Source organism: Microtus oregoni, unplaced genomic scaffold (assembly GCF_018167655.1).
Source record: "Microtus oregoni isolate MIOR12 unplaced genomic scaffold, Mior012 000048F_ref0000485, whole genome shotgun sequence".
Taxonomy (NCBI): Eukaryota; Metazoa; Chordata; class Mammalia; order Rodentia; family Cricetidae; genus Microtus; species Microtus oregoni.
In genome coordinates, this window is record NW_024543222.1 from 5,876,259 (window position 1) to 6,915,000 (window position 1,038,742).

The following is a 1,038,742-nucleotide window of genomic DNA, read 5'->3' on the forward strand; positions in this document are numbered from 1 at the left end:
CCTCCCCTTCCTTCCCCTCCCATCCTCTTCTCTTCTGAACTCCTTCTTCTTTCCTCCCTTTCTCTTTTTCCTACTCCCCCACCTCAACCCTTATGGCCCCTCCCTCTCCCATCTTTCTTCAGAATGAACTTCTTAAATACAGGATTCAAGGTCCTTTGCATCTGGTCAAGACATCTTTTTTGCCTCCTGCCCTCTTCTAGTGAACCAGCCTTTTGTATCAAGCCATTCTTCCTTTTCCCTCCTAGAAGAGTCCTACCCAAACAGTAGGGTGGGATGTTACCAGGGTTCCTACATCTAGTTCTTAGTGCCGCCATTGAGAACATGACTCAGGCCCACAGAGCCTCTTTAACCCCACTCAATATAGTCCTTCAAAGCCCAGCTTCAAAAATGGGGGTGGGGGTGGTAAAAGGAACATGTGGATGGGCCCTTGCAACCTTCTGCCCCTGGCTGAACAGATGAGCTCAGTTTGGCCCGTTTTCCCCTTCATCCACCTTCCTAAACAGCTTAAGGAGAGCACACTGCTCCTCCCTCCCCTCCTCTCCACAACCATCTGCTCAAGCTTCTTCACAGTGTCCTGGGGTCCTGTCCCATTTGCCTTCTTGGAAACACCCTATTACCCTTCAGCAATGATGTGCTAGAGATGGGCTCCGGCTAGCCCCAGGTCGCCTAGCAACCCTGACAGGCAGCCAGCCTGGCCAGTCACCTGTGGCCGCTGATATCCACCTGCCTCCAGAAGCTACAGGGAGTCACAAATCAAGTATTTCCCCCACCCCACCTCCGCTCTCCCCGCCACCAACATCTGACCTTCTTGGAGCCCCTAAAGAGGCAGCCCGATGACCACCGCTGCTCACCTCACCCTTTGCCCCCCACCTGAGCCCCATTCTGCAGCTTAATCTGTGACATTTAACATAAATAGTTTTCTATTCCCAGCTGACCTTTAATGGCTTTTTATCATCAACTGTGGTTCCTGGCAGTCGTACAAAAGCTGCTATCTGTTGCCTCCGTCCCTCCCGATAGAATACCCAAGGAGCCCCCCCTAGCCTTCTCCATGTGAAGCCGGGGGCCCCTGGAGATGTCTGTTGAGCCTGGAGCGCGCCACTCTCCACCAGGAAATATCGTTCTGTGTTTCAATTAGAATTAGTGGGGAAGCCGGTTATTAAGTGGTTAGTTATTAGGGTAATAGAGACGCTCCACAGTATCGGGGGCAGCTGCTCGCCTTCCGCTAATGGCCCCTTCCAGCCCTGAAGCCCTCCCTAATGCTCTAATGCAAATGTGCGGGATGGAAATGGGAGGGAGCAGATCAGAAGCCCCCTCCTGCCTCCTGCCCCCCTCCCAGACAGGTATCATCCCCAAGAAGTGAGGTGCTGAGGTCACTTTGGCCAGCCCAAATGCATATTCACCCTCCCAGAAGCAGAAGTGACTTTCCAGGCTGGTGGTCATGGCCCTGAAGCCCCTCTGAGCTTCTCTTGTTGCAAGTGGACTTTGTGGCCACTGGAGGCCTCCCTCAGGGGTCTAGGATATTCTTGTTGCCATGCTGAGGTGGAACCAAGAATCTTGCATATATGTTCAGCACACACCGTACCACTGAGCTGCAGCCAAACCCCAAGTCTGGGTTTTGGCAAAGGCTCTATAGATTCTGAAGGTGCAGAGAAGTGACCAAGGACTCCTAAGCTTGAGGGCAGTTAGATGACTCCAGATAAGTCACATGACCTCTGGGGAGTATTCCAGCCTCTCCTTGAAATCATAGGTTTGGCCTCATTCCCAACCACCGTTCTTCCCAAGGGCACCCAAAGTGCATGTCTTTCATTGTAGAAGCAAGTCAGAGAGACGTTCTATAGTCACGGTAGCAAAATCAGACGGAGCCTGTCAATGTCTGCTGTAGGGGTCCTGGCCCTCTGGTCCTGTTTCACTGACTCCACACATTCCTGTTTAACAGAGATGCTCTCAGAATCCCCTCCAGCCACGTTTTCCTTCTCCTCCCTGGCTAGGCTGAGTAGCAGCAACTCTGCAGATGGTTGTCTGTGCCCTTCCCGTGGCTTTCAACCTTGTGCGCCACATGACCCCAGACGTCACTAAACCCTTGGGCCCTGGCTTTCCTACATGATGATCACATCGTGGGGGTCAGTAGCCAATGCAAGGGAAGCACCTGCTTCATTAAAGCTTGCCACCAGGTGAAAATGAAAGAGAAATGGCAGCCCAAGGTGGCTGCCTTCTCTGAGCACACTGTGGAGTATTTGAGAAGGGAAAGAAAAAGAGACAGGGAGCCTGGAGATGCAGGAATGAGTGGGACCAGAGTGCAAAGGCTAGGAAGGGGGATGGATGGAGGGATGGAGAAAGAAGAAAAGAAACAGGGGGTGAAGAAGAGGAGGAGGGGAAGGGAGAGGAGGAGGGGAAGGGAGAGGAGGGGGAAAAATAAAAAAGGGAGGAGGGAAAAAGGAAGAGGAGGAGGAGAAGGGAGAGGAGAAGGGGAAGGAGAGGAGGAGGGGAAGGGAGAGGAGGGGGAAGAATAAGAAAGGGAGGAAGGAAAAAGGAAGAGGAGGAGGAGAAAAAGGAGGGGAGAAGAGGGAGCACCCTGGAGTTAGAGGAACACCGGTGGGAGGTGAGAGCCAGCACCAGGAGAAGGGCTTAATTTGTTTCCTTCTGCTCAGCTGTGCCTACAAAAAATCAAATGAACCTGAGGAGCCCAGACAAAGTAGCTGAGACCTGATGCTGACATGCACTTTGGACCAGGGAAAATTATCTTCCTAACCTCTACCTCGGTACCATAATCGCACTCTGGCTTTTGTGGGGAGGGGTTGCAGGAGAGCCCCTGGGTTTGATTCCTTTAATCTTTGACACCACCTATCACGAAGGAGTGTGTAATTAGGACGCACTCTACCTTCCCAGCAGCCCAAGTGTCTGGCAAGATGTGAGTCGCTGCGCCGCTGCTTCTAGAGCCGCAGCAGTGGACTGGCGGCATTCTTAATTGGTTGATAAACCTTTCTAGGAATCTGTCCACTTTCTCCAGGGATGAAGCTATGGCTGGGACTGTCCTTCACAGAAAGCATCAAGACGTATCCTCAGGGAACCTACCTCTCAGGGACCAGGAGTCATATTGTGGTGCTGTTCCAGGGGCACAGGGCTGGTGAGTTAACCCTAGTCTTCTAGTCATTGGTCTGAAAATGTCCACACATGTTCCTCAGAGCCACTCCATGTAACCGGATAAATCTAGTTGCTCACACATCTGAACCTCCATTCTAAGTCCACCTAACCTGCTATATTCAGCTGTGGGAGAGCTTGCTGCCACCCCAAGAACACCAAAGGGGACACACTTGCCAGGGCAGGGGAAGACTTGTATTTTCCATACTGGGTAGCCAGAAAGGGTTGTAGGAGTTCTGAGGATATATAAAAGCAGAAAGGACCTAGAGGTGATTAAAGGTCCCAAGGTACATCTTTACAGAAGGGAATCATGGAAACTGGATCACCTGGTTAGAGCCAGGGTCATGCTTACTGCTAATCCTACATTGCAGGTGTGTTTGCTGCTACCCAAAAGAGGGCCATTCCTCCTCTCCCTGGGACCCCAACCCCTCCTTCCATGTATAGGATCTTACCTCCAACCAGTACTGACCTGAATACCTGCAGAAATGGTTAGCAATGTTCCTCTCCTCTAGGCCACCCTACTCAACATGCACGTTAAAAGCCAACAAAGAGCCCTGTGTCTATTCATCCATCCCACAGTTCAAACATCAGACTTCATCTTTGAAGTATGGAGCCAGCCAGAGTAGTAGGATCTGAGTAAGAGACCCTGGCCCATGCTTAGATCCCAACAGCACCCCGCCAGGCTTGGGAGTCATGAGCAAGGCCAGGCTACCCTCTTCTGGAACTTCAGGATTCCGGAGGTCTACATAGCATTACGACAATCAGTTGAGTTCCACGTAAATCAGACCAGCTGCCAAATAAATCCCAGCTTCATCACGGTGCTGTGTGACCCGCTGGCCTGTGTGCCATTCCCCACCTTGCTCAGCTCTGTTTTCTTAAATTCCAAGTGGTAACCAAGGAAGTATCTGAGTTCTGTTCAGAATTGTGAGCATCAGAGGGGACAGTGAACGTCAGACGTTGGCACGGGGGGACAGTGAGTGCCAGAGCTTGGCACAGGGGACTAGCGTTCCTTCTCATCAAGGCCTTTGACTCTAGGCAGGATAAGTCTATCAATTTTTAGGACCTATGCTCCTCCATAGAATGATATCTTCCAGGTCTCCCTGGCCGCGATCATCCTCCAGGACGCCCAGTATAGCTATCCCAAGGACCACTTCATTGTTTAACAGTGGACCCAAAGAAGGAGGCTGTTGCTACAGCCTGAATGTGTGTGCACGCCCAGGGCATATGTTGGAGACTTTATTTCTTCTGTGGTGCTAGAGATGACACCCAGGGCCTTATGTACACTAGGCAAGCATTCCACCACATGGTTCCATTCCCTGCCCTCTTTCTACTTTTTATTTTGAGACAAGGTCTAAGTGAATTACCCAGGTAGGGGTTGAACTCACTTCATAGCCCAAGCAGGCCTTGAACTTGACTCCTGAGTAGCTGGAGTTACAGGCCTGTGCCACCAGGTCCAGAGTGACTTGGAAACAGTGTTGGGATATGGGTTCCGGTAAAAGGTGGTTTATTTATGAGATGTGTCCTAAAAGTGAAACCAGTCTAGTTAGGCAGGATGATAGGGACCAGAAATCCTAGAATTTGGGAGGATATGACAAGGGGACCAAGAGTTCAACATCCTCTTCAGCATGGACCTCAGGGAAGTCCAGACTGGCTTGTAATCTGCGAACCTGTCCTTGTTGGTTTTCTAGTGTTGTGATAAACACCATGACTGAACCGACTGGGGAGGCTCACATACTCCAATCAGTCTGTAGTTTAGTTTTGTCAACTTGATACAAACCTAGCCGTATGTGGGAAGAAGGACCCTCAGGTGAAGAACTGTTGCCATCAGATTGTCCTGCGGCCCCATCTGTAGTGCACTTTCTTGATGGATGTGTGATGGTCCCGGCCACTGTGAACAGTCACACCCCTGGGCAGGTGGTTCTCGGTTGTGTAAGAAAGCAAGCTAAACAAGCCGGTAAGCAGTGTTCCTCTATGGTTTCTGCTCTGCTCCGGCTTGAGTCCCTGCCCTGATTCCCCTCAGCAATGGCTTCCCTGTGTGTCAATTCTTTTTCTGTAGATGTGATAAGATTCCTTGACCAAAAGCAAACATGGGAGGAAGTTTATTCTGGCATACAGTTGCGGAGGGGTCAGAGTTCATCATGGCAGGGAGGCATGGCAGCCTGAGCAGGACCCTTAGACTTTGAGCTCACATCCTCAACCATAAGCACACAGTGTGTGCATGTGAGGGGGGAGGGGAAAACTGGAAGTAGGGCAAACCTATACAACTCTCAAAGCCCGCCCCCAGTGACATATTTCCTCTGGCAAGCTCACACCTCCTAAACCTCCTCAAACAGCATCACAAACTGGGAACCAATAATTCAAATACACAAGTCTATGGAGGTCATTTTTTTTTATTTAAGTCCCCATAGAGATGCCTCAAAAACAAAACAAAAAAATAGATTTAGCCTTCTTTCAAGCTCTCTCTTTCCTTCCTGTCTCCTGTGTCCTCTCCAATTCTGTCTTCCTCCCTGGGCTGAGATAGCCCAGAGGCCTTGACAGACTCCTTGCTCTCTTGCCCTTGAGTGTCCCAATAAATTTCTGAGCATTATAAATGACCCATCTCAGACATTCGGTTGTAGCCAGTAAAACAGACCAAGACCTTTGTATTTTGCTCTGGCCTATCCTAAGTTATGACTAGAGTGAATAATACCACCACTTCAAAGATTACCTCAGGATGACAGGCTGAGTCACCACTACCTGGAATCTTATGAGAGACTCAGAAACCCTTGGGATCCTTGGTCCAGCTCACCAAAACAGACCTGCGTTTTGGGTCAGGTATTCTAGGATTGCTGTAGGGTCTCCAAGAAGGCTACACAGGTCCTTGTCCTGACTGTATTGTTTCAGAGATGTAAATTATCATTAATTACCACCATAGAACCAATATGGCCAGTAATGTCACTTTTTGAAAAAGGAAAATCTGGGGCTTGTTGCCCTCACACTCGATTCTCAGGTTCTTCTTTCCCTCTCTCTCTTTTTAGGGGGGACTGGTTTGATACAGCTCTGGCTGTCCAGGAACTCATTTTGTAGACCAGTCTGGCCTTGAACTCACAGAGATCCACCTCTACCTACTGAGTGCTGGGGTTAAAGTCACGTGCCACCACTGCCTGGCTCTTAAGTCTTTTCTTAAGAGAGAATTACAATGATAATTCTTAATTTCTTAGGAAAATAATTCAGATCACTGTTCTGTTGCTGTAAAGAGGCATGCCATGACCAAGACAACTTATATAAAAGGAAATTTTTTAATTGGGGGATTGCTTATAGTTTCAGAGGATTAGCATATAAATGGAGACTGTGCTTTCATTTCTTGGTTAAAAAGCCCAGTCTTTGTTTACATTAGTCCGTTATCATTGATCATGACAGGGATCATGGTAGGGATTATGGCTGGGAGAATGACTGGGAGCATGGCAGTACTGGAGCAGTAGCTGAGAGCTACATCCTGATCTGCTGGTGGTGGCGGGGGTGGGGTAGGGTGGGGGGTGGAGATGATCTTAGCATGAGGGTTTGAAACCTGAAAGCCCACCCCCTAGTGACACACTTCCTCCAACAAGCCACACCCCCTAATCCTTCTCAAACGGTGCCACTCCCTGATGATTAAGCACTCAAATATATGAGCCTATGGGTCCATTCCTATTTAAACCACCACACAAAGTAACAACCATGCCCAGGTGACCCAAACAGTGCGTGTCTTCTGAAGAAGGGCACCAGTCAGACCCACCTTCCCCATAGGAGGAGGCAGTCAGTCAACTGATGCAGGAAATGCATGACTTGCTGTCCATTGCAGCCATATTACTGCTGGGTGTTTGTTTCTAGAAATGTCTTCTTCCACTGGTCTGAAAGATGACCACCTGAAACTCCCAACCAAGGTCCCTCTTCAATCTTTTACCCCATACAGAATAGCCTAGTCTTTAAAAAGAAATTACAGCATTAGTTTTTATATATGTGAAGGGGAGGATTGTTTCTGTTACACACGGAGGTCAAAGGACAACTCAATGGAGTCAGTTCAAATCTCTTTCTACCATATGGGCCCAGAGCTCAAACTTAGGTCACTGGGCTTGATGACAAGAAGTCTTACTAAGTCACTCTGAAATCTACATTAAGATAACATCTCTTATCATTTTCCTTTTGCTGTGGTAATTGGGATACTTGTTCTGGCACTTAAAACCTTGGCAACTCTTTAGGGTCATCATTAAAACCACCACATTGCCCATTCATATGGACATACTCTCCAGCCATCGTCTTTTCCCTGGTCAAAAGCAAATCCAGAGATCCTTGAGCAGGTGTGTTCACTGGGTATGACCAGAGTGCCCCTCTTCTGATGGGGGAGCTGAAAGACATTGGGTGGTCCATGGTGAGCAGTGCATACTATTTGGATAGAGAGTTAGATGAGGAGGTTTTCTGCAGCAGAGATGGGAACAGAGTGAAGTAACTGTAGTTTCTGAGACATGAGATTGAAGGAAGTACTCACTAGCAGGCTCATCCTGGGTCTGGTGAACTTCAGAACATGAGAACTACTTAAGCATCTAAATGTGCATGAGAGGAGTAAGGGGCAATCCCACACCTCTGCTCCCCACAGCACCCCACCATGTTGTGAGGAACACAGTCCCTTCCCTGCTTGTTCACGTTAGAGATGGTGCTGGGTAGAAGAAACAAGAAGTTGATGGGGAAGTTTTGTTAACCAATTATCTTCAAGAGGTGGTACTAATTTGTGGTGTGGCTTTCTGGGACCTGAAGAAAAATGGGCACACAGACCAGATGCTCTCTCTCTGTGGTTCCCATGCAGCACAGCTGAGCTTGGACTCTCAATCCTGTTTCATGAGTTTTTCCCTTATAATAAATAAAAACATAATTGCTTTATCTTTTAGCTAGCCTGATTACTTCCTGAATTGAGCTAGCTTCTACAATTGGTGCCCAACGTGGGGCTCAGGTCTCCAGCCGCCATAGCCAGCCACCGTCAGACTACATGCCATTCATTTGAGTATAGAATTCCCACACAGCAGTCCTGAGTAGCCATTGACCATGGTCCTTCATATTTTTTCATTAAACATCTCAGAGAACCTTGGCCACCCACGACTGTGCAGCTGGCTTCTGGGTCCAGTATGGGATGTGGGCTTCCCGCTTTCTTTCTCTCTTTGTGCTGGTGTGGCTGCAGACCAGTCATGGACTTCTGCTGAGCACACAGTCTGTGATTTACACTAAATAACTGTTTTTAATCTGAGCATATCTTTCAGCATTCAGTGCTAAAATCAGATTCAAACCAACCACATGGCTACAAGTGCACCACAACACCTACTGGCAGGTAACAGTTATAGCACCTACTCCAGCTCAAATTCAACCACAGGTAAGATTTATAATTTAAAATATAAAATATAAAGTTATAATTTAAAAGAGCAAGATGATGGACAATTTAACAATTCAGGAGTTCAATAGCCTTTTCACTTATACCATGTATGATGTTATGCAAGGTTTATATTATTTCCTTCCTACATCCCTGTATTTGACTACGGGGATTAGCTTAGTCCTTCATATTTTCTCCTTACAAACATGGTTTGATAATAGAGTCAAGAATGAAGTGCTATTAGAAATGATACAGTCTTTACAGACTTATAATGACCAACTAAAAGGGAAATTCAGCACTCTGGAGAAGGATACAACCAATTTGACAAGCAAAACCCAGTCAATGACAGAGGGTGCTGAGACATTGTCTGAGAGAATTCATACTGTTGAATGTATTAATTGGACTCTGCCAAAGGGTTATGATAAATTGATTGATAGAATGTCTGTCTCTCCAGGAAGGTAATATGCATGCTATAAAAATTATGTTCAAGGATAAGACACTATCTTTACTGGACAGACTTTACACCTTGGAATCCTCAATGAGGACATTAGAACAGCACACTGGACAGGAGATCCAGACTCTACAAAAGGCAGTGGTAAAAAGATTTTAAAAGATTGAGGAATTTGTAGAATTTGATGACCAGGGACAAAAGGTACAAGGACAAAATTTAGCCTCATCAGTACATAATAAACTCTGGGATAAGTTACCCAGAGTTATACCTGCTTTTCCAGTGATATCATAAGAAAGAGCATCTAGCACCAAATACCCTAAAGCAGTCAAAGAATATACATGGGAACCCATACATAAGACTGGTCAAAAGGAAATACATTCATCCTTCATTAGAAAAATGGTCAAAACGTGGGCTTCAAGCAACAAAGCAATGCCACAAAACTAGATTCAGTTATTCTCAGAGGTCCTAGAAAATGGACCTCAGTTGCTTTGAAAGTGTTACTAAAGAGAAGAAGCAAAAATTTTAGAGCAACAGAAAAAGCAAAAAGACTTGAGATTTCCCAAGATCAAATTCTGGGCAAGGGACTTTACTCTGATCCTCAGGATCAGGCTCTTTACAATGAATAGTACTGAAGCTTGGGTAGGAGAAGCAATTTCCAATGGTATGAGGAGACATCAAAATACCAAATGTTTTAATTGTGGTAGAATAGGACATCTGAGAAGGTATTGTAGACAAGGAATTCCTAGAAATAATGTCTCCCCTGGGAATGGCAAAAATAGGAGGACTCAGCCTTCATATATATGTAGGAGGTGTGGCAAAGGCTGACATTGGACTAATGAATGTAGGTCAACAATGTTAGACAAACAAAACTTAATACCATTTGGGAACTCAAGATGGGTCAAATGCATAGGGCCAGAAGGACAGAGAGGAAGTCCGAGGCTGTATATAGCTAATATTGCAGTGAATTTGTAGGGTAATCTATTGCAGTAATAGAATATCCAGATTAACATTCCTGCACCAGCCCTAAAAACTTATGTTTCTGGGGAAGATATTAGAAGGTATTATAGACAAAGGTAACCAGCCATTCAGGCTGCACAGAGAACAAAAAGCAATTGACAAACCTTCAGAGGTACTAATGGCCCTGCTTTAAAAATGATTAACTGAAAAATCAATTTGGGTTAAACAGTGGCCTCTAACAGAAGAAAAGCTACAGGCTTTAAAACAGCTGGTACAAGAGCAACTAGATGCTTACCATATTGAAGAATCTTCCAGCCCTTGGAATTCTCCTGTATTTTTTGTTAAAAAGAAATCTGAAAAATGGAGAATTGTGACAGATCTTAGAGCTATCAACAAGGTTATTCAATCTATGTGCCCTCTACAATCTGGAATTTCTCTGCCTTTTCTGTTACTAAAGTGATGGCCTCTCATAGTTAAGGATTTAAAGGATTGTTTCTTCATTACACCTTTATAAAAAAAGAATAGAAAAAAATTTGCCTTCACAGTGCCTACTTATAATAATTCTCAGTCTATTAGGAGATATCAATGGACTGTCCTCCCATAGGGAATGCTCAATAGCCCTACCCTGTGCCAATACTTTGTCAGCCAGCCAATGGAAATAATACATAAGCAATTTTCTAAGTCTATAATCTACCATTACATGGATGACATTTTGTTATCTGATTCAAATGCAGAAGCGCTACTATAAGACTGTTTTTTTTTTGGGGGGGGGGTGGGTACCAGCTGCTGAAATGGTGCACCTTCTCATGACGTTCTGGCCAGAACTCCAAATAAGAACTTTGGAAAAAATCCTATCAACTGCGTGGAAATTGTTTGCAACTATACTAGACAGTAATCTTGAAACTTAACCATCACTTTACTTTTGTAAGATCCCATAAAGAAAACATCACCCCCATGACAGTGGGAAGCAATTTTAGAGGACAACGTCTCCTCTCCCAAAAAAGTTTGTCCTCAGGGTTGGGAACACCATTTAGGGGTTGTTGATTATTACTTGTGTCAGGTAGAGGGTTGGGGTGGAAACTATGTAGGTTCAGAGATAAAAAAAAAGTGGGGAGGGATAATAATAGTGGGTAAGTGTTGCGGGAGGTCCTCCCACTCCTCCAGCCTATAGCCGCTGAGATACCAGCCCACTGGGGCGTGGTCTCTCTCCCTTTAAAAAAGCGGCCACTTCCCTCTCCTCTCTCTCTTCACTTCCTGCTCCACTGGTGACTAGACTCCCTTCCTGGCTGCATAGAGGGCTGTTGTCTGGGACGGCGATCTGTAAGTTTTTTCCCCTTTAAATAAATACCACCCTATTAATCATAATTCCAAACTGGTGTGGCATTGTTTGTGACTTACGCCTTCAGGTAAGAGAGTGAATACTTGTGAGCTACTATTTATGGATAATTTACATCAGTATAGTTTTTTTGTATATTGATACAAGTTCAAAATACATTTGTTATTTTTGATTACAAATTTTGCACACCTATGCAAAGTTATTCTGTCAGATTATATATATGCATGTTTCTACCTCTCTTTAGGGCATTTTGTATATTGATACAACTTTTAGGAAATATTTTCATATTGCATTAAATATTATTGTTACCTCTGATCAAGATACTTATACATTGTTTACATTTTGAGGTCATTGTCCTCATTTGCTGCATATTTGTTTACAGATTATTTAATATTCTGACATGAAGTCTTAGTCCTTAAGTTATACAGGTATTAAGTATTATAGGCCAATAGTTGTTTGTGTTTGTTATACATATAGTCAGATTAATTAGGTTCTTTAGATACATAGAGATTGTATTCTGCCTAGACAGATAATCTTCAACCACTTCAGAATCTATAGAACATGGCATTTAAATAACTTAGGATTCTGTTGACATGAGACATAATTGCTCCTCACAGCATCAATCTACTCCCTTGAGAATGTTGAGCACCCCAAAGTCACTCCACTCGGAGTTTGTTTTCTTCTTGGCACGACTGGCCTTTGGACAAGGAACTGCCCATGTCTCAATCACTGATAAAGTACATGGTATTTGGACTGGATAAGCAGGACACAAGGAAAAGGACTGCTAAACCTTGCCAAGACAGGGTAAGATTGTTGAAATAGGAGTGGCAGGCTGCGTCCCCGGCACCCGGCCGCCCCCACGGCTAGCTTTACTCGAAATAATTACACGGAAACTGTATTCTTTTAAACACCGCTTGGCCCATTTCTATCTAGCCTCTTCTAGGCTAGCTCTCGCACCTGGACTAGCCCATTTCTAATAATCTGCTGTAGCCAATGAGCTGGCTTACCAGGAATGATCTTAACCTGCGTCTGTCTGGAGTGTGAGAATCATGGCGACTCACTGACTCAGCTTCTTTCTCCCAGCCTTCTGTGATGTTTACTCCACCTACCTAAGGGTGGGCCTATCAAATGGGCCTAGCAGTTTCTTTATTGCTTAACCAATGAAATCAACAGATGACATATGACACTCCCACATCATAAGATGGTTGTGAAAAATTCCCTGCCTCTGAAAATGGTCTGTCAGTTACGCTAGGCCTTAGCCAAAGTTGGTTGCTTCAACGTTGCAAATGAGACTTTGGGTGATTGCCCAAGTAGCCAATTGTCTCTGTCATATACTGCTCACTTTGGAAGCTGCTTAATTGCACTTCCTGCCTACTCAAGTAGCATTATCTCCCTTCTCAGGCCTTCAATGGGGTTGAAGATTAGATAGTCGTAGTTACCATCCTCTTATGGTTTAGCCAAGCCTATTTCTGATGCAAGACTTAGACTCTTTGGAATAGAATGTCCATTAAAACATTTATCCTGTATTCCTTGCTTAATATTGTTTATGTTGTTTCTAATTTTATACTTGATATCTGCTCCTATTGTATATAGTTTTGTATTGGGTTTGGATCACTCTTGTTTAAACAAAAGGGGAGGTGATGGGGAAGCTTTGTTAACCAATTATCTTCAAGAGGTGGGACCAAGTTAAGGTGTGACTTTCTGGGACCCAGAGAAAAACGGGTGCATGGTCCAGGTGCTCTCTCTCTATGGTTCCCATGCAGCACAGCTGAGCTTGGACTTCTCATTCCTGTTTCGTGAGTTTTTCCCTTATAATAAATAAAAATATAATTGCTTTACCTTTTAGCTAGCCTGGTTATTTCCTGAATTGGGCTAACTTCTACAGGAGGTCACTATGAAACCCTCCCCAAGGTTAGCACATCCTGTTGGTGGTGGCAGACAGGTTATGCACTTATGTGAGGTTTGTCTAAGCATGGCATATGAGTTTATGAGAGTTTTTCCATGGGTCCAGGCTTAAGTTGGAGGCTGAGGTTAAGTCTTGCTTAGCATGGTACCCTCTGGGCATCTTCCATGGTGTCTCCTGCATCACCATACCTGGCCTAAAGTTCCAGGCAATTTTCCTAGCTTCCCTCCTTCCTGTCTCCCTCTTGCCTCTATTCAGAATTCCTGCATTCCAAAACACTCCCCCAGGACCCTCTCATGGGACCATTGCAACGCCCTTGGCATTCATTCATTGGCTGCTTGTGACCAAGGCTGAGCTCCCGGTTCAGATAATGAATAATCTGCCCCTGACTAAAAAGTCCAGCATGGGGTTCAGGACCAGGCTCCCCGTCCAGCCCTCCCTACTGTTCCTTGCCGCCAAACATCTTAGACCAGACTGCATGTATCAATATTCAGTGGTCCAGAAGAGGCTCAGGACCAATGGTGTGTAGTCTGGTCTCCTCTGACAAAGAAGAAAATTGAATGAACATTGACTCCCAGACTGGCAGGAAAGAGACCTATCTTTATTTATTTATTTATTTACTTACTTACTTAATGTATGTGGATGGATATCAGAGGTCAACCTTGCAGAATGTTCCCTAGGTGCACCTTTTCATAGCCCACATGCATGCCTGTTGGATCCCCTGGAATTGTGGTTAGGGATGGTTGGGAGCCACCATATGGGTGCCTAGAATCAAACCCACGTCCTTCAAAAGAGCAGCACCTGCCCTCATCTGAGCATCTCTCCAGCCGCACCACCTTGCTTTTGAGACAAGGTCTCTCACTGGCCTGAAATTCACTAAGTAGGCTAGCTGGCTGACTGGTGAACTCCAGGGGATCATCTTGTCTCATCCAGTTCTGGGATTACAAACGTTTGCCTCTTTCACCAGTGTTTTGTCTATCTGTCTGTCTGTTTGTCATGGGTTCCAGGGATCAAACTCAGGACCTCAAGATTTCAAGGCAAACACTTGCCTGTCTGAGCCATTTCCTTCTGCTTGCAATCTGATTCTTGAACCTGCCAAGAGCCTCCACACCGCCACCAACAGATGGCCAGACTCAGATGGATCAGAAGAGCCAGTGTGTGCTTGACTCCCAGGACTGCTAAACCAGCCAGCACCCTCTCCTGCCTTTAAAGCAGGGATCTCTGGCTTCAGTCACCAGTGCTTGATTGAACTGCCCACTCCTGGCCTTTTCCCAGGGGCTCTGTTTTCTAGACAGGACTGGGGAGCCAAGATGGCTTCCCTCTGTATTCCACACTCTGCCCCTGCTATCCTGCCCTGACTCATGAGACATGAGCCCCTCCCCATCCCTAAGCCTCCATTAGCATCCAGTTCTAACAGGCAGGTGCTTCCAGCATTGGCAAGGAGCCCCTCATCCAAAGCCCTTGGGATGCCCCAAATGATTGCTCTCCATCTGAGCTGGCACAGTTCGCTGGGACAAGTACCACCTGTAGGTTACTCAGACCCCAGCCAGTGGGTCCCTGAGCTGTTCAAGATGTTATTTGTCCTTCCTGCCAATAACAGTGGTGCCCATCCCAGAAAGGGCAGAGAGTCATCTGCCAGTTGTCCTCAGACCTGGTTCTTTAGTCTGCATGGATTTAGTCCTTGAATGTATTATTTGCTGACCTGAAATCTGTCGCTCAACCTCCCTGAATGTGGACACCCTCCTCTATTAGTCAGGGTTATGATTTGGATTTTAAATGACCCTCAAAATCTCTTGTGTTGGTGACTTGGTACTAGCCTATGGTGGGTTTTTTGTTGTTGTTGTTGTTTGTTTGTTTGTTTGAGTGGGAGTGGGGAAGAAGGGTGGCACAGGGGTGAGGGTGACAGCTATTGCTTGGATTATTGACTCGTCGCCTCTGGATCCTGGACAGAATTCGGTTCTGTAAGTCCTTGGAAGCACTAGCCAAGGAGTGTGGTTACATGACGACCCTATGTTTGGGAAACACCGAGGCGAGGCCAGCATTTCACAGCTGCAAAGCAAAGTGAAAAACCACTGTGCTGAAAGAGGCCCAGGGGACTCTCACTGCAAGACTCCGTCTAGCTGGGACACACTCGTGGGCTTTTGAGTCTCTGTGTGTTTTCTGTATTTACTTTCCACGGGACCCTTTCACTACAAAGCACGGGGTTTATGGTTGGACTTTCTGGAAACTTCTTCTCTGAGGACCATTCTTCACCAAGAGTTTTCGCTCTTTTTTTCTTTTTCTTTTCTTTTTTTTAAATTCTTCCTTCCGCCCCCTCCCAGAAGACTAGTTGAAAGGCAAAGCATCAGGAACCTAAAGCATGCTGGGTGGGGAAAGGGATGTGGGGTTCCCTGCACCCTTTGTCCTGACTCACAGGGCCCAGCCCAGACCATCTCGTTTATCAGACATGCTGCAGGGCTAGCTGTGCTCCGTGTTTTATGGCCCTATCATGTGTGAGATCTTGCCCATGAGGGGGAAGCTGTCAGTGCGAAACATAGATTTCAAGACAGACGTTCTGCTGCAAGATTATGAATAACCCCTCTGATCATTAGAGCCAGAGCATTTTTTAAAAATCCAATTTGTTTCTAGCTTCAAAACCCATTTCGTCTGCTTCCCGTCATCTGCGTTATGGAGGGAGGGCTGAAGGCTTCCAGAGTCTTGGCTCCTAGAGACGAAGTACCCTTAGAAACCATCCATGACCCTCCTCCGACACCCCTGTTTCCCCTGCGATAACCTGAGAACCATCGCTGGCAACCCAGTCCAGGCATTTCTATTGGAAGGTGTCTCTGTTACAAACTGACAGAGCAGGAGAGAGCCTGGACACTGGGTCAGTGTTCCCAAGACCTGAGCAAGACCAGGCCATGACTGAAGCCCAGGGAAGCATTGATGAGTATGTCCTTGCAGAAGGTACAGATTCTGACTGGCAAAGTCCAAAGCCAGGATGCAGCCAAGATTCAGAGAAAACAAAGGAACATGAAAAAAAAAATCACTCCGTTGCTACTTCTTCCCTCAACAGCCAGAGACACCAGCACTGGGGCTTGGAAGGTGGGGGTGATACCCCACACCCCCCCTTATGCATGCAGACTCCTCTCTTCTGCAGTAAAAGCTGACACACTGGAACACGTGCCTTCTTCCCCCCACATCAGCCCACCACAGGGACGTGAGCCGTTCATCTTCTTCTTGGCTCGGTTCGCAGCCTCCAGAATACTTGTGAGGGGCACCTTGCCCAGTTCTGAGCTCTGACGTGGCACCAGGGCCCTTCTGAGCACTTGGCACTCTCCCAGGTTGAATTTTGTCTGTTCATCTACCTTCAGAGACCAGACTGGACAGTGTCTTCTGGCTGGGCCAGGCCAGAGTGGACCATGTCTTCACTGCAGGCCGCAGGATGATGTTTCCAGGAGGCCTGGGATGCAGAGGTTCAGCCCATCTGTTTCATCTCTCACGAACCCTCCTCCCTCTCACGACCCTGAGCTGTGGGCTGCAAACAGTGCATGAGACAGCTCGTGCTCCATGCCCTGGACAAGGTCAATGTCCTGGAGAGAAGAGACAGGAGAAGCTATTTACAGAACCACCTGAGTTCAGGAACAGGGGCGTGGGCAGAAAGAATCCACAGCCCTGAGAAGATGACTTTGGACTCCCGGAGGCAGCTGGGGAGGGTCAAGAGGGAGGGTGACTTGAGCCAGGTCTGCAAGGACAGCTATCAAGTTCATCAGGCTTGCTTGTCTTGCAGAAAGTCATCTCTGAAGTCACGGTCCCCTGAGGTGATCAGCGTCTCCTGAGGTGACCCATTTGCTCTTCCACCCTCTTGAAAACATCTAAATTTCTGTCTCGCCTCAACTATAAACAGTGTGAACTCTTCGGCTCACCAGACCGTCCTGGTGCCTTGCTTAGGACATAGTGGGTACACAGAGCTGCAGACAAGATATTTGGGGCATAGAGGCACGGGGAAGGAGGGGTGGGGACAAGGCCCAGTGGAGGCCAGAGTAGAAAAGACCTTAACAAAGAGTGACAAGCATATACCAAGCCCCTGGTTCCCAGAATTCTCCAGAATCCCCTCCCCAGACACTGGGGTGGCCTTGCCAAGAGAGCAAGAGCTATGAGGTTTCCCTCCATAGCTCCCAGATGCATCCAAGGTTGCCATGGAAAAGGTTTCAGAGAGATCCTCGTCTCAGGCTACCTTCCCAGAAGGAGTGGAAAGACTTGCCCTTATCCCAAACCTCAACTTGGGCACCTTCGTGACCCAGCCCAGTGTCTCGGAAGCTTGACTGCCCCACTTCTGCCTGCTCTGAGCCTCAGTCCTTTTAGCTCGAATTTGTAAGTGGGCTTCAGCCCAAGCAAAAGATTCAGCGGGAATCCGGCCGGGTTCCCAGATGCTTAATTGGAGCTGGGCTCTTCATTACCCGCACACCTGTTCCCCAACACCATATGGTCCGAGGTAAATAGACTGTAATTGTTTATCCAGAGTCAATTCTTCCATGAGTGAGTGAGTGCCGGTGGGGGCCTGCAGCCTCCTCAGCCTCCTCTCGCCATTCCCAGCTCCAACCTCTCCAGGAAACTGAAGGACAAACCCCTCGCAAGGTTAAGATGCCTTGCATGCTGCCCCAGCAGAACACACTTCTGCATTGGGAGACTCATCTTGGACAACTCCCCCAGCTTCGAAGAAAGCCCCACCCAACTCTGCCAGCTGGCGGACACTTGGCAGCCAGGCTTCTCTGCCCTTGCCTGTGTGATTGAACAGGAAGGCACCTCTCTGGCCCTGGGCTCATTTTTTTTCTTCTTCTTCTTTTCCTATGGAAGCCAAAGGATGTCTGAGACGGACTGGAACAGTGCCGGCTCTCTGGCCCCCACCACAGCTCCACCACCGTTCTACAGCAGCCTGAGCAAAGTCTGTCAAGTCTCAGAGCCTAGGCCAAATGAAGACACGACCTCAGTGCCACACAGTCCCTAATAATAGAGGGGCTAGTGTCGTTAAGCTGGCCGCTCATGGAGGAAGACTGTGGACTGCTCATACTTGAAGGCTTAAGTTGGTGAATGCCCTTGGTCAAGGTCACCCAGGCAGGGGGAGAGAGATTCTCACCCAGTTCTTTGAACCCCAGAACCAGATCCCTCAATCCTGCTCCATTTATACTGTGGATAACACACCCAGCGAGCCTGGCCTGGTGCCTGTCATCCAAGAGGAAATCGATAAATGCCCGTTTTCGTGTCTCTGTCCTTCAGTGGACATATCCTGCCTTCCATCCTGGCTCCAGGACCTGGGCAGCATCCAGAAGCTCGGGCTTCAAAATGTCCCCCACAAGGTGAAGTATAAATAGGGCAGATCCTTGTCCCATCTTCACTTCCTCGGTCCCAACTCTTGGTCAGTCTTATACTACCAGGGAGAGGTGTCACTTCCTCCTCGGTCTGGCTGTCCCCAGATAGTCCTAGACTGTCATGTTACCAAGCGTGACACTCATGCCTAGGGGGAGGAGGGCTGCTGGAGCACCCATAATGGTCTCTGGCCTCCAATGTATGGCCTCCGGAGACATCAGATGAGTCCATCGTCAGGAAATGCAAGAGCCAGTTATGTCTGGGAAGATGGCTCAGTGGTAAGAGTGCTTATTATGAAATCAAGAAGACCCAAGTTCAAATCCTCAGAATTTATGTAAAAGGCAGGCAACTCCAGCATTTGTGGGGGTGGGGTGAAAACAGGTGGATCCCAGGAGCTTGCTGGTCAACCGGCCTGTAATCCGGAAGGACAAGGTTCCACTTCAGTGAGAGAGGCCCTGTCTCAAATCAGAGCAGAGAGAGAGATAAACTGCTAGCATCATACCTATGCTCACAAGTGTGAGCACTGATGTCACACATGCTGGAGGTGTGTGTGTGTACGCATGCGCGTGTGTGCACACGTGTGTATATGAGCACACACATGCAAACAAAGAAATAGCCAGAGCTCCTGTGTATTCTTGAGATCTGGCTGATAGTCAGTCCCAGGAGGCAGACTTCTCAGTACGGGGAAGAAAAGCAGAGCCACTTAGATGCTTGGACACTGCAGACACGTGGGGCCTTTCTCCAGGGACTCTGACAAGGCTTTTTCTAGTGGCTGTCCCCTTCCCTGCTCAGAATTCTTCACTCCAAGCCCCCGCCTCCCACCCTGGCTGCCCTGAGGATGAATGGCTTCCTGGGGCTTAAGAAAATGGATTCAATGTCCTCTTAATTTTCACTGAATCAGCCCTTAATATGATGAAGGGCTTCCCAGCCAATCCCCTCTGATGCCCCTCCTCCCTACCAGATTATAGAGTCTACCTGGGCCGGTCAGGTTACCATAAAGGTGAGTTCACATCCCCAGCCCAGGCATTCTGCCAGGCTGAGAAAGGAGGCCTAAGGTCACCTTCTGATCGCTGTCAACCCTCTGGATAGAGATACGTGCACCTGTAGAACCACCAAGACTGTTCCCTGTATCAAACATCCTGCCATCCTGGGAAAAGCATCGCCCCAAGGGGAGCTGAAGGGAGAGGCAGAGAAGACTCTGGAACCCTCAGGGTGATGACACATTCTCTCTCCAGGAGGTCTCCCGGGCCCCAGGGGCTGGAGGTCTCTAATTCCCACGGCTCCCTGATTATTCCGTGGAAGCCAGGAGCTGAGGTAGAGCAAGAATTCTGTCATCAAGGGGAAAAAAGAAATTTGTAAGAAAAAGGGGCGGGGGGAGCTTTTCCTAGCAAGTTTTCCGGGCGCCCAAGGGGACAACTTTGAAGGAGCCTGTGCCCTGAGCAGTCGCGGCTGCCTCCCACAACTTCAGGAATGGGAAGGAGTTTTAGAAGATATCTAAGCTGCTGTATAAATTGGCCCCTCTGGGGATGCACTTGGTTCTGCCTTAGTCCAGAGGCTTCAGGGCTATTTTCCACCCCAGGCATTGGGCAAGGGGTTTCAGGATTGGCTGATGGGAAAGGGGCGGGGCTTCCAGCCCTGGGCCTAGGATGAAAGCGGAGTGTGCTAGAATCAAGAACCCTCCCCCCCCCCCCCACACACACACACATCCTCCCTTTGACACTCCTGGAATGGGAGCCTCAGAGAAACTCATCACTGGATCTCAGGAAGCCCTCCAAAGGAAGTGTGTCCCTCAGCGGGAACCGTCAGTGGAGAAAGGGACGGGGAGGAAGATGCACACTTAGGAGTTCCTCTCCGTTTTGATAAAATTTGTAATAAAAGCAACTTCAGGGAAAAGGGGCTTCGTTGGGCTCATGGTTTGGAAGTATAGTTTACCATGAAGGGGAAGCCAGGGTGTCGGGAGCCTGGGGCAGCAGGTCACATTTCATCCACAGTCAGGAAGCAGAGAAGGACAGAGGGCTGAATAGGCAGCTTGCTTTCTCCTTTTCATCCTGTCCCAGAGTACAGCCACATGTAGGGAGGAACATCTTTCCACCTCAGCTATCCTAATCTAGAAACTCCTCACAGATATGCCCAGAGGTTTGTCTCCTAGGTCTATAGCCCCATCAGTTGACAATACTAACCATAAAAATACAGAGCCCCACTCTATGGCAGTCCCGGGTTGGGCATTTAATGAAACAGTTCAACCCTCTACCACTACCTTGCCATTTCACAGAAGAGGAGACTGAGGCTTGGACAGTCAGCATCATGTGCCCAAGGACATACGACCAGAAGGACCAGTGGCTTCAAATCCAGACCATGCCTCTCTTCAAATAGCCCTTTAGAGAGAGGGTCTAGGAAGGGCGGGGCTGCTGGTTAGAGTCCTCAGTTGCTCATGCACATGTTGGTATGGACTTTATGGGGTGGCTTTGGGCCTTGGGGTGAATGCGGGAGGCTGTCTGAGTTGGCAGAGACTAAAATCCCAGAGAAGGGCGGTTACCCAAGCTTCCTCCTCTGACCCGTCCCTCTGACCCATCTTCTGCTGTGCACAGCTCCTGGGGTCTCTCTGTGCTCCAAGCACCTACAGCTGTCCAACTGGGGCCTTCGCTCAGTTGTGGAGGAAGCCATGCTCCAAAGCAGAAGAAAAGCCTTAGGGATCAGACTGAAATTGAAGGGTGAGACTTACTGCTTTGAACTGGACTTGCATCTTGGGCAGAGGACACAAGGCCTTGGGCTTGATCCCCAGCACCACAGAAAAGCAAAAGACCTCTCCCCCCAGAAATGACTGCCCTCCACTCTGCCGGATGTGTTTCTCCCGAGCTAAGCCATCCCCTGTGTGTTCCCCGTTCCTCCTGCCCTTTAGTTTCTTTATCAGGAGGAAGAAGTCCATTTTCTCCTGGAGAGACAGAACTAATAACCAGATTACAGGAACTCCCAGACAGGGGCATCAAATATTACACAGAGGCTCCAGGTTCCTATCACTCCATCTGTAGTGTTCCGTGGCTGCCGCGATGGCCGCCCGGCCCTCTCATTGATGAAGTACATTATAAGTGCTAAGTAATAATAATACTGTAAAATGCCTCAGTGCTCAAGCACGAGCTCCGGGCTCCAGATAAAATGCCAGACAGATAGATTAGCAGGCAGAGGAAGTACTCAAGAGTGCCATCTCCCTGCAGCTCCCTGGGCCTAATAGATAGGACCAATCAACCCACTTCAATTACAGCTTGGGGACTAATAGCCAAGAGCTGATTAGATTCCCCGTGCCGGAACTGGTGTGACAGTGCTCTGTATGTTCTGGTGTCGGAAGAGCAGGTGAGCACCGAGAGGGTGGAGGTGCCCATGGGCTGGTGTGAGATTGCCTCACCATAACACGCTGTCCTATGGAGTTCTATTACTAGTGCAGGCTAGCCCAGAGCAGGCTGGTATCCTTTTTCACCCTCCTCACCTTTGCCTCTCTCCAAGCTGAGAGACTCTAGTTGGTTCTACAGGAAATCTCTCATCAGTAGAAAGTGGGGAGGATGTTGTAGGCTGAATGTATTCACTAATTCTCCCTCACCTCAAAGTTCATGTGTTGGAAATGCACCCCTCAAATTTATCCACATGCTTATAGTATTTGAGGGTCTGACTTTGGGCAGGGGTAAGGAGAATTCATGAGGGTGGTCCTGGTTTCCTTTCCTGTCACCATGATGAACTATCTCAACAAAATCAGCTTGGGAGAAAGGGTTTATTTTTAGCTCAGAGTTCTTGGCTACAACTCGTCATTGTGGGGATTGTCACTGTGACTGGAGATTGAGAGAACTGGCCACACTCTATGCACAGTCGAGAGCAGAGAGGCAGGCAAGCAGGCATGCTAGTCATTCAGTCCCGGGCTTAGCACAAGCAATGGCGTCCTGCTACATCCAGGGTGGGACTTCCCACCTCAGATAATCCAATGAAGAAAAACCCTCACAGGCATGCCCACAGGTCATGCTGATGAGTCTGAATTGAATTGATACTGCCTTCCCTGGTGATTCTGTTGTGTGTCAACCATCAGAACTAAGGGACATGGGGACGTCAGAGCACTAGGGGCTTTACAAGAGAAGGAAGAGGGACAGACAAGGTGGGATTCTCCAGATGCTGAGTAGATGCAAGGGCTGTGTTCCTGTGTTGGTTGTTGTTTTTAACTCTTTATTCTTTGGGTCTTTTCTCTCTGAAGGGCCACCACCCAACTCCCAAATAAATCACACAAGAAGTCTTATTCTTACTTATGAATGTCCAGTCTTACTTGGCTTATTTCTAGCCAGCTTTTCTTAACTTAAAATAGCCCATCTACCTTTTGCCTTAGGCCTTTGCCTTTTTTTATTTCTGTATATCTTTTCTTTCCTTCTTACTCCGTGGCTGGCAGTGTAGCTGGGTGCTGGCCCCTGATGTCCTCCTCTCCTCCTTTTCTTGCTCCTTGATTCCCTCTTCCCCGATTTTTCCTCCCTTTTATTCTCTCTGCCTGTCCTTTCTCCTGCCTTGCTACTGGCCATTCAGCTCTTTATTAAACCAATCAGATGTTTTAGACAGGCAAAGAAACACAGCCTCATGGTGTTAAACAAAAGCAACATAAAAGAATACAACATTCATTTAATGCCTCATTAAAACAAATGTTCCACAGCATGAACAAATGTAATATATCTTAAAATAACACCCCACAACACTCTTGGACTTCCCAGACTCCTGAGCTGCAAGCTGTAAGCCATTAAGCCATGTGAGCAACTTCTCCCCCTTTATCTCCTCTCCTCATCCTTCTTCTCTTTTTCATCCTTCCCTCCCTCCTCTTCTCCTTCCAGAACTCACTTTACAGCATTGGCTGGCTTTGAACTTGCAGCAATCCTCTTGCCTCTGCCTCTTGAGAATGAAGACTGTAGGCATAAGCTGCCATATCCCACTCACCCACTGCCACGGGTTTTCTTAGAGCTATAGAAAACAGGCTAAGACAAGACTGAAGATGGTCAAAAAGATACAGGCAACTGGGGGACAGCTGGGTGACAGAGATGACTGTGCCGTACCAGAGAGTCATCAGAACCAACTAAAGGTGGACTAGACTCACAGAGTGGGTAAGGCTGACCGCCCTCAGATGTCAAGAATGAAGGGAGGATGCTGGCCAGCAACATATGGGAGAGGGGCCCCATGGGTGTAGGCTCCAGTGAGGGGGACTCATGCTGAGCCAGGGGCAATACAGAGAGTCTGGTGGTGTGGGAGGTCCTTCTGTCTATGTGTTGCTTTTATTGATTAATGAATAAAGAAACTGCCTTGGCCTGTTGATAGGGCAGAATTTAGGTAGGCAGAGAAAACTGGACTGAATGCTGGGAGACGGAGGGCAGAGAGAGAGACGCCATGGAGCCACTGCCAGAGATAGACGTGCTGAAACTTTGCCTGTAAACCACTGCCACATGATGATACACAGGTTAATGGAGATGGGTTAAATTAATATGTAAGAGTTAGCCAATAAGAAGCTAGAGCTAATGGGCCAAGCAGTATTTTAATTAATACAGTTTCTGTGTGGTTATTTCGGGTCTAAGCTAGTCAGGCAGCCGGAAACCAACAAGCTGGCCCTCCTCCAACAGTCTGGCATTGGAGGGAGTGAACCCTGCTGAGGGAGGGCTGCCCACATAAACACCCCAGAGTTACATAGATATGTTATTCCCCACTTCATGTTCTGTTCTCCCCACGACAGGAAATGCCAGAGCCACTGATCCTGCAGATGTTGGGAGACAAGACTTTCCCAAGTGGGAATGAATGTGTCCTGTCAAGCTGGGAAGTTTTTTATACCAGGGCCTATTTGACCTCCTGCATGGTATGACACAAGGCACATAGTCTTGATAAGGAGAAAGGAGGGAGATGAAGAGAGGAAAAGGAGGAAGAGGCAGGGGGAGGAAAAGAAAGAGGAAGAGAGAAGGGAGGAGGAGGGAGAGGAGGAGGCAGTGTTGAAAAGCAATTTGCACGAAACTTGTATCCGAGAGCGAACACAAAAACGTTTGATTCTGTCATACGCCTTCAGAGAACAAAACAGTGTGAACGGTGCCGAACATGTGTTCCTTCAAAAATAAAAACAGAGAGAAGGAAAATCAGATGCAAGCCTCCCAAGAGCTAATTCTTAAACGCTCCCAGTTGGGTTTGCTGATCCTCGGGGACCATGTGGGAGGAAATGGGAGTGAGCTGGTAGACATCAACTCCCGGAAGCCTCTGGCCCAAGACTGTGGAAGGGAAGGCAGAGTCATTGCCGCTGCTGTGCATGAAAGAATCAAAGCCTATTGCACAAGGAAGCTGAGTACCTACATCCAAGTTCAAGCCAGGGAGGGTCCAGAGGAGGAGCAGATGGGAACTGGGACTGCCGAGGGGCCAGGAAGAGGAGGCTCCCGCGTGAAGATAGTTAGGCAATATGAACAACACGAGGAGAGGCCACTGGGAAGAAAGCCACTGTGGAAGAAGATAGGGGACAGTCTCACAATAGGAATTGCCATGAAGGGCAGGGAGCTGTGGTGTAGGAGAGAAGACCATAGAGAGGGGCCTTGCTCTGGAAGCCACATGATAGACATGGTGACAGGCTGCTTCTTGCTTGCTTATCCCAGAGAGCCTGAGAGTGAGGGCCAGGACCTCCTGGAGACAACAGTGTGGCTAACTGAGCCCGGGTCTGGACACTAATGAACCATGTGGTTTCTGATCAAGTCTATGTTCTTTCCTGGTCCTCCTTTGGGTTTCTATTTTAATAAATGGGGTGGGGGTGATGATGGGGGTTGGGGCAGCAGGCACTTCACAGTATTTGCCCAGTTCCCTCCTCTCTGACAGCCACTATGCTTTCAATGGCTACCTGGGCACCTGGCAGCAGACATGGCTCCGCCTACCTGCCAAAGGCTATAGGTCATCTGAGTGGCTTTTGTTTGCCATGGCTACTGTAGCAAGGTGCCCCAAGTTGGGGTGGCTCACAGCAGAAATGTTCTTCGTGGGTCTGGAGTGTACAAGTCCGAGCTCCGGATTGGTTTCTTCCGCAGTCTCTCCTCCCTGACAGTCAGTCACCTCCTCTCCGTGTCCTCATATCCCTCTGGAATTAATCTCTTTCTTGTTATGAATTAATCTCTTCTTGTCTTAAGGACACAGTCGTGTTGGATTAGGGCCCACCCTAGTGGCCTCAATTAAAATTAATTACCCCTTTAATGTCTGTGTCTCCAAACCCAGAAGCGCTTTACAGGACTGGGGGTTAGGACTCTAGCGTCTGAATCTGAGGGGGCGGAATTGAGTCTGTGACAGGACACAGAGAGTGGCACTCAGGGCCGGACGCTGTGTGGAAATGACAGGCCCCACTTCCCACTCTTAGTCCCTCCTTTAAGTTCCATGGAGTGGGGGTCTGGTCACCAAAGCAGAAAGTTGGCCACCTCTCACTGTGTACCTCCAGGCTGTATCTACTTCCCTCCCTCACTAACTTGGCTGGCTGTGTCTCACCCTATACCTCCTGCAGGCATAGGAGCCCTGGAAGAAGGGGCCAGGCTGTTCTCACAGCCCTTCCTTGTCTACCTTTTCTCCCGTCAGACTTCAGGACTCCTCGAGGGAGTCAAGGGACTTTGACTCATTTTGGGGACAGTACCCCACCTGGGTGCTCGGGTTCAGCAAGGAGCAGAGGAAGGAGAAGTGACCAGAAGAGACGGCCTGTTCCACAAAAGGGAAGAGGAAGCCACATGTAGCCTCATCTAGCCGTGTAGGGCTCTATGAGTCTCCAGCATTTCTAGGCCACAAATGAGGAAGGGATCCTCACATCCTCCATGGACAATAGAGATAGCGCAGAGTGTCTGGTAGCTTCTGCACGCCATACCAGTGAGGATGCAACCTGGAGGTTCTCTCTGGTAGAGTTGGGCTAGCTGGATCCCTTCCCATTGTCACATTGCTTGCTGTCACTACAGGTTTGGTCCTCAGGCCATGCATGTCAGCCTCAGCCCTGAAATCTCGAATCTAGGGTGTCAGGGGAGGTTGAATAGAGCCCTGGCACAAACTAGAAGTAAGCAATGAGCCCACCCACAGCCTGGAATCCAGGGTGATGGAATGTTTGGATACATAGTCACTCTCCAGAATTAGGGCAGAAAGGTAGTTTAATAAAAGAACTGGAATGTGCTCTTGGGGCCACATCTGAGGAGGTCCTGCCCTGAAAGAGCTGATCAGAGGCTCTAAGGGCCAGGCAGAGACTCTCAAGGCCATGCTGGTGGCTTGGTGTCCTTCTAGATGTGGGGAAAGGTGGTGTGAGCCTGGGGGTCTCCGCACCTGTATGGAGGAAGATGCTCTCCCCAGGAGGTCAGCTAAGGTCACCATGAATACTAATATAATAGCAAGGCAAGGGTGGACACTCAATTCAGCCCGCCCCAGCCAGTCTTTGATGCTCCTTTGGGAGTGACACCATACTGGGGTGACTGTACTTACTCACAACTGGAAGAAGCTAGAGTAGGAAACAGTCACTGGGTTGCTTTGGTGGGTCTCAGGTGGGTGAGCGAGCCATCAGAACAGTAAGGAGACAGAAGATAGACTCCCTGAGTTGGTGTGACCTTCTCCTTGGGGCTTAAGATTCTGTTTGCAAAACGGGGGCCACAGAACCCGTGTCTCTGAGAGAACTGAAGGGATCGGCATGTAAAACATCCAAGAGGACTTGGATAGGCGTGGTTCTGGGCGTGCCAAGCATTAGCATGCACAATTGGAAGCTTCTAGAAGATTAGACAAGAAAGAGTCTTGCTCTGAACATATGACAATAAAAAGGGAGATACTAGGTAATGTAGAAGGAAAATGGGAAGAAGACGGGGGGATAGTAACAGAAATGAATGCTATGTGCATACGTGGAAATGGCATAACAAAACACCTTACTTTCTATAATATAATTAACACATGCTATAGAAAAAAAGGGGGAAAAAAGGAGAAAATTCCTTTCAGTAGAACCTGAGACTTTAGCATCTGGGGGATGGGGGTGTGGGGGTCAAGGAGCATGAACCACCGGACAGGAGAGGAAGCAGGAGTGTACAGGCTGCCTTGGGGTGAGGTGGAGGGGTAGGGGCTGTGCAGAATGGGGTATAGAGAGATGAAGGATGCTCAGGTGCTAAGGAGCATGGGAAGCTGGCAAGTGGTATCCATGTCCTTTGCATTTTGTTAAACCAACATCACTTCTAGAGAACAGCTACTTAGAAAAGGTGAAGGGTCATTTTATTGCTCTTATCTGCCTGAATGGTGTTCCCCTGGGACCATAGACAACACCTTGGGAGTGTGCAGAGCTGATTCTTCTCTCAGGCTGCAAAAGTTACCCAGTCCTCAGCATCATAGGTTCCCATCCATCAGCAGAAGGTCAAAAAAAAAAAAAATGAGCCAGGCTCCCAGAGAACAAGTTCCCCAAAGGTGAAACACAGTATGTCAGAATTAAACTCGCAACACCCAGGACCGGTCCAGCCTCCCTCCAGGTGGCATCGCAGCCCTCGGCTACCTCCCTGGGTAATTTCCGGGGCATTTCAAACGGCAAAGACAATTGGATGTCAGAACTGGTCTGTGTCTGCAATCAGACCAGGGATTTTCACGGAATTCCCAATGCGAGAGCCTCCAGGCCCAAGGAAAATTTCCCCAGTGGCAGCGCTCCCTTCCCAACATGCCCCTCGCCTCCCCAGCCAGCCTCTGTTATTGGATCCAGCGTGATTGTCTCCCGGGCCCCTAATGGAATTTTATCAGGGATCTCTGTAACTGGATTGCTTATTTGCAGCCTGCGCTGCCAGCGGCTCCAGATAAAGAATGCGGAGTCTGCGCTGTGCGTCAGAAATCCAGCCCTGTCGCCATCCATCACTCTGTCAAACATCACTGCAGACAGCCTGCTTCAAGCCCCATCAGGCTGGGAATTTTCTGCCCAAGAATAACAAAAATGGCCCCAGCTGAAGGGGCCTCTGTCCCACCTTATGCCTTCCATACAGGTGGATGAATTTAGTTCCACCTCCTTCATGTCTCGCCTCCATTTCTTTAGAGTCTGGAGCAGCTCACCAGCCCTTCTGTAGGTCTCGAAGCCTCTAAACAACACTGTGGTTTTACAAAACCCTAAGCATGTAGAATACAGATGTGGAAATAAGGGTTCTTTGCATATAAAAAGCATGTGTGAAACGCGTCCATCAGCCTTCTCCCATTGATATTTACCCCCGCTGTGAATGGGAGGTAATGCTATTATTTTCTGATCAGCAGGTGGAGTTAGGTTCAGAAAGGTTAAATTACTTCTCCGGGTTTTTGTTTTGTTTTGTGTATTTGTGTGGAGGTACATTATGTGCAAACACGTTGTGCGTGTATGCATATGTGTGTGTGCACGTATATGTTCCATCACATGTGTGCACATAAGCATGCAGAGATTACAGGTCTATGTCAGCTACCTCTCTCAATCATTTGCCTCCTTGTTTTTTTCCCAAATAACTTTATTTCTTGTGTTTTAAATTTTATTTTTAGTATTAGTGTGTTTGCATTGAAATAAAATTACATCACTTACCCCTCACTTTCCCCCCTCCAGCCCCTCCCAACTGCCCCCTCTCGAACCCCTCCCATATCTCCCCTCCCTTAAACCCCTCCCACATCCCCCACTCTTAAATTGATAGCTTCTTTATTACTGTTGCATGAATGTGTGTGTGTGTGTCTGCAAAGACAAGACCAAAACAATGGCAATATCAATCAGCATGTTAACATGGAAGGGGGGAAACCTCATGTGGTTCCTTCCCTAGACAGAGAACCACAGACAGTTGCCAAAGAAAGAGAATGAGCCTTTCTTGGGAACGATCCCCCCTATTGGTAGTCCAGAGCAGAATGGTCAGTGCTGAAATCATATACAAACTGAAGACTTAGCAGGTTGTGTCTGTACACACACACACACACACATCCTGGCTCTCTTATTGAACTTGGAGCTCACTGATTCAGGTAGACTGACTGGCCAGTGAGGCCTGGGGAATCCTCTTGTCTCTTCTTTCCCAGGTCTGAGGTTACAGGCATGCCCCTGCACCTGGCTTTTTCCCTGGGTCCTGGGACTCTGAATTCAGGTTGTCACATTGTATGGCAGTTTACAGACGAAGTTGCCTCCCCGCCCCCTCCTCACCCCCCAGCCCGTTCTTTTTACTCCAGATTGCGAACTCTTTTTCCCTCAGGTTGCAGCTGTTCGTTCTTCCCCGGACTCTTCTCTCTTCAGCTTGGTCCTTTTTGGCTGTCTGTCATTCCCAACATGGAGTGTGAGACTGTTCAACTCTGTCACTGCCCTGGCTTGTCTGCAGAAGGACACTGATTGTCACCCCTTCTGCCCTCTTCCTCTCTGAATCACACTAGCCGTGATCAGTGAGTGTAGATCCCCAGGGGCCGCTGAACTGACACAGACCCATCTTTGGTCTGATCAGTTCAGGAGCCCAAGCCAGCGTAGGTCCCTTCTTTGTGATAATGAGCCCAGGAGCCCAGCACATCCATCAACCCCAGCCAAGAAGCAGAGATCTGAGACTCGACACGCCAGGACACAGCTGTCTGTCCTCACTCAACCATCTGAGAACACTCTGACTGTCTCCATGGTAATCCTTCAGATGTAGCGATGGGTAAGTGGGGGCCTGCTTGGCTTATTATAGTATAGTAAAAAAAAAAACTGTTTCCAAACCCAAAGATACTGTGGACCCCAAAATGGAGGAGGAGGAGGAGAAGAGTTGGGGGTGCCTCCCTGAAACCTTGGCTAATGAGAGCAGGGCAGGAGAGAAAGTGAGTAATAGATACATCTCCATCTTCAGCCATGGACCCCAGGAACGGAAGAGGATGCAGTAGACAGAACAGCTCCAGAAAGGGAAGTGTACCCCAGTCCAGAACCTGTGCATCTTGCTTTATGTGGATATATATATATATATCTCAAGTGTGGAGTCTTAGTTTCATTCCCATGCTGTGATAAAATATCCAGACAAAAAGCAATTTAGGGGGCAAACAGATTTATTTCATCTACCAAGTCCAGATAACAGTCCATTACTCCAGTGGGGAAGTCAAGGCAGGAGCTTCAGGCATTGAGTCACATCACAGCCACAGTCAAGGACAAAGAGAACCCAACCTATGCGTGCTCATTTCCTTGCTTCTGCTCAGCTCTAATTCTCTACTCTCATCCAGTATTCAGGGGCCCTGCCCAGGGAATGGTGCCGCACACACTGGGATGAGTTACTCTTCATCGATTAAATGAAGTCAGTTCCACAGAGGCAGGCCAAGAGGCCAAGCCAGCAGGGACAATCCTGCACTGATACTCCTTTCCAGGTGATTCTCGAATATATCAAGTTGAAAATTCAAGTCAACCATCACGTGGGGTTAAAACGAGAAGAGTCTCTTTGGTTCTCTGAGTGGAACCCAAATGAATTCAAGAGAGGGGCGCATAGAGAGGAAAGCTAACCCCAGACAGTAGAGAAGAATGCAGCAGCAAGGCCACACGCCAAGGAAAGCCAGTGGTTACCAGAACCCAGGCAAAGCTAAGAGCCCCAAGGGATTGAAACAGATACCCTAAGGAGGAGGAGGTGCGGAGACAGTGGACAAAGCCCTTCTCCTGGGACCAGCACTAAGGAGGATGGTAGGGAAGTAAGTGAGTGAAGGGGGTTCGTCTGGAGGACACCGAGGGAGATTTCCAGAGCTCAGCTGGAATACAGAGTGTGAGATAGATGAGGACAATCAGGTCATAGGAACAGAGCGGAACCCAGGGAGTCTTGTGACTTTGTAAGAAAAAAAAAAGACACCAAAGACACAGAGAGAGACCCAGGGAAGGATGACTTGTGGAAGCAGAAACAGGATGTCTTCTCTCATATTCAGATTGAAGATTTTCTTTCTTTTTTTAAGAGAAAAAGAGATGAAAGGAGAAGGAGACCAATGAGAGAAGAAAGGAGTAACAAGAGGGCATAATGGGCCATGTATGACTATGATCAAAGTCCATGATATTCACGTATGAAAATACCACAGTGAGTCCTATCATTTGTATAATGAATATACACTAATAGTCATCAAAGAGACAGGCAGAGGTTAGACTCACAGGGTAAAGGATGTCAATGACATCCAGAAGCTAGGAAGGAACAAGGACAATCTGCCTGTACCTCCCCAAGGGCTTATTACCCTGTAGAATCTTGATTTTGGGCTTGTAGCCTCAAAGCTATTAGAGAACACATTCTTGGTTTTAGCCACCAGCTTGTGGTACTTGACTTTGGTCATCCTAGAAGGCTGATCGATCTATTACGTTCTGTTGGGGATATGAAGGCCCCATGGGCTTCAGGTATCTATGAGATGTGCAACTAAGATCTCCACCAGGGATATGGCTAAAGAAACCTGCAGCCGGAGATGGAATGGGGGCTGGATGCTGTGGGAACTCCTTTAGCCAATAGCCTTTAAGATACTAGTCCACTTTGGGCATGGTCTCATGTACCATAAATGCAGCCATAAAGCATGTGCTGGCCCCTTGACTGCTTGATTTGAGGTTTTAGTTCCCAGCGCATGCAGAGGACTGCAGGTCACTACTCTTTTTATGAGTTTACCCCCTAATAAATAAACATTTGGTATACTTCATTCTGAACTAGTGTGGAACTCTTTTGTATGGCAACAGTTTGGTGCCCACATGGCCAGAGTCTATGCCATTGCCGGGCCATGTCCAGAAGGTTTGTGGCCTTCTCTCACCCCACACAGTTTAACTACCCCTCCACAGATGACTGTAGTGGAATGAATAGCCAAAGCTGAGCCACTTCTGGTTAAGAGTAGTACTCAAGAAATGCAGAGAGTTCAGGATTGACCCCCAAAGTAGTATCATGAATCTTGAAGAAACAAAAACAAAAATTTAAAAAAAAACTTCCCAAGGGAGATGACAATGAATGAATGAATGAATGAATGAGGAACCTAAAGAGAACAGTGCCCCATAATTTGTGGAAAGAAAATACAAGCTATTACCATTACTCCTGATGGCTCACTCCATCCTATTTCTGTAGACACCACTGACACTGAAGGCAGGACACAGAGAAATCAAGGAACAGAGCTGGAAGCTTCCTCTGTCTTGGATAGCATGCCCGGAGCCAGAAGTGCTACACAGTCAGCTGAGAAAAAGAATCCATCAGCCTTATCCACCCATGAACCCTGCATACTACAAGAGTTCCAACCTGCCAGGTAAAATATAGCCACAGACACAATAGTGGCACGGCTGTTTGTGGAATAACCAACCACTTTCTGCTTGGATTTGAAGCCACTCTACAGGAAGGAATGCTTGGCTAGGATTGTCAAAAGCCCATGGTTGGGGAGATCTTAAATCCTTGAGAGTAAACTACCACTGGTGTTTTGCTAAATGGGCATGGAGGAGAGCTACAAAATTCTGTCTTCTGGGTCTAACATGGCCATTGAAGTTACAGGAACAGGAGCTACCTACACAAGAGGCTGGGAGGAGAAGGCAATTAGCAGGCGTAGGAAGGAGACAAGAACAAGAGAGAGTAATGAAAGGATAACTATGATCCCAATACAATGTATCCATGTATGAAATTGTCCAAAATTTTTAAAAGAAAGAGGTTAAAATACAGCAAAGCACCTTGTGCCCCCTAGAAGAACCATTCTCTACCCTGGGATCTGAAATGCAAAGCTCAGATATAAACAAGCAAAGCTAACCAGCTCCCAAAGAGTTAATTCTCAGTATGCAACTAGGAAAATAAATAAATAACTCAAAATATCTCCAGGCATCACAGTGCACAATTAATTAACAAATGAATTGCACAGGCAAAAATTGTGTGGAGTTCAGAGGACAGAGAGAGCACCTAGGGCTTCAATTGTTAGGGATGGCTTTGCTAAGCAATAAGATTAGACCCGGGCTTCTAAGAAGGAGGGGTAGACACTGCATAGGGAAAGGTGTGGGCGGGAGATGGTCAGGTCTGCTCAGCAAGCACCTTTATCTGCTGAGCCATTTCGCCAGCCCCAAATAGAAGACTTTTTTTAAAACATGGAGATGATGAGCCTGAAACTGTATCTCAAAGCTACCCCACCAGCAGGGTGGATTAGGGAGCCTGGAGGGAAGGAGTGGGTAGGATCTTGGGAGACTTATGGCAATTAACTATTGCACAGAGTGGGGATGGACGGTATGCACACAGAGGTGCCAGCCACAGCAGTGAGCCAAAGGCCTGCTGATGGAGAAGTTTCTGGAGAGAGTGAGGTCTACAGTTGGAGGAGAGGGAAGTGTTGGCTGGTCTCTTCTAGCTGCTGGGAGCTCAGACCCTACCCCTGCCTCCTTAGCAGGGGCATCCCTGTCTGCTTTTGTTTTATCTCCTTCTATGTGTGTGAACGGTTACCTCCAGGGCTTACAACAGGGTTGGAGCCTGTGGTGGTTTGGATAAAATGTCTCCCATAGTCTTGGACATCTGAATACTTGATCCCCAGTTGGTGGTGCTGTTTGGGTAGATTTAAGAGGTGTGGCCTCGCCGGAGGAGGGCTGTCACTGGGGTCCAGTTTTGAAAAATCAAAAGCCCACATCATTCCCAGTTCTGTCTGCTTCCCGTTGGAGACGTGAGCCCTCTGCTGTTCCTACAGTCGCATCTTCCACCTGCCACGAGAGACTTGTCAGCCTCTGGAACCATAAGCCCAAATAAACCCTTCTAGAAGGTGCCTTGGTCATGGTGTTTCATCACAGCAAGAGATAAGGAATTACTACAAGACGCCACTCTTATGCTTAGCAGTCACTACCATAAGGGTCTAGGGTGCAGCTCTAAGCTCTCAGGGGCTTTGGGGAAAGGTAGCATGTTTATTACCCCCTGGAGGGCACCCTCAGGGGCTACCTTCTCTTGCAGCCTGCAGAGGTGCAGCTTCTCGACCTTTGTTACCTACAAAACCTTCTGCAGCCAATGCGCTGAAGAGAGAAGGAACTGAAGAGAATATTCATCCTCTTTTCGTCTCCCAAGCTCAGAGCTGGCTCTCGCCCACAGTTCAATTTCGCAATCTCTCCTCTGGTGCACTTTAATATTTATAGTTGCGTGGCTAGAATATGGAGTGTGAGAATTTTTCAGTCTCTTGAATAGAGGCTTTAGAGAGCTGTCACCCACCTGAGGCTCACTAATCTACAAGCACTGATCCCAGGGCCATTTCTGCCCCTACCTCCAATCCCAGAGCCCTCGGAGGCTGTCTGTCTATCTGGTCGTCTCCGGATCCCTGCCTTTATTAGCTAACTGCTCCTGTTTCAGTGATAAAACACCAGACAAAAGCAACTTAGGGAAGGGAGGGTTGTTTTGGCTCATAGCTTGAGGGTGCAGTCCATCACGACTGGGAGGAGTGGCAGCGAGGGGAACTCTAGCCATAGCAACAGGCATGTGTGACAGGCGGTCACACTGAGTCTGCAGTCAGGAAGCTGAGAGGGGTGAATCCTAGCACTCCGAATCTTTTCTCCTTTTCATTCACACAAGGACACCAGGTGCTGCCTGCTTTCAGAAGGGGTCTTCCCACCTCAAGTACCTCACAGACTCACTCAGAGATGTGTCTCCTCAGTTATCCTAAATCCTATCATGCGAGGCTTGAGAGATGGTTCCGTGATTAAGAGTATGGTATCCAGGAGCCTCCTCCTGTGCCTGTTGGACATCCAGCACGTAGCCTGTGTGAGCCCAGAGACTCAAGGGCTTCATTATACCATCTTTGTTCATTTACATTTGGTTTTACTGGCTACTCACAGGTGACCTAGGAATGTGGGGTGGAGTTTTACCCTCTAGCTGGTAGCAGAGGGTGGGTCAGTCTCTTAGTCTCTGAACCCTCGGAAGCTGCTCATCACAGCTGTGGGAAATGAGCCCTCCCCAGGGTGACTACAGGTAACAAGGACTTTTTACAAATGGCCTCATGGGAAGCAGGCCAAGGGGCTGATGAGGTGGCTCAAGGTGGAGTGCTGGCCGAGCAAGTGTGAGGACCCAAGCTTGATCTCCAGCACCCGTATGACAAGCCAGACATGATGATACACACTTGCAATCCTGTTACCGGGGAAGCGCAGGCAAGCAGATCCCTGGGACTCTCTGGCCAGCTGGCCTAGTTAAATCAGCAAGCCCTAGGCCAGTAAGAGACCCTGACTCTAAATAAATAAATAAATAAATAAATAAATAAATAAATAGTAGATAGCTCCCAAGGAATGACACCCAGGTTTGACTTCTGGTGCAATATATGCACCACTGCACACATGAACCCCTCTCATATTCGTGTGTATGTGTGTGTGTGTGTGTGTGTGTGTGTGTGTGTACGCACATTCACGCCATACTGTAAGCAATAAATCTAAAACACATCCGAGGGGCTACATTTATTCATTCATTCATTCATCCCTTTATCCCTTCATTTGTTTTTATATTCTGACTATAATTCTCCCCCTCCTCTTCTCCCAGTACTCCACCACTCCAGTCCACTCCTCCTCTGTTTTTTTGTCAGGAAAGGCCGGGCCTCCAGTGACTATCAGTCAGATGTGGCACGCCAAGCTGCAGTCAGACTCGGCACCACCTCTGTTCCATTGTTAGCTGAGGCAATCTGGTAGGAGGGAAGGGTCCCCAAAAGCAGGCAACAGAGTCAGAGACAGCCCCTGCTCCCACTGATGGAATCCCACAAGAAGACCAAGCTATGCAACTGTCACATGTATGCAGAGGGCCTAGGTCAGTCCCATGCTGGCTCCCTAGTTGTGGGTTCAGTCTCTGTGAGCCCCTATAAGCCCGGGTTAGTTGGTTCTGTGCCATTTCTTGGGGTGTCCTCTAGCGTCTACAATCCTTACATGGGGGCTCATTTCTAAGAAGAGTCCATATACTGCAGAAGGAGGCTTCTAGTACACACCCCTCCCTCTGCAGTGGGCACTAACATCTCCATTCTTCCCCCCAGCAGGCAAATAGCCACCTTCCTTCTCCTTGTCTCCGTTCCTCCCAATTGCCCACACCACTGTCTTCCAGATTATTCTCTCTAAATCCTTCTCAGGGAAGAGAATGGCCAAGCCCTGAGCCACGTCCTCTGGAGGTCTCAGCCCCAACTGCCTGGATGAAAGAAAGGCTCCAGGACTTAACCCAGGTCAGGCTTGGGCCATCAGCTCGGCTGCTTAATAACAAATCAGCTCGTGGCAGTCAGAATCCCACAGGATCCGGTGCCTGCTTCTATTCCTGGTTACAGGAGTGCTCAGAGAAGAGCCATGGAGCCTCCCGCTGGAAAACTGATTCACAGAAACATAAGTGTGTCCATGGAGCCCAGAAATTGCTGGTCCAGTCAGGGGAGAGAGACCCAAAGGCCAAGATAGCATTCTCAAAGATCTCTCTTGACACCACATTTGCAGCCTCCCAGCTGTATCCCACACACTGACCAGCACACCTGTATTTTAGGCTGCCTGGTAGGGGCTGTGTCTCCTCTTAGACAGGAGGGAACAGAGAAATGGTGTGACTGAGAATCTCCATAGCTGTCCTGGAGCCCAGCGCATAGGGCCTGGGCCCATAGGCTGCCTAGTTCACTGCTGTACACTCTGGGCATCCCGGCCTTACCTGCTTAACAGAGGTGCAGTGTTAGCTACTGCTCAAAAGAATGGACGAAGATCTCAGGATGGGTAGCATTAATGCTTCCATGATCGGTGGGCTTGAGGTGTGTGGGTGAGGTGCCTCTCTCAGGCAGCCCAGGGTGTTAGTGGACCCTCAACATACACGCCAGGTGCAGATGCACTTCCACTGATGTATCCAGTGCCCTCTTGAGTCTGGGATTGGCAGGTTGATGATCGTGGCTGCCCTCTACTGAGGGAGCAGTAAATCTCCCTCTAAATGTTCAGTGTTCACCTGTTGGCACACATACCCCACTGTTTGCCTGTCCACGCACGCGAACACACACACACACACTCACACACACACCTTCTCCTTTCCTTCCCCACAGGCATGCACTTGCCCATACAAGAATTACTGGCTCCTGCCTTACCCAGTTAGCTCCTGTACCTAGCAATGAGCAGTGGTTGTCCCTGGGGCTACCCAGAGCTCCTTCCCATTCTTGGAATTGGAGCTACATGGCCCTTCCCTTTATCCTGCACTCTGCGGGGCTGGAGGCAGCAATAGGTGGGTACAGGACTGGCTGGAAGACACCCAGGAGACACAATTCATGCTCAGGACATGACTTTCATTGGTTGAGAGAGAAAAATCTCTTCTCTGCAGGCCGGAGCCACAGGTCCATCTTTTCTCACTAACCCCAAAGAGCTGGACCCAGAGAGGACATAGGTAGACACAGAGGAACCAGCCCTGATAGCATTATTGACCCCCTCCAGATGCCAAGGGTAGACATTCTAATAATAAAAGAACCCTATAAGAGATGCCCCTTCCCTTTTGCTTAGCAAAAGTCACTTAGAGGTACATATTCTGTCATCCCTACCCAAGAGGATGGGTAAGCAGTCTTTCCCCCAGTTTTTCTGCTAGTTCTCCTGCTAACCCACATGACCTACCCTGCTACTCCTTGCTAGCCTGGACTCCATTCAGGAAATCACCCAGCAATGCCCCCAGGGGCCCAGATTTGCTATGGTTGTGTGAGTGCCAGAAAAGGAGGTTCCTGGGAGCTGCCCCAGGTCCTTCTGCCCTTCACTCAGTCAAAGATAGACAGGCAACCAGCCACCAGAAGCTGATGTGGCAGTTACCTTCATAGGAAGCAAGACCCATGTCCTCTGTATGTCTGCTCTTAGCCCAGCCTGTCCAGCAGCTTCTGCTGCGTTCCTGAGGCCCTCGAGAGCCCTTGCCGCAAAGCTGAGACTCATGGGCCCTAGGCACCCAGCGTGTTGCTTCTAACCACTGGCTGGGACCTTTATGAACACAGTCACCACAGTTCCCTTGTTCTGGGATGACAAAGGAATAGAGCCTGCTGCCTCCGGGTGACAAGAATCAGAACCACAGGCAGATCTAAAGCTGGACCAGGACCCGAGGCTACTCTTCGTCCCTGCAGCCTGAAAAATGAGTAACAGCATATAGTAGCCGAGGCTAGGCACAGGGGACATGACCATCATGTCAGCTTTCCTAGCCTCATCAGGGCTGAAATCATGCCTTCTGGAAGTTTCTCTAAGCCATCCAACTTTTTCTAAGCATGACCGATTCAGGGAGAGTCAGCATTAGGTTTTGAAAGGCAGAAGCCATCTTTCTAACACTTTAATATTTATTTGCCACCAGTGAACTGGAAACATCATTCTTAAATCTCCCCCCCCCCGTGTGTGTGTGTGTGTGTGTGTGTGTGTGTGTGTGTAGATACTTGTGTCAATGTGTGCACATACATGTAGCCGGCAGAGGAAAACCAATAGTGCCATTCTTCTGAAGCTACCCACTCACTTTAAGACAGGGGCTCCCCTGGGCCTGTGTCTCCTGGTTGGATTAAGCTGCCTGGCCAGTGTGCTCCAGGGATCCTACAGTCTCTAGTGCCACAGGTCTGGGGTCACAGGTGTGTTCCACCAGGCCCAGTTTTGTTAAAGTGCTAGAGGGCTGAACTCAGGCGGTCATGCTTGTGTGGTAAGCACTTCAGCAAGTGACCATCTTCCCAGCCTTTGAGAACTTTGGTCACCTCATACATAAGGCCTCTGGAGTCTTTGGAATTCTTATCTGTGAGATGGGGCCATATGGTGAGATGGGGGCATAAAACTCCCAAGGAATAGAAGTGGGTACCAGACAAAAAGCTAAGGTACAGCAAGGGACATGGTGGCTGATCCCAGTCTGATTATCAGGTATGGACTTCATCACCAAGGACTGCCATCTCCTTGACATACACAGGACCCTCTCTCTCTCTCTCTCTCTCTCTCTCTCTCTCTCTCTCTCTCTCTCACACACACACACACACACACACACACACTCACACACACTCACACACACACACACTCCACCTTCATGTCAGCACTTATTCCTGTTTTTTTTTTCCTAGAATAAGTTCTCACCTGAAGATGCATAAATAACCGGGCACTTCTTCCTGGCCCGGCACACTGGGGCTCCACCCTCTCCCTGCTGCCAACATTCGCAGGCCTGCCAAGCCGACTGGATTTTGGAAGGGAAATCGGTTGCAAATTGGGATTCAAATGCATTCCAAGTAGAAGTGATGCTTGCAATGTTGGCTGTGGGCAGAGCCTTGCCGTCACCTCCTCTGTGTGGAGTGAGGGCGAGGGTGTGGTGGAGGAGGCCTGGATGCTGGGTTTCTGTTCTTTGGAGTTATATTGCAGGATCTTAGGGGTGAGCGGCAGCTCTTGGTCCCTTCATCCCTGGCTGCTCCTAAGATGTTGTTCAAGGTCAACCTGATGCCTTTGGGCCTGTGTTCCCAAGGCCGGACACTGCAAATCCCTTCACTCCTAGGGTCTTAGGCTCCTGGCACCCAAGCTCCTAAAGTATAACCCTCTTGGCCCCGTGAGCCTGGCTCTGATTCTTTAAGACACATGCTCCTGGGGCCTGATACTCTTGCCCCAAACTTCCATATCTAACATGTTAGACCATGGTTTGTTCCAGGTCTGACACTCCTGGCTGCATGTTCTGAAGTCCGATGTTCCTGGGTTCTGATGCTTCTGGCCCTGTGGTCCTGGGGCCCAGTGCTGCTGACCTGGGCCTTATGTTCATGACCCTGTGTTCCCAGGGCCCTAATGACCCTGTACTCCTCGTTCTGATCCTCCTAGCCCCATGTTCCCAGCCTTGTGCTCCCAGGGCTTGACACTCCTGGGTTCCAGACTAACACTTTTGATGCAGTTCAAGTCTCAGCCCTATGGACGTTACCTGTTTTATGCTGGGAATCTTTTGCCTCCTTCTTTCAGACACTCACACAGGGTTGCAAGTCCAGCCTCAGCTGACAGTGTCCAGCTTCTATTCGTCAGCTGACTTGTTCTCTTGTACCCCTAGGGACATTGTTAGAATGAAAGTTGGGACATCCATCCCCTTCCTGGGAACCCGTGCTCCCACCAAGTCCCTCCCCGCAGGTTCTCTGATCTCAGAAGTGCCTTCCATGTATACCTAGATTCTGTCGCTGATCCTGAAGAAGATTCCTGTGTGGGGACATAAGAGAAGCAACAGCTGGAGGGAGTGTTCTCCGGGGCCTGTCACAACCTGGGGCTGAGCCTGCTGGACAGAGCAGTGCCTCCGCTCCCAACTTCTCTCTGCTGTCACCCTGAGCTGGGTCTACATGTAAAGAAAGGCAGGAGCCGGGACTATCAAAAGGCCCTGTCCTTACATGAGCAGGCAATCAGGAAGTTGGGCTTGATGGTGCACAATTGTAACCATGGTATTTATTCAGGAGGCTGAAGCAGGAGTATTGTGATTTGGAGGCCAACCTATAGTCTCACTCAGCGAACCAATCAAATAAACAAAACCCCAGGGACAAAACCAAACACAATTCGACATAAAAGCTGTGTCTGGTATCACAGTCGTAAAACTCCAGCCACACATGCAGGATGCAGGATGCTAAGGCTAGAGTTTCTCCAGTCCAGGACAGGTATGAGCTAGAGAGTCCAAGGTCCACCTGGGCAATGTATTGAGAACATCCCAGAAAGAAACCCTTAAATGGAACCTGGTGCTCTCGGGTCTCTCCTGAGGCCTGGGAACCAGGGGAGGCCTCTTTCACTGGCCCAGCCCCTGTGCCTTCATTGGCTGAGCCAATTGCCCATAGGTCTGCATTTCTCATTGAGCGACCCTGGGTAGAGCCAGAGGGACCCAGGGCTAAGGAAGCAACTGACCCAGTAGAGAGTAGGAAGGGGAAGATCTATTTTCACTTCCTGTCCCATGATGTTCCTCTCTTTTAATTTTTTCAGCCTCTGCCCCTCCCCTGCTCCCATTTTCATGTATGTGTGCGTGGTGTCCATGCGTGTATGCATGTTTTGATTGTTTTGTTTTGTTTGTGTACAAATGAATGGAGGCCCAAGTTGACCAATCCTTCCTCTACCTCATTCATCTATAGAGGAAGGGTCTCTCAATCAAGCCCAGAGCTCGATCATGTGGCTAGTCTTTCTAGCCAGGTTGCTAGAAGGAACCTTATCTCTGCCTTCCAGGGCTGCAATTATAGGCAGGCTGTCCCATTCTCCTGTCACATATGTGGCTTTCTGGGTATCCAAACTCTAGTCCTGGGCTGCACACGTGTGTGGTGTTTAACCACTGAGCCATCTCCCACGCCCCTCACCCCAACACTGAGGGTTTGCCGTGAGGCCAGAGGATTGACTATCGACAGCTGAGCTCCCAAAACACCGATTGTTCTCCTAGTGTCCCGTTGTGTGAGTCCACAGTGCCACTTCACAGTCTGCATGGACACTTCATGGAGAACTGAGAAGACACCTAGGCAGGAGGCAGCCTGGGGGATGCTCTCCAGCACAGGCCTATACACCCTTCCTGCCTCGGTCCAGATCCTGCATCCCAGCCAGGTCTGGGAAACAAGGAAAGACTGCTGTGTCTCGGGGATGTGCACCATATGGCTTCTGATTTGAGACCCTGCAATGTGTCAAGATCCTATCTCTTTGAACTAAGGCAGTGATCACCAGGCTGTTAGAAATCACTAGATGTTTCCCAGCCAGCCTTCCTCATAGGTCCAACGCGTTTACCCACATCAGTGAATCCGTTTAAGATGGGAGTCCCCGGGGAAGATGCATAAAGTCGTCCATTTTGGATTTTGGTGTTAGCAGCTGCCTGCTTGATTGTCGTGCTAAGAAAGGCTCTGAAGCTGTGTCTCAAGTCAACAACAGATAAACTACCTCCTCTCGGGGAGACAAGTTGCTGCGATCCGTTTGTCACTCCTGTCCCAGGAGGTAATCCCCGTCTCAAACTTTCTGTGAGGAGCCCCAGTCCGATGCTGTGTTGGGTGAAGATTCACAAATGATCCTGAGGACTGTGCAATGCCTGTAGTGCTCCAGCTGCAGTGCAGCCCTCCTTACACAGGGGGCATCTTGCTGGCAAGCCTGCTCCCAGGAGCTAATCTGCATGGGCAAGATGCCTTCTCAAATTAGCATGGCTCTTGGATAAACTGTCACCATCAGCCTGGTCCCAAACAGGGCTATGGCCCATCTAGTATGGATGCTGTGGCACCTGCCTGTTCCCATCCCCTCCTTCCTCCTTCCTAGAAGTCAGGGCCACAGGTGCACTGACTCCGCCTCCACCCTCAGAATCTCAGACCCAGCTTGCTAGCTAGCGGAGAAATTCCCCAGGAGACAGAGGCACTGATGCAAAGGGCTTCTGCTGTGACAGGTGTGTCCTTGAGGCCTTCGCAGCTTCTTCAATGCCAACCAGTCACTCCCAGCGGGAGCGTATGCTGTAGGGTCTCCAAGGCAGTCTTTGCGAGCAGGCTCATCTGTCACCCAGGAGAACAGACTCCCTTCCTGAGCCCCTGCAATGTCACGGAGCTCTGACTCGGTGACTTCTTACCTGCCCTCTCAGCTGCAAATGGCAGATCACACACCTGCACTCACCCTAGCCCTCTTTCAACTTAAGCTGCCCTTGAATTTAACCCTGAAAGTAGTCCCTACTATCGACCAGCCTTTGTACACTAAATGAGATGGGCAAAATGGAAGTAAGTTGGGGTCACCCCTTTCGCATCCATGAGGGATAGTTACCTGTACCCCTCACTGATACCAAAGTTCCCATGTGTTTGGGTCCCCTCTATAAATCAGTGTTTGTGTCTACACCGTGGGTTCCAGGCCAGCCAGGGCTACACAGTAAAACTATCTCAAAACAAACACAAAAAAAAAGCAAAGAAGCGATACAGTTTAACTGTGTAGCCCTGGCTGGCCTGGAACGCCCCTTGTAAACAGACTGGTCTCAACCTCACAGAGATCTTCCTGTCTTTGCCTCCTAAGTCCCGAGATTAAACAGATGAACTTCCATGAAGGCAGTTAATGTTGCCCACATGCCTATGGATGGAGGGTCATTCACTGGAGCACGGCAAACCTGCCTGTAGCCATAGCCACCATGAAAACTGACTGCCCTCACACAGTACCCATCGATTGCCAGGGGCTCCTCAGATAGGACTGGCTGGAGCCTCCTGGTCCCTCCAGTAACCATGCTGGTATGTTAACCAGCCTGATCTTCTGCAAATAATAACCACAGCTACCTCCTCTCATTCAATATATATATGCATGTTATTATAAAATAAACATTTATAATATTTTATTTTAAAATAAATGTATATTTATTATAAAATATACATTTATTTTATTATTTTTATTTATGTGTACATGAACGTACCTTGTGTGGGTCTGTGCATGTTCATGCAAGTGCCCACCAAGTCCAGAAGAGGGTATCAGATCTTCCGGAGCTGGAGTTACAGACAGCTGGAAGTTGTCTGACATGGGTGCTGGCAGCTGAACTCTAGTCCTGTGCAAGAGTAACACCTCCTATCTCTCCAATTCTCATATATTTCAATACCCAACCCAGTCTAAATGCTGTGTAATCTGTACTGGCCCACATCATTTAGGGAATAATGACAAACAAAAAAACTGTAATGTTTGGTGCAGATACAATTCTTTCACATCTTTCCCACCCAGAGTTTGTTGGATCTACAATATATAGAACAGGTGTGGGAGCCAAAGTTACATTTTCAAGTTTTAATTCTTATGACTAAGAGAGCTATGAAACAAAAATGCCTCTGACCGGCAAGCCCCTTGCCCAAGGGGGAACAGTTCCTGAAGCGCTGGAGGCTGTTGTTCGTGGGCGATAACAAGCCACGTGATTCTCATTATCCTAAACAAGTTTGTTTGACCCAGCTGCCCCACTCAGGGACGTGTCAGTCAACGGAACTTGTGTTTCCAAGGTCTGTTCACCACGGACAATAAGGTTAGGGTGAGCATCATGGGAGTGGGGACCAAGACAGCGAGCTAAGCTCCTGTGCCGTTAAAGGGAAGGGTGACTTCTAAAATTCCACAGGCTGAGTGGTGACTCCCGCCATTGCGGGTAGCAGATATAAGCATACTGGTGGAATTGAGATGCTAAAGAACTCCAACCCCACAAGTCCCATGTCACCAACAGTCACGACAAATGAATGGCCCATGTCCAAGTGGGTAACTGGCTGAGGTTAAGCCTGTAGCACTTGCCTTTGAACTCTGTTAGTATGCTCTTAAATGTTGTCAAAATTAGTCATTTAAATCTGCCCAGACATCTGGCTAAGGAAGGGAAGTTTAACCAGCTTAGATCCTGACAAAGAATGCTTTTGCTTGGAGTAATGGAGGGGACAGAGGAACAATTCCTCTGGGGGACTCTGTATTGTGTCTTACTCAAGGCAGGTCATATGTGCCCTTTCTGGGGTTGAAAGACATCCAGTCTGAGGAGGCAGAAAGTGGCTTGGGGAGGACAGACAGCTCAAGAAAAACAACACATCAGTCCATTGCCCATGTGGGACCCACAGGGGTTCCAGAGACCTGTTAGCAATTGTCCCTGGTTCTCCTAGCTGAGGGGAAGATACTGGACGACTGAGGGATGTGCCAAGTGAGTCCCCTCATGACAGACAAAGCTATGACATTTTCAAAGAAAGCCCTAGGGCAAAGAGATGAAGAAAATGGCATCTGGGAGGCAAGAAAAAAATCCTGGAACCTGCCAGCAACAGGATATAGCAGAGTTGGTGACATGATCTCTCCTCACCTCCCGTTAACTCCCTTCCTGCCATCTCCTTCTCTCAAAGGAGCCGAGAGACGAAGGTTGGTCTCAGGGGCCTCTGTGCCCTCCTGGGCTTTTCGCCTGCTGCAACCCGGACAGATAGAAGGCTCATTAGCTCCAGGGCAACCAAATGCTTCTAGAAACATCTTGGAAGTCCTGAGATCCATAACCAAAATGCAAGCACCCTAGGGCTGGAGACAATTAGATGTGATTACAAAGGGCCCACTGTCATGTCCTCCTCTCCCTGGCAGCAGATGCTCTTGTCATGTGTTTGAAGAAGTCCAGATGTGTTTGTGCAGGAAGCGGAGCCAGGGCCTCCCAAGAGCAGGGATGAAAGAGCAGCTGGGGGTACACAAAAGAGGCTGGGGGTACAAGCCAGGCCTGGGGCAGGAGACCTCACACACCACAGAGTGGGCTGGGCTGTTCCATCGAAGAAAGAGAGCAAAAAAGACATCAGCAAACCCACTACATGGGGTTCTCACGAGATAGGAGCCCAAGTGGGAGCAGGCATTGATGGCTGCTCCGTTGGAGACAAAGCCCAGAGCAAATGATGAACCCACAAAAGCCAGAGGAAATGAGACAGACCTGTGAGCCTAATAAATAGACAGCAAATGTATCACAGCCATGACTGAGGGGTGCAGAAGCAGGGGCACATAGCATTGCCAGGACAGAGGGCGAAGTGTACAAGGTGGAGGCAGAAGTGGGTTCCCCTGTATCATCTTCCCTCCACAAAGAACAGCTCTCAGGCTAAAATCGAGGTATTTCCTCCGACTCTGCCTCCCATACTCCCCGCACTGGAATGAATGCAGAGGGGAATTAGCTCCCGCTAGTCTCCATTACCACCTGCTCCCTGTGGCTATCATCTTTGTACATGTGTAAGATGAATCCACCTCCCTGCTCCGACTTCTCTCCCCACCCTTCTTGACGGGTGTTCCCTGAGCCTAGAGACTGGGTTCGCTTGACCTCCCATGCTTCCTCATGGCCTTGAACAGTGAGTGTTGAACTCATTCAGATCAAGGCTTCTCTGATCTCTGCGTTTTCACACCTATGGTTTTCCACTCCTAGGTATCACGCTGCTGTGGGTTTACCTTGACTCCCTGTGAATACCATTTTCTAACGTCCCCACAGATTCAATCTGAGCCTATGATAACAGAAGTAAATCTCAATGATAAGCCAAACAAGAGTAGGGGTGTGTCCACTTCACTGTCTTCACAGAACTCTCCTGGCGTCTAGACTAGGACAGAAGCTTTGGAGTCTCCCACAAGGTTGAAGTGAGTAACCAGCATTTCCACCTCATAGGCCAGGCTGTCTTCATGGTCCTTGACTATGTCTCTGAGTTGATGCTGACAGAAATTGTCTTAGTCTGAGGGCAGCAGCAGGACCTCATTATCTGTATCTGTTTCCCTATGTCTACCTGATGTTTCCAGGTCCATGTTCCCACCCACAGTCACTGTTGAATACCAGATGGCAGATGGGTAGGCGGAGGGTAGAAGGGTCAATCAATGGATGGGTAGATCAGTGGTGGATGGCTGTATAAAGGGGTGGGTGGATGAATGTGTGGGTAGATGAATGGACGGAAGGATGGATGAAAGTAGATATTGGATGAATGGATTGTGAAGAATGAGCGGATAGATGGAAAGGTTGATGAGTAGATGGTTGGATACACGAGGAAGAAAGTCAATGGATGAGGTGAAAGGTGGATGGGTGCTCAATAGATGGGTGAAACAGGGGGCAGATGAACAAATGAATGGGCATGTAGGTAAATGAATGGCGATAGGAGCAGATGGATGTATGTGTGAATTGTATGCATGCATGCATAAACGTGCAGGTGGATGGTTAGATGGATGATGGATGGATGGATGGATAATGGATGGATGGATGATGGATGGATGGATGAACATAGCGAATGAGTGGACTGATGATTGAATTGGTGGGTGTGGGGGGAATTGTTTACTTGGATGTAGAGGTAGATGGGTGAATGGATGGATAAGTGGATGAATGGATGCTTGGATGAGTGAGTGTATGCATAGATGGATGGGAAGGAGATGAAACAGGAGGGAAAACCCAAGCTAAAGATGGTTAAACCTTCCATCTGGATATGCAACCTCCTACAGAGCTTTAGCTCAGTAGGCAGGTGGGATCCAGTGAGCAGACACATCCCTGCCCAGGCACAAGGGCGAGGCAGACAAGTGTGCCTAGGTTGCCTACAGAGCATGCGGCAGTCTTGAGGCGCACACATAACTGAGAAGGCTGCAGCTCCTCAAAACCAGCAGGGGACAAGCGGGCCGGAGCCATTGAGAACGGCTTTCCAGACCATGGCAGGTCCAATCCACACTGAGCCCTAACTCTGCTCAATTGCTATCTGTGTTTATGGGCCCATAATCAAATGGAAACAGCAAGGTCCTCACGAGGCTCATCCGTCAACATCACGTGGTGGCTGGGCCTTTGTCGTGAGGCTGAGTTATAAATACCACGCTCAGCTCAAGCTCGGCTCCAACTCTGGGGATTCGTGGGTCATTTTTCACCCCAGCACTAATCTGAGGAACTGGTTCTTCAATCAGACACTGTGTCTAACAGGCTGGGATACTGATTGTCCCTTGTGGGATCAAGGAAGTGAGAGAGATCACAGAAGATGATTTCTGGAGCCACACTTACCTCTCCTACAGGCCAAGGGGCTTACAAGGAACCTGCACCCTGAACCCCACCTGGTAATTGTGATCCCAGGGACAGATACTTCCAGATACCCACCACAACCAGATGCAGCCGTGGGGCTGAGAGCCATAGGGACACTTTTTTTTTTTAAGGTTTAAAGGAAATCTGTGAAAAGAGAGGGAAATGCCTGGAATTCATCACCAAGAAGAAAACTCCTTAACGCTGTGTGTGTGTGTGTGTGTGTGTGTGTGTGTGTGTGTAGAAGCATACATTGTGTGTACACACGTGCATGCAGGTGCACATATACAGGTGTGTGTATGGTTGTGGAGGACTGAGGTCAACTTTGGGTGTGTCCTCCTCTGTCACTTTCCACCTTAGTTTTTGAGACAGGGTCTCTCCTTAAATCCAGAGCTAGCCCAGGCTAGAAAAGTGGGTTTCATGCTTGCAGTCTTCCCTTCCCTTTCCTCCCCTCCCTTCCCCTCCCCTCCCCTTCCCTCCCCCCTCCCCAGCCATCTCTAAATTCCTGGCCATTCTTCCACATCACTGTTTTTCCTACAGCATAGTTTTTCATTGTTGATGGCCATATTAATTTTCTTGGCCAGTTCCTCTTACTGAGCAGTTGGTTTGTTTCCATTTCTCTCACAGCATAAAAGATGCCGAACAGCGCACATTGCAGAATTCTTTGTACCAAATATGATCATTTCCCTGAGATACATTTGTGGGAGGAAGATTGTGCCAGGTCAAAGAACGTAGATATTTTTAGAAGCCTTTTTGGTATTTCCTGCACTGTCTCTTCTACTGTGTGTCATAATAACGAGCCACATACTTGGAGTGGGCAAATTTAACTGGGAACTACTCTAGAGTTACTAGAAAAGGAACTAACTGCTTATCCTTGTGTGGGTGGAGCAGTTCATCTCTGTGCCTGCTTGGGGTATTTTCAGAGTCGTGGTTTATTCGTTTGGGTAACTAGAGCAGATTGGAGACGTGGTTACGGCCTGGAGCAGTAAATTGTCTTAAGAAATGATCTCTGAGCCCCTAAACTCCTTCCAACTTGTTGATGCTTTAGAATTATGTCAAGGTAACATCAAACCTGCCCTTTGCTGCTCAAGAAGTTGACCTGAACATATGTAGTTAACTGGGTGGAGGTGGGTGGGAGCCATCATAGTCAAGGTGAAAGGAGGGAGGATGCTTAGGTGGAAAGAACAATAAGGAAGAGGCAAGCAGAAAAGCCAAGAAGAACAATTGGAGAAGGAAACATAGTAAGATCCCTAGGACCATAGAGAATACAAAGTCTGGGGCAGGAGAGATGGCTCCTCAGTAGAGAATGCTTACTGCTCCTGCCTCTGCAGCATCCACATCATGCAGCTCACAGCTGCTTGTCACTCCAGGTGATTCAATATTTTCCAGCCTCTGAGGACACCTGCACATGAGTGGTACATGTTGCACTCACACATGCATGCCTGTGTGTGTACAGAAGGACATGCACTTGTGTGGGTCAGAGGTCAACATCAGGTGTCCTTAAGACAGGGCCTCTCACTTAATCCAGACTCCATCAGTTTAACGAGGCTTTCTGGAAAGTGAGCCCCAGGATCCTGTCTCACCCTTCCCCAGCACTGGGGTTACAGGTGCATGCAATCATGATAGCACTTTTAAACATGAGTTCCAGGGGATTGAACTTGGGTCCTCATGCTTGTGTGGCAAGCACTGTACCCTCTGAGCCAGCTGGACTGAAAGCTGTTTTCCTATGGCCGAGCTGCACGTGTGGTGTGGAGTGACGGAGAAAACACACCCCTGGGCAGACCACAGCATAACAGGTAGGGGGCAGGGGCAGAAGAACTTTGATACCTTCTTGCTCACTGCCACGTCCAAACTCACAGAGATGGCCCCTGAGCCTCCTGTACTCAATCTCCTGACAAAGGATGCTCAGCAGAGCACCCCAGAGCAGAACCTGCCTCAGAGAACATCACCAAGAGGGATAAAGTTTTCTGTAAATACCCCAGCCTCCCTGATAGCATCTTTTCCTTCTTTGGCATTCATTTCTAAGGACACAGCTGCAACCACCTGATGCTTTTTGCCTTCTGGCAAGCAAAAAAGAAACAGAATCACCTATCCCGACACTCACCTTACTGCTTAGCGTCAAGAGAGTCAGTAAACATCCCTGATGTTTTCTCTGCAGAATGGATCAAAGACAGTACTTCTATTTCTTCTTGACATGGTCATAAACAAGCTCTAATAAATGCTGATAGCCCAGCACACCAATAGAAACGCACATCCGAGGCCCCGTTGGTGTTGTTTTCCACGTTTTCCTCACCTATAGATCCAGATGTCACTCCCAGGTGGGCTGATCCTGGTACCAAGGCCCTGGGTGGTCACTTTGAAAAAGTGCAGATCAACTAGGTGAGGTTAAACATTGGTGAGCTTCTGTGGTTTTAACTTAAATAAATAATCAGGGGTTTAGCTGCAAAATTGATCTTGATGGTGTTGTTTATAACACCTGGGAAACAGTTGCAACCTAGGTACTGAGCAGCACAGGAATAAATAAAATATCAAACACACACAGGGCAAATGACTACCAATATAAATTTCTGTCGGCCTGAAGGGTTTTGCATTTCTCTAATGATTCAGTGATAGCTGGCCATCTTGCTATGTACACTCTCTGTTTTCTTTTAGTGTGGTCCTCCATTTAGATAATAGTTACATCTTTACATTCAGTCACTATTTCTAATGTGTATATGCAAAAATGGTGTGTGCTGTATGCATGCATATATGTGCAGATATTAGGGAAGGATGCTGAACGCCCTGCTGTATTATGTCTTGAGACAGGGTCTCTCTCTGAACCCAAAGCTAGGCTGGTAGCTAGCCTCTGGGATCATTCTGTCTCCTCTCCCAGAAGTACTGGGGTTACAAACAAACCCACGTCCAGCTTTGTACACAGGTGCTGGGGATTTGAACTCGGATGCTGTTCCTCACACACTAAGTGCTCTTACCACTGAGCTATCTTCCCAACTCCTATATTTGGTTATTCCAGTTTTTTCTCATTAGTTGTCTGAATGCTTTGTAAGGCAATTAATTGGCTTCCAGTCTGTGATTGCTGCGGTGTACCCGCTTTCATTCCTTCCTGTCTTTATGTCCCCACTAAAGTTTGGATTTTCCTCGAGTAGACTAATCAGCCTTTTTCTAGACAGCTTCTGGATTCTGCTCCCCACTTTGCAAACTAGTTCTCATCTCCCATGTTATAAATATATTTACCCAGATTTCTCCCATAATTCTTGTTGCTTCATTTTTTAAATTCTTTTAGATCCTTGAACCATCTGGGCTATATTTTGGTAGGCGGAGTTAGGTGGGAATCCAGCTTTATTTTTTTTCCCCCAAAGTGTTAGTCAGATATCCCAAACCACTTATTGGATAATCCCCCCTTCAGACAAATCCTTTCGATAAATCCTTTTCGGGGGGGGGGGGGGGGGGTTCACAGCATCCTTTGAGCACCTGATGAAGGATGCAGATCTCCCTGGGTGGAGGAGGGGATGTACCTCCAGATCTCCCTAGGGAGGGGGTGCACGTCTTAAAGATACTAAATTTCACACATGGTCTTAACGAGCCCTTTGACCTCCCAAAGCCTTTTGTGGACTCAGAGGGCCATATCTTCTTTGCATAAAGTCTCTTCGTTTCATTCAGCAAAAACTGTGCGGATGCAGCAGGATACAGGTTTCAGCACAGATCAGTGAGCAGTCACATGAGAGAGGAGAAATTGCTAGAAGTAGTCTCCAAGCCACGGACTCCATGGATAACCGTTGGACCAGCAGAGAAGCCCAGGGATCCACTGTTCCTCATCCTTAGAGTCCAGAACATTCTAAACACCATCCTCCTGGTTCATGGAATCCAACGGTTGCTACAAAATCCCCAAAGATGGACCTTCCTTTCTCAAGTTTAGAAAGCTTATTGAACACTGAGGTGATGGGTGACATAGGGGCATGGCTTCTCATGACTCGTTTTCCCTGGATTTGACTCAGTCTCAGCCCGTTTCAGATTCAGTCTCTCCTCTGGGTCCTTCCTCCCCCTAAGCCTTTGGAATGTCTCCAATTCACTTTTCCGCAGGCATGAAGGTCTGTGTCACCCAAGCCCTCCCACATGTTCAAGGTGTACCTTATCTGTCTGTTCTGTCCCGTCTTGGTCATGCTGACATAAATACTGATCCCTGCCTGGATTGTAGTGGCCTCTCTGCTTATTCTATAAGAACTGGGTCCCACCTACTGACAGGGATCACAGGAGCAGGAAACCCATAGGCTGGATCTGTACCTCTCCTGGTTCAGAGGTGATACTTGCTTCCAGGTCAGACCCTTTGCTATACTGACTGACTGCAGCTTAGGCTGTTGGAGGACTGTGCCCCATGGAACTTTTGCCCAGGCTTCTATGCCCTTCTTTTCTCTCTGAACCAGGGACTTGTCTTGAGGCTTTCAGACAGTGTCTACCTAAGTTCAGTAGGAATGTGGTGTCCTGTTGCAGCTCTCTGTTTACCAACTCTTCCCTGGGCCCACTCTGCTCACAAACCTATATGATTTCAACAAATGTTAACTTCTACTAATCTCCAGTCACTGTGCTAGGCAGATGATGAAAAACCAGGTCCTTGCTCTTGAAGTAGCCCGTCCTCTGCTTCCTGAAAGTGGAGGGTGCTCACCCGAGGACCCTAGGCATGTTCCTCAGAGCCAGAGCCAGAATGTTCAAGAAGGCTGTGAACTCATTTAAACATCAATTCCTTGAGACTATTGGCATTGAGACATTCGATTCATGGAAACCGGTAGATGCCAAAAATCTTCTGGGGGACTCAGAAATGGTGCTCTCTGCCTTCTTTAACTTTCATTTTCACATTATTATATAGGAAAATAATCATGTCTACACGGCAGCCCTGACAGGAGGATGAAATGCCTTCACTCAGAACGCTCACAGCTGACACGTCCAGGACATGTCTGACTCCTTTTGTTTTCAATATAGTGATATTATTTTACAAATAAATAACCTTAACACAATGTGCTCAGAATAACTGTAGGATGGTAGAAGCAGAGATTTTTTTTTAAAAAAGTGGTTACTTTAGTATGAAGAGTGGATGATTGTCTAGGAAAACTCTGAAGGATGAGATGATATGACCAAGTAGATGTGAGTAGTGGTGACAGAATAAGTAGTGAAAACTTGGGGGGAAAAACAACAACAAACAATTAGAGAACAGCAGGATAATCAAGGAAACAACATACAATGAATTATTCTGTTTGCAAATGATCCGCTTCACTGGTAGAACAAGCCCCTTCATTGGCATGGTAAGTCAGACCCCACGGTAAGTCAGAGCGGTCTATAAAGCACAGCAGTAAGGAGGAACAGCAGAGGGCTTGGATGTAGCTCACTGGGTAGAGTGCTCGCCCAGCAGGGACCAAGCTCTGAGTTCAATACCCAGCACCATGGAAGCCAGGTATGGTGGTAAAGGATTGATTCCCACACTTGGGAGGTGAAGGCTGTTTTTTGGCAACAAGGTGAGTTCCATTCCAGGCTAGCCTGAGCTACAGGAGACCCTGTATTCACTCACACACACAAACACACACACACACAAACACACACACACACACACACACAAACACACACACACACACAAACACACACAAACACAAACACACATGCGCGGGCAGAGAGGGAGGGAGGGAGAGGGAGAGGGGGAGAGAGAGAGAGAGAACAGAATTAGAAGTCAAGAGCTCAGGGACTGCTCACCTGGCCCACAGAAAATGCTAAGTCATCCTTGGACTTTAAGCCTCTGGCAACTGAGAATTCTGAAATACAGTGTCAAGCACCATTGCCTGAGCCAGTAGGCCATCCCAGGATCCAGCAAATGCCTGGCTCCTCGTTGGTGTTTAGTAAGTTCTTGGTGGCTATCTTAGTTAGTGTTATGGGAGGTCCTCCCACTCCTCCAGCCTATCGCCGCTGAGATACCAGCCCATTGGGGCGTGGTCTCTCTCCCTTTAAAAAAGCGGCCACTTCCCTCTCTTCTCTCTCTTCACTTCCTGCTCCACCGGTGACTAGACTCACTTCCTGGTTGCGCAGAGGGCTGACAGTGATCTGTAAGTTTTTTCCCCTTTAAATAAATACCACCCTATTAATAATAATTCCAAACTGGTGTGGCATTGTTTATGACTTACGCCTTCAAGTTAGGGTTACTGTTGCTGTGAAGAGACACCATGACCATGGCCCCTCTTACAAGGAAAGCATTTAATTGGGGTGGCTCGCTTACAGTTTCAGAATGCTGGCTACATCTTGATTGGAAGGCAACAGGAAGTAGACTCAGTATCGCACTGAGCTAAGTTTGAGCAAACGAGAGTTTAAAGTCTGCCCCCACGATGACATATGTCCTCCAGCAAGGCCACACTTCCTAACAGTGGCACTCCCTTTGGGGGCCATTTTCTTTCAAATCGCCACAGCGATGAATCAACAGCAATGGGAAGGTTCAGACTATGAACACGGACCCTGAGTGTCAGGGTCACCTCCTTCCCTGGCTTCCTGCAGCTCAACTGCCTCACATCTTCCTGAAGAAGAACGGTGTCTCCCTGAGTGTCTTCAGAGGCGACAGGAAGGGTACAGGGCTGCTCACATACAAATGAATCCTAAAGATGCTTTTTACCTCTTTCCAATGGCAAGGTCCCCGTAATAAAGAATTTAATAACCCACTGTGCCTGAGCAGGAAGAAAACTCATTTGTTTAATAGGCGGCGGCTCGGCTTTGTCATGTTCATTTAGTTGTTAATGACACACGGTTGTGCCAATATTGATTTTAGCTTATAGGGACTCAAAAAATTTTACTGTCTAGATGGATCAAAGATGCAATCATTTTATCTCACCTTCCCTGAAGATCGGGGGCTCCAGACCTGGCCTGGGAGGGGGCTTTGCTAGAGGGCCAGGACCTTCCTGCTGGCTGCCAGTTTCGTGCTGCCCCAGCTTCATCTCTGGCCATCATCATCCAGGAGCCAGACTGTGACTTCAGCAGGCGTGAAGGGTTTCATCTCAGAGCAGGACTGTGTCAAAGAAACAGGGGTTCATTTCCAGGCCACTCTCTGCAACAGGTTATCTGTGCCTATGTGTGGTCACGTGTTTCTGCGCGCATGCGTACACATGCGTGCCCGCCCAGACCGCGAAAGAGGGTACCTCGGGAGATTCAGAGAGTAACTTCAAATGTCATTCGAACCCCTGGGCTGGACCATCTCTCTTTAACATGACTTACCATGCTGGGTTTTTTTGGGTGGGTGTTATTTTTGTTGTTGTTGTTGTTTTACCCAGGGACTGTATAAAAACAGTAAAACAGGGTTATGAGATGAGCTCAGATCTACCCCGTGTGCTCTGAACAGTTCATTTAAGCATAAATACATCCAACAGGCCCTTGATATTTGCAGGTTTGACATTTCTAATCTAGCCGCGTGCAGTTTCAATTATTCGAGACGAGCACGGAAGAGTGGACGGGAATAACAGTCAACATTTGCTCAGCGCCGACGATGTGCCTAGCGCACGGGGCCACAGCGATGGGCCGGAATTAGCTTGTCATCTTCGCATCACTACTTCAAAGTGGGCAGCTGGGTAGCTCCGTCTCCGTGTCAGATGTAACTTCTGCCTGGAGACAGAAACTAAGAGGTGAAAGGCACCTGGCCTTGACCCCTAGTGCGCCACTGTTCTCTGCGTTTCTCCGTTTGTCACTTTCTTCTGCGGCTGTGATAAACTATCCGACAGAAGCAAAATTAAGAGAGAAAGGGTTTCTTTAAGCTCACAGCTTGAGAATGCAATCTATCGCGACCGGGGAGGTGTGGAGGCAGGAGAGTGAGGCAACTGTTCACACATCGCATCTGTAGTCAAGAAGAGTGTTGTGTTCAGCTCACTCCTTTTTAGAAAGTCTGTTTAGTCATGTAGCCCAGGCTAGCCTTAAATGCACTATGCAGCCAAGGGTAACTTTGAACACCTGATCTTCCTGGCTCCACCTCCTGAGCTCTGGGATTGTATGCATCTCCCAACATGACCAGTTTATGCAGCTCTGTGGACAGAGCCTGGGCTTTACACAGACTAGGCAGACATTCTACCAGCTGCACTGTATTCCCAACGTGCGTTCTCGTTTTCATTCAGTCCTGGACTCTGACCCATGGGATGGTGCTTTTCACATTCGGGGTGGTCTTCCCTCCTCCAGCCTCTCTGGAGACATCCTCACAGACAAGGCCAGATCTGCCTTAGTGATTTAAAGTCCTATTGAGTGGTGACAACCAATATTAACCGTCACATGGGCCAGGAGATGTCTGAGCAAGTCATGAGGAATTGAGTTCCAGTCCTCAGCACCCATAGAAATGTCAGACATGGGGGGCCCTGTCTGTAAACCCAATACTGGGGAGGCAGAGACAGGAGGATCTCTGAAGCTCACTGAACAGCTATCCTAGCCAAACCAAAGAGATCCAGGTTTAGTGAGAGACCTGCCTCAAAACATAGAGTGCAGAATGATCCAGAAAAAGACTATGTTCATGCATGCACACACACACACACACACACACACACACGTGCACACACACACATACACACAGGCACACACGCGCACACACACACGCACACACACACACACGGATTGACTATAAAGGGCCTGGGATCTTACCTCACTCATTGCTGTTGTCTGAGGCCCAGGATGTGACCCCTACTTGGGGCACACAAACATCATACCTCCACCTAGGAGGGAGAGGCCTAACAAGAACATGACTCCCTCATCCAGGTCACACACCCAAATATTTATTTCCTTGCTGCAGTTGGATACAGCCAGACATCTCTCAGGAAGTCACCGTCCCTTTGCATGGCTTCTTTCTTTCCAACTCCTGTTTTAACATTGAACTAAGGCCAGCGTCGGAAGAAAGGAGATGGCTCTGTACACAGCCCATTACGATAATGAATCATATTAAATATAATTTCAAGTCATTGGCCTGCTTAGTCCATTTATGTAAGTTTTAGCACCCACTTCATTCATCTGATAGCAAAGTCATTGGAGATTGATTCTTAGATTCACAGAAACTTGAAAGGCCTTGTGAATCATCTCCAGTCCAATCCCCAAGAGGGGAAACGACCTACCCAAGGTTGCACAATTAACTCTGCACTTGTGGCTGTTTTTTTTTTTTTTTAAAAAGAGAGATTAGCGTTTGGACCCTCAGCAGAAAAGTGGACCCCACAAGAGCCTGGGTCCTTGTGGATAAGCAGGTTTCACCAACTTCATTTCAACCTTCGCTGCCATTTCCACGCTCAGTAACCACCCTGCCAGACTCCCAGATCCGCCTCCACCAGTCTGCTACGGCTGACTCTGCTGTTCTCCCTGAGAGCACCGCTCCTCCACATGGGCCTCTCTTCATTCTCCCTTCCTGCCACAGGACCTTTGCTCATGCCTGAATTCTCTTTGGATGACTGGCTGCTAAATGCCTACTCTTTCTCTCAGAGGTTAATGAACCAGGTTTTCCAAGTCAACCCTCCCAAAGGTCTATGTTGTCAGTCTCACGGCCCAGGTTCCTCACTGTTGGCATGAAGCTGACTAGAGATTTTAATATCTATCTATCCAATTGGATACCTTATTCTTTAATAGCATCATCCAGTCACATGACCCACGCTTGACAGTTTAAGACAGTCATCACCTTTCATTCATGAGTTCGAGGGTTGGGAATGTAGGAAAAACCCAACTGGGCAGCTGTCACTGGATTTCTTACATAGGCATGCTAAGATAGCAGCCGGGCCGTGGTCATCCTGTTGGGAAAAGTCCTTCCCTGGGAAGATGTAAACAGTATCAATCTATTCCTCATAGATCCCAACAACAAACCAGTTCCACCACGGTTTACTGTGGGGGACCAGTGAGATTATTAGGCTTGCTCAGAGCATGGGTGAGGAATTGCTGGCAGGAACGTGTGTATGATCCTTAAGGGGCCACATTGGAAGGTCTGGATGATGGATAGCTTCCCCAACATCTATAGATGGCTTCCCTTTCTAATCTTCCATCCTAGATTACCCAGAGCCAGGGACAATGGTTGGATGCCAGTGAGAGTCTGGCAATTTTCCTACCCCTTCTACTCAGAGGGAAGGTCAACAGTGCGCAGGCACCAATGAGATGGTCTCTTGCAAGCAAACTCAGCAATTATAATGTAGCTGTTTTGCTCGGGGGACCATGTTCTATAAACTACCCAATAGCTCAGTGGAGCTGGGCAATCAAGATGGTTCCCTTGGTGGTCTGCCAGCTCTATCAGGTGGGCTGTAAGTCATAACAATTGCACATGCCCCCCCCCAACACACACCAGGGACATCTCAGGGTACCTCAACTTCTCACCACACCTAAGGTGAGCTGCAATGGCTTTTTCTGATCAAGCCTTGGGGGTTGGGGTCACTGTGTCCCATTGCTTCTCCTATATCACACTAGTTATAATACAGTCTCATTGTCAGATAAGGCCAGCTGAGATTCTGAGGACACAGACCCCACCCCACCCTTTGATGTGGAGTGATAGAGCCATATTGCAAGGATGTATAAGAAGAGAGGAGGTGTCTTGGCCACTGTTTTAGTGTTGGGAAGAGACTCATGGCCAAGTTAACTCATAAAAGAACGAATTTATTTGGGAGCTTGCTTAGAGTTTTAATGGAGGGGGTCCACTATCATCATCATGGGGAGCAAAGTGACACACGGGCAGGCTGGCCCTGGAAAAGCAGGTCAGGGACAGGAGAGCTGGGCCTGGAGTGGGCTTTTGAAACTTCAAGGCCACCCCTAGTGACACACCTCCTCCAACAAGGACACACCTCCTAATCCTTTTTTTTCTAGTATGAGATCTCTTTTAACAAATAGTGCTATGAACTTTCCCCTTAGCAACCCTTTCATTTAGTATGGGTTGGTCGTATATTCATTTTTATTGAATTCTAGAAAGTCTCTAACTCCTTTCTATATTTTAAAGTATTTTCTTTTTTTTTAAATTTATTTATTGTGTATACAATATCCTGCCTGTATGTATGCCTGCAGGCCAGAAGAGGGCACCAGACCTCATTACAGATGGTTGTGAGCTACCATGTGATTGCTGGGAATTGAACTCAGGACCTTTGGAAGAGCAGGCAATGCTCTTAACCGCTGAGCCATCTCTCCAGCCCTCTATATTTCTATCTTGACACATATTTCCAATCCTTTCCAAACTGTCCATCAACCAGGGACTAAGCTTGTAAATACACTAGCCTATGAGGGCTATTTTGTTTCAGCAAAGAGACAAGTAACTAATATAACATGTTTAAAAGATGGCTGCCTTGGTGGTTTTTAGTTACTTGTCTCTTTGATGAAACAAAATAGCCAATTAAAACAACCTGAGGAAAGGCGGGTTTGTTTTGGTTCACAGTTTGAGGGGTACAGTCAACCATCATGGGAGAGTCATGCTGGCAGGAGCTGTAGCCAGCTGTTCACACTGACTCCACAGTCGGGAAACCATGAGAGGTAAATGGCCTAAGGAAGAGTGGGTTTGTTTTGGTTCGTAGTTTGAGGGGTACAGTTTACCATGCAGTCAGGAGCTGTAGACACGTGTTAACACGCTTGCCCAGAGCTCTGTCTCCTAAGTGACGCCAACTCTGGTCAAGTTGAGAATGAAGATTCACTATCACAGATGCTCTGGGCCATCTTTTCTTCTTCCACTGAATTCCTGGTACCCAGCACACAAATTAAATAGCTGTTGGATAATCAGATGGATAGATGGATAAATATACACAAATATATATAGATCCATGAGAGCAGGGAAGAAGGGAGGAAAGAGGAAGGAAGAGAAAAAGAGGAAAAGAATAAAAAGAGAAGAAGGGATGAAGGAAGACAAAGGGGAGGAAGAGAAGGAGAGGAAGCATGGAAGATGTACGGGAAGTACTCCGAAGGAAACGTATTCAGAAAGCTGGAGTAATTGAGTGTGAGCACTATGCAGTGCTAGCTGGCTTTGACATTTGACTTTCCATGTTCCCACCCTGATGTGGCCCTCCTGCAGTCACCCACCTGATGCCTTTGGGGACTCTGCCTTGTGGATGTGGACGCAAAGATGACCTCATCCCAGTATCAGGCAGAGAAAATTGTGCCAAGGAGAGCCAGCGGCTGAGAGACAGAGATGACACGGGAGCCAAGCGCACCCAGTGCATTTTGAAGCCCAGAAGAAATATAATTTAATTACCTCGGCCTCCTGATTTTGCGTCTGTCACAGCAGAGAGGTGACTCTGTTTTATGCTGTGTCACGCAGCCAGGGGCACTTGGGGCACAGACAGCGCCTGTGTCCCTAAAGCGAATGATTCAATAATGTGGACTTCTTTGATTTACTCCCCTTGGTGGGTGGCAGGTTAATAAAACTTCAATCAACTCGGTGAGGCGTCCTTCCCTGTGCTGGCGATGGGATTGTGCACGCATGTGTGTTCAGTACTGAGCGTTCTGTTCTCTCAGTTCTGCCTCACCCTCCCCACGGCTATGCACTGTGTGCCTGGTAGGGACAGATTCATGGGCACAGTCTGTCCCCCTGGGCTCGCCTGGCAGGCAGAGCATTTGGTAAAGCAGAAACTTGAGTGTTCTGGGAACCAGCCTGTCAGGGGGTCAGGAGTACCCAGCTCTTGCTTGGTCAGGTGCCTGAACACCTGTGCCCCTCACTATCAGCAGCGCCCCCCCCATCCGCAGTCCCTGAGGCCATCAGCCCTCTCAGCATACAAAAAGGCAATTGACAGAACACTCTATTGACAGACCCTCTTTGAATACAATTACCCAACAGGAACCATCCTGGATGAATTAGCCAGAGTGGAACAAGCTGTGCTCTGGTGGGACTCCCAACATCCAGGAACATTGCCCATCAATAACAAAGTGCCATTCTTTCAAAAGGTCTCAGAGTAGAGAGCAAGTATCTAAATCATATAGCCTCCTTCCCAGCACATGCCTTCCCTTCCCTAATATGTCCTATTGGTCTGGATCGCTGTGAGATGCTCAGTCTATGGTTTCATCCTTACTGCTTAGAAGGGGCCCAGCTGCATCCTCCACTTGGGCATGAAGATATCGAGAGGGAGAGAGGTACAATGGTCAGCTGCAGGTATCATTACTGATACGTGATAGAAAACCATCAAAACCCAGCTCCCACATCCAAAGCTGAGGCTTGACATGGTGGCCTCCAGCCAAATAAATTCCCACAACTGTCCTGGGGACACAGCTCAAAGTGTCCCCATCATATGCCCATCTTACTGTCAAATGGCTGGCGTGTCCCTGGCATGGTTGGATCAATTGCAAACCAATTGAAGTTCCTTTGTCTCTTGGATATGAGAGGCAGAGCCCCTCAGCCCACACTCAGCACCCCTGGAAGTCACCTTCTCAGGGGACAGGGGCTGCCTGGTGGCACAGAGGGCTGCTCTAGGGCTTTCTCAGAATCCCACACCTGGCCAACCACCATGGAAGGCAGTTCCTGACATCCCATCTTATAAAGGAACCAATGGAGGAATGAAGAGGGCAATAAAGCATCCTCAAGGCTGCTCAGTTAGAGTATAGATTTGACTCCATCCTTACAGTGCCTATAGTGTACCTCACTGCCCACAGGTCGCTCTGTTACCAGGCCTCCCGGTTCCCTCGGGCCTCTGTAGCCAAGCACTGCAGAGTGTGAGAGTGGACAACAGAATTCTATTTGTTAATGGAAGCATGTTTGCTAGCCATGTTGGAGGCTGGGCATCAGATAGCAGGAGTCCACAGGTTGGTTTTTCCTGAAGCCTCTCTTTTAGGCTGCAAATGGCCGTGATTTCCCTACAGCTTCTCCTTGACTTTCCTGTATGCCCACATGTCCCTCATCTCTGTTTGTGTCTTGATTCCCTTTTTTGGAAAGGACAGCAGCCATCCCAGGCATGGCAAATCATGTTGTCTGAAGTTTCTCTCCCTCCCAGTCCTACAGCTGTTAAGTCCCAAAGAATCACACAGAGTTCTACATTAAGTATAAAATGATTGGCCCATTAGCTCAGGCTTCTTATTAACTAATTCTTATAACTTGCAATAGCCCATAATTCTTGTCTGTGTTAGCCACGTGACTTGGTACCTTTTTTGTGGCAGGGTTACGACTGCAGACTGTTTCCTCTTCCCTGAATTCTCATTGCCCCGCCTCTACTTCCTGCCTGGCTACTGACCAATCAGCGTTTTATTAAAGTAATATTGACAGGGTACAGACCATTGTCCCACAGAAGGATCAAACCTATAAACCCAGCATTCAGGAGGCTGAGGCAGGACCATCACTGTGAGTTCAAAGTCAGCCTTGGCTACACAGGTCAGACCCTATCTCAAGATAAAATAACTTTGCACTTATCTCCATGGGGAGGCGCATGATTGACACCATAACCTTAAGAATGTCACTTTTCTCAGGACGTGGCCAGGAGAGGAGAGAGACACTGAAATAGCATGGAGCTCTTTTTTCATCCTAAAGCCTCAGTAGGTTTTCCTCTTCCTCTGTAGGAGAAGGAAAAGCAGGGAAAATAGATATGCCTCAAAAGCATTAGTGTGGGCAGGGGCATGCTTGAAATGGTACCAAGGTCAGTTGTCCTTGGTAGGGGCAAAGAGCCCCTGCTGGGAGGAACCCAGAAGGAAGAAGTTCTTAGTGCCAGGAGTTCTGTGGTACACTTGAGGGGGGCTCTATATCCAAGGTCAGCTCTAGAAACCCCAGTTCCTCCTAAGTTCCCATTTCAATGGAAGTCCACACTCCCTCCTGCCCTCCGGTCAATAACTCACTGAGTCTAGGGCTTAGTTCTTTCGCAGGCAGTCCACAGACAGAAGACAGGCTGTGGTCTTTATTTTGTCCTGTATTGCTAGGACAAAGTATCAATGTCTAGATTCTAGATTATATTATAATCTTTCCCTGTGGTAACTAGCCCTGTCCCTGAAAGAAGCCATGACCCATTCACAGTAGCAGAGTCAATGACATAGTCATCCCTTAAAGGTCCCCCTGGAAGTTTCCCACACCTCCACTTTGGGGGCCACGCTCTGGCATCCATCATCAGACTTCATGGTTTGTGCTGACGATGCTGGCAGGTGGAGGGAGCCTCAGGGAACTGAGTGGGCTCTGTCTCTCAGCTTCCAAGCAAGAGCATCATGCTCAGTAAATCAGTTATTCACAAAGAATGAACCTCGAACCTCTCATCAGAAAGAATTTGAGTTCAAAGACAGCAAGTTTGAGCCCCCTGTGCCTAAGCGGTTTGCTGTGAGGGGAGGGAAGAAAAACACCCTGAAAACCAAACAAAACAGCTTACAGATCTTAAACACTAACAAGGAGAGTAGTGTGTCACAAGCCCCGCTTCTCCCTGGGCCCTGTGGATGCTAGGACTCCCCTGGCAGCCCTACCCACTTTGATTCCAGAGGCTGTGGTGCACGGGATCAATGAGAGAAGAGCTGCATTTTCTGCACCCTGCATTAGAGGCAAAAATGCATGTGGAAATAGAGAAATCAATTCCCAACCTTGAAGCCTTCCTGGGAGACCATTCCTCTCTCCAGAAAGTGAAAATGAAGGGGAGCGTGGTGGTGCCCAGCCCTCAGCATGACTGACCTTGGCCTTGAGGCCAAGCTGATGGGTTTAGCAATCAAATCCTCTCACTCTTCAAATACCAGAGAGCCACAGAGGCTACAAGGCTGGGGCACTGGAGGTGGGGCTGGTATCATGTCCAAACCTATGAAGGATGGAATGTAGCTGTGGTTCTTGTATGTATGTATGTATGTATGTATGTATGTGTAACTTGTATGTTATCACCATGTGTGGCTTTCTTCACCCTGAAGTAGAGGCAAAATGCATGTGGAAATAGAGAAATCATGAGTTCATCATGAACCTGTGTGCGCATATGACTGTTCCTGTGTGTGATTGTGTGTGTGTGCAGTTATGGCCCTGTGTACTTATGCATGGACATATGCATGCATGTACAACTATGTGTGTGCACTCATGCACATATATGTTAATGCTTGTGCATTTGTACTCATGTATATGTCCATGTATGTACAATTGTGTGTGCTTAGGTACATGCATATATGTGACTGCATCTGCACACATTGGTAGTTGATGCTCTTATGTGTGTGAGATCATGCACTTATGTGTGCCCATGTATATGCGTGACCATTTACGTGTGGTTATGTGTGTTCATGAGAGTGAAGGTGATGTGTGTGTTCATAAACAGATATACATATATATGTGATTGTGTGTTCATGAGTGTACATGATTATTTGGTGGGGAGTAAACACATGGAACCATGTTATTGATTCCTGAGACTCCCAGCTCCTGCAGACAGGGAAGAGCAGGCCTGAGGGCCTAGTTACATAGTTACCCATGAGTGTCAGGGCCTATGGAATCTTGTCTTGAGACAAGCTCTCTGGTCATGGAGCCTGACAAAGGGATCCTTCTTCAAATATGGTAGGGAGGGAATAAACCTTGAGATACTTGTAAGGGGGTGTAAGAGGGTGGTTAGAGCAGGAGAATAATCAGACAAATACAGTTTCTGGGGAGTCTAGCCTCAGATTATCCCACAGGGACCTCTACTCTAGGGACAAGAGGCTCGGGCCATTCTACCATCTATCTATGGCTCATTCTCGAGGACAGAAGTGAGGAAGAACAACGCTCCAGATATCTTTTGTTGTATGTGCTTGTATGCTTGTATAGGTGTATATGCAGCTGTATGCATGCATATATATGTATATGTGTGTTTGCACGTGTGTGTACGTGTGCATGTGTGTGCGTGTGTGTATGTGTGTGTGCATTCTTCCTTCTATTGTCTTTCCCATGATGAAAAGCCAGGTAAAACACATACCCACCAGCAAGCTCAGTCCTCACCCAACTACCTTGTAACTGCTAGAGACTTGATCTGGCCCTAGCCCAAGCAAGGAGACACACACGTCAACATGGCACTGAGAGCTGCGCTGTACTCCTGGCCCTTTGTAGCTCCCTGTTTCGTAAAATACAAAAATAGGAGGCAAGCTCGAGACAGCTCCACTGCCTGGCTCAGAGGATCTCAGCCAAGATAGAGGAAGGAGGGGGAGGTGGAGCTCGCAATGGGAGAAAGAAGGAAAATCAGCCACTTAAGGTCAGAGCGGTGAGAATAACATGAAAATGCTGCCAAGCGAGTGGAAGCAAGCCGCCTTCGAGGTTGGAGATGTGACAACAGAGCTGTCGTTGCCTCAAGGCTGGTGTCACCATCCCAGAGACAGGGATGTTGCATGGGGGATGTGGAGGGGGGAGGCTGGGCTTCAGAACTCAGGTGGGGTTTGTCAAGGACCTCCCTCCCTTGAGGAACTGGCTACTGGCCCTGCTGGCCTCCTAACCACCAAGGTTGGAGGCCTAGGGCCTCTTCATTCAGCTCTTGAAGGCTGAGGGAGTAGAGTCCTGTTAGATGGCATAGGATGGGATGGCGTGGAAACGTATGCAAACGAGGCATCTGAGACCAGCGGTGCTTTATTTCTTTATTTAGTTGAAACAAAAGAACTATATGCTCATTGTAAACAAATCAGGAAATTACAGAAAGCAGCCAAGAAAAAAAAATCAAAACCCTTTGTTAGCCCCTCCACCCAGATTTAAAAAAAAAAAAGACCCAAACCCCATTACCAGTATCTTGGTGTATATTCTCCCAGACAATCTTCAGCTCATACATATATAGTTTCTTTTTCCCAAACCAAAATAAGTTCTTATTTTACATGCTGTTTTGCAACCTGCTCTTTTTTGCACTGGAAATGTATTATAAATGAGTGTCAGGCTCTCTCATACATCCGGTGGAATCCCCACTTTCAGAAACTCAGGCGGTACCCAGCTTTTCTAGTCAAGTTAGAAACACCATGCCCTAATTGAGGGGGCAAATGGGAGATCTCAAGGTGCAGGTGAGTCCTGCCCATTCGAGGGACCAGGTGTGTGACACGAATCCAGAGGGGTGGGGGTCAGGTGTGTGACACAGCTGCAGAGGGGTGGAGGAAGCTCAGACCACAGTGCTGTGAAGCCAAGTAGAGAGAATGGGTGTGCCACTCAGATAACCATCTACAGACCGGAGCAAGTGGTGTAGACACCTTGCTGCTGTCCTTGCCGAAGGCCATGGGGCCCTCTGGGAGTCCTTGCCAGCTGGAAGGGGGATTAGACAGTGTCCCAGGGTGAAGGAGAAAGGAATGCATCCCAGTAATTCCTCTCTTGCTTTAAGGACTTGGCAGCCTAGCATTAGTGCCCCATATCAGCTTTGCGAGGAAGGATGAAGAGAAGCCAAGATCAGCTGGAGCTGATAGAGAGACACTCGTCAAGGGCAATGAAGATGCTGGATGCAGTGTCAGAACTGAAATATTCCTTGCACACAGGGTGTTTAAATAAGAAACCTTAAGAGTTGCTCCGCTCACTTCAGCTGTCTTCTTCATTCCTAGCTGTGTGTACTCTTCCCGTATGCACCCTGCATTAATCCACGCCATCATTTGAAGCCTACCGTGATGGTACATCTTCACTGGCCACTTGGCTGGATTCGGAGTCACCTAGGAGACACACTATCGGGTCTATCTGTGGGGGTGTTTCCAAAGAGGTTTATTTGAGAAGGGAAGACCCACACTGAATGTAGGCAGCACCACCCCATGGGAAGGATTCCCAGTTTGAATACAAGGGGGATAAAGGAGATTGTGAGGGCCCCTTTTCTATGAGACTTGTAACATTCTGTGAACACAATGTTACAAGCTACCCTACATTCCTTTACCCATGCTTCATCACCATGGACAGTGTTCCTTCCAACTATGAGCCAAAATGAACCCTCTCTCCTTTAAGTTGTCCCTCATCAGATATTTTGCCACAGCAAAGAGAAGCACAGCACATATGTCTACTATATTCCCAGCACAGGTGGTGGTGTAGGTAGTAACTGCTTTATTCCTAGGAAGCCATCCTTCTGCAGATAGAGACTGCCGAGGGCCAGAGAAAGGTGTTAACTTTCTAGAGCCAACAGGACACATAAAGTATGAATTCGACTGCTTCAAGACCCGAGATAAAGGGTGGGAATGTTGCTCTGTTGTTAGAGCAGGCTTAGCATGTTGGGGGACCTGACATCTATTCTAAGCTCCATAGATACCGAGCAAGGTAGCGTGTGTCTAGGATCTCAGCATTGGGAAGGTGGAGGCAGGATCAGAAGTTCAATATTCTCCTTGGCTGGACAACTAGTTCAAGGCCGGCCTGGGCTTCATAAGACCCTGTTGTTGTTGTGTTGTTGTTGTTGTTTTAAAGACTCCAGAGAGTCTCCATGTGGTGAAATGACTTCAGGGGACAGGGTGCAGAAGGAGTGACTTGAAGACCCACATTGTAGAAAGAAAGGGACACAGGGCAAGCAATGCAAGGCTACTGGAGAAGCTGAGAAGGGCCTGTGCCCGGAGAGAACCTACAGAAGTGGAAGTTACAAAAAGATTCTCCAATGGCATGCGTGCAGAACACTATGGATGTCCAAGGAGGATGTTCCGGTCTCATTCTGCTGCAGGACAAACACCCATGACTAAAGAAGCTGAGGAGGGGAAAGGGTTTATTTCAACATACAAGTTATAGTCCATTGTGAGGTGACTTAGAGCAGGAGCTTGAAGTTATGCCTGTTTTTTTTTTTAACCACATGGTATTACCTCAGACTAACAAATTTATGTTACAGCCAAAGAAGCAGAGCAGGAGCAGGAAGGAGTGTTGCTCACTGACTTGCTCATATGTAGGCTCATGCGCAGCTAGCTTCCTTTGGATTTTTTCAGATTTATTGATGTATATTTTTTAAATTGCTTTTATTGAGCTATATATTTTTCTTCCCCTCCTCTCCCTTCTTCTCCCCTTTTTTTCTACCCTCTTCCATGATCTCCATACTCCCAATTTACTCAGGATATCTTGTCTTTTTCTACTTCCCATGTATATTAGATCCATGTATGTCTTTCAGGATTCTCTTTGTTGCCTAGGTTCTCTGGGATTGTGATTTGTAGGCTGGTTTTTCTTTGCTTTATGTCTAAAAGCCACTTATGAATGAGTAATATTGTATTTGTCTTTCTGGGTCTGGGTTACCTCACTCAATATGATGTTTTCTAGATCTATCCACTTTCCCACAAATTTCAAGATATCATTATTTTTTCTACTGTGTAGTACTCCACTGTGTAAATGTACCACATTTTCCTTATTCATTCTTCTGTTGAGGAGCATTGAGGTTGTTTCCAGGTTCTGGCTATGACAAACAATGCTGCTATGAGCATAGCTGAGCACATGTCCTTGTGGTATGATTGAGCAACTTTGGGTATATATCCAAAAGTGGTATTGCTGGGCCTTGAGGTAGGCTGTTTCCTAATTTTCTAAGAAATTGCCATACTGATATCCAAAGGGGCTGTACCAGTTTGCACTCCCACCAGCAATGCGGGAGTGTTCCTTTTACCTCACATCCTTTCCAGCATAACTTGTCATCAGTACTTTTTTGATTTGCATTTCTCTGATGGCTGAGGATGTTGAGCATTTACTTAATTGTCTTTTAGCCGTTTCATGTTGCAAGGAAGCTGCTTATTCGTCCCAGCCACCCAGAACCAAAATAACCACACAGAAACTGTATTAATTAAATCACTGTTTGGCCCATTAGCTCTAGCTTCTTATTGACTAACTCTTACATCTTAATTTAACCCATCTCCATTAATCTGTGCATCACCACAAGGCCTTGGCCTACCAGCAAAGTTTCAGCTAGTCTATCTCCAGCGGTGGATCCATGGATCCATGGATCTCTGCCTTCCTACTCCCAGTATTCAGCTTAGCTTTCCCTGCCTAGGTCCTTTCCCTGTAGGTCCAAGGCAGTTTCTTTATTCATTAATGGTAATCACAGCACGCAGAGGGGACTCCCACAACAGTTTTAAATTCCTCTGTTGAGAGTTCTCTGTTTAGGTCTGTACCCCATTTTTTTTACTGGATTATTTGTTCTTTTTGATGAGTTGTTTCTTAAGCTCTTTGTATATTTTGGAGATCAGCCCTCTGTCTGATGTGGGGTTGGTGAAGATCTTTTCCCATTCTGTAGGCTACCGTTTTGTCTTGTTGACCATGTCCTTTGCTTTACAGAAGCTTTTCAGTTTCAGGAGGTCCCATTTATTAATTGTTTCTTTCAGTGTCTTGGCTACTGGGGTTATATTTAGGAAATGGTCTCCTGTGTCAATGTGTTCAAGTGTATTTCCCACTTTCTCTTCTATAAGGTACAGTGTGGCTGGCTTTATGTTGAGGTTTGATCCATTTGGACTTGAGTTTTGTGCATGGCAATAGAAATGGATCTATTTTCATTCTTCTATATGTTGATATCCAGCTATGCCAGCACCATTTGTTGAATATGCTTTCTTTTTTCCATTTGATATATTTTGCTTCTTTGTCAAAAATCAGGCATTCGTAGCGTAGGTGTGTGGATTGATATACTGATTTATATTTTATGTGTATGATTGTTTGCCTGCTTGTACATGTGTGCATCACTTGTGTGCTTGGTGCCTGCAGAGGTCAGAAAAAGACATTGGATCCCCTGGAACTGGAGTTGTGGATGCTCATGACCCCATATGAGTACTGAGGTCCTCTGCAAGAGCAACAAGTGTTCTTAACCCCTGATCTTTCTCTCCGGTCCCCTCAGCTAGCTTCTTCTACAGCCCAGGATCACCTGCTCAGACAATGTCTCAATTAGCATACATGACAATTCCTCACAGGCATGCCAAAGGCCCCTGATCTGGGAAACCCCTCAGTTAAAACTCTCTTCTCAGGTAACATGAAGCTGTGTCAAGTTGACAATTAAAGCTATCAGTACAGGGGACCAGGCCAGGCTGTCCCATAGACCCTAAGGGCAGACAGGAGGAGTTAAAAAAAAAACTGTAAAGGCTATGCCCACTGCCTGCATGCTGGGAGAGGGGCACTCATGGCCTCGTGGAGAAAAGGCAGAACCGCCTGGTTCCTCTAAAGCCTGGCTCTTGGCTACCTGCTTCCTTCCAGCTCCTGATTTCGCCCCCTCTAATCACAGCTTAGTGCCCAAAGTGAAAGCCACTTTGGGCAGGATTTATTAAGCTTCTGCCTTCACTGCTAAGCTTCATTTGTTTTGTTCCACAACGCTGGTGGCTCTGGTACGGTATGGCGTTAATGGCCTATTTGGGGTTCACAGTCCTCCCGTGTCCTCACCAAGGCTGGAGGGGGCACACACAGTTTTTATTTGCCCATTTGGCTTGCTTTTTAATTACACCGAGGTGGGGTGGGATGGGAAGCCCCGGCTCTCGGCAGGGGGGTGGAGTGGGGAATCACTGCAGCCCTGTATTTTTCATTACCGTTAATATTTTCGCTAGCAGCGATCCCAGTAAATGAGAAACTGTAATCCAGAGGATTGGGGCTGTTAATTGAAAAATAATGCTGGGGAAAGATAGGGCAAGATAGATGGAACCGAGATGAAAAGGAAAGGCAGGCTCACCTCCTCCCACCGAGGTGAGGCTATTTTGTTCTCAAAGAGAGCTGGCCTGCACCCAGGGAGTCTGAAGGAATGCTGTGGATTTTATTATTAACATGAATAATATTGATGGATGTGGTAGTGTGTGCGTGTAACCCCAGTGCTGGACAGGCAGAGGTGGGTGGATTTCTGGGGCTCACTGACCATATCCTGTTTCAAATCACAAGGGGATGGCTCTTGAGGTCCGACCTCTGGCCTTCCTATGCGTGTGCACACACTAATATTAGTAATAATAGTATTGTTATGGAAAGCATGTTTGAAGTATTGGGGCTGGGATGGATGCCCCGAGGAGAGCCACAGACAGTCAGGAGGACTGAGATTCTTTGAAGTTAGCTCCTTCATCAACTACTCCTATCCCTAGGATGGAAAAAACTGGAGAAAAAAATGCTAATAGGAACTCCCGGAGCCAGATGGGAGCAGTGGCTCTCCAGCTCAGCCACTGCAGGGACAGAGCAAACTTGTAGACCTTCGCTGGAAAGCAGTTAAAAATAGGAACCAAAGCATCTTAAATGAACAGCCTCCCTTCAGCAGTTCCAAGTCTCAGAATGTATGTGTCCTAGTGACATGAGGGATGGAACCACACGTGACTGCTGTCAATAAGGATTTGGGGCCAAGGCCCCTGGCTTCTCTGTTGCTAGACAAGACTCTAGTAACGTGTCCAGTAGGACGGTCACTGGCCACATGGGGTCACATGAGCCGAAGGCAGTTCACTAAACCCAGCACCCTTTGTGATGCTGGAGCTCACTTGTCTGACATCCACATGAGATGTGAGGCTGCTATAGAGAAGAATGAAGTTGTGGACTTTGAGACATCAAGAAATTCCTTTTGAGGGTTGGAGAGGTGGATCAGCTGATAAAATGCTAGCCCTAAAAGCACAAGGATCTGAGTTTGGATTCCTAGCACTCATGCAAACAGTTGGGTGTAGTGGTATGGCCTGTGCCTGCAATCCCAGCACCAGGGAGACATGGACAGGCACATCCCTGGTGAGCCAGTCAGTGTAACTGAATGGGTGAACCCCAGGTTCAATGAGAGATCCTGCACAAAAAACCAGATGGAGAAAGACAGAGGAAGGCACCCAAGGTTGACCTCTGACCTCCACATGCATGTGGGCACATGTGCATGCACACATTCACACGCTCACACAATGCATACAGGTAACACACATTAAGTGAATCAATAAACAAAAGCTAGCAAGCAGATGCATCTTTACACTCATTGGGGTCATCTCCCTCCTAGCCTCTCAGTAGCCAGAGTGATGTATCGGGAACTATTAATGCTGGCTCAGTTGGGTGAAAGTGTTTACTGCATGAGCCTTCTGACCGGAGCTTGAGCTTCCAGAACCCACATAAAAAGTCAGACAGATAGCACACATCTGTAATCCCAGCACTCCTACAGTGAGGTGGGAGGCAAAGACAGGAGACTTGCTTGTGAGTTTTTCCATGAGCTAGCCTAGAATATGAAGAACAGTGGCAAAGACAGAGACCCTACCTCAAAACAAAGTTGGAAGTGAGAGCCACTTTCTGAAAGTTGTCCTCTGATATCCACATGCCCTCATGGGATAGATGCTTACACACACATACACACACACACATACAAACATACATACACACATGCATACATATACATATACATGCATACATACACACGTGCATACACATACATATACATGCATACATACACACATGCATACACATATATACATACTGTATATATACATGCATACAGACAGACATACACACATACATACAGACAGACATACACACATACACACACAGACAGACAGAAGACACACGTGCATACACACGCACAGATACACACCACATACACACACATACACACATGCATATACAAATATGCATACACATATAGGCACATGCATACATTCACACATACATACAAACACACACATGCATACACACATGCACATATGCACACCACATACACACACAAGCACACACACATGTACATGTATCTTTACACACACTTGCATCTATAAAACACACATACACACACACACACATTTTTAAAATTCCAAACTATAAAGGGAAAATATAAATGCTGTGCCATCATACCGAAACTGATTCGGGTCCTTCACAGTGCTCCCACAGTGAGAGTCAAACCCATGAGTCTTTTGGGCCTCACCTTAGGCCAATCTCTGTCTTATCAGATCTCAACAGCACTGACCTCCCCAGAGTACAGAATATTCAAACCCTTTCCAGCTTCAGCCCTTTGAGCAGATCACCCCCTCCACTTCTAAGACAGGGCTGCTGATCTAAAAACGGGCTTGAGAACAAAGTTGGTCAACCAGAATCTGCCAGGCCAGGGTCTCATGGACCCGACTGCCACCTCTTCTGTGCACTCCTAGCAACCGGGGGCCTCTGGGGTCTCTTGGTGGCCTTTCCCCACAGACAGAAAGTCAGGTAGAAGGTCAGTTTCTGGAGCTTGTAGAATAGTGTGTGGTGATGGGTGAGAGGCCAGAACCGTGTCCTGGTCTTTCACCTTACCACATGTGCCTCTGAGCTTCCTGCCTCATGGCAGACACCAGTGGGCAGGCTTGGACTTCATAGTCTCCTAACTATCACCATCACCATCCCAGACACCCCGGAGCCTCAGTGTGGACCCGGGGAACCCATATGAAAATCCATACATGCTAGCATACAGCTATAATCCCAGCACTCTTAGGGCAAGACAGGAAGCAGAGACAGGAAACGGCTGTGACAGCTCCTCTGTGCACCAGCCCCTTTGGTCCTCTGTTCTCTTCAGCTCCTCACCTGTCCCCCTGAGCTATCCTTGACTCCTCCCAGGCCCCACTCCTTCTGCAAAGGGTCACCTCCTCCTGTCCTCTTCCCTTTTCCACCTTCAGGCCCAGAAGTTTGGGTGGCCCAATAAATGCTCTTGACATGAAGGAGAGAAACAAGAAGCCTCATTTCTGCTTTAGGAACCTAAACGAGAGGTTGCCTGAGAAAAGCAGCGTGTTTACAGCTGGGTACCGAATGGAGTTAAGGCGTAGCTAATGATCTTAATGGGTATTGTTATTTTAAATTAACTAATTAATCTGATTTTAATGTGCTCTCACGATGCAGCCTCGTCACCATCACGATCATTACTTTATAGCTCTCTGAATCCAGCCTCGCATTACAGCCACTGAGCTCCCGTTCACCAGGTGCATTCCCCCCATTCACTATCTGAGCACATTTCCAGGTTTCATTAAAGGCATCCAGCGTGGACAGTCAGGAACGCTCATTGCCGCTGGCCTTGCCTGTTATTAATGCCATTATTCAAATTCCAGTGTCTGGAATGGCATCGAATAGCCAGCCCCTCCCTTGGAGATGAAATGAAGATGGGGGAGCAGATAATAAGACGAACTATACAGCTTCTATCCTAGCACCCGCTCATCATGATGCAGGATCTCTCCAGAGTCCCCTCGAGGCTGTTTCTTTCTTCCATCTCCATCCCTAACTTAGGGTCATCTTAAGCAATGTCCTGTCTTTCGCCCACTGTGGCTAAGGTTCAAATTCTCCACGAGGTCTCTCTTCTCTCTCATTTCTTCTCGCCCTGTTTGCTCATGGTTAGAGCGAGTATCCAGCCCCAGGACCATGGTCCCTTTGCCAGGTCTGCATTTGCTCATGGTTAGAGCGAGTATCCAGCCCCAGGACCATGGTCCCTTTGCCAGGTCTGCTCTTGCAGCCCAGCCACGCTCTTCTTCCAAACTCTTCCTCGGCTCTGGTCTCCAATCCTTTCTTCAACGTTCCTTCCATACCCTCTCTCTAAGCGGCTGCCCTGTGCTGAGCCCTGGGCATATTAAACACACCGTGTAGCCAACCCTGAGGGGAAGGCGCGGAGTAGATGGCTATTAAAGTATAAAGGGGAAGACAGACAAGTGCCAAGTGCTGTCACCGGTGGGCCCCAAGTGTGGAGAGAGCCTTGCGTGCTTTGGAGGGCTTCTGAGGGGCGGTCATGTTGATGCCCTCTTAAGGTAGGCTATCACATGAGTCCCCCCTGTCCTCAGCTTCACTGTCCTCCCTGCCACAGTGTCCTCTGCACCTTCTATGTGTACAAACCCTCACCAATTGAGTCAGCTCAGTTGTCACAAGCCCCCTGCTGCACCGTGAGATTCTTTTGTTAGGGATCTGAGCTTTAAAATTAAGTCCAATGTGATGGAAATCCTGGATGGCCTCACCCCAAATGTCCTCAGAGCTCACCCCTTCACCTCCCTCAGGTCGCTTTGCGCCCATCTACTCCCTGCTCCGGAGCATTCTATCCCCCTTCCTTCATAACAACAAATCAGACTCTTTTGAGTTTTCCTCACAAGTTCATATTTTCGGATAATATCGTATGTATTTTCATTTGTCTGTGGTATCTCCCTCTGCTACGACAAAACTCCACCGAGTGAAGATTCATGTCTACTTCCTTCAGTGTTGTAACTAATGGCCGCCACAGGGCGCAAGGCACACAGCAGGAGCCTAATCTGCGGCTGTTAATCTAACAGAATAAAGGACAGGAACACAGTCACGTTCTGTCTTTCCTGGAAGGTTTCATTGCCGCAGTCTCCTCCCTCGCTCCCAGCAACGTGACTATTACCGGAGAAAATCTGTCTGTCCCTGGAGGCCTTGGGGAAATGGAACTTGGATCTCACGGCTCCTGTAACCACGTCACTCAGAAGACCTAGCTATGCCGGCTAAGGAGCCAAAGGCTGCCTCCCCCTTGCTACTGGCCATGCTGGGGTTTCTGGCTCAGTTTGACTGGTGAGCCTCAGATCAGGCAGGGATATCTGCAGGCCCCGGGAACTACACATGCTGTCTACTTGCCGTAGATTCTGAGCAGAGATCCCTGAGGCCCCAGGAGAGGGCTGGGAATGGTCGCCTTAAGCCTGGTCCTCGTGACCTTGGCTTCTTGCTGAATGACCAGCGAGTCCTTTCCTGATCTCCTGCTCTTCAGAGCTGTCGCCCTTTCCTTTCTGGGACTCAGTAGGTGACTGGCACAGAGCGTTCTAACCATGGTCTCGCTCCAGGTGTGAGCTTTCCGTCCTGGAAGAGGACTCCCAGCCTATCCAATGTGCCAAGGGCTTGGGGGTTGTTTGTGGCTACTGCTATCCTCAATTTACAGAGGATAAAACACTGACTTCGGAAAGGTGAACAGTGTGCCAAGGTCACACAGTGAGATCTAAAGCGTCCTCCTCCGCTACAAAGAGTAAGCAAAGCTTACTCTCCCCTGGCCTCATACCCTCCCCCAGGGAACTGTTCCAAAGTCGGGACTCACCTGACCTCTCCTTCACCTGCCCCCACCCTGTTATCTGCCCTGGCTTCAGCACCACGGTTGCCTCCACCAGAGAGTCAGAGGTGGCCCTCGGGTGCTGAGTCCCATGAGGGCTTCTGAGGCTCAGCACACTCTTCGTTTCTCACACTCTGCTGAAGTTTTCTTCCAGCTTCCACCCCACTCTTCTCTTCTATTTCATCCTTTTCCTGCCTCCCTGAATTCCTAACAAAGGCCAGGCCCAACCTGGGCACGCTGCTGTGTGCTCAGCATGAATCAGGACTGCAGGGAAACTGAAGCCCAACCACTGCTAAGTGATAGAATGGGTAGGCTTCCCCTCCTCTCTCCCCCTCCCACCTCTTCTCCCTCCCCTCCCCTCGCCTCCTCCCTCCTCCCCCTCATCCTTGATACAGGGTTTCACGGGACCTAGGACAGCCTTAAACTCACTGTGTACAGAAGAATGACCTTGAACTTCTGGTCCTCCGGCCTCCACTCCTGAGTATTAGGATTTACAGAAAGGTGACACACACCCAGTGTGCTGTTTAGGTTCTTTGTCCTCTTGACACAAGTCAGAGTCATCTGAGAAGAGAGAGCCTAAATCTAACCTAAATGCCCCCTACAGATCAGCATGCAGTCAAGTCTATAGGGCATTTTCTAGATGAACAATTGATGTGGGAAGGCCCCACCCACTGTGAGAGGTAGTCATGGGAACAAGCCAGTAAGCAGCCTTCCTCCATGATATCCACTTCAGTTCCTGCCTTCGGTTTCCTGCTTGAGCTCTTGCCCTGACTTCCCTCAGGGATAGACCGCAACCTAGAAGTGTAAGCCAAACAAACCCTTTCCTCCCCAAGTTGCTTTTGATCATGGTCTTTTCCTCAGCAACAGAGAGCAAACCAGGGCACGTGGTACTTGTGGGGCTGGGAATTGAGCTCAGGGTTCCCTGCCAGGCTAGGCAAGCTCTCTTCCATGTGAACTGTAGCTCCAGTCTGGGTCTGTTGCTTCCTTGAGAGCCTCACAGTCACAGGTTCTTTGGCACGCCTGTCCTCGTCACACAGGGCCCAGGTGCCAGGGCACAGGCTCCATGCCTGGCTCCCCTGTAATGCAGCTGGACCACAAGCACCAGGGCCTGACACCTGGAGGAACCCTCTCCACAATGCTGCAAGGTTCAAGAGCCGGGGGTCGTGCACACGCTGCCAGTTCTTGAGCCTGTTGGTTTGATTGACACATGGCAGGCGACCTCCACTATCTCCATTCAAGCCTGTGCACTTGGCTGATTGTTGGCGACCTCAATATCCTTACTCAAGCAGCATTCCGAAAGTTTGATGTGCATGTGGACCTTAGAGAGATCTTGTTGACATCCGTATCCCACCCAGCAGGTCTGGGGTAGTCCTGAGGTCTCACATTCTAGAAAGCTCCAAGCTGATAGTGGTGGTGGGGGGGCATGAATGCCACTTTGGGCAGCGGGAACTTCAGGGTACCAACCTGTAAACAGAGCCAACTGTTACCCCAGAATTACAACAAAGAAGAGGTGACGAGGCCACAGCCTCTAACTCTATGCAGGGTGCCAAATACGGCCCGAGTCAGAGTCAATTACACATCCCTCGGCTATCTCCAGCTGCACGCCCTGCGCTGGCTGTGATGGATAAAATATGTTCATTTTCAAGTGCTCGCGAATCCATAGTAACTTCTCAGCTGACAGATGCCAGGCCTGTGGAGGCTGGAGGGAGGGGAACCTAAGGGGCTTCCTAGCCTGCTTTCTTCAAGACCTGGTGGGCAGGAAATAAGCATTGCAAAGGTGAGTACCTGGAGGGGGGACTGGTGGGAGGGAGACCCCCAGGGGACAGGCAACCTAGGGGACAGGGACCAGAGAGGCAGCTGGCAGAGCAGCTTCCTGGAGCAAGGTAACAGGCAGGGTAACACAGTGCTGAGACTCCAACACGCTCTCTGGGTTGGCATGGCAACAATCATGCATGTAAACAACTGACCCATACTTAATTGGCAAAAAGAAAACAAGGGGGGCCAGGGTGATAGCTCAGTCAGTCAAGCGCTTCTTTTGCAAGCATGGGGACCTGAGTTTGATCCCCTAGGGCCCACTTCTTTTTTAAGATGCATATAGGGGCGCACATTTACAATCTCAGTGCTGACAAGGGAGAGAGAAGCCGATGCCTGGGACTTGAGGCCAAGCAGCCCAGCCTGCTTAGGAAATTTCGGGTAGAGGACACCTGAAGAGCAGGGACCAGGATTGTACTCCGGCCTCCACACGCATACACATGAACACACCCACACACCCACACTCACACACACGTGCATGCGCACACACACACACACACACACACACACACACACACACACACACACACGGAATGGTTGGGATTCTTACTTCTTACTGGCTTCTTCCCTCTCTCATGGCCGAGGACCAAAAGCCTTCTCTGGTTGGGCATTAGTCCTGGATGTTTTGTTTTTCAACTCGACACAAACCTGGACATATCTAAGAAGAGGGAATCTTAATTGAGAAGATGCCTCTATAAGACTGAACTTAATGCAAGCCTGCGGGGCATTTTCTTGATTAATGATTGCCCAGCCCACTCTGGGTGGCGCCACCCTTGGGTAGGTGATTCTGGGTTATATAAGAAGGCAGGCTGATCAACCCATGAAGAACAAGCAAACAGTCTTCCACCATGGCCTCTGCTTTAGTTCCTGCCCTCAAGCTCCTACCTTGAATTCCTGCCCTGAATTCCTTTGGTGACAGAGTGTGACCTGAGAGTTGTAAGGAAATAAACCCCAAGTTGCTTCTGGTCATGGGATTTAGCAAAGCAATGGAAACCTAAGAGAGCAGTGGATGTCGATGGAGGCCTAGAGACCTCACCCTGCTCACTACCCCCACATTGTGTGGATGGAGCAAGTCCTACCCATGATGAATAAGGCCAGGAGAGACCCTCGCTGCAGTACAAGGACTCAGTAAACATCTCTGCAGAGACAGCAGCAGAAGTGACAGGACACCTTTGTAACATGAGGTCTGCTTGTTGGGGTTTCTGTCCCACCTGATCCCCCAGCCGTTTAGTCCCAGAGAAAATCACACAGAGAGTCTACATTAGGTTATAAACTGATTGGCCCATTAGCTCAGGCCTCGTATTAGCTCTTATAATGTATATTAATCCATTATCCTTATCTATGTTAGCCACATGGTTCACTGCCTTTTTTAGCAGGGCAGATCACATCCTGCTTCTTCCTGGTCTGGGCAGGACTGGGGGAAGAGCTTCCTTCTTCCCAGACTACTCCTGCTCTCATCGTCCCATCTTTACTTCCTGTCTGGTTTTCCTGCCTATAATTCCTGCCTGGCTACCAGCCAATCAGCGTTGATTTAAAATATGATTGACAGGATATAGAATTGTCCCGCACCACTCCTTTGTGCTGGTCTACACGTCACACCTTCCCTTCCCTGTGTAAACAAGGACACAGAGAAAACTGTTAGTAGCACCGCATTTTAAAGATGGAAAACTGAGACTTGAAAAGATGAAATGACCTTTTGAAGGTCACAGTAAGCAGCTGCAATGACCCATACATTAATAATTGATAGTAATCTTCATTGCCAACTTGATGGGGTTCAAAATCACCTAGGAAATATGTCTCAGGGTGAGCCGCTGAAGGTGTTTCCAGAGACATATAAGGAAAGGCCCACCCAGAACGTGGGCAGCACCATCCCGAAATCTGGGGTTCTGGGGTGAATAAAAGGGGAGGGGGAACACCACAGAGCACCAGCATTCGTCCCCGACTGGGGACGCGATGGGACCAGTCACCTCATGCTCCTGCCACGGTGCCCTTCCTCACAGACAGGGAGACAAGTAAGCCTTGAAGATGCTTTTGTCAAGTATTTTGTTACAGTGTTACAATGAGAAGAACAGTAACTAATATAGTGCCCTGTGCATTCACTCGTCTAGCTGTGTGACCTGCTGTGACCCACAAGATGCGCTACCATCAGTGCAATGCCAATCCAGGCCATGCTGAGGAAAGCCCACTGCTGCTGCGCTATTCCCTAGGGCTATGCTACTGTATGTGAAGCCCAGCTATTCTGAGAAACGGGCGGTTGATTGGGCGGGGGGGGGGGGGGGGGGGGGGGGGGGGGGGATCCCTCCTGCCAGAGATCACTGGCAAGGCTACCAGAAGAACCGCCTCATTGAGTCCACCCAGATGACAAAATCACTACCACTGGTGGTTCTTTAATGGTGAGTTTCTGTGCCCAACTCTACCCCCACAGTATGGGAACAGCTTCCCTTCCTCCTCTATACCTCCAGCCCCAGCTTCAGCTCTCTAACTCACTCATTGGCTGGGACAGGTTCTTCTCTCTAACTCATTGGTTGGGACAGGTTCCTCTCTCTAACTCATTGGCTGGGACAGGTTCCTCTCTCTAACTCACTCATTGGCTGGGACAGGTTCTTCTCCTAACTCATTGGTTGGGACAAGTTCCTCTCTCTAACTCATTGGCTGGGACAGGTTCCTCTCTCTAACTCACTCATTGGCTGGGACAGGTTCCTCTCTCTAACTCGTTGGCTGGGACAGGTTCCTCTCTCTAACAACTACTGGCTGGGGCAGGCTCCCGGAAGCTCTCACAGTCCCACCTCTTGCTCTCCAAGCCATTCTCACTGCATCTGACCTCATTGCCCCCACACTTCTTTCCATCTGGCCCCCCTGCTCTAGCAGGATGGATCCCCAGCTTACACCCCAGTCCCCTCTGCACACTTCCCGTGAGCATCAAACGCGCTCTACTCCTCCGTCCTTGGGAGCTTTCCCCCACTATATGGATTCCTCACAAAGATAATTTGCTGTGTTCTCTGCTTCACAAGACTGGTTTCTCCTCAGTTTTCAGAACTTGGGGTTCTTCCACAAAATCAGGAAGGTGAGGTGCATTTTACATTCAGTAAAATATTTTTATGTTGGGCCAGCAATGTGACTCGGTCGATAAAAGCACTTGTCACCAAGCTGATGTTCAGTCCCCAGGAGCAGACATTATAAATAGAGAGAACCAACTCCATCCAGCTAGTTGTCCACTGACAGCCACCTGAGAACTATGTCATGCAATTGCCACCTTCCCCACCAAACACAAACACACACACATAATGCACACACACACACATACATACACAATAAGAAGACAAACAAAAACATTTTTAAATGCCTGAATTTTAAGTGCATAGCTTGGTGAGTTTTGACAAATATTTCCATGGATACAACCATCATCCAGATGAAAACTCTTAGAATGTTTCCAGCAAGCATCACTTAGATGGAAATACACAGAGTCCCACAACAGCAGCTTCCTGGGTCCCCTTTCAGCCAGTGTTTCATCACTCGGCTGCCAGTGCTCTGTGTACATGACAAATACCCGACCACACACAAATATGTCCATGCCAAATGCTCAACATATGAACACATACATATACATGTATCACACCGACACACAGGACATATTCACCATTCTTGCACACAGCACACCATAGACATGAAATAAATTACATACTACATGATTTACACATGCAAACAGCCTCTTCACTTTATATTACACCTTATACACATTCCACATAGGCAAATGTATATATACACACACACACACACACACACACACACCACACTATAGGCATGTGACACAATACATACCACATACATATCATACAAGTATACAACCTACATGTATACATACAATACAACAGTACACATGTGCAGTATAGACAAACACATATACATACACTTTAAACATATTACACATATACATACTAGGTACATAGACACTTAAACACAACACGCATGCACACTCCCCATATGCACACAACATACACATACATATACATAGCACTTGGAGCAATCTTCACACACACATGCACATCACACACACAAGGCACACAGACCATAGACATACACCACATATACCCATACGCACACAACATACCCAAATACACAGTCCATGCACATGGCACATCTGCACACACACATGCACATCACACACACACACACATACACATGTACGCTCACTCCAATAACTCTGAATGGCAACATATATCTTTATTATATTTAAATACTCTCTAGAATTTTCTTCTCTTTTGAGTCATTTTCTCCTAGTTCATATAATAAAAATGCTAATCTTATCCACTAGATATTAACATGACCTGTTAATAGATTTCTATGCAAATGCAAAAAAGTTTGGGTTTTCTTGTAAGAGAAAAGACTCAGAAGGATTTTTTCGGGGAGAGGAGTCATGTGACCTAAACTGTAGTTATTTTTTTTTATTTAAAAATGTATCTTTAAACATTTTAATGGGAGACTATAAAGATGCCCTGTGCCCCTTCTTCCCATCATCCCTTTCTACTTGTTTCTCTGAAACAATTTAAAGCCAATCCTGAGCATCTTATCAGCTCACCCCAATGCATCCATACACATTACTAACAAATAACAACAGAATCATCTCCTAACCCAGCGGAAACAGCAGCGATTAGTCCCCACCTCTCACCTGGCTCCTCATCCATTTTTCTTGATTGTCTCAAAATGGGTTTTTTATACTTCGTTGATTCGAAGCAGGTTGGGAACAAGCTCCATACATCTCTCCCCTCCGGCTGCATTTCTCTATATTTCTCCTTCCGCCCCCTCTCCTCTCCCTCCTTCCTCCACCCTCAGATAGACAGGGTTAAGTTACACAGAATGAAATGAATGATCAGACGAATTTGGGCAATCAGAGACACCTAGGCAGCGATCTCTCAAATCAGCATCTAGAACATGGTCAGCTCCCAAAGTTCCACTCAGGTTCTCACTCCTAATCCGGTAACGTCCTCGCCACTGTTTCTGTCATAGATCTGCCCTGCCTGGGCGTGAAGTTGTAAAGAACGTTCCTGCCTGGGCTTGTTGGTTGTCGGGCTCGTGCCTGTTGTGTGTGTCTTTGTTGTTCCTTCCTTTCGTGGCTGAGTTGCATCCCATTGAGTGGAAGGCAGCTTGGTATCCATTCTCCGGTTGACAGACAGCTATTCGGCCCTAGCAAAAAAATTTTACAGGCCTTTTTTGTGGGTCTATGTTTTTAAGCACCTCAAACAACACCTCGTTATTTTTTCAAGACTAGCCCTTCTAGGTCTTACTATTTTCATGTACTTTAAGAGTAACTGACCAAATTTTTCTTAAGAAACCTGTGGGAGGCTGGAGAGATGGCTCCGTGGTTAAGAACATCAATTGCTCTTTCAGAGGACCTGAGTCCAGTTCCTAGCACCCACATGGTGGCTCACAACCGTCTGTAACTCAGGGATCTGACTCCTCTCTGGCCTTTCTGGCACTGCGCTCATGCAATAAAATAGCCCGGGAGGCCTCCACCTTACACAGAGAAGTCCAGGCAGCTAAGGAACGCTAAGAGTGGGAGAGAATCTTCCCCAAGGAAGAGTGCACCAATTAGTTACCCAAGGCCAAATGATCTGAAGACACATATACAAGTAACATATAGACTAGCAGGTTCTATTTAGGAATAAGCATGTATAGACATGTACGTATGTAACAACAATTAGTGAGAAAAAAGTAGATGAATTTGGAAAGAGCAAGGAGAGGTATATGGGAGGAATGGAATGAGAGAAAAGATGCCATTATAATCTCAAAAATAAAAATTTAAAAAGCAATAAATAAATCTTAAAAATAATTTCCTATGTTTATAATTATATCTTCTGGGTGTAAGAGTCGTTTTCTTCCTTTCCTATTTTTTCAGCTTTAATTCTGTATCTTCCCTTCTTTCCCCACACTGGTTCTGGGCATCAGCTGCCTAGAAGCAGCAAGAATCACTCTCCTTGCCTCCTTCCCAGTCATGTGGGGAAAAAGAATCTTAGTGTGTCACCCACAAGTATGATTTGACCTTTGATTTCTAACAGATGCCTTTTATCAAATTAAAAACCTCGTTATTTTCCTTTTAAAGTTGCCTTCAAATATTTCTCTCACAAGTAGGAGTTGTGTCTTATCAAATGCATTTCCTACATTTACTAAAAAGACTAAATATTTTTTCCTGCTTTGTCTTGTTACGTGGAACGTTGCCTCACGAAGCCAAAGCCAGAAGCTTTAACAGTACTGAAGATCAAACCCATGCCCACACACAAACTAAGTGTGACGCCCGCACACAGGCTGAGTGTGATGCCTGCACGCAAGCTGAGTGTGCCTGCTACCATTGATTTCCATCCCATTTGTTTACGAATGTTCAATTAGCTTTGTATTTGTTGGGCATCCCACTTATCAATGTGTTATCTTTATAATATTACTGGTCAGGGTAGGAGAGATGGCACAGCAGTTAAGAGCATTTGTTTATCCTACAGGGGACCCAAGTTTGGTCCCCAGCATCCACATGGTGGCTCATCTGTCACTCCATTTCTGGGGGATACGACGCCATATTCCCACCTCCACAGACCAGACGCACACATGCAAGGAAAATATTCATGCACATAAATTAATTAATTAGTTTAAACATCACTGGTGCCAGGTGTGATGGCACATGTTTTTAATTCCATCACTCAGGAGGCAGAAGCAGGCATATCTCTCTACAGGTTTGAGGCCAGCCTGATCTACATAGTGAGTTCAAAGCCAGCCATGGCTGTGTACTGGGACTATGCCTCAAAATACGAAGCTTGTGAAAGTCACCGGCTAATCATTTCCTTTACTAGAAATGTGTCAGATTTAGTCTTGGGAATATCCTGACCCCAAGAAATGAATGGGGAGTGTCTCCCTCGTTATATGCATCGTGAGTGGGATATTCTCTCTACCTTAAAATTTTGAGAAAATTCACTCGAAAGCTACTTAGAGCTACTCTTTCCTTTATGCTAAGAGTTATTTTTAAATTCAATTTTTAGAACCAATATATCAAATGCTATTTAGATTTCCCATTTTCATGTACTGAGTTGTGTTTTTGCAAGGAATCTTTCTATTTCATGCAAGCTGCTAAATTTATTGACACATAATTTCTTAGGCTGTTAATATACAATCAATCTCTTTCTGTCCATGAGATCTGTAGTGATGACATCTCCTCAGTTTCTAATGTTGGACATTCATTCTCTCTCTCTCTTTCTCTCTCTCCCTCCCTCCCTCCCTCTCCCACCCCCTCTGTTTAGTTCAGCATTATTAATTCTATTAACCTTTCCCAAGCTTTAATATTTTCCATTCTTCCAGTTTGAGTTTAATTTGCTTTTTTTTTTCTTGGTTCCTTCAAGTGAGTTTGAAGCCTTTCTTCTCTCTCTATTACAGGAATCTCCATCTGTAAATTTCCCCGAGAATATTGAATTAGCTTCATTGTGCAACCTTCGATATATTATAGCTTCATTTGCATCCGATTTAAATTGCTTTTTAATTACTTTCTTCGGCCAGTGGATTACTTGGAGGTGTGTTGCCTAATTTCCAAGTATTTGCAGGTTTTCTAGGATCTTGCTGTTATTGATGTATGATTTAATTATGCAATGCTTGGAGACGAAACTATGTTTCATTTTTCAGTCTTTGAGAACGTTTCCCCTTCACCTAGTACATGGTGAGTCTCAGTTTGTATTCGTGTGCCTTGAAAGGAAAATGCTCCCACTATTGCTGAGTGCATATGGTTTCCGAAGAATCAGCTGTGTCGGGCTGTTTAGTGGCATTATTCAAGTCCTATTTGTCCTTCACTGACATCTTGTCTTCTAGGAGGTGGTAGAATCTTTAATATGATTATGTTTGCCTATTTATGTCATTTTTCTTTGCATATTTTAGTTCTGCTGTCATGAGTTTTGACCTTAGTGCTGGGGGTAGTGGGGGAAAACGTTTATGCTCCTCATGAGGATCCCTTCTTGGTTATTAACCTCTGAGCACACTGTATTCCTCATGCTGTTGATTATATTGTTGTTTGTATCTCTTCCTACCTAGACCTTTACCATGACTTTATATTCAATTGTGCCAGCCTCCCCTTCCTGCCTCCTCCTCCTGCTCTTCCTCCTCCTCCTCCTTCTTTGTGTGTTTGAATATCAGTGTGTTTATGTGTGCATGGATAGTATGTGAGCATAGTGAGAATGTTCATGTGTTTCCACGTGCATGTCGCCTGTGCATGTGGAGGTCAGATGTCATTCCTCAGGTGCTTTTCTGGCTGGTTTTTATGTCAACAGGTTAGAGTCATTTTTGCTGTGTGTATTTTAACTAGGCAAAGATGTGCTACATTTGTTTATGCTGGGGAATATTAGTTCAACTGTATAAAGATATGTTACGTTTGTTTCTTCTGCCTCTGTTAACAATGTAAAGATGTGTTCCATTGGTCTATGCTGCATTTGTTTGATTATGAAAAGATGTGTTGCTGTTTTACCTTGCTTGCCTAAGGCACCTGATTGGTCTAACTGAATGGACTGTCTAGCTACACAGAGAAAGAACAGGCAAGGCTGGCAGGCAGAGTGAATAATTTGGAGGAGAAATCTAGGCTCAAGAAGAGAAGAAGAGATGAGAAGGAGGAGAAAAAGGGACATGCCTGGGCCCAGAAGTTAGGCAGCCGCTAGCCAGCCAACCACCCAGCCAGAGGCAGCAAGAAAGTAAGATATACAGAAAGCCCTGAGGCAAAACGTAAAGAGAAATAGTTAAAAATACGAGCTAAGGAAAAGCTGAGCATGCATAAGTAATGAGACTCTGTGTCATGATTTGGGAGCTGGTGGGTGCCCCCCCCCCAAAAAAAAGCGTGATACACATTTTAGAAAAGAGAACCTCACTTGAGAGTAATTCTCCCACCAAATTAGCCTGTGGGTGATCTTAATTGATGGTTGATAAGGGTGGGCCCAGTTTACTGGGAGAACTGGCACCTCTAAGCTGGTGGTCCGGGGTGCTACAAAAGGGCTGACTGAACAAGCCATGAGGAGAGAGCCAGTAAGCAGTATTCCTCCATGGCTTCTGCAACAGCTCGTGCCTCCAGATTCCTACCCTGACTTCCTGCCCTCACCTCTTCTCAGTGATAGACTATTACTGGGAAGAGTAAAATGAAATAAACCCTTTCCTCCCCCAAGGTTTTTGGCCATGGCGTTTAGCAAAGCAATAGAAAAGCTGACAAACGCAGGTGTCATCCCTCCTCCCCTAAGAGACAAGGTTTCTCACTGCCCTTGCAAACTCCTCTGGTAAGACAGGCTGCCTGGCCAATGAGTCCCAGGCATAGGCCAGTATTAAGCACACACCACATTGCCCAGCTCTTACACAAGGGCTCTGGGGATCGAACTCAGATCCCCAGGCTTGTAAGGTAAGCACTTCGCCAATTGAGCCATCTCCCCAATGCCAATCTTGCTTCTTATAAATGAGATATAGCTAGATATTAATGTGTCCATTCTGATAATCTCCATCTTTGAGAGTTGGGCTCTTTTGTACTTTAAAGTTCTTGGTCTAGAACCTAATTTTGGCATTTGTGTTTGTCCCAAGGCCTGTCACCATGTTATCACACCCCAACTTCCATTAGGGGTTGTTTTCCAGTGTTCTCTGTCTCTTCCACTGGTATTTTAGGTATGTCTCTTCGTGTCTGTGTGTGTTTGTGTTTACTCTGGGTATGAACACTTTCTACTTAATATAGTGGGTTTCAAACAATTTCATACCACTTTATAAATGACATAAAATTCTGGCTGCATAGTTTATGTCTACATAAAAAAATAAAGCACATTAAACATTGGTGCAATTTGTGCATTATCCGGTAATCTTCTGCAGACAATTTCAAATATATTCACTCTCATAAAATACAAATACATTTTTACTAACTTCAGATTGACACCTTTGGGGTCTATATGAGTTAGCTCTCTTGATTCTGAGACCACACACTGAGGAGAAATGACTTGGGCGAGTGAGGCTATTCATTTTGGCTCACGGTTCCAGAGAGTTCAATCCATGGTCATTTGGCTCCCTGTGCTCAGGCAGAACCCATGGGAGAAATGGGTACCTAGACAGAAAGCAGACACTGAGGCAAGGAGCCAGAGAGAGGGTACCACCAATAACCAATGACCCAACCTCAATGCTCCCTTACCCGCAGCTAAGCCCCACTTTCTCAAGTTTCTGCTAGCTCTCAAATGGCTCAGCTGTCTGGCAGAGACTGCTCAACATGATGTGCCTTGGGGGTGAGATATGGCTCTTCCCTTTCTCCTTCTCTCCCCCATCCCTCCCCTCCCTATCTCCTGGGTTTAGGGTCCTCTGGGAAGTTCTTTTTCTTTAGTTCACCAGTTCACCCACCCCCTGACTTTACCTTTTTTAGTTATCCCTTGGAACACGAACCACCTTGCATTGTATACAATATCCCTTCTAGCCTGTTGGGTTTTATTCATCTTTCTTGGGGGTCTGCTCTGCAGGAGAAAGGGGATCTTGGGATTTTGCTATCCGAAGCTGAGTTTTACAGTCAGTTTGAGAAGATACTTTCACTTAGATATAAGATATAAATGCTGAGATAAAAGACATACAAACCTGACATTTCTATTCGGAACCCCCTACAGAGATCGTGGCCTTGTCCCCTGATTTCTCTTTTTGTTGATGAGCAGCTCATTCTGACGGCAGTTTCCTTGGCTGTAGTGCGGGAAGTTGGTAGCTTGGGCGGTTTGCTCATTACGCTTATTTTTCAGCAGTTCGACTGCTCGTTGTCTAGGGATGGCTCTGTCTGTAATTACTGTGACGGGAGATTGTGGAAACTCTTGGACCTGTGAGCTAATGGGTTCGGTCAGTTTGGGAATATTCCTGTCTCATCCATTCAAGCATCTGTTTTCCTGCATTTCTCTGCTCTCATTTCGGGACTCTAATTACACATTGTCTTATGTCTTGTTTGTAGATACTGTCCCTCCAGGTGCCAATGGTCTGTCTCTTTGATGTTTTCTCTTTTCTGCTCTAAGCCAGATGATTTCTTTGAGCCCATCTCCGACTACCCTGTCCTCTTCTTCCACACTGTTGAGTCTGCTAGGAAGCTGACTGATGTGGGATTCCCCTCTGTATACTATGGATATGTTTTATTCCCATTGGTTAATAAAGTAGCTGCCTTGGCCTATAGTAGAGCAGAATATAGCTAGGATGGAAGAAATATAGAGAAAGTAGGCAGAGTCAGAGAGACACCATGTAGCTGCCAAAGCAGAACCTGGAACCCTACCGGTAGGCCACAGCCTTGTGGTGATACACAGATTAATAGAAACGGATTAATTTAAGATGTAAGATTTAGTTAATAATAAACCTGATCGAATAGACCAAACAGTGTTGTAGTTAATATAGTTTCTGTGTGGTTATTAGGGTCTGAGCGGACGGGAAACAAACAAGCAGTCTGCCTACAGCTGACTGAGTCGAATTTTGTATTTATTATGAAATATATTTCAGAATAACCATTTTTCTATTTTAGAGTTTTGATGCTAAAAATTCACCGTCTGAGGAATGGGAATGTAGTTCAGTTGATAGAATGCATGCCTAGCATGGAGGATGTTCTGGGTTCAACACTTAGCACCGTGTACACTGTCCATGGTGGCGGCACTTGAGCAGTAAAGACAGGAAGATCGAAGGCTCAAGGGCATCCTTGGCTGCGTGGCAAGTCTAAGGCTACCCAGGGATACGTGAGACCCTGCCTTTAAAAGAGAAAAATCGTAAGGTCAGCGAAACGGTTCGGTAAGCTAAAGGTGCTTACAGTTAAACTTGACAGCCTGATTTAGATCAATGGGGCCCATATGGACGGATGGCTCGGTTAGGATTTCTATAATTGCACTAAAACACCACAGCCAATAGCAACTTGGGAAGGAAAGGGTTTATTTCATCTCATATTTCCAGGTAACAGTCCATCACCTAGAAGAGGTGGAACGAGAATTCAATGAGGAACCTGGAGGTAGGAACTGAAGCAGAGGCCATGAGGAACCTAACTGGCTTGTGCCTCATGGCTTTCTCAGCCTACTTTTTTATACCACCCAGATCCATCTATCCATGGCCCACAGTAGGCTGGACCCACTCACATCAACCATTAATCAGGGAAATGTTCTACAGGCAATCCGCACGGCAGCATTTTCTCACTTCTTCCCAAATGGCCCTAGCTTGTGTCAAGTTGACACAAAAACTATCAGGCACAGGGACAGAATAGAGCTGACTCCAGAACATCCTTCATCCTCTGACCTCGACATGCGCACTCTGGCACACGCATGCACCCACACGCATGTGCACGCATGCACATGAATGAATGGATGTTTTTAATCACCCTCTCTTCTCTGCTCCTAATGCTGTTACCACTCATTCAGATAATAAATGTTGTCATTTAGAGATCTTGCTGGCTGTCGCAGCCTCTGGGTGAGCAGTGGGTCTGCTTCGGTGGCTCTCCCCGATCCTGATTAGAGGGCACCAATCCCTGCTCCATCAAGTGTTTCATAATTTTTAATTATATTGCAGGCATTGTGCATAAGAGAACGGTCAAGGCAAAAGTGCATAATTGCTCACTGGGGCGGGAGGCTGAGTCAGCTTAACCTGTGGCTGAGCTGAAGACTCTTGAGCCAGGCTGTGTCTTTATGGGCAGCCCGTTCACCAGAGACATCACATGCTTTGAGGGCTGAGCCAGGACTTCCTGTAGCCAGGCTTTGGAGTTGACTCCAGGAAGCTGTCTCTCTGAGTTAGCGCTGCACGCTGCAATTGGGGTCGTTAAAGGGAATTCTTTGGGTTTTGAGTTGTAACACTGGCTTTTTCCCTCAGTTGGAAACTCTCTGAAGCCTGCTTTACTGTACCTGCTCCCTTAGCCTGGCAGTGGTGGCGCACGCCTTCGATCCCAGCACTTAGGAGGCAGAGGTAGACAGATCTCTGTGAGCTTGAGGCCAGCTTGGTCTGCAGAGTGAGTTCCAGGACAGACACTAAAGTTACAGAGAAACCCTGTCTCAAAAAAACCAAAAGGGGGCAGGGGGAGATATAGCTCAGTCAGTAAAATGCTTGCCTTACAAGCATGGGGACCTGAGTTCGATTCCCAGAAACCACATGAAAACAAAGTGCAGTGTAGCAGTCCCGAGGTTGTCCTCCATCTCCAACACATGTGCATCTCCAAATTAATAGACCCATGTACATCTGAACATGCACACACAAGTGCGTACACATAATTGTTATAACAAAAGAAAGAGTACCTGCCCCTTCCTTGGTTTGCCTCTACCTTGAACAGGCTGCTGTTCTCGGTCCATCCAGGTATTTCTCAAGTAGCTCCATTTCCCCCTCAGTCACTGCCAGACCCAGGGAAAGAACCAGAAGAAGGGAGGGGGCTCTGCAGAGCATAATCTGTCTTGTGACTGTTATGTCTAATGTCCGTTGGTCACAGGTCTTTTCTTGGGACTATTAAAAGTCATTAGATTTGACTTTTTCCCTTTCAGGTTGTATTTATGTGTACATGTCTGTATATTCAATTAAGTGTGCTATATGTTCATGTATGTGTAGGCAAGAGCATATGAGTACACATACACACGTGTGTGTGTGTGTGTGTGTGTGTGTGTGTGTGTGTGTAAGCCAGAGCTTGGCATCAAGTATGTCTCCATCTTGTTCTTTTAGCCAGATTCTCTTCACCAAATCGAACTACCCTGGCCGGCCAGCAAGCCCCAGACGCCCCCCTGACCCTGCCTTCCAAGCACTGGGGTTACAAGCCTGCGGCCCCACATCTGGCTGTTTTACAAAGCTGCTGGGGATCCAAACTCAGGTCCTTCTATGTGTGTGGTGAGCACTTCACTGAGTCATCTCCTCAGCCCCAGCTGGATCGTTCTCATCCCCAAGCGTGGTGGATTTACCCCTTCTAAAGCTAGCCTTACCGTTGTGGGTTCCTCCCAGCCCAGGAACAGCCTGTGCATTTGTGTCCTTGACTCTGTTATAGATTTTTAAAAGATGTGGCCATGTCGTTTATCATGTTTTCATCTTTAGGATGGAAGGTAGAGGGACGGCTTCTTGTAACATTCTGCATCCTCACCCGGAGCAAAATTCCATCCCCACCAGAAGCAGATGGCCTAATAAATAATTATTAGGCCAGCGTACGTGGCTTCCTCAGGGATAGCTCTGGAGCTCCCTGTCTGTCTAGAAGATGCTCGCTCAGCCTCCACGACTTCCTTCTTAAAGTCTTTCCCAATTTCCCCAGTAGCCCTGGGCGGTTCTTTTCCTCGGTGCCTCTGTTCTTTGATCCTGCCTACATTAAAGTTATTTTTCTTACTGTACCATAATTGTTTGCATGTCTGTCTTCTGCACAGAACTTTGAGTTCCTCAAGGGCAGCAACCCTGTAGTTAATAAGTTATATACATATAAATATGTATGCACAGGAATGCACATGCCTATATACATACACGTGTGTGTGAGTGTGTGTGTGTTATACACAGAGATAAAATGGATAAATCCTTTAATGTACAGTCATTACAAAAACACATATTTCTATGCAACCAATACTCAAGTTTTCATCTTTTTAATTTTTATCATTTAAAATTTTATTTATGTATTCATTTGTACGTGTATAGGTGTTTTGTCTGCATTATGTATGAGCATCACATGCATACCTGGTACCCAAAAATGTCAAAAGAAGGCATTGAATCCAGTAGGACTGGAGTTACAGATGGCTGTGAGCTGCCATGTGGGTACTGGAAACTGAACCAAGGTCCTTTGAAAGAGCATCCAGTGCCCTTAACCAACAAGCCTTCTCTGCAGCTCCATCTTTTTTATTTTTTATTTATTTTTTTTTGTGTCCACATGTGTGCAAGCCTGAGGATCATGTGGATGCCAGAGGTCAACCTTAGATGTTCCTTGGGCACTCTCCACCTTACTTGTTGAGACAGGGTCTCTCACTGGTTGAGAGCTCAGCAATTCAGTGAGGCTAGCTAAGCGGCCCAGTGAGCCCCTAGAATCTGCCTGTCTCTGCCCCTCTAGCGCTGAGGTTACAAGTGTGCCATCATGCCTGGCATCTTTAAACATGACATCTAGGCATCAAACTTCGTGCCTTCGGAGGAAGTGCTTTACCAACTGAACCATCTCCCCAGCCCCTGGATTTTCGCCTTTTGTGGTTGGATCTGGTCCTTCGGCTGACAGCTGGTCAGCACAGAACCCCTGTCTGCGGAGGTAATGTAAATGACTGACTACACAGACCCTTGCTCTCTGTCCTGATGCTCCGCCAGGGCTGGTGTGGGCAGCACTGTCATGTTTTGCTTTCTGCGAGATGGGAAGGGCACTGTGTATGCTTATTTCCATATGCAAATTTTTGATTCTGCCTTAAGATTCTGAGCTTTGGGTGTTTGCTTTGGGGCATAGGTGATTGGCAGCTTGAGCCTGTGTCCAGAGATGGCACTCAGAGGAATATCTGGGAGCTAGCCCAGAGCTGGGCTGTGGTTGGTGGGAGACTATGCTGACTAAGAAAGTGCATTGCAGGGAAGGGGGAGCTGCCCCAGCAGCTCTCAACCTGTGTGCTGCGACCCCTTTGGGACGGTCAAATGACCCTTTCATGGGGGTCTCCAAAGACTATTGGAAAACACAGATGTTTGCATTATGATACTTAAAAGTAGTAAAATCACAGTTAAGAAGTAGTAACGAACAAACTTATGGTTGGGGGTCACCACAACATGAAGAGTTGTATTAAAGGGTCACAGCATTAGGAAGGTTGAGAACCATTTTGCTGGGGAGACAGGCTGAAATGCTCTTTCATCAGAGCTGCTGAGGGCATTGGTGGGAGCAAGGGAAGAGGAAAAAACATTCAGGGCAAAAAGCTGGGGTTATTGCAGTTTCAACAGGCTCGGCTTGGCCATCCGTCCTCAGCATGCCAGCTTAAAAAGAAACTCGGACTGAGGAGATAGCTCAGTTGGCAAAGTGCTTATCTTCCAAGTGTATTGGCCTGAGTGAGCAGGATTCTAAATCCCCATGTTAAAAACAAAAACAAAATAGAAAAGGCATGATGACATTGCTTCGAGTCCCACTGCACAGGAAGTGGAGACAGGTCCATTCCTGGGCTACGTACCAGCCAGTGAGTTCAGGAGAGTCAGGGTCAAAAGTAAAGAACGACACTCAAAGTTGAGCTCTGGATTCCACATGCATAAGCACAGGCATGTATATCACACACATCACACACATCACCTGCACACATGTAACCTGCACACACATGTAACCTGCACACACATATCACCTACACACACATGTAACCTGCACATACATATCATCACCTGCACACACATATCACCTACACACACGTAACCTGCACATACATATCATCACCTGCACACACATGTAACCTGCACACACATATAACCTGCACACACATATCATCACCTGCACACACATATCATCACCTGCACACACATGTAACCTGCACACACATATCATCACCTGCACACACATATCACCTACACACACACATGTAACCTGCACATACATATCATCACCTGCACACACATATCACCTACACACACATGTAACCTGCACATACATATCATCACCTGCACACACATATCACCTACACACACGTAACCTGCACATACATATCATCACCTGCACACACATGTAACCTGCACACACATATAACCTGCACACACATATCATCACCTGCACACACATATCATCACCTGCACACACATGTAACCTGTATACACATATCATCACCTGCACACACATATCATCACCTGCACACACATGTAACCTACACACATGTAACCTGCACATACATATCATCACCTGCACACACATGTAACCTACACACACGTAACCTGCACATACATATCATCACCTGCACACACATGTAACCTGCACACACATATCATCACCTGCACACACATGTAACCTACACACACGTAACCTACACATACATATCATCACTTGCACACACATGTAACCTACACACACGTAACCTGCACATACATATCATCATCTGCACACACATGTAACCTGCACACACATGTAACCTGCACACACATATCATCACCTGCACACACATATCATCAACTGCACACACATATCATCACCTGCACACACATATATCATCACCTGAACATACATATCACCTGCACACAGGAAGAGAGAGAGAGAGAGAGAGAGAGAGAGAGAGAGAGCAGTTATAAGCGGAGATGGATTTATTCAATTTATTCAAATTGGCCACATAGAGAAGAGGAACAGAAAAAGGGGTCCAGTGACTCCGAGATTTCATAAGATCAGGATGGTGATTTTAGCTTTAGATTTGGGCTGGGGCAAGGGGTAAGATGCTGGCATCTTTGGTTCAGTGTGGTGGTCTGAAGTTGCTGCAGGAGGTTATCTGGTTCCTGTGAGATGTTCCAGAATGCAGCACGGTCCTCATGGGTGATCATTGTTCTCTGGGGATGGCCTGTCCTGCCAGGTTTTGTACTGCCAAGAATCCAAGGCGACTGCGGGTTTAGGGCAATGATTATCTCTGTCTTCAGTTTTGAAGTGTGATAAGATAGATTCAGACACGCTGGGTGACTAGCACGCCAACTTTCCGAAGTAAACAAGTGACCCAAAGCTAAGGAGACAAACGCAGAAGGAAGGCAGAGCTGCTGGGCTTAGGCTGTGCTCTGTTTACCCTGTGAGCCAGCCCGGGGAGCCGATGCTTTTTTTGGCAAAAGAAAACAAATTTAAGTGTCTTTCTCAGGTAGGGATAATGAGCCCCTGCATTCATCAGCAGAGCTGATGACATCTGCTTGGAAGAAGAACCACAGGCCCTGCCAGGGATGCAGAGTCTTGGCCTCCTGGGACCTCCAGGCCAGGCCAAGCATACTGAAGCAGAGGCATCAGTGAGCCCACAGCTGAAAGCAGTCCACTGAGGATGGATAAATGTGTGATCTGAGAGCGAGAGTGAGACTTTGAAATCCACCCCGTGAACCTGGGGAAGGACGAAGACGCGGAGCACAGCATGCTGGGAAGGAGAGCCAAGGTCTGAGGGAAACATCTTAACGCAGTTCAGTGAAGTGAGTAGAAGTAGAACTGACCGGCCCGGGGTTATGTAGCATCTACTCAGAGTCGACCAAACCCAGACAGAATGGCCGCACCCCATGGGGTAGGTATGCTGGTCATCCCTCCCAGGTAAGGATGCTGCCGCTTAAAAGCAATAAAACCAAGATCCTGGGGAGATGGCTCGATAGGTGAAGAACTCGCTGTGTACGCATGGGAACCTGAGATCAGAACCCCAGCACCCACAGAAGGGCTAAGCATGAAAGCAGACAGCTACAACTCCAGCCTTAAGCAGATCTGAGACAGGAGGATGCAGTAACTCACGGGCAACACTCACGAGCCCTGGGTTCAGTGAGAGACCTTGTCTCCACAGGTAAAATGGAGAGTGATGGAACAGGACCCTCAGTGCTGATCTCTGGCCTCCTTACGTGTGTGTTTGCACACTCGCTCACACACCTGCACACATAAACAAGATTTGTTCCTAGGAGTGTCTGTGTCTAATGTCCACGTGCAAGCAACGTCCACAGCATCAGGCCCCTGATCTTCAACCCTGTAAGTCTTTGTTGGTTGGGGGAAGGGAGACGGAGGCAGATGCACGTGGGTGGGTGTTTCTAGCCCTTCCATGTAATGGATAGCAATTCTAAGAAAGTTCTCTTGGCAGGATTCAGGAGATGTTGGGAGTTTGTTTTCCCACTCCCTGCAGGAAAGTTAATCAATTTCAGAACCAGCCCCTTCCAAGCTGCGTTGACAACTGGGGAGAGGGATTGGTTTTTTAGCTGCTGGGTTTTCTGCCTAGGCCCCCTCCCACCTCCGTGGGGCCCCTTATTGACATTGAAATATCTTAACAAAAAGCAGCTATCGATGCCCAACCCCCCAGGTCAATACTGAGACTCATTGACCCAGACTGCAAATATGGAAGGCGGTGAGTCCAAGGTCACTATTTACCTGAAGGGATGAAGAATATATCTTGATAAGAACCAAAAAAAATCGAAATCAATATGCAAGCCGTGGTATGCATCGCTACATCCTGCCAGCCAGGAGGCTATTTTAGGCCTTTTCAGGGTTCTTCTGACTCAGAAGCAGAGGCCAGGACTAGAAAGGAAGTGAGAACAGAATCTGATCCTTCTCCGATTGCCCCAGCCAAGGAGACTGGCGAGCTATACCGCTGGCCTGGATCAGTTCTGTTCCCATGAACCTCAGTTTCTCCAGCCACTCTGAATGAGTCCTTTGGATGCAGTACATAACAGAATTTCTAACCACAGAAGCTGCAATGAGCCAGCAAAATGGTTACTTCTTATGGGCGAGGAAGATGGCTCAGTCAGTAAGGCAATTGCCGCACAAGCATGAGGAATGGGGTTTAATCCTAAAATTCAGGTAAAAAGCTGGTTACAGTGGTACAAGCTAGTCATGTCAGTGACGGTGATGGTAAGATGGAAGGCAGAGGCAAGTGACTCCCTGGGGCTCACTGGCCAGCTAGCCTCATCTACTTGGTGAAGTTCCAGGTCAATGAGAGACCCTGTCTCGAATAAAAAGTGGAAGGGGCCTGAGGAACGATACCGCGAGTTGTAATCTGATCTACGCATGCGCGTACGTCTAGGTCCCAAGGTTCGCTTCTTGGGGAAGGTTTAAGGGCAATTAACAATAGCTTCAGCTGCTGCAGAGACTTCAGGGTCCAAGACGGAGAAGGGAAAACGAAGGTCTGAGGCAGGCTACCTGAAGACCTGCCGGGGCCTCCCTGACATAAACATTTCAGACTTGAGTCGCTGTGCTGTGACATTTCTTCTGAAGGGCTATTTTTATTATAATTATTTGTTTAGGCTTAATTAACTTCTTTCCCAATTACAAAAGAAATCCACGTTCTCGGTAGAAAATGTCAAGCCAGTTCGTGCCGATCCTCTTAATCTGTCGAGCCTTCCGACTGTTTGATGAAGGGAGGAGAGCACAGGTCCTGAATTCAGAGAGACCTGAGTTCAAGCGACGAATCTGCAACTCAGCAGACTCGTGGCGCGCTGGCGAGGCAGGGGCTGCCTCTCTTGGCTGCCATTACAGATAAGAGAAACCTCCTTGGTGCAGTTGATATGGCAATTAAATAAGGATTTATGCAAAATACCCAGAAAAATGCTATAAAGTTGACAGATGTCTGACAAGTTGGATCATTAAGACACGCAGGGACACGTGCAGAGAAGCAGCATCGGGGACAGAAGTAGGAGAGTCGCTGCTGAAGCAAGGATGGCTTTAAAAATTACAAGATTTTATAGACAACTAAAGCCTCACAGATGTGAACAGCAGTATGAAATAGGTGATTTCTTAAGCAGAGCAAACAGCGTTTCAACATAACTAAAAGTAAATCTCAAACGTCCCGTCACAAGAAAAAGTCAGAAATTTGAAGTTAATTAGCTTTATTTAATCTTTCTCTTTGTATTAAAACAATCACCACATCACCTTGTACACTATACCCACATACAATTATACATTGTCAATATGTAATATGTCAAAAAAGAAACATAAAGGTAACTGATCCAAACGGATGTGTGGGGATCTTACAAGGTCCCCAGGAGTTAGGGGTCAGTGAGGAAGTAGGGGTCCAGGTGTCAGACCAAAGTGGTTTCATGCAGGAACTTGGTTACAGAGGTGATATCCGCTGGGGAGCCTAATATGGTTGCCTAGCAACAGTTGCTAAGAGGACAAGAGAGGAACCACGTCTAGTGGGGGTCAGTCCCACTGAAGCTGAACTCACAAGGCAAAAGTTGAGAGTGGTGTCAACTTGACATAACCCAAGAAAGGAGTTGGCATTGATCAACAGCTCAGGTTAGACTGTCAAGTAGATGCATCTGCGAGGAAGTATCTGGAGCGCTGATATAGGAGGGCCCCGCCCCTATGGGTGGCGCCGTTCCCTGGGTTTTGAGCTGTTAAGTGTGAGACTGTGAGGGAGCCAGCAAGCAGCTTCAAAATTCCTCCCTGATTTCCTTCCCGTCAGGAGGGACTGTGGCCTGTGAGCTGAAATAAACCCCTTTCTCCCCTAAGTTGCTTTTGGTCAGACTGTCTTATGACCGCAACAGAATTGAAGCTAGACGGTGATGGTAGTCGTAAAGTGGATACAGTTGCTATCAGAGATGCTACACAACAGGCAGGGAAGCCAGAGAAGACGTCTTTCTGCCTTTCCGTCCCTGCCTCTCATTGACTGAGGGACCCGGAAGCCAAAGAATGGGTTTGGTTTCCTATCGAGGATCAGACAGGGGTGGTCTTTAGCTTTCTGCCTTCTAGCTGCACAAGGACACGGCTTCCCTTGAAAGCAGGGAGCAGCCCTCACCAGACGCCAACACTGTCACATTGACTTTGGCCTTCTAACCCCCAGCAATGCAAGACGCAGACTTCTGTTGTCTATAAAATACCCGGTTTCGAGTGTTTTGTGATAACAACACAAGCAGGCTAAGACAGGTTTGACCTCTCTCCAGGCTTATGAGGTAAACCGCTGTCCATCACAGTGAGCCTTTTTCTTATACTGAACCCTCTCAATAATAAAAGATAGCTAGACTAAGGGGAAAGTTTCAACCTGGGTGAGTCTTCACGCCCATTTTAGCAAACCAGTCGGAAATGCTATGCTCACAGTTATTAAAAACCAATCGGACTAAAAATGGTTTTGATGAAAGTTTAAAAGCGCTCATTCCTACCATTTAGTGTAACCATGGGAGTATAAGCTAATACGATGAGGAAATAAGAAGCGTGCCGTATCAAGAAGAGGCGCCCATGAGCATGGGAGATGAATAGGAAGCTAAAGAATACAGGAGAGCCAACTGTCTCTCTGTTAGAACAGATAGAATCCAGTGGAACTTAAAGTCAATAGACAAAATCTGGTAGCTTTTTCTATTCACTGGATACACCAATTGGAAAATCAATAGGAAAATGTGTGGCCTCGCATGATGATGCAGAACCTATAAAATGCCCAGGCAAAATCTCTCTCTCTCTCTCTCTCTCTCTCTCTCTCTCTCTTTCTCTCTCTGAATATTTGGAGGTCAGAGGTCAACTTTAGGTGTTTTCCTTCCTACATACTTTACTTCTAAAAAATTATTTTATGTGTATAGGGGTTTTGCCTACATGCATATCTGGGCACATGTGCATACTTGGTGTCTATAGAAACCAGGCAGCAGGATGTCAGGTTCCCTGAAGTTGGAGTTATAGACAGTTGTAAGCTGCCATGTGGGTGATGGGAACTTGAATGATGGGAATTTAGGTAGTGGGAATTGAACCTGGGTCCTCTGGAAGAACAGCCAGGTGCTCTTAACCACTGAGCCATCTCTCCATCCCACATCACATCTTGCTGTTATTGAAACAGACTCTCTCACTGAACCTGGACCTCACCATTTTGGCTAGTCTAGTTGGCGAGCAAGCTCCTGGGATCTTCCTGTCTCCAACCCCAACACTGGGGTTGCAGACATATATTGCCATGCCTTGTTTTATATGGATGGTGTAGAACTGAACTCCAGTTCCTGTATTTACACAACATTTTAACCTCTGAGCCATCTCCCCAGCCCCATATATATAGTCAGGTCACAATTAAAATCCAGAAAAGAGATTTTTTTGTTCCCTCCTAATCCTAGCGGTAGATCCTAGGACCTCATATCTACAAGGCAAATGTTCTACTACCGAGCTAAGTCCACATTCCCTTTTCCCCCCTACTTCTCAATTTTGAGAAAAGGCCTCACTAAATTGCCCAGGCTGCCCTTGTACTCCCTCTATTTCCCAGGCAGGCTTTGAGCTTGGAATCCACCTGCCTCAGCCTCCCAGGTAGTTGAGATGACAGGTCTGCACCTCCAGGCTCTGCTTAGAGTTTTAAATAGCAAGTCATTTCTAAATCTCATATAGGGAGAAAATGCCTTTGAATGGCTGAAAATGTTCTTCAGTGTGTGTGTGTGTGTGTGTGTGTGTGTGTGTGTGTGTGTAGCTTTAAGGTTCGTTCCTTGCATTGTGTGGGTTCTAGGAATCGAACCCAGGTTGCCAGGCTAGATGGTTAGCACCTTTACTCACTGAGCCATCTCTCAATGGCTCCTGAGAGTGTTTTGAGGAGGAATTAGCCTGAATAGGGTTTCACCCAATAGGTAGGAAAGCACCCTCTCCAGGCATTTGTTACCTGAACTGTATTGATGCCAGAACAACCAAAGGGGTCCAGTGAGGTGAAGAGAGGCCAAATCAGATGCTTTTATATTCGACAATTTAGTTAAGGTTTGAGTGATGTCTCAGAAGAAGGTAGCCTGGGGAGTATACTGTACCCGCTTCTCCAAACAGCTCATCATACACATAAAGGAACTCTGAGAGCTGAGCATAAGCAAAAGTCCCCAAACCAGACAACCCAAATTCAGTCCCCCTTGGGACTCACTAGGTGGAAGCTGTCCTCTGACCCTGCCCATGGGCATTCTGCCAGGTGCATCCTCTCAGGCCCCCTGCCACACAAGCAAAATTAAAAAATGCAGAAATATTTTTATGATAGAGAAAGAAATTTAATGAAGTATCATAAAATCTAATTGCCATAAAGGCAAACAATGTGATCAAACAATTAAAACAATAACCACAGCCCAGGTGACAACGTGGGAAAAACATTTACGAGAGTTAAATGAGCAGGAACAATTTAGGAAAGCACTAGAAAACATTCGCGAGCTTGTTTGTTTCTTTTTAAGGCCCAAATGCTCATTTTTAAAATGAGAGAAAAGATACAAGTAATTAAAGGGAAAAATTATCAATAAGTAATTTTAAACTACTTCCTACTAACTGGTGGTAGAAAAAGGGAAATGAGACAATATTTATTTTTTTAATACTTGTTATGTAGCCAAGGCTGGCCTTGAAATGCTGGCTCTCCTGCCTCTACCTCTGAAGTGCTGGGATTACAGGCATGGGCATGTTTATGGGGTGCTTGGGCTTGAACCTGGGGCTCTGTGCATGCTAGCGGTCCCAGCATCACATTGTCAACTTGGCGTATCTGAGAGAAAGAACATCAGATTGGCCTAGGGGGCATTTTCTTGGTTGCCAATTGATGTCAGAAGGCTCAGCCCACAGTGAGTAGTGCATTCCCTATGGTCCTGAATGGTTTAAGAAAGCAGGCTAAGCAAGCCATGGAGAGCAAGCCAGTAAGCAGTGTTCCTCCACATCTCTGCATTAGTCCCTGCCTCCAAGCTCCTCTGTGCTTCCCTCTGTGATGGACCGTAAACCAGTAAGTGCACACAAGGTCTTCCCTAACAAGTTCCATTTGTTCACGGTATTTATCACAGCAACAGAGAAGCAAACTAGAAAATCAAGCAAGTGCTAAAAATAATACCCCATCAATATTGTTAAATACAAACTGTAGATTGTTGTGATCCTCCAACCCCTTTTCAGGGGATTCCTGATGTCCTAGGAGTGGGAACCTTTCCTATGGTCACTGAAGCATGGTGACTTAAGCCTTCATGGTGGAATCAGAGCTGGGCTTTCTCAGGATCTCCTTCCAGTCATCCGGACACCTTGGTAACAGACAGGCTGTATTAAATGCCTCCAACGTAGAGCACATAGTGTCCATTTTCTCATGGGAAACAATTGTGTAAGTTATTGCCTATCAGTATTATGAACTAAACACAATAAGCCTTTTTAAAAACAAGGTAGCTATGTATGGTCTTGGAAATATTTCCGAGACATCTTGTTAAATGAAACAAGTTGCGTATGTATAAGAGTACCCAATTACATTGTAAGGACATATTCCCATACATCTACATATTTGTGCACGGGCAGCTAACATTAGGAAGGACCTCCAAGGCACAGGAAGTTCCTGTTGTTTTGATAGAAACCTCCTGGCCTGTCTCAAAGCACTGAGTCTCCCAAGCACTTGGGTGCCTTAGGTTTTATATTTAATTGTGTGTGGGGCGGTGTACATGAGTCCAAGTGCTGTTGGAAACCAGAAGAAGGTATCCGATGCCTTGAAGCTGAAATTATAGGTGGTTATGGGTCACCTAATGTAGATGCTGGGAGACTAAAATTCAAATCGTCTGGAAGAGCTTATTGAACTATTTCTTATCCTCTGCAGAATGTGTGTCTAGGGCACCAATAACGCTTACACTTCTTACTTATTAGGTCCAATTAATATGATGTCATCCAGACACCCAGATGCCCCTGAGACAGAGAGTGGGAGAATTAACACAGCCCTGGAGCAAGACAGTGGATATATACTCACGCCAGTCCTGTTAATGCAAACTGTAGAATCCTCCCACTTGGACTGGAGAGATGGCTCCGTGGGTAAGAGCTACTGTGCAAGTGCATGGACCTAAGTTCAAATCCTCAGTATCTCCATTAACCCCAAGCATGACTGTTCAAGCCTGTAACCTCAGCACAGGGGGTACAGCCAGGCAAATCCCTGGAGCTCGCTGGCCAGGCAGCCTGGAAATCATGAGCTCCGGACACAGTGAAGTTCTGTCTCAAAAGAATAATAATGAGAATAATAAAGCGGGATAGTCAACATCTTTCTCTGGCTTCTGTGCATGTACCTAGTGCTCACATTCACATACATATAACCACACACACAAGGCCTTCATCTTAGGGGTCATTGAACAGATCACAATAGCTACATTGTACAGGTCAGGAGCTACATGTACACTTTATAACGGCTCACCCCGTTCCGTTAAAGACATTCCATTAATCCAGCGAGCACAGTTGGACCTGGAACTTGATTAAATGTGACACCAGTAATGATCCACCTCATTTTCATAAGGGCCAGACATTATGATTAAGAAGAAGGACTTCCACTGCTGCATCCTAGAGTGTTTGGGACATTCGTCTCTGCCATCCCTCCCACCATGAATGCAGGTTTTGGTTTTGCTGTCTTGGTCTGCTGGGGTGGGGTGGTTGTCAGTCTCAAGATGCCCACTGTCCTTTTCCTATCACAATAGCTTTGCTTGCTGTGCAGTCCTCAAAGCAGCAAACAGACTGAGAAGTAAAGATGAGTACTGTGCTGAGATGGGAATCCGTGCCGTATGGAAATGGCCCCCAATTGGCCCGGGAACTCAGTGGAGTCTCTGTGAAGACAGCCCTGACCTAAGATCTCTGTTCATCCCCTGACCTCTAGTCTAGGAGGGAAGCCACAGGAACACATTGAGCCAGCCTTCAGATACTGTATCAGTTGATTTTCCTGCATCAGTGATAAAACTCCCTGAGAAAATGACTTAAGGGCGAAAGGGTTTGCTGGGGTTCATATTCCCAGGATTCAGTCTGTCTTGGTGGGGAAGTGGAGGCAGCAGGATCTTGAGGCAGCTGGTTAGATTGTATCCACAGTTGGGAGGAGGGGAGCAAAGAATGCTGGTGCTTAGTTAACTTTCACCTTATGTAGTCCAGGCTCCTAGCCAAGGGAGTGGTGCCACTCACAGTGGACGGTGCTTCCTCTCTCAATTAACCTTATCAAGATGGTCGCTGCCACCACAGGCCTATGTCCCAGGTGATTCTGGGTCTCATCTAGTTTATCAATGTCAGCTATCATTAGTAATCTGGATTATTATTTGGCCTTAAAAATATCTGAACAGTCTCTTTCCTATCATATGGTTATCTGAGCCAGTGGGCTGTCTTCTGACAAGCGGGAGACGGAATACTTCTAAGGGTCCTGGGGTGTCAGGGGATCCTCCGCTGCTACTGATCACAACCACAGGGGTATCACATTAATAACCCTCAGGTCCTACTCTGTTCCCATTAGGGCTCCTACTTTAGTAGACAAGTTGTCAAGACTAAGAGTTTGAACTTCTCTGAAGTTCTGTATCTCTTCAAATTAGATTCTGAGTTTGGTTTTCATCATGTTTGGGTCTTTCAGCACTGGAAGATAAGGACTTTGTGTCTGAAGATATCTGTTCTGAGCTGATGATTAATTGTCTTGGGTCTGTCATTTTCTTCTTTTGATGCTCCAGGGGCCCTCAGAAATAGCCTCTTAATTTCATAGCCCTTGTGATGACTGTTTCCACTATATTGTTCATGTGCCAGAAATATTGCAAAAGCTGTTCCATCCCCTTGTGACTGAAAGCTGCCATAGAAACCATGTTGCTCCCATATGCCCAGAGCAATCAATCCCACCACCACTAGTGCTGGGGTTCTCATTGTCAGCGGGTCATCTAACTCCAGAGTCCCTTGGAGTCTGCTTCTCTGAAAGCTACTGCCTTAAAGCCTGGAACAGAATTTCCCAGCCCTTGGGCCCCAGGCTAGCCACAGTAGATTGCTTACATAGAACGGTAAAGCCCTTGGGGTTCTTCCTCAACCAAGTGAAACAGAGACTCGGGTGGGGGTGATGGATTCTGGTGTTGTGCGCTTTCAAAAGGTCTGTGAGTCATTGTGTACAGTCTAATGCTTGAGGATCAGTTGCTTTAAAAGAAGAGCCCGGGGTGGGAAGCCTCATGCGGTGACTGAAGAGGAAGCAGAAAGAGACGAACAAATCAAAACAACACAGAGAAAAACACTAAGTGTCTTAGTTACTCTTCCATTGCTGTGAAGAGACACCATGACCAAGACAACTTATAAAAGGAAGCATGTAATTGGGGGCTTCCTTGCCATTTCAGAGGTGAGTCTGTGGCCATCATAGCAGCAGGGAGGCGTGGGGCTGGAGCAGCAGCTGAGAGCTTACATCTTATCTGAAAATTGGAGGCAGAGAGAAAAAGAGAGACTGGGCCTGGCCTGATGTTTTGACACCTCAAAACCCATCCTCAATGTCACATCTCCCCTAACAAGGCCACACCTCCGAATCCTCCAGAACAGTCCCACCAGCTAAGGATGAAGCGTTCAAATATGGGGACCACCCTCATTCAGACCATCACACTAGGCAGAGCTGTGGATCCCATTGGAATTCTGTCCCAGTAAATCATCCCACAGTGTTGCCTAAGACATCCCTGCCAAGGAAAATGGAGGCAATTTTCCTGGCTGCTTCGTATGGCCAAGGGCCATTCTCTGAAGAGCAGTTGTGACCCATGACCTTGGAGGATGGGCACAGGCCTGTGGAAGGGGACTGAATGGACATCAATTCCAGGTACGTACAGCCTGTTAACTTTCTTCCTCGTGTAAAAACACCAAGAGGCGATGAGCGGTGTTCTAATTTCAATCTCCACTGATGTGGCAAAATACTCTGACCAAGAGAAACTTGGGGAGAAAGGAATTTAGCTGGCTCACAGGTCACAGGTCATCAGTGAGGGAAGTCAGGGCAGGAATTCAAGCAGGTACTCAGTGAAGGAACTGTGAGAGAATGCTGCTCGCTGGTTGGCTCAGTCTAATGCTTAGGTATCTTAGCCCTCCCAAGACCTCCTGATCCTACAATGGCGCTGTCCGTGGTAGGCTGGGCCCTCCTACGTCAATCACCAATCAAAGCCATCCCCCCATAGACACACCCACAGGCTACTCTGCTCTAAGCAAACCCTTCAATTGAGACTGCCTTCCCAGATGACCCTCAAGTGTGTCAAGCTGCAGTCAAAGCTAACTAGGACTGCAGGGAGGGGCGCGGGCATGTTGGATGCCTAGTCGAACAGGTGAGTTTTGAGCCCCAGCACCAAGTGGTCAAAGCCAAGTGGCTTTGAACTTGTCTTCTACCCATCATTTACAATATGAGCCGATACTGTTCTCCTAGGGTTGGGAATGTCAAGTTAGATGATGCATATAAAAGCGGACTGTAAACTTTAAACCGTACTGATGTTATACAGTTTACATTTCTGTTGAGTAGAAAATGAATACGTAATTTACCATTGGTGATGGGATTTATTTTACAGATGGAATTGCTGGGGCACAGGGCTGAGCACTTTTATCTTAACTAGATATTGCCAAATTGCCCTCTCCAACGATTACATCAATTCATGCTCGTACCAGCAGGAGCATATGAACGTTCCCATTGCCTTATGACCTGCCCAGTTTTTACTCATTTATTCTGGCCAGTCTAAATGAGTACATGGGGCAGGTGCTTTAGGAGACAGCCCGTCTAACTACGTGTTTTCCAATCTTGTAGTCAGAGATAAAATTGGAGATAAGTGGAATGTATCTCATTAAGGGAATGAATAAATAAACCCTGGTGTATTCAGAGAGCAGATTGCTGTGGAACGGCCAACAATGGCCAAGCTAATTGATAACATATTCACACACATGCATATAACAATATTGGGTGGAAAATGGAAATTGCAGGTTATGTACTATACTTGGCCATTTATTCCTTCTTTCTTTAGGATTAATTAAGAAAAATTTGGGCTTGTTTTTTCAGACTGATCTCAGTATGTAGCCTGGACTAGCTTTGAATTTGTGGTAATTCTCCTGCTCAGCCTCCTGATTGCTTGGATGACAGCCGCGTGCCACGGGCTCAGGAGGCAGCTAGATGGGCAGCGGTGCTGAGTGAGATCCCTAGAGCCCACAGCGATACCAGCCTGTGAGAGTCAGAGACAGGGACCCCTCAAGCTCTGGTCAGCCCAGTTCAAATGCTGAGCTCTGGGTCCGGTGAAAGACCCTCACTCAATGTGGAAGGTGAAACCTGGTCAAGGAAGACACCCAACCCCCACCTGAGCACTCACAGATGTTCACACACATCTCATACACTCACAAATGCTCACACACACATCTCGTACACACACACATGTACATGCATAAGCAAAAATGCTAACTAAATTTTAAAAAACATATATTATAATACCATTCCTATGGACACAAAGATTTGTAATAATTTTTAACTATACATTGAATATACCTCAAATTCATGAAACCGTTTTCTTATGGGGAAGATAAAGGCTGAGCCTGGAGAGGGAAACATGAGCGATTTTTCACCGTATCCCTGCATTTGTATTCTTTAATAAAAGAATAATCATAAAATATATATGCATGAGAATGCTTAATATTTGCTGATCTTGAGAAACATTTCCTCTGCAATTTTTTGTTTCATTTAAATTATTGCTTTAGTTGCCGAAGGCAGATTCCTTTAGAAGGGGACTGAGGGTGCAGGAGTCCCTTCCTTCCTGTCTGTCTCAGGTTAGGGGGTGCTGTGGGGTGCATACTCCAGTGAGCAGAGGATCCCCGATCATTTCCTTTGTGGAATGCAGGCCTCAAGGGGGAGACAGACCAGATGTGTGCTAAACAGACAGGACATGAAAGCAAGCAGGGATAAAGAAAACCGGGGAGATTACTTTTAAATCAAGGTGTTTCTGAAAAGTGGATTATAAAGTGAGACCTGAGGGTTAGCAGGATGGGGTCCTGAGCATGCCTGGGACCATGCAGAGCTGGTTCTTGGCCTTGGGAATAATGTGGGATAAACCCCCAGGCAGGAGCGGTTTCTTTGGGAATTTCACAGAACCGGAGGGATACACAGGGAGAGCCCAAGATTTAAGATTCAAGCATGAGATAATCCTGGAGTCCTGGTGGGCAGGAACAGACAGGGCCTGGCAGGCCCAGAAATATGTTTGTCTGGAATTTTATTTTATTATGATGAGTAATGGGATTTCTCATCACATCTTCTTCCTTTCTCTCTCTCTCTCTCTCTCCTCCTCCTCCTCCTCCCTCCCCTCTCTCTCCCTTTTTCTCTCTCTTTCTCTCTTTCCTTCTATCTCCCCTCCTTCCTTTCTTATTTTTTCTTTATTTTAATTTTATGAGTAATGAAACCCCCTTGCAATTTGTGTCGGAACTCTTTCATTATAAAAACTCTCTGATGCCTTCAGAAGCAGAGCCGCGCAGTATAAGCCTGCCAGCCTCGCTCCAACGTGGCCAGGCTCTGCCTTCCCTGCCCGGCTGGCGTCCTGTGGTGTGGACAGAAATCCAGCCTGTGGCATCATTTCACACATCAGTATTGCAGTGTGTGCCTCTGAAACAGACGGGCTCTTTCAGAGAGGAAGTGACCGAACTTGGAGTTTACATCTCATGAAATAGTAATTTCAGGACAACATCGGATACCAGGGTTTTATGCAGGAGAATCCATGATGTTATTTACCCTTAAACTATCCCCCTGGCTACTCAAGAGCAGAATGAACAGGAAATACAGAGGCAGATTGCAGAGGGCAGAGCAGAGGCCTATGAAAGACACAGAAGCTAGGCAGCGGTGGCCAGAGCCAAGGGTAGATGCCGGGTTGATTTTTTTAATATTTTAAATTTGCCCTTTGAAAATTTCATACATGTATACAAAGTATCCTGAGCATACCTTCTGCCCACCCTCCCCATTTCATTTTTGTTTTTTATTTTATTTTATTGAGCTATACATTTTTCTTTGCTCCCCTCCTGCCTCTCCCCTTCCCTTCAACCCTCTCCCATGGTCCCCATGCTCCTAATCTACTCAGGAGATCTTGCCTTTTTCTACTTCCCATGTAGATTAGATCTGTGTACGTTTCTCTTGGGCTCCTCATTGTTGTCTAGGTTCTCTGGGATCGCTATTTGTAGGCTGGCTTTCTTTGCTTTATGTCTAAAATCCACTTATGAGTGAGTACATGTGATAATTGTTTTTCTGTGTCTAGGTTACCTTACTCAATATGATGTTTTCTAGCTCCATCCATTTGCCTGCAAATTTCAAGATGTCGTTATTTTTTTCTGCAGTGTAGTACTCCATTGTGTAAATGTGCCACATTTGCCTTATCCATTCTTCAGCCAACCATTTCTAATCTCCCCCTTGAACCCTAATCCCCCTCCCAACTTCATGTCTTTTTTAATATTTTATTTATTGTTGTTGTTGTTTGTTTTTAAACCCACTGAGTCCAATCAGCACAGATCTCATGTACATGGATGTGAGGTCATCCACAAGGTCATGGTCATCCTCCACAAAGAAAAAGGATTCTTCCTCCTTCCCCCAACCCAGCCACCAGCAACCTGTAGCTCCTCAGTTAGATATGGGCTCCACTCTAGTTTCTCCTTCCTTCTTCCTTCCTTCCTTCCTTCCTTCCTTTCCTTCTTTCCTTCTTTCTTTCTTTCTTTCCTTTCCTCCTTCATTTCTTTTCTTCCTTCCTTTCTCCCTCCTTTCCTCCCCCCCTCTTAAACTCTTGTGTAGTGCCTGAGTGTTTAAATGCATACCAAGTGAGTGCAGTTGACCAAGGAGGACAGAATACTTTGGATCCCCTGGAGCTGGAGTTATAGGCAGTTTTGAGCCACCTGACTTCTACCATGAGTCCTGGGAACTGACCTGGGTTTTTCTGGAAGAGCAGTGGGAACTCTTAGCCACCAGAGCCATCTCTCCAGTCCCAGGTGTGATCTTGTTCGGGTCTTGCGCTGGTAACCACCGCTGCAGTGGGTTCACGTGTGCAACTACCATGACATGTTCAGAAGCCAGCATGCCACAGCTATCCTCTGCACCCTCTGGCTCTTGTAATCTTTCACCTGCTCTTCCTTGATGGTCCCTGAGCCTCGTTGAGAGATTGACAGAGACTTCCCATCTACAGCTGAGTAGTTCTCAGCTCTTTGAACATTTGTGAGTCTCTATTACTGGGTGCTATTAAGAGTACGGTGCACTGACATGGAAGTCCTGGGGAAGCAGCAATGGATGGGCAGAAAGGGAGGTGAAGAACTTAGGGGATCTCTGCCCTTCCTAGGAGCATGCTAGAGGGGCCAGGAAGAGAAGCCTACCTTCTTCCTTGGCCTCTGTCATCCTCTCTTCTTCCTTTTCCTCCCTTACACTGCTGTGTGCTTGGAGCGAGCCCTGGAAGGAGGGGGCCAAGGCTGCAGGCCAGAGAAGCAAAGGAAACACTCATGTTTCCAGAAAGGCTCTGTACTACATTCAGCCAGGGCATCTGTCCTGTATGAAGAGTGAATCCTGGCATCTCGTGTTTTCAAGCCCCCGACCACCTCCCCGACCCCAAGCTTCATTCCTGGAATCTCTGCACATCTATGAGAGTTGAACTGTGACTTTTCTGTATGTGAAGGCGATTGCTGTTACCAACCTGGGAGAAATACAGATGTGCCAGAGGATTTGCAAACTTGTTCAGAACCCTTGGGTAGACTAGAAAAAATGTCCCTTCTGGGCATATGCAGCACCTAAGCATGCAGCTTTGGTAGCTGGCTAGTGTCTCTCCAACAAGAAATGTTAAAGAAGAGGCTTATTTCTAGGGTGGCATGACCCCATCAGGCTGTTCCTGGGCAGCAGGAAAGAATCACAACTTTCCTTTGCAGGGGCCCAAAGCCTTGACCTTCCCTTGGTTACTTTTAATCTAGCCAGGGAGATGTGATAATCACATGTTGTGAATAACTAGATTATCATATACCCTGACCTCTGTGTGCACATGTGTGCATGCAGGTGTGTGTGTGTACATGTGCATGTGTGTGCATGTGTGCACATGCAGAGGAGCCAAGTGTATTCTGTGATGATAATTTAACAGTCTGAAAATGTCTCTCTGAAGTGCAGGCATGAGCTGAGTGTCAGGGGCAGGGTGGGTGAGGATGAGCATTGTGGATGAGGGCATCCCCATCCCTCCTCCAGTGGGATCAAATAACACCACAGTGACCTGAGAGTCAAGAGAAAAGAACCTTCTGGAAGGTCATGGTAGTCAGCCACAGCCAATACTGCTGGGGCACCTGAACGTAAAACAGAGTGCAAGTCTTTCGGGAAAGTTTTCTTTCTTTCTTTATTCTAGAGTGGTGAGTCAGATGCCCCATTTCCAGGGGTTTCGTAAAGAAACAGAGGGAGAGACTGCTTTTGCATAAATTTAAGGAATCTGGCAGGAAGAGAAAGTTGAGAAATAGGATGAGCACCTGGAGAGGCAGAGGGGTCAAATGAAGCCTTTTCAAGTCGGGAAATGCCTGCTTCTATTTAAAGATGTTATGAAAAGAGTCCATGAAGAATGGGAGGTTGTATGTACCCGAGAGGACCCACCACATAAAAGAGAAGGGACCCCTGGGAATAAGAAGGCTCCTCACCTCAGAGAAGGGCAATGCCCAATTTCTAGCTCCAGAGAGATGTGAGAAGGGATTCTGGGATGGATGTGGTGACGAGTGAGGGGTGGCCTTAGTCACTTTAAGCACATACGAGGTGCGGCTGAATCACTCCTGGGGATTCTGTTAAATTCTGCATCCAGATTCAGAACATTTAGGCTGAGGCCCAGTGTTACAATTGATCATAACATCTGGCTTCCAAGAGCCCCAGAAGATAGAAAAAGATAACATGAAGAGGAGAAAGCATCTTAGAGAAGAATGGAGCCTATATCCCCAGAGTGAAAGGGCTTACTAGCAGGATGGGTCAGGAGGAAAGGCCAACATAGAAATGAAACCTGTGATATTTTTTCCAGAGGTGATAACTAGAACATCTACAAAGTTGCAATGACTATAGACATTATAATAAATGTGGGACCTTTAGTATCAATGGTGTTCTTGAAACTGGGTCTTATATACCTAGCCAAACTATCACTCCAACAAGAAAATTTGGGGCTTTATATACCCAGCCAAACTATCACTCACTTCCTTGGGAGGATACTTTGACATAAAACACAATTTTGTTTACTTTGAGACAGAGTTCTGCTATGTACTCCAGGTTGAATTAAAACCTAAGAGCCATCTTCCTCTCTCACTGAATTCTGGGATCAGAGCCCCTGTGTCACCACCTCTAGCAAACCAAGACTCTTTGATGAAGAATCTTGGGATTCTATGTGTCTAGGCATCTTTCAATGACTCTCTTGATATCAGGGTAGTCTGTTATAGTGTAGATCACTTTCTCTAGAAGTCAAAAGTTGAGTGACACAGGGGGAAATGGGATGCATGGTGACCTAGGAATGGGAGTAAACACACACACACGTGCGCACACACACACACACATGCACATACACACGCACACAGTTGCACACACAATATCAAAAGTAAAAGCTTCCTGAATATGCAAAAAAAATTGACTCAAACCTAATCTGCTCATGTGTGTTGCATCACACAGCTTCACTGCAGCCTTGTTTCTGAACATATAACATGTATGTGCCCATGTTGTCTGTCCATGTAATGCCAACTAACAAGCCTGAAATGTCATGACTCAGGTCTGAGACTGTTGTATGTTATGAACTGTGGCATTTTTTTTTTGCTGTACACAGAATTTTCTGGCTATAATAATAGAAACAGAATGGTTCAATTATAGAAAACAAGGACTTTTAATATATTACTCTATCATTCCTCAGGATGTATCAAATTAGTATATCTTTGGATGGTATCCTGTTAGAATGTTTTGGGTTTAAAAATTGCTGTTTGAGCTGCTGACTTGAGTTTCATTTTGAAAAAGATTTTAAAGTGAATTTTGGCTTGGGATTAGGACAGAATTTCCAACAATTTCTGAAATGGCCCTAAACGTACTTCTAAAGTTTTGTATTACATATTTATGCAAAGCAGTGTTCTCAGCATTGATGACTACAAAAATCAAAATATTGATCAACTCCAAAAAACATTGAAGATGCTCTACATCCTGCGGTACCAAATATTCAGCAAAGACTTGATTCTTGATGCATAAATAAACAACCTCACCCATCTCGTTGGAATGCACTAGTGTATTGTAGCAAATAATTGCTTTAAAATAATTCCTTTGTAACTCGTTACTATAGAAAGTTTAATTTGTTTAGCTGTTTTATACACCTAGAGCTGCACAATTTTTCTTCAAGCATACAATGGTGGTGAGCTAAAGAAGTTTAAGAAGGCCAGTGTTAGATCACAAAGTGTGAATCCGGAGTCAACGGGCCTGGAGTATAGAAGGTGTTCCCACAAGCTGAGCTGATCTGTACCTGAGACAGAGATGTGTTCTCTACCTTACTTTCATATTTCATAGATTCCTGCTAAGTATGGTTTATTTTCAGCCAGATCGAAGTCAGGTTTGAGGAAGTTAGAGCAACAATGGTGAGCTGCCATCTTCAGATGTCTTGGGACAAGTAGCGAAAAGCTGGCCAGTACTTGTGTCAGCAAGACAATGGGAAAAGCACATCTGGGCAAGGTGTGCATTAACCCAATCCCGATTCAAAGGCCAGAAGGATGCATGGATGACCCAATCCAAAGGCCGGAAGGATGCATGGATGACCCAATCCAAAGGCCGGAAGGATGCATGGATGATCCAATCCAAAGGCCGGAAGGATGCATGGATGATCCAATCCAAAGGCCGGAAAGATGCACAGAAGACGCAATCCAAAGGCTGGAAGGATGCATGGAAGACCCAGTCCAAAGATCAGAAGGATGCATGCATAAGCTGTTTCTCTCTGCTTCTAGAGCAAGAATTAGCAAACATTTGCAAAGGACCAGATATTTAGTATCTGAATGTATTTGCAGTGAAAAAGACCTCTGTTGCACCTAGGTAACCCTCCTTAAATATAACATCTGGCTTTTGAGAGACCACAAGAAAATGAACAGAGAACACCAAGGACCAGAGGAAGTATCTTGGAGGAGAATAAAGCCCGACCCCACATGAAAGGGCTAAACTAATGGCAGACAATATACAAATGACTAGGTGTGTTGAGTTTCAATAAAACTTTATTTATAAACACACCAAGAGGGCCAGATTCAGGTCATAGCTGTAATTTGCCAACCCTTGCTCTACAGAGACTTCTGCTTTCACTATCTTGAGAACTGCCAGATCATTTGAAAATGTTAAGTAACCACTGAGAAATGAACTTTAATAAAAATGGCTAATGTTATTATGAGCTTATTTGATGTCAGACCTTTTATTATCTCCTTCAACCTTCCTAACCTTACAACACAGCTGCTTTGATCAGTCTTACTTCGTACGTGAAGAAATTAACACTTAGATCTCCCTCTGACACTGTGTCCAAGCCCATCTCCAGTCTTGTATTTTGCCTTCAGAAAAGAAAGCCTCCATTACCTCAAGTCCTGGTTCACACTAGTCTGGGAAATTAAGTGGAATCCTATTTTATGTGTGCTGACTTTTACAAATTCTGTAAAGTTTTACAAAGAGAAGAGTCCATTTCAGAGGGAAAGCGAGCATGCCTGCCTCGTTCAGAGCTGAACACGGGCGTGCATGTCTTGTGCATAGCTGTAGTAACATGGATTCCTCAACACTTCCACCCCTTGCTGTCTTCAGCTTGCAAAGCCTCGCTTCTTCAAAATGAAATTTATGCACGTGGCTGTACGTGCAACAGATAGTCATCAAACATTGGGTTAATTTTTAGAGATTAGTGAGTGTTTGCTGTGAATCTGAATATCGGAAAACACACATTTGAGGTGTAAATAGCTTAATTTGCAAGGTCAGAATAAGCAAAGACACTGTAATGGACTAGAGAGGCTGTCCATGCTGACTGCATGTGTTCTCTTGTTGTTTTAATTACTTTGAGCGTGTATCCAGCGTGGGGCTCCACGAGGGAAAAACCACTGCCTTCGAGGGGCTTGCCGTCCAGTGAGGGAAGATAGGCAGTAAAGAACTAAGCAAGTTAAAGTGATGGATTGTAGCCTAGCATATCAATTGGTGGGGGTGGAAAGCTACTATGTAAGAAAGCTGGTAATGGTGTCACACGCTTGTAATCCCAGCACTGGGGAGGTGGAGACTGGCAGAGGCAGACCACTGGGACTCACTGGGCAGCCAGCTTCATTCAACCTGCAAGGTCCCAGCGGGACCCTCTGACACAACATGGGTGGTGCCAGGGATGGCTGGTGCTGTCACTCATTAGCATCCAGAAGCACCTGGAAGATGGCATCTGAGCATGCCTATGAGAGATTGCCTTCATAATGTTAACTGATGGGAAGAGAAACATAACTAACCAGACTGGGGGGCACTGACCTGAAGCAGTCGCCATCCCTCTCTGTTTCCCAATTGTGGACATGATGGGACCAGCTGTTTCTGCCGTGTTGAAGTCCCCATTGTGACAGACTACCCTTGAACCGTAAACTAGAACAAATCCTCCTTTCTTAAGTGGCTTTGGCTGGAGTTATTTTATCCCAGCAGCAGTAAGAGCAACTGGGACATCACCTGTGGAGGAAGGTGACCTAAAGGTGCCATCTGCCTCCCCCATACACATACCTGCACACAAACATGTATCTGGCCTGGAGGTGGTGGCGCAAGCCTTTAATCCCAGCACTGGGGAAGCAGAGGCAGGCGGATCTCTGTGAGTTCGAGGTCAGCCTGGTCTACAAGAGCTAGTTCCAGGACAGGCTCCAAAGCTTCAGAGAAATGCTGTCTCGAAAAACCAAACCCAAAACAAAACAAAACAAAAAAAGTGTCTGAACACACAGAAGCACATGTATACATATAGATATGCATATGTATGCCCCCCCACACACATATAGATATCAGTAAAAGAGAAAATTGGAGTGGGGAGTATGTGTGTGTGTTGGTCACCTGTATGCACACTTGGGCTGGAAAGCCACAAGGGGACACAGAGGCCAGGTGCCCAAGCTGAACGCTTTGAATCTCTCTCTAGAGTGGGATTGCTCTTTCAGAGTGATTGGCAGCAAGGCCTCACTGGTCAGGTACCATTTAAAAGACGTTGCTGTGAAGGCGAAGGGGTGAGGCCCCTGGCCATTTGGAGGGCGGGCAGCGCAAGCATGGGGAGCAACAAGTGCAAAGTTCAGGGGCAGGCCTGCATGTAGCATGGCTGAAAGGGGTCAAGCTGGTCAGCTCTGTGCTTGGAACTTTGATCAAAGGCCCGCGCCCTTTGAGGTGTAAGAATCTACCTAGCTCTGGTAGCCCCGAAGGGCAGATCCACGGGTTCACTCTTGTTCTAAGCAGAGTAATAAAATCTCGCTCTAGTCAGAGTTTATCACGCCGAGTCTGAATGGTCCTCAATGATTCTAAATCTTCATCCAATTCAAAGATCAATGACCCAGCCCCCAGAGGCAGGTTTCTCTGTGGTTACATGCTCATGCACTTTATGGCAGACACATTAAAGACATTGTCGAAGAAAACGACTCCTAAGTCCGCTTTTGCAACTATCACTAAGTATGGCTTTGATCCCAGGCAGTTTCCTCTTCCTAGGCGCTTTCGAAGCACATTTAGAGCGCCCTCTCCCGTTCAGTGCTATCCAGCATCCTGCTGGGAGCCCACTCCAGACATGAGAACCTCTGGCTTCCCTTTGCAGGAACAGTCCAAGATACAAAAGATGCCTATCTTTTCTCACGCACACTCTTTCTGTCCCGGACTTGCCTACATTTTCCAGTTTCATTGTTTAAAAACCCTGTCTCCTGCAGTCTCGTAACCTCTATATTCTCTGGCTTGCATCTGGCTCCCAATCAACAAGCTTGGGGAACCTTCTCAGTCTCTCCAAGTCTCTGGCTCTCTTAACCTGGAGAATGGGTGGGCACTGGCAGGAAAGAGGAGAGATCTGCTGTAGTGCCTGCACTACGGGACGGTAGGCGAGCTGAGAAGTAAGCTAGAGACTTAAGAACACATGCACACACAGACAGACACAAGGACACAGGTCATCTTTGATACAAGAATGCCAAGAACGCCTACTTTATTGTGCTCAGGGGCAGCTTATATAGGGCTCTGGCCACACCCCAGTTCTCACGATCTTTTAGCTGGAGGCTGCTCAGAGCAGAGGAAAACAAGTTGTTTATAAGAAATTCAGGGTCTGGTGGTTTGCAGTCCCCAACAATCTGCCCCCAGCAGATCCATCCCAGGGCTCAGAAGCCAGGAGTCCAAGCTGTGTGGGTTTGGGCCTTGGCACAGACAGGCTATAGGTACTGGCAGCCTCAAAACCAGACAGGGGTGAGCATCACCCCTTCTTAGGCCCTTTTTTCCTAAGGGAAGGAAAGAAAATTTTAATGAGTAGTTGAGAGGGCCTGTGTGAGTTTGCACAAAATCCACAAACCAAAGTGGTTCCATGATAGTGGAAGGCCTTCAGGAGGTGGCTGGATTTAGGTGAAGTCGTGGGAGTCAGGAGCAGGAGATGATGGACCTGTTCCTTCCCTCCCTTTCTAACTCTTTCCTTCCCTTCCTTCTCAACCTCCCCCCCCCCCCTTTGTTCCTTCCTTTCTGTGGAAGCAGGGTCTCCTGTATACCAGACTAGTCTCAAACTTGTTATGCATCCAAGAATGACTTTGAACTCTTCATTCTCCTACCTCTGTCCTTTTCTGAGTACTGGAATACAGGAGTACCGCCATGTCCAGTGTATACGGTGCTGGAAACTGAACCCAGGATTTCATGCTTGCTTGGCAAGCATTCTACAACCAAGCTAAGATAAGGAAGAGTGGGGGTGATGGCTCACGCCTGTAATGCCAGCAATGGAGAGAGAGACAGTTCTGAAGTCAATTGGGGCTGCACAGCAAAACCCTGTCTCAGAAGAGAGGAGACCATGGGTTGTCCATGCCAAGAAGAGTCTCACTAGAAACCAAATCAGCTGGGACCTTGATCTTGAACTTCCTGGCCCCCAAAACTGTCAGAAATAAGTATCTGCTGCTAGAGCCACCCTGCCTGTTGACTCATCGTGGTTGCCAGGGTGGCCAAGACAGGGATCCAGAACCTTCTTTCTATAGGCTATTGATAAAAACATGCCTTCTTCCTTTCTCTACTTTCCAACAGACCAACATGGGAGAGACTACTACACATAATTCCCTAGAAGCCTTATTTTAGGGCTTGGGTGGGAAATGGCAACACCTCTGCCATGCACATGGTCCCCAGATGGTGGCGCTGTGGGAGAGGTTGTGAAACCTAGGCATCTGTAGTGTCTTGCTGGGGGTAGGGGTCAGGACAAGGGCAGGGGTGGGTTTGAAGGTGATATCCTAGGAGCTCTGTCTCTGCTTGCGAATCTACCAAGATGTGAGCAAGACATACCACAAGCTCCCATCGCCACAGAGGAAGTTCTCTCAGCCGCCATCCCATCTCTGCTGTGATGGATGGTTCTCCCTGATGCTATGAGCTAAAATAAGTCTCTCCCTTCTTAAGCGGCTCCTGGCAAGTGTTTTGTCACAGTGATGATAAAATTTACTAATATGCTTATATTTCAAGGCAAGCCGTTCTCTCCATTCCTTTGGGTGGGGAAACGATGCCTATCTGAAGGTCCCTGCTCTGATGGTGGTGGGGGCAGTCTGCCCAGCCCTATCTGCAGCACCCTGAGCTCTGATGGAGAGAGAACTATATACCTGGAAGGGGATGCTGAAACTTGTGTTGGGAAGGATACAGAGAATCTGTAATTTTGCTCTGAAAATCCATAGCTCGGGGACCACTTCAGCCGTGACTCTTCTCTGTTCTCCTTCATTTCTCTCCTGAATTGTGTGGTGTCCGGTTCTCTGGCTGACTGTTTCTGCTTTCTCCACTCCAGCTAAGCAACCACGGGAGCGGGTGTCACAGCTATGGGTGGAACCATGCGACCTGAGCAGCGTCCACCCAAGGTGACAGTGGAAGCTTCTGTCTGTGCCTCCAGAGTGTCCCCACTGGTTCCTGACACCACTCAGTGCTGGTGGAGCACACGTCCTGATCCTGTAATTGAACACTCTGTTCTAGCTCCGGTTACGCTAGAGACTGGAAGAGAAAAAAGAAATTACACAGTAACAACATCAAAAAGCTGACTCTGCCTGACCCATCTCGAGCTCTGTGCCTGTGGAAGGGGACAGGGGTTGGGTTTCGTGTCCAAGGCTCGTGTTAAAGAAGCAGCTGCCCCCACTTCCTGTCCCAGCTACCATCTTCCTCTTGGACACAGTGAAATGACCGTCCTCTTCTAGAAAGTCTCCCCGGCAAATAACACCCTCTCACTCACCATGTATGGTGGAGAGGTAGTCCTGTGGTCCATGGATGTTTTCCTAAGAGAAAGCACACGCATGGAGAGGCGCACGTGTGTACACTAGTGTGGAGGCCAGAGGCAGCTGCAGCTGTCAACCCTCGGGTGCTGGCCAGCTTTTTTTTTTTAAGATAAGCTCACCAGGGATCCACCTGTCTTCAACTCTCTAGCACATGAACGCCTCCTGCCTAGGCATTTTGTGAGGCAGGATTTTGGGGAGGATATTGAACTCAGGATTTCGTGTTTACAAGGCAAATGTTCTACCCACTGAGCAATCCTTCCTATCACCAGGGGCACTAAAAACGAGGGTATGAGCCTGGCAGTGGTGATGCACGCATTTCATCCCAGCATGCAGGAGGCAGAGGCAGGTGGATCTCTGAGTTTGAGAGCAGCTTGGTCTACAAGAGCCTAGTTCCAGGACAGGCTCTAAAGCTACAGCAAAACCCTGTCTCGAAAAACCCAAACCAACCAACCAACCAACCAAACAAACAAACAAAAACAACACCAAACAAAGAGGGCATGGAGTCTGCAAGTGACTTTCTCAGAAACAAGCTCCTGACAAAGGGACAGGTTTCCCACACCAAAACTGATAAGAAGAAAACTACATCTCTGAGTTTGCCTAGCCTGAGGCCCCCAAATGCCAGAAACCTCTCTATTCCGGATGGATGGAGGCAGATTGACTGAGAGCTTCAGGAGAGGACCTCTCCTTAACCACTCAGGCATGAAGACTGTCTACAAAGACCAAAGAACACCCTCCCTCTCCTCACCCTATCATGGGGATAAAGCTTCTAGGTTTGCGGGAAACACCTGGTTATACAAAAAGGCCCGCTCTTAGGAAAAGCACAAAAGCCATTTGGGGCCGGAGCACCAGTCAGCTCAGGCGTTTGCAGTTATGAGTCTGGGCTCTGGACACAAATGGAGGAATCCACCAAGGTTTCAGACATTGCTACCCACACGAACTCCAGCCCAAGGGCACAGACAGCCTGCCTCTCAGCTGCTCTCTTGCTGGTTTAGAGCGGTTGCTGCAAAACTGACTCTCAGGCCCCCTCTGTGAGCAAGCTGTGTAACAACACCCCGAAGCTCAGCTGTTCCTGATGGGCTGGGCAGGGCCTGAGCTCTCAACTGTGCAGTTCAGAGTCTGGGGGATGGGTGGACAGGATCTGTGCTTCTGCGCGATGGGAGGGGCCTGACCATGGGGGTGGCAGCTGCCACATCTAGGTTGCCTGGTCCCAAAGCTACTCTTCAAAACTCAGCCAGACAACAAGCAAGCCTTGGGCCTGGACTGAGCACAGCCAGCCAGGGAGAAAGAGGCAAACCTACTGTTTGAAGTGGACGAATGAAAAGCAGAAGAAAGGCAGGCTAGTTTTTCATCCGGTTGCACTAAATGCTCGCAGCTGTTCCAAGGCAGGTGAGGAGAGAACGGAAGAGCACAGTGCAGTGACGGTGTCCCTTCCACAGCAATGACAGGAGGCGCACTGGGACTGAAGAGGATAGGGCAGAGCCCTCAAAGTCAGCCAGATGCCTGAAGAGCAAAGGCCAAAAAAGGAAGACACGGGGGATGTAGTTCAGAAGAGGGGGCACCCGGCAGGAGGGATGAAGGGGAAAGCTGCAAAGGTGAAGGGTCTCCCTCCTTCCTTTTCCAGCCGAAACACCAACTTTGCCCGGCTGACTTCTTCCAGCAGGCTCAGTGCCAGGGACTACAGTCTTTTAGGGAATCCACGGAAATGTTTTAATTTCTTTTAAAATCAGGGGAAAAATTAAATGAACTTTTAAATGAAAGAAAATGTTTTAATATGTAGTAATATATTTGTTTTTATGCCAACACGGCCGAAAATATTACTTTTAATATTTTTAATGGAGGAAAGAGCCCACGGAGGTAGAGGCGCCTGTTGCCTGTTGAGTGCAACGGTTAAAGGGGTCTTAACAGCTTCCCACACTGGAAGGTACATTCTGCTCGGTTCCCTGGGCCACAAGGGAGGACCCCTCTGGCTCTCTCCATTGTGTCTCCGCTGCTAATGTCTCTTTAAAAGGGGAGCTCAGAAGGCCAAAGAAGAAACAAAGAGTGCACGAGTTTGGCATCAACTTCACTTTCTCAGCCTTCTGAGTCCCAGGCTTCTCCTTTATCTTGCTCTCCTCCCTGAGCCGTTCCAGACCTTTAGAATCTGACCTGGGAAAGAAAAACTGGAATCAACCAGCCCACCGACACACATCCTTCACACACACACACACACACACACACACACACACACACACACACACACACTTCCCAAACTTGTCCTCCCCTGTCAAGTCCAGAGCGGTGTTGGGGACCCAGGCCTATGGGAGGTCTGGATGAGTCCTTCGAGGGAGGAAAGGAGGGAGGGAGGGCTGAACCTGGAAGAAAAGGCCTGAGAGAGAGCGGCACACTCGCCGACCGCACTACTACTGCCCTCCGGTGGGTCCCGGAGACGCCAGGAACCAGCGGCCGCGCACAAGGATTGGGTTTCTGCGGGGCTCGCTCCCGGGCCTGGCTCCGAGCCGCCGCCGCCGCCCCCTCCCTCCGTGCAGGCTGCGCTCCAGTCGCGGCCACGGGGTAGCGCTCGGCCCCCCTCTCCGCGTCTCCGCCTCCGCCGCGCTCGTCCCCGGCTCCAGCTGCCCCCGCAGCTCCGGCTCGGTGCAGGCAGACTCTCAGGCTCGGCAGCAGAGCGGCTCTTAGGACGCTGAGCCCGGGCAGCCCAGGGCTCTGGGCTCCGTGAGCCAGCGGCTCCAGAGGTGGGCGAGCGGCAGGCGCGGCCGAGGCGGCGGAGCGGGCCGGCCGTGTAGACCCGGGGTCCCCGCGCTGGGCGAAAACGCCGGGCGGCCGAGGCGGCGCCGAAACCCCGGAACCTGGAGCTGCCGGCCGAGCTCTTCCCGTGCGGCTCGCGCGGAGCTCCAGTCGGTGCACGGCGGAGAGCAGGACCCGGTAGTCTCCTCCACCGGATCGCCCGCAAGAGGCTCCGCGCCCCAGGCGCTGGCTAGAACCCGGGCCGCCCAACCGGGTACCCGAGCCGGGCATTCATCTCTGCCCGCAGCTGGCGCAGACATGGGCGCACGGGGCTGCGCGTCGGGCCGCAGGTCCCGCAAAGTTTGCTAGCCGGAGGGGCGCAGAGCTGAGTGTGAGCTCGGTACCGAAGCCCCCGGGGGGATACCCTGAAGTCTCCTAATTGGGCGCGAGAACCGCGGAGCTGAGAAGGGTGCCTCGGCCCTGCCAGGTGCCGCCTGCAAAGTTAGAAGAGAAGAAAACTTCGGTTCCAGGGAGACTCGGACCGTTATGCTAACCGCACCCCCTGAAACCGGTGCCCCCTCTGAAAGACACCCGGCACCCGCGCCTGCAGCTGTGCTCTGCTTGCATCCAGTCCCGGGGGCCGGGCGCCTGGAACCACGGTGACTACGTCGACCCGGGAGAACCCAACCAGGGGGCGGGGAGTGGCGGGAGGCGGGCAACGTGGCCATCAGGAGGAAGTTTCCTGAAGTTGTCCTCTCATTTGAGAGCCTGGTCAGCAACCAGGCCGGATCGCAGGGGTCGCTCTGCCTGCGAGAAGTAGTCAGAGTCGGGTGCTAAAGGATATAGGAACCCCGAGTTTGAAAGGAGACTTGGTCTCTTTCTGCTCTCCCCACGCCTTGCGGAGCAGCCAGCGCAGAAAGAGGAAGAAGCATTTGGGGTCGCCGACGCGGCCCCTCCGGGCATAGCGTCCCGGACTCGGCCACACAGTCTCCCGGGACCAAGGCGCGGGGTACCGGGACCCCACAGGATTATAAAGCAAGTCGCGAAGAGGGTGCACCTTAGAGGACCCCTCTGCAGGATGACCAGCATGTGGAGGTTGCCGATCTGGACTCTACTGGTCCTGCATAGGATCCATTCGGCCCGAGCCCAAGGTACAGTATGGGCGACTCCACGTGGGACTGGGGAAGGGGTTGGGGTGGGCGGGAAAGGGGTACCCCCTAAGATGCCGCGCTTAACCCAGGCTGAACCATCTCCTGGGAGTCTCACTCAATGCTCTCCCCTTCTTCGACTTTTGGTGCTCTCTTTGGGGTGGGGCAGTGTCCCCTAGACTTCTGGCCTTTCTGGTTGGGGATGATGAGGTCGCCAGGGAGGTGGAGAAGCACCTAAGGTGCGGTAGGTGGGCCTTCGTGGGTGCCCTCTAGCTGGGATAGGAGGGGCGCATCATTTCATAACCTGGCTCCACTGAACTCCCTAGGTTCCGGGTCCTGCTTGGCGTCCTAAAGGAAGGGCAAGGCCGTGCCTGGCAAGCACTAGGTGCCCCGTGGGGAGAAGATGGGGCAGGCAGAAGGAAGACGCCATAGTGGGGCTCAGGGTGCCCGATTGGTTTCCCCTCAAGAACAGTCACTCTGCTTGGCCACGTACAGGAACCCGCGCCTGGCTGCCTCACCGGCCATTGGAGCTGGGTCGGGTTGGCGGCACAGGCCTGGAGCAGTGGGGATAACAGCAGATCTAACCCACCCTCCAGACACACCCAGCAGGCAGCCCCAGACTCTGGCTTCCACAGCTAGCTGGGTGTCGGACCACTGCTGCTTTGATCTGTAGCTGCCCAGAACAGCCAGCCAGACGGTGAAGGTCTAGTGGGTGTGGAGTAGGTGTGTTGAAAGGTGTGATGGGGTTGTTTCTCTCCACCTCCTGCAGCAGATGCTCAGCCGTCTCCCTGGTCCTCTGGAGGGTCCCGGTAGGTTAGGGCGGCTGCACTGGAGCTTTCTTGCCTTTGGGGTTCGAGGATCCAGGTGGTGGTGGTAGCGGTGACCGAGCGGCGCCTGCTGGGGGCAGAGGGAGAAGGAGTCTAGACTGAATCCCCAGACTCGCGGATTTGGCCTTAGATTTTTGTTGGTTTTCCGGGCTCACAGGAAAGTCAGAACTACCCAAGAACCAGGTCGGAGGGACTGGGTTGGAGGCGCCGCCCCCCCCCCTCCGCCCCCGCTCCTTCCCACACAGAGCCTTTCTCCACCTCTGGGGTCCCAGAACCTCGGAAAGAAGGAAGGAAGGGAATCCACTGTGTCCCAAGTCAACCAATCCTCAGAGCCAAGATCGGAGATAAAAATTATCGGTTGTCGCTCACAGGGTTTAGGGGAAGACTTTACACGGTAATTTAAGTAAAAGCACTTGGAAATTTTCTAATGAGCTCCATAAATGTAAGGCAATAAAAGTTATTATTTTTATAGTCACCGTAAAACCTTCCAGTAGGCAGGGATCTCGGAGGTCATCACATTCTAGTAGCCATTAAACAGATGGGGAAACTGAGGCCCACTGCAATGAACTGACTTGCCCAAGATAATACTGATATTTCGGGTGGGAGTCCTGAGCCCCTCTCACTGCTACCAGGACCCTCTGTAGCTGGCGCCTCTTGTCTGGAGTGAGATTTTGTGGAGCCTCAGGGCAGTGACCCTGACAGAATAGGAATGGGTTGTCTTCCTCTCTGTGTACTGGTGAGTTTGTTTTGAGGTGGCCATAGAAAGGTTTCCAAGGGGTAACAACTTGGTGGAACCTTCTTAGCCCCACTTCTATGCAGACTCCAATAGCTGTGTAACTCGACTTGGGAGGGGCAGGCAACTCACCAGCCCCCCCCCCCTTCCCCGTCCAGGACCAAGCCCCTATGGAGTCTCCAGAGCACTGTCTTTCAGAGCCTTTATGTCCCACCCACTTCCAGGATGCCAGTGTCTACTGAAGTTACCACCTCCCATCCCTGTGCTTCTCCTGGAAGAGCTCAGTCCTCCTGACGGGATAAGAGAAGCCCTTTCCTGACCGTTTCTCTGTCTCTCAAACTTCTGGTTGCTGTTTTCTCTTAATGGGGGACTCCCCAGGCCCCTTCTGCTCTGATTATGTTCTCTGGCTCTAAGGATGTTTGTCTTCCAGCACTGCTGACCACCTTCCATTTGTCTACCTGCAGAGAATTATGGGAAGACAGTCTCCGGACTCCACCTTGGAGACAATGTTGGGTTTGCTGTCTGAGGGTTGATGTTAGGGCATAGGGTCATGTTTTAAAATCTGCTTTGGGCCGTGTCATTAACCCTTTGAGGGTAGTTAAAACCACCAATACTACCTCTGAGTCCAAGGGGTCCATTCTGCAGAGGTGACACACATGGGCACCCAGCAGCTGCTCCTCCTGTGAGATAAGTGCCCAGCAGTCACTACTATGGATACTATGAAGGATTTTTTTCCTAGTTCTCTTTCCAGGGGCTGGGCTAAAGCTACATTCCCTGGTTGTACTGAAAAACTATCATTTGGCCATTTCTTCCCAAATCGATCTTACATGATCCCTGCTCTTTTCCCAGACAAAATGCAATGGTGGCACAGAAAGAGCATTTGCTCCCAAACTAGGAAGAAAGGGTTCATGGTCTGGTCAAGGCAGCTGCAGAGACATGGCTGCAAGACTCTTAGCCATGGGAACACTATCTCTCTCTTGGAAGACTTGGTATAGTTAGAGGGATTCCAAGGAGAGGCCCCGGCAAGTGATTCCCACGCAGGAGCTGCAAACTTCCTTCTGTGACCACCTTGGTGTTCCCTGGAGTGGTCCTCAATGCTCTGAGTTCCCAGGAGCTAGTCGCGTGTAGATTCCACCATTGCTCAGGGGCTGGGGTTGGAAGGCCCTGGTGAACTTAACAGCCTGAGTGCTTTAACGACTCTTCATATGCTCGTGGGCTTGACCTTTGCTAGAAAGCATCTCCGTGCCCAAGCAGCAGGGCAGGAGCTGCCGAACCAACCGGCCATTCTAGGAGGTTATTTTTCAAGAGAATTGCACCTGGTGGGTGGGTGGGGGACAAGAGGGCTCTGCAGCTGGGTGAACCAGACAGTGGGGAAACCCTGACAGAGGCCTGGAAATGCCAATCCAGAAGCTCCTGGACGGCCCCAAAGGGAGCAAGTTTAGTGCTGGGAGCTAATCACGATAAAAGCCAAACAGCACACGGGGGAATGGGATGAAAGTTTAATTACATGGTGTGGCTAAGCTGTAATTATTAATTACTGACAGCAAAAAATAACTTATTGATCAGGGCCTCTTGCTAATTACCAGGAGGCCCTGGTGTCATGCTTGCCTGGGGCTCAGCTGTCAAAAGCTCGACACGAGCCTGAGCCTGGGTGGGGAACGGTCCTGCTTCTCCCTGTCCCCTGCTCTTCTGCCCCTGTCTCTCTCACCCTGGGTACACCTTGACATCAGCTGGGGAGTCTGGAACATTGTTGGTACGGTGAGGTGAGTGATGGAGTTTGGTCCTTGCTAGTGCTGTCTGCAGAAGTTTCCATTTGTGGGGTGGGGTCACCTGGAACCCCAGAGCCAGAGGCCAAACCATGCAGGCAGCCTGCACCTGCTGAGGAAACTCTCATGCACGGTTTGGCAAATGCTTATCGACCATCTCTCCCCCGCGTTCTCTCCTGGAAGGCTGGAGTAGGGGGCCAGAAACCTCATTCCATCAGGGAAAGGGGGCTGGGAAGGAGGCCAAATCCTTTACAGCAGACCTGTGTTAAAGTCGGACCTCGGCTTTAAGATGGCGCGTTAAACTGCATATTGGAATATATTTGACCTTGATTCCTAGGACACAGTCAGCTGTAAGCTAAAGGAGAGGGAGAATGGGCTTGTTTCTTGTCCTAGGGGTTCAAAGAATACCTGGAGAGGATCTGAAGCTGCCCAGCTTTCATACTCTTGGCGATGGAGGGCTCACTACCTTATACCAGCTATATATATATTAGACATTGCCTCATGTTGAGAAAGAAATTGGCTTGTAAGTTGTTGGCTATTCTAGAATTTAATGGGTTCCCTGCTTGGCAGGAAGCCCTTTTCCTGACTCCTGGTCCCTTGGGGAGTAGGGGACCAGAGTTAGAATTGACACTGGGTCTCTGAGCAGCTGGGGGTTACCCACTTTAGCTCCCCCATCCTCAGAGCGGTGCTGCAAAGGCCCCTGGAGCTCCCTAAGTGGTAAGAATTAGTCATTGTAATTTGGGGCCTTGGGATGCCAATAGCAACAAATGGGCCAGCAGCGGAGCCGTCTACTGCTTGTAATGGAAAGGAAAACAAGCCAGTTGCCGAGACAGCCCTGGTTACGTACAACTTACCAGTCCCGGCTACCCATATGCTGGGGAGAGGCAGAGCCAGGGAGCCTTACTGGATGAAGGAGTATTAGGACTTCCCAAGACCCCACCCCAGACAGGAATGAGAAAACGGGGACTTCTCTGGGCACACTCGGGGAAGAAAGTGTGAACCAGGCTATGACTGAGGGGGAGCCTGGCAAAGCCCTCCTGACGCAGGGGAGTTCTGGGCTTGGGTCTGCCCCTTTCAGTGCCCACTTCGGTTGCCACGCAATACTGAACTGAACCTGCTTGCTCATGTCTGAGGTGAGGGGATGAAGTACAGCCTCTAGCTCCCTGTGGTGGTTTTGAGAGGTGAAGTAAGAGTATACAATTAACTTTGTAGGTACTCTCGATCAACCAAAGGCTTCGCATGTCTGGTCACATGGCTACAAGAACGGCTGAGTCCCTCCTCTGCTCCCTCCCCATATCATCTCCATGCATCCAGTTGTATGGAGCTGTGTAGACCCACATGTTCTTGGAGCTCTCTGTAAGCCGACCTCTAGCATTGGCATGACCACTTACTGACTTCTAGTTTCCTCAGGACCCATCTGATGCCCCTTCCCCATCTCTGAACACCTATACTGTGCTGTCTCAGAGCAGGCAGTGCTGTCTCTGCCCTTACTTCTGCACATCATTGGCCTCCCAGTGCCTTGATATGATCCTTAATCATTCATCTATCAATTTCTCTCTTGCATTCACTTCTGAGTTCCCAGTCTCAATGGCAGTGCCTGGTACACAGGGACTCAACAAATACATATGAATGAATGAATGAATGAATGATGCTCTTTCCACCTGGCCCTGCCTACTTTTCCAGCTTCCAGTTTTGTAGGGATGTGTGGCTTCTAATGTGTCTGTGATCTCCTTTGTCCTGTGGAAACCTCCTCATGCCAAGCAGCAGAACACTCCAGACTAAGAGCCTGACCCCAACAGTTGGAGCCTCTAATGATGGCACCACCATGCTGCCACTAAGGGAGGATCCTGCTCAGACATTCTGGCCTCCCAACCATTTTTGATTCTGGGTCTGCCAGAGATGCTAGCCTTGGGGCCGCTATTGAGTCCCTGCAAGCTGCCCTCTACCCTCATGGAGTACAGGAGCAGAGGGGAGGGGTGAAAAGTTTGGGGTGATGCCAACCTGTCCATAGACGTACTGTGTAATACACAGGATCTTGTAGAGGAGAGGAGCCAGGACACATCGTGCCAGCATCCAAAGACATCAGTCCCTCTTTTGACAGCCATTGGCCAGCTCTGACTATGGTCCCACCCAATATCAAGGGTGAAAAGTAGAGAAACTCAGCAAAGCTGACTGCCCAGGTAAGACATCTGACCGAGACATCAAACCATCATAATCTCGGGATTCTGTGATCCTAATGTGTGTCCCCTTGCCATCGCCCAGGCTGCCCCTTGGCATCTTCTACCATCTTCTCAGTGAGACTTTGCCCGATGGCCTGGGAGCTGCTCAGCTGTGCTGTTGGGAGACAGGATTAGTCTAAGGGAGGCAGCAGAGCTTAAAACAACTTTGGGTTTCCTTCTCTTCCTCCTCCTCTTCCTCATCTTCTTCCTCTTCTTCTTTCTCCTCATCCCCCTCCTCCCCTCTTCTCCTCCTCACCCCTCTCCTTTCCCTCTTCCTCTTGGTTTTGGCCTCCACCCCTGTTGTATTCTCACAAGACTTGAGTTTCATAGAATTCAGGATGCTGTCCCTCCTCCTTCTTGCCATCTCCTGCCTGGGGCATCCCAGAGCTGTTGGAGAGGCCTTCCTCAGGTCTCTTGAGATTCTGATGACTGGCTTGCCAGTGACCAAGCCCCACAGAAATCTCCCAAATGGAACAGGGTTCTGGATGGGGGAGGAATGAGGTAAGAAAGACAATTAAAGTTTAATGCCAACTAGGAAGCGATTAGTGGCCCAAAGGGGCCATGAAATTTTGATTTCGTGATCATCCAGGGAGAAGGAAATATTACTGGCGTGCTGCTCACACAGGGAACTGAGCTGCTGTGGTGGACATGGAGACTCTTGAGGGGCTGCTGGAACCAGGACCCTGGAAACCCCTCTGGGTAACCCTGGAGATGCAGATCAGGAAGGCCGTCAATATGTGATTTAGAATCCAGGTGACAGAAGGGATATGGCCCAGCGCCCGAATGCTTGGATTGACACTGCATAACATAAGCTCATGTTATGAGTTAAGCCAGATTCCCCATGTCTTTGTAAACTGTAGCCACCAATGCTGCATGAAACATCAGAGGCTCAGCCAGGGCAGCACAGATAGGCGGCCTCAATCATGGGTGGACCCCTGGGTTCCTACTTGCCATTTATTGCCTGGGTCACCTTGGATGATCAACAGAGACTGTAGGTGCCTCAATTTCTTTATTCATAAAGTGGGAATCACAGTTCTGTCTGCCTCATTGACTGTGACAGGATTAATGAGATCGGCTAAGCTCCTAGTACACTAGTCAGTATACAGTCAGCCCTAAATAAGTGTTGTTATGACATTATCCCTTCTTGGTAGAAGAGAAACAACATAAACTTTGGGCCTGGGAGTAAGCAGGTGCCCTGGCCTGAAAGACTTCTGTTTCTTCTGTCCTTTACAAGCTTCCAGTGGCATCTGAATTCTGCATGGGGTGTTTATTAGGTAAAGACACTCACTGTCTCTAGCTGCAAATGCAAACATGCTCCCCCCCCCCCCCCCCGAAAGCAGACAGTCAGTTGTCCTCAGCTGTGCAAACTTCAGGGTGCGTGTTTTTACTAGATCCTTTCATAAAATGTCAAGTTGATATGGGTAGCTCTTTAGTTCAACCTCTGAAGCAGGGTGACAAAAAAAAAAAAAGACGTTAATAACATTAGCATTCAATTCAGAAGCATACAGTAACCCGCCAAGACCTCTTGATCTGGGAGAAAGAGATGATGACACGTGCATGCCCTGGGTTTGATCCCCAGCACTGCTGGAAAACAGGCACACAGACAGACAGACAGACAGACAGACAGAAACACACACACACACACACACAGAAAGGGAGGGGGAGGGGAGAAAGAGAGAGAGAGATGAGGGAGAATGAGGGGAGGGAATGAGAGAGAGAATGAAAGATTATGAATGTAGGTCAGCTGCCTCCCAGGGCACTGCTTTTGATCTGGGCAAGATGGCACCCTCAGGCACTCCCCGCCACACTGCTTTGGACCCACAGTGTCCAGGGGATTTGCAAACAGTCTCCTGTGAGACTTTCCCCCAGATTTTCAGGCACAGGAGCTGGGCAAGGGGTGCCTCCTAAGCTGGCCTGCACTCTAAGGAAAGCCCAAGCTTCCCTCAGTTCTCCACGTGCCCACCCACAGGGTCTTAGCCATTGGTTCTGAGAGCAGAGACCCCAGGCTGGTGTCACCATCCACCACCACCTTCCCCGGGCCTGTATGCAGGCTCTAATCCAAGTTCAGGCTGCCCTCTCTGCCAAGGGACCTGTGAACACACATCTGTTCCGCTAACCCAGATCCCATTTGTCCCCCAAAGTCTCATGGGAAAGCATCATTGATTTTGTAGCACAGGCCTCAAAATTCCCACTCTCAAGACCCCCCCCCAGGCTCGGTGTCCCATCCCCTCAAGGTGCCCTCAAACTGGATTCCCATCATTTCTGGATGCCTGAAGGCTGGGAGCCCTGAGAGGACAGGGTCCTCTCTCCCTTCAGGATATCTACTGGCCGGATGATCTGCCCTCTCAGGATACCCAGGCATTGGTACCTCACCCTCTCTGGATGCCCACATACTGGGTGCCCTGTGCAATTGGGGCCCACAGACAAGATATCCCACCCCCTCTGGATGTCTGCAGACTGGTACCCCATCCCCTCAAAATGTTCATGGCCTGGATGCCTCATTCCTTTAGGATGCTCACGGGCAGGATGTCCCATCCTCTTTGGCCTTGTTGTTGCTGACTGATCTTGTAATGTGTGTGAGAGACTAATTTCTTTAATTACAAACTCCTTGAGTCTGGATAATAACGCTTCATCAACAACCATGGAGGTATTAGACATCAATTACTTTTCCCAATTAATAAACTTAACCCTTTAAAGAGCGAGCCGTGAGAGTTTATGAAGCCAGAGAGAAGAGAGCAAATTGATGATCCCAGAGGCCACCACTGGGATTCTCACTGGGTCCTTCTGGGTCGGGCTTTTTGACCCTTGTGGCTAAAGAGTCCACACTGGGAAGGTATAGAAGCATCAGTAGCTGTTCCTAAGTCACCCAAGATGGCTGTCATGGTGGAAAATGGTGGACACCACCTAGGTGGATCTGGCTGGATGACCCAAATCTACTGCCCATCCACATAACCTTTTCCTTTCTACTATTTTATTTTCCAAATAAATAGAAATTTGCATTCCACTCCATAGCATATCTGAATTCCATTTGCACACACAGAGACTATTTCAAAGCCAGATGATACTGGCTAAGATGTTTAGTGTACCTTCCCCATGGCTTCCTTGGACCTCTGAAGGTACATGGGGAGAAAAAATGAGATGATTTCTTAGGTCATGTCTTCCAGAAAATTCTAAGGTATCTGGCATATGTATTCCAACCCATTCTCATTTGAACATTTCTGTCACTCTCTAAAGCAATTGAGTCACACAGTTGGATGGGGGCCATGGCAGCCACCTGCCAGGATGGTTCATGATGATGACTTTGAGGGTAGCCAGTGTGAGGATTGTGCTGTTGGCAGGTGCCCTGCCATTGGGTGTTTCTGGTTCCTTGGCTTTGGCAGGTCAGCTCCAGGCCCCTGGGGGCTTGTCTCCTGGCCCCTCCTTTCTCATTTTGATCAAGACTGGACAAACCAATTAGCAGCGTTGTTACAGAAGCATTGAAGCCAAGCGGTGAGGAAGACTGCCATACTCTCCTTAGGGACAGAGACCTCTAGACATTTTGTGTTGTTTACTTTTTTGTTGCTATAATAAAAAAATGAATGAAACTTAAGGAAGGGGTTGTTTGGGCTCCCAGTTTGGGGTACAGACTGTGGCAGTAGAGACCTCATGGTGGCAAGAGCTCAGAGCAACTGGTTACATTCTGTCCATGGTCAGGAATTCTAGTGACTGATTCCTTTTCTCTTTGTTTGCTCCAAGGCTCCATGCCATGGAATGGTGCCCCCCAACACACACACACACATACACACACACACAAACACACACACACACACACACACACACACACACATTCAGAGTGGGTCTTCCCTCTCCACTTTCTAGAAACATCATCATGGGAATCTCAGAGGGGTAATTTCTAGATACATCCAAACCCAGGCAACTTGGTGATGAAAATGAAACTGGGTGTCTTCCCAGAGAACCGAGGTGACTGTTGACCTGGGAGCAGCTGACCTATGTGCACTGTCTCTTTCTTCTAAGTCAATTGACCTTGGCAAGTGACCAACTAAATCTTAACTTCAATGCTCGCAACATTAATATTTCTGGCCAACTTCCTTATTGGTCTAGGTGAAGGGCAAATGGCATGTCTGTGAACATTACTCATGTAAATTTGAGGTTTTATGAAAAGATCCAGTAAAAACAGTCACCCTAAGACCTGGGTAGCTGATAACAGTCCAATACGTAGCTTTCTCCATGGCATGCTTGAATTTATCTTCTAGAAAAGACCATTCCAGCAGGACATAGTCTCTCTCTGGCAGCTTTGGGCACTGAGCTCTGCCTGGACAGCCAGCACTAGCTAAGTGCTTTTAACGTGATTCTGTCATCTGTCTGCTCCTGGTGTGTGTGTGTGTGTGTGTGTGCGTGTATGTGTGTGCATGCATGTTTGTACGGGTGCATTGTGTGTGTGTGTGCATGTTCATATGGATGCGTTCACATATGTGTATATGTATGTTCCTATGGGTATATGTGTGCGTGTGCATATGCGTGTTTATATGGGTGTGTTTACATACATATGTGCACGTGTGTTCACATGGGTGTGCATCCGTGTGCACACACATTCATACGGATACAAGTGTATATGTATGTGCGCACATGTTTGTATGGTTGATATGTATGGGCGTGCACGTTCATATAGGCACACATTTATTTGCAAGCGTGTTAATGTGGGTGCATGTATAAATATGTGTGCGTGCATGTAGAAGCAAGACGACACCCGTAGGTGATGTTGCTCAGGAGCTGTCGATCTTGTTTTTTGAGATGGGGGTGTCACAGGCCTGGGCTCACCCATTCGGCTAGGCTGGCTGACCAGCGAGCCCAGGAGATCCACCTGTCTGCTTCCTCCACATTGGGATTTCAAGTGCGTGCCACTGTGCCCAGCTTTTTCATATGGGTTTCTAGGGATTTCACGCAGGTCCTCATACTGGCAAGACATGTACTTTTACTGACTGAGCTGTCTTCCCAGCCCAATCTCCTCCTGACTTCTCTAGACATTTTGTGCTTTGGGAGCCAGACTCCCAAAATGTCAGTCTAGCTTCCCAAGCGTCCCACCTGGCAGCCAGACTAAACAGCACCATTGTTTGTCCCTCGCTGCCCTGGCACAAGGTCTTGGAAGCCAGAAAGGAGCAAGACAATGCCCAGGGTTTGTGCCTACTGTCCATCATCCCTATGATCGCCTCTCTCTGGGCAGCATAGAGCGCTCCTCAGTACTATGACCCAGGACGTCGCTCTTCAGAGTCTTCTCCCCCTGCCTGGGTGTGGTTCCTACATCTGGGGGTTGGCAGATGGGCAGTCTCAGGCCAGGCTGCCAGGGAGGGCCGGGGGAGTTCCTCATTAGCTCTGCTCCAAGCTCATTATCAGTCCGCGCATCACTGGGTGAGAAATGGCTGTCGTCAGGACAGTAATAAATACACGCCTGTCAGGGTTGATGTGATTGGAGTAATGAAGAGAGAGAAGCCACTGAGAGAAGGATGCTGTGGGCTAGGGCTTCAGGTGGCATAGAACTCTGTCCACCACCCATCCCCCCACACCTAAGAAGCAGAGGACTGGTGCAGGGGAAGGGGGGAGCAGCAGAATGGAGGCACCGGCATAGAATGTCTTTCTCCTACAACTGTGTTAAATGGAGAGCCTAGAAAGTTCTGGAAGCTATCAGGCAAAAGGGACATGGTACAACACCAGGAAGAGAGCAACAGGGTGCCAAGGCCCTTACCCTCAGCCTTGGCCCGAGCAGAGGCAAACAGGACCAGTCTTTGGATAGTAGTACATTTGATGGCTCCTCATCCTCCCTCTCTAGCCCTGGTTCTAGAAGAGCCTGCGGGGAGGCGTGGGGGGAACACAAGGCCTATTATACACACCACCCGGCCTGCCACCTCGCCTGCAATGTTACAATGCATTGTGTCTCCAGGAACTTGGAATGCCCAGCCCTGAGTGTGGGGAGCAGGCTTCCAGATCAGCTTCTCTCCCTCTCTTCTATGGAAGAACCTGGGGGCACTTGGCCGAGTCCAGACAGGACCAGGCTGGCCCTCCAAGACTCCGATGGATAGGGATAGGGGAAGGAGCACAGACTTGTTGTGATGCCAGGCCCTGGGGCACCTGGAAGAAACTGGAACAGGCAGGATGGGGGGCGGGATGAAGCTGTGTCATTCTCTGCAGCCCCAGGAACCACCTGTCTGGTATGGAGTGAGGGTGGCCAGGAATGGCGGATCCCTCGGAGGGCTTATTCAGACCCCCAGGCCCTATCCCCAGAGCTTCGAAACCAGCAGGCCCAAGGTGAGGCCTAGAACTCTGCTTTTCTAACAAGTTCTCAGCTGACACTGGTGCTGGTCCAGGGACACACTCTGAGGATACCTAGTGTCAAAGTTTGACCAGAGCAGGGATGTCCTGGCTATGACTGGACCAGGTGTCCTCCATCTAGAGAGACTGTGTCTGCTTCTGCTGCAGGGCTGACCTTGCTAATGCCTGGACTCGAAAGCCTGTGGCCTTGGGCTCCAGTAGAGGTGCGGCTAGGCCTTCTCATTTCCTCAGCAAGTTCTTGCTCTTGATGTCTGTCAGTCAGCTTTCCATGGCTGTGATAAAATGCCTGAGCTAATTGGCTTAATAAAGGAAAAGGATTTACATAGGCTGCGGGGTTTGGAGGTTTAGTGTTTGGGCTCTTGGCCATGGTGCTTTTGGTCCAGGATAGATCAGAACAACCTAATGGTGGCGTGAGGCGGAAGAGGAGACTGCTTTCCATTTTGCCTGGGAAACGAGAAAGAGGAAGGGGCCAGTGGCCCAGTATCCCCAAGGACATACCCCAGTCACTTCACTTCCTTCCATTAGGCTCTCCTCATGCACACACACACACACACACACACACACACACACACACACACACTACTCATAAGCACACGGGTGTTTTGGAGGGAGTGCACACATGTGGAGATTAGAGAACCTCAACTGTCATTCCTTAGACACCTTGTTTTCGTTGATACATGGTCTCTCACTGGCCTGGAGTTTGCTAAATAGGTCAGGCTGGCCGGCCAGTGGGCCCCAAGAAAGCTGCTTGTCCTTCTCCCCTGGACTTGCAAGGCCATGCCACCACACCCAGCTTTTTTCAAGCGTGTCTTCTGGGATTTGAACCCAGGTCCTCATGTTAATGGCAAGCACTTCACTTAGCTACCTCCCTAGCCCTAGTCACTGTCCTATCTCAGTAACTCCACAGGCTGGTGAGCAAGCTTTAGCATGTGGGCTCTGGAGAACCTTCTCCAACCCAAGCCAATGTCTTCTGTCGAAATATACACGACAAGAACAGCCCATAGACCTCTGTCCTGGGAGGTCTGTGACTCTCCCGAGATGATGGGAAACGAAGGCTATTTGTTCTCCAAGTGTCCTCCAAATGCCTACAGGGTACAGGGTGCAGCATGTGGGCCCCAGTGAAGGCTCAGGCAGGTCCCTGGCATCAAGCTCGCCAGTGGCATTTGGGATGACATTAGAGGCACTCAGTGCAGGTAGAAACCTTGTGATTCTGGGGTGCATAGGGGTAGCCTGACAATGCTGCCCAGAAGTGTCATCAGAGGGAAGGGATGGGAAAGTGAGTCGTGGAGGGCGGGGGCATCCCCCAGTTCTCTGGAACATTGCTGGACTTTTTTTTTCGCTCTCTTCTGTTTTCAAGTGGGTACTGTGACCTGAGACCATGCACCTTGTGACCTTTCACTGCTAAGGTGACATTGTCCTTGATCTGAGGGGTCCCTCATTGCTTGCCGCCCTCCAGGCACCCTGATTCTATTTCTTAGAAACCACGCAGCTTTAAGATGGACGTGGCAAATGAAAGCCAGGCAAATCATCCCACTGTTGCATGAGGAGGGCCCGCTTGTTCGTCCCAGCCGCCCGGCTAGCTTAGCTCCTAAATAACCACACAGAAACTATATTAATTAAACCACTGCTTGGCTCATTAGGTCTAACTTCTTATTGGCTGACTCTTACGTATTGGTTTAATCCATGTCTACTAATCTGTATATCACCACAAGTTCGTGGCCTACCAGCAAAGTCTCAACACATCTATCTCCAGCGGCGCGCAGATCCATGGCGGTGTCTCTCTGACTCTGCCTTCTTCCTCCCAGAATTCAGTTCTGTCTTCTCTGCCTACCAAAGTTCTGCCCTATCAGCTAGGCCAAGGCAATTTCTTTATTCATTAACCAATGAAAGCAACACACAAACAGAAGGACCTCCTACACCATCCCACTATATATGCTTGATAAGCAAATGCGTATGGGGAGTTGCCGCTTTGGCCCCAGGTCCCTAGAGCCTCCCGCAAAGGGCAGTGGGTGCTCTCCAAGTGTAGCCGAATCGCCAAGACGAAGTTACAAAGGGCCTCCTCGGTTTCTAAAGGAGAGTGTGGAGCAGGAAGAGAAGTGGGGTTCTGGGTTTCCCCCTCTCTTTGCACTATCTGGTTTTCCGATTGCAAAGTCAGCCAGCCAGGCAGGACAAGGGTCCTCTGGTCGTTCTTCTTGACCCATCCTCTACGCAGGATGGACACATCAGCAGAAGTGGGAAGCCAGAAGACTGCAGGTCAGAGGGCCACTTCTTGTCCTAACAACCTTCTCCGGACTTTAGGAGCCCTGTGATTCTTTAGTGATGCTCCTGTCTCCTCCCAGACCTCCCTGGATCCTCCCTGCTGCTGCCCCAGGCACATGAAGCTCCAGAGCTGAGTCCAGGGGAACCTGCAGTTCTTTCAAATAGTTCGCTTTCGTAGTTTCCCAGAACTAAGGTGTAATAAAGAGGCCCCATAGACAGCCTTTGCCACCGTCCCAGGCATCCTTCCGAACGCCTTGTATGACTTCTATGCTGACAGTCTCTCCATGCGAGGAGATGTGGTAGCTCCAGATGGATCAAGAAATGGAGGCAGAGAGACCTAGCAACTTGCCCGATGTCACAAGCCTGTGAGCAGATAGATTAAAGAACCATCCCACGCATTAGGCTCCGAGTCTGTGTTCTCCACCGATGGGTAGCTCAGCAGGCCTGTTGCCTTTCCTGCCTCCCACCCACCTTTAAAGAGGCCCCATTCCCATGACCAACCTGTAACTTGGTCTAGCTTACGAATATGATTTACCCTAACTAAATTAGCCAAGCCTCTGGTTCCCTGTCTGTTAAATGTGGTTTAAAACAGATGAGTGAAACCCCTCTTACGCAGAGGCTGTGGGGGAGGAGTGTCTGGTTTAGCCCTGGAGCTGGCCTACCACCATGCCTGGCCTGTTTGGGTGGAGCTGGGATTTCTCTAGAAGCCACTGCTAGGACCTATTCACCCAACCTTTGTAGCCTGTGTCTATGCCCTTGTGCTGATCTCTCTTGCCCTTTCAATCTGGGGGTCTCCACATGTGTTCGCCAACACATATCATCCTGGAAGTCCATTTGTAAGGAAAGAGAGACACTGAAACATGCGATAGACAGGTGCCATTATTGCCAACGTGGTCATCATCCCTGGCCCATCTTTGATTCAGGGCCATGGGCTCTAAGGCACACTATGCCATTACATGCCCCTGAGAAAGGAAAGGGGGTGGGGGAGGTGCTGTGCAGTCTATAAAGTGCATTCTGCTCTACAGATGTAAAACAATGAAAAGGGAAGTGGCTTATCCAGAGGGTAAGGTGTGCTGGTGGCTCTCCTGTCTACACTGCTCATGCTCCCCAGCTTCCCTCTGAGTCCCTCATGTCCCCATGGTAGCCCATGGATTGGCCTTCACCACCCTGATGAACAGAGTGGGCCCGTCAGGTTGGTGCAGAAGATTCATTTCTCACTCATACAGCAGCTTTGCTGGGCTCCCATTGGAGCCCGTGCCCCCAGCCAGAGCTGAATTCTTGGCTGCAGCTGGGAAGGCAAACACAGAGACAGAGCTACCCAGTCAATCGCCCCTCAACAGAGCCAGGGAGGTGACTCATTTGCTTAAGTGCTGGCCATGTCCTGAGTTCCAGCCCCAGAACCCACATGCAAAGGCTGGGCGTGGCGGAGTGTGCTTGTAACCCCAGTGCCGGGGAGGCAGACACAAGAGGCTCCACTGAGGCCTGCAGGCCAGCCAACCTGGACCACTTGGTCAGTTCCAGACCAAGTGAGAGAGCCTGCCTCAAAAAACAAGGTGACTGGCCACTTAAGGAGCAATTCCTGAGGTTGTCCTTGGACTTCCACACTGATGTATGTGTGCATGTGTGTGTGCACACACTCAACATGCATGCGTACACACACACACACAAGCACACATATACAAGAGACCACCAGTGAGTTACACATTACCCCCTCTATTCCCAGTACAGAGATTCTAAACTCTTAGGGTCTAACCATTGACCAGGTGTCCTAGGCAAAACCTCCTACTCTTCCCTAGTGTTTAGACACCCCCTTCCCAGGTCCCTGTACTACTGCTTTCTAGAATGTCCTAGGCCGAGGAAGCCTCTCCCCACCCTGCCCTGCCACAAGCTCACATTCCTTCCTCAGCTGCGCCCAATGCCAGCACCTGTTTGCCGGGAATGAGGGCCCCAAGGAGTGAATGGCTGGCATGGTTCCTGATAGGGGTAAGGGAGCATCCCTCCCCCACAGCTGGGACTGCCAGGCCAAGACATAGCCCCTTGGCATGTCCTTTCCCCTTTGGCCAATTCCAAAAGGGAAATGAAGAGCCTGGTGGCTCCCGTCCACCAGGACCCTGGGGACAGGCTGGCCCAGCTGTGCCCATCCACCCTGCCCTTGGGGTTTGTTTTAGAGAGGTTTCCTTGGAGAGGCAGGGCCCTGGGACAGCTGCTCCCTTCCCGGTTTCCCACTCAGTCCCCCAGCCTTGACCACCTGGTTAGTCTGTCACTGCAGACCAACCTAGGGGACAAGGAACTCTCTGTCACTTTAGACCTCCTTGCCCCTCCCTGAAGAAGGCCCCCTGCCTTGCTTCTCCTGCCTCTCCGATGGTTTCTTTGGTTTCCTTGGAGCTCCAGGCCTCTGGGCTCTGGTTCTGTGGGTTCACGGGCCTGCAGCAGCCTTATCCACAGACTCCTCTTGACTGCCTCAGCGCTATACCGTCACCACAGCGTGACGGCCACTTTAGAGGACAGTCTGTCTGCTAACTCGCTGGCAAGGCAGGCCAGCTTCCTTGTCTGCAGGGCCCAGCATAAGATGAAAATGCAGCCTTTTGCTGGAAGATGGTTGTGAATTTTAAAATGGCGTCAGGGAGCATTAAACCAAAAGCCTGGAGGTGACCGCACAAGTCCCCTGCCCAGAAAGTCCTTCTTGTCTATGTAGTTGAAGGTGGTGGAGACCATGGAAATCTCTCTCCAGAGGGCCATTTTATACTCTGAAATTCTGGTTACCAAAGTGCCGGTTTTCTGTTACCCCCTTCCCTGAACCTGCTTCCTCTCCCTGGATAGTGAGGCAAGGGGCCCTCTCATCACAGACCCCAAGGCTAAGTCGAGGGATGGGCTGAAGAATAGTGAGCAAGCTTGGAAACCTCCCGGGTTCTCTCTAGTTTCATACAAGATGCCAGGGAATGAGAGCCAGGGGCTGAGACTCCAATGCCAGCATGCCTGGTCCTGTCCAGTGAATGATGCTTTTTCTGCTTCTGGCTCTTCACTTCACAGGAGGCCAGATACAAAAAGCCACAGGCTTCGCAGCCTTCACACGCACCAGCAGGAATCCCTGCCCCACTGCTTGCTTACTGTGAGACAGTCAGAGAGATGCTGCAGCTAACCCCACCTTGGGTACCTCTGCTCTGAAGAGACACAGGTACTCGGGTTAGCTGATTAGGACAGACCCTGGAGTCCATGACTAATAAGAGAAAAAGTTGACGTCAGCTCCTGGTTTCAGAAGTTTCTATCCATGATCCATGGAAACCCCCTGTTGTCTGGGGACCTGTGATGAGGTGATTAGACATGGCGGGGTAGGGGGAAGTGACAGACAAAACCACTCACTTCATGGTTCCATAATTCCCTCCAAAAATGTGCTTTAATGACCCAAAGACTTCCACTCTAGCCCGAGTTCAATCAGAAATAAACCAAAACACTATTGGAAGATTATAGACACTTCAATGTTTTGGTGCATGTAGTGGACACTCAGTAATACCCCGTCCTATAAACTGTGCTGCTATGATGTGGGTTATGCGGGCTGGACCTCCCCCAGGCGATGCTAGGTCCCTGAGCTCTGGCGGTTCCTATCCTGGAGTGACCGAGAGTATGTGCTGAGGCTGGCAGTAGAAGCTGTCAGAGGACAGGGCTGCCCCAGATGCAGAAACTGGGGGCCCCACCCCCTGATGAGCAGCAGCCACTTTGGATTCCCCAGGTGGCAGGTGTGCTTACCCAAGTCCGGGAAGCCCTGGAGCTGGCTGGCTCTGCTGTGGTTATTTTGGGAGCCTAGAGACCTCAAAGTTAAGTGGCCAGCTCCACATGCCTTCCCGGAATATGTGGAAAAGTTGCAATGCATGTCACAGGTAACACTCAGCCGTTTGGAAGCCCAGTTTTCTGTCTCGTGCCTCAGCTGGAGGGAGGGTAGGGTGGAGCGGGGCGGGGAGGCTTACCAGCTGGGCCTGCAGTTCTAGAGCCCAACTCTCCCAGAGGAAAACCTTCCCAGAGGCCTCAGATTTGTTAAGGATTGTTTGCAGGGCTGCTGGGAGGGGCTTCCTTGGTATAAGAAGGACTTGAGGAAGAATCACCCCTTAAATAAACAAACCCTCAAATTCTCTAGGGACCAACAAGGAGAGCGCTTGCAGGAGGCATCATTTATTTAAGGGCAACTCCCGATAGTGTGGTGCAGATCCATTAAACAGCCAGCCTGGGCCCACAGGCGGAGGAGGGGAAGCTGGAGAGGAAATTGAGTCTGAGGGCTTCAGGAGAGCTGGCCCTGAGGCAGTCAGGGGCCTAGAATCACTTGGTGGAGAACAGCCAGACCTGACTGCTCCCCCCTGCCCCACCTCCACCCCTGCAGAGAAGGGAAGGAAGAGGGAGGAACTGGCAAGGATGCTCCCAGTTGCTCTCCCTCCCCTTTTTCCTTTCGTTCTCTGAGAGCCTGAGCAGAAGGCCTCTTTTGCTACCTGCATGCTGAGCAGGCTTCAGTTTCAAAGCATTGAGAACCACCCAGCTCATGAGTAACGTAAGAAGCCCAAAGGCAGACTGTGTCAATGGCCTTCGGCAAGCCATTTAACCTCCCTGAACCTCAGTTTCCTTACCTGTACCTCACGAGGTAGCAGTCACTCTTGAGGTAACGATAAGGACTGAATTATTTTATAAAAGTTCCTGGGAGAGGTACTGGCTCATGGGTGGCATGACATAAATATGTATTAAATAAGTAAAACTAAGATGGGAAACGATATTCAAATAGGGAAGAGAAGGCACTCCACGGAGAAAGCAGGAAGATGAAACCTTTGAACTGGATACAGGAAGATCCATCGTTGTTAGGACCTAGAGGTGCAGGCTGATGTCTGAGCGCTTGGAGGTCACCGAAAGAGCAAAGGTCCTGAAGGCAGGACCATCAGTTTTAAAAAGGATGGATGATGTAGCAGGCTGGGTCCTGCAAGATGGGGCCAGGGAGTCAAGGCTCTTGAATCTCAGCCCAGGACTTTGGAGATGCAGCTCCACCAAGCTGGAACATAAAGCAGCCAAGCCCCACCGGTGCAGGCACGGGGCACCTAAGCATTGCTCTTGGACCTTCCTAGATCTGAAGGTTTCCATATGGTCCTTCTGGGTCCCTCGCCCAGTGGGAGGGTGCAAAAGCATGCAGGTAGGATGTGGGAGGTCAGATATACTTGGGCGGCAGCACTGCTAGCCTCCCTCCCACTAGAATACTAAACCACTGAGAGGGGGGACAGCAAGGAGAAGGAGGGGGAAAGATCGAGGACTTCCCCCCCACCCCGGGCTGAGCAAACAAAACTTGTCCCACACATAAAAAACAGTTCCAGTTTGTAGAGTCGAGAGGGTCAGCCTGCAGGTCAGGAAGGCGTCACCCCAGGAGGAGAGAGGGCTATATTGCTGCGGAATCTGCCTACACAGGCACACAGACACAGCGGGGTGTGGGGCGTAGGGGAGGATCCCATGTGTTGCTGATTCTCTGGCTTGCCAGAGATGAAAGAACTTTTTCCCCTTTAGCTGACCCCTCTGCTCCACAGGGAGAAAAGCACTTTAGCCAGTCGCCGAGCTGGAATGAGATTGGAAAAGCCGTCTGAAGTTGGGGAATGTGGAGGACAGCATTTCCTGTACAGCACAGGATGAAGGGGTGCGGGAAGCTGAATCAGAGGGATGCACGCATGGGTCCCTGTGTCCGCATCACACCCTCCTCTTTGTCCTACTGTTGGGACATCCAGGATATGCAGCTGAAGGACACAGACTCCCCTGTCCCCTTTTCAGATCTTAATCATAGGGTTTCAGAAGTTTGGCAATGATGTGTCTAGATACGGCTTTCCTTTGTCCTAATTGTGGTTCACCGAATCTGTATACATGTATTTATTGTGTGTGTCCATATATGATGTGTATGTACTTTTATTCATTATGTGTGCGTGCGCGAGCATGCAAACCTTTGGGAGTCTATTCTGTCCTTCCACCTTTACGTGGGTTTTGGGGATCAACTGGGTCATCAGGTGTGTGTAGTAACTACTGTGGCTCTAAGCTCTCTCACCCACCCCTTGAATCTTTATGTCTTTCACCAAATTCGGCAAATAGTCAAGTTATCTTCAAATATTTTGAGCTTTTCAAGACCTGTTGCTGTTGTCCAAAGTGGTGCTGTGGGTATGTGTTTGCACACAATTGAGTATCCAGTCTCAATTCCTTTAGATATATGTTTCTAAGAATGTGATTTCTGAATCCCATGATAGTTCTTTATGTTTTACTTGTGTATCTGTGTGTATGCACCACGTGAATGCAGTGCCCCCAAAAGCCAGAAGAGGGAGTCAGAGCACACAGAGCTAGAGTTGCAAGTGGTGGGAGCCACCAAATGTGGGTGCTGGGAAGTGAACTTGGGTCCTCTGGAAGAACAGTGCATGCTTTAACCACTGGTCCCAATTATTGAACTGTTTTACATCCTCCCTGGCAGTGTGTAAAGTTTCCATATCTCCTACCATTTTCAGTTTACTATAACTCTCCTGGTGGTGGTGACACTGTATCCCATAGTGGGTTTGAATTTTAATATTATTTCATGGACTTTAAAAAAGTCAATCTGTCCCCCTTTCCCCCCGCCCTCCGTTGTGCCTCTGCCCTTCTCCTGATGCTTCCTCTCTGCCCCTCCAAATGGTGTCCATTCCCCAAATGGTTTCCCTGGCACAGGAAAGGAGTGGATTTGTGTTTTCCTGATGAGCAATGATTTTCTCACTTCTCCCATGACTGTTAGTTGGACATTTGTGTGTCTTTTCTGGAGATATTTCTGTTCATTCTTTTTTTTTCATGTGTATGGATGTGTGATGTATGCATGTGTGCTTACAAGTGTGCGATGCATTGGTGTATGTGTTGTGTGTGTACGTGTGTATGTGTGTGTGTGTGTGTGTGTCTGTGTAGATGTGTGTCAGCCTGAGGTTGATGATGCTAGGAATCTTCCGCCATTGCTCTTTACACTTTACCTTTTGAGGCAAGGTCTCTCAACCAAATCTAGAGCTTGCCCACATGCCCAGTTTTTCTGGCCAGCTTGGTCTGGGCATCCCTTCTTCTAAGGCTAGAATTACGGGGAGCTGCTATGCCCATGTGGCATTTAAATGGATACTGACCATACGAGCTCCAGCCATCTTGCTTGCAGGGCAAGCACTTTAATTGCCGAGCCACCTCCCCAGCCCTTTCTATTTTTGGAATATGTAGGGTTTGTTGTTGAGGTTTAAATTCTTTATATATTCTAGATGCTAGATCCTTGTCAAGTATATGACTTATGAATATATTTTCTTCTGTGAAATCTTTCTGTTTTCTTGATAATGCTCTTTGAGAAACAAAAGTTTTTCATTTTGATCAAATACACCATCACTATTTTGCTGTTCATCTCTTTTCTTTTGTTTCGTTTTCCTATTGGCATCTTATCTAAGAATCCATTAATAAATCCAAGTTCAACAAGATTCAGCCTGGACTATGTAGTGAGTTCAAGGCCAGCCTGGGCAAATAGGGTAAGACTCTGCTTTAAGAATATATAAGATATATATTTTTTATCCTGTGTTTTTCCTATGAGTTTCATGGTTCCACTTCTCTAGTTTGGACGATTATCCATTTTGAGCTACTTTTGTATAGGGAGTGAGGTACGGTTCAACTTCTGTCTGTGTAGGTGTACATGTGTTCTTTATCACACGTGCGTCATTTCCAGTTACTCTAGCCCCATGTATTGGAGAGACCTTCTTTCCCATTTTTTGGCCACTGTCCGTCATCAGTTGCTGTCGTCATTGATGTTTGTGTCTGCTCAGTCCACTGTTGTCTCTGTCTTTCCCTCTGAGGATGCCACAACATTCTCCCTGCTACAGTTTTGTCCCATTGCAAATGTGGCCTCCTGGGCTATGCCAATGTTCAAGGCCTTCAAGTTCAAGGCCATAAAAACATTGTTCCAACTACTTCAGAGAACAAAATCCCTCCAGAAGACCCTGCCTACTCCATCTTGCATGTCTGTGCCTTGCTTTTTGGCATTTGGTCTGGAGTTTGTGGGATGGCATGGGTGTCACTCAGCCATGCAAAAGTAGGGCCTATCTGTCCCCTTCAGCCAACTATTGCTTCCATGGTTCATAGCAACAGTGGTGGTGTGGAGGAGGGCATGGAACTTCCCTGCCCCTGTGCCCTGAGTCCCCTGTGCTCTTGAGTAGTCAGTCAGTAGCCTGTAGATTGCCAAGGGGAATTTCGGTTCAGTTCACTGGTTTCTCAGCCCTGCCTCAGTCACATGGAGCCTTTCTGTAACTCCTTGCCGAATATTTGAGAGTCCTTGACTTTATAAAGGCAATTGCGTGGTTGCTCTGTGAATTTTGTCTGGTGTTCCCGGGTGGGTCTGTTTAGGCAATAGTGAATGAATCTGCAGATATGCTGATCTTTACCTGTTTCGTGGAGAGGGCACATTGGCATCAATGGATGTTTGTGCTCTAAGCCAGAAGCAACATTTGAAATGTGGCCGGGCCAAGGGAGGGATGCTAATCCAGTGGACATTCCTAAGTGTCAGAAGAGTGTTGTTTGCAGGCCAGTGAAAGGGCTTTGCTCCCAGAACTGCTCTTTTCCCTACTTACAGGTCAGGAGGTCTGTTTATTGGTTGCCAGTGTTAAGCCCCCAGGCTGTACCCTGCTGATCTCCTTCTGGTCCAGCCTCCAAGAGGCCTCCTGTGCTTGCCCACTGCCGGTATCTGCTACAAGAGCAGTTTGGCTGGCCCTACCCCCTCTGTTCTGCTTGGTTTTGAGGGGCCAGTGAGGCCTTGATGCATTCCCAACCAGGGCTGCTCACTGGTTAGGTTCTGTCAGGTTATACTAGATGCCCGATGCAGGGGAATGGAAGCGATGACTCCCGAGGGGTCCTGAGCTCCCTCTGGTCCTCATCCCTTTTCTTTAGGAGGTAGATCAAGAATTCTTTGGTTAATGGGCATAAAGTGCTTTGAAAACATAAACTGTTAAGTGGCACCGGGGACGGGCTTACTAATTATTTATGATTTCAGGAGAGCCAGTTAATTCACCGGGAGAGGGAGGAGCAGTGGAGGAGGGGTAGAAAGAGCATTTGGAAGGCTACAAATAGCACACACACCCCTATATCCCCATACCTGGATTTGTGTAACAGGGCACACTCTGCAGCCAGGGGAACAAGGTCCCGTAGGTCAGGTCTCCTGCAGATCACCAGGGCTTCAAGACCAGTCAGGTTCTCCCCTTGCCCCAGACTAAGACTATATTCAGCCCACCCAGAATAGAGAGATTGATCGGTACATCTCGGAACTCCCCAGAGGAATGAGGCTGGAGGGACAGCTTAGAGTGTAAAGTCAGTCTGCAGTTGGTAAAGCGCTCCCTGCACAAGCCTGAAGACTCCAGTTCGGTCCGCAGAACCTGCATAAAGATGCGGGTTGTGTTGTTGCACATGTGCAGTGTGAGTTCCAGGGCATTCAAGGACCCTGTTTCAAAAGTGGCTATACCAAAGAAATGGCCCCCGAAGCTGACCTCTGGTCTCCATATGTAAGAACACACACACACATATGCTCACGCCCGCCCACTTGCCTCTGCGGCAGCCCTTCGTCTCATCAAGGCCAGCCATCTCGCCCACAAGTGTGCTCCCAGCTATGGCCACTTGTGCCTCTGTTCATTCAGTAAATATTGCCAGCTGCCTCCCCCATGCCAGGCTGCCAGGCGTAGGCATGTGAAAATCCTTGCTCTCACTCCACATCCTCTCTTTATCAGCCGCTTCCTCGGGAGAATGGCTTTGCTGCCCACCCCCACCCTCTTTTCTCAGCTGCCCCACTGGGCCCTGAGTCCCGGAGTCCCATCTTCCCCTAGGTGTCTCATTGCAGTTCTGCAGAAAGCACCTACACAAAGCCCCTCTCCCAGGCCTCAGGCACTGCTCTAGGGCTGACCTGTAGTGCTAACTTCTCTGCTGTGTTTAGCTGCTTTGGGCTCTTCCTCCTATTGTTATTTAGAACATTCTTTGTTCCTAGCCTCAACAGCCAGGGTAAAAACTCAATTATTCTAGAAAATGGGCCTGTTACCAAGTCCTAATTCAGTGAGGAGAGCAAACCCAACCAAACTATACCACTACACCAGTCAAAGACCACACACTCAGGGTCTAAGGGTACGGTGACTGTCCAGAAGCCCTGGGGTCAGCCCACCTCTACCTCCTAGAGTAACTATGTGGATGGTCGGAGTCTGTGAATCTGCATAGCATTCTGGCCTGGTCCTGGGGAGCCTCTGGGACCCCTACTGGGGAGACTTGTAAGGTCTCCAGAGTTTGCTTAGCTTAGGAAAAGGAAGGAAGGCAAGGAAGCCTAGAGACCTGGGCAGCTAAGGACAGGCTGGGCAATACCTTAGGTCAGTTTGCTAAGCAGCATCCATGTGGCATTCTGGGTAAGAGGAGGTAGCAACTCCAGAAGTTGGGTGGTGTGTTCTCTCTGGCAGACCATCAAGCTTACGGTGAACAGGATGCAGACCACTGCTTCAGGATAGGGTCTGGGTTCCCATCATTTCCAGGGAGCAGAGACAATATGCCTGCTTCAGCTGAGATGTTCTCTAGGCACTGAGAAATGTTCTCTAACACACAGAACCCTGAACCCCCATTGTCTTATAGGAGTGTTTGGTTCTTACCAGTCCCTTGTAGGAGGGCAGTGGGCTGCACATAATAGGTTGTGATGCCAGGGACCCTGCATCTGGCCTCTGTTCTGCTGGGGGCTGGGATCTCAGATAACTTAGAGTCACCTCTCCTTATCTGTAAGGCACTCATTCCAGGGCCCTTGGAGAATAGCACCAAGCCCTGTGTGTACTATGTTCCCTATATTTCCACACCTATGATAGTTTAATTTATAACTGAAACTCAATAAGGCATTAGCAACAAAGGGAAGCCAGTAGAACAATGGTAGCATATTCTATATAAAAGTTATTTAAAACTTTTGAATTATTTCTGGAATCTTCCGTGTACTATTTTTGGACTGTGGAAAGTGTAGTCACAGGTAAAGGGGAAGGCGGGGTGTTCTCCATGAAGCCTGGAGTTCAGCAGTAGCAGCAACAGCATGGTGGGAAAACTGGAGATATCTAAGGCTGTCCCCAGCTGTATCTCCACCCAGACCCTTGAACAGAATCCCACGTCAGGAGGCAACAGCATTCACACCAAGCACACGCTTGTTGTGTTCTAGTACGGTTCACGGGGCTGGAAAATAAAATCAAAGCCAGCGATGATAATAGCGACAGAGTGCCAGCACTCAGGGAGCAGTTGTTTCACGCCAGGCGTGACTCGGGCAGCAACCGCGGAGTGGCCTTTATGGGACACCTGTGATAGCCTGTCTCAGTCCTGACCTCCAGCCCAGCCGAGGCTTGCAGTCCAGTGTGGGGGCAAACACGCCACACTAGGAAAATCCAGGACTGCTATCCTAGGGTTAAAGGCCAGCTCCAAGCTCTTTAGGAACCCCTGGACATGCATGTGGTCTCCTCTGGGTGCCTTGCTGGGCTCTACTATGAAGCCAAATAGCTAGGCACAGGCCTGCAGGGGAATGACAGGAATACTCCAGCAAAGGTGGGCAAGGCCCAAAGAAACACCACGCTTGGGAAAAACTCAAGACAGGAGCCTAAATCAGTGCAGGGATAGAAGCAGAGCAGGAGGCTGCTCTAGAGAGGGCAGAGTGGGCTGAAAGTTATCTCCTATGTCAGTGGCTCTCAACCGTTCTAATGCTGCAACCCTTAATATGATTCCTGATGTTGCGGTGACCCTGACCATAAAATTACTTTGTTACAACTTCATAACTGTAATCTTGCTACTGTTATGAATTGTAATATAACTATCTAATATGCAGAATATCTGATATGTGACCCTAAAGGGGTCTCAACCCACGGGTTGAGAACTGTTGTCTGTGTTTTATATACCAAGAGATAGGGCTAGAGGGTTTGCTCATCTTGTTCTCGGTCTCCTTTTCCTCTTCTACCTCCTCATCTTCCTCATCCTTCTCCTCTCCTTTTTAAGACAGGAGCTCATGTAGCCCAGGCTGCCCTCAAACTCACTGTGTAGTCCAGGTTGCCCTCAAACTCACTGTGTAGCCAAGGAGGACATTAAACTCCTGGTCTTCTGCCTCCACCTCTGGAGTACTGAGATTCTGGGCCTGTGCCACCATGCTCTACAAGGTGCTGGGGATTTGACCCAGGTCCTGGTCCATACTAGGGAGGCATTCTACCAACTGAGCTATACCCACAGCTCCTCTTCTTTCCTTCTTAACTTCTAGAACTCTGGCTGCACTGTGGAGGGTGTTTGCTTAAGTGCACAGATTCCTTCATGCTACAAGATACTCCTTACCTCTTGCCTTGCAGCAAGTCTCGGGACCTTAGTTAATTCCTTCCCCATCCCTCGCCCCTGCTCCTCCTCCCTTCCCTCCCCTCCTCCCTTCCTCCCAGGGGACTTGGCTGATGCATCCCAGGCCTGGCCTGCTGTAGCCTAAAATAGCAGAGAAGGTGGGGCAGCTGAGAGGGGGGAGATGCCACTGGCAGAGGGGCTGGCCAGCCGACAAAGGGGTCCAGGACAGTCTGATGGATGGATGAGCACGTGTGGGGGGAGGAACCACACAAAAGCTCCAATTTCAGAAACCGGCCTCCCCGCGCCTGCAAACAGCTGACAGCCATGGAAAGCAGATGAAATGGGATTAGAACAAGCTTTCCAAAGGCAGCACAGACGGCAGAACGTGACAATACCGTCCCCAGTCCGACCAGCTCCGTGGATGATTCTGCCAGCCTAAAACCATCTCTCCCCTGAGACCTGGTGCCAAGAACCTGGAGAGTGGGGGAGGGGAGGGACAGTACAGAGAGAAGCCACCATTGGTGTCTCCAGGGAGACCAGGCTTGGACCCACAGAGGGCCCTGCCTCCTGCAAAGATCACCTTGTCCATCTCCCTGCCCCCTGCCTGGTCCGGGGCTTATGGAGTCTTTACAGAGTGGTGCCATGGTTAACTGGCCTTCACTCAACTCTGCAGGGATCTGAGTAACAAATCCCCAGGGCCTGCTCCCCAGCATGCCAGGCAGCCCACCATTACACTGTAAGGTGGCATTACTTGGCCTACACTGTAGTCTTGGCGCGCAGCACTGAGCTGGTGCGTGAAGAAGCTGGCATGCTGCTGCTGTTATTACTACCATATCCTTGGCGTCATTGTTGGTTGTCAGCTGTGTGTATGGATCCCCTTCTCTGGCACACACTTCCATACCCGATAAGAGTCAGGCTGGAGAGAAGGGGCCTGAGCCAGGGGGATAGAGCCATCCTACTTGACCAAGTCATGATCTGCAGAAGACCCATTCTTGGCTTCCTCCATCCTCTATCCCGGCAGGGCCCCTAAGACAGTGAGGGATTCTGGGACCTTCTGAACTAGCTTGTAGCCCACATGCAGCCAGGTCACGGCTGGCCGCTGTGTATTTGTGTTTGCCTTCCCTCGCTTGAAGAGGCTGCGGCAGGGGTGAAAGGAATTGATGTTTATTTTGATAACGAGTTCTCAATGCGTTTGCAAACTAATAAAATCAACTCATTAGGCTGCATGTTTAATTCACAACTGTACTGTGGGGAGCCTTCCCTGGTGGCTGATGGGTAATGTGGGCTCCCTCCTGAGATGGGGGAGGTGTCTACGGTACTTAAACTCTCTGTGACCGGGCAGCTCGTGGGAGAGGAGGATCCTGTTCTTTCCTCCCACTCAGGTCCAGCCCTAGACCCAGTCGGAGGAGCCAAAGCCAGAAGACAGCTCCCTCTGTCCCTGGCCTCTGGTTGCATCTCCCAGGCTGTGGGCTACAGGGTCAGAAGGACAAAGTTGGTAAGGACCTGGGTCCTGAGGGGATGAATGTAGGTAGAGCAGATGGCCTTTTGAGAGATAAAGTTGAACAGGGAACATCTTATTGGAATCATGTGGCATGGGCACCCTGTGACTTTTTCCAGAGTCGCATCTTGGAGAAGAAGCATGACAGCCCAATGAAGGCAGGAGAGGGGGTCAGGCATCACTGGTGGGCTACTAAGCATAGGGACCATAGAAACTCAGTCCCATAATGACATGCAATAGATCTTAGACTCCATCCTCCTTGGTACATGTCCTCCTAACCAAGTGAGCAGAGATACTAACACTAAAGAGAGACCTCAGCAAGGACTGTGTTAGGGCTGCTCCCAGACACTGTCCCAGGCCTCTGGTTGTCCAGTAGGGACAGCTGTCGCAGGAAACAGCTCAAGCCTTGTAATTGGAACATGATCCAGAAGGCCTTGGGGAGTGTCCCGTGCCAGTCATGGTAGACCCTGCCCAGCTGTGTAGAGGATTCTGGCTCCACCATGGTCCTCTTAGGAAGTCTTGGGGCTCTGGGATGAACTGAGCCTTCCTATATTATGGTGTTTTTTTTTTCTCAGAGAGGGGGTTCCCTCAGGATGTCACAGCATAGGATGAGAGTGGATGTTGACCTAAATCCCCCATCTTTCCCTAAGAGAAAGCCAATCATTTATGTACCTCAAGGCGTATGAGTTTGGATAATTCAACCTCTCTGAAGTTTTGGAGGGCATCCTTTAAATAATGTCAGCACGGTCAGTGTCTGGCCGGGTTGTGTCTTAGAATTCCAGTAACATCCAGCATCGCTCCGCAGAGAAGACAGGACTGGGAACTGGTTTCACGTCCTTTGAAAAGTTGTGCCTTGTTTCTGACAGATCTTCCTGTTGGTGAAGTTGGAGCATGGGGACATGTTGTCACCTGGGCAGGCTCTGTTGCTTTCCATGCTCCTTTCTCTGCACGCTCACTGCTCGTGCACACTTGCCCCTTCTCCCGGCACAATAAATACCTACACATATACATGAGCACGTGTGCGCACACACACATGCATGTGCTCATATGCCACAGTCTCCTGGACACATAATGCCCCTTTCAGACACATGCCACTGTGCACAGACACAACCCAGTTGTACACTGGCCATGCACATGCCCAGCCTCCCCCTCAGCTGCTTTGGGGAAATAAGCAAATGCAGTCATTCTTCCAATCTTCAGCATCTTGACTGCACTGGAGCAACCCCGTGAGTCTGAGACCCAGAGGGTGACCCAGACACAAAGACTCATACATGCCATCCTTAAGACTTGCAACCGCTTGGGACGTGATGGGACAAAATTCAGAATGATGACAGAATGGCTTATTGAGTGGTCTCCCCTTTTCTTCAGTGTCTGGGATGGGGCAGGGAACTTCTGGATTAGAAGTGGGGGATCATATATGTGTCAGTGTGCCCCCAGTGGCTGGAAAGGCCCTCTGTCTTCTGGGGGGGCTTTGTCCTCAGGAACCTCTGGGTCCTTTCTTGGGCAATACATATACACCCTACACATACACCCTACACATACACCAGTAAGAATGCACGCCTCTTAGGATTTAACTGCAGGACGTTTTAAACCCTGCCTGTAGAGGCCTTGGGACAGAGGCTCAGGAGCAGCTAGGTTTTACAGTACCTTCCAGAGGCCTGGAGGAAGAAAATGGGTGTCCCCTTTTATCTTCTTGGGGCTGATAGGGTTAGTGGAATATGCAAGGACCCAGGGAACCCCCTATCTTTCTTGGTAGGTTTCCCTGGAGAGTGCTCACTGCAAGCTTTGCTGGATTGACCAGTCTCGTGGCTGCCTCTTGGTTGCTGCAGTGGGGACCACCCCTACCCAAGAGGTTCTGAAGACTTCCAGGAGAGTCTTACATAATACCCCAGTCTTGGTCCTAGCATTCCCCACTTCCTCCCCGTGCTTGGCTGCTTTGAGGTATGAAGCAGCCTGAGTAGGCTGTTACACACATTACCAAAGACATCTGTTGCCTCCATCCACATCACCCCTAGTGATGGAATTAAGATTTGTGGTTCTCGGGTCTTGGGATATTTCTAGTCTGCCACTCCCCCTGTCTCCTCTCCCCCTTCCCCACACGTCTTCACTTCTTCTATGACATACAGCCTCCATTAGAAAGATGCCATTCATATCTCCTGACCCTGACTCCCTCTTCCTTTCCTCGGTGGTCTCTTACCTCAGGCTTGGACTCCTGTACCCCACCAAGCTGCCCCGTGGTATTGGTGCTTAGCCCTTAACTGACTTCTCCTCACACATCCTACCCTTGCCTTGGCGCCTCCCTCACTGGCTTTTCTAGACGAGAAAACTCTGATGTTGATGTTGGGGCATCCTGTGACCCCACCTGGCTCTCTCCTCTTTCCATGCACACCTGCCCCTTGGTGATCTCACCCCATCTCCATGCCTATGACTTCTCCAGACATTCCTTCATCCCAGACTAGATTCTCAAACTCTGGACTTACTTATCCAACTTGCTGTGCACCAAGATGGCCATACCATCCCAGTCTTGCATATCCAAGCTTCCAGTGGTCTCCTGAGACAGTCTCTTCTTGGGCCTTCTCAGCTTTGCAGAGGGCAATGCCAAGGCATGCATGTCCAAAGCCAGGACTTTAAGGTACCCTTGGCTCATGCTTCACTGATGACCTACATGCAATCAAGGAATCATCTCGTAGACAAAGATGTGTCAATGACCCCATACATTTCAGCACCCTGCTCCACTGCTTCAGGGTCCTGGGCAGCAGTGTCTGATCCTGAGCAATGACCACATTCTGGACAGTGGCTTTTGTCAACCCTTTACAAAGAACCAAACATCCTCTCAGAGTGTGTCTTGCACTTTGTATACACCTTCTAAGTGAGTGGGTCTCAACCTCCCTAATGATACAACCCTTTAATACAGTTCCTCGTGTTGTGGTGACCCCTAACCAAAAGATTATTTTCATTATTACTTTATAACTGTGATTTTACTACTGTTATGAATCATAATTTAAATATCTGGTACATAGTATATCTGATATGCAACCCCTATGAAAGGGTAATTTGACACCCCCTTCCCCAGAGGTCGAGACCCACAGGTTGAGAACCACTGTTCTAAGTACACCATGTAGAAAGGGAGTTTGACCAGGCACCTTGACAGCAGAGAAACCTAACCAACCTCATCTCCTCGGTGGTTAAGGCTAATGTCACCTGTAATGAGTCACATAGACGTTTGTCCCCTTCTGGGAGGTGACATAAAGAACACCTATAGCTGTGGTCTTCCATCCCTCTCCCACACACACACTCAAAAAAAAAAAAAATCTCCAAACTAAGGCACATTATTCACTGTAGCTAACCTGTTATAACTCAAAATGACTAAGATTATCACAGACTATGCACGCATGAGGAATAGCCACCGTGTCGGGGAATCAGAGAGACACGAGGGTCCGGGGGTGGCGTGTTGGGGACATTTGGGGAAAACTGGGAACATCTGATGCACGTGGAGTGTAGTAGTTGGGATGTAACGGACTCTTGTTGGTGCCCTGGTTGTCACGTGTACGGCGATAGACAAGATGTTATCAAAGGAGACACTGGGTAATGGGGATGCAGGAAGCCTTCATTTTATCTTTACAGCTGCGGTACAGAGTCTAAAATTGTCCCCCTTTGAATGTGGGTTGTTTGGTTTGTGTATTTTTTTAAGACATGGTCTCGTGTAGCCCAGTCTGACCTCAAACTTTACTATATAGTGGAGAATGACCTTGGACTTCTGACCTCCTGTCTTTACTTCTGAAGCACTGGGATTACGAGTGTGTACCACCATGCCAGGCTTCTATGCAGTGCTGGGGATCGAACTTAGGGCTTCCTGTATGCTGGGCAACAGTCCACCAGCACAGCTACAATCCCAGCCCTACCAATGCTGCTCCAGAGTTACCAGATAGACACTAGAGAGTGTGTACCCTACTCAGCGCTCACAGTGGAAGCCCCAGGAGTGAGATCCGGGGCTTATGAGGGCTCTGAGCTGTGAACCACTGTTGCTTCTCTGAACCTCTAGCCACACGGCCTCGTTTAAGCCTTGCACGGCTATGCAGCTACACTGTAAAACCTTCCAGTCAGCTCGATGTACTACCTGGGATATTCTACCCAGGGAACTGCTGGGCTCTGAGTTGGAACATGTCCTTTAGGCTCAGGTCTAGCTACCTCCTCCATCGAACATAGCAGCCTGTGCCCAGCCCCTCTGCCTTTACCCGAGACCTTGATGTTTTTATTTTCTTTACAACATATATGACCCTCTCATACTTGACATCATTTGCCTGTTTATCTTGCATGTTGGTGATCCTCTTCACACACCCAAACCAACACCCAGACGTCATCTAAACCCCCAAGGGCAATGACCTCATTTTCAGTGGTCCACTGAAGGGTCCCTAATGCCCAGAGCAGTGCCCAGGACTTGCAAATATTGAACAAATGCAAATTGATTTTTTTGAATGAATAAATCAATAGGTGTGGACCTCACTATGAGGTGGGCCCAGGTAACTGTTAACATATGTTATAGTATGGATATAGAGTGTTCCCACAAAGACCTACATGTTAAAGGCGTGGTCACCGAACATGGCAACACTGGAAGGTTGGACTTTTAGGAAACAGGGACTAATCAGAAAAGGTTAGGTCATTAGATCCATATCCTGGAGGGGATGCTTGGACCTCAGCTCCTAACTCTTCTGTGCTTCCTGGATAGCACAGAGCGCCACCATGATGGAAGCAGCAGTGTCAAGCGACTGTCAACTGAAACTTCTGAAGCTATAAGGCAATGATAAACCTCTCCTCCTGCTCACAGTTTGCTGTTTCTGGTATTGTGACTGGAAAGTCCAGATTATGCAAGAAGGTATCTAGCACGGTTCTAGGGCGAGCTATGGAGTGAGCCAAGGTGACGAAAGACCAGTGTTCCTGTTTACCAGTCAAGCCTCTTGGGTCAGCGGACACCACCTCCCTGAGAGTGCATATGCACCACATGGACCCTGCCATATGACCATGCAGTGGTTGCGAGCGTGGACAGAGTGTACTGGAAAACCTGGTACTGAGTGAGCACCAGCAGAAGGGTAGCTATGGCTATCTTCTTACCTCTGCCACACACCCCTAGCCTTTTCTCACAGTTCTATCATCCCCAGGAAGCTCCCCTACCATTCCTTGGAAGAGAATTGTGAGCTACCCCGCCTCCAGCTGTCCTGCTCTCCTGGGGAGGGTGGGAGGTCACCCCAGATCTGTGGGCCGCTGCCACAGCCTCTGAGAACCACAGGCTTTCCTCAGAAGTCCATCCATGCTAGTTGAGGCATGAAACAAAGTAATAACAAGAAACAAGCTTGGCGTGCCACCCCCCGACGAGCGCCCCACAAATAAATAAGATGTTTGTGCTAGAAAAACCAACCCAGCCCCATCTGTGCTAATTGGATCTCATCATCCCTCCAAGAAGGCCACCTCATTTGGTTTTGTTTGGTTTGAGTAGCTTGTTTTCTTACTTTTCTTAAATCACAAGAAGGAAAAAGCCAAGTCCACAGTTTTCTGTGGTCTCACCAGGTTGGCAGGAAGTAGGGTTTTCAGCTTTGTCAGGCTTCGGGAATCTGAGGGGGGAACGTAGGGGTTGAGGGAAGAGACTGTGAGTATGACATCACCATGATGTACCGAGCATGTGTTGAAGTGCAGTGACATACAGGTGAACATGACCTGTTGGCTCGTGTGTGGAGTCAGTGGGGGGGGGGGGGACAGTGCATCTAGGCATATAGAGAGTTGAACACTAAGAAAGTCCTTCACGAGGTGATGTCAAGCCAACTCAGATAAGAGTGACAAATTATTAGTGATGGTTCTCCCCAGGAAACAAAAGATCCCTTCAGTGGGGTCTCTTTCCCCTCCAGCCTCCAGAGAGCCTTCCCCCCCCCCCCCGATATCTGCTACTATCTTCATTGGTCAGAGATGGGTCTTCATTGAGCCTGCACTCACCCAGCGCCCCCCACCCCCTGCCTGCTCATGTGCCCTCTTACCCGGGCCTTTAGCCCCTCTCTTTTCAAGGTCTCTACTCTCAGCATACAATCTTGCATCTGCCAGTCCCTTTCCCGTGCTGGTATCTTTCCTACATACCTCCTGAAAGTGCCATCACCCCTTACCCATACCTTTCTTTGGAGGCTTGGGCAAAGTGTTCTGTGATCCCTCCATTGGTAACTCCAGTGGATCCTTGAATGGATTCCCTGCTCTGTCCTCGGGTGCTTCTTCTCCTAGGCCCCCAGAACTCCTGTCCTCCAGTGTCCTTTTGCCAGCTAACTCTCCTCCTCTGCCTATTTTGAGAATCGCTTCTTCTCACAGTGGTCCAATGACTACAGGTGTTGCTGGTACCCTCCCCTCCACAGCCTCTATCACTTTCAACCTCGAATTTCTGATGAATCTCTGCGATGATCCCAGACCTAATGAGCATCTCCCAAAGTCTTCAGCACGCCAAAGTGATCCTCTCAGTTTCTACCTCTGTGTGCTTGTTATTTTTATTGAGAACCCTGCCTGTTACTTAGAACTGAGGTGAGCCCCTTGTGGTATCCCCATTTTTCCTGCACCCCTTGTGCCAAATCAGTCTCCTGGATTTAGAGATGTGTTGCTTGCTGTCCTCAGCTCCAGGACTCTGTGGGGGAGGAAAAGGAAGATGTGGTGAGGTCCCAGAGTCACTGCTTGTCGCTTTAAGCCCACAGCCTGTTGATCCTTTGGACTGTTGTATGCACTGGCAATGCTGTGTTACTGGCTGGAATTCCCTCAGGGCAGACTGAGGTGTCACAATGCCCAGCTCACTTCTTCCAGCCCCGTGTGCCATGCCTGGGGAGGGTTCTAAGGATGCCAGTGGTAGCCTTGGCTGCACACCCTCCGGAGATGACTTCTCCTTCTTTCCTGGAAGGGATGTGGCTGTTGCCTATGCAGGTCGGCTCCTCGGCTGGTCTGAATGGGCCTCTGTTCTGAGGACAGGCTTGTGGGGAGGCAGCTCAAGAAAGCGTGTGTATGTGAGCATGGGTTTCCACGACCCCCACCTGGAGACCGCTCCTGGCCTTGCCCTGAAAACACGCTGTGGCCAGGCAGGCTGACGTGTTGGCGCCTGTGTCCAAGAGCTGCCCAGCGGGCGTTGCCTCCATGTGGCAGACTCCAGGGGTGTGTGCTGCCCATTTGGCCCTGGGTTCTAAGACAAGCATTGTCCTCCTGCCAGATGGGCCTCTCTTCCCTCCACCTCCTCTGTGCCCTCTCTGAGGGGCTCCTGTGGAGAGGACACTCATGACTTCTGGCTTCTGCCCCTTTAGAAAGCAGCCTAGGCTAGAGGCGAGCATCAGAGAACAGGGGATGTGTCAGGACCTGTGTGGTAGAAGGAGACGCTCAATGCTGTGTAGTCTCTGGCAACTTCTTAATCTCCCTGAGCCTTGGTGTCCTCTGCTTTAACAATGGCACTGCCGCCCCTCCCCCGCCCCATTTCTTGTACTTTTAAGGAGAACATACGTTTGAAAAACCTCCAGCTCAGGATTTTGACACTCATGTGACCGCTGCCATGTTCCTAGGTTCAGCGTGGAGGGACCCATAATCGCTGTACCTGGGAAGCCAGTATCACCTGCGTGGCATCATAATTCCCACAGAGTGTTAGCTGTCTTTAGACTCATGAGTAGCTGTGATTTAGAGAGGAAGGTATCGTACCTAACATCATGTCAGTGTAATAGGTATGTGGGCATTTTAGACTCTTCTAGAAGGGATGTTGGTGCTTGGCATGAATCCATCTAAAGTTACACATCTCTGTCTGCCACATAGTAGTCTAGCCTGTGTCTAAAACCCTCAGACAGGGGGCTGCCATGGAAGGGCAAGCCACTGACAGTGGGAAGCAATGGTCCCCACTCCCAGGGCACACCCTGATTCCTACAGTCCCGTGGTCAGGTATGTGATGATTTGGGGGGCAGTCTGGAGCCTGTGTCTTCTGCACCCCAGAAGAGGTGTGACAGTGTCTGCAGACACTTTGGGTTGTCACATCTGGTGGAGGAGTGTTGAGGACGTCCCACATCCAGTGGGCAAAGGTCCTGCTAAGATCCTGTAGGGTGCAGGGTGGTCCCGCAGCAAACTGCGGTTTAAACTCCAGACCGTGTCGCCAGCAGCACTCGGGTGGAGAAACATTACTTTAAACTAACATCCTCCCCAAGGGCGTGCCAGCCCCAACACAGGGCTCCTTGTGTGAGTTTCTTACAGTTTTACGGATGAAAAGTAGGGGAAGAAGCTGTCCAACTCCTTGTCCACGTGACATCTAAAACACGAGCTTTGCACAGGAACGGGGTGAAGGCACGTATGTTTCTGCCATCCACGTACTCATGAATTAGCACCTACCAGGCCCCTGCCATCCTGTTCAATACTCGAGATTCCTACATTCTGTGAGATGAGAGCTCTTGGGGGCCTTGTGATGGGTGCCGTGTGGATCTGGGGAGACTGGGGAGGGATTGGACTCTCATCATCTGGGCCCAGCCTCCTTCCAGGCAGAGGGCTGTCTGCTGTGCAAGATTGCTGTCTTCTGTGGTCTCTGAGCCTCCACGAAATTCTTGGAAGGCAGAGGCTCTAAGTCCAGTCCCATAGCCATCAGTGCCCTGTGTTTGTAACGTGATATAAACCATTTTAAATTCTGGGCCTCAGTTTCCCAAACCTGCCCAATCTGCCGCCTCACCCAAGTGGTGTAAACCGAGTAGCTTGAGGCAGTGCTGAGGGCCAGAAGGCCAGAATAGATATGGACAGTGTGGGCTCCCTTGGGAGGTCAGCAGGGACTGTGTGTTGACATTGTGGCTGCGCTGTCAAAAGGCTTCTGATTCATATCTGTGTCTCTGTGCCACTGTCATCGCAGAAAGCCCACCCACTCCCCTATGACCTGGTTTTAATAGCCCCACTGTAAAGGAGAGGGACATCAGGGCCCAGAGAGGATAAGAAAGTTGACAGAGGCTTGCTACATGGCTTGTGAGTAGCTCCTTCTACCACACAGGCCCAGGTATACTGCTGTTCTCTAAGGATGCTCTACCTGGGCTGGTTCAAGCGATGGCCATATGTCCAAATGAGGTCGCATCCTGATATTCTGAGTTGACATAAATTTGGAAGAAACATTGTCCAACCCAGCACATGTACCCCAAGGGTACACTCATTTATACTCCTTTCATTAACAAAGACACAGAGGATAAAGGCCCTGGACTTCTCCCAAGTGAACTGTTGGGTCCGGGTCTCTGTATCTTGCTTCCTGCCCCACATTGGACCCAGCCTGGCTTGGGCAGAGACGGAATGTTAAGGGGAGAGCTGCCTGGATTAGTCAGTCTGAGCTGCTCCAAGGACAGAAGAAGGGTACCCAAGTGGGAGTGGAGATGGGACTGGCTGGGCATGGGGGATGGGGACCGTTTGTTTGCAGGACAATAAATGCCTCTTGATGGGTTGTGGTTTTCACAGGGCCTTGGTGCCAGATCGAGTTGTCTGCATTGATTGGATGGCTACAAAATCTGTCACAGAAAGGAGAGGAACTGACAGGGGAGCCTGATGGCCTGTCCCCAAACCATCCCCAGGCATCCCCAAAGGTGTCGGGAAGTTAGGTGCTGAGTGATCAGAGCTTGCAGGGGTGGCTGCTCTAGAGAGACCCTGGGTACCCTGAGCTAGGACAGCTCTGAGCCTGGACCCAGGGGCTTTTCCTCTCCTCAATTCTCTCCTCCCTCAGGATGGGCAGAGGCCAGCAGGACTATTGGGAGGAAATGTAATGAACAAATTAAAACCCTTGTTAGCAGCATGGATAGAGCTTTGGAAGATCAAGGGAGCAGGGACTTGGGAGAGAGCCACTAATTTAATGAAGAGGATGAATTCCAGATGTGGTCTCTGGCCAGCACACAGCTGCTGTCCTTGGGCACTTGGGGAGAACCCTGAAGCTACAGGACAGAGGGAAGGAGGCAGAAGGACAGGCTGCCAGGACTCAGGCCATAGGGTGAGCATCTCCTCCTTTTCCAGCACAATGGCCCAGTGTCAGAGAAACACAGGCATCACCCTATGCTGGTGACTGTTGCTGCAATAACCACAGCTTGAGGAAGTGCATGGTAACTGAGGTGGGCTCTAAATACAGGCTTGCCGCTAAGTGCGTCTGTATCCTAGTAACTTCACCATCCGCCACTGATGACCCGTGGGTGTGGAGGTTGTTGGTCTGTGTGCAGATGGGGTTGCCCACTTCCTGCACTGGAGGAACTCCTGGGAACAGCTCAGAAGCCCTCAACCCCCATGCTGGAGACCACAGGCTCAGCTTTCTGGAGGATGAGAGCAAACTAGTTTCTGGCAGAGTCTGAGGAGGAGCCAATCTGGCTCCATCCTAGGTCTAAGTAAGTAGAGGGTTAGCTGGGGGATGGGGAGGACACAGAGTTGAGCTGTGCAGAAGGGAGAGAGAAAAGGCAGATGTGGGTTCGTGCATATTGTTCTTCCTCCATCCATCTTCACCCTAGTCCTCTCTTCCTTCCTTTCTCCTCCTCTCTAAACCTTTATGCTAAACCTTACCACATGCAAATCACAGGGCAGACCCATTGTGTAGGAGGCAACAAAGCTAAACCTCCAGCCTTTGCCATCTAGAAGCTTCTGAGTCTTCTAGAAGTTTCCAGAAAATTAAGAAGAGGGGGTGGGCCCATCTAGGGGAAAGCTACACTTCCCACTTGCTCCCTAGCCAGAAAGTTCTGTTTTCATTTTCATAGACTAGGGACCTGTTTAAATTTTTACTTATGTGTTTCTGTGGCTTGGGAATAGCTCAAGGACAGCCACTTCTGTCACCATACACTTCTGTAGTCAGAGGACGCTTGTTTGTTTCCTGGCCACCCAGACCTGAAATAATTACACAGAAACTGTATTAATTGTAATACTGTTTGGTCAATGGCTTAAGCATATTTCTAGCTAGCTTTTACATTTTTAATTAACCCATTTTTATTAATCTATGTATCACCACCTGGTTGTGGCCTACTGGTAAGGTTCTGTCCACCAACCAGCATCTATCTCCTATGGCGGCTACATGGTTTCTCCCTGACTCTGCCTACTCCCTCTCTATAACTTTTCCAACCTGGCTTTATTCTATTAAGCTATTGGCTGAAAGCAGCTTGTTTGTTAACCAATGGCAATGAAACATATTTACAGCATACAGAGGGGAATCCCACATCACACTTCCTCAAACAGTGGTTGTTGCATCAATAATTCAATCTACTCACAGTTGGTAGAGTGCTTGCCTAGCCGGCCCAAAGTCCTATATTTGATGCTCAGAACCACATAAAACAATACAGCAGCATGTGTACCATAATTTCAGTGTTCAGAAGGTAGATGCATGCCGGGCGGTGGTGGCGCACGCCTTTAATCCCAGCACTCGGGAGGCAGAGGCAGGCGGATCTCTGTGAGTTCGAGGCCAGCCTGGTCTACAAGAGCTAGTTCCAGGACAGGAACCAAAAGCTACGGAGAAACCCTGTCTCGAAAATAAAAAAAAAAAAAGAAGGTAGATGCAAAAGGACCAGAAACTCAAGGTCATCCTGGGCTATATAGAAAATTCAAGGCCAGCTGGGACACATGAGACATTGTCTAAAAAAATTGTTTTTATGTTGACATGGTGGTACATGCCTTTATTTCCAGCACCCAGGAGGCAGAAACAGGCAGATTGCTATGAGTTCAAGGCTAGCCTGGTCTACCTAGTCAGTTCTAAGTCAGCTTTATATAAAGCTAGGAAAGAAGGGAAAGGGGAGGGGAATGAGAGGGAGAAGGGGGGGCTTAGTTGAAGGAGAAACAAATGGCTGGGGTCATCAGTACTCAGTCCATTCCCTGTGCTGTAGAGATAAAGGTGGAAGCCAGAGACATTCAAACCCCATCCAAGACCTCACTGTGCACTGCTATTTGAGGCCACAGACTTGAGGTCCCCTCACCTCTAGGCTCAGCACTCTGCCTGCCATGTGATGACCCAGATGAAGGATCTGACACCCTGGTGAGGCCATTTGAAGCCTCTACTCAGAGAAGAGGGCAGCCATCAGGGTTGCACCCAAGCCTCACACTTAACTGGCAGCTTCCTGTCCTGGAGGGTCATTTACTGACAGTGATGGGTTTCTAGTAATCCAGCTTCACAGGTGGTTTCTATAAAGAGCAGGGCCTTGTCCTTGGGGAGGGAGAACTGGGGGTGAGTCATGAAGGGGAGTAACAGGGAGAGACAGGCACTATCAGGGTTATGGATTTTATCGAGTCCTAACCAAGGCTGGAAAATAAACAATTAAAATTGGCTGGAGTACAGGGCTTCTAGGCCAGCTGGCTGTCAGGGAGGTGTGTGGAAGCAGAGAGGCCATGGTACCTGAGTAGCCTGACTGGGGGTCGGGGTGGGGGGCTCGGGGTTAGGGTCTTGGAAGCTCCCCATTCTCCATCCCCGTGGCTTCAGGATTAACCTTGGAATACATTTGGACGCCTCAGTATTGACAACCACCAAACGTGGCGGAGAGAGCTGACCCATGCTATGGGAGGGCAATCCTCATCCCTTCATCCAGGGTAGATGGGGTCGAAAGAAGTCCTTCCTTTGGGACACCTGTGTGTTCACTGGGTCACCAATTGTCTAGGTAATGCCTAAGTAGCAATCAGAACTCCATTGGAGCTCTGCCCCAGGATCTGTAGCTTTAGTGAGAAAATTTGCCCATTTATAGGTGCTGTAAAAAAAATTAATAATCATCATCATAATAATAATAATAATAATAATAATAAGTTAACTAAAGCCCCACAGAGCAGGAAGTCCCAGTTCTCAGAACTGTAGAGACAGGTGGAGGGAGGCTTGGAGAGGCCATCGCTGGAGTGCTGAGAGCTAAGACATGTTGGGAACATCATGGGTCCATTTAATTCTGTGCCTTTCATGCTCAGGGGTGACGATAGCAAGGGTTTTCTATAGCAGGTAGCTGTATTTCTATACTGTTTAGCAAAGCTGAGGTCACAGAAATTAAATTCTCCCCCCGTCAGAGGGTCCAGAGTGCCAGCTGACCTCCCATTGCAAATGCATCTCCTGCGTCCAGAATCCATACATTGAGATACACAGGGGCTGGGTTCTCCAGGCCTTGCATTCTTTCCAGTCACTAGATAGAGAGACTGAAGGCCTGCATAGGCACTGCCTCCACCTCATGGACCCTGTGAGATGCAACAGTCTAAATTATTTGAAAACAAGTCAAGAAGAAGGAATAATGTGTGCCGAGAATCCAGAAGAAAACTAGGAGAGCCTGGGAATGCGTTCACTTAGGACAAAAATGGACCCAGGTATGGTGCAGGGAAGATGAATCAAGGGCCATTGGGCTTGGCTTCCAGACATAATGCAGGGGACCTAGTAAGGAGAGGAGGTTGTCCCTGGGCCCCCAGGCTGTGCAGCCAGGGTTCCCAGGAAGAAAGGCCTCAGAGTCCTACATGTGCCTTTTCAGGCAGGTGATAGAGGGAGGCAAAGGTCTCCCTAAGGCAGTGGCTCTCAACCTTCCTAATGCTGTGACCCTGTAATACAGTTCCTCATGTTGTGGTGAGCCCCAATCATAAAATTATTTTCTTTGCTACTTCATAATTATAATTTTGCTACTGTTATGAATCACAATATAAATATCTGTGTCTTTTGATAGTCTTAGGTGACCCCTGTGAAGGGGGTCATTTGACCCCAAAGGAGTTGTGACCCACAGACTAAGAACTACTTTCCTAAGGTCAAAGTTGGCACCTCTCTGTCCCAACCAGCCTGATCTCCCTCCTTCCTTCCAATGCTTCAGTCTGTGCCGAGATGGTGATGGTGGGAAGGTCAGGAGGTTGGCACCAGTCACTCGATGCTGTGTATGTAACTCTGCCCCTTTCTGTCTCCCTCCTGAGAGTTAGGGAACATCAGAGACAGCTAGAACCTCTTTGAGAGAGGGTGCGTGGCCACAGGCTGCCAGGATATGGCATGGAAGTCGGGGTGGGAGGATATGCCACCAGCTGTCACTTCCTATTAAAGAGGAGAGGCCCGGGACTTTGCATAAACAACTACACACACATGAGCATATGGCTGAATGAGATATGTCATGGCATAACATGTGTCTGTGCTCAGCAAACCTTGAGAGATAAGGGAACTAAGCCCCCAGAGGTTGAGTGCTGTGACCTCTCCAAGGTGTCTAAGCCAGATGCACCAGGTCAGGCATCTTCCCCAGGGACAGGAGGAGGCATCCTCTGGCTGAGTGAGGAGGAGGCTCACGTAAGCTGACCTCTCACCGTATTGCCAGTCACACACCAGGTGCCTTCTGTCATGTATTCTGCCCAGGCTACCTGGTGGCCAAGTCCCAGAGACTCCGTGTGGCTTCTTACTACCTCATATCAGGTTTTCCTCTGTCAGTGAGAGACCAGCATGTCAGCGCAGGCAAGAGAAGAGGGGCTGCTTGGGATATACAGACTGAGAACCCTGTGACATGTTAGCATCCTCTAAGCCCTGGCCTCGGATTTCTACCATATCATAGGGCTTCCCCACCAGCCCACTTGGGCCATATTCATGATACCTCCAGCTGTTTGGTGACCCTCCCAGATGGCAGAGAGCCTGACAGGGGCCCCTGGAAGCACTGCAGCCCTTCCCTTCCCTTCTGGATACTCCTATGAATTCCAAAGGGGACAGACTCTTGCCAAGACTTCAGGGACAGAGACCAGCCCTCCTCAAGACAGCCTTCTGGCCCCTGTCATCTGGTTCTCCCTGCATCCCATCTTCCTGCCTGTCCCTGAGTTGTTGGAAGCAACTGGGACCAGGTGGCACTGGCCAGGGGCCCCAGGCCAATGTCACTGACTCCACACCTCATCTAGAGGTCACTTGTAGCACTAGAGTCCAGACAAAGAAATAACTTTCCTTTGTTGCCCCTCCAAGCTGCTCAAGGAATGTTCTTGCTATGCAGAGCTGAGGGACATAGAGGTAAGGGGTGAGAGCCTTAGAGATAAGAGCCAGGAGGGTAGAGACCAGAGGTGAGGCCACAGTGATGAGGACCACAGGAGTGTTTCTTACGAATGTCAGGAGCTACGGAAGTGAGGGCCACAAGGATGAAGACTATAGAGTCACAGAGATCATGGGCACCATGCTTAGAGCCACAGAGCCCAGTGCCATGGAGGTGAGGACCACAGAAGTCAAACCACAAGGACAGTTCTGAGAAAGTCCATGGGGTCAGTCTTTGTACAACACAGGCCTCCCTCCAACACTGTTCTGCCACATGCCAATATTGTGCTCGTGTGTCATATTGGCATACCCTCAGCTAGGATTTAGAGGGCAAGGAGGCCGTGCAACAAGTGGCGTTTGAACGCCATGACACTGCCTCCTGCCAGTCCTATGCTCCAACACCCATCTCTCTGCTCTTTCTTCCTGTTCCACCCGCAACATCTGTCGCACCTGTGGCCTGGCTTGCTCACAAGCACAGACATGTAGGTCCCAGGAACTCACCAGGCCCCTTGGCACAGCCTGCCTTTGCCCTGGGCTGCATCTCCAAATGCTTGTTCCCACCCTCCTCCCTCCCTGCGGCCATGTGGCTTGCAGCTTCTCTGCCTCTCACTCACACCGCCTCACACATAGGCCACTCACTCAGCAAACGCAACAGGAAGTCTCAGGCATCAGACATGGACCTGGGAACTGAGGGACAACAAGGGGCAAGAAGAGCAAGGTTGCTATGCTCAGCATACGACATGGACCTTCTTGTGGTCAGGAGAGCCAACAGAGGAGGAAAGTGAAATTTACACATGTTGGATGCTGATAAGACCCAGGGAGAGAAGGCTCTGTGTGTGTGCGCATGTGTGTATGTACATGTATGCACTTCATGTTTACATGTGTGAAGTGCTATATGCATAGGTTTAAATGTGTGTATTTACATGTCTATGCTTGTATGTATGTGGTATAGTGTATGCATGGGTTTGAATGTGTGTTTATATATAATTATATATATATATACATATATATATATATTACGGTCTTGTGGGTTTGAACTGTGTGTTTGCATATGTGTAGTATAGTGTTTGCATTGATTTAAATATATGTTTTGCATGTGTCGTCTGTGTGCATGGACTTGAACTTGTGTGCCTGTATATATATTTGCATGTTTACAGTGCTGTGTGTCCATGGTTTTGAACACGGGTGCTTATATGTGTGTTTGCAAGTGTGCATGTGTGTAGTATTTGTGTGTGCTCTTTCACTCACCTTGGGGTGTGCAGGAGCCTAGAAACAAAACACTGAACACTTCATGTTCTCTCCCTCCCTGCCCTGCATGGCAGCATGGTGGGTTTGCCTCTAGAGCAATGATTCTCAACCTTCCTGATACTACAACCCTTTAATACAATTCTCATGTTGTGGTGACCCCCCCCCCACCATAAAACTACTTTTGTTGCTACTTCGTAACTGTGATTTGGCTACTGTTACAAACTGTAATGTAAATACTTCTGGAGACAGAGATTTGTCAAAGGGGTCATGACCCACAGGTTCAGAACCACTCACTGCTCTACAGTCTTATAAAGAGGTATTAAGGGCATGGAGGGAGGGATGTTCTCTTGTCCATGGGAGCTTCCAGGACTACCAGATGTAGTCCAGTGATAAAGACCAGCACGCCAGCCTCATGTGGCTGTCACTATAGTGTGAGAGGGGTCCAGCGACCAGCCTACCCCCTTGTGTCCACATCTTTACCTTTGCTACTCACCCTGCCCAGAGTAACCGCGGAGGCAGCAAAGGTGGACAGTGCCCAGGAGTCCAGGAGGCCCTTGAGATGGATCGTAGCAAATGGATTTGGGTTGGCATCCCAGGCTTGCTTTATTACTGTGAGCTTTGGGGTATCTTCTTGGCCTCGCTTGTCCCTTCTGTTAAATGGGTCACTCCAGCCTCTGCTGTAAATGCCTCATGAGAAGCTAAGAAGCCAAGAAGGCATGACCGGCACATGCCCTTAGAGAAGGAAGGACATTGGGTATGATCTGCAAAGTCAAATGAGGGGCTGGGGTTCTTCAAGCTATACACTCTGATATATACCCCTCACCCTTCTCCCTAGGAGACAGAGCACAAGGCCAGACTCCTGCCCACTGCACGTGACCAGGTCCCTAGGTGTTTTAATAACTTCTCTTGCCACACCTCCTCGATGCCTAATCTAGTTAACACCCTGCTGATCCGATTACTCTGGTACTCAGTGTAAGAACCCCCAAATCTCATCATCAGGCAATGTGTGAGGGGCATGGATGGGGGGTGTTCCAGAGAAGGACTTCCATATTGATCATCACCTGCCTCTTCCCCTGGGTCCCCAGCTCTCCGGAGCTGAGCGTTCTGCCTCTGGGACCAAGTCCTGAGCCACCTTTCCAGTCCCCTGGACAGAAAGAAAGTAGGTGCTGTGTCCGCTACCCAGAATCCCAAGTACTCATCGCATGGCATCTGGGGGACCCTCTCTGACCTACCAGAGTTGTCCTGTGGGTAGAGCTTCATAAAGAACCAAGAGAACCAGGGTGTGGGGTGCTCCTGTGGGTGCCTGATCTGCCTGAACTTTCAGGGACACCTCTAAATCCAGTACTCCCCAATGGCACTGGATATAGGTCCATTTGGAAGGGACAGGACCAGGCAACTGAGTGCATAGCCCACCCAGCCTCCTAGAAGAAATGTAGCCGAATCCGGGCAGAAAAGGCAGGTGGGACCCTGGTGTGTGTTTAGGGGAGTACTCCTGACCTCCAGGTCTTTCCTGGTCTGCAGTAATCTCCCCTTATCCAGGGTTTCACTTTCCATCAGCCGAGGTCAACCACAGTCCAAAAATAATGAAATGGAAAATTCTAGATATAAACAACTTTCACTGTAAATAGCTTCTGGTGTAGTGTATTATTCCAGTTGCTTTTCTTCATCTCTCGTTATTGCAGGTAAGGGGGACGTCTACTGTAGATTGAATGTGTAGGTGGGATAGCTGAATTCATCTTTCTTCCTGCCTCTTCTTGGTACCCTGAGTAGTGCACAGTGGTCCCTCCCTGGGTGTTCATCCCTGCCCTCATTCCAGTGAGTAGGATGGGCTAGCTGCCTGGGTCCCAGTCTTGCTGCCTCCCCTCCCCTGTCCTCCCTCTTTCCCAGCTTGGCTTGAGATCTCAGTTCCTAGAATTCCCAGTTAGACTCCAGACAGCTATATTCCTGGAAGGTAGCTAATCAGGCTAGGAGCTGATGGGGACAGATGGCTGGAGGCCGGTGGGGGCATAGCAGGGAAGCCACCCTGAGCTCCATGAAGTTGCTCTGGCCACAGCCTCCACCACTGGCTCTCACTGGGTCTCCACCCCATTGTGACCATTCTTCTTATCCCATGAGCTCCCTTCTGGCACATTCCAGTTGCACCGGTTCAGAACAACCTCAGGGAACCAGTCTCCAATTCTATCATGACAGAGACCCAGGACCTCACTCATTGCTGGTGACACAGGTATCGACCTCTTAATTAGGCTTGGCTGAGGATGGCCACATGTGATTTCTTCAGGCTAGGGAGCTACCTTCCTCTGTGCTGTGTGAGTCGGGTGGGGAGGAGGTGACGATGATCCAGTTGTTGAGCTGAGGAGGTTGAGGAAACCAGCCTCTCCTCTCACACATACCAAACTAAGCTGGGCTGGCTGGTGCCACAGGAGAAGTGTCCCCGGAGAAGCTATGCCTGCTCTTGGCAGCCTGTAGCCTCTAACTGAGCCCACAGTGCACTCCCTAAGCCATGCCCATCTCCTCACTGCCTGCTTCTCACTAGCAAGGTTTCCTGATGGCCCCGTGGTAGCTATTCTCGGAGACTGCCCTTTCTGCCTTACTGGGGAGAGCTGGCGGGGACCTGGGTATCGTGGTGCCATCTAAACTTCTCTCCTGTGCCATGTCCTAGCCCAGGGTTGCTCAACCTTCCTAGTGCTGCAATCCTTTAATGCAGTTCCTCATGTCGTGGTGACCCCTCAACCATAAATCACTTTCGTTACCACTTCATAATTGTAATTTTGCCACTGTTATAAATCACAGTGTAAATGTCTGTGTTTCCTGATGGCTTGGGTGGCCCTGTGAAAGGGGTCGCGACCCACAGGTTGAGAACCACTGTTCTAGTGCCCTGTGTGACCTCCAAGTACATGGACTTTCAGATCAGTCAGGTGCCAGGCACATTTACATGGCCAGTAAACAAGGACTCGTCTTACTCTTTTAATTAAAAATAATGCATGAATATGGGCTCCTGTGAACTTGTGTGGAGGTCAGAGGTCAACCTCTGGTGTCAATCCTTACTTTTTACGTTATTCGAGACAGGCCTTATGTTCTAGGCTGCATGTGCCAAGCTAGCTGGCATGTAGGCTTCTGGAGATCTCCTGTCTCTGCCCGCCCCATCTTACTGTAGAGCCCTGGGTTATGGATATATGCTACCATGCCTGGGTTGATGTGGGATCTATAGATTTGAACTCAGGTCCTCATGCTTGGGGACTGGAGAGGTGGCTCAGCCATTAAGAGCACTGGCTGCTCTTCCAGAGGTCCTGGGTTCAATTCCCAGCAACCACATGGTAGCTCACAACCATCAGTAATGAGATCTGGTGCCCTCTTGAGGAAGAGACCTGGTCAGTGGTCCTCATCGACTTAGACCATGAAACCCAATATGGACAAGTTCAACAGAACCACCATATATGGACTGCCTGTGCATGCTTCAGCATTGCCAGGGCATGCATTTCATTCAATTCATTCTTTCTCATGCTTTGGCGATAAGTGCTTTACCTACCAAGCCATCTCCCCGGTCCAGAACCAATCAGTTAGCATAAGTGTTCCACAACATTGTGGATATATCCTACATCCCCCCCAAGTCCGATCTATACAAGTCCTAGCCCTCACAATCCAGGATCTAGAAGGAGGTTTCCCAGGGATCCTGGTTCACATATGACTAACCTACCAAGTCCCATATGGAACCTGAGACTAAAGGAGCTAGGACTTTCCTGCGGGGGGGGGGGGAGAATCAAGAAAGCAGACATGACACCCCCAAACTATTTCCGGATACTTGTAGGTATATCTGACCTCAGTGGGCTCACCCCATTCTCTGCAGCAAGAGCAATGTAAGCAAGCCCAGGGTGGATGGTCCTGATGAGGGACACCGTGATGGGTGGAGTCCTGAGATTTAGAGCTGTTAATCATCACTGCACTGTCAGAATGCCCCAGCATGATGGGCCAGGGTTTGAAGAAGCAGCCAAGAATCTGATAGAACAGTCAGTCAGTCACTCTATCTAGCAAATGGTGCTGGGTCTCTGTTCTTGTTCTCCATGATGGGCACAGCCGGCTCTGCACTGCTGACATGTATTCTGTAGGACCCTCAGGCTTTCCAGCATCATCCCCATGGGGCCGTCAAATGCCTGGGAAGGAGGGGCTGGCTGCCAGGTTGTCAATTCTCACATATTCCTGGTACTCAGCCGCATTCGCACATGCCCAGATTCCGGGAACAGCCTCACCCGACCCTCTGATCCAGGCTCTCCCTCGGCATCCTTCCTGCAGACAGCTGTCCAATTCATCTTGCTAAATGTCCTCCTTCATCGCACACCTTCCCCTGCTCAAAGGCCCCCACCACTCCCTGGTTCCGACGGAGCCAAGACTTTGATTGCCATCACCATTTAAACATCCGTATCCTCCTCTGTATCTGCATCCTTGCCAGAGGCCTGGTACCCCCGCCCCAGCTGGCCCTCTGACCATCGGAAAGAGGCCACTTTCAGAGCGGAGTGCACACATTTGCAGGTGCTTCTGACGACAGCTGCCTGCCTTCTCTTTAAGGCTGCCCCCTCTTCCAGCCCTTTGCAGTTCACCTGATTACGGCAAGGACAAAGGCATCATTAGGTGCTAATGGCACTTAGTGCTCCTAGCACCTGTTAATCCCCAGCCTTCTGCAGGCTGGCTGTTCAAAATCCAGCACACTGCCAGGAACGAGGACCTATTACTGCTCTGCCCGCTTGCCAGCTTGCCCACCTGCCTGCTCTTAGGCCCCACCTTGGGTCCCAGTCTCCAAGGACCAGGCCAGAGCTTCATGCCCCAGCACCGGCCAGCACCCTAGAAGCAGTGCAAACAGAGTGGATGCTGGGGACTGTCCATGTGTTTCTCCGTCTCTCTTTACCACTGCTGGGTGGCTGACAGCGGTGTCCCCATTTAGCAGACTAGAAAACTGAGGCTGGGGTGAGAGGAAGGCCTTAGCTAAGACTTATAGTACTATCAGGCAGTAGGGCAGGATAGAGAGCCACATCTGTCCAGCTTCAAGGTTACCCTCTTGGCTCCAGGCTCTTGTTTGTGTTTAACTGGCTTCCTTTCTTCAACTCTGTAAATCTGACCTATACCCCAGAGCCCAGATCCTCTGAGAGCCTGACTTGCTCTCTTTCTCCCATGGCCTCAAGCACCTGAAACGCTATTGGAAAAGACCACAAAAGACACTAGCTATTAGTGTGTGTGTCTCTCTGTGTGTGTGTGTGTGTCTGAGCAGTAACGTCTCTGGAGCTAAAGGGTCCAGTTCTTAAGCATCCTACAAGCATACCGTCACAGTGATGCAGCTGGGTTGAAGAGGAGAGTATACAGCAGGCACTGACTAGCAGACCGAGGGAGCAAGCAGTTGCAGCACCTTCCTTTACTAGATCATTGTATGCAAACCAAGCTTTTCCCCTTGGTCATACTATGTACAGCGTGAGGGGTTTGTCACCCACCCTAACTTCATTGTTCCACTCCACTGGGACACCTTAGCTTGAATTATCTGTCCCCTCCCCACCCCGCACCAAGTAGATCATTCACGGAGCCCACTTTAAGATGATTGTAGTAGAGCAGGAGGTGGGCTGACCGGTGTGCAGCACCCACCAATCAGAGAGCTCCCTGGGGCTTCCCTGTGTCTGGGTCCCAACCTGGAACCATGCTGTCCTAGCCTATGAGGACTCTGGAGGGCTCTGTGGTGTCCCACCCCACCCCTCCCCGCTCCAATGTGAGTTACTAGGTACCCCAGCCTCATCCCTGCTGGTCTCTGGTGCCATGGCATCCTGGGAGACAGTACTGTGGCACTGGATGCCAGTATGACCACTGAAATATCTCCAGACATTACCAAACATCCCCTGGGACCATAGTGACTGTGACCACTGATGAAAACCAGAACGTACCCCACAGCCTGGTCCTCAGCCTAAGGGCATATCAGCATCTCCTGGGAGACTCTTTAAAACCCACACTTCTGAACCCCAACCCAGAGGTCCTGACTCATGCTCAGAACCAACTTTCCTTAGGGGTCCCTGAGGACCCCACTTTGAGAACCACTGTACGGTATCCCGAGAACACTGTTGGGCCTCTGATGATGGTGAGTCAGATTCCAAGCTGAACTTCTGAATAGACTCAACTCCCTGGGAGTGTGCCAGATTACAGACTAACCCTAAGACTGACAAATGAGGAAGAACGGTAGACTCGGAGGATAAGGAGAAAACTGAGAAGGGAGGCAGCTGTACGTTTAGGAGGAGCCCATGCAGGGAAAGAGGGGAAGTCAGATCCAGAGAGGTCAGAGGAGTTGATGTTTGTGGAGGAGCTCGGAGTTAGACCGCTCAGAACCAGATGGAAAAAGCACACTGGCCAGAACCAGTGGAGCCAAGGACAGGACACTCTACCTGATCGGGGAGTCGTCAGCTCCAGAAGTGGCTGAGCATCTCATCTGTGAAGGACTAAATGAGTCCCAGTGCTGGGGAAAGCAGAGATGATAATGTGCAGAGACACCCCTGTCATCAAGCCTGGGGGATAGAGATAGATGAGTGCCCACAGCTGCTCAATAGAGTGGCGATGCCCAGCGACCCAGGAAGGCAGGCAAGCCACGAGTAGCCCTGGGGCAGTGACAGTGCAGTTCCTTGGCAGCACTTGGTGCAGTGGGGGCAGCAGCAGAAACTTGGCCCAGCTTTGCCCTGATACAAATGGCTCCAGCGTCCACCTCTGTCCCGCGGCTTGGGGATACACAGCCGGGCCAGGACTTAGTGGTAGACTCAAGCCAGCAGGCTCAAGGGGCCTATCCCAGTGACCCCAGACTCCACAACCCAGACACAGAATTTCAAAAGCGGGAATTTGAGTCAGAGACTATGCCAATGTGTGGCTGACTGGATCCCCCTGGGTGAGTCACTGAAGAGACAGTCTGTTCCCTCGCAGCTATAGGCTAGACATGGTCCTGGACCCATTAATTGGGACATTTTATGTCTCACTCTAAAGCTACAAGTGACATTGTCTAGCCGCCCGTATAGAAGAGGAAACCGAGGGTCAGAGTGACTGCGAGGAAGCAGCTGAGCGGAATTCTGTCCAGACCCGCCTCTGAAGACCATCTTAAATGTGGTTTTTCTACCTCTCAACACGGCGCTTGCGTTCCCTCCACATCCCCTCATAGAGATGTCATGAGACTCAGACAGGACAAATCTGAACATTACAGTCCTGAGATTGCAATCACAGCCACTGAACTCCTAAGCCTTTGGGTCTCGAGAGCCAGGTGTGCTCCTCTCCAGGCAGCAGGAGACACGCTTCGGCCAGCCAGGGAATCAAATTGGGGTGTCCCCCCAAACAGGTGCCCACCCCCCACCCCACCCTCCACACAGTGTACCGAAGCATCCAAAATTAAATTTCACGCCTGGCTGCACAGAGATACCAACTCAGCCCCGTGTGTTTACGGCTCGAGGAGGAGATAAGATTTGATTAAGAAGGCCGCTATTAATTTATGGAGTATGCTGGCGCGAAGGGAGAGGCTGCTTTTAATTAATAGCCAGAAGGAGTTTACGCTTTGGGTCTCAGCAAGGGGGAGAGGGCTGGGAGGCTCATGAGTGGATGGATGGATTCATCCACTCCCTCACCTTCTTTCTGAAGAGGATATAAATAAATAAAAGGCAATGGGGAGGGGAGAGGCAGTTCCAGCTTGGGAGACTGGCAGGTGGGCTGGAGAGCCAGCCAGCAGTCAGGAAGAAAACAGGGAAGTGGGAGGAGGAAAGGGAAGAGGGAGAGAAGAAAGGAGGAAGAGTTGGGAGGAAGAAGGAAGGGGGAGGAGGGGGAGGAGAGAGAAGAAGAAGGGAGGAAGGAGATCCAGACCGAATGGAAAACCCTTCAGCGGGAGGACCTTGCATTGACTTGCTCACAGCCCCAGGAGGCTACAAACATCCCCCAAAGGGATCCAATGTACGCTGTGTCTCCTTTCCCCAACATTGTTATTACCTTCCAAATGTAGTTCCAGCCACCTACTCCTCGTCCCCCAGGACCTTTGATGCCTTTGGAGCGTGCTTGAGTCTCCAAGATGAAGTGGCACAGTAGAAACTCAGAATCACAATGCTCATGAGGCGTTCTGATCATCTAGCTGGCTCACAGTCACGAGTACAATGTCAATGCTGCGTCAACAGTCTGTTGTTTAGGGACCCGGCATGGACGAAGTCAGTGTGTGTACTACAGACTGACTTTGGGAGGTAGTCTTTTCATCTGATGCTGGTTGCTGGTCATTGGTCACAGCGTGTGTGGGTACAAGGGCGGATTCTATACACTTCTAGTCTTAACCGTATTGTTGATAAGGAACTTGGGGCTCAGAGAAGCCTAGTGACTTAACAAAGTCAAAGGGTTGCTCAGCAGAGCAGCCTTCTCCATGACGCCCTCTACAGGCGCACAGGAGAACTTGGCTCATTCAGGCCCCTGTGCTATAGAGAACAGGGTGGTCAGTATGGTGGAGGGTGGAGGCCACCCCGGGGGTGGTGGGGGAGGGGAACGAAGCCTGTACCTCCAGTCTGGTGGGTGTGGGGAGCTCTGGCCTTTACATACCCATCACACCACACAGCTAGGGTACTCTTGCATATTTTGAGATCAGAAAGGAACTCTCATAGACTTTATTTGAATGATGCTCGGACTGTGGCACAGACTGGCAGTGCCGGCATTGACCAGTCACATCAAGAGTACCAGGGCAGGCTCGGGGACCAGCTGTCCAACAAATCTTCTTGGTGATTCCCGCCATCATTCTCTCGAGAAGCAGTTTCACTTTAGAGACCATGAAACAGAGGCCCCCAAGTGTCCCAAGAGCACAAAATGTGATGGCAGACATGCATAGGCACTAGCCTTGGACAGACTCCTAATCCTCATCCTGGTAGCTTCTGTGCCAATTAGCCCCAATAGTTGCTCGCCTGGCTCTAACAGAATACCTGACATGGGACAACTTGGTTGTTTTGGCTTGGGCTTGGTTTTGGCCCACAGTGTGCGAGCACAGTCCTCCATGGTGGGGGATGTGTGGTTACAGGTGCTCGGGGCAGCTGGTTACATTACAGGCTCAGAAAGATAAACCCTGGCACTCAGTTCACTTTCTCTTTTTTATTCAATGACCAGAGCCCGTGCGCTCAACACCATGGGACGGAACCACCCGTGGTTACGGTAGGTCCTCTCACCTCACTTAACCTAATACAGACATTCCTTGACAAACACACCCAGATGTCTCCTGGTGAGTCACGATGCTGTCCAGTTGATGGTCCCTATCAGCCAGTACAGCCCACAGCACCCCCAGCGGGATGCCGCGAAAAGGCTATCTGAACCAGACAGGGCTGGCTTCAGATCACAGCTTTGCTTTCAGTTGCATAGCTCTGTGAAAGTTTCTCAGCCCCTCTGAGCGTTCACTTCCCACATCTTAAATGGCGGAGCAGCAGCAGCAGCGAGCTGGCACCCCCGCATGCCAGGCAGGGTGGTGGTAAGAAACCAGCACTAGGCTACCACTCCACCACGCCTTTGGGACAGAACTGGGGTGGGTCCTGAGCAGAGCAAACTTTTCTCTGTCCTCTTCATCCTGTCTTTCATCTTCTCTTGGACACTGGTTTCTAATCAGCAGTGACCACAGCTGAGTGCTCATCAGCATCCATCACCGCCAGCAAATCGCCAGGTGTCAACCTCTGAGTCCCTGCTTCTAAATCACCCTGTGCTCTGTGATGGAGGATGGAGATCAGAGACCAAAGCCGGGGGTGTACTGGTGGGAAGGCAGGAAGGGACTTCCGCCAAATGGAGGGACCCTGCTTCAGTACACATTTGGGGAAACAGAGGCACAGAGGGGATGTGGTACCCAGGCTTCTGGCTGAGCTAGAAGTCTACCTAGGACCCTGCACAGGATCAAAGCTCCTTTTCCCAGGGTGTCTAGCATATAGCTATTGTTCTGTGGGTACCTGCTGGAACCAATTGCCCTTCAGAGCCCCATCCAAGCCTGAGGACAGGACAGTGTAGAGGTAGACATTGTCCTAACGTTTGAGGAAGATGCCCTCCCTGGGTACAGGGCATCTGGTCCAGGGACATACTAGCAGAGTCAGCCCACCCCACCCTATTCCTCTGGGACCAGCAGTCTCTTGGGGTAATATAGTACTGTGTATGGGCACCTCGCCAGGCCTACCCTGGATCTATGACTCCTACCCATACCCACACCTGGAACCTGCCGGCTGCCCACCCTATAGCTGGGATTGAGTGAGCCAGGTTCCCCATGGCCATTCTCAGGTGCCCAGATCTCCCAATAGCCATTTGTAGAGGTTTCCTGCTTTGGGCACCATGTCTCTTCTGCCTGCCATGCCAACGAAACTCTAGTCATCCTGCAGTGGCCAAATCCCTGCATCCCCAGTTCCCTTTAGCCCCCTCTACTAAGCAATCCAGGTGTCTTTCCTGGTTGCAGCCAGTCCTTAGAGATCCAGTCCACATGGCCATGAGGACCAAGCCTCACTGGCACATAGATGCCAAGCATGTTAATAGCACTTCCTGGCCTTTCTCCCCTCATCCATATGATGTCTCTTATGCCAAGACCCCTGGACCTGAAATGGGGAGTCACATACAGGTGATGAGGGAGCCAGCCATGCCCTGCCCCTTCCCAGGGGCATGTGTATATAGCAATCCCAGCAGCCTCAGTTTGTCAGCAGGGGTGATTTTAGAGAAGGCACAGGACACAGGTAGCCCATCTCTTCCTATCCTGATATCCAGCCTTCCTTTTTTTTTTTTTTTTTTTTTTTTTTGCCTTTCACAGTGGTTCTCAAGATCTGGGTCACGACCCCAAATACCATGGTAATTTAAGTATAACTGGCCCTATAATCTCATATGGAGTGACAGTCTTCAGAGGTGTGACCTTGTTGGAGTGAGTATGGCCTCGTTGGAGGAAGTATGTCATTGTGGGGGTGGGCTTGGAGGTTTCCTATGCTCAGAATACTGCCCTGTGTCTCAGTTGACTTCCTGTTGTCTGCAAGCCAAAATGTAGCCAGTACCACATCTGTCTACATGCTGCTATGCTCCCTGCCATTATGATAATGGACTGAACCTCTGAAACTGTGAGTCACCCCATTAAATGATGTGGGAGTGTCATATATCAATCTGTTGATTTCATTGGTTAAGTAATAAACAAACTGCTTGGGCTCATAGCTTAGAACATAGGTGGGTGGATTAAACAGAACAGAATGCTGGGAGGAAGAGGAAGTGAGGTAAGACGCCTCAGAGAGAGACGCCATGCTCCCGGCTCCTGGGTGGATGTGGGGATAGCTCTGCTCTCTGAGGCACATGCGATGAAGCTCCGACCCAGGATGGATGTAGAATCTTCCCAGTAAGAACCGTGCTCACTAAGACCGGTGCTCACAGATTATTAGAGATGGGTTGATCGGGATATCAGAATTAGCCAGTAAGGGCTAGAGCTAAAGGGCCAAGCAGTGTTTAAATGAATACAATTTGTGTGTTGTTATTTCGGGCATAAGCTAGCCAAGCAGGCGGCCGGGGTGCTGGGGACGCAGCCCCGCCACTCCAATTACTACAATTAAATGTTTTCTTTGTACTTAGCATAATTATGGCGTCTCTTCCTAGCAGTAGAAACTCTAAGACAATTATGACCCATAAAAGTAGCAAAATTAAGTTCTGAAGTAGCAACGAAAATCTTATGGTCGGGGGTCACCACAACATGAGGAACAGTATTAAAGGGTCCCAGCATTAGGAAGGTTGAGAACCACTGCTCTAGAGTGATGGAGACTGATCCTACCTTAGGAAAGGAAATGGGTTACCTGTACAGACCAGGGAGCTGCTTCCAAAGGAGAGCATCAACGCCCCTGTATATGGGACAGCCTGTGCCAGCTGCCCAAGATGCTCACTCAGAGCAGGGAAACTGGCCAGGGTCACCATTGCTACGTAGCATCTAAAAGCTGTGTGAACCAGGACCCAACCACAGTGTCCCCTCCTTCAGCCCATGGACATTTAGTAATTGACCCCTGATGAAGTCAGCAATGGGCAAGAAACTGCCCTGGTCTAGAGGGAGAGAAAGAAGTTAGCTTGACACTTTTTTTTTCAAGCTCCAGAGGAACTGACAGAATTCTGGATCTGTGATCTAGAATGGGAGGCAGGATTCAAGATTTTCCTGTAGGAGGTGCCAGTGAAGCCGACCCCTAAGGGATATATGAAGGAATAGGTAGTCAAGATCAAAAGATAATTGTCCAGACAACAGAGGCAGAATGTGTCAAAGTGTAGGGGGAGATGTGGGGAGCTCACCAGATTTGGGGGCCTGGAAGAAAGTCAGTAAGAAAGACTATCAGGCTCTAAGGGGCTATGCATGGGGTGTGGGAAAACCAATGAGACAGACATGAACCTCCTCGATCATACTTGGGCCCACAGTATGATAGTACAGTGGTGGAGAGAATGGAAACTTCTAGAACGCTTTCTAGATAGATAAATCTAGACTGTTTTTAAGGGGTAGAAGGCTGCCTCCCAGACAGGGGAGTATTTCTGTTCTGATCCACAGGCCAGCAGAGCAAGAGGAGACATAGAGGGTCAGTCAAGGGCACAGTCTGGCCTGGCAGAGAGGTGGCTGGGATAGGATTGGTTGGGGCCAGCAATGAATGGGGGTGGGGGGCAGGGCAGACCATTTCCCCAGAGCTTGTCCCTTGGATGTCACTCTTTTTGGCTAGCAGGCTGGCAGGCTTCTCCATTATTAATGGTGACACATAGTAAACATTTTGATAATTGTCACAGCCACAGGCTTTGCGAGTCAGCACCAGCTGTTACCAACATGAAGAAAAAGCGAATTGCTTGCGCCTGCCTGCGTACCAGGCTCCCCACTCTCTTTATTCCTTCCTGCCCCTCATCGGTCAAGTGCATTCTGCCTCGACCTGAAATGGGACACCTTAGGAGTACAGGAGAGGGACACTCCCTCCTTTCCTCACCCAGCCCCGGAGATGGGGCTCAGCCACGCTCTGTGCCTCCCTGAGTGATGGTGTAGGGTTTGCAATCCCCAGTAGGTTAGACTGCCCTCCCCAAATTATACTGTTCCCACCCTCTACCCAGCCCAGCGCCTCCACTGTCCCAAACAAGCTCTGTCCTGTGGAAAGGCCCCAGTAAAGGAGGAACAGGATGCAGGGGACCTTCTGGTAGGAGAAGAGGGGTTTCTTCTTCCAGCTGTCCGTGGACAACAGCCCCTTGCAAAGCTGACATTCTGGGAATGTACCTTCCCCAGAGTGGGCAGATGATGACAGGTGACTGGTCCATGAGGCTCCTGTGTATGAGTGGATGTCATCCTGGATGTGAAGACCTGGCCAAGTGATGGGACCACCAGTGACAGGGGGATATGTGTCAGTGTGCATATTAGAGCTAACCTGGGCAGCCTGTGGATCAGAACTAGAGCCCTGAGGCATAGATATGAATGTAAAGTCCCCCTCTTTGGGAAGTCACCAAGGAAAAGAGACTGGCCTCAGGAGCACTTCTCGGAAACAAGCTAAGGCTCAGTGTTTTCTTCTGGGGCCAACTCTGTGGCCTGCAGGGCTTGGCTCAGCGTGAGCGCATGAGGCATCAGAGACACGGAGTGGGTTCTCTTCCATCTCTCGTCCTCTACTGTGCACATCTGCTTCCTCCACAGAGCTTTGCTTACAGAGCCCGAGCTCAAAGGTAAAAGCATGGAGAATTCCTTAAGCCGAGTATGGGCCACGCATCCTCACACCTCTGAGGCTGTGCTGGGTCCCTGGGAGCCTCCGTATTGCAGAGAAGTGAGCTGTAGTTAGAAGCACTGTCCTTGTGAGGGAAGGGACAGGGCAGGGGACCAACTCAAGGTACAGGATAGAGCTGGGGGTCGTATGCACAGGGTGTGGCCAACTGTAATAGGAATTCGTTTTTGAATGAATACGGGAAGGAAGCAGGGATCTGTGGGAGAACCTGTTGCCGGACAGGATCAGGGAAGGCATCTGGATTCATTTTTCAGTCCTAAGAGGGATTTGTTTCTTGAGGTCCTGGAGGCGGCAAGGTCAAGAGCCGAGGGTAGCAGGATCAGTTTCCTCTGACCCTCTCCACAGCTTGCAGGGGGGCCACTTCCTCCCTGTGTCCTACAATGGTCGCCTCTCTGTGCCTGTCCAAATCTGCTGTCCCTTCCTCCACCTCCCATAATGGTAACAACCCCAAGGCTTTTTTATGGTGGGCACGCTCTCTGGCCCAGCTATGTCCCTAACCCCTGTTTTCCTGAGATGATGGATTGCTGTGTATGTGATCCAGGCCGGACTGAAACTCAAGGTCCTCTTGCCTCCGCCTCCAGAGCGCAGTGGTTACAGGGGCACATGACCAGACCCAGAGCAAATCTCTTCTTACAAAGACAACATAGTGAATTGGAGTCCCCTCTAGTGGCTTCTGCAAAGTGTCCGCCTCTCCCAACACTGCCACCTTCTCAGTCAGCAGGGACTAGACCCTCATGGGAATTCAGGAGCCACAGTTCATCCCATAGAAATGTCCCTGACGAAGTGCCCTTTGGACCAGAATTTAAATGAGGACTTTAAAGACAGTGACCTGAGGGAAAAGCTCTTCCAGAAAGATGAGCACTGCCCGAGAAGCCTCTGGGGTTAGCCTGGGGCAGGTGAGGGTAGTGAAGAAGATTCTAGAATATGGTACCCAGTAACTTGCAGAAGACGGTTGTGGTTGATGTGGGCCTTGATAAGAATTGTGGTCTCCGATCCGAGAGCATGAAGCTGATTTGAGACAATCGCTCATCTCCTTGACTGTGGCGAGAAGGATCTGAGGGGCTGCATGGGGTCAAGTGAGTGGCCCTTGAGAGGGCAGAGGGAGATGGCAGCAGCTGGACCAGCACCATGGCTTTGTGATGGGCAATGTATAAGAACACACAGAGGAAGAAGTAGAAGCATTGGTGGGGACATTGTGCGGTCTAGGGGTGTTGGGATGGCTCCTGGCCTTCTGCCTGGCCAGTGTAGAATGCCTGACTGAGAGAGAGCATAGTAGACAGGACCCCTGAGCAGGATGCCTGGGATGGGGACACTGGGTTAGGTACATAGTGACTCTTGAGTCTTGGAGATACATGGCAGAGATAAGTGAGAACATGGGGACTGGAGAATGTAGATTTCAGAGGGATCAATCATATGTAGGTCACTTTCTCATGCCCTTGGTTCTTCTGCATTTAGACCATTGTGAGGACACCACCCACCTGGAGAGTCCAGGATGCCCTATTTTATAGCCCAGTGATCCAGATCCTCCATTCTATCTTTGCCATGGAACCCGAAAGGGTGGGGACCATCTCCTTTCCACTAAACTCAGTTCTTGGGGTCCCTACCCTCTGCCTGTACCTCCTCAGTGATGCTCTCTGTGTTTGTAGAATAAATAAGATGTTGAACAATGGAATCCGCCCCCTGAAACTCCAGTACCAACAGACTTAAGCATCTTTGGGATTCCCTCAACAGAAGCCTTTATAGGCCCCTGGAAAGCCCTAATCCGCAGCTAGTGTTGCTTTGGGCATCACATCTCTCCTGCTCTCTTCTCTGCGTCCCTTGACTCCAGTTCCATCTCCCAGAGACCACTTTCAAAGCTCTTTAGAATTCCCACCTCCATTTCCTGTCCACATCTTATTGCAAGGGACATACGCCCTCTTGGAGGCAGTACAGGTAGGGCTGGGGTGGAACCCGGGGAAATGGTAACCCCATGTCATCAGAAGCCCTCCATTGCTGAGAAATCATGGTGCTTCCTTATCCACTTACTTGGTGTCCTTGGGGGTCGGTCAGGGTAATGAAGGTCAATTCTCAGAACTGCACAGAAGGCCTGGGTTCCAATGGGGCAATATAAGTGGCATGTTGGTTTGCCAGCCAACGTGGAGTGAGGTTGTTAAAGTGGAGGGTTTATAGGAATGACTGTAAAGATTTGCTGACAGGGGGACAAAGTCCACCAAGGCACAGAAGTCCTACTGCACTGTGGCCCATAAGGAGGAAAGGAGGAGGAGGAATGTTGGGTCCCAAGGAGCCTGAGCTGGCCAGGGTCTCAGAAGTTAAATGTTAACCCTCAAGTGTTAGAGCTGGCAGGAGCCCTGAAGAGAATGTCCATCCTCCTCTACCCAGAGGATGCAAGCAGCCAGCAAAGTTGGCGTAGCATCAGCACTGGATCCTGGGTCTCCGGACTCCTGGCATGATGACCTCACACTTGAAGCACAATTAATAAAAACTCAGAGACAGATACTGGGGTTCAACATGAAGACCAGAAAAGCAAAGCAGTCAGCCACTGGGTCTTATGATGCTGCCTCCAGGAATCTCAGAATGAGACTGAGACTGAACGCTGTCTCCTCCCATATTATAATCCTCTCTAGTTCTGGGATTAAGAGTATGCACCACTATCGCCTGGTTTCTATGGCAAACTAGTGTGGCTCCTGGGATAAAAGGTGTGTGTCATTGCTACCTCGTCTGTAAGGCTGGCCAATGAGGCTGTCTTACTCTCTGATCTTCAGGAAAGCTTTATTTATTGAAATACAAATGAAATGCCACTGCACACGCTAAAACATACAGGTGGCAGGGTGGAGAGAGTGCAATCAGTGATGTGCTTGCTGTGAAACCATGAGGACCCGAGTTCAGGTCCCCAAAACCCACATACACACTGAGCATGAGCAGTAGAGAGCCGGCACAAAGCAAGCACAAGGCTGATTTTGGAGGGGTTTTTGTTTGTTTATTCCATAATCCTTAGTAAAAACTATGAATATTTTGTACACTTACAGTATTTTTGCTTCTATATTATGGTTTTTGGTTTTGCATTTTTATAGGATTCCTGTGTATGCAAATGTGTTTGTCTCTGCGTATATGTTTCTTGTGCTTTTCCTTTGGCTCTTTGTATTTTTTCTGTTGGTTTGCTTGTTTTATCCTATTCGGGTTTGTTTGTTTTTATTTTATCCATTTTGGTTTAGAAGCCTGTTTGTTTTCTAATGAGAGAAAGCAAGAAAGGGATTTGGTGGATTTGCATGGGTGAGGGGGTGAGAAGGATCTAGGAGGAGCTGGGGAGGGGAAACCATAATCCAAATATATTGTATGAAATAATCTATTTTCAATAGAATGAAAAAGAGGAGGAGGAAGAAGAGGAAGTGGAGGAGGAAGAAAGTTTGAGCATGGAGGCTACACTTAGAATCCCCATGCTGGCGAGGCAGGGACAAATGGATTCCTAACGTGCTTGACAAGCTCAGCCAATGAAGTGGATGGCTCCTGAGCAACATCCAGAGTTCCCTGACCTCCTCGTATGCATGGGCACACATACAATTGTGCACACACACACACACACACACACACACACACACACAAGCTCACAAGTACACTGTTGCTAAGAGAAGCCAGGATTCTGCCATCTCTAGGTACCAGGGATGTTTCGGGGTTACTCAGGCCATGAGGGGTCACTGAGGGGTCACAGGTGCAGTGCCTGCTGCAGGCTGACACCTAGATGGTACAGGTGAAGTGGGCCTCACTGCTCCTCCAGCCCTATGTGTCTCCTAGTGTCTTCCTAGCTCCCCTGGACTGACCCAGTACTCCCTGGGCCTGCCCAGATCTCTATAGGTTTAATACTGGGGAGCTTCTCCCTTCTGTAGAATGTTCTCTTCATCCTTGGGGTATCCTTTCTGTCTTTGGGGTATTGCCCGCCCCATCCTCTGGAATCCTTCTTCAGCCTCTTGCCTTCCAGCATGTTCTGTGTTCACCTGTGTCTCCACCGCCCAGACTCTTCCTTTTTGACTGAGGAACTTAACAGCTGTTCTGTTTTCTTTAGTGAGAGCCTATTGGTCCTGTTTTGACCTTCAGTGAATCTTTCCCCTCCCATCTTGCCCATGCATCTTGCCCAGGTCCTTTCCCGGTACCCACACCTCATCACCAGGGTGCTCTTTGCTGTGTGTTTCTTTACTCCAGAGACCAGAGCTCACTCTCTGTGAGCCCCAGCCCCCAGACCTCATTCTTATTCTTCTCCTGGGCCTGACATGGCTGTGTTGCAGGCGTCTGGGTGCACGCTCTGTCTCCCACGCTAGGATCAGCTCCTCGAGTGCAGCAATGTCTATTCATCTTTAATTCCATAATTACAAAGACAACAATCCTATCGCGCCTGCCAAGTGCCAGGCACAGTCCTGAGTGCTTTAAACATATTCACTCGCTTAATCCTGACCCCGCCCCCGGAAGCAGATGTGCCGATGACCCTGGTCTACAGACACAGTAGAAACACACAGAGAGGTGACTTGGCATGGGTGGCAGGTTCTGTGGCCATCGAAACACAGAGCTTTAGCTCCAAATGGGTCTGCTCCTGTGTGCCTGGTTCAGAGACTTGGACAGATGCAGGGTCTGTGAGGGAGATACCTAGGGTTTCTTCTATTACAAGTACGGGTCCAGTTAGAGTTCAGTCAGGTGTGTGTGTGTGTGTGTGTGTGTGTGTGTGTGTGTGTGTGTGTGTGTGTCTGTCTGTGTCTATGTATGTGTCTATGTGTGGGAGCCAAAAGGCAACTTTAGATAATATTCCTCAAGACACTGTCCACCCTGTTTTGGGGGGACAAGATATCTCACTGACCTAGAGCTCCGAAAGTAGTACTGGTTGGTGACCCTCAGGGATCCATCTGTTGCTCCCTCCCTAGTGCCGGGATTACAGGGGTGCACCACCACGCCAGGCTTTTAGTTAAAAGCAGGTTCTGGGGATTGAACTCGGATTCTCATGCTTGCACGGCACGGCAAGCACCTTACCATCTGAGCTAGCTCCCCAGCTCTCAGGTCACGGTTTTGACCTCTGCAGCCTCCCTATCAGGTCAGGCAGGTGTCTCAGCCCAGCACAAGCACCAACAGCAAGTGGTAGAAGCAGGGTTGTCTGATTCTTGAGGGACACACACACACCCAGCCGATGCCCAAGGCTGTGTCCAGCTCAAGCTCTTACATGGAATCCAGTTTGTCACTGAAGGACTAGGTGAGGGCCAGCTGGCTTCCCCAGGGCTGTTCTGTGCTGAGCTACAGATGCGGACTCTTGGCTAGTGTTCCCCCCAATCCCAGAGGCCTCTGGGGTGTCCCCTAAGCTCCCCCTCAAGATCTGGACTTCTCATGACTTGGAACCCACCTGATTCATTTCTTCCTGAGCCGTACCAGTGTGAGCGCCTGATACCTGACTCAAGCCGTGATGACAGGAGGTATCCAGAGGCATGTGGGTGGAGAGGCAGGGGCCCGGTGCCAGCTTGGCATTAAATGTTTATTAAGTTGGAGCTAGATGGTTAGTTAGCACACCTACTACTTCAGGAGGGGGGTGGAGGGGATGCCGTGCCCCTGGGGGACTTTTGTCTCTTGAAAGACAGCTGTGCCTGACGGGGAGGGTGGAGCTGGATTACTTCAGGGATTACTACACACACACACACACACACACACACACACACACACACACACGTAATGATCACAGAGTTATTACTCCTGGGAGAAGCAGCTCATTAGTTGTGCGGTTCACAGCACTGAAGGCACAGATGAGAAAGGGGAGGGTAAGAAGGGGTGCATGCTACTGGGCGTGTATACATGTGTCATGTCATATGTGACCTGGTTTTCCAACTGATTTGCCTTCTCCACACTGACCAATGAGTCAATGAGTTTGACAACTGCTAGCTCTCTCATATCTCATTTAATAACTATTAAGCACCTTCTGTGTACCAGACACTGGTTTAGGGCCACGGGCTCAGGGGCGAAATGACATAGAGTCCTTACCTTCCTAGTGTTTCCACTGGAAGGATGAGCGATCTGAGAAACAGTGATCCATTCGAGTGTTCGATCTGTCTCCACCACTGCGTAAGCACGGGCTCATTACTGAGAAAAATAAATAGGTTAAAGAAAATAGCAACAAGCACGCGTGGTCCCTGTGCCTGCTGGCTAGTTTTATGTCATCTTGACACAAGCTAGAGCCACCTAAAAGGGAAGAACCTCAAGGGAGAAAATGTCTCCATAAGATCTGGCTGTAGGGCATTGTTTTAATTAGTGACTGATGGGAGGGGCCCTGCCCATTGTGAGCAGAGCCACGCATAGACTGCTGGCCCTGGGTTCTATAAGAGAGCAGGCTGAGAACGCTGTGAGGAGCAAGCAAGTAAGCAGCACCCCTTCATGGCCTCTGCATCAGTTCCTGCCTCCAGGTTCCTGTCCTGCTTGAGGTCCTGTCCTGACTTCTTTCAGTGTGAGCAGTGATGTGGAAGCGTAAGACAAGTAAACCCTTCCCTCTCAAGGTTGCTTTGGTCCTGGGGTGACATCACAGCAACTGTCACCCTAACTAGGACATTGCGCTAGGTTTTTTGTCAACTTGACACAAGCTCAGTCGTCTGGGAAGGGGGAACCTCTAGAATTGACCTGCAGGCAAGTCTGTGGGTGGTGCTACCCTTTGGCAGGTGGATCATAGATTGTATAATTTTATAAGCAGGCTGAATAAGCCACAGGGAGCAAGTCAGCAAGCTGTGTTCCTCCATGGTCTCTACCTCAGTTTGTGCCTCGAGGTTCCTTCCCTCCTTGAGTTCCTGCCTTGACATCCCTCGGTGATGACCTGTGACTGGGAAAGCCGATAAACCCTTTCCTCCCCGGGTTGCATGAGTTGTGGCGTTTATCACAGTACTTGAAAGCAAACTGGGGCAGTATCCTCTGAGTAGGATTCTGATAATACTGGGGGGAAATGGTCAGTATGCAACTAAGTACAAAACTACAATTTGATAATGTCATATATGCTAAGGAGGAAAAGAGCCAGGTGATTGGAGATGGACCTGGGACTATCAAGGCCTGGAGAGTGGTGGCACTGGCAGCTGAGAGGCGATTGGGTGTTCTGGGAGGTGTGGGTCACCTGGGCATATCTCCATTTCCCTGTGCTCAAAGATGTGCAGTTCCTGGTAGGTGGGAGCTATGACGGGGTAGGACAGCTTTGCACTCCATAGCATCCAACCCCGGTTGAATAAGAATCAGCGCACTCAGCTCTGACTTCCCTGCTGGAGCCCTGGGTTGCACAGCTGTGAATGTGTGGGAGACACCTGGATTGATTCCTGAAGTCTTGCATGCCTGAGGTCTAGGCCCCAGCAATGGCCATTATCCCCAGGGTTAATTGGGATGCCGCCACCAGTGGGGAAAGTGAAGTCTACGCAGGGACCCTCTGGGCCTTTCCTCCCTAGGGGTTCACAGTAGCCTACTCTCCTCCCTTCTGATTAGATGTCAGCCTGCCTTGGGAGTAGGGTTATCAAAGGGGCAGAGAGCGCTCTGGGCCACAGCAATGACAGACCCGTAGTCTGGGAGCTTCTCAAGGAGGGGAGTACCATCCATGAGACCCCATGGGACAACGAAGGCACATGAGGACAGGCTTTGGCCAGGTCCCAGCCACACTTACGTTTCCTGGAAGACTGTTCTGGTGGGCCTGGGAGACTGTGTTTCCAGTAAGAAGACAGAGTCAGGCTGGGCACACACCCCCTCACTCAGAGAAGGGAGCTCGGGGCTCCTCGGGAGTCCTAATGACTGCTGCAGAGAACTGTTTACAGCTAAGTGAGCTGTAATGGCTTTCTGCGGTCATTAGACACAGGCTGCCAGAGCCCTGCGGGGCTGCCTGGCCTGGCTCGCACACACTCCCCGAGGACCCCAATCAATGAACTCAGGATGGGGCTGGTGGACCTCAGCTCCCTGAGCACAGGTGACTACTGGGACCACACAACAGCTCATAGATGTCACTCTTGACCTTTGGCCATGCACTGGGTAGCAGGAGTCCCCTTCAAGGAGCAAGAACACTAAGGGCATGTGGGGTGAGTCACATTTCTGGAAGCCTGGCCCAACCTGGTAGGGAGACCACTTTGGGCTGAGTTGGATTATTTCCGTGAGGGCTGGGAAGAATCTAGGAGTCTGGAAAAGCAGATCTGGTTCCCCAGTGGCTCTGATGTTTAAAACAAGGTCTTACCTTGAACTCAGCTCTGGCCCAGGCAAGGTCATTCCTTTTCTGAGCTCCAGTCTTTCCATCTCTAGAACGGAGCTAAAATAACAGTCTAGGTAGCTGTGAGGATGCAGTGAGTGGTGGATTGTTTGTGCTTGATGTGTCCCAAGTGCTCAGGGAGGATAACTGCCTGGTCATTATCATCACACTGCCACAGCCACACCAAAATCCCCACCACCACCATTATCGCCATCATAAACAACATCACCATCACAACCATCATCACCACCATCACCGTCACTACCAAAATCATCACAACAATCACCATTATAATCAATATCGATATCACTATCACAACCACCACCACCAACATCACTGTTATCACCAAAATCATCATACCCATCACCATTATCAACACCACAATAAATATCAATACCACAACCACAACAATCAGCATCACCATCACCACTAACATCACCACCATCACAATTAATATCATTACAACCATTACTACCACCATCACTCCCATTATCACACCACAGTCAACATCACCAATATCACTATCACCACCAAAGTCATCACAGCCATCACCATCACAATCAACATCACCACCATCACAACCAGCATCATCACCATCACGACCATCATCACCAGCATCACTCACTCCCATTATCACCATTACAACCAACATCACCACTACCACCATCATAGTCAATGTCACCACCACAGTCATCACCACCACAACCATCATCACCACCATCACAACCATTATTGTCATCAACATTACTACCACAACTATTACTACAACAGTAACATTGACACTACCCCTATCAACATCACCACCACAAACACTATATCTGCCAGTGTTACCACCCTCATCACTACCAATATCGCCACCACCACCATATCCACCAGTGCTACCATTTCCACCGTCATCATCCCCACTACCATCCTTATCACTATCACCATGACCACCAGCAGCAGCACCATTATCATGCCGCCTATCCTTTCTCCTCCACCACTATTTAACCACTGCCGTGGGAGGTATGCTTCCTAGGTGTTCTTTTCTTCTTTTTCTTTTGTTTTTCCTCCAATCTAGTGAAAATCAGCAGAGCAAAACTCCCATTAATTTGTTCTGAGTCTGTTTATTAAGCATCTTGTCTGTGCTGGAATTTAGGGAACTTCTCCTAACGCCTAATCTATGGGTCACGTGATTTCTGAATTAGGTGTTGGGAATAGGGTGGAAATGGCCACATTCTGAAGCCAGGTCACTTGTTTTGTACTTCATTCTTTCCTGTTGTTGTTGTTGTTTTCACACACCGAGAACTGTATTGGACTGTATCCTGACCAATGTGAGTGACACATTGTGTCAGTGTGACATAAACTGAAGTCATTTGGGAAGAGATTTGCCTGGGCTACATGAGACCCTGTCCCCCAAAAAAAAAATCTGTTTTTACAGAGAGGAAAAGAAGCTCACCCTAGTGTGTTTGAAATGAGGTTGTATTGTTTGCCTTCCCCCCACCACTGCCACCAAAAGTCTACCTGGAATGGAACTTTCTAGAGTTTTGTTGCACCGTGGAGTCATCCACAAAACTTAAACTTCTAGGTATATAGAACAGTTACACAGTTAGAGAGACACAAAATCTTTTTTTTTTTTTCCTTCTGATGTTTCAAGACAGGGTCTATGTATTCCGGGATGTGTTAGAACTCATCTAAAACCAGGCTGGCCTCAGACTCACACAGATCCTCGTGCCTCTGCCTCCCAGGTGCCTGCAATTGAAGGTCCGTGCCCCCATACCCGGCTATAAGTGATTTTTAAATGTTATTAATTCCGTTAAGATGTTTGAGGTGTAATGTAATTTATAAAATCAGATCAGCCAATTCCTTGTGAGAAACAGCGAGCAGATAGCACCTTGATGGCTGGAAATTGCCCGTGACTGGTTTGGGTCTTCATCCTGGGAGACAGCACCTGCCCACGCCTGCTTCCAGCAGTGGGCAGATGGCCATGGGGAGGGGGTGGCAGCAGGGCCACACCTGAGCAGAGCCATGTGCCATCTGCCACCCCCCTCCTTCCTTCCTGAAACCATGAACTTCCCTGAAGTCTGAGTTGGCTGTCTAGCTGGGAACTCTAGCTTCCTCCGGGTTCTGCAGCCCTGGCTACCTCTGTCTCCTCATCTAAGACCAGAACATAAAGAGACTCACCTTGTAGACCCGCTCTCAGAAAAAACTAAAGGGACATACAGAATGGGGACTTGACATTTACGGGGCCTGTGGTACATTCTGCAGCGTATCTTAGTGGCCCTTGGCTCTTCACTTCTACTCCCTCTGCCAAGCTTAGCTTCTTTCTCTCCTACCTCCTTCCCGACGATCCCAACCTAGTGTCTAACCTCATCTCCCCTGTCCTCAACCCTCACCTAGTGACCCATACAGACACTCGGGACAGCTCCTATCCCCCTCCATGCCTGACACATTCTTTCCCTCTTATACAGTAGCGGTGTCCTTTTTGCTTCCTTTGAGACAGGGTCTCACTATGTTGCCCAGGATATCCTGGAACTTGTGATCCTCCTGCCTCAGATGAGACCACGGGCATGGTCTCAATAGCTAGGCTGTCGTGCCTAGCTCATGTTTCTTTGTCCTTTGAGCCTCATGAGCCCTTGGACTGCATGTGCCCGCTGGCTTCTCTCATTTTTGCCTGGGGAAGGAAAGATTTTCAGAGAACAGGAGCAAGGACAGAATTTGAGGAGGTACCCCCCAAAACTCAGCAGTCAAGTCAAGTAATATTTTAATGTACTTTTTGAAACTCCAGATGAACACAGACATCCCCACATGGACCACATATCAAAACGTTCCGTAGAAATAGCACTCCCTCCTCTACTTTCTGGATCCCCCTGCCCCATCTAAGCGCATCTCTGTCGAACACTTGGATGTCTCACTCCTGGTGTGACTTTTCATGTTAATTTGGGAGGGCCACATCGAGGAACCATTTGTCTCATATGTGCAGTTGGGGTATCTCGCTCTCTCCACCTCATTCCAAGCTCCTGAACAGAGGGTCCTCAAGTGCAGGGACTTCACTCAGGGGAAGCATCTTGGGGTTTCCACACTGATGAGAACCAGGGACCTCTGTTTTTTAGTGTTATTGTTGTTGTTTCCAGTCCAGCTTCGTGGCTATTGGACGTTCAGTCCGGTGTCACACGCAGAAAGAATGTAAGTTGTGATACATTGACCCCCACCTCAGGGTCCCCAAAGAACCTCTGTCCTTGGTACCTCAAGGATCCATGATGGCAGCTCCACAGTACCGCTTGAACAAGAAAGCCACATACCCTATGTTTTCTCAGTACTTCTCCCCAGCCACGCTATCCTTTGGACATCTCCTCCCACGGACCCTGTGGTGATGTCTGCTGTCCCCCACCCAGCCTTTTTTGGGTGTGTCTCCCCCACCTCCCACAGCCCTTCAGCTTCACCGTCCTCTGCATGAGACCTGACCACAGGGAGGGACACGTGGGGGAAGAAGGCCCTCAGGAGAGTGCCCAGCCCACTGACCCTGTCATTGTCTCCCCGGCCTGCCCACAGTTAGCCACCACAGCTCTCTTTCCAGTTCCAAAATAACTCTCCCAGCTCCTCCCTTGACCCCTCCTCAGCCACAACTAGCAATGCCAAGTTGTGGAGATGAGGAAAGAAGTTGCCAGGTTCCCCCCAAAACTTGGACAGAAGAGGTGGGAGCAAACAGGTTTCTCTCCTTCCTGAAGCTGTGGGCAGTGAGGGGAGTGGGCAGCCAAAGTTTGTGGGGGGACAAGGTTACATCCCATCCACTCCTCATCCTGACCTCTGCCCTGGCTCTCTGAGTCCTGGCTGCCTACGGCTAGGGGAATCCTATGAGTCTTTAAATCACATTGGGGGTGGGGTAGGAGCCCCCATGTGACCTCTCCGGCCTTCACATTAAGGCTGGAAGCAGGGATGTGGCCCCATGTTATCCTCCAGCAACATGCCAGGTTTCTGGATGCTGAGGTTCTGTTCTATGTGCCCAGTGTGTCGTGAACCAGTATCCGGACAGCTCTGGAACATTCTAGCTTCTGGCAGCAGCAGTGCTCAGCCCAGCCATGGCCATTCAGCTCTGTTCTGGCTTAATATATATTGATACCTTATTATATTTATACTTTATAACCCAGGTTATAGCCTTGATCACTTTTAATGACTCTGTCTACACTTTGTCCTGGTAGTTTTGGGTGGTGGGATTAGCAGTAACCCCTCAGACACTAAGCTTAAGTGCTTAGTGCACACAAAGCTGCTCTTAAACCTGGTCTTGTGTGCTCCTTCACAGAGGCTTCACAGGGCACAGAGAGGCGAGGTAAATCTCTTGGGGGCCCACGCGTACCTCCTGTGGTGAGACAGCTGAAAGCATCCCCCAGCCCTCCCTGACACCAACCCTGCAGACATGCACTGAGCCAAGCAATGGAAGGTGAAGGAGCCTTGCTGAGTAAGGGGCTCTGATCAGCTGCATCAGGGCTTCTGTCACTGACAGGACAAGGAGGCAGGAAGACACAAGGGGGAGAAACTGGCCTTTCCTGCTCCTTCCCTCCCAGGCAGCCTATTTGGCCCTTGCAAAGCTGGGAAAAGCCACTCTGTGGTGCAGTATATGGCAATGAAAGCAGGAATGGCTGAGGAGATGGCTCAGTTAGTAAACTCTTACCACACAAGCGTGAGGCGAGTTCGATCCCCAGCACACCGGAGTAGTTATGCAGACTTATGATCCCAGTGCCAGGAAGGCAGAGGCAGGATCCCTGTGCCTCACCGATAAAGGTGAGAGACTATCTCAGGTCACCCAAGGTTGACCACATCCACATGCGGGTGTGCACACTCACGCGCACATGTTCACATACACAGTGCAAGAGACGAGCCTGTGCCCGCACATGTTCACATACACAGTACAGGAGACGAGCCTGCGCCCCACTGGCTTCTCACTTGCTCAGCCTGGTGCTCTGTGTCCCTCTGTGTCCCTCCAGCCACTTCCTGACCCCCTGTCAGCAGAAAGTTGTCATTCCTAAGATGCCATGGAAAGAATGGGCCTGTGAGTTACCGCATTATTATGTAATAGCGGACCCCATCCATGGCATTGTGCTCTATTCTGCCACCTCTGTGCCGGTGGCATCCTCCCTGTCAGCTACTTGGTTAGCTACTCTGATTTCTGTCCCAATCGCAAGCTGTGTGAGAAAGCCACTACCTTACTGGGGAGCAAACCCAGGATCCAAGGAGCTTAATCAGTCTCCCACATCTGCCAGAGAGACCAAATCTGCGCTCCCTTACTGTTCTTTCTGGGAAGGGCCTGGATGTTGCCTGCACCTCAGGACAGGAGGGAGGAGAATTCCAGGGGTGGGAGGGCGAGAGATAGCAGCCTTTTGTTCCTGCTCTATCCCATCAAGAAGGCAGAGGCGGAGGCACCACTGCCTCGCTGAAGTGTTTGCCTGTCTTTGTGTTTTTGGCTTTTTCATTTTCTGAATGGAGACTCAGAGACAAAGCCCAGAGTAAGTGCTTTGTCTGCAGACCTGGTTCTGTCGCACGGGAGTACCTCCCAGTTCAAATGACCAGGATCCTGGGCTGTCAGAGCTCAAGTAAGGATGCCTGTGGGGGCAGGGGGCACTACCAACAGGTGCCCTCAGGGGTCCAGTGGAAAGGACTGAGGCCTAGTTCCAGGACCCTGAATCTTGTAGATTTGGCCACTCTGCTCTCTCCCTCCCCCTCCACTCCATCCTTTTATCCTTCCTTTTCTTTAAGCCCCTTTCTCTCTTTGCCTGAATAGGGTCACTGTCATTCACAGAGATTCTAGAAGGTTCTAAAGGAAATATGGCAGAACTCCACTCAGCTGATCACATTCACTAACTACTAGGTCCCCCACCCCCTTTGGCATCTGTGGTAACACTGCAAGCTGGAGGGCTTTGCTCCCTGCCAATCACCCAGCAGAATGTGGAGGTTCCCTGTTGGCAGCTGACCTGTACCCCTTCCCCTGTTTCACTCGTGAGCTTGCAGACAGATGCCGCTGAGTGGTCCTGTAGCTAGGTCTGCAGCCTGATGCTTGGGGTGGTCTGGATGCAGAGGGACAGTGCAGGAAGAACAAATCGCTAGAAAGGAAAAAGATGGGGACCTGGCAGGGAAGTCTACAAGGACGGCAGGAGCCGGGGGATGCTCACTACCATTCCTGCCATGATGTCCCGAGGTGCCTGTGCCTCTGTGATGTCTCCACAGTAGAGATCAGGGCAGATCCCGCAGAGGGCAGAAAGTCTGGACTCCTGGAGTTTAGAACTTTCCTCGGTGACTAGGGGACATGTTCATGGTGGGTCTGTGATGGGGAGGAGGGGATGACACTCAGGATCCCACGATTTCTGTGCTCCATGGAAAGAGCAGCTCCAGCCACAAGAGAAAGGAGGAGGAAAGAAGGAAGGAAACGAGGCAGAAAGGGAAAGAGGAAAAGAAGGGACATTCTTTCAAGGTACCGCAGCCCTTATAAAGCTCTGACTTAGACCTTGGTGGGGTGGCCTGGTCCAACACGGTCAACTGGTGTGGGGAGGGGGGGGGGATAAGCTTGTCATTCCAGGAGCTTCACCTGCTTAAACATACCTGTTAATGTGGAACATAGCACTAGTCCCATTTTACAGACAAGGACAAGTGAAGTGATTGGCATAGGTCACGCAACTAAGGTACTCTGTATCCACTAGAATACAGTGACACTCAAAGCTGGCTGCCCCGAGGTGCTGTACCCTCTAGCTGCTGGGGACTTGTGAGGGCGAACTTCACTGAGGGAGGGTTGGCTCTTAGGCTCAGCGACTAACCAGACACGTGCTCTAAGGCTGGGATGGATGGCTTGTGTTCTTTCAAGAGTTTAAAAAAAAATGTTTACAAGGCCTTTAGAAGGAGTTTCCACCATAACCATTACCCCCTTGTCCAGAAAGCCACACCTGGCTCTTCCACCCCACCCCGGGACTAGTCTGCCACTTCCTCACACGGTTAAAGGGAGCTGGCCGCTTCACTTGGTCCTTCACTTCAAACCCAGGGCTCTCTCAGGCCAGGCTTATTAGCTCCCAGCGTTGCTCATGGCATCTGAGGCTGGGGCTTTTCCATTCCGGAGATCTGTTTGGAAAGACTCTACTGTGTTCCTTGCTGATCACCTCCAGGTCGAGTGCATCCGTCGTCCCTATCAGGAGAGTGATGCCCACCCCGTGTCGTTTCCTCTGCAAGCCCGCATTGCCTTGCCAACTGTCTAGCAAGCCCAGATCCTCCTGGGCAGTGCCCCTGTGTCTCCTACAGCCCTGGGCGCACCCCTTTAGTCCAGGAGCCCATGGGGCCCCTCTGTGTGTCCACACCCCGCCCTCTGCAGGAACTGTCCACTGCCTGTGGCCAGCAGAAGGACTGAGCCCTCATCCTGCTCATCCCTCCATCTCAAGCCCTTTTCCTTTGGTGCGAAGCTCCGAGGCCTGAACCCTCCCCAGGTGTTTAGACTCTGCATCGTTTCAAGTCAGTGTTTGCATTTTATAAAAGGGAAGCCATCCTGCCTGTAGAATATTAAGTGGCTCGGGCAGCTTTGGGAGGCAGACTTGTGAATTCATCGACATCTGCCCGTGTGATCTCGGAGCCCCGCAGCCCCATGGTTGTCTCCTTACCTCAGCCCTTCCTTTCCTACCCATTTGAGCTCTGAGACCTTAGACAGAGAGGCTACCCAGCCGTGTTTGACCAGTGACTCAGAGAATGGCCTTTGAGGCCCAAAGCAGATGCCTGGCTGAGACCTCGGGTAAGCAAGTCCCTTTCCTTCACAGGTCTTGCTTGACACCCCTGGTAACGGGGTAAAGGACAAACTATAGAGTGTCCATGGCCTGCTCTTCTTTAGTGCCTGGTCCAAGCTGGCCCACCAGCCTCCTGCCTATGTAGCTCCCTTAGCAGGGTCTGAATCTTCTTGGGTATAGCAAGGCCAGTTCCTGACACTCTTCAGGACTAGGTCAAGACGCAGTTTTCTACAAGGACCCTGCTGGTTGATCACCTTAGATAGCACCTCCATTATTCCACTTCTCCCTGGCCCCTATAATTCCCTATGCTCTACTCCAGCTTTCTTGGAGACAGAACGACATGGACATCTTTTACAACACTCTGGCCAGACCTCCACAAAATACTCAGGGACTATTTGCAATTTTACGAGACATTAATCTTGGAATTTAACCATCGTTTACTTTCACAGGATCCCCTAGAATGTCGCCCCCATGACAGCCAGTTTAGCCTGGGATCACAGGAACCTATCTCAAATTTTTTTAAGAGACTTAGTTTATTTTTAAAATTGTGTGCGTGTGTGAGTGTGTGTGTATACATGAGTGCATGCGTGCATATGCACACACATGAGTTCTGTTCTTGTGGAAGCCAGAGGTGTTGGATTCCCTACCCCCAGGTTGAGGTACAGACAGTTGGGAGCTGTCTGACATGAGTACCGGGAGTCAAACCCAGGTCCTCTACAAGAGCAGTATGTGTTCTTCAGCACTGAGCCATCTCTCCAGCCCCTAAATTCTTCTCAGTAAACTGCAAGTTTGCTCCTAAATTGAAGACATAATAAGAGTGCTAAGGTCACCATGGGAACCCTTGTATTAAGTAAATGATGTACAGGGATAAAGCCTTGACTCTGGAAATGGTGGGCCAACATCAGCCTCCCTATGGGAGGTGCCATAGCTCTGGACACTGGCTGCTGGGGCCTATTCCATCCCTGCAGCTCTTGACTCTGGTAAGACCTAGAAAGAACACACACCCAGTCCTGGAGATTGGGTGCCTCAAATTCCACACCACTTCCATGCCTGGGGGAGCATGCATTCTCTTCATTCCCATTCCCCAAATCAGCCCTCAGTCCATCCATTCAGAGAAGCATTGTAAATCTGTAGAGCAGGAGACTCTTAATCTCAGGGTCGTGGGTTCGAGCCCCATGATGGGTACCAGTTGTAGCACACATAATAAAAATGCAGAGACGTATATTGGGAATCAAACTGAAAGATCAGAAAAGCAAAGCAGCCAACCACTAGAGAGTTCTTATCTCTACAAAATCTTCAGCCTGAAAGAGAGTTCCTGTCTCATCCCGCCTTATATATTCATCCCTAGTGCTGGGATTAAAGGCATGCACCACCACCGCCCAGCCTCTTTGGCTAACTAGTGTGGCTACTGGCATGAAAGGCGTGTGACATCACTGCCTAGCCTGTATAGCTGACTAGTGTGGCTAGCTTTGCACTCTGATCTTCAAGCAAGCCTTCTTTCTTAGATTGTAAACAAAAAAAATCACTACAGTGCCAAGTGCCAAAGGGCAGGGTTCAGTGTACGACACACTTAGGGCCTTGATAGTGCCGCTCTCAACAGCTCCCCTGAAAATGACTGTCCCTATCTCTGAGTGCCAGACAGGATGCTCTTGAGCTGAGGGGCTTGCCAGGCAAAGCATTAACATGCGGAGTCAATGAAACCAGAGCAAGACATGCCAGGTCAGTTCCAAAGAAACCCTGCCAGAGACATAGCCCACATCATGTCACAGTGGCTGACACCATGTGGATATCCGCTGTGGGCTCTGCAGTCAGCTGGGCCGAGTTCAAACCTTGCTCCCTGACAATCCTACCATTGAGCTCTAGCACAGACCACTTAAACCATAAGTCTGTTCCTTCTCGTCACTGACATCAGCTGTGGCCCAGTGGTAGAGCTCTTGCCTAGTATGTCTGAAGCTCTAGTTTGGATGCATGGCCCAGCAAGAGAAAGAGGAAAACAATACAAGCGTGGTCATGGCCATAGTGCCTACCTGGTTACTTGGATGCTAGGAAGTGAGGCCAGGTAGTGGGCATTGAACACCCAGTGCATGTGGCTCTTTATAATGAGCTGAAAACACAGAGAGTCTAAAACAGAGGGCCAGGAGCCCTTTGTGCCGCGGACTCTTGTTCCTCCACAGCAACAGGCTGGCCTCCTTGCATGGTATCTCTGCCCAGCTTTCTTCCCACCTCCAAATAATCCTTAGCTCTGGCTTTGGCTCAGATAAATAGGATGTCTGTCTGCCTGAGAGGATTTGCTCCCTGGGTGCAGATGATCCTGCATTGCTAGGCTCCTACCTCGTGCCCATGAACACAGAAAAGGAAGTAAGGAGGGATGGGGCCAGGAGAGATGGGGTGCGTCCAGGTATTCTCCAAGACCGGCCGTGGCCAAGGACAGACGTGCCCTCCAGATGAGCCCTCCCAGGCTGGGACGGCCACCATTCACCCATCCCCCCAGCTTGAGGATGTCCACCTCCATCACCCTACCCCTGCCACCCTACTTATGACACAGATGTCATGAGTCCTCACCAAGCTGCCTTACCATGAGGGAATTCTATCTCAAATATGTTGCACAAATGAATAATAAAAACAAAGGAAAATTACCCTCTTTATTGAAACTCATTTTATGAATAAAACAATTATTCTGGTAATTGAAAAAATGTGTCGTTAAATTAAATGCAGTGGTTCCTATTAAAATTTTAGTGCGTTTTTGCTGCTGCCGGCTAGAGGCTGGTAATTATAGTCAAGAGTTTTGCTTTCTCTTTATTGTTTTTTAATCTCTCTGTGCTGCGGATCTCCAACGATATTTTATGTCAAAGAGATTTAGAACTGTGCCCCAGAAGGGGGGTGAAGCTGGCCGGGGGAGGGGGAGGCTCGCAGGGAGACTACAGCGACATCTGCCTCCGACTTAGAACTTGCCTGTCATTCCAGATGTCCAACAGTTTTGGTTGGTCGCCTCACCCATCTGTCAGCCTATTAGCCAATCACAACGCTCGAAATGTAGTTCCCGCCCCTCTACTCTCCTCCGTGAGAGAAGCAACTGGAGTAAGGTGCCCAGGATGCCTGGGTCTCAGAACCTAGGTTTGGAAAGCCGCAAGGTGAAGTGGGTGGGACCTACTAGCGGAGGCTCCTCCTTCCTTAGGGGTGGGGCCACGGAGAAAGGGTACCTTGGGTTTGTAATCCTACTGAAGAGCAGACAAGTCCGTGCCCTTCCAACCACCTTATCCTTAACTGGCCTCTGTCAGTTAAGGTGGAGAAAGGAAGAAGAAAGCTGGCCCACTCCCTGAACACATTTCACAAGTAGAAGGCAAGATCCCCAAAGCGTCACAGCTTCTGCTCCCACACTGGCAGGAGCCTCGAGACTCGCAGGCTGACTTCGACCCGACCGCCATGACTGCCCTTGATGTGTTATATGTTTCTGGCTCGCTTCGCTCTGTTCTTTGTCTGGGAGATTAAGCTCCTGGTGGGCAAGGTCTCTGGCTGTGCAACGTGCCACTGGGAGCTTGATGGATGAAGCTGGGCTGGGAACATCCTGACATTTATCTCTAAGACACCAGGAGTTGATTGGGAGCCAGATGCCATTGTCCGGTGATGCCGGATGAGGCCTTGTGTACCAGACAGTAAGGAAAACAGAACGAGTCAGAGGCCGGCTGGTATGCCATCTTGCTCCCCTGTGCCCACCTGGACTATTGCTTCCTAGATCCTTTTCTCAGCCTTGCTATAGTTCATTTTGAATTGCACGGAGCTTTCTGCTCCGTGTCCTGAGCTCTGAAATTAGCTGGCTTCAGGCTGGGTTTGGCTAATGGGAAACCCTGGCAGGATACTGGATGTGGAGGAAGAAAGAAACTGGGGTATTTTTAACCCCCTCTATACTGGGCACTCCTGTACTGGCTATGTCTGGCTCCTGACTTTATCTCTCAGTGGGCAGGTGACTCATGCTGGTTTTAGAGCCTACTTCCTCCCTGACTTCAGCACCTTGGGGGAGATTGAGGCTTCCTGCATTGTTGACCTCTGGGTTACTATATTGCCCCGTTTGACTTAGACGCCCTCCCATCACCGACAGCCAATTCCTTAGAGCAAACTTCAGTGTTAGTACAACAGGTAGCTTCTGTTTTCCTCGCGGGACTCAGATGAGACACCCACCCTGGTAACACCCCAGGAAGGAGAAATGGCTAGCCATGGGCTTTGGGTACCCCGCTGAGGATGGGAGAGGTTGTAATCTCATAACCTCCCTCCTCCCTCTAGCTTCCTTTCTGGACGTCCTATCCCCCAGGTAAAGAGACTGTGTGCAGTAGCTGGTCTCCACACTGTCCTTGCCACCTCTCCAAACAAGTGGCTCTGGTGTTCAGCCCTTTCTGATTATTGTCAGATGCCAACCAATCCACCCTGGGACAGCCCCTCAGCTTACAGGGACAGTGATTTTCCCAGTAGGCCAAAGGGTGTGGTGTTTCCATTGACCTTAGGGACAAGTGGCTAGGAAGCCAGGGTCCCACTCACCTGTCACCCTCCTGCCTTTTACCCTACACTGTATCCTGGTGAGAACTCTAGCAACCTTAGCCCCAGAGCCACTTAGCTCACTCTGACCAGGAAATGCTCAGGGCCTCAGACCAAGGAAACACATGAAAGCCACAGAAGAGCCAAGCCACAGAAAGGTCTGGGTGCTGCAACCCGCTGTCAGCTACCTTGGGAGCCCCAGAAGCGAAGGTCTCAGTAGCATGGAGGCATGACACAGAGTTGCAGGCAGGTGACAGGCAAGATCTAGAATTCACCTGTCTCTCTCTGTCACCCTAGCAACATCCATTGTCTCAGTCTGAGATTTTGGTCCCAGGATCATGGTCCCTACCTGGCTTCTCCCTTCAGGCACCAAGCTGCAGCCAGCATGATCTTTGGATATAGAAATTAGTTACCCTTTGGTGTCTCCCTCCCTCCTTGGTCACCCCTTGAGCCACCCTTCTCACTACTTCCCCAGAATCTCTACTCATCCTGGTATACATGGTGTCCCCTCTACTCACCCTACATGGTGTCCCCTCTGCTCACCCTGACATACATGGTGTCCTTTCTACTCACCCTACATGGTGTCCCCTCTACTCACCCTACATGGTGTCCCCTCTACTCACCCTGGCATACATTGTGTCCCCTCTGCTCACCCTGACATACATGGTGTCCCCTCTACTCACCCTGGCATACATGGTGTCCCCTCTGCAAACAGATTTATTACATTTCTCTCCCACTAAGGCACGTGCTACTTCTGACTGGTGACTCCTGCATTCCTTCAGGCTGTGCCTAGGGCACACATTCCTCTAGAAAACTCTCCCTGACTCCTGCAGCCAAGATAAAAGAGTCCTCCTGCCCTCAACCCTCCGCCTATACACATCATATTGTGCTGGCTTATGTCTGGGGAGGCAGAAGCTGAATTCAGGTTTGTTGTGCCCGGCCTGTGCCAAAGACTCAGAGAATGGGTTTTTTTGGGGGGAGGGGGTAGATGGAGGAGGCATCAAATTGCTTGACTTAAAAAAAAATCGTGAACGAGGCGAAGAGAACCTGCAGAATCTAGCATAAGGAGGATGCCGTAGACAAATTTGACCAGTATGTGTAGCCCCAGCCAGACAACCTGCTCTGTGCCAGTCAAGGAGGGCTTCCTGAAAGGAGAGAGAGAGAGAGAGAGTCTCTTCCCACCCCTCTCTCTCCTGAATCCCCCTCTCTCGACACCCCTCACCCTTGCTTCTTTGCCAGCCCCAGAGAGTCTTCATGAAGGAAGCCTGCTGCTTGCTGCTCCTCTTAGCAGGAAAATCATCCCTTTATCAGCCAGCAACAGGGCCAGGGAGGGGGCTGCTGGTGTCTGGGCAAACAATGAGAAGACCAATGGCGTCATGGTGACAGGAGTCCTTGATGTGTCTTCTTAGGAGGCAGCCAGGGTCGTCATTGAAAGTCGGAGTGGCTGAGGAAGAGAGACCTGACAGCAGCCGCTGCTTCTGGTGAAGATGACATTTCTAGGGTGTCCGTGCTGGCAGCTGGAGCCAGAGAGGACCAGACTGGGCCTGCAGAAAGCTAGAGTCTCAGTTCCTGTCCCCTGTGGCCAGTGTCCACCTTGACCGGGCTGAAAACTTGGTGGGTGATCTGGTTTATTTCTGTTGCTGTGGTGAGAGACCCTGGCAAAGCCACTCAGGGAGACAGGGGCTTGTTAGGCTTAGAGTTCCAGGTCACGGTCCATTCTGTCGGGGAAGGAACTTGAAGTACTTAGTCATATCGCATCCAGCATAAAGAGAAGAGCGAGAAATGAACGCATGAGTGTTTGCTTCTGCTCAGAAGCCTAGGGAATGGTGCTGCCCACAGTGGACTGGGTCGTTCCACATAAGTTAATGTAGTAAAGACAATTCCCCCGCAGACACGTCCACTGATCCATCTGATCTAGACAATGCCTCATTAAGATTCTTTTTCCAAGTGATTCTAAGGTGCATCAAGCTGACAGTTAAAACTGACCATTGCAGTAGATAAGAGGGGAGAAGGCTCTCCCGGCCTTCCAGATAGTGTCCAATTTCTGGGCAGGGTCCAAGGTCACGGCTTCCCACAGAGCATCCCCGGGCTTCTCTGAGCTCTAAGCTCTTGGGACAGCAGAAAGGAAAGAGGTCCTTGGGTGAAATGCCATCCTTGCCCCCTTCTTGCTCTGTAGCGTTAGACATGACGTTCTCTCTACCTCAGTTTCCTCATTGTGTAAAGTGGAATAGTAATACAGCATATCAGAGATGTAAACAACATCTGCCCCATCTGAAGCAGAGAAAGGTCAAGGGGCTCCCTGCTTCTCCTTTCCCTCCACCTACTGAAGTAACACCTGCATGCCCATGTGCTCAGAGGCAATGCTGCCAGTGCCACTGCCTCCACCTCTGCACACAGAGGGTTACCCTTTGGAACATGTGTGGCCTGAGCCCCAAAGCCCGGCCACCTATCCGAGCCCTAAGGGAGGAGACACTGTGTAGACATTAGCAGTGTTGATTAGCATGTATGTGCACGTGAGAAGACAGGACCAAAACCCAACCAGGTCTCCTGAGGTGGACGATATAGCTCCAGCGCCAAGTCCCCAGCCATCCCATCAATGTGACACAGGAACCTGACTGCGAGTTCTGGTGCCATCAGGCTATATGGTCCCTGTACCTCTCAGAGCTGCCTACCTTCAGGTCCCTTGAATCAGTCACCAGCATTTGGGGGAAAAGAAACCATCCAGATTCTGAATATAAATTCGCCAGCAGACGACAAACCTGACTGTCAGACCAAAAGGGATATCTGGGTTATAGATACTTCCTTCCAAAGACTACTGGAGGCCTAGAGATGACATGGAAGGGCTCTGCTGAAGCCCCAGGCAGGCTTGAGAGGGAATAGGTAACCTCTCATTAGATGGAGACAGAGAGATGGCCTTGGCACTGACCAGGAGGTAAACCATCATTGCCTTGCTCTCTCTGCCTCACCTGCCTCAGGGGGCCACCTGACCTGCGGTTCCTACAGCTTTAAGCATGTCCCATGCCATGAAGTAGCAGCTGGCCCAGGTGCCATATCAGAGCAAAAGTGCCCATTAAGTCACCACTGGCTGCCAGGCCCACAGTGTCCCAGGAGCAGTGTTCAAAGATGTGTCAGCCTAATGAATTAATTGATTCTTTTCTGTACAGCTGCCTGAGGGTGTGTGTGTGTGGGGGGGGTAGTCCAGGGGCAGCTGAAACCCAGCCAGACGCCTGCCCAGCCCCCCTCCTTTCTTACAAATTCCCAGAGGCCGTTTTTCTACCCTCGACTCCCTCTTTGGAAGTGGGGTCTGAGTCTCTGATGGAGTCCACCTTGTCTCTAGGTTGTACCCCATATCCCATGTATCCCTGAACTCAGCCTGCCTGCTCTACCCAGTCCACTGAGGCAGAGAAGGAATGTGTCTAGTCCCCGTATACACCTCCCAGCTAGGCGTCCCTCCCCGTCTCTCCTAGTGGTACTGAGAAAGTCGTATCTTGAGATGGGAGGAACGGGGCTATCTGTAATCTGGGGAGCAGTGTTCAAGGGCCCTGTTTCTCCCAAACACAGGTCAAAGTCTTTCCCCAGGGTTTCCTGTGATAATAGACAGATGAACTGAGCCCAGAACCAGTCCCCACCTGAAAACCTTGAGATAGATTTGGGCTGCAGCAGGCCACCCCTCCACCCAGTCCCAGAGCAGCTGGTGGCTGGACCATAAAGCCTGGTGGGTCCGTCCATTAATCGGCTTTAATCAGATCGGGGGAACCATCTGGAAATGGCAGCACTGTCCCCAAGTGTGACACTCCTAATCAGGTTTCTGGGGCCTCAGGCAGTGGAATGGGGGGTGGGGCTCCTGTGTTTCTCTGGCCATCTCTAGCCTTTAGGCAGGACAGGGTTAGATTGGCGTCTGCTCTGTTCTGTCCTCTCCTCCCAGGCCCCTCTCAGGCACTTGTCCCTTATCTCTCACATCCTCCCATCTCCACATCGTCTCTCAGATAGTTCTGGCAAGTCTGCATTAAGTGATAGGAAGGGGTCTCCAGCCAACTGTCTGGGCCGAGCTGGGAGACAAGATGGGGTGGGTGAAGGGGAGACAACAGGCTAGTAGCTCGGGGAGGGAGATAGGATGAAGTGAATCGTGTGGGGTGAGCTCCCCTGATCTCATCTTGGGCCACAATAGCCGGGCAAAAGCCCAAGACCTGACAGGATGGTATGAACTTGACAGACCTTTCTCTGAGGAGACAGGAGGGAAGGAAGAGAAGTCTCGGGGGTCTGGGATCTGTGATTTTCCATGTGATGAAGGACAAAGGACCTGCTGTCCTGCAGCCCAGGTGATTGACAGGCCCTGGCGTGGAGATTGCAGAGCTGGCTCTAACCCTGCCTGCCGCCTGTACTCCATAGAGGTCTCATGGGAGCCATCTCTCCTCGTTGAGGCTCTGTTTTCTACCTGCGAAGTGAAGGGGTTAGCTTAAAAACTAGCTGAGGTAGGATGAAACATGCTGGCTAAAATGACAGACATGGTTATGAGATTGCTATCCCTATCTGTCGGTCTGTCTGTCATCTACCATCTGTCTGTCTATCATCTATCTGTGTGTCTATCATACCCATCTATCATCTACCTGTCTGTCTATCATCTACCTGTCTGTCCATATATCTTTCTATTATCTGTGTGTCTATAATACCTATCAAGTACCTATCTATCATCTACCTATCTGTATATCTATCTATCTATCTTCTTCTCTCCTTTCTTCCTTCCATCCACCCAACTAGCCAGCCAATAAACAAGGCACCTGCTACAGTCAGATCTGGATGCAGACTCTGATAATGGCCATGATCTAAGACCCAGACAAGTCTCACCCCCATACAGTGCAGAGTTTGGTGGGAGACAGATATAGGAATGGTAATAAATAAATAGCAAATTGTAAATAGGTAATAAAGAGGCACTGAAGAAGGGAACCTGGGAGAATACACATGACAGCCCAGCCAGCCCGCCAGCCTGCTGGGATCAAAGAAGGCTTTCTGGAGGAAGTGATGGGAGCTACAGCCTGGAGGCTGCGTACTAGGCACACTGGCCCCAACTGCTATGACATTTTCATGAGTCAAGTGGAAGCGGGGGCTCTTGGCAAGCACTGGTGGCCCTTAGTGTGTAACACCTTGTAGTGGCCTTTTGTCTCTAAGTGTCCTGACTCAGTGAACCGTCCTTCTGTCTCCACACTCACCTCCCTCCCCTCACATCCAAGACCATGCTGAAGAGTGGCTTCCTCTTGAGTACTTCCTTGTCCTCTGATGTCCCTGGGCTTCCAGTTTCTAATTTCTGTACTTCCTCCCCTGTTCTGGGCCATGCTTGCCAAGCAACTGCCTCTCCCCCTGTGTCCTGGGCTTCTCTCCTGCCTCCTGAGAGCGGCATTTTATTTATTTATTTATTTATTTAGACTTTTGTACCTAATTTTCTATTTGATATATTGTGTTCCTGATGAGAGCCGCTAACTCCAATAAGCTTCAGGCTCCTTGGGGTCCAAGGCTAGAGTAGAAGCATGCAGAGACCCAGGCTCTACAGTTCCTTCCAGCCTGGGTCCCCTCCATGGTGCCTACAGGGCCCCTCCATGGTAACGTCTCAGTTTTGCTTTTCAGGAGAGGGCTCTTCTCTTGGAGCCCCACAGCCTGTCCTATCAATCACCGCCTGTCCCCACAGTCCTGGCCTGGAGACCCCCTTCTCCTGAGGCTGTCCTCATCCTTCATTATTGTTGAGCTGCTTCTCAGCACCTTCACCAGGGCACGTGCCCAGGAGGAGATCAGGCCAGCTATCCAGGGAAGTACAGACATCCCTCCTCACACCACTGTAGATCGACTGTCCTGTCTGTGGATAGTAACCACTATTGCTGCCAGGCAGGCCTGGTCCAAGCTTCATTCACTGAGCCATGCTAGTTCGAGGAACTTGCATCCAAAGGCCTAGAAGTAGATCTTGCATGGCACAGGCCACATGCCTGTGGCATCCAGTTTACTTCCCTCCCCCATGATCCTGGGCACTTTAGATGTTTCCTGGGGCCCAGGATCCCTAAATACAGCTTTTCCATTGTGTGACACTCCACCCTATGCATTGTGTACCCCACAGATGTGGCTCTATTTCATCCTGTCCGAACACCTGCACTAAGGGAAGTGTGACGGTCACATTAACAGCAGACTGAGGCTCGGGGCAGAGGGGACTGTCCCAAGGGTCTGCAGCAAGCATAGGCCAAAACTAGCTTCCCAGGCTTCCTCTTACCAGGCCTCAGCCCAGGAACTAGGGCCTCACACTGGCTTTTATACTGCTTGCTGGGGAATGACTCCAACAACACACTGCTTTTTATTCAATGTCCTCTCCCTCTGGCCATGTGGCTCCTCCCCTTCTTTCTGCTGCTGCATGCCGGGTGAACTCATTTTCATATGAAACCAGACAAAGGCAGAACAAATTAGGAAGGTGAGAAAGCCCTAATAAATGCCGAGCCAGCAGGAGTTGGGGGAGCTCTGGCCTGGGAGCATCTGTGATGTGGACGACAGACGGGTGGCCCACCATGGTGTCCTCACCTGTGAAATGGGGACATCCCAGTCTCACCCTTAGAAATAGAAGGGAGGGGGCCAAGAGGGACAGGAGTGGGGCACTCAGCGGCTTGCCCCGTCACTGACTGACTGTCAGTCCTTCTGGCCTCTGACCTCTTTGTGTTAGCCTGGGGACCAGTGCCCATGTGTCCACTTGCCAGCAGGGAGAGCCAGGCCCTGGCACTGTCCCATCTTTAGAAGGACACTGAACACTTGGCATGCAGCCCAGTCCCCACACCACAGCCCACTCCCTTCAAACCCTGAGGACCCAACCCTTCCCCCTCATCAATGCCCCAGCTTGAGTAAGGAGGGGGTGCCCTCACAGTGAAGCTGGGCAGCAGCTGCAGGAGGCTCACAGGGCATCTGTCAGCAGCCATTTGGCGGTTGGCTAGACTGGGACCACATGGGTGGGGTGAGTGGAAGCAGAGGGGATGCCACAGGAAGGGCAACTGGGGAGGCTGAGCATGTGGTAGCAGCCGCAGCTTGGCATCCTCAATCCAGTCTATACTGGGGTAGATACTGGACCGCCTAGCTTGTCTCCTCATTCAGACCTATTTAAGGAGTAGACCAGAAGCCCAAGGAAACACAGGAAAGGACCTTGAATGGGGACCTAAGTCTGGGACTCTGTTACTAGCAGATGGGTATGGTGTTTTGAAAGAAATGTCCCTCCCAGGCTCAGACATTTTAACATTTGGTCCCCAGCTAATGGAGGCATTCTAGGGAGGTGCAGCCTTAATAGAGGAAGCGTGACACCAGGGTCCAGTGTTTGGAATTGATAGCCCTACTCACGTCCAGCCCATTTTCTGCTTCACACTTATGATTAAAGACGTGATCTTTCTACTTCTTACTTGTATGCCTCAGCCCCATTGTGATGGACTCTGATCCCCCTGCAGCCTTAAACCAAAACACACCCTTTCTGCCTTAAATTGCCACTGGTCGTGGTGGTTTTGCCACAGTAAGAGAAAAGGGACCAACACAAGGAGTGTCCTCAACTTTGACCTACCTAGCCAGCCTCAGTTTCCTCACTTCTCAGTTGGTTATCATAGCAAGAGTCATGCATCACCTCAGGTTCTGCTGAGAGCTTCACATAGGTGAGCCTTGATACTCCTGAATTTACAGTGCTGTCCTTGTTACAGCCAGAGAGATTGAATTCAGATACAAAGAAGGTGTGTGTGTGTGTGTGTGTGTGTGTGTGTGTGAGAGAGAGAGAGAGAGAGAGAGAGAGAGAGAGAGATCACTTCCTGCTGGTCTTTAAATTTAAAACCAAACAATCCAAAGCTGGAGAGATGGCTCAGTGGTTGGGAACACTCATTACTCTTGCAGATGACCTGGATTTAGTTCCCAGCATGTACATGGTCATGGTGACTCACAACCATCTGTAACTCTAGAAGGCCCTCTTCTGGTCTTCACAGGAACTGCACACATGTGGTACACATACATGCATGCAGGCAAACACACACATACACTCCAATAAATGAATGAATGTTTAAAAATTTAAACCCAACCTCAGTTGAGGACTGTTCCACCAAATATTTTGCTAGCACCCTAAAAACAAGGAACCCTGAGAAACAGAGTTAAGGTGTGGAGACTCATAATTGCCGAATGTGATATGCCACCCTGGGAGTGACCCTAGAGTAGATAATAGGAGAAAACTCCAAAGGCCGAACAGAATGTGTCCTGTCATTGATAAGAATGCACCAGCATCGGCTCACCCCCTTTAGCAAAGGTACCTGGTGATGTAAGACATTCCCAAAGAGGGAAGCTGCATATCCCATACATGGGAACTCTGACTGTTTTCACAACTTTTCTTACAATGAAAACTTAATCAAAATCTGTTCCTACTGCCAAGCATTGCCTTCCATCTGGGCGCACTGAAGTTGCTCTCTTCGATTTTCTGTCTTGTGTTTAACTGTTTGACACAGAAGTGGTCTGTCCCATTACAGAAATGACGTAAGGGAAAGATGTCTTGTTTGGGCTCATTGCTTCACAGGGCCTTAGTCCATCATGGTGAGGATGGCAGTGCTTGTGGCTGCAGGAGTGTGTGGCAGAGGCTCTCCACATCATTGTGGACCAGGCATCAGGGACCAGCAGTCATGCTACATTCTTCCAAAGTCCACTTGCAGTGTTCTACTTCTGCTAGTCAAACGCCAACCCTTGAAGGGTCCACAATCTACCAAAATAGCGCCACCATCTGGGGATCAGGCATTCAAAACATGAGCCTATGGGGGAGTGCTTTCACATCCTCCCTAAACCTTGCTTACATACCTACAAATAGAGTCTGTGGTCTCCACTTGATTCCCCAAGTATGTGGTATGGTCATCTAGAGTAAAGGAGGCAGGGAAAGTCAGGAGTCAGCAGCAGAGACCCTAACCTCACAACCCACTACTGGGTCTCAGAGTCGTTCATGGAGGAGTCTGTCTGTGCAAGCTGAACTACCCCTGAACCTCAGCTTTGTCAGGGGCAAATCAAGAAAGTAAACGTGGCAGGGCAGAGGCCCCCATCTGCTATAGATGTTCATTAAACAAAGGCCATGCTTACCTTTCTGTGTGTGTGGACGTGGAGCCATGTCCACAGAGCCCTGGTTCATCCCACAAGAAGGGTTCCTGAAAAGCTATGGCCAAGTTTTCAGAGGACCACTAGCAGCTCAGACCCAAAGCCAAAGGAATAGCCTAGAAGCGTCTTTTAGATCCCACTGTCGCCATGATTCAACTACTGGCATCTTCCCTGGTCTCCTTCCGTCTATCTTCCCTCTTTTGATGGGCAGTCCACTGACTTAGCTGCCCCGTGATTCTCATCTGTATGGCCACTTTGCTGTGGCATGCTCTGCTCTAGGCCGCAGAAAATGGTCCTGATGTAGAGAAAGCATACAGCCTTTACAATGTATGCACCGTGTAGAAGAGTCAATATTACTGATGGGAACAAAGGAAGTCTGGGAAGCAATGATAGGACCTGATCAAGTGTCTGTAGGGAACAGAATAAGAGCTGCTGGGGCTAAGTCACCCACGGAGGTACCCTGAGGAGGTGACACTTACCCTGAGTTAACAGAGCTGTCCAGGTGGAGGGGAGGCTACCTGTGTATCTCAGAACAGTAGTAGAAAGTGAACATTCAACCACACAGGCTTCCAGGCTGAGTCCCCTGAAAAGAAGGCCCCAACTTTTCTTGAGGGTTGATAGGGGCAGATTGAAATATGGTTTTTCTTTTTATTAAAATGAAATATAGATGAGCTAAACACATCTGCATTATCCATCTGCGTTTGTGCAGATCTGTGGCACTGAGTATATCATAGTCCGTGCAAGCATCACCCCCATCTGTCTGCAAACCATGCCACCATCCCAAACTGAAGCCGTCTACATTGAGCACCCACTTCTCACTCCTCTCCCCACTGTCCTCCCACCCCCATTTTGTTTGCTATCTCTGTGGATCTGACCACTCTGGGGACTGTGTGTTCGTGAAATGATAGAATATTTGCCCTTCTGTGATTGGCTTAGTTCACTTAGCTTCATGACCTCAAAGTTCAGAAACAGTGCAGCTAGTGTGAGCATTTTCTTTCTCTTCAAGGTTGGATAAGATTCCATTGTATGTGTATACCACATCTGTTTATCCATTCATCCCTCAGTGGACAGTTGGGTTGCTTCTACTATGAACAATGGTGTGCTAGTATCTCTTAGAGACCTTGCCTTTAATTCTTCTTGATCCATACCCAGCCATGAGATGACAGGACCGTATAGTACCAGAGAGGATGTTTAGAGTATAGCAATGAATTGGGTTTGTTTGCTTCACTCAAATGCCTACAGGTGTAGTGGTGGTACATGCCTGTAATCCCAGCATTTGGAAGGTGGAGATGGGAACTCTCAAGTTTGATGCCAACCTGGGCTATAAAACCAGACCCCGTCTTACACAAACAACCGAAATGCTCCCTGGTGGACCAGTGGTTAAAATTCCACGCTCCCAAACAGACAAATGAAAAGTTTAAAATGCCCACCTAATTGCTGAGGGACAACTGATAGGCAGTTTGCGGGGCAAGGGCTACAGATGGGAAATATGACCCAGGTGATAAGTGACATTGGGTTCAGGGAAGTGGCTGGATGCTGGACTATGCCTTGGTAGAAATGGCCATGGGACACGCTGACTAACTGTCTGTGGAGCTGACAGAGACAGGACCAAGGACGACTCCTGGGTTTGGAATTGAGCTGACCTGGGTCTGGATGGCAGCAAGCCCTCCTCCCTAAATGGCAAGCTGTGGACGCTTTACTGGAGAAACTGGGTCAGGGTGAAGTGTGCCCCGACCATATTATTAATTTCCCAGAGCTGCAGTAACAAAGTGCCACCAGCTGGGTGGCTTAAAACACCAGGAATTTATTGTCTCCCAGCACGCAAGGCCAGAAGTCTGAACTTGAGCCATCAGGGCCAGGCTCACTCCCTCTGAGTAGAGTATCTCCGTGCTGGCCCCCTTCAGCAGCAAGTGGTGCCATGCTGGGCTTTCTCTGGGCTACCAGCTGCAGTGCTCTGGTCTCAGGCTCTGAGGTCCCACATGGTCTTCTGTCAGCATTCCCTTTACCCTCTTGTTAGGACCTGACCATGCCAAACTAGGGTCTACCTCTATGCTACCAACTTGATGATATCTGCATACTCAGTATTTCCTAGTAAATGCATTGGATGCTAGAGGCGGTGGCTTGTGTATGCACACAGGTTATATGACATGTTAGGCCAGCACACATGACCCAAGTGAGAGGTGACAATGGGGGCTGGGGAAGTGAGTGGACTCTGGTATACCTCTTGGTAGATGTGACCACAAGACTTACCTAGGTCACAGGCCACCCCACCCCCAATGCCGTGATGTGACCCCTTGAGTCTCTGGGCTTCCCTGTAGCTGCAGGGTCCCAGCTTTGGTCTCTTTTCTCCCCTCCAGGACCCTTATCCATGTCTGCCCCCCTCTATCTGTACTTAGCAGAGCCCAGGTAACATGCATGTTTAACCCCCTGCCTTCTGTTGTCCTGACCGCTGCTCCCTCTCTCCCAGAAGCTGTCTCCCTTCAAGAACAAAACAGTAGTTTCTCACTTGCCTGCCCAGAGCTGTTTTACCTCTTGAAGGAGCCTGTACAATGAGTGATGGCCAAACAGATGTCAAGTGACAAGGAAGTGTCCCCAATGCATCTCCTTAGCTCCGCGGGGAACTCAGGAGACAGAGCAGGCATAACCTGAATCCTCTCCTGTTTGCAAATGGGGGCTCCAGAGGACTCAAGACATGGAAGCTGACCCTCCACCTGCCCTATCTCTTCCCGTCTCCTGAAATCACCTGTCCTGGCTTCTTGAGAATTCTCTATATCCAAGGTGTCAGCCCCAAATTACAAGAGCAATACATCAGAAACTAAGGAACCCACAGTTTTCAGCAGCACCAGGTTGATGGAGGAGGGGGCAATCAGAGACTGGGCTTCTAGTTCCATTCAGCTCCTAACCAGACCTCGCTCTAGAAGTGGGGAACCCCATAGCCAAGGTCCTCTTGAGGTGAAACTCTAGTATCCTGTGGGTGTCAAACAAATGTTGCTTCCCATTCTCTTCTACTAACTTGGCAGTGAGAAGCTTTTGAAGGAAGCAGATGTCCTTCTCTGGACTGCAGTGTGACTTGGGCTGGGTCAGCCCCAACTTAGCACTGTTTGCTAGGGGCCCAAAAGGCCTCTTGTGTCCATCTTTCTAAATGGTATCCATGCATATAAACTTGTTTGTGTACTTTCTGTTGAAAATGTACTTGAACTTGCTAAAACCAGCCCCACATAGTGAGCGTCTAGCAAAAGGCCCTCATGGATCCTCTCAGAAGATAGCAGAGACAAGGAGCAGGCTGAAAAGCACTAGGTAATAGTATCTATAGCACCGACCAAGGGACAGATAGGTCAATCTACTGACTTTCAGCTCTGTGACCTAAGGAAATTGCCCAGCCTTCTGTGCCTCAATTCTCCCACGTAGGGGGAAAAAGCACAATCATGACAATAGTCCAGACCTAAGTGTAAGTATTTCTTGAGCCCTTCCCGCCAGACCCAGACATCACAAGTCTCTGTCTGCTAGAAACTCGCTAGAAGACCCTAGGCTACGTCACTGTCCCTGCTCTACAGAATGGAGAGAAAGATGCTCGTTCTGAAAGGGTAGGTCTTGGGTATCACAAGGGCCCAGCCATCCAGGCCAAATGCATCAGGCTTCTGCCTGCTGCAGCCTCCACCCCCTCAGCCCCAGAAGAGCTCCTGAGCTCCTATCCACTGCAGGACCAGCCTCTCCTCCCTCCCATCCCACAGCTGCCTCTCCATTAGCAGACCCAGAGCCCCATGAAAGGAGCCCTGTGAGCCTGGTCGGGTCAATAGGTCTCACTTTGGGAGATAAAAGCATGGGGGTGGGGAACGATGTGGGAATGGAGATCGGGTGGGCAGGGACTGGGGCAGAGTCGGGAGAGTGAGAGAAATTGAGTTCCGAGAGGCCCCAAAAGCAAAATTGACAGATTGGAAATCTGCTTTGATGGCCTCTCCGTTTATCCCCCTCGTTAACAGACGTGTCCATTTGGCAGGGGTGAGGGCGGCAGGGCAGGAGGCTGGCCGGGTTTCAAGTTTGATTTCTCGGGGCTTACGATACATCTCTCTTTGCATAAAAAGGGATTAATATTTGTGCATAAGTATTATCTGAGCACCCAGGCATGAGCTTGCAGACACACACACACACACACACACACACACACACACACATACACACATACACGCACACACACACATCATTATCATGAGCTGCCAACTGGAACCAGCATAGTTGGAGACCCATCTTCACAGTCTCCAAAGCTCCACACCCCAGGTTTCACTCCTGCCTCCCCACAGCTGACTAGAGGAAGGCTTCTCTGGTCCCTTATGTAAACAAAGAACAGGGACCAAGATGTTGATCCCATTATGGGAGGATTAGTTACTCTGGAGGCCAGGAGATTAGACTATCAGCCAGGAGGGGGAGGGGGGACACTGGGGAGGGAGGGAGGGAGGGAGGGAGGGAGGGAGGGGGGCAGAAGTTGCTTACATCACCTTGCACCCTATTTAAAAGACGCCCCTTCTGGTCAACTGTGTCACTTCCCCCAGTTTGACTCTGATTATATGGCAGAGACTAGCTATATACCATTGACGTTTCTTTCTCTTCCTAGCAACTGGGTAAACGGTGTGAGGACCTCAGTCTACCTCAGAGAAGGACAGCAGCACATGCCTCTAACTTCCCTGGCGTCTGGGTCCTCCTCAGCTCAGCCTGCAGCTCTCCATATCCCCACTGCCTGTTTTAGATGGGTTCTTTCTTCCGGCTAGCAGTTCTGAAAGTTTGGTCCCTAGCCTAGGGACTGTACAGTCACCTAGCTGCTTGCTACAAATGATGGCTCCTGGAGATGGCATGTACTATGCAGTAGTGTTGTAGCACATTGTGTATGGAGACTGGTGCTTACCCAGGGGACAGAGCAAATGCAGCCCCGGCATGCTCTGGTCACAAACCCCACAGGGCAGGGCCTGAGGCTTATGAGAGCCATGTAAGCAGAATGCATAGAAATCACGGGAAATGAGCACAGTGCTAAGCCAGGCATAAGTAAGGAGGGGGGAATTAGAAAAGATCCTCAGTGTTTAACGTGTGTGTGTGTGTGTGTGTGTGTGTGTGTGTGTACATGTCATGGTGTCATGGAATGCTTGAGAAGGTCAGAGGGCAACTTTTGGGAATTGGCTCTCTCCTTCTTTTACATGATGTGATGGTTAGCTTGAATTGTCAACTGTACACAAGCTAGACCTACGTGGGAAAAGTCTCAGTAGGGACTGTCTACATTGACTTGTCCTGTGGGCGTGTCTCTAGGGGATTGTCTTAATAAGTTAGCTGATAAGGGAAGACCCAGTCTGCTGTGGGCAGCACTATTCCCTAGCCCGGGGGTTCAGACCGTGTAAGGGTGGGAAAGGCCAGATAAGAGCAAGCAATCAACCATGCATACATGCATTTCTCTCTACTCCGGTTAGCAGTGATGTGACCAGCTGTCTCCAGCCCCTGCCATTGTGAGTTCCCCAGACTGATAGACTTTCACCTGGGACTGTGGGCTAAAATAAGCCCTTCCTCCTCAGAGTTACTTATTGTCTGAGTGTTTTATCTCAGGAACAGAAATGAAACTTGGATACGGGGGTTCCAGGACTTGAACTTATGTCATTAGGCCCATGTGGCAAGCGCTTTTGCCTGCTGAGCTACCTTGCTGGCTCAGCTGTAACCTTTACAGAGTGTTTGTGCCACCAACTGTTGGCTCTCCTCCTGTCCCAAAGATGTGTCCACGAGGAGTAAGTACTTTAGTCCATGCTGCTGTGTGCCCAGGGGCTCAATTGGCCTGACCCTGGATGGGTCTGATTGGCCTCTACCAGCACAGTCATACGTCGAGGGATGTCTGCTCCCAAACCTTAGTTAGGTGACATACAGGTAGATGCGTTCTGAAGCCACTACCCACCGTGCACCTCTCTTCCCAATCTATGTCCCACTGACCGACTACAGGGTAGGCAAAAGCAGCCAGTCAGAGTCCTTCACCTTTCTCCTGGAGTGTCGGAGTCAGACATTAAGCAGGGTACTGTTGGCTTCGAGGACAGAGGAGGAAATGGCATGCTTTCTTAAGAGACCACCGGACTGCACAGTGCCCATCTCCCTTCACTCTGCAGACATATGGAACAGCAGACTGTAAAGCTATCCGCTCGTTGGCCCTGGTGGCTGCCATTATGGTTAGTGTTTCCGGCCTCACTTTCCAGAGGAGTACACAAGCTCAGAGAAACAATATAGCCGTTCCTAAGCCACACAGCCAGCAAGTGGCCTTGGAGAAACTCCAGTCACCGTGTGATGTGATTCCTATAACCCTACACTTGAGGAAGATGCCGGGGGGGGGAAGGGGGGGCGGATTGCACAAGACATGTGCACTGTGAGGGCAAGCCCAGATAGGGCCCTTGGGCTGAGATTACTATAGACCCTCTGGTCAGGACTGCAAGTGGAGTCTGTGCTGACTTCCATGACGTCACTACGAAAGAAGAAGGGCCAAGGCTCCACGCTTGCCCCTGCAATTGCAGGTTGTTCCAGAGCCTCCCTGGAGAAGCCTGGCTGCTCTGGGGACTGCAGTTCCCTTCTACCTGGCTTCCTTCCACCCTGGCTGGTGGCCACTGGTCTCAGAGCATCCCCGTAGGGAGCCCTAGGAGACTGGGGGAGTCCAAGGAGCCAGTCCCGCTGCCCAAAGCCTGAATAGAAAAGAACTTTGAGTAATAGCAGGCACTCTGCCGGAGAGGAGAGGAACGGAGCCTTCTCCCGGTCCAGGCTGTTGTTAAATGCATGGTATCAATCCACGAATCACAGAGATTTCTTCCCAGTCCAGTCACATGTCCTCACCCAAGCCAGGGCCACCCCTCTGACTTTTTAAGGCCACAGTCTGTAGCTTCTCCTCTTCTACCAATCTTTGCACCCCCCTCTTTTTTGTGATGCCATCTTTGGTCCTTCTCCACCTCCTCAGCCTTTCTTCCCACACCCCACTGGATCCCCACACCCTCCTCTCAATACCACTCCAAAAGCCCCCTTTAGCCCCACCCTCTTTGGGGAAGGCTCTTCCCTAGGATCCTGGACCAGAGGGCATTGTCTTCTTCCGAAAGGTGGGCAGTTCTGTGTCTCGCTGCCCATCAGCTCATGAATGCCACTCCCCTTCTCTCATGGACCGGTCTTCCCCCAGTCCGTTCCTTTAGACGTGCATTCGTTTATTTATTCTAGATTGTATTGAGTTTTCACTGCCTGTTCCGCAGTGTACTGTGCTGAGGAGCTGAATAAAAAGAGCCGGCAGCCCAGGCCTTCTGGAAGCTTATTGGGAGGAGGAGAGAGGCGGGGTGGGAGCAGCTGAATGGCGCCTTGGCTCCAAGCAGAGGTGCAGATGTTGCCCCCGCATCGCTGCGCTCTTCCTGCTGCCGTGTTGTGTTTGGGAAGTGATGAATTTCAGCACCAGCTAATTAGTCTCTAATTAGCAAGTGGAGTGTAAACAATCACAGCAGATGGGGGAGAAAAGGCATTAGCAATAATGACCCTTCTTCGGGGGCACCATCTCCAAGACGGGCACTTTCTTGACAGAGCCGGAGGGCAACTTCAGAAGGCCTGCCGGTGACAGGCTTGAAGGCCTGCTGGTGACAGGCTTGGCTGGGGTGCAGGGTCTTGGGGAAGGTACTGGTTGGTGCCCTCATGGCTTCCCCGGTTTGCCTGGGAGAGCAGGTCCCTTTCCTGAAAGAGTTACTATAGTCAGGAATATAGCCCGTGTTGCAGGCCAGAGCACCTATAAAAGCGAGGACTTTTTTCTTTTGCTTCAATTATTATTATTACATATTATACATACATATGAATATATACATCCGACTTCCTGAGTACATTTGGTGTTCTTGATATATATATATGTTTTCAGGGCTGAGCACTTGGTATTGGATAGCCAGTTAGGGGGCTCATTCTTGGGGAGGATTAATTTTCCCCCTTCTTAACTGTCATTAAATGCCTGCAGCTCTTCATCTAGGGTGGGACCGCATGAGACTTCCCCATCTATGCTGGCATATCATCTGATGTTATCATCGCTCAGGTCTTATTTAGTCTTATCAGCTGCCCTCTTGTTGAGATTTCATGGGTACAACTTTCCTGTCCTATATAGAAAATATAGTCTTTCAGCAGATATACTATAAGTGAATATGAGGACAGGCAGGAGCATTGGTCTAGACTTCAGAGAGCAGCATGGCCTCTGGGGGCCTTGGGGGTCTGTATCCAAGGACCTGTAGGGGTATGAGACCATTCCCCTACTGCTGGGGATATAAATCTATGTTAATGAACCTGCTAAGTGGTACGCTTGCCTGCTCTGGGATTGTCCCTCTAGGCTAGGCAACCTGTTCCTGAAGCCTGGCCAAGCCGCCATGCCAGTCAGCCCCAGGGGACTTGAGCATATCCTGGCTCCCAGCCTGCCTAAATCCTTGGCTGCAGGGCTAAGGATTCTGAGGAATTGGGTCAGAATGGGTTCCTGGCACCTCTCCACTAATATGTACCTAGTGAAAAGAATGCTGGTAAGATGTCCTTGATCTTCTGAGATAGACAATTGCTTTACCTGCATCCCACAGAGTCACCAGGCTTCCCCGGAGGACTGGATGAGAGCATTCAGCCTCCAGGGAGACAACCAGAGAGGACCAGAGGCAGCGCTTGAAGCTGAGAAGAGAGAAAGGATTTGATGCCCAGTCTCGCCCTTATTTATTATATGTCATCTAGGCACATTACTGGGCTAAGGATCACAGGAGAGTTGTCCAGTGTGTCCCCTGTGGCTGAAGAAGCCGTGTCTGGCTTCTCTGCCCAGCCCTTTCCTATGTCCCAGAATGGCAGCTATAGTGAGATAAGCCTTTCTGCCTCTCTGCAAAATGACAAAGCTCAGCCTCAGGCTGAATCTCTTGTGGGACAAGAAAGAGCTACCATCTAGTCCCTATCCCCATTTTCTGGAGAAGCGTCCCTTTCACAGCTGCTATTACAGGCCTAATTAACAGGCTTGTTTGTATCATCTGCCTGGCAGTCCGCGTTGGTAAGAAGGGCAATTTCCCTGTCTGGCAACGGTACCGTGGCCCTGGCAACTTGTTAGCTAAATTGGTTGCATCCGCCCTGGATCCTGAAGGAAGCCGGCAACTCTCTAAAGACGCTGCTCTCCTTTGCCATTGTCCTTGCCACCTGATTCGGGTCTGGGAGACAGCCAGCTGCCTGCATTTGCAGCCTCCAGTTTGCAGAAGGGATTGGACCATGCCCTTGGGTTGGAATATGGAGTAGCTACTCAGCAAGCTTCCAACGAGGGCTGATGAGTGGCAAGGACAAGGTGCGGTGGTTTGAATGAGAATGCCCCCACTGGCTCATATATTTGAATATGTGGTCCCTGTTGGTGGAACTGTTTGGGAAGGATTAGGAGGTGTGGCCCTTGTTGGAGGAGATGTGCCACTGGGACAGGCTTTGAGGAAGATTCATGCAATTCCCAGTATTTGTTCTTCTATCTGTCTGTCTGTCTGTCTATCTCTACTGCTTTGGGTTGTGGATCAAGATGCTCTCAGCTGTTCCTATGCTCTGCCATCATGGACTCCCACCTCCTGGAACCATAGGCCAAATTAAATGCTTTCTTTGGTGAGTTGCCTTGGTTCCATAGTTTTGTCACAGCAATGGAAAGTAACTAAGACACAAAGCAAGGCCCCCAAGTGTACAGATCACCTTGCTCAAGCCCCAACTGGGGTTCCTCAGTCTCAGACTGACACATTGAGCTGGGTCACTCCTTGTGATGGGCCTGTCCTGGGCAATGTGGTTTACTCTAGCTGCCAGCCTGCCTACCATACCACCTTGGCTGTGGGACCAGGGATTCTGAGGAACTGACTTGGAACCCAATTTCTGGAGCCTCCTTATCGACATATTCAAACGAAGGCAACACTGATAAGAAAACACCTTGATTATTATCATGTCCTGCCTCCTGCAGGGAGGACTAGAAGAAAGCAGTTAGCCTCCAGATCGACAATCAGAGAATGAGAGGATGAACCAAAGATGCCTCTTATTGCCAGGGCCGCCCCCTAAGGCAGTATTTCTCATTGAGAGTCAGGAAAAGCAGAAAATGGGTACATGAGGACACTGTTATAATGGAGCATGCAGAGGTGATCACAGGAGGTGAAAGATGACCTGATCCTTGTAGGGATCAATGTCAAGGTCAAGTAAGTGTGTGGGAGCTCAACATGCAAGAGCCTGAAAGGGCTGACAAGAGTGTAAGCCAAGGATAAGCCTACATGGTTTAAGGGGTGCATTTGGTTACTTTTTCTGTTACTTTAACAAAATATGCACATCAGAAACTTAAGGAAGGAAGGATATATTTGGGCTCACAGTTTGAGGGTCCAGTCCATCATGGTGGGAAAGGCATAGTGGCAGGAGTTTGAAGTGGCTGGCCACATGGCATCCACACTCAGGAAGCAGAGAGAGATGCATGCTGGTGCTCAGCTTACTTTTCCCCTTTTTATTCAGCCTACACCTCCAACCCACAGGGCAGCATTGCCCACTACTTAAAGTGAGTCTTCATTCTTCAGTTAATCTAATCTAGATAATCCCTTACAGGCCTGTCTCCAGGTGGCTCTAGATTCTGTCAAGTTGACAATATTAATTGTCATAATAGGAAACTACAAAATGTCAAAAATCTATTTAACTGGTATTTTCTAAACATCTGCCACATGTGTGGTTAAATAATAGAGAGGTCTGTGGATTCTTTGCTAAGATAGAGGATTTGACCTATAGACCATGGGGTCCTGTGCATATGCAAGAAATTTGAACATGAAACACATAGTTAGATATCCCTTTCATTTAAGTAGACCACCGAGCTAATAACAGGTGGTCAGAGGTCAGCGAGGGCCTGGAGGATGGATTCCAGAGCAGAGAAGAAAGAGGCAGGGCTGGGTGACTTGCCAGCTTCAGTAACACTTAGGGTGCAAACCCAACTGGACTAATTGCTTAGTTATTTTTCAAAAGTGTTTATTAGCTACTGCCTGTGGGTTCCATGCTGTGTTAAATACCATGGTTAGTGCAGTCATCGTAACATGGCAGCTGGGCTCACACACAGTCTAGTGGGTGAGTAGGTGGTGGAAGTGGCAAAGAAAAGACACAAAAGCTACCATTGTATCCAAATTGGGTAACTTGGCCCAAAGTGCCACTACCTGTAATAGAGAATTAGGGGAACCCTACAAGTTTACAGGACCTTGAGTGTTGTTTTGAATGTTTTTTATTTGTGAACATGATGACCACCAAAATATAATTAATTATTTGGGCAAGAAGTGATGATTGAAGATAAGGGAGGTCCATCCATTACACAGTGGCTGAGACCAGAAATGCTGATATTCTCGCCTAGGGAAAATGATGGTCCCAAGCAGAAAGCTGGAGCCTGTGATGTCTCAGAGGCTGTGGAAGAATAAAAGGCAAGGAGGCAGTCAGGGGCTTGGGTAGGACCAAGCTAGATGGTGGTGATGGAAACCCAGGTTTAGAGAGAACATGAAGGGGATAACTGTCAGCAAACTCATGGCTTGTGACAACCATGAAAAACAGACAGGGAGTTTAGATAGTGAGGATTCCCAGAAGTGTGATTGGTGATTCCTACCCAAAGTTACCACAAATGGTTCACTTCTTAAAGGAAATACTGTGCATCTTAGTCCATTTTCTGTTGCCTATAACACAATACCACAGACTGGGTAAATTATGAAGAAGAAAGGTTTATGCTGGCTCTCTCAGTTCTGGAGGTCCCAGGTCAAGGGGCTGTATCTCCTGATGGACTTCTTGCTGGCAGAGTCATGAGGTGCTTTGTGGTATCTCCTGGCAAGAGACAGCAGATAATGTAGATGTGATTTCTGCTTTCTCTCAGTCTCCCTATAAAGATAGCAGGATTGCATCATAGGGTCCTACTCTGATGACTTTATTCAGTCCTAATTACTTCCTTCAGATTAAACATTTAGACACTGTGGCCAAGTAAATCTCCACCTTTTAAGTTTCCACAATAGGAACTAGAACCAGAGTGAGTTTTAAGGGGAAAAACCATACTGAAGCCACATCATGCCCTGACATATGTTAAGATGATTATGGGAGGAATTTTTATCAAGATAGATGGGAACAAGCCCTGAGATGTATGAAAGGCAGGCATTTGGTGATGCTGTGTGACACAGTTGTTGTCATCTAACCAACAGTAGATGCACCATCCATAACCAGTCTTTGTCAAGGCTTTAAAAAGCTCCTACATGTGAGTGTAGGGATGTTGGTATCCCATGTATCTTAGGGAGAAGAATATCACAAATGAGACATCAAAAATGAAACATGGAGTCTAAATAAGCTTGCCCTTCTTTCTTCTTCAAGTTCAGTATATAGAAGGACAGGTTCATTCCCCCTGGACTCATGTCCATGTAGATATCACTCAACGCCTGGGCACTGCACAGGGAAAATGGGAGTGGTTCAGGAATAGAGAAGTATCTCTCCCCACACTTTATACCAACTGCATTAGCTTTTTTTGTGGCTGCCGTAACAAGTTACCACAAATCGTGTGGCTTAAATAAAAGAGATGTATCATCTGACAACTCTGGACTACAGATGTCTGAAATCAAGGAGCCTGAAATCTATGGAGGCTTCGGGGGAGAGCCTTCCTCAAGCCTCTCTTAGCTCCTAGTATCTGCTGTAGTCATTACTGTATAAACTTTAAATATGCCATTTTAACCTCTGTCTGTCTTCACATGCTTTTCTTCTTTGTGTGTCTCACTTTCTTCTCATGGTTTCCTTATAAGGGCCCTTGTCATTGTGTTAAAGGATCATTTTATTCCAATGTGACCCCATCTTAACTAAGTATACCAGCAAAGACTCTAGTTTTCAAGGAAGCCATATTCTGAGAGCTGGGTGAACAAGAGTTTTGATAAACACCATTCAGTTGGTTTCTTCAAGCCAGAAATCATGAAGACATGAGAGGCATGATCACCCATGTAGTATCCAAAACCAAAGACATGGATGCTCTTACTTAGGGACATGCCAAAACAGAAGACTGGAACCCTCAATATTCCAGAGGCCAAGAAGGCAGAACAAAGTAGGAAGATAGGAAAGGAAGAAAGAAAACTTACTGTGTTTATGAGCCATCTTCCATACCAGATTTCTTGACTGACTTGTTTACCATTACACACTTCTTTCTAATGCCACTAACCCATCTTCAGATGAGAACATCAAGACACAGAGAGATTCCGTCATTGCCCAAAGTCTCCCAGCTCACCATGCAATCCCTGTGCATCCAGCCTGGTGTTCCCTCCACTACATCTCAGCTTCCTACATCCTTACCACATATCATAGCCTAACTCCCTGGTGCCTACTCATAAGCACTTCTTGCTACAAGCAAAATTACCTCATCTCTCCTCAGAACCATCTTTCCTCTGGATAGGGAGATATTTTCCACATATGACTGAAAAGAAAGCTAAATCCCCCAAAGTGGGTATTTACAGGAGGTTCAGAATGGCCAGAATGATCTAAGAAGACTCAAGAGGGAAAGAGATGGAAAAAACATGCAAGCCCCATGAGAGCCAGCAAGAAAAGTGCTGGAAGTTGGATAGAGTGCAGAGATACAAAAGCAAGAGAGAATCCTAGGTAGTGCTGCTTCCCTGGTTCCTTCCACCTATGTTGGTACCATAGTTCAAAGGATAATGAACTCACTGATAGTACATATTATCTGTGTGCAGGAATAGCCAGAGGGATTTTTCCTTGCCCAAACACAGAAGATGTGACCTTCAAGAGATAAAGGCATTATGTGCACATGAGGCATGGAGAGATGCGTCTGTTGTCCCACCTGATAACCCTACTGTATAGAGAATGAACAGAGGAGTGGGAAAGCCATGGAGAAATGGGGGTGGGGTTGTAACTACCTTCTTGCAAGAACACAAGGCAAGCTGCCATCCTTGTTCACCTGGAGCTTGGCATGGAGGCAGGTGTCCTTGGGACAAAAGTCTAAGCCAAGGACTTTCTTGGCCAGATCTGAATGTGAGTCCTCCTCTGCCACTCACATCCACATGACCTTGGGCACATCCTCTCTGTCAATTCACTGCTGCCTCCCCATCTGTTAGAGGAGTGATAATGACCTAGAAAGATTGGCATGTGGATGTGTACATATATCAAGCACCCGGGACAACCCGGCATCTTGCAAATTGGTATTATGTAGTTGCTGTCTCACTGCACCTGCAGACTATGAATAGGGCTGATCTGGAATGGAGAAGGAACCCCATGGGACAGACCGGAGAGATGCCTAGAAGTTCCTAGCTCATCACTCTCCCTTTCTCTCTGGGGAATTTTGCAAGGTACACAGCTCCAGTTTACCCCTAGATAAGCTGATGGTTCCAGAGTCCCAGCCCTAGACATGCATCTGGAATTCCCACCAGGACATCTAATGGACCACAGTTATCCCCAACTGGACTCAGCACCTCTGCATGGCTCCATTCTTACCCTAGTGTGTTCCTGTTAGTACCCAGGACTCTCATTTCCAATTCTTCCCAGTCCTGCCTTACTGGAATCTTAACTATCTTCTGAAGATCCATATGACAAAGACTGGGTCCCCAACAAGACACTACTTGGCAGTGATAGTCATTGGGAACTTGTCCTTTAAAAAGTTCTATGAAACCACAGTCTCTTCCTTTTCCTTATTTACTCGCTGGCTGTGAGATGAGCAGTTTCTGCCCTGCCACATGGTGCACTATCCAAAGCCTCAAAGCAATGAGTCCATGGCCAAACACTTCCCAAATTGTGCCAAATGAGCCTTTCCTCTCATCAGTTGCTATCCTGGGTGATGGACAGCTGACTCGTGCATCTTCAGACAACCCTACCCTCTCCTTTGCTGCAGCTCCCAGGGCTGTTTGCTCCCCACTGCTTGCTACCTTCCTCCCCATCCCAGCTCCCCGCTACCACCAGACTCCAACCAAACTGCCTGCTCCGCTCTCCCCTTCATTCTCCCAAATAACAACAGAGAGAAAAGCAAACAACTCCTGAGGAAAACAGTGCCACCTGGAAGGTCATTATCTTTGTTCCTTCTCTATTGCTGTGATAAAACACCATGACCAGGGCGACTTATAAAAGAGCCAGTTTAATTGGGCTGACAGTTCCGTTCCAGAGGCTGAGAGCTTATGATGGTGAGGAGCAGATGTGGAAGCGAGTGGCTGGAGCAGTGACTGAGAGCCCACATCCTGATCCACAAACTGAGCAGAGATCACTAACTCAAAATCGCACCAGACCATTGATTCAAAGAAGACCTTCTAGAGACATACTTCCTCAGCAAGCCCACATCCCCAAAGACTACAGCTACTAACTGGGGATCAAGTGTTCAAACACACGAGCCTATGGGAGGTATTTCCACCCAAACCACCTCAGCCATCTCTGTCCTGGATCCTCACTCGTCTCTTAGTGTCCACCATGACATTTTTAGTTCACGTCTTACTGAACTACTGGGGGTGGGTGGCTATGTAACCTCAGTGGCTTCCTGTGGCCCTTGAGATAAAGCCAGTCTCTGGCTACAGCCTGCTAAGAAGGCTAGGGACAGAAACTTGTGCCTTTTTGGAACTTTGTTTTCTCTCCATTCACCACAGATCCAACTGTAGAACGTCTGATGGCTAGTTCTAATTGTCAACTTGGCACAAGCTATGTTCACCTGGGAAGAGTCTGCGGGCATGACTATGGGCAAGTGCCTTATTTACTAGGACAGACCCAGCCCACTGTGGGCATCACTGTCCCCCACATGGGGTCCTGAGCTGTGTAAATGTGGAGAAGCCACACTGAGCACAGAAAGCAGGCAAATGTGCACGCATGCACTCATTCTCTCTGCGCTGGACTGTGGAGGCGATGTGATTAACTGTTTCAAGTTCCTGCCATGACTTCCCTGCAGCGGTGGACTGTAATCTGAAATTATAAGATGAAATGAGCCCCCTTCTCCCCTAACTTGTTTCATGTCAGGGTATTTTATCACAGCAGTGGAAATGTAATGACTACGAGGCTCCTTCTGTCAGGTGCGACTGGGCCAGGCCGCCTTCTCTCCCATCCTCCAACATGCCTATGGGACCTTCCCTCTGTACTGGACACAACCAGCCAGTTCTCGTTACCTGGCTATGACTTGGAACAAAAATCTCACCTTTGGGGGCTCTCTGATATGCACCCCCATTACTCTGTCACCCCTGTCCCATGCTGTCATCTCCTTTCTTCACTCTTCCAGCCTCAATCCCGAGCCTGAGTATCCATAGACACAGCTCCATGAGCTCAGTGATTTCATCCTCCTATGCCACCCCCACCACTGTCCCCTAGAAGGACTGTCCTTCCACAGACTTCAGTTTAATCAACGAACCGATGACTCACGGCTGCCTTGTCTTTTTCCTTTTGTGGAGCTTCCCTGGCAGCCCTGCCAGTCCTCAGTGGCCCATGCTGCCTTATGTGCCCATCGCCCGATTTCTGTACCTTCCACAAGCGTGCTCAGTGATGCTTCGGGGACCTTAGTCATCTCTTGCCAAATGAATCCTATCTCTGCAGCCAGCTGGCTGCATGGCCTCCGGGCAGGGGTGGTACTCAGGTCCTGAGCTGAGCCGTACACACTAAGCATGGAAGGTCGATGGAATAAGTTGCAGTGCTGAGAGCTTTATGGTGAGAAGCCAAGGGTCCTCACTCCATCCTCATCCAAGGGCAGACGAGAGCACCTCAGTCTCTTCTGCCTGCTCCAGGTGGTGGTCTCCCTGGAAGAAGCTGGAGATGAAGGCCTTGGCTAGCATGAGGACCTGGGTGAGGAGCCACCCAAACCTTCTTCTGTGTATGCACGATGCTTTCTAAATTATTGTGGATTCTCCATTGCCCTTTGGGTGATTGCCAAGCTCCTTGATGCTACCTATAGACCCTTTATTCTCTGGAACATGACCCTACCCAAGCACCCATCTATCCATCCTTCCTTTACTAGCTTCCTTCCTTTATTCATTCATTCATTCATTCATTCATTCACTCACTCATTCATTCATTCATTCATTCACTCAAAACCAGGAACTGTCCAGGGGAAACACCTGCATCTTCTCTAAGGAAGGAGAGTCTGGTACTCACATGACATCCTTTCCCCAGGTGAATAAGCCAGCTTGATGAGACTAGATGACTTGACCTAGGTCATGTGGCATCCTCCTAGAGAAGCTAGGTGTTGGATTCAGCTCATCACACAAGGCCTGCTCTTCAAGTCAACAGGTCCTGGCTCTTACCCAGCTTATGCCCTCCCACCCATCCTGTCAAAACCCGTGAAGTTCCCAGAAGTCACTGTGTCTCTTACACTCCCTGACCTTTGTACAAGTTGGATCTTCTGCCTGGTACACCCCTCCCCTGCGCCCAGCCTTGAGACACCATCATCCCTTTAAAACATTGTCTGGGGACCCTTCTTACCCAACAGCCTTTGCAGTACACAAGTTCTGCCCCCTTGGCAGGCCTCGCCTGTCAAAGGCTTTGATCTCCAGTGTATTGTCTCTATGTCAAAGATTCCTCCACCACCTGTGTACCTGTGAGCTCTTGAGAGCCGGGGTTTGCTCCTCGCTGGCACATAGTAGGTGTTCAGAAAACGCATAGTGGGTGTTCAGAAAATACATGGCGGTGTTCAGAAAGCACATGGTGGGTGTTCAGAAAGTACATAGCGGGTTCAGAAAACACATAGTGGGTGTTCAGAAAGCGCATAGTGGGTGTTCAGAAAGCACATAGTGGGTATTCAGAAAACACACAGAGAATGAGCGGCATAGGCTGGGTGAGCAAACCTGTAGTGTCTGATTCTGTTATAGCTCAGGGCTAAGAGCATTTATATGGAATGAGTCAAGGGCACCAAAAAAATGGGGGCAAGGGTAGTTCATGAAGGCTTTGTGGGGAGGTGAGGATGAAGAAGCCAGAGAAGGAAGGGGATCTGCCGTGGAAACCCTGCCCAAGGCTGACTGAGGGAAGGGGGGGCCAAGGCAGCCTCTGTCCTGCAGTTTTCCTCCACCACTCTGATGCCGCTGATCCCATTATTTCTCTTCTGTCCTGCCTCCCATCTATCCTGTTGACAATCTCACATGGGGCTGTTTTGGACCACATGTTTTATCCCCTGTCACCAGCCACACGGCCCTATTATATTAATTTATTGTCCTTTCCAGTAACTTGTAGCCTTCCTGTAAACTCCCCTTTTCCCATGCTGGGTCAGCCACTGCCAAACCACAGCTCAACACTTCCCTCCTGCCCAAGGCTGGGGGACAGGCAAGATGCCAAGCTGAGGTTTGCCTCCAAGGACCCTATTGGTCTGTTCTCCATGAAGGCCCTTTCTCTATCCCCCTGTGTCAGTTCCCAACAGAGTTCTTTGGGCTCACAGAGCCAATAAGGAACCCTCTGCTGCCCCTGGCTTCTCACTTCCAACTCTTTCTTCCTTATTTCCTAGTGTCTAGGGAAGATTGGGTGCCGGACCAAAAGGTGAATGGAGCCTAGAAAGTAATCTGGTTGGCGGGTCATAGAGGACCTAAGGGACATGGGTGTCTTTACCGCTTGTCACAGCCATGTGACGCTTGGCCTCTGGTGGCAGCTAATCTCTCGCGAGCTATCCCAGGCCAGCCTTGACCTATAGAAACTATGGTAGCAAGTTGGAGCCTTTGTCTCTGCCTCTCTCAGTGCCATGGCTAGAGAAGGGCATACTTGGAGGTGACTTCATTGCTTGTCCGACACACTTTATGCCTTCTAGGGGTCAAACAGGGGCATGCAAGACAGACAGTCCTGCACGCAAGCTGTGAAGCCCTCACAGCCCCCTGAGAAACGTGGGTGACCACTCTTGTTCTCGGGTATCAGTTTTCTCATTTTAGAGTGGGACCATCAAACTTCCCGGGATGCAGGATTACACACAAACAGCACAGAGACCGTGCCCCGTCTCCAGGCCAGGCCAGCCACAAGAGAGAAGGGACAGCAAGCATGTGGCTGTCACATCACTCTCTGAATGAGAGTGTCCTGCAGGAAAAATAGTGGGGTACAAGGAACATCTTATTCAACTCCTGGGAACAACATATATCCCATCCAGTGCCCCTACTCCTCCACCCCCAGCTACAGGAATGAGCAGAGCCTCTAGTTCTGGGAAGGAGGAGAGGGCAGAGAGAAGGGTGAAAAGGCCATGGGGAGGGGGATCTAGTGGTCTCCTCCCCAGAGGCCCTGGCTTCCAGGGAATGAGTTGAAAATGGTCCGTGATGCAGTCATCTATCATGTTCGTGCTGCCTGCCAACCTGCCAATCCTGCCACCACGGGCTCTCTGCCACTCAGGACAAAGTCACTTACCATTAGCTGTGATCTGGTCCCCCTGCAGAGAAGCTGGCATGCTGTGGCTAGGGCACAGGGAGGGCAAGTCAAGGTCTGTGTTTACGGTGACCAGGGAGAATGGGAAGCCAGAAGCGGAGAGGCAGAGGCCTGGGAATCATTGTGCAACATTCTGGAAACAAGAGGATTCTGTGTAGCCATTCCTTCTTTCTGTATTTGCTGAACTTCTCCTCGGTGTGGGATTGGATACTGAAGGTACTAAAAGGGCCGAATGCTGGTGACATAACTTGGTCATAAAGTGCTTGCCCAGAATGTTCAAAAGGGGCTAGGCTATGTCTGCTAATGGGCTAGAGTTGGGAGCATTTAGACATTTAGAGGCATCATTCCGGGTTGCCCTCCAGTGGGTTTGTGAGTGAGCACACAGAGACTGTCTCCACTGGGGGGATGTCCAGAAAACCTTCTCATAAAAAAAGGACTCTGTGCAAAGCTGGCTGGTATTTGGGTGTGTTTGTGGGGGTGAATTAACTTTCTGGGGATCCCCTAAAGCACCCAAAGTTAGTGGCTTGAAACAACAAGCCCTTCTCATCTCCCTGTCCATCTTGACTCTCAGGGGGCAGAAATCAAGATGTCAACAGAGATATTTGCACATTCCCTTTAGGCTATTGGGGAACCTCTGTCCTCAACATTCCTGGTTCCTGGCACCAAGGCCACCCTCGGTATCATTTACCTGTGACTCTGCTTCTGTCCTCATGGGCCTCCCTGGGTATTTCTGTGGCTGTCACCCATATCAGAGAATGTCCCTCCCCAGGACCCTCATCTAAACCTAATGGTGTCTGCAGAGACACTTTCAAATACTATATACATTGCCCAGGGATGTAGCTCTCAATTCATAGAGCCCTGGGTTCCATTCCCAGCACCACAGAAACCAGATGTGGTGGTGCTTGCCTGCCATCCAGGAGGTGACAATAGGATCAGAAGTTCAAGGTCATCCTTAATTGCAGAACAAGTTCCAAGCCAACCTAAGACACATGAGACCCTGCCTCAAAAAACAATAACAAACAGGCCACCGTCACAGGTACCTGGTTAAGGGATCTGTGTATGTTTATGAGAGACACAATTCAACCCATAACAGGGATCTACAATGCAATTTTGGGAATCCACTCTTTCTCCCTATCAATCAGTAAAGACGGGGCTATTTGAGAGCCGGGGCTGGGATGGGGGAAGAATCTGAACTTAGAAAGGGGCAGTGAGAGTCTCCTGAGCCCTTGTGCACAATTTAGAGTTGGGGAAATGAGTCTGTCAAGTGACAAAGAATGACAGGATTAGGAAGCCAGCATTCAAGTTCTCCGTTAAACTCCTGTGCCTCAGTTTCTCCATCTGCCAGCTGAAGAGCTGTGGGCTAGATGAATACCGCAGCTGTCTCTCCCTGAAAAAGCTACAAGGGGGAGGCGGCCAAAGGATTCTACCTAACAGAGACCAAGCTGAGTCCCCAGCTGACCTGGCCTCCAGGCCAGGCTCCTCTGACTTCCAGCTAAGTCTCAAAAACTCCCTTCACCCCACCTTTAGGAGGGTCCAGGGACCCAGAGACAGAACTCCAACTCATTTCTGTGTAAGCCACTGCCCTGATGGAGCTGTTCATTGCAAAATGACCTATTTTGCCTGGTGGCTTTCTTCATCACTATGTCTCTCGTTTTCTTTGGCATCAGTTACAGGACTCAGGCTTCTGTGGGAAAAGACCCTGGGATGGGGCGGGGAGGGGAGGCACTTAAATCATCAGTATGTTAGCCTTTGTGGCAATGACTCTCAAGAAAAGCCAACAAAGGGGGTTGACATGATTCCACCATACACACACAGGCATGCACACACACACACACACACACACACGCACACAAGCATGTACGCACACCCCCCCCCCAAGATAAACTGGGAAGATTTGGGGAGCTTGGGCGCTAAATCAATGTCAGAGCTTCTGCCAGTGCAGCTGTCTTTCATGTCCCATCTGCCCCTGCGAAGCCCGGACTTCCTGCCCCCATTCCAAATGCTCTGGACCCCGAAGCTGATGAGAATCAGTAGGAACCCAGGCCCCTCTGGCACCCAGAGATCAGACTAGCACCTGGGATGGAGAAGGTGCTCCTGGCATAGGACAAGCCAGGGGTGGGCTGCTGCAGACTGAGCCCAGTGGCTGCCTACAGAAACAAGCTGTTGCAATTCTTAGGCATCCCCTCCTAAGGGCTGCCTGGGGCTGGGCATGGGGTCAGAGGGCCAAGAAGGTTAGGGTCTGGAGAGGTGGGGGAGGGCTGCATTTGTCAGCTGAGATTCCACACAGTACCAGAGCAGGCAATTCAGTGACATCACTGTCGTGTGCGGCCACCTGTTCTACTTCACCCCAAAACCTTCCCACCACCCCACCAGCAAACCTTGTACCTATCAAAAGCTACCAGATCCCTTTCCCTTCTCCCAACCACTGCACATCCACGTTTAGGGACCAGCCTGCCTTGGGTGTCTCGTGGAATTGAGATCATGCTACCTGGCCTCATTTCTACCCTAGTGATAGAAAGAGCAGAGAGTGGGGCTGAAGCTCCTGCAGGCTCTGCCTGAGCCCTGCCTCCGAGGAAGACTTTCCAGAGGCAGTGGGTCAATCTGCCCATCCACAGACCTCCCTCCATAGGGCTCTGTGTCCACAAACTAATGACCACTTTCCCCAGGTTTGGGCCTCTGCACAGCAGCCCATATGGTGATCTCGGGCAAATTATCCCATCCCTCTGGGCCTAGTAGTCTCTACTGATGAAGCCTCAACAGGCTGCCCAAGCTTCAGAGGAGGGAAATGGAGCTCCCGGTGGAGACAGGAAACCACTTTCTTTTTCAAGACTTATTTTTGCTATTTTAAATTAGGTGCATGGGGGCAGGAAAGGGTTACATGATTGCAGATGCCAAGGGCGGTCAGGAGTGTAGGATCCCCAGAGCTGGAGTTACAGGTGCTTTTGAGCTACCTGCTCTGAGTGCTGGATACCAAAGCCCTCTGCAAGCCCAGTATGTATTCTAAACCACTGAGCCATCTCTCAGCCCCAAAGGGAGCTACTGTGTCCCCTACACCTGTTCCAGCAAGGGCCTAAGACTTCCGGGCAGGGGTGGATGGCTTCACACCCAACTGCCAGGAAGGAGGACAGGAAGATGGGCCAATGGAGCACGTTCTTCATTGTGCCAGGGAGGGGCCGTATGCAGCTGTGCAGGCCTCTGTGGATAATCCAGCTTGTAAATTGCTTGGGGACTCTAACTGTGGAAAGGGCCATAGAGCCGCGTGTGTTATTATTTATGATAAAGCGCAGAGGTGCCTGCCAGGGACTGGAATGGGCTGAGCGCTGCGCACGGGATGGACGGCAAATTGAACTCCAATTTTCTGCTCCGCAGTCTTTGTTACACGCCACAAAGCGCCGGTACAGCGGGGTCACCAGCCTGATGAATGTGTGCTCTTCCTCGTAGGCGGGTTCCATCTCTCAGCCTCTGTGTAGGGAGGGTAGTCTAGCTCCTGAGTTGTTTTTTCCTCCTCCCCCAGCCCTGGTAGACGCCTTTCCTGAGATCAAATCCAGCCCTGACCCTAAGAGAGATCAGAGGCCTTGGCAAGTTCAAACCCAATACTGTCACTGGTGCTCACGTGACCTGTCTCTCTCTGCAAGAGCTTCAGATGAGAGAAATAAAGGGGTGGTTGATTGCAGGGCCCCACCAAGGCAGCTAGAAGGATTAAATGAGACAGGAGGAGCTCACTCACGTGGATTAGGCCCTTAGCCCATGCCTGCTTTCCTTTCCTTTGTAGGTTTAGCTGCCCGATGCTGAAACCAGGGAAGCAGAGGAGAAAGAAGCCAGGGAAATTGAGTGGATAACACTGACAGGATGGGGGAGAGGGGAAGGGAGGCTCAGCTGTCTTCCACCGGACTTTGGATATTGTTTCATGCTAGGGTTAAGTTTGTCACCTCCCCGAGTGCCCGTCCACCTGTCATTTGTGTCTTGGTGGGTGAGAATCCTGATTTCTGGTAAAGAAATACAGAGTTGTTCCTGGGAGTCATACCAGCCAGACTCAGAGAACCACGGGCCCGTTCTTTGCTGCACAGCCTCCTGTGTCCTGTGTCCTGAGGATGTGTCTAAGGATGCTCTCATCAGCCAGTGGGGTGGACTCCTGAGGTCTCTGGACTGTGGACTGTCCAAAGCATCTTTCTGATCTGTGGATGGCCAGTGTCTCTCTGTCATCACAGTCCCCCGACTCAGTGGGCGATCTGAGAACTGGTACCTTGTAGGGCAGCAAGCATCACCTGGGAGAGTGGCAGGGCTGGGGTGGGATCAAATCACAGAGACCCTGGATTTGGAGACAGCTAAGCCCCAATGCTGACCCTTGATTGATTTGTGAGGCTCCTGGGTCCCTCCTATAACTGGAGAATTGCCCCAAGCGTACCACCCCGCACCGAGGTCACCAAGGACAGTGTGTGGTCTGTGCAACACAATCGAGTTTCTCGAGAGGAATTCCTGGAGTTGGTGTAAATTTTTATTATCAGTGTTTTACGGCTCGAGTGACTCTGACTACTCCAGCATGATAATAGAACCGTTAGGCAGCAAACATCCTAATCAATGGATAAGTTTAATCTCTGAACCCTCTGGCTGAGGCGGGAGAAAGGGCTCCCTCCTCCTGTTAATTAGAAAATAAACCCACGGGGAATGAGAACCATTTTTTTTCCACGCCAGGCTGGGGCTGATCCGATGTTATTCACCTTCTCCGTCCAGGGCGGGGAGGCTCCACTACCATGCTGAGCAGAGGTGAAGGGTGACGGTGGCTTCCTTCTCGCTGATGCTTTATCCAAGCCACACGTGAGCCATAGCACCAGCCCCTCTCTGTAGCTGTGAGTGTCAGCCCAGTTCCAGGAGAGGAGACTGAGGAGCAGGGAGTTCATATCTACAGTCACGTGGCTAAGGAGTAGGAGGGCCCTCTGGAGCTGAGCCCAAGAGATCCCATTCCAGGATTCAGTAAAGTCAGGATGCACGCAGCTCCTCAGATCTTTCTGGGGCAGAGCTGGAGAGGCATGTGTAGTGATTCTCTTGATGGCCAATCACCAAGAGGAACATACCATGCCCAGGTCTACAAGTCACCTGGACATGTAGACATCCTGCATGCAGTCTAGTGCCTGGCTGTGGCTACAAGAAGGTTGGAGCCCCTCAATCTGCCTTCTAGCACATGACATGCTGTGTGAGGGTCACCCCCATATATCTCTTGATTCTTGTATTGCTGTGAGGGGCACACCCTCCACAATCTGGGCATACAGACGAGAGCTCAGGAAGAAAATTCAAGAGAACACTGCATTGGACTTCCTTGAGATGAATCTGAGACCCATGTTTTCCCAGGGAAGAAGGAGCAAAAGGGATTTCTGTGGGGTAGAATAGTATTGCAGAGGCCCTGGGGTAGGGTGCATGGTGTATCGGGAGCAGCTCTCTGAGGACTCTTGGCCTCTGCTCTGAGTGAGATGATGGGCACAAGATGCCATGAAGCATCCTGTGAGTTTCCTAGATTGGCCATAACACACTCCTACCAGCTGCATGACCTGAAACGTATCACCATTGTTCTATAGGACAGAGTCTGGAGTCTGTTGGCCCCTTCGACAGCTCTGGGAAGAGAGTCTTCCTCATTCCTGTTCCCCATGGCTTCCCCAGCAATGCCTGGTGCTCCGTGGCTTGTGTGTTCATCAATCTAGTGTCTTCCTGTCTCCACGTGGCCTTCCCCTTCCCAAGATTCTCAGCCCTTGCGTTAACTCTTCTCTTCTGGTTGTCAGACTTTGAGCCAGTGTGACAAATCCCTGAGGATTTGGGAGGAAAGATTCTTCTTGGCTCCTCACATCTGTGGTTTCAGTCCAAAGTCGACTGGCTCCCCTTGTAACAGACACAAAGCCAAACATCATGGCCGGCAGCCCATGGTAAATCTGAGCTGCCCCCCTCCCCCCATAGCAAACAGGAAGCAAAGCAGAGATGGGAAAAGTGGTGCCAGAGACAAGGTTTGTCTTTCAAAAGCGTGACCCCTAGTGACCAACTTCCTTCAACAGACCCAGTTTTTACAGTTCCGCTGCATCCTGGTAGCCTATTTAAATTCTGAGTCTATCAGTGCACCAACCCACTCAGGAAGAAGAGCCCTCATGATCCAATCACTTCCCCAAACCCTGCTCTGAATGTTTCTGCCTCCGGAACTAAGCCTTCAAGCATGTGCTTTTCGGTGGGACATTTCCTGTGCAAACCATAATCCCATAGCACCTTTTAATATGCACTGGCGACCGAACTAAGGCCTTGCACATCCTAGGCAACACTCCTTCCCTGGATTATATCCCTAGCCCATTTATTCATCCATTGAGACAGGATCTCACCAAACTGCCCAGGCAGGCTTTGAACTTTTTGTCCTCTTATCTGACCATTGGCATTTGAATGAGAAGTGTTCATAGGATCATATATTTTCAAATACACTTGGGATTTGAAATCAAAATCACTTGGTCCCCAGTTAGTGGCATTGTTTGGGGAGGTTATGGAGCCTTTAAGGGGTGGAGTCTTGCAGGAGGAAGTTCATCACTAGGAGCGGGCTGTGAGGGTTTATAGCTTCTCCCCACTTCCTGTTCTCCCTCTTTATCTCTGCTTCCTGTGCAGGGATGAAATTCAATCTCTCTGCTTCCTGCTTCTGCTGCCATGCTTTTCCTGCCGTGATGAGCTTTTGTCCTCTGGAAGAGAGACGCTAAAATAAGCCCTTAAATTGTCTTTGGTCATGGTAGTTTATCGGAAAAGCTGAAAACAAAGTAATGAATAGGCCTGTGTCTCCTGACCTGCATTACAACCTCTTTTAACAACATCCATCACATAGAGCTAGTTCTACTCATGTGTGGCTTCATCTTCTCCGATCCCATCAGCAATGATTCTGTTTCCAAGTAAATTCACATTCTGAAGTTCTTAGGAGGTTTTTTTTGTTGTTGTTTTTGTTGTTGTTGTTTTTTTTATTTTCGAGACAGGGTTTCTGCATAGCTTTTTGGTTCCTGTCCTGGAACTAGCTCTTGTAGACCAGGCTGGCCTCGAACTCACAGAGATCTGCCTGCCTCTGCCTCCTGAGTGCAGCCATTACCGCCCGGCTCTTAGGAGGGGTTTTTCAGGGGAGAGAGGAATGTCACTGTTCAATCCAGGACAGCCATCAATTAAGTCTTGTCCTGAAGATAACATTTTCATCGCCCATAGCTTTAGGGAATCCCAGAAGACCACAGTACTACCAGGTCTGATCATTCATTCACAAGATGCTCCCAGAGCATCGTGTGAGCCCCAGGGCCCTGTACCAGGCCCTGTACCTGCTGGGGCTGTAGACAAACGGGAGCTGTCAGCTCAGTCCTCGGGCATCCTCACTGAATGAGTATACTTCCCTGTGTCATCCTTTGACTGGCCGTCCAAGGGGTCCAGCCCGAGGGAGCCTGTTGGGTAATGGGGTCAGGCACATGCTCCCCTTTCCCTAACTGGATCCCTGCCACCCCAATTACAATTCCCCAGGGCTGTGTCGGGGCTAGGTTATGCTGACTGCCCTGGTAGCCAGGCCCCCCTAATCAGATTAGATGTGTATTCAAACAAATTGATGATCCGTTCCATTAGATGCTTTTGAACATGCTTTTCTGAGCGAGAAATTCATCCGTCCGCAGCTGTGGAGGCTGCGGTGGAACTGATTGCTGCACCCTCCCAGGCTCTCGGCGTCAGAAGGTCACTAGCTCCTGAAGGTCACTGGCAAGGATTAGATTAAGGAGGGCAAGAGCCTTCTTTCCTGGCTAATGAAGCACTTGGCATGCGGACAGCAACAGGCCAAGAAGGCCAGGCATCTGCCAGGAGACAGGGGAGGAGCATTGATTAGCGTCTCATTTATGGGCATGCATCAGGAGAGTGGGGGGCACAGGAGTTCAAGGCCCTGGCACAGGTGGACAAGAAGTGGGCAAGCAGGTGTGCCAGACATGAGCGTGGAAGCGAGGGAAACAGCTGGAAGTCTGGGTCTCTTGCAGGGAACACCTGCTGTTCTTCCTCTGCACTGTGTACCCCCAAAAACATTCTACTGGAAAACAGGGGCCAGGAGAGCCCTGGAAACCTCCTCTTGAGCTATGATAGCCTATTCCTGAGCCCCCTGCCCAGAGTTCAAGCTTAGTACTAATCTCTCTGCACCCCATATATCTGGGCTTCCATACTCAAAAGACCTGTAGATTCACAGACATTGTGGGGAAAGCACCATAAGAACTTATACAAACCTAGCTTGCCTCTAACCCAGACCTGAGCTAGCTTAAAACCATACCATTTGGAAGCTCGAGAAGGCCTGCCCTGAGCCTTAGCTCTCTTTCTGACCGGAAGCTCTCCTCGGGTACTCAACATCCAGGTTTCATGCATCCAGGCTTCCAAGCCAGACAGCCCTCCGGGAAGCTGTGGAGGTCAGGACAGAGGTGGCTGACCAGGGGATACAGGAGAGAAATTCCTGAGTCTCAAAACCATAGCGTTCTATGACCCAGGTCACTTGCTGGCTTGCCTGGGCTCTTATTAGGAGCCTGGAGGAAGAAGGAGTTGAGGGCATTCAGAGCTGGAAGGGAATTCATCTCTGTTTAGTGGCTTTTGAAACTTTCTCTGAAGGGCAGAGGAGGCCCTTTGGCTAATTAGGAGCCTGGCAGAGGATGCCTTCACCCCAGCTTCTCTTCTGCCTCTGGCCAGTATTCCCAGCAGGAATGGCTCCATGGGAGGTGCTAGTCCCCAGCCAGACTGAGAAGTGAAAGCCCCTAAAAGATGAGGCTGAGAGAGTCTGGCCATTCAGGAGAAAGATGGTACTATGTGGCAGAGGGACTGGCGGAAGAGGGCAGTTTAAGTTGAGATTAGCTTCTGTATGGAGCTATTCAGCTTTCAGCCTGGCTTCCACCCGTGACAATGAGGGTATTTAGTGGCAATGTCAAGAGGAAATGGCAGTCAGGGCCTCCTGACCTGACACGGGAAATTAGAAGGAAGCCAGCACTAAGACCCCTTGCTGGCCTCTGCAGTCAGCAGTTCATTCATGGGAGTCGGTCTCTCATGACCGGGGGGACGTCTCCCGCTGTGTGACACTCCTGGATCACACACAGGGCCTGTTCTTCCCCTGTCCTCAGTGCAGTTGCCCTGTAACCGTTCTCACTACCCACATACACTCCTGGGTGCTCGTGGATGCATACCCAAAGCGCTGGAGGTTGGAGCTCAGTTAAAGATTGCTTGCCTACCATGCACAAAGCCCATAAGCCCAGCACCACATACACCAGGCATGGTGATGCGTGCCTCCAACCCCAGCACTGTGGAGGTAGAGGCGGGAAGATTAGAAGTTCAAGGTCATCCTGGGCAACAAAACAAATCTGAGGCCAACTTGAGCTACACGAATCCCTGTCTATAAATAAACGAATACGGTTTTGACGATTTCTGTACGGGCAGTAGCAGATTCCGTCAATGACACAATGGTGGCTCTCAGTGGTTGTTCTGGGGTCCCCTGCCATGGAGGAGTCTCGTGCTGGAGATACAATCATTCTTTAGCTGGGTACCCTCTGCATCAGCACACAGGTGTCACAGCTCCGAGATGCTGCCATCCCACGTATGCAGAAGCGGAGACAGAGGGAGCTGCGTTTGGAGAGCTGGAGGAATGGGAAGGCTGTAATAGAACTGTCAGGTTGAGCTCCATAGAAGGCATACCAGGTCCCAGCCCCAGAGGGGTGTGTCCCCTGGACACTGCTCCCTGCACTCCACTTGAGTCCATTGGGTCTTACACTCTCACACCTTGGCAGAGGAGGGGGGGATGGGGTACCCTGTTGTGACTTACTTCACCTGCTTCAATCGGAGGTCAAACATCCTCACTCCGTCTGAACCATTTACACCCCTTACCCATTGCTACTCCTTGTTTAATCTAATGAATTTATGAAAACATTTTTTTTATGAGGCAGGGTCTCACTGTATAGCCTTGGCTGGGTTGAACTCACTCTGTAGACCATGCTGGCCTCGAACTCATAGAGATCCACCTGCCTCTGCTTCCAGAATGCTAGGCTTCAAGGCCTTGTAATACTGTACCCGGCTGAGAACATTTCTTTTCTTCAGGCAACTCAGATCTTTGTCTGTGATAAGTGTCGAGAATATCTTCCCCCAGTCTGTCATGTGTCGCTGCTTTTGATGTGTGGGTTTTCTCTTCCCTCTGAAGAATTTTCGTAGAGTTGAAGGCATCGTCTGTCTCCTGACCGTCTGGAGCTCTCGTGGTACTTAGAAAGTGCTTGGCAGCGTCTTAACTACCAGCATTGTGTATTTTTAAACTTTTGTGATTTCACCCCTCAAGTTCTTTTAGAATTTCATTTTCATGTTTAAAACATCAATTCCTTCAGCGTTTATTTTGAGGTAAAGTGTGAGGAAGATATTCAGTTCTATGTTTTATTCCCACATGGCTCTCTGGCTGCTCCAAAGCCCTGTGCTGAGTAATTGATCCTCCCCACCCCTCACCCCCACCTTGATTTGCAATTCTGCTTTCATTGTACATTAAAAGTTCTATTATAGATTTGGGTTCATTTCTAGGGTCCAAGATCATCCCTTCATCCCAATAGTCATAAAGACCACACTGTTTAAGTGATGGCTACTTTATCTTACACTTCAGCATCTGGGCTAGTCTTTCCCCACATAGTCCAGACTTTTAAAAAAAATGGTTTGGGGTTTGGATTTTGTTTTGCTTTGTTTTTGTTGCTGGATTGTTTGTTTCATTTTTGGCTTTCTAAAAGAAGATTTAAAAGTTTTTTAAATTATGTGTCTGTGTACTTGAAGGTGAGTGAAGGTACCCCAGGGCCTAGAAGCATCAGGTCCCCTCTGGAGCTGGAATAACAGACAATTATAAGCTGCCCAATGTGAATGACAGGGACCAAACTTGGGTTCTTTGCAAGCGCAGGACATGCTCTTAGCCTGCATACAAGTTGAGCCATATCTCCAGGCCCAGTTTTAATCCATTTGGGGGTTATTTTATATGAATTTTAGAATCACTTTGTCTCATTTTGTAAAAACTGGGGTAGAAGGGGGAGCAAGATGGATCAGTGGGTACCAGCTCTTGCTTTGCAAGCCTGGTGGATGAGCTTGATCCCTGAGCCCATGGTGGAGGAAGAGACCTGACTTCCACAAGTGGTCCTCTCACCTCCTCAGCGTGTGTACTAAAGCAATGGACACCTGTCCACACGCTCGTCATCATTGCTGTTATCAATTTAAATATTTTAATAAAGATAGGGGGGACAACATGCTTGTAATGTTGATTCTATTTACCCAGAATTCCCTGTGCAGTAACCCCTTCTTGCTGCAGGAGCCTCACCTGTCCATGGTGGACATATAGTTCCACAGGTTGAGCACAGCCTCATGGGAAAACAAAAGCAGAGGAGACCTAGCAGCCTCCGCTACCCGAGTACTAGTTTCTATGCATCACGGTGCGCCCATCCATGTATGTGACTGGTGGGAGCAATCAATGTCTTGTCTTAGGCATGTGCCGGCTTCTGGTCTGTGCTTATTACTTTATTTAATCTGAGCCCATTTAGTCTTTGCAGTATACTTGCCCCCAACTTACTGCTAAGAAAACTGAGGTGCAGAAAGTCAGTGACTTCCAAAGCCTACGGTCTCTCCATTCCTGTGAATTCATGAGCAAAAGGAGACAGATTTCCAGGTACAGATATGCGGGGTGGGGGCAGATGTGCCCAGACACTCATAGACGTGTCAGGTACACATGTGGGCATATGCATACTGGTGTGTGTACACACACATGCATATGCACACACAAGCACAAATCACACCCCCACAGTCATCCATCCTCCTGTGGACCACACCCCAGCTCCCAGCCAGCTCCTGCTTTCAGATGCCCTTGGGGCCTACTGGTATACTTCTACACTTCCTAATGTTTCCTTTGAATAGAGCCTCCCTCCCAGGGTCCCTGTACCCAGAGGGTAAGGAGCACTAGAGCAAGGGTGACCACAAAGCAGTGGCCTTGGGGGAGGCACTTCCGTCCCTCTGTGTCATCTCAGGAGGATAACATGAAAAGAAGGGATGGAGAGGATCAAGGCAGGGCCTGGTACTCAGCAGATGCTCAAACATGGGCTACCTCTTCTTCCCCCATGGCCATTATCTCCAGCAGCCTCTGAAATCAAACCATCCGAGCACGAGGCATTTGCCCAGGTTGTCCACTCCTGGGGCCTGAGCAGTGAGCTGGTAAATTCATTCAGAGCAAGTGACCCATGAGCGGGCCCACAGAGGCTAGATGACTAGGTGCAGAGCGTGTGTGTGTGTGTGTGTGTGTGTGTGTGTGTGTGTGTGTGCTCGCTTGCATGTGTTCAAACACACCCACCACCCTCCTCCTCCTCTCACAGTGCTGGCTCTGAGTCAGCCCACATCCAAGGAAGGGATTTAATCACGCGGGGCTGGGAATGTTATTGTTTTAAAACAAACGAGCAATGACAGTCTCAAACCGAGGGTTTTTAAAACCGCGATTCAAAGGGCTCTTGAAAGCCGCTGGAGAATATGAATGCGCCTTTGAAGTGAGAATGTGCCCATTTGTTAAGCCGAGAGCAGCACTGGCTGCCTCCTGAGGTGGCAAGTCGCTCTCCCTGGCAAACAGGTACCCACCGGCCTCTCTTTACCCAGCCAGCCAGAACCGCAAAGACGCAAGCACCTCAGAAAGGACTCAGCTTTGGGGATCCGAAAGAGGTGCCCTTTCAACTGCTCAGCCTGTTTCTGAGATCGGGTCTCATATAGCCCAGGCTGGCCTCCCTCACTAGCTAATATGTAGTCAAGGGGTGCCCTTGAACTGTTGATCCTCCTGCCTCCACCTCTTGAGTTCTGGGAGGAGAGGTGTGCATCACCATGCCTGGTGTGTACGATGCTGGAGGTCAAAGCCAGAGCCTCCTGCATGCCAGGTGAGCATGCTACTGATTGACCTGCATCCCCAGCCCCCTCAATTGCTCCTTAGGCAGAACAGTCACAGGACAGCTGTAAAGAGAGCCAAGGAGACGGTATGAAAAGGCCTTGGTAATGCTTGCTCTCCAAGCTACCCTTGGGCTTGCCCTCTGGGGCAGGAATTCTAGGAAGAGCTCCCCCCCCTTCAAACTGTATAATTTATGCACTCATAAGATGGAGTATATAAGTGGTGTACAAGGTTATAAGGTTTAGGGGTGCTACTTCAGAGCAGGATCACTTGACTGGTCCCCCAAGAGCCCATTGTAACTTTTACTGAAATCAAACCATCTGAGCACAAGGCATTTGCCCAGGTTGTCCACTCCTGGGGCCTGAACAGTGAGCTGGTAAAAAATCAGTCCTTGAGCCCAGGTTAGACCTGGAAACAAAAGGTGAACCTGACTGTGTGTGGCCCATTCTGGTAAGATCAGAGGATGAGGGGAGACCCAGGACCAGAGATCGTGGGGCCCAACCTGGTGTGCAGATGGGCCCAGCACAGCCCTGTCCAGCCCGACAGTCCATGCCCCTCCTCCTTTTCCTTTCCTTTGTTCCCTTCCTTAGTCCCAAAGCACACTGTCAAGTGTTTTAGGGGCTTTCCTGGTTCTAGGCTCTCAGAGGAGCATGAACTCTGACCTAGGCCAGCGCTGAGAATGTCAGTGCCCATCCCTGCCACAGACGTCCACATAGAACTAAATAACCCCACATGGAACATCTATCCCTAGAGGAAGGCCTAGGCCAGCACTGTGCCAATCTTTTTTTTTCTGTACCCCCTGTTTCTCCTTTATATCCACTCATGGCGAAGCTGAGACTCTGAAGAGCCAGTGCTTGCCCTCCGCCACGCAGCTGGCCAGCATGGGATGACTATAAGACAGTGGCCTGCAGATGCTGCAAGAGCTCTTGCCACTGGCCTGGAGGTCAGGACACCCACACTGCCCTGCTGGCGACTTCCTATGTGACTCTGATCTCTTGGAACCTGTCGGCAGCTTATAGGTTTAGCCTGGGAAGGTGGGATTGGACCCTGTATCTGCCACTGTGTGGTGTATGGAAAGTCCTAAATAGGCCTCTGGAGATGTTCTAGATGAGCTGTAGAGGTCGCTCTCTGTGGCACACTTCCTCAGGCTGTTGACGCCTGGACCAGGGCACACAAAAGCAGAGTATGCCTCTCACTTTGTACTCACCTACTCCTGTAAGCCCTGTCCCAGCTACCATGGTCAGGGAGGTAGCCCAGCTTCCTCAAAGGGGGTAGCTGGTCCTGTGTTCTGGATTGTTATTCTCTGCTGTGTGATCTTCAACAGGTTCTGAAGACCTGGCCTCATTGTGTCCTTTCTAAAACATACATCCTATCCCCCGGAGTCATGAGGTCACTGTGAGGCTCAAATGAGCATATGTAGAATCTTCTAAAATAACAGAACCTGTGGGGACTAGGGCTGCTGTTGATGCTCTTACCAGATGTTGACATCTTCCCACTACCTTAATCCGTTCCAAGTTCCAGAGGCTGGCGATGCAAAGATGGCCTGGGAACTCTCCTCCCCCACCTCCCTCTCCATCTCCCAACACCCTGGTCTAATCCCATCCCCCACCCTACCCCACTTCTGTCCTCTTCCCCATGGGGAAGAAGGCTCTCTTCCATCCTGAGTCATTTGCCTGAGCAGTCTGAGTCTGGGGAATGAAGCATGTCACTCCTTTGGAAGGAGCTTGGAGCTTTCATGCTCCATGTGGCTGAGCCGGGCCAGACAGGGGCAGTGACTCTGCAGGGAAGTACAGCAGCTACCTGGGCCTGGGAAGCCAGAATGGGGAGACTGAGGCTGCCTGGATAGAGGCCAGCAGTCCGGTGGCAGAGGGGCTAACTAAACAGACTCTATTTTTGAGGTGCTTTCCAGCTTCGGGGAGGGGCCCTTCTATCACTTGAACCTTGTGTCACCTCAGTTCCGTGTGTTTCTTTTCCCTTTGTGTGTGCATGTGTGTGTTGTCTCTGTACATGTATGTGTACAGGTTCACTCACCCACACATGTACATGGAGTCCAGAGGAGGACATTAAGTATGTTGATGTCACTCCCTGCCTTATCCTCTCCAGACAGGGTCTCTCATTAACTTGGAGCTACACTGGCTGGCATCCAACAAGCCCCAGGGATCCTTCTGCCTCTATCCCCACAACAGTGCTGGGGTTATAGGTGTATGTGCCAAAGCCTGGATGTTTATGTGGGCGCTGGAGATTGTAACTCGGGTCCCCATTCCTACACAACAGCTGAGCCATCTCCCAAGGACCACAGCTCTGGGTCTTCCTAGTCGAGCTTACCTTCCTTTGGCTGAAGCCCAGTGGGCATCCCTTTTCTTTCTTTCCTGGAGTTTTAAAACTCAGAAGCAAAGGATGAGAACTGGATAAGACTTCCAGAGGTGGCGGGGGCTGGGAAAACCAGAAGTGATGGGCGTTGGGGAGGGTGGAACAGAGGCAGAGGTCGGAAAGAGAGGAGAGTAAGCGGGCAAAGCTTTGCTTGATAGGTGAGGATGCTGAGCACCAAGCACCGGAATCACACTGGCCCGAGTTCAGATCCTTCTCAGCGTATGACCTTAGGCAGGTTACCCAGCTGCCCCTGCTCTGTCTGCCTTGAGTATCCAGTGGACCAACACGTGGTGTTGAGCAAGTGCTAACTGGTGGCTCTGTGCCCTGTTTCCCACAGATGACGTTCCGCCGTACTTCAAGACAGAGCCAGTGCGCACACAAGTGCATCTGGAGGGGAACCGGCTGGTGCTCACGTGCATGGCCGAGGGCAGCTGGCCGCTGGAGTTCAAGTGGCTGCACAACAACCGGGAGCTGACCAGGTTCTCGCTGGAGTACAGGCAAGTCTTCCCCTCCTGTCTGCCTGGGGCTAGCATCTCCCTATCCAGAGAAAGGAGGGTGGGAGACTTGGGTACATACACAGGTCACAGGCTCCCATGCAATACTCCCGAGAGGCTGGGACCGCCCTACTCTGGAGTTGACACCCTACTCTGGTGATGCCTACACTAGATGGCCGAGCGGTAGGCCTGGGTGTTGCCGATATGACACTGGATGGGGCAGAGATGGCGTTGAGGATGTAACTAGTGCCTTTCTCACCTCCTCTCCCCTGGAAAGAACCCCACCATGTCTAGAAAATTCTATTGAAGGAGGCTGGAGTCAATGGAATAGGACAAGCAGCAATGGGGGAGGCAGCAACACTGGAGACATGCCTTTGGGGGATCGGGTGGATGGGAGATGAAGGGGACCTGTCCTGAGCATTGGACTTCATGACTCCTCCCTTCCCTCACTCTGGCTGAATAGGGACAAGTAGGGAGTGAGAACACGGAGTTAGCACAGGTGAATTTTTGCCACCAGTAACATATCTGAGGGGCCCTCCCCCAGTGGAGCCTGGCCTCTGCTTACTTCCTGGCCCTGCAGAACAGGGATGCCCCGTGCTCCCTCCTCCCACGCTTATCTTCCCATCTCTGCCTTTTCTTATTGGATCCCAGCCCCTTGCCTGTGATTAATCCCCAAACCTGATGTGCATAATCGGTTTTGTTGGGGAAACAAGGTTGTCCTGCCCTGGGGACGCTGATACAAATCTGTCACCAGGGATGAAAATGCAAATAAGAGGGGGGTTGGCCACCGGAGCAGCTGCCCACCCTCTCCAGATAGTCAGCCTTTCCATTATGAAGCAAGAAGGCCAGAGTTTGGGGTGACTGTGACCCCACTCTGGCTCAGCTGGTGCAGGCTGACCATATCAGCCAACAAAGGAGAAGAGGCCACACCATCCCCTCTGGGGAGGTTGTGTGGAGAACACCAGGAAGTAAGAGACCATCTTCCTCTGCCAGCTATTATAGACCATGCATCTCCTACATGGAGGCCAGCAGGACTTCTCCAAGAAGCCTACATGATAGCTTTTATTTGGGTACCTGGAGCCATTTCTGACTACCACATGGCATCACCGGGAACAGTAGACAGTGTGTAAAAGGGTCCCTACATCCTCTTTGGTGGGAACTTAGTTGAATGGGGTACCAAGAGCTTTCTAGAAACATATTTTAAGTACAGGTTTAAAAGCAGCCTCCTGCTTGCCCTTGGCTAGGGAGCTGGAGAAGGACCCTGGGGGAAGAGGCTTTGTTCCCTAGTTGGATCCAAGCCCCTTGTGGTACCCTATAGTGCCAGGGTACAGGTGGGTGCCACTCAGCAGCAAAGCCCAGTTTGGATCAAGGATCAGCGGTATGTGTGTGCACATGTGTGTTCATGCATGCATGAGAGCAGACGTGCACATGAGTTCATATGTGCCTGGAGGCTGGAAGGAAACCTCAGTGGCTGTTCTTCCTTGGGTTCCATCCACTGTTCTCCTTGAGATAGATCTCACAGATCTGGAACTGACCAATTCAATGAGGCTGGGAGGCGAATGAGCCCTGGGGATCTTCCTGTCTCCATTTCCCCAGCACTAGAGTTACAAGCGCATGCCACAAGGCCAGGTTTGGAGGAAAAAGAAGTGAGCTCTGAGGGTCAGAGTCAGGTCCTCATGTTGGCACAGTGAGCATTTCACCAGCTAAGCTATTCCTTCAACACTGCAGCACTGCCAACCATCAGCTTCACTCACCGATGGAGTGGGCTACCTTTGGAAATGGTTCTTGGGCAGCATCTAGTGAGCCATCGGACCCAACTACGGCAGATGCTACCACCAGGCACAATTGCACAGTCAACAATCCCGGACTTCAAGAGCCTAAGGGCAGGAAAATATTGAGTCTAGGACCAACCTGAGCTACCTAGCAAGTTCCAGGCCAGCCTGGGAAAAGGATGTAAAGAATGAGATGAGACTCTGTCCCCAAAACACGCCCCCAATCAGCATCAGTTATGATGGTGATAACCATGATTCATGAAGAAAGGTCTCATAGAGGGTCGGCGTGGTGATGTATGTTATGGAGTAACACCACTGGATTCTGCCAACAAGCCTATGAATTTCACAGATACATAAGCTGGAGCTTAGACAGGTTCAAGGGCCCACCCAAGGTCAGCCGTGTAAGCTGAGCTTCAGCGATAAGCTACAGAGATTGGGGGACGGCTCAGTGGGTAAAAGCACTTACGAGCCTGGCCACCTGAGCTGGGTTTCCCAGGACTTATCTGAAAGGCCAGATGTGGTGGTGCACATCTGTAAGGCCAGCTCTCCTACAGTGAGGTGGGAGGCAAAGACAGGAGGTCAGGGACCAGTTTGCCTGGAGTATGTGGTAGAGCGGTAGAAAGCAGTAAGAGAGACCCCCCACTTCCAGGCAAGACAGAGGGGGAAAGCGACTCTCAAAAGTTGTCCTCTGGCTTCTACATGTGCTACGGCGTGCGCACATGCACGCACAGCGCGCACGTACAAACTTTTTCTTGTAAGATGAGCTGCGTGACTCCAGAGCTGAGAGTCTTTTCCATCCACCACCCTGCCTCTCAAGGAGAAAGGATCGCTGCAATTGTTTCCTTAATGTGTATCCTTAGCCATCTTTCTGCTAACTGTGCTCTGCAAATTCTAGAAAACAAAGCAGCGGGGAGAATGCAAATATCCCGGTTTATAGCTGTGCTGGGTGGAAGTCATCCAGGGGAAATAAATGAGCTTCCACTTGGGAAGCTCAGCCCATCGCTTTGCCGCTGCAGGAACGGCGGCTTTCATGGTATGGCGGCAATGAGATACTTGAATGGGAAGTGGTCGGATGGCCGGTTCATCAAAAACTAGCTGTGGCTGTGAGTTAGGGCCAGGCTCCTCCGTGTGACCTTTGCACTCTTCATGGTCAGTGTCCAGTGGCGTCTCCTGGCCTCATGCTGGTTCCCTGGTTCCATCTAGGGAAGACACTGCCAGCAAGCCAGACAGTTTATGGGTCTCCAGACATGTCCTGAATGTTTATTTTCTCTTGCCTCTTTGTCCAAACTCTCCCAGCCCTCCCTGGGCCCCATCCAAGTGACTTTCAGAAAGCCCAGTTTTGTATATCTCTGTGTGTGTGTGTGTCTGTCTGTCTATCTGTCTTTCTCTCACTTTTTCTCTTCCCTCCCTCTGTCCCTCCCTCCTTCATTCCCTCATTCCCTCCCTCCCACTCTCTCTGTCTCTCCATGTCTGTATGTATGTCTATCTGTCTCTTTCTTCCTCTCCCTCCCTCTCCCCTTCTCCCCTCCCTCCCTCCACACACACACACACACACACACACACACACACACACTCGCCTCTCCTCTGCCCTTTGTGACTATTACATCCCATGATCCTTTGCCTTCTGAACACTATGAACAGACCACAGGACTAAGGTAAGAACCTCCACAGCATTGATTATTCCAGGAACTGTGGATCTTTGAACCCAGAGCTTGGTAAATCCTAGCCCTCTTCCCTATAGACTATTTTGCTATCCCTACCTCTGGGTTCAGGCTTCATTCCCACACACTGAGTGACCTGGGGAGGCTGGGGGGGGGGGGCAGGTTATGACTACTCTGAATAGGACATCCCCAGAAACTTAACTTAGAAAGTTGCAGAAGAGGACCTGATCGGTCAAACTCAGATCATCTCCAACCCATTACAGTGGGCAGTAGAATGCTCCCTACACTTGTTGTGTGCACAGGCATTTCTTCATACTCCAGCCACAGGGTAGTAAGAGGAGGACAGACGACATTAGCAGAAGTGGGAGGAGAGGTGATGGGCAGATAGAAGCCTCTTGTTTCCACTACTTCCCACACTATGCCCAGTGGGGGCCTGGCCAGAGTAGGTGCTTTTGCTGATGTTTAGGTTTTCAATTTTGAAAATTGTCAAGTCTTAGGAAAACAGTAGGTATCATGCTGTGAACACCTGCACACATCTTACCATTTACCCATCACTCACATGTGACCTGCTTCTCTCTCCACATACATACGTACATATGCACATTGGTTTTGCTCAACTGTTTAAGGATTGGTTGTGGTTATAGCTTCCGTGTTAGGTAATGTTTCTTCAGGACAGGCTGTTCTACAGAACTGTGACATGGTGGAGACAGAACATGGATACAGTTCTGTCACCTTTAGTACATTCATATCTAGATCTCTCCATTTCTGCCATTCTCGAGCAGCCCCATCCCTAGCCCAGTGTCCTTCACGGCCATTCAGTTTATTTTTGTTACAGGATCTAGTCAAAGAGCATTGGCTCATTGTCCTGGTTCTTTCTCCCCCAGATCAACTGGCTTGGGTATATGTGAGACACCAGCCAGCTTTACTAAATTTCCCCCAGAGTGGATTTTTTCCAGCTTCATTGTCCTGTACACATTCTCATTTGAGCAGTGTGACATAGATGTGGCCTGGAGGCTTCATACTGGAGGCATCAGCCATTGGGTTGCCTGCATCATTTGGCTTACATGTATACATATATGTACACATTAATATGTGTGCTAGTTCTCATGCATGTGTGTGTATGTTACTGTAGTAGCTAGAGAATTTGAGGTTTTGTTACTCAGATGCCATCCATCTATTTTAGAGACAGGGTCTGCCATTGGTCTAAAAGCCCTAATTAGGCTAGCAAGTCCCAGTGGTCTTCCTAGATCTTCCTGATGCTGGGACTCCAAGCATGCACCGCCATGAATGGCTTTCTTACATGGGTTCTGAGGATTGGACTCAAGGTCTCATGCCTGCATGGTGTACATTCTATAGACCAAGCCACACCCCCAGCCCTGATCCAGTTTATCTCAGTAAGGCGATGTCTACTAGATTTCTTTTCTTATCAGGGAGTCAGGTCAGGGGTGCACTCAGCCAGCCTACCACAACGTCTTCAGGCCTTCCCTTCCACCTTCTTACCCTAATACGTATTGAGGATCACATGATGCAATATGGATGTGTGGTCACTGACATGTCACACCTCATTGATGACCTTCTGTGATGGGACCGCTATTCTTTCACAGACTCAGCGTGTAGGGAGTCTGTGTGTGTGTGTGTGTGTGTGTGTGTGTGTGTGTGTGTGCGTGCGCATGCGTGCACGCACACAACTTATACCAATGCAGTCCTATGCATCTAAGTACAATCATGCATTCCTTAATGTCCAGGATGTGTTCTGAGAAATTTGTCCTTGACAATCCTGTCATTATCAGCACATGAAAGGGTGAACTTACAGAAGCATCAATAGCAAAGTCAGCCGATTGACGTGGCCTTGTGTCTCAATCAGGAAACACAATGAACACTACCGCAGGCATAATAAGTCAATGCCATTTTACAATGCCTTGGTTTTACTAGCAGGTAGTGTGCACGTGAAAATAATGATAAAAAGTATCATGTAGTCAGTATATAACCCAGCCCTGTATCATCTAGCATGTTCCGTTCATAACTATGTGGCTAAAACTTTTGTGTGACCTGCAGTGCTGTTGGCTTGAGACACATCAGCACAGGCACAGACATGATGCATTCCATGCTGGGATGTCATGATGGCCACTGTGCTATAAAACCAGATCTTTTCAGCTCTATTATATGTTACAAGACGGCTATCATAGCTGTGGTCCATTGCTGACTTTATTATTGCTGTTATATGGTTAATCTGGTCTTGCTGGTGAGCAAATCCATGCCCATCTCTAGGGGCAGAAATTTTTGAGTTGGCAGTAGTGGGTTGGTGCCTCTACTGGTTCTATGATCTTGGGCAGCATTAGTCTCCCGTATTCCATTGTCTTCTCAGAGCAATGCACACTAACAGTTACCTTAGAGGGGTATTCACAGAGACTGTTCGTTCATTTCCTGGTTGCTCAGATCCAAAATAATTGCACAGAAACTATGTTAATTACAATACTGTTTGGCCAATAGCTTAGGCATATTTCTACTTAACTCTTCCATCTTAAATTAACCCATAATTCTTGTCTGTGTTAGCCACATGGCTTGGTACCTTTTATCAGCGAGGCATTCTCATCTTGCTTCCTCTGCATGGGTGACAACTATAGACTGAGCCTTTCCTCTTTCCAGCATTCTCCTGTTCTGGTCGCCCCACCTATACTTCCTGCCTGGCTACTGGCCAATCAGCATTTGATTAAACCAATACAAGTGACAAATCTTTACAGGGTACAAGACTGTTGCTCCACAGTAGAGAGGTCCATGAGATTCTACAAGTCAAACCCCATCTCCAGTGTAACATACATGTAATAAATGGTGCTGTAGGATTATATAGGTCATCTGTCCTCATATAGAACCATCAGACAACACTGATAACCAAGCAGACATACTCAGGATTCACAGGGACCTACCCCATCCTCTGACACCTGCTGCTCTGCACACCTGCTCCACTCTCACTGCCACGGTCCCGAGACCTTTTTAAAAGAACCTCCCCCCCCACCCCCCGGTGGCAAGTGAAGGGTTGGCTCCTTGTTGGTGACAGGCCTTTGTTCATTTTGAACCCACTCTTGGATTCAGATTCAGGAAATAGCATTCAGGTGGGAAGGCCACTCTAGGTTACAAAACAAATCTTAAGAATGGAATTACGTTTCCCACAGGAGTGTAGAACTGCCAGGGAGACCCTCCCAGAGGTTACAGCCCTACGACCCACCCTCCCCTCTAGCAGACGTCCAGTTTTACCGAGGGATGGCTTACTGGCAACATGCTGTGGAACCAGGAAGAGACGAGATACTCTCCTAGATTCAGATGGTCTAGTGTGTCTGAGAGTGCATCCCTTCAGTCCCGTGGGCATAGCTTTCCGTCATGGGCCCGTCTGTAGGGGTATCTGCACTCTGCAGGCTATGTACAATGATGGCAGTGTCATCAGGCAGGTTATTCTGTGTCATGATGGTGACATAGTTGCTGTCACACTTAAAGAAGAAGAAAATAATGTGATGAGCCTGATGTCCCACGTATACACACACAGAGTCCCACACATAGCTAACCGGACTTGCACGCATTCAGAGGAGAGCTACTGTCTAGTGACGCTGACAATGCCCATCAGAGACTTCACACTGGCCATCTCGTAGCAGCCCTGTGAGTTGAGTGTTATTACTCTTAGCCTCTCATTCTCCACACATGGAGCCTGGAACTCAGAAAGGGAAGGGTGGGTATGCAAAGAGCTAGTGCAGACTCAGGAAGTCTGAGGTACACAAGTGTGTTGTCTTTCTTGTACAGACCCTCACAGACTTTCTAAATAGACCTCTTCTGTCCCCTATCCCATCACTGGTTGCTGCCCTTCTGTCCCAATGGGGGAAAAAAGCTCAGGGCCAGGTGCCCAAGGCTGTTCCAGTGGGGAAGAGCCAGCATAGAGGAAAAGCCAAGAGAGCCAATTCTCTGGCCAACCCTACTGCCCAACTGCCATCCCTTGGGAGGGAACTATGGAATCTAGGAGCTCAGAGGTAGCCTGGGGAGGCGGGAGGAAGGAGAAAGCCCACGTGTGCCAGCCCGTGAGAGGCATAAGGCAGGGACATGTGCACACACAGACAGCATGGAGAGCCTTTGAACCTCTTCAGAGAAAAAGGTGGCAAGCTTGGCAGCCAGGCGACCCAACTGTGTCCCTCCCTCTCCACCAGCCCTATATCTAGCCTCCTCTTAGAAGTGAGAGTCACTGACAGAAGCACCAGCAGGGAAGAGAAGCCAGTGGCCTTCCCAGAAAGCACCTGGTCTCCCAGTGGGGTGGGTGGCTGCAACCAGTCAAACCTTTGTTGGTAACAACTCTAGGGCCTTGGCTGTCTCTGCCTTTCAGCTAGGAATTGCCAACAGCCCCTCCCCCCCAAGACCACACTGCAGCAGTATTTGGAGAGTCTTGGTAATTTTTTGAACCTCAGTCCTGTGTTCTTCCCCCTGTTCCATGTGGCCCCGGGGTGGGAGGGGTTGTCCTTTCCCAGAATAAGGCCACTTGCAAGTCCCAGCCTTTTGAGTATGGTCCCAGTCAGTCATGTAAATTTACAGTGTAGAAGATGAACGCTCCCGAGGACTCTCAGCCAGCGTTAACCCCAGACCCGCCCTGCTCTAAGCACCTCGTGTCTGTCTGTTAACTGTCATTAACAAACCCTCCAAACCAAAGGGCTGATTGATGGATGCCCAGCCCCGTCTGGAGACTCCTTTGGGTTCCTCTCTCCAGCCCCTCCCACTTCATCAGACAGTTGTTCTGAGCGGAGAGGGAAAGGAGGTGATAGTAGGAGCCTAGTTTGGGATAGACCCAAGAGTATGCAGCTCTTGGCTTGAGTAAGGAAGAGCTGAGAGGTATGAAGGGAGGTACTCCGAGCAGGAGGCGGTGATGTCACAGACCACGTGGGTCCATGCAGTCAGATATTGATGTGTGCCATACAGTGTGATGATGACAGATCCTTGCCCGGAAAGGACAAGATCAGAAGTAAATAATGATGCCAGTATTGACAGGGGGCAGACACCAAGAAAAACTACCAGAAGTTTCCATGAGGGATATGAGACCCAGAGGAGGAAGCAACAGGGACACACATGAAAGCCAGAGGGGCGGAAAGGTCAACTTAACACCCCTGCCTGCCTCTGCTCATGCCTCCTCCACACCTCTGCTCCCTGACAAGCCACGAGATCTAGCACAGCACCAAAGGTGGGCTTCCCAGGCCCTCCTCCCCATGCCCTCACCATCCACCTTAGAGCCCATGGTTTCTTCCAGCCCCCACTGCCAAGTCTATAAAATGGGAACAACTGAGAAGCTAGTAGCTACTTCCCAGGGTGGTCCTAGAGGTGAAGATATAGACACAGGTGAGCTCTGAACGCTGAATAGAAAAGAGGGTCTAAGAGCCACCAAGAAAATGACCCCGGCCCCTCTCACCTGACTCCTCTTGTGGGACAGGCAGCCCTGTCTCCTTTGTACTCGTGGTCTCTGTCATTCTGTCCCAGGAAACCGGAGCTCTTTCTTTCCATGAAACCAGCCCCTTTCTGCCTGCCCCACAGCCTCCTGACCATCACTTTGGGCATCTGAAAACTGAAGGCCAACGCGAGCCAGCTGAAGTGCAGGAATCCGTTATGATGGACGTAAATTGAATTTTAATAGAGATGTAGGTGACATGAAGCCAGTGTACTGGGGCAGAGGCAGGGCAGTAATTAGAAGTTAACGAATTTAGAAATGTTGTAATCCATAGGGAGAGCGGGGAGGTGGGCCAGGAGGAGGAAGAGGACCCAGCCTGGTGTCCTTCCCCTGGACCCAGAAACTGACTCCTTTCACTTTGGAGGAAGGCTATAGGGAATCTGTGTGCTGTCACAGGCCCACCTCCTGCCACAATAGCTTGAAGGCCCCTCAGGGCCCAGCCTCGTTCTATCTGGGAGAAAGGAGAACTAGAGCAGGCTTTTCCAACCTAGGTGCTCCCAGTTTTAAGGGAAAGGCAATTCTTTATTATAGAGGTATCCATGCATGGTAAGATACAGGTTACATCCCTAGTCTCTGCCCACTAGATTACAATTGCTGCCCTCTACGGATGTGACAGCAGAAACACAAAACAAAACAAAAAAGCCCCCAGCCACTGTGTATATGCACAGAGGAACATCACCCTGCCTTGGGGACCTGTGTCCAACAAGGCCCCGATGTCCCCAAGGTTCTCGCAGCTGAAGCCATTGCTTCCATTTCTGAAAGTCCCTAGATCAACACAACTGGAAAGGACAGAGACAAGGGCTACTCAGTGGATCCTCTTGGGGCCTTCTCTGGTCCCCTCTCCTTTACACGACAACCCAATAGGGTGTTTATCCTGTCTGGTTAGTTTTTGTCAACAGGCCCAGCTAGTCATTGGACGTCAATTGAGAAGATGCCTTCCTTAGACTGGCTTGTAGGTAATTCTGTAAGACTGTTTTTTTAATTAATGATTGATATGGTAGGGACCAGCCCATTGTGGGTGGTGCCATTCAAATGGTTCAGGGTTGTATAAGAAAACAAACGGAGCAAGCCACGGGGAGCAGTTAGCAGTGTTCTCCATGGCCTCTGCTTCAGTTCCTGCCTCCAGGTTCCTGCCCCCGGTTCCTGCTATGGCTTCCCTCAATGATTGACTGTAGACTGTAAGCCAAATAAACCCTTTCCTCCCCCAAGCTGCTTTTGGTCACGTTTTTTTAATCACAGTGATAGAAAGCCAGCTGGAACACAGTCACTCTAGTATCCTTTTTAAAAATTTATTTTAATCAAGATATAATTACATCATTTTCTCCCTTCCTTTTCCTCCCCGTCCTCCCTCCTTCTCAAATGGATAGCGTCGTTTCCTTTGATTATTATTGTTACATGTAGACATGCATACAGATATATAAATACAACCCGCCAATGCCATTAGGTTCTGTTGGCAGGTGTATGGTTTGAGGGCTGACCACTTAATATCAAATAATGAATTTCACCCCTGGAAAGTCGGTGTCTCCCTTTCTCAGCCATCTTTAGTTGCCTGTAATCCTATGTCTAGGAGTAGGGCCCTGTGGAATTTCTACCTCCCAAGTTAGTGTACCTGAACAATGGTATAACAGTGTTACCATGTCCTTTGATGATGCCCCAGCTCCTTGACCTCAGACAAGGAAGGCTGTCATTTACATACCTCTAAAATAAAGGCTCTGAGGGGCCCTAGAGCCTGGCCATGCCCATGCATCTGTGAGCTGGCCTCCAACCTCAGCCCTCGGATATAGAAAGAACCCTCTCTGGCCTCCTCCGGGCAGCCTTGTCAAATGCATTGGTGGGGACGGCCAGGACAGTGCTTTGAGAGGACATGGGCTGTGGCCGTGGATCTTGATTTCCTGTGACACCCTTGACCCATTCCCCAGAGATGTTCAGAAACGTCTCCTGGCACAGCCTGAACTCCAGCTTAATCCATTCGCCAGGGAGGATCCCTGTGTCCCTCTGTGCAGGTTCTGCCTAGACCAACCTGGGGTGCAGGCCTGGCTTCAGCGTCCTCTGTGAGTGGCAGGAAAAGCCAGAGGAGAGGCACATAGGAGAGAGAGGAGTGACAGGGACGGCCTCAAAGGGTCAGGGCTGCCAGTGGGTGGCAAGAGGCACAGCTGGCTCCTTGTGCCTCCGGTGGACGTTGCAATAATTATGTCAATTAAAACTAATAAGTTCAGAGTGTAAGTGGAAAGGCAGAAAAAAGCAGGCAAAGTCTCAAAAACCTTGCCTGGCTAGGTTTCCATGGCAACCTGTTTCCTCACCCTCTCCTTTAATAGGCTCTGATTTGAGAGGAAGTGGGGCCTTCATTCCCCCATTCCCAAAGAAACTGGGTTTAGATGGGGGTGTCACTCACTGCACCTGAGCCTAGGGAAGGGCTTGCTGAGGGTGAGGAAGGTGAACACCACGGACCTTGAGAGCATCCCACAGACCCAGAAGGCTTTGCCCAGCATCTAGGCCAAGCCATTGGTCTCCCAGTTGGTCTATCATGGCTGTGAACAGAAATGACTTCCTAGAGGCAGAGTGAGAACTGATGTAACTTGGAATTGAAACCCAGGTCACCCAAGGTGCCCCTTAGTCCACTCAAATCCCCCTGGGCGAGTGGACTGGGCACCATGCTGTCAGATAAAAGGATCTCAGGAGCTGGCTTGATTTGGTATCATCCCATAGAGTTGGGCTGGGAACCATGGTAGAGTTGACTGTGTTATGGGTAGAGGCTCTAATAGGGCGGTCACCATGCTGAAGGTCAGACCCCCGAATCAGAAGTTCCACTCTGCCCTTACTTCCCATGGATATGTGCTAAACTCCGTCAGGATCTCCATGTGTCCACAGGGACACAACTGGGGTCATCAATCAGAAAATGGTAGGTAGTGCAGGACATGTCCATGAATTTCTGGATTCCCTGTGAAGCTGGGGCCGGCAGAGAGGAGCTGTGGTCTTCAGGCGTTGTGGGTTCCACTCTGACTCTTGTTTGTCTGTCCATCCCAGCCTGACCCCAGCACTTCCCAGCCATTCCTGTTCTCACTTGTCATTCACAGGGTGGCATAGGAAGCCATGACAAATTTATGGATACAGAGACTTGGAGTATGTGCATGTGGGAAGCAGAGGCAGGAGGATTGCCACAATGCTCAGGCCATCCTGGGCTACACAGTAAGATCCTGTGTCTAAAACAAACAGTCTGAAAGAAGAGGAGAAAAGAAAGAAGAAAGGGAAAAGAGGGAGAAGCAGAGGAGAAGTGGGAGGGCAAGGAGGATGAGGGAAGAGAAGAAAGGGAGTGAGAAGAAGAGTCAGTAAGTCCCAGGCGAGCAGACTGATGTATGTCCAGGGTCACAGTGCAGACACAAAGCAGTCAGGCCAGGGACCATGAAATCATCTTGAATAATACACATGCCTCGCCACGTCCTCTCTTTTCTCCTATTTTGCCCTCCCTCTTTTCCAACAACCAGTGAATTTCCCATGGCCAGTCCCTGTAACCCTGGGGACCAGGGGCTGCACCTCCAGGTTCCCGATATTAGGAAGCAAGGAACATGTAAATGAAGGGCTGGCTGCTGCTGTATACACGAAAGACTCCCGAAAGCTTGTCTCTGATGAGCTGAGGCTATTTATTTCCACCACGAAGAAATTTAACATGCAAATTAAGACGGATTTGATCATCCATCACCCAAAATTGACATGCTCGAGTCTGGCCCAAATCCCTAGTAACCATCACACATGGATGGGCGTAGGGCGTGCTTTCAAGGTCTATAGGGAGGTAGAGAGAGGTGAGTTCCACCGAGGCCCATATGGTTCTGATCTGGGCCCTCTCAAGGCATGCAAATGAGGCGATCATTGCCTCTTCCCGAACAGCTGGGCTGGGAAGCACAGCTGTCCTGGGGGGGGTTCCCCCTCCCTTGCTTTAAGTCTCTCTGTGCCCCCTACCCTTGGCTCTCAGTCAGGACACAGGCATAGACCCAATCTCTCTCTTCTATGCTCCAGACTGTACAGATAGCTGACCAGGACAAATACCTAGAGAGCTGACCAAGCCCCTGCTTCACGGGCTGCCTTCTTACCTGCCCCCTCCTCACCCCTGTCATCCTTCAGAACCCAACCTCAGAAATTTCCCCTGGGATGTCTCTGTTGTCTTTACCCTGATTGTTGTTCCCCACCAAGGCCCACCCACCCTTCTGATGTCTGCCCTTGTGGCTTTAAACTTCAACCCCAGTCTCTTCCTACGGGTTTTTCACATCCCCAGGGCCACAGAGACCCTGAGAGTGGGCATGAGCAGCGGTGAGGGACACAGGAGAGTTTCATCAGGAACCATAGCCCCTGAGGCTGAGATATGGGTGGGTGTGCGGGCTCAGAATGAATAAGCATGCAGGTGGTTGTCCGGTTCTGAGCTCTAGAAGGCTGGGGGAGAGAGATCCTTGTGGGCCCCAGAAGACTAGAGAGAAAGATCCTTGTGAGCCCCAGAAGGCTGCTGGGAGAGGTCCTTTATCAGACTCAAATATAGGACCCAGGAAAGGCCATCCACTGAAAGAGCCTGGGCACGGGCCTAAGGGACAGCCATAGCCAAGCCAAGGCCCGCAGCCACTGTGCTATCTCCTTAGCCTTACACCCCTTGAGAATGGGATTGCTGCCTGTGAGAACGTGCTCACCTCAACCGTGAGCATGACTTCTAGCCAGGGACGTCCTGCTGCATCCAAAACCACCCCCAAAACTTGGTGACTTAAGCGAACTGCCGTCCGTCATTTCTCTGCCAGCCCCTCCTATCTTCTAGTAGTCTACTTGGGCTAATTCCTGGGGGAGCTCGAGGCTGGCCCCCTCATGTGGCCGTTCCTTCCTGACATGGAGGACCCTGAGTCAGATGCTCTGAGAGGCACAGGTAGAAGCTGCAGGCCTACTGAAACCTGTGCTGTCACTCTCGGGGAAGTGACAAGGCCAGCCCAGATTTGGGAGAAGGGAGATAGAGTCCACATGCTGGGGAAACCGCAGAAAAATACCAGGTTTGCACTCTTCAGTCTCTGAGCCTTCGCTCAGCTTTGGCCAGTGTCCAGTGGCTTCACAATCACCGTTTCCAGATGGTGGCTCCCAGGCAGGTCCCCTTGGGCCTAATTAACACAGTTCTGGTCTACTTCATCCAGAAGTTGCCTCCGAAGTCACCTGCAAGGGTGACTTTGGAGAGTGGAGAGAGAATGCGTTGGGCAGGTGGGCTGGAGGAACAGGGGTGGGGTGGGGAGCAGAGTGATGGGGCCGCCTCTAGATCCCTGGTCTGAGCAAATGTTCCAGGGGAAAGAGAAGAGTCCACTCAGGGAGCCAGGGCACAGTCGTCACCGACACGCACCTGATACCCATGCAGCACTAGCAAGGACTCTACCCCCAGGCTGCCTACAGGGCGGGGTTTCACCTGGCTGAGTGAGCCTCGGGCATGGATCAGGACCATAAGGAGGACAAATGGCTTTGTTCCTTCCTGCCAGGATAGATGAATGAGCCAGCTAGAACAGCAGCAGCAGCAACCTGTGCTGAGTCAGACAGCGTGTGTGGCGTGCCTTATGGCAGGCCCTGAGCACACTGTCTGCGCTGTCGCCCTTAATCCTCATGGCACCCCTTCAGGCAGGAGCTATGGTGTGTTCTGCCACCTGCCAGCTGCGAGGCCCTGAGGCGCACGCCTTCGCCTCTCTGCGCCTTGGCTTCTTCATCGTCTCCATCTGCCTAATGGAGATACAGTTCTAACGGAGGGCAATTCATAAGGCCAATAAGAAAGAGATAGGAAAGACTTGTTACTGTGGCCTGCCCTGGGGAAGAGCACTGTGGATAAAGTTTACGTAGATAGTTCAGTGATATAGATAGAGAGCCAAGACAATGGAGGAACTAAGCCATACCTTGTTGTGGGGACGGTAGGTCATTGTTGACCTTGAATCTGGTCTGCCTGAGTCAGGAAACTCAGTCTGCTCACACCCAGTACAGTGCCTGGGTTGCTGATGGTGGGCCCTGCAGGGTGCCAGGGAGGCTTCTTCCCAGTCTCCCCGCCCCTCTGCCGCCCACCTGCCTGGCAAGTTGTAGGGAGTCCATGAAGACCCTTGGCTCAGCCTCCAGGCTTATCAGCATTCATTCATCCCACAAACATCTGGCCTGGGGAAATCAAGAGCCCGGGGCAGCCCAAGGAGCAGGGCTGGGCTGGGCTGGGTAGGAAGCTCATGCCAGCTGGGCAGAGCCGGGCAGGGTTCAGTATATCCCAGCTGACCTGTGCCCACCCAGCCCCCACCTCAGTGGTCACTCGGTGTCACCATTGCACACTCATCCCTTCCTCGCGATGCTTAGAAGGGTCTGTGTACTACAGAGTCATTCGTGTCCACAGATACACAAATCCTCATTCTCTTAAGGTCCCAGGGACCCATCCCTTCTGTCTCCAGAGAAGTCTCCTCCGTGATCTTGGTCATGGATGGACCAGAGGTGTAGCTGGGGATCGGATCTAAACCATGACAGCAGGTGTTCATCTGATTGTAAGGATGATGGCATCACTGTGGTTGCTGCCATTGTTACTGTTGATATGCAGAGCCCCACACAGCATCTGGCCATGGAGCGTTCCAGGGAGGGGGAGAATGAGTCACAATGACGACGAGCTATACAGAAAAGCCTATTTCCTGGCTCCTGACTCACTTTCTGGGACCCAGCTAAGCTGTTGGCAGCCCGTTCTGCTATGATGTAACTTACACATTCGCAAATATCCCCATGCCACGCAAAGTCATGCAAAACTCTGCAAGGCCTGTGGGGGAGGGAGAGGGGACATGGCACTCAGAATCTTCCTTGGCGGCACACGGAAAAAGGAGGGTCTCTGATAAAGATGGCCGTGCGGCTTTGCAGGTGTTCACTGGCTAAGAAAAGCAGAATGCTACCGCCAGGGTGATGCTTTGTTGGAAGGGCTGGAAATGGGCTTTTGAAGTGGGCGTAGGAAGGAGTGCGGCTGGTGAGCTTTTTGTGGTGGTAGCAGAAGAACCATCTACAATCAAAAGGAATGTCGGAACTCAGGTGTGAGTGGTAACAACCTCAGGGAGCTGAGGACCCTGGAGTTTTGAGTATTCGGTGCATATGTGGTGATAGATTCAGGTTTCTGCACATGCCTGTCATTTCTTGTAGACAAAACCATGCATAGGACCTACATGGGTTGGGCCATCAGCATTCTGTGGTGGCCCCACCCCACCCTGAGGATCTATGGGCTATAATGGTTGCTGGGGGAGGAAGAGGCGTTTGCTTCAGTGATGTAGTCCATGCTCTGTAAACAGCTCCTCACACATTCTCATGAAAGCAACCGTATTGAAATTCACTGACACTCTGCACACGCACACACACACACACACACACACACACACACACCATGAAAGCAGCAGAAGGGGGATTTAGTTAGGAAGAGAAAGGGTATTTTCCATAACTGTGAGAGAATAATAGGAGGTGAATTATGATCAAAATACATTATATATCACTAATATATACACAGGCTAGAGATGGCTTGGGGATTAAGGGCACTCACTGCTCTTCCTAGGGCCTGAGTTCAAATCCCAGAGCCCATGTTGGGCGGCTCACAACCACCTGTAACTCCATCTCCAATGAATCTGACCCCTTCTTCCTGCATCTTCTCGCAGTTATGGTTACAACTCCTCGATGCAGGGAGAAAAATCTAGAAGCACAAGAAAGCCAGTCCCATCCCACCTGAGAGCTGAGAGAAAATAAACACTTGCATGCTTACGTGTTCACTCTATGGATTTCTCCACTCTACGTGGTTCAGGACCCCTACCTAGGGAATGGCGTCACCCACAGTGGGCTCCCACAACAATTAACTTAGTTAAGACTCTTCCTCATTGAGACTGTCTTCCCAGGTGATTCTAGGTTATGTCAAGTTGGTGATTAAAGTTATTTATCATCTATTTTATCATCTATAAAACCCATTATTATCTATAATTATTAATAATATATGCTAATAACTCTGAAAACCATGCATATGTATTTCTAAAATGCACAGGTGCTCATGGCATTCTTCAGTCTTTCTGCAGAATTAGACAGATGTGCATTCTCAGAGCAAGCCCTCCAGCTGACCTGTATTTATGTTTCTCATGAGGCAGCTGCCCTGATTTTGGCCTGACTTTGAGATGGAGTACGTAAGGTTTGATGAAGTTTAGTCCTTTGTCTGAGGTCATTCAAGGGTTGGCTGAGGTCATAGCATGGGCTCTTTAAGACTGGTGTTTTGGGACCCTATCAGAGTTGTTTCTCAGATGGGGAAAGTGAGGATGGATGACGCCACACCCTGCCCTTGCTAGCTCCAGGTGTTCCTCTGTTCTGAAGCCTCACTTCTGGCCTCACCTCAGCCTCTCCCTCCTCACAGTCTGGGGTGGCTAACATGACCTTATCTCGGCCTCCCCCTCCTCACAGACAGTCTGGGGTGGCTAACATGGCCTCACCTCGGCCTCCCCCTCCTCACAGACAGTCTGGGGTGGCTAACATGGCCTCACCTCGGCCTCCCCCTCCTCACAGACAGTCTGGGGTGTATAGCATGGCCTCACCTCAGCCTCCCCCTCCTCACAGTCTGGGGTGGCTAACATGGCCTCTCCTCAACCTCCCCCTCCTCACAGACAGTGTGGGGTGGCTAACATGGCCTCACCTCGGCCTCCCCCTCCTCACAGACAGTATGGGGTGGCTAACATGGCCTCGCCTCAGCCTTCCCCTCCTCACAGACAGACATGGGCTCTTTTGCCTCCCTTGGGAAGTGCAGACTGTACCACATTTTAAGTGGCCGAGCTGGAGGAAACCTTCCTCCTCTCAGTCAGTCCCACCTGAGCTTTGGAGATGTTTCCAGCGAAGCCATCATTCCTCATAGTCTCCAATGTCTTCCCTTCTGCCCTCACCCCTTCCCTCAGAATCCAAAACCACCATACAGAATTCTCTCCACTTCCTGGGCATGAGACCCCAGAACCCACCTCCTGTCCCCAGAGATGGCTCCCATCCCTTATTCCTTTCAACTTCTCCCTTCTGCCAGAGTTCAAACTTGTTCAAGGATCACGAGGCCCCTCTGTGGTCCTCATTCCACCCGTATGCCCTTTGTATTTTCTGTCCTCCTCCTTCTTCTCCTCAGCCCGTGTCGTGTCTAGTTATATGTCAACTTGACACAAGCTAGAGTCATTAGGAAATAGGGACTCTCAAGTGAGAAAATGCCTCCATAAGATTCGCCTGAAGGCAGGTGTGTAGGGCATTTTCTTAACTAGTGATCCATGTGGGAGAGCCCTGATTAGGTGAGTGATGCCACCCCTGGGCAGGTGACCCTGTGATGTATAAGAAAGCAGGCTGAGCATGCCATGGGGAACAAGCCAGTAAGCAGCACTCCTCCGTGGCCTCTGTATCAGTTCCTGCTACCAGGTTCATGCCCTGAGTTCCTGGCCTGGCTTCCCTCAGTGATAGACTTCTAAGCCATAAGACGGAATAAACCCTCTCTTCCCCAGGTTGCATTTGGTAATGGGGTTTTTATCACATCAACAGAAACCCTAAGACAGGCAGGACCCAGTATCCCACTTATTCAATCCCTTCTCTCCTCAACCTGCTGTGTGCCCTCCACAACTACCCCCACCACCAACAAGAGTTGTCAGCGATCTTGCGCCTAGTCAAAGACACCTGGCGATCACCCCCAATCTCCAACACCATCACATGGGGAGCCCCATCTCATCCCCCTTGTGCCAAAGACCAGATTGGCCTGCTGTTGACCTTGACTGCCTCATTACTCTACCCGCTGAGCGAGGGTTCTGTGACCATATTTCTCCACACCGGGCTAGGCAAACCCTTTCTGAGAAGGGATCTTGAGGGGTCTTTTCTGAGACTCTAGGAGACACAGCTGGGTACCACTACCCTCATCCACGGTGGCACAAGGGCAGTCATGGATGATGCAGATGGTGCCCGGGCTTGCTCGCAGGTACTGAGACTTGAATCTCATGCAATTTTCACCTCTCACAAAATTTGTCTTCTTTTGGTTTCGTTCCAAAATCTACCCATGTAAATACTATTCTTAGCACGCTATTGTAGATCTGAAGCACCGGTGGTTTGCCTTCCTGCTGTGTATCTGGCTTCACAGCCTCCCCCGATTCTTTCATCCTAAAGGAAAACCCAACTCCTTAGCCTGGCCCAGGAGAGCCTATGGGACTCACAAGACCATCAGCCAGGCCTCTTTCCTGTCCACCCTCGTCCTGGATCTGGCTCTCCAACATCCATTTGTCGTGCTTCCCCACTTCCCCATCCTTCCTCTCCTCCCCTTCCTTTCCCCTTTGACAACAGGCTCCTCCCCAAAACCTTTCCTTCAACTGCTCCCAGATCCCTGTTCCTCCCTCCATCTTGGGCTTTCCCACCACCCCACCCCTGAAGTCCACCCACCCTCAACTACAAGGCTAGACTAGAACCCCAGTCATTAGACCATGAGTATCTTCGGGGACCCCTTGTTATGGAATGAATTGTGTCCCTTCTCCCCCAAAATGTATGACAAACCTTCAGCCCCTGGCATCTCAGAATGAGGCTTCATTAGGAAGATCATTGCAAATGTAGTCAGCTCAGATGAGGTCACACTGGAGGTGACCAACACAATGACTTATTTACAAGAAGGCTCTAACAAAGGTACAGGAAGAAGTCATATGAAGACGTGGATAGCTTGGAGAGATGCAGCCACAGCCAAGGAATACATGGGAACCATGAGAGCAGAGACAGGCAAGGCAAGGTTGGGGGTTGGGGGGGGGGGGGCTTGAGTCCCAGCTACACCTTGACTTCAAACTCCTGGCCCTCAAGGCTGTAAACGAAGTTTCTATTGGGCTGAGCCCCCAGATTCCTGGCACTTTGTCATCAGAAGAAACCGACTGGCCCTTGGATTCAGTAGAGACCCATGTCCCTAAACCCTTGGCCACTCCATTTAGGACCCTTCTGCTATGGAGGGACAGGAGGACACGAAGGCCCAGATTGTACTACACTGAACAGGTCTAATCCAGACTGGGAGACAGTTTCCCTCAGCAAACTCTGGCGCTGGCCGAGGCCTGCAGGAGACAGGCCATGAGGCTGCCCCCAAGCCCTGCCTGTGTGGCCAGGCCTCCCTGAACCAGCCCTTGGCTCCTTGAGACCTGATTCCATGTGATCTCTTTATCAGTGTGCTGTAGTCTGGTTTCTTTCTGAGCTGCCTTGGAGTGAGAAGGATCATAATGAATCATACGCAGATGCCAGGTGCCCAGGACAAAAGAGCCCTCCTGGCCCTGGGGCGGGTAGCCAGATGGTGGGCTGTTTTCTGGGAAGAAAACTCCAAGCCACCAAAGCAGAGCGAGAAGCCACGCTCCCTCAGTTTGTGATTGTGTTTCCTTGTATTTGATGTTTTTTAGCATAATAACCACACTGCCCCCACTAAGCCTAGGTATTTCTAATTTCCCAATCCATATATATCTCTAAACTGAGAGATCTCTGGCTGAATTCCTTGCACCCCGGAAAAGTGCTGTACCCCACAGCCTTTTATTCTTTCCTGCTCTTGGTCGGATGTTTGACACCTCCTGGCTGAATGATCTAGGAAATGCCCAGCCCTCTCTGAGCGCAGGCCTCAGAATGAAAAGATGGCTAGCATCCACCTGTGGTTCACATGGGAGAGTAAACCAAATAACGACATCAAGTCGTAGGCTCAGAACCCGTTTCTACTCCCATTATGGGAGGAGGGTTTCTGGTTTAGCTCCAGACAGATGGTCCCACTACCATTGCTGAGTGGCTAGCCCATTCTCAGGCTGACCAACCCAGCTCTCCCTCAGTGACCCACACAGCTTTCACTCCCATTTCTCCAGCCAGCCAGTTGCAGGTTGAATGAAAAATGTCCTCCACAAACCAGGGGGTGGTGGCACATGCCTTTAATCCCAGCACTCGGGAGGCAGAGGCAGGCAGATCTCTGTGAGTTCGAGGCCAGCCTGGTCTACAAGAGCTAGTTCCAGGACCGGAACAAAAAAAAAAAAAAAAAAAAAAGCTACGGAGAAACCCTGTCTCGAAAATAAAAAAAAAAAAAAGAAAAAAGAAAAGAAATGTCCTCCACAGGCTCATGTCTTGAATACTTGATCACCAGTTGGTGGTCCTGTTTGGGAAAGTGCTGGAAACTTTAGTTGTCACTGAGGATGAGCCCTTGAAGATTACACTTGGTATCCAGCACCCAGGTTCCTTGCTCTCTGATTCCTGTCCCCACCCATGAGGTAAACAGTTTCCTCCTCCAGGATGCTCCACCCAAGTGTAGTAGACCTGGCAACCCTGGGCTGAACTCTCCTAAAAATTAAATCAAAGCAAACCTTCCCTTCTTGTCCCCTTGGGTATTTTTGTTACAATTCTCCTGAAGTAAGAATTACACAGGCCTCTCGGGGGTGGGGGTCTCAGGCTGATAGATAACAACTTAATGAAGTCTTTGTCCTTGTTCATTGAGATCAGTTAATTGGCCCAGAAGGTCATAGGGTTGATGGACATGCAGCCCAAGCCAGGGCTGTCACAGTGTTAGCGGCCCCAGCTCAATAACACTGCCAGCCCTCTCACTGAGGATCGATCATAGCAGCATGGACTGCCGCAAGGGAGGCTCAGGGTGGCCAGGAGGCCATGGCAAGCCTGGACAGCTGAAGACAATTCCTTTGCTTCTGAAGCAAATGCCCTCTGCAAGGGGTCATGTGAGCCCATGGGGTACATGGTCTGAACGTGGTCTTCAGGGACCAGAGGGACTCTGACTCCAGAGTGAGCTCCTACGCCACCTGCTTCTTAAGAATCTGCAGGAGTGGATGAGATGGCTCAGTGGGTACAGGTGCCTGCCACCAAGCCTGATGACCTAAGTTGGACACTGGGACCGACATGGGAGAGAACTGGGTTCCGGAAAGCTCTCCTCTAACCTCCCCACGCATGCCCACATACGTGCATATATGCAGTAAATAGACTAATCAATAAACTTGTTCATTAAAATGTAATTAAAATAATTTTCAGAGCAGCTGGACCCTCCTTATCTACTACTGCACACTGAAGCTGCGACCTACATCGTCCCTCCGGGGTCCCCAGAAAGAGTTTTCCTACCTGTATCTACCTCAGTCTGGAGAAGCCAGCTGTGGTAGTTCCCCTGACAGACACAACAGTTCATCATGTACTTAAGGGCTTGGATTCGAACTAGGACAAACCTCAGTGATCCACTTATTTTCACTGTATATATATTTCTGTGTACCATGTGCATGCAGCACCCACAGAGTACAGAAGAAAGCATCAGGCCCCCTGGGACTGGAATATAGGTGATTCTGAACAACCATGTGGGTGCTGGGAATCAAAGCTGGGTCCTCTGCAAGAGCAGCCAGTGCGCTTAACTGCTGAGCTGTCTCTCCAGCCCCCAGAAACTCTTTTATGGAGATACAAATCAACCAACATGCAGCGTGAATGGCACATTTATGAACTTTAGGGAGTAGAGCATGGGCAACCTTAGGGCATTCGTAGGCCTTCCCTACTGGTTGTTCCAATTCAGTCATCTAGAAATTAAATGTATGACAATCTAGGCAAGATGGAAGGATGACAGACATGGCCTCAGGGAATACATGGGTTACTTTTTTCCCCCATGCTCTGACAAAATGTCTCATAGACACAACTTGAGAAGGTCTCATTCTGACTCTCAGTTCAGGGCGTCCAGAGGGTGCAGTGTCTGGTGGCTCTGTCTACAGTTGCACAGTTTGTCATGACTTAGTGGAGCCGGAAGCAAAGCGTTCAGGCTAGAAATGGGGCAGGACTCTAAGCTCGTTAGTATAAGAAATGTCCTCCACAGGCTTATATCTGGACACTTGGTCACCAGGAGTGGTGCCTTTTGAGGAGGTTGTGGAACCTTTAGGAGGCAGAACCTTACTATAGAAAGTTTGATGCTCTGAACAAGCTTAGAGGTTATATAGCCAGGTCCTACTTCTAGTGCTCTGTTTTTCTCTGTCTCTGTGTGTGTCTCTGTGTGTGTGTGTGTGTGTGTTGCTTTGTCTTTCTCTGTCTCTGTGTATGTGTATCTCTCTGTGTGTCTCTGCCTGTATCTCTTTGTCTCTGTCTCTCTGTCTCTCTGTCTCTCTCTCTCTCTCTCTCTCTCTCTCTTTCTCTCTCTCCCCCCCAGCTCCCGTGTATGTGTCTGTAGTGTGTACATGTATGAAATGTGATCAGCCGGCTTCCTGCCCCCTGCTAGTATGCCTGCCTGTTCTTCCCCATCATGAACGACTCTATCAACTGGAACTATGAGCCAAAATAGCCTGTTTCTCCTTGAAGTTGCTTCCGTCAGGGTATTCTGTTACAGAAACAGAAAAGGAACTAATTCAGGCCCATCTTCCGTGTGTGCTTCCTCCTTACTAGACCCTACCTCCTAAAATGGCAAAAGCATGGCACTTGTGGTGGTGTGAGAGTAATTGGCCCCATAAACTCACTGGGAGTGGCACTTTTAGGGGGTGTGGCCTTGTTGGAGTAGGTGTGGCCTTTTGGAAGAAGTGTGTCACTGTGGGGGTGGACTTTGAGGTCTCCTATGCTCAAGATATGCCCAGGGTCTCAGACCACATCCTGTTGCCTACTGTTTAAGATGTAGGACTCTCAGCTCCTTCTCCAGCACCATGTCTGCCTGCATGCTGCCATGTCACGCCGTGATGATAATGGACTAAATCTCTGAAAATGTAAGCCACCCCAATTAAACGTTTTCCTTTATAAGAGTTGCCGTGGTCATGGTGTCTCTTGGCAGCAATAAAAACCCTAACTAAGACAGCCACCTGCTGGGACAGAGCATTCAAATACACGAGCCCGTGGGGGACATCTCCCATTCAAAACCATAGCAGGAAGACACATGCCCGTAGACAGGATGTTAAATTAAGTTGTGAAAAACACACCAGCTCTGGCAAAAGAAGACCCTGGAGGATGACAGGGAGATTCCAGAAAGGGCTCTGGAGGAGATACCTTGGCTGAAAATATAGAGGAGCCTTCCAGGATGAGATTTGGAGACGGAACCAGCTGCTTTTGCCCAAAGCTGCCAGACAGGAGTTTGCTCAAGCCTGAGAATGTGCTGTATGGGGCCTTGCACATCCTAGAGACAGGGCTGGGTCTTCCGTGGCCCTGAAGCTCAGCCCAGTTCCTGTTTGCTGCTGCCGCCACCCGTAATATAACTAAATGCTCGCTGCTGCCTGCATTTCTTTTCTTATCTGTATCACAAGAGAATATTCTCAGTATGCCCAAAGTCTCAGCCTCCCCAACATGCCTATGTGGACCAGCAAGGATATACGTAAACAGACCCGCTGCCTAGCCCGACATCAGCTTGTCCTCATGTCCTGAAGATGGTACGTTAGTTGAAGTTCAACCTATGCTGAGGTTCAACATAGAAACAGACTCAATAAGATATCCATGTGTATAATAGTATGCCATCCTATGTGTGAGATTTCAGATGAGGCTATGAAGACCAAGAAGTCTCACAGTCTGAAACTAGAGACCTAAGAAAAATATGTGTGTAAAACACATGCATATAAAGGCCTGGAAAATGGGGAGGCCACATTTCTAGGAGTCTAAGGGCTTGAGCACCAGGAACTCTAGTGTCTAAGACGAGGAGGAAGTGAACATCCTAGCTCAAGACAGATCCAGTCCCTCCTCTCTCCACCATTTGGTTCTGCTATAACAGCCCTCCAGGACTGGAAAATGCCTAGTCATATTGATGAGGGCAATCCCTTTTACTCAGTCCTCCAGTGCAAATATTGGTCTCTCCACCAAGTGCCTTCATGGACACCCAGAATCAATAGACCAGCTCGCTGTGTGGTGGTTAAGTTCAACTGTCTACCTGTCTGGATGTGAAATCACCCAGGAGACACACCTTTGGGCATGAGAACTTTTTTTGCAGAGGTTTCATTGAAGAGAGAACATTTACCCTGAATGTGGGTGGTACCATCTCATGGGTGTCCCTGACTGAATAAAAGAAAAGAAGCAGACTGAACACCCCATCCATCCCTCCGATTCCTGACTGAAAACAGTGTGACCAGCTGTCTCACTCTGCTGCCACACCATGCCTTCCCTGCCACGATGATGAACCATGTCCTCTCAAACCACGAGTCCTTCCTCTCTTAAGTGTTTTTCTCAAGGGTTTGGTCACAGCAATGAGAAAAGTGACTAACCCTGAGTGTCCCTTAGCCTGGTCAGGTTGACTCCTATAATCAACTTTCAGAGTCACAGGTTCCTCTCCATCTTGTCCACAGTGAACATCATCCCTGCATCTTCCAGGGCCCTAGGTGGCAGGGGGAGCCTCTTATGCTCATGTCTGCCCATATCTGAGAGCCACTTTGTCTCTTAATATCCAAATGTGTATCTAATACCCTCTTTAGCCTCCTAAAGATGCTGGCAGACCTCACTTCCCTGTCTGGGCCCTCTCTCTGGGCTCCTGTTCCTTTCCGTGGCTTCCTCATCCACAGGTGCTCCTGCCCCGGCCAGAGTGCAGCATCCTTCTTCCCCAGATGCCATTGAGTGTGTGTCAGACTCTTACCTGAGACGTGAAAGGGAATTACAATACGAGACAAAAGCTGCTTAAAATAGAAGAGTGGAAATCATTGCTCCCAAATTGTCCCACGGGTGCTCACCATGACGTCATCCTCAGACTTGCTGTGCTTCCTGTGCAGGGGAGTGAATCAATCTCTCTCTCTCTCTCTCTCTCTCTCTCTCTCTCTCTCTCTTTCTCTCTCTCTCTCTCTCTCCCTCCTTCCCTCCCTCCCACCCTCCTTCCTTTCCTTCCTTTTTCTCTATTCTTTCTCTTCCCTTTCCCTAACCCCCAACTCCATGAGCTAAGCTTTTAGTTGGGGTGACTTTATCATCCGCCACAAGGTGGCCCCAGCTGTCTCAAACCTTTCCATTCCTTGGTCTCCCCTTCCTTCATTAAAAGGCCCACCCCAGGAGGACAGTGAGATGACTCAGTGGATAAAGGTCTCTGTTGCCAAGCTGACTTCAATCCTGGGGACCCACATGGTAGATACATATATATACAAAATAAATGTAATTGGATATCTTTTAAAAGGCTCGGTGCTGGCTTCACACAAGCCATCCACACCTTCATTCCAAACCTTCCTTACATTACCATCTTCCGGATCCAGTTCTTAACCAGCTCAGAATGGCTCTCTCCTGCTGGGCACAGTGTCTCATGTCTGTAATCCCGGTACTCAGGGCAATGAATCTGGAGAATTACAGCGAGTTCTCAGTAAACCTGGGCTGCAGAAAGGGATCTGAGAGCTAAGTGTGGTGGTGGATGCCTTTCATCCAGCGCCCTGAGGACAAGACAGGCAGATTTCTGTGACAGCGAGGGCTACCAGGTGAGACGCTGTCTCAAAAAGGAAAAGCTGTCTAAATCAACACCCCGCTCCCCACCAGCATGCAGAGCTTCTCCATGTCCAAGAGAGCAGGCAAACTGCTCTTCAGAGTGAACCCCAGGAGTGAAGGGCTTCATGCACACCCATGCGGGTCTCATGTCCTCTGCATGCCAGACTGCGCTGACATATGGTGTGACCACGACAGGTTAATGACTGTCTCCGGCCCTGTTTTTCACCTATGAACAGAGGCTCCCATGAGCCGCGCTTCTCACGTTTGTTCAGGGTTGAAGGGAATTGGCTGTAAGTGTTGAGGCCTCGGGACACTGGTGTTTCTCACAGCCACGGCAGGGGTTGTCAGGTGTGAGCTGCACAGTGGCATGTTGTTACCACACAGCATGTGTCTATGGCTCCCTGTGAAGTGCAGAGCCCTCTTTCTTGAAGACTTTTTATGAAAGCCAACTCCAGAAGGCTGGAGGGATGGCTCCAGCAGCTGAGAGTATATATGTCTCCTCTAGAGGACCCAAATTCAAGTCTCAGAACCCACACCAGACAGCTCACAACCACCTGTAACGTCAGCTTCACCAGATCCAACACCCTCTTCTGACCTCTGCAGGTACCCATGCTCAAAGGCACAAACCCACACTCAAACCCACACACACACATAACTAAAAATAACAACAAAAACAACAAAACCGCTAAAACACAAAAGCCAACTCCATCTCTAGTTGGCCAGGTCCCATACTATCTTTGTCCCCTGTGTCATAAGCAAACTGAGAACATACATATTCGCCTCCATGCACACAAGCACATACCTGCAAACATACACGTACTCACACATGCATGCTACACACATGTACATGCACACATTGTGGTGCTGCTACCTGCTCCCTAAGACCCTATTAGGAGAGAATAGGAATGCTCGCTCCCTGACTCTAGTTGCTTGGTACTGACCATGAAAGCTGTGTTGGTCCCAGCTGTCTATCAGCAAGTAGCAGGCACAAGGTCCCTGCTGACCACCAGTGGACACAGTGACCCTCTGAATGAGATTTACACGAGGAAAAGTGGCCGTCATGAGAGCTGGGATGCATGAGTGTGTGTACGCCTGAGAGTTTGCAAGCTGCTGGGACCCCTGACCATATACATACACGCACAGTAGTGTGTACGAGTGGTGGTGCATGCTGTGGATATGCAGGAATGCACTCTGTGTGTGGCAAGTATGCTCCCTATATGTGCACGTGCGCATGCACCCTTCCTCCCCGTGAGCCTCTGGCATGCATCTCCAGGCGTCTGATTTATTAACCAGGACAATACAAGGAGAGTATGCCTATTATTTCTGCTGTCCGCATCAGCTCCTGACAGCTTCGTGGAATTGAAATATCTTATTTAATGTGGGTAAGAATCATTTTAAATATCAACCATGACACTCAAGGACTCCAACCAAAAAGGGCATTGTGTGTGTACCACCGAGCGCTGGCGACGACGCTGCACTTGTTAGGCGGTTATTCGCTCACTTCCTTGTCTCTTGTCTCTTTAAAAATCCAATTATCTGTCCTGGTCCCCCTCCCCCATAGCTAAGCCGCACACTCTTCCCCACCCCTTCTCTTCATCCAGGAAGCATAGGCTGAAAGGCGGGACCCTACTAAATTAAATCAGGGGCTCACTTTGACAAACATCAGGACAGGTGTGGATTCGTGGTATAACTTCCTTCCCTGCGCCCCTCTGCCCCCAGCTCCCTTGGGTCAGCTGACTTAGAGAATGGAAAGGTGCCTGCATCCAAAGGAGCCAGCAGATATAACAAAGTCCAAGGCAGAGCTGGGTGAGGCGGTGGGAAGGTGTCTAGGACACAGTCACCGAGGAGGGGCCTGGGTTTGCCTGGTTGTGAAGGAGAGGGGTTGACATTTGAATTTTGCTCACATTTGTGTAAAGAAGTTTCGAAGGCGTCTTGAAGAAGGCACTACGTGTGAGCTTCTCCATGTGTGGATTACAGGTCATCAGTGACAGGCAGCTGGGGTGCAGGGAGGGTGGGACGGCCTACCACACGTTTCCTATTTTAGTCTTTGAGTTCTGACTCGTGGGGAAAGTCCTGTAATTAAGTGAGCCTTTGAAGGGACCGGAGCTGGGTGAATTCAGATGTTCGGAGCCAGGAGCAGGCTCCTCCTCTTTGAGAATCAAAGGGAAATGTCTGGGCTAAAGGTTTCGAAGCCAAGCAAGGAAGTCTGAGTTCTGCTGGTGCTTAGCATGGGGGTCATAGATGTTCTCTTCTTGGTCCTCCCCTCTGAATTTCCCCCACAGCATCCTAGAACCTTCCACCCATGGTCCTTACATTTGCTCTCTCATTCAACAAGCCTTTGTGCAGCAGCTGCCCTATGCCTGGAGACGTTCACATCCAAGATGGCCACCGTCATGCCCACTCTACGGCTAGAGAGCCTGAGGAGCGAAAGCTTTGGTAGCTCATCCAAATGACCAGTCTTGAAAGTCTAGCCTGCACCTTCCCTGCAAGGGAGTCCCGGCACTTTTCCCCCTCACTGTGTTTCCTCTTGGTGTGACAGGGACAGTCAGCATCTGCTCACCCATGACAGTTCTTCCATGACCGCTCCTCATGGACCTGAACCAGGGCTGGCTCTTCCAGTTTTTTCCTGGCCAAGAGGCCACAGGCGAATGAAGTAGACAGAGCTGTGGTTCCAGGGTGTGTGCCCCCGCCGCCACAGCAGGGAACATAATGACAATAATGAATATAGTTACTGTCGTTCCTGGGGCTGCTTTTGGTGTGTGCTGAGTCTGAAACCAAGACACTGGCTAGCTGACTCCTCCCATCCCAAGCCGGCGACAAGAGCTGCATTCTGGTGCTATGTATAGGGCTCCCCTGGTAGAGAGGCCATGTGTAAAAGTATTGATTTAAATAATGGGACCTGCAAGCCTGAAATAGGTCTCCCAGGCTGGAGCAGTAGGGAGAGAAAGGCAGGGAGGCTACTGGTGCTGCTAGGCTAAGAAGCGTGCCTGCCCTCCATCACCAGAAATAGGAAGGCATGCCCCAAAAGTCATTGAACAGACGAACAGCCTGTGTCCTTCTTCGGGACCCCCAGGTGGGACCTGGGGCTGTCTGGCTGTAGGACATGGACATCCGTTTTACAGCGGAAATTGGGTTTCGTTAAAGTTAAAATTTCGCCACGCATCACTGACCTTGGCAAACAAACTCAACTTGAACGGGTCCCTGGTGCCTTTTTATAACGTGTACTTAGAGTCTGTGCACAAAGTGCACTTTTTAAGTCTCATCTTTAAAATTAAAACAATCTATGTATATAATTAAGATGATCCCAGTGACATAGAGAGATGTAAAATAAAAAAAAAATACACATGGCCCTCCCCCAACTTCAGTCTTGGGTTCGTCTCCCAAAAGAGAAATAACTCATTATGGATACAGGGTTTCAAAAATATTTGTGTGATTGTGAGTGCACACTTGTGTACATGTGCACACGTACAAATGAGTATTAGTATATACATTAAAAAAATAAGTATAGTGTTTCGATTTACCCAGATAATGTCCTAACGTGTTTTTTTTTTTTTTTTAACTTGAGGATAGGGAACGATCTCGATTGTTTTTATTGAGTCCATTTCCAACCATTAAGGATTTGATAACACTTCTCTAAACAGCAACAGCCAGGGATCCATTATATCCGTGTTTCTAACAAACAGTCAGTTCTGAGGTTGTTTAGCCCCGCTCCCAGCCTTGTCTTTGTGTTTTGATTCATGTAACTCTCCTGTCTCCCTGCTTTGGTTTCCCTTTCTCACCCTGAGTGTCTTGGAGACTTTTCTAGTTCATCCCACACAGGTGTTCTTCTCTCACTCGGAAACCACAGCGTCCTTTATTGATCTAATTCTGGTTTGATGGACAAGTCTGTTGCTTCCCGTTTCTCTTTGTTTCTCTCTGCTACCACAAGCAGTGCTACAGTAACATCCTTGTACACATTTTTTTTTTCTGTCACACTGTTGCAAGCGTAACTAAAGAGCCACCTCCAGGGAGCACAAGTTCTTGTCAAAGAATTTACATGTTCTAATTGCCATAGATTTTTGCCCCAAAGGATAGATCAATTCCCAGTACCACCAACAAACCACAAACAAGTCTTTTTCCCTCCCTTCCCCTCCCCCTCCCCTTTACCTTCCCTTCCTCCTTCCCCTTCCCTTCCCCTCGCCCTTCCATTCTTGTGTTTTGGAGTCTGACACACAAATAGGGTCTTGCTTTAATTTCCATTTCTTTTATTGCAACAGAGGCCAAGTGTCTCCTCACGAACGTCTCAGCTGTTTCTCTATTTCCTTCCCCTGGTGTTTTGTTTGTTTGTTTGTTAGCAATAACAGATGGCACTCTTTCGCTTCTCTTTGCCATCATTGTGTGGATATGTGTGGGCATGCACACCTGTGCTGCACACACGTGGTAGTCAGGAATCCTTTGCCTCCACCTTCACTCGGGTTCTGGAGATCAGACTCAGGCCCTCGGGTGTCACTGGCTTCTACCCGCTGAGCAGTCTCACTGGCCTCCAGGTCCCATTTCTAAAAGGAAATACTTTTTCCAGTCCACCTCTTCTCCCGCCATCCTCCTGGGTTACCCTGCCCCTTTCAAGACCCAAGCAATCTTCCCACAGCCTCTTGGCTCAGAAGAGTTGGGACAGCAAGCAAGGAGCAAGTACTTGGGACAGGATTGAGAATAATGACGGGTACTATTTACCAGAGCTTAGGCCCCTTGACCACAAGGGTCAAGACAGATGTGACCTGTGGCTGCTGGCATAGATAAGGGGCTACAGCAACAAGAAGGTTCTGAATGATACTGCAGGGTCCGAGAAACTCTACACATGCTCTGGCAGTGCCCAAGTGAATGTGGATCTCTTCGGGGTGTGGCCTCAGCCTTGAGCTACTTCACAGTCAGGCTCAGTGAGACCCAGACCCTGCCTCTTATTATGTGTGGAACTATAGGTCAGTGCCAAGGCGTGTCTGATCCTCGGAACTCTGAAATGGCTTGCTAAGTACCCTCCATAGTGTTAATGTGAGGACCAATGCCAGCAGGGACGGAGTGCAGCAGCTGTGCAGATAGCATGTTGATGTAGCGGTGTAGGGAGCCTCACATAAAATTTAAAGCATTGTGTAAGTTACTTTCATATTAAGGTTCTTTCTTATTATCTCAGAAATATTTTGAGGGGAGGGTGCGAGCCTTTTGTATTTATTTTTCTCTCTCTAGCACTTTACAATATTATTATTTCCTGTTTTACAACGATTTTCGCTAGATTCAGTTTGCCCTTTGGTTGATTGGCTTTAATGATCTTGACAAAGTTAAAAAGTTGATAGTCTTACGTAGATCCATATTTCTAAAGTGCCACTTGTCCATGATATCCAAGAGTCAGGGAATGGATGTATAAAATGAAGAAATCTATGAAAAGCATCTGGAACACAGATGGTGCCATCATGGGGATGGCGACAATGGTGATGGTGGCAGTGGAGAGGATGGTGACCATGGCGATGGGATGGAGATGATGGATGATGATAATGGTGGTGGGAGTGGTAATGATAGTGATGGTGTGGATAATGATGGTGATATCATGATGGTGATGGCGATGGTGATGGTAAGGACAGTGACCATGATGGTGATGGGGAGTTGGTAGTAATAGTGATGGGGTAATGTCTATGACCATGGTGATGGTAGTAGAGGTGTTGGCAGTGATAGTGGTGATGGTGGCAAAGGTGGTGGTAATGATACTGGTGATGATGGCAATGATTATGGTGGTGGTGATGACAGTCATAGAGATGGTTAAGGATGGTAATGAGAGTGGAGAAAATATTTAAGAAAATGGCGACAGTGATGATGGTCTCTGTGATGGTGATGGTGAAGGTAGTGATACGGTGATGGTGACAGTTATGATGAAGTAATGATGATCACGGTGGGGAGAAATGATGGTGATGATGACGGTGATGGGAGTAACCGTAGTGATGATGTGGTGGTGATGGGATGAGGGGTGATGGTGATCATGGTGGGGAGGATAGTGGTGACGATGACGGCTGTTATGGTGATGGTGAGCCCACCAGTGAGTGATGATGGTGGAGGTGATAATGATAACAGCAATGGTGATGGACAGTGGTGATGGTGGTGGAGGTGAGAGTGCAGATGTTGATGTGATGGTGATGCTCATGGTGATGGTGATAGTGGAGATGATGGTAGTGGTGGTGATTATGATGACGGTGACAGGGACAGCGCTGATGGTTATGGTGATGGTGGTAATGTAACAGTGGTGATGGTGATGGCAAGTATGATTATGGCAGTGACGATGCTGGTAGTGGTAGGAACACAGCTGATGGTGATGGTGGTGACGGTGATGATTGTGGTGAGGTGGTAATAATGGTAGTAGTGATGACAATGATGGTGGGTCCAGATCAAGACTCTTAGAACAGAAGCAGCAACTCCTAAGAATGAGCTACTCCATCCGAGTCTTGGCATACCCTGGAAATGGATGGCTTTGAATCTGTCCACCAAGGTATCTGGACAAACTCAAGGACCATGAGAACTAGGGAAAGATACCAATGATCCTAGTCCTCTTTCCTCTGACAACCTGCTGGACCATGGCCTAGCGACGCAAAAGGGAATCTCTCAGGGCCACCATCCTCATCACATTCACCAGTGTCTTCTGTTAAAATCCCCTCCACTGATCGCCTCATTCCTGCCTCCCTGGAAGGCAAGCTCACCATACACCTGCTCTCCTGCCACCTGCCCACCAGTGCCCACTCTCTGGTCCTTTGGGTGACAAGCGCCTGATGATCTGACTGAGGGCTTGGCTCTGAGTCAGGCGCGTGGACAAGAGCCAAGCCCTCTGGCTCTGGAGGCTCTGTCCCCAGCTCTACTGCACAGCCCTGTATGTAGCAGAAAAGAAGAGCTGATGGAGAACACTTGGGGAGACGTGTAAATTTCCCTGCCTCTGTCACCTGTCTCCTTTGATTAGTACTTACAACACAGCCCTGTGCCTGGCCTAAAACCAAATTTCCCTGTCTTCTCAGTGAGGCATAGGCAGGAGGGGACAAAAACCTCTTAACAGAGCAGCCCTGAGAAGTGTGGCCATGGGCAGGGAGGGTTGGCCATGGGCAGAGAAAAGAACTTTAAGCTGAATCCTGAGCAGATAAGCAAAGTCCTGTGGCCTATGGGAGGTACCATATCCTGTTGATGAGGACCTTGCTGGGATTACATGTCAAAGCCAAAGAGCTTCCTCTCATCTTTATTCAGAATAAGGTGCACGTGACCTTTGACCCTGAGCCCAACTTGACCTCTGCACCTCTAAAACTACCTTCCATACTTACTGACTGTCTCCTCTGTCCCCCAGGTACATGATCACCAGCCTGGACCGCACTCACGCTGGCTTCTACCGCTGCATCGTGCGTAACCGGATGGGGGCTCTGCTACAGCGGCAGACGGAGGTCCAAGTGGCCTGTGAGTATAGTGGGGACTTGGGCAATAACGGGGCCAACACTGTTGCCTTTCACCCCAAATCACCGGAGCTCTTGCTGCCACGGCCAGGCCCGTCCTTTCATTTTATGCCTGGTAGAACCGAGGCCCAGAGAGGTCATGGGCACTCTGCAAAGCTACACAGCTGATCGGTGACTTACATCATTTCTCTGTGCCAAGGCTGGAGAGCTCAGCGCTCCCTGGCACTTCGTTCCTGAAAAGCATGACCTTGAGTCTGCCACCCTCTAGCTCATTCAGCAGGAGCAACGGTTGCCTTGACTTGACTGTTCTCGGAATAACCCACCTAGGGCAACCAGAGCATAGGCTTCCCGTGATCTTCAGGAGGCCTAAGTGGGAGAGCAGTAACCCTGTGAGGGGGCAGGGAATGATGTACTGGGGCTCCCAGAAGTACCAAGGGGGCAGGGAGTAGAGTAAATCGGTCACACTCAACCTTTAGTGGTTGACTCCTCTTCGGTACCATCAAAGCCCAGAGAGGCTTCCTCTGGTAAGGGGGAGGGTAGTGTCAGACTCTCACTTCCCCAGGGGCCACCACAGAGCACTCAGCATCCCTTCCCCAGACCCGCTGCTTCCTGAAGGGCCTGCCACCTGCTGCAGCGGAGACCCATTGTGGGGTTCTTTTCAGCTGGCCAAGGCCACATGGGTGGTTACAGAAGTCTGGGAAATCTTCACGAGGGATGAAGCTCCCAAGAGAAGCCACCCTACCTCTGAGACAGTAACTGCAGAGTAAAAACCAGGAAGAGGCTGCTTTGGGGAGAGAAGTTGGGGATGGAAAGAGTAGAGAAAACCTCGCAGCATGTCAGAGAGTGTGTGTGATAATTAGGGGAAACGGTCATAGGGAACAGCGGAGGGCAGGCGGCCCATAAGCTGGCATCAAAGGCAACTGGGTTTAACCCTCAGAGCAAAGCCCTAATCGCAACGCTGGGTTTCAGGAAGCTGACAGCCCTGGCTGGAGGATGGGCATGGGGCATCTTCCTTTAGTGCCAGGCATGCCCACCTTTGTGACACTTTGACATGCTATTTGTCATTTACAAGATTCACTCTCAGAAACCATGCTTTCAAGTCACAAAAGAAACCGTACACACATCGCGTTTAAAGTACATTTCTGCTTCCGTGCTGGCCACATTCATAACCATAGGGCCCCTGGAGCCCGTGGACTATGAATTGGACACACTAGCTTCTCATCGTGTCCCAGAAACCTGCTGGGGAAGCCTCCGTATGTATGACCGTGTGCATGTGAGTATATGCACATGTTCAAATGTTCTCATAAAGGTTGGTCAATCTGCCTTTTGGTTCATGTGTGTAAAGAGAACGAACATGTCTGTGTGCACGTGTGTACACATACACATGTGTCTTGAATATGTGTAACTGTGTCAGTCTGCCTCTACATAGCAGCGCATGTGTTTGTGCAGGTGTGTGTTTATGCATTGTATGTATTTGTGTGTGCAGATGTGCACACAGGGGTATATATACATATATGTATATATGTATACATGTGTGTGTGTGTGTGTTATGTGTAAGCCTGCATCCGTAGAGATGTAAAGGTCTAGTTTGGCCTGTTCTTTCCTCTTGGGATTGCAGAAGAGAACATGCTCTCCCAACTTTCTCCATCAGTCTGTCTATCTGTCTGTCTATCTTCTTGAACAGGGATACCATTCTAAGAGTGCGTGGTACCTCCTGTTTCTCCCAATCCCTGGCTCATCCTCATCCTGCACCCACCTAGGGGTGGGAGGAGACTCTGGACCTGTGACTTCAAGCAGCTTGCTCCTCAGTCCCTTTTAAATGGATCCTTTTAAATAGGCCCCACCCCAACTCCCGCCCCTCTCTAGAGAGGCCTTGTGACTTGTGTTCTAATGAGAAATTAATAAGGGCAGCTGTCTAACAACTAATGATAATGGCAAGGTCGTTCTTAAAAAAGATTCTTTACATGTTTTTAATTACAGCAATTAAGGGGAGTCAATAAAACTTCTCCCCTGACCCGGCCCCCTCCCTGATCCCACTCAGCCTCTTCTTTTGTGTTTTAAAAGTCGCCATAAATTTCTGCCATTGAGTAAGTAGAATGAATGGCCACGAGATCGGAAAGGCTCTCCAGACTTGGGATTCCCACGAACCAGGCTTTCACCTCATTCGGAGCCTGTGGTTACCTCTCTGATCCTCTCACCTGGGTGATGCCCCTCCCTTGTCCCTCTACCTTGCTGACATGCTCAGAATGGTACTTGCCAAACCATCTTATTCCATCTCACAATGCCAAACTCAACCATACAGGACATGGCAAGGGCCTGCTTGTCCTGGGAGCCAGACCCACTTCCACTTCCCGTGTTAGCAGCGTCCGTCCAACCACTCATTCAAAACGGGATTCAGGGGGGCTCTGTAGTCACAGGATTGTTCTGCTTCTCCTGATTTCCCGTCTACAGCATGAAAGTGGGTGAAGGATAAGATAGCAGGGGCTGTGCAGACACTTGGGACGATGTGACAGGTTTGTCATGAGCGTCCATTGCTGAATATTTACATCAGTCATGAACGGCTGTAACTATCCAGATGAGTGGCATGTGCCTGGCATCCCCACTCTCAGGACGCTGGAAGAGAGGGATGTCAGTGGATTACAGGCCAACCTCAGAAACATGGCAATGACCTGCCTGGAGAAAAATAAAAAAAAAAATAAGGACTACAATTACTGTAGAATGTCCCACGGCATTCCCAGCACTCGTCCAAGTGGTGATGATATAGCAGGAAACACAATCAAGATCCCTCCCTCCAGGAAAGCTAAGCAGTCTGCAAATATAATGTAATGTAATATAATATAATATAATATAATATAATATAATATAATATAAATGAGACTCATGAATGAATGCAGTGTATTACAAGAAAAGTGGAGCCTGTTAGAGGAATAGGGGAGAGCGGCAGGGATCCTACTCCATGAAATAGTGGAGAATGGCCACTAAGCATCTGAAACCGAGCAATCTGGTAGAAAGGTGGGTGAGCCACATAGAAAGAAAGATCATCCCCAGCTAGGGAACAAGTGCAAAGGCCCTGTGGTATACTTGGAGGTCTGAGGGCGAGGTGGCTGGAACAGAGCGAGAGCAAGAGAGAGCATCAGAAAGTAGACTGGGAATATGGGAGCTTCAGGACAGACCGTGGGCATAGCACGCTGTGCTCAGAATGAGCTGAAGTCTTTGATGGTGGAGGCAGGGCTAAGGTGGGATCAGGTAGAGAGGGGGGTGTTATTTTCATGATAAATCCATAAAACCACAAGGAGATACTTGGCCGTGTGCACCCAACTGTCAAAACTCAGCATGCAACCAGACCATGTGTGAAAGGGATACACCTATGTAATTGGTAAATTGATGAGATTAGGGAAGTGGTGGGTGGCATAATTAGTCAAATTACCATGTATGCACCCTTCCAGGCAGCAATTGCATCTTTGGAATGGTGCTCTAGAGGGATCCCAGAGCCTGTGTGCTGGAAGGGCCCTGGGGAGGGGTGTGCTGTCCACAGCATCAGCACCATGTGACCTGTGTACTGGGAGGACCATAGGGGACTGTGCACAGCATCAGCACCATGTGACCTGTGTGTTGGGAGGACTATGGGGGGGGGGGGGCTTGCACAGCATCAGCACCATGTGACTTGTGTGTTGGGAGGACTATGGGGGGGGGGCTTGCACAGCATCAGCATCATGTGACCTGTGTGCTGGGAGGACCATAGGGGACTGTGCGCAGCATCAGCACCATGTGACTTGTGTGCTGGGAGGACTATGAGGGTCGGCTGTGCACAGCATCAGTACCATGTGACCTGTGTACTGGGAGGATTATGGGGGGGGGATGCTGTGCACAGCATAAGTACCATGTGACCTGTGTGCTGGAAGGGCCATGAGGGGCTGAGCACAGCATCAGCACCACATAACCCAGGGAATTCCAGGAAGCTATGAAGATGACTGATTTGAAAATCAGGATTTCAGAGTGGGGGAAATGCCACAAAAAAAAAAACATTATCCCCCCCCCCAAAAAAAAAATCACAAGAGACCACATACAAAGTAAGCCCAGAGGTGAATGTTTAAAAATAGGTTGAATTAGCCACAAAAAACCTGAGTAATCCCTGTCTGTGAGACCATATAGGTAGGTGGCCCAGCATTTTGGAGAGAGGTTAGCCCTGTAGAGGCCAGAATGGGATGGGGAGGCTGCCAGGGAAGGGGAACCGAGTACCCACGGCATCCTGACTTTTAACTGGGTGCTGCGTACAGACAGGGATGTTGATTTTTCCTTCAAATTCTACATATAATTATATTCATTTTTGTATGCATGATCCATCTGATGATTTAAAGATAAGTAGGTGCAAAAATGAAGTCTTCAGTGGAATTCTCTCGCACAGGCCCTTTAAGCTCTAACAAAGACATCAAGGTAAGTGGGTGCAAGGATGTCGTCTGTGGTAGAAGTCTTACCGCACAAGCCCTTTTAAGCGCTAACAATGACATCAAGAACTGAGCTCCCGGCCACACCCGCTGTGCCTCGGGCCTGCAGACCTCTGCTCTGGTGGGAGTGTGTCTAGAAGGCTGTATAGGTCCTGCAGGGCTTAACGTGGTGGGTGGGTAGATGGATTAGCAGCATTTCAGGGAGTTAGCAAAGGAAGTGAGGAAAGTTCCTTGGACTCAGCCTGTCCCCCGCCCTTCCTCAGTCCAGCTCCTGCACTGACAGGCTGACCTCCTCGGTAGCCTCCCCCTGCGCAGTTCAGTTCATCCCAGCGGTGTGCAGTGGGCTGAAAAGGGCGTGTGTATACAATGGATGCTGCCTGCTTGGGCCAGGGGCTCTCTGAGCAGATCTCGGAGCTCATGTGACATTAAAAAGAAGAGGATTCCCGGGGCCTGGGAGTCACGGTAAGGTAGGGACTCTGAAGTAGACGGGTGGAGGATGGGGTCTGTGCAGACTAGGGACCAAGGCTAACTAAGCCCATCTTTCCTCTACGCATCCCACTGTAAACGTATACATGCATGCCCACCTACAACCATCCACATACAGGTGAAAACATATCCAGCCATCTAGCCCATCACACACACACAAACCATCTACTCTACATATATACACCCCTCCATATATGTAATCATCCACGTATACATAAACCATATATAGCCACATGTAATCCTTCCAGCCATACATACAAATACAACATGTATACATAGAAACATAAACATGCCTAATTCAATAATCTAGCCCTCCATTCCTTTCTTCCTTTTCAGCTACCCATTCCCCCATCAATCCAGTCCTTTATCCATCTGCTCACCCATGTGGCTCTCTGTCTCTCTTTCTATGCAGTAACCACACACGGCTGACCTTTGACTTGCTGCCTGCACCCCTCCCTCTGCCCCACCTTATACCCTTTTTCCTTACATACCACATGCACACATATACACACATGTGCCTCCACACACACAGGTGCCACGTGTGCACACACACCTAGCTATACCTACCCCTTTTTTAGGCCTCACCTTGAAAGATGCCTCCCCCGCCTCCCAGCCTGAGGAAGGCTTTGTTAGCGCCTCTCAGAAAACTCTGTCCTCTCCTTCCCAGCAGTTGTCACAGATGCCACTAAACACTTTCTTATGCCCTTGACTGCCAGGTCAGATTGTAAACTCGGTAACCAGGTCTTTCCTTTCTTTAAGATTTTTTTTTTTCATTTTATGGGTATGTGTGTGTCCCTATGTGAATCTATGCATGCCACATGCACGCAGAAGCTCAGGGAGCCTAGAAGAGGGCGTAGGACCTCAGGAACTGGAATTACAGTGTAAGCTGTGCATGCTGGGAACCAAATCTGGGTCCTCTGCAAGAACAGCTCCAGGAGACCAGGTCTTTCCGCCTGACACACAGTAGGGCTCCATTAGGAGCTCTTGATTCTGGGAGAGCCCATTTGACACACAGTTGGGCTCGACCAGGAGCTCTTGATTCTGGGAAAGCCCATTTGACACACAGTAGGGCTCCATTAGGAGCTCTTAATTCTAGGAGAGCCCATTTGACACACAGTTGGGCTCCATTAGGAGCTCTTGGTTCTAAGCAGAGCTAGGACCTAGCCACCTGGTAGGCAATCGCTCGTGAATACAGTAGGCCCCAGATGTCCGTCCATGCTGATCACCTAGGAGGAAGTAGGAAAGAGCGTGGGTTTCCATGGAGAATGCAAACGGCAGCCGAGCAAGGAGGGTGTGCAGAGGGAGGCGACACCGTGCTAGACCCTAACTGCCTAATGTCGGACCGACCGCTTCATCTCCATGAACCTTCATTTCCTCGCAGTCCAAATGGAGCTAATAAAACAAGAGAGAGTGGGGAGAAAGAAACACTATTATCATGAAATTGCTTTAAATTGTTTAAATCTATCTTCTTAGTTCTGCAAAAAGTTTTTTTTAAATAGATGAAAATTATTATAAGAACTAAAATCCACCTGATTTATTGATGTGACTTTTTTATAGAGGGGACCAAATAATAGAAATTAATAAACAACTAAAAATGCATATTTATTAAAATCTAGCTTGTCATGTTATCAGAGGCTCAAATGAGATAATGCATGTATAGTCTGTCTGGAAGAAACCCAGAAGAGGGTAAATGCCGGGTTTTCATTCTATTTGGATGGTTTGGGATAATCTTTGTTGAGGAGGAAATGTTTACACTGAATCATGAAAAATGTACAGGATCCCAGTATTTTAATGCTGGGGATATTAGATATACTTATTTGACAGTTTTACATTCTCCCCGTTTCTACGGCCGCATAACAAATGAACCTAAGACAGTGTGGTGCAGAACAATGGCTTAAAACTCACACCATGAATCTGGAGTCTGGGGAGGGCACAGTGGGGCCAAGACACAGCCAGTCCTGCTTGGTGGCAACTGAGGTCTCCATAGTGGCCGCAAAGGCTGCAGTGAAATCACTCGTGTTCCTCTGGGCCTCTAGGGTTGATGGCGATTGCTGGGAAGCCCAGTTCTCCTCCACCGAGGTGTTCAGTGGAACTTCCTCACAGCACGGTGGCTGGATTCTTAAGGGCAAGCATCTCTCCAAGGAGAGCCAGGTAGATGCTGTCTCCTTTGAATGACTTCACCTTTGAGACCATGCAGCATCGCTTCCAGCGTGTTCTATTGATAGAATAGTCTTAAGCTCCCGAGACTCGAGGGGAGGGTATCTGTGGGAGAAGTGTGAGTCACACTGTAATAAGAGCATGTGGAAAGGGGGATAAATATTGATTCAGGCACCTTTGGGAAGATGCAATCTGGCATACACACATCATCTCATACAACCCTCGGTACCACTCACGAGGAAGCTACCCAGGCATTTCACTCTTATGGGAGAGGAAATCATCGTCCCCCAAGGTCGAAGGCCAAAGACTTAGAGCACATGGGGCTAGGAGTTGAACTTGACCCTTGAAGTCTCCGAAGTTACTATAATAATATAATATATAATAATATAATATATTCAGTGCCTGCCAAAGTTAAAACAAAGATCCGTCTATAACTGTTTTCTTTAGAAACCCTAAGTTCCGTGAAGCAGGATGCTAGAGAGCCAAGGTACCATGGCGAGCTATGGCTCATCCTAGTAGCATCTGGGCAGGTGCCTACAAAAAGCCTAGCTGTAGGAAGTAAGTTATATATGCCATTCAAGGTGTCAAGACGAGGCTTGGGCATTAAAGCAAGAAAGGCTGTTTGCCGTCTGGTTGTGGAGGACCTCGAATCTAGGTGAAGAGGATCTAGACTTTCCTGGGGCAAGGAGACCCCACAGGCTCTAAGTGGGGGGAAAAACAGCCTAGGACAGAGTACGGGGTTGGGAGATGATCTAGATCAGGACCAGTGGCTATACAAATGGGCTGACTTGTCGGGAGGGCCTTGGCTCATGAAATGGTACCCAAAGGAAGAACTGAGGACTTTGTGGGAAGTGGGGAAGAAACACCTGTGACTCCAAGAATTTGAGCTAAAGTGGTTGGGGCAAAGCAGCGGATAGAGGACAGTAAACGGCACAAAAAGTAGAGCTTGTTGAAGATGTAGCAAGGTCTCCCTGCCCTCCCACTCCTCACCCACAGCAGACTGTTAGGAATGGTGCTCGGAGCCCAGGGAGGAGCCGGAGACCTGGAAGTTGTTTGCAGAGAACTCACAGTCGAGGTTAGGTGAGCCAGCAAAAGACCTGGATGCCTAAGAGGGTCAAGTCTGGGGCTGGAGAAAATGAACACACGTGTGCTAGCAGCCTTACACTTTGGAGTGTTGCAGCATCTGCGAGCAATGGAGTCAGGAACTCAGAAACCCAAGTGTGTTCCACGGGGCCTCCCATGTCTTAGGGAAGTGGGGAGCACCCTAGCTAGTTTGCCCAGTCCCCAATAACTGCCTGTAATGGGGTAGAAGAGCCTGGCTGCCTTCAGCCAATGCAGCAGGTCTCAGGCTTGGCTCACTTTAGAAATACTAATGCCTGAACCCCGCCCACTGCAGCTCTCACCTCTGGAAAAACAAGAGGTCCTGAAGGGGACTCTGAGCCAGAGAACCAGGCTGATTGACGACTCAAAGAGGCCATGGTGTTAGGCTTCTGTCGCAGTAGGGCATGTGTTTTCATAGTTAAGAAGGGGACTCTGGATAAAGGAGAAACTAAGGCTCCATAAGTCATAGTCTGAACTCCCAGTGCATATAGGCCTGCGGGTCAGGCTAGCCCAGGTCTAGCCTGTCACAGTAATAGATTAGAAGGCGGAGTGGGGACTAACAGGGATATCCCCATCCACTCCACACCAAAAAATTGGGAAGCTCGGGGGAGGGGGAGCATTTAACTCCAGTGCCTCCAATACACAGCCAATCAGTGCTTGTCACAGGTGGGCATGGGTGCTCTTCACTGGGTGTCCTGAGAGTCTATGGCTTCTGATTAGGCAGGTCCAGGGGCTCTGAGACTCCACAGGATACCTGTGCTGTGGCTTCAGGCAGCACACTTGGAGTCTCAAGGATGCGCATCCATTGTCAAGGTCATAGAAGCCCAGTTGTTCTTTCGCAAAGCCCATTCATTCTAAGACAGTGCTGTGGAAGCCAGCCCTTCACCCCAGCCCAGCCCAGCAGGCAGACGTACAGGAGACCAGAAGACACCCTCCAGTGATTACTCTGTTCTGTTTGCTGCTGGCTCACAGAAGATCAGGGCTAGCAGCAATGCCTCAGCTTATCTGCCAAGGGCTGGGCGTGCTTTAAAAAGAGCGGATGGAGTGTTTATATTCAAGGGAGGTCTCACTCATTCCAACATGCCCACCCTTCCCTCTGCCTAAGGGCACAGAGGTCCCATCCCAAGACTCTACAACCTAATCCCCTGCTCTGCTGAAATAGCTTCACAGGGCAAGGAAGGGAGAAAATGCAACCTAATTCCAGAGTTCAGGGTCTGAGTTCAAATCCCAGCTCTGTTCCTTGCTGGCGATATGACCTTAGACAAGTTAATTTACTTAGCTGAGCCCCTCTGAGCAGGTTTTTCCATTGTAAAATGTAGGAAACAATAAGCCTCTCGTGGCTGTTGGATAAATTGAGTCAAGGATGCACGGGTACATATTACACAAAGCCTAAATATCAAAGCAGGACACCTCACACACAGACTGCTAGCAGAAGCGTCCAACACCATGCCCCGTGACAGACCTTATCATTTATGGATGTGTTGAACTGTATTCATAGCTGTCCCGGAATGCGGGCAGCCAGGCGAGGGCACAGGTTCGACACGCCTGGTGGGATGTGGGGCGCTCCAAGAGAAGTGGCTATTTCTTCATAGTCTTCCTCTTCACAGCGTTCTTCCTCTGCTGAGCACACCCTGAGAATGGATTGACCCCTGACCTCTGCACCTCCTCTCCCTACAGACATGGGGAGCTTTGAGGAAGGCGAGAAGCACCAGAGCGTATCCCACGGAGAAGCTGCCGTCATCCGAGCACCCCGCATCTCTAGTTTCCCCCGGCCACAGGTGACCTGGTTCCGTGATGGCCGCAAGATCCCGCCCAGCAGCCGCATGTGAGGTCCTACTCGGGATAGACTGGAGGGAAAGACCTGGGCGAGGAGGTCTGGGGCCAGATGAAGTCTCCAAATGCAAAGGAGGGACCTTCTTGTAGAAATGTCTCAGTAATTCTGTAACGCAGCCAGCTGGGCACTCCCCTGGACGGTGAGAGAAGTTCAGTTTATGAGGGACCAGGGTGTTACCTCCACACTCAACCGGAGGATAATTATGCTCCCAGAGGATCTAAGTCACCCAAACATGCCCATGCAAAGGCACTGTTGCCATAGTAACGTGCCCAGGACTCAGGCCATGGCAGGGGTGGGTGTGTGCAGGTGTTTATGCTTCTCGGGTGTGGCTGGGCTTGCTCAGTGTATTTTGACTGCAAAGAGATGGTGTGGCCAGAGAAGGCTGGAATAGACACACACACACACATCCCTTTCAGCATTCACAAAGGCCCTTCTGTCTTGCCCTGGCCTTGACTGGGGGTTTAGCAGTGAAGCCAACACCCTTCACCCCCCAAGCAGGCTTCACCTCCTGGGCTGCTCGCTGTCTGGAGCTAGCCCAGGCTTTCCTCGCTGCTCCACTCCAACTCTCCCTTCGTTAGAGAAAGACTACCTTCTCCCAACCTGCCCTGGCTAGCTACAACTTGCTACCTGTGCAGACTGCTGGGAGCTCTCCACAACCCCACCACCCTGGTCTGTAGCGAGTGGAGGAAGATGGGGTCGGGAGTGCCTTTGGGAAGCATCAAGTCCCACAATAGAAACACAATAATAGTATCATAGTAATATAGCAATTGCATAAGCTGCAGGCAGTGGAGTTAAGTTCTTGGGACTGTGCTAAACACCCACAAACATATGTTGTCGTCATCCGTGTTGCCCCCCACCCTGTCCCCCACTCCCCGCTGGTGTAGCCCCTGAAGAAGAAGGTGCTCTCTGTCTTGCTGTCTTTCCTATCCCAACTTTGTTGCCCAGTGCTCAACCCTCACAACAGCCCTCTGATGCGATTGATTTTATCCCGCAGCAACCATAAAGCAAAGCAGGCAAGGTCCAACTCTTTTTCCAGATCTTTCCTAGCTGCTGAGTCATGATAATCCTTGCCTTCTGTGAAACGTATGTGCAGACAAGCACACAGACACAAGTAAGTGACTGTGCATCATAGAGTTGGTCCTGATGGAGCAATTCTCAATCTGACCCCCGTGAGAACTTTGAAATGAGTCTATCCTTAGGTTCTTGCCTAAGGCACTCTGATTCAATTTAAACGGGATGCTCTTTGGCTGTTCAGAATTTTTTAAAGATTCCAGTTTGATTCAAATGTATAGCCAGAGTTGAAAACTATCCTCAGAGCCAGGCTTAGTGGTACCCGCCTTTGATCCCAACTCTTGAGAGGCAGAGACGGGTAGATCTCTGTGAGTTCAAGGCCCACTTAGTGCACATAGTAAGTTCCAGGACATCCAGAGCTGCATAATGAGACCCTATCTTGGAAAAAAAAAAAACAAGGGAGGAGGAAGAAAAGATCGCCAGTATGTATCAGCTATTTACAGCACGATGTTGCTGTGTAACAAAACATCTCATAAGGTCAATAACTGTTTACTGTGTTCTTCTTAGAAGTGTGTAGATTGGTGATCCAGCCTGAGCTAGGCTCAGTCCTTCTTATGGTTGGGCTCACTTGTCTGGGGTTGTCTGTTATTGACTGCCCTGGAATGGCCTTTTGCTAAATGGCAGGACACTTGGCCATGCTCCACATGCCTCATCCTCTAGCCTGTCAGCCCCAGTGAATTCTCTGGATATTTCAGACGAGAAAGGAGGAAGTCCACATATAACAAGCTTCTACTCACATACCATTGACAGAAACCACAACATGGCAGGACTCAGGCAGAAGGCTCTCTGTATCCACACCACTAGGCTCTGGGTCTCTTCCTGAACAGATGGCTATCAGACAGCATGAGGCATGGGTACCCAACAAGGTGAAGGATTGAGCACGCTTCAGGTGAACAGGTGGACAGCTGCCCTATGAGTCAAAGTGTACACACATACACACACACACATAGACACATAGACACACACACACACACACCACCCAGGCCTAAAACTCAGTAAAGCCAGTTGAATGGATCACCCATCATGCAGATATTGAGATCACATTATAGAAGGGAAATGTTCTACCTCAGAAATGCTGGGATATGTCAGTGAGTCCCAACCCCATCCTCACTCCCTTTTTGAGTGTATCAGTGAAGGCATCCTGCAGGCTAACCAATTGGCGATGGCTGCCTAGAACTCAGAGCTTAAACAATTCCGAGGCTCCATCCACACTCATGGGAAAGAACATCATGAGTTGATTAGTAATGTCTGCCCTGACCGTGAAAGGGGGCATGATGGCACTCACTCCATTTGCAGAGGGAGATAATGCCTTTACTCCAGGCTCTGTCTATGATCACCTTCCTAATACCATCCTTCATCCTTTTCTCATCCCCATCCTCCATCCTCATCTACTTCTCATGCCCAGCACTTTTGCCACCAGGACAGAACAGCCTTGGCCTGCGGAACTACATACGTGCACGCACACGAGTGCACACACACACACATACACTCCTGGTTATACATGACCACGCCTGCCCACTTTCATAAACACGCCCACCAAATTTGTGATGAAGCACTGGAGTGATTTTATTTTGGTAATTACAGCAAATTAATATTCATAGGTGAGTAGAAGGGCTCCCTGGAAGCAAGTCCCGTGTGTGTGTGTGTGTGTGTGTGTGTGTGTGTGTGTGTGTGCCAGTGCTCCATATCTGATAAATGCTATTAGCCGGCAGGCTATGCAGAGCATGAAAGGCTCACTATCTATAGAGTGTGCCTCTCAACCACCAAGCAGGGCTCGGCCCCGAGCCTGCTATTAAAAGGGGACACGATTCCTAGCAGAGACACACGCTGGGGCCTTTGGGCACACTGTAGGATGGCTTACTCTCTCCTTAATTAGATTACGGATCCAGCACTCTTGGAACTGAGAAAGGAGCTGCTGAATGAGAGCAGTGAATTAAAGGCAGAGCTAGGGCTAGGCCAGTCATGGCAAACTGAAGGAACAAGGGTAGAGAACCCAACCCCTGCCTGAGAGGTGAGCCTTGCTATTGGCACCCCACTCAGAGTTCCTCTCCCCAGCTTCTCCCAGTGTGGGCATGTCTGGGGTGCAGCAGTCTGGATGCTATGAGCATACTGGAAATGAGTACAGCATCCTTCCACAGTTACCTGAAAAGGGACCATCGGCATGCACAGGACTAGGGACCCCTCCTGAGAGAATCAAAGTGACATGTCAGAGAGCCTCTGCCTCCCATTCCACTCCATGTCCAGAACTTGAACCTATGCCCTGTGGCTCCCAGGCTCCACAGCTGCCAGGCTAGAGTGCTGGAGCAGGCAATGCCAGCCACAATAACCATTAGGCAATATTCCAGTGAGCTAAAACCGCAGAAGGTAAGGTTTTGCCCATCCAAATTCCAACTTGGAGCAATGGACAGGAAGGGTGACTTCACATAGTCACTTGAAACCAGAGTCACTAGAGAGCTGTCATCACCAAAACTGGTCTTCAAGGTTACCCTGCTCCAACAGAGGGGTATGGGACAGGAGTTCCCATTTTCCAAGAGTAGCTGTGTCCACACACCCCACCCTCCTCACCCCATTGAGAAGGATGCAGAGCTATGCTTTGATGCCCAGCAGCCACAGCCTCCTACGGGAGAAGCTGCTGATGGCCCTTCTACAGACAGGCTTTTACAGCGTCTTAGCCCACTGCCCACTTCTCCCTGTGCCAACCTGCAGATTGACTGAGTTAGAGAAGGGGACCATGTTTTGGCTCCAGGATCTAGAGGTCCAAGTTTGAGGGGCCTTGGCTGGTCATGACCTTGCTGGCAGAGTCAGGAGGTGGTACAAAGCATCATATACTAGAAACGTGTGTGTGTGTGTGTGTGTGTGTGTGTGTGTGTGTGTGTGTGTTCTGATCTCTCCCTCTTATGAAACCCCTGGCAATATCCACTTATATAGTTCTGCCCTAATGACCTCGGACCCCATCCTAATCAAGCCCTACAGTCCCACCCCCTAAATGCCAGGGTCAGGTAAAGTGCCTCCCCTCTTCCTGCCTCATAATGGGGATTAGATTTATTGAAACCCATCAAGCCTGGGGCAGACATTCAAACCCCACCCAGACCACAGCATTCAGTCTCCCACTGGACATCCAGGGTCAGACATGTTCCCTTGGGGACGTGCATCCTGGGCCTCTGAGCAGAAGTCCATGGTGCTCTCCCACAGCTGTGGCAACCAATTGTCCAGCAATCGTAAGAGGTCCGCTAGGAGCAAAGTGACTGCTGCCGGCTGAGAACCTCACGGGACACATATGGTATGTGTCCATCACACTGTCGTCTGCATATCATTAGCCTTGCTGAACTGCCGCTCCCATCATGCAGCGAACACCGTGCCACAGCTAGAAAGCTCCCTACGAGGACAAAAAGCGGCATGAATCCTATTCTAGGAAAACCTCAACCTGTTCCTAAAATCTTCCCTTCGCTCACGAGTAATGCCTCCCTCCAGTAATATGCTCACAAAACGAGCTAGCGGGACTCCCAGTGTCACGGGATGGAGGGGGACAAACAGAAAGAACGCTCAGACAGAACCAGCACAAAGTATAGCTAAACCTGAGAAGGGGAGTGTGGGGATGTGAAGAGGGGGAGCTTCCCAGGCAAGGAGGGAAGAGTTAAGTGTTAAGTGGGCTCCTTCTCCAGTATAGAACAAGTGGGTGACTAGACAATGGATCCCCTGGAGACTTCATGAGACCTGTCCCCATAATAGAATGACTCAGGGAACTGCATCTCCCTAAGTCCAGTGTCCTGAGAGTCCCTCCATCCTGAAGCCAGACTGTCCCAGGAGAGGGTTATGAGAGTGAGGACAGGCAACGGGCTACTCTGCTGCCAAGGACCAAGTGACAGAGACTCCCACGAGGCTGGGAGAAGTCTTCGCAGATATCCTCTTCCAACTCTGCAAGGGCAAGAAGACAGGGCCTAGCTAGCATCGGAGGAAATACATGATCCTCAGAGTCCAGGGACCCAAACCAGAGCTCAGCCCCACCACCCTGCACTGCCCAGACCCTTTCCACAACTCACAGCTCTCTACTCCATAATCCACATCTAAGGACCAGGGCTCTAGGTGAGACAAGGAGACCCTCAAATGGGAAGATGCTCACCACCCCAATCCCACGACTGGCATTTACTATGTTTGGGCATGGTGCTGGGAAAGCTGGATCTACATGATTCAAACACCCTAAAAGTTTCTCCACTCATCCTGAAGCCAGACCATGCGGGGTGAGGGCTGGGGGGGGGGGCGGCTGGGAAGACAGATCAGTTAGCAACGTGCTTACCTTGAAAGCCTGAGAACATACCAAGCACAGTATGGGGGCTCCCACTTGTCATCCTTGCACTGAGGGGTGGGGTGCAGAAGCAGGGAGATCCCAAGAGCTTCCTGCCCCTGCCCAGCCAGCCTAACCTACCTAATGAGTTCCAGGCCAGTAAAAATCCCTGTCTCGAAGTGGGTGGACAGCACCTGAGGAAGAACAACCAGTGTGGTCCTTTGATTGACACACACAGCGTATGCACAAGGACCCACATAAACATACATCCATACTCTTGTTTGCACACACACACAGAGAGAGAGAGAGAATTCTAGCCTGTCTATGATCCCATTCCTGTCACCTTGTTAGCTAAAGATAAAAAGAACTCTGCATGGGGAAAATAGGGCATCGCTAGGGTCCCTAAGCACTAGGGACCAGAGAGCTTGCCACCTTACTGCCCAGAACTCCCCTGATGGTGTGAGAACTCTCAGCCTGAAAAGCCCCCAAATGAGGAGCAAGGGCATGGGGGCAGCACTGCCAGGCTAGGAGAGAGCTGGGCCAGAGAGACATTAGTGAGGATGTTTATCTGAAAGCCTGTTTAAAACTCTGTAACATTCACCTAATGGGAAAATTTGAAGAGAATTCAACTGGATTTGTCCTTGTTAAACTAACATTAAGGATGTTTAACAGCTGTCTCGGGCACATCGCATTACAATCTGGAGACAGACTTGGCAAACTAATGGTTTGGTTTGTCATCGGGAGAATGGGTAAAAGAAGCTGGGCAGAGCTGGTATGGGCAGCCCTCCAGAACCACTTCATACCCATTTAAGGGGGTCCCCGGCTCCCTGTTTTCCTGCCTGATGATCTTGTGATGAGGACTGGGAATGAGAGCAAGAGGCTCATCACTGTGGACCAGCCCAGTTCGCAAGGAAAAGGGGAAACTGATCCCCAGGGAGGAGACTACAGGTGTATAGCCCTCGGAAGTCTGGTTCAGGCCAGCTATGGCCTTTGTGTCTGCTCAAATAGCTTTAGAAAGTGGCCAACCCCAGGGCTGGGGAAATAGCTTCATCCAGAGAGTGCTTGCCTTGTGAACACAAGGTCCTGAATTTGATCCCCAGAACCCAAGTGAAAAAGAAGTCTGATGTAGTGAGCCACAGTTGTAACCCCAGTGCTTACTGGGGAGACAGAGACAGGCTGACCCTGGGGTTCACTAGCCGGCTGGGTTAGCTGACTCACTGGGTTCTGGGCTAGTGATGAGCCCTGTATCAACCAACAAGGATGGACATCTGAACGACACCTGAGATTGACCTCCGGCCACACACACACACACACACACACACCACACACACACACCACACACCACACACACACACACACCACACACACACCACACACACACACACCACACACACACACACCACACACACACCACACACCACACACACACCACACACACACACCACATACACACACACCACACACACACACCACACACACACACACACCACACACACACACACACCACACACACACACCACACACACACACACCACACACACACACACCACACACACACACACACCACACACACATATACCACACACACACACACCACACACACACACACCACACACACACACACCACACACACACACCACACACACACGCCACACACACACGCCACACACACACGCCACACACACACGCCACACACACACACCACACACACATACACACACCACACACACACCACACACACACACACACCACACACACACCACACACACACCACACACACACACACACACACACACTCACCACACACACACACACACACCACACACACACACCACACACACACACACACACACACACTCATCCTGGATCTCACTTCTGAAGTCACTCTGGTCACTCGTCGCTCATTGTCAATCACTCATTCTCTCTGCAAACCGCCAACTTTTGGCAGAGGCGACCTCACAAAGCCGCCAAGGCTACGATATGGACAGGAACGTAATTCCTAGAGGATTGGAGAAAAGGGCCCAAACCTGACCCTGGGTAGGCCCTGAGAAAGCTGCAGCTTCAGGGAATAGAGGGACAGCTGGGGTGTCATGGTAGATTCTCTACAGACACTGTCAGTGGGGTGGGCTGGGGGGCCTCTTGGAGGCTGCCAGAGGAGTAAGTATAGTCAGACCACCTACCTCAGACCCCCCAGTCACAGCCCCCTGGCTCCAAGCCCTTTGGGCCCCTGTCCAAAGAATCTTTTGCCTCTCCTCAGAGCCATCACGCTGGAGAACACCCTGGTCATCCTGTCCACGGTGGCTCCCGATGCTGGCCGCTACTACGTGCAGGCAGTTAACGACAAGAACGGGGACAACAAGACGAGCCAGCCCATCACTCTCGCTGTGGAGAGTAAGTAAGCGCGGGACCGGGGACCATCACCGAGCAGAAACAAGGCGGGTCATTAAATCTCAGGAATGAGGCTCCAGGGGGCTGTTGGGAAGACAGAGTAGTAGGGGAAGCTGGGGCTGGAAGGGTGGAGCCATCTCCAGAAGAGGAGGAGCCACAGTCTGAGTGGAGGGACGTGGTGGTGGTGAGCCAAGCCAATGAAGGTCACGGGTAGGGGGAAGTGGAGTTCTGGAAAATGCTTCCGTGGCAGACACAGCTCCGGGAAAGGGTAGGTTTATTTTTACCGCTACCGTGTCCACTGGAGGCTAGGAGGAGGCAGAAGCAAGTGAGAGAGTGTGTGCTCACATGTGTGGGTGCCAGCCACCCCAGGCTCAGGTGCGGATGGGGAGAACACCCGGGGAGAGCGGAAGCTCATTTTAAAAGAAGTACACTAACTGTCTGCCCAGCTGGCACATAAAAGTGCTGTTTCCGCTCGGAGCCAGGCATTCCTCTCAGCAGGCTCGCCTCCAGATTTCCACCTCTGCCCCTCTTCAGATGCCTGACGTCCCTGGAGAGACAGGCACAGGAGCTCAGCCCAATATAACCTGCCCCAGTGTCCTCCAGTACAGAGACCCCCCCCCCACCAGACGAGACCAGAGCAGGGACGTCTCCCCTAATCTGGTTCTCTCTACCAGAGTGGCCTCACCCTCAGAACTTAACCTCAGGCTAGGCAAGGTGAGGTGAGGTGGATGGCCAAGGTCCCTCCTGGGCTGGGAATCACTAAAATGAAGTCAGGGTTGGGTTTGCACTTCCTGAAGCAGCTAAGCCCCACACCAGCTGGGGGAACCAGATGTTCACATACCTCCACATCTGTATGATTCCCACTCCCACAGCACATCTCATTTATCATCCTGCTGCGCCCATATGCACCCGACAGCGGCAAGTTGAGTGTCTCTGCCACCTCGTATCCTAGCTTCTGTCTGCCAGTGTCTAGAACATTCCCAGCCCCTGCTGTCTCCTCTCTGGGCTTTCTGAGCTCCGACGGGACTCTTTTCTGTACCAGTTGGTTCCTATCTCCAAGCCAGCTTCCCATCTGCCTGGGAAGAATATGAATTAGGGGGTGGAATATCCTCTCTGGATACTGACCAGTGAGGGTCATGGATGTCACCTCTGACCTTGACCTGAGCCAGGACTGTTTGTACAAGAACAAGGAATTTGTTGACAAGGAGGGATTGTTTTTCTAGCGATTTCTCAGTGGTAAGCTTACTCAGAGTCTCCTGGGAATCAGACATCTTTTTGAAGAATTAGTGTCAAAGTGGGTATATAGCTCCATTGGTTGAGTGTTTACCTACCACACACAGAGCCCTGGTCTCCCTCTCCCCACATAAAAACGGGTGTGGTGACAAATGCCTGTAGCCTCAGCATTTAGGAGGTCGAGGCAGGAACATCAGGAATTCAGGGCCATCCTTGGCTACATAGCAAGTATGGGATAGTCTGAGACACGAGACAAAGAGACAGGCTGGGAGTGGTGGTGCACGCCTTTGATCCCACCACTCTGGAGGCAGAGGCAGGTGGATCTTTCATTATGTAGACCAGGCCTTTCTTGTCTAATGAGATCCTGTCTCAGAGAGAGAGATGGAAGCAGGGGGGAGATACACACACTGAGAGACAAAGACATGGAGTGAGTTGTTCAAGTTAAATCCAGGCATCTTCTTGCGTGACTCAGTTTACCCCAGATGCATGGTCAGGGAGGCCTTCCGTTTCTCCTCCAGCATCTGACTCTTCCTCTTAAGAACTGAGGCAACCCATAGCGGTTCTTTCTGTTCTACCTCAAACCACCCCCACACCTTCCAAACAGCCCAAGTGAGGCCCAAGAGCCCCCCTCATCTGCCTCCACCCCAGTCCCACCCAGCCTCCAGTCTCCCTCATTCCCAAACCCCTCCATTTCTGCATCCTCAACTGAGATGAAAGCCGGATCCAGCACAAACTCGCCTGATTTCTAGCTAATTTCCCTCCCACGAGGGATTGCACTTCAAAACCCTGTGCTGCGCTGACACGGTCCCCCAGCCTGCCTGCCAGCCAATTTGTGAGAGCAATTGCCACCTCGCCCGCCCACCAGCGGCTCAAAGCCCCTGTTACCTGGCTTGAAGCCACACCCTCCTTCTTCTTCCCCCTCCCTTCCTTTACCCATCAGGCTCTGCTCCCTCCAGCTCAGCAGCTTCCTGCCAAAGCCTTCGGGGAGCCATGCTCACTGCTAACAGAGAAAAAAAGAACCAAGCTGGTGACCCCAGAAATTACACCTAGCGTCACAGTCCTGAAAGGTCACACCCATCTGATGAACACACCCGAGAGAGAGAGAAATCGATCAGACCTTCCTGTACTATTATATAGAAATATAATATAGAATTAAAAAGAATATAAATATGAGCCCCACATATCATTTTAATTTTTTCCAGTGACCCCATTTTTATTCATTTATATTATTTGTGCGTTTTATTTTTGGGTGTTGGCTTTTGTTGGTTTTTTTGGGAGGGGGAATGGAGGCAGAATTTCACATAGCCCTTGAACTCCCTGTGTAGTTGAGGTTGGCCTTGAACTCCCCATCTTCCTGCCTCTGCTTCTCGAGCACTGGGATTGCAGGCACACACCACCACATTGAGGCTTACCTCATTTTTCACAAAGTAAAAAGGAATAAGCAGAATTCATTTTATTAATGTGTTTTATTTAACCCGATGTATCCAAAATATCCTTTTAGCATGCCATCAAAATAGAATATATTAGCAGGATATTTTACATTGGTTTTTTTTTTGCATGCTAAGTCTGTGAAATCTCTGTGTGTCTTACACTTGAAGCGCATCTCAATTTGAATGCTAAATCTTCATCTGAAATACGTGATCTGTATTTAGATTCCATCAGATTTAGAGCCATAAAGGTATATAGTCTTACGCCAAAGTTCTTCCACTTCTACTTAAAAGTGCTCTAATAACTGGATTGGGGACTCTGTTTTTAATTAAATGTAAATTAGTTAAAATTAAATCTCATTAAATCAAAGGGACGCAAGCCACATTGCAGGAGCTTGGTGGGCATGCGTGGCTCGTGGACCATGCTAGATGGCCTGGACTTTGAGGCCTGGATGCTCTGAGGATGGAGAGCTATTGTTGGAAATGAGCAGGTGTCTGTGTCCATCAAGTCTTTTCAGGAAAGAGCTAATGGCCCTTTGATGCCCACTTGAAGCTCCTGGGGCCAAGTGAGTCACATGTTCCCTGAGCCTGGCTACTTCCACTATATGGTAATGTCTGAAGCAGTGCCGAGAGAAAGAGCACGGAGGGAACTGTCCCTGGTTGCCACTGTGACAGAAATAGTTTAAGGCTGCTGGATCCAACATGGCTTTCATGTGGCAAGCTCCATCCGTCCTTGCCCCTGGAACCCTTTAAATCAGGAGTTCTCAGAGAGATGTCCTCCCTGTTTGGGCTTGCCTAAGAGGTCATAGCTTGATTGCTGTGGTTCTAGCCACCACAGCATCCCAGGATTGCTGGAAATGTTATGATCCGCACACTCCAGAGCCATCTTGTTGAGTTTCCATCCCAGCCATGCTTGTGAGGCCCTAATCCTCCTCGAGATCAGCAGCCCCTCCCAGGTGCCAGGTCTTGCCTCCCCAACCCTGACTGGTGGCAGGAACCCCATAAGCATGAGCTGAGTTCCCATAGAACCCCAAAGTTAAAGCCTTGGCTTCTGCCCATTCCGCGTTGGGGTCTTGAGGGCTGTCTTTAAGCCTTTATCCAGAGCATGAGTTGAATGCAGCACACATTGAATGCGTTCTGGAGCCTGGGCTCTATGCCTCCTCACAAGAGGTCACAGGAGACCTGGCGGCCAGGCTCCCTGATTCAGTACAGTCTCCCAGCAGACAGCTCAGGACGACCAGGTATATCCTACAACGGTGAGTCGAGCCATACCTGGTGGCTTCTGGCATCACCTTCGTTATCCTCCACTGCTTCCTCAGGACTCAGGGCTCTGGGCACTCTGATGGGCTGCTGGCGTCCTCTTACGGCATCGTCGGTGGCAGATGGTTAAACTGCCATTATCCGTACTTTATATGACAGTTGTTGGAGGGCACACATGCCACAGCACCCACTCGGGACTCAGAGACAACCTGAAGGAGTCTCTTCTCTCCTTCAGACCTGGTATCATGTGCCTCTCACTGCTGGGTCGTGTAACCGGCTCCCATTATCCACATTTCCCAGGTGACAAAAGCTGAGGGGACAGACCAAAGAAATCATATCATCCACTTCCCAGTGGGTTTTCCTAATCCCTGACAGTCAGGCATGGGACCCACACTGGGTAGCGACAAAGCCTGGGCCCTGGGCTCCACTGTACTCTCATGCCGTCCATATCAGGAGGAAAACACAAGTCTCAGGCCACCGATGTCTCCCTCCCTGGCTCTGTCAGAGTCACCCTAGCTAGGCTACCTCTCTCTGCTTGTTCCCATCTTGGATGCCAGCCCCTATCACCTAGACACCCCATTCCCTCACCCCTGGCCTGGCCCTATCTCCTGAACTGTAGGGGCCTGCATCCCACACTCTGCAACTTTCATGGGTCCTTCCACACCGCCACTTCCTGTTTCAGGAAGTGAGAAAGCCCAGCGTCCGGGCTCAGCCTTCATCCCTCACTCCTGAATGCCATGAGTCGATGCCAAGACCACACCAGGAGGCCCCAAGCCTGGCAGCTCTGAACATCTCCAGACATCCAGACATCTCCTTCACCATCTCAAACAATGCCACAGAACCCAAGCACATCTCCCTTTGAAACCTAGTTTCTCCCTGGACTTTCTCACGGTTCTATAAAGGGTCCCATCACTAGGCTTCCCTCTCAACTATCATGACCCTTTTGCCCTCTTCCTCCACCACTAGACAATCACTGAGACCTGTTGGCTTTATTCCCTTGTCCCAGCTGGGCACATATATCTTCAGCCACCAAGCCCAACCCAACCCAGCATCCCCCAGTCGAATCTGGTTCACCCCCACAGCAGCAGGGATGGAAAATGGGCTTCCTAGCATGAGGCATCGCTCACCTTTTGTTTGCCCTGTGCTAAGAATGGTGCTGGGGAACACAGGTGGGTGTGGCTGGGTAATGTATGAGAATCCCTGAGCCCTTCCTCCATCAGGCCAAAAGGAGTGGTCTGGGGAGGGCCAGCAAGCCAAGATCATGAACTCTGCCTCCCCTGCTCCTTGTCTCTGAGTGCCACCACTGTGGTGTCTACACCCTTGAATACATAGTTCTGTTATAGAACACCCTTCTTTCTCCTCTCAAGACCCCCCAAGTCTAGGAACTTCTCTGAAGCCGTACACCCACCCCCATACACTTATCCCTTAAAGGCTGAGCATGGCTATCTCTCTATCAGTTGGGAACCCTTGAGGCTCTGTAACTCCCACCTCTCAGTATAAGCCCAAGGCCCAACACTCAGCTGTGGGGTGATGGGGGCAGCTCTTCCCAACGCGGGTAGGCTGTTGCCAGGAGGACTAACTTCACTGAGTGCCTACTTTGCGCACGCTTACTGGACCAGCTGAGCAGCTCCTTCCAGCCCTTGCCGTAGGCATCCTTAGGTCACTAACGTGCTGGTATTGGTGAGACTCCCAGCTTTCCTCTCCAGGAGGACAGATTCTACCACCTCTCTATGTGGGAATTCCCCATTCCTGATATCCACCAAGCAAGACATGTTGAGCGGGGACCTGAATTCACACCGCCCAGACAAGTGCTACCATTTTTTTTTCAGTACTAGAAATTGATCCCAGAACCCAGAGATACCTGAACTGTGCTCCCTAGTTCCTCTTAGTTTTTATTTTGAGACAGGGTCTTGCTGGGTTACACAGGTTGGCCTTGAATTCTCTGTCTTCTTGGTTCAGTCTTCATCCTCCTCACCCCCACCCTCCACCCCCACCAAGCAGCAATGATAATAAGCTTACATCACCTAGCCTAGCTCTAGTGATTATTTTAATTTTTTGGTTTTGGGGCTGTTGTTGTTGTTCAGACAGGGTCTCCTACAGCCCATACTTGACCTTGAACTCAGTAGTAGCTCAGGATAACCTTAAACTCCTGACCTTCCTACCTCATGCCTACTGGGATTACAATGTGCTGCCACACCTAGTCATGGTTTTGAGACAGGATCTCACCATATAGTAGCCCTGGCTAGCCTGAAACTCGCGCTGTAGACCAGGCTAGCCTCAAACTCACCGAGATCCACCTACCTCTGCCTCCCAGGCACTGGGAATAAAGGCTCAAGCCTCCATGCCCACTACTGTCCCCTAGCTCTGCTACTTCTCCCAGCTACCACATTGGAAACTGAACCCAGAGCCTCCTGCATGCTAGGCAACGACTCTATCCTCTGAGCTATATCCCAGGCCCCAATAAAATGACTTTTATTACCCCTTTGTCCTGAGAAAACTGAGTGAAATAGATCTCTGTCACTCCTCTCCTCTTCTCTTTTCTCTCTTCTCTCTCTCTCTCTCTCTCTCTCTCTCTCTCTCTCACACACACACACACACACACATACACACACAGAGAGAGAGAGAGAGAGAGAGAGAGAGAGAGAGAGAGAGAGAGAGAGAGAGAGACCGGGGACAGAGCAAGCCCCCTCCCTGTACCAAGGGTCCTCAGCAAGCACGATTCCCCTCCAGCCCCGTAGGCTGTCCTGGTGTCACGCTGGCAGGCCTCGTTATTTAATCTCTACCTCCCCGTAACTCGCCTTCCTCCAGGCTGTCTGTTTATCAGGCCAGCAGCACAAACTTGGACTCTAACAGTCTGTCTCCTCGGTGTGGCCCATTAATCTGGGCCATGGTACCTGCGCGCGGGCATGTAATAAACAACTTAGAGCACACGTTTATGGATTCAGCTATATCAGCAGCTTTCAATCCGATCGCACTTTATGGCACCTACATGAGGCTTTATATTGTTGCAATTACTCTGCTTTATATGCCGCCTCCTTGCCCCTTCATTTTACTTTATTTTTACATTTTATTCCTATTCTTCCTCGGCTGTTTCTAACAAGGCCGAGAGCTCAGCTCAGGAAACCTGCCTGGGGCTGGCCACGGTGGCTCACAGTGGCAACAAGGATAGGATGTGCCCCCCTCCTGGCCCACAGAGGATACCCCCACACCTACACCTGTACAAGCTGTCACAGCCGTCTCCCTCTAAAGAGTCCTGGAAGGGGGCCAACTAGATAGATTTGTCGCGCAAGAAAAAAAGTCCTCTCAGGGTGTATTTTAAGAGCTAGGAACAGGTGCAGAGTGGATGCCAAGGCTATAGGCAGTGCTGGGCCTGTGCTGACCCCCTAAAGAGGAGCCGGGCGCCTCTGGCAGGGCCCAGAGTACACAGAACGGCCATGACACCACCCTGTCCACACAGCAGGGGTGTTTCTTCGCCTTTGATTTCATAAGCTCTCTCGGGGAAGCTCTCATTCATTTCCGTCCTGTGTCCTGGAAGACCGACAGTGACATCGGCAGCTGTGGCAGTTCGTCAGTCACACAAGTGTGTTTGCACACCTCCCGACCAGCGTGTGCATGTCCCGTGCTGGAGACGTAGTGGCTGCCAGGACTAAGCATCAGCTCAGGGGCTGTGACAAAGCCATATGCTCAGCCTTAAGCTGTGATCATTCATACTGTCACGGGTCCGAAGTTAGAGACCAAGGTCGGGGAGGCACATGGCAGAGCTGGTAAGGACATGATTCCTGACAGGGACCTGTTGCCTGCTCATTCATTGTGTCCTCGTGTGGCTGAAGAAGAGAGGAAGGGAAAGAGGGAGGGAGAGAGAAACAGACTGAGAAGGGAGGAAGAGAGAGAGAGGAATGGTAACACAGCAGAGAAAGGTGACAGAGATAGAGAAGAAAGAGGCAAGAGATAAGAGATACTGAGAAGAGGGGGACGGGAAGGGAACAAGAGAGGCTGAAGGTACCAATCCCATGGTGGAGGTCACACCCTCCCAACCCTAGCCAATCTCATCAGCTCTACAGGCTCAGCTCCAAAGCTATCATGTCAGCAATAGAACCCCAACACATGAACCATCAGGAGACACAAGCCCACAGCCAGCACCACCTCAGCTCCCATGCCAACATCTGGACTGGTCCCATGTGGTCACCATAACAACATGCCACCACATGAAGAATTTTTAGCATAAGAACAGACTTTTTTGGTGGGTCTGGAGGTAAAATCGGAAGCCAAGGGGTCAGTAGGTCCCCATTCTCTCTCAGGGGGCTTTAGGGATCACCACAGCCTCCTCCGCTGCTTGCAGCTGGTGGCATCTGTGGCATTCCCTTCTTGGCTCCAGTCTCCACTTCCACCTTTACTTGGCTTCTCCCAAGTGGGTCTTGTATCTGGAGTCCCCAATTCCTGTGCAGAAGGATGCCGTTCCATTGGATGGAGAGCCCATCCCAATGCAATACCATGATCTCAGTTACACCTGCAAAGACCCTGTTTCCAAGTGAAGTCACATCCATAGCTGCCGAGTGGCCCTGAAGCAGGGGAGGAGACTAGTGGGAGAATCTCTTCCCTGAAGAGATGTAAATGCCTCCCGCTTCATTATAAGGTGTAAATGACATGCCAAAGTAGAATTACATCCAAGCCCCCCCGTCCGCCCAGGTGTACTAGTTGTTTTTCATTGCTCTGGTAAAACACTTTTGACTTCCGGTCTCAGAGGGAGAGTCCATGATGGCAGGGAGCCATGGCCGCAGGCAGCCAGGGCAAGGAGCCATGGCCGCAGGCAGCCGGGGCAAGAAGCTAAAAGAGCATCCATCACTCTTTCCGCTCAAACGTTAAGTAGAGCAAGCTCAAAGATGGGCAAGGGTGTAAACTCTCGTAGCCCACCCCCAGTGCATACTTCCTTCAGCAAAGTTCCCATAACCTCCCCAACAGTACCACCAACTGAGGGCCAAGAGTTCAAATGTGTGAGCGTGCGGAAGACGTTACTCATCCAAACCACAATACCAGGGTACCAATGAGTTTACCAGACTTACTTACAGAGCTTGGGAGAGGAGCTATGGAAAGGGGCTTGGAAACCCCAAAGCAGCCATATTGGAGTGTCTTCACCCCGCATGTTATTGGCTTCCCCCACAGCCATGTAGCTTCAAGCCCACAGAGTAAGCTCTACCACCACCCGAACTTGAAGCCTCCTGAAATTAGGGCTTAATTGCAGACAGATGGCTAAGAGGAGCAGCCAGAATCTCAGGTGAGAGTGCAGTCTCTCCCCACCCCTTCCTTCTCTGAGGGAATCTCAACCATCCACAGACAGGAGTCTAATGAACTCTTGCAAGCCCATGCTGCTGATCTGAGGAAGATGGCAGCCGCTTTGCTTGGAAGACTGTGTTCTCCACCCGGGAGGGACCGGACGCTGCTGTGTTGGGTGTAGAATGTGTGGGGTCTGGTACAGGGGTCAAGGATGAATGGCAAAGTAGGGTCAGTAAGGCGGAATTGGGCCAGGAGGAGTATTTTTGAGGGGAGTAGTGAGTGGAAGGGTGTGGCTGACTTGCAGGCCTCTGAGAGCAAAGGACTCCCCGCCCCCCAGAGCTCCCCTGACACTTAGACTCATGAGGAAAGGAAGAGGGCAGTCCCAAGTCTGCCCAGAGGTACAGCTATGGGACTTCCTGTATCGCCACCTACTCTGTGCTCTGAGGACCAAAGCCTCTGTGTAGCGCATGGGCAGGCAGAGACGGGCTCTCTGACTCCACCCTCCTAATACGTGACCTCTTCTCAGATGTCGGGGGACCTGCTGACCCCATCGCGCCAACCATCATCATCCCACCCAAGAACACTAGTGTTGTGGCCGGAACCTCGGAGGTGACCATGGAGTGTGTGGCAAATGCCAGGTGGGTGGCGCTTCTTTGGCTGAAGTGGAGCCAGGAGCGCAGTTGTCTTTGGGGAGGGTCTGGGAGCCCGGTCAGACGAAGACCCGTGAGAGCAGGAGGGATGGCAGGTGAACAATGTAGCTCCAGAGTGCCAGACACGCTCAACTGTGTTCCTTAGTCTTGGGTGTCCAAGGAAAAAGAGCCAGCCATGGGGAGTTGGTGGGAGATAGATTTTGCCCAGGCTGTGGAGCCAGAGGGTGGATCTCTGTGCTCCTAACACAGAGTGGTCCAGAGAGGGGAAGACGGTCCCTCAGAACCCTTATGTATGCGGGGTACATAGAAGTGGGTCGTGTATGGTAGATGACACACAAGGTGAGCCCAACATGGACTTTGTAAGGTATATTGTGTCTCACCAGTTCCCACAGAGGAGACTGTTAGATCGTCTCTGAGCTTCCTCCTAAGAGGACTGACTGTGTGATGAGAACTTTCCATGGGGCCTCTTTTCCCCCCAACATGACTTGGGTGCCAAGAGCCCTACAGCCCAGAAAGGGCAGGCACTCCACACACCATGTGGCCAAAAGCAGGGCTGAGCTGAAGCCAGTTCCCCTGGAAGCCCCAGCTTCCTGCTCCATGAGGGGCCTCAGTGTGCTCGTCTATGAGTGTGTCATGACACACAGGACACGCAGGGGGTGTCCTGACTGCAGCCTGTCCTGCCTGGGTACCCAGTGGAGGTCAAGTCATGTTGTGGCTGGAGAATTAGACTGACAGTCCCAGTCCCTCCAACTGAGGATTCCAGAGGATTTTTCTGGAAGATTCTGAGTGCCCCAAATAGCTAGCCCCACCCCACATGGGGAGTTCCATCCTTAGGAACCACTAGGAACTAGCAAACCAGGTCCCTGGAGTTTGGAGTACAGGGATCCATGGTGGTGGGAAGGGAGCTGAACTCTCCTTACCTCTCAAAGATAAGGGTGGGTTTGTCTGTCTGCCCTTGTGTCGGATCTCTCCTTATCATTTCCCCTCACCCTCCATGAATTTTAGGTCACATATTAAAAGAAGGGAAGGTGTGGGCCCTGGGAGAGCTGAGCTGTGGGACAGGCTCTTTCAGAGCTGTGTGTGCAGCTACCACTGTGTACCGGCCCTGTTGGGAGCATTGTCCGTGACTGACAGGCTCCCCTGTCACTCAGGGCTGCTACAGTTGCCCCCATCCTACAGATGGGAAAGCTGATCTTCAAGGCATTTTAGGAACTTGTCTTAAAGCTTCCTTCCACTAGGAAGTGACAAGGTGCTAGCCAGCTCCATCCTGCTCCTTACCATACTTGCCCTACTGCCCCCCATCGCCTTCCAGACACCCTTGTCTGAGGGCGGCTTTGCTTCCCTGGTCCCCTAGGCCTCTGATCAAGCTGCACATCGTCTGGAAGAAAGACGGGGCCCTGCTCTCCAACGGTATCAGTGATTACAACCGCAGGCTCACCATCACCAACCCCACTGTCAGCGACGCCGGCTACTACCAGTGCGAGGCCGTGCTGCGCAGTAGCAGTGTGGCCCCCGTCACCAGGGGAGCCTACCTCTCGGTGCTGGGTAAGTCAGGGAAAGTACTGGGGCTCATCTGCTGTGGGAGAAGGAAGGAGCAAGCAGAGACCACAGCAGGTGTGGCCAGCTGCCATCTCCACCGTGGCTAAATATAAAAGCAATAAGCCTCTAATCCTGTCTCCTGGTCCTTCCTTGGCAGAGCCCCCTCAGTTTGTCAAAGAGCCCGAGAGACACATCACAGCAGAGATGGAGAAGGTGGTGGACATCCCCTGTCGAGCCAAAGGTAACACAGAGGCAGGGGTGAGGGAACAAGGACCCCAGACCTCCAGCCTCTCCCACCCCTGTCAAGACATCTTTAAGCCCCACCTCCCTCTTCAGACCACATCCCTAAACAGTGACAGGCTGGCTAGGTGCTGGCACCCAGGAAACAAACAGCCAAATTACCGTAATCTCGGGCTGCAAATCAACCCACGTAACTCCAGGGTTACAAATGAGCCCAAATTACCGTAATTTCAGGACAGGTGACAGACCCAAATTGCCCATAATTTGAGAGTTGTAGACAATGCCGAATCACCATTTTGCCAGCATCCGCAGACCTCGTGTGTCTTACCTGAATGAGTGTCACCCACTCAGCCCATTTGAGGTGGGGGTTGCCTGGCTTGGTCCTCTCCCTGCTGGTCCTACTTAACCCGCAGTTTCCCATGCTCACTGTCCCCATCCTGACAGAGCCGAGCCTAAAGGCAGCTATAATCAGGGGATAGAGAGTAAAAGGGTACTGTTGCTTGGAGTGTCAGAGCTGAAGCATCCTAGCAGCCAGTGGCTGAGGCAGGAGAATTGCTGTGAGTTCCAGGCTGCCCAGAGAATAGAGAATCCTGAGCCAGGGAGTAGATATGGCCCAAGTAGCGTAGAGGGGTTTGCGGAGCTGCAGCTCTCCTGAGACCCTTGGGCAGAGGCAAAGACGAGGACCTGTGGGAACAGAGGAGTGGCAGGTGGACACTGCTGCCGCCTAATCTCAGCAGGGTCACTCACTCTTGGCCACCCAAGGGGAGTAAGCCAGGCTGCGTCCACAGATGAACCATGTAGCCAGATCCCTCCTGTTTTCCAGCGTACATATTTGCAAAGAGATGAAGAAACCAATAAACAAATAAAGATGCCTTATTTCATCTCATTCAAAATGCCACGAGCCGTGAGGTGCCCCCTTATTTTATGTGCCACTAAGAAAGAAAAAAGGCTGCCAATTAAATCATGACAAGCTGTCGATTGTAAGCCACACCCTGATCCCCCATCATGTTGCAATGAATAGCAGGGAATCGGTGTTGTCCAATGGATGAAGCACGGTGGTGATGAACTGCAGGGTGGGAGGGTGCAGGGGGTGGGTGCAGAGCTGTGGCTGCCCCTTGAGAGTGTAGAATGCCCCTGGGGAAGTCAAGTTTGAGCAGAGTCAGAGGGAGGGAGGATGAAGGGGACTTTGGGAGAACCAAGAGACATCCATGAGGAGAAAGAACCAGACCAAAGGATGAAGACATCCATCTTCCTCTGTGTGAAGACCAGAGATGGGACTTCTGGGCACCTGCCACAGGACAGAAGCCTCTCTGCCTGCTTCTCCACCTGGGCTCCATTGTCAGGGGTTTGGGAGTGGCATGGGGGTTAGCACAATATACAGAAGGCTGAGCTAAGCATTACAGTAAAAAATTAAAACCACACCTGCCATCCCTGCTCAAGAGGCTAAGGAGAGAGGGTTGACATGAGTCCAAGGCTAGCCTGGGCTATAGTGACTTCCAAGACAACCTGGGCTATCGAGCAGGACCTTGTCCAAAATACGTAAGAATAATAATAATGAAGATGTAGAAGTCAATGAATGCGAAGCCAGGGATGGAGAGTTTGCTCAGTTGGCAGTGTTTGCATAGCATGGGCAAAACCCTGCTTTAATCCCCAGCACTGTATAAACCAGGCGTGGTATCACACACCCTTTGTAATACTAGCTCTTGGGAGGTCAAGGCAGGAGGATCAGAAAGTCAAGGTCATCCTTGGCTACTTTGAGAGTTCATGGGAAGCCTGGGCTACATAAATCTCTGTCTCAAAAATAACAATAGGGCCTGAAGAGATGACTGGCAGTTAAGAGCCATTGTTGCTCTTGCAGGGGACCTAGGTTTGACTCCCAGCACCCATATACATGGTAATTCACAAGGACCCATAATTCCAGATGTCCTCTTCTGAACCCTATGTGCACCAGTTACATATATGATGTAATACATACAAGTAGGAAGAATACTCATACACATAAATACATATAATAATAGTAATAATTATTATTATTAATAGCTCAGAGGTTAAAAGTTCATACTACTTATGCCAAGGACCTGGGTTCAGTTCCCAGGATTCACATCAGGATTCTTACCACCTACATCTCCAGGTCTGGGTGGGATGGATGCCTCTGGCTACTTTGGGCACACACACACACATACACGCGCACAAGCGCAAGCACGCACATAATTTAAAATGCAAGACTTAATATAATGGAAGCAGATGGGATGCCTCTTTGGGTAAAGGTGCTTGCCAAAAAAAAAAAAAAAACCCTGACAATCTGGGTTCAATGCCTGGAACCTACATAAAGGAGAAAACTAACCTCACAAAGCTGTCCTCTGGCCTCCACATACGTGCAGTGGCACATGCTTGCCCTCTCCCCGTAATGGTACATAAACATTTAAACGACAATAATAATGAACCTCCCCTCTAAAAAAAAAATCGCCAGTGAAGCATTTCTGTGGAAGACTGATTCTAAGAAATTTTAATTTTCTGAAAAATCTCTTCTGTATGCCAAAAGTCTTGAGAGTTTTCCAAGAACAAACTCCCTAAAATCAATGTCTAGGAGAAGCTTCTAGAAAGCAAAGCGCCCTAGGACCTCCTGCAGACAAGGGGACATAGTGGCTGACGGTGGCCCTGGCCTCCTACAGGGGTGCCACCTCCCTCTATCACCTGGTACAAGGATGCTGCATTGGTGGAGGTGGAGAAGTTGGCCCGCTTCAAGCAGCGCAGCGATGGCAGCCTGCAGATCAGCGGCCTGCTGCCCGATGACACCGGCATGCTCCAGTGCTTCGCCCACAATGCCGCTGGAGAGGCGCAGACCTCCACCTACCTGGCCGTCACCAGTAAGTGCCCTCCCTGTGCTGCCCCTGAGCTGCCCCATGAGGCACAGTGTCCCTCCCCACTGCTGAGGAGTACGGTGGGTCGGGACCGCACTAGGAGAGGAGCCTATCCCTTGTGGCACCAGCTCATCGGGTCCTTTCAGCACCGCATTTTGCCAGAGGAAAGGGAACCCTGCTCCCTCGTGACCATCTTCAGAGGTCCTAGGATTCCTGATGCCCTTGGAGAAGAGCCAATCCCATTTGCTGTGTCAAGACACAGGAGTCCCCCAGGGTCCTGGAGCCCCAGCACGAAGGCAGCTCTCAACTTTGCATTCTTAGACAAGCTACTGCGTGTTCACTGGAGGTCAAGTCCTACTGACTTTGTCACTGAGGGTGTAAGCTGCCCCCTGGGCTCTCGGTTTCCCCTCAGTGGAGGCCTGAGGTTCCAGAAGGCAGAGCTATCCTGACAGGTGCATCTAGACCTCTCATAGGCCTCCCTGCAAAAGACCCTGTAACACCAAGGCCAGCGGATGGAGGAGAGGGCCCATCTTTTTGTGGGCTCGGAGCTTCTGGCCCCTGGTTAGGTCTCTTCCTAGGTTAATAGATCCTGCTGTCTTCCTCTACAGGCATTGCCCCTAATATCACCAGGGGCCCCCTTGACAGTACGGTGATTGACGGAATGTCGGTGGTCCTGGCGTGTGAGACCTCGGGGGCACCGCGACCTGCTATCACTTGGCAGAAAGGTAAATGGGACGGACATTCAGAGGGCATAGCCATGTGACGGTCGAGGACAGCACAAATCTCATTTCAGGAGCTAGGCAAATCGAGTTCCATGTGTATAATTGGGAAGGCTGTACAATGTACCACCCATCTTCACAAACCATGTTGCTCTGTGTTTTTCTGTCTCTCTCTCTCTCCAAGGCCAGACCCAAGACCTCTTACATCCCACTGCAAGAGGTCAGTCCTGACCTGGTGGTATCTTTATCCATCTGCCTGTCTATCAGTCTATCTCTTTATCTCTGTCTCTCTCGCGCACGTCTTCCCTGCACTGCCCCAGTGCACCCCCCCCCATTCGTCCCTCTCCTCCTCAGCTCCCCTGAAGGTGACTCTCCCCAGAAGCATTTTGCCAGAGGAAAGGGAACCCTGCTCCCTCGTGACCATCTTCAGAGGTCCTAGGATTCCTGATGCCCTTGGAGAAGAGCCAATCCCATTTGCTGTGTCAAGACACAGGAGTCCCCCAGGGTCCTGGAGCCCCAGCACGAAGGCAGCTCTCAACTTTGCATTCTTAGACAAGCAGGATATACCCATACCTTGTCCTGCCTTCTCTTCCCAGCCCAAATGCAGCTGCCTCCAGGCCATGGCTGGCCGATGCTAGCAGCAATAGCACACAGAGCGTGGCCTCCTCTGGTGAAGGGCAGACATGGTGGTGGGTGGAGAAGTGGCAAAAAGGGTGGCCCATAAGGGGTACCGCTACCCTGTGTCCCTGTCAGCCTGGGCCTGTCACCAAGCCCAAGCTCAGGCCTGTCTCCAACCCATTTAACATTTCCAGAGCTGGGTGGGTTCCTGAGACCTTCTAGGACTGAGCATCTAAGGCCAACATCAAGGCTGCCTCTGACACCCCGGCAATCACTTTGTCACCTCAGGGGAACGCATCTTAGCCAGCGGCTCTGTTCAGCTGCCTCGCTTCACCCTGCTGGAGTCTGGCAGCCTGCTCATTAGCCCAACCCACATCTCTGACGCCGGTACCTACACCTGTTTGGCCACCAACTCTCGGGGAGTCGACGAGGCCTCGGCAGACCTGATCGTATGGGGTGAGTGACTCTTCATAGTGGCGGGCTGCCAGCATCTGCACTTTCATATTGTGTTGCTGACACAGCCAAGGCTCTTCCTGTCACAGGGATGGTGACAAATTAACTTAGAAGCCAAGAACCAGGGGGTGATGGCTCTGCCAGCAAGGCCATGGGATGGGGAGGCTGTACCATGCTTGGCTGAGTCCAGAGATCTGTAAAAAGCTGTCTTGTATATTTTAGGGGCAGAAATCAACACAAGGCCAGAGTGTAAATATTTTTGACTCTGTGGGCCAGACGTTGTCCCTCTCAGCCCCTTTCCTGCCCTCGTGCTGCCAAGAAAGCAGCTGAGACATTAGTGGCATTGGTGGCATAGTGGTAAGGCCCATTCAGGTGAGCCACCTGGAGCTGATCAGCCTGGAGAGATGCCAAAAGACATCTCAAGCCTCTTCCACTTGGGGTGTACACCCCGACTATGGCCACCTGTCCAGGCTGAACCCTAGGCCCTGGGGTGAATAACTAGACCCTGCCTGTCACCAACAAGCTGCCCTAATGGTCCTGATGACTCTCAGCTTGCAGTTTCCCTTCCCTCCCCGGCACTCTGAGTCCCCAGCATGTTTGTGGTTTCTAAGAATCAGTGTCCCTGGGACATTTTGTCCTTTCCACTCTTCTGAGACTTTTATATGGTATCCACACCTGTCTACACATGAGATCATCGCACATCCTCTCCTAACATCTGGATGTACAGCCCCAGATCACCCCAGGAATGTCCCTCCTGTGCCAGCCCCACATCCCTGCCACCATGTCCCTGCTTGCCGCACTGTCTCTACCTTGTCTTACAGCCCGGACCCGCATCACCAAGCCCCCCCAGGACCAGAGTGTCATCAAGGGCACCCAGGCCTCCATGGTGTGCGGAGTGACCCACGATCCTAGAGTGACTATCAGGTACTCCAGGCAAAGTGGCGGGGGTTGCTGATGTTAGGATGACATCATGGGGAGCTGATCCCAGAACTGGGTATGCATGAGGCTGAGCGAGCATCTGGGGACCGCGCTGTGAGAGCTGTGTGGACAAAGTGGAAGGCAGAGAAACAGAACAAGGAGGAAGATTTGGGAGATGGCTCAGAGCTAAGAACACTTGCTGTGTAAGCATAAGGACCTGAGTTCAAATCCCAGCCCCCAAAAGTTGGATGCAGCTGCATACATATATCCAAAGCAGGATGTAGCTACATAGATGCTTACATAGATGCCCTGTAGAGAGGCAAAGGAGGACTGTTGGAGCTTGCTCAGCCTAGTGCCAGGTTCAGGACGAGACACCGTCTGAAGAGAGCTATAGACAGGACACCTAATATCCACCTATGGCCTCCACATACATGCATATACACCATGAACATATTACACAATATACTGAACACATGTGTGCATATGTGCACACACACTACACATACATGTGCATATGCACCATGCACATATTGTACACACACAGTACACATGCGTGCGTATGTGCACATACACTATATACATGTGCGTATACACCATGTATATATTGTATACATACACTATACACACGTGCATATACACCATGTACATATTGTACACATATACTACACACATGTACATATACACCATGTGTATACTGTACACATACACTACCCACACATATGCATATACACCATGAACATATTGTACACATACACAACACACACATGTGCATATACACCATGGACATATTGTACACAACACGCACATGTGCATATATATGTACACCATGTACATATTGTACCCATACACTATGCACACGTGTGCATATTTGCACATAACTACACATACATGTGCATATACACCATGTACATATTGTACACAACACACACATGTGCATATATATGTACACCATGCACATATTGTACACATACACTACACATGCATGTACATATACACCACACATGCATGTGCATATACACCATGCACATATTGTGTGCATACACTACACACATGTACATAGATAACATGTACATTTTGTGAACATATGTTGCACATACAAAGAAAAGGCACCACAAAGGAGGAGAAGGAAGGGAGGAAAGGAAAGAAAGGCATTTAGGATGAAGAGATGGAGGACTCCAACGTGCATGCTCCCTACTTTTCAGACCCCCAACGAACCTCTTGTGAACTAATTAGTTTAAGCACCTATTGTAAGGTCTTCATGTCTTATTTTAATAGTCATCATGGAGAGATCTGGTTAGGAAGACAAAGAGGGGGATGGAGAGATGGCTCAGCGGTTAAGAGCATTGGCTCTTCTTCCAGAAGACCTAGATTCAATTCCCAGCACCCACATGGCAGCCCACCACTGTCTGTAATTCTACCTGTTTGTAATACATGCAAAACATCAATATACATAAAAATTTTAAAAAGAATAATACAAAGAGATGAACATAAAGATAGGGCAGAAGGTGACCCCAGGGGATGACCATGAAAGAGGTCTTGTAAGGGAAAATCCCTGAACTGAAGTCACCCCTTCCCCACTATGGGGAAGCCAGGACCTTGACCTTAAGGTATGTAGTCCCTCAAGAGCTCAGTGTGGCTCTGGAAGCCAGTGTAGTGGCTGAGAAAGTCATCTGTGTACTGAAGTTTCCAAATACCCAAACTTGAGCAAGGACACCCGGTGTACCCCCAAACTGTAAGAAGACTGGCAGCTACAACCAGGAGGCTGTGTGGTGTCCCTTCATGCTCTCCTGGGAGCTCCAGAAGGCTGGGAATCGGAGTAACTGCCTCTTGAGAAGATCCCAGCATGTTGCTGTCCTGCTAATGAGCAGTAACACTATCACACAATTGGCATGGAGGCCAACGGGGTGAGCACTCCTGCCTCCCGCAGACAGGGCCTCTTAGCTACACAACTGTATCCTGGGGCGCCACCTGCTGGTCACTTGGAAGAGGACCGGAGCAGAGTCAGCCAGTCAGTACAGCGTTCTGAGGAAGCAGGATTGCAGGACAGCAGGCAAGGAATGACTCGTGAAGGGTTTGACGTGGACCTTTGGGGGCATTTTCACATGCCAGCACAGAACACAGACATAAGCCTGAAATCACGCAGAGCTGGTCGGGATGTAGGCAGATCAATTTCAGGATCCTTAGTCATGACTTATTCAGACTTTTCTCTAAAAGAAAAAGTTAATAAAGCAACTGTGAACCTGCCCTCAGGGAAAAGCCACATCCGTGCCGCTGGGACTCATGGTCTGGCATAACATGGTAGTGTCCTTTTCTACAGCCACTAGTTGAAAAACCTAAGTAACCACTGTTAACTCAGCAACTGTTTCCATTGCATGCGTGTGTGAATATTTGTGTGTGTGCATATGTGCCCTGTGTGTGTACACACGCATACGTGTGTGTTTGTGTGTGGATATATGTGTTTGTATACGCGAGTGCATAAGTGCCTCTGTGTGTGTGAATATGTGTGTGCATGTGAGTGTGTATGTGCCTTACGTGCACATGTGGGAGTGTGAACGTGTGTGCATGGGAGTGCATATGTGCCTTGTGTGCACACACATGTGTGTGTGTCTATGGGAGGAGTGCATATGTGCCTTGTGTGCACACACATGCGTGTGTGTGTGTCTATGGGAGGAGTGCATATGTGCCTCTGTGTGTGTGTGCGTGCATGTGCGCATGTACATGCGTGAGCATGCAGACCAGAGATAGACATCAGGTGCCTCTCTCTATCAGTCTCTAAGGGTTTCTCACTAAACCTGGAACTTACAGCTTGGCCAGATCAGCATGCCGGTGAGCCCCAGAGATCTCCATGCCCAGGCATTGAGATAACACACATGTATGGCCCTGCCCAGCTTTCTACATGGTGCTGAAGGGCCAAATTCGGGTCCTCATGCTTGCATAACAAGCAGCATATCCACCGAGCCATCTGCCCCAGTCCTTCCGTTGATATTTATGTATTAAAATGTCACTTATTTCTATTTCAGGAAGACAGTGCGTCTTATTACACTTCTGGGTGGTTCCTGATCTAATAGAACTTGGGGTACCCTTGCTTCTACAGACCCACTCTCTGGGTTTCCCAGCAACTTACAAATAGGAACCCCCTGGTGAAACTTTCCTAGAAGTCATTTGTAGCATGATTAATAAAAACCCAGAGACAGGGACTGGAGAGATGGCTCAGTGGTTAAGAGCACTGCCTGCTCTTCCAAAGGTCCTGAGTTCAGTTCCCAGCAACCACATGGTGGCTCACAACCATCTGTGATGACATCCGGTGCCCTTTTCTGGCATGCAGGCAGACACAATACTTTATACATAATAAATAAATAAATCTAAAAAAAAACCCCAGAGACAGAAATTGGGGTTCAACGTGAAGATCAGAAAAGCCAAATAGCCAGCCACTGGCTCTTACCTCTACCTCAGTTCGAAATGGCGATCCTGCCTCTGGGAATCTCAGAATGAGACTGTGTGTGAGAGCTGTCTCCTCCCATTTTATAATCCTATCTAGGGATGGGATTAAAGGTGTGCACCACTACCACCCAGTTTCTGTGGCAAACTAGTGTAGCTACAGGGATTAAAGGTGTGTGTCACCACTGCCTGGTCTGTAAGGCTGACCAGTGGGGCTGTTTTACTCTCTGATCTTCAGGTAAGCTTTATTTGTTAAAATACAAATGAAATATCACTACACACATCCCCACCTGAGGCTGAAGTAGCCATGCCACATAATCTTCTTATGAGGAGAGGAGAAAGAAGTGAGCTCTCGTCACCACCTCCTCCTCTGCAAATTGGTAGGATGGATACCTATTCGATCCAAAACACTGGCCCTTTGTCTCTACTCCCAGCCTGTGTCCCTCGGGTGGTGCAGGCCCCTGCTGTCCCCCGCAGCCTTGAGATAAATAGGTGGGGAGGGAAAAATCTCAACATTTTGAAAGCTCCCCAGTGATTCTGATATTTTTTCCCAAGAAACAGGGTATTCTAGCTACCAAGCACAATGGGGTTCCCTGAGCAGGCTAGAAAGGGGTAAACCGATCACACTGAAGCCTTGGATGCTCAAATCCCAAGTGATGTGTTGTCAAGACAAAGCTGGGCCCCAGGGATGAGGCCCAGACAGCTGCAAGCTGCCAGCATAGAATGTCTCTAAAGCCATTCTAGAAGAATCTATTTGGTATCTAGGTCCAGATCTAGACAGAACCTGATGGATACACTCAGAGACATTATTACTATTAATAAATATTTTTTATTTACTTTTACTATGTAATGAATCGATTACATTTTAGGAGGAGAATGCAGATCAACCAAAAAGGAAAAGGATGGAGAAAAACACCAGCTAACAGTTCCCCTTAATTAGACACCGTCGCTAATGATATTTGAGTTCCATTAAGGGAGCCAGACATTCTCTGTTCTCTAATCTTTTTTCCCTTAAGGACCTACTGTGCCCCGTGTGCCATGTCAATAAATATTTTTGCATCAACTCAATTACAGGATTGCTTGGAGTCCATTGTGTGGGTGAAATATAGTTTGCCAGTTCACACTGACTGCATTTTTTTTTATTATTTCTAAATTTTTGCTAATATGGAGAAATCTCATTATAAGCGTTCTGGTATCCAAATTGTTGGCACGTCTCTGATTTGCTCAGGATTGTCTATTGTGATCTAGAGCCGAAAGGGTCCCAGAAGGACCACTGGCCACATGATTTGACAGACAGTTATATAACTAGATTCGTCTGGAAATTGTCTACCCTCATGAGCTGAAGAGACTTGGAGGTTATTCATATTTTTACTTATTTTAACTTTGATTTGTGAAAAAATAATGCCAAGAGTGTGATTTGGGGTCAGAGGTGTGTGTGTGTGTGTGTGTGTGTGTGTGTATGTGTGTGTGTGTGTGTGTGTGTGTGTGTGTCTGTGTGTGTGTGTCTGTGTGTGTGTGTGTGTGTCTGTGTGTGTGTGTGTGTGTCTTTGAGATAAGTTCTTATCATATAGCCCAAGGGCTGAAACTTGTAGTCATTCCCCCGTTTCAGTGCTAAGATGACAGACATGAGCCACCATGCCTGGCTAAGTATAGGTTTTATTTAATTTTGTAAGAAACCATCCAAGCCAAGGTTGATGGTACACATCTTTAATCCCTGGACCCAGGAGGCAGAGGCAGACAGATCTCTGTGGGTTAGAGGCCCTCTTGGTCTACATAGTAAATTTAGGCCGTCCAGGGCTACATAGAGACCCTGTGAGAAGAGGCGGGGAGAAAACAAGCACCCAACCGTCTTCCAGATTGATGGTGCACGTCTTGGAGGAACGGAGTATTCCCCTGGCAGGCTCTGGGTGATTGATGCTGGCCATTCTTAGTTGTGGTGTGGCTCTTGTTCTTGTTGCTGTTCTGAGGTTTGTTTGTTTGTTTTTTTTTAATTATGCACATATGTGTCTGGGGATGGGGTATGTGCCTATAAGTGCAGTGCCCATGGAGTCCAGAAGAGGGCGTCAGAGCCTTTGGAGCTGGAGTTACAGGCAGTTGTGAGCTTCCTGACCTGGTGCTGGGAATGGAATTCCAGTCCTCTGTAACTGTATACACTCTCCACGACTGAGCCTTCAGTCCAGCCCATTGGCTGCTCTAATTTGCGTTTCTCCGTGGCCTAGGAGGAGAACATCTCATTTCTGCTTCCCTCTGTGTGTGTCTTCATCAGACAGGTGCCTGTCAAGGACTTCAGCCGGTTTTTAATCAGGCATTTGTTTTCTTATGGTTGAGTTTTAAGAAGTCTCTGTATATTTTGGATAACAGTGCCTTATCAGATATTTGTTGTGCAAATATTTTTCTCCCAGTCTGTGGCTTCTCTTTTCAGTCTCTTGGCAATATCTGTAGAAGAGCAGAAAATTTTAATTTTGACAAAGTCCATTTTATCAACCCTTTCTCCCAGGGATCAGGCATTTCATGTAGTATATGGAGTTAGTACCAAAGGCGAGACTGTGCAGATTTTACATTATCCCCTAGCAGCTGGGGGATCCTGCATCCTACATTTAGATTTGTGACCAATTTTGAATTAATTTTTTGTGACAGGTATGAGGCTTGTGACTACAGCTTTATCTGTTCTGTATGTGACATCCCGTGGTTCCAGCATCGTTTATGGAAAGGACATTTCCTTTTGTCTTATCCTCGTCTGTTGTTGGGAAGGAATTTGTACATTGTTTTATTGTGTGGACCTGTGGAAGGCAGAGGAGAACCTGGAGGAGGAGTCAGGTCTTTCTTCCCACCGTGTGGATGCTTGAGTCATCTGGTTGTCGGGAAGCATCTTTACCCTCCGAGCCATCTCACCAGCTCTGTTTTTTTTTTTTTAATTTTATTCATTTTTATTTTATGGGCACTTCTGTTTTGCCTGTGTGAAAGTAGAATTGGAACAGGAGTTAAAGACATTGTGAGCCACCATGTGGGCGCTGGGAATTGAACCCTGGTCCTCTGGACGAGCAGCCAGTGCTCTTAACCATTGAGCCATCTCTCTCCAGCCACCAGCTCTGTTTTTGTTTGGGTTTTATGTCATTGAGTCATTACAGAAACCAGATTTTATAGCACAGAGGTCAGTCAATAAACCATTTCTATAAAGGACCAGAAGTAACTGTTTTAGCTTTGAGAGCCACATTGTCTTTGTCACCACTAAGCAACTCCATCTGTAATATGTCCACAAACAGGTATGTCCATGTTGCGATAAAACTTCCTTATATGGGGCCTGGAGAAGTGGCTGAGCAGTTACTGCTCTTCCAGAGGACTTGAGTTTGATTCCCAGCATCTATATGGGAGACCACAATTATCTGTAACTCCAGTTCCAGGGAATCCAGTGTTCTTGTCTGTACTCCACAAGCACTAGGCACACACACACACACACACACACACACACACAGAGTGCACATATACATGCATGCAAGCATACACTCATATGCACAACATAAAAACAATAAATCTTTGTTTCATTTTTTAAAAATAAATATATAAGCATGTAATGGGCCATAGCTCACTGAGCCCACTATAGAATATCTACATTCTGGATTGGTACACATACTGTCCTATGCTGCTAACCTATCCTTCTAGCCCTTGTATTCCTAATTAGAATCAAGTACCTATTAATTAGATTGGCGTTTAGTAACAAATGCTTCCCAGGCAGGGACATATGCTCCCTGGAGCATCATGGCCTAAAGCAAAGAGTGTCTGCTTGCCATGAGTATCTCTTAAGCAGCAGTAACTCTCTGCAAATAGATCTGCTTTTAAGGAAAAGCCTGCTCACTCCGCGGACGCTAGCAAGGATCATTCTTTTCCGGGTAACGAGATGAATGGGAAGTGACTGCTATTGTCCATTTCTAAGCATATATTAAAAGCCTTTAAAATTAACCTGGCAGTTTCACTGATGATAATTTATCTTCAAAGAAGTGGAGTGCAGGTAAACATTTTTCAGCAAGGGTGTTCATCACATTATTAGCTACAGTAGAGGGAAAGGCGGTAACAGTATGTCCAACACTCGCGAGTCAGTGGTGTGACAAGGGGACTGTATGCGAACCTCCTGCCTCTGAGTGATTGTATTTTTTATGTATGGTATAGAAATAACACATGAAAAGAGCATATGATGCTTTGTTGAGAAAAGACAGTTTTAAAAACAGTATATATGAAAATGTGGAGTATGGATGGATGGATGGATGGATGGATGGATGGAAACTTAGATAGGCAAGTCGTAGGTAACTAGAGTGAATGGGTGGATTGATAACTAGAAATTATTGATATACATATTCTTCAAAGAATACATCATGGCTGACTCTTGCTGACCCTTTGCCATGTTTGGGACTCCCCTAAGTATTCCATATTGGCTCCACCAGCCCTACTACCTTAGGAAGTCAGAGGGTCCTACGTGTTACAGATGGCAAACTGGGTCACAGATGGTTAAATAAACCTACCCAAGATCACATCGCAAGCTGCTGGTGACAGGGACAGCCTTTGGCCAGAGCTTATAACTCCAGGAGAGAGCATTACTGCAGCCCCCCAGCAGAGCACAGAAGAATCTAGAAATAGAGATTTATGTTCCCATATTAATCGTAGGCTCCCAGTACTGGAAAACTTTTCTTTTCCATGGTCCTTCTTTTCCTCGTTTGTTTGGTTGGTTTTGACTTTTTTTTTTCTTGCCAGTAGTTAACACCTCTGTTGATTTTTCTATTTAAACTCAGGGTTAAAATACCGCAGGTATACCTTCACTGGTAGTCTTTCATTCTCTACCTCCAGGTAACCTTAGGACCTAAGGCTGACCCACTACTGTCCCCGGGTGACATCTTGCACCTTTGAGAACTATAGCCCACCCTCCCTGGAGGGCACTGCCCATCCCACCTCCGAGGAGCAGGTTCTTGGAGTATGTCCATGACGATGATAACGGCTGTGTTTTCTCCCTAACAGCTCTAGAGGAGCTACTTTATACTGTCACGCACCGGTGTGTATGTCATTTCTCAAGTCTCCCTTCGTTCCGACTGGCCACAGCTAAAGTGATTTTTTTTGGACACTAAGGTCAATTTGTCACAGTGATGCATCGATCTAACGATCCCCCTCATAGAACTAATTCCAAAATGTAGTCTCCCCGGAAACTTCGATTTCTTCTCCAGCTGCAATCTTTTAACATCTTCAGAGGAATTCCTTGGGCTGGCTCTATCCCAGCGGCTCTTTTGCAATGGCTTCTGGCCAAAAGTAGCAACATTTTGACCCAGGTCTGAACCCAAGGTGTAAATGACCGGTAACAGCCTGCTGCTTGAATGCTCCCGGACCTAGCACCTGACCCAGGAGCGCTAGACTTCCAGGCTTTTCCCCAGGAAACAGCCTCCTCCCAGGCCCTGCTCCCTGCCCACAAGCCCAGTCCTGGAGGCAGTCTATGTGAGGCCTGCAATGGCCTTCTGTCTCCCTTTGGCTGATTTTTTTCCAGAAGGAGGCTTGGGCATGGCTGACCCTAGAAACTTCCCTATCTCCTTTGGCTGATCCATCTGCCCTCCCACTCCATAGATACGTGTGGGAGAAGGATGGGGCCACCCTGGCTGTGGAGACCAACCCCCGGATCCGGCTGGACAGAAATGGCTCCCTACACATCTCGCAGACATGGTCAGGGGACATTGGCACATACACCTGCCGGGTACTCTCAGCTGGTGGCAATGACTCTCGAAATGCCCACCTGCGCGTCAGGTAAGGACAAGGGCGGGGGAAGGGGGGCACTGGGAATGGCAGCAGTGACATATTCGAAGCCATCCAGCTCCTTTTGGTCATGACAAGAAGTCATGTATGACTAGGCCCACCCAAGTTCCGTAAGGCACCTCCCGAGCATCCTGCTAGGTCTGTTCCTCAGCTCAGGGACACCCTGTGAGAAGCAGAAGTCTGCGGAGGCCTTTGACGGGGCTCTAGCTCCAGAAAGAAGAATCTGTAGGCACAAACGTCTACACACTCCAGATAGGTCACCAAGACATCAAAGGATGCTTCCACCCCCCAGTCCAGCCCAAATAAGTTTCTTGGACTTACTTGCAGGTGGATGGGTGACCCCAAGGCAGCTGTTTCACCAAAACGTCCCACTCCAGTATGGATGGTGACTTCGTAGTGGCACTGACGGAGTCCCCTCTTCAGTTAACCTTCTACCCTGTATTTACACTTCTGAGATCACATGCAGCTGGAACAGGATTATAGGCCTCCCTGGGGAGGGGAGGGCAAGAGGGATTGGTGGGAATCTCAGGTGAGGATCTGATGACCAAGCCTCCCCACCTTCCTCTATGAAGGCGCATCAACTGGCAATCTTTCCTTTTCTCATTTGAGGATTTCATGCTTGCATATGGTGCACTTTGATCAAATATATCCGCGGCCTTCCCCTCCAAGTCCTCCCCACACCCCACCACTTCTCCCTCTCCACTTCATGTACTTTGTTCTGAAACCCACTGAGTTCTCTTAGTGCTACCTGCATGGGCGTGGGGGTAGAACCATCTCCTGGAGTATGGGTAGCTTCTCTGGGATTGCACCCCTAAAGAAAAGGGATGGTTTCTCAGCCAGCAGCTGGCAGTTTCCAGTCAGATATTTAGCCATGGGTGGGACTCATGAGCCCTTCCCTGTTCTATGCTGCGATTTTGGCTGATTTGGTTCTGAGCATCCAGCCATAGCCACTGTCAGTCCCTGTGTGCAGTGTTCCTTTTATGCCCAGCAAATACTGTTTCTGTGTAGCGGTTCACTACCTCTGGTTCTTAGGGTCTTCCTACCCCTTCTTCCAAGATGATCCCTGAGCCCTGGTGGTGCGGGGAAGAGGGGTGTTGATATAAATGTGTCATTTATAGCTAAGCACTTCACAGTCTCTTCCTCTCTGTACGTTGACCCGCCATGGGTCCCTGTATTCGTCACCATTTACTGAAGGCAAAAAGCAGCTTCTCTGGTGAGGACCGGAAGATGCCCTTATCTAAAAGTATAGAGATAAAAACCAAGGAGGCAGTTAATTTCTTTATCTACTGAGGACAATGATGGTATTAGATTCTTCCCCTATGACCATAGGTTTTAGGCCCCTTTAGTGGTATCTGGCCTGAATTCCATCTTGGGAAGCAGGTCTTAAATCCAAGCAGAAAAAAAAGTGGCTGGTTACTCCCATGACATATGTGCCATTATTGTACCAATGAGTGTATCTTGTCAGGCTAGTTATTATTGTAGCTTGCAGGATTCACAACTGTATAAGACTATTGATTACTTTCCTCCCTCCCCAATAGTATATATTGAACCTTCCAGAAATATAAAAGCAAGCCAGTAGGGCTGAAGCTTCAGGTTGGTGCCAGCCTAATTTATCTATGTCCTCTGACACTAGTTACGGTGTCCTCAGCATCAAGCTCTGGAAGGTAACCAAAAGCAACAGCAAGAGCCTATCGTAATGGAGAGACAGTTATGGGATCCCACTGACCAACAGCTTAAAAAAAAGACACCCTATACATGGCACTGGACTTTTTTATTGGATCGCCTATAAAATTATAGGCTGGTATCTAGTAGAGCCATTGTGCCCCTATTAGAGAGTAGCTCCATTTGAACTCCTTTTGTTTTTTATTTAATTTTTAAGATGTGTTTCTTATGTACACAGTGTCCTGCCTGCACTCCAGAAGAGGGCATCAGATCCCATTATAGATGCTTGTGAGCCACCATGTGGTTGCTGGGAGTCAAACTCAGGACCTCGGGAAGGGCAGCCGGTGCTCTTAACCTCTGAGCCATTCCTCCAGCCCCTGAACTCCTCTTACATATGCATATATGTATACACATTTTAGGAAGCTTCTCTGGTAGTAGGTTTCCATACGGTAATCTTGTTGAGGGTCCTCTGTGGGTGATCACAGCTACTTAGCTGAGGATGGTATTGGCTGCTGGGCAGCACATGCCTATAATCTAAGGATTTGGAAGGTGGAGGGAGGAAGTCATCTTGTTCTACATAGCAGGTGGAAGACTAGTTTAGCATGAAGGGCAGCGTTATCTAGTACACAGATAACATAAGACTCGCTCAATCTACAGCATTGCTGTCACCCGAAGGCAGAGCTTAGTACTTGGGATGGGCCCTCCACACATCTCTCTCCTCCAGGCAGCTTCCCCACGCCCCTGAGCACCCCGTGGCAACACTCAGCGCTGTGGAGAGGCGTGCCATCAACCTGACCTGGGCCAAACCCTTCGATGGCAACAGCCCCTTGATGCGCTACATCCTGGAGATGTCGGAAAACAGTAAGGTCCCCACTGTCACCTTCCTGTATCTCTTTCAACCCAGGCCAAGGGGCACATGAGCTGGAAGATGGCCTGTGTGCATCAGCCACCCCATAATACTCTTCTGGGCCTCTGAGATCTTCCCCCTGGGCAACCATGGCTTCCTCACGTGTGAAAAGAACAATGATCTTACTTCCAGGATCACAAGTGATCCCCAAACAGTTGGCAGGTTATTACGACTTCCCAACAAGACTTGCACAGGGGAGCCTTGCATGGGAGTATAGCCTGTAACCCCAGCATTTGGGAGAATAAGGCAAGAGAATCATGAGTTCAAAGCCAACCTGGGCTTTGAAATGTAGGGGGAGGGGCTTATGTGGGACCTGGCCCAGCAGCAGCCTCAAAGACATCAGTTATTCTTCTTACAAATGCCCCACTGTGAACTTCGGTGTTAGCCAGTGCAATCTGAATGATATCCTTGGTGCAGCTCTTCCAGAGCTCATTGGTTCAAGGGGATGAGGCATCTCAATTCCCATGAACCCCTGCTTCTACTTCCTCCCATCTCCCTCCAACCCCTGGGTCACATGGGCTAGTGGAACCCAAAAAAGCTGACATGGTGACCTATACTGGACCAAGTTAGGGAGGCGCTCACTATCCTGACAACCCAAAGGAGAGGTCTGGGAATAAAAAGTAAAATCCATCACATCACTGGCTGGCGAGATGGCCCAACCAGTAAAAGCACCTGCTTCTGAGCTTGATGACCGGAGTTCAGTCCTTGGAAGCCATGTGGTGGGAGAGATCCAACTCACTCAAGTTGTCCTCTGACCTCCAAATAATGTCATGGCTCATGCATACCCATAGACACACACATATACACACAAAAGGAAATAAATTTGAAAATTAATATAATAAAAGGGGAGCATGTCTCATTGCCTACCTGCACAATGGCCCCCCTCTGCCCCAACCCTATGTGTCTGCAGATGCTCCATGGACCATTCTCCTTGCCAGTGTGGACCCAGAAGCTACCTCAGTGATGGTCAAGGGACTGGTTCCCGCTCGTTCTTACCAGTTCCGTCTCTGTGCTGTCAACGACGTGGGCAAAGGACAGTTCAGCAAGGACACAGAAAGGTGAGGGGCACACCTGTCCCCCTAAGTGAGACTCCACCTGCCTGCCACCAAACCCAGTGACACACTGGGGCAAGCCACAGGGTGGGTCTGGTTCAGTGTCTCTGCCTGCCCGAGGCCATCTTCCACTCTGTAGAATGGGGGAATGGTTATCTCTGACTTGTTTCCCAGGGAAGGCGTGAGGTGGCAGAGATGAGCAAATCCTGAGGTGCCTGATGTCTATATCTTGTCTGCATGCTAACGCATGTATGTGCGCACATGCATGCACACACACACAGAGGCACATATGCACTCCTCCCATATACACACACATTCACACACACACATTTACTATGTGCCAGTCTGGGTTTGGCCCCCGGGTGGCACACTGAACAAATGGTGGTTCAACCACTGGGAAGTCTCGCAGATGCAGCAGGGAACCTCGGAGCGCCAGGAGCCCCTCCCCACTTCTGCTGTGCCTGCAGCTGTGCTAGGTGCCAATTCGTACGAGTCACCACCGCAAAGGTTAAAACACCCTCACTTTAAAAGCTGGGAGCAGACAGGACTGTTCGAGAAGCTATCCATCAGAGAGCAGGGAAAAAAAAGAAAAAAGAAAAAAGGGAAAGACATCCATCAAAAATAATTAACTTTTGTTTTTAATGGACAAGTGTCAGTGGCGTGAAAAATAGGCTCGGGCAGAGCACTGAGTTCCCCGGCCATGCCGTAGACAGAAATGCAGTACTTAGTTTGAGAAGGCAGGCGGATGGGGGCTGGCAGACTGGGGACTGGGGCTCCTCCCCAGACATGGCCACACACCTGTCCTGGGACTCTGCTTACCCAGCAAGGGGGTCTAGGTGAGGCCCACCACCTGAGCCTGTGGGACGTAGCGGATCCCTTATTCCTAAAAAGCTCAAAAGCCTGTAACCCTACACTAAGGAGGCTGAAGGAGGAGAGTCACAAGTTCAAGGCCATCCTGGGCTGCAAAGCAAGACCCTGTCTCAAAAAAAAAAAAAATCCACAAAGAGACATTAACTGAGCTTCCCAAAAGCACACAGCAAGGGTTTCAGAATTATCCCCAGACAGTGTGTAGTGTGACTGGCCCCTTTGTCCTATCACATGCCTGTGTAGACGGGGTAGAGATAAGGGGGTAGAGATGGGGTAAAGGCCTAACCATACTTGCTGCGTTTTTTTTTTTTTTTTGGCTCCAGGGTTTCCCTCCCCGAAGAGCCCCCCACAGCCCCTCCACAGAACGTTATTGCCAGCGGCCGGACCAACCAGTCCATCATGATCCAGTGGCAACCGCCTCCTGAGAGCCACCAGAATGGGCTCCTCAAGGGTTACATCATCAGGTACAGGCCCGCCCTGGGGCCAGGAGGGCACCCTACCCCAAGGAGGATGGGAGGTGGGAGTGGATGAGAAGACGGTAAAACTCCATGGTGGATCCTTGCCGACTCACAAAGACCAGCTGATGAGAAATGCCCACGCTATGGCAGGAGGGGTTTGCACCAAAACGGTAGAAGAATGAACAGCAGAGTGGTAGCCTTGGAAACTAGCAGGAAGGGCTGAACAAGGGTAAAGTTTAATTCCTTCAAGGCTGCGTGAAAGACAACACTGCCATGGGGCAGGGCTGATGTGGGAGCAGACAGGGAGAAAGAGTTGACTATGCCCATACAGCTCATAACGGTCTGCTGCAGGCCTGACTTTAGAATAAGGTATGCCCAGCGCATGGACCACGTGTGGCAAGGCTAACTCTGAATGGGTCTCAGCATAAAATCAAAACTTATTTAAAACGTTATGAGATTTTTTTTTTTTGCAACTTCTGTCTGGACTTCATCTGCACAGTTCTCAACAGGAACTTTGTAGATGACGGTGGTGGCATCACAATAGCCAAAGGCTGAACACGTCAGCCAGATGGAACTCGAGTGGAAAAATTGACGGGGAAAGAATTGGCTGAAAGGAGAAAGTTATATCTCTGGTTCTTGCTGAACACAAAGGCTGATTCTGTGGACTTCTAAGCTTTGCATTTGGCTGAAAACTGTTTCACTAGGAACCTAAAAGAAAGCATAGGAGCCAACCAGAATAAAATACGCCTAAATTCAAATAGTTCAGTGAGTGGTGACGTCTGCCGCCAAGTCTAAGGATCTGAGTTCAATCCCCGGGATTGGAGAGAGAAAAACACTTCCTACTACAGATTGTCCTCTGACCTCCACAAGTGTGCTATGACACGGGCATGTCCCCCCAACACAAATAAAAATTTTTGAATAATTTTTGGAGGCTGAAGAGATAGCTCAGTGATTAAGTGTGCTTGCTGACTGCTCATCCAAAGGACCCAGGTTCAATTCCCAGCATCCTCATGGCAGCACACACCATCTGTAAGGATCTAATGCACTCTTTTGGTCTCCCTGGGCCCCAAACACAGACACGATGCACAGACAGACATGCATACATGCAAAAACATTTATATACATATTTTTTAATTTGATAATAGTTTTTTAATTACCTTGGGATTTGTAGTTACTAGAACTACCTATCTGTAGTCTGTAATGGGCTGGCTGCAAATTGCCTTCCCTGTGCCTCTTCCTTTCACATCAATATCCCTGGGTGCTGGAGGACCCCACAGTTAGAAAAAGCCATGTCTCTGGCTGTCCCAAGACCGGTTGCTTTTGCTATGGTTTGGGGCTGATCCTAAAGGTTCTCAGAGTGTGGTCCCTAACTCAACAAGGTCAGCACTATCTGAGCACTGGGCAGACTCTGATTGTCAAGTCTGTGCCCAAGACATTCTCACTGGGCAGCTAAGAGGATAGCCAAGCAGTCTGTGTTCTAATGAGTCTCTGGGTTGTACTATTTCATGCTAAGGCCTAAACATACCAGCTCTGGCGTTTTGGGATGCCTAAAAACACTTTGGAGGGCTCTGATTTTGCAACTGTTAGACCCCAAAATAGGTCTTGCTAGGACTAGTTCCCTGTCCATGCATAAAAACACTTTGGGGGGCTCTGATTTTGCAACTGTTAGACCCCAAAATAGGTCTTACTAGGACTAGTTCCCTGTCCATGCAGAGCACCCCACATTTCTTGCTGATATCCCCTCCTTTGCCATGGTTGCTTTGCAGTAGAAGGTAGATATGAGAAGGTCAGTAGCCTTGGGGGTTCTCAGTCCCTCTCAGCCAAGGAACTACTGTACCAGGCAAAGAAAGAGAATGAGCTAAACTTGAGGAGTGCTTTCCTGGCCATGATCCCCAAAAGCTGACACCCATGACACCTTCCCCAGAGACTCTCAGCCTCCCTGGCTGGCAATCTTATCCATGTCTCCCAAACCCAGCAAAAAGAATGTCCCAGGGGTAAGGGATGTTTGAGGCTCAGCTGATTCGAATCAACTAGCATGCATGAAATCCTGAATTTGATACCTAGCATCACATAGACTGGGTATGGTGTGCAAATCTGTAGCCTCAGCACTGGGGAGAGGGCAGGAGGGAGGAGAGGATTAGGAGTTCAAGGTTACCCTCAGCTGCATAGTTTGAGGCCAGGCGTCCTGGGCTACATGATTAAACACGCTCTCTAGACCTGTACTATCCAACAAGGTAGGGAGCAGTCAATTGTCGTGACTCAAAACAAAACTGCACCAAAGTCAAATCCATTCCTCATTGGCACCAAACCCATGTCACGTGGCCAACAGCCATGACCTCTAGTGGTGACCCTATTAGACAGCCCAGACTCAGCCTATTGATGGAGAGCTCCTGGAATCATAGGACGTTTTAGCAGACAGCACTGCTCTGGGCAGTTTGCTGCAGACAAGTCTGCAAGCTGACTCAACCCACTTTCCCCTCTTCCTTCAGATACTGCTTGGCTGGGCTACCTGTTGGGTACCAGTTTAAGAACATCACGGATGCTGATGTCAACAACCTGTTGCTGGAGGACCTCATCATCTGGACCAATTATGAGATCGAGGTGGCCGCCTACAACAGCGCCGGGCTGGGCGTCTACAGCAGCAAAGTCACCGAGTGGACACTGCAGGGAGGTGGGTGGGGAAAGGGGCCATGCAAGAGCAGGTGTGTCCCTTTTTCCAGGTCCCCTGGCCTGTCGGCCTGCATGCCTGCTAGGCCATCCATGTGTCCAGTCATGAATACCTCAGTCCAAGTTGTTGACTTCGCCTGGGCCTTGATCATGGTGCTTGATGTCATCTCCCCCACCCTGCCTGGATCCCACAGGGCAGATGGCAAAGAGGAAGAGAGTGGTTAGGAGTCATGTGGAAAGAGGCAGAGGCACCTTCTGTGATGCTTCACCTTTAACTGGATCATAAGACAGCTTGGGAGGTGACCCAGACAAATGTATTGAATTTGAATTAATCCGGGAAATAGGAGAGGAAGAGGAGCTTTGGTTTGGTCAAGCATTGTCTGTATCCTTTACCATCTGGACAAGATGGCCAGGCAGCCCCTTAACTACAACCAATCTCTTGATCTCCTATAGTTCCCACGGTGCCCCCAGGAAACGTGCATGCAGAAGCCACCAATTCCACGACCATCCGCTTCACCTGGAATGCCCCCAGTCCCCAATTCATCAATGGTATCAACCAGGGCTACAAGGTAGGTGAGGGTCTCTTTTATCCTTCAAATGGACTCTAGTGGACTCAAGGTAAAAGAAGGGAGAAGTGGGGGCTCCAGAGAAAATCAGTGGTTCACTGTGGGTTTCTAAAACCAGACTCCCACAGGTAGAGGTCAAAAATAAAAGCAGACCCCCATAAAGAGGCTGTCCTCAGTAAACTCCAGCCACAAACAAGGCCTGTACACCTGGACAGAGCCATAGTCCATTAGAACAATGCAGCCATTTCTCCTTACCACTATGGTGTGGCTCCCACATACCACCTGCCAGGCAAGTCTCTATGGGCTGTCCGTGACCCCATACACAGTGTGGGACAAAAGCGTGGGATTAGGACTCAGGCAGACATGGACTAAAAATCCCAGCTTGCCTCTTGCTGATTGATGTCTTGGATTTTGGTGTGAATGGCACGCCCGCTCCTTATATCCTCATGAGTGTCCGTGCCTCATTCTCTCTTCTTGCAAGAGTACCAGTCACTCTGGATTAGGGTCTGTCCCTGAGGGCCTCACTTAACTTCAAGCAGCCCTTTAAAAGTCCAAGTTCCAAACACAGCCACCCTCGGGGAGTCAGACTTAGAACTTTGACGTGTGAAGTCAGCACAGGCTCAATCCAGCCAGCAATAGAAGCGTCCGTGCTGTAGCTATTTCGATGCTAGTTGGTTTTCTGGCTGGTTTAAGTGCTGGGCATCCAGACTTCTCAGACATCCTGTCCTGCATCCCAGGCCTGGAATCCTCTTGTCCTCCTGCACGGAGGCCTGCTTTCCTCCGAGAGAACTGAGGACATACCACATAGCACAGGGCAAACTCCACATTTGAAAGAGGGGGCGCTTGCCCTCAGCACTCGGGGGCAGGTAGACAGATGCCACATGCTCATTTCCAGGGGTGAAAAAGAAACAAGCCAGGAATTTAAGGTGCTGAGAAGCCAGGGGAAAGGAGAGAAAACTACAGACTCTGGGTTTGAGCTGCGGCTCTCAGTGATTTCAAGGTGATAGCTGCCATATCCTCAAATCCCCTGCACCGAGGCTGCACGTGTGCCACAGCCAAGATCATCTGAAGGACAAATGCCTGAACCATTGTGACTGTGAGGTTAAGAAGCAGGAGAAGAAGGAACGGCAATTGTTTTGCAAAAAGAATGTTCTTCTTGTACTCGGAGCAACCTAGGGACCAGGGCTGGAACCAGTGGGCCACAACGCTCGCACTTACACAAAGGCAGAGAGCACGGGCCAAAAAGAGTCTTTCTGGGATAGGGGCTGCAGCCCAAGCTTACAGTTGCTGACTGGCCGGAAAAGGCTGCTAATTGGGACTCAGGGGAGGGAAGAGGTCTGCATGGCTATGGAGCACAGAGGCCGAGCTGGGAACAATTAAGCTTCTGACTGCCAAACCTAAGCAGAAGTTTTATTCTACGTGTGGGAGGGATGAGCTACCAACTTCCAAGGCAAAAAGCTCCCCAAGGGCTGGAAGGCCACCAAGTGGCCAGGACAACGAGGGCAATGGCCTGCGGTGACCCAGAACAAGAAGACAATGCAGAAGCCCCCAATCCTGATTGATCCCAGGTTCATCCCATCCCTGTGCTCAGGAACTGTGCGGTATAGGCCAGTGGCCACCAACTGACTGATACGTTGAGCTCAGGAGCTCATGGGATGGTAACAGGACATCATACTGATGGGGGCATACCCAATACCAGGCAACCAGCTACATACTTCATTCATTCTCTCATGCAAGACCCTGAAGATTTAAGCATTATGATCATCATCCCACTTCCCAGAGGAAGAAACTGAGTCATGGGGGAGAAGTCATTGTTCACAGGTTGTACATGGCTGAGAGAGCACAGCTTGAACCCACAGCCATGCTTTTTCTTACATTAAAAATATGGGGCTGGATCGGTGGCTTGGTAGTTAAGAGCAATCGCCATTTTTGCAGAGGACCAAGTTTCAGCTCCCAGCACCAATGTAGCATCTCACAGCTGCCTCTCAAATCCAGCTCCAAGGGATCTGATACCCTCTGGCCTCTGCAAGCACCTGCATCCTTGTGGTGCACATAAACTCATATGGGCACACACATACACACACATAGCATTATAAAACAAAACATGAATGCTGGGCTGTGGTGGCGCACGCCTTTAATCCCAGCACTAGAGAGCCAGAGGCAGGCGGATCTCTGTAAGACCAGGCCAGCCTGGTCTACAAGAGCTAGTTCCAGGACAGGCTCCAAAGCTATAGAGAAACCCTGTCTCGGGAAAAAAAAAAAAATGATAGGTAGACAGACAGCAGACTGATCAACGGAGGCTCAGGTAGCTGAGGCTCTGGCCTTAAATTCAGTATACAAACAAGGGTGACTTTGAACTTCTGATCCTCCTGCCCCCACTTCCAAGTCCTAGGATTACAGTATGTACCATCACATCTGGCTTATGAAGTGCTGGAGATTGAACCCAGAGCTTCCAGCATTCTAGGGAAGCACTCAACCAACTGAGCTACATCCTCAACTCTGTATCTAACTGTAAAATGATACCTACAACTTTATATTTTCAGAGTACAAGAGAATAGAAGTGAAGATCTTTTCTCTCTGCTTTTTCAGCCTTCAGAAATCTATGGGGTTGGGCTAGAGAGATGGCTCAGTGGTTAAGAGCATTGCCTGCTCTTCCAAAGGTCCTGAGTTCAATTCCTGGCAACCACATGGTGGCTCACAACCATCTGTAAAGAGGTCTGGTGCCCTATTCTGGCCTGCAGGCATACACACAGACAGAATATTGTATACATAATAAATAAATAAAATAAACATTTAAAAAAAAGAAATCTATGGGGTTGCCATGGTTGTCCCTTAGACATGCAATAAGATAGGTTCCCTCCTTTAAATTATTAGAATGTTTGAACATCTACAAGAGTTGGGGAAAGAGTCAAATGACCACCTAACACCCTTCTCCAGCTTCAATGTGACCAAATCACAGTCAGCTTTGTCCCTGTGCCTCTCAGATTCTCCTAGCCCGTCGACCAGTGGTCCTCTATGTCCCAATACTGCCATTTTTTAACACAGTTCCTCATGTTGTGGTGACCCCCAACCATAAAATTATGTCATTGCTACTTCATAACTGGAATGTTGCTACTGTTATGAATTGCAGTGTAAATATCTGATATGCAAGATAACTGATACATGATCCCTTTGGGGTCACAACCCACAGGTTGAGAACCACTGCCTTAGCCCGTCCAGGGAAACTTGCTGAAGTGAAACCCAGGCAGCTGGTGGCATCATCGCTAAATGTTCTTGGAGAGAAAGCTTCTATACAAGGTCTCTCTATTAAAAAATAAATTCACATTGACTATATTGCCATGCCCCAAAATGTCATCCATCCCATTGCTACAGCCTTTGGATTTCTATGATGATCTCTTAGCCAATTCTGCTGCTGGTTGGTTTTTATATCCCTGGATGGATATGAAGGCTACCCAGTTGCTGTTGGTTAAGGGTTTAAGTCTCCATTGATCTTAGAGTCTCCCCCTCTCTCTTCCTCCCTTCCTTCCTCTGTCTCTCTCTCTCTCTTTCTCTAGCTCTCTCTCTCCCCCCCCTCCTTCACTCTCTCCCACCAGATTTATTTGGCGAAGAAACTTAGTCATTCATCCAATGAATTTTCCACAGGCCTGGATTTTGCTGATTGCCTCCCTGTGGGGTCATTTAATACGTTCCTCTGAGTACCATGTCTGCAGTAAATTGGAATGTAGAACTACTGGCCAATTGGTTTTAAGTTTGTTTGATTACCCTTTTTTTTTTGCAGGGAGGTGGGGGTCCCCCAAATGGTGCTGTGTGTTGACATCAGAAGGTGCAAAGTTTGATTGTCTCTTTAATCGTGAACTTGGTGGCCACGGACAGCCCTTGTAGGGTTTATGATTTTAGTAGGAGTTATAAAATGAGGGTGAAGACAATACCGTCTTTTCTTCTTGATTAGCTGAGATGCCTCCAGGAAGGAGTGGGAGAAAGGGAGGGAAGGAAATCAAGAGAAAAAAAGGAAAGAAGATGATGGTTCCCTTAGTCAGTTTTCTATATTAGGAAAATATTAAAAACCCCATTCTTTTCCATGGCTTCTCAATTCTCAGTATTATAAAGTAGTTCCCCAGCATCTTCTAAGGCGACAGTTAAGTTTGGGTTAAAGGGGGTGTCTTTGGCTCCATTTTGCTTTTAGTGATGTTGTTATATACTTAAGAATTTTTAAACACATCTGCTATGCTCCAATCCACTGTGGTTATTATCCCTACTGTTGCCAAATGATCACTGGCTGCTTCAAGTTGGCTTCTGAGTCTTTCAGCATGGTCCCAGGAGTCTCTGATGGCTGCCTGACTGGCTGGGATGACAAGATACTTCAAGCTGTATAAATGTATATGAAATTTACATACAAAGGTTGCCAGGATTGGCAGTGAGAGCCTGTCATCCCATCCATGTGGGGAGGCTGAGGCAGAAAAGCCACAAGGTCCAGGACTGCCTGAGCTGTGAGTTCAAGGCTATCCTAGTCTGCTTTCTGTTGCTGTGCTAAAGACCATGACCAGAAAGCAAACTGGAGAAGAAAGGCTTTATTCGGCATACCATCACTGAGGGAAGCCAGAGCCGAACTTGGAAGCAGAAACTGAAGCAGAGGCCATGGAGGAATGCTGCTTACTGGCTTGCTCTCCGAGGCTTGCTCAGCCTGCTTTCTTATACAGCTAGGACCTCCTGCCCAGGGGTGGCACTGCCCACAGTGAGCTACTGGCCAGTCTGATGGAGGTGTTTTCTCAGTTGAGGTTCCTTTCCAGATGACTCAACTCCTGTCAAGTGCTAAGGGGAGGAAAAATAAACCCTACGATAAGGCAAAACTGACCAAGTCAGTGAGTCCCTGTCTCAAAATGAAAAGTGAAGAGAGAATTAGGACATAGCCTAGCATATATGAGTCCCTAGGTTCAATCCCCAGCCCAGGGGAAAATAAAAATGTCTTTGCTGTACCTGGGGGTCAGACATTTTCCCAAGGAACTCTAGATCCCTTGAGACAGAAATAATAGATACCGTGATGTGACTACTCGGAGTGTTTCTTGTTCCAAAGATAATATTGTTTCTAGACTCTGTTAGTTGACAGCAGGGAGATAATTTTAAATAAAGAGCACACTGATGGGGCTGGAGACGTGGCTCTGTTGGCAGTGCTTGCCTGGCATGCAGAAAGCCCTGGGTTCCATCTCACAACACCATGGAATTCAGGCAGGATAGCACCTGTAGCACTAACACTCACATTGTGGAGGTAGTAGGAGGATCGAAGGTTCAAGGTCACTCTCTGCCACATCGCAAGTTCAAGGACAACCTAGGCTGCATAAAATCTGGTCTCAAAAGGGGGGGGGAGGTATTGATAGTTTCCATTTAACATCAAGATTGCAAGTTTTCTCACAAGTCATTGGTCTTTTGTTTGCAACTTTTCTGTCCACAGTAAAAAGTCCAGTTCTTGCACAGATTGCTTGGAACCAGCTCCCTCATCCCGCAGACCCAATAGCTTCAGAACAGTGATGGGGGTGTGAAACTTCTGACCAACAGCTTCAAGTTCTTGGCATCTTTTGTAGTCTTTGGATATTACCCATGAGGGCCACACTTCACACAGCTCTGCTATGGTCTTTTTCAAAGAGTCTCCCTTGCTGTAGTTTTTTCCACAGCTCAATACCCTACCAGGTCCATCGGTTTCATGTGAGTTTTGATTTTAGGGATTGATTTTTTTAATTTAATTTCATCCTATAATCATGTACGATATTTACATGGCTGCAAAGTCAAATCCACAAAACAGTTTTTAAGAAAATCAGCCTTGGGCCGGGGACTCACTTGCCATACAAGCCCAATAACCTAAGTTTACAACGGAAGTGAGAAGCTGGACACAGTCACAACTCACGTCTGTAAGCTCAGCATACCCCTACTAGGGGAAGGGAGGCAGAGCAGAGGGGCCTCCAGCAGCTGGCAGACCAGCCAGCCTGGCACACGCAGAAGTATATAACAGGAGAGACTGTCTCAAGCAAACGAGAAGGCAAGGGAGGACCCCTGAGGCCGTCCTCTGAACTCCACGTGTGTGCTGTGGCGTGCTCAAGCCCACGCTCACGTTTGCACACATACACGTCATACACACTGAGAAAAGGAAGGCGGGAGGGAAGGCAGGCAGGTTGGTTGACTTGTTTGGCCCTGCTCTGTGAATTCATCAGTGGATTAACCCGCTGATTATATAAGAGCATTTATTAGTAAATCACCTTCCAATAATTGACCCCACCAGCCAGGAAAGAAACCTTCAACACATGAGCCTTTGGGCAGGAGGATGGGGTACTTTATATCCAAATCACAACGCCAAGAAATCTGGGGAACTTTGTGACCCTACAGTTCCATACCCCTGTAATATACGTATCTGACAAAGCTGTCTCGGGATGTCTTGGCCCTGCTGCCATTTTGGGTCTCAGGTGTGAAACTAGGGGAAAGTTAATATGGTCGGTCACAGAACCACACTTCCTTTGCCTCGTACTCATCCCCATGAGTCATTTTTTGTGGACAAGACCCAGAGATGCTATTTTAAGACATCTGTAAAGAAACTCTTGTTCCTTTATTTTGTTTAAAATGGTAGTGATTGTAATGAGCTTAAGCCCAATAAAATAATATTTACCCAAATTTTACACTTGCTGGGGAACACACCACACAATTAATTCCAACAGCATAATTAATTCAAATTTACATTAATTAAATTAAATTAAAACATTAAACTCATTTCTTCGTCTACTCCAAAGAAGTTGGGCAATTTAATTGCTATGAAACAAGATAACTAAAATAAAGAGGATATTTAACATACTTATTAAATGCCACTTAGTATTTCTGATTAGTATTTTTAGGGTCTAATTAGTGTCTAATTAACTTGCTATAGGCTATCTTTTCACAATACCAATTAAATTTCAAAACATCCTTTATAAACATCCGGCCCTGAAAAGGAGAAGATTAAGCATTGTTACGGGTGCGAGTTAATCAGGAGACATTGGCGTGGTATTGTTTTATATCTATAAATACCATGCTTATTAAAACTCCTCGAGTGTAGCTTTTCACCATTAATTGCTATTTAATCAACTTCAAATAAATGAGGAAATCTCTGGGACCAGCTGCCATTGTTGGAGACAGATGAAGGGCTCAGGAAACAAGAGCAGGAGGTAAGAGTGCAGGAGAAGAGGGGCGGGCGCGGGATGAGGGGGAGAAGAGGCAGGCTATCCAAGGATGGAAGGAAAATACACAGGGAGACGGGAGAGAACACAGTGGGGGTCCGGATGGGCTCCCTTGCCATCTCCTCACCTCTGGGTGAAATATGAGATTGACAGCCTGACCTGGAACAAGTGTAAGACAGTCGTGACTGACACAGCTGTGACATCGGACCTCGGGGAACCCCGTGGGAAACTAGCCAGTGGAAAAACGGGTGGCAACTGCAGATCCTCAGCTTCTCCCCCCCCCCCCGCTGTGTGATAGAGGGCAAGTGACTGGGCCCTTCTGAGCCTCAAGTTCCTTGTCTTTGCACTAAAGGGGTGGCTTTGTGGATGTGCGACCTGCATGGTCACCCAGGGCTCCAGGCTTAAGAGAGCTTCCCCTGGTCAAGTGGTCTGCCGTAGTCACTTGGGAGGAATTTCAGAACTAATGGGTCTCTGGCTCGGGTTCTGTGCCCAGTCTTCGGGTCACGGAAATGGTTCTGGTGAAATACCTCTCTTGTCGGATAACTTGGAGAATGGGTGGCAGGTCCCTAAGGGAAACAGCCAGTACCATCCATGTCTTGCTTGGAGTCAGGGACTAAGACACCCAGAGCATCAGAATGCACACAGGGTGACCTGTCTTACTTCTCTCTTTCCTGGGATGAGTGGCCCCAGGAACAGTGTCCATTGGCCTGACCTATGGGGAGGGAGCTTCACTTTTTCTAGAACATTCTTCTGGTTTCTCCTCAGCTGATTGCCTGGGAGCCAACCCAAGAAGAGGAGGTTACCATGGTGACTGCCAGGCCCAACTTTCAAGACAGCATCCATGTGGGCTTCGTGTCCGGTCTGAAAAAATTCACAGAGTACTTCACCTCGGTGCTGTGCTTCACCACGCCTGGAGATGGGCCCCGAAGCAGCCCCCAGCTGGTGCGCACCCATGAGGACGGTAGGTGTCATGGGCCTCGGCTCTGCCCACCCACCAACCCAGGCCCTTGGGAAGTCCCTGAGCATCCTGGAACACAGCAGCCATCTTGCCAAGGGTGGCCATGTTCTGACTCTAATGGGCACTGGTGGGTGGGGGACACTTTTGGGGACAGTGCCTGGGCCGGTGGGACACCTGAGCTTCAATGACATCCTGGACACCTCGCTGAAGGTCAGCTGGCAGGAGCCTGGGGAGAAGAACGGCATACTGACAGGTAGGCATGCTAATGCTCCTGAGACCAAGGGTGGGGCAGTTGGGAGCCGGGGTTATCAGCTGTCTGTCCCCTGCCTGCAGCCAGCTCCCATCCAGACCTCCTCACTGAGCCACACTCTCAATTCTGTTTGAGCACTTCTCGGGGCCCTTCCCCAACTCTGTAGGACCTCAGAGTTTAGAGGACCTTAAGGGTCTGTCACGATACATAACTCTCTGCCTGCAATCCCTGCCCCACAGGACATCCCACTGAGACTCCACCTGAATCCTTAGGCATAACACCAGCAGCTCCTAGCTCCTTTGGTCCCTCTGCTCCTGGAATGAACCAAACCACCAAGCTAGAGAAGGAATGAGAATTGGAACAAGGGTCAGGGACAATGCTCAGTCCCCACCCAACTCACGCTACCTCTGTGGACTCTCACCAGGGTACCGGATCTCCTGGGAAGAGTACAATAGAACCAATACCCGTGTGACCCACTACCTGCCCAACGTAACCCTAGAGTACAGAGTCACAGGCCTCACGGCACTCACCACCTACACTATTGAGGTGGCCGCTATGACCTCCAAGGGCCAGGGCCAGGTGTCGGCCTCCACCATCTCATCTGGTGTGCCTCCAGGTGAGTGTTCCCATCAGGATTCCTGTCTCTGCTCTGCAGAGCACTCGTTCTAGAGGGGGCTCTGTCTGTCTGGTTTGTTGGTTAGTTGGTTGGTTGATGTTTGGTTGGTTGGTGATTGATTGATTGGTGGTTGGTTGGTTGGTTGATTTGGTGGGTTGGTTGGTTGCTGATTGGTTGGTTGGTTTGTTGTTGGTTGGTTGGTTGGTGGTTAGTTGGTTGATTGGTAGGTTGGTTGGTTGCTGGTTGGTTGGTTAGTAGTTTGCTGGATTAATTGGTGGGTTGGTGGTTGGTTGATGAGTGGGTTGGTGGTTGATTAATGGGTTAGAGGTTAGTTGGTTGGTGGTTGGTAGTTTGTTGGTGGTTGGTTGGTTTGTTGGTAGTTGGTTGGTGATTGGTTGGCTGGGGATTGGTTGGCAGGTAGCTGGTTGGTATTTTTTTATACAGGGTCTCATTCTGTAGTGCAGGCTGGCATTGAACTCACAGGAGTCCCATTCTGTAGCCTCCTGAGTAACTGGCGTTACAAGCATCAGACGGTGCACCAAGGTTCCTGTCTGTTTTATGGACAAAATCTCACCATGCAACCCATACTGACCTCAAAGTTTGTAGTACTCCTGTCTCAGACTTCCCAGTTCTAGGATTACTAGTGTGACCATCATTCCTACCCTTGAAGGGGCTCAGTCTTGTAGTAATGTTGATATTCCTTCCACAGGGTTCTCTACTTTGCTTGACTCTATGAGCCCAGGGTCCTCCCCTGAGTAGACTTGGATGCCATGACCTCGAGTCCTAGGTGAAGAACTGTGTGGCTCACTGTCCTCCTCCCCACAGCCCTGAGCACAATAGATGGACTAAGAGGACTCCACCTTCTCAATCCCTGCACTCCTCACCCCATAGCAGACAGACTCCCTGCCAGACAGCAATGCTAAGGGATAATTCTTACTACCCACACTGGACTGCAACTTGTGGACAGGCGGTGGGGTGGTAGAACAAGATGGGAATAATCTCAGCCCCAGATACAAACACTAAACAAATCAGGCATCATCTTCAGGCCTCAGTTTCCCCATTTGTACACATACAAGGTTGTACCAGATCACCATGTGGTCCTATGCAGGTCAAAAAGACTGTGCCTGCATGACCCATCCAGATGACCTGGACCTACCTACTGAGGTGGCCAAGGCACATCAGGCTCCTTCAGTCCCCTGTGACGACATGTATCAGTAATACTAGTAGATATCTGTGTGGGACTTCCCAGGCCTGAGTTCCTGGCTTTCTATGCCTCCTCAGGGCAGCTCTCCCTACCATATGTGGTCATTACTGTCACCATTATTCTGGGACATAAAGAGGGAGGTAGATTGCTATGTCAGTAGCTCCCCTTGAAACTGTGATAGGACTCCTGACTAACACAACTTAAAGGAGAAAGGGTCTATTTTGGCTCACAGCTCAAGGGTTCAACTGTCATGCAGTGAAAGTCACTTCAGGAAGAGCTCATAGCAGGTGAAATAGCATCTGGGAGCTGGGGGGTCGGGGGTGACATGACATATGGCGCTGGTGCTCAGCTCCATCTCTCTGTTTTTGAGGGTTGTTTGTTTGTTTGATTGATTGATTGATTTTTTTACCTCAGCCCAGGAACTCAGCCTATGGAGAGATGCTACCTGCAGTTAGGGCGGGTCTTCCAGCCACCCCCTTCACTCCCCACCCCACCCAACCTAGAAACTCACTCACATGCATGGAGGCTTGTCTCCATGGTGATCCTAAACCCTGTCAATCAAAGATACAGTCTGTAGTGGAAGGGGGTGGAAGAGTTAGATTCAAACTGACGTGTGTGGATGGTTTGTGCTTTTGTTCATTTGTTTCATTTGTTGGTTGGTTGGGTTTTTGATACAGGGGCTCACACTATAGCCTCGATTGGCCTGGGCTCACTATGTAGCCAAGGCTAGCTTCAGATGCACTGCAGAATCTGCATTCTTTCTGTCCCTCCTGAGCCCCAAGAACTCCTGAGCTCCTGGCTGGAAAAGAGAAGCTGCCTCCTGCCTGCCCCAGCGCCAGCCCTTCTCGCCTCCCCAGGCATCACAGGATATGGAGGGCTGCAGCATTGTGTGGACGGAGACAATTCTGATCCAAATGCCTATGCTGAGCCTAGCTTGATTTGTGCAGCTTTGTGGGCACTTTGCTTATTGCCAAACATTCCGAGGGAAGCCCTTGGCACACATAACTCCAGGCAGTCTGTGCCCTCAGATCTGCCCCAGCCTCCCAACAGGAATGCGGCACCTGTAAGACAGAATCAGTGTCACAGATAGGCCGTGGCTGGGCTTCTCCTGAAATGTCTCCAAGAAAAGCCAACTGCTCCCATTCCTTCCTGTTGCAGAGCCCTGTTCCCAGGGGGCCACCCTCTTACTTTGTCTACCCTACTCTTTGTTCCCAGAGCTCCCGGGGGCACCCACCAACCTGGGCATTTCCAACATCGGCCCACGATCCGTAACTTTGCAGTTCAGGCCTGGCTACGACGGGAAGACATCCATCTCCCGCTGGGTGGTGGAAGCTCAGGTAAAGCCTGCTAGAGGGGACCCAGACTCCTCCCAGGAGGCCTCAGGTGGCCCTGTGAAGATCCTGTAAGGGGTGGGGGGAACCACTGAAACTACGGGTATCTGGTCTATCAGCTGGTCTTGGATTCAGGCCTAAAAATGCATTCACCCAGCCTGCTGTGAGGCGCTAATGCAGGAAGACTCCAAGCCACCCTGCACTCAGTTGTAGCTTTCAGATTAAGACCTTCTGTGGGTGGGAATGATGCCTGCTAGGGAGTTGGGGAGCCAGAGCATACCACTCAAGCACAGCAAGTTGGACAGGCCTTAGGTTCCCTTCTCCAGGTGGGCGTGATCGGGGAGGGAGAGGAATGGTTGCTGATCTACCAACTCAGCAACGAGCCTGATGCACGCTCCATGGAGGTCCCGGACCTTAACCCCTTCACCTACTACAGGTAAGGCACAGGTGGGAAGGGACGGGGGAGGGGGGGTGGCAACCCCCTCCATACCTTGCTCATTCCTTCTACCCCACCCCAGCTTCCGCATGCGCCAAGTGAATATTGTTGGCACCAGCCCACCCAGTCAACCTTCCAGGAAGATCCAGACCCTCCAGGCTCCCCCAGACATGGCCCCTGCCAATGTGACTCTACGCACAGCCAGTGAGACCAGCTTGTGGCTCCGATGGATGGTGAGGCTCCCTCGGGGGCAGTGGAATGGGCTGTTCACAGGACTGTCCCCACAGGACTGTTGCAGTGCGGTGACCTCCCAGAGGTCACTGACTGAATATCTATAATTCTTTCTCTTTACTTTGGGTTGAGGGGGTGCTGCTGTTATGGTGTGGTTTGTACTTTTTGATAATTTTAAATTTCTTCCTTACTAACCTGGAAGGTGCCCAGTAGTTCACTGTGGCAAAAGGAGAGGAAAGAGCTATAAGATTCTCTGTATGAGTTGGGGAGATAACCCAGTTACAAAGAGCTTGTTGTGCTGGATGTTGGTGGCGCATGCCTTTAATCCAGCACTTGGGAGGCAGAAGCAGGCAGATCTCTGTGAGTTCGAGGCCAGCCTGGTCTACAAGAGCTAGTTCCCGGCGTGAGGATCTGAGTTCCAGCCCCCAGCATCGACCTTTAAAAGTCAAGCATGTTAGCACGTGCTAGCAGTCTCAGTGCTGGGGAGGCAGAGGCAGGAGGATCCCTGGGGCTCGATGGCCAGCCAGCCTCTCCTTACTGTCCAGTCTCAAGCCAGTGAGAGACTGCCCCAAACAAATAAATAAACAATGGAAATTGCCCGTGGTGGCACAGATCTTTAACCCTAGGATTAAAGGTGTAGATGGGTCTCTGTGAGTCTGAGGGAGTTCCAGGCCAGCAATGGACACCTAGTGAGAGACCCTGTCTCAAAAATAACAAAATAAAATAAAAAAGCAAAGTGAGGTGACTCCTGAGAAATCACACACACACACACACACACACACACACACACACACTTTGCGTACCTGCACACACTGGCGGCTGGGAGGATGGATAAAATGCTGTTTACCAGAAGTATTGCCAAATGCCAAGCATTTTAAACTTCCTGCCCCATTGACCCCTCCCAGGAACATTGAGAAGGATGCAGTCATGTCCTAATTCACAGCTAAGAACACTAAGGCTCAGAGAGGTTAGGAGCTTGCCCGTGGACACACAGCAACCACAAAGTGGACCTAGGATTTAGAAATGGCCAGGAAATGGGCACCTGCTGCTGGGGTAGAGACTGGGAAGGGGCCACTCCCACAGGTCAGGGCTGGACGTGGAGGGTCACGACAATGTGACCTGCAGGAAGAGCTTTCTGGTGTGCTGTGGCTTCCTCTGGAACAGGAACTTTATTCAGACCCTATCCTTAGACGCTCTCATTAAACCACAACAGAAGCGTAAGGCTGGTCCCAATTTTGCCTAGAAAGAAACTGAAGCAGGGGGGGGCTGGAGATATGGCTCAGCGGTTAAGAGCACCAGCTGCTCTTCCAGAGGACCCGGGTTCAATTCCCAGCACCCACATGACAGCTCACAACTGTCTGAAAATGCAGTTCCACGAGATCTGACACCTTCACACCAATGCACATAAAATAAAGTTAAATAAATCATTAAAAAAAAAAGAAAAAAAAGAAACTGAAGCAGGAGGAGGTCACATAACCTCCCCAGGATCCTCCCCCATTCCCTGAGTTAACAGCAAGAGACTGAGCCCCCAAATCCACAACACAGGCCACTGAGCAAGGACATTGTCCTCTCACAGCCAGGAACCAAACACTGCTGTGCCCCTCATGCCACACTGGCACCGTGCACCTCAGTGGGAGTCCCAGGCAGCAGTCCCAGAAACCTGTGGAGTGAATGAGAATAATTCTGAGAGTCATGAATGAAAGCAGATGCCACCCTCTCCTCCTTGGGACAGACACCCAGAAGCCTTGCAAAGAAAGAGCCCGCTCAGTGGCTCTCCCGTGGCCCCTCTCAACACATAGCCCTGTAGCTCAAAGAGAGAGCACTCATTGGCTGTGTAAACTGATACAAACCCCTGAACCAGGGAGCTATGCTGTCACTCACAGAGTGGAACGGTGTGCCAGAAGGAACTGGTGACTCTGAGAAGACTTGGCACCATAAGTCCCCAACAGACAGGGGTTATTAATTATGGCTCCTCTTCAGGTGGCAGACACTGAACAACACTCTGGGGACAGCCCAGTGGCCCAGGGCACTGAGAGGGACATATAGCCTCTTGTGACCTCAACTTCAGCTCTTCCCTGTGCCCCGCCAGCTGATCACACACACACACTCACACACACACACACACACACACACACACACACACACACACCACTTACTCCTTAATTGTCTCTGAAGGTTTCCAAACATAAAAGTTAGAGAGTGGGTGACTGTGGTTCCGGGGGGATGGGAAATCAGCGGCCATGCTGTGAAGCCACTTGGCTCATAACAGTGCATGGCCCATTACCTCTCCTTAGCTGGTAGGGGAGTCGCATGCCAGGCCCATCTCAGCCTCTTGGGCCCATCCATTTCCGTCTTAATGATCTCTAGCTCACGTCAGTAAGTGTCTGGAGAGGCACATGGAGGCAAGAGAAGGCTGAGTGGGCGAGGGGGAGGCTAGAAGGAATTGGATAAAGTGGGTTAGGAGGTGGAACACTAAGGACTGTGGGCATTTGGATCCCGGGAAGGCAAATTGGATAGAGAAGCCCGCAGACACACCCGTTTCTGAGGAGTGGATGCCAGGTTCTCAGCTGATATCTGCTTCAGGCTCAAGGCCCACCTCCACCACCTCCAACATCACCAGATTCGTCCCACCTTGAACCCGCAAGCAGGGCCCCTCCCACTGAGCTCTGTGACCCAGGGAAAGAACCTGTCTGTTCTCCTTGGTGAGACCCTAACCAGTAAGAGAAAGATGAGATCCAGCAGGAGAGACTGAGGTTTGCTGGATTGCAGAATTTCCTGGCAGTGACACGCATCCTGTCCACATGGAGATGCCTTCACCCCGGTCTCCCTCCTCTGAAGGGCAGCATGAGCAAAGACCAGGTGTTGTAGGCAATTAGCAAAGTGTGTGTTGACAATCTGAGTAAGGGGGCTAAACAGGAAGACGGCCAGAGCCAAAGGGTCCGGTTAGTCAGCACACTGGGCGGACAGGTTTTGAGCGTGCTGAAAAGGGCCAGCCTCGGGGCAAGGACATGAGTCAACCACGTCAACCACATGCACAATGAACAAAGATGTTGCCTCTCGTGGGAGTCCAGAGGGGACAAACGGGGAGAGGGACATGGAAACAGTGTTACCAGCTCAAGCCCAGCTTAGGGATAGCACTTCTTTGAGGCACCGGCTGCTCAACCGGTGGCTGGGGAAGAGGGAATTCGGGATGGTCTCCCTCCTAGCTCCTCATCTCTCTGCCCTTGCTTTTCCCCAGCCCCTCCCAGAAATGGAGTACAATGGCAATCCTGAGTCAGTGGGCTACAAGATCAAGTACAGCCGGTCCGACGGCCACGGCAAGACACTGAGCCACATGGTACAAGACCGAGTGGAGCGGGAATACACCATTGAGGACCTGGAGGAGTGGACGGAGTACCGCGTCCAAGTCCAGGCCTTCAACGCCATCGGGAGTGGGCCCTGGAGCCAGGCGGTGGTGGGCAGAACCAGGGAGTCAGGTACCACTGCCCTTCTTTTGAGACCGTCCAAGAGCAGGCCACGCTGCACCCATTTCTACAGACAGCTTAAGCAGCTATAGATAGCACTGTGTTCCACCCATGGCAGAGCACCCTGCCATACCCGTTGGTCCTCCAGTATTGCCCTTCCCTGTGGTAGGCTCCACTCTGGGGGAGTCAGTTGGGCAGTGAGGCAGTACTAGCTTCCAAACAACCCACCCTGCCCCATTGCCCCAACACCCAGCTTTAACCCCAACACCCAACAGAAGGGTTTGAGCTCAGAACGTTCCAGAAATGAAACCTCCTAGGAGTCTAGGAAGGTGTTATCATTCCTAGACTATGAACCCTGATCCACAGGCAACCCTTATTTGTTCAATTTGTGGTTCACTGCCCTATGGGGTTGTGTGTGTGTTTGTGTGTATGTGTGTGTGTGTCTGTCTGTGTATGTGTCTGTGTGTGTGTGTGCTTTCCTTGACACGCTTTAACTGACAGGTGTGCCTTCTGGCCTCCCTGATCCCCCAGCTTTGCCCTCCTTCACTGACTGGAAATGCAAGGTCATCCAAAGTTATTCCGGAAGCAGGGTAGGCTGAATTCCTGAGTTCAAAGCCAGCCTAGCTACACAGTGATAATTCATATCAAAACCAGGTGAAGGTAGACGACAAGATGGCTCAGCCAGTAGAGTCACTTGTCATACAAGCCTGGTGACTTGAGTTTGATTCAGGAATACATATGATGGCAAAAGGAGAATCAGCTAACGCTACAGTGGTGTCCTCCAAATACACACTGTGGCATGCACACCCACCCACCACAGACATACACAATAATAATTAATTTTAAAAAGTTAGTCTGAGCAGACAAAAATGAGGGGGGCAGGGCTGAGGATGCAATTCAGCTGGCAGCGTGCTTGTTGGCCTACCAATTCCTAGACTGCATCCCCAGCGTAAACTAGACATGCCCATTAGAACCTATAATCCCAGCACTTGGGAGGTCGAGGCAGGAGGATCAGAAGTTCAGGATCGTTCCTGGCAGCATAGTGAATTCAAAGCCAGTACATGAGACCCTGTCTCACACCTCAGATCCCCAGAAAAGAAAAAGGAAGGGAAAAGCTGACCCCAGAAACTGCATCTGCAGCATCCCCAAACCATCATAGGGTCCTTTGCAGCTGTGGTCCACATGTGCTGTCTTTTCTCTCACGGAGCTGGTGACATGGAGCTGGCTCCTGGGGTGGCCCCACATCTTGCTCTACTTTCCACCACTGTAGGGCTATCCTTGAGTCCTTATTCCTCCTCTTCACCCTTCGCTCCCACAGTCCCATCCTCTGGCCCCACCAACGTGTCAGCACTGGCCACCACCTCTAGCAGCATGCTGGTTCGCTGGAGCGAGATCCCGGAGGCAGATCGCAACGGCCTTGTCCTGGGCTACAAGGTAGATCTTGGGGTCAACGGGGCTTATTACACCATCTTCCCCAGGTCCCCCATCCAAGGTATCCTGTCCTTGTCTTCTTTCCTCTGGATCTCTGCCTCACAGAGAAGGCATAGGGTATCTGTCTAGCTTCCCATCCAGCAGTCACCATAGCAACCAGGAAGTCCTCCTTTAGGGATAAAGAGACATCCAGTGAGTGCCAGGGTCCTTCAAACTGTGCCCTTCTTCCAGGAGGCTGAGCTGGGGGCCCCAAATCTTATTTTCAGCCGTAGGAACCCAGTTCAGTTTCTATGATCTTCTCAAATTTCTTTCCAAATTGTTCTGGGCTATGTGGCCATGTGATCATGTGGCCTAGCCCTGGCCTGAAAGGGAAGAATCATGGGATAATATCACATCTCTGTCCCTACTCCCTTGTGGGCCTACAGGGACTTCTAGCTGTACAGCTGAGTCTCCCCTTGTGTCTTAAACCTTCCAAAAACAATAGCAGTTTTGCAACTGATCCTTTGGGGTCAAGCCCCTCAAGGGAGCCCAGTGTGCCTGCCCCATCCCCGGTCCACTCCTGGAAAAAAAATCCAGACAGAGACTGGCAGGACCAGACCAGTGCTAAGACCCTCATCTGTGTTGGTGATGGCAGGTGAGGTACAAGGAGAAGGACTCGGACTCCCAGCCCCGGTTCTGGCTGGTAGAAGGCAACTCGTCTCGCAGTGCTCAGCTCACAGGCCTGGGCAAGTATGTGCTCTACGAGGTTCAGGTTCTGGCCTTCACACGCATCGGTGACGGCAGCCCTAGCCACCCTCCCATCCTGGAGCGGACACTAGATGACGGTAAATCTCCATCCCAGTGAACCCCAAGGGTCCACCCCTCCTCACACCCTGCACCACCAGGATCCCCAGTCTCAGACTCCTCCTATGGAAAACAGGGTCATTTTCCATACCCACTGCAAGAGGATGCTATTCCTAGCCAGTAGGGGAAAATGAGGGAAAGACCATCGGATATCTCATGGTCCTTCTGTAGGGCAAGTAGCTTGAACAAAAATTTGGTGTTGGTTTTTATTTTGTTTTACCCGGGGCAGATCTGCTTGCCTTGAGCAAAGTCTATGAGAGAAAAAGTCTTAATTCCAGGCATGAGCCTCCTTCCTATTTGCAAAAGACTGACACCAGCAACGCTCCGCATTCTGCAGAATTCCCCAGCCTCAGGCTGACACAGGCCTCTATCCCTCCACTCTCCTGCACGCAGTCAAACGGCCTGCCCACCACAAACATTTGCGAGGCCCAGACAAGTGCGGAAGGAAGCCCCAGCACCGTATGTGTGTATATTCTAACTATAAATCAAGCTAATGAGCTGTTAAATTAAATATGTTCTATCCTCCTGCCTTGACAAATAGACCCACATAATGACCTAGAAGGCCAAGTCTGAGTTTACACATCTCATCTCCTTGACATTCTGGGCTGGAACGGAGTGTCACAGGAAGAGGTCCCCCTCCTCCGTCACTAGGTCCTTCTCACTGTCCTTATTTCACCCTCACGCTCCAGCCGCAACCCCCAAACAGCGTTCCCTTGACTATCCCCAGGGCACACAGGAGCTAGATCTGGAGAACAAGCCCACACAAGCCCATTCAGAGTCTGGGAGTACCCTTGGGCCCCCCTGAACTTTTAAATGCCAGGCTCCCAGAGCCGGGTATGGAGAGAGGATTCCTACAGGCTCGAGATGAGCACTTTCCTATCTGCCACAGCTACCTCAGGAGGTAGAAGATGCCTCAGTCGGGCCTACCACAGCACAGACCAGGCTGAGGTCTGCAAGGCCCTGGGTGAATGGGTGATGCCCTGACTGAGGCCCCGTGATCATTCCAGCACAGATTTAAAAACAAATACAACTTAGAAAACCAAGAACACCACACCCACTCCAAGAGCCCATGCATGGACACGTAGAACCCAAGGAAGTCAGAGCCTTGGGTTCCTCGCCAAATCACCAAAGCCTGTTTGAGGAGTACACACACCTCACCTCACCTTCTAGCCTGTAAAATTAGCCTGAGGATAGACACTGTTTTGTGATCCTTTGCTCAGAGATATATACTATACACAAACCCACTGAGCCAAGGGATTGCCCTCCCTCAGTGCCCAGCTGGTCCTGGACTGGGTTTGGGATGGAGCAGCAGCCTCACCTTCTCCCTTCTGCCTCCTCCAGTCCCAGGCCCACCCATGGGCATCCTGTTTCCGGAGGTGAGAACCACGTCCGTGCGGCTCATCTGGCAGCCCCCCGCGGCCCCCAATGGAATCATCCTGGGTAAGTCTGCACCCTTTCCTGTGCCCTCCCTAGGAAGGAAAGAGGGATTGGCGTGATTGGTAAAGGAAACAGAGATAGGATAGACCTGAGAGGTGTCCTCGGCCCCTGAGGCATAGGATCTCACAATCCAGTCGTGGTGGTCACACCTGTAACCGCAGCACTTGAGAGGCAGAGGCAGGAGGATGGGAAGTTCAGGGCTGTCCTTTTATGCCAGCAAACTTGAGGCCAGCCTGGGCTACAGGAGGTCCTGTTATTAGTTACAGAACGGCGTGACCCAAAGCCGAGTTTATTTAGGCGTATGGTTCCAGAGGGAGAAAGAGTCCATCCTGGGGGGGAGGCAGGGCAGTGGGTGGCAGGCATAGTGACAGCCAAAAGCAGTAAGCGGAGAGATCACATCTTTAACAGAAATCACAAATCAGAGCGAGCGAGCTAGAAGTAGAGCGAGTCTATGTAACCTCAAAGTCTACCCCTAGGTGATGTACTTCCTCCAGCAAGGCCTCGCCTCCCAAACATCCCTAGTGTCACCACCTGAGGGTCGAGTGCCCAAATACCTGAGCTTACGGGAGACATTTCTCACTCAAACCAGCACATCGTCTCAAAAAAAAGAATATTAATGAAATCTGAAGACCCAAAAGTGATGATGCCCATTGTGTAATGCCAGCTCGAAAGAGGGAAAGGCAGGGGTTGCATTGCAACTTTGAGACCAGATTGGTCAATATAGCAAGTTCTAGCCCAGCTAGGTGCACAGCGCAGGACTCTCTTGTGGTGGGGACCAGGGTGGTGAGGGTGATGGTGATGAGGATGATGGTGATGATAATGATGGTGGTAGGGATCATGGTGATGATGGTGGATGGTTAGGTGGTAATGGTAATAATGCCAGTGGCAGTAATAATGGTGATGATGATGGTGATGATAATATCTTGGCTTTCATCCCCATTTCTTTTCCTGTTGTAATAAAATGCCCTAGCAAAGGCAACTGACGAGAGAGAGGATTTATCTGACTCCCAGTTCCAGGATAGAGCTCCTCATTGGCAGGGACGTCACAGCAGGAGAAACTCGAGGCGCTAGTGACATCCCATCCACTGTCAAGAGCAGAGCAATAAAACCAGTGCGTGCTCGGACACCGCTGACTCTCCCCCACCCACAGGATGGTCATGTCTATCATCAGGCTAGGTCTTCCCAAATCAGCTAATGTCGTCAAGACAATCGCTCGCAGGGACTCCCAGCGGCCTGCGTCCTAGGTGAAGCGCTGTCGAGGAATGCTGGCCAGCAGTCTTGTTTTTCCTGCTGGAACTTTGAGCTCGTCACAGTATCTGCAGGAGAGCAAGGTCAAGGTTCAGCTCTCCTAAGAACTACGCATTGCCTTTATCCTTCCCAGTGCCTCTGCCGGTCTTCTTCCAGCTTTCCATCCAGTAAACTTTGGTCAAGCTAGATTCCCTCAACATACACACACACACACACACACAAAGGCTTGAGGAGTTCTAGGCCAGCCTAGACAGCCTAGCAAGTAGACCTTGACATAATAATAATAATAATAATAATAAGCCGGGCGGTGGTGGCGCACGCCTTTAATCCCAGCACTCGGGAGGCAGAGGCAGGCGGATCTCTGTGAGTTCGAGGCCAGCCTGGTCTACAAGAGCTAGTTCCAGGACAGGAACCAAAAAGCTACGGAGAAACCCTGTCTCAAAAAAAAAAAAGAGGAAAAATTAAATAAATAAATAAATAAATATAATAATAATGTTTTTTAAATAAAATAAGCTGGGCCTGGAGAGAGGAGTCAGTGGTTAAAAGCACCAGCTGCTCTTGCAGAGGACCTAGGTTTGGTCCTCAGGGCTCACAACCATCTCTACCTCTAGTTTCAGGGGATCTGATGCCTTCTGACCTCCATGGGTACCAGGCACATACATGGTATACATATATGAAGATAGGCAAGAACATTCATACAAGTAAAATTAATTCTTTTAAATTTTTAATTAAGTAAACTCATGAATATACACCCCAAAGGTGACTTGGTCTACCTGCACCTCTCTCTTGGGCTTGTGTGACACTAGCCTTGGAGGAACGGCACACCTGAGAAGACAAAACGATGATGGATATCAACTTCTTTATCTAGAAAACCTTGGGCTGTTGCTTCAAAGCCAGGTGACTTGGCCTCTCTCATCTCCATATGGACTAATACAGGGGTCTAAGATGCTGTGCATTGAACTCCTTAGCCCACCAAAGCAGGCATTCCTCCACCATAGCTGAAGGTGTAAGGGTGACGAGAAGACTGTCACACAGCCAAAGCAAATCCAGGGAGGTCTGACGGCGTGTGCTGCTGTGCCCATGTAGGGCTAGGTTCTCTCATGGGGCACTGGGGCTGCTTACTCTGCTGCCCCTCATTGCCCTTTGCCTTTCTTCCCTACAGCCTACCAGATCACACACCGGCTCAATGCCACTACAGCCAACACTGCCACCGTGGAGGTCCTGGCACCCAGTGCCCGCCAGTACATGGCCACCGGCCTCAAGCCAGAGTCTGTCTACCTGTTCCGCATCACAGCCCAGACCCGGAAAGGCTGGGGAGAGGCTGCTGAAGCTTTGGTGGTGACCACAGAGAAGAGAGGTGACTGCCCACAGGGCTGGGGAGGCCTGGGGAGTTGAAGCGGGGCTCTGTAGCCCACCCAGAGGCTTAGCGCCCCTCCTAGTGGGTGACTGGGATAAGCAGTGAGGACACATGATGACATACGACAGAGAATGGGCTGTATAGAGAATGGAACAGGGGGATGACGGTAATGAATTCCCACAGAGAAGCATGGTTCACTCCCACTCAGTCAGGCACAAGGCAGGTCCCATCTCTGTCAGTAGCAGAAGCAAATGTGTCAACTCCTCCGTCAGAAGCTGTCACGAGAGGCGCGACTCCCCAGGCACCCGGGGCTCTGGGGGCTGAGGGCAGGTCTCGCCTGAAGACTCGTGTGTTGACTGCTGGCAGAAACCGTACAAGACTCACAAATGTGGAAGTGAGATAGAGAGGAGGCGTCTGTGTCCAGTTCATGACACCTTCTCCCTGCCCTTGAGAAGGAGCAACCCTTCTCCCACCCCTACTCAGGCTCTCCCTTCTCACCTGTGTCCTCCCCTGCCCTGCCTCCCAGACCGCCCGCAGCCCCCTAGCAAGCCCGTGGTGCAGCAGGAAGATGTGAAGGCTCGCAGCGTTATGCTGTCCTGGGAGCCAGGCAGCGATGGGCTCTCCCCAGTCCGCTACTACACCATCCAGACGCGTGAACTGCCCAGCGGCCGGTGGGCCCTGCACTCAGCATCTGTGAGCCACAATGCCTCTGCCTTCACTGTGGACAGGTAAGGCGGGGTTCGCACCCACCTCTCTGTTCCCTTCTCTCCCGGAGACCTCCAGTGATCCTTGCAGGAGGGAGGGGGTGGTTTCTGAGAGCGCCTTCAGCTGGTCACCCAAGTCTTCCTCGGCTCACCCCACTAGGCACACTCACCCCTTCCAGCTCTCTCCCCCTCCTTGGGAAGCCCATTAAAGCTACCTCTTAATTATCTGTGGAGCCTGCTGGGCTCCCTTAGCGAAGCGCTTGCGATCCTTCATTAGTGATTCTCCTGGCTGCCCGCATCCTCCTCCTATCTCTAATAGGGGTATGAAGTTCCTCTCTAAAATGCTGGCCTCAATCTAATCTAATCCCTGGTGGTTGTATTTTTTCATATTCCAGTCAACGTGACCTGGAAGTTGAGCGAGGCTTTCCTCCCTCTCCCCCAGCCCTGTAAATCAAGAAGAAAGACATTTATCGGGAAGAAAATGAAACTTAGAGAGACAATTCGTCTTGTCTCTGGGGAACTCCACTCGCCACCTCAAAAAAAAAATTCTAATTTTAGGAAAGGCAGTGTAGCTTGCGGGGGGGGGGGGGGGGGCATACATTCAGTTGTGTGGAGAGAGAGTTGGGAATGGTTTTGGGTTTGGTTTTTCCAAGACAGGGTTTCTCTGGGTAGCCCTGGCTGTCCTGGAACTCACTTTGTAAACCAGGCTGGCCTCAAACACAGACATCTGCCTGCCTCTGCTTCCTGAGTGCTGGCATTAAAGACCACCACTGTCTGGCATGAATGTTTTCATGGCCACCAAACATGGGTAAACATAAACCTGGAGATGTGTAACTTATCTTTCATTACAGTGAAAGACAGGCTAAGCAGGGATGGTGTGGGACCTGGCCTGGGCACTCGGCATCTCTTTGAGCCTGTCCCAATGTGACTCCTTCCCCAGCCTTCATGTTTCCATCTGTGGGGCGGGTCAGCATTCACGCCTTCCTTTCTCCCCTGGTTCCCCTCTTCCGGCAGGATAGATGAGACCCCACAGTGGAGGTGTGTGGGACCAGGTCTTGAGGGACACTATGTCAGTCAGACTTGTCACTACGACAGTCTCCAGGAGGAAGCAACTTAAGGGGGAAGGATTTTTTGGGAACACAGCCTTAGAGGTTTCAGCGGAAGCCAGCTAGTCTGTTACTTTGGAGTGTGTGACAGAGGTTCATGGTGACCAGGAAAGAGACCTAGAGGGAGGACATAAGGTGTACCCTCTTATGCTCTGTCCCCAGTGATGTGCTTCCTCTACCAAGGCCCCACTTCTCAAAGCAGTCACACCAATTCGGAAACAAGTCTTTAACACGTGAGCCTGTGGGAGATCGTTCATGCTCAAATCATGGTTGACACCTTGGTCCTTGGCCCCCGATTCCCTCTACAGACTCAAGCCCTTCACATCCTACAAGTTCCGAGTGAAAGCAACCAACGACATCGGGGACAGCGAGTTCAGTGAGGAGTCAGAGTCGCTGACCACCCTGCAGGCCGGTCAGCACCACCTCCCTGCTTAGAGCTCTTGCTCTTGACCCTGGTCACTTCCTGGGCATGAAGTGTTCTCCCATGGGAGGGGCCTCTGGGGGTGAGAGAGGGCTCACTAGACCTGCTAGGCCTATCTGCCTCCAGGCCACAATTCCTAGAGGTCTGGGACCAAAGGGATTTTTCCCAGGGCGCAGGATCCCAACCCCGGCGTGGAATTTGAGTGATGCCCCTCCAGCTAACAGGAAGTAGGGGCAGATGCCTACCCCAACCCTACACCTAACAGCATCCTAAGTACTATGGCTTTGAGGGACTCCAAGGCCCTGGCTTAGGCTAAAGTCAAGCCCCCAGTTCACCCCAGCTGTCTGCTCTGAAGAAATAGGGGTAGTGGGTGTCCAGGGTAACTTAAACAGGACCTAGCCAGCCATCCAGTGTTGACAGAATCTGGTCCTTGTGTTCCTGGGTGGCGCTGACACTCCTGGTCCCCAGAGTTCACTCCTCGCCTCTCTCCACAGCCCCCGATGAGGCACCCACCATCCTGTCGGTGACACCCCACACGACCACCTCTGTGCTAATCCGATGGCAGGTACGGCTAGGTGGACAGGGTGGGTTCATTTCCAAGAACTCGAATATGCTCTTGCCTAAGACTAAAAACTCCACCAGCCCCCACCGGAGCTGCCTTTGCCTCTGCTCTACACTCCCAGAGCCCAGAGGAAAGCATGAGAGGTGTAGGCATGTTCACATCACAGAGCACTAGATACACGTGTGTCCACACATACACACCCTCCGCCTCTGGATACACACGTCAGGCAGATGAGCACAGACTCAGGAGGGGCGTTCTGTGACCTGAAGTCACACAGCTCAAGTGACATGGTTAGTTTCATGACCCCTGGTCTGTGGAATCTGTGTATAGAAAAGCACCTGAAGGCTGTGAGGAGCCTCAGGGCCCCGCAAAGTCCAGACACAGTAATCAGTGACAGGTTTCCTAACAGAGAGAGACCTGTGACCCTTATCATGAGTGGTGTCCCCTTGTCTGGGTAGAGTCTCTCCCAGCTGTCTGCTCTTTGGTGGGTACTGTTGATTCTATCAGGGTCAAAGGCAACCTTATCAATCAGTCTGCCCACGCGCTCTCTGAAGTCTAGTCTTGGGCTCAGCGGGTCACCCACAGAAGCCCTCCCCACAAAAGGCCAGCTCCTGTCCCTACTTCTTGGGATCTGAGGAACTGGCCCCAGCAGCAATCCTTGTGCAACTGAAGCCAGGGAATCCCAGAGGGGATACCCACTAAGAGGAAATGACTTGGCAGCCATACATGAGCCAGAGGAGGCTGGAGTAGATAGGAAACCCTGACAAAAGGGCCAGGCGATGCCTATGGCAGCCAGGGAAGCAATTAAGAAGGTAATAAAAAGGCTGAACCATTTCAACAGATTTCTTAGAAGATGTATCATAAAGAGCATAGTTTCCACTTGGCAAAACGCCTGTTCTCCAGCTCAGCCAAGGACAGGAACAGTAAGAGGAAAGAGGGTCCGTGGACACGGGCATGCACATCCTCACACATGCTGTAGTACAGGCAGAGGGCTCAGCTCATGGGAAACACCAGGAAGTGCTGGCTGAAGAGTCATCAGCCCTGGGGAGACCAGAAGTGAGTCACGGAGTTCCTGGACAGGCAATGGGTGGTGGCTGCAGAGGTGTATTGAGGTCTTATTGCTGCTGTGTGACCATGGCTCAGTACCTAATGTCTCTGAGTATATTTCCTGCTCTGCTAAAGGGAGGGGGTTTGTATGGTGATTCCTGCCCCTCCCCACCTCCAAGAGACTGTGACAACTTCTTCAGAAATGTCCCAAGCCATTCCAATTTCTTTTTTGGGTTGAGATAGAGTCCCCGCTGTGTGGCTGCGGGAGGCGGGGTAGGAAGAGAGGGAGAAGTGAGGTGAGCAGTAGGCAAGGGCCCTCCCCATGCTTGACCCTTGTCCCTGTAGCCTCCAGCTGAGGACAAGATCAACGGCATTCTCCTGGGCTTTCGAATCCGGTATCGGGAGCTGCTCTATGATGGGCTGAGGGGCTTCACTCTTCGAGGCATCCACAACCCCGGGGCCAAGTGGGCTGAGCTCACCTGTAAGTAGCCATCACAGGGTCCTGGGGAGGGTGGGGTCGTCATGCTCTCCTCCCTGCTCTGAAGCTCCCAGATTCCTTGAGTCTGCTAACCTGCAGCCCTCCCCCCTTCCCACCATCCCCTTCATGTTCCTTTCCCTACCCCAGTCACTCACTTGCTGAGCACTGTTGAGCACCTTCTGCATACTCCAAGATACTCTGAGCACACACCAGTGGTTAAGCAGATAGGGTCTCTGGCCTCTTGGATCAGTCTGATGGATGAAGAGTCACGCATTCAGTCCATAAACCCCGAAATAGATGGCAAAGGCCATGGGCATGAGAGTGTGGGAGAAAGTTCCAGAAGAGTTCCAAAGGACTCTCAACATGGGAAGATGATTCCAGCTTAGGCAGGCAAATGTGTGTGGGAAGAGCCACCAGCTTAGAAGGACCATCAGGCTCAACAGCTAGACCCCTACCAAGGACAACAGTCAAGACCTCCTCCTAGTCCCCAGCCCTAGGGCCAAAGAAGCCAGCCTTCAAGCATAGAAGATAGAAAGGGGGAATCCCAGGGAGAGAGGATGATGGGAAAGTCGTGAGCAAGAGGAGGGTGTGAGTGGACACTGGGTTTGTAGGACACACTGGTGGAGTGGAGGTGATGGCCTGGCTATGGAAGGGGTGGAGGAAACAGGCAAGGAAGCTTTTATGTTAACACAGCGCATGAGGCCAAGTGAAGGAGACAGGCTAGGTGTACCATGGATGTAGATTCCACAGGGCTCCATCTCTGTTCAAGGAGAGGAGAGGGAGGCAAGCAGGAAAGAGGAGGGCATGTTGAGGAGGAGGAGGAGCACCACTGGTCACCAAAAAAAAAGAAGGAAGGGGAGAGGAGACAGCCTGGGTCCCTGTGGTCTGTGGTGCTGTTTCCCGTGTCTCCTAAGCTTGTGGAGTCTTAGCTTCCGGGGAATGTTCACAGACAACAAAATGATGGAACACGGAGTGAGAGGATATTAAAAGAAACCCACGGAAATACCCAATCCAACAGCTCATGTTATTTCCCCATCTTTATTTATTTATTTTGGCTGATGTCTGCCTATGGCTGTGTTTTTATATGGCCTGCATCTAATTCACTCATATTTCCTGACAATAAAATTGTTTCTGGTTCATATGAGAAAACTGACAATGCCAATATTTCACCATGGTTTGCCGAGAGCTCCAAAGTGAAACCAGGGAGTCAATGGAATGGGAGGTTTCCCCCGGGAACTGTCCCCAGTGTTGGTAGGCTCTGAGGGGCTCCCCCTTAGTCATTATACACCAAGGGAGGGGCAGCAATGTTTCAGGACCTACCCTCTCCCCGATTCCCATCTGGGCCCCTGCCTCAACACCAGGAACTGGAAGTGTGCCTCAGCCTACTCCATTGCCAACTTTGTCGTACTTCCCAGGCCTAGTTGGTTCCCAGTGGGTGGGATGCCTGTGGACACTAACCTCTGTCTGCTGTCTCCCTGGCTCTCACCTCCTGCCCCCTAGCCTTGTACTCCATGCGGAACCTGACCCGGCCCAGCCTCACGCAGTACGAGCTGGACAGTAAGTCCCCTTGCATGGTGGTTCTTCATGGCCCAGGCCTCCTGGGATGGGCTGGGGAGGGGTCCTCAAGAACACCTGAAGCCAGGCCAAGCAGGTACCCACTTCCCTAGTTTACCTTCTGTTACTGTAATAAAGAATAGGACAAGAGACTGAAGAGACGGCTCAGTGGTTAAGAGCACTGTCTGCTCTTCTAGAGGACCTGAGTTCAATTCCCAGCACCCACATGGTGGGTCACAACCATCTATAGTGAGATCTGATGCCCTCTTCTGGCATAAAGGTGTACATGCAGATAGAGCACTCAGACATAAAATAAATACATCTTTTTTTTAAAAAAAAGACTAAGAAAAAATGCCTTGAGGAGAAAAGGGTTTGTTTGGCTTGCACATCCCAATCATACTCCATTGCTAAGGGAAATCAAGCAGGAACTCAAGTCAGGAACTGAAACAGAAGCCATGAAGGAACGTTGCTTCCTGGCTTGCTCCCCCATGGCTTTCTTATACCACCCAAGGGTGCTCCCTCCCACACCAATCATTAATCAGGAAGATGCCCTTACAGACTTCCCTACAGGCCAATCTGATTGAGGCATTTTCGCAGATGAGGTTCCCTCTTCTCAGGTGACTGTGTCAAGCTGACACCCACCCATCTTGAATACTAGGACCGCCCATGGCGCGTACATCTTACGAGCTTGGGAAGCAGGGCCCTATCAACGCTGGGTAGCAAAGTATAGATGTGAGCATCTGAGGGGCCAGCAGGTCAACAGCAGGGTCTAGACTGCCCTTTTCTCCTCAGCATGAGCCTACTCCATGACAGAACTGCCACCCTGGGGAAAGATGGTGAAAAGGAGACGGGGACAGAGTATGGGAGGACCAAGTGGCCACCAGGGAAAGGGATCACATCTCCCATCCAGGATGACAGAACCCATTATTGCAGAAGCTTCTGTTCACCAGGCCTCCTCCCCCAAGCTTGATTAATACATGAGATTTCTTGGCCCAGAATTCACGTTCCATAAGCATTTCCCCTCTAGGACTGAGCCAGTGGGGTGGGGTGGGGTGGGGTGGGGTGGGGTAGGGTTTGGAGTACAACTCACTAGTAGAGCTTGTACTTAGCCTTCAAGAGATCCTGAATTCCATCCCTGGTCCCTGAAAGAATAGGAAAATAAAAGAGCTGGTGAGTGGGGACAGGTAGGACACAGCAGGAACATGGCTGAAATGGTTTGCGTCAGTCGTAGTGGGAAAAAAGTTTGGCCCTCTGGTCCAGGGTGGCCAAGACTGTTAATATGGCCCCCTTCGGTCTCAACACTATTTACTTGGAGATGCAATGGTCTGTATGACCCTAGAACAGAAAGCTGTTTTGTGACATGAATTCTGTTGGCAGGGTACAGCCCAAACATCTAAGGCTTGCCCCTTACCTGTTTTCTCCCCAGTGCCACATAGGGCCCTAGAATGGTAGATATTCCTCCTCCCCCCAGTCGGTAGCTCCAGCCTCTATGGAGGACTCCTCCCACGGGGTCTATGACCTGTGTTCCTGGTTCCCCCCTCTCACCCATAGATCTGAGCAAACACAAGCGTTATGAGATCCGGATGAGCGTGTACAACGCCGTGGGAGAGGGACCCTTGAGCCCACCACAAGAGGTCTTTGTCGGGGAGGCAGGTGAGTGCGGCCTCCCCCGTGAGTCCCGGGTACTCGTCCAGCGTCCCCCACCCTGCCCTAGGCACCTCCTCTTCCATAGCTCACTCACCACCCTTCATGCCCCCCCCCAGTGCCCACAGCAGCACCCCAGAACGTGGCCATTCACAGTGCTACAGCCACACAGCTAGATGTGACCTGGGAGCCACCCCCACTGGACAGCCAGAATGGAGACATCCAAGGGTACAAGGTACGGGTGATGCGGCAGAGGAACGGGGTGCAGAGGGACAGAGGGGTGAGGGAAGAGTTGGGTGAGTCCCAAGCCTTGGGATGATATCCCAAGCCCTTTCTGATCACAGTCCCGTGTGTCAGCTGACAGAAGTAAATACTGTGGTGTTGTAGAAGGTGCTTACATTCTGAGGTGGACTGAGCTTGGTCCAAGGAACTCAGACCACACCTCGGCTTATTCTGCTCTAAGGCACACAGTGCACAACTCCACCACCTCCAGCCCCATAGTCACTTACTGGCTTTGGGGGAGCCTAGGCAGTTTGGATGCTCACCTTACTAAACCTGGATGAAGGTGGGCGGTCCTTGGACTTCCCACAGGTCAGGGAACCCTGATTGCTCTTCGAGCTGATGAGGGAGAGGGACTTGATGGGGGGGGGGGAATGGGAGGCGGTGGCGGGGAGGAGGCAGAAATCCTTAATAAAAATAAATTTAAAAAAAAAGAGTTCTGAGGAGTAGGGGCTGGGGATGTGGCTTGGTCAATAGAGGGCTTGCTTCGACTGCACAAAGCCCCAGGTTCAAACCACAGCACCTCAGAAGCCAGATGTGGTCTATATAACCCCAGTACTCAGGGGGTAGAGACAGAAGGACTGGAGTTCAAGGTCAACCTGAACTTTATAGCAAGTTTGAGGCCAACCTAGGCTACACGAGACTCTGTCTCAAAAAATAAAAATTCAAAAAGTCTGCGAATTCTTAGGCCCTAATATTGATTAGATGATCAGTTTGCCAAGCACCTCTGGCAGTATTTGAAAATCGGCTTGAAGGTCATCTCTGATTCAGGATGCTGTGTTATTATGGTGGGGTTCGTATCTGCAGAACCCTCTAAACTGCTGCAGGCTACCTTGTGGCCATTAAGGCCCATTTTCTATGGATGAGGAAACTGTGGCACCACTGATGTGGTCGGGAGAGGTCACAAACCAACAGGTGTTAGAATCCAGTGCCCAACTCCACCTTGCCAGGAAGCAGAAAACACAGTGGGTCCCAGGAGGAGGAGGGTGCAGAGCACATGGCCAGGTCCTGGGAGGAGGCAGAGTGCGGAGCACATGACCAGGTCCTGGGAGGAGGCAGAGTGCGGAGCACATGACCAGGTCCTGGGAGGGGCAGAGTGTGGAGAGCACACGGCCAGGTCCCGGGAGGAGGCAGAGTGTAGAAAAATAAAGAGCTAACCAACCTCATTCCTTAGAGCACACAGCCCCCGGCTGTGACCGAAGCTTGCCTCCCTAGCCAACATCTGGGGGAGACTGGTTCCTGATATTTGGATGGTATTTCAGAAAATTCACCCCATGCAGCGGCCCTAGGAGCATTGGGTATGCAAACCACAGGATCCAGTGGCTTTCCTGGCCCAGCCTGTCATTCCACAGATGACAATGAGAGTCCACCAGGGTGAAGCACTGTTCTCTGTCACGGAACCTGTGAAGACAGGCCGCCCTGATGTAAGGCGGAACCCAGCATAGGAAGCTTTTCCATCCAGGCTGGAGGAGGAGAAAGAAGGGGGAGGGAGGCATCATGCCAAGGAAGCTCTGAAGATGGGTGATACCCCTCAAGGCTTTGCCCAGGAGTGCCAGCTGGGAAGACAAAATATTGCATCCCATAGCATATGCCTCTGGAGGGAAAAGAGGCGCCAGGGGGAGCCAACCACAGTGTGACAGTCACTAGACTATTGAGGTTTAGAAGTTGTGAATTTTAACTACAGATCCAGGAAATGTGTGGGTGCCCAGGTATCATAGAGAACACAGCAAATGCCTTCAGTTTCCAGAAAATATAAGTAATACATGAGTCTGAAGTTAGGGATAGAACTGTCGTGTCCCGGATGTGAGCTAATCAGTGCTGTGGCATTCAGCAACCATCGACGGGGCCTGATGTGTTCACATCAGTATCCAGGCTGCAGGTGGGGGGCTCAGCTGCCAGAGTGCTTACCTTGCATGTGTGACATCCTGGGCTCTATCCCCACCACCATATATCCAGCTGTGATGATACACACCTATAACCCCTGTAACACCTGTGTGTGACACCTGTAACAAACACCTGTAACCCCAGCACTCAGGAGGCGGAGGCAGAAGCATTAGAAGTTCAAGGTCATCCTTTGCTACATAGCAAGTTCAAAGCCAGCCTAGGCTACACTAGTCCCTGGAAGAAGAAGGGGAAGTGGGTGGCGCTGGTAGATTCTGACAGATGACCCTGGCATGAGGGAAGAAGCGGGATCATAGCCCCACAGCCAGGGAGCATCAGGAAGATGGAACCTCAGTCACAGGGAAGGAAAAAGAGGAGGGAGCTGGGGAGACCCAGAATCTGGCTTCCATTTCAGAACATCTTGCTAGCTGCCAAGAGAGACTATGAAGCTGTAGCTACAAGCAGGGCTTAGGAGGAAGGCTCCGCCCCAGAGATGTGTACTGTAGAGTGCTCAGCACGTAGACTGTGCACCGACACAGATGGAAAACAAAGACCCAAACCTGAGCCCTGGGGGGAAGCCTGAGTGATGCTGACTCAGTGCAAAGGAGAAACTGCTTCTGTGGGGAGGGAAACGGGATTGTCAGCTCCTGGTGCGAGACAGAGCAGGTACAGCCCGGGGAGCAGTTTTTCGGGGTGCTAAGAGAGGATTACAACCCAGATGGCTTGTGGGGTTTTTTTAAGGTTTATTTATTTTTTATAATACAATGTTCCGTCTGCATGCTTGCCTGCGCGCCAGAAGAGGGCATCAGCCCTCATCATAGATGAGGTGCCGTGTGGTTGCTGGGAATTGAACTAAGGAACTCTGGAAGAGCAGTCAGTGCTCTGAACCACTGAGCCCCAGTTTGCGGATCTTGATTGGTTTTATCTAAGATATCAGAGGGTCTGTAGATGAGCTAAATTGATTGGACCCAAAGCCCGGGGTTCAGTCTGCGGATCACATAAACCAGGCATGACAGTGCACATCTAGCACTAGGAGGCAGAAACAGAAGGTCCTGAAGTTCCAGAACCTTCTTCCTTGGCTGCCTAGTGAGCTTGAGGCCACTCTGGGCTATGTGAGATCCTATCCAGAAAAAAAAAAAAAAAAGATGCTGGAATTAGGCCAGATAATTCAATTTAATAGGATTGGCCAACTAACTGTAGCCCATAAGCCAAATCTGGCCCTCTGTCTTTGCATAAATAATGTTTTTTTGGGTTATAGCCATGCCTAGATGTTTACAAATTGCTATGGCTACTTTTGCACAAGGAGGTGCTGAGCAGACCTGAATACTTGCAGCAGAGGCTGAGTGAGGTCTACGAACCCCAAACCTTGATGAGCTAGCACTCTGCAGGAAAAAAAAATAGTCAAGGTGACCTTAAAGAGAGCCAGCAGAGCCGTGGAGTGGAGGCGCACACCTTTAATCCCAGCACTCAGGAAGCAGAGACAGGCAGATTGCTGTGAGTTTGAGGCCAACCTACTCTATGTAGCAAGTTCCAGGCTATCCAGAGCCATGTGGTGAGTCTCAATTTTTAACTAGTTAATTAAAAAGTGAACTATCAGGCCAGGCTTGGTAATCCATGTACAGATGGTAAGAGGGGCTGAGACAGGAGAATTTTAAGTTCGAGGCCAGCCAGTGTTACAGTCTTGAAAATTAATGGGGAAAAAAAATGGATGGATGGATGAATGGATGGTTGGGTGGATGGACGGACGGACAGATAAGTGGATGGATGGATGGATGGATGGATGGATGGATGGATGGACAGACGAATGGGTGGATGAGTGGGTGGGTGGATGGATGCGTGGGTGGGTGGTTGAATGGATGGATGGAGGATGGATGGATGGGTGGATGGATGGATGGATGGATGGGTGGGTGGATAGATGGATGGGAAGAGAGCCACCGGGCCAGGCATGGCAATACACACCTATCATCAAGTACTGGAGTGGAAAGTGGAGTTGAGGCAGAATTGTGAATTCAAGGCCAGCTTAGGCTACCTATCAAGACTCTTACTCCAAAATAACAGGAGTGAAGCTGGAGAGATGGCTCATTAGTGAAGATCATTTGCTGCTTTTCTCAGCATCCACATCTGGCTATAACTTCAGCTCCAGGAGCTCTGGCACCTTCCCCTGACCCCTACAGACACCTGCGTTCATGTGTTCAGCCACAAACACAAACACATGCACAAATAATTAAAATTTCAATATAAAATAGAAACAACAGCTATAAATTGGTTGCGATATCCATCCATAATCCCAGTATTCTGAAGGTGCAGGCAGGGAGATTCAAACTCCAGGCTGGAGAGATGGCTCAGAGGTTAAGAGCACTGACTGCTCTTCCAGAGGTCTGGATTCAGATCCCAGCATCCACGTGGTAGTTCACAACTGTCTGTAACTGCAAGATCTAACACCCTCACACAGACATACAGGCAAAACACCAAGGCACATAAAAATAAAATAAATTATTTTTTAAAAAAAGTTCAGAGCCCTTCTCAACCACACAGCTAGTTTAAGGCTGTACCAGGTTACATGGGACTATATCCAAGTAAACAAACAAAAAGGGGCTGAGAATGTTAGTGATGGAATTCCTGCTTACCATGCACAAGGCCCTGGGTTCCATCCACGGCACTGCTTTCCCCTCTCCAGGAAATAGATGAATAAATAAAGATGGGAGAAACAACCGGCGTCAGGACGATAGGAGACAGCAGAGTCCCACCTGGTCCCTTCAGTTTCACATCTCAGCGCCCTCCTGGGAGTGAAGTGAGAGGAAGAGCAGGGAGACAGGGACTACAGCTGTCTATTCCCAGGGGCTCTCCTGTGACTTGGAGTCAGCCTGCCGAGGATCATAGACATTGGAGGGAAATGTCGGGCCTGACATGTTCCCGGTTCCCTGTTGGTATTCCCTAGACAGTGCTGCTTACGTAGTCTTGACCTCACGTTAGGTGTTCTTTTTTTTTTTTTTTAATATTTATTTATTTATTATGTATACAATATTCTGTCGGTATGCCTGAAGGCCAGAAGAGGGCGCCAGACCTCTTTACAGATGGTTGTGAGCCACCATGTGGTTGCTGGGAATTGAACTCAGGACCTTTGGAAGAGCAGGCAATGCTCTTAACCACTGAGCCATCTCTCCAGCCCCACGTTAGGTGTTCTTAGCAATCTAGAGATGGCGTGAATCTCACAAGAGGACGATGTAGTCTGTGTTACTGTGAGTGGCAGGATTGCCCTCCTTTTAAAGCAAAATGATATTCCAGCGTGTATACACACAAGCACCACGTTTGTCTCCTCGCCCACTGACAAATATTTAGAAGGGGATTTTGGTTTGTGTTTGTTTTTGAGACAGGGTCTTATGTAAGCTCCGGCTGGTTTCAAACTAGCTATGGATTGGAGGCTGACCTTGAACTTGCGACTCTCAGCCTCTACTTCCAAGTGCCGGGTGACAGGTATGCAATAGGGTGCCTGGGTTTTCTACATCTTGGCTACTGTGAATCTTCCTGCGGTGAGCACAGGAGTATAAATATCTTCTTCAAGATCCTCATTTTAATACTTCTGGATCCATTCCCAGAAATGAGATTGCTGGATCATATGGCAATTCTATTTTTAATTTTCTTTGAAGAACTCCAGACTGTTTCCCACAGTGGCTGGGCCATTTTGCATTTTCAGTGATGGCACAGGAGGCTTCCAGTTTCGCTCCGTGGGGCTGGTTTTCTTTTGACATCTTGACAACAGCCACCACCGTAGGCGCTACAGGACAGGCCCTTGCAATTTGCTTTGTTTGAGACAGGGTCACATGTAACCCAGGCTGGTCCTCAACTCACCATATGGCTAAGAATGATATTTAACTTCGATTGTCTTACCTCCATCACCAAGTGCTGGGATTACAGCCAGTGTCATGGTGCACAGCTGGTCACTGTGGCATGGATTTTCTAGGTTCCTCTTAAGCCATTTATTTGTCTTCTTTTGTTTGGGAAAGGTTCATTTGTTTTCCTGCCACAAAGCTGTATGAACCCAGAAGACATTGTGTTTAGTGAAATAAGCCAAACACAGAAAGACTGGTCTGCGTGAGCTCACTTATACATCAGAGTCTATGGATAGCAATAACAGAGTAGTCTAAGTCATGCTACCAGGAAGTAGAAGGTGGTTGCCAGAGGAGGGAAGGACTGGAGAGATGCTGGTCAAAGGGTAAACATTTCAAGCCAGGCGTGGTGGTGCATAATCCTAGCGCTTAGAAGGCTGAGGCAGAGGATCACTCTAAGTTCTTCTTGGAGGATCCAAGAGAATCTAGGTTCCTCTTAGAGTGATCCCAGACCAGCCTGAGCTTCATGGTGAGTTCCAGGTCTTCGTGGGTTACAGTGAGACTAATCTCACAGAAGTGAACAACAACCCCTAGCCAAAAGAGTTTCAGGCATCTAAATTCTTGGGTCTAACCTGCCGTATTCTAGCAGTGACTGATAAAGCTGTAGTGTGTACCTGAAATACACAGAGAAGCTCGCTCTTCAAGCTTCTCACTGCGCATGACAAAAGCTAACTGTCTGAGCTGATGGATGCCAGTTAGCTTGGTGTGATGATGTTCCACGGTTTCTGTGGATATCAAGACATCGGGGGTCTGTGGGTTTGGCTCAACTGGTAGAGTGCTTGCCTAGCATGCATGGTTCCCGGAGCTCAACCCTCAGCAGGCCTGAAACAGTCGTAGCAGTGTACGCTTTTAATCCCAGCACTAAGGAGGTAGAGGCAGGAGGATCAGAGGCTTCAGGTCACATAAAAAGTTCAAGAGCGGCCCAGGTTACGGAAGTCCCTGCCTCAAAAAAAAAAAAAAAAAAAAAAGTCACAATGATGCATGCTTACCTAGCATGCATAAGGTCCTGGGTTCTGTTTCTAGCACTATAAACAACAGCAATAAACAAATAAGAACATTAATTATATATCTTAATTATATTAAAACTTTGTCAACTATATCTCAGAAAAGTTTTTTTAAGATTTATTTATTTATTATATACACAGTGTTCAGCCTCCATGTATGCCTGCAGGCCAGAAGAGGGCACCAGATCTCATTACAGATGGTTGTGAGCCACCATGTGGTTGCTGGGAATTGAACTCAGGACCTCTGGAAGAGCAGTCAGTGCTCTTAACCTCTGAGCCATCTCTCCAGCCCCAGAAAAGTTTTTAAAAGGAAATGGGGCCAGGCAGTGGTGGCACACACCTCTAATCCCAGCCCTTGGGAGGCAGAGACAGGCGGATCTCTGTGAGTTCAAGGCCAGCCTGGTCTACAAAGTGAGTTCCAAGACAAGTGCCAAAGCTACAGAGAAACTGTCTCAGAAAAGAAAAAGAAAACTGAAAATGGTCTGGGAATAAAAACAAGTAGATAAGAACAGGGATGGAGTCACTGACTGCCGCTCCAGCCCGTCTGTATCGGGCATTGCCCCACATGACATAGGTCTGTTGAGTGTCAACCCTGTGTCAGGTGTGATTCTAGGTGCCCGAGACACCGAGGAGCCAGATGGAGTGGGGTTCCCTCTGGAGCCCCCAGCCTGGTATTTACCTACTTCCCCGTGAGTGGGCACTCTACCCATCAACCAGGGAACCAAGAACCGGGATCCAGACTTAGCCCCCTTGTCCCTTTTACTGTGTATTATCGTCTTACAAAGGCCTACTGGCAGCAAACAGGTGCTCTGTCTCTGTAGGTTCTACACCCTGACACTGCCCTGCCCAAGAGCATGGTTCCCAGCTGTTGACCTTGTCCACCTGGAAGCACTGTGTATCTCCCTCTGGGGCCTGTCACCCACAGCAGGTCATAAAGGCTTTCTGATATTTGTTTCCTCTTTTGTTCATTGCTTAGTATTTTTATACATAAAATATGTGTTTGTCGGCATGAGTTTGTGTCTACCACAAGCATTCAGGAACCCAAGGAAGCCAGAAGAGAGCATCAAGTCTCAAACCAGAGTTATAGGAAGTTGTAAGTCACTAGATATGGGTGCTGGGAACCAACCTAGGTCCTTTGCAAGAGTGCTGCTAACCACTGAGCCATCTCTCCTGCCCCCCCCCCTTTTTTCTTGAGGGTGGGGGATTTCGAGGCAGTGTTTTTCTGTGTAACAACCTTGGCTGTCCTGGAACTCGCTCTGTAGACCAGGCTGGCCTTGAACTTACAGACATCTACCTGCCTCTGCCTCTGGAGAGCTAGAATTAAAGGCATGCACCACCACCGCCCGGCCCTTATTTTGTCTTTTAATGCCCTTTCCTAACCTTATGTTTTTGTTCACATCTCATTATTTCCTCTCTTGGTCCATTTACTGGAGAATTCAAGGCCATCCTCCGTGGGATGGGGATGTAGCTCATCTTTAAAGTGCTTGACAACAGTTTGCTATGCTCCGGTGATACACAGGCGTGATATAGTATACATGAAACCTAAGCTTCATCTTCAACAGAGAGAGAGAGGGACCAAGAGGGAGGGGAGAAGAGGAGGCAGGGGAGGAAAGGAAGGGAATCAAAGACAGTCTCCCAGGCTCACTGCCCCTCTCACTCGGCCAGCTATTCTCTCTCCCAAACCTGACTCCAAGTAGACCCTCGTCCCCACCACCCTTCCAAACCTCATTCTGCTAAGGCTGCTGATAAACACACCGTGATCCCCATCAACCCCGTCCCAGGCTTCACTCTGCCTGTCTCTGCAGTGGCGTACCTTACACGGCTGAGCCACGGCATTCTCCTGCCCATTTCTCCTCACGCTGCCTATTGCCCCTCCTGGGTCTCTGTCGCTGTTCCAGCTCCCCCTGCACGTGAGCACAGAGGTCCGGGAATCCATCTATTCCTCGCCTCTGGCTAGAAGAATCGGGCAGTCCTCTGGGCGTGCTCAGCAAACTGCTGGTGCTTGGGGAGTGTACAGATTTGACTCCAGCGGAAGCTATGTCGCTGCTGGAGTGGCCTCATAGTCAATGGATGAGTGATTTTATGAATGAAGAACCTTAACTCCCCATATAAAGAATCAAAAAAAGAGGCAAGGCTGTAGAAAAACAAGGCTTTTGTAGTAACAAGATGTCCTAACTGCCGTTTGTGCATGCTGGGGGCGGACACTTTTATTAGCTCTTTCTCACTTTTATTGGTATAGAGAAACTGAAGAGCCAATGGCGTACAGAAACCTCTTTGGCCAGCAGGTGGCGCCAAATGATCTCTGATCTTGTGCAAGGTTTGGGACTCCAGGCTTTACAGAGGGTCCCAGCTCAACATTCCTAGTGTAGTTTGAGAATCTTCTATGTGTGTTTAAAAGCACTAACCCATGCTTGTTGCAGAATGCCTGGAAACTCCATAGGAAGCGCCTGCTGCGTCGAGGACCTAACATCTTCCACAAACATGCCATATCTTTAAAAGCTGACCAGTTCCCCCCGGGGAAGCTCTGCTCCCTCTTCTTCAGTTCTTGTGGCTTGCAGCTCTCACACTCTGGAAAGTGGGAGTTCTCGACCCCTCTGTAGCTGAGAGAAATCATGCCTGACCAAGTCACATGGCTAGCAAATGGTGCTATCAGAATTCAACCACGAACCAAATGCCCTCTTACTCCAGCCTTCCCCTGCAGCAGGCTTTGCAAAGTGGCATATCTACATGTACCAAAATTGGATTATACACAACCACCACAGAACTGTAGCATGCATGCATGTGTGTGTGTCTGTGTGTGTGTGTGTGTGGTGTGTGCATCACACACAGACACACACACACACAAGCATCATCAGCGGTCTTAGCAGCCTGCAGCTGTTGATGTGGCAGGTTGGTCAGGACTGAGGCTCTCTGCTCCTCACCAATTCCCTGGCATTCCCAGGCACTTGTGCCCCACACATGAAACAGAGTCCATGTTTGCTCTCACCTCTACAGTTCAACTCTTGAATGACAGATTCCTATCCTGAAGTTAACATGTCTGTGTCAGCCGGGCAGTGGTGGCGCACGCCTTTAATCCCAGCACTCGGGAGGCAGAGGCAGGCGGATCTCTGAGTTCAAGGCCAGCCTGGTCTAGAAGAGCTAGTTCCAGGACATAAACCAAAAAGCTACAGAGAAACCCTGTCTCGAAAATCAAAAAAAAAAAAAAAAAAAAAAAAAAAACCATCTGTGTCATATGCTACAGATACCAACCACAGTGACCCAAGACACACAGTTTCCAGTCTAGGTATTGCCTATTAAAAGGAAAGTTCTGGAACCTTTCTCAAAGAGCTCTTAGCTACTTCCTGGTTGAAGGCAGATGTGTCTTTGAACCCTGTGGTGGGCAGAGGCAGAGGGGAAACCTGTCTTCACCCCGCTCACTCCCATTGTTGTTGGGGTCCCCACAGATTTATTTTTGGGAAGTCCAGCGGAGGAACCTCACCGAGAGGGTGAAGACGCTTTTCCTGGCTGAGAACAGTGTGAAGCTCAAGAACCTGACAGGCTACACAGCCTACATGGTCAGCGTAGCAGCCTTCAATGCTGCGGGGGATGGGCCGCGGAGCACCCCCACCCGAGGCCAGACTCAGCAAGCAGGTAGGGAGAAGTCTTGGGGAGGTCGGTTTGTGGGGGCCACGAAGACCACACCTGGTATCAGAGCTGTCTCGTGAAGCCAGGAAACTGGGTTTGATAGCCAGGCCCCGCTTCCAGATGCCCTGCAGAGAGAGAACCCAGCCTGCCAAAAAGGTTCTAGATCTGAGTCAAGACAAAAAAGAAACTCTCACCATGAACCTGGAGACAACCCCCAGATCTCACCCAGCCTGTTGTACCCATCTTGTCTCAGCTTTGGGGCTAGCCTCCACTCCCAGCCCCTACCTGGCTTCCTCCTCCTTTCTTTGGTCTCCTTGACTTTGTTCATCCCACCAATGTTTATTATTTTCTTTGAGCCTACACTTTTGTTTCATCCTGGTGATGCAACAATAAGAGAGAGAAAAAAAAACAATGTCTGCATCCTAGTGAGAGCCACGGATCGTAAACAAACACAGATGAGCTGGCTGAGAAGGTGGTAAGGATGGAGAGTCTAAGAGGAGCCGGTATGAGGAGCTTTGGACAGGCCGGCCCACAGCAGCCTGGCCAAGATGGGTACATCTGATCTGAGATTTGGATGAGAGAGGACTCACTGTGGGAAGTTCTGGAGACAGAGCAGGAAACCGTGTTCCTGTCAGAAAGACCAGCAGGTGCAGAGGCTTGGGAGCTGTAGGGAATTAGAGAACAGGACTGGGTGCTGATAAGGAAGTGGGGTAAAGGGGCTGGAGAGATGGCTCTAAGAGCATTGCCTGCTCATCCAGAGGTCCTGAGTTCAATTCCCAGCAACCACATGGTGGCTCACAACCATCTGTGATAAGGTCTGGTGCCCTCTTCAGGCATGCACGCAGACAGAATATTGTATACATAATAAATAAATATTTTTTAAAAAAGGAAATGGGGTGAGTCTCCAAGGGTCTGGAGGATGGGAATTTGCATTAAGTGTAATAGGAAGACACGGGAGGTTTTGAGCTGTTGAGAATTAGATCTTTTTATATTTGGGGAAACTGGCTCTGTCTTCTGGAGTGGGAGACTGGAGGAAGAGGGGGAGAGAGGCAGAGAGGCCAGGTGGGGACTAGACACAGGACAGGGCAGAGGAAGGAGAGAGAGTGCAGATCCTCTTGTCCTGAGGTGTCTCAAACCACTTTTGGTTAGTGTCACACTGGGACCCCCGTAAGTCCCGGGGTGAGCAGAGCAGTGTCCCTTCTTTTTCACAATGGGCAAGGGTCACCCCAGAAAACATGGGTCCCCTGGTAAGCCATAGGGGAAAGAGCAGATGCTGGAACCAAGGGCATCCAAGGGAATTCAGGGTTTTTTCTGTTTGTTTGTTTCCAATGTGGACTTGTTCCAGCATAAACAGTCAACCCTCCAAATCCGTGAGTTCCAAATCTGCAGATTTAACCAAGCAAGAAAGGAAAATATTCCCCAAAATTGCTCCTGCCTGGGTGTGGAAGCACAGACCTGTAATCTAAGCATTTGGAGGGGAAACCAGGAGGATCAAGAACTCAAAGTCAGGACTGTCAAGATGACTCAGTGGTTAAGAGCATTTGACTGCCCTTCCAGAAGGCAGAGTTCAGCTCCTAACACCCACATCAGGTGTCTCACAACACCTTATGGCCTCAATCCAGGGGATCCAACTCCTTTATCTGACCTCTAAGGGCACCTGTGTTCATGTAACATACACACAGACACATAAATGAAAATAAAAATAAATCTTTAAAATAGGTGAGATCAAAGTCACCTCCAACTACACGGCAAGTTCAAGGTCACCCTGAGCTACACAAGAATGTCTCAAAAAACAAACAAAAGTATCTATACTGAATATGTATAGACAACACCACATAACAATTATTTAGCAACATGGCATTGTATCCAGAATCATAAGTAACCAAGAGAGTTAAAGTATATGGAAGGGGCTAGAGGACATCTCAGTGGTACACCTCTCACTTAGCCTAAGAGATGCATGTCTTGGCTTTAATTGCCAACACCACAAAAGAAGGATGCATGTAGCATATATGCTGAAGTAACACCATTTTATATATGACAAGCATCCTCAGATTTTTGTTAGATCCAATTGACTATGGATACAGAAGGCAAAAAAGTACAGCCTTCTGCCCTGGCCAACAGAAACCAGCTTTTCTAGCCCGATGCACCCCTTACTGTGATTCCCACGACCCTTAAGGAAAGCAAGCTACTAGAGACAGTTCCTAACCAGGATCCTCTCTGGGACAAGCCCCCACTCCAGGGGGTCCTTTCCTCCACTGGCTCTGCCAGCTCAGCCAGAGGCTGAACTTGGGTGTGCTAGCCTCCATCTGTCTGTCTGCCTGCCCATCTCAACGATGCTCAATATGAACCCCGGGGACACTAGAAGCTTCCGGAGCTGTAGCAGTAGAACAGAATGTCCTGTCCCACATCCTATCCCTGAGTGTGGGGGGGGGAGGCAGGAAAGGACCCTGAGTTCACCTCCCCCCTTCAAAGACAGCAGGGGAGATGAAGCCGGAAGCTGTCAAGATTAGTTCTGACTTGGTGGGAGGCAGCCCTGGACAATAATAGCCTGGCCATCCACCCAACCAGCTTGGGATGCTGGGAGGAAAGGAATGTTTCCCGCCCGCCCCCCCCCCCCCCACTGCCACACACCAGAATATTCTGTCTCTGCGTTTTCAGAGTTCACCCCAGGGGTCTCAGTACAAGCAAACAACCCTTCCAGAGGATCTGCCTGTCCTTGGCCTGGCTCCTCCTGACAGCGTGGTGTCTCTTTGACTGGTGTCTCTTTGACAAGCCCTGCAGTCCAGGGATGAAAGGAAGGCCATGTCTCCGGAGTTCTGACGTCTTGTTTAGTGCCCACTCTGAGGCAGAGACACCCCCACCTTCTCGAGCAGGATTGCTGAAAGACACACCCCACGGTGCCAGGAAATGGTCTTGCCCCACAGTGACCCTTGGGGATGCAGTGGCTGGTCCCATGCTGCTAGCCAGGGCTTAGAGCCACATAGGAAAGAGTCCAGACTCCCCATCTTTAAGGAGGGCTTTTTTGTCCCAGGGCCGGGGCCTCTGATGCTAGACAGCTGAGTGCTAATGATGTCAAGGGAGGAGGAGAGAGGGTTCAAGGGCCTCAAGTGACCCTTTCTGCCTTCTTTTTGTGCCTCACTTCACTCTCTCTCCTTTCTGGGCATGGACCCAAACTCTCCTGCTAGTTGCTTGGAGCCCAACCTGAGGCTTTGAACTTGCACAGAAAGAGAAAAACACAAGCCCTTTGCTGTCTCTCCAACAGCCCCCAGCGCCCCAGGCTCGGTCAAGTTCAGCGAGCTGACCACGACCTCAGTGAATGTGTCCTGGGAAGCCCCTGAGTTCCCCAACGGTCCTCTGGAGGGCTATAGGCTGGTGTATGAGCCCTGCACCCCCGTGGATGGTGAGTAGGAACCTCCCTCGTGGCCTGAACTCTCCCTATCTAGGACTTGCACCCAAAGACTATATCAAGATCACCACTCCGGAGTTAGAGGTGGGGAGAGTCTTTCCTTCTTGTAGATGGGAAGGCAGAGGCTCCACCCAGGGAAAGGGTGCTTCTGAGACAAAAGCCTCCGAGGACAGAGTCAAAGCAGCCACCTAAGGCGCCCCATTTTCTGTGCTGGCAGAGGATGGACATTGGAGGGAGGAAGGGAGGGAGGAAGGGAAAGAAGGAAGAAGAGAGGGAGGAAGGGAAAGAAGGAAGGAGGGAGGGAGGGAGGGAGGGAATGAATCCAGACAAAATATAGTTGCCCTAAGATGGGACAGGACCCCAGAGAAAAGTCCTCTGATATCCCTCTCATGCTATCCTGGCCCCCTTCCTAACCTCAGAGTTCTCAGCAGCCCCCCCAATGGAGGGTCAGAAACCCCATTAGAAATCGAGTCAGAAGAGCCTGGGGAGCGTCCCCAGGAGGATGTGTGAGAGTGGGCCATCACTCGACCCCTGCTCTGCACACACTGTCATAGTTCAGGCCTTCTTCAGACCAGTCCCTCTCAGCCTCTACCCTTCCCAGTTCACCAACAAGATCTTGCTCTACTTCTGGGGCTCTCGGGAGGAGCTGGACTGACAGTCCTGACAGCTGACATCCGGTACCCGCCAACTTTCTCACATAGCATAGCCCAATGCCAGCCGGTAGGAATGAGGCAGGGGTGAGCAGAAGTCCCCAGAAATCAGTTTTATTCCCTGCCGCTATCGTAAGAGAACAAGGGACTTACAAGAAAGAAGGTTCCTCAGTGTCTGGGTCTACTTACAGCAAGGCATAGGGACGTGACTGCCTTAGAAGTGACACCCTGGTGGCAGGAAGTGACCACTTTTGTGGTCACCTCCCCCTCACTCTCTCGGCCCAGCACTGGAACCTGGCAAGAACAAGGGGTGGGGCCTGGGAACATTAGGCGGCTAGCAGTTCTGGGTCAGCGGTGGGAACAATGGCCCTCAGTCTTTCTTGCTGCTACCTGGGTGCCAGCTGCCTGTCCCGCAGAGCAAAGCAGAACCAAGGGGGAAGCAGGTCCTGGGGAGAGATGCAGTCAGGAGCAGGGCTAGGTCAGAGGTCAAGAAGACAAAATGCAGGGAACCTAGACAGGCCCCTGTCCCAGTGGCTTCTACCTGACCTGAGGACCTCCCACTGAGAAATGGATCACTTGGCCTCTTGTGATCCTGTTCCATCAGGGTTTAGACCACCTGGCTAAACTTCATCTCCCTATAGGTTTCTAACTTCTTTAATGGCCTAGCTAGTAAGTAAGGGGCACCGTCTAGCATGTGCCACAGCTCTGGAACAGGCCAGCAGCACCCCATTTTCTTATAGATCTAGACCAGTAAAGGGTTTGCTCAGTGGTGTCTAAAGCAATCGTTCAATAAATAAATAGGGGTTAGAGGTGCAGCTCCATTGATAGAGGGCTTGCCTGGCATGCGCAAAGCCCTGGGTTCCATCCTCAGCACCACATAGACCAGCCACGGTGATCCATGCCTATAATTCCAGCACTCAGAAGGTGGAGGCAACAAGATCGGGTGTTCAGGGTCATCCTTAGCTATATAGCAAGTTTGAGATCAGTTTGAGCTACTAGAGACACTGTCTCAAAAGTAAGTAGGACCAGCCTGGAGGTAGTGGCACACACCTTTAAATCAGCACCGGGGAGGCAGAGGCAGGCAGATCTCTGTGAGTTTGAAGCCAGCCTGGTCAACAGAATAAGTTCCAGGTCAGCCAGGGCTACACAGAGAAACCCTGTCTCTAAATAAATAAATACACAATAGGGCCTGGAGATGTGGCTTAGAAGTTCAGGGTACCGTCGGCTGTTCCAGAGGACCAGTTCCCAAGCACCCATGTGGCAGGTCTTTGCCATCTGTAACTCCACTTTCAGGGAACTCAGTGCCCTCTTTTGGCCCTCCTCAGGCACCTGGCATGCAAATGGTATGCAAACATGCATGCAGGCAAATCATCCATATATGTAAGATATAAAGTTTTTAATTAAATACAGTGCCTACTATGTGTTTGGTGCTCTTTCGCTATATGTGAGACTCCATATCCCTGTTGGGGATGCTCCTGACACTTCAGCTGAGCAGAAAAATAAACGAAAGCCAGCTGGAGACATAGCTGAAGGCACCAGGCCAACTCCAGGACGCAAAGCCCGTCCCTCTGTGTGGTGACACCTTACACAATGAACCCTGGTCCTGACTCTCAGGGAGACTTTAGGCTAGGGAAGCCCAGAGCACACAGTACCACCCTGTGAAAGCCCCCATCCTGCCCCTGGCTGCCATGGCCTGAGGTGCCGAAGCATCTCTACTTTTGCCCTAAAAGTCAAATGGTACAGATGATGGGGCTCCTAAAACTAGGCTCTCATTGGACAAGAGGAAAGAGGACCATAGGGTTAGTGCTGGGACTGGGACTGAGGCTGGGACTGGGGCTGGAATTGGGGTTGGAGGAGTCACTAGGTGCCATCCAGCTCCAATTCTGGGGGTGTCTTCACAGAACTTCCTAACAGAGGGTGACTAGATTTCAAGTTCTATGGGATGTTAGGGTGTGGGTGAACTGATGTGGGGCATAGAAGTAAGACAGGATGGGAACTTTGTGGCTCTTCTGGGTTGGGCAGCCAGGACATAGCTTTCCTCCTGGTACCTTATCCAGAGAGCCATCTTTTCCTGAGCTCACTTACAGAGCTATGCTCCTGACACAGCATTTGGCAGCATGTGGACTTGAGTGACAGCTCAACCTATTTCAACGGGTTGGGGCCACAACTGTCACCTCTTCCCAGTAGCTGCTGGTGGCCTTGGTGGCCCTGCTCTCGGCAGCGACTACAGCCCCTGCTCACAGTCCTTTCCCGCAGGGGTCAGCAAGATTGTGACAGTGGACGTGAAGGGGAACAGCCCACTGTGGCTGAAGGTGAAGGACCTGGCCGAGGGCATGACCTACCGTTTCCGCATCAAAGCCAAGACCTTCACCTATGGGCCTGAGATAGAAGCCAACATCACCACGGGCCCTGGAGAAGGTAGGAGAGATGCCACGCTTCCCTCTGCACCGTGTCCTCAGCCCTCCTACTAGGAGCCAGAGCTGAAGACAGTAAGGCCCCTCCCCCTTCCCCCTCCCTCTTTCTTCCTTTCCCTGACTCCTCCTCCCTCCTTGCCCCTCCTCCTGTCAGCTCCACTCTCTTTCCCCATCCTGGGCTTGCTTATTGTCATCTAAGTCCTCAGGCTATTCCAGCCCCAAGCCTGGAGTGGCCCAGACCTCTCACCACCAGCAGGCCCAAACACACAGCCCAGGCTGCCCCAGGGTGGGCCTCACTATAGAGCCCAAGTTGGCCTGGTACTTATGATCCTCCTGCCTTGGTTGCCCAAGGGCTGGGTTTACAAGAGTGAACCCCCATGCCCATCCTGCTTTCATTGTCTTTTCTTCTTCTTCTTCTCTAACCTTCAGCTTCTGTCACCTCTGTCGTCACCTCTGTCACCTCTGTCCAGGAAGCAGGCTGCCTGGCAGGTGTCCAAGCCTCCAGGCTGGCCAGAAGCACCTCCCCATACCTCCCCCTCCCCCCACCCCAACAGGGGCTCTCAGAGCAGAGTGCAGAAGACTCACCCCTCAGCACTTGTCCAAATGTACACTCTCCGGGAGGCCACAGAGGTTCTGACTGCCATGAGATGCAGGCATCTCCTCTGACCACCACCCTGGAGGCGGTAACTAACACCTCCAGTAAGACTCTTCTTCACAGTCAGGCCAGAGTCTCCAACACCCAAGACCCCCTTTCCCAGCTGCCTTTATACCCAGAAGGCCACTTCGTACTTCCCTGTCAGCGACCAACCCTCTGCTCCTCCCCTAATCACCTCTTTCACTGCCCCTGACGACCTTTGTCTTGCTCCACCTTTCACCCAGAACCCTGCAGCAGTAGGCTTTCCTCTCCACAGGCCCTGTCATGGGCTCAGGTTTTCCCATTCTGAACATGAAAACCACCTCTTAAGCAACCCTGCTGTTCCACCCCTCTCTTGAGGAAGCATCCAGCTGACCCACTTCCTTCAGAAGGCCACCAGAAGGCCACCTCCTCCTTCCCCCTCCCTGCCCCATAGCCAGAAAACCCGCGGCTACCCTTCCCTCAGCCCTGAGGGATGTCCTGTACAGAGTGAACAGCAAGGACTCTGAAGGCCACCACAACCTGAACCCCACTCTCAGGTCGTGTCTCCCCTCTGTGGGCTGCAGGCAGGATGCTCCTTAGAGAAGGAAGGGGGAAAGAAAATGAGACCCCCCCCCAAAACTGCACCTTCAGGACCAGATATAGGGGCCTGGCGATGGGATATCCAGCTGTGTGAGGAGCCTCCGGTGTCCTGTCTGAGTTGACCAGCTCTCCTGGGCCCCAGAGGGCTTCGGTGAGAGGCTGGACTCATGCTCTCGTCCCTTCGGGCAGCCAGAGGCCACTAGCCTGCACTCATGCACACAGTGTTGCCTCAACCCCTGGGACTATGAGCATACAGAAAGCACCTACTGTGTGCTATGCTCTAGGGATGGCGAGCTCCATGTCTAGTGGAAAACAGGCTTGGTGGGGATCACACGTGGCAGGAGTCACAAGGCAGGTACCAGGTTTATATTGGCACACTCCCAGGGAAGTAGTGGGGATACAGTATAGACAGATGCCTGGCCCAGTCCTGTGTCAACGCAACCTGCCTCCTGGGTCTTATTCTACCTCCCTCCTCCAGCATCTCAGTATGCTAGACATATCTTTCCCTAAGTTCTCTTCTTTAGGCTTCCTAGGGCCTGAGTCTACTCTCTTCCCACCTAACCTAACAGCACATGCACATGGGGCTAGGAGATTTCAAGTAAGAGACAGGGAAGGCATTATCCCATGCCAGGGAAGGAGATGGTGGAGGGAAATTCATCCTTGGGCATGTCCACCATCAATTCATTCGCCTCTGCTGCCCGCCATGATTCCTCCTTTCAGGATTTTCTTCCACAAGGGCCCTCGTGGATGGGTAAGCTGAGGCACCCATCACTGAAGGAGTCCATGAATGGATCACGTAATACGTTCTGGCTGGACTTCAATGCCTCAGCCCTCTGACTGATCATCACCTACACCCTACCTGGACCTGAGATTCAGAATGTGGGGTGTAGGGAAACAGGGGAGATGGTAGCCACATCCTGGCAGGCCCAGCCTGAGACACTCTTTTCAGACACAGTATTTGCGGGCTCTTGGAGATGCTGTGGCTAGAGCTGGTCTGGTTGCCCAGCCCCCTCCCACCAGCACAGGTTGTTGGAAAGGGTGGCTATAATGGCTCCACAGACGCCCTTACCCACTGTGGGGTGTTTGCAGGTGCCCCGGGACCACCAGGAGTACCAATCATCGTTCGGTACAGCTCAGCCATTGCCATCCACTGGTCCAGCGGAGACCCTGGCAAAGGACCCATCACACGCTATGTAATAGAAGCCAGGCCGTCAGGTATGCCCGCCCAAGCTAGGCTGTTCTCTCTCTGTGGCCCACTTCCTGCCTTCCTCCTGCCTTTAACCCTTGGACTTGTGTCTGTCCTCCATCTGTCAAAGCACGTGCGTTATTGCAAGTGAAATTTAGCACCTTGTACAGACCAGTTAAGGTTGAAGATCATTCAAGAAGCCAGAGGAGAGGCTGGGGAAATGGTTTAATCAGTCAGGTGTGCGGACAACGAGGATCTGCATTCAGATCCCCAATGCCCACGTAAAAAAGCCATACATGGTGGTGCCCACCTATAATTCCAGCACTGGTCCGATGAAAATGAGAGGACCCCCTAGAGTCTGTTTGTCAGAACGGGCGGACTCTCGATTGTCTTCACTCTGTCTCAAAAAGCTACAGTAGAGAGCAATTAACAAAGACACTCAACACCCACCTCCGACCTCTGCACAGAAGTACACACGCACATGCACACACATGCACACACAGACACAGGAAAGCAAGGGTTTGGCTTATGGTTAAATACCCATGTCCTACTTGTGACTAGCTCTTGTTGTCCTACCAACGTCTCCTGTCAAGCCTGAAATCCAATCACAAAAACTTTCAAAGCCTTCAGGACAAGAGCGGCTGATAAGTCACTCCTGAGGGGGACTGTTTTCCGCTCTTGTTTCACCCTCGCCCGTCCCTGCACCTGCTTCCCAGGCTCCAGCTCCCTCTGTTGCTAGGTTTCCAAGCTAATCAGGGTGGCCCAAGTCAGCCAAGAGCTGCAGGCTTGCTCTTTGTATTCAGAGGATGAGGATCTGTGCCTAGGCGATAGAAGAAAGATAAGTCTTTGTTGCCCAAATGAGAATTATAGTCAGAGGCAGAGGAACCTATCGGTAGTTGACTGCGTGCAGGCATGCATACGTGCGTGTGTGCGTGTGTTAGCGCGTGTGTGATGTTGGTACAAATGTGCATGCATGAGGAGATTGAGGTGAGCCTCAGGTGTAATTCCTCAGGTGCTATTCATCTTGTTTTACAAGGCAGGGCCTCTTCACTGGCCTGGAACTCACCCAATTAAGCTAAGGCTGGCTGCTCAGCAAGCCCCAGAGATGCTCCTGTCTCTGCCATGAGGTCGCAGATGCTTACCACTGTACCCATGTCCCACTTTTAAAAAAACAAAACAAAACAAAACCTGGATTCTAGGGATCGAACTCCGATCTTTATTTATGCTTGCAGGGCAAGCAGTTTGCTGGCTGAGCTGTCTCCCCATCATACTTATGGACAATTAAACCATCCCCACCACAGGCTTTCTATTCCTCAGGGTAGTTTGGTGCTCATCACCCCAATAACGAAGAGTAAATTACTCTGGGAGGTCCTGGAAGCCACCACACACACACACACACACACACACACACACACACACACCATTGCCCTTATCTTACACTAACCAGAGTAGCTAAGCATCTAAAGACCTCAGATCCACCGTATCACCCACGCCACAGGTGGCACTGGCTCTCCCCCAACTCCAGATGGTCCCTCCCTGGACCTCCAGCACCGGCTGTTGCGTTGGCCCAGAGGCCTCCACGTGCATCTACCCACCAAGGCCTGTGCCTGCTTATTCTGCCCAAGCGGGCCCACCTGGTGCCAGGCTGTGGCATGTTGGCCCTGGAGCTCAGCTTGTTGATTTTCCAGTATTCCCTGGGAGGCCCAGCATGAACCACTGCCCTTCCAAGCTTGGGGGCTGTGACTTGGTGCACACCGGTGGAATGGAGGCTAGACTGAGCCAGCACTCAGTGGCATGCCAAGAAGGGCCAAAGTCAGCAGCTCCAGAGAGGGGAGGATGATTGGAAAGTGTGGAAGGGAGCCAGCAGGATGCTAGAACAACCCCTAAAACTGTTGGAAAGTGAGCTGCTTTTCAGAGATGGGTATCCCCCCCTGAGCTGTCTGCCCCTTTTATCCTCCCTCCATGCTAACAAGTTGAAATAGCTCTGGAGGCAGCAAAATACCCCTGCACTGCTGTGGGGGTTTTTGTTGTTGTTTCTGTCTAGAGACAGGATTTCTCTGTGTAGCCTTTGCAGTCTTGGAACTCGCTTTGTAGACCAGGCTGGCCTCAGACTCACAGAGATCCACCTGCCTCTGCCTCCCAAGTGCTGCTATTAAAGGCGTGCACCACCATGCCAGGCTGCTGCGCTTCTTTCTACACAGACTAAACTAAACATACTAATTGCTTCAAGCCAGAGAGCTGCCAGGCAAAACAGAGCTAGGGGGGGATTTACTTGGGGACTGACAGGCCTGTGTACTGCCCCCCACCAACACACACACATCTGCTGACTAGAGGACTAGAGGCCACTGAGGGACATTCCAGCAGCTTCTCTCACTGCCCAGACCCCATTTTTTTGTGTTTGTGTGTTGCGGGGGGGGGTTAATTAGGGGGGGTACAAACAGCAGGCAGGAGGCTCAGCTTTTAGAAGGCAGCACCTATTAGCAAACACCAGTTACACCCAGCACTTTCCTGGCCACCAGGAGGAAATTCAGTGCCAGGCTGAGTCAGGTAACTCAGTAGAAAATGCCAGGCTGTGGGCTACCCACAGTGGTGTGACCTTGGGAAGGTGAGCTAAGCTCTCCGAGCCTTGGTTCTCACATCTCTCAAACGGGAATAGCAGTTCCTACCTCCTGCCATTGCTGTGGACTTGAAAATTTAAAACTCACACCACCACCACCAGTTGGGTTGCCTTACACAGGAGCGTCAGCTTGAGGGCATGGGACATCTTCATAGCTTACAGTAGTTACATGAGGAGCTGAACCCCAATACATCTCAGGGAATGAAATGTTGAACTATGCACTGAGTTACTGATAATACTATGACAAACCCTGGGGAAAGTCTGCAGTCCTTGGTTTAACACACACTGGGAAAGTGTCTGAGCTAAGTGCCAGTTTATAAAGAAACAAAGACAAGCCGGGCATGATCCTGCCCTTGAGAATTTCACAGCCTGGGAGATTAAACAAAAAGACACAAGAGAGGAGACCAAGGCAGGGGGAATGTAAGTGCCAGGTCTGCTTGGGCTACAAAATGAGACCCATTAAAATTAAAATAGTGTAGGTAATACCCAAGTAGATACTCAAAAGTACCAATGATGGGGTGAGGAACATGGCCCAGTAGGCCAAGTGCTTGCTGGCCATGGATCCCTGGCACCCATGGAGAAACTGAGGTTGAATCTGGGACCCTGGTACTGGGAGATGGAGGCAAGCAGGGATCCCCATAGTCCATAACCAGCCAGTCTAGCCAATTGCTGAGTTCAAGATTTGATAACAGGGCTGGAGAGATGGCTCAGAGGTTAAGAGCACTGGCTGCTCTTCCAAAGGTCCTGAGTTCAATTCTCAGCAACCACATGGTGGCTCACAACCATCTGTACTGAGATCTGGCGCCCTGCTCTGGCGTGCGGGCACACATCGAGGCAGAATGTTGTATACATAATAAATAAATAAATCTTTAAAAAAATATTTGATAACAGGTGCTGTCTCAAAAGAAAAGGTGGAGAGTGATAGAAAGGAGCCCAGACATGGTTTCACATGTTCAGGCACACAAACACACACACACACACACACATATTATTTGGGTGGACCCACATCTAAACATAAATTTCCTTATGAGATATACTTTGTACACTTAGCCTAAAATTAATTTTATACACTATTTTAATACTTTGTGAAGTAAAGTTTTATCGTGTGTGGTCTTTCCACTTGATGTGTTACAGGTCTCAAAATGTTTCTGTCTGGGAACATTTGGGATTTTATTTTTATTCTTTTAGGTCTCACTGTACAGCCCAGACTGGCCTCAAACTTGGAGTCCTCTTTTTCCTTGACCTCCAGACTGCTAAGATCATAGGCATGTCGCTTTTAGAGTTTAGCTTCTCAGATTAGGGTGCTCAGGCTGTATTGCTTTGATTGTTGGAGAATTTATTGCACGATGTTTTTTTTTTTACATGCTTTCAAATGTTTTAGTTTTAAAGAAAAGATTAAGAGACACCCCCTCCCAACATCCACAAGACTTCCTAAGAGTCAGGCTCAGGCACAGTGTTGAGGCACTGCCCAGATGGGACCCACCTTCAGGGAGGCTCAGGCACAGTGTTGAGGCACTGCCCAGATGGGACCCACCTTCAGGGAGGCTCAGGCACAGTGTTGAGGCACTGCCCAGATGGGACCCACCTTCAGGGAGGCTCAGGCACAGTGTTGAGGCACTGCCCAGATGGGACCCACCTTCAGGGAGGCTCAGGCACAGTGTTGAGGCACTGCCCAGATGGGACCCACCTTCAGGGAGGCTCAGGCACAGTGTTGAGGCACTGCCCAGATGGGACCCACCTTCAGGGAGGCTCAGGCACAGTGTTGAGGCACTGCCCAGATGGGACCCACCTTCAGGGAGGCTCAGGCACAGTGTTGAGGCACTGCCCAGATGGGACCCACCTTCAGGGAGGTACAGCAAGAACCAGATGAGGCGGGAGAATCTGAGGCTCCGCCACCTCACGGTGCCTCCTCTCTGTGCTCCTGCAGATGAGGGGCTCTGGGACATCCTCATCAAGGACATCCCCAAGGAGGTCACTTCCTACACCTTCAGCATGGACATCCTGAAGCCAGGCGTGAGCTATGACTTCCGGGTCATCGCGGTCAATGACTATGGCTTTGGCACCCCCAGCAGCCCCTCTCAGTCTGTGCCAGGTACCAGCCTTTAGCGTGACAGATCAGAGTCCTTGAAGAGCCTGATGACATGCTTGGCGGTGGTGGCGGGGGAGTGGGGGGGGGGGGGGGACAGACATCGGGCAAGCGGAAGCATCAAGGTTGTCATCCAAATGGACTGTCTGTCTGTCCCTCAGTCCCTCTAACTGTGAACTCTGGGTCCCAAGCCTGATGTAGCTTAGAGTTCTGAGGGAACGTGGAGGCCATGGAATAGTCAAGTCATAAACTTTGTTTCCATGGAAGCCATTTCCACCCCACTCCCAAAAGACAGCCCCAGGCGGGCCATGGGCTAATCCTGGTGCCATCTGAGACCTCGCTGAGTGGCACCCAGGTGGGCCATGTTCACTGTCTCCCTTCCCCTTTTCTTTCATTCCTCTCACCTAGTTCAGCTCTGGGTCCATACAGGACACTAGGCCTACACCTATGACCCTGGTCACTCACTGACCACTGGAATATGAAGGTAGAAATTCAACTCATATTGTGCCTCTGCTCTCTGGTGGGGCATTAGCAACCCAGCTCCTCTTTTCACCCACATACTTTCTCCTATGCTCAGATGACAGCACGAAACTATAGAAAACAAAGAGTCTAAGACAAGAATAGAAGAACCATCTCTTCATTGGAAGTGATATGGATTAGGAGTTTCTGGGTACAGGAAGCAAATTACTAGGGGGCTTTGGTAGAAAGGGAGCCCTACCTGGCAGGGGCATTTAAAAAAAAAAAAAACACATGTGATCTCTCTCCCAACTTCCCTGGCTTTCTGTCATCAGTTTAAAAGAAAAAAGAAAAAAAGGGAAGGAAAGGAAGAAAAACTACAATTTTGAGAGTAGTTCTCCCAGACTTCCTAAATGCCAGAAAAGCATCCTTTCCCACACAGAGTCTGTCTATCAAAGTCTTTTGCCCAAGGCAAGAGAGTGAAAAACAAAAGCAGCTAACATACTGCTATTTTTTCTTCCTGATCCCCTGACAGACATCACTAATCAATCCCAGCACTATTCCTTAATAAATCCAGGGGATTCTTAATCAATTAAACCATAAAACTCTGCTCGAAACAGTCCTTCAGGCAATACTTTGCCTACAGATCAAAGCTGGATTGAGTGCACAGGCCCCATCTACCCATAACACCCTTGAACAGTTGATGGAACCCCAAATGGAACAGGAAAGTCTGTGGCAGGGGGATATGGAGTACCCTGGGCCTGACACTGTCCCCTGCCCCACTGCAGCCCAGAAAGCCAGCCCCTTCTATGAGGAATGGTGGTTCTTGGTCGTCATAGCCCTAGTGGGCCTCATCTTCATCCTGCTTCTGGTCTTTGTACTCATCATCCGAGGTCAGAGCAAGAAGTACTCCAAGAAGACAGACTCAGGTGAGCCAGCCTGCACCCCCTAATGGCAGACTTGACTCTTGAGGGTCTCCTTCCCATTGGTGGGGGGGGGGAGGTAGGTCTCTTTCCTGGCGATGCATCTTCTCAGGTGGAACAGCCAGGAATTCCTCCACACAACCTCCAGCTCTAATCTGGGTCTTGATGCTAACAAGCGTGAAAAAGGAGCATGCGGGCTAAGTGAGAGAATGGAGCTGGAAAGGAATGGCCATGTTGTCTGATGGGTACCAATCCCCACCACCACCCCATCCTTAGGAGGCAATACCAAGTCAGGAGCCCTTGGCCATGGGGAGATGCTGAGCTTGGATGAAAGCAGTTTTCCCGCTCTGGAGCTCAACAACCGGCGGCTGTCCGTAAAGAACTCTTTCTGCAGGAAGAATGGCTTGTATACCAGGTACTGTCGTCTGTCTGTGCATGTGGGGGCAGAGGACAGAGGCTTGAGGGCCTCTTGTGCCTGCTGGGGAGGAGCATGGAACATGCAATGCCCGCTTGGCCTTCCAGGTCCAGGGAAATAGCATCCAAGCTTCAGGGCTGCCAATGGCCAGCAGAAGGTCATGAAGGACCCCAGCAGCACCCCCAGGGGTCTGTGTTAGTCCCACCAAACCTAGCCACAGCTTAGGGAATGTTAGAAAATCCATGAGGAGGTGGGTGGGTACTAACAGTTCTGCTGATGACTGCAGAATGCTGAAACATACAGCCTTGTGGAAGCCAGCTTACAATTGTTTGGAGTCAGTTGCACTAGTATCTGGCCTTAGAGATGGCCGTATACCCCAGAGAAGAGCTGGACCCAGCTGAAGCACCCAGTGGGAGGTACCAGGAACTGGTCCATTGTTGCTTATGCCCTCCTTGGCAAGGGAAGAGTAAAACCTTCTTCCCCGAGCTTGACTTACTTCTGTTTGAGGGTGTCCTCCTGCCACCGTCTTTCAGCCTCTGGAAACAGCCTGGAAAAGCCTTTAGGTATAGCTCATCTGGCAGAGAACTCGCCTGCCATGCATGAAGCCCTGGCTTTGATCCCTAACACTGGAAACTAGGTGTGCTGGCCCATACCTGTGATCCTGGCAGGTATTTGGGAGGCAGAGCCACAAGGATCAGAACTTGAAGGGCATCCCTAAATTTCATAAAGTTTGAGGCCAGCTTGCATTGCATGTGACCCTTTCTCAAAAGCCCAAAACAATGAAAAAAGTAGAGGCTCTTGGTGGGAGCCAACTCCCACTCCTGACTTCTTCATGACTCCAGTCTCTCCTGATCTTGCTTCCCTGGAGCCCTCAGGCTGCCCCTTTGCAAGGGCAGGGAATGCTCCTGGGACCCGCCTGCTCCTCCTCTGATAGGATCCAGGCAGTTGTTTGCTTCCAGAAGCTCAAAGGAGGTTGGGGCCACAGCCAGAGGGACTCCTGTTTCCAGCCTCAGCCATATTGACATTCACGGCTCACTGGAGGCAGCGGGCTGCGAGAGGCGGGGCAGCTTCTTGAGGGAATTTCACAAAGTGTCTTTCTGTCTCCCCTTGAAGGGGTAAGCCAAGGGGGCGGAGGGGAAGGCTGAGGGCGAGCGGGCAGGCTCTCATCCCTCGCCAATCCAGCCTTCCAAAGAAAGAGGCATTTGAAGCTGTGGTTAAACTCACCCAAGGCCAGCATGGCTACCACAGCCCCACTGAGCAAGATCCTGAGCCTGCCACAGGGAACAAGGGGGCATTTTACCCACGGCCACACCTCCCCTTGTCTCCTTGACTCTCCTACTCATAGGACACACACATAGAGGTTCACATGTTCCTGTGCCCCCATGGGAATGAGAAAAATTTTGTTTTCAACAAACCAGACCCAAACTGAACCTGAACTGCTCTCACAGTGATGCTGTGTGTGCCTGGGCACACAGACAGACATACTGTTTGCCCTGTGTGGTCAAGAACATAAGTATGGCATCCTTTTCTCTCCCTCCTCTTCCTCCAAGCCTCTCTCTGTAGGGCCTGGGCTGACACAGTGTGGCCACAGGGAGGAAGAACCCAGGACAGAGGGGCTTGTATAGCCTGTGTTCCTCCAGACCTATCTGAGGCCACCTCTCTGCCTCATTCCCTTCTCTCCCTAGGTCCCCTCCCAGGCCCAGTCCAGGCAGCTTACACTATTCTGATGAAGATGTCACCAAGTACAATGACCTCATTCCAGCCGAGAGCAGCAGCCTGACAGAGAAACCCTCGGAAATCTCAGACTCCCAGGTGAGGGGCACAAGGGTTCAGTCAGTGACCGGACAGGTAGTGTGGCTGCTACCAATGGGGATGAAGGGATGAACAGTGTCTCATCACACAGCCAACCTTCCTCCGTCCCTCCTTCCCTCCCTCTTCCTCCCCCTCCTTCCCTCTCTCCTCCGCTCCCTTTCTTCTTTGGCTGGTGCTATAAAGACCAAAGGGCCTGGAGAAGCTCTCCAGAAGTCATTCATAGGTCAATCACCACCACTTCCTGCCCTGCTCAGAGTTTACCTCAGCGTGGTCACCTGAGACCTGAGAGCCTGGTCTCCCACACTCGCCAAACTCCCTCCCCCGCCCCCCCCCCTCGTATCCTGGGTTCTCAGTAACTCTGACTCATGAGGAACCTTGGTACCGAAGATAAAGAGTTAACTAAAGGAGTGCAGTGTTGGGGAGGGCTAGGGCCAGGCAATGGTGGAGCAGGCCTTTAATCCCAGCACCAGAGGGATCTCAGTGAGTTCGAGGGCAGCCTAGTGTAGAAAGCGAATTCCAGGGCAGCCAGGACTGTTGCACAGAGAAACCCTGTCTCAAAGAAACCCTGTCTCAAAGAACAAAACAAAACAAAAAAAGGAGGAGGGGGAGGGGCTAGGCATGTTGTTCATTGGATAAGAGTACTTACCTAGCATGCTAAAAGGTCTCCCAATCTGTCCAGCGAGACATCTAAAGGAACCAGACATTTATTTCCACTCCCTCTAGGTCATGTTTACAAATAACTTGTAGAGTTTCTAAAAAAAAAACCCAGGAAGAGGAAATATAATCAAGCCCACCGTTAAAGAACATGCAAAACATGTTCTAGGCACTAACGCTATTCCCACACCCTCAACACTGCTACCCCCCTCACACCCTCCCACCTCTCCACAGAGCTTTGCTTGTACATTTGAATGATAGTCCCATCTTTCCAGAGGGCTGCAGTGGGGATATGTTCATTCGAAAGGTAGCCCTGGGCTGTAATATGATGCCTAAACCTGCAAGGAGTCCACTCTGTCTCTTAGCACCCCGTGTCTGGGACGGTCCTTAGTAACCCTTCACCCTCACAAGGCGGGTAGCATGGTACGCTGAGCAAGATGAAGTTGAGCCGTGCAGCTCCTCACAGGCTCAGGAAAAGGCACAAAGTGGGAATCAGGTCTTTCAGGTTTTCACGGTGTTCTTGAAAACCAAGCATTTGGCTTTAGCACCACTGTAGAGAACCCAGGTTCCAGGAGGCTGTGCTAGAACCCTGGCATCTCAGGGACAGGAGTGCCTGGGAAGACACCGAGACCATGGTGTAAGAGAACACCTACCCCGTGTGTAGCTTTGCATCCCTTAAGATATAAACTATTTGCCTGGCTGCTGGTAAATAGCCAGATCCCCAGGTTCTTAAGTGTCATCAAAGGGACCCTAGGCAAGCAGCTTTGCTGCTCTGTAATTACCAGGAACACGGGACCCTGACTCATCTGGGTGGCTTTCTTCTATACTTCTAGGATTGGCAGCCATGGGAACTGTGTTTCTGCATTATCCCGGGGCTTAGAGCAGCTCCAGCAGAATCATAGAGGGTGGGGCTGTCTCTGATTTCTCTCAGATTTTCCTGCCTCTCTGGTCCTGGGAATGGAACTTAGGGTCCCCCAGATGCTAGATTTTTACCCCTGAACCACATCACTGGCCTCTGCCTCGTTTCTTGAAACTACTCTCAGGACATGGAGGTGATGGAGACATGGCTGTGACCGCCAGGTGCTCCTTCGGATCTGCAGGGTTTAGACCTGGATGTACAGTAGCTGACCTTATCCCTCTGACACCCTTGTTACACACATCTGGGAACCCTCCCTCCGAGAGCTCTCTGGGTGATCAGTCAGGGTCTAGAGTGTAGCATATCCACCCCCAATGATAGTCCTGGGTAGATGACAGATGCGGGTCCCTGATGATCAGCAACCACTCCCCCTCAGTGTCATTGGCTTTTAGAGAATCACTCCCTCTTTGAGCTGTCCCCTCCCCCAGGTCTCCTATGTATGAGCCTGTATGGCCAGCCTGGCTTATACTGTGAGTCCCGTTCTCCACAACTGGTGTGAATGCATCCCGCCTCTCTCCTGTGAGACAGTCATAAACAAAGCATCAATTTGATTGAAAAATAAACATATATGATGAGATGCAGTGTAAGAGAGGCCGCCAAGCATGATGTGGGTGGAGGGTGAGAGGAAGAGACTGACTTTTCCCAAGGACCCAGGGCCGTGCCTCTAGAGATGCTAGCGAAAAGAGCCCCGAGCACAGTTAAGGCTTGCACAAAGAGATTTGCCTGTGGCGTGTTTGATGGGCTGTCTCAAAATGCAGCCATGGCTGCATTCCAACTCCATTTTCAAAATAACAGTAGTAAAAAAGCAGCGTATTTAGCACACAAACACGTGCCAGTGGAAAAGAAACGCCGAGCCCACCGCGTGTGCCTTCTGATTTTGAGCTCCAGCTCCTAGCAGTTTCATGGTCGGGCGGCTTCAAGCTCGTTTGAAAAGAATTAAACCTATGTGGAAAAGTATAAAGAAAATGTGTTGGACCAATCATATCATATATGACATTTATTGAGTGTGTGGAACACTTACTGGTTGTCAGGATGGGCTCCAAGAATTGGGAGTGAATGATACTGCTTGGTCCTCAGAGTCCCTAGAAGGTACTGGTGGCATTATGACCACTTCTAGACTAATACAATAATTGAAAGAGTGAGTGGGTGTGGGGGTATCACACATATATAACCCCCCAACAAATTCAGAGCCCCCAACTCCCTTTTATACCTTCCCTAGTTTAACTTGACGTAGGTCAGGCACATTGAGGAACTCGGTGCAGACTCAGAGTCTTTGTGACGTCCTGTTACGGTCTGGAAGGCTACCTGTGCATAAGTAACCACGTGTTTCAATTCCCACCCACCCATCACGGGACCAGAATGACTGACTGTAGGAAGAAAGGGATGTCCAAACTTCTCTCTGCTTCCTGTAAGGTTTGAGGAAGTTGAAGCAAGGAAAAGAGACCTGGGGGAAAGGTCACTGCCCAAAGGCATGCAGGAGAGGGATGCAGGGGGTGGGGACAGGGGTCCCAGAAGAAGCTGGCATTCAGTCTGGTATGTACAGGTCTGGGCCAGGCGCAGAAGGAGCCATGTGGGTCTGAGTCAGGTACGAGGTCCCCTTCCTGCATGGCCTCTGCTTGCAGCAAATGTCCAGGATGCTTCTGTCCAGTTTTGTTTAGGGTCAGCTAAGGCTTTGTCTGTCTCTCATTCTCCTTAGCCCAAAAAGAAAGGTCTCTAGGGCAGAAAAGCTTGCCATGGCTTTTCCATGCTAAGCCCCCTGCCTTATGCATCTCATTTAGCATCCAACAGCCCCACCGTGGTAGTGGGTTGGTTTCCCACATAGCACTTGGGAATGCAGAGACTTGAGATAAAGATGTCAAGCATCTAGCTCCTGGTCACAGAGCTCAGGAGAACAGGTCACTGAGACTCCATCTACATCCTGCCGACCCTGAGGACAACATCCACCCCAGACCTATCTCAGGAAGCTCCCTCAAGGCCACTGACCACAGACATCCCTGACAGCTAGGCATCGTAGGCCATCACTTTACCTGCAAGGGCACAGGTTGGGAATTCACATTGACATTGTCTAAGCTGATATTTTTCAAGCTGTTTTCCCTCGGGGAACCCAGAGCTCTGACAAATGATCCATCCCTCAAGGGGACATCAGTGGAGTCCTCTGACGATTCTCAGGAGCCCCTTTAGCATGACGTCACCCTAGCCCTGCAGAAGGCAGCAACTCTGCCTCTGAGGTCAGCACATCCAAGGGGCAGGGGCAGAGCACTGTGCCCAGAATGTGGTCAGGTTGGACAGAGCCCCTGGGACCCCAGATGAGGGAGGGAGTCACTTCCAGTCTCTTAGTCTCTGAAGGACCTACTTGTGTCCTCAAAATACACTGCGCGCGCGCGCCTGGTCTCAGATCTCAAACATGTCTCAAAGCCCTGGGTCATTTCTCATCCTACACCTTTGGAGATGAGCAGAGAAGCAAGGGGCTTTGTCTCCTCTTTTGGGTTTCAGCTTTTTCTCTGGGGTTGGTTTTCCATCTGGGTCCCTCCCCCACTCCTATCCCCCAGCCTGGCATCTGCCCTCCTTCTCATGAGACCCGGGAATAGCTGATTGAATGGCTCTGAAGAGCTGTTAAGAGGCCAGGGAACTGAAGCAGTCGCTTGATGGCCTGACAGGCCAGGCCCTGAAAGCCCCTTTGTGCTTGCCCGCTCCTGGGAAGCTGCATTCAGTTCCTGAGAGAGAGCAGAAAGCTGTCATTGGGGCCCCTGGTCCCCGCGCTCCTTCTTTTCACCCCCCGCCCCCACCCTGAGAAGAAACAGATGTTCAGGGAGGTGGAGGCGGGAACTGCTCTGTTTGTCTGAGGCAAAGACCACCCCCCTTCCTCCTTGGCCTTGGGGAGCTGGGGGAGGGGCTGGCCAACAGCTCCGACCCCACCTCCTGGGCACCCTCTCTTCTAGCCTTCCCATCTGTCAGGGCTGCTGTCCCAGAGGGCCAGGCATCCAGTAGGTGCTCAACAGAGAGCCTCCGCTGGTCTGTGGTATGAGGTGATGTCGATGAATGGGCTTTCAGATTTGGCCCCAGAAAAGCCAGAGAGGACCCACCCCATCCCCAAACCAGGCCCACCTACTGTGGGTTAGCAGGGGCTGGGTGGCTGCCCCGTTCTGGTGACATCACTGAAGCAGCCTCCAATCCCTGGCTGCTCCTGATCTCTCCGTAGGGGGCTCTGAGTCCTCCCATTGAAGCGCCGGCCCTGCCCCAGTCTTTCTCCCCAATAATACCATTTACTTTATTTTACCCTTGCCTGCTTTGACTCCTTTTGACTGATTAGCCGCAAGTTACCATTTTACAGACCAGTCCCCCAAGCTGAAAACCTGAGTGACAGCTACAGACATGCTAGCTAGGGCCAGGACACCACCTCTCACCCCAGAGGCTCAGGCATTGTAGGAGTGGCACACACTGATCTGGGGCTTTTCCTCAATGACTGGACTACAGCATCACTCTATCCCACTCGAATCCCCAAGACTGCAGCCCCTGCAGAAGGCAGCAACTCGGCCTCAAAGGCCAGCACATTCAAGGGGCAGGGGCAGAGCACTGTGCCCAGAATGTGGTCAGGTAGGATGGAGCCTCTGGTAGCCCAGATGAGGGAGGGGATCACTTCCAGTCTCTTAGTCTCTGAAGAACCCACCTCTTTCCTCAAAACACACACACACACACACACACACACACACACACACACAAATGTATGGATTGGGCCTTCTAGAGGAGAGATACCCTACCCACCCACCACGCCCACCCCACCCCCACCATCACCCCCAGCCTCCCGCCTCCGGGCATTAATAGCCTGGCCTCAGCATATGGAACCCTCCTGTCTATATGTCTTTTGTTCTGGGTAGGCAGCTGGGCAGACACACACACACACACACACTCACACGCACGCACTCACGGCTCACATTGTGCTGCTTTGAATCCATGGAGAATTGACTGAGGGCCTGTCCATTGTAGGCTCTACCTTCCTGGGGAAGATGGCTACTGAAGGGGGCTAACGGGAGAGGCTGTGGCTGCAGGGGTTGGGTAGGAGGGGAGGGATAGCAAGGAGGGGTGAGCCTTGTAAATTAGCAGATGTCTGGGGAGCATTTGTCTCCCTGGCAGGCGGGAGGGGGCTCTCATTCCCCTCTAGGAGCTCCAGGTGGGAGTAAGAACAAGTTAAAAGCAAGTGTGGGTTTCAGAAAATCAGGGTGATCTAAGCTGAGGTCCCAGCAAAACCCTCTCTCCCTCTCTCTCTGCACTTGGTCCACTTCAGCACTCAGCAACAGCCCTTACATCACGCATGCCCATGCTTTGGAACAACAGGGCTTCAGCACACAGTCAGTACATAGTACCAGGACCTATGCATCAGCAGTACTCATTGGGCCTCAGCATCCTCGTTCCTTCACATAACATCAGTACTCACACAGAACAGACGCTTACACGGCATCAGTATCCATGCAGCATTAATACTCAATAGTAGTCACGGAATCAGTGCTCAGTCACATAGCATGAACTATCACTCAGCACCAGTACCCATGAAGCGTCAGTACTCACCCAGCACCAATGCCCTGTAGCAGTAGCACTAATGCATCAGTACTCAGCACCAGTGCCCTGCAGCAGTAGCACTAATGCATCAGTACTCAGCACCAGTGCCCTGCAGCAGTAGCACTAATGCATCAGTACTCAGCACCAGTGCCCTGCAGCAGTAGTGCTCATGCGTCATCAGTACTCAGCACCAGTGCCCTGCAGCAGTAGCACTAATGCATCAGTACTCAGCACCAGTGCCTGCAGCAGTAGTGCTCATGCGTTATCAGTACTCACCCAGCACCAATGCCCTGCAGCAGTAGCACTAATGCATCAGTACTCAGCACCAGTGCCCTGCAGCAGTAGCACTAATGCATCAGTACTCAGCACCAGTGCCTGCAGCAGTAGTGCTCATGTGTTATCAGTACTCACCCAGCACCAGTGTCCTGCAGCAGTAGCACTAATGCATCAGTACTCAGCACCAGTGCCCTGCAGCAGTAGCACTAATGCATCAGTACTCAGCACCAGTGCCTGCAGCAGTAGTGCTCATGCATTATCAGTACTCACACAGCACCAGTGCCCTGCAGCAGTAGCACTAACGCATCAGTACTCACACAGCACCAGTGCCCTGCAGCAGTAGTGCTCATGCATCAGTACTCACACAGCACCAGTGCCCTGCAGCAGTAGTGCTCATGCATCAGTACTCACACAGCACCAGTGCCCTGCAGCAGTAGCACTAGTACCCACGTAAGATCAGTACTCACAACACCAGAACCCATAGAATCAGTACTTGCACAGCATGGACATTCACATGGTGACGGTTCCCATGCAGCGTTAGTGCTCACAAACACCAATGCTACATGGTGTCCGTACTCTGGTAACATGCGCACGGAGGCAGTCTTAGGAAGAACAGAGGTGTGAACGCTCATTACAGAGATGCCAGGCCAACAGCTCCTGCCTCCCCTGGAGCACCTGCCTGAGAAGACACCATAGCTTTGCCTCTCTTTTTTTTTTTGTTTTTTCTTTTTCGAGACAGGGTTTCTCTGTGGTTTTGGAGCCTGTCCTGGAACTAGCTCTATAGACCAGGCTGGTCTCGAACTCACAGAGATCCGCTGCCTCTGCCTCCCAAGTGCTGGGATTAAAGGCATGTGCCACCACCACCCAGCTGCTTTTCCTCTCTTGAGGGTCTAGACATCACAGAAGACTTTGTCCCTAGAACGCTCCATGCGTTCCATCTCCTGTGTCTCGGGGAACAAAGCCACCTCCAGTTTCTCCACTGTCAAACAGGATGCAGTGGGTCATCCCAAACTCCCTGGTATTGGCCAAGTTGGGTTTTGTTGGCAGCACTCTCCCTGGCATGTGTGTTTTCCTTAGGTTGGCATAAGTAGTGAACTGGGCAGCTAGGGACACTGGTGGGCAGGAATGAGGAAGGCAAAGCATGCGGAGGAGCCAGGCAGGCTTGGTGGCATCCTCTAAGCTGCACGTCGCTAAGTGTGCCTTCCACCCCTTCCACCATCCGAGCTGGTCTCTTCCCCTGAGTCTCCATCTGTTGTCTTATTCCCTCTCAAAACATTGCTGGAAGCTGGGGGTGGGGGAGGAGCGGGTGATAATTTTAGTTCCACAATTGGGAGTTTACAATTCAGATTGACTTGTCTCCTGCAGAAGACGCATGTGCACAGAACTGCAGAATGTCATAGCGGAGTTAAGAATAATTGAATAGCTTATGGGGGTGGGGAGGACCTCCGAAATCATCACAGGAGAATTTGGAGCTTTTCTTGGCATTTGAAACTCTTTCTCGAGTGTTTCTGTGATTCACATACATATGAGCTTAGCAGCCCAGAGAAGTCAAAAGAGGGCAAACCCAGGTCCTCTGGAAGAGCAGGAGATGCTCTGACTGCTGAGCCATCTCTCCAGCCCATGTTGACATGATTTTCACGATGATTTCCTGACTTCAGCTTGCTTTTACCCTGAATCATGTATTCAGGGTGGGCACCTGCATTTTCACTGCCCTCGGGGGTTCCCAACTCTTAATCTAGCTCAAACTTTATCTCTTGTCACAGAGTACAGGGGTGGCCCAGGTTAGAATGTTTCTTGGGGCTGGAGAGATGACTCAGTGGTTAAGTTCTCTTTCTGAGAACCCAGGTTCAATTCCCAACACCCACACGATGGCTTTCAACTGTCCATAACTCCAATGCCCAGATTCATTGCCTCTTCTGACCTGTAGATACCAGGCACACACATGGTATACAGCCATACATCTAAGCAAAACACTCATACACATTAAACCAATCTTTTAAAAGAATTGATGGATTCTTTTGATAGGGTAGCAACTTGTCATGGATGGTCAGGATTCAGAAATGGAAACTGTCCTTAAAATCATTGTGCTAAGTCAAGGAAACCAGATGCAGCTGGGCATGACATCTGTGATTCCAGCACTCAGGAGGCTGAGGCACGAGGATTGTCAGACCCTTGAGGCCAGCCTGGGATATATAGTATGTTCCAGACCATCTTGGACAAAACAATGAGGTTGTTTCTCGAAAAATAATGAACTGAAAGAAGGCACTAGACATAAAACAGTGTGGACCCATCTGTATGGAGAATCCAGAACATGCAGGTGTTCCTGAAGAGAAGTGTGGTTGTGTTGGGGAGGTGGGGGGATAGAGAAAGAGGGCTTAATAGATCCAGGGATGTACTTTTGTGTGATCAAAATACCTGGAGCTGGATAGACCTAATGGCTCACTGTGTCACAGACTAAGCAGTGCTGAACGGTTCACTTCAAAATGGTTGACTTTATGTTAAGTGAATTTTATTTCAACTGGGAAGAATAAAGGTTAGGGTTTGAGTGCGTTGGTCCGTCTGTCTCGGTGGTGTAGGTCTGAAATCCTAGCTATCTTGAGGCTAAGCAGGAAGGATGCAAGTGAGTTAAAGGCCAGCCTAGGGAAACCCTGTGTCAAAATGAAAAACTAGAAAGGGAGATTGGGTGTGACTCGGCGGTAGAACATTTGCCTAGCATGAGCGAGGCCCTGGTTTTCAAGCCTTAGTACCACAAAGGGAAAAGATGGCCTTCTAGTCCTGGACAACACTTGATGGTAGACATCTCATACTTGCTCTCCCTGAAGGGAGAGGGAGGGGGACATGAAGGGACACTGTGGTAGCCATGGTAGCGAGGGGTTGAGATGTTCAAGATCCAAGGCCTGAAAGAGGTAGAACCAAGAATGGAGCCAGAATGCTGTGCCTTTGAGCCCTGACCTCACAAGGACGCTGACACCCCTGGTTCTCTGTCCTCCTAGGGTAGCGACAGCGAGTACGAAGTGGACACGAACCCCCAGAAAGCCCACTCCTTCGTCAACCATTACATCAGTGACCCCACCTACTACAACTCGTGGAGACGCCAACAGAAAGGCATCTCCCGGGCCCAGGCCTACAGCTATACAGAGAGTGATTCTGGCGAACCTGACCATGTCACTGTCCCCAACAGCAACAGCACCCAGCAGGGCAGCCTTTTCCGGCCCAAGGCCAGCCGGACTCCAACGCCCCAAAACCCCCCAAACCCCCCAAGTCAGCAGAGCACCCTCTACCGTCCCCCCAGCAGCCTCGCCCCTGGTTCCCGGGCACCCATAGCCGGGTTCTCATCCTTCGTTTGACATCAGAAGAGGAAATAGGATGAAAGAAACAACACCAAAATCCTCCTTTGCCACTTCTCAAAATGCCTGCCAGAAAACACACAAGAAACTCCCACCAAGACATTGGATCAACTTTTCACCTCTCGAGTTTATTTTTCCAGAGATTCCAGGGCCAGCAAAGCTGGTGTGGAGGAGGCGGGGGAAGAAACCCTTGGGACTTGGACGTGTGTGACCTGCAGCAGCTTCACATCCTTGGGGTCCATTGTGCAGTTTGGAGGGCTGGAGACCAGTCACTTTTACCGAGGACAGACGGGCTTGGGACTCTGGAGAGAGGGGGCTATAAGGCAGGTGGGGCTGAGAGATGGAGATGCAGCCAACTTTACCCTTCCCAGTGGGCTAGATCTTGTTATCCTTGCTCCTCTGCAGAAAGGATGGGTGTCCCCAGAGGTGAAGCCTGCCTGTTGTCTCCGGCTCTCCCTGGCAGGTGTCTCATGCCTTGCCAGCCTCCTGCCCGGCCTCAACACCCTCCAAGGGCTCACGGCCCTTGTTCAACTTCTCCACCAAGCATTTGGTTTATTTGGGGGGGGGGGGGGGGAGAAAAAGCAAGGGGTGAGAATCCACTTAGCAACTTCCTCATTCCTGGAGAGAAAAAAAAAGCAATTTAAAAAAATTGTGAATTCAAGGAAAGAGGGCCTGAGGGCTGGGAGAGAATCCTTACACAGCTGCATAACTGAGCCCTGCCTCCCGTCCTTTGGATTCACTTCCCTGAATGCAGATAAGGAGAGGTGACAACTGGGAATGTCCCCTAAGGTGCTGGCTCCACACTAGGGCCAAGCGTTAAGGAGGTGTCCTGCAGGAAGTCAGAGGTGCAAGGATGAAGCCTTGACTGTTTTCTTCCCTTCCACCAGCCTAACACAGAGAAAGGGAATGGGGTCAGGGTGTGGGGGCTTAGGATAGGAAGCTCAGCTCAGACCCCCAGCTGCGTAGGAAGGTTGTTCGCTCTGATATACCATCCCACACCCTCTGTATGCACACCTTCCGGCTAACCACGCACCTGCCCCCATGAGCCTGTAAGGAAAAGGGGCCAGGAATCCTTCCCAAGAGGATACCCTGGGACTTCTTCGCCCAGCATTTTCACTTCAAGATCTGTGGACCCCGTGTCTCCTCCCACAGGTGCCCAAAGGGTGGCCCAGTCCCAGGTCCTGAGGCTTTACAAAGAATCAAAGATCACTCGAACCCCTTCTAACATCTCCCAGGCTAGGTTCAGAGAAGCCAGAGCTGGGATGGACCCACGAGGGGCCAGACAAGAAGCTCTGTCCGAACTGGACACGGCAGTTGAGATGCCTGCTGGTCAGCCAGGAGAGGCGGGTCAGACAGGATCGAGGGACAAGAATAGCTGAGAGGAGGGAACGCTGTTACTCCCTGGAATGTTCTGGAAAAAAGCCGTGGGGTGGGGGTGCTGAACTTCACATCAGCTTTAAGCATCTAAAGCAAGGGTTTGGGGAGGAGGTTTTCTGATGTCCTGGGCTGGCTGAGGTCCTTGGAGACACTAACCAGCCCCTTGACTGAGGCTCAGCCTACTGCTGGGAATGCATGACTACCTCCTTCAGAGGCTCCAGTGGGGCCTGTCCAGTTCAATAAAGGACCAGCTTTGCTGGGAGTACACACTGAAGTTACTGCTGGCCCTATCAAGAGGCCCAAGTGGGGGAGCCTATGGCTTTCCTCAGGAATCCCTAATTAGTCACTGCTAGTTCTCACTGGTCAGGGAGATGTGAGTCAGAGGCCTTTGTAAAGGACACTGGCTACTGGAGGTGGGGGGCTCCTCCCTACACACCTGCCCCCTGGGATAGGTGACCCAGGAAATGTCAGAAGCCAAGTCAGCAGGCTGGTGACCCAACTGCTGTTTGCGAACAATGGCTTTTCGCAGTGACCTCTCTTAAGCAGGTCCTAAAGATCCTAAGCCAGGAAGTACAGCCTTGTTCCCCAAAGGACAACAAAGGGCCAGAGGCCTTGCCCCCCTGGGGAGTCAGGTTCCCAGGGCTACCTCGGACTTTGTCAGTCAGCTGGATCCCCACCCCTTCAGCATCTGGCATCTCCAGAGCCACACACATGCAGACGCTGCCTGAGCTCGCACTGCCACGCTTACTTTTCGTCCTTCATGACTGTTTCAAACAGCTTCATCTTCTCCCCCCTGTCTTTAGAGGCTTTAACCATTGAAGGGTGTTCCCAGTTTACATTAGGGAATTATTAGCCTAGCCCAGCCCAGTGAGGGAGCATTATAGAGGAAGCAGGAATTGGTTTTTTTTTTCTTTTTTGTTTCTTTTTTTTTAAAAAAAAATTGTGTGTGTGTGTGTGTGCATGTGTGCGTGCTTGTGTGTGTGTGGTGTTGCACATGACAGCAATTTTCCTTTGCCTTTAATGAATCACCTGGTGCACTGAGATCCCCTCCCCCTTCTGTGTGCTCATTGGAACCCTTGCTAATGTCCATGTGCACCTGCAAACGTGTGCTCATGTACAAGCATGCAAAGATATGCACAGAACATACATGGATGTGTGGTAGCAAAGGGCTTCTTGCCATGCTCTCTGATGTGCCTCATCTCCAAGAGGCACGGGTAGCCTGGGTCACTGGCATTTGGAGCATCACTGGGACCTATTGCCCAAGCAGCTGGGCGCATCACGAACTGTAAGTCCTTGATGAGCCTAGGATAAAAGTCTCCGTTCAGTCACTACCTGCCCAGGGGGATTATTGCCTCTACCGCCCCAGTCATATCTGGACACCTAGTAGGTTTCCAGCTATGGAGCTCTGGGTTGTTTTATGATATCTCCGGGCCCATGTTTACATTTCTGCTGAGCAGTGGAAGGTCCCAAGAATTCCACCCAGACATTGTGGTGGGTGCCCACCCTGTGTAAGGCGGAGCTTTCAGTTTCCTCAGCCACTAAGACCAGGGTTACTACGTTGTCTTGTGACTCAGTGAGAAACAGGTTCGCAGAAGGACATGCCGAGCTTGTCCTTTCGGTGTTGCCTCTCTCTGTGCCCTGAGGAAATCTGCAATGTATTCAGAAGCCCACGCTTAGCATGCTGGGGCTGCTCTTTCCTCTCCTGGCAGTGCCTCCTGCATTCTTGCAGGCTCTGCACCCAGATTGCCAAGACTAACCAAATAGCCGCTCTGGGTTCCAGAAGCATCTTCCTCCAGAGAGCTGCAGGGAGTTTACAAACCCACGCTGCCTCTCCCAGGCCCTCTCCACCCCAAACCCGACACTGCCATGAGTCAGAGGGAACAAGGAAACAGCCAGGCTGCCTCTCCAGCCTGTGCTCCCTGAGGCCTTCTGTCTTTGTTGTCCATGCTTACCCTGGACAGCTTTTCTAAGGGTGCCAGAATCTCGCAGTAGGCGGGCCTAGGCAGGGACTCCCCTCGCCTTCTCACACGGCACAGGGAAGGTGTCACATTGTGCAGCCAGCCAGGTGAACCATCGGCAGGGGAAGGAGGGGACCCACGAACAGCCACCACCAGCTCCTGAGTGCCTCTGTGGTCCCATACTGGGACACCAACCCTAACCAACACCTTGAGCACAGGTGCCCCACCCCCTTGGGACAGTCCCCCTGCCCCGCTTCTCTGTTTCCATAGAACCAAATCCAAAGCATTTAAATGTGTTACCTTTCTTCACCCATATAGACTCCCAAAACGAAACTCCATACAAATCTTTATTTTTTGATTTAAAAGCTATAATGAAAAATTATGGGGAGAGTATTCATTATGGCAGGTGTCTATCTGTAAGGAAAAAAAGTATATATATGTCATATAGCTTGTTAGCAAGTTTATTTTTTAAAGGAAAGGTAAGAAAGATTGATTTGAAATATATACCATGAGAAGTCCCATGTCCTGTCAAACTGTCAGTATTTTATAAATAAACTTTTTCTTTTGGAGTTGTGAAGTGGCCGTCCTTCTCCTTACTAGAAATCGTGTTCCTCAAATGTTTGCTTCTATTTCTAGCCACGTGGGGATTGTACAAAGCAAGCCAAGGGCAGGAACCACTGCCCTGTTAATTCATCAGCAGGTGGTCTCAGACCTTTAAACAGAAGATCCTGCTTTAGGCTGGGAGTGTAACCTGGTGGTAGGACTCAGTCCAGCGTGCAGGTTGAACCCAGGTTCAATCTCGGGACGAACGTGTTAAGTTTGGAGGATAAGAGCCCCTCAGATATGTGATGCAGCTGATAATCGTCAATAATGATGGCAGCAGGGGGTGGGAGAGATGTCTCGGTGGTGGGTAGGAGTGCTTGCAGCTATTGCTGAGGTCCCAAGTTCAGTTCCCACCACTCACATGTAGGTGGAGGCTGCTTGTTCGTTCCTGGCCACCCAGACCTGAAATAATCACACAGAAACTATATTAATTACAACACTGCTTGGCCTCTTAGCTTGGGCTTCTTCTGAACTAACTCTTACATCTTAAATGAACCCATTTCTGTTATTCTATGTATTGCCACGAGGCTTGTGGTTTACCAGTAAGGTTCCAGTGTCTGTCTCCTTCAGCAGCTATGTGGCGGCTCCCCGACTCCGCCTCCTTTTCTCCTCTATCTCTGCTTGGAATTCCTGCCTTGCTCTATTCTGTGCTGCTATAGGCCCAAAGGAGTTTCTTTATTAACCAATGAAAATAAAACATATTCATAGCATACACATCACCCACATGATTGGGATGCCTACAACTAACTGCCTGTAACTCCAGTTCTAGGGGATCCAACTCTCTTTTCTGACCTTCACAGCCACCTGTATACACACACACACACACACACACACACACACGAAATTAATGATAAATATGTGAAATTATAATGACAGTAAGAGGTGACACATACATGCCACACTCCATGACCAGCACAGGTCAAATGATCACTTGATATGCAGTACCTGATGACGCCCTTGTGACAGCCAAGAAGGGTAATAGAGCATTTTAAGCTTGTTCTCTGGAGGAGGCAAAGCCAGGGTTCATCTATACTAATGTATTCCGACCCTGGAGGCACGCACTCCCACAGATCTGGTGAGCAGCCCCGCCCCTCCACTTAAGGTTGCTTTTAATGTTTGTAGTAGGACTTTTGTTTTGCATTTGTTTACTTTTTACCTTTTTTTTTTCTTTTTAAAGAGTCTGGCAGGAAGGTGAGTTCGAGACCATCTTGATCTATACAGTGAGTTCAAGGCCAGCCAGGGCCATGTGGTGAGATCTTGTCTCAAAAAGAAAAAATATATATATGTATGTAGATTAAATAGTTTTTACTTAAAATGCACAAATGTAAATTCATTCACCAGTCTGCTGGTATCAAGCCATGGCATTATTCTCTCTCTGCAACTTGGCAGTTCTCTGTGATCATCTTTTTTGCATAAACCACATCTATTTTACATAAATCACACTTATCATGCAACGCTAGTGCATTCCTCTTTCTGCTTCTTCCTTTTTCTTCTTTTCTTTCCTCCGCCTCTCACTCCTCTTCTTCCTGTTTCTTTTTAAAGTTGTTTTTGAAATACTTTTTTTTATGTGTAGAGGTGTTTCTCCTACAGGTGAGTGTGCACAGTGTATGTGTAATGCCCTTGGAGATCAAAAGAGGGCGTTGGAGCCCCTGGAACTGGAGTTCCAGACAGTTGTGTGTTACCATGTGGGTGCAAAACAATCCAAAATGAGTTCTCTGGAGGAGCAGCCAGCGCTTGTAACCACTGAGCCATCTCTCCATCCCTTCTGTTTCTTGAGATTTTATTCCCAGATGGCCTTGAACTCAAAGCTCTCCTGCTTCGGTGTCTGAGTGATGAGGTTAAAGACGTATACTACATCTGACTTTTGTTCGTTTGTTTGTTTGAAGAAAGCTCTCGCTCTGTAGCCCAGGTTGGCCCAGAATTCACTGTATAGTCCAAACTAGCCTGAAGCTCATAGCAATTGTCCTATCTCAACCTTCTGAGTGCCTGGATTGCAGGCATAAACTATCATTCCCAGATTAAATTTCTATTTAACTGGACATGGTGGCACATGCATTTAATCCCAGCCATTGGGAGGCAGAAGCAGATGGATCTCTGTGTTTGAGGCCAGCCTGGTCTACATAGCAAGTTCCAGGTTGGCCAAGGTTACCTAAGTGAGACAGGGTCTCAACACCATCCCACCCCCAAAAATACTGGGGGAAAAATAGCAATGTGTGTGTGTGGTGTGTGTGTGTGTGTGTGTGTGTGTGTGTGTGTGTGTGTGTGTGGTGTGTGTGGTGTGTAGGGGTGTGTGTGTGGTGTGTGTATGTGTATGGTGTGTGTGTGTATGGTGTGTGTATGTATGGTGTGTGTATGTACGCGCACGTGAATATGCCATGGCTCACGTGCAGAGGTCAGAGAATGGCTCCTCCCACAGTTTGGGTCCAGGGTCATTACTCAGGTCATCAGGCTTGGCGGATAGCTTCTTTACCCACACAACCAGCTGGCCAACTCTGAGTTTCTGTTTCTTTCTTAGAGTCTGGGTCTTTTCTTTCTTCATGTTCCTCTGTTAAGCCACGAGTTCATAGAGAGCAGGCTCCTTCCAGCGAGCTCTCACACAGCCTGCTTCTCCAGGAGGCGCAGGCTGGCGTTGCAGGTGAACCCAGGTGCCATTCTCGTTCTGGTTTCCTTTTTCCTTTGATCACTCCCTTGTTCGCAGGCGCACGCGTTAATCTCTCGGCAAGACTCTTGCCCTTCCCTTGCTTGTTTATGAGGACGCAGACAGCGCACTGAGTGACGCTCTGGCCTCTCCAGTTTTTTCACAGTGACATTTACAGGGCGTTCCATTTTGAGCAGTGCTCATTCCTCTGATGTCTGCAATGTCACCCTTGAAGATACATGTACCCAAAGGACCGACCCCCCATTTTCTACAATACCCAGAGAATACGCAATGGGTGCCTCGTTCTCCTCCTTTTGTGTCATTTTGAGGAATTGATGGAAGTTGGTGGTTCTTGTCAAAAAGATGAGTTCCTGCTTTTTGGTTTTGGTTTGGTTTTAGTTTTTCGAGACAGGGTTTCTCTGTGTAGCTTTGAGCCTATCCTGGAACTTGCTCTGTAGACCAGGCTGGCCTCGACCTCACAGAGACCCACCTGCCTCTGCCTCCGAGTGCTGGGATTAAAGGCGTGCACCATCACCACACAGATGATTTCCTATTTTTTTTTTTTTTGTTTTTGTTTTTCGAGACAGGGTTTCTCTGTGGTTTTGGAGCATGTCCTGGAACTAGCTCTTGTAGACCAGGCTGGTCTCGAACTCACAGAAATCCGCCTGCCTCTGCCTCCCGAGTGCTGGGATTAAAGGCATGTGCCACCACCGCCCGGCGATTTCCTATTTCTTTAAGGAAAAGCAGTTTACAGAAACGACCAGTTGCTGAGAGAACACACCTCTAGCTCTAATAACCTTTCCCCAAGATCCTCCCCAGGTCCTACCCAGGACTATGTCAACAGGCCTTTGTATTTGTTTTGTAGCTTCCCTTTACCAACAGGGACATTGATTTGCTGAGAAATAACCATTCTCTGTTTTCCACTCTTATTTTACATCTGACGTCATAGTTTATGAAATTATGTAAAAGCTACTAGAAGGTCTACCAGCATAAACAAGCCTGGGACAACTGGGGCTTTGTGGAAGCCTGGCTCAGAGAGGGAAAACATGCCTGCTCTCAGGGATCTAGAGGGGTCGCCTTGCTCCGCAAGGGAATCTAAGGCATGCATTGAATCCAGGAGTTGGGTCAGAAGAGGTCAGATAAGAGATGTCTGTTTATATCACATTGCAAGTCCTGTGTGCTATACTTTACAGCCAATTGATAAGGGGTTCTCAGTGGTCATTTTGACTACACATAATTTCTATTTTGTATATAATTTGGAACCCCATTCCCACATTAAAAGTAACTTCCAGACCTAGAGTCTGAGGATGTTTGCTTAAAGTATAATAACAGGGGCTCTTTCAGGTCTTGGCTTCAAGACGAGCAAAAAGACAAGGAACAGCCGTCTCACCGTAAAGGGCCGCAGCCATGTGTAGTAAATTTCTTGTAGGAACCGTGCCCGGTGCAGGCCCAAGGACAAGGCCATTTAGGCTTCATCGTAGCTGAGGCATCCGCCATCATGGACATTAATAAAACAAGTGTTCTCAATGTGTATGTACTTCCTGAGCTCTACGTCAAGCTGCTACACGACTGCGTGAGCTGTGCCCTTCATAGCAAAATGCTCAGGGGTGGAGTCCATGAAACCCGGCAGACCAAGCAACCCCACCTTAATGTGGACATGACCCACAACCTCCACCAAAGCCCATGTAAATAACAGATTTCATGAGAACGGAAGAAAAGCCATCTGGGGAAAATAAAATGAAGATTATATATAAAAAGAAAAGTATAATACCATGGGAACCAGGAGGATTCTAGAACTGTCTGTTGGGACTCAGAGTGCTTCCTTGTTTTCTTTTCCTTTCTTCTTAAAAAATATTTATTTTATGTGCATTGATATTTTTTTTTTGCCTGTATATATGTCTGTGTGAGTGTGTCAGATCCTCTGGAACTAGAGTTACAGACAGTTGTGAGCTGCCATGTGGGTGCTGGGAATTGAACCCAGGTCCTCTGTAAGAGCAGCCAGTGCTCTTAACCATTAAGCCCTCTCTCCAGCCCCATTTTTTTCCTTTCTTTTGTTCTGTTATGATAGAATTTCATTATGTAGATTTGTTATGGAGTTCAGACTGGCCTAGAATTCATGATCTTTTTACATCCATCTCTCAAGGGCTGGGATTACAGATGCGTGCCTCCATGCCCAGCCCTCTGAGTTTACTTTAGGAGAATCGATGAGCCCTGATCTACCATCAGTGAGATTTTTGGGGATGAGGGCAGGGAAGCCATGGTGGCACATGCCTTTAATTCCAGCACTCAGGAGGCAGAGATAGACAAATTTCTGTGAGTTTGAGGCCAGACTGGGCTACAAGAAGCCCTGTTTCCGAAAATGAAACGAGGTGGGGAAATGGCTCAATGGGTAAGAATGCTTGCTCTGCAAGCATGAGGACCTGAGTTCAAATCCCAGTGTAAGAAGATGGGCAGGAGTGTACGCAACTGCAACCCCAACACTGGGGGATGGAAAGAGAGAGGCACCAGCTCTCCTGACTTCCATGGTCCTATCCAACTGTGCTCCACTCTCCTTCAGGATGCTCCATAGCTACAAGTTATGTCTGAATAAAACCTGAATCCTAGGAATTCAGGAACCCTTGGGAGGAGGTAAACAGGCCTATCAGAGTCCACAAGGCGAGCTTCAAGACAAACTTGCACCCAGATGAGGCTCAGCTGGGGAAAGGTAGGGAAAAGATCAATGCTGATTAGGTCTATTTTATTTTATTTTGGAAACTTGTCACAAACTACAGTCACCTGGGATGAAGAATCGCCTCCATCAGACGATCCTGCAGGCAAGCCTGTGGGGCCTTTTCTTGATTGTTGATTAACGTAGAAGGGCCCAGCCCACTGTGAGTGGTACCATCTCTGGGCACGTGGTCCACAGTTGTATAAGAAAGCAAGCTGAGCAGGCCACAGGGAGTAAGCCAGAAAATAGAGTTCTTCCACGGCCTCTGTGTGCATCGGTTCCTACATCGCCTTCCCCCAGTGTTGGACTTGGCCTGTAAGCTGAAATTAGTGTGTTTTTTGTTTGTTTGTTTGTTTGTTTGATTGATTGATTGGTTAATTGGTTTTTCAAGACAGGGATTCTTAGTAGCTAAGTAGCTGAAATTAGTGTGGTTTTTTGTTTGTTTGTTTGGTTGGTTGGTTGGTTGGCTTTTCAAGACAGGGGTTCTCAGTAGCTAAGGAGCTGAAATGAGTGTCTTCTCACAGCAACGGAAAACAGCCCAGGACAAAATCGCTCCCCTCAGTCGTGAGTAACGGACAGGACATTACAAGGGGTACCCTAAGACATAGGGGTCTGACAGCTGAATGCCATTTCCTCTGATACATAGCGTGGCCAATGGCAAGGGCTTTCTAGAACTTGCAGAAAAGGTTGAAGGGAGAGAAAAATACCCAGTGGAGGTGAGGGTGGGGCTGACCCTGGTTCCTCCCATGCCATCCTCTTGTCTGAGGCCCTTGTCATCCAAATCCAATTCCCAACAAGAATTCGAGGGTGCTAGAAAAGACTCCCTGTGGGGTACAGAATAAGGCAAGGCATAGGCGTGAGGGCAGCACAAATAAGAGACGGCAGGCACATAACGAAGTCTACTGGTGTTATTATCCCCATGAAAAGTACCACACTTGAGTCTACCACATGTGATATGTACTTCCTGTACAGTCTTTTCTCAGCATCCCCTTAGGGAGAAACAGTAAGGTTTCATGAGGCATCTTGGCTTCTCTATTGCTTGCTAGTACGACACATGCCTGCCCTGAGACCCCACTGGTACGTCAGTCAGTCCTCACAGCACCCCAGGGTGTGGAAACATCTCACCAACATTCCCTAAAGAGACCGGATATGGAAACAACAGAGCCAAGATTTGAACCCAAGCCTTACCAGGTGCTATAGTGTCCCTTATTTTAACCAGCAAGCAGCTTTGGCTCAAAGTTTAGACACTACTCTACTGAACAGAGGAAGTTTCAATACTTGGGGAGACTCCCAAACTCTGTGTGGGTGGCCAGTTAGCAGGAGGTCTTGTCAAAGCTTCTACCATCATACTGGCCATAGAGGATACATGAATGAATGAGCATGTCAGTGCTCTGGGCAGATTTCATGTATGGATATAGAAATTTGAGTCCGATATGATTTCATGTGTAGCCAAATAGCATTCTGGTTGGTTTGTGTGTTTCCCCGACACACCAACCATTTTTAGCTCATGAATCATGAAGAAACAGAATGAACTAGTGGTTTTTTGGTATCTAATGTGTCTTGGGGTCAAATATGCACTTGCTGGACCTCTGTAGGTTTTTGGCATGGCCCCTGGATGAGGTAGGCAGGTTAGAGTAATGTTTCCCCAAATTTACAACCTCAGAAGTTGGGTCTTTCCAAACGTAGTTAGTTAAGAGGGGGCCCAAGGACACAGGAAACATCCAGGAGAGAAGACTGCGAGACGGCAGAGGCAGAAGGCGGGGCGTGGTGAGCTGCACTTTATAACCTTGGTCCTGGGAGGCAGAGACAGACCAATCCTTGGGGCTTGACAGCCAGCCAAGCCTAGCCTAAAAGACAAGTTCCAGATAAAAGTGAGAGACCCTGTTTTGAAAAAAAGGTAGACAGTGCCTTAGGGATAACACCCAAGGTTGTCCGCTGGCCTCTGAGTGCACAGGAATAGGTAGGTGTGCCCACCACACCTTCATACACATAAGCACACAAATACACAGGTGGAGACCAAGTGATGCTGATGCACATAAGCTAATGATGGAGGAGTTGCCAGGAACTATTAGAGGTTCCAAGGGGCCGGACCTAACGTTCGTCGAGCCCCTAACACCCCGAAAGTGCCCTCTAGACATCTTGATTTTGAACTGCTGGTCTCCTCCTCTGCAAAGAATACTTCTCTGTTGGTGTAAGCCACATCGTGGTCGGTAGCCATTTGTCACAGCAGACCAAGGCCCCACTTAAGAAACTGTCCTTGGAGTTGATGTACACATCCTTTCTCTCCAGAAGTTTGATTCAATAAACTTACAGGAGATCCCAGAGCCAGGGACCTCAGGCCTCTGTTCCCCTTCCTCCAGGGACCTCAGGTCTCTGTTCTACTGACTTAAATTAGCAATTACAGGGTGCTTCCTTCCTGCCTCTCCCTAGCCTCCCCCTTTTAAATTGTTTCCACCTGTCACTAAGAGCCAAGCCCACCCTTTGCCAAAACTCACCACTGACCATCAGAAAAACACTAATCCCAAATGCTGGGGACCAAAACTCAGGGCTTCTGCCCTCTGAGGGAAGCATGAGGTGACTGGGGAGCACAGAGGACACAGACAGGCCTGGTTGTGACGGAGGACGAACCTATTGCTTTCTAGGTTGGCACCAAGCCTGACACGTGGGAGGCACAAGCAGGCATCTGGCCTGGCGGCTAGGACCTCATCTCCCTCACCCTTCTCCGGGATTGCCAGAGGGAAGATCAGGCTAAATTAGCACGTGTTCTAGAAGTCAGCAGCCCAGCAGCAGAGAGGGGAAGGAAACCAGAGACCGTCAACGCAGGGGAACACTATGATAAGGATAACACTCTCCAGGACGTGGCTGGGCTTCACAGAAATTCACTCATTTTGTGTCACAGTGAAGAAGACAAGCCTGGCCATCATCTAAGAGGAGACAGAACTGGGGATGTCAGAGATATAGTCAATGCCTGGAGACCGTCTCAGACAAAGCATAGCTTAAAGAAGGCTCAGCTCCAGGGGTGATGAGATCTGCCTACCTTCCTACAGAGACCCAAAACAGCAGGCCTTGCGTGACTCCAGGCCTGGGTCGCTCAGCCCTGGTTTGCTGGGTGGAGATAAGTATGATCCAGCTTAAGGCCCCTGGGGCCACAGAGAAACAGTGTTGACAATCTCAGCATAGTTTGCTTCCATGGCATTTGTCCCTTAAAGGACTTAGGGAAGCCTTGTGAAGAATATTCTAGATGGATGGGGATGGCTAGAGGTTGGAGAAGCCACCCCAGAATTAGTCTGGATGTCCTCCTTAGACTGAGACCCATGGGGAAGACCAGAAGAAGGTGACTGAGGGTTGTGGGTTGTGATAACCACATCTGACTGCAGTTGTCCATCAGCCTCCCACCCCCACCCTGTCCTTCCTCTGTATTCAGCTCACTGCCCGTGCTTGCCTAGCCCCACCCTCCTGCCTAGACCAGTCCTGCAGACTCTGGGGCCCGTGAATCAGAGGCCTGGCTCATTTCTGCAGCCTTCTGTGGTTCTCGGGGTGTTCAGGTCAGCGTGCTTGGATTTCACCATAGTGGGAGTTCCCGGGGTTCTGCCCCAGGGAGCTTCCCCTGGGGGGCACACCCTCTGACACCCAAGGAACAGGCAGCAAGGAACCAACCGTGCCAGAGGACTCTAAGAGAAAGGACAGCTCAGTAAAATGACTCAATGGCAAGTGACAGAGGGCCTCGGAAGAGGCAGGCACAGGAAGCAAATGGGTCATTTGGGGAACCCGCTGGCCTCTTAATAGGGGCTGCTCTTAATGGCTGCTGACATGGGGAAATGAGAGCCCGAGGCTTTTCAGGTTCTTCTGAGTTTGAAAGGCTCAGAAGTCAAAGTTACGTAAATTCCCTCATGTTTAAACACTAGCAACTAAAAACACCACACATTTCAAAGGCGTACTTGTGACAGATGAGTCCTCTAAAAATGACTCCAACTGCCTCCTGTCTTAGACACGCTTGATGTTGCTCCATCAAAAAGCTAGACACGGTGGGCCATGCCTGATGTCCTAACACGTGGGAAGAGAGCCCAGGTCTGGGGCTGGAGTTTACCGGTAGAATGGTCGCCTAGCACACGTGTGAAAATTTGGGTTTGATACCTAGCATGGCAGGACACGAGCAAATTAAGGAGGGGATGAAGTTCCTGTTGCCTCCATTTCCACAGTGGACGGAGGTGTGATGTATCCACTCTAAGGCTGGTCTGTGGGGTGTTTGTTTTCTTTTTGAACTTTTCTATTTGTTAACACAATTTCACCCCATAGTGCAGGCTGGACTGGAACTCACTATGTGTCCCAGGCTGGTTCCCAACATGGGGCAATTCTCCTGTCTCAGTTTCCTAAGTTTTTTTTTTTCCTAAGGTTTACAGATATGAACCACCATCTCAACATTTTGGGTCCTTGTTGGGAACTGATTGCCAGATCTCAGGAAAGTCCTGTCTTGGTTTCTCTTGCCCTCAGGAGGCAGAGACAGGTAGATCTCTGCCAGTTCAAAGTCAGCCTGGTCTACACAGTGAGTTCTAAGCCATCCTCAGCTGTGTTGGAATATCCTGTCTCAAAAAAGAAAACCAAGCCAAACAAAAAGGAACCCTAACAAAACCAATTTAAGGGCTTAAGGGAGAAAAGAGTTTACCCCCGCCCACAGTTCAAGGGAACAGTAGAGAAATCAACCTGACAGGAGGACAGGAGCTTGACACAACTGGTCATGTCCTCTCCACATCAGGAAGCGGAGAGCAATGGATGCTGCTGCTTTTAAAAAGTCTATTATTATTTTTTATGTGTTTGGATATTTTTGCCTGGATGTGTGTCTGTACATCGTGTGCATGCCTAAGGCCCAGGGTGGCCAGAAGAGGGCACTGGATCTCCTGGAATTGGAGTTACAGACACTTGTAACATGTCATGTGGGTTCTGGGAATTGAACCCAGGTCCTCTGGAAAAGCAGCCAGTGCTCTTTATTGCTGAGCATCTCTTCAACCCACTTTCTGCTTATCCAGTCTGAGATCCCAAGCCCAGGGAATGGTGCCACCCACAGTGAGTGGGTCTTCCATCTCAATTACCCAATAAGATAGCCCCCATAGCATGCCCAGAGGGTCACTTCCAGATGATTCTAAATCACATCAAGCAGACAACTGAGATCGAATATCACATGTCCTAACCCCAACACCTGCAAGCATGATTTTATTTGGAAACAGGTATCTATAGATAATCGAGTTAAGATGATGTCGCTGGAACGAGCCTCAATCCAACATGACTGGTGTCCACATAAAAGAAGAAAAAAAACTGAGCCAGGCATGGTACTGTATATCTGCATAGCAATGAGTAGGCTGAAGCAGGAGGATTGCAAATTGGAAGCCAGCCTGGGCTACATAGTAAGGCCCTGTACCAAAAATCTAAAACATAGGTGCAGGCAAAACACCCATACACAAAAAAAATTAAAACAAGCTGGGTGGTGGTGGTGCACACCTTTAATCCCAGCACTCGGAGGCAGAGGCAGGCAGATCTCTGTGAGTTCAAGGCCAGCCTGGTCTACAAGAGCTAGTTCCAGGACAGGTTTCAAAGCTACAGAGAAACCCTGTCTCAAAAAACAAAAACAAACAAAAATAAATAAATAATCATCGTTTAAGTAAATAGTAAAAATTAAAAAGAGAGAAGTTCACATTTCCATGTCTTAAGGTTATCATAGGTTCAAAGATTCACAGATTGCAAAGGCTCCAGATACCTTTACCCTAGCCTTCTATGACACTCTTCGGGGACCTTGGGCTAAGCTTACAGGACCATCTAATGACAAGGGACATGTCCTTGGGCTCAAGGCCTGGGTCCGGGGAACTCCTCCACCCTCACTGTGGCTTACTTCACATGTCTCTCGCCTTCAACTTCAAGTGCTTTCTGAAGAGCAACTGACTCCTGGAGCTGACAGAGGGCTTGGGGAGGGAAGAAGGCAGCATCCTGCGGCGTGAAGCTGTCAAGCCGGGAAGTTAAATCAGCCTTGACATCAACTCGGTTGAGTTATTATTATGACTCCAAAGCTTCCTGGTACTAAAGGACACACACACGCGTATACACACTCATGTTGTATACACACACATATACACACTTATGTGTACACACACACATGTATACACGCCCCTCCAAGACCACATTTAGGAGACCAAAACCTCCAGAGAAGGGATAACAATCACAGGGACAATGGCAACACATCCTTCTCCTCACCCTTCCCTTGCGGATAATGGCTCCCCACGTGATCTCATTGACAATCAATTCTAGGTTGATTTGTCTAGACAGGAGAGTAAGAGAGATGTTTCTCACAACCCTTTTCTTCCAGATAGCCTCCCTTCCACACTCAGAGGTTGGGACCGTGCAGGTTAGGGTGAGGCAGAACTACGAAAGCATCCGAAGCCCAGCCCGGGTCTGAGATGTTGAGGCTCACCATGAAGGGAAGAAAGGGGAGCTAGAGGAGTTTCCTAACCAAAGACACAGACACCTGAACCTCCTGCTTTGAGGAAACTTCCTTTAAGCCAGTGGTTCTCAACCTTCCTAATGACACAACCCTTTAATATGGTTCCTTGTGCTGATACAACCATAAAATTATTTTCATTGTTACTTCATAACTGTAATTTTGCTACTGTTATGAATCATAATGTAAATATCTTAGGTGACCCCTGTGAAAAGGTCATTTGACCCCCAAGGGGTGGTGACCCACAGGTTGAGAACCACTGCCCTAAGCATTGGGGACAACTGAGCAGAATGTCACATCATGTTGGGCTTCAGAGCGTGCTGAGTGATGCCTTCAGTTCTAATCAGCTCCTCCTTGCTCCTGGACTTTGCAATGAGCTCTAGGGAACAATTTAATTGGTAGTGGCAAAGGCAGTAATTTTAGCCATTTCTGTGGCCGTCTAGAAGTACCCAGAAGCAGCCCAAGTTTCCTTAAAATGCTATTGACATTTTCTAGACAGACACACGTCTGCTATTTTGGTAAAGATAGTGTCCAGTCTCCCTGGTAACCTCCTTTTGCCCACCATCTTCAACCTAGTGATATGATCCCTTATACAGCTAGAATCTTCCTTCTGTCCTGCTTCCCATTGAAGAGCCCTGGTTACAGGGACCTTCCTGATTTGGGATTGGAACTTTCCTGGAGTATTATGTTAGGCAAATTGCTCAGTCTTCCAGTTTTTTTTTTTAAATTACTGGTGTATGTATGCATGATGCATATTCGTGAGTGTGTATGCCACCGTGTGCACCTGGAGGTCAGAGGCAGTTTTATGGGGTTGGTTCATACTCCACCGTTATGTGGGCTCTAAGGATTGAACTCAGGTCAGCAGGCTTGCATGGCAAGTACCTCTACCCACTGAGTCATCTAAGTGGAGCCCAGAGTTCTGGCTAGCTCTTTCTTGAGAAAAATTTAACCTGAGAAATGGCAATAGTGGCATCTACCCCATGAGTTTAACATGCAGAATCAGTAATTACTAGATCAATAAATGAGGTAAGCCCAACGTTGGCTCCTACTTTCTTTTCTTTTTTCTTTTTCTTCTTCCTCCTTACTCTTTTTTTTTCTTCTTCTTCTTCTTCCTTTTCCTCTTTCTCCTCTTCTTTGACCGGGTTTCCTCTGTAGCTTTGGAACCTGCCCTGGAACTCACTCTGTAGACCAGGCTGGCCTCGAACTCACAGAGATCCACCTGTTTGTCTCCCGAGTGCTGGGTTTAAAGGCCTGTGACACCACAGCCCAGCTTTCTTTGTTTTGGAGTTTCCATGTAGCCTTGGTCTGCCGTGAACTATGTTTTTGAAGATCATCTTGAACTTGTAATTAGTTCCCTTACCTCCACTTCCTAAGTGCTGAGGTTACAGGATTCATGACCATTCCTGGTTTGCACAATGCTGGAGAGCAAACCCAGGATTTTGTGCAAGCTCTATACCAACGGAGCTACCTCCCTGACTCTGGCTCCTGGTGTTTCAGTGTTCCTACTGAAGGCATATTTGCCATGAGAGGGAAAAAGGCCTCCTTCCTCCCAGAGTGCCTGTCATTTTCCCATCACTCTAGGGCCTGGGGGAGTTCCAGCTAACAGGATCTGATCTTCTCCAATGGAACTGCAACTCTGCCTGGCTCTGCCAACTGCTGAGAGACGGTGATGGGAGAGCCACACCCCGGGTGGAGAAGCCCACCAGTCTTTAGTAGATACTCAGGCCTTAGTGCCCAGGGTGTAGTTTGTAGCAGAGTCCTTACTTAGAATGCACGAGGCTCTGAGTTCCATCCCCAGCAAAGGGGGTTGAGAGGCAGCGGAGGCCTGCCTCCTGCAGATAATGCTACTAACGGTTTTCTGTTAGCTCAATTCTGGGAAACACTGGCGGCGGTGAACCGGTTCTGTGCAAAGATGGGTGCCAGAGACCAAGCCAGGTCCAGCTGGCACTTGACTTTGGGATTGCTTGGTGCCTCCTGTGTGTCCTTAGCTCTGATTAGCTGCAGCCTCTTTTTACTATACACCAATACCATAGGGTGTGTGCCTATGTGGTCCCCGTTGTATAGGCCTGGGAGAGGTCAAGTGACACCCCCCAGGTGGTGCAATGACAACTGGGATTCATGCCTAGGATCCTTGTCCCCAGAGCCTGTGTCCCTAGTCTAGGCTTGTACGGGCGGTGGTGGCGCGCGCCTTTAATCCCAGCACTCGGGAGGCAGAGGCAGGTGGATCTCTGTGAGTTCGAGGCCAGCCTGGTCTACAAGAGCTAGTCCCAGGATAGGAACCAAAAGCTACAGAGAAACCCTGTCTCGAAAATCCAAAATAATAATAATAATAATAATAATATAACCAAAGAAACTCCTAGTCTAGGCTTGTAGACACTGGGACACCAAGGAGAGGCCTGCTAAAACAGCAAGCCTGGACTCTCCCCGTCTCTCCTGGTCTTCAGGGGGACAGTTACCTAGTGCATTCCTTCCAGGAGCAGTTCTCCCAAGGCATTCTGTCTCTGGTTGAAGTTTATGCCAGCTTTGTCAGGAGCCCAGAGCTCTGGCTGGCTTTCTTGCCCACTCTCTTCAGCCACTCCCCGCTATCTTGGAAATGTCCCAGGTCAGAATCAAGGAGCCTGTTAGTAACAGTAGCACACAGTGGCCCTAGATTTTGTTGGCAAACACCGGCAAACAGGCTCAGCTGCTCATTAATCATCCATTCTCAATACACCAAATAGAAAGACGGGATAGTGAAAAGCAGAGAAGGATTCATTCAATGCGGCTACCCTGGGAAGAGCGAATGGTGAGGTCCACTGACCGCACTAAGTCATTCTTTGGGGTCCTGTCTTGAGGTTTGGGTTGAAAAGAAGCCTAGGGGTAATCATAGCTACCTGATAGTCCTGATCAAGGCATGATTCTGCCCATCACTGGTCCATCATTGTCTCAGCTCTAGCCCCTCCCAAAAGATGCTCCCATAAGTCATCAAAACCGTGTCAAGACTCTCTGCCTGTCACCAGGCTTCAGCCTCTCCCTTCCCCCAGCGTGAGATTCCTGGGCAGGTTTTAATTCTCTGGGGATCATTGTTTCTATCGCTTGAAAGTACTGGTGTCTGTCTTCTACAGATTCTCTCTCCTTCCAGAATGCTCCATCCTTTCTGTTATAGAGAGATGGAGGAGACCTGACAGCTGGTTTAGCAACAGTAATAGTAACTTGGGTCTACCCTTGACAGATCAGCAAGCACGATCCAATGCTTGCTTCCCTAGCCTCTGAGGAAGAATTCCTGTGAGCTAAACTATGACTGTCTTCTTCACAGATGTGACTCAGACACGTGACCCCAGGTTCTCACAGCTAGGAAAGCACAGCCAATTTGTTTATGACCCCCTGAGGTCAGGCCTCATTTCTGGAAGACTTCATAGCCTGTCTGCTCTGTTACCTTCCCTTAATCTACTTCAGCCCTTCTTTGGTCCTACCTCAACCCCAGTGTTACTCCTGTCCCCAGAAGTGCCCAGCCAGGCATGCAACATCTCCCAGGCCAAGAGGGTCTTCTGATACAATGGCCTCCATGGTACCAGAGTCCATGTGTGCTGTGAGGTTTCTTCAGGGCTGTCACATGGTCCCAATGCCCAGCTCTGAAGACAGTCAACAGAGCACACATTAGGGAGGACGTGTCCAAAGTTCAGCCTAAAACAGGACTTCTTTGCCGGGTGGTGGTGGTGCATGCCTTTAATCCCAGCACTCGAGAGGCAGAGGCACACGGATCTCTGTGAGTTCCAGGTCAGCCTGATCTACAAGAGCTAGTTCTAGGACAGGCTCCAAAGCTACAGAAAAACCCTTGTGGTGCCCGAACAGGGAAGGTTCGCAAGTCAGGCAAGGGGCTAGAGATTGAAACATACACACACACACACACACACACACACACACACACACACGGGGCGGGGTCATCCTTGAAACAAGAATGCCAATTTTATTGTGTTCCAGGGCAGCTTATATAGGGCTCTCCTTGACTAATGGCCACACCCTAGCTCTCTCGGGATTTTTCAGCTGCAAGCCCACCAGAAACCACTCCCCTACCATCAGGAACTCATGAGGGTCTTGTGCCTAGAGCAGCTTAGAAAATTCAGGTTCTGAGAGTCTGCAGTCCCCAATAAACCCTATCTCAAAAAAAAAAAAAAAGCTTCTTAAATTTTCCTTACTCTCAACTTCTTTCGGCCCAAGAAATTTTTATGTGACCCCCCCAATGTAGATGGATGTGTAAAACAAACATACAAACCAAGCTTTTAGTAATAATAAATCACACATAAATTCATTGTAGAACAATTTTGGGGATGCATATAATTTTGCCATTTATTAAAGGAAGATGAAAGCAAATTTGTACTAATGAGATGGATGTGCTTGTTTATTTTTACATAAATAATTCAATGTTGGATGAATATTTGATACTGCAGGGAATAGTGCCTCTTGCAACATTTCCAGAGTTGATGGATATTTTGATTTTTCTAACAGTCAGTAATGACAACATCATTTTGCATGAATATGCAGCACAAAATGGCAGAAGTATGTTCAGGGCCATTTCAGAAATTGTTTGAAACTCTGTCCTAATCCCAAGCCAAAATTCACATAATGTTTTTTTTAACTTAATGAATTTATTTATTTATACAATACTTAAGTCAACCACTCAGAGATCAATGTTTACAATCAAATACTCTAACAACATAACCCAGTTGACTGATGTGGGGAGGCTGGGGAATGGCTCAAAGGTTATGAGTGTGCACGGCTCTTGCCGAGGACCTGAATTCAGTTCTCAGCACCCACTCAGGGTCGCTTAGAACTGAAACTTCTGTAACTCCAGCTCCAAGACCTGACACCTTCTTTTGGGCTCTAAGGATACTGAATACATATGCACATTCACACAAAGGAACACATATACATGATTAAAATTAAAAATATTTTAAAAGATATACTAATTTGATGCTTACGTGCTGAGGAATAATTATAGGAAAACCTTTTAAAAATTAATTTTTATGTGTATGGGTATTTTCCTTATATAAAGGTCTGTGTGCCGTGTGAGTTCAATGCACAGGGAACCCAGAAGAGGGCGTTGCATCTTCTGGCACTAGAGTTACAGATGTGGGTGCTGGGAATTGAACCCAGGTTCTCTGGAAGAGCCCTTAACTGCTAAGTCACCTCTCCAACTCCATTTATAGGAAACCATTAAATGTCGTTTTAGGTGGTGGTGGCCCAAGCCTTTAATCCCAGCACTTTAGGAGAAACCCTTGTCTTGAGAGAGAGGGGGGGGAAAAAGTCATTTGTAGTTAATCCTTATTCACCTGTAAGTGCAGAAAGCTTTTTGTGTGTACAGTAAACATGTTGCAATTCATAACATACAATTGTCTAGGTCTGAGTGGAGGCAGCATTTGCTGGTGTTTTGTGGTGTGGCAGCACACACCATGCAAAGGACAGGTGTTCACCGAGGCTGCAATGAAGCCGTGCAACGCTACAGGGGCGAGCAGGGCTGTGGGAAGCACCTTGAATTCATTCTGGGTATTTTGGTTGTTATGCTTTCAGACGCCACCCTTTTCCGCGTGTCAGTTTTTTCCCAGCCTCCATGGTTACAGTCCTCCATAGTGGCAGGAGGCAGGATCTACAGAAGCCAGCTCCGACCTCCTATCTTTCATTCCTTTGGAGACAGAGGTGCTAACCACCCTCTGAGAGATTCAAACTATGGCCCAAACTCCCCACTGTCTCCAGGAAACTTGGGAGAGACTTTGTCTGACTTCTAAGATCTCCGGTCACTTAGACCCCAGGTGTATCTGACCTGGGGCCTGGGTCTAAGAGCCCCCAAATGAGGTACTTTAACCCCACAGTGGGGCATAGAGACAGGCCCCACCTTGAGAGCCAAGAACCATTTGATTGTCCTGGGGATTTTCCCAGGAGCTCCATTTGAGGTCAGCCCAAACCTTGGAGGTGCCCCAGGTGGTTCCCGAGGACTGGAAACTCCAGTGAAAATGTCTTTGTCCTGAGGCCAGAAAGTGAAGGAGCCCAAGTTCTTGACTTGGGTTGCTCGGCTCCAACCTCAGACTCTCAGCACCAGGCTCTCCTGTGTAGAGGGGTCCCGGATAGAAAGAGATGAAAGAGATGTGAGGATAACAGTGTTCTCCTGGGAAGGGGCTCTGCAGACAGCTCATTCCGAAATGGAAGTGAGGGCTGGGGAGCATGGCTTGATGGTAGAGTGCCTGTCTAGCATGCACCAGACCCAGGTTCAAATCCCAGCACTGCAAAGAAAGGAGCTGTGACCCACCTGGAACCACACTGCAGGGAAAATACCCGAGCAAACTGAGTGTGGTTTCCAACTCCTCCACAAGGAAGTGGGATTAGCCAATCCTTTAAAGGCTGGGGCAACCGTAAAGTGAACTAACATCCCAGGGTTAACACCAAGAGGTATGCCTGGGGCTAGAGGGTGTTTTGGAGGGGCGTGCAGCTGCAGGAATCACCCGTGCTCAACTCCAAAGGCAGGCTCCAGCAGCCTGGGACAGGCGGAGACACATGCCCAGGCCTAAAGGCTTATAGGTCAGGTAACACCTTCAAGGTTCAGTTAAGACCTTAAATCCCTCCCCAAACTCTGGGGCGTAGCACTTACTACAGCTTTCCAGCTGGGCATTCAAGCCTCCATTTGGTCTGGCTGATTTTGCCTGGCTGCCCACAAACGGCAGCAGCCTAAAATGTTGGGGTGACATTTACCTTCAGTGGAGTTTTTGGGGAAAGGGGAAAGATGGAAAGGACTGGGATTGTCAACAATGGGGGGGATTAGCATTTTCTTTTTGTTATCTTCTCACCCTTGACAAGTGCTTAAAAGGAGCTGGTCTAGACCCCCCACGGAGAGAAGCAAGGGGGGGCTGGGGGGTGTTCCACCAGGCAATTTGAGGACTGGGACCCAGGTGGCTTTTGTCCTCGAAGGGGACCTCTTCTAAATCCAAATGTTTGTGGAAGACACTTGCATTTTAAGAAAAGGAGAAGGAATTTCAAAGGTACTAAAAGAAGGAAGGGAAACCCAGGATTAAGGGGAAAATCTGCCACTTGAGAAGAAGGAGCCTGGGAGCCTGGCCATCTGCTGGGGACCGAGCCTGCTCCAGGATGACCTAGGGATAGCATTCACTCCCGACCTCACCCGCAGGAAAAGAACCTAATTTTCTGTAGGGAGGAGGAGACAATGTACCCCTTCCCTTACTGGGGCAGCTAGCTTTCTCTTGAGGCAGGTCGGCATTCCCAAATGATTTACTGAACTTGAAATAAGAGATGAGGGTGAGGGAAAAGTCTCAAAGAAAACCAGAAAAGCATTTATGGAACAAATAAGAAAGAAGGTGAAAAAGTCCTAGGACTCAAGCAGTACAGGGAGGCGCCCAGCAGGGAAACACTGGGGTGCAGCATCTGTGGGAGGGCCATCAAGAAACTGCATCTGTCGGCTCTCTCATCAGGGGAGTGTTAACATTTAGGGGTGTTGTGCCCATTTTACAGATGGGAAGGCTTGGGGGGCCAGAGTTGGAATGTTAAGCCAGGGGTAACCCCAATCCTATCCAACTAGTTTGTCCTAGAGGGCCCGCTACAGCCGCCTCTGACCCAGATCGTGACAGCCCTATGAATCCGCGGGAACTGCTCGGTATCTACACCAGGTTTCTCTTTGACTACCTCCAGGTGAAGTTAGGAAGGGACCCACCCACACAGGGGTAGTCGGACTAGGGGGAGGAGCTATAAATTCCCCCGGGTCACCCAGTCAGGGTCAGAACCCCAGGGCTATTCCGTTCCCTAACTGCTTTGGGCCTTTTTTTTTTTTTTTGGGGTGTGTGTGTGTGTGTCTAACTTTTGTCTCTTAGTTGTCGGTAGCTGGTTCTGAGGCTTGATCGCAGTGAGCTAGCCTCGTGCTCTGCCGCAGGAGCTAGCCCCCTAGACCAGGCACCCAGTTTATGGATTTGATTTTCACACGAGAAAAGTTTTTTCGGACAGACTGGAAAAGGAGGCGCGATCCTGAGAAGGCAGGGTTTCCAGAGGACGCAGAAGGAGCTTGAGGGACTATGAGTCAACGCTGGGGGAGTGGAGGATGGGGCCTCCAACGCTTCCACGCCCACTTCCTTTAAATAGTTAGGAAACTTCGGCCTAAAGTCGAATTTATTTCTTTCAATGATGATTCGTAGCTGGAACTTCCTCTACAAAGAAGAGAGCTCGATGGTGGCTGCTTCTCAAAGGATCGGGTCGGAGAACTCGGGAGTGAATTCCTGGAGGTTCCCTGAGAGGGTACTGACGATGCCCGTGGTCGCCAGGCAGAGCGATCAAAGCCAGTTCACCACGCTGAAAATTTACCACTGCCCAATCCGGGTATGAACTCGGGCTGGCCTAATCCTCCCGCGTTCCAGATTGAGACGGAATTCACAGAAGTCACGGAGCCCACGCTCCTGCTCGTGTCCCCAGAGTCTCTGGCCCAGAAGTGGGTAGGTAGCTGGAGTTGGTGGGGGCGCGAGGGATGCCTCCTGGGCAGGGTGGGGAGTAGATTCCTTACCGTTGTTCAAAACTGGAAGAGCCGAGAGAGGGCCTTCTCTTGGGCTCTGGGGAGGGGATGCGCTCCTGGTTCTGCGGAGTCCAAGTCTGGTCCGCCCCAGAGCACGGGGGACGTGGGGTGGGGGCGACTCCTCACAGCAGGACCAGCTCCAGCTACCCCACAAGGAGTTGGGGGGAGTCTAAGGCTTTTGGGTTTGAACCTGGGAGGCCGAGCAGTCAGGCTGAGTTCCGGGACAGCCATTGGCTGCTGCTGCGGCGTGACATAAGCGCGGAGGGGTGAGGGAGGGAGGGCTGGGAGGAGCCAGGGAGGGGAGTGTCCCAGAGCCTAGCACACCCGGAGCCCGGGAGCCAGAGGAAATAAACGCCTGCGCTGCCATGGGTCGTCAACCCTGCCGAGGCGCCAAGCACACAGAGAGGAGTGTACAGCCGTGTCCGGCCCGCGCTCGGGGAGCTGGGGACCGAGGTAGGCGATGGGCACCCGTTTGTGGTCCTGCAACCGTGTGAGGCCTGGATTGGCTCGAGATCCTTGGTCGCGTGGAGAGGATAGAAAGACCCCGGGGATGGGGAGACGAAGAGCAGGGCGCGCACACACACACCTCTGCGCCCAGCGTTGGTAGGCATGGCTGGCCTGGGGCATCTTGGGTGTCCTGGACCCAGAGCCACACGCCACACACCGTGTCCCAGAAAATCGCAATGTGCGAAGGAAGGGGTGACAACAGGGCTCAGCGTCGCCAAGACTCGCCAATCTGGCCACGGGAGCTGCTCCGGGTGGGGTGAGTGGGAAGGTTTTAAAGGTCCACCCCCTCGCGCAGGAATGGGGTGTGTGTTGCCGTGGGCCTGGCACACAATAATCGCGGTCACCCCGAGGGGGGCGTGTTCGCACAGACTTCTCCATGAATAACAGCCGAGTTCCTGTGTAGTGGCAGAGAGGTGTACTCGCGCTCTCCGGCTTGTACACACGCCGCAGTAGGCGCCACCCAGTGTCGCCTGGCCCGGGAGAAGGAGGGCAGGAGCCGTCTGGAAGGCTATAGCCTAGCGAACAAATACTCCCCCCCCCCCTCCCGGCCCGCACAAGCCCTTCCCTCCCCCGCCCCGCCCGCCTCCCTCGGAAGACTTGGAGGCCAAGGCCGCAAGAGGCGCAGGCTCCTGGCGGCAGGGTGGAGCTGCCCGAGCTGGCCGCCCCATTTGCAACCCCGGACGAGGCTTTACGCTGGGGCCCCACGCGCGCGCCGGCTGCTCCCCGAGCACCGTGCTCGAGGCTTGTTCAGGGGCGGGTAGGTAGCGGTCGGTTAATGATTTAACCGCTTGCTCGGGACGTTGGAGCAGCGATCCTGGTCTCTGGCTCCTCCCCATTCCTGGAGCGCCCCCAGCCGGGGGAACAAATCTGCCCTCCTATGGTCTGGTGTCGCCTGCAGGAACTGCCTCTGACTGTTAAGGGGTCCTCTGGCTGCTGTAGGTGAGTCCCCCAGACTGGAGGGGTGGATGGCGGTTGAGCTTCCTGGGAGAAGACGGTGGGACTTGCGTGTGTGCCTGAGGGGGGAGGGGCGCTCCCTCTCTGTTAACTCAAACCAGGTTCCTTGTGTTTGCCCAATGAAATACTGCGGCCTGGGCTTCGGAAGTTTTCTTTTTCTCCCAGGGAGAATGAAGAGGAAATACAATGCTTTCTCTTTTCTTCTTGGCTGGGAACTTTTCCCCCATCCAACACGCTCACCTCTTGCAATCTGACCGGCTCCCACGTCCCTCTCTGGCCCACAGCTTCCATTCCTTGCTCAGGTAGTCGAGCAGTGAAATGGGCAAAGAGCCCTTGTGGGCGTCTCTTTGAAGCTCCTTGTCTAATCTTTCAGGAGAGGATGGGGTACTTCCCTCCTTACCCCCAGCAGCCATCTGGACCAGAGACCTGGGGAACATAAACAATGAGAGGCCCCTGGCAGGGGGGCTCTGCCATGCAACTTCTTTGCCCTGTCTGGGATTTCAGTAACGCCTGCAGCAGCTCCTCCCGCCCTTTTCTGAGGCCGGGCTGGAGGAGGGGACCACCAGTGGGGTGAAGTGAATTTTAAAGAACAAAGGACAGGGCCCACAGCAGGGGGAACTCTGCTGCAGGCTACAGGTTTCTCCCAGAACTTGGGAAGGAGGCCGGGTTGTGCTGGAGCCGAGCCAGGCTTCTGGGCAGCCCAAGGGCAGTTGGCAATAATGGGGCATCCACTAGAGGCCTAGGAGTTGCAGTCCGTGTTGGGTAGCTGGGACTGTGCTGCATGTGTTGCCATGTGCTACCAGCTCTGGGCAGCTGCCGGTATGTGTCTACTGATTAATGGGTTTATCTCCTCGGAACTGGGACTTTGCCCCTCAATGATTTCCCACCTTGGGGAACATCGGGAGACATGGAGGGGAGCTTCTCGGGGGTCCTGGGACATGCCTTTGGAGGGATTTGGGGAGCTGGTGTGCTAAAGTGAGTCTGGTCCCAAGCAATGGTGATTTAGGGATGTCTCTGCCCCCGATGGTAACTTCTCGGCGTTCACAGGGTCCCTTGCTCACTTGGTGTTCATTGTCCTATACGCTCAGGCCACTCATTGGAGCGTTTCTTCCATTTTCTGGGGCTTCTGTCTTTTTTTTTAAGTCCTCCTTTCTCCCTTGGTTTGTTTTCTCACACAAGCTGGCTCTCTCTTCTTGTTCCGAGCCTATGTGTGCCCAATGGTCTCTTGAAACTAACAATCCAAACTTCGGAGCAGGAAGTTGCAAGCAACCTCCAGTGGTCCCCGGGGGTGGGGGGTGTGCTATGATGTTGACCTGTAAAAGGAATCCCAGACCCTCCTTTCAGATCTTTTCCAGAAGGCCCTTGGGTTGCCTCTGGTTCAGGACCACCCCCTTCCCCAACTGATTTCTATGACCAGGCTAGGCTGTGCCCAGCCGTGGCAGGTGAGGTGTCTGACGTTGGTGTCTCTGTCTCCTTCTCTTCCTCCTGGTTTCCCTGCCTCCCCATTTCCTTGAAGTTTAGATGGAACTGGCAGAGGAGGGAGGTCCACAGCCAGCATCCTGGATGACCCTGGAGTAGCAACTCCAGCTGTTCTGGTTAGGACATCCCACAGACACTTAGGCGCTTGCCCCTGTTGGGGGGAGGGAGGAGTCTGTCCCTCAGAAGAACAGAGGAGCTGGATTGATGCCAGCGATAAGGCTGGGGAGTGGAGAGGGGTTGAGCAATCTCACCCTGGGAGTTGAGCATGGACCGGAGCTATGCTTAGGGCTTCTGACCTAATGTCTAGAGGCTTTTCCTCAGCCTTGGGAGAAAGGACCAAGTCCCAGGGCCAGGGAACACGTTGAGCAGTAGTTTAGCAGAAGTCTTTTGACTGCTGACTCCAGCTTCTGAAGTGCCTCAGGAAGGCTCAGCCCATGTCAGCCAGAGTCTGGGCAGGGCCTCGGACAGTCATTCAGGGAGGGACAGGAGAATGGCTAAAAGTAGCCCTGCCTACTTGCCTGGTGGAGAAAGTTCAGCCATTAGCTTCCCACATTCCTACTCCTGGTGAAGCCCTGGCTTTAAAGTGGGCCTTCTGGAGCCTTGGCCTTCCTTCCAGTGGAGGAACACTGGAGCCCTTCCCTGCACCCCAGGCATCGCTAGCTTGCTCCTCCGGCTCAGTGCCAGGAGGACAGTGCTGGCATGCTGGCAAGCAGAGCCTCCTCTACCTGAGACTGGTGAGGTAGGATCTCCTTTTTCAGTGTGAGGTGTAAACAGTTTGGGGGTATCATGTATGCACACCTAGTGTTCTCCCCCTTAATCCTAGGGCCAGGGCAAGAGAGACCATTGTATGTCTTGGTGCTCAGTCACGGCTGCTTGGGTCCCCACCTTGGTTATCAAGGTGGCAGATGATGCCAGCTGAAATCACCCCACTCCCCGCTGTCTCTGGGTTCTCCTTTCTTCTGTCTCCATTTAGTAGCTGAACTCAGTCTAGAGACCCCAGTTTTCGATCTTCCAAGATGAGACAAGAAAGCGGGTCTTACGTCCCAACTTCTCCCCGGCCTTGAACCAGGGGAAGGAAGCCAGTGGGGTGGGGGTGGGGGTGAAGGAAAAGGCTTCTCTCACCCATGGCCTGGGAATGTGGACTGCCCACAAGGGAAGAGAAAAGGAGCCAGAGCCTGCGAGGGACCGGAAACTGACCAAGCATCCCTCCAAGCCTCCCATTCTCTTATAACCCCCTCCTTTCTTCAGAATGTTTCCCAGACCCTGAAGCGTCAGAGAGGGACCCTCTGCTCTCGTCCCGCTCTGTCTCTGGAGATTAAGGCTTGGAGAAGAAGAGCTTGGAAGGAGCAGAGACCAGTGGTACCCTGTGTGGAGGACTGGGGAGGAACTGCTCTCTCCAGGGGTTTGGCAATCTTCTCTTTTGAAGTCTGTGTATTGTTGTTGGTAGCATCCAGGTCTCCCAGATTCTGGTGTGGTCTCTCCCTTACCCTTATCCTAGGGAAGAAAGAGAGGGCTCACCATCCTTACTGAACTGAAATCAGAGGGAGACGGAGTTCTGCCTGAGAAGAGCAGGCCCTCTCCATCTTGCATCAGCAAAGGTCAAAGGTGAAGAAGAGGAGAGGCTAAAGCCACAGGCAGGGTTGCCTCATGACCCCGCCCCGGCTACTGGGTGGCAGTGAGGATGGACTCTGTACCCCGGCTTTAGGGGTCAGCTTCATGTGGCACCCTGGGACCTATTGGGTAGGTGTGTGTGTGTGTGCAAGTGTGCCCAGGGCTGACCGAGGGTCCTGTGTCACCGAGCATGCTGGATGTCTCCCCAACACCTGTAGACAAAGCACATCTCAGTGTCGTCTTCACGTGCACCTCTTGCCCAGTGTTGTGCTGAATACGCTATGTGATTAAGCCTTAATGTAGGTAGGTGGCTTTAAAAGATAATGAGGAAACTGAGGCACAGATAGCAAGCTCAGTGTGGTGAGCCAGATTATGACCTGGGGATTCTGGCCCTTGACCCGTTTAGCCCCAGCTCCAAAATCAGGAGTGGAAGATGGGCCATCCCTCCTGGGGGTTTCCCTGGATATCCCACAGTGCCCTTGTGTCCTCCACTCGTGCCAGTACCACTTCCTAGGATATGTGAAGTCTCCACTCAGCTGAGTACCACTTCCCAGGAGACGAAGTGAAAGTGAGCCAGGCCTGGGGCAGATCTGGTTTCAAGTGCGGTGGCTTCCTTCTGAGATGAGATTGGGAACAGAAGCGCTGCCACCAGCAGCAGGACCACTTCTAGGCCTGGGCAGCGTGTCCTGCATAGGGACAGCTCACTTCCCCACCGGACACCCTTTCCTGTTCCCTCACTGGTGGTGGCAGACTCCTGGAAGCCCACATTTCCAGGAAGGGAAGTATAAACAAGTGAAGCCGCCGGATGTCGTGGGGCACTGGTTGTGCAGCGGCGGCTTGGCTCCTTGGTCAGTTTCCGGTCCCTCGCAGGCTCTGGCTCCTTTTCTCTTCCCTTGTGGGCAGTCCACATTCCCAGGCCATGGGTGAGAGAAGCCTTTTCCTTCACCCCCACCCCCACCCCACTGGCTTCCTTCCCCTGGTTCAAGGCAGAGAGTTCTGGAATGAGGATAGAGGTGGATACGGGGCAGAGACTAGAGCCCAGCTCACAAGGGCTCCCCGAAGGTGCACCCCCTGTCCTACCGTCTGTTTCTCAGGATTATTAACTTTCTCTGGAATGGTAGAAAATGAGGTACCCAGACTGGTGATTTAAAAAAAAAATAAAAACTTTTTTTAACTTTATTTTATGCACATTGATATAACAATGTCATATTATCTTGAACTGGAGTTACAGACAGCTGCGAGCTGCCATGTGGATGCTGGGAATTGAACCCGGGTCCTCTGGAAGAGCAGCTGGTGCTCTTAACCACTGAGCCATCTCACCAGCCTTGGTGATATTTTTTTAAAGAATTTTTATTTATGTATATGAGTGTTGGCCTGCATGTGTGAATGTTCACCATGTGTGAATTGCCCGCAGTGGGAGCCAGATTCCTTGGACTTAGACTTGGACACCTCCATTTGCTTGCTGGGAACCAGACTCTGGCTCTCCGCAAGAGTACCAAATACTCTTACTGAGCTGTCTCTGACTTCTGAGATATTGAGATATTCACACACACACACGAATCGGGGTGAGGCATGTGATGCTGTGGAGGTCAGAGGGCACTGTCATGTGCTCAGTTCTCTCCTCCCACCATGCTCACCATCAAGCTTGGTGATAAATGCCTTTATCTTGTTGATCTGGGGAGATTTTTAACAGGAAACTGTGGAGCTCTGGGCTTCCTCTGGGTGTTCAGCACCTGTAGTCCCCACCACTTCTTCAAGACTTGGGGCCCAACCATGAGAGTCCCCCCCAACCTCCAATATGCTTTATACCAGATTGGAAAACACCCAGAGTTGTCTTGATTCTCCTCTCAGCTCCATCTTTAGGAGCTATGTGGCTAGGGTGACTTAAATAGACTCTCTAAGCCTCAGCTTTCTTGTCTATGGGATGGAGACTCAGTTGTTGAACTGTGGTATTTGGTATCGCAGATGCCCAGCACAAGGGGCTTAAGTACCAAAAACAGTTTAATGAGAACTGTGCATCTAGGTCCTGGAGGGGCTGGTCTACCTCGCACTTCTTGCGACCTGTACATTGGGGAGAGGACCCCCTGGTGCAAGGTCTGGCTGTTTCCCTGAGTCTAGGGGACATCTCACATCTGAGATGTCCGTCGATTGGACCAACATTGGGAGGCATCATTCCAGACGACTCCTGATTCCAAAGTAGACGGCAATCCCTCCTTTCTCACAAGTACAGGGCTGATAACCCTGCCAGGTTGTGTTTCCCAGACTACTCAGCCTGGCTCAGGTCTTGGAGTTGTATATTCTTATACATGTTAAGGATTGCAAATTTGAGTGGGACGTGGTAGCAGACATCTATAATGCCAGGACCCCAGGGCTGGGGGCAGGCAGGAATATCTGTATGTTGGAGATGATGAAGAATCTCTGTCAGTCCACTGGAGAAGATGACAATGGCAGTAACTGTAGGACAGTGCTGTTACTAGGAACATAATACTGGGAACCGAGGGTGACTCAGTGGTAGGATACATGCTGAGCATGTGTGAGGCCCTGGCTTCTGTGCCCACTTCTGAATGCAAGTCCCACTTCCCCCAGTGAAGGAATAGAAGGCCAAGCATACACGTAACTTTAACTTTCTATAAACATTTGCTGAGCCAGGGTTTCTCTGTGTAGCCTGGCTGTCCTGGAACTTGCGTTATGTACCAGGCTGGCCTCAAACATATAGAGATCTAGGCAAATCTGCCTCTGCCTCCAGAATGTTGGGATTAAAGGCATGCACCACCACTGCCCAGCCTACTTTTTTTAAAAATTAAAAAAAAGATGAATTTTTAAATTAACCCAGCACACTCAAAATATTGCCATTTCCATGCATTTGTTGAAAATTTGAAGTGGTGGGGCTGGGGAAGTGGCTCAACACACACACACACACACACACACAAACAAATAAAAAAGTCAGTGGACATGGTGAAGTGCACCTTTATTCCAGGACTTGGAAGACAGAGGCAGGCTGTTCTACATAGTGTGTTCTAGGCCAGCCCCGGCTACATAATAAGACCCATTTCAAATAAATACATACACCTGTGGTATATTTTATGTTCTTTAAGATACAAAAGCTTCCCCTGGACACTGGTGGTGCACTCAGGAGGCAGAGGCAGGCGGATCTGGTCTACAAAGTGAGTTCCAGGACAGCCAAGGCTATTACACAGCAAAACCCTATGGGGGAGGGGGATAGAAAAGCTTGAGGATCTGTCCTGTCTCTCACACTGTGTACTGTAGTCTGGATGCCAAACTTTATAAATATTTGATTAGTGTTTGGATTTCAGAATTACAGTAACAGCCACACACTCAGGTTTTCCCAACATGCTGAAGTTTTCCTGTAAAAGAACCAAAAGTCTGATTCAACATTTAAAATAATTTGAATTAGATGTTAAGAATTTGTTTCCCAAGTCATACTAGCCACAGCTTAAGCACTTGGTGGCCCCTCCTGTCTGGTGGCTACCATATTGGGTAACTAGGTTTAGGATATCATGGGGACGCCAGGTGCGAAGGAAACACTTTGTGTCTTCTGTAGTGTTCCGTGCAGTGGTGACAGTTGTCATAGATGGAACAAGATTTTCTCTCCTCTCCCCTCTTGTGGCCCAAGCTGGCCTGGAACTTGGAATCCTCCTGTCCCAGCCTTCCCGGTGCTGGGACGACAGGTAGATGATGTCCATCCCTTTCTTATTCTGAGATACAGATAGAAGAATAAGTAGGTTAGAAAAGCCAGGACAGCTTTAGAGGAAACAGTTGAACAAGGACCCTTACCCTGCTGGATGTTCAAAATCCGTTTTGCATGGTGAGACTCCAGATCTGCTTTAGAAACAAGCAGAACAAGGAACAGAACAAAGCTGGCCCAACCTACACAGGATCAGGAAGAAGTTAATATCTGATAAAGCCATATTCAATTACTTTTTGCCAATTTTTACAACAAAACTGGTTTTATAAGAGTTCAGGAAAATTATTGTTCTTTGTTACTGTTATTTTTTCCTAGTTTTGTTATTTTATGTGTATTAATGCTTTGCCTACATAGACATCTGCACCGTGTGTGTGCATTGCCCAAGGTGGCCCGAAGAGGGTGTCAGATCCCCCTGGAATGGGAGTTGCAGATGGTTGTGGACTGTAGTGTGGGTGCTAGGAACTGAAACCGGGTCCTCCGGAAGAACAGCCAATGCTCTTAACCACTGAGCTGTCTCTCCAGCCCTTTTTATGTGTTTTGTTTTGTTTTGTTTTGTTTGTTTGTGAAGACCTGGCTGGCCTGGAACTCACCAGATAGACCAAGTTGTTACCAAGTCACAAAGATCTGCCACCATACCCAGATTCATTTTTAAAGAACAAACCAACCAGATAACATCCTGCTCTGTGCCTCAGGCTAGGCTAGAACTCACCTCAACGCTTTGCTACCTCAATTTTCCTCACACACCTCACCTCCCCAGTGCAGAGATTATGGGTGTGAACCACTGACCTCGCTAACTTGGTTACTCCTGCTTGTTTTCATTGTTATTTATGTTATATTTATATTTTATATAATACTGTTTATTACCTCTGTGCATGCGTGTGTGTGTGTGTGTGTGTGTGTGTGTGTGTGTGTGTGTGTGTGGTGTGTGAGTGTGAGTGTGAGTGAACAGGGTCCAGGTGAGCATTCTATCGTTGAGCTGTAACCCCGACTTAATGTTGAAAGAGGTTCTGGCCTACATTGCCTAGGTTTACCCCTAGTTTACGGCATAAATGATGTACTATACTTGAACTTGCGTCCCTCCTGCCTTAGACTGAGGAGCTGGGCTCCCACGCCAGTAGCTCCAGGCCTGGCACTTGCCTGTTGCTGGTCTTTGTGTCCCCTTTTTTGTGACTCTGTCGAGGTCACAGCCATCTGCACTTTCCTGCACTTCTTTAGTGGGGGTTGTTCTGTCTCCTATGACTGGTTAGTTTGCACTGCCTTTGCCCATACTCTCGCTTTGTTCTCCCTTGGGAGGAGAAGCCTTTGATTGGTGAAATGAAAGCCAGAAGACAGGGAGCAGCTTGGACCACATACAAATGAGGCACTTGGCAAAGCGTAAATCACCATAATGTAAACAGGCATATGATAAGTTAGCCAAAATATTTGCAGACTATGTCTAAGATTTAAATTCCAGGCAAGTCCACTGGAAAATGGGAAGCCCCTCCTGCCAATAATGGAACGGGCAAAAAGCTTCAGTGAGCAATTTCCATTAGAGAAGGTACAGTAGCTACAATGCTACAGGTTTTTTGTTTGTTTGTTTTTTGTTTGTTTGTTTGTTTTAAAAAAAAACAGTCATTCTTAGTAACCAGAAAAATGCAGACCTCAGGTTTGGAAGGAGAGGTTGTGTTTGTATTTTAGTTTGAGTTCAGTGAAAGCCTGGTGTGTTGCATGCTTGCCATTCATTACAGCAGCTGGGAGGCAGAGGCAGGAGGATAGCTGAAAGTCTGAGGTCAGCACGTTCCAGGACAGTCAGGGCCACATAGCGAGACCCTGTCTCAAAGAGGAAACAGAAGCTCGGCAGTGGTGGCACACGCCTTTAATCCCAGCGCCAGGGAGGCCGAGGTAGGCCAGCCTGGTCTATGAGTTCCAGAACAGCCAGGGCTACACAGAGAACCCATCTCATAAACATGAAGCAAAACAGGAGCTAGAGACTGAGACAAACAAAGGGAAGGCGCAGGTGCCCAACGTTGGGCACCATCGCCCTGTGTTGCTGGAACTGTACCATGGCACAGCATCCTGAAAACAGAAGGACAATGAGAAAAAGAACTGATTTTTTTTCCCAGCAATCTTACAGAAATAAATTCAAGCTGGCATTTTTAGGGAAAAATGGAAGTTACAGAGTCTAACCAAAGAATAAAACATTTATGAGAGACTGGCTGGACGGACACTGGGGGCATCAGGACTGCATTTGAAGTGGCATGTAATTTACGAGCGCAGGAGCGCCTTCAATTCCAGAAGGAACAATGGCGGGCTTTATTCCCTGTCTGCAGTGCAAGGTCCTAGCTGGGTAACAAGGGGGAACTATCCAAAGCTGTGCTACCCCACAGAAGTATGTGAGCTTTAAAGTCAAGTTTTCGTTATGCTTTTAATGTATTTATTTTAACTGTATGTGCATGAACATGTGCACATGTGGAGTGCAGGTGCCCACAGAGGCTGGAACCCTCCAATCCCCTGGAGCTGGAATTACAGGCAGGGGTGAGATCCTGGTGTAGTTGCCGCAAACAAAATCCAGGTCTCTTCTAAGAGCAATTTTACATCCTCTTAGCCCCTAAATCATCTGTCTAGCCCTTCTTTTTTTTTTTTTCTTTTTTTCAAGACAGGGTTTCTCTGTGTTTCAGCTTTGGCTGTCTAGGAATTTATTTTGTAGACCAGGCTGACCTCAAACTTAGAGACCGGCCTGTCTCTACCTCCTGAGAGCTGGGATTAAAGGTGCCACTACCGCCTGGCTTAGCCCTTCTACTTTATCTTTTGAGATAGGGTCTGCCGCCCGTTTGGCACAGGAACTTTCTTGTCTCCCTGGTGCTGGGATCACAGGCACGTGCCACTCTGCCAGAGTGTTTATATCGACGCTCACAAATCCGAACTCAGGAGCTCATGCTTGCATAGAGCTGCCTCCCCAGCCTCCAGGATGGCATATTTAATAGCTCAGCACCCACACAAAGCCAGTGGCCACTCTACTGGATGTCAGGTGTGGAATGTTTAATAACCTGAGGGTGAAGAGGTGGTGTGGGGCCAAGAGCACTTTCTTCTCTTGCAGAGGATTCAGGTTCAGTTCACATTACCTCTATCACGAGCTGCACAACTGCCTATAACCCCAGGATCTGGGCTCTGCCTATAACCCCAGGATCTGGGCTCCCTGGACACCTGCAAAAATTGCATGCAGATACGTACACATAAAAAAGTAAATATAAAATCTTTTTTGTTTGTTTAGTTTTGGTTTTTTGAGACAGGGTTTCTCTGTGTTAGCCCTGGCTGTCCTGGAACTCACTCTGTAGATCAGGTTGGCCTTGTACTCAGAGGTTTGCCTGCCTCTACCTCCAAGTACTCTGATTGAAAGCATGTTAAAAATTAAAAGATTCAAGGCATATGCCACCACTGCCTGACTAATATAAAATTATACACATACATACATACACACACACCCATAGAGAAGTGGTAGAAAATGGGAACTGGGGAGATGTTCTGCTATGGAGGACTGCGTTTTTCCTTGCCTGATTCATTCTGTGGTCCCTGCCCTGGCTGACTTACAGCCGCCCAGCTCCAGCATCCTGCTACCTCACCCCAGCAAGCAGAGATGGCCAGGCCATGTGCATCCCATTGCAGCTGTGGAGAGCATGGGGTGATGCTGGCGCCTCAATCACTTTCCCCTCCCGGAAGGATCCATCAAAGACAGGATGTTTCTCTCTAGGAAGCAGGATGTGTGCCCTGGCTCTGCTTGGGCAGTGTCAGCCTGGCTTGACTGGCCTCTGGGAAAGGTGGAGTAGATGCCTAGATGTGAGGATTAAAGGACTGCTTTGGCTCAGGATTCTGACCTTTCTCCTTGAGATCAGCGTTGGATCGGAGCTTCCTTGGGAAAATTTGAAGCTAGACCTTGTGCTGACCCCATTCCTAAGTACCCAGGGGAAACCTGGCCTGGACTTCTGATGGTTCCTTTCTGCTGGCTTCTCTGTAGGACCTTGGGAGGCATGAAGTTGAGCCGTCCCTAGGGCAAACCTCTAATCAGGGAGCTGGGAAAGCAGATTCTGATCCTAGTCGTGTTCTCTAAGCAAGCCCATGCTCCTGAGCCCCTCTGAGTGTATGTGTGCCAAGGACGGCCAGAGATGGTCTTCCATTGATTGGTTCAGAAGCTATGAGAGGGAGTGAGGACATTTGACCTGCCCGAGCCTCAAATCCCCTTCCTTTAAAATAGGGGTGATCATTTCACCCTCCTGCATGGTTGTATTGAGGTGCAGAAGCTTGCATGCCTGTTCTCCTGGCCCTGGTGCTAGACACACAGAAGCTATCTAGTAAAGGGGAATAGTTGACAGCCAGAATTTTCCTGTGCATGGTCAGTTGAAGGGAACACCTTGTGCTCCTCGCCCTTGAGTGACCCCTGCCCTTTCCTGTTTCCCCTTGTCTCATGCTGTTGCCTCATAGCATGGGGTGGCCAAGCTGGGACTGTGGGAGGAGCAAAAGCCCGGCTTTCACCTGCCTGGAGTGTCTCTTGACAGGCTGTCCTATGGGGGACTGACCTCTAGAGGTGCTGGCTGGAGGCCAGTCTCTGTTGGGTGGGCATGGTTACCGGTCACCTGCTTGGCCAAGAAAAAGGGTTGAGCACCAGGAAGCAGCTGCTGGGGAGTGAGTTCTCTTTCTGGGGGTGGGAAGTGTGTGGGGGGAACAGGTGATCAGTCTTTGCAGATCTAGGAGTAAGTCTATTTAATCTTTTTTTAAAAAAGATTTATTTATTATGCAGACAGTGTTCTGTCTGCATATATACCTACAGACCAGAAGGGAGTGCCAGATCTCATTACAGATGGCTGTGAGCCACCATGTGGGTGCTGGGAATTGAACTCAGGACCTCTGGAAGAACAGCCAGTTCTCTCAACCACTGAGCCATCTCTCCAGCCCCCCTATTTAATCTTTATATCTTTTATTTTATTGTATGTGTATGGCTGTTTTACTTGCAAGCATGTAAGTGCAGCTAGTGCCTGCAGAGCCCGGAAGAGAGTGTCAGACCCCCTGGGGCCGCATTTCAGATGTGAACAGCCATGTGGGTGCTGGGAATTGAACCTGGGTCCTCCAGAAGAGCTGGCAGTGCTCTTAACCTGCTGTGCCATCTCTCCAGCACCCAGAGCTTTATATCATAGATTGCCCACTCTTACCCCCTAGACATTTAGCAGAAAGCATGAATCTTGGGGGTGACCTGGGGGAGGAGGGAGGGACAGTTGTCAGTGGGAGAGCACCTGCTGAGGTGCAGAGCCACAGGTCCTTGTGCTGTCCCTCTTAGAGATGCTGAGCCCTGACAATGGAGAAGAGTTTTAAACTGTTTTGAAATTAGTCTTTTCCTTAAGGCTTTGATGCTTTGGAAATTATTATTATTATTATTATTATCATCATCATTATTATTATTATAAGCAGTTTCACCACATTAAAGGGAACTTTTGGGGAAGAGAGGCTGGGGAAATAGCTCAGTCAGTAAAGTAGAACAAGAACCTGAGATTGATTCCTGGAAGCCATGGTTAAGGGTGTGTGTGGCTGGGGGCGTGGTTCGGAGGGTAAGGGCACTTGCCCACAAGTCTGATAACCTGTTGCATACCTGGGTTCTACACGGTGGAAGGAGAGAACTGACTTGTGTAAGTCATCCTTTACTAGTGTGCCATAGTGCACATGTGCACACACAGACACACATGCGTGAACACACGCATGCACATGTGAGTGGCCACCAGGAAACACAGGGTCTCACAGTGTAGACCAGGCTGGTCTCAGACTCACAGAGGGCTACTAACCCCTGCGTCCCAAGTGCTGGGACGAAAAGCACGCACCACCACACAGAACCTTAGTCTGTTCGCCTCTTGAGCCCAACCTATTCTCCAAAGGGTTGAGCCCAGTCCTTTTCAGGGATTGCATATACAAGCAGTTGAATGGATAAATGCCCCCCTCTGTGTGCCACTGCCTGCTGTTTGGGGAACTGTTCATGTGGCTGCGTGGCCTCTGGACAAGCGCCCCACCCCTGCCCCCCCACCCCTCATGGTTTCGTGACACTCCGCAAACCTTATGCTTCCTCATTTTCTCAGCCCGCCCACCCCTTACTGCTAAGCATCTGGTTCTTCCCTGCTTGTCCTCTCGTGAGTAAGGCTTTGATGGTGAATATTTGTGCATTTGGGGTTTTCTCCTCCTTTGACACAGTTCCATGAGGTCTGTTTCCAGATGTGGAGGTGGCTGAATTACTTCCGCTCCCCGCCTCTGCTCCTCAGCTCCCCGACAGTTGTGCCCCTCGGCCACCCGGTCCTGAGGTCGTTAGGATGTGAGCAGTTCCTGGGATACGGTGCTATGACTGTCCCTGCCTTGTGGAAACGTCCCCCCCCCCCCCCACATCTTTTCTGGCTCCCTATTGACAAGTCGGTAGACTACACAGGAAGGTCTGACATCTCCCTGGGGTGATTCATTTGCAAGTGTTACTTGGGGGAAACTTTCAGGTTGTCAGAGATGTGAGTTCTCCTACCATCTGGGTCCCCAAACTCTGTGACCTTTGGCAAGTCACCTGTCCTTACCCCACCCCCTCTGTGGCCCCAGAGAGCTACATTTTAGCACCCACCCCTACTCCTGGGCTACGTGACAAAAATCCAGTCATGTGTGGGAAGAACTTAGCAGAGCGTCACAGCTGTCCTTTGGTGTCCACAGTGGATTGATTCCAGGTCCCCTGGGATACCAGAGTCCACAGATGCTCCAGTCCCTTCCATGAGACAGCCTAATATTTATGGAGATCTCATGGGGCACCTAAGCTCTCGCTTCCCACAGTACCAAATGAGATGTGGAGGGTGTGAAGATAGCTGTGTGACATCGTTCAGGGTTCTGCGTGTTCAGTATGTATGTGTGTAGTGGAGGGAAATAGCTGTGTGACATCGTTCAGGGTTCTGCGTGTTCAGTATGTATGTGTGTAGTGGAGGGAAATAGCTGTGTGACATCGTTCAGGGTTCTGCGTGTTCAGTATGTATGTGTGTAGTGGAGGGAAATAGCTGTGTGACATCGTTCAGGGTTCTGCGTGTTCAGTATGTATGTGTGTAGTGGAGAGGTATGCTCACCTGGGCATGCTTGTGGAGGCCAAGCTGGATGCCGGAATGCCTTCCCTCTTTCCCCACCTTTTAAAAAACTTAATTTTATTTATGATTAGTATACCAGTTTGTATATGTGTCTGTATTTGATGATTGCTTGGGTGGGGGAGGGGCACACACTTTTCACAGTGGATTGCAGGGATTGGATTCGGGAGGTCAGGTTTGTGCCACAGGAAGTCAGGTTTGTGCAGCGGGTGCTTTCCTGCTGAGCCATCTTTCCAGTTCTCCACATTTTTTTCCCCTCCACATTTCTTTTACTTATAAAACCTGTTTTTAGCCGGGCAGTGGTGGCGCACGCCTTTAATCCCAGCACTCGGGAGGCAGAGGCAGGCGGATCTCTGGGAGTTCGAGGCCAGCCTGGTCTACAAGAGCTAGTTCTGGGACAGGAACCAAAGCTACAGGGAAACCCTGTCTCAAAAAACCAAAAAAAAATAAAATAAAAAAATAAAACCTGTTTTTAAATTTATTTATTTTTATATAAGTGTTAATATGTATGTTGTCATATGCATACCGCATACCTGGTACCTGTGGAGGTCAGAGGAGGGGATTGAATCCCTTGGGACTTGAGTTACAGTTAGGAGCCACCATGTGGGTGATGGGGATCCAACCCAGCCATCCCCGCCACACTGTTGACCACTGAGCCACCGCTCCAGCCCCCGCCTTGCTTTTCAAGGCAGGTTCTCACTAAACCTGGCTGACCAGGGATCTCCCAGGATTCACCCATCTCTGCCACACACGTATACCCCAGCCTGTTCTGAGCACTTGTATTCTGATCGAGTCCCCAAATGGGGAATCTGCAGATTTAGAAGGCTGTCCATCTATGGATTTTATTTCTTAAAGGACAAAAAACTAAACCTTAGTAGTTACTGCATGGTTAGCAGTTTAACCTATGCGGAGCTGAGCATGGTGGTGCATGCCTTTCACCATAGCACACGTGGGGCAGAGGCAGGAAGATCTCTGAGTTCAAGGCCAGCTTGGTCTACTGGTGAGTTCCAGGACAGCCAGAGCTACATAGTGAGACCTTGTCTCAATCAATCAGTCAACCAATAAATCAGTCAATAAATCAATCAGTCAATCAATAAATCAGAAAAAACAAAAACCAAAAGCGAAAACACAAGAACAAAAACAAGAATTTATATACACATAAAGGACATTTCAGGTAGTCCTTCCTTCCTTCCTTCCTTCCTTCCTTCCTTCCTTCCTTCCTTCCGTTTCTTTAGAGACAGGGTTTCTCTGTGTAACAGCCCTGACTGTCGTGGAACTCACTCTGTAGACCAGGCTGGCCTCAAACTCACAAGCATCCACCTGCCTCTGCCTCCCAAGTGCTGGGATTAAAGGCGTGTGCCACCACTGCCCAGCTCAGGTAGGTGTTTCTTACATGGTATCTCCACACTTTTGATTTTGCGCCTCTGTTTCAGCAGATGGAATCTGGAGGAGGATTTAAAACAGACTTCAACCTGTAGTCTGGGCTGAGTCCCTTAATATAATGTTCCCATCTCTCAAAGCCTGATTCCTTACCCAACCCAGGTATTTTAGAGAGATGTTTGTCATGGGGTGGGAAGTGGGGTCATGATGGTGATTGTTCATGATTCATCCCCAGCTTTTATTTCTTGGCATCAGGGCTGTTCGGGACAGAGGGTATCTTAAATAAGTACAGCCCAAGCTCCTTGTACAAACAGCAGACCTTGAGATACCGGGATCTGCTGCAACCACAATACCACACAAACGCTTAGACGTCCTCCTGTTTAACAGTGTGTGGCAAAGCCCCCACAGCTCTGCTGCCCCTCAGCTGCCCAGCCCTGGCCTCTCCCTGTCTTCACTTCATAAAGGCTAGTGAGTGTTCCGGAGAATACCAGATCTTTCTCTATTGGTCTTTCTTAGAGGTGCGGCCTGCGGCAGCTTGGGTTTCTTACCCCTTAGATGTAAAGAAGCACTGGAAATTTGGACACTTCATCTTTGGACAGAGTTAAAACATGCCTAGGGGCAGGTACAGCATTGTCTCTGTGAGAGAAGGCATGACTCAGCTCTGGGAAAGGATCCCTGGAGTCCCCATGAGGCTGCCCTTTGACCCGCCCTGGCCACAACTCTGAAACCCTCCCAAGATGTGTCCCCGGTGTCCTCCCCAGCCACTCTCATGTCTTGCCTCCTCCATGCCTAAACTCCAGAAAAAATATTCAGACTGAATTTCTGTTTCCCCCTCCTCCACGACCCCCAGGTCTAATGCCACCAGGAACTTCCCAAGGTCCGTGGTTTATATTCAACACCAAGGACCAAACTCAGCTGGCCTGTCCTCTGACCACGTGGGTTTTCATTCTACCCTTTAAATACTACAAGCATGTTCCCACCCCAGAGCCTCTGCACATGCCGTGTAGCTTCTGTCTGCCCAGGTTTCACAGGCTGCCTCCTGGCTGCTCAGGGTTCAGTTCACAGTACCCCTTCCCTCGTGGGCCCTTCCGCTTTGTCCCCATTTCCACACTTCCTCACATCACCCAGTCCCCCTGTTGCACACACACCCCTCCCCAGTCTCCATCTGTGTGTGCCTTGGGAATGATAATGGGCCGTTGTCACTGCTCTGTTTTCAGGGCCTGGAAGAATACAGTCATCCCTCAGTATTCATGGGTGATTGGTTCTGGGATCCCCTCAGATACCCAGATCTCAGATATTCGAGTCCTTTGTCTAAAATTGCATGGTTTGCATATAACCTGGGTACATCTTCCTGTGTCCTTCAAGTAGGCTCTGGGTTCCTTGTGCACACACAACGCGTGGGAATCGTTGACAGAGTTGTACAATCTTGTTTACAGTAAAGGATATGTGTGCATGTTTGGTGCCTGTAGATTTTTCCCCCTGCAAACTGTTTTCAGACTGTGGTTGGCTCAGTCTTCGGGTGCAGAAGAAACCCTTGAAAGCACAGAGGGGTGGCTAAATGTCAGTATTGTGGGGTCTGCAGTAACACAGCGAGTGAGTGAGAGAGCAAATGCATGAACGGCAGATGCAGCCTCTCAGAACCAATCCATCCGAGTGAGGGGCTAAAGTTACCACGCTTAGTGTCCTCTTCTATCTGGTCACATTGCCTGGAGCTGGTGTCAGAGGGAAACCAGGAACTGATGGACAGAGGGCGTGGCTGCCCTTGGCAGTGGTGGTGGGTGGGCGTTGAAGCATGTGTAACTCTGTATACTGACTGGGGTGAGCCTCCGGTCAGCTGCAGATGGGGAGGCCAGCCTGCCTGCCTGTGTTGGGAGCATAGCTCTGGTTCCTGCCTAGGACTGGGATGCCAGGGACAGGTCCCTGCCTGGGCATTTAGAGTGGGACATATTGGTGCTGCCTGACGTGTTTGTCAGTCTGCTGGCCAGTTTGGGAGGGTACTTTTCACCGTTCATCCCTCCAGGGAGGGTGGTGACAGGTCCAAGCAAAGGCTGTGCTTTGTTCCCAGAGTCCTGGCTGTGTGGGGGGTTGGTGGATGGGCTTGTTGGTGTCCTACGGAAGGTGCTGGTTCTAGAAAGTCTTGCCCTTGGAGGCTCAAGATTAGGGAGCATTGCAAGCTGCTGGCCAGTTTCCCTTGTCTACCCAGGAAAGTGGGTTGTGGCCTCAGGTGGGACAGGGTATCCACCTGGTCTCATGGGACAGCCAGTTTTAGCCACTTCCCCAGAGCTGAGTCATGGTGTTTAGCAACACTCCTCCCAAAGCCACAGCCCCTGCGGTCTGATCCTTTTCAGAAGGGAGGTGTAGGGCCTCCAGGGCCAGCCCCAGGCAGGCCCTCCTAGCTCTGCTTCCCCCAACACCCCTGACCACCTCTTAAGTCCCAAACACTGTCTGTTAGAAGCTTGGAGGACTTGCTGTTGCTTGGGCCCTTGAAGCCAACACTTCAAGGTTAAGTTTTCATTGACCTTAAAGTCTGTTGCTGTGCTCAAACTCTGAGACCCTGGAGAATGAGCCTCATCTTACAACGGGGTGACAGGAGAATCTCTTGCTAGATTTGGAAAACGTTGTCTCGTGCCACACAACCTGTACCTGGTCTCATGAACAAGATCACAGGAGGTAGATAGCACTGCACAGACCTGTCATTGTTTTTCAGGAGGCAGAGAAGGGGCTCTAGGTCTGGCCTAGGATGGCATGCATGGACGTGGAGTGCCACACTGATTTCATTAAGTGTCCCTACTCTCCCTTTCTCTGTAGCCCCACTGGCAAAGCAGTGTTGGGGGAGGAGACAGTCAATGGGATGATGAAGGCTTCCTCCTTCCCTCTAACTGTTACACTCTGGATACTTGGTCCCTCTGGGTGGCTGCGTGAGCATCTCTGGAGAATCCTGGGCTGCCGAGCCTGTGGTTCCCCCACCTTTTCTTCCTATTGAGCTCTTCAGATGGGAAACCACAGTATGGCCAAGCTTGCGGGAGGACGGGTTCCTAGACTTAACAGTGTGGCCTTTCACAAATCGATACAATTGTGGGTTCCCCTCCTGCCTCTCCCTCTCCCTCGCTCTCGCGTTCCTGTTTCTTATTTTCATTTTTGCCTCCCGGAGAATTAGGGAATAGGCACCCTGACCATTTCAGATGCCATGACTGGGGGGTTGGGATGGTGGTGGAGGCTGCTGGTATCTTAACAGAAGAGATCGAGGTGCTGCAAATGACTTCAGCCAACACCACCCCCAATTTAAAAAAATCGACTGTCCCCATGTATCCTCAGGCCATCATAGAAAAATGCTTCTGTTTTTAGAGGCAGCAGGCTCCTTCCCGGACCTCCTGGGCAAGTGGTAGGGGGCACTCCGTTGGTGGCAGGCAGCGCACAGGGCTCTAGTACAGTACCCAGAATCAGAAGAAAGCCTTAGCAGGTGCTCGCCCTGGGCTGGCAGTGCTCACTGGGGTGTGAACCCAGCTGAGGCTGAGTCACTACCTCAGTGACCCTGCTTTCTCATCCGAAAGATGGAAGAGTCTGGTGTCCCTTCCAGCAGTGTGGGAGTCTAGCACGCTGGGTGAGGAACCTTCTGTTCACCTGGTAGCAGAGAAACCAGAGGGGTGGCCGGGGTCACATTTTAATGACAGAGACCATGCCTCCCTTTGTTTTTCCTTTTTTTGTTTCCTAATTGGGGTGTGGGGATGAGAGATGGCTCAGCAGTTAAGAGCACTGCTCTTCCAGAGGACCCAAGCTTGGTTTCTAGTACCAGCTCTTACTCCATTTGTGGGGGATACAACGCCCTCTTATGGCCTCCCTGGACACTGCATGCATGTTGTACATATACATACACACATACACCCCACACACTTAGAAAAATGTATATGACACATACATCACACCACAGTCCATGTGTGAACCTCCCGCCTAATCTCCCGCCTTGTTTGAGACAAAGTCTCTTGGTAACCACTGTTATGTCTGTGACTTCGTTGTCTGCCATCTCTCTGTAGGTGGAAGGATGCAGATACATCTGGCTTTACACAGATTCTGAGGCTCCAGACTCAGGTCCTCACACTCGAGTGGCAAGCCTTTTACCCATTTCTTCAGCCCTTTTTTTTGTTAGGCTAAAGAGAGTTTTTCTCAGAATTTGCTCAGGGTTTTCCCTGACCCTAAGGTGGCCCAGGTCACCTGTATAGTAAGTAGATCTACCTGCCGTTGTGCCTGGTTCCTCTTGGTATTTGCTGAGACCAGCAGTGTAATTGCTTGGGTGTTGCTCTCGGTGGTGGGGGATCAGACTGGCTGTTTGACTGGAATGACAGACCAGACCGTAGGGGAAGGAAGATGCAGGGAGCAAAGAGAGGTCAAGCAAGGCGCCCAGGGGCTGTGCTGTGGGCTGAAAGGGCTGACATGAAGGCCGATGGAGAGATACTGAAGGACTGCATGAGGTTGGGGTGGTGGTGGCCCCACTTTAAATGTTGAAATCCAACTGTGTCACACACGGGTGCTAGACAGGAATTAGAACCGGGACCTGTTAGAACCCTCTGGAAGCCTTAGCCTGACAGGAAGGTTAGAGTCCAGCTGGCAGGGACAGAGTGATGTAACAGGTGCCTGTCAGGAGGGGGGACATTTAAAATGCTGTGTGAATCAGGTGGCCTGGAGGACTAACTCTGGATATGGAGGCCTTCTGGAGCAGCACTGTCTCTCCTTAGGGTTGTTGTGGGCACCGGATGTTAGGGTGTTGGAAGAGGATGCCTCGTATCAAACGCAAGGGAAGGGCGGGTGGCTGGCAGTGACATCTGGAAGGCAGCAGAAACAGTCCTGGGAGGTTTGCAGGGAGGGGGATGTTACTGTGGTTGGGTTTTTTGGGGGTAGGGGTGGGAGGTCATTTGTTTGTTTAGCTAAGAAAGCAAGAACAAGAGTGAGAGGCATGGGGCAGGCAGGAAGACCAGTTAAGCAACAGTCAGGGAGGGACAGGTGGCCTGGGTGGCCTGGCCTGGGGCAGCGGGAGCAGCCCAAGCCTGCCAGGCCTCACTGAGCCCTGCAGTGCAACAGGTGGGCCCCAGTAAGACCTGGCTGTCCAGCTGTCAGTGGGATAGGGAGGGAAGGGGCAGACAGCCAGGGGCCCAACTCTGCTGGGGAGAAAGGACCTGGCTTGGGACCTTGACACTAAGCTTTCCTTGCCAGAGGCTGTGCCCTGAGATCCCCCTGTGCTGTCCCTGGACTTCTAGTTAGTCACCCAGGGCTCTGCATGTCCCCAAAGAAAGTCATCTAGAGTCCCATCTCCCTCCAGCCTCAACAATAAAGAAACCAGGAGGGAATTTCCCCCAATTTCATCTCCCCAGGGGATGGGCGATAAAGCGAGTCTCTAGCAGAGTTTGGGGCCTCACAGTGATGTCACAGGCAGGAATCTTCATGCATGTGGCACCCCACAAGAGCTGGAAGGTCAGGGAGCTGGTTCTGTGGGTTCCTGCATTCCCCACCCTAATTCTGATTCAGAAAGAGTGAGGCTGGCCAGTCGCCCGCATGTGTGGAAGTGACAGGCTCGGTTTGGGCCTGGCCTGGCCATTCTGTTCTCTCTGACTCAGGCTGAGGTGTCCACCGACTCCACAGGGATCCAGGTTAGACAGCAGGAAGCTCCTGTCCACCACTGGCTGTCTGGAACCTGTTTGCTTTAGTACCTTTGGGATTGTAACTACCATTTAAAGTGGTTTGTTCAAACAACAGTCCAGCTCAGGCAGGGATAGGGGTGACCATGTGGAATTTGAGGAGATTATTTCCATCTCAGGTGTCAGAGAAAAATATGTCTCTGCTACCAAACTCTCTCCCAGTTTATAAATATCTTTCCGTGTTAGGAGGCGTAGGTGAGGAAGGCCACTACTGGCAGTTTTCCAGCAGTTTTGATGAGAAGTCAAGGGTTAAATGGTGGTCCTTTGGTGGGTGGACATCGTGAGGCTCGTCTATATTAACCCTTTGCTTTCTGTTCTCTGCTTACAGCCCTCTGATTACCCTGCCTACCCTTTGCGCTTGCTGGACTTCCGATCTCACCCCACAGCTGCCTGTTACCTTGGGAGTGTCCGCCTCCCCTCCCGGCCGGCACAATGCCCATCCTCAAGCAGCTGGTGTCCAGCTCTGTGCACTCCAAGCGCCGTTCCCGGGTGGACCTCACAGCTGAGATGATCAGTGCCCCTTTGGGTGACTTCCGCCACACCATGCATGTGGGCCGGGCTGGAGATGCCTTCGGGGATACCTCCTTCCTCACTAGCAAGGCAGGTGAGGCTGACGGGGAGTCCCTCGATGATCAGGCTTCCACCTCCTCGTCTTCCAAACGCAGCCTCCTGTCCCGCAAGTTCCGGGGCAGTAAACGGTCACAGTCCGTGACCAGAGGGGACCGGGAGCAGAGAGACATGCTGGGTTCCCTGCGGGACTCAGCACTGTTTGTCAAGAATGCCATGTCCCTGCCGCAGCTCAATGAGAAGGAAGCCACTGAGAAGGGCTCCAGCAAGCTACCCAAGAGCCTGTCGTCCAGCCCTGTGAAGAAAGCAGATGCTGGAGATGGTGGCCAGGAGACTGGCTCGGGGGAGGTGGGTCCTCATCGGAATGGGGCCACAGGCCCCCACTCTCCTGACCCACTCCTTGACGAGCAGGCCTTTGGAGACCTGACAGATCTACCCGTTGTGCCCAAGGCCAGCTATGGGCTGAAACATGCTGAGTCCATCATGTCCTTCCACATTGACCTGGGGCCCTCCATGCTGGGCGATGTCCTCAGCATCATGGACAAGGATGAGTGGGACCCGGAGGAGGAAGAAGGTGGCGGTTACCGTGACAAAGAAGGCCCCAGCAGCATGGTCCAGGCACCCCCTTTGCTGGAGGTAGCTCCTCCTATAGGAAGACAGGAAAGCAAGGCCAGCTCGGACCAGACCTCCATGCTGCCCCCACATGCTCTGGAGGATGACGGGTGGGCGGCAGCGGCCCCCAGCCCCAGCTCAGCACGCAGCGTGGGCAGCTATACCACCCGGGACAGCAGCTCCCTGTCCAGCTGCACCTCAGGCGTCCTGGAGGAGCGCAGCCCAGCTTTCCGAGGCCCAGACAGGGCCCGGGCTGCTGCCCCAAGGCAGCCAGACAAGGAATTCTCCTTCATGGATGAAGAGGAGGAGGAAGATGAGATCCGCGTTTGAGCTGGACAGAAAGCTGACGGTAGCTTCCACAACTCTGGGCTACATCTTCTCCCTGCTGCTGCCTTCACGATGACCTTTGACCTTCCTATGTAGGTGCAGCTAAGAGCCTCATATTGGAGTAGACCCTGGACCTCGGGGACTGGGGTGCCAGGGAGGTAGCATGGGTACTGATGGCCTGACTCTGACCTGTCCTTCCTCCACCGAAGCAGCCTGGGACAGAGCTGTGTCCCAGCAGGAATCCATTCTCCTCTCTCTGGGCCCCTTGCTTCCAGCCTGACCTCAGATGGATGCCAGATGTTAGTCTGTGTTCCCATAGCGATGGAGGGCAGCCGGGTGTGGCCTTCTCGCCAAGGTCATGGACCCTGGGGACCAGGGAGGTAGGGTGGCCACTTGTCCGGGATCTTCTTCCACCCCTGGCTCCTCACTGGAAGCTGGTGCTCTTAGGGTTCAGCTGGAGCAAGGGACAGCCTCAAGCAATACACTAACCGCAGTCCTTCCGAGGGGCCAGGACAGGGTGGGGTGCAGAAGGAACTCCCCCGGACCCCAGCTTCTTGGGTTTTTAAGAAGGGGCCCTTCCTCGGTGGCACTAGGAGCAGGAAGGGCTTTCTCTGCCCTATGGGTGCATTTGTTGGTTGTTCTTACGTTTAAACCGGAGTAGAGCAGTGTCAGTCCCCTACCAGGGGACTGTAACCCTGTTAGCAAGATTGTCTTGGTGGCACAGCGAATGTTAACTTACTCCAGTCTCGGTGTACAGACCCCGTCCAGGCTGAACCGTGTGGGACAGCCGCCACCAGTGTTTGTCCACGAACCCCACCTCCATAGCTGTTAACAGCTGAGTGAGGACTATGTAGGAAAGTTCTGGAATATGACCATTAAATAATGCATTGTTCCCCGAAGTGTGAGCTGTGTTTTGACCAGGTGGTTCCCTCCCCCTGCCCTCCTCTGAAGGAGGCAGGGTCTCCTTCCCTTCTCAACCTCTTTCAACTTGGGGTGGGCAACGGGCCAGACTTAGCAAGACTGTATTCAGTTTGAATTCCAAGTTAAGGAAAGTGGGTTTTTATTTGTTTGTTTTTTGAGACACAGTCTCTGTAGCCCAAGATGGCCTCAAACTCAGAGCAAAGCCTCACCCTAGGAGCTGAGGTTACAGGTATGCACCACGGCTCCTGACTGCTTGTCTGAAATCTGTTTGCTCGGTTCCGGTAACTCTACCCAGAACATGAGCAGAATCAGGGGCCTGAGCCCCAGGGGTTTCTGTGCTGGGAACAGGCTGGCCCACCTCCTGGTCTAGTATAACCAGTAGGAATCTGGAGAGAGAGCAAGCTAAATTACAGCAGGATTCTGGCCAGATGAGGGTGGTGGCTTGCATTGGGCTGCTCTCCTTCCAAAGTCCTCCCAGATCCTGACCCTGGACACTCACTGGGCTCCTGACTGGTGCTCCTACGTAGGTAGGCTTTGACAGAGCCACAGACCTGTGCCTCTGGCCAACAGCACACGCCCCCTCCCAATCTACCTGGTCATTTCTAGACTCTAAACTTTGTATTTTTTTTTCCATGACATTGATAAAGCAGTAAGAAAACATTAAAATTTCCTCCTAGCACCCCTGGTGTCTGCCTCTCCTTTCTGGGGTCTTATTTCAGGGTGTGGGGAACTGGTCAGTGTCTCAGTTCTAGCAAAAGCAGGAGCTTGAAGCAACTGATCATGCCCAGTCCATAGGAGAAAAGGCAGTGAGTGCTGGGGCTCGACTCATTTCTCTCCTTTTCATACAGCCTAGGAGGGCAACCCAGGGAATGGTGCCACCCATAGTGGGTGGCTCTTCCTACCTCCAGTAACTCAGTCTCACACACACACACATACACACACACACACACACACACACACACACACACGCCCAGAGGTTCTTCCAGGCGATTCTGGATCTCCTCAAGTTGACCATTGAACCATTACAGTCAACCAGGAGCTTCTGGCCTCAGTGAGTTTCAAAGTAGCTTCTTTCCCTGCTTGCGGCCACCCTACCTTCAGGACTCTTGGAGGGACAAAGCCTCCTGTGCCTCTCAGCTTGAGCAGGCCCCTGCAGGCTCTGTCTTCTCCACGGCTACCTACCAGTTGGGGGCCCCCTCAGTTACTGGGCCTCTCTGTTCCTTGGCCCTTTCTGTAAAATGGGAGTGCTGCTGCTCTTGCAGGGTGGGGTGGAGCCTGTGGTGCAGGGTTTATTTGTGTGTTCCTGGAATGGGACTGCACTGTCCTCAGGCCCCAGGAATCATGCAGGATCCTGCAAGCCCCGGGACTTAGGGAGCAAAGATAAATGGCCTCCTTCCCGTTCCACCATTTGTCTTGGAGAGCAGACTTCCAGATGGCATCCTTTGCTAGGGCTCAGCCTCATGCTCAGTAAGGACCTCCCTATTCCAGAGCTGCTAGATAACAAGCCCCTCAGGCTCAGTGCAGCCTTGGAGCCACCAAGGCCGTTCTGTGCCAAAGCTGCACCACAGTGTAGAGATAGAATCGGAAATCATTGACAACCTCTGCCCCTTTCACCACTTGCCCTGGGCGCATCTCTGGAAACGAGGTCAGGGTGCGCCTGCCCTGGGTGTGGGAACCAGGTGACCCCTCCACCTACAGCCCTGGCTCCCGTCTCGACCCCGCCTCTCCCACACCCACACTCCAACAGCCCCACTGGCTCTAAGAAGCTTGGACAGGGCCCCTGCTTGGCTCTCTGGAAATTTAAGGAAATGAAAGGAATTCTTGAGCTGAGTTCTGGCGTAGTTTTCCAGAGTCGACAGAAATCTGGGCTTCCTGTGCATTCTCTCCCTGGGAAACAATTAAAGGCATAATTAGAGTGTCACCCGTATCTCACTGTCCCCAGACAGGCTCATTAAGACTACCGAGAGACATGTTTAATGAGGAGTTAAGAGCAGGGTGGGGCACGTGGGAACCCTCTGAGAGTATTAGGGCTACTCTGGCCTGAAGCCTGTCTTCAGTGATTTGGGTAAGAAGGAACTTCTGGGGTAATGGAGCAAGAGATACCCTTCCCTCCCAGTCCCTCTGCCCACCCCAGACTGACCTAGAAGTCAGCAGCCGCGGCAGGGTAGTAGCCTTCCCACCAGGCCTTCTGGGGACTTGAACAGTAACGGGCTCCACAGACCCAGGAGATGCAGGTAGGAGAGCCTCGTTGACTGCCCCCCACCTTCTAACTCACGTGGCTGTTTTTTTGGTCTCTGAACTGTACCAGAGAAACCTAGGGGTTCCACACCGCAGACCATACCCCACCCCTTTCTCAAGCTGACCTTGAATTCTGATAACTATCCTCCTGTCTCAGCCTCTAGAATGCTAGGATTTCAGGCGTGAGTCACCAGGCCTGTTCCAGGTCTCAGATATTCTAGGAGACCTTGTACCTCGGATGACTTGAAACCATCATTTTAAATTCAGCTCTTAAAACCTGAGGAGACCCCCAAGGCTTGTGGCCCAATAACAAGCCAGCGTGGGGCCTACTGCCTGCTCTGCCCGGACCCAGCTCTCCTCCACGCATGTTCCCTCCATGCTACCCCCTAGGCGCTCTGTTTCCGTCTTGGACCCATACCACCCTGTCCTGTTCCACTAATGTGATAAAGGGATGCGTGTGGTGTGATTGCCACACATCAGAACCATTCTCAGTGTTTGGTCTCTCAAGTGTCACGCAGCCTTTATGAAGTGGGAGTATTTATAGCACATCTACTTAAACATTTTTAATGACATTTATTGAGGGCTGAAGTGGGAGGAGTGTTGTCCACAGTGTACCTGGAGAGTTCTGAAGAGTACTTACAAGACCCGGTTCTCTCCTTCCACCACGTGGGTTGCAGGTGTCGAACTCAGGTCCACTTAGAAGCAAACACCCTTCCCCACAGAGCCACCTCGATGGCCAGCACACGGCCGATGAAGCAGCTTAAGATAAAGGACCTAAGGGACTCCACGCAGCTAGGGAATTGTGAAGTTGGGACACATCAGGAATGGCTTCTGGAGTCACTGCTCACAACAGCTCGGCCTTTCCGGAAAATGATCTACACACTGGGACCCAGAACAACCAGGTAAAAACTGCCCAGTGGGCAGCACCTGGCCGAGGCCTGGCTGGCAACCCCACTGGGTTTAAACTCCTGACTTCAGTGACAACTGTTTACTCGCTGAGAGGCTGCTGGCTCTGCCTAGCAGCCAGTGCAAAGGTCCTTCATGTCCCAGGTCTACCTTGTGTTTCCCACCTCAGCCAGGCTGGACCTTTGCCTCTGGAGCCCACAGCCTCAGATCCAGTCAGTTTGATCCTGTGTGCTCATCTTTGATCCCGTCATGCCACATACCCAACAACTCTTCTCTCCACCAAGACTCAACACTTCGTCACAGGGAGGGAGATGGAAGATGGCAGGATCTTGACATCCTGGGGACTCTTAATATCATTCAAGCCTCAAATCTGGTTCCCCAGTTGTTCCCACATTACAGATTGGAAGACGGAGACTGGAGGATGGGACTGAGGAGAACCACAGGGCAGAGAGAAACTTGCCAAGCTGGCCCTGGTTCATCCAGCTTGGGAGGAGAAGAATACTGAGGGTTGGGCCCTGTGTATCCCAACTGGGAGGGCTTTAGGAACTCAGGGAGAGATGCAGGGGGATGGCCTTCACAGGTGCTATTGTCCTCCCAGCCCTGTAACAGCTTTTCAGAGACCCCACCCCCACCCATCCTATCCACAGGTTGTCATTCCTGTACCCTGGACTATAGCCCTAACCTGTGCACATCCATCCCTGGCCGAGGCCCTGATGGAGGATACAGGAAGAAGTTAGGAATAAAAAGAACATTCATCTGTTCACTCATCCTTCTCCCTTCACAAGCCCCACTAAGCCCCTGAGGCTTCCTGCCATCAGCCAGATGGGAGTCTATGAGGAATGATCTGAGGGAGGAAGTCAAGCTCGCTGACAGATGGACGTTGGTGGTTTGGCCTCTGCAACCTGTTGCCCAGCCCCACTTAGCTGCTGTTCCCCTGGAGAGAGACTTTTGGGAGCTGGGGGGGAGGGGGGAGAGTCAAGGTTAGCCGTGACCCTCCACTCCAGGAATCCAATCCTAAGCTTACACTAGGCAATAAATAAACAAAAAGCAACCTGCCAAGCCCACGGGAGCTCTACTGAATTGTGTTTACTTTTTATGTCCCACTCTAATCCAGAAAGGTTTGGAAGCAGCTTATGAAGTTACACAAAATACAATAGGGTAAAAATAGACCAGAGAGAAAACAATACTAGAACAAACAGTACCACGAACTAAGCGCCTGGTGGGCCTGCCCCAGGCTCTGAGCGCTCAAGGTAGGGAAATATTCTCCTGTTTGTTCATTTACAGGGTTGAGATGGATGGATGAAGAACAGGTTAGTGTTTGTTTCTTGACACTGAAGTCTCAAAGGAATTTTTGTTTTGGTTTGATTTTGGGTTTGTTTGTTGGTTGGTTTTTTAAGAGCCCTTTTCTTGCAGAGGACCTGAGTCCAATTCCCAGCATTCACATGGTAGCTCACAGCCGTCTGATCCCAGGGAGCCAATGCCCTGTTCTGTGTCACCTCTGTGGTACAAGGGATGCACAGAGTATACACGCAGGCAAGACATTCATACATGTAACTAAATCTTTTTAATATTTATTTATTTATTATGTATACAATGTTCTGTCTATATGTATGCCTGAAGGCCAGAAGAGGGCACCAGACTTCATTGTAGATGGTTGTGAGCCACCATGTGGTTGCTGGGAATTGAACTCAGGACCTTTGGAAGAGCAGGCATCTCTCCAGCCCCCATGTAACTAAATCTAAAACTTAAAAAAAATAGCCTGCGTATGGTGGCCCACAGCTTTAATCCTATCACTTGAGAGGCAGAGGCAGTCTGATCTCAGTGAACTTGATACCAGCCTGGTCTATATGGTAAGTACCAGTCTGGCCTGCATCGTGAGTTCCGGGCCAGACAGAGCTACAGAGTGAGACCCTGTTGTAGTGATATTTTGTTTATGCTTTAACAAATAAAGCTTGCCTGAAGATCAGAGTGCAGAGCTAAGCCCCACTAGAGGTCAGGGAGTGGTAGCTCACACCTTTAATCCCAGGCCTTGGGAGAGAGAAGCAGAAGGATCTCTGTTAGCAGCACTAGGGAGGTAGAGACAGAAGTGATATGGCTGGGCAAAGAGAGGAGTATAAGGCAGGAGGAGACAAGAGCCTGGTACAGTCTAAGGTTTGGTGGAGACAGTTGCTGTCTGAGGAGACAGTCTGAGTATAGGATCACCCCTTTGATAGAGGTAAATGGTCTCTTTAGTGGTTGGCTGCACGGCTTTGCTGACCCTTCAGCTTTCACTCCCTAATATCTGACTCCGGGTTTTATTTATTAAGACCAATTAGAATTTGTGCTACACCCTGTCTCAAAAATATAGGAATAGGCATAAACTGATAGGTATCCTGGCCCCTTAGGAAGAGCCATTCAGCTGAGCCCCAGAGGACAGAACTCGCCACGTGAAGACCAGGACAAGTTCTTACTTAGCCAAGGGCACACAGTTGGCCCGAGCATGGATTCGGGCAACTGTGTAGGAGGGGAAGGTTGAACAGGCCAGTAGCTGGGGGAGTTTGTTGTCAGCTTTCTGTCACCATAACAAATGCCTAGGAGAATCGCCTTAGAAAAGGTTTGTTTCGTGCAGGTGTGGAGGTCCCCGTTCAGTCTGTTGGTTCTGTTCTCAGGACTGGGTGGAGAGAGCATCATCGTGGTACAGAAAGACAGAGATAGACTTCTGGGAGGAGAGGCAGGGGTGGGAGGAGGGGAGCATTGTCCTTTTCAAGTTACACCCCCAATGACCTAAAGACCTCCCCGTGGGCCCTGCCTTTTAAGGTTTCCACCACCTTCTCTACTACTGTCCTAGGGACAAAGCCTTTATTTAACATGTGGCTCTTTAAGAAATGAACATGTGCCGAGCAGGTGGTGGCTCACACCTTTAATCCCAGCACTTAGGAGGCAGTGGGAGGTGGATCTCTGAGTTCAAAGCCAGCCTGGTCTACAAAGTGAGTTCCAGGATAACCAGGGCTACTCAGAGAAACCCTGTCTCAAAATATACAGACACACAGAGACATAAACCCAGCATGGTGGTGCATGCCTTTAATTCCAGTACTCTGGAGGCAGATGGATCTCTGAGTTTGAGATCAGTCTCATCTACATGGTGAATTCCAGTATAGCCAGGACTATGTAGAGAAACCCTATCCCAAAGAAACAGCACCCCCCTCAAAAAAAAAAAGTCAAAGAAATGGGGCTGGAGAGATGGCTCAGTGGCACTTAAGAGCATTGGCTGCTGCTCTTCCAGAGGTCCTGAGTTCAATTCCCTGCAACCACATGATAGCTCACAAACATATATAGTGGGATCTGATGATCTTTTCTGGCATAAAAGGTGTATATGCAGATAGAACACTCATGCATAAAATAAATGAATTTTTGAAAAATAAAGCAACAACAACAAAACACAGAGAGAAATAAATACACAAGCTACAGAAGAAGATGATCCCCTACAACCACCCTAAGAGCTCTGTCAACAGGAATGGTCTTAAGAGATGGGGCTTCTGGGAAATGACTAGGTTGAGATGGGGTCATGAAAGTGGAGACCAGAAAGAGACCACAGCTCAGTCTCCTCCTCCTCTGCAGGCTGTGATAACAGGACCTTACCACCCAAGTAAAGAGCCCTCCCCAGATATCTGTCACATCCTGGATTTGCCAGAATTGTAAGAAAAGTCTGCTGGGCCTTGTGGTTTATGACTGTAACTCCAGAGGCTCTATGCAGAAGGTATCTTAGGTTCTAGCCCAGTCTGTCTACATAGCTAGATTCTGTCTAAAAAAAAAAAAAACCAACCAACAACAATCACCAGAGGTTGGCCGGCATCAGGGCACGTGCCTTTAATCCCAGCACTCTTGAGGATGAAGAAGGGTTATTGTAGCAAGTAGCTAGCTTGGGCTACATAGGGAATGAAGGCCCTATCTCAATAAAACTCAGTCCCCAGTGCTGCTGAGGTGCAGTTCAGTGGTTCAGGGCTGATCTAGGATGCACGCAGCCTTGGGTTAAATCCTTAGCACTGCCCTTCATGAAAGAACTGTGAGTACCAGGGGCGACTTCCTCAGTCTCACCCTTCGCCTTCTTCATTGTGTGTGTGCACGTGATACACGACTATGGTACTCATGCCGTGGCACGTGTGGAAGTCAGAGGACAGCCCTGTGGAGTTATCTCTCTCCTTCCAGCTTTATGTGGGTCCCAGGGATTGAACTCAGGTCACCAGGCTTGCAGACTAAGCACTTTTACCCTCTGAGTCATCTTGTTGGCCCTACCTTATTATCATTATCATCATCATCATCATCATCATCATCATCATCATTATTATTATTATTTATTTGTAGCCGGGCAGTGGTGGCGCACGCCTCTAATCCCAGCCATCAGAAGGCAGATGCAAACGGATCTCTGTGAGTTCGAGGCCAGCATGGTTTACAAGAGCTAGTTCCAGGATAGTTATGACTGCCGTGAAAAACAAACAAACAAATGAAAAGATTTCTCTTGTGTGTGTAGGTGTTTTACTCCGTGTATGTCTGTGCACCACCTGCATGCAGTGCCCACAGAGGGCAAAAGAAGGTGTCAGATCCCCAGAAACTGGAGTCACAGATGGGGGATAGCTGCCATATGGATGCTGGGAACCAAATCTGGGTCCTCTGCAAGGACAACAAATGTCCTAAACTGCTGAGCCATTTCCAGCACTCTCCCTTTTTATTTTTATTTTATTTTATTTTATTGACAGACTCTCTTACTGAATCTAGTACTCTGGTTTTGCCAGTGAGCTCCAGGAATCTGTTTGTTTCTACCTCCACAGTGTTTTGTTTGTTTGTTTTTGTTTTTAGGTTTTTCAAGACAGGGTTTCTCTGTAGCTTTGGAGCCTGCCCTGGAACTAGCTCTTATAGACTAGGCTGGCTTCAAACTCACAGAGATCCGCCTGCCTCTGCCTCCCGAGGGCTGGGATTAAAGGTGTGCGCCACCACCGCCCAGCTCCCCAGTGGTTTTTACACAGGTTCTAGGACTCCAAACTCAGGTTCTCAAGCTTGCATGACAAGCACTTCCCCCGCTGAGCCAGCCTTCACCCATGACTTTTGGAGACAGAGTCATATTTCTGAGGCCCTGACCTTGCTATGTAGCCAGCCTTCTGTTCTCTTCCCCCACCTCCAGAGTGCTAAGATCTCAGGCATGCACGGTACACCACTGCGTCCAGTTAATGATGTGCGAGGGATGGAACCCTGGGTTCCCTGCCTGCCGGGGAGCACTCCACCAGCTGAGCCACAGCCCCATCTCCAGGGTGTGCGCTTCTAAAAACAGTCTGTGTTGTTACAGCAGCCCAAGCTGACAGAGGTATCCACCAGCTGTCTACTCGTCTGGAGAAGATGCATCGGGACCAGGAAATCAACCAAGAGATGGAATCCACCACCTCAGCTAGGAGCCAGAGCCAGGACAGCTGTGGGTTTGATGAACTCCAGAGGAAGGCAAAGTCCTAGCGGACAGGAGGTCATGGAGGATGCGCCTGTGCCCCTGTGTTATTCTAAATCTCCCTCTCGTATCCTGGCCCCAGGTCAGGGCGGTTTATTTAGGCAGAGAGGAAGGTCCACCCTCTGTCACCTGCTACTGCCACCCACGCCTTCTGGGCTGTTGCACAAAATGGGCACAATGTCTTCCCTGTCAATAGTGGGGCCTGGAGGGTGTTTCCATCTGTGCTCTGTCTGTCTGCCTTGTGACCCAATAATTATTTAGAAATAACAGGCCAGAGGGCAGTTGGTGGGGATGAAAATGGAGTTTTTCTTATGGACACAGTAGACCTCAAAGAGAGATTGAATCTGTGACCTCGGTTGGACTCACAGTGAAGGACGCTGCACACAGCCAGGCCTGGGAGAATCATTCCTTCTAGGTCAGTGGGTGCCAATCTCCATGGACCCCTGCTGCATGACCATCCATAGTCCTGGGAAGAGCTCCTCCTCCAGGGCAGCCTTTCCAAGGCTGAGAGCTCCTAGCACAGGGACTGTGGATGCCATGGTTTTAGCCTTCTTTCCAGAGTGAGTTCAGGGCTTTGCAGGCAAAGGATTTTTTTCTAAAATACACGTAAGTAGGATATCACAAGGAGGCTGTCTTTAGAGTGTGGGCAAAGGTCTCAGGTTGGAGGTCCTTCCCAAAGTCTGGTTATCAGAAATGGCTTCTGAAGTTAAGTACTGTGTTATTGATCTACGTCCCCAGCCCTAGAATGATGTGTGATGCTGGGTAGGAAACCCAGGGCACAGCATGTGTTAAGGACATATTCTACCCAGGGCAGAGCATGCGGTTTTTTTTTTTTTGTTTTTTGTTTTGGTTTTTCTAGACAGGGTTTCTCTGTGGTTTTGGAGCCTGTCCTGGAACTAGCTCTTGTAGACCAGGCTGGTCTCGAACTCACAGAGATCCGCTTGCCTCTGTCTCCCGAGTGCTGGGATTAAAGGCGTGCGCCACCACCGCCCCAGAGCATGTGTTAAGGACATATTCTACCCAGGGCAGAGCATGTGTTAAGGACTTATTCTACAACTGGACTTCCTCTTCAAACCTTCTTCTGCGGACCCAAGACTGATCTCAAACCAAAGCATAGGAAGACTGTCTTTCTTTTCCAGGTTCAAATAGGGACTCTGGCCAGGCAGTGGTGGCACATGCTTTCAATACCAACACTTGGGAGGCAGAAGCAGGCAAATCTCCATGAGTTTGAGGCCAGCCTGGTCTACAAACTGAGTTCCAGGACAGCCACAGCTGTTAGACAGAAAAACCCTGTCTTGAAAAACAACAAAAACAAGAAAAAAAAAAAACACCCAAAACCAAATAGGGACTCTGTTTCTGGACTTTTCAAGAACATAGAGCCTCGCCTGGTGTGCATACCTTTAATGCCAGCCCTTGAGGCAGAGGCAGAGGCAGAGGCAGGTGGATCTCTGTGATTTCAAAGGCAGCTTCAACTACATAGTGAGTTTCAGGACAGTCAGGGCTATGTAGAGTCCCTGTCTCAAAAACCCAAAACAATAAAGTAAAATAAAAGCACACTGAACCTGTGTTCCTTGGCTCATGACCCCTTCGCCCACCTTCAGAGTAAGCAGGTCAGCATCTTCAAGTCTATCTTCCTCTGCCTCCAGATACTTGATTGCTGGGCATGGTAGCACACATATGCAATCCCAGTACCTGAAGGCTGAAGCAGGAGGATGGACAGCGAGGGATATGTAGTGAGACTGTCTCAGAACAAAATACCTGTTTCTTTATTGCCTTTGAAGGTCTCTCTTGCTATTTTAGTGGTGGAGTCTCAGGTTCTGGAGACCAGGGCATGGGCTGTCATTCTGCTGTCCACACTAGAAAGTAAGTGGTTATGTCTTCTTCATGCTAAGTCTTCCAGAGGGAGAAGGTGGCAGGTTACTTTGGCCTGCCTCGGACTCCTGAGTCTTGGGATTAAACTGTGTGATTCTACTAGTGCCAAGTACTTGCCGTCTGAGTGAGTGAATGAGAGGGTCCCTCCCAGGGACTAGTACACTATGATGTTTAGTATTTACTCTTTTGGCTTTTTGGGGGGGGACCTGCCACCCAGCTCCCAAATAAATCACATGGAGGCTTATTCTTAGTTATGCACGTCCAACCTTAGCTTGACTTGTTTCTTGCCAGCTTTCCTTAGCTTACCTCTTGCCTCTGGGATTTTCCCATTCTATTACTTCTGTAAATGTTACTCTTACTCCATGGGTTGCTGCATAGCTGGGTGGCTGACCCCTGTCCTTCTCTGGCTACTTCTCTTTCTCCGCCCAGATTTTCCTTCTATATATTCCCTCTGCCTAGGGGCCCCATATATCCTTGCCCCTGCCTTGCTATTGGCTGGTCGGTTCTTTATTAGCCCATCAGGTGTCCTAGACAGGCAAAGGATCACAGCTGCACAGAGTTAAACAAATGCAACATAAACAAAAGTAACACACCTTAACATAGTTCCTCAACAGACTGGGTGGGCCAGAGGCCAGACAGGCAAAGGACAATGGAGACATGGGAAGAAAGCAGGTGCAGTTCCAGCTGGCCCCATCTGCCACTCTGCCTTTGGTTGACAGTGGGGTCTGCAGTCTTCCCCGAGCTGTAGCTTATGAGGCTCCTTTTCTGTAAGGCCTGGGGGACAATGTGTAGAGGTAGTGCAGGCTCCTCTCTGCTCTCAAGACAGGCCCTGGGAAGCCACTGCTCAGCCTGGAGGGGCTCTGGGCCCAGAACCATAGACAAGTGGTGAGTAACCTCAAGACCAAGCCAAGACTCCTGGAGGAAACAGTGTAGAAGGGAAACGAGGGGATGACCACACCAATCTGCACTTGCTTACTGAGACTCCCAAAGATCCTAACTTAATGACTCTTCAGTCCCTAGGCCCTCTCATAGGTAGGTATAAGCAACGACCCAGTCACAGTCTTGGGCCTCAGGGGCCTTGTGTTGTCCTGAGGAAACAGGGTCCTCTTCCTCACTGAGGCCTGGGAACCGCAAAGGAGTGAGGTCTTGGGAGCAGACCTGAACTCACGGTTTTTAGGAAGCAGGGTGCAGACCCGCCAGGCTCAAAGGCAAGGAACTCTGCCTGTTGGGCCCCTTTGCCCTGCAGTGTAGGTGGCTGTTATGCAGTCAGTAGATGTCCCCACTAAATGGCATCTTTGGGACACACAGAGATGGAGAGAGCAGGTCACACTAGGTCACTGTCTCTGGAATTGAACAGCAACAGTCGCAGCTGTGGGTCACCTCCCCAAACAACCATGACTCTCAGATGGCAGGGTTCATCAAAGCTTTGAGTTTGGTCCACCCAGAGCACCTCTTACCAGGCCCGCAGGAACAGAATAGTGAAACGGACGAAAGGATAGATGGCACTGTAGACTGGGGACAGGGAAGCAGGGTCCTTGTGCCTCAGGCCCCATGTATTCCCAGTGTCATACCGAGATAGCAGATAGGCCCTGTCCTCTCATGGAAAGACAACTCCCATGGAACTGGTACTTGTAGGGCAGTGGGGCGGCTCAATGGGTAGTGGGGCTTGCAGTCAAGTCTGATAATATGAGTTTGATCCCTGCAACCCATATTGTGGTGAAAGGAGAGAACTGACCCATAAGTTGTCCTCTGGTCTCTAGAAGATGCCTTGGCATACACCTTCCAACATACAAAGTAAATAAGTATAATAAAAAATAAAACAGAAACACCATTTAAGCCAGGTATGGTGGCATACGCCTTTATTCCCAGCAGTCAGGAGGCAGAGGGAGGGGGATCTCTGTGATGTAGAGGGCAGCCTGGTCTAGAGAGCAAATTTCAGATCAGCCAGGGATATGGAGTGAGAGCCTGTCTCAACAAACAAACCACAACACCCCCTCCACCCTGGTATTTATCCAAAGTAGGTAACACTTATAGATCCATATAACTGATGGGGAACCTGGGATGTGGAGAGATGATCGGAAATTTGGCTGTCTCATGCCATGGGAGTCTTTCTATGAACTCAGGATGAGAGTATAGGGGTAAGACAGGTATACAGGATGAAAGGGAGATGGGCCCCGGGCAAGGCTGGCGAGGTGCGGGGAGGACACTGGTGGGAGGTGCAGAGCCTGGCGAGGTGGGGGAAGGATGGGTTGCTGACCTCACCATTCTCTGCAGCCAGAGAGTTCTAAAGCTCTTGGCACTCTGGGCAGATGCTTTTCAGAATGGGGTGTTTATAAAAAAAGGCAGAGCGGCGGCGTAGTGGTGATGATTCATGGAATTTGTAGCTGGGGCTGAATGGGAGCCTCGTAATGACAGTGATTAAAAATTAATGCCAATGTGCAGCAGTTTTGGTGTCCACTCTGCACCTGTGAATTAATTAACAAAGGACAACACGAGTGTTCGGGGCAAGCTACAGGGCACAGAAGCTGGATCTGGAATGACTCAGATGGGACGTTCCTGCATGGGGTCCCTGTCCCCATCCCCAGAGCATCCCTAGACAGGGGTTGCTTTCTTTCTTTGTACAGAGGGATGCTGATCCACCCTGGGAGCCATGATGTAGTCTAAACTAGGGGACAAGCAAGTTTCCCCAGTCCCAGGGACATTTGTCATCAGTAACCGAATATAACTGGAGGTGGCCAGTCTGAGTCCCCATGGCAGCCTCATGGTATGGGTCTCAGTCCAACCTTGCCTGGGACTCAGACTCTCTGTATAGCCAAGAATGACTTTGAACTTCTGATGTTACTACTTTTACCCCTCAAGGGCTAAGATTACAGGCATGGGCCACCACACCCCAGTTCATGTGATGTTAAGGATTAAACCTAGGGTGTGGCACATGCTAGACAAACAATTTACCAACTGACCTAAACACCCAGCCTGTTTTTGTTTTTGTTTTTGTTTTTTTTTGTTTTTTTTTTTTTGAGACAGGGTCTCACACTGTAGCCAAAACTGGCCTGTAACTCACTATGTAACCTAGATATCTTAGTTACTTTCTTTTCCATTGCCATGAATAGACGCCATGACCAAGGAAACTTACAAAATACAGCATTTTGTTTGGGGATTCACAGTTCAAGACGGCTACAGTTTGTGATCATCATGGCAGGGAGCTTGACAGCACAGAGGCCGGCTGTCAGGGCGGTGGAGAAATAGCTGAGAGCTTACATCTGATTCATGAGAGAGAGAGAGACTGTAGCGAAATGTTTCTTGACTCTGTGTGAAGATGTGTCACTGTGATTGGATTACTAAAGCGCTAAATGGCCATTAACTAGGTGGGAAGAGGTTAGGTGGCACTTCTGGGGACAGAGAGGACTCTGGGAAGAGAAAGATGGCGTTGCCAGCCAGGCACAGAGGAAGTGGGGTGGGTAGTTACAGAGTAAAGGTAACCAAACCACGCAAAAGAACATAGACCTTAAAATGTGGGCTAATTTAAGTTATAAGAACTAGTTAGGAACAAGCCTAAGCTAAGGCCAAGCTTCCATCATAATTAGTAAGTCTCTGCATCATTATTTGTGATCTGGCGGTCCTGATGAAAAGGTTTGTCTGCATGTGGCATTCGATGTGGGGGCTCGAATATCTAAACATAGAGCCCGAGAAAGGTAAGAAAAGTTCTAAGCAAGGAGCTCGATACGGCTTCTTAGTTCTGCAGTCTCTCAGGCGGGCTGGTAGTTGGCAAACAGAGGCATGACTAACTACTGACTGGGGCCCAGCTGCCAGAGCCATGTGCCAAGCCGAGCTGCAGGCAGTCGACATGGCAATTTAAGATTTGTGTCGCATGGTCAGAGAATGCTGCAGCAGGTGCCCAGTAAAGACATTGCTAGACTGAAAAGTCTCTAAACAGGTTACAGTATGTTTTAAAACTGTGCATAGGCTTAAAAAAGAAAAGAAAATGAGGGGGCTGGAGAGATGGCTCAGTGGTTAAGAGCATTGCCTGTTCTTCCAAAGGTCCTGAGTTCAATTCCCAACAACCACATGGTGGTTCACAACCATCTGTAATGAGATCTGGTGCCCTCTTCTGGCCTGCAGGCATATACAGACACAATATTGTATACATAATAAATAAATAAATATTAAAAAAAAGAAAATGCATATAGACAGTCATATAAAATAGTTTATTAACAATAAGATAAAGTCTTTAAAGAGAGAAATAAATGATATAAAAAGAAGTAAGCCACATAAAGATGGAAAATGCATGGAGAGTCTGGATCCTATATAGTATCTTGTTGACTTTGAATTTTTTGACTGCTGATGAATGAACGATGCTGTGGTCCAAGCACTATACAGTAAGAGTGCAGCTGACAATCTCTAGGCTAATACCCAACCTGCAAAGCTTTGGGGACCTGTCTTTTGAATAGTCGTTGTCATTTCTGTAGGACCTTTGTGAAGTCATAGTGTTCCCCCCTTTCCATAGTGAGATTCGTCCCAGCAAACCTCAACAGTGTATTAACCATTTGTTGAGCACAGCTTCTTCCTGTACTGGTAACTGAATGACCTTTTTCCACACTGTGGGGCCCTGGTGTGAAAGTGTTTACTCAATGAAACCTTCATTCTCACAGTCAAATCTACATAAAGCTAGTCCCCCACAAGTATCCCTTATTCAGAACATCTGACAAGGAAAGGAGCCTTGCAAATAGACCACATAAGAACCTCAAAAGACAAGTACTGAGTAGGAGAAACAGCATGTCTGCCCTTGCTGATAAGTATGGCTGCAAGGCCCCGAATTCTCTGACAGCCGACCCAGAAGAGTGTAACCTACTGGCCTTTGCTCTACCCTAACAAGCTATTGATATTCTGTACTTACCTTCACCTTGGTTTCATCAGACACAGATCTTAGTCTAGGAAATCATCCATTTGTGCCTTTACCCCTAGAGATACAGGGGAAAAAAGCTTGGATCGCTAAACCAGCCCCAGAGAAAGAAATTTCCTTCTCATCTAGGTGCCAGTGGGCACTCCGACGCTTAGCCAGGGACTGGAAGTGACAGTCTCTGGATTTTACATGTTCCAGCTTTTCACTTTGATCTAGTGCTAAGAACTAGCACTTTAATTCACCTTTAATTCAGCTAGCAAAAACGCCAATGCACATCGCCATTGCTTTCCTCCTGTGGCTCACTCTGGTTGCCATGATTACTACAGTGCTGTGTTCCCAGGGAACCAAGCGAGAGTGCTCGGAGAGAGTGCAATGGCACCGGCGCGTGCATTTTCCTCCATCTTTTTCTACACTTATCAATTACAAACTTCTAGCTTAACTAACCACACAAATGTCGTGAACACGCAAGCTCTCTCCCTCCCCTCCTAGAAATCATAGCCCTTTCCTTTATTTACCCTCTTCAGAGGGACCCGGATGCTTCACAGCCCCCTCTGAGACAGAAGCAAGCTAATAGGTGCCCGCTTTGTCTGCCTCTTCTCCCTGTAAAATGCGTGCCTGATATCATTGTTATTGCCAAAGAATTGTTAATTGTGTCTGTGTGGATATGTAAACTGGAAACCTTGTGGGATGGAAGAGAACACATCGAGAAGGAACACCAAGAGAGAGAACATCGAGGGAGCATTGGGGAGAACATTGGAAGAATAAATGGGACATGAGAAGACGCACGTGAGCCGATTCACTACTTTTACTCCCAGATCCTTTTTAGTCAGTTTTTGCTTGCTATAGCATTCCTTCTGGATCCTGAGTGGTTTAGGGGCTGGTACCCCAACATAAATCTCACTAGAAGAATAGTTGTAAGAGAGACTGCTGAATTAAACCAGCCTAGATACTTTAAGAATGCCTTAACTTGTTGGGTGATGGTGGCACATGCCTTTAATCCCAGCACTCAGAAGGCAGACAGGTAGATATCTGTGAGTTTGAGGCCAGCCTGGTCTACAGAGCGAGTTCCAGGATAGGCTCCAAAGCTACAGAGAAACCCTGTCTTGAAAAACAAAATAAAACAAAACAAACAAAAAAGAATACCTTAACTTTAAAATGAAAGTCAGAAAATGTGTTGCTTTGGGGAAGAGGTTATGGTTTTGTTTCCACAGAAAACAAAAGACTGTCCTTCAAGATTGATAGAAATCAGGTTTGATCAAGGAAGACCCCATGAAAACCTTGACTATAGACATAAAGAAATAAATCTAGAAAAACTACAAGACAGGAGATCTATATTTTATCTGCTCCGACATAAAACAAACAAAAAATCTTTGGCTGTCTTGTGTACAATGCATAATCCATACTTGTGTTAATGTAGATATGTATATTAACTTTAAAAGTTTGTGTGTTTTCAGAACAAGGGGGCAGGATACCAATGAAAATGGCGATCCAACCTCTCAGTGCACCTCTATTGCAGTTTCCTCAGAGTTCTGCACCAGAACAACTTCAAAGCAGTTAGCTATGCTGGTCCAGCCTCATAGACTCCTCCAGTCAGGACTTCAGAGAAGCCTTGCACCCTCCCATCACACTGAGACTAAAGCTAGCTAACTCTCCCAGAACTTGATCTTTATCTCAATCTTTTCAGGTTCTCTAACAATTCCCTTGCAGACAACAGAAAGCAGTCTAGGGTATACAACCCCCACATTCCCAAGAGGTAGGGTAGGTGGTTTTTGGTTGTTTGATGAATGTTTGTCATCATTTAGGGGGCTTGGTCACAAACTGTTATTGGTTAGGTTCAGGGAGGAAACTAAGCAAAAGAATTTAGACTCAGGGATCTCATTCTAAAAAGAAAAATGGGGATACAGAAATTATAGAATAAAAAGGTAGATTATTGTTTCTACTTTCAAGCTAAAAAAAGCAACTACTATGCCAGACAGTGGTCACACATGCCTTTAATCCCAGCATTCTAGGAGGCAGAGGCAGGCAGATCTCTGTGAGTTTCAGGCCAGCCTGGTCTACAGTGAGAGTTCCAGGACAGCCAAGGCTACACAGAGAAATCCTGCCTTAAAAAACCAAAAAAAAAAAAAGCAACCACTAGTCTCATATAATTTACATAGGTAGGAATTTTTGTATAATTATACCAATTTAAGGTAATTTTATTATACTGTATATATGTTTCTATTCTTGTTTAAGGTGTTGTACCTATGCAGCTCATTTAAAAAGGTAATCTAAAGTTTAAGCCTCGAAGGCTGTTTAGGATACTAAAGAAATATAGGTTAATAGTCACCTATAACAATCAAACTTACAGTCATGTTAGGTATATTTTCAAGGTCAAACAGATATATTTTAAATAGATAGTTGGCCTTCGAATACTTCAAAGACCTAGAGAATATAGTATTTTGATATTTTGGTAAAATAAAACATTTTATAACAGGGAGACAATCTGTTCCTGGCAGTACCAATTACTTTAAAAAAGAATGATGGGCATCGAAGAACCTCCATATGGGGTTTGCTTTCTTTGTGACAAAAGCTAGTCATTTGGGCGAGAAACTGCCCTTACCTAAACTGTTGACAGTGTGTTGTCCAAACTGGACAAATAGGTCTCACACACACACACACACACACACACACACACAACTGCTGAACTTTGCAAGACATGGTATGATAAACATTCAAATATTCCTGCTTCACAGAAAAGTCTGTTGGATATTCTAGGCCTGTAGGACAAAGATGGATGCCTCAATGATGCAGAGGAAACTTGGGTGACTGTCCAGGCAGCTGTTTCTATCATTTCTATAGCTTTGTAAGTTGCTTGCTCTGTACTTCTTGTTTACTTAGGTAATATTGTATCCTTCTCGGGTCTCTGATGGAGCTGAAGATGAGATAAGAATACTTAGTTTTCTTTGTTATCAAATTCAAACAATAAACTTACAAAAGAGATATAAAATGTATAAGGTTGAGAGACATAAAAACTTAAATTGTTTATCTAAGAAAATGTTTTGAGGTCTCCAAAGATAGTTTAGGATGGTAATATAAGTTATGACAGAAATGGTTTGGGTATAAAACTTTAAATTCACCAAGATAAGACAGATAATAGAGTATTTTCTCTGAACTTGACAAATACAAATGGACTGGACATTGTGAATGTAATTCTTACCTGATAATTGCTCTTATTATTTATAGTTTTAAGAGTTAAAACCTTTCTTTTTTATTTAGACAAAAAGGAGGAAATTATACGGGAATATTTCTTTACATTCTGTGAAGATGTGTCACTGATTAGTTTAATAAAGGGCAGGAAGAGGTTAGGTGTGGGGGCCAGCCGTGATAATCTAAGTCTGAGCAGGTCACCCAAAGGAAGTTCTTTACTTCCAACCATTATCACCTGGGACTCTGGCCATCAATAAATTTATTTATTTATTTATTTTGCATCAATCGACCTTTAATATCCAAAAGAGGCGTGGATGCAGAGCATAGATGTGGCAGGGTATCAGTCCCTGCACCAAAAATGAGAGATGAACAAAAACTAGACACTTCCAACTGGCCAGTCTTGGAGGGTAGGGAGAAACACAGATCTGGACATTCGTAAAAAAAATAAAACCTAAAATCAAACATTCAAATCTTGTACCCAATGAAAGGTTGAAACAGGGAACTCAGTCACTACCAGTTCCCACCCTCCCCTGCCAGCATTGAAGAAAAAACAGCTCAATACACACTAAGGGATCAGGAGGAAGGGGCATTCTCCTGCCTTCCCCCACACCCAAGAATGGGCTGGGGAGCAATCAGGGTTCCCTGACCTGTGGGAAGCCCAAGGACCGCACACCTCTATCCAGGTCTAGTAAGGTGAGCATCCAAACTGCCTAGGCTCCCCCAAAGCCAGTACGTGCAGTAGGATCAAAAACCCACTGTGATTGTTCTTGAGTTCTCAGTATTCCTCATTGTCCGCTATGTTCAGCGAGTCCGGATTTATCCCATGTTTTTTCAGACCTAGGCCAGCTGGCCTTGGTGAGTTCCCGATAGAACATCCCCATTGTCTCAGTGTGTGGGTGCACCCCTCGTGGTCCTGAGTTCCAGAGGGAGGGGGACTTGATCGGGGGAGGGGGAGGGAAATGGGAAGCGGTTGCGGGGAGGAGGCAGAAATCCTAAATAAATAAATAAATAAATAAATAAATAAAAGAATGGGCTGGGGGAGCTAGATTTCCCCCATGCTTACAGTGTCACCCCACCATCAATAAGTTTAAATAAGAAGCCTGAGTCTCAGTAGTTTACCCTGAAGCAATACCTGGCAGCCAGAAAACACCACAAATTGAGATTACCCGACCCCCACCCAAGAGCAGACCATTCAAAGGAAATGCCTGACATTCCAACCTCTGTAGATAGGATCACCTGCCAGTGTACCTCACCAGGACAAGCTTTCATAATTAGTAAGTCTCAGTGTCATTATTTGTGAACTGGTGATCTTGTTGAGAAAGAAAGTTCATCTGCAAGAGATAGAGACACAGATAGTGGAAGCCTCCTAGCTAACTGGGAATGGCACACCTCCTCCAACAAGGTCATACCTCCTAATCCTTCCCAAATAGTTTCACCAACTGGGAGAGACCGTGATTCCAAATATGTGAGCCAATGGGGACCACCACCCTCATGCAAACCGCCATCCTAGATTAGCCACACAATCATGGCAATTCTCCTTCCGTAGCTTCCAGGCATGAGCCCCCACGTTGGGTTCTTTCCTGTTTTTGTGTCCTGCTTCAGTTTCATTTGTCCAGCTTCTTTCTGTGTTTTGCAGAAGATCGAATGTAGGGTGCCATGCACAGTGGGCAAGTTTTCCATCACTGAGCCACACCCTCGGTCCTTTCTTCTGCCTGCTGTTAGCTCACCAGCGAAAGGGGTGAGGTGCCTAACACCCCAGGGGGTGTGGCATGACATTTGTGGCAGCTGTTGCAGAAGGTGACAAGAAGGGGACTGAAAGCTACTGATGGGTGTGCTCTCTAATGCTCTTGAGGTCAAAGGTGCAAAGTCCGGCGATCGATACCAGGTCCCTCTGGATCCTCAGGAGACCACGTTTGACTCTCATAGCTTCCAAGTGATGACTGCCTGCAGTTCTTAACTTCCTGGAGTAACAGTACGGCTCCGGTCTCCACTTCTCTCTTCATGTGGCCTTCTTTCCCACATCTCCTCAGGATCTGGATGTCTCCAATCGTTCTTTCCTTTCTCTGTATTCTAAGATAGACGCTGTGTTGCCCGAGACTCTTCTGTTGTCTGTAACTCTTCTTGCTCCTGCTTTGGCATCTCTGTACCAGGATTACAGGTGTGTGCCATGCCTGACTCCTCTCCTCACACAAGAGTATCCACTAATAGGGTTGAAGACAGACCCAAATTCCAGGGTGATTCTATCTTGAGACCCGCAACTTACCTATGCCTGCAGTCTCTGTTTCCAAATAAGGCCAAGCCCACGATAGAAGGCGGTAGACCAGGTAGGGGTCAGTTCAGCCCACTACAGAAGGACTCGTTCTTGTATTGCCCTAACCATGAGAAGGCCAGGGGAGGGAGCCCATGCTTTGACATTCAGGAGCGTGCTCTGCAGACCAGATACTAGAATGTCCCCTTAACCTAAGAGAGGAGAAGCGGGGCTCCACTCAGGGCAAGCGTTTCAAATGAGGGTCTGAGGTTTCATTCACTTTGGGGCGCCAGAGTTCCAGAAAGTACCTCAGGCCACATCCCAGGTCTTCAACTACTACTTTCACATCCCCCCTTCCCCACCTTTCCTCTCAGCCCATCCTCCAGGGTATCCATCCTCTCCAGGGAGTCATTGGGAGGTGAGGCTACCTTTGTGATAAAAACTCTGGTAGCTCCTGCCTTTCAACCCAGCAGGGGCAGGCCTAGAGGGTCTTTGTAGCCTGTTCTACCTCCTGGATTCCTGGTTGGTCAGGGCTATGTAAAGAGACCTTGTCTCACAAAACAAAAAGCAAGCCACCAAAGTGGCAAAAGACTCCACTACCTTCATCCTTTCTATCCTGCCATCCACTGTACCCCTTCATTGAATGTTTGTTTTTTGCCTCGGGTCTTAGGCTCTGGCTCCTCTTCTGGAACATTCCCCCACCACCCACCCCCATCACCCTTCGTGTCTAGACTTTTCTCCCAGCATGCTCTCCACCCCCTTCTCCCTGCCCTCACCACTCCATCCAGCACTTACTCTCTAGAGTGTTGAGGGCAGTGATCCACCATCTTTAGGACATTGCTCTGCACTGTGCTCTTGGCCTCACGGCACCTGACTTCCTGCTCTGTTCTACCTTCTCTCAAATGAGCCCAAGGTGACAGTCCTGGGACCTAATCAATACCTAGGGGTAGGGTCAAGAGATGCAAGGGATTCTTCCCCAGGGACCCTTAGACCCTAGACCTAGACAGCACCGTAGCCATTCTGCCTTCAGTGCCCAGCATGGACAAGGACAGTGTGGGTGATCCCAGGCAGCTCTTACTCCAGCCTCACCCAGCTCCCGCGCCATTCCCACTGTGGGCTTATCTCTCCAGCTGTTTTCTTTTCAGATCTGGAGTTCAAAAGAACAACAAACCTAGGTGTGGCAACCGCAGGAAACAAAACTGGCAGGCTGGATCTTGTCCTCTTAGCCATAGGCCTCAGGGCACTGCTTACCTCTCCCTACTGGGTCCCGGGAGGAGAACACTCCGGTTCTGGTTCTGTTGTCCTCAAAGGCCAGTGCGTCCCGTAAACAGTGGTTCCAGGAAAGGCCAGGCCAGTTCAGGACCCAGCAAGGGAAGGGGACAGCCTAGTTTAATTAGAGTTTTAAAAATGTTCCTAAGAAAGCCAATTCAGATGTCCTCAGCCCTGCAAGGCAGGGCTGGCATCATAATAATAAAACAACGTCTGCACGGAGATTTCATTTTCAAAGCACTTTGGGGGTGGCTGGGAAGGGGAGGCTCTGGGGTGGCCCAGTGGATTCCTAGCTGGGAGGTCCCCCCCCCCCCCCCCAAACCAGCCTTGGGTTGGTTCCACCGGCCAGCCAGCCGAGTTTACAGTTGTGATTGCCTGCAGGGTAAACAAAGGGCCCTTCACGCAACTATTTCCGATTCTTCTGGACTTCATTCCTTTAGTGCTCTTCCAGGAAGAGAGCACACTTGGGGCTTGTCATTCAGTCTGGAAAAGAGGCTCTGAGGGCCTTGTGAGAGGGAAAGTGGCTGGGACCTAAGGGAGAAAGCGTTCCTCTGTCCCACGCCACACCCCACCCGAGGCTCAGGCAGTCGATAGCACTTCTGTGGTAGGTTAGAGCCAGCATCTCCCTTGCTCACCTGTGGCTGTGTCCCCACAGGCACAATGGGAGCCTCAGTTTGGCTATGTTTGGCGATACACAGAGATAAACAGGTGTGAGTCTGCCAATCCCTCCCCACCTGAGGATGGGGATTGTGGGAACAGTGTGGGGGCGTCGGGCCCTGGGGTGCTTGCACCTGCTTGGGTAGGAGGGCTGAGACAGCTGTCAACCCAGTTAAAGAGTCATATGCAGTCACCTAGCCACTAGTCCCCTGAATGAAGAGGTGACCTGGGGGAGAGGCTAGGGGCAAGCATCAGCTAGGGGCTGGCCCCTTAAGTGTTGATGGATTATATGGGAGCCACCTGTAGGGGCTCTAGCAACTTGGAGCGATCCCAGTGAGAGACTTAAGATGGAGGAGATCATCGCGGGGCTGGAAGGGCTCACATTCGCCTTCGAGCAGGATGTGGAATTGCAGAAGGGGACTGGGCTCCTGCCTTTCCAGGGCATGGACAGTGAGTGGCAATGGCCTGGTTCACCTGCTGTCCTTGAAGCTGTCTTCCCTGACTTCCTTCTGTCTGTCCCGTAGGGCTTCTGGGTGGTTCACGGTCCAGGATAGATTTCCGAACTTCTCCCTGGCCAGCTTCAGGGCTTCCTGGCTGCCCCCAAACACTTGCACCTCCCGTCTCAGAGATATCCTGAGTATAAGTGGAATTTAGAAGCTGGCTCCAGAAGACCGGGGTGGTGTGGGGGGAAAGGGCTTAGGAAGAGGGTACCTTTGGTTCACAGTCACCACAACAGGGGACAAATGACAGCTGCTTAGGATGGCAGAAACTGTAGCCAGCACGAGGCTGAGACGGGATTGCTATGAGTTCCAGGCCAGCCTGGACCACAGAATCAGACCTTGTGTCATAAACAAACAAAGAACCAAGCAAACAACACCGGAAAGCAAAAACCCAATTGTGGTAGCCAGGAAGAATACTGGAGGGGGCCCACACAGATCCAAGCCCGTGGGAGGCTTTGGTGGGACTTGCTGAAGAGGAACTTGAGGTGTCTTGGTGGGGTGCTCAGCTCTGGGGAAGCTACCTTCTCCTCTGTTCTCTTCTCCAGAGTCCAACTCAGCTGTATGCAACTTCTTCGCTAAAGGGCTCTGTGAGAAAGGTGAGTGAGGCCGGCTTAGGCTGGGCAGGAACAGGAACGGCTGCACAGGCCTTGCTGTGTTCAGCCGGGGCATAGAGAGAGTGTGAGATTTGCACCTGGGGTAGGACAGGATTCAGCCTCCTGAGGAGAGCAGTGGCCTGGAGGTGGCCCACCCCCTGGCATTTGGACCGTGGCTACCCCATTCCCTTCCTTAAAAAATTTTCTTTAAGTATGCATACCTGTGTGTGGTTATACAAACATAAACACGTGTGTCCTTGGAAACCAGAGGTGTTAGAGCTTTCTGGAACAATAGTTACAGGTGTTTGTGAGCTGCCTGCCGTGGGTGCTGAAAACCAAACTCTGGGCCTTTGGAAGAGCAGCCCGTGTTCTTATCCAGCCCCAAACTCCCTTCTTCATGAAGGTAGTGGTGTGTCAGGCTTTTTCCCTGTGTTCTCAGGCTTCTGTCTGCCTTAGTCTAACCATCCTCTTCCCAACCAGGCCTCCCCACCTTGAATCAACATGGAGATTAGTGAGATCATTCAGGCTATTTCTTTTGCCCTTAGGTAGCCTCTGGAGTGATGGCTACTGCTGTTTAAGGATCTCCCTCTCAAATCCCTCCCCTTGAAGTAGGCTGACTACTCCCAGGCCTCTGGCCTTCTCTTCTGAATTGTGTGTCACTTTGAAGTTCCTCCAATAGAGACATACAGTTGCCAAAATACCTTACCCCTAACGGCTGGGTTTTCCATTCCTCCCTGAAGCCTACCTATAGGTCCAGATGGAGAGGTTCTTTAGGGGCATGCCTGGGGGACCCTTATTCCTCTGTTCCTAAAATCCAGAAGGTAGGAGGTCAGGCAAGAAGGACCCCGAGCCTGTTTGTCCACTTTCGGATGGTTGGATGGGAAGGGAAAGGAGCTCACTGGTCATTCAGGGCTCTGGGCAACTGGAACCTTCCAGGTCCATTCCAGACAGAGTCTCCGAGGAGTCATTGGACTCAAAGAGATGGCTTCTTTCTTGCAAAGATAGCAAGTTGCTATTGAGGAAGGTCATAGTACTAGGGATGTGCATGTGGAAGGGGGAAGAGGCACTAGAAGGCACTCCGGTCAGGCATGACACAGGTCCTGTTTAGCCACAACCCTCCCTTCTGCTGGCAGTATCTCCTGAATAAAGACACCGAGGTGGTCAGACCTAACTTTTCTAGTGCCTGCCCATTGTAAGACTCACCTATTTCATAGCTACATTCTTCTTTAGTTTTTTGTTTTTGTTTTTTTTGAGACATAGTTTCTCTAGCTTTGGAGCCTGTTCTAGAACTCATTCTTTAGGCTGGCCTCGAACTCACAGAGATCTGCCTGTCTCTGCCTCCCAAGTGCTGGAATTAAAGGTGTGTACCACCATCACTAGGTAGGCTGTATTGTTCTTCCTTCCTTCCTTCCTTCCTTTCTTTTTTTTCCGAGACAGGGTTTCTCTGTAGCTTTGAAGCCTGTCCTGGAACTAGCTCTTGTAGACCAGGCTTGCTTCGAACTCAGAGATCCACCTGCCTCTGCCTCCTGAGTGCTGGGATTAAAGGCATGCGCCACTACCGCCCGGCGGCTGCATTGTTCTTAACATTTGAAGTCATGAACGCATGCTGAGCAGGTGCTCTGTGGGTAGCTTAACATATGTTAGGCCTGTGATCCCTAGCATGCATGCATATACTGAGCATGCCTGTAATCTCAGCACTCAAGAATTGGGGGCAGAAGGATCAGAAATCCAAGGTCGTTCTTGACAACATAGTAATTTGAGCCCAGCCTGGGCTACATGAGACTCTGTTTCAAAACAGGAGAGATGATTCAGCAGGTAAAGGCATTTGCTTCTCTCACAGAGGACCCTGCTGCAGTTCCCAGCAACCGCCTGGCAGCTGACAACAGTCTGTATTGCGGTTCTAGGGGATCAGATGCCTCTTCTGACCTCTGAGGGCTCCTGCACACACAATGTGCACACACACTCAGGCACACACACAAACACATACAAATAAAAACAAGAAACAAATCCAAAACATTTCCCCCGCTGCAAAAGTCATGAACTCAACAAGCCCTTATGGTATGCCAAAAGCTGAGCTGTCTATGGTTGTGGGGTGAGGCAACTGCTCTCTTACAGGGGCAGGGGGGGCATCCTGGAGGTTCTTGGGGTCTTCTGACTCTGGGAGAGAAGCCTCTTGCCCAGTGTGGTACTCTGACCCCTGTCCCAGCCCTTCCGAGGTTGTGTCCAGGTGATGGACACAGATGACAGAGGTGGCCAGTGGCGGTGTCATAGGCCCTGGGGAGCTCCTCCAGGCAGATCAGGTGAGGCCTACAGCAGGTGCTGTGTTCTGCAGGGATGCTGTGCCCTCTCCGACATGAGAAGGGCAAGAAGATGGTGGTGTGCAAACACTGGCTTCGAGGGCTCTGCCGAAAGGCTGATAGCTGTAAATTTCTACACCAGTATGACGTCACCAGGATGCCGGTGTGCTACTTCCACTCAAAGTTTGGTAATGCCCTGCCTGGTCTGTGGGGGTGATGGATAAGGGTCGAAGAGGCCCGAAAGACCAGCCTTGCCTGTCTGAGCCCAAGCTGCCTGCTTCTCTGAACCCTAAGAAAATCGAACCAAGGCTGGGCCTGGTGCGACACACCTGTAGTCTCGGCACTAGGGAGGCTGAGGCAGGAAAATCAGGAATTCATGGCCAGTCTCAGATACAGAGAAGTTCAGGGGTAGCCTGGACTGCACGAGACTTTGTCCAAAAGCAACAACAACCAAACAATATGAAATAGGGTCAGTTGTGGTGGGGTATACCTTTCATCCCAGGAGGCAGAGGCAGGCAGATCTCTGGATTTAAAGTCATCATCGTAAACTTCAGGCCAGCCAATAGGGGCTGGGGAGGTGGTTTGGTGATTAAAAGCACTTCAGCATTTCCAGAGGACCTGGATTTGGTTCCCAGAATCCACACAGCGGCTCATAGTCGCCTAGAACTCCAGTTCCAGGGCATCTGATGCCCTCTTCTGGTGCTCTCAGGTTCCAGGCACACACGTGCTTCATATACACACATGCAGGCAGGCAAAAACACCCATACACATAAAATAAAAAGAAACAAACCTTTAAATAAAAAATAAAAATAAACAAAGGCCGCAGACCCAAATCTGCCATGGGCTAGTCTCAACACGGCAGTCAGCTCCAAGGGAAAATAATGTTGTTTTCCACTTCAGGCATGGCTAACCCACACCCAGAGACGGTCAGGAACAGCCCTGAATGACCCACCTCTCAGTCCCTACGGGACCAGTCAGGCCTTCCCACATGAGATGCATTTGGTAGCTGCACTCAGAATGGTCACCAGAACCCAGGAGACTCCCCCCGCCCCCGCTTCTTCCTGTTCTCCTGCTATTTCTAACTTTTATTTTAGATGAAAATGTCATCTTACCTCCCAAAGCGGAAAGCCTGCATCGCTTGATGGAAAGAGAAGGTCACTGTGTATATAAAGCCACGAAGTTCAGAAGTCTGGTCCCTAAAATTATCTTGTGTGGTCAGGTCCGCTCCAGACTCCCTTGGGGCCTCAAGTCCTTCTTGGTCATCCCAGGAGCTCTTTAGGGCGGCCACAGCCACCTTTCCAAACTCACCAAAAGATGGAGCCCATGAATGTTTACCTTCCCAGTGTCAAGTCTACATCTTGGTGTTTGATTAGTTCCAGTGTGGCTGGGATTATCTAGTCCACTGGTTTCTAAACTGAGGGGTTGGAGGAGGGAAGGGGAGAAGAGTGGGAGGGAGGGAGCACGCTGGATCTGCGGGCCCACCCCTCATTCAGGAGACTTCAGGGCCACACGCCTTGCAGGTAGCCAGTTCCATCAGTGCTGATGGGAAGGGTCCTGGCTACCCTGAAGCTGGCACAGTCTCTCTGGGGGTGGGGAGGGGGCAGGCAGGGAAAGTTCATCCCATTCTTCTAGTCCAGCATTCCAGACTGCCTGCTCCAGAGAGCCGAGTCCTGTGGCAGTTCATGAGGGCTGCCAGAATATCTATCCAAAATAGAAGGACAAAGTTTATCTGGTGACAGGTCCCTGAAGCCACTGCCTGAAGCATTTCACTTAGAAATGTCCTTTTACTCTCTCAGCCCAGGGTTTCTTGTTTTGGTGAGCAGATGTGGTACTGGACCATATTTTCCTACAAGTAATTTAGGACAGATGTGTAACCTCATGATTATATGTAAGCCAAGGTTTTGCTTTTTTTTTAAAAGCTGTATTACGCACACAGTGTTCTGCCTGCATGTATCCCTACATGCCAGAAGAGGGCGCCAGATCTCATTACAGATGGTTGTGCGTCACCATGTGGTGGCTGGGAATTGAACTCAGGACCTCTGGAAGAGCAGTCAGTGTTCTTAACCACTGAGCCATCTCTCCAGTCCAAAGTTTTGCTCTTAACAGTGAGTGAAGATCTCTAGCATTACACAAATAATTATATAATTATATGCTAGATGTACATGGTGGTACATGCTTTTAATTCCAGAACTCAAGGGGCAGAGAGAAACAGGCCAATCTCTGTGAGTCTGAGGCCAGCCTGGTCTATTTTGTAGAATTTCAGGCCAGCCAGAATGACATAGCAAGACTGGTTTATATATATATATATATATATATATATATATATATATGTGTGTGTGTGTGTGTGTGTGTGTGTGTATGTGTATGTATATGTATATATGTATATATATGTATATGTATATGTAGTGCATGCTTTTCTGCTTTTTTACCCTAGTATTTTGGAGGTTGAGGAAGGAGGGTTAAAATTCAAAGACTACCTGAGCTACATAGGTTGTCTTTTAAAAATCATGTATGTATGTATGTGTGTGTATCATTCTTCATTCTTCCTTGTCATGCTGCCTCCACTTTGATACAGGGTCTCATTATGTAGCCCTGGCTGACCTGAAACTCACTATGTAGACTAGGCTGGCCTGAATCTCACTTTGTAGACTAGGCTGGCCTCAAACTCAAAAGATTTGTCCGCCTCTGCCTCCTAAGCCCTGGGCTTAGAGAAATGTGCTACTATGGCCTTCAGCAGTGTCTCTATTTAAAAAACAAAAACAAACAAACAAAAACCAACACCCGGCATTCCTTTAAATGGTGGCACATTCCTCTAAACCCATCACTTAGGAGGCAGAGGCAGGTGGATTTCTGTGAGTTCAAAGCCATCCTGGTCTACAAGAGTGAATTCCAGGACAACCAGGGCTACACAGAGAAATCCTGTCTTTTAAAACCAAAATAAAACAAACCAAAAAAAAAAAAAAAACCAAACCCCTGCTGGATCAGCAAATGCTGCAGAGAGAACACGAGAAGTAGACTGACCGGAAGGGACTTGATGCAACACTGTGAAGCTGTCCTCACAGTGGGCCAGGACTTTGCCGGAATGACACTGTTTTGGGGTCAGTAATGCCTTGTTCATGGTCTGTAACTAAGCCTAAGAAACTCGCACCCATGCACACACTCACACACTCACTCACTTACTTGTGTTGAGGCTTGGGAGCCGGAAAGAACATTTAGAGACAGGATGGCCAACGCTGGAAAGGAGTATGTGCAGTTACAAAGGAGAGTGGAGGCTGGAGTGTTGCTGCCACCTGCTGGCGAGAAGAGGGTATAGCAACGTGCTGAGGCTCAAGCGTTCACCAACTCCATGCATGAGTTCATTTTGAGTCCTAAAGAGGCTTAAACCCAGGGGACAGCACTCTACCAAGTTGGCTAAGGATGTGTCACTAAATGCTTTTGGTGTGAGGAAGCGGGGCGAACAGATGAGGTACTTGCTTCTCCCTGAAGGCTGGCATTCGCGTTTGTGAAATGGAAGGGCTGGGAAGGAACGACAAACGCTTAGGAATCAAGAGACCTCTTCCTCAGGTGAAGCATCGTCTTGGAGAAGAGCCCCGTGTTTAAGCTAACTCTCTGGCAGACCGTATGAAGTTCCTCTTTGCTCCAAAGCGCACAGTCCTAGGGTTTTAGGGAGGGTGAGAGCAAAACGTTCACAGGTTCTCCAGGGAAAGTCAACAGAATGGGTCATAATCTCTCTCCTTCAGATCTGCCTAAGGGAAACCTAAAAGCCACAGCTGCAGGCAGCCTATGCCCAGAAAGCTGTCTCCTTGTGAGAATGCAGTCGAATAAGACTTGGTTTACTGCATAGACAGCACGGCCTAGGCTCACAGCTAAGGGGTGGGTCCTCTGAGAGGGGCCCCACTGGGTCCAACCAGAAGCTCTGCTCTGTCCATGGTATTCCCTCCAAAACACCCCTACCCCTCCTTGGGCTCTGGGAATAGTGGAGGGGAAGTTCCTCTTCGAGTGGCAGAGGTCTTCCGAAGATGATGGACAAACAGAAGACGGGCCAGTGGATCCTATGGGAGGGAGGACCGAGGTAAACCAGGTGGGGATGCAGAAGTGGTCGAAAGCATGGACCTGCTTATATACAGAGCACGACGGGTTTTTCAGGTAACTGCAGCAACAAAGACTGCTTCTTCCTCCACGTGCAGTCAACTCCCAAGCCCCAGGACTGCCCTTGGTACAACCAAGGGTTCTGCAAGGACGGTGAGAGCTCGGCAGACAGGGATGGGATGCAGTGAGGGGCGAGGGTTGCCCAGACGGGGATACTCAGCAGGCAAGGAGGAATACTCCCCACCAGGGCTTGTGCCATCTACAGGCCCCAGTGGAAAGCCTTTCTGAATTTGTCCGAGGCTTGCGCGTCAGTGGAAAAATCTCGCGAGACATTGGGGAATGCAGGCTGGTGTAGGGCACGGGGCTTCCCAGGGAGGGCTGGGGGATTCACAGCCTATCCTTCTCAATGGGTGGATGTGGGACCTTGGTTGAGAAGCCTAGCAGGCTAGGCACATGCTGAAGGCCACTTAAGTTCTACCCTTTGCCCTGCTCCCAGCCAAGCATAGAAGGTAGGGTGCCTGTGGGTCCTGGGACTTATGATCACATGTCTTCCAGTGTGATGGGGAAAGATAGCTCCAGCATGCTCTCGCCTTTTTTGGGCTGGGGGAAGGTAAAGAAAGGGATGGAACCCTGGGTAACAGGATCTACTCCTGCTTTACCACTGAACCACATGCCCAGCCCTTCCCAGAGGCAAGGTTTCTACCCCTGTCTGTCTCCTGGCTTCAGGGACATCCACGGCAGGAAGGCTTATGCACCCTCTTCCCAGTGGAAAGCCTACCGCAGCCCATGTTCTTCCTCATGAACTATTTCATGTTTACTCCCTCCTTGGGAAGGAAGGCTCTCTTGCCATTTGTTCTTTGTCTACTAGGTCCCCTGTGTAAATACCGCCATGTTCATCAAGTCATGTGTCTTAACTACTTCACCGGCTTCTGCCCCAAGGGACCTAAGTGCCAACTTGGGCAGTAAGTATGATTCTTCCGTTCCTCAATCCACTGGAGCGCTGGGCCCTATCATCTGGATGTAGACCATTCTGGACTTTCCTTTGCCCTTAGTGGGAGATTATGTAGCTAGTGTATCCCTAGTGATTTCCATCTCAATTTTATTTTATTTTTATTTTATAAACATTAGTGTTTTGCCTGCATATATGTCTGTGTGAGGGTGTCGGGTCCCCTGGAACTGGAGTTACAGACAATTGTGAGCTGCCATGTGGGTGTTGGGAATTGAACCCAGGTCCGCTGGAAGAGTTGTTAGTGCTCTTAACCACTGAGCCACTTCTCCAACCCCATCTACCTAGTGATTTTCATTGCACTGTTGCTCTCACCCTGGAGGTCTGGGTGCCGCTGGCTGGGTAGACTCCAGCCCTCTCTCTTAACACGTACTCACAATGGGGCAGGCATGTACCTTTCTCACAGGCTGTTCTAGAAATGAGTGGAAACCTTCCTGGTCACTTCCTGAGTCCTCTGAAGCGCTGTGCAGGGCTTAGGGCGAGGCCTCCTTCCCTGGTGGCTCTGGAACGGGAAGTCTGCAGCAAGCTAACGAGCAGGGCTAGAAGGTAGAGCTGACTCTAACACACACACTCTCTCTCCCTTGCCATCCCATTCCTCCCTCCCTCAGTCCCAAGATGAGTCCAGTCCTGTACCCCAGTAATGTGAAGGTAAGTGTAGCCCACATAACGTTTCCCTCTTTTGGCCCCCACACCTGTCTGGGTTTCCTGGCACTGTGCTGTTCTCAGGAGACCCCACTTTTTTTGAGTCCCAGTCCTGTAAAAGACACATGTGTATGGGGCACCTTCTTGAAATAACCAGGCTAGCTAAGGATAAAACAATTATATTCTATTTATTATAAGAGGAAAACTCACGAAACAGGAAATGAGAAATCCAAGCACAGCAATGTCCCGTGGGAAAAGGCGCAGAGAGCGGGCACATGGGAGGTGCACACGGTTTACCCTGGGTCCCAGCACCTGCATACAGTCGTCTGTCATTTCTGCACCCCTCCATAGGACCCCTCCATAATCTCCCTGAGGCCTTCCTTTTCTCTAGCTGGGTAACACGAGGATGGTTTCTTTCCTTTGCTTGCTGTTATGTTTTTTGTTATTTATTTACTGTGTGTGTGTGTGTGTGTGTGTGCATGCCACAGTGGGTGTGTGGAAGTCAGAGGGCAACAACAGGGGGCCATTGGTCTTTTCCTGCCACCCGAGTCCCGAGGGCAGAGCTCAGGCCCTCAGGCTTGGCAGAAGGCACTTTCACCCACTGAGTCATCTTGCCACTGGCAAAAACCCAGGACTTCCAGTCCAAAGTCAACTTTCTGAATGAAGACTAGGGCAATTCATAAATTTCCCTGGTTCCTAGGGAGATACATATTATCCCCATTGTTACCAGGCATCAGTGAGAACTCACGCCAAGGGTCAGCATACTGCTGTCTTCAGGTGATGTCCTGCTCATCATACGTCCCCACCCCTACCTCAATGCTGGAAACTGGATCCAGAGTCCTAGGTGGCTAGGCCAGTGTTCTATTACTGAGCAACAGCTAACATCCCCAGCTTCCTAATGAGTGACTCCCCCTCCTTCCCTCCAGTTTTCTCTCTTTTGAGGTTTTTGTTGTTTTTTTTTTTGTTTTTTAAAGATATATTTATTTATTATGTGTACAACATTCCTTCCCTGTATGCTTGCATGCCAGAAGAGGGCACCAGATCTCATTACAGATGGTTGTGAGCCACCATGTGGTTGCTGGGAACTGAACTCAGGACCTCTGGAAGAGCAGTCAGTGCTCTTAATCACTGAGTCATCTCTCCTGCCCCATATCTCTTTTCTTTTGTAATTACTGGGGGGCAGGTAACTTCTTCCAAAGGCAGTGTTGGATAAAAGTGTTGATAACACTGTGGAGGTGGAGGCAGAAGGTTCACGTTCAAGGCCACCCTTGGCTAGTCTAGAATTTGAGGCTAGCCAGAGTCACATGGGACACTGTATCAAAAATAAAGTGTGTGTGTGTGAATATACTCAAGTCATGTCATATAAAATTCTTGAAAAACTAATTAAAAAAATACATTGGGAACACCAAAACAAATCAATGCCAGCCACCCATCCCAAAGCAATCTCTCATGTCAAAATACAAAAACCAGACCCCCAAACCTCAGAACTTGGGTATTTGAGTGACCATGTCTACACCGGGAGTCTCTGCAGCACGGGTACCTCCTGGCCCTCTGTCTGCAGCTTGTCAACCAGCCCGGGGATGGAACAGCTCCAGCTTCCTCTGGCAATACTCTAGCAACCCCTTCCCTGGCAAGGTCCACGGTCTACCATCAGAAGAGGCCGGCCCTGCCTCCTGCCTGCAGCTCAAGCTTCCCACCCGCCCCACAGGTAAGTGAAGGAGCCTGCAGGGCAGGGAGAGCACTTCGGTCTCCTGAGGGCTGCAGGGGAGGTGCTGAACATCTAGATGGAGACCATGACTCCACATCGGCAGCAGATGAGGATGCCACGCTGGGGTTCGGGGATGTGAATGGAGAGAACCGAGGGTCTGGTGGGAAGGTGCATGCTTGTAATCCCAGAATGCACCGGGCAGTCTGGAGGACTGCACCAAGTCCGAGGCTCATTTAATCTACTTAGGGAGCTCCAGGCCAGACAAGGTTGTGTGCAGAGTGAGTCCCTGTCTGAAAAGAAAACTGAACTGCTGGGTGTGGTGGTGTGTACCTTTGGTCCCAGCACTCTGAAAGCGGAGGCAGGTGGATCTCTGTGAGTTCGAGGTCAGCCTGGTCTACAGAGTGAGTTCCAGGTAATCTAGGGCTCCATAGTAAGATCTTGTCTCAAGATAAATAAGTAGAATACAAAAAATAAACAATGCCTTTATGAGGTAGATTACTGTCTGTCCTGCACTGTGATTTTTCTCTTTAACCAATGATCAGGTGGCACACACCTTTAATCCCAGCACTCGGGAGGCAGAGGCAGGTGGATCTCTGTGAGTTAGAGGCCAGCCTGGTCTACAGAGGGAACTGAATTCCAGGACTGCCAGGGCTACACAGAGAAATCCTGTCTCGGAAAACAAACAAACAAACAAAAAAGTGGAGGCAGGAGGATCAGAAGTTTAAGGTCATCCTTGGCTATATAGAGAGGCAACCTGGGCTACAGAAGACCTAGCTTCAAAAAGAAAAAAAAGTACAGTTACACCCAGATGCTGGGTAAGAGGGCAGAACTCTTTATTTTCTTGGAGGTTTGACTTTGAAAAGCACGAACCACCTTGTCTGCAGGATGGGAGCTGAATGGGAATCTGAAGTCTCTCTTTTGGGTCCAGATTCTGCAATTATTCCCAGGCTGGTCTCAAACTATTGTACTTACCAGGTCTTTCCACTTCAACCTGTGAGGCTGGAGTAGCCAATAAGTTTTTGTTGTTGTTGTTGTTTGTTTATTTTGAGACAGGGTTTCTCTGTGTAGCCCTGGTTGTCCTGGAACTCACTCTGTAGACCAGGTTGGTCTCGGACTCACAAAGATCCCCCTGTCTCTACCTCCTGGGGAACTGAGATTAAAGGTGTGAGTCACCACTGCCCAGAGCTGATGAATTCTTTAGAAAACTAGCCCATGGTTCTCCAGACAAGTGGGGACTTTTCTTTGCACAATTCATAAGAAGGCATGACCCTAACTTTCTCTCTTTTCTTCCAAACCCAGGCCACCAATGCCAGTGACGAAGGCTGTACCAGTCAGAGTCATCAAGACCCAGTCTGTAGCACAGGAACTGGAAATCCTCCTAGTAAAGGGGCTCCATGGCCTCCCCAGGGAATTCTGCACCCAGTGGTCCAGTGAGCCCCATCACCCCAGTGAGATACAGGATGCAGAAACAGCCTACAGCATCTGGCCTATTTCCAACTACCCTGCGCGTGAACAAGCTGCTAAAAAAAAAAAAAAAAATACAACAGGACCAGAGATCGGCTGACTGTGGGAGGGAGGAGTTATCTGTGAACCAGTAGAGCCAACTGCACTGAACTCAACCAGGTCAGTCAGTGTCCCATATCATGCTCTTGCTGACTACCCTGGGCCAATGGTCTCAAGAGCTCCTGAAAATGGGCAATCCAATCAAACGGTGGCTTTCAGCCTGACAGCTGCTTCCCAGTATGGCTTGTTTAAATCTGAGAATATATTCTGTGTCTTACGTGAAGTTGTATTAATTCCTTCTTCTTCTTTTTCTTTTTTTTTCTTTTTTTTTAAGGTTGTGACAAAGCAGCTATCTTGGGGTTTATTTTGAGAGGACATAGTCAACCATGGCAGGAAAACCATGGTGGGAGTGTGAACTGGCTGGTTGTGTTGAATCCATTCAAGGAAGCCTAGAAAGAGAAATGTTCAGCTTCCTTCTTTTTCAGATTCGGTCTGGGAATCCAGAACATGGAGAGGGTGCTACCCATGTACTGTAGCATGCTACACGGATTGCGTGGATTCATGGGTTCTTGGCCTGTCTTCTCCACTCAGTGAACCCTAACACCTTCCCAGATACATCCGGAGGTGTAGCTCCTAGGTACGCAGCCTAGCTGACATAGATTAACCCTCACCGGGGGATTAGGCCTTGGTATATAGAAAAGGCTTATCCTGCTGAGCTAAGGCAGTGACCAGGACAGTCTCCACCATGACGAAGCAGACACAACAATGCCGTTTATCCACTGGGAAGAAGGGGGCAGCTAAGTGGACTTTTTCAGTACAGAAGAAGGCAGTCGGCAGAAGGACTAGGTGGAGCATGGCTACCTGGCCTCCTTCAGCATGAGGACTTTGCTGAGGCAATGCATAACACAGGCCCAGGGGGGCAGTTTGCGTGTTCGGATACCATTTCAAACCACCCTAGGATGCTATGTGATAGCTTTTGGCCATGTAGGAAAACCGCCGAACCTCCTCTAGCCTGCTTCCTCAATCTAGAACTCAAGTAGCCACAACACAGGGCTGTCATACAGGTGAAATGACCCAGTACATGTGACAGAACTCTGCAGGACACGTGGTGGCATGGAGCACATGGTGACCGTTGCTGTCATGACAAGCATGTCATGACAAAGCTCTAGCATGTCGACGGTGCAGACCACATGTGACCAGCGCCTTTTACTTTCATTTTTAATGGCTTTCAATATTAATGCCTTTCCCTTTGGGAAATTTTGTGTGGGATAAAAATATGTACAATGGTTGTTAGCATCCAGGCAAACACAAACCTGGCCCAGCCCCTTGGGGACCTGGCAGAGACAGAGTGGGCACCCCGTATGCATGGCAGGTAGTACCCTGACTCTAGGCAGGTGCAAAGGTCCTTTTAAGAGACAAGTCTCCCCTACTCCTGCTCTCTTCCTGTTGCTCTAAAGAGGCAAGTAGGTCTCTGCCCCTCCCTCCCTCTCTCTCTCTCTCACTCCCCCATCTCCCTTTCACCCTCCCTCCCTTCCTCTCTCTCTTCCCTTCCCTTTGCCCTTCTCTCAATAAACTCAAGCTCTGTCTGTTTGGCCTATTTGTCTTTCATCTGCCACGGGACCTGCTAAAGGCCCCTCCCACTTCACCATGTATTCATAACAATGGCCTCCCCTCTAAACAAAATAATTCTTTGGGGAAAAAGAAATCCCTGCTACGATGGAACCAGAAATTCCATCATGCCCTGCTAATTATACCAAGAACAGGAGCGTTAGAGATTTACTAGGCGCACCTGATCGCAAGGATGAAATGCCTACAGTTCAGATCCAGAGCCTGAGGCCATTAAAGGCAAGAGTTCAGTTAATAAATACAGAGGAATCAGAATGGTGCAGTATAATGAGAAAAGAGTAAGACATCAGGACCTTCCCTTTTAGGAGAGTTATGAGGGGTACAGGCCCATATAGTAAGACTGAGAAACTGTAATCTAGCGTCTCTTCATTCCCTTGGGGGCCTGAGGAAAGTTCCTACTTGAAAAAGCAGTCATTCTTATTTCTGGCAAGAGGAACTTGTGATCCTTTCATTAATGCATAACTGATGCCTATTGTCAAGTTCAAGGCTAGCTTCAACTTCAGGTCTCAAGCTACACCCCAGCTCACAGGCCCCCTGTCTCCAGTTTAATCCTATATGCAGCTATGCAGTATACAGGGGTAACCTTTTCTCAATTAAAGGCTTCAGGCAGCCATTCCAATTCACCCTCAGATTGTGTCCATCTCTCTGTGCCCCCTCTCCTGCCTCCTCACCTCATCTTTGGAACCTGATCCCCCCTGCCAAAGCTGGTCCAAGTGTGGGCTGCTGTGAAGCTTCTCTTTCCAGGTTGAGAGCTTTTAAACAATGTGTGCATCCCTGTGGTGGTTTTAATGGGAATGGTTCCCATAGGCTCGTATATTTGAATGCTTGCTCCCCTAGTTTGTAGAAATGCTTGGGAAGTATTAGGAGGTGATGGAGGAAGGTTATTGGTTAATTAATAAAGAAACTGCTTGGCGGGGGCTGGAGAAATGGCTCAGCGGTTAAGAGCATTGCCTGCTCTTCTAAAGGTCCTGAGTTCAATTCCCAGCAACCACATGGTGGCTCACAACCATCTGTAATGGGGTCTGGTGCCCTCTTCTGGCCTGTAGGCACACACACACAGACAGAATATTGTATACATAATAAATAAATAAATATTAAAAAAAAAGAAGTGTCAAACTTTAAAAAAAAAAAAAAGAAACTGCTTGGCCCTGATAGGTTAGAACATAGGTGGGTGGAGTAAACAGAACAGAATGCTGGGAGGAAGAGGAAGTGAGCTCAGACTCGATAGCTCTCCTCTCTGGGGCAGACGCGATGAAGCTCCAACCCAGGATGGACATAGGCTAGAATCTTCCCGGTAAGCGCACCTTGGGGTGCTACACACATTATTAGAAATGGGCTAGTCCAGGTGTGAGAGTTAGCCGAGAAGAGGCTAGACATAATGGGCCAAGCAGTGTTTAAAAGAATACAGTTTGTGTGTTGTTATTTTGGGGCATAAGCTAGCCAGGCAGCCGGGAGCTGGGTGGCAGGAACGCAGCCCACTGCTCCTTCAACAAGGAGGTCTGGCTTTGTTGGAGGAGGTATGTCATTGGGTTGGGCTTTGAGGTTTCAAAAGCTTATACCATTTCCAGTTAGCCCTCTCTGTCCCTCTCTCCGTCTATGGTTATCTCCAGATGTGAGCTCAACTCCTGCTTCAGCACCAGGGCTGCCTGCCTGCTGCCATGTTCCCTGCCGCTGTTGTACCTGCGCGCATCACAGGACCCCCATATAAGACCATATTGGATGCAAACACACTGGGGTTTATTCAAGCTAGCATGGACCATAATCCAACACACTGACACAACAGGAGGGGGGAAATGATCCCGAGGCTTCGGGGCAAGGGGTTTTTAAAGGGAAAAACCACAAGCAGGGTGGCACAAGCCTTGGCGTTTCAGGATTGGATATAAGTACACAACTTTTGATTTCGTTAGTGGGGGTAGAGGGGACTTTCAAAACAGTGACTGTCAGCAGACAGAAATTTAAAAACAGCAGTTAATCAGATACCTAAAAGGACCTTCGAAGCAAGCAGATGTTGTTTGGATACCCTGGTGGGTCGCTTTGGCCCAGTTTATGATTGCTTATGATTTTGCTGGGCTGCACTCACCCCCTAGTTAGGTCCTGAATAAAATATTCTTTCTCAAAACGGAGTTTGTTCTGTTCCTTCACCACGATGGTCATGGACTTACCCGATATAAGCCTCTATAAGTTGCCTTAGTCATGGTGTCTTAGCAGAGCAGTAGAGTAGGAAAGTAACAAGTCCCCATCAACCATCCCTTCTTGGATTAGAGTTATATATCTCTTCAGGGAGAGTCAAATCTATCCCAATTTAAGCGTTCAGAAAGGAGGCTCAGGGAACCTATAGCACCCTTCCCATGGTGCTGCCAACCACTTCTCTGAGGGCAGAAGAGGTGAATGATCCACTCAGAGGTATTTTTTAAAAATATTTTCATTATGAAGAGTGTTGACTGGTTTTCTCATTAAGATAGCCTGTGAATAATACGATAAATTGTATTTTCCTTTCTTGATACAGGGTCTTATGTTGTAGCCCAGGCTGTCTCACTATATAGCTGAGGTTGACCTTGTCTCTAACTCCCTAGTGATGACTACATATACAGCTCCACTGTTATTTCTTTGTGTGGTGCTAGGGAACGGAACCCACGGCCTCTAGTGACATGCGCTCTTCCACTGAGCTACTTTAACCCTTAAAATAGCTTTTAAGACAAGTTCTCATTATGTGGATCAGGTTGACCTTGAACCTGTGATTTCTTTGCCCTGATTTTTTTGAGACAGGGTTTCCCAGTAGCTGTGGAGCCAGTTCAGAACTCCCTTTGTTGACCAGGCTGTCTCTGCCTCCTGTGTGTGTGTGCCAGCGAATTTGTCATCTTCTTGCCTCAACCTCCCAAGGTGTGCTTCACCGTGCCTGGTTTAAGACCCAGCATTGCTTTTGTTGATGCTGGAGATCATACCCAGGGCAACATTCAAGCCAGAGAAAAATCTACCTTTGGGATACACCCCCAGGTCCTGTGTGTGGGGGGGGTGGTTGGGCATGCATACCACATTCTAGTGGAGGTCAGAGGTGTGGGAGTTGCTTGTCTCCCTCTACCACATGGGTCCTGGAGAGTCAAACTCTAAATTTGTTTGTGTGTATTTTGCCTGTTATGTGTAAGACCATAAGCATGCCTAGTGCCCTTGGAGTTCAGAAAAGTGTAATTTCCCCTGGAACTGGAGTCACAGTAATGATCTGCCATAAATACCTCCATAAAACCCAGCTGTGGGCTTAATTAGTGATTCACGTGGGAGGGCCTATGGTGGGTGGTGCTATAAGAAAGCAAACCGAGCAAGCCAATAAGCAGCTCCCCCTTCCATAGCCTCTGCATCAGCTCCTGCCTCTAAATTCCTGCCCACTTCTATCAAAGATGAACAGTGTTAGGGCGGTGGTGGCGCACGCCTGTAATCCCAGCACTCGGGAGGCAGAGGCAGGCGGATCTCTGTGAGTTCGAGACCAGCCTGGTCTACAAGAGCTAGTTCCAGGACAGGCTCCAAAACCACAAAGAAACCCTGTCTCGAAAAACAAAAAACAAAAACAAACAAACAAAAAAAAAGATGAACAGCATTGTGGAAGTGTGACTTACCCCTGCCTGGTGGGCCACACCTCTAACCCCGCAGTCTGCAGGTGGATCTCTGTGGGCCAGCCAGGACGACAGTGTGACCCTATGCTCAAAACAAAACAAAACAAAACAAAACAAAACAAAAACCTGCGATGATTCTACTCTTTTCTACGACCGAGCAGCTGCTGAGGTTTATAGCTTGTCTGCCCCATTTCGTCTCTTAAACGCTAATAGAATTGTTTTTTAACAAAAGAAACAAAGAGGTGGTTTCGGTAGTTTTATTATTGGCACCCTCTCTGTCCGCAGCAACTTCGAGTGTTTCGTCCGCTCTGCAGCTTCTCTGTCACACCCTCCGTGGCTCTCGGACGTGCTCGGTCGGCATTACTTGCGCCAGCGCTGCAGCTCTTGGGACAAACAGAGACAAAGATGAGAACCTGGGAAGACGTGTCTTACTGGCTGTTTTTTTTTTTTTTAAAATATTTATTTATTATGTATACAATATTCTGTCTGTGTGTATGTCTGCAGGCCAGAAAAGGGCACCAGATCTCATTACAGATGGTTGTGAGCCACCATGTGGTTGCTGAGAATTGAACTCAGGACCTTTGGAAGAGCAGGCAGTGCTCTTAACCACTGAGCCGTCTCTCCAGCCCTTACTGGCTGTTTTTTATCTTTGCTTTTTAAATACTTTTGTTTCATACATTTAGGAATCTTCTTGGGCCTAAGAACATCCTGCTTCAGTCTTCAGAGATGAAAAAAAAAATGTCCAGGTCAGGTGCGTGGCACCAGCAGCACTGGGGGCAGAGGTAGGACAAGGTCAACCTGGGCTAGACATTAAAATGCCACGTGACTAATACCTTTGGATTGGCTCGCCTGGGAGCAAGCACTGTCTTTAGAGAGATGGGATTCTGCTTCTAGGCTTCTTGTTTGTATCGGGATCCCGTGTTTCACAAATGGCCCACTGCGTGCTACAAGGAGAACTTGTGTCTATGGCAAGATGCTCAGCATGCAGGTGTGCTGCAGGCCCCTTTTGCTCAGTCACCTCTCACCCTGACTCTCCAGACAGGGACTGAGTCAGTACACTGAGTTTTCATCTGAAATAGCCTAGGCTCCTGCCACCTCTTAAATTATGAAAAAATACTAAACTTTCTTGGGGGTAGTTTCCTATGAACCATGAGTTTTTTCTTTCTAAATCCGGAGTCTTTTTTTTTTTTTTTTTTTTTTTTAGACCAGGCTGGCCATGAACTCAGAATTTTGCCTGCCTTTGCCTCCCAGTGCTGGGGAGTTTTTTTTTTTTTTTTTTTTTTTTTTTTTTTTTTGCAGTACATGTGTGCCTGGTACCTGCAGAAGTCTGAAGAGGGTGTTGGACTCCTCAGAACTGAAGTTAGGAATGTCTCTGAGCTGCCATGTGGATGCTGGGAACTGAACCTGGATCCTCTTTAAGAACGACAAGTGTTCTAACCACTGAACCAACTCTCCAGCCTCCAGATATGTTTAAATGAACGAAAGTTATCTTGGACATTTTCCTCCTGTCAGGACTTCGTATGAGCACAACTATAGCAGGCGATACAGTTTGATTTTCAGACAGGGCACCACGTGTGCGTAGTCTAAACCAGCTTTGAACTCATTACCCTCCCACACTAGCCTCTTGAACGATGGGATCACAGGCATGAACCGTGTCTGGTTCAGGGAGCTTGGTTGTAAACATTGAAGGCAGCCAGACTCAGTGGCTGGAGAGATGGCTCACAAGTTAAAAGCGCTTGTTGGATTTTCCTTAGGTCCTGGGTTAGATTCCCAGCACCTACAAGGCAGCTCAAAACCATCTGTAACTCTAGTTTCAGAGGATCAGATGCCTTCTCTGGTCTCCACGGACACCAGTCACGTACTTTGTATACAGACATAGACATACTTGCAGGCAAAATACTCATACACAAAAAAAAATTAAAAAAAAAGAATTAAATTAAAATACAAAAAAAGCTGGGCGGTGGTGGTAGCGGTGCACGCCTTTAATTTCAGCACTAGGGAGGCAGAGGCAGGCCTGGTTTACAAAGTGAATTCTAGGACAGCCAGAGCTGTTACACAGAGAAACCCTGACTTGAATCAAAACAAAACAACAACAACAAGCAGACTCTAGCCAGGTGTGGTGGCACGTACCTGTAACCCTAGCACTCACAGGCTGAGGAAGGGGGATGAGAGCTCAGGGCAGAGGTCAGGGCTGGGGTCTGAGTCTGGGTCTAGCCTGACCTGCACAGGGAGACCTGGTGAACAAAAGGCTGAAGCTGCTTAAGCATCTTAAACACATGGTCTGTTCTGTTCCTCCTGCTCTAGGTGGCAGAAAGCCCTTCTAGTCCACTGTGGAAAGGGGGTTCTCAGGCACAAAAGACGGCGCCTCCCCCTAGCGGGGAACAGTTTAAAGCAGGAAAAGCAAACCAACCCACCAACTGAAGGCCTCTGGTCCATCACAGGTATCACTAATGGGCAGCGAGAGCAGCCATGTAAATATAACTCAAATCTTGCGGACCTTTAATGGAGCCCAAGAGACCCAGCGACATCAGGGCTCCCGGATACTACCACCAGAGCCCAAAGGGAGGTGACGAGTCACTTAGGCTACTTATTACGATGGCTTACTCAGACGCTTGAAGCTCCAGTTACAACACAGGATGAAGTAGCCAGCGAAGAGCATGGTGAGGCTCCCGACGCTGCTCTTCTTTATGGTGGCGTTGCACATCACCCAGCCTGTGCAGGGGGGGGGGGGGGGGGGTAGATCACATGGTTAGTGGCCGGGGCATGGCCCAGGATGTGCACACCATTCAAGTCAGTCCTGCTAGACTGTGCAATGAACTCTAACTCACAGAACTTCTGGGCCTATATGAGTGTGGGTTATACAAAGTATATACATTTCCATAGCTGGCAGCAAGGTTCAGCTATGGAGAACTTGAGTAAATTCAAATCACGTGTTCCCACGTTGGGAGTTGGGTTAAACTCTGGAGCAATGCAAAGTGGAGACGATTGGTTAGCTGAGGTTCAGCATTGCCTAGGCTGATCACTGTGAGGAAGGAGTGGTTAGGGACAGGTGGCAGGGCTGTCTTTTAGGAAGAGTTGCTGCTCTGTTAGCTTTGGGGTCCCGAACGACACTCGACTCTGAAACGGAAACACGGAGAACGACAACCACTCCTTTCTCTTCTTGGCTTAACAACCTACAGTGGAGAAACTTCTCCACAAGCCTGGGGCCAGCGAGAGAACCCACCAGTCAGTGACAGCATCCTCACCTTTGTGCACGGCTCCCAGGAGCCTCATAAGAGGGAAGCTGGAAGTTGTGTGCGCCGGGGCTTCGGAACTCCAGCTATCAGCCAAACTTCGTCCCAACCAGGGAACTACGGTTCCAAACAGAAGTCGCTGTGATAGTCCATCTAGAATCGCCCCTTCCCACTGTGCAGCTGCGGGGCCCCATGGCTAGCCCTCAGGAAAAGCACACCCCGACAGGAGGGTCAATGAGCACCTCACTGGGATGCAGTTACACCACACACTGAAGTGAAATCCTCCTCAGAGACCCTGTACTGTGATAGACCCATCAGCTGCCCCTTCTGCGTGCACATGCCTGGTCAAACCACGGCTTATCATCTGCTGAGATTTTAGCAAGAAGTAGCTATTTCTACTACAGGTTGAGTATCCTGAAATGCCTGCACTGAAGAGTTTAGATTTGGGCCTGAAAACAATCTTGAACCATCTACATGTGTACAATGAACTGTCTTAGGCCCCAAACCAGAACCAACTATGGAATCTCTCTGTTCTCTGCTCCCCTGCCCCACTGGCGACTGAGCCCAGGACCCTACACACAGTAAAAATGCATGTCTGCCTGCCCTCTACCACTGAGTTGCATCCACAGCCCCCAAATCCATCTTCGCTTCTGATGAATTTGTCTGACAAACCCTGTCAGTATATTCTGAAGATTTTTTTTTTTTAAGCATGCCTGTTTGGACTGCGACCGCCTATGTGCAGCTAGGCTTGGGATCATCTCCTCCCCAGGACTGCAGGTACCCACATCAGCACTCAAGACGCTGTCGCTCTGGAGCACTGTGGATCTGAGCTTAGGGACGATCGTCACACATACCCCTACTCCCTGTCAGTCATCTTATCTGGTATGTCTGGTATGGTTCAGCCAGGCCTCGGCTGAACCGTCCTATTTATGCTGACGTGTGACTAACAAGTAGAACCAGAAAAGAAGGCACGTGTTTCTCTTTCACGTTTTCCTCTGTGTTCAAGCCAGAAGGGGATCCCAACTGGCCGTGGTTTTCTGATCTCAGTTTGGTTTGTCAGGACAAAGGATAAATTAAGATAGATGGAGTCAGCAGGTGAATATAAAAACACTCAAATGATCATATTATACATGGGGGCTGGGACAGAGAGCTCAGCAGTAAAGAGCACTTGCTACTCTTGCAGAGGACTCAGTTTTGGTTCCCAGCATCCCTGTAGTGACTTAAACCATTTTGAAATATGATTCCTAGCAATCAGACACCCTCTTCTGGCTTCCATGGGCAACTGTATGCATGTGGCACATGACACATGAACTCACATGAATTACCACACATATACATAAAAAAATCTTTAAAAACAAAAGCATACTGGTGTCCAAGGAATCACACAGTATGTATTTGTGCAAGGTCAAAGTCTCTTAAAAACCAACAAGAAAAAGAAAAATCATGGGGCTGGAGAGATGGCTGCAGTGCTGAAGAGGACCTGGGTTCAGTTCCCAGCACCCACATCTAGTAGCTCGCAACCACCTATAACTCCAGTTCCAGGGTCTCTGATGCCCTCTTCTGGCCTCTACAGGCACTGCACTCGTGTGCACATTTTACCCCAAACTTTCACATACTTGAAAACAAACAAAATGAACAGAAAAAGACCGATCATAAAGCCTGGAGATGTAGCTCAACTCAAAACACAACATGTACCCTCTAGAAACTGCCACTGTTGGGCCGGGGTCTCAGCGGTGTTGGGGACCATGGACTTCGTTTTTCCTCTGTTGTTCAAGCTGGGTTCACTTCCAGGTACAGGTTCGGAGAAACATACACAAAAAAAATCTGAGCTATGATCACGGATGGAGCGCAGAGGCCACGGGCACTGCACCCACAGGCCTTTCTTTCCTACGTGCCGCTCCGGACACTGGGCTCTTATCCCTTATAGCCTTTCCCATCCAATTTCTTTTCTTTTTCTTCAAGACTACGTACCCCTGGCTGTCCTGGAACTCATTATGTAGATCAGGCTGGCCTTGAACTCAAAGATCAGCCTGCCTCTGTGTCCAAGGGCCCGGAATTAAAAGCGTGCGTTACCACGCTCAGCTTGCCCATCCAATTTCTGTTAGGCCTCTTCCCAGTATAGAAACGCAGCTGCTGTCAGGATCAGCAGCCTGGCCCAGTCTAACCCTCAACTCTCGATGGAGAAGGGAGAAGAAACATTCCAGTTGACTCTGGACTGAGAGGTCTCTTCTGTCAGTTAAGTCAAGCGTGGGGTAGACTGTGTAGGTGTGGCTAAGTTAACTGAATGAAAACAAGGACTGTCAGCCCTATTTCAAAGGTGCAGAACATTCTGGAGGGGCAGGGTGGTCCTCACAAATGAGCCTGCTTACCTTTCGAGACACTCACACCCTGGGAAGTGGCAGGGGGAGGCATCTGAGCCACTGGGTTCCAATGCTGAGGTCCCCTTGGCAACACTCCTAGACCGATGTAACCTGGATAGAGTTCTGGAAACCACTCGAGTCCCACAGACCGGGGAAGAGCCTCTGAGTCCGCAATAGCAACATGACTGACGAGGGAGCATTTAGACACCGGGTACTGAGCTGAATATGACGGTACCTGGTACCCTGTCTGGGGTGCATGGGGTTGGCGGAAAGACACGGGTTCCAAAACATCCCTCTTGCTTCCCACTAATAGTGTTATGGCAGAGACTTCTGGAGGAGACTTCACAACTGGAGAGGCGAGGCACTGATGCCCTGATTCTGGTACAGAGAGAAGCTTCCTTGAAGTTCCCTCTGGTGGAGTAAGTACGTTCAAAAGTGCCAGGGCCGCCTGTGTTTTTGCCTTTGTGGGTAAAATGGGGTCCTTATTATCACGGCCCGAGCAAGCTTGTGCCTGTGCTTCTGTGGCAGACATGCTGTTCTCAGGATTTCTGTTGTGCTGGCGCAACTCTGTTCCGAGGTGGAGCTCCTGGTGCTCTCTGACTAGTGTTTTACCCAGTGGAGCGGGGTGAAGGTCCAAGAGGAGTGATTCTGACTTATTTTGGGTCTCAGCATTGCCAGGGTAGGGAGAGACTTCTGAGATGTGGTCTCCACCTTGGGAATTGCTTTCCTTGTTCAATATCAAGGGTTGGCCTCTCTGAACCCCATGGTTACTATTCTTTGGTGAATGACAATCACTAACAGGCACGTCTAATAATTTTGCCAGAGGTTTCTGTCTTTGGGGATCGACTGTGTCCAATTTCAGACTTGCAGAAGTGGCCAGTTTAGCATGATGCTGAGTTGAGGAATATTTTTTACCTTGATCAGATAAAACTGGTTCCACCGAGCCAACCAGCAATCCTTCTGTTTCTGAGGGATGACACAGACCTCCCTTGGATCCAGTCACATCTTCGGCAAGTTCTCTCTTGGGAGAGGTGGCCTCTGATGCACGAGACTGAGGGGTTGTGGCTCTCTGCAGAGTCACCTTTATCTTGGCGTGACTGAGAACTTGGAAGGGGGGCTGATTTTGATCATTGGTTTTTCCTCCTGCCTCTGTTGTACCCGCTCTTTCCAGGACACCTGCTGTCAGTGGAAGGGTGGTAGCCGTCCATTCTGGGCTGCCCTTTTCTGAGGGGGCATTTCTTTTTGCACCCTCTGTCTCTTGCTCTCTCCTTTTAGCTCTGGTTAGGTCTTTGGTAGGCCTCGCCTCTTTTTTAGCATGTGAAAGTGAAGCTGGCTTGGACTGATAAACTTTTTGATCAGCAGATATGGGCGGTCCCATCATCTTACAGTGTGGCAAGTGGGATTTTAATCGCTTAAATGGCTTCTTACAATAAGGACACACCTCCATCCCGGGGCTAGCATCAGCCATCCTCTTTCTGGGAAAACAATGAAGAACACAGGTAATCATTTTATGCATGATTTTTTTTTATTTTTTTATTTTTCGAGACAGGGTTTCTCCGTAGCTTTTTGGTTCCTGTCCTGGAACTAGCTCTTGTAGACCAGGCTGGCCTCGAACTCACAGAGATCCGCCTGCCTCTGCCTCCTGAGTGCTGGGATTAAAGGCGTGCGCCACCACCGCCCGGCTTTAGGCATGAATTTTAACTCCTTATTTTGTTTGCTTTTCTTGGCTCAATGGTTAAGAGCACTGGCTGCTCTTCCAGAGAACCTGGGTTCAATTCCCAGCACCCACACGGTGGCTCACAACCATCTATAATGAGATCTGGTGCCGTCTTCTGGCATACAGGAGGAACACTACATAATAGATACATACATCTTAAAGAAAAGAGATCTTGCCAGGCGGTGGTGGTGCAAGCCTTTAATCCCAGCACTTGGGAGGCAGAAGCAGGTGGATCTCTGTGATTATGAAGCCAGCCTGGTCTACAGAGCGAGTTCCAGGACAGGCTCCAAAGCTACACAGAGAAACCCCGTTTCAAGCAACAAAAACAAAACAAAAGATAGGTTCTTGTGAAGCCCAGGCTGGCCTCAGATTCACTCTGGCCTACGAAGTTCCAGGAAAGCCAGAGTTACATAATGAGACCATCTCAAAATAAATAAATAGATAAAAATAAAAAAACCCACCACCAACAAAACAAAACAACAACCCCACCCCAAACAATAACCACAGCAAAACTAAACCAAAAGATTTAAGTCTAATAAACTAATGCTTAGCCAATGGAAAAGACATTAACAATGTCAGCCAGAATTCAATTTTGTTATTTATGCCAAGTGGAGGTTACATAAATTTAATGAAATTGTTGAAAAACCCTTAAACATTAGAAGAGGAACTCCTTAGGGCTTTTAAGAGCAGTTAAGTATTGCGGGATATTTGATCTCAGTGTGTAGCCTTGTCTGCCCTGGAACTCGCTAAGCAGACCAAGCTGGTCTTGAACTCACATAGACTGGCTTGCCTCTGCTTCCCGAGTACTGGGATTAAAGACTTGTGTTAGTATGCCTGACCTCTACAAGACCCCCATGTTTGTGGATCACTGTTCACGTGTTTGGCAGAAACTTTGAACGTCAACTTCTATAAAGATTAAAACTGGAGAGCTGATGCAAAAGGTGGCCAAGTACTGACTGATTCCTATACAACTGGGGATGCTTCTGAAAATCAGAGTCAAAACTTCCCCAAGTATTCCGGGCCCAGAGTACACTTATTCGAAAAAATAAAACCAAACATTCAAAATCCGAGACAAGGTCTCAAGTAGGCCAGGCTAGCTTCGTTTCACAATCGAGAATGACTTTGACCTGCCGGTCCTCCAACCTCCACCTCCCAAGGGCTGGGATGACAGGTGCGCGCCCCACACGCCCCGCTGGGACCTCGTGATTTCCCCTGATCACGCTCACCTCGCCACGAGCAAGGCGTTCCCACGCCTGCCGGCTTCCCCACACCGTTCTGCCCGGCCTCTTCCAGCAGGTGGGCGGGACCGCTCCCCGTCGGGGCTGGGACTCCGTTAGTCCGTTCTCCTGATCTGCACTCCCGACCTACAGAAAAGGTCGTGGGAAACAGCCCAGCCCTTGGACACTCCACCGAACCGGCTCCGCACCGCTCGAGACGCAAAGTTCCACGCGGCGCTCCCTTCGAACTCGGGACTCACACCGCCTTCCCACCATCGAACCCACAGCCTGTGGCCGTCCGCTTCAGTGCCTGATGGAGCTCGCCCAGCTCTTTTCCTTTTCATTTTCCACCGCATAGAGATTTAACACAGATACACGTATCAGTTGGTGTTCCAATAATTTAATGTATTCAAATCCGGCTTGACTTTTACAGCTTGTCCCGGTTTGTTTTTGAACAGGCCGATGCCTCGGACACCTACACGGGGTCCTGGAAGTGCCCGGTCTGTTTTTCCCTCTCCGGACACGCCTCTTCCTGGGGGCGGGGTCGTGGGTGAGCGGGGCCAACGGCGTCCCCGCCACTGCGCAGCCGCAGGAGGACGGTACCACGGCGCCTGCGACATGGGGGGGCGCGGAGGAGACGCCGGAAGTCGCGGTGGTACGGGTCGGCCTGAGGGGTACTCAGCGCCCGCAGCCTCTACCCGCGCGGCTGCCAGAGCCCAGGCCCGTGGGGGTGGGCGTGGCGGTCGCGGGAACACAACCCCGTCCGTTCGCTGTCGGCGCGGGGCGGCGCAGCCGCGTCGCTCGCCTTCACCAGCGGCCATGAGCGAGCGCCTCCGCCCCAGGTGAGCGAAGGGACCCACTCACTCTCCCCGCGGCCCCTCGGCCGAGGATCCCTGCGCGATGGAGCCGAGGGGCGCACGAAGCCGGGGTGCTGCGAGGCCCCGTCTGCGTCGCTCTGCGGTCGGAGGAGGCGGGGAGAAGGTTGCGCCGCCTCTGACACCTGGACCCTGCGGGGAGCCAGAGAGGTGACTCTCTGGAATCCAGGTCTACTCCTCCTCCGTCTTTTTCTGGTTTTCTTCGACTTCTGCCCTTTCCACTTTGGAATGAGGTTTGTTCGGTTCTATAAGACAGACGGTGGACCTAAAGCTTTCCTGTCCTAAATTTAGGCGGGCGGTGGTGGCGGCGGGGGGTGGGGGTAAGGACTAACTGAGCTTGAAGAGGCCAGCCCCCCAAGAAGGCGCCTCCGAGGGGGACGGGACGCGACGGGGCGGGGAGATGCTGGCGCCCCAAGGTCAGGGGAAAGGCGGGGGTTGGGCTTAGCCCTGCAGATGGGGGAGGGCTTAGGGCCGTTCGCAGCTCTGTCTCCTGAGCTGTTGTTAACCCAGAAGGGCAGATGGACCCGGGAGGGTCGTGACCCACTCTCGGTTGTGACATTAACAGGCAGCATTCTAAACTGTCTGGCTGAGGAGCCGTTTGGCTTTGAGGCGAGAGGTGGAAAACATTGCGAGTTAAAGCTCGTTTGCCTCTCCCCTGAGCGTAGCCTCAGGCCCCAGGCGGCCTCTGAGAGCTTTAGGCCCCCACGCAGAGGAGGTTTCTTTTTCCCTTCTCAAGAAGGTGGGAAGAAGTAAGTTGGGATGCCCTGCCTCAGAATGAAGAGGGCCCGCATTATTTCTTATTAGAAAGTCACCTCTAACTACGGAGCTCGACGACCTGTATAAGTTTTACTTTCTGGTTTTTCTCATGAAGAATAGACTCAGAGAGCGTCGTTTAATTATTTAAGTTTATCCAGATTCACGTCTCTTTATTCCATAGTAGTTTCAGGTGCATCATAGCATTGCTTTTTTATTTTCTCTTTTAAAAGATTTTATTTATTTTTAGATGTATGGGTGTTTTGCTTGCGTGTACATACATAGACCACGCGTGTCCATAGAAACAAGAGGAGGGCATCGGATCTCCTGGACCTAGGGCTGTAGTTGGATGTGAGCCAACATGTGGATGCTAGGAACCAGACCTCAGTCCCCTGCACCAGCAACAACTATTTTTCAGTCTTGAGCATCTCCCCCAAGCCCTGTATCTTATTACATGCATTCATTGGTTGTGAATGTAATCACTGTTTTCCAAGACTTCTCCTTGAAATAGTTATTTCTTGGGATTGAACTCACCAACATCCTGCGCATATTCGGTCCAGTGTTGAAAATCTAGAGGTCCCTAGACGGAATTGAATTGTTGATTTTGTTTATGTAGAAATTGTGGCAGAAAGTCTGTACTTGTGTGAACAAGATGTTCAAGCTAAACTGGAAATTACAAGGTGCCTATCAAAATTATCATCTGGTCTTTGGCATTGATGCAGTACCTAAAGGTTTAATCTTACTGATTGTGCAGATGGCATGAGGTCATAATCTTGCCAATTATTGAAGATGATTTATGGTCCAGCTACAGTCACCTCTTTAGGATTAGTAAGCCTGAGCTGACTGCCATTATTTAGATTCTCTTGGAAAGTCTCCCTCACCTGACAAACCCCAGCGTTTTCTACCAGGAATAGATTTTTTATTTATTTATTTGTTTGTTTGTTTGTTTTTGGTTTTTGAGACAGGGTTTCTCTGTGGCTTTGGAGCCTGTCCTGGAACTAGCTCTTGTAGACCAGGCTGGCCTTGAACTCAGAGATCCGCCTGCCTCCGCCTCTGCTGGGATGAAAGGCATGCGCCACCACCGCCCAGCTAGATTCTTTTCTATAGTTCTGTAAACTAGTAATCTGAGTTTGTACTGACTGTAGATACTTTAATATAGTGCTGTAAGTTAGTGGTCTGAGTTTGTACTGAATGTAGATTTTTTTATATAGTGCTGTAAGCTAATAATCTGAGTTACTGACTGTAAGTTCTTTTATATATCTAATTTACAGGAGTCGTAGTGTGTTTCTATCTTCTGGTGACTTCTTTAAAATAAGCCCTTTAGTGAGGACAGATCTTTCTTGCCTACTTTTCTCTTCACCCATGAGCTAGCTTGGCCAGCTACAGTGTCTTTATCTCCAAGGCAGTTCCTGTCTCTGAATCTGGTCCCTCAGTTAAAAGATAAAGAGCTGAGCTCAGACTTTTTTCAGACTTTGACAGTCGACTGTGCAGGTTGTAGAAGGGTGGGCATGTGTGTGGTAAGAAAGCCTGACTTACCACACATCCCTAATTTTTACGTATGAATCGTGGGGAGAGATGCCCCACAGCAAGAAGTAAACTCATTTAAAGAAACACATGACATGAGGTGTAGTTACACTTGCTTTTAATCCCAGCCAGCACTCATAAGACAGATAATCTGCATTTGAGGCCAACGTGATGTCCAGGCCAGCCAGGCTACATAGTGAGACCTCGTCTCAAAACAAACAAACAAACAAATAAACAAACAGACACACAAAACCATTTGAGAGGCAGTTTCTGTACTCTGATTCCATCTGCCTAGGTTCTCCAGAGGACCAGCAAGATAGGACAGAAGAGAAATAAGGAAAGTGATGGAGTCCGCCATCCTTGGGGTAATAGATGTCCAACAGTTTTCTTTACCTAGGTGGAAAGGAGAGAATCTGATCAGTTACAGGGCGCCTTACTAATAAGGCGATTGAAAGCTGCTTCTAGTTATCTAATAACAACCAAGAACAACGAAAATGGAGGATTCGTAGAGCTCATTCTTAACTCATTACTACCCAAAGGAGAGGACAACTCAAAGGCCCCAGAGATGGCACTTGTACCGTGAGAAAACTGACAGCTCTCTCACATGGCTTTCTCAGGGGTAGATAGATGGGAACTAGAGAGCAGCCCTTCTGCTAGTCTCATTACCGGGAGGAAGCATGCCCTGCTACCGATGAGGACATAATAGTTTTTGGTCAGGCTCATAAAGTTTGGTGGGAGTGACTCAGCAGCCCCAAGCATAACCAGCTGTTGGCGTACTGATAATAGACGTTTGGGGCCAGTCTACTGCCTCTGAGTTTTTCTTTGACTGTCATGACTCCCAGCAAACATTGCTTTACTTTACATCCCCAAGTAAGTTACCTGTTTTATAACATTTTCCAAAATAAATTAGTCTTTCTTTTCCCCCAGTGAAGCAGGAGTTCCTGTCTGTGGTCTTTGATAAATTTTATTCTTGATTTTTTTTTTTTGCTTTGTATTTGTTTGTTTTTTGGGGGGGTCACTGTGTAGCCCTGGTTGTCCTGGAAATCGTTCTATGTGGTTAACTGTGGTTGTGCATGAAGATGTTAGGGATTGTGTGCTCCCACAGTATTTATGCTGGGCATGGCTACAGCAGCAGTAGCTGCAGGGCTGCAGCCAGCCTCTCATGACTCAGCCTGTGAGGAAGTTAGCTTCAGTACTGAAGGCTGGTGTAAGAGCAGCAGGGGCTGGCATTAGACACATCTTGGGATGAGTGAGTCCTGGCACTCTGAGTGGTCCAGTGAGTGCTTGGTCATAGTTGAGCGGTGAGACTGGGAAGGTAGTAGGTGGCATGTCCGAGTCTGGGGTAGCTGTGTGAAGTAACCTGAAGGAGGTGCTGGCTGATGACAGGGTTGAGCACAGCCTGTTTTTGTTTTGTTTTGTTGGCCATTCTCTGTATACTGGTGATGAGATGCGCCTGGCACTCTGTGCTGAGTCAAAGCTCCATATGGTGATCCAGTAGAGCTTCTGTAGCGAAGAGACTGCTGCTCAGTGTAAGGAGATAAGGTCTCACAATGTGGCCAGGCTGGCCTCAAATGTGCAGTGATTGTCCTGCCTCAGCTCCCTGCTTGCTGGCATTGTAGGCATAGCCACTGTGCCTGGCAGTAACTAGATTTTTTTATTTTTAAATTAATTAATTTTGCTTTTTTTGAGACAGACTTAGATTGCTGACCTGGAGCTCACTGTACAGAACAGGCCTTGAACTTGCAGTGATTTTCCTGCCTCTGCTTCCTGAATTCTGGGATTAGACATGCAGGCCATCACACCCAGCAGGATGTGGATTTTAAATTTTGTTTTATTTAAATTTAAATGGCCACATTATTAGTGGCTGCCATTTTGGCAGGTTATCCCAGGCAGTTGGGTCTGGAGCTCTTCCTCCTTTGATTTATTCCTGTTTTCTAGTTTGGGATTAAAATCCTTCTGATAGCCCTAATTCTTGTAGATAGTTTAAATAAACATATATTCTCTTATACTGACTGAAAGCACTTGCTGGAGAAAGATGTGATTTATTCTCCCCCTTTTACCTGGCAGTTTTAACCAGAATATTCTGTCACTGAGTGACAGCCCAGCGCAGTGATGTAACGGTGATAGTGGTGTAGCCAAGCGTTTTCAGTGATGGCTCAGAAAAGAAACTGCCACCCCACCCCACCCCAGCAGGGCCTTAGGACCTCTCACCTCTGCATTCTGTATGGCAGCATGTTGTGTGTATTTCAGGACAAACAGGCAGTCAGCGTCCTCACGTCAGTGCTCCGTGGGGCAGGGAGTGGATGGGGTTAGAGTTACAATTTTAGGATTTGTGGCAAAGGAGACTGAGTTGGTACCCTCCTGTTTCTCTGTTCCCAGCAGGTGTTTGGAAACTAGTCTTTCTCCGTAAGACTCGGCCTCACTAGCTGTCTCCGCTTAGTGTCCAGCATTGAAATATTAGAATTCTCCCACTGGGGTGTCGTGGTTGTAGTAGAACTCTTAAAACAACTCTAAAGCCATTTCTGACAACTCTGAGGCCTCTCAGCTGTAGTGCCCCCCCCCCAACCAGGAATCTAACAGTTAGTCTTTATGAATGTTCTCCAGAAACTGGGGCAGATAACCTTTAAGATGTTGACCCAGTTCCTGATGTATGTGCCAGGTGGGAGGCCTCCTGGAGACTTGATTTGATTCAGCCCCTGCAAAAGAGGTCAAGGTGACCCTTAGATGTTTTATCTTACCTGGCAACCGCTCTCCAGCCAATTATTGGTAATAGCCCTTTTGAATAAGCCAAACATAATAATCAAAGAACAACCCCCAGACACCCACCTTGCTTCTGTGGCTTTTTCCTTTAAAAGTAGCCTGTACCAGCTCTTTGGGGTTTTTCTGGCCTCACAAATGCTGAAAGACCCTGTCATAACAGAATTAATAAAAATCCTCATGCTTTTACATCAGCTGTGGTGTGAGAGGTGGTCTCTTGGAGTGACTCCTCCTCAGTGTTTGGACTCTAGGGTCCAACAGTGGTAGATTAATATTTTTAGCCTAGAGGGTGCTTTTTTGTGTGTGTTGTTGTGGTTTATAATTGAAGTATCTGCAAGCTCCCTAACTGCTTATTTTTCTTCTTTGTGTTTAAATTTTAGGAAAAGGAGAAGAAATGGCAATGATGATGACAACCACCTACCACCCCAGACCAAAAGAAGCAGTAGGAACCCCATCTTCCAGGACTCCTGGGACACAGAGGTAGGCAGAATGACCGCAGGCTCAGCTGCATGACCTGGTCTCCATTAATTGGAAGAAGTTCATTTTTCCAAGAACACCTCACTTGCCTTTACTTGCTTCTTTGCATCATTATCTTAAGGCAGAGTTTTGATGAGTAGCCCTGGCTAGCCTGGAACCCAAACCTGGTTGGCCTCAAGTTTGTGGCTGTCCTTTCCCTTAGTGCCGGGGTTGCAGTTATGTGCTGGCACACTAGGCAACCTGTATTTCTACTTTTGAATCAAAGCCTCTTTGAGGAAGATAGGGACGGACTGTCTGTCCTGTCAGGTAAGCAGTGTGCACATGTTCATTTTCACCCACCCCCACCCCATTTATTTATAATCGTTTCTTGGACTTTGGAAGCCATCTTTGAATCCTCTAATTTTACATTTCCTGGTGGTTTATGGGAGGCATATTTGCAGCTCTAGACAGCAGAGTGTGTACAGCGTATGTACATGGATCCCCTTTTTGTTTTGGGATTAAAGGCATGCACCGCCACTGCCCAGCCACAGATCCCTTGTTACAGGGTTTTTATTTTACATTATTTTTAAAAGAAAGGCCAAAAGAGGGTACCAGATCTCATCTGTGGGCCACTATGTGGTTTCTGGGAATTGAACTCAGAACCTCTGGAAGAATAGCCAGTGCTCTTAACCGCTGTGCCATCTCTGTGTGCTAGAAACTGTTCTTCTACAAGGCTGTGAGGGGAGGAGAGTGAGGTAAAGGTGGGAAGCACACTCAAAGTGTTTTGCATTTTATGTTTTCCAGAAAGAGTACTCTGCTTTGGGGGATATATATATATATATATATATATATATATATTTTGGTGAAGTTGGGATTGATAATAGGACTCAAGGTTAAAGTGCTGTTGGTGAATCATGCTGCCTAAACATTCTGGCTCCGAACAGTTGTCGTGCTATGGTGACAGACATCTGGGTTCTTAGACACTAAACACATCCTGCTGTATTTGGTTCCACTAACAGGGTTTGGCTCATATCTAGACTCTGAGCTAATAATCCAATGTCACCAATGGGGGCACTGACCTTTGTGTTTCAGGACCAGCTAATAAACAAATCTAGAGTATGTTCCTGTCATGATTAGGCTTGAGTTCTGATAACGTTTCTTTTAAAATCTTAGTTTACTTTTTTCTTCTTTAAAAAAGTGTTTAGCCTGCCTGGAGATGGGTGGGGTAGGTGGATGACATGCCCTTAGTCCCAGCACTCTTGAGGCAGAAGTAGGCGGATCTTGTGAGTTCGAGAACAGCCTGGTCTACAAAGTGAGTTTGAGGACAGCCAGAACTACAGGGAGAAACCCTGTCTCGAAAACAAAAAAGTCTTTAGGTGAAAAGAAGTTGAGGTTTGGTTGAATGGAATGATTGAGGAAATACTGGGGGTGACAGAAACCAGAGGCCAGAATGTGCTGTGAACATCTTAGATCAAAAAGTAGCGGCCATGGCTTGTCACCATCCTGTCTGTGGTTTTAATGCTTTAGAACAGGCTTAAAAATGTCATCTTCTTTTTTAACCTAAAAATTTTGTTTCCTTTTTAAAAATTAAAAAAAAAATTATCTTTACTTATCTTCATTTGTGTGTGTCCTGGAGGCGGGCACTGTGGAGGGCAGAGGATAAATGATGCATAGAGGCACTGGTTCTCAAATCCTTCCACTGTGTGGGCTTAGGAATCAAGTTGATTGTCAGACTTGGGCAATGTCTTTGCCTGCTGAACTGCCTCACTGGACTTGATTTTGTTGTCTGTCTCCTTCCTTCCTTCCTTCCTTCCTTCCTTTCTTTCTTTTTTGAGACAGGGTTTCTCTATAGCTTTGGAGCCTGTCCTGGAACTAGCTCGTAGACCAGGCTGGCCTCTAACTCACAGAGATTCACCTGCCTCTGCCTCCCGAGTGTTGGGATTAAAGGCGTGCGCCACCACCACCTGGCTTTTCTTTTTCTTTTTTAATTTTTAATTTAATAATTTTTTGTTTTGTTTTTTTTTTTTGGGGGGGGGGTTCAAGACCGGTTTCTCTGTGTAGCCCTGGCTGTCCTCAAACTAAGAGATTTCCTCCTCTCCACCTTTTTGTTGTTGTTGTTGTGTTTGGGATGGGGGTGGATAGGATCTCTCCCTGTAGCTCTTGTTAGCAGGAACTTGCTGTGTAGACAAGGCTGGCCTTAAACTTGAAGAGAGTCACCTGCCTTTGCCTCCCGAATGCTGGGGTTAAAGGTGTGTGCCACCATGCCAGGCTATGTTGTTTTAATTGTAGTTTGTAGAAAATACCCTTGACTTAGTTTCTACCATCTATGCATTGGTGTCCCAGAAGAAAATAGTGGCTTGTGACTTAATCTTTGGGTCCACATATCTTTCTTGTCCAGAGAAGTTTCACTGTTGAACTAGTCTGGAATCAATAGTCTGAAGTGTGGGCTAGCTGGTCCTCATTACAGTTTAAGGCCACGGTGACAACCTTTGTCTGCACCCATTGGCAAGCTCACTCAACTGGGTATCTTAACTATTACTTTCAGTGTTGCTTGCTGGACACAGGCTGCTGTGCTTTGCTGAGCTTACTCAGTGCTGGGGTGATGAGTGAACAACAGGTGATCCGGAGAGTCAGAGGCTGGGGTCTTCTGAAGTGGGAAGTGAAGCCCGAGTGACTGACTTCCCCACTGGAATAGGTTCTTTTGTTTGTAACTCTTTTCTGATAATTGTATATAAAAGAGAAGAATAAATTATTAATATTGTCAGTTGATGTAATAAATAAACTACTGGCTTAATACAAGTGTTACTTAACCTTCTAATTCTGAAGCTGAGTCAGCAAGATATGCTTCCTTTAGGATGAGATAACCCATTTCCTGGGGCTGGAGAGATGGCTCAGTGGTTAAGAGGACTGGCTGGTCTTTCAGAGAACCCAGGTTCAATTCCTAGCACTCAACAACTGTCTGTTACTTCAGTTCAAGGGGATCCAACACCCTCACACAAGCAGACAAAGTGCACATAAACAACCCCAATGCACATAAAAACAAAACAGTCATTTCCGGGGCTATCTTGAAATACTAAAATAGTTTTAGAGTTCTTTTTCTGGTAATGTTTTTCCATTTGTGAGACATTTGCTTAAAATCACTACCTCTAATCAGCTTCTAAGACTTGCTCTTTTCTGCTACACGTTACAGTTGGCCGTGCAGCATTTGTCTCATGCAGCTCTTCCACTGGGTCAGTTGTCTAAAGCTGGAGGTAGCGGACACCTCTTGCCTTGATGTTCTGAGTGAAGGGCAGTGAGACCTGACTTGGAGAGTTGCTCTGCCAGCAGGAACTTTGCTTTGTGTGTGTTTTCTTCCTTTCATTTTAATTAAGACTTTTCCCCACTCAGGTGGAGAAATTGGGCCACAGAAAAATAGCATGGTTGATAGGAGGCAGGGAGGAGGCGTACAGCCTGGCCTTAGGGCTGCTTGCCCTCAGCTGGTGTGAGCTGCTTTCAGAAGACATGCCAGCTCAGATGGGCTTTGCTAAGTATAGCCATGAGCAGCCAGACCCTAGGCTTCACTTCAGTCACAGCAGAATTATATCATCTGGAAAGTTTTCCCAAAGTAGATGCTATGATATGTAGTATCTGGGGAAGTAGACAAGAAAAAGCGAAGAGATGAGTTATTGTTTGAGGACTTAAAAAACTTTAACTCCAGTGACTTAGAGTTAAGGACATGTAAGCCTTAGGATTCTCCTTTGTCTGGCTTTCCTTCTGTGTGCATGGTGCATGCATGTATGCAGGCCAAAGACTGTGAGATTGGGGGCGGTCTGTTCCTCTATTGCTTTCTACCTTGTTGCTAATTTTTAAAATTACTATTATTTGTATGCAATTATATTTGTGCGGGAGTGTATGTGTGTGTGTGTCACACTGCATGTTTGGAGGTCAGGGAACAATGTTGTGGTTCTTTCCTTCTTTACATGGACTCTAGGGATCAAACTCAGGTGGCCAGGCTTGCACAGCAAGTTCCTTCACCCACTGAACCATCTTGTTGGCCCTCCACCTTATATTTTGAGACAAGATCTCAGTGAATCTATAGCTTTCCATTTTGGCTAGATTGGCTGGTCAGTGAGCCTTCAAGTTCTTACTGTCTCCAACTCCCCAGTGTAGTCCCCTGGGGTTACAGATGCATTCCTTCCACTGCCAGTTTCATATGTGGGCTCTGGGGATACAAAGTTGAATCTTCAGACTTGCGCAGCTGGCACTTTGCCAATTGAGTAATCTCTCCAGCCCCTGGCACTATTTTTAAATTAAAGTATAGTTTGCTAATGTAAGATTAATTTTTTTAAGCAATTCTTAATGTCCCCTGATAGTTAACACATAAGCCAGGCATGGCTCTTTGCTCAGTGAGCAAGACAGGAAGTGATTTATTAACTTGTATCTTCCTTTTGAGTCCTGTATAAAGGCAGCAGAATTCTCTCTTTACTCTTTCTTTTCCTTCCCTCCCTTCCTCTTTTCTTTTTTAAAGTTTACTTATTGTATGAGTGTTTTACCTGCATGTATGTACATCACATGTGGCCCTATTGCCCCCGGAGATCAGAAGAGGCATTGAGTTCCTTGGAACTGGAGTTTGAGTGGTTGTGAGTTGCCGTGGAGATGCTGGGAACTGGCCCCTTTGTCCCTTGTAAGAGTAACTCAGCAATATTATTGAGCACCTTCTAAGGCTGGTAAAAACGGACTAGATTAGGCTATGTCTGTAATCCCACTACTTGAGAGGCTGAGGTAGGAGGCTCACCATTAATTCGAGACCAACCACAGGTTCTTGAATTACCATAGTAAGTTCTAGGCCAGCCTGGGTATAATGTAAAATCCTGTCTCAAAAGCAAACAAACAAACAAAAAAAACTGTAAAGAAGCCGGTTGGACTCACAGGAGCTGCTCTGCTGGTTGAGTTGTAGTTGAACACATGTAGGAGTTTTCAGAGGCAGGATGAGCACTGCTGTAACTGAGGAGAAGTAGCTGTTAGCTGGCAGTAGGAATGTGTATTGTGTATATTTATTTATTCACTAATTTATTATTTACTGGAGGATTGGACCTAGAGCCTTGTGTAAGTGCCAGTCTAAGTGTTTACTGCTAAGCTACATTCCTAACCCAGTTTAAAATCATTTTTTTTTCTTTTTTTTTTTATTTTTTTTTATTTTTTTTGTTTTTTCGAGACAGGGTTTCTCTGTGGTTTTGGAGCCTGTCCTGGAACTAGCTCTTGTAGACCAGGCTGGTCTCGAACTCACAGAGATCCGCCTGCCTCTGCCTCCCGAGTGCTGGGATTAAAGGCATGCGCCACCACCGCCCGGCTAAAATCATTTTTTTTTTGCTTGTTTTGTTTTATTTTTTTATTTGTTTGTTTTATTTTAGCTTCCCCCACAGGGTTTAGCTCTGGCTGTCCTGGAACTTGCTCTGTAGACCAGGCTGACCTTGAACTCACAGAGATCTTCCTGCCTCTGCCTCCCGAGTGCTGGGGTTAAAGGCGTGCGCCACCACTGCTGGACTAGTATAATCTTTTAAAAAGATGTTTTCAAGTTTCAATTCATGTGTAAGAGTGTTTTATTTGCATGTTTATCTGCACTATGTATCTGTGGAGGTCAGAAGATGATGTAGGTTTTTCAGGAACCAGAGTTATGTAAGGTTGTGAGCAACCATGTGGGTACTAAGAACTAAACCCAGGTCCTCTGCAAGAGCAGCCAGTGCTCTTGACTGCTGAGGCATTCCTTCAATTCCAAGTTGGGCATTGTTCTTTTGAGGTTTATGAAGAATTTTGCTGTAATTTTGATGGGCATTGCATTGAATCTGGAGATTGCTTTTGGTAAGACTGCCATTTTTACTATGTTAGTTCTACCTACCCAAGAGCATGGGAGATCTTTCCATTTTCTGGTGTCTTCTTCAATTTCTTTCTTCAAAGATTTACAGTTCTTGTCATACAGGTCTTCCACTTGTTTGGTTAGATATTTTTTATGTTATTTGTGGCTATTATGAAGGGTGATATTTCTCTAATTTCTTTCTCAGTCCAATTTATCATCTGTGTAAAGGAAGGCTACTGATTTTTTTTTTTGAGTTAATCTTGTATCCTACTACATTACTGAAGCGTTTATGAACAACCTAAATGCCCCTCAATTGAAGAATGGATAAGGAAAATATACATTTACACAATGGAGTGCTACAGAGTGCAAAAAAAAAAATGGCATCTTGAAATTTGGGGGCAAATGGATGGATCTAGAAAACACAACATTGAGTGAGGTAATCCAGACCCAGAAAGACAAATATAATATATACTAACTCATAAGTGACTTTTAGACATAAAGAAAAACTCGCCTATAATTCACAGTCCCAGAGAACCTAAACAACAAAGAGGACCCTAAGAGAAACATACATGGATCTAATCTACATGGGAAGTAGAAAAAGACAAGATCTGAGTAAATTGTGAGCATGGGGATAATGGGAAAGGATTGAAGGGGAGGGGAGAGGGAGGAGGGAGTGTTGCAAGGAGAGCCAGGCCACTTGTTCTTCCTGGCTGCCTGGCTAGCTTAGCCCTGAAATAACCACACAGATACCGTATTAATTAAAACACTGCTTGGCCCATTAGCTATAGCTTCTTATTGGCTAACTATTATATTAACTTAACCCATTTCTATTAATCTATATATCGCCTTGTGGCAGTGGCTTTCTGGGTAAAATTCCCAGCATCTGTCTCCAGCGAATCCATGGCGTCTCTCTGATTCTTTCCTTCTCCCAGCACTCAGTTCTGTCTTCCCTGCCTACCTAAGTTCTGCCCTATCAACAGGCCAAGGCAGTTTCTTTATTCATTAACCAAGAAAAGCAACACACAGAGGTGATTCCCACATCACCAGTCAGTAGAACATGGGACTCTTTATATCAGGGTTGTGGGTTCAGGCCCCACGTTGTGCGCCAATTGTTGCAAGGAGAGCCAGGCCACTTGTTCTTCCTGGCTGCCTGGCTAGCTTAGCCACCAAATAATCACACAGATAGCGTATTAATTAAAACACTCCTTGGCCCATTCGCTAAAGCTTCTTATTGGTTAACTCTTATATTAATTTAACCCATTTTTATTAGTGTATATATCGCCAAGTGTCAGTGGCTTACCAGGTAAAATTCCCAGCAATTGTGTCCGGCTGATCTATGGCATCTCTCTGATTCTTTCCTTCTCCCAGCATTCAGTTCTGTCTTCCCTGCCTACCTAAGTTCTGTCCTGCCAACAGGCCAAGGCAGTTTCTTTATTCATTAACCAAGAAAAGAAACACACAGAGGGGACTCCCATATCAGGAGAGCAGAGAAAAAATATTTAGCTCAATAAAAAAAATTTAAAGAAAATTATTTTCCTTCTTCCCTTCCCTCCTTCCTTCCATGGTAAAGGGAGGATGAAGAGAAGCCTGTGAGTCTAGGTGATAAATACACACAAGCTTTCTGTTTCTGATTATTTTAGTTGGCATATGTTAATTAAATTATACACAATAATAGGCTTTATTATGGCCACCTTATGCATACATGTAAGGTATTTTATCATATTTACTCCCTCTTTCCCCCTTTCTTCCCTTCCTTCCCAGAACCTCTTCTACTCTCTGTCTTCATTTATTTTTTGATTTACTATTTTTGATGACCTACTGATTTTCCTTAGGGTTGTTTTTAAGATTGTGGGTGAAGTTATTCTAGGAGCATATAGGCTTCTTGCAATGGATGCACCACAGAGCATGTTGAAACCTTGCCCTGCAACCATTAGCTTTCTATAGATACTCAGGGAGGAGTGAAGGTTTGTGAATCCCTTCCCCCTCTGCTACCATTGTGTGCATATAGGTCACGGGGATACTGTTCCACCTGCATGTCAAAAGAGGACGCTATATCTCATGGTTGTGAACCACCATGTGGTTGCTGGGACTTGAACTCAGGACCTCTGGAAGAGTAGCCAGTGCTCTTAACCACTGAGCCATCTCTCCAGCCTAATCTTTAACTTTTAAAAATTGCATTTATTTATTTAGTATTATATTCACCCAGAACAGTGGAAAACTTGTGGAAGTTGGTTTTCTTTTTACAGTATGTGTGGGTCCCGGCTGCTGAATTCAGGTTGTTAGGCATGGCAGTAAAGTACATTTACCCCTGAGCCATCTCACTAGCCTAGACAGGTCTGCTCTTGCAAAAGTCTTGGCCAGTAAACACTGCTCCTCAGAGACAAGACCTCACAGGCGTTCTGTATCCTCTAGTCCTCCCTCTGATGCCTCCATTCTTTCCTTCCCAACCTTTGATGTTAAGGAGGAGGCATTACGGAAGTCCCACCTGTGGCTGAGTATCCCTTACCACTTGCCTACACTAATCTGTAGGTAGAAACACCATAATTGAGATAGCAGTTTGATGGGCACATCATGTCCATTTAGCTTCTCTGCTGAGACCTAGGTCCTCTCCACCCTCCAGCATGTGGACAGGTTTATGGTACTGGTTGAATCCTTCCCTTGGAATAGGTCTCACATACAACACGGGAGGTTGGTTTACCTTATGGATTCAGTGCCATAGGCACTGGCCGGTCAGTAGTGTAACACAGCTGAGAAAGACTCAGTGAGAGTGCTCCCTCAGCAGCCTGCATAGCGTCCTGTCCTTTAGCAGTGTGACAAGTAGCCGTCAGGGAGGAGGCTTCCATCCTTGATGGCTTATTTCTCTCTGTCCTGTACTCAGTTTTGTTTGCATTTTGAGAGTCTTACAGCCCAGATGGCCCAGGCTGGCCCAGGCTGCTCTTCCTACCTTCATCTCTAGAGTGCTGGAACTGCAGGCATACTGCCATGCCTGGCTAAGTTATGACTTTATGAAGCAGAGAGACTCCACAGTTAATATGCTTGCTTGGGCAGGTTTTGAAAGTTTAGGAGTAGAAAGCCATATTTAGAGGTGTTTAATTTCTGCTATGGTATAAAGAGGTTATCGTTTAAGCTAATCTAATGTCCCAGCCTGGTAAGGATAGAATTACAGGCAAGCCTATCCAGAGGAGCAGCATTTCTGGTGAGCAATTTGAGAAACTAAAGATGACCTTCCTTGTGTATTCATTCTACACCGCAGTCCTGCATCTTCCTGTCTGTCACACAGCTTGCCAGTGTTCTGGGGTAACTGCTGGTTTTTCTCATTTCTTTGCACCTCTCAGCTTTAACATGGATCTTCTCTGGTCTGCTACTTTGCCCCTCTTGCTTCCTAACTCACCCATCTATAGCTTCCTAGGTGCCTCTTCCTTTCCCTACCCCCAGCTGTCTTTGCTTGTCTGCAGCCGTCTTGTGTTTTCTCAGGGACCTTCCCTCCCTCTTCTCCTTGCTGGGCTTCCTTGTTGACTAAACTTCGTGGGGGTGTGAGCAGTGGTTGATACTCAGCAAATGATTTTGGGTGTCTCCTGCTCTTATGTGCATGTCCTACCAGGGCCCTCACAGCCCCCTGTTGGGTATGACACACACCTGCAACACATCCTCCAGGCCCTGTGCCTGCTTCCTGCTTGGCCTATGAGGAAACATTAGTAGGCCTCTTTTCCATCTCTCCAGACCTCATCATACACAGATCTTTGGGATCCTAACTCCCTGGGGCAGATCTGAGCATGACTTGAGTGTTTGGAACCTCTGCTTGTGCCTCAGTGCCTCTTGTAATCTGGCCATGATCTCTCTTTGTGTTGTGTTTTACCAGCTCCTGACACCGTCCAGGTGTGTCACACTGAGCCTGTCACCCTCAGGACACTCTTTTTCCATTTGTACTTTGAGTTTATGCTGCTTGCCTTGGTTTGTCATTCCCTGTCTATTCCAAGTTTTCCTCATGGACCAGTGGAACTTAACCCAGCATGCACCACTGCATTTCTTTTCCAGCAGTAGCTGTGGACTGGTTATCTGTGGATGCATTACCACCATTTTCCTCAGTTGAGCTCAGTAAATGTTTACCAACTGCTTGAGCAGCCCTGGTGACATGCTCATAGCAGCCAGTGGGCATGAGAACAGCTGGTGTTCTGGCAAGTATGCCAGAAGCCCACAAGTGACTCCAGGATGTCTGGTCAGGACAGCGCCCTTCCGGCTGCACCACCCTGCAGCAGTCATGAGGATATAATAACCGCCTGTACTCTTGACTCTCCATGGGCTTTAGTAACGGGACTCTTCAGAGTTGTCAGTGTTTCCATGAGATTATTAGCAAACAGCAGGGAACCAATTTGGGCAAAAGAATTTGGTGCCTTCAGATGCAGGTATAACAGGGATAGGATAGTTCCTCTGGACAGAATGGCAGTTTGAACTCAGAACTGTGTTCCATCACATAGGAGCATCTCCTTCCAGCCATCTGATCCTGAAAGGTAGCATCACTGACTGAGAGCAGCTTGATTAGTCTTTGCCCATTTCACCGTTTCACCTGTGGCTGAGAGAGCACAGGGCGACTGTTTGTGCTCAGAGACGGGTGAGCAGTTCATCCCAGCGGTCGGCCTGCCTGCCTGCCCTGCCCACAGGCAGCTCCTGGATGCCCTGCACCACTTGTCCCGTTCCTCCTCTCTTCTGGAGGGTGAGGGAAGGCCTTGGTGAGAGGCTCCCCTGGAGGACTCATTCCAGCCACAAGCTTCTCAGTTCTTGTGGTTAGTCATGGAAGCAGAACAGCCTTCCTAGAGTCTGACTGATAGGTCAGTAGCTTTTTCAGAGTCTGTCTCAAATTTGTAAGTAACTAAAGACCTTACTCTGTTTGTAGTAACATTCTTTCCTTATGGTTCTTGTTTTCTCTCTCGCTCTCACTCCCCCCCCTCGTTCTCTCACTCACTTTCTCTCTCTCACACACACACACTCATGGGGGCTTTAAAAAAACGAAAGTAAACAAATAGTTAAATAAGTAAATAAGTAGTTAAATGAAATAGAAGATCCCAACTCTAAATGCCTTTTTGTGATGTGATGTACACTATACACACAGAGAAGTATATATATGGCAAAGAAAAGGTTTTTTTTTAAAAAATTCAAAAATATTCTGTTAATATTTCCAGATTTTTTTTTTTTTTTTTGTTGTTGTTGTTTTTCGAGACAGGGTTTCTCTGTGGCTTTGGAGCCTGTCCTGGAACTAGCTCTGTAGACCAGGCTGGTCTCGAACTCACAGAGATCCGCCTGCCTCTGCCTCCCGAGTGCTGGGATTAAAGGCGTGCGCCACCATCGCCTGGCCAGAATTTTATAGTGTGGTTTGATCATATTAACCCTCTTCCCCTGCTCCTTACTTCCCTACTTGCCTGACTTTGTGTTTTCTTTCTCTTTTAAAACACTCATTGAGTCCAATTTGTGCTGCCCTAATACTCTTGGGTATGGGAGGAAAGGTTTTTTTGTTTTTTTGTTTTTTTTTTTTCTCTCCAAGACAGGGTTTCTCTGTATAACCCTGGCTGTCTTGGAACTAGCCAGCCCAAGAAAAAGAAACAAACAACCCAGATGATACATTATATGTAGGGTTTAGTCTGAAGAAAAAGTGACTTCTTAGATGTGTAAGTTTCTAGTGCTGAGAATAATTTTGTGCATATATATGTAATGAATGTATTACAATTTAACTAGTTTGACCAGTTAGGTTTGTTTGTGAGACGTTTTACCCATGTTACCATGAGTTGGTTTGCAAGATTTAAAAATGAACTAGGGAACAAACAAAAAAATGAACTGGAGCATTGGACATGGCGACATCTACCTATAATCTTAGCACGTGGGAGGCTGAGGAAGGCATGATACACATGCCAGGCCAGCCTGGACTACATCTGGAGGCTGCAGCTCGAGAAACCCCAGCAAGACCAGCTAGTTAGAAGCATACTTTTTAAAAAAGAGCTCCGTGACCTGTTAATGAGCTTTCATCTTTTCTCAACAGTGTAATTTTGGCTGATACAGTTTGAAATACATGCAACTTGACATGCAAATTTGACTCACTAAAGACTTAACTCTGGTTCTGCCTATGATTTTCAGAAAGTGCCTGTAATGAAAGACAGTAAAGAAATCAGACTAAGAAACAGAACTTTTGCTCCATGAGTTTCTTTCTGATCTAGGGTAGTGACCTACTTAAATATCCATGACCTCAGTGTAGGTAGCCATTCTAACCTGTTAAGGTAGCTTGGGAGAGGCCTTTGTAGAGTAAGCTTTTTGTTTTGGCATTGGCTTTAAGACTTATTTAACTCCAGCAGGGCTGTGATGGTGCATGCTTTTAAGGCCAGCACTCAGGAAGCAGAGGCAGGCAGACCTCTACGTTCAAGGCCAGTCTAATCTACTGGGGAGTTCCAGGATATCCAGGGCTACAGAGCCCTGTTTCGAAAAACAAATAGACAACAACAATAAAAAGGAAAAGAAAATTGAATACTGCTTTAATTGCACAGACACTACCTGTGAGCACTGAGTATGTGCTTGTGCTGAGTAGCTTAAGTCATATGTGGGTGTCAGGTGTACCAATCGATGCTTCCAAGCAGTGCATTTTGACTGTTTCAGGTGAGTTACCTGTATGCATATTAGTACCTAGAGCTAGGACTTAATAATCACTTTGAAAATGTAGATCTGGAAGCATTTATAAACCTTGTTTTTATGGGATGGAGAGATGCTCAGTGGTTAACAATGCTGGTTGTTCTTACAGAAGACATGAGTTCAATTCTCTGCACCCATATGGTAATTGGCAACCATTTAACTCCAGATTCAGGGGAGCCAACATCTTCTAAATTCTTTGGGTACATGGTGCACATACATATATGCAAGCAAAACATTCATACACATAAAATAAATCTTAAATCCTATTTTTAATGGAAATATATAACTACAGAAAAATTGATAGAGGGGAAAAGGTATCTATAATCCTCCCATTCTTTTTTTTTTTTCACATGGGAGTTTTATTGGAAGAGGAGAGAGAAGGGGCAGAAAAGGGGACAGAGAAAAAGAAGAGAAGGAGGCAGAGATGGGTCCCTGGGGACAAGAGTGGCCAGAGAGAGACAGAGACAGAGAGAGCGCTGGGAGGTGGGCAAGGCCCACCTTTTAAAAGGAAACATAACGAGTGTGCACAGGGAGTGCTCTTAGTCCTCCCATTCTTTTAAGATTTGTTTTATGTATTTTATGTATATGAGTGCTCTATTTGTATGTATGCCTGCATGACAGAAGAGAGCATCAGACAAAAGAAGCCATTAGATCCCATTATAGATGGTTGTGAGCCATCATGTGGTTGCTGGGAATTGAACTCAAGTCCTGAGGAAGAGCAGCCAGTACTCCTAACCATTGAGCCATTTCTCCAGCCCCATAATTCTCCCATTCTAACGGAGTAACTACTTTGGTCTGTTTTCTTTCTAGTCTTTTCTTTTATGTATAGACTTTACATAGCTGTAAACATATTTCAAAGCAAATACCTTTGTCAAGGGAACGTACGTTAGATATATATATAGCAAAGAGCCAAATTTCAAACCAGATTCTAAACCAGCTCAATTTGTACCCCTTCCTTAGGTTTTGATTCCTTCCCAGATAAAAGAGGGTAGTTTTAATTCTAGTGTTGAAAGGCAGACATTTTTCAAGTGACTTGCTCTGATAAAGCCTCTGATTAGCTTCTTTAAGATAAGTAAATGTGGGCTGGAGAGATGGCTTAGGGATTAAGAGTGCTGCCTGCCCTTCCAGAGGTCCTGAGTTCAACTCCAGCAACCACATGGTGGCTCACAACCGTCTATAATGAGATCTGATGCCCTCTTCTGGCATGTAGAACATTGTATATGTGATAAATTAATCTTTTTTTAAAAAGATAAATAAATGTTAGGTCATGCTGTGAGAGGGCACAGGGGCACACACTCAGGCACACATTGTGTGTTGGCACCAAGGTGGACAGGCTAGTTTTTAAGTGTGTTTTGTATTCTACTTAAGTAGTTACAGGACATTATTTTGTGTGCAAGTTGTCAGTTACCTGTGTCAGTGGTTCATTTTGTGGACAGGGCATGCCTTTTCTATCCCTGTACCAGTAAGTAGCTGATACTTTCCTTGAAGTTGAGAACTAAACACCTTTGTTTATGGAAGTGGTGGATTGAATGAGAGGTTAAAACAGAGAAGTGAAAAAATAAGATGTAGGTGAAGGGCGTGCAGTCAAGGTCCATGTATTAGACCCAGCACTTCCTACCTGACAGGGTAGTTGTGTGTGAGAAGCCCAGTGTTGTGAGTACATGAAATAGCAGTTTCTTTGTGGTGGTTCAGTATATACTTTTGGGGGGATTTTTCCTCCTCCTGTGTCACCCGAGGAGCCCTCTTCCCACTTTCATGTCTCATATGTTGTATCACACTGTCCATCCCACATCCTTAAAATCTTTTTTCTTTTCATGACCCCTCTCTAGTTGCACATAAAGTCTGGGAGAGCTTAATATCATGCTTTCATTTTTCTTGCCGTACAACCCAGAGGACCACTCCTGGGCATCCCACCATACAGCACTTGTGCATTTGTGTGTATTGCTCTTTTCATAGCAGCAAGATGGAGTCATCTTAGGTGTCCATCAAAAGATGAGTGACTGAAAGCGCTGAACACATACACAATGGATCTTTTGTTTTGTTTTTGGAGACGGTTTCTCTGTGTATCCCTAGATGTCCTGAAACTCACTCTGGAGACCATGCTGGCCTTGAACTCACAGAGATCCACCTGTCTCTGCCTCCTGAGTTCTGGGATTAAAGGCATTTGCCTTTAATTTAAAGAAAAATCACAGTGGAATTTTCCTGAGCCATTACAAAGAAGACTCTTAACAGGGTGTCTTATTTTAAGCCCAAGTAAAGTCTTTTTTCAGGAAGACTGGCTGATATGACCCTGGCCTTTTCTTTTTCTTTCAGTCTTCGAGCAGCGACAGTGGTGGGAGCAGCAGCAACAGCAGCATCAACAGCCCAGACAGGGCCAGTGGGCCAGAGAGCAGCTTGAGCCACATCATCCCTGGATCCTGCCCCAGCACCCCCCAGCCGGTGCTGCCCGAGCAGTCTGCACTGTGCCAAGGCCCTTACTTCCATATCAATCAGACCCTGAAGGAGGCCCATTTTCACAGCCTACAGCACCGAGGCCGGCCTCTGACATGATGCTCCGGCAGTTTCTTGCCTTCTGTGAAGGGACAGCACTGTGCATATTGAATATTTCAACTTAATGATTTGTTTTTAAAAGTTGCACACAGAAAAAAAATGCCTGTTGGCTTTCAGTCTATATTGAGTATTGGGTCAGCAGGCAGCTGTTTACGTGGGGTTTTGCTGTATTATTGCGATTTCAGAGGGGCTTGGGAGCAATTTTTTATAGGATTCTTTTGAGAGAGGGCATCAAGTCCATGTCATGGCAGTGTTTGAGGAAGTCTCTGACTGATTTCCACATCTGTCAGTTAGACATTTACTGTATGTAAGAGCCTCTTAAAAATGTGGGATCTTCAGGTTTTTTTTTTTTTTAACTCAATAAACTAGTAAAGAATATCTAGTTTTCATGGGAAAAAAAAACATAAGTTTTCTCTCCAAATATAGGAAGTTTGACTCAGTCTTGCACTGATGTTAACTGCCATACTACCTCTTAGTGTGTAGGTGTCCATGAAAAATCCTTCCTGGAAGGGAACAGCCGCCTGCCCTGAAGACCGTGAGGCCAAGCACTTTCCCTGCCTGGTTGTGTCTGTTCCATATTTGTATTCCCAGGGAGGATGTCACTTGCATACCTGTTTTCTTCTAGTCTTCACTGCAGATGCTACAGAGAACCCCGTAGTCTAAGAAATACCTAGTAATTGTCTTATAAATCTGCGTATTAACAGCTTAACTGCTAACCCGTGCAGTGCCCATAGCCAAGGCAGTGGTCAGTGCTGATGAAGCACAAGCTGCCTGTTAGATAAAGAGTGAGTATTTAATTCATGCTTGACAGCACCCCTGCCTGCTAGGGGGCCGCATTCCATCATCAGAACCGGGAAGATTGGGGCAGTGTAGAAACACAAGGAGAGGCACGTCTGGGAAAGCGATGCAGTAGTATTTAATTAGAGCCTGGGCATTGTTTCCATGCTACTTTGTCATACTAGAGAGCCAGGCAAGCTTGAATAAGGAAGATGCAGGTGAGTCGTCTTCCTCGCTGGCGAGCTGTCTGAACAAGGAGCCAGGATGTGTCGGGTCACCTGCTCTGGAGAGTGCTGGGGGGCCAACCTGCCATTAGATGAAGAGGAAGTGCCTTAAGCCTCCTGGCAGCTCCCCCTCCACTGCACCCCACTCAGGCCACACAACACAGGCAGCAGCACTGAGGAGCAGGGACGGCTCTAGTAAGAAGGGTCCGAGGGAGCTGCTGGACCACAGCAGGCTAGACTGCTACAGCTACAGTCTGAAGACGGCCCACGCCAGGAAGAGTGGACACGCACTGCTGCTCTGAAGGCCACAGCATGGAGGCCAGCTGTGTTGACATGGGAACCATAGTGTTATGAAGCCCGGAGGTCAGAAAGTTGCTTTCTTTTAGGACTGTCTTCCAGATTTTAAAACCCTGTGTTTGTTGAGGATGCAAATCTTACTGGGTTTGCTGGCAGGGAATGTGGGAAAGGACTTTTCTGGAATTCTATCTAACAAACAGTCAAACAGTGCTCTAAGAAAAGCTGTCAAGCACACATGTGCACAACACAATCCAGAAATACCCAGGAGGGCTCCGGCAGGCTTAATGGATGGCGTCCTACCAAAACAAAACATGTATTAATAAAACAATGCTCAAGAAAGCCCGCTTCCTGTTTCCCACCCAGCTAAAGGCACAGATGGGACCATCTGCAAGACAAGGGTCTGCTCCCCATGCTGTGATGGCAGTGCTGGAGCCAGTCACCAGTCAACTCTCCCTACCCTCCAGCATGCAAGAAACCACCTCTGTCCTGTGCTGTGTGTTCTTCACGGGCTCAAGCCAGTGGGCGTCTTTCTATGAGCTCAAGCTAGTGAAACCTTGTATTCTTGTGCCGCCATTAAAAAGCAGCCTTAGTGCATTGCCATATGGTGCCTAATTGGTTATTTCTAAAAGAGCTGGTGGGGGTTTGGCTCCCGAGTGGAGGAGGGGGTTGGAAGAACCAGGAGAACCTCTTCTTGGCACTAACCTGGGCTTGTGTTTCGACGCCTCTGCCGGTTGTTTTTGCCTTTCTCGTGCTTGTCATGCTCAGGGGAAGCAGCCCAAACCTCAAAGAAGAAAGACGATTTCACGTGGTGAACAGCCAGCCGCGGCCCGCGGACGGAGTCTCTCGAGCTACTCACCTGATCTGACTGGAGGCCAGTGGCAGGATGTTGTGGGGTTCCTGGGAGTTGAATGTGCTGCTCCGGGAGGCAAACTGTTTCTCTGTACCAGTAACCAATCCAAATAGAACCTGCAGGTCAGAAAGGGAGGGGGCCCAGTGACTCACCCCAAGAGACAGTGGCTTCCCTGTCTAGCCATCATTTGGGAGAGTACTTTTAAGTGCTAATTTTTCAGAATTATTCCTTAATCTGCCAAGGGTGAGACTCTCAAAGCCATGGAGTTCACTTCTAAAACATTTATTGTGTATGCGCACAGCCGTCCATGTCCACAAGCACACCTGAGGTCAGAAGACAACTTTCTGGAATCAGTTTTCTTCTCACATATGGGTCCCAGGGACTGAACTTGGTGTTGGTGGTGCACACCTTTCACACTGAGCCCGGCACCCATGTATTTCTTTTTGTGAGGCTGTATAAATAAACTAACCCTTACCTCCAGCATTGCTATTGAAGATCTTACCCCTGTGCCCGAAGGACTGGGGCAGACTTGCTTAGTGATTTGAACCAGATGCACCCACTCTCCTCACTAGTCACACTAGCATGACTGTGACCCAACTTACAGAAGTCCGCTGTACCAGGCGATTAAGGTTGCTGTTGAGATGTGGTGTGAAAACATCCAGGTCAAAAGGGTCGATGAGGGCCTCTAGCCTGTCGGTCACTTTCTCAAGTCTGCGAAGAGTCAGAAACTTTATTCTCCACACACTTCAGGACAGAAAACGACCTGGCAGTTCTTACTACGATAGAAACCCCAGAGGTGGGCATTGTCCAGCCGAGTTGCATAGTGTCCTTAGGACAATCAGCCAGACATGATGCCTAAGTTATGTGCCTTCTGCTTACCAAACAGGTTCTGCCTGCTTTACTTGGCTGTGAAATTTATTCAGCAAGTGTTACTTAACCTACCTGTTACACAGTGACTCACTGTAAGAGAAACTAAACAATGTGCAGGATGTGGCAAGCTTTCTTTGTGAGTACTTCAGGAAAGGGGCCTCAGCTTAGGCTGTTGAACACCAGCATACAGACTATTGTAAGATTGTGCCCAACCACAGCTAAGTAGTACAGGACACACAATGGGAGATGTTTCCCTGTGGTGTGGCCTCAGGGCTGCCCAACTGCTCAACTCATGGACACCACCACCAAGACAGGGTTTCTCTGCTTATAGCCCTGGCTGTCCTGGAACTTGCTCTGTAGACCATGCTGGCCTCAAACTCAGAACCGCCTGTCTCTGCCTTCAAGTGCTGGGATTAAAGATGTGTGCCACCACTGCCTGGCAGCTTTTAGATATTCTACACAGTGCAAGACATAGTTTATTGCTGGCCCAGACAAAGATCTAAATCCTGGACCTGAAGTGTCGTTTCAACTGAACGCTGCACTCTCCTGCCACTGTAAGTTGGGAAAACCCCAAGAGGAAACCTAAGTATACTGTCCATTAATTGCATCAGGAAGAGGCTGCCTTGGAGGCGTCCAGAAGGAATAGTCACCTGGAGTCTGGCTTGCTCCGGCCACTCTTCACTTCCTCCCCCTTGCTGGTCAGAACGATGTTGAGGTAGCGCAGGTCATAGAGGAGCTGCAGGGCTCGATTCTGGGTCATTGGAAATGTCCCTTCTTTCTGCAAGTGAAGGCTGGCTGGTGAGGGGCTGATTGCTTACATGGGTCTCAGAGCAGCTGCAGGTTCTGCTTGTATTACAGCTTGGTACAGTTTCAGAAGGTGCCGCTGACACCCACAGGTTCAGTATAGAACCCTGGTCTTAAAATCTTAGAGACCCAGCCCTTAAAGTCAGGCTCTGGGCTGAAGGTGGCTATCACAAAGGGGCAAGGCTTCTTGCCTGGAGATGTCTGTGAGCTCTGAGGCTCAGAAGGGAAGACTTCTAAGTCAGGATGGCCCTGCCTTTAAAAGTTCCCAATGAAATAGGACGTCAAGGGTCAAAGACACAGGTGTAGTGGCGGCCGAGAGGCTAGGGCCTCCTCCCATCCTAAAAAGAACCTCTGGTACCACAGGATCCTCCATCCTGCATCTACTTAGCAGCCAGCATGGAAGGGATGGGTGTATCTCCTGTGTGTGGAAGCCACTCCCAGCCGGGCGGCCCATCTACTGCTATCTGATCCTGCGTACATCAAGGGTTTAAAGGCTTGCCCAGAGCCTGCATGAGCAAATGGTGGCACTGGTGCCAGAGCTTAGCTGTTTTCACTGTGAAAGCTTTTATCATGCTGTCCACCAGTCCTAACTTCAGGGTAACAGTCAACCTGCAGAGCTGAATGCCTCTCCTAACACAATGAAGCATACTTATGGGACCGGGGCCAGGGGTGGGCAATGATGCCATTCTGTGCCCTTCATACAAACTGCCCAAATCCAAGAAAAAGGTCTGTTCGTTTGGGAAAACATTGGGTATCTACCGTTATCTGTTGTTCCTCTGTGAGTTGCTCATAGGCAGCTGTGACTTGGGCCACACAGGTCTTCAGCATCTCCTGCAGGGTCACCTTGGGCAAGGCATGGCCTCCAACCCGATTAACTTCCTGGCACAAGCTAAACAGGAAGGACTGTACATACCAGGACGGCTGAAAGATAAGAACATGTTGCTAAGTGCACTCAGCAAGCCCCACGCAGTCCTCACTTAGGATACCAATCAAGCATCATCTGCCCACTGAGCGAGCGCTCAGCTGGTCCTCGGAAGGCACACATGGAAATGGCTTTCTCAAAGCACCCTGCTCCCTCAGAGCAGTTTGTCCCCTTCTGCAGCCCAAGCACCCGTGACGGTGGGACGAACTCACTTGCGTAGGGAGGCGTATCTTGGACGTGACACTGCTGCCAGACTCAGTCTCCTCTTGAATTTCTAGTTCATCCCAGTTGGTGGCAGTGGCCAGGATTGAGCCAGCATCACTTAAAAGCAATGACTGAGTGAAGCCACAGATTAGGAACTGGTGATAAAAAGAGAACAGACCATCAGTTCCTCGGGGCCCTCGCAGCTTCGGTTTAAAGTGGCCAGTGTGTGGGTGGCAAACAGCCAGCCCCATTCCCTTGGCAAGTCAACACCCAGCGGGAGGATGCAGTTGCTAGCCACCTTAGTAATGCCTGGTGTCACCTGGATGAAGACCACAGGGGGCTGTGGTATTGACACACAAGCAGGAAGCAGGATTCCCTGTCCAGGTTGGTAAGAGGAAAACATGCCATAAAGTCTAGGGTGAGGAACAGAAGTTTACACAGGAGCTGCCCGGCGCAGGTTATGGCAGATATGAATAAGCACTAGCTATGAATAAGTCAGCAGGACTGAGAATGGGCAGACTCGAGTAAGGCCCCAAGAAGTCCCGTCACTCCCTGTCACTCACTTTCACAAGCGCTGAGCTCCAGACCCGGTAGGCCACGACACTCTGTTGGAGCAGGATTTCCTTCACTTCCTGCCACTGGGCCTGCACGGGGAGTACCTCCTGAGCTTTCTCCTTCCCCTGCTGTTTCAGAGCCCTGGCCTCTCTTGCAGGTTTTTCGGAGCCCCCACACTTTCCCACAATACACTGCTTCAGGTGAGGGCACAGTTCTCCCAGGGACTGGCAAAGTCTGGCCATGAAGAGGACTGCATGCAGTTTGCTGCCATGAAGGATATCCTTCTGATCGCGTGTGACTTCTTCAATGGTCTGGAGCTCTGCCTGGATGCAGCCCACAATGTACTTGATGCAGGCCACAGACTGAGTCCGCAGCATGTCCTGCACAGTCCCGGCATCTGCATGTCTGTCAAAGGCAGAGTTCTTAGCCTGGTGCACGGGAGAGGGGTCCTTGAGTAGTGGTGTGTCACTGGAGGGAAGGTAGGCCAGGAGGTCGTCCAGTTTAACCTTCAGCTTAGAATCCAGGGCAGAACAGAAGCTCTGGACCCCAGGGCTGACCGCTTGGGCTTTCATGGAGAGGCCACTGTTGGCAAACTGAGGCCGGTTTGCCACGCTGACCCAGGCAGCATCAGAAGGCAGGTCGCTGGGACTCTCGGACCAGAGGAAGAGAGACATGTTCTGCTCAAAGTGGACATGCTTATTCGATGTGGAGTTGTTGCTCTCCAGTTCCTGCAAAGCTGAGACCAGAAGCTCTTTGGAGCTGCTGGAGATGGATTCAAAACCTTCTCTGGTCAGGGTCTAAAGAGGAGAGCAGAGTTTCAGTCATTACTTCATGGAACTTTCCAAACGAGCTGAAATGGCAATTTATGCCAGCATCTGGAACGTTCTTTACCACACTCAGAGTGAGTATTGGCGCCTGAGTGTGAAATGCCACGCAGGCTCAGGGGTTAACGGCTTGTTCCACCTTGGTGGCACTTTGGGAGGTTGTGGCTACTTTAGGAGTGGGTTTAATGAAAGCAAGGCCACCGGTGTCTCCTCAGGGTCTGTGCTGTTGTCCCTCCCACCCCATCTGCTTCCTGTTTGCCACAAGGTAAAAAGGTTCTGCTGCATGCTCTGGTCACGTGTTCTGCCTCATTGCAGAGGCTCTAACATGCTCTGGTCACGTGTTCTGCCTCACTACAGAGGCTCTAACGTGCTCTGGTCACATGTTCTGCCTCACTATGGGTCCAAACCAGCCAAGTTACCATGTACTGAACTCTCAAAACTGAGCTAAAATACATGGTTCCCCAAGGTATTTCACGGCGATGAGAAAAAGGGCTAACGCTGTCAGCACTGTGTGGCAGAGGACAAACCATCATGGAGGGGCATCAGACAGGGACCTGCTAATTCTCTTAGCTTTTAGAAAATTTAGATGTGGTAAGAAACAGGGAAAGAAGGCATCTAGTACACGAGGGCATTTTCAACGTGGACAAAAGGGCACACTAGGCTTGGGCATCAGGCAGTCCAAGAGATGCTCACCGCACCTGTAACCGATCTAAGAAGAGCTGCTGCATCAGGTCCTCCCAGAACAGGAGCGGCTTCTCCAGAAGCCGCTGACACACCACCTCCCAGCTGTGGCTGGCAGACTCGTTGGTGAGCAAGTCCCATACGGCATCTCTGATCCCTGCGAGACCTTTCATGCTCTTCACGTACATAAGCAGGTTGGTGATCCCATTCTTAATGTCTTCACTGCACCTGCAACAAGACCACTTCCTTGGGCTCCACTAGATTCCTGACTTCTGCATGCGTGTGTGTGTGTGTGTGTGTGTGTGTGTGTGTGTGTATAAAGAGAGGGTTCACTATAAACTCCTGGCTGGCCTGGAACTTGCTATGTAGACAGGCCTGTTTCCTGTGCACTGGGATTGAAGGTGTGCACTAGCATACCTGGCCTTGATTTTTGGTTTTTATTTCATTAAGAAAATTCTTAAAACTTCATCTGAAGCCTCTGGCCTGGGTCCATCTGCACATTTCTAACTGGACTGACGCTGGGGCTCTGCAGCCCTTAGCACGCCACGTTTTTTTTTTTTAAGATTATTTATTTATTACATATACAGTATTCTGCCTGCATGTGTCCCTGCACCCCAGAAGAGGGCACCAGATCTCATTACAGATGGCTGTGAGCCACCATGTGGTTGCCGGGAATTGAACTCAGAACCTCTGGAAGAAGAGTCAGTGCTCTTAACCGCTGAGCCATCTCTCCAGCCCCATGCCACGTTTTATGTAGAGCTCCATGGCATGGCTCAGAACCAGCACATTAAACAAAAGCTCAGAGTAGACATAACTCAAACATAAGGAGAAAAGCTTTTACTTACTGTTTCAGAAAGATAAATTATTTTAAAGATATTATTATTATTATAGACAGGATTTCTCTGTGTAGCCATGGCTGTTCTGAAACTCTTTGTGTAGTTCAGGCTGGCCTCAAACTCAGGGATCTGCTTGCCTCTGCCTCCCAAGTGCTGGGATTAAAGGCGTGCACCATCACTGTCTGGCAGAGATTTTATTTTTAATTATGTGTACTTGTGTGCTTGTGCAGGTACCTCCAGAAGTCAGAGGCAGCAGATCCCTTTGGAGCTGGAGTTACAGAGATGGATGTGGGCTCTGGGAACTGGGTCCACATCTTCTGGAAGAACAGCAAGCGCTCTGCTGAGCTATTTCTCTAACTCACGAAAAAATAGCTTTCTGATTCTCCCACACAGATAACTAAGAGGGTACAAGGGCAGCAGTGCACCCCGAGTGGGTGGCTGACATGTGGCACGTCACCCAGGTGACTGAGAGTCTCAGCGCATGCCTCCCAAGTGTGGCCACATCAGAGGCTGCATGCAGGTCAAGCCTCGGGGATGCTCTCTGACTGCTTACATGTCGATCCACTTCTGCAGCGTGTCCTTCAGGTACTCCTGGCTGATGGGATGAGCGAGCGTCCGTAGCTCTGGCTGGAACTCCATAATGGAGGCTGGCAGGTGTCTGAACCAGCTGCACAGCTGCATCTCCCCTTGCAGGACACCGATGCCCTTTCCTGGAGAAAAGCCAAGGGAGAAGAATCCAGGCTGTGCTTTGAACAGCATATTAAGAACTAAACAACCAGTAGGGAAATCCTAGTCCACTGCCCTTGTGGGGCAGTCTGGATAAAGGTTAGATAAAGGAAGAATAGGAAATGTCAGGCCTTCATTGTGTGTGGCAGCTTCCCAACACTCTGCCATTCTGCTGGTTGAGAAGAATAGTACAGCCAGGAGAGAAAGGAAGGCAAAAATGGAAGAAATGAAAGAATGCTGTACAGTCGTGTGTGGGTGTGAGCACGCACGCACAGGTGGGATCTTGCCATGTCACTCAGACTGGTCTCCAACTCTGAGCCCCAGTGGTCTTTCTGCCTAAGATTTCTGAGTAGCTAGGGATACAGGCACATGGCAGGCACCGAGTAGTTAGGGGCAGGGTTTCTCTGTGTAGCTCAGGCTGTCCTGGAACTCACTCTGTAGACCAGGCTGGCCTTGAACTCAAAGAGATCCTCCTGCCTCTGTCTCATGTATGACGTCAAGTAATAGGCCTGCCACCTCCCGGTTTCAGCTTTTGGTTTAACCTCACTTCCCCAGGGAAGTCCTCTTTGGCCTTGAGAAGATCCCTCCAATGTTGCTAGGCAACCGGTACTTTGCATTTACAGCAATGACTATGCTTGGCATCAAGCAGCACCCTGCACCGCTGAAGATTCAGCATCTGCTTTTACAACTCAACTACGATGTTCGTGGAGTAGGAGACAGAATCTTCCCAGTTCACTGATTTATCCCCCAGAACCTGGCATAGGAGCTGGGACATGGGGCAGATCAGCTGACGGAATGAGGAGAAAGGGTCTGAGCTCACCTGTGGGATGCTGGCTTGTGATTGTCTCCAGGGTGGAGAAGAGCAAGCCACAGGGCAGGGATGGGTCGGGCAGCACGCCTTCCGGTAGAGTGTAGAAAAGGGCATGGGCTTGGTTCAGAGTGGTAGCCAGTAGCTCCACCAAAGAGCAAATCTGGGTCTTGATGCTAGCACCTGGAAGAAGAAATCACCCTCGTTTAAACTTTCCCTTTACCGAGGCTGGACACAGGACACTGATGCCTCGGGTTGTCTCGACACATGCCACTCCATCCCGTTAGAGAATTTTAGAGGAAAGCACACCCACCGTGGTGAGGCTGGTTCAGGAGTTTCTGAATAGTCGCCTTTCTGGCCATCAGGAAGTCTGTGAGGGCTTGGCGGGGAGAACTCTCCTCCAGGAGCATTACAGAGCAGAGGGCCTCGGCCACAGCCTGCTCTGACACATTCTGGCATCTGAGCAGCATCTTGCTTTCATGCAAAATAGTTGACCTAGGAAGACTCACAAAGATCAACAAGGAATGGCTAACATTTGGGGTGAAGTATCTCACCCCAAACTAGGTGAGAAAGAAGAGGGACTCCGGGACACAGTAGGGATTAAGTGAGGTCCAGACATCCTTAGAGAGCCTGGGCGCGCTCACTTACCGGAAGTGGCTGGCTGCTGCCACCTGCCGGATGAGAATGGGGAATCTCGAGAGGATGGGGCTGTATCTGGAGCTAGAGGAGTCCAGCTGGAGCAGGCTGTGCAGGTGGCAGCAGAGCAGGTAGAGCTGTGTGGCCTGGAGATGCTGAGAGGCTTCCATGGAGCTCCAGATCTTCTCGGGGATCTCGAACAGCAGCTTGATCTGGGCAGCCATGCTGTAGAATTTCTCGGATGGCGGCTGTGGCTGGAGGGCAGAAGGAGAGCGAACAAAAGCATGGATCCCTTTATACGGGCTTGGGGAGAAGTCGTGGGATACTTTAAGGTTTTAAGCTTTTGCCAGATGTGGTGGTGCACACCTTTAATCTCAGCACATAGGAGGCAGAGGCAGGTGGATTTCTGTGAGTTCAAAGCCAGCCTGGTCAACACAGAATGTTCTAGGACAGCCAGGGTTGAACAGAGAAAACCTGTCTTTTTTTTTTTTTTTTCTTAAATCAAGTTTCTTCAAGCTAGACTTAGTCACTCAGCCATGGGGTAGTGGGGTCTGACGCAGGCCAACATCTCCCCATCTAGTTATTGGTGGCAGGAACCCTTTATCCAAGTTCCTCCTTTGTCTGATGTCTAGCCTTCCTACTTTCTCTCCTCCCTCTTCGAGGGCACCAAAGATTTCTGTGCTCACTGCTCATCTGGCCCAAGCTTCAGGCCTCTCAGTCTGCCCTCTCACCTCACGATTCTGTCTTCGCTAGTGCCATGTGTGTGTGTGTGTGTGTGTGTGTTGGGGGCAGGGCAGGTGGATTAACTTTGGCTCTTGTGTGCTCCTCCCTATCTGCCATGAGAGGCAAGCAGGTCTTCAGACATCAAATGCTAACAGTTTGATCTTGGACTTCCCAGGACCCAATGCCGTGGGAAAATTAATTTCTATTCTTTATGAACCACACAGTGTCGAATATTTTGTTAACAGCCTAGCTGGCCGGAGACAATCTCCCAAACCTTAGTTGTCCTCACTGAGGAGGACCCACACCTAAAGCACTTCCTCTGGAACTATTATGTTAGACGGACACAATTTTGGTGATTAATCACTTTTATGCTAAAATATTTTCTATTTTTTTTATTTATTATGTATACAGTGTTCTGTCTGCATATATGCCTACTCTCCAGAGAGAGTACCAGATCTCATTACAGATGGTTGTGAGCCACCATGTGGTTGCTGGGAATTGAACTCAGGACCTCAGGAAGAGCAGTCAGTGCTCTTAACCTCTGAGCCATCTCTCCAGCCCCCTAAAATATTTTCTACTGCTATTCTAAATTATTTAATTAAATAAATTGAACTTCTCATGGATTTATTTCCTTGGTTAGAATGTAAGCTGCAGGAAAAGGATTTGGGAGGCTTCTTTTTGTGATTTAAATGGGGAAGGAATTTGTGGGGCTGCCCTAGAAATACAACAGCCATAACTATGAAAATCAATACATTTTAAAAACTAGGTTTATATAGTTAAAGTTTTGGGGGGTTTTGTTTTATTTTTATTTTATTTTATTTTGGTTTTTCGAGACAAGGTTTCTCTGTATAGCTTTGGAGCCTGTCCTGGAACTAGTTCTTGCAGACCGGGCTGGCCTCGAACTCACAGAGATCCGCCTGCCTCTGCCTCTCCGATGCTGGGATTAAAGGCGTGCAGAAGTTAGCTAACGAAGTCTGGTCCTCTGAAGGGGGCTGTACTTAATGCATAGACTAGGGAGTGATAAGGGCCAAGGTGTTTCCAACCTTCTATGTCCATTTTCATTATACTTGCCCAGTTTTTTGGTTTGGATTTTTCTGAAACCCAAGTAGCACGAGAAAGCTAGCTCTGAATTTGAGTTAGATTGTGCTTTTGTTTTCTTTCTTCTGGTTCGGTAAGTTCTCCCAGCTTAAAAATATTTACCCTATATGCTCTCTGTTTATGCCTAGGCCAATGGACATGCTTAGGATGCGCTTCCCACCCCACCATTCCGCATCAGGTCTTTAATGTTTCAGGGAACGGAAGACAGGATGCCCTGAATTTTCTAGACCAGCTTCGTTGCCTAAAATGAAATTGTTCGCCTATTACAAGGGGGAGGGCCTGACGGCTGAGGTTGCCCTCCCTCAATCCTCCAGGCTCGAGTACCGGGTGGGATGAGGAATGAATGACTTGATGGGAAGGTGTGAGCAAACTGGAAGAATCTGTTCCTTGACTGTCGAGAGACCCCTGGCGTTTTCAGTTAAAAGGGAAGGAGAGCACCGGGAACCCGAGGGACGCGAGGGAATCGTCCGGAAGTCCGGGAAGGCTCCTGGAGCAAAAGGCCGGTCGCCTTTTCGGGAGCGGATCAGCGTCCTGAGCAAGGCCAGCAGACGCCTCCCCGGAGCCCGGACCGGCGCGAGGGGCGGGCTCCTCCGGCGGAAGGTGAGGGGTGGGGTCCGCCGGACGCCGAGGGCGGCGGGACGTGGCGGGTTCGGGTCCCGGACTGACCTGCGGGGCCCGCGGGAGCCGGGGCGCCGCGGAGCCGGCCTGGCGGAGGCGAGCGCAGTATTGATCGGTGGCCCGCACGGCGTCCACCAGGCCCTCGGCGCAGCGGCGCATCTGGCCGATGGTGTCGGCCGCTTCGATTAGGTCGCGGTAGCGCTCGCCCACCATCTGCCGCAGCTCCTCCTTCTTGTGCTCGATCTCGGCTCGAACCTGGCGCTCCAGCCCGCGGATTTCCTCCGCTCCATGCGTCTCGAAGAGCGCGTTGGGATCGCGCAGATCCAGCCGCTTCAGAGCCGGGGAGGCGGCCGCGGCCGCCATGGTGTTGAGCCAGTGGCCACCCGGCCGCTTCCGCCTGCCGACACCGTCCCGCCCCCCCGCCATCTTGGATGAGGGCGGAAGTACTTCTGCCAGGCCGGGAGCCGGTCCCACGGCCTGAGCCACGGTGGCAATGTTGGCCTTGAGCGCTCGTTTTTTTTTTTTTTTTTCTTAACATCAGAACTCTTCCTCATCTTCCTTTCCCTCCCCCTTCTCCTGTCACTCCGCGTAGGGCACGTGTGGAGGTCACAGAACGACTTGCGGGAGGGTCCCTCCTGCCTTCTGGGTCTCAGGATAGAACCTTAGACAGAGGCTATTCGACTTGGAAGCAATAGCCTTTACCCGCTGTGCCTTCTCGCCTGCCCCGAGCACTGGTTTCCTTGGAGAAGCGAGGTTGTTAAGGTCGCTGAGTTAAGCGCTGAGCTGGTATTAGCTGGTCAAAGCCTTACAGTGACCTGGAACCCCCTACGTCGCACCCTTGCCCTTTCCTTGTGAGAGAAGAGCTTCGCAGAGCGGGTTAATCATGTCAAAGACGCACCCGTGGCCGTGTTGCCGTCACTCTTTAAGTGCACACCTGTGCCCTGGCAAGACCACGTCATCCAGGACAGGACCTTAGGACTCTTTCCTAATCCTCTGGCCTCAACAGCTGGAGATCAGCGTGACAGCTGTGGTCGATCCAGTGAGCAACGTCAAGGTATAGCTTCCTGGGTGGCCTGGCGTCTGGGTGCAGTAGCCCCAGCTCCTTCGTTTTTCAAGAACGTTGGTCAAATGCAACTTTATAGGAAGACTAGTTTGAGCCTGTGTTTGTTGATCGTAAAGAGCACCACGTACAGTGGTCACCCCTTAAAGCATTTGTTTTATTGCTGATTAGTTCTTTGGATCTTCCATTTTATTTTCATTACTGTTTAGTAGCCACAAAGCAGGTTTCCCCTGTTGCAGTCCTCCTGTGATGGAGACCGGTGGGGAGTCCATGATGCCTGAGGATAGGGCACCTTACGATTGACCCAGTGAGAAATCCTGGACATTCTGCTCTGCTCCCCTTCGTTGTGGAAAAGTTTGCTGTTGAAGAATCCCTACCTACGTTAATGCAGAGAGAACAGTATTATGTATTCAGCAGTACTGTGTCGCAGCCTCTGGGTTTTCGCTCCCGTTCTCCATCGTCACTATTTTGAGACAAATGTCACAGCAATAGATTGATATCTAAATAAGCGCTTTATTATGACAGTGTTCCTACCCGATGCACAGGGAATTTTATTTACCTTGTGGAGAGGTGTTATCTCAGGAAGAATTTTATTTACTTTGGGGAGGGGTGTTATCTCAGTAATCATAAGCCTCTTGGCTCTAGAGTTCCTTCTCCGTCAGTGTTCCCAGTACAGCGCGCCTCCTGGTGGCGTAGCTGCGATGTGCAGTCGTTCCTACGATCTCACTCTGCAGGCTGCAGGCGGTTTGCTTCTGAGCCTGAGAATCTGTTTCCTGTGTTAGGCAAGTGCGACTCTGTCTGGCAAGACCTTTCCCCAGGGCTCCTTGTACCTGTGCGCCTGCCTGGGAACTGGGACTGGTTCAAAAGACAAAATTAACTGGGGATTTGGAGGCTTCGTGCTGCCAGAGTGCGGGGGTTTCATCTTGGTGGAGGCATAGTGTGGCTTGCAGCATCTTATGAGGGGTGGCAGGGACGAGACTGCAGCCATAGCTCGCAAGGGCTGGTGCCGGTGACGGGTGTCCTCAGGCTATGCCCCGCCCCCATCACCCGGTGGCCTGCTTTGGACTGGGAATGCTCTCCCCCGCTTTTGTGCCTGCCTCCTCGACTTATTTGCCCATCCTTCCCAGGAGTTATGCAAGCTGCTTGATGTCTTATTGATGCACCCAGTTTCAGAACCATGGGCTGTGGCTTGTCCTGGAACCTAATGCTAGTTCCTCAAGCTTCCAACTCCAAAAGAGTTGCTAAAGCCTTCTCCGCAATGAGGGGGACGGGGCTGGCTACAGACCAGTTAGTGTGGGACTTGGGGCTCTCTGTGTGAGAAGCCCCACTGCTAAGCGTGTTTTGAGATCGGGGTTCGCTTTCCCGGCCTTGGTGCCGTTTCCTTGACTGAGTTCGCCAGACTGGCCTGAAGATGCCACTGTTGCCCCTCTTCCTGCTCAGGGCTCTTCCCAGATATCTTCTCAGCCTGGGCACTGGAAAAGCTCCTTGGGCCCTGGGAACATGTGCCTTTGGCCCTGCTTTCCAAGCCTCCAATCTTTACCCCAGAATTCGTGGAGCAGCCCCCCTCCTTTCCTGATGTTTTCCGCCTATCAGCTAGAACTATGAAAACCAGCAACTGGGCAAAGAGTGCAGCCCAAGCAGCTAGAGCAGGCACTGTGCTGGGGATGTTGGGGACAGAGGTCACTTAAGCTAGTAGGAAGTGCAAGGGTACTGATAGAGTTTAGTTTCAGTTTATGATTGGATGCAGGGATGTGTTGAATGTGGCTTTGATTTTAATTTAATCTTTGAAAAATCTATGGGTGTGTGTACCTGTGTATGTTTGTACAGTATCTGCAGAGGCCAAAAAAAGGGTGTTATATCCCCTGGAGCTAGAGTCACAGGTGTTTGTGAGCTGGGAACCAAATTCCGGTCCTCTGCAAGAGCAGCGAGCACTCTTAAGCACTGGGCCATCTCTTCAGAACCTTGAGTGTGACTTCCGGTATCAGTCTTCCTTTTAGCTCAAACTTTAAGCTGTAGCACTTCAAGCAGCCAATGTTTGACCAGTTCTGTTCGGCTCCACTCAAGTCCCTGGAATCAAACAGGCATTCTTCCCCAGTCCTCGCTGCCATTCAGAGCGCCATATATTGTCCGCATATGTCATCTCTACTTCTCATAAGGATCCTATACAGAGGTGGCATCACAGATAACTAAGGTTCTGGAGGACTAAGTAACCCGCCTGAGGTCACCAAGCTGCTTGGTGGCCAAGCCTGTTGTCATGGTGTCAACTGGACACAAACCTAGAGTCACCTGGGAAGAGGGAACCTCAGTTGAAGAATTGCCTTGATCAGATTGACTTTTGGGCATGTCTGTGAGGCATTTAAAAATGTCGCTAACTGTTGTAGGAGGGCCCAGCCACTGTGAGTAAGGTCATCCCTGGGCAGGTGGGCTTGGGCTCTATAAGGTAAGCAAGCCACTAAACAGTACTCTTTCATGGTCTCTGCCTCCAGGTTCCTGCCTTGAATTCCTGACCTATCATTCCTTCCATCAGTGATGAACTGTGACCTAGAAGGTGTCAGGTGAAATAATTCCCCAAGTTGCTTTTGGCCAGAATATTTTATCACAACAACAGAAAAGCAAACAGGTACACTTGTTTTTGGAGTCCCGGATCTTTTTACTGAGTCTCCTGATTAGCTTTAAAAAGGTTTCAGAATATCAAGATGGCCCAGACAGCACTGACCAACATTCACTGCAGAGGGATCTCTGCAGTTAGGTTGACAGGCTGGGGAGCACGGTGCAGCCATGCCTGCTGGCCAAGTATTGGGACGTTAGCAGGAGGGTTGCCTTTCCAAGTTGGGGACATAATGTACCACTTTTTCTTGAGGCCTGTGTGTACCCTTGTGTCATTGAGAACACTGAGGGGAAAGGTTTGTCCTTGGCCTGTTTTTCTTCCTCTTAGGACCTCAGCAGGAGCCCGAGCTGGTCCCGAATCCGCGGCAGTACTCCTGCATTAGCCTGCTGAGGGTTAGGGTTACTGGTCTGAGTCATCATGTTTGTGGTTTTGCTCTTGTGTTTTGGGTGTGTGGGGGAGGAAGACAGGGTTTCTCTATGTAGCTGTGGGCTGACTTTGAATTTGAGGTACTCTTTTTTTTATTTTTTAAAATATTATTTATTTATATATTATATATACAATATTCTGTCTGTGTATATGCCTGCAGGCCAGAAGAGGGCACCAGACCCTATTACAGATGGCTGTGAACCACCATGTGGTTGCTGGGAATTGAACTTTGGAAGAGCAGGCAATGCTCTTAACCTCTGAGCCATCTCTCCAGCCCTGAGGTACTCTTTTACTTTTGCCTCAGCCTTGTGAATGCTTGGGTTTGTAGGCACGTGCCACTACAATGCTTGGCCCTTGCTTACTTAACACAAACAAAAACACAGAAATCTTTTTTTTTTTTCAGGACGGGGACTGTCTGTGTAGCCCTGGCTGTCCTAGAACTTGATCTGTAGACCAGGCTGGCCTTGAACTCAGCAATCCACCTGCCTCTGCTTCCCAAGTGCTGGGATTAAAGGCATGCACCACCATGCCCAACTGAAATCAACTTATTTTTATTCTAGGCATATGGGTGTTTTGTCTGCATTTATGTATACTGTGTGCATGCAGTGCCCATAGGGGCCAGAAGAGGGCGTCAGAACCCCAGGGAGTGGCATTATGGAGGGTTGTAAGCCACCATATAGGTTCTGGGAATAGAATTCAGGAGTCCTGGAAGAGCAGCCAAGGCTCTTCATTGCTGTGGCAGCTCTCTAGCTCCTCACCCTTCTTACTTTTTAATAGAAATATAGAAAGCTAGCTTGAATAATGCTTAAAACAGAAGAATCTTGCTGTACTTTGGATATTGAGCATCTGCTACAGGTCCACAGGCTAGAGGTTGGTTCATGGGGTGGTGCTTTGGGGATGTGGGGAATCTTTAAGAGGTAGGGTCTCGTGTGAAGTCAGGTCATTGAAAGTATGCCCTTGAAGGGGACTATGTGACCTTTGCCCTCTCCTTGCTTGCTCTTTGCTTTCTGGCCATGAGGTGAGCGTCTTCACTTTCTGCTGCGTGCTCCCCCTGTGATGGGCTGACTCACTGCAAACCCGAAGCAAGGGGTCAACCAATCACTCAAACTGGGAAAAAGCAGCCCCTTTCTCTATTTAAGTTGCTGGCTTCAGGCATTTTGCTACACGAACGCAAGTTCCTAACAGATTTTCAGATACCGTGCGTCTTTCTTGGGACAGCCTGGTGCCTGGGAAAGGGTCCCATACTTTAAGTCTTATGCAAAATGACCCAGATGATACTTAGAAAATATGCCATGCTTTTAGATTGTATAACGACAAGGTGTCTACACAAAGGATGCATAGGAAAAGGCATGAAGGACTTTTAACCATCCCTTGCTGAATGGTTTCTAGACATCCATACAAGACTGGTCTCACCCAGATCCCGGTCCAACCCCTGTCTCAAACCTCCCCTCAGATGTGACATGGCCGTATTCCTGCATGCATACACGGACCTGAAAGGCGAGCCTGTGAGCTTGGTGTGCGCCCTTGCCCTGGAGGGAGTGATATTCACATCTCAGATACGCTCACACAGAGGATAGTCGGGGAAAGTGGCAGACTTACTTGAAGTGGAAATCAGAAATTTAGCTCTGGCTAAGGGAGAGAGCAAGAAGGAGGGGAAAAAGGAAAGTGGGGGAGGTGGCATTTGAGGAAGCAGAGACTAGACCTTGTCAATAAAAGCCAGCTAGGGGTTGCATAGAAGGCTGAATCCTACACGCTTGCCCAGTGGGATTCAGATAATTGGTGTTTGCTCTTGGCCTGAGATGCCGATAGGATTAATGCTGGCTGTCTTGACATCTTATCTTTATGGCAGCATTTATCAGCCTGTGTCTGCTGGAGGTGACATTTGTGGTAGAAGGGGTGGGTGTTTGACTTGGCCGTTTGCAGATACCCGAGGGATTACCTTTCCACTAGGAGTTAGGTACGCATCTCCTCTGGTGAAGGAGACTGCGTGTCTGGGCTCCCCAGGTCCTCAGCGCTCTGACTGTAAAGGGCGATTGTGAGGACCACAGTCCATGCCTCATGCTGGCCGCTCACAGCTCCTGCCATGGGGCCTCGTGGTGTGCTGGGTGCTCCAGGGAGCACTGAGCTCCTGCTTTGGCTTGTCCTCTTCTGCCTTCCACCCAGCTCTGTTCTCCAGCACTAAAAGAGTAGAAGAGAACCATCAGGAATGGCCTTCGAGGCCTACCACTAAGTCTCATGTAGCCCAGGCTGGCCACAAACTTACTTTGTAGCCATGGATGACCCTGGACTTCTCATTCTCTTGGCTTTGCTTCTGTGCACCAGATCCTTTCTGTTTGCTTATTTGAATAGTTAAACCCTTGAATACCTCCTGCATGGAAGCTGGCTATCCTTTTTTTTTTTTTTTCGGTCAGGGGCTAGCTGGTGAAGACCTTCAAAGCCCCTGCGCAGCCTCACTTCTCCTTCCCTCCGTCACCCGCAGCCTCCCTGGTCTTTGGTTCTTAGGAAGGAAGGCTTTCTTGCTGTTTCTCTCGCCAGGTCATCCTAGGCTGGGGAGCCAACCTGGACCAGTGCAGGTGAAATAACAAAGGCTCACATTGACCAAACGTCACGGTGCGAGCAACCTTACTCCGTTCTCTCATATCCGACGATGCTCCAGAGCAGGATCCTGGTTCTTATCTTTATGGAGGAGGAAATTGGGGCAGGGAGGCTTCCGATTTGCTCCCAATCATTGAGGAAGTGGCAGAGCTGATGTGAAAGTCACCTGGCTGCCCTCTGGAACTGGTGTGGCAGCCCCCACGCTTTATTGCCTATGTATTTTCATCGCAGCATTTGCTACTGTACTGAAATTGCAAGGTCATTTATTTGTGTATTTTATACACACACACACACACACACACACACACACACACACACACCACACAGGGGGCGGTGCAGGTGGAAGTCACAGGGCAACTTGCAGGAGTTGGGGAGTCGGTTCTCTCCTTCCACCTTGTGGGGTCCAGGGATCGAACTCAGGTTCTCAGCTTGGGAACAAGCACTCCACGCACTGAGCCATCTCAGAGATTGATTTGTATATTTTGGATCAAGTGTCTCCTACTACAAGGAGTGGAGAACTGCACTGTCTTTTGTCTCCCTGAATCCCCAGCTTCTAGAACAGCCTCGGGCATATAATTGACACAGAGTGTTTGTAGAATCCATGAGTAATTTAACTTCGTCAGTAAGTAATTCTTGGCATGCTAAAAATGTATCTATGAGATATAATCACGTTGCCTCTCACTCTAAAGGAGAGAGACAATTCATATTGAGTTCATTTATACTGTTTTTATGAACATTGTTTATTTTAAAATTTTTTAATCACCCCATAATGATATACATGGATGGGCTTTATTATGCCATTTTCACACATGTCAATAATTCCCTTTGATCATATTTGTCTTCCATTACCATCTCCCCCTTCTCCATTGATCCCTTCCCTTTCCCAGTCTTCCCAACCATCTATTTTCAGGTCTTTTGTTTTAGTGACCCAGTGAGTTTAATTATGGTTGCTATCTCAGGAGCATGGACAACTTACCAGTGGCTACATCACTGAGGAAAACGTCTCTTCTTTCCCCAGAAACTGCCAACTGCTTAGGTCCTCAGGGACCCCTTCTTCAACATCCCCACAGAATGATGATGGAACCAATCTTGTGCCCAGTTTCTTATGTGGTGGTAATCATGGCTGCCGTGAGTTCAGGAGCATGTCGGCCATGCCATGCTGGGAAGACGCTGTTTCCTGTCTCTCCACCTCTTCATCAGGCTCTAACGTTCTTCCTTCTGGTCTTTCATGACATTCTTTGAGCCCTGAAAGTGGTGGTATGGAGACAGGTTGAAGGGTGAGCCTGCAGTAGTTAATCAGCGGTGAGACCAGTTGCGAGCCTCTGCAGCAACTGGCACTCACTGAAGAAGGAAGCCTCTCGGACCGAAGCGGATGGCAGCACCAACGACGGGCTTAAACATAATTATTCAGACGGCAAACTGGCAGGCACACCATGCCCACTTAGCAGAGAGTAGCTGTAGCTGACTACTAGGGCCTCTGTTCTCCTCATTTTGATTAGGTTTGCATTAACGTGAGTTCATTTATATTCAAATCCAGCACTGGTGTCCTCATGCCAAAGTGTGAGACATCTTTGCACTTTCTTTTTTAAAGATTTATTTATTTATTACGTATACAACATTCCTTCTATGTCTGCCTGCATGCCAGAAGAGGGCACCAGATCTCATTAAACTACTGTGAGCCACCATGTGGTTGCTGGGAATTGAACTCAGGACCTCTGGAAGAGCAGTCAGTGTTCTTAACCTCTGAGCCATCTCTCCGGCCCTGTCTTTGCACTTTTGAATGTTGTGTATGGAATTATGCAGACGCTGCTGCATGGGAGCCCTCTGATCTCTCATCTGGAAGTTTCTGGGTCGAGTCTATTTACAGATGCATACTCCACAACAGCTATACTGCGTATGGTGATTTGAGTGATAAAAGTCAGCCTTGGTCTCAGGCATTTGAACACTTGGTCCCCAGTCGGTGGCACTGTTTGGGGAGGCTTATGAGGTGTGGCCTTGCTGGAGTGTGTATGTCACTGGGGGTGGATTTTGAGGTTTCAAAGCCTCGTGTCCTTTCCCATGTGTCTCTCTACTTTGTGTCTGGGGTTCAAGATGTGAGCCCTCAGCCTCCTGTTCCTGCAGCCATGCGTTCCATCTGCCCACTGAGAACCACACTCGGGTCCACTGCAAGAGGGTCTTCTATAAACTGAACATTGAGGAAAACACAATCATTTGACTGAATCATGGAAGAGCCTGGGCATTTAAACAAACGTATTGATTGGGGATGGAGAGATAGCTCAGTGGTTAAGAGCACAGAGCTTGGTTCTCAGCACCCACATAGCAGCTCACAACTGTCTATAATTACAGTTTCAGGGGAACTGATGCCCCTTCTGACCCCCTCAGGCACCAGGCATGCACATGTGTATGTGCAGACAAACACTTATATACATGAAATAAAAAAAATCAATTATATTGTGTTTATGCAAACTGACATGGTGTGCAATTGGAGGTCAGAGGATGACCTTGTGTAGGTGGATGTTTCTGTCCTGCTGGGTCCCACAGCTGTTCAATTCCAAATAAAGACACAGAGGCTTACATTAATTATAAAGGGTTTGGCCTATTGCTCAGTGTAGTAAGGAGGAGGCCGCTCATTGGTTCCTGGCCACTTAGTCCTGATATAACCACACAGTTACTGTATTAATGAAATCACTGCTTAGCCCATTAGCTTTAGCTTCTTATTGGCTAACTCTTACATCTGAATTTCACCCATTTCTAGTAATCTGTGTATTGCCATGTGGCTGTGGCTTACCAGGTAAAGTTTTGTCCGGCTCCAGCGGGTCTACATGGCTTCTCTCTGACTCTGCCATTTTTTCTCCCAGCATTCAGTTTAGTTTTCCCTGCCTATCTAAGTTCTGTCAATAGGGCCAACACAGTTTCTTTATTCATTAACCAATAAAAGCAATGCATAGACAGGACCTCTCACATCAGCTCATGGCTTTTACTAACTAGCTTTTGCAACTTAAATTAACCCATAATTTTTACTAATGTTTAGCCATGTGACTTGGTATCTTTTCTCAGTAAGGCATTCTCATCTTGCATCCTCTGTGTCTGGCTTGTGACTGTGTCTCTGCCTTTCCTCTTCCCAGAATTCTCTTAGTCTGGTCATTGCATCTTTTTTGCCTGCCCTGGCTACTGGCCAATCATTGTTTTATTAGACCAATACAAGTAACAAATCTTTACAGTGTAGAAGAGCATTATCCCACAGCAACCTTGTGGAGTTGCTTCTTTCCTTCCATTTTAGCATGGGTTCCAGGGATTACACTCAAGTCATCCCCTTGCACAGAAAGTGCTTTGCCCACTGAACCATCCCACCACCGCCTTTCCTTTCCTTTTGACTGTGCTTTTGGTACAGATGCAGGCAGCAGTCTCCTGCATTTGAACACTCATGTACCAAAGCTCCATTTTCCCAAGGGAGATAGATACAAGCAAGATTAGAATTGAGTCCTTGGGAGCTGCCCACTTCAAACGCCTTTTGAGAAGCTAGAAGTCCCATTCTTCATCTCTGTTGGAGCCCACAGGTCCTGGAGTTATTTTTGGAAAACTCTTTAGGATCTGAAGCACTGTCATGTTAGAAAGCCTACTGGTGCTCGTCTCTTGCTCTGAGTGTTTATTCATTATTATTATCTGTGTGGGGTGATGGTGCATACGCGTGTGTGCAACTGTGTGTGAGCACTCTCATGGGGTCATGTAGGGAAGCCAGAGGTCAATGTCAAGTGTCTTCCTCAGTTGTTCTCCATCCTATTTTTTGAGACAGGGCTCTCTTGCTGAACCCAAAGCTCACTATTCATCTGACCTGGCTAGGTGGTGAGCCCGTAGGATCTCTGCCTGTCTCTATTCCCAGCACTGGGCTTACAGACATGCCCCACGGTGCCCTGCTTCTATATGGGCTCTAGGAACCCAAACACAGGTCCCCATGCTTGCATAGCAAGCAGTTTACCTATCTCCCTAGCTCCCGAAGTATTTACTTTGTAATTGATCTTGTCAGTTTAGTTATCTTATGGTTTGCTGTGCTGGGGACCAAGCCCAGGGCTTCGTGCATGCTGGGGAAATGCTCTCTGTCACTGAGCTGTAGCCCCAGTCTCTCTTGGTGGAAATTGTGCACCCGATATCGGAACAGAGCATTGGGAGACAAATGAGAGGATGTTCTATGCCTCTGTGTGTGCCTCTTCCCTGCTTCACCGTCTCAGTTGCCCACTGAGCCAATCGAGCCCAGCCAGCAAAGGGAGATCAAAGGAATCTACTGTGATTTCAGTGGCCCTTAGACTGTAGCACTTCCTCAGGGCCTCTCGTGACATCGTTCCTCCTTCACTCTTCTGCTTCAGGGTTGGCTGACCTTGTCTCCAGACTCATCCCTTGCCAACTTCCTTACTGCCGCCCATTCCTCTGCACGTGGTTCCTTTATGGCATGCATTTCTCTGTTTCTACTGGGCCATCTGTTTCTATTGGACCCGTGACTGATGCAGGAAACGACAAACTCAAGACAAAGGTGCTTCTCTTTTGGCTTAGCACCAAGACCTAGGCTGGGCATGATCCCAGCAGTGGGGGAGATGAAGAGTGTGGGGTGATGGTTTAGTGGTTAAAAGCCCTTGTGGTTCTTCCTGGGGACCCGGGCTCAGCTCCCAGGACCCTTACATCCACCTATAATTCTTCTTCCAGGGGATCTGATACCCTCTTTGTTGAGGGAGCTGCAGGCTGTGTTCCTGCCGCCCCAGCTCCTGGTCACCTGGCTAGCTTATGCCCCAAAATAACAACACACAAACTGTATTCTTTTAAACACTGCTTGGCCCATTATATCTAGCCTCTTCTCTGCTAACTCTCGCACCTGGACTAGCCCATTTCTAATAATGTGTGTAGCACCCCAAGGTGTGCTTACCGAGAAGATTCTAACCTACGTCCATCCTGGGTTGGAGCTTCATCGCGTCTGCCCCAGAGAGGAGAGGGGAGTATGGCCTCTGAGCTCACTTCCTCTTCCTCCCAGCATTCTGTTCTGTTTACTCCACCCACCTATGTTCTAACCTATGAGGGCCAAGCAGTTTCTTTATTAATTAACCAATGAAATCAACAGATTGATATATGACACTTCCACATCATTTCCCCTTTTTCTGTTTAAACAAAAAAAGAAGGCTTTAACTTTAACATAGCAAAATTACATATAACAAAACAGTTATCAAGAAAGAATTACAGTTACAATATTTACATCTACCTTATCTTTTATCATAACAAAAGAAAATAACTATCTATATATTCTTCAACTGCATCAAAGACTCCAGAAGGATATAATATTACCTAAGTAAATAAGAAATAAGCAACTTTCAAAACTCTAGAAATGACAGAGACATTTTGCTGCCTGGACAGTCACCCAAAGTTCCTCTGTACTGTTGGAGCATCCATCTTCGGCCTACAGGCCCATAGTTTCCGGCAGACATTTCCATGAAGCAAGAAATTTCAAAGGCAGTCACTATCTGCTTGTCCTGAAGAATGTCTTGCAGACTCTTTCATGAATCAGGAACCCCGAAAGATCATTTCACCTTTAGGCAAGTTCAGTAGTCCTCTCTCTGCGGGTTCTCTGTGGCCAGTTTATGTAATAGTCCAGGTAAGAGCAGTTTTCTTGCCCAAATAGCTATCAAACTCCATAAGAATCCTCTCTGATGCCCATCTTCTTCTTGAAGTAGATTGGTGCTGCCAGGAGCAGAGTGTCTCATTGTCATGAAAAACCCTAAGTTATTAAAACATTTAAAAATGCTATATTCTGCCGGGCGGTGGTGGCGCACGCCTTTAATCCCAGCACTCGGGAGGCAGAGACAGGCGGATCTCTGTGAGTTCGAGACCAGCCTGGTCTACAAGAGCTAGTTCCAGGACAGGTTCCAAAACCACAGAGAAACCCTGTCTCGAAAAACCAAAAAAAAAAAAAAAAAAAAAAAAAAAAAAGCTATATTCTGTATTCTTTGAAAGATACGAAAAATGTCTATTTAACTGAAACATATCTCTATATATCTAGAAAATCTAACTAACATGACTACAAGCTTGACTATCATTAATGATTATCCATTAACAACCTATATACATTACATTTTTAAAAGAACTACACAATCATAATACATACATATATATACATATAACAAGATTGACCTTAAATTTAAATCACTAAAGCAAAATCCATATCAATGCAAATTATTCATATTCATATCTAAGAACTTTAACTTTTAGCCTGCATAAATTTTTAACACACTGTAAATCATTTAAATATTTTCTTTGACTTTGAATCTTTCTTTTCTGTATATCTTTCTTTTTTGACCACACGAGCCTTTAAATTACTGAGTAATATGGGTAGGATTAAAGCCATGGCTTTGGCAGCTAGATCCAGCCCATTCCTTTGCTTTCTGTCATTCCAACCTTGTGGCTGAGGTACCAGCCAGAGCCTCATCCAGTGCCACAAGTCTACAGTGTTTCAAGGTCCTTGCCAGCAAGTAAGCTGCAGCATTATGTCCACAGACAACACTCAAGTCCTCTCTCTGTAGCTGTCCCTCCTGCCTCAAACAGTCAGAGTTTGCCCTGGCAGGACGGCCCAGAAAGCCGGCATTTTAAAACAACTCAGCTTTTTTCCTGCTACGGCTGAAAACCGAAAAGCATGCTTTCAGCTTTTCATCAATACCGTTTAAGTGTTTCGTAGCAGGACCTCTTTAAGAGCTGCAGGGTTTTGCAGCTAAAGCTGAGTCAGGAAGCCTCTCTTAGATGAGAGCGCTTGCTTGCCTCTAGCAAGCAGAGCAGACCCGAGAAATTGCTGCTACCAAGAAAACGTGCTTTACTCTTTCCCAAGCTTTCTCAGGATTTCAGTGGATTCAGTTGTCCACACGTCTGGGCGCCATTCTGTAGAGGGAGCTGTGGGCCTCTTTGAGCACCAGGCACACACACTGGTATAATACATACATGCAAGCAAAACACTGACACACACAAAAAATAGAAGTAAAGACCAAGGCAGTGGGGCTGTATTGTGTTTAATTAAAGATGTGATGATACCCATCTGTACCTATGTAAAGCCCGTCTCTAGTGCAGGCTCTCAGGGATGCAAGGTTGCTTACACTCGGAAAGATGCTCAGCCATTTCCAGAGGCAAGTGGGGACAGAGGAGCGTGCCCATAGCAGCCCTAGTGGGCAGGCTTCAGTCTGAGTTCCTCTGGTGAAGAACGCCATTTCTTCTGAAAAATGCCATATAAGCAGCACATTGGGAAATGTTTAAGAAGTAAGTCACTGGAAAAAAAAAAAGAGAAATGTTTGCCTTTCATTTTCTGGTATTAGTGGTTGTCCAGCTACTTTAACAGCAAACATGGAGACCAGTGTATCTCCAAGTGAAGCCGACAATGACAGGAAGGAAGGAAAGATGGTTCTAGGTTCTCCATTGAAACCTGACAGATGAGCAAGAAAACCAGCATTGAAAATCATAAGGACATATTGTAGGAACAGAAAGAAGTCTAGTGATGGGCTGGGGGAGAGTTTTGTTGACACATGTATGGAAGCCACCACTTATGTACTTGAAGCTGTTGCTGCAGTCTGGACTGCCAAAGACTTTCCTGGGTACCCTGGGTTATCTTGTATCCACAGGGCATGGGAGGAGAAGGGAGACCCCATTCAGCCCAAAGGCAGCCTGACCCTCACGCCTCAGAAAAAGACACGAAACATTGTCTGCACCTCTCAAGACCCGGAAAAGGGTATGCAGCATCCGTGTGTGCTATAAGAATGTTCAGTCTCGGTATTGGCATAAAAACAAACAGGAGAACCAATGGAACCAAATCGAAGACCCGGATATTGATCCACACCCCTACGACCACCTGATTTTTGACAAAGAAGCAAAAAAAAAAAAAATCAAATGGAAAAAAAAAATATTTAACAAATGGTGCTGGCATAACTGGATATCAACTTGTAGAAAAATAAAAATAGACCCATAATATCACCATACACAAAACTCAAGTCCAAAGGGATCAAAGACCTCAACATAAAGCCAGCCACACTGAACCTCATAGAAGAGAAAGTGGGAAGTACATTTGAATGCATTGGCACAGGAGGCCACTTCCTAAGTATAACCCCAATAGCATAAACACTAAAAAAAGAATTAATAAACAGAACCTCCTGAAACCGAAAAGCTTCTGTAAAGCAAAGGACACAGTAAACAAGACAAAATGACAGCCTACAGAATAGGAAAATATCTTCACTAACTCCACATCAGACAGAGGCCTGATCTCCAAAATATACAAAGAACTCAAGAAATTGGTCATCAAAAATCAAATAATCCAACAAAAAAGTGGAGTACAGATCTAAATAGAACTCTCAACAGAGGAAACTAAAATGGCTGAAAGACACTTAAAGAAATGCTCAACATCCTTAGTTATCAGAGTTGCAAATCAAAACAACTCTGAGATTCCATCTTACACTTGTAAGAATGGCCAAGATAAAAAATACTGACGACAATTTATGCTGGAGAGGATGTGGGGTAAAGGGAACACTTGTGCATTGCTGGTGGGAGTGCAAGCTAGTACAACCTCTTTGGATATCAGTGTGGCAATTTCTCAGAAAATTAGGAAACAACTTACCTAAAGATTCAGCAATACCACTTTTGGGTATATATCCGAAAGGATGCTCCATTGTGCCACAAAGACATGTGCTCAACTATGTTCACAGCAACATTGTTTGTCATAGCCAGAACCTGGAAACAACCTCGACCAAAGAGTGGATAAGGAAAATGTGGTACATTTATAAAATGGAGTACTACACAGCAGAAAAAAATAACATCTTGAAATTTGCAGGCAAATGGATAGATCTAGAAAACATTTTGAGTGAGGTAACCCAGACCCAGAAAGACAATTATCATATGTACTCACTCATAAGTGGTTTTTAAACATAAAGCAAAGAAAACCAGCCTACAAATCATAATCCCAGAGAACCTAGACAACAATGAGGACTCTGAGAGAGACATACATGGATCTCATCTACATGGGAAGTAGAAAAAGACAAAAATCTACTGAGTAAATTGAGAGCATGGGGACCTTGGGGGAGGGGTGAAGGGGGAGGAGAGAGCCAGGGAGGGGGGCAGAGAAAAATGTAGAGCTCAATAAAAATCAATTAAAACAAAAAGAATGTTCAGTCTCCTTGGACAGTGACCGGTCTCCTTTGTAAAAGGCTGCCATTATTTCTTGGTGACCGTCAGAGAGTGATGGATGAGAAACAAAGAAGCGTGCTGAGAAACACATACAGCATGAGTTCAATGCACTGGAAGCAAGTTTTAAACGTGAGCTCATATGCTCTGTTGTGTGTGTGTGTGTTGGGTGTATATATGTGCATGTAGGTACGTGTGCATGTGTGTGGAGGCTGGAGGTATAGCTATGTTGTGTATGTTACTCTTCACTTTTTAAACAATGTTAAGTGTACGAATGTTCTTTTGGCATATATCTATGTAGACTTTGTGTGTGTGTGTGTGTGTGTGTGTGTGGTGCCTGTGGAGGCCATAGAGGGTGCTAGGTTTGTTGCAAGTGGAGTCATAGATGGTTGTGAGCCTCTGTGTCAATACTGGGAATTGAACCCGGGTCTGGTGGATGAGGAGCCAGTGTTCTTAGCCACTGAGCCATCTCTCCAGCTCTCCTCCACCTTGTGTTTTGAGATAGCAGCTCTCATGGAATCTATAGCTCATCAATTGGCTGGACCGGCTATGGGATCCCGTGGGCTCCTCTTGTCTGCACCTCTCTAACACCAGGATTGTAGGCTTGTATCACAGCTTCTGGCTTTCATGGGGACGCTGGGGATTGGAACTCCATGCTGTTACTAACTGAGCCACCTCCCTGGCCCCTGCTGTTCTTTGATAATGGGATATTCCCAGTGTATCGGAGACCTGAAAGGGAGGGAGGCTTCCAATCTTTGGGAGCAGTTGAACTGTCCCTTGTTTTTGGCAGCTCATCAGATGGAGTGATTTGGCTCCTGGGGCTTCACTGGCTGGCTGAGCTGGCTCCCGTCCTCTTCTCTATTGGAACAGATGGGAGCCCACTCTTCATTAGCTGTCATGCTAAGGGTCTTTCCCTCTTGCTCAGCTCTGTATTAAACTCCCCATGTCAGTGTCATTTAAAGACCAACAGGAGGAAGAGATGGAGGAAGGGGGATCCTGGCACCGAACCGTCAGCTCACGGGGAGTCAGAGTTTCTTGGCTTGTACCCTCAAAATCACTCCCCAGCCCTGTGAGATGGACATGGAGTTCTACTCCATTAAGGGAAATTTTAAAAATACGTTAATTTTAATTAATTTTTTAATTGTGTGTATGTGGGTGTTTTGCCTGCATATATGTTATGTCTGTGCATCATGTGCTTGCAGTGCCTGAGGAGGCCCGAAGAGGACATCCTGTGCCCCGGGGCTATAGTTACGGATAGTTGTGAGCCACCATGTGGCTGCTGGAATTGATCCCAGGTCCTCTGCAAGGGCAGCCAGTGCACTTCACTCCTGAGCCATCTCTCGAGCTTGAGTTTGTTGTTTTTTAACATAAATTTTTACTTCTAGAGAACACTTTCATGTTTTGTTAATTTTAAGACAGATATTATGTAGCTCAGGCTAGCCTCAGCTAATGGATTTTTTTTTTTGTCTCTGCCTCTGCCACCCTCAGTGCTGGGTGTTCACATGCGCACCATCAGGCCTGGCTTGAGAACGCACTTTTGAAAGGTAGGTAGGATAGGGTGGATATAGACAGGAACTCGAGAAAGAGGCAGAGACAAAGACAGAGAGACAGCATGCTAGTTCAGAGACTTTGCCTTTACTAAGAGTATCTGGGTCTCTCTCGACCACAGCAACTTTTTTCCCTTGTAGTCTTACCACGTCCTCCTGACTGACCCCAAACTCCAGGGCTCAAGTGATCTTTCTGTCTCAGCCTGTGGGTTCAAGCCACCATCTCAGTTTTCTTGGCACTCTTTGGAGCAAGGCCAGGCAAGGGAGGCCAGAGTCTCCTGCTGGAGTGGTCCGAGAACCTCTACCCCCAACCTCCAAAGGCTCATATGTTTGAATGCTTGTTCCCTAGTTGATGGAGCTGTTTGGAAGGATGAGGGGGTGTGTTCTCATTGGAAGAGGTGTGTCACTGGAGATGAACCTTGAGGTTTCAAAAGCCCTAATGCGCTCTTTGCCTCTTGCTTGTGGTTTGAGATGTGAGCTCTCAGCTATTCCTGCTACCCGCCATGTCTTCACTCGGCCACCATGGACTCTAACCCTCTAGAGCCATAAGCCCAATTAAACTCTTCCTTCTCTAAGTTGCCTTGGTTTTGGTGTTTTCTCCCAGCAATAGAAGAGTAATTAAGAGCTAGGAGGTGGTGGTAATCCCAACACTTGGGTGTCAGAGGCAGGGGGATCTCTGTGAGTTCAAGAAAAGCCTGGTCTACACTTGCGGACCTTCCCTCCTGGGAGAGAGGGACCTACAGCCGCAGGCATTTTCCTAGTGCTGAAGTCCCAGCTTCCCCAAGGTGCTTAATATTCGGTTTACATTAAGAAACACGGGGTATCTAGGATGCTCTCCCATAGAAGGAACAGTGGGCGGCAGGAATGCCTGGCTTTACACTCTAAATAATCACAGAAACTGTATTCATTTAAACACTGCCTAGCCCATTAGTTCTATCCTCTTATTGGCTAACTCTCACATCTTGATTAACCCATTTCTAATAATCTGTGTACCACCATGAAGTGGTGGCTTACTGGGAAAGATTCAGCATGTCTGATCTGGCGGCTGGCACCATGGCGGCTGGCACCATGGCGTCTGCCTCACTGCCTTCTTCCTCCCAGCATTCTGTTCTGTCTTCCCCGCCTACCTATGTTCTGACCTATCAGGCCAAGCATTTTTCTTTATTAATTAACCAATGAAAGCAACAGATAGATAGAAGACCCACCTACATCACTCTCCTACATGGGGTGTCTAGGATGCTCTCCCACATGGGGTGTCTAAGATGCTCTCCTACATGGGGTATCTAGGATGCTCTACTACACAGGGTATCTAGGATGCTCTCCCACATGGGATGTCTAAGATGCTCTCCTACATGGGGTATCTAGGATGCTCTACTACACAGGGTATCTAGGATGCTCTACTGCACAGGGTATCTAGGATGCTCTCCCACATGGGGTGTCTAAGATGCTCTCCTACACGGGGTATCTAGGATGCTCTCCTAGTGTGCTTCTTTTGCTGTGATAAACACCATGACCAAAGGCAACTTGGGGAGGGAGGGGTTCATTTGCTTACACCAGTTCACGAAAGAGGCTGAGGCAGACACTCCAATCAGGAGAGGCCACGGATGACCAAGCTTACTAACCTGCTCACTCCCCCTGGCTTGCTCAGCCACCTTTCTTATACTGCCCAGAACCACCTGCCCAGAGATAACACTGCTCACAGTTGGCTGGGCTCTCTGACATCAATTTGCAATTAAGAAAAATGCCTCAAAGTCACGCCGACAGGCCAACCCAATGAAGGTGACTCCTCGGGTGAGGAATCTTCCAAGGTGTGTCTAAGTTTATGTCAAGTTGACAGAGACTTTGACACATGCTGTCCTTGTGGGGGACCCATTTAAAATTGTCTTCAATGATTTTTTTTCTTCTGGAGAAGCGTTGCTGTTGACGGGTATGCTTTATGCTGGCTGACCACAGAGTGACCAGCCTTTCATACTCTTTGTCAACTCTATGTATTTTTGCTTTCAAATGAATGACTTCTCTTACCCGGGAACAAGACTGCTACCCCAGACCCCTACAAGGCATAGGAATTACTGATGAGGAATGACTGGCCCCTGCTGTCCCTAGTGTGATGGCTAATTGTGGATTTTGCTTCAGGGACTCTAAAAGTTGACCTCTGGGGTCCCTGCCCTGGCCCTTTACAGTGTCTACTTTGTGAGGAGCCGTGTGCAGGGTTAGCAAGGCTTTATTTAGTAGACCCGCCCCTAGGCTGGGCTCTCTGTAGACCTCCATGTTACTTTCTTTGGTGGCTAGTACTGTCAAGGGACCTTCTCCACTGCTTAGACAACTGGGGCCCCTGCTGCTTAATAATGGGTGGACCGGGCCACGGCGCAGCAGTTCTGATTCCTTTGGGGGTGGGCCTTGCACCACCCCTCCCCCATCTTTTTTGTGCCTTTGGGTGTTTCGCTGGCATGTTTGTCTGTGTATCACATGTGTGCCTGGTGCTCACAGAGGCCAGAAGAGGGCATCAGATCCCCTGGAACTGGAGTTACAGGTTGTTTGAGCCACCGTGCTTGGAACCCAGGTCCTCTGGAAGAGCAGAGAGTGCTCTTGGCCTCTGTGCCATCTCTCCGGCCCCTTGTATCACATCTCTTAACAGGCTTCATAAAAAGGCCAGACAGTTGTATCTCTAAGCCAGGACATTTCTTTTCTGCTTCTGGTCCCGGTGGCAGCAGAACAGAAGAGGAACGGGCGTGAGTAGCTCTCCCTGCTGGATACGGTGTCCCAGGAAAGAAGTCTGGTCTTTCTGCTCCCCACCGATGCCAGGGAAGAGACAGATGCTTGTCCCCATCCATGTGTCAGCTCTGTACCCGTGCACTGAGAGCCTAGCCTGTGCCTTTGACTCCCTCCTGCTTCCTGTCTTGGTCCACTGGGAGGCAGGTGCTCACTGGACCAGGTGAGCCAACCCCAGCATTTCATTTTAATGACATTACACTCGCTTCTATCTTAGGAGAATCAATAATGCTTTACAGTGGGTTCCGCTAGGGCTTGGTTAATATTTAGCCCTGTTTTCAGGCAGAGTCCAGATACGAACAGCCAGAGACATCTCTAGGACAACAAACAGCTCACCCGCTAGTGGGGTCAGCCCCTCTGAGTGCCAGAAGGGGTGGGCTGGTGTTGAAATGGCCATCGGGGAAGTCTTTGTCTTCGAGACAGTATTCTCTGCCCAGTGGTTGCTGAATCGAATAAGTAACGACAGCTATGAAAGATTGTCCTCTGTAAGCAGAACTCTGTCCCTAGATGAGCTGCTGGAAAAAAACAAAAACAAGCCGGGTGGTAGTGGCGCAGAGACAGAGACAGGCTTGGGAGGCAGAGACAGGCAGATCTCTGTGAGTTTGAGGTCAGCCTGGTCTACAAGAGCTAGTTCCAGGACAGCTAGGACTATTAACACAGAGAAAACTCTGTCTCAAAAGAGAGAGAGAGAGAGAGAGAGAGAGAGAGAGAGAGAGAGAGAGAGAGAACGCCAATGGGAATTTATTCACAGAGGGTAAATAAACTCTTATGTGAAGATTGCTTTGATGGAGCGTTTGTTTGCTGGGGAATTCAGTCTTTGGAAGCTGGCAAAAATGTGGATGAGACAAGTGATTGATTCTAAGTTGTTACTTAGAAACCCTAATCACTTTCCGAACATGCACCCCAACCGCTTGGATCCTCCTGCTGTATATCCCCAACAAGGCAGAAAAGCTTGGCTTTCACCCATTGTGACTTCCCTTCATTGACCGGAGCTGCTTGGGGGCGGGGGCATGGCTGTCAGCCACTGTTGTCTTCCCACACACCCCAGGGCTCATACTGAACACCTCTAGGAAAGCTGGGGCCAGAAGCTTCAGTGAGCAGCGCTTGTACTGTGCCCATGGAGAGATCAGATCCATGTAAGCAAACAGGCTCCTGTCCGCTGGTCCACATTGTCCCCTCCACTGACCTCTTCACGTCATCAGTGCATGTTCTAAGCTAAGGCACAAACCTCACACAGAACAGCTCCACAGCCAAGGTTACTCAGCTGTCTGGTACTGAAACCAAAGCTAAGGTCATTCAGCACCCCACTGCCATAGCGTTGCCCAGTGTGTCTCCTGCTAAGTTTTTGCAGGATTAATCAGCCCTTAGCAACCCCCACTAATGGGAGATGAGCAGTAGTTTGCAAAACCCATCAGACCATTGGGAATCACAGATTCAATCTGAGGCATTAATTAAAAAAAAAAAAGAGGTTTATTTTACTTTAAATTACACTCGTGTGTGCTTTTGTGTGCACCTGCGTGCAGGTGTTCACAGCAGCCAGAAGAGGGCATCAGATCCGTGGAGCTAGACTGTGGGCATGGGTCCTAGGAACCAATCGGGTATTCTGCAGGAGTAGCAAGTATTCCTAACTGCTGAGCTGTCTTTCTGGCCCCGATGGATTACTTTTTATTGTCTCACCCCCAGCATCCAGAGGACTTATCTTCACGATGTTGAGTTGAAGCTAAGAGTGACTTTCTGAACCAAAATTGTGTTAACATCCTTTTTTTTTTGTTCCTCTTTTGGATAACAGAAATCCAGAGAACAAGTCATCTTTAAAAATAAGATGCTTCAGGGACTGGAGAGATGGCTCAGGGGTTAACATCACTGGCTGGTCTTGCAGAGGACCCAGGTTTAATCCCTAGGACCCACATACAACCATCTGTACCTCTACTCCCAGAAACTCCAGTGCCCTCTTCTGGCTACTGCAGGTACCAGGCATCCACATGGTATACAGACAGACATGCAAGCAAAATACTCATACATATAAAATAATATATATTTTAAATTTTAGTTAAAATATATAGGTGCTTTAACAGGTGAAACATAAATTTTCATATCACAGGACCTGACTGCTTATCTGTAGAGAATTAAGCATCCATCTTGTATGTGTGCTTGTATGTATGTGTGTCTGGTATGTATGTTGTGTGTATGTATGTATTTTGTGTGTGTGGTATGTATGTGTATATATTGTATATTGTGTATGTTATGTGTTGTGTGTTATTTGTATGTGTATGTGGTGTGTGTTTATGTTGTATGTATGTGTTCATGTATACAAATGCACATGGGTTGGACGTGTGTGTGTGTGTGTGTGTGTGTGTGTGTGTCTGAGGAAAGCCTTGAGTGTTGATACATAGGCACATCTACTTTTTGTTTGAGACAGGGTCTCATTGGCCTGGACCTTCACAGCTTAGGCCAGGCTGGTTGGTTTGATGCACTTCCAGAGGTCCAGCTCTCTCCACCACCCGTCTTGCCATTTCTGGAATGTAAGCACTGCCCTTAACTTTTCATGTGGGTTCTAGGGATTGAACTCAGGTCCTCAAACTTGTGAGGCAAGCATTTTCTTGACTGATCCACCTTCCGGCCCTGTACCACATGTGTTAAAGTCCCCTTCTTCCTGCCTTCCAATGACCTCTCTGTTGCTGAGTACCCCAGACACCACTTAGACGGTCCATCTTGAGGTATTGGTGGTGGCTTAGGATCAAAACCTTGTTGGAGACAATTTACCAAGCTTTGGGAGCATGAGCACTATTGAGTTACTCTGACCTATCTTCTTGGAATGATTGTCATCCGTTCTGGGTTTCCTAGAGAGATTTCCCTAAGTGGAAAAAAAAAAGACATTTATTCAAGACAAATATTTTCTGATTGTAATGATAAAGTTGTATCTATAGTGTTTCTTTCCATTTTTTTCCCTGTTAGCATTAAAAAGAAAAAGAAGCAGTGACTCACTGTTTGTTATGGCTGCCAAGAAACCAGCCCAAAGCTGAACTCGTAGCTAACTTGGCCTTTGGTAACAGTCTGGGATTTTTCTGTATATGTTTGTCTTTTTGCAACAACTGTCCTTGTAGTCTTGTTTTATGATTGTGCTTTTACTTTTGGGTAAATTTATTTGTCTAGCATAAATCCCCAATGAATGTATCTTCCTAAGCCATAGTCGGTAGTTTTTGGGAGCCAGGTGGTATGAGTGACGTAGCCTAAGAATTAAGGTGGCCCACTAAGGTAGGATAGCCACAGGCAGGGCAGTCAGCCGTTGTGACCACTAAATAGTCCTTAAGGAGACAGAAGAAGAAAGCACATTTTAAAATACATTTGACGTCTACGTGTGGGATGCTGAGAGCGATGCTTCTAAAACCCAGAGAGCACAGCATCTTCCACACCTGCACCTGTTTCTTCATCTCCTAGAGCCGTGATCAACCAAGGGACGAGGGCTGGACCTTTTTCTGTCATCTGTATACAAATCCATCCATAGCTGGAAACAAAAACCACTGGTAGTGTGAGGGACAGCTTGGAGAGACCACACGTGTGCACAGCTGATGGAGGAGACGTAGCTATCCCTGTGAAGAAAGGGGCTCCCAGTCCATGCCCTGCACATAACTATATTCTCCATTAGCTGGTCTTGATTGAACATTTCCTATACACGTTCCTGAGTCTCAGTGTTGTGATTTTCAAAATGCCCAGCTTTGCATAAAGTTCTTTAAAACTGTCTTTGAGATAGGGCGATGACTTGCTGGACCAGCTTGGTGACCCGAGTTTGATCCTCATAACCCATTAAAGAGGTGGAAGGCAAGAACCGTCTCCATGAAGTTGTCCACTGACATCCACACATGTGCCATGGTAAGCATGCCCCCTCCCCACTAATAATAATGACATAAAAACTCCTTTGAGAGTTGGGGAGATGCTCTTTTGGGTAGCACACTTGATGCTCTTGTGTGAGGGCCTGAATCTGGGTACCAGAGCTCATGTGAAGGTTGTCTGGACATGGCAGCATGTTTGTAAAGCTCCGTGGTTGGAGATGGGATCCTCTAGGCAAGCTGGCTTGCTTGACTGGAAAGCTTTGTATTCAGCAAGAGACCCTGCCTAGTAAGTAAAGTAGAGCATAATGGAAGGAGACAGCAACGTCAGCCTCTGACCTACACACACACGGGCACATGCAAACACATGCTCATGTGCACACATACTTATACACACAAACACACATATACACATGCAAACACACTGACACAGGCATAAATACATACATATACATAGACAGGAAGAAAGAACAGCCTCCCCCAAAACCAAGAACAACAGCAAGACCCCAAAACGCCTTTGAGGAGCTGTCAAGTTACATTTCTGTTTTCTTTCATTAAGAAGTCTTATCCGGCATTAAAAACAAAACACTTTCCAGGTTTCTCTTAAAGGGATAATTTTACTTCATTTTTCTTCTCATTTGTGTGTGTGTGTGTGTGTGTGTGTGTGTGTGTGTGTGCGTGTGTGTGTATGTACGTATGTATGTTGGGGAGCAAATTGTTTGCCCGCAAGAATCATAGTTTGTCTTTTGCCTTTCAGGTCACCGATCCCACCCCTTCCCCAATGTCTCCCTAAGTAAACCTAAAGCAATCTGAGGAGAGAAAAATTCAGTCTGGTAACAAAGCATGCTTTGTCTTGATAAACACAGTGGTCAATGACTCCGACCCTTGAAGTTCTGGGTAAATGAGTAACTGATTGTATCCGAGAGGCGAACTCCCATTTGTATCCTGACTCTTACAGTGCGCTCCTCTCTGTTTTACTCGGACCTAGCTTGTTTGAAATTGTTGAAACAACTGTCCAGACTCAGGGGCAGCACCTGTGAGGCAAGACACTTATTTAGCTTAGGGGCCCTCTAGAAAGAACAATACAAAAATACCTTGCTTTCACCACTTTCTCTTTCTCTTTTTTTTCTTTCTTTTCTTTTCTTTTTTTTACAAAAACATACTATAATATGAACACACCGCTCATGCTCCTCCTGGGTCTGGGAAAGGCCCATGCAAGAGAGATGCTGGAAGCTTAAACTTGATTGGTTTTGTCGTGGCGGGTCCATTTCTTTAGGTTCAGTGTTGCGGTACATGTTCACCTATACTAGACACACACGAACTAACTACTTCAGCTTACAATCACGGGACATGTATGTGCTGGCTCCGAAGACACTAGGTAGGAATATACAAATGTAAATATCAGATCACGAGATTACGTAGTGTATAAGCACACATTCACAGGTTTTGGTTTAGTTTAGTTTAGTTTGTTTGTTTTTTCCCCCTGATTTCTCCTGGGCGGCTGCTTTCTTCAACGTCACACCCAGGCAATGATGTCCTCTTCTCCAGGCTTTGAATTGTCTGCCTGCAGGAAAATGTTCACTTTAAGGGAGAAGTAGTCAGCGGAATAGACTCAAATCCTGTCCTCTGAACTGGGCTCATGTAGAACAAGCCAGCTAGGATGGGTGGGGAGGCAGGAAGCAGGTGAGTGGGAAACGCACTGCCCGGAGGCAGGCTTGGCTTGTGTGTGTGCGTGCATGGTGGGTTTCCGGCTATCTCAGATACTGGTTTGGAGGTCTCCGTTGAGGAGGGTCCTCTGGGTCTCTGTGGTCTCATTCAGCCGGGATTTGTCCTGCTTACTGTCGCTCCGTTCCCCATCCTCGGTACCACTCACCTTGACCAAGCAGAGAACATTCTGGAAGCTCTTCTTGAAGTTGTCAGATAAGAAGGCATATAGTATGGGGTTGGCACAGCTGTTGGCGTAGGTGAGGATCACTACAAAGTCAAACATGCCTTTCAAGGCAGGGGTGGGGCTGATGGCCACGGACACGGAAGAGACATTGAAGATGTAGAAAGGGAGCCAGCAGAAGATGAAGACAGCCACTACGATGGACACCATGCGGGTGACCTTTTTCTCTGACTTCTTCCTCTTGGACGATCCTACTCGGATTCCAGAGGACTTCACCTTGATTATGATAAACAGGTAGCAAAGACAGATGATGGTGAGGGGTACCAGGAACCCCAGGATGAAGGCATAGATAATGAACCCTGTGTACCATGCCCCAGATTCACCTGGCCAGTTGATGGTACAGCTGCTCCTCCCCCACTGGTTGCTCCGGAGGCCAGCATATATCATGATGGGCAGGATGACCAGCAGAGAGAGGCCCCACACAGCCACATTGATCATCTTGGCTGTTCGGGGCCGTCTCCACTTGGCTGACTTGATCGGGTGGACCACAGCTAGGTAACGGTCAATACTCATGACCGTCAGGCAGAAGATACTGGTGAACTGATTGATGCCATCTACAGTCATGACCACCCGGCAGATGGCCTTGCCAAAGGGCCAGTGGACCAGTGCCACCTGCATGGCCAAGAAGGGCAGCCCCAGCATGAAGAGTTCATCCGCAATGGCCAAGTTGAGGATGTAAATGTTGGTGATGGTTTTCATCTTGGCATAGCGGAGGATGACGTAAATGACAAGAGTGTTGCCGCACAGCCCGACAACGCACACCACGAAGTAGATGAACGTGAGGACCGCGTTGCTTGTCATGTCGTAGTACGGCTCGGTCTGGTTGGAGCCATTGCTTGGCCCCAGTGAGCCATTGATGTCAAATGGAGAGGGTATCCATAGTTGACTCCCATTGCCTTGCTCAGATGCCATCTCCATGGCTGCTTTTCAGTCAGCTTAGAACCAAGCAGAGATCTTACTTTCACCTTGGTGGGCTCTGGGGGCCAAGATTCTACTGTGACATCTGGGAAGAGAAAGAGAAAAGTGACCGTAAGTCCCCAACCTATTTAGACTCCCGTGTTCCATGTTTAGACAGTTTCCTACCACTCTCTCTCTTTTGTGTCTTCACATGTGTACAGCTGTGTGTGTGTGTGTGTGTGTGTGTGTGTGTAGGCACGGTACCCCTCCCCCCTTTTTGATTCTGTTTCTCACCATGTAGCCTAGGCTTCAGGGACCCACTCGTGTCTTCCCCACCACCGCTGTAATTACAGACATGTCGCTACAGTTTCCACCTGGGTTCTGGAATTGAACTCAGAACTCTTGCTTGCAAGTTAAGTGCTTTATTGACTGAGCCATCTCCCGAGTCTCCCTCCCTCCTTCTTTCCCTTAATCCCCCCCCCCCCCCGTTTTTGGAGACAGGCTAGCCTAGAACTGCTGCGTAGCTGAGGCTGGCTTTGCAATCAGGGCTCTCTCCCTGTCTTAGCTTCCAGGGCTTGGGGTGAGCTACCTCGCCTCGCTCTGTTAGATGTGTCTTTCAACTGGAAAGCAAGTTTTCTTTCTTTCTTTCTTTTTTTTTTTTTCTCATCTAGCTGCCAGCCTGCCTGTCAGCCTGCAGACTTTTTGAGGTCTTTGGAAATGGTGGGGGAAGGGTCATCTTTGATGACGCACGTGAGGCGAAAGGCTATGGCTTCAAACACATGGACTTTGACCCCTAAGGAATTGACTGGTCCAGACTATAAAAAGGCAGATCTTGGAGGGGTCTGAGTCTGACACCATCACTCTGAGCCCTGTGCAGAATCCCGTGCTGGCTTGATGCCCGCCTGGGAGAGTTCCATTCAGAGACTCCCATGGTGGGAAAAACCCAAGAATTTAAAGGAAGAACAAATCTGGGCTCCATGATTGAGCCCCACGTGACCTCATGCCCAGCCCTTAACTGCTGTTTCTTTCCTTTGTCAATATGGGGGTGTCATGAGGGTTAAACAAGAGAAGGTATATGCAAATGCCTAGCACTGTGCAGGCTCATAATCACAGCCTCATAAATGTTAGCCCCTCTACTGTCTCATTATCTCTAATTTATTGAAACCTGCCTACACAGTGAATCAAGTTAGAGTCTTTAATATTAAAAGTTAGAGCCTGAGCCGGGCGGTGGTGGCACACGCCTTTAATCCCAGCACTCGGGAGGCACGGGCAGGCTGATCTCTGTGAGTTCGAGGCCAGCCTGGTCTACAAGAGCTAGTTCCAGGACAGGAACCAAAAACTACAGAGAAACCCTGTCTCGAAAAAAAAAAAAAAGTTAGAGTCTGCCCCCCCCCCCCACTTTAAAAATGTGTGCTTCAGGCTGTTTTTTGGCTTGGTTTTGTTTCCCCAATGCCCGGTGCCCTTCATTCCCCACCAGACTCCCACTTAGGAAAGCCCTTTCCTGAAGTTTCTACTCCCTCAGGGGTGGCCTTTTGCCTGCAGTCCATAGATTAGGGCAAAAACAGAGGCTAGGTAAAGGGCACAGACTCTTCATGAAAGTCAAAAGAGGCTTTTAAAAACTGAGGACCTTCGGCCACACCCATTTTCCCCTTTGTCTCCCTAAACATGTGGGAGTTGTGGATACTGTCCTCCCTCACTTAAAAGAGTGGAAACTGAGGCACAGAGAGTTAAAATCCTTGGTGGAGTGGGTACTTCAACATGAGCCACCTGGCACCACGTCGTCTGGGATTTTCAATGTGCCCTGGCTGATGCTCTCTGCATGGAAACCCATGGCTGGGGACTTGAGCTTAGTGTAAAGCAACCGACTCCAAGTGACCTCCATGCTGAGAAGATAATGAGAACGCTGTTGGCTTGGCCTAAGATGTAAAACACCAGCTCAACCTATAATAAGTGATTTACCACAGATATAAAACATCATGGGGGTGGGGGCCACTGTGATGGAACCCCCTCTAGCAGCTAACACTTCAACAGGGGAGACAGGCAAGGGAATCAAGTCCTATAGTGTGTGACTTGCGTGGAGATAGGGCCATGAACAAAGGGTGTTAGGACACAGCCCTTCCCTGACTGTGTAGGGGGATGTTCTCAGGAATTCGGGGGCTGGGTCTCGTGTATATGTAGAGTGAGGCAAGAGCTCAGGGTAGGGGTCCATCCAGGAAGAGAGGAGCTGGTCAAGGACTGGAGTATACAGGACCACTAATTCTCTTGCCTGACATCTTTCCCCAAAGCGTACTTTTCCGAATCAATGCCTAATGCTGGCGCAGACTGCAGAGAAATTAAAGACGTAGCCGGCAACAGGCAGGTGTTCCTTGCCCTCCTCTGCCTCCGATTCATTCTGTACTGCCAGGTGCCTGGCTTTTCTTTCTGCATTAATTCTCCCAGCCCATGTTTGGTACAGTGAGGTCGGAGAATTTGCGTTTGTAGTTTGGGGACCCACTGCCTTGTGTCTGCCTTGGGTAAGCAAGTATAAGCAGGCAGCTCTTAGAGCCAGAAGCTGTGAAGAAACTGGTTTTGTATCCCCAGATTAACTTGGGTTATTTCCACTGTTTGGTTTTTTTTTTCCTTCTTTCCCCATCTTGCCAGATCCTTAATTCTACAGACCCAGAATCGTATTCAAGCTGCATGCAGAGGAAACTTTCAGTAATCATTAGCTCGTGCCGTCTATATACCATGAGAGGGCAAACTTCAGTATCTGACCGAGACTGAAGAACCCCCTGGGGCTGTAGAGTTCATACCTAGAGCCAAGAAAGAAGGAGGAAAGAAGGAGAAGGAGGAGGAGGACAGGAGGAGGAGGAGGAGGAGGAGAGGAAGAGGAGGAGGAGAGGAGGAGGGGAGGAGGAGGAGAGGAGGAGGAAAAGAGGAGGAGGAGGAGGAGGAGGAGGAGGAGGAGGAGGAGGAGGAGGAGTGGTGGTGGTACAGGGCCCAATGTGATTCTTCAGTTCTAACTATGCCCGTTGTGCAGAATGAATGGGGTGGGGGTCACTTTTCTCTGGAACTGGCTGAGACACACTTCCACTTTAGGAAGGTAAGCCCTACAGGGATTCAGAGCCTTGGAGGTGGGTGGAGGTCATATGCTGGGAAACCCCAATGGGAAGGGGGGGACTCCTCCAAGGAAGACAGGAACTTAAAACCTAGGGGGTCCTGTATAACTAGTCTGGTGCCTAACATCTCCAAGTGATTGCTCCTCATTTTACGTTTGTCTCACCGAAAGAGAATTCCTAATGCCACCAGTCGATACTTGTTGAATTGTGGTTAAATTAAATGCACCAGGAAGTCTGATTTTCTGCTTTGTTTTTTTTTTTTTTTTTTTTTTTTTTCAGTGTCAGGGCTGTTAAATCCTGGCCATGGTTTCCCCTGAGAGAGTCCTGGCTCTGTTGGAGAGAAGGGTTTCCCACTGTCTCAGGGAGCCTCTCTTGTTCCCGTATGCTCCCTAGCCCATGAATTCAGAGGTGGGATGGTTGAGATTCCACCCAGCTTTAGTTTCACTGACTTCCCAACATCCTTCTCTTGTGATCCCTCAAGACCCCCTCCCCTAAATCTGCTAGATGCCCCCACCCCCACTCTGCTCGAAAAATCTGGGGCTGGACACTGAGCTGATACCAGCAGCCCTGTGTGGTTCAGCATCGCGCTAGAGTGCCCCTCAGCACTGGCCGGTGGGTGGGAGGTAGATAAGTGAGCCTCTGGACCGCAGAGTTAGTCCAGGGTTAGGGATATTTGGGGCCAACAACTCGCTGACCCGGGAAACAAAGTGTTCCCTAAAGGATTTCCCACCATTTCCAGGAAATTGTAGGGAGAGTGGACCATGGTGCCCGCCCGCACAACCAGCTTCAATACGCAGAGGGGACTGAGGTGCCAGGGACAGCGAGGAGCGCCAACAGTCGCTTGGGGACTTGACCATTCAGTGGTTGGTTCTCTCCTATCTAGACAGATGTCTCTGCTCGAGGGCGGCGGGGTGTAGGAGGGACCTGACCGCATACGAATCTGCTCTGCCTCCCCATCGGGGGATGGAAGAAAAACAAAAACAAAACAAAAACGGAAAAACCCGCTTTCCTTCTCTCTCTGCGATGTCTCTATCCCCTGTCCCCCCCAACTTATGTCTCAGGGTATGAACTCAGGAGCCCTGTGGTGGCACCTGGCACGTCCCTTCTCCTCTAGCTGGTCTCGCTTTCCTTGGACCGGGGCTGTTTCGCAGGTGGCTAGGATATAAGTTATTCCCATCACAGCTACTAACCGGACGGTCAGGCTCGCAGATCACACGCCACCGTACCTGGGTAGTGGCTGTGCGGACCAATCCGTCCTGGAATATACTACCTTTCCACCCGTGACGCCAGGATACGCATCTTTCATTTCTACCTGTCACCTCCAAAGGCACAAAAGCAGAGAACTGAGCGCCGGAACCAACATACAGGTCGCCGGGATCAGCGCTCTATCCCTAGCGCAGATGCACGCAGGTGCCCAAGTGCGCTCGTCGCTCCCACCATCTCTCTGTGACACACACATATGCACACACACGGGTAACCACACACACCCCTCACCTTGCTTTCCACGAACACTCGGTTCTCTGGGTTCTCCAGCACCCCAAAACTGTCCTTTATCCAGTCGTGCGCCGGTGAGTGCAGTAGCTTGGCTCCTGGGCTCTCAGCTTCCTTGGCTGGCTCGTGCGAGCCCCCTCTGGCATTTGAAAGAGCTAGCCTGAACCTCGAGAGAGCTAGCCTGGCTTGCAGATCATCGACACCCAATAGCGGACTGGTGCTCTGGGCGCCGGTGGCCTCGCGAGCGCGCCGGTGGCTGCACAGCTTACATTGGCCCAGGCGGGTGGCAGCCCCTGGGCACACTTCCCCACGCCCCCTGTTCGTGACGTCACAGCAGCTTCGCTCCGCCCACCGGTCCTGAAGCACCGGTGAACAGAGTGGAGAATCCTGCGGGTGACCTAGGGCACCCGGGGAGGAGGGGTCAGCGGACCTGGATGCTGGTGGAGGGGGAAGCGATGTCAATGTCCCTATGACTCCTCCCGGTGAGGACCCGCGCTGATTTTTCTCCGATTTTAGAGACTCGGTCCGATTTTACCCAACAAATTCCAGGCAGTTGTCGCAGGGGCTGGGGTGACCTAGACTTGCTCCGGGACCTTTAAGTCATGTTCTCAAGTTTACAAAGCCGTGCCGTACCACGGACTAGTCCCAGACACAGCGCACGGGTTGCAGATCCTGGCAAAGGACAGAAGAGAGAATGTGTGTGTGTGTGTGTGTGTGTGTGTGTGTGTGTGTGTGTGTATGTGAAAACAGCAAGCAGGTCTCCCGCTGCAAGCGCCTGCAGGTGTGTGTGCCGCACCTGGCTTCAGTTCCTGCAGCCAGCAGGGGCTCCGCGGGGCTCGACAGGTCTACAGTCTCTCCTAGCTTTAATTTAGCCTGTCAGTCAGTGCTTGCTGGTTTGACCCAGCCCAACCGCTCCTCCTACGCGGCTGTGTCGCTCTGCGGGAGAAAAGAGGGACCAGCAAGAAGTGGGAGATGTGTGGCATCAAGTTGCAGCTATTTATTTATTTTTGACTGTGATGATTCAGTCGATGTTCCAATAGTTTAATAAGTCGTAATCAATCCTGTAGCCTCCCTTCCCTCTCAACACACACACACACACACACACACACACACACACACACACACACGGATAGTTCCTAGAGCATGGGAAATCAGAAAGCAAACCCCAATTAGCTTTCTCTGTGGTCTTAGCTGACCTCATCCGGCTATCCTGTTTATTATTGGCTTGTGGGCTCATCTGGGCAAAGCATAAATCCAGAAGCTACGTGTGTTGCAGAGAGGCCTGGGCTCTGCCCGTGGTGAGTTCTGACAGCGAAAGGGAGCCAGAAGGTAGAAGCAGGCGGAACTGCTTCTAAGTCAAAGTCACTCACAGGCGCTCACTGGCACCATCTCTGTGAGATCTTGGTTAGTTTGGAGCCTGTGGGCTTGGTAGAGATTGAACTAGGGCTTCAGTTAGGTCGCAGTAGCACTAGGGGTCAGCTCGCCTTTAGATTTTTATGGGGCAGGGTTGAGGGGCCGAATAGTGCAGCTCTCAAGACGAGGGGAGGGACCCTGGGGGAAAAGGGACCTGGAATGAGCTCAGGGGAAGACCTCCTCCCATCCCCGTGTCACAGCTGCTAGGATGCATATTGCCACCTCTAGTCTAAAACCAGTGACCCCAGCCGGCTTTCAGGGACAGCGAAGAATGAAAAGCTAGTGCCTATTTTGAGTTCAGATTTCCCCCAGGTCTCGCGTGACCTTGTAAAAAGCTCTTCAAGGGTTGCTGCCCAGTTGGTGGATTGTTTAGAAAACTAACTCACACAAAAGAGAAACCCCTGCTTCTCAGTGGGTCCCTTTCCTATACACAAGGCGACCCCCAGGGGGCGGTGTACAGTTTTTTGCGCTTCTATACTTCTGGTTTCTTACCAGCACCACCAGCGCAAGCAGGCTGCTCCAGTCAGCTCAACACGCTTCTCCCAAACAACCTGGGGAGCATTTCTGTGTGTTTTTAACGTGCTGAGCACACCCAACGGAATCCCACCCTTCACACCCTTGTGAAGTCTTACCCCAGCGCTCTCTCAGTCAGGTCTGGCGAACTCAGCCCCCGTGGATGAACTGCAGACACGCCCATCTCTTGTGCGACTGACCCAGTGAGATCTGAGCACTGCCCTTGACAGCGGAAAATGTCACCTAGAACAATTATTGATTTTGTCCGCCTCGTGTGTGCCTCTCCCCTCCCCTGACCCGTGAATGCCTCCGAAGAACTCTTTGAAATCGCTGCGGGCTTTGCTGGGCGCCCCCAACATGGAGTTCCATTCCCTGTTTGACAATGCCCTGCTCTTTTGACAGTGTCCCAGTAATCTGCAGCCTGCCTGGCCTTCCTCAGCTGCTCATTTAGGAACAAAGTAACAAAACTTTGAGCCAGAAAAATACAGGGGTCTCGGGTGGGGGAGGTTACCTTCTCTCTGACTTCTCTGTTATCTTTAAGGCAATGAGATGGCAGCCTTCTCCCTTCTTGCGCTTATCAGAAGGGCACTAGGTGGCAGGAAATGAAGAATGGCAATGGACCGAAGGGCCAGGCCAGGGCTTAGCGCACTCTTTTGGCGAAGTTCACCTCCTGGGAGCTCAGCAGGCAACAGAGACCAGGGAACTCTCCAGTAGGTCATTCTGTCTGGTCGCTTAGAGGCGCTATCAATTAAATGGGGGAGAAATTGTTCCTCTGACATCAATTTGGTGGGAACAAATATTGCAGTTAGGCTTAGAGGAAAATGTGAACCCCAGGAGGAGAGCTGGACTGATTGGGGGTGTTAGGTGGTGGATCAAGCGTCTGGCATGGTCTCTGTCCTTGCGTGTGTGCTATTTCTGTGGATGGAGAAAGGGCAAGGCCCCTGAGCTGCAGAACGTCAAGTGTGCAGTGGTTTGGAACTCACTATGTCACCCAGGCTGGCATCAAACTTCTGGTCCTCCTGCCTCTGCTTCCCGAGTGCTGGGATTGCAGGTATGTGCCACCACACGAGCCTTGATGTTTCATTTGGAAAATATGGCTTATGATTGCCATAATTTTTAAAAGATATAACCATTTGACTTAGTAGGCTTGGTGGCCTCTTAGATGCACCAGGGGCAACATGAGCCCCTTTCTCCCTTTCCCTTCCCACCCCTTGCAGTTTCCATTCTGACTTGGCACCAACTTCACCTTATCTCTTTATGTGGGTGGGCAGTGTGGAGCCCTAAGCCTGGCATTCCTTTCCTAGCTCCTCTTCCTCTTCCCTTCCCCTCCTTGCTGGTCCCAGGAGGGACCTCAGAGCATCTGATGTATACAGCCAGTGCCCCATCAAGGTGTAAGTAAGGAGACCAGACTCCAAGAGGCCAGGTGTCTTGCCCAAGGCCATCCAGTCAGGGAAGAGAAAGGCAAGGGTCCAGTTGATAGGACACAGCCCACATAGCCATGAAACGTTGGGTGAGGGGATGAAGTCCTTCCAACCACAAGTCTCAGCATCTCCCTTCCCCCAGTATGCCATTCCTGGTAACATAACAAGATTCTCGTGCACTCAGCCTGGAGCAAGTCCTTGGTGAGAGTTGGGAAAGATGGAGCTGTCTCCAAGATGTCGTCTGGAGTGCTTACGGGAGTACTCATCGTGACACAGGCTTTTCAGGAGGAGAGTGTGGACAGCTCAGGAGAGGCGGCCCACCATGCCTGCCTTGCAGGTGTAGAGTGCCCACGGAGACTATCACAAGGTATCATTTCTCCTGGCCCACTGTACGGACCACATGCCTATAATCCCAGTGACCCTTGAAGACTTTCAGCACCTGCCACTGGCACCATTAGTATGGTCATTTCAAGACCTCTTGCAGGAAGCAGCTGGTTGACCTTTACCCCTTCATCTTCACACTTGACTTAGCCCTGGCAACCTTCCTGCGAATGCTTTTGAATGTGAATTGGGTGCTTACTGTGTACTGCCCTGGGTACCTAACCCTCACTGCAGTCCTATGTTGTGATCAATGTTCCCTTAGTGTGAATGGACCAACCCAGGCACAGAGAGACTGGATTCTTGTTCCAGTGACAGAAGTTACCTGCTGTGTGAATACCCACAGTACAGTTCCCCAGAGCAACAGAGCTTGGGCAGCTCCATCTTCTACATCCTGATTATACAGAAGAGGGACCATTCCCCTGATGGGTAGCTTTTGCTGTCTTCTCCCCCATCCCCTCTGTGTGTGTGTGTGCGCGCGCGCACGTGCGCACAGGTGCATGTGTGTCAGAGTCCCTGTGCACAGGTGCGTGCATATATGTGAAGGTCTGAGGTCTGCCTTTGCTGACATTCCTTAGGCACTGTCTATCCCCCCTCTTCTCTGTGTGTTTGAAGCAATCACTGACTGGAAAGAATTCACCACGTATGAATAAGGGATCCACCTGCCTCCATTTCCCTAGCACTGGACGTTTCAGGCAATGCATTACCATACTTCCCCTACACCAAGTGTGGGTTCTAGGGATCAAACCCACATCCTCAAACACAGCAAATACTTAATGGACTAAGCCATGCCCAGCCCTGGTTTTAATTGTCTGTAGTTATCCTTAGCCTCAGGATGTCTTTGCTGATGGATTCTGATTAGTTCCCAGATACTCAGCGTCTCCGACAGCTATCTTGTCCTCTCCCGACCCACTTTCCTGCTCAGAAGTGTCTGGTTATCGTCTGCAGTGTGGGTGGGTGACCTGCTGCTCATCTTTGGGCAGGGGGGAGAAAGGACAGCTGCCTATAGAGTGGGACTTACGACACACTGTGCAGAAGAAGCACCTGGGGCTTTTATCTAGAGGACTGTCTTGGCTCTGTTCTTAGAGATTCTCAGCCTCCAGGCCTGGGATGGAGCCCAGCTCTTTGCAGCTATCAGGTGGTTTCACTGTGAGCTGGACTGGAGATGCCCCAGAAACTAAACCTCTTGGTTTTAGATGAGGGACATAGGAGGAGACTGTACTGGGGCAGCCCCCAAGTGCCCAGATCTCTCTTTACTCTAGCGCTTCTTTGGGATTCCTTGTGGTCTAGCCCGAGAACCTCCCCACTGTGTAGGGCTTGTATGGCAAGCACAGGGTCTTGGGAAACCTTTGCACTCCTGCACCGGACCAAAGTTCTGGAATCTCTCACCTAGCCTGTGCCCCACGTGACAGAACAGGATAGAACGGCAGTATCTCCATGCCTTCTGGTCAGTTGTCATCCTGAATGTTCTGTGTCTTTTAGGAATGATGTGGTACGTGAGAGGCACAGCATCTCACAAATGGTCCAGAAACTGTGCATGGATCTCTGAGGTTCTGTCTGTGTGTGCAGTTATGAGGGCTTATTACCTAGTCTCAGTGATGGTATGAATGGTGGCTTCAGACGGATTCATCTTCCTTCTTGGGGTCTACGTGCTTGTGTGTAACCAGGAGTCAGGAGGCGTAGGAGTCCTGCCCTATCCCCTCACCTCCCTTTATGTTGTTCCTGTCCATTTCTTCCCGTTCTATGGCAAATAAAATGACATTGTCCTTTAACGGGATACTCGTTTGCATTTTAGCATGGCTTTTGGGGAGGCGCAGACGCATGGAGGGTCTCCAGCTGGAGATGGTGGCTTGGTATTGGTGGTTTGTGCTGAATTATGCTCCATCTATTGTGGCTTCGGCTCTCTCTCCGGGTCATTTCTGCTGCTGAAGGGGACCTCTGTCCCCAGCAAGCCGAAGCTGGGAACTGCCCCAGTAACGGTAGTCGATAGACAGGTATTTTCCTTTCTCTGTGGGGGCTGCCGCCTAGTGCCAAACCCTACGTAGGCTATGTTTTACCTCCACACATGTACTTGTGATAAAGTTTAATTATTAAACTAGGCATGATCAAAATGAACAATAATAACTAATAATAAAATACAGCAACCATAGTAGGACATAAGAAAGTTTTCTTTTTATAATACTCACGAATGACTTATTTCTGGAATAATTTTGTATGTTCAGACCTCAGTTTACCATGAGAATGGAAGAGAACTCTGGAATGAAGGGACTTTGCTTCCAAAGAGATTGCAGTTCCCATGCGGGCCTCAGGGTGGCGTGAGCACACAGAACTCCTCACAGGGTCCACCGCTGTTCGCTCACCTCCAGCCCTGCAGAATAGAACCCCAAGGCTTCTCTACAGCTGTGCTTTTTTTCTTCTTCCCCCTTCTCCGTCCTTCTGCTACTCTTGAGGAGTGACTCAAAATGATGGCCTTGGTGCCATTTCGGGAAGAGTCACCATGGATGGGGAGAATGTCATGAGCTGCTACAAGGGATTGGCTTCAGATACTCAGTCTCCTGGAGTAAAGGAACCGCCGGATCTTTCTACCTCAGCCTCCCAAGTAGCTGACACTCCAAGTGTGCCTCTGGCAGAGGCAACCGCGCGATAGAAAGAGCCTTGTTACCCAAGTGGATGCCTGCAGGCTCTTGAAAAGCTGTTGCCAGGAGCCGCCTGCCTATTTCTGCTTCTGCTGAGTGCTACCTGAGTGCCTATGAGGCAGGAAACCCTCACCCTTCTCAGTGACACAGGAGTGGGCTCCCTAGAGCCCTGAATTTCGGTTGCAGGACCGGGAGAGGCCTTTGTTCAGCTGGGCGATGCCCAGGGATGGGCTCTGGCCACTTTCCAAAACGACGGTTCAGTGGTGGCTTCTCCCTCGTGGGACAGCTGGCTGGCTGACTTTGTTCGGTGGTCCGGCTGCTAGTCCCCAGGCTTCACGGTACACGCCTGCTCAGGGCCCCAGAACAGATGGCCAGTCCAGGGAGGGTCGGGGGAGGCTTCCTCATGCAGCAATTCATTATTGTCTCCTCTTGCCCCCACCCCCAAACGGGCTCCACGCGTTTCTTCTGTCCTGCTCCTTTCCCCACTTGCTCTCCTGTGACTGGATCTCTTCTAAACAGATTAGCCCTGTGGCTGCTGCCAGAACTTCATTTCTCCATGCTACTTCAGACACTCAATCTTTCTCTCCAGAAAGGCTCTTTATTTGGGAGTTAGAGAGAGCATGATAATTCGTGGGCTGTTTTTGCCAGCTAGGACACATAGCTGTTTGGAATGACGGGATGTCAGGCTTAGGGGGAGTCCTGACACCTAGGAGAGGCAGGTAAGAGCTGGGAGGGTACCAAGGTGACTTGACAGAGCAGGTGACTGGAGGAGGGGGGTGGGATCAGAGAAGAAGGGCCCAGTAAGCTCACTCAAATAGAGCTGAAACAATGTTTACGCAACATATATATGCATAACATATAAAAATTTTAAGCAACTTATGAGACTCGAGACGCATCTAAACATTGTGTCCACCCTGCCACATGAAGATTTGGCACCTAAACTTTGTGGTTTCAGCTCCAAGCTGAATTTTCAAAGACAAGTCCCCCCCACCTCAAAACAAACAAACAAACAAACAAAAAACTGTTTGGCAGCGGTGACACTGGGTGCATATTTAGTTTTCTGGGACAGGTTGTTCTGAGTGTGAGTTGACTGTTAGACTGTTTAGAAATAGCAACCGTTCATTCGGTGTATAGTTCTAGTGTGACTGGCACAAGCAAAACACCAGTAGAGAACACACAACTGACAATGTAATCATGCCTGTGAAGACTGTCTCTCTGTATGGTGTTCCTGTGTTAGCACAAGTGCCTTCATCTGTCCAATCTATTTTCTATCCATGCAGTTTTATCTCCTCATCATCATCCATATATCCATCAGTCCACCCATCCATCCATCATCCATCCATCCATCCATCCATCCACCCATCTATCATCCATCCATCCATCCATCATCCATCCATCATCATCCATCCACCATCCATCTATCCATCCATCCATCCATCATCCATCCATCCATCATCCATCCATCCATCCATCCATCATCCATCCATCATCATCCATCCACCATCCATCTATCCATCCATCTATCCATCCATCCATCATCCATCCATCTATCCATCCATCCATCATCCATCCATCTATCCATCCATCATCCATCCATCCATCCATCCACCCATCCATCCATCCATCCATCATCCATCCATCCATCCACCCATCCATTATTTATCATCCATCCATCATTTATCATCCATCAATCCACCCATCCACTCATGTATCATTCATCTGTCTACCTTTTCATTCATCTATCAAAGTATCCATTCATTATCCATCCTCCATCTATCCTCCACTCTTATTTCTATCTATTCATCATCCACCACTATCCATCTATTCCTCTTTCTGTCCTTCATCCACTCAACACCCATTCACCCATCTATAAATACATTGTCAATCACTTACCACCTAACCATTGAACCATCCATTCATCCACCATGCAACCAACCTTCTATCCATCAATTCACTGATCCATGGATCCATCTATCTGTCTGTCCATCTATCCTCTAACCATCTGTTATTCATCCATCATCCATCTGTCTATCTGCCCATCCATCCATCCATCCATCCATCCAGTCAACAAACCAAAAAAGTATATCAGAGAAAAGGGAGAAATCTTGTTTTCTAAGCCCCGAGCTCGAACTTTCAGTCGTGTTTTTGGAAGAAAGGATCCCATAAAGTCCAACCCCAAGCCTGAATCCTCAGCAGGAAACATGCAGGGAAGTATTTAGATTTGAGGTGCCTCTGCTTCTGCGGCTCTTCTAGAAATCAGGGGTTTTCTCATGGTCACTTACACTATATTCAAGGGAGACTTTAGAAGGTTGTTATGTCTAAACAGTTTCTGTCCCTGGTTTTGGTATATTGCCACAAAATTGGCAGTTTGTCAAAAAGCAATTAGTGGAAGCTGACTTTGTGGCTATTTGATGTAGGGGGCTGGGAGGGACGGCAGCTTGGTGCCCTGCATGGGAAAGGCTGCCTGGTGGGTTTGGATGACTCATCCCGGTTAATTTTCCTAAACTTACATCATCTTCCATAACTGAGGTATATATAGTAAAATATATGCTGGTTATACGAGCCAATCTTTAATACAAGGCAGGTGTAGGATTTGTTTAGCCAGTAAAATCTTTTGGTTTTGAATTGAGCTTTCTGTTTATTAAGTTATATATGAAGCGGTCTTAGGAACTCAGAGGGTGGAGGAGTTGGGCTGCTGAGGAAAACTGCACAGCCCTGCTCCATCCCTCCAATTCTGATACCCTCCCCCAGGACAAGCATTTTCAATAATTTCTGCCTTTTTTCCCTGCTAATTTACTCCTGTGTGTGTGTGTGTGTTTTCAAGACAGGATTTCTCTGTGACTTTGGAGCATGTCCTGGAACTAGCTCTTGTAGACCAGGCTGGCCTTGAACTCACTGAGATCCTCTTGACTCTGCCTGCCGAGTGCTGGGATTAAAGGCGTGCGCCACCACCGCCCGGCCTGATTTACTCCTAAATGCTAGAAATGATGCATGTACACTTCTGTGTTGTTTTTTTTTTTTAATTTTCTCTTTTTAGGTTCTGTTAACTACCCAACTCAGTACTTCCAAATCTCCCAATTCTCACCTCTCTCTTTCTATTAAATCAGTAGCCAGTGTTTGCATTTTTATAACTTGAAATATTTATATCTGAGCCATGTGCTCTCCTCTGTTGGCCCCTCTTTCTTGTAGAGCCTTTTGTTTCCCCTGGGTTAATGATTACCTCTTTTCTTGATTTTTTTTTGCTTACTTTTCTATGTGTTTATCAATGATTCATTCTCAAATTCTTATGGTTGAGAATTTATTCCATGTGTTACTTTCATTTTGGTTTTGAAACCTCTTGGGTTTGGTTACATCCTTGATGTCTCTAGCACTGTTTAACCCTTCTCTTCCCTGTCAGTGTCCTTCCTGCTTTCCAGTGTTAGTTAATGTTCTCCCTCTTATTTTGAAAGGTTTATTTATTTTTATTTTATGCGTGTGCATGTTTTGCTTACATGTCTGTCTGTGTACCACGTGTGAAGCAAACTCAGAGGCCAGAAGAAGACATTGAATCCCTGTGGAACTAGAGTTACAGACAGATGTGAGTCATCACCTGGATGCCAGGAATTCAACCTGGGTCCTCTAGAAAAGCAGCCAGTGCTCTTAGCCACTGAGCCATCTCTCCAGGTCAGGCTTCCCTGCTCTTCCTCTGAGTTTAATTTACTTGGTTGTGTGGGTGGAGCAGTGGCTCCCAACCTGTGGGTTGTGACCAGTTGGGGGGTGGGGTGACCCTTCCACAGGGGTCACCTGAGACCACCAGAAAACCCAGACATTTACATTATGACTCATACCAGTAGCAAAATAACAGTTATGAAGTAGCAAAGAAGTAAATTTATGGTTGGGGGGCTCACCACAACTTGAGGAACTGTATGCATTAAAGGGTCGCAGCATTAGGAAGGTTGAGAACCACTGTTCCAGAGGAAGGGAATATTACAGCCGGCCTCACAGATGATCTGACCTCCTGGTCTGGACAGCCCATGTATTCACACCCCATGTGAACCCATATTGGTTGAGAGACTGGGATGGAAATGATATTTCATGTCCAAGATTAGGGAAAAGAGCTGTTTACGAGGTAGGTGTGTGTGTGCATGTGTGTGTGTGGGGGGGGGGTTGTGTGCGTGTAGAGGTCAGAGGACAGTCTATAGTGTTATTCTTAGGCCCCTTTAACCTTTTGTTTGGAACAGGATCCCACCATATAATCCTGGCTGGCCTAGCACTTGCTATATAGACCAGGCTTGCCTCCACCTCAGAGGGCCTCCCGAGTGCTGCTATTAAACCATGTGTCACCTTGCCTGACAATCTTTTTAAGTAAAGATTTAATAAAGCATGTTTTGCATTTTATAAAGATTTCTTTATTTTTATTTTCATGTGTGCAAATGTTTTATATCTCTGTACAACATGTGCGTGCAGTGCTCATAGCAGCCTGAAGAGGGTGTGGGGTCCCCTGGAACTGGAGTTACAGATGGTGGTGAGCCTCCGTGTGGTGCTGGGAACCAAACCCAGGTCTCCTGCAAGAGCAGCCGGTGCTCTTGACTGCTGAGCCTTCACTCCAACCCCCAGATTCCTTTTTCTTAAAAGCTATTGCTACCTTAGGCACTTGGAATGATTTCTCTTTGCTTTAGTTTCTTCTTTCTGGGGTTCTCATTCAGCTAGACCACGTTTCTCATTGTTGGCGTTTTTATTGTCTTTGTTTTACTTTCTGCGTGATATTTTATTTCTAGTTCTTGTGTTGCTTTTTAAATTTTTCCACTGTAGGACCTTCCGTCTCTAGGAGCCCATTCTAGAAGCCGTCACTGTTTATAGCCTTCTGGTATTATGTCATGGACATGACCTTTCCTTCTGAGTCCCAGAGGACCATTCTTATTTTTAATCTTCTACCTCTTGCTTGCCCATTTCCGTCAGAGTCCCTTAGCATATGTGTTTGGGTCTGTCATTCAGGGTGTTCTGGAGATGTCCTTAGTGATCCTAGATGCATTATATCCCAGTGAAGAGCACTCGCATACCTTCTGGAGACTCTCCTCACATTGGTGTGGTTAACTAGGATGAGGTCACTCTGTTAATGAACCCGTGTACCTTATTCCTTCTCTCACTGCCCTGATAAAGTACTTGACAAAAGCAATTTCTGGTTTGATTTTTGGCTCAGCATTTAAGAGGACAGACAAGCGGTGGGAAGGCCCCGCAGCAGGAGCCTGAGGTAGCCGGCCGGTCACATGGCATCTGTAAGTCAGGAAGCAGAGAGAGATGAATGCAGATATTCAGTTCACCTTCTCCTTTGCATGGAATCCAGGGCCTGGCATGCATAAGGGGATTGCCCACATTTAGGATAGGGCCTCCTCGTGCCTGAACTGGCCTTGTTCCGTAGTCAGACTGATGACTATCTTTGTTTGTTTGTTTGCTTGTTTGTTTTTGTTTTTGTTTTTTTGAGACAGGGTTTCTCTGTAGCTTTGGGACCTGTCCTGGAACTAGCTCTTGTAGACCAGGCTGGCCTCAAACTCACAGAGATCCTCCTGCCTATGCCTCCTGAGTGCTGGGATTAAAGGTGTGTGCCACCACCACCCAGCCTGATGACTATCTTGAATATCACCATAGAACCTTCATCCTGTGACAGATGGATATAGAGACAGAGACCCACATTGGAGCACTGGGCTGAGCTCCCAAAGTCCAGTTGGAGAGCAGAAGGAGGGAGAATATGGGTAAGGAAGTCAGGACCACGAGGGATTGGTTCACCCACTGAGATAGTGTGCCTGATCTAATGGGAGCTCACCAAAGCCAGGTCAACTGGGACTGAATGAACATGTGATCAAACTGGACTCTCTGAATGTGGCTGACAATTGGGGCAGACTGAGAAGCCAATGATAATGGCACTGGGATTTGTCTCTACTGCTTGTACTGGCTTTTTGGGATCCTAGTCTATTTGGATGCATACCTTCCTAAGCCTGGATGGAGGGGGGAGGGCCTTGGACTTCCCACAGGGCAGGGTACCCTGCCCTCTCTTAGGACTGGAGGGGTGAAGGGTGAGGGTGAGTGGGGGAGTGGGAGGGAAATGGGAGGAGGGAAGGAAGTGGAATTTTTGAATGGTATTATTTATAAAGCAATAAAAAAAGGATAGGGTCTCCCCCCTCAACCCAAACTAGAACCTGCACCCCCGCTCCCAAGACAAGCTCCCAAGGTGATTCTAGATCCTGTCCAGTTGACAGCTGCTATACACCACCATGCTCTACAACCCCCAGAATGTTCTCATTGGCTTGTCAGCATCCTCAGAACTCCAGCCTGCATCCTGGAGTTCTGGAACACTGCATAATTCTAGTGCTTACAGAGCCAAATGGGAGGTCGTGCAGGATGTCACCATTCGGCTTGCCAGATGGGTAAAGTCCCTTTCCTATAGTCTTGGACCTCATCTTCACCTTCTGGAAGACCTCAGAGCCCAAGTCCAGAGCTCTATCAGCCTGACCATTGCAAAGATAGCAACGTAGGAGGAGAATTGCAATGTGGAGGCAGGTCTAAGCATCTAACTGAACAACATCAACTCCACCAACCGCCCTCCTCTCTCTAACCTGGAGCCCTCCATCCCTGCCCAGCATGGATTCCACCCACCCCAGGCAGGCCCCCAGTCCCTGGACAGCTTCTGCAATGTGAATGGCATTTTAATCTGATTGTTTTCTTACATTCAGGGCCATTGTTTGGTTTTTCTCTCCTTTTTGAAGTCAGCTGTCTCCCTGGCCATTTTCCAACTTCTAAAATGGTGTCACGGTTTCCTTGCTGGATGCCGTTTCTTTCATCATTTTCCGCTCCCTTTGAAACATTGGCTTTGTAGTTTTTCTTTACTGTCATTTTAGAGGGGCGTGGTGGCTTGAATGACAATGGCCTGCAGTTGGTTGGTTTTTACTCTTACTCTTTAGGGGCCCGCCAACCAACTCCCAAATAAATCATACAGAGTCCTATTCTTTCTTATGAATACCCAGCCTCAGCTTGGCTTGTTTCTTGCCAGCTTTTCTTAAATTATCCAATCTATCTTTTGCTTCTGGGCTTTTACCTTTCTCTATTTCTGTTTATCTTTTTCCCTCCTTTTTATTCCCTGTCTGGCTGTGTGGCGGGCCCTCAGCATCTTCCTCTCCTTTTCTTGCTCCTCAATCTTCTCCTTCCAGATTTATCTTCTTTATTCTCTCTGCCTTCCAGCCCCACCTATCCTTTCTCCTGCCTTGCTATAGGCCATTCATTTCTTTATTAGATGGTTCAGATGTTTTAGACAGGCAAAGTAACACCGCTTCACAGAGTTAAACAAGTTCAGCATAAAAGAATGCAGCACATTTTTGCAACATTAAAACAAATGTTTCACAGCATAAACAAATGTAACACATCTTAAAATTATATTCGACAACAATGGCCCTCATAGGCTCAAGTCTTTGAATGGTTGTTTCTGAAGTTTCTATTTGGGAAGGATTAGGCAATGTGGCCTTGGAAGTGGTGTGGCATTAGAGTTGGATTTGTGATTTCAAAAGCCCACTTTGGGTTTAGCCTCTTGCTCTTTGCCTGCTGCTTGTGGATCAGCTATTGCTTCAGTGACATACCTGTCTGCTTCCCACCATGATGATCACCGGCTAACCCTCCAAGACCTTAATTAAATGCTTTCTTTTATAGAGAGTTGCCTTGGTCATGGTGTCTCTTCAGAGCAATAGAATGGTAACTAAGATAAGTAACTTGGAAGCAAGAAGAGAAATTCACAGGGATAATCTGTTTGGATTTTTAGAAAATATTTTATTATTTATATGTGTAGTAAGTATACTATCTGTTTGCAATGCCCATGGGGGCCAGAAGAGGGCATCAGATCTCTGGGGCTGGAGTTACAGGAAGTTGTGAGCCACCTGATGTGAGTGCTGCGAACTGAGCTCAAGCCTATCTGGAAGGGCAGCAAGAACTTCTAACCACTTAGCCATTTCTCCAGTCCCCTAATCTGACATATTTAAACAGGCATCTTAGTAGGCAGTCTGCATTTGAGTTTTGTTTGATTTTATTAATTTATATGCACAGATGTTTTTAAAAGGTTTATTTAGTTTTATTTTGTGTATGAGTGCCAGTAGAGATCAGAAGAGGAGTTGAATCTCTTAGAACTGGATTTACAGGTGGTCATGAGCCACCATGTGGGTGCTGGAAACCAAACCTGGATATTCTATAGAAGCAGGAAATTACCCTTAACCAATGAGCCACCTCCGCAGCCCCATGTGAAGGAATTTTAAATTCTTATTTAATTACTTTAAACCAGTTGAACATTGCCAACCTGGTTAACTTTGGACTTGGTTATCAATTCGGTTGGCTAAGTGCCTTTTGGTTTGGACAGCTCACACGAGGTCCCCACCCCAGGTATGTTCTGGTGCCTCCCTGTAGGTCAATCACGAATGGTACTGGTGGTGAGATTGTACCATTGGACTTTCCATCAAACGGTGCCGTTGTTGTCGTGCCTGTCCCTGCAATTGGGGAGGACTTGAATTCTGCTGCATGCAACCCTTTCCTAGAACTAGGGTCTCTAGCTGGTGACATGCAGTGACGATGCCAGATGTGTGCTATTTCTGTCTAGTTAGGGTTCCTACTCATGACAGACATGTGGGTCCTTTTGGTCTTGTGGGGTCAAATGACTGCAAGATCAGCTCTAGTCCATAAAGCTCTCTTGACTTGAGCCTTCCTCTTGGGTGTCACAGCCTCCCATTTTCTTCCTCTTCCTTTCTGACCTCCTCTGTGCTTCTACATTCACCTAATAAGATCTACCTAGTACTTGCTTTGTGCCCACTCCTGCCCAGGGAAGAAACACGTGGCACAGATGGAGAGGCATGCTGAGGGTTCCCATGCAGTGCGTTCTGTGTTCTGACGGTAGAATGGTGTCCTTTGGGGGACATAGTGGGTTATGAAAGGGGATAGGGGAGAGGGAGAGGCAGGCAGGGCCGTGGTTGAATTGATAGGGCCTCAGGTACTGTTGTGAACTGAGTGGCATTCCTCAGAAGACGTTGGTATCCTAACCCCTGGTTCCCACGACTTGGTCTGATTTATAATTAAGCCCCACCAGCTGTAATTGAGCATGGAATAAGTGGAGACCACGCACCTGAGAACTAGTGAAATCTCTTTGTTCAGAGCTTGCTAGAGCGAGGAGTCCACTGTCATCATTTATGTTTGGCAGAGATTTGTGGCTGGGCACAGGAGCTAGGAAAGCTCCAGTGTAGGCAGAAGGGAAGGCTTGCCTAGCGTGGGGACCGTCGGGATGATCAGGATGTTGGCAGGCGGCCTAGAAGCAGGACTCCTTACATGCTTGGTTAGAGAGAAGATTTGGCTTTCTTCAATATATTTATGACCCTATGGGGCTGTTAAGGTGCTGTCAGTACTTTTCAAGTCCTGGTCATTTAGGGCCATCTGTGACAGGGTTATGCCTGGCCTGGTCACTGCAGGCAATGCTTGGCATCTTGGGCTAGGCACAGGTTCTGGTCAGAGATCTGTTTATGTATATGGCCTGGTATTTCTTGTCTATCCAAACCCTTGAGAGTTAAATGGAGGCTCTTAGGGTTAGTCCTAATCCAACAGGACTGGTGTCCTGGAAAGAAAACAGAGATGAAGGTGAGGGGAAGGGCCACATGCTGATGTAGGCAGAAAGGAGAGCAGTGCAGTGTGGACCAAAGGTATCAAGGTTAGTGAAGTGGGGAAGTCCTCCCTGAAGCCTCCTGGGGAGTCCTCCCCAAAAACTCTGGGGATTCCTCTCTGAAGCCTCCTGGGAGTCCTCCCTGATGTCTCCTGGGGAGTCCTCCCTGATGTCTCCTGGGAGTCCTCTCTGAAGCCTCCTGGGGAGTCCTCCCTGATGTCTCCTGGGGAGTCCTCCCTGATGTCTCCTGGGGTGTCCTCCCTGATGTCTCCTGGGGAGTCCTCCCTGAAGCCTCCTGGGGAGTGAGGCCCTTTCACTCCCTTTCACATGCCTTCACTCTGACTCTCGGCCTGAAGAACTGTGGGACTGTGGGACAACGCATAGCAGCAGGAGCAGGGCAGGAAGACAACCCCTTTATAGGATTAACTGGCATCCAGAAGAGCGGGGCTGTTTTTCACACATCCTGGCCATGGGTCACTGGCTTCACACTAACCCAGGGACTTCTCAGAATGTGATTCCCTGGTCTTTTACATGGACCTGTGGAGGAGGAGTCTCCGAAGAAGGGCTCAGAGGACTTGGTCTGAAGTCCCAGGTTCACTGAAGTTCCGGAACATTTTCTTGTAGGCGTGTTTCATTTGTATTTTAATAAATAAAGACTGTCTGAAGATCTGAGAAAAAAACAGCCCCACTGGTCAGCCTTATAAACTAGGCAGTGGTAACAATCACCTTTAATCCCAGTAGACACACTAGTTGCCATGGAAACCAGGTGGTGCATGCCTTTAATCCCGGTCCTAGAGAGGATTGTAAAATGGGAGGAGACAGCTCTCACTCACAGTCTCATTCTGAGACTCCTGGAGGCAGGATCATCATTTTGGATGGTAGAGGTAAGAGCCAGTGGTTGGTTGCTTTGCTTTTCAGATCTTCAGGTTGAACCCCAATTTCTCTCTTTTTATTAAGCATGCTTCATTTTCTGTTTTTAATTTCAAGATTTTTAGTTACTATTACTTTTATTTGATTTTTTAAAATAATTTTACATTGTGGGTGTTTTGCCTGAGTGCATGTCTGTGCAGCATGAGCATTGCCTGATGTGTGCTGAGGCCAGAAGAGGAGCATTGCCTGATGTGTGCTGAGGCCAGAAGAGGAGCATTGCCTGATGTGTGCTGAGGCCAGAAGAGGAGCATTGCCTGATGTGTGCTGAGGCCAGAAGAGGAGCATTGCCTGATGTGTGCTGAGGCCAGAAGAGGAGCATTGCCTGATGTGTGCTGAGGCCAGAAGAGGAGCATTGCCTGATGTGTGCTGAGGCCAGAAGAGGGTGCTGGATCTCCTCAAACTGGAGTCAGAGATGGCTGTGAGCTGCTGCGTGGTGCTGGGAATCACACCCAGATCCTTTGGAAGACCAGCTAGTGCTCTTAACTGGACCTGCATGGTGGAAAGAGAGAACTGATTCTTGAAAGTTGTCCTCTGACCTTCAACCTTGTGCTGTAGCTTGGAGGTGGACTGCGGACACATGTGCGTGCGTGCACACATACACACACATAGACAATAAACAAACAAATATAAAAAAATTAAAACCAAGACAAAACCCACTGAGGGTGAGCATCACCCCCATACCTGGGTAAAAATTCATATGATCTTCCATTTTTTTCTAGGCTAAACTGTAGCTTCCTTTAGACATGTTTTCTTGACCATGTGCAGTTAACTCTTGGCTTCTCCAGCCTGTTCACTCTCCCCATCCCTTCGCCCTCCTGGGGTTGCAGCCCCATTTCAGCCCAGCAGCTGATGGGAGCCCCCCTTCTGTTCCTTCCACCAGGAGTCACAGTCTTTGACATGCCAAAATCCGACTCTTCTGCCCCTCTTGTCTAAGCACCAAGGCCGGTCCTTCTACATCCCACCTTGGCACACAGCAAGGAAGAGAGTCTGGGACCCAGGTTCCTGCTGTTGTTTTGAAAATCAAACAGCTCCTTCTAGAGCAGCCTCCTTCTCTTCCCTCCCTCCCTCCCTTTGCAGAGCCTCCCTCCCTGAGGCCCTTAGGTCATCCTGTCCCCACCACCCCCACCTCCCACGCTGTCAGTGTCACCCCACCCTAGTGCCCGAGGACAGTTATTTTATTTGGAAATCAAGTGGGCTGCAGCACCAGGAAGAAATTCTTTTCCATGCAAAGACAGTGCGTGTGCCCTGAAGAGCCTGGCGGCTGGGAGAGCAGGACCGCTCCTCTCCTCACACCGCCTCCTTCAGTCCTCCTTCAGTCCAAGAGTTACCCTAGGTGTGTGAAAAAGGTCGTCCCTGGAAGCATTGAGAAGTGTGGCCGTTGTCGTTAAATTAAGAAAAGATGGGAGAACGAGAAGCTGGCAGTGTAAGGCTTTCTCCACATTGTAGGCGAATTTTAAAGTCTTGCTGCAGGTGGCAGGAGCTCTGTGCAGTCTCAGCTTTGGGTGCACAGAGACTGAGAGGCAGCGGGGGTTGAACATTTGCCACGAGCCTTCTAGGCACCTACCCTAATGATCATATTTGGGGAAGGGGGCAGAGTCTTATGGAATCTTCTGACAATACATGGGGGCTCTCTGTCTGCGAGAAACAACTCCCTGCCTTGGATGGCAGTTGCTTCCTTAAGATAACTGACGCATAATTGGAATCCACCAGCTTAGCTTTCCTTCCCTGCTTTATTGAGGTAGCGTTAACCTGTGGACACTGGTATGTTTCAGGTGGATGCCAGTTAGGTTGGGATAGTACGTGTAGTGAAACGGTCAGCACGTTCAAGCTCAAGTTAATTTGCCCACAGTTATATCTTGAATATACAGGAAGAACACCCTGGTGACAGTCGTTTAGAAACCCAAGCTCCTCCCCACACCCTTGCTCTCTGTTCTTGGACACTGAGGTCATCACAGGCATTTAGAAGTGACGTCACTATCCTCATGCCCACAGAAGACCCCCACAGGACCTGAAGACAGGTTCGGGCTTCCAGGAAACAGAAGTGGAACAGGATGAGGCTCTTTAGAGATCCAAGAGTCCGGGACACTTCTGGAAGAAAGAGAGGAACTGCTCTAGGGGGAGACAGCAGCCAGATGGTCCAGGCGGCACATCAACTTCATCTTCCTGACCAGCTGTCACTGGGGAAATGTGCCCTAGGCTGGAAGGGAGCCAGAGAAAGGATGGATGAGAAATCGGGCATCTAGATATCTTCAGGTCGTATTCTCCAGCTCCAGATGACAGTGGTCTTCGTGATTGTAGACAGGAAGTGAGGCCGTCTAAAACCCAGTCGTGAGCTGTCTGTCTTTAGTCGATGTTTCTTCCTGACGCCCCTGTCCACCGTCAAGTCACCTGCAGGTCCACCTGCGTGGGCTGCTGTTTGCACATGCTGGCACTGGGTTGATCGCCAGCTAGTGGGTGACTGCACAACATTGGGGCCTGGCCACATGACAGCAGCATTGCCAGGCAACAGCTGGCTCACTTCTCACGGATCAGCGGCTGAGCTCCTGGTGAAGACCTCTCCCTGTCCACCCCTCTGCAGAAGCATTTCCTGTAGGACCAGGGACAGGGCAATAGAACACACTGGTCAAGAGCCTAAGGTAAAAAACACTTGTGTCGTAGGACGGTTCTAGCTGCAGATAGTGTGTTGTGAGAGAGATAGGTGGCTCACAGAAGAATTGATAGTTTGGGTATACCATATAGACAATTGCATAATACTTTTTTGTTTTGTTTTTCAAGACAGGGTTTCTCTGTGTGACAGTCCTAGCTGTCCTGGAACTAGCTCTTGTAGACCAGGCTGGCCTTGAACTCACAGAGATCCTCCTGCCTCTACCTCCAGAGTGCTGGAATTAAAGGTGAGTGCCACGACCGCCCGGCTACAGTTTCATAATACTGTAAAACTGTTTTGAATGCATGCATGAGCATGTGTGTATGTGCGTGTTCTTGTGTGTACATGGAGGCCAGAGGGAAACCTCTGAGGTCATCCTCGGGAATGCCACTCAGCTCCTCTGGGAAAGGATCTCTCAGTGCGTGGAACTCACCAAATAGGCTGGCTGGTCAGCAAGCTCCGGGGGTCCTCCTTTCTCTGCTGTGCCAGTTCTAGGATGGCAAACACGTGCTCCTGCAAGTATGTGTCAGCATACCCAGAAGTTTCCCGTGGGTTCTGAGGATCAAACTCGGGTCCTCATGCTTGTGAGGTAAGCGCTTTACCAACTGCCCAGATTAGCTTCAGTTGTCAATGTGACGTAGCTAGAGCAGTGGCTGTCAACCTTCCTAATGCTGCGACCCTTTGGTACAGTTCCTCATGGTGTGGTGACCCCTGATAACCCCCAGCTATAACATTATCTTCATTGCTACTTCATAACTGTAATTTTGCTACTGCTATGAACTTTAATGTAAGTATCTGGTTTTCCAGAGGTCTTAGGTGGGGACCCCTGTGAAAGGGTCCTTCCGTCCCTTGAGGGGGTCTCGACCCCCAGATTGAGAGCCATTGGTCTAGCATCATCTGAGGACCTCTCAGCCTGAGGGGCTGCCTAGATTAGCCAGTGACCATGTCTGTGCGGGGATTGTGTAAACTGATGATGTAGGAGGGCACAGTCCACTGTGGACGGCACCGTCTCTAGGCAAGTAGACCTGAACTGTCTGAGAAAGTTAGCTAACTGGGCAGTGGTGGCGCACTCCTTTAATCCTAGCACTTGGGAGGCAGAGGCAATGGAGGATCTTTGTGAGTTCAAGCCTAGATTGCTCTACATACCAAGTTCCAGGCCATCCACTGCTACATGGAGGGAACTTGAGTCAAAGAAAAGGAAAGAGGGTTGGCTAAGCCCTAGGATGGAGCCTAGGATGGAGCCTAGGATGGAGCCTAGGATGGAGCCCTAGGATGGAGCCTAGGATGGAGCCCTAGGATGGAGCCTAGGATGGAGCCCTAGGATGGAGCCTAGGATGGAGCCTAGGATGGAGCCTAGGATGGAGCCCTAGGATGGAGCCTAGGATGGAGCCTAGGATGGAGCCCTAGGATGGAGCCTAGGATGGAGCCTAGGATGGAGCCTAGGATGGAGCCCTAGGATGGAGCCTAGGATGGAGCCAGTAAGCAGCATCCTTCCCTGCTCTTGGTTTCAGTTCCTCCCCAGGGATGACCTGGAAGCTGAAGAAAACCCTTGCCTCTCCCCAGTTGCTTTGGTCATGGTTTTACCACAGCAACAGAAAGCAAAAGCAAAGGAGCCTCTCCCTTAACCCCTTTACAAATGTCCCCAAAAGTAGCCAGGAAAGAGACAAATGGGGAGAGAAATGAGGGGGTAGGTGGACACACGGTGCCATGGCGTGCTTGTGGGAGTCACCTGGGTCCTGGGGCTCAAGCTCAGGTCCGCAGGCTTGGCAGCGAGCATCTTTACCCGCCGAGTACTTCTATTGGCCCTGTACTTCTATTTTTTGGAAAACCCCCTATACCGCTTTCCACAGTGACTTGTCCCAGTTTTACGCTCCCACCCACAGCCAGTGTGTATTTATAGCCTCTACTTTGTATACGGAATTTGTTTATGTGAATTAGTGGGCTTTCAGGTTGTATCTAACACTGGGCTCATGAATCTCAGCTTTTGGGAGGCCAAGGCAGGAGGGCTCAGAGTTCCAGGCTAGCCTAAACTTTCCAGCAAGACCCTGACTCTGAATGAATAAATAACGAATAGAAACAAAAGAAAATGACAAGGTTGACTTTTTCCCTATTCTACAACAACCGAAAAGAACCGATCGGATCTACTTTGCTTTTTGAGAAAGGGTCTCTCACTGGCCCGGTACTCATCCATTCGGCTAGACTGACTGGCCAGCAAGCCCTGGGTCTGTCTGCCAGTCTCTTCCTCCCCAGCCCTGGGATTGTGAATGTGTGCCATCCGTCATACCTGGTGGGGATCAGATTCAGGTGCTCATGTTTGCGTGGTAAGTATTTTACCAGCTGAGATATCACCCAGTCTTAATCAATGGCACCATCATGCAATAACATAGACGGTAGGAATAGGAAATGCATCCACGACTGAGAGTTTTCCAGAAGTCCCAGGCTTTTGGAAACAATTGAAGACCTTTGCATGATTAATAAGATGAGATATCTGCATGAGTAGTTTAAGCATAAAACTTTATGGAAGCCCCTGAAAACAATTCTGCAGGGACCTTGTTTCTTTTAGCTCATAAATGGGGAATATGTTGAAATTTCCAAAGGCCAAGCGGGTTGGGATGAAAACACTGCTTCTAATGAGCCTCACACTTAGTCATTTCCCCAAGTGGAGTACATTTCCGTAGCGGTGGGAGTTGGTGATGAAGCCTTTTGATTCCCCACATCGCTGCAGTTCCAGCCTGTTTAGCACAGTGGCCACATATTGCTAATAACCTGTGGGTCAGCCTTGAACCTCAGAAGTCTCAGTGCTTGGGGCATAACCAAGAGAAAGAGAATGCTGCCAGCCATCCCCTTTTTTCACGGAAGTGGCCAACCACATGCAGATGTAATTAAACCAAGGTTTCTTTTTTTTTTTTCCTTAGTTTTCCAACCACGTATTTTATTAGAGTTTTCCATGGGGTTAGTAGGAGGAGAGAGTCTGGGGGTCAGAATCAGGAAGGAGAGACTTGTTCATTTATGCCACAGCAAGCCTGCAACAGATGCTCTGACCATGCATTTCTTGCAATGAGTTTCCACTCCAAGCAACAGAAAGTCCTAAATAACTGGGCCTTGTCTTATAGAGAAAAAAAATCTACAAGGAGTCTAGGCCCAGTAGAGTGTCCCATAACATCAGTGACACTGATGCCTTTTTGCTCTGTGGAAGGTTGCTTTCATCTTCGGGTTCCTTTGTAGTCCAAAAGGGCTGCTGCCCTGACAAATATTGCTTCTTTCCGACAGCAGGAAGGATGGAGCGGAGGAAAGCTTGCTTCAGCCTTTTACTACGGGATACTTCGTGGTTAAAATGCTGTCACATGGGCTCACACAGCTACAAGGGCTACTGGGAAATGTAGACCATATCCTAGCTGTCCCAGTGTCCCTCCAAGAGCTAGCGTTTCCGCTGGCCGGTGGTGGCTCACCCCTTTAATCCAGGCACTCAAGAGGCAGAGGCAGCCTGACCTCTGTGGGTTTGAGGCCAACACTATGGAGTGAGCTCCAGGACAGCCAGGGCTACACAGAGAAACCCTGTCTCAAACCCCTCCCCCACAACGAAAGGAAGGAAGGCGGGAAGAAAGAAAGAGCTAGAGTTTCTTTTAGGGAAGAAAGAGGAGACTAGGTTACCACAGATAACTAGCTGCCTCCACTCCATGTAGCTGCAAAAAACTAGAAGAGGTAGATTTAATCCCAGCACTCAGGCGGATCTCTGTGAGTTGAAGACCAGCTTTAACTACATGGTAAGTACCAGGCCAGCCAGGGTTATACAGTGAGACCCTGACTTAAGAACAAACAAACAAATAAGAAAGTAAATAAGCAAATAAATATTTAGATAGGTTTATTTTCCAGGGGATAGAACCAACTGTGTGTTGCCAACTCTGCCCACTGTATATGAGAGAGGAGCCTTTGGGGTATCCAGAAGGGAGACCAGTATGGAGCCATCAGCCCCCTGGCCTGTCTTTGACTTTTCCTGGCTGGTTGACATTAGAAGACTCCTGAAACTTCTTTGTGTTTGAGAGTTGCCACCTGAAGCATGCCATGGATGACACCCAGTGACCCAACACTTAAGACATGCCCATACTAATAAGTCATTTATCTGAATTCCTTTTTCATATTTTATAGTAGTTCTTTGAGAATTTTGCACGATGGACATCGATCATATTCAACCCCCCCCAACTCCTCTCAGATCCATCCCTGTTCCCTACCCACTCAGCTTTGTGATCTATCTATCTATCTATCTATCTATCTATCTATCTATCTATCTATCTATCTATCTAAATATGTCATATATATATATATATATATATATTAACTATACCCGTAAAGTCCAATTTGTGCTGCTCATAGATTCTTAGCTTTGGGGCCTCCCACTGGTGCGTGGTTGATTTCTCAGGGACCCCACTCTTAAAGAAATTTCTTACAGCCATTTGTCATTTGAATTCCAGCTCCTGCTGGGCCCCATGGCTCCTCCTTGCATGGTGGGGCAGCCCCTTGCTTTGATGTTCCGTCCCTCTTTGAGAGCTTCTGTGTTCAGTGGGTAGGGACAGGCTGCTCTCAGCATCATTCTGAGTCACACATGATTAGGAAGATACATCTGCCAGGGGACAGAGAGGGAGATAGGCAACTCCTATTAGCATCTAAAACCAATTATGAAGGCTTTTTGCCGTATCTGCGGCGAGGGGTTGTCTGAACAGCCTCCAACACAACTGGGAGTTGGCTGTGCTTGGATGTAGACCAGTGGGGAGAAACAGAAGGGAACAGGAGGTTATCAGTCCCTGACTAAGGAGTGAAGCATTATGTCCCCTTTACAGTGGGCTGCTTTTCTTCCTCTGGAGTGGCGGTTCTCAACCTGTGGGTGGCGACCCCTTCACAGAGGCTGTGTATCAAATATTCTGCATTTCAGATATTTACGTTATGACTCATAACAGTCACAAAATTACAGTTATGAAGAAGCAACAAAAATAATTTTATGGTTGGGAGTCAGTGCAACTTGAGGAACTGTATTAAAGGGTCGCAGCATCAGGAAGGAAGCCGTGCAAACTTCCTGTGCGTGGCTAGAGAGAAGATATGTTAAGCTTTGAAGAGCATGTGTTTGCTGTGGTAAATACTCACTGCTCCTATTGCTTGGAAAAGTAGCTGTAGGCAGACATAGGAGCCAGTGACTTTGATGTCTCCCCATAAACCTTCATCTGTAGGGGCTCAGGAGATGATTCTGTCAGTAAAGTGCTTGCCATCCAAGCTTGAGGTGGTGAGTTTGTTCCTCAGCACCGCAGCAGAAGTTGGGCCTGGTGGTGCATGCCTTCAGTCTCAGTTCTGTGCTGGGAGGAATCAGGAGGAACTCAGTGGCCAGCCAGTTTACTGGAGTCAGTGAGAGACCCTATATCAAAAAGTAAGATAAGATAGTGATTGAGGAAAACAGCCAATGCTAACTTCTGGCCTTTATGCACCTAAGTACACACTTGTGTATGCATGAGTGCCCCTTCTCCATTTACCCTTTATTTATAAAACCAGGTAGTAACTATGTTTGGCTTGTGATCCACCCTCTGCTAATTTTTGAACTAATGTTTAGTGAACTAACGGGTCAGTTCACGTCTTCTCTCCTTCCTTTGGATGTTCAGACTGTGGGTTAACATATCCCTATACTGACTCAGCCCCTGCAGGGGTGGCGGGTTCCACTGTCCCGCAGGAAAGACCCACTCTGTTGCTGATCTTGATGTTTTCAGAGCCCAATTTTCTAGAGTTCTGGCAAAAGATCATTTTAGCTGATTTCTTGTTAACGACCGTCCCATCGGTGGGTTTGGATGGCCTCCCCAATGCTCCAACCAGTCATAGAACAGTTTTTCAATTTGAGCTGATGGGCTCCAAGAGACAGGAGTTAGAGCTGTCTCGCCTCAAGAGTTTTGGCACCCAAAGCACCACCCACTGGGATAGACTAACCCAGGCGCAGGTGTCAGGGCACTCAGGGACTTCTAAAATGTTGTGGATGCACAGCTGTGCATTGGTATGTATGTACGTATGTACGTATACATGCATGTATGTATGCTGCTGTCCATTGGTTTATACACATGTATGTCTGTAATGTCCTCCAATTGTGAGAAAAAACCCACATCTTCCTGTTTGCCACCTTAACCATTTGTGTGTGTGTGTGTGTGTGTGCGTGTGTGTATGTGTGCATGTGCACACACACTCTTGTTATTTGTTGCTGTGCAGCCCAGGCTAGTCATTCTATGAGATTTGGGGGATCGTGTCTCCACTGACTATCTCACAGTAGACATATCCAGCTTGATATGGGTCCTGTCAACCCCAACATGTGCCCTCATAATTGTGTGGCCTGCATGTTACCCACTGAGCCATTCCTCTCACCTGTTTTTGTTATTTTGTAAGTGGGCCAGTGAGCAAGCCTGCCCACTGGAGTCTGGTCCCAGAGACCCACACGGTGGAAGAGAAGAAGCAGGTTTACAGTTGCTCTCTGACTTCTACTGGTGTGCCTTGCTACACATGCTCCTCCTCACCCCAGAATAAATAAGTAAAGTTTAATTTTTTTTTCTGGTTTTTCGAGACAGGATTTCTCTGTGGTTTTGGAGCCTGTCCTGGAACTAGCTCTTGTAGATCAGGCTGGTCTCGAACTCACAGAGATCTGCCTGCCTCTGCCTCCCGAGTGCTAGGATTAAAGGCGTGCGCCACCACCGCCCGGCAGTAAAGTTTAATTTTAAAAAAAGCAAAAGCAGAAGAAAAATGCAAACAGGATAATCTTCTAGTCCCTTATTTCTTTGGACATGGTTATTGGTATCTCCCTTAGGCTAAGGCACTGGGCTACTGCGGGAATTCTCATCTTTTAAGGACACAGCCAATAAACAAGTAGACATACCATTCTACCGAAGAAGAGAGATTATTTGGCTGTGGGTGTTTTATAGAAAGATCAGCAAGTGCTGAGGTTGTGACTCATCAGTCAAGAACACTGGCTGCTCTTCCAGTGGACTTGGGTTCAAGACTCAGAACCCATATATTGGGTCACAATCATTTGTAGCTCCAATCCCGGGGGAATCCGACACCCTCTTCTGACCTTTGAGAGCACCAGGCATGCATGTGCTGCACAGATATGCATGCAGCAGAGTACCCGTGCATATAAAATGAAATAAATAAATATTTTTTGTCAAAATGTGGCATCTAGCATTCCAGGACAGAAGTAGGAGAGTGGACCTGCATATAGCCCTTCCTAAGTCAGGTTCATGTGCCTGTCTGCAGAAGCCCACAGCTGGAAGTAAATTACAATAAAGCTTACTCATGAGACTTTGGAAAGATGGAGGTAAAATTCACATCAGATCAACTATTTTCTTTCTTTTTTAAAAATATTTTTATTATATATTATTTTATATTTTATTATAATATATTATATATATATATATATATATATATATATGAGCATTTTGCCCACATCTATTTTCACCTGTATCTCTGGCTGTGTACCATATACCTGCAATACCTGTAGATGCCAGGAGGGGGTGTCAGATCCCCTGGGACTGGGGTTACAGATACCTGCGAGCCATCATGTGGATGCTGGGAATTGAACCCTGATCTACAAGAGCAGCCAGTGTTCTTAGCTATGATGCCATCTCTCCAGTGTAACCATTTTCAATAAATGGTTAAGGGTCATTAACAGGATTCACACTCACGACCTTCATGTACATCCAAAACTTCTCATCATCCTAAAATAAAACCCTGTATCCACTAAGCCCTTCCTACCCGTTCCCTCTTTCTATAGCCCCTGGCAATCAGAACTCCTCTTTCTCCCGTGGAGTTACTACTCTAGCTTTTGCATGCGTGTGGAATCAGAGAGGACGTGATCCTTGGTGTCTGGCTTCTTTCACTGCGATACGTATCAGTGCTTCATTTTCATGGATGAATAATATTCCATTACATAGATATACCCTTCATGTTTATTCATCCACCAGTCCTTGGACGCGTGGGTTGCTTTGTCTCTTGGCTGTCTTGAGTGGCGTTTCTAGGCACATTTCCGGGCAAGGATTTCTTTTTTGTCTCCATCCACTGTTCTTGGTGGGGAAGGGGTTATGTGATCTAGCTTGATTTAGAGGTCATTCCGTTTCCAAACCATTATAATTAATAAGTGGAGGGTGACCTAAATTCTCTTTTTTCTCTTCACTGAGACTTCCATTTCTCAGGCTTGAGATAATAAAAAAAAAAAATCTCTGTCCTCTTTGTTCCAAAAGAATCTCCCCATGTCAGCTCCCCTGTTGTCCCAGGGCTGCCACCTTAGGGCTGCAATGTCTTCCATTCAGACATTGTTTCACATTCTCCTGATGGTGTCTCCCCAGGTCCTGCCTTGGGGGAGCAGGAGCAGGAAGAGGTAACTGAGAGAGGTTGTGAAAATCCCTCTTCTGGAGGAATGCACCCTCCTCCTTGGTGGATTTCCTGCAATGCCTTACCCCACCACATTCTCCTGTGGACAGGAAAGAGGTACTCACTCCAGGACTGGGGCCAAAGGAGTTCAGGGTTTCCTGTCCAGCCTTATTTCTGAATTGTTCTCCTCCATCTTATGTAGCCCAGGCTAGCCTTTGACTAGATCTGTAGCCATAAATGACCTTGCACTTCTGATCTTCCTGCCTCCACCTCTCCAGCATGCCACTACGCCCTGCTTTCCTGACTTTTCTTTAAGGACATTGCTCTATTTGATGCTACCTGGGAGTGCTGCTGTGAACGGGATGGAATATAGGAGAGAAAGAGGGAAAAGGAAGGATGGGAGGGTAAAATTTAACATGCGGAGTATGTTATATACATAGGGACGAAACTGTGTGGAGACATCGGTTAGTTCTTTCTCTTTGACTTTGAAAGCTTAATTTCTCTAGCATTTCAGCCTCTCCAGCATTTAGCAGAGAAGAGAGCCCAGTGTTAGAAAGACACAGATTAGTTGACTTCAAGGGACTGAGGCAGGATGGAGCCCGTGCAGTTCCTCTACCACAGCTGTGCCCAGACCTTGGGGATTCCTCCGATCCTGGGATGGGAAAGCACAATGGGGCATCCTTTATTCCGATAGACTCAAAACAAAACATCAGCTCCTCTTTGAGGTTTAATTCTGGAACTAATCGTGTTTCTTGCTCAGGTCATCCTGCCTCCAGATTTCCCATTGTCTGTTGGGCTGGAGTCTGTGAGGACCCCGTGTTTGCTTGTTAATCTAAGGGGTGGCCGAGCCCTTGGCTTCCCAGGGCAGGGCCACTTTCATTGTCAGCGGGATGCCTTGGGTGTAACTTACCACTGGGGGACATCTGCATTATCTAATTTATTCCTTTGAAGCATTTCATTCTTGCTGATTGCTGCTTAAAGGTCATTCCCAAGTAAACGCGGACTGAAAGGTCAGCGTACCCAGCTGAAGAAGCCTCTGAAAGTGGCTTTGATCCTGCCCACTGTCAACTCCAACCTCCTCTGACCTTCCCTGCTGCCGGGAGAGCCTCTTCTGGTGGCCTGTGGCTAATGGTGTTGCCTTTGGCTTTTAGGCACTGGGACTTGGAATGGCAGTGCAGGAAAATGGGTAGAAATTGTACTGCAAACTTAATTTTGTTTGTGTGTACATATGAGTGTTCAAGTGTGTGTGTGTGTAAGCAAGAGGTCAATTTTAAGTGTCATTCCCCAGGAGTCATCTATTCTGATGTTTTAAAAATGGCATATATATTTATGGCTTTTAAGACAGAGTCTCACTATGTATCCCTGGCTGGCCTGGAACTTGCTATGTAGATCAGACTGGTTTCACATTCTCAGATATCCACCTGCCTCTGCCTCCTGGGTGCTAGGATTAAAGGGAGCACCACAATACCCAGCTGCTTGTGCACATATGTGTGTTCACAGGTATGCACATGGGTGGAGGTCAGGTAACAACTTGTATGAGTTGGTTCCTTTCTTCCACTGTTTGGGACCCTGGGATTGAATTTAGGCTATTAGATGGACAACTGTCTTGACCCGCTGAAGAATCTTTCTGTCCTCACTCTGTTTTTTTGAGATAGGGTCTCTCACTGGCCTATAGCTCGCAGAGTTGGCTAGGCAGGTCAGTCAGCAAGCTCCAGGCTCCTCCCGTCTCTGTCTCCCCAGTGCTGGGATGGCGAGCATTTCTCACCAAGCTTGGCTTTTCCACATGGGTTTTGAGGAATCACTTCATGCTTGTGATTCAAGTACTTCATCAACTGAGCCATCTCCCCCCCCCCCCCCCCCCCTCAATTCCAGTCTGGACCAAAGTGCAAACCAACCATGAGGAATAGGGGCTGGGAACGGAGCCATCTCCAGATGGCAGTGAGGAATCCTGCCCAAGTCACTGAGCAGCCGGGGCAGCCAGGCTCCTGCCCACAATGAGTCAGCTGCCTCAGAGAAATCCATGTGATTATAGGTTTGCTGAGCAGATTCTAGACGAACATAGGGCAGGGAAATTACAGCAAAAGACCAGGGAGTGTCCCTTGGCATTTCTCAAACAATAAAGAAGGGGCACACGCTTCCATCCAAGGTCTGGGTGTATGCTCCTCAGGGGCAGCGGACAGGAGATGAGCCACCCAGAGAGTCATACTGGACTCTGGCCTTGGCTTTCTGTCACTTTCTGTGTGGGTTCATGCAGTGGGATGTAAGTGCTGTGGCTGTGGACTCACTGATTGTCACATGCCTGGGCAATGCGGCAGGCTCAAGAATCAAATACAGAAAACAGTCAGTCAGATTTGGGCCCAAGGAAGGGTTCCTGTGGGGAAAGATGGATTACCGCGGTAAGGAGGAAGGTTCACGGTTGGGAGAACCAAGGAGGGAGACAAACGGTATTGACAGTCAGTGGGGAAGGCTAATAATTGTGGGGAGCCAGATGGGAAATGTGTGGCCGTGAAATGAGTGAGGGGGAGAGAGAGAGAGGAGAGAGAGAGAGAGAGAGAGAGAGAGAGAGAGGAAAAGAGGGAGAGAAATCACTGTCATAGAGACATTCCAGAAGCCGGCTAAATTTCATTGTGGCGCAGAGGTTCCCTGTCACGTGCTTCAATGTAGCATTCCAACATTGATTTAGCTCTATGCAGTGTGTCTTTTGGGGGGAGGGGAAGGGGGGGGAGAGAGTTTGGTTGGTTTGGTTTTTTTGAGACAGGGTTTCTCTGTATCCCTGGCTGTCCTGGAAAGCCCTGGTCACCCTGTAAACCAGGTTCTCTAACTCAGAAATCTGCCTGCTTCTGTCCTGGGTACTGGGATTCAAGGCATGCATCACCACATCCAGCTCGACGTGTGTCTTTTTCACAGGTGTTGAAATCGAGGCAGGTACAGGGCTGGGATATTCAAACATCTGCTTCTCAGAGGGCGAAGCTGCCATTACAGCACCCGAATGGGGACATTGGTGAAGATCCATGACTAACCCTCAGCACTGGGCAAAATAAGGAATGCCCATTTACCTGTGATGGCAGTGACATAAATGTGGAGACCACTTTCAGGAGTGGGACTTGGCAATGCCTGTCAAAATGAAGTGTGTCCTTTCCTTATGACCCAGTTTGCCTTTCGAGGAAGGGATGTTGTGGAAACAGCCTCAATGAGACATGCATAAGAGTGTAGTCTAGGCTGAGTGGTGGAACACGCCTTTAATCCCGCCACTCAGGAGGCAGAGACAGGTGGATCTCTGAGTTCGAGGCCAGCCTGATCTACAGAGCGAGTTCCAGTACAATCAGGGCTACACAGAGAAACCCTGTCGATAAAGCAGAGAGTGTTATCTATGCCAGGGAGGGTAGAGGTATCCCGTAGGTTTCTCAGGAAGGTATGTCAAATCCAAACGCACAGTCCCGCAGTGGGTACCACACAGCAAAGGAGGGAGAGGCGAAGTGGCCCTGGTGGCTCAGAAGGTACCTGTGATAGGCCACCAAGTCATCCAGTATGTTCCTGAGTAACACCATCATCATGGAAGGATATAAGGGTACATGCAAATGTATTTGTTTTCAAATTAATATTTACATGTATAAATATGCACAGTCACATTATATAATGTAGCTTTATAGACATCCATGCATGTATCTCTAAGAAGAGAGATCTGTGAACATACATGTGTGTCAAATATGTATATGTACATTTATCTATGTGTATGTTTGTGTATGACACACACAAATATTTTAGAAGACATTACTTTGAACTGTTAATAGTAGTTGTCTCCATCGTGACCACTTAACTCCACCCCTTAAAGGCTTCACAACCTTAATAATGGTACATTGGGGTGAGCTTCCAACACAGGAACCTCTAGGGAACACAGCAGTTACCCAGGGAATTACGAATACATACAGGCCCCAGGGGATAAATTGGCTTTCAAGAGAGACAGAAATTGGGTTTCGAGATGGCCGAATGGATGCTTGTCAACTTAGCATTACCTGGGGAAGCCTCTCTGGGTACCAGAGAGGGTTTTCTCCCTATTCATAGTCCATCACAGATGCTCTGACTCAGTCCATGGCAGGAGGGATGCGTCACCCAGAGACGTCCCACTCAGCCAGCCATAACCTTTGTTTTTGACATGCTGTAGCTGGGGAGGGGCACAAATGAGTTTAGGAAAAGCCTGCATGATGCTGAGAGGGTTAGGCTGGCCTCCTTCCTAATGCAGGACTCAGGAAGAGCCCAGTGGAGGAAAGCAAGGTTGAGAAAGGCAGATTCGTGCCTAGAAGGTGGTGATTAGCGGTGGGCTGTCCGCTGAAGAAAGGGCCCCACACAGATGCACAGGCAAGACTGAGTGAGGCCAGAGTGTATAATTTACATCTGACACTAAGGCCCTGCCAGCCCAAGGGAGGATTACTATTCTGTGACCCTCCAAGAAAGAAAAGCTACCCCACATTATAATGCCCATTTATGCTTCGAAAATCTTGCCTAGGCAAACAAAAAGATCTCTTTTAGGGCTGGAAGATAGCTCTGTCTGAAAGTTGTTTGTCCTGTGAGGATGAGGACCGAGTTCCAACCCTCAGAATTATGAGTCAAATCTCATGGTGGACACTGTCATCTCAGAGGAAGGTGGAGACTAGAGGGTCCTTGGGACTCCCTGGCTAGCCAGCCATGCTGAACCAGTGGGCTTCAGGTCCGGTGAGAGACCCTGCCTCAAAACATAAGGTGGAAAACGATAGGGATGATACTGGTGTCGGCACATGCACACACACGGGCACACACACACACACTCACACGTGCGTACACACAGGCATGAGTGCACACACAGACTGTGCACACGCATGCATACACAGAACCCAAAAGAAAATTGGAAACCCTTTTAGGCTTAGTTTGATCATATGTTATACATATCCATAAAATAAACCATATACATAACAAATACATGCTTGTACACATGTATGATCCTCATATACACAGAAAAATTATGGAATAAATTGAAGAGGAATTATTTCTTAACACATCCCTCATGGTTTGAATCTGATACTTTGCTTTTATTTTTCAAATCAGTTGAACTCAAGGGAGTTTTCTGTTTTTCTTTTTGCATGGTATTTTGCCTGGGGCCTTGCTGATGCTAATTCAGACTGGTAGATTTAAGACATATATTCAAGCCAGGCTTGTCGGTGTGTACCTGGAAACTGAGGCAGGAGGATCATGTGTTCCAGGCCAGTCTGGGCCGTGAGGAGCATTTGAAATCAGCCTGAGTAAAGTGCATTGGAGTCCTATCTCAAAAGAAAAGGCAAAAGCCGGGGTGGTGCAATGGCTTGGTGTGTATGGTAGCTTGCTGCTAAGCCGGACATCCTGAGTTCGATTCTTGCTCGAAGGAGATGATAAAAGGAGTATACCAACTCCAGCCAAGTTGTCCTCTGCCAGGAGCTGTGGTGTGCACAGGTTTTTGGTGTTTTGTTTTGTTTTGTTTGAGACAAGATCACCTGGAATCAGGCTGGGCTCAAACTTGTTCTGTATCCAATGACAACTTGAAACTCCTTCCTGCATAAGTCTGGGATTCCAGGCACGTCCCTCCACACCCAGTTCCTGCTATCCTGAGGATGAAGCCTAGGGCCTGGTGCTTGCTGGGCAAGCGTGCTAGCAGTCCCCGAATCCAGCGTTTCAAGATGCTAAATTGTGGTGAATGGAGGTCAAGAGTGCATATTACAATCGGCAAGATATATATGGGTCCGCCTTCCTTCTACGCCGTAAGGGTGGGGAAGGCCCAGGCTAGCCTGGAGGCAGACATGGGAGGCTTTTGGCAGTCCCCAAGCCTTGTGCAGTGACACAAATAGTAAATAACACTCTTCTGCAGTGGGGGCGCAGCGTCAAGTGCCCCCGCCTGGGATGGCTTCACGCCTTCTGTTAGATGGCTGAGGAGTGTGCAGACAGATTGCCGTGGGTATCCTAACAAACGAACACCCCCTCCCCCCCGCTCTTCCCCTCCCTCTTTTTTTTTTTTAAAACAATGCCATTAGAAAGCGTCGGATATGACTCATAATGGCACACGAATAAAAGGCAAAAGCCTCTATTGCTTTCTGTGGGTTAAATAATAAAGAGTGTCTGTGAGTGCAGGGGCAGATGGCAGAAGCTCCCAGCAGCTGGAGGCTGCTTGTCTTCATTAGTGTCACCGACAGAAGGCCTCCCCTTAGACATGGGATAGCCCTTGGTCGCCCAGCTGATTCTCTCCAGGAGCCTGCAGGGTTCAACCTGGCCTCGTTTTCAAGACTTTAATGAACTCCTTAGCTGGCAGGAGGATTGCCCTCACTCCCCCGTAAGGACGTCTCTTCCCTTTGTCCAGGCTCATGGTTCTTAACTGAACACTCTGGGAGACTTCCTTGGTTTGTCACATCTGGGCGTCTGCTAAGCAGGTTATTGTGTCCTAGCCTTGCTGTCAAGGATGGTCCGGGCATGGGTGCTCCATTGTGCTTTGGTTGGAAAACTATAGCCAAACAAAGTAGCCTCTGAGGGCCAGAGGTTCTAGGTCGCCCCACCCTCTCTTGAAACCGGGAGACAAGAAAATGGGCCATGGATTTTGTTGGTGTCAGCTGCAGCCTCTTATAGGGCAGTGTCATAATTGTGCACAAAAATGTACAATTATAATCATTCACCCAGCATTGAATTTGGAAAGTTCCTCTTGGTGTAAAATCAAAAACAGTGCATGCATGGAGCCATGGAAAGGGTAGGGGACAAATTTTGTCCAGTGGTTCTGCATCCTTCAGGTATGACTGCGTAGGGGATGTCCTGGGGAGCTGCCTGAAGTTCGGGCCTGGAGTCATATACTCGCTGGACATTCTGCATCTTTACTAGTCCCCTGGGGTGGGGTCTGTGCTTGATGTGCAAATGTCACATCACATCACATGTTGGGTGGCAAGGAGTGAACCTGACCCTCGAGTCCCGATGGTTAGGACTGGTACTTTTTCTTTCAGTGCTAACAATGGGAAAGCCCCTCCTGAAACCCCAGTGCTCAGCTGCCCTTCACTCTTGTAACCCAGGCAACCTGAGTACCAACTCAGTGACTCTGGGAAAATCAAGATGGTTGGTCCCCCAAGGAAAAGAGTGTGTTTATGTGTGTACAGGTGTGTGTGTGTGTGTGTGTGTGTGTGTGTACACACACGTGGAGGCTGGAGGATCCCCAGGAGTGCTGTCCCTCTCTCCAAGACCTCATGAGTAAGTTGGGAGCATGGAGACCATGGGAGAGAGTTGAAGGGGAGGGGAGATGAAGGCAGGGGAGCAGAGGGAAATATATAGCTCAATAAAATCAATAAAAAATATTTAAAGTAAAAAAAAAAAGGAAGGGGAGAGAAAGGGTATCTCATTGGCCTGGAACTCATTAATTAGGCTGGACTGGCTAGCCAGCCTGGGCCAGGGATCTTCCAATCTCCGCCCCTATCCCTGGAGGATTGTCAGAGAACGAGTTTAGGTGTCAGCCCTCGTCTTGTCCCTTGTTTGAGACAAGTTCTCTTTTCCGATTGATTGATTGGTTGCAGCTGTGTACCTCAGGCGACCTGGCCCTTGAGAACTTCAGGTTATTCTCCTGCCTCCATCTCCCGTCTTGCCATAGGAATTCTGGGATCGCAGATGTGGCTATGATGCCCGACTTCATGTGGGCTCTGGGGGTTCAGGCTCAGGTCCTCATGCTTTTGAAGCAAGTGCTTGATGCACTGAGCTATCTCTTGAGTCACCAGTCAGGTCTTTTGATTGTCCCTTAGAGAAGAAAGCTCTCTGGGTCTCCTAGCAGTCATAAGCTTGTGTCCTATAGAATACGTGGGACACCATGAGCTTTTCTGGCTCATAGCAGAGCCCAGTTTTGGTCCCTGGATGGTTTCTCACCCGCCATGGGACTTGGATTCTCTATTACAGCATCTCCTCTGCTCCAGCCTTTCCTTCCCCTCATCCCTATAATCCACTGCTTCCTGATTTTTCTCTAGTGGTCCTCTGAACAACCCACACTCTCTACTGGGAAACCTTACATATTTCTCAACATATAATTTTTAAGGCTTCACCCTCAAGGAAATGAGTTTGGGGTGAGTAGAAAGAAAGTTCATTTTTCTGACTTTGAAGTAATTTGTATGCGTAGTGGGTGGTAAATCGAACTAAGCCGTGGTTTTTTTTTTTTTTATGGTCTAAGAGAGTTTGTGGTGGAGGGTTGCGTTGCCGGGTGGGTTGTGGGATTGTGCGGATGTGGGTTTGGGTGCATCAGGGCAGACTCAGCAGGCATGCCTGTTGAAACCCACACAGCTTGGCTTGCTAAGTGTACTTGACCAGATTCTTGCAGTTAGTTTCTGCCTCTGTGCCACTGACTCTTTGTTTGGTTTTGTTTTTGAGAATGAGTCTCCTCGTGTAGCCCGGGCTGGTTTAGAGCTGGTTGATGATCCTCCTGCCCAACCTCCTGAGTACTGGGATTATAGGAACACATCCCCACACCTGACTGGTGCCTTTGTTCACCTTGGTGTTTCCACCAACAATGCCCGGCCTGGTCTGGGGATGTCAGCCACCACAGAACAATGGTAGACCATTTCCCAGCATGCACGAAGCCCCCGTCATGGCACCAGCACCATCCAACCCAAACAGAACAAGAAGGGAGAGAGTAGGGATTCCTTCTTCCTCAGCCTGTTGACTGTTCACATCCTCCACATTTTCTGAGGGTCCTGCCTCACTACCCACGATGCCCTTAGTGACCTCCGCCCTATGATGTGTGGCATTTATAGGCTATGGCATAGGGTCTTGGGGAGAGTGGTAATCATGGCCTGGCCAACAAGGGCTCCTTGGGGGAGATGCTCGGCGAAAAAAGGGAATGATTAGCCAGCACTTGGAGGGGCAGGGGCATTTCAGGGTGAGCTCCCCCCGTCCCCTGTCAGCCTAATCACCTGGAGTCCCACCTGTCCCCTGGAATAGCAGCTGCGCTCACTTCTTTGATTAATTCCTGGCTTAGCGATAGCTGTGAGATTTTTCACTAGGAGTCCGGCTGGGCAGTGTGCATTGTGAAAATTAATTGTCTTAAAAAATGCAGATCGCTGCTCATTTATTTGACAAATGCTTATTAAATGTCCCCCTTGCCCGCCGGAGAGGGCTGGTCCACACTCACTGTAGTCCCCTTCAGGGCTGAGCAAGTTAATTGGTGTACGTGTTAGGAGCGTGGCATCATTGTTGGGAGCGACTTGGCGAGTTAACTGGGGTGATGTGTCTCTGTCATCGCTCACCTTGCTTTTCAAACTCGTGTCCGTGGGCTTCGTTTATTCCTTAAGCTCAACAGCAGTGATGTCCGACCTGTGGTGTCTGAGGTTGAAGGCACTGCCTCGTATCATGTTTATCAATTATTAATATTTCCAAAAGTCGAGCAAGGCAGAGGCAAATTAAAATCCAATTTCCTTGCTCCGGGCTCTGGTAGCAGCCCCTTAGTTCCCTTGCTCGGTTGGTCACATTGATCCTAAGTGCCGATTGGTCGTGGCGTCTGGGTGTTTTTGGTGCACGAAAAACGGGAAAGAATTAATTCTTAACTTTCACTGGACAAATTTGTGTCAAACAAATTTTTAAAAAATGATTTATTTTTATTTTATATTTTTGCATGTTTCGCCTGCATGTATACTTTATAATGCCTGGTGCCCTTAGAGGCCATAAGAGGAAACTGGAGTCTCTGGTACTGGAGTTACACATGGTTGGGTGGCAAGTCACCATGTGTGTCCTGGGATATGAACCTGGATCCTTTGCGAGAGCAGCCAGTGTTTTCAGCTGCTGAACCATCGCTCCAGAACCTTCCAAACCGTTTTGTGACTCTCGTTTTTAGAGGCGGGTTAGTGAAGTAGCAATCTGAGTCTTATAGTCAGCAGAGAGCTCCTCAGTGGCTAGTAAAATGAACACAAAGTAGATTTTTAGTAAAGAGGGCATGTCTCTGGAAGGTTCTGGAAGAACTTGGCATAGCCCTCTCAGCCCCAGAAGAAGCCACATCAGGGTACAGCGTTCTAACATCTAGCAATCAGGTGATCCCCTGGCAGCAAGTTGGTGTGAGCCCAGAGCCCGTGTATTATAATTTTCTAGGCTGAGGGAGGAGAACAGGACTCTGGGGTAGATACCCTGCCGTGACCTCATGGTAATCTGGGAACACGTAGAGAGCTTGCAGTGTTCAGAGAAATGGTGTGTGGAGGGCTCTGCCTGGCTGGAGACTTGTAGCCTGAGCCACGGCCTCGCCAGCCGTCTGTCTGTGGACTTGTTGGGAGTAGAAGAAAGTCACTCAGTTATCGAGGCTGGCCTGGTGGTGACAGGCAGCCCTGGGACCTGTGGGCATGGGAGGGAGTGTGCAGTGGGGGAGGGTGCCTCCCTTAGGACTTTGACTCTGGTCATATGACCCAATTCTGCAGCTGGCCAATGGAAAGGAGAAAATTCTTGGGAAGCAATGGATTAAAACAAGTTGTGGCAATTCTCACGGGAACCCGGTGTTCCAAATTGGTAGGGACGTCGTCTACCCAAGAGACTTCGGGCAGAAGGAATGTTGGGCTTAGGGGTCTTGGTTTCTTGGCTAGGTTTCCCTGCTGATTTGATTAAGTAAGCAAGCAAAAAAAAAAAAAAGCTTTCATTCAGCATTTAAAAAAAAGAATATTGGGATTGTTAATTTCTTTTGTTTTTAATTTTTTTAAATTTATGCCCATTGGTGCAAGGGCGTTTGATCTGGAAGTGGAGTTACAGACGGTTGTGAGCTGCCACGTATGTGCCCGGAATTGAACTCCAGTCCTCTGGAAGAGCAACCGGTGCTGCCAACTGCTGAGCCAACTTTCCAGCCCCTCAATCCCCATTCAGTATTTTTCTAGCTTAATAAAACGATTCCCAAGTTATGAAAGGAACCTAAGAAAGGCAGGAGGAATCTTCTGCTCTCATCTGGACCCAGGGTCCTAACTCGCAATGTATAACTGGTATGGCTTCCCCTCTGGCCTCTGCTACTTGCCTATTATTTTCCTGTGATAACAAATGGTACATGTGTATGCCTTTAATCTGTGTGGCTAGCTAGCATACAGAGCCTCCCTGCTGCCCTGTGACAAGAATGGCAAAAATCAGTGTGTATTAGTGTCTTAGGGTCGCAACGGCAGAAGCAGAACCAAAGGCTTATCTACCGGGTGGTATGCAGACTTTATTCTCTTGCTGGTCTGAAGCCAGAGGCCCCAAATCAGGGCGTCATCAGGGCCATGCTGCCTCTGAAGGCTCCCATGCTGCCTCCTCCAGCTCCTGGTGTCTCCGTGCATTCTTTGGCCCATGGCCACATTGCCGTAATCTCTGATTCTGTCTCCACATTTCCTTCTCCTCATCTCACGTGTTGCCCTCATCTCCCCTTCTGTCCCACAACCTCATCATTGCCTGCCCGCAGTGTCCTGCATCTTGTGCTAATGTGTTGAACACTAGTATGTTGAACTACAAGAGCTCCCCCTCTTCTGTTTCTTACAGTCCATGTGTCACAGGGTTTAGGGGCCACTTGGTTAATCCAGATGATCTCACCCTTAGGTTTTTACTTAATGACACCTGCAGGGACCCTGATTTAAATTAGGTGAAGTTACAGACTCTGGAGTTTAGGGTGTGACCATCTTTGTATTGCAGGCTACTCTTCAACCCACCCACAAGACCTCACCTGACCTTACCCAGAGCCCACATCAGGCCAGCTCTGGACTCCCCTCTCCCCCCCCCCCCCCACAGCAGCATGGAATGTGGAGTCCCTTGACTGTGCACAGGTGAGGGACTGGCTTTGCAAGGGTTAATCTCAATTACTTTAGATCTAGAATCACCTTGGAGACAAGTCTCTGGGTGTGCAGGTTAGGATAATCAATATGGGAAGACCCGTCCACTCTGGGCAGCACCATCCCCTGGGTTGGGATCCTGGACTGGATTAAAAGGAGGAAGTGGGCAGAGCACAGACATTACTCTCTTGTGATTCTTGTCTAGGAATGTAGTGTGATCAGCGGCTTCAAGCTTCTGCCATTATGATTCCCTCATGATTGACTGTACCTTCAAATTCTGAGCTAAAACAAGCCCTTTCTCCCTCCACGAGAGTATTTTACCACAGCAATAGGAAAAGCAACGACTAACAGCCCCCCTTCCCCTCTACACATATGTTTGGTACTCCCTCCTTTCCCACACTCTCCTCCCCAACACCGGAACCTTGAATCTTTTGCAGGTCTTGGCTTGCTAGCCACATGCCCTACAGTGTTGGTGACAGCAGGAAGGTACCCTCCTCCTAGCAAGGCAATGCCCAGCCTCTCCCTGCCATCAGCTAAACTGCATGGGATAAGCATCTTGAAACCCTTGCTCTGACTTCATCCCAGGGACCTTTTAGCATTTCTGAAGATCTGTTTTTTGTCAAGATACAAAATTTTTTGATAACAGATATATTAAAATGCTCTTATGTTCCAAAATAATGTAATTCTCTGTCTCCCCCCAAAAGTCAGAAAGAAGGTTTTATAACTTCACTTTGGAACCGCTTAGCTTTAAGCTTTATTTAATTTATGATTGGCTATGATTTCTTGGCTTGCATTGTACATACTTAAGAATTCTCTCTGGAAGTGAGAAAAGTCAATCCTCGGATTAGTTTTTGAATGAGATTAAATCTTTATGAATACTAAAGTCAATAATTAAGAAGGGTTAATGGGCGTTTAACTAAATGTTCATTAATTTAGATCTGGACAGTTGTGTTTTTCTTTTGTGTGAACATGCCTCTTTTTTCCCATTCTTAACCATTCCTCAGGCCCCCATGGAGCTCAGAGCCCCAGATTCTGGTCCATTCATTTCTGATTTCTGAGACTCCTGTACTTTTTTTTTTGTTTGTCTTTTAATTCCCATTATGAATTGAGGGTGTTCTCCTCCCTGCATCCCAATCTGAGGCCCCAGCCTGTAGGGTTCAGGCTCTATTTTTGAGACTGAGGGGCTGTCTCCTGTTTCCATACCTGGACTAACTGGCTTTAGGTTTCACATCTGCTTTTTCTGTTGCTAGAGCAGTGGTTCTCAACCTGTGGGCCACGACTTCACTGACAAACCTCTAGCTCCCAAAGTATTTACATTGCAGTCCATCACGGTTGCAAATTTACAGTTATGAAGTAGCAACAAAAATAATTTTATGGTTGGGGTTTCACCAATCATATGGTATGGTTTCATCACAACATGGAACTGTATTAAAGGGTTGTCGCATTAGGAAGGTTAAGAACCACTGGTCTAGAGCATTCTGGCTCTAAACCTTTCTGGGACAGTTTGATGGGACAGTGGACAAGGAGGTCATTCAAGTGAGGGACACTGGGAGAGGCTGGGAACAGAACTTAATTGCTGACTGTTGTTACTACGCTTCTTAGCGTGGCCCCCGTGGACTTACTAACTGGGAGATACCAGAAGAGGCAGGTTTTGTTTTGAGTTTTGAGACATGTGCTTGTTCTGTAGTTCAGGCTGGCCTGGAACTTATGACACTCCCGCTTCAGTTTCTGGAGTGGCTGGGAACACCGTGACTGGTTCAGAGGAGTTATTTAAAGCACTACAGTAGAGAATGGGGGAATTGACTTCTGCTAATTATTGTCTCAGATGATATCACCTGAGGGTTGATTCGGTGGTAGTTTTTACTTAGTAATTGGTATCTTATTAAGCTGGCAGATGAGCAAGCCGGAGTATGAATTTTAAACACCTTGCTCGGGGCTAGAAGCTTCCACCCTAGCAATAGATTTCTGTAAGTAGGCAAGATGTATGCTTGGCTCCTCTAGAGCATTTGCCTTAAAGCCTCAGAATCAAATGTTAGATAATGGTGAGTAGGGACAAGACTGCTGACTCAGTTTCTTCCCTGAACCCTGGAGAACAGCTCTGGTCTGCAGCAGGCTCAGAGAAGCAGTACCCAGTTGCTGTGACCTCCTTTGCTTAGGTTGATCACTGGTTAGGTGCCTAGATTGTCCTTTTCATGATTTGCTTGTTTCCATCAAGGAGTCAACCTGAAAGGGAGTAGGTAGTGCTGTCCCAAACATGGAGGAACCTCTGTGTCCCAGTTAGCCATAACTGTCAACTTAACATAGCCTAGCATCATCTAAGAGGAGAAGCCTTGACTGAGGCGTTGCTTAGATCAGATTAGTCCATGGCTGTGTATGTCAGGGAATTGTCTTGAAGTAGGAGGGCTCAAACCACCGTGGGTAGCATCATTCCCTAGGCAGGCAGTCCTTGGTTGTATAAGAAAGCTAGCTCAGCATGATCCTGCAAGGAAGCCAGCAAGCTGTGTTTCATGCTTCTAGGTTGCTGCCCTAATTTCACTCAGTGATGGATTGTGACCTGGAAGTATAAGCTAAAATAAACTATTTCCTTCTCTATATCGCTTTTGGTCATGGTGTTTTCTCAAAGCAATAGAGAAGAAACTAGTTCATGCTGCCAGAGGCTTTCTAGGAGTTTCCATCTGTAAAGCTCTGGGATAAACCAGTGTGATGATGCTACCAGAGTCTTAGATTGCTAGTGCTTAGAGAATTGGAGGGAGCAGAGCTGTAGCTTGCTTTCTTTGGGGTCACCAACCAGCTCCCAAATCATGATATGGAGACTTATTAGTTAGTGCCCCAGACTGTGGCAGCTGTTTTTACTTAGCTTTCTTTCTTCCTTCCTTCCTTCCTTCCTTCCTTCCTTCCTTCCTTTTTTAAGGTTTCAAAGGTACTTTATTTTTTCTTCAATATGCTATATTTTAGTGAATACATGATTCTTTGACTTGGCATCACTTATAGGTTGGTTTTGAAACAATTCCTTGATTATTGCACCAGCTGGCATGACTACTGATCTCTCCATTCCTTGGGAATGACTCTGCCAACAGGTGACAGGTTCCATTCTATCCAATTTGTGTCGCTGTATGTGTCCATGCAGAAATACAGAAGAGGCTTCCAGCTGCTAATATAGCATTTTTATATTTGTCATGGAAATTAGGTGTCTGCTTCTGGTGGCTGTGTCTTGCCATCATTTGCTGAAGCTTCGAACTTGGAGATGACTTGGTGCGTTTTTTGGCCAAAGGCAACATCGCAGGGAAGAAGATGGAACTGCAGTGATGAAGGGTGCTGCCTCTGTGCAGATTTGCCCCAGCTACCCTTGCAAAGAACCCTGAAAAACAAAAATCTTGCTGTTTCTTTTGTCCTACTCCATATCTGTCTGGCTGGTGGCTACCTGGCTGTCTGGTTCTGGGTATCTCCCGCTATTCCTCCCTTGTTTTCTCTCTTTCTCTCTTTCTCTCTCTCCCCCTCTCTCTCCCTCACTTTCTCTCTTCTTTCCTCCCACTTATTCTCTCTTCTTTTGTCTAAATAAAAGGAAAGGATTTTAACTTTAACATAGCAAAACTATATACAATAAGAACAGTTACCAAGAGTCCTGTCCCAGCCACAGAAGAAGCAAGATGTGACTACCCTGCCTAATAAGGTACCAAGCCACGTGGCTAGCATAGACAAAAATAATGGGCTAATATAAGTTGTAAGAGTTAATAAGAAGTTTGAGCAACTAGGCCTATCAGTTTACAATTAATATAGACCTCTGTGTGGTTTCTTTGGGTCTTAACGATTGCGGGAGCTGGGCAAAACAGAAACCTCTGACAAGAGAATGGCATGCCAATATGGGGCTGACCAAATCTACTTGAAAGCCCGAGAGAGCTTGGGAAGTTATTCTAGATAAAAAAAAGAATAGAGTTAAACATGGCTTCTTAATAGCAGCATTTGCTTGGGTGGGCTCTGCTTACTAGAGGCAAGCGCTCTCATTTAAGACTGGTTTCCTGACTCAGCATTAGCTGCAAAACCTTGCAGCTCTTTTAAGAGGTCTTACCACAAAACACTTAAACGGTGTTGCTAAAAAACTGACCGTGTACTTTTTGGTTTTCAGCCATAGCAGTAAAAAAAACTGCACCGTTTTCAAATGCTGGCTTTCTGGGCTGTCCTGCCAGGGCAAACTCTGACTCTTTAAAGCAGGAAGTCCAGCTACAGAGCATTTGAGTGTAGTTTGTGACCAGATTGCTGCAGCTTGCTTGCTGGCAGAGACCTTGAAACATCATAGAGTTGTGGCAATAAACATGACTGCAGCCGGTATCTCCACCATGAGGCTGGAATCTCAGAAAGCTAAAAAGTGGGCTGGATCCAGCCGTCAAAGCCACGGCTTTAATCCTATCCACATTGCTTAGCAAATTAAAGACTCATGTGGTCAGAAAAAGAGAGAGAGAGATAGTAAAGATAGATTCAAAGACAAAAAAAAAATCCTCACCTCTTGGGAATGTGGGCATTGTGTTCTCTAAACTGCTTCCTGTTGTCTGAGGGCAATGTGGTATCTCCAGGGGATCCTGGGAAAATTGAGATAGTGGTCAAGTCGTGGGAAAATGGTTGTCACACTTGCTGTCCAGTCTCAGAATGTTCCCATGCAGAGGGATCAGTCTAGATATCACCTGTCTTGTACGTTTTCTTGGTTTATTTCTTTATATCTGCAGCCATGATTTTCAGGTAGTCTCCCCCTGAAGACCCTCTATTGATCTTGAAGGAATAAGCTTTTCCCCATCACAATACATTTTCTGGATTTCCCTTTGAAGTTAAGGCATCCCTAAAGTATCTATGCTGGTTTAATTTAGCAATCCCCTTTACAGTTTCATTTTTCTTAGCAGCTGCTTGCTGTTTGCTCATCAGCATTCAAAAAATTCAAAGTCAACACAGCATCAAACAGGACTCAGACTCCCTGTGTATTTCTCATTTTTATGTGGCCTTTTTCTTTATATACTTTACTCCCTCTTTAAAGATTTTATTATTTTTAAGTAATTTATTTTTTCCTATGACTCTCTATACCCATTTTCTTTTCTTTTTTTAAGCACATTTTAAAACATACTTTAACCTGTTTAAAGGTCACTTCCATCTGGACCTGCCTTCACTGTGTATCTCTAACCTTTTCTGACTACATGAACCAAACTTTAAACTGCTAAGCAGCTTTGTGCTGACAACTGGCTCTGCCCCACTAGGGTACGAGACAGCTGAGCTCTACACCTGGCAAGTCTGGCTGAGAGCTACATTCAATCACCCCAGTCTGGGAAGTTGGTGCTCTGTGGCAAGTGTTTTTTCTTAGCTTGCTTGCTACTTAGTATACTCAAGTGCTCACTGTAAGGCTGAGCCTCTTAAAGGAGCCATATCTTTTTTCCCCCAGCTTTCTTAGCCCCTATGTGGAAATCCATGCCCCATTTTGGGTGCTAAGCATAGCAAGCTTTCTTTTGAGTCACCAACCGGCTCCAAAATCACGACACAAAAAATTTTATTATTTACAAATGCTCTGCCATATTTTAGGCGTATCCTACTAGCTGTTATACTTAATTTAACCTGTTTATCTTCATCTATGTTTTGCCTTGGGGCTTTCCACCTTTCTTTCATTCTGTATGTCCTACTCTATGTCTGACTGTCAGATAGCTGCCTGACTGGTCCCAGGCATCTCCTTCTCTTCCTCGCTCATTCTCTCGCCATCTATTTCTTCTCTTCTCTTACTTGTTCTCTCTGCCTGCTAGTCCTGCCCTATCCCTTTACTGCTAGCTATTGACTGTTCAGCTTTTGATTGGTTTAATCAGATGCCTTAGGCAGGCAGAGCAACACATCTTTACATTGTTAAACAAATGCAGCATAAACAAATGTAACATATCTTTACATAGTTAAAGTAATATTCCACAACACAGAACTTGTGGGATGTTTGTTGTGGTGTATTTTCAAACTGTGCAGGAGTATGAGGTTGAGTTGGACCGTCACTTCTCTTCAAGTTTTGTGGTAGGTCACATGTTAACTAGTGACTGAATAAATGTTTTTTTTAATTAAATTTTGTTTTATTTATTGGTGTGGTGGTGATAGTGAGGTGTCTGTATGTATATATACACATATATGTATATATGTATACACACATATATTCATTCTTTGGTACATGAATGGAAAGCAGGGGACAATTTGTAGGGGTTAGCAATTACCTTCTACTGTGTCAGTCCTGGGGTTTGAACTCAGGTCCTCAGGCTTGGCTATAGGTGCCTTTATCCACTGAACCATCTCCCTGGTCTGGCAAATGTTTTTTGAGACTGGTGTAAAATGCCACTGAGTGATTTGATCTCTGAGATTTATAGGATGACAGTAGGGAGTCACACAGCTTGTTTTAGAACCTCTGGCATTTTGGGTCAGATAGTTCTTTGTGCTGGGGTTGGGGCTTTGTAGGATAATTAACACCCCTGGCTTCTACCCTCTGGATGCCAGGAGCACTTCCCAATCCCACTTACTAAATACCTCACTGGGTAGTGATCAGAGTGAGTTTTTCTTGGCTGAGAACCTTTGTGTGCTACTATGGTAGGTGCAACAGGATTCCTGGGACAGTTTGATCCAGTGTGCACACGTTAGTCCTCTGATAACTTTTAAGAAAATCTTTATAAAGTATAGCCAACAGATAACGCTCTTGTCCCTGTTTGACTTACTCACTCAGTAAGTAGGGGCCATCTGCTCTAAGTCCTGCAGAAACAGTAGTGCAAAATGCAGGCATGGTGCTGTTCCCATGAGCTGGCATTTAGGGAGAACAAGGAAGTCAAGAAAGGACTGTGTTAGGTCAAATAGTCAAGGGCTGGCCCTTTGAATGGTGGCATTTGAGGTGAGGTCCAAGGGACAAGAGGGTCCAGCTAGGTGCTTCTGGGAGCTTGGTGCTTCGGGCAGAGGCAGTAATAGGTACAAAGGTCATGCAACAGGAGAAGGCTCTTGGGGTCAGAGGTGGGCAAAGAAGAGACTGTGTTGTGGGGAAATAGAGACCCCTGTTGAGGTGGAGGGTGTGGGCAAATTCTAGGAATTGTGTATATGATTATATATGTAACATGTACTTTAATTTTCAAATATTCTATTATATAACTGTACTGGCTGATGTTGTGTGTCAACTTGATTCATGCTAGAGTCATCAGAGAGGAAGGAGCCTCAGCTGAGGTAATGTCTCCATGAGCTCCAGCTATAAGACATTTTCTCAATTAGTGATCAATGGGGAGGGCGCAGACCCCAGCCCATGGTGCGTGGCACCATTCCTGGGCTGGTGGTCCTGGGTTCCATGAGAAAGCAGGAAGAACAAACCAGTGTCAGCAAGTCAGTAAGCATCATTCCTCATGGCCTCTGCATCAGCTCCTGCCTCCAGATCCTGCCCTGTGTGAGTTCCGGTCCTGAATTCCTCTGATGATGATCAGGAATGTGGACGTGTAAGACAAATAAACCCTTTCCTCCTCAAGTTGCATTTTGGTCATGGTGTTTCATTGCAACAATAGAAAACCTAAGTAAAACAACTTGGTAACAAGTTGGTACCTGGGACTGGGGTATTGCTGTCAGAGGCCATGCTTTTGTTTGGAGTAACATGGACTTCAGGAGTTTGGGTTAGGAAAGCAGAGGAATGCTTTAAGCACTGCTTCATGAGTCATCCTAGTAGGAACACACGATACAGTGGTGTTCATCCTAGTAGGAACATACGATACAGTGGAGTTAAGAGTTATTTAAACTGTGGTTTCCTGGTTTCAGGGGAGAAGAATATTAATATGTGGCCTAGAAATAGTTCTTGTGATATTTTGGTGAAGAATGTGGTTGCTTTTGGCCCTTGACCAAAGAGTCTGTGGTAGGCTAAAGTGAAGAGATTTGGATTAATTCTGTTGGCAGAGGAAATCTGGAAACAGCCTATCATTGACTCTGTCATGTGGTTACTAGTATTCATGCTTATAAAGACTTATAATGAAAAGGAGCAAGCTGAGGAGAAAAAGAACACCAGGAAGTGGAATGAACTAAATCTTGTGTTCAAGGAGATAAACAGATTAAGAAATGGAATAAAGGGTGTGATGACCTCAGGGCAAGTTCACACCCAGCTGAGTTTCCAATTTATGGAAAGGAATTAAAGAAAAGCTTAGAGCAGGATGTGGGGGTGCACGCCTTTAGTTCCAGTACTCTAAAGGCAGAAGCTGGCAGATCTCTGAGTTTGTGGCCAGCCTGTTCTACAGAGCAAATTCCAGAACAATCAAGCTTAGGCAGCAAAGGTAACCATCAAAACCAGAAATCTGGCAAAGATGTAATTGAACGAGGGGCCATGTTCCAGCCCCAGTAAGCAGCAGACCTTGGCAGCTTTGCCTACATGGTTCTGGCTTTAGAGTTAAGGATAGAAGAAATGGGTTATGGAATTTGCCTCTGCACCTAAAGAAACTTGCTGAGCCCAGGTTTGTGTCAGGGGTGTCCCTCATTGGAGGCTTAGAGAGGCCATTGTGTGAAGCTGTGAAGAGGAAGCCTGGTTTGCCTTGGAGACCCCAAGATGTTGGAGATGCCAAAGTCTGGGATACCTGCTGAGGAAAGCTGCTAACAGGAGTGGAACCAGCCCAAGAGAAAAACGGTGTGTTGTAGTCAACAAAACTGAAAGGAATTTGGAGTTTGCCCAGCTGGTGTTTGGTTTTGCTTTGGTCCAATATTTCCTTGCTATGCTCCCTTCCCTATGTTTTGAAATGGTAACATATATACTGTGCCATTATATATTGGAAGTATCTAGTCTGCTTTTTGATTTTACAGAAGATTATAGTTAAGAGATTGCATGAATCTCAGAAGAGACTTTGAACTTTAGACTTTTAAATAAATTTGAGACTGTGGGGACTTCTGAAGTTGGACTGTATGCAGTTTTGCATTGTGATATAGCTACAAAGCCTTTGGGGGTCTAGGGAATGGAATGTGGTGGTTTGAATAGCTCCCAAAGGGAGATGGTACTATTAGGAGGTGTGACCTAGCTAGAGTCGGTATGGTCTTGTTGAATGAAGCATGTCAGTATGGATGCAGGCTTTGAGGTCTCATATATGCTCAGGCCACACCCAGTGAGACAGACCACTTCCTGTTGCCTGCACAAGATGTAAAACTCTCAGCTGCCTCTCCAGGACCATGTCTGCCCACAGGCTCCCATGTCCCACCATGATGATAATGGACTAAACCTCTGAAACTGTAAGCCACCCCATTAAATGTTTTCCTTTATAAAAGTTGCTGTGGTCGTGGTGTCTCTTCACAGCAGTAGAAACCAACCCAAATAAGACAATATCATATAGATAAGTTTTTTTTTTCAAACTCCCTAAGTGAATGGTAAAAACTGTAAACCCTCCAAACTTCAATACCACATCAGCTTCTCATTCTATTCACTTCTGTGGTCCCTACCTACAGATATGAGAGCTAGCCTTAGCTGGGCCTATTATCCACCATAGGCCACTGGGTCAGAGTTTCTACCCAGTTCCCATGCTGTGTAGCATGATTAGTAAAAACCCAGAGACAGATATTGGGGTTCAACCTGAAGGTTAGAAAAGTAAAACAGCCAGCCATTGGCTCTTACCTCACTACCACTCAGTTTCTATGACAAACTAGTGTGGCTACTGGGATTAAAGGTGTGTGTCCCACTGCTTGATCTGTAAGGCTGACCAGTGGAACTGTTTTACTCTCTGATCTTCAGGCAAGCTTTATTTATTAAAATGCTAATGAAATATCACTACATTTCCTCCCTTTTGTCTAAAAAATTATAACTAATATAAGAAAACTATATGCAACAAGTACAATGACTACATACGTTATATTCAGGCAATAAATACCTCAACAATGTCTAGTCCATTTGCATTTGACAAATTCAGAGAAAATACTCCACATCTACCCTAACTTGGTGAGTCCAAAATCTTGGACTAATTTACTTTCTATCATAACTTGATTTCTGCATCAGGTAAATCTTTTGTGTTTTGCTTGCCTAATTAGGACAGCGTACTGTCAGCAGTTGAGGCAAGGACATTTTCTCGCCCAGTGGTTTACTTTTGTTACAAAGAAAGTAAACTCCATATGGAGTTTCTTTGATGCCCATTATCTTCCCTGAAGTACATTCGTGCTTCCAGGAGCAGACATGTGTCATTGTTATATATAAAAAAGCCTATGTTATTAAAACATCTTAAATTTCAAATTCTGTCGATCTCTGAAGTGTTTGAAGATGAACAGTCTCTCTAAAATATATCTTTATTTGACCTTGAAATGATTTGATCTTTCTATAACTGTCCTGCAGGATTGTGCAGTATACCTGTAATATGCTTTATATTGTAATAAGCAAAAAACTGTTTCATTTTCTTAGACGCATATGTTGGAGCATTGTCTATTTTTTATTTGTGCAGGTATACCCATGATGTCCATAACTTCTAGTAAATGTGTGATTACTGAACCAGCCTTTTCCAAACTTAAAGCAGTTGCCCATTAAAAACCTGCATAGGTATCAATGGTGTGGTGCATGTATTTTAATTTTCCAAATTCTACAAAATGAAACACATTCATCTGCCAGATTTCATTCCTTTGAGTATCCTTTGGATACTTCCTGCAGGTAGCAGTGTTTGGTTTTATAAAGAGCAAGTAGGACATCTCCTTATAATTTCCTTGGCTTGCTGCCATGTGATAGTAAAGTCCTTTTTAAAACATTTTCTATTGACATGATTTTTTAAAATGACATTCTGAGGCCTTTAACACATTTCCAATCAATAATTGATTGATTTCTGCATTAACTTGTACTAGAGGATGTAGCAGACCCGTATGGGATTGGATGTATGTTATGTATATGGAATGATGCCTATTCCTAATTATATTTTGTACCTGAATAAATAATAAAGTCAATTCTGCATCATTCGGTATAAATTTAATGGTTTCAATATGCAAAACAACTCTTTCTGTATATTGCGAATCAGTAACTATGTTGAGAAGTTTTTTATTGTTTTTTTTGTTTGTTTGTTTGTCTTTGGATTTTTCGAGACAGGGTTTCTCCGTAGCTTTTGGTTCCTGTCCTGGAACTAGCTCTTGTAGACCAGGCTGGCCTCGAACTCACAGAGACCCGCCTGCCTCTGCCTCCCGAGTGCTGGGATTAAAGGCGTGCGCCACCACCTCCTGGCGAGAAGTTTTTTAAAATACCTTAGTACCATGAGGATAATATATAATTCTAATTTTTGGACAGAATCACAAGGGTTTAGTTCTACTTTACTTAAATTTTCTAATTTATAACCTTCCCTTCCTGATTTTCACTCTTTACTGATTTGCATCAGTATAGAATATAGGGGCTCCAGTTATTGGTGTATCCTGTACAATGTGAGGAAAGATTCTCTTGCTTTCAGGATAGTTGTTGTTAATCTCTCCCAAAAAATTACTACAAGCTCTTTGCCAGGGTTCACTTTCTGCCCATACTTTGTTAATTTCATCATTGGTGAATGGTACTACAGTTTCTACTGGGCCTACTCCTGCTAGTTGACGAAGCCTCGATTTTCCTTTTAGAATTAACTCAGAGACCTTTTCCATAAGTTTTTAATTTTTTACTCAGTTTATGTGGTAAAAAGATCCATTCTAAGATAATTTCTTCCCTCTGCATTAAAATTCACTACAATATCACTACAAATCACTACAATTCTGTATCACACAGTAATATATTTTGATCATATTCTTTTCCTTCCCCCCAAGTCTTCCACGATCCTTCCATCTCCCTACCTACTCACCTCTATGCTCTCTTTTCAAAAACAAAAAGTCAAAACAAGCAAACAAACAAAAATACCACCAAGACAATAAGTACCAAAACAAAACAAAAACTTCACACACACACACACACACACACACACACACACACACACAAAGACATGGGTCCATTTTGTGTTAGCCAACTTCTTCTGGGCATGGGGTTCCATCCTGGAGTGTAGTTGATATATCCAGGGACACTCTCTCAGAGAAAATGGACTTCCCTTTCCCAGTAAATGTCATTGCAGTAGCTGCTTGATCAGGAGTCAGACTTTGTGTCCATGTTCCTTTCTCCACTGGGCACTTTACACGTATGCAGATGTGCAAGGGGCGTATGCAAGGTTTTCTGTATCCTGATATTAAGTCTCTGTGCCGATGCAATAAATTAGATCAGGCCAAATTAATAAAACCAGGCTTAATCTGAACAAAGCAATTCCCAAGTAGTCTCCAGGGGAAGGAGAAACCACTTGGCAGGTCTAGAGTGTCTTAAATACCCTATAGGAGTGGTCTTGAGCATCTCACGGGGAGGAGTTGCCCCTTGGTGGGCTTTCTGAGGGGTTTGGAGAGGGAGGAGGGGGAGCTGAGGCAGAGCTTCCACCCAAACAGCTTAGGCTATCCACGTATTTTTGGAAGGTGTGTGCTTGTTTGTGTGTAGGTGGAGCCTGTTGTTCGTTTCCCAGCTTCCCAGACCAGAAACAATCACACAGAATCTATATGAATTACAATACTGTTTTGCCAATATATTAAGCATATTTCTAGCTAGCTCTTACATCTTTTAATTAACCCATTTCTATTATTCTGTGTATCGCTACAAGGCTGTGGCTTACCTGGTAAAGTTCTAGCATCTGTCTCCTCCAGTAGCTACATGGTGTCTCTCTGACTCTGCCTACTTTCTCTCTATATCTCTTCCTGCCTGGCTATATTCTGCCCTGCTATAGGCCGAAGCAGCTTCTTTTATTAACCAATGGTAGCTATTTATAGCATACAGAGGGGAATCCCACACATTTGTGCGTGGGGTTTTCTGTGAATATGGAAGCATCCTTGCAGATTTGCTCTCTTGGTGTAGGACACCCTTTCGGCTTAAGGAGTTGAGATGTTCTCTTACTCAGTTGGTCCAGGACTAGTCTTGAGTGCACCAGATGTCCAGCACAGGCAATGCCCTGTCCACTGAGTCATCCGGGTCTGGTATTCCATACTGCCCTAGTGACTTGGGCAGGTCCCTTCAGAGCTTCCCAGAGCCTCGGTTTCCTTGTCTGTAAGGTGGGGATGGTGGTTCCCGGCTCTCATCACCACCTGTTATTAGGAAATTGATTCTTTAGTTTGTTATGGTGTTTGTTTTCCGAGGCAGGATCTCACGGTGGATTCCAGGCTGGTCTTAGCATCTTCTGGCTTCAGCTTGTGGAAGCTGCAATTGCACTAGTATGAGTGCCACACAGAGCTGCCGTGAGAGGATGTCAAGTTCCCTCCCCTCGGCATCAGCATGAGTTACTGTGACCATTGCTGTGACCAAAATACCAGAGGAGCCACAACTTCAGTAGGGAAGTGTTACTGGGGAAGCTGGGACTCTCTTTTGAGCTTTTGGTTTTGTTAATAAAGAGTTTAGAATCAGACTCAAAGGGCGATTTCATTAGAGCTTAAGAGAGAAACAATAGAGCAGGGAAACTGTAAATCTTAGACTAGGGAGGTGGAGAAGGAGGAGAGAGCCAGACCTCTTCTCTTGGAGTGAGAACCTCCAAAGTGTCAGGGAACGCATGCCCAGGCTTTGGTCCATATCTGAAAGGAAAAGAGGTGGAAAGAAGAAAAGGCAAAGATTCTTTTGTCAAGAGTTAGGAGCCGCATGTCAGAAGCTGTGTAGCCTTGTCTTATAGAAGCTTGGCAGCAGTGTGTGTGTGTGTGTGTGTGTGTGAGAGAGAGAGAGAGAGAGAGAGAGAGAGAGAGAGAGAGAGAGAACCACAGGGGGTAGGGGAGGGAGCTTGACTAAAGAAAGGGCTTCTGGGAAGGAAATGGGCATAATGAATCCTCCCCTCTCCTAGGCAATGTCTTAGGTGACTCAGATTTCTTGGTGATGGTTGTGATGTGTGTGTGGGGTGTGGACTCTTGGCTGGGTGACTAATAGGCCCAGTCGGATTAACTCTTAACGGGAGGAGAACGTAGACCATAATGTTTTGGAGCTTTACCCAAAGGCAGGTATATAATGCTTAGATTCTGTTCTTTTGGCTGGGAGGAAGTAGCTTGGCCTTACTGGGCCTCAACTAAACCCAGGAGCCTCCACTTTTTCGTGTGGTGATTTAAATTCTAAAGAGGAGCAAAATATACAGGATAATTTTTGATTGCTGATTATGTGTGTGGGCCCAGCCCACTGTGGGTAGTACCATTCCTAGGCAGGTGGTCCTGGGCTGTGAAGAAAGGTGGCTGAGCAAACCAGGGGAGCAAGGCTAGATGTAGCATTTCTCTGTGAACTTGGCGTCAGTTCCTGCCTTGACTTCCCTTGGCTATGGACTGGAACCTGAAACACCCCCCAACCCTGCCCCAAGTTGTTCCTGGTCAGTAAGAGAAAGCAAACCAGGACCATTTTTTAGAGACCACGTGACGTTCTGCAGTCCCTGGGAGGATGAACATCTCCTCTCTAATCGGGATTAGAACAGGAGATTGTGTTTAACTGGAGCATTGATGGATGCAGGGAATTAAAGTGGGGAATGAGGAGACAGGCTGGCCATGAGTAGAGATGGCTAAAGGGGCAATCCAGGACGAGGGAGGGAGGAGGCCTCATGTTACCCTGGAGGGTAACCAGGTGCCTAGGACAGGTGAGGCAGGGTGGGTCCCAAGAGGTATGTCTGTGACCCCAGAAGAAAGTCAGGAGACTGTGTGCTCGAAACGGTGGAAAGAGGGAGAAGGGCCCAGGCCGGAGAGACGCTCTGTAGGTTGACTTAAAAACTTGGCTAATTTTCCTTTCTGAAAATTTCCAACATATATAAAAGTAGGAAAATGCAGTGAACCTGCGTGGGGCTGCTCTCCAGCTTCAACAGGATGCATCTGTGGCTGTGCTCAGTCCTGCTCAATCTCAACTCTATTCACTTCAGCTCTCCATAGACTTTTGTGGGAATCCAAGGCATGGTGCTAGGCAATGACTAGCTTAGTGGGGGAGTTCTGTGGCAATTTTTTTTGGGGGCGGGGGAATTGATGGCCCTGACCCCCGGTCTTATTTTGTGTTGTTTATTATAACAAGTTGTTTTGGGGCTCGATATTTGTTTACATTTTTTAAAAAAAGTTTTTAGAGCCGGGCGGTGGTGGCGCACGCCTTTAATCCCAGCACTCGGGAGGCAGAGGCAGGCGGATCTCTGGGAGTTCGAGGCCAGCCTGGTCTACAAGAGCTAGTTCCAGGACAGGAACCAAAAGCTACGGAGAAACCCTGTCTCGAAAAATCAAAAAAAAAAAAAGTTTTTAGACAGGTTGGCTTTTAACCATACCCTTACTTTTCAGCTTCCCAAGTCCTGGGATCACAGACATGTGGCACCTTGCCTTGCTGACTATCCCTGGCCTGGTGAGTGTCTTGAGGGCATAAGACCAGCCCTCCAGTCATCTCCTCCTGATACAGCAGCCTATGTATTGACCAAGAGCAGCTGACTCTTGCTCTACTGATATAGAGGGAACTCAAAGTGATAGAATTGGCATTATAAAGGACTTACTAATGGATCTTCTTAGGAGACAGTAAGTCACACAGTGGAATTTAACTAAGGAGCGCGGCCTCTAAAACACCCCAAAGATGCTGGGCAGTGGTGGTGCATGTCTTTAATCCCAGCACTTGGGAGACAGAGGCAGGAGGATCTCTGTGAGTTAGAGGCCAGCCTCATCTACAAGAGCTAATTCAGGGCATGCTCCAAAACTACAGAGAAACCCTGTCTCAAAACAAAAACAAAACAAAAAAAAAACAAACAACCCCCCCCCCCAGAAAATAACAAAACAAAAACCAAAAAAACCCTAAAAAACCCCAAAGATAAATAGTGTGTTAACAGGCCTGTAACATGAATTCTAATTTGTCTTAATAATAAAAGCCCAGAGAAGCAGAACAGCCAGCTACTAGTATTTACCTCTACCTCACCTCAGACCAAAATGGTTATTCTGTCTCTACAAATCCTCAGACTGCATCTCTGACTGAATTCTCAGACTGCACTGAGCTCCTGTCTCCTCCTACCTTTTATTTCTCTCTCTGCCCAGCCATATCACTCCTGTCTCCAGTTCCCTAGTGCTGGGATTAAAGGCATGGGATCCCAAGTGCTGAGATCACCTTTATGTGAGCTCTATTTCTCTTTTAGACAGTTTTACTCTCATGTAGCCTAGGGTGGCTTTGAACTCACAGAGATCCATCTGCTTCAGTCTCCTGAGAGCTGGAATTAAAAGCATGTACCACCACTGCCTGGACTCTATAGCTAACTAGTGGCTTAGCTCTGCACTTTGTTCTTCAGGCAAACTTTATTTGTTAGATTACAAACAAAATCTCACTCCACAGGCCTGTTAGAAATGAGCAAAACCTAGGATGCTAGGGTGTGAATGCGTCCTCGCCAAGTCATTAGACTCTGATTCCCATGATGAAGGAGAATAGCTCCCGTCTCACAACCGGCCTCTAGGTTTTTCTCAAACCAAAGAGATATCTCTAAGGGGCAGCTGGAGGTAGGGACGGATATGGTGTAAGGTTGCTACTACTGTTAAATCCAGATCTGCCATTAAATCCTTTGGGCTCTCATCAGGAAAGCCATAATTCTGGCAGGTGGACAGAATCACCCCAGGCAACAACCGTTCAAACAAGAACAACTCCGCTGTACTTAAAACATAATTCTGGCACTATGTGATATCTTTGCTGTGTAAATCTCCTCGCTGCCTAAATGGTTAGAATTGTAGTCTCCTGTCTCTGTTTCCATTGTTCCAAAGGTCACCTGGGTCAGGACCCGAAGGAGATTTAAAGTTGACAGCGGATGCAGGATGCACAATCCAGGGTGCGTATAACTGTACATACACCAAGGAACAGAATCTGCTGGGGGATGATGGGCATTAGCGGAGAGCTGGGGAAGCGCTATACAAGAGTTCTTCCTTCATCTCTAAGTGTGTGGACCGATTTTCAATAGGAAGGTAAATTATTCCATAACAGGGTAAAGGAAGCCTACCCCTATCTATGTGTGTATTCTTTGATCTATGACCGCTCCAGTGGCAGGCTGTCTTTCTGCCCTGATTCCTCTCTGCTAGGTTGACAAACACAGTAACTTTACATTTCAGAACAAAATAAAACAAAACACGACATTAATGTATGTCCCTTACATTGCCGGGGACATGCTTAAACTAAGAAATTGTTTGTTTTCTTAGTATATTTTCCTGACATTCAAATTGAATCAGGACTCTCTGGCCTTCATTTTGTTGCAGCTAAACCTGGTCATGATGTTTTCACAGAAGCCCTGCAGTGCAAAGCCCCTGACCTGGCATTGTTTTCTTAGAGTATGGTCCTTAGCCGGTCCTCAGCCGGTCCTCAACCTTGGCAAGGCTGGGTTCAACGTGAAAGACTGCAGGCATTTAGAATGCAGAGCCCACGTCCTTCTAAAGGAAGCTGTTGACCTTGAGGATAAAGCCACTGACCTTCGGAATGTAGCCTGTGATGACATCTGAAACTCAGCACAAGGGCCCTGTTGCTCAGTTAGGGTTTAGGACCCGTGACAAAAGATGTAGACTACATTAAGTACGTCAGAACTGGTACAAAGTGTCCCTTAGGTAGGGTGTCTGTAGCCTCCCCTAGGCTTCCAGGGCCCTGTGTATGTGTTTTGCATTGACTTTGGCCCTGGGCTTTGCATTTGAGGCCTTGGGGCTCTGTTTTTGCCCGCCCGCACCTGTTTCTGCGCTCATTGAAGTCTGTGAACCAGAGACTTTATTCTCCAGGCAGGATTCGACGGTTGCGGGGGGGCGGGGCCTGGAGGTGGAGGCCACGTGTGCTGGAACTAAGCAGGAAGTGACAGCGGGAGTGGAGCCCGGCGAGCCAGTGGCTTTCGGGGCTGATGGAAGTGGAGAGGGGGCTGGAGAGGGCACCCTAGTGAGTCGCCTTTTCTCTCCTTCAGGCCCGGGGTCCCTGGCAGTCACAAGAGTGTGCAGCGGCCTGGTGATGGCAAAGGGTTGTCCTGGGGAACGCAGGTCTTGGAGGAGCAGCAGGGGGCTGTGGCAGGTGGCAGAGAAGGGAGGGTGTTCGGGTCCCTTCTGTTCCACCCTAGGATGAGCTGGAGACAGCGATCTGCGGCCCCTCTGTGCACAGCCAAGGGCCACTTCATTCATTCTTTCATGGTGGTGTGTAGGGGGAACGAGGGATCGCTGGGAACCAAAGGCAGCAGTTCAAAGGTCCGGTCCCTCACACTCCCCGCTGCAGCTGGTCTGGGGAGGCCTGAGAGTGGCGGGGTGCTTGGTAGAGAACTTTTTCACATTCGTCCTGGCAGCTCAGCGCCTGTCTCCAGGGCACCTCTGCTGGAGCCTGGCCTGCGTGTTCTGTGTGAGCTCACTGAAGCCAGACTGTGCCTGACTGTAACTAAACCAGCATCTCGAAAAGGGGGAGGCAACGGGTTTAAAAGAGGAGGGGAAACAAAACAGAACAGAACAGGCCTGAAGGAAATGTACCGGCTTTATAGGAGGTGGCTGCTCTGTGCAGTGAAAACGCACAGCTGGGTGATATCATTTTTGAAGTTAGGATGGGCGGAGGATGGTCCTCTCTCCTGGTCACTGGTCCACTTTATGATGCTAATAGCCGGCCCTTGAGGGAAGTCCGGAGCAGACTGCCTGGCATGATATGGAAGTGTGATTGGCATGTCCTGTTCCTAAGAGCATATTGGGACAGCTGGTGCCAGTCTCCTATAGGGTAGGCCTCACTAAACCATTGGTTGTGTAGAAACTGGTCTGGATTTATGCACTTAGATGTGTGCAAGAATTCCCCATGGAGGATAAACCAGGCGTGCTAGCACACATACCTGTAACCCCAGCATTTGGGAGGTGGAAGCTGGAGGATTGGGAGTTCAAAGTCATCCTCTGCTACACAGGAAGTTCCAGGCTACATTAAAAACAAACCGGAACTAAGTAGCTCCCTCCCCAGGGGACCAGAACTAGTGGTCCTCCACTGCCTTTGAGTAGCCAGAGTTTTCAGTGAATGGAAGAAACCTCTCCAAGGGGTGCTGGGCTCGCCGTCATTAATGCTGTTGCTGGTGGACGGATGGACCGGGTATGGCTTCAGTCTAATACATTCTGCTTAGGAGAGGATTGCCTTATCCCACCAGCCTCCGTGATCACTCACAACTCCCTTCTGTTTGATTTTTGCTGGGGTAAATGAGGATTTTTTTTTTTTTAAACAGTAGCTGTCAAAAGACACAGGTACTTTGTGGATAGCAAGGATTGAGGGGATGTTAGCTTGGTGTCTGTTTTTGTAACCTGTTAACATTTTACTCACTAGCAACTGGGAATGATCATTGTATTAGTGGTCCAGGGAGGGGCTCAGTTTAGAAACAGTTGCAAGTCCCTCTCATTTTTTTGTTTTATTTTTTTAGACATAGTATCTCACCATGGAACCCTGGTTGGCCTGAAACCCACTATGTACTGGCCTCAGACTTGCAGAGATCGGCTTGCATTGGCTTTTGCGTGCTGGGACTAAAGACTTGTGTCACCATGGCTGGACTTGGGGATGGCTAATTGTTTGCTTGCAGTTATTTCTTTTTAGATGTTAATTTATGCAGGCCACTGTCTTGAGTGCCTCCCTCAGGGGTGTTCAAGCTGCACCCCACGATAGAGACGAGTACAGCCAAGTACAGAAAAGTAAACTTACTTGAACATGGTGAGATTTGGGAGAGGATGCATTTTCAACCTGCCTTTTTATTTGTTTATGTAGTGTTTGTCTGTGGGACTTGTGCCTCCCCTGATGCAAATGTCAGAGGGCAGCAAGTTGGTGCTTTCCCTCATGTGAGTATTGGGAATTAGACTCAGGTTGTCAGGCTTGGTGGAGCTTTTGTTGTTATTTGATTGCGCGGTTCTCATAACAACAGTGTCCTGTTGAAATGGTAAAAGGTTGCATATATTTGGAATCTGAACCCACTTGGTGGTTTTACCTTAGACCTAGTGCAGGGGCCCAGCTGGGCTCCTCTGAGCCCACACCCTTTCCTGAGTGTGGATTGGGTACAGGGCCCTGTCCACAAGCTGCCATGGTTTCCTCTAAGGTCAGCAGTGGGAACATCTTCAGCCCTTGATATGCAGGCATGGAATTCCTGGCTGCTCAGCACTGAGGGAGCCAAGCCAGGTGGGGCCAGGTCCAGTCCTGTGGGTGCTGGAGAGGGAAAGGGGAGCTGAATGAGGCCTTTCAGCTGAGGCCCCACACCTAGTGTGTGCCAGGGCACAGGGCTGCTTCTCAAGTGGACTTCCTTGCTTTGGAACTTTCCACAGGAGAAGCCTGACACTATCGCTTCAGTGCTAGGAGGGGGTGGGCTGGCTATGGCTTCAGTGCTGAGCATGGCTAAGTCTGAGGAGGTTCTCTGGACCCACGCAAGAGAGGCCCTTTCTTTTCTTGGTGGGCCATGCTGCGGCGTCACCGTCAAGAGTGCTGAGCTTCAGGGCAAGCGCCGCTCATAGTTTTATTTCTTTGTGCTCTCTGGTTCTCCTGTCTGGGTAAGCTAGCTCCTTCTCATTCAGCAAGTAGTTCCCAGGGGGTGCCCATGCCCCTTTTCACAAGGCCGTGGCAAAGCGTGGTCTCCATCCTCAAGCAGTTTAGGATAGAAGAGATGAAGGAGGCAGACTCCTATAGAGAGCAGCAAGGATATGTGTTTGGACATGCTGGGGGATTGTGGAATGTTTTATCACAGAGCTGACATCAGGTGGGCCTCAGAGGAGACTCGGGTTCAGAGGGCAGGAGCCATGGAGGGAAGGCATCCCTGAAGGGGCTTATGGGAGCAAAAACATGGAGGTACGGCTGTCTGGGTCTGTAAAGATGCTATAATGAACTGAGTTGAATGGGAGTGTGGCCCCTATACGGGCATTGTTGGACTTTGGCTCGGAGACTCCATGGAGGAGTGAAGGGCTGTCAGTGGAATTTCTTCTATGTTTAGCCAGGAGTCTGGCTCCGGAGCCGGGAAGGCGTGAGTAGGAATCAGATGGAAGCACTTTAGAGGGAATTTGAGCTAGAGGCTCACATTGGCAGGGACTGGGACGAAATGGCGGGCAAGGGCAGGTGCATGGAATGAGTGGGGAAGGCTGTAGCAGGATCTCGATGGCCCCTTCCCTCCACCTTGTGCAGCTCAGACTCTTCATGCTTCTCTCTTGAGCAACTTCCCAGTACTGCAGCCTCTTGGGAGGGCTTTCTGGCCTCTTTCTCCTGGTGTTCTCAGGTCGCTTTTTAAAGTTATTTGACTTATACTGTTCCTGGAGCCCGGATGCAAGGCTGCTTACTGCATTGGGGCGACTGGAAGGTGCACACCACCTACTCTGATGGAAAGCACCGTAGGCAGGGGCTTGGGGCATGCATATGTCACTTTCAGGGCCCCTCAGCATTTGACTCTCTTGTTCTGTACACAGCTGTATCCAGCATGCTGCAAGGCTACAGCTCCGTGTTCCAGGCCTTGCTGGGGACCTTCTTTACCTGGGCAATGACCGCTGCCGGAGCAGCTCTTGTGTTCGTATTCTCCAGTGGGCAGGTGAGTTGCTTCCTTTCTGGAGGTTCACAGGGACCCTTTGTGAGCTCTGAAACTGTCCCTCTTCTGCACAGCGATTGGCAGCGGCCACATGGGCAGTTGGTGAGGTGGCAATGTTCTCTTACCTCCTTGTTTTCTCTCTGTCCCCTTACTAGGTCAGGAGGCAGGCACCTGTTGGTGGCACACAAGCCACACATTGTTTTGCCCTCACCTGCCTCTGGCACCCCAGCTCAAAAGGGCGTGGCACGGAGTGACTTGCTATTTCGCCTCCATTAACTTGCTGCCTCATTCCCAGCTTCCATCTAATTTCCTACATGCCTGGAGCAGGGTGTACTGCGCTGGATCCCAGCTGATTAGGTTTCAGATGGAACTGCCCTCCCTGTGGCCTTGAGTTAGTTAGACAATTGGTTAGTTAGACCTTGCGGGGAGGAAGAGAGCTGCTTCTCTTCTACCCCCCCCCCCCCCCCCCCCGCCCAGGGCATTTCGTTCCTCCCCCTTGGCTAAATATTGACAGGCTCACCTACTTAACCCCTGCAGACTTCTATCTGCCTTCCTCTATTCCCGAATGAATACAGGTAGTCCCACTTCCTCATTTTCTCTTCCGATATCATGTAAGCCCACCCTTACCTCAAATGCATCCTCTTTTAGGTGAGTACAGATAAACTCCTAGCCCATATGCATACTGTGTCTGTCCAGCCCTTGCCCCACATGTCCTACGGATAGCCCCCAGTACCTCCATTCATTCTCATGTCGTACATTCTGGCCCCACATTCTCACGAGATCTCCTGTATCTTCCTGTCCTTCTTCCTCTACACTCATCCTTACATCCTCCTCTGCCCTCAACATACACCCTCCCACACTCTATACCACAGGTATAGCCCATACCCACCTCTTATGCCTGAAATTCCACTCTCCTCCAACCCTGCCATCTGCAGCCCTGGGTGACTCATGGCTGTCTTGAAGAATATAATTCTTGCTTTGCTCGGGGCACTTGGAGATGCTGTAAGGGTGGCCCATGAGAGAGCCCTGGATCTAGAAAGGAAAACTTTAGAAAAGTCAGTGTCTCAGGCCCCATGTGTTATAGACCAGTTTGGCAGGTACTGGCTTCAGCAATAAGGTACTGCCTCCCACACTGCTGCCTCCACCTTAACTGGGGAGGCTGGTTGGCCCAAATCTATCATGTGGAGACTTGGATCTCAAATTACACAACCAGGAACTATAAGGCACCCAAGATCTCGGTGTGTAAGACACCTAGTTAGGTCAAATTCACAGATAGAAAATGGCCCTTGCCAGAAGCTGAGAGGAGTGGGAGGGAGGAAGAGGGAGGTTGCTGAGTAGGCACAGAGAAGCCTTGTGTGCAAGGACCACTGTCTCACTTAGCATGGGGTCCATGAGGTTCATCCATGAGGATGTTGAATGGGTACGGAGAATCCCTGTATGCCAGGACCACTGTCTCACTTAGCATGGTGTCCATGAGGTTCATCCACACTGTCCCAGAATGGGGGCATCTTCCCATTTTAATGCTGAAGAACATTACATCGTATGTGCAGACCACAAGAGATTGTCTACTGTACATGATGGACGCAGAGTAAATTGGAACAGATGTGCACATTTTATACCTATGCAGTTTATTATTTTATAAAGGCCCATGAATCTGGGCCGAGATCAAGTGACAGCTCCTCATATTTTCTTCAGGATCCTTCCCAGTTACTACCCTGACCTGGACTTCCATTCCATGTATGATACCCTGACTGTGTCCCGTGTCCTCCACAGTGCAGACGTTCCCGTCTGGGTGCTGTTGGTGAGGTGCTAGCCTCACGTAGCGTTTACTGTTTGGTGTCTGGCCGAGTTCACCCTGTTCAGTCCCCAGTCTACCCACTGCTTCTGTCTGTTGTGTACATGTGTCTATGCCTATCTATACACACATGCATGCACACAGTGTGTTCTTTGTGCATGTAACGTGTGTGCGTAATTTCTTCACCCTGTGGTAGTTGGTTGTCCTCCTCGCTGTATCTGTCTTTCTGTGGGTGGGACTTGGTGTAGTTTCTGGTTTTGGGGTCTTATGAACAGTGCACAATGTTCATGGGTTTGGTGATTCCCAGCATGCATTTCTGTCATTTCTCAATAGTGGCATGTGTACTGTAGTCGACTGCCATTAGTCCCACCTCATGGCTTTCTGTGTGACATGGTTGTGCCAGTTTATGTCCCCACCTGTGTGACCATTTTGGTTGCTTCTTATGTTCCTTACCAGCCCTTGGTCATTTCCACATTTTAGATCAACTACATACTAAAGGCATAGGGGTGCTGGGTAAGAGAGAATGAGTGGCCCGTGCACCCCAAGACCCCCTCCCCCTGCCAAGGATACTTATGATTGACTCTGGACTGGATGGAATGTTTAGCTGATTCCTGTCACACCCCCGTTCCCCTTGGCCCATTCTGTAAGACTGGAGGTCACCACCAGCTTAGGAGTAGGCCAGTGACTCCTTTGGGTTGTGTGGTACTGTTCCCGCTGAGACCACATCATCATGACTATCATCATGTCCTTGGAAACTGAAACATCTCACTTTTTCATTTTCAGAGGCGGATCTTAGACGGAAGTCTGGGCTTTGCTGCAGGGGTGAGTCGCTTCTAGTGGGTGAAGTGTGTTGATCCTAACCTTTGCCTCCCCGGGGCTGCCAGCCCCTCACATAGTCTAGATGTGCTTCCTATGAGAGCCGACACCTCCTCCTGTCGCTGACTGCGTTAATTTTCCGGCTTATTCGGTACTCTCTACTCTTTAGATGGAGAAGAGACTTAAAAAATAAGATAACATCCGGGGAGGGCCTAGCCTGATAAATAACATGAATTAAACATCTCCTTTCTCTCTTCTTGAAGGACTTTTTAAAGGATTTATTTTTATTTTGAATCATGTAATGTGCGGGGGTGGGGTAGGGGGTGGTCGTGGTATATGCAGGTCCCCCTTAGGTCAGCAGTATCCAATCTCACTGGAGCTGGAGTTCCAGAAGGTTGTGAGACTCCTCTTGTGGTTGCTGGGAATCAAACTTGTCATCTGTAAGAACAGTATGTATGCTTGCCTGCTTCACCGTCTCTCTAGCCCTGGGACTTTTTATTTTTGGTACTCTGAAGCAACAAGAAAAAAAAATCATAATCTATATCCTCAGTACACATCACCCACCTGCAGCCGTGATTGACATTTGGCAAATCTCATCCCATCTGTCTCCCTGCAGCCTTCTTGGGAGCTCAGAATGTTTTATGAAAGCAAATCCAGATCCTTGTAATTTCACCTGGAAATTCAATATGTATCTCAAACTGAGTGACTTCTTGTGAAACCATAATCAGTATGCCACTGTCACACCTACCAAAATGCAAACAGTAATTCCTTGCTGTCATCAAATGCTCAATCCATATTCACATTCCCTCTGTCTTTCCCAAGTGACCTGTAAGATTATTCTGCAGGAGCTGGGATCCACAGAAGATTTGTTGGCCATGTTTTCTGAGTCTCTCAAGCCTTCCCCTATCCCATGTCCTAAGCTGGTAATTTGTTGGAGAAACTAGGTCTTTGTTTCTAGAACGTTCTACATTTTGGGTTTGGTGGATTCCTTTCCTGTGGTGTTTACCACTTGTTCTTTTGCTGATCTCCAGCCAAGAGTTAATTCACCTAGAAGCTTAATTCATATTTGACTTTTCTTTAAAAAGTATTTGCATGAATTTGTGTTTGTGTGTGAGCATACCTGTGCCATAGCGCACATGTGGGGGTTGCAGGGTCTTTTGCAGGTCATGTCCTCCTTCCACCGTATGTGACCCGAGGGTCAGACTCATGTCGTTAGGCCTGGAGGAAAACTTCTTTCCCACTGAGCCATTTCGCACTCCCAGGTTTTATTTTCCAAACGTGGGTACTTCACGGTGGTTGGGTAGCCTCCCAACTGCATGGCTGTATCAGCCAGCGCATACTGTGAGCTTTCTCTCTTAGTCCAGCAGAGCTCGGTTCCCATCTGCTGTCTCTATAGTCCACTGATCTGGGAAAACTTGTCTTAGGGTGGGACCTCACTGACATCGCCTGAGTCTGAGCTGTCACATAAGGGTCTGTCCTCAGAGAACACAGAGATCCCCAAGCTTACGTAGGTACATAGAGATCAGTAGCCGTTTCTAGGCTGTCAGCTTGCATACAATCCTCTCCATAAAGCTGCTCTGCCTAAGAATGCTCTGGAAGCTGGCTCTCCTTTCCAACCTCCCCTAGGAAGATGCCCTCTGCCTATTCTCTTGTCTCCCAGCAGCAAACACTCCTGGCAGAAATTGAGATTTAGGGTGATGTAATCCCCTTTGAGGTGAATGCCTCCAGTGACCTATGGACCCCTCATAAAGCCCCACTTCTCAAAGGTTCTGTTACCGCACAGAAATGCCACCCTAGAGACCCAGCCTTAAACTTATGGACCCTTGACAGCCTCTCCCATAGCAGCTTGGTAGGACTCTGAGCTATCTGCTGAGGGTTCCCATACGAGAAGCTGGTGTGTTGTAATGTGTGAAGATGCTGAGGGGCAGGGTCCTTCTCCAGCCACTGTCCCCAGACTCACCTCAGGGTCCATGGTACTACTGTTAAGTGAACGATCGGGACCCTTCAGGTTGGCGTAAGGCAGCCTTTCACGTCTCTGTTTTTGGACTCAGCCTGACTCTCATGGCTCCCAAAGGCCAGTGATTTCTGAAGGCTCACGGGTACCACGGTGGCATCTCTGTCCCCAGCTTTCCCCCGGCCCTGCTCGGCATGTGCAAGCATGGTGGAGGGTGGCCTGACCCATGCTGCTAGGCGAACAATCTACGGCGAGAAGAGGGGCGCCGAGGCACAGCAGGAATGGACCACTCAGAGAGAAGATAGATTGTTGCTGTTATTATTGTATGTTTTCTCTATGATTTCACACTCAGGCTTCCTTTGTGACTCTCATCAGTGTGGGGGAGGGAGTGATTTATATCACCCCTCCTCCAGAGTGAGGGGATGTAACAGTGTTTATCTCGGGGGAAGAGCTCCTTGCTTTTTCTTGCCCTGCTGAGTGCCAGGGTGGAGTGTTTCCTAACCGAGTGGCCCTGAGACCTTCCTCTGGAGTCTTGAGTAGCCACCACCCATCTCCTGCCTTCATCTATTTCTCCCTGTCTTGCTTGTACTGGTGCCTAGTTAGTATGTACGGTGCCTAGTTAGTATGACTACCACCAGCCTGTATTCCTGTCACCCCCACTCTCATCCTGCTGCCCCACTTTGCAGGCCTGGGCCTATTGTACAAATTAGCTGGAATGCTCTTCTTGGGGATGTAATCCTTGATGAGGATGACTCCCGTTGTCCTCGTAAGGACAGTGATGTGAAGATGAGAAAAAGCTAAAATGGTCCAGAGATGGGATGTGGCTCAGTTGAAGAGCACTTACCTAGCATGTGCAAGGCCCTGGGTTCAATCCCCAGCATCTCCCTAAAACAAAACACCTAGAGATTCAGGTTACATGGCCATGTATATGTTTGAGTCACCCCATCTTTCTAGTTTCTCTGTAGGAACTGGTAGATGCCTAATAGCTGCTCCTTTAACGTGATTGGCTCAGGCAGGTTCTCACAAGATGCTCCTTTAGCATGATGGGATTGGTTGCACCTGTCTGTCCATCCATTCACTTACCCACCCATTCATCTGGCATCTGGTGGAAGCCTGTTCTTCTCTATTTACTGTGATGAGTGCAGGGCAGCCGAGGGACAAGAAAACACTTGTGTCTGTCAAGAAGTTGTAATCTACTGGCAGGGGTGTGCCAACCAGTCTGGTGGGCTAACTCCATCTGCTACCTGTTCTTATGAATAGAGACAATGCACCAGAGCAAGCCACACCCACATGTCCCAGTGCCCTCGGCTGCTTTCGCATCGCAACAACACTGGGCTCGCAAAGACACAGCTGTTTGTTCTTTGGACTTTAAGAAAAGTTTGCTGGCTCCTGAGGTGATGTGGGGGGCTGGGAATTCAGAGCCTGGTGCCTATGTGAATAGCCGGAAAGGAGAGGACCACAGCTCTGTTCTGTTGGGCCCAGCTGTGGGTTCCAGAATGCACCCTGGAATGTCTTGGGAGCAGACGGTTTCCTGGGAGATGCCTGGCCTGTATGATCCTGCAAAAGAGGCTTGGTGTTTCTTTCTTCTTTTGCTGAGGGTCCTGTGCAGACAGGAAGGCTTTGTAGTGTAGTATGCTGACTTACATGGACTCATACACCATTCTTCATGCCATTAAGACCCAGTGTTTCAGAGCTAGAGAGCTGGTCCAGTGGTTAAGAATGTGCATTGCTCTGCAGAAGACCCGGGTTTGGTTCCCAGTCTACTGTAACTCCAGCTCCAGGGGCTCTGACTCTTCTGCACTCCATGGGTACCCATGCTCACACATACACACCCACATGGAGACACAGGCATACACATAATTAAAATAGAGTAATAAATCTTAAGAAAGGACACCGTCTCCAGTGCTGGTCAGGGCAAAGGTGCTGTGAAGGCAGATGTTGATTGGGAACTTCTTGGGATTTAGACTCAAAAGGAGGCAAAGCTCTGGGCGTGTCTGTGAGGGATTTCTCTGGTAGGTTAACTGAAGGGGGACGAGGAACCCTCCATGTTTACAGCACCATTCGTAGACCAGGGCCCCAGGCTGAATAAAGGAGAATCAAGCTGAGCAGCAGCGGTCATCTCTCTCTGTCCCTAGCTGTGGAAGCCGTGTGACTGTCCACATCATGTTTTTGTTGTCAAGACGTCCCCCACCGTGATAGACCATATCCCCTTAGACCGTAAGCCAGACTGAACCTCCTTTAGGTTTTCGTCTGGGATTGTGTCACAGCCACAAAAAGAGTGTCTAGTCCAAGCGAGATTTGGAAAGCAAGCTCCTGTTTCAGCATAAACCCAGTTTAGCTTTACAGCTGCCTTTAGTAGCCCTGGCCCAGCGGTCTGAGGCTGCCTGACCTGGTATCTTTGGCGGTTGTGTTAAGCAGCCCTCTGGCTTTGAGTATGTCACCTTCACTATGACACAGTGGTCTCCACCCTGGTTGCATGTTGCAATCACTTAGGAAGCTTGTATTAAATTTTTAAATCACATCTATCTATCTGTCTATCTATCTATCTATCTATCTATCTATCATCTATCTATCTATCTACCTACCTATCTATCATCTATCTACTATCTATCTATCTATCTATCTATCTATCCATCATCTACCATCTATCTATCTATCTATCTATCTATCTATCTATCTATCTATCTATCCATCATCTATTATCTATTATCTATCTATCTATCTATCTATCTATCTATCTATCTATCTAGTCTGATGGGGGGGAGCATGAGTGGAGGTCAGAGGGCAACTTGCAGTAGTCAAGTCTCTCCTTCTACCATGTGGATCCCAAGGGTCAAACTCAGGTCCTCAGGGTTGGTGGCAAGCACCTTTGCCCACTGAGTCTTGCTTGCCTTCACCTGGAGAGCTTTCATCTTGTCCTGCTTGCAGTTCCCTGAAGAATGCCAGCCAGCACCAGAGTGTGTGGCCAGTGGCAAGGATTTTCAGTCTCCTGGAGATCACATTCTAATGAAGGGAGGGCTGCTGTTCAGAGAAATCAAACTCCCCTCAAAATCACCAGTGCCTGTGAGGCTACGAATTGAACTGAGTCACCCTCAGGGTTAGGATCTTGCTTAGGGGTTCCAGGCATGGAAGACAGGGGTCTGAACTGTGTGGGAGAAGAAACTCCTCTACTGCAGCCCTGCCTGCTGAAGGCCCATTACATCCGTCGTGAACTTGCTAGAGGATTGGCTCCCAACTGTCAATCTAGCCTGGCAAAGTGGGCAGTTGCCTTACTCCTGGTTCATTCCAGTCAAGCAGGCGATAGTGGACAGCCACCGGTTGGGAACACAGGCTCCTCTTTTTTTTATTTGACTCTTGCAAAAGAAAGACAGGAGGCAGGAGCTTGGGAATTAGAACTGGGGCTGAAATCCCACTTGGTGCCTGAATGCTTGTTGGATTACATACCGCCTGTGAAACATCACAGGACTGGCTGGGACTCGTGGGAGTCAGCCCTGGCATTAGACAGGGCAATGCTTCACTGGATCCAGACAGATGGCAGGGGCCTAGATTGTTCCCCAAGACTTTTGTGAACCAAGAGTCCATATTTTAAAAACATAATTGAATGTTTAGCTGGCTTGTTATAGACTTATCTGATCTCAGTGTCTTCTGCTGCATTTGAATAATCACGGGTTCCTGGCATCATTTTCCTTGGGCGTTTTCATCCCAATCCTGTTGAAAAGCATTATGTTAAACATCACATCTCTTGAAAGATTGAAAGTAGTTTCTAACTGACTACACAGGATCAGGTGAGGTTGCCTCACATCTGTCCTTTAGAATCTCTAGGACAGGGGCAAATCTCTGTACGTTCTTAACTGCTTCGTGGAGAGGCTGCTGTTGAACCATGCACAATCACTTTTTAGCGTCAACTAGCACACCAGAGGAACACCGGCCAGTAATCTATGCCTTGTAAGGGGCCGGTGTCGTTTGCCAGACTGTCAAATATGTGTTCAGTTTGCAAAATAGCCATTGTTTTTTTTCCTTTGGAGTGTGGAGCAAAGTTGTCTTCAGACCAGTCAGCCCCTCATCTAGTGAGTATCTACTGTATGCAGAGCATTATGGAAGAGTAAGCAAGGAAGTGATACTCTAGCTAGTTCTGCAAGAGTCTCAGGGTCTCTTGGGACAGAAATTACTTTTATCCATAGTGAAACATGAGCCAGATTAGTATGTGGTAGTTAATGAGATGATGAGCAGAAGGTATTGGGGACCCAGGGACAGGTGGTTCTTTCTAGTTGGGGAGCTAGAGGTGGCTTCACGGGTAAAGATCAGGTGGGAAGATAGGTTTTGACAGGTGGGGATGGTGCAGGGGGAGGACGAGGAAATGAGTTACAGGCAGCATAGATGACAGCATGGAAGTGCTATGTATGGAAAATTCAGGGGTGGAAGGACTGGGGAGGTGATGGCTCATACAGTGCGGGGAAGGACTGGGGAGATGGTGGCTCAGACAGGGGAAAGACTGGGGAGGTGATGGCTAACATAGGGGAAGGACTAGGGAGGTGATGGCTAACACAGGGGAAGGACTGGGGAGGTGATGGCTAACACAGGGGAAGGACTAGGGAGGTGATGGCTAACACAGGGGAAGGACTAGGGAGGTGATGGCTCACACAGGGGAAGGACTGGGGAGGTGATGGCTAACACAGGGGAAGGACTGGGGAGGTGATGGCTAACACAGGGGAAGGACTGGGGAGGTGATGGCTAACACAGGGGAAGGACTAGGGAGGTGATGGCTCACACAGGGGAAGGACTGGGGAGGTGATGGCTAACACAGGGGAAGGACTGGGGAGATGGCTCACACAGGGGTGGAAGGAGTGGAGAGGTGATGGCTCAGACAGGGGTGGAAGGACTGGGGAGGTGGCTCACTTGGAAAAAAGCTTGCTGTGCAGGAAGTTCGATCTCCAATCCTTCTGTAAAAAACCAGGTGTAGCGATGCTTGCCTATAATCCCAGTGCTGGGGAGCTGAGCTCCAGATCCTAGTGAGAAACAGGCAGATGGGAGGGGTCTGAAGAGATGGTTCAAAGGTCAAGAGCACCTGCTGCTCTTCCAGAGACCAGGAGTTCAGTTCCCAGCAACCACCTGTAACTCCAGCTGCAGGGGATCTGGTGCCCTCTTCTTTATGGGCCCTGCACTCACACACACATACACAGACACAGACACAAGCACATACATACATAGCACACCTTATTAAAGCCTTATTAAATAACAAGCCTTATTAAAAAAGCAAAATAGATGGCTCCTGAGGAAAACAATCAAGATTGATGTCTCCACCTGTGTGTCCACACATACCCACACCTAGAAACATGTGATCATGTTCATATGTGTGTGTATATATATGTGTGTGTGTGTGTATGTATGTACACACATACATACACACATACACACACAGAGAGAGAGAGAGAGAGAGAGAGAGAGAGAGAGAGAGAGAGAGAAGGAGGGGGAAGAGGAGGAGGAGGAGTAGAAGAAGGAATATACAGGGGTGGTGTTGGGTTTGGCTGGGGTATAGCTCTGGAATAGCTGACTGGAGCCCAAATACAGAAAATCTGAGTTGCTATAGAAAAGCACTGGTCCTTTCTTTAGATAGACAGGGAATCCCTGAGGTCTTGGGGATGGGGAGAAGAGCAGAGATGTATTTTGGGGAGCATGCAGGGGAAGTGCAAAGGTGAGGGGAAGTTACAGGAAGATAAAACTAGAGCTTGAAAGTCCAGAGCGAGCTCTAAGGGTAGTCCTGCCTTCAGGCTCAGAGGGTTGATTGACAGGTGTCTGAAGGTGAGGGTGGCCAAAGAGATTGTGTTTCTGGTGTCTCCATCTGGCTCGTAGAGGGGGAACCTACCAGAATGAGGGGGCTCTTCCTGGCCTTTCTCATTTGAGTGAGTTTGTACTTTGGAATCTGCATATGTTGGGGTGGTCTCCATGGCAACCAGACACCTACAGTTTACAGTGTTGGTGGTGATGTTTCTCCTGCTGCTCTGCTGTTGGTGATTCCTGTCTGTTAAGATTAGATTTGACCCAGGAGTGAGGCTTGGAACACAGTGACCTGAGAAAGAAAGCTCCCTTCTGCAGCACTGTGGAGAGTGTGACTGGAAAGATCCATGGGATCAGGAGTCAGGGGCAGTTCTTCACTGCTCTGCCCCTACAGGATTCCCTTTTCCTTTCTGCTCCAAAGGTCATCATGTTTGTCTTCCAGGCAGTTAAATGGCAGTGGGACAGGGAAGGGGACATTCCCTGCAAGTCCCAAATAACAGCTCTCTGTATTTCATTGACCAGGACTTGCTCACGTGATCAAATCTAACTGCAAAGACAATTAGGAGACATGGTCCTTTAGTAAAACAACCACATGTCTAGCTAAGCGTTGGGGTTCTGTGCTGCAAGTCAGCAGAGAACAAAATGTGGGGTGAACCGCGAGCATGCTCAGTCACAAGGCCTAGAGTGGTGAGTATGTTGAGCCTCAGTGCTCTTACTGGTTTGACCTTCTCTGTGTGTATTTTATGCCCTGGTTGGGTTCCTATTGCTGTGATGAAATACTATGACTTGAGACAACTTGAGGAGGAAAGGGTTTATTTCTTCTTATACTTCTCGGTAGCAGTTTGTCACTGAGTGAAGTCAGGACAGGAACTCAAGCAGGGCAGGAACTGATGCAGAGGCCCTGGAGGGGTTCTGCTTACTGGCTTGCTCCTCGTGGCTTGCTCAGCCTGCTTTCTTATCCTATCCAGGACTACCTGCTAGGGTTGGCACTTCCCATAGAGAAATGATTCCTTCTATATCAATCAAGAAAATGCCCAACAGGCTTGCCCCCAGGCCAATCTGGGAGGGGCATATTTTCAACTGAGTTTGCTTTTCCTCAAGTAACTCAAATTGACATAAAACTATCTGGCATATTTTATATGTAGGTTTCTTGACAAGTCATGCTATTCTTTCATGAATGACTTTCTTTCTAAATGATTGATCATAGTGTAGGGGTTTGGTCAGAACGTCAGGTGCTACTCAGGGTGCATGGCAAAGCAAGTGCTTTGGTCTCGGCCTCAGCCAGATGCAGAGAGAATATGATAGGAAGCCTAAACCAGGCATAAGGGTTTGGTTCATGCATCACATCTTTTGTGTGTATATATGCATATGTGTAGATAGATGCACATGAGTGTGTGTGTGTGTGTGTGTGTGTGTGTGTGTGTGCATGCACATGTGTGCTGTTGCACGTGAGTGTGTGCTGGGTGGGGCAGAGGGCAGTGTTAGCTGTCATTCCTTAAGTAGCATCTCTGTGGGACTGGCCCCACAGTAGACCAGGTTGGCCAGTAAGCCCCATGGATCTGCCTATCTCTGCCTCCTAGGTGCTAAGATTACAAATGCATGCTATCGTGTCCCACATTTTTATGTCCTCGTGTTTGCAAAGTAAGCACTTTATTGACTGAGTCCAAGCCCTTCACACATTACAACCCTCCAGCAGTAGATCCGGCCTCAGACACTGAAGCCTGTGGACCAGTGTTGTAAGGAGGCCGCTCGTTTGTTTCCCGGCCACCGAGACTCCAAAGTAACCACACAGAAACTGTATTAATTAAATCACTGCTTAGCCTATTAGCTCTAACTTCTCATTGGCTAGCTTTTACATCTTAATTTAACCCATTTCCATTAATCTGCATATCGCCACGTGGTTGTGGCTTACTGGCAAGGTTCTGGCGGTGGCTCCATGACTTCTCTCTTGACTCTACATTCCTTCTCCCAGTATTCAGTTTAGTTTTCCCCACCTAGCTAAGTTCTGCCTTGCAATAGGTCCAAAGCAGTTTCTTTATTCATTAATGATAATCACAGCACACAGAGGGAAATCCCATATCACCTCCCCTTTTCTGTTTAAATAAAAAGGAAGGTTTTAACTTTAACATAGTAAAGTTACATATAGCAAAATAGGTATTAATCAAGAATTACAGTTACAACATTTATATATACTTTATCTTTTATCATAGCTAAGGAAAACTATAACTATAGCTATCTATTATTCAACTCCATCAAAGACTCCAGAAGGATATAATATTACCTAAGTAAACAGGAAGTGCATTTTAAGCAACTTCCAAAACTCTAGAATTGACAAAGACATCTCACTACCTCTGTAACATTGGGGCATCCATCTTCACCCTACAGGCCCATAGTATCTGGCACTATGGGAGGTACCTTTTCCTAGGCAGGAAGCCCTGAACTGTGTAGGGGTGGACAAATCAAGCTGAGCACAAGCAAGCAAGGACATGAGCAACAACCAAGTGAGAATGCGTGTACACAGTCCTTTCTCATTGCTGTTGACTGCGGATGGAATGTGGATAGTTTTAAAATAAAAAAAAATAGATTTACCTCTTTTATTTACATTATGGGTATGTTTTACCTGCATGCAAGTATTTGCATCATACGGTGCCAAGTGCCCATGGGAATCAGAAGAGAGCACTGGAGCCCCTGAAGTTGGGCTTACCCGTGGCTGTGAGACAGAATGTGGGTATCGGACTTCTCTGCAAGAGCAATAAGTACCCCCACCTTCCGAGCCATCTCTCCAGTCTGTGACTAGGTGTTTGAAGTTACTGCTTTGACTTCCCCAAAATGACGGACTGTAACTTAGAATTCCGAAGTGAAATTAACCCATCCTCCTCAGGTTTCTTCTTGTCAGGGTGTTTTCTCACATCAACAGAAATGAAACCGGGACAGAGACCCCTCAGTCTGTCTCTCCTTTCTCATCCCCCCCCCCATTCCCAGTCCCCTGCCTCACTCTCTCCAGCTGGCCTCCAGGCTCTCCCATGCCCTGGCTCTCACCCAGAGAGAACAAGGGTTGCTTTCTCAGCTTTCCTTCAGTTTTCTACTGTGAAGATCTAGGGAGGAGGAAATCTTGAGCCCCAGGCCATAACTACCTCTGTCTGTAGGTGTAGAGGAACCGAACCTCAAGAACCAAGGTTAGTTGTCGGTGCTAGGACCTATTAAAGGTAAGTGCGTTCTTGGTCCTGGGGATGTGTTGTCTCAGAAGCAGAGAATTCTGGATAAGGCAGCCTCCTATGGCCAGCAGAAAAATGTTATCTCCCAGCATCTGCAGCTGAGCAGGGTGCAGGGTCCCCAGAAGCCAGGACTATCTTGGCTGTGGAACTGGAAGAAGCAGGGAAATAACATTTTTGTAAAAATTCTACATATTAACATTAATCTTGTTAGCCTGCATTATTTTTAATCTGTCAGTCCACCAGTCTGTCTATATAGATTCGTTTGAAAGTTATTTCTTTATTTATTGATCTCATAACACATTACATCATTTCTCCCTTCCCTTTCCTCCCTCCAAATCCTCCTGTACACCCTCCATGCTCTCTTTCAAACTAATGGCCTCTTTTTTCATTAATTGTTATTACATGCATATATATATATGTATATATACATAGATTTATTATAAATATAACCTGTTTAGTCAGCATGATGTTTTCAGGGCTGAGCATTTGGAATTGGGTAACCCTAGGGAAGACTCTTTCCCCAACTCTCAGCATTCTCTAGGTGCTTGTAGTCCTTCATGTGGGGTTAGGGCCTTCTGGGCTTTCCCCCATCCACAGCTTGTCTGTTGTTGTTCTTGTTTAGTTCATATTTGGGTCGTCATGTTGGTGAGGCTGTATGAGTGTAGCTTTAGTGTTCCTAGGAGACACAGTGTCACAGCACACTCCCTGACCCTCTGGCTCTGCGATCTTCCAGTCCCCTCTTCTACAGTGTTCCCTGAGCCTTAGGTGTGGGAAGTGTTATACAGGTTTTTGATGGTGTGTGCTGGCCTTGATCTAGTGATCCTCCTGCCTTAGCCTCTTCAGTGCTGGGATCACAGGTGTCGACCACTGTGTCTGACTTGAGATTTTTTTCCCTCCCTCTCTCCCTCCCTCCCTCCCTCCCTCCCTCCTTCCTTCCTTCCTTTCTCTTTTTGGTTTATTGAGACAGGGTTTGGAACCTGTCCTGGAACTCACTGTATAGGCCAGACTGGCCTTGAACTCATAGAGATCCACCTGCCTTTGCCTCCTGAGTGCTGAGATACCACCACCAGACAAGATTTTTCTTTTTGCAGGAAGGGAGCAAGGGATCAACATGTAGTTCAGGCTAGCTTTGAACCCACAGCAGTCTTCCTGTTTTGGCTTCCCAGGTGCTAGGCTTATGGGCATGCACCACCATGCTCAACTTTTATTCGTTTTCCCTTAATCATGAAGTTCTCTTTCTGAATCAGGACTCACCCTTCCTATGTCTTTGTCATGGAGTTTCTATCGCATTGTCTGTGTCTGCTGTAGATGGTGTAACTGGAGTAGCCAGCATGGCAATAGTAGCCAGTGTGGCTGTAGAAGTCAGTGACAAGCTCTGGTTGCTCTGCTTACCCCCAGAACTTGGTGAGGAGGAGAGCAAGTCTCTGGTTTGTAGCTAAACTGTCCATGCCTTTAAGTGACAAGACCTTTAAATTCCAGGCACCTTGAGGTTCCAGGAGACAGAGCCCTTCCCCTCCTAGTTTGTGCTCCTGGTGAGGTTAGATTCAGTCTGTTTAATGTTTCCATTCTTTGCAGAGAAAAGAAAGCACTAAGTACCAGGGAGGTGAGAGTGTTAATAGTTGGCTGTTGCAAGCTGCTTTTTGCTATTGGGCTCCTGGCTTTTTAATCTCAAACCTGACTTTAGCCCTGGGCCTTTCTCATCTGTTCAATAACACCAGGCCAGACCCTTCCTGCCCAAGCGAGAATCGTGCATCACTGGCTGTACACTCACCTACACACCAACGCCCTTTCTTCCTGATCTTCTCTTCTGCTTTGGCCTTTCTTTGGAAACCTTTCCCTGTGTCTGAAGCTCTCCTCCTCCTGTGAAGAAATCACCCGTGACAGCCCTGGAGCTAAGCGAGTTAGCTCACTAGGAGGGTGGACAAAACAAGATATCTGTTAAATTGCATAAATAGGGGGAAAACAGATTAGCGGTGCATTTAAGATGAGGAAGGGATGCTGTTATTATTGAGGCAGACACTTTAAATAGATTCTGAACTCAATTTTTTGCCCAGCCCTTTGTAATCATGCATGAATGTTGGCGGAGGCTATTCATTCGTTCCTGGCCCCTCAGACCTAAATAATCACACAGAAACTATATTATTTAAAACACTACTTGGCCAATAGCTTAAACATATTGCTAGCTAGTTCTTATATCTAATATTAACCCATTTCCACTATTTTATATTTTACTACGAGGCTCCTGGTCTACTGGCAAGGTTCCTGTGTGTTTGTCTCCCTACATGGCATCTTCTTGACTCTGCCTTTTTTCTCTCCCAGCATTCAGTTTAGTTTTTCCACCAGCTCTATTCTACTAGGCCACTGGCTGGTGCAGCTTTATTCATTAACCAAGAAGAGCAACACATATACAGAAGGACTTCTCACACCATTTCCCCTTATCTGTTTAAATAAAAGGGAAGGTTTTTAACTTTACCATAGTAAAATTACATATAACAAAACAGTTATCAAACAAAAATTACAGTTAGAATATTTATATCTACCTTATCTTTTATCACAACTAAGGAAAACTTTAACTATCTATTCTTGAATTCCATCAAAGACTTCAAAAGGATATAATATTACCTAAGTAAACAGGAAGTACATTGTAAGCAACTTCCAAAACTCTAGAATTGACAGAGACAACTCGCTGTCTGGTCAGTCAACCAAAGTTCTTCTGTACTGTTGGGGCACCCATCTTCAGCCTACTGGCCCATAGTATCTGGAAGACTTTTCCACGAAGCAGGAAATTTCAAAGACAGTTCCACCTATCTTGCCAGTTTGTCAGCACATTCTTCTGTGTCCTACAAAATGTCTGGCAGATTCTCTCAAGAAGCAGGACCCCAAAAGATGGTCTCACCTTCTTTAGGCAGCTTCAGCAGTCATTTTTCTGTGGGTCCTGCAAATCCAGTCAAGCAGTGGAGGCAAGAGCAGTGTCGTGCTCAAATGGTTAACAAACTCCATAAGGAGCCTCTTCGATGCCCATCTTCCTCTTGAAGTAATTGGTGCTGTCAGGAGCAGATGTGTCTCATTGTCATGAAAAGTCCTAAGTTCTTAAAACATTTTAAATGCCATATTCTGATGGACTCTGAAAGATTTGAAGAATACCTATCTAACTGAAATATATCTCTATATATCTAGAAAACCTAACCAACATGACTAGAAGCTTATTATAGATGATTATCTATTAACCTATATTTCTTAATTATACATTACATTTTTAAATGAGCTACACAAACACAATACCTTAATCAATCAAGAACAGAAATATACATATATAAAAAACTGACCTTAAATTTGTATCAATAAACCAACATCTCTGTAGTGTATTCCCTTTTAAATGTAAACAAACGTTTATGAACAATAATTTAGGAAGTTTGGGTATAGTTCTCTCCAACTGCTTTCTGCTTTTGCTGGGTGAAGTATTTTCTTTTTGGGGGTGTTCACGGAGACCTTTCAGGGAGTGTTGATCTATTAAAACACATTAGTCTGGAAGGAATCCACAGGTTCTCATCTTCTGTGGAAACAAAAGAAGATCCTCTTTTCCAAAGCAACAAATCCTTAGGCCCAAATTTTGAAGTCAAGATACCTTTAATATATATCATGGTTTAGCTTTGCAGCCCATACAATGAAATGTCTCTCTGTACTTAGCTCCTTCACTGTCAAAAAATTTAAAGAAAACACAATAATATACATAATCCAGACTCCCTGTCTATATTCTATCTTTACGTGGCTTATTTTTTTACTCATTTTATCTATGACTGTCTTTACTCTGTCTCTTTAAAGACTTTGTTTTAATGTTTAAAATCATTTACTTCTTTTTATAACTGTCTATATCCTTTTTCTTCTCTCTCTCTCAAGCCTATGTACATTTACCCAACACTGTGATCCATTTAGAGGTCTTTTCCATCTGAATCTGTCCTATTGCATAGCTGCCATTTTTTTTTCTGACCAGGACTTCTTAAAATGCAAAGCAGTGTGACTAGGACTAAGACTGCTTTGCCTTTTGGCTCCACCCAGTCCAACATAGCAGAGGTCCATTCACTGCCTCTGAGACTCATGGGTGGGAGCCATGCTCACCACCTCAACTCTGGTAATTAGTTGGCCCATGTTGCCACCAAGTAACTTGCAGCACGATGTCCACAAACCCCATTCAAGTGCTTGGCCTCCTGAAAGAGCCAGACTTAGTGGTGGCAGCTTGAGCCAGGAAGCTGCCATTTCTAAACCATGTGCTTTTTTTTCTTATCTCTGAATCAGGAAGACCTCTCTTAAAGGAGCCACAGCGCTTTTACTTGCCGCCAACAAACAGAGCCCATGTGTGGTGGGATGCTCTCTCAGATTTTATTGATGTAGTCACCCACATTGGTGCCAATTTGTTGGTGGAGGCTGTTTGTTCATTCCCGGCTGCTCAGACGTGAAATAATCACGCAAAATCTGTATTATTTAAAACACTGCTTGGCCAATAGCTTAAGCATATTGCTATCTATCTCTTATATCTTAAATTAATCCATTTCTATTATTTTATATTTTACTATGAAGCTTATGGACTACTGGCAATGTTCCTGCATGTCTATCTCCGACTTCTCCTTGACTTCACCTTCTCCCAGTATTGTTTAGTTTTCTTGCCTAGTTCTATTCTGCTAACCACTGGCTGAAACAGCTTTATTCATTACCCAATAAAAGCAACACACATATAGAAGGACTTCCACACCACATTAAGATTTCTGGGGGGGTTGCAAGTGTCTCCCCAAGGAACACTGGTACGTTTGGGGTTCCTGAATCCCTGTGTTGTCAGATGGCATTATTTTATTGCTTTATATATTTCAAAACACTTTTTAGTCTGTGCTTCCAGTTCTTGCAGTGACTGCACAGCTGTAGGTTTTATTTATTATTTGCATCTGGTAGATGAAGACTGGACCACACCCCATGCTGGGATCCTTTCATCTGCTCTGTTCATGGAATGCTCATGGCACCATGGGAAGAAAGAGCCTCTGCTGGTCCTCCTGGTTCAACACCAGCACTGCAGAGTCCTCTTCCTATGAGCTGGTAAATCATCCATTTATTGGACAGCTCATCCCCGACAACTCTAGGGGTCAAACCTGGGGCCTGTGCATGCCACCCCAGGCCAGTCTTCCACCACTGGTTCATGTCCTCAGCCCCTCTTCTGTTTATTTTTTACTGTGAGGCAGATCTTACCTACGTCACTTATGTTGGCATTGATCTCAAGTCTTAGTCCAGGCTGACCCTGAACTTGATCCTCACTGTTCAACCTCTGAGTATTGGGATTCCCAGCATGCACCACCATACCTGTTTTATGGAGTTCTGGGACTTCGTGAATGCAAGCTAAACACTCTACCAACTGGTGTCTCCAGCTCTCATTTTTATTTTTTTTGAGGCAGAGTCTTGTGTGGTTCAGGTTGGTTTCTAACTCACTCTCTGTTATTGGGTTATTGTCTCCTGCCTCTGTCCTTTGGGTCCTGGAATTGTAGATATGAGCCAACATGTCCGGATAAAAAAATATCTCTGAAGCAAGTGTTGGGCTCAGGTGTGACAGGGGCTGGAAGTTTCTTTTGTGGCTGACTGCCAGCAGGCTCAGCCCTGTTTCTCCAGACTCTCAACGCATGCCAGAGCATCAATCTGTGATCTCAGAACAGGCCCTGAGAAACCATTCTCACCAAGACTTTAAGGAAATCATCGCAGTGATTCTCCCAATGAAGGAAGAAAGTAATTGAATGCAAACTCATTACATCTCTGAAGCTCCGTGAACATCTTCCCGTGATTTAATTTTGATGAACTTCTCAGGATGTAGTCAGGCCAGGAAATGTCTTAAATGGTTGGCCGGAGCCGGGTGAGCTCAGGACAGGTGCAGCGGGCCTAGGGCGGAGCCTTCTTTCAGCCAGACAGATGCTCCTGTATCAGAAAGGGCTCCCATCACTGGGCTTGGGCGAACTCGCAGAGATCTGCCTGCTTCTGTTCCTGAGTGCTGAAATTAAAGGCAGCGTCACCATGCCCGGCATAAACATGCTGTTTTTAATGAGTTACTTGTTAGACATTTAAATTCCTCTCATGTTTTTGAACAACACCTCCTCATCCCCTTAAATTCAGAGACTAGAAGCACACATCTAGAATGCTGATCAAGAGGCCCATGAAGAAAAGAACACAATTTCTCTTCCTCATGGAGTCCCACAGGCCTGTCCTCCTCTTCGGAAGGGACCACTTTTGTTTCTTGAGAAACGTTCCTCTTGCATTTCTAAACAATCTTACAGTTTCTGGGTTTGGGCGCTGGGGCCCTTACATTTTCTTGCACCCTCTGGCTTGTTGGTTAATTGCCTGGTGGGCCTGTCATTTTCCTCTTTCCTCTGTGTGTCAACCACAGCTGTCTTGCTCTGCTTGGTGGGGAAGTTCATCCACTTGAACTCCAGTAAGAGAGTAAATGCTCCTTCTGAGGTTGTTTTTTCAACACTCTGTTGTTGTCCCTTCAGAATTCTCTTTTCTTTTCTTCTTCAGCACCAATCCTATCTGTGGGCTTGTTCCACACATTTCGACCTCTCTGATACGAGTGCACGTTTTCCTTCTTACACATGTTGACTCTGAGTTCTCTCGCTTCCATCAGAGGTTTGTCTTCTTCCTGTTTGGTTGCTGTGGTCTCCTTTAGCAATGCTGGAAGTTGGCACTGAAAAACGACTTCCAGTTGGGTAGAGGGGCCAGCATTCCTGTGGCCAGTGTGTGTCAAGTAGCACATGTTTGCCCCTTGCATCCTTCCTACTTGAGGGAGCTGGGGACCGTTACTGCAGTCCTACAGATGACAAAAAGCCATATATCCTCAGCTCTGTGGGGTTCATAATCTTCCCCGAGCCTGGCAATTCTATCCAGCCAGTGAACCTAGGCATCCTCCTGATCCACCTCCTCAGTGTTGGAATTACAAGTGTTGTGTCCCCATGCCCGTTTTATTTTTTAAATTTGGGTTCCAGGGCTTGAACTCAGCTCATCATGCTTGTGAGGTAAGCACGTTACCAACCAGTTTGTCCCGCTGGGCAGTGGTGACACACATCTTTAATCCCAGCACTCTGGAGCAGAGGCAGGTGAATCTCTGTGAGTTTGAGAGCAACCCGGTCTACAGAGTTGGTTCTAGGGCTGCCAGGACTGTTACACAGAGAAACCCTGTCTCGAAAAAGCAGACCCCCCCCTCCCCCAAAAAACACAACCAGTCTCTCCCTCCAGCTCCCAGTTTGTCATGTACTTTAGAATTTCCGTTTCATTTGTGGGCACCCCCCCCCCCCGCCCCGTTGTTTGCATGTGCTTGCATGTGCCATGATGACATGCGTGTAGAGGTTGGAAGACAATCTGAGGCAGTCCGTTCTCTCCTCCATTGTGTGGGGCCTTGGAGTTTGGAGTGAACTCTTGCCCTTGAGCTTGGCTGTGGACAACCCCCTGAACCATCCTGTTGGCCCTGCGTGTTAAATTACTCTTTTTTACCAGAGGCTTTTGAAGTCAGCCATTTAAAAACCTCTCTTCTACTTTCTGAAACCGTCCACTAGTTTGCCAGCTTCCCACCCCACTTCTCGCCTCAGGCCGTCAGTCACTGCTGTGCTCTACTGTCCCGCCTTTCTGACTGCAGTGCCATCTGTGCCCCCACCTCTGATTCTAGACTCCAGGCTAGCTGGCTGGTGGATGGCCTGTCCCGCCGCTTCAGCCCACAGTGACTGCTGCCCCTCCGTCCTCTCTATTCTGCTCCACACTGCTCTTCCCTGAGGCCTCTTTTCTCAGTCAGGCACCACAGTTTTCAGGATGGGGAAATAGGGCTTAAAATGCCCCAAAACTGCACACATAGATAGAGCTTGGAAGGCTTTGCTTCAGCCTCTCTGCTCTGGTCACTGGCTGTTGTCATAGTGGAGACAGAGTTGTAGAAACAGGCAGTACCTGACATTCCTAGGCCTGCTCTTCTATTGAGCATTTTACATGGAAAAGCCCAGGAAGCCCTTCTTGTACCAACCCCAGGAGATTTCACCATCATGGGGGAAGGCAGAGTAAACACTGGGAAGGGCATGAGTTTTTTGAAACCTCAAAGCCTGCTCTGCTCCCAGTGACCCAGCTCCTCCAACAAGTCCGCACCTTCTAACCCTTCCCAAATGGTTGGATCAGCTGGCTTCCTGTATTTTTGTTTGTTAGATCAGGCACTCCCAGAAGGGACTTCCCATGCTATGTCAGTCCCTTCCTGGGATTCTGCCATTCCTCCTTCTCTTCATCTCCCAGGAATCACTGCCATTGTCCACGTGGGGTCCTTCACTTCCTCTGGGGAGGTCAGGGCAGGAACACTTTGACTAAGGTCTTAGTCACTTTTCTATGCTATGGCCAATCACCATGACCCAGACAATGTATAAAAATACATTTAATTGGGCCCGTGGTTTCAGAGGGTTTAGAGTCCATGATGACAGAGCCAAGGCATGGTAGCAGGTGAGAGCTCACATCTTGATCTGCCAGTAGGAACCAGAGAAGAAGCGCACTGGGAATGGCTGGAGTCTTTTGAAACCTCAAAGCCCACCCCCAGTGACACAATTCCTTCAACAAGGCCACACCTCCTAATTCTTCCCAAACAGTTCTGCTAACTAGAGACCAAGTATTCAAACCTATGAGCCTGTGGGGGCGGAGCAGTCTCATTCAAACTTCCAGACCAAGCCATGTGTATTAGTCATGTTTGCATAATCATGTCCATGGTGCCTGATAGGTGCAACTTAAAGCAGTGAGGATGTATTTGGGCTCTTGGGTTCATAACCAGAATACCAGAGCATGTGGCCACCTGTCACTCACAGATGCCAATGAGCAGAGACAGGAATTGAACCTTAAAACCGTGCTCCATTCAGAGAGCCAGAAATCTGAGAAGACAGTGGATCAGCATCTTAAAAATCTGTCTTCCTCCTCATCTCTATCGGACATGGCAAGAAACGGGGGCAGTCAGTCAGCTGTCCCGGAGTGTTACCTTATCCCTCTGGTTAGAAGCTCGGCATGCTTTTGAGACTGATATTTGTGCTTCTCGTCTGAACCCTCACACTCTTCCGTCATGTTCTAGATGTCTGAACTCAGGCACTGCTTGAGACAGTGAGAGTCTGATCTACATCTTCTCCTATCAGCCTTCTGTCCCAGACTGGCTGGCTTGGGTCAGGATTAATTTAGTGTGTATGGGCTCAACTCTCATGTGTGTGTGTTCATTTGTTTTTACAGTGTGGGGTTCGAGTACGTCTTTATAGTACAGACTGCAGAAGTGTTCCTGTCCTTTCTGCTGTCCCCGGCCACATTGTCAGCTCATGTTCGTGGGAGCATGTGACAAGAGTCGTTTACATCGAAGTAGTCCAGAGGACAGAGAGCAAAACAGGAAGTAGGCCAGGTTAGCTCATATCCAAGGATGCACCCTCCAGTGGCCTGCTTCTGCTACTTGGGCCATATGCTCAAATTTCTAGAACCTTTCAAAATAGCACCGGGTTAAGACCAAGTGTTTAAAACATGAGCCTGTGTGTGTGTGTGTGTGTGTGTGTGTGTCATTCCAGGCATGACTGTGCTTTCTTGAGTGGTGGGCCGAAATGTGAATCTTGGCCCTCGAGGGCCTGCTCCTGAATCTTACTGCTAGTGACAACCAAGAGAGGCACAAAACCTCCCCTGAGGGAGCTGAGCCACACTGGGAAATGGAGATGCTCATTCCTAGATTTCTGGGTTTTCTCTCAATGGAGCCAGGCAGCTCGTCCCACTCCCCTCCTTCCAGTGTGGGCAGGGCTGCTTCCTTGCCACCAGATCTGGGACAGATTGGCTCAGCATGAGTGAGTGGTGGTGCTGGAGTGGGGAAGCCTGGCCAGCTGGTGCAATTGTCCATCAACAAGCCCACTGTGAGAGGTGCTGATGGATCGGTGGCTGGGTGCCACCGAGAGGCTGTTGAGGGCAATGTGTTCACACCCTCTTGGTGGGCAGCTGGTGGGAAGGGCTAGTGAGCATGCTCTCCCCTCTGCCATCACCCCCGTTTGTTCGTTTTTCTTCTTTTGTCTTTACGAATTTAATAATTTTGGTGATCTTAATGATTTTTCTGAGAATCTTCTTTCATTTAGCGATTCTGGGGTAACCAATAAACTAATATGCTCGCCTGTTTTGTTAATTCCAGGAACAGATTTGTGGAAAAGGGGCATTGAAGTCAAATAAAGAAGCTAAGTTTTGGGGCTGAGTATTGACATGGTTGGTTAAGTGTTTGCCTTGCAAGCATGTGTACTTTAGTTGGATACCCAGGACCCATGTAAAAAGCCAGGCAGGGTGGCCTGCACCTGTAATCCCAGCGTTGGGGAGGCAGAGACAGGGTCTCTGGGACTCACCAGTCTGCCAGACTGACGAACTGGAAAGCTGTGTTCAGCAGGAGACCCTGTTTCCAGCAATAATGCGGAGAACGAAGGAGGAAGTCACCGAATGTTGACCTCTGCCCCCCATACACTTGCACACATGTGCATACACACACAGAATGTAACTGTACCTTTGAAGCCCAGACGTGAGTGATGGTATTTGATTTAAGAAACTTATTGTTTCCTAGTTCTTCATCGGGGATGATCCATGGCAGCCAGTTAGGTGCTGGGAGGCCCCCTTGGGTCTAGTCTTGCAGGTACTTCAGTGTTTTATGAGAACTTACGTCTCAGCTCTGAGCCGGGGCCTTATAAAGTACTTGGGGGTCACAATGGTGACTCAAGTCTATTACAGGGACTTGTTTAGGATGAGCTCCAGAACCCACATGATGGTGTCCAACATGAGCAAAGTTGGCTCATGAGAATCTGGGGTGCACACATCCTTCCAAAGACTTACAAATGGATATAACTTACATGCAGTATTCCCAGATCATAAAGTTGCAAGTCTAATACAGTTTTTATCTTTTAAAAATTTTAATAGGAATATTAATTGTGACTTTATTTGTATTACCCTCCACTGGTATCAGTCTAAAGCTCTGACTGCAGCTAAGTAGAATAATGAATTATGGCCTAGCCATATAAAACCACTTATAAATAAAAGTAACAAGGTACTTGAACATTGATTGGATCTTTTAATCATGATGAATAAAAAAGATATAAAAGAAAATGAACATAAACTGGAGAAATGGCTCCATGGTTAAGAACACTTGCTGCTCCTCCAGAGGACCTGGGTTCAGTTCCCAGCACCCACAGCTAACAACCGTCTGTAACTCTAGTTCCAGGTGATCTGAATCCCCCTTCTGGCTTCCACAGCCACATACACCCATGTGGTACACATAAACTCATGCAGAAATGTTGTAAGGAGAGTGGGGCCCTTTGTTTTTCCCCGCTGCCCGGCTAGCTTACACCTGAAATAATCACACAGAAACTGTATTTTATTAAAACACTGCTTGGCCCATTAGCTCTGGTTTCTTATTGGCTAATTTTTACATCTTAATTTAACCCATTTTTTATTAATCTGTGTATCACCACGTGCTAGTGGCTTACCAGGAAAGATTCTAACCAAAGTCCGTCACAGGCAGTAGATTCATGGCATCCCTCACTCTGCTCTTCTTCCCAACATCAGTTCTGTCTTCTCCGCCTACCTAAGTTCTGCCCTATCAGGCCCAAAGCAGTTTCTTTATCATTAGCCAATGAAAGCAACACATGAACAGAAAAACCTCCTACACCACAGAAATACATATAAAATACACATTAAAGGGTCACAGCATTAGGAAAGTTGAGGACCAATGATCTCAAAAGTCACATTTATTTATTCTTCAAATAATAGATACAGTTTATATCTATTCTGTCTCACAAACTCAGTTTAAAAACTGATTCTGCCAAGACAAAAAAATAAACCAGAAACTCACCTGGATCTTCCACACATAAAAATATGTAAATATTAAAAAAGGAATTAGACATTATGATTTCATTCACTTCCAACTCTACAAATGGCAAGCAGGTTGACAGAGGGTCAATCCCTGGCTGTGGAGATGGGAAGTCAGGAAGTGACAATAATGGGGACCTTGTGACTCTAGGGGCAGCAAGCATATGTGCCACTGTGGTTACAAGGGTCTCGAGTTTAAATCTACTCTAAAATAGCAGTTCTCACCCTGTAGGTCTTGATCCTTTTGAGTGTCAACCGACCCTTCCACAGGGGTCTTTTTTTTTTTAAACTTTTTTTTTTATTGAGAAAAAAAAAACAAATTTCCTCCTCCTCCCAGCCTCCCATTTCCCTCCCCCTCCTCCCACCCTTCTCCCCCTCCCCCCACTCCTCTCCTCCTCCCTCTCCAGCCCAAAGAGCAGTCAGATTTCCCTGCCCTGTGGTAAGTCCTAGGTCCTCCCCCCTCCGTGCATTTCTAGGAAGGTGAACATCCAAACTGGCTAGGCTCCCACAAAGCCAGCACATTACGTAGGTTCAAAACCCCGTGCCATTGTCCTTGAGTTCTCATCAGCCCTCATTGTTCGCCATGCTCAGAGAGTCCAGTTTTATCCCGTGCTTTTTCCGTCACAGTTCAGCTGGCCTTGGTGAGCTCCCAATAGATCAGCCCCACTGTCTCAGTGGGTGGGTGCTCCCCTCGTGGTCCCGACTTCTTTGCTCATGTTCTCCCTCCTTCTGCTCCTCATTGGGACCTTGGGAGCTCAGTCCAGTGCTCCAGTGTGGGTCTCTGTCTCTGTCTCCATCCATCACCAGATGAAGGTTCTATGATGATATGCAAGATATTCGTCATTATTGCTCTAGGATAGGGTCAATTCAGGTTCCCCATCCTCTGCTGCCCAAGGAACTAACTGGGGACCTCGGCTTGGGTATCTGGGAGCCACTCTAGGTTCAAGTCTCTTGCCAACCCTAAGGTGGCTCCCTTAACTAAGAACCATGCAAATTTTGCATGCAAATGGATGGAAATAGAAAACACTATCCTGAGTGAGGTATCCCAGACCCAAAAAGATGAACATGGGATGTACTCACTCATAATTGGTTTCTAGCCATAAACAAGGGTCACGGAGTCTACACTTGGTGATCCCAAAGAAGCTAAGTAAGAAGGTGAACCAAAGGAAAAGCATATAGTTGCCCTCTTGGCTATGGGAAGTAGACAAAATTGCCGGGGAGAAAATTGAGATCTTGGGGGTGGGGTGGGATGGGGGTAAGGGGAGATGGGGAGAGAGGGGGGAGAGGGGGAGAATGGGGGGAGCTTGGGGAAGGGGGAGGATTGGGATGAAGGAAGGTTGGATGGGGTTGCACGGAAACCACAGGGGTCTTTTATCAGAAATCCTGCATGTCAGATATTTATATTATGATTCATAACAATAGCAAAATTACAATTGTGAAGTAGAAAGGAAATAATTTTATGGTTGGGGTTACCACAACATGAGGAACTGTATTAAAGGGTTGTAGCATTAGGAAGGTTGAGAACCACTGATCTCAAAGTAACATTTATTTATTCTTCAAATATGTGTAGTTTATATCTATTGTGTCTCACCAACTTAGTTTAAAAAGTGATTCTACCAAGACCAAAAAGAAATAAGAAACTCACCTGGATCTTCCATTCCTCTTGAGAAACAATATTTAGCAATACACACATTGGTTCAAGTCAGGTCCTCCCCAGCCTCTGGCAAAGGCAGTTCTACTTGGATGAAAGCCAAGGTCCACAAACATTGATAGCAAGACTGGGGAGATGACTCAGTGGGTAGGGTGCTTGCCTCACAAGCATGAGGACTGAAGTTCGAATCCCCAGAATCATGTAAAGCTTGGTATGTAGCATGCATCTGTAATAACAGTGATTTTATGACGAGTGGGACATAGAGACAGGAGAATCCCTAAAAGCGTGTGTATCAGCTCACCTGCCACACTCAGTGGTGAACAGCAAAGAGACTCTGTCCCTAACAAGGAAGAAAGTGTAGATTGACCTATGGGCTGTGGCATGCATGTACCCATGTAGGCATGAATATGTGTACACACACACACACACACACACACACACACACACACACCATCCAAGTTGTTTCTTTGTGAATCACCAAAGTCATTGTTTTCACCTGGACTTTTCCCTTCTGCCTCCATTTTCCTTTCTCTGCAGCAATAGACTCAAACTGAGCAACTTGAGGCCACGTGAATGCAGAAAAGCCTTTAGATTTTCTGAGGGTGACCATGGTCTTGAGAGAGACTTGAGTGCTTAGATCTCGAGTATGTACATACTCCCATCCCCCAGACCTACGATGGCTGACCCACAGTGTTTGGGTAGGAGTCTTTCTCTGGAGCATGTCCCTGCTCTTTAGCTGCTGTTCAGTGCTGTGATTTGACACCAACTGTAATTTTGTTAGATGGCTGGGGATTTCCTGCTTAGGAACGGGATGAAGAGCCCAGAAGTGTGTCACTGAGCATGTTGGGATGGATGACTTCTTCATGCTTACTGACTAGCCGAGGGAGTAGCCTTGGCCCCAGGGACTGGCGGTGACACACCTCAGGCAAAGGAATTGGGCAGGCTAGGAAGTGGAGCCCAGGTCTCCCTCCACATCTGCCTCTCAAAGGGAGGCTCCAGTGTGTGCTGTGTTTTGACAACTGTACACAACTGTATATACCTACCCAAAGACACAGAAAATCCATGTCACATCTGGGGTGTTTCCAGTTTGGAGTCCTGGGAACATTCTGTGCAAGGCATTGTTAGTTATGTGCTTTCATTTGTCTTGGGAAATTAGCAAGGGAACGAAATACTGGGTTATGTTGTAGATTTTTCTCATGTGTATGAGATTGTTTTAAGCATATGTGACGTGGGTTGTGTAAGGCAAGCTTTGACTGTCTCTGGTGCTGGGTGAGCATGGCTAAGAAACGTTAGCTGTGACAGCAAATAACTGTAATTGTATGGGACTGACATTGTCTGGGGCTTGTTGATCACCTTACATAGACTGAGCCACTCTATGAACTTGGTTCATACCTGAGTTATGACCAATTACTGACATGCCGGATTGGAAAGCTGACTCAGTGTAGAACCCCTGTGTCCACTCATCACGTGATTCAAGATTGGGGAACATGGAAGTGAGGGGTACCCCACTCGGGAGCATCCCATGTACATTCCTTCCTTCTTTCTGTAGTCAATCCATTCTTTTCCATCTCAAATCTGGAGCATGGCTGTAGCCCGACTCCTGGTCCTTGGTTTCCTGCCTTATTAACTCCGTCCTACTTTCTGATATGGTGGGACTGGAGTTATACACCCTGGGAGCTATTATGTCGGGGCTGGGAATCAAACCCTGGTTCTTTGGAAGAACAGTGGTTGTGAGTTGTCTTAGGGATGAACCATCTATCCTGCTCCAAGCCTCCATGTGTTAAAGGTTCCATGACCTTTCCACACAGCACCACCAACTTGGACCAAGGATCCACATTTCTCAAAGTCCAGCACACTGGAATGTGACAGTAAGCAAGACTCCAGGTGTGGGTGTCACCTGTTCCCTTCTTCATGTCCTTCTTGTGTCTTAGGATCCCATCTGGGGGCATAGGTCACGCTGGAGGAAGGTATGGAGTCGAGTGTATACGTGTCCCTCCTTTCTGTCATTCAAGGCTGCTCCTGGTGGCCTCAGGTCAAGTCACTCAGTCCCAGCAGCCATACGTCTTCATTGTCACCAGAGGGGCTCTAAATGCCAGCTAGAAAGCTCCCGTTCTCGGACTCTTAACCTAAACATGTCCAGCCTTCAAGAGGCTCCCCGTGCGATCTGTGAGGCTGGGCTGTAACGTCTGTTTTATCCCGCTAGTGTCTCCTTTGATGTGATGATGGTGATGGTGGTGACTTCTCCACATGTCAGTTTAGATGCCTCTGTCCAGATGTCTCGCATGGCTTCTGGAATCTTTCCTTTGTGGAACACAGTCAGCTCCTGGTAAAGGCGGGGCATGGATCTGCTTTGGGTCTTTTCTTCTTTCCAGCCCTCCAGGATCTTAATAAGTTACATAACCACTACCCAAGTCTTTGTTGGTTGAATAGAAAAATGTTTATACCTGATTTGGAGACAGAACATAGAAGCATTGCTTGGCTTTGTACCTTGGGAGTAATTATTGCCTTGATTTTTATGGGTTGCAAGTTTGTGCCTATTAGTTAATTATACTGTAGCTGTGTACACTCTGTGTATGTGTGTTGTAGGCTAGAGATAGCTTCAGGTGTTGCTCCCAGACTGTTTTTTTTTTGAGACTCTCAGTGGGGCCCGAGAGCCCACCCATTAGGCTAGCCAGTGAGCCTCAAGGGTCTGCCTGTCCCTCTTACCCAAAGATGGGATCAGAAGCATACATCACCATTACTGGTTTTTTATGTGAGTCTTGGGGATCAGACTCAGGTCCTTGTGCTTCCTCAGGAGGTGTTTTCCGGATAGAGTCATCTTCCCAGACCCTCTAAGCTAGAGTCCGTGTTCATTTCCTTTGCCGCCCATTTGCAGACAGCCCACTCCACAGCAGGTGCAGGGCCATCTGAACTGTAGACACTGTTTGAAAGGGGCAGAGAATGGAGAGCAACGAAGTATGTGTGGCCATTTCTGGTCCTCCTTTCTCTTTAAGATGGAGACTTTGTTCTGTCATTCTAATACTCTTTCTGTGTTGAACCCCAAGTTACTGTGATAAAGGGAAGGACGGCTTCACGGCACCCACCATGTCAGCGTTCTGTGCCATGTGCCTTGGGGAGCTCTTCGCAAACTCACTTCTATTTCTGGAGTGGAAACTGTCCCAGGTGGAGTACCACACAGATGAAAAGGCTTTCCTGTGGTGGACTCGGTGTTTGGTTGCTTGTGATTATTTTGTGCTGGTACCTCTGACATCAGGAAGAAGTTATAAGCAATGGGAAGTATGGGTCCCTGAGACATGATATTTGGAGAGCAAGGCTCATATCATGAACTTGGCTAGATTATAAGAACGATAGATGGGAAATGAGGAATTTACTCTAAGGGAGTATAAGTAAGAATCTAGAATATTCTGTTTTCTCTGGACTCCCTTTTACCGTGTGTGTGTGTATGTTTGCATGTGCATGCGTGTGTAGATGTGTGCAGATGTGTGTGCGCGCATGTGTGTGTGTGTGTGTGTGTGTGTGTGTGTGTGTGTGATGCATGCCTGTGTCTGTGTGCAGAGGCCTGAGGAGGACACTGGATATCCTGATCTATGACTTTCCACCCCAGTACCTTATGACTGGATCTCTCAATAATGCTAGAGCTAGACTGGGGCCAGCAAATTCCAGTGTCCTTAAGTCTCTGCTCCCCCAGAGTACTGGAGACACACACACACACACACACACACACACACACACACACACAAAGCCCCTCAAACATTTTTGTATTTGTTTCATTTGCTTGAGTAAAATCAATGACAGTTCAGTTTTGATTTTTACTCAAATGCAAAAATCAGACTAGCTGTCCCAATACTCCCAATTTACTTAATGAATAATCTCTCTCTGTGTTTTGAAATGTCACAGTTGTTATTAATAAAATCTATTTATCTGCTGAAACCAGCAGCAACAATAACAGAAAGCTTGAGTAATATCAAACACCCAAGAAATAGTGTGTGAGGCTTCTGGGTAGGGACTGTGAGTTTGGAGTCGGGCCGTGGTTCCAGATCCTCGCTGGTCATTTTCAGCAGCGTATCCTTGGGTGATACTGAATTACTCTGAGCTTTAGATGGGAAGCCCTGGCGTTCAAGGAGGTGAAGTCCATTGTCGCTCTGGCTACCACATGCTGAAGCCCCAGGCCTGTGCCCTGCTGACATCACAGAACAAACCCTGGGTGATCTTGTCTTCAGGTTTATGCACCTTGCTGGAGTGCACCTTGCCCCTCCCTCCTTCTGCAACCTATTAGCAATCTCTAATAAACTGGTCACCATGGAGGTGTTTTCTATTTTTAGAGAAGTTCCTAAAATGGTGCAGAGAGTTTCCATGTATCTTTAGGATGTGAGCGTCTCCCACAAGTCAAGTCTGTGGAAGCCTTGAGACACCACCACTGAGTTCCCCTTCCTCTTCTGTTGCTGTGGGGGGAATCCCCTGACAAAGAGACACTTAGATGAGAAAATGGCTTCTTTTGGCTACAGTTCCAGACGGGACACAGTTCATCATGGTGGAGAAGATCTGGCAATAAGGAAGAGGAAGAGAGGAGGGAAAAGAGAGAAAGAGAGAGAGAGAGAGAGAGAGAGAGAGAACACGACTGAACGTGAGAACATGAAGTGTGTCCAAGTTCTAAAATCCCAGAGCCTACCATCCCCACCCCATGATGTACTTCCTCTAGCAAGGTGTCTTGGTTTGGGTTTTTATTGCTGTGAAGAGACACTATGACCATGACAACTCTTATGAAGGAAATATTTAATCGGGGTGGCTTGCTTACAGTTCAGAGGTTCAGACCATTATCGTCATGATGGGAGCATGGTGGCATACAGGCAGACTTGGTGCTGGCTACATCTTGAACAGAAGGCCATTTTCTTTCAAATCACCACACAAGGCTTCAGTTTTCGATTTTCTTCCCTTTTATTTTATTTTGTATATTTGGATGTTTTGCCTGTGTGTGTGTCTTTGCACCATGTGTGTGCAGTGCCTGAGGAGGCCAGAAGAGGGTGTTAGATATCCTGGGTCTGCAGTTATACACCATGTGAGCCATAATGTCAGGGCTGGGAATCAAACCCTGGTTATTTGGAAGAACATGGTTGTGGGTTGTCTTAGGGATGAACCATCTATCCTGCTCCAAGCCTCCATGTGTTAAAGGCTCCATGACCTTTCCACACAGCACCACAACTGTGGACCAAGGATCCCGAGGGAACATTTCTCAAAGTCCAGCACACTGGAATGTGACAGTAAGCAAGACTCCAGGCAGTGGGCGTCACCTGTTACCTTCTTCATGTCCCTCTTGTGTTTTAGGATCCCATCTGGGGGCATATATCATCACATGGGTCCTTCTCTGGGGGCCTGGGCCACCCTGGAGGAAGGTGGGGAGTCAAGTGTGTACATGCTTAGTGTTGCAATCCCTAGGTCAAGGTGCTCTTCTGGGCGGGGATCACACTATACGCTCCTTAATTGCCTGTTTGCCCATCTACATCTGGGGCACTCAGGGACTATTAGAGTCATAAATTTATTATGCCCCGTTCTTCTTCCGGATGCAGGTCCTCAACAGGCCCATTCCGTCGTTTATTAGTGGCCTGTAGTTCCGGTATAAGCAGAAGTGTAACTAGCTCTTTTATAGTCTCATTTTATTTCCTTCAGAAACCTCCCCGGTAGCATGGTTCTAGTTTTAATTTTTTAAGGAACCTCTACATTGTTTTCTCAGCCAGCGTTCGTCAGAGGAGTGAAGGCATCTGAGTGTGAGCCTGTGCGCTTCTTAATTTGGAAGGTTAAAAAATCACTTTAAATGCAGGCAACAGACTCAAAAGGCGGGTTGAATCACTTCCTGATCATTCGTTCTGGCTTCTCCACCCCCGCTGCTCCCCTTCATTAGCAGGGATGACAGAGGACTTGTTTAGGTGACAAATATTAAACACGTCCCCATCCAAGGCTGCTCTGCTGAGTGGCAGCAGCACACAGAGATGCTGTGAGCAGAGCCAGAGCCTACCATGTCCACAATCCTGGGAGCTTGGGGAGAGAGCAAATCCAGCGAGATGGATAAGGGCCCCGGTCAGAGGGGAACTGGGCTCAGTCAGGGGAAGGAGGAACATGCTTAGTGAGCAGAGAGTTGGGAAGTGGGAGGATCCAGAATAGCCCCTGCCTTCTGCCAGCTCCGGGGTTGGTGTGGGGGCCCCCGTTGCTACATTCTCCCATTAGCCCTGGTTGGTAGCATCACTTCCAGTTGGCCAAGAGGACTCATGTTGTGTGTTGGGGCCACCTCACTAGTTAGTGCCTGATCGAGCCTCTGAGTCCAAATTCTGCGTTATGTTGTCACGAACACAGACTGCCAGCCAAGGGTCAGAGATGCCCAGGAGAAAGGCCAGCTTAGATAGGTCCTGACGTTGCCACAGATGGAGACACAGAGTTGCAACAAGAGCCAGAGAGTTCAGCATACCTCTGAGGGAGCAGTAGTGCAAGATAGGGTCCTCACAGTTGCTTAGGTCAACCCTAACTTTTTAAGTAAGTTGTGGTAAGATGTATACAATGCAGTGATGACCATTCAGTGGCGTTCAGAGCATCCACAGTGAACAATTTCCCATTCTCCACTACCAGGTAGTGATGTGCTCTGTCTGTGTGAATGTCTATATTTGTGTATTTCATATAAATAAAGTCAAGCATCTGGTTTGGTGCCATCTCTCCTTTCCAAGGGCCTTCTTCTCACACCCTTGTGAAGATCCTTGGCATGATACGGGCCCTGCTCTGATGCCATCTCCATCTTAGTGTGGCAGAAATTCTTCTGACCCAGAAAATAAGAAAGTCACAGGTTTGACATTAGCACAGGGGCATCATGTCCTCCACACATGCCCTTGAAATAGCTTTTCTTTGGCCCCACTCAGTTTAGACAGGAGCCTAGTGCATTGTACAAATTGTTCTTTTGCCACTTCTCAGTTCATGTGTAAAACAGGAGGCTGGCAAGGAAATAAAATAAAAAAATGAAGACATTCCACAGTGGATCTAGATTTGTCTAGAAGGGCGAAGAACAGCGATTTCTGTGGGGAGGTCTACCTGTGTTGACTTGGATGTTCCTCCATTCCAAGCATCCATCATTAACTTCTATCTTAGTCAGTGCTCTATCGTGAAGAGACACCACAACCACAGCCACCCTTAGAAAGGAAAACGTTAATCGGGGCTGGTTTATAGTTCAGAGGTTTAGTCCATTGTCATCATGGTGAAAAACATGGCAGTATGCGGGCAGACATGGTGCTGGAGAGGTAGCTGAGAGTTCTACATCTGGATCAGTAGTCACCAGGAAGAGAAAGACACTGGTCTTGGCTTGAGCATCTGAAACCTCAGAGCCCACTCCGTGTGACATACTTCCCCCAACAAGGCCACACTTACTTCAGTAGGGTGACAGCTCCAATAATGCTACTCCCTGAGTCTGTAGGAGCCATTTTCACTCAGACCAGTCTACACCTTAGCAGGGGCATGCCTCTCTGCTCCATATTGAGCAATATATTTGTGGGAGCTTGGCATGTTTCTCATGTATTAGTTGTGGTGATCCTCTAGAGGTTCTAGAGTACAGAATCAAAAGGATAAATATATATTAAAGTGGATTTATTGGGTTGTCTGACCTGATACAGTCTAGCTAGTCCAGCAATGACTAGAGAGGCTGAGAGTCCAGAGGTTCTTCGGTCTAGGTGGCTGGATGTCACAGCAGCCCCAATTTGGTGCTGAAGGCCTCGAGGGTTCCTGGAGAGCTTCTGCTATTCAGTCTGCACTGGAAGCCTGGGGAAGTTGGTTCTGATATTGGTGAAGGAATGCTTCAGCAACAGGATAGATGAACTCACCAGCAGAGTGAAGGCAAGCAGGCATAAAGCAAAGGCTTTTCTGCTATCTCTTTTTATCCGGGCTGCTATTGGGAGGTGCCACCGATATCTAGGATAGGTCTTTCCTCTTCTGATAATATAAGCCAGGAAATCTCCCACGGCAGTGCTAAGGGGCTTGTCTTTTAGTTGATTCCAGACCCAGTCACACTGACGACCAAGATTAGCTATCACAGGCAGGAAACAGATTTGGTACCCAGAGATGCAGAAGATGGACGTTGCAACAGAAGGTGTTGGAGTAGGTGTTGAGACAGGAAGGAACCAAGAGGCTGGGGAAGTAGTTCAGGTGATACTGGAAGAGTTGCTTCATCTCCTCCCTGTATGTAGAGCAGTCTTAGAAGGTCTGATGAGTGGGTTCCATGGGTCTTAGGGTTTTGAAATTGTTGAAGCGGGAGGGCTGTGTTGGAAACACGTTACTGATTGGGTCAAGTTCACAGAAGAGAATGAGAAAGTTTCCAAGTCTGTCCCTGTGCAGGTGGTGAGCTTACATGGGCTGTGGGAATCTAAAACCGGTGAAGTGAAGTTTGGGTGGGGAGTCCTTAAATCCTTTTGTTGTCTTTTACGACAGCCCGGACTCAAGGCATCGAACTGTTCAGTCTTTGCTCCCATCTAGTTAAGATGGCACCTTTCATCCTTCCTGGGCGCTTCAGAGGCTGAGGCAGTTTTCCATGGGTGCCGTCAAGACCTTTGCTGGAAAATCATTTCCAGGGCAAGTGACTTGGTGCGAGCCGTCGCTGGGAGAAGGGACACCACGGCTTCCTGCCTTGCCCGTTCCTTCTTCCCGCTGCCCCGATGCCTGCTTCTGTCACTGTGTTATTTCGGGGATGGGTCCGCTGCCCCGATGCCTGCTTCTGTCACTGTGTTATTTCGGAGATGGGTGACACAGCATAATTAAGTAAATTTTAGAAATGCGTTCTGCGTTTTATATGTCGTCTGTGACGGTTCCGACAGGCGGTGGGTGTCACAGCATGTGCAAGATTAAAAACTCACAGGCGATTAGTTAATTTGGTCAACTCTGGAGAACAGGTTGTCAAATTGAGCTTGTTGACCTCTGAGACCGGCCTCATTTTTTCCTTCTAGTCAGTCATTGAATTGATTGTGGTACAGCTTGGTTTGTGCCCTGCAACCGGCACTTACTGCCTGGGTGAAAAAGGAGCAAATTGCCTTAGTATTTAAGATTCAGTTTCTTTTCATATTTAATGTGTATGTTTTTGTGTGGGGGAGTGGCCCGGTTTGCTTTTCTGTTTGTGTGAGAAAACACTGACCAAAAGCAACTTGGAGATGAAAAGGGTTTATTTTAATCTTACAGCTTTATCTTATCTTAGGTCACAGCCCATCACAGAGGGAAATCAGGGCAGGAACTCAAGGCAGGAACCTGGGAGCAGGAAATCCGACAATGGGGGAACACTGCTTACTGGCTCTTTCCAAGGCTTACATTCTTATACAGCCCAGAACTACCTGCCCAGGCATGGCACTGCCCACAGTGGACTGGGCCCTCTTACATCAACCAAGAAAATGCCACGCGGACATATACCCATAGGCCATTCTGAGGGTGGCTGTTCCTCAGTGGAGGTTCCCTCTTCCAGGTGTGTCAAGTTGACAACCAAGGTTAGCTGTGAAAGTGGGAGGACATCTACATGCATGTGCACTCTTGTGGAGGTCGGAGATCAACTCTGGTGTTGTTACTCAAGGGCATCACTATGTTTATTGAGATAGGGACTCTCATGGAACCTGGAGCTGGCTAATCTGTCTACACTGGCTGGTTAAGAACACCCACTATGCTTATTGAGATAGGAAACCTGGAGCTGGCTAATTCGTCTACACTGGCTGGTTAAGAACACCCACTATGCTTATTGAGATAGGAAACCTGGAGCTGGCTAATCCGTCTACACTGGCTGGTCATCAACCCCCAGGGATCCATGGTCTCCACATTCCCAGAGCTGGGACTGCAAGCACGGGCTGCCACACTCAGCGTTTTCAGCACAGACTCTGGAGGATTATACTTAGGTCCTGATGCTTACCTAGGAAACAGTGTTCTGACTGAGCCCATATCCCCAGACTGAGATTCAGTTTCTTGTTCCACAAATAACAACGGAAAACATTCTCCTCCTGGGGCTGTGATATGAAGACAGGATCTCAGATGTCAACGTAGGTGGCTGGAAATGGCTGCTGATCAATAGATATTAGCTTCCCTCTTCATTTTTAGAGACGAGGACACCGAAGAGACCCGTCTGACATTGACATACTGGCATCTTCAGACATTTCAAATGCTGTCGCATGGCACAAGGGGCAGGCAGGCCCACCGTTTTTGATGTGCCAGAGAGCAGGAAAAGAGATGAAGAGGTGAACATGAAGAGGAGACACATGTCAGTTCAACACAAAGAAGATCTCTCTAATAACCAGCCATGATCTCATGCACGGGAGCCTATGTAGTTTGGAGCAGTTTGTATTGGGAGCTTTAAATTAGAACAGCACTTCTCAGCAGCCTTAGGACTCACATCTGGGGCCAGATGTCTCTTGGTTGTCAGGGGCTGTCATGCATATTGTAGGATGTTTATCATGAGACATAGCCCTTCTGTCCCACCCTCAGTGACTCTTGCTTGACATTGTCATCTGTCCCATGGAGTAAATCACTCTTGGATAAGAACTCCTATGCCAGAGGCTAGCAAACTGAAGTCCATCCATTCAGATCAACACTGTCCTGCACCAAACTGGGTCTCTTTATTTTTATTTATCCTTATTAGCATGCATTAATTATATTATACATACCAATGGGTCTTATGATGACCGTCTCATAAAGTATGCTACATATTTTAATCATTTTCATTCCCCTTGTCCTCTATGGCCCTTCCCATTCTCGCTGATCACTTTCCCCTCCTCAGCTAGCCTGCCTCCATTTTCATGCCTTTGCTGTTGTCGACCCAATGGGTCCATACTTGCAGGAACATGACTGAGGGGTTATTTACAAGAACATGGGCCACCTACAGTGGCTTCACCTTTGTTAAGTTAGGTTCATAAAACATGAATTCTGGGAGGAACTTTTGGAATTTTGGGGGGTAGTCTTTTGGTTGAGATAGTAGCTACCACCATATTATTATGACATAGATAATAGTGAGGTCCTCCTGGAAGGCCTTATGCATTGGTTCCTCCTACTCCCAAGGCCTTATGGGTTGCCCCCACCCCAAGACTTTATAGTTTGGTTCCCCACTCCTCAGAAGGCATTATAGGTTAGTTTTCCTCAGAGGCCTTATGGGTTGGTTAATGAGAGTCCCTCTATAGGGTCTCCACCTTATAGGATCTCCCACCCCAAAAAGCCTTTATGGGTTGGTGTACTGGCTGAATTTGCATGTCTGCTTGACACAAGCTAGAGTCATCAGAAAGGAATGAACCTCAGTTGAGGAAATGCCTCCATGAGATCCAGCTATAAGGCATTTTCTCAATTAGTGATCAGTGGGGGAAGGTCCAGTCCATATGGGCGGTGCCATCTCTGGACTGGTGGTCCTGGGTTCTATAAGAAAGCAGGCTGAGCAAGCCATGAGGAGCAAGCCAGTAAGCAGCACTCCTCCTTGGCCTCTGCATTATATCCTGTCTCCAGGTTCCTGCCCTGTTTGAGTTTCTGTCCTGACTTCCTTCAGTGATGGACTACAGCATAAGCCACCATTTCCTCCCCAGCTTGCATTTTGGTCGTGTTGTTCAGTTGCAGCAGTAGACGCCCTCACTAAGGCAATTGGTCAATGACTTGCTCCCTGTGGTTTCTGCAGGTCATGTTAGCGGCTTCCTATTGGTCCCTGCTAGCACCAGCGGTTGAGATGGCCACGTCCTCAGGGGGCTTCGGTGCCTTTGCCTTCTTCCCTGTGGCTGTTGGCTTCACTCTGGGGGCTGCTTTCGTCTACCTGGCTGATCTCCTGATGCCGCACTTGGTGAGTATCATGATCTCCTGAGCTGTCAAGTCAGGAGCCATTCGGTTCTGGGCAGTACATCCATTTCTGTTTTGCCTTGCTGGATCCATTCATACCTCAGGTAGCATGGTAGATTCTTCACAGACAAGACAGTAGTGGAAGTGAGTGGTGATTCCTTCCTTAAAGAATGTGCTTGCTCATTAACATGACGCATCCATCACAGCCCAGCCACATCTTGCTAAGTTCAGATTGTGAATGTCAGATATGTAAGTTGTACCTGATGTGGTGTGTTACATGTATGTATACATGAGCAACCGGAACTGGGGGAAGGGAGTGCCTTATGGTCCTGGTTTGGGCCTCAGGAACTGATGACCTCATCAGGGAGGTGACAGCACACCTAAGGACAGTGACAGACTTTTACTAGTTCATCACATCTGCATAGGTGAACAGGAAGTGGCTGGAAGAGGGGGAGTCTGGGAGGTTGAGGTTCACTTCTGATGTTTATGGACCACATCCCTTTTAGCTCCTGATTTCCTCCCTACCATGTGGGAGGAACAAACAACAAAAGCATCGGTGTCGGGGAGAATTAGAGCTATTGACTTCTGTGTGGAAATCAGGATGTGATCTGGGCTTGGTCTGGGCATCACTTTCTGGCGTGAACTACTTGGCCAAGCAGAGAGCCAACTCCAGGCTTGTGTGATGGCAGCTGGAAGAAGCCTTTGGCTAAACTCTTGTTACCAGGGTGAATGCTATTGGCAGTGGGGGAGGTTGATGCCAGTCACAGGGTGGGATGCGTGTGGTTCACTTACCACATTCATACCCAACAGGTCTTAGAGGTGGGCAGAAGAAGTACTTCCAAGTTGGTGCCCGGGTTCCCTGATCACACAGAAAGGGAAGAGGGAGAGGAAGAAACTGAGATTGTTTCTTCTGTTAGATTGTGGAGTGGTTGGAGTTAGGGGATATATGCTCCAGGATGTTGGTGAGACCTCTTGTGTGCGTACTCCCTCTCCACCCCTCCCTCTCCCCTCTAGTCATTCTCCACCCCCCTTTTCTCTGCCTACCTTCTTCTTTCTCTCCTTTCCTCCTTTCATCTTTTCCTCCCCCCCCCCCGCCCTCGACAGGTTCTCTCTACGTAGCCCAGGGTAGCCTTGAACTCCCAATCTCCCACTTCAGCTCCCAGGTGCTAGGATTTCAGGCCTGAGCAGCCATGCCTAAGCCTTCTCCTGTCTCGCCTTAAATTACCAACTAGAGAAAGGAAAGAGTGACCTCATGGGACCTAGACTGCTGGGCCCCGGGGCCATCATGAGGCTTCTGTCACTTGCGGAGGAGACACATTTAAGCACATTGCCTGAACCAGTTGGATGCGTGGACGACTGTGATAATATCCCAAGGAAACACCATCTGTCAGCTGTTTTCTCATCACGGGAAGCTTGAATGACGGTGTCTGTTTTTGCCCCCTGGATGTTTGGCGTCCTTGCTGTCGGATGTGACTACTGGTGGCTTTTAGAGGCTGTCACGGGGAGCTGTTTATTCTGCTCTGAAGCCCATCTAGCTATGTGTGAACTTCTTAGTGGAAGGTTGTGAATACAGTGGCCTGAACTCCCAGGCAGGGGATTGACGTGGCTCTGTGGCTCCGAGTGTCTCAGTGGCTCCATGGCTCCATACAGCCTGCGCCTGCCTCTCATTCTTCTCTCTCACTGGGGCTACCCAGGCTCCTAAGCCAGTCTCTCATTAAGAGCCCTTCCTGTCATGATTGGTCTTCATTCCTGGGACCTCGGGAAGGATGGGACTGGTGGACACCAGGCTTAGTACCAGGTGTGTTTGAGCAGCTGCCTGAGCAGAGGGGCGTTCTCTGGGCAGTGTAAATAGTTGCTGGCCAGTTTGCACTGGGCTACGGGCTCTGTTGTTGTTGTCGTCAACCTTCGGTTCCCGTTTGTTTTCATATATGCTTTAGATAAGGACACAGTTGCTCCTGGGTTGAGCTCTGGATAGATAATAAAGAAAATCAGAAATGGCTATGGAGAGGAGGCTCAATGTTATGGGGTGGGGTTGAGGAAGGGTTGAGATAAGAGACACCTAACCGTCAGGAATCAGACCTTGCCCGTTGGCAGAAGACTCAGTAAACATCTGTTCTGGGGCACTGGAGAAAAAATTAATTGCCACGGTTAATGTGAGAAGGGGAGCGAACACGTCTCAGAAGGTCTCATAAATAGGCAGGCTTTGTTTCTAATTGCCCCCGCTCCTGAATACAGATGTCCACGGAGTCATGCTCAGAGACAGCCCGCTGCCCTGCACTGCGAGGCTAGCTAAAGGTTTCCCTCTGTGGCACTGGTAATTTGCTTCCCCGACTTGAAAAGGGCTGCAGCTTGGCCCTTCCGCAGGTGCCATGTGGAGTGTGAATTAATGGGTTTTGATATGGAGTCCCTGTGGTTCTACGGTATCGATTGAGTGCAGGCAGGGAATGAACCTTCCCAGGGCAGCAAGACTCGATTCCCTGAAAGCTGACTGCTCCTGGAATTTGGGAGCCAACCACTTTTGAGGTGGGGGGGATGAGTTGTGTGTGCGGCGGCGGCGGGGGGGGGAGGGGGGGCTTCAGTTTTTTATTCATGGAATCTTACCGAGGAGTCAGAGTGGGCAGGAGATGGCTCTGGAGGAGCAGAGGGGAGGAGGAGAAGCCCAGCAAGCCCTTGACTTTCCCATGCATGCGTGTATGTGCCTAGGAATGGAATCTTGTTTTCGGGTTTCTGGAAAAACAAATGGTAACGGTGCCTGTGTTGGTGCTGCCTGCTCTTTTCAGCTTGCTTCTGTCTTGGACCACTTACCCTGAGAAGACACAGCTCTCTCCTTCCCTCCCTCCTCTCTTTGGGTGTCTGACATCTTAGGGAGACTAAGTACGAGGCTGCAGTGGGAAGAAGAAGCAGCAGTTGCCGCGGCTCTCTGTGGCTTTCTGTGGTTTTCTCCTGCCTGTGAAAACTTGGCCTAAGTCTCTCCTGAGCAGGCTCGGGGTGGGAGTGCGGGAGATCAGCTTCCTCCTGGATTTAAGGGAGTCCCCAGTCACGGTCTATAGCTTCTCACTGTGATGGTCAAGAAGATGGTGTTAGTGAGAACTCAGCTGAGAGGAACAGGCCCATCACTCTCGTGCTGCAGTTTTTGGTGGGCAGGAGTTCCTTCCAGGAACCACACGTGACTAATGTCCGAAGTGACATGTCACAAGGGCAAGCTTTGACAAGCAGAGGTTGTTTGCTAGTACCTTTCTCTTTTGTAGATTTTTTTTCCACCACTAGCATGCCTTATTCTAATTTGCAAAGAACGAGAGAGAATGCGTGCCTTTGTATGTGCGGCTCACAAGGGTATGGGGTAAAGCTGGTACCATGGGGGGGCCTGATTGGCGCTACAGGGAAGTGAGACATGGTCCTCACCCTCAGCTGTCCCAGCTCACTCTTCCTAACGTTTCCTTGAGGGTTGAGATATGGGCTCTTGCCTCCCCCTGTGAGGTGCACTTTGGGCTGGTGTATCGTTGACATTTAGCTGGGCCAATGGCAGCCTCGAGTGCAGCCGTGGCTGGTTCCTTCCTGATAGGGACATGGTTGTGCCAGTAGAAAAGTCTGGAATGTAGGGTGAACTTTTATGGTCCCCGGTCAGGGAAGGATGCAGCTTTGAAAGGGGACCTCTTGGTTACCTGTCTGCATGTTTGTATCAGCTTGTTTTGGTAATGAACTTCTCTAGGCCAGGTGACTGAAACAGCGAGGATTTATTTATTTTTTTCCTTCCTTGGAGGCTGGAGGTCCAAATGCCCAGTGTCCCCAGGCCTTTGCTGTTGGGCTGTTGGATTGCCATGTTCTCTCCGAGGCCTCATGCGGTCCTCTTCTGTGTAGGTGATCCTTCCTGGTGTCTCTATGTGTCCCTATGTGTCCAGATTTCCTCTATAAGGATGCCACTCCATTTGGTCCATGGCTCTGCAATAATTTAGCTATATTTTTTTTTCAAATTTTTTTTAAAAGATTTTTTTTTCATTTTATATACCAACCACAGTACCCTCTTCCTCCTCTTCTCCCTCCCCTCTCATTTCCACCCTACCCAACCCTCCATCCACCACTCCTCAGAAAGGGTAAGGTCTCACATGGGGGGGGGAGTCAACAAAGTCTTAAATATCAAGTTGGGGCAGGGTCAAGCCCCTCCCCCTGTATCTAGTCTGAGCAAGGTATCCCATCATAGACAGTGGACTCCAAAATGACAATTTATGTACTGCTAGTGGCCCCACAGACTGTCCAAGCCACAGAACTGTCACCCATGTTCAGAGGGCATAGTTAGGTCCTATTCAGGTTCCCCAGCTATCAGTCCAAAGTCAGTGAGCTCCCACTAGCTTGGGTCAACTGTTTGTGGGTTTCCCCATCATGATCTTGACCCCTTTGCTCATGTAATCCTTCCTCCCACTCTTTGACTGGACTCTGGGAGCTCAGCCCAGTGCTTGGCTGTGGATCTCTGCCTCTGCTTCCATTAGTTACTGGATGAAGGTTCTATGATGACAATTAAGGTAGTTGTCAATCTGATTACAGGGGAAGGCCAGTTCAGGCACCCTCTCCACTATTGCTAGGAGTCTTAACTGGGGTCATCCTTGTAGATCCCTGGGAGTTACCCTAGCAACAGATTTCTCCCCAACCCCATAACGGCTCCCTCTTATCAAGTTACCAGTCATCTCTCTTAAAATCCCATCTCTAGACAGTCACATTGTGAGGTGCTGGGGTTAGGATTTTAGCATACAAAATTTGGAGGGGCTTGATTCATCCCAAGAGAGCATCTCTGAAGTTTCTGTGTATTTATTTAATCAGTTAATTAGATGTATTATTTATATGTGTGTGCACACACACATGTGTGAGTGTGTGGATATCAGAGATCAACTCTGAGTGTTGTTTCTTAGCCACTGTCCACCTTCACCTTGTTTTTTGGCTTTTTTTGGGGGGCTCCCATTGTTTTTTTGAGACAGGGTCTCTAACTAGGATCTGGGCTCACTAATTTAGCCAGGCTGCCAGCCAGCATACTCCAGGGATCCAGGCACGGCAAGAACTTTACTGACGGAGCCATCTCCCCAGCCCTTCGCAGTTTCTCTTGATACTTGTAGGGTTAAGCTAGAGAGATGACTGGGTAGAGGAAGCTCATCCTGTGTATGCTGTCATAGGCCACCGGGCAGGCACAGTACGTTCCTAACCAGAGCCCACTCTGCGCATCATGTCCCTAAGCACTTCCTGGTGGCTGCGTGGGGGTTCCCCGAGGGGCCTGCTGTGCTGAGGAATCTGTGACTCCAATTAACACTCCACTCCTGAGTGGAGAATCAGCATGTATGACAGTGGGGGTCCTGGTGGGGGAGGGGGCGAAGGATGTTAGGAAAGGCTTCCTGTTCACAGAGCCTCAGAGACTGAGGTGCTCTTGGCCCCCTGAAATCCCAGGTCTTTCCTCTAGGTGAAGCTTTAGGGAGTTGGCATGCCTGGTACTTTTTCACAGTTAGAAATGGCATAGCCATGGTGGAGGCAACTTGTACAGCTCTTGGGGATACCTACAGCCTCCTGTGGCTCCGAAAGTGTGATCACATACAGCTTTGGGTTCTGTTGGCATGAAACAACTTCCTAATGCCGAGGCCTTACTGACTCATATAAAAAACAGTGGTTTAGGCTGGGGATGTCCTTATGGGTTCACTCCCCAGTACCACAAAACAGCAACAGCACACAACCCAAAAAGCCAGACAACTTAGCCATTCTGTAGCCATGTGTGAGTGCCTGTGTATGTTGGAACACCTGCCATGACCTCCCTTTCTTCCATCTATGCCCCGTGCTTTCTGGAGCGGGCAGGATACGTGTCTGTAATGCTTGTGCTTTAGCTGTTCCTGTTGTCCTGGCTCATTGAGGTGTCACAAAAACTAACTGAGGCTTTGCAGGCAGAGGACTAGGAGGTTTCAGGACTACCTGCTCTTTTAGCTTTCAACCAGGGTATGAAAATGTGCCTGGACAATGAAGTTTATTCCCAAAGGAGCCGGAGTGGGACAGGTGTAATCATACACAGAAACAAACACACACATACACACACGCGAACTTGCTGAGGGAGACTCCTCAAGCACTGAGTGGTTCTTTCGTCATAGGTAGGGCTTCTAAAATGTGAACATGGAATCTGTTAGAACCTGTGCTCATTCTCCCATCTTTTCATATGTCAGGCTATAAAGTCATGACTGGTTGGTTCTATTGCCACTACTTGAGTCAGGCAGCATTTCAGGCACCATCATGGAGTTACCTAGAACCTGTGGGTGGTTGGGGTGGCAGAGACAACTTGTGGGGTGGATGCAGAGACACCGAGAACGCACCTAAGTTAATGGCATACCCTCTTACTCTTCAGGGGAACTGGGACAGGGTTTGGCTTGCCCGCAGGCTGCAGCTCTCTCTCGTCAGGTGGCAGGTGCTTCATGGAACACACCTCCCTTGCTGTGTCTTGCTGCTCATCAGATCTCAGATTGATTGGGCCAAGGAGTCAGAGTCCCAGGGAGTTGGAGGGGAAAGAGCCAGTGTCAGGGAAAAAATGGACAGTCAAGTTTAGGGACAGAGAGGAGGTTTGGCCAGTTTGTAGGGAAAGAGGGGGCAGTTAAAGCCACTGGGATGTCATTCTCTCTCTCTCATGCAGCCTTGGGGATGCTCTAGGCTTAGGTGGAAGAGATGGGATTTTTCTTTTTAAACCCCGTGTCTTGGAGACAACCCATGAATCGGATCACAGCCTTGTGCTTTGGAAATTCCCTTTTCCAAATACACAGGTGAGAAGTAGGAGGGCTGCCTCTGCCTTGATGTGCTGAGGTGGGGAGTTGTGAATTTATTATGCAGACCTTAAAATCATTAAACATAATAAGATAATGACAGCGGTTAGCAATGGCTGCACAGGCCAGTGGGTTCTTGTTTCTTCCTGCTGAAGGGCTGGGGGCTAAGCGTGTGTGTGTGTGTGTGTGTGTGTGTGTGTGTGTGTGTGTGTGTGTGTGTCTTTCTTGCTGTGCACATGACCCTTACTTGGTGTGGTCAAAGAAGGACCTGAAACAGAGTCAAACTGGTGCCCCATCCCCACCCCACATCTCTTCAGCAACATCCTTCCTTGATTGTAGCCATCCTCACACGCTTTCTCCTTTTAGGATTGGACAGTGCTCCCTGGACCAGTATCCTCTGGACCAGGCCAGCTTTAGCCAAAAAGCCAGAGTTGCTGCTCACTCTGAGAGCTGGGACTGGCCCTCCTGCATATCCAAACCCATGCCAAGAACAGGGCTGAAGCTGGGGTCTCTTCCAGGCTGGCATGGTGGAGAGGATTCTAGGTTTCTCTAAATGTTAACCTGAATGTAAACATAAAATACAAAACACAATACAAAGGAGCGGTAGAATTGCCAGCGGGGAAGCCGCAAAGAAGCAAGCCCTGCAGCCTGTGGTTGAGATAAGCATCCTTAAAGCCAAAGATCTGCCTCCATGAAGCAAGGGCTCACCTGGGTGGCCACCCACTCCAGATCCCTTGGCCACAGCATTTGAATTAGCAGTTTGCTTTCTGCTGGTCTTCAGAAAACTGGAGATCAGGCATATGTTCCCGTGTGTGGTCATGGACATGCATGTGGATGCATTCACACACACATTCACAGTTACATATGGCGCGCGCGCGCACACACACACACACACACATACACACATACACATACATGCTTTCATGTGCACGCTGATGGGCGAGTGTACACACACCTGGGTCTTCAGGGTGACACCCGTCCTGTCAGACCCATGGACTAAGGACCTACTGCCGCACAGGATGGCAGTGGTTACAAAATGCAGAAGAGTGTCTCGGGACAGGTTGACAGAAGCAGCCTACGGCAGAAACTGTTGTTCAGCCCTGGGACCCAAGGAGCAGCCTGGACTTGGCTAGTGTCAGCTCCAGGCATGATGTGCGCAGTAGTGGTTTGGTTGTACAGCCTGAGGCAGATCTGAGAGCAGCATGCTGTCCCGAGCTCCGAGACAGTGTGGGTTTTCATGGTCTTCTGGAGAAGAATAGTGCTGTGCCAGGTTCTTTGAGGACCTTACTTCTCCTTTCACAACATGATCCTGAGCACAAGCAAGGCAGATGCCACCTAAGTGTGTCCCAGCTGTCCTTCAGCTTGCTCTGCTGAAATGAGACACCAGTCTGGGGAGCTTGAATAGCACACGATATCAATGTCCTGGCTGATTTGATTACAGGTAAGGGCCATATCCTCCCAGTTTGCAGATGGCTACCTTCCCATTGTGTCTGTACACAAGGCAAGGCAGAGAGATGCTGAGCCTCCAGTGGGTCTTTTCTCATTAATACACTAATCTTTTCATGAGAACCCCACCAATATGACTTCATATAACCTACTCGCCCCCTCTAGAGGCTGCTCGTAGCATTGCACACTGCTGTGCTTCAACATAGCAGTCTTCTTTGGTGGGTAGATAGGACATGGAGATTTTGTTTGTAAACACCTAGTATAAAGAATGTGAAGACCTCCTTTCTTCCTTCTTTAGGACATAAGAGCGCTTTGTGAAATTTTCCAAGCAGAACTCCAAATGGCCAGCTCTCAGGAAATGGGCAGCTCTCTCTGGCTAGCAGGAAGAGAACTGTGCTATCTTTCAGTGGAATAGAGTTGATGCTGCTCTTGTATTAAGCTCTGTTTGTTCTGAAAGTAACAGCTGGTCCAGTTTCCTTCTGGTAGTGCACTCATGGCTTGTAATTTCCCATTCTGATACGTTTAGCATTGTGTTTTAAATTTAATAAGCAACAGAATTAGGTCTTGCCTTTTTTATATTGGTGTTTGGACATACATGTTTGCGTGTGTGTGTGTGTGTGTGTGTGTGTGTGTGTATGTACATGAGTGTGTAGAGGCCAGAAGTCAGCCTAGGGTATCTTCCACAATATTTCCCACTTTTTTGGGGGGATGTCTCTCACCGAACCTGAAGTTCATGAGTTTGGCTAGGCTGTCTGGCCAGTGAACCCCAGAGATCTTCCTGTTTCTGGCTCCCCAGTGTGGTCACTGGTGTGCACTCCCTTGCCTGGCCCCCTTATGTGGTGGCTGCCTGTGAAGCTCAGTTATCCTGCCTGCGCCACAAGCACTCTTCTGAGCCGTCTCCCTTGCCCTGGACTTGCTTTGTGTCTCACCTGAGCTCAGTCTCCTAATGGGGCATTTAGCTAATTTCTCCTTCACATGACGATTGCAATGCTTAGATTCATGTCCCCCACCTCACTGTTCTCTGTTCTTTATCCCCTTTGGAATTTTGTTCTTGCTATAGCTCTTCTGGGGCTCTTATCCTGCTGTCTTCTGGGTTAATCTAGTGTTCCGTTCTGTTTTTTCTACTGGATATAAAACTGTATAACCCGGGGTTGAGGAGATGGCTGGGTGAGTAAGAGCCCTTGTCACACAGCATGAGGACCTGATTTCAAATCCTCAGCACCTTTGTTAAAAAAACAAAACCAAAAATAGATGTGGTTGACACACACATCTCATCTTGGTGCTGAGCGTGATGGAGACAGGAGGATCCCTGGGGCTTGCTGGCTCCAGCTACGGTGAGAAACCCTGTCCTAGGGAATAAGGGAAAGCATGGTAGAGCAATTCCTGATGTCATCCTCTAGCCTCTGCGCATGCGCATAGGTGCATGTACTCCCCCCCCTCACCATGTATATATTCAACACACACACACACACACACACACACACACACACACACACACACACCTACCTCTTTGTGTTATATTTTGTGTGGTTGCCATGGTGATCCCTGCACCATTAATCACTATAGCTTACCTTGGGTTAACACTGTGTACCGTTTCTTATGTGATATTAGAGCTGCCTAATAATAGGCAGCTTCCCCTTCCCTCCTGGGTCCCTTGTGTCGTTTTTTTTTGCCACACATTTTATGTATTCAAGTGTCCTAAAACAGTCAGCACACGGCTGGCACTTTGGCTTCCAACAATCCATTACCTTTAAAGGAAACTGTGAAATCATGCATTCTGCCTTTTGAGAGGATCACAGCCCCGGGCAGTCCATCCACCAATTCCCAGAAACATTTTATTGCCTCTTCTATTACTTTATTGAGCCTGAAACAAAAGTCATGATGAATTTAATTCGAATCATTGCTCCAGATCCGTTGTAAGAGATCTTGGCCTCACCATTTTTTTCTTTTCTTTCCACTCTTTGACCCCTCTGGCCTTTCAGATAGGGCCAGTCTGACTGTACGGCCACTGTGTGTGTGTGTGTGTGTGTGTGTGTGTGTGTGTGTGTGTGTGTGTTGAGGGCAGTGATGGTTCATGGATGTGTCTGTGTGCCTGTGTGTGGAGCCCTGAAGGTTGACTTTGGGTACCTTTCTTCATCACTGTCTACCTTAGTTTTTGAGGCAGGGTTTCTCGCTGAACCAGTTCAGTAAGACTCTGAAGTCACAAGGCTCTTCCTGCCTCCACCTTCCTACTGCTGGAACTGCAAGTGTGTGTTGCTGAACCTGGCTTTTATGTGAGGGTTGCTTGAGGTTCAAGCCAGGCCACGCTTGTGTGACAAGCGCTTTGCCCACTGACCCATCTTCCCAGCCCCTAGGGTCATTTCGAAGGAAAAGCCACATACATTTCTGAACAAAAGTTTCTATTTTTCCTTTTTGTTCTTTATCTTTCTCCTTTTTTGGTTTGATGTCTGCTTCTGGAATAGCGGCCGCGTTCTGGCTGCACGCTTCTGAAGACTTTAATTAGCCGACACTCGGATGACCCTGGTGTTTAACGGGGTGTTGCGCGGATGGCAGGGCTCAGAGTAATTGGATGATAGCTGCGACACCGGCTGATTCACACAATCACCCGAAGGTGTCACTCCAGAGAAGGCGACTAGATTTAGCTTCGGTTCAAGGGTTCTAAAGCATTGTTCCAGCTGTCCCAACGCTTCTCAGTTTCAAGGAAACTGCTTACATTGAGAAAATCACCTCTTGGCAACAATGGGATTAAGTGCTCTTTGAGAGATTCTGTATTCCAAGGCTTGGGCGTATGTTAGAAATGACATGCTTTTAAAACTCCAGCTTTCTGAAGCTCTCCCACCCTGACGGTCTGTCTCCAGGGAGCTGGAACAGAGCCAGGACTCTGCATTTTTACCAAGTGTCCTGGAAGATTCTGATGTAGGAAACCCATAGACTTGCTGTGTCTGATGGATTGTATATAACAATTTTAACAAAGAGGTATTTTGTCCTGTTTATTATTTTTATTTTCTTTCAAGAGAGTGTAGAGGCAGCATAGGCATTATTGATTCACAATGCAGGTGACGACCCTGTCCAGGAGATATATGAGCTTCACTGAGACTGATAGCATCTTGATAGTGGGGCAAGGACAGAGCCCAGGCTTCCCACCGGCTCTCCTCCACTTCCTGTTCCGTGGACCTCGGGTGGTGATGCTGAGATGTAATGGCTCGTATTGGTCATCAGCTTCACAGAGTCTAGAGTCACCTAGGAGACATATACCTGGGCATCTTTTACAAGGAAGTTTCTAGATTGGGTTGGTTGAGGTAGGAAGTCCCACTGTAGCTGTGCAAGACACCATTCTCTGGGCAGAATCAAAAGGAGTGAGCTGAGCACCAGCGTGCATCTCTCTCTGCTTCCTGAGTGTGGATGCGATGTGGCCAGTTGGCCTCAGGCTCCTGCTGCCATGCCTCTCCCGCCATGGTGGACTGGACCCTCGGCTCATAAGCCAAAAGGATCCTTCCCTTCCTTCAACTGTCTCCGTTACAATAGCGAGAAGGGTAATGGGTGAATATCATCTGAGATGGGATAACACCCTCTGCATTTTTCTCTCTCTGTGTAGCTGCCCTCCTGGTGTAGAAATACCATTCTGTGGGGTGTTTTGTTTAGGGTGATTTATGACTGAGACCACCTTAGCAAGAAGGTGGTGCCCATTAGACCATTCTGAATACACAATACTCTTGCCACCGCAAGGTGCCATTCCCTGGGCTTGGGGTCAGAGGGAAGATAGGGTTTCTGTGTAGGTTGTGATGTTGTCTAGGATATTTGTGTCTCTTAACCTGGCAGTGTGTACTTTAATAGTTCAGAAGGGTAAGAGAAGATACCTAGGGCCTAGCTGGAAGATTGGATGGTGGCCTTGACTGGTAGACCAGGCATGTGCTATATCTGTTAATGGCAGTGGATCTGGGCGGAGAGGCTCACAGGAGATGGAGAATGGGATACGTGTTACTCAGGCACCTGGAACTGAAGAGACCCCTACATGTTTGGTGAGAGTCCTCCATAGCATGGGGAGATTTGACGCTTGACTGAGTGAGATAGTAGCTGGCTCAGTTTGGTTCGGAGCTCGTCTCCAGACCAGAATCAAAAGAATGTGTCAGGCAGAGAGCTATCTGAGACTAAGAGTGGGTAGAGCCTGGGTGGGCCTCAAAAGCTGGCCAGACCCTTTTTGGGACTCAGTGAGGCAATGTGGGCCCCAAGGCTGCCTGTATCTGTCTACCACGTGGCTGCCCCAGTATCTAGTGGGTACAACAACTGATGTGTAAGAGAACAGATCTGATAGGCTAATTGTGCCAGGAGAGGGAGAGAGGACTAATGTTTCCACAGCACTGGAGGCCCAGGCCACTCGTTTCACCCCGCCCTTCAGGTCAGGTCAAGGTTTACTGGCTGCTTTCTCCTGAAGGAAGGGGCTTCCAAGAGATCAGGCTGAGGCTCTGTCCCCTCAGGGGTGGGGACTGCAGGAGGATGAGCTGAGGTGGCCAGAGAGGGTTCTGTGTTTGTTGTGTGGGAGAGGCAGGCTCTGCAGAGCGTGAGGTGAGGGTGAGCTGTAGGCTTGTGTGGGTGAGCCTTAGGCTTGTGTGGGTGAGCCTTAGGCTTGTGTGGGTGAGCTGCAGGCTTGTGTGGGTGAGCTGCAGGCTGTCGTGGGTGAACTGCAGGCTTGTGTGAGTGAGCTGCAGGCTGACGTGGGTGAGCTGCAGGCTTGTGTGGGTGAGCTGCAGGCTTGTGTGGGTGAGCTGCAGGCTTGTGTGGGTGAGCTGCAGGCTGGTGTGGGTGAGCTGCAGGCTGGTGTGGGTGAGCTGCAGGCTGGTGTGGGTGAGCTGCAGGCTGGTGTGGGTGAGCTGCAGGCTGCCATGGGTGAGCTGCAGGCTGACGTGGGTGAGCTGCAGGCTGGTGTGGGTGAGCTGTAGGCTGACGTGGGTGAGCTGCAGGCTGGTGTGGGTGAGCTGCAGGCTGCCGTGGGTGAGCTGCAGGCTGTCGTGGGTGAGCTGCAGGCTGGTGTAGATGAGCTGTAGGCTGCCGTGGGTGAGCTGCAGGCTGTCGTGGGTGAGCTGCAGGCTGGTGTAGATGAGCTGTAGGCTGTCGTGGGTGAGCTGCAGGCTGGTGTGGGTGAGCTGCAGGCTGGTGTGGGTGAGCTGCAGGCTGGTGTGGGTGAGCTGCAGGCTAGTGTGGGTGAGCTGCAGGCTGGTGTGAGTGAGCTGCAGGCTGGTGTGGGTGAGCTGCAGGCTGGTGTGGGTGAGCTGCAGGCTGTCGTGGGTGAGCTGCAGGCTGGTGTGGGTGAGCTGCAGGCTGTCGTGGGTGAGCTGCAGGCTGACGTGGGTGAGCTGCAGGCTGGTGTGGGTGAGCTGCAGGCTGGTGTGGGTGAGCTGCAGGCTGGTGTGGGTGAGCTGCAGGCTGCCGTGGGTGAGCTGCAGGCTGTCGTGGGTGAGCTGCAGGCTGGTGTGGGTGAGCTGCAGGCTGTCGTGGGTGAGCTGCAGGCTGACGTGGGTGAGCTGCAGGCTGGTGTGGGTGAGCTGCAGGCTGGTGTGGGTGAGCTGCAGGCTGGTGTAGATGAGCTGTAGGCTGGTGTGGGTGAGTATGCACATGGGAGTGTTAGGCATTAGGGCATCTGCCTGTGTGATGTGTGCACTTGTGCCGTGTGTGTGGGCAGTGCCATAGGGACTTGCTTTAAGGCTATGGTCAAACCTCTCTGATGAATGAAGCAATGGAGACAGACCCCTGAGGGCTGCTTTTATAATACTCTAATCAACCGCCTGACCCTATGACCCTGTAATGTCGTTCTGAAGGGATTGGTCAAATGCAGCTCAGGACCACATCAGCTACATCCCAAAGGCTGCCTTCATGTGGTGGGTTGGTGCGCATGCTCACTCGGCATCCCTGGGGAGTGGGCCCTAGGAACCAACTCACCAAACACTACCCAAATCTACAGATACTTAAGTCTCTAGTATAAAGTGACATATAAGCCATTCATAGCCCCGTGAGCTTCAGTTCGCCTGTAGGTTACCGGAAGTACTGACTGCAGTGTGAATACCTGTCGGGTAGACCATGCTGTGTAGGCAGTGGCAGGGGAACCTTTAGGGTTCACTACAGATGCATGTTGCGGGCTGAGCCACACAAGGGAACAAGATGGGAGGGGAAAAGTGCAGAAGAGGCAGGACCTGTAGGATGATGGGGGGAGGGGGAGGATGGGACACTATACATCCTGTCTTTCATTGGTGTGGGTTGATATAGTGCTTTCTCAGCCACAGGTTCAAACTTTGCTTTGGAACTTTCTGGAATTTACCCTTTCCAAATTTCTCTTCTTTCCCCTCCCAATTGCAAATATCTGATGTGTGACCCCTGTGGACTGTGACCTGCAGGTTATGAACTGCTCACCACTCTACCTGCCCCTTCTCTTTGCACCGCACTTCCCTTCCCCATCCCCTCCTCCTGTCTCTTGCTTCTTCCCCACTTCCCTCCTTTTTCTTTCCAAGGTTGCAATTTGTGGCCCAGGCAGACCTAAAACTCTTCATCCTCCTGCCTCAGCCTCAAATGTGCTAGAATTTGTAAACATATTATAAAAAGATCGATTGTTTTTAATTATGTAAATATGTGGGGGGCATTCAGAGAGGCCAGAATCAGATTCCCTGGAGCTGGAGTGATGGAGGCAGTGCTTCAGTTGATGGTCCCTCTTCCTGGCTGACTCTAGGTTTCTATCCGATTGTCAAGTGAAGCTAACGGTGGTACACACTGAGGTCTGCCTTGGTCCCCGCTGGGTCCTGGCTAGCAAAGGGTCCATCATATAACGGATCTTCAGGAAGTATCTGATGGATGAACAAGTAAACAGGGATATTTAGATTTCCATAGAAGTCCCTCCTTTCCATTCATTTCCTCGCAGCTGAAGAGCGCGAAGGAGCAGCTCTGTGCCCTTTGCAATTGACCACTTTTTCGGCGCTCCAAACACGAGGCTCAGATAATTAAACATGCAGGGGAAGAAAAAATGTGAATTTTAATGTGAACATTGAGTGTGTTCTGTGGTGGTTCATGCTTTATTTACTTTCGTAATTATATTTGCCTAAGAAGCTAAAAGACCTCCGCCATTTGTAGTCAGTGCTTTTTGAGCCAGAAGGGAAGGCAGGGGAGCAGGGAAAATTGTCTGTTGTTGTGCTTCAACAACACTGCTGCTGGGACCTCCCCACTGGAAAGTCACATTTTCTGTAGCTAGGTGAGGTGTGTGTGTGTGTGTGTGTGTGTGTGCGCGCGTGCATATACATGCATATGTATGCATGTGCATTCTTCCTCGTGAGGACTACACTCATGAGGACTACACAGGTGCCTGCCAGCAAAGGCTGCGTCTCACTCACTTCTATCCAGGCCTTGGACTTTGGATGAGTTGTTGCCATTGCGATCTTATTTGTTACAGAGGACTTATTAGTGAGGGGAAGAATTTCTTTGCAGAGGATTGGGGGCAGGGGCAGTCTCAGGAGGAAGGAGAAAAAGCCCTGGTCATGTGGGTTTCAGACTTTGTGGTTCTGAGACAGGCTAGCTCAAGCTGACCTTAACTCCTGGTCCTCCTGTCTCCACCTCTTGGGTGCTGGAGTACAGGCATGTGCCACCACCTAGCACCCAGTTTCATGTGGTGCTGGGTACAGAGTCCGGGCCTCATGCGTGCTGGGCAAGCACACTACCAACTGAGCTACACTGCCAGTCCTGGATCGCAACCTTGGACCCCAGGAGGATTATCTGTGGATCTGTCACACTTCGAGAGCCAGGTTCCACTCCATAAAAATGGCCTGAGCAGTGGTCCTCAACCTCCCAGTGCTGCGACCCTGGAACACAGCTCCTCATGTTGTGGTGATCCCAACCATAAAGTTACTTTCTTTGCCACTTCTTAACTGAAATTTTGCTGCTGTTATGAATCGTACTGTAAATATCTGTGCTTTTCAATGGTCTTTGGTGACCCCTGTGAAAGGGTTGTTTGACATCCAGAGGTTGAGAATTGCTGGTTTAGAGGTTCCCAGAGTAAAGCCCTGGCATCTGTGTCTTAACTGAGGTCACCAGTGGCCTCAGTGTTCCAGTTTCGGTTGGTGCGGCCTTGCTCGAGGAAGTATTGTCACTGGGGTGGGCTTTGGGGGTTCATAACCTCATCTTACTTCCTGTTTACTCTGTGCTTCATGCTTGGGATTGAGAATGTGAGCTCTGAGCTTCCTACTCTGACCACCATGCCTTCCCATTGTCAGGTCTTCCCACCATGATGGACTCTTAGGCCTTTGGAGCCATAAGCCAATATAAACCCTTCCTTCCATAAGTATCTTTGGTTGTAGTGTTTTATCTCAGCAACAGAAAAAACAACAATACCGGGCCTTCAGGTTGTCGTGTCAAGCATTTCGTCACAGTGATGAGAAAAGCAGCTAGCACCCTGGTCGTCGTTTAGCTGCCTGCTTTTCCTTCTCTGTGGCTCCCTGAGTAGTGGCGTATGTATAGTAGAAGGTGTCTGGAAATCAGTGCGAAGGGGAACCATATAGGTTAGGTCAGCACCCGGGCCGTCTAAGACTTCAGCAGCTGCCGGCCACCATGTCCCCATCATTTCCTTTGTGGCACCAAGCAGAAAGCGTTTGGTGTGACACCACCGTCCTTCTCTCTGTCCAGTAGTCTTTTACTCTTCTCTGCATGATGTCCCCATCTGTGCCCAGAGGCCTGTGCCTTGCTTTGCTGTGCTGTCTCCACTGCCCCTACCCCTACCGCACTGGTACAGCCTCTCTTTGGAACCTGGTACAGGAGAGCCTGAGGACCCTGAGACTCTGACCCCATCTCCCTTTGTCTCCCTCACTGTGAGCACCATCTCGTTGTACACAAGATCCTGCTTTCCAGACTTGAGGACCTTGAATACCTTTCCAGTGCCAAGGAGTTTCTTCTTGTTCCGCTCAACTTTCTGTTGCTGATGTAACATAAAGCAACAGACTAGGTGAGTTATAAAGAAGCAAGGTTTGTAAAGAAATGGACTTTGTGCTTCTAAAGATGTGAGGATGAGAGATTGTGTCTGGTGATGACCATGCTGATGTCAGAATCCCAGCATGTCAAGGGGCCCCAGTGTTGCATGGGGCAAGAGACAAGGTGGGGCATGGGAGGGGTACATGCATACATGTACCAGTCCAGCCCTTCTCCCTCTTTTCTGAAATGCGTGTATATGAGTGTGTGTGTCATGTGTTTGCAGGTACATGTGCAAATGCCTGCATGTGTGGAGGTTGAAGGACAACTTCAAGTGTCTTCTCCAAGAATGCTGCCCACCTCCTTTGAGACAGGAAGCTGTCCCATTAGTCTTGACAGACAGCCAGTGAGCTGTAGGATCATGTTGTCTCTGCAGTCCAGAGCAGGAATTACAGGCTCACACTGCTGTCTATGAGCCGCCATTTTATGTCAGCTGGACATCAGGTTCTCATGATTGTATGGCTTGTGCCTTATCAACGAGACATACCCCCCTCCCCTCTCCCAGGATTCAGTAATGGAAGCTTCACCCTATGACCCTATCCAATCCCAGTCCTATTAATGCTGTCACAATGGGGGTGAAATTTCAATGCCTGAAGATTTGGGGATACCAAGATCATATCTAACCATAGCACATGAAAAGTTATTTCCTTCTTTATTTCTCGAATTCTCTTCTCTCTGGAGGCAACGGCTGTTTTAAAGGTTGTTCTCTATCCATATGAGTCTATATCGAAAGGGTTATTTGAGCAGGGTGAGCTTACTGCAGAGGATTGCTGGTCAGGAACCAAATTGTTACCCATCGCTAGAACTTGGGTGTGGCAGAGGGAGACTTCCGAAAGCAGCTGCTACCCCGCTAGGGCTGATGACCCAGAGGAGGGAGTTAGTCTGTTAAAGCTTAGAAAGGGCAGGCCCCCCTCAGAGCAGAACCACTGCCATCTGAGGGGAGGTGGCTACAGGCTGGCGTTGGCATCCTCAACTGAGCACAGTGAAGGTCCTTCTGTGAGTGTTGGAAAAGCTCACGGCGGGGGCAGGAGGAAGACATTGCTGCTGCACTGCAGGGCGATGCTCACAGCAGCAGCCAGGGAACCAAGGGGCTTCAGCTCCCCAGTTTCCCCAACCTCAGATGGCAGAGCCGAGAATGGAAACCCAGCACAGCACTGGTGGAGGCTGCTAGTTGTTATCTGAACACCACAGAGATAGAGAACGGTGCCCTGGGCTGAAAACAATCGAGGTGCCGCCTTCACTTGGCCCATGCGCTCCATGGCACCATAGGCAAAGGCAGTAAGTCTGTCTGCCCGGGTTGCAGATACTGACTCTAACTGGTTCAACAGGGTTGGAATTCATGAAGGGACACTGGCTAGTTTCTGAAGCACTGGAGGGAAAAGGGAGACAGAGAACTTGGCTAAGGATTCAGTTTTTAAGAATAATGGTTAATATTGTCAGTTTATCTCCTAGGCTCTAAAATCACCTAGGAGTCAGGTCTCTGGGTACTTCCGAGTGATTGTCTAGGTTAGGTTAGCCTCTGGTCTGTCTGTGAGGATTATCAAGATTAAGTGTTGAGGTGGGGGGACCTCACTGATTGCCAGGCCTATGGTCAGTTTGACAGTATTAATAATATACTCAGACTCACCAATAATGCACTGATGTTACATTAAGGGAAGAAATCAATAAAGCATTTCCCCTCAGAGTTACTTAACCAAGAGTGAGTCCAGATTTGACTTCTCTCCTGCACACTGCCCGTGTCCTCTGTCTGTTGCTTGAGTCTGAGTCTGAACCTTCCTGGAGGCTCTCTTGTGAATCTGCGCCTGTGTTTGTATCCATCTGTTTGTCTCTGTGTGTCTGTGTGTGTCCGTATATATCTGTTAGCATGTGTGTCTGTCTTTTGTGTGATTATGTGTCATTCCTAACAAAGGTCTTTGCCCTGTATTTATTGAGCAACCTAGAAAGCACCACATGGGGGGAAGGAATGAGGGATAGTTTGCAGAAATCTTTAAGAGTTTTACGGGGGATTAAGTCGCTGACTCCAACTGACCCAGATACCAAACAGTACTACAAACATTGTTTATCAGGCATTATCCAAATGTTCTGTTCAATATTTATGGTGGATATTCATTTAATGAGGTTGCCTTCAACCTATATTTTCTGTCCCCAGCCAATGGCTGTCACAACACAGGTACAAACACACATTATTCTTGGATCAGGGGCATTGAGGAGTACATGGCTTCAGATTACAGCTACACCTTAGCTGCTGTTGTAGAGTTAATCACAGGGGAAATCCAAGGAAAATAAGGTTGACTGTTACATTGTTCTCTTAAACAAGGTTAAACCAACAGGCTCAGCACACATTAGGACAGCAGTCTCAAGTCTTAAATGACTTTAAGTTGTGTTGTTAACTCTACCTGTGAGGTCTAGCAGAAGTTCCAGTCCCTTAGAACGTCAGAGATATTCTCATAGTGCCTCACATCAGGTCCCCCTTTGTGTTCACCCGAGAGCATGCCAGTGGAGGATGTCACTGGCACAGAGCAGCTGATCAAGGCATGGTGGACTGTAGGGGAGCCTGATCAACGTCACTTTGTTCTGGGTGGTCCTTTATGGGGGGAAGCCTGAGTCAGCATCGTTCCCATGGTCCCTTAGTAACGGTGGCCAAGTCGACTGTGAGGAGGAGGAAGCCGCAGAATGGCTCTTTCTGGAAAAGACCATGTGTTAAGGTTAATCCTGAGAAGCAATTTATAAGGGTTCAGCTAGGCAGTTATGAAGCATCACCTCAAGGTACTCATTTCAGAGATAGGAATTTGCAGTTGCTGCAGTTGGAGTGGCTTGAGTTAAGGCCACGGGTGCTGTGGCAGTGCCACCGTGGCAGCTATGACAGCTGCAATAATTGTGCAGCGAATATTCTTGTCCCTCTGCGTTCTGGGACGTAATGAATTTGTTCTAAAGTAGATCCCCAGGCCATAGATGAGGCAGGTTAACAGGTATGGACTCACTCTTTAAGAATTAATATGGAAGAATTTTGAGCACTGACAGAGTCTTCCGCTTTTCTGACTGGGGACACAATGTAACCATCAGTTTAAGTCCCCCGTGGCATGTCTTTCCTGCTGAAATGAACTGTGTCCTCAAACTGAGCCAACCAAAGCCCTTCCTCCCTCAAGGTGCTTATTCTGAATTATTTGGCCATAGCCATGAGAAAAAGTATCCAAGGCAACACCCCAAATGAAGTATTGGACGGCTCTGTTGAGCAAACCAATGTGGATCAGAGAGTGCCAGCTGCCTGCGGGCTGCCCTGCGCTGCATCTCTGTTAGATACATGTCAGATGCAGCTGCTGCCCGTCATGCTAGCCAGCGCCAGAGGAGGTTGGGGGAATGATAGAGGTAGGAGACCTAGCTGACTCTGTGCCTGCCTGGTCACATGACCGTGCCCAGGCTGCAGTGATGCCAAGGACAGCTTTCTAGCCCTTTGAGCTCCTGTGATGAGAAGCAGATCAATGTGGGAGGACCCAGAAGATAGGCAGCCACCTGGTACACGGGGTGTTAGTGTTCACCAGCAGGAACTTGGAGCCTCCGCCTCCAGAACCACCTCAGCTGAGTCTGCAGTCCCAGGTATCCCCGTTGCAAAGGGTTGTACATGGGAAACATCTAAAACACGCGTCTAGAATGACCTCACAGAGCCAGTAAGGGCCAGGTCATGAGAACCTATTAATTTCAGCCTCAAGTTCTCCCCAGGTCTCTGATGATGCACCAAGGGGAGTGTTACCCGCAGAGTGCTAAGCCCCATGGAATTCCCTGGCCAAAAGGACCTTGGGGAGTCCAGTCTAGGTTTTAAATAATTTCCCAGTAGCTTCTCAGGATAAGAAGATCATATGGGTGGGTTCAGCTGGGGGCAGAACACATTTCTGAGTGTGGTGGTGAAAGCCGGAGGGGCGGCATTGCCCTTTCATCCCCACTGACGTTTTCTTTTTCACAATTAACTGTACATTTGACAATTCCGATTACTCTCTGTTCTGACCCGAACCCTCTCTCCAGTCCCTCTCATCCCTGTCAGCCCCACTCTCCCTACCTGTCTCTTTCTCGTCCTTGTGATTTTAGTTTGGTTGTGACTCCATTGAGTCTTCTGTGTGACCCCTGGCTAGGCACTGTTCATTGGAGCCAGGTAGAGACATCAGTGGGTTCACAACCAAAGACAATGCTCCTGCCCCCGGCCCCTGATCTATCAGCAGGAAAGAATCCAGAAGAGAGGGTTAGAGTCCCTGATCCCCTCATGTACCCTTGCCAGGCTGTTGACAGGTCCATTCTAGATTTTTTTCAAGTCAAAAAAATTCTTTGAAACTTTCATAGTTGTATATGATGTATTTGATCCTATCTACTCTTCTAAGGTTCGGATTTTATTTTTTGGGGGGTGGGGTGGATTTTTTTTTTGTGCTTCAACAGTATTTTCCTTTTAAAAAATTCTTTTATTAAATTTATTTTTTTAAGTCTTATATATGTGTTCTGTGTTCACTTATTTCTCCCACCCCACCATCCCTCCAACCCCTTTTATGTCCCTCTCACCCCTGCTCACTCTCAAATGCTTGGCCCTTTTCTTATTATTCACAGACACACAGACACACACACGCACCCCCCCCCCCCAAGGAATATACAATGCACACATATGTTAATAAGTATATAAATAGGACCCTGTGGTTCTGCTTAGTGTTGCTTGTATGTGTGTGTTTTCAGGGCTGACCACTTGGTACTGGGTAACAATTAGGGGTCTTGGTTCCCAGGGCAGAATAATTCTCCCTCTCTCAGTAGTCCCTGATGGAGCAGGCCTGTTCTCACTCAGACCCCGTCCCGGCATCAGCAGTTGATTACAGTGATTACAGTGTCTGTGTCTACCTGAAGGTAACTTTCTGCAGCCCTTCCTTCCTGGTTTCCCAGCTCTTAGTTCCTTCTGCCCTGTCTTCTACAGTGTTCCTGGAGCTTTAGAAGAGGCAGTATATATGCCATTTTTAGGGCCAAACCCTTGCCTGTCTTCAGTGACTCTTTGCTATGTGGGGGCACTCCCTGGAGAGGGGACACAGGAAGTTCTCTGTCATAGTCACTTAAAGACTACTTTCTTCATTGACTCCTTCTCTGTGTCCTCCCAGAATGCCACCAGCTCTCAAATTTCAGCTCCAGGCATTAGGGAATTCCATGAGACTTTCTCAGGGGTCTCAGTGGACTTTGGTCCCAGGTTTGGTAATTGGGTAAGTTTTTGTTTTGTTTTGCTTGTTTTGTTTTGTTTTGCTTTTTCGAGACAGGGTTTCTCTGTGTAGTCCTGGCTGTCCTGGAACTTACTCTGTAGACCCGGCTGGCCCTGAACTCACAGAGATCTGCTGGCCTCTACCTCCTGAGTGCTGGGATTAAAGGTGTGTTTTGATTTTTTTTTTTTTTTTGAGATGATCCTTGTAACAGCTCTGGATGTCCTGGAACCAGCCTTTGTAAACCAGCCTAACCTTGAATTCACAGAGACGTTCCTGCCCCTGCCTCTGCCTCCCAAGTGCTGGGCTTAAGGTGTGTGCCACCACAGCCAGGCGGGTGAGTTTTTAACATCCTCAAGGGATCCCAGCACACTGAGTGTAAAACGACATTGTGCTATGAAGTAAAACTGGAAGACTGTCACATACTTCCATATTCTACCCTTTGAGGCTATGAGTTCTCGTTTCTCCCCATCACCAATGGCTGCCATGTTCTCACAGGGCCTCTGTATTCTCTGGTTCATTTAGTGTTAGCTCTCGGAGCCAGACATTATTCTTGAAGAACCGCAAGCAAACAGCAAGGCTATGGTTGCTGTTTGTAAGATGGGCTCTGGTGTATGACAGGAGCCTCCTAGTCTACTGGTTCTATGTCACAGGAGGCTTCCTGGAGCTGTCGCTCGAGTTAACACTTTAAACATTAGATCACAGTTTGCCAGGGGGATGGACTTGATGGAAATGGGGAAGGGTGGCTGCATTCAGAGGAAGGTAACAGAGTATCTAAGGTCAGGCTCAGTGGTCTGGTCAGTTCACCTTGGCCTGTGTGTTAGTTAGCAAGTGCTACTGTGTAACAGATGCGGTGCAGTGTTAGTGGCCCACAGTAGAGGTGACTTTCAAGGTGTCTGTACTTGGCTCCACTGATCGTCCTGGTATCAGCTGGCTGGCTTCCTCAGGTGTCTAGAGCCAGCTGGGGGCTCATCAATCTTCACAATATTAAGCTCCAACTTTGCAGATTGATGGTACGGATCCAAGTGCCTATCACTTGCTTGAACCTGGATGAGTTCTCATGGCAAGAACAGAGGCATAAAGCGGGAGAGCAGAATTGGACAGGTCTCTGATGCTAAGGTGTAAATGGACACAGTGGTATTTCTTCCCTGCGTCATTGACTCGTCAGATCCCACGGCAGGGCTTGGGAAAGAACCTTTGCAATCTTTATAGCTGATAAAAGACTAGTGTCTAGAATATATAAAGTTCTCCCGCAAATAAATGAGAAAAGGGCAAGCCATGCTCAACAATAACAGTAGCATTAATGAGTAAACTCTTCGAGTAGGGGTTTAAGACGGATAGACTGCCAAGGACCAAAACATCCATGAAAGGATACCGAGCCTCTAGTGGTTAGGACATGCAACTTTAATATCAACTACTATATTTGCCCCCAAATGAAAAAAAAAAGTTAATTGATACTAAGAACTGGCAGAGTAGGATTTGGGCAAATGGGAGCGTGTCCATCGTGGGCACTGGTGGCAGTGCAAGCTGGTACAGCCATCTGGTGAGTTAGTGGTTCATACCTAGTAAAATGGAGATGTTTGTTTCTGGTGGTCAGACATTTCCAATTCTAGCTGAGCAGTATCTAAACAGCTCTACAAATGTACGTGAAGAGCTTCTGTATGCTCATTATAGCAGTTTTTGTAATGATGAAACATTAGATACAGAGAAGCTATCAGTCACCTGCAAAATGGGTAATCAAATTGTGTTAAGGTAGTACACTAACAGCCACTTTTGAAAGTTGCAGGCTGCCACGTACTATTAAGTATTAGTTACTTACCACTTGAAAACATGAAATAATAGTGGTTTTTGTTCTTGTTCTTGTGTTTTGTTTTGTCTTCGAGACAGGGTTTTGCTACGTAGACCTGGCTGTCCATGTGAGACCAGGTTAGCCTTAAACTCAGAGATCTGCTGGCCTCTGCCTCCTGAGTGCTGGGATTAAAGGTGTGTACCACCACTGCCCGGCTGATAGTGTGTGTGTGTGTGTGTGTTTCATAGGGATATAAGCAACATTAACTTGACATTGTACTGTACTGGGAAATAGCAGGATATGGCTATGAAGGCCCCCCATGGTCTTTCCCAAATGTTGAGTATCTCTCGTAGTTGGGCGTTGAGAGGAAGAGCTTCAGCTCACTCTGTAATGGCGTATTACTAGGGGTGGATACCCATTTTCATATTGTTTCTCTTCCTTTTATACATTGCTGAGAGTGTCTGGAGTGATTAAAAGATGATAGATAATGACATTGAAGGTGAGACACTTGAAGTGGATGAGTGGATTTGTAGGTACCTCAAATCCCCCTTCCAGATTTTATTGTAACAGCCCTGGCCTTTGATCGCCCTGGAACATATGTACCTTAGCTTTTTTGTGTCTAGGTTATGGAAGAACTATGTAAGGTTTTGATGAGTGTGTGTGTGCATGCATACTTGTATTGGTTTTGGGAGGTGTTACCAAGAAATCTTGATATAAGGGCTGGTAAGATGGCTTAGTGAGCTTACTGCCAAGCCTGGTTCTCTAGGGACCCACGTGGTGAAAGGAGGGAACTGAGTTCTCTAAGTTACTCTCTGACCTACAGCACACACATACACACACACACACACACACACACACACACACACACACACAATGAATTAGGAAATAAAGCCCTGCTATGATCGGGTAACTGATTATCCCCTGTGCTTGAACACCCCCACCCCCACCCCCAGGTCTCCTTCCTGGCCGTTTTGCCAACAACTACCATAACACTAAGTCATAATAACTACTGAGAAAAGCGACCTGGATTTGTCAGCCTCTGGGTTTGTAACACACAGGAAACATATCACTTGTGACTCTGAGGGCACCACCCTGGCTTGAATCTCGGCCTTCTTCCTGTAAACCCAAGCAGGGCTGGTCACCTGTTCCCACCATAGCTAATTAAGCTTTCTGTGCACTGCCGGCTCTGCCGCGGTGGGTGTGGGCGATGCCAGGCCTCTGCTGTAATGAGATGTCTCGGCCTTGACAGCATCATCTGCAACAGCCTGATCTCCATCCACGGCTGTGCTCTGTAATTCAGGATGACTTCTCCCTGAAAGAGCGAATTGCTTGACTGATGAAGACAAAAGGAATTGCCGGAGAGCCCCTTACACATGCGTTCTTTTTATCCCAGATGACAATCGGGACCCTAAATAATTCAGCTTCAGTAATTAGGTTTTGTCACATACATACATGAAGCTTGTCACCGAGGGAGCACTACGGCTATGCTTACAGGCTGCTGCTGCTTACGCCAGGCGATGGCCTGCTTGCTGTTTAAGATGGGAACGTATCACCTTTCCCTGATGACTGCCATGTTCTACATGCCTCCTCTCGAAATAGCGGCATGAGAGAAACCCTCTTCACTTGAAGCCTGACTTGATGAGCTGTGGGTGCTAGGGTGTTTGACAAACTGTCAGGGTGAGTTAGCAAGCGGTGTAAGTCCGATGATGATTCCTTAGAACAGTGGACGCCCTTACAGATGTTTTGTTAGAAGGAAAAAGCCCCTGAGCAGCAGATTGTTTAAAGGTAACCTGTATCCTCAAGACATATCCCGAGATGATCTGAATAAGAGAAGCTGACAGAAATAGAGTGGGTATGCCCTGTCGCCGTCATGTTGGAAGGCACGGTGGTTGCTCTCCGCATGTAAGGGAAACTTGTGTCGTTCTCACAATGGCCTCAATTCACTGCAGATGCAAATCTTAAACAAGAGGAAGGGAAAGTCCAGAGTCTGGAAAATACTGGGAAATGCAGCCAAGATCATTTTATACAACAGCTTGCCCATGTTGGCGAGGACACTGGCTTTTTATTTATTTTTTAAATGATGTTTGTGTTTTTTTGTTTTTTTTTTTTGTCATGGTGGAAAAACACCACAGCATCCCCCATCTTATTTTACCAGGGTTCAGTCTTGTTCAGTATAGCCACAGTGCCATGAGAGTAATTTCCAGAATATAAACAGGTACTCCCTTTTGTTCACTGCTCTCGACCGTGAGCAAACAGAGCCTTGTGCTAAGGGGACAGTTTAGCTAATTCCTTCCCTTACAGACATTTGCACATTGGGTGGTTATAGGGAGAGAAACACAGATACCTTGTTGAGCTTCTTGGGCTGGTGTGTGTGTGTGTGATGAGTGTGTACAGAAGGACGTCAGCACTGTAGTGTGTGCATGTGTGTGTGTGTGTACAGAAGGACCCCAGTACTGTAGTGTATGTGTTTGTGTGTGTGTGTGATGAGTGTGTACAGAAGGACCCCAGTACTGTAGTGTTTCCTTTGCCTGGGAAGCAGCCTGGCAGTGCTATGGAAAACAGTGGGCACTTCCCCCTTTACTCTTTCCTGGGGCCTCTTGTGACTGTATCACCTGCGCGGCGTACACAGGTGCTGCTCTGAGAACCGCCTGTGCTTGGCTCCCGTCCTCGTGGCCCTAGGAAGCAGATCTCTGCAGCACACCATTTTACAGATCAGAGAACTGAGGCCCAGAGCAGCGATGGAACGGGGTCTGCATGACTACTGCTCGGTGCTGCCTCTCAGATGGTTTGGATTTATTATTCTTTCCTTTTAATCCTTTGCCTTCCATCCCTCGAGGCACTTTTCATCCCAGGATATGTCCCCACTTCACCCGGGGATTTTGTTAAAACACATGTTCGTGGCTCGTGGCTCATCTCTCTAATCCCAGCACGTGGGAGGCTAAGGTAGGAAGATTTCTGTGAGTTTGAGGTCAGCCTGGGCTACACAGTGAGTTCTGGGCTAACCTGGGCACAGTATGAGATTCTGGTTCAGAAACAGAAAACAGGGCTGGAGAGATAGCTCAGTCAGTAAAGTGTCTGCCTTGCAAACGTGAGGACCCAAGTTCAAATCCCAGAACTTATGTCAAAATGCTTGGTGTGGTGGAACATACTTGGAATCCCAGCACTGGGGAGGTAGAGATGCAAAGATCTCTGGGACTTGCTGGCCAACCCTCTAGCCTAAGTAATGAACTCCAGGCTAGTTGGAGACCTTCTCTTAAAGGAAGTGGAGTGTTCCAGAGGGTAAGACCTGAGGTTGCCCTGACCTTCATATGTATCCATGCACACACACCCACCAGAAGTAAGAACAGAAAACAAACCAAAAACTACAGTCCTAATGGAGCAGGCCTATAAAAGGCTTGGGTTTTGCCTGGAGCCAGCTCAGTGACCAGCAGTGTTGGACACAACAGCACAGTAGTCATGGAGCTTGGGGTGGGGCTCAAAGTGCCGCATTCTGAAAAGCCCCACAGTGGCTTCAGATGTATCCCCAGGTTTGGAATCACTGTCAGTGTTCCCTGACCTTCTCAGTGTCTCCCCTTAGTGGTTGTGCGGTGACTCGGTGGACCGGTGGACTGGGTTTGGGGAGGTAGCTAAGGAGCCATATTGCTTCTGGGGAAGACTCTTATTGCAGAACGTATTGGTTTGTCATGGTTGCTCTGATAAGGGGCTACAACTTGATTGCCATCAACTACGGAAATCCATTGTCTCAGTTCTGGAGGCTAAAACCTAGAAAGTTCTAGAAGCACAGTCAAGGTAGAAGAGAGTCCTGTTTTCTGAAGATACGGGGAAAAGATCTTCCTCACATCCCGCAGTTTCTTTGGCCTTTCCTGGATAACCTGTATACCTCTCTTTATATACATTCCCAGATAACCTATATACCTCTCTCTATATACATTCCCAGATAACCTATACACCTCTCTCTATATACAAGTCCCCTTTCTTTATAAGGACCCCATAGGTCAATAGAGCTAGGGACCACCATCACCACCACCTGCAAAGACCATGCTACTGAGTATAACTGTGAGTAGTGGGGGGCCAGAACCATGCTTTTGCTATAGTCCAATCTGTGATAGGGACATAGGGCATAGAGAGCCGGAGGATTAATAACTCAAAGCCAATATCAAAAAGTCAGACACTGGCATTTCGAGCGGAAAAATGAAACTGGGGTCCCATGTGAACACAAAGAGTTTGGCTGGAAATTAAGGGCACTAATGAATGCCACCCAGCAGTGTAGGGGACGGCATCCAGCCTCACCATCAGTACCATTTTATCCTCTGGGTGTAGATGCTGTTACAGCGCCATTGCTCGGCGACTCTTTCTGCACAGCCCCCGTCACTCTCTCCCAAGCGCTTCAGCATCACAGCTTTGTACTGGCGCGTGGCAGAGGGCTGTGTCCGTCATGCTGGGTACTGGGAGAAAGGCCCTGGAAAAGTTACCGTGCTTTCCCCTGCCTCTAGCCTGTGCCCCCCCCCCCCCCCACTGTGCTCTGATGAGCAAATCAAAGCCAGCAGAATTTGTAGAGGGAAGACGTCTTTGTTCTGAAGAGAAGAAAATCAATTATGTAAAAAGATTGCTGATGGTGGGAGCTTTAGTACCCGTACTGGGTAGCAGAATTATTAGCTTTGGAAAGAAAAGAAGTTGACTTGGGATGTTGTGTTGCAGATAAACAAATGGCCTTATTCATTTAGTGTTCTGGTTCTGGGGGAAAGAGTGGAAGAGTCGAGGCTGTGTGACTTGGCCCTCCTTGGCTTCCATGAAAGGCACAGCTCCACGTGGTGCCCTCTCTGGAGAAAGTGCCCTGGGATAACTGGAAGGCCTTCCTCAAGCAGACTGTGGGGCCTACCCCCAGGCACGCAGGTTCTGGATGCCCAAAGGGGGTTCCAGAGTTTGCATTTCTTGCTGGTTCCTGGGTGTTGCAGATGTTGCGCTCTCATGACCCTACTCTGAGAACTGCTATCTTCCTGAATTTAAATTCCGTGTGTCTGCAGCTGTCTGGTATCCCATAATGCTCAAGGAAAAGAAAGTTAGTTTGTTGAGTCGTCAAGAAGTACTGGCCTAGCTGATTCCTTTATTAAACATTTTGCAGAGAATATTCTCTAAAGTCGTGTGTGTGTGTGTGTGTGTGTGTGTGCGTGTGTGTGTGTGTGCATATATGGAATCAGAGGTCAATTTCAGATGTCATTCCTCAGGACAGCCTTGTTTTGTGAGACAAGATCTCTGGTGGGACCCGGGCTCCCTGAATTAGGCTGGGCTGGCTGGCCAGTGAGCCCCAGGGAACCTGTGTCTCTGCCGCTGCAGTGCTGCTGGGTTACAAGCCCAAGCCACCACGACCAGCTTTTTAAAATTTTTCAGTTTTTAAATTTTTTTTTATGTATGTGAGTGTGTTTTCTGTGTGTATGTATATGTACCACATGTGTGTCTGGTGCCTGGGAAGGCCAGAAGAGAGATTCTTCTGGAACTGGAGTTACAGACAGTTACTAGTTCCACGTGGGTGCTGGGAATCCCGCTTAGGTCCTCCAGAAGATCCACACTTTCTCTTAACTGCTGGGCTGTCTCTAGAGTCCACACACCCAGCTTTTTATGTCAATTCTGGGGATTGAATTTGGGTTCTCATGCTTTTAGGTCAGGTACTGTATGGACTTAGAAGCCCCCCCCCCCCCCACTAAGTCTTTTTATGGGGAAGCATAGGTACCTTTTCTAAGCCAAGCTGGTACCAGGAGTTGGTTATTGCTGTGACAGACCTGACTATGTTGTTTATTGGGATGATTGTGGAAGAACTTTGAAAGTTTGGATGTTTCAGTGAACTGTTCTGTAGTTGTTGAGTATTGCAGATGGAGGGCTGGCTTGTTGTTGAAGGAGCTGTAGGCTGCATTCCTGCCACCCGGCTCCCAGCCGCCTGGCTAGCTTATGCCCTGAAATAATAACACACAAACTGTATTCTTTTAAACACTGCTTGGCCCATTAGCTCTAGCCCTTATTGGCTAATTGTTATATCCCGATCAACCCATTTCTAATAATCTGTGTAGCACCAGTCTTACTGGGAAAGATTCAGCATGTCTGACCTGGCAGCTTGCTCCATCGCATCTGACCAGAGAGGAGAGGAGGCATCTGCCTCACTTCCTCTTCCTCTCAGCATTCTGTTCTGTTTACTCTACCCACCTATGTTCTAACCTATCAGGCCAAGCAGTTTCTTTATTGATTAACCAATGAAATCAACAGATTAATATATGACACTCCCACATCAGCTTGTGAAGGTTCAGAGGGCAAACAAGACTCCAGTGGGCTGTTTGCATGGAGAATCTATAGTGTGTGGTCAGCTCTGCCTAACAAGAGATTGGCACTATTGAAGTGAAATCTTTGAGTTACTGGGACATTTCATGCTGTTTAGTGGGAGCTGAGAAATGAGTGGTGGTTAAAAAGAGGCCAGCATCACTGAGGTGACATCTTCTGGGAAGTGGTTCCCGAGAGTCAACACACAGAAGCCGTGTTCCAGAGGTGGTCAGAGGTGTATCTTGTGCTGGCAGCTGAACTTGGTAGTGTAAAAGTCATCCAGGTGGTCCTGGCTTCGAAGGCTTGAAGGGGCCATAGAAGAGTATGGCACAGTGTCCCAGGGCTGGAGTCCTAGAAGAGAGCCCAGGAGAAGCCATTGGTGAAGGCGCAGCCTCGGCAGCAGTTTAAGGCCCAGGGCTGAAGGGGTTGTGCAAAAAAGTCAAGGATTGGCATTGTGAAGAGAGCCTGTGAGAGGCTGCTGGTGAAGGTGCAGCCCAGTTGTAGCAAGGGACCCCAGCAGTACCATGGGACAACCATCAAGAACAGCAGCAGCAGTGGAGAGGAGCTGGCCGGAGCCTAGGACACAAGCTGTGTGTGTTACAGAGGGGCAGAGCTGGAGAAGTGACCCAAGTCCTTCAGAGGAGCCCAGAAGATCATGAGTGAGTCCCTGATCATTGGACACTGAGTTATGCACGCTGTTGGAGTCTGGTTTTTCTTTGTTCAGGTTGTGTCTGTGCCCTGGTTCCTCTCTCTTGAAAATGTTTAACTTAATTTTGATTTTTATAGGTGCCCACAGCAGAAAGACTTAGACCTTGTAAAATAAATTTTGGATTTTTAAGAGATTGGCTATATTAATGAGGCTAAATTTTTAATGTGTTTGTATTCGTAAAGGCTGTGGGACTTTTAAAGTTTTTTATATTTTTAATGTGAGATCTTAGGGATGAATAAGAAAGGAAAGATTATGGCCTAACAGTGATGTGTTTGTGTGTCAAGCTGATAAGAGTTGTGTTGACTAGTCTTATGTCAACACACAAATGAGTCATCTGAAAAGACACCAACTGAGAAAATGCCTCAGTTAAGAAAATAAGATTAGGCTGTAGGTAAGCCTGTAGAGCATTTTCTTAGTCAGTGATTGATGGGGGAGGGTCCAGCCCATTGTGAATGGTACCATTCCTGGACAAGTGATCCAGGGTTCTCTAAGAAAGTGGGCTGAACAAGTCATGGAGAGCAAGCCAGTGAGCAGCACCCTTCTGTGGACTCTGCATCAGCTTCTGCCTCCCGCTTCCTGCCCTGCTTGGGTTCCTATCCTGACTTCCTTGATGAGCAGTGATATGGAAGTGTAGGTCAAATAAACCCTTTCCCCCCAACTTGCTCTTTGGTCGTGGTGTTTCATCTCAGCAGTAGTTACCCTAACTAAGACACTTCCTCTCTGTACTCAGTTCGCACCAGGTCTTTCAGGCCCGGCTGGTCAGATATAACAAGAAGCTGCATTTCGGGGGATGGAAAAGGCTTATGTAAGGAAGCCACATCTAAAGATGGCAGGTGAAAGGCTTAAATGAATTTTCTAGAATTGGTGACATAAGCAGGCCATATGTAACTCTACAGGTCTTCACATGCCAGTGTAAGATGGACAACTTGATGCGCATTTATGTGCTTGAAGTGAAATATTTTGGGGACTAAAATTTCTTCCTCATCCTCCTCTCTTCTCCTCTTCCTTCTTTTTTTCTTCTCCTCCATCTCTCCCTCCTCCTCCTTTCTCCCTTCTCCCTTCTCATTTATTCTACTTTTTAAAATTTGGTTTGGCTGCACCAAAGCCACATCAGAGAAAAAATTATGCACCACATCTGAGCAATATGAACATGTTTAATACAGTATTTTAAAAAAGATTTATTTTTGTTTGCATGCATAAATCTCTGTCTGTGTGTGCATATATGCTGGTGCCTCCAGGGGTCAGAAGAGGTGTTGACTCCTTCCTTGGGCTGTTGTTACGTTTGATTGGGAACTGCCTGACTTGGGTGTTGGGAACCAAATCCAGGTCCTCTGCATAAGCAGAAAGCACTCTACCTTGGAGCCATCTCTCCTTCCCCAGGATATGTTTTTAAAAGAGATTACATCATGGTTTGTGGATTTTCTTTTTTTCTTCTTCTTTTTTTTTTTTTTTTTTTTTTTTTTTTTTGGTTTTTCGAGACAGGGTTTCTCCTGGAACTAGCTCTTGTAGACCAGGCTGGTCTCGAACTCCCAGAGATCCGCCTGCCTCTGCCTCCCGAGTGCTGGGATTAAAGGCGTGCGCCACCATCGCCCGGCTTTCTTTTCTGCTTTTAATTGAAAATTTCCACTTGGCCTTGGCAGAGCTTGTACCCATTTACAGTCTGCCCAACAAAGTATGAGATGCCCCAGGGTCTTAGCCAAAGAAAGGTGCAAAATCACGTTTCATAGTGTCTGAACTCTGCCCAACCGTCTTCCGTAGTTGTGCCGTTCTGGGGCCTTCTGTGTCTTTTTTCCAGGTGCACTGTGGCTCTTGCCTGCTGCTTACATCAGAGTTCCTTACATATTGAGGAAATAACCTGTCATGTCTATGCTTTCTGTTTGTCACTTAAAACTCTGTTTATGTGCCTCTGATCATGTGGGTTTCTATTTAATGTGTACTTCAATTATTACTCTTTCTGGAATGATGCTTAGTAAGTCTTCATCATTCCATCATGGTTAAAGCATTATTGTAGTAGGAGCTGCGGGCCTCTTCCCACAGCCCGGCTCCCAGCCGCCTGGCTAGCTTATGCCCCCAAAATAATAACACACAAACTGTATTCTTTTAAACACTGCTTAGCCCATTTCTATCTAGCCTCTTCTCGGCTAACTCTCGCACCTGGACTAGCCCATTTCTAATAATGTGTGTAGCACCCCAAGGTGCGCTTACCGGGAAGATTCTAGCCTACGTCCATCCTGGGTCGGAGCTTCATCGTGTCTGCCCCAGAGAGGAGAGCTATCGAGTCTGAGCTCACTTCCTCTTCCTCCCAGCATTCTGTTCTGTTTACTCCACCCACCTAAAGGCTGGCCTATCAAATGGGCCAAGGCAGTTTCTTTATTAGCCAATGACCTTCCTCCATCACATTATCTATTTTCTATTATTTTATTCTCATTTTTCTGCATTCAAATACTCATGTGTGTGGGCACACGTGCATGCATGTGTTTGTGCAGGTACCTGTGTACTAGTTTGTGTAAGTGCATATGAAGGTGTGAGCATGGGTGTTTGGAGGCCAGAGGGTCAACCTGGAATATGTTCCTCAGGAGCTTCCCTGCACCCCCTTTGGAACAGCTTTTCTCATTGACATGGAACTTTCAGGAAAGCCCCAGGGATGCACCTACCTTCATCTCCCTGGCACTTGGATTGGAAGAATCTATTACCACATCTGGTTTTAACACGGGTTCTGGGAATTGAACACAGGTCCAAATGCTCATGCCGCAAGCACTTTACTGACTGAGCTGTCTCCCCAGCCCTATCTGAGTGCTTAAACCATTCCAAGTTCATTCTGTTAAAAAAAGTGAGATGGGGATTAAAATCTGTACAATTCCCCTGGGCCCCAGAAATTACAATGCCATTGTTGGACAACTCACCTTTTCTTCATGGTTATGAAATGCTAGCTGGATAATTTACCAAGTTAAAGGATACATTTGGCTGCTATTTTCAAATTTTTAAAAATTTCAAGATAAATATGTAGTAGGCATTAGCCCTGTGTGCTTGCCAGACATTTAACCCGTGGTCTGGTTCAAATGAAGATGTACTGTAAGGGCAAAATACATTCCAGATTTTTGGGGTGTAATAAAAAATAAAATCCATATAAAATGACTCATTAGCATTTTTACACTGCTTACGTATTAGGGTGGTAATAGTTTGGCTATAATTGGGTAAAGTAAAATATATGATTAAAATTAATTTTACCTATTTCTTTTTTTTGTTTATAGCTACTACTAGAGAATTTAAAATTCTATTTGTGGCTCATATTATAATTTTACTGTTTCATGTGTCACTAATCTTTTCTGGGTTGTCGTCTCGGCCTTGATGCTGTTTCAGTTCTAAAAACGCCATGTTTTGTTCTTTGTCTGTCTTCTGTATTACTTTTCCTTGTCCAAAGTTTCTCTCTTCTGAAAATAAATCTTTACCTGTGAAGTTTAGAACCAGTGCTCTCATTCCGCAGGTGTCTTCTAGGTACTTACTTATTTATCATTTATTTATTTATTTCTGCTAGCTTTGTTTCAGATGTGTGGATCCACATAGGCAGCAATGACAGGGTGACAGCCATGTGAGCTGCTGAGGAGCAAAGCATGCCAGTCCGTTTCCATGCCGTTAATTATGTCGGTCTTGGAGTCTTTGGTGTCATTCACAAGCTGGCCGCATTTCTGATTGAGCAAATCGTGGAGTTTGCTTCCTTCAGAGATGATTGCAAAGGGATCTTTCTGTCCAGCACACTGACAATGAAGCTATTGTTTTTGCCTAAGATAAACTGTTGATGTTTTTCCCCCACACTAGTTTTGTTCTAAGATGCCAGAGTATTTTTAATTTTTTAGTTTTTTGCTTTTGTTTGTACATGTGTGCACGTGTGTGTTTGTGTGTTTGCACATGGAGGCCAGAGGTCAACATTGATGTTTTTCTTACTTGTTTGCCCCTTTGGGTTTCTGAGACAGAGTCTCTTACCCCACCTGGGGCTCACCTGAACAGCCTGGCTGGCCAGTGAGCCCCAGAGTCTCGGCCTCTCCAGTGCTGGGGTTACAGTCACACGTTCCCAGGGGCCAGACTCTCACTCTTGCCCAGCATGCACCGTCTGCTCCTTACCAACAACATCTCTCCAGCCACAAATTGGGCATTTTCCATGTAAGCAATTATTCTGCATGCTTCTCTGAGATTTGCATATATACAAAAGCATCTTCACAGTAATGAAGCTTCCCTTGCCCCCACTAGTTTATTTATTTTTTAATCTTTCATGCTTCATCCCTCATGGCCTGTGTCTGACAGTCCTGTATCTATGACCTGGCCTTTATTTATCAGACATACTGCTTGCCCCCCTAGGCTTTTATTTCTGTCTTTTCCACATCCCCTCCCCCTCACTGAAGTTTTCATTTTACTTTTAGTGTTGAGCTGTTCTTTTCTTCCCCTGAAGTATTCATCTGAGTGATGGGGCTGCCTGCCTGGGAGAGCCTCTGGGCGCAATGAAATTATGGAATAAAGCCCCTTTACAACCAATAATTAAAAATATTTTCCTGCCATACTTGACATGGAAATTAGGGTAGATCTGGGGAAGCTCATTAGTACGAGACATTTCCTTTTCATTTTTCTTGTCCCCTGAAGGAGACCGGCTTTCTCTGTGTGACTCTTGTGAGAACACTTGCTCTTCTTTCTCAGTGTCACTTAAGAATGTGTCATCTGCAGGTTTAATAACTGTTTTGCTGCAAAGCTCAGGTATGACAGGACACAGGCTGTAGGCTGTCTTCTCAGTGTGGTTACTTGTCATTTGTTGATCCCCTCAGGACCGGCAGGCATCTCCGACCTTGTGACATTGCGACAGATAATGCCGTTCATAAAGCTCTGGCTTGGGAACCTTACAATCGAGTTATCAAAAAAGTTGAAAGGAAAAAAGAAACCTCTTGGTGTCTTAATTAAATTTAGGATTTTGTTTTGGACTGTACTGGTAGTTCTCCTTGGGTACAGGGAGACTATGACCTCAGGTCGGACCTCCCTTAATGATGTATACAAACTATGAGGCCAACACCATTGCCAGCATTGGGGTGGGCAGTCCAGAGGACAGCCGTGCCCTAACACTTTGTGATCATCTGCCCCTTGATATGGGCAGGTTCTCTTAACTGGACACTTAGGACTCCATAACACAGCATATTTTGCCTCTGAACACCCTGGAGAGAAAGACACTCTGATTTCTCTATTAAAATGTGACCAAGAAGGGTCTGGGAATATGGCTCACGAAGCCCTGAACTCATTCCCTAGCACTACATAAACCATGAGGTAAGGTGGTACCTGCCTGTAATCCCTGTACTCAGGAGGGAGAGCCTTGGCTACATGATGCTACATAGGAGTTCTGGGTCAACCTGGATCTCAGGAAACCCCATCTCAAAAAAGAAAAGTAAAGGAGGCTAAGGAGTGAGACAAAGGTGATGTTGAGACATGTACTCCAGATTTCTCTTTGGTGGCGATGGACAAATTTCTTCTTCTCTCTCTAAGGCATGCTCATTGAAAACCCTGCTCCCTTCCCCATATTCCATGGTTGCAGCGAGACAGCTCTGAAGAGCAATCGGCAAATCTGTGCTCCCGAAACTGGGGGTGTGGGTGGGTTGTGAGCTGCATTTCTGCTGAGCAGCCCCGCCTTCATGGTGGGAATCAGTCCCTGGGGGTGGCTGCTGCTGTGGAGGTCAGAGGTAAGCCAATGCCATCAGAAAATGGGAAATGTTTCTTTTTTAGTTCATGTGGAATCTTACTAAAAGAAGTACAACCGCAGGAGACTCTTGGCGAGTCTTTCCCATGTCCCGTCTCATCGTCTCATCATTGTGGGTTGAGTTCTGTGGCTGAAGGTGGGACTTTACATGCCCTTTGGGAAAGAGAAAACTTTGTAAGGAAGTCATCCTTTGGGTGTGTTTACATGTGGAGGTTTCCCAGCTTAGGCAGCCACCTTCCTTTGCCATGTATTTTTTTTTCTGAGTCCCATGAGGGACAGGCGGCATTTTTATCAGCTGGGAAACAGTTTACGATGCTCCCACTGGGAATGTCAGTGGCTTGTAGTCAGCTCAGCTGAGTGTGTGCAGAGGAGAACCTGCAATGGCGAAAGGGTTGTGGCCAGTCGCGGAAAGTGTATTTGAGCTGGTTGTGCATGTTTGTGGATGTTTGGTTTATTGTTTTGGACAATGATGGAACCCAGGACCTTGTGCCTGTTCATAAAGTGCTCTACCCCTGAACTATGCCTTCAGCCCTGTTGTGAATAAGTTTGATACAGATAAATCAAAGCCATTGAACATAAACGCTCTTGAGTTTTAGGCTTAGGTATAAAAGGGGTGGTGGCATAGCCCCTGCTATCTATCTATCTATCTATCTATCTATCTATCTATCTATCTATTTAATTGCACTGTTTTGACAGACACTCAGCAGACTGTAGCCAGTCTGGAAAGCACAGATTCCAAAGGAGTTACTGGATGCCCTGTATAGAAATGGCCTACTTGGTGGTGGTGAGCTCTGGAGAGGACCAGTCATAAGTTTCATTGAGGTGGCATTGCGGAAGCCTGAGTCAGGGACATCACTGTACACACTTGTCAAGAAGAGAGACTTGGGGGCTGGGGAGTGGCTCAATTGGTAGAGGCTGGATCATGGGCACCCAAAGGAAAAGGCCAAATGTGGTTGCCTGTGTCTGTAACAACTCCTGGGGGTAGAGGTGTGGGGACTGAGACAGCAGATTCCTAGAGTTCCTGGGCCAGCTAGTTCAGACAATTGGTGATCGTTGGGTTCATTGAGAGAACCTGTCTTAAAAGAAAAGGTGGAAAGTGACCGAGGAATATACCTGACACCAACTTCTGGCTTATACATGCATACATACATGCACATGTACATGTACTTAAGCACCCATCTGCCTATGCATGTGCGCATGCACACACAGAAAAAGAACAGAGAATGGGGTGCTAAGCCACAAGACTGACCGGAACATGAGATTTCAGAGTGCGAAGAAGCTTTCTGAAGGACTGGAGGGGTGGCTCCTCTTTTATGAGCTCTGCTCTTACAGAGGACCCAGGTGCGATTCCCACCCCCAACGTCAGATAGCTCAGAGTTTCCTGTAACTCCAGCTCTTGGGGATCCTGTGTTCTCTTCTGGCCTCCTGACCACCCGCATTCATGCACACACACACACACACACACACACACACACACACACTCAGTAATTCAATGTGTTAGAGTCTTTTGGGAGGGCTGGTAGGTAGTGAGAAGTGTTGAGGGCGGCAGCTCTAAGAGCAAAGGTGGAAGGAATATTTTGGGACGAGGTTAAATCTCCCAAAACAGCTGCTAGAAGTTCACTTTGTGGCTTTCAGAAAACATCTGTCTGTTCCTTTCTTAGACTCTGTAGCCCAGTAACTGACACGTGACTCAAGGAAGGAAGGGTTTGTTCTGGCTTGCAGTCTGGGGGTGCAGCCAGCAAGGTGGGGAAGGCGTGGCAGCAGGAACTTGAGGCAGCTGGTTGCACTGTGTACACAGTCAGGAAGCAGAGAGCAGCGAATGTTACCACTCAGCTCGCCTTCTCTGTATGTAGCCCATGACCTGAGCCATCCAACAGTGTCACCCACATTTAGAGTTGATAGTCAATCATTAACTCAACCTAGAAACTTCCTCACAGACATGCACAGAGGTGTGTTTCTGTAGTGAGTCTAAATTCCATCAAGTTGACAATCAACTAACCATTAGAGTTTTCTATTGCAGTCTTAAGAGAGACTCCACCAGTAAAAATAGCAACTGGCTTATTTAAATAGGACTCAGGGTCCAGGATCTTGGGTTGGAGGAAGACTTTGTGGCAGGTGTCCAGTGGAGTCCAGCTGTTTGTTTTTTTCCCCACTTTTGACAATCATCTCTCTTCCTGTAGTTTGAAACCCAGTACCTGGCTGGGTTTTTTTGTTTTGTTTTGTTTTGTTTTGTTTTTTTGTTTTTTCCTGCAGACCAACAGTTCAGAGTTTTGGTTACAGAAAAGGAAAGAAACAATAAGAAAACCAGGGTTGCAAAGTTCAGAATGACGGCCGGGATCATGGGAGACCTACACTTGTTCCCATAACAACAAGATCTCCTCAGTTCATTCCGCCGGTTGTCACAGCCTCCCAGGCATTGCTTTTGTGTCTGCTCTTTATTATTATTATTATTATTATTATTATTATCATTATCATTATTATTATTATTATCTGTGTACTCATAACTTTTCTCTCCGATTAAATCAGGGCAAAGAACCTCAAAGGCTGAGGGAATTCCCAGCATGCATTCTCTTCCCACAAATTATCCCCCAGAGGGTCTTGACTTTGTTGCATGAAGGGGCATGGTCTCCGATTACATCTTTATACATCTTCCTGCCCCATTCCAAGACAATGAGAAAGTCAGGCTACCATGTTTATTATGACTTCTCCCCATCTCCTTTGTGGCTTGGGCCAGCTGTCCACTCAAGGACACAGCATCTACTTCTTCTGAGTCTCCTGGCTGGTGGTTGCTGTAGCCTGGACTCTGGCTAGTGTGCTAGGAATGAATGGGTGAGAAGAGCTGGGTGCAGGATGGGCTCCAGCTCCTTGTCAGGTTCTGATCCTGCAGCAGGTTAGGGGTAGAGTATTTTTGCAGGTGGCCTTCCTTCCTCAGGTAAGCCTGTGTGGGAACTCCTCGCAGACATAGCCAGAGTTGTGTCTCCATGGTGACTCTATAGCCTATCTTCTTCTTTCTGCACACTGTGCCATCTCTCTGAAATTTTCTTGCAGCTCTGAGCATGACTTTTGAGGTATAAATTGCTCATACTCCCCAAACCCCTACTTCACCCAAAGCCTCCTGCCTTCTCGTGGTATATTTCTCTTCTAGAGCTTGTTATCATCTTTCCTTATACATTTATCTCTATTATTAGACTTCTTTACAAAATTACATTTGCGTTTATTTTATGTGTGTATACGGGATGTATGTGTGTGTTATGTGTGTGCACGCATGCATATCTGCCTTGGCATGCTTGTGGAGGTCAGAGGACAACTTGTGGGAGTCCTTTTTCTCCTTCCACCACATGGGGCCTGGGGCTCAAATTCAGGTTGTCAGACTTGGTGGTGGGTTCCTTTGCCCACTGAGTCATCTTGGCAGCCCTGTCACTCCGCTTTTATCTGTCTTCCCCATTGGAATGGAGGCTCCTTGAGGACAAGGACTTGCCAGCCTTGTCTGCCAGCACTGATACAGGGACCTCTGTGACTTCTCACCCAGGAAAGAAGGGAGGGAGAGGGAAGGATTCTCGAGGACAGGGAAGATAGGAGCTGCTGTAATCAAGTTTACAGATGGGGTCTACACCCTAGGAATTCAGGGGGGCCCAGATTCTTCTGTGTAGATCTCTCCTCATCTGCAGGCTACTTGATGGCCCAGTGGTCCCCAGACTTTTGGCTAGAAAGCTGGTGATGACAAGGAACCCAGGGACTGACATTCGTTATTATTCCCCTGGAGACCCTGCGATTCAGCATTCCTTCCCGTTCCTGTGGCTTCACGGGAGGGAGAAGAGCCTGGGAATACAGGCTCATCTGGTCAGTCATTTCCGGGCACCGTGGCTCTCCCAGGCAGCTGGCAGCTGATGGTGTTGTCTAGGTCGTCTCTTTATTGTTTTATGGAGTGGACTTTCATCTACTGTGGGAGCTGTTACCCTGTGACTGCTTCCCCTAATGTGGCTCCATTTTCCCCAGACTCATCACTGTGGTGTGTGTGGAGGTGGGGAAGGGGACATGTTTCTCTTCTGCTGACTCATTTTGCATCACTCATAGAAGGTGCTAGAACCTTCTTTCCTGCTTATCTCCCAGTGTCCCTCTGGATACTCTTGACGTCTTCACTTTCTCTGTGGCTTTTACAGGTGGCTCATCTATGTCCTGTTCTTACTCATCCACCCAGGGAATGGGGCTGCTTTGCTGTCGCCTCGGTGATTAAGAAGGCTGTTTCCACTTGGCCAGGACCTCTTCACTTTCTCTGCTGTATTAGTTTGTTCTCACTGTATACAAATGGCTGCCAGTTCAGTGACTCTAGGTCACACCCATCTGTGAGCCCAAAAACTGGGATAGAAGTCAGGGAGGATGTGGCTGGGTTGTCTGTTAGGGCCTCTGTGAGCACTAGAGTCAGAGTGACTGATAAGAGACTTGTGTGGACCCTGAGTTCTCTGCTAATCTCATTTCTGTCAGCAGAGTTCAGTGCAGCTGCAGGTGTGGGGTCTTAGCTGACTTTTGTATCCTCTTGAGTCCATCTATATCCTTCCCACACAGCCCCGTCCGTATTCTTCTCATACAGCCCCGGTCCATATTCTTCCCACACAGCCCCGTCCATATCCTCACACAGCCCCGTTCGTATCCTTCCCACACAGTCCCATCAATCTTCAAGCCAGCCATGCACATAAATTCTTTCTTGCCCTCTAGTGTCTGATTCTGCATTCCACCATAACCAGAGGGATCTCAGCTTCAGTCATGCGACTTCCCAGGCCAGTTCATCCAAACTGGGTAATGTTCTTTGGCTATGAGCTGATGGCCTGTTGCAGTCCCCGAGTCTGGGGAGTTGGGGAGTTGGGGAGGGTTTCTGTTTAGAAGTCTGCCTGCCTCATCTGTGCTAGGGGTTGAAATTCTAATTCCCAAACAGGAAGGTTTCCTCTACTGTTTCAGTTCTCCAAGAGATGAATAAAGAGGAAGGAAGGCGTGGCTCACCCATGGTGGACATAACAATGTCTCTGGTGGCCTTTGCAGGGGCCTCAGCTGTGAGCCTGTGCGGGGCTCTAGAAGAATCAGATCGAAGAAGGTGATTGCAGTGCCAACCAGCTTGTAGCTTTTTTTCTGAGAGACCCAGACCACCTCAGAGCTTGGTGATTGTTTTTGAGTTCTAGTCAAAAAGACAAAACAGAAAGTCCAACAGGCAGTTTGACCATAGCTTGATCTTGACCAAGAAATCCCCCCCCCCCTCTCTCTCTCTCTCTCTCTCTCTCTCTCTCTCTCTCTCTCTCTCTGTGTGTGTGTGTGTGTGTGTGTGTGTGTGTGTGTGTGTGTGTGTTGGAGGGGAGCGGGTGTTTAGACCAGACTTTGACATGAAATTACCACAGTGCTTTCCAGGAGAAGAAACATTTCCTATTACCAAGGCCAGCTCTGGTGGGCCCCGCAGGGGCTGTCACCATTGCTCCAGTCTGTGAAGGGGACTCCATGGACCACAGTAAATAACCTTAGAAAAACAGATGAGGGTAAAGTTAGAGAATGCATATATATATATATATATATATATATATATATATATATATATATGAAGCATCTCCTAGGATTCTAATGAGGGAAAATGATTATCAAATCTGCATTGTTGGCTCAGGGCCCTTGAATGGAAGTGGGAGAGGGTATTGATTAGCTAAATGGCTCTTTAAAGCGCCGGCTATGTTTGCCCTCGTGCCTCTTAAGCAGGCAGCTCTTCTCTGTCTCCGTACTTATTGGATTTCAGATGGCAGTGCATACAAATTCTGCTTCTGCTGGGTAAACATTAGGCCTGTGATTGGATGGGAGATCTCGGAGCAGGTCTGCCAAGTGGAAAGGTTGGAGAACAATCTAGATCGTGATGCCTAAGCCTGTCTGGACTGGGAGCACCTCCTCCCATGGCCACTGATTTCACCCTCACTTCTCCCGAAGCGGGCATCCACCATGGCGTCAGGCATAGGGATGACAGAGAGCAATGGCCGTAATTATGCAGGCAGTCTCTTTCCAGTCTACCGGGGGAGCAGGCTTGTGTGCCCTCACTCAGAGCTGAGCAACCTTGATCTTGTTATAGTCACACTGACAGCCCCTGCTGCCTCGAAGGCAACTGTTTGGTACTTGCTGTCTTTATTCTCATTGTGGAGACAAGCTCAGGCCCCAGCAGGTTGGAAGTAGAATTTGGATCCACAGCAGGCATCCTCTTGTTCTGGAGCAGGATTGTGGGACCTGTGTTGCAAACCATATATGTTTTATGGATAAAGTCTTGTTCCTCCAAATGGTGATGTTGGGGGCCTACAGTTCCTGCAAGCCCCAGGCCTTCTCTTTTTTAACTGTACAAACTACAAGCAAGTGTTGATGCCATGTGCCCAATCAGGTAGGTAGAGTAGATTATGCATGGTGAACAGTTGACTTAAGGGAGTCATTGGCATGGGATTGGAGCTGGGCTGTCTTTCTGAGGGGATGGTCTCACCAAAGCACTTCCACTCCCCAGCCGGAATGGATTCGAGAAGCTTGGAATACTCCATATCCAGGGTTCACCCCTATCCAGCAAGTGCTCCTGTTTGCCTCCCCCAGTACTTGCACAAAACACTGTTGATCACGGGGGGTTGGTGGGGAGGGGTTCAGTGCCATCTTGATTGCATGGCTTCTTTGTATACTTTTCATCTGATGGCAAAGGAGAGAAAATGCATTGTCTGACTGGAGAAGGTTGGAAATAAAGGCTGTCATTACTACTGGGGCAGTGTGCCATTTCCTGGGTGGGGGGGGGGGATGAGCAGTGGGCCACCTGAGAACTTGAATGACTTCCAGAGAGGAAGGGGGAGGACCTGTGTGCATGTATGTAAGGTGAGGGATGGACGGCAAATACCAAACTTGATCTTTCCTATGAGTGGATTCTTGACATGGGCTGTCATTAAAAAAGATATTTTGTTTATGTATGTGTCTCTGTGTAGTGTGTGCATGTGTGTGCACCTGTGAAAAGCCAGGAGAGGGTGTTGGATCTCCTGGAGCTGGTGTTAGAAGGGGTTATGAGCTGCAAGTGTTGGTGCTGGGAACTCAGGTCCTCTGCAAGAGCAGCAAATACTCTTGACCATTGAGGCATCTTTTCAGATGCCACTCCTGCCCCAGCCCTAGTCTGTTTTCATTCTCAAGTTTGTCATCAGACATGGCTGTCATAAGCCCTTAACTCACACTTTATTTTCTTTCTTCTGGATCATTCCCTGTAGATAACAGAGGAATAGGAGCCCGAGATAAAAAGCATAGAACAGGAGACCCAAAAAGCCTGGGGGATTTGGAGACAGGATACAGGCCTGTGGGGGACAGTGTTGAATAAGGGTAACACTATCGAAGGCCAGCTGTGTCACTGGCATGGAGGAGCATCAGGGATTCTCCGAGTCTCACACCGGTTACAGGAGCAGGGCAGGGAAAGGCCAGTAGGGAGCCCAGTGCACTCGCTCGGAGTGAGATGAGTCTCCATCCTCTGCCTTGCTTTGTCAAGAAGCTCCCTCTCATTTCTTGGTGAGGTTAGGGCCTTCAAGTAGCCCAGGAATCTAGTGTCCCTTCACCCAGACCCTTCTAGACAGTGATCTCTGCTAACCAATCGCCTGCCACCTTTTCCGTCACCACTAGATGAGAATCTTCAGGTCAAATGCTGGTGGCTGCTTTCTCCTCTTTAGCTCTCTTGCTGCTGGAGAGTGGTCTCAGGTTGGATCTGCATGAACCCCAGGCTGATGGGGCTGCCACACATTCCCTCCCTACAGCAGCATCTGGTTTCTGCCTCTCTGTGGTTCAACCATGGTCTGCTGGGATTCCTCTTTGCTTCCTACCTGAATAGGGAAGTTGATGTCACTGAAATGTTGCTATAGGCAAAGGCCACCTGCTGGGATTTCCAGGGTCACGTGTCTCAGAACAAGCAATTAGACCCAGGATATATGCATAGTGGTAGATACAGAGATAGGTTTCCTGGAGAGAAAGGGTGTAAGTGGACCAGGGCTGGAGAAATGTCAAAGGTTCAGTGGTGTTTACGTGGGGTAGATGGGGACATTTTTTTTTAAAAAATATTTATTTATTTATTTATTTATTATGTATACAATATTCTGTCTGTATGCCTGAAGGCCAGAAGAGGGTGCCAGACCTCTTTACAGATGGTTGTGAGCCACCATGTGGCTGCTGGGAATTGAACTCAGGACCTTTGTAAGAGCAGGCAATGCTCTTAACCACTGAGCCATCTCTCCAGCCCCCTAGATGGGGACATTTATGTAGCGTGCACTTGTGTGTATGTTTATTATGGCTGCCATGGTGGTGGTGGGGTTCTACTCTCTCTACCTAGACCTTCTTTTATGTAATAATGGTTACTATTAGAATCATTTGGGAGATGGGCCTCTTTACATGCCTGTGGGGGGGGGGTCACCCTGATCACATTAATTAATGTAGAAAAACCCGTATTAAGGGAAGACTCATTATGAGTGGGCCACTACCTGGGCAGGGGACCCAGGATGGCCTAACGTGGAGAAAGTGAGTGAATACCAGCTTGCACACACACATTGCTGTGTTCCCGATGAGCAAATGCCACATGATCAGCTGCTTTAGGCTCCTACGCTTCCCCGCCATGATAGACCATACCCTTGACTGTGAGTCAGAACGCACCATTTTCCCCTTAGGTCGCTTTGGTCAGAGTAGTTCATCAGGGTAATGGGAAAGAAACGAAGAAGCACGTGTTAATGTTAATGCCCCCTTTCTGCCCTTCTCTGGCTTCTGAGCGCTGTGGCTACTGAGTGGTTCCTCCTATGTCTGTTTCCAGGTCCAGATAAGGCAGCTTGGCAAATGCCTAAGAGGGGCAAGTGGGAATGCGAGAAGCAGGAGGCTGTAAGGGAGGAATCTGGCTGCTGGTTCCGAGTGAAAACTCAAGTCCTTCTGGGGACGGGTGTGACCTTCTATATCCGGGATTTAACCCCTGGCTTGCTTGTTACTTGTCCTCATTTATTTTGGGAATGCTGGCCTTTTAACTGCAGAAGATTAAAGGCTAAGTGTTTGGGGACTTATAAAAATCATTTGAACTAAAGCTAACTTGTTCGACTCTCACTGGCACCCCCACCCCCAGTTCAAGTGCATGGACTGGGGAGTCAGTGTTGGATTGTGCTGGCCTTTCTCCTGGGTACTAACCCTCAGGCTCATGGTCTCAGGGGAAGTGAGCTCTGTATCTTTCCAGATACATCTGTGGCCCTGGGGACAGTATTCTAGGTTCCATTATATGCTGGAATGCATCCTCTGCTGTCACTTGTATGAAAACCAGGTCCTCAATGCTTTCTAATTTGAAAAAAATATTAGTGATAAAATCAACATTTTCTTTGATGAATAATTGTTCTTAACGTTCGATCCATCTCCCAGGAGCCAGAGAGATGACTCCATCTTCCCCTGGATTGTTTCCTATGTACTAATACTCATATCTTAAAGCTGTATATATTGCTGAATGAATTGAAAACCTAGAGGCAGGGGTGGGGGGACAAAGAAGGAAGGGGATCAGGAATGTGGTGACACATTGTACTTACCCTGGTTTCCTGGTGTCCACTCCAGGACAACAGAAAGTACTGACTTCATCCCCAAGAGAGGTCTTGTTTATTCCCCAGGATCATCCTCCTCTTTCAAGGCATTTTTATTAGCACGTCTTACTCATGTGAAATGCTGTGTTTTGTTATGGCCTGCTTATACAGGCACACCCTGTACTTTGGTCATATTTATCTTAGGCTCCCTTCTTATGCCTTCTCTCTGGTCCTCCTCACATAGGCCCAGGCCATCTTCTAGTGGCTCATTGAAATGGATCCTGTCTTCTGGTACCCTCTCCCTTCACTACGTTTTTCATAAGTGGGGAGGGCTGGCTGGCTTGGCGGAACTGTCTCTCCCATGGAGGGGCACTTGGTATCTTTTTTTCTGGAACTAGAATGTAGAGGTAGATGGACAGATGGGTGCACAGCAGGTGAATGCCCTAGAGTCTCATGACCACATGGTGCAATGGCAGGGGCACATCAGCAGAACTTCCTCTCTGCTCGGAGTTGTCTGCTCTTAAGGTGTTGAGATGGAGGCCTCTGTCTATCTGGGTCTCCTCCATCCTGGGATCCATCCTCCTTGTTCAACTTCTCTTCTTCCTGTACTTCCCTCCATCTGGGCATCTTCCCATCCTTGCTGCCACCCCAACTCTTATTGATAGTTCTCTTCCTCTTGCATGTTATTCTATCCCTACTACACACTCGCATGTCCCAAACTTCAGTTCTTTTCCACTTAAAAACAACCCAGGGTGGCTATCTAATTGATATTGTCAACAACAAAGAGTTTTCTGCCTGGTTTTTGGCATTTGAGAAGGATTTTATTGCTTCATTTAAATCCTCCACCCCCTGGAGGTCATCAACTCTCAGCTATGAGGTAGCTGATGGGACTAGAGGCCCAGTGGGGCTGTGGATCTAAATTCTAAATGGCTCATCGAGGAACCAAAAATGGCCCCATTAGTCCTGTGCTTATAACTCGAGGCTAATTTGTTCCCATCAAACTAATAAGCAAGTTCGTGCTGCTCCACAGTGTCCTGGGAACTACCCCATTGGCACTCAGTGTCGCTCTCATTAAGAAGGGGGTAAAAGTTCAGCCTTGTAGGAGGATCAAGGGCTTAGCTCACTGTTGCTGAGACAGGTTTGGGTACTCTCTGGACTCACCATAGACCATGCATCACACACAGAAAATGTGTGCACCTTGAAGGGGTATCCCACCTTTGCATCCCACCTAGCCCGTCTTTGGGTTCTTGAGGGCCTTGGGAGCTCCTGCCTTCTTGGACTCATTTATCCCTAGAAATACCACAAACCACATTATCACGACCATGCTGGTATAGAGATGAATGTGATTGTGCCTAGACTCATGCTTTTTAAAAATTTACTCATTTTTCTTATTTATTATTTGTGTTTTTAGGCTTACCATATTGTTTCACTTTGTCTTTTTTTAAAAAATGTTTTACTTATTTTTTTGATAATTTCATATAATAGTTTTGATCTTATTCTTTCTCTTCTCCCTACTGTTCTCAAATCTCCCCACTCCCATCCAACTTCATGTATTTTCTTTTTAAAAAAATCCAAACCCTTGTTAGGCGGGGTGGTGCACACCTTTAATCCCAGTCTTTGGTAGGCAGAGGTAGGTAGATCTCTGTTAGTTTGAGGCCAGCCTGGTCCACATAATGAGTTCCAGGCCAGCCCCAGCTAGATAGTGAAACCCTGTCTCAAAAACAAATAAATGCCTCCAAAACCAAACCAAACAACAAAATCCCCAAACTCAAACGAACAGTAACCTGCCCCCACCCTCTAACCCATGGATGGAGTTCAATCTGTGTTGGCCAACTCCTCCTGAACACAGTGCCTGCTCTGGGCTGTGACCGATGCAGTCATTGTCACTCTGGTCATCTGAACGTAGTTGACCCCCATAGGCTCATAGGGAGCAGCACCATTAGAGGAGGTGTGGCCTTGTTGGAGGAAGTGTGTCACCGTGGGTGCAGGCTTTGAGGTTTCCTATGCTCAGCTTACTGCAGTGTCTCAGTCAACTTCCTGTTGCCTGGAAGACATAGCTCCAGCACCATGTCTGCCTGCATGCCTCCATGCTCCCCGCCATGATGATATTGTACTGAACCTCGGAAGCTGTAAGTGAGCCACCCAATTAAATGTTTCCTTTCTAAGAGTTGCCATGGCCATGGTGTCTCTTCACAGCAATAAAAGCCTTAAGACATACTCCACTGAAGGAAACTGACCCTCTCTCTCCCGGCAGCTATCAACTACAAATAGCTTCTTGGTCTGGGGAGAGACTTTGTGTCTCCGTCACCTTTTTAGTACTGGGATTTTGTCTGGCTTGAACCTTTGAGCCAGTCTTGTGTGTGGTGTCACAGTGTCCCTGAGTTAGTTTGTGCGTATCATCTCTGTTGTGTCAGGAAGATGCTGTCACCTCTGGCTCTCAGAATCTTTCTCTTCTTTCTTCTGTATAGATTTCTGATCCTCGAAGGGAGAGATGTAATAGAGACATCCCACTTAGGGTGGAGTAATCCAGAGCTTTCAACTACTTGCACATTGTCCAGTTTGGGTTGTAGTTTGAATAAGAATGTTTAGTCACCACAGAGAGGCACTATTTGAGAAGGATTAGAAGGATTAAGAGGCGTGGCTTTATTGGAGGAATTGTGTTCCTGGGGTGGGCTTTGAGGTTTCAAAAGCCCAGGTTCTATGACTCTCTGTGTGTGGATCAGGATGTAGCTCGCAGCTACTGCTCCAGTGCCTGCCTGCTCGTTGCTATGCTCCCCACCATGATGATGACAGACCAAGCCTTTGTAATCAATCTTCCCCATGAAATGCTTCCCTCTGTAAGAGTTGCCTTGGTCCTGTTGTCCCTTCACAGCAATAGAGCAGTGACCAAGACAAGCATGTTTGTGTTAATTACCACCTTTACTCATTGTTGTTCATGTTTTCCTTCTGATTTGAAAGGAAGAAACTAAAATATCTTTGTGGGCCCCTGCAGTGGGCACTGGGCTTTGTGTCTAGGGGGCCACTTGACTCTGAGGCCAACAGAATTCATTGTCACAGAAGCTGAGCTCAAGACTCTGTCTCAAAGTTTCTGGAACATTGTTTTGCAAGCATTTACTGATGAATTAAGAGACGTGTTACTTGGTATTTGAGGTTGGTGTTCTGGTTGAAAGAGTATGTCCTGAGGATGTGGTCTGGTACTATGAGGTTGGAGTTCCAGTTGAAAGGGTGTGTCCTGGGATGTGGTCAGGTACTATGCTTTCTGATAATATTGTCTTGAATTTAGACTCAGTAAACCACATCAATCCCAGAAATTTCTGTGATGGAGGCCTCAGGGAGTTTTGGGTGACAGGCATCACTGTGGATGAAGTTCTCACATGGCCTCGGCTTGCCAGTTTGTTTATGTTTTCATTCCCATGAGGTGACCAGACAGCTTCCATGTGCTCCTGAGTTAACATGACCCAATAGACCCTTACACTAGGGACTGGCTCCTCTTTTGTTCAAATTGTTTTTGTTGAGCTTCTTCTTCCTTCCTCTTCCCTACCCTCCTACCCTCTTCCATGGTCCTCATGCTCCCAATTTACTCAGGCGATCTTTTTGTTTTTTCCTACTTCCCATGTAGATTAGATCCATGTATGTTTCTCTTAGGGTCCTCTTTGTTATCTAGGTTCTCTGGGATTGTGAATTATAGGCTTTTTTTTTGTTTGCTTTATGTCTAAAAGCCACTTATGAGTGAGTACATATAGTATTTGTCTTTCTGGGTTTGGGTTACCTCACTCAATATGATGTTTTCTAGATCCATTCATTTGCCTGCAAATTTCAAGATGTCATTATTTTTCCTTCTCTGTAGTACTTCATTATGTAAATATACCACATTTTCCTTATCCATTCTTCAATCAAGGGGGCATTTAGGTTGTTTACAGGTTCTGGCTATGACAAACAATGCTGCTATGAACATAGTTGAGCACATGTCCTTGTGGTATGATTGAGTATCCTTTGGATATATACCCAAAGTGGTATTGCTGCGTCTTGAGGAAGGTTGTTTCCTAATTTTCTGAGAAATTGCCATAGTGAAATCCAAAGCTGCTGTACCAGTTTGCATTCCCACCAGCAATACAGGAGTGTTCCCTTTACCCCACATCCTCTCCAGCATAAGTTGTCATCAGTGTTTTTGATCTTGGCCATTCTTACAGGTGTAAGATAGAATCTCAGAGTTGTTTTGATTTACATTTCTCTGATGGCTAAGGATGTTGAGCATTTCCTTAAGTGTCTTTCAGTCATTTTAGATTTGTCTGTTGAGAATTCTCTGTTTAGGTCTATACCCCATTTTTTAATTGGATTATTTGTTCTTTTGATGACCAATTTTTTGAGTTCTTTGTATATTTTGGAGATCAGCCCTCTGTCTGATATGGGGTTAGTAAAGATCTTTTCCCATTCTGCAGGCTGCCATTTTGTCTTGTTGACTGTGTCCTTTGCTTTACAGAAGCTTTTCAGTTTCAGGAGGTCCCATTTATTAATTGTTTTTCTCAGTGTCTGTGCTACTGGGGTTAGATTAAGGAAGTGGTCTCCTGTGCCCATGCGTTCAAGTGTATTTCCCACATTCTCTTCTATGAGGTTCAGTGTGGTTGGTTTTATGTTGAGGTCTTTGATCCATTTGGACTTGAGTTTTGTGCATGGTGATAGATGTGGATCTATTTTCATTCTTCTACGTGTTGATATCCAGTTTTGCCAGCACCATTTGTTGAATATGCTTTCTTTTTTCCATTTTATATTTTTTGCTTCTTTATCAAAAATCAGGTGTTCGAAGATGTGTGGATTACTATCTGGGTTTTCAATTTGGTTCCATTGGTCCTCCTGTCTGTTTTTATGCCAGTACCAGGCTGTTTTCAGTACTGTAGCTCTGTAGTAGGGTTTGAAGTCAGGGATTGTGATGTCTCCAGAAGTTCCTTTATTGTACAGGATTGTTTTGGCTATTCTGCGTTTTTTTTTCCCATATGAATTGAGTACTGTTTTTTCGATGTCTGTGAAGAATTTTGCTGGGATTTTGATGGGCATTGCATTGAATGTTTTCTATGTTAATTCTACCTACCCAAGAGCATGGGAGATCTTTCCATTTTCTGGTAACTCCTCAATTTCTTTCTTCAAAGATTTATAGTTCTTATACAGGTCTTCCACTTGTTTGGTGGGACTGGCTCCTCTTTGAGGGCTAAGCAGTTTGAAGAAAGACACACTAGTTAGCTAGCTTTGAAAAAGCAAGTATCCATGCTGTGACTTGCTTTTGAAGGAGGCCACATGGCCAGAACCCAAGAGTGGCCGCTAGGTGATAGGAGTTGTGGCTGTCTAGTAGCCAACAAGAGAATGGAGAGTTGTATCATTTATATGAAAGGAGCTGAATTCATCCAAAAGCCACTGTCTTGGATGAAGACTTTGGACCTCTGATGGGACTCAGCCCCTACCCCAGGCTTGATTTCAGCCCAGTAAGCTCTGAGCAGGGGTCTAGCCAGCCCACACCTAGACTCCTGAGCTCTGAAAGTCAGAAAGGGGCTTCTCCATATGGCTGCATTTTGGACAGCTTGCTCCTCAGTAGTAAGAATCTCACAGGAACATAGTCTCTATTTGATGCTATGCTTTGGAATTTAGGCAGAGAAAAAGAGAGAAGAAGGGGAAGGTGGCAGTCCCCACATCCCCACAGCGGGAAGCAGAAAAACAGTCCCTTAGAAGCAAGCTGCTTCAATACCGTGTCAGCTGCCAGCCCTCATCAAGCTCAGAGGAGCTGAATAATTAACTCTGCTCCAAGCAGAGAGATGCCACGGATAAAGCCCCATCCCGTTAAAAAGAAATCAGATATGTTTTTCAAAGCCCCTGCTTTCTCTTTGAAGTGGTCTCCACGCCATTCACAGTTTCTCTATTGCCAGAGCTCTCCTTCTCCTCTTACAGCCCGTCTCTTCCTCTCTACCTTCTGTCACCTAATGGTCCATCTTTTCTGGAAGGCTTGGTTTGTGTTGATTACCCCGGTGGACAGCTTCTTCTATGAAGCTGTGTCTCAGCCTAGGAGGTGGTGGTTATCAGGATGCAGAAAAGCTGTTTTTTGGAGAGAATTGGGGGTTTCAAACTCTAGTGATCAAGATTATGTGATGTAGTTGAGAAGGCAGTGGCCTGGGAGGCTCAGCAGAGACCCAAGGATTGACAAAGTCCTGGCTGCGAAGATGAGAGGGTGCAATCAAGACGTGCTGGCCTCCTGACTCCCAGTGCCAACCCATGCCCAGCATCCAAAAGCCCATCCTTTGACCTGTGAGAAGATTTTGGGAAACATCATGTATGCTAACCCGGAAATGCTGCAAGAATCTAGCACCGGAACCCTCTTGACATGTTTGGGGGTCCCAGTCTTTCCTTTCCTCTTACTGTTAGTCTTTAACTCTTCTGATGTGATTCCCGTAGTGAATAGTGAAGGCATTAGTAGTACTCTAGTATGGCATGAGGACATCTCTGTCCCTACCGAGAATCAAACTCTCTCAGTCTTGCTTTTCAGGTTAGACCATCTTTAACAGTAGCAGGGTCATTTGTTAGCTTTTTCTGGTGTAGCCCAGAGATCTGCTCTGCAAGCTAGGCTCTTTTTAAAAATTTTCCTTAACAACTGTGTATGTGTGTGTGTGCGCATGCCTGTGGAAACCAGAAGATGGTGTCAGATTCCACTGGAACTGGAATTGCAAGTGAACGGCTTAATACGAGTGCTTAGAAATAAGCCCAGGTCCTCTGCAAGAGCGGTAAATGCTCCTCTCTGCAGAGCCATCCCTCTGACCCCTGTTACCTTTCCTAAGGGTACAGTCCCTCCTGCCTGGGGAGGCATGTCAGCAAGCACTTAAAGCAAGCAGCCACATTGTGCGTGAAGTCAGGTAGCCGAGAGATGAATGCCAGTGCTCGGGTCAATTCTCCATTTTCTGTTTGCATTCAGTCTGGGCCCCTATGGGATAGTGCCACCACAGTCAAGATGAGTCTTCCTTCCTCAGTCAAACCCCTCTGGAAACACCCTCACAGACATGCCCAGGAGTGTGTCTCCCAGGTGACTCCCAATCCGGGCAGGTTGACATCCAACTGAACCTTGCTTAGTTCCTGCTTTCTGTAGACAGAGATGAGTTCTCTGTGTGTGGAGATGGGGGAGCTACATGCATTGCAGAGAGGAGGTTGAGGTTTAGGACTCTGTGTTTGTGATTCTACCATGTAGGAGACAGAGACCACACCCAAAGGAGCACCCATTGCTTGGTGGTGGAGATATATGGGTGAATATAGTGGTTTATAGCTGAGTACCTGTTGTGCGCACGTAAACTCTGCCCACCATGTGGGCCCATGTCTTGGTGGTGGTGGCTGTTTCATTTCTCTTCCTCCCCCTCCTTTTCTCTTTCTCCCCCATTCTCCTCTAGGCCTCTTCTTCCTTTTTTGATTTCTTCAGTGGGGTCTTGTTATACAGAACAGGCCAGCCTGAAAGTCACCATCCTGACTCCCTGACAGGTGCATCCTTGCGGTGTCTGGCGTCATGTTATTCGGAACCACATCCCTTCCAGCACATTGCTGGTTGCGCCGTGGGAGCAGCACAGTGCTGGGTGAATGATGGTATTTGGAAGCAGAAGATCTGGCCTCAAATTTTCCTAAACGCTGAGGCAGGAGAATTGTGAGTTTGAGGCCAGTGTGGGCTTCATAACTAGTTCTAGACCTGATGTTAAACAACGGGAAAAGAAGAAGAACAAATCTTGGAGGAAAGGGGTCAGTAGGAGGGGGATAAGAGAGGTCAGTACGGAGTGAATGTGGTCAAAATTCATTATAAACATGCATGGAAATGTCAAAATAAATCACATTATTATATATAATTAATATATGCTAATGCAAAATTAAAAAATGCTGCTTGCTCTTCTGATTGATAGTGTGATGCTCAGTGAGTCATTAGCTTCTGTAAACACTGTATCCATAAATGAAAAAGTGATTGCTAGGGCTGTCACGACAAAGTCCCCCCAGACTGGATGGTTTAAAGCCTAGAGATTAATTTCCTTACAGCTTTGGGTGCCAGACATCAGAAGTGAAGGTGCTGGCAGGGTGGGGTTTTGCAGATGCCTGGAGGAAGGCTCTGTCCACACCTCTCTTTAGCTGGGACTGACAGCTGGGTCTCCTTTGGTCTTCACACTGTACTCCTGTCCAGATCTCTTTGAGATCTCCCCTTAGGAGGACATTAGTCATTGGGTTTGGGCCCACAAGGGTTATGTGGTCCACCTCATTCAATTTACTATTATTTATAATTTAATTACTCTCTCTCTCTCTCTCTCTCTCTCTCTCTCTCTGTTTGTGTGTGTGTATGTGTGCATATGCATCTCACACTACATAATAGGAAGACTACTGTCCTACAGCTTAAAACAATCTCCCCCCACCCTGCATACTGCCACCCACAATTAGAGACCCTTGCCTTTGAATTATGCACTGGTACAGAGGATGTGGACAGTCCGCATTGCTTTGCCACGTTGTAAAATACTTGCTTAAGCTAACACTCCCTGGGCCTACTCTACAGAACAGCTTATGGAGCTGGCTCTCTCCTTCCATTTGGGTCTCGGTGATTGAACTCAGGTTGCCAGCTGCTATGGCAAGTGCTTTTACCTGCTTAGTCATCTCCTGTGTCCTTGAGTCCAATCTTAATACAGGTGCCTCTTTAAATACCCTATCCCAAGATTTGGCTGCTGAGGTACCAGGGTTTGAGATATAAACTTTCTTCCTAGCAAGGGGAGGGAAATGACCCCATATCTTAGTGCCACCTGGCCAGGTGCATCACTATTGGTCTAAGACAAGGTAAGAGAAAGTGTGTGAGGAGCTGAGCACTTACAGATGACAGTTAGTGTAGGCAGCTTCATTCCACTAACCCTTTACCTGATTGGGGTCCAGCCTGTTTCGTTCTAGACCTTTCCCTCTTCTCTGTCCCATGCCGCTGGACATGGCTCTCCAGCTGAGAGGAGGGACCTGGTCTCCCAGCAGTCACCTGCTGAGGGCTGGGACTGGCTGGGGCTGGCTCTTGGACGGATGTGGTCAGCCTTTCTTTCCTTCTGGTGTCAGCTTGTCAGCAGTGAGTGTCAAGGCTCTAGGGATTGCTGGTGAGCTGGGCTGTGCCTTTTCTCTTCTGCAGTGCTTTGACAGAGAGCTGTTCTCCAGCATTGGTGTTGAAAGGCCTGGCTTAGCCATTTCTATCCTTATTTCTTAAAATTGGGTCTGGTTTTTTAAAATAGAGTGGTCACCGTCTTAGTTTTCTTAATCTTCAGCTAGCATAGGGAGAAGGGTTATGCATACAAGCCTGTCTGACAAATTCTACGAAACCATTTTCATACGTGGTGAACATGGAGTGTTGCTTGCAGAAGTGATAAGATTTGAGATCAGGGTTCCAGCTACTTTTCCCCCGACTTAATGAAACAGAAACAGGTCCAGTGCATGTTGCTGAGCCTGGACTTGCTCAGAACACTGCTCCCTGTGGCATCATGTGCTGAACACTAATAGGTCCATATATGACTAAATGACGTGTGATTACATAAACCCTGTGCTCTCTACTGGGAGAGTTCATGGAGTCACTCCCTGCTTGTGTATAGATTTTCCCATATGTGTATATCTGTGGAACCTGTCCTGTCAGAGCAGCCTATGAAACAGGGAACTCTGAGAGGTCATGGGCAAGAATGGACAGTGTCATTAGGAGTTTTTGGGATTTTTTTTGTTCACAACACAGGTGTGCCTGAGGTCTCAGAAGCCCAGAGAGTGATAATTTAAACAGGTCACTATTCTAGAGCACAGTAAGCCAGTGACGGGGCTCCTGCAGGGTGTTCACAGCTGCTGCGCCGGTGTGTGATTCAGAGGCAGGAAAGCCTGTGTTTTGAGTGGCAAGATAAGGAGGGAAGAAGAAAGAGTGGCCAGTTGTTCCAAGGTATAGGACAGTGTTTTCCTCTTTGACTAATATGTTTGTGCATCAAATAAAATCAGTACATCTCGAGGTCAATATAAGTGTGTGTGTGTGTGTGTGTGTGTGTGTGTGTGTGTGTGTGTGTGTATTTATAAGCACAAACATGCACAAGTATAAAACTAAGTGTGAGCTGGACTCACGATTTGGCTCTTCAAACTGTCATAGAAAATGGGACAATACAAATCAATCAAATCCAACAGTGTTTTTTTATCCACTGGCTGCAGGGTGTCAGTGGTACTGGCTTCCACCATCCGCTCCCGGGGCTCCGAATAGCTCTGTCCCATGATGGTGCTGAGTGGAATTAGCTCACCCAGTGAAGCTCTAGAGCCTTGTGGAGACTCCTGCCATCTTCCTGGGGCTCCAGGGCTGTGGAGTGAGTGGTCTGCTCTGGCTCCAGACAGCATTTGTCTGCGGAGCCGACCTTGATGCTCGCCCTGTCTTCCCTCCACAATCACACAAGTCACAGCACCGTAACCCATTTACCCAGACATGCACATGTAAATGCGGCCCCGAAAATCCAGCAGTGGGGCGGCTGACCCTGGCATTTCTTCAGAATATCATTGTAATAAAAATATAACACAAAAAACCTGAAGCCTGAGACCTCTAGGATGTGTTCTGTTTTGGGTGGAAGAGACTGAGCTGGGGTTAAACTGGAGTTGTTATCTATAGTCTGGATCTACAGGGAGCTGTCAGGGGCTAGGCCAGTTTCTCAATGTTGCACGGAATAGTCTCTGTGCCTGTGCATATGCTGTGGATGGCATCGGTACCACAGACTCCTCCCAGATGACACTGACCCTCTGTACCCACAACACTGCAGGTGCTCCCAATAAGGAGCAACCAGAGATTTTGTCATCCTTCCACACAGTCAGGAAGCCCTGGCTTGGTTTTGTCCATGAGATGATAGCAAATTTGATACAAGCAGAGAATGGACAACTACTTGACACTGGAGGCCAGTTTCAAGTTTACTGTGCACCAACCTAGCCTACCTGCATGGAGGATAAGCCATCACAGAGAGAGGAGTCAGTGGCTCACAGCTGGTAGTTAGCCAGCTCTGGACATCGACCAGAAAGATGCATGTGTCAGCCCAGACTGTCCACCCCTCGGTGAGCCACTAGCTTGCGTGAAGCATGAATGAGGCCCAACAGCATCAGAGCCCAGTGGACTGCAGAACAGCAGTAACTGATGCTGGTTTAAAGCCAGCAGTTGGGGTTGGGGGTTGTTACCTTAGCAACAGGTACCTGAAACACATGCTCATTTTTCTTTGGTGAAGATTTAGTGATCTGAGATTCTCTTGTCAGACAGGTCAGGAAAACATTGTCTAAGAAGGACCAGAAGGAGCTGGGCGATGGTGGCGCACGTCTTTAATCCCAGCACTCGGGAGGCAGAGGCAGGCGGATCTCTGTGAGTTCGAGACCAGCCTGGACTACAAGAGCTAGTTCCAGGAGAGGCTCCAAAGCCACAGAGAAACCCTGTCTCGAAAAAAACCAAAAAAAAAAAAAAAAAAAAAAAAAAAAGGACCAGAAGGGGCTCACTGGCTTATACGGATGCAATTTAGTGCTACGAAGGATGAGGGCTGGCATTAGATGGCAGCCATTGAGTCACCTGTGAGTGTAGAGCGGAAAGCAAATTACTTTATTGTACATAGTTCTTTGCGTTCCTTCACATCGTTTTAAGGAAAACCCATTATGAACTAAAAGAAGTACCATACTGATTTGGGAAGCTTCTGCACCATCTCTGTCACCCATACCAGCAGGGCATTCAGCTCTTTGGAAACTGGCACGCCGTCTCTCTGTCGCCCACACTAACAGGGCAGTCAGCTCTTTGGAATCAAAGCTATGAGTGGCCTACCTAGAATGCCCCTTGGCTACTTCTACAGATCCGCACCTTTGTAGAACACTGTCATGCTTTGACATTTGTTCGGTGTGATTAAATAGCCTTGATTTATGAATAGTAATTGATTGCCATCAGGAATAGGAGAAGCCTTTGTCTCACAAAGGCAGTCATCACACACTGACATAGCTCAGGTGCAGCCAGAAGTCAGTGATGGATGGCGTCCGTGTGGCACTTGAAGGCCCTGTCGAGGTGGGAGGAAAGAGAGCTGTGGCCTTGGAGGGTCATCAGTTTCCGGGTGGGAAGGGATCATCTGAGCAGGGAGCAGGCTGGGTTGCCAGTCCTGTGCTTGTCAGGAAGGAGAGCAGAGTGGGACCTTTCGGGTGGAGAGTTCCAGGCTTACATCTTCATGAGGTTTCAGACCTCATACTGATGGCTGCTCATGACCACCTCTAGCATGGAAATGGGGGATCCCTACCCTTTGTGATAATTCAATTGAGGTGCATTTGAGCCCCCTTTCCCCTTTTTGCTGGTCCCACTCCTTCCTTGTGTGCCCACATCTTTCTTCTCTGCAGCGTGTAGATGGCTTGGAGATTTCATTGCCTTGAGTTAATTCCCTCGACTTCACTGTTTGTCTAGCAGAGTGCGGGGCTCATGGAAGCTATGGATATATGGGATGTACAGTGCCTTCTTGAAGAGCCTCGTGGTTCTAATAGGACCATAGGACACGATGAGCTTTCATGTTGGTCATCAGATGGCAGGAGCCTGTAGATGTCAGGGGAGGACACAGGGGACACCCTGCACCCAGAGGAGGCTGGGAGCATGCCTGAAGGCTTCCCAGAAGAAGAAAAGAACTCAGAACTCTAACCCCACCTTGCTGACTCTTCATTGGATGTAGCATTCTTGTTGCCATGAGAATGAGGGACCAAGGCTGAGTTAGAGGTGAAACACTGTGTCCCGGAGATGCTGAGAGGGCTGTACTTTACAAGTCACTAGGAGTTCTCAATTGTCATTTCTGTCTCTATGACCCTTACAGTTCCCGGGTGTCTAGGGAACTTGAGGTAAAGGGGGACATCAGTGTTAGCAATCTTAGGGCCTGAAGTCGGACTGTGCCCCAAGCCCCTCTGTCTGTTCAACACAGTGTCCCCATTTGCTTTGAGGATGGCCATTCCACATCCTGAGCCAATCTGGCCCTGGGCAGAAGGCCATGCTGTGTTCCCTTCAAGAGAAAATCATTTATTATGTAAGCGTCATTCGTATTCTAGCTGGCGATCGAGGGAGACATTTATTTATTTTTCCATTATGTGGAATAATTTAAGATTATGTTATCAGTGTCATTTTTATGGCAATTTCTCAGCCATAAAAGCAGCATCAATTATTCAGCATCACCTTGTGTGTCTGGGTTAAGTGGGGATGGCGGAAGGTAAAGGCGGGCAGGGAGGAAAGTGAGTTCAGGTGTTGCTCCAGGTAGGCCACCCTGTGGCCCCTTCCTCATCTTTGCTGAGTCCCTGACAAGAGCCCCCTTTAGGGCCCTGTTCCCTTCTCCCCTGGTGTAATGTCCGCCAGAGGGCGCCAATTAATTACCCGACCTCTCTCTTGATTCTTCTCCAGGGAGTTCTGACCTCTTCTTCACAGACCATACTTAAAGAATCTCTGTTCTGGGGGATTTGGAAGCTCAGCCCACAGAGTCTAGGTTGTCTAACACCGGAGGCAAAGTTAAGGAGTCCCCATCCCAAACCTTGTGAGCATGATGGCTGGTATATGTGGGCTTGGAAAGATCAAATCCCGTGAACCACCGGCATGAGAGCCTGGCCAGCCTTTCTTTCTCCCTAGATTCCATTGCTGGTAGCTTTGGGATGCCCAGCAGGGGAGAAAGAGGACGTATGACTTGAAGCCTAGTGAAGGCCACTATTGGGCAGATGTGCCAGTCTGTCTACAGAGAGTTTGGGAGATGGCAGGCCCTTTAGGGGTCAGGTACCTGTTTATGTAGGTGTGTTTTGTGTTTAGGTCGCTGTCCTGTCCTCCATCTGAGGCTAAAACAAGGTCTGAGAGTGAAAGGGGAAGGACGTTGGGAATGCCATCAGTGTGTGAGCGAGAAAGGAGTCCTGGGGTGCTGTTGCCTGAGGATGACTGTGTCCTTCTCATAATGTTAATGTTCTATGCTGTGTGTGTGTTTGTGTGTGTGTGTGTGTGTGTGTGTGTGTGTGTGTGTGTGCTAGCACATCACAGGAGTCTAATTTTACCTACCACCTTGTTTAAGACAGCATCTTGCTCATTATTGCATGGGTCAAGGCCACTGGCCTAGAAGTGCCTGGAGAGTTTTGTTTTCTGTCTCACATCTTCCTGTAGGGCACAGGGATTTCAGATGTGCGCATCTTCCTGTAGGACACAGGGATTTCAGATGTGCGCATCTTCCTGTAGGACACAGGGATTTCAGATGTGTGCATCTTCCTGTAGGACACAGGGATTTCAGATGTGCGCATCTTCCTGTAGGACACAGGGATTTCAGATGTGCGCATCTTCCTGTAGGACACAGGGATTTCAGATGTCCGCATTGTTGGGCCTGTGCTCTTAAGTGGGTGCTGCTATCCAAACACAGGTCGTCAGGCTCAGAGCAAGCTCTTTATCCGTGAGTCACCTCCCTAGCCATATTGACTTGTTTGGGGCGTGTGTATGTGGGCGGTTCTGGGCAGTTTCTTCCTCACCTGGGGGCAGCCAACCAAGGTGAGCAGAATCATCTTGGGTTCTGGGTGTGAGTCCTTTTGTGTTAATGTGAGACATTTGTAGAATCTCTTCCCTTGCCCCTGTCTGTCCTTCCTCTCCCACCTCCCTTTCATCTCTCCTTCCCCTCCTTTGTTCCTCTGCATTCCTTTTGGAAAACGGAAAACACTATTCATCTCAGCTTCTGCCTCTTTGCAGGAGTGGGCGGAAACTGTCTTGTGTATTGTGGGCCGGACACTGGCCTCAAACCACGCATGGTAAAAATAATAATAACAGTAATAATTGTAATTCCACTGCATGCGCATGGAGCTCTCCAGGTCTGGAACCGTGGATGGGTGTTGCCACCTACCTCCAGCGGCCCACCTTGACTTTGTGTATGGAGTTGGGTTAGGAGTCGTGGGTGGAAATGGGGGAGGAAGGGCAGATGAGAGGTCGGAGGGGAGTGGGAAGGGAGGGGAACGTTCTTCTTGTGGCTTAGAAGGAGCCTCCTGTTTTGCACATCACCATTTGGAAGCCGTGAGGTGACACAGCAAACCCGATCTGTCCAATGCCCTTGTGGTGGAGATGGGAAGAAGGTGACTCGCTCTTCTAATCACCAACCAGGCACTCTCAGGGCTGTGGCAGAGAGTCAGGAACCTGTCACATGTGTCCTGGAGACTGAGACGCTCCCTTGGCCCATCTTATGAGGCTACCAGGTTTCAAATAGGGAATGTGAATGGAAAATCATCATGGAGATTGGGATGAATTAGCCCTGGAAATGGAAGGAAGGCTAGCACATCAAGATGGTTACCACAGCATCAGGAGAAAGGCACAAAAGCTTTCGCCCTTCATTCCTGATGCCTCCTGCACAGGCTGAGGCTGTGTTTATGAAGGGCATCTGTACCCAGAACTCTCCCATTCTGTCACTCTGTCACCTGGACACCAGGTGCACAGAAAGGCAGGGTCCCTCAGAGCAGCAGTGTTGTCCTCCCAGGTCAAGAGTCACCTTGTGCCTGGAGATGCCTTCTGACCCCTTCCCCTTCTGCCAGGGACATCCTGAGGAAGCTGCCAAAGCAGAGTTCATGTGTCCCACTGGGAGCTGTTCCTGCAAGGGTAGAGGCGAGGTCGTCTTTCTACATTTTCCACAGCAAAGTCTGGGAGTAGAAGGTGATGAGTGTTTGGAATGCAATCAGCCAGTGAGCAGCAGTGAGAAAGGAGCCCTGGGAGGCTGCAGCCTAAGGGTGGGAGACAATGGAGGGGTCACAGGTGTCGGAGAAGGGTGCCACCATCCCAAGTAGCCTGAGAGAAGCTTCTGTAAGCCGTTTGCATACCTGGGCTCTTCTGTCTTTTTAAGTTAATACTTGCCAATTGTCCATATTCCATCCATGCCTACAACAGGTAAGGATCAAGTCTATACTCCCCTACTTCCACGCTCTCTCCACCCCCTGGAAAGCGCTGTTGCATTTCTCAGGTTGACTGTCCAGTGCCTGTGTGTGTGAGAACCTGTGCTGTTTGCTCGCCGTTCTGTGTGTCTGGCTGAACTCACCTAGCCTCAGCCCTCCTCTCTCATCCATTTTGCTGTAAATAACAGTGTTTTGCTCTTCATTGTGGTCAAATTGTATCTACATCCCATCTTCTCCCTCCATCCTTGTATTGACAGGCATATCTTAGCTGTGACCGATACACTGTAACAGTCACAAGGCCTTAGCCTTCTGAAGGGTAAATGTGTGGTCAAGTTCGTGAAGGGTGGCACAGGTGGGCATGGACACAGGTGAGATATCTTGGTCCTGTTCCAGTTTTTTAAAAGGGAAGCCTCTTGGGGCTGGAGAGATGGCTCAGTGGTTAAAAACACTTATTGCTCTTGCAGAGGATCGAGGTCCAGTTCCCAGCACCACATGGTGTCTCACAACCGTCCGTAACTCTGGTTCCAGGGGAACTTATGCTTTCTTCTGACCTTTTTGGGAATCAGGAGCTCATGTGGTACATGAACATAGAGACATGTAGGCAAAACAGACATGTAAAATAAGATAAATAACATTTAAAAAGGGAGTCTCATTTAAAAAAGTTTATTTAGTTGTATGTGTGAGTATGTGCAGGAGAGAGAGAGAGAGAGAGAGAGAGAGAGAGAGAGAGAGAGAGAGAAAGAGGGAGGGAGGGAGGGGGAGGGAGGGAGAGAGGGAGGGGGGGAGGGAGAGAGAGAGAGAGAGAGAGAAAGAGGGAGGGAGGGAGGGAGGGAGGGGGAGGGAGGGAGGGAGGGAGAGAGAGAGAGAGAGAGAGCGAGAGCGCACACTGGAGTACACATACAGACAGAAATGTATGAAGACAACTTTTGGGAGTCTGTTCTCTTCTCTCTACTGTGAAATCTGGGGAGGAAATGCAGGTCTTCAGATTTATACCTCCTAAGCCAGTGGTTCTCAAACTGTGGGTCATGACCCTTTGGGGCTGAGCTACCCTTTCACAGGGGCCACCTAAGACCATTGGGAAATACAGATGTTTATGATTCATAGCAGTAGCAAAATTTCAGTTATCAAGTATCAACAAAAATAGTTTCATGACTGGGGTCACCACAGCATGAAGAACTGTATTAAAGGGTTGCAGTGTTAGGAAGGTAGAGGATCACTGCCTTAAGCCGTCTTGCTGGCCCTAAAAGGGCAGCTTCCCGTACAGCTGGGGTGGAGGCTTCTAAGTGTACTTCCTCCTACTCCCTAAAACATGAATCCGAAGCAACACAGCCACCGGGGTCTGGGTTAATGAAGTGGTAGAAAGATCTGAGGGCTACGGGGATGCCACAATTTGTTCTCCTTTTCTTTTTTTCTTAAATGCTTGTCTACACAGAGAGGCCACTGTCCCAAGGATCACACACACCTCCACGTTTAATAATGGCAAAGCTTATACAAATCACTGGACAATCATCCGTCACAGAGCTGGGAACAAGAGTGGCTATAACCCTTGACTGTGACATATTTTTCTTCATTTGTTTCTGCATTTACTCAACTTCTTTGTGTGTGTACATATGTGTGTGGTATATGTGTGTGTACATATGTGTGTGGTATATGTGTGTGTACATATGTGTATGGTATATATGTGTGTGGTATATGTGTGTGGTATATGTGTGTGGTATATGTGTGTGTACATATGTGTGTACATATGTGTGGTATATATGTGTGTGTACATATGTGTGTGGTATATGTGTGTGTACATATGTGTGGTATATGTGTGTGTGTACATATGTGTGTGGTATATGTGTGTGTACATATGTGTGTGGTATATGTGTGTGTACATATGTGTGTGGTATATGTGTGTGTACATATGTGTGTCGTATATATGTGTGTACATATGTGTATGGTATATATGTGTGTGGTATATGTGTGTGGTATATGTGTGTGTACATATGTGTGTGGTATATGTGTGTGTACATATGTGTGTGTACATATGTGTGTGGTATATGTGTGTGGTATATGTGTGTGTACATATGTGTGTGTACATATGTGTGTGGTATATATGTGTGTACATATGTGTGTGGTATATATGTGTGTACATATGTGTGTGGTATGTGTGTGTGTACATATGTGTGGTATATATGTGTGTACATATGTGTGTGGTATATATGTGTGTACATGTGTGTGGTATGTGTGTGTACATATGTGTGTGGTATATATGTGTGTACATATGTGTGTGGTATATGTGTGTGTACATATGTGTGTGTACATATGTGTGTGTACATATGTGTGTGGTATATGTGTGTGTACATATGTGTGTGGTATGTGTGTGGTATATGTGTGTACATATGTGTGTGGTATATGTGTGTGTACATATGTGTGTGGTATATGTGTGTGTACATATGTGTGTGGTATATGTGTGTGGTATATGTGTGTACATATGTGTGTGGTATATGTGTGTGTACATATGTGTGTGGTATATATGTGTGTACATATGTGGAAATGCACATATATGCACGTGCGTGTGGAGGCCAGAGGTCGATGCCAGATGTCTTCCTGGGCCATTCTCTGCCTTATGAAGCTGGGACTCCTCAGGTCTCTCAGCTGGTTGACCAATGGGATCCAAGGATCCGCTTGTCTTGGCCTCCCCAGAGCTGGGTCACAGGCACCTCCACTGTGCCTGGCTCTTGAATACTTGGGGTCCAAACTCAGTTCTTCACACTTACACAATAAGCGCTTGACCCACTGAGCCACCTTCCTGGTCCCTTTCTTCCGAACATTGTCACTATTTAGGTCTCTAATTGTTCAATCTGTCATTGATTGTTTGTTATGGTCTCTCAAAGGAGAAGGGACGGTTCGTGCAGAATGGGAATTGGCTCTTTTATATCTCGAGGAGCTGCAGAGCTCTGGTAGGCAGTTGATGCTTAATTAAAAATGTATTGAATCGTGAGGGCAGGCAGGCAGCAGTCATCCGAGAAAGTGACAGAATTCTTTTCTTGGTAGGAACAAGAGCCCGGGATTCCCAGCATTAATCTGTAATAATGCGGGGAGCTGTGAGGTCTTGGTCAGCCCAAATCTTTCAAAACCAGGGCTGCTCCACATAGCAATATTGTCATTTGATTGTCCTTTGCTCTGAGGCTGTCTCGAACATGATAGAATATTGAGAAATATCAAAGGAACCACCCACACACCTCCGTGTTCTGAGGTCTGGGGAGGGGAGACTAAAATCATGCTATTAAAAACCATTGTCCTAAATCAACCTGATTGTCTCCAAGTTGTGCCTTCCTGGAGGGTTTCAGTTGGATGAGCGGTCTCAGCCTCAGCTTGGTGCACAAGAATGCAGTGGCATTTCCCCTGCAATGAAGTGATTGCCCCCCCCCCCACTCCATCTTTCTCCCAGTTCTTCGCCGATCACATCATCAAAGAAGGAAGACAAAGGCGAGACCGTCAGCTGTTCCCCTTTCATGGTGAAGCACGCTTTTTATTGCTGCCGTGATCTGTCAGATAGCAGCGGGAGATGTAGAATTAGAAATAATTAAAGCACACAAACAAACAAAGAGCTGCGACTCCGTGGCCAACGGCTCATCACGCAGACACCAGCTGTCACCCGAAAGTGGTTGAAGGGGCCTTCTGCAGAGGTGTGGGCTGCCTTGCTCAGGGTTTCTCATCCACCCAGGATCCTGTCCATCTGTGGTGTCAGCCTTGACCATGATGCCAAGAGCCAGATGTCACGCAGTGTGATAGAGGGGAATTCCAGGATTCAGTGTAGAAGCTGGGGACTGTGTGGGACTGGCCAAACAGGGATGGGGGCTTCTGCCCCTCTCCCCATTTTCAGACAAGATTAAATGAGGCTTTGGTACTCTTGGTAAAGTACTCCATAGAAGGTTTGATGTATAAAGAATTAAGAAACTATCGAAAAAACTATGGGAAAAAAAGATGTGAGACACCATGAAGTATTCATGTTTAATATTTAATTGGAAAGAAATGATGATATAAAATATCAGAATCTTTAGTTTCTTTTTGTCCTTGATCATCATGGTCATGATAAAACACAAAGGGGTATGTGTGTGTAAGGGACAGCCTGGCACACCTTTTCTGAAATTCTTTCCCAAAAGAAATGTTCCCAAGGAAAGCTGTAATTTGTATGCCTTTTTGGCTTTTTGACCGGCTGTTATGAACCGCGGTCCAATGCTGTGCCCTCCCCATGGTGACGGACTGAAAGTCTCCAAAACTGTGAGACAAAATAAATGCTTCCTCCTCCTCTGTTCTTCTGCCAGGAGTTTGTGTTATGGTGATAGAGAAGTAGCAAATGCAGAAAACTGGTACCAGAATTGGGGGATTGTCGTGACTAACCCTGATTATACCTTTCTCTGGTGTGTGGGAACAATTTGGAACCATTTAGAGGTGTGGCCCATACATGCCCTAGAAGCTGTAAGCAGACTTAGTGGGTGATTCTGCTGGAAACTCAGGAGACCAGAGTCCCATAAAAACTCAGACAGTGAAGAATGTTCTCACCTGGTTCCTGATGCAAGAAGCCCTCTGCTGAGAGCCGGGCTGCAGACCGTGCCTGTTATGTCCTAGCAAAGACTTCTGTTTATAAAATTTCTGTCCTAAAATTTCATGGGAGGCCAACTTTAAAGTTATGGATACTCCTAGAGAGACGACTCAGTGGTTAAGAGCACACATAATGCTCTTGCACAGGACCTGAGTTTGATTCCCAACACTCACTCACACCCCCTGTAACTCCAACTCCATGGGTATCAGTCACTCTGGCCTTTGTGGGCATCTGTACTTATATACACACATACACACACGTACACACATATACACACATACACATACATGTACACACATACACACACACACTCTCTCTCTCTCTCACACACACACACAGAGACACAATTAAAAATAATAAAAAGAAAGTAAAGCATAAATTAACTTGACAGAGGAGATTCCCAGACAGCATAAGCTTCAGGTGATGGGATGGTTTATCGCTGGCTGCTTTTAGTCAAGTTTATAGTGAGAATTGTGAGCAAAAAAGCAGAGCAGAAAGATTTGAAAATATGTAGGCTGTCTGGAAAAGGAGTAAGCTGTAAGTTGTGGACAAGAAGGGCATAGTCTGTAAAGAGATCAGTTACGTTGAAGAGAAGCCAAACACTTTCCACTGAGACAATCAAATATTAGGCCAGACCCCACTCACAGCACATTTCCAATAGAAATTCACACACTCTTCCGAAGGATTTTTCTTGTGAATAGTGAACACCAGGGCTTCTTGCTTACATAGGGCTATCTAGGGAATTCTACTCTTAGATTCCTTCACCCAGACCTTTACAGGCCTCTTGTAGCTATGGTCAGATCTGGTCTGGTGATTTAACATGGGAGCAGATTTGGCATTGTCTGTATAGCATTGGTTTAGCAGGCACACTGAATGCACGAGCCATGGCGGTGTAGAGGTTTCTACCAAGGTAGACGGAGTTTTCTCTGGGCCACCAACTCACAAATAATGACATGGAGACTTATTATTAATTATGAAAGCTCAGCCTTAGCTTAGGCTTGTTCCTAACTAGTTCTTATAACTTAAATAAACCCATATCTTTTAATCTATTTCTTTTACACGGCTCAGTTACCTTTACTCTGTACTGCCCACCGTACTTCCTCCATGTCCAGCTGGTGACTCCACTTCTTCTTCCCAGTGTTCTCTCTCTGCCCGGGAAGTCCCGCCTGTCTCTTCTGCCCAGCTATTGGTCATTTAGCTTTTTATTACACCAATCACGGCAATATATCTTCACAGTGTCCGAATAGCCCACAACACCCAGATCTTTGAGGGTGCTTGCGAGACCAGCCTGTATGTGATCGAACCAGGCTCACTGTGAGGATCTCCTGGGAAGCCGCTGTGTGCTTCCGTGCGAGTGTGTGCCCTGGTCACTCGTTGTGGAGCTGTGGGGTCTCACGTTTCCCCTGCTGCCTTTCAGTCTGTCCTCCCTATTCTCCCACTCCTCCGTTTTGAATTAGGGATCCTTACTCTGTGCTTTTGTAGATGGTTAGCATACACCTCGAATTTTGATTTTCTAGGAATTCACAGCTGGGTATTGCCTTAGGTGTCAGAAGAGACTTTGAACTTGAGATTTTGAGTGATACTGAGGCCATGACTTTGAGGACTTTCAGAGGACAGAATGCATCCTGTTTGGTGGGGTGGACATGACCCTTCTGCATCCTAGGAGCAGAGCGCTGTGGCCTTATGGGAGGTGTCCTAGTATCGTGTTGACAAGTGGTGGCCTTGTGACCATTGATCTTCAGGGTTGACTGGATTCACAGTAACCGATGCTGAGGCTATTCTGTGGGTGTAAGGGTATTTCCACGGGAAGATTGCCTGGAGTGGGAAGATCCCTTCTGTATGTGAGCAGGACCATCTTCTCAGCCTAGGGCCTGGCTGGGTTAAGTGGAGAGAAAAGGGAAAGGTGGAGAAGTTGGGGCTTGTCTCCTTTCTTTGCTTCCTGGCTGCGGTGAGGTAAACTGCATTGCTTTGCCGTGCCTTCTCCACCATCATAGACAGAATCATATGAAATAATCAGCAAAATGCCTTTTATTCTGCAGGTTTCTTGTCTGGCATTCTGTCACAGACCCCAGAAGAGGCAGCTACGGGTGGGATGGATGAGTGTCCCCATGTGCTTAAATAGGTCATGTTCCAAGTCTGTCATACTCAGTACCCAGTAGTGACAAACTCACTCTTTCTCCCTCTCTCTCTGCGTGTGTGTGTGTATGGGGGTGTTATCATTTAGGGGATCAGTGCCAACTCCTTAGACCTTGGGTCTTGGAACCTTCAAAGTCATCTACCCAAAGCTTGCCATCTTCTCAACAGTCCAGTTTGTGAGACCTGGATCATGTCAGGTACTCAGCCCTTGGTACTCTTAGCAGGACATGGGTCCTTTGTCCAGACATCTGTGGTCCTGAGGGTCTGGAGTTTCTGAGGACACGGAAGTGCTGTGGTGACGTCCTGCTTCTTGTTTCAGGGTGCTGCAGAAGACCCCCAGACGGCCCTGGCCCTGAACTTGGACCCTGCACTGATGAAGAAATCTGATCCCGAGGGCCCCGCCACACTGCTCTTCCCTGAGAGAGAGCTTTCCATCCGGATAGGTAGCGTTGGGCTTCTTTCAGGCAAGCTTTCTGCTGCAGATGCTGAGCTGGATCGGAGGGAGGGTCCAGACCTGGGGCTGGTACTTGGAGAGGAGGGAATGCCGGATGCTCTGCCCTTCCCGGCTGCTTGCCTCACTGCTCACAGTGGTGCTCTGTCTGTGCTCCTTCATCTCATGTGTTCATGCAAACGCTTGTCCATTATACAGGCAGCTGGAAGAGCTTTGTTGCTGTTCCCAACTTGGGTGAATGGGTAGGGGTCACTCTGAATGGGACTGATTTAAGTTAGAAAGGGTGAGCCTTGATTGGTCCGTTCCCCATCTCCCCATTCCCGGCGAACCCCAAGTGCCCTTTTCATTTGCTTGATGTTGACCTTCTGATTCACCTGGGAAGGAGCACATGCGTCTCTTGCATTGTCTATATGGGGTCAGAACACTTTAAAGACAAGAAAACAACGTCATTTCTGCTGAGTTGCAGGGAAGAGTCTCTCCAAAGGAGTCAGATATTCCTCAAACTCAGAGGGGTCCAGGCTGAGCTTGGATCTGCCCTGTGCAGCTCTCAAGCTCCCTGTTTCCATTCAGATTCTGCCCAGAGTGTGTTATCCAGGAAGAACCTTGAGTGCCTTCTTTCTGGTTGACCCTCTCTGCCTCCCACCACTTCCTGGCTGGGATAGAACCGGGAAATAAAATCCATCTGATAGGATCTCAGGCTGTGGAGGGCCAGTGACAGCTTCCCTCTGCCACCTATCACACACCTCCTACACTCTCAGTCTCCCTGTCATTCTCTCCCTCAGGACTGTGGTCAAGGGCTGTCTTCCACCAAATGCGTCGTTTTTCATGTCCGGTCCTGAGTGCACAGACACATAGATCTCTGTGAATGCTCACTTGCAATTTTCTTTGCTTTATTCCTGTGTGCCTTTGTGAGGCTGTTGTGGCCCTAACTCAACGTTTTTGTAGGGTAGAAAAATTGGCCTGGCCATACTTCTTTGTCTTTTCAACCAAAGGAGTTGGGGTTTCAGGGTGGCTGTCAAAAACTGCCAAACACACACACACACAGACACAGACACAGACACACACACACACACGCACGCACGCACGCACGCACGCACTTACGCACTCACACACGCACGCACACACTCACGCACTCACACACACATACACACACGCACGCACTCACACACGCACACACGCACGCACTCACACACACACACACGCACACGCACACACGCCACACGCACGCACACACACACGGTACGCGCACACACACACGGGTGTGGATGCGTGTGTTGTGGAAGCCAGAGGACAACCTTTGCCCTTATTCCTCAGCTACTCTGAACCATTTTGTCCGTTTGTTATGAGACCCAAGGGTGGTTGTTTTACTCACCTGGAACTTGCCAAGTTGACTAGGCAGGCTGGCCACATAATCCTAGGGCTCTGTCTCTCTGTGTCTCCCTACACTGGGACTTCAAGTACACATCATTGTGTCCTGCTTTTTTAATGTAGGTTCTGGGGCTTGAACTCAGAACTTCATGCCTGAAAGGCAAGTGCTTTATAGACTGAGTTATCTCCCTAACCCCTCAGGGTACCTTTTCCAGGGAGCTTTGGGAGTTTTCTGCATCTTCCCAGGCAACCCGTATTCCATGGTGGGGCTGCGTAGAGGGAGCTGCAGGCCTCTCACCTGCCATAGAACATGAGGCACCACCTGTTACCTGGTTGCCAAGCAATCCTTGTAGCTGTTGCTAACCGTTCTGCTGCAGGCCTGGATGCAGCTCTTGAAGATGGCTTGCTCGCTGCCAGCTCGTCTCACCTGGATGCACCTGTGGGTGTCAGGCATCTGGGGAGTCTCAGACTGATAATGTTTTTGTGCTGCCTGGCCTCCTGCAGACCAAGCCTGAAGGGGCACTGCTTGTGCCATCTGGATTTGTCCTTTAGCTTGCTGTAACCGGAGCAAGGAGGCCAGCTTAATGGGCATTTAGTGACAAACACCAGCCTTTAAAAAACAATCATGGCACTGCTATCATGTTCTGTAATTGGTTCAGCAGGGGGAAAAGCCAGAGAAGCCATGCCTTGGGAGGGAAGTTCAGCTGCCCCGGGTGGTAGCAGCAGCCAGGCTGGGAAAATCATTTATTAGACACTTAGCTATTGATGGCTGTCTGTGTCTAACATTTATGGTATCAGCTATTCTCAAAGCTGGGGCTATTTGGGGATGTACTGAGGCCAGGAGTTCCTTTAAAACTCTATCATTACCTGTTTCTCTCTCTCTCTCTCTCTCTCTCTCTCTCTCTCTCTCTCTCTTCCCCATCCCTCACTCCCAGTTTTCTTTCTCACTCTTTCCATTAACCTCCTACCCATCCCTCTATCCACCCACCCTTCTTAAGTCTTTCTTCTAATTCAAAATGTAACAGCAGGGATTAAAGAGAAAGAGGGACTTTACTTCCAACCTCAAATCACTTGTAGCTTAACCCCCAGCCACAGGCACAGGCACCATCTCTGGCTTCCTGTGTGTCCTCTGAGGATCGCCAGGCCTGTGCTGTGGCCATCCTTGGCCATCGTTCTGTGTCTTGTGATTTTGAACTTGACCAAATGTTCTTATTGGATGGGACACTCTTGGATCCATCCCATTTTGTTACTGGCCTTGACCTTGCATGACTGATAGTCCTTTAGATTAATTCTACTGTTCCGTGTTATCGAGAATTTGGCAGAGAACATTTTGACACTAGTGAATAGTTGTCTGTCTGTCTGTCTGTTTGTCTGTCTGTATGTTTGTCTGTTTGTTCGTTTGTATGTATGTATGTGTCTAGGGGTCTGTATATGAGCATCAAATGCTTAATTAGCCTCTTAAAGTATGCAAAATTTTTGTGTACTTGTGTTTGTTAAGTTTTTTGGAAGTTTTATATATGTAGATAATACATTCTGATTACTCGCCCTCCACCATTTTATATTCTCCCACTGTTATCAACCCCTCCCCTCCAGTTCCCTTTTCAGATTCATGACTTTTGGTTTAGTTGTGTGACCTGATCTATGTGTTTTGAAGGCAGAGGGCTGTAACTTCTACTATACTTCAGGTTCCCCGAGACTCTAATGTATCCTAAGTCTTTGACATTTGTGCCTCAGTTCCTCCCACCAACCATTTTGAATTATCATCCTCTTTAGTTTAAGAATGGATTTCTTTTCCTCCATCCCTTCTGGGCTCAGGCCTGTAACCTTGACTTCTTCATTGAAAGGGTGGGAGCAAGGCATGGTGGTTGTTAGAATGTGCCACAAGGTAAGAAGGGAAGCAAAATGAAATATGGTAGGACTTTTGTTTTTGCAGAAGGCTGAAAAACAAAGGATTAAGATGATGATGGTGATGATGGTGGTGATCGTTGAAGGAGCTATGGGCTGTGTTCCTGCCACAGGCTCCCGGCCCGCCTGGCTAGCTTATGCCCCGAAATAACAACACACAAATTGTATTCTTTTAAACGCTGCTTGGCCCATTTCTATTAATGTGTGTCGTGCTACTAGGCAGTAGCTTACCGAGAAGGATTCTAGCCTACGTCCATCCTGGGTCGGAGCTTCATCGGGTCTGCCCTGGGGAGCAGCATGGCGTCTCTGACCTCACTTCCCTTTTTCCCAGCATTCTATTCTGTCTACTCCACCCACCTAAAGGCCGGCCTATCAAATGGGCCAAGGCAGTTTCTTTTTTTTTTTTTTTTTTTTAATTTATTTATTTATTAAGGATTTCTGCCTCGTCCCCACAACCGCTTCTCATTTCCCTCCCCCTCCCCCGATCAATTCCCCCTCCCTCATCTGCTCGAAGAGCAATCAGGGTTCCCTGACCTGTGGGAAGCCCAAGGACTGCCCACCTCTATCCAGGTCTCGTAAGGTGAGCATCCAAACTGCCTAGGCTCCCACAAAGCCAGTACGTGCAGTAGGATCAAAAACCCACTGCAATTGTTCTTGAATTCTCAGTATTCCTCATTGTCCGCTATGTTCAGCTAGTCCGGATTTATCCCATGTTTTTTCAGACCTAGGCCAGCTGGCCTTGGTGAGATCCCAATAGAACATCCCCATTGTCTTAGTGTGTGGGTGCACCCCTCGTGGTCCTGAGTTCCTTGCTCGTGCTCCGTCTCCTTCTGCTCCTGATTTGGACCTTGAGATTTCTGTCCGGTGCTCCCGTGTGGGTCTCTGTCTCTGTCTCCTTTCATCGCCTGATGAAGGTTAATATTCCTGAGGATGCCTATGTGTTTGTCTTTGGATTCACCTTCTTATTTAGCTTCTCTAGGAACATGAATTATAAGCTCAATGTCCTTTATTTATGGCTAGAAACCAAATATGAGTGAGTACATCCCATGTTCCTCTTTTTGGGTCTGGCTTACCTCACTCAGGATAGTGTTTTCTATTTCCATCCATTTGTATGCAAAATTCAAGAAGTCCTTGTTTTTTACTGCTGAGTAATACTCTAATATGTATATATTCCATACTTTCTTCATCCATTCTTCCGTTGAAGGGCATCTAGGTTGTTTCCAGGTTCTGGCTATTACAAACAATGCTGCCATGAACATAGTTGAGCATATACTTTTGTTGTATGATAGGGCCTCTCTTGGGTATATTCCCAAGAGTGGTATTGCTGGATCCAGGGGTAGGTTGATCCCGAATTTCCTGAGAAACCGAAACACTGCTTTCCAGAGTGGTTGCACAAGTTTGCATTCCCACCAGCAATGGGTGAGTGTACCCCTTTCTCCACAACCTCTCCAGCAAAGGCTATCATTGGTGTTTTTTATTTTCGCCATTCTGACAGGTGTAAGGTGGTATCTTAAAGTTGTCTTGATTTGCATTTCCCTGATTGCTAAGGAAGTTGAGCATGACCTTAAGTGTCTTTTGGCCATTTGAAGTTCTTCTGTTGAGAATTCTCTGTTCAGATCAGTGCCCCACTTTATAATTGGGTTGATTATCCTTTTACGGTCTAGTTTCTTGAGTTCTTTATATATTTTGTAGATCAAACCTTTGTCAGTAGCAGGGTTGGTGAAGATCTTCTCCCAGTCAGTGGGTTGTCTTTTTGTCTTAGTGACAGTGTCCCAAGGCAGTTTCTTTATTAGCCAATGACCTTCCTCCATCAGGTGATGATGGTAGTGATGATGGTGGTGGTGATGATGATGATGATAGTGGTGGTGATGGTGGTGATGATGATGGTAGTGAAGATGTTGGTGGTGATGATGGTGATGGTGGTGATGATGGTGATGGTGGTGGTGATAATGGTTATGATGGTGGTGATGATGGTGGTGATGATAATGATGATGATAGCCCAGATCTCTTTATCACTGTGGGTATTAAATAATGTAAATAAATGACCAGATCTACTTTCTTGCTGTGGGCTCTGTACAGGCAAGTGGACCAATTATATATCTTTGCTTATGGGACTGTTGTCCGATGATACACTTTCAAAACTCTTTCAGCTTCTGAAGAGTGATGCTATACCTGATCCAAGTAAGCTTAGAACCCAGATAGCACTTGGCTTACTTCCTTGCCTTCCTTTCTTTTTTCATGAGTTAGGCAGTGGTTTGGGAGCAGTTTTCTTGTGAGTTGTTCAGAAGACAATGTGGTATTCCCATGAACCTGATTGAGCTGCCCAGACAAAACAGGCTGGCATGCTGAAACAGAGGAAATACTCTTCCCACCCCCACCCCTGCCAACCCTGGGGACAGGAAGTCGGATGGAAGTATCTAGGTGCAGGGTAGCTTCTCCAGAGGCCTGTTCTTGGCTTGCAGGTAGCTGACTTCTCCTCTGTATGTCTGCTGTGATGTGACCCTAGTCCTGGGGAGATGAATGAATGTCTACTCACCCCAGATAGGGTTCTGACCACAGACCAAAGTATGGATACCACCAAGGCCAAGCTGGTGAACCAGTGAGTTTTGCTGGGGTCTATAGGAACAGAATACTCAAAGATGGCTTCAGCACTAAAGCCCATCCCAGCCTGAGTGACAGCTCACGAGGCTGGGACCCTGGGGCACACTGCACAGTCTGCAAGCAACATGTTCAAGAGGCCACAGAGTGTCCTTTGCTGGTGACAGATCAGCTGGTTTCTGCTTCTTCCTGGCTGCTTGGCTTCTCTGAGAACTATTCCCAACAGTCTTTCTGTTTATATACTTTTTGGGGAGGGAGGGACAAAGTGAATCTGGTTGGTTTCAGGGACTTCCTAGAGTGATTTTGAGTTGCTTACTTCCTGGCTTAAGGAATTCCACCTATAAGGTAGAGTGCTTTGTTTCCCTTTAGAACCTCCTCTTGTTTCACCTCTGCATAAACATCCTCTCTTAACACAATCCTCTTGTTTCACTTCTCATTACATCCTAGTCTTAAGACGTTTCTCTCCAAGACGCAAGGGTTTAACCTTAGAAGAAACACAACACAACACTGCCCCGTCTCCTTTGTAAGGACATGGCCCTATGGGATTAGTTCTGAGTCTTAATGACCTCACTGAGACTGTCTCCAAGTAGTGTTCACCTCCAGATATGCAGTGTTAGGACTCTGGACAGCGGGCAGGGATTCCCAAGTCAACATCTGTGTTACTTTTCTCATTGCTATGGAAAATACCTAACACAAACAACTCAAGGAAGGGCGTGTTTGGACTCAGCAGTCTGAGGGTGCTGTTCATCATGGCAGGGAAGGCATGGCTGCAGAAGCTGGAAGCAAGTGCTCACATCACGCCCACCATCACTCAAGGAACGGGTGGGGGTTGTTCTGCTTGGATTGCGTTTCTCCTTTTATTTCAGCCTGTGACCCCAGCCTACAGAATGATGCCACTCACATTTAGGGTGGCTTTTCCCCTACTCAGTTATCCCAATGAAGAAATTCCATCACAAGCATGCCTAGAACTTTGTTTCCATGGTGATTCTTAAAGCCATCAAGTTGGCAATCGAGATTAACCATTGCACCATTTAAGCACCAAACTAGTTTTGAAACATCTTCTCACAGATGGTCATCAGCCCCAAGGAGTCACACATGGTGAGAAGAAATGCTTCTCTTGGCTTCTTTTAGATACTCTGACTGATGTTCTAGTCCCTCATGCCAGTCGGGTTGGGGTAACTTGGTGTTGGAGAATGTAGGTAGACTTTTCTTTCCCACCAGCCAGTTCCCAAATAACCAGAGACTTAGTAATTATACACGTTTGGTCATTAGCTCAGGATTGTTACTAGCTAACTCTTACATCTTAACCCATATTTCTTATCTACCCTCTGCTAACCTCTACCTGTCAAGCTATTGAATAGTCAGCTTCTTTATTAAACCAATCATGGTGACATAGATCCACACAGTGCAAAGAACTACTCCACAGGAGAATGCTGTCTTCAGAGCAAAACAGCTGCCATCTGCATCAGATGAGCTACACCTGCTGGCCAGAGACCCTCAGGAGCAGGCCTGGGGAATGTTGATGTTTCCTCAGACAAGAAGGGGACAGGGGGGTGACTGGCCCCTCACCTGAATTGTAAGCTTCACCCACATACCCCTCCCAGCTGTTCCTATATAATCCTACCCCAATTGTATGTGACCTCAGGTCTGGAGAGGTACTGAATTTTATAGCTTAGGGAAGTTAACTAGAGGGGAGGGCTCTGTCTGCAGCTCTGGGGAAGCCATCTTGACATGGTGGAAAGACACTTTCCAGTGACTACATTGGGGTCCCCCAAGCTCCTGTCATAACCCTGCACCCTTGCGTGCTCTGTAGATAAGCCCAATAGACTCATCAGTTCCCTAGAGTGAATGTTCGTGAAGCTGATTGTTGGTTCCCTCGTGACTGCATCTTTTTGCTCTTTGAACGGTGCTCACCCAGCTACACACACACAGTCCTAGTTTCCAAGTGAAGGCACGTTCTGAGGTTCCAGGGAGTATCTTGGTGTGGGCTCCATTCCACAGGGCACATGCACACCCATCGTCTGCTCACACATACCTGAACGCGGGAGCACAGTTCGTTTAGTGGGTGTGTGTCAGGTACAAGTAAGGGGGACGGAGAGAGAGAGAGAGAGAGAGAGAGAGAGAGAGAGAGAGACAGACAGAGAGAGAGAGAGACAGAGACAGAGAGAGAGAGAGACCGAGAGAGAGAGAGAGAGAGAGAGAGAGAGAGAGAGAGGGAGGGAGGATAGGAGAGGGAGCCTGAGGTGGTGAATCCTGACAGTAATAGAATGAAACCCCTTTTAATTCATCCGGAGTCTTGGAGCCGGCTGCCTGCAGCGCTGCTTGAGGTATTCATTAAGTCCTACAGAGGAGTTAAGGATACTGTCTCCTTATGCAAAATTTAACATTTGCTTGGTTAGCAGGCTCCATCATATTTATAAGAGCCCGACGCATTCATTTCAGTTCATAAGTCTATTAAACAGGGTAATGTGTTTTTAATGTGTGCTCGGAAACAACTGAGAAGCGGCCAGAGCCCCACCAGCTGGGTCAGGATACTCCTGCCGGGCTTTTATTACTGGGAGATTTAGAGGGCTGCTCCCAGAAACAGCTGTCTTGACTGCTTCCTATATATCTTGTTTTGCTTTTCAGCTGCTGCTTTTCTTCTTTCTGCTCTTTAAACTCAAAATTCTGGGTAGCACTTGAGTATTTAGGACTTTTTTCGCCTGCCTTCAGAGCTGGAGAGAGGTGGTCAAACTCACGGCCTCAGGCCTCATGCGGTTGGACCAGCACTATAAGCCTGAGCTACAGCCGCAGTCTATAAGTATGTGGGATCCTTAGAGGTTTTATTTTTCTACGAGTTCACTCCTGGCTCTGATTCCTGTGTTTCTTTTCCTTCTACTGTTAGTATCTTGCCACGTAATGAGCAGAAGCTTCTTTTGATCATGGAAGATTGGAAGGAAATACTTCCAGTCTGAGAGGTGGAAGGCCATGAGCGTGGTGCGCAAATGTGTTATGAACTCAGTGACGTTCACCATAGCGCTGGCGTCTGGAATGTGGTGGCTGCTCCCCCACCTTGAGGAAAAGGGGTTGGTGATGGGGTCAGTGATGTGCCCAGCTTGACCTAGCTGCTGTAACCACTCCACAATTGGATAGGAAACAGCACCCCCCTCCAAATTCCCATTGGCCACACATGTAGTAAACCCCAACCATTTTTCTTTCTCGTTTGAGACAGGGTTTCTCTGTAGCTTTGGAGCCTGTCCTGGAACTTGCTTTGTAGACCAGGCTGGTCTTGAACTCACAGAGATCTGCCTGCCTCTGCCTCCTGGGTGCTGGGATTAAAGGCATGCGGCTCCCAGTCACTTATTTAACTTGGCTCTGTGGTTTTGCTCCTTCCAGAATGCCATCTCAGTGGAATCATACAGCCTTTGCTGCCAGACTGCCCTCACTTGGCATCATGTATCTGAGAACACTTCATGATGTCATAAGTAATAAGAGTCACTTCTTTTATGACTTAATACTATTCCCTGTCATGTGAACCCACCCCAGGTTGTTTGTCCACTCTGCAGCTGGAAGTCGTCTGACTTGGTTCCGTTTTTGGTAATTGAGCAGCACCGCTATGGATATTCACATGCAGCTCTGTGTGTAAACAAGAGCTTCTTTCGGAGCAGGGTTGAGAAATGATGTGATGTGTGTCTGCTGGACTTTGCAGTAACCCCCCAAACTGTCCTTCAGAGTCATTCCACCAGACTTCCACTTTCTGTGAGTCCCGTCCAGCCCTTGGCAGTGGGAGCTTCATTTTTCTTTATACGTCTTAGCTCTCATAGTGGTCTCTTGTGACCCTAGTTCGGGTCTCCCTAATACCGTGTTTGGCATTTCTTCGTGTGCTCCTTTGCCATTTATATATTACCTTTGGTCTCCAGATCCTTTACCTGGAAACAAAGACAAATATTTGTGTTCCTAATGCAGAGCCCTCGGGGCTCATTACCTGCATCGCAGATGAAACCCTGTGTCAGACCTGTGGCTTACATTCATTTTTCTCCTGGTTTCTGCCTTATTTCCCTGTTATTCCTGAACGATGCCTTTGAGGGGAAAAGGCAAGCTTTTTGGAAAAATATAAGTCCAGCTTACCAGTTTTTTTTTATTTTTTTTTTTATTTTTCCAAATTGTGCTTTTGGTGTCCTATCTGAGAATCCTTTGTTTAACTCATGGTCACAAAGATTTCCTCTTGTGTTTTCTTCTAAAGGTTTTACATTTTCTGTTTAGGTCTGTGTGATGTTTGGTTCATTTCACGCAACCTGGAATCACCTGGGAAGACTACAGTGAGGGATTGACTACACTGGGTTGGCCTTTGGGCATAGCTATAGAGGATTGTATTAATTACATTAACTGAGTTGGGAACAGCCACCCACTGTGGGCACCATACCCTGGGCCTCAGAGTGGGGGGTGGATGCTGACGTATTAAGATACACTTTAAACTTTCTGGGCTCTGTATCACTACAAGGGTCCAAGGCCCAGAGACCCGGGGGCAGGACTTTACTGGGGACTTTCCTCTGAGAGTCATGGTTGAGTAACCTGATGCTCCGAGATGCCCCAGCCACAAGCCTGCCTAGCATGTCTGTGGGAATGGCAGGGCCCAGGAGCCTGTGGCCAACACTCCTCCTGTGACTCCCCAGCACACAGGATAAGGGCTCTTGTGGCATTACAGTCTGGGGCGGCAGATGAACCAAGGTGGGTTCTGGTGTGGAGCTTGGAGTGTCGGGGTGGAAAGCTGGCTACAGGCTTTACTACACAGGTGAGCGGATAGATGCAGCAGCAGGTGCAGCCACTGGGGATATCAGCTACTTTCTCTGGTCTTGCCTTTCAGCCAGGTGTTGCCACGGTAACTGTAACCTTTCCTCTTCTCTGAGGCCCACCAGCACTTGATAACTTTGCTAACTGGTTTTGTTACTCCTCTCTGGTCTGGTTTCATCTTCCTTCTTTTCTCTCCGTCTTTCGGGACTTCTCTTGTTCGCTTCTTTGAGCACTTCTTTCATACTGGTCTCAGTGATCTGCCTCTCTCCCCTCGTCCCCCAGCCTCTCCCTCACTTCTGAGCATGGCAGCTCCTTGGAGGATGCTCTTGCAGCCCTGGGGCCTGCAGTGAGGACATTTTTCTGCCCCAGTAGTACCACAACACTTGGCGATACTACTAACTGGAAAAGCCCTCCAGAGGCGTTTTCTTCTCCCGGCAAATAGAGATGTACAGGGGCAGATACCACCCCGGGGCTGTTCCCTTCTTTCTGGAAAATTCAATCTGGGTAAAGTTTCCTCCAGGCCCTTGCTGTGGGCTGGCGTAACAGAGCAGAAGCCCATTAGCCTACGGTGCTAATTAAATACATTCGAGTGGTGGGTCTCAGGCCTGCCATTCACTGGGTATCAGCAAGAAGTCTGCGGAGCCAGACTTGTCACAGAGAGGAAGCCAAGCTTTGAAGCCACCTTTCCCAGTGCCTTGGTGACAATATTTCAGCTGCACCTCATCAGCTCTCCTTGATTAGCTGTTAGCCACCCACGTGTCAAACTGTTTGCACTTCTCCCGTGTTGGTCTCGGTCCCACATGGTTCCCACATGGTCTTCGTTCCATCACAATCACCTGGAAGAGTCTTCATTGCGTGGCCTTTGCATTGTGGACCCGACTGTGACTGGGGAAGAGGAGTAGGGCCGGAAATGGAGACTGCACGTGCATCCGAGGGGTCTTGTTATCTAACCAAGATGTCAGAACCCTTCTTTGCTAGGGGTTGGATTAAGGAGTGCCGAGGCTCTGGCTGGTGGTTGAAAGCCTTTGTAAGGCGAGGAGACAGGAAACACGACAACAGAATGTAATTGAAATGACTCTCTGAGAACTAACAAGCTGCCCTCTGGCTCCCTGTCTAGCCTGTTGTTAGGAGACGCTATGGCTGATTTGACATGCGGAAGGCAGAGGGCTCCACAAAGCCGGGTTTGATTGTACATCTCGACCACTAGTAGAAAGAACATTTTAAAAAACCATACCTGCATTCTGAAAGCCTGGTTAGGAGAGTTCTAGAAGGGCTGTGGGACTATTTCCCGTGTCTCCCTCCCTCCCTCTCTCCCTCTCTCCCTCCCTCCTGTCCGTCCTTCCTTCTCTCCTTCCTTTCATGCTGCACTTTTAAGGCCGCTTCCAAGTCGTATAGATATCTATGTCTCATTTCACCAGTACACTGAGGCACTTCCAAGTCGTATAGATATCTATGTCTCATTTCACCAGTACACTGAGGCACTTCCAAGTCGTATAGATATCTATGTCTCATTTCACCAGTACACTGAGGCACTTCCAAGTCGTATAGATATCTATGTCTCATTTCACCAGTACACTGAGGCACTTCCAAGTCGTATAGATATCTATGTCTCATTTCACCAGTACACTGAGGCACTTCCAAGTCGTATAGATATCTATGTCTCATTTCACCAGTACACTGAGGCACTTCCAAGTCGTATAGATATCTATGTCTCATTTCACCAGTACACTGAGGCACTTCCAAGTCGTATAGATATCTATGTCTCATTTCACCAGTACACTGAGGCACTTCCAAGTCGTATAGATATCTATGTCTCATTTCACCAGTACACTGAGGCAGACAGATACTCACCTTTCCCCACAGGGACTCCTCAGTGCTATACATTAAACATAGACACATGCTTTATTTTCTAGGCATGATGTTTTCTTTAAATTAATTAGCTATTGGTTTCTTTACAGGCTGCACCACAGAAATTAAACCCATAGTTTCTAAAGACTCCTTGACGTCCCCAGTTCTGCCACAGGGCACCATTGGGAAGGTCGGAGGGGCGGGTCTCTGCTGTGTACGGATAGGTGCTTCCATTCCTGTTTCTTTCCCTCTATATAGAAATGTCACTTCAAGCTGAAAATGTGAAGTTTTCATATTTGTGAAGGTTCTAGTTGAAGGGGATTGTAGAGAAGGTTCTAGTTGATGGGGATTGTAGAGAGGTTTTAGTTGTAGGGGATTGTAGAGGTTTTAGTTGTAGGGGATTGTAGAGAAGGGTCAAGTTGAATGGAAATGCTAGCTGATCAGATAGCTTTTAAAGTCTTCCAGGAATGCTCTGGTCTGTCTAGACACTCTGAAGGAGCTATTTATTGATTTCTCATTTGTACTCTGGCTGGGATGGACCCCAACCCTTTCTTCTTATAGCCCCTCCTCGTGTGCTTGTGTGTGTGTGTGTGTGTGTGTGTGTGTGTTTATAAGCTCATGTGGAGGTCAGAGAACAACCTGGACTGTCACCCCTCAGACATGCTCCACTCTTCTTTGAGGCAGGGTCTCTCACTGACTTGGGCCTTCACCATGTGTTAGGGCAGCTGACCAGCGAGCTTCAAGGAACCCTCCTGTCTCTACTTCCTACCTCACCAGCAAGGGGAATGTAAGCATGTGTCTCTGTTGTAGGAGAAGCCCCAGCCAATCACCTTGCTTGTAGGGCGGGGTTCCCTAAGGATATTTTTTACTAATAAATATTGCTGGTGTGCTCCCCCCTTCCCTTCTGCTTTCCTGTTCTCCGCGGGAACTTCGGTTCTGTAAGTCTTTCCCTTATTAAAGCTAAATATTTTATTATAATTTCTGTCTGCCGTTCATTTACACCATTACACTCCATGCCTGGCTTTTTATGTTGGTTCTGGGAATTGGACTCAGGCCCTCACACTTGTGAACCCACTTAGGTGACACATGAGCCTTTCCAGGAAAGGTTTAATATCCCCGAGGTTTACTTTTAAACAGAAACTGTGTGTGAAATTCAGAGATTGTCTTCCATGCTACTGAACGCTGAAGGCTGTGGGTTTGCCCTCTGTTCTGTTGAACCCCAGCGCTGTCCTTGTTAGAGTGAGCCTCAAACTGTGTGCTTTACAAGCAAGGTGATGGACTTGGTGATGTTTCAGGGAACACTGGTTCAAACCCAGTCTGGGAACTCAAGCGTTGTCAGCTGCATGAAGTATTTTTTTTCTCAGCTCTTAGCAGGCAGCTGTGATCTCTCTCTAACAGTAGCCATTAGGTTGGGTCATAAGGTCACCGACTTGTCTTTTAGCCTCACATTCGCCTAAGCCCAGCTCTTAGTGTCCCCTGGGATCAGGAGCAGAAAGGGCCACTAAGACTTGCGAGCATCCCTTCTGAGGCTCAGCTCTCCATGGGGCTAGGATCATAGGACATCTTCTTGCGTCTGGCTTCTGTGGCTTCTGATAATTTTCTTCTGGTTCTTGGAGCTGTCAAGGGTAGGCATGAGGCTGTTATCAAATGTGGGGGTCACAAGCTGTGCCCAAGACAAGTCTGGCTATCCATCCTCAAAGAGCTGATAAAAAGAGCCAAATTATAGTGGATGTAAAGAAAGGAGGTTTATTCACTGTGGCCACACTGGGAAGGGATATGGCAAACCCTGACTTTAAATGTCAACCTTCCACAGGTGAACTCTGAGCTACAACAGTGACTGGCCTGACATGACATGCCCACCGTGCAGTAATGGCATGAACATCATGGGGTAACCAACCATTTTCATTTGGATCTAAGTCTCACTGTGTGTTATGAAACTCATAAATTGGCACCATTGTTGACTTGAGAATCTATGGTTAGTAAGATTAAACTTTAGAGGGCCAAGGAGATGCATATCTAAGCAGTCCTGGTCAAGGTGTGGTCTTTCCTACCACTGACCCATCGTTTTCTGGGCTTGAGTCTTGTTCTGTAAAGTGTGAAATCTCTTTCTGGGAGACCCATTCCCACACTGGCTGGTGCCCTTCCTTTCTCCCAGTGTGAAATTCCCATTTATTTAGGGCCCACTGTTCAGATAGTCTGATACTCATTGAGAGACACAGGTATCGCTTTCAAATGTCATCATATCTCCCAGGCAGGCTACCAGGCTACCTTATGAGTACCCCAAGGACAGAGACGAGGCACGCTCTCGATACAGCAGCTGTCCAAAACATGGTTGGTTCAGAATAAATTTGTAGTTTTGATTTCTTCCCCATTGTCATTAGCTTTCGCAGTTAGATGACTCACAAAGATGATGGAATTTGCCCAAAGTTTCTAGGAGCATTTATGTAGAGCAAATTGTGCTCACAGGCGCTTTCCCCGGGAGGAGGAGGAGGACTGAAAGGCCCAAGGCTCATATGGGGCTCCAGGATTGTTGCTTTCATTAAGTTCCGTGCCGCCCAGAGCTGCAGCATTGACTTCATTTATCTGTTGTAATGGTGCGTGAGTCAGCTTTGCCTTAAGATGCAGCCGGAAAGCTCAGCAGTTTGTATCGTGAGGGGATATTTTGCTTTCATATAACACGCAAGCAACAGGGTGACTCTGTCTCCAACCCTCTTGCTCCTTGGTCCCAGGCTAGTGAAGCAGCTCTTACGAAAGGCATGTCCCGTGAGGATCAGAATAAATGAGCTGGTAGATGCCCGTTTAGAATTCTTCAGGGCAGGACCAGTGATGTCGCTCATTTGATAGAGGGCTTGCCTAATGTAATCCATCCCTATGTCACTTACACCCATCCTGGGAGCACCGAGGAGGCAGGACCAGAAATTCAAGGTCATCCCGGCTGCATAGTGAACTCAAGTCTAACCTAAGCAGCACGAGCACTTATCTCTTATTTATTTATTAAAAGTCTGCTGAACTTTGACACGTTCGGGTCTACTCTCTCTCCACCGACCAGCAGCAGACTAAATGGCAGATGCTGACATTGCGCAGAAGTAAACACTTGGCTGTTTGCCCCATCCTCTCTGTCACAGATAATATGTTTGTGTCTAAGTTTTAGGAGGCCACTGTTCTAGGCTAAGCATCCGTGCCCAAATACTCCAGAATGAAAGTCAAAATGGCGTCACTCATGATCCAATGTCCCCCCAAACTAAGCTGTCCATCCAAGAACAGAGGGTTAGAGAGACAATGGCTCACGAATCCCGTTTTCCTCATGAAAGTCTCTTTTCCCTTTGTCCTCATACATGGGCGCATGCACTGTGCTGGTTAGCTTGTGGCAACCTGATGCAAGCTCCTGACTTCTGGGAAGAGGGAATGTCTATGGAGGAAATGCCCCATCAGACTGGCCTATAGGCAAGCCTGTGGGGTATTTTCTTGGTTAGTGATTGATGTTGGAGGGCCTAGCCCACTGTGTGTGAAGGTTCTACCACTGGCTTGGCAGTCCTAGCATAGATATGAAATCAATCTGAGCAAGCCAAGGGGAGTTGGTCAGGAAGCAACATTCTTCTGTGGTCTGTGCCTCAGTCCTGCTCCAGCTTCCTGCCCTACTTCCCTTCGATGGATTAAGGTCGGGATGTGTAAGACTAATGAACCCATTCCTTCCCAAGTTGTTTTTTGTTTATTTTTCAGCATGGGAAGCAAACCAGTATGTTCCACACTGTAACCTGCCCTAATCTGATATTAGCCAGTTATGTATTTTTCTAGTTTTCTGCATTCCTGTCAAGAAAAGTGACTTGGAAGATGCTCCTTTAATTAAGGCTTCTATTGCTGTGATAAAACACCATGACCAAAATGTGGCTTAGGGAAGAAAGTATTTATTTCATCTTTTAGCTAGTCTGTCACCCAGGAAAGTCACGGAAAGAACTCATGGCAGGAGCTGATGCAGAGGCCATGGAAGAGTACTACTTGCTCCCCCTGACTGCCTCAGCTTTTCTTTTAACTCTTTGGCCCACCAGTCTAGGGTGGAACCCCCCACAGTGGGCTGGTCCCTGCCACCCTCAGTCCTCAGTCTAGAAATTGTCTCACAGGCTTGCCTACAGGCCAGTCTGATGGGGGGCATCTTCTCAGTTGAGGTTCCCTCTTCCCAAATAACTCAAGGCTGTGTCAAGTTGACCTAGAAACAAGCTGGCACAGAACCAGGGTGCTTTTGGGGGTTTTGTTTCTGTATTCTCAACCGTTTTCTGTGCATAAAACCAACCGCTCTGCTTGGCTCAGGGGAAGGCTTGTTTTCTGTCCTGGTACAAGGTGTTGCCTGATTGTAGTATTGAAAACGAAGCCTTTGAAGAGCTTTAAATGGCTGTAATTTGATCATTTGATACAGCCAAGAAGAGGGTACCTGTCACTATAAGTCTTCTTTCAATACTAGATAGAAAGGAGAGGAGAGACAGCCTTGCCGTTGGTCCCAACAAAGTCCTGCTTGTAGGGGGACCTGGAGATAGGCTTAGAAATGGGCCTTACTAAGGGGATATTGGGAGATAAGCTTAGAAATAGGCTTGTTTGGGGAAACCCAGCTTAGTGTGATCTTGTCCTTTTCTCTGGTCAGCATCCTCCTATTCCCCAAGTTCCTTAGAAATTCCTCAAGGGGGAAACAGCACCCAGCTTGTGAAGATAGCCAATGGGATGGGTGTGTTTGTCCCTCAAAGGCCTCCCTTTCTCTCCTGTGGTGTCTCCTTACCCTGGGACTCCCCATCCCAACCTGGCTCTTTCCTTGGTGAAAAGGCTGTATTTCAGGCCCAGTAAGGAACCGCACACCTTTGTTCTGTATCTCTTTTTCAGCTCAGAGCGCTGTCTGTCCCAGGTCATTAAATTCCACTTAAGCAGCTGGTTATTGCAGTGTAAGAGGCTGGCTCTACAGCTGGAAAAGCCGCTGCTCCCTAGAATGAAATATCTGAATTCTCTTCTGGGTTTCTGGGAATGTGCTTGAACTCTGCTGGGACCTTCTGCGTGTTTGGTCCCTGGCTCTGATGGCTTGTCTGTGGCCCTAGTATAGCTTCTGCCGTGTTTGGTCCCTGGCTCTGATGACTTGTCAGTGGCTAGAGTTGTTGTTGTTTTTTTTTTCCTTTCTTCTTTTTTTAATGACAGTATCTCATTTAGCCTAGCCTACCCTTGAACTCCATTGTGGAGGTCGCGATGAATGACCTTGAGCTTCTGATTTTTCTACCTCCACCTCTCCAGTGCTAGGATTTTAAGTACAGGCTGCCATGTGTAGATTTATACAGTGTTGGGGATCGAACCCCAGGCACTGAGCATGTTAGGGAAGACACTTTACCAACTGAGCTGTGTTCTTTTTTTTTTTTTTTTTGGTTCCTGTCCTGGAACTAGCTCTTGTAGACCAGACCAGGCTGGCCTCGAACTCACAGAGATCCGCCTGCCTCTGCCTCCCGAATGCTGGGATTAAAGGCGTGCACCACCACCGCCCAGCTCTGAGCTGTATTCTTAAGAAATCCAAATCATTGGAGATTCTCATCTTACACGTGGCCATTCAGTCTTCAGCCCAGGAACTGAGTCTTGGTTGGAAGGCTGTATGCTGAAGGGCAGACATTCACATGGCCTGGGATTGAGCTCCCCTTGAATTCTGACTATATTCTTACTTGTAATTTCTTTTTTTTTTCTTTTTAGTTTTTTTTTTAAATAAGATATTTCGGGTTTTTTTTAAGATTTATTTATTTATTATGTATACAGTATTCTCAGTACTCTGCTTGCAAGCTAGAAGAGGGCACAGATCTCATTACAGATGGTTGTGAGCCACCATGTGGTTGCCGGGAATTGAACTCAGGACCTTCAGAAGAGCAGGCGGTGCTCTTAACCACTGAGCCATCTCTCCAGCCCTTCTTTTTAGTTTTTTGAGACAGGGTTTCTCTGTAGCGTTGGAACCTGTCCTGGAACTCGCTCTGTAGACAAGGTTGGCCTCAACCTCACAGAGATCTGCCTATTTCTATCTCCTGAGTACTGGGATTAAAGACATGAGCCATCACTGCCCAGCACTTGCTTGTATTTAAATAGACGCTTGCACATCTATTGATTATCTGGGACCAAGTGAATACTAGAAGAGACGAGTGGTATTTGAAGGATTTTGGGTCCAGGAGGTGAGAGGAAGGAAGAAATCAGAGGCACAGCAATATCAGCCCTCCTAAGTCACAGGAAGTCTTTGAATTTTGTGCTGAGAATTCCATTAAAACCACCAGAAGGTCTGAGTCCAGCCTGACTGAGATTTTGAAAGGACAACCCTGGATCCTGCACTGGAGATAGGTAAGAGCAGGGAGAGCATTGATCCATACCCTCGATGCTTTTTCTCTTCCACCTCAATTGCTTCTTTGGCCCTGGAAACACTCAGCAAGCAGAGGAAGCTCACGTTTATAAAATGCTTCATGAGAAGCCCTTTTGAAAATGTCCACACCATCCAATTTTGCTAAAACTGCTCTTACTCCTGAAATAGAATGCAATCCAACCTCCATCCTGCAAGCTACTTCTCTGAAATATCATTTAGGGCAGTGAAATTCCACAGCAACTAAAGTCTTGGGCGAGTTCCTTGAGGTTTCTGGCAGCTGGACTTAGCCTTGTCACCCCCCACCCCAACACACACACACACACACACACACACACACACACACACACACACACACACACCGTGTTCTCACAATCAGTCACAGACCCCTCCTGCATTCCCAGCAGGGCACTGGGGATGAGCTAGGGTGTCACAGGCACCAGGTCACCCTGAATCTCTGACCCCTTCACAGGTCACAGTCGAAGGGCTGGCTCCAAGTTGTTCTCTGTGCGGGTTCATGTTTTGTGTGTGTTTTTTTTTCTTCTTTTAGAAAGAGAAACCGCCCAGCCAGCCCTGAAGTTGGGTGTTTTGTCAGAAGTGTGTCCGGTTGTTCAGCTCTGCTGTGGTCCACATCCCTCTCTTCTTTCTCTCTTAATATTTATGATTACTGGAAGAGTAGTGTTCTCAGATATCCTGTCCCCTTTTCCCCCAGACAACCCACCCCTTTCCCTGCCTCTTCCTCCCCTACCTCTCCCCCTGCTCCCCCACTTTATTGTTTTTTTTTTAAATTTGTTTGTGTGTGTGCGCGCGCATGTGCACACGTGCATGCCCACCCATAGCAACAAGAAGAGGGTGTTAGATCTTCCGGAACTAGAGTTACAGGTGGCTGTGAGAGGCTGATGTGGGGGCTGGGGTTCTCTGCAAGAGCAGCAGAGCAGCAAGAGCCCTAACCCCTGACCCATCTTTCCCACTCCGTCTTTGTTGTTTGTTTGCGAGACAGGAGAGAGGTTTTCAGCACCCCCCCCCTTCTTCCCTCCCCTGACATCTCAAGAGCTCATGGTGGCAAATTGGGAAATCCCCAGATAAGCTTCGAATCCCACGGAGAGCCACATTCGGAGGTGGGGGTTCGAGGATTTCCTGGGCCCAGCCGGGGTCCTGCTCTTCTTGGGTTCGGGGATGTTCTGCAGGCTGACTGCTGTTGACTTGAAAGGTGTCATCCGTTGGTTTGTGTCTTTACAAACTGAGGACAGGGTTTCGGGGAGTTGACGTTGCAGAGGGGGACATTGAATCTTTGTCCCCACTGTCTTCTAGTGCCAACTATCATCCACTCACAAGCTCCCTCCCCATACACACTTTTTGGACTGGGGGTCATGCCTTTGTGGGGGACCTTTAAGATCAAAAATCTACCAAGAAGTGTATGGGCTCCAGCAATTGACATGAAGTGGAAACTGAAAAGGCGTCTAGACGTGAGCCCTCAGCATACCCAGGCCGGATCTGAGTTCAGCCCCTTCCCTAATCCCTCCATGTTCTGTGAAGACCAAAGGGAGGGTTTTGTGGGGACAGCAAGCGGGAGAAGTGTGTATGCAGATGCAGGTCTAGTTTTTAAAAAAATTAAAAGGGCACGGCTGCTATTATGGTTTGGATTTTGAGTGTCCCCAAAAGACCCATGTGCTGGAAACCAGCCTGAGGTACTAATGCGATATGGTGGTTATCTTCAGGAGATGGAGCCCATGGGCAAAGAGTGATGTCATTCGGTTGGTCCCCTCTTTTCTCTCTTCATGAGGTGAATATTTTCTCTACCACATGGTCACATTATGATGTTCTGTGTGCCCCAGACCTAAGGTGACTGGGGAACAGAGCCTCTGAAGCCACAAGCATACATCTTTCCTTCTTTAGAGTTGGTTTCCTTGGGCAGTTGGTCTTGAGTTCACAGAAAGCTGATTGACATAGGTTTCAGATCAAGGCTGTGTGCATTGGACGTGGATCTTTGAAGTTATCACCTGGTTTAATGGTCTTTGTCATAGACAAAGACAGCACGTTTTCCTGGGGAGGAGTGGCGGGTCTCTGATGGCCTGGTGCACCTGTGAGTTCTGCCCTGTTAGTCGCTCTCCTTTCTTTTGTCCTGTACCCAGAGGTAACAGTGCTAATGAGTCTGGGTCTGCAGGTCCCATTAGCCTTCATTCCATACTGGGTGACCTGCCTCAACTTCCCATCCTCACCGTGGTTCTTCCTGCTGGAGGAAGGTGGTGATCCCTGTGGAGACGGAAGAACGGCCAGATCAGACGAACTGATGCAAGCCTATCTACTGGAGGGGCTGGAGAAATGGCTCAGTAGGAAAGAGTTTGCTCTGCCCAAGCAGGAGGATGCGAGCTTGCATCCCAGTAGCTAAACAAGAAACCAGGTGTGATCCCATGTACACCTGTAACCCCAGCAATGGAAACTGGAGGACAGAGGAGCTGTGGGGATGTTAGCTGTTCTTCACCTGCCCATGGCGATCCCACGACTTCACTTTTCTCCCCCATCTGTCTTCTCCAGGTCACAGTGTCCTCCAGATGCATATTAGTTGGAAGCGTTTCCCTGTGAGATACAGCCTGGCTTTCCTGGTCTCGGGAGCTGGAGCAAAACACATTCCCTGTCCTTAACAGTGCCCAGCAGTTGTTGCAGAGAAAACTATTTGGAGGCTTCTAGAAGGACATGGGGTGGGCAGTCTTTCTTGCAGATCCTTGGATGTGGGGTGTAGAAGGCCCCTCCCCAGCCAAGTCCTCCCTCGTAGCTCTTTTCTCTGTGTACTGGCTGAGGCATCACTGGGAATATGGAGTTAATTTCTCTTTTGAGTGCCCTTTACCAAGTACTGTCTGGCATGATGTCCAGGGAGACATGTACAAGTAACTGCTCACTCTGGATAGGAAATTAATGACGGATCATATTGCTGATACTACCAAAGTCAAGTTTGAGGAATCAGTGAGTTTACTGGGGTTCCTTCCAGGGGTCTGATGGAGAGGTTAATTGCAGGAGCAGGATGACTCCAAGGCAGCTGCATCACTGAACCCCCCGCCCCGCCCAGCATGGGTGATGAGTTTTGAAAGCTGGAGTCCTGGTGCTTACTGCAGATCTTTGAGGCAGGTTAGTAGGTCAGAGTCTCTTTCAGGCAGCTTTGCTGCTATCTGTCTTTCCCTCAGTCCTTACTGTGTGCATAAGCTCGAGGAGGGAGGGGCTTTTGCACCTGGTCACTTTCAGGGACTTCCTGAGACTTGTGAGTCATTAATTTCCTAAGTCTCAAGGAGTGTCTCTCCAGAATGGGATGTTTTAACTCAGAGGAAATTGCTGTACAATACCAAGCAGGTACACAGTATCATGTCAGGTCACTGACCGCAGAGTAGACAGACAGCCCTGGACAATTCAGTAATGACCCAACTACACAGATGCTCTTTCCCCTACTTCCTTTACTCTCTCCAGCTTTCCCATGCCCCTCATTAATTTGAAGATGCTCTGGAAAGTATGTCAATTCCCATCTCAGTGTTAATGAAATATCGTGTGTGTGTGTGTGTGTGTGTGTGTGTGTGTGTGAGAGAGAGAGAGAGAGAGAGAGAGAGAGAGAGAGAGAAGGGTGGAAGAGAGAGATAGACAACAGAGAAAGAAAGAGAGAGAGAGGGAAGGGTGGAAGAGATAGACAACAGACAGAGAGAGAAAGAGGGGGGGTGTTGAAATATTTCTCTCTCGAGCTAAAGAAGCGTCTGCTAGTGGCATTTCCCTCTGCCTGGACACGTTTGGTAAAATCCCTTTCCTGACCCCACCACGAGCTGAGGTGTGGCAGCTGTACCATATCTGCCGGCAGAGGTTGTACCTGGTGAACAGAAGCCAGATCCACCTGCATTCAGGAAGACAGCTTCGGTAACTGCAGAAAGACTTTAGTGTACCCATGTGAACTTGACCTTTGGCCCATGTCCGATTGTTAGTTTCCCGCCTAGATATAGAAGGGAAGTGGGCTGGGCAGGGCTCTTGTGGAGGGGAGAAGTGGCAGAGAGATCTGGCGGCCTTGGGACAGTACTGTCCTGGTGAAGTGTCCATTGCTTTGTAGGGACAGCCACACACGGCTTTGACCAGCTTAGAAAGCCCAGAACAGAGGTTCAGAAAAGGAATGGAAAGTGCCTTGCCCAGTGGAACTCAGGGACCAGCCTTCGGGCTCACAGAAACAATTTGCAGGACAGAATTTGTAAGAGGACAGGGACCTGCCTGGGCCAGTGAGACAAGAGGTAATGATGAGGGTCATATATGTTTAAGATGAACAAATGAAATTAAGTCTATTTTTCCTTCCTGCCATAAGGTTTTGAGATGTTTTTGTTTGTGTGTGTGTGCCTATGTGTGCTTTTGTGTGCACGCATGTACAATGGGCACTCTTGTCTGCCTGCATCCACATTTCACCTCTTGATAGTATGTCATGTCTCAGAGATGAAAAGCAGTGTGGAGATTAATGGGGTACTCAGAGCCGGTTAGCTCTGGAGCGGGCTCATTGACTGAGCAAAAATTCCATTGTTCTGAAGACAAGCTGCTCCCACTTGATCCCCTCTCGGGAAACAAAGCCACCTTTGTGTTCGCTTGTGTTCCTATGCAAGGGCAGACGTGTGGACGCGTGTTGCACTAGACAGCACTAGACGCTGGCATATGGTGGTGTGGGTGTGAGTGCCTGGTTCCTATTTACACAGAGAAAGTGCGGGTTTCTGAAAAATGTCTACTTAGCAGACTTTTTATTTTCGTGGATTCAGGGACATTTCAGTTAAAGGTGTGAATCCAGGAGCTGTGGGGTGTGAGCTGCTCCAGGCTGACGGCGCATGGGACCATCTGGGCCGTGTGGCGGGTGCTTACTGTCAGCCTGGCTCAGCTCTGCCCACTGCCAGGATTAATAAGGTGCCAACACGTGAGGGTAGTGCACATGGAGGGTGGTGGGATGGACAGAAGGAGGTCAACAGGAGTGGGCCAGGGTGGAGAGTCTCATGCGTACCCATAGCATTTAACTTATAGAAAAGACCGAGTAGGAACATGGAGAGGCCAGTGCTATGGGAAGAATGTGTGACTTAGATGTCCTAAGAGAACTAGACACACCATGCCAGGTAGGGCCAGAGGAAACCAGCAGGAGGCAGAAGTCAAGATTGAGGGGACAGTGGAGGTCAGAGCATGGGCCTCTCTGAAGAAGTTCCTGCAGGACTGGAGAACCAGCTCAGCCATCAAGTTCACAGGTTCAGGTCCGAGCTCAGCCATTAAACTTACTGGTTAAGTTCTGAGCACAGTATCAGGTGGCTCACAACTGTTGTATGAGTTCTATTTGGTCTTAATAATAAAAACCCAGAGCCAGATATTAGTAAATGCTGAAAGATCAGAGAGACAAGGAGCAAGCCACAGGCAACTCGTACCTTGCTACCTCCTCAGCTGAAAAAGGTATGAGCTCCTGTCTCCTCCTGCCTTATATCCCTCTCTCTATCTAGCCATATCACTTCCTGTCTGTCTGTTCAGACCTCCAGATCTCTGTGGTTAACTAGTAGCTAGCTCCGCCCTCTGATCTTCAGGCAAGCTTTATTTGTTAAAGTACAAACAAGATATCACCATACACAGCTGCCTATAAACTCCAACTCCAGGGGGACTTTTATCCCCTTCTTCTGGGTTTGCAGGCACCTGCACTCATGTGCTCACAACCCGCACATATATACACACAATTAAAGATGAAAACATTGAAAACCAAGAGGCAAAATACAAGGCTGGTGAAGAGTTCAGGACGGGCCAGTGTGACTGCCTCTGGTCTCTGTGTGCTGCTGCTCTGTCCCTGATGCCTGGGAATAGCTCTGTTCACTGAGGAGGAGAAACATGCCCTTGAGAATCTCTATCCTCTTTGCTGTCTTTAGGAGTTAGCTCACTGTGGAGGGCACAGTACCTCCAGAGTCCATAAGACCCCACAAATATGAAAACAGACTAAGACTGGAAATAATGATGATGACAATGATGATAAGTGCCCAGGATGGGGGATGGCAACACGTTCTTGAGGTCATACAGCAAAGAAAACCTGGATGATTTTTTTCACATAGCAAAACGTTCACAAATGTAAAGAAAATTCATTTGTCTCTGCTTCAAAAGAAGCAAAACCTCTACGAAACAAAAAGGCTCAGATATTCACACTGTGATACAGAGTGTAACTTTTTTCCCAACTGTCACTTTTTGGCAACATCATATCTTAACTTTCTAATGCTGGTATGCAGACTTGACATTTGAAACCTTTCCTGGTAGGTGGGAACTAAAGACATTTGAAGACTTATATAATGGATTATAGATAATGTTAATTATAAGAATGTATTGATGTATACAGCCTCAGGTCCCCTGATTCCTTTGATGAAGAAAGTGTCCTGGTTGCTGGAGAAATGTCTCACAAAGCTGCCATGCTGTAGGTGGTCTCCATGTCAAGTTCATGGTCCCCAGCCTCAGTGGAATCTTGAGTGACAAGTCTCAGATCTGGGATGTACACCAGGTGTGTGCCCCTCATGGGTTCCCTAGGAGTTACTAGTCTGTATATTTATCTCTTTCCCCACTCCCAACCTCATGCCCATGTTTGGACTTTTCCGCTTCCCCATGTGAAGCCATCTCCTACTTCCCTGGGCCAGTCGAGGCCCCTAGAACTCCATCCACTCCTACACTCTTGACTTCGCCTTCCCTCTTTCTCTGGCCTGGTCACTTCAGAGGATGTCAGCTCTTCTGTCCATCTGCAGGATTCATCTGCCCAGCCCCACAATTGATCTCCATCTCCTCTCTGCAGGAGCTCACCTGCCTGGTTAGCTTTCCTTTATTACATTTGTAGCATTTGCCCTGAGGGCTTCTTTTATTCCACTCAAGGATGCTCAAAATTTCTCATTAAAATTGGTATTTTTGACCCCACACCCTACAGTTTCTTCCTTGCCATGGCTCTGTTTCTTTCCCCAATGTGGATTTACTTGTCCAAACAGTTATAACATGGCCCAAGGACATTTTGCCGTTATGGTACAGATCAGGACTTTCCAGAACAGCTAGAAGGTAGCAGAATAGTTTTTGTTGCTGAAGAAGGAGGTGGAAAGGCGTGGAAGCAGCTATGTTACATATTTTGATTTCATCCTAGAAGCACATCTGGGGATGTTCCTGGTAGCCCAGGGCTCTGAGAGGTCAACACCTGCAAGCTAATTGCCAGTGGAGGCAGGAGGGCTTGAGAAGGTAGGTGGGGCTTGTATCTGGAGTCCTGACGTAGGTGATAGAATTGGGGCTTCGATGAGGGATCCTTTTAACACTGGCATTGTGGTCACATCTGCCTTTGCCCATGTCACCATGTCTTTGGTACACATGGGACCAAGTTCAACACTCCTCTCTGGTCGGGCCTTGATGCTCCTTACCCAGCATCCTTTTGTAGCCGTCGTTGTTGTTGGAGGCAAACTTAATTTCGTCTGTGAGATTTAAAGGAAGTTCCAGGTATAGAGTTGAGAACTAAAAAATCATTTACATTTGGACATTAAGCATGGCTCACTGCTGTTTTAATATTTTTACTTGAATTATCTTTGTAGAATAGGGAATATTGTCTCTATGTAGGCAATATTCACAGTAAAAGTCTTGACTGTGAGTTGGGGAGAGACTTCGTTCAGACTACAGTGAGGGGCCCTCTTCCCTTTTTATGCTTACTGTGTTTCTCCTTCATAGTGACTGAATTTCATTTCCCCTAAAGACTTTGATCCCTTAATTTTATTTTTAATTATTTATTTAGTTTGAGACAGGTTCTCAGGGATCCACCCCGGGGCTGACTTGATTTTGCTATGTAGTTCAAGGGATGGTGAACTTCTGATCCTCCTGCCTCTACCTTCCAGGTGTTGGAATTACGGGCTTGGGCCACCACGTCTGGTTTCATGTGGTTCAGGGAATGGACCCCAGGGCTTCACACATGCTTGACAGGCCTTGCGGAGCAATTCCACTTACAGTGGAGCTACACCCTCAGCTCCTCCATCCCTCAATCTTAAAGGCCCGTGAAGGCCGAAAATCAATTTTCTGATACATCTTCATTGATTGAGAGGAATGTAAACCCTGTCTATCCAAGAGTCAAAAGTTTTGATCTGTCTGAACAAAGGGGATCATGAGAAGGCCTGTATTTAGAGACTGGAAGACCCTTACCTGGAACTTCTCTCCCACAGATGCCTCTAGCATCTTGTTACAGTGCGAAGGAAGGGAGATGCCAAGGATCACATATCCCCTGGGGCTAGTCCCCTCTTTATAGCCCCAGTGGCTAAGAGCCGCTGTTGCAGATACCAGCTGCAAAATTCCCCATCTAGCATTTTGGTGGGAAGATGAAGTCATGCTGTCCACAAGCTGTTTGTCTCCTCTCTGCCGTGTCTACATACAGTTTCCCCAGCCCCAGCACGCACACCGCTGGCTGTGGCCAAGAAGCAGCCACTCTACTCCTGCATCTCCACTTTGACCCTCCTTTCTGTGGGGGCCCCCGTAATGTTGATCCATGGCCTAGCATGGTTCCTACTGTCATGTGCACATTGTCTGTTTCTGGAGTTGGAAGATGTGAGTGGATTCACAGGGAGGACCAGAACTGAAGTGTCTGGTAGAGTGGAGAAGAGGGGGAGGGGACGAGTTGGCCCCTTGTGTTGTTTGGGGGTAGGAGGGTGTGAAAGGACATCTATTTCAGGGTGTTGGTGGGATTGGAAGCCCTTTGCCAGTTCTCATGTGAGTCCTGCCGTGTGGACGTGGGCAGGAGGTCTCACACTGTCCCCCTGAGTCATCTTCTGGCTTCACTCTCCTTGCACACTCTTCTAGAAACGAGAGAAAAGTACAGGAACTGTCTCTGCTTCCTAAATGTCAGCCCTCCCTCCACACTTCTCTCCTCTGGCGACTGCCTGACGTCAATGGCCGCCTTTTGGTCTCTGGTCTTGCCTGCTTTGGTAAATTTGGCTCCCAGAGCACTTCGGGCAGGAGCAGGGATTCTGAATGGCCAGCCAGGGCTCTCAGGTACAGGGCGCAGCCCAGGCTGTGTCACCTGAAGGGTGTGCTCCATTTCATCACACGTTTCCGAGGCAGAGTTCCATCTGAACACAACACAGGCAAGAGCTGTAATAGAGACATGAAAGGTTTGCTGCGGAGAGGAGAGATTATGTGAGAGCTATGTGGGTTTGAATTTAGACCTCTAGTGAGATTTGTGTAAGAGGGCTGTGCCATTGGCTGTTGGTATGATCATACCGATCATATCATGCCAGCCTGGTTCCACTAAGCATGTCTATAGCAGATGAGCTATGTTGTATCATGGGAGCCTGGATGGTGCAATGTGCCTCACACAACATGGCAGCCTCCTTTACTTGGATATCTTCCCAAGCCGCATTCCATCAGGAACTGCCAGGTGTTGTGTCTCCAAGGCCTCTCGCTAACACTTGCCTACTTTTACCTCCTGTGAGTTCTGAGTTCCAGATGTGGTAGGGAGGGATCTCACCATCCCAGTCTTCATCCTGACTTCTCATACTTTGCAGTGGACTTTCTGGATGCTTGTGGCTCAGATATTTGACAACTAATTTTTATTTCCTGTGGACTCCTGGTCTGGGATGGGGATCCCTCTCTGTATCCACTTTACTTTCTTCTTTGGTTCTGATCTCTAACACATGCGACTTTCTGGGATTTTAAGGGGGTTTGAAGGAAAATGACCCCCCAAAGGGAGTGGCACTATTAAGAGGCATGGCCTTGTTGGGGGAAGTATGTGTGTAGACTTTGAAGTTTCCTATGCTCAAGCTACTCCCACTGAGGCAGACCATTTCCTTATGCCTGTCTATCAAGATGTAGGCCTCTCAATTCCAACACCACATCTGCCTGCACGTCACCATGACTCACTATGATGATAATGGACTGAATCTTTTACCTGTAAGCAAGGCCTTCCAATGAATTGTTTTCCTTTATAAGAGTTGCCATGGTCATAGTGTCTATTCACAACAATAGAAACTCTAAAACAGATATCTACTATCGAAACTCTACATCCTGGTCATTCTGGAACACTCTATTCAGTTTTGACCTGAAAAACCAGCATTAGGTATTGGAACATTGCCAGTCTTCATGCTAAAGGGGTTAGCTACAGGGTTAGGGATATTAGTGTACAAGTGGTGACTTGCTCACCAAGTGACCCCAAGAGGCACAAAGGTGCCTCGGGAAGTGGTGCTTAAGTGTAGACCAGACTGCAGTCTCTTGGTGTGAGGCTGGAAGTGCCATCCAGATTGAAGAATGGAGATGAGTTGGAGTTGGGGGCTCGTCTGGGATGACTTCTGCTGGGATTAGCATTCATCCTTATACCTTTGACTCGGGATGCATTCCTGAAGCTGGAGTCATTCTAAGCCCGTGTTCATATCCCCACAGTGAGACAGATATCTAAAACATTGGCCATGACTTTCTTTCGGAGACTTAGATGATTTTTCTGTGTGCTACCATTGTCTTTTTGCTTGTCCTATGGTTGACTTTGTTTCTTCCAAGCAATTCATGAGAAGTCTTATGACTAATTAAAGGAAGAGGAACAAGGAAGTGGGTTAGAGAGCAGGGCTGCATCATGCATCTGAAGTTGTTCCTTGAGTAGCTCAGCCAGCATGGTGTTTGTCTAAGGGAGTTCTTGAAAGTGGCAGCTGCTCCCCTGAAATGGGGGCAAGAATGCTGGGAACATTGTTTTCTGCTTTGTGAGGTTCATGTTACTGAGTTGTCTCTTGAATGCACTGGCAGGGACTTTGTAACTAAAATGTAGTCCAATTACAAATGGTGGAACTCAGTGCTTCAAAAGTTTCTTTATTCCATGCAGGATTTGTATCAAATTACCAGTAACTAGGCTATAAGAAACCCACACACAACACATTTATTCTCTTTCAAGTTTTACAGATCATAAACACAAAGTCAGTTGCGTGGGCTAATGTAGGTTAATGTCCATTAGGGTTGGTTCCTCTCCCAGCCTGAGCCTGTGACATTCCATGACTTTTATCTGAATCACTCCAGCCATGACTTCCGGCTTCTGCCATCACATGGCCTTCTCTGACTGTCTTCCTGCTTCCCACTAATAGGGACAGTTAGGATTATATAACCGTTACCCCTCAGCTGGAAGCTAGTGCAGTCCTCAAGAATTTATATCCTTAGCTCAATTCTATTGGCAAACGTCTTTTCCATACAAGGTACAGTCATAGTTTTTAGGACTTAAGAGGTAAACTACGGGGGAAGGTATTATTCAGTCTGACACAGCATCCCATTGAATCATCACACTCCCTGAATCATGGATCCTATAAGTTCCCAGCATCCTTCCCTTCTGAACACCAGGAAAGGTATTCAGCATGATCAAAAGACAGAACTAGGATCGATGCAGCCACTGGTACCCTCACCTCCACACTCCTCCACCACTTCTGTGAACATAACTACATGAGGGTTGCGTCTCCCAAAAGTGGATGGGCTCAGTTACATAACCACACCCTCCTTTCCTACTGTCTGGTCCATATATGGTCAGAGAATTTCTTATATCTTAGGAGTAGATAGTTGCCCTCAAAGATGCCAAGCTCATTAGGTCAACAGCCCACAGGAAAGAAACATAGCATGCCAAGGTCCCATTGGAATTTAGATGACTCCTTCTTAGTTAGCATTCAGTTGCTGTGATGAAGACCATGATCCAAGCAGGTTGCTGGGGTGGAGGGCTCATTTCAGCTTACACTTCTACATCACAGTCCACCACTGAAGGAAGTCAAGGCAGGAACTCAAGTAGGACACTGGAAACAGGAACCGAAGTAGAAACTACGGAGGAACCATGCTTGCTGAGCCCACTTTTCTATACCGCTCACCCGTATCACAGCAAGTACCAGGGCTGGTACTGCCCACAGCAGGCATGGCTCTCTTGTATTAGTCATTAATCAGGGAAGTCTGATGGGGCCAGTGTGATGGGGCCAGGCCCTCAGCTGAGATTCCCATTTCCCAGGTGACTCTGCTTTGTGTGGAGCTGACAAAAATTAACCTGCTCGGGCCGGGCGATGGTGGCGCACGCCTTTAATCCCAGCACTCGGGAGGCAGAGGCAGGCGGATCTCTGTGAGTTCGAGACCAGCCTGGTCTACAGAGCGAGTTCCAGGACAGGCTCCAAAGCCACAGAGAAACCCTGTCTCAAAAAAAAAAAATTAACCTGCTCGGCTCCTCACCCAGACACCTGGCTTGTCCATCCATCCATGGCCCAAGGCGCTGGGTCCATCTTTGTTGCTTTAAGCTGTAACTTGTTTACTGGGGTGACCATTTCTGAATGGAGCATGGCTTGTAAGGATGGTCTGGAAGGTGACAGGAGATGCTGTAGACAGTGTCTTTAGCAACCTCTCCCTGTTCTGGAAACCAAGTGAAGGCTGAATACTCCAGGCTCTCTGACTAGAAGCACCATCCTCTATATTCCCAGGCTTCGGATGCCATGGTCACCTTTTTGGAAGGAGCCATCTTCCATTCCTGGCCCTTCTTCATTATCCCCCTGTCCCTAGAAATAGCTGCCACAGATGATTAATAGTTTGGGAAATCCCTCCCTCAGTGAGACCCTCACTATATTTTATCCATCTCAGGGTATCAGTGCCCAGGACAGCCTGGCATGTACTATGGGAGACCAGCCTCTAAGGCCAATAGCATCACGAGCTGATGGAAGTTTCCGGTGCAGGAGCCCCCTGACTGCCATTGTGTATGCTGCAGGCATGAGGACTGATGAACCATCGCTCCAGGGCTGGAGATGCTGCCTGCCGACTTGTTTGAAACTTGAGATTTTTTTTTTTTGTCCTCTTTTATCCTAAAGGCAGACAGATCTTTCTAGACAATTGAAAAGACCCATCAGGCCCAATTACTTTGAAAAATTCTTATTGTTTCCTTCCATTACCATCTCTCTGCTGGCTCCCTCTTGAAATTTAATGTGGAGAAAACGTGAGAATAAGCAGCACAGAGCTCCCAGGCTCTGGGAGATCGCCTGCCTGCCTGCCATCTCCGAGGCTCGGCTGCCCTTTTGTGTTGCAGGGCTGGCTCGAGCTTTGCATGGCCATGACTGCCAAGGAAGCCTTTGAGAGCTTATTGGAGAGCAGTATTTCCAGTGGTGGCTCCGGGGCGTGACAGTATGGGAAATGCTACAGATGGGAACCGTGCTGCAAGAGTCCTGGGGGCGTGGCATTGATAGTGGCTCTTGGACAGCCATGCACAAAGCCAGCCTTGACCTGTGTTCATGCATCTCCTCTGGGCTTTTCCAGGAACTATGTAGCCCAGGCTAGACCAAAACACCTGGATTCTATCAGTTTTCCTTTCCCTGGCCTCCCAAGCAGCTGGGATGACAGGCCCATGCTACTGTTTACTGTTTTTGTTCACTTCACTGGAGTGTCTAAATTACTTCTTGCTTCCCAGACTGCAGTTTATGATCTTTGGCTGAGGTACAGAAAAACTGCAAATCAATTTTAGGTTCTACTGTGTATTTGCAGTGCAGGACCCATGCTATATGATATCTCTGGAAACTGGAGGTGATTAGCAAGAAGAGACGCGGGCCATGGGATGGCTTCCAGAAGATGGGGCTTTCAACGGAATCTGGGCTCATTCATCAGCTGCACACGAATCCCTTCTTCACTTTCTGGTTCTCAGCGTTGTCTGGTCCTTCCATCTTCTTGCTCTCCACCTGTGGGTGTGGACCCCTTATCTTTTGCTCACTTGTTCATTCATTCTCTCATCTATTCACTCTCTCACTATTCTCTTCCCAGCGTTCCCAGTGCTGCTGTAACACACTGTCGCATACTTGGATGACGTCACGCAATGTGAATTTCTCTTCTCAGCAATGACATCGGGTATGAGTGGGGATGTGTCCCACCTGGCGGCTCTTGGAGGGGATCTTTCCTTGCCTCGTCCCAGATTCTGGTCAACTCCATCTATCTGACGTAGCTCCCATCCCACACTCCTCTCAGGTTCTTTTCTGTGTGTTGTCTCTACATTTGCTTTGAGGTCCCCCTGATATGATGTCATCTTAATAATGTCGGCAAATGCTCTACTTCCAAGAAGGTCATGATCTGTAGTTCCAGGTCATATGAGTTTAGACCGGACACTGTTCTGGTGTCAGCCCCAGCCTTCATGGTGTTAGGTACTGCCCATTTGAAGGGTACCAGATCTATGGGCAAGGGCAAACATGGCCCACCAGCCTTGAACCTGCAGGCTTCTGGGGACAGTGATGGTTGCATCATTACCAGATATTCAGGTGTGAGCCAGAGCCATCTTCTTGTGCCTGCTTTTCTGGCCCCCTGCCAGATCAGTTGTTTTCACATGCCCCCGTTCTGCACTCAGTGCGTACCTGGTCCTGTTGTCTGTGCTCATAGACAAGGGCTGGTTCTGATGCCAGCCTCTGCCTTCTGCCTGCAGTCTCTGCCTCTGGTAGGATTTCACAGTGAGCCGTGTGTCAGCTGACAACCAGGATATAGTACCCCTTTGCTTTAGCATGGGGCAGCAGGTCAGCCAGTAAAGCCTATGGCTGGTATAGCGATTTCCCATGACCCGATAGCTGCACAGCTCTGTCAGCTGCAGCTCTGTCCCCAGCATTGGAATTCTACTCATGATGCCCTCATTGGCTTCCAGCCTCCACTCTCATAAATCCACAGAGAAATCGTTCTGACTTAGCTTGTACCCAGTTTTTCAAATTTTCTCAGCTTTGTGGATAGGCTCTTAGACTTTTTAGTTCCATGACCTCCTGCAACATAGTCCTGGGAGGTGACGTGTTTGCTTTCTCTAGTGGATACAGGCATTTGGGTGATATTTGGTAAGCCTAGTTTCTGCTTAGAAAGAGGGAGACATAAAATTAAGGGCCTTTCCTGCACTATTGCTGGTGAGAGGCCGGGCTCTGTAATTGCAGCTGGTCCCTAATTAGGGCCTACTTCTCCAATGCACTGACTCAACATGCTTGTTAGCATGGGTGTGTGTGTGTGTGTGTGTGTGTGTGTGTGTGTGTGTGTATGACCAAAGATGAACCCAGCATCCTGGGCTGTGCTAACAAGTTAAACTGCAGTGTCTCGTGGTGGTACCAGTGTCTACAGATGCCACCGAGGCTGTCACTAAGTTATCGTTGCCTACTCTGCACCACCGTGTCCTGTCCTGGAAGGTGACCTGGCCCTCTTTAATCTCTTTATCCTTGTGATGGTTGATGCTAACTGCCTCCTTGATAGGATCTGGACCCACCTGGGACGTAAGCCTGCTGGCACATCTGTGTTAGTCTCTGGGAATTCCAGGGTTTGTTTTATCTTCACCGATATGGGAGGATGCATCTGAATTCTGAGAGGGACCCTTCCGTAGGTGGGGATCTGGGTCTGTGTCAAGTGGAGGCAGCAAGCGAGTACCAGAGCATTTGTCATCTCTGTCCCTGACTGTGGACGCCATGTGACCCCCTCTTTTAGCTTTTTCCATCTGACTTCCCCACTGTGATGGACAACACTCTCCAGCTGTCGGCGGAAACAAACTCTCTCCCGCTGAAATTGTTTTTGTCAGAGAAACTTCTCATAACAAGAGGAAAAGAAGCCAAGATGGGTTTCATTCTGCCCTCGTACGAGAGCCCTGCTTGGCAGCCATAGCAGCCAGGTCAAAGTGCAGATCCGATGGCTTCAGGCCAAGTTCAAGTTTTTAGGCCCAGTAGGACCAGGTTCATGGCGGCTTCTCTTCCTAGCTGTTACTCTTGCAGGTTCCCAGACCCCCTGCCATTCCTTCTCAGAGATGCTTGCTTGTGCTTCCCTCCAGACTTCTGCATGGCCCATCCCTTCCTCCATGTCCCTTCCAGACATCATGATGGCCCCTCCCTCCCATTTCCTTGCCTTGGTGGCTCTCTCTGCCTGTGCTCACAGCATGCCTCATTCTGCCACATCTGCCTCCTTCCCCCAGTCTGTGTATCCTGCCCACCACTGTGATCCTGAAATATGAAAATGGCCTCACACTTCAAATGTGGTATGTGTCATTCAGCAGGAATAGGACTGCGAATGGGTTTAGCTTTCCACGAAATTCTGCTGTCCTTTCTTTAAATTAAAATGGCATGCAAAGAAAATGGGGTTTAAGATTAAAAAGACAAAGCAAAATGGAAGCCATGGTAATTGTTTGTTTGAGGATGAGAAAACCAAATAAGAGTCAGTGTCCATTTCAAGTTTTGGTGAGGAATTCTCTAGGGGACTCTTCGTTAATCTCCGGTCTCTAACCAGCATAGATATTACACCATCGTGTGTGTGTGTGTGTGTGTGTGTGTGTGTGTGTGTGTGCACGTGTGTGTGTGTGTGTCACACATGCACTTGTGCAGATGCATGCATCCCCCCAATGTGTGTATGTGAATGCTCATGCAGGGAGACAACCCCAGATGTTGTTCCTCAGTTGGCATCATCTTGTTCTATTTATTTTTATTTCTAATTAAATGTGGGTGTATGCATGGTAATAGATATGGATCTAGTTTCATTCTTCTACATGTTGATATCCAGTTATGCCAGCACCATTTGTTAAATATGCTTTTATTTTTTCCATATTATAATTTTTGCTTCTTTGTCAAAAATCAGGTGTTCGAAGATGTGTAGATTAATATCCGGGTCTTTGATTCAATTCCATTGGTCCCCCTGTCTGTTTTTATGCAAATACCAGGCTGTTTTCAGTACTGTAGCTCTGTAGTAGAGTTTGAAGTCAGGGATTGTGATGCCTCCAGAAGTTCCTTTATTGTACAGGATTGTTTTGGCTATCTTGGATTTTTTGCTTTTCCATGTGAAGTTGAGTATTGTTCTTTTGATGTCTGTAAAGAATTTTGCAGGGCATTGCATTGAGTCTGTAGATGGCTTTTGGTAAGATTGCCATTTTTACTATGTTAATTCTGCCTACCCAAGAGCATGGGAGATCTTTCCACTTTTTGGTGTCTTCTTCAATTTATTTCTTCAAATATTTGAATGTCCAAGATCAAAAACTCTGATGACAACTCATGCTGGAGAGGTTATGAGGAAAAGGGAACACTCCTGCATTGCTAGTGGGAATGCAAGCTGGTACAGCCCCTTTAGATATCAGTGTGGCAATTTCTCAGAAAATTAGGAAACAACCTTCCTCAAGACCCAGCAATACCACTTTTGGGTATATATCCAAAGGATGCTCAATCATGCCACAAGGACATGTGCTCAACTATGTTCATAGCAGCATTGTTTGTCATAGCCAGAACTTAGAAACAACCTAAATACCCCTCAACCACAGAATGGATAAGGAAAATATGGTAAATTTACACAATGGAGTACTACACAGCAAAAAAAATAACAACATCTTGAAATTTATAGGCAAATGGATAGAGCTAGAAAACATCATTTTGAGTGAGGTAACCCAGACTCAGAAAGACAATTATCATATGTACCCACTCATAAGTGGTCTTTAAACATAAAGCAAAGAAAACCAGCCTACAAATCACATATCAGAGAACCTACACAACAAAGAGGACCCCAAGAGAGGCATACATGGATCTAAATTACATGGGAAGTAGAAAAAGACAAGATTTCCTGAGTAAATTGGGAGCATGGGGACCATGGGAGAGAGTTGAAGGGGGGAGGGAAGGGAGGAGAGCAGAGAAAAATGTAGAGTTCAATAAAATCACTAAAAAATGTGTGTGTGTGTCAGAATGTGTGTGTGTCAGCATGTGTGTGTGTCAGCATGTGTGTGTGTCAGCATGTGTGTGTGTCAGCATGTGGGTGTGTCAGCATGTGTGTGTGTCAGCATGTGGGTGTGTCAGCATGTGGGTGTGTGTGTCAGCATGTGGGTGTGTGTGTCAGCATGTGGGTGTGTGTGTGTCAGCATGTGTGTGTGTCAGCATGTGTGTGTGTGTCAGCATGTGTGTGTGTCAGTATGTGTGTGTGTGTGTCAGCATGTGGGTGTGTGTGTCAGCATGTGTGTGTGTCAGCATGTGTGTGTGTGTGTCAGCATGTAGGTGTGTGTGTCAGCATGTAGGTGTGTGTGTCGGCATGTGTGTGTGTGTCGGCATGTGTGTGTGTCAGCATGTGTGTGGGTGTGTCAGCATGTGTGTGTGTGTCAGCATGTGGGTGTGTCAGCATGTGTGTGTGTCAGCATGTGTGTGTGTCAGCATGTGGGTGTGTGTGTCAGCATGTGGGTGTGTGTGTCAGCATGTGGGTGTGTGTGTCAGCATGTGGGTGTGTGTGTCAGCATGTGTGTGTGTCAGCATGTGTGTGTGTCAGCATGTGGGTGTGTCAGCATGTGTGTGTGTCAGCATGTGGGTGTGTGTGTCAGCATGTGGGTGTGTGTGTCAGCATGTGGGTGTGTGTGTCAGCATGTGGGTGTGTGTGTCAGCATGTGGGTGTGTGTGTCAGCATGTGGGTGTGTCAGCATGTGGGTGTGTGTGTCAGCATGTGTGTGTGTCAGCATGTGTGTGTGTGTGTCAGCATGTGGGTGTGTGTGTCAGCATGTGGGTGTGTGTGTCAGCATGTGGGTGTGTCAGCATGTGTGTGTGTCAGCATGTGGGTGTGTGTGTCAGCATGTGGGTGTGTCAGCATGTGGGTGTGTGTGTCAGCATGTGTGTGTGTCAGCATGTGTGTGTGTCAGCATGTGGGTGTGTGTGTGTCAGCATGTGGGTGTGTGTGTCAGCATGTGGGTGTGTCAGCATGTGGGTGTGTGTGTCAGCATGTGTGTGTGTCAGCATGTGTGTGTGTCAGCATGTGGGTGTGTGTGTCAGCATGTGGGTGTGTGTGTCAGCATGTGGGTGTGTGTGTCAGCATGTGTGTGTGTGTCAGCATGTGTGTGTGTGTCAGCATGTGGGTGTGTGTGTCAGCATGTGTGTGTGTCAGCATGTGTGTGTGTCAGCATGTGTGTGTGTCAGCATGTGTGTGTTAGCATGTGTGTGTGTCAGCATGTGTGTGTGTCAGCATGTGTGTGTTAGCATGTGTGTGTGTCAGCATGTGTGCGTGTCAGCATGTGTGTGTGTGTCAGCATGTGTGTGTGTCAGCATGTGGGTGTGTGTGTCATCATGTAGCTTGTGCACACGTGCAGGTGTCCACAGAGGTTAGAAGCAATGAATCCCCTGAAGCCAGAATCACAGGAAGATGTACACTACCATATGGGTGCTGGGAATTGAACCTGGGTCCTCTGTAAGAGCAGCAGGTTCTCTTAACCGCTGAGCCATCTCTCCAGTCTTCACTTTGGTCCTTGAGACAAGATCTCTCATTTTTCTGGAACTTGCTAAGTGAGCGAGGCTTGCTCAGCAGCAAGCTCCAGGAATCCACTGTCTCCCTCTCCCTCTCCAACAGTGAGTTCACAAGAATTTCTCCAGCTTGCTTTGTTACATAAGCCTTAGGTGGCTGAACTCAGTCCCTACTGTCCAAGCCATCACCTGTGGGGACATTAAATGTCATCCTCAAGGCAAACCGTTCCTTGCTCTCATCACCTTCGATGGGCTGTGTTGAGCCTCTCTCTTTATGTACACTTTCTTCAGTTTTTATTGTGAGCTAGTATATCAGAAATATTACCAAAAATAGACCTGCTCCCCACTCGGTGACGTCTCTGAGGAAGGACAGGCTCAGTCATCATTCTCTGTTGTCGTATTTAGTGTTGATGTCACTGAGCACATGAAGGTATAGCTTGAATCACCCTTTAGTGTCTCCATTGGCTGTGGACTGCATGGTAGGCTCATAACTGTCATCAGACTTCCAGCTATGAAAGTCACATGATCTGAATGCTAAGTTTTTTACGGCACTGGTAAACAAACTAGATTCTGAGGACTTTGGGGGTTTTAAGGCATTGAATCATACCAATTGCACGCTAAAGACAAAAAGATTTCAAAAAATCTTTAATAGGGCCTTGGGATTACAGGCACTTCATTAAACACTAACTCCTTCAAAACTGGCAATTTGTGCATGATATATATTAGCAATTTTCGCTTCACTGCAGCATTTGGCTAAGCAACACCCTTTCCCAGCCATGCTTCACAGAGGAATTTATTGAACATTCGCAATTGGGTTTTGCTGATGGTTATGCTCAGATGGAATTTCCTTTCCCTAAACACAGAGTACGTAGTTGTGCGAGGCAGAGAGAATAGAGAACAGAGGGGAAGAGGGAGGTGGACATGGGGACATGTCATGGAGGACAGTGAGCTCAGGTGTTTATTTCTCTTTAAGGGGAAGCTTAGTTGGCTTCTTCATGTGTGAGTGTGTGTGTGCTTGTGTGTGTGTGTGCATGAGTGTGTATATGAGTTTGCACTTGTGTGTGAGTGTGCATGTGAGTTGCTTGTATGTGTGTGTGTGCATGGGTGTGTGCATGAGTGCATATGCGCCTTGTTTTCTGACACTGGATTGGTCCCTCACTGGCCTGGGATCCACCCATTAGGCTAGGTTAGCTGGCCAATGACCTTCAGGTCCCCCATCTCCCATCCCCCCCGCCAGTCTCTGACTCATCAGTGCTGGGATTCTATGTGCACTTCATCACACTTGCCTTTCTATGAGAGTGTTGAGGACCAAACTTGGGAGTGTGTGTGTGTGTGTGTGTGTGTGTGTGTGTGTGTGTATCTTTGAGGGCTCACCACCCAGCTCCCAAATAAATACATGAAAACCTATTCTTACTTATAAATGCTCAACCCTAGCTTGACTTGTTTCTAGCCAACTTTCCTAACTTAAACTAGTCTGTTTCTCTTCTTCTATGTTTTACTTCTGGGCTTTATCTTTCTTTATTCTATGTTTTTCTTTCCTTCTTACTCTGTGGCTGGCTGTGTGCCTAGGTGGCTAGCCTCTGGAGTCCTCTCCTCCTTTTCTCCTTGCTCTTCTTCTCTTTCTTTTTATTCACTCTGCCTGCTAGCCACACCTATTTCCCCCTCCTGCCCAGCTATTGGCCATTCAGCTCTTTATTAGACCAATCAGGTATTTTAGGCTGGCACAGTAACACAGTTTTACAGAGTATAACAAATACAACATAAAAGAATGCAATACATCTGCATCATTAAACAAATATTCCACAGCATAAACAAATGTAACACATCTTCAACTAATAATCCATGACACTTGGGCATACCAATCACTTTATAACTGGAGCTAACTCTTTATTGTATAAACTGTATATCTTGGGACTCTCTATAGTATAAACAGTATATTCACAGTGCTATTGGGTTTTTTAGGTAGTTTTCAAACCAGGTCAGGGATGTTTTATTCACCCTATAGGACTTCTTGCAATCTGGCTTCTCCCTGTCCCTCTTCTCACTGTTCCTGGGGTCTCCCAGTCTCCATGGTACCCATATTCCTTCACAATTGTATCTCAGTTCCTTCAATACTGCCAATGCAATGTCCCGTAAAATCACCAAGGAGAAAGCCAATTTTAGTTAACCAGTTAAGCAAAGGTATGAGTGGGTATTTGCTTAGCTATATTATTGTTCCAGGATCTGGGGAAACAGCAGAGAGTAGGGTGAACCTGCCTGTAATGGGCTGCATCCTCCCAGCTCAGCCACAGTCATGGTAGCCACACCTATGAAGGTGACTGCCTTGTCTGAGCTGCTCTCCTCTCCTCCTGGCGATTTCCAGGATGTTTCTCAAGCCTTAAATACTCCATCCTCTTTGGAACCCTCTTTAGCGAGGCTGCAGTGTCAGTCCCTTTTAGATCCAGTACTTTTCCTATCTATGGTTATTGGCATTGACCGTTCTGCTTTGGACTTCATCAGTCTCATGTATCAGTTTCCTTTGCTGCTTGCTTCTGCCTTCAGATACTGTGCTGTATTACCTGTCTCTGTATTCCATCATATGGTTCTAAAAGTACCTGGGATATGACAAGCACTTGTCAGATATTAAAATGACATATCTTTTAGGTTTTTAAAGATTTGTTTTATTTTTTTTCAAATTATTTCTCTGCGTGTGTCTTTGTTTATATGCATCTAATTGTCAGTACCTGCAGAGGTCAGAGGCATCAAATCCCCTAGGAGCTGGAGTGACAATTGTGAGTCACCTGCCTGAGGGTTAGGAACTGCATTCTAGTCTTCTGCAAGAATAGTATGTGCTCTTAACTGCTGAGCCATTTCTTCAGTCTAAAACAATGTTTTAATCAGGTAGTGTATCTGCTGCTTTTTAATGTTTTCTTTTCTATAGACTAACTTTGCTCTCCGACAGTTTCATACATATATGGAGTACTTCCCGTGTACTCCCACCCACATCTTCTCTCCATTCCCACAATGCTTGCCACCCCCACCTTTGCCTACAGGTCCTGTTCCCACGCCTTTGTCTTTCTGGTTTGTTTTGTGCCCCACTGTTTATAGGCTCACTGTTGGGCATACAATTGAAGACACTGACTATCCCTCCACCAGAATTCATCAGTAGCCAATAGTTCAACAGGGAGGAGTACCATGATTGACTTTTGAAAGGCCCAGTCTTGGCATTCATCCTATAGACCAGGTTGTCCTTAAACTTACAGAGATACACCTGCCTTGGCCTCCCAAGTGTTGGGAATAAAGGTGTATGCCACCATACCCAACTACCTCTTTCTTTTTTTTTTTATTTTAAGGACTTTATCCTTTTTCTTTTCTCTCCCAAGCCTACATATATTTTTTTAACACACTTTAAACAATTTAGAGGTTTTCTTCATCTGAATCTATCTTTCTCTTTCCATATGAGTCTTTAATTTGCTAAGTGATATGGCTAGGATTAAAGCCGTGGCTTTGACAACTGGATCTGCCCGATTCCTTAGCTTTCTGAGAGTCTAGTGTCATGGCAGAGGTACTGGCAGGAACCATGTTTATTGCCACAACTCTATGGGGTTTCAAAGTCCCTGACACCACCAAGAAGCATGCTGTTGGCAATTCATAAATACCATTTAAGTGTTTGGTGGCAGAGCCTCTTAAAAGAGCTGCAAGGTTTTTGCACTAAAGCTGAGTCAGGAAGCCTCTCTTAAATGACAGCACTTGCCTCTAGCAAACAGAGTCCACCTGAAAAAATGCTATCAAGAAGCTGTGCTTAACTCTGTTGTGTTTTTGTTTTTTGTCTAGAATTATTTACCAAACTCTCTTAAGTTTTAAGTGGATTTAGCTGTCATGTTGGGTGCCATTCGTTGACAGTGCTTTCTGTCCTATCCAGTCCCACAGCCCTTCAGCCCCAAAGAAACACACAGAGGCTTACATTAATTATAACTGGTTGGCCTGTTAGCTCAGCCTTCTTATTAACTAATTTCTACATCTTAGTTCATAATTCTTGTCTGTGTTAGTCACGTGGCTTGGTACCTTTTTCAGCGAGGCATTCTCACCTTGGTTCCTTTGCTTCTGGGTGATGTCTGCATACTGTGCTTTCCTCTTCCCAGAAGTCTCCTGCTCTTGTCACCCTACCTCTACTTCCTCCCTCGTTGCCCCACTTCTACTTCCTCCCTGGTCACCCCACCTATACTTCCTCCCTGGCTACTGGCTAATCAGAGTTTTATTAAAATACAAGTGACGGGGTACAGCATACATTGTCCCACAGCATACTGTCTCCAAAACTGTGCCACCAGTGGGGAAACAATGTTTGCCACATGGGGGACACATTTCATATCAAAACCATAATACTTTTTTTGTATGCGTTTTGGATTTTTAATAGCAATTAAAGCTCTACCCCCTCCATAGTTTACCCATTAGTCTTCCGACATTAGGTTCTCAAGTTATGTAGCAGCAGGCACATTTGAAGAACAAGTTGTGCTATATAGGTATCCAAAGAATTAATTCTGTTTTGAGCTTCTGTGGTCCCCATGGTTTCATCCAATTGTATCAGGCTTCTTTCTCCTTCTCCCCCACTTCCTCTTCCTTTTTTTTGGGGGGGGGGTGGAGATGAACAGGGGGTATTGTTTTCTTTAATCTTCATGTAATCAATTGTCTTGACAGGGAAACAATATTCCTCATTCTGATTGGCATTGCATTTGAAACCAAAGTTGCAGTTACCATTGTAAAGACCTCCCTCATTTCCCATGATCAATTTAACATGATTGCCTCTCAGAGAAACCACCCTGTAAAATACATCAATGCTATCAACGAGTTACGAGCCACATTCATTGGCCTCTATCTTTCACTTGGCCTTTTCATGCAACCCATCCACTTGTCATAGGGAGGGGCTTGGTGGCCAGTCTGTGTTCTGGATGGCACCTCATGGAGCACTTCATATATGCAGAAGCTTTTGTGGTCCAGCCAAATGGATGGGTTGTAAACCAATTGTTTCTGTGTCATGCCACCTTGCCCAGAATCTGCAGAAATTGATAGCATCTTTTAGCCCTGGAGTCTAGAGATTCAATTTACTCTGTAGTTCACTTAGAAAAGACAGAGAAAGAAACAATGCCAAATCAGTGGGGAAATAGATTCTCCAATCTGGAACGAACCGTACAATGTTATTTCATTTATTTCTTCTCATTCTTTTTTCTGCCCAGTAAAGAGAATTCTCTCTTTTTTCCTCCTCCCTGTGACTCTTTAGAGGTGAAGGTGTTTTCTGTCACTTCTGTCCCTACTCCCAATCATATAAGAGAAAAATTATAAAAATTTTAATAATATGACTGCATGCCCTCCTACTTCCCTAGAGGCTCTTTCCCTCCTGTGTACAACTTGTGAAGGCTCCAGACTCTTGGATTTGTATTGATAACCTTTTATTTCCTTCCCTTTCCTTTCTTCATATTTATGAGTGTTGCCTGTGTAGCATGTGCATCCCTGGTGCCTGTGGAAGCCAGAAGAGGGCTTCAGATTCCCTAGAACTGGAATCAGAGATTATTGGGAGCCACCATTTGGCTCTGGGAACTGAACTCAGATCCTCTGGAAGAGCAACTAGTGCTTTTAACCACTGATCCTATTCTCCAGCCCCCCTTTCTTTTTCACTGCTGAGGGTTCAACCCAGGTCATCAGGAATGTTGGGCAAGTATGCTCCACCACTAAGCTGCACCCGAGCTCCAGGTAGAAAGTCATTGTGAATCTACTCTGTATTGGACTCTGTGCTGGACCCTGGGAAGCAGCAGTTCCACAGAATAGAACTGCAGAATCCCAGACTTGTGAACTAGTGGGAGACAGATACAATGATTTCAAAGACACCCATGCAAGTTTGAAAGGAGTAATAAGATCATAGTATATATGTTGGTAGTTAGAGGTGTATGTGTGCCTATAGCAGTATATGTAACAATATCAAGTAGGAAAAGACCAAAAAGAGAAATTAAGTTAGATATGGCTAGAGATAGTGACAAGGAAGGTAATTTTGAGAGGAGGTCTTTTTGGGAGGGTGGTATGTGTGTGTGCACAAGAGTGTGCATTTGGAAGTCTGGGGTAGACCTTGCCTATCTTCCTTGATTTCTCTCCACTTTGTATATTGAGGCAAAATCTCTCAATTGAACCCCAAACTCCCATCTTTGAGTAGCCTAGATAGCCACTTTGTTTCCCTGACTGCCCCCTGAGTAGCAGAGTTACAGGCAGGTTGCCATGCCTCATCTCATTTATGTGGGTGTTGGGGATCAAAAACTGAGCCCTCATCCCTGCGTCGTAATCATTTTGTCCACTGGGCCATTTCCTAGCCTGTGAGAAGACTTTCATGAGAGATGGCTCAGTGGTTAAGAGCATTGCCTGCTCTTCCAAAGGTCCTGAGTTCAATTCCCGGCAACCACATGGTGGCTCACAACCATCTGTAATGAGGTCTGGTGCCCTCTTCTGGCCTGCAGACATACACACAGACAGAATATTGTATATATAACAAATAAATAAATAAATATTAAAAAAAGAAGTCAGTGTGGTACAGCACCATAAAATGTGTGCTCATTAAAAAAAAAAAAAAAAAAAAAAAAAGAACAGAGCCCAGAATCCTGAACTCCTAGGAGCGAGCAAAGAGAGAACCTTCCAGATTGGAGACAGCAAAACAAAAGGCCTTAAGGATTGTGGGGGATGCAGGTAGGAGTGGTGTGAACCCCAGGCATAACAGGTGTGCGTGTGCACATGCATGCATGCATGTGTGTGAGTGTGTGCACATGTGTGTTAGGGGTAAAAGATCGAGTCTTCTAGCGATCGGGTCAGCCCAGCAGTTTGGCTCTCTAAAGGAGCTGAGCCCTTCTGCCACACCTGTAACATAGCCCAGCAGGTGTTAAGCCTTCTAGAGTGCCTCCCTTTTTCCTTGGACTCGTTGCCTCAGACACTGCTATGTATTGACTGGAATCCCAAACCACCACTCTGATCCAGTCCATCCCACTCTGCCCTAGCCCTTTGTGTAAGCGGAGATTGCTTGTTTGTTTCCTGGCTGCTCAGACCTGAATAATCACAAGCAACTATATTAATTACAACACTGTTTGGCCAACGACTCAGGCATATTTCTAGCTAACTCTTACGTCTTGAATTAGCCCATTTCTATTAATCTGTGTGTCACCATGAGGCTGTGGCTTACCAGGTAACGTTCTGGCTGGCAATTTTCTCCTTCATGGCATCTCTTTGACTCCACCTTCTTTCTCTATATCTCTGTTCAGATTTCCCGTCAACTTGACTCTAGTAAGCCATTGGCTGAAACAGCTTCTTTAATAACCAAGGGTAATAAAACATATTCATAGCATACAGAGGGGAATCCCGTATCACTCTTGTCCCTAGTTCTCTTCCCTGCCTCATCCATCCCTTCCCTTCCATATCTACCTCGACTATATGCCTCTGAGTGACCCTTCATCTCCACACGGTAGATCCTCTCATTTACCTGAGTCCTGTGCCCACATCCGTAGCTAGGGCACCGCCGTCTAGTTCGTGTGGGAGCCGTTTCTTCTCCCGGCTTCTCAGTTCATGCTGTTCTTGTTTTCACTCTCAGCTGCAGCCTTCTTTAACTTCCTGTGTTGGTTATAGCACTCCTGCTTTACCCAGGAGGCAGCTGTTGGAATAAATGACTGCTGAACTCCTCAGTGAAGTCTCATACCTTGTATATATTATCTTGTGGATTGACCCAGGGAGGGGCAGAAGGGACTCCGATCCATGTACCTTATGCCATCCAGCCCCTTTGAGCACTCTCTGCAGACGGTTCCTGGGATCTTGGAGTTCTCTCTTAGGTCCTCTGAGACTGGCCTCTAGACAATGGAAGAGTGGAAACTGGGTGAGGGGTGCATTTAGTGAGATTCAGTGGCTAAGTCTAGAAATAACGACTAGCTCTCTCTTCGCTCACATTTTTATTGGCTATATGGGTGTCACATGACTCACCTTTCTTACCAGGAATCATGGGAAGTGCTCTGGAGGAAGAGGAGACAGAATTTGAGGAGCAGAGAGTGGTTTCATCAATGCTGGCAGCTCCATGGGACAGTACCTGCTGCCCTTGCCTATGGTTACTCTTGAACCGCCTTCTCCGTTCAGACTTAAATTTTAATATTGGATTTTCTGACCTCAGTGCCCAGTCTTCCCATGTCTCTTGTTACTTCTTTTCCTCTGTCTTGGACATTTTCTTTCCTTTCATTGGCTTCTTTCCTGTCCTCCCCTTCATCTTCTGGGTTATTCCCTTCCAGAACCTTCCCTTTATTCACACTTTGTCCTTTGACCTCAGCATTGGGTGTTTCTACACTCTCCTTGTCTTTCTTTCCTGGAACTCACAGAGCATGCTGGAAAAGACTCTGCTCTCCAGGCTTTTTAAAGATTCAGGGCTCTGCTGAAAAGCCCTCAGGATTCCTCCAGCTCCTTCTCTTCTAAGTGGCTCTGCTGAGATTCAGGAGAATTGTCGAGCCTCCATCTCAGCCTTCATTCTCCTGCCATTGCTTCTTCTTTCCCTTTGACATGTATGCCAGAAGAGCGCTCTCTCTCTCTCTCTCTCTCTCTCTCTCTCTCTCTCTCTCTCTCCCTCTCCTTCCCTCTTCTTTCTCTCCCTTTCCTTCCTCTCCCTCTCCCTGTCCCTCTTCTTCTTCTCCCTCTCCCCTAGCTCTGTGCCAACATTCCCAGGACATCTATAGGGATTTGCTGTTCATTTTCTTCTCATCTGACAACACCTTGCCAGTATCTTTTGGGGCTGTCCTTTCGTAGCTGACGATTCACTCAGTGGCCCCCTTCCCCACATCCTTCATCATCTTATCGGCTTTTCACCTCCTTTTACCCCCACTTACTCTCTCCCGGCTGTCTCCCCCATGTCCCCACTCCTTCTTGGCTGTCTCCTCCATGTCCCCACTCTCTCCTGGCTGTCTCCCCCATGTCCCCACTCTCTCCTGGCTGTCTCCCCCAATGCCCCCCACTCTCTCCTGGCTGTCTCCCCCAATGCCCCCCACTCTCTCCTGGCTGTCTCCCACATGTCCCCACTCTCTCCTGGATGTCTCCCCCAATGCCCCCCACTCTCTCCTGGCTGTCTCCCTCATATCCCCCACTCTCTCCTGACTCTCTACCCCATGTCCCCACTCTCTCCTGACTGTCTCACCTATGTCCCCACTCTCTCCTGGTGATCTCCCCCGTGTCCCCACTCTCTCCTGGCTGTCTCCCCCGTGTCCCCACTCTCTCCTGACTGTCTCCCCCATGTCCCCACTCTCTCCTGGTGATCTCCCCCATGTCCCCACTCTCTCCTGGTGATCTCCCCCGTGTCCCCACTCTCTTCCTGGTGACCTCCCCCATGTCCCCCACTCTCTCCTGGCTGTCTCACCCATGTTCTCCATTCTCCCAGAACCCCTGGGCTGAGGCTCTCATGTCAACTGTCCAGCCATGCTTTCTCTCATGAATGTCAGAATCAGACACCCTATGCTTTCTGATTTTTTTGCTCATTTGTCCAGCAGCCATGTATATTCAGTGGATCTAAACTGGAGTACACCGATAGATCTACTTCCCCCAACCTCCACTTTCTTCATATCTTTTATTGCTCATATCGGGAAGAATTTAATGGAACCAAATTTACTCAGCCTTCCCAGCCTGCAGCCCCAAGCATCATTTATCTCTCTTCCTTTTCTCTAATCCTCAAATCCACTTAGTTCACCAGGCTCTGCTGATTCTACTCCACAAATACTTCTCAAATCTCTGCCCGCTGTGGCTGCCGAGTGCCGCCTTGTGCCTCACCCAGACCATCTGGCTGCCTCTCCCACCTTCCCTGCTCTTCCCGCCTCTGGGCCCCTGTCATCTTTCACCCACCTGATTCTGTGTATTCATTTGTTCCATCTTCTCAGCAAGTCAGAGTCCATTGCCCCTCACATGGCACCCAAGCCACGCTGATCAATACAGCACAAGGCTCCCAGTGCAAATCAAATCTCCTCCTACAAGATAAATGAAAACAAAATGAAAAACGACCCTAGTGCCATTAAAATGAATCTTTGTGGCTGAGGATAAGATTACAAGTGACAGTACTATAGGTGGGTTATGAAGGAGTCGAATCTTAAATAACTTAGGAGGGAGAAGAAATTATGTGCTGTTGAAATGTCATTCAGTAGCAGAAAGGTCTCTTGTGAGGGGAGCAATACCAGCATCCAAGATGCTGAGGTTGGAGAACATGGCTGCGTGAGATGTGTAGGTGAGCAAAAGGAACACCTCTAATTGATGCATCTTACACAGTATTTCACAGATGCATATGGAGTGGGATTCGCTCATCATTACCACTCAACATTTGAGTGTTGTTTCCATAGCTGTGTCTTCAAAAATATATGTATTACGTTGGAGAATTCTCTCCTTTTCAGTGGGAAGAACGGGCATTTTCTACATATCCAGGCGCAGTGCATTTCTGGGCAAGAGAAAAAAGGTTGTTAGAATTCTGTTCGACTGCTAGGGCTCCTCCTGATCAATATGCTTGATCAGTCGAGCTTCACGTGAGCCTCTGCAACCTGTCCCTCCCAGTCGCTACTGACTTTGAGTGAAACAGTCTTAGAGCTGAAGCAGTGGGCAAAATGCTGCTACTGCTCGGGCTCTGAAAAGATCACGTGTGCTTAGAAATAGCTTTGTTTAGAGCAGAGAAGCTTCCAGATGGCTTGGTCATTAATCAAAGCTGTCACATGTAAGTGTCCATTAACCGCAAACCTTGGGTCATGGGTAGATCCAAGACCGTGGGGCTCTATTATATGATTTCATTTAGATTCATTATGATTCCTCGGTGGAAAGCACACAGAGTTCCGCATGACTCTTAGCGCTGCGGCCAAGTACGGAAGCACACAGATAGTAAACTTTAGGCTGTGCACTCCTTCTAACATCTAGAATGTGGGAAAACAGAAGTCTAGACTTAGGGTCCAACATAACAGTCTTGTAGAAATGAAGATATTCTGAAGAGACACCTGTCTCTTACTCCTTAGTTATCTGTCCAAACAGTGGACCCCAGAAATTAGAATTTTCCCAGGAGTCTCATGCTGGAAGAAGAAAAAAAAAGCTGAAGCCTGGTGGTGCCGGTCAGAGGGGAGCTGGTCTCCTGAAGAGAGATTTCACCCTGTTCCGACAACTTTTCAGACTACCCTATAGGGTGAGACTCAAGACATCAAGATGGTGATGGTTGATGGGCAGGATGGCACTTAGACCAGTGCTCGGTTAGCCAGACCTCTTCCCACCCGTGCAAACTCAAACCTCATGTTAGTGCCCCAAGGTGGACTTGGGAGTTGGGGGTGGTCACTGGACCTCTTTGTAATTATTTGACCACATTGAATACATCTCCCTTTTCAGCCTTTAGCTGTTACATGTTTGATTAACTGTCCTGTGAGGATGGGAAGCCGAGCCTGGCTTGTTACAGGTGTCACTGGCTCAGGCTCTGACCCTAAGCCCTCCAGTGATGCTAAGATGTTAACCTGGGTCCCCATCTGATGCACTGTGGCTCCACACCCAGGTTCTTAGAATATCTGGTCCTGATTCGTAGGATGTGGGGAAGAATTTTCTAGCTCCTGAAATATTCTGGGAATCAAAATACAAAAAAAAAAAAAAAAAAAAAAAAAAGCCTTTTCTGTTTTAGAAACAGTGATTTCAGTATGAGGAAAATGGAGTTTCCGAGGCAGGCTGGGAGCAACTGGGGAAAGTTTCGTCTCTAAACTCCCACTCAGAAATCACGAGATAGGGAAACATCATGGGTAGCAGAGCAAACTTGCATTTAGTGTTTAGCTTTGTGTTGAGGAACGGGGGAGAACAAATGGAAGCAGGGCTCCACCCAGCAGAGCTGGCATTTTTAATGACCATTTTTTCCCCTCTCTATTCTATATTTGCAGTAATCTGGGCAAGTGCCTACACAAATAGCCACAATTTGTAAACTGTGCCTGACATATTTTCTGCTCTTCGAATTCCCTGAGTGCCTGCAATATAATTAGAAATAAGCAATCTTTTACATCAGTAATAGGAAAAGGGACACGGTCTCAGCATGCAAATAAGACTCTCCCTAAACAGAAAATTACAGCTGCGAAGCTGACTATCGTCACCGAGCAAGAAAGGTGGCTGTTGGAGGAGGTGGGACCAGCTGCCAGCTCTGCACACCGACATTTTCCTCTTATGTTCAGCCACCTGCTGAGTGCACAGGCAGCAAGAGGAGGAGGCTTAGATGATGCAAGAGCTTAGGGAGAGATGCTCAGGGCTTACTTGGTGGGACTGAGACTGAATGGTTGAACAGACCCACTGGTGAGCTTCCTTAGCCTTAGCCTTATTGCCCAGAGAGATTTCAAGTCAGGTTTGACAACCGGTGCAATGGTTTCCTCAAGCCCATTCTTCTCCTTAGAGACAAGTGCAGCTTAGATGGAGAGCTGACATTAGCTGGGCACGCATGGAAGTAAATGCCAGAGGGTGGTTGTAGCAAGGGACCAGGGCTAAGGAGGGAAATAAGAGAAGGGGATGATGCAAGGTAAATGTTGTTGGTCCCAGGGGGACCAAAGAATGAGAGGATTGGGGATTCACTGTGAAGGGACTGGGACTATGGAAGGCCCGTCATCAGGGATGATTCAAGTTGAGAAGTAGGAGTTAGTTTTATTATTAATGATGCCTATGGCATGTGGTGTAGTGGTACATGCCATTAAATCTAACACTCCAGAGGCAGAGGCAGGTGGATCTCTGTGAATTTGAATCCAGCATGATCTACATAGCAAGTTCCAGGCCGCTAGAGATAACAGGGCTGCTTAATAGTAAGACCCTGTCTCCAATCAACCAGCCAATCTGTCAATTAATAATAATAAATAAATTTTTGACCAAAATAATTTTGTCCCACCTGGTCCCACACACAGAGGACAGAGGTCTACATTAATTATAAACTGGTTGGCCTATTAGCTCAGGCTTTTTGTTAACTAACTCTTACACCTTACATTAGCCCATTATTCTTGTCCGTGTTAGCCACGTGGCTTGGTACCTTTTTCAGCGAGGCATTCTCATCTTGCTTCTTCTGTGTCAACTTTCTTCTTCCCAGAATTCTCCTGTTCTAGTTGCTCTGCCTTTATTTCTTGTCTGGTTGCCCTTCCTATACTTTCTGCCTGACTACTGTCCAATCAGCATTTTATTAAAAATAATACAAGTGACAGGATACAAGACTATTGTCCCACAGCACTTCCCCACCCCCCTTTTTAAACAACAACTCTGAATCTAATATCTTTTGTTTAGCTTTTTGTCCAGACCATTATCCATAACATCCTGTAAACAACACTCTAAACAAAGATAAATATCCATAATCCATTTTTTGGGAATGTAGGTGTAGTTTTCCAGGCTACTTTCTGCTGATTGGGGAGCACTGATAATCTTATGGGAACCTAAAGAAAATTTAGAATTATGATCAAGTCCTAACTGAAGTATCCTATGAGGCTTGATCATCTCAGGCAGCAGTCTTGAATCTGTTGTGGATGTAGAACTCAGACATCTGGGCTATCTGCTCCTATTGGAGATTTCTCAGGTGGTCTTCCTTGATCAAACCTGATTTTTCTTAACTCAGAATGAGGCCACAGTCTCTCATTTCCTGTGAAAACAAAAGCAAAACCTCTTCTCCAAAGTAACATATCTTTTGACTTAAATTTTGAAGTCAAGCCATTTTCAAAATATATATGTTAGATTAATCCAGCAGCATTTGTAACCTAATATCTTTTAGCAGCTGTTGTTCCTTCTTCCTCAGCCATCAACCAATTCAAAGACAACACAATAATAAATATCTTGAGAATCAGCTACCATATTCTGTTTGGGGTGAAACTGTGTTTTTGTGTGGATAGTGGCTCATGGCTGTCAGCAGCAGCATGCTGCCCTTCTGAGCCAGCTGTGGTGCAGACCAGCAGGCACTCCCAAGGCCACTGTTGTTAGTTCAAACAGCTTCCCTTTCCATGGCCAGGATCACTGTCTGAGAACTACTTGGGTCCAATAGGGGGCCATACTGTAGGGTCCTCCAACTCTCTTACATAGAAATTGCCACCTTTCCCTCTGGGAAACCTATGGTGGGCTGTCCTCTTAATTCTTCAGGGGTCAGTTGTTTCTGATGAAGCTAGAACACATTTAAAAATATTTATCTTTTTTCAAATCATGTGTGTGTGTGTGTGTGTGTGTGTGTGTGTGTGTGAATGCACACGTGCCTGTGTGTGCATGTTGTGTGTGCATGCATGCATGAGTGTAGTGACCACAGAGGCCAGAAGAGAGTACTGGATCCCCTGGGCTGGAGTTACAGGCAGTTGTGGGTCACCCAGTGTGGGTGCTGGGAACTGAACTCGTGTCCTCTGCAGGAACAGCAGGTGCTCTTAGCCACAGGGCCATCTCTCCAGCCCTAGAACCCATTTTCAAATTGGTAATTTCTCCCTTCCAGCCTGACATGTTTATTGACCATTTCTCAGTCAAGTGACGAATCCAGTTCACCTGCTCAATGACACCCTGCCAGCGGCAAGAACAGAGAGCAGAACTCAGAATATGTCCCCAGATGCCCTCTGATTACCTGGCCAGCTCCTATTCCATGAGACTTTGAGAGGCTTTGTGGCCTGGCTGTCGTCATTTGCATATTCTCCAGGAGTGCTCCCCAGCTGGCCCTGTCATTAAGATGGTGACGGGAGGGGTCAGCTCTAAGATTTTCAGCAGAATTTTGTCAGCAGCCCTGTGGAGGGACTTAGAGGGGATTAGAAGGGAAGTGGTATTAGGAAAGCCAATCCAGTCCAGATGGCTAGAAAATACCTCAGCCCGCTAAGGCAGGCAGGCAGGCAGAGGTGGAATGACCTGGGCTGCATTGCTCTGCACAGGGCCCAGCTCTTCCCCAGGACTTGTGCAGATTTCATTCTCCTGCTCCCGCGATTCCACGGAGCCAGTCGGTCTACAAGTCACAGGGACTGCACAGTAAGCCGTCTTCCCAATTCCCCGGAGTCACTGCTTCAAGCAGGCTGCGGGCTCTTTCATCATCCTGCCTGAGCCAGAGTTCACTCCTGAAGGCTCATTAGGGTTTGATATGAAACTCAGGGTCCTGAATTAAACACTTGTACCAAGCAACGTGCATGAATAAAACAGCCGAGCCAGCTGACTTAATCATATGCTTCGAAGGCTTCTGTATGCAGCTGCAACTGGGGGGGGGGGGTCATTGCTGGAGTTCCCAAGGCAGGCATGAAACGCTGGCATTTGAGAGTTCAGGAGAATCTTCCTAATCATTGTAATTTATGAGTGCAACACTTTTGTTGATATATAACTGACATATAAACACCTATAAAATTGAAATATTTTTCAAAGATTTTAAATGTGAACACTTTTTAAGATGATGTGTATGGCTGTGATTCTCTGCGTGTGTGTATGCATGTGGGTATGGATGCCCAATGAGGCCAGAGGCACCATACCAATCCTCTTGGAGCTGGAATGACCGGTGGTCGTGAGCTGCCTGACGTGGGTGCTGGGTCCTCTACAAGAGCAGCGCATGCTCTAACTGCTGAGCCATCTCTCCAGCTTATCCCATTTAAATGTCTTCAGTATTAAAACAACATTTACATTATTAGCGACTATTTATTATAACCAAATTAGTATTCTAATAGTTTACATTTGAGGGGTGTCAATCCATAAATTGGGACATATGTATATACTTTTGAAGCCACCACAGTAGTGACAGTGCCTCCCTTCTATTGCTGACTTATTCCATGGTCTGATTGTTTACCCAGTCACTCATTGACAGACGTTGAGTCTAGTTACAGTTTGAGGCTATTACAAGCAGTGATTTAATTAATACAATTTCTGTGTGGTTATTTCTGTTCTGAGCTGTTGTCTAGGGTTTCTGTTTTTGTTTGAGCAGGGTCATACAAAGTTACTAGGAAATTTGTTTCAGATCAGAAATATGCTTAGCCAATCTTTTTTCTGTAACTCTTTGTGATTGTCTTGAGGAACAAATCTTTAGCTTTGAAGTCAACTTATTAATTGCTTCTTTAATGGATTTGATTTTGTGTAGGAGAAGAAACTCTCGTTTTACTAGAGGTGACAGAGAGTTTTCTCTTAGAGGTCTTCTAGTTTTGAGATTTACATTTTGGTTGGTGATCTCTCATAAGTTAGTTTGTATGTTGTGTGAGTTGTGGATCCAAGCACTTCTGTGTTGCATGTGGAATTAAGCTGCTCAAAACCCTTTTGTAGAAAACCCTTTCCTTTGGGTCTTTGTATGAGTCCATCTCTGTTCACACTCTCTTCTGATCTAGGGACCTATCAGTATTATACTGATACCAAAATATCACAGTGAAGCTTTGTGTTATGTATATCGTATACATGTATGATGTGTGTGAGCCATACTGCGCATGTGGGGTGTCTTTGCCTTCTGGCTTATTTGAGACAGGGTCTTTGGTTGTTGACTACTGTGTACACTAGACTAGCTGGCTCCCGAGCTTCAGGCAATTCTGGCTTTGCCTCTGTAATAGAAGCATGCTGGGATTATAGATGCCGGGGAGCCCCAGCGGTCTCCCATCTCCTCTTCCCCAGTGCTGAGATAATAAGCATGTGCCATCACACCCAAGCTATTACAATCTATTATTATTGTTGTTGTTGTTACTAATTATTTTATGCAGGTGAGTGTTTTGCCTGCAAGCATGTCCATGCACCGTGCGCATGCAGTACCAGTAGAGGCCAGAAAAGGGCATCAGATGCCCTGGAACTGGAGTTGTAGATAGTTGTTAGCTGGCATTGGAAGGCTGGGAATTGAACCTGGGTCCTCTCGAAGTGATGGGGGAGAGTCTTCTGGCTTGTGTTAATTTCATTGGTTAAATAAAGAGACTGCCTTGGCCCTTTAATAGGACATAAAATTAGGTAGGCGGAGTAAACAGAACAGAATGCTGGGAGAAAGAAGCTGAGTCAAAGAGTCGCCATGATTCTCCCACTCCAGACAGACACAGGTTAAGATCTTCCCTGGTAAGCCACCTCATGGGCTACACAGATTATTAGAAATGGGTTAGATAAGAGGCTGGAACTAGTGGGCCAAGCAGTGTTTAAAAGAATACAGTTTCCGTGTAATTATTTCAGGGCATAAGCTATCCATGTGGGCGGCTGGATGCTGGGGACGCAGCCCCGCTGCTCCTATTTCAACATCGAAGAGCAGCCAGTGCTCTTAACTCCTGAGCCGTCTCTCTAGTTTCCACACCCAACTTTCTATATGGGTGCCTGAATAGAACCCATGCGATCCACTTCCATGGCAAGCACTCTGGAGACCCAGGTCTCTTCACAGCCCCTCTCACACTCCTTTTGCCCTTTGTAAGATCAGACATTCACAGTGACCACAGCATGAGGCCACCATGGTTCAAAACTATAAAACCACGGTTTCAGACAACTGTTTTGATCTCCCACGTCTTTTACTACACCCGCTTGTCTTCTTCAGGCTTCAGTAGCTGCATGAGCAAGCAAAATCTACAAATTGTCTAAGTGTAGGTTAATTTCTCATTGGATTTAAATGTCAAATCTGAGGGAAAAATCACAGAAAACTATGAAGAGAATTTTCCTTTGTTTAAAATTTGATGAAGATTTCCTAACTGAAGGTTTGGTGTTGGCTGAGCATTAGCCATGGGAGGCTGGGCATGAGAAGCTGGCCCACTGGTTCAGAGCACTTGATATTCTCGCGATGGGCCCAGGTTTAGTTCTTGGGACTCATACGGTGTCATACAGCTGTCTGTAACTCCAGTTCCAGGGGATCCAGCACTCTCTTCTGGCCTGCTCAGGCACCAAACTCACATGGTGCACATACATACGTACATACATACATACACACACACATATATGTGCATACAAAACACACATAACACATGGACGAAATAAATCTTTAAAAGAAGATGTGAGGTGGGATGGAAGGTCCAGGAGCCCCTCCATGAGGCAGCTTGTTGCTTCTGCTAAAACCCCTTGCCCTTTGGTCAGGACCTAATAGTCCAGGGCTGCTAATAACTACGGAATTGTGTGAGGTTGTTTGGAGGGTGTCCAAGCGCATTTTCCTTCCTAGTGAACTGGTACATCTCATCAAATTCTCTAAAATGTCTGCACCCAGAGAACGACTTTATGAGCCTCACCGTGGAGAGACTCTGCAGGAGTCATCTGGGGAAAGGCGAACCTTTCTCTCACTTGCTGATGTGAGGTTAGGCATGAGGCTGTGCAATCATGTTACACATCACCCACCTTCCATCTGTGAGACAGTGAACTAACTCATCTCAGTGTCAAGGTGATGCCATGTGAGGCACAGTTGTGGTATAGACACAGAAGTAAAGATGCCCCAACTGGATGGCCTTCTGAAAGCTCGTATTTTCCTGTCTCTGTTCTTCAATCTCAAGTGTCATTTTCTCTTTTCACAAGGAGAAAAGCCTTTGCAAGAATCAGCGTTGACGCTAGGGACATGCTGAAATGCGTATCAACTCCGGGGTTTTCAGAGTCAGATTCATAAACCCATAATCAAAGCAGGTACTCATGCGAGTGTGTGTGTGTGTGTGTATGCGAGTGAGTATATGTGCATGTGTATATGCATGCGAGTGAGTATATGTGTGTATATGCACACGTGTATGTGCACGTGTTCATGCATGTGAATGTATGTGCATGTGTGCTTGTGTGTGCATGCATGTGAGTGAGTGGGAGTGCTGAACTTTGACACTGGCTGGCTTTCTAATTGCTGTTTACATTATTTGAGTCAGGGTCTCTCCCTAGACCTGGAGGTCACCCATTAGGCTAGGCTGTCTGGCCTGTGAGCCCCCTCCCTAGAGCTCCACCTGTCTCGTCTATACCTGCCATACACACCGAGATTACAAGTGCATACAAGCTTCCTCAGTGGGCCCTGAGAATATGGATTTAGGTCCTCCTGTTGTTTGGCAGGCATTTTGCTGACTGAGCCACCTCCCCAACCCCTAGGTACTCTTTGTTTTAATTAGAATAAACTTATTGTGCAAGGTAATAGTCTTCATTATGTTTTCAGAACCATATATGCGATGCACCTTGTTCATATTCCTCTCATTACTTTTCCTGCCCCTCCCTCTTCCCACTGGTCCTTTCCTCTTCCCAAGTAGTCCCTATGCTCCTTTAATGTCCTGTTGGAAACTCTAGGCTTTGTGTAGGTGAGAAAACACATGGTTTTCATCTTTCTGCCTCTGGCTTATTGTAGTTATAATGATTTCCAGTTCTATTCTCTTTCTCGCAAACATCATGATTTTATTCTTTGTAGCTCAACAAAAAGTCATTCCATATCTATAACACATTCTTTTCATCTCTGCGTCTGTTGGTGAGTGGCTGATTTTGTGATTTGGTTATTGTGAATACTGCAAAAATAAATGCTTGGTGGAGGCGTCTCGATTGTATACTGACTTAAATTCCTTCAGATATATACTCAGGAGTGGATCATATGGTAATTCTGATCTTAGGTTTGAGAAGCCTCCATATTGATTTTTATGAAGACTAGACTGACTTAGATTCCCACCAGCGGTGCCTAGCATCCTCGCGGTCCTTGCTGCTGTTTGTCTTCTGATGTCTCACTAGGGAGAGATGACATCTTTGTTGTTATCATCATCATTTGTTTTATTGAAATGGTCTCACTGTATATAGCCCAGGCTGGCTCGGAACTCACTGTGTAACTTTGAACTACCTCAAACTGCCATCCTCCTGCCTCAGTCTTTCAGATGGTGGGCTATCTGGACCTCAGTACAGTTTTGATTTGCATTTTCTTGATAGCTAAGAATGTTAAATGTGTTTCTTGTATAATTACTGACCATTTGCACTTCTTCTGAGAACTGTCTCTCCAGCAATTTGCCTGTTTATTGGTGTGATTTCTTATTCCTTTGGTGTTTAATTTTTTTAGATCATTGTATATTCTGGGCATTAATCCCCTGTGAGATGAATAGCTGGCAACGAGTTTTTTCTGTTCTGCAGGCTGTACCTTCACCCAGGCCATTGTTTTCCTGCTGAGCAAAAGACTTCATTTCATGCAATCTTACTTACCCATTCTTGTTGTTTCCTGAGCTATTCAGAAAGCTGTTGCCTATGATTATATCTTGACATGTTCCCTTTATGTTTTCCTCTAGTAGGTTCAAATTTTCAGGTCATACACTAAAGTTTTTGATCCATTCTGTAATTTTTTTCCGTAGGGCATGGTGGTTCAAATGAGCAATGTTCCCCCATAGGCTCAGGTGCTTGAATATTTTCTTCCCAGGAGCTGGTGCTGTTTTGGGGAGGCTTAGGGGGTGTGGTCTTGGTGGAGGAAGTCTTCACGGGGGGTGGGCTTTGGGAGTCCATAGCCTCACCTTATTTCCAGTTTGCTCTCTCAGCTCTTCGTTTGCTGTTGAAGACACCTCAGCTTCCTGCTCTTGTCACTGCACCTGCCACATGCCCCCGGGGCTTCCACCACAATGGGGTCCTGTCCTTCTGGAACTGTAATCCAAAATAAACTTTCTTCCAGAACTCACTTTCTTCACGGTGTCTCATCATAGCAACAGAAAGTAACTAGTACACAGGGTGAGAAAATGCATTAATTTACCCTTCTTCAACTAGATATCTAGCTCTCCACACATCATCCGCTGTTTTGCCAACACATGTTTTTGGCCTTCTGGTTCAGTACAGTGGCTGTAGGTGCAGGTTTATCTCTGGGTCCTTTGTTCGGTTCCACTGAAGCATGCACATTGGTGCCACCACCCTGCTGTCTTCTGATGTGGGAAGTCCTTCTGTATATGTGGTGCTTTTATTGGTTAATGAATAAAGCTGTTTTGGCCAGTGGCTTAGCAGAGCGAAGCCAGCCGGGAAATCCAAACAGAGATATAGAGAAAAGTAGGTGGAGTCAAAGAGATGCCATCTAGCTGCCGAAGGAGACAAACACCACTGGAAACTTTCCTGTAAGCCACAGCCTAGTGGCAATACACAGATTAATAGAAATGGGTTAATTCTAGATATAAGAGCTAGCTAGAAATATGCCTGAGTCATTGGCCGAATAGTGTTGTATTTAATACAGTCTCTGTGTGATTTTTCGGGTCTGAGCGGTTGGGAACAAATGAGCAGTGTCTGCGTGTGCTCTTCCATTACTTTGACTTCATAGTATGTTTTGCTATCAGGTACCATGGGTTCTTCCAGCATCCCTCCTTCTGCTTAGCACTGCAGTGGTTATTCTGTGGATTTTGTGATTTTGCATGCATTCTTGAATTCTTCCCCCATGTCTGTGAAGAATGCCGTTGGAATTCTGATGGAACTGCGTCAGATCTATAGGTTGCTGTAAGAATGTTAATTCTTCTAGTCCATGAGCACAGATGGCCTTGCCACCTTCTAGAATCTTTTTCAGTTACGTCCTTTAGTGTTTTATAGGAAGTCTTTCTGCTCCATGGTTAGGTTTCTGTTTGTTTGTTTATATACATTGTGAGGCTGTTGTGCATTTTCCTGGTTTTCTCATTTTGCTCTTAGAATGTTCGGTGTTCATGCACAGAAAGCTGCTGATTTTTATATGTTGATTTTGTATTGTGATTCTTGACTGAAAGTGCTGATCAGATTTAAGAGTTTTCTGGTAGAGACTTTAGGGTTCTGTCTTCTGCAAGTAATGATAATCAAAGCATGGACTCTTCATAAATGGGATGGAAAAATTTTTAACTGTGAGATCACTGTGCTCTTGCCACTAGATGAGAGGACCACTTAGACCCTGACATTAACATTCTTAATTTGTCTTCCAAAAGACATTTAAGGAGCAACAGCACAAACCACTTGGGTTGCTAAGAACATCAAGGACAAATTGATTATTAAAGATGGCTGGAGACAGGCAGCGTGTTTGCAGAGGACAAACATAGCAGTAACGGCTGCAGGAGAGCTTTAGGAGAAGGGATTGAGAGCCTCTAAAGTCAGGGAGAAGAGACTCCTGTCCCCGAACTACCTTGAAATACAGCACCGTGGTCTGTGGCTCTCAGTCAAGGATGGCATTTCCTATTTGGGCTTGGAAAAGGTACTGTTGGGGTAAACTGAGGAGCCAGCATGGCAGCCCCATATGCTGTTCATGGATGAGCTTTAGCAGTAATCTAGGATCCACAAGTCTGTCTAACATCTACATAAAACTGTGGGAAGAAAGCGCTCCTGGCACTGTTGCTGCCTCATCTCTCCTGGCGTATGCAAGCCTTTGTTCAGTGACAGCTCTGCTGACATTCCCTGGGTGAAAGTCTGCCCCTGAAGCCCTCAGGGCCCCTGAAAGCTCATGCTCTGAACTCAGGATATTCTGTCATTTTAGCTACATATGAAAAAATTAGACAAGGCTAATCTTGGCAGTTCTTTCATATCTAAGAACTATATGAGCAGAGAGGGTGACACATGAGCTTGGTCCCTTTCATCTGTATAATATGTCCAGAGTGGAATGCTGGTCCTCACCTTCCCATCCTGCAGCCTGCTCATGGACAGTAATGAACGTCCAGAACTACAGAAATGCCTAGAGTCTCACTGTGAGGGAATGGGTGCTGGATTAGGACCTGAGGAATCCTACTTTTCTTTTATACTTTAATTGATTCATTTATTAATTTTTGAGACAGGGTCTCTTGTAGCCCAGGCAGGCCTCAACCTTATTATGGAGCCAAGGATGATCTTCAGCCTGTGATTTAGCTGCCTCCACCTCCCAGGTGTTGGGTTTGCAGATGTGTGCCACTGGTCCTGGTTTATTCAGTGCGGGCGATCTAACCCAAGCTGGTCAAACTCTCTTCCGAGGGAGCTTCAGCTTCAGCCCATTTGCTGCCCTTTGAAAACTGCAGCTTGATTATACTGACAAACATGATACATTGATATATTTTTTTCATACAGGACTTCTTTGTGTATCTCTGGCTATCCTGGAACTCACTCTGTAGACCAGACTGGCCTCGAACTCACAAGAGATCCACCTGCCTCTGCTTTTCAAGTGCTGGGATCAAAGGTGTGTGTCACTACCACCTGGGTGATTCCTGGACTTTATAAGCATTTAAGTAATACAGAAGATCCATAGAAGGCCCAAGACAAAAAAATTCCCACATCTCATGTCGCAGAAATAACAAATGTAACTGTTCTTTTTAAAAAAATCAATTTTGGATATCTGCCTCTGCATATTTACATGAAATTTTAAAATTAGTATAAAATCTGATTTTAATTTAAGTGAAGGTCAGTTAAATGATTTACTGGCCTTTATAGACCTATTCACTCATGCAAATGATGGACAGATGGTGATAGGTAGACAGACAGACGACAAACAGATAGAGACAGATACATGCATACATGTATACAGACAGATGGATGCATGAACTTTATTGGTGTTTGTGTTTGGTTTTTTGATTTTTATAGGCATGTATCATAGTTTTCTGCCTTCCCCTTGGCAGACTAAACGGCTTCCTGTGTCTCTTTTGGTCCATACACATAATCAGTAAGTGGATAAATAAACAGAGAGAAGGGAGAGATGATTACAGACATATTCCAGATGGTGTAGTAGGAGGGGCCACCACTGATGTGCCATTACTCAGCCTTGGTGATGTCCCCACATTAAATAATATTGTGTGTTAGTTATGACCAGTGACTCCAGGGCTCCCAGAGGGGGGTCTGGAAGAATTTGCTTCCGGTGATGTTCATGTCCCCTCTGTCTTTCCATGTGTTAGGGTGGTTGCCTGGGTCCTGCTCTGTGCAGGGCTCTGTGATGTATGGGGAGATCACTGAGACCCAGGTTCTGTGTCCATGTAACTGAAGTAAGCCTTTGATGTGTCCTGCCTTGTCTTGGGGGTACTTACTGACCCTTTGATTTTCTCTGTAGTGAACCCCATGAACATCACTACCAAGCCCAGATCCCCCTCTTCATTCCTTAGGCTGCGTGATGCCTTCATTCTTCATGTTCTTGGGAAGGTCTCAGCCTCTCCTTCCTGATGCCCTGGTTGAACACCGCCCATTTCTTGGCTGTGGTCCCAACACAGGTATTCAAGGGAAAGTCCATGTCCCTGTCTTAATAATTTCCAAAAGTTGGCACAGTTTGGGCCTCCTTAATCTGAAACCTGCACAGAAGTGCTCTTAAATCAACAACAACAACAAACCCCAAACTTCTGAATGCTATCATATGTTACATGTTATCATAAGTGGAAAATGCCACACATGACCGTGTCCTCCCCACAGGGCTACACCTGTCACCCCAGCACCCGGGAGTGTGAGCGAGGAAGCTTGACAGCCGAAGCCAGACATATAGTACAGAAAGCTAGTAAAAGGCGTGTAGGAAGAAAATGGATATGATGTGTAGACTTTTACTCCCATCCCATCCTCCTCTCATTATGTGCATGCAATTATTAAAAAATCCAGAAAGATGCAAAATCTAGATTGTTTTCCGATCTTTATAATTTTGTGCAAAGTGTATCCAATCTGTAGGATGAAAAAATGCCCAATTTTGGATTTGTGTAGAAGAGAAATTTTCATTGTATAATCAAATGCACTTTCTGAGAGGAATGAAAAACATTTAATTTTGTTTCTTAATTATAGACTCCCAGCTCTGGGTGGGATATTAAAATGAAATCCTACAGGTGCTGATGAGAAAGAGCCCCCACTGGAACAGTTTAAGCAGCCAAATTAATAATGTAATATTGGATTATAACCTAAAATATAAACACCCATGTGCCCGGACCAACGTAAGTAACTGATCGAATAATAAAATTATAACAAAGGCGAAGAGAGAAACGTGTGTAGCGTGTAGACGCTTTCTCCTTAAGGAGCAAGAAAGTCCCTCTCTCCCTGAACATGGGTTGTGCCTAGTAGCTCACAGCGCAGGGAGTTGAGCATGGGAAGTGGGGTCAGCTGTTGACCTTTGCTTGGTGATCAAGGTTAACTTATTAGATCAGTCATATTGACAGCATGTATACTAATATGATAACAAGGACCCTTGATATCTCTGTAGTCTTCTGTCCTCAAGTGCCCAAGTCCCATCTTATGATTTAAAAAGGAAGGAAGGAAGGAAGGAAGGAAGGAAGGAAGGAAGGAAGGAAGGCCTAAATCAAAAGGCATCCTATAAAATGCCTGACCAGACCTCATCCCAGTTGTCAACGTTGGGGCCGGAGGGATCCATGGCTCAGTGGTTAAGGACACTAACTACTCTTCAGGACCCAGGTTCAGTTCCCTGCACCCACATGATGGTTTACAATTGTCTGTAGCTCTAGTTCTAGAGCATCCAGTGCCCTCTTCTTCATACATGTACTGTATGCATATGGTACCCAGACACATGTCCAAGCAAAATCATTCAGATAAAAAAATTGAAAATAAAACAATTAGCTTTTTAAAAATGCCAAAGTTGAATATGGAGAAATGGCTCAGTGGCTAAGAGTGCATACTGCTGTTGCCGAGGCTGGAGTTTGGGTCCTGGCACTCATGTCCAGTGGTTTGCAATGACTTATAACTCCAGTTCTAGGGGATCTAGTGCCCTCTGCTGGCCTCTGTGATTACCTGCACTCATGTACACATACCCACACAGACAAACACATACACACAATAAGTTTTTTAAAAAATACCAAAGTCATCAAAAATAAAAGAAGTCTGAGAATCTATCACAGCCCAAGGGAACTCAGGGAGCTCTTATGATTTCTTATGATTTACTATGGTGTGGAGTCCTGGATGGGCTCTTGGGCCAGAAATCATTGTAAATAAGTAAATCAATGAGATCCAATGAGGTGTGGTGTTTGGTCCACAGTGACTCATCAAGGTTGGTTCTATAGCTTTGACACATACACCATAGCAAACAAAACCTCTCACCAAAGCGGAAGGAATCTGGGCGAGCAGACCATGAGGTCTCTGTACTGTCTCTGCACCTCTTTTGTAGAAGTAAAACTACTTTTGGGCTGGTGAGATGGCTCCACAGGTAGAGGTGCCTGCTGCCAAGCCTGACAGTCTGAGTTCAATCCCCGAGTCCCACATGGCGGAGGGAGAGAACTGACTCCGGAAAGCTGCCCTCTGCCCTCTGCACGCACACCCACGTGCCTGCACATGCACACATGGAAATACAGACAGACAGAAAAGCTTTCTACACAGTTTACTGAAAGCTGAATTTAAGTATCGGGTTACCCTCTAAGTATCTGAGAGTGTCACTGTGAAGGTAAGACATCAAAAGGTTTGTTTTTTCAAGATTTATTTATTTTTATGATATGTTTGTGTTTGAGTGTGTGTATGTGTATCACATTCATGCTGCTGCCCAGCGTGAAGGCGTAAGTCACAAACAATGCCACACCAATTCGGGGTTATGATTATTAGGGTGGTATTTATTTAAAGGGGAAAAAACTTACAGATCACTGTCCCAGGCAACAGCCCTCTACACAACCAGGAAAGGAGTCTAGTCGCAGGCGGAGCAGGAAGTGAAGAGAGAGAGGAAAGGGAAGTGGCCGCTTTTTTAAAGGGAGAGAAACCACGCCCCAATGGGCTGGTACCTCAGCGGTGATAGGCTGGAGGAGTGGGAGGACCTCCCGCAACACCTCCCCCTTTTGTTTAAATAAGAGAGTTCTAAACCTACTATGAAATTATATACAATAAGTACAAATATCCTATTCTAACTAGCTTAGGTCTTGTATAATAAATAACTTGGCCAAGTCATGAGAGAAAGTAACTACATTTATATAGTCTTCAACCCCATCAAAGATCTGAGAAGGGAAATAATGTTACCTGGGTAATTAGGAAGTTCAATAAAACAAATTCCAAAACATGCAACAAATCACAGAGACAACTGGCTACCTGGGCAATCACCCAAAATCACGTTAGCAGCGTTGAAGCAACCAACTTTGGCTAAGGCCTAACATAACTGACATACCATTTTCAAAGGCAAGCAACTTTTCAAAACTATCTTACCCTGTCTTGGCAGGATATGACAGCCCTGTTTTATCCATTGATGCACGCTCTGTATCTTTGTCAGTCGTTGAGGTATGGGCATTTCTTTGCCCCAAGGCTAGTTCTGCCAAAAAGAAGGCTCCAGGTGGAGTGTCTTTGGTGCTCAACATTCTCTCGGGAATAGAGTGGTGTTGCCAGGAGCAATTGTGTCTCACTACCACAAAACTCTGAGTTAGATTAAAGGCCATTTTCTACAGCTCTTTGAAGAAGTTGAAGATTATCTATCTATACTGAGTATAATCTCTGTATATCTAAAGAACCTGATTAGTCTATTATAAATGACAAACTTAGATGACTATTAGTCTATATAATTCTCAATATCTATCTAACTTAAAGACTAAGACAATAAACGACTGTGAAACAAATGAGGACAATGACCTCCAAATATAAACAATGTACAAATATACATTGCAGTAGGTAAATATATATCAATACACAATCATTATATAAGTATCTTAATCAGAGGTAGAAATGTACACTGCAATATGGTAAATATATACAATATATATATATCAATACAATATATGTCAATACATAAAAAATGTTTTAAACAGAGGTAGAAACATGCATGCGTACAATAGTCAATATAATTTAACTTTGTATCAATATACAAGAATCTATACCAATGTATTTGTCTAAAAACAGTAACTCACAATTACAAATCTATTATCCCATCATCCCTCTTTTTTTTTTTCAAAATGATCCCTGAGCGTATAAAATTCCTCCCCCAACCCTCAATCGTATACTAATTATAATCAACCCCTAAATGATGTCCCTAAACCCAAGGGCAAGTTTTACTGGGAAAGGGGACGTCGTCCTCTAGAATTACTTCCAGCTGTCATGGGGGCGACGTTCTTTCTGGGGGATCCTGTGAAAGTGAAATGATGGTTAAATTTCAAGATCAATGTCTTTTAAAATTGCCAATAGTCTCTGAGTATTTTGTGCAGGTCTGGCCAAAATGTTGTATAAGATGTGCACCATTTCAGCTAACCAAGTTGGAACTGTCTTGTGCAGCTGGTACCAAAAGCAGGTCTTGTAGTAGCGCTATCAGTATCATGACGTCATATCAACCAGGTGGAGTTGTTGTTATGGGGCCCCATCTTCTTCCTGGAAACTTCAAATGTCACTTCAGGAAAAACTCATTGTTCATTATGAAAAACTTAAACATTAATCATATAGACATATATATATATATATTCAATGAAAGACATGATAGATATATTCAATGAAAAGTATGATAGATATGAAGAAAAGCAAAGATGTTTTCTAAACTCATATTTCTTTCTGTCCCATATCATGGCTCTTGACATGAGACAGAAACTCCAGAAACTCTGGGTTTTTCTCTTACCAACAGGCTTGGAATTGGAGAGGGACTGAGCCAGAGTCCAACTTCAAAACCAGCTTTATAAATTTAGAAATATGGTTTAATATTACTTACACAACCCATTCAGTTGTCTTGATATTTCTTATTGGGCAGGTATTTTTCCATCTGTCAGTATCCAAACATCCAGGGTCCCTTGAATTTCTCAAAGATGAGTGTTTTCCTGTGGAGATAAGAACAGAACCCTGCCCCCATTCTATATGTTTTTCTTACCACCTGTATGAATATCATCGTTGTGGATGAGTTGTCATTTCTCCTTTCCAAGAGGTTTCTCCTCTTCAAATCGAAACTTTATTAATTTTGATGGTATCCACAATTTTTCTTCTCCTGTGGAAACAAGAGCAAAACCCCTTCCCCAATGTAGCACATCTCCTGGCTTCCATTGAGAGGTCAGCACATCTTTGAAATAAATCGGTTGATTTAGTTCAGCAGACTTTTCCATTATCCAATGTCTTTCTGCTGCTGTTGTTCCTTTCTCATTAGCGTTAAGAAAATTCAAGGTTAATAAAGCATTATGTAATCTATTTCTGGGGGTATTTTCAGTCCCTTTCTGTTTGTTCAGCATATCCTTTATAGTACGATTTGATCTTTCTATAACTGCCTGACCTGTAGGATTATTTGGTATACTTGTAATGTGTTTTATATTATAATAATCAAAAAAGCGTTTCATTTTCTTAGATACATATGCTGGACCATTATCTGTCTTTATTTGCGCAGGTATACCCATGATGGCCATAACTTCCAATAAATGTGTGATTACCGAATCAGCCTTTTCTGAGCTCAGGGCTGTAGCCCATTGAAAACCTGAATACGTGTCTATGGTGTGGTGTACATATTTTAATTTACCAAATTCCATAAAGTGGAACACATCCATCTGCCAGATTTCATTTCTCTTAGTACCCTTTGGGTTACTCCCTGCAGGCAACGGTGTTTGATTATAGAAAGAACAAGTAGGACATCTCTTTATAATGTCCTTAGCTTGTTGCCAAGTAATGGAAAATTCTTTCTTTAGGCCTTTACTATTGACATGATGCTTCTTATGAAATTCCGAGGCCTGCAACACACTTCCAATCAATAATTGATCAATCTCAGCATTGCCTTGGGCTAGAGGACCAGGCAGACCTGTATGGGACCGGATGTGTGTTATGTACATCGGACAAAGCCTGTTCCTGATTATGTCTTGTACCTGGATAAACAATGAAGTCAACTCTGTGTCATCTGGTATAAATTCAGCGGTTTCAATATGCAAGATAACTCTTTCTGCATATTGTGAATCTGTAACTATATTAAGAGGTTCTTTAAAATCCCTTAGCACCATAAGAATGGCATATAATTCTGCCTTCTGGACAGAATTATAAGGGCTTTGTTCCACCTTACTCAATTCATCTGACTTGTAACCTGCTTTCCCTGATTTATTTGCATTAGTATAGAACGTACGGGCTCCAGTTATTGGAGCATCACGTACAATTCTAGGAAGAATCCAAGAAGTTCTTTTTATGAGATTAAGTCTATCACTTTTGGGATAGTTGGTATTAATTTCTCCCAAAAAGTTAGCACAAGCTCTTTGCCACGGTTTATTGTCTTCCCATAACTTTTTTATTTCTTCAGTAGTAAAAGGCACTATAATTTCTGCTGGGTCTATACCTGCTAGTTGACGAAGTCTCAGCTTACCTTTTATAATTAATTCAGAGACTTTTTCCACATAAGTTTTTAATTTTTTACTTGGTTTATTAGGTATAAATATCCACTCTAAAATAATATCTTCCCTCTGCATTAGAATCCCTGTAGGAGAAATTCTGGAAGGCAATATGACTAGGATGCAGCTAAGATTTGGGTTCACCCTATCCACATGTGCCTCCTGTAATTTTTCCTCAATCATTGTCAGTTCCTTTTCTGCTTCAGCTGTCAGTTCTCTTGGACTATTCAAATCTTTATCACCATCTAAGGTTTTGTTTAAATGAACTATTAGATCAGGTGTTATCCCAACAGCTGGTCGTAGACTGGAAATGTCTCCTAACAATCTTTGGAAGTCATTAAGAGTCTTTAACCGGTCTCTCCTAATTTGTGCCTTTTGCGTTTTAATTTTCTCTAACCCTATTCTGTAACCTAGGTAATTAATAGAATTTCCTCTTTGAATCTTTTCAGGGGCAATTTGTAATCCCCACCTAGGCAAGACTTTCTTTACTTCTTCAAACATCCTTTCTAAAGTATCTTTATTTGAATCAGATAATAAGATGTCATCCATGTAATGATAAATGATGGACTTGGGGAATTGTTTACGAATTATTTCCAATGGCTTACTTACAAAATATTGGCACAGTGTAGGACTATTGAGCATACCCTGTGGGAGGACAGTCCATTGATATCTCCTATTAGGCTGAGAATTATTATAAGTAGGCACTGTGAAGGCAAATTTTTCTCTATCCTTTTCTTGTAACGGTATAGTGAAAAAAACAATCTTTCAAATCAATAACTATAAGAGGCCATCCTTTTGGTAACAGAGAAGGCAAAGGAATTCCAGATTGTAGTGGGCCCATAGGTTGAATTACTTTGTTGACAGCTCTTAGATCTGTCACCATTCTCCATTTACCAGATTTCTTTTTTACAACAAACACAGGAGAATTCCAAGGGCTGGTTGATTCTTCAATATGGTGAGCATCTAGTTGCTCTTGCACCAGCTGTTCCAATGCCTGTAGTTTATCTTCAGCTAGAGGCCACTGTTTGATCCATATTGGCTTCTCAGTTAGCCATTTTAAAGGTAGGGCCGTTGGTACCTCTAAAGGTTTGGTATTTGCTGTATGTTCTTGTACAGCCTGAATGGATGGTGACCTTTTTCCATAATGCCTCATCATATCCTTCCCAGAATTATGAGTTCCTGGAAATACAGGAATGTTAATCTGGGTATCCCATTGCTGTAGCAGGTCACGGCCCCATAAATTTATGGCAATATTGGCTATATATGGCCTTAGTCTTCCTATTTGCCCTTCGGGCCCTATGCATTCAACCCATCTTGTGCTTTGTTTTACACGAGATAGGGTTCCAATTCCCAGGAACTGAACATCTACCTCTTGAAGAGGCCAATTCGGATGCCAAGATTCTGGGGTAATGATACTTACATCCGCACCTGTGTCTAATAAGCCTTCAATAAAAGTGCCATTTATACAGACTCTTAGCTTTGGTCTTTGATCATTAATAGAAGTCTGCCAAAATATACGTTTACTCTGTCCTATTGGGTTTTTTGACTCATCCTCCACACGTAATTCTTCATTTAGACCAGTATTACTTTTTACAGCAGAAATTGGACCTTTTAATTTTCTTGGTGAGGCACGTTCTCCACTGTGACTGGGAATGACTGGGCCACTGTTGGCTTGGGGGCCTGCGAGAGGCCCCCCAAGGAGTTTCCCGATGATATCGGATTGCCCCGTCTGTCTGTTGTTGACCTACAATCGTTGGACCAATGCCTGCCTTTACCGCATCTCCTACATATACCTGAAGGCCGAGGTCTCCTATTTTTGTCATTTCCAGAAGAGATATTATTCCTAGAAATTCTTTGCCTGCAATTCCTTTGCAAATGTCCTAATTTACCACAATTAAAACACCTGGCAGGCCGGGCGGTGGTGGCACACGCCTTTAATCCCAGCACTCGGGAGGCAGAGGCAGGCGGATCTCTGTGAGTTCGAGACCAGCCTGGTCTACAAGAGCTAGTTCCAGGACAGGCTCCAAAACCACATAGAAACCCTGTCTCGAAAAACCAAAAAAAAAAAAAAAAAAAAAAAAAACACCTGGCAGTTTGATGTCTCCTCATTGCTTTGGAAATCGCTTCTCCTACCCAAGATTCATCATTATAGCTAAACGTCTCAACATTCATCGTATGCTGAATCCATTCATCCATAGGTGCTGATCTAGACTTTAAAGGCCCAATTATCTTTTTGCATTCTATGTTTGCATTCTCAAAAGCTAGAGATTCAAGAAGTATTCGTCTAGCTTCTGGGTCTGTTACCCCTATGTCCAGAGCCTTAATTAATCTTTGCAAAAAGTCAATAAAGGGTTCTCTCTGTCTCTGCCTAATTCTGGTATATGATTCAACCCTTTTTGCTGGATCTTGTATCCTATTCCAAGCATTTAAAGCTGCTTGGTGACATAGACACAGTACTTCATCATCATAAAGAGCTTGGACCTGTGGATCAGCATATTCTCCTGCACCAAGAATTTGATCTTGGGAAACCTCAATACCTTTTGCTCTTCCTTGCTGTTCCATATGTTTGGATTCTTCTCTGAAATAAATTCCAAACATCAAGGAAGGTCCATTATCTAAAACTGCAGACACTAACTGATGGAAATCATGGGGAGTAGCTCTAGCATTAGAAGCCCAAGTCCTTATCATTTCCTTTACATATGCATTTTGCAAGCCAAAATTAACAACAGCTTGCTTAATTTCTTTCAGATCATTCATTGCTATTGGCGTCCATCTAGCTTCTCTGACTCCCTTTGAGCCTTTAGAAGTTGATGCTTTTTCAGAATTAAGTATATGGTATGTCGCTAGAACCCTGGGTAAGCCAGTTCTAATAGCTGGTGGAGGCCTTGTATCCTGTCCTTGTGCCTCCTTACTCTGTCCACCAGCTGCAATAATTTCCCCAATCTTTTCAAATCTTTTTATCATTGTCTCTCTTAAATCCTGAATCTCCTGACCTGTATATATTTCCAGTGATTTCACTGAGGTATCAATTTTTTGGTCCCCATTCTGCACCTGTGATTCCAAAGCTTTAATTTTTTCCTTCAAAGATAACATGTCCTTCTTAAACTTTTCTTGTATATCATGTAGATTCCCATCTTGGAGGTACATTCTGTCTGTTTCCTTATCAAAACTTTGTGATAAAGTCTGAACGTCAAATTCAACAGCCTGAACCCTTTCAGGTAACTTTCTAATACCCTTGGATATGGAATCAATTTTGTCTGTCATAGTATCCACTTGTTCAGATAACCTCTGATTTTCAATAATTTTAATCCTGTCAATTAGTTGTTCATTATTAGTTCGTAAAGATTCTATCATTCTTAGGAGTGCTATATTCTTCTGTTCATTATTAGTTTGTAAAGATTCTATCGTTTTTAGGAGTGCCATATTCTTCTGTTCATTATTAGTACGTAAAGATTCAATCGTTCTTAGGAGTGCCATATTCTTCTGTTCATTATTAGTACGTAAAGATTCAATCGTTCTTAGGAGTGCCATATTCTTCCTTAATGATAGAATATGGAAAAGAAAACTGAAGGCTAGTAACAAGCAAATTAAGGTATCCCCATAATCATATAAACCTTGTATGATGTAATTCATTGTATTAGTAAATATAAGTTTACTAATCCATTGTATTAGTGAAAACAAAGCAGTAAAATTTGCGTTAGAAACAAAAACTGCAATATTACCTATTATCCAGCAGGTGGCACTGTTGCAGAGTCGCGGTGAAAACATGGTCCTGTTTCAGTGCCTTAGTAGATGTTAAAAACTGGAAAATGCAAGTTTCTCAACAAAGTAAATGTAATTAAATCAATTCCTGAGACAGAACCAGAAACCCAGAATCCAGGGGTAGAGAAGAGCAATCTGGAAGCCGCTTATGCCTCCACGTGACAGAGTCACCCTGAGGGGTTGCAGCTTTCAGCAACCACGTGCTCTGGTTCGTGCCACTTAAGAGCTGTACTTGCAAGGGAGATTTAAAAATGACTCAGAAAAGAGCAAACCACGAGGCCAGAGACTACGCGGGCCTGTGGAGTTTAAATCCACGTGGGGAGTCCAAGGCCGCTGGCGGCTGAGGAAGGGAGGGCTCCCGCCAAGCTGAACTTGCGCCCGCCAAGCCCGCAGCCGCCAAGCCGAACTTGGGGCCGCCAAGCCGAACTCGCGGCTGCGAGTGGGGAAAGGAGAGGTTCTAAAACCAAACGTTGGGTGCCAAAATGAAGGCGTAAGTCACAAACAATGCCACACCAATTCGGGGTTATGATTATTAGGGTGGTATTTATTTAAAGGGGAAAAAACTTACAGATCACTGTCCCAGGCAACAGCCCTCTACGCAACCAGGAAAGGAGTCTAGTCGCAGGCGGAGCAGGAAGTGAAGAGAGAGAGAGGAGAGGGAAGTGGCCGCTTTTTTAAAGGGAGAGAAACCACGCCCCAATGGGCTGGTACCTCAGCGGTGATAGGCTGGAGGAGTGGGAGGACCTCCCGCAACACCAGCGTGGCCAGAAGGGACTGCTGGGTCCCTTAGAGCCAGAGTTTGTAACTTCTTTTCTTGTTCTCTCCTTTTGATAACTGAAGATTTTACAGAAGGATTTGTCATTTCATAAGAGATAGTAAATGAGCAAGGGACCAAGAAGCATTTGTCATAAAAATTCAGGACCAGTGAAACAGAAGAAAGTGAGCTGAGGGAGGTGGGACTCAAGCTTGTAATTCTAGCCCTTGGGATGCAGGCAGGGTTGCCACCAGTTCAAGGCCAGGCTAGGGTACAAAGGAAGTTCATATCACCCCTCTTTCAAAATGAAAGCAAACACACAGGAAAAGGCACAAGTTGCCTTTTGGGTGACACCTGTTCTCCACACTGGCCATGATAGCTGTGAGCACTGTCTCTAACACTGGCATTCAATGACCTAGAACTTTCAGGTTCAGCTACCTAGGCTACCTGGCTAGTGAGCCCAGGGTCTGTCTACCTCTGACCCCTAGTGCTGGGATTACAGATATGTTTCATCATGCCCAGCTCTTTAAAAAATGCGCACTCTGAGGCCAAAACTCAATCACTTGTGTGTTCAAGGTAAGTACTTTACCAAATGAACCATTCCTACTGGTGCCATTTTGAAAATGAAGACCGATCCAGTCCCTCCCCACCCCTTGCCCTAGGTGTAAAAGATGGGGGCAACTGTGAAGTCGAAATAAAGCACACTCATCCGGCTGTTATGAGACTATGGGTGACATTCAGCCAGCTCACAATGGGAGCCTCAGAGTCGGGCAGCTGGAGCAGCCCCTTTCCGAAGGTAATGAGCTGTGATTTCTCTTATCCAGCTTCAGGGTTTTCTCCCACTTTGATTACCTTTCAGGAATAATTGGGGGAGGGAATAATTGGTGGGTTTCATTTGAGCATCCCAGGCTGATGGTGGAGGACAGGCTTGGTCCTCCTGTTCCTTCTTTTGCCTATTTTAATGTGACACCAACCAGTGTGACAGTAATTGTATCTGATGGTCTAATTGCCCAACCTTCAAAGGAGTCAGGAAAATGGGCCATATTACACAGCCACCAATAATTTTGCCTTGTGAATTACTGTTCAAAGACCCAGTGTGACGGGTGTTCATGAAGCAAAGGCGAGGGAGAGGAAATTAGACTGGAGAGACGTGGACAATTGATCACAAGGCCTTCTCTTGCACTTTTTCCCCAAAGCATACCCCTTAACACATGGCATGGTTTCTCAGTTTAACGTAGTTTTACCGTGATGTAAAGAAAATGATGTTGATTAACGACAACAGACAGCTATGCTAGCTAGCATTTGGATCGGGCACTGCCTGATTTGGTTTTATCTAACCCAGGTGTAGCACCATGTGTGCTCCTCTGGGCCTCCTTCAGCAAAGGACCTGGGGTTTAGAGAGCTTGCTAGGGAACTGGGTATTTCTTTCTGCCTGTGACACAGGGAAACTGAAAAGGTTCCCAGGGGCACTAGGTTTTTGTGATATGTCTGCTTGCTAGCACCATGTTGGAATGAGCAGAGTCCATGTTTAAAATGTAATAATATGCTTCCTTGGTGCTGTAGATCAGATCTGAAATATCCTCCACAGGCTTATGTTTTGAAACCCCTGGTCTTTGGCTTATGGGGCTATTTTTTTTAAAAAAAAATAATAATTTATATATTTTAATTTTGTGTGTATTAGTGTTTGCCTGCATGTATGTATGTACACCACTTGTGTGCAGTGCCTGCAGCAGCCAGAAGAGGACATCATAGGCCCTGGAGCTGGAGGTTGTGAGCTGACACATGGGGGTTAAGAATTGAACCCAGGTCCTCTGAAAGAGCGACCAGTGCTCTTAACCACTGAGCCATCTCTCCAGCCCCTTGTGGAGTTATTTTGACAGTTGTGATGTCTTTAGGAGGTGGAGCCTGGCTGGCAGACGTAGGTCACTGGGGGACAGTAAAGAGTGTATCTACCCCTGGTCCCAGCCCTTATTCTGCTTTCTGCTTGCTCTCCTCTACTGTGAAGCCATGTGGCCTTCATGCCATATTCTGTCCACCATGAACTTCATACACTCTCCCTGATGCTTCTGAAACCAGGTGCCAAAGCAAATCCTTTCTCCCTCAGTCACTCCTGTCATGTGACATAGTCACTAAAAGTTACTGGCACACTCAGCTCTTTGGTTCCTGACAGTGGCTTCGGGGTCATGGAAACCTAGCCCCGCCCATGAAGCTCTGAGTCGCTGCTCTTTTCTTGCTATACCAGCCCTGCAGTAAGTTCTGCCTATTGTGGTTTTGGCCATCACAATCCAACTTTCTACCCAGCCAACGGGAGGCTCTGGGGCATGGCAGGGTGGGGTGAGGTGTCAAAGTGAGGAGAAAAAAAATTTCAATTATGACCCGCACGGGAGAGGTGGATGAGTCAGGAAGCAAACTCTCATTGCCATTGAACATAAGCACAGGATCTGGGTAGCCACAGGAACACGATGCAGCATGGCAGGCACACGTATGAACATGTACAACCACAGGTGTGTCTTCATGCGAGACGAGGAACTGAAGGATGGGGAGGTTTGGAGGATTTGAACAGCTTTTCCCTAAAACTGCCTCAGTCTGCGAGCTTGCTGGTAATTGTTGTACAACCGCAGGGGGATGCAGGGTTCTGCTGCTCTCTTGGGAAGTCCCCTGGACAGCTTGACTGCTGTGTTCAGAATGGTGCCTGCTCCTCTGGCTGCGATGAGATGTATGTGTGTCTCTCCCCCCGCACCATGGGCTGCTCTCAGGGACAGGAAATCTGCTCCACTCTGCCTGGGTGTAATTAAACTTTGGGTTGAAGTCTTACCCCAGGGCACTACTGGCAAATTCAATAATGATGAATTAAGTGGGGGGTATTTACAGCATCGATGCGAACAGGATTTAAAATAATGTGTACAGTTCACTTAATTACACTCCTTGTGACTCCACACCCACTCCGAAATGTCATCCCGCCACCCGCTCTAATTGCAGCAGCCCTGCCATTTCTTTCTCTGCCTGTGCTTTCCATTTCTGGCTCTCTCCATGTCTAACTCTAGATCTGTTTGCTCCATCGGGGTGTCACTTGTGGGGCTCCCCCCAGTTTATTCCACCTGTGGCCATTGTACTGTTCCTTAGCTTTGCTTGTGGAGTGGCTTTCCTTTGCCCCTATTTTCAGGGGAAAGAATCAGTGACTGGCTCCTGAACGCCCCATGCTTTCTTCCTTTTGCTTGACCCAAAGTCTCGTTGAGGCCTCTGGCTATACTGTCTCCCCGAGTGAGGCTGGCAGGACTAATGTAGGCAGCGCACACACATCACCACACCCTCCTTCCCAGCAGCACACTCCAGTAAGTTGCCCCTGGTCGTTTCCTTGGGAGCAGGATTTGGAAGGTGAGCATAGGTTTTCTGCCTGTTCTGATTACTCCAGGCTTCTACCAAACAAGAGTTTGTTGAAGGTGGATTACCAAGCAACGGGCTCTTCTTCCCTTTCCTCTGCCTAGAATCCTGCACAGTCTTGAAAGTGGATGCCACTGGTCATTGTCCCTTGGCGATTCATCCTGTCTGAGGATGTATTGTGAGTGGGAGCTGCTTGTCTGGGATGGGGGAGGAGAAGGAGGGTCAGCCTTGCATCTAGCAGGGAAGAGGGCAGACCCTGGGGTCTCTCAGTTTGCTTTGGCGCCACATCAGGGAAACTGCCCTCAGAAGCTTGGTCCCCTGAGCAAATGTGTAAGCAGCTATTGTCAGCCTTCTACTGTCTCGGTGCGGCAGGGATTCTCAGCCTGTGGGTCAAATGGCCCATTCATAGGTCAGGGCATCAGAAAACACAGATGTTTACATTACAGTTCATAACAGTAACAAAATTATAGTTATGAAATAACAGCCAAAATAATTTTATGTTTGGGGTTAGCACAATATGAACTTTATTAAAGGGTCACAGCATTAGGAAGGTTGAGAACCATTGTTCTATCGATCACAGTTACTAGGAATCGTCATCAAGGAGCGGGGACTGGGCTTGAGAAAGAAAGAAACACACTTCGGCTAGCTGTGGGAAGACAGACTGGATTAGGACACTGGGCCCTCTCAGCCTCACAGCACACTGGCAGTAGGCAGTGTGGCTGGGATGCCGTGTGTTTATCCCCCGCCCCCCCCATGTCCACCAAGGTCCCTATTTCTGCCTTCCTTCAGCTGACTTTGCGCTGTCGCCTCCCTTAGCCTCTCCGTCCCACCAGCAGTTGAGGCCCTGGAGTTGCTATTCTTTCAATCAAGCTGAGAATCCGGCCATTACCTGTTATCTGCCTCCAACCCTCTCTGGGGAGCAGAGAGGAGCACAATGGTAGCCCAGGCCTACCCATCCATTCAGAAGGCATGTCTCAGAGGATACCGGTGGCGTGTGGGTGGAACACCCCCAAAGGCTTATAAACCCAGAAATGTGGGTGTCAGATGGCAGTTCCCTTCAGTTCCAGGATTCTGTGGGCTGGGATCCCCTGCCTGTATCGGGATAGAGAAAGAAGGCCACCATGAGCCATGTACTTTTGTTTAGGAAAACCATCTCTTCTCCGTATTCTCGCCAAAGTACACCGTGTGAACTTTCTCCCACACCAAGCAGCTTTTCAGTCCTTGGCAGGCATCGTTAAGTTCCCTACAATTCAGCTTAACTCTATCAGCATCTACCTGGAGTAAGTGTCGTGTTCCATGGGTGAAAGGCTCAGTCCCACAAGCCTGTCTCAGCTCAGGGCACTGGCCATCCACCGGCTGGGCTTCAGACCAACCAATGGTGAAGAGGCCTTCAAGCCCTTCCTCAAGTTTTCTCATTGTCTAGAATGGCTCACAAGCCCTGCCTCAAGTTTTCTCATTGTCTAGAATGGCTCACAAGCCCTGCCTCAAGTTTTCTCATTGGCTAGAATGGCTCACAAGCCCTACCTCAAGTTTACTCATTGGCTAGAATGGCTCATAAGCCCTTCCTCAAGTTTACTCATTGGCTAGAGTGGCTCACAGGACTCTGGGAAGGAAATTTAGTGGATTGTCAGTTCCTTACAGAAAGCTCTGATCATGCTGTGGAGATGTGGAGGCCAGGTGTGGGGAAAGAACCTCACAGTGTGCACCAGCACCCTAAGCTCTCTGAACCCAGTCCTCCTGGCTTGTTATTTTGCTTTCTTATGAGAGCATGCTTGTCATATCATTGGCTGTGGGGCATAAATCCAGACCTCAGCCCTTTCCCCTCCCTGGAAGTCAAGCCAGTATGTGGGGGTCCCAGCTGTCCTACTCACACAACCAGTTCCCAGGCTCTAGGGGTCCATTGCAGGAGCCATCGCTTTGCCATTAGCTGCATTCTAAAGGGGTATCTTATGACTCGGCTTTCTCTCTCAACACAGGAAATTCGCAGGGGCCCAAGGAGCCCTAGGACCACAGTGAAGACTGAAATATATTTTCCTTACTACGTCACAGTGTACTCTCCACTTGCAGATCTCTGGGTGATGGATAACATCATCCCTGCACCCCCGGGAGGAAGGCATTGGCGAGGATGTTCGGAGATAATTAGATGAAGGCTAACAATGTAGGCTCATTAGCAGGCAAACTTTTTCAAATTACGAGATAAGTGAGCCTGTAAAATGCTGCCTCTGGCAAATCAGGAGCAGTGTTATCTTCGAAGGCTCTTGCCAGGCAGCCAAAAATCTGTGGGAGAGTGTGGCCGGGAGAGGCAGAGGGCTGTCAACATCCAGAGAACATCGGGGGCCGCGAGAGACCAGCTCTCCAGCTTTGGCCTTGAGCCAGGCAGGAAAATGGATGAGCAGCCTTTTGAGGTTCTACCCAGCACACTCTGCACATGAATAGATAGATGGCTTGCATGTAGACCATTTTCAGAGACAAAGCCAGGCATACATCCTACCTACACTTCCTGACCCCTGGCAGCTGTCGGGAGACCATCCAGGTGTTAAAGAGAGTCCGGGTAGAGATTGTCATCCACTTGGAGGAGACCATGTTCCTGAGAGACAGGATGTTCTCAGTCAGGTCCTCAGGAAGTCTGCCGTCCATTAGACTCACCTAAAACATTGGCTGAAACTGCAATGTGATTCTTTTCCTGCTGCAACCCTCTTTACTGAGCAGGAAGTTGTAAGAAATTCTACAGGATGCATATGTGTATGTATATATGAGTAATATGTATAGCCAGCAACCACACTGAATGCTGTGTTTTGAGCAGAAAAATATTGGAAAAGTGTAGTAATAAGAGGCGGCGGGGCTGCGTTCCCAGCACCCCAGCTAGCGGCTAGCTTATGCCCGAAATAACAACACACAAACTGTATTCATTTAATCACTGCTTGGCCCATTTCTATCTAGCCCTTACTGGCTAATTCTGATATCCCAATCAACCCATTTCTAATAAACTGTAGCACCGGTCTTACCGGGAAGATTCTAGCCTAGTCCATCCTGGGTCGGAGCTTCATGGCGTGTGTCTGCCCGGGAGCAGGGCATGGTGTCTCTCTCAGGCGTCTGCTCCCGAGAGGAGAGCTGTGGAGTCTGAGCTCACTTCCTGTTCCTCCCAGCGTTCTGTTCTGTTTACTCCTCCCACCTATCTTCTAACCAATAAAATGGGCCAAGGCAGTTCCTTTATTAGCCAATGACCTTCCTCCATCAGAAAAGGTATATGTCCTCGTATGATTATTATGGTTTTTTTTTCTAGAGGAGCACATTAGAAACTGTCGTAGGTGGTTAACTGCAAGAGAAATATTCAGGGCTGGGAGAGAGACTTCTGTTTTCCCCTTCCGCCCTTTGGTTCTGTTTGTGTTTCTAAGTGCCATGGTCCCTTCCCGCCATCAGTGTTGCAGGAATAATCTGAGCAGTGGGATTACAAATCACTTCCTTTTCTTTGTCTCTTTCTGTATGAAGAGAATCATTCTTTAAAAAAATGCCCCAGCCTCTGCTGCTAGCTACAGGTTCTCTGAAGAAGGAACCCAGTGTTCAATGTTTAGCATGTACAGTCATGCCTCAGAAACCTAATTCCTCATCCCAGGCATTTCCAAATGGGTATTTTGACCAAAACTGAGGCCCCTTCTGCTCTCCAGAGTTGGAGTTTTCTGGTACATGCCTGCTCCTCCTACCATCCCCCCCTCCCCAGTTCAGGATATGAATGTATGGCTCATCTGCTGCAGGGGGTTGCCCTTCAGAACGTGTGTGTGGGCCTCACACTCAGAGGAATCTTGGGTTTGCTCTTTAGAGGTCAGCTGGAGGAAACTCTTGACAGAGCCTTGTATGCCTAGGTCAAGCCTACCTGGCTAATCTCTTTCTATTAAGGGCAGCTGTGCCCCATTTCAGGGGTGAAATCTATCAGACTTATACCAGGGGTTTGTCATTGTGAACAGGAGGAGACTGGGGGAGGCTGGAAGAGACTAGAGGAGGCTGGTACTCTCTTTAGAGTTAGAATTTCTGCTTCTGACTTACAGAGGCCATATCTACAATTTTACCATGAATCTGATATTTCCTGATGAGTATGGCAGATAATATTTGTTAACTAAGAAAGATACTTCCTCTGCCCAATAGTTTTGTATCTGTGTTAAGTGAAGATGGCCTGTCTTTTTTGTTTTGTGACCTCCTCTGGCTTGAGTAGGATGTTAGTTAAGTTAGTCTCATCTAGGACTGGGGAGTGTTACTTTTTTTCCTTTTGTGTTTGCTTTCCTGTCTGGTCTCTGGGGTGTTGGAGGGGGTGTCAGTAATTCCTTGGTAATTTCCTAGTCAATGTTAAAGGTAAAAAGTAGGCACATTAATTCTGGTAGGGGTGAGCTTGCAGGGATTCAGGAGTCTATGGTCCTGTGGAAGGGTGAAGGGGACTTTTGTAGGTTGTACTCCAAAGCAAGAGAAAGGAAATACTTAACTGGTTAGAATGGAAAGCCCCTAATTAAGGTTGCTTGGCAATTTCTGATTGGTTGGGCTTATATTGATTTGGATATTGTTTGCTTACATGGAAACACCAGAAGTTGGGGTCATCTCATTCTAATGAGCTGTGTAGTGTGTGTGTGTGTGTGTGTGTGTGTGTGTGTGTGTGCGCACGCGCGCGCTCACCTTTATAACATGCATTGTTGACTTGGCGATAAACACAATCTGTACCCCCTTTCTCATCCCTCACAATCAGATGTGGGGCCACAGGTGCTGACTCTTAGTGCTCTTCTTCCCTCCCATCTTATTTTCCTATTTCCATCACTTCTCTTTGACCACTTCCCAGGTAGTCCCTGGAACTGCTCCTCCCCGCCCAGAGGCAGCTCTTGTGTCCAAGTTCGTACATCACCCCACATCACCCCCAACACCTTCTATCCCCACAGCCTTGCATCTTTCACTCCTTTGGACTCACGCTCTGTTGAAAAGGCAAACAGCTTGTCTTTGTCTCTTCCCCTATGACAGCATCACTTAGGATCTGGACACGATGCTTATTCTTGTCTCAAAATGTCTATATTTTGACTCTTGAAAGGTAAGGATGTGTGAGCTGTATTCACACTTCTAGGCTGAGGAAGGTTTTCCTTGGTACTTCATTCTCTGTTTAGACTGCTGCCCATCACCTGGAAAACTGCACTAGCTGTGTGCTCTCTGCCGGTCTTATACACGCACGTGTGCCAGACTCTTCTCTTTTTTCTCTTCCCTTTTCACTTAATTTTTTTAATTTATTTATTTATTAAAGATTTCTGTCTCTTCCCGGCCACCGCCTCCCAATTCCCTCCCCCTCCCCCAATTAAGTCCCCCCCCCTCAGCCCGAAAAGCAATCAGGGTTCCCTGTCCTGTGGAAAGTCCAAGGAACCCCCACCTCCATCCAGGTCTAGTAAGTTGAGCATCCAAACTGCCTAGGCTCCCACAAAGCCAGTGCGTGCAGTAGGATCAAAAACCCATTGCCATTGTTCTTGAGTTCTCAGTAGTCCTCATTGTCCGCTATGTTCAGAGAGTCCGGTTTTATCCCAGGCTTTTCCAGACCCAGGCCAGCTGGCCTTGGTGAGTTCCCAGTAGAACATCCCCATTGTCTCAGTGTGTGGGTGCACCTCTCGCAGTCCTGAGTTCCTTGCTCGTGCTCTCTCTCCTTCTGCTCCTGATTTGGACCTTGAGATTTCAGTCCTGTGCTCCAATGTGGGTTTCTGTCTCTGTCTCCTTTCATCGCTTGCTGAAGGTTAATATTCAGGACCTTTTCATTTAATTTTAAATATAACTTTCAGTCATCTTTTTGGGGCATCTGTTTTAGTATGAAGTCTGTATAAGTTTGTGCGTGCACAGGTGTGTACCGTTTTGAAATAACTATTTTTGAAAACTGTTTAGGAAAGCAAATATCTCTTTAAATCTGTCCCTTGCTCATGTTCATTTTCTTCCCCTAGCACCCTTATTGGGACACAATGTCTCCTGATTATCTCCCCCGTGTCTTACCATCTTTTCAATGATGTATATCCGAGGATCTCTGCCTTGCTGATCCACGCCTTACCTCAAGCTGTTGAACTAATTGAAATGCCAGTAGGTTTTGACTTCGAGGTCTAGTGGCTTCTTCTTAACATATCCGTTTTCAGCGTGCAATGTCAGTCCTTAGAGTGTTCATTTCATCTCTCAGATCTTTAATCAGGGAAGACACATTGTATATTACATTTTAAATGGCAAGTCTATCACAAAAAGGTCACGTCTCTCTGTTTGCCTCATCCACCCCCCCTTATCCACAGAGCATCCTTTCCCCCCGGGCTTTGAAACATTTTAGTGCCCACTGTTCTCTGCTGGGTGTGTTTTCCATCAGAGCTCCAGGGCCCTTGTTGCGGGAACTTTCTCTTAGAGAATGTTAGAGTTAGGCTAAACTCAACTGATCTCTGCAGCAATGTCCAACCCGCGAGGCAAGTGGAAGGTCAGCCTGCAGGATGTGTGAAATGCAGGGATTTTCCTTTTCGGAACAAAACTCATATTTTCTTTTGTGTGAGTGCTTGTATGCATGCATGTAGACCAGAGGTCAGCACTGGGTGTCTCCCTCCATCATCTATCTGTCTTATTTTTGTAAAATAGCATTTTTCACTGAAGCCGGAGCACCCTGTTCAGCGGTGCCCAGCCAGCTCCATGAGTCTTCCCCAGAGCTGGGATTATAGGTTTCTTCACACTGCCATGAGCTTTTCTACATGGGTGCTGGGATGACACTCAGATCCTCACATTTGCGCAGCAAATAATTTACTGACTGAGTTGTTTCCCCAAGCATCAGTGGTTTATGTGCTGAGCTTTCCCTGGACGCGCACCTTTTCGGGAAAGCTACCCATTTCCGTGTGAGTCCTGAGCTTTTCCACACCTGTGGTCCGAGCCTAGACTAAAGCACTGGAGTTGATGCCCTGCCTGTGACTTGCGGGAGGCCGGGAGTCTGCATTTTAACACTATCCCTGTGATTCTCAGCCCTGTTCAAGCGAAACGCCGTTTATCCTGGATGGCCGAGTGTCTCCAGGGAGATGTGGAGGTGGTGACAGGCAGGATCCCTTTGAAGGCTAAAGACAGCTCAGTGGTACTGCGTGTGCTTAGCATATACACAGCTCTGGGTTTAGTCCCTAGCATGTTAAAAAAAATCTTTTTCAATGGCCAGGTTGCTATTATCAGAACTGGGGGTGGACTTGTGGAACCTTAGATTACTTTGTGCCGGTGTGCTGTGAAGGAGGGGGCACAGTCTCTGGTTCATTGAAGGTCTTTGGAGGTGTTTTTCTGGAGCAAAGGGAAGAGGGCAGTATTTATTTATTTATTTAAGATTTCTGCCTCCTCCCCGCCACCGCCTCCCATTTCCCTCCCCCGCCATTCAAGTCCCCCTCCCTCATCAGCCCGAAAAACAATCAGGGTTCCCTGTCCTGTGGGAAGTCCAAGGACCACCCACCTCCATCCAGGTCTAGTAAGGTGAGCATTCAAACTGCCTAGGCTCCCACAAAGCCATTATGTGCAGTAGGATCAAAACCCAGTGCCATTTTTCTTGAGTTCTCAGTAATCCTCATTGTCCGCTATGTTCAGCGAGTCCAGTTTTATCCCATGCTTTTTCAGGTCCAGGCCAGCTGTCCTTGGTGAGTTCTCAATAGAACATCCCCATTGTCTCAGTGTATGGGTGCACCCCTCGCAGTCCTGAGTTCCTTGCTCATGCTCTCTCTCCTTCTGCTCCTGATTTGGACCTTGGGATTTCAGTCTGGTGCTCCAATGTGGATCTGTCTCTTTTCATCACCTGATGAAGGTTAATATCCAGGAGGATGCCTATATGTTTTTCTTTGGGTTCACCTTCTTATTTACCTTCTCTAGGATCACGAATTATAGGCTCAATGTCCTTTATTTATGGCTAGAAACCAATTATGAGTGAGTACATCCCATGTTCCTCCCAGTCTTCTCCCAGTCAGTGGGTTGCCTTTTTGTCTTAGTGACAGTGTCCTTTGCTTTACAGAAGCTTCTCAGTTTCAGGAGGTCCCATTTATTCAATGTTGTCCTTAATGTCTGTGCTGCTGGGGTTATACGTAGGAAGTGGTCTCCTGTGCCCATGTGTTGTAGAGTAGAGGGCAGTATATTTTAAAGCTATTTAGTGATATGAAGGGGAAGAGAAAGAGGCCAAGAGAAAAATCTAATCGGGCATCAGCTTCCTTGGGGTTTGTATTCCGACATTGCCCAGATTTCAATTAAGCAAAGCACCTCTTCCCCATCCCCAGTTGATCATGGGTTGCCATGGCAGCAAGCATACTGTGCAATGAGTCCACCCCACCCCCACCTCCTACCTCTGGCAATGCATAGTCTATGAGTTCTTGGTTTCTCAGTAGATACAGGGTCCTGGTGGCTCCATGGGCAGATAGCAATGGGAGGTCAGGACTGGCAATTCTGGAGATACTTTGGCTCTGTGCGTTCCAGAAATATGTCAGGCTACCCTGTCTGCCAGAGCATGGCATTCCTGCTTGCCTGTATTGGAATGATTCAGGAACTCATAAAGAGATGCCACAGGTCATCCTGGAGGCAGCGCACACTTGCACACACGTGTCCAAGATGTGAGTCCGTGGGCTTCCCTTGGGTCCTCTTCGAGGACAAAGATTCTCAAAGTGGGTTCCAGGATCTTACTGTATTGACTCTTGTTTCTGTCCAGGTGCCCAGCTGTAAATAGCGAGGTTGTAGAATCTATCATCGTGTGTGTGTGTGTGTGTGTGTGTGTGTGTGTGTGTATGTGTGTGTATGAGAGAGGGGGAGAGATGGAGGAAGATTGTATATGTGTATGTGTAGTTGTCTGTAACTGTCTCTCAGTTTCCTGGCCTTGGGACCCTTCTTCACATGAGTATATAACCAATGCCAGTTTGAACACCGCCAGGACCATCTACCCTTCCTTTGTTTCCAGGCAGATGTTTTGGATTTTTCTGAAGCCAAGAGAAACCAGACTCTCTCAGGCCATGTGGTTCCTTTCTCTTGAGTTTTACTGGGTGGCCTTTGCTTCCTGTTCTTGGTGTGCCCTGTGGAAGAAGGAGCAGTGTGGGAAGGCTGCTTCTGCTCTGCCTCGTTTAGTCCAATGCTCTCACCAGGCACGGTCCACTCTGGAGCACTGGGGCAGCCTCTTCTGTCCCTACACTAATTTCCCTCAGTCCCACTCGGCTGGATTCCTAATTTCTTTTATTTCTGCTCTCTCAGAACCAATTTTTTCTTTGCTCCATTGGCTCAGAAAATATCAGGTCAGCTGAAGATATCTCTGCCTGCCAGCTCCCTTCCGAACCTGGCTTGTGTTCAGAGAGCAGAGGGCCCCAGAATCCAGGTGGTGCCCTCACTGATTTGTTGAACATCTAAACATTGTGCCTAGTTTGGGGGCATAGAGACGACATAATTGGGACTGGAGAGATGACTGAGTAAGGATAGTGTTGCTATTTGAGTACCTGAGCTCAAATCTCAAGAACCTATGTGAAAATCTAGATACAGTCACACACCTGTAACCCTGGCACTCCTACTATTTGTCCACCCATCTACTCATCCATCCATCCATTCATCTATATATTATTTTTATCTATCTATCTACCTACCTATCTATTTACCTATCTATCTACCCACAGTAGGATCATAAGCAGCCAGGCAGCATGCTTTAGGGATGCAATTAAGCTACTTTCTGCTCATCTGCCTGGCCAGAACATGTTTTTAGGAAGTGCAAGCTTGTATCAGTGCTACCGAGAGTAAACTTAATTAGAAGAACAAATCTATTATTTCAGATAGCAAAAGGAAGGAAAGATAAAGGAATGTTACTTTGTATTCCAGAGTAATTCAGAGCACCTTCAAGGGCATCCTGCTCCTCCTAATTTTATTGATGGAAAGTCTCTATTATCTTTAGCTGCAGGTAATCCTTCCTGAAAGTTGAAAATGTCAGCACGCCTGCAGAATTTTAAGGCATGTTTGCATTACAGGCAAACCAAGGTTCTCTGCTAACATGGAGATTTGGGATTTAATGGTACTTGACAATTCTGTACCAAATTCAATCCTGATCCAATTTTTTTTTTCTCCTTCACCACAGGTAGATTTCAGTTGTGAATAGATTAGGTGTGCTGGGGCACTGTTCATCTTTCTTATTATATTTTTATAAATTCAATCCAGGTTCATTGTAAAAGCAGAGAACCAGGCTTTGTTCCCAGCTTGTTAGGCGAGGAGTGGGGTGTCCTACTCTGAACTGCTTCCAGCAGCCCTATTGCACGAGTCATATTATCCCCAAATAGCAAGTGGGGAAACCGAGACCCAGGCGGCACAGTTGATGTCCCCAGAGACCTTGGGCTAGAAGTTGGTGGGGCTCCATTACCAATGTGGGGAGGGAGCCAAGTAACAACAGCTGCTTGACAGTGAAGGCACATCGGAACCTTTTGAGATGAACAGTTATTATTTGCAAAATAAAAGTTTAAAAGCCAGCTAGGGAAGATGGACTTCGTTTTCAGGCCCAGGAGGCACTTTTCCCCCCTGCTTCCTTCAACACTTACCTGGGGGAAAAGAGGAAAGGTGAGAAATCAAAGTTGAGAGAGAAGAGTGTGAGGAGCCTCCTGCGGCTTCACTGGGCTTCTTGATTGGTGTCTGCTGGGAGGACTGGAGGCCACTGACCATGCAGGCAGTGTCAGCTGGCTCTGCCTGTGCCCTGCCCAGCTGACCCACCGTTCCTTGCTTTGATGACAGCCCCCAGGAGAGGGTTTGGAAGAATTGCCACACCAGGAAATTGTGCCAAGTCATAATCAGCATGTGGGCACACACATATACCCATCTGTCTGTCTGTCTGTCTGTCCATCTCTCTCTTTCCATGAGTGTGAGAGAAAAGGAAAGAGGGAATGTATCTAAGTTTATGTTTGCAGATATATATTACTTTCCATATCAGCTCCAGTGGGCTTTTCCTGCTGAGTCTCTGCCCTCAAGGTTCTGAAAGGACAATTTGCCTCTATTCTCTTTTCATGGAGAACACACAGGTGTGCTGTCCTTACGGGAGGGGAGACTGCCATCATTCTTACTGTGTTTCTCTCTTCCCTAGCATCTTGGGTGGTGTTCACCTCTGCGTGGTCTGAGATAGTCTCTGATTACATCAATAGCGTGAATATAGTGCAGGGAGGGTTGTTTAGCTGATTAGGAAAACAGACTTTTCTAGACACAAACATTTAGCTTCATGATGTGTAAATTATGTGCATCTGGGTGCTATGCTAATTGCCTCTCTGAGCCCTTGCTGATTAGCTGTGAACTCACACAACCCTGGGGTATTCACAAGCATCTTAATGGGGCTCACCTCATAGCCTGGCAGCTTCTGCCAGTCTTGGCTGCTGCTCTACCTGAAGAGCACAGGACACCCATCTGCCGTGATGCCCTTTGCTCCCCTCCAGGAAAGCGCTTTCCATTAAACCTACAATGCTGACTCTTTGGGGGCCTAGGCAATTCTCTTGCTCAATGATCTGGAAGGAGTTAGAGTAATTTAACTAATGACCAAAAAATAAAGAAATATAATGAGATCTTTTAAAGTCCATATCAGGAGTCAGCCATAGGTCCAATCAGAGCCTGGTTTTGCAAATAAAGTTTTATTGAAACACAGACACACAACCCACACATTATCTGTGCATGTCTTTGTGCTACAACAGGCAGTTGAACAGTTGCAACAAAGCCAGAATGACCCTTGAGTCAAAAAGTCGGCTGACCTTTGAGTGCCCATGAAGTCAATCTTTGTGTATATGAATGTTGTTCTAGCAAAAAATAGGACATTGTACAACTACATCCTTAACCTTAAAGAAGATCAAAATGTCCCCGAAAGCAGGAGCAGAGTGCTCCGTGTGGGTGTGCGGATGCTTTCTCAGGAAATACCCCTGCAACACACACACTGGCTTTTGTGCTCCTTACAACAAATATTCAAGTGCTCGAAGTGTGCCATACAAGTTCTGCAAAATCCTGTGCAGAACCAATTCTTGCCATTCTCTCTTGGTATGTCTGTGAGTGTGGAAGGTGACAGACCTTGAGACACAGCTGGCAAGTGTGGACTTGAAAACTGGTGAGTGTAATGACAAACCAAGCTGCAGAGAGAAGCCTGGCCTCGTACTAGTGCATGTGCACACACACACACACGCACACGCACACACACACGCATACGCACACACACACACACACACACACACTCATGCACACACATAAGCACTCACTTGCTCATCCACACATGTATTCTCTTTAATATGCCCATCAAGCCATGCCTGAGAAAGAAAGGCTCCCAAAGCACTTGTCAGGGTAAGATTTATGCCACGGATGTCTCAGAACATGATGTATTGTCCCTTTTGAGTCCAAACAACATTTGGCCAGTTTGTAAGTGGCCATTTCTAATTCCTGTCTAGCAAGATTATATTGTTCTAAGCAACAACCCGGAAGGGGGCTGGAAGGTAGCTGTTTGTGCCTGACTCTGAAATAATCAGGACAATGAGCACGCACACACGTCTTTTCTAAGAGAAGAGGAAATTAGACACCTAGTTTCGGTTTGGGGTTTGACTGCTTGAAAGTCCTCATACTGCTCCCCGACCACTTGATGCTAAAGGAGATTCAGTTGGGAACCACTGATGTGAGAGCACATTTATGGGTCATGCTTCATTCTGTAGAAAGCCACCTCGCAAAGCCCAGCAGAAAAACGGTATGTGTGTTCCTATGGGCTTACACAGATCTAGTATAAAAATACGTGTGTGCAGGTGTGTGTTCATTCATGTGCTTGTGTGTGCAGGGGTGTGTGTACATAGGTGTGTGTGTGTATGTGTGTGTGTGTGTGCACTCATGTGGAGGTCAGAGGTTAACTTCAGGTATGATCCTTCAGGCTCTGTCAACTTTCTCTTTTGAGAAAACATCTTTTTATGAGCCAAGAACTTGCAGAGTAGATTCACTGGCAGATCTACAAGCCCTAGGGACGAGCACTTTACCAACAGAAGCTTTCTCTAGCCCTAGTATACAAATTTTAAAACTTGTTCCAGTGTTTAAAAAGAAAGTCACCACTGGGTGGTAAGTGGCTTTTAGTTTTTCTTGGTGGTTATCAGTGTTTTCTGAACTCTCTGTAGTTTAGGGATGTATAATATTATCCAATGACGTTTTAGCCAGGTGCGCTGCAGCATGTTTGTACTGCTACTGCTTGGGCCACTGAGGCAAGACGACCCCTTGACTTTGAAATTTGGATCTAAGGACATGATGCTTTGGAAAGGAGTTTCTTATTTTGTTTTCACAGAGGACCAGACCCTATGGATTGCATCTATCCCAATTTGGTATGATAGACCACGACCTCCAAAAAGTTCCTGTGAACACCCTCAAAAAATTACTTCACTCAACTGCCAACTGAGATAAACCTGGAACACAGGTTACACCCTAAATGATCTAATTAACAGCGCCCCCATTCAGCAGGAAGCAGTTTGGAGAAAAAAACTGTGCCCATGTTCCCAAAATATTGTTTATAAATGTTCTTTTACATTTAAAGGGGGAAATGATATAGGTATGAATAATCTGCATTGGTGTGGATTTTAAGGTCAATTTTGCTATATGTATATGTATTTCTGCTCTTGATTAAGGTATTATGATTGTGTAGTTCATTTTAAAAGTATAATGTATAATTAGAAAATATAGGTTGTTAATGGATAATCATCAATAATAGTAAAGCTTGTAGTCATGTTAGTTAGATTTTCTAGATATATAGAGATGTATTTCAGTTAGATAGACATTCTTCATATCTTTCAAAGACTGCAGAATATGGCATTTAAAATATTTTAATAACTTAGGACTTTTCATGACAATGAGACACTCTGCTCCTGGCAGCACCAATCTACGTCAAGAAGAAGATGGGCATCGAAGAGGATCCTTATGGAGTTTGATAGCCATTTGGGCAAGGAACTGTTCTTGCCTGGACTATTGCATAAACTGGACACAGAGAACCCACAAAGAGAGGACTACTGAACTTGCCTAAAGGTGAGATGATCTTTCAGGGTTCCCGATTCATGAGTCTGTGAGATATTCTGCAGGACACAACAGATAGTGACTGAACTGACTTTGAAATGTCCTGCTTCATGGAAATGTCTCTGGATACTATAGGCCTGGAGGCTGAAGATGGATGCCCCAACGGTACAGAGAAACTTTGGGTGACTGTCCAGGCAGCGAGATGTCTCTGTCATTTCTAGAGTTTGTAAGTTGCTTACTTCTTATTTACTTAGGTAATATTGTATTCTTCTGGAGTCTTTGATGGAGTTGCATAATAGATAGACAGTTATAGTTATAGTTTTCCATTGTTATGATAAAAGATAAACTAGATATAAATATTGTAACTGTAATTCTTGCTTGATAACTGTTTTGCTATATGTAATTTTGCTATGTTAAAGTTAAAGCCTTTCTTTTTTTTTGTTTAAACAGAAAAAGGGTAAGTGATGTGGGAGTGTTATATATCAATCTGTTGATTTCATTGGTTAAGTAATAAACTGCTTCGGCTCATAGCTTAGAACATAGGTGGGTGGAGTAAACAGAACAGAATGCTGGGAGGAAGAGGAAGTGAGGTAAGACGCCTCAGACAGAGACGCCATGCAGCTCTCTCCCAGGCACATGCGATGAAGCTCCGACCCAGGATGGACGTAGGCTAGAATCTTCCCGGTAAGCGCACCTTGGGGTGCTACATACAGATGATTAGAAATGGGCTAAATTAATATGTGAGAATTAGCCTAGAAGAGGCTAGATAGAAATGGGCCAAGCAGTGCTTAAAAGAATACAGTTTCCGTGTAATTATTTTGGGGCATAAGCTAGCAGGCGGCTAGGGTGCTGGGGACGCAGCCCTGCCGCTTCTTAATACTACACTGAACAATAGAGTGAAACTTCATAATTTAAAAAAGAAACATTATTTTAATGAACTTTAACGGAAAATAATGTATATTATTTTAGGGCACTAAGAGACAGCCTGTCATCCAGCAAACGCACTTGCTTCTCACTGACTGGACCCAGTCGTTCTGTGAGTAGTTAGAGCAGGCTTTCCCTCAGGCTCTCAGAGAGTCTCATAGACTAGAGAGCTCGGTTAGTGTTGGCCTGGGGATACCATGGGGTTCTCTCAGGAGACTGAGTGATCGTTTTGACAGCAGGGTCAGAGGCTGGTGGTGTCTGGAACAGGCATGTTTATGCCATGCCAGAAGGCATTCTGGGGTCCACCTGCATAGGCTCCTTCCTAGCCAGAAGCAACTGAGACCTTTCGCGGTTCCAACCTTCTTCCGGGGACACCTGCATCAGCCTGGAGGTAGATTTGGCTGGAGAAACCCAAACCCCAGGATACATTTGTTTGTTTGTTTGTTTGTTTGTTTGTTTGTTTTTGTCTTTAAGAAGGGGAGGAAGGTCTGGGGCAAGTTTTGTGGGAATGAGTGTTGGGAGAGAGTGCTGGGAGAGACTGAGGATGTCAAGGAGGCATCCCTGTTGTGCTGTATAGTTTTATGTCAACTTGACATAAGCTGGAGTTAACTGAAAGGAGGGAGCCTCAACTGAGAAAATACTTCTGTAAGATCTGGCTGTGGGGTATTTTCTTATTTGGTGATTGATAGGGAAAGCCACAGCCAATGCTGGGTGGTGTAATCCTTGGGCTGGTGGTCCTGGCTTCTATAAGAAAGCAGACTGAGCAAGCCATGGGGGAGTAAGCTTGTAAGCAGCACCCTCCATGGCCTCTGCATCAGCTCCTGCCTCCCGGTGGTGGAAATAAGCTGAACCAAACCCTTTCCTCCCCAAGTTTCCCTAGTTTCATTTTAACTGTAGGCCCCAGGATGGGGTTAACTCCTGGTTGGAGGAACTGCCATTGTCATGAGAAGGCGGACTTACAGGAGAGATATGGGAGGGAAAAATGGAGGGGTGGTTTTGATAGATAGACCCAGGGCTGGTGAAGGCATGCCTACTCATTTTGGGAAGTGTATTTTTCTCAATCTGTCTGCCATGGCTGTGTTTTCTTTTACATTTCCCATGTGCTGTGAGAGCAAAATGCTCTCAGAAAGGGCTTTTAGCTGAGGTAAGGAAATGATGGTTCCTGCCAAGGAACCTCGTTTTACCTCCCAGTCTTAAAAAACACAAAACAAAACAAAAAACTCTTTTTGAAAAAAAAATGTGTATTTCCATGTGTGTGCAGGAAAACCACAGAAGTCAGAGGGGAGCTGGTGTTACAGGTACTTGTGAGCTGCCCCAGTGGGTGCTGGGACTCCTGCCTTCTAATCTCAAGTTCTGTTGACTGAAGTTTCTGTCCTGCCTGGTTTCCACAGCCATTAAGTCCCAGAGAAATCATACAGCGGTCTACATCAATTATAAACTGATTGGCCTAGTATCTCAGGCTTCTTATTAACTCTTATAACTTATATTAGCCCATAATTCTTGTCTGTGTTAGCCATGTGGCTTGGTACCTTTTTCAGCGAGGCAGTCACATCTTGCTTGCTCTGTGTCTAGCTTCCTCTCTGTCTGGGTGACGAATGCAGATTGCAACTTCCCTCTTCCCAGAATTCTCAATTGCCCTGCCTGTATTTGCTGCCTGGTCACCCTGCCTGGCTACTGGCCAATCAGTGTTTATTTAAAATACAAGTGACAGGGTACAGACCATTGTCCCACAGCAAAGTTCCTCTCCTCTCCCCCTCCCTTGTGCACTGAGAAAGAATCTCTTGTATGTTCATGGTGGCTGGATGCAGGGAAGGGTCCTGCATAGGCCTGCCCAGTGCTGGATGGGCTCTAAGAGTGGGACAATGGGAAGAAATGTCCACACACTCCAGACAGAAAACTAATGACAGACCCAGGGGATGATGGTGCTCAAGTCAGAGCTTGATGACTGGGATGGAATTAAATGAATCTAGGAGTGGGGCATAGGGAGTGACTGGAATCTTAAGGGAGGGTCTGTTGACCCTGCCGCCTCTTCTCCTGTGAGGGAGCATTAGCAATGTTGATCGCTCATCTTCCAGAGGGCCTTGTACCTGCCTAAGCATCTCTTATGGGTAGTCACAGCAAATTTGATTAAGATGTGTGGTGGTTTGATTGAGATGTCCCCCATAAGTCTCAGACATTTAATTACTTGGTCCCCAGTTGGTGGTGCTGTCTGGGGGAGGATTAGATGGTATTGCCTTGCTGGAGGACCTACGTCATTGAGGGCAAGCATTGCAGTTTCAAAAGACCTGTGCCATTTCAAGTATATGCTCTCAGCTTCCGCTTGTGAGTTCCCAGCTCTCCGCTACTGGCTCCAGCTGCTATGTCTGCCTGGTGCCGCCACTGCCATTAGAAACTCTCACCCTCTCGACCTGTAAGCTCCAGATAAGCTCCTCCTTTTAGAAGTGGTCCTGGTGGTGGTGTTTTATCACAGCCACAGAAAAGTGTGCTGCATACATACATACATACATACATACATACATACATACAGAGTGCTAATAGCATTTCCTGTCCAGAGGACAGCATTCCACGTATGGACTGGACCATTGTTGGGGATCTAGAAACTGTTCAACGGCTTGTCTAAAATGTTAATTTTTCAAGTCTAGCCATTTTGTTAGTTGAGGTTTCCTCTTCCCAGATGATTGTAGTTTGTGTCAAGTTGAGAACAAAACAAACAAAATAAAAAACCAACCAACCAACCAACCAGCACAAGCATGCACCATGCCTGACTTCTTACTTACATGCTGGGGATTTGAACTTAGATCCTCATGGGTGTGTGGCAGGCACTTGACTGACTGAGCCTCTCCCCAGCCCTGCAGGGACTTTTTGGATGCAGATGTCTTGCTGATGAAGGTCCCTCTGGAGTCTGTGTTGGTCTGCTTTGCATGCAGGGGCTTTTGCACTGGGCGGCCTGGTTCAGGGTGGTCTACAGAGCAGCAGAGAACCAGGATTTATTTCTGAGATCATAATTAACTAAGCTAGGAGTGAATCCAGGTCCGTGAGATGGCTGCTTGTCCCTCTAACGTAGATCAGCTGATCTGATAGATGGGCTTTTAATATTAGTGGATATTTTGGTTCTATTGCCTGAGAGTAGAAATGATTTTACCTGGATCCCAGGAATGAGGTACATTTTAGTGGGTGGTTTGCTTAATGGATGAGAAATTTTTCGATATTAGTGAACCGGCCTCTTCTGCAGCTGTACATTTAATTTCTGCCAATTACACAGACCCATTTGCTTATTCATAAGTGTTCAAGGTACAGCTGGGACGGCTTTTGGTGCCTGTCAAAACATGTGCTGCCTGAGAAGCCCAGGAAATGGACTGAGCCACCCAACATGTGCAGTTTCTGACCTCAGATCATCGTGCAGCCCGTGCTTGTTGGAGTGATAATGGCAAGACCCTTTAATAGCTAAGAAGGTTGAAAATAAACTTTGGGTTGTGTTTCGTAAGCTCCAGGGTGGGGCCCAGATGTCTCTCTGCCTAGAGGTCAGTAATGGAACATGACAAATATTCCAGTTCTCTTCCCATGAAGTTTCCTTGGTCCCCAGTGGAATCTTTTCCGGCCTGGAGCTCTGGAAGGCACAGGAAGAACATCCTTAACAGGCTCCAGACAGAGGCAAGTGTCTGCCTGCTCCACGCAGAATGTGATTAGTTTCCCACCCTTGCTCCTCATAGGACCTGGGTTCTTGACTGGGTACGGTTCCTTGTGTCAGATAGGGTCAGGAGCCGGTGGGAATGGGGGGGGGGCGTAGCTGTTCAAGCATGAGGACCTGAGTTCTCGTTCTCAGAAAAGTCAGATGCTGCAGTGTATATCTAGAACCCCAGAACTCAGGGCTGAGGGAACAGAAACAGGAAAATCTCAGGGATGCAGTGGCCAGCCATCTAACCAGAATGGTGAAGCTCAGACAGAGAGGCCCCAAAATAAATAAAAAGGTTGGAAATTGATTAAGACAACCAACACCAACTTCTGCTGTCCACAGGCACCAACACACATGCTCACCCATACACATGCATGCACACACACACACACTCACATATAAACATACACATGTTAAGCGTGCATCTCCACATTGGAGCTCCAAACCAGTGGAGACAGTGTGCTGGATGTCTCCCTCGGCGTTGTGGGTGCAGCTGTCGGCTATAATACCGACACCCGCTGCTACCAGGCAGGCCTCATCAGTCATTGACAGATATAAGTGGATCACAGAAAATTACCTGCCTGTGAGGAATTAGCCAATCACATGGTAATTACTTAAAGAGGCCTCATTTGGGCTGAGGGCGTCTCACAGAAGAGGAATGAAATGCGGGAAACGATGGTCAAAGAGATACAAATTAGGGGAAATATCATCCTCTATCCCATAAATGGATGCACTTTTGAGAAATACCCAGTGTGGACGGAGATTTGACCAATGAGATTGACAAAATGCTGCTCAATAGTGGTGTCAATGGTGCCATCTTCCTGATCCTCCCAAATTTCTGACCAGTTGAATAGGTTAGTGTTTGCAGTGATATTTAATAAGGAAACAATTCAGAAGCAGCCTTGGTGCCCAGAGGTATGAGAAAGTCTGGACTAATTTGTATTGCTTGGCAATGCCTGAAAGGGTATTTAACCGTAAAAGGAAGTGCTTCTGTTATGTTTCGTGGGAACAAAGAGCAGTCTACCATTATGTAATATGATATTTCAGCCCAGTGCAAGCACATCAGGGATGCAGAAGGAAGTGCACCAATCTCCGTTGTTACTTTTTAGTCCCTGAGATCATGGTGGCTTGCATCGTATTCTGTGTACTTGGTCAGTTTCCCACGGTTCCTTCTGCGTGTATTTATAATTTCATGATCAGAAAGAAGACCATAGATGAGGATGTTTTGAGTGAGGCCTATGACCCTGTGTCAAGGCGGATAGAGCCCAGTCCTGTCGTGGTCTCTTCCACCTGTAACTTGCATTTAATTGATGAGGCTTCGATGACATTGATTCAATGCTCTGACATTGGTTTTTACGCCAGAACCTTACATTTGTATCTCTCTGTTGTCAGTTCAAAGGGCTCTGTGAGATTCAAGGACACCATTGGTGCAGAGACTCCATGAAGTAAGAGGAATTGCTGGGCGGAGATGCCCGGAGTGCCCTTCCCTCTTTTTACTGTTCTCTTGACAAACGATAGGCCAAGTTTATTGTCGCTGTGCAGCTGACCCACCTGTCAGTTCCTGACAGTTGGGCCACAACTCACATACCGAATGTGTCCCAAAGGTATTTCAGCAAAATTACTACCAAGTCAAAAATCACCCCTGTGGAAATCCTTTTTCTCTCTTAAACCTTCTGGACTCAGTTGCTCAGAATATTAAAGGCAAGAAGTTACTTCTGTTTTTGACCCTGTCTTATTGAAGCCTTCACCTTTTCTACAAATTTAAGGGCAAAATCAGTTTGAAGAAGCAGTGAGCAAGAGAGCAGAAGGGGTGAATGAAGGGAATACTTTCTTCTTTGACTATTTTTATTCTTTTGTTTATGTGTGTATGTCTAGATGTATGTGTATGCACCCATGAATGCAGTTGTCCATAGTGGCCAGAGGGTGTGTGTGTCCTCTGGAGTTTAAGTTACATGTAATTGTGTGTTGACAGAGGTTTCTGTTTTGCCTGGTCCCACAGCCATTCAGTCACAAAGAAACACACAGAGGCCTACATTTATTATAAACTGGTTGGCATATTAGCTTAGGCATTTTATTAACTCTTATATCTTACAGTAACCCATAATTCTTGTCTGTTTTAGCCACGTGGCTTGGTACTTTTCATCAGCGAGGCATTCTCATCTTGCTTCCTCTGTGTCTGTGTGACAACTGCAGACTGTCTCTTTCCTCTTCCCAGAATTCTCCTATTCTGGTCACCCCACCTCTACTTCCTGCCTGGCTACTGGCCAATCAACATTTTATTAAACCAATACAAGTGACAAATCTTTATAGGGTACAAGACCATTGTCCCACAGCACCCCCCCTTTTTTTTAAAAAACTGAAATCCTGAATCTAATCTTCTTTGTTTAGCCTTCTTCCTGACCATTATTTATAACAACTTGTAACCAATACTCTAAGCAAAGAAAAATATCCGTAATCCATTTTTGGGGAATGTGGGTGTAGTTTTACAGGCTACTTCCTGCTGATTGGGGGCTCTGATAATCTTATGGGGACCTGTAAAAATTTTAAGATTACTGAAACTTAATAAACTTAAGATAATTGTAATTAGTCTCTGAATGGTTGATAGGGTTTTCCTGAGGTTCCTATTTGAAATTTTGGCCAGAACATTGTAAGAAGGTGCACAATTTCAGCTAACCAAGTTGGAACCACCTTGAGCAGCTGGTACCCAAAACTGGTCTTAAAGTAGGGCTATTAGCATCATGACATCATATCAACCAGCTGGAGTCATTGTTGTGGGGCCCCATCTTCTTCCTGGAAACTTCAAAGATTACTGCAGGAAAATTTATTGTTCATTGTGGAAAACTCAAGCATTATTCATATAGACATATTCAACGAAAGATATGAGATAGACAAAATAGGTATGAGAAAAGTAACGATATTTTTTCTTTCTGTCCCATATCAATTGTGAGCTATCTGACCTGGGTGCTGGGAACCAAACCATGGTCTTCTGGAAGAGCAGCAAGTGCTGCCATTGCCACACCAGCTCTCAGCCCCTTTCCTATTCATTTTTAAATGTATATGAGTATACACTTGTCTTTGAATGTGTAAAATGCTCAGAGGATAATCTTTTCTGTGGTTCAGATTTAGGAAACCAGTTGCTGGCCAGCAGTTAGTTAGAACCAAGCATGCAAGAGACTTTCAGGTCTGTGTGAAGGTTCTCCCTAGCTTGAATAAGACCCCTTCTCCATGCACTGCTCTCTTTCCTAGGACTGACCCAGCCCTGTAACAGGTTCCATTGATGCACGTGGTCTATGAAGTTGAATGTGTGATGCATCATGTCACACAGAAAGGGTCTTTTCCCAGGATGGGTGCCCATTCTGGAAGGGAAGGGAAGGAACAGAAAAATGTGACCCCCTGTGGCAAGAGATGACTGCTACAACTTTTAGCACTCTAAAAAGCAGAAGTAGTAGCTTGAATTTAAAGGAAATAATTTGGCAAATAATTGGCTCACAACTAAGCAAAAGGCCCTAGGACCATTTAACAAAGAATCACAGAGAAAATGTTCTCATACTCTCAAGCACAATAGCAGAATATAAAACCGGGCCATGGAGTCTGCTGTGCATTCTGTGAACCAAGCACTAGACCACATGGTCCCATGATTCAGTTGTTGGGACAGTCTCACTACGTAGATATGATCAAATGCATACATTTTCTAGCAAGGAAACTAGGAACAGCGGTAGCACCAGCCGACTGACGCTAGTAACTGAGAGTGGTGGTTGGAGTGAGAAGGGCCCCACAGGTTCATCTCGTGTGATGCTTTGTTGTCAGCTGGTAGAGCTATTTGGGAAGGATTAGGAGGTGTGACCTCGTTGGAGGAGGTGTGTCACTGGGGCCAGGCTTTGTTCATCTTCAGGTTTGTGCCATTCCAAGTGTGTTCTCTGCTTCTTGCTTGAGGTTTAAGATGTGAGCTCTCTGCTGTTCCTGTCACCATACCTTCACTCTACCATCATGAACCCTTACCTTCTGGAACTGTAAGCCCAATTAAATGCTTTTTTAACAAGTTGCCTTGGTCACAGTGTTTTATCTCAACAATAGAGGAACAAACAATTTCCTGTGGCAGACATGTGGTCCTTTCATCCTTTCTCCTTGCAGTGACACAGCCCTGACTCCAGATACACAAGAATACAGAATCCACATTCAGGAGCTGGACAAGGGGCTGGGCAAATACAGATGAAAGAAACTGTGCTGGGGTATGAAGATATCTTTTCTGACGCATGCTCTTTAGTATAATTATATATGATGTATATAGTGTCCACATTTGTAGGTGCATATGTGTATGCGGAGGCCACGTGTTGACGTGGGTGTCCTTCAATTGCTCTCCACCCTAGATTTTGAGACAGGGTCTCTCACCACATCTGGAGCTTACTGATTCAGCCAGCCTGACTTGTTGGTGAGCCATGGAGATCCCCCTCAGCACTGTGGTTACAGATACACGTTACCCACCCACCTTTAATTTTTTTATATGTATAAACACACACACAGAGCATGGAAGAAAAAGATCCACTAATATTTCCCCTTCCTTATTGTTCTCAGAGAATCCACTTAATTAGAAACTGTCATAAATATGCATTGTTGTCAAGTACCTGCCTCAACAAAAATACCTCTTGCCAGGGTAGAGACGTGGGAATTGAAGAGATATAAGTAAAGAATATGAAGGCACATAAAAATGATAAGACAGAAAACAGAAAGTATCGGAAGGGCATTCCAAGTGATTACTGAAATCCTGAAAATTTGCCCGTGTTTATTTTTCCACAGCTTTTATACCCAACATAAATGGGGGAGAAGGTAACAAAAGACTTTATTAGCATGATAGAAAGGGTAACTCACACAATCAACTCTGAGAAGTCAGATCATTAGCATTCTGTCGTCTAGGTAGCTAAGGTGTTCTAGGTCACAGACACTGAGAAGCACCCTTCCCTAGGTGACATCATCATTACAAAAGAAAGGAGCAGAAGTACATTTGCATAACCTGACCACCCATCAGGATGGCATCAAGCAATATTAACTTCAAAAGAGCCAGGCAACCACCACCTAAATTAGGAGGCACAATTATGCCTGTCAGTCTCCAGATGCTCTGACTGACAGGTGGAAATGGACCTGCATTTTTCAGCCTCCACACATTGTAACAGGGCTCTCTAAGATTTCGGTTCTGAGGGCAGGGGAGATGGATCAGCAATTAAAGTGCTCTTACTGCTTTTGCAGGAGACCTGGGTTCAGTTCTAATTGCCCACATGATGACGCAGAACCATCTGTAATTCTGGCTTCCAGGGAAACAGTGCCCTCTTCTATCTTTTGCAGGCAGTGTCTGCACATGGTACACATATATACATGCAGGTAAAACCCTCATACACACGTGTATGTGCATGCTTATATGTGTATAATGCATGTGTAGTGGTCAGAGGACAACTGTGGGGTTTGGTCTTTCTTTAGGCGCCTCCCACATTTTGAGACAGGTTTTCTCTTTGTTCTGGAACTCCAGTAAGAGTCTTGGAGCCTGTTTTTCTCTATGTCCCATCATGCTCTCACTGGGATTACAGGTATCTGCTGGGCTTGCGTTTCTTTGATAACATTTATTTATATAATTTAATGTGTGTGATGTGTGTGCACATGCATACACACAAGCACACATACATGCTATGGTGTGTATTTGGAGATCCGAGAATGACTTACAGAACTTGGTTCTCTCCTTCTACCATGTCGGTCCTAGGAATCAAACTTGGCATTCATTCATACTGCCAGCCTCTTGCTAGATTTTTACAAGGCTTCTGGGGATCTGGACTCAGGTCCTCATACGTACAAAGTGATTGCAGTGTTGATTGAGCTGCTGTCTCCCCAGGCCTCTTCTTCCATACTTGTGGTTTGCCTGCCGGTGCTGTCCGTATGCACACAGTACATAGCCACTCTGCATTCCTGTTACTGTGTTTTGTAACAGGGCTTAGAAACAAAGACTTTTCTTCTGAAGCTGTGTGCACTCAGTAGGTAAGACTCTGCCTGTTGTGTTATCCTAATGAACTCATCTCCAGTGAGATCTGGGGATTTTGTTCACTCTCTCTCTCTCATGGCTGATGATCTGTTAATTAGCATTGCCGTATTCACTGGGGGCCTGAGATTCCATCACTGGGTCCATTTGATTCAACCAGTCACCCTCTCAGGGAGCGCCAACCATCTGTGTCCTCGTGTGGCCGGGCCCATGGGCTGTGAAGGAGGAGGCTAGCTCCAAATTCACCTCCCTAGATGTGTCTTGAATCCTTGAGGACACAGTCAGGCCTCCAGACCATCTGTGCATGCTTGGCTGCAGAGTGGATTGTGGCTTCCGTTGTGCTTTTGAAAGTGTCTTCTGATAAAGATGGCTCGCCGCCACCCCGGAGAGGACTTCAGGGCTTGTCGTGTTACAGCGGCAGCTGTGTCTAGGTAACAGTTTACTCAACTCCTGGCTCCAGGTTTGTGCCTTCCAGGTGTCGTCTTTGGATGTGCAGGGAAGAGAATCGCAGCCTTGGTATCTGGGCAGAGGAAGCAGGGAAGCAGGAGCTAGACTCCTGGACAGCCCTCAAGTGTCCCATTATGCCTCTAAACTGGGGGCTGCGAATTCTGGGGACCCCTGGTCAGGCTCCACAGTCCAAGTCATCTAGATGTTATCACCTTAAGATGTATGAGTCCACTTCTGCTTCAGGCACCCAGAAACATGCCTTCATCCAGGAAGCCTGCCTAATATGTCTGACAGTAAAGCTGTGACTGAGGGTCAGTAACATGTGCATGTATGTAGGGTTAAGACAGCCCCTTTAGGGGGCGGGGTTTGCCTTGGGCGAATGCCTGCCAATAAATGGGCGCCCGGAGAGGCCCCTTTCCTTCCTACCTCCTGTGCCACGTGGGAACTTCGGTTCTGTAAGTTTATCATTAAAGTGTGAATATTCTTTAGTATCTGCATTGCATTTATTTACGCCGATACACATGTGTCACACACACACACACACACACACACACACACACACACACACGAAGGCATTAGATCAAGTATTACACATGAGGGCCAGGAGACCACAGAGGTATGCGGTATGCTTTGTTTCTCTTTTAAATGTTATTTATATATTTTTAGTATGTGATCTCAGTGGAGCAGGGCACATAGGCCACAGCATGGAGGTCAGAGAACAGCTCTCAGGGGTCAGTATTCTCCTTCCACTGTGGGTTTTAAACATCAGATTCAGGTTGTTGGGTTTGATTGGCAAGGGCTTTTAGTTGCTGAACTATATCACCAGCTCCCTGGTGTACCTAAACTGGATCTGAGGAAGTTCTGCCTTCCCTTCATAGTAGGAATTCCCCACTTTTAGAAGGAAGTTCTTTGAGTGGAGATGGGAAGGAGGACTGTTGAGGGTCCCTGTCGCCCTCAGTCAAGGGCATGGACTACATAGTGTCATATCTATCCATCATCCCAGAGTGTGAAGCTTCCACATTCCCACAGTCAAGGATCTCCAGGCATCCAAGAAACACCAGTAAGGCAACAGTCTAAGAAACAGTGACTCTCTAGTGTAAACCAGGGAATATTTTTTTTTTTTTGAGACAGAGTCTTTTATGTATCCTAGCCTGATCTTGCACCTGAGATTCTCTTGCCTCAGCCTCCCAAGGCTGGAATTTGGGTTCTGAGACGTCATACTGATAATCAAAGTGGGGACTTTTCAGATGCTTAGTATATGAAATTCAGTCCCTGAGTGTTCTTCGGGTCCTGGACCACTATGTATTTCTGTCTCTTTGTCTGTCTCTAGCTATATGCTTGCTGAACTCCTTGCTTCCATCTGTCCATCTGCTACAGCTGCTCTTAAGTCAATCGCCCACACCTGCAAGTCACCCTGCATCCTAGGAGAGGGACTCTGATTGGCTGCTCCTGACATCTGAGTTGTTCCCCTTGAGTCTCAGGGTGACCAGGAGTAGGGCCACATACATAATTCTGGAGGGTTCTGGGAGAAAGGGAACATATTGCCAACAACACCAATCCCTATATTCCGGACTTAGACTATTTCAAGCACTCCCGTGCATTCTCTTGTTGCATCGTCACAAACCCTCTGCCATGTCCTTGCTTGGTTCCAGGGATTGCTCTCACTGGAGTGGTGGCAGAATGAAGAAATGACAGACATACAGACAATGACGTAGAAAAGCTGGGATGGGGTAGGGTGGGCTCTCTGATGCAGAAACTTAGCCCATTTATTGTAGAGAGTTGAACAGAGTGGAAGTCATCATATACAGCTGGACAAGGAGGCAGTGTTATTATATACAGCTGAACAAGGAGGCAGCGTTATTATATACGGCTGGACAAGGAGGCAGTGTTATTATATACAGCTGGACAAGGAGGCAGCGTTATTATATACGGCTGGACAAGGAGGCAGTGTTATTATATACAGCTGGACAAGGAGGCAGCATTATTATATACGGCTGGACAAGGAGGCAGTGTTATTATATACGGCTGGACAAGGAGGCAGTGTTATTATATACGGCTGGACAAGGAGGCAGGGCTATTATATACGGCTGGACAAGGAGGCAGTGTTATTATATACGGCTGGACAAGGAGGCAGTGTTATTATATACGGCTGGACTCCCATGGGGCTGAAGTGTTGATACTTGGCATGACCAGCACCTATGTCAACAACACCCATTCACCCAGGACTTCTCTCACTCCCTACAACCCCTTCACCTACAGAAATTGTTTTATTGCTGCAGTGTTTTCAATCAGGAAGCTACAATATAGAGTAGTGAGAACCCCTGGTTAGCAGGCATCACTCAACTGGTTTGTAGCAGTGTCATGAAGTAAAAAATGATGGCCTGATTTCACAATCTATGCTCCTTATCAACCCTCAGCCTCCCTCTCCTTATGTGGCACCTGCATCCTTCTCAGAGCCTAGACTCTGGGAACAGTGTCTAGTTCCTGAGTCCTTGCTGAATGACTGTCCCAGGGGGTGCTTGAGCCAGCAAGAGGGGATGCTCGGACTGTGGCAGTCTAGATGTAGAATCGTCCCTGGCTTGGAGGCGTCCTCTTGCTGCTGCCTGCCCAGGCTGCAGAGTGCACGTTTTTACAGCCTCTCTCTCTCTCTGTTCTTTTTGCACAGACAAGAGTGAGAATGGCGAGGTATACCAGAGGAAGAAGGTGGCAGTCACTGGCCTCCCAGAGGGCACTGCCCCCTCAGGGGCTGTGCAAGGGAACTCCGGGCAGCCTGGAGTGAGCAGCTGGAGGAGGATGGCTCTGCTTATCCTGGCCATTACTATACACAACATTCCAGGTAAGGACTGGTCCTGGGGCTGTCTGCCACCTGCTTTAGGGTTGCGCCATTGTCCACACAGCTGTGCAGCTGGAACTGCCGGTAGTGACATGAGCCCTATCTGGAGAGGAGTGGAAGCCACTCTATGCTATGGGTGATTCATTTCTAGAATGATCTTTTTATGTTCCACCTCCCATTCCAGTTGCTTTAAATAACCTCTGCTATTTTGACCCAAGAGTCCCTTTCTTTACAAATTTGGTACCAGGTACCAAATCATATTGAACATAATTCTGTAACTCATGTGATTTATGGGATGGAGGAGCCTCCTGTAAGTGCAGAATGTCTCCAGTTCTGACGGATGCTCGTAAGGATGCAGTGAACTCAGTGGACTGGGAGATAGGTAGCTCAGTCCGTGACATGTTTGCTGTGCAAACATGAGTTTCCTCACAGAACCCAAGTCCAGAAGTTGGCTATGGTGGCATGTGTCTGTCATCTCAGTGCTTGGGTGGTGGGGACAGGAGGATGCCCAGGCAGGCCAAATTATTTATTTGGAGAGTTCCAGACCAACAGAAGACTCTACCACCAAAAATTAAATGGATAGAACTGAGAAGCGACACCAAAGGTTTATGTAACTTTTACATAAACACACATGCGTGGACCGTACTCAAAACAAGCACCCCCACAAACATGCACCCCATGGAGCGCGCACACACACACATATAAACCCTCGTATGGAATTCTGCCTTGATTAACACTCCTAGTTTACCCACAGGCTTTCTCGGTAGGGACTCTCTCAGTCCTTTATGGATCTTTTCCTGTTACAGCATAACTTATTCGACGCCTTGGGGTTTCATTTTATGAGGGGGTCTTACTGGTGCTTTATTTCAAAGATAATATCTTCTTTTAGAGCAATGAGAAGACATGGGTAATCATAAAATAAAACAAAATAAAGCTACTACAAAAAATTCAATGATTGAAGGATCCCGAGCTGCTGGGGACACATTGTGGAGCCCCAGCTCTGCCTCCCACTGATGAGTTTATCTCCAAACACTGTTCTGTTTCCTCACGGATGAAATGGGACTAATATGCCAGCTGGTTTCTTTTGAGACTTCTACCAAACATGCGTCCAACCATAGGCTGTGTTCAGGCCCACTGAGCATCTGACAGATGGAGGTCATTGGATGATGGCTCTCTAAGGTGACATTTCTCTCGTGAGGCTCATAGAGATGTGATTCTGCCATCTCCTGGCATTTGTTTTGTAGAAGCAGAGAACACGGCAGGGATGAAGTTCTCCCTCTGGAGAACTCGATACTCTACTATCTGCATGAAGAAGACAGCGTGTGTAGCCTTGTCTGTGTTATTATATCTAGTGTATATGGAATCTGCCTCAAACACCATGCCCCAGAATAAGTTGGGCTCTTTCTCTGGGAGGAGAAAAACATGTTTCTCTAGTAATTTCCATTGCAGTTATAGCAGTTTCCATTGGCCAATCACACACAGGCTGCTTTTGTTAGAGCTGTCCTGATTGCCCATCTCTCTTCCGCTTCTTTCTCAGTGTTTTAGGCCCTCTCTGAGGCAGATACACACATCCTGGTTAAGCTCTCCGTTCAGAGTGTCTTCCCATGGAGTCATACATGGGACCCTTCCACACAATGCCCAGAGAAGATCTAAGTGGATTTGCACTGTGTTGGAGGCTCCCATCATGCTCCCCACAGTATCTTAAATGACCTATTGGAAGTCTGAGGGCTCCTGAGTCTCCCAGTCTGTGAAATACCAGTCATTACAGAAGCAGGGTTGCCTGGGTCATCCTGTCGGCCATGGCATAGTCCCAGCATGCTGGAAGGTAGAGACAGAAGGGTGCTTAGCTACATAGCAAGTTCGAGGCCAGCCTGAGTTTCATGAGATCCCATCTGAAAAATAAAATCCCCTAACTGAAGTTCCTAGCAGGGTTCATTTCTCCTGCCTCAGATTTCTGCTTTAGTCTGAAGAGAATAACTCACCCACGCTTCCTGTCAGTAGCACGCCACTCTCTGACAAGAGTCATCTTGAGAGCCTGTCCAGGGCTAGCTGCCTTTGAAAAGGTCTCTTTTTTAACACCATCCTTTATGGTTTATTAAAAATTTAGGTGCAGCGTTGACATTCCCCATGACCCCGAGTTTTCAGATAGACTTTCCACAATGACTTAATGGATAATTGATTTTTTTCTGAAGTTTTCGTCTTTGCTGGTTCAGTTTTGTACATCCTGAGGATGACATTTTATTTAAAAAATTGTGTCATAGTGTGGAAAAAAGAAAGAAGGCTTGTTGATGGATGGCCTGGCTCTGGAGTGCTCCGGAGTGTGAGGACACACTTGAGGACACTTGAGTTAGTGTGCCACCTCTACATGCGAGGACAAATGAGTTCCTGAGCCCCTGGGTTTTACGATCCCCCTAACTCCAGTGAAGTTATGGGCCCCTGCTCGTTATTCTCCATCACTGCGACAAAATGCACGAGAGAAAGCAAGCTAAGGAAGAAAGGTTTGCCTTGCTCAAGAGTTCAGTTCCAAGTCCTTGGGCTCGAGGCAAGGCAGAGTGTAAGGGCAGCGGGTCTGTGTGCTATCTCCCTCTGATGTGACATGTAACATCACATACTCGGTTACTTCAATCTGTTGTTTCCCCTCGTTTGATGGGGCATCTTTCTCAAAGGTCACCACCACATTCAGTCACGGTGTATACTGGAGCTCTGACCTAATCTGTGGCTACTCCGTGCTCCAATACCAGGAAGGGTGGGTGTGTTTGCTTCTTACCTCCATTCTAGGAGAGCAGAGGCTAACGTACAGCTGAGTGATTCATTCTCTTTTGGTGTTGGCAACCAGGTACACTAAGGGTGTGTGTGTGTGTGTGTGTGTGTGTGTGTGTGTGTGTGTGTGTGCGCGCGCGCGAGTGTGCTGTGAAGGTTGAAATCCCATGATTTCCTCATTCAGTCTCTACTTGCTCTTTGAGTCAGCGTCTCTCACCAGGTCCTGGGGAGTGATGAGGCTTGAGTGTCTGGCCTGTGAGTGCCAGGGATCCACTCATGTCCGCCTGCTCAGCTCTGGGGTTGCAGGTGCATGCCGGCACACCCAGCTTTTTGCACGGATGCTGGGGATGAGTGGCAGGCTCTCATGCTTGCTCTCCCCCCCCCCTTGAGGTTGATGATGGCGACCCACAGTGGAGCCTGAAGAGCTCGCTTGCTTCTCGTTCTCCTCTCCTTGCAGTCAAGAGCCGAGTTCGTTTCAGTGATGGTTGCTATGATATAGAGGCCCGCGGGCTGCTGTTTGTGTCTCCGGGACAGCACAGCGCCTGATTTTAATTATTTGCTTTGTCATCATCGCTAGTTTCTAATAATGGCTTCAAAAGGAACGCTCGGGGTTTCAGTCAGAAGTGATTTTAGTTTCAGGGAACTCAACAAATTTAGAAAACAGAATAGTAACAGTGGCAGGCTGTTCCTGAAGGCTAGGGTTATGACTAATTTTTATTTTCTGCATGGTTCTGTAAGATTTAGAACCAAACTTCCCTATGAAAAAATATGATTACTTGTAACCAGTAAAAGGTGGTTTGGGGGAGGGGGTCTTCCCAAGTGAGCCAACCACCTCAGGATCCTGATTTTCAACATACCCACCCAAGTAGAGAAAGAAGTTATACAACAGGGACAGCTTCGTTTGGGCTAACCTGGTGTCCTCATTTGACGGTGGTAGAAAAGGAAGTTAGGAGTTTATGATAGAGATGATGATCTTGTTTGGGGATAGCCTGGTGTCCTTGCATGATAGAACAGAGATAAGAACTCTTTGGGGTAATCTCATTCCCAAGGGCTGCATCCTCAGGACCTAATGACCTCCCCAAAGCTGGCATCTCATCCCATCCTTTGTTTTGAAAACAGGATGAAGGACTCTATTAGTTAGCTATTGTTGCTTTAACAACTTTTTCCTAACACAATGGCTTTTAAAAAAAAAAAAAGATCAGACTTACTCCTCTACATGTGGAAGTCAAAGGTCTTAAATCAGTTCTTAAGCCGTTAACAGGACTGATTTGCTGAATCCATTCCTTGTTCCTTCTGCTTCTGCAGGCTTCTGCATGGCTGTCACTCTGCTCCATGTCCCATTGTTTTCTCTGCTGTGCCTGTTCTCCCCCTGCCACCCTCTGGTCTGAATTCTTCCACTGCATTTAGAGCCTCCCCAGATAACTCAGGACCGTGGGGATCTGCCATTCTCTTTGGCCAAGAGGGCAGCTGTAATAGACTCAGGCATTAGAACTCAGGCGTTAGAGCTCTAATAGGCTCAGGCATTAGTGTTTTTGTTGTCCTGTTGGCTGGCCATAGGAACCAAAACAATCAAGCTGGCCAGAGACAATTAGCTTAAGTCTTCCTGAGTCTCCATCTTGCCCTGGGACTTCTCCTGGGCTCCGTCTCTGTTGTCTTTGTTTCCCATCCCAGGCTGCTTCTGTTTGGGCTTCTAAATGATTCTCCACATCTGCTGAGCACATTCTGTAACTTACCTGGCTGTTATCCAGGGTTAATGGGGCCCAGTAAAACACGGTATTTACCCGGCTTTCTCTCCTGTGTGTTCAGTGAGGGCATGAGGGTACCTTGGGGGTATTGCTGAATTCATCACTTGTGTGCCACTGGGACTTCAGAACCTCACAGAAACCACTTAAGTGAGGAATAGGTTTTGGGTTCAAAGGGAAGACAAATTTGTTTTGACCTATGATTTCCCTGGGTTTAGCCCATCACGGAGAAAGAAGGCATGGCAGACAGAGCACCTTGGTCTGTGGCATAAGTGACAGGACCCAGGAACCAGGTACAAGGTTCTACTTCTAGCTAGGCTTCTTCACTGCTCCAAACAGTGCCACCAGCTGGGACCAAGCCCTCAAATCACAAACCCATTTGGGGCACATTCCCGGCTTCAACCATAACAGTTTCCATGCCCATTGAATGGACCCTCTTCTCTGCTTCAACCATAACAGTTTCCATGCCCATTGAATGGACCCTCTTCTCTGCTTCAACCATAACAGTTTCCATGCCCATTGAATGGACCCTCTTCTCTGCTTCAACCATAACAGTTTCCATGCCCATTGAATGGACCCTCTTCTCTGCTTCAACCATAACAGTTTCCATGCCTATTGAATGGACCCTCTTCCCGGCTTCAACCATAACAGTTTCCATGCCATTGAATGGACCCTCTTCTCTGCTTCAACCATAACAGTTTCCATGCCATTGAATGGACCCTCTTCTCTGCTTGCCTATGTAATTATCACCATGTCACCCTACTCATGTGGCCACTTCACTTTTTGTGACAAAAAGACGTTCGTGTCAAATGCACTTCTGGCTGCGTTTTACTGGAGGTAACAACACATTCAAGTGTTTCCTCCCCTGCCTGGAGAACCTCTCCATATCCCACTCTTCTCCCATGATGCTCTCTTTTAAAGAAAGGGATTGCACAAGGTCCACTGATCACTTGAAGATGTCGCTTAACCTCCCACGCAGAGGATACTGTTCTGGCTGATTTTCTCCTTTTAAGTTGAGAAAGAATCCACGTTCTGCCATACCTATCCTTTTGAGGTATACAGCAGTCGAAGGGTGGGTAATTTTCACCACTGTCTACACCAGCCGGTAGAGAAACCACACACCTGGCAGCAGTCACTTCCCAGTCCCCCAGCTCCAACTCCTGACTCTACCCACCTTTCCCTCTCAATTGTCTCCCTCTGCTCTCCCAGGGAAGGTGTCCCACCCTGTGTGTGTGGCTGCTGCGCTGCTTTCTTCACTCGGTTCCTTTGTTTCTGGCATTTGTATTAGCACTGCCTTTCTTTTAAGCCCAGAACATTCTCCATTCTGTGAGGGGTGGTGAATTGTCATCAGTGGGATTGCATCTGGAGACACAGTTTGGCTTCCAGGGAGGTTCCACTAAGTGAAGGCCACCTGTCTGGATATGGACACCATCCCAAGGTGTGGGGACTGGATCAAAAAGAGAGAGTGAGCTGAGTCCAGTATTCATCTCCTGCTTCTTAACTATGGATGTGGTACAGTCAGCTGCCTCAATCTCCAAACTCCATGACTTCCCTGCCATGAAGGACCATATCCTCTCAAACTGCACACCAAAATCAGCTCTTGAGATGCTTTTGTCGTAGCAACAAGAAAAAGAGCAGCCACATGGGTGCGTGTCACCAGGCTTGTATTCATCACCTCATGGGCGTTCGGCTTCCTTTTCCCTCGTTCCGTGTTGAGGAGTCTGATTTTGTGTGGGCATGTTCTGCTGTGTGCCTAGCTTGGGGCAGAACTGCCTGATCGCATAGAAATCTTTACATGTCTTGAAGTCCATTGTTTCTTTTGTTAAGCTCCTCCCACCTAGTTCCATTTCTCCAGCCTTTTCTGTTTTTGATAAGTAGTAACTGAGAACTGATCACAGCGCCCCTCGATAAAGTACTGGTGTTGGGGTGTCTGTGAGTTCCACTCTTTAAGGAGTGCTGATCACTTTCGGGTTTGGATCTTTTTTGGATCACTAAACATCAGGGTGCTACTGATCATGGCATAGAGCATTAACTTCTGTGTCCTTCAAGTGTTCCTGTTGCCCCAAGGTGGCTTTGGAGGGCCAGCTCTCAGAACAAGGTTGGGGCAACAGCTTACAAGAGGCCAGTAATTACAGAGAAAAGCTGGCGTCTCATTTTCCTGGGACAAAGACTGCGTGAAACACTCTATTATTAGAATATGGATTTTCCCAGGAAAAACATGATATAATAATCATCTTAAGTGACGTTCTGCTTCCAGATGCTGGGGTTCACTCTCAGCCCTCGGTAGTGCAGGCCCCGCCATCAGGTGAGTACCACACACACCTGTGAATTCTTGGTCATCATCAAAGGTATCTACTAAGGCCTTGAAGTTCTAGACATCATAGAAAGTATCCCATGGTGTGTTTACGTATTTGTTCTCTGGACCGAGACAGAGATGCAGAAGTTCAAAGATGGGACCTAGGGCCACACGGTCACCACAGGTGGAGCTGACTCTTGCTCAGCCCAGTCTCTCTTCCTTTGCTGAACTCTTGGACTCTTTTCTAGCTAAGGATGGCAAAGCTCTTCAGTTATTTCTAAAAAAAGAAAAAAAAAGAGAGAGAACACATTTTGCTCTTCTATTTTTTTTTTTAACAACATGAAATGTTAACGTCTGTGGCACCAGCCGGGTGTGTTGGGGGACCTTCTCGCTCCAGATGTCCTGGGCCCTGTTCAGCAGCAGACTCAGGCCAGGCAACGTGGATGGGAGGCCTCTTCCATATCCAGAGTTGTCACTGAGGGGGCTCCACTAAGGACTGCAGAAGAATACCCGAGTGGTGTCCCCTCCACACATCCATCACCAGCAGGTGAGGATAGATGGGTCAGATACGAGCAGACTGTAGTGTCAGTTGGACCTGAATAATTCCTACAGCCTCCAAGTGCCGTATTAGCCACGTGACTTCGGATACAGGCCTGAGCATCTCAGTGTTGGCAGATGTGTGAATTGGTGACGTCTCACCTTGCAGCTCAGTATGAAGTGAACATAGCAGTTACAGCTATTGCAACAGGCGGGCCACCTGCTGTGCCACCCAACTTTAAGGGAGAGCAGAGCCTGTGTTCATGAGCTCCTTTGTGCCCACCTCCTTTTCCCTCATTCCCCTCCTCCATCCCCCCCACCTGCTCCTTCTGGGGCACCTTAGTTTAATCCTTACGGATGTTCTGGTTGGAGTCAGGTGACCTTCAAGCGGGCAGCTCAGAGCGCTTTGGTTCTCATCTCCAGCAGGTTACTTCACGATTCCTCTCATTTGCTCCAGGAGTTTGAAAACACTGTAATATTCTCCTCTAATTATCTGCACCTCAGTGGGAGGCCCGACATTATAATTAGCATGGGCTCCTGCACGGGATGACATTTTGCTCAGCAGATCGTGTTCTGGGTGTGTGCGGTAGCAGAAGTTGAGAGCACACTTTCCAATTATGCTGTTGGATGTGAGCATGAGGCCTGGCATGAACTCCTAGAGGGGGAAATCGCGCTTCCAGGGTCCCTGCGTGATCCCATGTGGACGTGCCAGGCAAGCTGAGAGGCCCACCACCACTGCCAAGGGCTGTGGGCGCACAGGACTCCAGAGCCCAGCTTCTTGGCCAGAGCCACAAGCTAAGGCTTTGTGTTCATTTGTGTTCAAAGGAAGATGAGTTTCCACACTGACTCTGTTATGTCATTTCCCTCCCTCTTATGCAAAGAGAAAAGTCAAAGCAAGATAGTTGGAAGACAGTTTTTTTATTGATTTGCCAAGAGTCTGGTTAACCTCATGCTACCTTGCTACCATGGCCAGAAAAGGATTTAAATAAGAACTTATTTGTCTAGCTATTTTTCTCTTGATTTATTAGACTTATTTTTTTATACAGGGTCTCACTCTATAGGCCAAGCTAGCCTGGAACCTACTCAGTATCCCTGAAACTCTGGCAACCCTACTGCCTCAGCATCTTAGGTACTGGCAGTATATGCATGGGCCACTATGCACAGCTCGAGAAAGAAGCCCCCTGGGGTTTGGTGGCCAGCCAGTCTAGCTGAATTCAGGGGTTTCAGCTTCAATGAGAGACCCTGTCTCAAAAAATAGGGTGGAGAGTGGTTGAGCATGCCCTGACATGGACATGTGGTTTTTATACATGTGTGTTGTAATAGGAGCGGCAGGCTACCTGACTTGGCTTCTTTCTCCCAGCATTTTGTTCAGTCTACTCCGCCTACCTAATTTTCTGTCCTATTAAAGGGCCAAGGTAGTCTCTTTATTTAACCAATGAAATTAACACAAAACAGAAGACTCTCCCCATCACATGTGCATATACATGTACGAGTTCACCTGTATAAATGTGTGCATGCATACATACATGGGCACATACATACATTAACACAAAGAATACCTCAAGTAGCCAAGGATGACCTTGGGCTCTGGGTTATCCATTTTCTATTCCTTGAGTGCTGGAGTTACAGGTGTTCATTTATGTTGCTTGTGTGGCAAACATTTTGCACCTGTGCTGAAACCCCTGATTCAGTTCTGCTTTGTTCTTGAGTGGGGGCAGACATAGATTCAGAGAGCATGTTCAGGAAAAGTGGTGCATGCTCTGAATTATGATGTCCAGTGCTGGGCAAAGGCTGCTCCAAGAATGAGAAGATTTCCTCCTCTTGCTCCTCCTCCTGCTGCTGTTCTTCCTGCTGCTCCTCCTCCTGCTGCTTTTCCTCCTGCTGCTCTTCCTCCTCCTGCTGCTTCTCCCTCTGCTGTTCCTCTTCCTGTTGCTTCTCCTTCTGCTGTTCCTCCTCCTGCTGCTCTTCCTCCTCCTGCTGCTCCTCTCCCTGCTGTTCCTCCTCCTGCTGCTCTTCCTGCTACTCTTCCTCCTGCTGCTCCTCCTCCTGCTGATACTCCTACTGCTCCTCCTCCTGCTGCTGCTCTTCCTGCTACTGCTCCTCCTCCTGCTGCTGCTGCTCCTTTTGCTGCTCTTCCTGCTGTTCCTCCTGCTACTCCTCTTCCTGCTGCTCCTCCTCCTGCTCCTCCTCCTGCTGCTCCTTTTCCTGCTGCTCCTCCTGCTGCTGCTCCTCCTCCTGCTGCCTTTGTCCTCCTCCTCTTCCTCTTGCTCCTCCTCACCTTCCTCCTCTGCTGCCTTCAAATAGACACTTGCCCCTCTCCTGGCCAAGACAGCATAATGGGTCCATGTAAGCTTATGACCTCCTGGAAAAAAAAAAACCTAGCCCCTTAGCTAAAATCTGCTTTTGAGGAAGGAATCCTGTCTGCTGGAGACCACTGTGACACTTACCCTCAGGCCTTTGCTAGGAACACTGCCCAGCGCGGCACCCACTGCTGCTACATAAGACATTTTAGTTAGCAGTACATTTTCTAGAATTGCTTCACCTCCCTTGTGAAAACAATTCAGGTATCATTTATTGTGTATCTCTCTTAGTCATTGGCTGCTAGGGAGACTAAGGTCTATATTTCCTTGGTAACAGTGACATATGTTCTTAGGGTCTGAATTAGTGTTCTACCATTTAACAACCAATCATATATCACTCTCTTAATTGGTTTCAAAAGGAGCAGGAAGTTTTCATTAGTTGTCCCAATTTTATCCCCATAGTGCCGTTTTGTTTCCTGGCTACTGATTATATTTCTAATCTAGATACATGACCCGAAGATGCTTATTTTGGTACAGATGAAAGGAGAGGAAGGAATTGTTGTGGTACTCTCTGAACATTTGCAGTGAGAAGCAGCTACACACCTGCATCTCAGAGATGTGGTACAGGAGGCTGGAGAGATGGCTCAACCATTAAGAGCACTTGTTCTTGCGCAGAAGACCTGGGTTCAATCCCCAGCACACACATGGCAGCTCACAACTATCCATGGCTCCAGTCCTCTACTGACATCCAAAAGTACCAGACACTCACGTGGTGCACGTACATACAGGTGAGCAGAGTACGCACACACATACAATAAAATGAATACATCTTAAAAAAAGAAATGCAAAAGAATACAATGTGGATTTTTAAACTCCCTGATAGCCATAAATAGGAACAATATGTGAATATGCATATGTTGTATGTATATGCACATATATCACTTCTTATACAGTCTCCCCTGGGGTATACATTTAAAAAAGTAAAATAGAACAAATGGGATTAATTTACAAAATACATATCATATAGTGTAGCCACATTATTGCCATTTCATCATGGAATCTATATTTGAAACTTGGAAGACAATGTAGGTTTTAAAGTGTGTGTTTTAAGTTCGTGGCACATTTTAATGTGGATATTGAATTTTAATGATTAAAGTTAAATTTAGTCATTCTGAAACAGAGTTGTGAGCTAAGAACTTAGCTCACTGTGTAAAAACCACCTGCCACACACAAACACCTGATGACCTGAATCCAGATAACTGAAGCCAAAGTAAAAATCATATGTTATGGCTGAACATGGTGGTGCACACCTTTTGTCCCAGCACTGAGGAGGCGGAGGCGGAGGTAGCACTCGGGAGGCAGAGGCAGGCAGATCTCTGAATTCCAGAGCAGCTTGGTTTACAAAGTGAGTTCCAGGACAGCCAGGGCTACACAGAGAAACCCTGTCAGAAAGAGAGAGAGAGAGGAAGAAGGAGGAGAAGGAGGAGGAGGAGAAGGAGGAGGAGGAGGAGGAGGAGGAGGAGGGAGGAGGAGGAGGAGGAGGAGGAAGAAGAAGAAGAAGAAGAAGAAGAAGAAGAAGAAGAAGAAGAAGAAGAAGAAGAGAGAAAAGAAATCTGAATGATAAAGCAAATCCCTGCAATCCCAGGACTCATGCAGCCAGATGGCAGGTAGAGAAAAGAGAATTGCCTGGAAGCTTATGCTTGAAGCAGCATCAGCCTGATGCTTCCTGAAAAAGATGGAAGAGAGAACCAACTCCCTTACCTCCACACATGCATTGGGGTATATACAACTCTCTCTCTTTCTCTTTCTTTCTCTCTCTTTATCTAAAAACAAAAACCAAAGTTGTACATAATGGATGAACATTGCACACATCCTCAGTCTTTAAATTTATCCTAATTAAAATGGAAGGAAACGGTCTGTTTTCTCAGGGAAGCTAGCTAGCCACGTTTCCGGTTCTCAACAGGGAACTGTGGCTGGCAGCTGCCATGGTGAAGGACTCTGCTCCAGTGCTTACAAAGGGATAAGGGGAATGAAATTGAGTTCTTGTAATGAAAAGAGCCTTCAGTCTAACCAAAGAAACACAGTTTATTCACACATTGCACAGAAGCCAAGCCTGATGGTGCACACTTAAATCTCAGCACTGTGAGGCAGAGGCAGGTGGATCTCTGTTGTAGAAGGGGCTGTTAGTTCGTTCCTACCTGCTCTGCCCCAAAATGACCACAGAAACTGTATTAAGTTACTGCTTGGCCCATTAGCTCTAGCCTCTTATTAGCTAACTCTTATATCTTAATTTAACCCATTTCTATTAATCTGTGTATCACCATGAGGCTGTGGCTTACTGGGTAAAGTTCTGGTGTCTGTCTCTGGCAGGGCTACATGACTTCTCTTTTCTTCGCCTTCTTTTCTCCCAGCATTCAGTTTAGTTCCTCCTTCCCCCCACCTAGCTCTGTTCTGCCTCCTCTGCTATAGGCTCAAAGCAGTTTCTTTATTAACCAATGGTATTCACAGCATACAGAGGGGAATCCCACATCAATCTCTGGGGGTGCAAAGCCAGCCTGTTCTACATAGCAAATTCCTGGACATCCAGAGCTATATAATAAACCCTGTCTTAAAATAAATAAATCAACATTGTATAGAGCGAATGAATCATCACATGAAGTCAACACAGTCTATGCAAAAGCCTTGGGGGCAGGATTGTGGATTTCTGTTATTCTTGTTTTCTGTAGTTTTTGAAGATGAGGTAGTTAAAAAGTCACGTTGACTACTGGAAACTCTGGAATTCGGAGCTTGAGATATGACTCAAAGGTAAAGTTTTTGCCTGGCGTGCACAGACCTTAGGTTGTATTTCCAGCACTGCAGGGAAAATAAAACAGAACAAATATACCAAATGAAAACAAAACAAGGAAACAGTTGTCTCTTGGCATTGGTGTTGTCAACTGTCTGGGAGCATTTCTGTCCCCTTGGAGGGAGGTGCTAGTCACTTCTCTCCTTGCTTGGAAGGAGCAGATGAAGGGAGGAAGGGTTGATTTGACTGACAATGTAATGGACCACTGCCTATAGTGGAAGGCGAGGAAGCCGTGGTTGTGGGAACTGGTCACCAGTCAAGTGGTCACCGTAGTGTCCGCAGTCAGGAAGCAGAGGGAGGGAACTGTTGGTGCTTGTCTGGTATTCTCCTCTTCAGTCCAGGGTCTCAGCCTATGGAACAGTGCTGGTCGTATTCAGGGTGGGTCTCCTGTGTCCGCTTCACTGTTACTGGGGGGCCTCCCTCACAGATATACCCAGAGGTTTGTTTCCATGCTGATTCTAAACCCCATCGAGTTGACAAGATCAGTCATCACTGGAGGCTCAGAGGGGACTAGGAGAACACCTGACACAAAGGGACAGATCAAGGCCATTGTCTGGGTGACAGATGGCTCTTCCTCATCCCACTCATAGAGCCACAGCAGTGACTTGCCTCCTGGGTGTGGGGGGTAGTCTGTGTCAGGGCAGATTCCATCCCAAGTGCTCTTAGCATGTGCTTCTTCCTGGGAAGTCTGCATGAGATACACATCAGACCCTTGTGGTCCCTGGAGAAGCCACACAGAGGACCAGCCCCGCAGCAGATGTCAGGCTGCTACCATCCCTTTGAGTGGAAGGTGTAATGGTGTCAGCAGACACCCCAGAGTCCCCTGTGGGTGGTCCACCCCAGCCCAGAGTTGACCTTGGCAAAAGTGTGATTCACTTTACCGTAAATGGAACTGTGGCGTTTCTAGAACATTGACTCATAAAAACACTCGGCACCTTTGCTAGCGTTAGGTCCCCCACGCAGCCGCCTCCCCTGCTTCCAGTCTCTCTCCTTGTCCCCCTAGGAGCTTTTCTAATTTGTTCCCAAGCCACAGCAGATAACAAGCTTTATCAATTGATAACGTTCAGGGTTCACACTCTGTAACAACCCCAGCTGATTCCTATTCATGTATGCTAATCTTAACGCACATTAATTATGCATTTAATAAGTCCTTGTTTATTCTGTTTGCCTGCGTTCCCTGGATGGCTTTTATGGTGTGAGGTTGAGAATAATGACAGTGTTACTTGTGTTCTACAAATAACAATTAACCGAGGGTGGATCCTCAAATGGAAATTCCATTTTCCTTTCCTTTCTCAGATGAAAATGGCATCTAATCATCTCCTAGGCCTCGTCCCTGCTCTGTCCTGTGTTCACCCTCAGGGCTATGACTGCCTGTGGAGTCCTCCTGTTAGCAGAGATGTGTCGTGTCCTGACTTGACTGACTTCGTTGCTTTGTGCGCCCCTTTTCTAGGCTACTAGGTCTGGGACATGAGCTCAGTATGGCATCTGGGGAGAGAAGATAGATTTCCTCCATAGACAGACCCCCGGGTGTAGTGTAGCTTTAAGATAAGTCATGTGAAGCCTCCCAAAGCCCCCAGGGGAGGGTTGTGATGAATCTAAGCTCCAGGAAACACTGGGATCATTGTGCCATTTTGAACCAGCCAGCTCTATTCTTCTGCAAAGAGACAACCCTGTGGCCTGCGTGTTTAGATATGACCTGCCCGCTTATGAGTGTGAAGACCCTTATTCAAGTCTTCCCCCAGCCATTTGCTGCCTGGAGCTGGGGCCTTTGGGACTATCCATCTGATTGGTTTTGTCCTGCATCCTGTGCTAACCCTGGTTGTCCTAGTTAGAGTTTCTATTGTTGTGAAGAGACACCATGGTCATGGCAACTCTTATAAAGGAAAACATTTAACTGGGGCTGGCTTATAGTTTCAGAGGTTTAGTCTTGTAATCATAATGGTGGGAAGCATGGCGGCGTGCAGGCAGACATGATGCTGGAGACAGAGCTGAGAGTTCTACATCCAGACTGACAGGCACCAGTAAGAGCATACTAGGTCCAACTTAAACATCTGAGACCTCAAAACCCACCCCCTAGTGACACACCTCCTATAACAAAGCCTCGCCTACTCCAACAAAGCACACCTTCTAATAGTACTGATCCCTGTGATCCTATGGGGGCCGTTATCTTTCAAACCACCACACTGGTTATGTCCAGTTGTCTGCGGATGACCACAGCCCTGTGACCTGGCTTGCGCCTCACTGGCTTGGTTTCTGTCTCACTGCTGTGGCATCATACAGGACAGAAGCACATCCAGGAAGGGAGATTCACATGAGCACACCGTTTATAGGTGCAGTCTAGCCCTTACCACAGTGGATGTCAGTCTGCAGGAAGGCAAGACAGGTCGTCACATCCCATCAGTGTCCAGGAAGCAGAGAGTAATACCTATCAGTTCCTGACTGACTTTCTCCTTTTAGGCAGTTGGGGACCCCAGCTCATGGAATAATGACAGCCATGTTTAGGGCAGGTCTTCTGTCATCAGTTAATCCAGTCTAGAGACTCACAGACACCTAGAGATTCACCTCCTGGATGCTTCTCGAACCTGTCAAGCTGACAACACTAACCACCACTCCCACCCTCCCCTCTGATGGCTGTATATTAATGGTAACAGCTCCGTGGATGCCCCTAGGCACTGAGATCCTTGCAGCCCATTTGCAATGGCTCAGGCTTCCTCCCAACCTTGCAGCCCCCCTGGGCACTGAGATCCTTGCAGCCCATTTGCAATGGCTCAGGCTCCCTCCCAACCTTGCAGCCCATTTGCAATGGCTCAGGCTCCCTCCCAACCTTGCAGCCCCTTTTCTCCGTTTCAGCAACACATACCTTATAGACGGAATTGAAGTGATAACTCTGAAGTTAATCTGTTCTCTCGATCCTTCTCCTTGGGAGTGAATGGATGATGTCACAGTGCGGTGCATTTTAGTTACTTGTTGCTGTGACAACATACACTCACAAGGTAGACTTCGGGAAGAAAGGTGTGTTTTGTTTTCTGGCTCACAGTTTGAGGTTCCAGTCCATTATGGTGGGGAAGGCGCAGCTGCATGAGTGTGGGACAGCCAATCACATGACACTGACATTCAGGAAGCAGAAAGAGATGAATGCTGGTCCTCATTCTTTTTGTATTCGGTCCAGGATCCCCTGCAGGGAGCAGTGGTGCCTTCCTCTGCAGGCATACCTAAAGACTAAGCCAAACAACCCTCTTCCTGTGTGTCTGGAAGCTTGTCTCCTAGGTTCAGCCTAGATCATGCAAGAGATCCTGGACAGATCCAGACAGTTGAAGGACGCCTGAAAGATGTAATTCGCTTGTACACCAGAGACAACATGAAAGTTAGGGATTTTATTTGACTGATAACAAACTGGGTTATCAGAGTTACTCAGTACCAAGGGAGAGGTCGGAGTAGTGTGTGTCTTGGGAAATATCCCCGTGACTGTGTGTGAGAACAACCCAGGGTAGAGACCGCCAAGTCTGTGAGGGAAGGGACGTTGTTTCATGCTCCAGCCTGGCCCCTGCTTTGCCGGTGCTGTGAGGGTCGCTAGGGTCTTGACGTAGGATGGATTGAGACATAAAGGATGGAGCTGAATAGTTCTTTTCTGGGTTGATAGATGCAACACTTGGTACTGCCCCACATTGGCTCCTTCCGACTCCTAGCTCCGTCTCCTTCAGCCGTGGAGCTCCCTCGGCTCACCAGCTTGCTTCTCTGGCCCCCGTTGAGGCCCACGACTGTCAGCTCTTGAGAGTTTGTTCACTTCTTCTTCCTCTTATATTCTTAGACATCCTTCCTGGCCCAGGGATCAGAACACAGCAGTAGAAAACAAACACTCAATCCTGTTTTCTGGAGCAAATGAGGTCTTCTTAAATGTCAACACCACAATACAGGTGTCTCCTGTCTTCTTTTAATCAAGTGTTTTTCTCCAGGCTTCGCTGTTTGCTACAAAATCAATAAGTCATGGTGACAGTGACATCTTGGCTTTGCTTCCATGCCCTGTCCTCTAGGGCTAGCCTGCTCTTCTCCCCTCTAACCTAGGCCTTGTAGGGCTTTTGTGTTAGGAGTGGGGTGGCTGTAGATGTGTAGTTGACAGATTGAGTCACTGTTTCCCCCAGAGGAGCAGGGAGTAAGCCAAAGGGGACAGCATGTATAGATAGATGTTCAGGCCACATGAACTTGGGGGGATAAAGGGAGAATGCATGAGGTCTGGGGAAGTGCTTGGGGATATGCTTCTTCCTGGTCTCCTTGGGCTCTGCCATATGAAGAGCCCGTCACTCTGCCCTGGTCTGGCTGTCCTGGAGGACTGGGGTAAGTGCTGGGTTTTACCTCCTGGTAATTCTGAAGAGTGCCCTGTTGCTTAGAGACAGGGATGGTGCCTGAAGTGAAGATAAGGTTGTCAAGGAAACCAAGCCACAAATTCCCTTGTTTTTCTTCGGGTTGCTGGACTGAAGAGTAAAGGATTTTTACTCTGACAACTGGAAGAAGATGCCTTCCTTTCCATGTGTGTCTGGTGAATTGATGTGTTGACCAAAACACAGCCGAGCTGGTCTCTAAGTTGATAAACAGGGCATCGAGTTCTGATTCATTATTTCTGTTGGAGAGCCCTTTCAAGTATAGACAGAATTAGGCGGCCATTTCAGCCTGGACTTTCTCAGCCACTCTGTCATACAAATTTGCCTCTTTGGAATTCTCAATTCCTGTAGAATCCCTCATCTTGTCTGCTGCAGTTTTCTTCTTGAGACTCCCAGTGGGGTCTTTCCCCTTTCTGATTTCCATCTTGGATGTAGTTCCATGCTTGAGATGGTGAGCCTCTGACACCTAGACATCTGCCTCTCAGCCCTGGCATCACTCAGGGTCCAAAGAAAAGGGTTCTCCTTCACCCTCAAGGAGATCTTTTGTGAAACTTAAAAAAAAAAAAAATCCCTCAATACCCTCTCATCTGCTCTAGCCTACCGTGTCAGCACTGAAGACACGTGGGGGTGACATCCAGGAAAAGAGCCCAAGTTCTCCTGCTCCCCTGGGGCTATTAAGGTCCAAATGGAAAGGTTTTTGATTGGTGGTCAAAAGTAGCTCATACTATAAGAAGTCTGCTGACAGCCTGCCCCCCTCTGTGTGTGTGTGTGTGTGTGTGTGTGTGTGTGTGTGTGTGTGTGTGTGCGTGTCTGTCTGTCTGTCCGTCTGTTCATCTGTATCTTGCCTCCATGGCTTTTTATCCTTCCCTCTCTGTTGTCCACCTCTTCTTTTCTGAGTGTCCGCCCCTCATGAGTGAGCATCACACGTTTTCTGAGCCCCTCCATTCCTGCTGCTGACTATTCTTCTCTTGCCCTGTACAAACCTCCTCCACAAATGGCCATCCTGAGCGCAGTTCAGTTCTGTCCCTCTGCCATGCCCAGGGGTGTTTTGGAGAAGTAGCATAATTGCTCAGCCAAGTGGGGGAACCTTGAAACATAGCACAAAGCTGCTGGGCAGAGGTGGGGATGAGGATGTCAGAGCACGGAGGAGAAAAATGAGGGTGGGGTACTCTGTGGGCCCTCAGGCAGCAGGATGTTGAGGTACACCAGGACCCCTCAAAATGCACAGTATTCTCATTAAGCGGGAAAAGAGGAGAGACCTGCTCTTCAGAGCCCTAAGAACCTGCTCCAAATGTCCTGCTAAGTGTCTCTGCCACGATGGCCTTCAAACATGCCCGTTCTGGCCCTACCCTCTGTGTCTCATAGTAGATAATGCCCTGATCACTACTGTCATGGTACCTCCCCACCCCCATTTCCATCAAACATCAAGCATACTGGCCCCATCCCGCCACATCCACTCCCCAGCCTCTCCTGGCTCTGCTACTTTATGGCGCTATCCCACCCTAACACCTGGCACTCTGTCCCAGGCTCAATTCTTCTACTTCTTTTTTTGAGATTTTATATTTTTCTATGTGTATAGGTGTTTTACCCCCATGTACGCATGGGTACCATGTGCATGCAGTGCCCACAAAGGCCAGAAGAGGGCATCAGAGCATCTGGAACTGGAGTTCAGATTGTTGTGAGCCACTATGTGGGTACTAGTCACTCAACCCAGGTCCACTGGAAGAGCAGTCAGTGCTCTTAACCGAGCAGTCCCTCCAGTCCCCCAGTCTGACTTTTAAAAGAGAAATTTCTTTTCCTGCTGATCACCACCTCTCTAAGGAAAGAAGAGAAGGTATTTCCATTCCTGACATCTTACCTCACCGCTCACCTCCCATGCCCTTACCCTCTGTGTTCTGCTTGCCTGAAGACATAGCATTTGAGGTGTCCCCAGTGGCAAGGAGCTCCTGGTGTCTCTGTGTCTCCACCAACACTTGTCATTGCCTGTGTTTTCCTAGTGGATGTTGTGCACCTACAGGTGGGGTTGCCTTGTTTCCGTGATGGTTGATAATAGTGCGCAGTTCCTGCGTTAGGGATCACAGACCTCATGGGTATCTGACTTAAAGTGTGGAGCCTCTCCTTTAGTCCCTGGGTCGAGCCTCTCCTTTAGTCCCTGGGTCACACTTCAGTGACACATATTGTGCAAAGTCGTGGATCTGCAGACTCTTGATTTCATTCCTATTCCAAAGAATTCACCCTAACCCAGGGGAGGAGGGTGAACCTCTGGTTTGTTTAGGAGAAGTGGGGTGTGAACCATTCCCTGTATTGATGGGGGAGCTTATGTTTCCTTGTACTTTCATTTTACATCACGAGCACCAATAGCATCAAATAAACCTTTCTGTGCCCAAAGACTTGGAACTCTTTTTTCCTCTCTCTTTCCTTACCCAGAATTTCACACATATATTTTCAAGTTCAGGGATCCTATGGGAGGTTATTTTGTCCAAGTTTTCATTCATCTGCAAGAAAAAAAATACCCTTGTGTTTTCATGAGTGTTAGAAACTTCTCTGTGATAACTTCAGAAAGTCAGGCTCTGTGGCAAGACCAAATGGCACTTGTGTGGCATTAGCAGTCCTGGACATTTCTGGTCTCTGATAAAGTCACCATTTTCCTCTGATTGCAGCCCAGGATATTCCCTTTCAGCATGATCAAGTTGAGGTATCTACTGCCCAGCAATAATCTTAGGAGAGACATAAGGTGGGAGTGATTTAAGGACTGAAATGGGGCTCTGGAAACTACCCCATGGCTTGGAGAGAGTGGGAGGAATGGCAGGTAGAATGGGCTTATAGGGCTGTGTGCAGCTCAGAGACCACTCTGTGCTCTCTACTAAGACAACAGGGTTTGTGTTTGGCTGCTGTGGATGAAGGATGCTGGAGAGACTAGTGCACAGACTGATGTCTGGGGTGCTTATCACATGAAAATGGGGAAGAAACACAACCATTTGCGTTAGAGCTCGCTCTTCACTCTTTAAACTTTGGGAGCTGGAAGTAAGGGAACCCATGCCCTAGGTCAAAACTGAGTGAGTCAGAAACACTTTCCTTGAACTCTGATTGTACTAAAGTGGTTTTCTTTCATGGAAATTTTTTTTTCAAGGCCCAGGAGGCTAGGCATCTTGGGTGAAGTAGTAGGCAGAGATGCTTTCTTTAGGTGCTACTTAGTGAGCCACTTGTTTTGGGTCTCTGTTAGTTACTTTTCAGGCTGTGTCAAAGTACCTGAAAAGGCTGCTTAAGGAAAGAAATTTATTCTGGCTTACAACATAAAGGGACTAAGTCCTGGCTTACAGTTCAAATGGACTGAGTCCTGACTTACAGTTCAAAGGGATTCAGTCCTGGCTTACAGTTCAAAGGGACTCAGTCCTGGCTTACAGTTGAAAAGGACCCAGGACATCATGGCAGGGAAGATGTGGTGGCCAGAGCTAGAGGCAACTGATGACATTGAATCTACAGTCAAGAAGCAGAGTAAACAGGAAGTGGGACTGAGCTATAAAACGTTAGAGTTCAGCCACAGGAATACTTCCTCTTCATCCATGGGTCTCTTCCCACTAAAGGTTCTACAACCTCCCCAAGTGCCATCATCTAGGGACCAAATGTTCATGTATATGAGCCAAAGATAGAAACCTCCATCCAAACCACAGCAAAGTCTTCCTCCATGGCCTGTAAGTAGACATATTTTCCCCATGACTCTTCACAATATTTTTTTTCTATGTCTGTCTGGGATGTGTTTTATTTTAATATTTATTTATTTATTAAAGATTTCTGTCTCTTCCCCGCCACCGCCTCCCATTTCCCTCCCCCTCCCCCAGTCAAGTCCCCCTCCCTCGTCAGCCCAAAGAGCAATCAGGGTTCCCTGCCCTGTGGGAATATTTGATTATATGTCTGCAAGTATACCTTGTGTGGGTATGTGCATATGGGTGCAGTTGCCTGTGAGAGCCAGAAGAGGGCATTAGTTCCCCCGGGGCTGGAATCACAGGTGGTTGAACTGGGAAATAAAGGATAATTGAGTCCTTGCAAGAGCACTCTGCACTCTCAGTCACTGAGTTATCTCTCCAGCCTCAACATCCCCCCACTTTTTTTTTTTTTTTACTTTTTTCCCATTAGTGGTGGCCTAGGGACCCACGATGAGGTCACATTTTAAGACACTGTGGTTTAAGATACTGTCTTAGGGTTTCTATTGCTGCAACAAAACACCATGACCAAAAAGCAAGTTGGGGAGAGAAAGGGTTTATTTGGCTTACACTTCAGTGTCACTGTTCCTCATTGAAGGAAGTCAACACAGGAACTCAAAGAGGGCAGGAACCTAGAGGCGGAAGCTGATGCAGAGACCATGAAGGGGTGCTGCTTACTGGCTTGTTCCTCATGACTTGCTCAGCCTGTTCTCTTATAGAACCCAGAACTACCTGCCCAGGGTGGTACCACCCACAATGGGCTGGGCCCTCCCACATCAATCACTAATTTAAAAATTACTCTACATCCATATCTTATGGAGTTATTTTCTTAACTGAGCTTTCCTCTTCTTGGATAACTTTAGCTTGTGTCAAGTTGACATAAAACTATCCAGTATAGATATCAACATAGGAATTTAACAGAGATGTAGTTGAACCCCTAAACTCTCTTTCTGGGGAAGACTAGACAGAGGGAATTAACATGCTTTCAGAAATGCATAAAAATGAGTTTAAGCCAAAGATAATTTAATCATCACTCGGTCAAGAGTGGCAGTGATGTGACGGTGAGTCCGCAGTGGACAGAAGGTGGGGGTGGGGGAGGGGAGGAGTGATTTGTAGTGTAATGGGATCCCAGCCACCATATCACAAGCTAGAATTCTGATAAGTTCCAGCCAGGCAAAGTGAGTACCACCTGCGGGTCCTGAGGAAGGCCTGGAGTCAGATTCCCCCAAAGAGGTAATAAGAGAAGCAGGGAGAATGCATGGGTTTATTCCACAATGAATTCTCTTGTGCACCCAGCGCTTGTTCATCTGAGAAGAATCACTGAGCAAGCCATGGGAAGTAAGCCACTAAGCAGCACCCCTCCATGGCCTCTGCTTCTGCTTGAGTTCTGCCCTGACTTCCTTCAACAATAGGCCGTGACTCTGATGTGTAAGACAAATAGAGCCTTTCCTCTCCCAAGTTGCTCTTGGTCATGGCGTTATCACAGCACCAAAAAGCAAACGAATACCCTGTGCTTGTCTCTGTTCAGCCAGTTTTGGAGGGACAGGCAAAGTCACAAAGGGAGTAGATGAACCCTTAATGTGCATCTGGGCCACAACTTAATAAGCCTTCTCTACGTCAAAAATAGCCTGAGCTGAATTTTATTATTTTCCAATTTCAATTTTATTTGTGTGTATGCACACATGTGTATGCATGCACACACAAGCTCACATTTGTATACGGAAGCCAGAGGTCAAACATAGGTGTCATTCCTTAACACTTGCCCACCTTGTTTTTTGAGAGAAAGTCTCTCATTGATCTAGAACTTGCAAATTAGGCTCTGCTGACTCATGGCGAGCCTTGGGGATCCTCCTGTCTCTCCTCCCCATCACTGGGATCACAAGAGCATGCCACCATGCCTGACTGCTTACATTGATTCTGGAGAACCACTGCAGTTCTTCATGCTTGTGGGCTAAGCATTTTGCCAACTGAATCTTTTCCTCGGCCCCCAAAATGTATTTAATACACTAAAGAGCACGCTATCATTGGTTAGTTCATTGTTGAATGAAGTGACATTAAATGTGACCAGAACACTTGTTAGTCTATAGTTAGGCAAAAATAATACAGCAGGAATTTTTGACTTTTTAAATAAAGATGACAGAGTTCATATAATGTATTCAATATTAATATATATTTGAAATATATATATAGTGTATATATGTTATACATAGTGTATGTATATCATATATAAATCTTGGCATCGATGTATATATATTATATAATGCATACTTGTATATATTGTATATATAATATACAGTTCATTATATATATAAACCTTGGCATCAGTGTATTCTGGATACCATTTACTTCAACCCTTATGATCACATAACTCACTTCTGCTTCCTGGGTGGGTGGAAGAGAGAAGAGAAAGAGCAGAGAGTGACAGGTGATGGCTCACATACTTCCAGCTTAGAGAAACATTCGAGAACGATCGTCACAGAAGTCTGCCAGATGTATATGGCTTTGTTCCATTACAAAGTCAAAAAGTTTTGAATTAAAAAAAAATCACAAATTAAATCACTTTCTAAAGGAAGTATTTTTGGCTCAGAACTGTCCAAAACTGTTCATGGTTGCCTTGGCGGTACAGGCAATGGATACGGCCACCTCTATGGATAACCTGTTAGAGAAAGAGACCCTAGGATCTGCCAAGGCTAACTGCAACTATGCTCAATGTCAGGAACCTTCAAGGTCAGAAAATGGTCTGGAGCCAGAGCTTTCTTCCCCCAGGCACAGAGCCTGGAAAAATTTATTTGCATGCTTATTAGCGGATTAAGAGTAAATCTTGCTCTTGAATAAAGACCCGTTCTTCATATCTCTCCACTTAAGCTGGTCCTGGGCTGTGGTGTATGAAATCTAATCTGCAATACCAGGAAATGGTTATTTGTGTGAATGTTCTCCCACAGCCGTTAGGCTCTCTGGAGCGTTGGAAATGATAGGTTTCTGTACTCTGACTCCCAGAGAGCACGGGTTTATGTATTCCACCTTTGCCTGCATGGCCAGCACTGAGTGGGGGGATTAGAAGCCCCCAGCTGCAATTGCCAGAAGCCTGGAACATTCTACAGCCCCATCACCTTCGTAAATATGCTGGCTTTGTGCTTAGAAATAATTTGCAGACTCTCTTCAAGCAACTGTGCCTCCTGGTCCTCTGCTTTACAAATGTTTTTCTCTAATTAAGAAAGGGAATTGGTTGAACTCTTGCTGGGATAGATTTTTTTTTCCCCTTCCTGGCAGGAGAATGGGCACTGAAAGAAAGAACACACACACACACACACACACACACACACACACACAGAGAGAGAGAGAGAGAGAGAGAGAGAGAGAGAGAGAGAGAGAGAGAGCACAGAGCTCTCTGATCCCACCAGTGATAATCAAAACTGAGCCTTGAAGCCCATTCCTTCTGGAACACACTGCAGACACACCCTCCATGCCCCCAGGTATTTGGATTCTGAAATTCAAGTCCAGTCTGAGGACAGTGGTTCTGGAAATGAAATTGCTCTATATAACTGGGCAACTACCTTCGGAAACTTTTTGGGCAGATGATGCTGAATGAAGCACGTGGGACTTTATATAACCTCCCTGATGGGTTTTCTGTCTTCCCAACTTTCGTAAGGCATTGGCCAGAAATACAGAGAATCTGAAATATGAACCTCTCTTCTCCCTGGTTGATAAGTACACTACAGTGTTTCTGGGCACACAAACCCCTTTAGTGTTTTTATTTTGCATGTGGCTTTGAGGTTACTTCATGGTTCGAGAAGGAAGGCTTTGTACCTGGTTGCTTTGCCTTCTGGAAAGTTCTAACATACAGTATTCTCTTATTTAAGAAAAGGGTGTCAACGCCGGGCGGTGGTGGCGCACGCCTTTAATCCCAGCACTAGGGAGGCAGAGGCAGGCGGATCTCTGTGAGTTCGAGACCAGACTGGTCTAGAAAAGCTAGTTCCAGGACAGGAACCAAAAGCTACGGAGAAACCCTGTCTCGAAAATCCAAAAAAAAAAAAAAAAAAAAAGGGTGGCATGGATTTGGGAAGGCACCATCAGCCTCTGTCCCACAAAGCAGTCTGTCAGAAGTAAACTTTCTCTGTGAACTCTGGAAAGGGGACCCCACTGTATGTCACACAGGCAGTGTGGTCATTAGGAGGATTCTGGCTCAGCCAACCACTAGGGCACTTTGGAAAGTTAATGAGCTAAGGTGTGGGGTTATGGCTCAGTGGTAGAGCACTGACCCAGCTGTGGGTGTAGGCTCCAGCACTGTACTGAAAGAATTGGCTTGCTTTATGGCTATACTTCTTTCTATAATATAAAATGAATGTACCTCTACATTCCTCTAGTCAGTGACCTACTTTTCTGTTTTGTTTTATTGTTTTTGTTTTTGTTGCCTGCCCCCTAAACAGGAGGCTGTTCCTGTCCTGTTAATGCTGTGCAGCAGCCATCACTTCCCTGTGGGTCTTGGCACTCCGCGGTCCTACCTGGGCTGCACCTTTCTCATGCATTTCTTCTGGAACCTTCTGAGTTTAAAGGATTTCTTGCCCTTCCCTGCCCCAATGAGACCATGAGCAGATACAGATATGGCCCTCTAAAGTTGAGGGGCTGAAGCATAGGTTTGATGTCACCCCATTTCATAGCCAGGGCTATTTCAGCAAGCAGTTCCTGATCTGATTTAATCTTGGTAGCCTGCAGTGAGCAAGAGGTAGGTGGTCTGTAATTCCTTTCCTTGATTTTCTACCCCCTAAGAGATGTTAGGCCTGAGGGCCTTTGCCTTCATGAGCAGATTGGTGCGGAGACCTTGGCACTGGTTAGCTTTGAGCTGAGTGGGGGCTTGAAGAGGAGAGGAACGTGACTCTCCTGCGTTCCCTGTCACACTTCTGCTCTTAAAGCCCTTGCCTCCCACTGTGGGAGAAAATAAGATGCTCTTCACCAGGCATGGGTCCCCTGGCCTTGAGCTTCTCAGCATCTAGAACCGGAAGAACCAAATTTCTCTGCTTTCTAAATTTCCCAGTCTCTGGCATCCTGCTCTAGAAACGCAGAGTGAACCAAAACAAGTACCAGAGTCCTTCCCTGAATGGCACACCTGTGACTTCATGTCTTCAAGGTAACAGTTTTCAAGGGCCCTACCCCCCCGCCCCGTACGACCTAGTTTTGAGGGCACCTCAGAACTTCCATCTTCCATATGGGGATATCCTCAAAGTAGGGCTCCCGTCAGAAGGGTTCTAAGGAGTACCTCTTGCCCAGCGATCCTCTCTATACTGACCCCATTTGAGTCATTTTGTCCTCAGAGAAGGACCTCTCATGCTGAAAATAGGTGATATTTATGTCTAATCCACCTTCCAAAAAGTCATTAACCTTTGCCCTCCCTCCTCCCCGGAATGCCTACTATCTCCCATTTGCCAGCCCTTGCCACCTCTTACCTCTCACTCTGTCCAAGATGTGTTTCCATAGCATCCCAAGCATCTCTCCTGAAGGAACTAGAGGTAGCCAAGTTCCTTCATCCTCAGGCACACCCTGATTTGCTCTCTCGGACGCTTGAAATATATATAGTATATGCATGTTATATATAGTGTATATATATCATATATAAACCTTGGCATCAATGTATATGTATTATATAATACATACTATTTATATATTGTATATATAATATACAGTTCATATATATATATATATATATATATATATATATACACACACACACCTTGGCATCAGTGTATTCTGGATACCATTTACTTCAACCTGTCAGCTGTGGAGCAGTAGCCTCCAGCAGGGACGAGGAGCAAACACCTCCCTCCCAAGCATTGCTGCCCCAGAGACTATCCTGTGAGGACAGAAATGTCCAGTGTCTGCCCGCCCACAGAGCAGCTCCAGAGACTATCCTGTGAGGAGAGAGATGTCCAGTGTCTGCCTAGGCCCACGGAGCAGCTCCAGACCACCTGCAGATGCTGAGCACTTGAGATGTGGCTCCTGTGACTGAGAAGCTGGAGATGTAATCGGGCTTCATTTCAACTAATTTAAGTTTAAATAGCAACTTGTGGCTACTACATTAGCTTTGTGGCGAGGGTCAAGAGTGGAGGAGGAGAGGGATAATAGCAGCCATTGCTCTGAGACCAGAAAATCCCCAGGAAGTGTCTTGTTCTTCTCTGGAAGCCGTCCTCATGGCTTCCTAAGCCATAAATAAGTGACTTTGTGGATGGCTGCTCTAACTGGCAGGTCGTCAATCCATGGGGTTAGGGTTATTTTACATGTGTGTGTGCACGTGCACACGTGTGCAGGAGCAGGTACACATGTGTGCAGGTACAGGTACATGTGTGTGCAGGAGCAGGTACACGTGTGCAGGAGCAGGTACACATGTGTGCAGGTACAGGTACATGTGTGTGCAGGAGCAGGTACACATGTGTGCAGGAGCAGGTACACGTGTGTGCAGGTACAGGTACACGTGTGCAGGAGCAGGTACACGTGTGTGCAGGTACAGGTACACGTGTGCAGGTACAGGTACACGTGTGTGCAGGAGCAGGTACACATGTGTGCAGGAGCAGGTACACATGTGTGCAGGAGCAGGTACACATGTGTGCAGGAGCAGGTACACATGTGTGCAGGAGCAGGTACACATGTGTGCAGGTACAGGCACACGTGTGCAGGTACAGGTACACGTGTGTGCAGGAGCAGGTACACGTGTGTGCAGGAGCAGGTACACGTGTGTGCAGGTACAGGTACACGTGTGTGCTGGAGCATGTACACGTGTGTGCAGGAGCAGGTACACGTGTGTGCAGGAGCAGGTACACGTGTGTGCAGGAGCAGGTACATGTGTGTGCAGGAGCAGGTACACATGTGCAGGAGCAGGTATACATGTGTGCAGGAGCAGGTACACATGTGTGCAGGAGCAGGTATACATGTGTGCAGGTACAGGTACACACGTGTGCAGGTACAGGTACACATGTATGCAGGTACACATGTTGCAGGAGGAAGTACACACGTGTGCAGGTCTAGGTACATATGTGTGCAGGTACATGTGCATGTGTCTGCTCAGATTACGATTGCAGTTCTGAATTTCAGTCCCTCTATAGAGGAAACTGGTGTTTTCTTTAGACCATGAAATCCTTGCTGCGGTCTTAAAGCTGCCTTGAATTTTATCGCTTTAAAGCACATCGCCCTACAATGTGAGGTAAAAAATAGATTTGTTAGTTGAGCCGGTTCTGGAGGCAGAGTTAATATAGTTTCTGTAAATAAACGTATAATTTAGTAATCAGAGGAATGTGTCAGGCCCTGAGGACCGAGGACAAGGTGTCTCCAAATCTGCACTAATAAAGGTGGACAGGTGGAGGTGTGGTCATTCTATTTTGGTCACCCACAAAGTACCCTGATGGGATAGATTGATGTTAGCTCACAGCTTGAGAGGTGTAGTCTATCATGGCAGGGAAGGGGTGCAAAGCTCATCGCTGTGGGAGCATGCAGCAAGGTCTCCTTACTTCCTGGTACTGCGATACTGAGAGAGCTCAGGCAGAAGTAGAACCAGCCTGTACCCCCTCAAGCCCCAGCTCTACTTAATGTCACCGAGCTACCAAAAGCTTCCAAGTTTCTAAGCTGCCTCCCAAGTGGAAGACTGACTCCTCAGGCATGAGAATGGTGGGGGCGGGGGGGGACATATTTCATATTCACGCCACAGCAAAGTTTCTTCAAAGGGCTGGCATTGGATTGATTCAGAAACAAAGCCATTTCTGCCACTGTGTCATTATACTGAACATTCAGTTCTGCAAGAAAACATTTGCTTGGCCTACTCCAGAGAAATCATAGAGGTTGGCAGAAGGGCGGAGAGGAGCTCAGCTAATGATGCCATTAGCACAGTGTAAGACAGAGCTAGGGCTTCCTCAAGAGAAAACAGGACAGCCACCAGAAGAGGGGGGTGAAGATGCTGGACATAGAAAGATAGCCCTCTAACACACATACGCACAGAGAGAGAAAGAGAGAGAGAGAGGGAGGGAGGGAGGGAGGGAGAGAGGGAGGGAGAGAGAGAGAGAAAGAGAGAGAGCGCCTCTATAAACAGAACCAGGTTTGAACATACCTCGTGGGGTTATATGATTAAATCTGGTACTCAGCCGCTCTTGTGCCTTTCATGGATGAATCACAAAACAGGTTAATTAGAGGAAGAGGGCGCAGGTAATGACTCTGTTTCTCGTAATATGCTCACTTTACAGGTGGAGGAGCTGGACACTTGTCTGAGGCTAAGTAACAAAAGCCATGGGACAGAAATGGGTGTCTGGACTGCAGAGCCATGCTCCTGACCCTATCTGTTTACCCTGATATCAACAAACGCGTGGTGGTTTCTCAAATACGTGACTTACGGCTGGAATACTGTCACTAATGAGACTGAGGCAGAAGAATTGCTATGAGTTTGGTATCAGACTGGGCTACAGGGTGAAACCCTATCTCAAAACGCAAGATAACAATGACAAAGGCCATTGTCTTTCTGCACAGTTGGCCATTGCTGTTGCAATCCCACGAATGCATGTTTTTTGTAGGTGGTACCCAACCCTAGGCTCTAAATGCTAGATCATCCCAATGCAAATTCATTTTTCTCCCTGCTCTGACCTCATAGCAACCAGAACATCCAGGATCTGGTGGTCATGGTTCATAAGCTTGACCTTGAGAATGGATATGAAGGATTAAGCCCCTAATATTGCCTGGGTGCTTGTCTCCTGTCGGAAATGATCTTCAGTTAACTCAGGATGAACTTGGGGAGCAGCTTTCTTACAATAATAATAATAAAAAAAAACAACCTAGCATCATTCACATTGAGGGAAAAATTGGAGGAAGGAAGTCAGGGCAGTGTCTTCAGTGGTCACTGTGTTGGTGCACCCGCCTCCCATTACAGTTTTGTCAGCATTTTCGTCATGGGTGCAATTTCATAGCCTTATGCTATAAGCTTTTCCTTCAGAAACAATATGTTTTGCAGCAAAATTAGGCTCTGGTATCTCACAGCATCTGCTGCGTTCATTACGTGGATCTGGCTGAATACAAGGCACCAGTTTAAGGCAATGGTGGTGGCTCTGCCCCGGAGGGCAGGCCATCTGCTCTGGTTGGGACAATAAGGGCTGGGAAAACCTGAGCCTAACAGACAAGAAGGAAAGAGACTGATGCCTTTGGAAAGCAATCCCCTCCCCTCCCCATAAATAGTCAAAGAATTTTAGAAACAGAATGGACCCCGGTGATAATGTAGGCCACTTGCTTGTTTTAAGAGGAAACCAAAGCTTGGGGACATTGTGACTTGTGAAGGCTGGCAGCAGGGCTGATGGGGTTAGCAGGGATGACTGTGGTACGGAGCATCCCAGTGATCTCACCTCTGATGACAGGGATGCCTAACCCCTCCCATCACTTCTGAGACCCAGGCAGGTTTCTCATTTTGCTCATTTAGTTTTTTATCCTCGGTGCGGTGGGGCGGGGCAGGGCAGGAAACGGCCTTTTCATATAAAGCTTTAGTGATACAAAGCTTCCTATAAAATGATAGCCAGTGATCACTATGGACTGGAGGTTTGATTCTCCTGCCTCCGGAAGCTGTCATTTGAATACTCCATGCGATATAGTAGGAGTCAGGAGCTGGGGGTGATTGGCTCAGGGGGTGAGATTGTCACCGGAATTAAAGCCTGCATTAGTTATTGTTTGCACGGTTGTGACCAAACACCTGCCAAGAGCAGCGTAAGGGAGAAAGGCTTTATTTTGACTTGTGGTTTTAGAGATCAGACCATCGTGGGAAGCAAGGAGTGGCTACTGGGTCAGAAGGCAGCTGCTCATGCTGCATCTGCAGGAGTAAGCAGGCAGAGGTGAAGACTGGCCCTCCACTGGCCTTCTCCTTTTCGAGCAGTTTCAGACCCTCATCTGTGGAGTGGCGCCAACCACATTCTGGAAGCGTCTTCTGGCCTCAATCAACCCAGTCTAGAAACAGCTTCACAGACACACCTAGAACTGTGTAGTGACTCTGAGTATAGTCAAGTGGGAGTACCATAAAGGAGAGGGTCCCGGACCTGGTACGCAGCACCCCATTGCTCTCGCCAGACAAAGAATATTTGAGTTGTAACTGGGTATGTTTGCCCTCCTCCCTTTATTTCTATATTAAAAAGGACAGTAGGTCATAGAACTCTGGGGTGCAAGGTAACCCGCAGCCCTTTGTCCACACTGTAGAAGCTTACCGATGACCTCAGAGGTGACTTGGCACCACCAAAGCACACTACTGAGATGGTGTGCACAACAGAGCAAGTGGAAGCATCAGGCCATGTCTCCCTGATAGTAGCCCCACAGCCCGAGAATATACCATGGGCATAAATCTACCTCTCTCAGAGGCCCGTTGGCATGCCCACCAGAACACGGGGCCTTGAGGTGACTGGCTTCATGTGCTAATTGCACAGTTGGCTGAATTACAAATGACTGAAGCTCACCATTAGCCTCCCTCCAACTTGGCCTTTGAAGAGCCCTGGGATAATTACCAGGCTGGCACAGGTGCTGCGAGTAGATGGACTTGAACTGGTGTTTCCCATCGACTGCTCTTTCTGACTCATCTACCAATATTTTCGGGTTATACAAAATCACACTCTCTCCCTGTACAATTAGCTGTTCCTACTGCAAATGCAATTCATTTGCTTGGGTACCTTTGTTATCTAGATTACATTCAGCCTCGGACTGTAGATAATGGCTCCATACCAGTTGGGCCTGAAGTGGGTTATGCAGTTCCTGCTAGCCTAACATAACAAAGCCAATGTACCAAAGGATTGACCACTGGGCAGAGCTCTAAGCAGAACTCCAGGGAGATAATATATTCCTGAGATTGATACTCAAATGGAGTCCTAGGATAAAAATGCATTGAGAGGTTAGAGATGTAGCCCAGTTGGTAGAAGACTTGCTCAGCATGCAAGAAGCCCATCTAGCCTCCTTGTCAGGTCACCTCAGCACACAGTCCCCCATGAGGAAGCACTAAGAAGTAACTTGAGCATTTTGTGAGGACCCTGGTATTTATTTTAAAGGGGTGTGTGCATGCCCACAGTTGCCAGAAGAGGACATCAGGTCCCCTGGAGCTTGAGTCACAGGTAGTTGTAAGCCGTCTGCCATGAATGCTGGGAACCAAACTTGGGTCCTCTAGAAGAGAAGCGCACATTCTTAACCACTGAGGCACCTCTCGCCTAGGACTTTGTAGTAATATGAGCGGCGAGGCTGCGTCCCCAGCACCCCGGCTGCCTGCTCGGCTAGCTTATGCCCCTGAAATAACAACACACAAACTGTATTCATTTAATCATTGCTTGGCCCATTTCTATCTAGCCTCTTCTAGGCTAATTCTCACATATTAATTTAGCCCATTTCTAATCATCTGTGTTGCACCCCTAGGTGCGCTTACCGGGAAGATTCTAGCCTATGTCCATCCTGGGTCCGAGCTTCATAGCGTGCGTCTGCCCAGCAGCCAGGAGCATGGTGTCTCTCTGAGGTGTCTGCTCCCGAGAGGAGAGCTGCCGAGTCTGAGCTCACTTCCTCTTCCTCCCAGCCTTCTGTTCTATTTACTCTACCTACCTATGTTCTAACCAATAAAATGGGCCAAGGCAGTTCCTTTATTAGCCAATGACCTTCCTCCATCAGGACTTACTTTAGCACAGAGCGCCTGGGATCAGGCTCTGCCACCTGCTAGGTTGTGTTGAATAAATACCTTATACCTCTAAATTTCCATCTCCCTATCTGGATACACAGACAGTGATGGCTTACATCTTGCAAGGCAAGGCCATGCACACCTAGTATTCAATGCTTAGGAAAAGCTTGGTAAGTGGAGCTGCTGGCATTGTGAGGCGTACACTGCACCCAACCCTCCCCTTTGTCTGCCCTCCCTTTATTCCCTGTGGTGAGTAGAGCCTCCCCTGCAAGTGTCTCATCTTTGAAAGCCCTGTCTAATGCTTTCGTCTTCAGCTGGAGAGGGAGGAATGGGAGCTACTCCACTACAAGTAGTTCCTTTGGTCTTTTGTCTCTAGTGCTCAGAAAGCCACATTCTGCAGATGTGGACCCTGAGCCTCAATGAAGTCCCCTGTGACTCCAATCATCCACCCCCCTCTCCTCAGGCACATCCCCATTCTTACGTATTGCTGGTCACTCACAAGGCTTCCCAAACTGTCCCAGGTCCCAGGCATTTGTGTTTGACAGGAAATTCCGTATGGGTAGATCCTTGTTTTCCATAATGTCCCCTCTTCTCTATGTGTTTTATTTTTCTTTCTTAAACTTCAGTTACCTGTAGTCAGCTGAGGTCAAAATATTAAATGGAAAATTAGACAAATGAAAACTAACTTTTTGTGCTGGGAAAATGGCTCAGTCAGGAAGTGCTGCTGTGTAAGGACTAGGACCCAAGTTCGAGCCTACGGGTCCTATAGGAAGAAAGCTATGGGAGCAACATGCTCCAGTAACTCCAGAACTGGCAAGGCTGAGAAAGGAGGATTCCTGGAGTCGCTGGCTGGGCAGCCTACCTGGATCAGTGAGCTCCAGGTTCAGTGAGAGACTCTACCTTAGAGACACTAGAAAGGTGTTTCAGGTGCTCAGTTCTCAGCCCACTAGCCACTGCCATTCTCAGCGGGCTTTTTCCTTTTTAGCAAACTGTCTCCATTCCTGTTCCGCGCGACTTTCTCCATTTGCTCCTGGCAGCGGCTGAGATTGGTACCTAACCTATTTTATGTTTTCTCTTAAACTCTGATGAAATTGACCTTGAACTTCAAAAGGTGGGTAATGTTTAAAGACACCTGATGTCAACCTTTAGCATCTGCACATACATGTTCACAGTATACCCATATGCACATATGCATGCATGCACACACAACACACACACACACAATAGGTTTTGAGGTCCACGCTTTTCTGAGTAGCTTGAATGAATCTTGTACTGTCCTGCTCTGTCAGGAGACATGAGTCATCTCTTTGTCCAGTGTATCCACACTGTATACACTACCTGTTCATTGGTAACTTTGTAATTATTGTGGCAATCAGCTTGACTCTTGTGGTAAAGCAATTCTTGGAGTCAAGAAGCCTTTATTTTACTGTATAATGTCCTCCAAGTGCTTTCAAATACTACATAGCGAAGCTGGAAAGTTCATATTTTAAATGGAAGTTCTGGACTTAAGGAAAAAAAGATTTTACATTGCGATCGCTACCGTCTATATTTATCATTTTTATCTCTTACTCTGCCTAGTTCATCAGTTAAGCGTGATCACAGATGCATTGCAGGGAAGAACACAGTGTAGAGAGAGCTGGACACTGTGATTTCGAGACAACTGCTGGTGGGCTTGCCATGGGCCACCCAGGATGGTGAGAAATGACTGTTCATTGTGTGACAGGCCAGGCTCTTCATATGCAGGCATGGATAAACTCAAACACTGCTCTGCTTGGCTCTGACCAGGAGACTGACTGAAGCTCTTAGTCCCTTAGGATATGTCATGGTCTCCTGTGTCTCTTCTGGGGGAAAATATGAATCACTTTGGCCTGTAAAACACACATACACACACCCACACACCCTAATATAAGGCACCTACCACCTTATAATACATTGTCATTTATCTTTTTTTTATTGTTCTTTTTTCTAAAGTAACAAAAATTTCTTTTAAAAACTGTTCATTACCATGTGTGTATGATGTGTGTGTGTGTGTGTGTGTGTGTGTGTGTGTGTGTATAGGCATGCATGTGCCACAGTGCATATGTGAAAGAACAGCTTCATAAATCAGATCTCTCCTACCACTGTGAGTTCCAGGGATCAAATCAAGTCCTCAGGCTTGTGAGGCAAATACTTTTACCCGCTGAACCATCTTGCCAGCACTCTCAAGACAACTTTGGCATCAGGCTTGGGGTAAAGATCTTTTAGCTTGCTGAGCACTTGGCTCCAGAGAGCATGGCGCCAGTACTCAGTGTGGAGTAGAAGGCTGTGTTGCCTTTAGGTGTAAATGTGTATGGCTGTTCTCTGGATACGCTGTGTTCCTCTGGCATCTGATTCTCTTTGCCCAGCTTCCCACTGTGAGGTGGGCTCTCCATCCTGTTCTTGTCTCACAGTCCCTTTCCCCTGTTGTTCATCTCTGTCACCTTCCTGCTCTCTCATCTGACATGTCCCAGGAAGGGAAGGTGGATGGTAGAAGGCTCAACTAGCAGAGGCCAAAGGTCAGACCATCAAAAACAGCCCAATGCCATGGAGAAAAGGGGTTTCCAAGAATCCTGGACTGGTGTTTTTGGGCCTTTTCCTCTCCCCATGCCCACAGGGTGACCCCTAAAGAAGTCTGCAATACATGCCAGCTGGCTTCCCTGGATATTCCGATGACAGCAAATGGCTGGCAGCCCATCACTACCAGAAGGAGGTTGAGGGAGACCTCACTGGCTAAGGGAGATGTGACTTCCAGGCTCGTCTGTCTCATTTGTTGGGAAATAGCTTTCCTATCTGGCCAGCCTCCTGCTGAGCCAATCTGAGGTGTTTCCTGCTGGCCAAGGCTGAGTCAGAGGCTCCAGCTCATAACTCAGTATGTGAGCCACAGTCCGAGGGAGCGAGGCTGATTGGCATGCTGCTAGAGGAGGAATTTGCATTTCGTCCTGTTAGCAGGGCGCTGAAGAAAAATCAGAGTTTGACCTCTTTCTGCTTATCTTGTTTCTTTCCCCTTCCACTTGTTTCCCCTCGAGTATCTTTTCCTTCTGATTCGTTCATTCACCTCATCTGTCAGACACTTACCCGTGTATCTAGTCATCCAGTAATTGACAAGCTCCGAAACCCTAAATTCTTTCCCTTGGAGGCTATAGCTTGCAATCGTCCTTGCCTTTCTGGAATCCAGAGCTTAAGAAGATGGGCAGACAGACGGTACCCTATACGCTATAGACACAATCAGTTAACTGCTACAGTGGCAAGTCTCCTGCTGCAGAAACTGGCCTGCTGTGCCCACTGAGCCTTCCAGCAGGAGACGACATGAAAGGGTGTGGTGGCTATAAAAAGTGTCTGCCATATGCTGAGGAGGTGATTTCATCGGGAATGTGTTTGCTATCAAGCGCGAGGACCTCAGATGCCCAGAACCAGTGGAGATAGACCCCTGCTGCAGAGACGGATCCCGGAAGCTCACTGCCTTGGGTTTCTCCTCACTGGGATTTGGCTGCTGCTTTGTAAGCAGATCTTTAGCTCAGAGGCAGACTGGGAGCTGGACTTCAAGCAAGCAGCCACATGAGTGAGCTAAAAGTAGATCCACAAGCCCCAGTCCAGGCTTCTAGAGGAAGGCAGGCCAGGCAAACCCATGGCAGCAGCCACATGAGAGAAGCTGGGGTGACGCCTCCCAGCCATCCTGGCCCTGGATTCTTGGACCTCGTTAACTATGAGCTTATACAGGCTTATTGTTATAAACCACTAAACTGGGAGGTAGGGGTGTGTTAGGGAGTACCTTGTGGTACAGGATAAAGCCCTTAGTGTCTGGTTGTCTGCAATGGCTTTTATTATGAGTTCACTTTGGGCTGGCAGCTTGTGTGCAGAATTCTTCCCCACAGCCAGAATGCCTCTCCTAGCTTTACCCATCACACCCAGCATTGGTGCTGTTGGGGAGACCAGTGTCCCAGTGTCTTTCTTCCCCATCCCTCACCCACAGATACTGCATGAAATAATAAATAAGCTTTGGTTTGCTAAGTCCCAGAATCCATCATGCAGCATTAGATACATAATCCAGAGGAGACGGTCTGGAAGGAACCTGGAGGAAGAGAAAGAATTGAGCCGTGGAGATATGAGCTGAGAGGTTTTGCCAAAGAATCCCAACAAGAGCTGCACAGCATGATGGAGTCTGCTGAGTTTTGGGGGAAGAACGGAGGCCTGCGCCTCCAGCAGCAGAGAAGAGATGAAGGAGTGGTTGAGATACCACTGGGAGGGACCAGACAGTGGACAGGGCACCTGGACTGTGAGGCCAAGACTCTGCTTGAGTGTTGCTCTTCATCTCAAGGGTGATGGGAGGTGTGGGGGATTTGGTCAGGAGACCCACTTAGCAGACTGCCACTAGGCTGAAACATGATTGCCTGGGCCCCAAACAAGGATGGAGTAGCCATGCTGGGTCTTCCTGTCCACTCTGGCCTTGTGGGACAAATTGGTTCTACTCTGTTCTCCGAGATGGCAGCGCCTTCTCTCAGGCATGCCCCTTTCCTGGCGCACAGGAGTCAAGGGGGCGAGTTTGCAGTACTGACGGGCTAGGGTTGACCTAGGGCCGTGTGTGTGTGTGTGTGTGTGTGTGTGTGTGTGAGAGAGAGAGAGAGAGAGAGAGAGAGAGAGAGAGAGAGAGAGAGAGAGAAGAGAGTAACTGTAGCGCACAGTCCTGTCTTGTTCTGTCAGTCTGAAATGGGGCCTGGGAACCTGCACCTCCAGGGGGCTCCTAGGTAATTTAGATGTCCTACCTGGAGACCCAGTGAATTAGTAAGAGTGTTTGTGAGCAAGGGAACTAACTCAGTTTTGTGCTGAGGCTTTGGCATGGCCGAGTGACCCTGTGAAATTGGTCCCAGGGTTTATCTACAGTCGTTTTTCCTTTCTTCTTCCCTCCTTTCTTTTCCCTTCCCCTCCTACCCTCTTTCCTCTTCTCTTTTTTTTTAAAGAAGGATATCATATGACCCAAACTGTCTCCAAAACTCATTGTATAACCAAGCATGGCCTCAAATTTCAGATCCTCTTACCTCTCCCTCCTGAGTCCTAGGATTGCAAGCACCAGGAGGTGCCACTCCACCCACTTATTCAGTGTGGGGGATCCAGCCAGGCTTTGTGTATACTAAGCCACATTCCCAGCCCTCCTTCCTTCCGTTAAGTATCAGACTAACCTTGCCAATAAATGCTCCCTGAATTCAGGAAGTCATTTCCTTTACCACCCCCAAAATCTTGACAGTCTTTCCTTAGAAGTGGGTAGGGTGTGTTCAGGGTTCAGTGCCTCCCTGATGAGGTGCACTCTTATCTCCCAAAGGCATCCTGCCATGCAGGAAACTGCAGTTCTGGTCTGACTCCCTCTCCCTGCTTCCTTACGGTGTTTGAATTCTCCAGCTCACATTCTTTATATTTCATATATTTGCCTTTGGACTTGATATTCCATAACCAGGATGTTGTCTTCCTCCTTAGCCAGAGACCACTTTGATTATCCCGGTCTAAGACTGCTAGACTACTTTAGGCATGCGGGAAACCTCACTCCTGAGTGATTCCAGACATTTTAGTCTATACAGAGAGATGAATGTTTGCCTCAACTCTTCCATTGAGTTGCCATGGAAATGAAGCTTCCTGACTTAGGCTTCCATTGGTAGAGCAAAACAACCGAGACTAGTGGGATGACGAAGAAAATCGGGATCTCATTTTGTTTTAAGTTACAGGACTAGAAATCCAAGAGTTTCCAAGAACATGGTACCAGCATCTTCATGGCTTCTGGTGAGGACTTTGTGACAAGTGGAATCATATAGAGGTGGCACACATGGCAGTGGTCAGCAGGCCTATGAAGAAGCAGCCACAGCCAACGCTCAGAATAATGAATCATGATACTGAAAGGTACTCTGCGTGTTACCAGAGGAAAAAAAGTAGTAACCATCCCCACCTGTCTACAAACCCTACAAGAGTGGCCTATCAGCAAGATAGACTGATACAATAGTGGCACAAATATTACGGGAGTAACCAACTACTTTTTGATTGGAATTAAGGCCCATTTCAGAGATGGAAGCCATGCCTGACGTTACTATAGGGGCCAAGAACTTGATGCTAGATAGATCATTGGCAGGGAAAACTTATTATTATACTACGAAAGGAACAATAGCGTGACTCCTAATGACACATTGCTGCACCCATAGGTCAGAGCACCACTCAGCCCTCAGAGAAGCTTCTTCTTACTGTAGATGGGAACTAACACAGAGACCCACAAACTGACAGGGTGCAGAGAGTGACAGACTTTGGAGCACTCATCTTCATGAATCCAATTCTTGACCCAGTTTCTTAAGAAAAGTGTTAACTCATTCTTAAAGATAGAACCACTGTGGTATGATCCTAATTAGTCTTATCAATAAAACCAAAAGTCAGATCCAGGAGTGAAAGTGGAAAGATCAGGGAAGGAAAGAAGTCAGCCCCTAGAAAGACCTTTTCCCTCTACCAAAGCCTCAGACCAAAGTGGGCAAGATGCTGTCTCAGAAGGCTGATGCCCAGCAGAAGGCAGGTCCTGGGCCTGTCTCCACTATTGCTTGTGTGCTGGGGCCAGACATCCAGTCCTTTGGAGAACTCCTGGGGAATGGGGATTCGCATCCCCCCTTGGAATGAACGGTTCTTGCTCAGAAGCCCCACAGAACACTCGGCCTTTAATCAGACCGAAGTTTGATGGATGGGTCATACAGTCTTGCCTGCACAGTGGGCGACTGATCAGAGTCTGCTGAAGTGAACTGAAGGGTGGAATTCAAGTTCTGTCTATTATCTTCCCTGTAATAGGCCTGCTCCGAGGGGGTCTTCACCTTGGTGACAATTTGCTTCCTCTCATCTCTGATCATGACACCAGCCTGACCTCACTCGCCTTTGGTCCCGAAAAGTTCTGCCTTGACTTGAGTTACAGGAAGCCGGTCTCCCCCACCCCCGCCGCCCATGGCTCCTCTAGATGCCCATGCCCACTCTAGGTGCACATGCAGGATAGGGGCGAATGCAGAGTGAATTGTCTGACATGGGCAGAAGAAGGCAGCACTCTGCCTCCTATACCTTTCCCCTGATGGGTGGCAGAAAAAAAATGGAATGCTGATGTCTGGGAATTCGATGCTCAGTCAAATGAGAGCAATGATAACAGAGTAATAACAATAGTCCAGGTGAAAGGAGGCGCAGGGGATGAAACAGCTAGTGCTGTGTCCGTCACCTGTGGCACTGTCGGCCCATCTTCCCCTCCAGCTGTGCTGCATACTCTCCTGTGGTTCAGCCCCAATCCACAGCATCCTCATCCAGTATCTAGGGTGGGAGCCTGTCTATGGTGATGTTAGGACTGGTGTTCATTCAGGGTGAAATTCACCCCTTGGTACCTGTGACCATCGGAGGCAAGCACTGGTTTTGGGTGGGATCAGAGCTTGGTCATGTGACAAAGGGCCCTCCTACTGCTCTTGATTATGTGTTTATCTTACTGAACATGATTTTTTTTTCGAATTTTGCTTTATTGATAGAGTCTGAACATGATTTTTTTAAAAGGTAGGTTTGACTCATACCTATAATGCTGGCACTTGGGAATTTGAAGCAGGAGGATTGCTGTGAGTTCTAGTCTGGGCTACAGAGTGAGACCCTGTTTCAAAAACAAAACAAAAATGCAAGAAGGAGGGAGGAAGGAGGGAAAGAAGGGAGGCAGGCAGACTTGGGGGATGGCTAAGTCACTGAAGTGCTCACTGTGTGGCGTGAGGACCTGCTTTCAGACCCTCAGTGCCTGTGCTTTAAAAAACCAAGTTTAGCAGATGAAATCTCATTACTGGTAAAGCAGGGACAGTCAGGTCTCCCTGCCCAGCCAATCCAGCCGAATCAGTGGACCTTAGGTTAAATGAGAAACTTTGTCACAAAGGAATACAATGGTGAACAATTGGAGAAGGTACCCAGTGTTGACATGGCTTCAACACACATGACCAATGCAACTGAGGAAAGAAAAAAAGTGTTTATCCCCTACTTTCAAGTAGCCAGCCACCATCTAGGGAAGTCAGGACACGAACTCAAAGTGGGAGCCCGAAGTCGGGCCCCTTTGTAGCATTACCTTTAACGAGGAACTCGTTGACAGCAGAAACCATGGAGAAACTCGCCTTTCTGGCTCGCTCACCGAGGACCACCTACCCAATGGATTGTGTTCTCCTATACCAACTGACATTCAAGACAGTGTCTCAGACGTGCCACCATCCAGTCTGATATTGGGAATGTTTCATGGCTTTCTGTTCAAGTGATTTCCAGTTTGTGTCAACTTGACAGTTAAAGCTAATGAAGACAGGTGGTGTGGTGACTTTGGGGTTCCCACTACAGTTTGGGAAGGAGCAGGCATGTAGCTACAAAGAGGAGTTTGTCAGAATATGATTGGGTTTTATATTTACTGGACTTTTGCTTCCTCAGAAAGTATTTATACCACCCCCATGACTGTACATGTGATTGTCAGAATGATGAGGAAAGCCTGTGAAAAGGGGCACAAGCTGTAGAACCCTAAGGATTTCAGCTCACAGGAAGAGGGTTCCCTTAAAATCTCCAAGGTGTGACAGCAAAAGTGATCAGGAGCCAGGGTTGGCAACCTACACCTGTCATCTCAGTCCTTGGCAGGAGGATTGGTGTTGTAGTAAGGAGCGGCGGGCTGTGTCCCGCCACCCGGCTAGCTTTACCCGAAATAATTACACGGAAACTGTATTCTTTTAAACACTGCCTGACCCATTAGTTTCAGTTTCTTATTAGCTAGCTTTTACATATTGATCTAACCCATTTCTATTAATCTGTGTAGCCCACGAGCTGGCTTACCAGGAATGATCTTAACCTGCATCTGTCTGGAGTGGGAGAATCATGGCAACTCCCTGACTCAGCTTCTTTCTCCCAGCATTCCGTTCTGTTTACTCCGCCTACCTAAGGGTTGGCCTATCAAATGGGTCTAGGCAGTTTCTTTATTAATAAGAAATCACTCCCGCATCAGATTGGCCCAAGTGTGAGGTTAGCCTTAGAAACACAGTGAGTTCTAGACCAGCCTGGGCCTGTGTGATATCATATTTACCAAAAAAGGATGGTGGGGGAAATGGCTCAGTAGGTCAGGTACTTGCTGTACAAGCACAGGGACTTGGCTTTGGATCCTCAGTGCTCATGTGAGAGCCAGGCATGCCAGTGTGTACCCATCATCCCAGTGCTGGAGACAGGAGGATCCCCAAAGCTCCCTGGCCATCCAGCCAGCTAAATCAGTGAGTTCCAAGTTTAATATGAGACCCTCTCTCAAAACATAAGATGCAGAATAAGTGGAGAGAATAAACCTGGTATTAAGGTCTAACCTACACACACACACACACACACACACACATACGCACACACACACACACACACACACACACACACACAACATAACTATACCAAAAAGGAAGGGAAGGGGGTGAAGAACGGGGAGATGGGCTGGTATCTTAAAGGCTCTGGTATCTCCAAAGCTACAGAGAAACCTCTGTCAACAAATGGCACCAAAGGGGACAGCTACATCCACATAAAACCTGAGAGAGCTTGGGGAGTAATTCTAGACACAAAAGAACAGCATTAAGCATGACTTTTTCTCAGGTGGGCTCTGTTTGCTAGAGGCAAGCACATCTCATTTAAGAGAGGCTTCCTGGCTCAGCTTTAGCTGCAAAACCCTTGTGGCTCTTTTAAGAGGTCCTGCCACCATACACTTAAATGGTGTTTATGAGTAACTGACTGCATGCTTCTTGGTGACAATAAGCAGGACTCCTGCCAGTACCTCCACCATGAAGCTAGACTCTCAGAAAGCTAAGGAATGGGGTGGATCCAGCCGTCAAAGCTATGGCTTTAACCTTAGCCATGTCGCTTAGCAATTAAAGACTCCTGTGGTCAGAAAAAAAGAGATCGACAGTAAAGATAGATTCAGAAGAAAAAAAACCCTCTAAATGGTTTACAGTGTGTTTAAACATATAGGTTGGCTTGGGAGAGAAAAGAAAAAGGATAAAATCCTTAAAAAAAATAAAGAAAGAGAGTAGTTGGGTGTGGTGGCACACACCTTTAATCTCAATACTTGGGAGGCAGAGGCAGGCAGATCTCTGTCAATTCACGGACAGCCTGGTCTACAGAGTGAGTTCCAGGACAGCCAAAGATACACAGAAGAAACCCTGTCTCAAAAAAAAAAAAACCCAAAGTTTAAAAATAAAAATAAAAGAAATAGCATTTAAAATAAAGCCACATAAAGATGGGAAATACACAGAGAGTCTGGGTACTGTATGTTATAGTGTTGTCTTTGAATTGTTTGATGACAGAGGAAGGAACAACAGCTGCTAAGAGACATTTGATTATAAATGCTGTTGAATTAATTTAACATATGTATTTTGAAAATGTCTTGACTTCGAAATTTAAATCAAAAGATGTTACTTTGGAGAGGAGATTTTGCTTTTGTTTCCACAGGAAATGAGAGACTGTGGACTCATTCTTGGTTAAGAAAAATCAGGTTTGATCAAGGAAGACCCTCTGAGAAATCTCTAATAGGAGTAGATGGCCCAGATGATCCAACATTTCAGAGGACCTCTGTTGGAGTTTCCTCTGAGTTCTATATGCAGAACAGCCTCAAAACTTCTGGCTGATATGATCAAGCCTCACAGAATATTCCAGTCAGAACTTGACCATAATCCTAAATCTTCTTTAGGTTCCCATAAGATTATCAGTGCCCCCAATCAGCAGGATATAGCCTAGAAAACTATGCACACATTCCCCAAAAATAGATTATGATGTTTGTCTTTGTTTAGATTTCTGGCTACAAGTGGTTGTGAATAATGGTCAGGAAAAAAAAAGCTAAACAAAGGAAATTAGATTTAGAGTTCTTGTTTTGAAAAAAAAGGGTGTGTGTGTGGGGGGGGGGAAGTACTGTGGGATAATGCTCTTGTACCCTGTAAAGATTTGTCTCTTGTATTAGTTTAATAAAATGCTGATTGGGCAGTAGCCAGGCAGGAAGCATAGACAGGGCAACCAGAATAGGAGAATTCTGGGAAGAGGAAAGGCTCAGTCTACAGTTGTAACCCAGACACAGAAGAAGCAAGATGAGAATGCCCCATGGATAAAAGGTATCAAGCCACATGGCTGACACAGACAAGAATTATGGGTTAATTTAAGATGTAAGAGTTAGCTAATAAGAATCTTGAGCTAATAGGCCAACCAGTTTATAATTAATGTAGGCCTCTGTGTGTTTCTTTGGGACTGAATGACTGTGGGACCGGGTGAGGCAGAAATCCCTGTCAACAAAGAGGGATAGAGGAAGGGAAAGAGAGAGGTGAGGAGAGGAATGGAGGGCAAACAGTAACTGACTGTGGCATAACCCTTTCGGAACCTCTTGAAGCCTATCTGTTCCTGTAAGTTGATGCAGATGGACTGCACTGACTGTCTCTGCTCAGAAGCTGCCTCAGTGACCCCTGTTCCTACATCCTGCAGGTCACTTTCCCTGGCATCTTCCCTTCATCTGAATGTGTATCTCATTTCCTGCCTTCATGGGAGGAAGGGGTCCATGACAGATCTAGAAATCACTGGGTAAGCTCCTGGCCATCGAAGAATATCCTGGGTGCCTTCTAGTCATGAAAAGTACCCCAGCTCCCATCCTGAAATTTTTACCTCTTAGAAGCAGTTAAACATTTGGGGGCATGGTGAGGGGCCTCATTCTGGTATCTAGGACAGCTTTTCTGTCTTGATGGAAAGACAGGATGTGAGGTATAAAATAAGACATGTGTAGGAGGGCATATAGCGCATTTGCCTTTGAAATTGGATTATATTTACAGTAAGACAGGAAGATAAATGTAAAATTCTGTTGGCATGGGCTGTGGGGCAATTGTCTGGAAGAGCCGGGATCGAAGGCATCTGCAGTTACAGTGGTAACTAAGAATAGAACGTTCCATTGGCTCTCCTGATATGTTCAAAGTCTTTGTTGAAGCTCCCCATATGCTTGTACATAGAATAGGGTGATGTTTTCCTCAGATTCTGGCTCCCAGCCCCTGCCTCTTATTTCCTGTCTACAAGATTATACCACATGGCTTCAGCTTGTGTCCTTGTGCTTAAAGGGTGGGTGTGTATGCAGATGTGTGTGCATGAGTGTGGAGGGACATGGAAGGCAGAGGCCAGCCTTGGCTGTCACTCTTCAGGTGCCAGCCCAACAGACTCTCACTGGCCTGGAGCGCGCTGGCTAGCCCTGGGGATCTGCTTGTCACCTCTTCCCAAATACTGGGGTTACAAATACATTCTACTGCATCCAGATTTTAAAAAAAGAAAACATGGATTCTGAGGGATTGAACTCAAGTCTTCATGTTTTCAAAGCAATCACTTTGCTAGCTCAACCATATCCCCAACTCAGGAACTTGTGTTTTGGGGGGTGCTTGTTAAATAGCCTGTGGTACATAGTGGCTTTTGTTAGATAGAAGAACACTTGTGTCTTGTGAGTATAAGTGCTTTATTTTAGCTGCAAGAGAGGTGAGGTGTAATCTTTTCCAGCTAAAGCCTTGTTTCTGGGAAAGGAGGAAAGAATGGTTGAGAGGGACTCAGTCTCCTGCAGGATGTTATTGGAGTCTGTGGCTTTCCTCATGGGACCAAATACCTGACACGCAGCAACTTAAAGAAGGAGTTTACCATCAGCTCACAGTTTTAGATACAGTCCTGTGATGGCCATAATTTCATTGTATCTGGAATGAACTGCAATCCAGAAAAGGAGGGCACACTTGAAATCCAAACCTTAAGACAGGAAGACACAGGTTTTGATCTGGACATTGAGGTGGGGTGACACACCTGTAACCCAGATCTCGAGGTGAGAAGGCACACCTTTGTTCTGGGCCACTCCTTCCGCTAAAACCTAGATTAGGACAATGGAAGAAAGAAGGGTTCTTGTCAGCACAGCTGCTCCTTCACTGGCATTGGAGCCTATGTCTTTGCGATTCCAGTGTATACAGACGACCAGCCGAGAAACCCAGCCTCTTGGAACTGAGCAGCAACTAGATGCTTGGACTTTGCATTTACAGATAGCCATTGTCGAACTGCAGCCCATAAGTCATTCCGAGAGAGAGAGAGAGAGAGAGAGAGAGAGAGAGAGAGAGAACTCATTCCGTAAGTTCTGTGACTCTAGAGAACCCTGACTAATACAAGTCTGTTGTGGCAGGGAAGGGATGGTGACAGGAATGGCCCTTGGCTGTGGAAGCTTATAGCTCGCTTGTTCACATCTGGACAGATCTAGAAGCAGAGACAAGACAGGAAATGAAGCTGGACTATAAACCCTAAGGTCCCATCCTCACCCTCCACCAGAGACCCAGTGTCTCCAGTGAAATTCCACCTCCTAAAATTTTCACAGCCTCCCAAATCAGCACCATGAGCTGATGGCCAAATATTCATATGTGTGAGCATATGGGCCTGCAGAGACTCTGGATGGGGTAGAATCATGAGCACATGAGTCTGCAGAGACATCTCTGGATGGGGTAGAACCAGCACACAGTGGACAGACCTCGTCTGCAGAGACATCTCTGGATGGGGTAGAATCAGCACACAGTGGACAGACCTCGTCTGCAGAGACATCTCTGGATGGGGTAGAATCATGAGCACATGAGTCTGCAGAGACATCTCTGGATGGGGTAGAATCAACACACAGTGGACAGATCTCGTCTGCAGAGACATCTCTGGATGGGGTAGAATCAACACACAGTGGACAGACCTTGGCTGTTGATTGGTATGAGGAGCAGGAGAGGATAATAAAGTGTCCCCTTTTTCCGGCTTAGGAAACCAGTGCTAGTCCCGGAAGACAGGAAGTGCATGCTTACATGGAAAGGAAGGAAAGGAGTGGAAAGGAGGAGGTCTGTGGTTGGAAAATACTGCCCTGAGCTTCTGAATGCTTCCTGGGGAGAAATAGTAAGCTCCCAAACTTGGCACACGGCAGGAAGGGCCTGGCCAGCAACAGGAGAGGAGTGTGAGCTGAGTTCCTAGTGGTCCTTCACACAGGGCCCTGCCTGGTTGTCTTCATCCCTTGGCTTGCTATAGCAAAGTGCTGTAGATTCTACACGTTATGAAAAACAGAAATGAGTCATCACAGCTCTGGAGGCCTGGATGACCCAGACATGGAGGTAGCAGAATCAGTGTCTGAGTCCGAGCTGACATTTTTGCTGTGTCTTCGTATAGTAGGAGGGACTGCTGGGTTCCCTTGTGCCACTTTGAGGAAGGTGCTGAACTCATTGCTGAGATCCCCATCCTCCTGACAGAGTCATCTCCTGGGGCCCACCTCTTGGTAACTTCACCTTGGTGCTGAGAATTCTGGGATGTGAATTTGGAGAGGAGACCACACAATCATCACTGCCCCACCCCCACCCCATCACTCTATTCCGGTCCCTGGCTGCAGGTATGCTGAGCTCTCCTGTGACCAAGGAAGCCATACCTTCTGATGATGCCATTGTTCTGGGGCAGGGGTTCTCTGAAGGGTCCTCCTCCCCCAGTTAATTTCTACATATCCTTTACCATGCAGCCCCCAAGCCACTTTCTGGTAAAGGAACCACATGCAGGCAGTAGAACCTCTTTGTCAAGGACCATACCTCATTCTGTTTTAGGTCCCAGCACAAGTGAACAGAAGAGCACAGGGCCCTCCTGAGTATGAGGGTCAGCTGACCTCTGTTGAGACACAGCATTTCCACAAGGCTGCCCTACAATATCCACAGGCAGAGAGGGAGCGGGGAGCCGTGGCTGGTTCCTGTGAAAGGGTCTGATTATCCTGTCACTTTGGAGTGGTGCCCCAGACATCAGTGTGCTGAGGGCTGGTTAAAATCACCCCATGGTGAGGTGGCAGGCATCTCACCTGCTGCCAGTAGATGAACAAGGCCACTTGAGAGGCGCCTGAGGAGGACGGACAGTCCTGGGAGGCGTGCCGAGGTGGAGGATCAAGCACCAGATTGGAATCAGTCAAATTTTGTAGCATTAGGTAAAGCAAACAAACAATGATTTTTATCCGTGAAGGTAGCCGGTGTGGGAAAGAAGGGCCACTCTGTAAGGCAGAAAGATGGGTTTGTTCTGAGACTGTTTTATGAGATAGGGCATATTTTGGAAGTCTACAAGGAAGGCCATAATGAATGTAAAGCTTTTCATATTTTTTGTCAAGTTGACCAGGCTGCAACCTAGACAGCCAAAGAAGTGACTGTGACCTTTACTATTCTGTGGTTGGCTAGGGACCTGCAACCTTCTAGATGTCCAGCTAGAGCTGGTGACTATGACCCTCACTATCCCATGGATGGCTAGGGAACTGCAACCTTCTTTCTGTAGAAACGTCACCGACAGTGGAGACACTTGGGAGCTGAATGAAGGAAAACAATGGCCATGACTGCTCCTAGGTTTGTGCGAGGAGAAGGTTTATTGTAGATAAGAGGGAGAGAACAACCAGAGACATCTGGAATGGTCCAGACTGAACATGGCCATGAGTGGAGAGGTTTGGGAGAGAGGGGAGAAGAAGAGAAGAGAGAAGGAGCAAAGATGGTACCTGGGAACCCAGAGACCAAGAGGACATGTAGCAAAAATGGCTGGGTTATATAGGAGTCAGAGAAGCTGGGGGAGGAGAGGTGAAGCTCGGGGGCTGGAGAAGCACGAAGAGGAGCCAGGACTCTGTGATAGGTAGGTGTTGAGAGACTGGGGCCAGCATCTGCTTTGGTAGGTTAAATGGGCACCACAGGCCTGGGTTAATGGAGGAGCCTTATGTCTCCTTTGGCAGAGACAAGGAGAATGACTCCTTTTAGCAAGTAGAAGCTATCTTCTTAAATCCCTGAGAGAATGTTGGCTTTTGTTCACATGCCAGACTTTGGGAAAAAGAATTTATTGAGACCTAACACTGGGGAGATGGCCCAGCTGGCAAAGTGACTGCTGTGTTAGAAGGAGGTTCTGAGTTTGAGCCTCCAAAACCCACAGCAAAAAACTAGGCCTGAAGGCATGCACCTATTATCCCAACCCTGTGGGAGTGGAGACAGGTTAGGGTTAGGGTCGCTGGAGCTCACTGGCCGGCCAAACTAGCCCAGTTGGACAGCTCCAGGCCAGTGAGAGAACCCACCTTAAAAAACAATGTGGACAGTGCCCGTGTGGCTCTACCTACGCGCGCGCGCGCGCAGGCGCGCGCGCGTGTGTGTGTGTGTGTGTGTGTGTGTGTGTGTGTGTGCAGGCATACATATACACAAATACAAACAAGAATACGCACACAAAGATACTTGGCAGAATGGTGTGTGGTCCCTTTTCCACCGTTCTCTGCTTCCCTTTCCAGAGTGGTAGCTTCAAGCTACCCTAAAAATGTATTCAGCAAAATTCTGCTGAGAGTATCAGTGCCCTGTAGCTGCTGTAACAAGTACAATAACACGACAGATGTTCTGTCTCACAGTTTGAGGGTTAACACCAAATCCATCATATCCGTGGGGCTGATCTCCTCTGGAGACTCAGAGGAAAAGGCGCATGCCTGTCTCCCAGCTCCAGGGACTCCTGGTAGTCCTTAGAGTTCTTAGCTTGCAGACATGTCACTCCTGTCTCTGGGCCTGAACTCTTTGTCTATTGATGTCTCTTTCCTTAACTTTCCGTGGAGAGAGATATATTAGTTTAAAGTCCACTCTAACCTGGGCTGATCTCATCTCAAGGTCCTTGCTCTTATTACATCTGTCAGGCGCCAGGTTTCAGTTCAGCTCATATTCACAGAGACAAGGGCTTAGTGGGGAGAACAGAGGGATACAGTTCAACTCACTGTGAATGAAGGAGCCTTTTTGTCAATAGAATTCTTGTGATTTTTTTTTCTTCCTAATGGTGCTGGATGGACTGTGAAGTGGATTCTCAGCTCTGGAGTGTCCGTTCTTAAAGACACTGGTGTCTTGTATCTAATGTTGATAACAGCATCCTGGTGTCTTCCCAGCTCCCACATCAGCTCAGCCTAAACAAATGACTAGAAATTGAGATGTGGTTAACGCACTCGCCATGCAAACCTGAGGACCAGAGTTCAGATCCATACTCTGTGTAAATGCTGAGTGGGTTAGGCAGTCCTCCTGTAATTCCAGCCTCAGAAGATTGAGACAGGAGATCCCGTGGCAGGCAGGTTAGGGAGCCTGACCATCCTGATGAGCTCTGGGTTTCAATGAAGACCTGGCCTCAATGAATAACGTGGGAAAGTGCTGGAAGATGATTCCTAGCAACAACCATAGTCTCCCACATGTACCCACACAGGAGTGTACACACATGTTCACATACACATGCAAAAACTTGTATATGCATGTATGCATTCCACATACACATATGAAGGCCTTCTTTCCCTGGGCTTCCTGGATTTCTTTTCTAATGGGAAGAGAGTGACCAGAGAAGACCAAGAAAATGTCCCTTCTAAGTACAAGGTAGATGCCAAGACTGCTGGCTTCGGTCTAGTGGCATTGTGGTTCTGAATGCCCCTATGTAGACTGCATGTGCAGCTGAAGTATGGCTGGGGACCAGATGAGGCTGCAGGCATGCACCAGGAATGTATGAAGTCCCGTCAACTGGACAGGAGAGGGCAGGAGAAGGTTGATGTTGCTCACAGTTTCGGAGAGTTCCAGTCCACTACAGCAAGGAAGCCATAATGGACAGCTTAGTCATGGCTGTGGGAGTAGGTGGCAGAAGCTGTTCAAATCACAACATACCAAGAAGCGGTGACCAAGATCCTGGGGTCTAGCCTAAACTTGTTGTGACCTGTTTCCTATAGCTAGGCTTCCTAAAACTTCACCCTGGGGAACAAATGTTCAAAACATGAGTCTCAGAGGACATTCTAGAGTCAAATATAACACACACACACACACACACACACACACACACACACCACCATCACCACATACAATAGAGTTGTGTTTTCTGGTATATATGTCTGTGCAAACGCACGCATGCATTCATGCATGTGGAGGTCAAAGGTCAACCTTGCATGTTATTACTCTACAGCTATCTGTAACAATGAGGGTCCTGCTTGTTGGGGTTTCTGTCCTGCCTGGTACCCCCAGCTGTTTAGCCCCAAAGAAAATCATGCAGAGATCTCTAAAAGTTATAAAGCTGATTGGCCCATTAGGTCAGGCTACTTATTAGCTTGTATGGTAAGCTCTTTACCAACGGAGCGCCCTCCCTGGCCCACCAATTCTGTCTTTCATCTGGGAACTCTAGTTTATTCCCTGCCCCAGAATGTAAGATATTTATTCAGTTCAGCCAGGTCTGTACAAGGGTGGGCTTACTTTTTGAGCTCAGCCAGGGAACAGGAAAGCAGCAGTCAGAGGACTGCGTTCTCTAGAAGGAAGTCAGAAAACCTAAGGCCCCGCAGTACTCAAGACTTGACCCTATAAGGACTCCGTGGCCCTCAATTCTGTTTGCTCTCTGTTTCTGCTCAGTTACTAGGAGTTGGGCCATGTCCTTCCCAAAATTTCATTAGGTTAGGGAGGAAAAGAGAAGTCAACATGAAAGGGAAAGGGTCTCAGGGAAACGGGCCTCCTGATAACCAGGACAGAAAAACAGATGCCCGGATGCTAATGAGGCGAGTGGAAACATCACCCAGTGCCTGCAGCTCCCACAGAGGTCACCTCCGCGCACAGACCAGCGGGGGACAGCTCTAACAAGGACCTGACATCCTCTCCTGCTCCAGGATGACCTAGGCCATTGCATTTCATGTAGTCGCCCAGTAATTAATGTTTCCAAGACAATTCTGAGTCACCAGTGCAGAAATTAAGTAAGATTATAGATGCAGGAAAATGATCACAGCCCTTGGGAATGACTTCTAGCAACATAAAGGAGTATCACTGCGGAGCAGCAAGGCCTCGGCTGTGGGAGAAAACAGACTAATTGGACTGCCCAGCTCCTCTGTGGCTCTGAGGCAACCCAGTGAAGCTGCGCTCACTCTGTCAGGGTGCAGGGGTCAGGCACGGCAGGCCACGAGAAAGTACGGTGCTGATAACTGCTTCCCCAGCACAGCCGTGGCTCTGTGGTGTCCCCCTGTGAAGTGATGGGTCTAATGCTGGTCCCTGTAGGATGAACGTGACAGCCACACAAAGCATGGTGTCTCAGGATCCTCCATGACCATTGTGTTGGATCCCTAGGGCTTCCACTGCAGAAGACTGTCAGCTGGGTAGCTTGAAGACAACAGAAACGTCCTGCTCTCTCAGGCAGCTAGTTTTTAGAGTCTGAGAGGAAGGTGTCAGCAGGGCCGGGTGGGCTCCCTCTGAAGCCTCTCTGAGGACTCATCCTTGATCCTCTCAGCTTTTGGTGGCTGTCATCAGTCCCAGGCATACCCATGGACACCTCTTGGCATCCCCTACCAACCTCTCCCTCTGTCCTCCCCGTATGTGGAATGGATGCTTAAAAGAAATCCCAAACTAGCTCAGAATTGAGAAACAGATGATTATTTATTCAGGGGTAAACTCACAAATCAGAATTCTCTGTTTGAATGGAGAACAGGGATCAAATCCAGCAATCCAAAAGAGCAGACGGGGAAGAAGGGCTGGATGCAGGCTCTGCATCAGCATATATAGTATAAGAGGCCATGCCCCAGTAGGCTGGTAACCACAAGCTGTAAGACTTCCTACAGCACCCATGTGCCCCTGAAGCTCCACCTTCTCGTGTAAGAACTCTGGCTTTGGATTTAAGACCCACCTTACTCCAATGAAGCCTCATCTTAATGAATTTCATCTACAAAGATTATGTCCAAGGGCTGGAAAGATAGTTTGCAAGCACAAAGATCTGAGTTCGATCCCCAGAACCCATGTTTTAGAAGTTGAACATGGTGGCCCACATTTGTAATCCTGAGGTAGGGACAGATGGATTCCTAGGGCTGACACAAATCTGAGGGAGGCACTGTCTGATCCAGGACATTGTGTGCGGTGTACAATTGGTTCCTTGCCAATTAGGCAACACTCACCCCTCACACCTTGAAGCCTGAAGTCCTTTGGGTTAGCGCTCTGACCCTCCTGAGGCCCAGGAAGGCATTGCTTTGGTTAGTTTTTGTCTCGTGCACTAAAGCCCAGGCGAAACTGTGTTCATTCACAACAGATCCTAAACCCTGATCACGGCATTTTAGATCCATTTTAGACTGCAGATACCCAGGACCTTGGTCTTTATCCCAGTACCCAGGTCAGCTTTTAGAGGAGAGAGGTGAAGCCGGAGGCTGGAGAGATGACTCAGTCAGGGAAGCTCCTGTTGTACCAGCAGGAGGACCTAAGTTTAATCCTTGTTTAAACAAAACAAAACAAAAAAGCTGGGTGTTGTAGTGACTGTTTGCTCATAGAGCTGGACAGGCGGAGACAGGCTGGGGTCTGGAGCTGACTGACTGGCTAGCCTTGCCAATTCTGCAAGTTTCAGGCCAGTGAGACACCCTTATTATAAACAAACAGGCAAAGAAACAAATGGAAAAGGAGGACAGCTCCTGAACAGTGACATCTGCTGGCCGTCCCCTATGTGAGAAGTTGCATGTCAATCATCTGCTCAGGAAACCTCAGAACCCGCACTCCTGAGTCCTTGTGTTGAGGCAGATGGTCATCAGAGAGGTACCTCACTTTAGGACAGTCAGGGTTCTACTAGGAACTGTAGCTTCCGCTGTTTCTACACACTCATCTTCTGTCTGTCAGGAGCAGGTGAGACCTTCCTTGGGATGCCAGTGTGAAGCAGAATTAGACCATGGGCAGTGATGTCGGGGATTGCCTGGAAACTCACTCTCCTGTGTGTAGCCATCATGGTAACACAGTCTGTCTCCTGGAAACTCACTCTCCTGTGTGTAGCCATCATGGTAACACAGTCTGTCTCCTGGTTTTTTGCTCAGGATCTTTCCTGTGTGGTTCCAGATAGTTTTTATTTGGGAAGTGTAAAGTATATTGAGGGGGAGGATAGGAATGGAGTCAGCAACCTGAGGGTTCCCCACAAATTCAAAGCATCTGTCAGAGGTGGGCTCCAGGTGGACCCCTTATGGTAGTGTCTTGACTTTGCCATCTGGTACTTGTAAACTCCTGCCCTGAACAGCTGTCTGTCATTATGTCTTCCCCTAGCAGGGAGTCTGGCCCATCTCCAGGTCCTGGTTCTTGCCAGGTGAGACTGAACCAGGAGCAGGTGACATGGGGGACCTTGGGGCAGGCCCAGGAGAGGAGTTCTATGTAGATAGCTTATAGTGGCTCAGTAACATCCCAAGATGGAAAATTGGGCCACCACCAAGTCCTCCACAGCAGAAGAGAAAGAGATCAGGGTTCCACCCCGATCTAGCATGACTGCGATGGGTTTAATCCAGTCCCTGTTCTTAGAAGGGCGATGGCTTGGTCCTCCAAGGCTGCCTATAAAAGGCACAGGCCAGTGCTAGTATTCCTGTGTGTTGGTGTGTGGGGATCTTCTCCTGCAAACAGCCAGTTCCTTGTAGCTGCAAACTGGGAGCTCAAAGCCAGACTGGTCTACATAGTGAGGTCCAGGCCAACCAGGACTATATAGTGAGATCCTATGTAAAAAGAGGAGGAGGAGGAGGAAAAGGAAGAGGGAGAGAGTTTTAGGGGAGTAATAAAGTATTCCTGTGGGGGTATCTGTGAGCATGTTTTCAGAGAGGAGGATGAAAAGGGGAACTACATGCCCTGAGTGTTGACACACCATCCCACAGTTCAGGGATCCAGACGGAATAGAAAAGGAAATCTGGGCAGTGGTGGCACATGCCTTTAATCCCAACACTTGGAAGGCGGAGGCAGGTAGAGCTCCGTGAGTTCGAGGCTAGTCTGGTCTACAAAATGAGTTCCAGGACAGCTAGGACTATGACATAGAGAAAACCTGCCTTGAAAAATTAAAAAAAAAAGAAAGAAAGAAAGAAAGAAAGAAGCCCACAGCACAGGTGTTCTGTTTTTACTCACAGGCCTCATGCTCTGAGGTGTTTGCCACCCAGTCACGATAGTCTGATACCTCTGATGCCACTGGCCAGAGTAAGTCTTACACAGTGACGCCAAGTCTTACTAACATGAGAACCCAAGCAGTTTGGGCTTCCATGTTGTCTCCGTTCATTCTCTGAGCTTGGCAATCCCTTCGCAAGCTCTCTGGCCTTTCAACCATGTGTTTTGGCTTACAGAAAGCAGAATTACCTCCTGTTCCAGGTGCCCGCCATGGTCCTAACAGCTCCCATCGTTCATAAGCTCCTGGAAAACATCAATATTTTGGCATGCACACCTGCTCAAAGTCAAGTTCAGACAATTTTTCAGCTTTACAAATCAGTGAGAATCAAATTATTCCAATGATGTTCTAGTGGTTAGAGTGGTAGTTGAGACCAACCTGTGGTTTTGACTGTGCTGCAGGAGACAAATACACTGCGATATCGTGTGTGTGTGTGTGTGTGTGTGTGCGTGCGTGCGTGCGTGCGTGTGTGTGTGTGTGTGTGTGTGTGTGTGTATTGGAGGAAAATAAGCTGATCTTTCTGTAGGCAGATACTGTTTGTTCATTTCCCAGCCACTCAGACCTGAATAACCACACAGAAACTATATTAATTACAACACCATTTGGCCTGTTAGCTCAGGCTTCTTGTTAACTAACTCTTACATCTTAAATCAACCCATTTCTATTAATCTGTGTATCACCACGAAACTGTGGTCTGTGGTAAAGTTTTGGAGTGTTGGTCTCCTTCGGCAGCTACATGGCATCTCTCCGACTCTGCCTACTCTTTGCCCTTTCCAGCCTAGCTTTACTCTGCTAAGCCATTGGCCCAAACAGCTTTATTCATCAACCAATGAAAGCAACACATATACAGAAGGACATCTCACATAATCTCCCCTTTTCTGTCTAATTAAAAAGGAAGGTTTTAACTTTAGATAGTAAAATTACATATGCAAGACAGTTATAAAGCAAAAATTATAGTTACAATATTTTGTCCATTTACATTTGGCAAATTAAGGAAAATTATCCTATCTTTGTGAGTCTAAAGCTTTATATCCAATTTATTTTTTATAACTAAGGAAAACTATAACTATCTATTTTAAACTCTTCAAAGACCCCAGAAGAATATATTACCTAAGTAAATAGGAAGTACATTGTAAGCAACTTCCAAAATTCTAGATTTGACAGAGACATCTTGCTGCCTGAACAGTCATCCAAAGTTCTTCTGTAATGTTGAGGCATCTATCTTCAGCTTAGAGGCCCAGAATATCTGGAAGACTTTTCCATGAAACAAGAAATTTGAAGATCTGTTCTGCCTTATAATGGCAAAGTCCATTAGCTGCTTTCTTCTGTGTCCTGCAGAATGTCTGGCAGACTCTTTTATGAAGCAGGAACCAACCCTGAAGGACCATCCAGCTTTTGGAAAGTTCAGCAGTCACTTTTCTGTGGGTCCTGCATGTCCAGTTTATATAATAAAGCAGTCCAGGCAAGAACAATTTCTTGCCCAAATGGCTGGCCTTGTCACATTGAAGGCAAATTCCACGAGTTTCTTCAATACCCATCAACCTCTCTAATTGGTGGTGCCAGAAGCAGACATGTCTCACTGTCAAGAAAAGTATAAGTTGTTAAAACATTTTAAATGCCATGTTCTGTAGGTCTTTGAAAGATTTTTGAAGAATACTTATTTATCTGAAATATAACTCTATGTTTCAAGAAAATCTAGCTACCATGACTGCAAGTTTGACTATTATAAATGACTACCTATAATCTGCAATTTTTAATTATGCATTATGTTTTAAATGAGATACATAAACATTAATACCTTAACGAAGAGTGGAAATATACATATAACAAAATTTACCTTAAATTTGTATTAATAAACCAAGATCCATGCCAATGCAAAGTATTCATCTCTATATCTTATTCCCCTTATTTTTTTTTAGAAATTGACTGTGACCATTATTATAACCAACCCTTTTTAAATGAAAATAAACATTTATAAACAATCATTTTGGGAATTTGGATGTAGTTTTTGAGACTACTTCCTGGTGATAGTTGGGTGAAGTATTCTTAGGGTTCACAGAGACTCACAGAGACCTTTTGGGGGAGGGGGTCTTATTCCATAAAACCACATTAGCCTGGAAGAAATTCACAGGTTCCCATCTTCCATGGAAACAGAAGCAGAACCCTTTTACCAAAGCAACATATCCTTAGACCCAAATTTTGAAGTCAAGATACCATTATATTGGTGTAGCTTAGAAGCCCCCAAAATCAAATATCTCTCTGCAGTCAAAAAAATTCGAAGAACAATAATTTTCGTAATCTGGACTCTCTGTGTATGTTTCATATTTGCATGGCTTGTTTTTACTCCTTTATCTATGACTGTCTGTACTCTTTTATATTACTTTTACTGTCTTTTTAAAAACTTTACTTCTTTTTATAACTATTTATACTCTTTTTCCTCTCTCTCTCCCAAGTCTATGTACATTTTAAAATACACTGTGACCTGTTCAGAGGGTTTTTTGGTCATATTTTGTCTTTATTGTGTATCTGCAATCATTCTTTGACCAGGAGCACTTCTTAAAATGCTAAGTGGTGTGGTTAGGACTAACGATGCTTTGCCTGTTGGCCCACCCAGTCTAACATGGTGGAGGTATGTTCACTGCCAGCTCTGTGAGCCATGCTCACCACCCAGCTCCAGGAATGCAGCGGGTCTATGTCACCATTAAACAATTTATAACACTCTGCTTACAAACCCCATTTAAGTGTTTCAGAGCCAGACTTCGTTCTACAGAAGGACATCACACTTCATCTCTCAGTGTGGAAGATAGATTCAATGTAGTAGACGATTTGTGGCTAAGCATGCCTCTCTCCAGGTGAATTTTAGGGCATTCTTCTCGCTTAGATATTCCCTCATCCCAACTCTTTCAGATCCAAGCACACCATTAATATTTCTTTTGGTTTTATTTTCCCCTTCTCCCCTGTCCTTTTTTTGATCACACTTTCTTCTCATTGCACACATCCATGTCATCCCTTCAACACTTGTTCCCTATCCAGCTGCTGAAAGCTAAGCTCCAAGCTGTGGGCAGTAGGTCTATTGTCCTAACAGCTAAGCCTTGAGAAGTGGGCGGTCAGTGTGTTGTCCCGCACCAACCCACCTGGTTGGCAGCCTGTGATGCAGGCACACTTCCTTTCTCATTCCCTCTCTTCCCCAGCTCTGCTCTGCCGAGTGAGGGATGGTATCCTTCACCCTCTGCTTGCTCCACTAAAATAACGAACAGCATTCTCGCAGGCAGGGTTAGCCATTCTCCATGAGGAGGGTTTTGAACATCCAGTGTATGGCTTTCTGAGCTCTGGACACACAGAACCTTTCCAAGGCAGGGTCCTGGTCTCTACCCCCAAACAATTTGGAAACGATACATAAAATGTCAGATACTTACTATTTTATTCTGAAGTTTTCGTAGATGTATATATTGTATGTTGAGCACATTTGCCCTCTTTTCACCCTAGCTCATCTCATTAGTCCTTCTTGTCCCCTAGACAGTGATATTTCTCCTTTCCTGCCACATGTGCATGCGTGTTTTCATGCATTTGTATAAAATCTAGGAACCATACATGAGAGAAAATATGCAGTATTTGCATTTCTGAGATGAAGACATTTTACACTTTTATATATAGTATTTGTTAATCTTGTCTCAAAAAAACAAAGCCTCATGAAAAAAAAGATATAATTAGAAGGAGGTTATGTCTGCTACCATGCTAGGTCTGGAGATCCTGGGGTCCGAAGACTCCCAGGAAACCTGGGTCTATAGCCTGTGGAAGAGTTGTGGTAGGCCGGGCGGTGGTGGCGCATGCCTTTAATCCCAGCACTTGGGAGGCAGAGGCAGGCGGATCTCTGTGAGTTCAAGCCCAGCCTGGTCTACAAGAGCTAGTTCCAGGACAGGCTCCAAAACCACAGAGAAACCCTGTCTCGAAAAATCCAAAAAAAAAAAAAAGAGTTGTGGGAGTATTCTGTTATGAGGAAAATTAAGTCTAACATGGAGAATGGGAGCTGCAAAGTCTGCCCCCATGGGTGGAAGGCCAGGGGCAGTCAAGGGAAACCATTTTCATAGTGACCAAAATTAGTTCTGCCGAGACCTTCTTCATGTGGGCCCCTGATGAAGGCTTGTTGCCAGCCCTTCCTGTGCCCAGTCTGTAGGAAAGATCTTAAGGCGCACAGAGAGCCCCTGGCAACAGCTTTCCCTCTCTGGTTTGCCAACCATACTAGATAACGTGAAAAGGAATCTACTTTCTTGTTTCAGCGAGAGAAGGGCCTGGTGGGGTGAACAGCAAAGAGCCCCCTTCCATTCCCTGCAGGAAGGAGTTTATGCAGCAGAGAGATCATTTTCCTGGGAGGAGCATGTGAACAGGCTCTGGGCCTCATGACCCTTTTTCACTTCAAATCCATCTCTGTCTCAGATGACTAGTTTACTGCAGTCTTATAGTAACATGGTGTCAGATGGTACTCCTTGACAGTTTGACATCTGGAAGATAAAAGTCATGAAATTGCTGTCTGTAAACAACACATTGATTTTCCCTCCTTTCTGGATTACGACTGGCGTCGGCTGTAGCTGATGCCCAGAACAGTAGTCTTATTGCACTACTCAGTCAGCCTGCTTCATTGCCCTTTGGCGCGTCTTCTCGTTGATGACACCTGGCATGTAAACAGAGATTGTCTCCCTCCCCCAGACCATGGAGCCTCAGCTTGGGGCTCCCTCCTACAAGGTGGGCCCAAAGACAAGGCATGGCTCTAAATCGCACTTCCTCTTCTGGCTCATTCCTGTAGCATCTTGAATGACTCTCTGTACACCTTAGCTTGTGGTTCCTCATAGCCCCCTAAACAGTGTGGCGGGTAAATTTTTAAAATAGAGACCAGAACCTGGCATGTGTAAGGGCTAAGTTATATCATCTGTCATTTCTAACACCATTAAGATCAGTCATAACCAAAGTATCCATACAATAACTCCTTGAGGCTCACCCATGTGCATGTTGGCAAGCAGCAATCTGCCCGCCTCTAAAGTGCAGGCAGAGCCCATAGTCCGCCATCAGCAAGAGACCGACGCACATGGGTTAAATGAATCACACAGGCTGAAAATGAAGGCCAGAAAGAACTCGAGGTATCTATTGCTTGTTCAGTGCATGCTTCGCCCCACAGAGCATTGACTGGGTGTATTGTTTGGTTGGCCAGCATGGTGGTTACCATCTCAGGTACTGAGAAACAAGTGCCAAGGAGGGCTTAGACATGTGAGGGGTTTCCTGGGGAGACAGGGAGGGGTGGTGGGCTGCAGTGCCTGTCGTGTCCCCTTTGAGGTGAGAAAGAAGTGGAGAGGTCTGGTGAGGATGCGCCTGGACCACAGAGGCCCCCTAGAGAGGAGTCCCGCCTTCTATTCGCGTGAACCTGTGCTGGTCCGGCCATGCTTCATCACTGACTGCGGGGTTGTGAGGGTGCAGCGTTGTATGCTGAAGGAGCACTTGGGCTACTTCTAGGCTGGGGAATCTGTGACCGACAGAAAACGGACTCTTTCCTGGGACAGGCTGTGCTGGGATTTGAATGAGAAGCATCGTCGATTGGCTTGTGTATTTGACCTCTTCGTGCCCAGTTGATGGTGCCACTTAGGAAGGTTGTGGAACCTTCAGCGGCTGCAGCCTTGCTGCTGGAAGTACCTCAGTCTATAGCCCCACCCACTTCCTGCTGGATCACTGCTTCCTGTGTGTGCTTGAGATATGATCCCTTAGCTTCCTGTTCCTGCAACCACACCTTCCCTGTCATCATGGACACCTATCCCACTAGAGCCACAAGCCCAGAACTCTTCCTTATTTCCTTTGGTCCCTTCATCATGGCAACAGGAATGTAACTAAGCCAGGCATCGTTGCTAAAGACCTATGGTGTTCTCTGCGTTCCCTACCCCTCCACAATAATTCCTACTGCCAGATGGCTGGTTGTATTTACTGGAGCCTAGCCAGGAGAGAGCAAGCAATGGAGCAAGCTCCAAGAGTTGGTGAGCGTGGTGTTGTAAGCAAGGTTAGGGTCCCTGACATATCAGCCCCAAGACACTGTCCCTACAGCCTAAGGACTGACTTCTTGTTGCATGCCAGGGTGGGGTATGCTGAAGAGGTTGAGGCAGGAGAATAACCAAAAAGATAGCTTGTCATGTGCTAAATTAACTGCTTTCCTGTAAGAATGGCATCCTGGAACAGCCTGAGTACATCAGCTGCTCCCGGTGGACAAACGAGGAGACAATTGCTATGAGGCCGGCCGGGCAGAGTCTAATTCCTACCAATGTCACTATTGCCATTTTGCCTACTCCCTGTCTTTTCTTGTCACCTAGTGTCATAATCTCTTGGTCTCCTTTCTAAAATTTTAGACTTTTAGATGCTAAAATTTTATTTATTTATTTATTTATTTATTTTGGTTTTTCGAGACAGGGTTTCTCTGTGGTTTTGGAGCCTGTCCTGGAACTAGCTCTGTAGACCAGGCTGGTCTCTAACTCACAGAGATCCGCCTGCCTCTAGATGCTAAAATTTTAGACTCTAAAATTTTACCTATATTTATCAATAGTTTTTGAAACCTAATCTCTCCTTGAACCTGGAACTCACTGATTCAGCAAGGCCATTTAACAAGCAATGAGCACCAGGGACCCTCCTGTCTCCATCCCTCCCAGCTCTGGGCTTACAGATGCCCACCACAGCACCTGGGCTTTATGCAGGCACTGGGGATCCAAACTCAGGTCTTGATGTTTGCAAAGCAGGCAATTTACTGACAGAGCCTTTTCACCAACCTCAGGAAACCGTGTGGTATATTATCTCACTGGTTACCTCCCTTACCTCCCTTTTCTAGAGTAGAGGCCATTGGGGACCTTTGACCTTTAATAATTCGTGAAGGGTGAGAGAGATAAAGTCACCAGGCACCATCTTTATTTGCATCTTACCTTCTACACAAAAGCTCACGGTCCAGTTGATCAGCAATTTCTGGCATCTTGGTGATCTCTTTCCCTATTCTGCCCGTCTCTGCAATCACCACTGTGTTGGCCCCGCGAGGAGCTGAGACAGGCTGGTCACTTGAGTGCTGTGTAGACTCTTGAGGTTTGTAAAAAACAAATATCCCATTATCTTGCTCTCCTAGCACTGTCTTAGTTATGAGTCAAATGGCCTTTGTTAGATATGGGGAAAATAAATCTGTCTTTGGGGTACCTTAAAATACAGAGATAAAAATGACAAACATGTTGTTATTGGCTTAAACTACCTTGTGGCTGACCTGATTTCACTTTTGTGGCTACAGGGATTAATGTTGCTGACTTCATCTAGATTCTAGAAGGAAAGAAAGCATCCCAGCTCTGGTGGGCAGAGCTCCCCGGACCTTTTGGCTATGTTTCTCAGCATGCCGTTGATGGGGACCCCGCCATCTAAACTGATCCCACCATCTCTGGTCACACGCCGGTCTCTGGCTTGTGTTTAGGGACACTGGGGAAAGCTCCCACCCCCCACTGTAGATCCTTAGTTTTCTCTTGTTACTTCTGTCAGGGCATAGGATCAGACCTCAACTCCAGAGCTTGGACCCCTATCCAGTACCTGTAGTGTTTATGCCTGCTCCACGCATTACCCTATCCAGCCACAGCTATCCATCCATGAGTTCTCTCACGGCTTGTGGAAGCTCTTATGACATGAGACAAGGCTACTGTGGCCTCCCTGGGAGAATGAGGTTCACTGAAGGGGAACATGAGGGCTGAGAACTGTGGGAGGGAACCCCTGGGGCGGTGCTGTTCACTCGTCACCCCAGCTGCTCTGGAGGCTGAAGCAGAAGCACTGCTTGAGTCCAGCAGATCTGGGCTGTGGTGAGGTAAGCCACCAGGTGTCCGTGCTAAGAGAAACATGGATGTGCTGATCTCCTAGGAGTAGGAAGACCATCTGGTTGCCTGAGCAGGGGTAGATATGCATAGGTCAGAGAACTATGGGAGGAAGCCTGTCACCTCCCAAGCCACCCAGAACCCTTACTGTCTTAGGGTTTCTATTGCTGTGAAGAGACACCATGACCACTGTAACTCCTATAAAGGAAAGCATTTAATTGGGCTGGTTTACAGTTTCAGAGGTTTAGAGCATTATCTTCATGGTGGGGCATGGCGGCATGCAGGCAGACATGGTGCTGGAGAAGGAGCTGAGAGTTCTACATCTTGACCTACAGGCAACAGGGAGTGAACTGAGACTGGGCATAGCTTGAGCATAGGGGACTTCAAAGCCCAGCCCCACGGTGATGTACTTCCTCCAACAAGGCCATACCTCCTAATAGTGCTGCTCTCTATGAGCTTATGGGAGCCAAGTATATTCAAACTACCATGCCTGCCTATCCTATAGTTACTGACCAGTAGGATCCTCTTCTGTGATGGCTATGGATGAACTGAGTGAATCTAAGGATGGGAGGCATTCTTGAGATGGCCTTGACCTTGGCAAACACTGAAGGTCTTTGCCTCTGCTTCTACTTCCTGTTTTATCAGTGGGAAGCCTGGGGTTTGATAACAGAGGGACCAGTATTTATCCCTAGTGCATAAACTGGCTTTTTGGAGCCTATTCTCTATAGAGAGATGCCTTGCTCAGCCTAGATATCGGGAGGAGGGCCTTGGTCCTACCTTAACATGATATGATAGACTCTGTTGACTCCCCATGGGAAACCTTACCCTTTCTGAGGAGTGGGTGGCGGTGGGATGGGGGAAGGTAGATGGAGCAGGAGAAGGGGATGGCGGGGTGAATTGGGATTGGTTGAAAAAAGAAAATTAAAAAAAGAAAACTCAGGAGGATAGCACTGTCACCCTTCTCTGAGAGTAGTAAAGTTTTGGAGACCCTTCCCCAAGCTCTCTCTCATGAGGTCAGCCTTGAAATTAACCCCTCTCTTGGATGCATGTAACTTCTGAGCAGCATGTTTGAAGGAGAGAGAGAGAGAGAGAGAGAGAGAGAGAGAGAGAGGACCAGAAAAAAATGAGTGAATAAGGAGGCCGGTTAGTGATGCCCCAGCACCTTGTCTTTGAGTTCTCAGGTTGGATCATGTAGCACAGAAGTACAGGCTTGAAGGAAAATAGGTCCTGGACTCACAAGATGTTGAAGAAACCAAGTCCTGTCTCATTAAGGTCAAAGAGGATGAGGAAGGCAGCAGATGATAATCACATTTGCCAGGGGCCTGCAAGAACTTCCTGGGATGAACGCTTTGAGAATGAAACTGGTTACTGGCAGGGGACTTGTGCTTGCCTTGATTGTTGGATTGAACCTTTGTCTGGGAAAATTCCGTTAAGCCCCAGTTCAGGGTAGAGTTCTTACAGAAAGCCGTTGGTAGCTCCTTCACACTGAGCTGGCCTCTCCATCTTTCCTACTTAGTTGGCCTCTCTCCATCCCGCCTGTCTCTCTTTCTCAGAACCCTGATGCTTCAGTGAGTCCTGACTTCTGAGCCAGTGTCTGGTACCAAGGAGTCTCTTAAAAGCTGTGTGTGAGTTGAGGGAGTGAGCGCAACACCGGGATGAGTAGATTTTATCTGAAGCGGTTTGTGCAGACACAGCCGTGAGGTGGGGGAGGATGACTCTGAACAACTCAGAAAGCTCTTAATTATCTCCCAGGCAGTGTTTCCCAAAGCAATTCCCCACAAAGTACAGGTTCCAAGAGCTGCTAATGGGTGCTGTGTATTACAAGAGTTCTCTTGTCAAATACACTGGGGAAACAATGCTCTGCAGGTTTCTTTACTACTGAGGATCTGAGACTCTTGGAATGTTCTGGTGGGTTCTGGCCCTTCAAGATGACAGTCAAGGTTCATAAACTTATTATGTTGTACTACATGAGATTTTGATCTTATGATTTAAAATAATATTTGTGAGGTCTTGGGATGTAGCTCAGCGGTAAAGCATTTTCCCAGCATGCTGGAGGCTCTGTGTTCAATCCCCAATTCCACCAAAACATGACTCAACACTAGAGCATGTTCTTAGGATTTGTGAGACCCAAGTTTTGTCCACAGCATCAAATTTTTAAGAAAGTGGTCAGCTGGGAATAGTTTCATATGATTAAACTTAACATTTGGCCATGGAACCCTTCTAAATGTTTCTAGAACCCAAGGAGGTGTTTCCACTGACCTGTAGTTGTCTTAGTTACTGTCTTGTTGTTGTGACAAAACACATGACAAAAGCAACTTAGTGAAGGACAGTTTGGTCCTGGCTCACAGTTTGAGGGACACAGTCCATCATGATGATGGCCCCAGTTCACGGTTTTTGGGACACAATCCATCATGGCAATGGACCCAGCTCACAGTTTGAGGGACACAGTCCATTATAATAATGGCCCAGTTCACGGTTTGAGGGACACAATTCATCGTGATGATGGCCCCAGCTCACAGTTTGAGGTACACAGTCCATCATGACGATGGCCCCAGCTCACAGTTTGAGGGATACAGTCCATCATGATGAGGAAGGCACAGAGCTTGAAACAGTGAGTCAGGTTGGGAAGCAAGAAAGAAGATTCTGGTAGGAAGCAGGGGGCAGGGTAGCAGGACATAGGCATGCTCAGAAGTTTGTTTCCATGGTGATTCTAAGTCTTGTCAAGTTGGCATCAAGATTAAGTATCACACCAGAACATGGGATTTCATCTGGCATGCTGAAGGAGACTGAGGAAAGAGAAGGGTTTCCAAGCAGGAATCTCTGCCACCCTGGGATGCTCGCCTCAGTATACGAGAGTCTGTACTACTGTAGTTTTGGGATATAAATTATCTGGGAAGACAAAGTGTTCATCCACTGGAGGTCACTAATTTCTTCAACTGTAGTCCAGTTGAGTCTCAAAGGTCTTGAAGAGCTACTGTGATCAGGATTGGATATGAACATCTTGAGTCATTCAGGTGAAGCTGGAACTGACTCCAAATCCTGACTGTTTCTCTGTGGTGGTTTTATGCTGAACAGATCTGCAGAGCAGTAGGGGAGTCCAGATCAAAGTGACACTCATCTCCTACAAGGGGAAACTCAGCATTGGGACCTGTGTCCTCATAGGAGGGTCAGACCTACTGCTCTGTCTCACGCTTCCTGTCCTCACTTCAAACTGAGCCTGTGCTACAGACAACTGACTGGAGGATGGAGCCCTGATCCCTATTGGGCAACTGAAGCCGACCCCATGTTTTCACCTCCTCATGATGGAAGTTGTACCACATTACCCTCCTTTCTCTTGCTTGTTTCCTCCTGTTCTTTGAATGTGTATTGCCCTGAGCTTTGCATGTATCTTGCAAAAGAATTGCAACCAAACTCAATTCATGCAGGGTGATGGTTGAAACTCCTGGACCAAACTTACCATTTATCTTTTGTTAATCTTAGGCAAGAGAGAAGAGCAGAAACTGGGACTCAACAGACATGGCTGCCAGACATTATGTGCCCCCCACAAAAAAGTTATGCTTTTATGGGCTCTAGCTTCTGACCTTTAAGATGCAGATTGATCGTATCTCTACCCTATGGTGGCCGGAAGGTTAATATTTGAAAATATGAAGTGCAGTGCCTAGAAAATAGCAAGTTACTCAAAGGCCACACCCTGATGGCCCACCATGTCTTCCCTTGCCTGCCATTTCCTTTAAGCTCCCACTTTAGAATGTTTAACAGGGATTGGAAATTGGAGTAGCAGAATGGATTGGATTAAATAGTTTTATTTTCCTTGATTTGATTGGCTTAGCTGGAGCGTCACTCTACAGTTTGTATTTCTGGGGAACAGCTAATAAAGAGGGGGGAAGCTCCATGCTGGAGATTCTACTAATAGGAATGGGTACTTAGGAACTGGGCAGATGCCTTTCCAGATGGACCTATGCTGGGATTCTCCCAGAAGGAAGATTGGAAACAGATTGGATAGTGATGTAGTATCTCAGTAGCTGGGGTGGGGAATGCAACCTCACTAGGGAGGGTAGTGAGTTGAGCTGTCTGCAGAGCTGGGTCTCAGGTAGCAGCGGAAGTGGACATTGTGTGGCTGACTTCCTTGATCATATCTGCTCTCCACAGAAGTGGAGAAGATACATCCTGTGTTGATGAAGTCAGCCCTGCTGACATCCCAGGCATCCTTTAAGTGATGGCGCAGTAGGGGAGACTGACTCAATCACTCACATTCTTCCCTCAGCATATGAAGAACCTCTCCTGGGATGTGTGGGTGGCTGAGATTGGACACTGGCTGTGATTAGCCGCCCTGGGACCGCTCTGTGCCCCCACAGACCAAACTGTCTGTCTTCATGCCCCGGACCCTCTTCTGGAACAAAAGGGAGCAGTGGGCTTCGACCTATGAGGAGGGCCTTCTGTACAATGCAGAGGGTTTCCCCTGATGTCTTTCCTAATAAGCACAGGCTTACGTACTGCACAAAACCTATAGATCACACGATTTGTTAAGACAGAACCTAAGAAGAACCCTTTAATCAAAGAAACCAGAGACTTGCTTTTCTCATGTACTTCTGACAGAGTCACAAACGCCAACTAAAGAGAACTATTTTATATTCATGTGTGCACACATAAATGTGTGTTATATACACATGTGGATGCATATGTATTTGTATGTATAATATGTATGATAAACACTGCACAAATATACACATACAAATATAGACACATGGCTATATAACAATAGGTATAAAAGTATGAATATGAATGTAAATATGCATTTTGTGTCACATATATTTGATAAAACTCTCTCATAAAATGCTTATCATACAGCTGACCCAGAACTCTGCAGAACTCCCGTGAGCAATGCCCTCCTCCTCTCTCTGTTTGGATTTTTTTTTTAGGTCCTGTTTCTGCTTACGCCTAATATTCCTATAATGGGAAGTCCTCACCACAAGGCTTGTACAGGCAGCTAATGAAAACCAAGGGCGTCACATATGAAACCCAGAGCTGCCCACCTGCCTCTCTCTGGATTGGTTCTAAATCCAGAACATTATGTTTAGCTTTCCTTAATCAGTTAATTAATTAATATTAATTAATTTTGTCAGGGGGGGCGCATATGTGGAGGTCAGAGGACAGTTTTCACGAGTTGGCTCTCCGCTTCTACCATGTGAGTTCCAAGGATCCGGTTCAGGCCTCCAGCCTCGGTGACAGGCACCTGCAGCCATCTCATCAGCCCGCACAGCTTCTTTTCCTTGAGTGCTACAGCTGGTCTTTTGTAGCAGCTTGCTTTCCGTGTGCCACCTCTGCTTTCCGTGTGCCACCTCTGCTTTCCGTGTGCCACCTCTGCTTTCCGTGTGCCACCTCTGTCAGGCCCCTTTGTGGTCCTGGCTCTGTGCTCAGCCCTGATTTTCCCCGCGTCTCCACTGGTGTTGCTGATGTTGCTGATGAGGGGCAAGAGCGGCGTGGTTGGCTCAGCTCTGCCCGTCTCCTCCCAGGATGCATAAACTCATTGTAATTCACCTACTGAGAGCAGTCAGTTGGGCAGTGAGGAATTCATTTCACTGCACCCTGATGGATCCACTTCTAAAAAGCGTGTTCGTGTGGCGCCTGGAGAATTAAAAGCCTGAAAGCCATCCAGACACATGGAACTTTATTTTTCTCCTTTCACGATCTCCTCCCTGATAAAATGCAATCTAAAGGATATTGTCGTTCGCTTGAAATGTTTCTGAGAATGAAACCGTGCGGGTTTTTCTTCATCTTCTCCTGCATTTGTTCGCTTGAGGAATCCATGAGCCAGACATTACTCTTGATATATTTTTTTCTCCTTTTCATATGGTGGCCACTGACAATTTGTTGTCTAAAGAGGCGGTATATAGTTTGTTGGGTGGAAGTGCACACGCATGTTCAGACCAAAGGTCAACCTCAAGTGATGTTCCTTAGGTGCTGTTCATCCTGAATTTTTTGAGACAGGATCTCTCACTGGGATCTGGGGCCCACCCATTAGACTACCCTGCCTGGCCAGAGAGCCCCAGGCATCAAGCTTTCACTGCCTCCTCAGAACTGGAATTACAAATGCATGTCGCTGCCCTGGGTTTTTATGTGTGTTTCTAAGCCATCTCCCTAACCCAAGGTTTCTATAGTCTGTATAGATCATATAATATCTTCATCTTTAAATCCAGCCCTTTTCTTTTCTTCTGGAATCTCTAGTATTTACTGTAATTTCTCTAATATGTATTTATCCATAATTTCCTTCAGGCCTTTATAAGCTGTCCCAGTTGGCGTGTACACATTAGGAGTAAACAGCAGTGGAGAGTTGTGTCTGCCACAGTGTGAAGGCCAGGTGGTTGTCAGCCTAGGGATTATTAGGAGATCAAACCAAGGGCCTGTTAATGGTGCCAGATATGGGTTCCATCTCTTGGTGCAGGTCTTGATTCCAATCATCTTTCTTTTTCTTTTTTTTTTGGATTCAAAGGGGTATTTATTTTAGGGGGAAAACTTACAGAACACCTACAGCCAGGAAAGGAGTCTAGTCACTGGAGCAAGAGCTGGAAACAAGAGAGCGAGCAGAGGGGCTGCCACCCTTCTTTATTTATTCTTTTTTTCCATATCTATCACCGTGCACAAAACTTAAGTCCCAATGGATCAAAGACCTCAATATCAAACTGAACACACTGAACTTGATAGAAGAGAAAGTGGGAAGTACTCTATAACATATGGGCACAGGAGATTGCTTCCTATGTATAACTCCAGCAGCACAGACATTAAGGGCAACATTGAATAAAGGGGACCTCCTGAAACTGAGAAGCTTCTGTAAAGCAAAGGACACTGTCACTAAGACAAAAAGGCAACCTACTGACTGGGAGAAGATCTTCACCAACCCCGCAACAGACAAAGGTTTGATTCCAATCTTAAAGTGTCTGCTTACTCCCATAACGTTCAGGCCACTGTTGCTCCCGCAGGCTTATCTTGTCAGGCCAGTCATTACTGTGACTCACAGGGCTCACATCTGAGTCTGACTGATGATAGCCTGGCAGAGCAGGCACCTTCCGGCACCATGAAAGCTTCCAGACCAATACAATCTGGATCTCTCCATGTTCTGTGACTCAAGTATATGATAACTTCAGGAAAAAGTAGAGGCAGATCTGGGAGGTGCTGGGGGAGTGAGGATGGATATAATCAAAATATATACATTGTATCAAAGTCTCAGAGGATTAATAAAACAGCATTTAAAAGGGAGTGATATTCTGGATTTTATCTTTTCCTTTCATATACAATTGGATTTATTTTTTTCAAAAAACTACCTTATCCTTCAAAAATAGTAGATTGTGTAACTATTGTATGACTCTTTGCTAGTTTCAAATGAGAAAGTAAAATGAGGCATTTTTATGTGCCTTGAGTCTCAGAAGTAACACTGAGAAATGGGGTTCAGGTATATGGAGATGGTAGCAGCAGATACAGTCAGAATGCTAATGAGGGTCTAAGCAGGGAAAACAATCTCAGGCTGCAGCTGGGCATAGCAGAGAACAAGGCAGCATCCTCCGGCTCCCTATGCCCCTAGGGTTCATCTGAGTGCCTGCATCCCTAGAGTTGCTGGGAAGACTGGGTGTCCGTGGGTCCAGCATAGCTCTCTGAGCTCTGGCCCCTTCTTCCTCCCAGTTTCTCTAGGTGTTATGAGCCTCTCCAGACATCTTCCCATTGTCCCAACTCAGGGTACCAGAAACTATCCTCACCTCTTTGTACCCCAACAGTTCCCTTTAAACCTTTAATATCATTTTGTAAACTTCTTAGACTTCATCTGCACACGACCAACATGGCCATGCCACGTGGGGCCACCTCAAGGAGAAGGCTGGCTGCTACCTGGCACCAGATAGCAATACACTGCTGTGCTGAGCTGTAGATGGCAGGAGCTTACCTTTTTACCCACTGTTAATCTGCTGGTGGAATGCTGATATGTCTAAGAATGCCCGCACTCCAGAACACATTTGGGCTGCTGCTGCCTGACCTTGGGGTAGCAATTCAGAATAGTGATTGAGGCTTCAGACTATTTTCCAGCCTGGTTGGTTTTTTTCCCCCTATGCTATGGTGAAAGTCAAATCCAGGGCATGATAAATGAACCTGTATCTTAGGTTATTCATCATCCTGAAGGAACTGCCAGGGTCTAATTTTATTCAGGAGTCCTCCGAGGAGGCTAAAAACAAATCCTTTCTTCTCATTTTCTTCAGGTCAAGCCCATAGACGTTACAAAAACATGAATAAGTTCCCCTGTTCCAACACATCCACCAGTCATTTAGCAGTCAGTTAGTGACTCCTCGTGCTGCCACCAAGAGGGACTGCTGTAGACGCCATCACAAGACTCCGGCCTTGGGCTTCTGTGCGTGTGTGTGTGTGTGTGTGTGTGTGTGTGCATGTGTGTGTGCGTGTGTATGTGTGTGCGCGCGCGTGCACATGCACACTCCTTGGTATACATATGTGTATATGTGTGTGGAACAGGCCAGAAGACGACCATGGCTATCATTCTTCAAGAAAATTCCTTTTCTTGTCCTAAATTTTCCAGCCACAGTTGAATGAGCGTCTCCTTACTACATCCTCAATGGACTTGGGAATGACTCACCCTGCCCATTTCAAGTCACTCCTCCACCCCTGGGGCCTCTTGTCAGTGGATTTGTTTGCTGGTAGTGGCCATGTTTAATATTTATGAAGCCTCCCCAGGAAATGTTAACAGTTGCCTAAATTTTAATGGTTTTCAAATTGAGGAGGATAAGCCACAGCAGCTCCCCTGATTTCCTGTGTGGCCTTTGGGTTGACATTTTCTGGCCATAACTCCGAGAACTAACATCACGCACACATCAACTGGAGGTCCAACTGGAGAATGGGTGGCACACAGTGAGGAGATTCAGGGGCAGGAGCTAGGCTGTGACGTCATAACGGCACACAGGGGAGACCCTGGGCAGTCAGTGACGGAGGGCCCTGGAGATGTTTCTGTGGGAAACTTCTCAGGGGGACTGTATTCTGTCCGGAGCAGTGTGAGCTGTGTAGAGTCAGAAAGGGGATTATTACAGCCCTATAGTTCTCATCCCTGGTCCCACCAAACTGGGATGACCACATCCTATTTCAGAAGACCGCTTGGTACCCGAGCCCATGCCATTAGGAGCACAATCAGGCAAAAGAAAGCTTTACTCCTCAGAAGCTCCAAGGCTTTCTGCCCCAGAAGGGGAGGCAGATGAGCTAAGAGGATGGTACACCTCCTTTCTTCTCACAGTGCCCCTTCCCAGCCCAAATGTTTGTGGCCTCCAAAACCCTCCTCTGCTGTGAAACTGCTGGCGTCACCTTCTTGGTCCTTCCAGCCTCCAGGAGTGAGATGGAAACTTCTTTCATTTATGGACCACTCCGTCTGAGGTGCTTTGTTCTGGCAGCCTGTGGCAACTAAGATGGCTGTCAGAGCGAAGTCACATAGATGTTGATGTTTGGAAGACAAGTAAGACAGTCTTGCGAACTCTGTTTCGTGACCTTAAAACCAAGAGTCAGTGGTGCCCACAGCAGGAAGAAAAGACACTTCTCCTTTCTCCTGGGCTTTCTTCCTTTCTACTTGGGCTCCTGGGGTGTTCTGGACTACTTTGAATTTTCATTGGAGTTGCCGATCACTGGCAAGAAGAGAGTAGGGATTTCTAGAATGTTTCAAGCACTGTCATGAGCCCTAGAAAATTTTAGCCTGTTCTAACTACCCCCAGGTCAGTTGCCACTAACAAGATCACCCTGTAAACAAAGCCACAACACTCTTTTCAGTTCTGTAAGAACCTTATGTAATGGGGTAGGACCCAAGATTGGATCTGTCTCAGCCAAAGGTCCTCCATTATCTGTTCTCTCTCTCTCTCTCTCTCTCTCTCTCTCTCTCTCTCTCTCTCTGTCTCTCTCTCAAAGTTCTTTGACAATTTTGTACAGCACATTTAGATCATATTCATTCCTCTTCCTGCTCCCCCCAGATCCATCCCGGCTTCTCTGCACACCCAATTTTGTGTCGCCCTCCCCTCTTTAAAGACCCATCAAGTACAGTTTGTGGTCTTCACTGGAGGGTGGTCTACTGGAAGGGGCCACAACCTTAAAGAAAGCTGACCCTCCCTCTCCCATCTGCCATCAACTGCCAATAGCTCTTTAGCTCGGACTGGCGCTCCGTGCCCACCTTCCCTCCCCATGCTGAGGCTCTGAAACTCATGTGCTGTTGTCTCAATAGCTGTGGGTTCACTTATGCAGCTTCCCTGATGTCCTCTGGCAGGTTGTCATCTACCGCCTGTGGCTCTCACAAGAAATCTTTCTGACCCCGCTTCTGCCAGGATCCCAGAATCAGAAGGATAGGGTAGTGGCAAGGGACAGATAGCCCCATCCCGGTCCCACGGGAAGACGGTGGTGGCTACAGCAGCTTTTGCCTTGGTGCTTGGCTTGACCTCCCCATGGCCTCCCCTGCAGTCAGCCATCCTCACTGGTCTCAGCAGTTTATCTCCCTTCCTTGTCCTGGGGGGCAGGGCTAATGGCAGAAGCTTCCTAATGATATACCAGGCAGTGAGTGTCTTGTCTTAATTACCTTCCTCATTTGCATTTTTGGTGGAACACCTGGGGTAGGAGTCGGCATTTTAGCTCCCTTCCTTTCCCACCAGCATTTTCTTCTTCCATCTGTTGATTCCCTAATTTATGTTCTTTCTGCGTGTGTAATTTATCTTAGCTTCTCTTTCGTTTAACTCATTCCTATCACCTCCCACCTTTAAGCACATTGACAAAACCCTTCTCTCCCCCTGCTACCTTCCTCCCTTGCTTAATCCACTGGGAACCTGAGCTGCCCATGGCCACCTTCGAGGTCAGCCCCATGCTCTAGAGGCAGTGAGTTGTGGCTCCCTTCCTCTGGACTGCCTCATTGGAAACCATCTCCCAAAGTTCTCTAGTGGAGGGCCCCCTGCTGGTGGTCTGCCTTAGGTGCATAACTGCCTGGGAACTGAAGCATTCATTCTGCTGAAAACGGAGCTGCAGAAACTGATGTTTGATGCCCACAGGGCCACACCACATCCATGAAAAAAAGCCATGAGCCCAGACAGCAAACTGGAGATCAAACAGCATTCTGGGAATGGTGACAGATGGTGACATCAGTCAAGGCCAGCCCACCCCTCTACAGCTGGGTCATTTTGCTCATCCATTGTCCCATCCCAAAGCACCAGTGAGCATGCATATGTCAGAGTGCTGAGCTGTGTGCTGAGCCACTGGGGGGGGGGGGTATTTTGCTGATTAACTTATGTACCATTGCTCTAGGCTGCTCTGTGATTTACATTAAAATGACTAATTAGAAAAAAAAACATTAACAGAGGAACCAAGCAGCTGTTGTTCATGGCTTTAAAGAGCGATTTTCCCCCAAAGGGAAGTCTGCAAGTCTAGGGTCAATAGAAGCCTTTAGTCCCTTCCCAATTTTTAATGCCTGCCCTCAGCTGGCCAGAGTCCCAGGGAAGATCCTTGTCCCGGCAATCCAGCGTCACCCATGGGAGTGGGTTGGGGGCCTCAGCTGTGTTGAACACAGCAGAGGACAGCGGTTTGGTAATGTCTGGGTCACTTGAAGGTGGAGGCTGCCGGGGGGCAGCAACTTGGATGTGCCCCAGCTTTGTTTTCTCATGGGTGCGGTGTGGGAAGCTCTACAGAACGAGGCTGCCCAGGACCGCAGCCATCCCCACTACAGCCTGCCCTGAGCAGGAATAAATTCATCCCTGTCTGCCCCATGTGGGAGCGCATCAGAAATACCAGGCAGATATTAATATCGGGTACATCTAGCCCTCTGCTTGGCACTGTGGCTTGGACTCTGGGTGGGAACATCTGGAGAAGAGGAGGAAGAAGAGACAGCTGTGGGCCCCAAGACTCTGGCTCTACGAACCAGGACTTACCTGAGCCAGTATCCTCTGTCCCCTTTGTCCTCTGCTCCAGAGCCTGGAGATGACGGTTACTGCCTGTAATCGGCCTGGAGTTCTGAGGATCATCACCACCCACCCCCGCCCACACCTTTCTAAGGAAAAGGACTCTAGAAGATGAGGATTTTGAAATAAGGTCCTAGTAGGAAGCCATCATCATCATCGCGGAGGAAACACTTGACTAGTGGGGATGAGCAGACAGACAGGCAGGGTCCTCAGAGACAAACTGGAGTGACTGAACTATAAGACAAAATCTATTCGTTTCATTTTGTATGTATGCATGATTTGCCTGCATGTAGGTTTGTACACCACATGCATCCCTGGTGCCTGCAGATGCCAGAAGGGGGCATTAGATCTCCTGGAACTGTGAACCATCATGTGGGTACTAGAAATCAAACCTGGGTCCTCTGCAAGAGCAACAGGTGGTCTAAAACTCTGAGCCACCTCTCTAGCCCCATGAATGAAGTCTTAATAAGCTTGCTTTTGGGGGGCTCACTGGCAGAGGGTTTATCTAGCCTTAGCAGGATCCTGGATTTCATCCTCAATAGTACCTCCCCAAAAAATTTCAATTTGGAATAATCAGGTCGCCTTGATCTTGACTTAGCTGGTGGCCTTGGTGCTGTTGACTTAGTTGGCTTCCTTTTCCATAGAGCTTTCAGGAAGGAGTACCTTGGCGACTTCTGTATGGCTTGCTGTCATGTGTAGTGTAGCATATATTTGGGGGAAGCAAGACTGAGGAGCCTCAAGTTGCTGTGTGGTCTTAGGAAGAAATTCCCCCTACAAACATGTGACTTTGGATTGGAAATGGCCCAGGCTGGGACTTGGGGATTTCCACTACTTCAGAAGGTTCTAAAACTCTGTATTCTAGAGTTATTTATTATTTATTTATTAAAGATTTCTGCCTCCTCCCCGCCACCGCCTCCCATTTCCCTCCCCCTCCTCTGGTCAAGTCCCCTTCCCTTGTCAGCCCAAAGAGCAATCAGGGTTCCCTGCCCTGTGGGAAGTCCAAGGACCACCCACCTCCATCCAGGTCTAGTAAGGTGAGCATCCAAACTGCCTAGGCTCCCACAAAGCCAGTACGTGCAGTAGGATCAAAAACCCATTGCCATTGTTCTTGAGTTCTCAGTAGTCCTCATTGTCCGCTATGTTCAGCGAGTCCAGTTTTATCCCATGCTTTTTCAGACCCGGGCCAGCTGGCCTTGGTGAGTTCCCTATTCTAGAGTTAAGATACTTAGAGAGAAACCAGAATCCCAAATTCTCAACTAGACTGCCTACAGTGGCACAGGTACAGCGTGAAAGATTCACTAGGAGAGAGCCCATAAAGGTAAAACGAGGCCCCGAGGAATCGTTGACCTTTGGGCTCCAAGCCATTCTTGGTCTTATGTGAATTCTGACCCTCAGCCTTCTGCGTGCATCCATGACTCCATTGTTTGGTGCCTGTGTCTGACCTACTCCAACTGAACAGGACTAAATGAAAGAAGCAAGTCATTCAAAGGGACAGTGGCTCCTTGAAGAAACACCAACTCCTCTCGCTCAGCAGTTAATGCTTTCTCATAAAAATGCTCCAGCGTAACCCCCAAAACCCTTGGTCTTGACCCAGACAAGTACTGGGGATTCTTCCTGCTTGCTCATAGGAGCATCACCTACACACACACAGGGGGAGGGGCTGGTGTCAGTGGGTATTGGTTCTTGCTCTGACTTGGAAGTACATGTGGAGTTAGGTCATACAGATATGTCCAAGGATTTGTTTCCACAGTAATTCTAAATTTCATCATGTTGATAATCTATTCTCTCTCTCTCTCTCTCTCTCTCTCTCTCTCTCTCTCTCTCACACACACACACACACACACACACGCACACTTTCATATACATCAAACAGGAAACAGACTGGAGTTTACGAACCCAGATTCAAAATGCCACCGTTACATTAATTTTTTTCTGTTACTTGCAGCCTGAAGCCGTCCTGCCTGACACCAGGATGGCAGGAGAGGTGACTCCTAATCTCTGGGTCTTGTGTCTGTTGCAGAGGGTCTTGCTGTCGGTGTAGGATTTGGAGCTGTAGAAAAGACTGCATCTGCCACCTTGGAGAGTGCCAGGTAAGCCAGGGCCTGGAGTCTGGAGCACGGCCCTCACACCTCTTCGTCTTCTGCACTTACTTCATACCTGGGAGGTTGCTGGCACAAGCTTGCTGAGCATCCTCAGCCCCATCGTGGCAAGAGTGATGACGTTAGCGGAAGTTCAGGCGTGAATGATGACGTTAGCAGGAAGTTCAGGTGTGAGTGATGACGTTAATGGAAGTTCAGGCGTGAGTGATGACGTTAGCAGGAAGTTCAGGAGTGAATGATGACGTTAGCAGGAAGTTCAGGTGTGAGTGATGACGTTAGTGGAAGTTCAGGCGTGAGTGATGACGTTAGCAGGAAGTTCAGGTGTGAGTGATGACGTTAGCGGAAGTTCAGGTGTGGGTGATGATGCTAGCGGAATTCAGGTGTGGGTGAGGTACTCAATCAGACAAACAGGCTTGTAGAGTCTTTCTCTCGGGAGCCAGCTAACAGGTAGCCACGCTGTAAATTAAACCAAGATGTAGCAGCATACTGTAGTGTAAGCCTGCGATGCATAAGACAGAGGAGAAGGGTTAGCAGAGGCTGTGATCAGTGCTCTAAGTGGCTCCTTGCTTCTGGGAGCCTCCCTTTCTCTTGTTACTGGATATTCCTGGTCCCTCGCTCTTAGACTGTCTTCCCAGAAGGCCCTTTTGCCTGTTGCTCACCAGTGACCCATCCTCAAATGTCACTACCCAGCAGTCTATCCCTGACGCAGCTTCTCTGTTCATTCTGCGCACGCTTCCTGGGCAGCTTCTTCCGTTCCTGTGACTTATTTCCCACCTAATTGCTAGTGATGGCCACATCTGGCTCCAGCATAAACCTGAACTCCTTCTATGGGGCTGGCTGCCTTCCAGACATCCCTGGACAGGTGTTCCTCAGAGTCTCGGTGCTTTACTGTCACCATCTCTGTCCTATGGGCCCTGTTCCCCCTCCAGAGTTGCCCTTCCACCAGCATTTTGCCAGCCGAGCCAAATCCACTGTTTTCCTCACCATCTCAGCTCTCCCTCTTTCTCTGGACCACCCGACCTAGTACGTTCTTCCTCTCTGTTAATTCCATTGAGTCAAACAGGGCCTCAGTGTGGCTATGGCCTCGAATCACACAATGCCATTTGTTTCATGTGATAAACCCCACAGGGTTTTTATAAAACTCACAAAGCTATAACCACTCTGTCCTCTAGGCTGAAGGCCAGCAGGGATGGGGCTACAATCTCAGCCACCTCCCAAGGACTCGGGGTACAAGGACGAGTGGAAACAATGGTTAGAGATGTCTGGGAACGGTGCACACCGAGGGAACTTAGTACACTCACTGTCTAAAAGCACGAGTCTATGAGCACTTCCAAATGTTCAGTTCACAAACGTCCCCTATACAAGAATGAAGATCTGAATTAGGTCCCCAGAACTTATGGAGCAGAGAAGCCAGGCACTGTGGTGCATCCCTGGAATCCTGGCACTGAGAGGCAGAGACAGGAGGATTCCTGGAGCTAGCTGACCAGTAGCTAAGCCTAACTGATGAGCCGTAGGCTAGTGAGACACCTTGTCTCAAGACAAAATGGTGAACAATGCCAGGGGAGCAACACCCTAAGGTGGTCTTCTGGCCTCCACATACACAGGCATGAACATGTATGTACCCCTAAACATACATGAACACACACGTGCGCACACACACACACACACACATATGTCTGATGGGTCAGAATACCAAGCTCATTGCCTTCATACAGGCCAGCAGGAAGCTCTTCTGCTCCCCACCCGCACAGTGGACCCCTACTGTGAAGACCAGCCCTATGTCTACGGGCCAGGTATGTCAAGAGTTCCTGCACTGCCCCTTTTCCGTCCTCACATGAGGCCTTTTTACACCCCAGGAGACTGCATCAGCCTTGTATCTGTGACCAAGATGCAGTGGAGCCCTGTGGGTTAAATGGTGCTGTGTCCCAGATGCAATGGGTTAAATGCCTTCGTGGTCAGACACTGCATCCTATATGTTAAAGCCTATATGCTAAGAGTGTGTTTGCTACAGGAAGCCCCAAACATGCAGGAGGTACTTGCATGCTCCAGGTTGAAGTATGACCTACTTTAGCTCCTTCTTCTTGCCTCTTGGACTCCCAAGCCATGTTCACTTTAGCCTCATGGCAAAAATGACGCCTTTTGTAAAACTCAAATCAGAAAGTGGATGGGGAAGGAAGGAAGGACCTTTAGCATGTAAGAAATATCACCAAAGCCAAACCAAAAGAAAAATAAACACCCAAGGGCTAATGATAACTCATGACATCCCCAGACTGCTCTGCTCCCGTGTCCTGGGAGAGGGCAGGCTTGCCTCTCTGTCCTCTTGGCAGTCATTTTTGCTTTGACTTCATCAGACCATGAGAACCTCCAGGGTCAGACAGTGTCCCTGGGTCTGAGAGCCCTGAGGAGGTGACCTCATGAGCCTTCAGAGACCCAGAAATGGGTGAACACATGTGCTCCACGAGGCCAGTGCCCACAGGTGACAGCCATGCCCCAGGCACTGTACTCATAGGCCAGGCTCTGTCTGGTGGCACCATGCCCCCGTGACATCTTGATATCAACTCCGATATCCCTCTCTGCCATCACCTGCCCTTTCTGCTGGTCTCTGTGAACATGCCTCAAGGAAATGGAGCAAAAACATTTCCAACATCCTCTCCCAGTTACCTTAGCTACTCTGTTGTACCCACATCACTAGGTGCTTCTTAGGCCCCCGCAGTCCTCTCACCCCTGATAACGACCTGGGGACAGAGTTATTGGAGATCTGATGCCACCGTGGCTGGCACTACATATATAGAGTTTGAAGGAGTATACACCTGAAGCCAGTGAAGGAGGGGAAAGATGCCTCCGACCTTCAGCCCAGCTGCCTCATGGGTTTTTACCAATTTGCTTCCTTTCTTCCCGATGCCTGTATCCTTGCTCTCTGATAAACACAGAAGCAGACAAGGCTGATTAACCCTTTCTGGTTCAGCTCATGCTTTAGAGCAGGGGTTCTCAACCTTCCTGATGCTGCGACCCTTTACCACAGTTCCTCATGTTGCAGTGATCCCCCCAGCCATAAAATTATGTTCGTTGCTACTTCATAACTGTAATTTTGCTATTGTTTTGAATTGTAATGTAAATACCTAATATGCAGGATATCTGATATGTGGCCCCTGTAAAAGGGTCATTCGAGTTGAGAATTGCTGCTTTAGATGGATTCTCATGAGAAGAAAGGTAGTAGCAAGTGAGAATCTGCCTCTGGCAGCCACAGGTTGGGGGAGGAGACCTTGATGAACTGCAGATTGGGGAGGCAGTCCTATGATCTTTGAGGTTGTAGGAACCAAACCAAGTCCATGGTTAGTTAGACCTGTAGGGTGCTTGCTTAGACAGTGAGCTTGAGGGAGGTAGCTCCTGACCGCCTGCTCATGCTGGGGCTTTCGAGCCTGTGCTGCGTGCAGAATCCGGAAAAGCGGGCTTCAGGAGCATCCGAATGCCATGCCAGGGTCCTGCCTCGGATTACCGCCTGCAACTTTTACAAGACACATTATGGTAGATCCGCCCCTCCCACCACCACTTGTTAGTTCTCTCTGTAAGGAAAGGAGATCATAGTCAGCTATACGGCAATAACACAACCACAGTTATTAGAGGAACCGCTGGTGAAACCCAGATGTCACCAGGGTTGGACAGAGCAGCAGAGGTGGGTGTGGTGGCACTGAGTAGGGGACTCTGCACCTAGTCCCTGTCTTTTGGGGTCTCTTGGACTCACTCAGTGTTTCATTTGGACCCTAAATAAAGACCCCAGATTTTAGGGTCTTGTGGAAGCTGCAGATACTGAATCTTCTAAGTTCTCTTGATCTAATTCATTCATTCATTCATTCACTCACTCACTCACTCACTCATCCTGTGTGCACTTCAGTGGGCACAGGTGCATCCCCCACACTGTGACAGCCGCCGTGTAAAACACAGTTTGTATAAAACCTTCCAAGTAGCATGGAAAGCGCCCCAGTTCTTCCAAAAACAGGGTACACTCAAACGTCGTGGATGTCCCTTCTCAAAGGGACCAAGGAGCACTAATAGTTACCATGGACTAGAGAAGAGAAGTGCTCACATAAAAGGGACTCCAAAAGCAGGGTGGTGAGTGACTTCAGAGCCTGGGAGGGCTTCAAGTACTGCAGACATGGCCTTTTCCGTGGAGTTCAGGAAGCTAAGACAGTCCAGGCAGAGAGAGAAAGACCAGGATATACTATCTGCATATATGAGGGGGCTGTAAAATGTCCCATAATCCAGGAGCTTATGTGGAGAATGTGCTCTTTCCAGGATCTCAGATGGAGAGGGGATATATAGCAAAGTATCTATAAGATATCAAAGCCTTAGGCCCATACTGCACAAGGCTATAGAATACGAATTATATACTTTATCTCATCCCAGAAGCCACAAGCAAAGAAGCCACAAATCCAGGATGCCTCAAAGCAGACACTTAAGTATAGATAAGAGCACAGTGAAGGGACTGGAGAGATGGCTCCGTGGTTAACAGCACACTTCCTACTCTTCTAGAGGACCAGAGTTCAGTCTCAGTACCCATATCAACTGTCGCACCACTGCCTATTATTTCAGCTCCAGGGAGCCCAAGGAGCTCTTCTAGCCTCTTCAGGGACTCATCCACCACCTCAACACACACACATACACACGCATGCACACACACGCACGCACGCACACACACAATCATCATCATAATAACAAGAATATAAGATCTTAAAAAAATAAAACAAAAATAAAATAGAGACAAAAATCAGTTAAGAGAACAAACTGCCACCAAGGAGGAAAACACTTTGGTGTAAAAAAGACATCAAACCCATGTGACCAGCCTCTGCCAAATTCTCAGTATTATCAGAATTAGGGTTTGTGGGAGACACAGTCCAGGTTAGACCAGAGAGGTTTCACGTAAAGTGCCGTCCTGATTGGGATCCCAAAGACAGCAGGAGAAGTTGACAAGAATCTAAATCTGCTGCACCATGTCATTACCAGTAATGTCTCACTGAGGAAAACATAGCCTTCTACGGCCACATTAAGAACTGGGGGACTCGGGCTGAAGACATGGTTCCGTATTGAAAGTGCTTACTGTGCAAGCATGGCAACCCGAGTTCAGACCCTGAGCACCCATAAAAAAGCAGGGCAGGGTGGCACACACCTGGAATCCCAGAGTTGAGGGCTGGAGACAGGTGGGTCCTGGGGCTCCCTGGTCAGCCAGTGCAGCAAACAGTGCAAACCATAGATTCAGGGAGAAACCCTGTCTTAAAAAAATAAGGTGGAGAGATAGAAGAAGGTACCCGAAATCATCCTCATAACCTCTGCACATAGACATTCACACAAAAGGACCTGACAGCTGGGTAGGAGGCATCCAGTGTGTGTCTTCCTGGTCTTGGAGCATCTCCACATAGCTAATCTAGAGTAAATGATTTATTCTGGGGTCACAATAATAGGGATGCTTTTTAACCTTTAGTGAAAAATAGAAACCCAACAATCAGACAGAAGTCCTGTAGCCAGACAGGAAGATCCAATGCCAACGCTGATAAAAAATAAAAACAACAACAACAACGACAAAAACCAAAGCAGCCACCAGTTTCCCCTCCCCTCCTGCAGTGGGGAGCTGTAGAAGGATATTTTATGGAGAGGGGAGCAGACTGCAGGATGACGTGAGAGGCATGTGTTTTATGCACCTGCAGCCTGAGCCCAGATGCTTTAAAGGCAAACTGTGTTGGAACTGTGAGGAGAGAAGCTAAAACTGTGGTCCTGGGGGAGCACAGTCATCTCTTTTTGAGGCTTGTTAGGAACAGGGCGGGAAAGTGAGCAGAATGGAGAGAGGTATTATACACTTACATATCCTGGGCACATACCCTGTATTTTCCCATGCGAGAGTGAAGGTACATGCATGGCATGACACAACATGTCTCTGGGGTCAGAGGACAACCTCAGGGGTCAGTCCTTGTTGGGAGACACAATACACATCTGTTGTCCACAATGAGGGAGCCTACAATAGACCAAAATACAAATACTGCTGATGTCTAACTTGGTGAATCAATGAGTTTTATTGGGGTCACTTACAGGAGGATGGGTGAGGGGTCATTTACAGGAACAAAGACAGCTGCAGCATCAGCATGGGTGACAGCTCACAGACTCTGGGAAACCTGGAGCACATTGCACAACCACAGGCATTTCAACAGGTTGGAGAGCATCTTTTCCAAGTGGCTCTGATTTAAACCTTTTGGAACCTCTTGGTTTCTACTTCCTCTGAGCAGCTGGTCTGGTCTGAGAGTCCTTACAGCTCCGCTCCACTGAGCATCTTGCAGCGCAGCTTCCTTAGAAGGGGATGCTCAGCTTTTGTTGCTTACTCTGGCAGGGAGGGGCCTAGTGAAATCTGGTCAGTTTCAGGGACTTCCGCAGCTATTTTGAGTTGTTTACCTTTCTGTTTCAAGAGCTTCCCTGTGGGATAGAATGTTTCAATCTGGAAGAAAACTGCTACAAAACAGTCCTCTCCTTCCGGGTAATTGAAACATTCTGCTTTGTTGCTGCATATAGTGGGCTAGTCCCGGCAGGAGCTTTCAGATTCTGAATTCCGAAGTCTCTGCCTCTCATCCTACAGGTCATGCTGGGATTATGAGTGCGCTACCATGTCTGGCCTTATGTGTGTTCTGGGGATTCAAGCCCAGGTCCTCGATGTTTACACATCAAACACTTATCCCACTGAGCCATCTTTTAAACCTTAAACCATGCTTGTTTCCCAAAGTTGATTGGTGCCGTGCCACGGAGCCATTACCATGCAGGTCATTCTCATCTAGGCCGCATTATCCATCTTCAGTGTGATATTGTTGCTCATCATGAGCAGAAGCGGCAGACAACATGATTTGTGAGTGGGCATTTAAAACCAGAAGCAGCATTAAGATCAGCATAATCAAAGCTGCAGGGGAGTGATGGAAACCAGACCATCTATGAAACTCAGAACAGGACGAACCTTTTACAATCATGGTGTGAATTTCAGCCAAACTGAAAGGCAGCCAGCTGGATAAGTGGGGATGATGCTGGGGAATGCAGTAAGGAAATGCCAAGGAAGCCCCCCACCCCCAGTGTGTTTGTAAGGTAGAATGGACCCAGGGGCCTGGACACGGCCCAGCCTTGGTGCAGACTTGGGACAGAGCCCCAGAGGTGCTGGATGCAGCCACCTACCTAATCTGGGATGGCTTGGGGAGGTGGGAAGGAGATGCAGGAGCCTTGGATGGATTCCACCACAGAAAAGATGTTTACTGGCCTCAAAGAACAAACTTCAGTAACCCCAAAGAAAGGAGGAGAGGAGAAAAAAGAACTCACCAGAGGAGGAGTTTCTCACAGACCACAAATGGTGTTTGTTTAGAAAGGACATTTCAAGATGAGGTGTCAAGGGGCCATAGTCAATCATGTGACAGCGATGGGCAGGCTGACATGAATAAGGGAGTTACTGCTGCCCTACTGCAGGGACTGCAAATGGTCCCATCCTCTCTACGGATGCTGGCAGTTTAAGTGATTAGCATTCTATAGAGTTCTGTGTTGCTGAGCTGGATACCTGTTAAGGTGTTGTCAAAGAGCACTGTGAGAGGAGGGGGTGGGTAGAGTACACCCTGCAGGAGTCAGTGCTCTCCTTCTACCTTCTGAGTCCTGGGGATCAAACTCAGATCCGTAGACTTGGCAGCAAGTGCACTTACACACTGAGCCATCTTGCCATCCCTCGATGTGTTTTTTACTTCTGACTTCCAGTGGGTTCATCATTATTCTGGGGCCCTGTATACATAGACACAGGTGGCCAAGTCTGGCTTAGCCCCTGTTTCTGTTTCTGTAAATAGAGTTTTATGGAAACACAGATTCGTCAGCTTCTTTACCTGCTGTCTCTGGCTCTTTGGCTACATTGACTGAGTGGGTATTTGATGTAGACTTCTTAAGGCTGAAAACATTTTCTGACTTTACTTAGGTATAGTGGACACAGTCCATAGCTTTGACCCAAGTTGATTACTGAGCCCTTAGATGCCAGACTATCTCTTCATGACCTCGTGGGGCCTGTTTGCAATGCATCCCTCGCCTGTATGTCAGCCATCACTGCCAACAGAGATGAGAACAGTGAAGAGTAAAGATTACAGTAAAGTACTTTCTTCTGGTCGCAGCATTTTGCTCTGACTTCCTAAGGCAAGAGAAAAGCAGGAGGCACCTAGCTTAGAATCAGCGTGTCGCTACTGCCACCAGGTGCCAACATGCTGTTACTGTTCTCCTTATCTCGTCCAATGTCCTTGCTGAATCAGCTGTAGGGCAGCTTTTCCTACTAAAAATCAGTACCCAGCATGGGTATGGTGGTATAGACCTATAATCCTATCATCTTGAAAACTGAGGTAGGAGGGTTTTAAAAAGTCAAGGCCAGCCTTGGCTACATCTAAATTATCAGGTGAGTTAGCTACTTAGCAAGACCCTGTCTCAAAAAGGGAAAGAAAGCTGACCACGAATGTAGCTTAGTAGTATGTATTTTGCATGCACAGTGCCCTGGGATCAATCCCCAGCATGGAATAAACAAGGTGTGTGTGGCGGGGGGGGGGGGCATGGCTGTAAAGCCCAGTGCTTGGGAGGCAAAGAGAGGAAGATGAGAACTTCGGGATCATCCTAAGCTGTGTAGAGTCTGAGGCTAGCCCGAGACATGAGACACTGTCTTTAAAAAAACAAGTGTCCCCCCGAGTCAGGAAGACTCAGCCAGCCATGAGCAGCCCGTGGGCCAAGGGAAACATGGCTTGGCTTTGCTTTGCTTTCTGATCTGGTTCCCTGGTGGTTTCTTTTGGCTTCAACCACAAAGAAATTCCGAAGACCGTATATCCTTGGGGAGTTTGATGATTAAAGTGATTTTCCTCTCATAAGTATCATTAAGAGGAGACCACACCCTCATCCCTCACTTCATGGTGAACATAATTCAGACCAGCAGGGAGAGCAAAAGCAATTTATGCTTGAATACTGAGCTTTGAACTCTCCTTTCCAGCCTGGGCTAGGGCCATTTATAGGCTGTGAACTCCTGGACGGATGAGTTCAACAGGTGTCCTGATGCAGGGCCGGGCAGAGTGGACAGTGCAGCCTGCAGACTGATCACACACCTTGAACAGCCAGCAGAAGCACACCCCCAGGGGCTGGTTGCATGCACTTCGTGTTCCACGTCCAGGCTGGCTCCTGCTGCCCAGTGTCCACACTTAACCAAGGATGTCTGGTGGGTTAGCCTGCATTCAGAGCTACTTGCTCAGTTAAGACCAACTTTAAAGTTTGTGTCTGCTAGCCTATCAAAGAGTAGAGATCATAAATAATAGAAGTCTTTTCTTCTGGCTTATAAAATACCAGCATTGCTATGTGACCAATCATGTAAGGCGGGAGTCATTAATTAACCACTTGTTTAGAATAAAAAAAAAAGTGATGTGCATGTTTTCCTATCTCACTGAGCATCTTTTAAGAAGAAAGCCGTGGTGACTGCTTCCCAGCAAAGATCACGTGGCAGTGTGTATGATTGCCCCTACACTTACCCAGTCCACCTGCCTTTAGGGACATCCCAGTGTGACCCTCTCTTCCTCTGGGTTGTTGATCTTAAGCTCCCATGCCCTCTGACTTGGGCCTCCTTGGAAGTGGTCTCTGCACTGAAGTGTGGCAGGTGAGCTGGCATGAGGGTGTGCACGCGACCTGAACACGGTAATGCCTTTTACCCTGTCATCCCCTCTCCTCACAGCCCTTCACTCCCCTCCGCTGCTCTTCTTTATCTGCACTCCAAGATCCTGCTCTCAGTTTCACGGAAGCGAGCAGGCCTTTCTCCTGAATCCATCAAAGTGTCCGCTCTGGAGTTCTCGAGTGGTCCACATCCCTTTCCTTCAGTTTTCCTTTCCCTGTCACAGTGGCATTTGAAAATGGCCCACAGCGCCACCGTGTGGTTGTCTGGCATCATAGCTCACTAGGTGAGGTGATAGGAAAAAGAGACTTTAGAAGGTACTTGAGTCGATCCTCTGATCTGGTGTTGGGCTTAAATAGAACTTATACCCATATTGACTCTCTTCATATAACTACACCCTTTGCATATATTATCTATCAAGTTTTCCATCTGTCTTTATCTTCTATCTATCTGTCTTTTTGTCATCCATGTTTGTAGGAGTTGGTAAACACTCCCTAGATGTTCTGTAAAAGAGCATTTTTATAACCGTGCTGTCTGGCTCAGAGCGTTTCACACCTCATTTAGTTCATCACAGAACTGATTCATCATCGTTACTCCTTCTCCAAGAATTAAAATGGATCTCTTGTGTGACCATGCGAAGTGGCCAATAGAGCAGGAGGCTACTGTAATCAAGGAAAGTGGAGGTGTGAGGAGCCCAACCCCAGAGCCCCCAAAGGTCAGTTCCGTTTGCCACACCTGTAGTGCTCTAGTAACTTTAATAAGATTTTCTTATTTTATGCGTATGAGTGCTTTGCCTGCATGTATGTTTGCACACCATGCCCACACATGTCAGAGCAGGGAGTTGGATCCTCTGGAACTGGAGTCATGGATGGTTGTGAGCCACCACGTGATCGCTAGGAATGGAACCCAGGTCCTCTGCCAGAGCAGCCAATGCTTTTAACCGCTGAGCCCTCCCCCTGCTCCTGTTTCCTCAGGCTTGGACAGTAACAGGAGTGGGTCTGATCTGATTTGACCACCATTAGGAGGGTTCTCGTGGGCCATGTCAGATAATAAAGTTACGCATCTGCATGGCATCCCTTTGATCCTCAGGCCCCATCTTTCCGGACAACAATAATATGAGCAACTATCCCAGCCATTTCTAGCAGAAAAATGCACTTGGAGTCAAGGGCTGATGGGCTCTAAGTGATCTTCAGAGACAAAGTTGCTTTTGAAGTTTGGTTGTTTTCTTCAATGGATACTTTCAAGCAAGATTCTGGGTAGAGTAGACATCCACTCCTGACTCTGTGCCTTAATCAAGGGAGACTTTGGTTAGCCAGGGCAAAATATCAGCAGAACACATACAGAGGAGCTCTTGTCTAGGGGGACAGGAGGCCCGTACCTGACTTCTTCCTTGCCCTAGATGTCCCTGCCTCCACCTTGGACAACAGAGAGACCTCTAGATATCTCAGACCTGGCTCGCCATTCAAGGTTGCCCCCACTTCCCCATCATGGCTGCATTTCCCTCTGCTTAAACTTCAAGAAGATCCTTTCCAGCTCTAGAGGGAAATGGTGAGGCCTGAGTGATCTTTGTAGAACTGCTCCATTTGTGCTAGATGCGTTCAAAGGATAAAGTCGTCGGGGGTGGGGCTGGCAACAGAGTAGGGATCAACTTGGAAGCCATCTCCAGGATCCGTGCCCCACCCAGGGCATCTCAGTCTCCATCAGGGAAAAGGGTACAGCTGTGCCCTCCCCACTTCTGCACAGCTGTGATCCGCCAGTCAGAGGCTTATGAACAGATGCATATCTTCATTTCTCTTAGACACACACCCTGCAGGGGAATAGCTGGGATCCATGGTCATCCTACGTTTAACTTTCCATGGAGTTTTGAAGACCTTCCTGTGGGTCAAAAGAACAGGAGGCAGATTAGACCAAGAGTTTATCATTAGCGCTTTAAAGCACTATTTCTCAAACGCATGCTTGTCCCAACAGCCCATGATGCCTTGGGTAGTAAACTTCGTACCATGATCGCCATGAGGATTGGTGTCTCTGGTGACTGCCTGCCAGGTGCTCACTACTGAGTCCTCCTTTCAGACTGACAACAGGACCCACAGAAGAACTGAGGCCCTAATGGGAACCCTGTCCACATACCCATCTCCAGTCAAGCCCTTGCCCAGGTCTCTGGCCCTGAGAGAAAGTGTATTGGGTGCGGGAAGCAGGCCTGGCTTCCTACAGCCTTTCCTTTATTGCAGGTCTTTTGAAGGGTGGTATGGAGGCACATGCGGCAGAATACCCCGTGAGTGGGTTCAGAGCCTGGCTCTCTAAGGTGATGGGTCGCTTTTCTCTGTAAAGCGTGGGTATCCGTAGCTACTGCAGTGTGGGTATCCCAGCAATTACCCGTGTTTGTCTGTAGAAAGCACCCACAACAGTTTGAGACAGGCATGCCACGGGGCTTTATATGTCGTAGGAGATAGCCAGGCCCCTGTTCTCCCCTATCCCTGGCCAGCCCAAGCCCCAAAGCAAGTACTCCATGCCTTGAACCCCCCTCCCCCGCCACACACACAGAGAATCAATGTGGAGACAGTTTCTGCAGTGTGTAGAGCTCAGGCCCAGGTGTCTTGGTCCAAGAGGCAATCCGAGTGATTCCTGGCCTTGGCATCCTCCCCAGTCACCCCCCAGTACAGTTCATAGCACTGCCGTGATGCAGAGTTGATGTGTTTCTTATTCCTTGCCCTGGTAATTCCTGCCCAGTATCCTTAACCTTCACCCTGCGCAGGACTAGGCAGTGTGCTGGGCACCAATGTCTTGCCCAGAAACCCACAAGCAACTTCAGAAGAGACAGCCCTGCGCCTGATCAGAGAGTCTTTCTTTTGCTTCCCTAATTACCTGGACTGACTCCCAAGCCCCTCTGATCTCACCGCACACATCACTGTCTCAAAACAAGGAGGCCACCGAGCCACCCCCACCCCGTTTGCCCTAAGCGGCTTGCAGCCACTTCTCCCCCCCCCCCCCAGCTCCCAACAGCAGCACAAGGGGCCCTTTATGCCCACCCCTTCCTCCTCCACTGCTGCTTCAGCCACCCCCACCCAAGTCCCTGGCGACAGGGGCTGGCCGTCTTGGCAGGAGGAGCCACGGATTCACAACACTGTGCTCTGTTAGCCTGGAGCAGCAAGGGGCGGGGCAGGCCCACAGAGCCCTCTGGGAGCCAGTATGCTTTCTATGTGGCTTTCCCAGGCACTCAGGATGACAGGTTCCCTCTCTTCTGCACTGCTCTCTCTCCATCTCCCCCAGCAGCTTGCAGATAGGGGTGGGGGGCTATTGTCTTCTAGGACAGACCGCTGGGGCAGCACCGCAGAGGGAGGGAAGATGGTGCCCATTCCCATACATTTTGCATAGGGAGCTAAGAGGTAGTTTGGGGACGTTAGTGCCCGTGTGGTACTGAATAAGAACATGTGTCACCAGTGGTCTGTTTATAATGATTACTTGATGGGGACTGCTGCAGAAGCCTGGCTATTCTTTAGCAAGTGATGGGATTTGACTTCCGTCCATCAGATTCTGGAACCCATGAAGCTGACATTTCCTGAGCCCTTTCTACACAGAGACCTTACGTCCTGATGTAGCCTGCTGTCTGTGCCTCCCAGTCCTCTGTGTGGGAGAAGATGTCCTCCTCACTCTGCAGACGGGAAATGGCCACATGACTGCTCAGGATCAGGGCAGAAGTGGGTTTTGAACCTGAACAGCCCAACTGCAGAGCCTTCGTCTCTAACCACTGCCCTTCTTGGCCTCTCAAGCCACACATCTCTTGTAACCTAATGGCTTAGGTTACATCCCAAAGTGTTAGGGAACAGGGCTCAGCTCCTGTCAAGGCAGTATGTCAGCTCATGCTGTGAGTAGCTTGGATGTTGTCTGTAGAAGTCCCAGTTCTATGTCCCTGGAATATTCCTGGAGACAATATGTATTTGCCCCAGGGAGAAGCAGTCTGTCCAGCCAGTCCTATAGGAAGCAGACATTAATGCCGATGAAGGGTTTGAGTGTGTGTGCAGGTGCTTGCGCTATGGTGGGAACTGTCGCCCTTGACGGATGCCCTGCATGGTGGGCAGTGAAGGACGGGTGGAAGGGAGAAAGTAAGGAAGAGAGGTTGGGAAGTAAGGAGGGAGGAAGGGAGAGGGGAGGAGGAAAGGAACACGCCGGAGAGGTGGGCACTTACCTGATGAATTGATTACCTAGCGTCACCTTGTGACAGGTGGACAGATGGGCGAGGTCACTGAGGAAGACAGAGGTACACAGTAGGGGCCACGAGTAGTCTGTGAAGGTCCCAGAATGGAGGTGATGGTGAGGGAAAGGTACCTTAAGACCCAGCATCGGGAAGGTCCTCATGTGACAGTAGGTCCTGGCTAGTTCTGATCAGCTTATACTGGATTAGGATGGGTCCTAAATCCTCTACGACTGGGAACACTTATAAGATGGGGTGGGGGGATATGGATGGAGCAGGAAGAGAAAAGTAGGAGGAAAAAGGCAGGGAAGACGGAAGTTGGAAGGAGACAATGGGGATATGTAGTTACACAGATTCACAGAGGGAAGACACTCGGTTAACAGTGGTGGCAGAGTTCAGAGTGATGCAGATTCAAACAAAAACCATCCTCAAGTCTTCAGGTTCCACCCAGAGCTGGAATAGGCAGGAACGATCCTCCCTGGAGCTGCCGAAGGGAGCCTGGCCCTGCTGATCCCTTGACTTAAGACTTCTGGCCTCAAGAACCCTGAAAAATCTCTGCTGTCACAGCTCCAAGGAACTCGGGGAAGAACTCAGGAGAGCCTCCTGGCGATACCCCTGGGTGCCTAGCCTGGTCCCTGCGTATCTTTCTAAGCCATTCCCCCCCCTCCCATAAAGCCTCAAGGTTTCATTGTAACCCATGTTCCATCCGTGACCCTGTATCTGGTTCTCTTTACCTTTGGTAATTTTGGTAGGAGGAGCTTGAAATTTGGGAGGCTAATCCTCTTGCTCCAGGTCACCCTCAGTTCAATTTGTACCTGACTGCAAAAAAAGCAACGGTGTTCCACCTCCTTCAGCAACCCTCAGAGCCCAGCCCAGTCCGTGAGAGTCAGGGCCGCCCGCATTGGAGCTATTAAATTGTCATAAGAAAGAGGCCTTTGTCACAGGGACACAGCCCTCAGCTCAGTCACAGAGACAGATTGTGCCAGGAAACAAACAACAGAAAAAGAGAGAGAGAGAGAGAGTTCAACCACAGCGTTCTTTGGAGCTTCAGTCATCTGCCTCCGCCTGTTCTTAAACGAAGAATTTCCTTTTATCTGCGTAATTCCTTCAGATAGGTTACTGGCTTATAATTCCATCCAGAACAAAGAGCCCTTTGGAGACCCTTGCCCAGACCTTATGCATGGCCTGTACCCTGCAGTGGGGAGACAGAGGCCCCCTAGACCTGGGGTACCCTGGAGAACATGGGCTGCAGTGAGGAAACAGGAGCCCCTAAGGCCTCAGGGTCCCAGAAGAGCCAGGGCCGCAGTGGGGAGCCAGAGGCCCCTTAGACCTCAGGTACCCAGGAGAACCGGAGCTGCAGTGAGGAGACAGGAGCCCCTCAGGCCTCAGGGTCTCAGGAGAGCCAGGGCCGCAGTGGAGTTTTCAGTCACTAGGAATCAGCAGCACTAAGTCATGAATACCTCAGCTCACAAATCTACTTTCACATCACGGTTGACATCTGCAGGCCAGACCCAGGGCCTCTTGACCCACGTGGCCCTCAGGTACCGCCACCAGGCCAGGAAGTCTCATGCAGATACTTCCACCACCCCATCTCCTATCTCCCCGCCATCCCACCGCAAGTCTTCCCAGAACATTTCCCACGAAGCCCTCAGCTCCAGTAGCAAGCCTGGGCCTTACCCCTGAGCCTGGGACTTTCTTGAGCATTTGTAGAGGTTGAGCAGCGGGAGGCTGCCCTAGTGGGAAGCCCAGAAGACCTCGGCCTCTGGGGAGGGAGGCCCACATCCTGGCCACGGAAATGAACACACTCCTAAGAAGGACTTAGCTGCTGGTGCTGGGGATGGAGCCCAGGGCTTTGTGCGTGCCAGGCGGGCAGTCTGCCACTCCGCCGTATTCTCAAACCCTTGGTTACTTTGTGATAGGAGCTCACTGTGTAGCCCCGATTGGCTCCAAACCTGAAAATATTCTTCCTCCAGCTCTTAGAATGCTGAGATTACAGGTGTGTACCATCACAATGGCAAGAGTTATCAAAAAAAAAAAAAAAGGATATGGCAGGGTATAGCTCAGTTGGAAGAGTCCTTACCTAGCACGCACCTGTCTTGGGTTTGACCCCTAGCATGACATAAACCGGCATGGCGGTACCTGCAAGGTCATCCTGAACTCTGTGATGAATTTGGAGGCCAGCCTGGCATACATGAGACCCTGCCTATAAATGAATGAATGAATGAACATGAGACCTTGCTTATAAATAAATTGATTTAAAAAAAGATATGTCCATATTTAGAGAAGACAGAACAATGTGTGTGGGGTAGGGACTCTGCCTTGTCTTTCCCCCACACACTGGAGCACATTCATGCATAGTAATATGGGTAACGTGCGTGTCACAGGATGAATGTGAGGGTCGGAGGACAACCTTGGATAGCAGTCATCATCTTTTACCTCTTTGAAACAGGGTCTCTTTGTTGCTTTTCTGCTGTTTATGGGAGGCTAGCTGGCCTGTGAGCTTCCAAAAATCTTACCTTGTCTCTGCCTCCCATCTCCCTATCGGAGCACTGAGCCGCCATGTCGGACTTTATACAGGCTGTGGGGATTTAAAACCTGGTCCTTACACCCGAAAAGAAAATCCTTTTACCCACTGAGTCACCTCCCAAGCCCAGCAGGATGGAGTCTTTTGGGACCACTACCCAGGGAGGCAGCTGTTACCATCCTCATCCAACTGTGCCCCAAGTCCTACTGGCTTTACTTATTGAACAACCAGAGGCAGCACTTCCCCTAACCCCATACCACTGCCATTATCTGACTTGACAGTGTGATTTCTCTCATTCTAGAACTGGTCTAGAGACCCATAGGGCACTGGCATTCTACCTCCAGCACTGTGGCCTGGGGACAGTTGACATCAAAGTCCAATACAGAGAAGATAACTTTCCAAAATTATCCTAGTTATTGAAAAGTGGGGGTCAGGGAACACATACTCAAGCACGCACACACACACAGACACCTAAATACACACTGATGTCCCCACAGTGTGCTGCAGGGACAGAAAACTTGTCACTCAAGGCTCCAGTACTACTATGACATGCCTGCTTGAACCTTCTTGTTCCATTCTGCTGTCTCTTTTCCTGGCTCAAGCCTGCCTGGTCTGCTTGAATTTGGAGCTGCTCACCTGCCTTCCTTGTTGGTGCTGTCTTTCATTGTCACCTTTGGCCCAGAAACTCAATTTTTTTTTTTTTTTTGTGGCTTGTCAGGCTAGCCTGGTGCTCACTATGTATCCCAAACTGGATTCAAACCTATGCATTCCTCTTGCCTCAGCCTCTTGAGTGCTAGAATTATCAGTGGGAGCTATGGCACCTAGCTCTATTTTTATTTGTTAGTTGTTTTTATTATTTTTAAGAGGTCTTACCAAGTAGTTCAGGGTAGACATGAATCATTGTTCCTCCTGTCTGCCTCCACCTCCAGACCCTGGTATGACCAGCATGGCCCACATGCTCAGCTCCGATGTCTATCCCTTCCCCATCTGGACTCCTCACCTTCCTTCTTGACATGGACTGCCCCGTCCCTTCATGTTGTTTGTTACAGCGTCTGTCACCTGTCATTTCACGGGCAGGGCACACCTGGCCTACCTGCCCCTTCCTGCTGCAGATTGGGTCTCAATGTGACCTGTGGGATTAGCTTTCACCTCAAATGTTCCATGTCTGCTTTTCTCTCTGTGGTTTAGTAAAGCATACAGAATCGTATCCCTTGATCTTGTACTATGCAGAGGGAGAAACAAGGAAGTGTAGTGGTGAGGGTCACCTCTAAGGACTCTGGAAAGTTCCTCTCCTTACCTAGTAGAGCTGCGAGAACAATTGGAGGCAGCACTCAAAGCTCACAGTGTTGCTGTGGGAGCCATGACAAGGGCAGGAGCCAAGACTGTCTGCAAGTGGCCTTCCCATGATGCCTGTTGGTTACCTTCTGTGAAAAATCTGGTTGACTGAACTCAGTAGGAACTTTAAAACACATATACTTTCCTTCTCGAGGTAAGGATTCATGTAGTCCAGGCTGGCCTCGAACTTACTGCATAGCCACGGGTGGTCTTGAACTTCTGATTGGCTTGCCTCTCTGTCCCAGAGATCACATAGTTTAGGCATTGCTGGATGGAGATCAGAACCCAGGCCTCACAGACACTAAACAAGCTACATGCCCAGCTCTGGCTTCTGATCTTGTTTTGGCCTTTAGCCTCCAGGAGATGGGGAGAATAACATCTGTGTACCTTTGAGTGAAGAGCTGGCATTGTCCAGCATGGCCTGTAGTGAGCAGGTCAACTCAAATATGTGTTCAGAGAATGACAACAGAAATAAAAATACATATGATGAAAATCCTTGGAACCTAACTCTCCCTTTCTCTCCTTTTCCCACAGAGATAGATAGATAGATAGATAAATAGATAGATGGATGGATAGATAGAGGGATAGATAGATGGATGGATGGATAGATAGATAGATAGATAGATAATTGTTTGTATTCCATACTGACCCTTTGGGGTTGGATAGCCAATAGGTGAGCTCTTTCCTGGGGAAGACTATTTCTCCCGTTCTCAGCATTCCTCAGTTGCCTGTAGTTGTTTGTGCAGGGTTGAGGCCTTTGTGGGCTTTCCCTGGACCACATTAGCTTGCCTCTTCATGTGGCCCTTGTTCAGCTCGCATTTGGGTGGTCGTGTCGGTGAGACTTCATGAATTTAGTTCCTGACGCTTCCGGGAGACACAATCTCACAGCAAACTCCCCAGTCCTCTGCCTCTTGCAGTCTTTCTGCCCCTTCTCCCACCGTGATCCCTCAGTCATGGGTGCAGGGATCCTGTTGTTAATGTGTCAGCTGGGAATGAGCTTCTCAACTCTGCATTTTGATTGGGTATGGTTTTCGGTAGTGGTTGGCAGGCTGGACACTCTTCCCAAAGGAGCGGCCAGGCTAATTGGAACAGGACCAAAAATGATCAAAATTATAATTAAAACTAAAACTCTTGGAACTTGGGGATTAAAAAGGAAGGATCCGATTACCTGGAGCAGATATCTGTTGGGATCCCCATCAAACAAGAGAGCAGTAATTTTCTAGTGAGGCAGATGAATTTTACAAGGCTAAGCGGAGCAGTTGAGCTCTAGAAAACAGAGCCTGGGGTAATAGAAACTAAGAAAAAGCCGGAGAATCCATAGGAGGGGAACAGGATGCAGGGGAGGCAAGAGATTCAGTCCAAAGCAGATCTTTTGCCATGATTTTTCAAGAAATGAAGTCTAACTCCAACCCTGGGTCATTCAAAACTAAAAGCCAATACCCAGATGGCCTGTGGGAAGAGGCAGAGTTTAGAAGACAAGACAACCAGGTCACTCCGTTCTTCCCATCCTCTGCTTCTTTGGCCCAGGCCCCCTTCACTCATACTTCCAGGGTGTGTTTCCCATTATTCCAGGATCTACCTTGTGCCCAATCAAAGGGAATGAAACTGTCATTGCTCCAGCCTTCATTCCCAAGGAGTCAGAGACTGTGCCTGATACTGGGTCATCTGATAGGGTACAAACAAGACTTGAAGGATGGCATGATGATGATCTGTCAGTCGGGGTCTGCTAGCGAAGCACAACCAATAGCATGTGTGTATGGTACGAACAGATCAGAAGGAACCAATGGGATGTGTGTATGGTATGAACACAACCAATAGGATGTGTGTATGGTATGGACACAACCAATGGGATGTGTGTATGGTATGGACACAACCAATGGGATGTGTGTATGGTATGAAAAGAGCAGAAGGGACTGGCTCTCGTGAGTACAGAGATCAGGAAGTCCAGATTCACATTTTGGATAGGGAACTCAACCGGAGAGAATTGAAGGTTAAGGTTCCAACCCACAGGGAGTTCACTGGAGGAACCCTTTCTCACTTTGGGGCCATGTCATTTTTATTCTAGTCAAGCTTTCGATTATTGAGATAAGGTCCGCCCAGATCAGGCTAGGCAATCTGCTCTATGTTACCAATTACAGTGTTTGCCATGAGACTGGGGGTGTAGCTCAGTTGCTAACCTGATTACTTAGCATGCAGAAAGCCCCGAGTTCAATCCCCAGCACTGCATAAACCAGGTGTGGTGGTGGTGACACACTCGTGTAATCCCAACGCTCTGAGGTGGAGCAGGAGAGTCAGAAGCTCAGGGTCACCCTTAACTAGCCGGTTCAAAGCCATCAGTGAGACCCTGCTCTAAGATACAAAGCAAAGCAAAAATAATATAATTTTCATCACTTCTAAAAACACCGTTGCAGCAACATCTAGAATACTTGACCATCCCTAAGCACTCCATAGCCCAGTCAAGTTGAAAGAGATAAAATGAGCCATCACCCACGAGACCTGTGGAGACTGCTCAGCTGAGGAGCAGAGAGCAGCCAAGGTTCAGAGGGCAGGCAGGTCCCATGCAGACAGTCCTCAGACAGTGGGCTGAGACGGCAGGCCGCGGCCCTGTGAAAGGAGAAGGTTCTGTGTGGTCACTGTTTCTGCAGGGATTATGCTTGGTTGTCTGTCTGTCTGGATTCTGCTGGCTGGCCTCTCTGTGTGGCAGTCTTACTTTTTCCAGCTGTTTGTAGTTAGAGGATAGTTGTTTTTTTTTTGGTTTTTGTTTTTTGGGTTTTTTTTGCCACACTTGGGGAAGACTAGACAGAACGAGGCTTCATGGCTGAGCTTCGCGTTTTGCTTGGCACCAGTTACTCCATGCCGTGGACTTTGCCTCCCCGGCCGTTTGGTGGAGAGAAGACCAAGAATGACTTCATGGCCCCGTAACAGAGCAAGCGTGTGTCCCTGTGGGTGTGGGTGTGTCAGGGGGTGACTGGGCTTTGTTCTCCTTAGGGAACGATGATGAAGACTCGTGCGCGTTCTTTTCCTTCTTTTTTTTGTCAGTCTTTCTCTCCCTTCAGTGATTCTTTCCACTTCCTACCCACACTGCGGCCCCGCCCACATATCCCTGCCCACACATGTGTGCCAGCCTCTCTCAGGACAGATCCGCATTGTTCCAGTTGAGATCCACATGACAACCTTGTTCATAACAAGGCTCACATTCTCTTTGTCATAGTCCCAGAAGCCCGACTCCTGTTTAGGCCGCATCTCAGTTTGGATTTGCAGATGTCCAATGTTCACCAGCCACCCATGGCTACCGTATTGGGCAGAACGTGGGTTCTAACTCTCAGCTGCATAATGCAATCAGCGGGGGAGCTTTCAAATGCTGAGGCCAGGGCTGGAGAGATGGCTCAGTAGTTAAGAGCACTGGTTTCTCTTCCTGAGGAGCTGGACTTGATTCCCAGCACCTACTTGGTGGCTCACAACCCTCTGTAACTCCAGTTCTGAGGAATCTGACCCCCCTCTTCTGACTTCTGTGGGCACTTTGCATACACATGGTGCACAGATATCCAGGCATGTATATGCAGATATACAAGCAAAACAGGCATATACATAACATTTTTTTCAATGCTGATGTCTAGGTCCTGGCTTACAGCCATTCTAAACTTTTATTACAACCTTTTAGTGTGTTGTGTGTGTGTGTGTGCCTGCACACACGCTACAGAGTGTGGATGAAGGTCAAAGAACAACTTGAGGGTGTTGGTTCTCTTCTTCCACTATATGGGTTCTGGTGTTTGAACTCAGGTCAGTCTTGGCGGCAAGCACCTTTATTCGCTGAGGCATCTCATCACCCCTGTTTTTTTTTTGTTATTTGGGGTTTTTGTTGTTGTTGTTGTTGTTGTTTTGGTTTTTGAAACAGGGTCTCATGTAGTCCAGGTTATATATGGAGAAGAGTTATGGACTTCCAATCCTCCTGTTCCCATTGGGATCAGAAGCATACAACACCACACCTGATTTCTATGTGGTTAAGGATTGAACCCAGGGCTTCCTGGGTGGTAGGCGAGTACTCTCCCAACTGAGCTACATCCCCATCCCCTGGTGATTTTAATTTAAAACTTGGCTGAGCTGAGTTCTGGGCTCCTTGGACAGCTATGAAGGACATAGAATCACAAACCACGGTAGTCTAAGGTGCTGTCCTGGCGAGGCAAATCCCTCCTCTGTTAAGGCCAGCTCTCTCTTTCCCGCCTTCCCTCTGAGGCCCACACTGTAAACAGAAATTAAGCAAGCTACAACTTGGGTCACAAGGGAAGAAAACCAGAAACGGGAGAGTATTAAATTCTGTCTGACAGGCAAGAGGAGACAAGCCAAGCTCCCTTGTCTTCTTGGGGTTTGTTTACTAACAGGTTCAGCGTGTGTTTGTTTTACCACTGCCCTTTAAGCTGGCAAGGCATTTCCCACCCCCTCTGCCAGAGTGTTCTCTGAGAATCGAGGAGCTATTAAGAGCACTGACTATTTAACATGGCTTGTCTGTGCCTCCCTGGGATCTCGTGAAGGGATCAGAGGCATTTCCATGGGGAGTCTCCATTCTGGAGAGAATAAAGGCATCGAGATGGTAGAAGACCGGGGGCACTGCCAATTCTGCAGTCTATTCCTCTTTGCCCTAGACAAGTGAACTCCCCATCTTCTCAAATAGAAACCAGCCAGACTAACCGCAGGGACTCAGGTTTTTTAATGCATCCTGAAGTGATTGTCTCAGGGAACTGATCTAATGAGGCCTGAGTAATTCAATCAGAAGGAATGCAAACACAAGCTGGGTCCCCTGGCGTCTGGGTTCAGCTCCTGGCCAGCCAGGGCAGCTCACACACACACCTGAGGCTCCTCCTGACCAGTTGGTCCCTTACACTTTGGGGCTGCCAGAGGCCTGGTATCCATGTGTCTGTGGGATCAGAAACTTATTCAAGGCTTCCTGGAGGCTGGAAATCAGGGGAAACTCTGCAGAGGAAGAGGGGACACTCACTCCATCTTTTCTCTCCTTTTTTAAACTCTGTGTATGTGCATAGGGAAGGGTATGTGCATATGACTGCAGGAGCTTTCAGATGCTGGAAGTGTTGTTTCTCTACCTCGGGACTGAGATGATAAACAGTGTGAGCCCTGTGGTGTGGATTCTGGGAAGAGAACTCGGATCCTCTGCAAGAACAGGATGAGCTCTTAACCACTGAGCCGTATCTCCAGCCCTTCCTCTCTGTTTGGAGGGTATCAGCAACTGATCCAAGATGATAGTTGCTGGACTGTATGCGCGCGGGAACTATATATAGCTTGGTGTCTGCTACTGAGTCAGGCTGTCTGTCAGTTAGGCCACCAGCTTTTGTATGTCAAAACCTTCCGGTAGAGAAGACGAATTGACCCCTCTCTCCTTGTCTAACTAGTCTGTCACCCTTATTTGCAAATAGGAAGCTTGGTCAGAGGTACAGTGTATCTGCAGGTAGGTGATGCTATTCAGTGAATTCTGCAGGATCCTTGGCTAGAGAGATGGCTCAGTGGGAAAGGTGCACCTGCTGCGCAACTGTGAGGACCTGAGTTCAGATGCAGCACCCACCTAAAAAGCCTAGTTCAACCATGCATGGTCTGTTAACTTCAGTGCCATGGGAAGTAGAGACAGGATGAGATCTGCTGGCTTCTAGATTCAGCTCAGGGTTTAGTGAGAGACCATGATAGAGGATGACAAACGGGACACCCAGCATCTTCCTCTGGCTTCCGTGGTGTGTGTGTGTGTGTGTGTGTGTGTGTGTGTGTGTGTGTGTGTGCGTGCGTGATCTCCTGTTTATAATCTGATATATGGTGTCCCTGCACATACCAGGACTTTGAGCTCTGGTTTTCTCTCCCTGTTTCCACAAGCCTAGCATCCTTTCTCAAGTCTTTGAACAAGTTTCTCACTTCTACTTATTTACAAGTATATTTATATTCATCACTTATCTTAAACTGTTTACAAGACGTGGAGGTACAGCTCCCTATCTCCTAAGCTAAAAAAAAATGAAAGCAAACAAACAAAAACAAACAAACAAAAAACCAAGAGTTTGCTGATTCACAGAGAAAAGGAATCTAAGGATTCTGGCTTCAGGCACAGTTTGGTCCAGAGGCTTAAATTATATCCTTAGACATCTGCTTGTTTTTCTCTCTCAGTTCTGCTTTCTTCAGTGTAGGCTTTCCCCCAGGTTCTGTGTTCTGGAACGATGACTTCCCAGAAACAGCTCCAACCCTGTGTCCTCCCTGGTTCATGCCTAACAAAAACAGGCCATCCTCTTTCTATAGCCCCCGTGGTGTCCAAGTAAACCAGTGTGATTCACTGTGAGCAGAGGAGGAATGGCTTTTTGCTACAGGGCAGGCAGAACAGCTGAGTCTCCTGGAGGAGGCTCCCTGCAGGCACCTGCTAGGACACTAAGGCAAGAGAAGAGACCCTTATGGCAGAGCCTGTGGATTCCGTTTGGGCAGAAAGGATGTACAGAAGTGATGCTGAGGGTTGGAGTCCAGGCCCTGCTGTGGGCGGCTGTGTGGTTATGAACAGGTTCCCAGAGATCTCTGGGATGTCTTTCAGAGCGTGGCAACTGTGTTTATGGAAACCATATGAATTAGTGAGTTAATCTATCCAGAATGTGAGGTACTGTATCTGCCAAATAATATTTGGTTATGTTACGAGGCCACAATGCAAGTTCTTTTGTTTGCTGATTGTTGAATAGAGCAATGAATTTCCAAGACTCTTGTAAAGATACAGCAAGGAGGAGGCACCCAAGCCTTTCCTGCAGCTAACGAGTCTCTGAAACCCTGGGTTGAACTTTGTTAGGAAAGGCATATATAGCTTTCTGCAAAGGTTTTGTGAACTGAATCTCTCTGAACTTCAGTCTTAAAAGAGTCACCTAAGCTCATCAGGAAAATTGGGGGCAATGGCTGGGAAGAAGGTTCTGGAAGTGTTGGTCATGCAAGCAAGAGGACCAGAGTTCCAGCCTCTAGGACTCATACAGTCTCATCCTATTGTAACCCTGGAGATGGGGAGGTGGGGACAGGCAGACCCTGGGGGTCACTAGCCAGTCAGTCCAGCGGAACTGGCACATTCCAGGTAATTGTGAGATGTTTCAAAACACAACGTTGAAGACTTCCTGAAGAAAAATGCCAGAGATTAACGATTAACCTCTGGTCTACACACACACACACACACACACACACACACACACACACGGGAGACTTTATGTCTCGTGAACCTTCTGTCAAGACACAGACACAAGCCTGGGTGATAGGCTTGGAATCTGGAGAACACCATCCCCCTGTGGTTGCCTCCCCACCACAGGAAGGGCAACATTCAGATGTGTGCCTTTGCTTGCTTTCTGCTTTTGCTGTCATGGCCTCCCCAACTCGCCCTCCCCAGGGCTGCTGTAAATAAAAGGCCATCAGCATTGTAATATCTCTTGGCCACCAGGCTTTCTTCAGGTCAGAACTTGAGTCTTGAGGGATTTCACTTGGGCACATGGCATTCATGCTGCCTTCTGTCCCTTTTGACACAGGTTCTCAGTAGGAGCAGCAGGCCCATGTGGGGGGTCTCTTCCCTCCCTTGTGGTTTGGAAGGGAATTGTTCTTGATGGAAAGCACCTGGTATTTCAGGAAAAGCCTATTAAGGGCATCCCAGTGGGAGGAAGAAAAATCACACTTAAGGCAGATCCCTCCACAGCTCCTCCACTCTGCTGTCTGGATTCAGTGTCTCTTTAGTCTTCTTTGCTCATCACCGGTCCCTAAGCCCACAGGGAGAAGTAGAATGCATTATTTGCCTTCCTTGGAAAAGAGGGGGTTCCAGGGAGATGTGAATGAATGTCTACTCACCCCACCAGCGGAGCAAAGGCACATTTCCACACAGGTTCATCTTGGGGACCCAGGAAGTCTATTGGACCTACTTACGAGAATGTGGGTAACCCCCTAAAACAGTTGCATTGCTAGAAAGTCCCACCCCAACGTGGATGATAAGCTCCTCAAAGCTGGATGGATGGTGCCCCTCCCTTCTGTTAGTGTTCTATGTTCAGCGTGGAGGGAGGCGTGAAGGGAAGTAGCTGAATCTCAAGTGAGGGTCGATGAGCCTCCCGCCCCTTCTTTCTGTGACAGAATGCCGCAGGCCCAACCTTATGAAGGGTCTTCTGTGGGCTGTCACATCTGTTCTGGCTAGGATGACAATGGCAGTCATACTCCGAGAACTGTGCTCCCCAACAGCCCCCATCCTACTACATCCACACTGTGTCCATAGCACAGGACCGGCTCCATCGCAGAGCGCTCATCTTTGGGATGAATAATCTGTCGTGGAGGACGCCGTGTGTGGTGTAGCACACTCAGCAACATCCTCAGCCCCTGTATACACCATGGGCCAGAAGTTTGGAAGGCCTACTATGTTCCAGGAACTATAAAAAAGGAGGAAAAACAAACAAAACAAAAAACAGTTGGTTTCCACCACAGAACTCCATAGAACATACTAGAACCGAGTTAGAACAGGAATGTGTAGACTGTGGGTTTGTACGGGAGCATAAGATGGATGGAAATTGTTGTGTTCTTTAAACTGTGTCATTCAGTGTCATCCTGAAGAGCCCCATCTGGCCCGGGGCTTCCTACTTAGCGTCACGCCTCTCTTGAGCCCCTCAAGTCCATCCCTTCTGTCTCTTCACAGTGCCACCACTGGGCTCTTTCTCTTTAAGAGGAATTCCAGATCTTTAGCCTCCTGGAAGGCATTGTGGGTAATGCCCCAGCTGTGCCAGACATCTGGATGAAAACTGCTAGCGGAGGCCAGTTCTTCCAGAGATCTCCAAACTCTGCCTCTAAGATGAAATGTAAAAGCGATCCTCAGAGATCTGAGCTCTGCAGTAGGTCATGTGTCCTGTTCCCCATTTCCTGCTTGCCCCCAGAACTCTAGGAAGTGGCCGACTGGGTAAGTCCAGCCTAGTCTAAGGCAGGTCCTCCCCCAAAACCACCAGAAGAGTCCGGAGTGATTTCAGTCCTCTCCAGAGAACTCACACCCTCCTGGGCACCTCCTCCTCCGAGAAAGTCCCCACCTGACTCTCCACACTCTGTCAGCTCCGCCACCATGAGGACATCTGTCCTACCCAAGGCCAAGAGAGTACAGGGCACAGGTGAGACAGGTGGAGAAGGCAGTTCCAGACCAATGCCTTTTACTTCTGTTGGGTTTATTGGCTTTGGGGTATCCCAGGTTATGTATCCTCAAACTTATGACCCTCTGCTTCCACCTTCCGTGTTCACATTGCAGGCGCATGTCACCAGGTAGAGTATATTCTGTTGTCTCTTCATTAAAATCAGATTTGTGTTCATTGTCCTCTTCCTCCTTGGAGAGAGCATTTCATATAAACATATAAAAACAGAGGGAATTCTGTACTGCCGTACAGTACAGATCCCGTAGATCCCGTGTGGTCATCACACAGTGCCAGCCGCTGCTCAGCTAAGCCATGTCTTGCCCCTTTTTATTCTCAAGATTTGTCAGCACACACAAAATGGGGGCCCCTGTGATGAACTCAGCATGCAGTGTGAACACCCAGCTACCAGGGGCAACCAGCTTCACCACAAAAAAAGCACAATCAGGAATTTAAGTCACCATTTTGGAAATTGCCAGATCGGCTCCCTTCTGAACTGTTTATAGACAAACCCAACATCCTACAATTATATCCAACTTCCTTTTGGAGAGAAGACCCAGAAAATGCCCACTCTTTTCCTCCCTTTCATCTGAAAAAGCTGCCCCCAAATTTCAGCCTTTGCCTATGTAAACACAGACTTAGAGGCGGATGGGGAACACCCACCTCTAGGGGGGCTTTTATCTGTGATTATCTTATCAGGATAACACTAAACCAGCCCCTGGTAGAACAAGGCTGCTAGTCTTTGCACTCAGTTTCTGTTCCCAACCACCAGTTCGCTTTGTAAATCCACAGTTCAAGGCGGAAAACAATTTGAAAGGCAACATTGTTTCTGGACAAGGCTGTGATTGTGACAAAGAGATTGTGTGGCTCCCTTCGACTAATAAATCCCCCTGCTGGGTTCTGGGGAGGAGGGAGGAGTGGTTGGCAGAAGGATGAGGCAGTGTGTTAACCAACCTTCCACGATCCATCTGAGGAGCTTATGTAGAGAAGTCATTCAGTACAGAAGGGCTTTCCCAGAGCCCCTGCAGTCATGGGGGTGGTGGGTTGTGTTTTGAAGATGTAAAGGGGCAAAAGTTCCTGTGATAGCATTTCTGGGGGTACAGGGGACACCTGCCACCAGTGTTCTGCCTTGTAGGTGACCTGGTGTCTTGTGTGGAGCAAGCTCATTGTATAAGGTGCCTAGATGTTTGAGTGGTGTGTATGTATGTCTGTGTATGTGTTCATACGTGTGCAGGTGCATATCCACATGGCTAGAAGTAAAAAGAAGATGACCTTGGGTGTCTTCCTCTGTCACTGCCACAGAGTCTCTCACTGAACCCAGGCCTCTCCAATTAGGCAAGAATAGCTAGAAAGTCTCCAGGGTCCTCTTGCATCCCCCTCCCCCAACACAGTGTTGATGTTGCAGATGTGGCCCGGTGTACCCTGCTTTTGACCCTGGCTCTGTGGGTAGAACTCAGGTTCTCATGGTTACCCAGCAGGTGCCTCACCTCATGAGCCACTTCCCCAGCCCCTCTCTGACATCTCTGAGATGGTTTGACGTCAGTGGACTCAGAAGCGACTTCACAGGGTGGGTGTGCCAGATCTCTGCCCTCTTACATCAGCGAGCCATCCCCTGGCCCCATCTTGATTCCGAGCAAGTTGAAAAGAGATACCTCATCGGGAGAGAACCAGACCACGAACTGTATAAAAGTCCGGAGCAAAACCATAAATGGTGCATAAAAGTTGGGTGTTGAGGGTTATTAGCAGAAATAAGACAAGAACACTGTAGGCAAGGTGCCAGAGAAGGCTTTGGACTTGGATCAGCACCCCAGGCCTTGGGCAGGGCCTCCAGTTTTGCTTATAAAATGTAGACGCAAAATGTTAGCTCCAAGGCTGCTGAGGTAATATTTGGGATCTTGTGTGTCAAGTGTCTACTGGGGCATAGCACACATGTCGGGGCATGCCAAAGGCAGGCAGTAACAACAACATAGCAATAACATCACTAGCCATACCACAATTGAAAGTGGATATATGCAGGCATCAGAGAGAGGGGAAGAGGCCATTGTGGGCAAACTGGGAGACTCCTAATGGATGTAGCTGTAGATTATAAGAGTTGGGTTTAGGGTCCCCCACTAAGGGAGTGGGTTTTATTGGTTGGGCATCTGACCACAGCTGGGGGACTTTCAAGAGTGACAGAGGTGGCAAGGACCGTCCGTTCAGCCCAGCACGAGCATAGACTTGGAGGTGAGATCTCAGGTTCACGGTGGAAGGGCCACTTCACGGGCCCAATCCTTTGCTCTGTAGGTAGGGATTAATGCCAGCCACCTGCACCCTGTAGCTGTCCTGTGGGCCCTGGGCAGTAGTGACTGCTCTTTTGTACATTGGGTTCTTCTGCCAATGGGATGGAGGGCAAGGATGCAGAGGCTAGGGGTTTCGGATTTAGCCCCACTGCCCATTTTGGTCCCTGGAACTCGCAGCTGAATGCCAACATGTCTGATGTCATCTCTTCTCCTCTGGAGACCCTCTGCTCCCTCCAGCCCACTCATCTCTGTTCGAGCTCTGTGCTGACTGTAATTATAAATATTTTTCTTTGTTATCCTCTGTGTCTCCTCCCAGGCTCTGCCCCATCCCAGGGTCCATCTGTCCATACCTGGCATCCAGGTGTCGCACATGGTCTCCCGGGGCTGCTATAACAAACTGCCACAGACTTGGAGACTTGGAACTATAAGGGCTAAATCTTAGGAGGCCAGAGTCTGAAGGCAGAAGGGGAGCAGAACCTTATTCCCTCGGAAGACTAAGGGAGGAATCTTGCCTCTGCAGTTCCTGGGGGCTTCAGGCTTCCCTGGGCTCAAGCTGATGGAGGAAGGTCATTGGCTAATAAAGGAACTGCCTTGGCCCATTTTATTGGTTAGAAGATAGGTGGGAGGAGTAGACAGAATAGAACGCTGGGAGGAAGAGGAAGTGAGGTCAGACTCCACAGCTCTGCTCTCCGGAGCAGACGCCTCAGCAGAGACGCCATGCCCTGCTCCCGGGATGAAGGTCCGACCCAGGATGGACATAGGCTAGAATCTTCCTGGTAAGCGCACCTTGGGGTGCCATACACAGATGATTAGAAATGGGCTAAATTAATATGTGAGAATTAGCCTAGAAGAGAATGGGCCAAGCAGTGATTAAAAGAATACAGTGTCCGTGTAATTATTTCGGGGCATAAGCTAGCCGGGCAGGCGGCTGGGGTGTTGGGGACGCAGCCCCGCCACCGCCCTTTTTACTACATCAAGCTGCATATGTTCCCTTAGCTGCCATCTTTGCAGGCTTCCTCATCCTCTCTGTGTCTGGCTCCTGTTCGTATCTTGTGAAGACACCTAGGATGGGAATTAGGATCTTTCCTGATAATTCAGGATGTTACCAGACCCAGACCTGTCCTTCCTTACAGCTCAAAACTTCCTTTCCAGATTTTTACAGTCTCTGGGACTCAGTTTTAACACTGGAAGCTGGTATTCAATTCCAGAAGCCTTCCTTTACCAGAGGACTCTCTGGGAACAAATGAATTTTCATCTATAATGTTCCAGGTCCCCACAGGCTTCAGAGTCCCAGTTGGGCTCAGCAGTGAAGAGCCCTGGTGCTTCTTCAGCGGTCCTAGCTGCACCCATATGGCGTTCACAACTATATGTAACTCTAGTCCCAGGGGATCCAGAGCCAATGTCCTTTTCTGGCCTCTGTGGGCACCAAGCATGCATGTGATGCCCAGACAAACATGCAAGCAAGATACCCATATCCATAAAACTAAATAAAAATGAGAAAGACGTAAGCTTTTAACTTCCTCTCTCTGCTGCCATGACTGTCACCCCCATGCTGCCATGATGAGCTATTCTTCTCTCTGGAACCAGAACCCCAGATAAAGTCCTCGAGAAGCTTCCTTGGTCATGGTGTTTAACACAGCAAGGGAAAAGTGACTACACACACCATCCTTTTCTGTAAGAAGCAGCAGCTGGGGAGATTGACTCGGTCAGTAGGTTAAGCATGAGGACCTGAGTTTGAACCCCAGAACCCAAGGGTTTTTTGTTTGTTTATTTTTGTTTTCTTTAAGGGCTATGGTAGCATACTCTTATATCCCAGTATTTGTGATGAGGAAACAGGAAGATCCCAGGACTTCCTGGCCTCCCTCTTAGCCTATTTGGTGAGCTCTGAGCCAGGAAAAGACCCTATCTCAAAAAGGTGGATGGGGCCTTAAGAATGACATACAAGGTTGTCCTATGCTCCCCGCCCCCCACACACACACTTACACGAACCAATCTCTCAGAGAGCATGCACACAGCCCTAGGTCATAATAGCCAGTCGTACAGGCTTTTACAGCCAACCAGTCTTGATGGCAGTTACTCAGTTCTTCCCTAGTAGCCCAGCAGGCTGTAAGTAATGGAAGAAATGGATAGGTGTGGCTGAGCTTCAATAAAATGTCCCTTATGAAACAGGACGAGCTCCAGGCCTCAGAACAGCTCGCCAGTTCTTTCTGTAGGCTGTAGAGAGCTGTGGATTGTTCTTGAGCAACAGTAGAGTGTGGCGAGAGCGTGGAGAATTGCCATGGCAGTTGCAGATACAAGAGAAAGGTGGCTTTTCCCTGCATATTGTTTCTCGATGGCCTTTGCACTCTGAGGCCAAGGGCAGCTCTCCCAAGGCAATACTGTATTTGCTGGTGCTACTGAGAAGCAAGATTCTTGCCATTCTGGGACCACCCAGGGAATGGATGGTTGACTGATCTCACTTTTAAGGACAATATCTAACAATGAGGCTCTCTCCAGATTGGGTCTCAGCTGGTGTCACAGCGTCTGTCTGGGTAAAGTACAGGCAGCCCTTCCAGCTTTAACATCTGCTTTGATTAGAAATGAGAGTTTTCCAGGCAGTGAATTGGCTGGCTTGTCAGCAGTCTGCGAAGCCTTGGCAAAATGGAGCCCAGGTGGAACCTTTGTGGAATCAAAGTGCTCATCCACCTTCTTGGGGTGGAAGAACAATGGGACAGTGGCATGTATCAGTGAGGGGTAGCCCAAGTGCCTACCCACACAGGGGCTCAGCCTCTCATTCTAGAGGAGAGAGTGACTCTCAGTTCCTCTACTGGTGTTGTATAAACTCTTCCTGGAGATGAGCACCATCTGATCAGCTGTGATAAGACACTAAGAAAAGATCGGAGAAACCACTTATCCAATGCAGCAGGGTGAGTTGGCAGAACCCAGTCAAATTAAACAATGGCAGAAATATTCCCCCTGCAGCTGTGCCTATATGCAACAGAGGAGCAGGGCCTGCTGCATCCCACCCCTGCCCCCAGCAGTCAACACATGGTTATATCTGCCGGGCGTTCAGATGTTGTGCCAGGCTCCAGCAGACAAGTACAGATGCTAGCATTCAGGAAGCCAACATCGGTGTCATACATGGAGGGCCCACAGCAATTGGTATTTCCCCTTTCAAACCTGCGTTTCATCTTGAGATCCTCATTGTGATTTCTCCAGATGTTTGGTTTCTGATAAAGATACCTGGCATGCCACACAACCCACAGAACCACCCCTGATAGTGGCGCTCTTTAGCAAACGGGTCTTGTCAAGATCGTAGGCTAGAGCCCCATCCAGATGTGAGCAAGCTGCTTAGTGATGTAGCCAGCCTGGCCCGAGATCATTTGCTCTGCTCCTCTCTCCCTTCCAGCCACCAGCCAGTCTGTGTGGAGGATCTCATGGACATTGATGTGAACATGAATCAGTCTTTGCTGTTTTTTTTTTCCTGCTCTCGCCCCACCCTATCACTTAACTATAGTGTTAAGTGGAGTAATAAGAATCCACTCAGAAGCCCTCTTAGGTTGGGTCAGCAGGGAATGGAGGACTGTAATAGCTTGGTTGAGTTTGGGCTCCTAGGCTCATCAGGAGTAGGTGCTTCCTTCTTCCTAAGTCCTCGAGAATGGGATTCAGACATCCTGTCTAACACAGTTGACCTCCCTATCTTTGTCATTGTCCTGGCTAGATAAATATGTGTGTGTATGTGTCCAAGTGTGTGTGTGTCCCTGTGGATCTCTTGTGTATATATACATCTCTCTGTGTGTCTGTGTGTGAATCCCTGTGTGTGTATCTCTGTGTGTCCCTGTGTGTATCTCTGTGTGTGTGTATGTATCCCTGTATATGTGTCCCTATGTGTGTATATCCCAGTATGTGTATCTCTGTGTGTGTTTATATCCATGTGTATGTGTCCCTGTGTGTATATCCCTGTGCGTGTGCCTGTGTGTTTCCCTCTGTGTCTGTCCCTGTGTGTGTCCCTATATGTGTTTATCCGTGTGTGTGTGTCCCTGTGTGTATCCTTGTGTGTGTCCCTATATGTGTTTATCCGTGTGTGTGTGTGTCCCTGTGTGTATCCTTGTGTGTGTCCCTATGTATGTTTATCCCTCTGTGTGTGTGCCTGTGTATGTGTCTATGTATGGCCCCCTGTGCGTGTGCCTTGTGTGTTTGGTGTTTGGGATAGACCCGAAGGCTTTAAGCATGTTATTCGTGTACTCCATCGCTGACCTGGACCCACTTTTTTTTTTTTTTTTCGAGACAGGGTTTCTCCGTAGCTTTTGGTTCCTGTCCTGGAACTAGCTCTTGTAGACCAGGCTGGCCTTGAACTCACAGAGATCCGCCTGCCTCTGCCTCCCAAGTGCTGGGATTAAAGGCGTGCGCCACCACCGCCCGGCCTGGACCCACTTTTGTGCAGCATGGTCAAGGCTGTCCAGTAGAGCAGCCTTACTGTGTGCCCTAGGAAGGGTTAGTACCTTCCCTCTTGCGCAGTCATGCCTGCATGAGGCCCTCTCCCAGCCTGGCATCCACTCCTGTCTCCAATAATACTGTGCACTTCTCCTGAGCCCTTCACTCAGCCCCTCGTGGCCTCTTCTCATTCTTCCTGGCTCCTGCGAAGCACAGCTTCCTCATTCAGAGGGTGGAAACAGGCCCAAGCAGGCCCAGGGCAGATCCGTAGCATAAAAGCACACTTGTCTTCCTTCAAGTTCACAGCTAATCACCCCAGACACTTGACAATCACCTCAAGTGGCCTCCACAGCTAATGGCTCCTTTTTTATTTATACTTCACTTGGATTGTTTTCCTCTGGAGTCAGGCCATCCGCACATGGAGAGGGGCCTGCCGATGGATGCCATTTGTGTGAAGTTGGGCACACCAGGGTTCGAGTCCTGGCTCTCTGGGGTGGGGATGATCTTGGAAGCATTTCTTAGCATCCCAGCGCTTCCATTTCTGCTGGCATAAAATGGAAGTAATTACCTTCGCTTGGCAGAGATGCCCCAGGTACCACAGGGTATGCAGACTTGGCTTGCACTCGAGAGACAACTGCCACTGCTTTATTAGTTTCATCATCATTAGCATTGTGCGCCTCCCATCCCAACCCTCTTTCTCCTGGGAGCGCTGGTCCCCAGGCTCAGGATCTCTGGGTTTCCAGCAATGCTTTGCAGACTCTCACTGGCAAGGCTCTCCACATCCAGGGTGGGGTGAGGGGACCCAAGCCTCGTCATTTTTGTCACTCTCGTCGTTTTCAGTGTTCCTGCTGAAGAAAAGGATTTCCATGCCTCATTTACTTGGCAGGTAGCCATTCTCGAAGCCTCCAGAGAGTCTGTTCCAAGTTTTGACTTGAGCTCACCTGGGTGTTCACGGCAGCCATAGAGACATGTAGGGTGGCCTCCTCTTCTGGCAGGGGCACCCAGGGGCACATGCTGATCCAGGTGGACCTGGGGCCGGGGCACAGGGAGAGAATCTAGGCATTGGCAATCTCCTAGGAGGAAGTGGCGTTTGGGAGGCAGGTGGAGCGTGAGGGGGTAGGATCCAGGAGCAGACATCTTTTGCAGACCACAGTCAGCTTTCAAGTCGGTCACCATGTACTGGGACTCTGCACAGCTGTCAGTGACTCTGGAGCAGGGCAGGAAATAGAAAGTCAGCAAGACAAGGCTTCCGTTATAGAAAGGCCTGTGTCGGGGCCAGCAGAAAACTGGGTTGCAGAGACCAGTCATGTTTAAGAGAAAGACAGATACATGGTCTGCAAAGTAGTAACGACATTGGAGTCTTGGTCAGTGGACAGAAATTAAACCAGAAATTAAAAGTCGGCTGTATCTAAAGTCAATATTCTTTCTACGTCCATGCCGAGCTGCAGATGGAGGTCCAAGGCTCCAACCGTACATGGGGGGGTACATACAAATCCATCTGCTTTGTAATCAGGCAGTCATTCTGAATTTATCTGAATTATTTAGAGTATCTGAAATCACCCCCGATCCCAGCCTCCCACTTCCTGTTCATGAGTGTGTCGCACAGGAAGTTGAGTAAAACATTTAGGGGCATTGGGTGCTGACCCAGGATGAAAACGGACCTTGGCGTGTCCTAAGAGGAATCCTATCAGGACTTGGACCTGTGGCCTGAAGGTCTACATCATCATCTCCACCACGCGCTTCTGATCCTCTCAAGGGGTCAGGCTTTGTCCCTCCGCACGGAAAGTTATTTTTCCCTAATGCTCAACTCTAAGCCACCTCAACCAATTTAATTCTTCATATCTTAGATTCAATGTCGCCTCTTCAAAAAGTCTGCCTACCTGCCCTTCTTCCTCTAGATACTTCCTTAAATTTGATAACATCGTACTGGTTAGTTCCATCTGGTTACGGCTCAGCATGTGGAGGGGAACCCAGCGTGTGGAGAGGAACCCAGTGTGTGGAGGGGAACCCCATTCAGTGTTTTCACCTTTATGCTATCTGTCTGGTTCCCACGCCATGAGAATCTGAGCCCTATCTTTAATACGCTCCTGTGTCGCTTGCGGTCAGCTTGGTTCATAGAACATAGGAAACACTAGGTAAATATTCAAAGACTAAAGAGAAGGTCATTTTTCTTGGCATCCTTTGTGTCCCATACTTGGCCCATCCTGAACTGGCTTAGATGGGACTGCAAGTAGCTACTAAGCCACATAGTCCATGGACTCTGTATCCTTAGAACCCCTGAGACAAGTGTATCTGCTGAGACACAGATACAAGTCACTGGGGACCCAGTTCAAGCCCCCACAATCTTCAGAAGAAAAATGCTTTCAATCCTGCCTGCCTGAGGAAGCTGACCCTAAATATCTCAATCCCCTGATGACACCAGAGCCCCCTTCTACCAGCATTGCAGAAGAACCCCAATCTAGGGCCACATCTGCATCTGGAGCTAGAGGGAGACTCACCCAAGTCACACTTACAGAGGTACCTGTGATTAAAAAACAAAACAAAACATCTGCCTAGCTGCTCCTTCTGTTTAGGTAAAGCGTTTGGGGACAAAGTTTCCGTCTCTTGACCTAGGAAATCTCTAGAAATCCTTCAGTAGCTTTCTGGAGTCCAGAGTTATCTCAGATAAATGTCAATATTGGCTGGGCAGGCTTTCTTGCCCTTGGGATAGTGGCTTCATGGTTGAAGATCAAGGTCTTCTGCCCTGGCTTGTTGGCACTTTTATGATGTGTTGGTTCGCTTGTAAGGTGTTTGCTTGCCCCAGCGGGCAATGCCTATGGGCCATGAAATGAACACCATGTCTCTGACTCCTTCATGCTGTTACCTGACATCCGGCTGACCTCTGGCATAGCGAGCCCAGGTGCTTGCTGGGCCAGGACTGGCTTCAAGAACCCAGCTCTGACTCATGAGCTATTAAGCAAACCCACTTTTGGAGACAGCATATAGATCATGGCAAGCTATTAACAAGCTTACAGAAATAGCCTTGTGGCTCTTTGGAGACCTGCATGAGAACAGGAAACCTGCCCTGTGAGTCAGGGTGCGTGTCTACCCTCAAAAGTAAGTGCCATGCTTAGAAAACTGGACTCGGGGACTGAGGAAACTCTCTGTCTGCAAGAGTCAGATAGGTGAGATTAAAAGGGGGTGTGTTAGGAACACTCTCATGGCTTCCAAGGAGAGTTAGTTACCCAAGAGGAGTCCTGGGTCAGGCTTCTCTGGAAAAATGCAAGTGACAGGACCCTAGGGATGGCCCATGTTCTCTGGGGGAATCAGTCATCTGGTGAACACATTTTCTCTTGCAGCTACGCTTTGGTTGCCTAGTTCTGCCTCTGCCTTCATGGCGTTTTCTACCAGATCAACCCTTGACTGAACAAGTACTGGGTGTGGAACTACCTACCCATGGATCCTATTTTGTCCTTGCTACTATCCATATGAGCCCCAGGGAATTGGGGCAGCAAGCTCAGAACCAATCATATCATCAGCCATGTTTCTTCTTGCTTCCCTAGGTGCATACAAGCCATGCTACTTGGCTGCTCCTTCCTCTTCACCCCCATAAATGGGATCTGAGACTGGGGGTTGGGGGCATCAGCCAAAGTCTTTTGCCTGCATGAGGCAAATTAGACTGTGAAGTGCAGTCAGGAATGTTCCAGAAGGTGCAAAGCCCTCTTCAGGAGCTTTAGCCACTTGGCCACATGTCACGTTTTCAGTTCAAGGGTCTAGGATCTTTATATGATCTCCTTCATATACTTTTATAAAAAGAAACAGCTCCTTTAAAGACTAGGCAACTGGCTCTCTCAGGATGAAGGTTCCCTCATCTGAACTGAGAGGCTGGGCAGGAGTGTGGCTTCTACTTCATCTTGACTTGTGAACTCTTGTTTGTTTCATTTGTGAGTTTTGTTGGTTTTGTTTGATTTTAGAGAAGAGAAAGTTCTAGGTTTGGGGTTATCTGATTAAATATGATTTAAACTTTGGCTCCAGAAGGCCTCTTACTAGGAGAAACAGTGATATAAATAATAAAGCTAATAAGGTAATGAAGGTTCTCTGGGAGTTGGGCTTCCTTTAGGGTAGATGTCAGCTTGTGGTTGGAGGGAAGATCAGGATGACTGGGGACCACACTCCTGAGCAGTGTGGGGACACAGAGGTCCCTCAGATCTGATAGGGGGTTCAGCTAAAACAGCTTAGAAGAACTGCAAGGTGAGGCTCGGGATCCATGCACTTTTTGTGACCCATCTGCAAGGGAGTTCAGATCACCTGGCCTAGGCTGCTCCTCCATGGTAGGTTCTGCTGTTGACTCTCTAGTTATTTTCTACCCATGAAAATGTCAGTGGGAAAGCCATTCTTTACCCCTGGTGCCTGCAGGTCTGCCACCAGCTCCTCTCCTTTCCTGAAAGAAAAAAAAGAAATAAAAAGGCAAGGAAAGGACATGGCTGTTCCTAGGTATGGTGGAAGAGCAGGTTTATTGTTGATATGTAGGAGAGCATAGCCAGAGGCAGGGACATCTGGGGGAGTCCAGAGTGGACTTTCCCTTGAGCCCTGTGAGGAGAGGGGGGAGGGGAAGGGAGAGGAGGAAAAAGGTACAGCAGGTGCAGCAGCCAGGAGGCCCAAGGAGAGTAGACAAAAGGATCAGGTAACCAAAATGGCTAGATAATATAGGCAAGGGCAGCTGGGGGAAGGGCAGCCCAGTCCAATGCCTGGGCTGGAGAGTTCAGGGAAGGGGATGTGTATGCCATCCAGTCCCTAGCCTGTAACAGGTAGGGGCTTTGGTATGTTAAATAGGCACCTCGGCCAGGCCATTTGTCCCAGGTTAGAAACCTAACATTCTCCCTACGGTCATGGTCTTCTGCTCTCTCTCAGCTGGACTAGCACCCACCACCAGCCACCACCTTGATCCACACCAACCATTGCAAAGACCTAAAAACTCATTCCTAAGCTCACATGACCCCTTCGCTTGAGTGGCAGCCGGCTGGGCCTGAGACAAACACAGAATCAGGAAAGATGTCTTCGTGACTGCTCATGCAGCACTTACGGCAGCCAGAAGGCAGAAGCAACACAAGCGTCCCGTGGATGGAGGAGCCATAGTTACTGACACATGCGATGGTGTAAAAGGCGTGAAGAGGTGAAGCATCCATCTCAGCATGGATGGACCTTGAAGCTATTATGGTCACTAGCTAGTGACCCCATACTTACGGTTTCATCAACATGCTATTCAGAGCTGGTGAATTCACAGAGGCAAAACCAGAGTGAAAGAGAACAGCTAGTTACTAATGGGTGGTGTAGGGGGCAGAAGTTGTCATGGTGATGGGAATGTTCTAGAACCCAACACTGCGAGTGGATTTTGATGCTATAGAAATGTGCTTTATCCTAGCCAGTGAGGTGGCTTGCACGTGCAATGCTAGTACTCTGGAGGCTGAGGCAGGGGGTGTGTCATGAGTTCAAAGCCTGTGTGGACTACACAATAAATTCCAAGTCAGTGTGATCCTCAGTGTGAGACCTTAATTCAAAAAACCAACCCCAAAATTAACTTTTAGAATTATTTATATTGCTGGTAAGATGTCTCTGTGGGTAAAGTGCCTGCCATACAAGCATCGGGGCCTGAGTTCAGATCCTCAGAACCCACCCAGAATGTTAGGTGTGATGGTATTGATCTGTAATGCTAGTGCTAGAGGCAAGGCAGAAGGAGCCTGGGTGTCAGGTATGAAGAGAAACTTAGTTCTCCAAACTCCAAAAGGCAGTCCAAATATCCAGAAATGAGCTCAACGGGACCCTAGGAGGATTTCTGGTGGTTAGATGTCTAAAAGCCAGCATTGCTCAGGAACCTGTGAAGCCAGCTGCTGGCTGCCAAGAGGAGTCATCCCTACCTCGGGCAGAAAGGACAAAAGGCTACCTGTGACACCTATCAGCATATCAAAGCACACGCTGGCATCACAAGTACCTGTGACACATTCCAAAGTCCAAGCTGACATCCTAGCCCTTCTCACCTCCTCCCTACTCTCAACTCCCTCCAGCTCATAGGCTTCTTATCTCTTAGCTACCATTCTCTTTAAAACCCTGCTATTCTCATCGGTCTGTGTCTATCTACTATCTATCTGTCTGTCTGTCTGTGTGTGTTCATGTATACGCATGCACACACACTCCACTCCATCTTCTCTCACTATGTTTTCTCTATTCTTTATTTATTCTCTCCTCTCTTGCAGATAGTCCTGGTCATATCCAGTCTACTTCTTTCTCTCTCTTCTCTGGACTGTTCCAGATGCTTCTGCCTGTTCTCTCTCTCTCTCTCTCTCTCTCTCTCTCTCTCTCTCTCATATTTACAATAAAAACTTTCCCCTTAACCCCACCATGGAGTGGTCATGTCCTCAGTTTATACACTGGGTGCTCACTGTGAGAGCACCATGAAACTCTCAAAGTAGCTAACTCCATGGGTATAAAGAACAGTTTATTATAAATATGAAACTGCCATGTGGCTGTCTCTCCATGGTAGAGAGAAGAACCAGAGACATTTCAGGAAGTCTGGAGCTGCCATGGCTACCTCTCCAGTACAGAGGGAATAGCAAGAAGGTGAGAAAGCCTGGCTAGGTATTAAAGAAACAGTCCGGGACTAAAGAGAAGCCTGTGAACTGGAGCAGCTTGGAAGTTTAGGGACTGAAGAGTCTGGTGGCTCTGGTATGCATTAGAGGTGTTAGTAGGGACTGGGGCTCGAGCCTGGTGGTTAGGGTGGGGCTTCGATACACATACATAGTACAGTCTCAGGGAGTTCAGTTGCTTGCCCCACTCAGTGGAGCAGAATATTTTGGTAGCAGGGGCACGGGCACGAGAGGGTCTCCATCTTATGGGTGACAGGAAGCAGAGAATGAAAGAGAAAAGGGGACAGAGATGAGACAACTGTGAGAACCTGCCACTGTTGACTTTCTTCCTCTGGCTGGGCTCACCTTTCAAAGTTTCCAGAACTTTCTAAATTAGTGCACCCACCAGGAGACTAAGCATTCAGCACATGAAACTGTAGGGGAAATATTTCCTACTTAAGCTATAGTACCACAATGAATCTCCTATCCTCTCCTTCCACCCCTCCCAGGGGAACCCCACTTCAGCTGCCTCGGTCTTTCACCCAAGCACAGGGGTTGAAAATCCGGGGAGCTTTGGGGGTTGACTAGCAAAAGCTTTGGAGATGATGCCATCGAGCTCTCTCCATCCATCCCACACGGGGTTTGCCACTGTGGGCACATCCTCTCTGGGCCATCCTATTTATCCATCATACCTGAAATATTTTAGCAATCAGGGCACTCTTCTGCCATATGGTTACTGACTGGGTCAAGAGAGAAACCCAACTGGTCACATGAGAAGCCGGCGAGTGATGTTAGAATGCCAGGGCCTTGTTTTCCTTGGCATATTGTCACCAAGTTTAATGGTTATTGCAGACAGATCTTTTATACTTAGCAGTAGGTAGCGTTGCGGTATGAGCTAGGGTTAACAGTCACAGGCCACCGCTCAGACTGAGATTTCAGCAGGATCCATTTCTCGAGAGGCTGGTGTGTGCGAAGCCCACGAAGCTCTTCAGCTGTGGTCTCAGCAGTTCTGACGCGGGTTTCTGTCTGTGCCACGTGTGGGCTAGCAAATTAAGGAGAGAAACTGCACTCTCTGTAGGCCTCAATTTCTTCCTCTGGAGCATGGGTTGATAACATGTCCCAGATAATCTATTGCTGGAGTAAAACTAGAGGAGGTGTGGCCAGCATTGAGCATTAGGGCTGCGGTGGAGAGGGGCAGGGCTCAGGAGGCAATGTTGGTGTTCCTGCTGTGTCTGCATGGTCCTGGGACCTCTGCAGTTAGCACCGTACACTTATGGAGAAAGTGCCTTCTGACGAAGACGGTTGTGCCATCTGTCTTTCAGTATCCTTAGCATGTGCAAAGCAGCAGATGCCCAACCTCCTGGCTCATGTTCCATCCAACCTACCCCACTGGCATGGACTTCCCAGGCTAGTTGTCACACAAGGAGACGACTCACTGTTAATTCATCTCTGCCCTTGCACCCTGCATTCTCTCTTGACTGGCCAAACAAACACAGCCATTTTCCAGCGATAAAGCCCCAAGGTCCTGGCTCCTTAAAAGTCAAGCCCCAAAATACACAATCAAGGAAGGGGGTGTTTCTCTTCTGCTGGCTTTCTTTGCAGCTTCTTCTTGCTGACTTTCTTCCTATACTCGGTGTAATGGGTCTTGGTCCTGTGTTTTCTATTCTCTGGGTTTCAACTGGACACATGTTAAAGTTTATAATCTTCTGAAGTAGTACTATCAAGAGGGGACCAAGATTTCAACACACGAGCCTGGGGAGACAGTTCATAGTCAAACCACGATCCCAACATTGTTCTTCTTTCTCCTCTCTTTAAACCTTCCTCTCCCTTGCCCCCCACACATGCTCCGCTAGTGCTCTCCCGAGAGGCTCTGAGCTCTAGGGCAGTGTTGGAGAATGGGGGTTCAGTAGCAGGACTGGCTGCTGTCACTTTACTCTCTGGGGACATCTGATGATCGGACACCCTGAGCCCAGGGTCTCCCTCCACCCTCCTCCCCTCTCTCCTTGCAAGCACCCCCAGTTATCCACAGGACACTGACTTCAGGACACTCCAGGGTGTCCTCACCATTAAGCCCTTGACATTGCTGGGAATACAGGCTCTAATAGGAAGCGTTCCCCATGCCTCTTCCCCTATCCACATCCCCTATATCTTCAGTTCAATGTCCTGAAACTTAGTTCATTTGCAGAGGTATTATCATTCCTGTTTGTTTTCAGGGCCCAGGCTGGTGATCAAACAAGGAGACAGCCGGGGCAGTGTTCCCTTCCCAGGCAAGGAGGGAAAAGCACAGACTAACCGCCTAACTGCATGGGAATAGCCAGGGATTTCTCGCCAGCCCCCAAAGCTCAGTTGTCTTTGCCTTGTACCCTTAGCGTACATCTAAAGGGAATGGAGGTGGAGCAGGTGGTTATGGCTTTGAACTCAGGCCACATGCCCTAAGGGTAAGTGAAGGTATGGTTTGGTCTAAATAAAGGGATAGGAGGAGGGGACAAACAGCCTTTCAGTTAGGTTTTGCATTGGCCAGGAGCCAGGGGAGAGCAGCGTGACAGACAGAGGCTGTAGTCAGAGGCTATTGAGAACGTGTGGACGCAAGGCATTCAGCAGCTAAGAGCATGCCCAGAAGACTGTTTTGCAGATGGAGAAAGAAAAGCGCCTTTGAACCTCACCCGTTCGGCCTTTACTGCAGTTTCACTGAGGAGCCAAGTCCTTCCTTCCTTTCTTTCTTTCTTTCTTTCTTTCTTTTTTTCTTTCTTTTTCCTTTTTTTAAAGTTTCTTCTTGGAGGCATTGGTTTATGTTGTCCAGATGTACACAATGAGCTGGCTTTGTCTTGTGGTTTTCCAGATGTGCTCACACAGGAAAATGAGCCTTGACAAAGCAGGCGGAGGGTTGGGGGTGGGGGCTCTACAGCTCCCAGAATCTAAGAACCCACAATACCACCATTATACATCAGCCACAAAGCTAAGGACCAGGAAAAGAACTTCCGGACTGTCCGGTTCTGCCCCTATCACAGCTAAAGACATAGTGACCCAGCGGGTGGTGACACACTCTGCGGACTGATCCCTTAGAGCTGGGAGCAGATATCAGCTGTAGTAGATCTGGGGACTGTCGTTAAATAGGTGACTTTTTCATAGACGCATGCACCTGGCTCTTTTCCAGGCACTGAGACTCCCTCAGTGAGCCGACAGATGGTCGTTCCTAGCTTGTCCTGATGCCAGCCTGGGCAAGGGAGGGAGAATAAACAATTATATTAGGAGCTGAGGAGTTAATACTGTATGTTAGTGGGTAAGAAAAATGCCTTTGGGAAGAATAAAGGAAAGAAGAACAGAGGAAGAAAGAAAGCTAGGGTAGCTTTTAGGGGCATCCACTATCCCTGTTGTTTAACAGAATACCTCAAAACTTGGCACCTTAAACCAGCAAGCACTGAAGGTCTGGGGTGGGGGAGGGGGCGGGTATTCTAGTTGCTGTGTTAAAACCCTCAAACAAAAGCAAGTTCAAGGATAAAATACTGTTTATTGAGCGTATGCAGTCCATCATCGAAGGGAAGTCAAGGCAGGATCTCAAAACACCCATAGCCAAGAGGAAAGAAAAAAATAAATGCAACTGCTTTCAGCCAGCTCTCTCTCCTCTTAAATTGCGGCATGTGCTGGTGGCGGGGGGGGGGGGGTCTTGCCAGGGAATGATGCTGCCTACAATGGAGTGGTCTTCCTGCATCAGTTAACAGCCCCGACCCTATGGGCCAGGGGACTAGGGATTTAAGAGAGATTTTGTTCAGTGACTCTAGCTCAGGGTCTCTCAAGAGGTCACAGTAAATATGGCAGCCAAGGCCAGAGTGACCTGAAGGTTGACTAGGACTGGAGCATCCGCTTCCAAGATGGTTCCCTCATGTGGATTATGGCAAGAGGCCTTTCCTCCTCACCACGTAGGCTTCTCATTTGACTGGCACCTGGCTTCCCCCAGCACTGTCTGTCAAGAAGCCAGAATTCCTTCTGAGACTTTGGAGGTGTTGAAGAACTGAGCCATGCATATCCGGGAAGGAAGGGTCCAGGGGAAATAACCTAACGTGAGAGTGACCAAGCCCTCTCAAGGAAGAGCAAGAAGAGGACACGAGAGAAAACCAACAGGGGAGGAAATCGGAGGCTAACAACAGATGGGTCGTGTCAGGCCAGGGGAGGACTTGGCCTCTGCCTCTGAAAGAAGAACCAAGCAGAGTTTTGAGCAAGGGAGCTCCATAGACCAAAACTGTTCCTCGGAGATCAGATCCCGTGAGGTGTGGCAAGCAACCAAGGACACAGCAAAGTCAATGGTGTCTCTGCCTTCAGACAGCGCAACTCACCGATAGTTCTCTGCTTCCGGTAGCTCCGTAGCTCCAGATAGAGGTGTGAGTTCTGGAACAGAAAGCAGATCCCAACATGGACCCCTAGTGCCGTGACCCTGCTGTGTGAGAACGGACCCACCACTTACATTTGAGGGGGTCTTCGTTGTTACAGCTACAGAATGTAACATGTAACATGTTCTTCAGTCCTGTAGGATATGCGGTGTGAAGTTAAGACGGTGATTCCCCTGGAGGGAGGCAGTGCTGAGCAGGGAGCATGAGGCCAGGGCTACCAGTCTTCTGTTTCCTGATCTTCCTGAGGGTCACATGAGTTTGCCAGTTTGTGGAAACTCATCCAGCAGAATGCTCATCGTGTGTTCTTTTCCTATACTCACTCTCTCTCTCTCTCTCTCTCTCTCTCTCTCTCTCTCTCTGTCTCTCTCTCTCTCTCTCTCTCTGTGTGTGTGTGTGTGTGTGTGTGTGTGTGTGTGTGTGTGTGTGCGTGTGTGTGTTGTGATGCTGTGGGCTGAACCAGGACCTTATCTTTCAAAACGATATGGAGAAGTAATTCTTTCTCCCTAAATATGGGTCCCACCCAAGAACTAAAATTCTGCCTGCAAATTAAAATTAGCCTTCCCCATTGGCCACCAAGGCAGTGAGTAGACAAGAAGGCATTGCTTAGTTTTGCCCATCTGGGGATTTTTTTTTCTTTTTCTTTTGTGGAAATGGGACTGTTGAAACAGCATTTAGGCCTTACTTCTTACACTTACAATCAGGAGGCTCAGGCCTCCATGCGCGCGTGCGTGTAGAAGCAGATCTCTCACCCCTGTTGCTATGTATTTTTCCATTGTTTGAATGAGAGTCAGCATATTTGTTCACCTGTTGTGGATGGGCATCTGCATGCTGTCCAGGTGGGGGCCAGTGTAGCAGTGCTGAGGCTAAGGACGTTCATGGTCTTCATCTTACGATGGACAGGTGAGCGAGCGCACAGCTCCGAGGCACAAGAACTCCCTGCTGGTTGAAGCAACCTTATGGCTCAGGGTTGGCTTTATTTGCTGGTAGTCTCAGCAGGGCAAAGTCCCCATGGCCTGACTCTGGGACTCCCAGATCCCCATGCATACCTGTTCTTCAGCACGTCTACAAGGAGAGGTGTGGAGAGACCTAAACCACCCTCACCACCACCCTGCCTTGTGGCCTGGCCACCTGGTGCTCTTCCCTGCCCGCTTTGGGGAAGGCAGCTAAAGGAATGCATTAGCAGAATGGATGGGTCATCTGAGCCTGAGCCAGACAGGCTCTCAGAATGGCAGGAGAAGGGCGGGGGAAGATCCCTTGCGTGCTAAGCCAGCTCTGCTGAACGGGTAGGGACCGGCAGCCCTGCAGGGAGCACCCAGCCCCTTCCCACCTGCAGGCTCATCAAACACCTTGACAGGCTGCCTGAGTGGGAAGCCGGTGATGTCATCACCAGGCCTGAACAATCAGGCCTTTTAGGGCAGGACGATAACAATCAAAACAGTATGTAAGGACCTGCCACGCAAGAATACACACGAATACACACGCTTGCTTGTTGCCCCTGGGAGGCTCCAAAGCTGGGGTGAAGCAGGGCTTGTCACAAATATGCCTTTCTCTTTTCCTCACCAGCAGGCCAGGGACCATAGCCTGGAGATCAAGGTTGTGAGTCGTCTCGGTACCTGTCTGTTTGTAGAGAAATCCTCAAGTTCTTCCCCCACATACCCCAAAGAAACCTCACCACCAAGCCCAGAGCTAAACCAACCTCAGGCAGAACAACTAACTCTCCATGCTTGTGAGCCCCACTGCATGTAAATACATATATATATAGAGAGAGACACAAGCAGATATACATAACACACACACACACACACACACACACACACACACACAGTTCTTTGCTTCTAAGAAGAAAGCAAAATGAATGGAGAACAATTGAAAATATTCCTCATGCTGTTTTTCCAATTAACCAGAATGGACCAGAGCCTCATCTCATTAGCTTGAGGTGTAAGGTAGGTGTAAGGTAGTATCTGTATCTTCCCTGCTGGAGATTAGAACCAGGCAGCTCCTCTGTCTGCAATGGACTGATGCAGCTGCAAGAAACTAACAAGACCCAAAGTGTATGCTGAAGACTCATAACCCTGAGGACCAGTTACCCAACTTCTGTCTACATATCTGCTCCCAGGCCTGTGGAATGGGAATAATAATTGAGACACCAGAGAGGCCTCTGAGGAGGTGAACATGCTGCTACATGTAAAATGCTGCCAACCACACCCAGCATGTAGCCACACTCAATACAGGAGAGATTAGTATCTCTCTCTCTCTTTCTCTCTTTTTTTTTTTTAGCCAGAGGACCGCAGGCTTGGTCTAATGGGTGTGGCAATCAAAGACTGGAGCTGGTTTCAGCCACAAGTTGTTGCAATGGGTGCGCGGGACTCTTCTGCACAGCTCCTGGCACATGCTCTGTGCTGACTCACGGTGGAAGCTTCCCCATGCTCAAGGCCTGAGATGGCCTTAAGCAAAATGTCTGAGTGTAGTGGTCAGTAAATGGATTTCAAAGGATTCCCCCTCTCTAAAAAAAAAGCTAAACCATCTCCTGAACAAGTCACTCAGCACAAGGACCTGCCTCCCAGAAATTGGGGGGGGGGGGCCACATAGGTGCAAACCCTTGCTTTTGGCCTTGCAAAAGCCGTGGATTTGGGTTTTCATTTAAAAAGCCAGTGGAGTGTGGCAGGACAGTGTCACAGAGGGCAGGTGTCAGCAGAGATGGGCTGTGAAGCTCTTCACCGTTGGTGGAGTTGTTTGGGATTCGTCTTTCACTTGGTAGGAGGGGAAGAGTTGAGTCACCCTTTGGGTCCCCTTTTTCCTGGATGAAGCTCGCTTCTCCCTCCCTCAGCATTAGAGTTGCCCCTTCCTTCAAAGTCCATCTTGAGTATCACTTTGTCCATGAAGTTTCTGGATCCATACCCTATGCTGCTTCCCTCCTGGCCATTAACAAGCTTCTAGGCTGTGTGACAGTTGTTGGCCAATGGATTCTTTTGTTCCTGGGTTCCAATCAAGGTGGGTCCCTCCCTAGTGCCTTTTTTCCTGGTATCAGCTTAGGCTTAATGGTCAACTCCTGAGACACTGAGGAGGAAAGCCCCTGCTGGCCATGCTATGATTAGAGGCCATGGGAGGTCCCAGCACTGACTGGAAGGTTGTACAGACCATGCCTCAATATTTGCAAGTGAATCCAGCTCCTCCCCCACCTCCACCCCACTGTGATGTCAGTGGCCAAAGGATGCTAAGTGCTTAGCTCAGCACTGTCTCTTATGGAAGCCTTGGGCAGTGTCAACAGTAGCTAGCATGTAAGCAGTACCCACCATGGCCTCAACCTGAGATTGTATAATCATTATCTTCCAACCATGCAAAAGTTCTGCCAAGGAAGTTCTCCACCATTTTACAGATAAAGTAGTGGCTGGTGCGGGGTCACAGTGTGCCTGGGGCTCTGAATTAATTAATTTTCTCATTGCTGCGGCAAAATGCCTAGTGAAAGCAACTTAAGGGAACGAATGGGGGTTTATTTTGGCTCACAGTTTGAAAGGAGACAGTCCATTCAAGCTGGGAAGACAAGCCCACAGGAGCTTGAGATACATGGTCATATTACGTCTGAAGTCAGGAAGCAAAGAACTATGAATTCTGATACTCGGCTCAACCCCAGCCCATGGAATAATGCCTTCCACCTCAGTTCACCCCGTCTACAGATGCCCTTACAGACACGTTCAGAGCACTGTTTCCTAAGTGATTCTAGATTCTGCCAATGTGATCATCAACTGACTCGGGCTCCCACCCTTGTGTATTTGGCTTCTTACAGGTCACACGGCCTCCAAAGGCACTGAACTTGCCACATCTCTGTTTTCTACCCTAGTGGTAAAGCCATCAAACAAGGGCCCCTCCAGGGCCACTTGCAATGCGAGTTCTCTGATTTGTAGCTGTGAGATGTGAGGCGAGCATTAGGAAGACATTAGGGGTATCGGGCCTCCATTGGGAGGTCGAGGGAGGAGAGCTAGGCTTCTGGCTGTCCCAGGGTTTTTAAGGAAAAGCAATGGCCAGTCTCTTGGGATGAATGGCCTGTGATGAAAAGGGAAAGGAGGCTCTTGATTGCCTGGTGGCCTGGAAGGACCCAGGCCCTTGCCTCTGCACCTCTACCAGGTTGCAGAGCAAGGAACAACAGAGACAAGGTGGAAAAGAGACACCCCTCCCCGAGGGTGTGTTTCTTCTGCTCTCCACCCAGACTGAGGAGGCCCAGTCTGTGAATGGGCACCCTTGAGGTTGCCTATACCTCCCTGGCACCTTACGTGGGGTTGGCTGTGTCTGCTGAGTCAATATTTGTAACTGAGCCTAGCCCCTTATGCACCCCCACCCATTCTTCCCACCCTCGGGGGTTTCCAGCAGCTTCCTGGCCCTAAGCAGCCTGAATTGTTCCTTTGTGTGCCTGCCCAGCCTTGGAGCACAGCATCCCTCTTCCTCTGTGGCTGCTACCTCTTAAGTCCCTGCAGCAGTGTCTGGCTATCCTGTAGGTGTCACCCACCCTGGGTGGGGACAGCAGCCTGCAAGAATTGTTCTGACATCATCGGGCTGGTGAAGGTTTTAGGGAGCTGGTTGTATAGAGGGAGGTAACCTGGGCTAGCCTCCAACTTGCTGTGGAGCTGAGAATGTCCTTGCATTTTGGATCCCCCTGCCTAAGTGCTGGGATTATGGACATTGACTGGGTTTATTCATGCTAAGGATAAAACCCGGGGCCTTCTGAGTGCTGGGTAGCACTATCCCAACTGGGCTACATCCTCAGCCCCAAGTCCTTTCTTCTCTAAGTAGCTGTTCCCCTTCCAAGGTAAAAGTCCTCCCCCTCCCAGGACTTGTCTCTGTTACCCATCCAGAGTGTCTTGAGGAAGTCCTAGGTTTAGTATTACCAAATCCTCTGTCCCAGAAACCCCCTCAGCTCTGGAGTATCCTCATTCCCACTAGGAAAGTTGTGAGTGTCTGGGAAATGCTGATGCCTTGGCATTGATCAACATACACTGGCCACTGGCAAATGCCTGCGGTTCCATTAACCCAACTACTCACCTACTCACCTCAGCCCCAGTCCAAGAACCCTTACTTTGTTGTCTTCTTGCTTGCCTTTTTTTTTTTTGGAGGGCTGCACTCATGTTCTCTCTCTGTCTCTGTCTCTGTCTCTGTCTGTCTTTCTGTCTCTCTTCCTCCCCCCTCTACCCAAGTATGATGTGACATGAGATTTTAAAACAAGCTCAATTTTTAACCCCCCAAAGCTGGACTGCAAGTAGCCATTTCTCTGGGTCTGGTCCGCCCTGGCAAATTCTGACCCCCCCAGGAAAAGGAAAGTAGAAGTTTGGGCACTTAAGCCAAAGCCAACTCCTCTGAGCTGCAGCCCTTCCCCACAGACCCTTGGCTCACCTTTCCCAGGAGAGGCCTCCTCAGGACTGCTCCTGCCCCTGCAGTTGCAACCTGGCTCCCTGGGAGCCACTTACCTGCCCTGGCCTCCACTAGTGATACCGTATCCTGTAAACCCTTTCCTGGCCCTCTGTCAAGGTCCCCTCTCTCAAACCTGGCAGCCAGGCCCTGGTGAGAGGTCACTAGGAGGTGTGGCTGCTCAGGGAAGGAACGCTACTATCCCATATTCATGTGGGCTGGTCATGAGGTATTTGTTTTGGGAAGCAGGAGAAACAAAACCCCAAACAGCACCTTGGCTGGCTCTGAGGGCTGTGGTGACAGGCTTAGGTTTGTGTGCCATCCCATCTGTGCCCCGCCCTCTTTGAATACTGCTTGGAATTTTGTGGCAGGTCCTAGAAAAGAAGCCCCTCATCTCAGCTTTCCCTTTTCCAAGCTGCAAGGAAGATCAGCCAGGCCTACTACCTCAGGGATGCCTTGGTAGAGTGCTTGGTTAGGTCAGAGGCCATGGATGGCTGGACAGCAGGACTGTGGTGGGGCCTCCTCTAAGCCATCAGCTCTGTAGGCATTTTCTCCTCACAGTCTCCCATCCCTGCCAGCGCATCCAGAAGTAGGCTCAGAGTCTGTCCTCTGAAGACCTTCCCTGATAGCTGAGTGTCTCTCTCCCTCCCCTCAAGTGTTCATTAGTATCCCCTGCACCCCCTTCTGCAGTCCCATCACTGTGGCCACTACTGCTTGGTTGGTCCTGCCCCTCCAGGGCTTCCCAAGTTGGATTCTATGTAGAATAGACACCCAGTCTGCAGAGTCTCTATATATCCTCAAGCTCCCCCCACCCCCAGCATCCATGGCTCCCATTCTGTGTTGGGAGCCAAGCTAGCAGCCCAGGGTCTTACAGCCAAGGTGGACTCAACCACCACCTCCATCCTCAAACCTGCTGATGTTGTTATTCATTGATCCCCACCAGAGCATTGTCTTCAGACTTCACAGACACGGGTCCTATAGTTTGTCAGTCTTCAGAGTGTCCCAGGCAAGGTGTGTGGTACAGCTCCCTGGTGCCTGGAATGGAGAACTGGTTCTGAGGGCTGGAGATTCAAATCCCATTCCAGAGCTGATGCAGGCGATGAAGAAGAGACCCCTTCCCTGCCCCTCTGGCATCTATTGGACTTTGGATCTGGAGTGTCTCCTAAAGACTCACACATTGAAGGCTTTGCCCCCAGCTTATCAATCCAGTCATTGAGATGTGATCAGATTGTAATGGCTCTGACCTCATTTTTTATTATTAATAGATTCATAATTCAATGGCATTTGGGGAGCTGAAGGACACTCATGGGGGTGGGACCTAGTTAGAAATTGATAGAGACATGTCCCTGGAGGTTGTCTCTTGTCCTGGGCCCTTCCTCTGTGTCTCCCCACTTTCTTGATGTCATGGGAACAGCTCTGCCATGTGCTCTTTGCCATGATACTCTGTCTCACTATGACCGAGACACAGTGGAGCCACGTGACCACAGACTAAGTCCTCTGAAACTGTGAGCTGAAGCAAGCAAATCCTCCCTTCCTTACGGTGTCTATGTTAGGCATTTTGTTAGAGCAATAAGAAAGAAACATGACGTACAGTTGGGGATTGGAACACAGCTGGCCTTGTGTGTGTGCGCGCGTGCGCACATGCATACACACACAGTGCCTTATACAAAGGAGAACTGTTCTAGAAGGTTGTGTAGGAAGGCAGAGAGGCTGTAGTTTCAGCCCTCACCATGGTCTCAGGAGCCCATGGTATTCTCAGGATAGACTTCCTGATCACACAGCAAAGCAGTGCCCTGAAGAGAAAGACCTGGCACAATCTTGGGGTGTGGCTAGAAACCCTGTGCCAGCGCTAGGGCAGGGCAGTGACAGCGAGGGTTGCCAAGGACGGAAGAATGGGGTTTCTGTGCTGCTTATCAGGGGCCGAGCTCCAGGGCAGGATGTGGAGGAGGCTTCCCCAGCCTGACTGGTGGATGGCAGGGCTTTGGGCAGAAAGCGTCACCTTGAACTTGCTGGTGACCCAGGATTGGTTACTCCATGTCCACTCCTAACATGTTCCTGCCTGGGTGTACGGAAGGGTAGCTACTAACAGTGGACTACAAGCCCGCCACCAAGCTCTGCCTCTGCATCAGAGAAGAGACAGAGGACCTAGTTTGACCCCTAAGCGAATGGTTCTCAACCTGTGGGCCATGACCCCTTTGGAGTTCCATATCAGATCTTTACATTATGATTCATAACAGTAACAAAATTGCAGTTATGAAGTAGAAAGGAAATAATTTTATTGTGTGTGGTGAATCACCACAAGGTGAGAAACTGTATTAAAGGGCTGCAGAATTAGGAAGGTTGAGAACCACTGCCCTAGGTTGATCTCTTTGGAAAAAAAAGATTTTTTTGGCATTGGGCTCTGCAAAAGGCCAAGACAGCTGGTCTTATTTGACCATGATCTAGGGAGAGGCAGTGGCCACTGGAAGACACTGGATATAAAGGGGAGGGCAGTGCCGCCAGCAGCTATGGAGAAGGCTGTGTGGGGAGCACTGTTATCTAGTTCTTGAGGTTTGTTTATGCCACAGAAATGTATGCCCAGTATCCCCCCCTTTCCTCAAATAGGAGTTCAGGGTCTTTTTGGACATAAAACTGGTAGAAGAAGCTTTTAGAAAAGAAACTGTAGTTGGGTCTTCTATCTTTACTAGAAATCATAACCATGACCAAGGCAAATCAAAGAAAGTATTCAATTGAGCTTATTCCATTCCAGAGGGGTAGAGCCCATGATGGGAGAGTGGAGGCATGGCAGTAGAGACAGCTGAGAGCTCAGATCTCAAACCAAAAGGAGAGGCAGAGAGCACACTGGAAATGGCACCGGTTATTTTCGAAGCCTCAAAGCCTGCCCCCAGTGACACCTCCTCCAAGAAGACCATACCTTCTAATCCTTCTCAAATAGGTCTGCTAAATGATGACCACGTTTTCCAGCATTTGAGTTAACCAAATGGAGTGCACACCAGCTGGATGTTTCTAAGTTCGATTCTGGTAGCGTTAGTCTTTGTCTAAGAGACACCCTGAAATGGTCCCAGGATACAGGGTCAGTGAGCCCTGTATGAGATACGTGTACATATATGGTGATGGTGGATGAAGGCAAACATGATGAAGATGAGATGAGGCCCTCAAACAAGATGGAGATGTGATATTTAATACTGACTGTTATCCCTTGTGCTCTTTGCTGGTGTCTAGACTGGCCATAGCCAGAGCTGGCCTGGTGGGCTTTCAAGGCAGCAAATTATGTTCTTATCCCGGAGCCTGGGAACAAACATGAAGTGGCCAGTAAGGACCAGATTTTCAGCTCTCCTTTGGATCTGTGCAGAACTGAAAAGCAAACTGGGAGCCAAGCAGACAGACAGGAGTCAATTGACCAGAAAGCCAAGCATGAGGCAGTTTTTTCTTTTCCATATAGACCACCAACAATATGTTCAGACCCACAGGCCAGCATTGTTAAGTGATTGATGCCCTTGAAGCTCTGTAGTCAGAAGGGCCTTCCATGGAAGCACTATTCCTAGACCTGTCCAGCCAAGGTCAAGTCTTGTCCAGGGAGGTAGTTTCATATTACCTTTCTGCTGCCCTCAGACTGGCCCCGTTCCCTCCTGTGGCATCTCTCCTTACTTTGCACATAGGCATGAGTACCCACGTGTGTGCGCATTATAAATTCTAATCATGTGTTTACCTCGCCTCCCTTGATCAGTTATGTATTGCCCCTGTGCCTACCTCGTTCCCATTCTTCCTTCACCGTGATCTAATATTCGGCTTCTGCATAAAGATGTCTCTCATAGACAGGTCCCTGGCGTCTGACTCGGGCACACAGCACAACAGTGCCCTTCAGCTCTTGCAGAGGCAGAAGGCCAGAGGCTCTCACAGAGAGCACCACCCAAGCATAGAGAAATGCAGCAAGGGTCCCTGGGAAACCTGAGCCTGGAGCCGCAGAGAGTCAGCTTCATTCTGCGTATTTACTTCCTTGGGCTGGCTCTGTTGTCCCTTCTGGGGAAAATGAGGTGCACCCGTCTCTGCACCACAGGAAGCAGACACTCAAGGGCACAGAGGAAAACATTTCATTGGGTCCGGCTTACAGTTTCAGAGGTTTAGTCCGTTCTCATCATCATCATGGTGGAACATGGTCGCATACAGGCAGACATGGTGCTGGAGAAGAAACTGACAATTCTGCATCTCAACCCAAGGCAACATGAAGTGAACCGTGACACTGACACGGGTTGAGCACAGGAGATCTCAAGGCCCATCCCCACAGTGACACTCTTCCTCTAACACGGCCACACCTCTTAATAATGCCGCTCCCGAGAGGGGTTGTGTTCTTTCAAACCAACACAGTACATGACTCCAGACAATAAGTTTTATGTGTTATTCTAATTTCTTCTCTGTTACTATGATTCAGACACTGACCAAGATCAACTTAGGGGAGAAAATGGCTTATCTTGGCTTGCAGACTACACTCCATCACCGAGGGACATCAGGACAGAAAATCGATCAGGAACTTAAAGCAGAGATCGTGGAGGAACTCTGATTGCTGGCTTGCTCTCAGGCTTATCCTTGGTTAGCTTTCTTATACAGCCCAGGGAATAGTGCAGCTCACAGTGGACTGGGCTCTCCTAAGCAATTAATAATCAGGACAGTGCCCACTGGCATCACCCATAGGCTAGTCTGACCAAATGAAATCCTCTCTAAGATGACCCCGGGCTATGTTAAGTAGTCAAAGTTTACTAGGACTTGTGCCTTCTTGACTTTTTTTTTTTTTTGCAGGAATTTGGCCATTGGAATTGGGATCCAGAATTTCCCTGAGGGCCTGGCTGTCAGCCTCCCTCTGCGTGGAGCTGGCTTCTCTACCTGGAGAGCCTTCTGGTGAGTGTGCCAGCCTGTTGGCTCAGAAGGGAGTGGTGTGGACTCCTGGGCGTGAACTCCATTTTTCAGGGTCAGGCTCATGCTGGAAGCCAGTGTGGGGCTTCTCTGGAAGAACACCACAAGTGTGGGTGAATGCCATACACAGAGTGGAGACCCCAAGACACAAGCTCATCTCTTAACCTTTGACCTTTGCACGACTGGCTTGAGTGTCTGTGTCCCTTTTCAAAGGCTTCTGTGGAAAGCAACCCATGGCCATTGCACTAGCCACTCACCCCATAACATGTCTCCTCTAAATGTCACAATATGCCCAGCTGAGGATCTTCTTGCCACGACCTGACCCAGTGAGTCATTATAATAACAGCTTTTCTCATGTGTCCTCCACTTGGGACACAGGCCTCCCACCTTTCTCTGCTAAAACAATCACTGATCCGTAACATAAGGTTACCACACTCATGCAGACTGCGGACAGGGACAATTTTAAAACGCCTTCCATTGTATAAGACTCCGTGACTTGCAAGTTTGCCCAGTGCTCAAGTGACTGCGTTTCTGCCCTCTCCAGATCCCTTTCTCCACTGTCAGAGACCCTCAAGTAGAGGATTTGGGAGACAAGGGAGGTGGGTGGCCTTAGAGAGGTTTATAACCTACCAAAGGTCACAGCTGTCATTTCTGACAGTCGAGGCACTCGGGAGAAAGGAGGGGAGAGATGCAGAGATTTGTGATCAGCACCAAGATCGGGAAGTGAAGCTTTGTTCTCTTCTTCAAACTCTAATCTGGGCTTGATGTCAAAGCCACATTTTCCAAAGACAACAAGGCCACAGGCAGGGGTTGGGTACATCAGAGGACTGTCTGTCCTGCTGGTATGTTCGTGGAAACACACACACTCTAAACTTGTTTTTTAAAAGAGAAAGATACATGCTATAGCAAGAATATATCTTGAAAACATTACCCTAGGAGAAATAAGCCACCCTCTCTTCACCCCTCAAAAACAAACAGAAAAACCCATATATGATTCTGTTTATAGGAAATATCCAGAGGCAGCAAACATACAGAGGGAAAAGAGATGGAGAGAGATTCATGGTGACGGGCTGGGAGGAGGAAGAAATAGGGTACAGCTGCTAATGGCCATCGGCTTCTTTTTAGGGTGATAAAGATGTCGGAATCAATGGTGATACTCACTTAACCTTGTAAATCTATAAAACCACTTGTCAATGCGGTAAATGTTACACGGGTTGCAAATTATGTCCCAATCAAACTGTCGTTGTCAAAAGATGATATAGGCTACTTAAAGATCCAAAGGCGATAGGGATACAAAGCTACCGTAACTGCTTCAGTGGGATCTGGGCAAGGAGCGGGAGGTGCTTCTTAGAACATGGCCAGACCAGATGCCCACCACACACGTCTGCTTTCTAGGGTTGAGTCAGCAGTCTGGGCAAGTGTCACATCTGCTTGGATCTCCCTGCATTGGTCAATGTCTCCGTTTCCTCCTTAGGTATGGACAGCTGAGCGGCATGGTGGAGCCCTTGGCTGGGGTCTTTGGAGCCTTTGCCGTGGTGCTGGCCGAGCCTGTCCTGCCCTATGCGCTGGCCTTTGCTGCTGGTGCCATGGTCTATGTGGTCATGGATGACATCATTCCTGAAGCCCAGATGAGGTGAAGAGCTTGCCCAGCTGTCTCCCCCTGCGCCAGGCCTAATCTGAGACTCCCCTGCCCTACCCCTGCTGCTTTCACACAAGTCTGCTCTCCCTCTGTCTTTTCTTATCCCCAAGATCCCTCTGCCCTTCCAACGATTGCTCCTGTCCCTCCTCTGCTTGTTAAAACTGAAGTGAAGAGAAGGAAGGTGACATCTCACAGTGCCCCAAGGCAGGGGCCCCTAACCCTTGGTGAAATAGATGGTCACCTTTAGACTCTTTGTCTGTCTGTCTCTCTCTCTCTCTCTCTCTCTCTGTTGGAATGAGGAGAACAGTGGACTCAAAGATGCAAACCGTAGCCGTATATGTGTGTTTCGTTACCTTGCCATGGGCCAGATGTCAAGGGGGATTGTGGGCAGAGTAGACCTTGCATGACTTCATTCAGGTTTTTATAACAGAATAATTGTGAAACTAGTTTATCATATCAGATCATTGCCTTTCATAAATAATAATCAGGGCTGGGGAGATGACTCCCCAGCACCGCGCTTGCCACACAAGCATGAGAACCTGAGTTCAATGTCCAGAACCCACATAAAAAGCCAGGCATGGTGGAGTATTCTGTAATCCCCGCACTAGAGAGGTAGAGACAGGTGGATACTTGGGACTCCGTGGCTAGCCAGATTAGTCTGATTAGTGAGTTCCAGGCCAGTGAGAGACCCTGTCGCAAACAACAAGTAGACAGTGCCTGAGGAGGAGTGACTCCCATAATTGATCTCCAACCGCCACACACATGTGCACACATGTATACCCATGTATACCTCTATCTATCTATCTATCTATCTATCTATCTACCTACCTACCTATACCCTCTCCCCATGCACATGAAGAAAACATACAGTTACTAATTTTTAGAAGGTGTGAGAGTGTGCTTGTGTGTGTGTGTGTGTGTGTGTTCATAGAGGCCAGAAGTCAGATTCCTGAAACTGTAATCATAGGCAATTGTTAGCTGATTAATATAGATGCTGGAAACCAAATTCTGGTCCTCTACAGGAGAAGCAAGTGCTCTTAACTGATGAGCCATCTCTCCAGACCTGTACTGACTGCTTTGGTGTGTTAGCTTGGCCCAAGCTAGAGTCATCAGAGAGGAAGGAGCCCCAGTTGAGAAAATGCCGCCATGAGCTCCAGCTGTAAGACATTTTCTCAATTAGTGATCAATGGAGGAGGGTCCAGCCCATTGTGGGTGGTACCATCCTGGCTGCTGGTTCTGGACTCTATAAGAAAGCAGGCTGAGTAAGTCATGAGAAGCAAGTCAGTAAGCAGCACCCCTCCGTGGCCTGTGCATCAGCTCCTGCCTCCAGGTTCCTGCCCTGCCTTCCTTCAGTGATGAACAGCAGTGAAGTATAAGCCAGAAAGACCTGTGTTCCATTAGAGCAATAAAAAACCCAAACTAAGACATCTCCTGATTGCTATTCAAGCGTGAGCTGGAGAGCCATGCTCAAACGATTTCCCTGTTCTGCAGCCTCAGGAACCACAGCCTAGTGAGGACATTTATGCTCAGGACTAGGACTCAGCATTCCCTTGGCCTGTGATACCCACTTGTCCATGTTGCCACCTTTAGTAAGATACTTAGTGTTGGAGCTGAGTATTGCAGAAGAGGCCATAAGCTTGGACAAGGCCATAGGAAGTATCATTTTCCCTCCTTTCCTTCTAGTGGCAACGGGAAGCTGGCCTCCTGGGCCTCCATCCTGGGATTCGTGGTGATGATGTCCCTGGATGTGGGCCTCGGCTAGCTCTGACAACCGTGGGACCCGAGGAAGGAAAGTGCCGGACTTCTGCAGGACCGCGAGCCTCTCTCTTTACCTTAACATCCCATCCCTTTCTTTCCTCTCTGCCTCCTACCTGGGTCAGCTCTGATTACGCTTTGATTTTTCATTTTGCTTTGGAGGGAGAAGCTGGTTTTCTTTGTAATCTCAAGGCATCATAGGACTGGAGATTTGTGTTTGGGCCACTGAGTGGAAGGAATCTGTCTTCAGTAGGCTTGTCAAGGCCAACCCCTACTGTTTCACCTCCAGCCCCCCTCACTAGATGACTTCAGCTCTTCAGGGTCACCTCCAGAAGTCAGCTCTTGGGACATGAGTCCTGAGTGTGTTGGCCTAGGGTTTTAGAGCAGGTGGCCAGAGCCCCTTGTGCTCTCTCAACCGTGGACCTTCTGTCCACCTAGAATGCCACCTAGAATACCAGGACAGACGCATCACGAGCACAGAAGGCTGTTCTCCAAGGCTGAACCAGCTCAAGCAGGGTCTGCTTCTTCCAGGGAGGCAGCACAGGACGGCCCCCACACAAAGGGCATGGAGTCAGCTAGTCTTCTCTTTTGTCCTAAGGCAAATATTGGCATTACTGAGGCTAGAGAAATTTGGAAATTAGGGTGACCATGAGCGCACACACAGTGTGCTCTGTGAAAAGCGATGGGAGTATGGCTTTGAGCTGAGCCTCTGGCAGGTCAGAAGAACAGAGCCATTAGTCATGGTTCCTAGATCTCCCAGCTCTTAATCCTGATGTGTTTACAGCCCTTGTTTTTCCCGAGAGACTTGTGGATCCTAGCAAACTGCAAGTACTCAGCCCCTCCTTTACTAATGGAGTTACTTAAGTTAGCTCCCGGGGATGAGTGACCTTTAGAGCCAGCTAAGGCTCTTTCTCCACTGGCCATTCGGAAACATAACCCACCCAGACCTCTGGCCAGAGGGCTTCTAATGAGAAAGCAGAGGTGGGGTAGGCAGGTGTATTTTTACATTTCCTTTCTTAGAAAACTTCCCAGTCTGAGGTGACCCTGAGGAACAACTGGACCTAGACTAACCTGAGCCATCATACACATAGCTCCGCCAGTAGCTCTCACAACAAGCCTGAGACCTGAGCCCTCCTTGATCGGTAGTGTGTGTGGGCCTCAGAGTGGACTCCGCTTGGGAGCGAGGCATTCAGGTACTGGGTTATCAGGGTCTACTCTGTGTTTACCTGTTCCGTTCCTGCAAGGGTGAATACCGTAGCCTCGAACGCTCAAGATCTCAGAGGCCAACCTCAGCTGGGAGTACGTACATTCTTCGGAAGCACTGGTGATCAAAATTGAAGGCGCATTCAGAGATTTGGTTTGCTGAGGCTGGTTTGGTGATTGGCACATGTGTCTATTTTGGTCTTGTGTCTTGGTATGTAGTTCTGTTACTGCAAATCGTTCTTTCTGCTGGATGAGACCTTGTAACTGTGATTAATATCAATAAAGGGAATTTTGTCGTGCACGAGCTGTGTTATATTTGGTCTTCGACGCCGCTTCTTTCCAGAACCGCGATGCCTCCTCTCCCACCCAGTGCCAGCGGGAATGAAGAGATGCTTGCAGCAGGATGACTAGTCAGCCTAGAGCTTGCCAACAGCAGTGCCCAGCTCCAGCTTACTTAAACAGAGGAGACTGAGGAATGGGCGTTGAGAAACTCAGAGGATCTACTGGGGACCTGGGCTTGGCAATGAGGTGGCTCTAAGACTATAGATCTTAGCTGTGGCCTGATGGCATTTGAAAAACAGCTCCCTTAGATGCCATGGCCCCTAGTGCTGGTAACTAAATACTAGAATACTAGGCTGCTCTACTGAAACTCCCTCTCCTTGATACCTCCAACAGCATCAAGGGAATTGGGCACACACGGTGCTGGACAAACATCCATCTAGAATTTTGATCCTGTGCCCATGAAGTGGCTGGTCTTACCCCTGGGCAGGGCTGACATGACAGTAGATTTTCCAGATTTGGGGGTTCAGATGATAGAGAGCACAGGAAGAGACATGGCTGACTCGGGGTATCACAGACTATTTTATTGTAACCTTATTTTCACATTTTGCAAAGATCACTGGCTTAGAGGTTTTTGCCATTCTTCATACAATCAAAATTCACGCATCCCCTTCACAAAAGGGGTTAGCCCAATGCGGTGACAGTCCCCATTCCAAAGGTGCCTATATTAGAATCTATTTCGATATATATACTTTCTCCCAAACTTTTTATGAATAATTTTTTTAAATCCTCAAATTACATTGGGAATTAGGGATTAATTCCCATTCTTGGTTTGTGTGCATCACAGTCTGTGGCTCTGGCTTAGAGATGGGTTGAGGATGTGTTCAATAGGTTTGCGTGTTGAAGTTTGAGCCCCCACGTAGCAGTGCCACAAGGTTGAGAGATAGAGCCTAGTTGGAGGTCATAGGTCAGAGGAAACTGTTCTGCAGTCCAGGTTAGTTCTTGAGTATAGCGCTTCCTGACCTACGGTGTGACGTTTCTCCTCTCCACATAGTGTCGTTGACCTAGTTTTTGTCAATTTCATTCAAACCAAGGCCTATTTGGGAAGAGAAAATCTCTACTGAGTAATTACCCACCAGACAGGTGGGCATGTCTAAGGGGGAATTTCTTAGTGAATGATTGAAGTGGGAGGACTCAGGCCGCTGTATGCCGTGTCCCCTCTAGCCAGGTGATTCTGGGTCATATAAAAAAGCAAGCTGCCAGTCAGCAACACTCCTCCATGGCCTCTGCTTCAGTTCCTGTCTCCAGGTTCCTGCCTGGACTTACTTCAATGATGGACTGCCAGTTGGAAGGGTAAGCCAAATTAAATCTTTTCCTCATCAAGTTGCTTTTGGCCATAGTGTTTACCACAGCATCAGAGATGCGTACTAATACAGACCACTGCTGTGGGACAATGGTCTTGTACTCTATAAAGATTAGTCACTTGCACTGGTTTAATAAAATGCTGGTTGGCCAGTAGCGGGGCAGGAAGTAGAGGTGGGGCGGCCAGAACAGGAGAATTCTGGGAAGAGAAAAGGCTCAGTCTACAGTTATCACCCAGATGCAGAGGACACAAAATGAGAATGCCTCACTGAGAAAAGGTAGCATGCCATGTGGCTAACAGACAAGAATTATGGGTTAATGGAAGATGTAAGGGTTAATTAATAAGAAGCCTGAGCTAAAGGCCAACCAGTTTATAATTAATGTAGGCCTCTGTGTGTTTCTTTTGGACTGAAAGGCTGTGGGACAGAAACTTGTGTCAACAGAGTTTGACTGGCTGGAGCTGCCTAGGGGTAGACTTTTAGCCTCCAAAACTTTATGCGAAGTAAACTCTTTTTTTTTATACAGTCCTTAGCCTTGGGTGTTTTATTATAGCAATGGTAAACTAACAGGACCCTCCCTTCTGAAGCAGACTAGACTACGACTCCATCAGCTCTGCAGATGACTGAGGATAGCACGCGGAGAACTTTTATTTTCTGGCAAGATGCTGCCTGGAGAAGAGGCAGGCGAATGACAGTGTCTTTATGAAGTGCTTCAGAAGCAAGGAGAAGGAGTCCTGGGGCAGAGAGGATGCTCTTCGATGAGCTGCCATCCAGGCAACTTCCTATTTTGCACATCGTCCTGTATCGCTCCCTTTGGGTTCTCTCTGTCCAGCTTGTTCCTGGTCAGTGTTTCAGTTCTCTCTGGAAAGCCTGTGACTTGATTAGTCCCCTCTCCATATCCAGGTTTACCATTGTTTCTCTGTATTCCTGATCACTTTAGTAAAAGAGGTGATTGAAGAAACATCCCAAGGCTAGGGGATTGCAGTGTCAGCCAAGTGCCTGCTGCACAGTCACAAAGACCTGAGTTTAGATTCCCAGCACCTATATGAAAACAAGGCAAGGCAATGTGGCGGGCATTGTGTAAAAACCCCAGTGCTAGGTGGGGGTGGTATGGGGATAGGCAAATCTCCAAAGCTCATTGGCCAGCCAGTATAATGAATTGGTGAGCTCCAGATTCGGTGAAAAAGCCTGTCTCAAAAACTAAGGCAAAGAAGATACCTGGAATCAAGCTCCAGCCTCCACTCGCACACTCACAGAGAAGCACATCTGTGTATGTGCATACATGTAGAACCATTATAGAAATCCCCAGGTACCAGAATCCTCCCTGTGCTCAGGGCTTTCCAGGGTCTACTATAGAGTGACCGACAGTGCTTACAGACTGCCGGTAGGGCATCATGCCTTTGCCTGGTTGGTGATAGCACAACCTTTTCCCTCCAAGTGGTGCACCGATGGACCCTCGTTCCAAGTGATGGCATGTCAGCTTCGGGGGTGGGTGGTGTTGATTGTAGCTCTGGCTCTTCCCTAGGCTCCTCACAGAAGGCAGTCTCACCCTGCCAGGCTGAGGGCAATGGAGAGGAGGGCAAAGGACCATGAGAAGTGTGCACTCAGGGGCCACTTTCGAGCCCTCAGCTTAATTTTGTTGGCACTTCTGTATGTTTCTCTCAAAGAGCACTCTCTACCTTTGGGGCTCCCCAGGCTCACCCTTGGGAAAGACAAGCAGGACGTGACGGCACAGTGTACCTCCAGGGATCCTGGGAAGCCAGAGGTCACTTCAGGCTTCCTGTTGCTTCATAGCCAAGCAGGCGACAGCTGGGATTGGCACACTGCATCTTTCAGCAGGTGGGCAGATCAGAGGAGAAGGGTCCAAGGGCATGTATGTGGCTTTCCCTGCATGTGGTCTCCTATACCCAGCCCTTGTTCCCCATTACAGCCATGCCAAAGACTTTTGGAGCTGGGCTCCAGGAACGTGCAGGTGCAGGCAGTCCCTATCACCTGGCCTAAAGAGGGTAGGGTGGAGTCTGCCCACACCTGCAGCCTGACTGGGCTCATCCAGGACCTTAGCCAGAGGAAGAAGATTCCAGATCTTGGGAACCAGGATGCCTGTGAGTTGGGATGATGACTCCACACCCCCAAGGTAGGGTATGTCCCAGAGATGCATAGGTAAAATCCATATAAGAGTGTAATACACTCTAAACTTCTGTGTCTTTGATGCATGGATGGCATAGTTCTATGTAAAAGGAAACCCTTCCCGGGATCCATTGGCTTCTGCCCTTCATACCCTCTAATATGTACCAGGAGTGGGGAGGCCTGCAACCTGTACTGCTTACCCTTCCTCTCTCCTGTGACCAAACACCAGACAAGAAGCCATGGTGGAGGAAATGGTTTTATTTTGGCTTTCTGGGTGAGACGGGGGGGCCTGGTAGGGAAGACATGGCAAGGTTCGTGATAGTGGGACTGGGACTGTAAGGCTGGGACTCCTCACATTTGACCCCACTAGGAGGCATTTAAAAAGGCAGGCTGGTGCTTAGCTACCTTTGCCTCTTTGCCCACTTTTATTGAATCTCGAGCACTCCCCCACACACAGACATGTTGTGGGAGACAGCTCTTTTGTTCTTGTCTGCTCAGACTCGAAATAATCACACAGAAACTGTTATAATAAGGGCAGCGGGGCTGCGTCCCCGGCACCCAGCCGCCCGCATGGCTAGCATTACCCGAAATAATTACACAGAAACTGTATTCTTTTAAACACTGCCTGACCCATTAGTTCCAGCCTCTTATTGGCTAGCTCTTACATATCGGTCTAACCCATTTCTATTAATCTGTGTAGCCCACGAGCTGGCTTACCAGGAATGATCTTAACCTGCGTCTGCCTGGAGTGGGAGAATCATGGCGACTCCTTGACTCAGCTTCTTTCTCCCAGCATTCTGTTCTGTTTACTCCTCCCACCTATGTTTTAACCTATCAGGGCCAAGCAGTTTCTTTATTGCTTAACCAATGAAATCAACAGATTGATATATGACACTCCCACATCACTTCCCCTTTTTCTGTTTAAACAAAAAAAGGAAGGCTTTAACTTTAACATAGCAAAATTACATATAGCAAAACAGTTATCAAGCAAGAATTACAGTTACAATATTTATATCTATTTTATCTTGTATCATAACTAAGGAAAACTATAACTATCTATTCATTCTTCAACTCCATCAAAGACTCCAGAAGGATATAATACTTCCTAAGTAAACAAGAAATAAGAAAACTCTAGAAATGACAGAGACATCTCGCTGCCTGGACAGTCACCCAAAGTTCTTTTGTACCGTTGGGACATCCATCTTCAGCCTTCAGGCCCATAGTATCCAGCAGACATTTCAATGGAGCAGGAAACTTCAAAGACAGTTCAGTCACTATCTGCTGTGTCCTGTAGAATGTCTCGCAGACTCCTTCATGAATCAGGAGCCCTGAAAGACCATCTCACCTTTAGGCAAGTTCAGCAGTCCTCTCTCTGCGGGTTCTTTGTGTCCAGTTTATGCATCAGTCCAGGCAAGAGCACTTTCTTGCCCAAATGGCTAAACAACTCCATACGTAGCCACTTCAATGCCCATCTTCCTCTTGAAGTAGCTGGGATTGCCAGGAGCAGACGTGTCTCATTGTCATGAAAAGCCCTAAGTTATTAAAATATTTTAAATGCCATATTCTGCAGTCTTTGAGAGATATGAAGAATGTCTATCTAACTAAAATATATCTCTATATATCTGGAAAATCTAACTAACATGACTACAAGCTTTACTATTATCGATGATTATCTATTAGCAACCTATATTTCCTATTATACATTACATTTTAAATGAACTACACAATCACAATACCTTAATCAATATCAGAAATACATAAAGTTAAAGCCTTTCTTTTTTGTTTAAACAGAAAAAGGGGAAATGATGTGGGAGTGATTTCTTATTAATAAAGAAACTGCCTAGACCCATTTGATAGGCCAACCCTTAGGTAGGTGGAGAAAACAACAGAATGCTGGGAGAAAGAAGCTGAATCAGGAGTCACCATGGTTCTCCCACTCCATACAGATGCAGGTTAAGATCCTTCCTGGTAAGCCAGCTCGTGGAGCTACACAGATTAATAGAAATGGGTTAGATCGATATGTAAGAGCTAGCCAATAAGAAACTGAAACTAAAGGGCCAGAGAGGATGCTCTTCGATGAGCTGCCATCCAGGCAACTTCCTGGAATACAGGAAGAATACAGTGTCCGTGTAATTATTTCGGGGCATAAGCTAGCAGGCGGCCGGGGTGCTGGGGATGCAGCCCCGCCGCTCCTAATTACAACACAGAAACTACATTAATTAAATCACTGCTTGGCCAATCACTTAAGCATATTGCTAGCTGGCTCTTATATCTTAAATTAACCCATTTCTATTAATCTGTGTGGAATAGCAAGTAGATCTTCCCTGAGCCTCTGCCTTGACATCTCTCAGTGAATCATGGCCTGAAGGGATAATCCAAACTGATCCTTTATTCCCCAAATTGCTTTATAATGGTGCTGTCACTGCCATGGAAAGGAAGCTAGAAGAGAGATTGTTGGTGTGACCTTTTCTCTATGTCCCTCTTTTGCTCCCCACCATGATGTTCCTCCTCACCATGGGCCCAGAGCAACCATGATACAAACCCTCTGAAACATGAGCAAATAAAACCTTAGAAGGTGAATGTCCCAGGGATGGAAATCTGACACAATTGGGGAACTGTGCAAACAGAAAGAGCCCCTTAGCCACAATTCAGTTCTCCTTGTGCGGTAGTGGTGTGAGAAATACACCTCTTTCTCTGACATTGAATTTTCAGGAATAGGGCTTGCTGCACACTTGTGTCTGCAGCATTTCCTGGAGGGTGTCCCATGGAAAAGTACAATTAACCATTGCAACATTAATACAGATATGTAAATTTTTCCAAGAATTCCTTTAGTGGGAACCTCCACCCTCACTGAGTGTCTTAGTAAGGGTTTCAATTGCTGTGAAGAGACAGCATGACCACAGCAACTCTTATAAAAGAAAAACATTTAATTGGGGTGGATTACATTGCAGAGGTTTAGTCCATTATCATCATGGCGTGACATGGTGGCGTGCAGGCAGACATGGTGCTGGAGAAGGAGCTGAGAAGCCTGTGTCTTGACTCGCTGGCAACAGAAAGTGATCTGAGACATTGGGTGTGGCTTGAGCATATATGAGACCTCAAAGCCCACTTCCACAGTGACACACTTCCTCCAACAAGGCCATACCTACTCCAATAAGGCCATACCTCCTAATAGTGCCACTCCCTTTGGGGGCCACACCAAGGTTCTTATAGACTGTCACATGATCACAGAGTGACATTCTATCCCTATTGCCCGTTCAACTGAGGTCACTGGATTTGATTTTAAAGATTTGTCATCATCCCTTTTACCCATCAAGGTAAACATGACACACTCAAGTACACGTGGTTAGGATAGTTCTCTTCTCTGTGATGGAGACACTTCAAAGTGGCTCAATGAAAGGTGACAGAGACAAGTGGGCAGGACTGGCATCAAAGCTTCCCCGTGGGTTGACTATCTCAGCTCCATGACTTTGACCCTGATCTTTCTACCCTCTCCTCTGGAGGGGTTTCCACAGGCTAGTCTCCAAGGGTGTATAGCCAGCTCTTTTTGGTCCTTTGGAGATGCTGAGAAGTCAGGGAACATTATCTGCACACACGTCATCTTCTCCCATCTTCTCTGTGAGCACAGTGGTTCTGAGCACAAAAGAGCTTCCCATCCAAGTTGCTCTTTCCAGAGAGACACGCTCAGGATGCTGCAAGGAGGTCTTGATTTAGGTCACTCCATTTATCTTGGTCCTTTAAAAAAAATAAGTAAGCTCCAAATAAGATACCTCTGGTGACAATGGATGTTGAAGCCTCAGCCATGTGCAATCTGTGGCCAGAAACGGTTGGAAGGAAAAGGACTAAGGGACACGGGTGGGGATTAGCTAAAGAGGTGCCATCCCTAGACATAGGAGGTGTTGTAGTTTAGTTTCCATGGCTATGATAAAACACTGACCAAAACCAACTGGGGGAGGAAACTTATCCATCCCAATGACAGCATCACTGAAGGGAGTCAAGGCAGGAATTCAATTAGGACAGAAACCTGGAGACAGAACCACAAAGGAAGGCTGTTTACTGGCTTGCTCTCCATCCCTTGCTCAACTTGCTTTTTTATACAACCCAAGACCTCCTGCCTAGGGGTGGCACCACCCAAAGTGGGCTGGGCCATCTCAGGTCAGATATTAATCAAGAAAATCTTCTACTGGATTTTCCCCCAGGCCAATCTTATGGAGGCAATTCCTCAGTTAGGTTATTTCTTCCCAGATGACTCTAGCTTGTATCAAGTTGACAAGACTAAGCCAGCCCAGAGGATATAGACACAAGTGTCTCCCAAGGCTTTGAGAAATATATATGCTACTTCATCAAAGGTTGCCTAAAAAAAGCAACAAAAATCTTGTAGGTCAGAATGAAGTCTGAACTTCCTCACTTTAGAGCGCAGATCTTTGCAGTAAGAGAAACACAGGGAGAACTGGGTTTCAGGTCCTCTGCTCTGGAAGTCAGCGAGGCCATGAACCCACATTACCCTCCTGACTGGAAGCTGCCTCCTTATCCAGGAGTTTCTGCTTGTTTGGGACGAAGGGTGATGTAGGTGTGTGTGTTTGTTTAATACAGAATTCTTGGCAAACCCATCCTGCTGGCAAGTGCTGACAAGTCAAATCCTCCCTTTTTCCAAGCCGGAGGCAAATTTCTAGTGCCGGTTTCCTATCATCACCCTCACAGCCCCACCAGGTGAAGACTCCTCTTTGTCGTTGGTGTCCCTAGACATTGGAAATAGTGACAATTTCTGGCTGAATGCTACAGCCCACAATGTCCAAAAGATTTTGATATTTCTCCTTCACGGTCACTATCATTTGGAATAGCCCCTCCCTGGTTGTGGAAGACAAGTGTTTAAGTTACCTTTGTTGTTGTTGTGACACATGGCCTGACACTCCCTGGTTGTGGAAGATAAGTGTTTAAGTTACCTCTGTTGTTGTTGTGACACATGGCCTAACACGAGCAACTTAAGGCCCATCTTTTATATGATTCTCGATCCTGACAAGTTAACAGTCATAACAAAGATGAAAATAGGTAGGGGGCATGCCCACAACCAAAGGTTTTAAACTGGGGTAGTAGAAGCTGGCTGAGCGAAGAGAAAGGAGGGATGTTGGCCGGGAAATGCAGATCAGCATCCTGGGAATCTTTGTGGAAGTGTGTGTTGGGGTAGGCATGTTGAGACCAGCATTGTGAGTTGTAGTAATAGGGGCGGTGGGGCTGCCTGCTCGGCTAGCTTATGCCCTGAAATAATTACACGGACACTGTATTCTTTTAAACACTGCTTGGCCCATTCTCTTCTAGGCTAATTCTCACATATTAATTTAGCCCATTTCTAATCATCTGTGTGTAGCACCCCAAGGTGCGCTTACCGGGGAGATTCTAGCCTAGTCCATCCTGGGTCGGAGCTTCATCCCGGGAGCGGGGCATGGCGTCTCTCTCAGGCGTCTGCTCCAGAGAGGAGAGCTGTGGCGTCTCTGACCTCACTTCCTGTTCCTCCCAGCGTTCTGTTCTGTTTACTCCTCCCACCTATCCTCTAACCAATAAAATGGGCCAGGGCAGTGCCTTTATTAGCCAATGACCTTCCTCCATCAGTGAGTAGTCCTATAGAAATGTGTCTGGACCAGGATTGCAGGGCAGCATCATGGGCATCTCTATGAAAACATTCCTGGACCAAGGATGTTGAGACCACCACAGTGAGTGGTCTGGTAGAAGTGTGCCTTTATCGTAAACATTCTTGTGAAAATAGACTTGGACCAGGGATGCTGAGGGCCACTTTGTAGGCATTCTTGGGGAAGCATGCCTGGTTGAACAGGCAACATGGCCTTCTGAAAAGGCAGAGTTCCTCAAGGGTTCGTCCTCGGAGCTCGCAGCACCCAGTGCATGTCCGTGGAAGAGATGACAATGCCGATAGCAAGGCTGATTGGGATCAGCTTTGGCAGGAGCTCCCAGAAGAGCTTTGTGGTTTGGAAAGTTACAGCAACAGCCAGGAGCCAGGGCACCAGCCTGCCTCTCAAACACACCTTTCCCTGTGATCAGGGCAGCTACCACGCCCACACCCGGGCTTCTCCCACTGGAAGCTCAGCTTCTACATCCTACCTCCTTTGGGTAGAGTAGGATAATAATACCCTGAGGGTATTGTCTGTCAGTACCTCATACCCTGCCTCTTGTGGGAGTGTGGACTTCCTGTGCTACCCATGGCCCATAGACATGACCATCATCCAGTTAGGATCACTTGGCAAGAGAGCATAAGCCATCCCAGTGCATTCAGAGCTTGAGCTGAGGGTGAGGTTAGGTTGATCAAAGGAAAGGCTTCTTAGGCAAGTGGATGTGACTGCTTTGCATATCCTCTCTCTGATCTGAACTTCCACCAGCTAGGATCTGCTAAGAACAAAACAGCTGGAAAAGAATAGAGTCAAGTCAGGCAATGGTGGCTCATGCCTTTAATCCCAGCGCTGGGAGGCAGAGGCAGGGAGATCTCTGTGAGTTCAGGGCCAGCCTGGTCTACAGAGTGAGTTCCAGGACAGCCAGGGCAAAGCAGAGAAACCCTGTCTCAAAACAAATAAACAAATGAGACAAATAAGATAAAACAAAACAACAAAAGAATAGTGACCTGGGCCTCAGCGGTGCACCAGTTCCGGGTAGGATAGCCGTTCTCTCAGTTGGCCAAGTTCATACAATATCCTTTAGACGATTTCACTGTTTTACCCCGAGGTTCTAGATGACTGCATGGATCATTGAAAGCCATTGTCCAGAACACTCTCCTCTTCCTTCTGCTTTCAGAAGTCTTTGTGACAATCCTCTTTGAAGTAACAGCCAATGCCGAGTCTGGAAAGACGGCACAACAGTTAAGAGCACTGACTGCTCTTCCGAGAGACCGGGGTTCTAGTCCCACTTGGTATCTCACAACCATTTGTAACTCCAATTCCAGGGAAACCAAAGCCGTCTTCTGGCCTCCACAGCCACCAGGCTTGTGAGTGGCACACAGGTATGCATGCAGGCCCAAACACCCATCCACATAAGAGGGAAAAAAATGAACGCAATAATTGTATCTAAAGCAGGGATTTTTGAGGTGCTGTGTTTAGTGGCTACCTCAAAGCCCACATTTCCCACCTCTCTAAATCTGTGACATATGTCTGGCAATACCACCAATACCATGCTAGTGTTTTGAATAAATTTTACTGCATTCTGTTTTGGAACCTTATCAAAAATAGTGACTGGTTTAGCATCCAACACTGGCTGGAACTTACTCATATTCTAAACAATTAATTAAATTGTGTGTGTGTGTGTGTGTGTGTGTGTGTGTGTGTGGTATGTGTGGTATGTAAGTTTATATGTGGGGTCTGGGTGCACATGTGTGTGTATGCATGTGGAGGCCAGATGGGTTCTGAGACTTTGACGGACAGACGATCTCTCCAGCCCCCTCATTCATATTATTGCCAGGTTATAAAACACAAAACAAAATCTCTCTTAGCTGCTACAAGTTAAAAGCAAAACCAGATCTGATCACTTCCTTTCTAAGACTCACATGAATTCATGTGCATGTCACTTTGTTTTTTTACTCCACATTGCTCTTTAAATTTTACTTTTGTTCAACTTTCTGTTATGAAGAATTTTAAGTCTATGCCTAAGAAAACAGTACGGCAGCATGAGCCTCATAGACACATCACCCATGAGCCTTCATGAACCTATCACCCATGAGCCTTCATGAACCCATCATCCGTGAGCACTCATGGACCCATCACCCATGAGCCTTCATGGACCCATCACCCATGAGCCTTCATGGAACCATCATCCATGAGCCTTCATGAACCCATCATCCGTGAGCCTTCATGGAACCATCATCCATGAGCCTTCATGGAACCATCATCCATTAGCCCTCATGGGCCCATCACCCATGAACCTCATAGACCCTTCACCCATGAACCTCATAGACCCACCCCACCCATGAGCCTCATAGACCCATCATCCATGGGCCTCATAGACCCATCACCCATGGACCTCATAGACCCATCACCTATGAGTCCTCATGAGTCCATTGCCTATCACTCATGAGACCTTAAAGGCTCATCACCCAGGTCCAGTGACTATCTAATCTACCCCAGCCACATCCTTGCTCTGCCTTCTCTCAAAAAAAAAAAAAAAGAAAAAAAAGAAAAAAGAAAAAAGAAAAAACAAAACAAAATAAAACAAAAAAACAAACCAACACACCTAAGGTCTGAGGAGATGGCTCAGTATGAAAGTGCTTGTTACACCAACGTGAAGGCCTGAGTCTAAATCCTCAGCACTGCATGAAAAGCTAGGCATGGTGGTACATGCCAAGAACCCTAGCACAGGAGGGACAGAAATAGGCAGGACTCTGGGGCTCCTGGGAAGACTATTTATTGGGAAACAAATGGAGAGCTGGTGAGCTCCAGACTCAGTGAAAGCCCCTGTGCTGATCAGCTCTGGCCTCCACAGACACAACACCGGTACACATGCTTTCTCTCTCTCTCCCGCTCCTCATTAAAAAGATACAGCGCCACTTCCTTGATAAGCAGGTCAGTATGAATCTCAAATTTTGTATGATGGTAACTTGACTAATATAAGTTAGTTGTATTTAAGGGTGGGGTCTTTGGGTCATGGTTAATGGGTTGTCTCAGTAATGGCTTGATTACAAACCATGCCACCTCTGGCTTGCTCATTTTCCTCACGCTGTGATATCTGCTGTTGTGTTAGGACGTAGCATAAAGGCCTGCACTAAAAGCCCTAAGGATGCTGGCTCCATACTATTGATCTTCCCAGCCTACAAAGCCGTATCCATGCGAATCTCTGTTCTTTATATATTGTCTAGTCTCTGACATTCTATTATAGCAACAGAAAATAGGCGCAGACACGGATGACCTCTCTTTGCCATGACTCTGTTGCCATTACCATACACATACAAAGTAACATTATATAATCTGCTATATGATTATAATTTGCTATATAATTTTACTATATAACTATAATTCATAGAAGTTATATATCATAAGTTTTATTGCCTTCCTTTTAGCTAAGTAGTGGCTTTCAGCTAAAAGCAATAAAAATCTTACTTTTTTGGCTCAAGTACTCTATATTTCTAAGGGAATTTGGGCTTCTTCTCAAAACTCATTCATTAGCTCATTCCATGATTAACCCTATGAATTCAGTATTGGAATGGACCTGCGTTGGGGAATGCTGCTTGTTTGTTCCCGGCTGCCCAGAACCGAAATTATCACACAGAAACTATATTATTTGCAATACTGTTTGGCCAATAGCTTAAGTGTATTTTTAGAAAGCTCTTATATCCTAACTAACCCATCTCCATTAATCTGTGTATCAATCACCACGTGGCTATGGCTTACTGGGTAAAGTTCTGTCCAGTGTCTGGTGTCCATCATGACTTCTCTCTAATACTGCCTACTCTCTTTATATATATATCTCTCTTCCAGCCTGGCTATATTCTGTTAAGTCATTGGCCGAAAGCAGCTTCTTTATTAACCAATGGCAATAAAACATATTCACAGCATTCGTCACCACCCACATCAGACCTAGAGAGAAGGGTTCACTCATAGCTAATCTCTGAACCTGCCTTGTCCGTGTGGCCTCAGCAAATCAAATCGCACCAATGACCCCCACCCCAGGGTACTGCAGACTTAAACCATACCTTCCTTTTTTGTCCTCTTCCCTCTTCTGTGTTGAGTGCAGGAACAATGCAAGAGCAGGCAGAGGGAGGCTCTGTTTACACAAAGAATACACTTGTAACCTTCTTGGCCTCGTGACTGGCAGTGACATGGCCAGAGGGAGGGAAGGAAGCAGGGCCTGACCACTGAGGGCACCAAGAGATCCACAGACCAGAGACTGGGGGTCTGGAGTGGCCCGATTGAGTGTTTATAGTTCATACAAAGATAAGGTTCAATCCTTAGCACCACACAAACTGGGCATGGCACCTCGCTCTTGAAATACCAGCCTCCTGGAGACAGAGTTTGGAAGATTAGGAATTCAGGGTCATCTTCAACTATACAGCGTTTCTGAGGCTAGCCTGGGCTATGTGAGCACCTGCTTCTGTCAAAAGAAAGAGTTCGGAGAAGGGAGGAAAGAAGGAAGGAAGAAGAAAAAGAAAAGAGAGAAAGAAAGAGGGAGAGAGGGATAGAGAGAGGGATGAAGAGAGGGTGAGAGAGAGAGAAGGAGAGAGGGAGGGAAAGAGGAAGGCAGAGAGAGGGAGGGAGGGAGGGGAAGAAAGAGGAAGGCAGAGAGAGGGAGGGAGGGGAGGAATGCAAAGAATAATGTGGGCAGCCTCAAACTTCTGCAGACCTCCACACTGTGAGGAAGTTCTCCTCTTTGGGCTGGGTTAGCCTGGTAGGATATAACATTGAGGAACTGGAATTCCCAACCCCCACTCTGTTCTTGTCTCTCCACCAGGCTGCTTGCCTCATGGGTCAAGTGTCTGTGTGCACCACCCAGGGCCACAAACTGGCTCACTAACCCAGAGAGCCCCTGCCAGCGAGAGGAAATGGTTTTCTCTCACACAGCCCTCTGTTGGGCTGTTTTTAAGAAGGGGAGCGTCAAGGTTTCACTATTACCTTCTTTGGCTCTGGTTGGCTTCTGGGAAGGAGAGCCCAGTCTCCCTGCCTGCCCCCCCCCCCCTTCGGTGGGTCCCCACCCTTAGCTCCACGAAGGTGACTGACATGTTGCGTGTCAGTCAGAGCTGCCCGGGCTCGGCTGGGGAGTGGGGACTCACAGCTTGCATTGTGTACATGGAGGACTCTGACAGGTGCTGATGGATTTGGCTTCCTTGAGGCTCTGGAGTCCTGGGAGGGGACAAAGAGTAGCATTGTTTGGTAGGGCAGGCCTCTGCCTGTGAACCCACTCATTTGCCTGATGCTGGAGACAGGTGTATCATGCTGAGTGTGCCAGAACTATGTTGGATGATAAAGATCTCAGCTGCATTCCCCAGGGCCAGCCTCATGCCAAGGATGCTGTATGAGTGGCAACCCATGGTCCCTCTCTCCCTGAAAGCCAGCCCCGTCTTTTCTTTTCCTGGTTGGCAGTTCTGAGCTATACTCATAAAACTGAGGGTCTGTCAGGGATGGGGAGTGGAATTCTGCCTTAGTGTCCCACTCTTTGGAGCAGAGCTGGCAGTGGGAAACAGGGCAGGCTTACTAGGGAAAGCACATTCACTGAGTTGTTGAGCTAGGACTTAAGGTCAGCACTTCACCAAGATCTCTGCTGACAGTCTTCCTGGAGACTCATCCAGCCAGAAGCATGCCAGCCAAGGGAACCCTGTGGCCTGGCATTTTCATTGTCCCCTCAGGGTGGTTGCTATAGATGCGCCAACTATGCAAATCACTTTTAAATTAAAAGTATGTTCCTTGGGCTGTGGATTCAGTGATGAAGTCTTGCCTAGTAAGTATGAGGTCCAGTGTTCAATTCTCAGCAAACCTCCCCCAATCCCCACTACACGGTGTATGTTTTTCTTCTAATTTTTTATATCCACTTGTGTGTGTGTGTGTGTGTGTGTGTGTGTGTAGGAGGGTATGCGCATGTGGGTGCAGGTGCTTATGGAGGCCAGAAGGGGGCGTCTGGTCCCCCTGGAGCTGGGGTTAGAGGTGCTTGTGAGCTGCCCAACATGGGGGCTGGGAACCAGCCCTGGTCATCTGTAAGAGCAGAAATACATGCTTTTAACTATGGGGTGACCTCTCCAACCATCACAAAGTATACTTCTCACAAAGTAAATGCAACGCTGGATAAGTTGAGCAGCACGTGGTAAGGATTTTAGAGTCACTCTGCCATCCCAAACCTCCACCTCTCCAAGTTTCAATTAAGATAATTTCATTAGGATTTATTTCTGATTTCCCAATATAGTTTTTGTCCTGGCATTTCTCCTTACTTTTGGTAAAGATATGACCTTTTTACTTCTTAGTAGGAAAGCATCTATTTTCTTAGGTTTGCATTTAGCTTTTTACAATAAAAGTCTCCCTCCGTTGGCTATGCCTGAGTAGGGTCTGTTTCTCTAGCAAATTTAAAGTACAATATAAGGTTGGCCTGAGGTTAGAACAACTTCCGCATGCTACTATGGGAGCCTTCTGCCTTCTACTCCGCAATCCTCTGGCTGCGTGCATATGATCACTCTTCCTTTTATCCTAAGATAAAAACCGCCCAGATTTTGCTTACAGCTGTAACATGTTCAGGACAGGTAGATAGAATAATGACCTCCTAAAGATGTCTGAGGCCCAGTCCCCAGAACCTGGGAACATCTTGTTACATGGTAAAGGGACTCCAGGTTGCAGATGGCAATGGGGTTTTAACAGCTGGCCTTAAAAGGAGATTCTCTCGGAGTTTCCCAGTGGGCCATTGTAATCAAAGAATCCTTGTTTCTAAGTAGAGAGGGAGACTGGAGTGGGGGGGTCAGGGTGATTGATGGGAGAAAGCCTCATTGCAGTTGAGGAAGGGGCTGTGCTGAAACTCCATGGTCCTGCGGTTTGTTTCATTCATTGACTTGGACCTTTGACAGCTGTTTTTTGCTTTGTTTTACCTAGAACTTGTGTCATTTTCATGCGTCATTATTTTGTGAGTATACATGTGTGTGTGTGACACACACACACACACACACAGAGAGAGAGAGAGAGAGAGAGAGAGAGAGAGAGAGAGAGAGAGAGAGAGTTTGTGCCTGCCTGTCAAGGGGAGATTGAATGCACAGGTGTGCACAATATGTATTGAGGTCAGAGGTCAACCTCAGGTATCCTTCTACCTTATTTTTTGAGACACCATCACCGAGACTTGACAGTCCCCGTGGCAGCTAGCCTCGCAGACCGTCAAGCACAAAGGATCCACTCGGGGTTACATGAGCCAACACTACACCCACTTTATCCGTGGGTGCTGCAAATCAAGCTCAGGTCCTTATTGTGCGCAGGCATCCCCTTCCCTACAGAGCCCCCAGCTGTAGAACCCCCATTACTGGAATGGCTAGTTTGATTCTCTGCTTCACTTCTCCTTCCTCATGACCTGCTGTACCCCAATTTTGCTCCCACCCTTTTCTTCTTAATTTGTGCTATCACATTTTTAGTTTCTAAAATTTATAATCATCATAAAATTCCTCTCTGGACTGCCTGCAGGCCTTCCTATCCAGAAGGTATAGATAATAGGTTAGCTTTTTTTGTCTTGTCCCCTGTACTGTTTCCCCTAGATTTATTCCTCTTCTCCTCCTCCATCCCCCCTTCTTTTTCCTCTTTCTCTTTTTTTGGTGTGTAGATGATGTATGTGTGTTGTGGGGGTCATACATGTGCCATGGTGCTTATGTAGATGCCATCCTTGGGTCCTCATCTTCTACCTTACTTGAGGCAGGGTCTCTTTTCACCGTCTAACTAGTCCCCTGTGAGTTTCCAGGGATTCTTCTGTCTCTGCATACACTGTAAGAGTGCTAGGACTATACACACAAGCTACCATAGCCAATCATACATGGGTTCTAGGGATTTGAACTCGGATTCTCATGCGCCCACAGTAAGAACTTTACTGAACCAATTCCCCAGTCCCTCCCTGGGTCTTTTTCTTTTATTTTATCCAATCCACCATTTCATAAGTTGAATCTTTTCCCAAACGTCTGGTGAATACCCCTAATGTAGAGATATGGGAAAGGGTGCTGAGACTTGGCAACCAACTTGTGACCAACATAATTGTAGGCTTGGAGACAAAGACTTTGCCTTTTAAAGAGCACCTCTAAATATTACCTTTTTGTTATTGTCATTTTCTGTCTTGCTTTTTGAAACAAGCTGATCTTGAATCCGTAAAGTAGGGGAATTTGACCTTGAACTTTGGATCCTCCGGCCTCCACTTCCCACGTGGTAGAATAACAGGTATAAGCCATCTTGTTCTATAGTTCTAGGGATTGAACACAGGGCTTCTTGGATGGCAGGCATGCTCTCTACCTGCTGAGCTATGTCACCGCCTTCCCAAATATTGCTCTGTGGGGCTTTTCCTCCTGTTGACCTGTAACTGGGGAGGAATAAGATGGCTCCTGGTAGGTATGGGGAATTGATACTAACATTTAAAGAGCCAAGTAGATGTGGAGTGTTGTAGACCTTGCTCTAATGCCTGTGCCTCAGTTTCCTTAATCTACCCTTGACCTCTACCTTCCTGGCTTTGAATGCCTTCACATTGGCACCCTACTCCTTCACTATGGCACTTCGTCCAACAGTCACCTGCACGAGACTCTATTGCTAATGTGCTCAGAATGGCTTGTGGCACAGTTAAGGGCTGGCTGTGATTTACTGTGCTATGCCACCAAACACACCCCCAGATGACCTCGGGGCCGCACATCCTCTCCGAGGCCTCTCCTTCATGGTGCTCCTCTGCCATCCCCAGCTCTTCAGGGTCTGGTGTTGTTTTATTGCCAGTCCATTCCCCAGCTACACAAAGGGGGCCATTGTCATTGTTCCCTCCAGATGTTGCACGTTTAAAAGACACTCCGGCCAGAAGGGACTTGTCCTCTGGATGCCCTTAGAAGAGGGAAAACATTCAGGAACAGATGAAGGAATGGTGGTTCTTAGTCTCAGAGTAGGGGGTTCCCCCAAGGGAACTGAGGGAAGCCAGGGGTACCTTAGAGTCTTGTTGATGTCATCGTCATTAGTTTCGTCTCCATCATTCATTCAGCACTTCTCCAATGTCCACGAACAGGCTGTACATCTTGGTCCTCCCCTATGCATACACACATATGCTTATGAGTTCACTAGGTCTGGTCACCCTCCATCTGATTGGATTCTCTTGAGAACAAGTTAGATGTTTAATACAACAATTATAATTCATACTGGGGTAAGACTATGGATAACCTTAATTTTCTTCTTCGCAAGTTTAGAGTATATAAATTATGTGTCCTCTTGAAATGTACAAATATTTTTATTCTTCATTTTTATTAGTTTTTTTGGAGAATTTTGTACAATATATTTCAATTATATTCACCCTTCCCCCAAATCCATTCCTTTCCTATCCAGTCAACTAATGGTGTGTGTGTGTGTCCTTAATTTAAAAACCCACCAAGTCCAACTTGTATTGCCCGTAAACTCTTAAATGTGTATGGTCATCCACTAAACATGGTAGGCTTACTACGTCATGCCCCCTCTGCTCAAGGCTTTGGGATCATCATGGAAGAGGGGGTATAACAGTCACAGGGGGTGGAGAACTACACAGAAACTGTCTTCCGTGCAGAACAGGACAGCTGTTCATATGAACACACATATGTCACAGCTGTGACAGCAGGCACAGAAAGAAGATAAAATGCTCAAGTCAGATAAAATCCCAGCACAGAAGAGGAAGGTGGGCAAGAAGTCCTGCCCCCAGCTGAGAGCTATTGGCCACTGAGAGCTCCTAGGAGAGGACGTGTCAGTTTTATTTAAGAGCGTTACTCACAGAAGATGGGTGATTTTAAGTAGCAGAACAGGATTAGAATGGGGGATTCTGATTCCAAATCTAGTGATTTCCCCATGACACTCCTTGTATGTCTACCAAGGAAAAGGCAAACAGTATTACTGCTAGGGTTTCCCTGCAAGATCATTATCTGATATGGCACCTAGCTCAAGGGACTCTTGCTCAGTCTCTCAATGGTTCCATTGGGAAATCGATAGATCTCAATCCAATTTATGCTTCTAGAACAAAATACTGAAGGCTGGGAAATTTATAAAAATTAGAGTTTGCCTCTGTTTATAAAACCACTAATACCATCAACAACCCTCCTCAAGATCTCATCATGACCTCAGGAGTAATTCAAATCATCTCTCAAAGACAATTTCAATGAATTTGGGCTTAAGTTTCCAAGTCACAAACTCCTGAGGGACTCTTTCAAGCCATGCAAGTGATTTGTAAAGGGAGTGATTGAGATCCAAGGAGACTGGACCACCTTCCCCAGAATCATACCGTTAATGAGTCTAAGGCCAGGGTGGAACTGGGACCCAAAGCTCCTGAGCACGGTCATTTTCCCAAGGCTCAGAGTCATGGGGCAGGGAGGGATAAGAAGCTCAGGCCCATGGGTTAGCCATCCTCAGCTGAGCCCAGCTGATGGCCTGGTCACATGGAGGCCTCTCGGAACACCACTCTCCCTGCCTTTCAAGGCTCTATCCAATTTTAGGCTAGCCCTTCTGCTTCCTATGTATGGCCACTGTTCCAGTCCAATGGGACACGCAACGATGTCATTGGCTAGTGACCGCTTTAATCTCTCCACGGCTCAATTGCTCTCCTTACAAAGCATTAAATTCCCTCCCTTCTATTGGGATATGACAAAGACTAGGGAGAGCCACATCAGATTAAATATTGACTATCCCATGGACTTTCTGTGTGGTTACTGGAAACTTGCTATGAAGTGGACTCATCAATGTAACCATCTCCGTCAGGCCTGGCGAGAAAGTCAGTCTAATAGAGTAGAGAATCAGAGGTCACACAGAAGAGAACTAAGGAGCCCCAGTAAACATATAGTACCAACTGCTACACAGGTGATTGAGGTTATTGGGACTCAAGCCATAGGAATGAGCCCAGGAAAGATTAGCAGCAAGCATCCAAGTGAACCCGAAGAATCACGAGAAATCAATCGTCGATTGAAGCCATTGAGTTCTGGCTGTAAGCTCAGCTACAGGCAACTGCAAGCCACAGGGCCTGATTGAGAGCCATCCTGGATTGCAAAACCCCAGGCAGCCAAAGTGTGCTAATGAATGCCTGCTATTGTGAGCCAGAGTGTATGGGCGGTTTGTTTGCAATGCTATCCAGTAGGTGATTAATACAGGGGATTCAGACCTGACTCCAAAGCTCATTCTCTCTCTCTCTCTCTCTCTCTCTCTGTGTGTGTGTGTGTGTGTGTGTGTGTGTGTGTGTGTGAGAGAGAGAGAGAGAGAGAGAGAGAGAGAGAGAGAGAGCCTATCTACCAATTGGAGACCAGAGAAGGGCAGCAGGAGTCCCACTCCGTCTCCCATACCTTATTCCACTGATATAAAGTCTCTCATTGAGACCCAGAACCAGGCAGACAGCCATTAAGCTCCAATCATCCTCCTGTTTCTTCCCCCAAAGTACTGGTTATACAGCCATGCCAAACTTTTTATTTGAGTACTGAGAATTTGAACTCAGGTCTTCACAAATAAAGCTCCCTATACCTCCCCCAGCCATGTCCCCACCCCCATCTCCCCACCTCCTCATAGCCCCATCACAATACTGTGCTGCTATCCCATAAACCACACGAGACATGTGAATCTTGGTACACAAACACACCTCCAGGCTTCTCAGAGATGCCAAGAACCCCATGTTGAACATGGGTCTCATTGGAACAAACTTCCACGTTGTTAGAAAAAGGGAGTGGGGGTCTGTGCTAGGACAAGAGGATGGGTGAGGAGGATTTTGTAATTTCTGTCACACTTCACAGATAATTTATTTCTAAATGAAAATGAAAACATCTTGATATATTACCCAGGAGTTCTGAGGCGACACAAAGGCTCCACATTGGAAGGGCAGAGAGGAAGTCATAAGGAAATACATTCATGCCATTGGGGAGAGAATGTCCAGACTCCAGGAGACACAAGCTCAATTGTATGATGTTCAAATCTGAGCAACGCGTTCTTCAGGGAGACAATTCACAATGAAAATGAGAAAGCGGTGAACCAAGTCCGGTGCATTAACCCTTCGAGGACAGATAAAGGGCAACTGTGGAGGGATACACAAGAACCTCGAGACGGGTTGCGTCCGAGATCTGACATTGATGGATAGGATTATAGCTCACTCGGTAGAGTGTTTGGATAGCATGAGTAAAGTCCTGGTTTAATCTCCAGTACCTCGTAAACCAGGCACGGTAATACACGCCTGCAATCCCAGAACTTGGGAGATGGAGGCCAGAGGGTCATAAGTTCATGGTTATCAGCTTATACAGCAAATTTAGGGCCAGACTAGGCTATATAAGATGCCTTCTCAAATAAGCAGGCTGTAGGCATGTGCTGAATTCAAATTTGAATTTGCTACTCTTCAGGGCCCTGTACTTTCAACTCTCTGAACATTAATTTCCCTGTTTATAGGATAGTCACTAAGAGGGCTTGCTTAAAGCAATGCCTGATACCTAAGAGCGGTAAGCCCCAAGGACGGTCTCCAAGTGTCATTATGTGACTATGTTACAAGGGTTTCCCTGAATAGCAGTGATGATGCAATCACAGAGATGGAGATGGGAGTGGATGCAAACCTGTTGTCCATCACTAACCCCACATTGGCCAGACACGATTCTCATAGCACAATGAGCTAGGCAGCCAAGGGCCCAAAGTGGCCATGTTGTTATAGAGCCCTTCTTTAACTGGTGTCAAGGACAGACGGTGCGAGCTGCTTCTTAGAAGGCAGGAAAGGGTTTGACTTGCTTGCTTCAGGTCCTGCTGGGTGTGGACAGAATGCAGTCTCCAAGCTGGGTGCTCCCTTTGCTACCAACTCGGGGTCTGCCCAGATGGCGGTCCCACCCCAGTTCTGTGAATGGAAGGAATTGTCATGTTCAGGGGCGGAGCTGGCTGTGGAGATCAATAACTTATTTGCCACAATTAAACCAGAGACTTCTGTCTCCAGCAGCAGATAAGCGAGTGGAGAGCTAACAAGGAGAAAGGGAGGGGCAGCTCTGACAAACTGGTTGCGAAGGGCAGGCCAGGCTGATTGAGTACCTGTCATTGTTTTATGGTGGCAATAACATTGGCAGGCATCTGAGGGACCTAGGAAAGAAGAAGCCCGCTGTAGGCACAAGGCAGGCACACCAGCAGGGCTTCCTTCCTACTGGAGCCCCCAGGGAAGGCTTGGGGTCCCCAGGCCCTGTGAGAAGCCTTGACTTGCTAACCAGTTCACCACCTCCTCCCTTTCTGAGTCACATGAACCAGGGACTACTGGAGGGTGAAGTTCAGACGTGGGTACGGAAAGGCAGCTGAAGTCACGAGGACACCTGCTAAGATGGGATAGAGTCGTGGAGAATGGCTGCCCCAGGAGGGCAGAGAATGAAACAGGCAGTGGTAGGTTAGCCTCCAGAAAGGACTGGCCCCGACACTGACAACCTGGAGAACTGTGCAGAATGACTCCTCTCTGCCCAGGTGATTTCCAAGAACTTGCCAATTCCTGCAACACACAAATAGGCACTTTCATTATCCAGCCGGGTTCCCCAGAAGGTAAATGCCTCGTCCAAGGTCACAGCTCCTGAGGGCCAAAGCCAGGTATTCTTGGAGTCTCTAGGTAGTGTACCCATCTGCTAAGATAGCCTTAACCATCAGATGCTATGGGATGGTCTCTTCTGGTCATCTTGCTCTGCCATTGATCAGCTAGTGCAGTCATACATGCGTGCACCACATACATACATGTACACACTGCAGAAATATCCATGAGCACCCATGTGTGTGCACACACCACACATGCACATCCCCACATAGTGTACAAAGACCATACATATACATATCACACGTGTGCGCACAGTATGTGTACACTCTTGCGTATGCCACAGAATCACATAAAAATGCATAAAAACTACATACCCCACCTGGCATAATCACCCATATACACATTGTTCTCCTCAACCACCTATAACTGGTGTGACTGGAATAGCCATTGACTTCATTTCCCTTCTTGCTCACCTGAAGCATGCATGGTTGGAGGGAACTGCAAGGATTGATTTCTCTCTGCCTAATTTGATGGGATCTGGCCTGCTGCTTGGACCCCAGGACTTCTAAGACGTGGCTCAAAGGCAAGGGATCTCTGTTTCAGGGATGTCTGGGGCCAGTTCATTCTGTCTTACAGGGCGCTGTCCTATACAGCATACAATACTTACCAGTATCCTAGCCTCTATCCCTAAATGCCGGTACTATCATATGTGCACTAAAATTGTCACCAGACATTACCCTCTCCTGGAGCACAGATGTGCAAAACTGCCCAGGTTCAGACCTTGCAAATGACTTACTTTAAGATGTTGGACTGTGGAGCTTGGAGCATAGCTCAGTCGTTAGAGGACATGCCTCGCACGTATGAAGCCCTGGCTTTCCTTTCTGGTGCCACCTAAAACTGGGTGTGTTGGTGAATGCCTGTAACCCTAGATGAAGGCAGGAAGGTCCAAAGTTCAATTCAAGGTCATCCTTGGCTACATAGCAAGGTCAAGTCCAGATGGTTGCATGAGACTCTCTCTCTCTCTACATATGTGTGTGTGTGTGTGTGTGTACGTGTGTGTAACATTTATATATATAAATAAAATGTTACATATATTAGGTAGGTAGATAGATAGATAGACAGATTAGATATAATAGCCTGGCTTCATGCCAGCAGTCCCCCTCTGCCAAGTCCCCTGCTTATACACCCATCCATACTGTTCTTCTCTGTTTTATGGGAATCAGGGCAGCTGTTGGCAAGACCGCGTTTTTTGAGTGAGGAGGAAGGGGAGACGCAGGGCCCTCCATCATTGCTTCTACAGTCAGCACTTGAGGCTTTCAAGAAGCAAGCCCCGCTTCCGAAAGTTGGGGCACAACAGCTGGAAAAACAGGCCTTTCTCTCCATCCCCCTCAAAGTCCCAGTTGTCTGCCCCGTCCCCCACATGGCCGTGTGAGACTCTAGTCCATTCTGCAGGCAACGACCAGCACAAACACCCTTCTGTGCTTTCTCCAATGGGAGTTTTCCTCCTCTCTTCATCTTCTCCTTTAGAAATGCTTGGGGGTTTTTATTTTTCACATTAATTCACTTGCTGCACGCTCCCACCCCCTCCTGCGCAGTGCCCTTCCCTTCCCCTGGTACACCTGACTTATTTATTTATTTATGGCCAGAGTATTTGAGCTGGGGGCGTTTAGTTCGGTCTATTAAGCTTGCTCCTTTTCCTGCCTGGGAACCCGGGTAATGAGTAACCATAGCGTGCTACAGGCAGCTGTCTCGGACAACCCAAGAGACTCCACGGAGCCGCATAAGGGAGCGTTTGTTCTGTCCAGGCTCAATAGTTCCTTGTGCGGGAGGCAGGGATGGGAGGGAGGGAGGCAGGGAGGCAGAAATGAGACAGACACTAAATCACTGAGCTCTGACGATTCCTCTCTTTTCTCCCACCCCTCCCCTCCCCTCCCCCACCTGCCCCGGCGATGTGCACTCGGGACTTTCCAGGTCTTTTTTCTGAGCCCGAGGACCTGACCAGAAGCTTATATGCATCCATCCCAAGGAAAGCTCTTTGGCCAGTTTAGGTTACATGAAGCCTGAAGGCTGCTTTTTCACATGGGAGTGGATTTGGTGGCCCGGATCTCTCGTTGTGCCGGGGAACACAATGCCCATTGTCCCCAAGGTCATTTTGTGATCCAATAAATCTCCAGCCACTGGCCTCCTACCTTGTGTGCCTGGATATGCCATAAAGCTGTTTGAGAAGTGCTTTCATGAAGTCGTTCAAGTATATTATGGGATTAGTTATATGCCCCACAATCAACACGGGACTCGTTAGGACCTTGTTTGATCTGTGACATTCTGTAGACAGGGGAGTCAGAGACCGACATTGTACATATGGCCTCTAGAAAGCCCCCAAACTGTGGTCACACCAACACATTCCATGCGCGGGGTTAGGGTACCCCTACTGAACCAGCTGCTTGGCCAGGTACTGGGAATGTACTGGGAATGGCTATCAAAACAAGAAGGGCGTGGCCATGCTCTAAGCTTGCTGTGCGGTAAGGAAAACAGCAAAACTGAATTGCAATTATATAAGGCAAGCCAGGCTATACCATGTGGGAAAGGCACACACTAACTAGCTGGGGACAGGAGAGCAGAAAAGATTCAAATTTGCGTAATCACCAAGGAAGATTCCAGAAGGAAGCCTCTTCCCCAGGGAGAGAGGATGTTTTGCCGGAAGTCTGAGGTATCAACCATTGGGGCATGTTGAGGAAAAAGATAGACAGATGGACAGAGATGACAAGGGCATAGGCAACTGATTCATAATTCTTAGTAAACTTTGGGCTATCCCTTGGGCTATGATATGTAAAGTGCCTGGAAATGTGAGGTGACATTGTGGAACCCACCTTGAAGCGGATGCCAGTGGTCTAAACAAAAGAACATGACAAAAGACGGGGTGGACAAGGTGATGACACCAAGGGCAGCTGATGGAGGGTCCAGCAATACATGGTGCAGTGGTGTGTTTCAGAGGGCAGAGGACAAGTGTCTCTGTGGCTCTAAGATGATTGGAACACAGATCTAGAGAAATATAAGTATTAGAAGATCCTGTTGTCTGGAGCTGGGGAGATGACTTTGGAGAGAGTTCCATCAGTAAAGTGTTTTAGTACAAGTGTAAGGATCTAAGCTTGAACCCCAAAGCCTCTGTAGAAAAGCCAGGCACAGCAGCATGGACTTGGAAGCCCAGCATTGAGGGGGCAGAAGAAGATGGATACCCAGAACTCACTGGCAAGCCTACCAGTTCTTAGTGAGTCCCAGGCAAGGGAGAGGCTCTATCTCAAAATCAGGCAGCCAGTACCCAAGGATCAGTATCTAAGGTTGATGGTTAGCCTCACACTCACATAGGCTCACATACTTGGGTTACACACATATGAACACACACACACACACACACACACACACACACACACACACACCAGTAAATGAACAAACAAAACAAGAGATCCAGGAAATGGTCAGAGCTAAACACTGAGATGAGGAGAATGGTCTAAATGTTGAGTTTGACAGACAAGAGAGAGAGGCAAATATCTCAAGATTACTTGGAAAGAAAATTGGGAGTCAATGGGAGGTCAGAACTTCTGTCTCTTAGAGAAGCCCCTTCAAATATTTCTACAAGACCAGAAACTCCCTTGCCATGGAGCTAGGGTGCTATTGAGGGTGTGTGGTTGATAATGGAACCAACATGAGATGACATAGGGTTAAGCTCCAACTTTGCCACCATTATATGACTCGGTCATTGCATGACTGGGTACCCTCTCAACGTACCTTACCTATTTGCATATCTACATAGAAAGGCAACAACAATACCTACCACCTCAGACTACTGACATGAAGCTCGCATGAAACAGGGTTTGGTAAAGTATGCTGTAAATTCTCTTTTAGTCTACGTTTAGGAGGGCAGAATCTGTGATGCATGGATCCCAATACTACATTGGGTTTCTGTGAGTCTATTAATATTCACTGGTATTTGAAACATCTTGCAAATTAAGGATGGATAAGAAAACATTCTCTCCACTTTTGACATATGAGAAGAGGTCTAGAAAAGTTGTGACTTCTCCAAGATCACCTAGTGATGTAGGAGTGTCTTATATCTATCTATCTGTGGCTTTCATTGGTCAATTAATAAAGAAAACTGCTTGGCCTGATAGGTCAGAACATAGGTAGGCAGGGAAGACAGAACAGAATACTGGGAAGAAGGCAATGAGGCAGATGCCATGATTCTCCAACCCGAGACAGACACAGGTTAGAATCTTCCCGGTAAGCCACCACCTCATGGTGCTACACACATGAATAGAAATGGGTTAAGCAAGATATGAGACTTAGCCAAGAAGAGGCTAGATATAATGGGCCAGGCAGTGTTTAAATGAATATAATTTGTGTGTTGTTATTTCGGGTGTAAAGCTAACTGTGGGAGCCGGGCAGGACAAAAAGCAGGCCCACTGCTTCTTTCTACAACCTAGCAAAGACAATGCCATCATGGCCAAGGGCTTCCATGTTTTAGCCTAATGCAGTTCACCTAACTCAAGACGTGTCTATATATGTGACACAAAGCTTAATAGAGGCTGGTTTAGATAGTGAAGTCATGAGTTTAGTCTACATGTCAAGAAGTCCCAGTGAAGATAAGCTTCAGACCTAAGGTCCACTGATCCATCAGGGACTCATGTACTTTCATTTCATCTTGATCTTCATCCTAATTGGCTGCAAGAAGATAACCAATGATAGCTGAGTTTACCCCTTTCCTTGTTCAGAAAGGAGAGAAAAATCCCCTAGGCAAGCAGAAAGTATGTTCTTCTGCATTTTATATGCAGTAATTATACACAGTTGTGTGAAGACTCATCCAAAACTTAGTAGCTCAAAGCCACAAATAACACATCTCACAAATACACAGATCAGCAAAACTCAGCTAAGTCTTCTAACTTATATGACATCCATGGAGACTACCTACTTAATTTTTTGCAAATGGGTAGGTGGACTCCACAACCCCAAATTAATTTAGTCATGTCTCTGATGTACCTTTGGAGACCTTAGTGATGGATGGACAAGAATCTCAGACCAACAACCCAAGGCATGTGTTCCCCTGATCTGTAGACATGTCCATGGTGACTCACGGAGGCTAAACAGATGTACCAAGATGCTGAACAACTTACAACTTAGCTTCAGAAGTCAGAGGTCATGTCTAGCTTATTCAGCCAGTCAATAAGCCATTAAAACCAATAAAACTTCATAGAGAAAAGTAAGAGACTCTACTCAGTGAGAGGAGGAGTGACGGGTGGTAGCCATCCTTGAGTTGCTCTAAAATGTAACAACATTCTTCTTCAATCTTATTGAATGTGATGGTTAATATTGTCAATCCAAGAACAGGTAGAATCATGATAGAAATAAGACCCTAGTCACATATGTGAACTTACCTAGATTAGGCTAAATGAAGTTGGGATACTAATCTTATGTGGGTGGCACCATGCCATGTGTCGGGGACCTGGTCTAAATCAAAAGGAGCAAGTGAGTCCTAGCATTCCTCACTTTCTGCTTCTGGACCACAGATGCAATGTGTCCAGATGCCTCAAACTCCTTCTGCCATGCCTTCCCCTCCATGATGGACTGTACCCCAAAACTATGACCCAAATAAACCCTCCCTTCCTTAAGCTGCTTTTGCTGAGTATTATTTGATCACAGAAATCATGTAAATAATCTGTACACTAAGCCATTGTATGCCATGCTTAACCACCCCTTTTCCCAAAGCAGTGGCAGTTATCAGGGGAACCTCAAGGCTGATTGGCAGGGGTGAGTTTGCATCCCCTCCAGAGGTGGCATGAAGTCTGGGAAAAATCCAAATTCCACTGAGAAGGAAGAAGAGAGTATGGAATGTTAGGTAGAAAAATATGGGCTCCCTGAAAGAATGGGTTATATATCCTTTATCATCTTTCCTCAAGAGCCGGGCGGTGGTGGCACACACCTTTAATCCCAGCACTCGGGAGGCAGAAGAAGGCAGATCTCTGGGAGTTCGAGGCCAGCCTGGTCTACAAGAGCTAGTTCCAGGACAGGCACCAAAAGCTACAGAGAAACCCTGCCTCAAAAAACAAAACAAAACAAAACAAAAAAACATCTTGCCTCAAGTGAGAAAATCAGAAACTCTACCCCTACACACATACAGACACACACACACACATTCATTTCTAGAACAGCTCAATTGGAATATGAGCTAATTAGAGGTCACAACAAATGGGGTATGGAGAATACAATAAACAAATTTATGTTTTAATACATATATTTATATAGATGATGGGAAGTCTGAGAAAAGAAAAGTGGATATCTCATATTGGACCAACTACATCGCCTTGCTAGTGTCTTCCAGCCTGAAGGATGCACTCCTGACAGGCTTGGGAGTCAACACAGTGACATCTGCAGAGTTCTGGAAGAGATGCTGGGGTCAGGGTCTCTGCTGCCATGAACTTGAGGTTCAGTTCTCATCGGACTCTTAGCCTCTGGTCTCGCCTGTCTTGTTTCAGCCTTTTATGCTTCCTCTTGCTTTGGCAGTTGTGCCAGAAGTGAGTAAGGCAATAGCAGCCTTCTTTGGACTTGATACTTGGCTTGGGTTGATTCCAGAACATTCAGTCTTGGCTGTCTCACAACCGTTATTTGTGTACATCCTCTTATATATCCTGTCTCCCAGTTTAATGAAGATTTGCTATGTCCTTCTCTGCAACTATTATGCCTTTCTTCCCATTTCCTGCTGCATAATCCTGAGGACCTGAGTTTGGACCCCCAGAACCTGCATCAAAGAAGAACCAGTAACTCCAGAAGTAGGGGAGTGGAGACAGGCAACTCCCAGGGGTTTGCTGGCCAGCCATTCAGGTCCAAATGGTGAACTTCAGAGTTAGTGAGTAGAGTTTGCCTCAAAAACTAAGTGAAGTACACAGAGGACTTTATCTCTGGCCTCCACATGCTCATAATAAGATACAGATACAGCCCCGACACAAACACACACACACACACACACACACACACACACACACACACACACGTGCACATATGCAGCAGAAGTGGATGCAGACTCCAATGAAGTGGACTCACATCTTTATCATTTTGTTCCATGGTTCTCTATCTCTGTTGTGGGTACAAAAGCATCTTATTCCTTATATAAAATGCTGTAGTATTTACACTCAATCCTTGTACATTCTCTAGTGATTTTTAGATCCTCTTTAGATGATGTCTAACGGATAATGCAATGAAAATTCTGTATAAATCATTCTTATAGCTCTTAGATTTGGGCAGCAAAACTCATGGGGATGGAGGATCTGTTTGATACATTTTTAAATACATGCTGACACATGGTGTCATGAATTTTAGCAAAAATACTGCTTTTATAAGGAACAACAAAAAAAGCAGAGCCATCATGCTTCTTTTACTCAGTTATTTCAACAAATATGTAGTTAGTGTCTATTTTGGGTGAGGCGTAGTGCTAGGTGCATAGACAGGTCAGAGCAATCTTCTCACACCAGCAAAATAGTAATAATAATAACATTGGTGATAATAATAAATGATGACAAATTAATAAATGAGATCATCTCCTAGGACTATAGAAAAAGACATGGAGACCCAAGTAGAGAGATTCTCCAGCTTGCAAACCAAGGCTTAGGGCTCTTTAAAAAAATGAGGACCTAGAGCTGGAGAGATGGCCCAGCAGCCAGGAGTAAAATGTGGCTGTCATGAGGACCCAGCACCCACACAAACAAACCAAGTATTCCATGCACACATGTAACTTTAGTTCATGGGGAGCAGAGACAGAAGGACCTCTGGGGCATGTGAGCATCCAGCTTGTCAGAGAAAACCCAAGCTCCAGATTCAAGCCGCAGGCTCGGGGAGAGACCCCCTCCCTCAAAAGGAATGAATAGGCAGATTAGGATTGAAAAAGACACCGGAGACTTTCTTCAGGCCTCAACATGTACACATCCACACACATGCACTCAGACACACACACATGCAAATAAATAGATCCTCAACATTATCAAAACTGAAACCACTTTAAAATGGAGACCTTTGAGCAAATACTTATTAGGTGTGGCATCTCCCTTTCCCCTTTTGCATGCTCTACTGCTGCACAGATTCAGCATGCCCTTTCCTTAGGCGGGAGGTGTGAAATACATCTCATTTAATGATGACATGACCTATTATTGCTAACTTCTAGTTTGTGGCCATTAAAAGAAATATAAACCATTTAAGGACACCCAGAGAGATACTTTCATGCTTCATTTATTCTGGATTGCCTGGGTTGGACCAAGTCATAAGTCTTAGAACAGGAAAGGGCATTGCCCCACCCCTTCATTTTATAGGTGAGTTTTGAATGACTGGCTACAAGCCACACCGTGAGCTAGAAATGTAATCGGTGACTAACTTGAAATGCTGGTGCCCGCCAGGAAGTATGCTTTAACACCAAATTAAATGGCTAAGACAGTAGGATATATGGTCACTTCTTGTTTCCCTGGCTTGTGATAGAAATCTCTAGATTATTTGCCATTAATAATATTGTCCAGCCATTTAGAATGTGCTGTTGATATTAGCAATGCACTATCCCTTTGGGGCTTCGGATAGCAGTGAAGATGACTGTGTTCCAGATTTGTTTTGGTCGCCACTATAAGATACTGCAGTGATATTTCATTTGTGTTTTAATAAATAAAACTCGCCCTAAGAGCAGAGAGTAAAACAGCCACACTGGTCAGCCTTACAGACCAGGCAGTGGTGACATACACCTTTAATCCCAGTAGCCACACTTGTTTGCCATAGAAACTGGATGGTAGTGGTGCACACATTTAATCCTAGCACTAGAGAATATAAGACGGGAGGAGACAGCTCTCAGTCTCATTCTGAGGATTTCTGGAGGCAGGATTGCCATTGTGGACTGAGGTAGAGGTAAGAGCCAGTGGCTGGCTACTTTGCTCTTCTGACCTTCAGACTGAACCCCCAATATCTGTCTCTGGGTTTTTATTAATCATGTTACAAGATACCTTGACCAAGAGGAGCTTAAGGGAGAAAGAGTTTAGTTCACTTTATAAATCCAAATTATAGTCTATCATCGTGGGACAGTCAAGGCAGGAACTTCAAGCTGTTGGTCACATCACATCTGTAGTCAAGAGCAGAGAGCAAGAAATGCAAAAGCGCTCGCTTGCTTGCGTCCAGCTTGATTTCTCCACTCTTACACAGCTCAGGAGTCTCTCTGACTAGGGAATGGTGCCATCCGCTGCGAGCTGAGTTTTTCCACATAAATTAATTTTAATAATCCACCACGTACAGGACAGTGAGCCAACCTGACATAGACAATCCCTCATTGAAATACTCTACTCAGATAATCCTGGAGCTGACAAAACTAAACAACACATCAAATTTCCTCAAGGTGCTTTCATTCTCATTCAGTGGGGGAAGCATCAGCCTATAGATAGAGCCATCACTTAGATACATAGTTTCAGTGGGTTAAACATCAGACTATAGATCTATAGATAGCCATAACTTAGAAACAGTTTCAGTGGGGGAAACATCAGACTTTAGATCTATAGATAGCCATAACTTAGATACATGGTTTCAGTGGGGGAAACATCAGACTTTAGATCTATAGATAGCCATAACTTAGAAACAGTTTCAGTGGGGGAAACATCAGACTTTAGATGTAGCCATCACTTAGATACATAGATTCTTCTCACTGGGCAAGGGTAGCTTGTTCTTTACCACTTTTAATTCTTGTCTCTGCTTGTGCCTGTTATTGTAACATACAAATGCATTTTATTGAGTACCCCATATCTTAAATTGCAGCTAGCCTAAGATAGTAAAAGCATTCTATAAGGTTCACATCTTTAAATTTATCAGTTTTTTGATTGTTTATTTACAAAACAATCAATCAGCATTATCTAATTCCAAAATATTTCACTGTGCCCTAGTTCATATCCATGGGGAGTCACATGTCAATGGCTGCATCCTGACTCTATGGGTCTATCTGTATGTTTCATACAAATGCAATCAAACCATTGGTAGTCTTTGTATTTGGCTTACTTACTTAACATAATATTTTCAAAATTCATTCAATACTGCATTCTTTTCAATAGGTATATAATAGTTCATGGTATATCTATATAGCACCATATTTTATTCATCCTCTCATCTATTTATGGATGTTTGGGTTGTTTCAGTGTTTTGATTATGATGATCAATGCTTTGATTATGACATTTCTGTTCAGTTTTTTTGTGTTGTCTGTGAATGTCTATTTTTAGTTTTTTTAGTATGATTCAGCAACTCTGTGTTCGGTCACCTGAGGACTGCTCCCCTGCTTTCCAAGGATGTGCATCATTTGCTAGTCCCACCCAGGAGTTTGTGAGGATGCCAGCTTCTCTCTCTCACTAACACTTGGTGTTCTTGCGTTATCTTCAAACAACTTCCCAATCTGATGGTTTATTTAATTTTCTGGTTGCCTTGACTACGCTCTTCAGTATGATGGTGAGTAAGTGTTGAGACTGGGTTTCCTTGCTTTGTTACTGACCAGAAGTCATCCACCTTTCACCTACTAAGTAAGTACATTCAATGCTCATTGAGGATTTTTTTCCCCCAAACATTCCACACGTCAGATCAAGAACATCTTTTTTTTTTTTTTTAATTCTAGCTGATGATGATGGCTGGCCAGTTACTTTTCCTGTATCAGTCAATACAGAGATGACTCTGTAGTTATATCCTTCAGCTGATGGCCAATCACATGGGTTTCATATGTTAAGGCATTTTTGTATGCCCGGGATAAGTCTCATTGGCCTCTGGTATCCGACCTTTGTATAAATTGATGAATTGGTTTTGGCAGCACTTTGTTGAGGGTTTTAGCATCTATCTCACGGGGTTGTTGGTCTGCACATTCCGTTTCTCTTGAAATCTTTGTCTTGTTTTCTATCAGGGTAATATTAGCCTCATAAAATGAGTGATGAAGTGTTCTTTTATTTTTCCGAAGAGCTTAAGAAAGATTAGCGCTAATCCTTTATTAAATGTTTGACAGCATTCATCCATGAAGTCAGCTGGTCCTGGCTTTCCTTTGTAAGGTTTCTTTTTTTCCCCCAATGTAAAACTCTTTACTTGTCAGTCTACTTAGAAATTCTGTTTCTTCTCGACTCAGATGTTTCTGAAAGTTGGTAGATTCAAGACCTGTTTGTCACGTGATCTGAGAGCTACCCTTCGCATCTGCAGCAGCTGCTGTTGGCGGTGTAAGATGGCCAGCTTGGTTTCAAATGGTGGAACTGTGAAACGAGGCCCCTTCCGTTCTTTGGAGGCCGACTCTGCTGGTCCTCATCGGCATGCTTCCGTGAAACCAGCCCAGTTTCCCCAGCCCCACAATGTGCTTTCCTGCCACCCTGTGCTCGTTACTTTTCCTATACTGTTGCTGTGCTGACAGAATCATATGGAGGGTTGCCTGGTTAGGTTTTCTGTCAACCTGATTCAAGCTAGTGTCACTCGAGAAGGAGAAACCCCAACTGAGAAAATGCTCCCACCAGATGGGCCTGTGGGCAAGCCTGGCAGGGATTTTCTTGATTAATAATTGGTGTGGGAGGGCCCAGTTTATTGTGGGCGGGGCCCCCTTTGGAAGGTGAGGCCTAAGTTGTATCAGGGAGCAAGTCAGTAAGCAGTGATCTTTCATGGTCTCTGCTTTCAGTTCCTGCCTTGAGTTCCAGCTTTGGCTTCCCTCAGTGGTCTGTGACCAAGAATTTGTAAGCCAAATAAATCCTTTCTTTTCCAAATTGCTTTTGATCATGGTGCTTTATAGCAGTAGAAGCTCTAGCTAAGACAAAGAGTTTACTGTGTCTCACAGTTCAGTTCAGGATGTAGTTGATCATGGTGGTGGGAACGTGAGGTAGACTGCAGTCAAGAAGTCGAGAGGTGAATCCTGATGTTCAGCTGACTTTCTCCTTTAAGAGGTTTGCATTTACCTTCCTTCCTTTCCTTTCCCTTTTTTCTTTGTTTTATTTCCTTTCTTTTTTCTTCCCTTTCTTCTGTCTGCCTTTCTTTTACTTCTTTCTTTGCTTTTCTTCCTCCTTTTTTCTTCTTTTCTTTCTTCTGTTTGTCTTTTCCTTCTTTCCTTCCTTTCTTTCCTTCTTTTCTTTCTTCTGTCTTTTCCTTCCTTCCTTCCTTCCTTCCTCTCTCTCTCTCTCTTTCTTTCTTTCCTTCCTTTCCCTTCCTTGTTTTCTTTCCTTTCCTTCCTCATTTCTCCCTTGCTTCCTTTCTCTTCCCTCCCTCCTTCCTTCCTTCCTTCCTTCCTTCTTTCCTTCCTCCCTTTCCGTGGGTACGGTGAGCACATGAAGGTCAGGGTTGGCTCCCTGTGGGGTCCAGGGATTGACCCAGGCTATCAGTCTTGGCAGTGCACACCATCTTGCTGGCCCATTGATACCTCCTTCTGTTTGATGTGGAATTCCTGCTCATGAGGTAGTTGCTCCGCATTCGGGGTGGGTCTCTCCACTCCAGTTAATCTTCTCTGAAATCACTCTCATAGATGTACTCAGAGGTGTGACTCCTGGGTTGATTGTGCACAGCATCAAGTTGACTACTAACTTGACCATCTCAGGTGTGAAAGGATCCAGGACAATCCATCCTGTGCTTGGCATAGTATCTCCTTACGTAAGTGTTTATCTATGTGCTCTGTTGGCATCTGACAAGCATCTACTAGGTGTTGGGGGCACCTCCAAGACTGGAGCTATGAAGTAGAGTAAAGCCAGAGACTCTGAAGGTTCCATTCTACTGGAGGTGTGGGGGGGAGAGAAACCAAATAGACAGCAGTTGTTAAAGGGCTGAAGACAGCTCTGCCCCACTATGTTACCTGAGGGATGGGCTCTGGCATTGGACAGGTGGAGTTCCAGAGTTAGATTGCTAGTTATCAGGGCAGGATGACAGCATCTGACTGGTGTGCGACCAAGGGATGGGGGTCACCTGAGCCTATCTGTCCTCACCCCATTTCCAGTCTAGTTCTTAGGACAATTGCTTGAGGGAAGTTTATATGTGCAGAGTAAGATGCTTCTGAGACCCAGTGCTGGGTCTTCTAGCTCCTGATGCAGCAACTGCTCCCACTGGAGAAGGCTGAGCTTGTACCAGCCAGTGCTAAGGATGAGGGTGAAAGAGTGGTGAGGAGCGGGGCTCCATGAGGCTTCCATGCTCAGGAGGGTCTCTTCTCACAGGCAAGGAAGGAGTCAAATTCAACTGAGCCTCCTCCAGCTCACAATCTTAGGAGATACATGTAGCACGAATTTAATTGGTCTTAATAATAAAAACCTGGTGTCAACTATGGGGACGAAAGCTGAAGGATCAGAGAAGCAGAGCGGCCAGACACTAGAGAGTTCTTACCTGTCTCCACGAATCCTCAGACTAAACGTTCTCTCTATTAAATCTAGCAGTCTGAGGGCAGTCTGAGGTTTCACAGAGATGGCAGCATTCTGAAGCTCAGTCTGAGGATGAGCAGAGACAGGATCGCCCCTTTGGTCTGAGCATTGGTAGAGGTCAGAACTCTCTAGTGGCTGGCTGCTCTGCTCCTCTGATCCTTCGGCCTTAACCTCTATATCTGACTCCAGGGTTTTATTAAGACCAATTAACTTTGGGCTACAGGTGCCACAGAGTTGGAACCATTTTGCTTCCCCAGGAAGATAGCCTTCCCTTTGCGAAGAGAATGGAAAGCAAGAAGGAGCAAGATACACAGATACTAATGTTGCCTCCCTTTAGTGCAGTTCCTCATGTCGTGGTGACTCCGACCATAAAATTATCTTCATTGCTAGTTCATGACTGTAATTTTGCTACTGTTATGAATCATAATGTAAATATCTATGTTTTCTGATGGCTTTAGGCAACCCTGTGAGAGGGTTATTCGACACCCCTCCCAGAGGGGTTGCGACCCACAGGTTGAGAATCACTGGTCTAGACAGAAGCCACGGCCCCATGGGTGTGTTTGGGGTTCATAAGCACTCCTTTCAGTCTCCTGTTCTCACCTCCTCTCTCCTTACAGGCCATCTTTGTGTGCCTCATGTAGACTCTTATCTTCCTCAGAGTTTTGTGGGACTTGGAGAAGGTGGACAGGCTATAGCTTGTAGCTCGCCATAGTCTTGTACAGGTTCCATGAGGCCATGTTCATGTAAGTATGAAGCTCTTTGAGCACACCCTCCTTTCCCTACCCTTCCCTTTCTCTCCCTCCCATGAGCCTCACTCATTCCCTAGGTAGATCAGCTTCTATTTTCATGCCATCTACACATACATGATCTTATGTGCCTATAAATTCTAAGACACAGGAATGAGACAAAACACGCGGTGTCGTTTTGCTGAGGCTGACTTAACCTGCAAAAATACTTTCTCTAGTTGTAGTCATTTTCCTGCCGGTGACGTAACTCCACTCCTCATGGCTGTAAAAGAATGTCATTGTGCAGAGGCTCCAGCTTCTCCTTAGCCCTCCCTCTGTGGTCGAACACCCGGGTTGTGCCTGTCACTCTGCTGTTGTCAGGGATGCTGCAGTAAATGTGGGTGTGCAAGCATCTCTTGGATATGTTGACATTCAATATTATCTTGGCAAGGAGCTGAGCTGCGAGTCCTAAAGCTCCATGGCAGCCCTTCAATGCCATGGCTTAAGTGGCATTTACACCCTCCTCTGTGGATGGGATTAGCCTGAAGAATGTCTTGGCTTTGAATTGCGCTCTCTTCCTGGAATGGTTATGACTGGACTCTTGTCTTCCCAAGGGCAGCAACTGAGTTGGAAATGAGACCGTCAAGACTTCTATTTAAATGCACTATCAGGTGACCTCTATCTACTCTGGCTACTCAAGGATGCTAGCTGGGGCTACTGCAACAGGTACTATTGAAACTATTGGATGCATCCTATCCTTCCCTCCCAGGGGAACAAAAGAACAAGTGTCCACCAGGCCCTGGCATGTCCCAAGCCCCTTGATAATATGTGTTCTTCTCCTGGCAGCTTCATGTCCAGGGTACTGCTGTGGGGTGGGGGCTCAGACAGTGATCTGTGAATAGAGAGCATCTGTGCTTGGTACCTCTTCCCCATCCTGTTCTTAGGTAACCAAACCACTGTCTTCAGACTGAGGACCTCGCCCATCATGTGACCCATCATGTGATAGATTATCAGGAAGATCTGGTGGTGTGCAGCTTTCTGGCATCAGGATATTAGATGTGGATGGAGAGTGTTATCGTCAGCGCTGGGCATGGAGCCCAGGGCTGGGCAGGAAGTGCCTCAACAACCTGGGGCTCTTTGTCTCTATGGGGCATCTACAGAGCAGCTGACTTCTGCTAAAAAGGCCAGAGGCTGATTCCTCATCCCAGGGAGACCTGCAGTGTGGCCATTCAGGCAGACTCCAGCTTTTTGGGTTAGCTAAGTTAGCTCAGGACTATCGGGTTGAACTGAAAGCCACCATTTCCTACCTGGGGAGAAGTGGGGTGCCAGAGTGACCCTACTCTCAGTTGTGATGCCCTAGCACTTTCAGGGTGCTGCTGCCTCACTCTCTGACCTTGAATGAGTCATTTGTCCTGCCTCACGCATGATTTTCCCAAGAACGAGCCTTCCGTTTCCAGGCTGAAGGTCCTATTTACATTGCTTCTCCCTGCTCTGGGCTTGGATTGCATGAATGAAGGAGGGAGTGGGTAAAATGAACGAAAGTACAGCCATTAGTTTTCTGTCGTACAAGGAAGAGGCTGTGGCCTCTTTGTAGGTTTGTCCATGAGGCTAACCCCTTATTTCCCCATAGGGAAGACAGCTTCTGTTCTGGCTTGACCTAGGTCCTGCATCTGGCCTTCTCCTCCTTCCTCCCTGGACTTTCTTTTGCCGAGAGTCACCTCTCCAGCCCAGTTGTGGTTGTTGTCTGGCCACTGGGGAAGCAGATGAAATCTGCAGGTTTCAGCACTAGAGTTAAGGGCTGGTTCAGGCTTCTACTCAGGTGTAGGAAGCTGAATGTCTCCATCTCTCCAAGCCAGTGTGCTCATCTGTTGGGATGAGGGGCATAGGGTAGGCAGATAGGCTTGGCAATACATGTTGGCCAGTGTTAGCTTCCTTTCTGCTACTCTTCCCTCCTTTCTCCTCTAGTCCCCCAAATTCCACGGTAAAGAAGAAATCGACCTTCGGGTGTTGAATGAATAAGTGGGGTGACTAATTCCAGAACCTCCAGAAAAACAAAGCCTTACTATTCCTGTGTTCCAAGGGGAGTGTATAATATTTGCCACCTCCTTTAGGAGTGGGAGGTGGTGGGAGTGGAGGGCGGCCTAGGCATTTGCCCAGCGCAGCTCACTCACGTCTGTGCATCTGAGCTGCACCCTGGAGGGGAAACAAATGAACTGAGGGAGAAAGGAGGGCACCTGAAGTGAATGACCCAGCTCCCATCTTTGATAACGTCTGCATTTAAAAGCTTCTTGCAACATCTGGGTGGGGCATCCCAAGGCATGACCATATTTCATTTAGCTTACCTGAGAAAGGAAGAGGGTGTGGGTCCCACATCCTTCGTCTTCTGGGACCAGTATCCTGGGTGCCAGGTGAAAATGTAGGTCTCGGGCATGGCTGCCACACTCTCAGGAAAGGGTTGGTTTCATCACGTGTGATCTGCTTCCTCTATCACCGCCTGCCTCCTGTCATCCCCCGAGATAAACACTCCTTTCCCTAATTGTTCTCCTGCCATCTGGTCCCTTCCACATCATCATTTTATCTTATGTCCCTGTCTTCCCTTGGAGCCCCAGGTTGGCTGGCCCTGGATGCCTTCTCTGACTACGTGATCCGCTCAGCTCTCCAAGTCTGATGTGAGGAGAGTGTGTGTGGACCTGCATGGTTGGTCCCATGTCCATCAGCTTTGTAACTTATCTCTTCCTGGGAAAAGCCTTTCTCAGCCGGAGCCTCTTTTTCCACTGTGTGGTGGTTTAAATAGGAAGTGTCCCCCCACAGGCTCAGGCCTATGAAGATTTGGGCCCTGGTTAGTAGTGCTGCTTGGTGAGGTTTAGGAGGTGAGACCATGTGTCACTGTGGCCAGGCTTTAAGAGTATAAGATGTGACCTCTCAGCTTCCTGCTTTGGTCCCTGTTGCTATGGTTACCCTGTCCGTATGTACTCTCCCTCTGGAACCGTAAGCCCAAATGAACTCTTTCTTCCATAAGTTGTTCTGCTCTTGGTATTTTATTACAGCAACAATGGAGCAAATAATGCATATTTACAAATTAGACTTAAGACTTTTCTTGTTCTTACTGTACTGTACATGTATTTAATTTAGTCTCTTACCTATGTGTTCTGACTCCCACACAAGGAAGGAGAACATACATATCTTTATCATTATATCCCCAGCAATGAACACAGTTCCAAAGTGCTTAGCACAGCAGATAGATGTGTGTTGAATGACTACAAGATTTCTGATTTTTCAGACAAAATGGTACCTACTCTTGTTTTTCATGCCACCTCCAGAAAACACGATCTCTTTCATCCATGATTCTACAAACCACCAAAAATATTAACTGGACTAGGCTAGAATCTTCCCAGTAAGACCGGTTCTCACAGATTATTACAGATGGGTTGATCGGGATATCAGAATTAGCCAGTAAGGGCTAGAGCTTAAAGGGCCAAGCAGTGTTTAAATGAATACAGTTTGTGTGTTGTTATTTCGGGGCGTAAGCTAGCCGAGCAGGCGGCCGGGGTGCTGGGAACGCAGCCCCGCCGCCCCTATTGCTACAGTGGGGGAGACTCATGCTTCAGAGGGGCTGGGCCCATCAGAAACTTGCTAGCTCAGGAATACTTGGTTGAATCACGGCCTCCCTCCCTACCCCCTAGACTAGCTCTCCATCTTTCTGGTTTTCAGTTATTTGAATCTCTGCATCAAGAATGCAAAACCCAGGAACTGACTTCCATTGACTCGCCCTCTCCTCCGGCTCACCTGCCAGGCCTCTTGGCTTGTGCAATTCTCCCTTTGATCTTTTTTTTTTTCTATTCTGGACACCAGTGCCAAGTTCATCTGCATATTTTAACCAGCCAATATTCATATCCCGAGATCCGAGAGATTCGTGCAATGTGTGGCCCCAGGCCAGCCATGGACGCTGTTGAGTTTTCTCCATGGCAACCATGGCAACCGGTTTCTGAATGCTCTGCCTCTTTTGCTGGTCAGGAAGGTTCTCAGGGACACGCTTCTGGCAGAAAGGATGCTTCAGGGAGAGATGGAGGCTCCACTTAGCTAAAGCAAACACTCCGCCCAAGAGGTTTTGACTTGCAAAAGGTTTTGATTAGAGCTATATATGGGTTTATCCCGACTTGCAAAGTTAAAATAAATAAAACCCCATGTGCATCAGTAGATGCAGTCTGACCCTTGGAGTTTGGTGAAATTATGTCGTCCTTCTCTCTCCTCCTCTCTTCTCTTTTCTGCTTCCCCCCTCTTACCCTTCGTTCTCCATCTCTTCTGCCCCCTTCTTTTTCCTCTGCCCCCTCCCCCTCCCTTCCCTTCCTCCCCCATCTCCCATCATCTCTTTTCCCTCCCAGTCTTTCTTTTCTCCTTCCCATTTCTCTATCCCTTTCCCCTTTCATCCTCTTTCTTCTCCTCTCACCCCTTCCCATCCCTCTCTTTCCTGCTTGCTAGCTCAGTTACACTCTCTCCCTCCCCCTTGTCCTCTTCCTCACTGCCCCTCCCTCATTTTCTTTGTAGTACTAGGGATTGCTCCCAGAGTCTGTGTATGCCAGGCAAACATTCCATCACTCGTGAGTTTTCATTTTAAATTTGGGATCTCATTAAGTTCTCCAAGTTGGTCTTGAACTCACTCTTTAGCCCATATTGGCTTTGAACTTGTGATTTCTCCACCTCAGCCTCCTGAGTAGCTAAGGCAATAGGCCTATGCCACCAGACCGAGGTGGAGCTTGTTTCTGTCTCCCTTCACCATGTACATATTATTATTATTGGTTCCCTGTAGTATTTACATACATTTTAGCTCGTTCTTACTTTCTAGCCCTCTAAGATGGTTGGGACTCTTTCTATATAGTTCTGGCTCTTGACCCAGATTCATCCTTTTTTTTTTTTTTCAAGTCTCCCTGATACCTTAGGTAGGACAATAGAAAGGTACTTCCAGGTCCTGGGGTGTCATTGCATGTTGTCTTTCATAGTGGAGGGAGCAGAGAGATATTTGTGTGTGAATGCAGTGATCCATTATAAACATTTATTTGTGTGTGTGTGTGTGTGTGTGTGTGTGTTCGTATCTATTTGCAACCATAGCTAAGCACATTCCTATTGCTACACCTGGAAGTTTTTAAACAAGGACTACGAGACTCCAGCTTGCCTGGGTACAGTTCATCCCATAGCACTGAGGAGTTACCATGGACACACCGCTCTGCTCTTCCGAAGTCTTCAGGATGCTCATGCTGTCAGGGGACAATTTAAAGCATCAAGGAATGGAGTGAAGGGAGCATGCAGAAGAACCAGCAGCGAGGCAAATCCACCTGAGGCTCGGGGATCATTTTGAGAAGACAGCAAACCTGTCGCTGCCATGGCTACGTGAGTCTCTACTTTAGGAAAGATCTGGAGACACTGGGCAGGTCCTTGTGGCCACGCTGAGGTCCTCTCCCTGGAGTTCTGTGCACTGCAGACCTAGGGGTGTGTGTGAGGGGGGTGTGTGTGCAGTTATCTGTGCTCTTGGTCTTCACTTTTGTCCAAGTTTTTCTGAAAGCCAGAAAAACTCTCTCTCTTTCTTTCTCTCACTCCTTCTACCCATCCCTCCAGCCCTCTTCTCCCCTCCAATCCTTTCTTTCCCTCCCTCCCCCTTCCCACCATCTCCCCCCCCCCCGACCTATTCAGTTCTTGGGCCCTTTGTTGATTGGCACTTTTACCTCTTTGATATTTAATGTGTGCAATTATTTGTAAATTCTGGATATTAACCCCTTATCTCAAGGGTGTAGATTTTTTTTTCCATTTTGTGGGCTGTTTATTAACTCTGCAGATTCCTTTGCTGTCCAGAAGTTTTCATGTGGTCTCATTAGTTGATACTTGGGGTTAGTTCTTATGTTGTTGATGTTCAATTCAAAAAAGGTCTTGCTTACTTCAGTATCTTGAAGGGTATCCTGTATGTTTTCTTCTAGAAGTTTCTGGTTATACATTAAGGTCTTTGATCAATTTGAATTGATTTTTGTATGAGGTCAAATATACAAATCTGATTTCACCCTACTGCAAGCAGAAATCCAGTTTTGCTGCCATTATTTGTTGAATAGGCTTACCTTTCCCCCAGTGTATGGTTTTGTCTTCTGCGTCAAAAATTGAATGATTGCTTAGTGCCAATTACTTTTGTTAGTCTTTTATCACAACATCGACTAAAGCAGCTTCCTCTTCAGAAGCTGAAATAAACTTCTCTCTCCCCTCAGTTGAGAGAAACGAAACAAGAACTGGATGAAATCTCAGCTTTGTCTGAGCCTTAAGGAGCAGGAAGACGGAACTACATCTCCCAGGATACCACTCGGCCAATCTATCCCCCCCCCCCCCCACCTTCTGACCGCGCCCCTCCCAGTCCGTCTTTATAAAAGGCAGCGCGCCCCGCGGCTCGCAGAGCAGTGCTGGCAGTGTGGGGTACATACTGCGTCTGGGCGCCTCCAGGGCTTTCCTGCCTAGCTAGCGTCCTCCCTGTGACACCAGATCCCCGCGGACCTACAAACCCGAGCACCCAATGGGATATTCTGGGTTCGGTCGGAGTCCCCGGTGGCCCTCGCCCGCAGCTCTGGCGTCGGTCCATTCCGGGGACCTCGCTGCAGCCGCCCGGGAGTCCCGGCTCGTGATCTTCCCGCTACCCACGCGGGTCCCCAGCGCGGTGGCGGCGCTTTGGGGTCTGGATGAACAGGGGAGAAGCGGGTGGGGGCGCCGGATCCCCTAACGTGGATTACTTGGTGCTTATCAATTGGATTTAGAAGACCCGCGCGAGACCTCGTCCCCATCATCCACGGGTTATCGTTCCACCTCCCAGCTGCTTTCCCACCTGGAGGTAAGTTTCACTGCGGTGCGAGCTTGTGGATTTGATTTGCCTACTCATCGCTTGTGTTGCCTTTAGAAGGTTTCAGGATTGGAATTTTTGTACTAGTTGACCTCCCAGGGGTCATTTTAGCAACTCCTTTGCCTTCAAGTGGAACCTACCAGCTCAGATCTCTGTAGGCAGCGGCCGTTCTGGGTCATCGTCCTCAGACGTGGCTAAGCCCTTGGTTATCCAGAGAGGGACCGAGACTTAGCGGAGGAAGCGTCAGCCTTCTTGGCACTTGCCTTTTCTCGGGGATGGTCCTTCGGGACCCTTTGCTTTGCTATGCCTCTCCAAGCAGCTGCCAATTGCACGCAGCGGGCTTCTGAGGCGCAGTGTTTGGAAGCACAGGGGCTGGGTAGAGGTGGGAGCGCTTGGTGGATACGGCATTATTTGGAAGAGTGGGGGCTGCTGTGGAGCTATTGGGGGGGGTGGATATTGGCCACCCTGCGAGCATGCTTTCTGAGTGGAAAGACGGAAAAAATTTGGTCCAGCGTGTACACCCGCTACCCTCCTCTGCCTTTTTGTGCAGCTTGTATCAGGACTTTTGGCTTTGGTTTTAAGAATAATTGTAAATGAAATGAATTTGTGCCCAATAGCCTTCTCCCCTCGTCCGTTTGTGATTGCGTTGTTCTGGAGAAGTTGGTACCTGTCACCATATAGCCCGAGAGTGGGTGTTTGTTGAATGAATGACCAAGCTACCCCACCCTAAATTATTCCAGGTTCCTCTTTCTTTCTCTCTTTAGCTCTTACCCTTAATTCCAGAACCTTTCCCCGGAGGTGGTTTCTTGGGGACACTTTCCCAACTATAGGATTCCCTCTCCCCTCCCCCACCCACCCCTGTCAGCAGTCTTTAGACTTGCTTTTGGAATGTGTGTATGGTGATCAATTTCCCACCCAGAACCCCCTCCTTAGAAAGCTACCAAGCCAGGGATTGACTTTGGTAAGCACCCAGGGTCCTGAGCTCTCAATCAGCACCTGCTCAGGGAGGGAGGGCTAGGCACCACAGCAAAAACAGAGCCATTTTTCAGAAAGAGGCATTTGTGAGTCCTGACTGTCCTGTAGAAGCTGGGCTCTGGCTCCATCCTGATCCTTGCACACTGCCCAGGATGGTTCCCCTGTGGCCATCCTTCCCCTGCCTGGTTCTCTGCCTCGCCCTGACCCTAAGGGGAAGCACTTTGAAAGCTTTCTAAATGACTGACGATCCACAGCATACCTCTTCCCCACCCACTCCCCCTTCTCTGTGTTACAGGAAACTACAGAAAGTTGCATTTGGCAGAAAAACCTCCACTTGCCATAACGTTGGGAACCATGGTTCCCCACTGCTGTAGCCCACAATATTCACGACTTTGTTTCTTCCACATGCCTCCACCCGGGCCATCATGACTCTAGTACTATTATATTGGCCTGCAGCTGCCAAGCAGCCGTTTGCTTGGTAATCCAGCCTCCTGTTGGATGCTTAGGTATCTCCAAACTTACACACAACGATCATGTGCTGGTGAGGGTCCCTTAGTACGTCAGTATTTCTCTGCATTTGGGAGGATGCTCCTTGAGAAGGGTCTAGAAATTGTCTTCTTTAGGTCAGTTGGTCAAACTTCAGAAGGGCATTGTGAGTGGAAGACATTTCGGAGAGGCCTTAGAAGCCTCTCTCTCAGCTTTTCTTTTAGGGAGGGGACACAGGCACAGGGCGCGAATCTAAAATAGGCAGCTGAGTGGATGCAAGGCTTGCTCCCTTCCAAAGAGTGGATCAGCACTGCCAGGGCAGGTCGCTGCAATTCTCCTTAAAAACTACGGTGGCAGCTGCTTCCGCGACACTAGATCCACACGTGCTAGGCAGCGTGAGTTAAGACGCCGCCTCTTCTTTAAAATTAACGTTTGAGTGTAGCATGGACCTAGGGTGGTATGAAAGTTGCAAATGCAGCCCCTTTTGCTAACTTTCCCCACATCTGTTAACATCTGGCACACACCTTGGTGCAGCCATCAGGCCCTATAGGACACTGACAAGGATCCGGGACTCTGACTTATTCACAGGCCTTGCGCGTTCCTCATGGATGTTCCTCCTTGGGCCCAGGATCTCCTCCTAAGCGCTAAGAAGTCGTCTTATAAACCGGAGGCTGAGGGAGCACAGCAGGTGGGCCTTTGATCCGAGAAGGCCTGTTATTGAGAGGTCCCCTCCGCCTCCTATCCAAGTTCACTCTCCCATCCTGTCTGACAGCTGCCAAACAGGATCAAACCCCTCCCCCCCACCAAGGACCTCTTTGGAGGCCCTGACCCAAAATGGAAGAATTATCTCTCTCTGTCCCCCACTCCGCCAAACTTCTAGCAGCCATGTTGTTGAGTGAAAACTGGGTTCTTACCCGATCTGCCCTGACACGTTTCTGGAGGCAGGAGATGGATAACATCCGGTGTGCGTGAGAGGAGCTGCTGAGCAACCCACTCCATGGTTGAGAAGCACGCGGTGCAGGGCTTGTGCAGGTGACTCACAACACAGGAGTGGCAGGTGTGTCAGGTCCCAGGCTGCAAACCTAGCTGAGGCTGCATTTCCTGGTCACCTGGGCAGAGCTCAAGGGACTGGCAGTCTGGCTCCCACCTCTGAATGGACAGGGAGTTCTGGGTAAGGGATTCCACCTTTCCATAAGAGATTTCTTCTTGGTGTGCAGGGAGCCAGCATGAAGGACCTTGGGGGTTTTGGGGTGAGAGGAGCCAGCTTGAAGACTGACCAAAGGCCTTCACCTACAAGAATGCATGCAAGAAGAGCGTTGGTTCTTGGCCATCTTTTTCTTTTCTCCCAGAAAGTCTCCCCGGCCGCCAGCTTACTTGCCCCTCAGGTATGCACCTACCCCATCCTCCGGACAGAAACTCCATGAGTCTAAGCCTTAGACCCACAATATGTGTAGATCAGGGCTGCCTGTCTCTAGCATCTCTCAGCCATTGCCAGCGTGGGGGGGCTGGATGCATGGAGCATAGATGACGTTTGTATGAGGTTCAGCAGTTTGGGGGTTCCTTTCGTCTCAGAAGAACACACTTCTGAGGTCTGGCTACCCAGCCTTGGAGCACTCTGAACCTGCCCATCCACCCATCCATCACCTGCTATGTTTGTTTGTTTTTTTTTTGTTTGTTTTTGGAGCTAGGGTCTCACTCTGTAGCCCAGGCTGGCCCTGAAACAATCCTCCTGCCTCAACTTTCCAAGTGCTTAGGTTAAAGATACAAGGCACCACATACCCTATAGTGTGGGATCTGAGAAATCGGGAATCTGCTGCTACTCTCTTACTCCTAAGGCAAGGCCCAAGTGTTTTCTATCGCCACTCTGGTGAGGATCATTGCAGGAAGGGTTAGGGGAGAGGAGCTGGGGTGATGTCACTACACAGCCTTGGGACGGACACCATGGCTCTCTCCATAGCAGCCTTGCTTCTCCTTTTGGGGACTCATCCTTGAACCCAACCCCCACTCCACTCAAGTAACAACAGTTCTTCCTGGCTCTACCTGGATCCAGTTCAGACTGTCCCCTGGCCTTCCACAGTCTGTCTTCGGATTGAGGCTTGTTTGAGATTGCGTGGTTTGGAGAACTTGTTTAGCAATGTCCCCACTTCCTCCAACTTAGTTCCATTTTGATTTGTCTGGGGCTCTTCAGAAAGCATCTTGGTGGGCCTGGAGGCTGCTTGGTGGCCTGCCTTTCTAACGCGCTCACCAAGCTATTGTACTGGAGACACTGGAAGAGAGGGTTCTTGGCCAGCTACAGCCCAAATCCAGCCTCTCCCCGCTGAAGCTTCCCTGGCCATGAAGCCCATTTGCTCTGCCTCCTCCAGGCAGCCTCGGTGACTTCCCATCACTGACCCCGAACTCATTGCTCATGTCATTTGTTGGTACACTTTTCCATGGAGCCCTCTCAAATTCAGGTGTCTTTTGTCCTTAGTGAGACAGTTGTGCTGTGGGTGGATTAGTAACAAAGAAAGAGCTTTTGTGGGGTGCAGGAATGCATTAGATCTGCAGTCCTTCTCCCATGGGTGAGCCCCCCCCCCGGAAGCTTGGAAGGTGCCCCTAACTAGGCAGCTTTGTATGCGTGTGTCACAGACCACTGTGATCTCTGGTTATGACCCCAGCATCCCTGTCAACATTAGTATCCTAGTGCAGCCAGTGGCCTCTTCCATACCAAACTGTCCTTTTGACGTTGGGACAGGTCCTCGCTACCATAGCCCAGGCTGGCCTCGAACATACCACCTCTTGTCTTCTCCACCTTTGAGTGCTGAGATTACAGGCACGAGCCTCTCCACGAGGCTAGCAGCCCTGACTCACACACTGATAGAACAAGAAGATGGGGTTTGACCCCCTTCATGTTTTTTTGTTCCCCCTTCAGTTAGGCTACTGGCTAAGTACACCATGTTCTAAAATCCCCCAAGCTCCCTGCTTTTTAGATGGAGTTTGTGATATGTCAGCGGTACGGGCGGGGGTGGGCGGGGGGGTCCTATACAATACCATTCCTGTTTGGTTCTATGAAAACCCCAAAGCCCAGAGGAATCCTGCAACCTGCAAGAATGCTGAAGCAGCAAGTCTCCATCCAAGAATTCTTTCTGTACCATGAATCATCACCTCCTTCCTTATTTGGTTGGTTGCTACAGGTTTTTGCATAGACGTCCGGAAGCCAGGTGCCTTTGTGTGCGGTTAAACAGAAGTGGCTGTGTTTCGGGGAGCACAGCAGGGGACTGTGGTTCTGTAACCCTAGAAAGAGATCAAACCCCTACAATCTGGGACCCCCACCCAGCCCAGCAGCTTAGAAGAAGCTAATCTTTAGCATCTTTTTGCCTAAGGAGTGGATCCCTGACCTCTTTTAACGCGGTCAGTTTGTTTTTCTTTGCTTTTACTGGACCGAGACGTCTGGGGAGGTAAGGATGGGAGGGCTAACCTCGTCTGCTGTCCAGTTCCATCTGGCACGCTCCAGAACCATCCATGGAGCATCCCCTTCCCGTAAGTGTAGACATATTTCCAGTCACATGACTGTGAGCTTCTTCCCTCCTTCTGGCTTTACACTGAGTGCCTCCTGGGTGCTTCCTTAGACACTGGTGCTGTGCCTTTGGCTCGCTGCCCGTGGCCTCTTGTGGTCTTTGGTGCCAGTGAGAAACCAACTTGAAGGTGTAACATTCGTCCATGGAGGAGGGGATCTGTGCTGCTTTACTTAAAGAAACAAAGGTTTCTGAGATGCTGGTCTTTAGGGGTTTCTTCTGTATTCAGAAGGCGCTCACACTATTAGGTGACAGTCATTGTGTCTGCAGTTGTGACTTCTCAACTCATTAAAAAATATCCAGCCATTATTGTGATAAAATATGCACAAGGTAAAAATGACTATCTTCATCATTTTTCTGTGTATAGTGGTGGCATTTCATCTTTTTGTTATGCACCTGTCTCCCTCCATCTGCAGGTTGCATTTGTCCAGAGATTCCATATTCGTAGTAACTCCCTATTTCCTGTCTTTCTGGCTCTGGAAACCCGTCTACTATCCTGTCTATGGCTTTGAGTGTCTAGGGACATGTCATGACCTAGGTGACGTGGCTTGCTAGTCATTTAGATGATGTCCTCAAGTTCATCCTTGCTGTAATAACGTACACACTTACTTTCCTTCTTGAGTCCCAGTGTCGCCTCATTCTGCTTAGGCTTATATCCACCTTTTGGCCACGGTGAATAATGCTTTATGATTCTGGGTGTAGATATTCATCTAGGCTCCTTTGGGTTCGTAAGCAAAAGTGGAATTACTGGATCATGTCGTGATTTCATGTTTAATTTTTTTTTTCAAGATCTACCCTGCCTTCCCCTGCAGCTGCACCCTTCCGGCCTTGCTAGCGACAGTGCACATTTTCCTGCCCACGTTTGTGCTCCCTTTCTCTTTCCCTTCCCCTCCCTTTTCCCCTCCCTGCCACCCTCCCAAGCTCTGGGCTGCTTGTAGCCTTGAGGAAGCAACCTCCAGTAGGCGCTAGCTTCCCCAGAGGAACCCAGGGACAGCAGAGTTGCCAGGGGTGGCCCCCAGTTCTGAGTGCACTGTAGCTGTCCCTTTCAGAATGGAGAAGCTAGGTGACCTTGTGACCTCCTGAGGTCTTACCAGAGTGGTAGTTTTCCAATGCTTTTGTGCCCGTGTCCCATCTGACATCACCACCAGCCCAGTGACACGGTCAGGTGTCGTCACATCTGACAGAGAAAGGCTTTCAGGCACACTTGAGTGCAGTCAGGGCTGGTGGCCGAGACCCAGGAGAACTCACCCCTAGCCTGGCAAACGTGGGAAAGGGAGGTGTTTTGAAAGCCTTTGGTGTGGAGATGTGGAGGGTAGAGGGGGACTCTGGGGTGAGTCCTCTCTCCCTGCTTGTCCCACATCCTCCCATTTTCACATACGAACATTGCTGCTGGTAGTGTTTTTACCGACTTTCTATTAGCGAGTCCTTTCCTATCCAGCTGAATGGCATAAGGGACAGGGTTTGAGCCCCGTAGGGAGATGTCAGATTTTGTGGGAGATCCTGTGGAGAGCCAGAATCATGGGTCCGTTCAGGTGGCCTCGTTTCTTCTAGTGTTTTCCAGTGTGAGCCCCTAGAGGGTCTGTCCATTCTGGGTTGTGATTGGATAGTTCACACCTGCATCCACCCTCCAGGTGGGATCAGGCATCTTCAGTGAGTGGTGGTCTTAGCACCTGGGGACACTGAGGGACAGGCTTTGTTTATTAGCCTTGCCTCCTAGATCACTGCGCCTTCCTCTCTCGTGGTGTGAGGGAGGGACATGGCCTTGTGTCCCCAGGGCCACCGTAGAAGCTGTTCTTTGCCATTTTAAAGTTTTAAACCGTGTTTCTTTTCACTTTTAGAATTAAGCGTCAGGAAGCAGAGGTGCTTCCCTGAAGCCTCTCCGGGTGTGGAAGGAGTCAAGCTTCCCACGCCTCAGGGTTTGCTTCCCTTAGCAGGGGAGCAGATGACTCCCTGTGACCTCTTCCAAGGGTGAACTCTGCCCATGACCTCTTCCCCTTGGCTTTTAGGCCATACTTGTTTAGGAGCTCGGCTGAATTTCAGAGAATCTGTGGTTGCTGGCAAGCCCACCTAAGAGTTCAGGTATTTGGAGTTTTAATTAGATTTCTGAGTGGAAACCAGGGATGTGGTTAACCAGAGACCTGAGCTGGTCCTCGCTTCTCGCTCCACCCTGACCACCAGGCTGTCTGGGCCTTTCCAGGGTTGGTTTTTCTCATTATTTAAGTACCTTTTCTGTATCCTGGCCCTGCCTTCTCCTCATTGTCGTGGGAGACTCTGGCTCCCCACGCCTCTTCTTTCTAAACTCTTTCTCTAAGCCCCTCATCTCTATGGCAACGTGTTTGCTTATAGGTAACAGTTTGGAAAAGGTATACCTGTGGCTGCATGTGTGCTTCACTGGTCACACTGGCCATTTGATGGTGTCACTTGAACTTATATGCCATACTCAGCCCAGGTCCTTTAGCTGCATCATTGGATTGTGGGTCCCAGGTGACATCAGCTGCCAATCATTGGGGTTCTAGTAGGAAGAAAAATGAGCCAGCCTCCAGTCCTGCCCAGAGGCTACTTTTTTCATTTCCACGAGTCCCCACAGTCCTGAGGCTCTTTGAGGAGCATTCCTAGGATTTCCGACTTTGAGGATGGAGCCATGATTCCACACAGTGTCCTGCCCGCCCCATTCATTGTTGCTATGGCCGGAACTGCTTTGCTAGGCCTCTGGGCTCAACTCCTCGTCTATGAAAGGAGTGTGTTTACGTTTTTCAGAGAAACTGGCTTGACCCAGCCTAAAACGGTCCTGGGTTTCAAATAAGTGAGGGGTTTGGGGTCTGTGCTTTGGGGGCATTGATTGGTTCCCTTCCCCCCGATTCTTACATCATCCGCATCCTGCTTCCTTCTTAAGTTAACTTCTGGTGGGGACAGAAGGGGCAGCATCTCAGGCCTCCTGATTGCAGATCCTTCATGTTAGGATTCCTTAGGGCAGATCTCGCTCCCCCTCCCCCACTACATTCCCCATTGCAGCTATGGCCAGGAGATGGATCATCACATGATTGGTTCCTTTGAGATCACATGCTTCACATGAAAGCACAAACTCCTAGGAAGCAGAAGTAGATGTGGGGAGATGCCCCTCAGCACTTGATGTGAGTAACTTGGGCAACTGGGCTCATCTGAGTGTATGCTTCCCTTTGGGCAAGGAGTTTGGGTTGGCTTCTCGTGAACCTGGTGTCTAAGGGGTTCTGGGATATGCTCATAAGAAGCTGGCAGATAGGACATGCCCTAATCGTACCTTCCTCCTCTACCTCCGTGAATCCAAGTGTCTGGTTTTATGTGGAGACATCGCTGTGGTCCGCTGTGGAGCCAGGAGTTTGGCTGTTGGGTTGCTAATTCCAGCCTCGCCATGAGTCACTTGTGACTGGCTTATTGTTCTTCCACATAATTGTCATAGGGTAGCAACCCAATGCTTAGAAGGGCACCTCGAAGAAAAGAACACCTCTCATCTGTTTTTTTTAAAGAAAGAAAGAAAGAAAGAAAGAAAGAAAGAAAAAAGAAAGAAAGGAAATCAGTTCCCTAACTGAGAGCATCTTCAGGCCCGTGCTCTTCTTCCCCACGTCCCTCGGGGGAGACACATTCTGTCCTTTTCTGGCATTCACAGCCCAATGCCAGGAGCTGGGGGCAATGGATTTGGGCAGACGTCTTGCCAGACTCGTGTGTTTGGCAGCCTGCAGGGAAGTCGAGAGCCCAGGGAAGGCAGACAGGGAGTCAGCGGTGCAGGAATTGGCTGCACAAGTGGCTGTATTGAGATGGCTCCTTTTTTGTTCACACATTCACGTGCCAACTTGGAAGGAGATCTCCCGGTGACTTTGATCTCCGGGCTGTGGCGCTCGAGGCAGGGAGAGGGGTGACACTCAGTAGTACTCGCTTTGTCTGTGTGCTACACAGGTAGGCTTTGAGGAGCTATGACTCATGCTCATGGGTTGTGTGAGCCCTTGAGAGAAGCTATGCAGCCCTGGCAGGTGCTGCTGGCTGTCCTTATTTACCACTGTCTGGAGGGGAGCGGGGCGGGGGGGGGGGAGACAGCTCACCCTCACAGATATATTATTTCTGTCTGAAGCTTGAATAGGCTTGCTTTGTTAGGGGGAGAAGAGGGGGCAGTTCTTATGTATGAAAGGGATCCAGGGGGCTTAAAGCAGGTTGCCATCGCTGGGGTTGTTCCATTTACCAGATGAGGAAATTGAGGCTCCTGGGGTTTATGTCACTCATCTGAAGACACCAGGGTCATCAATAACAAAGCCTCTAGCTGAAAACGTGTAGGTATAGTTCCTCTGGGAAGTTCTAGAAGTCACCAATCATATGAGTTGCACCATGCATCTATGGCTGTGATTTGTCCTTTACCCCTGACTCCCAGTGACCGACTGTCTTCTTAGGGCCCTTTTCCTTTCTCTCTCTCAGTTCACTGGAATTAGACTCTTGCTCTTCTGTAGATGGGACAGTATGGCCCATGCAATTAGTAATCAGTACTCAAACCGCAGGGTCCCTTACTGGAGTCTGCCCCATAAAGAACTCCCCTTAAGCACTCCAGAGGCCCAAGGCATTCCCCCACTTCTGCTCCTCCCATTGGCTGCTCTTGTGTCCTTCCCTTGTGGCATCAGGTTTGGAGAAGTGTCAGTCAAAATGCATAGCATTTCCCAGCTCACAGAGTCTGGACCAGATGTAGACAGGTCTGTCTTCAAAGCTCGTCCATTCCCCCAATGCTGCTCTGTCTCTGCTTTAGACGGTGCACATGCCTAAAGCATCATGGATTTCCCTGTGGAAATCCAGGGGATGGTGTTGAAGCCTGGGTTTGTTGAGTTCAACTGCTATCCTCTTTTGCATTTGTAATTGTTGGCATTTAGAATGACGATCCTGGGAGCAGGGGCAGGGGATGTCCCAGCATCCTCAATAAAGAAGGCTTGTGAGGATGGGTTGTATGTTTCCACGGGATGACGAGAGAGCAGATGGATCCATTGTCAATGGTTTCCCATGCCCAGTTCTCCGAGACAGCAATGTGCTGTTTATCCAGGAACTCAAGAGTTTAGCTTGTAGGGCGGATCCATTGCTGGGATCACTTTGGATGCTATGCCTGGACCTAGGGAGAACTATCCAGCACCACCTTCTGATGGGGTGCTGAGATGTCCTTCCTCGTCTGAGATGCACCCCCATCCTGCCATCATGCACTGGCTCTTTTGTGTAGAGTACTCTTTAACCGACGTGACTAGGAGGGTAGAGAACAGAAGAAGCCCCTGTGTGACCTTGAGACTGAGGGAAGACTGGGGTTGATGTACGCATCATTCATTTGAGTAGGCAGGCTTAGATTCTTCCTTCTACTCATTAAAAATACTTAGACACATGCATACATATGCACACACATATGCACACATATGCATTCATATGGAGATCAGAGGACGACTTTCAGGGGTCTCCTTTCACCTTGCTTTCGAGGTAGGATCTTTCTTGTTTTTGTCACTGCACTGCTTTGTGAGCTTCCCTTCTCTTGTCTCTGTACCCATCTCACTGTAGGAGTGCTGGGGTTATAGATGTGCACCATAGCGTCTGGCTTTTTAAGTGGGTACCAGGAATCAAGCTCCAGATACCAGGCATGTGCGTCTAGTCCTTTTACCAGTAGAACCATCTCCCCAACACCCCCATCCAGCTGAACGATCTCCCCAATACCCCCCACCCAGTTGAACCATCTCCCCAACACCCCCCATCCAACTCAACCATCTCTCCAACATCCTCAGCTGAACCAGCTCCCCAACACCCCCACCCAGCTGAACTATCTCCCCAACACCCCCACCCAGCTGAACTATCTCCCCAACACCCCCCACCTGGCTGAACCAGCTCCCCAGTACACCCTCCCAGTACAACCTTAAAACCTGTGATTTGAAAAAGTCAGCTCCATGCTTCTATCTGTTTGGACTGAGGTATTTCTGTGCTTTCATGTGGCTGGATTTAACTGGGGAAGAAATTTCCATTTTCTAACTAGAAGACCCAATTCCCTTCAGGGTTTTTCTCTAGGAAGTGTAAAATGTGGGCTGTGGTTTCCATGGGGTTATGTGAGATGGTTTGTATAAAGGCAGCGTGTAGACTTCAGTATGTAAGGTGGGTAGGATGAATAGCCAGCCTAGGAATGTGTTGGCTTGACTGGCAGGGGCGAGGGGTGAGACGTGGGGAGAAGAGGCTCAGTAGTAGCCTTTAGCTCTTATGCCCTGGAGTCCGCAATGGCTGGTGTCAGCCACTGTACCTCCCCTAGATCTCTCCTGGGCTCGATTTCAGCCTGCTATACCCCTGGTCTCTCCTAGGCTGTATCTTCCTCTATCCCTGGATCCCCTCTCCCATAGCTCCCGGTGATTCCCAGCAGCGATGGTGAGCTAGCAGCCTATGTTTCCATCCCGTAGAACAGATTCAGCCTCACGCATGGATTCAGCACTCACTCTAGTTTTGCAAAGTTTTCTTCTGCACCCAACACTTCTCTTCCCGAGCCCCTGCAGTGCTGCTGTTTTGTAACCCTGTGAACCACGGCCACTGTCTCATACGCACCGGCTCCTCTCTTCAATGCAAGCACAGCTACCTGGTCTCTGAGTTTATTCTTGCCGGCCTGATGCCAATCTCAGGTCAACCCAAATCTCTTCAAGGTAAACCAGTAGGTAAGAGGCCCACGGTGTTCTGATGTTGGGCTGGTGCCTGGCCATGAGTAAGGTGGGAGCTGGAATGGGGGTGGGAGTGTTCTTCATCCAAGCATAGCACCACACTGGCCTTATTGTATTTTTAAATGTGTTATGGGTTTGTGTGGAGTGGTCCCAGGGTCCTCAGGCTTCTGCTGTCCATGTTGGTTTCTATGCACCAAGTCCTGGTCGGTCCTTGTCACAGCCTTGTCATGTGTTGTGAGGCTTGTGACACATCATAGTTTAAGTGAGGGTCCTGCCAGCCTCCCTCAGAGTACACGGTGACTCTTTGCCTCTTTGGTTAGTCTGGGCCTTGACGATGTCTCTGCTTCCTTAGCTGCTTCCTGCGGATGGTCACCAACAAGGCAGGGAAGGAGGGAGGGTTGCTGGGGCTGTTCTGAGTGGACAGGGCATCCCTAGTCTTTCCGGGGAGACTGCTCACTCTCTCGGAGATGTGCACAGTCAAATAAGCGGAGACAAAATGTGAAACCGCCCCATCGGGCGATCGTCACAAAAACCTCTGTGGTGGTTTGGGGTGGCTTTCTAAAAAAATGACGACCTTGTACCAAAATGAGCAATTGAGAAGCACCAATGATTTCCCTCCTCTCAGATTTGGCAGAACACGATTGGTTTGAAGGTTTGGTGGGTGTCGTGTGCATCCTTTTGCTGGGTGGACGTTGGAACTCTTATGACCTTTGGAGGATAGATGTTTAGGGCAAGCCAACCAAGGGCCTCCTCCTGGTTAAAAAAAAAAAAATTCTTTCTGGTCCCACATCCTGGATTTGGGAGGCAGATCTTGTGCTGACTGACGGAGACCCGGATGCCAGTAGAATTCTGCTCTGTGGGGGCTGTTGAGGCCCGGCCATTCAGTCGCTCCTGCCGCATAGAGAGGCCTTGTCACAGCCTGGATTGTTCTGGCCATGAGAAGTACTGCCACCCCCCCTTCCTTTCCCTCTAACTTCCCTCTCCTCCCCTTAGGAAAGAATCCCCCCCCCCCTCCAGCATCCCTGTCTTTAAGAATTCCCTCCATTGTAGCCCTGGGACAGAGACCCTTCTGTGAGCGTGCTGGAGGCCTGTCCTGGGGACACCCCGCCCCCCCTATTAAAAGACCATTGGAACAAGCTCTCCATTCTCCTCTGGAGAGGGTCCCTCTGTCCCAGGCCAAGGGACTCTTAAGGGAACGCTTATCCTGGGACATTCAGTTTACAAAGACTCCTGCAATGTCAGATAAACTCACTCAGCCAGCATGGGGAGGGGGGACAGGAGAAGGACAAAACCCCCTTTATTTTCAACCCTGCAGGGAGACCAATAAAGACTTTGTGCTGAAGAGAGCAGGGGTCTGAGCAAACAGAGGAAGGGGGTCTGCACCGGCTTTGGTGGGAAGAGCCGTGCAGGTCACTGTCACCACAGTGTGGGGGACGTCTTGGCATGGGACGGTCAATTGCAACTTTCACATCAGGTAACTGATCCTGATTTTAAAGTCCTCCCTCCCCCATCTCTGGGAAACCGAAAAGACCTTTGGCAAGTTGTTCTTGCTGGCCGGGAGAAGTCCCTAGGTGGGGTGGTTTCATTTTTACTTTTTTCCCTATTATTTGGATAGGGAAAACCTCCTCGTTCAGTAGACTGGCCTCCAGCTGTGTGTGTATTTTAGAAGATTCATGGCCTTCGGGACTTTGGGTGGCTCAGTTTTGGGGTGGGTGACCATCTATGAGTGCCATCTCTCTTTCTCTCTCTCTGTGTGTGTGTGTGTGTGTGTGTGTAGCCCTCACTTCTTGGAGTAGACTTGGCTGTGTTATGACACAGTGATTTTCCTCAGTTGTGTAAACCAAGAAGTTCTACAACTAGCCGTTTTGGAGGGAAGGGCATCCATTGGATGTTGTTGAGTATCTACTGAGAACAATGGATCCTGTGAACGAGTCACTGAGTCTGACAACATCACTGATGAGACGGTCACATCTCACACACACGCCTTGCAAGATTCTGAAAGGGAAATTGCCTTGCCTTGAGTTACTTCCTGAGGCTTAAGGTTCCAGCTCTGACGATCCTAGAATGTGTGTGTGTGTGTGTGTGTGTGTGTGTGTGTGTGAGAGAGAGAGAGAGAGAGAGAGAGAGAGAGAGAGAGAGAGAGAAGCAACGTGCACAGGCATCCACAACAGAGCTAGAAGTTGTACCCTAGTGGCCCATGACAGTTGTCTGGGGTGTGGTGAGACTGAGTGGATGAAAATCATAGCAAAATGGTTATTGATATGGCCAGGCCCATGCCTTTCAGGAACAGGGTCTGGGTTGGGCTTTATCCATGGCTTTCCTGACACTTCCCAGCCTCTTCTTCAGGCACTAGCTGAGCATTGGCCATATTGGTTCAAGAAAGTGAAGGTGTGTGCCTAGGTGGTCTTGTCTCTAGAGGGCTCAGCATATACCTGTGAGGTCATGGTAAAGAGGCTTGAGTCAGCCCAGACCACTGGGAGTATGGCGCCTGACTTCTTTGGCATATAAGTTAGATTTAGGAAGCTTGCTATCATAGTCTGACCAAAAGGACCCTTCCCTGCCAACATTTCTAGAGAGGGGACGCCTCACCCCTTACCCTTGGAGGGTCCATCTATCTGTGATCCTGTTTCTGTTTTTTTTTTTCTGAAGAGGTATGGTGGACCCTGAAGTTGGTATGTGTAAGTGTACATATACATATGTGTTTGTGTGTGTGTGTGTGTGTTGGACTGAGTGCTGAAGAGGCCGGAGGCTCCTGAGTCCTGATCCATTGCCCCTGCTCTTCCTTTCCTCTCCCAGGAAGAGGCAGGGAGCAATGGCAGGTAGGCCTAAGGACCCATCCAGGTGGGCTTTGTGACTGAGTTCAGAGTCCTAGCTCATGTAAGAAAGCTCTGAGATCAGAAGGGTTCCCACTCTGCAGGATGAGGTCGTTAAAGCATTCTTGAATAGCCAAGCCTACTATACCCATTGTGGGACCTGTGGTCCTAACTCCAGAAGCTGCCTGGAGTGCCAACCAAGATCACCCTTGGGCAAAGTGGATCCTGTAATGCCAGGCCATGGAGGAGAGGTGCTGGTGGGGACCAGCCCCTCCTGCAGATGGCAGGGTCTCCTGGGATTCGCGGGATGCATATCCAATAGGAGGTGGCCTATGGCTCTCAGAAAGAAGCATAGCGTACGGACAGAGGGCCAGCAGGGAATGGGCATGGATTGGTTCTCCCAGCCACACTTAGTCGCCCATGACAGTCACTCCCTCTCTTAGGGTTCCTTGGTCACTTCTTTACCATGCTGAAAATGCCCACCCCTTGCATCTGGGTGTTTGGGACCACTCACTGGATAATAGAGAGACCAGTTTCATCCCTCAGCCAGGAGCTTGATCAGGTAGAGAAGGGGGAGTGTTGTGTCCAATGAGAGTAGCTGGGTCTCTCAATCATAGCTTCTCCCTGCTCCCCTGTAGATGGCTCTCTCTGCCTTGCTGAGCCTCTGGCCATTTCCAGGCAGAACACCAGCCATGAGTTCTTAGGTTCTGCCCAGGTCTCTATGTTTGGGGGTGTCATCTGTGCAAAGCATGCTGGGCCGCATCATCTCCTTGCGTTTCTCCGGGACTCAGGCCCACCCTGTCCTGGCTCACCAGTCCCCAGACCCTCCTCCTCTCTGCATAGAGAGGATGGCAGGGTATGACAAGTCATGGTGCTGACCTGATTGGTTTGTGTTACTGAGCAGCCCTTGGAGGTGGCTGCTGGATATGGGGGCCAAATGAGAGGTGGAGGCTCCGCGTAGCTGGCTGCAGAGCCTGGGCGCCTGCTGTCTTCTTCACACTTCTCCTTGCTCTGTCAAGATAGAGGCTCTGGGAATTTCTTTGTTGACTCCCTAATTCTCCCAGGTTGGAAGAGTCCATGTGCCCCCGCTCCCCCCATGCCAGGCAAGGTGACCTGTGTCTGATTTCTGGTTCATTGCTCTTGCATGAAGTTGCGCCCTACCTTCCAGTAGCCCTAGGGGTACGGACAGTCTGCAAACACATCTGGGGAGCTCTCCTGACTTGGCTTGTCAGGGAGGAGCATCCACTAGTGTTTGGCTTTGTCCCTCTGCTACCTGAACTTTTTTTTTTTTTTGAAGGGCTGGAAGAAGTGTATCTTGGTAATGAGAGATGTTTTGGAAAACTTGCAGAGGATCACGATTTATCGTTGGCACCTGCTTATGAGCCAGAGGGAGGGGCTGGGTTAAATGGGCCAGGGACACCTCTGGTCTCTGGACAGTCCTTCCAGAAGAACACAAGGATGGGGCATGCTTTAGCACAAATCTCCCCTCAACATAAGACTCTTGCTATTCAGCCAGGGTAGGGATATGCTCTGCTCCAGGGAGACTTCAGACAGGGCAAGGCTGGGAGGGTGAGCAAGTTAGTGGCAGGAGGGGGGGCGGGGAGCAGAGTCATTTATTAGGTCTATGGAAACAATACAGTGTTTGTCTCCTGGGGATGGCGGTGCTGGGGGAGGCAAGCCAAGATGGGCCCGGGCAGAAGGAAAACAAGCACAGGTTTGACGAAGAAAATGTGGTGACCCCGAGGAGCAAGGAGAAAGACGCCTTTGTCTTGGGAGGTCGGGGCAGGGGGTGCAGGCAAGGAGGCCTGTGCTGTGGGGCAGTTGCTGCCTCTCTTCTAGGGTCCTTGGCCCCTAGAAGGGGCTGAAAGGCACTGAGACGCCTAGCTTGATGGGGTTTCAGGAGTGGCCGGCCCAAGGCCTTACCTTCTGGGGTGTGTTTGTGTGTCGTGTTCTTTATCAGTCTCGTCCTTTGAGGGTGCTGGGGGTGGGGGAGTACGGCATGGAGTGCACCCCACACCAGGGTTAGGAGGAAATGTGGATGAAAGGTTTGACCTGGTGGGTATGTGCTTGGTTCCGTGTGTGGCTCGCTTGCTGTGTGGCATGGCTGGCTGACCTGGTGCCAGGAGAGATGTCCCTGGGTCTCGGAGATCTGCCAGTGGGATCCAGAGCGAATGGTGCTGGTAGGGACTGTGTGTGTCTCGTGCTGCTTGAAGAAGCGGACTCCTCGCACAGGCCACCCCTAGAAGACTGTCACAGTTCACGTCTAGACACCTCTGCAGTTGCGTACCCTCACCCTTCTGACTCAGTTTCCCTTCTCACTATCAGTTCATTTCTCCTCTGTGGGATTATGGGTATAATGGGCTCAGGCAGCCCTTGAACTCATTATGTTGTCTAGACCGATCCCAGACTTGTGATTTTTCTGCCTCAGCCTCCTAAGGACTGGGTTTATGGGCTTTCATCACCATGCCCGGCTGTGGGTCTTTGGCCTGCACGTATGCCTGTGTACTCCTTGTATGCAGTGCCCAGGAGGCCAGTAGAGGATGTCATAGTCCTTGGACCTTGAGTGCAGATGGTTATGAACTGCTGTGTGGGTTCTGGGAATCAAATCCGGGTCCTTTGGAAGAGCAGCCGGTGCCCTTAATCACCAAGTCATCTTTCCAGTCTCTTGGTTTTGCTTTAACTGAGAGGTTTGTAGACCCCTGACTCCTTGGCAGAAGCATTCGTCTCTGGTCTATCCCCGGAGCCCTTGCTGAATTTGTCCTTGTTCCGTGGCAGCAGCCGTGGAGTCCCTGAAGGACAGTGTGGTGCTGGGTGTGGCCTTTCTGGTCTGATAGACTCAGTCCTGTGCAGTGGGGACCACACAGGAAGCTCTCAGGGGGCCTGGTCGGCTTCTCTGCCACCTCGCACTGGACAGAGACGAGACATATTCTGAGAACGTTCTGGAATGATGGTTGAGGTGGTGAGGCTGTGGCTATCAGCTATTGTCAGCCCAGCGGCGCATACATATGTGTGTGCTCAAGCGCACATGCCTGCACATACGTGCTCACGAGCTCTTCCCAAGGAGTTTAGGGGGTCGACACTCTGTGACCTCTATGTGACTGATGGGGAGACGGAGGCACAGAGAGGGAAATTAAGTTGCTGCCAGTCACACAGCCTTTTAGGTGGTACCACTTGGCCCCAAACCAAGCCCTCTGACTACAGAGACCATGTTCCCAGAGCTCAGCCGTGGTGCCTGCCCCACTGGGGGCTGCTGTGTGGCAGGCTTCCCCAGGTCACATCTGCACTGTCAACAGCTCTGTGCAGGTAGCTGGTCTTTATCTTGGATTCACAGTGGCAGCTCCCGTGGGTGACAGACAGGTCACATTCAGCCTAAAGAATCGAGGTCATCCTCGCGCAGCGACATTCCATCCCCAGGTCAAGGGGTGTGGACCTTCTGACCTGTGGACACAGCGGAGCCTTTGTGTCATCAGAGAAGCCAGAAGGTGCAGCCGGAGAGGGAGAAGGTGAGGGCTCACTTCCCCTGTGTGGGGAGGGTGCTCTCTGTCTCTCTGCATCTCCGTGCGCCCATTGCCTTGCAATACCATTGCTTTTCTCAGGGTTCCCTCCTTCCCTCTGCCCGCCCTTGCAGGAGACACACTGCTGAATGATTCCTGAGTGCCCATCGTGTGCTGGCCTCTGCGACACTCTGAGAGAGAGGGAAGGGGACAGAGACCACAGAGAGAGACACACACATACACAGAGACCTCTTTTCTTCGCACCCAGACATTGTGAGCAGTCCCTGTTTTTGATCTGGCATTCCTGGTACAGCCTGAAGTGCTGAGCGCCCTCCCTAGTTGGTATCCTAACTACGGACCTTTATTTTCTGGTTTGCTTATTATGTGTACATGTTTGTGCACACATGCATGGGCAGGTATGTGCATGTCTTCTTGAACAGAGGTCAATGTCAGGCGTTGTCCCCATGAACAATCTCCCTTGTGTTTTGGGACAGGGTCTCGTGCTGGGACCTGAGGCTTGCTGATTCAATCAGACTGGCTGGATGGGAAGCTCAGAGGACACGCCTCCTTCCTCCCCTGCTCTGGGATTACAAGTGCTTGTCACGGCTTTGGCTTTTTACATAGGTGTTGGGGCAGAAACTCAGAGCCTCCTGCTCACGTGATAAGCACTCAACTGACTGAGCCATCTTCCCAGCCTGAAGGCTGCTGGGATTTGAAACAAATCTCTCGACTGGGAAATCCGTGTGTCCTTCCTGGATGCCCATCTCCCTTCAACGTGGCTCGCCTCTTGGGGACAGACTGGGAGCTCCCATCCTGTACCTTGGTTCCATCTTGACTTTTCTTTCCCTAAGAGCCTGAGAGCGTCCCCTGTTACCCTGAGTTGCTTCTGAAGCTGTCCACGAAGGGCAGGGAGGCTGGCATGTGCGGAGATGCCTGGATGGCTGGTTTGCTTTGGGCTCTGCCAGTGCCCTTTTGAGATACTTGCTACAATAATGTTACCTGCCTTTCATGTCTGGCTTCCTTAGGGAGTTCTGAGAATGAGGGGCGTTAACCCTTCATTCTCTAGGGCATCCAACCTGGTGGACTCTTGGCAGTAAATGGGTTCACGGGAACCAAGGATTATCTGGGGGGTTTGGAGCTGCCCTTCGGGATCAGAGCCTTGTCTCGTCCCGCACTGCCTGGCCTGCCTTTTTATGCGCTTCCCATCTTGCGTGCCAGTTTTAGAGACGTGATCTCCTCCTTCCAGGCCACCGGGACTTAAATTAAGTCCTAATGGCGGAGGGAGAAGGGCTGTTTCCTGGCAATTAGCGTAAGTGGAAGATTAGAACACAGGCCAGCTCTGTTTTCAGCCAGAAAGGACTTGACTCCGCTATGCATTGTTCCTGCTCCTTCAAAAAGACTTGGGCAGGGAGAGGGGTGGGCAATTGTGAATCATTCCTCCTTCCCCAGGCAGGCAGAAGCTGACCCCACCCCCATGACTTTTCAGGCTGCTGTATATGAAAACTGAGGTGTGTTCTGCTCTCATTTCCGCCCTCTTCTTCCTTGCTATTCATTCCCACGCCGACCTGAGGAGAGGGGGATGAGAAACCATGTTTTTAATTTCCAAAGGAGTATTGAATGTCTGAACATTCCCCAGGGAGGGGGCGGTGGGGGGGGGGCTCCCAGCCCAAATTCCATAAAGGACAGGTGAGGTGACTCTGGGCTGCACAGAAGGGCAGAGTGAACCAGACCACTGCTTTGCAGGTGAGGGAGGCCGCTGTGGTCTTGGAGTGGTCCACGCTGACTGTGAGGGGAGGAATCCTCCTTGCTGACTTGACTGGTTTCAGCCTCACCTAGGAAGCACACTTGTGGGTGTGTCTGTGCGAGATTTCCCAGAGGTTTAGCTGACGAGGGAAGACATGTCCACCCGATAGGCTGGGGTCCTGCTGAAATCAGCATGCATGTCTCTGTGTTTCCTGAATATGGATGCAATACTCCCGGCTGCCTGCTGACAGGCCTTCCCCACTGCACCCTTAAACTGCGATTCAAAGGAACATTCTCTCCTGTAAGTTGCTTTTGTCGCAGCAGTGACTGAAGTCCCTAATACACTGAGAGGGTGGGGGATGAGAGTTTTGCACAAGACGTGGCGCTTGGGTGGGAGAGCACCCGAGGGTTGCTGGCTGCCGTGAGGCGTCACGTGTTCATGGCATGGTAGGAAAAGGTGGGAAATTTGTCCAGAGGCAAGTGGCCTGCAGATTGCTCAGCTAGAGGCCATGGGGGTGTGGCTGTTCACTTCCTGAAATCAGGGACAGGAGGGAGGGGGAGGGAGATGAGGGACTCTGGTCGCTGTTTTGCATTTATCCAAGGAATCTCTTTTCCTCTTGGCCCAGGTGTGGGTTTTGCAGAATTGTGGGATTTGAGTCCCTGTTTCCCACATTTGTGTGTCCTCTCCCGTTTGTCACTACTGAGGCACATGACCCTTTTGTTTTCTTTTATTGTGGTATTTGTGTGGTGTACGTGCCTGTGTGTAGACCTGTGTGTGTGTGTGTGTGTGTGTGTGTGTGTGTGTGTGTGTGTGGTATGTGTATGTGTGTGCGCATGAAGGCCAGAGGGGCATATCAGGTACCTTGCTTTCCCCCAGCTCCTGTAAGACAGGGTCTCTTACTGGAGCTAGGCTGGCAACTAGCTTGCCCCAGCAATCCTCCTGGCTCTACACCCCCATCTCAAGGTTCCAGGCATGCACACACTCACACACAAGCTTTCAGGTGTGCACACACTCGCACACAAGGTTCCAGGCGTACACATATTCACACACAAGGTTCCAGGTGTGCACATATTTGCATACAAGGTTCCAGGTGTGCACATATTCGCATACAAGGTTCCAGGTGTGCATACCCTCACATACAAGGTTCCAGGTGTACACACACTCGCACACAAGGTTCCAGGTGTACACACACTCGCACACAAGGTTCCAGGTGTGCACACACTCGCACACAAGGTTCCAGGTGTGCATACCCTCACATACAAGGTTCCAGGTGTGCATACCCTCACATACAAGGTTCCAGGTGTACACACACTCGCACACAAGGTTCCAGGTGTGCACACACTCGCACACAAGGTTCCAGGTGTGCATACCCTCACATACAAGGTTCCAGGTGTGCATACCCTCACATACAAGGTTCCAGGTGTGCATACCCTCACATACAAGGTTCCAGGTGTACACACACTCGCACACAAGGTTCCAGGCATGCACACCCTCTCACACACACACAGTCCAGGTGTGCACACCCTCTCACACACACAGTCCAGGTGTGCACATACTTGCACACAAGGTTCTAGACATGTGCACACACATGACACAAGGTTCCTGCCATGCACACGCTCACACTCCTGGCTGTTTATAGTACACAGTTGGGGTCTGCATTCAGGCCCTCATGCTTTTGCCACAAACTCCGCCCACTGAGCATCTCTCCAGCACCCTGTCATTTATGTATACCGTGTTCCTGATTCTATGGCATCTCTCCCTTTCTGTTTTACCGTTTGACCTGGCTGGGTCTTCTGGGTCCTGGACAGAAGCTGCACAGGTGGCTGTGGGTAGGGTCTGCATTTAGTGGGTGAGGGGCTCCAGGAAAGCAGTTCCTGATGGAGTAGCAGGGCATGGCCAGGAAACATTGCCCAACCTTGAACCTGGGGTTGCGGGGACACATTTCCAGCCTCCACTCTCTCCTTGTTCTCTACTCTCCAGCTCCAGGTCTTCGGAACATCCTGGCACACAACCGTAGCTTAAGGGCCATTTGTTCCTGCCAGTGAATTTTCAGGCACAGTGTCCCTTCCTCTGTGTTGGTTGTACTCTGTCTTCCTGCCCTCTGCTCATGCCTCCCATCTTGCAGAACCCCTTGGGCATTTGGCTTTCTTTGGGATTCCTTCCAGGTGCCGAACCTTTGTCCTCCCTTCCTAGCCACCCTGTTCTCTTCAGCCTTCAGTGGGCGGAGTGCTAAGCAAATGCCTCCCTCCAGAAAGAAAAGCTGCATTGTCCTACCCCAAGCTCGAGAGCCACCAGTTGCCCTGCCATACGAATTGCTACATAGAACTGCAGAGTGTGCACATGTGCATGTTTGTGTACACATGGGCCTGCATGTATGTGTGTGCCTGCAAACTTATGATGGGGCTGCAGAGCCTTCGGCCCAGAGAGCTGGTCTAAGAAGTTGCCTTTGTAGTGGGATCTGCAGCTGGCAGGTGTCGGGGCGGTGAGCAGGCTGCCCGTGGGTAGTGACGGGACTGTCAGTGTGGACCCTGGGAGGAAGAGTAGAAAAGTTGCCAGGTGCCCAAGCTGAGGCCAGCCCAGTGGTGTCTCCTTGAAAGGTTTGGCAGATGTTCCTATCACATGGCTATGACAGAGACACCAGGCTCGTTCTATTCCCCGCTCTGATACACAGTGGGTTTTCTGCCCCACAGCCTTGATAACAAACTGCTATATTCTCAGGCTACCCCAGTGCCTCGCTATTAGGTTTCTAACGTTTTAATGATTACTCCCCCTCCCCCCCACGCCTCCAGTTTGTTTTAACACAGGTTGGAATGAAAAGAGTTCTCTCTCTCTCTCTCTCTCTCTCTCACCTTTTTAAAATGTAAACAACAGTAACATGTGAGCTGACTGGTGTCTTCCACCTGGCACTGCTGGCTAACCCTGAGGCAATGCCCTAGACCCCAAGAGGGAAAATGGTTCTCTCAGCCGGGGGCCAGGCGTGTTCCAGCGGGGGGCCAGGCGTGTTCCAGCCAGGTAGGAAGTGAGGGAAGCCCATGGAGCTGGCCACTGCCTTTCTCATCCTCTGAGTCCCACAGCCGTTCTTCCTTGGCGCATTTCCCCGAGCTCCAGACAAAGCTGCCATGTTTTTCCCCTAGCAATTCTCTGTGTCTTGACTCAGGCCAAGGAGGTCATCTTCTTCCCCTCCTGCCACCTCCCAGCCCTGCCTCTTGGCCCTTCTGTCACCCACAGGCAGGTACTCTCTTCCTCTTGTCTCTACCTACCTCTTATGGGCTTCTCCAGTTACTGTCCTCGTTATGAACAGCACCTGGCAGGCAGTGTCTATCAGAGCCCCAGGTGAGAGCCGTGGGCTTACCACCAATTGAGCACATTCTCTTTCGGGCCCTTCCTCTCTTACCTCGTTGAGCACCTGTGACATTGGATATAGAGGCTCCAATGATCCCTTGTAAGCGTTTTAATGCTACCGTGTATCCCCTCAATATACATATACATACATACACATGTATGTTTATATACATGCATACACACATACATACATATATGCAGATGGATAGCATGCAGTGGTGGCTTGAAGTCCTGACATGCCTTAATACGCATGAGCTGTGGGTCTATCAGAGTAGGGAGCCCACTTACTGCAGGGCTCTGTTTCTGTGAACTACACAGAAATGACTATAGAGAAAGTAGGGTAGAGGCTGCCAGGACTGGAGAGGGGAGCCGGCGATGGCCCAGGGTTTCCTTTTATTAGAATGACAGTTTTCTGGAACTAGACATTGTCAGTGGCCACACAGCAGCATAGATATACATGTGCCACTGCCCTGTATCCTTTAGGAACCATGACCAGAGCAGGATGCAGGGCTAGGGAGATGGTTGAGAGATAAAGCTGGCCTACTGGTCCTGCAGAGGACCTGGGTCCAGTTCTCAGCACCCACACCAGGCCACTCACGGTCACCGGTAACACCAGCCCCGGGGGATCTGATGGTCTCTGCGTGAATACACGTACACATTAGGAAAAAAAGGGAGGCCGGATGGTTGTGGCACACGCCTTTAATCCTAGCACTCGGGAGGCAGAGGCAGAGGCAGAGGC

General features: G+C 48.3%; 8 protein-coding genes and 2 long non-coding RNA genes across 25 annotated transcripts in view; 6 read left to right on the plus strand and 4 right to left on the minus strand.

Moving 5' to 3' along the window:
* Nucleotides 1–245,293: 245,293 nt before the first annotated feature.
* Nucleotides 245,294–402,518, plus strand: Sdk2 (sidekick cell adhesion molecule 2). 2 transcript variants are annotated; one of them, XM_041635933.1, is made up of 44 exons: nucleotides 245,294–245,428; nucleotides 279,032–279,138; nucleotides 289,001–289,148; nucleotides 296,768–296,901; nucleotides 306,616–306,727; nucleotides 308,094–308,284; nucleotides 308,436–308,519; nucleotides 311,191–311,385; nucleotides 311,988–312,104; nucleotides 313,005–313,172; nucleotides 313,991–314,093; nucleotides 323,124–323,300; nucleotides 325,696–325,832; nucleotides 326,789–326,936; nucleotides 328,121–328,261; nucleotides 330,745–330,926; nucleotides 331,376–331,491; nucleotides 339,447–339,642; nucleotides 339,794–339,892; nucleotides 340,314–340,505; nucleotides 342,925–343,046; nucleotides 343,367–343,476; nucleotides 343,559–343,709; nucleotides 346,946–347,183; nucleotides 348,490–348,605; nucleotides 349,237–349,426; nucleotides 350,787–350,885; nucleotides 353,293–353,487; nucleotides 354,014–354,215; nucleotides 355,606–355,709; nucleotides 356,213–356,283; nucleotides 357,673–357,808; nucleotides 359,306–359,362; nucleotides 360,911–361,012; nucleotides 361,123–361,238; nucleotides 371,498–371,684; nucleotides 374,941–375,078; nucleotides 377,991–378,152; nucleotides 380,454–380,579; nucleotides 385,095–385,259; nucleotides 386,498–386,638; nucleotides 386,909–387,047; nucleotides 388,733–388,859; nucleotides 398,253–402,518. In XM_041635933.1, exons 1-44 carry the CDS (start codon nucleotides 245,349–245,351, stop codon nucleotides 398,604–398,606), a joined length of 6,375 nt encoding a protein of 2,124 aa, XP_041491867.1. In that variant the 5' UTR covers nucleotides 245,294–245,348; the 3' UTR covers nucleotides 398,607–402,518. The 2 variants fall into 2 exon arrangements, with proteins under 2 accessions (XP_041491867.1, XP_041491868.1); XM_041635934.1 differs by lacking the exons at nucleotides 245,294–245,428; nucleotides 279,032–279,138; nucleotides 289,001–289,148; ... (6 more) ...; nucleotides 313,005–313,172; nucleotides 313,991–314,093 and having other exon boundaries at nucleotides 323,171–323,300; nucleotides 325,700–325,832.
* Nucleotides 357,960–378,924, minus strand: LOC121436202. The gene is made up of 4 exons (XR_005972666.1): nucleotides 378,734–378,924; nucleotides 367,052–367,192; nucleotides 360,450–360,501; nucleotides 357,960–358,056 (listed from the first exon to the last, which is right to left on the minus strand). It is a non-coding gene; the product is annotated as an uncharacterized LOC121436202 (long non-coding RNA).
* Nucleotides 402,519–422,524: 20,006 nt separating the features above from the next.
* On the plus strand, nucleotides 422,525–448,457 carry Cdc42ep4 (CDC42 effector protein 4). 4 transcript variants are annotated; one of them, XM_041636050.1, is made up of 2 exons: nucleotides 422,525–422,835; nucleotides 445,680–448,457. In XM_041636050.1, the coding sequence occupies exon 2, from the start codon at nucleotides 445,784–445,786 to the stop codon at nucleotides 446,858–446,860; it is 1,077 nt and encodes a 358-aa protein (XP_041491984.1). In that variant the 5' UTR covers nucleotides 422,525–422,835; nucleotides 445,680–445,783; the 3' UTR covers nucleotides 446,861–448,457. The 4 variants fall into 4 exon arrangements, with proteins under 4 accessions (XP_041491984.1, XP_041491985.1, XP_041491982.1 ...); XM_041636051.1 differs by having other exon boundaries at nucleotides 422,525–422,831; XM_041636048.1 differs by lacking the exon at nucleotides 422,525–422,835 and adding an exon at nucleotides 423,227–423,365.
* Nucleotides 448,458–470,871: 22,414 nt separating this feature from the next.
* Nucleotides 470,872–482,793, plus strand: Cpsf4l (cleavage and polyadenylation specific factor 4 like). Its single transcript, XM_041635598.1, has 8 exons — nucleotides 470,872–470,974; nucleotides 471,570–471,620; nucleotides 473,950–474,102; nucleotides 478,061–478,156; nucleotides 478,872–478,965; nucleotides 479,618–479,663; nucleotides 481,213–481,359; nucleotides 482,659–482,793. The coding sequence occupies exons 1-8, from the start codon at nucleotides 470,872–470,874 to the stop codon at nucleotides 482,791–482,793; spliced, it is 825 nt and encodes a 274-aa protein (XP_041491532.1).
* A 5,551-nt stretch (nucleotides 482,794–488,344) lies between these two features.
* CUNH17orf80 (chromosome unknown C17orf80 homolog) lies at nucleotides 488,345–497,705 on the minus strand. 3 transcript variants are annotated; one of them, XM_041635701.1, is made up of 5 exons: nucleotides 496,630–497,701; nucleotides 493,696–495,161; nucleotides 491,339–491,443; nucleotides 490,698–490,805; nucleotides 488,345–488,476 (listed from the first exon to the last, which is right to left on the minus strand). In XM_041635701.1, the coding sequence occupies exons 2-5, from the start codon at nucleotides 495,152–495,154 to the stop codon at nucleotides 488,454–488,456; spliced, it is 1,695 nt and encodes a 564-aa protein (XP_041491635.1). In that variant the 5' UTR covers nucleotides 495,155–495,161; nucleotides 496,630–497,701; the 3' UTR covers nucleotides 488,345–488,453. The 3 variants fall into 3 exon arrangements, with proteins under 3 accessions (XP_041491635.1, XP_041491637.1, XP_041491636.1); XM_041635702.1 differs by having other exon boundaries at nucleotides 488,365–488,476; nucleotides 490,681–490,805; nucleotides 496,630–497,703; XM_041635703.1 differs by lacking the exon at nucleotides 491,339–491,443 and having other exon boundaries at nucleotides 496,630–497,705.
* Nucleotides 497,151–518,415, plus strand: Fam104a (family with sequence similarity 104 member A). 2 transcript variants are annotated; one of them, XM_041635713.1, is made up of 3 exons: nucleotides 497,151–497,462; nucleotides 502,992–503,009; nucleotides 517,801–517,885. In XM_041635713.1, the coding sequence occupies exons 1-3, from the start codon at nucleotides 497,239–497,241 to the stop codon at nucleotides 517,883–517,885; spliced, it is 327 nt and encodes a 108-aa protein (XP_041491647.1). In that variant the 5' UTR covers nucleotides 497,151–497,238. The 2 variants fall into 2 exon arrangements, with proteins under 2 accessions (XP_041491647.1, XP_041491646.1); XM_041635712.1 differs by having other exon boundaries at nucleotides 497,167–497,462; nucleotides 502,910–503,009; nucleotides 517,801–518,415.
* A 226-nt stretch (nucleotides 518,416–518,641) lies between these two features.
* Cog1 (component of oligomeric golgi complex 1) lies at nucleotides 518,642–530,919 on the minus strand. Of its 3 annotated transcripts, XM_041635700.1 has the most exons (15): nucleotides 530,539–530,919; nucleotides 528,064–528,305; nucleotides 527,729–527,910; nucleotides 527,428–527,598; nucleotides 526,435–526,591; nucleotides 525,063–525,273; nucleotides 523,549–524,337; nucleotides 522,994–523,140; nucleotides 522,619–522,780; nucleotides 521,706–521,833; nucleotides 520,788–520,896; nucleotides 520,192–520,301; nucleotides 520,038–520,116; nucleotides 519,597–519,631; nucleotides 519,002–519,120 (listed from the first exon to the last, which is right to left on the minus strand). In XM_041635700.1, the coding sequence occupies exons 1-14, from the start codon at nucleotides 530,914–530,916 to the stop codon at nucleotides 519,617–519,619; spliced, it is 2,880 nt and encodes a 959-aa protein (XP_041491634.1). In that variant the 5' UTR covers nucleotides 530,917–530,919; the 3' UTR covers nucleotides 519,002–519,120; nucleotides 519,597–519,616. The 3 variants fall into 3 exon arrangements, with proteins under 3 accessions (XP_041491632.1, XP_041491633.1, XP_041491634.1); XM_041635698.1 differs by lacking the exon at nucleotides 519,597–519,631 and having other exon boundaries at nucleotides 518,642–519,120; nucleotides 530,539–530,918; XM_041635699.1 differs by having other exon boundaries at nucleotides 518,978–519,631.
* Slc39a11 (solute carrier family 39 member 11) lies at nucleotides 530,195–971,309 on the plus strand. 6 transcript variants are annotated; one of them, XM_041635707.1, is made up of 10 exons: nucleotides 530,195–530,472; nucleotides 623,052–623,170; nucleotides 625,746–625,784; nucleotides 661,916–662,074; nucleotides 731,535–731,679; nucleotides 835,314–835,484; nucleotides 911,476–911,545; nucleotides 966,298–966,396; nucleotides 967,886–968,044; nucleotides 969,734–971,309. In XM_041635707.1, exons 2-10 carry the CDS (start codon nucleotides 623,063–623,065, stop codon nucleotides 969,810–969,812), a joined length of 1,029 nt encoding a protein of 342 aa, XP_041491641.1. In that variant the 5' UTR covers nucleotides 530,195–530,472; nucleotides 623,052–623,062; the 3' UTR covers nucleotides 969,813–971,309. The 6 variants fall into 6 exon arrangements, with proteins under 6 accessions (XP_041491641.1, XP_041491643.1, XP_041491640.1 ...); XM_041635709.1 differs by lacking the exon at nucleotides 530,195–530,472 and adding an exon at nucleotides 531,047–531,544; XM_041635706.1 differs by lacking the exon at nucleotides 530,195–530,472 and adding an exon at nucleotides 619,454–619,551.
* On the minus strand, nucleotides 552,133–562,554 carry Sstr2 (somatostatin receptor 2). 2 transcript variants are annotated; one of them, XM_041635705.1, is made up of 3 exons: nucleotides 561,946–562,554; nucleotides 556,382–557,459; nucleotides 552,133–556,072 (listed from the first exon to the last, which is right to left on the minus strand). In XM_041635705.1, the coding sequence occupies exons 2-3, from the start codon at nucleotides 557,372–557,374 to the stop codon at nucleotides 556,025–556,027; spliced, it is 1,041 nt and encodes a 346-aa protein (XP_041491639.1). In that variant the 5' UTR covers nucleotides 557,375–557,459; nucleotides 561,946–562,554; the 3' UTR covers nucleotides 552,133–556,024. The 2 variants fall into 2 exon arrangements, with proteins under 2 accessions (XP_041491639.1, XP_041491638.1); XM_041635704.1 differs by having other exon boundaries at nucleotides 552,133–557,459; nucleotides 561,946–562,553.
* Nucleotides 971,310–1,014,506: 43,197 nt separating the features above from the next.
* LOC121436109 overlaps nucleotides 1,014,507–1,038,742 on the plus strand; it is a 156,771-nt gene continuing 132,535 nt past the window's right edge. Inside the window, exon 1 of the long non-coding RNA XR_005972652.1 lies at nucleotides 1,014,507–1,014,909. This is a non-coding gene — a long non-coding RNA (uncharacterized LOC121436109). The remainder of the gene's footprint in view (nucleotides 1,014,910–1,038,742) is intronic.

What these genes read in the sequence shown, in the direction of transcription:
- Cpsf4l (XM_041635598.1), top strand. Translation starts at nt 470,872, where the DNA reads ATGGAGGAGATCATCGCGGGGCTGGAAGGGCTCACATTCGCCTTCGAG. An exon ending in GCCTTTCCAGGGCATGGACA is followed by an intron (nt 470,975 to 471,569) that starts GTGAGTGGCAAT and finishes TCTCTTCTCCAG; the next exon opens with AGTCCAACTCAGCTGTATGC. An exon ending in CCAGTAATGTGAAGGTAAGT is followed by an intron (nt 479,664 to 481,212) that starts GTAGCCCACATA and finishes CTCTGTCTGCAG; the next exon opens with CTTGTCAACCAGCCCGGGGA.
- Cdc42ep4 (XM_041636050.1), top strand. Translation starts at nt 445,784, where the DNA reads ATGCCCATCCTCAAGCAGCTGGTGTCCAGCTCTGTGCACTCCAAGCGC.
- Sstr2 (XM_041635704.1), bottom strand. Translation starts at nt 557,374, where the DNA reads ATGGAGATGGCATCTGAGCAAGGCAATGGGAGTCAACTATGGATACCC.
- CUNH17orf80 (XM_041635701.1), bottom strand. Translation starts at nt 495,154, where the DNA reads ATGGCTGATGCTAGCCCCGGGATGGAGGTGTGTCCTTATTGTAAGAAG. An exon ending in GGGTGTGAGTGTCTCGAAAG is followed by an intron (nt 491,444 to 493,695) that starts GTAAGCAGGCTC and finishes TTGGAACCGTAG; the next exon opens with TTCCCTGGTTGGGACGAAGT. An exon ending in CTGGAGCTTCAAGCGTCTGA is followed by an intron (nt 488,477 to 490,697) that starts GTAAGCCATCGT and finishes GTTTGTCCCAAG; the next exon opens with AGCTGCAGCGCTGGCGCAAG.
- Fam104a (XM_041635712.1), top strand. Translation starts at nt 497,239, where the DNA reads ATGGGGGGGCGCGGAGGAGACGCCGGAAGTCGCGGTGGTACGGGTCGG. An exon ending in AGCGAGCGCCTCCGCCCCAG is followed by an intron (nt 497,463 to 502,909) that starts GTGAGCGAAGGG and finishes TTTAAATTTTAG; the next exon opens with GAAAAGGAGAAGAAATGGCA. An exon ending in AGGACTCCTGGGACACAGAG is followed by an intron (nt 503,010 to 517,800) that starts GTAGGCAGAATG and finishes TTTTTCTTTCAG; the next exon opens with TCTTCGAGCAGCGACAGTGG.
- Sdk2 (XM_041635933.1), top strand. Translation starts at nt 245,349, where the DNA reads ATGGCCGAGGGCAGCTGGCCGCTGGAGTTCAAGTGGCTGCACAACAAC. An exon ending in GAGTGTGTGGCAAATGCCAG is followed by an intron (nt 306,728 to 308,093) that starts GTGGGTGGCGCT and finishes CTGGTCCCCTAG; the next exon opens with GCCTCTGATCAAGCTGCACA. An exon ending in GGAGCGGACACTAGATGACG is followed by an intron (nt 349,427 to 350,786) that starts GTAAATCTCCAT and finishes TGCCTCCTCCAG; the next exon opens with TCCCAGGCCCACCCATGGGC.
- Cog1 (XM_041635698.1), bottom strand. Translation starts at nt 530,916, where the DNA reads ATGGCGGGGGGGCGGGACGGTGTCGGCAGGCGGAAGCGGCCGGGTGGC. An exon ending in CTGCAGAAGTGGATCGACAT is followed by an intron (nt 525,274 to 526,434) that starts GTAAGCAGTCAG and finishes GTCTTGTTGCAG; the next exon opens with GTGCAGTGAAGACATTAAGA. An exon ending in GCGTCGAAACACAAGCCCAG is followed by an intron (nt 519,121 to 520,037) that starts GTTAGTGCCAAG and finishes ATCTAATGGCAG; the next exon opens with GTTGGCCCCCCAGCACTCTC.
- Slc39a11 (XM_041635707.1), top strand. Translation starts at nt 623,063, where the DNA reads ATGCTGCAAGGCTACAGCTCCGTGTTCCAGGCCTTGCTGGGGACCTTC. An exon ending in TCTACCTGGAGAGCCTTCTG is followed by an intron (nt 966,397 to 967,885) that starts GTGAGTGTGCCA and finishes TTTCCTCCTTAG; the next exon opens with GTATGGACAGCTGAGCGGCA. An exon ending in ATTCCTGAAGCCCAGATGAG is followed by an intron (nt 968,045 to 969,733) that starts GTGAAGAGCTTG and finishes CTTTCCTTCTAG; the next exon opens with TGGCAACGGGAAGCTGGCCT.